Source organism: Ischnura elegans, chromosome 4, assembly GCF_921293095.1.
Source record: "Ischnura elegans chromosome 4, ioIscEleg1.1, whole genome shotgun sequence".
NCBI classification, from domain to species: Eukaryota; Metazoa; Arthropoda; class Insecta; order Odonata; family Coenagrionidae; genus Ischnura; species Ischnura elegans.
The window spans coordinates 82,113,063-83,266,495 of NC_060249.1; the positions used below are offsets into that span (position 1 = coordinate 82,113,063).

General features: G+C 37.7%; 1 protein-coding gene across 1 annotated transcript; it reads right to left on the minus strand.

Annotated features, from left to right (window-relative positions):
• Positions 1–103,162: 103,162 nt before the first annotated feature.
• On the minus strand, positions 103,163–849,561 carry LOC124158176. The gene is made up of 5 exons (XM_046533363.1): positions 848,513–849,561; positions 736,681–736,762; positions 455,889–455,960; positions 109,390–111,472; positions 103,163–106,096 (listed from the first exon to the last, which is right to left on the minus strand). Exons 4-5 carry the CDS (start codon positions 111,237–111,239, stop codon positions 104,530–104,532), a joined length of 3,417 nt encoding a protein of 1,138 aa, XP_046389319.1. The 5' UTR covers positions 111,240–111,472; positions 455,889–455,960; positions 736,681–736,762; positions 848,513–849,561; the 3' UTR covers positions 103,163–104,529.
• Between the last annotated feature and the right edge of the window lie 303,872 nt (positions 849,562–1,153,433).

The window sequence follows — 1,153,433 nt, forward strand, 5'->3', positions numbered from 1 at the left end:
GGTGGGGTTTTCCGCGAGGGAAATGGGAGCATAGCCGTACGACCAATGACGATCGCATGTTGAACAATGATTCGATGCCGCGAGACTCTCTCTCTCTCCTTCTCTTCTTCACTCAACTATCTCTTTATCCCTCGTGTTACGCTCTCTCGTCGCCGAGCCTGACTCACTGGAAAGCGGGAACATTGAAAGAGAACGATTGGTGGGGGGGGGGGGTAAAAGAAGTGGAGAGGGGAGGTGCTTGTGGAAGAGTAGTACGAACGAGTCATCGCTGCAATAGTGCCGCAGTAATTTTGCGATTTCGTCCGCGGATATCCCCGCGAAAGCAGCACTTGCTCTTTTTTTATTTGTGTGAAGAAACTGGTATATATGTGTGTGTGTGTGTAGATTTCTATGTGTCTGTGCATGTTATACGAGTGTGGCGATGCATGTGGAAACGTTCTCTTCGATACGGAAAAAAAAAAAATAAAAAAAACATATAATCACCGCCACACGTCTGTTTTTCTTTGCTCACTCACTCACTCTCGATTCATTATATTTTTTTCTGAAACCATTCCTCTCTCTCTTGGAGAAGGGGAACGAAAAACGAGCGAAAGGCACGATATTTTCCCGTACTACTACCGAACGGCATTTAAATACCGTTCCCGATGAGAATTGTGAGTGAGGGAGAGAGAAGGGAGGGTTGTGGGGATGTAAAAAATATAAACAGCTCAAGGAAAATAACGATCGGCAGCCAGATAGTCTATATCAAGGTCTTTTGTAAAAACCCCCTCTCTCAACATCTGTCCTAAATGAATTAGAAATCGCTCAGCCGTGCCATGTTGCGTATCACTCCTTTTGCCTTCCCTCCGTAACCTACTAACGACATGTGGTGGGGGAGAATGACTTGTAGCGTACAAAAGCATTCGTCTCCTCAAAATCGTTTCTTAAATCCCGAAACACGGTTTCTTCTTCCGGAGTCCCAATCGCACTGCGAGCTCCACTCCGAAATCACACGTTTTCCATTTCTCACCTTTTCCATACAGTTCCAGCTTAGTGAAGTTATTTAATTTTTATTAGTTCATATGTTGTCATTACTAAAACTTTTGTTTTAACCCGCGTGTTGTGGCTTATTCAAAGTTTATTCCCCTCTTTCAAAGTCAAAGTCAAAGTTTATTCCCCTCTGCCGGTGACCTCTTCAGGACTAATGTACTTTGGTAGGGTTTTGCATCTGTTTATGTATCGTCAGAGGAATCAAGGATAGACGATTTGCAATGCATTGCTCCCCGTAATATCTCGAAATAAAGGAAGAAAGTACCAGAATTTTCCATTATAACCATCCTTTTTCCATCCTCTCCCTCCACTGTGATGGTAAATGTGTACATATACACAACCTTTCCTAAGCTTATTAGTCCATAAGAGGTCCCCGGCCGAGGGGAAGAAACGTTGACTTTTAAGCAACAGGACGCGGATTAACCCAAAAGCTTTATTAATTGATGAAATATTTTATATCAATGCGCATTGCTTGTTTAAAATTTAAGCTATTATCTGAGTTGAGTAATTAGATCTGTTTCAACATTTGCCGGCATCTAAAACTACACAGTATTTTCTCAGATCGAAGGTATAAACACTTGAAATGCAAAACAATATAAATCTTTTCTCCCTGAAAACTCAAAGGCGGCAGCTTAAATTTTGAATAAATATTACGAAATGAAAAAACATAGTTACGAGGTCGAATCACTACCTATCACTGAACCAGTGAAATTAGTATATTAAAATATAAACAGTTTGACAACATTTTAATGGTAAATTTATATTTCCCCTGACTTTTAGTACCTATATTTGACCATAAAATTATCATTACTTATATTTTTGTGATAGAAACAACAATGGGATGAAGAAACCTTCAACATGAGAATTCTTAGCTTTTATTGGTTAGTATGAACTTGACGAGAAGTTAAGTGTTGGTGAAACTAACACAGGTAGAAAAAACTTAAAACTGTATTTGAAGTAAACGCATTTATTGAAAAAATTCCGTTGAATTTATATTACTTTTCAATGGAAAATTACACGGTGAATAGAGTTCAATGAAATATGTATCAAGTATAATTTTACGTCCTCAAGGCACTGAGGCTTTTTAGACTTTATAGCACATTCTCTGCTCTAGATTTACTACCCGGAAGGAGTTAGAGCTCGACTGAATGCTCAACCTTCCTCAATAGAGTACTTGTGCATGAATGACGCTGTTACGGACTATCATCTTCGGCATGAAACATCTTTCCCCTTATTCAGCAGGAGTACAAAATATACGAGTGTAATAAAGCTATCAAATGTAATACCGAGAGCCAATGAATATTTTTAGGATGCACTGGAAGTCATCCTGTTGATATACTAGGCTAAAAATTGAAATTAAAATTGGTATTGTTGCTCAGCAGTTAAATGTCTCTTCAATACTTCGCAAAATTTCGATTTATCACAAGTGCGACATTGAACAGAGCAAATGATGCTTGATTCTAAATTGGGATTTAATAAATGTCTTAAATTAAAAGATGGTTCTCGAAAATTCAATGGTAATGGATGATTGAAAATATATGTAATATCATTTTGAATACTCAGTTTGTTTATCCACGCATTTGGCCTGTGATTTTCTTTTTTAAATAATACGTATATTCAATATATTGGGACTGGAAAGATTATGTATCCGTTCCTCGAAATCGCGCGGCATCATTCTATCACCAGTAAATAGATCAAATAAGCGTTCCGTATTCTTTTTTGGTATCATAGTTTGTCTTATAGACTAAACAACTGCAAGTACCATAACGCATCTCAAATTCACCATGCCTCGATCATGTTTCTTTTAGTTACGATGAAATATTGATGAGAGAACACGTTCACACACATCGAACAACTTTCATGTATACCTGTAGGTTAAAATTTTCCAAGCTCAAACATTATTGATTGCAATTCTCCAAAGAAATATATTGATGATAATTACATCGTATAGTTTTATTATGCGAAAAATTTAAATAAATTTACGTCATCCCTTCTATTTTGCGCTTTTTATTTAAGATGACATAAGCCTTTCACTATATACTTGGCCATTAAATATTAAAGTGCCATCGGTTTCAATGGACGTACAAGAACTGGTTTTCATTTCAATCTAAAATGTATGGGATATTTGAACGTGATGAGTGCCGAGTAAAATTCACACCACACACGGAGAATTTCACACAATTGAGTTGAATGGTAATAACGTTTAGGAAAATACTGAATGTAATAATGAAATATACAAAATAGGTAAGCATGGAATCGCTCTGAATGGCGGTGTACTTACCTTCTATCGATAAAATATTTGAGAGTAAATGCTTAAGTCGAATATCTAAATGTGTTTAAATCTACCCAGGTACCCAAATTAAATCACGGTTCTTACGAAGACGCATATCTGCCGTTCGATCGGTATTTCTTGGTAACCGGTAGTTGATGTTATCATGCTTAAATTTTCAGGGAATATAGAATAGATCGTTGCAAAAATTCATCTGCATCTCAAATTTGAATATTATGCCTTAACATTTACTCATTTGTAATTTTTTGTATTTTTGATAAACAACCATATGTTGGCCAAGGTTTAGTCCAAAGGTCTTCAGCCCGGAGCCACCGGACCGCATGCGGCCCGATGGCTAATTTATTGTGGCCCCTAGTAGCTAAAGAAAATATTGTATGTGCACGAACCAAATATCGACACAATCGTCAAAAAAATATAAAAAATCGCAATGATTTATTGAAATTTTTAAGCAATTTATATTACTGCACTATAAAACTATGCTTTTTATTTTATTTATGCAGTGGTAAAATGACGTCAAGCATTTTGGCCCTCCGGAGGATATGAAATCGTTGTTTGGCCCTTGCATTAAAAAAGTTGAAGATCCCTTCTTTTTATTCAATCTTAATTTTCAAGATATTAAGGTAAGTTTTTAAAGGAGAAAATCATCATCAAAATGCGACCGGAGCGTGAGTGAAGTATCCTATTAATAGGGAAGTACACTAGTGTTTCAAATGCACCAAACACATTTTTAAAAGTAGAGTTCAGAATAACATAATGTGGTAAAACCACAGTTCAAATCCTAATTGTGAATACTTGATTCGAGATGACCGTCCGAAATATGGAAAAATTCAAAGGCCGCTAAAACGGGTGTCCATGTTGAATATTGGCCGTGACGTCACAAGGCAGTAGCACTGGGTAGAACTTTAGTTCTACCACTATTATTGCATAGAAAAATTACTGAATTTGAGGGTATCCTTTTTTTCCTGTCATAAAAAAAGCTCAGAATATATATGTGGCTGCTTCTCTTTTGAGTAAATGACTTCATCATTGCGTAATACATTAATATTCATTTACGTGTCAACTTCAAGTTTGGAAAGAGTAGTGCAAATAGCACATTGAATCTTTAATAAATGGTATTTATATTTCGCTGGGTATATTTTGGCAAAATGCCGTTTATCATGCCAAAACTTTTTTTGTAAGAACTGAGTCAAACTAATAAACCTATTTCAGACGTTTGCTGCAAGACTTATTCGTTGCGTATGTATTCACGCCGGCCGGAACGTTCGCCCTTCGCAACTAGAATCATGGGATGTTAGCCTTATTTCCGTGCTGGCTGGTTGCTGCATTGGTTCGCTGTCCAGGATGGGTTCAAGAAAAGTTAATCTTGGTTGGGAGAAGGAAAATTCCAACGATTTATAAATGGTATACCAAACTTTGATGTATTAATGGTCACTGAATTTTTGAAAAAGGAGGACAGGTTCAACGCTCCATAGAAATGCGAGGCATTAAGGCTAACAAGGGGAAACCACGTACCTTACTCCGTATTTTTCAATTAGGGCCTTAGTTAGGCTGTAATTAATTAATTTTCATGCGGTACTTTTCACAAGTTATATATATAAATTCAAAATATCTCACACTCTTCGATGGGTCGGTTGGGGTAGTGGCAGCGTGTACGATTCCTACCCTAAGGACCAGGGTTCAATCCTTCGTCATGACATTATATTTTGTTGTCTTCATTGTGATCATACGGTGTCAAGTTTATCATTCATTTTAATTGCAGCAATCATTGACATGAGACGATTTTTTTATCATCATAATGGCGGTTAGGTATTTCAGCAGTGTTATTACAAACGCAGATATACGACGACTACAAGGGTTGGTGTGCGCTAAAATGTTAATTTTTCCTTTGCTTATACTGACCAACTTCCACATTAAAAATGAAAACCACTCTTGCAAGAGCACATACCATTAAAGGCTCGCGGAAAGCAACAATATGCATATAGACATAATGCATGCGTACAGACATAATTAATAAGAACACAAAACGAATATAAAATACCATATATCTCGAACACTTGTAATTCGCATTACTCCAAAGGGAGTTTACTTACTCAGTACCTACCAGTTTACCTCAGTAGCAGTGCTAAAAGAACCATTCCGAAATATAATTTCAATTAACAAATAGGATGAAATAAAAGTTGATAACCCTGGACCGGGCGCACTGGCGTATAAAATACATCAATCTTTGAAAACCAAGGATTTCAACATTGTACGTACATTCAGGGCTAGAATGGTCTCGTGTATTCCTACAATGTACTTTGACTGCTTATATTGCGAGTTTTCAAAGTTCGAGGTATTGTAGCTAATTTTTCAGATCAGCAAGATGAACCCGTCACCAGTGGAGTATAAATTACGCCGTGCGACCTGCCGTGTACCTTTATATCTGTATCACCTATCAATGTACTAATTTCAACAAATAAAGATGAACTTTAACAAAAATCGTTTGTTATCATATATGCACATATCATGGGCAAAGTACGCATTTTGCCCGGTCGTGTAAAACAACAGTCGCGCCATAATTCTTTAACCAAACTACTTTCAGTTTATAAATTACGTAGGTCTACGCGGAAGATGCTATAGTTTTACTCAACACACTTTCTGATGTGACTGAGGTACCTATTAAGTAAATTATTATAATATAAATATCAATTTGATCTTACAATACCTTCAAATGATCTTCAAAACAGAATATCATCGATAGGTAAGAGTCGGGAGCAGCCTTGAACCATTTATTCCATATGGCTTGTGCTTAAGGCACGGGAATGAATATCTTCTCCAGGCTTTTGTTTCGACGTCGAGATGAAATTTGGAACAAAAAATCATTTATAATTCTTTTTTGAATTCATGTTTTTCGTACTAGCCGACATTTTTAGGAAGCAAACTCCACTGATTCCTGGAAACTCTCGCCGCGCTAAAGAAGGGGACGGAATACAGCGATACTCCACTGATGACTACTGCCTTGTGACGTCACATCTCAATCAAGATGGAGGCACTGTGTTTCAGCGCAACATGAAATTTTCCGACTTTCAAAACGTTTTAAAGTGCATACCCCAGATGCAGGAAATAAAAGTGATTATACTAATGTTTCTTTTTTAGGCTAAACTTTCAAATTCAGCAATAAAAAAAAAATTAGTGCACTTCCCTATTGCAAGGAAAATGTCTGTTGGTAGGAAAGTCCTGTTTATTTTACCAGGGACGCCGAAAATAAAGTCAATCACTATATCTCCGTGTATCTTTAACTCCACATTCACCCTCTTTCCTCTCTCACTTGCCATAACTCCCACGCATCGAGTCACTCACTCCCTTTTCTCTCACATTCTTCAATCCCTTCGCTCGACGTCATTCAAACTTTCTGTCAATCTATAGGTAGATACATGGCATACATATGTGTGCAAACACATGTGTTTTTTTCCGTCGGAATTTTTATCGCACTTTGTCCCAAGTTTTATTACTTGCGGTGCCGTGGAGTAAAAAAATAAAATTTTATTGTTTTTTGTATATATCAGGTTGCTGTATCGTGAGGCATAAAAAAATGAAAGCCAGAGGAAACGTTTTCCGAAGGTAAGGTCTCATTCAATATATTTCTTTCAATCAGAAAACGTTGCGTTCACTCCCTCCATTTAAACCAACTCCCTTTCCTCTCCACAGCTCACTCCACTCAACCTGCACGCATCCCTCTTCAGTTGCCTCAGCTTTTATGGACGAGACAGAATATTTGAACAGTTGATGTTGCGACTGAACACCAAGCCATCTTTCTCTGCATACCAGACCTTCGAGCAGATTGATTCGGGCTACGAGGGGACGAGATAAATGTGAAACAGTTTGACAGGGAAATTGTTGGAATATGTCATGAGTGTTTGTGAGTAGGAATGATTTGTGTTTTAATATAGCCGTCATGAAGTAGTAGACCTAAATTTTTAGTTATAGCCATTGACAGCAAGTGGCTGGAGAACTTCCTTTTAAAACCACAGCTTGGAAATAGGTATCTTTAAAGACGAGTAGGAATTTGTTTTTCAATCAATAGATAAATTGGTTGATTTTGCCAAATTTGTCCTTGTGATCAGTTATGAGGCAGAGAAAAGACAGATATGCTAAAAAATTAAATGCATCGGAACGACTGCGAAGTGGACGTTGTTTCACTATATCGTATTCTTAAGTATTCGATGCATTAAACAACTAAAGGTGATACTAAGCTTTCTTGGGACTTTGAATTCACTATTTAAAAACGGTGAGCAGGTTCTAATATTCTAGTGCATGTCGAAGACAATATGGTAACTCCATACAATTGATAGAGAGCACAGAAACAGAGAGTAGAGACATATACCGCCGTAAAACAACACATATTATCCTTTAAATTCGTTTTTTTTGTTACACGTGCACGAAAAACCATGGCCTGAATGGGGGAAATCTGTCAATTCAAAGTGAGAGATTGACAGAGAGCACTAAAAGGCTAAATTTACTACTGAAAAGGTTTCAAAACAATTGCAGAAAAGTCGCTTATTAAATACGGGTTGCATTTATGGTAAATATGTTAATGGCAAAGAATAATAAGAAACATGAAATAATTTCATTGTTCATGTGAATTTTATGGACCTAATTTTGTGAAAAATAAAGTAGTGGATGGAACGGCAACTATGAACTTTATTCGATGATAGTGAAATTATTGACAAGTAACATGATAAAAAATGCTCTTATTACAAACTATCCAGGGCTTTCAGCATTACCTAAGGAATGAACATAGATTTATTTCCGTCAATCACACCTCGAATATGAATTAGCAAGAATTCTTTCCCAAAAATCCTATTTGGTTGCTTCATAATCACCTGAGTGATGAACTTGTCAAGGTTAATTAAAATTAACTTGAGGGTATAGGAGGCAAAGAAAGCTCTGCTGGTCTTTTTACCACACGATAACGGTGAAAATTTATGAGAAACACGAGTAGATATAATGCTGGGTTAACGTTCACACCCAAATATTTACGCCCATTATTATGAGAAGCAAGAACGTTTTGACGGGGGATGGCTCTACGAGGCTGAGAACATAGGAGCCAGATTCAGAAACTCAGATAATCTAGATAGAGGGTAGTTATAATTTCCTGGATATAGACAGTTACTTATACCACTTATAAGTATAAGTTAAGTTAAGTGGTATAAGTAACTGTCTATATCCAGGAAATAATGGAATACCACATAGTTAACCAAGAGTTAGTGAATTTTGGTAGTTATAATGTTTCGTAAGGAGAAGTTTGGCTAAAGGAGCCAGAAGTACTAAAAAAAGAATACAGTGTGAGGAAATCATTGAGCGAGTGTGGATAGGATGTGTTTGCTGACGAAAAGGGTTGGAAATAGGTTGGGAAGAATCAGAAAAGAAATGGAACGATGAAACTTAAGCATTAAAAGCGGTGATAAAATGTTTTTAAAAATCTGATCACAAAATATTCGAAATACATATAAATATACGCTTTTAGCAGGCTTCGGAGTAGAATCCTCGTCTGCCAAGCAAGAGGTCGCGGGTTTAAATTCAGCCTGGGTAGGTTTCCCCCATCCAGGCCATGGTTTTTCGTGTACGTGTAACTTTTAATAAAAAACTCGAATTAAAAGGCCAATATGTGTTGTTTTCGGCAGTATGGGGATAAATAAGTAAATTTTGAGATAAATGGATGAATAAAAATACATGAAATGCAACGGAAACATCGCAATAATAATTGTTATTATTATTATTGATATTATTATTTGGAGCTATCATTCCATGCAAGTGCTTCAAATTTTCCTCCAGAGATAGCCAGAGGAATCATGGGAGAATTAAGTGCGCCTACTCATCACGGGAAGGGAGCGCAAGAGGCCTTCCAAACCAAGCTCAATGTGTCCGAATCGTTTTGCCAGCCACATCCTCTCGCCATCCCCATATATATACTCCGCTTCTCAGCTTTCAATTTTTCCTTCCTTTTCAATAATCTTACTCACTCGCTACCTCCCTTCTCTCACTCCCGCCATTAGATTACATTCGACCCTGGGGCATGTCATTTTGCATCGCTTTCGGATGGGAGTGTGCCAAGGAAAGGGGTCCGGGACATTCCTCCCTTGGGTCCCACTCCGTTTCCTGCCACCATTCCTCCCGACCCCGCTCGTATATCCCATCGTCCTCTTTTGGGCGGGTTGACCAACCCGAGTTTCCCCGAAACAAACGTCCTCCACAAGTGAAGACGCAGTACAAACTTAAATACGAACGCACTCAATCAAGTAAACATTAAATTTTATCTATATTTGTAAAAAAATTCAATCATGTACCGAGTAGTCTACTAATGTACTCTAATCCAAACTTTTTACTTTCCAAAACTTAAAGTTCGGGGAAATATCTGCCAGTGGGTCCTTGGACGTAAATCATGCGACGCTTACACTATATATTTATAATATGAGTAGCAAAATTTATAATTGTGGGCTTAATGATACACACTTGCGATTGCACGATCTATCAAGTAAGCGTTTGCAAAGAGACGGTGGTATGAAAACCTCTTATAGTGCTAGTTGTCATCATTGGTGTCGGCTTTCTATGAGGAAAAAGTAGATAACTTGGTTAAAAGCTACGAAATATGTCTTAACAAGCTCGAAAACTTAGTGGAAAAGTAGTTAAAAGTGTGTCCTTTCGTTTTCCAGTAAAATATTGATCCTAAAAATGTACACTATATTTTTTGTAAATAGTAGGTACTCATATCCTGCATCCACCTTCTAAGAAAATAAAAATTACTCTTTAGTTTTCAATCGAGTAAAACATTGCACGGAACATCTACTTAAAATATGCCGTATGTGTTTTTATTGAATAAATATAGCTCGAGACGTTTTGACTCTTACGCGTCCATTTTAAGTAGCGGCAAAAATTCATCCTGACAAGTTGTGGCAAATAGAATTCATAAAGTGGACATGTACGAGATATTTTCAATATTTCATGTAATAATTAGATATTATGCTCCACATAATCTTGTAAAATGAAGTTCAATGTTTTGTAAAGGGAATTTTAGGGTTGGAAATAACTATTTGTAGTATTTTGGAGTATTGAAGTAGATTTGGTACACAAAAAACAAATAGCATGGTGGAAAAATAACCAAGTACGGATGATGATGTCGGCCCGGCTTATCCACTGTGAGTAATGAAGCCGATGCTGCTGACGAAAGCTTGTCTGCAGCCGATGCAATGAAAGTAATTGTATATCATTTCAAATACCCGGATGAGAAGGATTTCATCAGTATTATACGCCAGAAATCATCAGATCGTTCTTTATCAAATACTTATGTGAATAAAATAATTTCTAACCTAAAGTACATTACGCGATTAGAAATTTTGAAGCAAAATACATGAAGCTTTTTAAGAAAGTCTCTGTGCAAAATACAGAATATTTCGTTATTTGACATTGATATTAAATAAGCATAAAATATTGCTAATAAGGTTATTAACAAGATCGTAATTAGCACAGCACCTATTAGTCCAGCGAATAAAATCGATAGACTAATAGGTGCAGCCTCAAGATCAAAAAACTGGAAATAAGGCCGATGCAATAAAATTTAAAATACTTTATTATCTATCAAGATCTCTCTTAAATGGACCATTTTAATACATCAGCCATTTTGATCCCGAAGTATCCAGGTTTGAGGGGTTACTAACTAATTTCCAGGGCTAATGGAATAAATATAGAAGACAAACGTACTGATATGGTTACTTAAAAAACGATTACTCAGATTTATTTTAAGCTAATTAACAAATAGAATGTTTGGATAAAATTTGAAAATTAAGCTTTTTATCTGCTTTTTCCCCTCGATATTTTAGCACTACCAAAATCAAGATGAAACAAAGCTACAAGTATTTAGCTATATATAAAGTTGATTTTCACTTGGAAAATCAAAGGTTTTCTAGATTTTTAATATATCTACGCTGTCAGTTATCAAATATTCTAACTTTGCTTATGAATATATAAAACCCTGAATGAAAAATCTAAATACTATCAGAAAGGTCGCGTTTTGAATTTTGTGATACCTGTTTGTAAATTTTTAATGCACTATGTGTGACTTTATTTTTAGAAAATGTGAAGAATAGTCATTTGTTTTACTGATTGGCCATTACGAAAACACTAAAATATAAGTGCAATCACAGAAAATTCGTCATTTAATCTTCAGAGCGAATAATTAGGGAATAAAAGCTAACGAATTAAAGCTAGGGAATTAGGAAATAAAAGCTAAACTAATAAAAAACGAATATTAACGAATTTTTATGCCCTCCGATAGTTTAAATACAAATATGGGAATAAAACTGTTATCATCAGATAAATAAAATGATTAAACACGAAATGCTTGAAATTTAACTTAATGGGTCGAAGCGGCGCATAGTTTAAAAAAAAACGTAAGATCTGAAAAAACAACGCAATTAAATGGCATAGAATAGCCTAATTTACCCTTGAATAATTATGAAAAATGTTTTTATGAAATTGTATGGATTTTATACGGATATCGGCCTCATTTTGTGCGTATAAGCTTACGCGGATTCTGCGATTCATCATCAAAGACGAGGAACACTTTTGAGAAGGATAGCTCCAATAATATTTTCCAGGAATTCGTTAAAGGCAAATGAGTACAGCCCAATTACATGCGCCTGACTCCTTTGTTGTGCTCTCTTTGAGCCCCCATGCTAAGCCTCGGTTGGTAATCAATCCGGTGCCTGTACTCCTGATAATCCTCTTTACCCATGCAGATAAGGAAAAACGAGGATTAAGTTGGGGGCTTCAACTAAAGATCAAACATCTTCAAGGGACAAAGTTTTCAGTGGAAGAAATCAGACTAAATTTTTTTATGCAAGCTATCCGATAGTTAAACCTTTTTTCAGCGCATTCTTCGTTAATCAGCAATACGCTTTTTACAGTAAAATAAGTTAGTGAAGAGATAATAAATACCACCAGAAATACTCGCTTTGGCCATGATGAAAATGATATGAATAAAACATGCACAAGAATGGTAGTCTTTTATTAGAATGCGTTAGCAAAGTAACGAAGTCATTATTGATTTGCCACTAGTTTCAGGAAATTCACCTGAGTTACGTATTCTCAACTCAGCACGAAGCAAAGAAGAGTGTCTGAAGATATAATTCATCATCAGTGTAAATCTCAACAGTTATGCGAATAAACGTCTTTAGGTATTAAGGTTAAGAGCCTGAAATGAAATATCAGTACCGATTAAGAAAATAATGAAAAAATAACTGGTTTTTGAAAAAAGGAACTATGATGACATTAATTTGTCTAACTTTATAAGAATGCTGCCAGCACTAACAAGGTTAACTACACATTCTCGACCACATAATTATTAAATCTTTAGTATTGGTGCTATATCCGAGTATATGTGCTTGAAGAATACAGAAAATTATGAATTAATTAACAATCTTTAACGAACAGGTGGAGGCCTCGAATGGTATAAATAGAATTGGCGATGAAGGATGCACGTAAGAAGAAAGAATAGCTGAAAGGAGAATTGAGTGGATAGTTGCATCAAATCAGTCTTCGTATTGATAACTATTGGTTATGAATTTTTTTTCAGCATTTGTAGCAAAGAGTATACTCCATTAGTCACCATTGATAAGACAGTGCGAAAATTGAAATGCAAATATTTATAATTCCTCTTGTATATACGATTCCACCCTCTCTTCCTTTTTCCAATTTCATGGAAAAATAGCTGGGTTTGTAGCCAGATATATTCAAATTTAATTTCCTCATCTAGAATAAAGTCTGCCAACATGAAAATCCACGAATCTTCTGTACGAATATTTTTATAAATTGAGGAATTCAACCAAAATTACCGCTGTCAATTGATGAAGACTGGCTGCAGAAATAAATAAATAATCCAAATGAATAAATAAAATTTGAAATTTGAGAAAGAATATGGTATTTTAACTTTTTGATTTGATTCAACTGTGACTCAATTTGATATCCGAATATTATTTACTATGGCAATGATGTAAAATCAAATTGGGTCAAAAGGCTGGGAATGCAATGTCGCGGACCAATAAATAAGGATTCAATTTTTTGTAACACTATGAGATTGTTTTTCGCACTTCTCAATTTGTTTTTTGTCCAATTGAGCAATACGTTTTTTTCAATGGAAAAATAAACTATGGGTATGCTTATCTATATAGTGGAATATGAATGCGATTGCTTTGATGGAAACATTTTCATTGATTATCTATTTGCATTCTCTACAGAGGTTTAATAAAAAGACAAATTCTGACATTAATGGAATATAAAATTTTGAATTTTAGTTTTATTAACAGTGTGACAGACGATGAACAAAACAAAGATAAAGTTTGTAGAGCAAATAAAATGGTTGTGTATTTGCATCTAATCTCAGGCACGGGCAAATCAACGAAAAATTGTGCGATGTGCAATGATATTCTCCTTTGTAATTATTTTTGATAGCATTTCATAGCGTTACCCCATCGTTTCTTCATAGTGATATTAACTATCATTGTAGCCAAACTCATGGTGGATAACAAAAACCAGGTTTTGTCGCATGCAATAACTAAAACATCTACCGAGCCAATGGCATTCCATCAGAGATTTAACCTTAATTTGCTAATTAAATTTTTTAGTGTTTTGCTTGGAGATTTGTCCTCGCGTCAACCTTTCCTGATCCTTTCTGGTCACATTATCATGGGAATCTGGTGATACAGGAATTATTGACGCTATCTATGTATGTGTTTAATATCACGGAAGGAGCGGGGGGACAGGGAAGGAAGGTGGGAAGTGGAAACGGTTGACGGTTTATATACTCTTTCTCATGATTAACGGATTTTCTTTTTAGTATACCGAGAATGGCCACGATAATAGCTTTACGGAATCAATGCACAAATTGTGCGTGCAACTCACAGAGAAAAAAAACCGGAGAATTAAATCTGGATTCGAATACCGGTCAGGGCGAATGATTCTTCCTCTGTGGATTTTTCGCACAAATTGTGGATTTCGGGTGGCTTCGTGAAGTTATCACAGTGGATAGTCCCGGTATAGTTAAATTATCAAAGAGCGAACACTTCTATGTGTTTCAAGCTGGAGCCTTATTCTCCACGCACGTTTTAGACTATTTGTCGTATCATATGCTCAGCAGTCCATGCCACCTTGTTCGGTACAATCCTCATATTTCCACGGGGGAGAATGATGACACGGTAGACTAACTGGATAAAGTAGGTAATCGGGAGATCCGGGCACGAATCCCAGTTAAGGCGAATTATTTTCTCAGTGGTTTTTCGCACAACTGTTTTTCATGACATTCGACTAATTTTGAGTCCTTTCTGGTACAATGCAAAGATATGACATGTGGCTTGACGCAGTGAAGCAAAGTAAGTATATCATATGGAAAAATACGACAAGTATTTAGTTTTCATTTTTAGTATCGAGATACATAAAAAAATAAGACTATGCAGAGTTTAAAAAGCGGAGTTGAACTGGCACTTTATTTCATCAAAAATATTTAAAACAACCATTTCACATGAAATTAAAACTTTCTTTGAAAATGACTGACCATTGGAACAGAAATAGAGATATTACGACAAAAAATGGAAAAGAATGCAGCGTTCAAGATTTTTGCCATAATTTCTGCAATGTAGAGTTAAAATCTTGCAAAAAATGGTTAGAAATAAATAAAATAGTAGTCACTAGCATCATCAATGAGAAAACATGCCAAAAAAGGTAAAGTTTGAAAGATATTACAAAATAAAACGCTGCGCCGTAAATCCAAGGACGTAACTTAATTCGTAAATCCATATAAGGGTTGAAATGCTCTTTATCCTCCTTTTGTATTTCCATAGTGTCTTTCACCATTACACGCTTTAAGTATTTTATTTTGTGGACGATATTTTTATTATGCGAGTAAATTGCGCGGTCCAGTGCTGTGTTTGGCCATTCTCAAGAAAACTACGGAATTTACTTTGAGCGAGAGGTATTGAATGTATAAAATATTATTTAAAGGAATATACCATTTACATTATTTGAAACTTGAGTTGAAAGGTAACGAAATATAAGGTAAAACTACGAAATCTATGCTAAGGAAGAAATGTCCATATGATAAATATGAATTTTTGGCATATTTGAAGTATCATGCTAAAAATACAGCACTAAAATAATTTTAAATTAGAGTTTAATTATTTCTGGTGTACCTATTCTATCAAAGTAAAGAATTACATTGAGAGTGTGTAGCGATCACTGAACATGGGATATTTTCATTATTATTAATGTGAATATTTGGCATGAGCATAAGAAAAAATTTCACGAAAAAAAGTCATAGTATTTATGATTTTACTGTTGTTTCCTAATATATCTTTCAATTTCTTGCATAAAATAGGGAGTAAATTGGTTAATAAAGCAAAGTAATTAAAATTTATGGAGTGGGAAGTAAAAAATCGTCGTCAAGAAGTATACTAATTTTAGTGATCTCGAACATTCCTAATGTTTTTGCTCAAATTTTGATGCCGACTTCAATTCCTTGCAATTACCCTAGTAATGCTCAAAAAACAACCTCGAATGAAGTGGTCAAAACAAAAATAAACTGTGACGCGAGATGTTGAAATGTAGAACGAGAAATTAATATGGAAAATATAAAACTATCGATTGAAACATATACCTACTGCCGTTCAACAGCGTGCGTCATATATTTTTTCAATAAGTCATTGAGTTTAAGAAAGATATAATATTTTTTTAGCCATTAAAAAATTGCAAATGGATAATTTTTTAATGTTCAAATCTTTGTATTGGCGCCTTAAAGTGTTGTATCTATATATTTATTTAATATTTGTATTTCAAGTATTTGCGCCTAACAGTTTTGTTCCGTATTGACCGCTATTTTTTCAATATAAAACTAATCTGGTTAAATCCCCTTCTCGTTTTTTTTAGCTGCTGACGTCTTTGTATTTTCACATTATTCTTCTGGAAACGAATTCGACTCATTTAAGTTATTACTTTGACCTGGACAATCAGGAGTATATTGGAACTTATCGTGAAGATACTTCAAATTTTGCATTATTCAGTGTGATTTTTTTCAGGTTCTCACGTCAAAAACCTATACCTCCTGTCCATTCTGCTATTTCAGAATGAAATTATCAATTTATATAGTAAATTGGAAGTATCTAAACTCCTTGTAAAAATAATATAAATTTTGTTTCATTTACATTTTTATTTTTTTAATTTATACATTAAAAATCCTTTTTATTTTGTAGCCACTAGTTGATTATTTATTATTATTATTATATTCATTACTTACTCCACCTGAAGCACTTTACAGATGTGGAAGCACGATAAACTTAATTCAATAGTTGTGCAAGAACAGCCGTGAATCAATTGTTTTATTATTCAAAATATCGCCATCATAATTCTCATACATTCTCCATAAACCACTTAATCCAAATACTTAAGCTATAATTATCTAAAAGTGAAAAATATTTTCATTCTCTGTTTGGTTAATTCAAATATTACAATTTGAAATTTTGAAATTGTCAACAGCTTTAGCTGAGATTCTTTTCTCTTGGGTACTCCACAGTGAAAGCATTTGCTTGGAATAAACATAAAAAATAATAAATATTTAAACTCACATTATAAATTAATTTAGCAATTACACCCTTTTCGAGTTTGAACGTTTCAATTCAAAAGGTCCGTGGTACGAATCCCGGTTCTTTCTCATGGAAATTCATGTATATCAGTATTTTAAATGTGGGAGCCCCATGTCCAGTCCTCGAGGAGAGAGGACGTCCCTTACCGTAGCTCCGTAAGTGGAAATCGAACCGTTGACCATGGTCAGGGAGGGGAGTAAGGTCACAGTTTTGAAGTGCTCCGAGTGCAAGAAAAAGCTGAGAAATGGCGTGCAATGTGGGAAGTGCGGGAAATGGTTCCATTTTAAGTGTTCCAGATGTGCGATTGAGGACTGCATTAAAGAAAAATGGCAGTGTTTTCGATGTAATTCGGAGTCAGATATGTTGCAACTGAAGGAGAAGGAAAGGATTATTAAGAGTCTGAAGGAGGAGATATCTAGGCTTTCCTCCCAAATGGAAGCGCTGAGTGCGGAAAATGAAGTTTTGGGAATTAAACTTCATCAGAAGGAATGTTGTATTAGTTGCAATTCTAGGAGCATTGGTGTTGAGGTTTCTTCGAATGTGCGCGAGGCAGTGACTTCCGAGCGGAGTCAATGCAGGCAAGCAGTTAGGGCGACACAGAAAGCGGTTGAGGGAGCAGAAACACCCGAAGTTGGGAAGAAGGACGAGAATGGAAGGCCTCCGGAAGAAGTGGCGGAGGAGGGGAAGGAAGCGCTTGCTGGCCCACAGATGGGTGGAGTCCTTCCTGGAAGTGCAGTAAGGAAGGGCACCCCAAGGGTTCGAATTATGGGGGACTCACTACTGAGGCATGCTGCGGAGATACCGAGGCTTAAAGGGTATGTGGTCGATTGTTTCCCTGGTGTGAGAACAGAAGGTCTTGAGAGGATCATTGGAAGAATGAAGACCGAAGAGAAGACTAATGGTGACAATGACGAAGTGGTGGTCATTCACGTTGGGACAAATGACGTGAAAAGGGCTAGAACAAGTGACCACGTGGTGGGGTGGGTATGGGATATGTGCACAGCTGCTAGAACGGCTTTCAGTTCGGCAAAAATAATCATAAGTGGGATTCTGAGAAGGCGAGATGTGCCGGACAGAATCATAGATTATATAAACGAAGGTTTTGATTGGGTTTGCAAAATGAAGGGGATGTTCTTTGTGGATCCGAACTGTTGGGTAAAGTCGATCGACCGTGGAAGAGATGGGTTGCATTTAAATAGATCAGGATCGCAGAAGTTTGGAAAACTAATTTGTGATGTTGTGGAAATGTATTTGTCGGGAAACTAAAGAAGGGACTTGGTGGTGATGATCATAATGTTGATCACAGTGGGAAAGTTATTGTGAAGGGTGAATTGGAAGGTACAGGGAAAAAATATTGTAATGAAATGAGTGAGTCCGTTTCAGACGGGAGTGAAGGTCCCTATATGGATACTGGGAAAGGAAATACACTAAGGTGCAGTAGTGCAAGTGATACAGACGTAATAGAGACGTTATCAGGAGGTGTTGAACAAATAGGAGAGTTCTACAGCGATGTAAATACGCTAAGGTGCAGCACATCGGCGAGAAATGTCACTATCCCCAATACTTCACAGCACCAAGATTCCAAACTTCTAACGTGTGAAGGAGGTGGAAAATGTCTTGGAGATGCAGGTAAGGGCTTAGCAATTTTGCAGGTTAATTGTCGAAGCATTCTAAATAAGGTTAGGGAATTTGAAACGTTGGTCGATGCATGTAATCCCGACATTGTGGTCGGTACGGAATCTTGGCTTGGTGATCATATCATGTCAAACGAGATATTTCCAAGAGATTTTACGACATATAGAAGGGACAGGAATAGTCGTGGAGGAGGGATATTTATTTGTGTAAACAAAAAGTTAATTAGCACTCAGGAATGGGTAAGGGATGATTGTGAAATGATGTGCGTAAAACTAAAGAGTGGAAACGAAAAGAAAAATTTTAAAATTATTGCCTTGTACAGAAGTCCCAACGAAGGAATGCATGCAATGGACGTTTTAGCGGAGGTATGCTCGGAAAGTCCATCGGATTATACTCTGATAGCAGGGGATTTAAACCTTCCGGGAATTGAATGGTCAAACGACGTGGCCACGGTCGGGGGAGGGAGGGCGCAGGAAACTGCTAATCGTCTCATAAAAGAAGAGGGCTTTTTGCAGGTTGTAGACAAACCCACCCGAGGGGCGAACACCCTAGACGTCATGCTGATGAGACCAGACAACTTGAATAGGGAAGTAGACATTATTCCGGGAATAAGTGACCACTCAGCTGTATGTCTTCAGCTAAACTGGGAAAAGTGTAGTGGCAAAGGGATAAGAAAAACAGTATGGCAATACAACCGAGCCGATACCAATGCATTTCAGAGTTTTCTGAGAAGTAGATATTTGGGGTGGGTAAGCAAAGGTAAAAACGTTGAGGAAATTTGGGATTCTTTCAAGGATATACTAGAAGAGGGGTTGCGTACTTTTGTTCCGATAAGAATTCTCAAAGAAAATACCGATCCGGAGTACTACAACAACAAAATTAGGTCATTAAAAAAAAGGGTAAGGTCGAGTCACAAAAAACGCAATTTGAGTAGTGATTCAATGGTAAATTATAGAAAACTATGCAGAGAATTGAACAGGGAAAAGAAAATTGCCAAGGAAGTTTTTTTACAAAATATTATCTCACAAGATAATGGAAACAGGTTTTATAAGTATCTTAGAAGAAGAAAGGACAACAGAGAAAATATACCGGTTTTGAAAAATGGGGACGGAAATTTAATCACTAACGACAAGGAGAAGGCAAATGCTCTGAACAAATGGTACGAAAGTGTTTTCACACATGCAGCAAAGCAAGTAGACACTTTGGGCTTGGAACTCAGCTTCCAAGACTTTCAGAGAGAAACAAACGTAGTATGTAACGCAAATGTAAAATGCATTAAAACTTCGAATTCTGAGATCTGTAAAAAAATTAGTAAAATGAGGAAGAATAAATCAGTTGGGCCAGATGGCATATCAATAGATTTACTCAAAATGGGAGGCAGAAAAATTTCAAAATATGTGAAACATTTATTCAATGCTACGATAAATAACAAAGTTCTACCCAAGGATTGGAAAAAAGCATACGTAACACCCATCTTTAAAGGAGGAGATAAGGGATTGGTTGAAAACTACAGACCGGTTAGTTTGACGTCAACAGTGTGCAAATTAATAGAAAAGATAATTGCTGATTATCTTTGGGAACTATGGGAGAGCACCGACTGGTTGTTCAATTTTCAACATGGGTATAGAAAGGGGCACTCCTGCGAAACGCAACTACTGGGTTTTTGCCAAGAAATTGCAGACTCTATGGATGAAGGGATAGAAGTGGATGCAATAATTGTCGACCTGTCAAAAGCATTCGACAAAGTAGAGCACAATCGGCTTTTAGAAAAAATGAGAAAATTACCACCTCAAACAGACAGTAGACTGTATTTTTGGGTCGAACGCAAAAGGTTAAAGTGGGTGAAATGTGCTCCGAAGAAGCACAAGTAACGTCGGGTGTCCCACAAGGTAGCGTCCTTGGACCGCTTTTATTCTTAATTTATATAAATGACCTTCCAAATAGCATTAACTCCCATATTAGGCTTTTCGCAGATGACTGCATCATTTACAGGAGAATAGAAAGGGAAAGCGATCGAGAAGTGCTTCAAAATGACATAAATAAAATGACAGTTTGGGTGTCAAAAAATGGAATGGACATAAACGTAAAAAAGTGTAAATTTATAACTTTTAGTAGGAAACTAAATGGACCTAGGAGAGAATATTTATATTCAGGGACGGTTATTCCAAAAAGTGACCGATGTAAATACTTAGGGGTGTATTTAATGAAAGATTTAGGGTGGGAGGCAAATGTCGAACAATTAACAAAAAAGGCGTTCAAAACGTTACATTGGGTGATGAGGAATCTTAAGGAAAGTGATCGAACTACAAAGGAGAAGGCGTATAAGACATTAATCCGGCCGATTTTAGAGTACGCGTCACTAGTGTGGGACCCGTATGAAAAGGGACAAACAGAATCCATCGAGAAGGTGCAAAGAAAGGCAGCAAGGTACGTCATGGGGAAACACAAAAAGACCGAAAGTGTCGGTAAAATGCTGAAAGAACTGGGATGGGACACACTAGAACGGAGAAGAAAAATAAATAGGCTTTGCGCACTCTTCCGCACACTGAAAGGGGAAAAGGCATGGGGGGAACTTCGGAGGAAGATTGAATACCCCAGCTATATTGGTAGGCATGATCACCAATTCAAGATGAAATGCCGGCCGCAAAGGACTAATGTAAAGAAATTCTCGTACCTTAACAGGACGATTACGGAATGGAATAGACTCCCTGCAGAACTGTTTAAGCCCTACCCTAACAACGTAAGGATTTTCAAAAAGAGGTGTAGAGGATTAATATTGGAAAATTAATATCACTGAATTTTAATACTTTCCAGTTTCATTTTGGTAATGTATTTCTCATTTGCTATATTTTTGTTTTTCTTTTTATTTTGTATAACCTGTTACCACCTGGCAAATAGCCAACTTGTAACTTGTACTATATAATAATAATAATAATAATAATAATAATAATAATTAACGATTGAAAAAACTTAATTGTTCAACATTCTTTTGAGCATGACTGATCTGACGGTTAAATTCCGAGTTACACAAATTGATTTAGACATTTAGTCCCAAAAATTTTTTTCCGTAAAACTCTCAGCCCACTAAAATTCTACCAAGAGGTCTCCAATGATAGCCCTTCAAACACTTTAAAATTGAAAAAAAAATCGAAAAAATCCGTTTAAACCCCAAAAAGTCCCTCTATCTAAAAAATTAAAAAACAATTCCGCGCTCTAGTGGGTAATATTGGTACGGGTTGGCAAATTTGCCGGAATTCGCTCAGAGAAAAAAAAGGGGAGCAACGAGCCACCCAGGTCCTGGAGTGCACTCCGGAGGAAGGTAAACAGAAGAGAAATGCATGAAAATAACGGGTGTAGGCAAGATAGAGAGGTTGAATGAAATAAAATAACTATGTTTTATTCCACACTTTATTTTAAATCGTACGACCGGTTTCAACACTTAGTGTTATCATCAGGTAGAATTAGATGGGTGGCACGCTCTTTAATAGGTAAACGTGGGTGGAAGGGGAGGGATCAAAAAAGGTGGGTGGGAAGGAACATTGATGGCTTTTGAGGAATGGCATTGAGGAACATTAATCAGCTTTACCCGCCATCAATGTTCCTTCCCACCCACCTTTTTTGATCCCTCCCCCTCCCCTTCCACCCACGTTTACCTATTTAAGAGCGTGCCACCCATCTAATTGTACCTGATGATAACACTAAGTGTTGAAACCGGTCGTACGATTTAAAATAAAGTGTGGAATAAAACATAGTTATTTTATTTCATTCAACATGAAGCAATTCCACAAAGTAACGCCTGAGACCGTGTCTTATATTAAAAGATAGAGAGGGATGAAATGTGTGCAAAGGTTTATTGTGAGGCTACAGAAAGAGTTTGGCTATGCGAGTGTAGAGAGTTGAAGATGAATGTCTGAAGGCATATGCAGAGAGGATCTCTTCTTTCTTTTTATATTGCGGCGGGACCATTGGGAAGATGGGCCGGAGTACGAATCATTGCGAGGATTCCAAGGGTAGGAACGAGGGAATAGTAGCGTGAGGAGTATGAGAAAAGGCATGGAGAAAACTGGTGGAGTCGGCTGTGAATGACATGTGAACACGTGGATGGAAAGAAATGGCGGAAGAGGAGAGATAAGGGTTTGGAGTAAGGGTTGGACGGGAACCTTGAAGACACTCGCGTGGAAACACCCTACCGCACAAATAAAAATTCTTTTGGAATATAACCAAGTACATAATATATATTTATGTGCATGAAGTTGAAAAACCGTGAAGGGACTGTTCAAGAGATGCCACCGAATGAGCTTCGAGGAGTATAGGGTTGTAAAAATTGATGTGAAAATCACAAATGTGGAAACCATACTATATAAAACCAATTTTTGATGATTTTTCGAGTGTGTTCGAATAATCTCTCAGTTCGTGCGATTTTTTCCTCGTAACTCCGAGGCATTGAGTATTCGCCTCGTTAAATTTCACCCTTCTCTATTGATCCCGATAGTCGATATTTCTTTAGCCACTCATTGGAGTAGAAGCATAAGCAAATTGTTTTAGTTTATAGAATCTAGTTAACTACTTATTCAAAGAAATGTATTTGAATGAAAAAAACTTTCGTAGATTATATCAAGTATCATCATCCTAGTAGGAACAATTGTTTCACATAATATTATTTTTAAAGTGTAACTCTAATACTTAATTTGCTAAATTCTTATTTTCTAGGATATTGCCTAATATTTTGTATTCTTGCACCAAATTGTGCTTCATCAAGGGTGAAATATTGAAAACTTGTTCAAAGACGAAAATTTGTAATTGGTCTTGATATTATGTCAAAGTTATTAAAACTTCAAGGATTGCTCAATTTTCATTAGATTTCAGCCTCATGAGTAATTACGTTAATATTGGCCTATAAAACCTTTTCGTATGAAACAAAATCGTATAGAAACATAAATAATATAATAATGAAAATAAAAATAATAACTGTTTTTCTCGACATTCAGTTGTTTGATTCATGTTTTTACTATTATACTGGCATGAATAAATTTCATTAACCAAGATGTGAAATCATTATAACATTAAATTTACTACCATACAAACAATATGTGGTAAACTATTACTATCAATTATTTTATGCATCCAAAAAATACCTCATGCATACAGTATTCTGGTATGCCCATACAGGCCTGCTATAAAAAAATCCTCTGATAGCCATTGATACTTCAAATATTCCCTGATGTAATTGCGTTGATTTTCGGTCTTTGAGTTGATTCAAATGATTGCTAGGCTTGGAATATAAAATTATTTGATCGGCTAAATAATTCAAGTATACAAAAGCTAAAATTGGTTTAAAAACGATAACCTCAACTTGTCTACTAAATAGACATTAATTTACTCACAAGTCCTGACTTTTATATGCAGCCCATGCGTTTGTGAGCTACTAGTTAAGCTTAAATTATTTCGAGAAATAATCATTAAATTCATAATTTTTTAATAAATATTTTCCCATAAATGCAAACTGATTTTTGTTGATTTAGATCATGCTGTACAAATTTTAATTCTTCTTTATTCCTTCCTTTTTGTATAATGTCTATCACAGACACCCTTTTCAACCACTTTAGGTAGCTAACTTAATTACATTTTCGCAATGGAAACTCTAATTAAGTTAGACGCAAGTTCATACTCTCACAGGCCAGGGTCAACACTAATCTAGAGCCGTTGCTAAGGCAAATACAGAACCAAACTGCAGGAGACGTGGGGGCTTGAAAAAGACTTCATAAACTTTGAAGCTGAGAGTTGGCCGGTATGGAAACTGCTAAAAGCCCCTGACGTACCTACCTACTTTCCAGCGTAGGGTCGCCTTTGCCCTTATTATACAAAGTGAGATATTGGTTTCTCATGAACATAGCTTACATATTTGCATTATCGTGCTGGAAATTCAATCACTGAAAGGTAAGCCGGCTTATTCTGGCGCAGATTACTTACCAATGAATTTATTCATTGGATACATCCACTTCTTGCTGTAGATTTAACTTTGATTACGATTCCTTTGTAGTTAACAGCATGAGTTACATGCTATACATACACGACATATTTTTACGAAAATATGTGTCGTGTATGATCTGGGCGATGTGATAGACCCCTAAAGAACTTCATTTTGAACTGGTTAGCGAGGAAATATAAAATTTCAATGAGTTAATCTGCTGGAAGATGTAGAATATTTACGATGCAATGAGATATTTAATCATGGACGTGAGCATACAGACTTGAGAAAACAGGATGTAAGAGATATTGCGTTTCATTGCAGCAATTAATTAAAAATAAACTTTCTTAAATACTAATACTTTTCTATATCTACTTCATAATCCATGTGAACTGTAGCTCACATTAACAATAGAAAACCTTTCGAGGTAAGGTTAATATTAAATGTATGGAATATAAAATATACAGTATTTAAAATATGCATCATTTCAGCATTTACCTTTAGAATATTAAAAACTTATAATAAAATTGGTAACATTTATCTTTGATGTGAAAATTGAATAAAGAAAAGACGTTTAAGGTTTAAAAGTTGGATTTATTCATCCTGCAAGTGCTACCAAACTTTACATTTGCTCAAACAATTCTCGTATGGCTCCATCCAATGAGAGCCATACGTTCAATACGGGAATAATTCCAATTATACATGTTCAGACACTTTATTCTCTCACCTGCCAAGATTCCAGGAGGAGATAGCAAATGCTTGGAAATCGCACGCTCCGTTTAATCGCGGGAACTCATCATTTTATCTTTATTCGTAAAGAGTCATTCTCTTGAGTTCCTCGTTCGTCGTCAACCCATCCTGCTCAAGAGGTGCCTCCACATCCTCCGCTGCTCCCTTGCACCCGCGTGCGCCTCTCCCAATGCCAACCTCTCCTTCCTTTCCGTTTCAGTGACCCGCAAGTGCACCCTTTCCCAATTTATGAGTTCCCAACCCCATTTTCCTCGAGATCAGATTTTCATCCCCTCCTTATTTATGACTCCCTTTTGAAGATCTGCAAAATCGAGTGCCTCTCTGCCTTCTTCTTTTTTTTCTTTCGGGTTCTTATGTTATTTCCATTTTCACTCAGCAGCAGCATCGCTGTTCTCTTGTCTCTCCCTTCTTACCTCTTCCCGCTCCTTCCATTCCGGACTGACACGACATTTGACGATGTATATTTTTTACGCCCCATATTGAAAAAATGCCTCCGCTAATGATGCAAGATATATTGGAGATAAGAATGTGAAAGGGCAAATATTGGTGTGGGATATGGCACTTTTAGGATCGGAAGCATGTAGCATTGAATGAGCTGGGGAGAAAATATTTGAAGCCATGGAGAACTGGCACTGGTGACGGATACTGAAAATAAATTCGAAAACTAAGTGAAACGAGGAGGTGCACCCAAGATTAGCTGAGGGAAGGGAAAATAGGAAAAGGAAAAAATAAAAGATAACATCACGGAACTTAAGATTTGGCTGGGGAGTGCCATATACCAGAGACCTGGTTATGCAGTTTCATATGCCGCCATGATTACTACGTGAGAAATATACTGAAGGGACAATTAGAAAAGTTTCCTGTAAAATACTAAAAGTAAGTAATTAGGATGGTTGAGAAGGGAAAAGGAAAAGAGAACGTCATGGAACTGAATTAATTAGACTGGGTAAAGGAGAAATTAAATATCAGGAATTTGATACTATGAATGAATAAAAATAAAATTTATGCTTACCATAGCACTGGTATAAAAAAATGAAAAGCTAAATAATGTCGGGAGGTTATAGTTTGTGACAATTTAATTATTGATTGATGTTTATTAAAATGTAAAGTTAGAATAAAACCTAAAATATATGGTGAATAGATAATATCGCAAGTTAAATTAAATATTAATATAAAACCAAAAAATCACATTATTCTAGCTATAATCCCTAACCAAGAAAATAAAAGGAAAAAGTGCAAAAACGTTGGAAGTGAGGTAAAAACGCCGTTTCATGGAAAAATAAAAATTAACTGCACTAATGAATTAATAAAAATTTTAGGTTCTTAAAAATATATAAATGTTGTTTCACTACTTCGAATGAGATTAACTCAGTAAAGAACCCGGCGCCGTATTCGCGTCACGGCCTATCTATTATGACTATTTTGATTTTTTATTCTTTATATCATTAATATTAATTGAATTTGATTTTATATTGCGAGAATATATATCATGATTGGGTTAAAACAGCGCTTCGTCTCGCGTCTGTAACAAATATAATTACGGATTTGTAGGGCTGTGTGCTAAAGAATTGCAGATATAAGTTCAGCGTTACAGTTTGCATGTGCACCACGAGGTTTTATCACGTCATCATAAAATGTCTCGTCTCATCTACCTTAGCAAATCTAACCGTTCTTAAAACTCCTACCATGGTATACACGCTGCAATTCTAATAATGACCAGTCCGCATATTTGTTTTGAAATAAAAAGCAGGGGATTCTTGAGGAATTGCTTTGGAAAGCTAAAAGGGTACGGTTGAGAAGGAGTAAAGAACGTAATGTGGGTATTCTTCGGCAAGACGGGATGGGTTCAAGATAAAGTGGGAGTATTCTTATTGATGCAATGTCATGTAAAATGAATGGTACCAAAGCCAAAGTGATGACATAGTATAGAAATGTAATGTAGGGCTGATAATGATAACAAGGGAATTTCATAGACGATAGAATTTACAATTTCAATAATTACTATGATATCATTGACCTGTAATTTGTCGAGTTTCAATGGTTTGAACTTAAAGTAGTTGAAGTGTCTTTCTAATCAATGTTTTCTATTGGTTTGATGTTTATAGGCATTCATAGCTTCTTTCTACCACGTTTCCCCTCTATAAACCCTTTCTTGATAATTCTTATAAATTCTGCCTATTTAATCAGCTTTTGTCTTTTTTAATATTAAACAGAATATCCTTTAATTTTCAACCCTCCCCATCACCTTATATTCTTCACTCTGTTCTCTATTGAGATTCAATATTTTAATAAATCATCATCCCGGTCATATATATCATTAATAGTTTACATATCTCCACTAAAATATACTGCCAGAAACTTTTTCCAAGCATGAACTCATCTATCAAACCCTTTATTGCCTGTATCATACATTTAATCTTAACTCTTTCCAGTTCTTCAGGTCTCTTTTGTCATCACAATGCATGTTACGTATAAATTTAAGTCAATGTAATATTTATGAGACCATCATGCAAGCGAAACTTTGTCTGAAGTTATAGAAAAATCCCTCGTGGTCCATAGACTCTAGGGCATACTTCAAACTTCTCGGAAACGCTTATATTCTACCGCTATCTTTAGGGCTTCCGCAATGCAAAATAATTTTAGTCAATTATATTTAAAGCTTATATCAGTGAAATTTGCTTCACTTGTTAGGTTTTCATAAAACATTCCAATGGCACTATTAAAACTAACCTTACCTCTATCCTCTGTATACTTTCTCCGTTCCTTTCTTTCTCCATTGGGAAGCTCCTAATCCGTTACCGAACTCCATCTAGTCCTTCGAGTACCCACGTCCTTGCCTCCTTGCTTCCTGCCAGTCAAGTGGCCTAAATTCAGCGGCTAATACCGTTGGGACCGAACCAGTTAGGGTAGCATATGATTTGGAGGTAGTCACTGGTCATGGCGGAGAATTACATATGCCATGCTCTCCTGCTCTGCATGTACTTCCTTAGACCGCATTTGCTCTCTCTGCATTAGGCGCTCAGTGACACGATCCAATACACCGAAACAGCATGTAATTTAAGATATTTGAAACAAATGCATTTTCTGAACGATAAAATGCATCGCCAATAATGTTACAAGATGAAAATTCTAAATTGTATTCGTCAAGCATCAAGTAATGGCATTACATATTTAATCTTATCCTAGAATTTCATTTTCTTTAAGCTTTGATGGAAATGATACACTACTAGAGATACTATATCGGCCAAATGGGTGTAGGAACAATTAGCTTCCCCCCCCCCCCAAAGCCCTTAATAAACGCTACTTGGAACATATAATGGAAATATCCCGGAAGGGCACGATCTCTCTTTTTTATGTTTACGGCTCATATCTTATAACCCCCTTCTGCCTAATGAGGTAGTTTTGGAGCATTTTGCATATAATACAGCGACTTTCCTAGTCTTATATTCGGTTAATTTTTGTGGACTGCATTATTGACCGCGTATTTGTCCTCTGCAGTATGTATTTTCACTATTTTGAATGTCTATGTTGACATCTCCACTGTTAGCTATATTTATGCATATGTGTTTGCTGTGCACTTTCATTTTCCGCATGGTTAATATCTTTGTGGTATGATATTTGAATTAGCAATACTTTTTACTCAAAATGATGTTGAATTTGACGCTCAAATGACGAACATTATGGGCTTTCTACCTACTCGACTATTCAACTCTCTCCCTACGAGGGCCTTGTATGAAAAATAATCTCATGGGCATATGAAAAGCATGAAAATAATGGGCCATCGCCATTCGAATATAAGGGTCTAGATAACCTACTAAATTGGAGAGTAGGTTTTAATGTTATCAGCTTCATTTGGTACTAAGATGCTTTAGAATTTTTTAAATTTTCTTTCAAATTTTTCCTTACGTACGTTAGAGGCCCTTGCATATAGTTTCATAGGAATATTTACCAGGAATTTTCGATATTTTGTCCCAAGTATCACAAGAATTTTCAATTTATACCTCTAGTTGGTGTTATAGCTAATTTCTTTATGTTATTCGGATAGCTTTGCGCGTCAGTTACTTATGAAACCCATTTAAATGAGCAGTAGTTAAAAACACATGTAGAAGCCATTTAGAGAAACTTATATTATAATTTTCGAGACTTTATTCATCAAGAGTCAAGTATTGACAGCTTACTTGCAATGAGGTGCGATCTCGATGAGGCGAGAGAATGCCTAACTTTCGAAAGATGATGTAAGTATGGAAGGTAGATAAAAAGGGGAAGTAATTTTTCCTCTCCCCGAAGATAAGGTTTTTTGGGGATGGAAATTGCGGGAGAATATCGAGGGAACGCAATGGGTAGTAATATGAATCCCAACTTTTCGGAGAAAATTGAAAATGAGGAGGGTTAAGGGGTATCTTGAGTGTCGAGGTAGCTTTAAGTCTTTCCCCGATTCTCCCCTTCCCTACTCTTGTATCCCTGAAAGCAAAGGGCCTCTCCAACATTGTGGAGGAGTAAATCAGCGAGGAATCAAATTCCGTTGCTGTTGTGATCCAAGACTCCATGTTCGGAGGGAAGAAACAGCTACTCACGGAAATTAGCCTTTTTATTATGATTTCTAAGATGAAAGGACGCATAAAGTAATACAAAAATTTTTACCTATCCATAATTTCCTTAGGCATTAGGAGACCTGATAAATAATGGATGAAGTTGTCTGATATTTATGCTCGGAACATGGAATCATTTAACAGATCCAAAAAATGCCAATATTCAACAACCATGCCAACACAAAATATTCCAATGAAAAAACGATGTTTTTCCGTCGGGTGCATAAGCATTTGTCCTGCTATCACTCATCAAGATAATAGTGAAAATTCGATGGAATATAAAAAAATCGCACCAAAAAGAAAGCACTCCAAAAAAGGAGTCAATGATCAGAGGCGTAAATAGTTACATATTAGTGTAATTCAACTTTGAAACTATAATAAATGGAAAATATGAAGTAATAAAAAGTACATACAGGATAAACAAACATGAATCGGAGAATGAAAAACTCATGAACACATATAAAACACGCTATTACTGGCTGTTTATAGCCACTAAACTTATGCTTAATTAGTATAACTCATTGTTAACCATCTATTGGTACATGTGTGGTAGGAAAAATCTCTCTTTTTAGGAATATAGAGCTTTAGTCATATATTATTAGTCATACTAAAGATTGATTTAACATATTTGCCTCCCTGAATATTTTTTTGAAAGTTAAGGGAAGGACGCTGAAGCATATATGTATGAGGAATACGGGAGATATGCAAGTTCTCAGCGATTCACACCATGAGGAGGAGGTGGGGTAAAGCAGAAAGGCAAAAAAGTGCTCTGGATACGCAGAGTGGATGCTTGCGAGGGTATCGTCGGTGGGATATAAGGGGAATATAGGTGGCACGGACGTGCAAAATTCATTTGTCGGGCGCCCAGAAGCCGCCTTTGCAAAGAGGAGGTTTTAGTGTGTCCGGCTCGAAAAGTGCTACTTCACTCCTTCCATCTCGAATTTGCTTCAGTTTGCTCCTCTGAATGAACGTCTGTGTTTGAGCGCACGAGGCTCCTTTATGATTGCGCTAGCATGGGTAGTCGGCGGTACTTGAGGCCAAAGCAGGATAGAAGGAGATTAAAGCGTCTCGGTCTGGTCTAAGAGAGGACGCATTACAAGTTTGCGTGAATTTCTGTCTATTTTAAGGGAAAAGGATGAATCTATCCTTCTGCTCTCACATTCACCCGAAAGTGATGAAGCCCAGTCCTATGAGCCCACTGCTTAATCTTATTTTTGAGTCCTGATCAGGCAGCGAATTTCGTACGAAATGCAATTTGGTGCTGCAAAATAAACTGTAAAACATTACTTTTATCTTGGATCGAGAGAGTTAATCAAATGGGCAAACTGCAGATTTCACTTCAAGCAGAGAAATTTAAAAAAATATTAAGTTATAATCAGACATTTGTATTATGCAGCAATATGTCCATCTATGGTGCAAAATGAATTTAAATAAATATAGCTTTTAAATGGATCGCAAAAGTTTATTAAGGTATTAAATTGCTAAAATAATTTAAGCTACGGAGAACATCGAGATAGTCCTTATATTTACATTAATATTGCAGCAAATACTTCAAAATGATGTTGCTCATATTTACGGGAAAAAATTTTGTCATTTCTCCTCCTATATTTTACAGCAATAGAGTCACTTATACTCCGAGAAAGCTTCGCATCATCACTTGCAAACTTGCATATCTAGTCCGAATATAGCTATTTCTACGTATGTAAATACAAGAATTGGTACATGGTAGGTAGGTAGCACATTTTAAAATGTTATGCTAGATGAATAATTCCTCAAATAATTCTTTAAGGAAGATTTTTAATGTCAATGATTGCCTCTGCTACAAAAAATAAAGAAGAAACTTTATGTGCATGTGAAATATGTTTAAATGAAACTATACGTAATAGAATACGATTTTATAATAACAATTGTTTTACATCATGCAGCGTCGTTCAGCAAAGATTAATAAATGGTACAAACATCTATTTTTACGAAATCATATTTTAATGTTTGTGGCATAATTATTCCTAATAGTATATTTAAATCATTATTTCACGCTAAATAAGGACGAGCGTTTGCAATTGGTAAACAGCCATCCCAAGAATGATCACAAGAGAGAAATGTCGGTTACTGATGAGGAATGTAATTCCCAACAGTCCGCCCGTGTATCTTAGATAAGGGGATTTGTCCATATGCATCGAGAAAGGACTGACTCGTAAAGCCGTAACGCGAGAAGGGACTCAGGGGCTGAGTAAGGCACAGCAAGCAGCGTGAGACAAGGACATAACCAGACGTTAGACTCGCCCTAAATTCGCCGCCGGTATTCATAGGGCAAAGACAGTGGTAAATATAGCCTTCGGAGCAGAGCGAAGTCTCAGCATAAAGTAGGGATAGCCCAGCGGCATTATTAATCAGTCTATTATAACAGAATAATCAGGAAACCCTCGCTGAATCTCAGATCATGCAAATTTTATGCAGAATATTCAATGATCGTTTTCACCCCATGAGGAAATACCTACCGAGGAATCTTTTTAAATTCAATTTTCTGTGAGGGATATCAATAAGCTTATACTCACCATAGCTATTTTCTTTGGAGGTTACACCAATTATATCTCAAGCTCTTGTCGCTTTTATGATTATTTTTTATGCCACACATTTACAGAGTAAAAGTTGAAAGGACGCATCGAAATTCTGAGATTCTTTACGGTATCTCATTTGAACATAGCTAGACGGGCGAGTTTCCTGTGTATATGCTACTATTACATTATGATATTTAATCTCACCAGAGTTATATCAATAGTTTAATTTTTTTACTTTATTCTTAGATTCTTCTAATGGAAAAAGGAATAGTATACTATCGTCTCCATCGTTTTATCCGGATTTCTGACTATAAATATAAATCCATACTCCAATAACATTTAACTTTGGGAGCGCAAAATATAATTTTTTTCTAAATTACTTCCACTTATGCGATAGATGGTACAGTGCACTTAAAAATTATTTCTCACATAGTATGTGTACTCATTGGGTTTTAAATACACACACTACGACCGCTCGCGTTGTAGTGAGTTCCAATTATTTAGAGTAATTTGTAGACTTGTACTATTTAATACGATAAAATTATAATTCTTATCATGGCATCCTGATTAACAAATAGCCATTACATTAAATTAAATAAAATTCGCAACATTATCTATTACGTTCAGGAACTGGTCCATATTTTGCGCACATGAGATCTAATAATTACTTGCAAATATCAGGGTACCTATCGCAACACTGACTGTGTAACTTGAAATTTCTTGGACAATTAACAAATTCTATTATGAAATTCCACAGTGGAAATCCAATAAATATATGACGTAGTCATCCATTTCCATTGGGTTTCCACATGTATGACGCAGTCAGAAATATTTACTAGTAAATAATAAATATTTACTTGTAAATATTTCTATTAATATTATCTATTTTTATTTTTAATTATTTATTTTTATTTATTAAAATAATTTTACAGTAGGTATTTATAGCCAGAAATCTATATATATAAAAGAAAGTCGAAAATCGTGTTAGTTAGAACACTTATAACTCGAGAACGGCTGCACCGATTTCAATGAGATTTGGTTCTTTGGATTCGTCTCAGGCGGGGTTAACATATAGGCCATTAAAAAAAGGATAATTTCACAAAAAAAATTCATCTCTTTCCTATGGACATGCTTTTAGGAGTTATAGTAACACAACAATTGATAAGTCGGTCAAAACTACAAATTAAATAATTTGTTTTGTTTTTACCACTTTAATAACTGAATTTAGTAACAATATAACATTTTAATTACTAAATATATTCAAAATATTAATTAAATTGAAATTACATTTAAAAAATTTAATTCGAGCTAATTGTAAGCCCAGCCGTGGCCAATCTCGAGTTGACACTTCACTACCGTGTTTGTAAACAAATCTCCAAGCAATTGTTGACAAACGGTAATGTCCGTGTTCCTGTCGAGGAATCGAGTAGTTTTAACTCATTTTCTTGGAATGATTGCAAATTAGTTTCAGTGAGCTCATCAACAAAGAGTTCCAGAATATGATTGATCACCAAAAGAATCAAAGATGGTTGATTTAGCGAGCAAGAACGAAGATGCGGATGACTAAAACGAGGTAAATTCAAATAGTTCGTACTCTGCATGAATTCGAATCTTTTAAATGTGTAACAAACGAAGACGAAATCACCAACTACCTATCTGAATATTTTAAGTCCTTGGACATACCTAGCTTACCAAGGCACGATTTACAGAAAAATGTAGTATCTGTGTTCATGATCTTTCGAAGCCTAAACCAACCATAACTATCCAACGGAACGTGTTTGGTGATTAAAATAATTGGTAATGAATGTGATTCACGCAACTTCACTCAAAGGAAAATTCAAAGGTGAGGAAGTCCTTATTCCGTAGATTCCATTATCTCAACTCATATGCCCTTTTGAGATTAAACGTATTCAATTTCCAATTCGTGTTGCATTCGTGATAACGATTAAAAAATCGCATGGTCAGTCTTTCAGTTTTTGTGTTGTTTGTGCTCATGTGCTAATGAAAACCCATGATTTTCTCATGGTCAATTTAACGTGCTATGTTCACGAGTAAATAAACCATCCTCTGTATTTCTTCCTTCGCTTCAAGTGCGTAGCTAGGATAGGGGGTTTTGGGCGCAGCTAATACCACGGGTCTGTAGGGTATAGAAAACTCGCTAAAGTAAGCGGGAAGTGTGGGGGCACTTCCCCCAGATATTTTTTAAGATAAATGGTTCAAAATAGTGGGTTTTGCGTCTGTGTGAATAGTTAAATATGTTTTGTTTGTTAGTCATCCGTCCCCCTAATATTAATAATAAAATCTTTCATAAAAAAATTCTCTAAGCTCTTGGGGGGGGGGGTTTATCCCCCAAAACCTCCCCTCGCTGCGTCACTACTTTGCTTCGCTATATTTATTTAGCTTCATCCGCTTCATCTTGCGCCTGATAACAAAACAAAAACTGTTGTTTATCAGAAGGTGCTTGACGCAAGAAATTAAACCCGAATGTGTGGAGCTCACCGTGGTGCGTTTACGCATGCAGTACGTTTACGCAGTGCATTTTTTTCAAACAGAGATACTAAAACTGGCGCGCCTTAAGTCATTTAATGCGAATGCTGCCTCATAGGGGCTCTTCTTGCACGATTTTGAGCATCAGTCAAGCGTCGGTCTGGGGTTGTGTCAACCTCCCCCCTGAATGGGCCAAGTGTATGCAACAGACTTGGACCTAAAAACATTTTTTTACAGCTAATAACGCAAATAGCCAACAACTGAATGCGTATTTTTATTTCATGAACTGCTTTATTAAACCACAATGCCCAAAATTTCTTAAGCTAAAACGTAAGAAAATTTGCTGAAAAATATCCGCGTAGACGTGCTCCGATCCACCCTATATAGATTCAATAAAGAAAATGTCCTTCTGAGAAGCAATTTTGGTACTCATTTACGTAGTTTTATTGAATTTGTATCCTTATTTCTTTATAATAAATTAAACATGATTAAAAACGATACAGCCGCTCTTGATTTATAAATGGTGTAAGTAAAATTTAAGTTCATTGATTGTTAGGCGATACGAAGTTCGCCGGGTCAGCTAGTATAAAGATAAAATGATTTTTTTAAATGCAAAATTGAAATTAAGACAACTACTTTTGACCATGAATTAGCACTTGATATTGCCTAACGGAGTTAGCCGATTTATTGAAGGGAAACTTTCTTTTCCTATGATAGCATCAGTCATTGAAGAAGAACTTTTGAGAATTTTGCACAGTTCCTATAAAATAAACACCATGGAAAATTTAGTGCAAACCAGAATTATGAGAAAATTCTCTCTCAAATATCATCGTTTTTTTTAAGCTCACGATGACAAAAAAATGGGGGAATTCTGGGTAATAAAATAACACACATCTCATTGAACCCCTCTTATGCGATGGCTCTGCGGAAAACGCGTTTACGAAGGTTTGGTGAAAATATTAATGTGTAGTATGCATGCATAATTTTTCCGATATCTTTTTTTCTTTTATCCATCTTTAGGGGGGCGCGTTCCGAGCGAGCGGAGAAGATGACGGCCAATGGCTCGGAAATGAAGCATTGATGCGGAGACGGGAAGGAAGGAAAAAGGGGCGGAAAGCAGCGGCGGTTTCTAAGAAATTGAGTTTGGCACTAGCGCTCGGAAGAGAGCTATGAGAATGGCTTATTGGGGAAGGCGAGAGAAATGGTTTGCGGGACGGGGTTCTTTGGTTTGCCGTTTCTGTGGGGACGAAAAATTAAGAATAGAGTGGGAATGGAGAGAACAAAGAGGAGAGACGAGAGTGGGGAATAGAACTCGAATCGGAAGTGGTTGAAAAATAATGCGGAACGGCTTTATCACAAGAAGGTTCATATTTGACCCCTTTCGATTACCACGTTTCACCTTTTTTTAAAATTTGCATGAACTGCCCATGAAATCGATAATTTTACATTATTGAATCACAATTGATTTGTCTAAAAATATTTTCGCATAGTAAAGTCATAATTTTAGCAATATTTTTAACCCTTAGAGAGCCAGGAATTTCTCCTGCAGGTCAATATTTTAAAATTATATATTTTGCTTGAATTATTAATACAAACACTTTGTTTGAAAAATGGTAAAGTAATACATTTACATTGTGGAAATGGTTCCAATAAAGTATTCCCGATTTTTTAAAATATTTATATTCATTTATATACTTTCAGATCCTTGAAAATGTGTCGAAATTACCATTTGTGTTCTTTCATTATGGGTACTCTCAAATCTAGCAAAAATGCTACGGAAACTTTTAGCGTAGGACCTACAAAATCGGTTGGCATTTATAGGGCTATTTCAACCTGGAGAACTAATTAATGAATTTTAAAAAGTAGCATTGAAATAAAAATCATGGAAAATTTAAGCCTATCTCTAAACGAAAACTTACTTATTACCAAGGCGGTACTGTAGGGGTTACTTTTTACCCCATTTCTTTGAAGATACTGATTATATATCCGTATTTACTCCCCGGCCAGTTGTCAGTCATTGTGTCTGAAAGTGTTCGAACACTTCACCTGGAATATGAACCAATAGATAGTGATGGGCTACGTCGGTAGGTGCAATGATGTCAATCACCTTTCACCATTTTCTTGCGTTAGTCCATCGAGAATGGTCGATCATCGATTACCACATATGTCAATCACGACCGATGTCAATCGCTACATGCCGCGAGTGATTTACAACCGAATTCGGTGAATGATTGACGAGAGACTTCAGTCACGAACGGGCCAAAAAGACTGTATCGTTCATCGGAGTGATCATATTCATTAATCGATCACATAAAAAACCTCGATCGCACATGTTGGTCGCATCACGATGCATAGTAGGCATCAAAGCTTGTTGACAACAAATCAAATTGATGGAACTGAGTTTAACAATGAGAAGATAAATCCAAAAGATCGCATTATGGTTTAAAACCACATAAATCCCTAAATAGAATACGCATTGTCATCAGTAGAGAGAAGATCAAATTTCTCTGATGGTTTAGCAAGGATAGCAATTTTGTCTCTTGAGTTGTGAAACATCTGTCAAAAGTTCTCCGAAATCGATGCCCAGATGAATGAACAGCTTTTGCTGTGGATGATAGAATTTTTCATTCACTGGTTCGTAATGAGTCCAGATACGCCTAGTCAATTTGTTGGGCAAGTGTCCTCATCTCTTGAAGATTAGTAAGGATAAAAGTTTTGTCTCTTGAGATGTAAATTAGCTATCACAAGTCCTCTAAAATCCGTAAATGAACCGTATTGTGCTGTGAATGAATACATTTTTTATTCATTGGTCACGTTCCTAATGCATCTATATACGCCGAGTCAACTTGTTGGCCATGAACCAACGAACCTCATCTTTTAAAGTGCAGTAAGGATAAAATTTTTGTTTCTAGAAGTGCAAAATAGCTATCATAAGTCCTCTAAAATCGATGCCATGGTCAATGCTTATGATCATATTTATGCTCTGAACGAGTAAATTTTCCATTCATTGGTCACGTTCGTAATGATTCCAGATACGCCAAGTCAATTTGTTGTGCAAGGGATTCATCGTGGTTCCCATCTTTTAGTTTATTCGCCATCATGTTTATTAAGGATAACAGTTTTGATTCTAGAGACGCATAATAACCTATTATGAGTCCTCTGAAATCGATGCCATGATCAATGAACCGTGATGTATTGTGAATGAAGACATTTTTCATTCATTGGTCACGTTCGTAATGAGTCCAGATACGCCAAGTCAATATGTTCCACAAGGGTTTCACCACGGTCCTCACAGCTCTAAATTTAACAAGGATAACAGATTTTTTTAACAAGGACAACAGTCTCTAGAGATGAATAACAGCAGCCATAAGTCCTCTGAAATCGATGACATGATCACTGCTGTGAATGAAGGAAATTTTCATTCACTGTTCACGTTCCTAATCAGTCCAGATAAGGGCCTTGCCGTGCAAGGGCCTCACGACGTTTCCCATTGACGCGGCCATAAGGACGCTAAATTAAAAAGAGCGGAATTGGTGAGAAAAATGATGGGAAGAGAGAATTGGAGATAGAACGCGTATCGAAGGGAAAAAAGCAGTGGAAAGGGATTCGAGGACTGGCTTTAGAACAACAGGAAAGAAATGGAAAAGAGAAGGGAAGATGGGTACATACATCCAGGATTTGGAGTTTTAAGAGGGGAAGAGTTAGGAGAAGAGGGACGTGGAACGGATCCGAACTCGAGATGTAAGGGATTATGCGTGAGATGGAGCCGGGGAAGAATTCCTAGGGTCCCTGGCGGGAATGAGAGGCTAAAACTCCCGTACACTTGTCATAAAACACGCTTGAGTGGACATTTACGGCTCCTTTAAGTTGAACCCCGTATAAGCTATAAGGTGGAGGACATGAAGGAACTCCATTCACCGTCTCCCCTTTCCATTTTTTTTCTCTCTCCATTTTCGGGACCTTAATATTTGGCCCCCATCGCTTTACCCCACGGACGCAGATATTGGATCGCTAAAAAGAGATTGAATCGCTGCGAGCAGGAAAATGCACTCCGGTAGTTGAAAATGCATTTAATCAGAATTTACACCGAGGCTATGCATGCCAAGGGGAGTAAAGTGAATCTAATATAAAATTGATATTTACAAATCATAGTAAATACCATGGATATTTATCCGTTCAAATACTCAAAATGGGGTCAATGGTCGAGGGATCCAGGGAGGGTTCCAGTTGAAGCCTCTGGACAGACAGGATCCAAAAGAAGTCTTCCCGGAACGAGGAGGACCAGGGAATATGGTCGCGATAGTCATTGAGTTGATAATAATCACTTTGATCTTGGCACCTATACCCGCCATAATCTGACCACTAAATGTTGGTATTATTTTGCTAGCAGTAATTGTGTTTGTATATAAAATGAGAGTATTTTAGTGTACTTCTTCTATAATTCATTTTAAGAAAGCATGCTGATGGATTTTGTTTAATGATTTTTAATACTTTGTAATCAGCCTTTAAAATAGTGAATACTGTATTATTTACGTTGAATTATTTCCCTTTGTTAGTTCCAAACTGTTGATTTTTCTATGTGTTGCTTAAATAATTGCATATAATTTTTGTCTTTAACAGGAATATTTCCATGAAAATTTATAAATTTCCTTCATTCATACACTTAATGTAAGGCATGCACTCATTTTCTGCTTAATCGGGGATGATAATTGACTTCACCAATCTAAATCGACCATTTTATCGAATCAATGAATGAGTAATTTCGCGTATTCCACCTGGAAATTTATATCTTACGCGATAATTATAACCTGTGATTGGCTGACCAGTGGAGGTGGAGAAATCTCCATATGTTTTATTCCTAGGGATCATTAGAGGGAAGCAATTTTTATCACCAAACGGCATTACATAATTTACCCTAACGGATGGGTATTTCAATGGCGGAGGGGAAAAACCGGCAAAATACCTATTTAAATGCCAATTACCAAACTATAGGGCATAAATGAACAAACATCACTATCGACATCATCGTCTTTGGACCATGAGGCTCCACTGCATTATCGGTTGCATATAAAAATTTACTTGCAATTATTGGTAGCGCAATATGGAATTCTGAGGAGTGGACAAAAATATGAAAAATCTTTTCTTTGCACTAAAATATCAAAGAATTTCTACCAATGCAATATCATAATCTGAAATGATATTCGCTCTTTTTTGTAGCATCAGTGATTAAAATGTGAAAGACATTGTAGCGATGCGTGGAAATAAGATTTTGGTGGTAAGTATGACAGAATTTAATTCAAATATTAAACAAATTCACCATTAACTCATGGCTGGGATAAACTGTGGGGTAAAAATTAAAGTCTGCACTTTAAAAGCTTAAGTAATTAATCGTCAGTACAAATTTATAATGGGATGCATGATAAAATTTTGGAATAGTTTTTATTGGCAAAAATCATACTCTTAAGACAGAATAAGTTAAGATGGCCGTGAGTTTTTCCAAGAAGGACAAAAAATAATGAAAATAATTTGAAAGCCAGTTTATCCTTATGAATTTTATGAAATAAATGTTAAATTTGTTTCACTTTTAATACGAAGCAATTATGTAATTTATATGCATTATATGCATGCAAGAAACGTAATGAGTATGCTTCCATCATTTTATTTAGTCTTTGATGATTTGTTTTATTTAATCTGAAGGGTAACGGATGGATACTCTGGTCGAACTTACTCTGTGGGTTGATGAAATATATTAAAAAGCTGCTGGAATGTTATAAGTATTGCTTCGTACAATTTTAAAAATAAAATGACTTTGAACTTGGCATGAATTACATGACATTAGCTTCATATTTCTTTCATTATCGTTAAAATTTTAGGCAATGCGACTGAGAGTATTTTTTTCATTTCAGAGTATCATTTTTCGAATCATGCCAAAATTTTAGGATCGAGGACAGTGATTTTTGCTGAAACATCGCCATATCCCAAAATTTAGAAGTAAAACATTGGTGGAACATGTAGTGAAATAAAATGTTAATCTTTTTAGGCGAGGTGCAAAAGAAATCCGGAACGAAAGCAGAAAAGATTAATCCCAGAATTTAATCCGCTACTCGTTATTTGAAATGGATTTTTCCGAAGCGGGATTCCTCTTCATTAATCAGGCGAACAAAATCCTCTGGTGAACGTAAGCTTCGCCGTGGCTATCCCATTTCTTCCTTCTTTTCATTTCCTCTCGTGTCTCCTTTATAATTCTCATTCCCTTGTTTTCCTGCCATTTGGGTCTAACGTTCTGATATTGCCTCTTCACTTTCCTTTCCACTTCTTTCTCGTTTCCACACTCGGCCTCTTATTCCAACCGCATCGCATTACAGCACCACTGAATGTATTTCCGCTGCATTTAAAAACATTTCATTTACATTAAAATCACTCACCAATTATTCTTCACTTTTATTATTAGCCAAATATTTTTATATCGTCATTTTCTCTGATATTTACAAGTTTGAGGCATGACTTGACATTTTCAACGCTCTCTACCAAAATTACATACAAATGGGTGGATTTATTTCAAAACTACATCATTAAATTATGCGTCAAATAAATGTTTGATTTAGGCTACATTAATACGGTGAAATTTGCGTTACAGTAAGTTTTTTTATGTAATAAAAAAATTTAGTTTTGTGGATATTTTAATTTCAGAATCTCAATCCCAGACTATTGAAGTTACTTTACAGAGAAAACTATGAGACGAAATATAATTGAGGAGATATGAGATTTTGACAAAATCTTCTACGAAAATATTGGTAGCGTAAAGGCATCCAATGAGATGACTGAGGCATTAGCTGCAAAATTTAACTACACCAAAAAGACATTATACCAGCTACTCCGTAATTATTTCTATTATCACCTCGCATTTTTGGCCAAAGATTTCGTGAGTCAACATAGTTACACATTGCATTGCCCGGGTGTTAAGGCTTTCCTTGTGTAAGGGAATGAGGCAAGTGTCGAGTTTATGGGTTAATATAATTCTACAAGGAGAAATAGGAATTAGGAAAGGAGTGGAGGGTGTGGTCATTTAAACTGATATGCAAGCAGGGTGTCATGTCACTAATTTTGATGCTACTGCACCTGCGTATATTTTCACGAATTTGATTTTAACTAGCAGTAAATGAATAATCAGGAATGTAAAGTTCTTCACCTTGTGTCAATATGTAACTATGCCAGAAGTCAGCCATCAGTCCTGATGCTGCATATCCCGCTGCAGACGGATTGTCGGGTATTCCGAGTTGAATTGTTGAGTGGTATCTATTGAAATGGACTGTAATGAGGTTCTTTTACAACGATAGGTTGCTATAGCTGCTATGACTCAGTAGGCGTCTGTTACCTCTCTCATGAAATGTTGTTGTTGTTGACGACCGCGGAGAGAAGGAATCAAGGCTTTCTTTGAGCCAAGTACATACCAAGCCAATCGCATGGCATCATATTGACACTAAAAGAATTTCCATTAAATTTAAACGGAAGGGTCCTGTAATATATTAATAACCTTAAGGAACTAATTTAAGTTTTACCGCTTAGTATCTTCAACAGTTCCAAAGGACGATCAATGTTTGATCCAAATGAAATGAAATGAAAATGGGAATAGGTCAACGCCATGTACCGCGATTTCTTTTTTAGCTTTTCTACCTTTTGTATAAGGCATCTGCACATGTAATATTTAATTTATATGCTTAGGCGCAATTTTTTAAATTGATTCATAGGCACCAATGGGCGAGAATTTTTGTTATAGCCTATGGATAAATTGGTAAATTTTTGGGTGTAGCGCCCAAAATCCTTCGGATAAAATCGCCTGGAAAGCCTTCGATCATAAAAATATAGCATACCACCTTTATTCAGCGCGGTTCCTCAGAGATTCGAATTTAAAATCAAATTCCATTATTCCACATAGCAATCGTAAGAATTAACTACTTAGCATTACTTTCCACCGTCTTCTGATGTCCAAATTCGGTTACTATTGCAACCGAAACCGCATTAAAACCGAAAGAATTTCCACCAAATTAAAACATATGGATCTTGTAAAATGCAACTTACCCCGCGGAACTGACTCAAGAGTTACCACATAGAATCTTCAAGGACGATCAATGTTTGATTCTGAATGAAAATTGGTTGAGGATCAATGAAACAACTAAACAAAAACTGTAATCGAGGCGGGATGAAGCTGCATTCGAAGCCGGAGCCTTTAATACAGTTCCCATTTCGGCTCCAATTCTTCCGCGCCCGCCATTCTAACACGCCTCGGGGACGGAGAGAACCGTAAAAAAAGAGAGGGCTAGCTGTAGGTCTTAAAGGTTAGGCGAGGGCCATACGAGGTAGAGGAGGAGGAAGATCTGGATTTTCCACGGAATGGGGAAAGGATTTGATAAAAAAGACGGGAGTCGGGACAACTACGTAGGGCGGTGAGGAAGATATAAATACGCGGCGGAACGGACTAAGTAAAAAGGGAATACCCTTCTCTTTTTTTTGCCGAAAGGAATGGAAAGTAAAATGGAGGGTTTGCACAAGGTGGAAGGAGGATATGATGTCCCTTGGGGGAGGAGAAAGGGAAGCGTGGTTTTGAAGCTGCCGGATTGCAATCACACAGCAGGGCTTAAACCTTCTATATATGCCTCTCTTTCCCTTCCCCTTGGGGAGAGATCCGACGCGAAGCTTTTTTACCGCTCTTTCCTCCTGCCGAGCTCCTACGATGAGCCTTTCTATGGCCGTCGTGTAGTGAGGGGACCTTACCGGCGCGAGGGAAATGGCTCGAGCGAGGTCAGAAGGATTGCCGTGTTATGACGGAGTTAGCCGGCAGGACGCGAACCTTGATGCAGACGGCGGCGACGCGAGGATTTCTGATGCAAAAATAAAAAGAAATAAATACAATGCGGATCACGGTAAAAATTCAACTTAGGCACGTCAATAAGTTTCTTTTACAGCGTTTAGCAAACGATATCTTCTCAATTAAATTCAAGCAATGTAAGTCACTTGAAAATGGTACCACGGCTGTAATGCTCAGAAAAGCGCTGTAAATTAAGCATAAGATGTGAAATAACTTAAATATTTCCATTAATGAAATTATATAATGCAAAATATTTTTTTTAAACTTCAAGTAAATATTTAGCTTGGAACTGTTTACTCCTGCAGGAACATCTTTAAGAGAAAACCTTTCTTTTGTTAAACCATAAAAATTTTTGAAGATACTAATTAAGAAACATAAGCTTGCATTCATGCTAAAAATTTTAAAATACATAGAATAGGCCTCTCGAAATAATCAGGTGTGTTACTGGTATTATAAATTACACTTTAATATTTTCTCTGACGTAGAAATTTAGCATGAAAGATGAAATTATACTTTTAATCAAGAGTAAACATTAAAAAGTATATTTTAGGAGATAACTCAAGTTTATAATAGCAATTTGAGATTAAATATAGTCATAACACGGTCGCGAAGCGTCGCCATTTGCGAATTTTTTTAGGGACGCCAGCATAACGGAAACCGTGATTCTCAGCAAATAAAAGCAATCATTGGTATCTTCGAATGTAATTTTACATCCACTTGCATTATGGCTTCTATAAAAATATATCTGCTAAGCATTTATGAGCTCGTAATTTTCATTGAATTAATATCAATATGGAAACCTTCGCGAAAAAATCGAAGTATGCTGCCAAATTTTAGACTTTATCATAAAAATGCTTTTATCGCAAACTGCTAGTAAAACATTCATAAAAATTTAAAAAATTCAGTTAACGAGAGACATATTTTCTACTTTGGGGTCTAAAATTAAGTAAAAGCATATTGAAAAACAAAATAACGTTGGCTTTTAGGCTTCTTACCTCAATATAGCTATGTATAAACCTACTGCTATACAGAAAATGTCTCGCAATAAGAACATATATATTGTTTCCCATCCAGGAGATGAAAATTAAATTTCTCTCGGTGACAAAGTTCAGCCAGGAAAAGGAAAATTGTGATGGTCAGAAGCGACGTTCTCCGCCAAGGTTAGAAACCCCCTTAAGGCTTTAGATACTCGTTGACTGAGCAGACGGATGACATCAAGTCAGTCCGGGCAGTAAAAATAAATGTCATTCCCTGCCTTTTCCCCATTCTGTAGTGTCCTTTTCCACATGGCTACATTTGTTTATCTCTTTTCTCCCTCTTCCCAAAGGCAATCCTAAATTTGTCTCCATCCTATGAGAGCATTCTAACCCTACGGACACGAAAGTGAAAAGATGGCTTGCGGGGTAACGGGCAAGGATTTTCGGGAAAGAGAGAGGAAGATTCCAGGAAAAACATAATAGTTCGGTCACCAAGCAGATTTAGAGACAAGGCTTGAGGGATGCAGGTATAATCAAGGAGGGTGAGTCATTACGAGTGAAAGCGTATTTATATTAGCTTGGTGGGGGCAAATCGCGCACATTCAAAGGGTCGCTGAACTTTGGAATTGGATATTAACAAAGACCAAGCCAATTCTATATAAGTAAAGGCTAAATATAGTTAACCAGATCCTATTTTAATTAAAATTGATTTTCTAATGACCAATATTGGATATATATGCAAAGAAAATGTTTTGGAAATGTTAAAAATGTTTACTAGAGATTAATGATAAAGAGAAATAAAGGTTGAATTGTACAAAAAAGCTGTAAAAGTCAGTCAAATATTAGTTTAATTATAATTATGACCACAGATACGGCGTACTTTTAGAAGGATATATATATATAGTAAGTTGAGTTAGTTAATATGATCCCGATAGTATTCCTTTTTTATTTTACATGCAAAATATATATAAGAGACTATTATATTTCGATAAAATGTACACACCTGCATAAGTTTAAGTATAGTTCAATTTTCTTGAAATTTTATGAAACGTTTCTATAAGCCGTGAGCTTATAGATCCTTTGCTGAATGGGTCTTAAGAAATGGATAAAAATAAAAAGTCAACCTGGGAATACTTATGAATACAAGGATCAAAATCAAACATAAAAAAGGATTCAATTCAATCAATTACTAATAGTTTTTCAACCTAATTGTCGTTGAAAACGTAAATCTATACTTGCGTAATCATAACTACGCTTACATTGGGCAATATTCAGGGGAAATTCAATAATACAGCGGTAGGAAAATAATTTCATTACTTAGGAATAAGTGGAGATAACTGCATCTCTGGGTCCAATCCCATCACTGGCATTGGTTCATAATAGCGAATAAATTGCTCTTGTGATAAGGAAACCAAAGTAGACGTGGGGCGAGGAACAGATTTATGATCCAGGAAAGAGAGGGCAGGACGGACACGAGAATTTAGCTCGTAGATGGGAAGGGGAAGAGAAAAATTCATTCTGCAGCCCTAAAGTTGAAACAGCAAGGAGCGATGCAAAGCGAAACAAAATTACATACGTACAGACATACACGCTATTGCACCCCCACTTTTTTCTGGAGCCATAAAATATTTTTGTGCTTAAAATTTTCGCCTGGGCCATTGCGAGCGGAATGAAATAGTACGGGAGAGGGAGGTGAGAGGAAGGAAAAAGCAAGTTTGGCTTTAAAAGAAGGCGGAAGGAAAGCATTAAAGGAAAATGTGGAGCCAAGGATGGGAGAGGAAAGCGTAAACGGAGGACAGAAGCACGGAGATACGAAGAAAGACTCGAAATTGTCACCTAAGATGGAGCGATCGTAAGTTTTTACGGCTATCCCTTGGCTTCGTGGAAGCGTAAAGAGGAAAAGTATATGTACGAGATTTGACCGAATCTCTCCTCCTAGTTGAAGAATGAAATGGGTGGAATTGTTCCACCTCTTTTTTTTTTAATGACGGCCGTTCTTGGTCGCGGGCTGTTAATTATTTCTTGGTGCCGAAAATGAGATCATACTTTTTAGCGGCGGTAAAACAGTAAACTCCGCATTTACTAAAAAAAATAAAGGTTTTAGCGTGCGGGAAGGAGCGCTATTCCGACTGTCTGATTTTCATTACCTAGGTAATAAAGTAAGAATTTAACAGGGGAAGTTGTTGCCGGAATAATCACTCCCACTTAAGTTTCGCACATTCCCTCTTTATTCAGAATTAAAGTTGAACTATTTAGCGGAGACTTTAATATGGCCGAGCTAATTAACAGTATTTCTGAATTATCAGAGCAGTGAATATAACGAATCAGGTTGTTTCTTAAAGTGAAAAATTCCGAATTTCAGCACAAAAAATGTTATAAAATTTACAATTCCCAAAAGACTCATAGAGACGCTGATAAAGTGGGATATTTATTAATATGCCAACGTGCCTATTATTTTAGGATTTCATTGAACTTTGAGTTTGCGCTAAAATGAGGGGAAGGAAAACTAAAAGGGCTAATTTAGACTGGGTAGAACTCGTATCATGCAGCACTATTCTCAGAGCTGATGAATTTTCCAACGCACACCGATGCGTACTCTGATGATACGGGAGCATCTTTATGTCGAAAAATTCTACTCACGTACCTTTATCCTATACTTAGCCGCATTTAAAAACAAATTAAAATGATAGCCAGGTTAACTAAAGTTGAATGCTATAGCCGCCAATTTATCGGTATCTCATCGATCAGGTTTGATAGCGTCAAGGAAACAAGCAATAGCAATTAAATTTGCTTCCCTTCATCGTCAAGACTTGTACAATGTACATGCACATAAAATTTTGAAGATTATTTAAAAATTTTCTTCCGGATAGGGAACTACTTCCTGATTTTTCGAGAAGTAAAATAATGTAATGCACATAGGTAAATTAATGTTCGAATTAACAATATTAGTATCAACATTTTCGCCACAGGGTGGAGTATTACTCTTATTTTAATTGTTATATAGTGAAATCGAATATTCTAATTTTATTGATTCATATGAGAAAGAGGAAGCGATATTTATGGTGTAAATAATAAACGCTATGTGATGAGAATTTCTATCATATTCTAGGAAAATAAACTACCCTGCTAACGTAAATAACATGGACAAAAAGAATATAAAATAAGCACATATTATTAGCAGCAAGGAGATCTGTCATTGAGTAATAGTTACTTACTAGCCGCTTTAAACTCATGAAACTGCCAAATTCGCTTTAGGATTCCATGTAGGTAACGGGCTTGCGAAGTTCCTAACAGACGCTTATCTATCCGCAATTTAATGATTAATTACTGCAAATGGGTCCTTACAGATATTTCAAAAATCCTAGGAAAGACATCGCCTGTGCTTGAAACCTTAGCAGACGTCCAGGTATCTGCCTTAATTAACTACGTATTTTTTATGGGTCTTTGCGCCATTGGGATCGAATAAGTTAGACATCCTAGTTTCTATTAATGTTACCTCTAAATTCTCGACCCATACTCAGGCCCGTGCTGGACCCCTTCTTAGGGCAGTGGATTGCCAGAGGGCGCCAGCACTATGCAGGGGTAAGACTTCCGGGAGGTCTGGGGGTGTGGAATATAATAAATTAATTTTGAAATTTTAATCCTTACCCTCTTGAGATTGAATTGAATCTTACCAGATTGAAATATGTTAATTTAAATTACCGTATGGTATTTGGAGGAGGCGACCGACAGCTTTGCATGGTCATTTGCGCCATGAGGGAAGGGTATGGAAGGAAGGGTGGAGAGAAACCCGGTGTCGGCACCTGCTCTTAACGAAAGGCACCAAGGGGACCACGGCTTAACGTCCCATCCGACGGACAGAGTGTTGCGCTTGAAATGTCCTCCACACAGCATTCAAGCAGGGATCGGGCAGTCTCTGAAAATTCTCTGCCACCGCCGGGATTTAAACCCGAGCCGACGAAGTGGGAAGCCACCATTCCAACCCGATCCCCATTTAAATTATTATTTATTTTACTCATGACTGTGATATGCTGTTAAACGAGACATGATTAAAATAAACTTAATCGCTCAAAGTTGGTATTCTGACAGTAAAATTTGTCAGTTTCGGAACAGGAGGGCGCCTTCTCCGGAAGAGGAGATTTCCAGGTTTGAGGACGTACCGGGATATGTCCCGGTGCCCCAGCGGCCCAGCACGGTCCTGTCCATACTGCTCATTGCATTCACTTTATCCATCATATCATGTTGATGCTTTTCCGTGAGAACAGTTGTTAGCCTTCCAGAGAAGTTGCTGTGAGACTAAGAGTGATTAAAGTAATTGGAACGATAGAGACGAAATATCAAGTTTATTTGCAACTTTTTCTGATTCGCATACGCCTTGCCTATGCTTAGGATGAATATTTACTCCCACCCCAAAACTAGTTTTCTCGACTAAATAAACAGCCAAGAAAGTTTTGGCTCCTCTTCTCTATGCCGATATGATACGAAATCATTGCGGTTAACCACACAGAGATAGCGATAATTCGCATGAGACAACGACTTTATTCATGGTGGTAGTTGTCCCAAAAATCTACTCGTCGATACGAGTGAAGAATACAGTGAATAAGTTATGGAAATAAACATTATGCCTTATTCTCAGAAATGTAAATATGTATATCCCCTTGTATATGCACTACGTGCCATCAAAAAACAACAAAATATTGTTCTTGTAATTCAGCTAATATATACGTCACTCTCAAAACTTTCATGTGCAGAGATAGTGTTGGGTATGAGAATAATGTATTTTTCAATTAAAGCATATTGTAAATGGATTATTGAATGGGGAGAGTGGAAAAAATATTAAGAAAAAGCTATTATGATTAACTGTAATGACAAAGGATAGGTTCATAGGGACGGTATTTTAAGGATAAATAATTAAATTCGGTGGTGGAAAAATTTCAAAGGAGTTGCGAATGATGTGAGATGAAAAAACTTCATTAATTCCAAAAAAGGCAACACCAGAAAAACATCAAGGAATTAGTAAACAAGACTTCATTTATTGAAATACATTCATGACTTCTGATTTATTTGAGCTTGCTCTCAAGTATTGAAACACAAAACACAATGAGGAAATGTTGAGCGGCTCGTGCAATCTCTGTGTAGCTAAGGGGAAACTCTTGAATGGGTGAACAACATTCTAAGTGGATTAAGGATCCAAAGTAAGCAGAGGTGTGTGTATTTCTTTGCTTGTGCCTCATTCTTCATTATCGTTTCACCAAGAAATTACCTAAAAATGAAACTTACAACTTCTTATTTCCGAGGACTTGACGACCACTTCTATTTTTCAGCCATGTTTGCAAAATGTCAAAGAGTTTTTTTAAAATAGTCTTTTCAAAGTGCCTTTTGCCCTGGATTACGAATTTTTCCTCGGTCATTTGTATTCGCTTAGCGGAAATCTCTAGGGTAAGCATCGTTTTGTAGGAATACGGCTCTGTCTGTGTAAATCGTTTGCTCCGACGAGGACGTGGATTTATATTCGTTAGCTGGAGAGCAAAATTTGAAAGGATTTGCCGGTAAAATCTGTTCATTAAAAACATCGCTAGCTCTCTGTTAAGACCCTTCTCTTGTTTCAATCCTCGAGGATGAAAGAGCAGCAAAATATAAATCCGGTCAAGAAGATGTCATTAATTACGAACTTTTGTTTCTAAGATTAGTTGCGAAACTCTCCGAACTATTCAGATAAAATAGTGCTCTTATGCCAGTATCATTAAAATTTACTGGCTTTTACAGTGAAACTAGAAATATATTCAGAAAAAATAAAAATAGATGAAAAGTGAGCATGCCTTATGCTTCGAAATAGAAAACATAGAATACGACTTCTTTGTCATAAAAAGTTTTCACCAAAGTCCGGGGTTGTCTTATACGCCGGTTAATGGCCTCTAGAGTCGGTTTTAAAACTTTCCTGCTGGAACACTGGATATATTGTCGCGAAGCGGATGTCGGTGGAGGAGCTGAGCAGTTGCCGCCGGTAAAATAATGATTATCGGCACCTGTAATCTCCACTATATGTTACCAAATACCGCTGTTCGAGTAGGTACAAACAATTTTAACGTGTAACGGTGAGCATAGTTCAAAATATATATTTTAAATAGAAAAATTTGGGGTCATTTTACACGCACTGCCGTCTTATACGCCGCAATATACGGTAATATGAAATCAGTGAGATTATTAATGAAAAGATACTGGGGAGGCCTTCACCGAATTGAACCAAAACCAAATCTTAAGGTGGGAAGGAAAATAAAGGTGAATACTAATAAATATAATTCAACCAAGAAATATATATTTGCTTCAATATGAAAACGTTGTGATTTGTTAAAGGTAAAATATTTTTGTATTACCTTGCACGGTATTAAATATCCATTAGAAATGAACCTAAGGATTCAAAACACATAGGGCAATACAATTACTCCGATTTATTTTCTAGTGCTAGCCAGTGTTTTCAGGTAAGCGCTAAGAAAGATGGGAGCTCTGCCGACAGCACTCATAGCCAGAGGAGGAAAGAAATTCACGATATGAGACAAAGGGTATAAATTGCTCCCTTTCACTTCGAAGACGAGATTGAACTGTGATATCATCCTTAAGAATTTCTCCTAAACCAAAGGGAGGACAGCATTTTGATCATAGAAAACAAGTAGACGGGTAGGAATGGAAATATTTCTTCAAACATAAGGTAGTCTCTAGCGTTAAAAAATGTGTACGAGTTCAGAGAAAAATTATTAATTCATGAATTGCTTTTTAAATTTCGAGATGCAAATATTGATCAAATTTATATATTTTCAATTCAGTTGATGCATCCAAAATCTTCACAAAAATTTTTGCTATCGTAAAAATATCTTTGGTTTTTGGAATTATAATGAAACAATGTGAAAATAAGTAAAATTGTCATGAATTGATGCTTAACTTTTCAGTAATCTAGGTAAAAGTAAACCCAAATCTGATTAGTATTGATCGATTGTTCTTTCAAGTATTTCTCCATGAGAGAGATAGTAAGAGGCTTTGTGGTTTATAATCACCTGACAACAAATAAACACCTTTTTACCCATAGTTAATTATTGATTAATTGGACTGAAGACGCTGATTTCCATGATATTTTCTTCGAACAGCCACTTGAAATTTTCAACCAAACCATTTTGCCGTATACCTACATCCTTGACTATGCTCGTGTTTGAATTTGCATTCGAAAGCAAAGAGGAAAGACATCCGCGAACGGTGACAATGGAATAGGATTGCATCCATTCTCATCGACGTCAAGATTGAACTGTGATATCTTCACGGATAATATTTCCCGAAGCAGAGAGAGATCCGCGGCACATGATCATTCTTGATCTGCAATCGGAGCAATAGGAGAGGACGGGGGGGAGGGAAGATAAACCCGACTCGTGTCTGCATTACAGATTCCGAGGCAGGAAAAATCCATCAAGGAAAAACTCGAGAGAGAAAAAAAATTAAAGACTATCCGAACAATCAGAAGAAAAAGAGATGTATTAGGAAATTTTCGAAATGTTGTGCTGCCGAAGAACGATGGAGATCAAATGGATAGATCGTGTTACCAATGAGGAAGTTTTAAGAAGGATATGAAATATTGAAAGTCTTCTGTAAAGCTTGAGGAGAAGATGGGACAACTTAATAGGCCATATCCTTAGGCACGATGGTCGGATGAAAATAATTATTGAAGGAAAATTGTATAGGAAGAAAGAGAAGTAAGGCCTAATATGAGATATATGGAGCATTTAAAAAAATAAAATGGAAGAATTATGCAAGTATTTAAATACAAGACGATAGGAAAATTGTGTGGAGATCTACGTAAAATCAATCTACGGACTGCTGACCCATTATAAGTTACCGTACCGTATTATAAGTTAAAGAGTCATTCAATTTGGGCTTCTAATAATGGATATGTACTCTCTGTAACGAATGTCTACAATATTGGAAAACCAGCTTGAGGTCATGTAAAAATAGTTATACAAAATATTTTCTATTAAGAGTTACCTTTCCCTCTTGTTTTTAATGCTGAAGGAGGATGGATGTTGACCAATAGTGGCAACAAAGCTGGAATGTACTTACTCCCATCGAATGGTAGACTTAACGGTGACATCTCGGATCATTCTGTGCAATACCCTGTAGGACGTAGGAAGATCGCAGCATATGATCATCCTCGAACGTCAGTCAGGGAAAGCAGAATCGCTAAAAAAAGTAATAAAACTTGCGATTACAGTTCAAGGGACGACTAAACGTCTATGACGAAAGACTAAAGGGAGACTTTCCCTGGCTTTTTGAAATAAACTTGCGGGCGTTTTTCTTTTTTTTTTGAAAAAGCTACGCCTTCAGGGAAGGATGTGTGATTGCAGCTGCAGAAGCGAACAGGCGACCAAGATCGCTGTATAATAGTAGGAAAGGTTACCAGAAGACAGAGGGTGGGACTGGAAACTTTGCGAACGGGGTTGAAAACCCGATGGTCGTTCCGGCAGAAGTGGAGGAGATGAACCGAAATATAGAACGAGATATTGGAGGCACACATACATTCGTATATAGATTGTGGAAGGGGCTGGCGAGCGAACGAAGGGATGGGGTAGGGAGAGAGCGAGCAGAGGTCTTCTTTCCCCTTTCTGCATCAATCTTTGCCTCATTCGCTCCCGGGGGTGGAGGATGGCCACGGGGTCGGAAAGGAAATGAATACGGACTCTTGTGTATCGCATCGCATAACTCCCTTTCACTTTACTTCGACTCCATCGTTCTCATTCCTGACTCATCTCATGGTGCGCGAGGCGCAATCAAAACTTCGACGTGGATTGATACGCGGCTTCAATGCTCTCCAGCGACTATTCATCTATCCATCTCCATATGGCATACGTATATCTCCCTCTCGCTATCGGCTTCGCACGGTCCCTTTCACACACACCCCCACCCATCCCCTATATCTCTGACGCAGCAGCGATCTTCTTTTTTTATTTATTTCGTGCATCCGACACCCGCGTGTGCTCTACCATGCCTCTAATGCTCGAACGATTTCTCCCTCTCTCTCTCTCTCTAGCTCTCAAACAGCATCAAAGTGCCGTCTCCTCACCTCCCTGGGTATTTTACTGCGAGGTATTTTCGTCTCCGGAAATCAATCTCGCAACCTATGTGACGGCTATGTTTTTGCGTAGTTTCAGTGGTAGCTATGATTCTGCGTGCTTTCAGCGCCGACAGGTGCTCATTTCCCGGCCAAAATCCATCGGCGGCTGATTAAGGACGAGGCGCGCATATGACTACTCAGTCAGTCCCCCTTGGGTGCAAAGTGCTCCTGCGTGGTATTTGAATTAAAAATTCCTGCCGTGCATCTCGTCCAGGTCAACGGACATTTCATGGGAGGGATGTCATACTGACGACTGTCATGCTTTATGGAGATGCTTCACTCACGCTTGATAGACTATGGAATATGAAATATGAGTATAAAATATGGAATGTGAAAGTGTTTGTTCGACCCCAGCAATTCTCTTCAATCCATAAAATAAGCATTCTTGGTTTTATGGTGAGCTTTAATTCAGCCCGCATGGCCAGTGAGGTTTCTAAGAAGAAAAAAAGTAAACGATAAGCATTACCTACAGACATAAATTCTATAGAGAGAACAGATAAGTATTGAACGCAAAGCATAAGGAGCAGTGGAAATTATTTGTGTCGCAGTCCAAGGTCATGTAGTCTTAATTAGGAGGTAGGTAATTTTACTGTTAAGTTATAGTGCAATTAATTTTTACTTGTACTTTTAGTTTACCAAAACCTACCTGCAACTTTTTTGTAAAAAATCTGTTTGAGAAGCTACAAGTGTACTGTTGTATTTATTTTCTATATTATTTGCATGTCTCTAGTCGTGATAAAAATTCTTCAGATACAAAGCCGTGATATTGATATTATAATTCCCTCAAAAATCCATTTAAATAGTAGAGAACTAACTCAAAATGGATTAATTTAGGGAATCAACTATTACAGCTTTATGAGTGAACACTTCGATATTAAAACATTCCCTATCGGTCCCAATGGAGAACTATGGCATAAATCTCAATATAAATAGTTTAAATGGGAAGCAATGTTGACGACTCTATCGTTTTCTGAGGGGAACCAACACGATAATTATACAGAACCTTACTAAAAAATCACACGAAATATGAGTCAATTGAATACCATAATTTGTACGTGCCAAGGAAATATTATCTTTGCTTGGAGGTTTTAAAGAAAATTTCCTTAAAATATGCAGCCTCCTATGCTGTCTAACGAAATAATAACTTAAAAAGTAGGTTATTTTAAAGCTATGGACATAGCATGGTTACATGGCAACGGATTAAATATCCAGCCGCAATGTAAGAATCCTTGATTTTTTGCGGCCTTAGCATGGGCTGCCCTGCCAGGAAATGACGACTTCGATTAAGGAGCATGTAAGAGCCACAAAACAAAAACTACACCATTTCTCAGCCATTGCCGAACGCGTTTGCAGGAAGAAGGACTTAAAATTGATTTTAAAGGAACCAAGATAGTGGTAAAGAAGAGCCGCTACCATCCCAGGAAAGTCAAGGAAGCCTTAGTAAACCACAACACCAATCATATATCTTTATCTCCGTCGAAAAAATCTCACCCAGCAACGCGTTGTTGAATCTTTTATTCACAAGAAATCAACACCTCTGTTCAGTCGTTAAAACAGTTTCTTTCATTTTGGTAGCTCAAGAAAAAGCTCACAAATTTTTAGGAGAATTCGCAAAATAGTCGCGAAGTAAGTATGGCAAAAATGAAGTATTCTGCTGATTGAACGGGAATCAGTACGTGGGGTGCGTGGAGTGAAAAAAATAATATTCGTCCGTCCGAGCATCACAGGGGACGAGCGAAAGAAAATAACCCAAAATTACTTAAGTGGTCTCGGAAAGAAAAGAAGCGAGAAGAATGCCCGTCGTTATTCCTGAGGTTTATCTTTATCTCCGTCGAAATAAAAGGCACTAGAAACCCCCTAAGTGTACAGCACTCCTTTTTCTTAAAAACCCCCGACTCCGCTACCCTCGCTCCTTCACTGCGTCCTCACCCCAGAAGAAGAAAAAAAAGCACAACTTCCCTCCCACCTTGATTCGCGTTCTCTTTCCCCTCTCCCTTGCTTGCTACCCGGGAAACTCAACTTCTTCGAGGCTTAGTCTGGAGAACAAAAGAAACCAAAGTTTTTCAGAGCTCCCGGGGATGTCGGAAGAGGTTGAAAAAGGAGATTGTACTGCGCGCAGCAGAAAAGGTACGGGAGAGAACGCAGTGAGAGTTGAAGGAGGGGGTGGTTATGAGGATTCGGAAAAGGGGGGAAAGAGTCCTTGGAGCAGGGGACGTGATGAGTTGGGAAGAGGTGAGGAAAGTCTGCGGTCTTGGAGGTTTTTAAAGACGTCGGAGGTGGTGAGGCAGGCGGGGATGGTTTTATGTAGCGGGGGATGTTTTCTGTGTGTGTAGGGAAGGAGACGGAAGGTGAGCAGGCGATGAGGCCATTGAAGGGACAATAGGAGGCAGCAAGAGGCGGAGAAAGGAACTCTCTCGCGTGGCGCCCAGAGAGGAGGAGGAGAAGGAAGCAGGAGGTATGAAGATTAAAAAACTACGTATTCTAGGAAATTGAAACGGGTGACTACCAATATAAAAATTAAAAGTAGAGTAGGGTAGCCAACATAGAGCAATCCATTTAATTATGAAATCGTGCTGAGAGAAAAATGTATTTTAAACGCTGAAAGATTAAAAAATAACGCATTACTACCACTTGGAAAGTCTTTTTTCATTACGTATTTCATGCATAATACTTGAGCTATCATTTGAATGATGAGTACTGAGACCATTCATTCTCATTCAATCTTATTACCATTCAATCACCTGCCTGTTTCATTTTAGGAAATAAATCTCGAATATTTTTATTTAAAAAAATGTTTTTGAATTTAGTATATATTTTTCACTTGGTGCTAACAAATCGATATATTGTCAATAAATGAGATAGAAGTGCATAAGAGGTAACAGTGAAGATTATGTTACATTACACAATTGTACCACTTGTTTGATTGGAATTCAGAATAAAACATTAATTTTTCGAAATATTTCTCTCAGTTGCATTCTATTTTCCAGTCAAAAAAGGCCCTTTCCTTTTTGGATTCAAACTATATAGATATTATTTTGTGCATTGATGAGTTTTCCATTGATGCCAATTTTGAAATGAATAACATTTTCCCGTGTTAACATAAAAACAAGTATATTTGTTCACGCGTTCCATTCAATCACAGACACTTATGTAAATTAACATAAGGATGGATTTGTCATGATATAAATCATGTTACTAAATTAAAGAAGTATACACAATATATGTTCAGTAAAAACATACGTTTCCTATGACATCTAGTAAACGTTATCAAATTGAAATGAGGAAAAAATTGTCGATAAAAATTCAAAACTGCATTAGTAATAGTTATAGCACTGTGGAAAGGCAAGATAATTATAAATAAACAAATATAATTATGTCTTGAATGATGCCGTGCTTAAAACGGGAAAAATTTGGACAAAGTCACAAAAGAGTTAGTAAGAGAAGCCTTCACGTCGTCCGAACGCATTACAAGCGTCCTCTTGTGATCCCTAATCTCTTGAAAATTCTCTTCCTAAGCAGCCACGAAAATAGCTCCAGTGAATACTTCAACACTGTGAAGAGCAGTTTATTTGCGTTAAAAGAGCTCTGAATAAAGAGAATATTACAATATTTTTGATTAAAAATAGAAATATAATAGCAAAAGCATAAAGTTTACTGTCTCATCAACATAGGTTCAGTAGTATTTGTAGATTAAACTACGCAGGAAGGAATTTCTGAGGGGAGAATATCTACAAAAATACTTAAGCATTTCAGATATTTTTAAATTGTGCTGAATAAAGCGTTACATCGTTTTAGCAGCATCATGAAAATACAGTTTAGGGTATTCAATTATATTTTTATGTGATATTTTCAGGGAATATAAGTTTGATAATTAGTTCTATTACTAATTAGAATACTATATGCTAGGATTCTTTGTCACTGCAGCACAACACGGTCAAATTTCCATGATTAATTCTCTTTGATAAGTTGTTAGAATTTTTTTTTCCTTTAATCCATCTGAAAATTTTAATATTACACCGTATTGTAGAAACACCTCCTAAACTATTGACGGTTATACTCAGGGTTAAAAATGCCTATACATCGCGCTAAATATGAACTAAAAATGTGTTTTCGTGATTATTCTCGCGTTTATCTCAGTCTCTTATTATTATTCTCAAAAACCTATTATTCTAATATTAATCTCAGTAACTTTTTATAAAACCGTGAATTTTTCCAAAAATTCTTTTCCAATGTGCTAGAGTTTGGATGCGAACATGAGAGTCACGATATGAGCTGATTCACTTAAATATCTGAAAGCTTCTCGATAGTTTTCAAGGAATAAAAGGATGTCGCATTTTGTTTGAAGCATGGAAATGCGAGCCTGAAATGAATAGGAAAATTTATTGCAATAAACCATGCTTTGACGACAAAAATTTGTTGAAATTATCCCTTTAAGAGTTGGTCGGACGACTTAATGTATGTGGAGAGAGGTCAGTATAACAATATATATACATCCGAAAACAGTAAATAAATATATGCGAGCAAAATTTAGCATTGCCCGTAACCTTCTCTGCCCACGTTATTCATTCAAAAGATTTATTCAATGCTCTTGGTACCTAGCCAAAAAAGCAACAAATTTTCAAAAATACATATAGATTAGTTTCTAAAAAAAGATAAAAACGTGATGCAAAATTTTCATCGAGACGCATATTAAATAAATAGCTCAAAAATTACTGAAATATTACTTTTAAAAAATCAGGGTAGTTAATTTTGATAAAATAAAACATCCGACCACCTTTGCCTCGTCACAGATTCCTCCTCCTTATCCCACACTACCTTCTTCCGGCGCGCAGTAGAGAGAGAATGGGTAGGAGGTGGAGAGGGAAAGAATCGACGAGTCGTAGCGACGAGCAGTCCAAATAAAAAGGGAGGAACGCAGGAGGGAGACAAACCTGGACAAGAAATGTCGGAGTAACTTTGTGCGTGCGGCAGTAACCTTGGAGATGAAAGGAAGGGATTTGAGCATGGAGAATTGCGGGTTGGTAGGGCGTCGAGGAACGGGGAAGAATAAAACAACCCCCCCGTAGACGGCGTTTTGGGGTAGGAGAGGTATAGGGGTAGGAAACTGAGAGGAAGGGATTCTTTGGGAAAAAGGATCGAATGAGAAGAGATAGGATTGAGAGGGAGAACTTTTTCCAGTTGTGCGTTGCGAAGAAACTAAGCAACCTATTTTGGTGCAGTTTCCACCGCTTTTATAGGACAGACGTGGAGTTTGTATGGACGCTCCTCCTCACCTTTACCTGCCATGCTTACTTTTCTCACATTCCACCTATCTTAGCACTGTTGGGGGAAACCTCTTCGTCGTTATTTAAGCATCATCGGTGTAGCCGCAAAGGAATCGTGTTCCGCACAACAAATTTGAGCAAACTTTTTTTTCTACCGTTCTTTATCCAATCTTTCAAACGGAAACTTTCTTCCTTGGTTGAACAAAGAAGAAGTCTCCAAAAAGCTAAATAAAGGTTTGAGCATCGTATGCGTGCAGAGAAGTATCCGTAAATATTGGTATTTGAAGTAATCCTTTTTTGTCACCATTATACTATTCTATACTATACCAAAATACTATTTTCTTCGGCTCTATTACTTGTCTAAATTCTCAGTATGAAAATTTTGTCAAAGCAAATACTTTGGCTTGTACAATAAATATTCTTTTCAAAAGTAATGGGGAAGGTCCCATTACTGAAAATAAAACTACAATTTTTTCCGCGGGGAAAGTTAAAAAACCAATTCACATAAAACATTACCCCAAATAGCTGACGCAAAATCGGACTAAAGATTATAAAAAGAGTTGATGTGCTCTTTAAATGCAATTCATATCGTCAGGATCCTCAGCATGTTTGTGGATGAGCATGTTAAACCTTGTGGGTAATCTTCATACCCTATTAAAAATTGTTGAATGCATAATTTCAAATAAAATTGTATGGCACTCGTGAACATTGTCACTGGAATTCTCACTATCAATATAATACTTCGCTTAATTCGCTCCCTTCATCCATAGGTATGTTCTAGCCCACCATTACAAGCAATCTGATATACATGGATCGTTTCTTTATTTGGGGCCCAAGATTTTAATAAATTACCTTTAAAAGTATATATAAATTTTGTAAAAAGGGTAAAGATTGGTTGCTATTTCATGATAATATAAATGTTCTTTTTTGATATGTTTGTGAATACATACGTATTACTATATATTATTTAATATATTATTTTTTGCTAAAGGAGAAAAAAGAAATTTATTCTATTTTATTTTGTCCATATATTATACTTTGTTCTTGTATATTGTAAGTTATTGTCACATATACGTTTCATAAGGATAATGTTTCTGAAAAATTATATGTACTTTATTTTGTTTTCTGGCCTGCCTTGAATTTAATTTTTAAGATGGTAGCTTCCATGCTGGTTTTTTCTTTTAACAATTGAAGCTACCTAAAGCTCCATTAATTTTGTGGTGTTAAAAAGTGTACATTTAAGGTTGGTGTAATAAATTCATTCATTTATTCATTCATCACACATGAAAGAATTCAGGTATATTCACCACCTTTAAACGCGAGGACATATGAAGGTGGAAATTGGTGTCTTCTCGCCCACGGCAAAACTTTTTGTACGCAAAAACTTTTTTCAAGAATATAGGGTAATAATACACTAGTTTGTTAGAGAAACTGGAAAAAAAGCTCTCAGTTTCACATAAAATAAATTAATATAATAATAATTTTTCTACTCCACCGTAATACCTTCGTCAATAGTCGTGGCATGCTGTGTTTAAAGTTTGTAGGAGCCCACAGTTTAAGCCTGAAGAAGTACGTGCTACGGTTAAAAATAGTGAGACACCGTCTCCGCTCATTAGGGAAGGAGGCTTCGGAGGGAAGTGTGCGGGAGTAGAAGGCGTGGAAGCCAAGGACTAATGGGCTGGAGTGGGAGGGGGGGAGCGAAAAGAACTACAGGTATTTCGCCGAGCTAAAGGGAGAGATGGATGACCAAGGGGTCCGCTTCGACATTTTGATCACGTGATCCGCGGAAGACAAAGCTCTCTACCCCTCGCGCTACAGTAGTCCAGTGGTTTCCTTAAAGCCGCCACCGCTGCAACGGAACACAAAGCCCTTACCTCTATTACGAACTCTCCTCCAGTTGATTACCGTTATTATTTCTTAAGTAGGTGTTCGACGGCCATTGAGTCTCTTTTTCCCAGTCATACCTGTTACCTGAGTTTCGTTTCTTTCTTCCTACGCCCTCGAGGATAATTAATTGGGACTCGTTAGGCAATACAACAGCCACTTTCCGAGAGAACTGTGTAGTGAACTAGAATGGCATTCACCTTTAGAACATTGTTTGTAATTGCAATTTAAAAAAAAGAGTCTGATACACATTAAATTGAAGCGAAGAAAAATTGGAAAAAACAATGCTCAATTGGCAATGAATGTATACAAAATTCAGAGGATATTCAGAGCCCTTACTTTTGTGAATCTCATCAGCTATCAATAGCTCACCGACAGCCAATTTGACAGGAAATGGGTCCAAAAGAATAGGATCGAACCGATTCACTGAAACTCAGAGCGTTCGCTTGATTTGTAACATTCGTATTTTGGAGTAAATTTATTAGCTTTTAAATAACAGAATTTTATGGAAACCTGTTACAGGGAATCAAATAAATATGTTTAACACAGCATTTAGCGTGACAAAAAAAAACAAAAATTACTGCGATGTTATCTCGCATTAGAAAAATAGTGAGCGTCCGACTCGATTCCAGCAAGTCTTTCTAAAATTTAAAAGGATTTAAATTTAGTTCAGAGAGTGCAGAGAGAGTGCATGGCGTACTATTGATTCAAATTTCCTACGCATGGAATCGTGACTAGGAATAATATTCTTTATCCTCGACCACAACTTGCATCGGCACTAGTGTTTGCCAAGCACAAATTCCGTTTTGGTGTGAGTTGGTGGTCACTAAGTGAGACGGATTGTTAGATCACAATATGTTTCTAAATGTCGATTTTAAAATAGGGCAATCTAACCAGATTTTTATGTAGTCTTTGGGAGAGCATAGACGTTTGCTCGCTTTTGGCATTTTTTACTTAAAATTAGGAATTTTTAACGCTAAATATCAAGGAACAAAATGTACACTATTTTTGAATACAGTCAATAACTAGGACCAGTGAGTACATACATCTACATTATTTATATCTGCATTCCATGCAATCTACCTCAATGGACATGTTGTTGGGGCATCAGTACACCAGTTGCCAACAAGAAAATAAAAGAAATAAAGTTGCGAGATATTTGGAGATTACGAAGTTGGAGATATTTGACTAATGAGTATCACCTAGAATTTGTAAGAGTATATGGTTTTTCGGGGAAAAATCAAGTACCACTCCCTTTCTGCACGGCGTAATATCTCTCATATACATGTATCATTTCTTTCGGTTTATGCAGCCCGGACAAGTAAATATGCTATTCATAAACGCTAAAATAAATAAAAGACGAACATGCAAATAAATATATTATTTCGCATTAAATGGATGCACCTACTCTTCTGACGTTTGTAATCAGCCGGAAACGAAATCATCAGCCCATTTACACCATGGGCAGAATTTTGGGGGGGAGGGGCAGAGGGAACCTATCTCCGAAACTTAAATGGTAATTTATCCAACAAAAAGTACGAAATCTGTGCATTTAAGTACAATAAAATCAGAAACGTCAAAACTTTAAATAAATTTTAGTATATAGCCACTAAACCTCCGATGGCATTCTCCCCTTCAAAATAAAACTCTAAACTTCGTCCATGATTAACACCGTCATTAGGGGAAAATTTGGCTTTGTAAAGTGTTCTGTGTTCTACTTCCTATAAACATATTCCTGGAACATTCCAGAGCCACAGTATAGTCCTATAACAATGACTTTGCCTATGTTGTTGATGATAAGTGGTTGGAAGGGCTTTGGAGTGGGCAAAGTCCTTCACAAGTGGATGGAATGAGAATGGTCGGTGTTCTAATTCTTGTAAACATATTTCAGAGCCCTAATACATTCCTAGTACAACCACTTTTCCTATATTGTTGATGACAAGCGGTTGAAGAGGCTTTGGAGTGGGCAAATTCCTTTGCTAATGGATGGAATGAGGATGGTCGGCGTACTACTTCTTGTAAACATATTCTTGGAATATTTTAGGGCCCTGATATATTCCTACAACCATCGCTTTGCCTATATTATCGATAATAAGTGGTTAAAATGGGCAAATCCCTTTATGAAGGGGGGAAGAGGGAGAGGAGTTGGAAGGTCGAGGTTGTTTCGAGGGTTTTTACCCTGGGAGCAGAAAGGGGTGGGGGAGATGGGAGGCAGGGATAAATAAATGACAGCTTATCTACCCCTTCCCCTTACCCCGCCTTCGTCCCCCCTTCCCTATCTCGTCTCCTTTCCCAGAAACAAATGGCCGGAGCTCTTTCTGGGGTTTGTGGAAGCAGAAAGGAAGATAAAAAAAGAAAGTAGACGCCGCCCGCCCGCCTGCGGGGTAGCGGCAAAAAGAGAATATATCCGCGGTGTGTGTGTTGCCGCACCAATGAAGAATGCTTCCCAGGGCCATACATTGTTGCAGCGATAAAAGCGATAACGGAGCCCATTTTGCTGTTGAAGCGATATCGCCAACTCTTTTCTTGGTTTTCAGGGCTTCTGGTCAACTTTTATGGTTTACTGGGTAACTAAATTAGCACGCTTCCAGTCACTGCGGAAAATTTCATTTCCCAGTTGTGATAAGGAGGAAGTTATTGGTTCTGACGGATTTGGACCATCTCTGCGTGGCTAACTGTCTCCTTCCTATCGATATCTATAATTTTAGCCTATTGCGGCAACCAAAAACATTTATCATAAACTTATGGTGTATTTCACAGGAGGATTTAACGCTCGAATACGCGTATATGGGATAAATGTACGGAAAAAGGCTGCTAAATATTGTGAAAGTATTTTTGTTGTCACTTCAGACCTGTAGTAGACATTGTGATATTTTGTGAAGATACGATAGTCCTAAGTTCTCATGAAACATTAATCACTATTTTCAACTGTTCCAAAATGTTGACTTCAACTTCAATGAAAAAAAATAATTGTTTTACCTCTCTAAATTGTGTGAAATTTATTTTTAGAGATAACTTTCTTATCAAATAATTTTCTTAGTTACAATTTTTTTGTGGAACCACATTTACAGCATAAAACATACAGACCATGGATTCAAGAGAATATTTATCTGAAATATTCATTCATATAAATACAGTCCTCAATAGATAGGCAAAATTATTTTATGTGAGATTGAATCCATTTAGAATATTTTACGGATTTTTAATGGTCTTGTAGTAAGCATCACGATTCTGAGGAGAAGTTAGGACTAAGTTGTAAATACTTAAGCGTTGTTTATCCGGGAGAGATAAATCGTAAAGCTTATTCATATTCACCACGAGAATAAGTAATATCTTAATGATGAGAAAGATAAAAATTAATGATTTTTTGGGAGAGGGAAATGCTGATGTATAATTATGGATATCAGAAGGATCATTCATGCATCATGCATGCATTCATGCAAAATTTATTTTTTTAGTGATGAGGGAGGTATTTACGAATAGTTTAGCTTGTCCTTGGCTATAAGGTAAATTGTTAAACCTAAAAATAGGGAATAATTGAAAAATACTTTTATTTAGGGGAGTTGAACCCCAAATATTTAATAAAATACCCCCTTCATTTGTCTCCATTTTTTCGTTTTGGAGTTATCATGGAGGGATATATTCGTTCAGAAAAATTAATAAAAAAAAGGATTCAATAATGCATTCAGCTGCGCTCGAAACCATGATGATGCCGCTTTGGATATTGATGCACGGTCTCCAGGGAAACTGCAAAAAATATTCGGATTGGCCTTTCATCAGCATATTACCATCACTTATATTAGGCCAGAGCAATAGACTTATTTCTCACAATTGCCCTTCCGATGAAGATAACGAATGAAAGATAGCAGGAAGTTATCTCTCGGAGTCTGCTCATGTTACGGGCGCTAGGGGTGCAATAATTGCCTCACGAAATGGCCTAAAAAAACCCTCATCCACTGTGATGCCCCCAGTCAAAGTGATTACTTCCATGCTTTATTAGTACTCTAAAAGTCAAAGTATCAGTGAGCACCGTTTTTTCCTGCTACGCATAGTTGAATCTCATGTTGGAAGGTATGGATTTATCTATATTACCTCGCAATAAAAAATATTTGCTGCAATACGGTATTTACACCCAGTTCTGGATGTTCTTTGAGGTAGATACCTTTAATTTACCATAAAACATAATAAATGACGCCATTTGATACATTTTATGATTGATTTTTACTTTAAGTATCATTAATTTAATTGCATACACCCATATCCTATTGAAAAGGCTTGGAAATTACCATACGTATTTCGCATTGAATTGGAAACCATATAAAATGGGGAATGAGGAAATTTTATATAGATCACTCACACAATTACTCAATCCGGGGGTTGGAATGGTTGGGTGAGGGTAAGGCTCATCCCAGAGTACGCTAAAGGCGAATGAATGTCACTTATTTTGGTAAGGGGACCAGTTCCATTCCCTGGGTCATCTCGTACTTCGAGGATTTTAATTTCGAGTGTCCAAAGGCTTCACCTAGAATTTGGACCCTCCGACCAGCAGCCCAGTGCTGTTATGTTACGTTATATTTTATACACTGATACTATATGATCATTATTTTTTACTTGGACGTAAAAACGGAGTGAATTTTGGAAGCCCGTTAACGTTAAGTAGTACCCTTGAATATTATTTTTATTTTATGAGAGAGAGTAAATTTTCTGCCGATTAATTTATGGAAGGACCTCTAAAAGTAAATATATCAACCAGTTTTTAGCATTCTGTTTCCAATTCGAAAAAGAATTTTAACAGACTGAAATAGCAAATTATTGAAATTAAAAAAAAATAAGCCACTAAGTACCTATCGACGAATACCAAGTTTATGAAACAGTTTATATATTTAACGCAATATATTCCAAGAGAATTATAAAATAATTTTATCCCTGATTCAACAAACCCTAGTCCACCCCTTTCATCCACAGGAGAATAACCACACTTTTGCTATGTGACGGGATTCAATCAGTGAGGATAGACTTTCGCACAAACTGACGGTTCAGAGAATGCAGTTCACGTATTTGGAATCACGAGCTAAGTTCCTTTCTAGCGCTGTTACGAAAACATTTGACCCACTTCAATTCCCTGTAAAGCGCTACGCCAAATGGCGCTTTGAGGTGAATAGGGTCAAATGTTTGCATAATGTCATCGGATACTAAACGCGATGGACGTTTACTACCCATTTGCCTTATATTAAGTGAATTTTCAATACAGCTACTTTAAATTGATATCCCTCATTTTCTGACATTTAGTGCACGAATTTTCTATTTAGTGGATTATACTTTATGGGTATTTAGTAAATTACATCAAATATACGCACTAAAATTATTCTGGTGCATTTCAATGTATTCAGTTCAATATCTTCTAAATCAAATTATAAATGCTGAGTATTACTTTGAATGAAGGAAAATCTACTTTTGTCTTCAGGGTCGCCCTTAATATTTTTTGCGAGTTAAAATGGGTGATTAACCATGTTATATTTGCAAGTGATATCTACATAAAAACATACAAATATACAAATTAAATATGTGCATGGTAAAATAAGACAAAATTTTGTCCGTGTATTTCAATTCAAGTTTCCTCAAAGTTACAATTACAGTGCTAGTTGTGAAAAAAATAACGGCATTTCATAATTGTTTTTACTACTTTTTCAGTTCAGTAGGAACTGTCTGAGTATAAAATCTTTGTTACCAACATTATCAGTACTACAAATCACAATATTTTGACAGAACTGTCATCTTTCAGCCTAGGCAAATCATCAAAATAATGAAGTATTAACGAGGGCTATAAGTAGAGGAATTATGAATAGGAAAAAATCTACTTTTTCGTGGATAGCCTCACTAGAGTCATGAATACCATTACACAAGAATAAAATGTATCAATGACAACTTAAATTGTAACATATTATGCAACATAATTAAGCTATTAACGTTGGGCGTAGGCAAGTTAAAAAAGTTAAGTGACAATATACACTTGTATGCTTACGTCTTCATTTGCGTGAAAAAATTTGATTTGCATAATGTGTACCTAATAATGAATGAGATATACAATTCATCCTTGATAAAAGAAGTCAAATGGTAATTTCCACACTTTTGCTACACTTCCACATCCACATTTAATCATAAAAATGTGGAAATTTCAAAAGTTTGGAAATTACCATTTGTGTTCTTTTATCATGGATACATCTAACTTCCACAAAATCGAGCCTGAGACACTTATAAATAAAATTCATTCCTGAATATTGGAGACTCTTACTCTAGTGCACGATAATTTTCAAACTGATAAATATATTAATTAATGAATAGGATACCTACAATCAGAGACAGAGAGGAGAACTTTAGGATAAGAAGCCTTAGTGTCCGTTTCCTTGTCGTGCATGAGTAAAAAGTGCGTCTCTCGGAGGTGATGGAATACATTATCCTATCAGTGAGGTTTTATTGTTTAGACATCTGGGAGGTTTTGAAAAATTAACCGCATCGTAAAGAATATGTTCTTTGAGGAAATAAATAAAATAAAAATTTTTGGAGTTGTATTCTACCCAATAAATTAACTTCTACTTAAATAAATGGATTGATCATTCAGAAATATTTATTTATTTGTTCCAAATCATTGACAATATGAATAAAATGTGTGTACCTAGTTGTGGACCTGTAAATTAAAAAAAAACTCTTGCCTAATTTTACTTCCTTTCATTTACTTCTTGGCGATCATTTATTTATTAGGGTGTACCTTGTATAGGTAATATATATCTAATTTCAGTAAATTGTATAATGATTAACTTTGAGGCGGAATTATGCTTTTTAAATGATTGCAAATTTAAAACCCTATTAACATCTGTTATATATGTATTTCATTTCCATCTGCTTATTTTATTTTCACTGTAAAATATATTGATATATTTTTACTCATATCCAACTTTCACCGCCGTCAAACATTATCATAGGAAATACGACTTTTTAGAAACCAAGCCTGAGAAAATCGATTTGATACCTACGATTAGGTACAGGAAAGGTAAGATTGAAGAAGAGAGGAAGACACTAAGGTGCCTTTTCCTTCTTACACCTAAGGAAAAGTGCGTCTCTCCCTCCCAGAGGGTTGGAAAAACGGAGGAGAGGGAATGACCCCCTTTTGCGGGGGAAAAACCCTCCCACGGGAGGTCCCAGATTCGATCTTATTTGCCATCGGGCGACGGCTGCGGCGGCGGGAGGAACTAAAACTTTCGCCACTTACGCCAGATTGAAGCAACCGAGTCCTTCTTCTTTCTCTCCTTTCCATGTCTTTTCCTTCAACCTCCAAGTTTTTCCCCGAGTTCCTCCTCACCATTTATTACTATATTCTTCTTTCTCTGTTACTTTTTAATGTACAATTGTATAAAGCTAGAAAAATAAACGTCCAACACGCCGCATGCAAGAACTTTACATCCCACACTATCGATCATCCGTCTATACTAGGTTATTCCATGACACCTCTAGCGAAGAATGGAGTTAGTTGCAAGACGTAAAAAAATTGAAAATGGAAGTCAATTAAAAAAGAAATGTAATTAAATATTGCTACATTTAAATTAAATATCGTAAGTTATCTTAATACTGTGCAAAAGTTAACAAAATCAGGTGTTCTTCTTGTTTTTCATACGTTTGTTTTACCCATAAATATTTTGTCAAATATTATGTGGTCATTCTGTGACATTGATGTATCATGTAAATATTCGTATTGTTTGTAATATTTTTTGACTCTAATAATTATAATCATACTTGTGTATGTTCCTAAAGGATACACTTGTCCCGGAATAATAAATTTCATTTCCTATTTCTATTCCCTTTTTTACGGTTCCCCACCACCTCGCTCTGACTTGCACGTCCCGCGAATGAACTCCGTTTCCCAGAATTGGGTTTAGCATTCGTCTATATCTTCACAAAGTGATTCATCTTTTACGTTCTTTTTTTATTTTTACTTTGTAATCGTGATTTGTCTCGCAGAAAATCACGTAGGTAGTAGGCACGTGTATCCTTTTCGAAGGATGAAGAAAATTCACTTATTTTCGTGCTCCGTGGAAAGTTTCCATTCCACGTTATATTCTTTTGAGATAAAAATGATGGACTCGAAACCGGAAGGGCGCTCGAGATCCACAGGTTTTTGCGGCTCGAAGAGAAAATCACTTCATGTACGGTACAATCACTTTGCACGGTGCCTTTCAATACGCATATGCAAGGAAGAAGGAATTTCTCGCTCCAGCCGTTTTCTAATATTAGGCATTTGCCGAATTTCCGTATTACAGAATAGCATTTCCTATTGTTACAAAACTAGGATTATATCTACCCTCACAGATCTAACACTTTCTTCGGGTTAAATCACCGAGTATGTGTTATTTCAATGTGAAATGACATTCAATAAGAACTTTTTTGCCCTTACTTGTATGATAGAATAATTTCGTATTCAGTACCCAACAGAAATCTCCTTTATGTTTCTTCACTAAGAAAGCGGGACCATTAGGGTTTGTGTCGCCAATTCTCTGACTAATTGTAACCTAATTATGAACTGGGTCAGATATTGGAACAGGCTTCAAAAAAGCCAGTAGTTTTAAAAGAGTCAGAAGAATAACAGTGGATCAAGAAGAGGAAATGGATTTGGAGGAGGAGGAAAAGAAAGGAAAAGGATGAAGGGCACGGAAGGGAAGGAAAAAATGGGGAAATGGCAACGGATGTGCTAATGTATAGGGCAGAGAAAAATTGTGTCACGAAATTTTAACGCTAGACAGTTGATGCCAATAAGAACAAAAATATCTGAAGATGTTTCGACCGAAAACGCTCCAATATAAAACCAAAATTCTTTTTACTAACTCGCGGCTAATCGTAGCGCTTGGTTCAAAGTTTCTGTTGTTTAAAAAATGTATTATTTTTCCTGAACGTCATTAGTAATTTTGGTTTGTACTTGCATCAGCTATCAAGGGTTGATATTTTGTGACGTAATTTTTCTTCACCCCGAAAAGCCTATTACCCAGCCAATAACCCAAACATGTGTTCCACTTAAGTTCTGGTTTAAGCGTGGGTTAAGCATGTTTGCAAGTCTGTGATTTACTCTTTCTACACGTATTGCTTCGCAGATAATATCAGAATTCAGTTTGAATTGTGTCTTTAAATTCGAAATAATCCCAAAAATAACTTTATGGCTCGCACCAACGTATTTGATAGAATCCATTTGCAGAACATAATGTAAGTGTTACATTTCTTCAAGAAACTGGGATCAATAGGATTCTGTTGTGCCGATTAGTTTTATACTCTTAGCTTAGTCTTTTAAGATTCCCTTTTACGCGGAAAAAAGTCGACTATTTGATTTTGTCCAATCTCTTCCAAAATAGTATTTTACTGAACCAAAAGCATCATTTTCTTACATACAAAATATTTTGGCTCCCGTCATTGCTCATTTTTTGAAATACAATTGTGGTTTTAAGCGGAAGTTGATCGTGTGAATTTACCTCGTTTTTGGACGGTATTAACTTTGAATTTACAATGCATTTTACCAATTTCTAAAACGATGTATAGGAATTTTGAGTAACATTACTTCTCAATCATCTGTTCGCCTCATTACTTACGGTAGCAATCAAATCACTTAATAAAACTAGTTATAACATTATGATAAAAATTAATTTTTGATAGCAAACTATTTGAGAGCCTAAAACCATGTAATCATTTGTAAAGAAAATGCAATATCGAATGAACTATCTGTTTTTAGGCACTGTGATGGCACTTTTCAGAAAAAATCTAACTGTTCAGCGGTCGGTTGAGGTCAGAGTACTTCTTTAAACACAACATTGGACGTAATTACACTATCCTCTGTTAAACGCACATGATGACTCATGCTTATGTATCAATAAGAGACTTGAATGTGGAATCAGCCGCATTTTGATAAAAGTAATTTAAAGAATGCGAGATATTGTTGCAAATGAACAAATGTATCAGTTTGTGCGCCGTTAACGTCAGGAATATTTACCGGTTTTTTTTTTGTTTTTTTTTGTTTTTTTTAACTATTTACAAACCAATTTTAGGAAACAATTGCACAATTTAGGAAGTAAGACATGCGGTCGCATGTTTTCTGATAAATTATGTGCATTTTGGTACCTCATTTGTAGAGTTTGGTTGCGTAAAATTTGAGAAAAAGGTATCTATACAGTAGGAATAATATAGAAGATTAAGGTCATTTAGGGATATCTCGACACTTGGGTGATCTCGACACTTTTTAAATATTCGCGCCTTAGCGACATTCGTCTTGAGTGGGATTTACTGGAACTTTTTATGCTGATTGCTAGACGACATAGGTTTACACGGAAACCACCGAAGAGAATACTTTCCATATATTATACCAGTCACAACGCTTAGAATCCAAAGAGGTAAGTCTTAAATTCCCTAAAAAACGCATGCTATAGTAATCCATTTCTATTCCACCGTTTCTTTGTGGGAAACGCGGCAATTTACACGGATTTCGATATGCTGTGTAGTGACCACGTGCTTTTTAGCTATCCCTTGCAAAATGTCAGTCAGGAAATCAGCCGTCCTAACAAATGCTGCCACCTGCAGCTTAACTCTGAAACTCGGGGTGATCTCGACACACTGTATACGGGAGATGTCGACATGTCGAGTTCTCCCTAATCTTAAGTTTTTTATAAGTATCATAGTTAGAAGGTATTTTTGGGTAGCATATTTACGCGGTATAGTATAATGTTATTATATGGCAAAGTTAATTAGAAAGCGATCGTACTTATTTATGTAGAGCAAAATAAATGTGATTATTAGTGGTATTTGTAATCATAATATTGTTTTGGTATTTTGCTCATATTTTAGGCGAAAAATATGCCACGAGTGTACGATTATAAAGGTAAGCTCGGGAAATGGAATCCTGAAAATATGGCTAAGGCCGTAGAAGAAGTAAAGGAGAGAAATATGCCCCTTTCAACTGCTGCAAAAAAATTTGGTGTCCCGAGAAATACATTGAGGGCAAGGCTGACCACGGGCAAAGTGAGCAACAGACAACTTGGTAAAGGCGCTACCCTGAATCCGGATCTAGAGAAGCAGTTAGCCCACCATTTACTTCTTTTGGACTCGAAAGGATTTGGGTTGACTGTGAGTGATGTCAGACAGCTTGCATTTAATTTTGCCGTTAAGATGGGACTTCGGCATAAATTTAATTTGGAAACAAAAATGGCAGGATATGATTGGATTTATTCATTTTTAGCTAGAAATCCTGCTTTAACAGTTCGCAAGGCTCAGGGTCTGTCATATGCTCGTTCAAAAGGACTGAATAAGGATGAAGTGGCAAAATTTTACAGGAATCTGAAAGCTATGTATGATGAACATGGCTTATGGGAAGAGCCTGGTAGAATTTTTAACGCAGATGAAACAGGGTTGCAACTAATTTTTAAACCAGGAAAAGTCATTTCTTACAAAGGGAAAAGAGATGTTTACCATGCTACAACAGGGGAAAAGGGTTCAACTGTGACAGTCATGGTGTGCACTAGCGCTACGGGTCAGGCTATACCCCCCTTTGTCATAATGAAGGGCGTAAGGCAGAGGGATGCTTACTCGAGAGGGATGCCAAATGGGACTGTTGTGCACATGTCTGACTCTGGATACATGACGTCAGAAATTTTTTCTCTGTTTATTGATCATTTTAGCAAGTTCAAACCTCCAGGGAAGATTTTGCTAATATTAGATGGACATGCTTCTCATTGCAAAGATCCAGATTTGCTGGATAAGGCAATAAACATGGGCATTGAAATGCTTTGCCTACCTCCACATAGCACTCACAAACTCCAGCCACTTGACATTTCTTACTTCAAGAGTTTAAAGCACTTTTACAATGAGGCTTGCAGAAACTTTGTGCGCCAGCACCCAGGAAAGGGAATTACCAAAGAAGACTTTGGCGAATTAATTAAAATGGCATGGGATAAATCAGCAACAGCTGGTAATTTCACAAATGGATTTCGGAAGTCAGGAATTTATCCGTACAATCCTATCTTTGCCCTGGAGGACAGTGTATTTGACTACGAAATCACACCATCGCCCAGTGTGGAAGTAAGTGCTTCAAATGACACTGCTCCCTCTCCCACATCATCATCTTCCTCTTCAACTTTGGCAGAATTATCGCCAATTCCAGTGCTATGTTCTAGTCTAGCTCACTCTAAGAGAAAAGGACAGAGAAAGCAAGAGTCTGCCGTAGTCACTTCGCCAGCATACAGAGAAAAACTTCGATTGTGTGCACTGAAAGGCACAGGGACAAAAATATCCGTGAAAGTAAAGAATAAGGCCGACCATCATTCAAATCGACGTGTAACCACAGACAGTCCGAGCTCCTCAAACAGCTTTAGACAAAGTGAAAACTATTGTGGTACATGTGGAGGCTATTTTTATGACGATAAATGTGGTGAACCTTGGGTTAAATGTGTTGGTGCCTGTGGTAAATGGTTTCACGTAAACTGTGTGGAGAATGGACAGGATAAAAAATTCACCTGCGAACATTGCCTGTAACGTGAATCCAAAAATCCTATGAGTACTCTGATATTGATGATGAGTTTACTTGTATTTGTATCTTTTTTAAGAATATGTGTACCTGCATGCTTTTTCCTATTTCTAGATGAAACTGCTTTATGTATTTATGTTTAGCAATGGGTATGACCTTTCCGTAATAAGTGTGGCCAGCAATATTTGCATTTATAGGCTTGAAAAAAGTTAGACAATGCAACTAATGTACTATTACAAGATATCTCTAGTCCCACGGTACACAGAAATTGCCTGTTCAGTATTTTGATAGTAATATTTTCTTTTGCCTTAAATTTTAGTTTGTACGCTATTTTTGAAGATGAAGGAAAAATTTTATACTGCCTGTCGAGATCACCCCAAGTTCAGGGAGAAACGGACATTTTGTATTCTTTTGGTTTTGAAGTAAATTTTTATGTATTTCTTGAACTACGGTTATTTATTCTTGTATTAAATAAATATAACACAAAAGATCTCATAATAGACAAAAATTTGTTTAGATCAATTAATTTTTTTTACCATAAAATTAATGTTTTCTCTTATAGTGTCGAGATGTCCCTAAATGACCTTACTAGAGTGCCACTCAAACGAGAAATAAACAGATGAACATTTAATATATTTTTGCACACTAACAACCATCACCTTATCTCAAGTCTTGATTTTCTGTCGGATAAATCGCTCCCTTTTAATATAGCGATTAGAATTCTTTATTCTTTGCCCTGGGTAAGCTCAATATTATCAACGAAATTGTGTGCACGACTAAGGGAATGGTACCAACTACTTTTTTTTTAGTAAATGCTTGTTTTCCATTGTTCGCCAGGGAGAAACAGACATTACAAGTAGTATATATGTATATTTTTTAAACGCATTATATACGAAAGATCGTACGTTAGAGAGTGAAGAAGTAAAAACACACATATGCATGGGAAAATTGAATTTTTTCCGTAGAAAAGCGCTCCCCTGGCCAATGTGCAATGTCTTTAATGAGCTACAAGGCAGTAAAATAATAATGTATCTAGGAGTAAAAGGCGAATGGGTAGGGAGAAGAGAGAAGAGTAGGGAGGGAACTGAAGGAGAGGAAATGGGAAAGAGAAAGAGAGAGAAGTAGACTTGATAAAGTGCGCGCGGAAAATGGATTGTTGTGAAAGTGAGCAGCGAAAAGAGAAAAGATAAGACGGATCCCCTCCCACTTTTACGCCACATCCGCGCCATCTACATCCCCACCCCCTTCCTAACCCATCCCCCCGCCCAATTCCCCATGGTTCCATTCCCCTTCCACCTAACCCTAGAACCCCACAACCCTCTCTCTCCGAGTTCCTTCTCGGAATCTCTTTCAACTGCACTCTGCGGGAGACAGGGCAGAGGAAAGCATGAATCAAGGGAATCGTGTCTGCTCCTCCTCTTCCTTTCCTTTCTTTCCTCCCACCCCACCTTCTTATCCTCCACTTCACCCCGCCCTGTTCCTCAAAACCACCCCCTCGCTTGGCCGCAAGAAAGAAACTAGTGGTCCCGAAGATACCTTTCCGCGTTTGAAGGTGGAGGAGAGTTACTGTAAGAAAGGGGTGAGTAGTTGAGGGAGGCGTCTGGTTTATTTCATTTTCCTTCGCGGCAGAGTAAGAAAATGTGCATAGTTGCACAGTTTAGCTTAATCGGGTGATTTATTGATGGACTAGGAGAAAAAATGGCAAACTTTTGGTTGCTGTTTTGCCTCTAGTAATCCACGTCAAAGAGAAAGGTGTTAACTTTTTACATGGCAGTTAATACTGGTTTTAAAATATAGAAATATTATGCTGGAAGCATGGATATATTGAAGAAACTCCAACTAATAGGTAAGCCATCATTTCTGAAAAACAAGGCTATTTCAACGGTCTTGTTAAAGTATACTAAAATTTCGTACACCAAGTCTAATATGTAATGGTTTTGATTCGATATCTACTCATTTAATATCTAGCGTTCTCTAATTTTGGGTTTGAACATAAATTTATATACTTCAGAATATTTTATAAGAGCATTTACAAATATTAAGAACTATTTCGGTTAAAATGAGTGCTAAAATCGGAAATTGGGAAAAACTGGGGAAATCGTTAGCACATGAAAAAGTTTCAGCCGTCTTTGCTCAAATCTTTTGTTTACTCACTCACTTGTCGCCTCCGAGATAATCGTGGAACAAAACTTTTCCAACTTTATACACTTCACACTTTCAAATAGTTTACCACAAGGTGTGAGAATTGATTTTAAAGACAACCAAACAGTTTTGAAGATGACCATAAGTTTTCATATAATTCTTCAATATATTTAAAAATGATTTTTTGCCGAAGTGTGAATTATATTTTCATTTACAAACCACAGCTTTTATCCAAGAGGAAATCGGTGCGTTGTCGTTTATAGAGTTATATGAGCACTGAACTAGTCCGTTCATGATCACCTCAGTTTTGCTGTTCAAGCAAATAAATAAATAGGTATTCTGCAGTCTCCGTGCACTAACCTCGCTTATTCTTGCATCAGACTCCGTTTTTAAGAAACAAAGATCAAATTCTGAAATCAAATTTTACGACGGAATGAAGTAAACAATAATAGCGAAAAAACTTACACTCGGAAGACAGGAGAGATGTGCATTAAGGGGCAAGGGTTGATAAAGAGATATTAAAATATGTATAGAAAATTTTACGCTTGAAGAGGACTTAAAATCATTCCCTCAAATAATCGCTATCAATATAAATTTATGACGTAAATACTGGTAATATAATCAATCCAAGGCTACTCAACGGGTCAAAAGAGATTAAAGAAAAGGAATTAATGGACAAGAAGACACTCACACCTTTTCTCAGTGTAATAACCATAATAGTTGCTTCTTAATTTTCCATGACATTCCAAAATGAGGTTCGTTTAGCCATTCTGCAAGATTTTCAAATACAGTTTTGATTGTGCATTCGGATTCAAGCGGAAATACTTCCTATCCGGATTATTACAACCAAAGTTATCATTATCAATATCAAAATATCTAATTGCGAATTCAAGATAAACTTATGAACTTTCTGGTACTCTTATACTTTCGCGATATCTATCACCACAAGGACGTTTATTAAGCAGTAAACTTACCATTATTAGCGGAAGAAGATCGCAATCCCGCAATACCTACAACATAATATTGTGTAACACTTCAACTCTGGATTACTAATAACGTTACCCCAGAATAACAATTAGCCTAACTAGCAGGCACACTTGAAGTGGAACTAGGAGACTTCAAAACGAATCCCTGGAGGCCCAAATCACATAATTAATCTCCTCGATGAATCTCAACCCTTCATTCCTGGAGTTCTCGTCGCGATGGATACAAGGGTTTGGCTGTTATAAGCAATCAAAGATTTCCAAAAGTGAAGAGATATATCTGCATTTAGAATTTTCGCCGCTGAAAGAGGGATTTCCGTCCGGATCTAGAGGGAGATCTAGCAAATTTCCAATTCCTTCTCGTCAGAAAAAGTAATGCATGAATGAAGGAGGAAGAAAAAGTCCGATACGTCCCGCTAGAAAACGGGAGGCTACACAATCAGAGCGGTCCCTTCTGGCGTAGGTCGGGAGGGTGGAGGTGGCAAGAGGGCCTCCTCGTTTGCATGTCTCTGTATTTTTCCCCCTCCAGTCGCCTATCGGGAAGAGGAGGGCGTATAAGAAGATTACCGGGATTAGCGAGACCTTTATCAATATTTCATGCGGCAGCGGGATGGAATGAAAGAGAAGCCTTTGGAGGGGGGGGGGATAGAGAGGGAGGACAAGAGTGGGTGGGGGTAAATGGGAAGAGTGATGGCGGTCTAAGAGGAGGAAGGGGAGGGGATATAAGGGGCGTGAAAGCAGCAGAAGCTTACGGCATTGCGTCGTAGACGATTTTGAAACATGAACAGTCCATTTGTTTTGAATTTTATTGATTTGTGTAGAGCCTAATTCATCAGAGTATATATAATATTTATTTCTTCCGCCCCTTTCAGGCTCTTTCCTTGTTCCACATTACATATCCAGGATTTTTTGTTGAGGGTGCTCGAAGGCTCTGTGGCGAGTCAAACAGGAAGTACAACGCACCGACGCTGATCAGCGCGGGCAACCAGGCGAGCCCGGTCAACGCGGCAAGGCTGCCGCATCGAACCAAAAGCAGTATATCCAGCGTATATAAGACCAGCGGAGAAGCCACCGCGGGAGGCAGAAATATAAGAGAAGGTGCTAGCAGAACGCTGTGCTAGAGAGAACTGTGCCACCTCAAGTGTAAACCGATTTTTGTACATAATAAAAATCGTACATTGGAAGAGTATTGTTTGCTTGCAACATAGCCTGGTACCCGACCTTTACAGCTCCACCTGTGATGAGAACGCGGGATAATTCGGTAAGTTCAACTGCTTTACCCACTAGGCTGCCCTATAGAATGAATAACGGGAAAAATTCACCAATTTATTCTAGCCATTTGCGAATGATTTTCAGTAGGTAAATAAAGAAATTCACATGTTTCTTTTTTGCGATTCCTTGTCAAATTTTAAAGAAATTTTCTGCGAAAAATCGCGTATCCATATCTAAGCCTTTTCAAAGTAAATTTGAGGACATCACACGAAAACGTTAGCAGTGTGGTTTACTGTTACGTCGCTACTCCTCCATCATATGAGACTTCTTCTTTCATTTTTGCGAATGGGTATAATTCGTCGATGTGTTGCCAATAATAGCGGGAGATAGGCGACGCATCGAAAAAAGAAAACAAAAAATATTGACCTCTATATTTTCAGATGCCATTCCAATGGAAAGTAGAATAAAACTGGTGAACAAGCCCATTCTTATCGTTCTAGGGCGTAAGTTTTCGCGAGAAGTAGATTTTTTTGTAAATGAGGAGAGGCATAGGAATAGCTGGATGAGATGGTATAGGGGAAAGAGAAGATCTGAGGTGAGGTAGGGTTCATTCGGTCGTTTGGGAAATGAGGGAGGCTGGATAGCAAAGAATTGTTTGGAAGGGGATGGAAAGGACAAAAGGGTCCGGAATCCAGGGAAAAGGGAGAATCGAAGCTATTAATTAAGTGTATCCAGAAATTCCGGGGGTGGGCGATGAAGAGAAATCTGGAAGAAGAGCAAAATATCCGGGATATACACGATGCGATATATCCCCCGGACATGAGGAGAGTTGTCTGCGAGGCAAAGATGGGGATTTGGGAGTGGGAAATATTCGTAGACAGAGGCTCAGAAGGTGAGCTAAAGGGAAAGGGAGTTTGGAGAGGGAGCCAGAAGGCTAAAAAGTCAGAGGTGTTTGTAACAATGAAGGCAATCCAGAGTTGTGAAATTCAGAACGAAATAGGTCTTGGAAAGAAGTTTGTAAAATATTTTTTTGGAAAACAATACTCCAATAAAAGTGATTTCCCAGTCATCGTAACTTAAAAAAAGGTGTAAATTTACTCATTATGAACCGAAACAATGAATAACATGTTCAATATTTAATCACAGCACAAACCACGCATCGATCTTGAATTACATTTTTCAAGTTATTCACTCCTTTATAGCCATGGTATTAATTTTATTGACGTCAGTTTTGCTAACTAATTTGCATTAAAAACTAATGTACTTTGTTACATCATTTAAATTTATGACACATGTCACTGTGAAAGAGGCTCAAGCCCATCGAAAATTGTTATTGGAAAAATTAGTTGTGCGTGAAAGGATAAAAGCATGCTTAAAAGGCCTTCATCCCTATGAACATGAGATTGTAGATTGGCGCATCGGTAATAGAATGTATACCAATTTTTATGAAAAGCGTTAAAGTGAAAAGTAACATGACTCTGGTGATGCCGTTTATTTATGAAATCGGTGCATGCTAGTGTGACCGTTTTTAACAAGATAAATTACGCATTCACATGACACGAATGAAAAATAAATGCTCATCGCTTCCTTGGATGACTTCGAAAACAAAGCTCCGAAAACAGGGAAAGAAACTAAATTTACGCATAACCGAGCTGAATAATAGTAAAATGAGGATACATGAACAAACAAATGAAATGTTTCAGGGAAAAGATAGCAGGTTCAGCAGTTACGGGTATTGAAAGATGGCTTATTCTTATCATTTTTGTACTAAGCAAAATTTATCAAAAATTTTATACTACGTGAAAAAATAAAACATCGCAAGATTTAATTCCACTAAAGACAATTGGCGTTGCAAAGGAAATGCATGGTCCAAGTACCTTTCGAGGAATCATGAGCAATGATGGCATGTATTTACACTGAGACAGTCAGGAGAAATTAATATTACTAATAAGGGCAAAAAAAGAGGAAGAGGAGCTTTATTAGTTTTTCTTTTCCCATTAATTTCACTGTCTGCGAAAACAGATAACACCGTGATAAGAACATACAGAACGTTAGAAATAACTATTTTTTGCGTAAAAACATGATGAAATTCATCTATTTACATTGAGACATTCAGGAGAAATAAATATTAATAAGGGCGAAAAAAAGAGAAAGAGAAGCTTTATTAGTTTTTCTTTTCCCACTAATTTCTCTTTAATTGGTGTTGCGAGTGTATACAGAGGTTCTATTTTTTGAGAAAGATAAATAGTGCAAAACAAATCTTCTCTGTTTTCCAGATAATCAGTCCTTTAGCTTCAATCTGAATTGAGTGTAATGGATTGTTAATCCTTGATTCTTAATTATTCAGTGAGCCAAAAAAGATTTTTGTGCACAAAATGGTACGCATCCAAATATTTCTTCCGCTCTGATATCTACCAAAGAATCATTTGTGCCTTTCCACGGCTAAACCCAGCAGAAGAAGAAAACATGCATATTATATGACATTAAAAATGGAAGTCTGGTGAAAATGAGTAAAATATTAATGAAAAAAGTATCCTTTTGATAAGTGTCAAAAGTATGCGGCATTGAGAGAAAGGTTTCGACAAAGATGTGAGAATGAAGTTTTGGTGAATAGAATGATTAAGCGCAGGGTGTTGGATGAGAAACGGCATGAATTGAATGGAAACAGATGAATAATGAGATCGAAAGAGTTTGAAACAGCATGAATGCTTGAAAAGAATGTAGCATAAAAGAATGCTGAATTAAAAAGTTGGATTGGGATTCCAGTGGGAATGAAAGGGAGATAAATGATGTTATAAAAAACTGACGGACTGAAGGAAGAGATGAAAATAAAATTACATGCAAAGACCAACAAAAACCCATCGCTTTCACAAAAAAGTATAAAAATCATAAATAATACAATTCGTCACTATTAAATTCAGAAATCTTAAGTATGATACAATATTCTTTGAACTTTCGTTACTAAGACGACAATACTTTTTTGAAAAGTATTATGAACTCGTCAATTTTTTACTTAAATTAGGTAAGTGCTTCACTAAAATATGTTCATAAAATTGTATGAAACAGAGACAGAAAAACTGTCAATTGCGTTTAGAACTAGGTAATTAATGAAGCATTAAATTTCATGCAGTTAAATTCTAGAAAAATGTATTATTTCCTACTCTGAGATAAAAAATGAAATCTTTTATCATTGCACACATCCTGGAATACAGAGAAAATGAGATATTTTGCACACGGATATGGAAATCTCACTGCTATGGCACTACAAAACTGGTCCAAGGTAACACTTTTTATGATTTCTCTGACGAATGATGTACAATTTGTGAATTTCACAATTGAGTGACAAAGGCTATTGGAATCATTGCAGTAGTCCAATTACCTCCCTAACGTGAAATCGTCGCAAAGGAGATGTCAGGGAACAATGAACACACTACGAGGCGAGGAGCTTGAGGGTAGGTGGAAACTCCAGGCCCTTTACGAGGAGACGTGATTCTTGTGGGAATGGATTCGATGTGACTTCCCTTTAATCAGGGGGATAAACGCTTTCCCAATGTAACTTTGGAGTGATAAAATCGCCCCCTTAAGTAATTTATGAGCTGCAGAACTTCGGTATTGATTTCGGAGTGCTTTATTAGGATTTTCACGGGCGGGAAAGTTATAAATTGCTTTGAGCCAATTAATTACCCTAAAGAGGACGAATCAACAAATTTGGAAATAGGAAATGTGGGATGTAATAACACGAAATGCTATCTTAGAATAAAAACGGATGTACATTTACGATCGGCTCTTATGGAAGCTAAGTAACAAAACAAATTTTTACTAAATGTACAATTTGACTTTAAAAACTATTTCTAAAGATTTGGAAATTTCATTGAGAAAAATGAGTAGCATTTGATAAGAAGTGTGGGTGGGCAATTTTGGTAACATGGGCCTTGATAATGGAAAGAGAAAATTTAGAATAACAAATATGCTGTGTTGGATTTTTAAGTCAATAATTTTACTTACTGAGCATAAACTTATTCCTCCACGCCAACAGGAAAAGGTAGAGCATATGAATATCCACGGTTTGCAGACCGTCGTTAATTTACGTATCACGAAAAAATTTGCATAATATTCCATGTGATGAATGAATTACTATGTATCATAAATATCAACTTACTAATTTAAGAAAACTAACCTTGAGTTCTTTAAAAGTTTTACCGAAACCCGCTGAAATGTAATGGTGTATGTCTGCGACTTTATTCTAATGTCATAATAGACGTTTAAAAGATAGGTGCGTTCAAAAAACCGTGTAGTATTTCTTGGTTCGGCATTTTATAGCTACAAATTAACATCATTCATTTCTTAGTGGTAAATACGCTCAGAAATAGGAATAGTACAGAGAATCATTTTCCTTACTTCACAATTACTCTGGGTAGCACCTCACTCTTGCAAAACTAACAAAAAAATGCAGCCAATACATTAAGCGATTTGAAGGTGAATATATATAAATTTCATCAAATTGTGGGCACGTACTAAATGTACAATCATGCATTGTAAGTTGCATTGTGGCAGACAAATTATATTTGGATATCACTGAAATGTTTTAAAGAAATAAAAGTTATTTGATCATTGGGTTACTCTTCTAAGACTTCAAGTAATGTGATGTTATTAATTTTATTTCCTATCCATCGTATTTCTTGAATTAACCACTCTGGATCTTTTTAGATAAGGTTAAAGTTAAAGGAAAACGTTTTATACCGTTCTAGAAATCGTCTTCTCAATACCAATCCCTCTACCTCTTCAGTGACCCAAACATATCAAGCCCGTGTTTCAAGAGGAAATTATTTAAAAAAAAAAAACCTCCCATTTTGAGTAAATAAGCCCAAGCTTTCATTGACATAGGCGAGGCAAAGAATTAACTTGAAATTTTGTGACCAAAGGAGTGCGTGAGTTTGATTAAAATCAGAGAAATAAAAGATACTAAATAAAAACCATTTGACTAGAATGCATAGTATGAGTAATCAAGCAAAACGGATAGTCACCCTCGATAAGGATAGCTAAAATAGGCGACGAAACGTCGGTAGTAATTAATTGTTAACCAAAGGAAATGTCTTGATCAAATTTGAGAGAGGCTAATATAATTTTTCATTGCCCAAAAGAGAATAAACAACGTATTAACCCAAACTACGCCCATGCTGCGGCGTAAGGAAATTAAAATTGAAGTGGTTCCTGATAGACGTTTTTGTAGTTCTGCTTCCGACCGCATGTAAACGTTTGAGTGACAAAGCAATTAAAGCGAGAGAGGCGGACGGAGAGAGCGTTGACGCGGAAAAACGTAACAATACTCGCTTATTGTCTCTCAAAAACGAATCACTTTGGAAAAACAAGGAAAAAAAGGACTCCAAAATGATTTTTCCCCAACGCCTCCAGGGTGGGCGCGGAATCATTTATTTCTAACTTGACGAGAGATCCATCTCTTCTGCCGAGTTAAAGCGAGAAATGTTATTGTTAAAAGGAAAACTTATTCTTCCCCTCTATTCTGTCCGAATGCTACTTTGAATATCCTCTGGGAGAAATCCAATAAGTTCTTTTGCTCGCAGACCTCAGTGTTGACACTTGCAATTGAAGGCCTCATGGCCCACAGGAAAGCCGTAGAGTTCTGTAAATAGCCCAAAGGCTGATAATTTGTGAGTAAGGAAGAATAGAGGGAAAGAGATTAGGGATATTTAAAGTAAAAAAAAGTCGTCTGGCAAGAAGTGGAACGCAAAGCGATTGAGTGAAGTGAATGAGGAATGAAATAATGCTCTATTGAAAAATTGGTTGAGACATGATTTGGAAATATTTAAACGAAATTTAGATATGCTGCGGTACACAATTTTTGAACTACGCTTTGAACATTTTTTCTACAACAAGTGTTACCGATTCAAAAGTATCAATAGCGCTTGTCTTCTCAAAGATCAAATCCAAGAACCAGAGGTAGTGTGCTAAGAAAATACATAATTATGAGCTAAATTGAGCGAATAGAAACCATTTTCATATTTATTGGTACAAATAAATATGTTTATGATTTTCAGAATTATTTCCTCTGAAGAATTCCGCTGTACAAGAGGCTAAAATTCCATTCTGGACTACATACTTCCTTCGGCATTTAAAATCAACAGCATGGCGAAATAATTAGTCAATAACTATTAAAAAAAGAAAATTCACTCTGCTAAAATAAATAGTTTTCCTCCAATGGGTACTTTGCATTTTAATAATTGGCGTAAATTGCATTTCATATGAGTGAGTGGATACTTGTTAACATGATATAATGGAGTGAGCTGGGATTAAAAAAAATCTATTCAACTGCATAAATATGGATTAATTTACTTTTCTTACATATTAATTTTAACTTGAAGAAATACTCATAACTAAAAAAAAATAAGTACTGGTTTTGACATTTTGTTCATGCGTGTTCTGTTAACTTAGGAACTATTGTAGGAGACCGGGAGAGCGTAGTAAGTAGAGCGTTTGGTTAATCATCAAAGGGTCCTGAGTTTACATCCAAGTGAAATATTTGGTGGCCTCCATTAAAATACATGAGGAATATGAAGTGGCTTAGAGTATGAGTATAAACTGGCCATTATTATGTGTAAATGTTTTTTACAAGTCAGCTTAGCATATGGTGAGTTCTAAATTCAACTTTTCAAACCAGCCTTCAGCGATGAAAGCATTGAGTGAATTAGTACTTAAGAAGATGAAAATACGGCATGAGTTGTTGTCTACACTATTTACAATGAAAAATTAATCATGATATTTATAAAACGGAAAGAGAAGTCGGAGTAATCGATTTGGCGAAATTATAGAATGGGGGTATACGGGAGAGCCTGTAAAATAGTAAAAAAGATACTAATTCACACGTTTCAAACTATAAATACAGAAACCATAAGGGTACAAATATTGCGTTTCAGGCTTGGCAAAGGATTCGTAAGGAACTACATTTGAAAATATTTCATGAATATGCAGCGTGGCATTTATTCTATATTCGTGTTATACGAATTAACACTTCATATTCATAAGTATAAATTTGACTCCATTTTCTGCCTCACCCTCTCATAAAATCAATTGGTTTGTATCATTGATTCCTTAGCATAGTACAAGAATGTTTTGAGAACGGCAGTAAATCATCGTTCACTGAAGGGGATGGAACATTTCCGGTCATATTTTCTCTCACCCTAAGATTATACTAGTTTAAAAATTAAGCTAGCATATTCATTTGACGACATCAGACTTCATTTCGCGGAAGTTCTTTCTTTTATAATGATATATCCGTACTTTTCCATTTGATTAATTATTTCGAAAACTAAATGGAAAGTGTGAGTACATACTTATGATTAGGCTAATACATTGAAATTTTCGGGGAACGCAGAGCAGATAATTATCAGTATTATTCTATATCTCATATTATGTCTTGCAGATTTTCAAACTGTCATGGCAAAAGTACAGTTAAATATGTACAGCGATGTGCCCTATATATACTGAATGCTTAAAAAGGATAGTTAAATGTTAAAGCAATCAAAAATTCGCGTATGATACGCATGGCGATCGGAATGAATGGAAGTGACACGTTCTTCTAGCAGAATATTTTATTTGGATACCCTCCGATTTTAACACCGGTCACGAAGGTTTATTTTCAATTGACATGTGCGAGACTTTTTCCAAAATTGAATCGTGCACCATATGAACACCTGCTAGATTTCTAAAATCGAAGGACAATAAAATTTTGCGTATTTGGTGTCTTAACATTTACATATGATTATCTGAGGGTGTAGAAAAGAGTAAACATTTTATATTAATTGAGAAATAGAGACAACAGGTATCTGAAGAGTTTCGCCAAAGTACATTGATATTTAACAGTATTCCTCTAATGAGACAGTTGGAGTTCCTTGTAGTAGAGGGATTGCATCCAGTATAGAGAAATTAAAGCGATAGAAGATATGGATGATGGTGTAATGACAGTTTTAGCCTCCAAGCAGACTGAGGGGTTGAGATACCGTATTTCAGATTCGTTATATGTTTTCGCCGAGTCATTTCCACATGTCTCAAGCTGTTAGCTGGTCTAATGTTTGTTATTCATATTCTTGAGGAAAACGAAACTGTTTTGATGAATACTCAACCTAAAAGATTAGAATACCCCATGGTGGACCCAAATTTCAAACCTGGAAAATATGAGTAGCATTGCACATATTATTGAAAATGGAACGATGGAATACTATCAAAGCTAAAATGTACAGTTTTGATGGCACGTAAAACTATTGGTGAACACAAAATCTAGATTGTGATGGATAAGGTGAGTTCATAGAGTTTGACATTCAGGATTCTTAACCAATGTTATGCCACGAGTACTTCTTTGAATATGTTGAAAATAATGGCACCGCACATATATGTATGTATGTAATGAACATCCATAGAACAAAAAACGTTATGGTTTAATACCATTTAAAGAGTTATTTTCGGTGAATGAGTGAGACAAAATAAGAAACTCATCGATCATATATAAAAACTTATTTTTTTTATGAAACCAGATTTTTTCCTGGCGGTCGTGAAATTTTTTCAATAGGCTCATATATTTTTTTATCAGACATATACCACACAAACAAAGCCGAAATCTTATAGAAATTTTTCCGCGGAAATATTCCATTTTTTTTTCTTAAAATATAAAATAGAATGCTGAAAAGAAAATATTCCCCTTACGCTACATTAGGGATATTGGAAGAGGCAAAAGGGGAGGAAAGGAGGCTGGATTGGGATAAGGAGGGGTCGGGGCATGGAAAACGGAGAAAAGAGTGATTCAGAGGTCGTAATAAATCAACGGGAAAAAATACTTTAAATGGATATGCGAGGAATAAAATATAGGAGGGGACGGGCCTGGAGGTTGGTGGAGGGGATTGTATTGTTAAGGTTCGAGTTGTAGGAAACGGTTCCGTGGTTGCGGGGGGTTGTAAAAGGAATGAGAAACTAAAAAGGGGTTGAGAGTCTTGACGGGGTTGAGTTTGGCAGAAAGGTTGGGAAAAAACGCTAAAATATCGGCGCTAAGGAGAGGTTGTCGGCGGCTCCTCCGCTAAAAGAAGCGAAGGAATGGTTGAGATTGGAAATAATAGCCGCGGTAAAGAGGGAGATTCAGGATACGTCGGGCATTTTAAGCAAAGTAAAAAATGGCGGTTATAAGAAGGGAGGAGGCTTTGTATGAGGAATATCGTCCGACGGAGTAATAGGGGAAGGGTCGGCGGGGGTGTGTGTCGAAATCAAAGCCAGGGGGTGGAAATGAAAGGTGATACCCAAAAAGAAAACGAAAGTGAAATAAGGAATGGATCCGCGTGAATAGGAAAAATAAGAATGATTTATTAAGAGCCGCACTCAGAAAAGAACGGGCGTTTCTTGAGATGAAACGTGGTAAGTGATGGAAAGATTAATTTGACGAAAATAAAAATAAAATGAGCTGAAATGTGCGGGATTGATATTTTCCGTCATAAGAGAAATCTTTTCGAGAGATTCTTTGCAACTTTCCGTTTTGAGGAAACTTATTAATGAATACTTCGCATCGTAGATCCCTTTCTGATTTCTCTGGACCAATAAGTTAGTAAAGCTAGGATTTGTTGAAAGAAAGTGATCAATTTACGATGAATTGCTGCTTAAATTTAAATCGTTTACTATTACATTTGTTATGAGCAATGAACTTGGTACTAATTGGAAGGCCAATAAGTCATGAGGTCATTCATTTATGCAGATAAGTCTCAACCTCTATTAATAATGAATACATTTGTTTGTATTAGCAAACAAAATAGCATAATCCCAATTTGACTGAGCAATGCATATGCCTATGCTAGAGTTCTCCACAAAAATACTCGACTTAAATTCAGCAAAATCTCAGCAAATCACTAAGAGTAAAATTAAATCATCAGCAACCTTCCTTGCCAGAGAAATAAGGAAGAAATGAATAAAAGAAAAAAAACCGCAGTTAGCTAATGTTGAGGTATTGCGAAGTTGATGCCAACATAATAGGGACATAGTTCCTTGACTATAGGCATATAGCTAGGGGAGATGAAGCATACGTCCCTTGTGAACACAATGGTATTGCGTAAGTAAGTGTAATCAGAGCTGTCTATTATGATATCTGCGGTCTATTATGATATGCAGTACATCAAGGTCTGATAATAATTAACAGAACCATCTATCTTGTATTGCCTCACTAAGCGGGGAGGCAATTTTTTCATTATTTAAATTCTTTCATTCTTTCCTCTGAAAAAAAGAACTTCATTTTAATCTGAAAAAGGTGAAAAACCATCAGTACAATATATTCTCCTTCCTCAGAATCTTTAAGAAGTTTAGAAGGTTTACTGACATCAGTGTTGAGGTAAGAAAAAAAATTAATGGATTCCTAACATCAAAAATCTCTATTTCAATTACCTTATTATCTAAACTTTTTTCCACAACTTAAGTGCCAGCTACAGGGTTGGTATTTTGACAATGGAAAAATGGTATAAATGGAATAAGTAAGGAGTATAACAGCTTTCATTCCAACTCTTATTTGCCATTGAATTATTTAATGAAAGTTGGTGATCAAAAAGATATTTTTACTTCTCCTTGTGTCAAATTGAGTTTGAACAAAAGCCATGTTTTATGCAATCAGTAGCTTCTCTAAACAGGATGAGTATTGCTTGAAAATAAATAAATATATATGTAATTTTAAATATATTTTTTATGCATAATTATTTTTCAGAAATCCTTGGATATTCGCAAACTAATTTATTTTGTGCTAAAAAACTTTAATTTGACACATGTTTGGAGAAAAATGAACCAACTTTTTACATTAAAACAAGTATCAGTAGAAACAAGTCGATATATTCTTTATTGATGGAACTGGTTCGTGCATTCTTGGAAAATAGAGATCAAATATTTTAGAACACCTAACGTGTATACCATGAGGCAGGGAAAAGATAACTTAATGATTTAACAGTAAGCGTCGTTATAAGCCCATCAGTCGCGACTTTTTTTTTCAAAATATGCTATCCCAGCTGTGAGAAACGACAGTCCTGGTAACAATATGAACTTTTCAATTCAAAAGATTAAAAATCGTTTTGATTAAATATTTAATTTGATCCAAAACCTACAGAAAGGAATAGCATATTTGGGCATATATTATCCATTTCCCGACCAAACCAAGCACAAACAGCGTTCAAAATTTTGCTTTTTTCCCCTGTTTAAAAGTTTTTAATATCAAGCAAAGATGTGCCTATGATAAACAGATTTCATTATATTTTCCACAGTTTACAACACATGGGGCCATCGATTTTCACTTACGTTTTTCACGAAATCAATGCAGCATTCATAAATATTCTTAAATCTACCAACTGCCCCTTGACACCACCTCTGGCCGAAGACTTTTTCTCGGGAACAAACACAATTACCCATCGAGCTCCATAGCTATCCTCATTTGCAAATGTGATGATATGATGCGTTACTTGGTGGTACTCCTTTATCACTATTAAGAAAGAATAAATAATTTTATTCCAAAAAAATTATTCACCCGAAACGGGTCGCGAGTGAACTCATAACTGTGGAATTATCAAAGTTTTATTCTTTCATGATAGTATCCTCATAATGGCATCTTGCAAACTCTCTTCTTATAACAAGATTTCTGTCTTTCGAAAAACAATTAAATCACACCTTCGGGAGAAGACTTGGAGTTCAATACTGCTAATGGCAGTTATTTTTAAAGGAAAAAAATTGGTTACAGACAAGCGGCTTTATTAGAAAGCAAAGTTGGTGATAGAATCTGAAGAAAATGGAAGCAGGACTGAGGAAAACAGAACCGAAAAGAAGGACGACGGGCGGGAACGGAGTGAAGACAGAAGGTCGGAGAGATACCAAAATAAGTGTGGAGAGGAAGAGGTAGGAGGGTCACATTCCCGTAAAAATGAAGGATGCGAGGAAAGAATTGGGGAGGTAACGGGAGCGGTAGGCCAGAGTAGGCGTGGATGTGGCGAAAGGAAGCGCTCCTGGCGGCGATTTTTTTAAGAGCGTAGCAAGAAAGATGGTCCAAGGAGGTTTCGCGTGAGGAGAGAGGAAAGGGAGAGGGAAGGTAGCTTGGCGCACACAAACAGGAGGAGGACGGGGGGGACTCCGACGGTGTAAGGGGCTCTGGTAAGAGCGGGACTAAGAATCCGCGGTAAGGATGGAAGAAGTGGAGGCATGAGGGTGGGAGGTACCTACCTCCTCTTACCCTTAAAAAGAAGTGGTAGCAAGTAGGGGGAGGAGAGAGCCTGCAGGGGTCAGAGGGGAATAACTGATGCCTGCGGACTCCACAGACCCCCGAGAAGAAGAAGAAGAAGTGTGGGCGGAGGGGATATTGAATCTTCCAGCAGCCGGCCGTTTCTTCTGGAAACTCGGCGGTCGTCCCCGCCCACCCGCGGGACCCCTTCCCTTTTTAACAAAGAACAGGGCTGCCCGTGACGCGCAAAGAATCTACGGTCGCTCCATAAAAGAAATAGCCGCGGAGGAGCGGGAGGCGAGAGGCCTGGGAGGTTGGAAGTGAGAATGGCCACGGGTGGAGATGGGAAGGATCTCACTGTTGGAATTGTTGGATTGTGGAAAGTGCCAGGGTTCGGTCCTTAGTCACAGGAATGGGGCGAAGTATGAAATACATGGGGGTAATCGAAAGGGAAATTTGTGATGAGAGAAATGTGTGCCTTGTTCTCTACGTCTTTCCTCGGCTTAGTACAGTGGCGGGAACGTTAGATACGCCAGCAACGGTGAGCCTTATTTATGGTGATACTTAAGTGAGCGAATTCGTATAAATTGAAGGGAGAATTCGTATTTCGGACTGCGTGAAATTGCAATAATTGGGAGTAATTAGAGGGAAATTGGTGATGACAGGAATGTGTGCCTTTATCTATTCATTTTTAAAGGTCGTTTTCCTCAAGGTAGTTGATTGGCGTGAGCATTAGGGGCGATCAAAGATGCGCCGACAACGGTGAGTCTTATTTAAGGTGATTCCTACGTGAGTAAAGGAAAAATTTGGAAAGATCTTGTATGGAATGCGGAACGATGTGATGAAAGTTCTTATTATTGTGAAACATCGCAATATTTCCACGAAACTAAATATTTCAGTATTTCATTTCACTGAAATTTGTAAAAATTGGAGGGAGAATTCGCATTTCGGTCTTTCACGCGTTGTCAAATAAAGAGTTGCATAGATTGAATTTCACCGGCATGTAGGGTATGAGATAACAAAACTATTGGTCGCATGACAATCTCGTGGGCACCAACTTTATAGAAATACAAATTTTGAACTACTCAACGTTCTTGCTTTTTTGATGGCAATGAGCTTTACGTTGATTATCACCGCGAATAATTGCTTTGGTGGCGTTGATATAGTCATACCACCTTTTCATGTTTTCTTTTGCGAGTGGAAGAACTGAGTAATCTTCATGAGGTAATTTTGAGCGTTAAAGTTTTTTTTACGAAAACATCCGGTTAGACCTGGACAGGAATGGACTGCCGATATCATTAGAAGACCTGATGTAGGAGTTGGCAGTTGCACCAAACCATATCTAGGATTGTTGAAAAAAATGGGGATTATCTTTTCTGATGTTCCTCAGTTATCATGCAAAAGTTGGCAAATAATGTAACCTATCGGTTTTTCACGACATAAAACTATTTTCTTCTGATACACCTTTTAATATGTCTTAATTTCAAACCTCACCACATTACATCATAGTCATATTTTAATAGATTTACCAAAGTAAGTTATGCTATTAATTACGAATATTATCGAAAAAATACCCATCAAATGAAGCCAGGACCAGTCAGACAGAATAAGTCGAAGTACTAAATTCTGAGAACATGCTGACTTGGCAAATATTCATGGGATGTTAGATCCTAGTATGAATTTGGGATTTTTAATCTAAAGGTATAATTTGAAGATTAATTTCATTGGATATTTTGTCCATTATAATCTACCTACGACAGCCAAAGGTATAATAGAAAATCTCACTTCGTGGTAAATACTTATTAAGTGAATATTTTTGTATCTAAATTTGATCATCTGAGAGTAAAATTTTGACCGCAGACGCACAAAATTTATCAAGTATTTTAAATTAATACAAACAAGGAGTTTTCACTGCCATCCAAGCAAAGATAAAATTTTCCATGGAGCAGATTTAAGATATAGGAGAAAAGAAATGCGAATAAAGGGTATGCTATTCACTCAATGATTTTTTTGTCAAAATTAATTGCCTGTACGAATGAAAAACGTTCTTCTTTGAACCGGATCGTCAGATTTATGCAGATCACACGAATCTACTCAGCAGCCGCGCAAGGCTAAAACACATTTTTCGCGCGAAATCCGGCTTCACTTTTCTGATTCGAGCGGCGCACGATGGCGCGTTCCCAATTTCTTTAAAGCCATGAGTTCGAGCGTTTTTCGCGTCAAGAGCGGAGACAGGGAGAGGAGATGAAAAAAATACCTATCTACATGAAAGGGATTGTGGTGGGAAAGGGAAGCGAAGGGGAGTTGAGGGATTTTTCGGGGAGAGAAATTGCGAGGGTGGAGATGTTGATTGGAAGTCTCGGTCGACAAGGAATAGGGGGGGTGGAATTTTTGGGGGGGAGGTGGTTGAGGGGTAGTGGAGTATGCGACATGGTGCCGTGGCGCGGAAAGCATTATGGAAAGAGAGGATAATGAGTTGTGGAGGAGACGTCAAAGAAGATATCGGGAGGCCATCGGAGCGGGGAAAAACGTGGGGATGGTGCAAGAGTATTTCCCGAACGAGAGGCGGAAATTTTTCGGGGACCCCGTTGGCGTAAAGAATGAATAAGGAAAGCGTCGACGTTGGAGCGTGAATGGATCGCTCCTCAGTGAGAGTCAGGCCGGGCAAAGTGGAACACGGACGGGTAAACCTGGCTTCCTTTATTGAGACTAGCGGAAGCGACAGCTCTGCTTTGATAAGGAAGTTATTTCCTAAAAAGACCCCTTCTTTTTGCAATGCTTTTCTTGACCACTTGAAGATACACGCATCAATTTCTATGGAAAAAATCGTATAGACATAGATTTGAACCGTTGACCTTTTCTTTCCCAAAAACATTTAAACGTACTACGATACGCAGTTTCTTTAATTGCATAAGAATATTTTTGATAAAAAAATTTACACTGATGGTGTAAGCATTAGCCAAGTTCTCAGCGTTCAATTTTCAGTCCAAGGAGTTTTTACACTGGTAACTAAAGTGAATTACTGCGCTGTTCCCAAGGCAGGTTGGAAAAATGTCACACCTGAATACATAGTAGGTGAAACATGCGTCCTAAACAATATTTGTTTATTAATTCCTGGGTAAACTTATCGGTTCACCACAGAAAGGAAAATTTATCTCTTAATGCTCCTAGCGCTTGTATTGGCCATAAATTCTGCATCAACCAAGTATGGGATTTCTTTGCCATCCATGCAGCTTATTGAAATCAGAAGTTCATTTACTCCATTGTATAATACACAGAAGATTTGAAAATGTAACGAAATTTTTCATGCCATGCCATATTGTCATATGATACGTCTGTACTCAACGTTAAAAAATGGTAGATAAACGAGGTTTCCTTTCCGAGCCTTGTGCATGAAACGATTTCTTCTTGACAATAAAAAAGGCTGGTATGCAATGGATAAGAAACCATTTCATAGGGTTTTGTCATCTCTAGGTATGATATTGCGTGAATCAAATAATTTATCATGAACTTTTGTGAAGCATGGAAGGCAAAAATATTTTAAAGCCCTTCATTACGAGGAATTCATACATTTCTATGAGAGAAGGAGAAGCGAGTGAGCAGAAAGGTGTTTCCTAGTGCACAAAACTTCATAATTACCAAACAAAATGTTTGGTAATTATGAGGATTTCTAACTACAGTGTAAGTTTTATTGACTTCAGGGGGATTAATTTTGTTGAAAATCTATATGCATAAGATCAATTTAAAATTTCCTTACATTTTACATGAATAATAATGCATTCATATCACACCATCTTTACAGAATTCAAATTGAAACATGACCTAGAATATAAACCTGAATAATTGATTGTGGAAAACGACGAGGCCAATAGAAGAGTGGGGAAATACTGAAGGTGGCGCAGCTAAGGACTAAGAAGGGAGTCTGTCTAAAACATGGTGATCAGTATGGAAATAACAGTGGATAAATGCCTTCAGTACAGAGAAAAAACTATAAGTGGGTGAGAAAGTAATCAAATGTCTCCCCCATGCCATTGTATAAGAAAATAACAAAGCTTAGGAGAAAAGAGCATAGGCATAATATGCCCTATATTTACGAATAAATCCAAGACTTACATTCTTAAGCGTTTAATGAGTTTACTATCTTCAATCACCATTTTGTCGGCAGAAATAGCATATGCATGGCTAACTTCTAACAACACGTATCTCAAAAATAGCAACTTTTCAGGAGAGCAAAAAACGATTTATTTTTTTAATTGTGTATAATTTTAATTGAAATTTAAAACCAAAAATACATAAAACTGAAAATGGCGTAAATTTTCAAACATAGAATTGTTTTTTTTTCTTGAAGTTAATTAATTTTTAACAGTATTGACTCAGACCGGCCAAATTTTGAAATACGTGCTGTTAGAACTTAGCCATCGATATACACCATTAGAAATACCATACATAATTTCAACTTTTGATCACCCTTCTTCAGTTATTTAAGCAATTAAAGCGCCTTGCATAAGAAAGGGCTTTTTGTCAGGTTTGTAGCTGATGGGGTAGCTGGGAATTTCTTTTAATTTTTCCTTTCGTTGTAACCTATATAAAAAAAAACCTCACTGTCCTCACTTGTGCGGTTCGTGCTTTGTTTCAAATACTCCACCGAAGCGGCGACGTGGGCTAACAAGTGGGTACTTCCCCATTCCTTCACCTGAAAACAGCCCATCCTATTCCTTTCGATGGCAAAGGGAGAGAGAGCGCGCAGTCCGGACACAGTAAAATCACACTCCATCCTCGAGACCAATTAATTAAGCCTTCCACTCTGTCGGGTCCCTCCACTCTCCTTTGATCTACAAGATCCTCTCCTGTTACGGCGACCCATGCGATCGTTTCCCCCTTCAGCTCTCTGTACCTATACGTGCTCTATATTTGGCTTAATCATGCCGCAAAATAATGATCTCTCAGCTCCCCCTCTGCGCCATCCTAGTCCGCTTCGAGGAAGCGAATTTGACACACTTTGAGTGCGTCGGATGCAGTCGGTGTATCCAACTCTCTTAAGTGAGATCAACGAGCTAAACCAACTTTCCCTTTATCCAATAAGCTCCATTTCAAACATATTAATTAAGGAAAGACCTCACGAGAAACGAGGTGAACGTCATTTTAGTGATAATTATTTCAAAGTATGCTTCTCTTCATTTGGGAACTCTTTGCCATAAGCCATAAAAGATGAATATACCTTTTAACGATATAAGCTCGCATGAATTTTTTGTTAAATTATCATATTTGTATCACCTTATTTCAGTGTCCCTGGTGGCTGGAATGTCTTAAATATTGACGAGAATATAATCTCCTTTGTAATAAAAATATACTATTGAAAGACGCCATCATAAGATTCTTTGTGGGGAGATTTGCGTGCTGTAGATGATGCAGTGCATTTTGCTGACATGTCACAAAACATATCTCGCTCATACAAATGGTTTATATCAAAATGGTCTGCTATCATGGTGTTAAAAAATAAAGCATACAATTCTCTTTGCACAAAACTTTTTCTGCGTAGTATCCTGGTGATATCACAAATTGAACTAAAAAACGGTCGTTGCTTGTAAATCTAAAATAAGTTAGGAAAATAAGTCATATTTTAAGGTTTTTAGCATAATTGGAATCTTAGATTCCCAACGCTGTGACTAATTGGTAAAATTTGTAATATTTGCCATGTGGAATAAATTTCCTTTCTTTTACAAAATGTAAATGTATATTATTTGTAATTATCAAATAATGAGGCCCAAAATCGTCGATCATATTCCCATATCATTTGTGAACACGTTGTCACAGCATATGCCAAATCTTAGCTTTAGTGAAAAAGATGTAAAAATATTATTACAGGAAATAATATAATGAAAATATAATATGAAATGCTGCAAAAACGAAGCAGTGAAAACAACCTCTTATAAAGTAAAAATATACGCCACTGACTTGAGCCTATGCCGAGAAAAAAACCTTTCGGCACATTGAAAACAATCGTACGAATAAGAAGGGCCACGTTCTCAAACGTAAGAGACAGCTTTTTCTGTATTCCCCGAGGAAAATAGCATGGACAAGGAGTTAGAATATATAGCGCATTACTTTGCTTTAACAACCGTGAGACATGAACTGTGCAGTTGACGAATAAGCGCAGGCAATTCAATTTGAAGAGGCAATGGAGCTGCTTTACCTCACAGCGGATGCATAATTCTTTCCGGCAGCTCTGTTTGCGAACGTCCGGGTAACTAAAAACGTCCCCTTTCCCCAGATTTACGCAAGCATATAGTTTACAGCCTGGGACATTTGTCGCCCGCGGAATGTTCTCTGCCATCCAGAACCGCCAAGACGACTCCGTAATTCACCACCGTTTGGAACGTCGAGCAAAGGCGTGCAGGAAATAAGGATTGTCCTTTTTTTTCTCTTGCCATTAAATATATGTTTTTTTTCCTCGAGAAAATCTGCTGAGGAAGTGAACTCGGGCAGAAAATACACGGCAGCAGCGAAGCAATATAAGACTCACAAATACGCCTCATATCTCCTCTCAATTGGCCGGTCCACGAGGGCGGAGTGAGTGCAGTCGGGGGCCTCCAAGGGGGTGGAGAAAGGAATCGCTTTCAGAGGGTGGCGCGCCGTGACGTCTTACAAGGGTGTCCCTGACTCTCCTCCGCTGGTCTCGCCTCGAAGGAGAAATGATAGCGGGAGAAGAGTCTCTCGGAGGAACGCATCAGACAGTGCGAATAGATAGGACTTTTTGTCCGGGCTGTATTTTTTTCTACTGCACGCGGTTTCTTTACGTGAAATTTATTGAGATTTCTCCGTCGCTTTTACTTGATGTATATGGTCCCTCAATCTATTTGATCTCAAAGGTAATTTAGGGGAGTTAAACAAAATTATCTTAACTCGAATGAAAACGTTAATCGGGGAATTATTCTGTAAAATTATGCTGGAGAAGAATATTTAAGAAACAATTTTGAATATAAATAAAGAATTCATTATTAACTTTTACTTTATCTTTATAGTCTCCGATCTATTTGCTCTTATGGGTAGTTTAGGGGATTGCTTAGCAATTATCCTGGCATGAAATAAAACGTATATCGGGAAATTATTTTAAAGTTATTGTCGAAAAAAAATCTAAAATATTAATTTCAGAAAATAATAACGAATCCATTGCCATGCCGCAGTTTTTTCTTTGAAATAAATTAAAATGGTTTCGATGTTTTAAAACGCACCTTATTTGAGCATAAAGGGGTAGCAAAGGGTTGAGCTAAAAAATGGTATTTAATTGCGAATTGAGTACAGGATTCAATTCCCTAATTCCTTCTGCATGAATTTTCCTTTTTTAAATATGTTGAAATTCCGCTACCGTTTTATTTCTAGTCTTTCATGTGTCCAAGTCGTTTATTTTTATGGCAATGCTTGAGAAAAGATGAAAACAGTATCAATGCGTGCAAAAAGATGATTATATTTATATGTAGTGGAGATTATGTTGAGGTATATTGGAATCTTTGAAATAAAATGCCTCTATGAAAACTACTTCATTTTATTTCATCAAAACGTTTTAAACATTCCGGTTACGTACAGCTATTTTCAAGTATGTATCAACCTATAGTTCCGAAAATGGATTCAGAAAATGTTTTCACATTCTTTTCATAAAATTTATCCAAACTCTTTCGCTTTTTTTCGCTATCTCTGCCGTGCATTTATGAATTAGCTTTTTAAGTTGGCCTCGGTTGCAGATAAAAAATAATGCGAGCATAAACAATACTAAATAGATTAAAATTTTAAAAATACTCGATAGTTTAAAAAGTTCATTTTCTTTACGGATTTTTTCTCTGCAAAAATGTATTTTGGGGTCACATCACTATGTTCTCAGAAGCGTGGCGATTTCTTACATTAGTTGATCTCGGCTGGAAGGAGAACAAGCTCGGAGTTGGGGTAGGAATAGGACCGAATCAGGCACTGAAAACATCGCAAACTCTCCTCCCCGTTCATGCGTCTTCCTTTAATGAAATTAATTGAAATTCCTCTATTACTCTTCGGTATTCTTGTCCTTGGGGGACTAATTTTTCAAAGTTGTGTCAGAAAAAAAACATTTAAAAAGTTTATTATTCAGTGAAAGTTAGTGCGAGGGATATACAGCTGAGTTGGAGGTTATCATTAATAAGTCCAAATGAATTGTAGGACTAAATACTATTTTTTCTCTTGCAGAAGCCTATCTTTTGTGGAATTTATTGGAATATATCTTTTTTCAAATCAGCAATTAGGTACTTATTTCTTCTCTATGTCAGTACGATGGATCTTTTTCATTCAAATTTATGCCTGGGAAGAGGTGTGAAATTCAAAAGTTCGGAAGTAATAGAAAATAAAATATTGATTTTCTCAGAAAAAAATTATATCTGTTTTCATTTAAGCATGCTACTTAAATTCAAATGCAAAAAAGAAATATTTTTTGTGGAAAACTAAAAGCTCCTTATACCCAAATATTATGTCCTCTAGAGGTTGTAGGAAATTGCAGCATATTTATTTTGATACATAATAATGCTTGGTTCCTACAATTGAATGAAAAAGACCACTACTCATTCAACCTGCAAAATCTCACAAAAGTAACGTACAGCGTGAATTCATATTTAGGATGTGATATCAATTTATAAAGCTTCATGATGAATAATTCATCTCTTCCCGTGAGTAACCACGACAAATGAGTTAATGCTGATTACCTAATTATAACTAGTTAATATTTTACTCCTAATTAATTTAGATTTTAAGACGACAATACTTGTACGCACTATCAACTCATATACTTGAATAAAAAGAGATCATTGAAAATTTATATGGATTGAAATACGCGTTAATTTCATAAAACTTTTAATAGTGAATTTACCCTGGCGTGAGGACAATATTGGAGAATATGGATTTTTTTTAACTTTTTAAATAAACACAAAGATAATGTTATGAATTAGTTATTTAACGCTACCTTATTGAAGCGTAAATTTTTAATTGCTTAAATTAATAACAAACTAAACATACAGTGATTCAGGGAATTTTATTGGTCAATAGCTGGTGCAATTGAACTGGATAGTAATTGTATTGCAGCTTTTTCAGCGAACTTATATCCTTTATTTTTCTTTTAAATGAAAATTTTATTTGAAAAAGTAGGTAATTATTTGAATTATCACTTAAAGTCGGAGGAGAGATGAGGAGATTATGAGGAGAGATTTCACTTTCCAATACATAACTCCCATTGCATTAATGGCGAACGAAAAATTCTTTCAACAAAAGACATTTTATTCAATTTATATTTTAAAACGACAATACTTGTTCGCACCATCAACTCATATACTAATTTAATAAATATAGATCACAACTAATTAAAGTGGCTGCTGCACTCCTACACGTTCCAAGTCTCCTCCATACCTTTTACAAATACAAAAGTACATTTTTTGCAGATAGAGGACGTTAAAATAGCATAAAATTTTACGGGCGACTCAGGTGGACGGAGAATTTGTCGAGCTAAAGAAATTTTTTCAATATTTGGCCCCATTAAAGAAGGAGACAAATACAGAGTAAGAAAACACCTGGAATTAAGATGATTTTACGAAGAACTGAATGTCGTGGGAATCCTAAAAAGCAGTAAATTAAAGATGTCGGGGAGACACCCATAAAAGAAGTGAAGGAAAACTAAATTCATATAAATTATGTGGGATACTAGAAGGTACACTACCGGTAGGAAGTCCGAGAGTACGCGGGAACGACTAAGTAAAGACGGATATGGCATGCGACCGGAGAATGTGGAGACACTTGGTTGGTGGGGTCAAATACCTTCTAGGTTTCCAATGGCTACAGGAGTAAGAGACACCAGCAATGACACCATTAATAAGTTTTTTTAAAGCTAAAATTGATCACATGTTATTTCGAAAGTATTTTTCCGTTAAGAGTGGCTACTGCACTCCGACTTAGCTCCTACGGAACCAACTATTGGGCTCCACTGATCCACTTTCCCCCTTACTCATCCACCCCTCCACCCACCCCACCCACAGTGACGCCAAACCCAGCTCCTACCCCAACCCTTACCTCCCCCTAACCAAGGGCTCCCGGTAATTTTCCCTACCCAACCTTCTGCTATACATACTGTCAATTTATCTGCATTTTTCACCTTGATAATGTTACTATGTAACGAAACCATGGTCGGTGTCAATAAATTACTATGTGGAAATAGCAAAGTTGTTGATCCTTCTATTCATGCAACTCAGAATATGGCTGTATGATCGTTCTGTGACTGACGCTCTGAACTGCAGTCAGGTTCTTGTGGCAATCCAAGCTAAACACAGAGCTATTTTACTCAAAAGTCATGATAAACAACCTCCATGCTCAAATCGCTTCTCATGTAGAAGTGCGAAAGTGGGAGCCGCTGCGTGTGAGATACCGTTGAATCATGCCTTCACGACGCACTTGCGTCAAATCAGAAGGGCATGCGCTCTAGGCAAAAGCCATTATATATGATTGGGTCGGAGCTCAGTCAGTGCAAAAGCTAAAATACCGTGCTACTCAGCGCATTATATGATTGTTCAAGTAGGTTTTTAACAGGTTTGGAAGTGGTGGACGAAAACTTGTGGGATCGTTAGATGCAAGTATAGCACAAAATGAGTTGTAAATCTCTCCGTTTTTATTCTTACTTACCTTGGGGGACCACTTCTCTTCCAACTTCAATCGAATTGACTACACCTTCAGCCCTGCTACCTTTGACAAAGATTAAGATTAAAATTAAGACTCAAAGATTACTGTAGACATGTTCAAGATATTAAGCCAATAAATCTTCCGTTTTTTACGGAATAATATTTTCCTTGAAACTTGTCTGCCATACAAAAATACCTTTGAATGAAAAGGGACTTCTTAATCAATACAATAGGGCTAGCAAACATCATTGCATAAGTTTTAGGGGTTGAGATGACATTTTAAAAATGTATTTACACATTTCCTGTGACAAACAGATGTGAAATACATTGAATAAACTTTAACATATCTTAATAAATCATATATATTTTCTACCCCCAAACCTCTGAACGTAATTTTACCTCTATTTAGGTATACCTAAATATTTGAATGTAGCAGAATTATCCCTAGCTCTGTCGACAGTACACTAAAAGTTCAGTGTCATCATTGATGATTGGACACAAGACAAGTGGAACGTGAAGTGAAAGCCTGTCTCGAATTAAGAAAAGTGGACGACTGGGGTTTGCCGACGGTGGTTCATGGTGGTGATTCCTATTTTATTGTCGGACAAGTGTTCTCTACAGCTGAGAAAATGGCAAGGAGGCAAACAGCGACTTCTGGGAAATAAATGGGTTTTGTGTGCCCACGGAAGATAAAAGGTCTCGGGAAGGAAACGGATAGAATGGTGAGGATGAGAGCGATACCGAGTGGTGAAAGTTGAAAGGGCGTACCGTGAAAAAGTAAATATCTTAAAGAGAATGACTATGAAAACATAGCTGGAAATAGTGCTCGATATTAATGGCAGTGAACAAATACTAACGATAAAGGCCTGATTACACGTTGTATTAATACGAATGAGTTTATGTGTGACTGCATGAACGACTTTGGTGGACTAGAACGGAACATGTATGAATGCATGAACCATATTGCTTCAGGCTATATTTTCGGTTCTTGCGATCACACAAGCTGGGTGATTGCATGGTGCATTGTCGTGTCCATTCACGCGTTCATACATTTAGACATTAACTCCTTCGTGTTAACGCATCATGTAACCACCCCTAGGCCTTTAGACATTATTTCGGAGTAAAGCATTATCATCACACAACATTATCTTTTGAATTTAAGAAAAATATGCTTGCTCAGTTGCAATAACCTTATTGAGTGCTACCCCTTGTAGCACGTAATGGTACGGGATATGATAGGGGGAGTGATGAGTTGGTATCAATTATGGTTGATGTAGTGGAAACATAATTGGTCTCTTCAATGAGTTATTAAGATTGGTGAGGTACCACGGGAGCTTACCTCAACATCTCAACCCAATGGAACCTCTTCCCTCCTATGGATGGATTTCATTTCACAAGAATGTTCATCCGAACTTTGCGAAGGATTAATGAGTACTTTAGTAGATTTGAGGTAACTGGTCGACTTTACCATAAAAAACGAAGATTAAGTAAGGATATTAAGCTACTAAGATAATTACGATCTAATAACCAAAATTATAATCACAAAAATTCACACACAATTCCTATCCAGGCATTTTGCTGAAAAAATATATGACATGTACTTACCCTGCCTTTTAACTGCAGGAAAATACTCTGGAACAAGCATAATCCAGGCATATCAACGTAGAAATTTCCATATATTCATGCTGCGATGTCATAACCAAAATAAAGAAACTGTACCAGCTGAGAAATTCATAAACAATTGAAATATTAATACGAAAATATCCCAAGATCCCGAGATTACGTGCCATACATGCTAGCAATCAATAAGGCTATTACGACTGAGCAAACATATTTTTCTTTATCTCAAAAGATAATGTTGTGTGTATTTCACCTCTTAACTTCACTGATTGACTCCGATGCATGCACATTTTGAATCATATTCTACGTGATGTTTACCGTGGGCGTCTTCAAGCTACTCAGCCAACCTTCCATTTTTCACGGAACAATATTTTCATTTATATTTATATAAAATTTTCTGCCATACAAAAATATCTTTGAATGAAAAGGGACTTCTAAATCAATACTGTAGGGCTTAAAAACTCAATAGGTAATAAGTTTTAGGGGTTGAGATGAAATTTGCATATGCATGTACCTACACATATCCTGTAACAAATAGATGTAAAATACAATAAAGACACTTTAACAATCGGTCACTCGTCGGTAAAAAAACAATGGTATTAAGGATATGCCATAGTGGGATAAGTGAAAACGCAAAATGTTTTAACAAAGTCTGGAAGAAACATATTTTATTTAATTTCCCTTTCTTCCACATATCAATCTTTCGTAATAACCATTCACATCATATTATTTTCAAACAGGGAGGTATTTGTTTAGGATTCATGGAAATGACGACAGGGTCCAACCAGTTTTTATATAATATCAATCATTTACTCCAAAGGCAAACACATCCCCACTTTTCACACTCCTTTTAATATGCAAATAAATAAACATGTCTTATCATTTATGAGTGTGTATATAAATGTGTGTTTATATAAATATGCATATTATAACATTCTCTTTTCTATGAGTCATCATCGTCGTTCCTGGTCGATTAAAATTTTAATGGAATGTAAACACCAAACGAGGTTTATTAACTTTCGTTCTTTTAAAGGAGAACAACTCAACGAATAAATATGCAACATTTTTGTCTGGCCTACATTCTTGGATCTTCAAAAACCTCAATTTTTCTCTGGAAATGCAATCCTAAGACGTTGGTCACCATTTGGAGACAAATCTCCAGCGCAAAATACAAACATAACAACAGCAACAACAAACGCAAGTATTTCCACGATTTACATCCTTTAACTTCATCATATATTCAATTTTATTTTTGATACTGTCCTCGCAAGTACTCAGTATGACACAGATAGAATGACAAGATAGAATTTTTTCTGTAAAACGAAAAATATGATGTGAAATTGACAGACAAGCGGCATTTTAGGTAAAATAAGATCTCTAACTGGAGGAGTTTAGGTAGTATTAAACGGCTGACACTTTGGGATCCAGTCTTCTGCAATAAAAAATAAAGCTGTCGCTTGGATAACATTGGAAAAAAACATAATGATATAAAGATCGAAACACATTTTTCTTCGTATGCGAACACATTTGTCTATATCAATTATTGTATGTATATTTTCTCTATAATTTCTGGTGTGAAAGGGCCATAAAACTTCGAAAAGAAAGACATCTCAGGGCATATTAATTTTTTCTTCTTATCGGGAAATTATTCTCCCAATTATTGAACTCAACCATATTATATCTTTTCATTGATTTCCAGTCTTTTCCTAGATTATACCAAGTTCACAAAGATTGCCATTTTCTAATTATATTTTTCATTCTCTCATCATATTCTGCCATATGGCAGGACTTTCAGATTTTGTTCGACAACGTTCTCAAGCACCCATGCAATCCGATATCTTTTTCGTAAAACTGTTTCCTTTTAATAAAACCAAAGCATATTTGTTCACCCTCGTCTATAAACACACAGTGAATTTAGCTATCATACACAAGAATACGTCCTTGGCGCAAGGGTTATTGTTTGAGAAGTTTCCTCATTATTGAAACAATCCTGCCAGAGCCCTACTCAGCTCTGGTAATAATCCGACGAACCAACAGTCCCGCTAGCCCCGCCACTGTTGAACCTTCGACCGTGCACTGGGGCGTTCCGGTTGGGCATGACCGGCCAGTAAGGAGGCGGTGCCGGCATGCCGGGGGCGGCGGTGTTCGTAGGGGGCGGCGCCTGCCCCAATCCAGTCGCGTGAGGTGGGGTTGTCACGTAGGAATCCATCCCGAAGGACGCCCCAGTAGGAAGAGTGGATATGCCCCCTGGAGAAGAAACACTCATTGGCGAAGAGGAGGAAGGTGGAGTCGAACCAACGATCCCTCCGGCCACCGACGCAGCCACGGCCGCCGCGCGCTTCTTCAGGATAGACCTCGTGGCAGCCAAGCTGTCGTCGGTTGCTCCGGAAGATGTCGGGCTCATCGGATTGCTCCCTCCGCTACCTCCAGTACGTCCACCCGAGGCGAAATCTTCCTGCTCTACCCTCAAAGACTCGCAGGTCTCCTTCATCCTACAGAGCTGTTCCTGCAAACTCCTGTACTCCTCCAGGAACCTCTCTAACTGCGCCGCGTGGTAGTCGTACGTGGTAGCAGCAGCCTGGGCAGCTGCCGCCGCCGCTGCGGCAGCCGCCGAGCCTGGAGGTGTGGGAGATGGGTTTCCATTCGCGGGGTTCTTCTGAGGTCTCCCAGGTGGGCAACCTCCTGAGAACGGGTTACCGCCGCACAGCGGGTCCAAGACTGGGGAGGTAGGTAGACTTGGGTTCCTGTGGTAGCGGAACCCTCCACCACCCTGGATCCTGTTTCCGCCACCACTGCCTGCGTTTCCGCGCCCTCCACCCCCAAAATTATACCCTGCCTCGCCGGCAAGGTTCAGGGAGTTGGTCGAGGAGTGCTGCCCGCATGCGGGGTTGCTGAGCCCGAGCAGTCGGGGTTTGTTCATCGGGCCGATTACGCCGCTGTCCCCGCCGGCAGACGATCGTCTCGTCGAGGTGTTGCTGCTGCCTTCGCTGCTGCCGTAGCTACCATCCGGTAGCAGGGGAGATTGGCTGTCCGAACAGCCCCCACCGCCTCCACCACTCCGGTACCTCACATGACCCCTGTCGCACTTCCTTCTAGGCAACGTGCAGAAGAAACTCGAGGGGTTGGTGGAGTAAGCCATCGTGGTGGAGGGTATCGATGCACCGAGAGTGTAAGGATTGATCTCGAGGAGGTCCGGGAAGTTCTTCTTACCTTCCTCGTCCGTCGCCGGGGAGAGAGCTGTGGCAGCCTCGGTGCCAATGTTGTTCGGTATCCTTTGGGGAGGGGCGGGGTAGTGCTTGGGGACCTTCCCGTCCAAGGGTATGTCCTGGAGCGGTTGGCGGTTCGCGATGACGGGATGGTGTCCCTTTTCCGAGACGGGGTGGAAGGCCGAAGAGTGGTGCGGCAGGGGGTCGCCGTGGTCGGTAGTCGCTTGACCTTCGACAACTCCTCCGCAGTACCTGGAACTGGCGGTCGCGCTACTGCTCCCGCTACTACTGGTGTTCAGCGGCTCGAAGTCTCCATGAGGACGTTGGCTTAGGGGTTTTGAACCGGTGGCGAACTTAACCTCGTCCCTAAAATTCAGATGGAAAAGAAAATGATTTCACTGATAGGAACAGCAACTACACTGAATATATTGCCAAAACTATCCCTATGCATGAGTTTTGATAAATTTTATAATTTCTTAATACCACCTTGGCTTGGCTTACTTTTGAAACGACTTAACCTTTTAAATACTATTGCATGCAATAAATGCAACTTAAACTATTGTTTCATTGCGCAATGATAGTTATCAGCTTCCTTTGAAGTAAGAAATACATGCATATTTAAGGAAAATATTATTTATGACAAGTATGCTATTATTATGCACGCAATATTACTTCACTTGTCACATTCCCAATAAATTTTAGCTTTGGTTTCAATGCAATGCAATATATTTCTGTAACTTAACATCTTGAACTCCATAAGTGCATAATGCGGTATCTAATGCAGGTAGGTGTATATCAGCGCCATTGGTATGTATCAATCTACCTGATGTGTTTTGGTGTTTGGTTGCTTCATAGCTTAAAAAAATTTTTTTTCCAATACCAAGAAAATAAAATCATGTTTACGTAACTTTTCGTAACTTAATTTTAGTCTCAATTAAAAAAACAGAGGTAATCAACTAAATTATGCCAGACTTCACGGTATTGAATTGTCATTCAACAGTACCTTGATAAATCCTTCCCGCCAGCAAAGAATAAGTGACCAGTATACAATAAAAATCTATTCGCAAAAGTTTTAAATAGGTATGTGTTCTTACGTGCATTTCAAGTTGAATATAAGAATTCAATTTATTTGTATCAATAGTATTTGGCTGAAATGAGACAAAAATTATCAATGTAGTTATGAAATATTCCTTCATGAGTATTATTCAATAATTATCTTTCTTTTGCGCAGAACAAATATATTTCCTTCTCAGGGTACAATTACCTTCACCCACTTCTGTGATTTAACACAGAAGTTTGCACACATAGTTAGATGAGGGGAGGGGTCACCCCAGGCATAGTAAACAATATCTGATAATTGATGCAGTATATTCTAGAATTAAGAAAATTGATTTTAGGAATGAGGAATAACCTCCAAATGAAACATTATCAACTTTTAAACAAGATTATAGCGAGCAGTAAAATATCCTAAAAAACTAATCTAACACTCTATTGTCTAATTTAAATATTTATAAAGACAAAAATAGGCCAATAATTGAATTCAAATTTTCGAAAAATAAATATTACTCGAAAATATGAGAGCATAGTTTTTGACTTTGACTTTTTTGGAAAACTTTTGGATACAAATTTATTATAATATGTATATTAAGGTACACATTAAGAACAACAGGTTAGGTGGTGAATATAAGATAAATTACTTATATATCCGAAAAAATGTGGTTCCCAGTAAGCGAAGTAACAATATTACAACATATTTATGTATTAATACCGGGCGCGTGTGACATTTAAAGAAAATACAATGATAATGAACTTCATAGAGGGTGTTCTCATAGCGTTGTTGCATGATTCAGTGAAGAAAGTCAAAAGTAATTTTAATGTATCAAAACCCTGTTTTATCGGCAGAATTAACCATGCAAAGGCACGATTGATGATATAAATTAAGCGAAAATATCCATTTGATGCAAAACACATAAGCGAACATTAAAAAAATGTTTTAATACATAGCGTGCTCTTATGATCAGCTCTGTACCCTGAAGATCCATTTTCCATGCACATTTCTTCGTAACCCATGCAAATTATCAAATGACTTTCATGATTATATTCTTTCAGCGAGCAAAGCGCACTCAGACATAAACAAAACACACTAGAATTATGTAAACAATAGATCAACGAAGTGGACTCACTTTTACCATCTTCCGTGCCAACTGAAATTGTACGCGTCTATTTCAATAACAAGCAATACTTCAACAATCTCCTTAAATACGATTCCATATTATTTTACCATATCTTTTAGCAGTTTTAAGTCATAATTTTTTGCTCAGCGATAAATTACAAAATATCCGTTGGGATAATTTTCCTTTAGAACGGCTTGAGCTGTCTTAACATAGTCAAATATATCGAACATCGAACGGTATCTCACTTAAATAATGAATCTGGTGAAAGTTTGAATAGGAAGCTGTTTCCTCTCCAGTACCTCCAATAAATTCCTATTAACAACAGGTATTGCGAGGCATTGACTTTTAAGCAATCTTAAGCAAGCTCCTGGTATCATAATTAAAATAGTACAAAGCCAGTATTAGAGTTATCACTTATTTTGCGTTTATATTAGAAGTCACCGTAACGGGAAAACTGCTAATAATTGCCTTTTGTGTGTACATACGAAAATGAGTCTACAGATATTTGTTTGATATGAACTCAAACATCAAAGATAATAAAATCTGGACACAAAAACTTGGTTGAAGTAAAACCTTCCAGTTCATGGTTCAGATTAAGTGAAATCTCCCCCTGGTCATGAACCTTGGACGAAAGAAAAGGAAAATTTAGTGTTACAATGATGAAGAAAGGGCATACCTAAAATAATGGATGCAGCGGTACCAGCTGGGTACCTTTCGCTTAATCTTTCGGAAATAAATAAAGTCCTAAAATGTTACTTCTGTGAGCATTTGGATAGTTTTCTTTGTAATTATTGAGATACCCCAATTGCTAAATTCAAGCATGAAGGGTTCAGTTTTCTCTACGGTAACTATTTAAAAAGTCGCTCAGATCAAAGGCTGAGAGTGTGATAGTCGGAATGTACAGCCAATAAATATTGATTTTTAAAATTTATCGCCAGCGTGTTGCACCATTTATAAAAATACAGTATTCATTTGAGACTTTTCAAGAACAACGTTATGGATTCGTTTGGAGAAACCACAGAACATACATATCCATTTGTTACACAGTCTCTACGATTTCGTTATTTTTAAAGTAGTATAAGTCATTTTCATTGTTCAAATCACTTTTCAAATACAGATGGCATGTGAAACACATATAGCCAAGAGTATTGATGTTTTAATAATTTTATATTCACATTGTTCATAACACTTAAAACGCTGGGAAAGTTCATTAGTAGAATCAAGTCGAATATATCAGGTTTTAGATTTAAAAAACGAGAAAATTAAAATCGTTTATGATGAAAAAAATAATATTCATTGAGAGTTTCTAAAACTCATCAACCGATGTAAGGATGCAATCATCGATTTCACAAAAACAGGTAATGTAGCCCAATAGATGATTTTCAATATACTAGGATATCGCTTTCCTAAGTCACAGGCCGACACGGGGTACATAAAACATACAATTACATTCAAAGGCTCTCTCAAATTACTATCCCCACTCACCTTATCTCCCCTCCGTAAGGACCCAGCCTGTGCGGCCGCACCTCAACCTCGGACACCACGCTGCTCCGCACCTCGCTGCCTTCGCTCTCTGCCTGGCACGCGCTCTCCGAGTCCCCGTTGGCCCCAGAGTCGCTGCCCACGCCGTCCCTCGATGCCCCCCAGGGTCTGCCCCCCCTACCCCCTTCAGGACCCTCTGGTCCCCCCATACTCCCACCCCCTATCACACTGGCGCCCCCTACAACGCTCACCGGAGTCTCGGCCACGTCAGAGTCCGTGCACGGCACGCCCCTGTAGTCACCCCTCCTCTTGATGGCCGAGGCTGTCACGGCACCCGCCGCACCCGAGGCACCCGACCCGTTGCCAACGCCGCCCGCACCACCGCCCCCTGGCCCGGGGTTCCTCCCACCCCCACCGCCACCACCACCCGTGTGGTTCATTCCCGGACCTTTGTGGTTCATCTCGATCTTCTCGTAGCTGTCATCCCTTCGCCTAGCCCCGTTCCCACCCATCCCGCCTTCCCTGCTCCCGTACATTAGTCTCCTGCGTCGCCTCACGCTGCACACGCAGAACAAAACCATGCAGGCAGCCAAGGCCGAGAGGGCCGCAACGATTATGCCTGCCACTAAGACCCTGCCCGCAAGAGCGGAGGCTGCGTCGGGCAGCTTGCGAGATATCGCCAAGGTGACGTTCGCCTCGGCTTTCCCGGCTTTGTTCTCCGCCACGCACACGTAGACGCCTGCGTCTACCGTGTCCGCGGTGGATAAAGTCAGAGTGCTCAAGTTGTTGGGCCCCGTTTCTAGGAGATAGAGCTTCCTCGGGGGTGTTAAGGATGCGACTGAAGGGGAGGATTGGTTGGAGACCTCTTTGTGCCGCCAGAACCATCGCACTGACGGCTGCGGTTCTCCTTCCACTGTACAAGTCAGGGTTACATTTGTGCCCTCCACACCCGTTTGGGTCGAAGGAGTGGCGGATACACCGGGGGTACACGCTAATTCGTCCATGTTCAGTTTGTCCCACGGCCGGCCTTCCAGCCTCGGGGGAGAGAAACACGTGGGAGGCTCTTCCAGAGCCGGCACGTTCTTCTCCAGCATCCATCCTCTCAGCGGTCGAAGTGCACAGCTGCAATCCCAGGGGTTATTGGTGAGGGCCACTCCTTGTAGAGCCGTGAGAGGTCCTAACACTGCCGCGGGCCTGACCGCGGTCAGTCTATTTCCGTCCAGTCTCAAGAACTGTAAAGCAGCCAGCCCAGTGAAGGCCCCTTCCGACACGGAGGCCAGGGCGCAGCTACCTAAATCCAGTCTAACGAGTCGCGTCACCGCGGAGAAAGCGTTGTCTGGTAAGCGTCTGATGGGATTCCCGCCGAGCCGGAGTTCGCGAAGCTCGGGAACGGCGGAAAGAGCTAAAGAAGGAATCGCCGGTAGGGCGTTACCCGACAGATCAAGTTCGACGAGGTTCGTAAGGGCTCTGAACGTGTTACGGTCCAGTCTCCTGAGCCCACACTTGGCCAGGGATATCTTCTGCAGGTTGGCCAACCCCACAGAGATGAAAGCGTCTTTGGGCAGGGCCGTTAAAGTGTTCCCGGTCAGGTCGAGAACCTGAGTGCCCGCTTCCAAGGCCGTGGGGACCGCAGTTAAGGCGCCCCCCACGCAAGACACGGATTCCTTTCCGCTCTTCCACTTGCACTCACAAACAGGGGGGCAATCTGGTCTGGCGGGCGCGGCCAAGACCAGGAGGAACACCAAAGGCAGTATTGGGTTGGGGTTCTTGGAGGGGCGGGGCGACCGTCGGGGGGCCCGGGGCCTACTTTCGATTCCGGGATCGGGCGGGTGCGGGGCGGGGCCCCGGGCCATGGCCTCCTCGCCCCCGGGGCCTCAGGGGCGCGTCGCTCTATGCGAGGCCCTCGCTGCTGCTGCTGTCCTCTTCGTCGCCCGCCTCCATGGCGGCGGGTAAGGGAAATGGTGGGGCCAGGGCCACTCCGAAGATGGCGGCCAGCCGAGGGCCCTAGGCGAGGGCCTGGCGGCGTTCGGGCTGCTCTGCTGGTGCGAGTGCTGGAGCCCGAGGCGATTTATGGAGAGCTGAGAACCTGGGTGGGGGGAAATAGGAAAACGTTATTAGTGTCACCATTGTTTATACAACACTGTTCTAGAAAATGAGTCCTAGTGAATTAATTCACTGGTGTAATAGTAATATTTATTCCGAGTACCTGAATGTTCTACTGGATTTGAAAATGGCTAAGTTACATACATTATATGATTACCACTAAGGATTACAAAATTTTGCCCATTTATTTAGACTTAAAATTACAATCTAAATGTGCTAAAGATCTGCGCTTACAAAATGTAGCCATTCACGGTCTTTTGACCTGGAAATTTTATATCATAATTTATTTACTTATCTCGTAAATAATTTTCGTAAGTGGGCCTTACTTTGACTTTTTGTTACAAAGGAGGCCTATTCATATTTAAATATGTATTTTTAATTGATTAAGGCAAGGGACTGAAACTCTTGCTGAAAGGTAAAATTAAGGCAAAAAGAAAGATAAAATTTGAAGTAAACTAATGCAGTAATTACAGTCGAAGTTATAATCGATACAAGTTTGCATTCGATAGATAATCCGTCATTAATTATATATTTCTCTCCATTAAATATTGTTGAGGGCGAATATGCGTGTTGTTCGTCTATTCCGTCCATTTAAACGACATTGCGAGTTTTTTTTTTGCGCTTTTTAAGCAACTTATGGACCCAATACTCGAAAACGCGTGACACAAACATGTTCCCACCCCCCTCCCAAACCCGCTTGATGAAATCAAGCACCCATCGACTCGTATTTTTATAAATAGAGACATTTATAATGTCAACGATCACACCTGTTACATGATTTACATGCAAGGGCCACTCAATGAACAAAATATACCCCAAATGCCGCTTTTCATTTTTATTTCTTCATTCCTTATATTGAAATATTTACATAGCTGTCTAAAAATAATAGCAACTACAACCTTAATCGGATTTCATTTTTTAATAACAAAGCATGCCAATCCAACGTTTAAGTCAGCAACATGGTTAAGTAGAGTGTGTCCTAGTTAAGAATTATATTGATTCCAGGATGGATGCATTGATTTGAGTGCTTGAGTGATCATAAGTTTTATCGGACTAACTTTTGTATCCAATATTTGTACAGTTCTTGAGAGTAAATAGCATTGAATATATGCTACTGCTGTAGTCCAACATTCTCATCACTAGTCCATTACAATCAAAATTAATAGTTGGAAGCGTTTTTGTATGCGCTGGAATAATTACTACTGTGTGCCTGGTAGAACTTACGAGTACAGGAGGGATATGTAAACTTGAATTTTACGAAACAATTTAACGATTAAAATGCTATGTTGAATCAAACAAGCACATAGTCTATGATTACACTCAATGCCTAGGATAAAATGTCGTTCATTAAGATTCAAAATTGTGATTCATTAAAGATTTTTGATAAATGGAAGGAAAAGAAGCTGTGGAAAATAAAAAAAACGCTATTCGTAGCACAAAGATTATTTTATATGTTAACCAAAATGCTAAATTCGGTCAATTATTAAATATTATGGGCTAAATGATAACATGGATTTTCCACCAAAAATATCAACCAGTCATCGAAATTCTTGTAAAATAGGAAATTTTTAAAATAATTTTGAAATATGAAGTGAAACAGTTTTCAATGCTATTACCACGGTAAGGAGTGTTAAGACAGATCCAAAAGGTAAACATTTACATAAAAAGACCCTCGTTTGCGGCTCTGGCGTTGTGTTGTTTGCAACTCAAACTTCCAAACCTCACACATGAAGATAAACAGATCAAAGATTTGGGCGCATTATTTAGCCTCCCCCACATGCAAAGAGAAAATACTTCAGTGGCGAAAAACGATTTATGTTACTGATAATTCGGTCTGGAAATCTTCTTGTCTTCGGTCTTTGTCTTCGGTGACACAAACTTTTCCTTGATTAAAATTAGATAGAAAATTTAGTGTTTCTACAAATGTCAGAATTGGCAGATACCATGATTTTTTTCGTAATTCGTCTCGTTCACACCAAACATTAGTATGAATCAGTCTGCGGCAGTGGTCGGCTGTGGATTTTATTTTAAATGTGCTAAACCTTGTCGACCTACGGGATCGGGTTGGTGTGGTGGCTAGAGTGTTGGCTTCCCACCCGGTGGGACCGGGTTCGAATCCCGGCAGCGGCAGGGAATTTTCAAATCCCTGCTTGAATGTTGTGTGGAGGACATTTTAAGCGCAACACTCCGTCCGTCGAATGGGACGTTAAGCCGTGGTCCCCTTGGTGCCTTTCGTTAAGAGCAGGCTAATGCCGACGCCGGGTTTCTTTCCACCCTTCCTCACCTACCCTACCCTCATGGCGCAAATGACCTCAGCTGTCGGTCGCCTCCTCCAAATACCATACCATACTCGGTCTGGAACCTTTTGATGGATATCGGGGTTGTACGTGAAGTAGAAGTGTTGGCTGGAGAGTTGGTGAATAAAGGAGAGAACACGGCGATTCCTGACACAAAGGAGAACGGATTCTCTGAGAGGTGGTCATAGTAACACAATCCAGGATAACTGGGAAAGGAGCAACGGAGAGGTTCCCTAATGAGGGCAGTTAAAATATAAAAAAACAAATTAACCATCATCTGTCAACCCTTTCCTAATACCTGGTTCGCATGCCTCGCTTTCCCTCACGTTGATGAGTGGAAGGAAAAAATAAGAAATGGAAAAAAGGTATGCACTATTTTTGGCACTGAAATTATTTCATATGGGAGCAATAATGTGAAATTTAGTCAACATTATGGGTTAAATGATAATTCGGCTTTCCACCAAAAATATCTAGATGCCCTTATCGAAATTCTTTCAATAGGATTTATATAATAATTTTGAAATATGAAATCCAGTGTTATGCTAAGTGTTTATGCTAAGCGATGTACCGCGTCTCAACGGGATGTCTCAAGTGTATACTTACTCGATAATGTTGTGACAACAAAAACCAGTAATCATTTATAATAAAGAATTGCTGGAAAAGACAATAATGTGTTCTTGACTATAAAACATTTTTTCAAATCATCTGCATGGTGCAAATCGTTTTCCTGTACATATTTGCTCCGCGAGGATATTTTTTGAGGACTTTCTTAGGCTTCGCACGAAATTTGAGCCTGGGACCACGTCATTGGTAACCATATGGCTACCGAGCGAAACAATACGAAGATAATATTACACAAAAATGGCAAAAACTCCCCGGGAGCCATAAAAAATAGTGCCAAATCATGCAAGAGTTTCCATGGTGGGGGTTTAGCAATAGACAGAGAATTTTATGAAGTGAAAAAGTTTATTAGATATCGAGGAAATAATTTTTGATTTGTTCGGATAGAAGGGTAGAGAGGATGTAATCAGGTCCTGAAGGTTGAACGGTTTCACGCGTGATAAAGGGGAAGTTGGACACATTTAAATCGAAGGTATTTGCACTTTTCCAAAATAATTTAAATTGCAAGACGCGTTTCATCACCATCATCATCTAGTTCCAGAAGTATATAATGGCTCTGAGAGCCATAAAGCGTCTTACGTTTAAGTTATATATTATTATAATTACTGTGGGAAAGTGCATTTATTTAAATTGGTCCTAAAGGCGTTGCACTAACAAGGGACACCTCTGACCTCGAACGCTCGATACCGGACGAAACGACGCTCAGAAAAACAAGTAGTCTTAAAAAAACAGTGGAGCGAGTCTTTTCCATGCATAACGTTAGCATTCTAACTCAAGTAACAATCGGATAGGGACACACAAAGTAACAAGATATGAATACCTTAGGAAGGAAATTATATCTAATTACATGCGTTGGATTAATTCACTCCACTATATTACTACACTGTACCCAGTTTACACAGTAGCTCACCTGCAAACACTCCCTGACAATAATACGTAACAATCTCTCTGCGACGGTGGGTGTGAAGGAATGAAGTCGAACAATAATGGACGACAATTCTTGTTGACGACGTGGAACAAAGAATACGGGAGTATTTTAATGAAAATAGTGGCGTATAAGTGTAGATAAGCCTTGTCGCTCCCAATGTTTTTGCCTAAAGAACTTATAAAAAGTGTTTTCAATTTATTTTACTAAATTTGCGAAGCTGCGGAGCAAAGTGAACGTTATGAGTATACCAGTCACGCAACTGGAGCGCTGGTTAGTGCAGCTACACTATGCCAAATGGTTCTAGCAGATAAGCACGGAGTTTTGCATAGAAATGACTCAAAGCACTGTTTTGTCTATGCCTGTTTATGTTCCGAGCGCGTTTTCTTGCGGTTCAGAGAATTCGAGACCGGAGGTATTCCATGTGAGTATAATACATATCTCTTTATGAAAATTAAAGGACAAATATAAATGTACGCGATGAATGGAGAGAGTTTTTTAAACAAATAATCCTATTGAAATCCAGAGACTAAATGCGAGATACCGTGTAATTCTAGTCATTTAGCAGTTGCATGTATAAAATGCTCGTTTTATTTCTTAGCGGCATCGACTGCGTTTGTTTACCCCCATCATTTTTCCAATGATAGTTATATTTTCCCCTTACATACGCCTTAAGTTTGTTGGTGACATGCCTCGATCTTGATTCACTGTCCATGATATATCCACGTGATCAAAATGCACGATACGGTAAGCATTAAGATCTTTAATCATATCCTATATTCTAATAATTATCTTTTATTACATTTCCTTAACGAGTGCCTATCTCGGAGTAAACAAAATATAGCAGGGTATTTGGCTTCTGCATCCAGGATCAAAATGGCAAAAATCCAAAAAGCAATCGTAGCGAAATACTTGTATGTACTTCTTTTGTATCGATGATAAAATTCATTTCCATTTAATTTAAAACTGAGATATATGTATCAGGGGAAAAGTGAAATTTGTGCCCTGGTACTATTTGATTTCTTACATTTACTATAATAATAACGATGTCAGAGGTTTAAGTTCAGTTGGCCTCAGCCAGTTCAGCTGCGCTGCCTCCTAAATCAGCCTTGTTTCGGCTAAGATGTGTATTTAAGGTACACTCCACATACCAACGCTATTAATGGCCTTATAACAGCTTTCAGCAACAGCGTCGGAATAGCAGTAGAACTTATTTTAGCATTACTTCAGCGAAAATTGCTCCTCATAACTTCGCATCGACCGGAAATAAGCCATCGTTTCGATGAATCACGGAAAAAGCCGCTCGTCCAATATGGCTGACGAGCGCAATTATACGAGGGAGACTAAGCATATTCTTTTTTTTTCACCGACACGCCTCCCCCAACTGCCCCGCCCCCCTCCGCATGCCATCATCCATGCCTCTTTCGAATTCAGTAGATTACGATTTGTGAAACGACCCGTTTACGCTAATGATTGGGTCTGTCAATTAGCACGGGAGCAGTCTTTCCTTTTTTTATTCCACGCGATGAAGGGCCCTGAACATGTCATTCGTCCCGACAGTGATTAACTATGTGAGCGGCTTAATGAGACAAGACCCCAACGGGCCTCCGCCGTGCATTCATTTTGACCCGTCACGAGATAAAAGCACTGCAACCGATACTGAAATGAAAATGACGATTTATTTTAACTCTTTGAGCTTTTCATCCACGGGATTTCCATTCAAAAAGTTCAAAATTAAAACCCGCCGCGTTGCATTCCCCATCTGCGCGTGAAATGTGGAAAAAAACATGCCCTGAATGAAGATTACCATATTTATCGACGGAAAGTTAAACGATATTTAGGTGTTTATTTCTATTGCGGCTAAAATGAAAACCATAAAAAATGTGCGCATTTAATAAAAAATTATTTTATGTGGATCACTCGTAATGAGTGTTTAAAAATCACCCCATAAAAATATGGAGTGAATGCACTTTAGGAAATATTCTTCAATAATCTTGTGTAATTCATCACCTAAAATTTTTTTATCAGTAAAAATGATGCTTTAAAGCAAGTACCCATATAAAGTGAATATGCTGCATTACCACTTATAATTAGTTCATGTTCTAAAATGCAAAGTCATCATGAGCTTTTCTCCAAGAAACTACCGTTACTTGAAGTTGATATTCCCACATTAATACTCAACAATTGATCCATATCCATGATCCATGAGGAACATAGTCCTATTATTATTAATAGCTATTTATAATTATAGGTACTTATTATTTTAATCCAGATAGGCTTTTGCAATAGCGTTTTTAGGGAAAAAAATGTCAGTAATTGAACCTATGGTATTTGGATGAGGTGACGGACAGCTAAGGTCATCTGCACCATGACGGAAGGGTATGGGAGGGGATAAACCGGGCGTCTGTATTATCCTGTTCTTAGCTAAAGACGCAAAGTGGACCACGGCTTAACGTCAAATACGACGGACGGAGTGTAACGCCTGAAAATATTTTCCACGAGGAACTCAATTAGGGATCAATATGATTCTGAAAATTATCTGCCTCCTCCAGGATTTGAATCACGGGCAGTGGCGTAGCCAGAGGGGAACCGGGGGATCCGGACGCCCCCCACGAAATATAAAAACATAATTATTTTCCTTTATAAAAGAAAAAATAATATTGGAAAATCATGAATTTCCAATACTTTATTCAACAAATGAAGTTTTTTCTATTATGAAGAGTGCTAAAGTTAGTTAAAAAACCTCTACTTAGTACCCAGTTTTAAAAAAAATTTCCCCCCTGTTTTTAGACCCCCCCCCGAGCGAAATTCCTGTTTACACCACTGCTCACGGGACATATCAGAAAAAAATTATTTTCCACCATTGGGGTCGCAAAATTAAAAGAAGCCGACTTAGATTAATAATAAACAATCAAAATATGGAAGCCATATCATTTTCATATCACAATTAATTTGGCCTCTAGCCAAAGTAATAATGTGATAAAATCAATGGTTCGCGAGTTAACGTCATGTGATAGTGATATTATAGATACAAAAATAAACTTTGTTGCATTCCACACAGTATTTATTAAAAAATCATCCTATTTAGACCTTTTCAGACCATTTACTAGAGGTAACAAACAGACCGATTGACAGATAGGGTGGTCGAAACCGCTAGAGTTTTTGATAAATACTGTGTGGAATATAACAACCTTTTTTTTGAACTAATAATGCAAGATGAATTATAAAAATCCATTTATTAAATGCTCTGTAACCATATTGAATTATTTTTATAGCCCTAAACTATTTAATTTTTGAATTCATGATTATATATTGCTTACCAGAAGACGGTGAGGCTATTTTTCTCTGATTAATTCAATGAATTAATGCACTGCCAGAGTTTTATCCCTCTTCCGTACGCCTTAATTATTATCCAGCGCATACCATTATGGCGGGTGACCATCATTTCCACTACGCTGAGTTTAATTTCCAACCTCCTGCTCTTTTGGGGATTAACTCGCATGACATTTGCCGTCCTGAGCACGCTTCCACCACGTTTTTAATAACCCACGGATTTGCCTTTTGAGTTTTGAGAACAACTTTGCCGGTGGTCAGCCAAGGATGCGGCGAGACAAAAACCGCCACGGTTGTAAATCTCCCGGGAAAGGGACGCTGCTGCGTTCGCGCGCACCGGATGACGACTTGCTTCGGGACAACTTGCCCACTCCGGGAAATGTACGCATCATTCGGTTTCACTAAAAACTAATTAAGAGTTTGTGTGATTCGTGGCAAAAAAAAACCTTTGGACGGCCAATTTGCAGCCGGAATGGCGCTAAGTGAGCATAAATGGAGAAAAATATAAGCAACAATTCAGCAATGAAACCAAAAACGATTAAAAGCGTAAAAAAGATAGGTTTTCATTTTTAAATGCTGGGGATAATTTCGTTCTCTATGAAGTTAGATAAATTAAGTTAAAGCTGGGGATAATTTGACGACGAATATATATTTACGATTCAATCAACCGTTTAATCCTATAAGAAGGCGTATCTATATTCTATAAAATCCCCTAACGACCACTCATTCATTCATTCATTCATTCATTCACGTATACAAATGTTTGGGGTGAACGAGACGAGATACGGCAAAAAGTCTAATGAAGACCCCCTCTAAAATTGTCTGAAACCCCAGGAAAAATTATGAAAACACTAAATTTACAATTATTTATCCGTCTATTCGTATAAAATTGAGTGTATGAGGATTAGTTCAAAAAATGGCCACCAAATTCCAATGGCGGCGCGGCAGTCATACAAATATAGTCAATCATAGCAACATATTTGTTTATGCAAACAAGAGGAGCTAAATTGGGAAAGAAGATAAGGGAAATGAAACGAAAAACTGATAAATATAAGGTAGGAAATTAAGAAAGTAATAATTGAAGTGTCTATTTCTTTGCGTCTTCTTTCCGCAAGAACAAACATCTGTTTAAATCAAAGCGCATTCAAATCAAAAGCGGAGAAATGTAAGGTAAAAAATTAGTTGTTGTTTTTGGCATATTACATCGAGAGTGTGGTGGTTATTAATTTCAAAGTTAACAAGTGCTCTAAATGCCATATTAGAAATATGATTCGTGCTGTTGACTATAGTTCGTATCTTGTTGGCGATACACGATTGTAGTAGAAAGACTTTTAAACAAGTCTTACATAATATAGGTTGGTAAAAATGATTTTATTATCGTGTTTTGTGATGGTGATAACTTTTTATTTTTGTTTACGTTCTTTTTTCCGTTAATTTCCTTTTTAATGTACAATGTTATCCGTGAGCTGCAGGAGTGAATAGGCAGTGAATAATACAATATGGAAGATAAGTGCAAATAAAGGTATTTCTTATTCAATTATTTGTCTTGCGTTAATCACGTTTCCTTGAGTGACTAAGTTATTCAACTGTGAAAATTATCGAAATCTTGACATTCACAATGTCTTGTAAACCAAAGGCTGTGATCCGTTACTCACTCCGTTCTCACCAGAGTTATTGCGCATTGCGTTTTGGATATTAAAGCTGAGATATTTGTGTATCCCGATTCATTAAAACTTTAAATAGAGGCATTTCTGAAGTGAAATCATTCACGATCACGATAAATAATATTTCGATAAAATTCGTTATACTAGCCCCAATTCATGCTAAGGCGCATTTGTTTCTAGATATTGATATTCAGTCCCAACGTAATTCGCTTACGAAGGGGAACAGCTGTTACATCTTATTCGTATATCAAGAATTTGGTTGTTTTGTGGAAAATAATTAATAAACGTGTTTTTCATTGTAATTCGTAAAGTCGTTATGTTATGATATTACGTATGCATTGGGTGTTACAGTGGAACGTGGTCTCAACGTTTTTTTGTATTTGAATTGAATAAGTTAGAGAAACTCGTAGAAATTTATTTTACTTTTTTAGCCCCTCAGAAAAACGTTTCTCTTTATAAGTATTTACATTCACATTGTAGCCTACGTACCATGCTCTCGTTTTACGTGAAAGTGGAAATATTGCTAAACGATCCTTAAGTAACAAGTAGCAAACAAAAAGTGTAAGACCTCCCACAGTGAGCATAACAGGCCGAAGGCCTTTTTCGGGGGGGCCTAGGGGGGGCAGAGCCCCCCCAGCGAGCTAAGCGAGTCTATATAACATGAAGCCCCTTAACGACCACTCATTCATTCATTCATTCACGTATACAAATGTTTGGGGTGAACGAGACGTGATACGGCAAAAAGTCTAATGAAGACCCCCTCTAAAATTGTCTGAAACCCCAGGAAAAATTATGAAAACACTAAATTTACAATTATTTATCCGTCTATTCAATTAAAAGTGAGTATAGGGATTAGTTCAAAAAATGGCCACCAAATTCCAATGGCGGCGCGGCAGTCACAATCATAGCAAAATATTTGTTTATGCAAACAAGAGGAGCTAAATTGGGAAAGAAGATAAAGGAAATGAAACGAAAAACTGATAAAGATAAGGAAAGAAATTAAGAAAGTAATAATTGAAGTGTCTATTTCTTTGCGTCTTCTTTCCGCAAGAACAAACATATGTTTAAATCAAAGCGCATTCAAATCAAAAGCGGAGAAATGTAAGGTAAGAAATTAGTTGTTGTTTTTGGTATATTACATCGAGAGTGTGGTAGTTATTAATTTCAAAGTTAACAAGTGCTCTAAATGCCATATTAGAAATATGATTCGTGCTGTTGACTATAGTTCGTATCTTGTTGGCGATACACGATTGTAGTAGAAAGACATTTAAACAAGTCTTACATAATATAGGTTGGTAAAAATGATTTTATTAACGTGTTTTGTGATGGTGATAACTTTTTATTTTTGTTCACGTTCTTTTTTCCGTTAATTTCCTTTTTAATGTACAATGCTATCCGTGAGCTGCAGGAGTGAATAGGCAGTGAATAATACAATATGGAAGATAAGTGCAAATAAAGGTATTTCTTATTCAATTATTTGTCTTGCGAAAATCACGTTTCCTTGAGTGACTAAGTTATTCAACTGTGAAAATTATCGAAATCTTGACATTCACAATGTCTTGTACACCAAAGGCTGTGATCCGTTACTCACCAGATTTATTGCGCATTGCGTTGGATATTAAAGCTGAGATATTTGTGTATCCCGATTCATTAAAACTTTAAATAGAGGTATTTCTGAAGTGAAATCATTCGCGATCAGGATCAATAATATTTCGATAAAATTCGTCATACTAGCCCCAATTCATGCTAAGGCGCATTTGTTTCTAGATATTGATATTCAGTCCCTACGTAATTCGCTTACGAAGCGGGGAACAGCTATTACATCTTATTCGTATATGATATAAGAATTTGGTTGAGTTTTGTGGAAAATAATTAATAAACGTGTTTTTCATTGTAATTCCTAAAGTCGTTATGCTATGATACTACGTATGCATTGGGTGTTGCAGTGGAATGTGGTATCAACGTTTTTTGTATTTGAATTGAATAAGTTAAAGAAACTCGTAGAAATTTATTTTACTTTTTTAGCCCCTCAGAAAAACTTTTCTCTTTATAAATATTTACATTCATGTTGTAGCCTACGTACCATGCGCTCGTTTTACGTGAAAGTGGAAATATCGCTTATACCTAAGCTAGCCAGCTTTAAAGTAAACGATCCTTAAGTAACAAGTAGCAAACAAAAAGTGTAAGACCTCCCACAACGAGCATAACAGGCCGTAGGCCTTTTTCGGGGGGGCCTAGGGGGGGCAGAGCCCCCCCAGCGAGCATAGCGAGTTGTTACTCATATGTTCACGTAGTATATTATATTAGACCAAAAACCTCATTAATTTTCATCCTTGAAATATCTAAACTACCCATTATTTTGGTGAGTGCATTTTAATGACAAAATATTTAGCTGCCACGATAATTGTAATTGAGTGAAAATTTTCAAGTTTTCATGATGAAATATCTTGAAAATTGATTTTTTCCAAAATCATCTCTGGGTTAGAAAAGGTTTATGACCGAGGTCGTTCGAGATGATCCTCGAATATGTCATAAGAAAGATTTATCAACTATTTAATTCTAACTCAATCAGTGTTTCAACCTAAAGGTCGGTTGTAACGTCCAAGGCAGAGCTCCCCCCGCACTAAGCCTCAACCGCGTAATATTCATACATTCAGGGAAAAGGAGCCAGTTCCATTCTCTGAAAAAATTTACGCCTTACACTAAGGAAAAATTTGAGTGAGTGTGTCCAAATTAAGCCGTGACCCATGGTCAGCATCCAGCCGTTATGCCAAGTAGGCTTATGTGTTTATGTATATTCTAAAATCCTCACTTATGCAAAAAATATCTCTTATACTTCTACCCCATCCTTGATTCAACCCTAAGGTTGGCTTGTTACTTTCCAGGTAGACCTCACCCTGTGCTTAGCTTCTGGCGTGTAATAGTAACACATTGAGGGAAAGTGGGTCTTTTCCTTCTTCTGGGCCACCTTACACTAAGAGGATATTCCTGTGGGAGTGTCCAAGATAAGACGTGATCCTAGGGCAGTAGTTAGTCACCCTATCCACTATTTGTTATTAAGAACTTTCATTAATATTATTATTGCTAAATACTAACCTATTGCTAAATTACTACATATTGTTAAATAATTTGATAAGAAAAAAAAATAATTTTTAAAATGAACTCTTCAAATTTTGCTGCCCCCTGAAATCTGCCACCCGGGGCACGTTACCCCCCTCCGCCCCACCTTAGTTCCGGGTCAGCTTGTGCAAAACATATCTTATATCCTTCCGCCTCATCCTTCATTCCATCCAAAGGTTGGTTTGCTATGTACAGGGTAGACCTCACCCAGGAATAAGCCTCAGACGCGTAATATTCACACATTTCAGGAAATGGGACATTAAGATAAGAGGAAATTCGTTTGGGAGTGTCCAAATTAAGTCGTGACCCTTGGACAGCAGCCAGTCGCTCTAACCACTAGGCTCTTGTAATTATTTATATCTTAAAATCACTTATGCAAAAAGTACCTCCCATCCTTCCGCAAGCGATAATTATACTTAAAGTAATCAGCGAGTCCACGCGAAAAGCCTCCGATCAGCTGGAGAGGCCCCAGAGACAGGTGCGTAACCCAAAATGCTCCCTAGGGGAGCAACACGAGCTCGCCCCGGCGGCCGCTGGGTCATTACCGCAGCGTTAAATGCCGCCGAAGGAGAAGGCCAAGTCGAAAGGGACCGTGGGGGGTGGGAGCGTCGGCAGAAGCGGTATCGGGAGTTGAGCACTCTGGGAGAGGGGAGGGAGTGGTTTACACTCTGACGATGGGAGGATGGGGCTGTGGAGAAAAGGTGGGGGCTCCAACACGCAAGGGCGGTCTGGGAAGATTGGGAGCCCGTGGCTGGGGCCTTTTCTAAAGGCCGCTTTATACATGGTGAATGATCATGCGAATGAAATCATTCGCCGTGTATAACATAAAAATTCGCGAATGAACAGTCATGCGCGCGATCATTTAGTGAAAATTAGATCATGTTCTATTTTGCTCGCATGATCCTGTGAATGATCACGTTATCATTCAGCATGATCATTCGCATGATCATTCATCGCCTTTACCGGGGAATTCGAGCAACCTCCTGCGGAAAATTTTGCATTCCTGGAAATGGATTTTGACGCTATTCTGGCTCTTAAAAACTGGATAAAAGTTATTAAAATATAACTATTTCGTACAAAAATACTATGAAAAGTGAGAATTTTACAGGTTATGAAAATTTAATGATGTATTATGGTTCTATTGTCTATTTACTGATTTTTTTCCATGAAACTGCTCTGAAATCTAAAAAAAAAAACTCAGGAGTAAACTTGTCAAATAACTCTTTCAAGTCATCAGGGAAGGTACGAACTTGAAGCTGACTTCTCCCAGAAGTCAGTATCAAGTTCGTGCCTTTTGACACCTTTATTTTATCTATTTTTTACATGATACCGTCACACTATGTTGTAATGAAAGCAACTTATGCAAACAGAATTTTATTATTGCAAAAACCTTTGGTTTAAGTCAGGGGCGCAGTTAGGAATTAAGGCTGGGGGAGGGTTAGGTGCAACTAATACCGGGGTGTGTGGTGGTATGGAATGCCCAACAGGATAAGCGGTAGGTGCGAGATTTATATATTGCAGAAATTTAAGATAAATGGTTCAAAACGGTGAGTTTTACGGCTTTCTGAGGGATATTTTATTCATCCTTACACTATTCTATCAGTAATGCCTCATTCACATTACGATAGTTCCAGCCATCGTCGGGACTATCGTGCATTCACACAACAATGGTTAAAACCTGTGCTGCCCTCTATTGCTGACATCTTAAGTGAATGGGGAATTGACGGTTAGCAAAGCCGTTGAGGTATGTATGGACAAGATATTACTGTGTTCAACGTGTAATTAGCGAATAATTTTTCTTCCGCTCATATTCTTCCTTCCTAGGACAAATCCAAGAAAAAAAGATAGAGCTTCGCGAGCTTTTCGTCTTTCTCTTGTCGCTTCCGTTTCCGGTCTCCTAGCGCCTAACCATCCTAAAGTGGCAACGTTCGGAACTACGTCAACTATAGTCAGGTCTTGCATTCACACGGTTAGTTCGGTCAACTATCGTTAGGACGACGGCTCGGACGATCGTAATGTGAATGAGGCATAATATTAATCCAATTAAGTAAAATACATTACTTAAAATTTATCTGAGCTCTGGGGGGGGGGTTATCCCCCAAAAGCCCAGCCCTCGCTGCGCCACTGGTTTAAGTAATCTAACAATAAGGTTTTACCCCATCTTTCATTTACTCTTCACGACGGACGCGAGGGTCCTTGGAGCCCTCGACGATTATATACCGACCAGCCGACCTGGCAAGACCGCCCCCTCCAACTCCCTTGGAGTGGAGTGGGAGGTGGGGATGGGGTGTCGCCCATAACTGCTGAGAGAAAGCAGTAGCATGCGGTGCGCACGCCCACACGGCAATACAAAGCGGCAGTTAGCAAGGGATTGAGTGGATTCGGTCGGACCCAGTGGGAGGAGTATGAGGTGGCAGTTTAAGAAGGGTGGGGAAAAGAGAGGGGGAGGGGAAGGGAAGCTTTTTAGGTGGGCAGAAGGCGAGAGAGCAAAATTCGAACGAGCAAACGATGACAGGTGGCGCTTTATTACACTTTAACGGCCGCTTCGGGAAACTACCACTGAGGTATCCATGAGTGTCCTGGGGTGGATGGGGTGGTAGGGGAGTCGGAGGGTGGTTTTACGCGGCGGTTGGGTCGTGACCTGCGGTGGAAGTGTCCCGAGAGTAATCTCTCATTTTTACTGGAGAGCCCTAATGTTTACCTAGATACTCAAATTATTAGCCGAGAACTCGAATGCATACTGGGTGCCGTGATGGTTAAATCATTCCTCAAATGGTTACATAAGTACTCAAGTGATTGCAATGTATATCTTGACGAATACCTTAAAAACGATCTTCAAAACCATAGAAGGTAGAAAGTAAAGTTCTCTGATTTTTGACGGAGTATTTATTCATTTCAAGTTATCGTATTCAATGTTGTTTGTGAGGGAACCGAGAACTTGGCCGCTGTTCACCCACGATTTCATAGTATTTGATCAAGTATCCACCACATATGTAATTATTTGAATAACTACTCGGGTACTCATTATTAACGCGCACAATCGAGAAATCGTATGACGATTTATTACTCGGCTAACAAAAAGTGAACATTTTACCTCAAAATTTTCTCTAATGCAATTTTTCTTAGTTTCAGAAACAAGGGACAGCAAACATAAAACAACACACTTAGAAAACTTATGATGGCATAAGTATTGAGATAAGATAAATTAATAAATCACTACAATAGAAATAGGCTGAAGAGGAGGAATTGGTCATAAGGACGCATACCTCCTGCTTTTAGGATGACGGATTCCTCGTATCGTGAAAGTTACAGGATACGCAAAAAAGATCGTTATAAATATTTGACTGTACATAAAATACGATGATATTGCCTTTTAACACATTATAACCCAATGTAGCTTCTAAGTAACATCAAAAAACGTATATAATTTCAGCTTTATAAGAAAATCTAAAAAACCTGCTCTTTTGAGCTTGGATTAAATTAAATGGAGAAATATAGCTTCCACAATAATTATGATTTCGCAGAAAATTTTCCCTTTTGTAAAACCAGAAGTCTTGAAATTTAATTTTTCCCAGAACCAGCTCTGGGTTAGTAAGGGTTAATAATGTTTTAGATAATTAATATAAATATTTGAGACACAGAAATATGCTGAAAACGGTCTACGTGTTATTTTCAGAAAGTTTTTAAGATGATAGCATAAGATTTACATGAATAATCTGTTACCAAGAAAGACCAATCGAGAGTAAGGCACACGTTCTTGTATATCCCGCGACCATTTGGCAAGCTCCCACTCTGCGACATTGCTGTGACCTAAGGGACAAGAGAAGGGAGTATGAGGACCGTGGCCGCAGTAGTTAGCAGCATTGTGGTATGAGGGTGGCTGAAAATGGCTCGGTGACCCTACCCCCTCCCCTCTCCCTCTCAGTGTGGTAGGGGTATGGAAGTAATCGCTGAGCGCGCAATTAAGGGAGAAGGGCAGTCTCGGATAAGAAAACCTCTCTCACGAGAGCTTAAAGTCACGACAGTGCGTGAATGTGAGAAGGCAGTGGGAGAGCGGGAGGGAGTCTTTCAACTACCCTCGTCCTCTTGTCCGCGTGTGTGAAGAAAAATATCCGCGCCTTCGTGTTTTATGCTCGTGTTGAGCTATGCAATGAGAATAGTGATTTTTTTGTCCTTTTTATGCATTCAAAAGCACTAAGCACAACCACGTCACCGAATTTTTTATCGAAAAGTAATTAGAAAATGATTGATTTTTGTGTAAGTGAAGTTTCAGTCCCTCAATAATGCTAGCAGTTTAAGAAAAAAGTGGTAAGGTTTCATCACCATACGAAAGCGTGGAGTTCATTTAAAAAAACACTAAATACACTAAAAATGAGTAAAAGTATGAAGATACGAACATTTCTATTCGCTATGTGCAAAGAGCCCTAAGTATTGCATCACAGGCTGTTATCATGAAATGCTCAGTTTTGTATACTGTAGTCTTGGACTTGTGCCTCGATTTTGACAATTGCACCTCAGTATTTTCTCAGGCGTAAAATATTTGCGCCCTATATTTGGAATAATATTGATAAAGATCCACTCTTCACACCTTGAAATTTCCAAAATGGCACCTTTTGTTTTGAATGCGTAAAACAAAAAAATACAGCTATTTATACCGTTTGAGCGAGAGTGATGCATTCTTAGGCTCAGCATTTACAAATAACCCCGTCGTTTTTGGCATTGCAGGTTATTTGGTCAAAGCATTTTCATTATCATAACATAATATTTAAATAAGATAATATGGATTTAAATTTTTTCCCTCTAACTGACCAATTATGAAAAATAACATAGCAAAATTGTTTTTAAAAAGATGTTTTTCATAATTATTAATTAATTCATAATTACTATCAATTTTCAGATTAAAGGCATGTATGTAATACAAGAATTGATAATAGTAAAGAACTGGATAGCGTAGCATCAAACCTGCAATGAAATTAAATTTTAATTTGAAACTTTTTCTAGCATAAAATTGCAATAAAATCACATTTTCATTGTTTCCTGTCAACATAAATTTTCTTTTCACTCAAACTCATAATCTTAGTTGCATTGGCTTTGTTTATAGCCCTAAAACTCTGCCATTATATTTTCGAGGGAACGCTTGAATCAAGTGGCTCAATATGTGCCACTGTGACGCCCACTCGCAGGAAGTGGTCCAACATCATACTTTAAACAACATATCGCACGGGAGGAGGAGCACGCGGAATGAGGAGGAATGTTGGAGAGAGAGAAAGAAAAACTACTCTAGAAACATCTCGTCATTTATGCCGCCTCCCCTTCTTTTACTCTCCCCTTTCCTCTGACAAATAGACTAATGCTGCCATTTGTATGCAGCGTGGCGTATAGCATTGAACCTCAGGGTTTTGTCGGCAACGAGGCCATCGGAGGGATATGTGGACGGTGTTGGTCGGTGGTCAGGTTATAGCTGGGAGACCTCAGATCGGAGGGGGAAGGGAAGAGGTGCCAATGGGTAAGTGGCAGGGGGTGAGTTCACGCGGCAGGTAGGGAAGGAGATGCTCAGGATAAAGGAGATAGTCGAACTCATGTTGCGTTTTCTGGCCTCACTCCTCCCCCAGGGGTCGCTGTGTTACGTGGATTTTTTTTCCATCTCGTCCCACAACAACGGGAAAATTTTTCCGGAGGCTTTTCACGGCACCGATGAAATTAGGTTTGACAAGAGAAGTGCACTTTCCCTGCCCATCCTTTCGTCCGCGTCCGCTATCCCCAAAGGCGGGCGTTGGTGTTTTTCTCCTGTTTCCTAGGCATCCGTTTCCTGACAATGGCGGAGCATGATGAATTAAATGCCTGCAGGAGTACGCACGTGGAACAGCCATCTATTCACCACGGCCATCGCATTTGTGTTTCACGGATGTGAATCAAAATGTGAGGTCATCTGAGTATCTCAGTTCTTAAGTTGGTGCTGTTGACGTATTTTATTGAGAAGAGGAAATATTTTCCTCACGTGAAAATTCAAATTGAAGCATTTTTTTGTTTCAAGTCCTCTCAGAACGAGAGGAAAACAAGCCTGCTTTGAAAATTGCTTTAAAAATTATTTCAAAAGCTAAGCATATGATTACATGATGACTGTGGAATTGAATAGGATGAGTCATGCTGGTTGAAAAGTACATGCGTGGATTTTACCAAGTAGCCTATCACATTTTGCTTTTTAACAGCAAGTGTCCAATAATAGTTTTCTCTGCTGAAGAATATGCTTAGCATAAGAAACAAAACATTACCAATACCTGGTATATATAATATAGCTTAATTAATAGCTAAGGAACTCGTCCGTATATAATGAAAAGTATAAGTTCTACTGAATGCAGAATGTTATTTTTTACCAGCGTTTCGTGGCTCTACTACTCGTCATTTCATGGGACAGAAAGCTAACGTCTTGTTTTCCACTAATATACAACTACATTCCTCAAGTGGGTGAAATGGAAGGAGATACTATTTAGGTTAGGTAATTAATGGGATTAGAAATTTCTTTTACTTGAACACAAGTTCCGTTAGGTTTCGATGCTCAACTCTTTTTCCAAGATTAGAATTCATTCAAATCATAATAAAATTGCATTTAGTTTGCGATGCGAACCTCCCTAATTTTGATTTACCTACATATTTTCTGAATAAATCATGCACCGAGGATATGCATTTTTACCAGCAAATGCTACTCCGTTTGTCCTAGTCCAGTTTTCCGCTCGTTTTCTTCTGTTGAACTTTTACTGAACATTATACTTCCCTTAAGTAATTCTTATCACATGTGCGGCAGGGAAGTACATTGTTTTGCTTTGTGTCCTTGAAAATCTCCTATAAATCACTTGTGCCAGTCAAATCAGATTGATTTTCGACGAGTTCATTACGTGTAAAGACATCGATACTAAATACAAACAGCTGTAGCAACTTCTAGACTTTTAAATTTGCTCAACCCTTTTCAATGTTTTGAAATATTGAAACCGGTTGAGCCAATTTTACTTTATTACTTTACCAGTGATGTACAATTTTTCATGATGCCAAAATGATGAAGAACTTTTCTTATCTTATTTGATTAGAGATTCAAACCTGATTATATCACATCGAAAATTCAGCAATGTGCTGAAAATATGATAATGTGATGAAAGTGAAAATATGATTAATGTATGCAGTAAAATTTCTTTTCCAATCGAAGCGTATGACACCTAATTTAATAGACAAGTACAAATATCATCGAAGGACTTCATGTTTAAAACTTATTCAACTTCTGTAAGTTAATATTCTGATAAACTAGAATTATGAGTGGCAGCAAATAGGAATCCAATGGCAAGTTACGCGACGGTAAAAACGAATACAGAGGCCACTTCCTGGATATGAAGATTAGAATTCCAAGAATCAAATGAAAAGAGGGGAGAAATCACCGACAACAGAATTGATAAAGATCTCAGAGGATCCTTAGCATACATAAAGTCACCAATGCACGCTAAAGTAGACGATATAGAATGAAAAAAAGGCCGGCAGAAATGAAGCAGACTTTCCTTTCAACCCCCTATGAATCAAAATCCAGCTCCTTGCAATTTTCCCCATTTCATATTCCGTTGACCTTTTTCATTTCGCTCCGAAGCTGCCTTCCCTCACACCACCACACCCTTTATTATTTATAAATCTCCTTCCAGGCTAATGCCCACTCCCCGTCCAGTTCCAGGGCCGGCACCTCCAGCCACCCCTGAGCCGCTGACCATTCCCGATTGCTCGACCTCTCTTTTTTTCCACATATTCTCCTTCCCAGTGTGCTTTCATCGCCCTACTACCCCACACTCCCTGCCGTCCGCCATATTCCTCATTCCATTTCGCGCCGTACCCAATCCGCTGCCCCTCCTCGCCGGAGAGAATTATGAATGCGGTTCGGAGAGGGGGAACGGATAATTGGGCCCGCCGTACGCTCCTCCCAGTACGTTCTCTCGCCCCGTTATCCAATCTGATTTAAAATTGGCATTATTAGTTTTGTTTACTTTTTCGAAGTGATGGGAAACTGGATTTTACAAATTACGGGACTGATTTTTTTTTTTCGGAGGCTGGATACGGAGGAGGATTTCTTTTCTCCCTCGCAACGGCTTTCGATAATTTATGTGATTTCCATTTCTCAACTTGGGAGTCCGGATTGCGATTCATCAAACTCCACCGATATTCCGTTTCAATTGAAAACATACGAAGCTATTCCATTATTTAGGATCAAGTAAAGGTCGTGAACAGTAAATTATTATTATCTGCCGAGTATAATCGCTCTTTCCTTGCTCTGAGCATATTCGATACATGTAAAACCAGGGCATTGAAAGTAAATGTTGGCAACTTATTCTGCATTGCCTTCAGAAATGGCACAGGTTTTTAAAATTCCTTCTTTGAAGGAATTGGTAAGTGTTGAACTCGGAATTATTAACCGAAATCTCCTTAAAAGGATGTGAGTTTTATACAATCTTTTTTGGTTCTTGGACTCGGAGTCATATATCTACTTCCCATATTGTCTTCTAGCCTCAGGAATTTTATCTGTAGCAACCTTGTTGCCTCATAACTTCTGGATTATTTACCCTTAAAATGTTATGCTTGAGTTCATTTTCCTGTATTAAGCTCCGTAATTTGCGTAGACTTCAAATTGAAAGCTTAAAACAGCGTTGAACACGAGTTCCTGAAGAGAACTTCCTTTTCATGTCTTTTAGTAATTTCTGGAATTAAAAATATGCTGCCCTACGTACTCTACCTAAGTGAATACGGATTATTCATGGCTACAATAAGTTGTCACTCCACGCCTTAATTTAAAGATAATGCCTAAATTTTACATTTTAGCTTTATTATGCTTACTTTATTTTCCCATTTAGTTTAAACCTTTTCTAAAAGTCTACAACGCTAAAATGTACAATAATTTGAAAAATTAAAAAATTATTATGGAAGAATCATAGTTTAGTTCGAAGCCTGTAAGATATAATTTTTTTCCATGCATATCCATTCCCTCTATCATTTTCATCTAGCAAGTTCATTTTAAATCACCACTTTTGAAAAACAATCTCTTGAAAAAATGGTCTTCTTCATTGCACATGAACCAAGGCTGATTTCTAAGTTAAATATTAACAATGAGCCTTCTATTCTTATCTTGAATTCATCCGCATTAGATACTAAATGGTCAATTAACCCCGATTGTTCCCTTTTTATGAACATGGATTCATTACCGTTGAATTTTATATAAGCAGAATATAAAATTCATCTTCTTTAGCTTTGTGTTTTCTGATACCGATATATTTTTTTTTAGCATCAAGAAATTTTTCAACGAATGATAGCTACAAGTTTGAATTAACCGAGTCTGCATTCTCTTTTTTTTAATAATACACCACTAATTCTTAACTTGCATTTGTAACGAGTACAGTATGTTTTCATCATTTGAAACTCGTTAAGAATTCATTCATTGGAAGCATTCTTGCGTGATTATGATTATATGTGCGAGGATTAACATATGAAATATTCGGGCTCTAAATATCATGCGTATTCATAAAAAAATATCTTTTTATTAGGCTGGCCTTCAAATACGCGAAGGTGTTTTCATACTAAGTGAGTTGTAAAGATGGATATTGTAATAGTATGCTTAATTGGAAAAAAATTGGTCGTAATTTTTTTTTAAGTGAAGGATATGATTTCCACCAACGATTTGCAATTGCATTCAGGAATTGTTTTGTGCCGAGAAAAAAATAAAACTCCGACCGGGATTTCATTGTGAAAACGAATAATGGCGTAAGCGAGGAAGCCTAGACTCATACCATAGAATCCAATTGACGGGACAAAACTAGTGACCAGAAATCGTGATATTGACAAGGCTCACAAAATGCGGGATAGCGTGATAGAAAAAAATGGCGCACAAAGAAAACTAGAATAGAAAAATAAAAACGATTTTGAGCGGGATAGAGAGATGTGCCTTCCGCTCCGAAAAATTTAACCACCGGTGTCATTAATGGCGAGCGATGGGAAAATGTTGGAGTGCAGGCGAAACACAAGGGGAGAGATTGGCATTGGACGAAGAGAGAGAGAGAGAAAGGCCTAGAAACCGCCTCTAATTTATTCGCTCGTCACTTTGAAAGCTTCCCATCTCGCATGGACAGCTCCCCAAATAAAAGTCCCGGCCTCTCTCTCTCCCTTGCACCACCACCGCCGCGGGTCCGGTCGGCCGGCGATGCAATGATAAAGACGAGGGTTTACCGAAAAAGTAAACATGCGAGGCTGCACGACTTTTGCGGGCGGAAATGAAATCCCAGGCCACGGACGCAGTCGGTGAAAAGGGAAGCACAGTTTGTAGCGGGGAATAGGGGGGGCGTGGTCTATGGTGGTGTTGGAGGGTGGTGGCGGAAAAAGGGTTGCTAGGGTTCCAGAACACTCCGCACTCATCCCTTGAACTGCCTACCTTCTCTCTCCCTTCCCTCAACCCTTCCACACACACTCCCATCCCCGCAGACCGTTTCGTTGCCATTGAGCTTGAGCCCGAAACGTTTTCTGCTCCCGAGCGATTAGTAGGGATTTTGAAAATGATGGACGGGGGGGGGGGGGGGGGGGGGAGGGAGGTGCTTTTGAGGCTGGTAGAGAGGGAGAAAAGGTTAGGGGGATTTTCCCCTACGCGGTGAGCACAGATTGGTGGAGAAAGTGGGGCACATTTTTGAAAGGGGGTTAGGTTGTGGTGAGCGCCACGATGTGATATGCTGCGAAGTAGCGGAGTGCAACGGTGGGTGTGTACTATATGGCGCCTCCTATTGCCATTTCTTTTTTGGAGCTAAAAGTGATGCTCGGCAAAAATTGATTACCCGTATCGATGTTACAAATGTGGTGGATTTTTAGTTGTAGTGTACCCTTGATCATGACACAGTCGGAAACAGTTCGGTTGACAAGGCGTAGTGGGGAGAATGACTAAGTCGCTTGAAACATAATCACAGATACAGTAATATTTTATGTTCGGCAATTATTTTATTTGTTTGACCAAGGTTTTGACAAAGTAAACTATGTCATTTTCGAAGGTCAAATTCCTTAAAGGCCTGGAACGATAAGCCAGCGAAGATTGAATCAGCACTATATTTGAGCAAGTCGATACATCTTTTGTCAGACATGAACATGATTTTTTGAGATTTTGATGAAAAACCACCAGGCTGTACTGACAGGTATCATTATCGACATATATCGAAACGGCAACAGCCCACACGGCAAGTAATTGGAATGAAAAAGTTTTCCTAAGTACTTTTGGTAATGCTAGATTCGTTTGTGTGGTGTCTTATCGGAATTTCCACGCGTATATAAGTCATTGTATAACGCCAATATTTCATCGAACGTATCGTATATCGTCATATAGGTCAATGAGTTAGTTAGAACCACCCTGATGACGATGAAAGAGTCATCTATAGAAACGTAGGTGATATGCAGCGATTTAATTTGGTGGAAATCTCGAGAAGAATTCACGCAAATTATTCGCTGGGAAAGAATTACATCATATTTTAGTGTACACGTTGTTTCGTTTTTCTTCGAGAATTGGTGAAAAATGCAGTTATTGGCTCATATTATATGCATTGACTGCCGGTAAATTGATAGTTATTTTTAATGTTAAACTGCACAAAAAAAGATTTCTAATTGAATTACATAATAGATTAGGGATGTTTTGAAATTCACAGCTCCAATTTTTTTCGGCCTGGATCATTCTTATTTCAGGAAAAACTCAGCTGTTATGATTAAATTGAAATTGAAGTCTGAACATGTTAGTTATATTCACTCTTCGATTGGACAGCATAACACTGCGAGCTCATTTAAGTAGGCTACTTGTAGCACACATTTACCTTAAACTTTATTTCTGCAGTTACTAATTGATTGAAAGCATGGTCAAGATCCTTGATGATGAATAGATTTCCAGCTCCCTTTCAGTTGACATCATGCCGACAAGACGTTTCGACAGCCACCTGGCTGTCGTTCTGAGGCAATGAGTGACGTTGAGGCACTCGTACTCAGCAATTGAGATATGTTTCGTTGGCTTGGAGCTAACGCCCACATACCAAACTGGAAGCCTCCGCTTCATTTAGCGAGAACATCTGAGTGCCGAAGGCTTGTTTTTCAGTCGATGCCGTGGTGGTCATAGCAACAAAGAGGTAATATATGTCCTAGTATTTGGAATGAAAATTTTCTGGCACAGTAGTAATGGTCGCTCAGATATAAGTATAAATGAACTATTTTGATCGAACTTTAAAGACTTAGATTAATGCTAACACAAGGTATCGATCAATTTGAAACAAAAATTCCATTTTTAATTTCAATTTGGGTTGGAAAGTTTTACCGTATGTAATAATTTGCTCCGAGAAAAAAAAACCTGGCAAAACGAGTCACGCTACACTGTGCAGCGACATAGTACCACCGAGAACACCAATGAGACCTCTATCCCCACACCATAACGCCCGAGACGTCAAGGCACAGTATTGGGGATGCACGAAGAAGCCAACGTAATGTCAAGCACCGCAGAGGAGAGATTCACCGTGAACAAATCGTCCCACCCCCACTCCATTAGAGCTGTTTCGCTCATTAATCAATCGTTCAAAGTTGACGATTGATGGGTATGATCTTAATGAACCGAATCAACTATGCATTGTTCGAGGAATTCCTGCTGAATAATATCTGTGAATGTTTCTCGGGCTCGCAACCGGGTTATGAAATTGAAGGTAGTCGACGTATCGGCTTCTGACTCGTCACACATTCTCAAGGTTCAGGCTTTCAAAGTATGAGGGATGAGTGGGGGCCCAAATCGTATTTGTCTTATCTTGTGAATTTTACCACTGAACGTGAACGCAATTGCCACAGTTTATAGAAGAGAGTTTAAGCTAATTTCCATTATAGGAACCTTAAGCTAAACTCTAGGTTGACATCTGAACCACCGAGGCAGAGAGAGGACACAATATGTAGTTAGATTGTAGAATCTAGCCCCAAGCGATTCAACCGCAATATATTGCCTAGAATACATGAATGTAGGCCTCACCGCATATGAAGCCATAGGGATATGATACCTTACGTTCAGGGTAAAGAGGCCAGTTCCGGGACACTGCACTTCGAGGATTTTATTTTCTTGACATGCACCCGGGAATGGAGCCCGGATTCTCCTATCAGATGTCCAATGCTCTTCCACCAGGGCATAAACGCTCTCTCAACTTTTGTTACAATATGGAGTATAGTAGAGCTGATAACTTCAGGCTAATGGGCATTGTGAAAAAATGTAAAGCTTTGTTCACTTGTATAAAACTTCACATTATACATGTGAACATATTAGATTTTTATGCTTGTATTTTATTATATTATTTAATAATTATCATGTATGTTGCATAAAACCTTGTTTGGTTCACTCGCATACTTCACGGTATATTAAAGTACCTAACAAAGTTTTACGCTTCTATTTACTACAATAATATGTGAGTTTTCAACGAACCCAATGATTGCGATAAAACCAATCATACGACCCGAATCATCGAAGTGAATCGTGATTCCCTCCGTACAGTCTCCACCGTGGAACGATGCTTTTGGAGCGAGGAGGAAGAGGAAAAGGTACGTCTCGTATATATGTGTGTTAAAGGAGAAAGAGTGTGAGTGTTCGCTAGCGACCCTGGTGGTCACCCACTCCACCTCTGAAAACCCTTCACACCCCGCCCCCTTCGCCCCTGACTCCGCTATCCCACAAGGGACGACCCAGCGTGAGCCTCGGATGCCCTGGAAAGGGTAGAGTGGGGTAAGGGAACGCTCCGATGGCAGAGAAATAGAGAAAGGAAGAGAGTTTAATTAAGGCGTATGACTGGCCTTGCGGGAGCTGCGGGGTTTTGTAGGAACAAAGTTAAGCCTTTTCGCAGCGCATATAAAAGTTTCCACCCCCACCACCGTTCCCCGGCCTCACAGTGTTTTGTTTTTATCCCCCTAACCGTTTCCCTTCCACCCCCAGACTACACCCTAACCCTTAATAAAAAAAACACTGTCTCGCTCCACTTTTATTACAAATTTCATGTATATATGTACCTCACTGAGCATATATACATGTGGAGATTTAAATATATTTTTTTTTGCCACACAGGGTCTACCCTTTTTTTTTAATAGCGTTTGTGGGGATATGTATTTTTCATGCGTAAAAGGGTGGCACAAAAACGCTTTAAATGAATATATGTATATATTTACATTTTTTCTCTATTTCTCTCATAATAGTAACTCGCTGAACGTAGGTATGTATAAAATCGTGCACACGACCATTCGTATGTGTGTTAAATGAGCATAATGCATGCGCCAGTGTTATGCTCGGAATATTCATATCCCCCGACCGTCTTTTTTTTTTTTCCTCCGACCGTTATACCCCCTCTTCCACATCTAAGTATTTCTCGCCCCATTTCTCATATACTCCCTTCGTTGTATTTCTCTGACCTCCCGGAGGGCTCCGTCAAATATATGCATAACAGAGAACGCAGAGATTCATTCAGCGTTTATTTTATCATTTTTTATTCGATATTATCGCGACTCGTCGCGGAATCCAATATTTTTTTTGAAGCACAAGAGATTTGAACGAAAAAGTGCACATCTCCTCCCCTTGAATTCGCGTTCGTCGGGATTTTTCTAATTAAAGACTCGCAAGCATCGAGTTGCAGCGTCTAAAATGGATAATAATTCGGTGAGTGGGAAGATGACTAACGGGAATTTTTTTAAATAACGAAATTAAAATGCCACTTTGAGCATTTTCCCGTCATATTGGAATAGAAAATTGCAAGGTAAATATATATATAATATGTATATCCATTTGTAAATTATATACACATATATGAAAAATTTACAGATTTTTCACTCCCAGAAAATCAAGCCCGAGTCAAGTACGCGACAGGCATTTGGAAGAAGAGATAAATTATTTCGTTGGTATAAATAATAAAATAAATTTTTTGCTTACAAATAAAGTTTGATAAATACATAAACATTTTGTTTAAGAAAAATATAAATGAAAATATAATTAAATGTAAAAATTTACTTGGGATTAAACACGCGGCATATATATTACGCAACGTTGAGCACTTTAAGGAGAAAACCGAAGGCCGATATATAGGCACCTTGAGGTTAAAGTAAGCCATAATGCACTGACGGCAGAAAAAATATTCCTATTTTATGGAGCAATAATAATAGCAGAATTATTAATAGAGATAGTGTAAAAGCATTACAGGCGGAAGGAGAAGAAAATGAGTAATATAAACCTAAGGAAACTGGTTTGAGAAGCGGAGTAATTGAGAGAAAACCACACCAATTAAAAGATTATAATACTATAGAATGAAATGAATTACGTAGAAATACCATCGTGCAGTGTCAAGTAGGAATGAATTAAAACTAATAATACCAATAGATTTAAAATATAAAGATTATAACAAATATTTATTAAAATTAGACATTGATGGTATTGTTCGCATTAATTATGTTGTGATATTTAGAATTATAATATCCTGAGACCGATCCAAGGAGACCTCATTTCGAGGGCATTTAGCTGAAATCAGGCTGTGAGGAATCATGTCAATGATACTGCTTTAAAATCTATATTACTTCAACAGCGGTAAAAAATGTATTTAAGATAATTCGGATATTCCGAAGGAATAATGAGAATTTAATATTTATTTTTGCTTCCCTACTTCAGTGAATCAAAACTGCAATGATTTTAAAAATAAACCTTCTCATACATTTCTAAATACGAGTTTGGTATAGCTGTCTGCTTACAATAAATTAAATTCCAATAGACTTCGCTGTGATAGACAATGAAACACTTTTAATGCTGGTTACGAAACCGCTTAAGCGAAATTCAAAATGATAGTTACCCTTATCTTTGCTTTTTATATGCAAATAATTTTGAATACAATATACATTTAATAAAATTTGTAATAAGGCTACTACAGTAAATATTTGTACAACTATATAATAAGTTATGTAGGAGAGCATGCGAAGTGAACCCGTGGACTAACTGCATGTTATTCTATATTTCTGCCGCAACTCTTATCTTTTGAATTGGGCTGGCAGCAGCAATAATTCCATAGCTCTTATAAGGTCTGTCATTGTTATTTTTGATTTTCATATTTAGTTTTTCTCACAATAAAGACTCGCTAAGACCCATTATTGCCCCTACGTATTTCATATGTTTTATTATGTGTTAGTGTAAAAATATATATACAATCGTAAACAATGCTCTTCAGCCTTCTTCGCCGCAGTTCAAATCAATTTTCATGTAAGACTTTCGAGTTTTTAATGGAATAATTAATATATTACATTTTATTATAAAATTTCATAGAAAGCCATTGAATACAAGTAGGCATCCTAAGAAACATTATACTTTAAATTTTTATAAGCATTTTATATTTTATAGTAGGCATATAATTAAACATGTGTTGGACCATGGAATACCATAGGCTTTGATTTTGTACATCAACTTTGAAACATTTTTCTCATGGTCCTCACTATAATAAATTATATGTAATGAATTCCTTAGACTAGAATGAATAAAAATTAAATTAATGCTACAATATACACATTAAAGCTAATATCTTTCACCACATGGAGGAAAGAAGACTGACGTTTTTACATTCCATGCACTTTAAATGGAACTGACGGACCTCGGATTACGAAAAAGTATCTTTCTGGTACTATTCATTCTGCAAAAACTATTATCTCCCCAATAATTTCCCGTTTTGCAAACGCACTTTCTAAACAAAAAATTGATCACAGTTTTATTTAATTACTAGATTAGTTGGGAATACCATCCTTCAGCACTCTAGTACCACAAAATAACTAAATTCGTTATTAGCGTTCTTCTTGATAAGCTGATTACAATATTCTCTTTCTTCCTCGCTCAAAGTACGTTCTGAAAATGAGCGTCAATACAAGCACGAGGATTCATTCGGCGTAAAATTTATTTAAACATCAAGAGATGATGTGCATCAAGTAGCACTTCTAAATATTCTCAGCGTTAGAATATGCATATTTAATAAAAGCCACTTGAAACGTCTTGATATTTTCTGTGAAAGCCTGTGTTCTTCACAATAACTTAGAGATGAATATGAATAAAGGTATGGTTCATATAAAATAAAAAATGTGGGTAGCTAAAATAACAGAACACGTGTCTGCATAGATAAAAGGCATCGTTACGCGTCGCATATACCTACTGAGCTAGCTCCTATAAAATCTAGCTTCATACGGTAAACACGCAGCATAAAAAATTCTATCAAGGATTGAAATTTTTATAGAGGACAAGGGCGCCTCATATACCTTCCTCGAATACGGTAGACGTTCCAGTAGGTCGATGTAGCACAGTATATATGGACGGGGAGATATGCCTCAGGAACTAGAGGAGCTAGGATATTTTGAATGATGACGATGATGAGAGCGAACAGCGAGGCAAAACATGCTGTATAGGAAACGCAAAAAATTCCAACATATCCTCTGGTGCACAGCAATTCTTACGGAATACTAAATGAAATGTCGTACCTAGCTGAAAACGAAGAAAATTTCTGATGTACCTCAGTGAAGGAAGCAATCCCCCTATTATTTTCCACCATGGAAAATTATAAAATACGGAAATAATCGGCATTCATGATGTCCTTAAGGAATTTGGAGCAGCTCTAATTGCTGCAAAATGGGTTTCACATCCTTGTTCATCAACTATGCATACTATTCTGTCATCAGAAACCGTATCTAAGGAGATGAAATACGTAGACTTTAAAAGTCTCTCCCTTTCTCATTACCCACTTGGGTACCATTAGTGGTGTAAAGTTAGAAAATACGTAATACAAAAATGAACGTCATTATCCAACTATCATTATCAAAATCGTAAAAGTTATTAAGCGTATCTAGAGTGGTGAGTTGCAATGGATGAAATTTTAATAGACTACAAAGATGGTCCGAATTTGGACTTCAAATTGTTGTGCCTTTCCCATGATGAAATAAAATTCAGAAATTTATTACTACAGTATATGAGCATGGAAAAGCCATGAAAAGTTTAGCTTATACATCCATCACGAAGATTAAATCTCCTTTTTCTTCTTAATCTGCTTGAGAATCTAAAAAATTATTGGATCGCTTGCACCTCATGTAAATAAATTCATTGTTCTCAGTTTTCTCTCCACCCTTCTTTACTTCCCGCACTCTTATTGACTAAAATATCTTTTTTCTTAGCCCCCTAACCTCACAAAATAACCAGAAAAAAATTGGACCCGTTCATTTAAAATGGAAGGTGTAGAATAGAGTTTTTGCAAGAGAGTTCCGTTAGTCACCAGCGACATTTATCAGCGAAACGTTTTATTAGGTGTCAATATTGGATATAATATTAGTAATTTAAGTTGAAAATTTTTTAGAATCGAATTTACAGGATTAAAAAGCGCTTTGATGTCACAAGTAACGTTTTTTATGAGTTATTTTAATGTTATTATCGACATTAGGGCTGAATTTCACAAACGTGTGAATAAGATGAAATATTTTTATTTCACAATGTAAAATGGGATGAAGTAGCATTCTTCCGAGCTCTTATTTTACTTGTATTAATAAGGTATCTTAAACAGTCAGGGCTTTCCATGATATTTTAATGCGACTACAAAATGTTATTCTCATTGGTGTAGCCGCTAAACCGTAAAAATATACAAAGTGAACGTAAATAAAACTTGCGGTAACCAGCAGTGAGTGTCGGCAAGGCTTAGTTACCCCATTGAATAGGGAAGATAGTGACAGTTTTTTTCAGCGCAGGACCTTATACACGAGTTATAAACCATTGCTATTTGAGATATTTAGGAGTAAAAATTTATGCATAGAATTTCTTATGTCCCAAAACTTTTTTGCAACGAAATGTCTGCAAATAATTTGCTGTCTAAGTTACATTGAAAGCTTCCGCAGAAAATTGAATCAATTTCGAATATTGCAGCGTTATTCCCTATTGTATAATTTTTTTTAGTAATTTTAGTTTCGCGAGAGCATCGAATTGCGAATCAGTAGCCACAAAATGACACAACGCGGAAGCAATTCCGAATTAATCGGATTGGTATGGTAGCTAGAACGCTGACTTCAAAATTTTTGGGTCCGTATAGATATTCCACCGGTATTGGATATTTTTCAGACATTGCCCAGTTTTTCCTTGAATGCATAGTAAAGGGCACTTCAAGTACCACGCTTCGTCCGTCGGATGGGATGTTAAGCCGTGGTCCCCTCGTACCCATGTTGAAGATCAGGCCAATCCCGACGCCGCGTTTCTCTCACCCTTCCTTCCCCACCTTTCACTCATGGAGCACATGTCCTAAATTTTCGGGTGCCAGCTCCAAATACAGTATAATGCTGAATTAATCGAAATAACTTAGTTTAAAGTATACCGAGACTAGCCACGGTGATGAATTATACGGGAGACACCCGCAATGCACAATTGTGCGAAAGATCCACGGAGAAAAAACCATCCGCCTTGACCGGGATTCGAACCTGGATCCCCCGATTTCCGGTCTATTGCTTTATCCAGTTAAGCTATTTAAGGCGTCATTCTTCCCTGTGCGCACTATTTGGACTGCTTGTGGCATCATATGCTCAGCATTCCAGCAACACCTTGTGCGGAAGTGTTCAAATATATCCACAGGGAAGAATGACGCCTCGGTAGCTTAACTGGATAAAGCACTCGACCGGAAATAACTTAATTGACCACTTTCAAACCGACGGGCAACGAAAGCTCAAATGAGAAGATTGCAGATATATTGTGGAGGGGGAACAAGCGATTACCTACGCCCCACAAAACGTGCTCCTCGGGTCTCGAAATGGCCATATCTTCACTAGAATCCACATCTTTTGACCTCACGTCTCCCTCCCTTTCGTAATCTTTTAAGTTCAATTCCTTCCCTTCGACCCTCGCTGCCCTTCGAGCCATGCTCCCCCAATGGCTCAACTTTGGCTTCGAAGGGTGTTGTAGCTTTTGTTTTTGAGGGTGGAGAGAAAGTGAGGCCAAACAGTGGAAGTGGAAGAAAAGTTTTGCCCGGGGAAGAGGGGGACAGGGAAATCCTTGATCGTTCGGAAGGGCGTCTGTTGTTCCCTAAGCGAAGGAGACGGCGACCACGAGCGGTTTTACGGGACACCCTCGTAACAACGCAGCTTGTTCCCTGGCGATACATCCTGACTGTGTGTGTGTGTGAGTGGGAGCGAATGTGTTCGCCTCGGCAACTGCAAAGTGCGGGCGCTTATGACTTTCGCCTCCGGATCGGCTAATTAGGTGGAAGTTAAGGGGATCCGTAGCCTGGGGAGGAGGGAAAGGACGTGTATGTTTGGGAAGGCAAGAGTTCGTCGTCGGAAAAGCAACACGAAGGAGGGTGTGGGGGGTTCGCCTCCAATGAAAGTAGGGATGACACAATGAGCTTGAAGTGGATACGGAGGAATTCACGGGAGAAGACAAAGGTTTGCATTTGGATCGAGGAAAGTCAACCACACATGTTCAATTGAAGGCGATTTCTGGGCAACTGCACGATCATCGAAAAACATCTCTCAACATTTTGAAAAGAAGTTCTCTATTTCCAAGAGTTTAACTATATAAAATAAATGCATTGTGGAAAATGTACCTTTTATAGAAAAATATCTCGCATTATGAAGTGGCTAGATTCTCTAAGTATTCATCAAATTCCATAAGCGTTCAAATTGGATTTTTTTCCGAGCACCTCCCAAATTCTTGCTAACCAAATTCGAAGTAAATGTAGCAAGATAAGCTTAAAAATAAACTCATTTCATCTTTTTGATAAGTTTGAAAATAGAAGCTTGTCTTTTTTTCTCTCGACTGGAAACAAAAATAGACAAGATGCTGCCTTTCCTTTACACTTGAATCTACGTGGTACATTGATAATATTAATTTAACTTATGAAAGAATACAGTGAGGAATAGTAAACCGAAATGAAGATTGGTATGTATCATAGGAAAATGTATGAGAAGGGTAGCTAATATCATACCTACCTGATGATTAGAACAAAATTTATTGCATAGAATAAAAGTAAAAGAGGATCAATTATTATGTGTCAAGGATCCCTTTGTTGTTAGATAATCAAAACTAGTAACTTCAGAAACATTTATGTCCATTTTGAATAAAAAAGTGAACACAATATCTTTGTGATGCATGTAAAACGGTCTTACACTTTCTTGTTTTAAATTTATATCCATGAAAATATAGGCTAGCGCTTGTTACTTCTTGGTATACAAAGGGTGCATTTTATCTTCATATGAAAGGATTTATTTCTTCCGGGCTACAGGAGTTTCTAGAAGCTCTGAAGTGAGGTCTCATAAATTTATCACCCTCTCCACCCCTTCGAAAATAGCAGCAATCTGTCCTACTCAATCCTAATCTTCGAATAATTGCATTTAAGTTATCCTTAAGCCCCCTGTGGCATCTGCTTCCTCAGCATACCCTTGTTAATGTGAGGGCCAAACTTGTTTTCGTATATTAGCAGGGATTAAATCATGCGTTGCAGGGAGGATTAGTCCCTCTTAGGATGCTAAGCAGTCTCTGAGGTAGGCTCATAGGAGTTTAAAAAGCAACCACGCTTCGTATATTAAAATTTATTTTTAAGCAAATAGTTTGGCGAAGTTTCTTTACTTTGACTTTGGAAATTGGCTGAGGTAAAGTACAAATATTTATACGCCAAGCATTGTTTTCTGATAACAAGATCCGGACATTTTTTTAGCGAAGCTTGTAATTTATTTTGAAACTGTACATTTCATAGCAATATTCATCCAAGTAGGATACGATCCTGTATTAAGCGTGAGATGATTTTCATTACCAAAAGTTCCTAACTGTGCCTTTGTTTCAAGTTTAAAATTTCCAGTTTAGGACGTATATTATGAGTTTTCAGTATCGGAACAAGCATGCACGCAAGTAAAGGTTTATGCAGTAAAATAATGTAATGCGAGGTATTGAAAAACATTAACAGTGAACATTTTTATGGGAATAAAATTTAGGCAATGAATTACAGATTAAAATGTCAAAAATCGATGCTGTTTAGTTCTCAACACTATGGGAAATATTCACGCTTACAGATCCAAGGAATACTATAGCTTTTCTATACATGTATATAGTAATCGTTATGATCTCATGTCATGGTCTGAAATCTGCGGTTTTAGGAAGTAGCAATCATTTATCTTGCGGAGCATTATACTGAATAATAAAATTTTCTTTAAAATGACGCATTGATAATTATTCTAGCAGGGCCACAAGCCCAGATATAAATTTGTAAAGTACAGCGGCACATAATATTGACGCCGACAGTAGGCGGAGGTGCTTTCATGAAGCCACTTGCTTATCTAAGGTGACAGAGAAGAAGAGTCTTAGAGAAGGAATGGATTTTTTTTCACTCCGTCAACTCAACTGACGTGTGAGAGTAAGAAGACAAGGAAACTCGGAGGTTATTGGAAGGTGGTGTCTGCGTTTCGTGCCGAAATTTATTAGCTTTTGATTTCAAAGGGCTGCTTCCTTCCTCCCTGCCACTTTTATGGACATGTATTCACTCCTCTAGTGGGTTGAAAACACGGGTGGTAAGGGCACTTACGAGCAATTTTTTTCGTGTTTTAACCACATTCCCATGAAAAATTATACACCTGGCTCTTGTAATTTTTTTATTACCGCTGCAGAATTGAGTTTTGTGATCTAATCCAACCTTATATTTATTTTGCTTCTGGCATATTACTACTCCAAAAATGGCGCCCTTATCATAAGTCTCATAGGCTCTTTATTCTTGCATTAACAAGTATATGAACGAATTTCGGCTACGGTGTATGGGTCCATCATTATTTTGACAAAATCAGATATGGGCTATGGGTTTGTTTGGATGACTATGGCAATATTATTGGCTTTTATGATGTATATCCATTAAAAACAAAGCTCGCAAAGAAATATAAAAATCATGATTTCAATAAAATCTATTTGAAGTATTTCCTTTGCTAAAGTTTTCCGTTTTTTGCAATACCTACTACATTTGTGATTTAAATTTCTTTTTAGTTAGATTTTGACCAATGTATTTTTTTCCGTTAATTTTCACGTATGTATTTACTGTAATATAACGTTGCGATTAGTTTTTCATTATTGATTCCTCACTGCGCCCCTGAACCCAAGAATCCATTTCGAAACAGGCATATATCACAAGAAAGCAAGACGGTAGAAGCTCATGGACGAGAAACTGAACAGAATGAATATAATCATGTAGGAAATGCGGAAAAGACTTGTTAGTGCGCCAGTAGGGACTTTCCTGTCTGAATTCTGGATGGCAATCTCAGCAGGGGATGACCTCGGGACACTTCCTCTCGCTGAAGGAAGGCTTTTTCTTGGGGTGCGCAACATGTACTTACTACAATATGTATCTGCTGATGAAATATATAGCATAGTATGTACAGGCACGAAGAATAGTTGAAATAAAGCTCTCAATAGGAGGCGGATACTTCAATAGTGCTAATAAAAGGCACTTTTTACGTTCCAAATTACCAAGTCCATCATCAGGAACGGCTGCCGAGATGTTAGCCCTGTGCACAATGCTCCTTTACAATGTGCCTTTTATTTCTACTGTGCATTACTTCCTCAACGTGAATCTGTCTACTATCAGCTTCATTGGATACTCTAATGCATACTATGATCAAATAATAAAAATGGAACAAGAAAAAATAAATATGAACCACAGGCAGTAGAAAAAATAGGTGTAGTGGGTAATGATATGCAGAAAAATGGGCACATATACATAAAATTTGAAACAGAACATAAGAGAAGGTGCTACATGCCATTAACGATTTTGCGAAATAATACTCTACCGAAGTTCAGGTGGAAAAAGGCATCCAGGTATTCATTTTGTTGCACTGTTTCTCAATAAAGGGGGATGCCCATTGCTTTGAGGAAGTTGAATAAATTATACAGCCTTATGAGTGAGATGTAGCGAGCGAAAAAGAGGAAACATGCAGCGGATTTGAGGATAAAAGTTAGAAAGTGAAGAGCATGTGATTTGTGACAGGATGAAGTCTGTACAGAACGATTTATTCCGCATGTATAGTGACTGAAAAGCAAGGATATGTATTGTGCACAAAATTTGCAGAGAGGAAAGATTAAAACCTATGTTGCAAGTTAACAGAAACCAAATTGTCATAATCGCGTCGATTCTTTGTGATTCATTGAATTTTAAGTCATGCAACGCATTAGACAGAATGGCTTCATGTATAGAATAATACTTCCTACTTAATTAGTTGCAGAGAAATTAAAGAAAACTATATTCTATCAGAGGTTGAAAATTGCTTACAAATTATATTTTCGCGACAATTTCGTAGCCTGTAACATTATAACTTCCTTAAAGTAAATATGAATGTAAAAAGTAATGTGAATTTCAATCCTATTTTTAGCGTTTAGGATGGGGGATAGTTAATTACAGTAGGTGACTTTCCGTAATTTTATTTCAACTCCAATGGATTATGCCGCACGAATTCACTTGCCTTCTTTTCCCTATAGAAATATTAAGGGTCTTTCTTCCTTTTCTCCAGGGTCTCACCTCTCCTCTCCCCCTTCGCAATCTCCCTACCCCCGGCTCCTTGTCCTTTCCCATGGCGCCCTCTTCTCCTTTTCACGAAGGAAAAGAAAGGGTGCTGTATCCTTCACCACCTACCCCTTCTTCCATCTCAACACTTCATTCCCACGCCATAATTATTATTCCTTTCTAATTCATTATAACATCGTCCTTCATCCAAGGTTGCTGCCTACCGCCGTGCCAGGATTCTTTCCTTAAAACGTTATTCCTGGTTTTCCTCCATTTCTTAGCACCGTCCTCAGCCTCTCTTGATCCCCATCCGGCAAAGCAATAATTTTTCTCGTGACGTATTTAAAACCTGACCTCTATCTGTCCTTTTCCGTTAATGGCAAGCCTCTCCTATTTTACCATGTCTAGAGACCAGGATACTCGGTACATTAAGATACACGAGTTGATGTCTGTTAGCATGAATGATATTTGAGGACCGGAAATTAGGAAGGAATAGTAATTATGGCGTGGAAATGAAGTGCTAAGGGGGAAGAAGGGATGAAGGATACAGCACCCTTTCTTTTCCCTCGTGAAAAGGAGAAGAGAGCGCCATGGGGAAGGACATGCACGAATGCATGAACCAAATTAGAACAGGTTCTATTTTCTGCACATGCTATCACACCAGATGTGGTTACACGGTGTTCATTCACACGTTCATAGATTTTGGCATTAAGTCGTACGTGCTAATTTACAGGGTTAACCAGGTCTCAACGCTTAGCTGTACTTTATAATCTGCGCCCTCTTTGTCTTTTGCACTCTCTTCTCCATCCACTTCTACAACACCTCAGATCTTCTACAGTCATCCTACCTTAAGTTTAGCTGCTACTACAATCCAATTCAGAATCTTAGCTAGTCTCTTAGTTAGCCTATTACTCTAAATCACTATTCTATCATCAACCCATTCATTTTCGTAGAAAGGGCGCGACAACGGGGGGTGAGGGAATTACTGCTTCCAACCATGATTGCAGGGAGGATAGCTCCACTCATAGAAATCAGAGGTGCTAAACCTTGAATTCACACTACTCGAGTCGCAAAATTATTTGCACCTTCGTACATAGAGAATTTCCTATGGTTTTAACCGTTTCGCAAACTTTTGAGCGGAGAAGATGAAACCATCAGCATTGCACAGAGTTCGGGTAACATTTTTGTTTCCCCACTTATATGATCCAGGGCAGTGACAACGTGGGTTTAGGGGGGCATTGACCTCCCACCCCTTTCAAGAATGAGAGTCCCCCCTAACGATTGGGGGCGTTATTTCGCCCCTATACATATAGTCTGGTCTTCAATCGCAATTCTCTCCCTAATATCCTCACTATTTTGTCTGCTTTCCTTTTATTTGCCTTTCATTTCTCCCCCTACTCAAGTTTTATCCCATCTACGCCAATGCTAACCCTCACATTCTTTGCCATTACTACTATGCAAAACGACATATATTTGGTCTATCGTAAACTAGTCATGCTTGAGGTTTTTTTTTCGTTTTCTCGCTGCCATTGCCTTGCTCCATTTGCTTCGCGACGTTACGTTACGTCAAGTCACTTCTTACTGGGCGATGACCGCTTCACCTCGAAACCTTTCCCTCGAAAAATCATTCTCTCAGTCATCGCTCCTTCTTAACTAATCACTACATTTACCCTCAAATTGCGGCGCAGATAACAAAGGACTTCCTTCTTTCAATCCTTTTTAGATTAAAAATCTTTGATGAAATACATGGTGTTTATACATAAGGTAAGTCCGGGTGAGACGCCCCACGGGTAGGGATGCCTCGACCATAGTAGTTTCAAGAAAAGCCGTGATATTGCTCTGCGGGTAGTGTCCGTCAATTAGTTGGACGACTCCTGTCTAGCTGCAAGAGTTTTACTGAGATTCGTTTTTTTCCGCTACTTTATAACATCATTTCAAGGAATTGCTCTGTATTATTAACTCTGTTATAAGGTAAAGTATAATTTTTCTGGTAGGCATACGTTAAAATATTTGATACATTTGAATTAAAGGGTGAAAACTTGTAGCAACAGGTTCTCCTAATGCTCACGTGCAGTTACTGGCCACCTTTGACAAGGTTTTAGGTCTTATTTAGTGAGGAAGTGAACAGGAGGGTTCACGCCATGGCAACGTATAATTAAAATACCTGTGAAATAAAAAAAGAGAGAGAACGGTAATACTAGCAGAGGGAATGGAAATAACATGTTAATAACATGATTCAGCGGAGCGGGATAGATAGCTTACACAAAGAAAATTTTCCCTCCTTCCGGAGTGGAGTCCTAATCATCTTAAATGTACCCCATAACTAGATGGTACAAGTCAAGATCCAAACAAATCACTATATGATAAAACGCCTTGTATTAATAATTCACCGCATATTGATATTTACAGTATTTATTTATAGATTAATTTGGATGATTACATGAGTAAGAAAATATTAGTGTAACTCTACAAGGTGATCATAAAAATGTTTTATAACTGTTTAATCCATTAGGTTCTAGCCTAATCTAGCCAATTGTCTTACTCCCTACAAGATATTGGTAATTTATCCGGTATAGATAAAAGTTATCAGGCATCAAAAATCATTATAAGATAACTTTGAGCTCCATATTCAATTCAAATTCAATTCTACTAATTCTATACTTGATCCATTTATCAATTTCAGAAGTCTGATTCAGATCCAGAAACAAATTGATAGTCAATTTTTATTTTACTTATTGCATTCCAAAATAGAAGGCCCTCTTTTCAGAGCACTTAATTAATTAGTTCATAATCTCCATTTTTCAGTAAGTATATGAGCTGTGACAGATTAATTATACTTTCATTGAGGGCTGTTTTAATGCACTCGTTTCTAACTTATGTCTTTGTATTACTTTCTAGCATTTTTACTGGACTATATTATCCTTCGGTTAACTAAGACCTTTCAAGTATTAAAAATATATATCAAATGGCGCTGGTAGCTAACTAGCCGATAACTAAATTATCATTAAAGATATACGGTTGCGATTTGAAAATAAAATGATAAAATACAATTAGCAACATAAATTATGGAAATATCTACACAATTACTGTCAAATCACTAAAATTCAATGGTTTTTCGGAAGATATGTACATTGCAAAGAACGACTACCATATTAACTAACATGAAAAATTATGAAAGCAAACATAGCAAGTACCATGTGATAAAAAAATACATATTTTTAGCTAACTTGTATTTCTTTCTGATACGTGTGCATTTACCGAAAGACAATATCCAAAGGAAAAAGACATAATTTATTATTATTTTCATTATTATTATTATTATTCGCCGAAAGACAATACCCAAAGGAAAAGGACATAATTTATTATTATTTGACTAAAATATTCAAATACCATTTCAAATCACTGTATTTCAAAACTAACTCATTCAATTGCAGATTCTTTACTATGTAAATTTCAACTTTCATGATACATCCGAGCCAAAACTCGGCGTTTTTTCCTCCGTAAACGAATCACTGTTGCAGAGAGAATCCAACGTCTGTTGCCCGCCTTTCCCCGGCTAACTCGTGAACCAGCACCCCTCTCCTACCCCCAACCTCGCCGCGACGTCGCGAGAATTGCTCAAGTGCGCAAATCCCGTTGGAGCTCGCATTTCCTGTTTCCCTTCCCTCATTTCCTCTCTCTCTCTCAGAAAAAAAATGAATGCCCGTCGCGCGCCCTCTCTCGGAAGCAGACCTTGGGCAATTTCGACGCCAGGAAGCGCCTCAGCGTACACCCAGGGTCTCAAATTTCATCCATATTTCATTCGCCATCGCTCATCCAAAAACTTTTGTCCTCATTTCCTTCTCGTAAAGGTTTTTTTAAAATTTTCCACCAATCCTTTCACTTTTCAAATTTTCCAATTTCTTTTCATCAGCTGTCCGCTTTCGACCGAGTTGGTAAAAAAATACTGATTACACTCTACACCTTTCTGATGCCTTAACTCGTGAATGCCACTGTTTCAAGTTTTGTATAATTTTGCTCTTAATACAAAATATCATCTAGCGTCAAAGGAATAACTATATAATTGTAATTTAACAGTCCAGATGTTAGAAATTTTCGGTGATGAATTAATATAGAAAGCTTAATTTTGATGAGTGTGACGACATACAATAATAGAATTCTAGGATACACTACCCGAAAAAACAAATTTTTTTAATCAATCGAAAATTTAATTTTTCTCAAAGTTTTACATTCCTGTAGAAATTTATGTTTGAAATATTGTCAGTGCTAGATTTATGTTTTGTATTCAATTAAACAAAATATACGCTGTCAATGCAAGTATGTGCGCACGAAATTAAAGCAATTGACTGACTTGGGTGAGACACTGGATTCACCGCATCAATTGCGCCTGCCGCAGCTGCGAGCTGAGTTGCGACGCGTTGACATCAGGGAATTGGACCATACTAAAGAATCTTATGCAACTCAATTTAATAATCATGTTAATGGATTTTGAGGATGAAGAAATGCAGATTTTTTGCTTTTTTCTGATGCACAACTCTTTTACTGAATTTCACAAATAATTTTAGAAAAATAGCCGGTTTTTTATTTATTCCATCGCATTAAAATTGGCTACCACCTTAGTCCAAAATGTATTCATAAAACTTAATTTGTGACGTCTAGAATGAGCAAAACATTTTCGCTTTAATATGTGGCTTTTAGAATAAAAAAGCACCGTAATAATTTGTGCGTTACAGCTGGTGAGCAGAAAATTACGAGGCTACATGTAAAATGCCGAGAAAAAATTATCGTACAAAGCATTTTTTTTACTGTTGGTAACTCCTTTAATCGATTAAATATAAAATTTATTAAAAAACTAGTACATTAAGTCTATTCCGGTATTCCCTTACTTAGATTCCTGCTTCAGGTTAGGTACCTAAATCGAAATATCCTCTGACATCAATAATAATTATAATCAAATTGAACAAATGTCAGAATGTTCGGTGGTGAATAAATGAAGAAAACTTAAGAGGAGTACATAAATATTTTTCTGCCTTTTCCATATCTTATCACGGCACGTCGCAATTCTTTTTCAGTGTTCTGGATATTGAATGAATAATTGGGTGGTGGAAAGCCATGTGACAGTATACCAAAAAAAAAAGGAATGAAGGATTCACTGCAGGCAAGCAACAGATATTTTTATCAATTCGAAAGCAATTCAGCAACAGAAATTTTTAATACATTTTAATCACGAATCTAAGCTGCTAGGGTTACTAAAAACGTTTTTAGGATAGACAGACGTAGGTGTTTTTCATAGGATCGAGAATCGATTAGGAAAATGCTGTGGTCATTGAGAGTTATTGAAAGACCTAAGTACTAAGATACACTCCTTAAATAAGGAAGCACCTTATTACGCACTCTTAAAGTTAATAGTTTTTTAATTTTCCGATTTTATATCGCAATAGCAAAGTTCAGGAATTTATTGGCGAAAACTTATGTATCACAAATTAACCATCTCTGTAGTAACTGACATTTTCGAAGGAAAAAAACTACAATTAGTATAGAAAACTCAAAAATAAAATTAAAAAAAATTGAAATAATTTGGCTGTGCTTAAAAAAAAATTATGACCAAAATCAGTAATCATCTAAATCCTGCTATAACTTGACGACTAGAATCGATTAAGAGCAGCTAATGAATAGGGTGGCCACGAAAAGTAAGCATTCCCCGTCATCTCCCTAAACGGATGCGCGGCTTTTCAGCTTTCAGAATGAAGAAATTTACAAGGCCATTGCAACGTTCCCGCCAATATGATTTATCCTTAAGCAAATAGCGCCTCCCAGTCGGTGGTAGACTTAATCTTTTTTGGGGAAAGCAATTTTCTCCAGCAATTAAAGAGTCATTCGGAAACACGACTCGTTGCTTTTTGCCTTAATTGCAGGGCGGGGATAAAGATTTTCAAGGAAGGAGGAAATTGCGAAAGAGAAGTGGTAATAAGGAGGAGGGTACACAATGCCTCTATAGAAAGGGTGAACTGGCCACGGAAATGGGAAATGCTCGCAAAATTGGGTGAGAACGCAGAAAGACCTGGCAGAAAAATGGTGTGGATGTATAGGATAGCATTTAACATCACCATCCTTCTTCCGCGTCCGCGAAATCAGACTGAACGAAACCGTGAAATGCGACTTAAGGATGTCAAGACAGAGGAAGACTTTATGTTCAAATTACATTGGATTGAAATGTCAATACATTTCCAAGGAAGGGACTATGCATTCAATAGTTAAAACTAACTGCTAGATTTAATTTGATGATTTAGAAAATATATGCCTAAAATATTGTTTTATTATGAAGATTGGCAGCATTTAGCAATCACATTCATCCATCCAAGTATTTATTCAAATCAAATGAATGTTGCAAACTAATGGCAGCATTATCGTTGAAATTTGCCGCGAAATAAGGCTGAATAAAACCGTGAAATACGAATTAAGGATGTCAAGGAATATATTCATGTTCAACCTAAACTTTATGTTCAAGTCTCATTGGAATTAAATATGAACACATTTCCAAGAAAGGGAATACACTCAATAGTTTCAAAACAAAATGCTAATTGCTATTTGATGGTAGCGTTTAGCTTTGAAAAGCTATTACATCACCATTCTTCTTTAGCGTTCGCGAAATTAGGCTTAAGAAGACGTGAAATACGAATTAAAGATGTTGAGAGAAAGGGAGACATTTTGTTGAAACTACATTGGATTTAAATATCAATCCAATTCTGAGATGGGAAGGGATTTAAAAAATTGCTAGATGTAATTTTCAGATAAAAAATATCTGGTTATATAATGCTATATTTAAAAAAAAACCTAGCTGAATTTAACTATCACATGGCCTTCCACCATCCAAGGATTTAGTCAAATTCAATTAAATGCTGCAAACTACTTGCAGCATTACTGTTGAAATTTGCCACGAAATCAGACTAAACGAAGCCGTGAAATACGAATGACGTACGTCAAGAGAGAGTGAGACCTCTCGTACAAAGTACAGTGGATTAAAATATCAGTATTTCCAAGGAAAGGATTACGCACTCGACAGTTTTAAAACAAACTTCTGTTTGTTATTTGATCATGTCGAAAATATTAATGCTTAAAATATAGATTTATTATGAAACTTCCCAGTATTTTACTGCCACATGGCATTCCACAACCCAAGTATTTGTTCAATTAAATGCACACTTTTCCACAAGAAATTAAATCAATTTGTAAACTGGGGTGAGTCACAGGATTCTCAGAGTCATTTGCGCCTGTGAAAAAAGAACATTTTTCAGAAGATTTGCAACATTGTCGCCTAAACCTTTCAAAGAGACAAAAATGTGATTGGATTTTTGTTAAAATAGTTCTTGGAGTGTAGGTCAACGAGAACTATTTTAACATGAATTAACGAGGTAAAGATAATGAAAAAAATTATTATTGGATTTTTGAGAAAATTAGGTTTTTTGAGCATGAGAGGCCAATGAAAGGAATACACTTACTTTTTACTGAAGCAAGTGCTTGAACTAATGGATTACTAATAACGGAATGCTTAGTGCTAATATTCTTATGTATGTAATATAGATATAAAGTAAGAATCAGTCGTCAGATTTGATAAGGCCAAACGTTGGGATGCGTTGTCAAAACAAAATTACTCTTAGCAATGCAGGATGAGTAAGAGAGTAGATGCAAAATTCACGAGGGCAAGATTATAAAAATAAGCAACACATAAAGATATAATTATATTTTGAGGATCGTGGCCGGATGAAAATAATGGTATCGAGGAAGTTGGATAGCATGGGATTTGAGGGATGACTGCTGATATGTTTTATCTCCTTTTATCAAGCTCACCAGGCAACCTACTTCCTTTAGCTATCCCCCACGCGCAATACCAAGCCGGCAATTTCTCTTCTATATCCACGCTTCTCACGATATCACGCAAATTTTTAGACAGCTCTCTACTGAGTGCCGCTTTGCACGCAGCACATGATTTAGCAACACGTAAAATGCACTCGAGCAAATTTCACTCCTTTTTCCACCGAAAGCCTCGCTTCACGAAAATTTTATTCTTTTGCGTTGGGCTGTGTGACCAGTTCATATCCCCCACTCTTGGCCTCTCCTCCCCCATCCAACAATTCGCAGTCAATTCCGCGGAGTGAGTTTGAAGGGCCAAATTACATTCCACTTGGAAAGGTAGTGAAATGTTGAGAGAGGCAAGGCTAAATGAAAGGAATTGATCGATGCGGAGGGGTGTGTAGTGGTTCTCCGGATTGAAATTCTATCACTGTTGTTCCCTTGAAGTCTACGCTTGAATGACTGAAAATCGCTGATTCAATAAACTTTTGAAATTTCAGATTTCCGGTACACTCTCCCACGTAAGCCATTCAGAAGGCTCCGGATGGCTTTCCGAACTTTCAGAGCAGGCTTGAGTTCACGTACTCTGATCATCATGTTGTATTTATCCGCACCATACATTAAATTAAACATTTCTATTCATGTTATATGGTCGTTCAAAAGGTTTGATATTTATGTGAGGTTCATGGACTCCTAGAATAGAATTTACCCTTCAGCTTCATAGTCAATGAATTTTTACCCTCATATTCTTATGGTACAGTAATTAAAGTAACTATTTTTTTGCATACTGTAAGTTTTATTCAGCTGCGTTTTGCATTTGTTTATGAAATTCATGATTTAATTTGTAAGAATAAAAAATATTATGCATAAAAAGTTACGTGGCAGAGAAGGAAAGTGAGAACATGCTTTAAAACGTTATAAATGGCAGCAGTAAAAAAAATAAGTAGAGATTTTCAGACGGAAGTAACTAGCTCTGGGACGAATGCTATACACATATTTTTTTCTTTCTCTTGCATAAACTCATGTAACTGCATCTAACATGCCAACCTAAAGGGAATCAAAGGATTATAATTCTATTCAGAGTTCAATGAAGGATGATAGGAAAGACAGAATTATAATCATTTATGAACATTATTACCCCAGGGTAACGTGATATTTCACCAATTAGTACAAAATCCAAAGAGCAAAAAATTATTTAAAACATCCATCACGGTTCGCTCACCAGTATTAGAGTAACCTAAAATCACAATCAAGAGCAGCTTTGCCGTTGGTTTGAGGATTTTACATCGTATTTCATGGATTACTTGAAGGTTAGCTCTTAGTCTTTAGTGCCTCCCAAATGAAAGTAATCTTTCAAGTTCCACTTTAAAACTTCATTCACCACAATACACGATGCGTTTTGGTGCTTCCACATTATTCTAAAATGTTTGACTGTAGTGAATAAAGTTTTTAGAACGAACGAAATGTATTTCGTTCATGATAGAACAGTTCCACCTCATCTCATCTGAAACATTCCTTTTTTATGGCCTCAATGTTTGAAAAAATGGGTGTAACATTAAGTACCCCCGTTTAATTTCCTCGAGAATCTACATTTCAGGATATCATAATGGTGTACAAAGTACCCTGAAATTTACGGTGAATTTTCCTCCGCTCAGTTCACGTTAACAGAAGCGTTTAAAATATTATTTTCATGAATTTCTACAACCAAATATGCCAGGAGTATAGTCTATTACCATGTTTTACAAGCATATAAATTTACATACAAGCAATTGCAACCCACCATCGTATCGGTATAATTAGGAGGAAGACTCACGCGTGACCAATCTGTGTTCCTGGCTTACCTAATGCCTTGCTTGCTTAAAACATGTGTTATCATATAAAATAGTTTCACGGTAAATTTAATAGACATAATTTTTTACTCAATCTATTTTTTGCTATGCTAAAAAAATACCCATTTTTCTTTGGCAAAATTTTAAGAATTCAGGTATAACTACGCGTTTATAAGAAATTACTCTGCTTATTTGACAGTTTTTAGATGAAAAAGTAAGTTTCAGCAGCAATACGCCTGGATATGAGGGTGAAATAACTCCATTTGAGTAAGAATGGGTCATCTTCTTGAATCCATCTCTGCTAATTAAGAGGTCGCAAATATGAATCCCAGCTTAGTAAATTTTTAATCCACGCAGGGTATGGGAAATAGTGATTTTTCTGCTCCTTAAGAAACTAAGAGGGTGGAATAACTGTCCTAATTTTTCGAGTTCCGTTAAAAGAAGAAAAAATGTATTTCTACATCCAATATATGCCTAATCTGGGTCCCAGATAACGAGGGTCCAGAACAGTATCCTTATCCTGAGCCACGCAAATGTTAAGTGGATGGGAAGACCTAGAAATGGGAAAAGGGAAAGAGGTATGGAGGAGTAAGCGAGGGGGGGGGGGTTCTTCGTGGAAACCGCCTTAACTCTCCCCTTCCAAACCCCCTGCTTACTCCGCCCTCCTGTGGCTTTGCGGCGGCGGATATCAGTGGGTGGGTGCGGTTTTCTCAGCCCCCCTCTTTCTTATCCGCGGCATTCCTTTGAATCGCACTGAAGTTCTCCCTCTGATGAATCCACATAACTAGAGAGATATCTTAATCAAGAGATATAGGCCGAGTAATGAAATTACGCTATAGTGATCAATAATACTATTACTTATACAGGTAACGCCTAGTTAGGAATAAATCCTTCATTTCTTAGCCCCCATATCGCAGTGTGTAATCTATGAATTATCATTTTAAAATTATGGAATGGAAAACAGTGAATTAAAATGGAATAAGAGAAATTCCGTTCGAATTAAACTTGAACCGGATCCATTTGGTTGTCCATATCTACACCAAGCCACCTCACAGCTGTTAGCACGTGAGAAAATATATTATTTATCCACTACAAATCAATGTTACAAATTTAGTTTTTTGACAAGACGGTCTAGAATTTATTTTTCCTTCATTGCAGAAAGAATACTTAAACGAATTCCTATGCTCAATTGTGAATCATCAATCCTTAAATTTTGAAATTTGAGTACTTTCAAACGATAAATTTCTCTAGGAAAAAACATTTATGGCTAATTAAAGCTTAACATGGGAGTAATGAACGAAAGCAATCATTTAAATCAACTTTGCATCAATGCAACCATAATGCATCAGAGTATTTTGTCTAATTTTAAATATATGTATATCCTAGAACCAATTTGGGAAACTAATACCAGCGTCAAGGTTATACTTAAAATCCCCCTCACATGAATGATAAGAAAAATAGATTTTATAGATACATATATACATGAGGATTCATGCACACTCAAACGATGGATATCTCAACATACATACACGCGCCACGTTCCGCACGGATGTGGGTGAAGCCCTGCTCCTAATTGCCAATAACCAGCTTGCCGCCGCCGAGTGGATTCAGAGAGGAGTGGACAGCGACGAGGGGAACGGACCACACCCCGTCCCACGCCCGCAAAACAACCCCCAAACCCTCCGTTTCTACCAAAACCCTACCCACCCTTCCTTACTCCTCCCCCACTTCCTCCACTACCTTCGCTCCACTTATTTTCTCGTCCTTCGCCAGTCCGAATAAAGGGACGGGAGAGGAATTAATCCCTGTATCATCCAATTAGTCCGCTCAAATGCCTCGGATTGGGTCGTCAAAATGGTGGATTTGTGTCTCTTTCCCCACCTTTCACCTCCCCGTAAAGCATCAGCCACGCTAACTACACGCACCGCACCCTCTTCCATCTGCACCCCTATAACAAGGAAGGGCGTACCCGTGGACCCCTATCCTTCTTCCTCCTCCTTGCTTGAAACGCTGATTACATGGTTTATGTACTTTCATTCACAAATAAGCATTTTAGATTGCTTGCTCAAAGTTTTGAGCCAACGCAAAAACAGTCATAAAAATTAATGCGTTGATTTATATCAAGGGCATATGTGATAGTTGAAAGTAAAAGTCTGTTATTCTTCTTCATCTCCACCAACCAGTGCTTAAGTATAAGACATTATAAACCAGATAAAACAGGACCGTCTCTCAATAATAGAGCAATTTTCCCCTTTTCTACGAACAATAGTCATCAAATTTTGCTAGTGATTTGATCCTCACAAAAATTTGCTTCTAATTATGTGCGGAAAAGAGAGGCATTAATAAGTGGCAATGGAAAGAAACAGGATTGGAAAGAAGTACATGGAACGTAGAATGACCATCACATCTTCGCGGCGTGGAAATAAAAATCCCAGCTGAATTGAAAAATTTGACCTGTGGTGGAAAATGTATCATTAAGCTGGCTTTTAGGATGTGCGGAACGAATAGGGTGGTTTCCTATTATTTTTTTATTGCCTTAATCGAAAGATTATTACTCCTGGAGTACGTATTTCACGCTTTTAGATTTTTAAATGACAATATCTATTTTTCGCGATTAAATGAAAAGTGAAAATTTTCAAGCGCGCGAAAACGCGACGCTCAAGTATGAATGCCGGGAAATATCTCCGTACGTCGTATTTCTGGTTCCCCCTCCCGCCCGGTGAGGTGACCTTGAGGCGAGGCTTAGCGCTGATACGTTGCAGGCTGCCAGCGGGTAGCTGAGTACCTTGCTGAATGGTAGCGCTTGGCTTAAAAAAGGTTTATTAATACCTTATCCAACGAAGAAAACTTTCCGACCTTAGCCAGTTTTAGTAGGTGATTATTAAGACATGTTTCCCTGAGCTCTGTGCCTCATGCATGCATTGGTAACCTCAGACGATGTATAACTCCTATCCTCTCGTGTAGAAACTAGGTCCCTGTGACGTCACGTGGAGTGGAATCGCATGGGCGCCAATCTGGCCTTTTTCAAATGAGGATAAAATTTGACCCTTGCCATTCGTCTAAACCGGTATTTCAAAAACCAAATAATTTTTGTATTATGAATACACTAATGGTGGGTAACGAATCGCAATCAATGCCTTTCATTTTCTTTGATGAAGGAAACTACCCTATTCCGCCATTTCTCCATCGCCAACGATACCCTTCCACCTACGATATTTAATATTTATAGATACACTCTTGTAGTCTCAAAATCTTCCACTACGCAACTTCATATAATTTCTATACGACCACTCTAACGACGAAGCGACGAACGAACCGATAGTGTAGAGCAGCTTTCACACAAATAAGACTGAGAGCCGCTAGACATTATGAGGCTCCGTAGTAGGCTTCGATTGTTTGAGCTTATAAGAACAGAGATCTTTCGAAGAGATATGAAGATTGCCATCTTGGTTCCTTACCTTAAGTTCCTATTAATATAATCCTAAAGTTCCTTGGTCAGACAGAAACGATAAAAGGAGAGAAATATTTTGTTGAACGGATAGAAATTCGAATTCATTTCAACTCCGAAAAATAAAAGAAATTAAAATACTTTCTGAAAATTGAAATACTTTCATAAAAAGACTTAATTCGGGAAACAATACTAGCATCCATCCATCGCATAGCTTCATTTCTTTTTTTGTCAAATGCTGGTGTCATATCAAACCCATTGAGGTGGATATTATCCAACTCGGCTTGGTAATAGTTATACATCTCAATGCGAAATTTCACCAAATATACACAGAGTCTAATAATCATGATCACAGAAAATGTGAGGAAAAGTAATTATGATAAAATAAATTGAAATACAGCATAAAAAATAAATATGGAAAAAATATTGAACTTCATATGTATATTCTCTCTTTAGCGCAGCCATCATATTTTGACAGCAGACGGAGCATACATTCTCAGGACATGTTTGTATTTCTCATCCGGCAGTGTACATTGAAACACTCCAACGGAGAAAAAACTAAAAGGCCATTCAATATCACTGAGAATATTTAAGGTAATCGTACATTAAAAAGTGTTTGAACTACCAATATGAAAGTGTTTTGAAGTACTCGCAAAGAAAAATTAATTTTTAGCTAATGCAGCGTGTATGGTGGAGGAAAAAATATTATCTCTATCATCATTTTGTGAAATCATTTAAAAATAAGAATTTTAAAAATTAATAAGCAGTATGTTTCTTCTTTTATTACATTTTTTTCATTTTTCCTAGAAACTTACCAGGTCGCATAAATATATACAAAAAAAATATCCAAAGAAATTGCATAAGCATTCCATAATATTAACTGCATGTATTGCATAAAAACTTCTGCCCTACGAAATCATTAGCAGTGACTACTACTCGTAAAATGGTCGAACAAAAAAAAACGGATACAAATGAATTGATATTGGCCCCCTTACCTTCTCATGGAGTTTCTATATTTATCGTTGACGAATATATAGGAAATATTCCACGAAGCGCTAAACATATCATATGTATTCATTTCAAAATGACAGTGCAAAATATCTTCCCATAACATGCGTTTCCTCATATTTTAAAAAATATAAAGGGGTGGGTTCAGAACACTTCTTTAGACCACTATTTCATTCTGAAAATCTTTCTGACAATGATCATGAGAAAATGGAAAAATGACTTTAATTAGTATCCGATTCAGTAAAATGTAAGAAATAAACCATAAGCTAAAAATAACTACTGCAATACGACCCCAATGTGGCTCAAACATATCGCCGACAATGTATATTTGCAATTAGGAAAATGTATGCATAGAAAACCTATATTCAGGGAGTTAGTAATTAACATAGAATAATTGAATTATCATCTGAATACCCTTTTTCCAAAAATGAATATTTTCCGACTCTCCCACTCCTCTCAGGTTGATCGATCAGAAGTGGTGAACAGGTGAACATGGTGAATAGGAGTGCACACATATTCGATGGCCATATCGTCGTTTTGGTCATAACGTCAATGCGACCGTATAGTTGAAATCAAAATAGCCTGTACTAAACCTTTATAATAAAAACTCATGCCATGATAAATAAAGTGTTTAGAGCCAGTTGCAGGACTGAAGAACAGTAAAAACATAGATCTATAATATATTGACATGAAAAATAATACCATTGGTGAAAGGTGCAAGCGTTTTCCATTTCAATACGTCGAACTCCCGCTATATAGCGCCTGAACTATAATATCTTTGATGCTACGCAATGTTTCAGCATAGGTGGCCCGCAAAATACATATACGGCACAAAAATCACACACAGTAAAGATGGCCAAATAGCATATATTCAAGACGGACAATGAGAAGTGTGTAAATAAAACAAATTATTTAATTATCTTCTATAAGTAGATTTTTAAAACATTTTTTCTTTGCATGAACAAAAATATTCTCCCGTTGAATAGCTGTTACGGTAACGAAAGATACGACCACAAAAAAGAAATTCCGTGATAACATAAGTGTTTGCTGACTGAAATTAATTTCGACCCATTTGCGATTGAATATTCTTCATAAACGAGAAATTTTGTAAGGAAAAGATGCAAATGAATTAAAGAGACGGAAGATTGGGGTGGGAAAGGAGGAAATGCGGAAATTCAGGGTAAGATAATCGCCAGTTGCGGTGGAAACCCTCAAGTTGTTCGCTCAGTGGAGAGGGACAGGCAAGGGATGGAGGCAACAAGGCATGGTAAAACCTTTCCCAGAAGCCTTTGTAGCTTTCGCTTTAAGCCCGCACCAACTCTCCCGCACCTATAGTACACCTTAGCCTAGAAGGGACTACCTCCGTCCTAAATAGCTCGCGTCCAGTTCATGCGCCCCGCTTTTGGAGAAACCGAATCGCATCCACAGTACGGTCTCACTCAAAGTCCTCTCCACAAACTCCACCATCCCTATCTCTTCCTTGAGGATGTTTCAGTGAGATGCGAATGAAGATATCTTTGAATTTTTTTAAAAATTTTCTCCTTCTATTTAATTATCAGCTGAGAGTTCAGCTTTTCGTAATTATTTTTTTGAGTTTGTAAGATAAGTCTCAGAATTTTTCCACTAGCTCTTTTTGCAATGATCACGTACGCAAATGAAAAATTACGATGATTAAACACCCTTTAAATTGAAAAAAATTACATTTTTAGTTTTACCCAAACATTATGCTGGATAATTTACCCCAGGAACTTCATCCCACTACATTGTCATTTGCTAACAAATTCTATCAATTAATACAATAATTTCCCGTATGAAACATTATGAAGACCCCCAACGTAAACCGTCGAAGTGTGAGGTGGGCCAAGGAAAGGCACTGGCTTCCATATCTAAAATGTGCGGACTTTACGTGCCTTAGGCTTATTTCGGATTGAAATCTACCTCCAAATATCCTAAATAACTTTAGATTAATTCATTGAGTGAGTGAGTAAGCAAATTAATAGTGCCAATGAAGTTAAATCACGCTTGTTACATGAAAATTTCCCTAGCACACGCTCAATAAGGCCAGAAAACGTCAAGTTAAAAAAAAAATCGCCTTCAATTTTCCATATTATGGGTAAGTACTATCCTGGGTATCTTCCTTTTTAAATCAATTTTTATCTCTTTTAAAGTCAAAAAATTGAAAATAAACTTGATGAGTGGTAATTGTTTTAATTTTCTTCATCGCGATGTTCTCTTCTTCTACGCCTTCGATGTCTATTTTCATGATACTTCACATAAATTAAATTTAAGCTATAAGTTATTTAGCTGCCGCATAAAAAATCAGAGCTTTCAGAGTTATATTGTAATATGTAGTAATATACCTGTATCTAGAATATAAAAATGTATCTCTTGGGAAAAAATTTTGCATCAACATGCTGGGAAAACTTTTCGCACGTGAGCCATAGTGGATTTTGGTAAGTATTTTCTCTACAAGGCATCAAAACTTTTAAGTTATTGAAAACACCCCCAGGACCAATGTTATAACCGAGGAGATTAAGAAAAGGCTTAAAAATTGGAGGAACTACTGCCGCTCTACCATTCATAATTTGTATTTTTTCCGTTGCGTATTCATTGTTTGAATCTTAATGCGTTACATTGAAAAGTTATACGCAGGTTTAAAAGACCGTTGCAAAGATTTAATTGCATTTAAGTTTCACTCAAAAATTGATTGATTTAAAATTTTGAGATCAAGTGAAATATTGATAGGATTTTCTCCGTCTACCAGAACATTTTAAAATAATGGCGAAAGTTTTATAAAAGTGATGCGTCACCGAAAACGGCCGGCCTAGAGGGAGGTGTAATACGTCCTTTTAAAGTCTCCTGTCTCCCATTCAAACCCGCCTTCCGCCATCAATCCTTCCAATTGAGATATAGAAGGATCTTCCCCTCAGAACGTCCCAATCTCCTTCCGACCGCCCAGCGGCCTTCTCTTCCCGCCCTCCCCCTCCACCCGCCTCGGACTTTCCCTTAACACCCACCCTCCGATCCATCCCAAGTCTAAGGAGCCCATTCGATTATTCAGAAGCGAAATCACTCTCCCTTTCCATCTTCTCTCCCACGACTACGTTTTCCACCCCTCATCGATTTCCATCCACTTTTCCTTCCGGGCGAGACCTCCTCAACCCTTCCTTCCTTGACGCTTAGACACCTCCTCACATTTCGCATCGATCGACACGGAAATAGCTCTGCCTAAGTAAATCGGAGGGAGTTTGTGTATCTATGCATACCTGTATCACGTTTTGAAAATAATTTACTATAAATTGTTTTGGCGTGCAAGTTATACAGATGGAGGAAAAAGCGAAAGAAACGACTTTCAAATCGACGGGATATGATTAAAGTGGCATTGTCACCTAGATTGCATGGTTGAAAATTTCCATTATATTTTCCAAACTGATATATTTGAACGAAGTTGGTTTAAGGAACAAGATTCTATTCAAAACATTGACGGTAATTATGTCCAATATTTCTTTTTGTGACAAATTTTGTCCATCGCCAATATAATTTATTGCTGTTAATTCCCTCCATATTGACGCATTTCTCTTTTATCAGCAAAATACTGAAGATTTGAAGGTCTTATGTGGCCGCATTTAGAGTAGATACCATGGTTACCAAGGATAAATGTTGCCAATGATGAATTATTATAATGCAATATTTTGATTATTGAAAGAAACGAGTCAATCATGTACCTGAATGGAAGTGAAATGCCTATTAGCGAATAGTAATAATCAAATAACTTTAGTAGTTTTACTAAAGTAATTAACATTACGTTTTTTAAAAGGATATTAATGGTAATTCGAGATGGAATTTAATAATAGGAGGCATCTCCTTCGTACAAGCGAATATGGGTAAAAATTTGGTTCCGATCGATTTGTTGTCGAAGTTTAAATTAAAAGATTCCCTATTGATCTGATTACAACACGATTGAGCCCGTTTTAAATGAATAGGAGTGATAATTCACATCTTTCTAAGCTTGTGATATTTGTAACTATTGCTGAATAGTTTTAAGAGATCAACCTTGAATATTAAATGTATTATTGATAACTATATAAACGAATATATACAGTTTTTCATAAAAAAGTTATATGCATCAGCAAGTGTATGATTGATAACATTTCTGTACTTGAACCAGACAAAAGGGTCTAACGCATCGAATCAAAACTTGGCATGTACCGTTTTGGCCGCCATCAATTATTTCCAGTCATTTTTAGGCCACCCTTGATAGCCCTTGTCGAACTACATCCACCGTACGTGAGGCGCAAGAGGTTCGGCCCCATGATTTATGAGGTTTTCTGCTATTTCCCGCCAAGGCAATAAAATACTGCCTTCGACAGGAGAGCACTTTACAGGGCCAAATGGAGGCCGTTTGAACTTCAAGAAGTGCCATGGGCATTCCAATGAGCTTTTCCTTTTCCCAATGGTGATTGGGAAACGCTGTACGAGTTCTATGAAGTTTGTTGCCCACGCCCTATGACATGACGTCATAACGTTCGTTGAGAGAATATTTTCTTGATAAATTCCATTTTGAAATAAGAATTGCCAATCCATCGCTATTATAACGGTTTAGGTTTAAGCTTGCCAAGCTTGTCCATTAAATTGAGCAATATGCTGTCATATATGTCACAATGAGTATTACATTGTCACATTCTGCTCATGAAATAATTATTCGCTAAGACGGCTTGAATTCAGATACTTAAATTGCGTGGGTGAGAAGCTAAGGGGTACAAGTGATTTCTGCTTTTAAACAGAGTCAGGCACAGAAATTAGATTAGCTGTAGAAAAAAAATGAGATCAATTAGATACTTGCATGATGTGCACTACACTTGATCTCACTGCACATGTAGTGCATTTGATTTTCCACTCGATGTCCGCACAGAACAGAGACTCACTTGTAACCCATGGCAGCTAAGTTTTTGTATATTTCTTTTAACAATTAACGTCACTTAGCCTGTTGAGAAAAAAATCACTTGTACCCCTTGGCTTCTCACCCCCTCAGTTATAATTATAATCTTAATTAAGATATACCCAAAGGATTTAAAAATTAGCCAAATATTACTTAGAGGGATGGAAGAGTTAAAATGAAAGGATAATAAATGATTGAGTATCAACTTCAGAAATATACCACGCAAAACATGGTATTGTTAAATGAGGGATAATCTGTGGCAATTATTAGAGAAACCCCCCCCCCCCTGGTTTTGTAACGAATACAATTTATTGTAAACATGGCGATGAGGCAGATTGGCCCGGAAACGACGGGGCAGGTTGGCCAACCGGGCTAACATGCCCCGTCCTCCGCATTCCTTCGTCAAAAATGGCCTAATTTTGAATAGACGGTCACTTCCATCGTTAAATGAGCTGTTATTGAGATGTTAATGTCTTAATTTATTTATATTTTATAAGATGGGAAAAGCGTATCCATCTCCTTCCTCGGAAAAGATCCAGTTCTTTTAACGGACACCATATTCCTACTTTCCGCAGACAATTTTTCCGAGCAAATATTTACTCTGCTCCAAATTAGCTACTTAGTAGCGGGGATTTAAATTTCTTCTATAGAGAATAACAAACATATGTCTCTTCAAATAAAAATACTAAATTATTTTTGAGTTCCCATATTTTAGATTCCGAGAATCCAAAAACGAATGGAACTCAATGGGAAATGTGAGAAATACCACAAGATTAGACTGGCTTGCCGGAAACAAGAAAGAAGGATACTAGTGCATGTCACCAAGGCGATGTATATATGCAGATAAAGCAGGATGAATAGAGACAATGGGGACGACCGGGTCAGGCAGACTTCCTTTAAAGAAGGATTATTAGCGATAAGGAGGATAACGGTGGACAACAGATGAGTCTGTGAGTACGAGACCAGATGAAAGATAGAGTTTATGAATAGACTGGAAGTCCGAGGGAATGATGGAGAGATAAATATACGCTGTTAGCAAAAGGAGAGGGGTAATAGTGATAGGAACTACTAATTCCCTATGTCCCAACCATGTTCCAGGCTTATACGTCGGGGGGGATCTAAATAACAGAGGTAAAGACAATGGTTATGGGATAAGGGTGGGAAGGAGTTGAGCTCGGAAAGGAGTTGTATTCTAGAGGGGGTTTAGTGTGGCAGGTCTCTGTGAAGAGAAGCATCATGAGGGGCCGAGGAATGGGGAAAGAGAAAGCTAAGTTGATGCAGCTTGTCAAGTGAGATGGGACCAGACGGACCCACGAGCGAATTGTTTGGAAAGGGAATAATGGGACTTGAGGAGAAAGGAAGGAAGAGCAGTAGCGTGGGAGGAGTTGGAGATGAAAGGAGGTAAATGCAGTGTTCCCAGCACCAGCCGATATACTTGGTAAATCTTTGAGTGAGGCAGTGATGGTAAAAAAAATTAAAAATTCTACGCGTGCTTCCCTATTAGGCAGCTTCCCCTCATTACACACTATCTCCTATATAACTCATTTTCAATAAATCATTCCCCCATTTTTCCAAGGGAGATGCTTAGAAACTCTCATTCTCTGCGATTAAAATCAATAATTTAATACCGTTTTGCAAATAGCTCATGCTAGGGAATCAAGCTAAAATATTCATAAGTTCATTCCTCTCGGTTGCATGATTTGGCTCTAGTAGAAAAAAAATTTCCTTGGCCACCGCAAATTGAGTGTAAAAATAAATTTCAATTGTTTCTGAGTAGCGGAAAAAAGTAAAACTCCTTACTCCTCAACAAAGTCTCAATGAGTTTCAACGACTTCATCATTTTTTTCTATACCTTAAGTTCCAACTGGCCATTTTATAAATTCAATGCCATGTTACCAATGACAAATTTTATTGACCAAACAAAAAAAGTTAATTGTGATATAAAGGAAATTACATACAAAACTGAGTTCGCCATTCTCATTTATAAAATACATAACTATGCGTAGATGAATGGATAACGAGGGAAACAGGAGTTGAGGAGACGATTTAGGCTCATTTGGGGAAAGGAAAGTAAGAGGTAGAAATTTAATCCACCACATATGTTGTGTACACACTAAGTAAGCAATTGAGATGAAGTAAAAATATTTTAATTGAACAATTAATTGCTATAGACAGACGACATGTTTGGTAAATCTATGGTTGAAGATTGTAAAATTATTTGATATAGAGCAGTCCAAAATAAAAAAAAAACTAAATATTGCATATATATTTATCGCGCTGTACTTCCTATGTTTACCGTACTGCATGATCATCTTATTACGTCCAGGAATTTGTTGCGGTTTCCCAAAGAGCGCGTATATTTTTCGCAATAAACGTTTCATCAACGTTTACCATGGGAATTTTAGACACAGGAGAAGGTGTGGAGATGAGTCAGCAGGGTATTGAGAAAAGAGGAGTGTTGGATGAATGAAGAAAGATGAATTTAAAGTGTCAATAACATAAGATGGAAATTCATTGACTGAATAAATATTAAAAATATAATAGAAAGAGACACGTCCGTTGCGATTCCTGGTATGGTATTTGGAGGAGACGACCGAGTGCTAGGATCATATGCGCCGAAAGGGAAGGGGATGATGGGTGGAGAGAAACCCGGCGTCGGTATTAGCCTGCTCTTAACGAAAGGTGCCAAGGGCACCACGGCTTAAGGTCTGATCCGACGGACGAAGTGTTGCGCTTTAAATGCCCTCCACACAACATTCAAGAAGGGATTGGGCAGTCTCTGAAAAAAAATCTCCCTCAGCCACCGCCGGGATTTGAACCCAAAGCCAACATGGCAGCCACCACACCGACCCCCAGTTCGATGCCTAAACTCACCTTTCGTCAGGCGCCATATTGGAATTGCTGAGTTCAGGCGCAATGTATACCTGACAGGTGCCGAAGTGAAAAAAATATTAACTCTTAGAATGGCTGTGGTACACCTTTAAAGTTAAAATCACCGTTGTTAGGGTAGTCGAACACCTACATGATGTGTTTCGTGCTATGCATAAAACCCTCCAACAAGGTGCGATAAAACGTGCTATTTAGGCCATTAATTATTATGACATGTAATGTATTTTAGCATGTGAATTCTATCATATCATTGTTTTTTTATTTTGCTACCTTATATATGTAACAATGCTTTTATTTTACTTTACCTTGCCATTATTTTGCCTACGTATGCTGAATGATACGCCTCTGATCTGTCGGCGTAATTGCGAAAAGTGGATGGCTGCATAGAGCGTGCCGAAATAAAAAGCTACTATAAGCGTCTATGCCGCCTAGTGGCTTGGAGAAATGAAAAAATAAATCGCACTGTGCCTGTCATATCCATTGCGCCCGACGGAAGGTTAATACTTTGAGGAAAGAATGAAAGTAGCTTAGCTAGTTCCACAATAATGTATTAACTTACGACCGGTTTCGATGCAGTGTAATTATCATATTCTGGCACACTATACTGTATCGAACACGTTCGTGAGTTAATAAATTACGGTGGAACTAGCTAAGTTTTATTCTTTCCTGACAGTCATGAAGGAGTTCCATCAAGTAATTCCAAAGTTCCATCAAACCTGTGCATTCCTTAATTAATAATTAGGTACTTAATGTGACCATTTAACCCTTTATAGCCCAATGTTGCTTCTAGGCAATATCAAAAATGTGTCAAATTTCTGCTCAGTTTAGGAAATATTTAAACTAAGCATTATTTTGTGATGTAAACTGCAATGACGAGATATTTAGCTACCACGACGATGGTGATTGAGAGAAAATTTTTCAAGTTTTCATAGAGAAAAATCTTGAAATGTGGTTTCTCCCAGAAGTAGCTCTGGGTTAGAATGGGTTAATACGTATTTTCTTGAGCTCACGTATAACTGATGCAAAGAGCAGACAGTTTTCTCCATTAGCGTTTACTTATTTGCCAACCGTGGCAATTGTAGAGGCACGTGGAGGTGTGGAGATGGGTCAGCAGGACATTGTGGAGGGGAAGGAAGGGGTATCTGGTCGAAGGAGAGGAAGAAATGAGAGAAGAACAAAGTGCGACAGCTATCTGCGAGTGACGGGCACTCTGAGAGATGAAGGAAGGGATGGGGGCGAGGGAGGAAGCCGCGTAACAGTGGGAGGGGGAGGGAGGGAGGTACGGCCTACGAAAGTGACGGAGCGTTTGTGTCGAGCCGTTGAGGAGATGCAAAAGGAGAAAGACGGACGTGAAGCAGGAGGGAGAGAAAGGTTCGAGGAGTGGGTATGAAAACAGACGGGGGCGATGAAAAGGAAGGGCGAAAAAGAGCAGAATGTTTGCCGGTGAAAAGAAGGGCGACTCTGACTTTGCGAAAGTATAAGGCGAAGTGGATAGGCACCGTGCGAAAAGACAAGGAAAGGATTGATGTTGGACAAAAAGGATTCGCGAGAGAAATCACAGGAGGTTGAAGAAAGGCCGAGAAATATCGTGCAAAGGAATCTTAATAATCTTCATTTCATGCAATGGAAAGCATTTAAATCTCAGCAATTAGTACCGTAAAAGGTTTTGATGCCAAACTTGGTGGGGCCTTGACAATGAACCCATTAAATGATGAAAAATAATTAAGAGTTCTTCTCGAGACCTTTGAAAAGGAAGTTATTACCAGTGAGTGTAACACATAAAGAAAGTATATACCTCATAGGAATTTCTACACATATTTACCATTTTTCAATTGAATCATTAAAATTGTGAGTGTTCTTCCATTTAACTTTATGTCATCTCACTATGTCTCATCATTTGACACTAATTATTTACAACAGTACATGATAGTGATTAAATGAGACACATAACTTGTAATCATGAAAATTTAACTTCCATTGTTTGCTCAATGCATTTTCATTTGCTCATAAGTGGAGGAAAATAATCCGATTATGCTGGTTGATAAGAATCGACAGCATTAAAACAAAGAATTTATTGGGAATGCGTAGGAAAGTGCATTAGGGCTCGGTCTGAATAGTCATTTAAAAGCAGTGGAATAGCTATTTTATGAAAAAAAACAATAACCATATTTTATGACGTAATTCACGGTTCAAAGAAAAACTACAAATGGCCCAGGAAAAGTAAGGCATCGCCTTAAAAATAAATATAAGCAATTTTTTAAAATAAAGGTGAACATTTTTAGATTTCCGACAAATACATAAGTAATTCTTTCCAGAGAGCATCATAATGTTAACAAAGGCGTTTTCTACCATAAAATCGACCTAGAATTTAAAAGACTGACAAATGTTTCATTTGGAGGAGTAAAGAAGAAAAAAATGATTTGTAAATGGCATTTTTGCCTGAGAATTGAATCATCTGCAGTTTCCCGAAACTACACCCAGCTTTCATCAAGTGAAGAACTTGGACGTATACTTGCACGCACAACTTCTCGCTTAGAAGCCTAGCAAGAAGACGTACGCAATCGAGTTTCAAACTTTCCTCGGGATGAAGCCGTTCCTCTCTCCCACTCAAGTAATTTTAGTGTCCTCCTCATCTTCCTCATGCTCATACCTATTACATCTCCTTTAACCTAGGCCACTCAGTTTTTTCCATCAACTTGATCACACCCTCCTTGCCCATTCCTTATGGATATCCTAAAATTATTCTTCTATTAATAAATACAGTTTTTTCATTAAGCAAATTAAAAGTTTTATCGAAGCCATCACCGTACGTAAAAGAAGCAGAACCTCTATTTTGTAAATGACCCACGAAAGACATTTTCAAGTCGATTTAGAGGTAAAGCAAATTCGATATTGTATTATTGATCAATAGTTTGGAAATTTTCATTTCTAATTTCACAATTGGCAATTTCTTTAGCGATTTGTGTATTATTCTGTTACCTCAACATAAAAAAGCAAAGAAGTTAAAATTCAATAAACCTGTTATCGATGAAAATTTTTTTCGGAGGAAAAAAAATGAAATTGACAACAGATTCCTTCTCAGGATATACAAACTGAAACAATGAATTTGAATTTTCTTGCAATAACCACATTTCTCAAAGAGAAAAATTCACATTTTCAATGTTTTTAAGGAACTAAAGTTAATCTCACTTAAATTTACGAGTGCATTCAACCATATGTTTTGTATGATTTCATGACTCTTTGCAAACAGTAAATTTCAGCGGAGCGTTATAAAATTTTTTTGGCAAATTTGATAAATCATAGACAAAAAATATACCAATTCGAGAGTGTACAGGCCTATTAAGCTTACTTTAACGGTAAAGGGAAATTATTACTGCTGATATACTTCTTGACTCAAGCTCATAAATACAGAGCATCCATACGTATAACTAAGAACATTTCTTATGCGCACAGCCATTTTTATGCATTTTTTGTTTAGGATTCAAGCATATACGAAATCCCGCGAATGATATATGAATTCCCATCTTTCAAAACACCAATTGATTTCACAGGTAACGTTTAGCAGCTTATCAATGGATAGCTTCACTCGGGCACAGATATTTTGGCTCGTTAGACGGCTATTATTCTCTACCTTTTGAAAGCGACTGTGAGCTCCCCCAATCAAGCTGAAAGCACCGAAACCTGGAGTGGGCATCAAGAAAGATCGAGGTCCCATCAGAGATGACGAAAGCCTCGGGACGAAAACAAAAGAGAGAGGGTAAGCGAGGCGATGGGTGACCAGGAAAATGGCGGGAGGAGGACAAGGGGAGTAGGAAACAAAAGAGGTGAGGCGCGCGAAATGGAAACGGCGGAAATTTTGGGTCGATGACGGAGTAAAAATAACGCTAAAGAATGAGATGGGGGTTGAGATGTGGAGTGTGGAAGAGAAGGGGAATGGAGATGAAAAATACTCGAAGTGGCGTGATCCCTGCACCAACCTTTTACACCCCCGTTTGCCTTGTCTCTTGAGAATGAAGGCAGATGTCATGGAATCGTTTGTCTCCGTGAAAACGGGAAAGATGAGGGGAAGGGAGGGATATAAGTTTTTCAGCGAATGAAGGACATATTAAATGCAGTACGATCCATGCCTATCAGTTTGAATCTGAATGCTGAAAGTAAATATGTGTGTAAACACGCATTTCATTAATGTCGAGAACATGGAAAGGGGATGTTAGAAGAGTTAGCCCTAAGTGTTCACAAATGCGACTTAATGCCCGAGTCACTAAATTTTCTGATGAGCTATTATTGATTGTCTATCGGGAGGTCTCTATGCATTATCATGCACAATTTGGAGGCCTTTATGCACCAGTGAATATTCTTAGGTTAACTTTGGGAGGAATTCAAAGTTAAAATGAGTCACACCTAAGCTACGATCAAAGTTACGAAAGCCAAGAACGTGGGGTTCATACAAAAATAGGCTGCCATAAACTTGGGTGGATTTATAAGTTTATATGTAATATTGATTAATATATATCAGTAACAGCCTTCCTTCACTGCTGTATCCATGAGCTTCTAAGTGCCCCAAAGGTGTGAGCATGACTTTTCAAAGGATTATAGGAATTATCGATAGCAATACAAATATGATAGCATATTTTCAAGAATCGTATTACTAATAAGGCTAAACGGCGCACAATTCTCAGGTTTAACGATGAACTAGATATATACTGGATCTGAATGATTATATTCCATGCATACATGAAAATCGATGATTAAATGTAAGAATTATTCAATATCCGACAACAGTATTAAAGAAACGATTTTACTATCACTTGTTGCATTTTGAAACACAATCATTTCCAGGTTCTTACGATTACCTCGTTAGTAATGAATTCATCCCGGAGATCTCCCCAGATTACTGTGCGAATACTTTGATATGTCAATTTTCATGGTTATTGGAGGGCTGGTGTTGATTATCATTCTCACATTTCCATCATCAACCATAGATATGGAGCAGAAATCTACCCACAAAATATAGGCTATGATATAAATTTCAAGTCAAAGGGAAGCATAACGTACGTACGGGAGAGCGCTTGACGAATTTATTTCCAAATTCAAAAAACTTAGTGTAAAAGATGGGCACTCTGGGGAAGAGTGAAACCATTTACAGACTCAGCGTGATGCCTGTAGAGTCAAGCTGTGTGCCCTGTAGTGTTATTTTGAACTGAGCAGAGTTTTAGACATGGTAGGTAAAGAGACATGCATTAGACGCTAGAACTCCAGTAAGGGTCCAAGAGTTCGGTAGGTTTCGTTTGAGAGGAAGTCCAGGATCTTCCGTCGGTATTCCTCGGCGCTCATGATAACCGTGACGTTTCTCTTGTAGGTAGGTTGACCAGTAATGTTTCCATTATGGCTAAGGGCTCAGTGGGCAAAGCATTCATATCTGAAGAGGTTCCGCATTAGCAGTGCTACTTTTTTTCTGACCGATGAAATGTCACTTCTCATTTCTTCAGCTTATTCCATCGGAGGTTTTTCAGCACTTTCACAATGCCTTCAATAAACTCTTTGCGGGGAATACTTTTCGGTGTCGGTACGAAGTTTATTTCCATAGAGAGGACCAAGTTTGTGACTACGTCAATCGGCAAATTGGTTAGATTTTAACTACGCTACTTCGGTGCAACCTAGAGCCTCCCTTATGTAGCAACCTCCCGACACCTTTCAAACGGGAAAATTTCTTATACGTACTACTTTTCCACGTCTTTCTCCCGTGTCAGTTCTGCAGTGGCCGTTGTAATACGGCCAATTGTGAAAAGGTGTGATTGAAGACCCTACTTTTGTCCATTCTATCTGAAGCTATTACGATATCATAATTTGAAGATTTTTGTACAAATATTATTTTATAAAAGAGTGGCATTATTAGTTCAAATAATACAAATCTGGGATCGTATGCCTCATTTTTATATCTCACATACAACTACAGAAAACCTAGGAACACGATTATTAAATATCATAACCTTTTTCCGATTTATATTCCATTAAAGAGTTAATTTTTTAATACTTTTACGTGTATATCTGCGTCAAAAAGGGAGGAAGACGAAAATACTGTTTTCTGAAGGCCCTCTGCAGCGAGAAATAGTATTTTTCATAGAAAATTAGTGAAGACCATCTCGGATCCATCGGCTTTCTATTAGTAGATAAGATATCGATAGCATAGGCCAAGACAGCACAATGCATTTATTTAATTTAAATTTTCTTTCCTCTGTACGCATGTTTTTTTACGGTACCGTTAGGTACCGAAAAATGCACTGAACAACACACATGCATTTCAGAAGATTACCTCATAACTTTATAACTTTAAACCAAGGTATTTATACAAATAAATAAATAAATTCCATCCATCTTCAGAGAGTGATTGAAGAAAAACGATAGGTGACGTTTCCCATCACCGAAGGCTATGTGAAATTCTCATTCTCATTTTTCTTATTCGCACACTCTTTTATTATCATATAAAACTATGATTAACTGCATGTTTTACGACGGTCGTCATCTAATCTAATCAATTAATTGCGAGCACAAGTCATCAGGATAAAAATTGATAGCAAATTTATGGGATCGTAACTTTCATCCAAGAAGAAAATAAAGGGCTTTTCAAAACTCTCCGTCTAATGGCGTTATAAAAGCTTAATTATTTGGTTTCCTGGGGCGTTTGCCTTCACGAGGCAGAAGAAGTGGTGAATAGTCTGCTAATTACGCTTTATAAACTATTAATGAGTATATCCGCCCAACTGGCACGCAAAGATGGGTAAGCATTTATCATATTTAACATGTAGCATGTATTAGAGAGGTCATGTAGCTTAATATTTATCGCTTATGGCTTGTGCAACCAACAACTCTGAATATGCATGCTAAAGAATATGTTACTTCTATTTTCCAATGTAAATCAACGACAAATCGTGGTGGGTATTGTATTTTGGAGGAGCTCACCAACTGCTAAGGTCACACGTACCCATCAAAGTATTATTGAATAGAATAAGTAATACTAAGAACTAGCTTACCGTCTTAAGAGGTTTATTAATTCAAGATCACCATAAATGACATGTAAGAAGCAATCGGGAACTATGTGTCTGCATGAAAATTTCCGCCTCGGACGAACAAATCATTGAAAAGTCAACTCCCTATTATCTAGACTAAACAGATCACAAATTCACGAATAAAAAATTCCAACAAATAAACATTCTTTTCAAAATTAATCATCTTTTTGTTTTTAAATAAAGAAAATTACTGGTAGATTTATTGCTTTAACTCTGTTTGATAGTAACAAAAGATGATTTAAGGATACCCGATATGATATCCTCGACACAAAACATTTTCCCGAATTTTCTCTCTTTTCTCTCTTCACAACCTCCGAAACCCAGCCCTGTTCACCTCCAAAGAGCCCAATTGGCGAAAAAAATAACAAATTCCGAACTAGAAACCGATGGCTCGAGATCGACCGAAGGTATAAAGTGAACGCTGAAACGGCAGAATTGATTGTAAAAACTTTCCATCGGAGTGAAAATTCGGCCAGCTGAATGATGAAGTGGGAGGCCCAACCAATTTTATTTTTTTTATCAATCCCCCCTGGAAGAGGAAGAAAAAAAGAATTAATGAAAACAGAAGGCAACGAGCCAGAGGCCTAAAGCCCTTTTATTACGAGGTATGAGGAAGGGGTGGTTTTTGTGAAAGGAGCGGGGTGGTAGAAGAAGGATAGAGAGGATTGTGGGAAGGGATGAGAATGGGGGGGGGGGAGGGAAGGAGGGACATTGGCATGATGGCGTGATAAAATCAATCGCAAAAGCTACGCACCTGAGCGCCCGTAAGAGGAACCGAATGGCCGAAAACGACGACGAGGAAAAAAAATTAAGAACGCTCTGGGAGAGTAATAAAGAGGGGGAGGGTGGGGGAATTTTGAGGACCCCCAGTGGGCGTTAAAGGAATCGAGGGGGTGGTGGGGCTTTCTTTTTCTTCCAGCCTTCCCTTTAATCCTCGTAAAAATCCTCCTTCAGGGTAGGTATGTAGGTACATGAAGGTTTAGGTGGGGTAAGAACACATATGAGGGGATGTGAAGCCAATGGGAACATGTGATTTTTTGTTACAAATAGAGTCAGATACAGAAAATGATAGTATTAATATACAAAAACCTGTTGGCAAAGGGATACGAGTGATTATCTTTTCTGTGCTGGCATAGAGTGGAAAATCAAATGCACTGCTAAATATATAGCTTCTTTGTTTTATTTACCTCATTTCTGTACCCAACCCTGTTTAGAAAATAAATCAATTTTAGGCGTTGCCTTCTCACCCCTTCATCTAAGAATAGACGAAGGAAATTATGATGCGAACTGTGGAGAGAGATAAAGGCAGAGTAATTCTTCTTTAGATTGTAAGTCGTATAACTAAACTTGAACACAAAAATATTTATCATACAAAGCATTGTTTTCTTGGTCTATGGTTGACAATAAAATAAAGTTAATAAAGTAATTATGATTGAAGAAATAATCAAATTAAAAATATAGCTTACATTTTTTTAGAGATCAGAAACACAAAGAAATACGAAATAATTTTACTTAATTACGATAATTTGTAACGTTAAGGATTCAGGAATGGTAAATTCAAATAAAGACCTACTGATTTAGCAATTTTTACTTCTCTTTCACCAATATTTTTTAACCATTTCCCACATTTTCATTCGTTATTTCTCTTACTATGTTATATATTGCATTTATAATGATACAAGTATTCTAACGCTTGAAATCTTAAAGGGGGCACTAATTGATAAAGACACGATTCTTTGTAACGTGTGTTCGAGTATTGTGTCCAAAAATGATTTGAATAGCCAAAATAGTCACCAATTATGTTGCTTAAAGGCGAGAAACAGGCAGAAAATACGCTAAATCGTAGTTAACAATGGCGGATGTCACATTGGAAACCACTCCATAAATGAGAACCAAGAGGTATAAGTCTTTGAGCATCGCGTTTAAATTAGCGATTTACGAAATGGATGCAAGAAAAATGAATTATCTGGTGTATAAAAAAGTCTTTGCTCTTTTTTCACGTTTCTTTTAATGCCTGTAAATTATTTTTCTTCGTTTTTCTAAATTTAATGTTGCTTTAAGACCGAAGTTGGGATGAAAGAGTGTATTTTGCCAGTGGGATTGAAATTATTCAGTATTTGCTGTCTATTAAAATTTAGGGTAAGACACAAAGTAATGTCCATTGATCACGTCTCGTACAATTTTCTGGAATTGAAGATGTACTGTGTTACATATATTGCATGTTATAATGATAGAGAGAAACGAACTGAGGAGAGAGAGATGAAGGAAGGGATGAGTGAAGGAATAAAGGATAAGAACGAAATGAGGTGAAGGGAGAGGGAGAAAGAGGGGAAAAAGCAATGGCGCCTCTTGAGAAAAAAAGAAAAAGAACTCATTCAGAAATATTCCATTTTTGCCTCGTAAAAACCGAAACGTAGACGTCTTCTCAATGCCTTTTTTTCCACCTTTTACCTTCTCATGAGCTCATTCTCCTCCAACACCACCCCACACCGATAGGTAGCCGTGTGAGAGAAGCTCAAAGGAAAGGAGAGGCGAAACATTAGAAACTCTTGAAATAAAAGCCTCTACTCACTTATTATCATTTATTTTTAGGTCATAGAGATCTTTTTAAGTTTTTTCACCCTCACATTTCCTTTATGAGCATTCTCTTTTTCCACCTCCATATCCTTTTCTTTTGCATCATACTATGCGTCGGCTCCTTTCTTTCTCTCCCTTGCTTTTTGACCCTTCGTGTTCTATCCTCTTTTTCATCCTTCAACCTTATTCTCTCATACGAGTCTCCATTATCAAGGGCCTCATTTACACTCAAAAACACCTTGCTAATACGTTCTTCTGTCACTAACATTGTGTCAGTTTACCATATGCGTGGCTAGCTCCAGAATCACAATAAGTTAATTCAGTGTTTGGAATTAACATTTCAGAAAAAGAGCAGTATTTTAATATCAGTCCTTCACCATTAGAATTATATTCAAATGACATATATTGAACGCTAAAATAATCATAACACAAAGCATAAGCCCTAGGCTATGGTTGAAGTTACGACCGGGCTGACATATTTATAAAAATCAGGACCAGAGAGAAAATCAAAATAGCTTGCACTTTTATATGATTATCTGTACCTCACGGTTTAAGGTTATTGGAAATTCAAATAAACACATACAGAGTTAGCGATTTTTTTTCTAATTCACCTATTTTTTTAAACCATGTCCCTTATTGTCATTCATTATTTCGTGCAATGTTATACAAGGCATTTTATAGTACTACAAATATAAATGAATGACGCAATAGTACTTTAAAATTGACGTAATATTTTATATAAGCTACCATACTTAGGTAAAATCAATATTATTAAAAGCCGTGTTGTGACAACTCAAATGCAAGATAGTCAAATTATAAATATAAGGTTTTAAAATTATGCATCATTGCTATTAATACAATTTCCCGAATCGTTAAATTTCTATATCTGGAAGGTGCAGAATCATCTCTGAGCCGTCTCATCGTGCCTTTATATCTCTAAGCTTCAAGATTTTTACTGCTCCTGAATTTAGTTCACCTTTTTCACAATAGTCATCTTTCTCCTCATTGTTCTTCGGATTTATGTATATTCATAGCAACATACTTCCACATTGTAAGTGCAAAAATGATGGATGGCAAAAATAGTGGGTAGTAGAAATGGAAAATGGTAATAGCATTCCATTGGATGGTATAAATAAAAGTTAGGATAAATAGCGTGAAGATTTTGGAAGAAAAATATTTTCCCACACTCACTTTTTTCAGGGGTTTTAGTCAAATACAGGCGATCTCTTATAGGTAGCAAACTCGTCTTGAATTCAGTTGCCAGACTGGCACATTCAAAACTTAAACAAATGGTGATTAGCCAAAAATTCGTAATTTTTATACACCCTAGCAAAAAAGATATTTGCTTCGTGTAGAAATATTGGATTTTTGGATGCGTTGAAAACTACGATCATTAGCATTCGCTTCGTGTCTTGGATACACATTTTACTCAGAGCTTCGATAAAACCTCCTTAAGAAACCTAAATAGTATGTTTTACCAAAAAATTGAAATAGAAAAAAATTACTGCATTAACTTAATTTATTTTTTAATATTAATATCAGCTTTATTTTGCTAAAAATTTCATGCACTCAAAAATTAGAAAAAAAAACTTTAACCTTCTTTCTACAAGTCTTTCAATCAACAGGTCCACAGAGTAATACTTGGTCACTGCTGTCACTACTTCTCCAACAATGTGGTCTCCATACCTCTTCGGTGAGATCACACACTCACCGTCCATATACCTGCTTTCCTACTTTCGAAACTGCTTAACACCCGGTGTATAAGTCAATTTTATTTCCCCTTTATTATGTGGAGGGTCCATTTTAATAACACTGACGGATAAAAGCAAAATATGTCGAGAAATATTCCCCTTGCCTTGTCCGACAGGCACTCGAATATCTCAAGCATCAAAAATTGGTGTACAGCCATTACGACCCGAGAGCTCAATTACGCATCTTAATCCCCTGCTTGTCCGGTGACATTCCCGCACATCTCTCACCGCAGATTTATGATTGCGTCGCCACATTCTTTCGAAATACCGGACCCTCATTCACTCCTCTCCCGACGAATATAAACTCCGGCTCTTCCTCGAACCTTCCACCCTTCTCCTCCGAAAGGATTTCCCCGACCGGATAAGAAAACCGTCCCCACCATTTTTCCCGCCCCGCTCTCCATCCAGAACCCCTTCCCCCATAACGTATTCCCTTCATTAAACCCCTTTTCAAACGAGGAGATAGGGAAAGAGAAGCCTCACCCATTTCCGTTCTCTTTCCCCCCCCCTACACATCCCAAAACTTTCGCATTTCCCGTCGATCCATTTCCCCCTTCCTCACGACAGGACTGTCCCGAATGTCCTGATTACAGGTATTTAATAACGCGTGTCTAATAGTATCTAGTACCGAGATTAGTATGTGAATCGCGAGGGCGTATTTGAATCTTTCGAGGCAGATTTTCGAGCAGAAAAATGCCAAATATTCATTACTTATCGTGGTAAATATTCTTTGGTTTTCTTAGGTAAAATTTTGTGCTCACATCAAACTTTTTATTAAAAAAATAACGATACAATTACGGTTAGTCTCACTGTCCAATACCATATTCGAGGATAGTACGTTCATTTGTTAAGTTCTTCTGGGAAAGTGAGTGAAAAAGTGCATGATTGTTTCTCCCTTTGACCTCCGTTTTATTAGACACATTATGCAAAATCAATTATTTCATTGCCTTCACTTCTACCTGATCCCAACTTGCCAACTACAGGATATTGCCTGGGGTTACTTCATTTTATTGAATTCATTTCTTTATTATTGGAATTAGGAATTGGAGTGACCTCCGCCCGTTCTCACGCCTGTTTTATATTACTTAGGCTGGAAATTAAGAATCCATAGTTTCTTACGGATGACCAAATGTCGAATGAATGGCTAAGCGATGCTCATCACCAAGGCTCACGTGTTTCATTAGTCTACGAAACCGTGTCTCACGGAAAAATCCGAGAAGAATCCGCCTAAGGCCATGAGGTGTTTATTAATGAAATTATCTGTCCCTGGGTATTGATGAACTAGTCTGTCAGCAACAAAACACCTGGGTTCTCATGTAAAAGAACTGCATACTTACCTAATGTAGTGCTATCTGAGAAATCAATGACTTTTCTGACTGATAAATGAATTCTTGAGTATATCGTTGCCTCTCTAATACCTAAATAGTTGATTTCTATTATGGGATAGGTTAGAATTTCGTGCTTAAAATTTCAAATTTACCGTATATTCCTTTTGCTAAATATTTCAACAGTTATATAATTCTACGCCTTATTTGTAAAACAAAACATTTAATAACACAGCTAAATTTAAATGTGCCTATGCCGCTTCAGCATACGATTTAATCCACCATAGAGATTGTCCTACGGAACGATTAAGTATCGTAAATAGAGGGTCTACTGTACTTGATTATTTGGGGCACTCTCGTACCCCGATGTTCCCATTACCCCATCCATGTCCGCACAACGACTTCCTTCCCATCCTCCCCCTCTTGGATGTTCTTCTCCCCGTTCCTTTATTTATCTCTTCACCACATCTCTCCCGCTCTTCAGCCCCTCTCTCCCAACCCATTCCACGCGCCGTGAGTTTCCTCCCAAGGCACGGATATTATTTATTACGGTCAGGAGACGGATGGAGATGGGAACGAGGCACGGGAGCCGAGGATGGAACGGGTTGGAGAAGAGCAGCAGAGAGGGAGGAGGGAGAAGGGGTGGTTTTGGAGTCGGAATTTTAAGGGAAAGCTAAAGCAGAGGACGTTAAGAGTAAATTGGATGGGTGTGGAAGAGTGGAGGTTGGGGGAAGAGAGAAAGGCTATGGAAGATGGGCTACGACCGTGGAGACTGGGAAAGGTGGAATCATCGCGACCGTATATCTCGAGGTGTTGGACGATTTTAATAATGAAAACTGGAATATTAGAAACCCTTCCGTTGTTTGAGATTCTCCAGGAGATGATTTTCGGCCTTTTGCCCGGATCGATTGAGGGTTAGGGGAAGGTGGAACAGCAAGGGGTATGAGGGGGGTGTTCCCTCATTGGAAGGAAGAAGGGAAGGGGAAAGGTAGAGAGAGGTGCTCACTCGGAGCAGGGGAGGAGGCAAGAGTCAGGGGTGGCACTCCTCTGAAATGAGTCAGGAGGTTTGGAGGCATCGGGGCACACTCCGGGGTTGAAAGGGAAGAAACGGAGAAAATGCATAGGATGGAAGGGAGAGAAAACCCAGGGTGGAAAGAAGGGAGGGAGGCTTTTTGGTGAAGGGATTTGGTGAAAGTATAAAGAAAAAGATATGAGTGAAGAGAGGAGAACATTTTGGAATGGGAAGGAAATGTCATAGGGGAGAGGAAGGGAACAACGAAATCTGTAGCTGAAACCACCAAAGGTACCTGAAAGGTACCACCGAAGTCGAGAAGGGTAAATAGGGAATATACTTTAATGCTGCTGCATGCATTTAAATGCTAAAGCAGTCCTCATCCTCAAATATCGCCGCCTCATAAAGTAAATATTTACAAAATACTATTGCTTTACAAATAGGAATGGCCAATAGAAGAGGAAATTCTCAAGTATACGAGTGAAATTAAGCTATTACGAGTATTTTTGGTGCTCAGGGACCCTAGTCACTATGATGCCATAGTTTCAGTCATATGCAGATTGAAATAACACCGCATATAGATGTAGGAGAAATTTACAAACATTTAGACGAATTCAGAGGTTAATTTGTCCAAAAAGTAGCGACCAACGTTGGACCTATTCGTCTTGTTTTTTCCCTCTCCAATGATTCATTAGTTTAACTAAAGGGCTAATACATTACCGATAAATTGATAGAAGTTTTGAATGTTGGTGCACGAGCACGCCTGATCTCATGAAAAGTATAAATGGAGAAGATGCATATTTAAAGTTATTTCTAGTTCTTGAGTACGTTAAATAGGACACTATAGTTCTCGCGCATTATAGAATCTCGCAATAACAAATTGGGTAAACCGAAAATAACCAAAAGGTTTAATAATTATTATTCGTCAGATTTCTTATTCCTACCTCACTTTAATGTTTTTTATTTTCCGTGCAAAGAGAGCTTGCATATAAAGGGGATGTATGGTTGTGGCTCTCCGCTAATAAGATGGTATTCATTTCCCCTTATTTATACAATAAGTTCCTCCTCACGCAAAGTAACTATTGCAGTAGTACTGATATCTAAAGTGAAATTTGATTGGCTAAAGTCAATGGTCCTTAAATTATTGCATACCTTGGTGAATTAATGGCTCATGGAAACAAAATTACCTTGATTAAAATACAAAGATAAAGGATTATACCCATCCATTGAGAATATTCAAGAGAAATAAGCGTGAAGAAGCAGTGCCATTAAACGGCAATATATAGATATTACCTTCTACCGTGGATGTTCACCCTCTTCACCTTCTTCTCACCTCGGAATTTATTTTGAGTTATGTTATAAATAATAAGTTTATTAATTGCACACGTAATCAAATGATTAGTTTCCCAGCACACTTTTAAGATACTTTTTCAGCATTGAATTTTTGGACAATTTTGGTGCACATATTCATATTTTCAAAACTCCTAACATAATTTTTATTTTGGCGTTTACTTTCAAGCATCGATTATCAAAGGAGTATCACCATGCGACCTACAGTAGAAGAAAGGTGATTCCCCAATCCGAAACCATTCGCAAGGGGTTGGATATTTCACATTGCAGAACGGTGTATTTTTCCTTCCAGTTGGTTGTTGGGTGGAGAGGAGGGAGCCGCGGTTTTGTGGCCGCCGGATCCGCTCAAGGCGTTTTCAGGGGATTATGGGTAAGGCGGGAAGGAATGGCGGGAAGAGAGAGGCAACAGGGGGGGAGGGTGAGATTTGAGATTTCGTCGCGAGAGGGGGTTGGGGTGTATCCCGGGAGAGCACGCAGGAGCGCCATTTGCCTTGCAAAGTGGTCGTCACATGCTCAGGTGGTCCCAGCCACACGCACCGCCGCGGTCGCCTCTTCCCGCGCATCCACACGATTGCTTGACCTTTTTCCGTCTTTCTCTCCCTCCTTGCACCACACCTTAAGGGTTTCCCTACACATCCCCCTTTCCATACTAAATGGCCCTTCTTTGTTCCTGCTTAAAAAATTGTTCCTTTGTTCCCGCGCATATATTTGTCGAGTAACATTGGTTTCAGGGCTCTCATGGTCGCAAAAATAGAAGAAAAGAAGAGATCTAGCTAGTATGAAAATACACGACGGGCTTTGTATAAGATTACTTACGGTTCTTACATTTTCAGGGATTTGCCAATCAAGAGGGGACGAATATTAAGCTTAAATTATTCAGTTGTACGCTTCACGATGACAATTAGCTAAATGGCTAATTTTTTTTACTACGAAACGTTTCCATCGCAACAAAATCGAACTCATGCCGCTTGCTAGATAATTTCATGAAATTTGGATACAATCGGTGAAAATTTTACATTCAATATTTATTTTCAGTACCAATTTTCACACTCAGTATCTCCGAAAACTGTAAAAAGTAAAGCATTAGCGAACCTCTGGGGAAGCGTAAAAGCTGATAATAGGTAGAAAGAGGAAATATAGATGGACAGCCGGTAGACTAACGACTAAAAAACTCAGGTTCGATTGAGAAGCAGGGGAAAGTTTATCATGGAAAAATTCACCCAAAGGCATAATTAGACTTGTTGAAAAAAGCGCAGATGACCATGTAGATGAACACTACCAAGAAAAAGTGATTAAAATAAGGAAAAACGTGAAATTTGAGAATTAAAAAAAACTTAGATAAATGACAAGAAATATCTTTTGACGATGGGTTAAGATAACTTCTTGTTAGACATATTTAAATATTTTATGCCGCCTCTTACTCATTATAACTGAAATTATTTTTATAAAATTATATAATGAAGTCATGTTTGGCTCAGATATTTTATACTGGCTACAACTTACTTGAAAACTCTTCAGTGAGTGAGAAATAAAATAGTGAAAGGCTATCTATAATCGATCCTAATAAAAGAGAGAAAAAACTCGTCTTTACAAATCTCATAAATGTAGCTATTGTGAAAAATCTTTTTTCTTGGGATTTCTGATTTTTTTCGCGCCGATCAATCCTTTATCTGTTTTGAATATCCCTGAAAATCCGACTTTAACCTGTTTCCCAACGGGAGAAAAAGGAAACCATTCCGATTCCCGCTTTCCTTCCCATTATCATATCGAAAAAAGATTTTTTCCGGTTGGCTGTGTATAAAAGGGCGGAGAAAAGTGCGTCTTTTTGTGTGAGCATTCTGGTAAACATCTTTTAGTTTTAGGCTAATTCCGGTCATTGATTTGTATTTGTGTAATGTTCCATATAATGTTTATAAAAGTTGATACCGCAAATGCTTCATTTTAGCCTCATTTCGAACCATATTATTGAATACTTGAATATTGGATAATATTTCTCAGTCATGAAATTTTTCTCCCATGAAAACTTTTCTTGAAGAGCCAGCAAAGTTCCGAAGTTGAGTCAGCTAATGCTCATGCGCTTTAATTATTATATTCAATGCCATTTATAATTCATTTACATTTGACGAGGTGAGCTTAGAGTGGTGGCCCAGCGGATCGTTGGGCAATTGATAGAATTGGCACGAGTTCTAATCTTAGGAGAATCCTATGTCACCCTTAAAAAAACTGAAGAAATTGAAATGTTAAAAAAGTTAAAGAATTAAAAAATAAAAGAAAAAATCTCGAAGTGCGAGGTGGCCCAAGGAGCTGAACGCTCTAATCAAAACTTTCGGTAAAATACTTGTTTTTGTCTATTGTGAGGTCTAACCTCGCCTACCGTATTCACTTCCTTGTGGAATCATGGAGTAAGTGTTGTCTCAGAGTCTTCCGTGGCGTGCGGAATTTGTGGCTTTCTCCATTTTCTGGGTTATCGCCGCGTTTCGTGGTCAGAGGTGACGACAGTTTCGCCAGGATTCCACCAGGCGTCTTCAGGTCGAAGTGGTGCTCTCGGTGTTTTTGCCGCGTATATATATATATATGAGGGAGAGTTATATATACGCGGCAAAAACAACGATTACACCACTTCGATCTGAAGACGCCTGGTGGAATCCTGGTGAAACTGTCGTCACATCTGACCATAAAACACGGCGATAACCCCGCAAATGGAGAAATCCACAAAATCATGGAGTAAGTGCTTAAAAACTGAAAATTTGGCCGAGATATTAAGATGAGAGAGTCATTATTTCAGGTTAAAATTATTACGGGTTTAATATCAGAGAGGAAGTTGAAAAATTGCGTTTACGGATGTGCTCAATTGAGTCAGAGGAGAGTAATTTTCTAGTGAGTAGAGAGCTTGGCTGCTAACTTAAAGGGCTCCAACTGTTATCCCATGGTGAAAAACTTCTTTGGAAACTGCTAAACCGAAAAGTGTGAGAGGTGGCCCAGATGTTGTATCTCGATCTGGTTTGAAGTCTATCTTTACCTGGCCAACCCTATCAACTGTGATTGCTGAGTGAGTCGAATATTTGGGGCAATCTCCCATGTAATAATAGGTACCTCTTTCTTCTCAATTTAAGACTAGTATTTGAGAATTTAAGTGCTACTATCGTCGGATGTGGCCGTAATGTATTCCTTATGATAACTTAATGACAGTTTTTCACAATTTACCACCGCAATGAAAAATGTAAATATAAAATATTTCATGCACTTGCAAAAATTTCCCCAATTTCGCGATAAAATATTTAAAATAATTATATCAATATTTTGGCCTCCATCTTACGATTACATCACGATTTAAAAAAAGGTTGCAGTAATACTCTCATTTTGATCATGATTAGGAGCTGCTTGACAATTAAATGTACGTTTGTAGCCTTCACCGTTATTCTGAATAGGGGATTGTGCACCACCATAATTTCTATGTAGATGCAAATGGAATCGTAAAAGTTGAAAGATCAATCACTAATTTCACAGGAAAACTAATAAAATCGCGAGAAAAATTCTTATGGTACCACGCTGATAATTTCCAAAAAAAAGTGAATTGCACATTAGGCCGGCCCTTATTTTTCAGAATTGCGAAAAGTTATGTTTTCCTGGTCTCAAAATGATTCAAATGGTGTTTATATTCACGTGTTAAAATTTGGTTACTTTAAAATAACGGCAACCCGTGCCCCAAGGGCCCTAAGTACTAAGGACCCTCAATTGAGTTTTTTTGGAGAACATACATCAGCGGTGCCGTGGTGCGGGGTGGCGCCCTAGGGGGGGATTGCATTACGACGGACGATATCTCCTAAACGCTTAGAGATAGGTTAAAACAAACAGAAAATCGGTCCTAAAGGTCTTTACTTTTACGTTTTACATAGAAATAGTGCTTTTTTGGCCCCAACAACTTAATTGAGGGTTCTTAGTACTTAGGGCCCTTGGGGCACGGGTTGCCGTTATTTTAAAGTAACCAAATTTTAACACGTGAATATAAACACCATTTGGATCATTTTGAGACCAGGAAAACATAGCTTTTCGCAATTCTGAAAAATAAGGGCCGGCCTATTGCACATACACTTTAATATATGCATTTAACTTATCATAAAGGCAGGGGTCACACGGGGAACGGAATTGCGCAGGTTTGAGCTGCATTACTTTCTAAATGGCGTAGAATTGCGCGAATGCATGAACGAAATTAGACCAGGGGCTATATCGCCGTCACGCATCCACGCATTCTCGCATGTGTTCTAGCAATTCACCGCTTTACACGACGGAATTTTGATTGCGCCTTCGCTCGTACGTCAGATTGCGCATTTCCGTGTACCGTTTAAAACAGTCTTAAGCTATACCGTAAATTTATTCTTTACGTAACCTTTAGCACAATGAATATTTAAAAAGCCATTAAAATAATTGAGCTACGATTCACCAAACAGAAAATTCCAATGATCACCTCACTAATAATTTATATTGAAAATGTTAATAGGTTAGTTAATAGTAATTAGATGCATGTTTTAAACTTACGGTAAAATGTAATCCTTATCACCAAGTGACTGCATACCTAGAAATATAATAAAATACTGCATTAGTAATAGAAATATGCAGAAACAGTTTATTAAAAAAAACACTCATTCAATTTTAAATAACAATACGTATTTTAAATTTGTAATCATAGAATTAGGATCTCCATAAGTATACTGGTAAGCAAAATTTGCAATTTCTACTGAAAGGAGGATGAGAATGCGTGAAAAAATAACGTTTATGCTTTGAAAATGCGAATGAAAATCAATTTTGGGATGAAATAACAATTTATTTAACCATCATTACAATTCAATGTTCATGCATTACGCAAAGGAGCTTGTGGTCGCAAGTAAGCAGCGATGTGCACGCAAAAACATTCTAATATCTATAAGGAAATTATTTAAAGCTGCTGAGGTTTATTTCACCATGTAAGTACTGTCGTGATAAATAGACACAAAATTAATCAGCGACATCCACGTCAAGACATCTTACACCAAAGGAAATATAATAACCTGCTCGACGTTTATCTCAGTCTCAGCCTTACGAAAGTAGTTTCATATCAAAGAGGAAGGCAAAATTAAAGAAATAACTCATTATATAAGAAATTTCAAGAAAACTGAATGACAAAAAAATTATTTAACTTGAGGAAATAATTCAGGTTTCTTACCACCACAAGTGCAACACTGGAGAGGAGATTGAAGCGTGAAAAAGTATTGAATTAAAAGAAAAACAAGCTCTCCAAGAAAATCCCCCCTACTTGAACAAGGCAAGAATCGCTCAATTGCATGAAATATGAGCTGCGCAGAAAAAATAAAACATAGATATCGACGGAGAAAAAGAAAAAAAATATGAAGAGGAAATGATGCTCTCGAATTTCCGAAGATTCGAAGAAAAACTCTCCCGGCCTTCAACGTCTCCTTCGCCCGAGAAGCGAAACCTCTCGTCCCCGGGCGTAATCCAGCGGACGACGAGGACTTTGATTACTCGAGTCGGAATAAAAGGATGTAGCGCGGAAGAGGACTCTAAAAAGGAGAGGAGGAGGTTTGGTAGAAGAAGGAAGAGGGAAAGGAAGGAGTAAGGAGGTGGTAGAGAAGAGGAAGAACAACAAAAAAAGAGAAAATCTGATTGAAAACGGTCTCGCGTAATTCTTGATCCGGTGGAGACGGAAAATGAGAGCAGAAAGAAAGAAAAACCTCTCGTTAGATGAGTGTGCGAGTGGGGGTGTGGAAAGGAGAGAGTGAGTGAATAGTGGGGATACGAAAAGAGAGGCAGATGGACTTTCGAAAGGGAGGAAATAAATGACATCTGTAATGCCCAGTGGTGGATAAGACGAAGGGGAGGTCGTAGATCCGGAGACTTACACACGTGGGAGGGGATGACTGCTGCTGGTAGTTTAGATAGGTAGGGGAAAGTTGATGGCTTTCGGAGGACCAAGACAAGCCCCCTTCACAACAACTCAACTTGGCTTAACTCATCCAAAATAAGGATTCAAAAACTCAAAAAAGATCGCTTGTACGTTTTATATCTTAGAAACGCGTTACTCGCCTTGAGGCTAGTCATTATTTAAGAAACGGTCAGATTTTCTTCATATCAACCAGCATCTAGATAATGTTGTCAATCAAGAGATAAACGAACTTTCTCAAGTCCTCTTAGATGTCATGGTTAAATTGAATCACGGTTCTCTCAAAGTTGAAGTTTGCCATCAGTCGCTCTGGTTTATAATGAATAATAAATGAATAAATAATCCAATCTGGTGAAATGAATACCCAGGGATATATGTGTTTCGATTTATATGTATTTATAAAATATTTATTGAGCAGCATATGATGTATGATCTCGACGTGGTTTAAAACGTTGCTTAGGTGCTTTTCCATTGACATATTGGCTCCCTATTTTGATGGGTTTTACTTCTATCGATGCTAAGCATCGAAATTAAAAAAAATAATTTCATGCCAAAGCTTAAAGCGACCCAAAACTATTTCCATACTATTTTCACCCATTTATATACTGTTCATCTTTTTTCACTCAAGCTTTTGGTTATAAGTTACGCCGAGGTAAGTTAAAGTGAAGGGGAGTGACCCGAGAAAGGGGGAGTAGAGGAAGCTGGGTGGTGTGGCATACTCCCCAGGAAGCAAGAGTGGAGAAGTGATGCTTTTGGGGATGGGACTGCTGTATTCGGAGATGGGGTTGCTTCAGGGTAGGGGGATGGATACCCTCCTCCCACTCAATCTTGCACTCATTGGGTCACTAGACCCACCACCCACTCACCCTTATATCCCCAAAATACCACCCCCACCCCAACCCTGATCCCCACGGATTTCTAATCCAAATGGAGGCATCGGCCACGGAGAGTTCAGCAGGCGATTATCGGCTAGGGTTCGGTGTGGTGTGGGTGGGGACGGGCCAAGAGGAGGGGGGTTGTGGGATGAGTTAGCCATAAAAGGGGTGGGGTATCAGAGAGAGAGAAAGAGGCGGGAGCTATGTTTTCGGTGGCTTGGGTATCTCTCCCTCCCTCTCGAGAGTATAGGAGGGAGGCTGGAAACGGAATGACAGCAGAAACAGCGAGGCAGAGTTAATGACGCCGCTCCGCACGGCCCTATTTAATTCAAATTAATCCGCAATAGCATCATCCCTCAGCACTCAAGGATATTGGAGTTTCTATTGCCTTAATGAGGTCGTGGAGATGATACGAGGAATTTAATTGATTGGGGCCATCGATTTTAATCCAGTAGTAGTGGCCATTTTATTAGGATTTCATCCCAATTATTTGGTGGAGAAACAAGAGCTCCAACCGGGAAATCGAGTCATAAGATTAGCGCTACTGCAGCTATGAACACGAAAGATGATGATTACGAAGAAACTACACCGCCGTTACGGAAAACATTGACGACTCTTTCCCAAATAAATAGATGGCTTAAATGATACTTAGCGCAAAACACATAGACCAACTGGGATTGTGATAAGAAATAAACATCCTTGCCACGATTTTGGGGATGATTGGTCAAACTTCGTAAAAAAATGAATAATTACGTTACAGAGCGTCTCATTGGAAAATCACGGATTAAAATGGTTTTGCATCCTATAAATGGAAGCCGCAAAGTGTCTAAAAAGCTATATAGATTACTACAATAACTAAACCACTTCACTGGCATATGAATCATGGCCACCTCTTGGTAATAAAGTTGCAAATTTGTGAAACTGTAAGCTATATATTGGGATCAATGGAGATAGGAACTTTGCTTCGAAAATAGTGTTTCATTAATGGCCCCCCAAAATTTGACCAAAATAAACTTTTTTGCAGTTACCGGATGGTTAATGTTCAAATATTCATAACAAATTAATGATTTCATCTCACACTTAAAAGAACAAAGCCCAATGGGATTATGTGGAAGAGAAAATCAATTATTTTAATAGAAATATATTATCAAAACAACCACATTAAAATGAACTAACAAAATTATCGCTCAAAACAAAGGACAGAATGACAGAGGTTCGTTAGATTTGATTTTAAGCATTTGATACGTATTTACAAGTGAAATTTTGTTGATTTGAGATTCACATTTTTCATTAGATCATAATGGTACTGGCTCAAATTAAAAATGCTTTCTAAATTATGGCCTGATTTTCACTCAGAGTGATGTTAAACGTGGAAATTATCAGCATGGAAACAATGTCTTTCTTACCACTTGCCAATTGATTGCAAATAAATTACGTTACATTTTCAGATAAGGATGGGATAGTTACAACTCACATCCATATGCATTTAAGGAGATATAAAATTATCATATTGAATTGTTTGCCTAAATAGAAAGAAATGCTCACCGTTTATCAAGTTTGTGCAAATGTATACCTTATAGTATAAATATGGAAAGAATATGTAGATATCGTAGATGTGATCAAATACTCTTCTTCACCGATCTTTCTCGACCTCTGTTTATTCAACCCTCTCCTTTTTCCTAGCCTTTCCGTCTCTTGCTCTTTACCCTCACAAAGGTTCCAACTAGATGTATCTCGCATTTTTTCAGCCATCACACAAGGTTATACCGTCTCCGTAATCCAATATTATGCTCTGACAAGTCTCCATAATTCGGTCAAATATTTTCATGATAGAAAGTAGTATACAAATAAGGTGCTTCAATATTCTTCTCAAGTTTTATGTGTTGGTGTAAAAATCTCGGTAAAATACCGTGCGTAGGAATAACATTTATTTCTTTTCCATGAAGATATATCTATTTGAGAACTTTAAATTACACAGACTGCATGCACCTACGTGGATTTAGTAAAACGGTTTTTTCAAAGCTCACTTAGCACCGGAAATGGAATAAAATAGCAATTTACTTGATGGTGTTTTCCGTTGATGCTGTTCAACCTAACCTTGATGTAAGCCTAAGAGTCAAGAATGGTCATCTTAAATCTATAAAAAATTCAGGAGCACAGCTTAGTTGCTGGTTAAGGCAACTGAATTACTGCTCGATAGAATTTCAGGATTTTGTGCGCACAACCTATTTCTGCAGATACAAAGTTCTACAGAGCTTTCCCCAAGTGTCTAAAAGTTTAAAATATATATTGAAGCTATATTTCAATGCAAATTAACGTAACCGAGTGATTGAACCGTCTGCACCGTAAAGAAAAGAATCGAAGAGGTGAGTTGTCATTTATTTCATTTATCACCGATTTTCACATAATGATAACCGCTTATACAAAGGCTCTTGACTGAATAAGCAGCTACGATATTCAGAAAACTGTTATAGTAGACCCACGCCTTACCATATGTATCCGTTCCGCTGCGTCTAGGGCAAACTCTGCCATGAGGAAATGGATACAGATGTGGAAGCGAGAGGATAAGAGCTGCAGGTGGGCAGTTACTTAGAGGAGCGAGGGGCGTGCACGGGTGCGGGCCAAAGTGCAAGCACCGGTCAGCGGGCGGAGTGTGTACTCTCTCGCGGTCCGCACGGCAACGATATGGCCTTGGCTTGCATTTTGGACCGCAAGGCGGTTATCGCTCGAATGTATCGTGGGCCGCCGCATACGCTCGAGGCGGGCGGATGCCGGTTTTTGTGGCCTCGCGTTATGGCATCGCTTCGCGGAGGGATGGGTTAATTTTGTTGGAAGGGCGCGCACAAGAGGGGGGCTAGTTAATATTTGAGTTCTATGGCCGAGCACGGCCCCGGGTCGATTTCGTAGAATTCAAGAGCGCTTGTTTCAACGTTTAGGGACGGAATGAGATCACCGATTATTTTATAAGATGCATTTATATCCACGCTGATTTCATTGAATTGATTTGCAAGTGCTATTAAATTTTTATCACATTCCAATCATGTTTTTTTCAATCATATTTTTTCAACCATGCAGTGAAAAAGGAAAACATAAAATACCTAACTATTATCACTCTATCTTCAAAAAAATATTTTCTTCCAGTCCAGAAACCCATAAAAATTATAGAGGGAAAAATAACTGGCAGATTAGCTGTTACTGTTTAACAGTAACAAATATGAAGCGTGTAAATGCAAGATAACCATGAAATTTAAATGACATTGGTAGTAAATGGCTTTACTATAAGTTTTTCTGTCACATTAACACAGTTGAAACCGTATTTAACCCACAGTAGGTGCCACAATAAAATACTTGAGGAGGTTAAAGGTTAATGCACGCTGTATAAAAGAGAATACAATTCACAGATAAATTCAGACATAGTAAATACATAAAAACTTGAAAGCAATTAAAAATAATAGCGCATACAGTGCTTATTCTATGAAAAATTTAAAACAATTGTTTAGGATAGTAGGGAGTTAATTTACCGCAAAATGGCAATAAATAAAAGCAAAAGTATAACGTCACAACTTCACAATCTTCGTTTCGTGCCTAAGGAAAATCACTATCAAATGAAGATTATACATAGCCTTTGCTGCGAATATACCTTGTGGTAAGAACATACAAGCCCATTAAGTGAACGCATTAAAGAATATGCAAAAGCCAATACGGTATAATATCATAGAAGAAGATGGAAACAGTGAACTAAATCAATGAAGAGAAATCACGGTGAGGAAGCGTTGAAAAGAAGAATGAAGGCTAATGGGAAATATCATAAAAGCACTCAGTTAAAATTGATGGCTAGAGAATACGTGACTGGAGATTGATAGTTATTGCCACCGGTGGAACGACCGTAAAAATAACAAACGAAAGTGCTACCTTGGATAAAGAATGCCCGTATAGAAAACCTAAAATAAATTAAAAGAGAATATGCAGGTTATTACGCCGAGGCACAATCGCGTCCTTTCAGATAGCTTGGGCGATATGGAGGGTGTGAGCTTCGGGAATGAATGATGAGCACGGAGGAAGAACGATTATCGGAGCGCGGTTTTTCCGATATATATGTATTTTTTTCGGACGGCTAAGGGGTGGAGAAAAAATTGGTCGTTCAAAGTGGCTGGCAGAGGGAACATGTCCGCGAAGCGGGAGGTTTTTCAGAACGGGAAAAATCGCCGCTGCCGTGGCTGATGCTCAAACCTCACGGGGTCCAATTTTTCAACCCACCTTCTCACTCAGCTCCTGCATCATCCTTCCCATCTCTTAGAAAAATGCGGATGCTAACAATATTTACGGTGAGGTTTCCCCAACAAATTCTTCTCAAAGCTTCTTCCCACCTGAAGCTAGATTTTCGTCTCTCGGAAATTCAGCCAGGTTTGGTAATATGTAAGCAGAAAAACGCTATTACTAAGCGCGGGCAAAAATTATATCCAAGATGTCGAATTTAATGGTTATCACATTGCACTAGCGAGTAATCAACAGTTGATTTAAAATGAAGTCATTAACACTCCATTCGCTTGCTAGTCTTTGACACTAGAAATAACTAATATTTAGCACATACTTACTACTCGCATTCCTCACCTTAATGTTTCCATACTTTCTCTTCATAGTAAATGTGATTTAAAAGATTAATAATTATAAGCAGAATACCCCACCTGTCCCATTCAAGAGTGGAAGTCACAATATAATGCCCATTTATCGGTGATATACTTAACAAATTTTAACCAAATATAATAATCTATCCCATTTTAATATTTAAATTTAAAATAAAAGTGAGCCGAAGAATCTTATTCATAGTATACAACTTTCACCCTTGCCGATAAGTAATAATGTGGTCATTTCTACTTACGAAATTGAATTTTCACTAATTTGAATGCAATAAGATAAAGAATTAGACAGCTTTATTATCTGAAAATTACTAAGGGATAATTGTAAGGGGACTTGAAGATATTTAAACATATCGCCTTCAAATGTTTTGCTAATAACGTTGGAAGTTACTTGGAGGTTACAGAACCAACCATTAGCAATACAGCAGTGTGGATAACCTTTAACTGGGTAGTAGCCTTATTCAGAAGACAGCTAGCCATTAAACTTATATCTATGACGTTTCCACTATCACCGAAGTCGGTCATTTACCAAGGCCACGGAAGAGGTAGAAAAAAAATAAGAGAGGGGCTAGAGAAAAAATTAAATGGGAAATATCCTCGGCATTGACTTCTCAGCGTGCACTTCTCGTGAACAAAGGTGTTGGAGCTCTCAAGAAAAGGACCTAAGCTTGAGCTGAACGAGTCTTTCAAGCATGACGAGGTCACAAAACATTTCAAGAGCTCGTGTATTGGCGAAAAAACCTTCTAATATGCAGCGGAGTCATTAGGCTTCCCACTTTACTTCTATTTTTTCCCCGCATTGTGGAAAACTACTCTCATATTTCACCTGGAAAAAAGAAGGAATAAAAAGCTTGCTTTGCAATTACACGTTAATATGTTGCCATGACTAATAGTTTTACAGACGCAAATCTGACTTAGAAGCAAATGATATTTTTAAATTAATCTATATAACATATTTCAATACCTCCACCGGAAAAGGCTTGATTGGAATTAAGTGAAATTTTAATGAAATATAAAATGTACTCAGCGCAAAAGTAGCAGAGACTTAAAGCGCATTCCCTTTTCTTTGATCCGGGATTCTACTTTAGCCTTTCTGATTATGTTATTACCTCATGGGAAAAACGCAAATTACGTTGCTAAATTTTTATTCATCATAAAAAAATTGTAAGAAGAATCGTTAACATTGCCAATTTTATTATTTTCAGTGCTAAAGGGGAGTCAATCTGGAGAGATGAAAATGGGAATTTGCAAAATTATGTGCACCAAGGATAAAGTTCGTCACGAAACAATAGTCTACTTAACCGTGATACGAGGGATGGATATCTCGAATGCTGAAATTCGCTCTTAGAAAATGGCTCAGTGGTGTAATTGGCTAACACGTCTGGCTGGCAACCGAGAGATCCGGGTTTGACTCCGGATAAAGCCAAATATTTTTTCATAGCGGACTTCAACGTTGGTGTGTATAACTTTGCACGCGTGTGCATGATTGCGTACAAAATTACTTATTCTAGTTCCATCACAGTTCTTTGACTGATACAATTTATTGCGAAGACAATTATTTAACTTTGCCGGGAATCGAACCAAGATACCACAAAATGCTTTCTTACTATTAAAGCTCGCATTCCTTTTAGACAAATCTCTCTCCTTGATGGGGCGAAAAATCCACAGAGAGAATATCATTCGCCTTGACCGAGATTCAAACCCGGATCTCCCAATTTTCTGGAGAGTGCCTTAGCCAGTCAAGCTACCGAGGCGTCATTGGAAATTTGAGGACTATACCGGACAAGGTGGTAGGAACTGCTGAGCATATGATGCGACAAGCAGTCCACATTGTGCGAACAGCACCACGGCCGAGGAGCAAACCCCTAACTTTGAATACATAAAGATGATCGCTCTCGAATAATTTAAGTATAGATCCGGATTCAAAGTGCGGTCAAGGCGAATGATTTTTTTCTCTGGATTTTTCGTACTGTGTGTGCCTTAAGAGGTGACTCTTTAAAGATATCACCGTGGCTTGTCCCGATATACTTAAGTTTCTCCTTGATGGGGGTAAATACGAAGTCTCTCACTAATTTCCTCTTTTCAAAAAATTAGATATCCTCCCACTAAGGCATCTATTCATTCATAAAGTCCTTAGAGTTTTCTACAATCGTAGCGGTGAAATGGCCAGACCACAAACTTATTACATCAGATCTTGGAGAAAATTTCATATACCTAGGCCGACGACTTAAATTTTTCGACAATCATACAAATACTTAGGGCCTAAATTATTTAGTATGTTGCCAAGAAATGTGGCAAACTCGGAAAAAAGGTGGTGATTTACATCCGCTGTCAAAAAATGGCTTTGAGGTATGAGGAAGTAGAGTTTCTGTTAAGAAAAGTAAAATGAAAACGTTTTCAATAAAAGGTATATTGTATGTAATTATGCGTTTATGTAAGAAAGTTTGTTATCCTTGTGTACATTTTTGAAATATCACAAGTGAATGCAATTGGTAAGATAATAAATCACTGAATGCAAAGAAATAAATTTACTTTTCATGTATGTTTGCACCAGACTTGTACAAAAAGTGCAAGATGGTAGCCCCAAAACTATTCAATAAGGAGTACCTATATATTCCACAATTATTTAAGTGTTTTCTAATGTAATATATTTGAATATAAATGGAATAATTTATATTATTATTATTATGCTTCAAACATTTCTTGGAAAATTTCGAATCGTGAATCCAAGGAAAGGTAGATGACGCGACTAGGCCTTAGATAAATCCTTTCAATTGTCCCTTTTGTGGCCTTACTGTATCCAATTCCTCTTGACGCGGGCGTCACTCTTCCCCGCGCCGACCGTGGGCCGGAACGCCGCCATTCACTCTCTTTCCCACCGCGCCCTACTGCCCCTGCACTTTGCCGCTCATTTCTCAGACCCCACCTGGTGGAGGGAAAGGGAATTGATGGGGTCGAAAGGAAAGGAATCAGCGAGGAGGCTGTTGGAGGGTCGGTGGTAGGTAGGTAGCGCAAGGGGTGATCTGTTATGGGGTCATTCTTCATTACAGTCCCCGAGAAAGATTGCGGAGTCGCAGAAATAGACCACCTTGGGACCCGAGAGTCTATTGACTCAGTAGTCAATCGGTTTTCATAGGTGTATGGTTTGACTATTGCAATAGAGGATTATTAATTCAGCCGCTGGATGTGTTTTCAACCATCGTAAATTGAAACGGTTTTACTTACCATCGTAGTATTTAATTTACAAAATTTGATACCATTTCAGAACAGGTATAGCAGGGTCAAGTTCAAAAACGTATTTGGATAGGAAAGCAGACAATCCAACAGGCTTGGCTCGTTTACAATGCAGGAATCTACGCAGGGAAATGCGTATTAAACATCAATTAGGGAAGTGAAATTTACATACAGCGATGAAATTATTAATTTTACTCCATATTATCACTGATGTATTTAAAAGTGCACTTACAGTTGCACCATAAAATGCTAAAAAATTAGCTTATACTGGAAAAAACACTACGCCGATTCTAAAAAATTTGCTCTCCTTTGCAATCATGTCATCTCTTTTCCCAAAAGCCTCCCTAAAGGGCCCTAAAAGTAAACAAGAACATGGAGGAGGATGAAGTGGCCAAATGATGGCACCATCTGCAGGATACGGCTAAATTATTGGTTTCCGTAATGGATTGGTGTTTTTTTGCATATTTTTCTTTGTGTATTTCATCTCCCTCTGCCTCCAGTGATGGAATTGAAATTTTTAGAAAATATTTCGCTGGTAGAGAAAACGCTTATTTTTTTTTACGAGTAACAAGAATAAGAGGTACCAGGGTGATGGAGAAGGGAAAAAATGCTGTTACCAGCGCGGATTTTTTTACGCTGATGGATACTATTTTGCCGCGATTCATCAATTTTTTTTATTCCTCGATATCGCGAGCCTTTTTTTTTATCCCGTACGTGATGAACCTAATTTCGGCCTCATTTCAAAACCACGAATTTCCTAAAACTTCAAAACTGTGCCAAGAAAGGGAAGATTATTTTTTTTTGCAGCCTCTTTAAAATAACTAGGAAATGAAATCCATGCCTAATTATGGGAAAGGATAAAAGGGATAGAAATTTAAAATATTCTGACTGTTGACAGCGAACTCAAGCCACAAATTTCAAATATAAAATGCGAGTTACTATTCTCTCATCATGAAAATGAAGCATACAAAACACCAGATAATTAATGTATTTTCTGAAATAGAAAAGGAGTATGTTGATATGACCTATTTTACGTCCTAAGGTCTGGAGTACAGCGACAGTGACTGAAATATATCTGATTATAAGAGCATATTCGCAAAAAAACACTTTTTTGAAAGTGCCTTAAAAATTGATTATCAGCTCAGATTTATTTCTTCCCACAGTGGATAATTGAGTAGTCATCTTTTGAGCTAGAGCATTGACTAGTAGTGCTCTGAGCTTATTCGTTATACGCTCTCGGAAAATGAGAACTAAATGGTTGACGGTTTCTCGATATCATACCCGATCATGAATTGATTGACCTCGGTATACAGGACGATCAGGTCAAGAGAAATTGGACGCAAATTTCTTTCCTTTGTATATACTTTACTCGGATTCCTTTATATGTTTTCTCTTAAAACCGTAACTATGTATCAGAATACCATGCGACCAACGGAGGGTAAATGTCTTCCATCACATCGTGACACATATCTTGCAAGATAATAATATTTCTTCCTTTTTATAATTAAATTTACGGTGATAAAAATTAAAAATGAACCAAAAATCATGATAACATACCATATCGTCCCCATCGAACAGTTTGATCTGTTAAACCATCCATAAAACCTTAGCTTTTGCCACTTCAATTTCGGTCACATGCGCAGAAACCAAAACTGCTTCTTCCTTAAGTTTTCTCTGAGGTAGGGTCATATCCTCAATAAAATTGCCTTCCTTGCTTCCTTGCTCGAAAAATGAGAAGTAATATGTACACATTCTTGACAGTGGTGAGAGCGTCCACCAAGATTTAACTGAGCCATGCAGATGGTGACAATAACTCAAATTCACTCGCATAGAAAGCTTAAATTTTCTCATGGTTAGCAACATTAGCGTATCCATTCCAGCGAAAAAAATTCAAACAATTCCCGTCGAGAAATGAATGTCAGTAAGAACTTAATAATAATAAAATGAAGAAAAAGCTACAAAGAAAATACTGTACGAAGAAAAGAATCAAATGAAAAAGGAAAAAAATGCCATTAGTTGTCATAGGGGGCGGAGTTATTAATTACAATTAATTGATACAGAAATCTGTGGTGTCCCTGATTGTACGAGGGAAGAATGACATCTAAAATCTCCCTGTTCTGCAGTCTATTTCTTGAATCTTCTTTTTGTGAACCTTTCTAGCATAGCTCCTACTACTCTCTCCAGACACCATCAGCTCTGTAGACCCCAGAGCATTTGAAAACTCTCTCTGCTGACGGCAGAGCCTCTAATACGGTCCTAGTGTCCCCCCCCGTCAACCCTTCAGCTCTATAGTCCTCCTTTCACAGGCATCTTGGTCCTGCCTCAATCCTCTCCAAGCCCCTTCCCACAATCAATCAGCAAATGCGTGCGCAGGTCTCATGCGGGAAGGACGGGTGCCGCGTGGGAATGACGCGCGGCCATACTTTGGAGCCGTATTGTCCGAATCCATCAGTAGGAAAAAAACAGCGCCCGGGGAAAGAAGGGATGAGGAGGAATGTGCACGGGCCTCCCATCGTTCTAGAGCAGCCTCCTCTCCAACATTGCCAGTGGACATATGCACCGCTAAGGTCGCCGTCCCTCTGGGTCCCATTTTCACTCAGTCAAGAGAGATCTCTTTTAAAGGGAATCGGACGAATCAATTGATATAAATTCCGAGCAATAGATGAAGTATTTAAATAAATAAAAGATCGTAGCACTTTTCCACAAAATTTTTTAATGACCTGGTCTTGTACCAGATGATGGCTCAGTGAGCTAAAACACGTTGTACGCTTTAAAAGATCTCGTTGAAAAGTGCTACGATCTTTTATTTATTTAAATATGTCTAACTTCCACCAATTGAACCTGAATCTGTTAAATAGATGGAGTATTTAAGGACGAATTTCACTCATTCAAACGGCTTGGTAACATCAAGAAAGCAAGGGAAGAAACGCATTCCAAGTAATTTAAAAACGTTTTCCTGGTTAATACAGGAACCTATTTTATTATGATTTTTTTTAAATTTTAAATCACCTTATTTATCATATAAAACAATGCAATATAATTTAAAACATAGAATGTGAAATGAAATATGCTGTTAACAACTCCAATTTGAAAATGTGCAGGGACCATGCTTAAGGTAGTAAGCACGAATATTACTAAAGAAGATCCTCAAATGTGTCCCCTAATGTGTTGTTACCCACAGCGCACATAAATGGGTTTACAATAGTTGCCACTGGCGGACAAAGTGATTCGAGTTTTACGGGGAAATATGGTATAATTAGAGGTGTTGACCGATGTTTATATGCATGATGATTTGATCTATCAAATGCATAGATTTTCTATGCTAGTATTCGCGTTTACAAACACTACAATGAAAAATAATGGAATAAGTGCATCGCATTCCACTAATCACCGCGCCTCGGACATTTTTGAAAACCGATTAAAATGCGACATAAGTGGCAACAGAAATCAGCCTTCTATTGGTTGGAATTGGGCCTCCTCTATTCAGTCCAATTGGTAGTAAGCTTACAAACATATACACGTAGCATATAAAACATTCAAATTAAAAAAAAACAAGAAAAATCTTGAATTACATAACACGTAGACAAACGTTTTCGTGATAGCTAGCAAAGCAGAACCGCGAGATTCATCCAGTGATGTCAGATTTTGCCATTTCAATCTTGGCCGCACGCGCAGAAGGCGATTATCTCTTCTTGTTCACATTTACTCCGAGGAGAAAACTTTCGTGCGAGAGAACTGAGAGTTAAGGAAGCCGAGTTGTTTACTGAAAACAAACGAAGCGTTGAATCTGGTGTGATGGGCATCATCCTGTTTCCTTCTCGTGAAAAGGGCCGAGGAAGCGAAGGGGCTGTAAAATTGGGTGACGGGCACTGATACCGCCGCCACTCGCCTAAGCCTAAGCCATTCCGGTCAGAGGAGAAGATAAGGAACCTTGAAAGGAAGGAAAAAGGAAGAACATACCCTCAGAGAAGCGAACTAGTGGAATTGTAGTTTCGCGATTGAATGAGTCTTTCGAGTCTCCGTGCCCTTCCACGTTTCTTGAACCCATTGTATTGTGCCCCAAGAAAACGAGGGAAAAATGAAATCATTGAATATCCACAGCATATAAAATCGTATTTCCACGAATAGGATTCGTAAACAGTTGAAGGGTGATATAAGGCAGGCTATTCACTAGAGGAAACACAAACTCGCGTTGCATACTCATCCATCTTTACTCGAGTAGTTTGATGATACCTGCTTAATCATTGAAAGCTCTTATTTTGATGTATGTGTATTTATGAATGAAATCACTTTTGTATGTGCTTGGTTTGTTTTCTGTTTTTGAGTTAATTTGTTGTGTTTTATTTGTTTGTAAGCATGTTTGTTTTTATGTTGATTTCTTTTTGCCGATTTTATGGTGGTGGTGGCTATGGCGATAAGATATAAATAAGGGATTGTTAGTTAGAAAGCCATCTTGAAGTGAATGTATATTAAGAAAAGATTAAAATACAGTGTGTCAGGTGATATTTTCCTTGTGTTAAATCGCTTTGATACGTTAATTTTCGAGACTCTGACATAAATTCATCAGCGCGAGAAATATAACAAGTGAAGGTTTCACATATTTTTAGGCACCGTAAATTAAGTTTTTATTTATTCATAGTCTAATGAAATTAAATCAATATCAATGCACTTTTAAAGCAAAAAATAATTACTTTTCCATTATGCCTAGCATACATAAGTGAACGTCTTCATAATAATGGGCATAAGCATAAATCTTATTGTTAGCCAAAATTAGCATGTGCATATTTTTACCATTGCTATGGTAACAATACCTATTTTTTACAGTGGTGGATTCCCTTTTTTTACAAAATGTGGAATTTTTGATGGAATAGTATTTGACGTTTCTGACGGAATTCTATACTTTAGCTTTATTTCGTGGTAGAATTGCACTCCATAATCTCACAGTTCTAAGATTACTTTAAACCCATACGGTATCTATAATATGTGGTGCTATCACATGAACAAATATCCAGTTCCAGTTAGTAAATGTGTATGTTTAAATTGAATAAAAATTTACTTATACCCCGCAGTAAATATTTTCTTGCCCAGTTTTTGGCACACTGACTCACTCAGTACTCCAAATGAAAGGCTCTTTGGGATAGGTAAGGGTAGAGCTCTCTAGAAACTATGCCAGGGGTCTAATACTTATTTAGGATAGGGGAGCACTTTTCTCTCCCTGAGTCACCCCGCACCTCGAGGATTTCCTTTGGGGGAGTAGGCCATCTACCCACTACTCTTCTACGCTTCCCACGGCACAATACGGAAAGCTTATTGGTATATATATTGATTGAAAAAACGACTAATATTAATACAAATAATCGAAAAAAAAACTTTTATTTGAATACGTTCAGGAAATTATTACTAAAATAATTAAAAGCGAATTAACACGGTGAAATATCCCCCAGAGTTGGACGCAATATTTTTTAGACACAAGTTGGGAAAAGGGATTTTACTGAGACACTATGGAATTGACTTGAAGACTTGAATCCTTAGTGAAGGCAGTGATTTGTAAGAAATAATAACTAAATATAAGACGGCCATAACCTCAGAGGCCGAACGAAGAGATACTTTATTTATCGTCGAGGAACAAGATCAACCAGAAGAAGGAAGTTAAATGAAAGGGAAGAAAGAGTAAAAGGAGGATGAGTATGTGGCGAAAATAAAATGGAAGCATATAAAGAGGGAAACTTGGATACATGAATCCATAGATAAAGACCGCGATGGCTTTTATAGGCCCAAGTTTCAGGTATGAGGTAGTGTTTAAGAGTGATGGATTTTGGGACTAAATTGAGTTCATGATGGGGAAATGAGGAGGAGGAAGACGGAAAGATAAGGGAGGGAAAACAAATTACGGTTGTAGTTGAAGACGGTGAGTAGCGCCAAGCATGCAACCCAAATTCACTAGATTTTTTTTCCAGAACTTACGACTACGCCGGGCCATAATTTAGGAAAGCATCAGCTGACAACGATGAACGGCCGAACTCCTTTTCTTGTATCGCCATTGTTCTAAAGAAAAGTTAGCAGCACAGCTACTATCGAATCTAATGAGGGCCGCTAATAAAGAAAACTTAAGGATAAGTGTATTTCTCAATCGTATTTTACTTCACTATAATCTGTGTAGATACAATGTATGCAAACCTTATTATATATCCGCATGCAAGTCATTGATCGATGTATGTTAATTGCATGAGTTTTTAATTAAACTACCTTTTCAACTTACCTTAATTAGCTAGTAATTCAGTGTGACTGGATAACGAGCTAATTGAAATTAATAAAGATCAAAGTGAACTGAAAGGATCGAGAAATACCCTTCTAAATAAGCAAATAATATTCAGCCATTTTTTACATACGGATTACCTTATCACCTTAAGTATTTAGAAAATTAGTTGACAGTTCAAGATAAATATTAAACTCCTTCCTTAAAAGCGAAATGAGTAGATCACATGAGGAGTCGACTAGACTAGCCGTCTGCACCTTAAAACGACTAGCCAACCGGAAGACTTTATGAAATCTAATTTACTAACCATTGGTTTTTGTGATTTCCTCTTCAAAATGTACGGGGTGGTATTCGAGTGAACTCATATTTTTAGCAAAAATACAATCTGTAAACTCATATCTCATTTAATCAAACTCATTTCCGTTGATAAAGCAAGGAAGACATTTCTCATTATCCATAAATAATTTTCAATGGAAAACTGATATTCTACAAAAATAGAAAAAGTAATTCCTAATTTCACAGATTATATGCACAGATAATAAGAAGAGTAATTTATGTTTTTGAGGAATATTAATATTATATGCACCTTATTTAACAATATAGGCATGGATTCAATGGATTTAAAGTCAATTAAGTCAATGCCGAAAAGATGCTTAAGAATTATAGGAAACGATACATGTGCATTAGGCCTACTCATGCTCGCTTTTATAGTCTTTCATTTCTCTTCGCCAAATGTTCACTACAGTGAGAGAGCTCTTCATAAATTTGCCTCGTATTATTTTTACTGATTATCACCAGATTTCAAATTAAAATATATTTTCCACATTAATCATGGTTTACCTACTGAATAATAAAAGCGAGAAAAATGTAAATTACTGCAAAACGGTAGATACAAAGTTAAATATGCCAGAGGGGAAGTCATTTGTTCAAGTGAGCTTGGAGATAGAACGTAACAAACACCGATCATTTGCTGGAGCAAGGAATGAGGAGATAAGAAGATATTATACGGAGGAAACAAAAGCTGTCAGAAGAAAAGGAAATGTGGGATAAAAGGAGCACAGCAAGTTTTAGAAAAATATTAATGTTATGGGCACCGAAATTAAATACATAGGAATTGATTCTATGGATTGGGGGTTAAAATATGCAGTTGCCAAATGTTCACTACGGTGAACTCTTCATAAAATTGCCTGAATTTTAAACATTAAACATCACCCAGTTTCAAATTAAAATTGGTTAATAACATTAAAAATACCTATTTTAATTTATTACAAAAGCGAAGAAATGTAAATTATTATTTAACGGTAGACACGAGGTTGATGGTGTCAGCTGGCCAATCACATGCTAATGTAAACTCGAAGGTAGAAGGTAAAAATCACCGATTACTTTCAGTAGCAAGAGAAGATGTAGATTTGCAATATTATTATATTAGTTACATTAAGTATGTTAAACTTAAAAATAAAAGTGAGAAAAAAGTAAATTGCTGCTAAACGGTAGACACGACGTGAGAGGTGTCAGCTGGGAAATCACATGTTCAGGTGAACTCGAAGGTAGAACGTAACAAGCACCGATCATTTGAAGGAGCAGGAAACGAGGAGATAAGACGTAAGACGGAGAGGAAACAAAAGGTGTCGGAAGAAAAGGAAAGGTGAGATGAAAGGAGGGAAATAAATGAGGATAATTAAAGGCGGGAGCGAGAGGAGGATGGAAGGGGAGTGGAGGAGGAGGGAGAAAAGAATTTCTTAGCTTTCCCTTAAGTGGCGTGGAATCGGATGAGGTGGGCTGGATCGAGGTGAGGGGAAGTAATGGAAGGGGAAGTTCATGAGGATGAAGCTGCATGGGATGGGGGGGGAGGAAGATTCCCCTTCGGATGAGAGAGAGGGATAAACGAGACAGGGCATATTTTAGAAGGTGCTCGGAAATGAAAAAGGAAGCTGTCCCGCGAGAAATTCGAAGAATGCGTGGCGAGGTAGCGGAGCTTTTACCGGAATCCCGAGGAAGCCGAATGGAAGTCAAAGATTTGTGTCACGGCGAGGAAATATGCAATGAAATAGGTGAGCGAAATAGCAAAAATCCAAAATTCGTTAATCCTGGGATATTGAAGCTTTTTTCTGAGTAGGTAATGTCGTTTTCGGCTCACAATTCAGGACTCTCCAGCAAAAAGATACGGATTTTTTAGGATATTCACTGGAGTGGTAATTTGTTTTAAGCATTCTTGAACAATATATACATCTATATCCCACTTTTTTTGGCTGAAACTGCAAGTACAAAGAAAGATAAATAAACCAACAAATGATACTAATTTTAGCTGCGCTAAATTTTGATATTCGAAAGAATTATCAAAAAGTTCTTTTTAATATGGACAGAGACAAAAATTTGAAATATTTCCTCAATTTTAAAAGTAGGTCAACCATTTTTCCATAAAGCTTTTTTAAACATCTTATACTTTAGTGGAAATAAATTAATCCAAGGGAATGTGGAAATCGGTCTTTTTCTCGGTATATCAGGGCGCTACTATTTTTCACGACCAAAGTAAAATGGACATAAGCGTTATCTAACAAACAAAACTCATCACCATTGTAAAAAATGTAAAATTTAAAAAAAAGATTATGACATCTTATAGTTCATTGTTCATTAAGACATCCTATAATTCATTTAGTTCACAGAAGAGAAAAAAATATGTATCACACGCAGTTGAATGAGTAGCAATGCAATTTAATCAAACCTTAATCGATATGTAATTCACGGAGACATTTCGGACTAACCTTTCAACCTAGTATTGACTCATTTATTTTATAGTAAACTAAAAGGTAAACCTGTTTCGGAGAAATTTCACCCCTTAACCTCCTTCATGACATAAGTAACTTATCTAGCATGATGAAAAATGAAGTTGATAGAGGAGAAAAAAATGTCAATAGGTTGGATGCTATGATGAAAGCGGCACAATGGATGATTTTATACTGGCTTCCTTATAAAGCGATGAAGTCATGGCAGGGAAGGTGATATCACCTTTACAACTGCAAGATCAATCTCCGCTCCCACAGCGCTCCCTCAATCCTTCTATTCAGCTTCCATATGAAAACCATGCCGGAGAAAGAAGAGGGAAAGGAGGCATCCTTGAAAGATGGATCCTTGAAAGGTGAAAATGGTAGGAAAGGATGATGCCAAGGGATGGACAGGTGAAGAGAAAAATACGTGAAGGGGAAATATAGAAGGTGTTGACGCTGGGCCCCCGAGGTTCTTTAGAACTTAAATTCCTTCTGTAGGGAGCGTTGTCTCTTTACCGACAGAGGGATTTTACAATAATATTAGAAAATCGTTAAAATTGAATGGTTGCTGGGATAGTTAGAGACTGAGGAGCTATATGTCCTTGCAGAAATACAATTTAAAATTGGGCTGGAAGAATAATTTATACTAAAAATCAGAGAAAAAATAATGAAACCATGCTGAAAATTCAAATTAAAACAGTGATAGAGAGTAAGATACGGTTAAACTTCCGTACACAAAATTTCAGCAGTTTTATACGGGTGAAAGCACTAACAAAATGTCCAAAAATCCTTAAAATATTATAAATGTATGTATCAATACTGTCAAAACCAGCCTAAAATTTACTGAATTGGTTCTCAAGCTAAGCTAAGAGCAAGATTAAACGCATAGGCATTATGTACTAAACAGTTATTCCAATGCACTGAATAGTAGAGGCCTCCACGTTGTAGAAATCCATCTTACTGATTTGTGAATGAAAAACAGAAACAGCAAAGTTTTTAATTCACAAATCAGTTATTCCAATGATGCCTAAGGTATACTAGAGCATGTAAACTAGTGAATTTACTTTTTGCCTAAAGGGTCCAAATGCGGTTATTTCTAAAATAATAATTGCATTAAGCTGCAAGGTTATTAACAAGTTTTTGCGTAGTGTACAACCAAGAGGATTTCCATGCTAAATAAAACTTTAGCGGTGCGGATGTGTGGGTCGTAATTAACGAAACTTTTCAGTACATGAGATTAACATGGCATATATATCTGCTAATGGCAAAAAATATCTGCTAATTCTGCTCTAATCAAAGTTAGAGGCAGTTTAAAGGAAGCTAATGACAGTCATTCCTAATGTATGTTGAAATTGCATTCATTAGACGATGGTTTCATTATGGTGAACAAGCAAAGAAATTTTTTGAGCGGAATTGGATGCGTAATTGGATGAATAATGCTAGATTTTACTATATCGGAGCATGTCACTGTATTATTATATTAATTTACCAATACAACGTTCTCCGTAGTAATATTATAATGCACAAAAATAGAACTACATAACATTAGCATGACGAACCAGCTATAAACACCTATTTGGAGAAGATTGTGGGAAAATAAAACCGAAAAAGGTAAATTAGCAAAAAGCCTAAGAACTTTACAACTGAGAAGGTAAACAAATAGTGACAAAAGGAACGAATAGTGACCAAAAAAACAAATAATGAGCGAAATGTATGTAAAATATAAATAAACAATGATTTTTTGCGATGCTTCAATACCATGGACAACCTTAAGCTTAAAGTGAATATTTTTGGCATGAATATCATCTTCCCCAATATTTACCTCGAAATCATCGAAGCCATTTACTTCAATTTCTCATGGAAACACGTGGGGACCGTAGATATTTACTATGTGGACCTGAGAAAGTATTACACACAGCTCGAAACTTCATAAGATCGCCTGAAAAACACCTCGTGAGGTCACGGCGCTGTAACTTTGAGCTTTTTTTCTCTCCGACTCACTCGGTAGAATGCGATAGGGCCTGATGATGTCGGTGGAAGGGTTCGAAAAAGAAGCAAAACGGAGGAAATTTGGAAGAGGACACGTTTCGGGCAGAAAGCGAGGTTGGAGGAGATAAGGATCGGCGGGGTGAAGTGGCTGCGACGGAGGGAGAAGGAAGGTTTGGAAGGGAAGGAGATGAGATGGAAGAGTAAAATGTGCGAAGGAAGAGCCGAGGGATGGGAAGGTGTGAAAGGGGCGAGGGAGTGAGAGATGCTGCCGGGTTCGGGTGCGGCTCTCGTTTTTTTTCTCCCGCACCCCGCGTCATTCGGATCGGGTCAGCTACTGGGGCAACCCCTCCCTCCGCACGGGTGCAGGATATTCCGGAAGGAAGGAAAAAAAATCATACGTGCACGGAATAGGATCCTCGTAAAAATATATACGGAATATTGCTTTCGAAAATGAAACTTTCTATTGTTGCGCTGTAGTGAAGAGTTGACAGTGTTTACGGCAAAACGGAGACAGGGATATTAGATCCTGTAATTTCATTGATAAAAATTGGTTTCCTATTGAAAGAAAAAAATTAATATTTGGGAGAAAAAAGGAGTGGTGAGGAAGGGTAATTTACAATCAAACCAAGTGAGGCCTTAGTTGTTTGTTTGTTTGCGGTGAAAAATATTACGACCATTTTTTTCGTAATTTGTGACTATTTTTGGTAAAATTTCTTGTGGATCTCAATCGACACTTATAAATTAAAAATAATGATGATGTTAGATTTTGATAACAAATGAACGTTCACCTGTAATGAGGTTAGTATTTCGCAAATGAAAGCCCATCTAGGCCTTGGATAATTAATTTTGTCACCTATAATCGATTAATAATATATACTCATATGTGTATGACCTGGACTATTTAAGTTTTACTTAATTGAAATTAAAACAATCCAGGTTACTAGATATGTTTTAATGAAATACTTTCAAATGGATTCAAATTTTATACCAGAAGCGGCTTGCATCAATATAACGGATAAAGCGCGTGCCAACAGATTTTATTGAAGGAAAATTGTGTTGAAAACAAAGAAAAAACATAAAAATACATTATTTTATCACGATTAAAGAGGAAGGGTTAAGTTGGTTAAATGGTTGAAAGTTCTTAGCACCCAAGTTTCGGAACCACATGCAAGTGAGGTGTACTTTTCACCATGGAACCTTCTTTATTGCGGTCTCGCATCGAGAACTCACGTGTTTCATTCAATTCATTGCCTTGCAATTTCAATGACGCTCGGGACCACTAGGAATTTTATTCGCTCGGCTTTAAGTGGCTAACACAGACGCCGCACTTAATTTCCAACTCCCCACTTCTTTTCTCGCTTCCAAAGTTTCAATTAGCCCGTAAATTACCCAGGAGTCCCTTGTGTTGCTGAAAGCTCATGCTGCCCCTCCCTTCCGTTCTCAATTCTTTACCAAAACAACTCCACTTAAACAAGGATTAAAAAATTATCAGGATCATTAAACATATAGATAGCTGAGCATATAAGACGATAAATTCTTAGTTTACAAAAGTTAAGGAGTGAAAAAAATAAATCACATTAATTCTTACTAGAACTTTCGCCACCAGTCCTGATTATCCTCTTTTCAGAATGATTTGATTCATTTAGTAATCAACCGTGCAGTTTGAAATTTGTTTGAGCTACCTGTGTAAAGAAAAATTGGATTTACAACCGAGCAGAATTTTTATCACATGAATTATACATTTAGAAAAGGAAAAACTATCTGTAATACCATGGATTAAAATGCATTACGTATCATCATCATAGTTTATATTTCAACACTGCTAGTACACAAGATTAAGTATTTAATCACAAATGTGGACGTATATAAATGAATCAGGCACACATAATAATTACCTGATGAAAGTTTAGGTATTATAAATACTACACATAACCAAAGGAATGAATGAACTAACTATGCATATTAATTTTTATTAACTGAATTATGAACCATTAACTGAATTTAGAGTACTGTTTTTTGACTGTAGCAGGTAGGATATACGCAGGAAGTCATTAGGTGACAGAGAATCAAACGAAACGAGCGTAGAGAATCAGCTGTGATTAGTCTCTCTGCAAAGTTCCCTGATATCATGTGATGCCATTAAATCCTCTACGGATAGCACTGATAATTGTTTATATTGTCACCTTTAAATTAGAGCTAATAACATCTCGGAGGAATCGGGTCTCTCGCCTGCTCCACTGATCTTACCCCCGCTGGAGTTTTAAATATTTTAGGCGATCGATTGAGCTTATGCAGAAAAACTGCCACATATCTAGCCCACAATCAATCCTTCTCAAGTTCTTTTCCTGCCACCTTAATCGGCCCTAGGGTCCGTCTCCTTCCCGGAGTGCAAAGCATGTCTCACTCCTTCCTCATTTCTCTGCCTTGTTATAACTCCATGAGTGTGAATTCTCCGTTACCAGAATATCTATTTAATCATGGCTTTCCCTGTGGAATAGACGTTTCACGGTGACTAGATAAGGGATAACCAAGCCAAACCAAGATTATAAAATAATAAGATAAAAAAATAGGTACCAGCGTTTTAGAATGAGAGCAATAGTGTTTGCCAAATTATCCTTAATATATTTGTTGAAGTAGTCGAGTAATCTTGATGGCATTTGAAGGTCTGTAATTCAGACGCTAGTTGATCTATTGTGCCCACATAATTTTTATAGGCTCACGGATACACACAGACATTGGCCAGATGAACCACGGTTAAGGTACTGATATTCACCCATTCAAACTTAATCCTGACCCACTATTGCTGATATTCGGTGATCTCATAGTAACGGATAAGTTAATGCGGCTGCTTGTCACCTGCATACTCGAGTACCAAATTTACTTCATAGCACCTGAATTTGCGTATTTTTGCACGCCTCTAGTTTGAATGTAATATCACGTTTTCTACCACTTCCTCGGGTCCTGTCTCTACAGAACTTGTCGCATTTTGTACCACCGCACAGTGGGCTGATACTGAAAAAAGCTTGACTAAACGTCAAAATGGTTTTTTGAGTACGGAATTTGAAACTTTGCACAGTTGTTGTCTATAAATTAGTGTATTTTATTGACGCTAACCGTTTTTCATATGTTACTTTTTTAAATAAATTACACGACCTCGAAGTTAAAAACAACCTCTAAAAAGTTTGATGTAAATATCTCGAGGTAACTCGGTGATCCTTTTTTATAATACCAAAGTAACATTAATTTTTGGCAAAAAAACAGAGTCCGCCAATTTGTATCGTATTGTATAGCAACATAGTGAAGAAATTAGGTTATATGAAATGTAAAATAAATTCACTTTCCAACGTCAGTCAAGCACGATATTCCCTGTGGCCAACGATTAAAATTAAACACAAAAAACTTTTCAATAGTATTGTAAATTTTTGTTGCAATTGAATGGCTAGAAAAGGTGTGGCATTTATCCTTACATGCTGGATTGCTAAAGTCAATGCGGCAAAGTTTTGCGAAATTTGTTCAACTTTGAGGCCACCCAACGCGTCGGGTCGATTGAGCTTCTACGTAGCATATCTCACCTAGTCTACGCTCAAACCACCTTAAACCCTCCCTCCACCCTCCAAAACCTCCTTCCGGTTCTTTCTTATGTACTACACCCCTCTGTGTGCAAACTATTCCCCACTTTTTCTATCATTATTTCTATGTTTTGGACCACTTCTCCAAGACTGATTTTCAAAGTTTCCAGAATAGTCTTTTACTTAATGCCATTTAAAATGAGATAGTAGAGCGCTCACGAACATATTAGACTCGGATGTTAACCACCTTAAACCGGGAGGAGGCCTCACCTACGTATTTATGCATTCGTCTGATAACTCACGTGCTGTTTTGGTAATTACTCTGTGTACCTGAATTAGAACCTACATAAGTATATTGCTTGATCGGATGTCTGATGATTGGGTTATTATCCAGGTCCTGGTACTTAGACATTCCTTGAACCATTGGATAAACAACATGTTTAATTTACAAGCTATATGTAGAGCACTAAGGTTAAGATATGAGTAATCACCCATCAAGACTTAGTCGTGGCCCACAATGCCTCGGGTTTCGCGAGGGAACAGGGGTATCAAGGAAGTTAGATCTTTTCCCATTTACCTGGGTATCTAGCTACCATACTCTAGATACTGGAGTATTACTTGAGTACCCACATACCTGTAATTGATGTCATTAGTCACATTCCTATTTTGCAAGCGTCAGGTCGCTTACCGCCCCTGTTCTCACACCTGCAGCACTTCTTCACATTTCGGACGATTGATTGAACTTCTGCAGAACATCTCTCACCTATCTAGTCCACACCCGATCCTCCTCAAGCCCTCCCTCTAAATCCTCCTTCCGGTCCTTCCTAATGTCCAATCCCCTCTCGGCGTGCAAAGGATGCCCTGCCTCTTCCTTCCTCATTTCTCTGCCTCGTACCATCAGCCCTCTCTCCTCTAATAGCCCATTCCCACACCCACCCTCCCCAAATCTATATATCCCTTCTCCACATCCATGTCCTTTCCTATCTCCTAACCCGCCTCCCTTCTCTCACCTTTTTTTTCCACCTCTCCACATTTCCCCATTCCCCTGGCAAGCAATCACTCGAACTCTACCTGCTCACTCTCCGTGGATAAAACCATCCGCTTATGTACGCCTGCGATTCGTCACCAAGCATCCCTCGATTCATCTTATCTCTATCGCCTTTTCCTCCTCCCACCACCACTCAACTCTCCCCTTTGGGTTCCGGCCCTCTGTCTTTCCTCCCTCCCGTCCCTTTTCACGCTTCAACTCGATATTGACATTATAGATTCTTTGCTCCCTGAGCTTTCCCTCCTCTTCCTACTTTAATCTCTTCCTTCTAAATCCTCTCAATGCACGGTGAAATATGCTAGGCACAACAAAAATGTAAGGGTTGCATACAAAACCTTGTGGTGATGGCACGTGCGCCTATGAAACTAGACTTACCTCAGGTGTGACTGCTCCGACATCACGTGCGTATCGAGCATGCTATATCACCACCTCAGTGTATCACTTTGATTCAATGTTTTTGCTGACGAATATCTAGTATATCTTCAACTTTTCAACAAAATAAGATGTTGCAGTGCTTTTTTATTGTAACGATACATTTTTGGTGATTCTACGTCGGTGTATATCGATTCCATACTTATTTTGCTATATTAAATACTTTACTCATTTCATTAACCTAAAAGCAAGGTAGTGACCTGCAGTATACCCAAATACATATCAAGTTAATATGGTAATATCAAATGACTTCATTGGCCATTAAATACCACCTAAGGGCAATAGAGATCCTATTAAATCCAGCATTATCCGAGAGAAGAAAGACAAATCATCAAAGACTTATTGTTAAAATTTTATTGTTATGATTCGCAAATAGAAACAAAAAGATCAAAAAATAAAAAACTTGTCACTTTTATACAATTATCTTTAAAAACTATCTTTTCCAACCAACAAATTTGTTTGAAATGTGAGCTATATTAAGCGAGTAGTTTTTCATTAAATATTTTGATTTCTTTCATGTTCACAAAATTTTAAATGGATGCATGATTTCGTGTTATTCAAAAATTATTTTTGGATTCCAATCCATCCATAAATTATAAAGTCATTAATATAATATGCAAAACATGGAAATCTCCTCGAAAGAAATGGACGGTGATCCTACACACAATAATCGAGCATAACATTCGAAAATACACATCGATAATCTTTTTTTACATTTACCATAGATGCCACTTAATTATTGACCTCTAAGATGTTTGAAAAAAAAAACTTCAGCTATTAGGTATATTTCAAGCCTAGGTTTTGTTTTTGTTACCAATGACATCCATATCTCGACGTATCATCTTCTCCTTAGAGAATATGATTTTTCGTATGCGTTATGAAACTGTATACATCCCTTCTTGAATACGTAGATATCAGAAAAATAACCATGAGGTGGAAATGAAGCCGTCGGGTCTGAAGCTGTCTTCAAAACAGTTCCCTATTCCGGAGCCATTTCACGCCTACACACTCAGCCTTTCATGGAGACAATGAGCGGGAGGATGGGTTCTATTTTGACATTTGAAGAAAAAGAAGGGAGAAAGAACTGCAAAAGGGTCATGCAGGCGAAGGGAACGGGGCCGAAAGGTGGCAGGAAGACGGGTGCTGTGGCATCATATCCTAACCCGTCCCCCAAGGCAGTAGTCGTCCATCCTGTCATCTAGTGCACCCCGGCGGACTCCGGATACCGCATACATACACGTACTCAACGTTCTTGCACACCCTGAGGTTCTCATTTTTTATGTGAATGAAACCTGTTTTTTTTGTTTTGCTTTTCCACGATATATGTTTCCCTTCTTTCTTTTTATTTCTCATTCCATACCTTTCTCCAAGCTTTATCTCACACACTGTATCCTCTCGGCCTGGAGGTGGGAAGCGTCCTCTACAGTCGTACTTTCACCCATCGTGCCACTTCGGTTGAGGTCGAATTCATGTCGCGGACGGCCATCTTTTCTCTCCTTTTTTTTCTCTGTCTCTCTCTCTACCCATCACTACCTCCCCTGTTATGTGTGGGGCTTAACAAAAGAAGAGAGATGCGCTCGTCGAACGTTGGTTCAGGAATTTGCCCCGCGGTGGTCGTCCACGGTGTTTTTTCCCTTTCTTTTTTCGTCACTATCGCTTGTCACTTTTTCTCTGCTCCACGTGGATGCTTTATGTTTCGCGCGCACCTATGATTCTGCTCTCTCACCATATATAAATGTGAATAGTAGCACCGTGTTGAAAAGCAGATATTTTCTACTCGTTAACGGTTCAAACGTTAGTTTAGAATTTCAAAAATGAAAACATATTTATTGATGAACGTGAGGAAGGAACAAAAAAATGCGTGGAGTAATTATTTTTTTAAATATTAATATACGCTTCATCACTATTCTTTCCCATGGATTGCTGAAGTTTTTATTCTGAAGTAATCAGAAGAATATCATATTGACAGAAATGTAAAACGAGGATTTGTAGCTATTTATCAGTTTGTTAATACTACTTAGAACTGTAATTAGAAACTGTTGCTATAGTGCAATGGGATTCAACACCTACGCATCCAAGTTAATGATTTCCATGGATCGACTTAAACTCATTCTTTTCGGTATTCTTGGACAGCATTGTTTAGTTTGTTATTATTACATCACCCAATCCCTTGGAGTGTGTAATCGGTAGAAATATTTAATTCTCGTATGGCTATAAGAATGATGAAGGCAAGCCGCTTGAGAGAATTTCGCCGTAAATGATCGCTATTGTATCCTAAAGATTATGCAATTAGTTTACCTTTTGGTCCAGCTCGAAGCATTCATATTTAGATGCTTCGGAACGTAGTGGCAAGAAGAAGAGATTTTCCCGAAAGAATGGGAGTCTGTCTTTATCGCCATATCATTGCTAGTCATCGAATAAGCAATTAAATAGCAATCGGTTTTTGCACGAACAGTATCGCGATGACAATTTATTTGAAGCCCAAAGTAGAAAATATAAACTTAGAACCTGATTGTCACTGAGCGAGTGGAGTATTTTCTAAGCTCTTTGCCACCTCCAACTTATTTTTTAATATAATCCGGTTAGACATAAAGTCATTGGATATCAATACACGGTCATGTGCTTAGGTACTGAAAATTGCTATATCTACAAAAAACAGCTGACGAAAATATGGATATATTTTGACTTTAATAAAAAGTGAGTTAGTAGTTCAAAACGTACATATACGTCCTTTTAGGGATTTAATGCGTACATACATTCAATTGAAAAATTGCAGACATCAATTAACGACTTTTCCATTAACACTCAAGATATGTTTTCAGCAGGAAAATGTTGAGTGAAAGTTAGAAAAAAATTGTTTCTTAAAAAGGAGAAGGTAGTTTAATTTAAGAATCATCAACTGTAATTAGGCTAAAATTACCCATTGCGTTCAATTTTTATCATAATCCTGGAGATTTCACAAGCAAGAAAAAAATGCTGTATACATTTGATAAGCCAATCTCAATCTCTTCGCGTCAATTATCCGAAGTGTGACTGCTTGGGAGTTTGGGATACATTAGCTTATTTTGCCTACTGCAGAAAGTTCGCTTATTCTGTGTGCATTCTGCATAATTATTACGTGGATTCAAGATGCCAATACTAGTATCTCAGATGTTTTAGAAAATGATCTCGGAGGGTAGGAGAGCAGAGAGATCGATAGGCAAATGATTCAAGCGAGACCCATTTGACTTCCCAATTGCCTCGATTCCTTCGCAAGTTTTCCCCCAGAGTAGTTACGCCTCCATTCACGCCTCCATCACGCCGTGTAATTTTCGCGTTCGACTCGACGACGACGCGCTCCGCACACTTTGAATACACACGGTGGATACTTTTTTTCATCCGCTCAACTATCCAACCCCACCCCCAACACGTCTCACCCCCACACGTTGCATTCTCGGAGCCCGTATCCCGAGTACTTGCGCTCCAGACGTGGGCGAGTCGAAGTGCTCAACAGTGGGGGGGGGGGAAGCACAGGGGAGTGGATATAGTGACAGTGGGAGTTTGAGAGAGAGAGAGAAGAAGAGGAGAGGTGGATTTCTCTTGTACAACCTCCATTACTGTGTCACTCTCTACCTCCTTCAGTTTCTGTTCAACACCTACCCTTCTCCTCTCCGCCCCCGAACCCCCTCCCCATCCTCCTCAACCCCTCTCCCGTCGACTGACATTGCGGAGCCGTGGGTGTGTGCGATGAGATACGTATAAGGGGTGCATTTGCTCCCTTGGAATTGTTGCTCCCATTAATATTCAATTCATCACCCAGGTACAACACTTGCCTCTCGTTTCCCGACCTCCACTCCCCCATTATCCGCCTTCAGGGCTCCATTCTCCCCCAGTGGTCTTTCTCCCACGCACTTCAACCTCACAGCAGCTAGCGGTGCATTTAACTCTTAAACTCTGAGCAATTACTTTCTACCAGAACCTTATAATGTGGCGATAAACACTGTAAATTAAGCAGTAGACAATGGAATGCGTTTATATAGTCCCTGATTAGAAAGATTTCGTGTAGGTGTTATTAAAGAAGGGAAATAATACTGCCATACAAGGGTTTTCGGTACCTAGCTAAAATAATTTTGTTAGTAAAATAAATACAATAGCAAAATGGCATAATACGGAACAATAGTATTATAAATAACGCAAAAAATCACATATTACTATGACCTTATTCATGTATCTTAACCACGAATTATGCGATATCGGGTTACCGTAAAATCGCATTATACTTATAGTGGTTTGGTCACCCAGATGTGTTTTGCTAGTAAAATTCTGATCCTTAATTCCCATCTATGCCTCTGACCACTGGGGGAGAAATTATTTCTATGGTCGAGAATTTTTAAAATATTTAGATGCACAAAGGGGACGCCAGATTGATGAAAATGCACTCAAGATAAGGTAAATTTTAGAATTCTGAACTCTTGAATGGTGTGATATATTAATGAGTTGCCAAAACGTATCGTACCTTCAATTTAAGCTTGAGATCTCTGCCCAAATTATTTAACATTCATATTTTCTGGTCTATCATATTCTGCAGCACACATTTTGAATTGCACGACTTAATTGAGATCATTCTTTCCAAAACACAGAATCAATTATAGTTTTCACTATTTCGATGATAGATGTATTTCATCGATTTTTAAATTTTACTTATTGTCAAACTCTCAAAAGAATTGGTTACCATTTTACGCAAGTGAATAAAAAGGAAAATAATAATAACAGGTGGTTATAAATGGCATTGTAAAATTGATTTATAATTTTAATATTGTCTGTATGCATGAATATGTAATCATTCATTCCTAGAGTGTGAATATGGTGAAATGTTTCCATTGTAACAACCTTCAACTATAGGGTTAAATATTAATTTAATTCCAGTCCCCTGATGTGCCCTCAATGAATAAATGCTTCGTAAATATAAAATTCATGCTAAAAATATGAGCAGAAAATGAAAAATGTTTTATGTTAGGGCAGAGATCGCGGCCATAAATTGCTCATATGATGCCTCTTGACAACCTATTGAGAATGAGATTTTCAGGAGCAGGTATTAATAATTCACATCATTCAAGAGAAACTCTTGGAACTAAAACGTGATCTTAAAATAACAGTTACAATTCCTCTAGAAATGAGGAAGAGGAGAGATATTTAGTTCCAACGAAAATTGACACGCTTAAAGGGTAATGGCATTCCAACGCCCCAAAGAAGACGCCCAATGCATTCACTTACACAATGCCCGTGTCCGCATTTGCACCATCGCTCTTCGCTACTTAATCCCTTGGTCCAATATTTCTAAAGAAAACTGCTCAGAGCGATAGTCTAACGGAAAGGTGATATTGGATGGGATTAATTCCACAAGCAAAAGCACCCGTGGGGCCCCAAGGCAGACGGGGAGAGCAGCCCAAACCCCTTAAAATGCCCGCACGCACGGACATCCTCGCAGAACACGGTTAGCCAATTCGTCGTGTGTGCGGTGGCGCCACCGTTAATGGAGTGGTCGGATTCGGAAAGTGCACCACCGTGGTGCTCGATGCGTCCTTTCAAAAACCCACCGCAGCCATGAACGCAAAGCGGGCTAATAATGCACCGCTCCGGGGAAGACCATTCAGTACGGGAATTTGCGCTCATTCACCCACTTTTCGGGTCTTCCTGGTCCGGAGCCGAAGAACTGTAAACGCAACCGTTATGGCGTTTCGGGCGGCCCGACGACGCTAATTCAGTAATCGCGGGGAATTGGAGCGTAGAGTCGGAGCGGTTCGGAGGAGAACGAACTGTTGGGATGGGAGTGGGAGGAGGGTTCTCTCCCCGTGGTAGGAGAGGAGCCGGCTACGATAGGGGTTGGGCATTCTTACTCGAATATCCGAATGAATTCTTGAATATAAAATGAGGTACTCGGGTGCTCAAAAGGAATAAATATGGACTTGAATCAATGCTGGAGTTATCAAATGAAGTAGCAGTACCCGAACGTATACGTAGTTATACTTAAATAATTATTTCTACAGAAAATTACCTCGAGAATGCCTACTTCGATAATCAGTCGAGTACAAACATTACAGGAGTTCTCAAAAGTATATAAATGAGTAATGAAAATGTAACTCTAGTACCCAAATATATTGAAATTTACTCAAATACTTTTTAACGTTAAGCTCATATTCCCGTTTTGGATCTTAGTTGCACAGGTTAACTGAACCCGAGTAAAGATGCGGGTACTCAAGCTTAACTTAATTGTTGAATATTCGCTTAAGGGTCTTATAAAAATTAAAAGAATGGAAAAAATGCTAGTAAATGAGCTAAAACTGTTTGAATTTTTACTTGTAACAGTGATCAAATGAATACATAATTACTCAAAAGAATTTCTTTATCAACAAGGTGAACCCAAATAATTACATGTGTATTTAAATGACTGCAATGAATGCCGAATACAACAGCATACAATTCCAGTGTATACTTAACTTATTCGCTGAGTATCCATTTAAGAGCATTATTAACACTTAGAGTATGGAATAAATCCTAGGGAAAGTGATGAGAGGGCTAAATATGATGATTTTTGCTCGTAACAAATTACGTGAGCATGAAATTATACCTATGAGTTGGATCTAAATATTTGAGGAATAATTTGACTATCCAAGAAATAATTTTGGTACTCGAGTAGCATTTAGCGATTAAAATTGACATATTTCGACGTTATGTGATCGAAAAAGTTTATATTCATTGTAGAAAAAAGTAAATACAAATTATTTATGGAACAGCACTTTGCGAGAATAGCATTTAGCAATTATTTATGAGCCTCAGTAAGAGGTGGACGGGTGTGTATGCATGAATGAGGAGGCTAAGGCTGCTAGGAATTTTACTCGTAAAAAAACGTGTGTGCATGTCAGCCCTGCTATGAACTGGGTATAAATATCTGGGTATCATGTCACTATCCAAAAATTAAATAATCGAGTAACATTTTAAGAATCAAATTGACTTATTTCAAAGTTACAAGATGAACTAAAGTGATATTTATGCGAAAAGAAAGCAAAAGCAAATTACACAGGCCAACAAAAAATTTTGTTTGAAAACTTTTTTTATTTTAATAGCTGATCTTTATAGTGCCGAATCCAAACCTGGCCTTAGTTTTTTTGTATCACATATAGTTTCCAAGCAATATGTATTTAATATTTAGTCTTATACCCCTATACGGTATACAGGGAAATCAATGAAACACTGTGTTTCATCATAAAATTGTTTGTATTTACTACAGTGTGATAATACAGGGTTCACTTTTCGACTGGAATTGGTCTACATTTTCTTTTCCTTTTTTCCTTGAAGCTTCTTGTGCAGCTTTTTCTGCGATGGATATCTTGCTGAACTTCTCGATGAAGTACCAACAGTAATCCCCATTATCTTTGATCATTAGACCTACTTTTTCAATTTTATTATAACTATAAAAAAGTTGTTAAATTCTAAAAATATTGCTTGATTTCATAAATTTAACTGTAAAATGTGAATGTATGGTGGGTGATACAACTTTAAAACCATCATATTTGGATTCAGCAACTTTAAAAATATAAGAATAAGGCATTTTCAGTAAAAAGGTTTTTTCATTGTTGGCCTGTGTGATTTGTTGAACAGTACTTTTTTTTGCTTTGTTCGACCACGAATAGCATTTAGCGATTACTTCTGGCACTCAGTCGGTAAGGGGTAGACGGGTGTATGCATGCAGAGAGAAAGATCGAAACGGGAGGGTTGGATGAAACGACAAGCCGCCGAAGCGTGATGTTTTGCGCGCCGAATTGGGTCAATCATCGGACGGCAGACTCCCGACGTACCGGCCTCTCTTCACTCGTGTTTACATTTCACCGACACTCGCTAGTTAGCGTGTTCCGGGAATGGGGTTGCTTTTGTCAAAAGGGAGCGGACTGTTCTCATGGCAGCCAACTGCAAGTGATCCTCCTCTGCCGCTCCGATGCACCCGAATCATTTCTTCACCTCGGATCAAAGACGTTCTCTTATCCCCCCTCCTATTCCTGAGTAGATCAACGTTCTGTTTATTTCTTTTCCATAAAAATAATGGGAATCCCTATAGCGTAAAAAAGGTCAATTGAAGTACTGATCAATCCACTGCACATAGTCAGGAGCATTAAGGAAGTAATAAACAGAGAAGCAAATGGGCATTTTGTCCGTATATACCATTATTTAACATAAATAAAATTTAACTTGAACACAAATGAAAATGGTTTAATTAATGCAAAGACCGCTGGGAGATATAACCATGGTCATGATGGTAAAAATACCAAAAAATAGAGATGAAATAAAAATTTGAGTGATACTTGGTAAAATCATGTTTGGTTCAAGTTATAAGCTTTGTGAAATGTAATCGCTGACCTAAAAATAATATTGCTGTGGTGGCTGCTTACAGGTTAATTAATGTATTGGAAGAGAGCTGGTGGGGAATCGTACATATGCTGTTCCACCAGTCTTCAGTAATTGAGGCATTTGCATATGAGCATAAATGGCTAAAAATATGTTTTAACCAAAGAACCATATAGAAAACGTATATAAATATACATTGTTATTTAAATTCTAAGTAGCATTTGCAAAAAAATAATACCAAATATTTAAAGAAAACCCAAAATTTATAGACTTCGTCGTAAAATATTTAATTTTGAATCATTGAAAATCTCCATAATTGCATTCGGAGTGGAAAAGAAAAGTATATTTTTAACTGATATTAATTTATGATAGGTAAGCTTAACTTCTTTTTTAACATAGGAAAGGCATTCAAATTTTTTAGATAGTGCCTTTAATCAGAGATATCTTCAAAACCTAGACCTAAATCTTCTCCTCGGAGTGTCCTTATTTATTTCTTTAGTTTTACTTCTCTGAAAATATTTTCAGTGATACTTTCCACCATTGCCGCATTTGTAAATAAATTTAAAATATCATGTTTTAATAATATACTGCTTTTAAAAATTGATCACACTGAATGGGTAATTTAAGACGAATTACAATTTATGTAAAGCGTTTCCTCAAATGGAGAGTTAATGATTCCACGACGAATTACTGTGATAAGACATTTAAGCTTTGTTATAAGAACGTAGAAGGATCAACTCTGAAAATATGGTACTTAAGTATGTTAATGCTGGTGGAGGTTCTCGGGTATTTTTCACTCAACGTTTCACTCCTCCTACTGGGAGCGTTATCAAGAGAGACGTTGAGTGAAAATATTACCTACGCAGCAATACCCGAGAACCACCACCAGCATTGATAAAAGAATCTGTGAAAATCTTCATGCGAAACTTAAGTATGTCACAGAAAATTTCAGTAACACCCTCTTTTGTGATTATTTCATCAGGATGATCAATATTATCAGGTTATAAACAACTTTAAGACCAATAAGAGGTGTAAAAAAGAGTAAAATATCTCATACTTGACTAAACTACCAAAAGACGAGGTGATGGGGGTATCTTGAAGAAAAATAAAACTGGTTAACATGGAATATGTACCTTTCCTAAATAAATAAAATAATATTGATGTCCAAAAATCAATGACAGGCTAAGGCTATTTTAGTAGCTTCCTTTCTATCAGAAAACTCATCCATTCAATAACTGATTTTGCAATAACCTTGAATACAGGGCCAATATATGTTACTGTGAGAGGCTTCATTTCAATCACAATATATCAATAAGACAAGTTGAAGAATAAATAATGTCGTAAGGATGAGATTAACTCACTCATATAGAAAAATAGTTTTGGCCCTGGCAGACACGAGAAGATGTAAAATTCAAATTACAAAGGATAAACGAAGTAGAAATAATGGGCCAAGATGAAGTGCCTGATAATACTGCCAAGCTACAGCGAGACATCTCGTAAGGTTCAAGTGTCATGGTCTTTAATGATTCGGCGGTATCAGTAACAGATAAATTTAAAGAATAGATTATGTAAAACGGATACACCAAAAGAATGATGTCGGAAAAGGACAAAATAAATAATCTGACCTGTCACAACCATTCTCTTAAATTGCAAACACATGATGATGTCGCACGGAGACATTAAAAGGATGATGTCAGATTAGCAGGACAAAAATATTTTCACCCATTAACACCACTATTTTTCATTGCAAATAAACGCTAATTTTTAACTGCAATGACGAGAGACCAATAAGTATGAGGAGTAATACCAAATGTTATCAAATTTAAATCAATGTACCGTGAAAAATATGCTGCAAGAGAGGGAAGAATGGAAGGAATTCCACCTCAATTCGCTGAAAAAGATAGACTGTGAGATAATATGGGATTTTAGAGAGGATTTGATCGCCGCTCCTATGGGTACATGATAGTGAGGCATTCTTCCCATTTCACTCTTCCTCGTGCACTATCGATGACATTCTCCGGGAGCAGCTATGAGGAAGTTTCTGTGGAAAGATATGAGAGAGGAGAGGACCCATGAATGAGTTAATGATGGTGGTAGAGTGAATTTTAGACTTCCTCATACGAAACGAGCGAGCCTGTAGACCAAGCGCTCTGCCATATTGCATCCATATTATCTTCTCTTTTAAAAATAGGTCACTGATTAGCTCTCAATTTAGCGATCTTCGTCAAATTTAGAGACCGGAAAAATGGCAAGGAAAATTGGATACATTTCATTTTCCATTTCAGATTTGCCTGCGGAGGATGCGCAATGCGCATGCTATTCTCTCTCCGTGGAGATATTGAAGAATCGACTTGTATATTTAGATTTAAGCTGCTTTTTTAAAAATATTCTATTTTAGTATCCAATGAAAATCCTTCAATGCACCGTTTAATTAAAGATTTATTTTCTGATAAATGTTTCAGTAAACTTTAGACAAGTAAATCTCCACCTTAGCTCTTAAAAATCTGCTGTAGGTATATTTCAAGCATTCTAAGGAGGACAGGAAACGATGTATTCTAAAAATCATACATTAAAATCATGGGAGATGTTTTAAAAGGGTAATTATTGGTTGTTAATTTAAAATAAGCCGATAAAAAAACTGTGATCTGAAAAATTCAAATATCCGTTTGAGATGCTATTGAGGTTGGATTTGACGGGTTGCGTTTTCTTAGACAGTATAAGTTATCATCAAAGAGTTTACTTAAGTGCACCATCAAGTCTTGAAACCTAGAAAGGTATTTATTCCCACTATAATTCTTTCCCTCCCCGTAATGACCGACAATCAACTTCTAATTAGTCATCAATCCCATTTCATCTGGATTTATTCTGTGCTGATAAATAAGCATGGACGATTTCATGTTTTTTTTGCGAGCACGAACCTAAATGTGTTAAATTAGCTTACTAGTAGGCACATCAGAATACATGAATGGTATGCAAAGTTTGTAGGATATACCTATTATTCAATAAGGATTTTTCACTTACAATTAGAGGCCAGGGGGTGTTAATATTTGATTATTTTCAATGGAGAATCAAAAATATGATGTATTATTAGCAGATCAAGAATATTATTTCCATTAAAAGCCATCCTTTTTCATTGAAAATAAGATAAGGTTAATCCTCTATCATAATTTTAAATGCAATCCATCTAGGTGGAACTCGAACCGGCGACCTATTCCTTCGTAGGCGAGGACTTTACCCCGCCGCCACCGAAAAGAAAATAATTAGCTTCTTTTCCACATTACTTTCCCATTTACGTCATCGTTCACTTTTTCTGAATTTTAGCATACCAAGGGATAATTTTTTATCTCCAGATTCGTTCCATCCGCCGACCTTTCATTTACATCCTGTGGAAGTTCATCACGTATGTCATCCTGTTTTCTCTTTCCCATGACACATGTCTTGTACCATCTCCCCTTATGCTGCTTTGCTTTCCCTTTACCCTCAAGCAATGCACTTTCCCCGCCTCCCACGCCACCCTTCACTTTACGGCCGTAAACCTCCGTCGAGTCGCGTAAACCGAATGTAGCCGTGCTTCGCTTCCCGTTCCGTTACTTCCTCCCTCCCTTTACCCCTCACGCAATGCCTGCACTTCCCTTTTAGAGTAAAGTCATCATCTCCATTCCACGCATTCCCAGGTACAAATGCGAAACCAGACCGCGTACTCAACGGATAAAAAATTCTGCCATGCATTTCGATTTCTATCCTCCTACCAGCCCCTCTACCTGAGTCTCGGATGAACGGCGGACGATGTTTAGCAAGAGGAACAATATGCATCGAGAACTCCATTATAGTGTTATGCGCAGAAGGAAGGGTATTCACTGGAGTATTCTAGGGATTCAGAGCATGGAGAAAGTAATCATTTTCTCGCCATAATGAAAACACGGTATCAAGCCCATATCTGAAGATTTCTTAGAATATTATAATCACTCGATTCAGATTTTTTAAGATAGAAATCTGGTTTCTTCTGACAAATTGAAGGAATTAATAGGATAATGCTTACCTATTAGTTGTAGATGTTAAAAGTTTTCCAAGCTAAATATCGTTACATTCAGGATACTTAAAATTTACGTTACGTCTCAGATTTCGATAAGTTAGAGTCTATTACAATTGAAATGCCACTACAGTTGAATTTTTTGTGTGGCTCTGCCATTAAGGTGGAATTCTATGTGTTTCTATTTATAATGCTTGGCACTATTAAAAATTCTCAGAGGCTACAATGAATTGATTGATATTTTTCAGAATTACTATGTTGAAGAAACTGGAGAGGTCGTAGCAGCAACCTCGCACCAAAAAAAATATTTAAATATCTGCTCAAGTTAGCGGGAAATTCCGATACGAGATTAATACTTGATATGCAGTATCATATGACATAACAATAAAAAAAATAGTGGTTCTTATCATGATTGGGCAATAATATGAATGAAAAATATAAACATATTATAGATATAAAATACATATTATACCATTCTTGCGAATTAATGCAGTAACGTATTATAAAAAATATTTAAAAAATATTAAAATACTAATAAGCTTGCCCGATTAAAGTATTCTATATTCTAGACTAAATTATTCCAACCAATCTTCAGATATGGGCTTGCTAACGTGTTTCCATTATGGCGAGAAAATGATTATTTTCTCCATATCATGAATCCCTAGAGTACTTCAGTGCACAATTTAAAGCTGTTATGTGGGAGTGATAACAGTTTTAAGCAATTTTATGCGGAAAATCAATTATTGGTCAATTATCGTAACAGATTCTATGCAGACATTTTGAATTTAGTTTAAATCTTGCATTTGAGGCACATGCTGTAAGCTGATTAAATATGAACATGTTCAAGAGGTAAGAAAGCATTGAGCAATAAACACCATGAAATGCCTGTATCAAAACACAATAAAATATATACACGAAAATTACTTTGCAGTAATATTTCAACACATTTTATTATTTTTTGCAACATTGTTTCCTCATTTACGTGTAATTCCACGTCAATAAATATCCAATACTCTGTAACGAGCCTGAGGAATTCTCTCTGAATAAACTTCACTTTTCATGCTTTTAAACCACAAAATGAACAAAAAGATTTCGGACTTGAGGATGAACTAGTAAAATTACCCAGGGTCGGGAAAAAGGGCGGCTTTGTATGCAGGCCAGAGACGACGTGATTAAGGTGACTTGAGCGACCCTTTCAGAAAATAAGTGAAGACTTTTGTTCGAGAAGAAAGAGAAACTCACGCAGCGGTGAATATAAGCGCCACGGTACCTTGAAATTTGGGCGTAAAAAGGCTGAAAAGGGAACACAGGAATGAGAAAGCTGAGAAGTAAAATGGGGAGTGGGAAGAGTCGGGAGTTATGAAATCCGCAAGGAGAATACAGAAAGGCTTATTGCAAAGACGACTAATGGCTAGTTATTACGCGAGTCTATGGTAGACAACTATGACGTTAAAGGGGACATAGAGGACCGCAGAAAAGTGAGGGCTAGAGAAGGAAAATTTAAACCATCTTGTTTGAAAGAAAAACATAATAAAAATAGAATAAGGACAGGGAAATATTGATAATGATGCTCAACAGAAAGAGCCGCGTGATGCCACCACAATTGAAAAGGGACGTAGTTGAAGACAAAAGGAATATACGGCTAAGTAACATTTAGTCATGTGAGAAAGTTACATTTCACTGAAACTGTTAACTAAAGTTGATAAAAAAGTTATTACCTTCTAAATTTTCTGTAATGTTGAACAATCATAGTAGATTGTATCACATACCGAAAACTTGTCATAGTTTAAACTCTGGACTTCAATAAAATCATATTTAGGTCAACCTTCTTCAAACTACTACCTCGAAAGCCAACTATAGCCTTGTTATCAGATACGCATAGCATATTTAGATATGCAACCTAGATACTCCTTTGGACTACATACTCCATTGCTTGTCTATTATTACTGCGAGAAAATGTGACGATGTAACCATGCCCCACTCACTCAAGAATGTGTCCTTTGAAGGATCTACACAAAAATACGAATCCAGCGGCAGCACAAACTGAATTCCCAGAATTTCTCTGGTATGCATGGAAAAAGGAAGAGACGGAAGAAGAGAAGGGGGTAGAATATTCCTCAAACTCCGCTGGAATGGTGTGTGGCTGAGAAGAGTAGGAAGGGAAAGAATGGTAGGATGAAATGGCAATTCAGCAGGAAGCATGTGAGGCGAGATTCTTCCCTCACAAAAGTCAAGCTAGAGGGGCAAGGGACGTCATAACGGACCGAAGGAGGAAGGAATGGAAGCGGGCGAAAAAGGGGGTTAGGCCGCCGCCGACTTCCAGTTCTTTGGGAGTTGGAAGGAGGAAGCGTTGCTCCTTACTTGCTGGAATGCTTCCTCAATTCTGAAATTCTTTTGTGGAAACTCACGGTGCCGAGATGAGGTCTTTGTGGTCCGGCGCCACTTGAATGAGGAGCAGGGCAGTCATAAGCCTTAGCGAGCGTCTCGGGCAAATGTTTTTGAAGAACGAGCCAATTTTGTGAGTAAAGAAATTTCTTCGTGCAGTCTGCTCCTGCGGATTTGCTCATTTCATTATCGCCAGATTTGAGGAAACTATTACGTGAGACCAAATGTGGTCGGATTACTTCTCTCTAAGACTGTTGATTCCAAATCATCTGGAAATGTAGGAAGAAAAACTTCAATAGGTATGCAGTGCGCTAAACGTTAGATTATACTGAGATATGAACAATAAATGGCAATTTCTACACTTAAATATTTAACCTTACTACCGACCATGTTTTCGACCCACTATTTATGTAATTTTCAAGGTGTCGAAAGCACTTGGAGTGCCCAAACAATGGTCGATAGTGGAGCTATAAAGTGATGAAATTACGATTTTTTGTCTGAATTTTATCATGATTATTTCGCATTTCCACCACGTCAAGCCTGAAATGATTTCTTTAAGTACTAAGAACAATCCAGTGAGTCCTCAGGGTGTGATTGAAAGTAAATATTTTGCGTGATGGGACAAATAAATCATATTCTTACTTTCTTAGTGGCAAGGTAAACTCCTCACTGTCAGAATAATCTGTAAAGAATGTGGTAGGCTCAACATTTATTTGTGCTATCCAAGCAAAGATATTTTTATCAGGACCGGCACATTTCTTGCCATCACACTATTATTATCCACCCAAACTCCCTATTTGGACTTATTAAAGTTTCAAAGCGTTATTATGAGTAACTAAAAGAAACGAATTAGTGCACGAAATGTTTTTCTGACGATTCAATGATATTTAAGTGACACAAAATTTTCCTCGGTTGCCCAGGCCGTCAGCAACAACAAAGTTCCCTTTGTCCTATGATTAGACATATTCAGCGTACCTTATATAAAGTATATTATCAATTTATTCTAATATTCATCACGACACTGGATCAGTTGAAGGTATCATATATTGACTGCACTAAGAGACAATACCATGCTAAACTTCCTAAAATAAAAGTTTCTATATTCCATTGAAAAAAATATCCAAGGACAGAAATATATAATGAAGTATTCAGTGGTGAGAATTTAAATCTCTTTCTTTCGTAGTAATTTAACACGTCAATTTCATGAATATTTGTGTATTTACTCCATGGCCGTAGCCAGAAAATATTTTCGGGGGGGGGGGGGGGGGGGGTTATGGAATAGTAGACAAACATAAAATTATTTTTATAAGATAAATAATATAGCGTATACGGTTAATAAAGATATTTATTACAAACCCTTAAAGGAAAATATAAAAATATTATTATAAAATTGAATTTAGCCTTCTGGCTTTTTTTGCAGAGACCAAATGAATTAACTCCTCAGTGTCGATGTCAATTCTGCGGTCCCTCAGGAGGCTCATAAGTCACTCACCTTTCTACTAATTCACAGCACTATTATTCCACACACTGGACTACAACTACACACACTGCACCTACAAATTCGCTTACATAATTATTGACTTAAGTCGCATTGGACTACTAGATGTCCATGCGCCGCTATATAATATCGTCGTGTGAGCACCAAGCGAGTAATATCTATTTAATTTTTTTTCATTCCGGGGGGGATCAATCCCCCTTGATCCCCCCCCCCCTGGCTACGGCCTTGATTTACTCCAAACTTTGGCCATGAAATAATTTCATTATCGCAGAAATCGGCTCTCTTACATAAAATAGATATGGAGGTCATGCAAAAACTTTAATGCGTGACTGGAAGGTACAATTATAAATATGCTGCTACCTTAGAAAAAATACCTTTCTACCAAGAAAGAGACTAATGCATCACAGTTGTGTGTCTTGAAATGAAATTATTGTGGTCAAGCACACTGTAGTGGTGCAAACTAACGCCAAATTCCTCGGGAAAAGACTTGAGTGCTATGAAAAGTAATTTAACTTTTACGAATACCATACGCTTCTAGTACCAAATAAAACCTACTTTAAAAGCAAAATATATTTGCGACTGTAACGTACGTTGAAATAATGGCAATATATGCAGCTAAGCGAACATGGAAAATTCATAAGTAATGAGGGATAAAATGCTCTAGCGATCCTGAGATTCAGCGTTTCCAGACAAAGGGAGCAAACAACTTAATCGCAAATACAATAAATGATATATTCAACATTATTAAAATTGGACGGAATGCATGCAAAAGGCGCGGAAAGGTTTCATGGCATAATACCAAGACCACAAACTATAGAGGAATACACATGGTGGGAATGTGCATTTCAATTATCTCATTGGAATTGCTCCTTCTATCCAAAGGCTGATAGACGCACAAATGGAATGTGATGCTGCGGAGATTATCGAGCTGAATGCTCAACATATTTATGCAATTCTTGGAAAATCTGGGTTCCATCCTGTTTATTTCTATATGTCTTCAATGATTAAAGCAAACATATGGAAGCCTAGGGTGTCCCAAAAAAACCGAAAGTTTGAAAGTTGAGGGGGCATTTCCATTTTCCTATGCGAATGCATGAAAAAACATCCCTTAAAAATTTTCAGCTCAATCGGACAATATTTGACCCTGCCGAAACGCATTCAAAGTTTGAATTTTTGTTTTCCAAATTTCATGCAATGTTGCCTACCCTGCAGGAGGCTCCAGTGTTAAAAAACAACCAATTTTAAGTTCAAACCATCTCCCCTAGCTCTATAGTCGTTGACAGCAACACTTGAGTTAAAATGAGCTTCTTAGCCACAACTCGGTGTGTTTACAAGTCCCGCTCGCCGTTGCGGCCGCCAGGCGCCAGTCGAGTGCATATTGCCCCGCCGTGTCGCGTTGAGATTCGAGTTATGCGCTTTCGGAACATCACTCTGTTTATGTTAAAAGTATCCCGGCTTAGTCTATCAGTTACTCATGGAGTTTAGTGTTGTGCATTAACTGAGAACGTGAGGTATTGTCATGTGTTTCGAGGTCGAGGCTGTTTCGGCGGTGGCCAGAATGAGCGTGAAGTCGAAGGGTACGCCGGTTATGCGAAGTGCGACAAGTGTGTGGTTGGTGGGTAATGAGTCCAAACATTTGCCCGGCAATGGTAAACTCCCAACACTGCGTGAAGTTCTCAAAGTTTTCTTTTACAACCTACACTGTTCCCCAGGATCGATGTCAGCGGCAGATGCAGCAAGGATTGCAATCAAAGAGTTACTTGTTGTGTGGGAAATGTCTAATATTCCTACGCAGGAGGTTCGAGCAGCCATGAAGAAGATCCTGACAGCTTACGAGAACTACCGTGCCCTTGGAAAAGACAAAAATAAAACTAGTGAGAAGTCAGTGTCCGCAAGAGAGGAATTCAGCAAAGTGCTCGACCGTCTGTTTGAAATCGGCTGCAAAGACGCCCTTTCAAACATTACTGTGGAGGAGGACAAGTTGTATTACATATCTATGAAAACTGATCGAAAAGGATATATGGCGGGTATTGATATAATGTGATGTAAGCGTTTAGAAAACCGTAAGAGACTTTAAGAAGAGGATTTTTTAAGGAAAAAATGGCATGAGAAAGAAAAGGAAATATTGGATGAGAAAGTGGACCTCGTTCGACAGATGTCTGAGGAGAGCACGACAAGCACGTCGGATTCGGAAGAAGGTAATTTTTTCCGTGTGCGGGAAGGGTAACCAATATGGCAGAAGAAAGGGAGAAATAACATTTTGTTACTTTTACAGAATTTGAAATGCGGACAAGGTCCGGAAAGCGCCGTAGAGTAAGTATAATGTCCGACAGCCTTGTGACTGCTTCCCTAGATCGGACTCAGACGTCCTCTGCCGCTAGGTCTATGATAGTCCAGGCTATCGCCAATGCAACAGCATGTGCATTGGGTTTTAAAGGGGATGAAATCCATTTAATATCTTCCAAATCTCATCTACATAGAATGAGAGTGAATAAAAGGACCGAGACAGTAAGGCTTATCAAGCATGACTTTCACCCTCAAGTTCCTTTAGCAGTGCACTGGGATGGGAAATTACTCTCAAGCAATGAAGACGACAAGAGGCTGTTTGAAGGATATTTCAAATGTAGATGACATTATCAAATTTTGTATTCTTCAGCTGCAGGTTCGTAAATGGTAAATGTCAGGATGTTTAGGGTGATTAAAAGTCCATCCTCAGGATTAGTATTTAAAATTATGCCCCATATTGTTTTAGAACCACCATTCTCGAGACGACTACAAAGAACTTTCGGAGTTGTGTATAGTGTGGTTGGGTGGTGTGGTTCCCAAGAAATAGAAGTATGTGGTTCGCCCCCCAGACCCCACTGACAAATCACAGAGGATGTTTAAGGAGCTCTACGCTTTTAAAACGTGGATGTTTGGCAAGCAATTGCGTTTGTCTACACATGACAGTGACAATTTATTCAAATTGTGTTGCTTCATTGCCATTGCATTTATGAAACATTGGTACACCTGTCCCGAGAATGTATCTTGAGCTACTTAAAGTCCTTGGTCGGAAGAAAGACCCTCACTACGCAGCAGCTTTGGCCAAGTTTTGTAACCATCTATGGTTAAAACTTTCGAAAACTTGAAATGCATGGCCCTCTTCGATGAAATGGTTTCTGACGACGAGAAAAGAGACATTGCGGAAGCGATCAGAGACTATGAGGGGTCTGATGATGACGCACCTCCGGCTAATCTTCCGCCTAATCAACGTATTAGTGAGCTGACTTTCGCTGACTTCGCTTCGAAAAATTCTGTGAAGTTTTTCAAAATTACTGATATTTCGCAAAATATTGGTTGCGAGATCCGTGCACATGGAAAAGTGACGTAGACTATCAGAAGAGCCTATCTATAGTTCAACACCTTAAGGTTGTTAATGATACTGCAGAGAGAGGAGTTCAATTAATAAAATATTTCCTAGTCAAGAAAAAATTGACAAATGATGAGGCTCAGAGGCAACATCTGTTACTAGTTGTTAAGCGGCATAGGAAAATGTATTAAATTTAAGTGGCAAAAAACTCTAGTTTTTCATATTGCTTGTTGTTCACAGTGCATTTGTATTCGCATTGTGACAGTATAATAATAAGTGAGCATTTTCTTTCAGAGGTTTCTAATTTTAAATCCCCCAAGACCCTTAAAGCTAGGCAACATTGCATGAACTTCGGAAAACTCAAAAATTCAAACTTTGAATACGTTTCGGCAGGGTCAAATATTGTCCGATTGAGCTGAAAATTTTTATGGGATGTTTTTTCATGCATTCGCATAGGAAAATGGAAATGCCCCCTCAACTTTCAAACTTTCGGTTTTTTTGGGACACCCTAATGGAAGCCCAAATAGGCGATAGAGCCATAAGAAAAGCTAAAATTTCATGAATGCTCTTCAAACAGGGTGAACATATTTAGATAGAAATAAGACGAGAGAACTGAATAATTATTTTCTCAACGTTATCAAAAGCTGGTTACATCATTGAAAAGAAATGATAGAGAAGTATTGTGCGGTGATTTTTGATACTAAATGGTAGAGACTTACTCTCTCAAACGTAAACATTATAGAGTTAAGTTATTTGGTTAACGAATAATTGTAAGTACTAATTATTGTAAGTACTAATTATTGTAAGTACTAATTATTGTAAGTACTAATTTGTACTCTAGTATCTTATTACGAATATAGGAATTGGAAAATGCTAACTATCAATATGAACGTGGATTCAGGATTTTCTTGAACACTAAAGATTCCTAAAAAAAAGATTCCCTAGATTCCTAAAAAAACTCTGAAAATAGGTAATATATCCTTATCTGCAGTAGAATTGAATAATATCAATCGAAATACATCTTTAATATGTATTAAGTTGCAAACATCTCCCTGGCCTGTTCTAGTCCCGGAGAAAGTTTCAAAACTAAAAACATATTTTCGTCCCACCTTTATATAACAGATAACGGAACTGAATTAACATTTTTTTGAATAACATAATTTTATACCACAGCTACCAACGCGCACACAACAGTGCCAATTGCACTATAAATTTTACATAAGCCAAGAAAATTATTGCGTCCAACTAAAATTTATTTTTGTTGAAAAAATAATGCATTTTTATTCTGCTGATGCAAACTTATTTACTACTGCGCCAGGAAAAAATCGCTATCAATTTCACATAATCCATGAAAATTATTGCTTCCAACTGGTGTTTAAATCACATAAACTTCCCGGTAAAGGATCAGAGGTGCACATCATCACCTTCACTCACGTGATCGTGTCTTGGCACTCGCATAGATTAAATTTGGCCCTTGGCAAGGACGCGGGAAAAAAATTTGTTGGATGGTAGACTGAAGATGTAGTGCCAGTGAGAAGGGGAGCGGACAGACATGATAGAGATAGTAGGGAAAGGTCACGTAGGTTTAGGGAGGAATAGAGAGATTCAAGGGGAGACCAAGACGAATTGAGGGACAGGGAGAAGAGAGGAGGGAAAGATCAAAGATTGATGCGGCGGGTGGGACTCTGAATTCCGGATGAGTCAAAGTGGCACGCACATGTCTCAGGGCGGGAAGAATGGGACGCCTTCGCCGGACAGTTGCCCGAGTCACGAGCACGCTGCCGCCTTCATCTCACCCCCTCCCTCCCGGTGGGTGGCGATGCATTATGCCAGTGAGGTGACATAGAGGATTAGATACAGTATACCCTCACTTTGCGAGATTGATCCGATTTCGGGGAACCGATTGTGGAGCGTATTCAGTGGAATATTGAATCGATACAAGGGATGAGCGAGTAGTACTTTTTGATCTCTAGTCGAGTTGAAAACTACTCGCGAGTATCTAGTCGAGTATAGTCGAGTATGGTAATTTCTGGACCAGGCAATGCAACAATGCATGCTTCGGAATATTATCTTTTTTCCAATCCCCTAGCACACATTCTATTCTGAATACTTATCCTGAAATAAAAAGTAAAAAACAAATTAGGAAGAACGTCGATGAAAATTGTGTCAACATTAGGAGATTAATGGAAATTATGTGTCTTAAACAGTGGAAGCACAGTATAAATAAATTAACCCCTAGTAACATGTCGAAGATTTAATTAATATGTGTATCCAAACGGCTTGGAAGAGATCTGAGTAAAGGCATTTGCACAGTAGTAATAAAGATTGCATACGTAAGTTTATCACTGACTTACTGGCTTCAACAGCTCTATAACAGAAAGGACTCGATTCGACATTCGTTATACTACTCGAAACACTCGAGTCGACAACCAGCTACTCGACTCGCCTCGAAATTTTGAGTACTCGCACATCCCTTATCTACCTTTCTGGAGAGGAATATGTATAAATAGCATCAAAGAATTTGAATGCTAATACTCTATTAAGTACGTTTCTGGAACAAATTAAACGTAGAATTATAGAACTGAAAAAAACATTGAGTAGGAGTAAAATGATGAAATTTAAATTCCTCAAAGTGAACACTGAGATCCAAAATCCATCGTTTACCAAAGCCATCGTCAATTGAGCCAATCATAAAGCGGGTATCTACCGCAATTATTAAAAGTATTTTTCCTTCTATAATAACTGCCATTGAATTGCTAAACTCATCAACCTGAAAAATTGACACGCATTCACCGGTGATGAGCAGTATTTTTAAGTGGGGGGGGGGTAAAACAATGTGCTATTTTTAATACATTGTATGACTTTCATTTAGAGCAGTTAGAGAGAAATGTGAATTTTCTTCAAATCTTTTTGCAAGCTATCTTACTCCTAGTCTTCTCATTATTTCCTCTCATTAACACTAGAAGTCATGAAAATGATGAGGGGGTAAGATAAATTCCCACGGTAATAATCAAGAGCCATCTAAAATAAAAAAATAAAAACAACCATACACTGAATGCAATAATGTTTTCTGAAATTAAAGACTATTACATAAACAACGAGATTAACAACGACGAATGTCGGACTAGGTGAGTGCTTGTAAACTATAATAATGTTAAAAAAAACCGTGTGTACACCATAATTTTGACTTATGCTTAGAATTAGCTAACATATAGAATAATAGATTCAGTATTTTAAGACTCATACTAACGCTTGGGAATCAACTGCATGAATTACGAAGGCTAACAAGAACAGGTCTCATATCATTACACTCGTAATGACCGGAAAATAATAATTCAAATACCACAGGCACCGGTTGAAAACAACGTTATGATTCTGGAATCATAACGTTGTTTCCGACCACTGTAATTATTGAACCTGATGTCTAATTTGGGCTGACAAAAACTATAAGCTATACGTATAACGTGGTTAGTATGTCCGCACATCAGTTTTTTATTGCTATAATAACACACTGTGGGTGTAAACGACTTTTGCACTCAAACATGTACTTTTTTACTCACGTTTATTTTGTAGAATTATGTGGAACCAGGGGATAGAGGATGGGCAAATATTGAAAGGACACGAAATGTGGTTGATTCAATACTTTATGGCTCATACCAACGCTTGGAAAATCAACTGGAGGAATTACGAAGGCCAAAACTAACAGGTCTCAAATCATAACACTTGTAATGACCGGAAAATACAAAAACCGCGGGCACCGGTCAAAAACAACATTATGAGCCCTGAAATCATGTAACCTGATGTCTAATATAAGCTGACAAAAATTATAGTCTTTATTTATATGCCTATTAGTATCTTCGAGTATAAATTTTAATAGCTGTTATAACTTGGGGTTACGTTAATCACAGTTTTATCCAAACATGTACTTCCTTCCTCACGATCATTTAGTGGAACGACGTTGCACCAAAAGAGAGAGGACAGGAAGAGACTGGAAGGGTACAAAATGTGGGTATGGAAGATAACGGAGAGGAAAAAGAACGACGATCTATGCGTGGTCGGCGGGGAGAGAAGGCTAAGAGAATACATATGATTTAAATGGAGCGCGTACCTAGCTTGGAGGGAATGTTAACAATCGTGCTGGAAGAAAGAATGGTCGGCTGAGGGGGAAGATAGGATTTATGGACGGAATGTAGGGGATTAGAACTCTTGGTGAATCGTGAATCGAAGAAGGAGGTTCATAATGGATGCGGGATGGACAGAATAATCCCAAATGCTTCCTGTAAAACTACATTAATATGACGCTTACCATCCCGTCCAATTCTACCTTTTACTTTAATTTTTTATCTCCCAAGGCACTCTTTTAGTATTTGAGACACAAGAAAAGTTTTAATCGGATCCACTCTTAAGGCTGTGATATTTTCAAAATTAACACATACCATGCTGACCATAGTACTGTAGATCTGTACCCCAATGCTGGCCATTTTCAATACTTTTGCGTTATTTCTTATCAACCTAACTTTGACGCGATGAATAGGTGTTTAATATAATATTAATGAATGAAGTTAGGTTTTTTCATATGTTTATTTAGAGGCTAGATTTAGAGGTCTATCACTATGTTAAAAACGGTAAACTACGATTTTTCAAAAGATGAATGGTGTAATATTATGCCCATAGCAAAAATCGAAGGATTTTAAGTGGTGTGATATTACGCTCATAGCACGCAAAGTGATAAATCACACGTTTTACGCGAGTACTCCGTCACCAAAAAAGAGCGATGGAGATGAAGGTGTGCGCCCTCTTCATCGGTGGAACACTTTAAAGATAATAATAATCTTGCAGCATAAGTAAGGAGAGGGCTATATTCTATGAAGAAGGATGAAGACCTGGATTGATATTGACTCAAGATCGGAGAGCAAAGGGTCGGGGTGGCGCCATGGACGAACCGAGGCCATCAGTGCATCCAGGAGGCGAGGGGAGAGGCGGAGGGTTGGCTCGGCCAGCGACTGCCACTGGCATTGTTCCATATGAGGGCGAGGTATTGAGTCACCGGCGGCGGATTCGATTTCCTCTTAGCCCCAGCCATCACCCCCTCATCTCCTCTGAACCCTTATCTCTCTATCTACCCCTCTTCCCCTCGCTCTCTGCCCGTGCTCGGAGTTCATCATTAGCATCGTGGTGCTTTTCCTCTCACTTTAAAATGTGACTTTAACGCGAGAGAAACTCTTTTATTTGCACATTTTGCTGTTTATCATAAATGGCTCATTCACTACTTTTATTACTGTGATAGAGATTGAGACTACTTTTTCTAACCGTTTATCGATCCCCTGCCTATGTCACAAGCATTTTATGGGAAATAATTGATGGCGTTAACCCTTTTAAATATTATTTGATGATGTAATGAACTTTTGCCTAGCGTTTTTCCACTTTTCAGCCTCTCTCTGTTCTAAAGCCCTGCATGGTTTTTTTCTGTTTGCACATTTGTGAGCGACTCTTCTACTCAACGAAAGGTCTCCAGGACGAGTAAACAACTCGCAGCTCTAATGTCGTCACCGATTTATTAAAAATGGTCGGTAACTTTCTTTCTTTTTTATTGAAAACTCACGGTAGAAAAAATGTATTGGGAAGAATGTGTTTTCGACGAAAGTTATGATTCCCTTTCATCTATCGAATCGTTTTAATAAATTTTCTTTCCGCTTTTGAGTGAACGACAACATCCAAATGACCTTTCTCTATCTCTTTCAAAATGAGCATGCATTAAACAAAAAAATCGGCTGCTAAGTAATCCAATTTAATAAACTAAATCCCATACAAATCCACAGCTTCTGAGCTTTTAGGAGTAGTATAAGATTTACCAAGTGGAGAAGACCATAAATTATTTTGAACCAAATATGAAATATGTGCTCGATACGTGAAATATTTATATTGAATGAATTCATGCAACCATTATAAAAATATGGGATAGTAAAACCCTTTAATTAATTGAAATTAGCATATTTAATACAAACTCCACTTAAAAATGCAGGGAAATGTCATCATCTATATTAATGGAAATAGCCATGTATGGAAGCATCATACGGCGTTTTATGAAACAAGATCCTAGAGCTGTATAAGTTTCCATACCACTAAACTTTATGCATAAAAATACCGCAGAACAGAACTCAGAAATAATTCAGAAATATGATATATTACAGCTTGAAATGAACAGTTTATTATTTTCTTTAATTTAGATGAGACTATTACTACAGTAAATGTTGTCATTCCAGAGAATTGTCGCAAAATAATTTCTCGCTCCTGCGGTTGGAAACTGGCTCTAAACGGCTATTCACTTTAATACGGCAGCTAAGAATTAAGGGGGTTTACGGCACAACTAATACTGGATCATCTGGGGGGAATGAAATACCCGCCAGGGTTAGCGAGATGTGTGGGGGCTCTCCCACAAAAAAGGTTAAAGATAAATGGTTCAAAATGGTGAGTTTTACGGTTTTCTGAGGGATATTTTACTAAACATTACACTATTTTATAAGTGATATTAATGCAATTAAGTAAAATGAATTACAATTAAAAATTTCTCTGAGCTCTGGGGGAGATTTATCCCCCAAACCTCCTCTTGCGTTAGAACTAGTGGACATTCTCCAAGAAAATTGACGATTTAAAAACTATATGAAGGGGTTTGATTTAGTGAAGTAGCCATAGTTTTGTACCCCGTGGATCCGAGTTGAAATCGTAATGGCACTGGAGATTACGGCTGGAGTAGCTTTTAGAGGGCGCATGAACCACCGGTCATAAGCGTTTTGTGGTATGTTAAGCCATTTTCCCCTGGACGGCTATAGTTTACGCTTCTCTTCCTTTCATGCCCTTCCCGATGTCGTAAGTTATCTAAGTTGTTGGTCTCTCGAAATATATATTATATTTCCCTGGAAATTAGCGGTTAAGTGTAAACCCGACCCCTTACCCAATATTACGATATATCCTCTGCAGTTATAGTGGTGTGAATCTTTTGCGTTGGAAAAACGTTTATCATAATCTATTGCTTAGGGAAGTAAGGATCTCCAATTATTTTCAAACTCAATATCAGATTTTTTGTATTTCTGAGCGAGTAATCATATGTTGTCAGTAATAAAAATGGCAATATAAGATTTTCTATCCTATAAAATGCTGGTATTACCTAATGCTCAATAAATCGAATGTATTATTTTCAAATCTCATGAAATCTGTAGCTTAAATGAAATGAGAGGAGAGAATTATTGATTTTGAATTCAATTTTAATATCGAGAAATAAAAGCTAATTCATCATTAAATTATTGAAAATAATGTATTTATTTCCCAGAATAATGAGATTAAAGAAATATTATTTCTCTGACAATTTCTGAAAACGACTTCACGAACTGCAAAGAACATTCTGGTGATTTTTATTCTAGAATAAAACCTGCATAGCCAAATATTTGAATCTTTTGGCACCCAAATATCATATCGATTCGTGGAAAAATCAAGGCCCTATTCCTCCTACTCTACAACTCCTTCAAGATAAGCATGTTTCTCTCTTTCCTTTTGAAAGAGCAAGAAATTTCCCTCACGAGAACAAATTTTCCTACGTATCTCCAACAGTAGCGTGCTCATCCCTTGGATAAAAACTAGAAACTTCCCCATCAGTTCCGACCTCCGAAATCCCATCTTTACCGTATTCTCTTCCTTGCCTCATCCAGAACTTCCCTATCGTAGCGAGAGGGAGGAGAAGAGGCAATGTTTCTTCTGTTTCAGTTGGCTTCCATTCCCTCCTCTCGATGAAATTGATACGGTGGAAACGGTCGAGGGTAGAAGTGCTTGGCAGTGGGGAGGCCACGTTGTTTGGAGCAAAGGGTGGAGGAGGAGTGAACGTGCGGAAGCCGGAGAAAGAATGCCTTCTCCGGGCGCAGGGCTCCTGGCTGAGGCGAAAGAAATGGAGGAGGGAGTGAGAGTGAAGAAAGAGTGAGGAGACATAGAGGATGAGGTTGGCAGGAGAAAGGTCGTGCCACGACGGGACTGGGATGAGTGCGTATCGGAGCCAAGTGAAGGAATGATTCGAGGGAAGCGAAAGAGCGATAAAAGAGGGGCAAATCTACTTGCGGGAACAGACTGAGATCTCGCAAGTTTAGGAATGGTAGAGGAATTCGGATTTTAGCTATCTTTACCTTGCATTAAGGTTTTCATAGGTAGTACGTAAAATCCTGGTCATTACAGTACAACTTGGCCTTTTGTGGCCTTGTCCAATAATCAGGGATGGCCAGAGAAACTAAACGAATGTCAAAACCAGTAACATTCCAACAGTTTCGTTCCCGGGAAAAAATGTATTTAAACCCGGGGAGCTAAACTCAGGACCGGAACGAAATCGGATTCAAAACTACTTCGAGTCGAAACTAAACTAATACCTACTCTGGGCCGACATTAAGCACAGATTATATTTCGCACTGGAGAGACCAAGTGCTTCACCTTCGAGAGGTTTAGTTTTGACCTACACACCCAGTACGAAATATGTTCGAATAAAGGAGATGTTCGGCTTACCGCCATTAGATGCATTGGGCACTCATATTCTTACCATTAACAGGAGAACGGTGAACTCAAACTGGCCATTCCATTAATAAGCTTGATGTTTTAACCTCTCTACACGTATGTCAAACATAATGGGTCGAAAAATTTTCTCCTATCCCCCTCCAATCAACTTTTGGGATCGAAAATTAACTACGAGCAGTGGTGCTTCAATTAATTTAGTTTTATTCCCGGGAGTAAAGTTTCGTCCGGGGTCCAAACTTAACTTCTAGGCGATTTTAATTTCGTGAAACATTTTCGTTTTGACATTCCTGCCAATAACACTGGGGAAAATTTTTAAACCTATTCTCCGTATACTTAATTTTTAGCTGATTTAGGGTCAAATAGGCATTCTGATTTTAAAACGGTAGGAGATTTTCTTATACCACGCTAAGTTTTTTCACTATTCCTTGTGTTCTCGTGGCCACACTCTGTTAAAATAAGCATCGATAACATAAGGTATCATTCATCTCCAATTGGCCAACATTAACATATCTCCAACTGGCGCCAGGTGACTGACAAAATGGCTGTATCCCAGTATGATTGAAAAATTCCACCCATTTACCCGGACATGTCATCTTCAGAATTATCTATCGCATGGTGATGCTTGATGCTGTGCTCCTTGGATTGAAAATCAATAAGTCATTACCACCATTAATGACTTCAATAACCTTGAAAGACGTAGGCATACGCTTGATGCGGCCACTAAAAGTCGTTTTGATCCGCAATTCTAATACACAAGGGTTAAAACGTGCTTCTCGTACATAATAAAGAAAAAAATCGCAAAGAAATATTTTCGAATTTATGTTTTTTTAGAGAGAATAAATCTACCGCGCTCTTATCTTTTTACTTGAAGCGCACACTTCGATTCTCGAAGCGGTTCTGCTTCCGCGCCGAGATCCTCAAAAGCAGCGCTGTAACGGAAGAGACCTCTAAGTGGAATGGAAAGAGTGGGAGAGACAAGGAAGAAACTGGAGAAAGTCTGGTTCTCAAAGGGTTGAGGGGACCGTGCGGGATTTTTTTCCTCGTTGGCCTCGTTGATGTGTGAGGGGGGTGGGTGGAGGGAGATATGAGTGGTTTGCTTGTGAACTAGACCCCTACTCCTCTCCACCCTTTATCCCCACTAAAAACCTCCGTGTTTGTTCCTCTTCAATAGCGACCCGCCACCGTGGCATTCCGTTCCCTCACCCTTTTGCAGCAGCACTTCCAAATTCACTCCCACCCTATCTCCTGTCCCCTCGGTGGAGTGGCTGCATGCCGGAGGTCATTCTTTTGCGTTTATTATTCTCTCCTCCCTCTCTCCCACCCCTTTGCCTTCCCTACCATCAAAATATCATCCATTCACTCCACAGTTTCCATTTCATAGGCCCCTCTGCGTATTTTTCCCTGGCCTATTTCCTTGCTAATGCAGTTGGGCTGTTACTTGGTGGGATTAAGTAATACTCATAATATGCTCAAAAGTCCGGTTGCACAAATTATTTGTCTTGTAAATGACTCGAAAGTCGTGGTTGTCCATGCGTTGATACAAGTCGACTGCAATAAACAATTTGTGAAGCTGTATTTTTTTGTTTTTTTCTTATGTAAAAGTCTTCCTTAGTGATTTGTAAAATTATAAATTTTTAAATTAAAAACGAAACACTTATGTCAAAAAATTAGTTAAAAATTGGCTTTGAAAAGGCTTAGGGGTATTTAATTAGTTAACATTTATTTTTCAAAATCTTTGAGGAATATTGGGGATAAGTACGAATAAGCTATGGTGTATTTTTTATCGGCATTTATAATGTATTCAATATTAGAATTTTTAAATTTTCATTTTGAATAGTTTGAGTTCCGAGGTTAATTCTCGTACATCAAAACCGGGTTAATCGACGGTATCAAAGCATAAACTAGTAATAAACATTTATCACCCTTTATAAAAGAGGTTAAAATTTCTTACTTTCCAATTTTTTCAATTTATTTAGATACATTAAAGACTTCAGTGTATGAAGTCATAGATAATAGCTTGCGTATACGTCAACTAGTGAACATATTCAGCGTGACATCGACACGTGGGAAAATGCCTATAAAAAAGACCTATGGAAAATTTCCATGCCAGGGGTGTTAAATTTTTTGGCTATAGTGAGTATAGATGCTATTTATAGAAATGGTGTATGGCGTAAATAGGCTTTATTATAAATATAATAATGATTTTCAGACTATGAGACAGCAATTGACAGAAGCATCAGCAGTAAAAATGATCTACCTATACATATTCCTAATCCAACACTTGGGGACTGATTACCGGAAACTTCACCTTCGAAAATCGTAATTTCCTGCTGCATTAAATGACTAATGATCTTCCATATACATGCAAAACATAATTTCCATTGCCCAATGATACTTTGAACCGCAAATTCCACATAATTAACCAAGTAAAAATATGAGATTTAGTAATTTGTGTCCGCAAGTTTACTAAGAAGGCTACGTTCCAAAGAAATAAATGAATTAAAAAACGATGAATATTTTTTAGGAAAATTAGCTGCAGGCATATGACTAAGTTAATAGATGAAAAAATGAGAGTACGTGTTCTCACATGCTAAGTGACGGAACTCACATTTTCCTCCGAGCTAAAACGGAACACACCAACCTGTTCCATCGATATACACCCATAATGGCCAGAGATCAAGGAAAAAAAACCACCATCCTGATGTGAACTAAACAAATTGTATACAAGCCGAAGGAGTAAGCAGAATAAGTAAAAAAAATATCAGGGACACCGTGGAGTGAAACAGTGCAAAAAAAGCTCTTCTTCCCGTTGTTAAAGATAAAAACGAGGTTCCTTATCACGAGTGGCCATCCTACCCTCGCATAACCCGTGTTGCATGCTAAATCTCCGGACGAATACCCACGCTCTAACAATCCCTCGGAACCAACTCCTTATCCGCCTCCACCCTTGAGAAGACAACTTTTTCCCACCCCACGCCACGCCTCATCCAATCCGACCTTTGGCCCTCTCCTCGTCCCGTCGAAACCTCCAACATTCTCTTCCTCCTCGGCCTTTAGAAGTGTATAAAGTCCGCGCAGGCCAGTCTTCGTTTCCACCCGCTCAAAATCTCCCCTGGATGCGGAAATGTTTCAGTCGTTGTGAAATCTAATCCTCCTTACAACTACCATTTGTTGAATCCTAGGATTTTTCATATTTGCCTGGTTACTGTCATTCTCTATCATATGTATATTACCTCCGCATTGAAATTAGGGAGTAAAATTTTTGAAAGTTTTTCCAAAAATCTTTGATTTGCCTACCCCGACTATCATCACTTCTTGACTAGACATCTTCAAATAAATTTAAGAATTTTTCTTATTAGACTAATTTCTATCAAGCATTATCTAATGAATATGACCTCCACATCGAAATTAGAGAGTAAAAGTTTTGATGGTTTTTCAAAACTTATTTGATTCGCTGACCCCGTTTATTGTTATTTCTTGATAAGTCATGATATCTTGAACTTGTTAGTGCCAGCTCAGCAGTGAATAACAGCCATACAACACAAACTTAGTTGGCAGATAGTCTGGTAATTAAAACGAAATTTCCTTTTTAATTGAGTGTAACGAGCAAACAATGCTCACGAACGGTTTATATGGTACAGTTAATTATAGACTAAAATGACATAACCACGAAACACTCCAACACTACAAAGTTATGCAGATGATTACAGCTGTTGAGTAACATAATTATTTTATCTGCCACTATAGAGTATGTTAGCAGATTTTTTCTATAGTAGACTATCATATGAGTCGAAAGGATAGGAAACGTTATCGAAACATTTTCACGTAAACGAAGGGAATATTTTCAAGCCCAACGCTTGAAATGGGAATCGAAATAAACGTTTACGTTGATGTAAAATACCAAAACAACACCGAAGGCAGAGCCAGAAAGGAGATAAAAGGATATAGGGAGGTTCCAAGATTCGAGGAAAGAAGAAAGGTGAAAAAGAGGTAACGGACGAGGAGGGGACGCCTCCACTGCAGGGGATAGAAATGAAATATCTTAGCCATTAGATAGCCCAATGTTAAAAACGAAATTTCTGTTTTCAGTGGGCGTAGTGAGAAAATAAAGTTTACGACCTGATGATTTCGTACAGTTGATTACAGACTAAAATGGATTAGGTGCTCGTGCTCTAAGATGAAATAATCAAACTCTTAAGTGCTACAGTCATTGAGTGCAAAGGCGTACCCAGGGTCAAAACTAGGGGGGGAAGCCATGGCTGTTCAAGTTGTAAGAAAGATTTAAGCATGGAAAAGATGAATGAAACCAACATTTCAAGGAAACAGTAGCAGTTCTTTATTAGTTTTTAAAATTATTTGCTTGAAAAAAATATTATTTTCCTTAAAGATATTTGCGAATTTTGCTACAAGGGGGGGGGGCGCAGATCCCCTCTCCTGCCCTCTCTGGGTAAGCCAATGGCTTAATTAGAGTTGAGTGACATTTTGTCTACTACCATAGACTATTTTCATCATATAATTTTAAACAAAACGCTTAAAATTGGAGTGGAAAAAAGAACCATGACGTGGAAAGCCAAAACAGCATCGACGGCGGGGCCAGAGAAGAGATAAAAGGATATAGGGAGGTTTCAAGATTCGAAGAAAGAAGGAAGCCGAAGGAGAAGAAACTGACGGAGAGAGGGGACTTCACCGCAACGGAAAGAAATGAAAAGTGACTTCTCGGCGCGCGAGGAAATTTCTTTTTCGGCGAGAGAAGAAAAAGGGGGCAGACACGATGATGGGCAGGTAAAGGGAAGATCCCCAAATCCCAATTTTGGCGTAGAAATACGGACTGAGGGAACGGAAAGAAGGTACTACTATGGAAAATTCTTGGGGCAACTGTATAAAATATGCACCATGGTTGGATAGCAGAAGGGAATCCGCCGGCTTTGGGTGAAGGATGTTGAGATTTGGAAATCCCTGCTGGTTGTTAAGGAGAGTAGCGGAATTTGGATCTATTATTGCGTCCTTATCCAGTACCTATTTATTCTTTTTTCGGCGACATGAACACATATATTTACGAGTTGTTTTATCAAAATCGTTCTCCATTTTATTTTAAAGAAAGTAAAAAATACCGTTATGTATTAGTTGAAAGAATTTTTGTGAAATAGTAAGTGAGATAATTTCATTAGGAATAGGAATACTTTGCTATAATTTATTCACTAAAATATTTCTGGCTTCGACAAATTTATTTAATCGGATGAACCACTACACAGTAAAAGTGAAACAAGTAACTGAAAATTTTTTTTGAAGCTGAAAATACAACTTAATGAACTTAACTTAAAACTTAGCTCAATAGTAAGAATACACGTTTTGCTTTCATTTGATGAAATTCAATTGCTGAAAATTTTTATAAAGCACATTGAATATTTTGTAAACGTAATGTAAACTCAGAGTGTACTTGTAACACTCCCGCACCCATTTTATAAATAAAAGGTTCACAGGCATGTCACTACTTTGCAAACTCGAGGGCAATATTTCCATGGCTGAGATTAATTTATTCCAAATGACTAAGCTTTTTTTACTTAAGTTCATTTACGTCAGCAGAATTTATAGGAATATTGTTAATTGAGTAAATACAATAAATTTTATAGATTGAATAGAGAAATGGACTTTCTGCCACAAAAAAGGTAATAAGCGACGACCTATGATGAAACTGGATGACCGGATACTGTTCCTGAAATTCTGATGTTTGGAATCGCAACCTTGGAATTCCAGCTGGTGGTATCTATCTTGGTGAACCAATGAAGGCCAGAATTTAGAAAATGGCATCGAAAGATACCATTGATGAATTCGTATTTAGAAAAAGGAAAAATGTGGCAATCTTCGGTAAAATTTCACGTTCTTAATTCTGCTTCTAAGTATAATTACTTTATACAGGTGACAGAATATTTTCAGTTAAGCAAGATTCATGTCATAATAGGTCACAGTTTTGACTATATTTGGCTTCATTGTTTGTTAAGCATACTTAAATTCAATTAATATATTAACTTCGAAACCGAAAAATAATTAACTTTGAGTTAAGAAATACTATCAATAATTTAAATTGCAAAACCCCATGCCACTATTTGAGAACTTATATATTTGTGACCTACTTATGCCATAACTTTTGAAAAAACGATTGCACTGAAAGTCATTTTTCAACCATTGAATTCCGTAAGTCATTCTGCTTCATCCTTCAAAATATTACAAATATCTTATGTACTTGGGCTATGAAAATCTTTATCGTTTATAAATAATATATAATCTATGTCCGTAAAAAAATTGGCATTGATAAAAAATAGCTGACACAGTTTATTTGACATGCTTGAGTAGCATAGTGAATACTCTGAATTCAGGGCACATTCACTTTCCGTTTGATAAAATATAAGAGCTCTTGCGTGGAGCTCAGCAGTGACAAGTCTACGACAGCCTTCCCGCCAAGGCGGAGGATATTGCCACGTGGAATAGCTGAACGCAACCTGATCGGTGAAAGAGGGCAATGAATGAGGAATTGACGCGTGAGCTGTCGAGGGCGAAGAGGACGGAAAAGGAGATGGGAGAACAGTCACGTGCTCTTGAGAGAAACTGAGTAAAAGACTTTTTGAAGCTACAAATTTGCGTGGGAAACGTTAAACTTACGCAAAGAGGGAAAATACTATCCTCTTTCTTCATCATAGTGTCACATTACTTAAAATATATCCCTGGATTTATGACGCCTGGTCTCTTAGATCGGAAATTTGGGAATCGGAGACGAAGACGCATAAAAGGGTGCAGACCACATTCTTTAGTGGCTACTTATTTCAAACCCTCACCGCTGCATGAGCTTAAAGCTCACTCCGCGTAAGAATTTTCTCTCGCAGAGTTACTTTTCAACTCAACGACCGAGCGTCACGAATTTACCCCATCTACGATGATGCTAATTTTGCGTACTAATTTAAAGTTTTAAGCACATATTTGATCCACATACAAATGCATTTATGACAATTATTGATACTTCTCAAAATTGCACGTCGTTACATAAAGTATAATCCTTTTAATCCAACGATTATAATTGTGCCTAGACATTTATGTTAGAGCCTATCTTGAGTTAGCTTTAAAGTACGTTGTATACGAAATTTTGTGACGAAGCAGAAGTGACATTAATGAATTGAAATGCATCAAACGTCCACGTGTACCCAGAGTGCTGTTTTGTGTGGAATTTTGGGACTGCTTTGGCATACCATCACGATAATATTTCAAATAAATCATCTAATAATATATTTCACAACCCGTCTTCATTCCATAGATTTTGATAACACCGCCCATGATGCAGCAGAGGATCACTGTGCAAAAAAAATGAGTTTCAAAATTCAAAAAATGATGCTGATTTTCATAAGACCTCCTTCAATGGAAATAAAAAATACTAAAATTATGATTCTGTTTTCAAGGGTACATAAAGACAGAAAAAAAATGTGAAAGCACCATGGAGCCGGCACGGAAAAGAATAGCTCAGCTTCATTAGCTTTTTTATGCAATCTTTTCGTCTCTGATAGGATGTTTTTAAGGGAATCCTACATTCTTTGCAAATATTGCAATGTTTTTTTAACAGGCTCGGGAGAAGAATTGAATTAAAGATGGGTGATACAGATGGTTTCATGCTGTATATTTCCCTGCAACGCGAAAATAAAAAAGAAAGTGGGGAGAAAATTGAAAGAAAAAAGATAACAGAGTGAGTACCGACAATAAAATGGAAATAAATGAATAAAAAAGAACGATTTAGAGTGAAATATTGAAATTTTGGCCCTGAGAGAAAATTGCTTTCACACCATTGCAACAAATCCTCGCCTCCTTTTGATATTGGATATTCACCAAGAATTTAATTAAAACTTGCCGAGTATTTCCATTAATAAAACCAATCGCTACAGCCCCATTTATAAATGTAAAAGTAGGTACCTTAAAAACCATTTAAAATTTTAAAATATTTGGTTATATGGCTTTTTTGTTATTCATACTAGCGGTTTTTGATTTCTTTATTTTAAAATACCTTCTTTCAATGGCTACTATCCATAGATTCAGGTTACCCCTTCCTGAAGTAATTACGTCTAAGATTTGCCGCTACTCTAGCCAAAAATTATTCATTCATGAGCTATTTACGACTCCCGAAAGACACTTGCTACTGTGATTGAATGATATTGGACCTCATCGAATGCATTCACATTTTGCCATAAATGATAATAAACATCATTATAATGATATGATATAGAATATACTCGGCCTATAATGCGTGAAATACTGTAATTTAGGCAACTGCTACTAAAAAATCTAATATATCTTTATACATCTGCCTATCTATTTTCGATACTCTACAACAGAGGTCCCCAATTTACTAGGCCGCGAGGGCCACATTCCAAGTTCCGAATCGTCCCGCGGGCCGGATAGCAAATTTGCCGATGACTGAAGTATTCGATATCAACGACTACTGAAGTATCCGGCAGCGTATTTCTTATGTACGAACAGTTGAAGGCGACTTTGACGTGCAGTATATCGCTGCAATGCTTCTAGCGGCGTCTCAAAAATTGAAACGAGCGAGAATCGCGCGCTACTTGAAACTAGTGCGCGGGCCGGATGAAAGCCCTTCGCGGGCCGGGTCCGGCCCGTGGACCGTATTTTGGAGACCCCTGCTCTACAATGATAGAAATATGAAATGCCATCTTCTTACATTATTTAATCAATCAATGGATATTTTAATCCGAAAAACCAAGAAAATTTGCGCTTATTATCAATATTATTTCTGTTTAAATCTTCGTATGCGTATAATTAATTGAATTTGATGATACATGGTTCGTTTTGAGAACTCCAAGGCACATGAATTCGTTCACTGAAATCAGTCGATGCGTAGGGCGGATGTCATGTAATAGAATACCAGCTTTGTGCTAAAACTAAATGATTCAAAATACTAAATTCGTAACATAAATCATAATTTTCTTACAAATAAGGGCCTCCAGAGATTTCTCTAAGCTGATAAGTAAGAGTATTTAAGACAGTGGAATTGAAAATACTGAGTTTTTTCAAGCTTTTGCATCTATGTCAATCCATTACTTAGCTATTCCACCCATTACCGTCATCTCACATCCTTTAAAAGGACCCGGGAATTATATTCAGAGCCGTTCACCATAAATTACCAATTTTTATTAGTATTTAGTACAGGTATGTGTGGCATATTTACTCGCTTTTTAACCAACATTTTCCAAAATCATCAATACATTTTAAAATGAATCAGCATATTATATGTTTTGCAAAAAATTCCCTTTTGATCAATTTATCCAATGCCTGTGAATCCTTGGGTGCCCCGATCATTATGCTGGCAGAGTATTTGGAACTGTTCAGTAATTCCCCAAAATAAAATGATGATTAAAGAAATCGGAAAATGTTCGTAATTTTCCAATTAAATGTAAAATTTATGCATAGGAGGATGATACAATTGGTGAACGATGGCAAATCTCTAAATCGAAGTCTTCAAACCAATCCCAGATCATGATTATTCTAAGCTGAAACTTAAAATTCCTACGTCATTCCTTACCTCCTCTCCTTTATGTCTATCCATCTTTCGCCTCCTCTGCCACCTTTAGCGTAACATTTCTATCAAAAGCTTCTCTTTTGATATTCAGCAAGGAGATTTTCCTTCTCTGCGTTTCCAGTGCCGATGCTGTATCCCATGACGGGGCCAAATCTATATTTATTCGTAATCAAATGGGCACAGTAATGCTCTACGTTCTCCTGCTCCTCCCTACGCCTAACAACTCTCATTTGTTCTGTATTTTTTCTGCTCAGTATACCAATCTTTCTCCTGTTCATGACGAACTCCGTTACTTTACGATAAAACATGTCATGTGATCAAGCAATTCCTCAGTTTCAGACCCGTACAGAAGGAAAAAGTGTTGTATTCCGTTAATATTCTTATTATTTGATATTTAACAAGCCATACAGATACAACCATTACAAGAACTTAATCAACAACAGCAACAATATTTTACCGTAACATGGTAACCTATAAACATATGAGAAACATGAAACATATGAGAAATTGCACTAATCTAACAAAAAGATGTTCCAAATTGAAGTAAAAGATATTTACACTTTTCCACACTATTTTAATGCTTACGACGCGTTTCGGCTCGCAGAGCCATCATATGATACAAGACCATATCTATTCATCCTATTTTATTTCATTATGCCGAGCTTCCACTATATCACGCCTGAATGTGTGCTAACCTGAACGTTTCACGGGTCGGAGCAGACTATGGTATAGGAAGAACAGCGAAAAATCTCGCAACCCCAGTCTTCAAACCAACATCACATCAGGATCATCCTACGCTTCAGCCTCAACTCTTGTTCTTCATCTCCTCTCCTTCCCATTCATCCTTTGCTCAACCCCACCGCCTTCTAATCTATCTGTCAAGGAAATGGGGGCGGAAAGAAGAGAAAAGCTCTCCCTCCCACCATACATATATGCGCCGGGACACCCCTCCACTCTGCCGCCTTCTCTTTAGGAGCCCGAGACTTTACGTATCCATCCTACTGCGGGTGTTGGCGGGAGGGGGGGTTGCTGAAAATAGGAGGCGAAAGAAATCGAGGCCTGTTATGTGGGTGAGGGAGGCAAGGGGGTTTAGTAGAGAGGAGAGAGGTAAGAGGGAGACGAGCGAGAAGAAAAAACGGATTTAATCATGAGATTCTTGCGTGCTTTTTGCGAGCGAGGGATATCAACAGCAATATTGGCCATCACGTTAAATACGATGCAAGCCATTTATTAATGTTTTGGATTCGATGAGTAGAAGTTCTGTTTAATTTTTGGTAAAATCATGCAACTTCAAAATCCTAAACTGTATTTCACTTTTTTTATTCATTAATTCATGCATTTAAAATCAAGCTATTCTGCCTCTGATACAAACTTACTGTGCTAAAATGCAATCCTAAATTTTGGCTGCTTTGAAATATTTATTTGCAACGGTATACGGACTAATGGCGTCGCGGATCACTTAGACAATTGCACCCATCTGCTTGCCTTACTCTTTGGGATCTCAAGACTTTACGTATCCATGGTACCGCGAATGCTCCCACCAGTTAAGGTTGGGGACTGTTGAAGAGAGGAGGCGAAAGATATCGAGGCCTGTTATGCGTGTGAGGCAAGGGGGCTTTAGGTAGAGAAGAGTCGGACGAGCGGGAAAGAAAAAAACGGATTTAATCATGGGAATCTTGCTTGCTTTTTGCGAGCAAGGGAAATTTATAACCACGGACGATGTGTTTTCTTCCAGCAAGAGCCCAAAAACTTTTCCCCTCACGCCCTCCGTATCTCTTTTTTTTTCCTCTCCTTGCCTCGATTTCTCGGCCGCCGCACGGCCTGCGCCGACTATTTTTTCCGTCGCTATGAGGATGAGTGATTGTACCCGTTGCTCCTCCTCCTCTTCGCAAAGCCTTATTCCCTCCCAGACCACTCTGCTGCGCCGACTCCACCCTAGCACCTCATCCTTAATACCCCTCCTCCTCCCGTGCTTAAAGAGCTAAACTCCCAGTATTAATCCCAGACAAACGGAAAGGAAATTAAATATTGGCGTCTCGCCGCCTTCATTCCCACTGCTTTGGCCCTTACGGGACGGAGTCTCTCTTGAAAATTAAAGCTTTTGCCACTCGTGCAAAGAAAGTTGCTCCATGTATTTTTTCCATTTATTAAAATGAAAGTGAAAGTACCGAAGTTGTGAAGCTACCGAAAGTACTCTGCATGACACGAAATATTGAATAAAGGATAATAAGATTTTTAAATAATTACGTTGATAGTTACCGAAACCATGATCAAAACTGACGGAAACCATGCCTGTGCATAGCGAATATTCCAAGAGGAAAGATGTGGTTTGTAAAAATGAGGTTCATCAATGATAAGGAAATTGACCTTCCTGAAGCTGAAATATATTGTGACCAGCAGAGTATTTCCAAAATATATTAGAAGTACCAGTTTTATTTTTATTTAGAACACATGCACGCTATTTTACACCAAAGCCCGGATTTTGTATGGTTACGGTTTACAGTAAATGTTTTATAAATTGAATAAGTTAGCAATTATAAATCAGCTTCAAATATTCTGAAAAAACTACCCCACTACTAGACTGCTTTGTCTCCTCGGTAAATAAATTTATCATTACTTGCAAGTAGTTTACTTACCAGTAGTTTATATGTTCACTTACTCGAATGAGGGTTTTCAAAATAAAAGGAATCATTTTCGTAAACCTCACTAGAAACATATGGCTTGATACAACATTGTACTCAGCAAAAATAAAAACTCCCGTTTTCATTATTTTGAAAACATTGTACCCACAGCACTTCATACTACAATGATATTTTTGAGTGAGAGAATGGTTCACGAAAATATTTTTATGATAATAATAACTCTGATGCTAACAGACTCCCACAATTACTAGTATTTTTAGAAGCACTTAAATTCACTTATGCCGTGCATATTCAGGCAGCTCTTAAACCCTCATCCTACGGTTTAGCAGGAGAAGACATGCCACTGCCGCCATCGAGGTCGGCTAACTTTTTCACTACATCCCCTGTATATGTTGTCTTAAAGAAAGCTATTTACGGTATTGCTGAGGCACGTTCATTGAAATTATGATCAAAACTATTCAGGGAGGAGATAAAAAAGGCTATTTAACGTAAGTTATTTTTTTTATTGGTTGTATTTTCATGACTATTGTGACAATAGATATGGAAATTACCAGAAAAATAAATCAACTGTGTAATAATTGAAGTATAAATATAAAATTTTCATTTTTTTAAATTTCCCCGCTCTTTATAAGGCATAGTCATGTCATTAAATCGTTAAAAAAATACATGAATCGTAAGGAGTGAAATAAGAGATTTAACAAAGGGGAAGGCAGGATTAGCGTGAATTTTTTTAGCCTCATTAAAAATCATTGGAGCCCACGTGAGAAGAGGAAAGAGGACGAATAAGATGACGATGATTATGACATTAAAGCCATAAGGAGGAGAAATAAAAAGAAAAGAGTAGTGGGGGTTGAAGCGAAGGAGATATGAAATCTTCCCCCTCCCCAAGGGAGACCTCTTTAAGGGGGACGAGGGCGAGGAAAGGGAAACAAACATTCCTTATTAAATCCCCAGAGGAATAACGAGAAGACGACGACGACTGAGGGAATTGGAAGAGATGGAAGGGAAAGAATAACCATGAGGTCCATGCTTCGGCAGACGATGACTAAAAGGTCTCTCATCCATTAAGTAATAATTATTCCCCGAAAGAAGTTTATGCTCCTCCATAACTTGAAGGGAGGGAGAAGTCGGTTTCAAGGGTAAGAGGGGAGTTAAGTGGAGTAGTGAGGTCACTCGGGAGGAGAAGACTGATGTGAAATGAGGGAATTGTTGCGCGGAAAATCTACCCTCTCCATCATTTGAGGACAATATCTCACCTCCGTCGTTACCACCCCATCAGATGTTTGGTAACGCCCCTCACTCACATATTTTCTCAATTTTACTTCACTTTTTCTGCACATTGCCTTCATATTTCTGCAAATACAGTCTACCTTTATCTTGTGCGAAAAAAGTCATAGGTGACTCATGCGGGTGACTCCCGTAAAAGTTATCACCGTGGCTAGTCCCGGTATACTTAAAATTACCTTTACCATGTTACCTTTGCCTGACGAGAGATTGATTTTTTCCTTAGAAAATTGTATAATAATGGGGCCGCTGGGTAGAATGTTGGGTAAACGAGGGAGAGGTAGGAAGAAAATAGAATATTTGGATGGAATGAAAGGGAGAAGGCCTTATTTTGAACTAAAAGGGTGAGTACATGAAGGAAGTGGAGGCTGACAGAATTGTTTTTAGTACTCCATGGAAACCTACCTTAATTGGTAAAATACCTACTTAAATAGTAATAATAAGCGGTATATTCATCATACTTCTTGTCTATGATAATAATGTACCTTATGCTTTAGTATTTAAAGCTTTTCAATACACATCCATGTATTAGAAGTAATTTCATTTAATTTATTCCTGAAAGCTCAGTGGAGTTGAATTATTTTCGTCCACGTGGTGACCTTATAGATGGCGATACTTAATCTAGAATCCCACACTATGTTAATGTAATATCGTACGAATGTTTTCTATGTAATTATGAAAACCGAAAACACTATATTGTGTGTCCAATCTAAATAATAAAAAACATGATCGAAAGCAACCACCTATATGCATGGCAAATTTAAGGCCGGAAATATAAAAAAGCGCTCATGGAATGATCGAAGATTTGTACAAAGTACGTAAATATTCATCGGCAACTTAAAACTAATCTGACATAATCAGTGTGTATCAATCCTTCACATAAGGAGCCTATACCAATTAGTATTCGTCAACAGCTTCTTGCAGATCAATCAAATAAATACATAATGATTTACTTTTCACCTCATCTGTTTCCATTTATTGTAAATCAAAGGTTTGTCTAATTAATCAGACTAGATCTAGGAGCTGTTTCTAACCAAAAAAAAGTCCTCTTCAAATTCTCTTGGATTAAGATTTATTTTCATCTATTACTAAGTATGAAAATATAATTCACCGCTCTCTCATATGCACACGCAATATGCTTAGGAGAACTTACCCTTGTTATAAAAAGTTTTCCAGAGCATTAGCTTGTTGCTAATACGTACGTTTGCAATCCATCATAAGATAACTAAGGCGAGTAAACTCCGTAAAATATTTATATTTCCTTTTACTCGGGACATTAATGTTACGATGCTATTTTAGTTCATTTTGAATTAAGTATGGCGGAATTATGATTACACTATACTGCCTCAAATGCCTATTGTAAAATTATTCCTATCCATTTCGGAAAGTGAACACCACGTATACAGTCCATTCTATCTGCCAAGAAGAATTCAATTACGTTAGAATCAAATCTAGATTAACTCTTAAATTATATGTATTTTTAAGTAAAACTCTGCCGCACCATTTGATAATAGCGTAGTTACTTTAAGAAAGGCCATTGAAAATGCGAAATTGCAACTAAAATAGCTAAAATTTAAAGGCAAAACCGACGGTTTCCTTACCATAACAATCCTTTTTTATAAAAAACTTTGATTCAGACCATTCAATGATAAAATTTCAATTAAATACAAATAATTTACTCAAATTTTGAACTAAACACATGAATAAAGTCATCAATGCATTTCATTGCTTTAACAGAGCAGGAAATCTACAGTTTCATTAATATTACATTTAAAATGAGATGAATTTAGCAAAGCCCAGGTAAATGCACACCATAAGACCATCTAAGCTGCACCTCTATATCCCCGTACTCAGTCAACTTGCTCGACCCACACGGCTTTCTTTGGGTCTCAGAGAACGTGTTTAACAACGATTGCACGTCAGGATTTCTAAAAGGCTTCTCCTTTCGTCCACTTACACCCAGTAACCACTTGCTTTCTACCAATCTTTCCTCTCTTTTCTTATCCTCGGCTAGTATATCTGCTATCCGATCAAATTGTATGCCTAAATATTGCAAAGTTTCTATGCAAATGCATACATATTGTGTGCATAGATGTGTGCATACCTACAATATATACACATATGTGTAACAAATATTTCTTAAATTTTGTGAACAGGTACAATTGAGATTTTCTATTTTACAGTATTGACACAGCAGTTTTCTGTCACAATGAGCCAAAAAATGATGAAAATTATTTTTATTAAAGGTAATTGCTGAGGTAACAGCCAAGTTGTACCGCGAATGGTTATAACAAATATAATGAATGAGTAAACTACAACGTATGTTATAGAGAATATACCTTAATGCGCCATATTTTCACCGGAGAGTCGTTTTCATTAAATATCTGGCCTCTATTATGATTTAATAAATTATTGCCATCCAAATGGTCGGATTCAATTGATGTCTTTATGGGAAAAATCGAATGAGAAGGTTCCTGTAACACCATTTACAAGCGCCTCGCCGCCCACCGCAGACTATACTTCCACCTGGTGCAAAAACTTTTCCGTGCGAGAAACGTATATTATACGGTGAAATTTGTGGGAATGCACCTTTCTAATTAATGTCCTGGCCGTACTTGGCCGCAGGTTTTCTGTTACCCCGCCAGAGTGCGGGCACTTTGCTCGTTTCTCCATCAAAAGCGCGGAACACACAATGACTCACAAGCATTCGACCAATAGTGGCCGAGTACGCAAGATGACTCTAATCAGGTGGACTGATTTATCTCGCTTTGACCTTCGATCGCATTTTAATCGGTTTAAAATATGTCCACGACGCGTTGATGAGTGCAATGCGATCAACGTTTTTCGAATAATTTGTTTCATAGTGTCTGTAATTGCAAGAAGTAGCATTGACAAGTTTGGAATTTGATAGATCACATCGCTACCTCCTCTGAAAAACGCTCAACAATCGCCCATCGAATCAATATCCGCTCATCTAGTAGCCCAACAATACGAATCCGCTCAGCTGGCAGTGTCCGGAGCATAAACGCTCACCTCCAAGCTTGGAGAATAGGAGATGAGCGCTTATGCTCCGGACACTACCAGCTGAGCGGATTCGTATTGTTGGGCTACTAGATGAGCGGATTTGATTCGATGGGCGATTGTGAGCATTTTTTGCAGTGGAGGTATCGACATCATCATATATTTAAACATAGGTAAATGCCTCTTAATATAATTTATTTTACCGTGAAACTAGGATCACTTTGTCCGTCAGCGACGTGAGCGGCGACTTTTAAAATCCATTTAAATTCGTGACAACACACTGAGAGGCAGTTTTGCGGATCCTCTATAGTAATATTAGTGACTCAAATCATAAATAATCTAACCAAAACACTTTTTCTTTTATATACCAGCAGTTTGTTCACTTTCTATTCTATCTTACTAGAAAACGAGCCGCCCCCGAACTCATACGTAAGTTTGCAACTACTCAAAATATTCCGGAGGCGACTCCCACGCGTCCTGCCTCGAAAATCCTCTGCTTCCTTTCATTTCGCCCACACGTCCTCTTTTCATCCGACCTCTTCTCTCCGAGCATTCGACTTGAGCTCTCCGACAATTCGTATCTTCTCTACGCTTGCTCCTCTCCCACATTCACATTTCCTTTCAGTTTATGGCAGCTTTCCGAGAGTCACGATTCACTCAAAAATGAGGAAGTTATTTTTTTTGTGACAACCCAGCGAATTTCCACAATTCCAAGATTTCATGTTAATTCAGGTGTACTAGAGAAATATTTAATTATTTGATTTGAGTCGGCATTGAATTTAAAAATTACTGCATGCAAATACTCAATGATTGAACCAATAGGTCGTTTTGGCGATTCATGCAATCCATTTCCTTCAAAATAACTAAGAATATCCGATATCAGGCTTCATAGGCCACTAACTTCATAGTTTGTTCACTTTTGAAGCCAGGAATCTTAAAATACAAAAAGTCTTTTCGACTAATCCTTGGAACAAACACGCACGCAGCATATAATTTAGTCTAGCATGCATCGCTTAAACTTTTCCTTAAAAATTGATGAATTTTTCATTAGCTATTCATTTAATGAGCAAAAATCAAAGCAGTACTTCTATAAGCCTAAAAGGTATGCAAAAATTCAGTAATTTTCCGATTTTCAGCCATACCGGTTTGGTGCCATTTTTGTAGCCCTGGTTAAATGTTTTCACCATTTCTAAATAAATAATGCAAAAGTCGCACTTGCCAAAATCACATAAATGTAACACCCAAGAGAGTATTTCAAATTCAAAATTTTCAAAAACCGTAAGCGAATGGCGTTCAGTGCTCAAGGATTGACTGGAAAATATTTTTATTGTATTCTCAAACCACCGGATATAGATCTTATTGGCCATTTTATACCGGGGTATTCAACAAGTGTGACAGTGAAACGTACACGAACAACAATGCCCTGGACCGGGGAAACCTACCCAGGTGGGACTCAAACCCGCGACCTCTTTTTTGACAGGCTAGGACATTATCCCGTCGCCACCGAGGCCAGCTAAATATCTTGCAAATAAAGGAATAGAAAATGGCGTGTCTGAAAATTCATCTCTGAAAATTCAATTTTTAATAACAGAGAACATACTAATATTTAATGACTTATGCGTTCCTAAATGAAAATAATTAATAATTAATAACCACAATGTCATTAATTAAAGGGAAATAGAATTTCATGAATTAATTAAAACCAAAGAAAGGCCTCGAAATTTTGCACCCTGGTAATTTCAGACGAGAATAGCCAGCGGTAGAAGGGTGAGATATGCGTTGAAGAGAAATAAGAGCGTTTCAGGACGGAAGGGAAATAGCTTGTGAGAAATTAAAGATACAATATGAACGTAAAAGAAAGACATAATACAGATTTCTCTTCTAAAAATTATAATTAAATACAGTATTTATTCAGGAATAACAGAGAAAATGACGAGTAAATTATTAGGGAGAGATAAGAAAGTTGTCCTCATAGATTTTTATAGAGAGCCAACCAGAAAAATATTGGTGAAAGACTATGATTTTAGGTTCATAATGTTTTAATATAGTAGGGGAAGTGATTTAGATGCCGTTCAGAAGATAAAGTTTTTAAGTTGAGTCAGTCAGAAATTATAACGCAATTTCAAAAAATTTATACTCTTCGCTGCATCACGATAATTTAAAGACATTATTTGCTCTACCTCCAAAATATCTCCTATTGGGGATAAAGATAAGAGGCTAAAGATAGACAATCAAGGGAAGATTTCACTAGTTAAAGAAATCTGAACACATATTTGGTATCCAGTATTTTACAAAGCATAGCTATTTCATAGTAAATCTTTTACAAAGAGAGTTATTCAACGGCTTACCGTAAGAACGAATACTTGCAGGACGCTGAGTCAGCGAAAATAACCGACGCAGAAAAAAATTATTGAAATGCTCCGTCGTATATAACAGTAAACATTATGTAATAGATATACAAGAATATAAGAAAATCGTTTACATCCACAATGAGGGAAATTAATACTTTTATGGCCAGAAGGGATTAAAGGGATAAAAACAGAGCACACTCAAAAGCTAACTTATCTGCACCTTAATCATTATTTAGTCAAAAGGATATGATAATATTGAAAGTCAAAGGCGTAACTTATTTTTCTCTGAAATTAATTTTTTGGTTTTCATTCATTGATTAATAAATTAAATTCAGATTTCAATATTAATTCATCCCTTTTTAATATACATCCAAATAATTAAACCTCTTTCTTGCCTTAGTGGAGCGACATGCAAGAGAAAACAAAATTAAATTATAAAAATGTGATCAATATTAATGAAATATCAATTACTTCTTTGAATTGGTGGATACTCAGTTGTTATAATAGCTGAAATATTTACTACAGCGATGGCTAAAGTTGAATTAATAGGAAAAGCATTACAATGATAGAAATAATAAATGCCAGTATTAAGTAAAGTCATAGAACGAAAAAAATTGTACCCATTTAAGAATACGATTAATTTTCTTAATGAACGAGATGAAAAACTACTCATAAACCGAACGAAGGAACATTCTCTTTCTGATTTCTTTTATAATCTTTATCCTATCAAAAACGTCGTCCAACGTTTTATGCAAAAATATGAAATTGCTCTGTTAGTAAGATCTCTAATTTATTTTTTACTCTTGAGGCTAAGAAATAAATAGCTCAAATGACTACAATTAACATGGTTTTCGCCCCGAAAAATAAATCAATGACTTGCACGAAAAACGTTTTAAAAAGTCATGTAAATAAATTGGTGTTCAGTTATTATGTATTCAAAAAAGTATTGTATTTTGTGAAATATACTGATTATATTTTCATTTCAGGGAAAACATCTAGGAAAACCCCTCTTGAAACGTGAAACGCCGTGCGTAATTAGGAAATTTTGAAGTAAAATAGCGTTATGCCTGCAGACATAGAATGGAATGTGCGTGCAGGAAAATAGTGATGACATTTTTAGTACCTTCACTGGCTTAAGTAATTTAAGCACTAATAAGCTCCGGAAAGCTCCAGAGGAGTGAATTTTTAAAACGAAACTCAGCGGCCCAGCATTGGAGGTTGGAGCTGGAGTAACTTTGGTGATTCAGCCAGAACTCTTGTTTCCATACACCCTTTTAGCGAGGCTTTGGGGAAATCCTTATTTATTATTACGAAGCCTGCTTCCGGGTGCTTAGTTTTCGGAGAGTGTGGGATCCTCAGCAGTCTACGGTGAGCGAGGCAAGTAGAAAGCGATAGCTACGCCACGACAAACGGTCATTTGGAGCGCATGAAAAATGCCTAAAAAACGTTTGAAGAAAAGTGACTGTTTAAAAAGTCTCCATTTAGATTTTTTTTCAATTTAAACAAAGAAAATAAATTTTTAATTCACACTTTTGATGCACTTATCATGCACCTGTAATTCAACAAAGCTTTAGTGAAAAAATCGCATAATTATTAGGCCTATTTCACGGCGTCATAAATTTATTTATTCACTCGCTAAACAATTCTATCGCCTAATATATGTTTATAAAACATGATTAATAATACTTACTAATACAGCACAAAAAAATAGCTGCCAATCAGTGGGAGAATTATCAGAAAAGAAGGCCATAGAAAAATGAGATTGGACCAGAAATTGCCTGCCGTGGGCACCGCACTGTTGTAGGTCGCAGGACCTAGATATCACAAGAATTGCCTCTTGCGAATGTAACTTATTGCAAAATTTAATGCATGGCAACATAGCAAAACAAATTGAAAATTTGGGTAGGGAAAGATTAACCATGCATGGTATCAAACAAAATTAAAATTTTATAATAACCAAGTCCGTTTTACCTTGATATACCTTATGTATTACTGCCTAAAATTAGTGCGAATGCCAACTTTGCCATCCAATGTCAACTCCTATCATTGTAAAGAAATATCTGAATCAATTAACTCAGTTCTGCATATAATATAACGGAAACTGACGAAATTATATGCAAACAATAGTCTTACAGCGAAATAAATAGACTAGATAAAGACAAATGAATGCACTCACAATGGTAATGGTTGAAATTACTATTACATGAAATCTAAAATATATCTTCTTAGACCGATATCCGCACGCTAAGGCCGCATTCTTCTCACGCCAAGGTGAACAATCACTTTCTGATTCTCTACTTTATGCTAAAGAATATTTTGAGTTTTTGTTTACCACAGTGGGAATCAATATACGTGTACGACCCTGGTATTTGGCTATTACTCTTTATGAAGAACATGATTTGTAACTAATATCCATAAATAAATAAGAAATTTCCATGCATCACCCACGTTGTTGTAAACAAAAAACGCTACATTTGTTTAATCAATTGGATAGGTCATAATCTATCATCATACTTTAGACCTAAAAATTAAAAAAATACTTGAAACTGAAAACTGTTGAGGTATTCATTTGAGGGAAATAGTGGAAAGGAGAACTCATTATTTAAAAAATAAGTATGCCTAATAAATCTCATCTGGCTCAAGTACTCTTTCAGTTAATATTGATGCAACCTAACATTACATAGCATAAAAGAATTACCGTGCCTCATTTTGTACACCTAACACAGCAAGGACAGCAGTAGTACTCACCTATAAAAGAAAGGAGAAAACGGAATGAGTAAAAAATTAACAGGAGTTTTATAGAGGTAATATTTAAAGATACGCTCACTTTAGTAATTTTATGTATGCACATCAAACTTTCCATCAAATGTTTGAAGAATAAAAAATGAATATGAATTCTCTTTACTAAAAAGAATAAAACCAAGACATAAAATAAACTTTCAAGTATAAATACAATGTGTATTTATAGATATGTGACATTAAATAAGCACCAATATCATCATGCTTCAGTGACGCAGAGCTTTACTGAGTATAAAATCATGGAAACATTTGCAGATTTATAGCATTATTATGCATCCTCACGAAAATGTCTTGATTTCCATAAAAAAATACACCTCTCATTGAATCAAGAAGACTGTATTTATCTTAATTAATCAAATGAAAGATTTCAATCTTTTCACCTTAATTATTTGAGCGATACGAGTTTCGTTGTTACAAACACATTCTCAAGTACATGTTGTTGTAACAACGAAACACGTACCGCTCAAATAAATTCAGCGGAGATATTGCTATTTTACATGTTACTGAAGTAATTAACCCTCACCACATCATGCCTCATATCATGAAATATATGGATGCTATCATTTGCACTCAAATTAAGAAGTTTATTATGCATAACATTAATGTATAGTGCGAAATAAACGCAGTTTTATTTTCACGCATGGAGTGCAATCGCTATTTAATCCTATTATATATGCTATTGCTATCCTATTATATATGCTTGAATTTTTTTTATACGACAGCGGGCCTCAATATTCGTGTGTAACCCTGGTATTTGACTGTTATTATTTATAAAGAACATGAATTAGGAACTAATACCAATATATAAATAAGAGTGTTCCATGCAGGCTGACGCTTGAAAAATCATTATTTCTTTTTTGAGATTAGTTCCAAATTCATGTTGAAATAAATTTATTTCGCACTATAGATATGTGGTTCCACCTAGTGAAGCCAGAAAATTTGATATATACATTGCTAAAGTAATGTGGCAGTTTATGTTAGTGGAAAATGGCAATACCAAAATTGAAAAAGACTGGAAACCCCAGTAAAGCCAAAATAAGTATTTAGACAAAATGAATGGAATAACGAGGGGGTAAAATAGAAGAGAACCGAAGACGACACCTTCCTGGTATTTATGCTTCAGTTACGAAGAGCTTTGTTATATACAGTAACAGAAAATTAAACTATTTGCAGATAAAATGAATGACACTCCCAAATATTTTTAGATTCCTCTGGAAAATTATGCTTCTCATTCAATTATCGATAGTGTGATTCTAACTATTTTTTATATTCATCGTTAATTAACTTTTCAGCAAATGTTCAATTTAAACTATGGCAATTTAATTATTAAATCATTAAATTGATGTGACAATTTCTATCTATGCTGTAGCTACTAAAATTGAAAGAGACTGGAGAACATACTTAAGCCAAAATAAGAAATGAGATAAACTAAATGGAAAAAAAGAGGCTGGAAAATAGAAAAGAACCGAAGACGACCCCTTTCGGGTATTTAGAGCAAGGGAAGGCATTTTGGCGTTATTCGAAGGGTGAGCGGAAGATTAGGTTCGAGAGAGAAAAAGGTTTTGAAAAACGACCAGGTTAGCGGGGAGAAGGCGAGGAGGGCAAACAAATTAGTGGGCGTAGCATGCAGTTGAGAGAGAGAATGGGTAAAGCATGGCTTGGATAGGGGATGGGGGAGACAGAGTTCGGAGGTACGAGAGGATAGGGAAAGCTCGAGCTGAAAGACTAGGGGTGTGTTTTCGGAGAGTTGAGGGGGGTTGGAATGGAGCCGGGGGAAGAAAATGGAAAGGGAGGGGGAATTGATAAAAGCTAATGGAGGGGAAGAGATAAGGAAGTGGATCTGCATAAAGGAAAAGAGAGAATTGATGTTGCCGCAAGTGGTTGACGGCAAAGAGGAGGTCGGGGGGGTTGAATGGGCAACGCCAGGAAATATGAGGGACGATTTTCGCGGCGACCCTGCTACCCGAAACTAGATGTGGCTTGAGCACTAATTAAAGGCTCTTAAAGTTTTTTTTCATCTCACCAATCTTTCATTTTATTTTATATATATATTCCGGTGGGAAGGAAAAGAAAAATACTTGAATTATCAAATTATCCAGCGATGAATGAGCACTTTGTGGTTTAATTCTATAATTAATCATGTCAAATCCCTCCAGTGCCTTAATAACATCAATATTTTCACCAGAAAAATTAATTACGCTGGGTGTGACGTTTGAGATTATCCCGGATAAAATTTGCAAAAAAATTCTAGTTCAGCTCTATTATTTCATTATTACATCTACTAAATGTAACGGCAAGGTATTAGCTTCAGTTAATGAAAACCTTTAAATTACTGCTGATATAGTTTCACATGAACTATTGATGGGTGTAAAATACAATAATAATAAGAAACTGTGCCGAAGGAATGTAACAAAATTGTGTTGCAGAAATTACAGGAACTTAAACCCATAATGTAAATGTATATAAGAGGCAATGAGAGGAGTTTTATTTTTAACGCAAGGTGCGCTTTTGCAGAATTTATAACCTGAACTGAGCTTTATAACTATCACCAAAGAGCTGGTCCCTTAGGGTTATCTTCACACTCAAAAAAAACTTCTAATCTTCAGCAAATCAAGATAGACGGTATTCCGTCGAAAACATGAGGAGAATAGCGTAAAGAAAGCCAATAAAGTGGTCACGCATGAGGAGCCCAAAAAGACTTCTGAACGTCGCTATCGTGATTCAAATCCATCGATTGCATGACTATTTTCCGCTTAAATTTCCGTGACCACTGTAATGTCAGAATGCAAACATGCAAAGCTTGATTTAGACCTCTCCAACTCTACAGTAGTTGTTTTAAAATGCTGATTTTTCTTGATCAGTTTGCTCAATACAGTGCTTCAGAAAATTAGCGCCAACCATACCATGGCCAGTACATCCATTGAAGAAATACAGTCAACTTACTTCTGTGTCACATGACAACGGGATTTTAAAGTTATGTAAAAGGAATAGTAAATCTAGTTATTTAAAACTTTATCTAAAACGGCGTTATAAATATTAACTTTTCAGCCAGATGAATATTTTCGAATCCAAGTGAAAACCAAAATGGTAAATAATACAATTTAATAACTGTCCGAAAAAAATCCATTTTAAAATGATCACCCAACTTAAGCATTTTTTAAATGCGGAATACTCTCTGTGAGTACCGGATGATTGTCCAAAATTTTAAGACTATGCCAAAAATGAGAACGCTGAAATCGATTCAATTAAATTTCCATAAATACAAAATCTGTTCTTAGATATTAGGCATTCCCTGATGAAATATTTTGCGAAAACGAGTAAAAGTTTTGAACAACTCTTCTCACCTACAAAATATTACAGCTGAATCACCATTAACTCAAGAGTGATTGTAACATATTCAACTAGTAATTAGTAAATTTTCATATGGCGACTGCGTACGTGATGTAGTGTGAGAGTAAGAGGAAAGATAGATGTCACAAGGGTATCACAGCTTATCCCCTTTTGTCCAAAAGATTAGTAGAGCAATTCTATCACCAATACGGGGCAGAAAAGGCAAATACGCCGGATTTCGCTAATGACGATTCCATATCTTGTTAACGGGGATAACCTGCACTGATTACAACCGTTTCAGAGGAAGGGATTACTAGTTAAGTTTTTAAGGGCGAGATTGGTATTACCCATACTTGCCATTGCACATTTAGCCTCTATCTAAACTTTACCGAACATGTTTAGTCACTCTCCTCACACTTTATTACACTTTTCTGACTCCGTGGGCGCTAAAAGATATAAAATAACATTATTGCACAATATCAAAGCATAAAAATTTGCTAAAACATATTTTTTTCATATATTATACCAAATACACATATCAATTTGTTAGATGTTTGTTAGATTAGTTATATATTGGCAGGATTTTATTTGAATGCTTAATTGAAAAAGAGATCGCACATAAAAAAACGAGATAAGAGATAATTTTATAGTCATTGAGTAGATCCCAACCGTATAGCCATCGAAGTGCCGCTGCGTGTCTTATGCCTTTCCCTTAATTGTGCTGTATTTACACGGCTTCTCATGCATAATTATAATATTTATATCATTTACTGTACATTATAAAAATGTGTTTATAAAAAAGAGAAACTGTCCTTATTGCTTTTATAGTAATTCAAGTCTATGAGGCTGAATGTTCCGTTTAAAGATTCACCAAAAATTGATAGCATTAGGATAATAGCCATCGAGCGCCTTTACCATAAAGTCTGTGGGTGTGCTTAATCAATCTTTACTACGATTACTTGTCATTCAAATAGCCAGAAAGAGTTCTTTGAATGAGAAAAAGTTTTCATTAAAAATATTAAGGCAGTCTGTTGATTGAGCTTAAACTGCCGGAATATCATACAGAGCCGTAAATGGTAAAGTAATATGGGTGATGGAATATAAGCATTGACAACAGGACAGTAAAATATTAAATGCAAAGTCAATATTGTCATCAACCATGGTCAAATAAAGTAGGCTCCTCGGAATTAAATTCATGGACAAATTCAAATTATTATGACTCAAACACAGATTGATTATGAAATTACCTATATATCTATTTCATACCGTACTGTTTAATCACAACTTGATTTTTACCGTACTAGTATTTTGACGGGGCACTTACAACGCTGGCCTCGAAAGCGAAATGTTTGTGGGCCAATTAGCGCATCTAATTGCAATGGGTGTAGTAGCCTAATAAAAGCTGCAATTGAGCAGCATGTATTTAGATATTATTTTACACGTGATGATAGATTAAGGAAAACGATTGATGGCAAATTAAATATCACTCTGTTCTTTTCATGAGAATTATGACGGATCTTAGTTAATATTTTTTATATCAAGCAGCTAATCGCATGAAAATATAATAATTGTGCATAGTTATAAAATCATCAATGCATACCTAAGAAGTAATAATAATAAAAACGTTAATGGAGAAATAAAAGCCTAAAAACGAGAATGTATCCATAATATGAATCTAAATTTCATTATTTACGTCTTGTGATTTCTTACGCAATACAGGTTCCACGTTCTACTGGAATATTTTTATTTAGAATAAGGGATCTCTCCACTATGATACCGATAAATTATTATGCATGGCACTGGAACTAAGGGAATAAGTTTATGTCTCATATTTTCTCTCCATTACACTGCTTAATATCTTTAAAGCCGTAGAGGAATATAAGAAAATCTGGTATGGTGTGGTATTTGGAGGGGGAAATACATCTAAGATCATCTATGCCAATGAAGGAAAGGTTGGAGATAACCTGACGTCGGCATTAGTCAGCTCCTAACAAAAAGCCATAAGATGGCCACAGTTTTACGTCCCAGCCGACGGAGGGAGTTCTTTACTTAAGGTGAACTCCACACATCTCTCAAGAAGGAATCGGGTAGTCGATGAAAATCTCCGCTATTTCCTCGACCAAGGACTGTAGGAAATGGTGCAAATTTGATATGGCGATGGAATAACGTAACATATGCATGTTGATAACAAAAACACAACTATGAGAAATAGTATGTCAAAAATTGACGGAGGGGTACGTCGCATGCTCTCAACATTGCAGCATAAAGAGGGAATCGAATTTATGTTCGCTATTCGTGAGTTTAGAGCTGTGTGAAAGAATATGAGTCACTTGTAAAATGTAGTTAAAAAGTTTATTTAGTGAATGAAAGGTATAGTAAAAAATTATCACTCAATATACTTACGAGGCAAATGCGAACTTAGTGAATGAATCGGCAATTTGCCTTTTCAGCACGTGTATCTAGGCTACGAATAATCTCAATACAATGCCATTGCTTTGCTTGAAAATGAAAATAGGCTTACTAACTGTACATTTTAACAACACGAGTCGTCAGCAAACAGGTATCAAGTAGAAAACTGCCTATTTCTCATCAGGCTACTTTATTTTGGAATCTGTAGAGGCCCAGAATAATGTAAAAGTAATGTCGAAACAGTACATGGTCAGAAATGCCACCACGTGTCTTTGGTATCTTATACATTTCAAAATGAAGTATCTATTTCATTGAGACAATACTGTGTATCATTCAAAATTTAGGGATGCATATCAGAGTAACCTGCCTCATCATTTGTCACCAGTATCGTTATCTATGGTTGCGTGATCGAAATGGTGAATTTACAAATGAAGCTTAAAGCTTCCCTTCAGTCTACTTGGAGTACAGTATCACATAAGTAATTTGCATAGCGTTGATGTAAAAAGAGTTTTATATAGCGAAATATTTTTGCTCAAACGTCACACCTTCTGGGCATATGCCGAGACGATTTCAATTATTACCTATTCTTGAGTATTGTAAGATCTCAAACATTTATAATGGTATAAATTTTACCTTACTGCGAAGTAAGTCAATACGGGTACGAGACATATTTTCACAACAATACCGAGCCGGGTTCAGATGACCAGTATCCAAGGATCGTGGTCCTACATCCGATGGTTTGGTTTTTAAAGTGCTCTGTCTCTTGCAGATACTTCCAAAGGGAGCACCGCTATTTCCTTGAACAAGGGGGACAAGGCGTAAAATTGAATGGGCGAGGAAATGCCGGAGGATATACATTTTCCTGGCAAAAGAATAAATTCTCGCTGCTCAAAAGGGAGGGGTTGTCGTGTCCTCCACTCCGGAGTGGGTAAGGTGATAATGTGGTGACGTCGATGGCGGTGGAGGGTTGTAGGGGGTGGGTAACGCCGAAGGGGGTTTTTCGATCCTTCAAAGAAGGCGGGCGGGAACTCGTAGGAGTCATTCACCTGTAAATCAATTTCCTCAGCCGTGACGGTGAAAGGAGAGAAGCACAGGCTCAGACTCGGTCAATCCTCGGCCGTGCGCCGGTCTCGCTGGCGATACTCCGACCGCTGCCCAGTGCGTTATCCCCCGAGAACTTGGTGCAACGTTTCACTCATTTCCAAGGCGGGACTACTTTCTAGTCGTCCAGATATTTCGCACCAAATAGGACGTGCACTTTTCAAGTTATGCCGGTCTTTTTAAGGTGGTGGATTACTCGCATGAAACTTATGCAACTTGTCCAGGGTTCATAAAGTACACTTATGTTAAAATTCGCCTATTTCTCAAAAGGAAAAATTAGCCCCTATTTTCTTGGATTTAAAATCATTTACATTTGAGACGTAGGTGAAGGACAGTTTAAAAAGTAACCTCTTTTGTGTCCCATACGGAATTTATTTAAAAAAATACAAATATAAAGTGGTTTCAGCCTTTTCCAGCCAATATCAAAAGATGAACCCGATAATGAATGACCTGAAAAGGTCGAAACGGGTTGAGTTGTTTTAATAAACACTTTGTAGAGTACAAATATTTTGCTTTTATATATAACATGCCACCATTCCACAATATGAACTCGCAAACCATTGATTTCAATAAGTAAGAGTTTGAAAGGGTCAACTATTGAAACTATAAAAGCGGAAGTTTTTATAGGAATATTATGTCACGGGAAGAGGGATTTCCGCTTGACGGGTCTTTTTTCGTGGAGTTATAATTGATGAAATATTAAGATATGATTTTCATATTTTGAGAGCAAGCAGAAAACATCCTTGTCAAAATAATATCATTCATATTAGTGTTGCATTAAAATACTTGGTATACGATAGGTCACAAATTATCCATGTCCCGTTATATCCATCAAATCCCTGGTAATTTTCTTCCTTGAGTAATTCTTTATTAGCCCTAAACACTTACTCTCTAAACTTTTACTCTCCAAATTTGTGCTAATGCCTAATTTGAAAACCCTACGCAAAATATCTTACAAAGGAAAATATTATATTTGACATGCAGGTGTCTCCTGACAAATGCTTACTAGATATACCAAGAAATTTGATGATACCAATGGTTCGAAACAGATAATAATAAGTCAGGTAAAGAGCCAAAATGCAGCCGGTAAATGGGAATACCTGTGCAGGTTCTCTCTACTCACTGCCACGACACGAATAATTGTATAAAAAGAGGCTAATGTAGATGATGGGTATATGAATTTTGATGATATTTTTGTGTCTTTCAAGCGCATAAACTCTTCAGGCACATAGGATTAAACCAAGAGAGGCCATGATTAAAGAAGATAAAGAAAGACTGTACGTCCATACTGTGACCATAAACAAGCCATAACGCATATTTAAAAATTTCAAGAACTCTTGTGAAAGAAAACCTTTTGAAAAATACCCAATAATACCGTCGTAGCTAGCAAAGTAATACTTAATGCAAGGAAAAGGTTGGGCAGTAACGCGTATCGTAACAAGGATGACACAACAAAGGTACAAGTAACATTTGATTACAATATTTGACCCCTTTGCAAAACATTTGTATCTTACCATCGATACGTTAATTAGGCCACAATTTCTAGAAAAGTATGTAAACTGATTAATTGAAATATTGCTGAATGGAAATCCAAACAGTGGATTAGAAACTGCTTTTATGGTAACCTAAGTTAACAGAAAGGACTTTATACCAACATTAACATGGTTAATATATTAATTATTAATAAATATTTTATGATGAATACAGAAAAGTAAGTAAATCAAAATAATTAAATTATGCAATTGATAAGACTTGAATGTAAAATAAAATCAAAATAATTCAGAGAAAAAGAATAAATAAAGATATGCAGCAGCTATGCATAGTTTGCGTCGAACAAGAGCGATAACGCAACATTTCGGATAATACTGCGGATTTTCCTCGGAATAAATGATTATTTCGATCGGCTTTAGCGGAAAGACAACCAATGAAGCATCTGCTGCCGTGTAATGGCATCCGTTATTCCAATTAGCAAGCTGCCCAACGCACATATACTAGAATAACGAATGTAAGCCTCTTGTAAATCCAAGCGGGAAATATGTTTCTATCACCTAAAAAAAACTCGTTTTGGGTGTTCAAATTTTTGACCACTTCGCATCAAAAAAATCAATTCGCATGGCTGATTCCTCATATATCACTCTCCCAAATACCACCAAAAACCTAACTTTGATGGCAAATATGTTACTCGACCTGAAAATAATCTGGGTCTCGAAAAAAATGACCTAGGTTCGCATTTATGATGAAGATAAATTATTGAAGAGGAAGTCTGTCGTTTATATTAATTTCAACTTAACAACTGAAATAAAACTCAACCATGGAAAACGAAAGGTTTCTCTTCCTCTGGTCATTCCTGATTGGTAATTTTAAACGCCGCGAAAACTTTGACATTGGTCGCAAAAACCGTTAAATGTAACGGTGATTTTTATTCTAAGGGCACTGAAAGCAATTCAAATACTGTTTCATTGAAAAGTTTTGTAGGTCATAAAAATTTCCGTCTATTTTCAAATGCTATCCAAGCACGTAGAATTAGAGTTATTCACGTTCATAGCTTCGCGACCTAACCTCAACAGAAATCCAGAATGAAATGGCATAAGGAAATTTACTAGCTCCCTCCGATTTTTACTGGTACATGGAATTCACATAATTAACACCCCTGCGGAGTACAGTTTACATATCATCTTACCAGCTCTGATAAAATATTCTTGCACCGCATTCATGACTTTAATTAGATACATACAAGTTCACGCATTGTTACCTTTACATTGTCCACCTCCGCAGGAATCTTAGGAATTGCTTGAGAGAGCTTTGAGTTATGCAAAGAAAACCATATTGCTGGCGAGTATCCAATGCATCCAATAATGAGACTTTTGCGGGTATAGGCGAGTGAGCTCAAGGGCAACAAATAGGTTCGGAGCACCCGCATTCCTTGGCTGCACCTATCTAGCCCTAACCACTAGTAGGATTATCGTCAAGGGAACGGATCGCTTCAACGCCCGCCTCCAAATTGAACAACGGATGCTAACTTCATCAGGCATGACACTATTATTTCATTCAATTCCTTCACATTGTCTTCATACATTGTGCTTCAACCCATCTACCTTTGCATCATCATCACTGGTCAACAATCGCAAGATTATTTTACCGCGATTTTTAACTCAATTGACCTTTAAGCTAAATTTTCACACTTACGTATTTCATACCTTCCAATTCCATATTTTATTGCTACATTTATTTAATATGCGGTTATATCCTATATAATATTATATTCCACCATCTACAAATCAATCGACTTTAGTCTTCATCAGACCTTCATGCCTCTAATTTTAACCGATTTCTTGTTTCGCCTACAAGGTTTTCACGAGGCTCTTCTTCTCTCTCAATCTTTCTAGGACTTCCGCATTACTTACTCCGCCGATTCCTTAGTTCCTGAAATATTCTTCTGTAATACTATATTTGAAGAAATTTCCACCATTGATTACTTCATTACTGTCAATATTCATACCTCTTTTCCGTGGAGAAACATACACCAAATGTAGGTTCTTAAAAAATGTTCCTTTACTTCCATGTTTATTTTTCCCGCTGTTAGTAGGTTTCTCGTTTGGTGGAATTATCTCTTTGCTTCGGCTATTCTGCTGTAGTTTATAAAGCAAATATATTTATATAAAACAAAAACACAATTTCCACCGTGAAAATTGTTTCCTTAGTTCCATACTTTATTTATTATTCTTATCAAATTTTCCGTTTCTGAAAATTGAATTATATTTTCACTTCACGAGGGATATGTTAACTTTAAGCGATACACCATTACTCTGTTTTACACTAAATTATATTTAATTGGTTTCTTAAACGAAAACAATTCGCTGTCGCCTCCTGCCCCACCAGCAAAAAGCCTCCACCAGTGCATCTCAGTCCCTGCAGCACCGCTACAAGCTCCTCTTCCTTTTTTACATCCAGTTGTTTGCTCCACAGTGTAGCCTTTTCCACCAGTTCGACCACCAACCTTGAATCCAAACACGCCCTGTTCAAATATCTGGGCGCAGTGCATACACGTACAAGGCCGAGATCACGCCATCCACAACACATTCACAAGCGCTCAGTAGGCTCCAGGGTCGGACCAAGTGATTTCCAGAGGGTAAACCATATTCGAACGGAAATCTACATACAAAATACTGCGAGCATGCATGCTGTAGCGTCTAGAACACTAGTACCCTAGCGAAGGTATGAGAGCTTGGCGAATCGAATAGAGGAAGGATAGTAGAAAATGGGTTTTATGAATTACGGATAAAAGACAAAAATATTCATGGAAGCCACAAGCTAAAGATAAAGGTACACGCACTCCCTCTGCTTATATCCTGGCGATGAGCTAGTTCAAAAGTAGATATGTCAACTTCAAACTTAAACATGATTGCCATAATAATTCTCAAAAAAAGCGTCAAAATTAAAGTGATACGTACCTTAATGAGATACTAACAAATTATTTCTACCTTAAAACAGGCTAATTCAATATTTCCCCCCCACATGACTTGGCCATGCGATCCATTTATAGTCCAAAATGACGCAGTATTAACCGACAATTCCCTAAAAATTTTGTATTCCTGATCCTAAGATTTGGGAAACGTGTTATTAATGAATACCCAGCAATTTTAAAGTGTATACGACATAAATACATTTGTCATGATTTGATTTTTATTCATGTATACTTTGACCTCCATGTTTACAGAAACATTAAACCTTTCCTGAAAGTTTTATATATTTACCCTGTGTACTAGGTTGTGGTAGTAGTATGTGATATATCGTCGAAATGAAATAAAATCGACAATAAACAATGCCATTGTCTCAAAGATTTAACTACAATGTTCACGTTTTTTTATAATAGTTCTATGCTATCCTATGCGAAGGGAAAATTTTGGTGAACCAAGCATAGGACGGAAAATTGGGACAAATAGGGACCACGAAAAAAATAAAAAAGTCGTGAAAACATTCACGGAAGCAAACCAACGAGAGAAATATAGACCACCCACATTCTACACACATGAGGAGGAAAAAGGGGCTTCAAAATACATACTAAACGCACACGTAACAGCGAATACATGTCTCGACGTTAACCCAAATGCATTCATTACGTGGGACCCGCGCAGCGCAGAAATGCAACGAAAAAAATGAACGAACTCGTCGAGCGGAGGATACCGAGGTAAAAAAAAGCGTTCAAGGGATAGGGAAAGGGAGGCCCTGGAGAGAAGGAACGGACTGGGAATACCAAAAAATGTATTGAGGGTGGGAGGAAGAGGTGGAGAGGGGAGAAAAAAGTCGACTGCGCTTCAAACACCTGTGTACGTACTATGTTTGCGCAATTTCTCTTTTTCTCACGTCGCGTCGCTCCCTTCCTGGCCTTACCCACCCCTGGTCTATTCCTCCCTTTCTTTCCTCCCGCTGCTCAGGCCTCATCTGCGAGAGAGGGTTAGGTGTGCTTTTTCCTATCGCGTTGACTCCGTGCCCCTCCGAGGGAGACCAAATAGAACTTATTTACCGCGCGAATGCACTCTAAATAGTGGGTGTGCGGGGAATACGGGGCCCGTTCGTATTAAATTCCGCGGGTTACGCGTCAGTTTTCGTGTGTCATTCTGGGATTGGAGGCATTCCTTTTTTCCCAAGGTGTGCTTAACTGTGAGAAACATTATTGTTCAGGTCGACCAAAAATGCAAATATGAAAATTCAAAAAAATAACTCCATTTGCTTTCGCCGATTTAAAAAATCACTTAGCGTGACATTTGAAATTGAATGTATATGTTCGTGTGATTATTCAAGTATTTGATTACGAATATATTTCGGGAGTTGATTGTTTTATTTCTCATCAAACATAAGCGATGATAGAGATATTTAAAACGTCGCAAAGTTAAATAAAAAAAACTAAAAAGACGGATATTATAAATTTCTAGCAAACAATTCATTTTTAAATTATTTGCCAACAAAACTGGGTTTATTCAATCTGACCCAAAATAAAAATTCACAAAAATGAATCGTCAGATAGAAGGGAATAATATTATCAACTACATGAAACAGCCTTCAGGTAATTGCTCGTAAATAATAATAAAAAAGTACGAAAGCGAATGATTTCATGGAAATATTGGTAAGAAATTTAATCTGGTTGGAGAATTGGAACCCTAAGCTTCATTTAACTTTAAAATTTGTAGAGGAACCTGCGACCTTTCATTCCAACATTTGGAGTCAGTTATTATTAACCTTGGGCACCTTCTAATTTTTACACTAATGCAGAAAAAAGGGCGGAGAAGTTCTGTAATTGTTGCGAGATGCTCTTGAGGATTATTGAATAATCAGGAAAATTGCACAAATTAGCTAGCTAATTGACAGTAAATGGTAATTCCCTGCACAAAAGCCAATTTAGCAAAAGATAACCCTTTCATTTAATCAAAAAATAAATACTCAAGCTTAGCAACGGCTAGTATTAATGAATTTTAAAATATCATATTAGAACGGATGCGCCTGTGTTTATTTTTGCATGAATAATAAAATATATTTGCGGAAAACTTGAAATCATGAGTGTAAAACTATATCAACGGCATTTATAAGCGTTTGCTTCATATTCTATCTTTCAGTTTCACGAAACCATTTGATTTTCATTTTAAGATATGACGTATAATTCATTCATTAGATCAATTAAATTGATCTGAATCAATTAACCTTGCGAGGCCATAACCATTCAAGTGAAAAATAAGCTCACCAAGAATTTTTATTTCAGGTGTCGACTCATACGTTTCTTCCATCCTTTAAAGGCGGAAACACAAAAAATTGTACAGTTCAATTGCCAACTGAAGAATAAAAATTAGGGAGAGAATTATTATGAACCTACGCATAATCGATGCTTAAACTGGCAAGTTCAGCAAGTGAAATTCCGCAATCACGATGATTTTGTGCCTGTAACTGTGGATATCTAATGCTCAATATTACAGACATTATTTTACTTACAGTAGCATAAACTGCTAATTCGTGGAAATAAAGATGATAATCTTCCATTTTAAGAAGCAAATGGATTTCGTCGGACGACCTAATTCGCCTGGAATCCTTGTCTGAGGCAAGAATGGAATTCACCTCGATAATGCGAAGCCAAAATTATCCTCGTCGTCGAGCTCCTCGTCTTTGACTAATGAAAATGAAACAAGGTCTGCAGCAAGCCGAGCAGTGGAGTATGTAATTCGAATTGTAATGCGAAAACCCTCAGTGGAAAGAGGCGCACCTCACTGAATGCATTCACGACCTTTTCAGCCACCAAGATAGTTTTCGAAAAACCAAAGACCTCTGAGGCTCCATCACGGCTACAAAAGCTGTTTTACTCAATGTGTTGTCTTTGAATAGCTCCCTAAATGAATATTTTTAAATATCCTTGAGTCAGAGGAGATGTCACTAAAAAACGTAATTAGCTGCACTGATGACCATTTTCATGATGTTTATGAAACGTTGATTCCAGAGGGTTTTTTTTATGTTTTATTTGCCATCATTCATATTAAGTTCGATTACAGACTGAATAAATACAAGCCAATTTAAATTTTGTTTCATTACAAGCTATCTATAAACGTTCACCTCCTTTAAAAAAAAAAACAATGGTACTTCTCAAGGGCATGTATATGAGTTCCTAACTTTATCCATTCTCTTTTCCTTAAATTATTCAAAAATGTATAATTCACAAATGGCTATGTTTTATAACTTACTGTTATATTGGTAAAATAAATTCAGATTAATAACAGATTTAATAAAAATGTAGTTTCAATACTGAGGAAAAATGAGATTTGACAGCGAAAACTGGTTAAATTCCTTAAAACATAGGAAATATAAAATATTACCACAGCCCATGAAGATGCGATGAGTGACAAAGACATCAAGATACAAGTATGACAGATGTTTCAACACGTTTTTTATAGAAAAAAGTTGACAGAAGGGAGAATGGGAAATAATTTAATTCGTATTTCAGCATGTCCTGTTGCATGTTTTATCCATGCCAAGTGTATTCCCTTACATATATTTTATCACCATAATTTTTAATATATTTATTAATTTAAATAATGAAAAAAAATCCACCAATGTGCAAGTGTAATGTCTTCCTCTTTTGTAGAAATATCTTCCCCTAATACATCAAAATAAGAAGTAAGGTAAGAAGAAATCACTTCACGAAGCCACTTAAACTCTCAGTGCTTGTTATTGATGCAGGCGCGATTGTATAACCGCGAGGGCTGAAGGTTTCTTTTTTATAGTTTTATATGTAATAGGATCATTCCATGTCAACTCAACCTGGGTCCCACGCCCACCATCTCAGATTTGGTTCATTCTTCCCTGTTGCTAGTTTCAACCTAAGTTAAGAAAAATCCAAAATATTAAAGACCCATTGCATGAATTTTCTAAGATATGAGTGTTTGAAGTCAATGAGGCGCACACGAAAATTCTGCCCACCAGTCAAATTATTCAAAACTATCATACTTGTGCCTCTGTAAAACCTAAGCCAAATGAGCCAAGCAAGTAAAACGTTTAAAGGGTATAAACATGCTGCTATAGTTTTCAAAAATGTTATCAAAATGATTTTCACTTGAAAACATTTTTTCTATAAATGTTCAAAAATTGCACTTTTGACAAAATTCGACAAAAAAATGACATTTTCAAACATGCAAAAATCACATGTATCACATGAAAGCTATAACACTCTGTAAACATAGTTAAGACCACCAAATTTAAAATAGACTGTTTTTTGGGCAATTTGAATTTATTTGTTGATAAATCTTATGAAAATGGTCATTCGGCTAATGTCTTTTGTTTAAAAATGTTTATTTTTCAATTTCTAACAACAAAAAAGGGTCACCAATTAGGTGACTGAGTTTTTCAATAACTTGCACTATTCTCCTCTTTTAGGAAAATTAAGGCTGAAGTTGCTCCCATGATTGATAGTGCTTATACGACTGATTTTAGTTTTAAAATGATGGGCTACAGCACTTATGTTTCAAGGCTTCCCCCTAAAAGTGACTTGAATTTGAGTATTGAGGATCCTGTAAACCCCTATCATTCTTTAAATTTAACAGCAAATCTATTTTAATTTTCCAAAGAGTATAAAATGGCTACATTTTAGCAAATATATGAATTTACTAGATATTTGCATTTAGGCAAAAAACTGGTTGAATATTTGAAGAATAAGTACATACCTCTGACCTCTTATCCTATAGAAAGTATTCCAGGCCTTCTCAATTGCAGTGACTGTGCAATCTGGCAATGTGTGCTGCCTTCCCGTGATGGTCTTACGCACTGCTATTTGCATTAACACATCACTTAACATTATCCAGCACAAATACAAATGTTTTTGGCTACATGTATGAACTAGGCTTACCATCAGGTGCCATGAAATACACATGAATTTCACTATCCTCAACTGTTACAACAATACAGCCAATGCACCATCTGTTTTCATACACAGCAGCGACATAATTTGAAAAATATTACAAGCCATACTTTTTTTGGCAGCCATTTTTAAAAGGGCGGCAGGGCAAATTTTGACGAAAAACGTGGTTTGCATAAAGTTTAATTTCGAAGTTATTTTAAAAGATACCAGCATAATTAAAAAAAACCTTTGTGTCCATCATAAAATGAACTTCATGACCCATTTTTTTTTTATTTTCCTGGCATAAAATGCAATAAGTCACAATATTTCCGTAAAAACTCGGGAAAAAGTTGTCAATACTAAAAGAAGATCATAAAAAGAGCTGAGAGGTATACCTTGCGCAGCCACTTAAACTCTCTCAATTCTTGTGCAATCGTTATTGATTCAGGCGTGATGGTAAAACCGCGAGGACTGAAGATTTATTTTTTACATTTTTTGAAGAGAAATGTAATCCAGTGGCTGCCGGACTCTTGAGCACACTCTTTACATTACCTACATTGCTCGTGTCTCTCTCCTTGCTTTCTAACCCCCTATACATTCGCTTCATTCTTACCATTTCTCTCACTCCTGCTGACTACCTTCCGTGCCCTTCATCCATCGCCTTCCCTTTCCCCACTAAGCTTTCATTCCTCCCTTTCCAGTCCCTACGTCCTCTTTACGGATAGTCACCGCACGCGAACCCCCTTCTTCCCCTTCCAATTTTTTCCCATTCCGTGATCTCAATCCTCGAGTTTCCTTTCTTCATTTTTTTTATATCGCCACTCCTGAGGAAAAATGGAAGGGACTACTACCCCTTACCCCTCTCCCTTATACGACACACTCCTCCGTTTCAACTCTCATCTTCGTCCCTCTTAGGTCTTTTAATGAGCAGTGGTGCCAACCATATAGCGAGGCAGCGTTTTTCGACGCGTCGAAAAAATCCGATCCCTCCCTTCCCTCCTTTTTTTCCCACCCGGCGCGCCCTCCGGGGGAAAACATAATTAGAACACGGGAAAAGGGAGAAAAGAAGCCAAGGGGAGTGAGAGAAAATAAAATAAAAAGAAAAGCGACCCCCCTCTCTCTCTCCTTTTCCCTCCCTTCAGTCGTTGCTTTTTCCTGCCGGAGGATTTTAAAATGAATTTTCATTTTTTACGGGCGTCGTGAATCAGCAGTTAATATTTTTCGAACGTCTGCTTTACTTCGCGGTATTAACGGTGATATTTCACAGGGGGGAGGATTGAATGACGGAACCAGAGGTGCAAGGTTAATTTTTATGTGGGTGATGGCAGATGCTGTATGAATGAAATGTGTCTTATGCAAAGCAATGGGAAGACTGATTCATGTAAGATGTATTTCAACCATCTTGAAAAGGGTGTTTAGCACTGATTCAGAATTTCCCCATCCATGAGGGTGATCACAAATGTATTTGCTACAAAATTCCTTTGAGCTGTCATGTTGTAGCACAGCAGGTAATACAACTTTATTTTGGTGTTAGGTAACAACGACTTGGTATTGTTGCGTAATACCGGGACCATTCCACACCAACGCGAGCAGCAGTTGACTGTATTCAACGGTGTTCGGCAAGATGTTGTGGAACATATTGCAATGATAAATGAAAATGAAAAACTTTGTGTATAACCATAGTATTTATTATCGTACGAAGTGTTTCAACGAATTACCTTCCCCATCATCAGGCACAGGAAGGTGATTCGTTGAAACGCGACGTACGATATTAAATACCGTGGACATACCCAAGGGTTTTCATTTACATTTATCACTGCAATTGACTATTCACCTCTCAGATTTAGATAAACATTGGCACAAATGATTGCCTCCTGAAGTAAAAAATACCTTATGACGCATTTTGTGAAAATAAAACTGCAGCAAAATAACGCATATTTTCAAAATGGCTTTTCTCGCGAACCCGAAATATATGATGCTACACTTTCTGGGAAAGAATCGACATAATATTCACATGCTCAATGATTGATTGCTGTGATAATTTTTCGAGAAATTTCAAAATATAACCTAAACATTGCTTCAATCGTTCTTTGATCTAACTATTCTTTGATAATAATAAAAAAGTGATAAATTGTTCATACTTATTTGGGTATTGTATGATCTTAGGTTTTCCCGGCGAATCAGGTGCAGAAAAATTTCTCGGGTTTTCCACCGGCTAATGTTCTCCATATCTACCGACGTTTAGAGTAGCGACTTGCTGTTCATCCTTAGAGTTTCTTATTTGGCTATTTCTTAATTTAAATGTTAAAATAACACATTTAATTTTTTTAGGTTGGTACTAAAGGAGAGAAAAAGTTACAAATATCTGGGAGGAATACCCTCCTGAGCCATTGATGACGATATTCTAGATTACTCTTGTGTTTTATTTTTAAAATTTTGTAGGACGATAGGGTCTTGGGGCCATGTAGCCATAGGTCGTTCGGTGAAAACTGTTTGACGAATGCGTTACCAAAACATTTAAATGGATTGCTTAAGACGACCATAGGGACATATAAACTAAACATTGTCGCGTCCTCTCATCGTCAGGTTGACAAGGGGTGACTCAAACTTAGGATCTTGACTAACGCTGAGGGTTTTTGGACGCAAAGGTGGTCCTCTCGGAGGGACAGTATCCGTGAGAGATGAAAGGTACGGAGTTTGCCGCAAGGAGTATATTTTGAGACTGTTGATTGTTGAAAAAGAGTGATCTCCTCCCTCGGTTACTCCGGGTCAAACGTAGAGCTTCCCTTCCACGGCCCTGTGGGTGCCCGCTACGCAGGCCCCGACTCTTGACGAAAAGACCTCGAATGAATGATGCGTGCAGTTTTTAGGTCATCGCGGCATCCGACCCCCCTCTGTACGTTCTAGAACTATCCACTGGTGCGCCATTATTTTCTGAAGAGTGTAAACGCACAGGCAATCAAAAAGTGAATCCCACTGTCAGCAAAATCAGCATAGTACAGGCATCGAGGCCTTCCTTTCAGAAAAGCGCACACGAACCGTTTACCAGAAATTAAATCCCAACTATCTGCACAATCAGCACCGTACAGGCATAAAAGAAAGTTCCAGAGACTTACGCAAAAAGGGGAAAAAGACGGATAAAGAGGATGCATAGACCGGAAATGGAATAGACAAAAAGAATAGACACGAATAAAAAAAAACGTGTGTGAGAACTTTATCGATTGAAAAATGAAGTCGGGATGTAACAATATATTATACAATATCGTAAGCAGAGTTTTCTGGGTGAAAATGAGTTATGATTAACGCAAAAGATATTATTGCTCCTCATAAAGGTCAAATGTACTTCTATACAAAAAACATTTCTTGCGATCAATATAACCAGAAAATGTCATTCTTGTGGACATTTTGCTTCAATGCGCCGCATAATGAGACAAACGCTTAAACTCGTGTCACATTCCCATTGTTTCCGACGAGAAAATCTTTGATACTACCACTCGTTACGATGCGAGGATAAGGCAAATGGCAATAAGAATACTCGAAAAACACTGGTTTCGTGTGGTAGGACCTACTTGGACAGACTACCCAAATGGGGTCGGTCGGAGTCGGGTGTTTTTAGTAGGGGAACGAGGGGAAGAAAGTTCCTTCTGGGAGAAAGGAAGGGAAAGAAAAGAACCCTGGTTGGGGTAAAAAAGGGGAGTCACGCAACCAGCTCTTCACTTGTTTCGCCACGGTGACCTTTTCCGTGCTCGAGAGCCAATGAGAAACGGATCGAAGGGAAAGGAAGTCTACCTTGAAGGAGCAACTGCTCTCTCCCTTCTCGCCTACCCTTTCTTTCCTTTTTCTGTCTCCCCTTCAACGTGAGTACGGCGATGACGCGGGGTGAAAAAGAGCGGGAGACAAACCCCTCTTCCCCCATGGAGACACTTGAAAGCACCCTTTACTCTCCGTTCCCGCCTTATCCCCACCTTCGTACACACCTCCGAAACAGGAACTTTCAATTTCCACCGGACTCAATTGATAGATACATACTGAATCGAAGAGTGTACGTGGTGGAAGATCTTCATATTAGCAATGAAAAACACTTTTTACTTCCACAATACCTTTAAAAATTAATACTGGTTTCGTCCGTTACGTCATTATGAATTTAAATAAGGTAAATTATGTACTGCCTCCCTCAATTTATTTAAAATAATTGTAAATTATGTAAAGTGATGTACATGATAATGGTGTTACAGCGGAAAATTGTGTAATTTTTTAATAAGTTTTGGGAGTAAACAAATGTTTTTAATTGCTAAGATTTTGTTTTCACCCCCACTTTTAGGAAACACGTACCTCTTGCTTGATCGGACATATTTCGTCTTTTTGGTGATAAGTATTAATCATGTTGAATAAAAGTAATAGTAACGGGAGTAACATCCTTTATCGAAGAAGTTGAAGTAATTAAAACTTGGCGTATGGGAGCTGTTGCTTAAGGGGAGGTGGTGGTAGGGCTAGGTTGTTTCTTGGGTAGTTGGGTTATCCTTTGGTTTATACTTCACGCATGACTTACCAACATTCGCGCGGCCTGCTATGCAGGATAGATAAATATCTGTCAAACATTTTTAATTACATTACAATTTGGTTTGACAGACTAAAGTTATTAAAGAAATTAAAAATTTGCTGTTTCCACATGATGTTTCATTCATTCCGACTATGGTTTCATTACAAAGTGACATTTTCAAGGTCCGGATTTTTTCCAAGGGCCTAGAAAATGTAACTCTGTAACGGAGTCATGGTCGGAAAGAATAAAAGCCAGAAACAACGAAGTTTTTATTCCTCCATTTCCACCTTGAATACCTTCAAACTTTTATTTTTCCCATACGTTTTGTTCGTCTACCATTATGGTTTCAACGTCACTGTATAAAAATCAAGTTGGCTATTTTACACATTTAGAAAAAATGCTGCCAGGTAATGCCGGGTAGGTTGTTCAGAGGATTGTATATATATTGCCTGTATCTCACATTTAAAAATAAATGCTTCTGAAAAAACGACGAGCTATAAATTTAATGACAGGTAAAGAAAAGAGTTACAGATGAATCATTATAGATAGGTTTCTGTAATATACCTACTCTGATCATATTGAAATTGTCAACCCTAGTCAATATTTTCATGTGTTGCAAACCTGATAATTCATATCCCAGCAAATTTTCAAAAGTAAAATATTTACAATTGAGCTACAGTAAAATGCTAAGAGATGTGGGGTATTTTATGCATACCCTGGCAAATTTAATATCAAACCTTTGTTTTTACAAGAGATATCAGCGGTAAAATATTTATAAAAAAACTACAGCTGGTAGAACAAAAGTGGTCAGTCGTCTAAGGTAACTTAACGAAAACGTGCACACATAATTTTCATGAAAATTCCTAAAAAATATTCTACTAACTGCACTTCATTGATGGACGGTTAAAAAACGAATCGCTAACTGCAGAAAGGCATCATGTCTAAGACGGCCAATTTTTCTCTTTTTTTATGTAAGTTGTTGCTGGGTTCAAGACTAAACTTTTCCCACTAAAAGGAAACGTTATGCTAATAGCACCGAACATATGTTTCCATAACATATTTTCTTTTAGTAGGAAACGTTTAGTCTTGAACCTAGGAGCAACTAAAATGAAACATAAATAATTCTTCCTACTTGTTCGTGATGCCTTTCTGCAGTTAGCGATTCAAATATACCATCTCTTTTTTTATTCCTGGATTTTGCATTTAGACGACGGATTTTCATAGCATTTTTAGTCTCAGTAAATTCTGAGAATTAGAAAGGCTTGAAAATTTTTCTAAATGCTGTTTAAGACCATAATATGCATGTGATATAGGAAAAAACTGATTTCAGACGATTCATGGCTGATAAATAATTAAAGTATAAATAAAACTAAGGTTCGTTACCAGTAACCTTTTTGAAAATATGTCGCATTGATTGAAATAATTGCTCTTATGCTTTATGAAAATAGTTCTACGGCCGGGCCACAAGGTTGGAAAAATAGTGACTCAACAACATATGCATTGAATTATCATTTTCTGTGAGCTGCAATTTTTCTCTGTAACTTCAATGGACTCATTAAATCCGTGGATGGCAAAATGTTTTCTCAAACCCTACGAAGAGTATCATTCTGTTTATGAAATCGTGCAATCGCCCCTGTTCCTCCTTGAAGGTCCGTCGGGGCTACCCTCAACTGCGACCTCCGCCATGTTGGAGCAGACTCCACCATTCTCCCCCACTGATATGTCCTCCATTCCCAAGCCCACTCTTGAATTACCGGAGTAAAGAGAAGGCGAGAATGGCCACTTCGATGAGTGAGCCATGAATTCTTCCTTCGTGGATATCGTATCGCCTCAACGTCTCACCGAGCATTCCATCAATGGGCAGAGGGCGATGGAATCCTATCGCCATTTCACGTGATGTCGGCCCTTCTCCTATTGTTGTGAGAGAAGCTTGTGAAGTGAATCTATAAGGCTTGAAACTTGAATGAAATGAAGTTTACCGTAAGCGTAATTCCGTCGATACAACAAAAAATTAACAAGACTGTATTGAAGTGGATTAAACGTTATACAAACGTATTTTTCACGTTAAATTCAACGGCATATACATCTTTATTTTTCTTTTTTTCTAATCCTTATTGAGGTGCAGCGAAATATTTCACAGAGTTTTAAGAATTGATGAAATAGTAAGATTTGTTACGTAACTCAAATATTATTACTACGGTATAGGACAATAAAATGGATATATTTTGTTGAATAAATTCAACCTGATAGTAATCTTAAGTTTTTAATATTTGAATCCTTTGAGGGAATAAAACACATAAGTTTCAAATTAATATAAAAAAACCCCCGACGATAGTTTTACATCTATTCACACCGTAACAAACAGAAATTTTTGATTAAGAAAATGGTTTTGGAGAGCATGAATAAATATGTTTCACACCATTTCAAAGGTTAAAACTTTTTATATAGGATTCTACAAATGATCTGTGAATACAAGCATTTGGTAGCTAGATAAGTATTTCTAATAGGCTTAGATGTTATATCTTTTTATTTTTTTGCGATATGTACTGATAACTGTTAATGATATCTTCATAATTCATGAGTTAAATTATGAACGGGTCTCTAATTTCTTTTAAAGTGGTTGTTCCTAATAATTAATAAAACATACTGCACAATTCCGCACGTAAAATTTCATATTGAGATGATGATGCATAGCTTATTTTAATATTTAACATCTCCTATTTTATACTGTTTTTGAGATACTACCAACTCAATAAAAAATCCCCTTCATCAACATATTCCATTTTAAGTAGCAGTTAACCCATTAATGCCCAGACGTATCTTTAGATACGTCACACTTTACAAATTCCTAAATACTCTGTGGTTTGTTGTTAATGCGATTTCTTTACGTAATATGATAGAATAGAGTCTTCAAATAATATACAAGTGATTTAGATTATTTAAGCCAATATTTGCAATTTTTATGCTTACTTACACATGGCTGGTCATGAACTACTCAGAAATCGCTACGCTATGGTCATATGAAAATTAAATTTTCACATAAACCGTTGAGTAATCTGAATCCAGTTTTTACCTGTTTTATGTTAAATGTATAAGGAATATTATCTTTTTAAAGATATTCATTTTTCTTTCAAGCTCATCGCAAAACTAATCAGTAAAGTTTTGACGTATCTAAAGATACGTCTGGGCACTTGTGGTACTAAAAATTCAAGTTTTGACTTATAGGTATGCTTCATTCTATTTATTGATTAGATGAATAAGTAATAATTTTATAAACCTAATTATGTGATAGATCGAGGACAGTTTAATATTCCTGCTATTTCATGAAGTATAATATTGAACAATTAGGTAAATACAGCAAAACAGGAATTTTCTCAGAATTGTTGTGCATCCTCATTTGAATTGTGATAAAGTACCTACATTGGAAGCAGAAAATGACTCAATATTGGATTTCTGGAATTGCAAAAACTCGCAATATCAAGTTGCCTATCCTGGCACAGTAGCGGATACAGAAAAGAATTCAAGGGGGGCACAAAAGATATCTTGAGCTATCTTTACTTGCATCGTAATGAAAAATAATCAAATCACGTGCAAAGTTTAGGAAAGTTTTATTTAAAATGATTATAAACAAGGCATTATTATTATTATATATATTATATAATTATTATACATATTATATAATTATTATATATACAAGGCAATGCCATCTTATGATATGAAAGAGTTGCAATTGTAGTTCTGCCCTGTTAGGCAATGTGGTCGGCCATGTAAGAGGGGGGCGCGCTCCCCCTTCGCCCCCCATATGTATCTGCCACTGTCATGGCATTACTTGTATTCTGTATCGCCGACGGTGGAATGGATTGATTACTTTGTTTCTCGTTCAACTTTCCCCTGGCAATAATATCCAATTTGCAAGCTTGAAATCAGTGTACGAAATAAGCAACTTTGGTGAACACTGATAAAGAAACTTAGTACTACGCTCCATCACCAAAAACTCTGTACTTTGATTTCAAATTCGAGTCTCCGAAAGATATACCTGACATAAGGAAGAATCTGCGCTTAAAGACTTTTCAACCGTCTCTTCTGTAAATACTTTTTTGTTACTTTTGTTTCACACCGCTTTTTACCGCTATTTACCGCTGAGAAGAGAAGACGTACCTTAGTGATGGAGCAGGCGTGAAACAAATATGAAATAGCTCAAACATCAGCGCTGTCAGCAGATAAAATTCAAGACAAATTTTATGAACAATTGTTAAAAATGTTAGTACACTCTTAGTACGTACAAATCGAAGTGATTTATGAAGTGTTTGGAATATTGCTTCTCTCAGGTCACCGTCTACTTAGTTGATGGCTTTATCGGAGGTCATCTCCAGACTGCACCATCGAAATACTTTCTCAGTCAATGCGAAGGAACAGGTTTGAAGAAATGTTTAGGTTTCTGCATCTGGCAGATAATTATTATAATGGGAAGAATGATGGCAAGGATAGGCTATATAAAGTTCAACCTTAGTTTGAGGTTTTGAACTAGACTTTCAAAATTGTAAGCGCTGGAGAATACTGTTTGGTGGATGAATCAATCAACCTCTACTATGGTAGATATGGCTGCAAGCAATGTATTAGAGGGAAACGAGTAAGATTATGGTTAAAATTATGGTGTATTTTCGAATCAAGTCAGCCATTATCATGCTGTAGCCAACCTTCAGAGAACAGATCTTGGTCAAGGAGATGTACTTTTAGGACTAGTGGATGAGTGAAAATTACCACCACGTACAAACATATTTGCTGACAACTTATTCATATCAGAATTGATTAGCATACATAAAAAAATGAAAACTCCTGTTTGTTATTCTGTTTCCGAAATGCCAGTGGCGATCGCGGACTACAATTCTCACATGGGTGGAGTGGACCTGTGTGATCAATTCCTGGCAAATTCCCGGACAACAATTAGGAATAAAAATGGTGGTTCAAATATTTCAGATGAGACTTGGATGTATCAGTTGTGCAGGGATGGATACGGTATAAAAAACTCGGATACAGTATCACACTGATGTAACATTTCAAAATGCAAATGTAAATTGTTCACGTTATAAAACTATAATAATACTCAAAATTATATTATTTGATACATAATAATTCAAATTCAAGTATTAAAAACTACTGATGAAGGCATGGGTAATGAATTATATAGCAAAAACGTGCATAAACACAATTAAATGATAATGTGCATTTTTGACCCCTTAAGTGCCCAGATGTATCTTAAGATACGTGTAGGATTAAGTACTATGCAAATGTTAGAGATTTTTTAAAATATTTTTTCCCGCATCAGGTATGATGCCTAATCATAATTTAAGCAAAAAAAGTAAAATTTTTAGAAAAAAATCTTCTGGGCATTAATGGGTTAAACATTTTCCCCAGCATAGCAAACCACATCAGGTGGAATTAGAAATAAGCTATCCAGTGCAGAAAAAGGCATTTTTCATTTGAGCTATTCAAAGACTGAGTCCAAAACTGTGCAAGACTTGCTATTTTGCTAATTTTGGCGCTGAAATGGAATGAAATAAGAAGGCATTATTGATTAGGAATTACTAAATCTGCCAATATACTATAACAGTATCACAGATTGCTGCATTTCCTCATTTTTAAAATCCTAATAGATTTAATGATATATTTTGGTACTCTATAATTTAGTCTCATAGGCGATAAAGGCTCAACTTTGTTGAATGGAAAACAAACAAATCATTCCGAGCAAATATGTTTGCCCTACTTTTCATGAAAACGGAACAGTCTATTCCTTGACAACTCAAAAGGAGATTTTCCTCTTTTCCTCTGCATAAACCATTTCAAAAGTTCCTTCGGACTGAATGAAGGAATATACTGAAAAAATCATGATACGATATCCGAGTCACTTCCAATTTTCGTAGAACGGAGCGTAGAGAAAAAGTACTTCCGGAACAGAACTCAATGTCTACATCAGTTGGAAAGGGTATGACGGAAATTCAGATGGGTCTCCGATACATCTGAAATAGCGTTTATTTGATATAGTTTCGCTCAGAGTAGCTACACAAACTTCGTAAAACATTATCTCCAAAACCTTTGAAGGGGTATCCCTACTCTGATCTTCCCGTGATACGCTTCTTGGGGTTATGGAAGGAAATTTGAGGACACATGGCATGTCCATAAAAAAAGAATATGAAGAGATGAAGTAAAACTTTATTTTTATGTATCGCAAACGGAGATCTTGCCAAGATCTTTAGTCATAATTGTAAGTAGGTACAATTTGACTCTTTTGAGGAAATTTCATAAACTACAGTCCAAATAATACTACTCTGAAGAAATAAAGAGAAAAATATCGTTTTCATTGTACAGCGTTGTAACGTTTTTGAATATCCACTACTAGCTTAACAAATAATTTCAGTACAATTCAAAAACAAGCTCTATATTTTGAAACTTGGGAACAAAAAACAACATCAAAAAGCCACCATTACTATCACAATCCCATTTATATTATCCGTACTACCACTCACTGACTACCGCCATGAACTGCACCAGTGTGGATCTTGAGTTCTGTCGTATTCCTTTCCTCCCGTTCTCTTCTCCTCTCGTAGGCGCCTCCTTTTCTCTGCGTTCTCTTCTTCTCCCTGCCGATCTTGAATTTTGCCGTATTTCTTCCTCCGCTCTCTCAATACACCACTACTTTAGTCTTTCTCCCGATCTTTCTTTATAACACGTCTACCTCCTCCTTCTATCCATACACGACTCCCCTTTTCCGTTCACAACAATCTCCCCGTCCCTCACTACCATTGTTAGTTTTAAATTATTTACAAACAACATGGTGGCTTGTTTACATTATGTTACAGCGAATACAAGGAGCATTTGAATACGAGTATAAGGCGCCATCCGGTTATTTTAGGATAGAACTTGAATATACTTGAACTTGGGACTAAGAATATGAACTTCAGCCTAAGAACAAAAACTTAAAACATTAATGATAATTTCAGACTAGGCTTAAATCTTCGGAGGTCTAAATTCAGAGTTATTGCATAGCACAATGAAACGATCGGTGATGTATCAAATAAATTCAAACACGGAAAATTCGAACTAAAAAGATATACACAGTACGATTCACGCAATTTGTGACTTGATGGTATAACAGTCTAAGTTCATTTCTAATAACAGTTTTAGGGATTGAAAGTGTTATTAAAGACTACACGAAATACAAGCAAAGAATCTTAATCAGGATAATTCTGGTCTTTTAGTCTGGAAAGTAATATCATGTGGTCACAATAAAAAGAATGTTAAAATTTTTGAAATGCTCGAGATGACAAAATAGTTGACGATTTTATTCTCAAAATACTTCATGTTCATCAACATCAATTGGTATCCTAGATGAGAAGATATAATATGTCAGATGAAAGACAGAGGGTGAGGATGAAGTGAATATCAAGCAGGGGAGGTTTGTGAAACCTTTATTAGTGAAAACCATGCTGAGTAAGCGGAGAACGGGGGGATTAGATCTGAGCGCGTAGATAGAATGAGGGATAAGTCTCAAGAAGTGTACAGCTCTCCCCCTTGACCAGTCATTTGGTGACATGAAACATCTTTAAAACTTAATCAGTCACTCCGATATTTGACAACGAATCTAGATAGACTAAACCCTCATCAGCATTTCTTGTATCTCAAGTTTCAAAATTTTAACTTTCGATCTTTCCAGATGTAATTTTACTCGTTTTATACTTGACTTACTGGTTAATATTGAAAATGGCCCACTGTGCCTACCACGAAAACTTCAGGAATCATAAGCATGAAATGAGTAAAAATTCACTATAGATCCCATATGACGATTTGAAAAGGATAGATTCATCCTTTCAATAAAAATGCATATGGAGAGGGGGTTAAATAGGAATCGTCACGAATTCCGACTGAAAATGTCGTGAATAGCCTTAGCCAATTGAGGTATTCCATAAATGTAAGGAAAATACCAAGTTTGCGTTTTATTAATATCAATACAGGAAAAAATTATTTGGTGATTTTGACTTCTCGTTCGCTCATGACATCAAGAACAAGGAAACCAAGCTGTCGCACCTGTGATTTGAAAACTGGATAAAGTTTATGATGGAAGACATGCACATTGTGGGAGAGGGATGGTTTTCGTGGCAATTTAGCAAAAAGTTATGCTTACTTTATTTTTTATTGTAATGCTAAAGGTATATAACGATATACAGCAATGTGGCAACTTTACAGTGAACAGGTAACAATACATAAACATTAGGACCAAAACAATTATATAAAAATAGAAACAAGAATTAAATATAAAAAAATAGTCATCTAAAATCACCAGGAACAAAATATTAAGGTGAGAGATAGGATACAGAAAGCCTAACAAAGGATTTTAATAGAAGTGCAAAGGGGTCAATTTGTGGAGGGAGCGAGTTTAATGGAGAAGCAATGTGGAAGGATAACGAGCGTTCTGGGTAAGAGCATGTGAATTAGGTGCTGAGAACGGTTGGGGTGGAAAAATGGAATTCATAAATGAAAGCCATTCAGGCCAGTGGATGTTGAAATTGAGAATCTCATATATAAGTTTTAAATCTGTGAGCCATGGGATAGTGTGAGTAGGCAGTCGTAAAAGTTGTAGATTACAACGTATAATTGAGAGGGGGTCGGGGTGGTGTGGTTGGCTTTGCACCCCGTCGGCTCGGGTTCAAATCCCGGCGGTGGCAGAGAATTTTTAGGGACTGCCCGATCCCTGCTTGAATGCTAAGTTGAGGGCATGTCAAGGGCAACCGTCGGATGTCCGTCGGACGGGACGTTAAGCCGTGGTCCCCTTGGCGCCTTTCGTTAAGAGCAGGCTAACGCCGACGCCGGGTTGCTCTTCACCCTTCCTACCATACCCTTCCCTCATGGCGAAAATGGCCTCTGCTGCCGGCTGCCTCCTCCAAATACCATACCACTAATAATTGAGTAAGTGATAATTTCACCACTAAAACATTTCATTGAAATTGTCGAATTTTTAGGATTGTTCCAAGGCCTTCCTGAACCATGAAGGGTACAACACCTGATTTACGAGCGTCAAAGGGTTCTAAATTGAGAGATGTACATTGTGGATAGGATAGTAATTAATGATAATTTAGCAAACAATTGTATTTGTAGATTATCGTTTGTAATTGAGATGGATATAATTTTATCACTAACTAAATTTCACTGAAAATACCAAATTTTTAGTACTTCCTCAAGCTCTTCCTGAACCCTAAAGGGTAAAACACCGATTGGATCTCGGGAAAGCTGGTGGGTGACGTAAGTGGTGGTTGAAGCACGGTAGTGCTGGCGGTATTGCTACGGATGCCGGAGGATGAAGCCCGGATGGAGTGGAGACGTGGTAGCGGGCGGCGGTAACGCAGTCTCCACAGGGGGACTCCACGGGGCAAGTGAGGATGAGGTCGAGCGGCAAAAGGACCCGTATCCATGGGGAGACGGGACACATGACCGAGTTGCGGTGGGCTCCGTTGAGCCTGGAAAAATATCTCAACCGCACCTACCCCTTTTGGGTGGATACAGGACCTTTTCCAACCCACCAACAATGTTCACTCCCCGTATCCAACATCCCCACCCAAGCATCTACGCTTTTCGAGTGAAAAGCGTTTCACGCGATCCTTTCATCGCATGGGTATATCCTTCCCTCTCAAGCGACCAGGCCTCTTCAACGGTCTGGGCCCAACACATCCCTCCTCCTCTCTCCTTTGCGTTTCTTTCAATTAAAATGACAGCGCCATTCGATTACGCCTCACGGGTGGCTAATCGCGTTTGCCCTCCGGTCCCGAACCCTGGGAGGTAATTGACGGTGACGCAAGCCGCCGGTGCCGTCGCTTCCCCACTCGACCGACCCACGACCCCTGGCCGGGGCATTCCCGCCCATCTCCAGTGTAACCACCGCCTTCCCCGTTCTCTCTCCCGTCGCCACCGCATCACATATGCAGACACGTAGCCCACGCCCGCCGAGGGATATCTGCCTGCCATCGCAGGAATAGGAGAGCCTTTGTTCTCTTCTGCGTCAGGATTTTTCTCTGTTTAGAACTTATAAACTTACTGCGAGGGGGGAGGTCCAGGGGTCAGGACTCCCCCCCCCACGAAATATGAAAACATAATTACTTTGCTTTATAGAAATAAAACGTAGTATCGAAAAATCACAATTTACAAAAAAATTGAAATGAAAATCTATGAAGAATTAAGTTTTGCGATTGCTAAAAGTATTAAAATTAGTTTCAAACACTTAGTAACCTGTTTTCCCCGGAGATTTTGGACCCTGTCCCCCGAGCAAAATTCCTGGCTACTCTAGTAAAGTTTATTTTTATTTGATTAATCCAAATTGATGGTATACTGCCTTATAAACCTTGAAAATTATTGCTTTTAAAACTTACTGCGTAGGACCGGCGTAATATCATTCAAAGAACAGGATTTCTCAGCATAAATCATCAATAAAAATTAAAATAACACTATGTGCCCATACAAAGCATAGAGTAGACAATAGCCATACTTTTCGGTTTTTTGATAAAAAGAAAATTTTAGATAATGAAAATAATATTTAAAGAAAAGATTCATGTATATCAAAATAAAAATAACGGCAATAAAAAATTAGACATTAAAAATCTTAGTAAAATTTAGTTTTATTTAATTAATCCATATTTATGGTAAGCTTGAAATTTTACTAACCTAGCTACTTGGCATAAACTCAGACATATTCAAGCAATAATTATGATATGATGTCAGAATAAACTCACCATTACCGTTTAGCGTTTTGTTTGCCAATTGTCTAAGCTTGGTTCATGACGTTTTCAGTATGCTAATATCGAGCAGAAATCACTGCTAGAGTTATCTATTAAAAACAGCGGGAACCTAGTTGCACACCAAATATTAAATCACTATCTGATAATTAAAATAATATATTTTGTGAAATTTGTTATTTCTGTTTATTTTGGTACATGTTCTTTTTTTCCAATATTTAAACCAATCCATGGAAGTTTAATTTATAATGGTGATAACCTGAACACAGGTCCTACTAAGCTCTTAATGTTTTGTTTGTGCCTTTATCTGTAAATAATATGGATTATTTAACATTATCATTTAAAAATTGCCTAACTAGTTCACTTGTATTTCCTGAATGCACAAAACAAAATCTCCACCACATTACAATATTAACAACAATTGAAAAATGGGTCATATGTGATTTTTGAGAGAGATGGGTTGAAAACATATTAGATTAGGCCGTCTGATAATTTAGATACCGAAAGTGTTGATCCATTTCAAGCATGGAGTTATTTATTATGCCGTATTAAGCTTAAAAGAAAAATTCAATGTAGAGATAATAACGCCTAAATTCATCGAAAATTAACCAACTTCGTGACATGTGGGTGAAGTTCATTAAAATAGATTAATTGAAGTATTTAGTATTATAGTTTTAAGGTAAATGGACGCTAACTACGATTAAAATTTTTAAAATGTTATTTGTACTACTTAAATGGTAAAATCATTATTATAATGATAAATTTAGTTGGAGTGACCTCTACTGCATTTAATTATCGAGTTAAATTAACTCTCTCTCAAAAATAAGAGGAATGAATAACACAAGAGGCAAAAATTTACGTTGGAATCTAGAAACAAATATAATTAAAAATTTCTAAATTACCATGAATACCTTCTTCCTCTATGTTCATGTCTCCCACGATGATCTTTTTTTTCCAGTTTCCAAGCCACGCGCGCAACAGCTCCTCCCACGCTTCCCTTGTCCTCGATGTCATGAGTGAACCAGAAGCCATTCCATCACTGCCAACCTCCCCACCTCCCATCCAAGATCTTTGTGATCGCTTCACGCCGCCCTCCCTTCAAATGCATCGGCTTGACCGGTTGATTGTTTGCACGCAAATTACAACGATGTCACTTCCAGTGACGGGGAGACATCAATGGATTTTTAGTCCCCAATAACATTGCAATTCGATTTCGGAGGCAACTCTTTAACGGCTCTTTAACTTAAAGCGTGAATTGGTAAAATAAAATCTACGGTATCTTTACCAAGAGCATTTTGAACCATGCATTTAATTCTTGCAATGAACACAACATGTCACACCAGGGCAACTAAATATGCGTTAGTTTTTATAGTGCATGTATTCCGCTAATAAAGAGACTGGTACATTTGAAATCTGACTCACGGTCAAAAAAAAAAAAAATACGGAACTCCTTCTGGAAGAAACATACGTAATAAGGCCAACGTTTCTGCATATTGGAATTTTTTCCTCGTGTTCCTCTGAATTTAAATGTTTTGTTCTCTTTCAATTGGTGCTATGGATAAGGACAAAATTTCTGGAAATTGGAAAGTTTTTCTCCATGTTCTCCTGAATTTTAATGTTTTTTCTTATTGCAATTCATCGTCATTTGGAAGAACTTTGCATATTTTCGTCGAAATAGAATTATTATCTTTCGTAATGAATTCAGAATTTATATTGTGGTGATAATAAGAAATAAAATTAAAAAATAAAATAAAAATAATTTAAAATTACTATAAGATACTCTGAAAACACAAATTGCTCCGTATGAGTGAATTTATGGTTAAGAATTTTTCGTGAAAGAATAATTTTTTTAGAGAGTCACAAACACTCTTTTGAGTATCTCTAAGTAAAATCTTCTGCGCTACCACCTTTTCACCTCTTTGTATTGAACAATGCCCTCGTGAGTCCAAAAGGAAGGTATTGATGACCTCTTTAAAATCACATTAGATCAACGTTATCGGTACAAAACACTTTTTGGACAGGATCTAGGCTAAAATTTCTGGGGAAGAGTATTGAACGACCTGGCACTATTCCCGCACTTGCCATCTCCAGACTTCCGTTACGGAAGGCCCTCCATGAATGCCAAACATTCAGTTTCCAGCTTGAGCTTTGTCCTCAGGAGCTACTGAGTTCATCTTTCACGGGGATAAGTCGTCTGGAAAAACCTGAAGAAGATGTCGAAGACGTAAATTGAAATTTTCCCTGCCGTAATTTTCCTGACTAAGTAAAAATTGGAATAATTTTTGGCTTCGCAAGCAGAAGGCGGATAATAAGACTTTTTCAAGTAAGTTTAAGAAAAAGATAGGCACAGATAGTTAAGTTTTAACCTTTAAGAGGGAGAGAAAACCCTGCATGTGTAACTATTTTACTTCATTCATGCTTTTAGAGCATGGTAACATCAGTTTCTTTGCCTAGTTTTCCTACACGGTATATCATTTCAGATACTATCTTTTACCATGAATGTGTTACTCTTAAGTGTTCAGATTGAGTTGTTTTATATAAAGTGTGAAAACTATGAACTTGTTTCCTTTTCTCATTCTTGTGGATGTAACATAATTTGATGTTTATGACATATGCAGCAGCAAATTGAGCAATAATACCAAATTAGTTTTACAACAACACCATGTAAACGTAAGACTGACCACAAAAAAATGTAAATATGCGACGCATCAGATATTAGCGTAAAAATTACGACATAATACTGTGAATAAAATTCCAGCCAGGATCTAAAAGAGCTCTGAGTGGATTTAAGGACAATGTTTCATGGCACATTCGTTAAGGTAAAAAAATAAGACAAGGACTGGAATGGAGTGGATTAAAGATATAGTCAATGAAAAACTCTCGGTAAAGGGAGATCGTGGGTCATAAAATAAAAATACCAAAATCCCCATACACACGCGACTGTGGAAACGACAGAAATTAAAACGTCGGATCCTAATCGAAAATGGCCGTTCGCCGAATCGATATTGTCGTGAGTATTTTTAGCGTTATTTTCTTCATCCTCTTTCCTCCATTCTAGGAGCCGCGGGTCCCCGCGACAGCTGCCGATGGTTCCTGGTAATCGCAAACAGCGATCTAGTGATTATGGGAGCGTGATTGATGATAAACGTCCCCAAAATGGTCGACTGTAATACGTGATAGGACTTGAAACAACGCCACCTACCTAAAGGTCCTCCCGCCCGTACGCTATGCAACTCACCATACACCCCCCTCTCCAAATCCTAAAACCCATGGCAGCCCGGGCTCTCAGTCCTGCTCGAAAACATCACGCCATGACCCTCAAGGGGCTGCACGCTTTCCTTCCTCATAAGGGCAGTCGTTTATTTCCGTGAACCTTTTCCCCCAAACTCTGATTATACGTCCGGGAAAATGCATGTCTTCAAATGTAAAAAGACCCATCTTTCAAAAGAATTTCCAAATACTACGGGCCCAATACGTACTTGGTACTAAATGTGACATGCAATGAGAGAGAGCAGTACAGTATCTGACCGAGTACAGTTATGTGAGTGCTCAAAGCACGGCTGTGGAAGGAAAAAATCAAAACAGATTTCATTTCTGTTATCAACATATTAGATTTCATAAAATTAACTTCATCTAGGAATTCGTTAAAAGGTATTTTCAAGGCTCATAATGGTAATATTTTTTCTGCTCTAAAGCAAAAAAATCTGTCTATCAAAAACGTAATGCAAGCGGTATTCAACATAATTATAAAATCCTCATAAAAATGCAAATTATTCTCTAAATACTATGAAGTAGGTACCTTAACTCGTTCAATATATGCACGGGCTACATTTCTTTAACTTAGTACTTCATTTCTTTTTTCATCATATTTTCAGCTGTTAAGTTAAGCCTTAGTTTATTCGGGAAGTATCAGTGCATTTAAGAATTATTTGACAGAAATTTTCAAAGATTCACTTGTACCACAGTTGATCATTTAAATAGTTAAGTATGCTAATGGGATGGTGAATGTTAATCTCAATGCAAATATGAACAGAGGTACATGAATCTTATTAAAAGTTGACGTGAGTGTTGTGGTATCCTAAGCTGTCGTACTTAGCAATAGGGTCAGTATGCAAATTACTAAAAATAACTAAGGTTTTATTAATGAATGACTAAATAATCCTATCTACTGTAAAACTATAAAACTTGTTTCACAAGGTTAGGCTACTTTTTCTGTGAGAAAAATCATCTTTTGGAGCCACCAGATGGATAAAATTAGATGTTTAAAAATAGATGAAAAAATAAGCCCATTATTTACCATAAACACATTTCCAATTTACCCACAGGTATATATATTTTGTTCTAATATAAGCCCACGAAAAATCTCAAGTAAAGAAATAAGGTATTCCTGGGAACACAGGGTAATAGAATCCAGCCGGAAAGTTGAACGATCACGTACTACCTTCGCGCTCGTATGCGTATGCATGAAGAAAGGAGAGATTTCAGTTCGGTGGGAGGACAGTCGGAAGAGAAAAGAAGTGAGGGGGAGTAAGATGTGAACAGGACCTATGGAATCAGGAAGAAGAGATTTTCAAGGGCCCGGGCAGAATAGAGAGAGAGAATGAGGAATGTGGAATGAACTTCGTTTTTGAATGAACGCCGACATGAACCCAGAAATGCTGGCGAGAGGGAATAGGTAGTAAGACTGGTTATTGGAGCTATGAAGTGAGAATGCTGAAGAATGTGCGGAAGGAATGAACAATGGGCAAAAGGCGTGGTGTGGGACTGAGAAAGATATTAGGGGAAATGGGGTGAGGGGCCGAGCGGTTGATATATGGAAAGATACGTATCTGTGTCAGAAATAAGAACGCAAAACAATGGGAGGAGCACAGTGAGAGAATTTTGCGACTGTAGACAAGAGTTCGAGGGAGAGAATAAAGAGTGGTGAATGTGTATGTGGTGGTGTGTGTGTGCAAGAAGGCGAGGATATATATGAGGAAAGGGGTTGGATGAATACAAAGCGAGGAAGGAAGACAGTGCGAGTTTCAAAGACCGGGAAGAAAGACCAAAGAGCCCTTAGATAACGGGAAGATATTTATAGACTTCTTGAGTTTAAATATCAGGGGGAAAATTTCCGTCCGTAAGGGGTATGGGACTGGATTTCAGTTGGACAGAAAGAAAAGGTAAGATAAATTGACAAAACGACTGGTTGGTAAAACCGCAGGGGAGAAGTTACGGCGTTTCAGAGGAAAAATAGAGGCAGGAAGTCACCGTCACCGAAATTTGTTTTAGCAAGAGATATTTTACTTCCATTAGATTTAGATACACTCCTCATTTCATAAAAGATACTTCGTGAACTATTCAAAATTCACTTTCCATTGAAATTACTTATCTCACCGATGAAGAGTAGATCATGATGAAGGTAATTAGACGAGGAAATGGTAATTCTCTGCAATTTATGTCTCAGTTAAACATAATTAGCTTAGACAATATTTGTAATATAAATTGTTTCACACACATAATATGTTTACAATAAGTGGCATCATGACAAGAATTAAATAGAAGCAAAAGTAAATTTGGCCTAGTGTTTGTGCTCCTTGGGAGACAGTCATTTCAAATATATTATTATATAGTCTACGAAAATCGCTAGTCGTGATTTTCAATTCAATAGTATTCTTAGTTTTCCGTAGCCGTCAACGTAAAGTATATAGCTTCCATTATCATGAAAGTATACTGTCACTCGAGGACTTGTCGTATATAACCGGAGCATGTAATGAATATTGCCATGGCTTTATTTATGGCTAATGGACTCAGGCCACCTGATGGGAGGTGAAAGTCAAATCAGTATTTAGAATTCATATTGCACAAAATTCTTGATTGCATGTAATACTGGAATAGTGAGTTGGAAACAAAAATGAAATAAGGATATAATTTTAAAAAATAAGCTTGGTTAAATAATGAGGTGTACAGTTGCACTTTTAAATGCAAGTCATACCTACGCAATTTTTTAGTCTGTCTTAAAATACCCTCGTACCTAAAGTTAAACTATTTTGAACATTGAAGGTTTCTTAAGTGTATGTTTTCCACTATTGAAAGAAAGCTGCACCTGCTACACTAGTGGCAGAAAAACGAATCCGTAAATATTTTTGCACTTTCGCTCTGCAATCTCGAGTTTTTAATGCTGCTCTAAGAAAATTCCGTTAAGAAAACGATGATTGGAGCGTGAAAAATAGTTGTACTTTTGCTATAAATCTTCACCAATAGCTTCAACTAAAACATAGTTGCGCTTTGCAGGAGACATTTACGACTTTTTCCGTGAGGCGGGAATGGTGAGCTGAAATGTTTACGCAGGAGTTTTTATACAGTTATCATGCCTTGTACATTGTGTCATTATTTTTAAAAATAGCTTTTTTACCCTTACTCTTTTTTTCGGGGACTAATTGAGAGGCTTTAGCTATTTCCGTGGGAGTAGGAAAGGGTTAAGAAAATAATCTAACCTCTTCCACAACTACATCTGCTGGTAAAAGGGAGGAGCATGCAAAGGTAAATTTTAGTTGATTTGCTACCATCAAGGTGTAAATTTTAATTGATCACGCATCTTATAGTCACAGAGTTTTTCTCAAGCTATGAATGCAAGAGGAAAGTATTCTTGCGGTGCGGATTACAGGATCAAAAGGTCCTAAAAATTTAATTGAATTTCTAAATGGGAGGAAGTTCAAAAATAGCCACAATTCTTTTCCAGCAAAGTTTTCATCGATAGATTTCCCATGGTTTATGCATAGTTATCAGATATCCCAAGAAAAATATGATTTCCGTGGACCCATAAGGTTCATCACGATAGAATGCAAATGACCTTTGTACAATTCACTATGCTCAGGTTTCACCACATTTTCAAATATGTTTTACAGCGTAACAAATGCCAATTTTTATCAACTTGGTCAAATGACTCATGCTATTAGGCTATGCTCATAATAAAATCTGCATGTATTTTTCAGAGCTAATGCTAATTTAATATGTAAACTCTATGCCTTCAAAAGGAATCCTACATTAATATAACTATTCCTATTAGTAATAAAATCTCACCCAAAAATATGTATCGGTAATAGCCTCACACAAAAACTTGCCAGGCTCTCGGAAAATACAGTCCTTACGCGTAACAATTTTGCCCAGCCCGGATGCATTGATTTAGATACATATGTAAACTGTATTCCCTCAAAGTGAACCCTAAATAAATACATTACCAATAGAAATATAACCTCACCCAAATTTATTTATCGGTAACAGCGCCGCACAAAAGTTATTATCCTCTTGGAAAATGCCGTTCTTACCCCCATAACATTTTGGCCGAGCCTGGATGTATTGATTTAGATACATCCACGTACGCGAAAGCAAAGGGGGACTTGAACAGCAGGCAAGAGTGGCAGTAAAAGCGAAACACTAAGACAGGAAGCAGGGCTTATGCGTTTGTGTGTGTGTGTTTGAAAAGAGACGAAGACCAATAGCCGTGGATTGGTTTGCTGAAGACTCAAAATCCGGAAATAGAAGACTGGTGACTTTGGTCATAGTCGCACTCTCGGGAGGAGAGTGTCTTTGACAGTTTCGAAATTGAAGATCAGAGGCTGGGAGCAGGAGGCGTAGGAAGGGGAGGCTGGTGAGGAAGGAGATGGTTCGAGGAGTAGTGGAGTAGAGAGTTGAGGGCAAAAATAAAGGGGTTGCTGGGGATTGGATGAAGAGCATAGGATTACGGTGAGGAGAACGAAGGCCCCTCGTGTGGCGTATATCTCGCTCGCCACAGTAGATGGAATTAGGATATCCATGTAAATATATTGACGGATGATAAAATTGATACGTACAAATGATAAAATTTCCTATTTATATTTGCCGATAATTTTATAAAATATATCAGTAATTGAGTTATCAATTGACAAAATTTGATACAGTAGCTATACGGGAAATATTTTTATGTAAAACCATAAATATAAAATTTATTTTTCTTCGTGGACCTGATCAGTGAAAACACAAAAGAATAAAATTTCTTTGGCAAAATATAATTAAATAAATAATTAAATTACTTTTGTAAAAGATAATATAAGTAATTAATAATATTTACTTTTTTAATAATAAAATTAATTGTTAAACTTCTTTTGTAAACATAAAATTCAATTTTATTAAATTATCCGCAAAAATGAATATGCGATTGCTAAATAAAAATATAAAAACAAAGAGTTAAAAATAAAACGTGCTTATGGGACAGCCATATCGTGCCTATTCCTGCTATTGCATTTTATTAGAAATTGATATCGCCAGATATATCAATGATTATATCCCAGCATTACAACAGTGAATTTATCTGTATTGAAAAAGTAAAGAAAGTGTTAAGTTCTTTATCTTTTGTCACCTGCATATCCTTCGTTTTTCAAATTCAATCACGATGGATACATTTGTCAGTCACTGAGTGATGAGCTTCTATGTGGATTAAAGTAACGAGACATGTTTCTGATTTGATACTTAAGCTGGTCAACTTCGACGTGAAAACCAGGTGAAAGATTGGGCAACCGGAAGAAGTCCGTTCCCTACCTTTTATGTAAGCGCGGAGGCCACAGAAATTCTCGTACGACCGCCACATTGAAATATTTTCTCCTAAAAATGATTGTGGAAGACTAAAGTACAATATTGGCTATGAAAAAATGTTAATACTATGTTGAAAAAAAAAAAAATTTATGGTTAGCATAACGCAAAAAAGTCTCCGTAAAAAGTATGTAATAATAAGCCAATTTATTATAAAAACTAGGTCATTGGAGAAAAACCTCAATTTAAATCAAAGCCATCTGGTAATTACTGAATATAAAAGTCTTACAATTTTTTTCTTATAAAAGTCTTACAGTTTTGGTAGAACTAACCCTCAATCTAGCCAAAGGTTCTGAGAGTTCACAAGTTCAAGGGAGAGAAGCATGTTCCTTTTATCTTGCATCTTATGAATTGTTGCATGACGATGTCCGAAGACTTCACTCATGAATTGAAACCACAACTTTTCGTTCTGGTGCCAAGTAATATACCCACTAGACAACCACCCTATCCCTCTATATTGATGAGAATCGACTCATTCTTTCAAAAGGAATATCGGTAAGTTTCAACCAATTGGTCGTCATATATCAACTGTCTCTAGCATAGATGCATCAAGTATGTTTTCATGCATAGCTCATTCCATGTATTTTCTCCTCGGAATGGAGGAAGAGGAAAGCGGGTTGAGGGATGGGGTGAAGGGATACTAGAGGGTCGGATCAAGGCGTGATCAAAGCAAATAGGTGACGGCATTTGTTCGATAACTCCGTCGCCGGAGATCTTGGGTATGGGAAGTAACGCCGGGGAGGGGGAGAAGCCTGGAAGGAGGGCAAATCCTCAGGTCTTGGCATGGCATGGAATAGAGTAGAGTGAAATAAACTCACCCTACCTCCGTCTGGGAAATGTGCAGGTCCTCTTTTTTCCATGGATCTCCTAGGAGCCTATCTCATGGCAAGAGAGGGTATGAGGCACTGGAATCAAGAGGACGGAGGTGCCGGAAATGCAGTTGTAGAGGAGAATAAGGAGATGTTCGACCATGGAAGAGATTTTTATCAAGAAATCCTTTCTCTGTATTTACCTCTAAGTTCCTTGATTATTATATTATGTGAAAATATACAAAAGTATCACTCTCATCAACTTTAAAATGATTCAGTAATCTATATTTTCAATTCACATATGCTTTTGTAATAAAATCAGTGAATTATATAGAAAATATCGAGAGTGTGATATTCCAATTGATTTTTTTTCTAAGTTGACGCATTTATAAATAAGACTCAAACCGCATATTTAACTAACTCTAAAGGAATTTCAACAAATCTAAACCTAACGATGCGCGTGAATGAAGAGTTAAATTATTTTAGAACTACACCTCTAGCAATTTTTGGCTAAAAACGCTATTAAATCATTAATTAATTACTCAATCAAAATACTCCTATTCCAAGAAAGCTTATCTCAGATCAACGAATTTCATATTGATGAAAAGAACTGATATTATTTCATAAGCAGGTATTTCTTTTTAGAATATATTCCGAAATCATTGGGCTTAGTTATTAAAAATTGAATTCATGAAATTAAAATTCATTAGGTGCACAAGTAATATTTTAAAACTTTTCGGACATCTATATTCCTCATATCATGTTGGTCTCTGAACCAATTCCTTTTAAACATTTTAGAAAGAATATTTCAACTACAAAAAATATTATTTATATATCGTCACAGCTCAAGAGAACGAAACTCTAGTGCTATTCCTACGTTTACGACTCTGCCAACCAAAATTTCGAGTTGTAACGAGAAATCGGTACAAATTAAAAGCTACCTATCCTATAATTTTGGAGAAGTACACATTCATTCTCATTTATAAATCGAAAATAAATTACTTTTTAAAATTTTTATTATTAGCTTTAATCAAAACCCAGATATATTTCAACAAATTTTACTGTCCCCACCAGGTTTTCATTTCGATGAAAATATGAGTTAAAGCGAAGAAATAGATGTGTTTCAATGAAACATATAACTTTTTTCTTAGGCTACCAGTTATGACCTACATTGTTAATGGCGTGAAAATAATTGGTAGCTCACACAAATTAATATCACGAGGCAATAAAACTTCTCATGAAGTGAAACAGTTCCGCAGTGAATTTCAAATGTACATCATCAGAGCGAATGGCTCCCTCCAGAATTATTTATTCGCGTATTTGAGCGATCGGCAATGCTCGGCTATCGAAAAGAGTTTAATAACTGATTTCAAATATTTAGTGCACGTAAAATACCAGTGCAGGAAATGGTGTTTCCCTCAGTGCGTCGTAGGTATATTTATAAGGTGAAAAACTGAGTTTACGTCAGCAAAAAACGTTTTGTATACCTAGCAGTATAATTTTATATATTTTATTAACTTTTGGTGAATCTAAAAGTTATTTGAGGCATAACATGGCTTAAATATATGTTAGTGCATTATGACGTTAGGTTGTAAAGCCTGTTTGATTATGAAAAAATCACAATGCCAATTTAAAGTAAAAACTGTTATAGGTAATGTAACATATGTAAATTCGTAATATCGTTCTTACTCTCCGAACCCAGATACTAAAATCCAAAAGATTCAACCTTTACCAATGCCATCAGTATTCTACATGACCTCATCGTAGGCCTTATATATTTTCCCCTACGTTCTGACAATCATATACGTTTTGTGTAATATTCCAAAAGTACAACTGCAGTTGTGCAGTTTGTGGCTAGATTATACCAGAATGTCTCCATATTAATGCCCGCATAAAAGGTTTCAAATTATGCCTTCGTCAATAGACAAGCTAAATGTTATCGAAAGGTGTTTATTCGAATGACTGATATTATTACTATTAGTATCGAGCATTACTACTCAATTTTTTAGCATAAAATTTGAAGCAACAAAAAAAAGTCATAAAACCGGTAATTCTTTTGGGTTTATATTTAAACTAATGTTTTACTTTAATAATTTTTATATTTAAATTACTCGGATAGGAAAAAAGACGGCTCAAATGAAATACAGAGTGAAGACAACATTGAATCATAGAGATGAGCAAGTCATTCAGGCTGTAAGTTTTAATTCATCATGGGGATAATTATGCATACTTTGACCAGTACTGAATGCAAAAAAAATCTTTACTGCACTGCTGATGTATAAAGATTCATATACATGGGGATAAATCCTTTTGCCAGAAAAATCATTTTTCAAGCGGAGAATGACATTACTAAGAGTATACTCCTACACTTTCACTTGGACAGCATAGATCAGTGGTGGCCTGCCCATACTACGAGTGTTAAAAATATGTTTATTTTTACTAGCCAAAGTATTGAGAACCAATTAATTAGAAATAAAATACTTGTACTTTGATTTGTTCCAAAATTAATGTAATATATATAGAAAAAATAAATTTCATGTGGGAAAACATCCTTGAGAATATAAAATTTTGCACCTGGTCAGGGGAGTGATGAGCTAAAAAAGGTTTTTCCATAAGACCTCTTTCGAGATCGCCTAAATTTACATATGCATGATATTTTTCCCCATTTATACTGCATTTGTACGTAGATTTCCTCCTCACACGGCTCTTCTTGAGTTAAAATAATATCACATTTTCATGTGAACCATTCAACACTGAAATCCTCCATGAAGAAGCCGTGGATTCCACCACACTCCTTTTTTCCCGCTGCACCAGTACACTTCATTTGTCCTCCCCACTTGGATCCACTCCGTTCTTTCTCCACTCCCTCACCCGGGCACCTTATCTCCTCCATTCACACAACCTTACCCCGCACCTCATCTCCTAACACACACACCACACCCACGATGGATTTCCTCCCGCTCCTCTCCGCACCCGAAACTCAACCCCACCCTTCCCCCCACACCTCCCACTTCATACCCCCACTTCGCCGCTAATCGCTTCCTCGTCTCCAGGGTAATAGATCCTCACTCTAGCCACCTCTCCTCATACTCCACTATACCCTCACACCCTTCCTCAAGAATCATCCCACCTACCTCCCTCCCTCAAACTTACCAGCACATACCATCTATCCCTCCAATTCCTTGCTCTTTTCTCTCCACGTCTTCCCTCTCCAATGTGATGCTTCCGAAATGGTAGTGGTAACAGTAGTCACTCAAGTTGGGAGGGAAGGAGAGATACTTAAGTAATGACGGGCGAGCGAGAAGAAATTGGGGTTGCAAGCAAGCAAGGATGGGAAGCGGCTAGAGATGGTGGTACGAGCGTACGTGTTGGTTAAGAGGTTGCGCTCGGAGACCATATAGGGGATTCAACCACTTTATTATTTTTTTCTCTCACCTTCTTTATATTTCCTCACTCGCAATTCTGGTACACTGAGGAGGAGGTGGCGAGATAGTTCGAGGAGGTGTTGGGAGAAGAATGAGCTGGAAAAAAATGGAGAAAGAGAGTTGGGAGGGAGGGTGGGTCGTTGGTTGAAGAATTGGATGAGCTCGCTTGCGTGGGTGTAATGGTCGGGCCAAATTGTCTGCCGGGAGGGAGCGCCACAGCGCCGCCGCTGCGGGGATACAGCGGCAGCGGAGGGAGTTAGTTCGTCCTGGTGCACTCTTTTGCAGGCACCTATTACCTCTCTCTCCGCCCACACCTCAACGTACATATCCTTTCCAGGTTCCCACACTTTTTTTATCCCTCTCAAATCCACCCACAAAACACGTCTCGAATGTAGCTAACCCCCTCATGAGGGTGGTATAAGCATCGTGGCGACGTTGTCAAGGAGCGAACGGGGTTGGGCGAGCAGACTCCTCGCTGTAGAGAGTCGCTGAACACCTCGGTAGAGGGGATTTTTTAAAGCCTCGGATTAGGAGCCATCTGTAACGAGAGGATGGCGTTTTGGAATTAATGCACGTGCTCCGCGCGCTGTAGAGCGAGTAATATGGCGAGGGTTGGAGGGATTATTAAATCAAGTGCTACGGTTGCTTGACCGGACAACGACTTTTTAAAAATTGGTTTAGGACGCAGAAATGGGACGAGGCGACGTTAAACTTCTACATTTACCTGAGTACTTCTATTAATTCGCACCATCGCTGTAATAATCGGTACATAATGCGTTCTCCAAATGTGTTTTAATTTCATTCATTATTTCAGATTGAATAAGTTGCCATGCATGTGAAGTTGTTTCCATAAAAAATAAGCCAATTCTCCAAATTCCAGGAAATGGTTTTGAAACTGTTAAACCTAAAAATACACTGTTCTCCTTGGTACCCGTTTTTTCTTGCCGTAACGAAAAGGAATGAAAGTGTCAGTGCTTTCCGGCATTCATTACTCCTTTCACTAAATTCTGAATTTAAGAAAAAATCGTTGGATTACCACGCATTATAGGGATTGATGTACTGATTAAATAATTGAATACGAATTGAATATCTCACGATAGTACATTAAAACGGAACAATTGCAAAAGAAACAAGACGTTTATGCTTCAGAACATTTAAATTATGAATATTTTTATATGACTAATAACTTCATATACCCAGAAACACAGCTTTGCATAATCGACTGAAAATTTAAGTTATTATGAAATGTTGATTTTTAACTCCGCCGGGCTGTTGATATTTCGCTATAAATTAGCACACAATGCCGCGAAAATTCTTCTTCAACTATTATCTCACTTACCTCGACAGTCATTGCTCAATCTAAATATAAAATTCCTGCACCAAGTCCTTGCCGAATTTCCACAGGGTAGATTTTACTATTGTTTTTGATGCACGGTGCAGCCAAATCTTCAGAATTCTCCTCAATCGTTGATAGAATAATTCCAAGAAATTTATTGAGTCGGTTGTGCGCATGGAGCCATGAGGGAAACAAAAATGAATGAAGCTTACGGCAATCGCACACTGAGCTCAAATTCAGGAATGGACTCGTCACTGAAAAGAATTAATATTACTGGAAAGACTTATCACTGGAATAATTAACTATGTACTTAGTCGCACGCAAGCAATGAAAGGTTATTTCAACTGGATGCTTGGCATGGAACCTGAAGGGCATCAGTTCTAAAATTGATAGTATGAAACCAGAAACTAATGGCTGAATGTGTTGATGGCATACTTATGTACTGTGAACAAGTCTTGAAAGAAAGGAAACTGAAACAATTAGGCTACGAACTTTTAACCAACGAGTCTTTTTTAACCACCATTTAGAATATATGTAAAAATTGTTTTCTGTATTTATGCAGTAATTCAATATTACCTCTTTTTTAGTATTTTGCTACCATTGAATCTCTAAAAATCATTTCAAATGAGAGAATTAATTAAATAACTCATAGACAGTGAAATCGCAAGTGAAAATAATGCTAATAAATACAAACCTGCTTATGTTTTTTCCTAAACCTATTACTTGTGCTGTATAGCAAAGCATCACCAGCTAGGTCCATCCTTACTCTTTCCTCATAATGATATGGATTGCTATGCATAACATTATGCCAGCCACCTGAGGTACAGGTTTCTTTTGGCCCCCGGAGGCGCTAACGCGTTCTGCCAATTTTATACGCCCCCGTGATTCTTCCGAACCAAGAGCAGCAGCCTGCTCTCGGCGACGTGAAATATTACCTCTCTCCATTCCCTCCGCTATTGGCCGTTTTTTCACCGAATAATGGATGTGAAATATCGTGTTCCGATATCTGTTAATGAACTTTTATCCGCTCCCTGTCAGGCCCTATACTAATGGTCTCGGCGTGAGTTCCATAAACTACAAGGAAGGAGCGCCCCGTGATACCTTTCGGATCTGGCTACTGTCGCATTAATAACGTGGCTCAAGCCTTATCCAACGCACTAAACAATCATTTTCGAACATTTTTTCGCGCAATAAAGGGCCACTTTTTCCTATTACGTGGTTACCAGCATGTAATGTCATCATTGGTAAAAAACGAACGTATAAATTTATTGCATATATGATGATATGACACAAGGCAAACGATAATGAATAAATACAATTAAGTATGCAATTTATGATTGCCAAGCTTTAGCTTAAAAACATAGCGATAAAGATATTCGAAAACTCTTTCCATTACCTTCCTATTTTCCATTGCTTTTCGAATTAAAAAACACATGCCATTAACATGGTGATTACTCTCTAGAGCGATGGCTTTGAAGGCTGAATCATAGACATATCTTACTCCTTCAACGGTTTAAGCCTAAAATATGCTACGATCAAAGCAAGAACCAGTCATTTAAATTAATAAACACACCAATGCATACCTTAAAAATGGGGCAAGGCAATAAGACAAACATAAGATCGATTGAATAAGTTCTCCGTTCAGTGGTACGTACTTGAAGTATTCGTCAACTATAACAAAAAAGCTATTTTCAGGTCGACTTCGTTACATAAAATCTTTGCCATAGGCTTTTGACGTTGAATATTAAACCTCAATCATCATCAACCGAAGGACTCAATTCCTGTGCAAAGAAAATTCTTATCACCTATCGACGTCAAGAAACCCATTAATGAATGAATTACGGGGGCAATACGATATCTTTGTTTATAATTCGATATGCTATTCCACGGTATCTCACCGGAAAAAGTTGACTGCATTGAATTGAATTGAACTCTTTGTAGATAATTTGTGATGAAAATTATTATTTTATAATCAAATAGTTGCATTTTTGTGTATCTATATTTTTTTTATTTGAACTGCCATATTCAACGTAGTGACATGAATACGTCAAAAATGCATAAGAAAATAGCGTTCACAATGCGATTGCATTTAAATAGCCTTTGCAAGTTTGTCTTTGCATTCAATTATCTCCTTAAAGGGGCCATTATGAAAATTACACTACTAATTATCAGTAGTCTCAGATAATTGGAAATGATGAAGGATTTCCGTACTTGTATAGCTTCGCGTTATTTAGTTTTATACCATAATATTAAACAGCTTTCCTGGGGATTTTTTTATGAAGGGACACTCCTGCATCATCATTGCCTAGGGAACGCGGGAAACAATTAGCTTCCAACTTTTCCGCAAGTAATTAAATGAAACGAACTGTGGGGTAAGATAAAAAGTAAATGTAAACACAAACTTAAGAAGATTATTTAAATTCAATCGCTGACCTATGCATTTTTGACGTATTCGTGTCACTATGGTGAATACGCCAGTGGTAATATATATTATCTTCAAGATAAAATGAACTTTAGCGGGCCATATTTGACAATGCAATAATTATTAAAGGTATTGATAATTTTTTAAGGCTTACTGAATAGAGATAATCAATAGGAAGTGCTAGTCAGTATCATATGGAGTTTTCACGGAATATATATATATACTGCTTCCATGAGAAAGTTGGTGGATAGGGAAAAGTGGTGAAATAAATATTCAAATATTCATTTAAGACCCAATTTTTTGTTTTCTTTAAACTATGCAAAACACGACTATGACAAAAATTCGCAAATGCATAGAATTTGTGAGAATAATTAAAATATTGAATTGAGCAGGATCTATTTCAAGGAATGAACAAATTTTGTAAAGTTCTGTTGTAATTGATGCATTATATTTACTAAATACGATGTCTTTGATACATTAAAATTACTGGGACTGAATATCCACGTGTATGATTTATATACTTTAAAGAATTAAGTGTTCCTTGTAATTATGCCGCTGGGAAAACTATGAATATATAATAATAATTACCTCATATATAAAAAACATAAATCACTCTAAAGCGGGTTTACCCTCAGAGTGGATACCAGAGCGTTCAAGAAGGCTGCGAAGCAATAAAATTTTATTGTATTTAAAAAAATTGTATTTAAAAAAATAATAACGTCGTTATTCGCCATTGAGGCCCACAAGACCAATCATACGATCTTGGATTTGTCATCTTAATCTTTTCGACTTGCACGGAAGCCGAGTATAATGTTCATATTTCACAGGAAATAACCCCGATAATAATGAGCATCAAGTAAAATACGGAGTAGTACCTTACGCGAATGAATACGCACTTGGGCTATTCCAAATGCCATGTAAACTGATCACGTGCTAACGGGGTGGTACCCGCAAACATGTGCAAGACCACATCACTCTGGAGACCCATTTTCGAGGCTCCACCTCTTAGCAATCCCCTTCCCTCCATCCGGATGGTCCCAAAATGCGTGATTAATGCGAGATGTTTGTCTCGCAGGCCGCTCGGCGGCGCTGGTGGCGCTCGAACAGATGACAGCGGTGGTGCGGGAGGCGGGATAGAGAGAGTGCACAAGGTGAAAGGCATGGCGGTGCGTGAGCGGTGGTTTCGGAAGTCTGTGGTGGCAAAGACTGCTGAATGTAGCAGAGGGAAGGAGAAAAGTGCTGAGGCTCACTACTGCCTGGAAGTACAGTTTGGTGAAAAGGAATAGTAGCGAGGGGGGATGGGACTAGGGAACGTGAGAATAGAAACGTTGTGATGCAGCCACGACGCCAAGGGACCGCTTTTATTCCGAGAGTTGGGCTAATGGGAGCAGCATCCATTAAAAAAATGCCACCTTTAAAGTAATGGAACATCCCCGGTACTATTTTTGTAGAATTCCTGAGGGGTAAAGAATGTTTATTTCAACGTACTTTTCTACCCGGCAATAGTAGAGTAAATTATTTAAGGGATATTAGAAGGGAAACAAAAAGATGCTTGAAATTACCTGGTGTAACATGGGAAGGAGAAAACTTCATTGTTCACATTGAAAATGCACAGGACTGGATGTGCCTCCTGGCACGTAACCACAAGTATAAAAGAGACCCACCAGAATAAAAAGGTACAAGCGTATATATCTCTAGGAAAATTAGAAGAATGCATTAAAATTCTTGCAAAAATATTTACTTGCTTGGAGAAAACAGGCGGACTCAGTTCTACCCTTTGTCTCGAAATAACTATTCAGTCACGCTAATAAATCTTTATAATTCATGATCTTGTTCGCATATTCTTTAAAATTAATTTACTTGCATGTTTGAAAAATGCATTTGCGTTACATGGACAGTTAATGCATGCATTTATGTATAATTTGTTAGAAATACTTAAAAGCATTCTAAATTGATAATTAAGTTGTTGACTTTTGTAGAATATACAGGAACATTATCTCTTACTGGATGTAAAAAAATGAAGTATTAAAATCTTAATCAAATTAATTAAACCCAGCATAAATTAAAAATGGAGAACAATACATGTGAAAATATAAAAATCGTTATTCATCTAGAGGGTATAGGCTCACGAGAAGAAAAAATTTTCAGCTATAGCAAATGTATTTTTCACAGTCACATGCATAGATATAAATTACTGTCCATCATAGATTTAAGCATTGAAAAATTTGATGAAATAATGAAAAAAGAGACGCGTGTACCTCCCCTTATTTTGAGGAAATGTTTAATAAGAAAAGCCAGCAAGAGAAACATATGCATTCGTTCCAGTTATTAGATGAAAAGTGCCATTGATGACCGCAGCTCCTACAACAATATCAAGTTGAAAAAGTTAATAAGAGTCAGTACCTCTTTCCACTCTACCTAGGTTTTTAATACTTCGAGAGCGGCAAGCTAAGTCGAAGGGGAGGATACAAACCCTATGTGCCGGAGGAAGGTGGATTCGAGAAGGAAATCAATAGTTTCATACCCTGAAAATGCTAGATATCAAGTTACCAATATTTTTCCTCACAAAATTGAATAACTACTTCGTAAATGTTTTACCCTAAAAATAATGTAATTAGGATTGCCCAAAATACATTCACTCACCACTCGATGAAAAACGTATATTCCATCCGAGCTACTTCGGCGAACGACAAAAATATATTAAAAATTAAATCTGACTCTCATTTTCATTCTTTTTCTACCTCATAAATATCTCCATATATAAAATCGTTGACCTCATTATAAATTATCGACGGTAAATTTCCCTTTTTTCCATGGCTGAAGTGAGAAACTATTTCTTATTCATGCTTCCATTACTGCCTCAGACCCGCGCCATATTCACGGCTTAATTACGCCTATCAAAACTCGGACCGTAGCTTTGGCAGCGCCCCCTCCTCCCACTTGCACACTTCACTGCCTCCCATGCTTTATTGACACACACGCACACACAGACAGCGTCCTTTCTCGAGCCCCTGCTACAATACACTCACTCCATCCCGCTCCTCTGTGTGTATCGTGTCCGCCCCGGTACTCCGTCCCGGGCAACGATTTTCCGTCCGAAATATCCCCTTCGCAAAGTGATCACGGAAAGCTCACATGGTGGGTGGATAAAGGAAGGACCAAAGGAGGATGGGTGGGGAGAATAAAAGAAAAACGGAAAAAGAAACAGGGGGTAGTTATTACAGTGCGGGTAGCAGGTGAATGCTTTGGCGTATTGGGATGGGTGAAGCGGAGAGTGTGAACCAGCGGGGTGTGAGCGGTAGGGGGTGAGGGGTGGCTGGATGGAGATGATGCGGAACGAGAAGGACATTTACGAGGGGGTGGTCCTGGAGTTCCAAGGGTTTGAAGAAGCGGTGTGAGGTGTTCCCCCCGAAAGGGTGGGATATATTCCGAGTTTCGCGCGGAGGCCGAGAGCGGTCAGGCCCACGGCAGGCGATTTTGGGAAGCGAGAAGGGTGGGGAAGAGAATGTGTGGCCCGAACGATTTATTTTCCACGATTTAAGTAAAATTTAGGATTTGTCCCGCAGCGGATGTGTGAGAGAGGGGGAAGGAGAGAGAGAGAGAAATGGGGGGTTGGCCAGTGTGTGTGGCTCTCAGTCAAACGGTTTGATCGATGCTCCACCATTTCCTGCAATTGGGGGGGTCCGAAGCCAGGGAAAGGAAAGCGGTCATTGGAAACAGGAGTGAAATGTGGAAGTGGTACAGGAATTAGGATGATGAGTTCGAGGATGCGTTTGGTGGTGCCCGGCAATTCTGCGGGAGTGAAAACAACATTTTGAGGCGTAAAAAAGCATTCGATCGTCAAAAACCCTCGTGGTTCCGTAACTCAATGAGGGTTGTGGTGTCAGTTGAAAGGAAGGAATTAACTCTAGTACATATCTAGTGTTGACTTTGAATATTTTGACTTTTTTGGTGATAAAACTTCCCATTTGTGGCCTGCAGTAATATATTATGCTCTTTGGCATCAAGTTGATCAATGGAGATGAACGCGGAATTCGATAGAAATTTTAGTGGAAATGCATACCAAAGAGAATTTAAAAAATTCACCATACTTTTTATTTGTGACTGCAAATTCCTGCATTTATCACATTCGAAGTTGAATCTCACTCCACTAGAGCCATCTTTGAGTTTCTGTTCATCATGCAAGCAAGTGGAGTGAAAAATTCTAACATATTATTTACAAGACATCACTGAAAACAATAATTCATTAAAGCTGTATATCAATGCGAAAATATAATTTGATATTCAAATAAAACGTTTGATTTTATCCATGCAAAGCAATGAATTTAATTTTGTTTAACTGAGTTTGCATGTAAAGTGATAATAATTGGTAAAAATGATTCTTATGTCTAGAAAATTTTCAATTTCGATTCAATATGCATTTAAATTTAAACTACTGCTTAACACACTCTGATATTGAAGGTCAAACGCGCAATCTAGAATTTTTTGCATAATTTCCCTCGTAATTAATAGGCCAGATGTTTCAATTATTAATCAAACCAATGAAATAAGTTCCATCCTTTCCATCTTAGAGCCAGTAATTTAAAATATTGTAATACTCAATATTTAGGAGTCTGCCACTCTATGGACAACTAGTGATATTGATGAAATATCGATATCCATAATAGATCACGCTTATTTATACGGGGGAAAAGCCGTGCATGGAGGGCTTTGCGTATTTAACCGGGAAAGATATGCAGAATAGGTTATTGCAAGTAAGTAAAATTTTTCTTTTCCTTATTTGGCAAGGGTCGAATTAAGCGCCGGCCTTAAACCGGAAATTCGCGTGGGCACATTAATATAACCTCCTCCGCAAATGAGCAGTGGTGTTTGAGCGAGAGATTCGTTTGGCATTTGGCGTGGAGATAGGTGTGAGGAGGGGGGGGTTGGAAAAAGGTGCGGGAATCGAAATGCTGAGGTCAGGTCGAGCCCCTAAAAAGAGGCGAAGCAGCCTATCTAAACCGTTTTGTGCGGAGTTTTTTTTATTTTCATCAAGGGGTCAAAACGAGGAAAATGAATATCCTTTGCGCCGGGGAAAGGTGAGAGCAGGTATACGAGCCCTTTGAAAATGATCCCAAATATTTTTTCTGATGAAAATTGAGGAAGTGGGGCGCGTGTGTTGAAACATGTATCCAAAGTTAAATACGCGGTCTCGATACGTACTTTGGCCGAGGGAAAATATCCGCGCAGCAGCGTGGAATTGAAGAGGATTTGGCAGAGGAAAGGAATTCATCGCTAGAGTGATTCACGTGAAAATAGTCTCGTAGTTTTCAAGTGAGCTTTAAAATAAATTCCAAATTCGTGTTCACAGTGAAAAACTAGCAATTATCTCCGCAAAGTATGAACGCTTGACCCTAACATTATCTAGGCAGGACACATATTTGGTTATTCTGGAGGAATTCAGGCTAGAAACTAACATTAGTATCAAGATCGATTCATTTTCCAGTCCCTTGCGCTTATTAATACTCCTCAGAATCAGGAAGAAGTGCATCAGTTGTGTCCTCGAGTTAACTGGAGTGGTAGGCTTCATGTGTGCACATATCAATTACGAATTCGTGTCCATAGCGAAAAGCTAGCAATCGTCTCCGCAAAATATGAAATTGAGGAAGCGACTGCACTTGACCCTAATATTTTCTATCCAGAACAAAGTTTGGTCGTTTTGGAGGAATTAATGCCAGAAACAACATTAGTATCATGGAATCGATTCAATTACTACTCCGATATGCCTTGTTATTGTCCTAAGAATGAGGAGGAACTGCATAATTTGCCCCTAGTTCAAAATCAAATTTAACACCATAATATTCTCAAAATTTATAAAAACTCTTGACGATGAACTGAGCAAATTTCAAAAATTTTATGCAACCATTCGTTACTGAAATCATCCTTTTGAGAAACGCATTTGGACGCATAATCCAATACAGATTCATTAGTATCACTCCCGGGGATGCAGTACCACTTTCTTCAAATACATTGAAGCAATTATTTCAGGCTTAAAATTGTTGAATTTTCACATTCATGACCCAAAAGATAAATTTCCTACTGTGTTGCGTTGGTGCATAAATTAAATATAGACCTAAGCTAAATCATTTTTCATTATGAACAAACCTGGTGAGGTGCAAGTCCTCGTTTAATCAACACTGTTCCTTTCCCCTGTGTGTGGCAAAAATCAATAGAACAAGAATTTCAGACATGGCAACGGCTGATGAAAATATTTCCGGGAAACCAATATACATAAGCTGCCACAAAACAAGATATAAGAAAAGTCAATCCTGGATATGAATTTCATTCCATTAAATGGCACTGAGCTAACATCCTTATGAGTATGCATAGTTTCCACTGTATCACACCTTGGGATACAAAGAATAAAATTATCAAGGGTGGTTGTTTGAGATGATTTGTGTAAGAGATTGAAGAAAGAGATGGAAAGAAGCAAGACTTACTTTTTTATGTTTGTGAGGAAAAATGCAATTTTCCACTTACGATTCTTAAACGATGCATAAATATAAAAAAATCAATGAAATATTTCTGCAGCTATTTAAATCTAAATCTTAGAAATTTAAAATAGGATCTTGGTTATCGACATCAAAGGCATTACTGAGAACCTGTTATTATCAATGGGACATTTTTTCCCATTCATTGTTTTAGGCAAATGGCAAACTGCCGTAATTGTGATGGGCAATCAGTTACTTTTATGGTTTCATTGAGAAAGAGCTACATTTAAATTATGCCAGGATTTTAAACTAGAAGCGATGATAGTGATTACCTTATAAAAGGAATTTTGAAGATAGGGTAATTAAATTGTCTCCAGGCTGCAATATAAAAATATAAAACCACTTCGGTAGTTTGTATGAATATCTTGTATGATGTTAGGCACGATGTGGTGGAAGTTCTCAATATAAGTAAAATTGGACATTGCAATATTTCCACTGAGTTTTATTTAGGCACCACGCGTTTCGTTGCTAAAAACAGCATTATCAAGTGAAACACAAGTCTTAAGAGTTCTTCCTTATATAGATCTTGGTGCTTGAAGGGGAGGGGTGAGGTGGAGGATGGCGTTTGAGTGTGATGCGGTCGATGATAGAAGAAAACAGCTTCAGTTCACAGCTTTGAAAACTAGCGGGTGGGCCTCCAATATTCGCAAACAATCAAGCTCATTCCGATAAAACTGAGTATTTCTCATAACGTGACGTAAAATCACCCTCAATTGCCGAAATAGATCACCACATCAAACTGGACGATCATTTAAACGGGATGCGTTTGGCGAGATGAGAACGGCTCCTAAAAAAATTCAACACCCACATGCATGGGGTGGATTTCAGTTACATTTGATTAATTCCGTGACGAAGTGGAGTGGCAGGCAGTGAGTGAGTGAGCGGAGTTGGACGTGGGGTCTGCTGCCAGGGTGAATCCAGTGGCTTCAGCTTTATGGAGTTACGGGATTAAACGGATTGATAGGGAGAATTATCATCCGTTACCGCTAATGGGTATCGTTTTATTCCCTGACACCTTTCTTCCTCCTCCTCCTCCTCCTACCCGTCTCGCCTCTTCAACGAGCGCAAGAGAAGAACCCATCATCATTGCGTATGGAGGGAACGAGGTGTTGAGACCATCAGACGCATACGAGAGTTAAATTATCGCAATTGAATCCCATACGATTCGCAACTGCCGTGCAACCTTACAGCTTCAAAAAAATATGGTTACCGAGCATTGGCAGTTGAGTGGATTGTCTCCGGAGTTCTCCATAAGGGTCAATTTTGGTTCAAAGCTCCCGAGTAGTGATGAATTTTAACCACTGAATATTTTTGAGAAAATTAAAATTGGTTGTATACATGCAATTTTTTTCATGGGTGTCATAAAATTTTTCACATAAAAACCTTTACAAGAAGGCAGAAAGAGTTAATATTCTTCTTGAGGCACGATGACCTGAAGATGACTATCCTCGATGAAGGAGTTTATTTAAGAACGGAAAAGGAAGATTACCAGCAGAATAAATAGAACAGATATGGTTGTTAAACGAAAGAAATATATAGGAGTAAATAGATTAGCTGATGGGGGACCTAAAGTCTAGAGCTGCGTCAAACTATTCCTAGGATCGGTGAAAGTTAATGAAGATCTTCCACGAAGTAACACGGAAATTGATGCAAGAAATATATTTGATGCTACTCCTACAGAGATTAAATTATACTGCAGCAGGGAGACCCATTCATGGGGAGGTAATTTAGCGAAGTTAGTATCAGTAAAGTTTATTTATTACGCAGTATTTTTTGCCCAAAAAGGTTACAATTCGTTCAATTACCTACTTAGTTCAATTTTTCTTCATGAGAATTATTGTAACTTTTGTACTAAAAATAGATAACCAAATGCTTAGTCGTGTCACAATTATATCTTTTTGCTCTCCTATTCGATGTACTCACATTTTCTCTCTTTCGATTCGTTATAATTTTCAGAAATATATGAATGCAACCATTCATATCTATGCCAAAATTTTCGAATTAATTTTTTTCCTTCGCCCCTTTCATTCAGGTCATTGGAATCAAACAGAGAAGTGACTTGGTGAAATGAAAAACTATTTATCCATCCAACGATGCGAACGCATCGTTTAGCAACACAACAATACCATTAGTCGAGATGAGTGACCCGCTTGCCGCAGTATACGAGTGCATGTTCCTCGTTACGTCTGGGGAGATGAGGAGCCGTGCAAAAGAAATAGCAAACCCAGACCGACCGATGACGCCCTGCTGTGCCCTTCCTACGCGCTAACCGCTTTTTTTTATAACACGATGAGCTTAAAACTCCCTCAGTCTCTTTCCCTCTGCTGTATTTTCGAGTCGTTAATTCACGTCCGGTCCCACTGCACCCTTACGCCACTTCACATACTTCGTTCTTTTGTTTTTTTTTATCATTTTCTGTTGCCAGTCTTCTCTCATTTATTCCGTTCCTCTTCTGCCTCCTCATTTTCTTATTTTTTTCATGCTCTTCAAAACAATAAAAAACATGCTCTTGTCCGCGGGCATCCAACGTTTGAAAGAGAAGCAACGCGGCAGAACGGGTGAGTAACCAAATATCCATAACAACAACAGACAAAGGAATAATTAAGGTACAAAAAATCTGTCTGCTCTGAAGAGTTTTTAACCTTGCTGAAATGAGATTATGGGCCAAATTTGGGCAAAAAAATCTTTTCACTAATTTTTCCACGATCGTAACATATTTCCTTATTATGTTGACACCTATTTAATAAAGGTAGCTTAGAAAATTCAAAAGGCCTCAGTTAATCAGGTTATTTTAATATTTCCTAGGAGCTCTTATCACTCAAATACTACCTTATCCAAAAATCAAAATTGGTAAAGTGTGTAAAAATATTTGATAACATTTCCCATCACCAAGGTTTTGTCAATGAATCCACAGAATGACACGATAGCTTGACTATTTGGCCTTGGATATGTACTCAATTTGTCGGGGACTAAAACGATACTCATGAGTGGTAACGGATGATAATTCTCCCTGGCAATCCTTTTAATCCTATAACCCCATGATGTTTTCTTGTGCGATGAAAAGGAAATACAGATTAGTAATAGATATCATAACTGGATATGCAAATGAAAAGGTCGCAGTTGAATTCTCGATCAAAACTGTTTTTCCCCCGGAATATAAAAGCACTGCTTTTAAGGGAGGTTTACAATAAAGCGAGCTTTAATGGAAACATTTCCTTACCACTATAAGCGACAGTAGGCAAGCTACCTAACCTCATTTTCCATTTCTGAAATAGCTTTCACAGGAGAGAGAGAAATACAAACTATACTGGAAAAATTCGCGAGTGATCAATCTGAGTACTGCATAAATATATCTTCGAAATGAAGTATCACTGATATAAAAGATTCTGTATAGGCTGACAAAATAGTTCCACACATATTCAAAAACTTCGAGTCATCTCTTCTAAAGCTAAGCAAAACCAGCTGATAGAGAATAAATGCGAAGCGTTTTGACGCATGAGGAAGCATGCATACACGAAGAGTAGCATGGAAGTATTCTATTACGATACATACACTGGCATAAATTTTTGAGGGAAATAAGGTAGGTATTTGGGAGCATTTGAAAGGCTTACCTGTTCTGTAACGACTATTGACATAGTGACTGCCTGTAAATATGAGTAGAAGTGAGGTAAAAAATAAGACGGATAAGAAAATATTAATAGAGAGAAAGTGACAAAAACGATCGTAATGATCTTGTCGCACTCTATAGCCCGTAAATTTAAATTTTAAATTATATACCTCTTAAAAGTTATTGCATTATACGCAGGAGACTTTGACACTGCGAATAGTTTTAGAAAAAGATATGTTTTATGAATTTATCTCTTTTATATAACATATTGCGTATAGTTTACTTGGGTAACACGCTTCCTTACTTCATATTTTTGTGTTCGAGAAGTTTTTTGTATTATTTCAATTTCACGCACAATCAAATTTATTCATGTACCTGTAGCCATGAGTTTAATTCTTTTTGCTCCAGCCGTTGTTATTTCTCTGTGCCCCTAAAATATCCATCAAAATTTTATAATATATTAATTCTTCTTATTGTAACAATCAATTTACCTTCCCTTATTTTTCAGGTCAGAAGACCCATGTTCACCTTTTACTACTTTAAGCACCAAAGTCATGGTTTGTCTGATGTTGATCCATCTATCTATATATATTTAAAGTACTCATTTATCTATTAATTTAAAGACCAATGCTACATTTTTTCTCGAAGTTTTTGCAATATTTTTAGCCAGGTTGACACTTGACTATTAACTACAGAATTAATTTCGGGTGTGTGTTTGTACGTCAAATACCCATTGATGGATAATCGAGTCAATATTATAGCTTAATAAGCCGTTATGTAGATTATATTTTAAATTGCTTATCTAACAGTCCGAGTATTATATGATGTAGGTTTGACATTTTTCACATTATTCATAGCTGATTTTTTATATCGTGAAATTCCAATAGGTAAGTCTCATGCAATTAATTATAAATTGCTGGTGTATAACTTTAATGGGCCAGAGGGAAGAACAGAATAACAGAAAATTCTAAAACATGGCGTAAACTTTCAACGAATTCAAAAAAAAAAATTGTTATTGAATCACATTGAGACAATTCACACCAATTACCAATTATTTTGGTAAAGTGACTATTTTCACCTCGAAATAAATCCATCGTCCACTAATCAAATGTCTTCTCTGTTTAGAGCCCAACATCTAATCTTACAATGTCTCAATAGGCCCCAAAATTTGCATGATTTATTTACTATATTCCCTATGTATATTAGTACGCCAAATACTGTTAATGATTAATTCAATTCCTCAAGTGGAATGCTTTAAACCGCTACCAGAGAGGAAGCACTAGGCGAAAAGAAAATTCATGCGCCACACACCGTCCGTCGCATGCACATTGCGGAATTACTTATCCCGACAGCATTCGCCTGTTCGCTCTCATGCCCTATTTGTTTTTGCAGCAAACCGTTTCCCAGACTTCAAACTCCAAGGCCGCAGCCACACTCTACCCCATCCCTTCTCCTCGCTACTCTGCCCCACGTCACTCCGCACGCTATGGTCCGAAATCCCTCTCACAAAACCCAGGTTTTGGTCTTTTTCTCATTTCCGCTCGCCATCGGTCTGTGACAACCGCCGAATACGTACGTATGCGTGGTGCCCGTTCGAAATCTCCATTCTGCCTTTTTCTTCGTCTTTTTCGTGTTCCCTCTTTGCATCCGTCCGGCTCCCTTATGCCTTTCGCGTGGTTCTTCCTCGGCGGCACGGCTTGTCCGCTTAGCCAAGCACGCAACGAAACGTAGTCAGACAGTGGACAAATTTGCTTATCTAATTCACATGAATTGCCGTAATAAAATGTTTTTCTGGACCGCGAGTCGAACGAAGTACCTTTATAATGAAATATAAAACGGGCCCCGTCGAAACCAAGGTTGTACCGTATTAAATTAAACGGTATTACTATTTGTTTACATTTCACTACGTAGATTGCATTTCATTAAGACGCGCTCGAGGTAACAAAGGACTTTTGCCTTTCTGGGCAAACTGCAGAGACTACCGGGATTGTTAATGCAAGATGAGTTTAATTTAAATCAAATTTACACTGAAAATATGCTCGTACAAGCAATAAAAAGTTTACTTTTTCTCTAATTTATTGAATTTTCTCTAGATTGGCTATGTGATCACACTTTGATATTAAATTTCTGTCCCCAATTCAAATACTCAATTTCTATAGAAAAAAATTGTAGTGAAATGGAAACTAATGACTTTTACTTCAAAGCAAGGCAAGACCCATACCAAATTTTGTCGAGCCCTAGTGAACTTGATTCGATAAAATTTTCTAAGCTTGGGATATCAAACTAAGAATGCTTTTGATTCGAGTCAGATCATCGATCAGGTGAGTCGAAAATCAGATAATCTATGCAGTGTTCGCAGAATTAAATTTATTTCAACTAATTGAGTATGTGTGGTTACCGCTCGAAATTTCCATTCGCACTTATTAGTGAATAAAAAGTTGCTTCCAATTTTTTCGCGAATTTTCAATTTCCAAATTCATCATGAAAGTAAATGTCAATGTCCACACTTATTTACTTCAACCGACCCAGGTTTCGGCTTATAATGTCATTTTCAAGGTTTCTACATAATAGATTTTTTAATGCCTCTCCACATTTAAAAAATGATGACTTATACGGGTAAAAGTAGTAAACAAATTAGCGAGGAAAAACTAAATTATGCAAAAGGGCATAATTCACCTTTAGAATAAAGCTGAAATAACATTGGTCAAAATAAAGTTAAAATATGAACCACAATACCCCTTCAATCTAGTGTAAGGAATTTGCATTTAAAGTTTATTTTTTTGTAATGGCAAGTAATTTAGAATTTTCTATTGTGTTCCTAATTCACCTCATTCCATAAATCTTCCTGCATTTATTCTGACTTTTTTCCTGATGCATTTTTGTTATCGCACCCATACGTCTCTCTTCTGGCTAGTGCTCTTTTCCCCCGCGGCGCGGCTCTTTCGCCGCATCCAACACACCCACTCAGTCCGCACCCGGCCCGAACGTTCCCATTTCTTGATCAGCGTCCCTCTGGGAGTTGGGGCAGTCAAATAATAGAATCACGAAAAAAAGAGAGAAAAAAATTGGCCTGCAACCGGTACTGGACAACGCCACGCCGCGCCGGGCTGGTCTTTCAACGTGTGACAGTTTGCACGCGACTGGAAGACGTGGCTCGCACACCCGTTGCATCAAAGCGACCAGTTTCAACTCAACGCGTCTTTCGTCATAAACAAATTTACTATGGCATCATTTTGAATCTGGCGTTCCTTGAGATGATGACTCTTAGGGATGAAAATAGAGAACAAAAATTATCACAGAATAACTGAGACACTAAATGGTATTAAGGAAATCATCTACTTTTAGAGCAAAGCCATCCGTTTATATGAAACAAAACGCACATAAATACATGAACAGATATGCGTTTTAACAATAATTTGAGGTGTTTTGAACGAAATGTAAAAACTATTAAGGGCCAATTCCATAATCAGAGGTTATTCAGTTTGCCAAATTTAATCCAAAATATTGATACATTACGACTTTCTATTTCATGGATAAATAAAAGAAATGATTAATTTGCCAATAGGGCAACATTTTACACACGTGAAAAATTAATATTTAGATATTTCATACAGTTTCTTTTTTATTCTCCGATGCAGGAGATAGTTTATTCGGATGACCAAATGGCCGGCATATCGATCGAAATGCCATTTGCATCCAATAATGCTACCAAGTCATATTAGTTTTACAAAATAGAACGGTTTCATGTAACCATACAATTAAGTCTTATAACTCTAGTCAAATGCCTTCAATTTTTAAGTGGCTTGAAATCATCCATGATTTATAATAAAAGTGATTCAGGGTAATCTTATTTTCAAAGGTGAAAATTGTGAGAGATTTGCAACCAAGGACGATTTGATCAAGGGACCACTTCTACTGATTTTTTTTCTTCTAAAAAATAATTTATGGTGTTATAAATTCGCACGTTCGATTCACTTATCAAATTATATTCTTTCAAATGTTAAAAAGCCTTGAATTAATAACGTAGATATATGACGTCCTTTTTATAGTTTACCCAATGAAATCAATAGCATTGCAATTTCGGAAGAAAACTAAGAAGTTTGAATTTTTAGTAAAAGGGTCAGCAGAGAGGCATTGCACCTTTCAAGAGATTTTTACCGAAATTTTAGACGAGTTTAAATTTAATGTGAAAATAATTGAAAATATTCCTCCCATTTTTTCACGAAATACGCATTTATGACTATAATAACATAAATGGTCAACCAATTTAGAGGATATTCTCTTAGCCTCTCATCGTCTTGTCCTTGAAAAGAGTTAAAATATTTAGTGTTTATTTCTTCAACCGATTTGATCAAGATTAAAAGAATGTGCCATGAAGAATGTGAGATTACAGAGATACTGGAAGCAGCAGTAATATTTTGTGTATAATTACACCATATTTTAACTTTGGTGTGTGTCTAAGTAGCATCAAAAATGTACACACTTTCAGCTCTATTCAGGAAACATTTAAACTGCGTGTTCCTTTTTGCTGTAAAGTTTAATATGTAGCTACCACAATTATTTTGATTGAGTAGAAAAGTTTCACATTTTTATAATGAGAAGTCTTGAAATATTATTTCTCCCAGAAGTAGCTCTGGGTTAGAAAGAGTTAAAAAAATACAAGCAGCCAAAGAAAAAAGAAAACAACGGATGAGTGAGTGCTGATTATCGTGGCCAAATACAGCCTTTTCTTCAACTTAAGAACGAGACATGATGCATGCGTGGTCATTTCTTCACGACCCCGAACACAGTCGTTATGCTTTGTCTACCGCCGCGTGATTCACTGCGAGTTAAAACTTCAAGTTGGCGCGCCTCATTTGGAAAAATTTACATCCCCCGTTCGTTAATTGTTTCCAAAAAGAGATTTTTGTCGGGCGGTGACATTATTTTCCCGCCGGACTGGAGGAGTAATTTTAGAATGCATCTGGCACACCAGAAAAAAAGAGCGGTGCGGGGTGTGTAATGTATCGCGACCTCCCCTTGTGTCAGCCTGCAGTGCCGCGAAAACACGGAAAATTCATTTAGCTCAGTGGCCCCGTAGCGTCCATCGAAGAGGCACCCACGCTATGGATCGTAAATTACCGCCGTGCACTTTTAAAAGGGCGCCCCAAACGTGGACCACGGATGTAATAAATTTCCATAACGGTTTTTAAATTCGCGGGATAAAATATTAACCCGGAGTTATAATGCAGTTAATGGAGGGTGCATTTTTCCCGGGTGGGTGCATTTTTAGTAGCAATCCCCTAGATTCTCTGTTGTGGTCATGGATAAATAAACGATGTGAAATATTGTTTCCACATTACTGGGGAGATAAATGTCGAGTAGAAAGTCATTGCATTGGATATTCGTCAAGTATTTCTGGTAGCAAGGGAGCCAAATCTGCTATGTATGCAGGGGACATTAGCGAGCCTCGGGCGTGTTCAATAATTATTAATCAGTGGCGAAATATTGTTTCCATTCACTCATTTTTGTCTGCAGGTAAGTGATAATTAAAAGATAATCGCTATATAGTTTAGAAATCGGACACCTGGAAAATTAAGGGTGAAAAATTTTCTTATTGATGCTCCTAATTTACTTGCATTTGATGAATTACTAATTCGCTTAAATTTAACAAGCAATGTAAATATTTTTAGAGATATAACCCATCTCAGCAGCAGAATAAATCCAGAATATTTTGGTTAGATGTCTTTAGTTCACCTTGAGAAAAACAACTGCTATTTTTTACTCGATGTAATGTTATCACGTAAGTATATTTATCATTATAAAGAAAATACTAGTAAGATAAAGGGCCCAAGGCTTTAGCCAATACAAATAAATTAGTATAAAGCGAAAAACATCGGTCGGGAAACGTTGGGACCAGCTAGAGGTCTAAACGGTACGGGAACACATATTTCAGAAGTTTTTAATTTCGAAGACGAAAAAACCCTAAGGTTTTTAACGACTATTTTTGATCAATTCTTTTTGCATCGATAAAATTCCCAAAATGATCCACTCATCAAAACAATTTTCTCCCTCGCGCAATCTCCTCACTTGCGTTTCGGTACCTATGCTATGATCATGGGTGCGGAAAACCCTCCGAAGCTTCCCCGAAAATTACTCGGGCCTTATTGGTCGGCTTGCATCTAAGGAGAAGAGGGAGGTTGGTGAGGAGGGACGCAGTGGACGATGAGGACCGGAGATATCAAAGGGACGGCTCGTGTGTTCCCATGGAGAGGGACTAAGGTGAGGTAAAGGGATTTTTTAAATCCGTTCTGAGGCGTAGATGAAGCAAAGATGGAGGCGCAACAGTCCGTGTGTGGTTGTGGACAGGAGATTTTTCGGTCTAGTCTCTACAGAGTGTCGTCCCGCACCTCTTGCACTAAACAGCCACCGAAATGAGCGCTAATGAATCCTTGTATCAAGGGCTCTTTCTCATGTATCGCACTACCGTACCGTGGCGCATATCCGGGCCAATGGACGCTCAACTGCCGGAAAGGCATTGTGCGTGAGTTCGTGTCTGGGGACGGTGCGTGGGTGCGTTACGGTGCGTGCTCCTACCTCCCTGCTCAGTCACATTCGTCCACTTTCTGTTTTGATGTCCTCTTTATCCCCTTTTATCGTCCTGTCTTTTTCCTTCACACACTCTACCTTTCTCTCTCTCTTTGTTAGTGTTCTTACTCCATTTGCAATAAGAAAATCTGTGACCGACCCTTTTCCCAGCACATGAAGGGAAATGGGATTAAAATATTGCCTTCCTGCAATCCCAATTTAACACCCAACACTTTTAGCATTCATTTAACTTAATTATTAGCCTAAATTTGTTGCCTTTGAGAAACATGTATGCATTTTAGGCCTTTCTTAGCCTGTTATTTTCAGATGTGATAGTGTCCTAAAAAGTTCTTTTACAGTAAAACTTATACTGATGAGCGTTTGAGCTGTTTATCAAAGTTAATGACTAAAAATTCTGCGTTCGCTGGTGCAAATTTTAAGTATAATATAAGGCAGATATTAATTTTCAATTAACCTCTAGAATAAATAAAATTATTACCACAATATCTAGTAGAGACTCACTTGCATTCTTCAGAATACTAATACTAACTACTATTAAAGGAAACATGTATTGTGGCGTATAGGATGCAGAGAAAAGGGAAAAAATCCAGACGTGAACACAGAAATGGTAAACCGATTAAAATAATGAGAGAAAAGATTTAAACGATTGTCTCCAAATAGAAAAAAGGAAAACCATGGTTCTAAGGGATGAATATATTCTTAAAGTATTATGATTGGTTACCCCAGTGACTGTTTGTAAGAATAATTATTGACTGTCACCAGCGGTAGCAAACTTTAATTTCCAATCTAGAGGAAGTAAGTCCAAATTTATTAATGACCTGGCTTTCACTGAGAAATCAAAGATAAATATTAAAATCACCATGAAATGGATCATATTTTCCCGGCTGATGGCATATGTTACGACAGCTGGCGAGTGCTAAGGGAATTGATAAATAGCTAGTCAACAGAAAATAAATTTAATCAGCCATTGCTTGTAACAAATAAAAATTGATTGATTAAGGGCAAGGTAAAAAGCACATTTAATAAATATTTCATTGAATTAGAAAAAAAGTTAAAATTACATTGCTCATAAAATTCAAGATGGCATGAAAGATAGGATTAATGGAAGAGTACCTAATGAACATTCACATCTATAAAAGCGTGTATAATGGATACAATGAAAAGCATTGCTATGGCATTATACACGGGTGTAAGCACCGATATTCGCTGCGTGAAGATGTCGGATGGCATGAGATACTGTGCATAGTCATGCAATGGCAGACGAATGTCACGAATGAATTGCATGCGTAACAACGGCGTTCGACCAAAAACGGTTACAAACTCTGCCCAGTGTACTCAAGCTCCGCCGTTTCATTTGAGTGACGCAAGGAGATACAAAATGTTCGCTTTCCAATCGAGAGGGAATCAATCCACTGCACTCACCGGACTAACTTCACATCACTCTCAATATCCCTTCACTCCATTTTTTTCCACTGCCATTCAGACTTCATGTCGATACGTCTCCTTCGATTGATTAATCTCTCTATCATTCCGATACTCACCCCAGAGCCGATTTGAAATGCAAAAACGCAGTTAGATCTTCAATGGTTCAACGATGTCACTAATTTTCATTTGGTGTTAGCTCGCCTCGTTCAATATCGCAAGTTTATGATAGAAGGTCGAAGATCACATTTAAAGGTGCAATGACTCGATTTTCAACGGCAGCATTGTAATGTAGTACAATGTGGCGTTAGTTTGTGAAATATTGTTGAAGATTACATTAAAGTTGTGAAACCCAGAGCTAAAAAAACATTGGTCTCAATCATACCACTTTCAAAGATTATCAGCGTTTTTACACCCTTTTTTGCCAGTTCTTAAGGAATGAATGTAATTAAGATATTTAAATGAAAATTCAATCTCGGCGTTATGGTAAAATTATTAGAAATAAAATGTTAACTCATATTTGGAAATAAAATCAAGTAATCGGAATGAACATTAAAGAGCCATTATTAAAGAGCTTTTACTATCCGATGCATGACCTAAGTTCATCACGTACCTATAAGTAAGCATTCATTATCACGGAAGAACCATTAAGCGTAAATGAAGAATATTCGTGTGTATATATATGCATAAAAATAACAATAAACATTTTTTTACATTTTACATCAATATTCCAGGAACAAATTATTCATCAAGTCTTAAAACCTGGCCCTAAAGTATCTTTCAATAAGTACTTGGGAGTTAGAACTATATGGCGCAAAATGAATGGTGATGAAATTTTGGGAAAAATGTATTTTCCAAGAATGAGTTACACCGCTAATGGGATCCAACCATAAATGCCGAATTCCTATAATACCTGGTGGTCAGCAATACTCTGCATTAAGTTTGCTGCAAGCGTGAGGTACCATGATGAAGAGGGACTAATTGCTGAAATCAATAGAGTAAAGCCAGGAGGGGCCAACTTTGCAATGGGTTGTTATGAGGAAAAGTGCATCGATTCCAATATGTTGGTCGAGTTGGGATCTTAACAGGAGCATAAAGCTCAGTACAGACTAAATTTACAAAGTAAATTCAGGGAAAGGTTTTTTTCGAATGATTTGAAAAATATCTTTCGTATACCGTCGTACTAAGGTAGACATGATTACGAGAAGACAATAGAGAAAATAGACTTCGAAACAGCAAAAATATTTAAATTGTCATTCTTTCCTCGCACTATCTGGGAAAAAAACGGTGTCTAGATGAATAAAATCATTGGCATCACTCGCTTTGACGATTCATTGCATGTTTTTTTTTCATTTTTATAACCTTTGATGTAATTAAAATAGGAACTATTAACCGTTGACAAGTTTTCCCTTTGATAAATGCGCATGTACGTTTTTAATTTTTTTTTCTTCTTATCTTGACCTCATATAATTAATGATAAAATAATTCTTGGAGTATAGGTCAAATACTCCAAGAATTATTACATTTGTAATTTTTTACCATAAGCACGTTGGTTGCATATGGGGATTGTCGTGAGAGCAAAATGATGGTGATTAGTCACCCCATTCCAAACCCCTTTTGAGTAGCTCGAGGGCTATATTTTGATGTAGAGGTAAATTGACCATATACGACAGGAAGAAGTAGCATGATCTAAATCAGAAGGGACATGAATTTCCATTTTATGTGAGCTACTAGTCGTGGAAAACCTTTTTAAGCCTTAGGTAGCATCAATCAAATCTAGTAAAATTCAACTAATCCCAAAATCGACTTGCAGTAATAGGCGCATACATTTTAACTTGATTCCTCTTTCTGAATAGCCGATGTCCTAAATAACGGAAACTGAAGGTGAAATAAGTAATTAATTATCCGATATTTAATAATTTTCACTATCGCAAATCTTTCAAATAACCCTTCGCAAAAATCTAAGTACCGTCATTGTAACATGGAAATAGCTCGAATGATGAGATTTAATTCTGAGCATGAGCTAATGCATCGAATAATTTTCATTAAGTTAGATGAAAGTATTTGTGTGAGTCTGCTACCATATTTTTTCAGGTTACGGATAAGCTTAAAGCTAAGTGTTCCCCAGGGTGAACAGCAACCCTTAACCATATTTAGGTGAATGAGCAATTCGTCAAGCGTGGTTCATTAATTGCCCATCAACACAATTCGCCAACGAGGGCACGATAGGGAGCTGCTCTGGGAAAAGTCGAGTACTCTATCTGCCGAGGAGAATCGCATTTTGGAGGATCTCAAGGCATTTAATGGACACGTCTGAGTGATGCTAGTAGTAAGTAGAAAGCGAGAAGGAGAGAGAGGCCTAGATCTCAGGAAAGCACACGGTATTGAGGACGAAGCAGTAGGCGAGTTTAAACAGCGAGTTGAATGCTGGGAAGGAGGAGGCCCGAAGGAATGTGCGAGGAAGTTTGTAAGGAGTCAGGAGGGGAGGCGACACTCGTGGAACCTGACGTCGGAGTAGTGGACGTCTTTTTAAGCGAGCTCATGACATCAAGTGGTAGGGAGGGGGAGGTGAGGAGGGAGGTAGGGGAGGAGGAATGAGGGCTGGGTTATTAGGGGAGTCTCCCAAATGAGGTTGCAGTGAAGAAAGCCCAGGTGAATGTGAACGAAAAAAATGTTGCAGTAAGGAAACCAAAAATTTCCTACCTTAGCTAAACTGTTTGAAATGGAAAAATAAGCTCCTAAAAGTTATTGTTCATGATTTGTTCTTACATTTTGCACACCACAATGATGTAACAGGCTTATTTTTAAAAAAATATTGAAATTAAGTCTAATTCGAAGCGTGTTCCAGGTGCATGTGAACCCAAAAAATTTTGCTCCAAGGAAGCAAAAAATTTTGCTCTAAGGAAACAAAAAATTTCCTACCGTAGCAAAACTGATGGAAATTTCACAAAGTAGACACCTAAAATTTATTGTTTATGACCTTTCGACAGTCTGAATGCCACTTAAATGCAACAGACTTATTAAAAATATATATATATATCCTTATTGTGTGCTTACATAATTATGAGTAATATCGTTAATTTATTAAAAAAATTCATGTGTTATATTTGAAATTGCATTGGCCCAATCAAAAGTAGGTAACTAACAATTTCCTACCTTAGCTTTACTGTTGAATATATTGCATAATAGGGACCTATTAACTATTAAATTTTTCCACGTTCCGCCCCGAGTTCCCCTATTGGGGAAATAATAAATCAAAATTATCAAGGTCATGAAAGGGTGATGGAAAACTCGCAATCAATTTCATCTATATGCGCTAATTTTTAAAATTGTAAGGAAATCAATACTGAATTTGTAGGCAATCATAAGAAAATAGTTTGCAATACATTTGGTTAGTAGAAAATCGACTGTGCAATCAGTATTTATTTAAAAATAAGCACAAAAAATTCAGATGTAAGAACTTTTTGTGAACTGAAGAGCAATGGGTGAATTTCTTCCACTCAAATGGCAAATACTTAACACCATACATGCGTCGTCAATGACAGTGATATTCATTTTTTAAGGCGCTAAGCATTCTGTGCCAAATTAATATTTTTTACTTGCGTGACATGAAGGCATTCAGATTCATTATTTTAATTTAATTTTACAATTTTTGATGAAAAATTAACAAAAATTCAACTGCACAACAGGGGCTTAGGAGCAACATAAGGATGTATGGCGATATAAGGATGGAACTGGCTATCAGGAAATATATAATCACTGGCACACTAATATTGTACACTGATATCTCACCTTAAAATGGGCTGTCTTTAACTTTGTCCACCTTCCAAAACTGTATAAAAACGCTTGCAAATGTGTATTTTAAACTTTGGCAATGACATATTGCATACTGCCGAAAACTGAGGCAGGCCGATAAAAAATTCTTGGTACATACAATAATGGAGCATTAGGGGCGGTGACGTCGCGATCCATCAATACAAGTAAAACTCTTTGAAATCATTCGATTTGGTATTACTCGCTTTATTGTCGTCTTCTCTGTTAAAATGTTATTTTACAATCCCTTTCTTTTATCAAGAACAAAATGGTAACCACATAAAAAAAACAATAAACCATTTGCAAGGAACATCGATCAAGGGAAAATACGTTAACATTAAAATTATTAAAGCCTAAACCCTAATGGCAAAAAAGTTAAATAAAAGTCAATGAAAATAAATAAAACTGAAGCTTAACAAGGCAAGAAGTTACGAGATTTTGAGATCCTTTGAATGTCAAACGTGTCTAAACAGTGGAATAACAATCCCCTTTTATATCAACAACAAAATAGCAACCTATTTTTAAACAAACAATAAACAATTTAATACACGAGTCAAGGGAAAAATACATAATAACATATATATTACATAACGAGAAATATTAAATAAATAAATGTAAAGGAAATAAGTAAAAATGAAGTTCGACAAGGCACAACATTATAGGCTTAGGAGGTTCTGAGGTCGTTTGGACGTCAAACGTGTCTAAATGGGGGAATAGCAAGAAATGAGCAAGTAGGACCTCAAGTCACAGTATGGACGGGCGATTTGTGAGCAGGGTAGCAGAAAAATACTCAAGGTAGAGAGACGGAAGGAGAAGTGAAAAGGGAAAGGAGGGGGACTAGGGGAAAGTTGGAAACGGGGGGGGGGCAAGGAGAGTGATGCCACTGGAACGAAAAGAGGAATGAGGCTGGTTTCTATTCCTCGCGGACCACTTATTTTCCATAAGAGGACGACTCGCTCTCTCTCTCTCTCTTCTCAATCCCTATCCCTCACATTTCACCCTCTTCTCACTCCAGCTCAACCCTATCCCTCCCATCCCCCTCCCCGTCTTCCTCCGTCTCCCAACCAGCAACACCCAGGGAAGAGAAGCCTCTGTTTCTCTCTCAAATTCTTTGCCATTTTTTCCACTCCTTGTCTGTCTTTCTACATTAGCTTCTCATTCTGCCTTCGTCTCCTCCTCTTCCATAGTTATTTCTCCGTAATCCCGCACTTTCAATTCTCCCAACATAAAATTCGAGACCTCTTCAACATGCTTACCAAATGCGTTGTAATCCAAGCACTACAGGATGTAAAATGCTACAACCTGGAAAATAATGTGAGTTAAACTATCTCGCACTCTCCCCGGGGCAAGAAATTAAAGGTTAGCATTAACAAATTAAGTAGTTTATGAGAATTTGTGATAAGTCAACCCAAAAAGTGGGCTGGTTATAAATTTACAAGTACCCGTTGGAGACCCCGAGAGGCTTTCATTTACTTTTACATGTTATTAGCGAGCACGCACGATATTACATGTGCATAATGATGTCAGCGTCATATAATGCTAGCACATGCAATGAAGAATATGAATATCTATCGTAACAAAATACCAAGTGCCTTTTGGTATGTATATAAAAAAAATGCTCATTATCTTGTCTTCATTTCTAAAGGGGAAAATTTTTCTGGCAAATGTATATTTAAACGTTTGTTATTCTCTGTTCTAACTACTTAAGTGCTGAAACCTAATAACTATATAATCTACCGAATGGAAGCTAAACTAACATATAAACCTGCTTATTCAAGTGCGTCTAGATGTTTATAGATGCGTGCACGCATATTTACAGATCCATACTGCTCAGGTAGACCAAAAACCAACAAAAATGTCAGTTTAATATTTCTAGTCAACCTACACCTAGCAAGGGTAATGCGCGAAAAGGTGTGAAACTATGAAATGCAGAGAAGAGGTAAAAAATAAACTATGATGCGAGATGCTTAAATTCTTATCTTCATTCTGCCGGAGGAAATATAAACTGAAAATGGAATGAGTTAATGTATTGCTACCAGATGTTAATGTGTTCTTAGCGTGACTTAGCATGATTGCAAAATCATAAAAAGTGCTTTGAGTGTTACAGTAGGCTTTTCTATTTCTTATCATCACGAGTTGACTCATCCGTTATCATGACCTGGTTTGAAGTAGCATATCGATACTACAGTTCAAGAGCAGTCCACTGCTACCGTGATTCACAGTGAACAGCGAGGCAGCAATAGAAGCGTCAATAATAAGCGAAAGTAACCAGGTAATGAAATTATCAGTTTTTAAGTCACCGTTTACGCTAATAATTGATGAAAAAGTCGATTTTTCACGACAAGTACGTGTACTTATAGTACTCAAATATTGCATATACTATATACATATATTACTCGCTATACAGCACTCAAATAGAGAAGAACTCGGAAAAAATATTCACCATACATTTCAATCATTGAAGCATTCTGACAGAAGCAAAGTGGGACTCGGGGAAAAACGAAGAGGACTCGTTGATATTTTGGGCGGTGGCTAAGAGAAAGGAGGAAATATCCTCAAAGAATTCGAACCAACTGGAAGTAAGTAGTTTCGAGAAAGGAGAGAGAGGAGGGTGGGAAAGGTCGTGAAAGACGGAATTGGGGAATTAAGGGGTGGAAACGGTGGAGTATATAGGAGCAGTGAGGAGATAAAGGTGAATATAGCGAGAGCAGGGGTTTATAGGGGGGGGGGGGGGAAGAGGAGAAATTTCGTGGTGGAAGGGGATGGGAGAGAAAAGAGAAGATGGGGCAGAATCTCCTAATGAGAGAGGTCACGATGAATTGCGAAATGCTCTGGCAAACGAATATGTTGACTCAAGTTACCCTAAGTTCTTCCTACTTATAAATTGGAACAATATATGTAAACTATTTTCCCAACAAAATATAACTAACATTTAAATATGATTATCCAAGTATATGTGGAGAGTTATAACGCACACGCGTGAGTTTGTAGATAAATACTGCTCAGGAAGAGGGATGACCAAGTAAAATATTAGCCTGATATTGCGTGTAAACCCACACGTTGCAAGAAAATATAGGCGCATCTATGGAGAGTAGGAGGGTAGTCTCTTCAAATGAGATAGGTCACGAAGATAAGCGGAATGCTTCGCAGAGGCGAAGAGCGGGAGGGTTGGCTGGCATGAAAAGTCGGACTTCGTAACGGTGGACCAGGCGAAGGGATGCGAGAGAAATTTTTACTTATTGACCTATTTGTTTACGAATTTCTTCTCTATTTAAGCACTGTATAGTAACATGCGTACCTGTCGTGAAAAATCAACTTTTTTCAGCAATCATGAGTGAAAATGGTAACACTAAAAAATGTGATTCAATTTGATCACCTGATTGTTTCTTACTTATTAGTGCCACTCCCATTTGTGTCTCGATGTTCACAGTGCTCACAATCACGGCAGCGGTGAACTACTCTTGAATTATAGTAGTGATCTCCTACTTTAAATCAGGCCATGATAACGGATGAGTCAATTGGTGATAACATTTAATGAGAAACGCTTAATGATAATTCTCAAAGCGATTTTAATGTGTTTGAAGCTTTGTTAGGTCACGCAAAGGAGGCAATGATTACTGGAAACAAATAGCAACGCATGGCATTTTCAGTTAACTTTTCCTCTGACGGAACGAAGAAAAGAATTTAAGTCTTCAGCATCATAATTTATTTTGTTCCTCTTCATTACCTGTCATGTATCTTTGTGCACATTGCCTTTGCTAAGTTCAGGTTTACCAGCAATTTTAGACTGACATTTGAGTTGGTTTTTGATCTGCCTAAGCAGTATCGATCTTTAAACTTATGCATGTTCGTTTTAAGCATACAGACATGTTTGAATAATCATGTTTATGTGTTAATTTTGTTTCCATTCAATATTTGTGTAGTTATAAGGTGCTGACACATGTGTAAGAAGAGCTGAGAGTACTAACAAATAGCATATTCACTTGTCAGTAAACTTTTCCTCTTTCAAAATGAAGAAAAAATAATTGTTTTCTCTTAATACTCCAAGGTACTAAGCATTTTGTTGCGCGATTCGAAGATTCTTCATTTTATGTGCTATCAATATCATGCAAAACATTGTTTTTCATTTAGTATATCATTTCGTTTATTACATCTGCAAAATTTTGTATGCCCGCTAAGACCTAGATGTAGGTGAAATTTCCTCATAACCTTAAAAGAGTGCTAAGAAATTTAGGGTCAGCCCACGTTTCGGGTTCTGACCGTTTTGAGAAGAGAGGGTAAATTTCGTGGGGAAAGGGGAGGATGGGTGAGAAGAGAAAAGATCGGGTAGTCTCTTCTAATGAGAGAGGCCACGATGAAAAGCGAAACGCTCTGAAGATCGGGAGGGTTGGCTGCCCTGAAAAGTCGGACTACGGGACGGTGGACCAGGCGAAGGGAGATGCGAGAGTAATGGGGAACGCATCGCTTGTTTCGTTCGGGAAGGAAGATTCAACCGGAATTTTGGGGCCCCTGGCACATTCAAGTTCGATCTCGAGATCTCTCCTCATAAAGCGCCTTTTCCTCATACCTGTGGAGGCATCCATGCATAGAACCGGATTTCGCGGCTCGGTGTAAACAGTACTCCAAAAGGTGGATTTGACGTACGTACGTCAGTTCATAGAAATGCATGCGAAACTTGAGTTATTAAGGTTGGCGGAAAAATAAGTCACGCTCTTCCAAAGTTTTAAGGCCGCGAGATGGAAGCAGAAGAAAAGCGAGAAGATACTTTAAACATGTATGGAATGAAATGTATAGTTAAAGTACGATAGGCAGATGGAAAATAAATTTAATGCCTCCTAAAAGCACGGAGTAGGAGCTTCAAATTATTTTGAGCGAGTCGGTAACTCTATGAGGTCCGTAATACGCAAAGTATTAGCATAGCTGTCTATAGCTCTACTTTAGTTTCAGAATACGGTAGGCTAGGAGGTATTTATTCACCATCATCACTGATCAGCTATCCTAAGATTTGTTTTAACGCAGCTCTCCACTCAATTCTCCTATTAGCTAATTTTTTCACATCCACCTTTGTCTTCTTTTTCACATCCTTCTTCACCTGTTCCATATATTTTGTTCAAGGTCTTCCTATCCAATTCTATTCATCCATTATGTAACTATTAGGTCGACGAAAAAGGTAATAATGAAGTATTTTTTGTGTATAAGCTCATAGCTGCATAATCGAAATATCTTCTCCGGATTCATGTTTAGTGAAAAAATCCCAGCAATACTTTAATATACACCTTAGTATAAAAATTGTATATTATTTTAATACACTGTGGTAAAAAGATGATATTTAGCTGGATGTTAAAGCTATGATTTTCAATCTAACTAAGGTACTAATGAATATTTGGATGAAATATGACGGTGGAAAATAATATCTTAAAACTAAGACAAATAGAAGTTAGCTGAATGAATTCGTAGAATATGTTCATTAAATTTTGAGATGCTTATGACTATCCTATAATCTTAAAAGCAGGAATCCTTATTTATTTTCACTGGTCTTCATTCTACGTATTCTAGTAGTATATGCGTTTCAAACGATGAAATGTGTGAACCGCATATAATTATTTTTTAACTTGTACCCTCATTATTTCCTTGCCCCTTCTTTAATAAAAAAACAATGTATATGAACATAATTTTGCTAAAAATTCTGGTTAACTGTTAAATTATGTTCCACATGATTTTATAAGTAACCAAGTAGTAAGACAGTTTAAAACTAGCTTCCATAATTCAGTTCCCATCAATGTCCCCTGTGATCTTTTGAAAATTTATCGCTATTACAATTCTGTTGAATTACTGTATTGACATTTATTTATTTTTTATGATATATCTCGTGTTAGTATTTTTTTTAGATAGAGTTCTAAAGTGGCTTTCCTCAAAACATGCAATAAATTAATTACTACCGATATATAGCCATACAAAAGAGCTACTTTTCAGAGTATGTATGATAGAATTTGGCCAATTTATGAATTTTAATTTAGTATATTCTCAGACACAATTTTCTATGCTTGAAAATCAGGAAATTGTTGGCAAAGGTCTATAAATTTTAGGATGGTAGCAAATTTTTAAACAATAAATAAGTCTCAATTAATGTTTCCAATAATATAGCTAGTGAAAAAAATCCTCAAATTGAATACCGGTACGGGAATCTGAGAAGAAAACAAAGACTTAAAAGCCAGGGAGGTACACACAGTACAAAAATGTGAAATATTGTCTATAGGTCCATAAACCGAGAAGTCGAAGGCGGTGGGGAATTATTTTCAGATGGGTACAAGGAGATAAAACTGAATTTTACAGTGATCATTAAATGGAAATTTTACTTCATGCAACATAAAATATTGCTACAAAATATCTTAAATTTGACACTGCGTTCATTCTCAAGGACAATATAACTAGGAAAATTCATTAAAAGCCATTTGTACACACAGGCATTAACGCTCGTGTATCGATTTCAAAGCCTAGTAAAAAATCACTCATCAGCTGTAGTATCCCAGTTATGTGAAATATCAAGGATCCTAAGGTCCCAAAAATCTGTATGAAATTAACAATGTATAATTTTATGGAGTAAAAGCAGGGACGAAATTAAATAAAATAACGAGAGAAAATTGAATTTCTAGTGGAAAAACGGTCATATTTTCCCATGTATTTTCTATACATGTCCATTTTAACTGAATTTAATCGATATTATGAGAACTGTGTGAATTTAACCGATATTTTTCATGCCGCTCGGGATACATCTGTTACAAATTATTAAATTTTTGTAGTAAAATATCTATTAAACGAGTAAAATTTAAACTTATTAACCTTTCTAACCTATTGAGGAGCAGAAAAGTTGAGAAAATATGTAACTAATTTATAAACCAATTGACTTTAAAAGGAAAATCCTGTGGAAAATATGAAGGAAATACTGCAAACATGATCATGTGATGAGGAATTGGCGTCTAAATTGTTCTCGAAATGAATATTTTCTGTCCTAATGCAAATGGGTATGGCTGGGTTTAGGTTGGAGAATTCCGGGTTCATTGGCGACGGAATTGAATGAAGAACCTTAAATTTTAATCCGGGCAGGAAGACCAGAGTAACTGCTATGCTCTAGAATTCCATTCGGCTTAATGACCATCTCTTCTAAGTTTGAATTAAACCAATTTTATTTAGGTTTGATGCGGTGATTTAGAATGCAAATTGAATAGAATCCTGGTTAAAAAAATACGCATCCAATGGGGATTAGATTGAATCTAATTAATGCTTGCCATAACTCAGGTGACGTGGATGGTGAGGGATCTAATAATTAGTTCAAACTTTTAGACGTAAAATTCACTAAAAAACTAATGATTTGGTTAATAGCAATGGCCTTGGAATTATGTTGGTGAGACCGAAGGTATAAATGTGAACGGATTAGAGAGTTCATATAAAAAAGGGAACTAAGTCCAATGTAATCGTTAAAAAATACACGATACTAAAAATTAAGCATACGTAGTCAAGCATTTTTATCAGAAAACAGCCTAATTACTAAATTACGTGCAGGAAAATACAAAAAGCTAAAAATTATCACATACCTAAACCCAAACTTTTATTACATAATACGCCTACGCCTAGCAATGTATGCATAAGTGACATTCATTTAGTGAATACTTATAGGAAGTAAAATGTCATTAGTCTCGCAAGTTTATTCAACTCCTTGAAAATTATTTCATTGGTGGTTGTAAGACCTCCGAATAATATTAGTTGTCCAAAACGGCGTAATATGTAGCACTGTACACTATCGGTAAACATGGTCACCCTAATCAGAGCACCTAGCTGAGGTAAATTTTTGGATAACACGTAAATGTAGATGAAACTGGAGACATATGCAGTGCTGTAGTTGGGTCGGTACGGGCCGATACGGCGTAGCCCCTAAAATCCAAACTCGTTATAAGCGTACCGGTTAAAATACCTCTCGCGGCCGGATGTATAATACATGTTCAGCTGCTGGAATTTTCGGTGAGTGCCGCCTAATTTTTTACAACTAAAGCACTGGACATATGATAATATCTGACGACAATACATCAATCATAATACATTGTGCACTATAGGTAAATATGGTAACCCAGAGTCGAGCACTTAGCTGAGGTGTTTTTCGGGATAAAACATGGATATACATGGAACTGGACACGTAAGGCAATATTTAACGACAATTCTAATGACCAGGACAGAATTAACGCACGAAAATTGTGGAAAAAAGAGGACCAGAGGGCAGGGAACAGTGAGGGCTGGTGTTGTGTCAGCAGGATTGCAAAGAGAAGACGAGGGAAGATGAGTGGCACAGGGGACGCGAATCCAGCAGCGCCCGAGAGTAAGAGAGCAAGGGGGTAATGCCACCACCTTTTGCCTTTATGAAAAGGTTTGTTTGACTTTTCTGTAGAGAGAGAGGAGTGGAGACTTTGGAGGGTGGGGTGTGAATGTGTAGAAAGAGTCATGTCGAGAAGCTCAGGGTCGAAGTCGGGAAGAGTTGTTTGACGAGAGAGAGAGAGGCTGCCTATTGTGAAAGGATGCCCCAAGTTGGCCCGGGCGGGTTGAGACTCGCCGAGGGAAGGGGTGAAGGGACGCTAAGCCTTAACGAATGTCAGCCAGTTGAGATGACTCGCTTTATTTATCCTCGCGCTAAAGGTACTCATGGAAAAGGCGAAAGTTTCAATCTGATTTGCCACAGAAAAGAATTACAGTCTTTGATACGTACAAATTTTGTTTATCATTTGTGTTTATCAATGATGGTAAATGAGTTATACAAAACTCATTTCACAAGATTTATCCCAAATATAACATCTCCTTGTTAAGTAAATGATGTCAGTGAGGTGCCTCAATCCCTCTTTGATGTGTTGCCCTGCATGTTGGTATTATATATAAAATTACATTCTAGTCCATGTCCCTTCCAATTGTTAACTATTAGTAACATTCGCTAACGGGCACTAGAAATTAAAAAAATATTTCATGAGGCATAAGGGGAGCCAAAAAAGTGCTAAGGAAAGTATAATTTGTCATTAGTTTTTATAATGAAGAGCATACGCTAAAGTCAAGGTAAAAAGAATTAAAAACTGCAAAATAATGGAAATCGAATTTAATCATTAGGGGATGTATGTATTTTGGAGATGTAATGAAAAGAGCTTGACTCTTTGACAATTGATGAAGCAGCCGCAGGATCTGGTTGAACATAATTAGGAAATTGACAAGTACACTGAAAAATCTCCCCGTCTACTTTTCAATTGCAGGAAAAAACTATCCATACTCTTGCATAATAAGTTTATCAAAACCTTCAAAAATGTTAATGGAAGATGAAAAATGCACTGACAATATTTTTCGCCACATGAGAGAGCGCTAGTTGTAGGTGAGTTGTTGAATGATTTCCACATATAATGAGGTAAGCAGCAAAATTTTGGAAGAAAGAGCAAAATATTTAGCAAAGCTTTACCGATTATTCAATTTTTTAGAACGTTTTTCTTTTTAACTCTACTAGTTGCATTTTTTCATTATTGGAGATATATTTCTCGTTTAAAACTTTGATACCATCCTAAAATTTATAGACCATTGCCAAAAGTGGCCTGATTGTCAAGCATTAAAAATTGTATCTGAGAAAATGCTAAATTAAAATTCTCAAATTGGTGATACTGGTCAAAGTCTATCTTATATAATTTGAAAATTCATGGTTAAAGGCGAAGTTGTAAGCAAGTAAACTGTCACCGAAAACGGCTGCTCGAGCAGAAGTTTAGGAGAAATGAAAAACTTTGAAAAGCTCCCTCAAGGAGAAGGTTAGGCAAATGAGTAACATGGGTGACAAGCAATGGTGATGGAATAAGGATAAGAAAACTGAAATTATTGAAGATGATGCGAAGAGCGGGGGAGAAATGAAAGACCACGGGTAATAGGTTCCTACTCAGTAATTATGTGAGCTATATGATTCATTAAAGTGTCAAGGATTTACAAAGAATAGCCGCAATAAATAAAAGAGAAGTTTAGAATTTACAGCGTATTTACTTTAACGTCCAAAAAAAATAGCTTTATTTTTTCAGTTATCTTCAGAAAATGTTTTAGATGGAAAAATCACCAAGATAAACTTCCAGAAAATAAAAGTGTACTAGATTAAGGCTTGTAGGTGAATCATCTCAATTTATTGCTGTATTACCGGGGAGAGTGTAAAAGAAAACCCAAACTTTCACCTTAGCTGCACCGCCTATTCAACCTTCGTAAAAGGCAAGGAAAATGAATTTCAAGGCTACCAAGGAAGGAATGGCGGCGACGTTAGGGAAAAAACTTTGAGAAAGTTATTGGAGATAAAACTGAAAAGAGGAATAAGAATTGGGATGTGCGGATCCTTCTCATAACCAAAACGAACCACGTGATTAAACAAAGGAGCAAGGATGCAGATTTCCCTTAAATGTAGAAATTCTTGTGGAGGAAGGGAGAGGGGATTCGGTTGGAGAGAGTGAAGAAGAATGGAACCAGAGAACGAGTGAGGCATTCCCATCGACTTTCGTTTTTTAATAAGGGAAAAAGCCGCAAAGAAAAAATATACCTATATATCGGGGCTGAAGAGGTGCCCTTCATTACTTCACATGGATCGATAGCGCTTGGCATAGTTATCAAGGAACCACTCCGTTCCTTCCCTCTCCCCACCAGTTCCGCGAAGATTTTCATTATTATTATTTTTTTTATTTTTTCTTCTTCTCTTTCTAACAGAGGAGACGAGGCAGCGGTGGAGGCGGTGGGTTTAATTTGGTTGAAGCTCCTCGCGCAATGCCGTCGGAACTGGGCTTCCATCGGCGACTGAAGAGTGACAAAAATAATAAACGACAGGGGTGGAACTTATTAGGGATTGCGACATCCGTCGAAAAATGATGAAAATTTGGAGTCTGCGATGCATGAAACAACGTTGAGTGGAAAAATAAATTTCTTTCGATGGAGTTTTACGCACTGGGAGGTGCTCAAAAAGCGTGGAATTCGTTCTGTTGGCAAAAAAAATGGAACTAGAAAGGGAAGAGCTGAGAAGATGCGAGTTCTTTTCAAAAGCGTACTTAGTGAGCTCGACAGTGGATGTCCTGCCCTAAAATAACACGTGCAGGAATATATTTTTAAGTTGGCACTGAGATTTGAGGAGAAAAAGCTTGAGTATGGGTGACTTGCAAGGGCGTGATTAATTATTCCCATTAAAGGAAAATTTCCTGGTTCTTGTGAATCGAACATTAATTATTTCAATGTATTTCTCCTAATCTTTAAAGATATGCTTACCATAAAAATTGTGTGTTACATTATTAAAGAATTATGATCTGTCTATGTTTCGAATGACATCGCCGAAAAGATTTTCAATTATGAATTCTAGACTCATTTTCTGGTAATAAATGGAGGTTTTTCATAGTCAATTAATTTTATGCGTTGGGGAGACTGGGGGACAAGTACAGTTTTAGTATAGTATTAAATTTCCATCGGTATAATTCGTGAAAGGTACACTTTGATAAAAGTGCACTAAGGTTATTTGTAAGAAACTTCGGTATTTTTTTCTTTCCAGTTTTGATAGAATCTGGTAGTGGCCAGATAGATTTTGAGAAAGACAAGTTTCCGCAGGGGTTTAAAGTCTCTCCTTTAATACAGATTTTACATTTTGGAATGGTCATGGATTTCTGGGATTCTCCACGGGTTCAAAGTAAAATTCTATTGCTGCAAAAAAGTTGTTCGTAACGGCAGCTGGTGCAAAATCTATGCCATCAAAAATACTTGGTTTGCCAGGACACAACCCGGTTGGACTAAAACCAAAAAAGAATATTAGAAGGTGTGAATCTCTTTGTGTATGCAGTAGTCACAAGCTCAGCCACGTTGTAAATGGATATTCTCTCCATATATAAGGGTCAAACAGGTACTTATATGATGGATGAAGTTTGTGGCCTCATTGAGGTGGCAGAGTAATCAGCACAACTACATTCATTTTTCATAACTTAATGGCATCGATAGAAATAAGCTACTCATGGATGTCTAAAGTTAACAATACAAGCTTGACTACCAAAATTTTCAATGTTCAATAATATGCTAAATTAATAATAAATTGAAAGTAAGCCATTCAGAAGAGTTTTTAGCATCTACAGATCCTATTGGACATTGCAATAGCAGTTTTTGGAGGAATATCACTAGAGAGAATACAATAAATGTAGGAATTGAAGTACTCTGAGCATTTGTAATACAACTCAGTTTCACCAAAGAACCTCTCTCAGAAGGGATAGTTTTATCTACTTGTTTTTAAAATTTGGAGGCGATTACATTTCCTTGAAGTTTAACGGTAATGAAACCACTTTCCTCAGGGTTATTAACACCTCTGGCGGACAATGCCTTTTTCAAATAAATAACTGGTTAATTGAAAAAAACTCATTCACCACTGTTTTGTTGAAGCCCATGGTTCCTTGTAGAGAGTTTACCTAAGTTTTCCGAAAGCCAATCCGAAGTATTTCGTCTGAAAAAAACGTAACACCATCACCAACGATTTAATTCACATCCCATTTCTCTGAGGAAATTCATATGCTATATGTTTTCTTGGTGCATTCAGATTGCACTGCTAAAATAATCTTAGGCTGCAGTAGGAAGACCTTTGTCCCCACATCAATTAATGCCCATTGCAGGTAAATAACTGCACTTTGATGTATTAACACAATGATCTCACTAAGTTTCCAACCTACTGCACACGTTTTCTTGGATGGAAAAAGTTAATTAATTAATATGACTTAGGCATTCATTGACATACCTGACCTGTCGTACTTATGCCAAAGTAATTTTACGTTAAATTGACCTTGTCAAGTATAACCTCAAATACTTCAAGCGATAACATGTTTAGAGAGTGAAAACTCAATGTGTCATATAAGGTAGACGATCTACTGAGAAGTCGACCTCTCTGACTTGACTAAGCCGCTATTACACTGCCGTCGCGATCAAAAGGATTCTCAAAACCGACATTTTTTTTAGCCATAGGCAATTGTATTATGCTACCTTAGCTGGTTAGACTGAAAACATTTTCATGGTTAGGTGAGTCTTACATTCTCCTATATTTCTGTGCCTATAAATAGTTTTGCCAGCCGACTCTCAAATTCCTCAAGATTTTACAAATAAGTGCTCTCGATTCTAATAGAATCTTCAGAAAATATTATTTGCGGAGCACTTGAGTGGTTTTGGCCTCAGATGGTTATTCAATCGCATGAGTGGGATGCTGAGATTGCTAGCGGAAGATAAATTCAAAAGGATCAAAGACAAATTTGCTTCCTATATCGCAATGGTAAAAAGTGGCTGAGAGCTGCGCAAAGTCATTTGGCAAAATTAATGTTCACTCGCGAAAACAAAAGAGATTCCTTGTCACAAGGATTCATTGCTATTTTCTTAACAATCAATTTCAGAAACAAATTAATTTACTCTATGTCGTATGGATACCAGGAAAGGCACCCATTAAACAAAAAACAACCCGCTCAATGTTCATTATAACTCTACTGGAAAATATCACTCAACCTCTTGATCATTTCATCTAATAACCAAATTTATATTTAACTTTAAATGTTATAACCTGTTTTAATTACGATGGACTCATAATGCCCTCACTTTCCGCGAAGTAATTGGCTTTTCTCCTATTGACGAGGTTAGCATGCTGGGTTTATACATTATTTTGAAACGAAAAAAAGGTGGATGTTTGATTTCCCCGAATTTTTCATTTAATACATTTCATGGCTAGTTACAAAAGGTGTGATTTTGTATGGTTGTCCCTGAAAAATGCAATCTTGGAATTTTTGATCGCAATTGTTTAAATATTTCCTTTTGTCAACAACAGCTTAGGTCTAAAATTTTAGTTTAATCAATTAAATTAGGTTTATTATAGTGGAAATTCTGGATAATATTGATTAAATACCTTTTCCCTGGGCTAAAACCTAGTCGGGGTGGAAATGCTTGCGCGTTCCTATAACCCCTAGAGCTGCACTGGCGGGATTAATTCTAAATTACTCCCGGTAGGCCCACCCATGCCACACAGGTCGAAGGGTAGAAGCCAGACGAAAGGTAGTCCACGTGATGGTGTCACGTAAAAAAACACTGTTGGAATGGAACCGGAAAACCCTGCCAACTATTTCTTTCCTGAAAACATAAAATACAATAAAATAAGGTACAGAAACACATCAAACGGGACCAGTCTGCAAAGGGCTGGTGCCGTTCCCAGTAGCGAGGTCGGCAAGATTTTCCAGGTCGTCAGTGTGCAGAACCTTTGCAGAGACGAATCATCATCAGCAGTAGCATTTAAGAAAGAAGAGGACTAAAGGAGGAAATGAAGACAGCAATGAATATAGGGACATTTTATTTGATGAAAATGACGAATACCTATGGTAAAACAGATTGCCAGGTAAGCCTTTTCCAAATTTTATCCTCATACTTGAATTATATCCCGTTTAAATTTTTACCATGCCTTTCATTTCATTATTGTGACTCTCATTATGATTATTATTAATTAATACCTTACATAGTTAAATTTTCATGCCAAATAACAATTAATAATTTCTTTTTTACATTTTGGTTCATGAGTTGTCTTCATTACTACTACAAACTGACCTCATAGAGGTTGAAATACCAGATGAATTCTAGTTGGTTGGTAAAAAATGGCCAGTGTTTCTAGGTCAACTATGTCCCTGGTTATCACAGAGAATATGATTACATTATGGTGGCAAGATGATAAGTGTACATGACAACGAGAAATGGTACGTTTATCAAAATAATGAAATGATAGACCTACTAATTTCGCTAAAATCCAGAAAGAAGGAGTCTATTTAATGCAGCGAGAAAGCGGTAAGTATTTTAGAATATTAAATGAAATGCGCTACTTATAGGTATATTTAAAGTGACTTTCCTTAATACCTACTCACATAGCCCATTACACAAGGCATAGACTACACTGAAGAGCCGGTAAAGATCAATGTATGTCTCCTGTATCCATCATCTCTCATCTATACTACCTTCATTTCGCATCCTTTGCTTTATCTAAGGCAGTGTTCATAAGCCAAAATGCCTCATTCCTTCCAAAAATTGACGTTTCACACACCCACGGTTTGTGCGTTTGGCTTGCTCCACACCGAACCTCTTTCTCTCCGCGATAAAATTCGCCCAATCTTTCCTCGGCGCCGGCACGCAAAATTCCCTTTTGTCTGCAGACTGCACACTCCTTTATTTCGCTCCCTCTAATCCCGTTCCCGTTGTAGGAACGCCAAACACCAGCGACGGACCCACTCTTCCCAAACATCTCTTTCCTCTCTCACTGTCGTCTGAATCCTCGGGGCGTTCCCTTTGAAGCGAGAAATGCAAACGCGAAATGTGTGTGTGAATGTGCATGCCTTCACGCGGATGCGTGTTTCAAAGTCCCGGATTCACGACCAAATGAAGTCACACCATTTGCTGATTTTTCGGCTGCAAGTGTCAAAATGAGAGGGTGAGGTGATAGTGGAGGAGAAGACTCTTTAGGTGTGCGAAGAGTCAGGCGGGCGGTGAATTCCAAAATTTAAGCCAAAAAGGAATGCTGCCGGAGGAAAATACAAATTAATTTTATTTTAGGGCCAACCATGTCTAAATACATGGTAGTCTATCATCCTCGAAGGCAAATAAATTGTTTGATCTATTGCATGAAGCCTTATCCACCACTTAACTTAGCATAACTTTGCTTAGTCTAATGATAGGTTCCTTAATACAGATCGCAGTAAAGTAAAATAGATGCTGTGAACGGGTCTTAAAGATATTTCTCTATTAGAGGATTGGTAGTAGTAACCATTTCATTGCAAACTAGGAGAACAACATTGTGAGTGTTTCTGCAGTATTATATGTGAAATGTGCGTATTGCTATTACCTTTATTCACATGGCTGACTATTACGATTAGAGTTACTTTTCACGTCACACATTTTATGCACGGCCCCTCTATGTATTCATCCAATAACATTTTAATAGAACCGTTTTCCAATTCTTATACTTATTTAGAGCATAAATGAAACGATATCAGCAGAAAAATGTATTATATTAGAAGAAATTGAAGAAATAGGATTCCCGGAGAAGTAGAAAAGGTAGATTCAAAGTTTTCAAATGCCCACACTTGTAACACTATTGCATATTATGCGCGTCCAAAAAATTGCTATTTAGAAAGTACAGTTTCAGTTAGCTGGCAATAAAAACACCAGGCTATTGGTGCATTATATTTAGGACGGAAAAAAAAGAACCAACCTTCAAGTGAGAGAAATAGGATGAGATGATGAATGAAAGTGGGCTTGGGGAAAGGACGCTGAAGAAAAAAAAATAGAACACAACTTCCTCCGAATCGTTTTTTGAAGCCTCCGTAGCACAGCCGCACACACATCCAACGAGTGACGAGAGCCAATTCCTTTTCATTCGACTTGCCGTGTCCCATTGCCGAGCGGAACAAACCCGCCACCCGGCTCCGTCTCTCTCCCTCGCCCGCCGACGACAACTCCCAGTCCCCGGTGCCAAGCAGAAGGGAGAGAGAAAGAAGGAGTTGTCTCCGTTTTCCGTCTCCCAACATGTTCCCGCATTCCGCTTCTCATTGTCTCTCCTTTCGGGCTGTTTTCTCTTTTAATCCCTGTGAATCTCGTTCGTTTCCATTTGTGCGGGAATATCGGTTGACAGACAGTGACGTCACTCAGAACGAGACCAATTTTGAATGGCTTTTTTTGTAATATGCTTATGGTAAAAATCTACGAAATCATTCTGGATTAATTCTAAGGAATTCATATTACTTACCGCAGTATAGCTCATGTACTGCTTCCATGTTAGTTCAACTTGTCTGCACAAAATTACAAAGTTACAACTACCAAATATCCCTAATATTTATGAATGAAATTCTAGAGACTTTAGCGATCAATTATTAGCAGGATATATATTTAGATGATATCATGGAATTTAGGTTCATTCATTTCTAACCCTTTATTCTGTTCACTTACTAAACTCTTCTGTACTAAGTTTTTCTGCCTTTAAAATGACGAAACGGCCATTTCAATTATCAAATATCACTTATGATTGAAAATACAAGGAACTCGTGCCTTTAATTACTAAAATGACAAAAACTTAGATAGTTCTATGAACTTTAGGCACATCTTTTTCATACCCCTTCGCTCTTTTTACGTTCATAAATAAGTATCAGTGTAGTATTTTAAGTTACTCTACGGTGGTTCAACGCCAAGGTTCTTAGAGTAACACAGAAGAGTAGTACAGTCTAAGAACCTTGGTTCAACGCAATCTAGCTCTCAGAAGAGAAACTACGAGTGATAGCATCCTTACAATATGGGACGTCTCCCTTATTTGAGTGAGCTATAATAAAAATGTTTGTATTATCACGAATCAAGGAATGTGTTAGAATTACTACACATTATTTAGCTTTGCGGACTCTTCATAATATGTACTGTTTGTCGACAGTTCTCTTATGCTACATTTTTTGGGTTTGTCATTGGCGAGATCAGTGCTATTATTGCAAGAGATTTATTTTTAAGATTTTTATACATTTGCTATTCCAACTGTAATGTTTGATGTGAATTTCTTCTTCAATCAATGCACAACCATTCGGCTTTGTTTGCCTTCCTTATCTTCTTTTTGTTCCAAAATCTTCTCAGCATCCACATATCGTTCTCTTTTTTGATGCACGTTCTATTTTATCTCTTTACTATCCTTATCATTCCTTCCTTCCTTTCCATTCTTCAACATACCCTAAAGGGAATTAAGCTTCTATCATGTGTGTACTCATTCATATCCTCTCTCGGTAAATGTTTCATCAAATTTATTAAACTAACTCCTGTTGGTTTGTGACTATAATTCACCTTGGTGTACCGAATAGAGGAAAATAAGAGAGGGTAACACATTAAATGAAAGTAAGGAACAATTACCGAAGTTTGAAATTTGATGCAGTTCTAATTTTGATGTCACTACGCAAAATGATGTTATATCATAACGAACATGCGTTTTAAAAGTAACATAAATGTTTACATATATGGAGTCCTTTCATTAAGCTAATGACTTCATATTTTTAATAATTTCAAAAATTTACATGTTGATTTAAGCACGTGTAGTTTTTTTACCAATTGATGATTTCCTAGATTTGTTTTGACTGAATTTTCACACATTTTGGTTATTTTTGTCCTATGTTTGGACTAAAGGCAAACCCTTTCTCGCGGAGCAAAATATCTACAATATATATTTCGCAAGGTCGTCTGACCTTATCAAAACAACTGAAAATATGGCTAATTCAAAATACATAGGAAAATAATGTTTCAAAGAAATTATACGAACATGCTTTTACCAAAATATAATTGACACGTAAATACTAAATGTTGAAGGGAATATATACCCAATAAGTCTTATAAAAGAATAACACACACAAATGCAATATATATCGGAATATGAATAATATTCCGTCCATATTTACATCGACGCTGTATTCCGCCTCAATGAGTCGGCCTTGACATTCCATTCACCACGTCTGCGATCCGCAAGCCTCATTCTAATTTTTGTACCCAACCCCGCAATTGGAATCACGCTCCACCAACTGCATGCCCCGAATATCCGACCTCTCGTGAATTTTTCCATCTCTCTAATTGCTGCTCGAGCGCTGTGTACGGGGAAGGGGATATCCCTTCTCAGCGACAATCCCGATGGGGGGGAAAATAAACAATAAAACCCATGAGCATGATTCGCAAATCTAAGCAGCAATTTTGTTCCCCTAGTAATCCCGTTTGCTCATCCTGAGTCTGTCGAGGTTATGATTTCGTGCGGAAAAGGGGTTTTAAGTATCACTTCGAGGGAGAACGAGTTATGCCCGATTTTAAAAATTAAACAAAAATTAGCGATAAAACCCATGAGCATAATTTGCAAATATAGGAAACGATTTTGTTACCCTAATGATTCCGTTTGCTCATCCTGAGCCTGTCGAGGTTATGTTTTCAGGCGGAAAAGGGGGTTATAAATCTCGCTTCGAGGGTGAACGGGTTATGGCTGATTTTAGAAATTAAACTAAAATTAGCAATAAAACCCATGAGCATAATTTGCAAATATAGGCAACAAATTTTTTACCCTAGTGATTCCGTTTGCTCATCCTGAGCCTGTCGAGGTTATGTTTTCAGGCGGAAAAGGGGGTTTTAAATCTCGCTTCGAGGGTGAACGGTTTATGGCTGATTTTAAAAATTAAACTAAAATTAGCAATAAAACCCATGAGCATAATTTGCAAATATAGACAACAATTTTGTTCCCCTAGTTATTCCGTCTGCTCATCCTGATCTCGTCTAGGTTATGTTTTCAGGCGGAAAAGGGGTTGAGTTTCCCTCTCACTGCACGGTTTTAAGTCTCGCTTCGAGGGAGGGAAACGAGTTATGGCTGATTTCACTGTGTGCATGTGTTGGAAAGCGCGCGTGCCAGCTCACTCGTATAGGGTCAACGGTTTACCTCTCCCACGTACCCCCATGGGGCCGACGGATTTTGAAACCAATTAAACGGCCCCGAGTTAATCCTACAGTTCTCGTCAATGCATCACGCCTTAATTATCCCAAAACATACAGTATCTCACGATCCTTATCCGCGCCCGCTCCACCGCCACTCTGCAGACTCTCAACGCGTGGCCCAAACCAGGGACCTCACTTCCTCACTACCTCCCTTTCACCGTTTCCCAAATCCTCATTCATGAAATGCCTTCCGAATTTACGGTAATTTTCTCCATGATACCATCGCTAAACAGCAGCAGAACCAGTGAGCGCGTACAATCGTCGAAATGCGGGGATTTTGCGAATACAAATCCATTTGATCCGGTCGAACGATGAGAAAAAGCCTTGTTCTGTCTGATATATCTGCTATGCGAGTCGCATGCATGAATCAATCGTGGTGCAGCATATCCTACTTACATTCAGGGTGCGTAAAAAGGGATGACTAAATATGTAGCTTAATTTAAAATATTACCAAAATTAATGCAAAGCAGTTGATAATTATAAGCATTGAACCATATTAATATTTGTAACGTGTAAAATGGTAAAAGATGTATCCATTAAAAATTATGTTTAAAAGGCCAAAATCAATCAAATTTTGGTAAAAATTTTATTTAACTCGTGTATCGAAAATAAATATTTATTTCGATTCGAAGATGAGAAGCCTTTTCCTCTCCGATAACTCTATTATAAAAGTCATCTATATTAGCCAAATGGGTTGCGAAATTTCCCAATTGTTTTCAGGGCTGGATAATAGAAATGGCTATAGTTCTGTAAGAATTGTGCCACTAAATGTTAAAATATGTGCACAAAATTGATTATATTTTTCCTCTGGCAAACGAATAAATTTCCGAGACAAACAAAATTTCAACATATGAATATATAGCCGAATGTTTCTACCCTTCATCGAAAGCCCTTTTCTGCGATGATAAATATTTTTTATTCCGAGGCAAGGAAAATATTTTTGAAAATTTTGCAGGTTTTGTCATTATATACAACCCCCTGCATATGCCTCAGAGGAAGAGTTGTCTTTCCAGAGTATTGACAGGAGAACAAAGTGCAAAATATTAATTGCACGGGTCATGGCTTCTAGTGGTGATATAGAGCTGACATTTTGTTGTATGTAATTGTTTTCTTACCATTTATCACCGAAATAGGCATAGCCATGTAATTATTGAAGTCGGTATTATTTTTTTATCACCCTTGGACACGGGTGGACTGACGACATACGTAGAGGTCACAATCGGACTGAAAGGTAAGAATACTACACGTAATTTCTGAAAGGCAAATGGAAGATGTAAAATTTTTATGAGGCTATCAAAGGAAATTAAAACAGTTTTCTGTGAAATGGGCTACTGAGTTACGATGCCGAGGTATCAACTTTAAAACACGGCATAGGAGATCGGTAAAGGACGAAATGGTGTCTGCCTTTGGAATTCAACTCGAAAAGGTGGTGATGGCTGGATCTAGAATCATAAACCAACCATTTGGGGGTCAGGTATTAATTATCCCATGAGCAATTTTTCAGGGCTACTATTCCCAGTACATGTGCGTGAAAAGTTCTTAAGTGGAAAACGCGTGACTTCTTACACCCAAAGAGTATGAAAAGAGTATGAAAACCCAAAGAGTATACATCTTTTTGATACAGCTACACCCAGGAATATCCGCGGCTGGCATAACCACCTCCAATGGAAACAACTGAGGAATGTCACGAAAAAATGAATTCAACATATTATGCAGCAAATTATACTACGAATTAGATGCTTATTACAATGGAATGAAAATAAAATATTGTAGATAACGATTTTTGCTTAAATTTTGGTGACGTGGGTAACTTGTAACTCTGCATAATTTTTCATATGAAATAGTTTCCTTCCTACTTCAATTAAAATAGTTAGGAACGTTATATCGATAAACTAATATAGTGGTCAAAAACTCGTTCGCTAAGTTTAGTGGGTGTGAATGGAATGTAGGCCTATCCTACGATGGGAGAAAGTATTCAATATCACATATTCTAGAGGCTTTTTTTGACATTCGGTAAAGTTATACTCAAGCAAAAAATATTTCTCTAAAATTTTCCATTTTTTGTTCATCCCACCTCAGCTATATATTTCATTGATAAACAACTCTTGAAGCTGAAAATATTATTAATATTTGAGAACGAAGAGTACTTGCCAGTCAAATATCACATTTTCCATCTAAATCAATTTGGATATTTAAAACTTTTACATAAATAGCCATTGGTATTCTGCGGGAAAATTTTGAAATTATAATTTACCACTCTCTTTTCCCCACGATAGTTTGCATTTATTAAGTTCTAACATAGGAAATGAGACGATGATTTAAGTTATGAATAATTTAAGAATGAGAATGAAATTAATTTGCCAAGAAATTTAATTTTATTTCCTTACATGTGTACTTAAAATATTTATCAAATCATTGTGATTTGCACAGATATTTGCCATTTAATTGAATATTTAAGCAAATGCGGAATGAGGATTTAAAATTCCTCTTTAAACTTTTAACTGCTTGTTAGCGAGATATTAAAAAGGTTTTGCATATTCAGCAAGCTCGTTTAGGCCAGCGGCGCGACAGTTCACATAAATGGACGAAGAATATGCAAGTTCAGGAATGCATCACTCTTGTAACATACTGTTCGGGAGATAAAGCCGGCAGATTACCGCTATGAAAGGCCATGAAACCGGTGACTGTCGAAGACTTATGCACGCTTTTGTGGGAAATATTAACCTCATGTAGCGGCGCCGAACACCCAAAGCTGTTAACCCAGTGAACCGGTCGCCGAAGACTTACTCGACTACTACCATTACGACATGGAATTCACTACTGATCCGACCCATTATGCGACGACCGTCGGCCTGAGTATCGAATACGGACATAACAACAACAACCTGAATACTAGGAGCTTAATTTCCGCGGCCAGTGAGGTAGCCTCCGAATTGGGATCCCCACTTCCCGGGAGAGTGGAGGAGGGGAGAGTGGGCTTAGGAGTATTTTCGAAGCCGAAGCTGGGGTTTTGAAGCTCTCTCCAAGGCATGGACCGAGACGCTGACCGTTCAAGGACCCTCTTTTGCCACCTATCGTCCACCGAAAACAACCCCACCCACTCTCTCCCGGGCAACTAGTGTAAGAGGGCCACTGAATAAGAGATGAAGACATTGGCAATACTCCACCAAGATAGCAAGCTATCAATGTCATCTCCTCCGATTCCATAGTTTTCCAAATAGCAAATAATCAAACTTAGAGTCGGTTTTATGATTTCTGGCTCACGTTAACCATAAGATGATACAGCCTTCAACTATACTTAGTGGTGGAATAAAGTTCCGGTTAGCTTTTGTATTAGATCAGATTTCATGCTAACCAGCACTTGCAGTCACCGGCAGGTAAAGTGGACGACTGTATCATCTTTTGGCTTGCGCTAACTGCACATTAAAAAACCGGCTATCAATCTCACACTTGTGATTCACTCTACTAAATCCCAAAATTAGATTCTCATCGTCCCTAGGGCACTGGTACATGTTTGCTTGTTTCTCTGTCTCGCTTTATGCACATTTATGCGTCAGTATTGGTGATTCGGAAAAAAAACACCGACTGCTTCGATCATTTTTGTCATGAGGGATTGAAATTTATGATACATTCGTACTGGCACATTCCTTCGAAGTGAGCGTAAGACAAATTTAATGGCAAATATTAAGACAAAACCGTAAAGGTGGCAGTTTGGCGTAATAAAATATGCTGGGAAAAGTAATGCAAGTAAAATATTTATCAATAAAAGTGCAATAATATGAGATATTTTTGCAAAGCATGTTTAAATTTATCTGTGCATCATAATTTTTAATGATTTTTATTCCAATTTGTTTCTTTTTCTTTTTTTATGCACCGTTAATATTTATTATGACATTAATTTACATTTGTATTTCGCTGAGGACCTTAGATCCTAAAATAGAACATAGTGTAGTTGAATTTCTTCTCTTTCCTCAGCTCAAACCAATAGTCTTCCTCATTTTGCTAAATTTTCTCATTTATCATTATATTACGCTTGAAATTTTAATTCAAGCCTATCACAGAGAAATCTTATTTAGTCTATTTTCCGTCTCTTCCCCAATTTCTTCGCCTACATTTTTGCTACAGGACAAATTTAGCTTTTTCATTTTAAAGCATTTTCTCACTCACAACCAGATTTGCCTACTCTTGTGTAAATCTCCCTATCCATCCTATTATGGGTGACTGGAGGAGAAATCTATTCATTCTGTCTAATCTGAAATATTTTGAAAATATATAAAAATTCAGAATGCAATGGTATATACCTAGTGAGCTTTCTTGATTCCTTCCGTATTTCTCCCTTGCCTTCGCTTCCCTTTCACCTGTCTTCTTTCCGTCTGGTACCAAGAATCACATACTTTCCATTCCAAATTCTTTTTTACTATACAGCTCGGCGTCTTTTTCTCTTTCACTCTCTGGCATGACACTGAGGCGTATTCTTTGAGTTCTATCCCATTACCACTCAAAAGGCTTTCTCTTCCCATCTGTACGTCATCCAGGTTTTCTCACCTCTTAGGCTTGAAGAGAGAGTTTCTCGGTTCTTCCTTAGTTATTGTGACACATAATACCGTTTTTCTTCTACCCTATGTAAATATTTTCCGAAGGATAGATCTTGAGAAAATATTCACCACCGAAAATGCTCAATCTAATGTTCTAAATTCATTGCGTTTGACTCATTACATCCCAACGTTGCATTTAAGTAACATAAAAAAATGTATGCATTTTCAGCTCTATTCAAAATAGAAAAATTTAAACTAAGTATTATTTTGTGTTGTAAATTTTAAGGATACAATAATTAGGAATGAGTAGAAAATTTTCGTATTTGTGAAAAGAAAGGTCTTAAAATTTAATTTCACCAAGAAGTAGCTCTGAGTTATAAAGGGTTAGGCTAACCTTCATTGCAAGATTATTATTTCCTTAGAGCATTTTCAAATAAGATGCACTTATTTGCATGACAAGTAAAATTGGTTGTCAAATATGCAATAAAAATAATTAGATATAAAAACACTCGACTTTAAATTAAAAATTCTACTGAGCAATATCTTCTTTACATGGTAAAAGAAACAAACTGCGGAAAATAAATTAGCCTCTCTCTTTTGGGAAGCACCATTAACCACGCAGTATATAAAATATGGCTCAAAACATTATCATTAAAGATTTAAAATAAAAATTTACCAAAATAAACTCATACGTAAATCAATAATGCAGTTATAACAAGTAAAAAGCATTTTTACGGTACCTTCTTGTTTATCAAGCCTCTATCACAATTAAAAAATTCAGTAGAACGCTCAAGATCACTGTTTGTAATCCTATCACGCCTATCAATCCTATCACGCTTTGTAAAGAAAAGCAGCTCTTTCCGCTGCGGTGGACTCTAGCAATGACGATATCCACCTTACCCCTTTCGAAACTGATGAGGCCCTTATCTACCCTTACTGAGTATTCACACACAGCACTTCCATTGCAGCCACCTACAGGTGTGACTCCACAACTTTTAACCCTGTACGTTGACTAGCGGCCTCTCAATTTCAAATGGCTTTAGCATGGACTCAACGATATCAAATGTATGAATTTGCAGCCTTACTCGTTCAATGGTGCGGCGTAATAAGGGCCTTGGGAGACCTTCAGAAAAAACAGAATGAATATTATGCGAAAGACCAAATTGTAATTGCAAATAAGTTTTTGCTGTAACTTCGGAATTTTCATACCATCTCACCATGAATATCTTGTCCGACTTGTCAAATCCTTCGCCAAACGTAAAGTTGTCTGATTTCACATCTTTTTTTGTCAAAGAACAATTGGAAATCCGGTTTACCCGAACGCTCCCAGTGTGTTTGCGACTTTTTACCGTATCTCGTCACATTCACTCGAAACATTTGTTAGAGATAGTGAGTGAGTGGTCGGAAGTGGGCAATATTGTTTACAGATACATTTCGCAGTCACTTCCTCACCAGTGAGTGGATCTGCATCTGTTGGGATGATCACACTTAGGGCAGTATTCTTAGTTGACCCTGTAGGGTTAACCGACCCTGGATACGTCATCAGCCCCTACATAAACCGATCTCGCCCTACATATGGCCGTTTTTGGAACTAAATGGGCCCTACTTGATGTAGGGTACCCGAACCAACCCTATACCCTACAAAAACATGGCGGCTAAATATCGTCTGCTGATCACTTCGATTAAAGAATCTACGTTACAATGGATATTAAGGGAGAAGACCTCACACAAGCCATTTTAAAATGTACAGTAACACAGCGGAAATTTAATGACACTGCCACTTTTAACCACCAAGTTAAATAAATTATAAAATTGACTGAACTTATAAGAACTGTATAGCGGTATACATGCACCTTGCTTCTACGGATATATAACAATATTTTTCACGTTTGCCACTTGGTATACTTTTGGGAAACTAATACTTCGTTTACGTATAACCATGAAAAACGTACTTTCATGCCACTATTTGCCACATAATAAACTTAACTACGGAAGGTGAAAGCGAATGACGAATCTTGATGATGCAACGTAAGTTCCCACGTCAATGCTCATATTTGCTCCGTACTTATTACTACCTTGTACAGACCGCTTTTGAAGTAATACAAAGACAATTAGGTTCTACTTTTGGCTCGATATGAGAGTATTTGTAGCGATAATTAAGGTACCGTCACGACCTGGTGGACGACACTTATTGTTTATTTACCTTGAGCCGTTACCCTAACCAAACGCCCGAAAATTATCGGACGTCTTTTCTTAATGTCATAGTTAGTTCCCATTACGCCACCAGAGTGGAAAATGGGCGCTGCGCCAATATCTTCGTCATTTCAGAGAACTTGACGACGGAATTACTCCCCACCACTTATGTAGGGTCGACTGAGAAATGTATGTAGGGGTCTTTTGTTATGTAGGGACGGATATGTAGGGTCGACTAAGAATACGGCCCTTACTCCTTAGATACTTCCAAATATCTTTATCTGAGCCAAGTTTCTCTGTGGATAACATTTTAGTTTCGGCGGTTCATTTTTTGATGCAACTCATAAAAAAACAAAACATTATCGAAATTTGTTTCCTACCACTGTCAAAGAGAAAGTCAATATAAAAACTTAAGAGGCAAATTCTTTAAAATGATTATTTCGTAGATCATCTCAACACTCCCGACGTCTGTGGAAAAGTGAGGCGTCCAGCCACTTAATGTCGTCTTTTCTTAGGGTCAAGAAAACTCTACACATTGTTGTAAAGGAGCATTGAGAATGAGAGTATAAACTTCTAAAAAATTCCTAATAAATTGAAGCATAAACCTGTCTTCCTGCGCAGATGTAAGTGGAGCGTGAGTCCTCATTTATAGAATAAAAGCAATGACTTCCTCCTGTGACCAAAACTCAATGATACTCTTTTTTGCTATTATTACTGCTCTACGATTGTATATCATCCAAAATATCCGAAAAAAAATTAGCAAAAACATTCCTTGGAAAGCTCACACGAAAGAGCAAAAAGCAAGTTGCAAAGCAGTAATGTAAATAGCGCGAATTGTGGGGAGATAATTGATCGAGTGGCTACGACACAACTATTAAAGGGAGATTGTCTTGTAAGAACTGTGGAGGGGTCGCACCCGTTGAAGAATGGAGTTTTCCACCCTTTACGACTCGAGTAATAAAGGGATGTGAATGGTGGAGGTGCGAGTTTGTCTCTATAAGCGTGGGGGTTACTATGGCGGTAACGTGGATTACTCCGGCGAAACTTATAAATAACGGAGCATCGGAATGGCCGCGAGAGAGTTGGGTACTGAGAAGTGGGGATTGGGGGCGAGAATGTTATCGGCTGATGTAACTTTTGTCCCGAAAGTACTCCCTCGATTACAGAAGGTGGCTTTGAGAGGTATCTACTTCTATAAGAGGATGTGACAACTTTAATATTCACAAAAACTTTTTCATCCATATGTCATCTCTGAATCTTGTATACGACGGCAACCTCTACTTATAATTTGTAACGAGTATTTTAGCTCTTGAATTCTTTAAGTGGTTTATAATTTGTTTAGAGACGTAGTTGTGTCACGCGTGTTCCATTATTCCGATAATAAGCGGTGCAAATAGGGAAAAATTCACTGAATAAGTCACAATAAATGAATAGATGAACACAAATCGCGCACAATTCACCATTGCTTCAGATTGCGTTAGAAACATTTAAAAAAAATTATGATACAAGTGTCTCAATATCTTCTCAAATGGAACTTTTATTTTGCTTTTAAATTCTTCAAGAAGGTTTCATTTGTAAAGATTCACATTTATGTCACATTTTTATCATGTATTTAATTTCCAACAATCGAAATTCATTTTTTTCTCATATAAATTAAACTAAATTCCTTCTGGTAATTAAGTTACACATTACATTAAATTAAAATTAAGTTATACATTACCCACACATTAACGTAAAATCATAGTCATCGGTGTGAATATGCTCTTTAGATGAAGGGTTTATAAGTTTGAGGCATTTAAGTTCAATGCAATGAGCGAAACTGATTGTAGTGAAGATTTCTATAAATTCTTCTTGCTTTCTTAAGTATAGTGATAATAAATTCATCCGTTCCGAGAAAAAATGCTGCTCTGAGTTATAAGGGCAATAATAAAGACAGCGCTAAAGCATTAACGCTGGTGGAGTTCAACTCGCATAATTAGACTCGCTTTTCCTAATCGCAGGATAAAAAAAAAAACATCCCCACCTTCCATGAATAATAGAGCAAATTTGAGTGTGACTCTTGCGAATTATTCCTGGTAATGGCTGGCACTTGCTCAATGGGGAATGTTGCCTAATTACTGAAGATTAAGGAGGTACGGTGCCGTGGAAAAGGAGGAGGCTATTCTCTCCTCATAGATACATCCCAAAGCCATCTGCGGGCATAAATTACAGAGCAAGACCAAGAGCAAGAGGCGTAAAGTTACTTCATCTGCCTTCTTACTTTGATACTAACTTACTATCTCAACTGAGAAGCATTGAAACACTCCGTGGTAGAGTACAACGGCCACCATTTGCCGTAAATATTTTAAGGCAGCGACGGAAAAGTCTGTTCTCGAGTCTAGAAGAAACATTTCTTCTCTTTGTGTCTCCACATTAAGGTGTAAATACGGCACCATTCTGGTGGATAGGGAAAATTCATTGGGTCTTGAAATATACGATGGTATATTTTTCATGCGCTCACAGTTTTAAAGCCTGAAGATAAGGAGTTGATACTTTCTATTTGAAATTTACTAGCGCAATAATGTTATATGCTCGTTATAACAAGTTTTACAAACAAAAGCAATGCCTTTTCTTTGGATGTGTATGAGGGTTAAAACCAAGGACGATGTTATTAAGAGTTATTAAGTAAACTAAATTTACCGAGACAATTTACCGAGGCAACGTACGCATGATGAATAATTTAAAATGCTGAGAATCATTATTTATCTATATAATTTTCGATACATTATATGTTGGTGTTTTAAATACTTAGAGCAAATAATGAGGCATTTTGCTGTAAACATGTCAATGACTCAAATCATATCTAAGGTTGAATTGTAAAAACGAAGTCTATTCAAAGTAAAGGAGTTGCTAAATTTTTACTTCTTTATGATAATCGAAGGCAACGAACATAATTTTTTCAACATTATAAAAAATGGAAATCATGTATACAACATCAATCAACCATAAAAATGTAATTTTCGCTAATCCTTTTCTTAAGATATAGCACTACACTGAGATCGTCAATTCAAAATTCAAATCGTACTTACTTTCGAAAATTAGACTCATTTGTTTGATTAGCATGGTATTAAGAAGAAAAATATATATGAAGTTATTTGTGAATGTAGGTGATAGGGTAGGTATAAAAATAAACATAGATATTATGCAGAAATAAACCACATATTGTTCAAATCACCCAAAAAAATTCGCTTATGTTGGTTTTAACTATTTCTGAACTGCTATCATGGTGAGTAAGATGGTGATGTCCAGCTTGATCGTAAATTTTCAATAACATTTAGGTCTTTTATGAAATATTTTCCCAGAGAGGTATCAAGTTTAATAACAGTTAAAGGGCAAAAATGGCATCATATGGATTGGAAAGAAGAGACTTTTCAGTTTACCAGCAGAGGCGTTTGACACGGGAGGATGAAAAAAAAACGATTCGTGAGGGAAGGAAAACTAGGGCAAAACCCCTTAGTGGCATCTTCTCCTGAAATGATGAACATCCAGAGCTTCAATCAATTGAAATGCCACTTAGTTCTATTGCACTTTTAAGGAAAAAAGAAAACATTTCATTATTTCCCTCAACGTAAGAAGGCGTTCTTTTTCTCGAGACGAGAGGTTGAACCGATGAGATGCTAGCGGTGGCGTGTAAGGAATTTTCTTTCAACCTCTCCACACGTCGGATCCAGTTACACGGCGCACGTGTTTATTGCACTCTTAAGCCATCTCACGGGGTTGATCGGCGCTAAGAGCTTCGTACTTTAATCACCCGCACGATGGGTGCCTGAGAGTTTTAGCCTCGGTCGTGCTGGAGCTAGGGAGGAAAGATGGTAGACGGAGGGGCGTATCTGAGCACTGGGCATTGCTGCTGTCTCGCACGTCTGCCACGGGGATAGCGCAGGGATAAGCATTACTCGACCTCCTTCGAGCCTTGAAAGCACGAAAACCTTTAGTCTTCTCAGCCGAGTCTTCTTAACCGAGGGATCGAAAGAACAATGAACTGCTGAAATCGCGATACACGTTCTTGACACCCATTTCGTAATTTTATTTAGGTTCTCTCACATTCCTTAGTTCTACCATCGGAGTTGCAAAAATTCTTTCAAAGTGAATGTTGCGAAAAATGTAAAACCGATGACACCCTTTACCTATTAAATTAAGGAAGTCGATAGCAGGTGTTGCGTCGTTATAAAAGATTCAGAATCAAAGTCAGGGTTTTGTGAGCTATTCACGCAAATTAAATTGGAATTGATGAGAAAAAATCACACAATATTTACGTAAACGTTACATGTTGTAACACAATTTTGTTAAACATATCATGCCTAAATGCAGGATATAATATCAATGAGTTATTAAGAATCGTGTACAGAAAATATAATATAAATACTTAAATATAAGAATTTCGCCTTAATTTAAAATCAAAGCTATACGAATAAAATTAAATTGAAGAATATAGAGACCGTACCTAACAATAAAATGGAAACTAAACTCTCGTTAAAAATTAAAGATGAATCCTGCTCAAAGAATAAAAAAAAAACTCAGAAGCTTATGAGTCACTTAAAGATATTGAAAGACACATCATGAAGTCAAATTATCAATCCAACGTCATAAGTCATGGATTCATTCCAAGAATAGCATGCAGGAATTATATTTGTGAATAGTTCCCTATGATTATATTTTCATATGATGTTAAGATATGTTGTCGTGTCAATTTTTGTGTGTTCAATTATCATAATTGATTTCTAATTCAACTCGAATCACTTTATTCCGGTAAAAAGATAACGCATGAATGACATTTCAAATTACTAAACTCACTCCAAAAAGGTAATTATCAGGCTGAATAATTACGCAGAGCAAAATTAAAAGATAATGCATTCATCACAGGTTGAGATCATTTCCCGTCGGTCAAATCGCAACGTGACCCCTTTTCTCCATCGAAAAGCAACAGCGCGCCCCTTCCACCGAAAGAAAATTCCAGCTGCCGTCGAGGCTAATACATATTCACGCTCCCTAACTCACGCATCAGTTTGAAACAATCCCAATTTTGACTGCCGGAGTGATTCGTTTCGCGACCCCTACATATGAATGCCTTATAGCAATTCCCCATTCTCTGTGAGAGGCATCTTCACTTGCATGGGGAATCCCATTCCTCCTCACTTATTTTTACCGACACACAATCACCAAGCTTCCCTTCTGACGGCGTCAAAATGATGTGCCATTATACCTTGCAAATTTATATCTGGGCTAAGTAGAATGCTTAAATAATTATTAATACGTCAATCAGATAATTTTATTCAAAATTATGATTTATTTTTTGTTTTACGAAAACTTCACAATTGTTGATACGCCAGTGCAATAATTGACCGAAAAAAATTAGCCAATTTTGTCAACTTCATGAACTTTTAACTCAGCCTGGGGGAAACTACAATGTCTACAGCATTCATCCTCAACGATAAGCTGTAAACATTAATGTACGAGATAAAAAAATGAAAATAAATGAATGGCTTTTGCGTATCTTAGGTAAATATGATTTGTTATTGATTAACAAAAAAGTTTCAAATATTATCTTATCCTACAGTCTACTCCGAAAGAAAATATAAAACTGCTTGAAACGCATTCCAGCTTATGTGAATTTTAGCAGATAACTCTTGCAATGGTTATTCCACGGACCCACTTCGGGCGTTCCCAGAAAGGAAAACAAGAGAGCAGCTGCAGACGCCCGGCGTGCCAAAACTGACACCCACACTTTAAAGTTGTGAAACCCGTTGGGATAATAGAAGCTGAATAATTCATGATCCCATTGCTGCTCCGTCCCTCTCCTTTTTACATTGAACACCCTCCGCCTCCGTTCTTTTCCACACAACTCGCACCAAAGTCCCTCGGCGGCCCAAAAAGCCCGGCCCAAACTTCTCCCATTCAAGCATTCGTCGCTCGTGTCGCCTTATGTATATCTGCGCGTCAAATGTGCCGTATTCCTCCCATACTCCCATCTTGGCTCCCTTTCTCCACTCTCTTTCTTGACGGTCATCGGGCGAGATATCGGAGCGATGAGATAACCCAGCAGCGGTCTCCTCTTCCCAAGGAGTGCGGAGATGGAGCACCAAGTCACCAACGCGCTACCCCCTATAACCGAAAGTCCTGCAGGTCCGTCCTTTTGGGTTCCATTTCCAAAATCAACGAACTTGAGCGGATTCCCTCCCATTCTGTGAGAAAAACCATGAAAGTTAAATCGGTCGAATAACTAACCAATTCCTTCAAAACGTTTTCCTTCATCTTTACCGAAGAAAACCCATGAATTCAATATTAGTTGCCGCAATTGATCACTGTGATGATATGAAGAAAGACTAATCATATAACTTTAAATTTTTATAACTGGTGTCGTTACAGTTAAAGTTATCTATACATTTTCAATGATCAAGATATCATATGCCTATTTTTTCATAAAGCTCAAAGTTATCTCTTAGGGCAGGCATAGGAATGAGTTATCCCTATTAATTAGCAGTACCAAAAATAAAGTGAGGGATAAACAGACTGTACTCTTTAATCGAGTAGGTGAGGTAATAAATAGTGCCCTCTTATAATCACTACATTATTTTGTCACCATGATAAAATAGTTTGAATTTTACAATAATTTTTTACAGCACATGTACCCTGTAGAATTGCACGAACATAGTCTTTCTGAGTCCAATGGTATGCGTTGCCACCAACAATCAGCTCAACCATTTTGGTCACTCACGATGTATTTTTAGTAGTTGATTCTTAAACATCTGAGCAATAAATGAATGAGCTCTGTTGTACTGATAATATTTGAATCTTAATTTGAGTGAACTGATTGCCAACATTATTCACGAAGTGTTCTTTGAGAACCATTTGGGCAACAAAAATGATTTACGATGAAAAAGATAAATATGGTTCTTCCTCACTTTATATCTCTTACTTTCCTTGAATATCTCCATTTCCTGAATCATGCCATGCCTTCATGTATCTTTCCTTAATTATCTTCACAATCAAATTTGTTAAACACTAATAAGTGATATTTTTCCAATAGAGGTATTAGAAGATCAAATATCTCTATGGGTTGCATTGCGGCCACGTTTTGCCCACTTACAATTAGTTACTGGTATCCTAAAAAGAGGGCGAAATTATTTTCCAAATCATAAACATAAACTCAAATCCGCATGATATGTTTAGATTTAGTTGATTACATCACGATCAATAGATGGTCACAACATTTTGAAAAAAAATAAGCATGCTCTGATTTGAAGAAGTGCGATATTGCATGTGGATAATCGGATCCCAAATTCTTTCCAACGCCAAAATCATTCATGACAATTAAAATAAATACTTTTCACTAATGTTTTGAATGATACAGGCTAAAAGTTGAACTCTGATTTTAAGGACTTTTTGGGCACAGATTTAGTCAATATAGATTTTTTTAACTCAGGAAATGCTATAACGTATACATAGGAGGTATTCTAGTATTAATTTACGAATCTCTATTAAATGAAATAGTACCTCCGTTTACAGGGAAATCCACGTTAGCTACAGATTCCTGGATGGTTAGAAGAAGGGTAGATACCTGAAAGTAAAGAAGGAACATTTATGAATAAAATAGAAAAATAATTATCTCACAGTAATCAAATTCTGAGGTATGGGCTAAGTACCTACGAATCTTTTCGTAATGAATGGAGAAAGTACTGCAAAACGTTTTCTATATACTAACCTATGGAATTTGACACATATTAGATGAAATGGTAGAAAGATTACATTTACTGTAAAATACTCAAATTTCTTGTAAAAAACATAGCAGATTAACAATTGGACTCCGTTTATATCAAGTCACCCAGTAAAAACATTGTTAAACTATGAATTTAGATCAAAATATCATCCAATTCTTTGTCTGGTATACAGAAGGAGTTTTGTTTTGACCCCCGATTGAACACCAATTTTTAACTTTCATTTTTGATCTTCAAATAAATTAAAAAATTAAGAAAAAAAAATCAAAATTTTGCCAATGTGTCAGTGAATGGGGTCGACTTTATGGCCGGCAATCATAGCCATGGAACACAGCTGCAGGGTAGGTATGAAATTTGTTTTAGCTTGACATCTGGTCGCCTTAGTTCATTCCACTATTTTAGGCAATACAACTACATTATGATGGTTTTAGATGGTTTCCGTATTTATACTCAATATTTATACCTCTTTTTTATCCCTCAATGGAGTCTTATCGTATTCCAACAGATTATAGCCACTTTTAATTAATTTCAATATATTAAAAACAGATATAATAGATAACAAATGATTATATTTCATCCACATAAGTGGGCTTTTGAAATGTTTTATAGTGGTTGAAAGAATTGCCTACATGAACTCATCACTCGCAATAAAGTGATCGAATGGTGTTTTTATTTTTGATACCATCTTATCTTTTTCAGGGAGAATTGAGGTGACTCTATAGTGTTAAACTATTATCTATTTAACAATTATTATTATCTTATATCTGTAAAATTATCCCCTTCAATAAATTTTTCATCTTGACAAACAGAAACAAGCTGAGATGAGACTACACATTATACCGTGTAAATTTTAAGATAATATTTTCCATCAAACGATTCAATACGCAAAATATGATCTGTTTAGCGAGGGCAATGAGTACCTACTCTTAGTGGTGTGCTTGTATCCTCTCAAAATTATTGTGACCTTCCCAGAATTAAAGAAGTAATGAGCCCTCCTATATTCTCACTCAAGACTATTTTCATTTGATCTATCTCCCTGCTCTCTTTATTTTTCGTCCTCGCTTCGTTCATTCATGTAGGTAGGCTTTTGAAGTGTTTCACACTGGTTGAAAGAGTTTCCTACATGTGCTTATGATTCGCGCGAAAGAGATCGAATTTTGTCTTTCTTCTAACATCATCTTGCCTTTCTCAGGAAGAATTTAGATGACTCTGGTAAAAATAATTTCTATCGCAACTATAAAATTTTTCCCTCAGATATTTTACCCAGATAAAAATTTTTCAACTTCTGTTCTCAGACTGCGTATTACACCGTGTGGATTTTGAAATGATGCTTTCCTGTGAGTACGTTATATATGATCTGTCTAGCGAGGGCAATGGGCACCTTCTCTTAATGATGCACTGATATCCTCCAAAAATTATCGATAACCTTCCCAAAATTAAAAGTGATTTTAATCATTAATAGGAGGAATTGACATGAATCTGGTCAACATTCTTCCACCACAACTATAAATTCATCCTCTTAGATAATTTATTGAAATACATTTTTCACCTTGAGGTACAAAAATATGTTGACATGTGACTACGCATGGCACCGTGTGCATTTTAAGATGATGTTTTAAAAAAAAGAGATTCAGACGAAAGAAATGTGATCTGCTTGGCGGGGTAATGCATACCTACTCTTATTTGTGTACTCATAACATCTAAAAATTGTTGACAACCTTCCCAAAATTAAAAAAGTGCTGAACTCCCTTATTTTCTGCATTTTAGTCTATATTCATTCGATCACTCAGTCTCCATGTTTTCTTTACTTTTCGTTCTCATTTCGTTCGTTCATGTAGGTAGACGAAGTCGAAGTCGAAGATTAAAACTGAAATAGCTACCTGCATGGACTTATCGCTCGCACTAAAGTGATAGTATTTTATACTATTGTATGACATCATCTTGTCTTTTTAGGATGAATAGAAGTGATTCTGGCTAATACTTTCTTCCATCTCTACTATAAAACTATTTTCTTAGGTGGGTTACTGATATAAATTTTCATTTCTACATACAGAAACAAATTTAAATGAGACTACGCATTAAACCGTGTATGTTTTAAGATGTTATTTTCTATCAAGAGTTTCAATACGGAAAATATGATCTGTTTAGCTACAGTAATGCGTACCAACTCTTAAAGTTGTACCTATAACCTTTAAAAATTATCAATCGATTACAGAGATAAATTATTCATATTGATAAACAGGAACAAGATGACATTTAACCATGCATTATACGGTGAATATTTTAAAATGATGTTTTCCAGCAAGTGACTCAATACAAAAGATATTATGTGTCGTGAGGGTAATGCGTGTCTATGCTTAATGGTGTCCTTAAACCTCTCACAATTATCAATAGCCTTTCCAAAATTTAACAAGTAATGAACCTCCTCGATTTCGCACTCATTCCTCCATTTAGTTTTCCCCTTCTTTTAATTTTCATTTTTCTTTCTTTCGTCCTCATTTCGCCCTCATCCTCGTACTGGGCTTTACTCCGTCTTCCTCGCTGTGCGTTCTCAACCCTCTCTCAACCCGCGTCCTGGTTTCCGTTCTCTCCTCCTTTCTCTTTCGCCCTCTCTCTCTCTCTCTCTCTGGCTGCTTTTAAGTCTCTTTTCATCCACACTTTCCCACCCCTCGGCAAGTTCCTCATCCAGCGAGTAAGTTTCGTTATTTCGAGTCTCTTTTTCATTTTATTAATCCACCCGTGAAGTCATCTCACACCGAGGACCCAGAAACGTAAATATTTATTGTATAGTGAGAGAGACTGAGGGAAAGGGAGGATATTCTGCTGGACCCGTAAAAATTAATGAAGGCTGGGTAGTATTGAAAATCCCCAGCATGCACGATTAAAAAAAACAAATAAATACATTTTATTACCGAGTTCCCGCCGTTCCATGGGCGGAGTAAAAGCAATCGCAGCACTGGTATCATTTCTTCCAGGAAATACGGCACACACTCCGTATATATATGTATCGTATATGGTTGTAGCTTTTGAGATGATATCACCACTGTGTCCATAGCGTCTATTCCTTTTTAGTGGTAATCACATAAAATAAACCTCCTCTCTACGAATAAACTCTAAAAATTTCGCCGTTTATATTTAACACACACGCAGAAAAATGAAAACGCATGGGCCTTGCTTCATGGTATTGATACTCAGGGAACATCCACATGCATGCAAAAAAAATTGGACCTCAGTGTTATGTTTAGATATCCTTATAGCACCCGAGTCTCCTTTTTAAGAATAGTTTGCTAACAAGGGGAATTGGAACTTTGATTTGTAATGCTTATTTAATTGATTGATTCATACTTTAATGAGAATTCAAAGCCCTTCTTTAGTTAACTCATCTCCAATAGGCACCACTATCTTTCTTATTATTATTACTTCCAACTAAATTATACACTTGGAATACCGTCGTAATCCATTATTACAACATAAAATATTTGACCAGAGATACTTGATAAGCCATTGCAAGTATTGTACCTAGTATCCACTAGCAACAGCCAAACAGCTTCAACATTCGAAACTGTTTTCCAAGACTGACCTTTCGAATGTCCTCCATGACGCTCACACGGCTAAATTTCTTCCTTTGTCTTATAATCGTCTGCATGAAATCGATAAGCCATCTTGTTTCATAAAGAGGCATTTTACGCCATCTTAATAAAGGCAAAACAGGATTTATCTTCCATAAAGTTCCTTCTATTAGTTTAGCCGCGAGATATTGCCTTAGAGAAATAGTTACTTTTTTAGCCGATCCACCAAACATAGGAACCAATTTTTACCTCCCAGGTACATGTATTCTATTACCTACCAATGATTTTCAAGTCATCTAAATATCCTTCCATACATTTCTGCTCACAGTGTTGTTTTGGTCATGGAAATTGCAAATAAGATTTAATAAAAAAAGTAAACGTCATATCACTTCCGCCTCAGCCTAAAACGATTCCCATTAAAACTCTCTCGTACGTAATCTATAGATTGACTGGAATATTAATATTCAGCAACAGTATCTGGGAAATGTATAGTGACCAAATCATAGTGCACAGTGGAACACGCCATTTCCGCTCTCTCTAAAATTTACGTGTAATAGGGTACCATTAAACTTTACTTATTAGTATAAAATAATATGAAGACATAGGTATAACCGTCTTTAATACTATGCATGAATAAAATCATGTATCATAGAATTTCATACTTCAAAAATAAAAAGTATTTTTGAAATAAAAAAATATTTTCCTCGTTTAAAACCGATGATTTTAATTTTAAAATTATAATTTCTACTATACTTCGATGTCTGATCAAAATTATCAATGCCATAACATAATTTTGTTCAGTTAACATTCTCACATCAACCATCTGCAACACCTGAAATGATTTTTCTTAAAATAGGTCAGTTATTCAAATTTAGAAAATCTTCGTAATGAGATCCTATGGAAACCTTGTCATATGGCTTAATATAAACTATTTACAGTTTACCATAGCTACATGCAGTTAATAGGAGTGTGGAATACGAGTATTTTTTACGTATTGGACATCGACCGCTTAGCTTATTTCTTATATACTAGCCACATTCAATGATGTGATCGCATCGAGGCCAAAGAACAACTAATGGTATATGTTGTATCAACTTATGTTTCAAGAGCGAAACGAAATCCATAAATAGGCCAAACCGGAAATGCATAACATATATTTATAAAGAATTGGATCAGCACGCATGTAGCTAAATATTAAATTGGAACATAGTATAACTATTTCCTTTTTGTAAAATTTAGATTTTTCTCATTGAATCCAAAACGAAATTAATATTTTCAAATAAATATTTTCCAATATCAATTGTGCACAAAATAAATGAATTATTCTGGATAAACAAATGTTCACAGTAATGGAAGGCAAGTGAAAATATCTCCCCATTATTGATACGTCAGGGTTGAAATTCGCCATGAACCAAACCTTCTTCTAAGTCGAATCTTAGAAGATAGTGTGGAAGAAGATGGCTTAATGATGCAACTGGCTGCATATCAGAGGGGCTATCGGAAGATCTGGGTTCGAAACCCGGTAGAAACCAGATAATAATTCCATGGCGTATTTTATACTTGGTATACATCAATTTGCACCCGTTTGTGTGACTGCATTCAAAGTCGCTTTTTTCATGCCGTTATTCGCTATCACCGTTGCATTAAATATCTTAGGTACCGGATACCTGAACGAATACTATTTGTCATTTAATTTATTTCGGTATCTTTCTCGTATTCCAGGCAGGATGGCTAACTGGCTGAAATTATTTACTTTATCTCCATTAAACATGGAAAGAAATTAGCCCTATATGAGAAGTGAATTGGTTAATCTTATCTCTGTATATTCTCATTAGGTCTCGTAATGTTGCGTGCACTACAAAGATGCAATTTCGGCTGAATTACTCCGGGAAAAAAACACTGATGGGCATTTCAATTCAAAACGGCCACTGGAGTTTTTTTTTTAACTCCCAAGAGACTTCAATTAACAAATGCATCCAGAGCTTTAGATTTTTTAGTAATTAACCTAGTACTGGAGCTCCAGACGCTATGCATAAAACAAAACGCTCAACACCCATCAGACTATACAGTAAAGCTGTGATGCAACAATTCGATATGCGTTCAAGGCAATTACGAATTTCAAGCAGCTTTCAGCAGTTGAGAAGCATAAAAGTCGAATATTTGTATGGTTGCAGTGGAGGAAAAGATAACTCCAAAGCCCGGCATTGCCTCCAAACAAAGGAAAAAAAATCGAAATGCTCCTCCGAAAAAATCCAATCCCGTTTCCTTAAGGTACTTCTTTGTAGCCATAATGCGCTCTTGTTCCAGACGCTGATGACACGTGATTACTAGCCCGTTCAGTAGACTCAACGCAGTTGGCCCCTTTCCCTCCTTTAAGATACACCGCTCCTGAGTAACACGTAAAAGGTGGAATGAGGCCTCCGAAAAATACTCATCCTATCCCACAATGTTCCATCCACTCATCCCACTGCTTCACCCTAATCTTACTCCCTCTTTTTCTTGCAACTACTCTTATTTGCATGAACCTCTCCCCGACTAGCTTTCAAGCTCCGTCTCTCTTGCCTCAAAAAAATCCCCACATAACCTCACAATTCCTCGGATAACCACGGTGGGGATTAAAAAATAAAGGAAAACGAATTTCCCCGAAAGGTCCTCAATTTCCTGTAATGCCTTCTAGCAAGCCGCCGATCCCCAAGATCCGTCTCCTTGGCAACGTAATCGCCTGCAACCTACTCTCTTGAGAGCCAATTTCAAGTCAGTCCTCCCACACCAGCTCCTCCCCCTGCAAAACGCCACCCTTCTTGTGCCCACCAGTTCTGTGAGCATGATCGCGTCTATAGGATTGTTTAAGCTATTTTCAGTGATCCCGAGTTGTATACTACGATTGGTTTTCAATTTATGGTTGGTGACCAATGGCTGACATAAATTAAGAATATCGGTACTATCCACAGTGATAACTTTAAGGAGTCATCCGCAATGCACAAACTGTGCGTAAAATCCACATTAAAAAAAAAAAATCGCCTTAACCGGGAGTCAATCGAGGGTCTCTCCATTGTCGGGTGATTGTTATATCCAGTTAGCTACCGATGCGTCATTATCCTCAACGGAAATTTGAGAACTATATCGGACAATCGCCAGATCCGGATTCAAATCCCGGTCAAGTCGTATGATTTTATTCTTTGTGAATTTTTCACATAATACTGAGGTCACTGGAACTGCTGTGAATAGATATACGTGGTATAGGTCAAGCATATTTAATACATAAAATGCGTGCTGAGTTTCCTCTATAAGATGTTAAGTAGTTGATTTTTTATCGCATACTTAATTGGAAAATTGTGCACATCGTTAGTATTATAGCCGAGGACACTGGCATTTGTTTGAACAGAGGTACAGGGAATAGGTCTATGACATTAGAGATGATAGATATGAATGAGGAATGCGGTTTGGTAATAAAACTCTTTTAAAGGCAACAACAATTTCTTTAAAAGAGACTACAAAAATAATTTAATTTTGAAGAAAAAAAATGAACTTACTATGGATAAAAATGGAATCCTTAATACCACTGCACGAAAACCTTAAAAAAATAATATTAGAATGAAGCACACCGTAACAAAGTACTAACCAAGATTAGGTAAACACTGCATGAAGCTCAATGAAAGACGCAAAATGCTCGCATGACTAAATTTTCGGTGGCACTACCACTTTCTTCGGAGTTAGGAAACTGTATCACGGCCACAAAGATTTCACAATGTTGAGAAATGTCAAGGAAAAACACAAGTGGTGGAGTGAGTTATAGCACAAAAAAGACATACAGTGCCAATCGCAAGCCTTAAAGAGCAAGAAAGTACCTCCCATTCTCCTTCTTTATTTCCTCGTTCACCTTTTTTATATTACATCAAAAGTCGCGGGGTGAATGATAAAAGATGAGGAAGAGCAACCGGGGATCGTCAGATCTGTTCCCGTTGGAAGTGAGCTCAAGCAAATATAAATTCAATTTAAAATCGTATTACGGGCACTGCATAATTCATCCCCGTCGTAACCCACCCCCTGTCGACAACCCCCAACGCCAACAACTACCGCCACCCGCTCCTTACTTTCCTCAAACTCTTTCTCCCACACACCCGCTGAATTCACGACGTCAAATCCTTTCCTCTAAAAAAAAAAACTACCCCACTGTGAGTCCTCATCCTCCCCTACGTTCTCTTTTGTCCGTACTCGGGCGGCACAAGCCTCATACTATTCCCAAAATACCCTTCATCGTCGCCCCAACTCCTTTCCTCTCCATTTCAAAATCCCCGTACCCCTCCTTGGCCCTTCACCCCTATCCCTTGTTCCCTGAAAGAGATCGTCCTCCGCACGTATTCCAATTCTGCTTCTCCCCCGCAACTCCACTTCACTTCCATTATTTCTCCTCCATCACTACACTTAACCTTTCTCGCTTCGCGGTCTAGCCTTATTGGGGATCATAGGCCATGATAGCCATTCATAAATTCTTGGATCCAGACCTTGTCCCTAAATTTTCAAATACCTAGTGTATTTTCTATACCTCTGTACAGAGTAATCTATACTGTTTAATCACGCAGGTATTACCGAATGATTGGGAGAATTAAAGACATTTCATCGATGATTAGCAATATTTAAAAAAATATTATCAAGCAAATGACTCAATCACATTCAGATTATTAGATCGATTTTTGATGAAATTCAAAACATTATATTATATATCTAACGTTAGAAACAAAAACTTTACTATGCATACGAATTAAAAAAAATCATTTTTCTAATAATTTCTTCCCAGATAACTTTTTACGACGTTCCATAAATTTGCTAAATTCTCTTTTACATATCACGCTAAATAACATCTAAACTATCCGAACTGGAATGAGTACATATAAAACTTAACGAATTGAAGCTGATTTTCTGATCAAAAATCTTCAACACAGCCTCGCAATAAGTTCGTCTAAAACATATTGTTAGTAACATTTGTAATTGAAGCTGTAGGTCACATTATTAGTCCGGAGAAGTCAAATTCAAGGACTTGTATTAAAAGAAGACGGTTTGGTGAAAAAGTTTAAAGTTGAAATATTTTCTCGAAATTAATTCATGAGTTTCCAATTAATGTCATCTTTAAATTAGGTATATTAAAGTGTCTACATCATAAAATAAAATTCAGGCCAATTCTTTGGTGGTATATTTGAGAAAAGTGAATAAATACTTTTTTCAAACATGATTATATCAATAAAAGGCAAATTCATTGAATTCTATCACATAATTTAAGTTCAAAAATTTAACAAAGTTCCTACTTAAAAGTTTAAACTAATTATTTCATTTCAGAAAGATTATGCATGAAAAAAGAAAATTTAAAATAAGAGGTATAATATTGAATACTATTATCACCACGGTAACTGATGGTATTGGGTGCATTTATTTAATTTTGGCAACACATACCGAAGATTAAGAACGTCGATGAAAAGCGGCAGTACTAAAACCTTTAATCAATGATGAAGTTTTACTTATTTACTTCTAAAATGAATAGCATCTTCCTTTAGTTGAGAGACATAATTAATAGATTAACCCACGCGCACAAACAGTTACGGATAGGTATGTGATTCAATATTTATCAATCAGTTCTCGAGTATAACTTGTATTTATTTAATTGAAAAGGATTTATTTTATTTATTACACCAAATAATCTAACTACATACATGTGAAAATACAATGTGAGGAATATTTTTACGCAAGAATATGACAGAACCAAATCATAATAAGATTAATGTCGTGAGCCTTTAACTAATAGCTATCCATGACTCATTTGCTTCATACGGACAATACATATAGCCATTATGCCATTTTTTTTAAATTAATGACTCTCAGAATTCAAATAGGGTCATTGAATAATATTAGGTTAATCATCTATTTCATTTCTTTTTCCTTCGCTAGAGTGTCTAGACTACTTTATTTTTACCTCAAGCCGGGCAAACATTCGTAAAAGGTAACAGACGAAGGGATTTAGGTAGCAAAAAAATAAGTGTAGAACGTAATGAGATCGGATTTCTGAGTTTTCTTTCCTAATGTTACATGACCCTCTGGATGCGAGATTTTTGAAGGCAACGCGGATAAGTTTTGCAAGCCTTTTTATCGCTTTTCCGTTTTCCCGTCCAGTTATTGCTTTTAACAATGCACGTAAGCTATCACGACGGAGTAAATTGGATTACCAAGCACGAAATTAAGAGGAGGAATTAATTAACGAGCCGAAAGAGTCCACCTCCAAACTTCAATAAGCGAGTGTTCCTATTTATCTTGTGCTTCAAACAATCCTAATTATCTTCTACCTTCCTCTTCATCCAACAATGAGATAAACGGATTGCATATGAGATGGCATTAGCTTTGAGGATTACTCAACTCACATATCGGAGGTGTAATTCTGATCAATGGAATTCTGAGATTTTTTAAATTAATTAAATGAGAACACAAGTAATCGATAAATTCCTGAATAACTTCAGACATTGAAAGAGAATCATGCATGTTGGAAGAGTAAAATATGAAAACTCTGAATATTTATAAAACATAAATGGTACATATTAAATTTAATAATAATTGAATTTAAAATTAAATCAAGCCCAATCAATTATTTGAACTGCATAACTCAAGCTTCATCAATAAATGCATGCACCCAAAAATCACATCTGAGATGAATATAACTAGAACAACTTTAAATTTAGTCTTTTATCAAGATATTCTGCGGTGATAATTTATCATAAATGCCAATTTATTATCCTTCAGAAAGTGAATAGATCTCTTGTGAAGTAAAAATGCTTAGAACTCTCCCGTAGCTGATAATGATGCGTTTAGAATCTAAGAAAATACAAAGAAGAGAAAGATTTCCATGTCTCTCATCTCAAAAATCTCTCAATTTTAAATTTGAAAGTATGTGTTTCCTCGAATCATATCAGATAAATAAACCGTATAATAATGAATTCTAGTTAATTTAACATAAATTGCATTGACCTGAAATAAGAGAGGGAGGCAAGTAAGAATTATTTCACCTTCAGCGCTCAAACACAAATGAAGTAATAAACTATTCTCCAGAGGTACCTCAATTCAATTTACGAAATAATTGAAATTGGGCTCTGGTTAACATTATGAATCCAATGGCCTGTCTAACTTTAAATCTTTTGAATATATCCTGGAATTGTATAGAATGTAAGTTTGTGAAAAAGAATTAGGTATAGAGTTAAACTTACAAACGATCATTGAGCTGCGCGCTAGATCACAGGAATTAAACTTTGCGCAAAGTAGCGTCTCAAATTTTATCTCATTACCTAGGCAATCATGGCACATGAATTCTTAGAAAAGATAAGATACTCTTAGATATTGAAATGAAACAATAAACCATGCGTCGGTCCTGTTTCCTTAAATTCTAAATCCGTCTATTCCTTTTTCTAATTCTGTTCATGATCCGATGATGAAAGTATATTACTTATGGATTATATTATGCCGATGTGTGCATTCATAAATGCCATATTATTTAACGTGTACGCCAATCCTGGCACACAAAAGAATAAAATTTAAAATACAAAAGTAAAAAACCACTAAAATGAAACCTTTGTTACAATTAGTCGCTTGAAGTTTTTTTTTGCCGAATCTGTGAATTATTAAAATGTGGTATCATCAGGTATGATACGCGCACAAAAGTACTGATAGTACTACAATGCAGCAAAACATATAGAAAAGATAAATTTCATTTAAGTGAAAAAAGGAAAAAAGAAAACATTTCCGTTTCTCAAGTGTATATCAAAAAAATGTATACCATCACCTTCAATTCCATTCATTTGAAAAATCAGCCGTACCGACTCGTAGTACGAAGGTAGCAGGTACAACGAAGGAATTCTCCCTGGCCTTGCTCCAATGTACACACAACCCTTAACTCCCTTCTTTCCTCTCGCTATCTGTCCCCACCTATTCCTCTTCCTTTACTCCTCACCCCCTTGTCCCTTATAAGGCTCTTCTCCATCCGTCATCTCCCTCCAACTCCCACCGGCGACCCCCGCCCGCCTCAAACGCCTTGGGCATTAATCCGTCCAAACAGAAGAGGGCGGTTGTGTGTGTCCTCTCCTCTCCAAACCACTTCTCCAAAGTATTTGTCCACCTGTCTCATACCCGCCCCTCCTCTCCTTCCCCCTTCCACCCTCACCAAACCTCCTGGCTCATCAATCATTTCCATTCGCCACCCTACACATCCGCCGCACACCCTCTAAAACTAACCCACCCCCCAGCCCACTCTGTACAAAATATCCCAAACCCTCCTTCCCTTCCACAAATGGCAAAAAAAATAACAATCCTAAATTCGGCTAAAAATGCTTTTAAAATATGTATTTATATAAAGTTCACTAATTTTTTTAAAATAATCACGACCCGGGTTTGAAATCATATTTAGAATTCCAGGAGTAACCATGTTATTAAACCCGGTACGTGCTTTTAAAAATATATTAGTGAACCTTCAGGTGTACCTAACCACGTTATGAAACCTGATATGTACTTATTCAACATATTAGTAAACCTCACAAAGTTTATTCATTTATTCAATCGAAAAATTTTACAAAGAAATCATCAGTTACAAATATACTAAATTAAATTTCTTGTTCTTTTTATTTCTCATTGAGATTTTTATGAGATCAACTCTATCCCTCCGACCCAATTTTGGAGTGGGCATAAATGCTCCAACAAGCTTCCACTTCTTCAAATAATTGAAAATGGAGGATGGAGGTTGACGTTAATAGATATATGAGATATTAAATTCAACTGTATTTTATGTTTATCAATCGTTCAGGCTTCACTTGGTGCAACCATATATCTATTTCATTCATATACATAACCCTCTTGGTAACAATCCACATAACTTTACTATTTCGACCCTAGGTTTTAACTACTAGATTAGATTAGATTAGGTTAGATTAGATTAGAATTAGTAGATAGTCCCTTGATAATGGCTATCTAGTAGTTGAAACTCATTGTTGGATAAACAAGTTTTGTGGAATATTAAAAAGTGAGTTACTTCTCACCATGGATTTTATTAATGTTCATAACTTTGTGCGAATAATATCTTTGTGAAATAATTCTAATAAACACAATTCTTTCGTAATACATTTTTGGAGAAATCATTGCAAACTTAATATTTTTACTTACTATCAAAATTTTCATTAATGTCTCGCAAATATTTTACATAAACCATAAGTAGTAGTATATTAAGGATACATTTTTGTTGCCTATAGACATTTTCTCCTCAAAATAACTTGGGAAATAAATTAATTCTTCCTAAATATTCACCCCCTGCCACTTCCCATTCTCTTCCACCCCTTCCTACCTGTATTTCCCCGAAGCGAAACTTCCCAGTCCCCGCACTCTCGCATTCGTCCCCTTCTCCAAATCCACGCTTCGCTTCTTCCAAGCGACGTTTCTCATCCACCTCCCAACCTTTCGGCGATAGCAAACATCGTCTTATCCCGCTCCTTTTGTACCACAATGTACAATTTTGACGCACATATTTTCCCTCTCCTTTCCCTAAATTTTATTTCAATGCTTAGTTTATTTGTCCTCATATTCTTTAATGACTAATCATACCTCACCTGAAATAATTAAAATCTTAGGCGTAGCATAAAATCTTTAACTACTGTTTAGCGTAACTGGAACTACATTTATTTTAACAATGATTATCCACATGTTAAATTTTTTACAAAGCATACAATACATTTTTTATACCCAATTGCAATAATTTTCCTTTTAATTACATACAATATATAAGTAAGTGGCGAAACTCAAAGAAGCCACTAATAGAGCTAGGTAGTGCAGGGTAGCAAATTTCACGAAGAAAATTCTCTCACATCGTCCTGAGCTCAAACAGAAAGTCGCGTGATTCACATTCGGCAGTTAGAAGCTAGCTGAAAACTACGCGTAAATGCATCCCTCATTATATTTTTTAGCCGAGAGAAATCATTTTCCCCTATTGGATTTTTTCGCCAATTAATGGGAACTAAAATGCTATGCTTGGATTGACGTAAAATATGCTTAACAATACTACATTTTACGCAATAAAAATACTGCATTATACGCTGGCGTAGGTGACATTGTTAAAATTCTAGGTAAATAACAGTGCAAGAGAGGTAACTGAAGAGAGAGCGTTTTTTATTCTAGGAATACCATTTGAGATTGCTTTGCTTTGTCCACTGCTCACTAACTTCTCATTCCTGGTATAGCATACATACAGCAGCAATCATGTAAATGATTTTAGCGATCTCTGATTCAAACAATAGTGAATGCTTATTCCAACGCAGAGAGTAGCAACAATTACTACCATTAATTTCAGCCTTGATTCCTATTTCCATATACTTTTTCCTATTTGTCCTACGTTTATTGCTTGATTATTCCCAATAATCAATCCAAGGCCTTGAGATCATTGAACTACCACTCTGAAAAAAACCGTTAAGACAACGCGTGCTTCTTTTTCTATTTTTGCGATCATTTCACTTCCTCCATTTTACTCAGGACAATTCACTTCACAGATGCTCAACTGCTTTCTTTTTCCCATTCTGCCCGAATTAGCTCTTCAACCTGACGCTTTTACTTGGCGGGACGGGAGAAAATTTTTTACCACCCTGAAAAAAACTCACCGGATTCCGGTGTTTCTGGGCCGCATTGCTGGACTGTTCCCAGGATAATGTCATCAATTAACTGTCACCCTCTTGGAAGGTCACTAATCCCAGATCAAAGCTCTGGCCATTTCCCTTCGCAACCCGAGTGGCCAGCAGGTCGCAGTGGCTATTCAGCGACAATCTTTTTGTCCTTCCCTCGTCCATTCTCAGCGACCTCTCGCCCTCCCGCTCCAGCGGTTTCTATTTAGGATTCACAATGGCTTCAGCGGGGTTTTAAATTAATAGTCCCTTCCATCAGCCATTCAATAGGACTAAGAGCAATATATTGTTTCACTTTATGAATCAATGTCCATATACTTGCTAATAGCTGGTAATGCAAATTTTGAACCATAACAAGAGCATACTTTACTTCACAAGGTAATATAGGTAATTTTATTTATTGTAGTTATAATTTATTTTAATTTCAATGATTTTAAACAGGAAAAATAAATAAATAAATTTTCCCTTTGCAAATAGCTTATAGATATTCCTTGCGTAAAATAAAACTATTATTTTGAAAGATGATTAGTATAATTTTGTTGCTATATTACTGTTGCATGGCAGGAGATGCTTAAGGTCAAAATAGTGCTTCTTAAATAAACTAAATAAACCATATTAAACACAATATGGCATGGAGCTATTAATTCATTCAATGCCAAAGCGAACTTTTTCTATCGAACTGCTTTAGGAGAATTAAATAGGATATTTTAAAAATTAACGCATAAAATTTTATCATTTCATATGACGTACTACAGATTTTCTAATAAAAAAACGCATTCCTCAAAGCAAAAGTTTTCCTAGGAATCACAAGTGACGGAGTAATTCTGATAGGTATAGAACAATAAGGTATTAATAATTTTTTACTTCTTCCAAAGGAAAAATTATTTATTGGTTTTTGGCAAAAAAACTGAATTTAGTTTAGGTTTGGGATAGAGCAAGAAACGTTAACTAGCCTTATTAGACCCATCCAATTTTCCGCGATCAAAATTTGCCATTGGGCCAAGATTTCTTCGAAGAATAACGCAATAAAATCTAGGCTACGATTGTGTGCTTAAAGTCAAATCTATTTAAAACTTTTTTATTCTATCTGTCCTGACTCCGCATTTTTGGCTCGGTTCCATCGTCCAACTCCTGTGTGGATCGATACCATATTCCTTAACGTGTGCGCCATTCCCTGGCATAAAAATGAATAAAAACATTAGGCCGGGAAGTAGAAAAAAAAAGAAAGACAATTCCGTGCCAATCGATTTCCTTTCCGAGTCTTTTCTCTTCATCTCCCCCCAAAGGGCTCTTATTCCAATAACACTGAGGCGTAGCTTGCTTTTCCTCCGCTTACTTCCTTCTCCTTCCCACTGACCCCTGCTTTGATTTTACGCCGAGCATTGGGACAGGTGGGCAAACTACGGAGTCTTCTTAGCATGGGCGCTTAGAGCTTTTCAAGGCGTAAGGGGAAAGGGGCAGGTGGGGAATATAACCAGGAGAGAGAAGAAAAAAAATAATAAAAAATTGGCAAAACAGCGGCGTTCGACATTCTGGCGCCTTTGGCCCTTACGAAAATCTCTTTATACCCTGAAAATTCAAAGGAGACGGCAGGAAATGGCTTGTTTACCAAAGCCCTCAATGGAAAGCCGTTTTCAATAATAAAGTGGTGGTTATGCGGGCAGGCTCTCAGATACAGTCATATTCACCTGCAACAGTAGGTGTTAGTTTGGCAATAAAAGCTCTTACCTGGGTTAAACAGAAGAGTTTATGAGCTCACCATGCACGAAATTATAGCTCTAACTCATTAGTTGGAGCTATTATTTGATGTCAGGTTATCGTCGAATTTAGCATATTTACCTAAATGTAAAAATGAATGCTCCGAATAATTTTTAAAAATTTCGCTAGTGAGAGCACCAAATATATGAGAGCTACAAATTTTTAACGTACTGCTTGCATATAAGGAACACGTTACCAAAAAAAAAGAAATAATAATACCCTCATCAAATGGACGGAATAGGAAACCCTGTAGAGTACTAAGGTAATTTATAAAGGCATATTGGGAGGGGGATTTTATGGGGTGATGGTAATAGGTAAATTTCAAAGGAAAATACGTTTTTATTAATAATGCACTCTCTTCATTAAATTCGAAGCACCATGATAAATATAAATTTATGCAAAAATGTCATTTGATGAATCATAAAAATATTATTTTCAGTAGTTTGATTGGTCATAACAATAAAGGAAGAATAATTTCCTGCCCGAGGGTCTTTTATTTGATTACAATATCAACGTAATTCTTAATTTCAAAAAAGTCGGATTAAAATTTAAGGAAAGAAGAAGCACCTAAGTTAGTTGCTATAGGGATACATTCGTGGGTATGCTGAAAATGTAATTAGATTTAGTTAAGAGTAGTAAGTGGATGATGTCAAAATAGTAGAAAGACAATTTTAAGGCACTTTTTCCTCTAATTTTTTCCCCTACTTTTGAGTAGATCTAAACCGTGGAGAAAGAAAGAAAAATTTGTCAATACTGGCGACTATCCCGCGGAATTTTGGCATTGAGAATCGTCGTTCTAACCAATTGTATAGTTTCTATGACTATCTGGTGGTGGAAGAAGTGGCATGAATAAGAATTGAATTTTTAGATACAAGCAGAAAATGGGAAATACGGTATTAGGCTGGATGAAACAAAGTGGACGAATGTTATGTTTGCAGAGAAAAGCTGTGAATCTTAAGAAAGAGTTTCAACTGCTCACCTAAGCGGTTTCTGGGAGAATAACTAGACAAAATAAGGAAAAGCAATCATTACAACACACAAAAAGTTAAGACAGAACGTTCGACTACAGGATCGCATCAATGAAGATTTTTCTATAAATATATTCCTTGGGAGAGCTTTTAGGATCCGGAGTCTTAACTAAATTTAAGCAGTGAGCATTAAAAGTGTATTACCGTCTTCAAAAGGTCATTTGAAAAAAGAATTTGGAGCTCTTATGCCTATCAAATGGGCAATGTAACACCTTACGGAAACCTTGTTGTGGATTCCCTTATTTACATTTTCATGAAAGTTTCTGACTGAAATTTGATTCCAATTACCAATAATTATACGGAAGTTATACTTGGGAAAATCATATTATGGCATCATTTTATTCCTAACCTCATTTTTGAGAACATGAATTATAGGCAATAACTATCATAAGGCAAATATTACGTAGAATCTCTCAACTGTCTAATGTATGTGTTCAACAGCAAGCTATAGAAAATTTAGCCTAACAGTTAGGTATAGACGGGATTACTTTAGAGTCATTGATACAAATAAGGATAATGGATTCTGTGATGAAATGAGTGAACAAATAATGCTATGGCAAAGATGTGATCACCGATTTAGAAAACGTTTATAAAAAACTAAATCTAATCCATAAATATGCACCAGCGAGTCCCTTATACTAAATTAACAAAGCATTTACCAGTTTCATTCAAAGCATTCATCGATTTTTCACTCAATCATTTATCATTTGGAGAAAAGTTTTCACGACGCAGCATGAATCAAGTGCATTTCTCAGGACCCTTGGTGCTGAATGGCGTTTTTAAAGGAATCAAGACACATATGAAAATTGAGAACAGGAGGGAAACAGGCCTTAGAAGCAAAACATAACTAAAGGAAAAAAAGGGAGTCACCTTGAGTAGGCTCCTAGAAAGCGTATTATCCTGGGATTAATGTTGGATTACAGTCTAGATGGGTTATTTCATCATTATCATCTAGAAACCGAACATCTAACCTATGAATTAAAATCAAGTAAGAGATTAGAATTACTCCCACCAGAGTGCAACCAAAAAGAAAGAATAATTATGTGGGTATCAAAATTGATAAAAGAGCGTTCAAAAAGCCTTATTAGGCCAAAATGAGGCCACTTAAAATTTCATGAATAATTTATTTTTTCATTTTTATGCAAATCTCTCACTAAAAGGAGTGAAAACAATTTATTAAAATGCCTTTAAAAGATGACAAACACTTTACTAAAATGGATTTAATATGGCAGGTTGCAAAATTATTGTTCATATCTCTTTTTTTAAAGTAAACCACTTTTATAGCTTTATAATAGAAGCTGTTTCATCACGTACAAATCCAATTTTCTTGTTTTTTTTTCAGTGGAAATAACAAAGAAATGAAAATAGTGGTGTCTTTTACACAAACATATCACTCAAGAGCTTAACCTTATGAGGAAAATTGCTGACAAAGCCAATGCTATTCAGAAAACCTTTACCAACGTGTCCCTTACATGAAATTGACTCGGCACCTACCAATAAGAATTTGAGAGATTTCAACGAGCTGAGAAAATTGATCGATTGGAAGCCGGGAGGGAAGTTTCCACGTTGCGGCATGAATGAAGTGAATTTGTCAGGACCCTGGGTTGGTGTGGGGGGAGGGGGAGGTTATACAAGCATCGAGAGCATCTTAGAATGGTGAAAAAAAAGGGAGAAGCAGGCCTTAAAGGCGTCTTTCAACACGGACGGAGGCTTTGATAAGTCGGTCCGTGGAGCGAATGCCTGACGGGACGTGGAATGCAGCCGCATGCGAGACGCAGGAAGGGGTGGAAGGGAGGAATGGAGCTGTAGTAGAGCTTGCGAATGAAAGGTTTGCAATTCCAGCCACAATACAGGGCTCGTTTTGAGGACAAACAGGCGCTCCGTTCGGTTCGTGGGAGAGGGCGATATTTTTCTCTCCCCGCCCCGACGAAAAGGGTTGACGAATGGGAACAACGTCCAAGGGAGGCAGAGGGGGCAGGGTGAGGTTGGGGGGAAGGGAGGTTCCGAAAAGACGTGATCGGAGTGCAGGAGAGGGGGACGTGGGCTGGCGAACCGACCGAGTACTACGAGCAGGGAGACGTGGCAAGGACAGAAATGCAGGGTGTCTCCCGCGGGGTGATAAGTCTTCAGTATGCCTTGCAACACTTTGGAGCCAAAATGCCAATAAGTAGGTAAAAAGAGTTTTTTCAAGTTTCAACGCGTGAAATTTTAAGACGATAATGTAATAAATATGATTCGCTATTTTCCACAAATATTTTTACCTCACGACCAGTTTTGATACATTTTATATTATTTCCAGGTAAATATACTCCGCTGGCCTCGGTGGCGGCGGGGTCCTCTCCTTCCAAACGAGGTCGCGGGTGAGAGTCCCACCTGGGTAGGTTGCCATTATCCAGAGTATGGTTGATCGCGCATGTATAATTGTTAAATTCCTTGAAATCAACAATGTAAAAGGACAATAATGCTGTTTTCGGTGGCGTTTGGATAAATAAAAATGTTATACCTAATGCCGAACTCGTAGGTACATAAGGTATTATGTATATTTTGATCATATTCACCTCAAAATACAAAAGGTACTGAAGCCTTCAATGAGATAAAGCTTTAATTTGTAAATTTTTAATCATTCGCATAGTAGGTTTTCGGTGATTTATGAGAAAATTATATCATCGTTTATAGGGCTTATGAAACGCACGCTCCCAAATAACTCGGTTGAATTCCCATTTCAGTGTTCGCGTATCTTCGTAAAAAGACTATTATGGTAAACGAGTGCTGAAATGTCATATCTCTCATCCTTACAGGAGGGACAAGCTAAAAACTGCTCGAGTCTAACGGAGAAAGAAATGACGTTAACAGAAAGTGGGACCTTTTGTACTCGTAGGATAACACTCATTTTTTATTTAACAATTCATAACTTTCTCGATTGCTAAAAATTGGCTGTGAGACTTTAACTCTGGATACCTTTTCTCTTTACCCTTGAAGAGATAATTTTCAAGGAAATCCCTGTTGGAATATAAACGCATATGAATGCCTATGAAAATATCAACTTGCAGCTTTGAATAGAATTAATGGAGATTAGCTCCATACCAACTGATATCAGTCAAAATATTATAGCATTATCCGAGGGTAAAATAATATTAAACAATAGATATTGAAATACTTAGTGGTTACCGCTAAAATTAAGACATCACTACTAAATTCTCATAATTAATCAATATTTAAACGTTATTATATGAGATATTGGGGAATAAAAGAAGAAAAATTTACAAAAAAATAGTCTGAATCGACAAATATCTATGGTTACTTCGGCTTTAATTTATAACGTATTAATTAAAGATGCTATACTTCTAAATATTTAGATAAAAAATTATTGTTAGACTTATAAAGCCTTATGTGCTCGTGGCCATTGAGAAATATGAAGAATTCGCCACACAAAAGATTCAAATTTTTTACAGGCAAAGAAATTATATACGAGCGGCACACAGTTTTTATATGTGGTGAGAGTTTCGATCAAGAGCTGAAGGTAGGAGAAAATTATAGACAACTTTCAACGTTATGGTTTCTATATGCATGGTATTATAAGAAAATAGTGAAATTTTAGATAAGAAGCAATTTGATATAAAGAATGTTTCATTAAAGTATCTATGCCTTCGAGCATAGGTGAAAATATGTACAGAAATAGTTTTTCCGTGGGAAAATTATTTTACTTTGCAGGGATTTGCAACCTTATCTCATCGTTTTCAGTCTTATGTACTGACTACTTACTACTACACCACGAAGTCCTCGTTTTCAAATGTAATTTCTGTGAGGGCCAAGCAAAAAAGTTAAAGCTAAAACCTTTTCATAGGGGAACATAAAATAGTAAAATTAAATCATTAGACTAAAAGCTGGAGGCGAGCTGTGCTTACCATGCCACTGATGGAAGGACAAAATACAAGCCTTTCTATTCAAGAGCGATAGGCGTATTCAAAGCCCTGCAAAGTGCCATAGCAAGGTATTTTGTCAATAATGCGAAGATGTACACAATAAATGATTAAATTAACCGCACCGGATTTGATATTTAAGGATATGTACCTATGCATGATCGATGCACCTGATGATGTAACCATGTTACGAGACCCGGATAGTGTTTTTTTTATATATATCAACTGAATATTACAAAGTTTATTATTTTGTTTGCCATAAATTGAGCTTAAATTTACCATTTACCTCTCTTTGAATAGTGCATTATTGGATAGTATTATGCGTTTGACTTGAGCAGCAATTGAACTATTAGGATTACTAGATTTGTCCAAATTGGTAGAGGAAGAAAAGTGTCGTCTTTAGAGACGTCTTGATCCCTGTATCCATTGTTCTTATTGATTCAAACGTATCTACCTTCTTTAATTGCATTAGATTGATTGATCCATTCTGGACTACGGATACTATACGCTACCTCCAACACAAGGCCAGGGCCAACAGGCCGTATTAATGGCTTTTGCCAAGGAGATAACCACACAACCCTTAAAGGACTGGGTATTTAAAATGACCCCGTGCCCATTACTTTAAAGACATTTAATCGTGAGATATTGTCAATCATTTATCACTAAAACTCAAAATTTTAATTGAAATTGTAAGTTATCCGGAAAACTCCTACGCAACAATTATTAATATGGAAAAAACTTTATCCCTTGAGCATTGTTATAAACTCTATCCAATTCATTTTTTCAGTCGGTCAGTCCCATCATTTCTCCCTGACATATGTATCGGGAATAGATAGCTGACACGGTGAGAATCTCTCCACTTTACAAATAAAGCTTAAATGTTAGTGCAATATTTACGGTGGTGGCATAGTAAAACTATTGGTTACTAAGCAAAGGATAGTAAAGAAGTGGAAGATAAGGGCTTTTTTATGCTGATGCGTGTCTCGGCTTAGTTTTTTTAGCAAAATAGAGTGAAAATGGAAAAAGATCACTACGCAAAAGGAAAGAATAGTATATAATAGCACCATCTAATAGCTATATATGCTAGATTATGATAACCTAACCAAATCAAAGTATATAATATGGGTGTAACTATATTCCCCCTTTAAAATCTAAGGAAATTGTACAACCTAAAATTGTATATTTTTTTTAAATGGAATAAAAATTATTATAAATATAAATTATCCCAAATGGCATGCACTAAAGCGAACAAGGCGATTGAAGTATTGCTGACTGGTTTAACTTTTCCAGTATATCCGTTTCAACTTCTTCTCTTTCCCTCTACCGAAAATAATCCCGTGTATAGTGAACACAAGCACCATTTTCAAAACCCCTCTGCCCCGCGACTCTCTTTTTTAGAGATATGGTCTTCCCTACAACTCGACCCGCAGCCCATTTCCAGCATCGCACTTCTTTTCATTCCAACATACAACCCACTCTCCTTCCTCACTCCCCCACCCTCGCACTTTCTCTGCTTTGACGCTCTCCAAGCAAGGCTCGCCCCCTTCCTCCATTCTCTATATATATCTCTCTCTCTGCACTCTATGTCACCTCCTTTTCATTCTCCATTTCAGAGAAGGGAAACTGAGTGGAGGGACTGAGGAACTGGGATTGATTCACGTGAAGATGGAGTGGAGGCTAAAGTAGCTGAGAGAAGGGAGTGGAGAAAAGAGAATATATATATTTATCATGTTGTGGGACTAGTCAAGCGGAACAAAAAAAAGGGTTCAATTTTTTTAACGCAATGGGGCAGCAAAAAGTAGTAATTATTCCATGAAATAACCGTTTACGGCCAATATTCACGATGAGTACCTTAGTTAACTATCAGGTCCATGAAACTGTAGCTCGAAACGGAAACTTCAAATATAGAAGATTTAGAAGACGTAGAAATAGAAAAGAATATAGAAGTCACATGACTCAATTCTATAAATAAAACGGCAATTATCAATTTACATATCACACACCAGTAAAATAAAAAACTGCCATTTAGGGTCAGGGTTACAAACAGAATTATAATTAATTATGATTTATCAAGGGTGCCGAAGGATTGTAGACACCACAATTCTTAAAATAAGAGCGGAATAAAATTTAAAAAACAATGGTTTAGTTCGCATGACACAAAGTAATGGGAGCAAGAAGAGAAATGATTGCAATATCGATCCAAGCTAGGTGTTTCCCACAAAAATAGAAACATTCAATATTAATTGGTTTTCCATGTTTCAATGGATTAAATATATATACGGACGGAAAGAGATAAATACCCAAAGATAAGGAGGCCCAAGGAAAAATGTTTAGGGAATACTAGAATCTCCTATAAATCGCTGTTACGGTCATGACTTCATCGAATCGACTTGACGTGATGAAATGCAAAAAAAACTATATAAATCCAGATAAATTTTATACTGTACCATCTAGATTTAAATCATCTGGCACATTTGCATCAAAGACACAGTATATATAGCCACCCAAATATTCATAAAAATAATATTTAAAAATGCTAATAAAACCCCAATAATCTGAGTTGTGGATCTCCGAGTTGTAAAAACTAATCGCTGGTTTTGATATGGAAACCAGTGATTAGTTATTATGGAGGAATCATGAGGCAATTTTCAATATTTTATGCCATAGTAAACTAGAATATTCCCAATACATTTTGCCGCTGAGTTGGTATCTAATACAGAAATATTTTTTCTCCGGCAATGCAAAGGTGATGCTCTACACTCCAAAGTTATAAATAAAGCGGACAAAAGAGGAAAGGAGAGAGAGGGCGAGAGACAGATATGGAGCGTGGGCGAGTACAGAGTGGAAATGGTGGGAGCAGGGTCCAATAAATAAATCCTGTCCTCCAGCGAGCGCCTTTTTGTCCCGAACGACTGAAGGTGCCTTTCTTTCTCCCCGGCAAGATGGCAGGGCAAAGAGTGGGTGTCCTGGAGATGATGGGTGGAAAGGGAACGCTCAGATAGGTGCTGCCATTCAAAAAAAAAAGCGAGAGATACAGCGGCAGAATACGGTCGAGAATGGTCGATACGCACACGTTCAGAGGACTAAGTAACATGGCAATATAAATTAAGGAACTCATACTTTGCTCTGTACAAAATGATTTGAGCCGTTTCACATAGATATAAATTATCCAAGATTACCTATTTCACTTATCCTGTGATGCCCAAGTAAAACCTACAATATTAAAATTAATGTCAACGAATAATATGTGCACAAATTATAGGAAATCCATGCAAAAATTAAATTCCATGCTTAGATATATGACGTATGTTCTGTTTCAGCGATCCACTGCAGCAATTGGTTTATTATTCAAACATTTCCTGAGTATTAATTTCTAGTTCTAATCGTATTTTACTCATTAAAATATTATTTTGCTAACTTTAAATGCTTGTTGGCTCATGTATCGGAGTGAAAATTCCGAAAATGAAGTAATTTCGTTCGCTTTGTTACTGTTCACCGTGTGTTAATCTTACGATCACAGAAATTCTTTCGATGCGATGAAAGGAATTAGAGGTAATGTAAGCAATAAACGGGCTACCCAAAAAAGATTCTATCTCAATCTTATTTTTCCAACAGCATCGGGATACTTAGCATTCAAACTTAAATTCGATGCAAATTCAAATCGCTTGAAAACGATTTGTATTCCTTCTGTGGTTCATAAACTCTCTCAGGTCTCACACCGCTAATTTTTCCGTTTTCCTGTCTCTCCTACTGGTGCATTTGGATTTTTTAAGCGAGCGATGCGACAAGGCTGCAGCCAAGAAGAAAAGCTGTCACAGACAGACCGGAATTGGAGCAAGAGCTTAGGCATGAATAATCAAACGCCTCTTGCTTCCATTACTCGGAGAAGGATTCGGCGAAACAAAGCAAAGGTGCGCCCACTCTTCGAATAGGGGCATTAGGAGATGTTGCGGTTGGAAAGGATTCACATTCTGGGCTGAAGGGATGAGGGGAAGGTGGTAAAGAGGGAATTAGAGCAGGGAGATTAGGCTGCCCTCTCTCGGGAGTTCAAAAATACGAAATGAAATGGGTAATAGCGAGGGCTCACGGGATGGTCAGTAAAACGGACGCCGAATACAAATGCGGTCATTACGTATATTTAGGTTACGACGAAAGGGGTCCTAGTCACAAAAGGTTTCACGCACAAAATTTCTATATTTTCTACGCGTGCGGGCAAAAGAGGTATTTAAGTCCATGCCAAGGCTAAACGAGTAAAGGAAGGTTTGTTGAAGTAAAAAAATCAACGGTGCGTACGTATATTTAGGCAACAAAGAGGTCCTGGTTACAAAAGGTTTCGCGCACAAAATTTCTCTATTCTCTACGCGTGCGGGCGAAAGAGGTATTTTGTAAGCCTCTGCTAAAGCTAAACGAGTAAAGGAAGGTATGTTGAAGTAAAAAATCAATTATGCGTACCTATATTTAGGTAACAAAAGGGTTATAGTTACAAAAGGTTTCACGCACAAAATTGCTCTATTCTCAACTCGTGCGGGCTTAGTAGGATAAGTATATTAAGCGTTGCGGTGGAGAAATATATATTTGCTAGGTAGCTAATTGTAATGCCAGTTAATATAAAGGCTAGGATATGACTGGGGAACTCATCATTTGAAACAAACCGTAAAAACAAACCTTGAAGAATTATGAAGAATCTGGTTGGTTGACTCCATCATTTTCAAATACAGATAAAATCAAATACAAATGCGGCCATTTCGCATATTAAGGTGACCAAGGGGTCCTAGTTAAAAATGGTTTCACACACAAAATATTTCTATTCTCTACGCATGAGGGCAAAGTAGGTATTTTGCTACGCCTATGGAGAAGCTAACCGAGTAAGGGAAGATTTAGTGAAGTAAAGAATCAATGATGCGTAGAAACGTAGCCCAAATATTTATTTCGGCTGTGATATTATTTTTCCTTAATCCAGCGCTAAGCAACTGCGCATGGACAAAGGTAATACTGAGCTAAATTTAAAGACGGCAAGAAATTTTCTTTTAAGTTATCACAGAGGTGAAAAAGCTCATTTTGGAGGAAAAGTGTTATCCATAATGTTAATTGTATCATATGAGTACCTATATTATACCTATATTAACAAATATATTATACTAAGGGTAACGATAAACTACAATAAAAATTGTAGGTCATGAAATATACCTTTGAAATTGGTGTGCGAGCAGGAATTTGTTTTGAAAACATTCTTTCTGAGTTATATGAAGAATCCATTAATATTTATTGAGGACATAATCGAAGTAGTCTTTCGTAGTAAATCTATGCTATGATCGTGGAACTCATAATTTTAAGCAATAAAAAACTTGGAAAAACATATTATTATGAAGATGTTGGCTATTTGACTCCATGAAATTCCAACATCAATGATCAATACAGGTTTTTGTGATGGTAGATTTTTCTGAGCTTTCAAATAATGGGGAGGTGGGATGAGAAAGCTCGTAGACCTGTCTGTATTAGTGAAAAACAGATTTAAAAAATAAATAAAACATTAAGTATCCCTTGAAATTTTCCGACAATATTCTCCCCTCCGTAGATGACTGCTAGGCCCAATCGACAAATTGGTGGCGGCATGTTTATTTTTTAATAATAATATTTATTTTACGGGAGTAAACTCAATTTACAAATATTAATTTTTAGAAAATTACAAGAAAAATAATACATTTAAAGTTACAATTATTGTGCAATAAAGCATATCACATACAATTTACATCAAGTCGGTAGGTAGCGTATTGACAGCAAATAGATTAACACATTTCGTTTAAATGAGTCAAGTGAATCATAAAATATGTCAGCATCAGTTACATGTGATGCACTGTTAAATAACCTCATTGCCCTGGTGACAAAATAATACCAATATTTATTGTTTTTCTGGTTTTCCTATTTGAAGGTAATTTTACTTCAGCCGAATAGTTGCTAACTTTCATTACTATGCTTGTGTAGCAATGTTAATTCTTTAACCATGTGCCCGAATTAGAACCATCCTAAGGATGTATATTCGTTCCTTATAATCGCTATTTCACTCACCAGAAATCTAAAATCAGTTCTCATTTGAGGAAGCAAAAAAAATAAACGACGCTGAGATGGAGCGAGGGCTACGGATTGAGAAAGGTTCTTAATTTAAAGGAAAGCTAAATGAGAATCACATTGACGTAGGTTTTTACGGCTGCATCGAACTAAGGGGATGAAAGTAGATTATGCAGAATGATGGCGGAACGGAGGAAAGTGTGGGGGGTTGAAATGGAAGGGGGAAGGGTTTCGTAGCAGATGCTCGGGTGGATGAGGCGTTGATTCCCACTGGGGGGAGTTATTCGCCCCTGCTTAACCCTGCTCTACCCCAGGCAAATGGGATGAAAGGAACTGGGTTAATGATGTAAGATACGGCACACCAGTGCGGAGATCACTCGGAGAAATAAAATTAAAGGAAAACTACATCCCACATATGGTTGGTGGGGTAAAAAAAAAAAGATGAACTCAACTCCTAGTCTTCGAAACCAATTTGTAACTCCGCCATACTTCCGCGCATGAGAAGAACATCCGTTCATTGAGATGACGTGGATCCATCTCAAAGACGATGCGGGGATTTAAAGTGTTCTGAAATAGATATGAGCTGGAGATATGAACCTCGTAGCTAGGGTATGGTTTGATCCTTACTATCTCACATTGTAAAAAGGATGAATGGTCTAGCGTCGTGGCTGAGACACAGTAAGTGCCAGGTGGCGGTTAGGTACTTAATCAAAAGCTTTTATTGAGCATGGAAAATGAAATAAAAATATATATTTAGTTATATTAAACCAATAAAATATGGTTTTTCTTCTAACATTTGATATGAAAACTTCTCACAAATGAAAACTGAAACAACGCATTAAAAATTACAAGAGTAAAAAATTGAGTATAGCCCTCATAGGAGCAGTCACCGCCAGAGGAGATCTAAATCACTACGCAAGAAAAATATAGAAAATGCATCATTGTAAAAATAACGACCACTTTTTGCTCCTTTTTTCCCGGACAAATTACCCCCATCGATTTTCAGTTCCGGAATTTGTTTACGGTGATTAGACTAATTCCATTTAACTGTACGAAAATTTTTCTTAGGGATCTGTTTTTACGAAATCAACTGTGATATCGTGGCATTTCGTAATAACTATATCATTCCCGTTTAAACAATAAAGTAGAAACACTATACTTTCTGCTGGGATCATTAAGTATACTCCTAAATTTCAGTTCATTAGTACTTCACAACGTATAATATTCAGCCAATTTTAAGCTCCTTCATTAAGCCTTAGTCAACTTAATTGAAATGGCTAATGACAAAAGAAATTTCATATGAGCGCCATACAGTTTTTATATGTGGTAAGAGTTTCGATCAAGAGCTGAAGGTAGGAGAAAATTTAGATAAATCATAGACAACTTTCAACGTTATGGTTTCTATATGCTTGGTATTATAAGAAAATAGTGAAATTTTAGATAGGAAGCAATTTGATATCAAGAATGTTTCATTAAAGTATCTTTGTCTTCGAGCATAGGCGAAAATATGTACAGAAATAGTTTTTCCGTGGGAAAATCATTTTACTTTGCAGGGATTTGCAACCTTATCTCATCGTTTTCAGTCTTAAGTACTGACTACTTACTACTACACCACGAAGTCTTCGTTTTCAAATGTAATTTCCGTGAGGGCCAAGCAGAAAAGTTAATGCTAAAACCTTTTCATAGGGGAAGATAAAAGAGTAAAAGTAAATCATTAGACTAAAAGCTGGAGGCGAGCTGTGCTTACCATGCCACTGATGGAAGGACAAAATACAAGCCTTTCTATTCAAGAGCGACAGGCGTATTCAAAGCCCTGCAAAGTGCCATAGCATAGTATTTTGTCAATAATGCAAAGATGCACACAATACATGATTAAATTAACCGCATCGCATCATTCCCATTTAAATAATAAAGTCGAAACACTATACTTCCTGCAGGGATCATTAATATACTTCTAAATTTCAGTTCATTAGAAAAATACTTCACAACGTCTAATATTCAGCCAATTTCAAGCTCCTTCATTAAGCCTTAGTCAACTTAATTGAAATGACTAATGCAAAGATATATATTTATCAAGATTAAATATAAGAATTACATCTCAACAAAAGCCTATAAGGACAAAAATACGCATCGCTAACAGCCTAAACCAATTAATTACCGTCTGAAAAATCACCAGGAAAGTTGTTCGCCATGTACATAATATTATCTTTTGCTTGCGATGTAACCTCAGGAAATACACTCACATGCGTCATTTTTAAGTCATGAATACTATGAGTGAGCCATGTGATACCGAAAATAGTGACTTGAAGATCAATTGCAAATAACTTGTTCTGTAAATGTGTTGTACAATATCTGAGATAGTCGCGAGGAAGGAAAAATACAGATAGCTTGAGCTTTCATCTAGTCATTGACATCCGGTAATGTACCTCTGGGATTGGTCTTGACTATAGTGATCAAGGTTTAAAAATACTTTTCATAAAGGAGCTAATTAGGTCAAACTCTTCTCTAGGCTGAGCGATATACTTAGAGACAAAAAATTCAAATTTTGTCATAAACGTTCACACGAAGTGATGTTACTTTAAGAAATGAGATATGATTATTAGTTTATCAGAGACAGCTACTAGGAGCCTGAGTTTTTACTGCTCTTTTAACTATAAATCCATTTATGAAGCTTTTTTTACCGGACAAATAAAATCAGAAACAAAATATTCAGCAGCTCAACATAAACTAAATCTTAAGGCTTTAAGTTCTTCAAAGTTGACTCCAGAACAGAAATACAATAAAGGCGTGCAGTTATATAATTGCTATAAATTGATAGGCTGTTAAGCTCCAATAAAAGCCACCTTAGTGATACATCTTTCACAGCAGATTATATTCTCAAATGCAACTAAATAATTCATAACTCAACTTACCTCACCCTAACCCATGGATCAAAAAATGTAAAATAAGAATGTAATTGTATAAAAAAAATCTGCCGAAGTGAGCAATAGCTATTCATCTAGTAAATAGATTTTAAAAAATATAGTCACATGAATGCCAACTCCATGGACGGTAATAGTACGAAAATAAAATTTAAGATGGCAAGCTAAAAACTGTCACAAATGGGGGCATTTTGCATCGAAGAACACTTTTCAAAAACTTCAATGTTATACCTTGAATACTGCCAATTAAATGAGCGAGTAAGCATCTAAATAAATGTAAACTTACCATCTCCCTTAATGCCCTTCTCTTCGAAATTACAGGGGGGGAGTTCTCATTCCATCACATGTGATGCCTACAACATCGTCATTTGAAGACAAAATCCACCAAAAAACTATAAATAGAAATTCTGATACTTGCGTTGCAAATTACAATTATAAATTTATTGCGTCGTTATTAACAGAAAAACTACGGTGTGGGAAAGGTAAGCGATTTAAAAGCTCCCTGAGACTACTGTGGAAGAAGACTGGACGCCCTCGGTGTTACTGCTTGACTTACTTTCTCATAATTTTTTTAACGCGTCGTCGTTTTTTTAAGTCGTAACGCGTCTAAGCCCTATAAATACACTTTTTATGCAAACATTAAGAGAAAATTGATGATTACCGAAAATAGCTACTATCTGCTACTTGCCTCACAACAGCCTCCACTTCATCGGCTACAAATATGACTCATGTCTTACAGGGACACGGACTGTATATGTTCGACGACAACAGGGTGATGTACATGGTTAATTTTTTTCTTCAAGTGGACATATACTGGGGAACAAGAAGTGACAATTAAATCTCACTCGGGGATTGGGTTGGTGTGGTGGATAGTGTTGGCTTCCCTCCCCGTGGGCTCGGGTTAAATTCCCGGCGGTGGCAGAGAATTTTCGGAGACTGCCCGATCCCTGTTTGAATGCTGTGTGGAGAACATTTCAAGCGCAACACTCCGTCCGTCTGATGGGACGTTAAGCCGTGGTCCCCTTGGCGCCTTTCGTTAAGAGCAGGCTAATGCCAACGCCGGGTTTCTCTCCACCCTTCCTTGCCTACCCTTCCCTCATGGTGCAAACGACCTCAGCTGTCGGTTGCCTCCTCCAAATACCATACCATAGCATAAAACTCACTCCCTCGCGTTGAAATTTCCTGGTAAATGCAAAATTCGAGGCTAAAACATGACTCCAAATTCGCGAGAATGAATATGGATTGCAAACTAAAACGTGCTGCATGGGCATTCGCATAGTGGATCCAACACATTAATGGCGTCCTTGGAGTTGATCAGAACCTTTGAGTGTTGTGAAATAAACTACCCCTCAAAGCAGAAAAAGATTCCTCGCCGTAAGCCATTTTATATAGCAAAAATGAAGGCAATAGCCCCATAACCTCCCCCCTAAAACCACATCAACGTAATTCCTTTAAAACAACACGCGGGAACATAATCAGGAAATCATTAAATACGCAGGTCCATACAGGCGTTGTTAAACGCCTAATTAAACAGAAATTGTAGGTGATGACTAGAAAAGTGATGCTCTCATATTCTTTCACATCTGTAGAGATTTAATTAATTTCAGTTACGGACTTAGTTGATATATGAATAGTTAACTTCCGATAGAGGAACAGCTTTGTGGAAAATCTTGAACGCATTATTTTCTAACAGCAATTATTTAACCTTGAAATGCGCATCACTACATTTGAGGATAGGCGGCGGCGGGTAAGTATTGAGAAATACCATAGATAACCAGATGCGTTTGGGAAACTGATGGCACTCGGGAATTGGTATAAAAAATTAAATATTTAATCCATGCCTAATGTGTAATATTGCTGTCATTACAAATTGGACTTTAATAATTTGCCATTCTCATCCCAACCAATACCGTCATTTCATTATGCCAACACAATATGAGAAACAATTCACTTCGATTCTTCAATTCAAAGTGTGCAAAAAAATGTGCCCTAGTGAAGGAGTAACGAAGATGTACAAAGAGAAACATCCACTTCAAGTCCTTGAAGGTCTTTTCCACCTCGCAAGGTTTGCATTCGTTTTTCCACCATTCGCCATCCGATGGACCATGAAAAGCCGTCGCGATGTGCTGCTGTGGGACTCCTCGTTTTGGTAAGAAAACCCTCACGGAGATCAACTGAGAGAGCCAAGAGACGAAAGAAAGAAAAAAAGAAAGAAGGGGCAAACAGCGCACGACGCCTTGATCCCGCGGGACGACAAAAGGGCCAGTCGAAATAAAGAAAGTAGTGAGGAAGAGACTGCTTCGTTGGGATGGAGAAGGGGATTTTGGTGTGTTCCTCTTATAGACTCAATCCCCAGGTCCATGCAAGTACGTTCGCAGGAGAAGCAAGCAAGTCGTATCCGCCACCTTTAACGCCTTGCGCCGATAAAAAGGTCCCGAGCCGTGCAGCGGGCTCAAGTGCAGATCACGGGGGAGCAAATAAGGGGAAGGGTTCTCGAGAGAAGAGCAGAGTGGCCACTTCGATACAGAAATCAACTCTACAATTTTTTCCCCGTTATTTCCATATTCAGCTAAAATATGTTACACAGAGAATTCTCATTTTTCCCGTTTGTTTAACAAATCGGTGGTTACATTTTCCAGCATTAAGAGTAAAAAAGTCCTTCATCGGTAATGTTGAATTACCAGAATATCGAGCGTAGAAACGCACCAGAAGCGAGTTGATATAACTTATATGTTATTCGAATGGTTCAAATCTAAAGTACCTTGTACTCTTCAATCTGTTTAAAATGCGTCGATATTGATATTCGATGATACAGAGACCATGAAAAACTCTGATTCTTCAAACGTTATAGAATTAATAAGATGATATGAATAATTAAAGTTTATAACGCTCTGTATTGAGTATCAAATGCGTCGATATTGTAATTGAATGATGCTGTGACCATGAAAAAACCTGATAATTCAAACAGCTTAGCATTAATCAGCACATCAACCAAAATTCAAGCATGCTCTAAAAAATTTGATAGCAAATACTCTACTTAGGGACAAATTGACCCCTGGAAAGATATTTATTTTAAAATGGTGAACGGGGAAAATATTTGAAGGATAAAAATGAAGTCAATTAATTAGCGCTTCAACGGAGATTTCATAAAAGATTGCTGTACGAACTTCTCTACGCTGAGGCAATTAAACACCGCAGGTTTGGGAAGGAGGGAAAATTATGACCAAATTCCCAAAAAAAATTGTAGATGATAGATATTTTTAGTGAAATTGGAACTCGAGTAGAACTAATTCCGTTGGGGTGAAGTTTAGTAGAGGAACGGTACAATTATTATAAAGTAGATATATGGCAGGATATTTGCAGAGACACCATTAGTATGTTAATCAGGTGGTATAATCAGGTTGTGTAGCAGTGTACGAAGCTGGTAACAGGGTTTAATTTTATAACAAGTGTGCGCCCCCAGCAGGCATATAATCAGGGTGTTTAAAAAAATTCAAATCACAATACATAGCTTTTTGTTGCACGTGTATCAATATTTTCAGCATAATATAGCTGTAGGGAGGTGCATACCGATCAGAAACTGATCATATCAAATCATTTCAATTCTCTTCCATTTTTAAAGATCGCGAAATCTGAACTTTCACTATCACCGTGGAGAAAACCTCTGGGGTTTGACACAAATATTTTGCACGCAGCTTTCATATTATGAAGGATATTTCCTAAGTTTTTCCTATATTGTATAGGCATTTCGAAAGGTTGGCCACCATGGAAGAGGAAGAATAAAGAGAGTTATCGAATAGAAGAGAGAAAGAAGAGAGGATAAAATGTTTACTCCGATGCTTACGACGCGACGCTTACTCGGAGCCGCCGTAGTACTATGGGTCGCTTCTTAGTACCACTCCTTATTTCTCCTTTTCTCCTCACAGTCAGTGGGCCCCGGGAGGGTACTTCCCATTGCGAATGGAGACCACGTTTCACGTCTTACCCCGTGCATCCGCTGATGCGAATAGTGCGATGCTGGGAGTTCATTTTTATTTGGAGTAGCGGCGAAATAAAATGGAGAGGGGAGAAAAAATAGAGTAGGGAGAAGGCAACGATATAAATATACAGAGAAGGAAAGGATACTGCAGATGAGATGAAGATACTCTAGAGAGAAGGAAGCAAACTGAGTCGAAGGGAGGAAATCTTGGAGGAGAAGGTTAAAGGTAGTCGTGGGTAAACGGGCACCATGCCAGCAATAGGGGATTTTGCAAAGGGGGAATTTTTCCCCACGCTATCTTTTATCTCTGAACCTTTCGTTGGGAGACATAGGGTGGTTATCTATCGGTTGAAGGAAGGAGAAGCAAGATAAAGGATGGTTGGAACGATAAGAAGGCAGTCGAGAGAAAAAAATCAAAGTACGTTACTTCCCAACCACGCTACTCTTCAGGAAACGTAGAGTGAGTACCGGAGAAAGTATGGAGTTAGTTATCCATCGGTTGAAGGAAGTAAGCAAAATCAAAATGAAGGATTGTTAAGGATAACATTGTGGTAGAAAAAAAAATTAAAGCGCAACTTCCCAATCGCGCCACTCTTTCGAAAACGTATCTATCGCGGGAAAGACCTGGGAGAAAAAAATAGGGTTAGACTCTAGGACAAGGGAGAGACAGTGGAAAACACCGAGAATACACTTCAGGATAAGTGCACGCGTTTTTTACGGCGGTGGAGGACCGCTTCATGAGTCTAAGTCGTTGAGGTAGTAGGTATATCTTCCTTTCCACCATTCCCGACTAGTGTGCGCACACGGTATGGGAAAAAGAAAAGCCGTAGGTGATTGAATCGGTTACCATTCCGAATAGTAATCCTTTCATTTTTTTCCCCACACACCGACGACGAGCCAGCGCATGTGTATGCATGAGTGTGAGTGAGTACTTGCGCAAAGTTTTCATTTCCGTTCATTTGTTTTTCCTTGTATTTTTCGCTACGGAGTGAATTTTTCTCTCCCGCCTTTTACTTGAAGCGTTATGTCCTTTTGCTCTCTCTCTCTCTCTCGCGAGTCGGATGCTTGCCAAGATCGGAGCTTTTCCCCAACAAACCTCCCCTCTCCTACTATTCCCTCCTGATCCCCTTGCGCCAAACAACAGACACCGTTTTCTTCCTCCTTCCTCCACCGGTCCCCTCCCTTGCTTTCACATCGGCGTCCGACGTTCGTCCAGCGTCGGTCCAAAACTTCCCCCACCAATCCCTCCATCCTGTATCCAACATATCCCTCCCCTCTACTACTCTTTCTCTTTATCGCTCAGCGTTTGGATGAGCCAAGCCTTACCCTTCCCCTCTCTCCACCTCTCTCTCCATTTCCACGCCAGCCACGTGTTTGTGTATGCGAGTTCTGCGCCAGAGTTTTCGGACGGAAGAGACGGCTCGAACGTGTGTGTGCCTGTTGTTGTGTGTGTTTGTTGGACGGGACGTTTTTATTACGTTTCCTTGTGCAGTCGGGGAGATAAATAAGGCTTCGGTGACAGGGTTTGGATTTATTTATCAGGTGGTATAGAATGACACCATAAAACATGCTAAAACTAGTTGTGTTTTGTTTTTTTATTTATTTCGCAGTCCACCTGTTTTTTTAATCCATCCCGGCTCGCGAGACGTTTTTGCGTTTCACGAGGACATAACACAGCAATATATATCGAACCGAAGCGAGGCTCTAAAAATACGAGCAAGCGTCTCTCGCTGACCAAAAAAGAAAGCCGGGAATAAAAATACTTCGAGAATAATTTAATGGATGAGACCATTTATGGCCATATTTTAGCCTTCCTCGTTTCACATTCATCACGATCTTTGATTTCGTGAAAAATTGCCGCTGTGAGATGGATTTGGTAACATATATACGTTTCAAAAAGTAAGGAATTTTATTAACGAAGCATAAGCCCTGAACAAAATATATGCATAGATAAACCCCCACTTTCAGTGCTATTAAATATCATGGCAAGCATTCAAGTGATAAATGTGGAATTGTTGAGTATAATTTTCAATCAGCAGTTGGTGTAATCAATACTCTCGAGTCGGTTTTTTTTTGGGACTAAAATATTGGTTTCCTAACCAATGGGCCCGGGCTTAAACCTCGGGAGAGATTTCACTGCCTGCCCACGCTTGAGTGCTTTTTGGAGCGCAATTCAGGTACAATACTCCTTCCGCCTGATGGAACGTCAAGCCGTGGTCCCCTTGGCGATTCTCGAAAAGAACAGGCTACGACGCTGGGTTTCTAACCCTAACCTTCCTACCCCTCCCTATGGCACTAATGACCTTGGTAATTGTCGGTCCCCTGCTTCAAGTAGGTATAATACCATTCTCTCGAGTATTCGAAATTTATACATATTTGTAAGAGAATGATAACAGACATAATGATTCGTAGATCATAAAGCATGCAAATTCTTCACCACGTGTGGTTGCCAAGCATCCATTTGCCACGTATTTTTATCATTTTTATATGATGGTGAAAAACAGCTACAAATTGATGCATGATTTGTAAATAATATACAGTTTTAATTGATTATTCCATAAAATTGGCGGATTCTGTGGAGTAATATAAATTCTGATCCAGAATTCAACACCGAATTGCTAGAGAAGTAAATGGAACCTTTGAATTTCTCACAAATTACCCATTGAGAAAGTATAGCTGTCGGTGTAAACGCTGTAAATGCACAAGAGCCGGTGTCTAGGGGGGAAGGTTGGGGTGTCCGGAACCCCCCCAAATATTTACATCTACATAATACCCCGCAAGCTACCTAAAAGACTTGTGGCGAGGGGAGTTAGGAAACAATCCGTCTACAAATAAAAAGGAAGTGCTCTAAGGAAATTACGAATAGCATTCATTAAAGTCCTTTATGCTTCGGGGGAAAACGAATTGAAAACATAATTACTTTCCTTTGTAAATGAAAACAAAATATTGAAAAATAGTGACTTTATAAAATATTTCTTTTGCCAATGAAGTTTTTTAGATAATGAAAAGTGTTACAATTAGTTTTAAACCCACTACTCATTACCCTGTTTTTCAAAAAACTTTCTCCCTGGTTTCTTCCCCCCCCCCCCCCCCCGAACAAAAGTCCTAGCTAGTCCTAGCTGAATAGAGCAACAGCCCCACTAAAGGTTTCAATGTGTTCGGTAAAACATTACCTAATACGTATCCTTTTTTTGCAAATATTACTAAAGGATAATCATTTTTGGTGGGCATATACTTGGACAAAATGAGATAGATGACCCTAGAATAAGGGAGAAGTACAACTGCTATATATTCGGTTAAAAATCAAAATCAGATATCGGTGAAAAGAGAGGGTGAAAAACAAATTTGTCGTAAAATTCAAAAGATATGCATACGCATAAATGGTCTCAGCTTATAAAATGTATGAATTTTATTTTCCATAAAAGTTTAAGCTTTAGAGGCAAAGCTGAATTCTGGAAAAAATATGTCCGAGGAAACGCTAATTAAGGATTATGGAGCCTACATGCTGCTTTTTGAAAAATTACCCTTAGTTTCTCCAGAAAACTTCTTATGGTTCAATATATTTCGTCTTTGAGGGATTTTCCATGCACTTTCTTGAAGAGAATGCTAACCGTAAGCTCCAATCTTGGAAAAATCCCAATTGCGGCTACTTAATTAGAACCGCTAAAAAGACGGGCAAGTGAAGAAAGGAATTCTTTTTCTAAATGAGTTTAGTTTGAGATGAGAGTAATAAAACTGGATAATATTTACAGAATTTTTAAATTCTCTGGTCTTTCTATCCTAATATTATATTTAAAATCATTGGTAAATAGGTAAGTTCTTATCTTTTCCTTGAAACGTCCTTAACTAGTTACTTTTTTGCCATAGAACCAATATTGGAAAAAAGGTATGATCTTTCGCAATACCATCCATCCTTAATTCAAACTAAACCAATGTTCAGAGCTTTAGATGAGGTGTGAAAAACTAAATTTTATGTCGGTACTGATACGATACATTGAACCTATTGGTTCGAAATGAATGATGTGGAAGGAGAATGAAGGGAAATAATGACTCGGCGATTGAGGCACAGAGGTTTGTTTCCCGTGGCGCCGGGAAAACGAGACGTGCGGAGCTGTAGACGTGAAGAGATTAATCGGAGCGCGAGTGTTTGGATTGGATAAAGAAGAATCAAAGAGACGGAAGAGTGTTGGGGGGGGGGAAACAGATGCTCGTATTTGTACTCTTACCGCCGTACCGCCTCTATACCCTGTCTCCACGTGTAACCTTCCTGTTCATCACATCTTCACGATAAATTCATTTTTGGCGTCGTTAGCAGTGACAGATGATTTACGGATCGCTTATTCTATACATATAAAAGCATTACATAGGTGAAAATGAGTTCGATTTTATTGCTTATTAAACTTTGCAGGTCTAATATAAAACCGGCCAATATCGAACGTTCATTTCTTACGACGCATAAGAGTGAAATTTTCTTATTTACCGTTAAGTGAGTAATACCTAATTAGAAGAAAACCTTAACGACTAAAGTTACATTAAGTATTCTGCATGTATCCAAATAAGATCATCGTTTTATTTTCGGATACAAGTCAGAAAAATAAAACCGCAAGAGCTTCATACAATTTATTGTCATTTGAAGATCCATTGCGCTTTATTTGCCCCAATCATTGAATGCAGATATACACGAAAAGATAGTTACAATGATATGCACAAATGGTCGTAAATATTTTCAATTGCCTTGCTGGCGAGTCCTATTTGAGGTCGCACAAATTCAATATCCTAAACCTCAGTTAAAATTTAAGGTCAATGTATCCAAGAAGATGTTTAAGGGTACCAGAAGTCAAATCCTCAAAACATATTCAAAGAGACAGCGTTTGGAGTACTAAGCGACGAAGTCCTCGCAAAGGTTTACGTTCTCAGTTAGGTAAAACAAGAGGGGTGAACTAGATGGGAATGATTTTGAACGACCGAGGAAGAAATTGAGTGCAAAATATGCAGAAATGTCAACGCATCCTTTGAGCGTATAAATGGAACTTCCATCCGTGTTGGTAAATTCTACTCGATGTGAGAATCGAGAAAATTCCCGCTGATTTTTACTGCCCATTTCCGTTCTCCGTAATAATACTGCCAAACTTGAGGCTTTAAATGTTGGCACCGGTTTTTGATTATGCGTAGCCATAACTAGTCCTCATTGATTGCTTACTTTGAGAATCCTTTCCCACCTTGCTATCAACAACTACGTTAAAGTTGGAGCATCACTATCTGCACAAGTCACAGTGGCGAATAAAAAGGTGGATTCAAATTGAAACGATTCGTACAATATCTAACTTGACCACTGAACCGTAAATGTAATAAGCCTGTTGGTTCTCTTTCCCATTCGCGACGACTGGTTACTATGTTACGCGATTTCAGAATGTGATTTTGGGACACTTTCGGCCTCAAAACTGTCCCAAGAGCAAATCATTAACATTAACCTTTAGGAATGCAAGTCACCATCAATTTTCAACAATACTGAGATTGCTTTGATTCAGCTCTCCACCCTCCCCCCATTTTTCTATCAGCTAATCTTTTCACTCCTATGTATCTCTTCTCATTCACATCTCTCATTACCCGCTACATTTATTTAACCGGAGAACATAGAATTACTTATCTGACCATCATTTGTAATTATTCATTAAGATTTTTCTTGATACTAGGCCTCCTTATTATGGTATTCGCTCGACTTCTCTTCCCTCCTTCACTTCTAAAGCCTTTCCCAAAGCTCATTCGGCCTATTCATTGATTTTTATTATACTAATGTAGCACCAAATTTCAAATGGGGGATGGTAAATATTTGTAATAAAACCGAGCTCAAACACCGCTATGTAATCTTTTTCGAACTTCTACCGTCACCTATCTCTTGACGCCGCCGGGTGCCGATATTCTCCGAATGCGCTTCCCACACACAAAGGTGAGTTATTGAGAGTGGGAGGGGTCTAAAGGGATTAAATGGAGCGGTGTAATGCCTTTGTGAATGTATTCGGGTGTGGAGGAGAGTGCTGGAATCGAAAGGGAAATGAATGAATATCAGGAGGAAGAGGATTCTGAATGGAGTAATCATCTTGACTAACAGGGAGAATCAGGGGCAAGTTTATTCGAGAGGCAAGGAGATGGTATCTCATGGATTATATAACGCTCCAATTCGTATAACCATAGTAATTCTATTGATGGCATATTTTAAGTAAAGCTGGAAAACCTTTATATTAATAATAATATAGTGGAGTGGAGTAATGGAGTGTATATCCAATACAGTTAGCAACATCGTTTAATGGATAATCAATATGAGGCACGAGGTAACTTGGTCATTAAATTGAAGATGAAACTGATTAAGCATAATTAAGTTAAAAAATTTTCTCCCTAAATACTTATTCATGCATATAAAACTTTTCCAAGCCGCTATTTTTATAGTTTATTGATGGTTACAAGCAGATAACCTTGAAAGCTAAGTTAGAGCAAATTTATGGGGAGATGTGTATTTAGAAAATAGTTCCTGTAAAATGAATATTCATATCACTTCCTTTAACCTCAGTTTTCTAAAAAAAAACCACGCCAACAGTCAAAATAAATATTTTTTAGCTTTTGTTCCAAACGAGAAACAGAGCCATATATAGAAGTGAATAGCATCGTAAAATGCATGTATATAAACGATAAAGAACCTGTAGCTGTAGCAGAAATATTTTCCGGGTACATATTTAATTATTTACTTGAATAAAACAATAAATAAATGCAGTGCAAATCACTTGTTTAAATTAAAAAATTGAATACGAATAAAAAAATCTAGACAAAGTATGAGGCCATTATTTATAAACAGGAATAGGTACACTTAGATGGACAATGTATTACTAGTTATTCTATAAGAGATACCATAAGTCTTTCTTTGAAATGTTTTCAATACAAAGATGCTCCATAGAGTCACAAATAAGACAGGGAAGATGCGGACGTATTGCTTTGCTAGCTTTGGACATGTAGAGAAATGAATCTCAAAACTTTGTTGAATGGACCTGAGTTGCTTGGAGTGTATATCCAATTACTTACATTACATTATATTTCGTCGTCGTTACATTATATTACACTGGGACTTTTTGCATGCTCTTGCATCTTCTAACGTCACTGATCTGCTTACTTACACTTTTATCCTAAAATTCATTGATTTATTAAAACGGATTTTTGTACCTAGGAATCTTCTAACGTCACTGATCTGCTTACTTACACTTTTATCCTAAAATTCATTGATGTATTAAAACGGATTTTTGTACCTAGAAATCTTCTAACGTCACTGATCTGCTTACTTACACTTTTATCCTAAAATTCATTGATGTATTAAAACGGATTTTTGTACCTAGAAAGAACCTATACCACCTTCAACGCTGGATTCAGTATATCAGAATCATGAATAGACAAAAATTAATTTTAAGTTATATTTTAGTTTCAATGGCCCTGTTAACTCTATTATTGCATGTACATATGGTGAATAACTTATGTCTAGCTAAATATGTAATTTATTACTATTCAGACCTATCCTCGAAGCCAATATGCTAGTACCCGTTTACGACAATGTGGAATCCAAACTTTATGTATAGAATCACTAACATTGTATTTTTTACTGGCGAATGGTGGAGACCGAATACAGGAATACACTGATGAAGTCAAAAACGAAGATGTTGGAAAGAAAATGGTCTTCAAAGAAATAGAAGGATGGTGACCTTGTCCAGATATTGGATGGAGTATTGTAAGGAGGCAGCAGTGGGTAGAAGACGGAGTGGAGAGAGAAATAGGATATCGACGGTCGATGGGAATATATGATGTTTTCGGTAAGGGAATGAATTCGGATGCGATTCCATTTGATGGGAAAAAGTGATGGAAACTCGATAAGTACGCTGGAGATGAGAGATTACGGACAGAGAGACATCCAGGTCCGAGATACCTTCTGGAATACGTATTCAGTACTATCGATTCCTCAAAAAATCATCAAAGGAATATTTCACTGGGACTTCTTGCATGCTCTTGCATCTTCTAACTTCAATGATCTGCTTTCTTACCCTTTTCTCATAAAACTCATTGATGTAGTAAAACAGATTGATGTCCCTGAATAGAACCTATGACAACTTTAACGCTATATTCAGTGTATCAGAATCATGAATAGACAAAAATTAATATAAGTTATAGTTTAGTTTCAATGGCCCTGTTAACTCTATAATTTTATGTACATAAAACAAAATTCAAAAGTTAATTTTAATGACGGCGCAGAGCAAAATAAATTATCACTACATAAATTAAGGAGATGATTAATTAATATTTTGTTTTGAGCGGAAGTCTTTCACTGTGTTGCGATTACACCTTAAGTATAATTTGAAAGTGAAATAGTCAAAAAATATAGGATTACTTTAAAGTATTTAGATAATTTGGTCAAATAGAAACCTAATAATTCCTTTATTATATCCTTGCATGATTCTTCTTATAAACTACAGTTACGTAAAGCCAATCTAGACGAGATAAGATAACTTTTTTATGAATGAGGATTTATTTAATTTGTTCGTTACATTACCAAAGCTCTTCTTGGTAAGTATGCTAAAATCACTGGCACCTATAAGGTATTGCGTCCATAAAGTGTTTTTTTTTACTAGAGCAATAATAATTCATACATACTTATGCTTGAGGTAATAATTTATTCATTCCAACATACTGCTCCTCACGAAGCATGGCAAAAGTCAATTCATGAAGAACTAGAAAAATGTTAACAAATAACTTTATAAGATTTTAGCATTAGGTTAACAACACCTTTGATGTTAATGTGTCAAAAAATCCTATAAACGGGAGCATTTGCAATGCCAGATAAAATATGTAGTTTGCCCAGAAATTAGATCTGGTTCAAACATTAGATTATATTACGCATGAATAGAACACATTCATTTTTAGGAAAGGAAGTTCTTCTCTTGCAAAGGTTTTATAATCGAAAATTTTGCTTTCATATTTCGCTGACTACCTCTCCAGAAACTGCATGCTGAAAAGTATCATTCGTCGATAAATATATTCACCCTTAAATGCGAGAAATAAGTTATCATTTCTCTAATTACCTGGTTTAGCGATATCCGTCTGGATGATCAAGTTCTTTGCAAAATTTTGGGCAACGGAAAGTATGTTTTCAAGCTCTTGAGTGTATTATTCAACTACCTACTACATGATAGTTTAAAAAAGAGACATACGAGTAAGTATCAAGAACGGATAAGATCAATCAGGCCCTAAAAAAGTGTATACACCACTCTGTCTATATATCTATTTGTTCACCTCTTGATGATAACTAAAAAAATCGAAACCGGTTAAGATTTTTAATAAATACTATGTGGAATACAAAAAAGTTTATGTAAATCTATCATGTAACCATTCCTCGCAAACGATTGACTTCATACCTACTATATATGCTTTAAATTTCTTACCATCGGAGTAATTTACTCCTGCTACCCGCTTCAGAAAAGGCTTTCGGAGAGCTGAGTTCACCTGGTTTAACAAAGTCTGTCAGGATCGAAATCTTTTCAGAGCCCTCTACCTCTCTCCCTATTTCATCAAAAAGTTATATCCACATGAATTAGGCCAAACGCCTGCCGAAAAATTAAAGCACGGAAACCTCTTCCACATGCCTAAGCACGCGCCCTGCCCTGAAGAATCCCTGCGCGGACGGCGTTGATAAAATAATAATGGCCGACAGAGGAGGAGACAAAAGAGAACCACCACCGGGGGGGAAGCAATGTGATTGCCTTTGGTCTCCCAGGAATATAAAAGAGTAAAATCCCACCCTTGCGAAATAAAAAATGGGGAAAGAAAAAAGAATAAAAAAAACCAGCGCCGACCAGCCAGATCGAGAGAGAAAGGAGTTTAAAAAAAAGAATAAAAAAAAAACAATAATAACATTTGCGTAATCGAACTTACGTGTCTCCATTCTTTCTTTTTTTTTATATCATCGTCCGTGGGAATTTGGGGAACCTGGCCAGCCTGGATTTTCCCACCATGCATTTCGGGACGGGAGTGAGAGGAATGGGAAGGAAGAATAAGGGCTACAGTGGAGAGGTGGGGGAATGTGTGGGAAAAGCGGAAAGGATTGGATCGATACACCTTATTGATTGAGATCGAATTTCTACCCGGAAGAAGAGATGAGAGGGAAGTTAAGAGGGAGGAAAGGGAGAGAGAGAAAGTGTAATAGAGAAAAGGGTCTGCTGAGCCTCAGGTAAGCGGATGCATCGATGAGAAGACGAAGTGTTACGCATTATTACGTATGGTGGATAGAAAAAATACGCGACGGGAGTTGTAGGATACAACTGGTTATTGCGCATATTAAAAACACGTAGTGTTTATAAATCTTGTCGAATCAAACGAACCTTAACCAATTCACATAAATTATTTTAATATTGACCGGTTTGTTTTTTAGTGTTTATAAATCTTGTCGAATCAAAACAACCTTAAATATTTCACATATATTATTTTAATATTGACCAGTTTGTTTTTTTTAACAGTTTCTTAGATTTAAGCTACTTATTTCAAATAAGCAACATATGATACTGCCAACGGTACAAATGCGCTATTTGTTGATTAAATTTGACAACTGGCTGTTTGGGGTGAGTTTTTGACTCGCCGGTACAGCCCAATATTCGTGCTTTCGGCGGGGTGATTATGTGACAACCAGTTTTGTCGCCGTACGACAACATCTGGACGATCACCACAGCGACAAAAATGGTCGAAATTAAAATTATTTATGTAAAGTCTTTTTGATTCGATATTAAGGAATTTCACGAAGTCACGTATCAAACTATCAATTCAGTTAATAACTTTGAAGGCATGAAATTTTCCAAATAAAACTGTAACAGGTCTAGTGTCGAGGTAAGACATTTTAACACTTCGGAGAAAGAAGCTTTTATCAATCAACAAGGAACAAGCACAAACTCTGTGACTAGATTTTTAAAATAGTGAACGTAATCATTTCTTTTGGTTTCTTTTTCTTACTGGAGCCAGAGAACAACTTACTAGCAATAAGTTGTTCCTATATTCAACTGCTAAAAGCGTAGGCTAAAAATAAAGGTACATTATCCTAAGCTTCCGAAGAGTGTATTTTATTCGGTAGGCCTATCTAATTTGGATCCCATATCCAAAAGTAAGAATATTATCAATATCTGTACATCCATGCCTTGATGTTTAAAGATAGGATCTTCAAAAAAAAATCACTGAATAGCTGAATATAGCAGGTTTTTTGGTCATTAGTTTTTCACCCAGTAAGCGTAAAACTTTAGGTTTAAATTTGTAAATATCCATGATGACACAAATAAAATATTATTTACATAAATTTACTCTATGATTATTAAATGCCGGCCATGGTTTTCACCAATATCAGTCAGTGTCTAGGTTTTTCGTAGGTGATTAATGCAAAAAATAGGTGTTAAATTACAACGTTTATCTTTTACTCGTGACTTAAATAAATTATTTGATGTAAGTCATGGAATCTGCTTTAACGGCCCTTTGCATATTTACTGTATACACGACAGTCAAAAAGATATTTTGGCAGGAGAATGGTTATTGATTCACTAACTCCAGCTTTATTTTTCCCGAAGACGCGAAGCTTTTCTCTCCTCGCTCTTTGTACTTAATGTTTACCCTGCGTCCTCCTGACTTCTCCTCTCCGTTTACGCTCCCTGACACTTGAAGAACGGCTCATTCACGCCCCGATCGAAACATAGTGACGCGACGCTTTCTTTCCACGTCATTTTCTCCGGCAGGGAGGCGATTCTGGAGAGTCCTGTAAGAGTGGCGTCAGGCGGGCACCAGTCCCGACGCGGAGGGGTTTTTTGGCACCGGGTTCGGGTCGATCCTTGAAGCAATCGAGGTGAGAAAGAAATGGCACCAAAGGGAAAATGAAAGAGTGAAGAGGAAATATAGGGAGAGGATCGTGAGGAATAGAAAGGCAGATAAAAAGGAAGTCGCAAAGATAGCCAAAAGAATAGCTTGGCATCGCTCAGATTCAAGGAAAATCAAAAATCGCTGATTTGAATGACGGAATTTCCTCTTAAAGCGTTGTACTAATATCATTTTACACTTATTTGGTAACCTTGAAAATTGGTGACGAATGAAAGCCCTTAACATAGGCCGACTACAGCTTTTAAATCGGTCGTAGGCATGCGAAAAATTCCTGAAATTATTAGATCTTTTCATATGTTTATATTAAAATAGGTGCATCAAAAATTACTATGTAATCTAATTACTGTGGAACGAACGAATAAAAAATAGGTATGAGTAGTGGACTCTGAGGAATTCAGCTATTGAGAAGTAGGGGAGTCATAAAGTTAGACAAAGGAATAGCTTGGAGTTAAATAAGTATAATACGAGATTAGATACAATGCGTTAAAGCAAGCGTGACAACATGCGCTAAAAATACAGATATTAAAATTATTATTTGAGTAATTTACTTTCGCTCATAACTTTTAAAAATTATTATTTAAAGTAAAAATATTAGCCAAGATGGACAGCCGTCCTCCTGAGTCTCACCTGGTGCCTATCCCCGTTAAGCTTAATGTTATTTTTCAGCAAGAAAAGTTATATGTACCATTATATTTATGGAGTTGTTCAGTTGTGTTTACCATTTATAGAAATATAATTAAGTAAAACTGTTTCACTTTCATCAGCATGAATTTTTTAAATGAACTTTTTCCTTCACCCATGCAGTACTTCAACTCCTTAGAGGGAAATTTGGCAACGAGCTAGACGCGGATTTGAAGTACAGGAATGGAAGGCATCGAATAAAATAAATGTTTCAACTATTGAAGAATATTAAATAGAATAACTGCAAAAATATGGAAATAATAGCTCATATGAGAATTAAATGTAGACCTACGTTGAACCAATCTTAGGTTTGATGACGAATAATGATGATGAGTGATTTTGCAGGTCGTATGTGCTGACAAAAGATAATAAAAGTGTAATACTTTCAGAGGGGGGAAGAAGATAGCAAAAAACATACAAGCATATGTCGGGGATAAAGCACCGGTTAACTGCAATGCCTGTCAGGGAGTAGAGGATAGTTTTCCTACACACTCCTACCCGCAGTTGACATGCCTACCAGCTGAAAATGTGCGGCAGAGAGCTTGAGGATACTATAAAGTGCGGAGGTCGTAAAATTGAACAAAAAAACACCAATGAGCAAAAAATGTGAGAGTAAAGCCAAAAAGAAGAGAGGAGAGTGCTGATGACCAAAGCAAGGGAGAGATAGCGCTGCGGTTGGACCCCGTGGATTAAATAAAAAAGAGAAAGTAGCCGACCTGTGAGAGCTTTTCTCTTTGTTTCTCACCCTTTCGTGCTCCCCATTCGCCGGTACTTTGTTGTTAGTTCCACATCGAACGGGTAACCTAGAGACCAAACGGCAATGACGTTGCTTGGTCTTGATGTAGGTTTCTGGTACACTGCGTTGTCTTACATCTTATGCTTGCAGCCTAAAGACCAAGAGTTAGCCCAATTGCAGATGTTATATTTGAGCAAAAATCACTCATGGCTTGAAATTCGGATGAAAGAACATTTATTTATTTTAAAAAAATTACTAATTTTCCTTTTGTGTTGGGAGTCTTGGAGTTTAGCAAACAACAAGAGCGTAGAATTGCGGAGAACTGAGGCGTTTTCAGAAGAGGGAAGTATCACTAAAGCTAGTTCACTTTTACCTATAGCACTAATATATAACAGGTACTGGTATAAGTAAGAGTGAAATATTTAAGGAACCTTATAATGGGATACCACACAGTTAGGAATGAGTTAGTGAATTTTATCACCATAGAATTTCGAAAAAAAAACAAAGTAGAACACTAGCGTGATACACTATGGCATTTTTAGAAGAGCAACATATAGAGCAGTTGTTGATACGGACAATTTGGCGACATTTCATGTATTAGTCAGCTCAATAACGCACTTTTTCTCTACATTTGCTCACTATATGAGACGGTATACAATTAATGGATTCAAAAATAAACTTTATCACATTCCTAACAGTATTTATAAAAAAACTTTACCGATTTTGGCCTTTTCAGGTCATTATCAAGTGGTAAAAGAATTTACCTCCATCTCTTTTCCTTGCCTCTTTTATTATGGCCTGAAAAGGTCAAAAATGGTAAATTATTTAAAAAAAAATAAATACTGTGTGGAATATAAGAAAGTTTAATTTTGAATCTATCAGGTTATCTTTCTACAAAGTGAACTCGAAAACCATTCATTGGGGAAATAATTATCAAACGCCTGGAAAATTATAGGTAAACACAAGCCTTACTTGAACTGATGACTGCTGAAACACACCTATAACTTCAGCACTATTTGAATGATTTTCCTTTGACGCTCGTATTAAGTATCGAAGTTTGGAGTGACCCAAGCGAAAAACAAATGACAAAGAGAAAAAAAAACGAATGAAAAAAATCGCCAGTGATTCCGAGTTGAGGAATGCAAGGCCGATCATGGTTGTAGAAAGGATAGAGGTAACCATGTTGTACACCTCACCGTGAACCCTTAGGGAATAGTTCAATGAGAGTGATCCCCAGCCGAGGTTTTTTCCCCCGTGCGGTCTTCAACAGCCGCAAATGGATGCCTCTTCGTACCATTACTCTTGCACTGCAGGTGTTCACGTATATTTTTCCTCCTAGCCGTGCTCCACTGGTCAAAAGAGAACTAGGCATGTCGTTTTTATTCCGCTTTTTCGTGTAGGCGGACGGAGCTCTGCTAGCTTCCAACCTCAATGACAATATTCTTTCCAAAAGGGTCATCGGTAGAGTGGATACAACAAAAAATGTTTCATGAAATGTAACTTTAATGGTTAAAAAAATAGTTTTAAATAGGTGAAATAAATTTTATTTTAATTTAACATGTGTGCGAGCCTTTGTACGACCTATTCAGGTTGTAAAAATTTGATGGTGAGAATCGACTATAATAACGAATTCGATGCTTATTTCGTTAATGTTTTATAAATATATATTCTTTCCATTAATAACATTGGGCTGTTAAATTATTTAACGATTCTTTTGAACCAATGGTAAGCACTCATTGGTTGAAAAGAAATTATATTTGAAGATGCTGAATCATTAATTCAATTTGAAAGGCTAATTTTTGTGAAGATAATTTAATGATTGCTAAGACAAAATTAATTTCTAAATATTCCCTTTCCAATCGTATCTAGAGCGTTATTAGCCCTTAGTTATCAAGTTCAATCTACCTCACATTGATCACTTTTAAATAGATGATATGAATTTCAAAAGCTAAAGCATAGTTAGTTATAATTTTACAGGTATGGCTGCGTATCGCTTCATTTACGTCTTCAATAGTGATAACATTGTTGTGAGGTATTATAAACGATATTTATAATCAACCACATCAAGTTATAAAATTTCTAACTAATGAATACACATAAATTGTAAACAAGCCTTGTTTTTGGGATAAAAATTTTTGCAATATTAAAAATTAGAAAAATTCTTTCACATATTATATTTGCGTTTTTGAAAACACATATGGCCTTAAAACATCAATCATTGTATTCATTAAAAAAAATTATTAACCAATATGCATTTTAATAGCAATCATACATTTGCCATTATTCATTGCGTGAGAGTCTCATAGTTTTCATTAAATGAGATACTTTTCTGGTATCATGTAGAGCTATAACTTTTGCGTGCTTGACTTATATGCTACTAACTCCTACACGTTTATACGCCTTCTTTCAATGTTCATGAAAGCAGTCTGAGGATTAAAAAAAAATCCATCTTCCCTTCGCGTGTCAGCTGAGACCAAATAAAAAAACGGTAAATCTGTTTTAACTCCCGGGAAACGATTCGGTTAGGTATATATTTTCCTTCCCTCTCCAAGCCAAAATCTTTAGTATATACAAAGCAGCAGAAGTGTATAAGCCGGGGAGAAGGAGGAGATGGAAGGGGAGATTTGAGGAGATGGGGTTAGGTGCGTTCGTTTCGCCGAGCCAGTAGCAGCAGCGCTCCCAAAACCCGACTTAACTGGTCCACTTAATTTTCCTAGCTAGGGGGAAAAGTCATAAATCGAAAATACGGATAAAGCATTCTGGTTTCTCTTTTTTTTATATTCCCTACCGTTTCACTCTCTCTTTCCTCTCCCCTCCCCCCTCCCTCTCCCCTTTTCCCCCAACCCGCTTATCCAACACCCCTCTCCCCCACCCCCATCCCCATATCCCTTGCGGGCCAATCCATGATTGATTCCTCGGCCGATGGTAACCCACACACTAAACAGCGGCGCTGTGTGGATCACACGTCCTCCCCACTCCGGATGCCCACCCCCTACCCTTGTACCCCCTTCACCCCCTTCCCCTTCCTTCTGACGTAACGTACGCATTGGATTCCCCCTTTTTCCATCGAATGACTCCACGCAGGTCTCGTTTTTGAAATTGGTGAGGAAGGAACCCGTGCTCGATGATTTATTTTCGGAAGAATCACTTGGCTCATCTACGAAATAAAATTTGTGAATTTATTTGCGAAAGATAGATGGATCCGTTTATTTCTACCACGGTATGGTCGAAAAATTAAACAACGTATTGTGCACCAAATGCTCAAACCAAAAGTGCGAAATAGGCACGCGAGAACATTCGTTTCCCAATCTCGTTTTTCCGCGGAAATAAAAACTCGGTCCATAAGCTGTGCACATATTTTAACTTCCTCTACACAATGCGGTGGAGGAAAGATATTTTACGATTCACAAAATAATCATTAGGCTATCTAATCTACACAGGATACAAAATGAATTCCAGGATCTATCGATAGCTTCAGTTCTTTATGCTTCTGATAATAATATAAGCCACTTATGTATTTTCGGTTATTGAAAATGACGGTCTGTCGTAAAACTCAGCTTCTAGAATACCTTTGCTGCTAGAAGCTGTAATAGACTTACTGAGTATCACATGCGTCACAAACGGTATGTTTTCCCATCAAGTATAGTAATTTATAATTTAATATCGGAACCTAAATTTAGGCAAAAATAGGCATTACTTTCGGACACAATCATTTTTTTCTTAAGCAGCTGTGGCGCGTCGTTGTGTTTTTGCCTCAGATTCAAATATTTTAAGCATTTTTTTTTTCTTTTTTGAGTAAGAGTTATATTCTGCAAAAATTTCGCACTTTCACGGTAACAGGGAATATGTATGTTAAAGAAGCGGTATAATTGTTTCAAATAGACAAGAAGGAGTATCATAAATTACTTTATACGTACTTTCTTGCAAAAATATGATTACAATACAAACAAGAGATAAAAAGAAGAACACAATGGTAATTTCCACACTTTTAATATGTCACAACTCAGCAACCGACCATGGTTTCAACAAGTAAGTGTCATTTTCAAGGTCAATCTTGAAAATGACACTTACTTGTTGAAACCATGGTCGGTTGCTGAGTTGTGACATATTAAAAGTGTGGAAATTACCATTGTGATCTTCTTTTTATCTTGGATATAAAGAACTTCCGCAAAATCGAGCCAGATACGATTTCATACGTACAAACAAGAGAGTTTGGTACCAGTCATGACACCTGTTACTGAATAATGGCACTCGATTAGCAAAATTTCTTTAAAGGCAATATAAGAATTAACAGACTTGTCGTCTATAGCTTTTTGATTTTCAGTTTCTTCAACACAAACATAAATATCATGGAAAGTGCGAATTCTAGAAAATGCTACATACAACTGTCAATGCGAAAGAATGGGTCTCTCTCTTCTAGACATAACAGTTTTATGCCATTCACTCATGTACAGCCACTATGTGCATTTCGTACTAATTTCATATTTTTGTTTTCAATCCTCGTTGCTAATAATTATTGAATACAAACTCGATATGTTAATTTATTTGTGATACACGTTATCTTTTAAGTTCCTTACGCATAATATCTCTTTTAAAGAACGTTACACATCCTTCATACTTCTTAGATTTTATTTTTAATATGTTTACCAGCTTATGAAACGTTTATTTTGTTTGCTTATGGATTTAACTGATTTTTAATTTTTTTTAGGTTAGGGGTAAAAAAATATTACTATGACTATGTGTACCTCGGGCCAGTTATGGATATGGAAAAATCGAAACTATTAAGTCATATTAATGGGTAAATAGTGTAATTTGATATTAAGATTGAAATTTTTCGTCAAAAGCCAGTGATGTATTGTTTAAAATGATACTTCGTTTATCACTATAGATACAGTATCAACGTAGCATATACGGAATGACAGAAAAAAAACCTTTCTGTAATAATGTATAGGATAAAGGAATTATTTTGGAACTAAAGTAAAAATTCTGTGCGCTAGTTCCTTATATCATTTCGCAACTTTCCCGCACAGGCAAATTTGATCAGGAAAAAAAAACTTTTTTTAGCCCACCCTAATGTATACCCACCCTCGATTAGGAACCACTTGCACTTTTCTCGGATAAAACATGTGCAACGGCATTCCATGAGATTGCTTTACATCCTAAGCTGGGCCTCAACCTCAACTTGAAAATCATTATGGGAAATGAAAAACGCTATCATTTATAATACTTGAGACCAGATATTTTGAAACCGCGACTCTTAACCGTGTATGTATTTGCACACTAAATTCAACATCCTAATCCTATTCCATCTGTCTCAGTTTTGAATTACCTATATCGAAATATAATTTAAATCGAAATAAATTTACTAAATCACTCAGTTATTTATCCCGAAAGTTGATTTGGATGAATAAACCACAGGCGTAGGAATATCGCACATTCTGGGTACGGGGGCCAGTCCGATTCTCTAGGCAGCCTCGCACTTCGAGGATTTTTTATTCGAAACAGCCAATATGGTAAATAAAACGCTTCCGTTCTAGTGACCCAACATTCGTCAAATTAGTTTACTGAATACTTCACTCGGCGTAAAATTAAATTTTGTTAGTAGCCTCATATAACGATAGGAAAATAGAATTCACTTTGTTTGTTCGACTTTGGCAATTTATTAGTGGATACGGCTTCCACGCCTCCGTGATTACAAAGGTATTCAATAAATCGATGTGGACACATTCGTTAATTGGTAAGGATTTAGTCTTTTCCACTGATAGCAACTCCATCGTCACGTGTACTCGGATTTTGCCGTTTAAACTTTGCCCCCCATGCGCAGCCGCAGAAAATCGCTCTGTTGTTTATATTTACACGTAGGTTACGCAACGTACGTATGGGATTCACTCCCCCCCCTCCTCTCCATGGAAAGAGCCCGCATATGCAATCCGTCGGTCGGATTTTAAAGAGCAGTTCCCTCAGAGTGTGTGCGCGCGCGAGACCACCGCCGGCCGCCGAAGGTGGGTTTCGAGAGAGAGAGAGAAGGGGGTCAACGGAGAACGGGGCGTGTGTGGTAGCGAGCAAAAGGGAGGGAGCGAGAGGCTTATCGACCCGGGACTTCGGTATCGACGAACAACAGGAACCGTCTATACGTATGCGACCTTTACATTCTAAGCCATTCTCCCTACCTCCTCCTCCCCTTCTGCTATCCCTCCTCCTTCCACCTTTCCTAACCCCTTCCTTCGCTTTCCAAGTCCATTCTGGAAATGATACCCCCACACCACGATGTCATCCGTCGCTCGGGACATATTGCACAAAATAATACCAGGTCGTAACCTGTTTCAAATCACTGATTGACCGGCCTCGGTGGGGGAAGGGTAAAGTCTCCGCCTGCCAAACAAGAGGCCGCGGGTTCGAGCCCGGCCTGAGTAGGTTACCCCTATCCTGGGCATGGTTTTTCGTGCGAGTTATATTGTTGAAATGTTTAATTTACCCCGACTACAGCAAAGATAAAGGCCAATGTGTCCTGTTTTCGGTGGTGAGGAAAATAATCAATATTGTAATTGGTGGAGTGCTTTTTCTGTTTCTCTTCGTAACCGCCGGCTTTGGTCGATATGTACACACTGTTTAACTCTTCGGGCATAACCTTGCAGAACTACGATGTAGGAAAAGGATATTAACGTATGCTCCGTTCTGAGAATCGTATTCATTTAATCGTATCGACACATAGGTTTTTGACACATATGTTATCGATCTTGAAGTCCGGGTTGCCATAGGCGTGAAAGACTTAAAATTTACGATTGATTGAATAAATCCATTGATTTGATTGAAATCCTGGATACTCAAGTGTAGAAATCATATTCAGTAATACATTGGCAATGTGGAACGCAAAGAGTACATTTACTTTTACTACCGATGTACGAGGTTATTGTTTAAAGTCAGTTTTACACAGAAAGAAGGATTCGGTAAACTTACTCGGAAAAATTAAGACTCGCTATTTTCCTTCATGTGGAAACGTCTCCTATGCTAAAAGAGATCAGCTTCGTTCTCTCTACAATCGAATGAAAAACAAGAGAAAGCTGAAGTACGATAATGCACACATTTACTGTACAAAACTAACTACACAAGAGTGGAAATTGAGGGCACAGTCTAAGATTCATTAGAAAAAAAATAATTAATTTATACACAGTTTTAGTGAAGAGTGGTCTTGCAAAATTAAATTTTAAATTAATTCAATTTTCATTTTAACCTATTAAGACAGCATTGAAAGGCCTAAATTCCGATTTTAGTTCTTACAAGTATGCATAGCTAAAATGGTATTGTTTAAAACTATATTTTTGAGGAAAAGATACACTAAAAAGAATCTTCACAGCAAAAGTAAAAAATCAGTTCTTGACCCGGTTGGTAAAAGAGATTATTTTACTAAAATGGGTTATGTGTATTACTTTAATTAACAACCATACAGGATGAGCTTATGATAATTTTAAAAAAATTGGCGCATATGAGTCATTTCCATAGGAGATTACTGGGACTTAATAAAATATCAAGTAAAGCCATGACGCCTAATCAAAAGCCTAAACATGGGATAAATCTTAAAAAACATGCGCATAGTTCTATAGCCTCAGCATCAACTTGATTGGAAATGTTGATGCTGCATCCCGGCGATACCGATATTATTTTAGATATTGCATTTTTTCCTCAAGATCTCCAACTACTTAAAGCCTGTTTATACATTCATTTACCCGTATGACTAAATGTTTGAATGCATGAACGCGTGAATGAACACGAAAATGTGTAACCATCGTGTAGCCATACAACTTGTGCGAATGCATGCACAGAAAATAGAACCTGTTCTAATTTGGTTCATACATTCGTACATGTTCCATTCGGGTCCACAAAAATCGTCCATGTAAACCGACATTAACTCATAGGAGTTAATTCCATTTGTACACAGGCCTTTACAAGGTACAGGTTATAATAAAAAAATTAATTGTCTTTAAATTATTGCAATGAATTGATCGAGGACTAAAAATTCAAGCCCTTGCTTAAGCTATACTTTTTTTAGTAATAAAAAAATATAATAATAATTATCACACAATTAAAAATTAAACCATGCATATAAATATAATTTTACGATTTAAATCGAAGCAGATAAAAAATACATTAAGTGAAGAACCTAACTTGAACAGCCCATGCACAAATGAAATAAACTTGTTTTCATCCCTCCTAACGTATAATTTCACGTCAGTCACGAAAGAAGAAAGGAGCTCACAGCGTCGAGATAAACTTAAAGAGAGAAGGAAACTTCGCTTAAAAACCTGGGAGGAGTAACACCAAGGGCTAAGAGGGAGAGACAGAGGAGAGAGAGAGAGAGAGAGAGAGAGAGAGAGAGAGAGAGAGAGAGAGAGAGAAGGTAGAAGGGAGGGGTTAGGGAGAGCAGTAAAAGGCACTTGGCGTACAGAGTTGGTTTGCGTGAGAGGACAGAAAAGGGCAGCGGGTAAATAAAAATAAAGGAGACAGTGGAGAAGGGGGAGGGAGTAAGCATGTTACGGAAGAAGTGGAAGGGAGGGTGAGGAGCAAAGAGAGGTCCAGGAGGGAAGAAAATAAAAGGCAGGAGCAGCCGCGGAGTGAAAAGAAGAGATGAAAAGGGAGGCGTTGAATTGGGGGAAAGAGTTGGTTCGGACACACACAGCGATTGTGACAAAAGGAGGACAAGGAGGGGGAAAGGAATGAGAGAAAAGAGGGTGTGTGGAAGGAAAGACGGGAGAGAGAAAATGCGAAAGAAATTGGGAGAGAAGGGAAAGCAAAAAAACGGTGAAGGTGAAAAGGATTGAAGGTGATGGAGAAAATAAGCCGCAAATAAAGTGTGTGAAGTGGCGACAGAGGAGGTGAGCAATTTTTTTCACACGTATGCTAAAGATCTCTGAAAATAATACTTTAAACTTTCTTTCCTCGCAGATTGCAGCCTATTCGTTGAACCATATGTAATATATTTAACTGGCGGCAAAGGCCACTGTGAGTAAAATTATCCTATCCTACTTAAAATTTATCTCCTTATGAACCCAAGTGATATTTTCGCTATCCTCTCACGTTTGGAATTGTCCCTTTTATTCAGCATGCATTCCTTTCTGCACCAAAATTTCGCGGCTCTTTCATAAAAATAATTGTCCAGGAAATATTTCTTTAATATGTTTTCCCTCAATCCTCAATGTAGCGGATTAACAATTCAATACTTTTAACTAAACAATTCGATACAATTTATTTATTCCTTCAACTCCTACGGTAAAAAATATCCCCCGAGTTACCTGTCACTGTTAATTTTATGAATATGTCACATATTTCCACTGTAACGGCGATCTTTTAGGCAGGTACCACTCGTTTTTCGTAGCTGTAGATTTTCAAAGATGATTTTCAAAACCTTTATAGTTACCGTTTCAAGGAATCCTTAGACTTCATCGTCATTTCTCCCACATGCGTCCCAATAGTAACTCTCTGCCGTCTCCATACAATCCTTAATGTGTTGAATTAGGGGAATAAAAGTTGACTCGGATGCACATGGTGAAGCGATTTGGACAAGAAGGAAGGAGAAATAAATGAGAGAAAAGAAGGTGTGTTGAAGGAAAGAAAGGAAGGAGAGGGCAAAAGCGAAATAAGTGTGGAGAGAACGGACAAGTGGAAAGGGAGACGATGAAAAGGATTGAAGGCGACGGAGAAAATAAGCCGCATATAAAAGAGTGTGTGAATTGACCAAAGGTAAGAGGGAGTGAACAATTTTTTCAGACACACGCTAAAGGTCTCCGAAAATAAAATTATTTCCCCTTCTTGAAATCTTCTTTTTCGTAGATTGTAGCCTGTTTGCTGAACCGTAAGTGACATCTTTGACTTATGGGAAACGTAGGTAACAAAGAGTAAAGTAATCCTATCCTTTGTTTAATTTATCTTCTTAAGAACCCAAGTGATATTTATCTTCTTGCGTTTGTCCATTTTATTCAGCTTGCATTCCTTATCCCAGATTGCAGCCTGTTTGCTGAATCATAAGAAACATCTTTCACTCGTGGCTAAGGCCATTGTGAGTAAAATTATCCTATCCTTCCTTAAATCTATCTCCTCATTAACCCAAGTGATATTTCCGCTTTATTCTTACGTTTGGAATGATCCACTTCATTTAGTATGCGTGTAATTTCTCACCAATACTTCGCGTCTTTTCCATGACGGGAAATCTTTCTTTGAGCTTGATTATCTATTTTTAATGATGATGTTTACCGATTGGAGTTGATATGGGTAAAAACGTCATTACCTACTTACAATCCATTTCTCTCCTTTAATAGGGAAAAAAATTATTTTATGAAGATGATATTAAATGAATGTTGAATTAATGTATATCTATAGCCAAGTTCTAACAACACATATCTCAAAAATAGCAACTTTTCAGGAGAGCAAGAAAACGACTTATTTTTTTTATTGTACACTGAAAATAAAAACCAAAAGTTCATAAAACTACAAAAAAGGTATTCATTTGCAAACAAAGAGTTTTTTCCTTGAATTTTATTGTTATTACACTTTACTTAAGAGACATGTCTCAAACTCGCCGAATTTTGAGATACGTGTTATTATAACTTAGCCATCGATATGCATTATGCGAACATATATTAAAGACGATAATATTTGAGATGAGGGATGTACGGTAGATTTGCGCATATAGTTTGGGGAGCAAAGGGGAGTGAGGTGGAAGCTTTTGCGGTCTAGGTAGGATAAGTGGGTGGGCAGGAAGTGGGTGCGCAGAGGCGGCAGAAGGCCTTTGTCCCGTCGTCGTCGGCGTCCACAGCAAGGCGTCCTTACCACCTCCACGCGCTCCCCTTCTTCCAAACCTCACCATCCTAATTTCCCTCCACCTCACCCTCAATCCAGTCACTCCAGCTTTACCCTGCGTATTTTGTCTATTTTTTTGCGTAACCCATCTTGAAATTTGCTGAGTATATTCTGTAAACGTCCAAATTATTTTGAATGGCGAATTCCATCCCAGTTGTCTAATACATTGCACCTGTATGCGTGAAAATCACTTCTTCTATGCAGTGTTTCGGCAACGAAAATGTTGTACTCAGATGGATCATAAGAGCCAATGGAAATTTGGAGATTTTAAATAGGGAATTCCAAAATGTAACGTACAAAGGGTATTCATACCTGATCGTGTGTCTGGTGATCCGGGTTCGAATCCCGGCAAAGCCAAAAGATTTTTGCATGGCGAATTTCATCGTGAGTGTATATAACTTTACACCTGTCCGCCTGATTGCGTTAATAGTTAACTTGTTCTATGCAAAGCTTTGCCAGGGAAAATGTTGTATACACATGGATCATGGAGTTTGTATTTTCTTTATGTAGTTGTTGGACTTCTTATGTACTTTTGTTTATTGCCACACCACCAACAACAGCACTATTTGGCCTTTTACATCGGGGTTTCCATAATATTTGACAATTATACGTACACGAACATCCAAACCCTGGATAGGAGCAATCTACCCAGGTGGTGATCGACCCCGCGATCTTCGATTTGACAGGTGAAGACTATACTCCGCCGCCACCGAGGCCAGCTTTATAATAGCAAATGCAAGTTGGCAGATTTTGAATTGGGAGTTTCAAAATATAGCGTACAAGAGTTTGTTTTTGGAAAGAGAGGAGCTGAAAAGGAAGAACAGCCAATGTAAAAGATGTTATTTTTAAGGCAATTGTATATCGAAAATGGCATAATAAGTTGAAACCATGGTTGCTTGTTGGGATTTGAATTAAAGTGAAGAAATTACAATTGTGTTCTGCTATAGTGGATATAACGAACTTCCTCAAAATCAAGCCTGAAACTGTTTTATACGCAAGATGGGAGGTTTTTTTTACCTAATAGGGAATTTTAAAATATAACGTAAAAATGTGTTTTTATTGAAAAAAGGAGCTGAAGTAAAAGACTATACTGAGGTTCATATATAATGATTTTTTATGGTGGAATAGGATCCATACCACCACCAAACCACCATCAGTACCCCAGGCAAGTCCTCCCTACCTCCATGCTACTGACCAGTGGAACACCCCTCCACTAACATTCCAATTAACCTAACCCTTTGCACCTTGGTTAGTTAGGTGCTTTAATGTAGGCTGAGGTGGATAAAACAAATATATTAATAATTGTTGACGAATAGGTTTTATATTTTTTACAATGAAAATGAAAACATATTATAACCTCACCTATTTCACTTTCATCTTCCTTATTTTTTTGTGCACCGAAGTATATGCTTCTTTGAGATAAAATTACTTTCCAGATACGGCTACCAAATTCTCAGATAATGTTTGTAGATAATTACATTTCATAACGGCAATGAACATTTTGTACGCTTATAGATCAGCGGTTTCATAAGAGACAATGCAAGTTGGGAGATTTTTTTGAATTTTAAAAATAACGTAAAAGGGTATTTTTGATCTCTGCATTTCTTCAGGGTTATCTTCCGCGTCAGCTTGTTTGTAGACAACAGTTTCTTTGGCTATCCTGCCAGAACCTTCGACCTGAAAATGCTGGCAGGATAGCCAGCGAAACTGTTGTCTACAAACAAGCTGACGCGGAAGATAACCCTGAAGAAATGCAGAGATCAAACCATCGGCGCGGAAACCTACGTTCTAATAAGGGTATTTTTATTTGAAAAAGGTATGTGAAGTAAAATAATAATCAATGGCTCATGTTTTTGAGCTTTTTGGGTAGAATAGTACCGTTACCACCACCAAACTATCGTCAGTACCTCAGCCAAGCTCCTTCCAGGCCACTGGCTAGTATAGCCACCCACCCTCCCGTTCCAATCAACCTAACCCTTTGCACCTTCTTCCCCTCTCTCTCTCTGTTGTCCAGCCTCAAGAGTCCGCTCTTAAGGGGAGTCCCGGGCACCACTCGTTAGAAAAGGCTCACTGCCGTCACCTGCCCACTTGGGGCACTGCCCGCCCTCACACCCGAGAACCCCGCCAATTCACCACCGCTCTGCCGGACCCTGGCGAAGGTGAGGAGGAGACTGCGTGTAACGGGACGGAGGGTTAAAAAGGGACCAAAGAAGAGGGAGGGCAAGGGTATCGAGGCCCAGGGTGCCCACTTGGAACGCTACCGTAGGGTGGCCACACTCGCGGAGGTTCCGGGAATAACTCTGGAGGCTACCGGGAAATAAACCGGGAACATGGCGTCTGGAGAATGGCTGTAACATAGGTGTTATAAAATATGTAAACACCTAATGATCTTAAATAGCGAAAGGTAAATATAATTCTGTGACGTTTAGAAAGGGAAACGAAGTCGAAAAAAACGGGAACTGCCTCAAGTGACTGGGAAAATACTGTGACTTACTTATAAAAGGAGAAGCAAGATAACGAGTGAACGAAGTAAATACGAAACTGTCGACATGAATCCGGGAAATAAACGGGAAGCTCATCGAGCAACCATGAATGTTATAAAATAAATACGCAGTCTTGCAATAAATAAAAATATTAGGAGATAAGCATAAATCCAGGCATTCTGAGATTTCTCGGAACTCACTTTAAGGTAAAATAAACTGAAACCATGAAAAATTTGGGATTAACAAATCGAAAAAAAACGCCATGAAATTGTGAAGAGTGATTATATGCAGGTAAAACCCTAAATCGGTATTGTTTGCAGTACTTACCTACATACTTCCGCTCACCCTGAAACCATGCTGCCCACGTGCAAACTGGTGAACTCTATGGAATTTTACTTTCCATCGATTTAAAAATTGTATTACTGTTTCCGTAAGTATTACATTTAATTCATACATTTAAAACTAACTTATGCGGAATTCAGCGCTTATATTTCACTTCATGAGTTTCAGAAGTCAATGACATAATCAGACTCATAATGACGTTAACTATCTAAATATGGATCGTAAAATTAACTCATTCTAAATAGTAAACTATTCCCCAGTAATACTTGACAGAGTGTGAAAAATACCGTGACGCGCGGATACGGTTCAATATAGGGGGAGGCCTTGTATCCCTTGAAGGAGATCCCCCCTACTAATTTAAGTAATACGATTTTGTTTCTCAAATAGGTGTATTTAATAATATTTAAAATTTTCTGTATATTTTATGTAAATAAATTGTGCGGTGATAATCCTTTTTTATACGATTAAAATGAAACTATTTAGTATTGGAGCAAGATGACCTAGCCGTCGACGCACTCTAGCGCTCAATTCTACTACTACTTATTCTTTCCATCAAGGACGATTGTCACATAATTTACCCTTACACAGGTCGTTTTATTAAGCATGCATTTTTTGCGTATTTCAAAGAGAATCGGAATACTAATGTATTTTAGTAGAGAAACGCATAGAAACAAATGAAGAAACACTCAGTAATTAATGGAACAATACTTGGGAAAATCGGGAAAAAACTGATAATTTCGTCCCGGTGGAATCTGTTCGGTCACCTTGGAGGGAGCACAGTATCAGGGATGTGAGTGTTGGAGGTAGATAGCAAGAAAATGAAGACAGCAAGCATGTAAAGTTCGGATGCGTAGTAAATATTTCCCATTAGGAAAAATGTCACATAATAAACCCTAATAAAGTCCAATATATTCAGTGAATTTTAGCACTCATGAGTACTTCAGAATTTCAATATATTTTGGCAGAGAAAACGGAAAGAAACCAATGTAGAAATAACCGGTATTGAACGGAAAAATATTTGGAAAAATCGGGGCAAAACTGGTAAATTCGCCCCGGTGGAATCTGTTCGGTCACCATGGAGATAGGACAGTATCAGGGGGATGTGGGTGTTGGAGGTAGATAGCGAGAAAATGAAGGGGGCCAGCATGCGAAGGTCGGATACGGTGAGAGCAAGGGGGTGTGTATATGAGGGGATCTCCACAATGGGGAGAAAAAGAGTTGAGGGTGCTCCTCTACTAGGGTTGGCAAGGGATATTATTGGCCAGGGTACGGAAAAGGTTCCTAACTGGAGCGGAAGGGTTTACCGGAAGGCTTGGAGGGAAGGGTCTCAGAATGAGGGGGAGAGGATGCTGGGGTCCGCTTGTCGCTCTATACGGACACCTATCTCGGCATCTTCGGGACTGCCGGCCCTTGTGCCTTGCACGCTCTTTAGGCTGAAGAGGGCGACAGGTGTGAAAAGGAGGGCCGGGCCGAAATGGGCTCCTTCGCCCGGAAACAATAAGTCTTCGGTCCCATTCACGTTTCAAGCAGATGGGACCGTGAGAAAAAGAATAATATTTAAACAGATTGAGCTATTCCAACGGCGACCGTCAGTTTACACGCGAAGGATAAACACGGCAAAGGGATAACGCGTAAAATAAATCTCACAAGCGTGTACCTAACAGGGCAGTGAAGAATTTATCGTGATTGCTGAGACGCTATGCAAACTGATTACATGCTCCCATATAATTGTACCTATTGGCCCCAAAACAAGTGAGAAGACACCAAAGCACAGATATGATATTTCTATACGCTCTTGATCAAATTAAAACCACATAGGAGAATGAATCCTTAAATATGACCTTTGAATGAAGTATTCTCTGGTTTTACAGCAGGTTAGCCTAAATGTAAATCAATTACTTTAGGTATATCAAATGGATACTTTGATAAACGAATTAAAAATACTAAAGTAACTGGCAAAGACAATCCATTGCCAACAAAAAATGCAACAACTAACATTCTTTCATAATAATTCATTCTTTTGCAAAAAATAATATTTTTAATATACTGTGGCCACCACCGCAAAGGGAAAAAAAACTCCTCAATTTTATTTTCCGTGACGTACTTACTGGTGAGGTATCTTAATAAATCTAAACACCGCTGCATTTCTTCTCTTGTAAGTTGATGTACAGCCATGGGTGAATGATGAACACTATTCATTTTGCAGGAATTTTATTTGCACCTGGGGGTTTTACAGGAGCTGGATTAGTTTGTACACGTGAACTCAAGGTATAACGAGTATACAAGGTTTTACGATATCTGATTTGTACAATTACAGCTGAGTAAGGATTATCATAATCACTTGAATCACCTCTCAAGCACCCAAAATATTGTTCAGGTATCATTCGTTTTCCTCCTTGATCACAAATGTACTGCTTTAAATTACTCTTCTCATCAGAGGTATGTGTTGGATGGCGGCACCCGGGATATATCTTCATTATAATTTTCTTTGGCACTTTATGAAATACTTTAACATTATCTATATCTTTATGAGTAGCAGCAATTGCTGCATCTGGTACACCACCACAATCAAATTTTCTACTTTGATAGGACAAAAGTCGAGGCGTTAATACACGACTCTCACGGTATTTACTTAACTCAATTCCTTCTATACTCTCACCTGGAGTAATTCTACTTTTAATAAACTTTTTAATGTCTGGAGCAGAAAGACTTTTATCAAATTCATACTTAACAGCGAAGACGCGAATATTATCATACACAACTAAACAATTATTAATTAACCAACGATTCCATGTACCAGCTAATTGCGAAAACATTTTAGAATGACCAACCCAAATTAAATAATTTATCATCCCAAACACCGTCTACAGTATGAAATGCGAACATCATGTTAGCCCAAGATACATCTTTTTCAGTTACTTTCAAAATGGGACTAAAACGAAACCTAGATATTTTGCGATTTAATTTACGTTTCGCAGTCATCATCGGACGACGATATCGTGTAAACCTGCGCTTCTTCGCCATCAATTTCCTCGATCTCCATTTTAACTTCCGGAAGTAAGGCTGCCTTTTCGGCAGACTTCTTTCTAGGATCTTGAAATCTAGCAAAAAGTGGACCTCCTGAGTCGGTGTAAAGCCTCGCGAGAAGAATTTTTCCAAACCCTCTGCCGGGAAAATCTGGAATATTTCAATGTATACCTTTATTTTCATGTGAATATTGTCTAAAACAAAAATTTGGATGCACACGAGACCAACAGTATATCTTCTACACCAAGTCATAAGTATAAAAAAATCATCTTTCAGCAGCAATTGCTAACTTAACTTGGATTTCGGGTTTGAAACTACTTACCTATAATATATGGCGTATGTTTTTTTTTAATCTTCCAAGAGGGCTGAAATTGGAAGTATAACGTGGAATAATACAATGTGCATTAACAATTCACCCATTCAACCTTTACTTTATACGTACCAATTAAATACTTTTGTCGTACAACACTTAGTTCATCTCTTTTAGAAGTCAAACTACATGGGAAAACGAAAAGGTAAACTGCACTGTTGCAAGGAATAAGGTTTATAAGCTGTGCTGCCTTGTGTTTGAAGAAGTTTAAATGATGCGGGAGCAAGGAAAACCGATGGGTGTTTATTGGAAGCAGAGGTTAATACGATAAAAAGGGAGGGGCGTTGTATTCCAAGTCGTGAAAGTGAGAAAAGTATCTGTTGAAAGAGGTTTACGGTATAAGTGGGACCTTATAAATGGGGGTTCAGAAAAACTCCCCTTTCCTTGTTTGGGCCAAGAATAAGGGAGTAAGCAAGGTGAGAGGACAGGGTGAAGATTCTGGTACAATATTAGGTAAGGTTGGGTTCGTATTGTCACCTTTTCAACGGGGTTAGCTGAGGTAGTTTAAGCCATTCAGACCGCCTGCGTAAGGAGGAAGGAGATGAAGCGTTTTCCTTCTCTCTCTTACCATTTTCTTCTCACTTCGTCGCCAGTTCTGTTTTGTTTCACTTTTTTTCCAAGAGTTGGAGCTTATAAGGTGCTGATCGAAGGGTATCGATTTGATTTATTTTTAAGATTTTGAGCACCTTCAAACAAATATCCACGAAATGCGAGGTGATCGTGGGAAAAATACGTGGCCTCCAACTCTGGATGTATGAAATTCGCACGTATGGATGATTCGGGGGTGTGCTCTACCCTCAAATTACCACACCAACCGCGAACGAGCATTTATGATCGGCAAAAAGTGGATTCCAGCTTCTCACTATCAAAGCGAAAAAGGATTATTCCATTTAACTATTTTCGAAGACAACTAGGTGACTATCAAGATGTACCGTGAGGTGACTGGCAACGTCTTTAATTTTGCTTGTATCATTGGGTAATGACGATTAGATTACCTTTGAAAATACTCAATAAACCCTATTTATTGGCGTGTTGCCATACATTATCATTCTTCAAATATTTTGTAAAGTAATATCAACGCAGTCTTAAATTCTCAGGCATCCAAAAAGACTAAAAGTATTAATTTGCGTATGTATTTTTAAAATATTGCAAGTAAAATTAGTAACAATTTATCTTCTAATTAAACCTTTCGATTGATGGTACAGAAGATCAGCCTTAAATATTGCACCAAAATTGTAATCTACAGCATTCCAATCTACACCAATACTTAGCGCATAAATAAGGAGATCACGAAGATTCAACTCCATGACTACACGCATGAAATGAACGATGACTGGTTACTTTCTTGGGTCCACGGTCTTATTATGGTTGGAAATGTTGAACCCTTAATCGTAATTTGAATCCGGGAATATCCGATCCATTTCCCAATGCTCTACCTACCTGCGACGTGTTGTTATGCTCGTCAAAGACATTGGGTTATTCATTTGGTTTTAGGAACTGAAACACGCTTAAAATACTCGCTGCGTGTGAATCAAGTTGTCCTACGGAAAATTTCAACAGCGTATATTATGTTTTGTTCAATAGGAATCCATAGTTCCTCTAAATATTGCACTAAAGTTACACTCCATTTATTTGATCACCATCGTAATGCCGAAATAGGAGGAAAAAGCATTTAGTTCACGTTTTCAGTCTCGGTGAATATTATTCGGGGACACTCAAATTTAAAATTACAATAACCCATAGTAAATGAGCAACTTAATTATGACTAGTACTTTGAAACTTGTTGTCGCCTATTTATTTCTTTTTATTGGTTAGCTATGGTCTCGAAAAGATAACGGTTTATATAAAATAGAACAGATGATATTTACTTATAGCTGATACTCTCGGTCTTTACAGAAAAAATGTAAATATCACAGCTATAATTATGCGGAATAATTATTGATAGGGCTCATTAGTGGCAGAAAGTTCCTGACCTTTATCTACCGAGTTCATTGAAACTTCCCATTTATACTCCAATCTTTTTTCTCCGTTATGTTGAATATCATGTCAACTTTTGTGGGATCCATTGAAGTTTTACATCAACGGATAATCATTGATTTTAGGATCCATACGCACTTAAAGAACAAGTCCAAGTAATTATAAAGATTTTATGTACTCATCAGGTTTTAAAGACAGAATAAAATACAAAGTAACGTCTACAGAGGTTAAAATAAAATTAAAGCGTCACTATTATCAATGTATTTATCAGAGAAATATTTAATGTCAATATTCTCAATAATTGCATATTCTCCATTCATATTTTAATGAATTCTTAGTGAGAACAGCTACCACCGTGACAAGTTCTTTTCTGATAAATTATTTTTGACTTCATTTGAACTAATAAATATTAAATAATCGAAAAAACCTCATAAAACTCTACTTGCCAGTCGCTTTTGGGGAAACTATTTTCACATTCATCCTAAGCTCATAATCAGTTGTAATGGAAACAGCAATTAGCGTGCCTAATTTAATACCTAACCAATGTAGAATATTCTGTGTCCCTTACCAAAGTGGCCATGACATCCACCTGGTCAATTTGCCTACAGTAAATACGTCCACTGGATAGAGTTTACTACCTAATTAATTAATGGAGAGAGAGAGAAAGCAAATACCTTCATGGCAAATGCATTACTGAATGGATATTTACGCTCAAAGACTTCACAAGACAATCAATTACGATCGAGAAAGGTTATTTATTAAGAGAAAATAATATAGAAAGGAGTAAAAAACAAAACCCAGGGTGTACCCAATAAGTAACCGCCATAGAAGCACTTAGAGCCCTCATTTGAAGCGTCTCTATCCATAGGTAATTACGTACAAAGGTAACCATTTCTCGTACAGATTATATCTAACCTAGCAACGTTGATTGCGACTGTAAGGACGTGATTTAGTTTCGTCGATTCCATTTAACAGCAGCATCACGAAATCAAACGCTTCCTGGCATGCAGTGATCTAGGTTGTGACGGTGGAATTGAATGTTAAGATAAAGCCTTCTTCTAGCTAGCAACGATGCTGGCTAGTAATATAATAATCATTCATTACATCGTTTACCGACGTCTCGGCATTAATCCCGTAAGTGAAAACCCTACCTTCAATCGTACCCTAACCTAAAAATTTCCAACTCACCACGCCACGCTAGGCTTATTAGGTACTCCTTGCGAGAACTGCACCTCTCGCATCTCTAGAAAAATACAGATTGCTCTGATTCAATTTCAGTAGTAAACTCAAAAGGCGCTGAAGAAGAATAAGAAGAAAATTGAATGATGCTGCAGAAGGCGACAGAGGAAGGAAAAAGTGGACGAAATTTTCGTTAATAGGTTCCCTTTTTTATAGACCACATATTCTATGATATAGAGATTTCAAATAGGAACTTTGATTATTCAGCATAAATGAATGAGAACAAGTACCATTGTAGATAGTATAATGGTATAAAACAGCAAAGTAATAGCTTTTAGTAGTGGGATATGACAGATAAGGAATTTCTATGTATTGGACACTAGATAACTGTGGAAAAAACAAGTCCTCGATTTAAACCTAACTTCGTCATGAAGGACCAGCTCATATTTTAAACTTTATAATTTTTTCGATACTTTTTAAATGATACAATTCCTTATAAATGCTATCAGTGTGATGTCCAATAAAAATATTTGCCATTTTCAGAATATAGTTGACCCATATTTTTACATATATTTATATTAATAAATATTTGTTAAGGTGAAGGAAGACTAATTACTTCAGTGAAAAATTCCTTCGCTTACTGGCGCCTTTTTAAACTGTGCAAATGTCATATATTCTATTTATGAACACTGTTACCGGTGAATTTTATTGTTCCACGTCTGTGGGCTGCTAATCTAAGCCATCAAAACCTAAGTGAGAGGCAAAATTAGACACGTTAAACCCTAGATGCATATCTTTCTCGCCTTTAACTGCGCATAGTGCTTCAGTCTTTGAGATATTTCGCTTTATGGAGCACTTTAAATGCTCACACTCAGTATGCTAAAACGCTGATAGCTCGGACGCCCCTGCATCCTTTGTTGAATTGAATACGTGATGGAAGAGTGATGGCAATACTAATGATTCCAATTTTGGAAAATGGACAATGCTTTTTGCTGCACATTTTATAGCGGGACGTTTTGCAGCGTGCACATAATGCTGTTTGGAGGTTCTGCATTAATAGACCGTGCGTCGAAAGGTCATTTTGCTGCTGCAGCGCTTCGTCACTGAGGGTTATGGCCACTAAAAACACAAACTTTTTTATGAAATGGCTTTATTGCGAGGCACTGTGAACGTGCAATAACAGGTCTCAACAATTTCCACCCAGGCAAACGATTACTGACTGTATTATCAGTAGCGATATTTCCCTGCTGCCGCATCATGGATCAAAAATTACATTTTAATGCCAGCGTGGCAATTGATCTGAACCGTTTATATGGCCTCGTAGCGAAATAAAATAAATTCCAGCCGGTGAAATGAGATCCGGCAGATTATGTTTTATACACCTGAGGGTATTTCCGCTCCGTTTAAAGGTTATTGAAATTTATGCATCCACATTAAATATAAATGAAAATATTTTGGTATATGATGCTTTCCAAGCTGAGCAAATAAAACGGAGATATTTTCCAATCGTCAATACCTCTGCACGCACTCAGCGAGCTGTTATTATAAGCTCACTGATCATAAAAATTGGCTCATAAAAATGCTTAGAGATTTCGTAATTTCGATAACTAGGATCGGATTCATGGCAAGAGATGACTTAAACATAATCGCAGGAGAAAAAAACCGCCGGTGACTATATTCATATTATTACAGATGCCAATGACAAATTCCGGAATCTTGTGCCATAGAAGAGGAGATGGCTTTATTGCGAGGCACTGTTAACGTGCAATAACAGGTCTCAACAATTTCCACCCAGGCAAACGATTACTGACTGTATTATCAGTAGCGATATTTCCCTGCTGCCGCATCATGGATCTTGGAGATAAGAGGTATCCTCATTGCACTTGAGTTATAATAGGGAGAGTCACCGGATTATAAAAGTCATGCACATAATATTTGCTACCGCAAGAAGGAGAATAATGCGAATTAAAAGATGTCTTTTCGTTTCTTGACTTACATTAGGCTTTCATTCCTTTTATCAGCTTCATCATAATTCAGTAACTTTAATTTAAAATTTGACTTTAACTACTTTGCATTTGAAATAATAGGGGTAAAATCACCTAAATTTTAATAACCTAATTTGCTTATCAGGAGAAATATCTGCAGTCCATAGTTTCCAACGAATATTCTTCCCTTGCTCTAAGATCATTGAATTTTGTTTCACTAATGGTAGATCGCTTCACCTGAATGCCAGCAAAAGATTCACCCATCCTTAATCCTTCCAAATCCATCCCAATCCATAGATTTCATCGTACTCATCACGGCGGGGTATTTTTACTTTTTTTGTACCTAACTCCGAACCTTCTCGAGAACACAGGGTAAAAAGTCTGCTACTAGTAGACCCTGCATCTAAAGAGTAACCCAACGAAAACGAATGGTTTGGATGTAGCAAACGAGAGCTAAAATTACCAATAAAGCCTCCAAAATATAATTACCATAATCCGATTTATCTCGATGATCGTAATATCCCCGATATTTTAAGATTTATCCTTTCAAGTTGTAAGTGGTAAAACATTAAAATATATTTTTACGCTGTCGTGCTAAAATTTAGAGCTAAAGTAGCATAGTGATAATATTTAAACCAGATTCCTATCAAGTTAATCAAGTTATATATATACAGTGGAACTTGGTTATAACGTCATCAAAGGGACCAGAAGTTTTTTAACGTTATATCCGAGTGACGTTATAAAAAAGCAGCCTGAAATCTGAGTGAAAGGACAAAGTAAAAACACAAATTTTCTGCTATATACAACATTGTTTATTTAAATCTACTCGTACATTGGAATATGTATAATAAAAAAACGTTAATAAAAAAATGATATTCACAAATGGGCTGAAGAATACATGTACCGTTGGCAGGGAAAAAAACAAGATTTATGTTGGTTAAATTTAATTTCGGATGTGCTGCACAATTTTCAAATGGAAGAAGAATTTTTCTGTTTTTTAAAGATAACTGTTGATCCCACTTCCTTAACTCTTCTTCTACTATGGCAAAATTTTTGACGCTATACCCCAGCGTCGCAATATTTGTTGACGATATAAACGGGTTTTCGTACAACATAAAATGTTCAATTTGGTATGCATAAAATGTGACGTTAAACCCGAACTGACGTTACAGCCGATGCCGTTATAACCAAGTTCCACTGTAATACCTTTATGACCTGAAAATCAATAGTTTCTTTCTCTGCTCTATCATTTCCTTGCTTAAAATATCACGTCTCAACAAATATATACTATGCGAACTTTGGGTGGGAGTTTTAATCTCGTTTAATCAATATTTGAAACGGTGATCTAAGCATGGAATCGATTAGTTCTTCTTTATTAGTTTTCCTATGAATGAGAGTTGAATCTAATCTGGTGAGAGGGTTTGGAAACGAAATATGTTCTTTGTGTTGAATTAGGATAAGTATTTCACTCTTCATAACTCTTTTCAATTACTATTTTCATCTATCTCCTGGGTGGAACAACGTTAGTAAAACTCCCTCTCTTTTTTATGGTATATTTTTCTGTTGTGGCAGATGAAATTCTATGAAGCATCGTATTGCAAAATCCAGAACATGAAAATTGGCAGGTATGATAATCTGGTGTGATTTCGAAGGAAGGAATACCTAGGATACTAAGAACATTATGCATCAACTGCCAGTAATACTATGCTACTCAACTTTTACTTGACGATGCAAGGCGTGGTATATTTTTGAGTAGTTCTTTTGGGTCATTCACGAGTTGTTGCAGTCGAAAAGACCTCGCAATCACCGCATTAGCAACTAAGTCCACTTTGGCAAAACACTTGTCGCTCGAAATGATCCACGGCTCCGGGGTCAGTGACCTCGAGTGATCACGAAAGGGTGAGCGCAGGAGAGGCATGAGATTAACTCCTACCGTCACGCCATACTCCATTAAAGCAATCTGTGGTTAATTTATTTGACACAGGTTAAAAATTCAACCCGCTATTGGTCAGTAAAGGGACTCGACTGGGACACACTAGAAAGCTTCAATCAACATTTTAGAAGAGTGTAGCTTCCAAAAGCATTCTCTGGGTTCAATATTTTTTTAAAATACAGGATACGTTAACGACAGACAAAACTTATAATTACATGGTAATGGAAATAAAGGACATTCTTTTGAAGAAAAAAGTCTACTTCGTGAGAAAAATGTAATACAAGAGGGGCAATTAATAATTGGCTGAACAATATGTTAAAAACAAAAAAGAATTCTTATTTTAATTTAAATTTAAAGTTCTTCATTGCTAAGATGTCCTATAGACGACACATACTTGCAAGTACGCGTTATTTTCATTAGAAAATACTTTTGGGCTATAAACTGCTAAAAAAATCTTATTGTTTTCAGGTAAGTCTCAGTGTAATTAATTAGTTTGCTCTTTTAGGCATCATTTATAACTATTGGCCAATGGACACGTTTATTTTATCTCCTTGGGGTATTTTCAAGTCAACCAACCACATATCAGGCCAAACTAATCCAAAATCCCTTGATTGCGTTCCCCATTAGCAGGGGAAAATTGTTATTGGAGTTCCTCATTTCAAGAAAATGGCCTCCCAACCTATTTGTCTATCTAATCTGTTCCCAAATTCTAATTTGACCGGCTGAGAACCGGTTCAAATTGATGGCGAATGAAGCAACTGAAATGTTTTCACACTACTCAATGTTTTACCACTGACTACGAATATCATGCCGCTCATAGGGAGTAGGGAAAAATAAAATGACAGCTAAAGGGCTGATACCGATAGAACTAAAATCAGTCCTTTGTAAACTGATTCACTTTACTTCAATTCCTTCACAGTGTACCAAACTCGTTCTCAGCAAGTGGCTGTCTTCAACTGCGTTTCTTCTTAGGACTTAAAAAATCGATTTCACCCAAGGAAATGCGCTCAAATTTATAATATATAACCTATAAATTATCTCTCACTGAGTGTTTGCCATTATTTTGTCTCCCTTCTGTTATAAAATCCATTCCCAAAATCCGGTTTTCCTCGCCATATGGTATAATCTATACTTATCCCTCCGAAACTCAGAAAATAAAATTATGATTCAAGGTTCCCTACCACTATGTCAATAATTTCCTCATGACTACTGTTGGTAGTATGAATATGTGCGCTTTCCAAATTTTTATCTACAAAAAAATAATAATCAGGCATCGTTTCACTCTGAAAGCTTAATAACATTAATTGGATATTTAACGATATACATATGACACATATATACGACGTGCATGTACGAATGAAAATGCTTCTCAGAAAATTTGTGAAATAAAAAGGAAAATACCGATTAACAGGATTAAAGAGTATAAAGAAAGAGAATTACTCAAGGGAAACATAAAATATACGTAGCCCAAAAACAGTGGTGAGGGTAAAATTTCTATGGGGTTGGTCTTATCAGGAGTTGGTTGTTTGGTATCTTATTGAATAATTTAAATGATGTCCTTTATAGCCATGTATATCTCGGGGAATGCTTCTCCTTCAGGATGATAAGTTAAGCTAATCAATAATAAAACGTTATTGTACTTTTCCACACGATTTAATTAATACGACCGGTTTCGTCGCAGAGGCGACATCATCAGGTACAGAATCCGTTATAATAACAGTTATTTTGTTCTTGTTGTCTTCTTATAACTGTTATTATAACGGATTCTGTACCTGATGATGTCGCCTCTGCGACGAAACCGGTCGTATTAATTAAATCGTGTGGAAAAGTACAATAACGTTTTATTATTAAGAATGGATTTTCACAAAGTAAAGCCAGAAACAATCAAGTTTAAGCTAATCAATACTGTGATAATTCATTACGAACAACGACCGGCAACTAGTTACGAACCGAAAACAAAAAACGAAATTTTTACGAATAAATAACCTTTTTGATAGATGATTACATGCTAATTCCATCATCACTACTAATATGATTATCTTTTCCATAATTACATGTAACATGCTATAAAGAATGCAAAAACGTATTGATTCAGTACGTGAATATGAAATGATCGATGATGACTGTTAGCATTGAAAGCGTTAATTTCAATGAGTGATGTACCGAAAAAATATTTTTACTACGAGCAGACGGTTAAATGTTTCTTCGTCAAAAATAAATTTTACCGATTAACCCAACCTTGTGTTGACAGGTAAAATTGTAAGGGATCAACAAAGTCATTCCAAACACAACAATACAACAACAGCGTACGCAAAACTACTGGCGGGCTTGAATGCTCCCGCGAGAGTTCCTTCGCGGCGATGCAGGCTGGCACGGCAGCGCGCGCAGTTAGTTTAGGGGGAGGCGGCCAACGGGTCGCCGCCGTTATACACGTCGTGTCGTTGAGAACCTGCGGTCCCATTCCGCGGAAGGTCGATATTTTTGAAAACAAAAAAATGGGAGTGAAGCGATGGTGTCGGACCTCATTTCCCCGTGTTCTTCGGCGAAGGGAGAAAGGGAGGAGGCCTCGAGGAGTGAGTTGGGCCACCTGCCGCTGAAGCACACGGCAGCCGATGGGCGATAATGGTGCATGCTCGACTCGAAAACATGGACGCGAGGCTGGTGAAACGGGGCGGGAAGGAGGGTGAGACCAACAATTGGAGAAAGGAAAGAGAATATCTTTTAAACTTCTCTTCTCATAGGTGTTGTATTTTTATGTTCAGTTCTCCAGACTTGTTGTCTTAGAAAACACGAAATATCAGCTTTTTCGCTCGATGCAACATATTATAAAGATGACATCAAAGCCACTCCAATTCAATGCTACAAGGCAAAATTTACATCCTAATTTCTTTTCTTTGTTTTCGCTAGACATACATTTTTTGTAATTCATCGACAGTATTGAAAGAATACTATCCAAATAGAGATTCATTTTCGTATTGGATTTTTTATTAATATTTATTCAAATAATGTATATGGCATACAGCCACCGACACTATTTTCGTATAGCTCCATAATTTTTTACAGTTGTCTTATTGGAAATTTTCAGGGCAAAAATGTTCAAGATATTATCTCATAACCTTTTATTCAATTATTTATACTTACCTTTATTTTAGCTGTAGTCTATGCCTCTTAATTAGCTTGTGTAAGGATTGAATATGATGGTATCTAACTTAAATTTGTGGAATATATAACTCATGTTGAACCAAAAATAAAAAGAGGAAGTGAAAAAAAATATTTCTGTTGGTTCAATGCAGTATGTTCAATAAGAGAGTCAAATGCTCAGGATGGATCCTTATGGCAAACCTTCAACTAAGGCGAAGCTCATTCTTTATAATTCCCAATAAGATTCCACCTTTGAACTCTGCAACATATCGCGTACATCAAGTATTAAAATAACTAAAACTTCGTAGGAAAATGACCACATAAACGTAAGGTAACGCGCAATTGTGACAGAGAGCGAAGGGAGTTAGACTGATATTGAGAAGCGAGGGGCAGGATAAGCTACTCTGAGGACACAGAGAAATCAGGTAGACGAAAGCTAGGGATGATTCTCGTGGAAGACCCAGAAGTTCAGTTTGGTCGAGGCGTAGACGCATGGATAGGAGGAGGATCCAGCGATCCAGGATCTCTCACCGTATCAAGTGAGAGCGAGTGTTAAGGCCGTTTTACACGGTACACGGAAAAGCGCAATCTGACGTACGTGCGAAGGCGCAATTAAAATTACGCCGCGTAAAGCGGTGAATTGCAAGAACATATGCGAGAATGCGTGGATGCGAGACGGCAAAATAGCCCCTGTTCTAATTTCGTTCATGCATTCGCGCAATTCCACGCCATTTTAGAAACTAATGCAGCTCTAACCTGCGCAATTCCGTGCCCCGTGTAAAACGGCCTTTACAGCCGCGAGTCATTGATCGCCGCCGCCATTCCTGGTCACTTAACCGCCACATTGCACGGACCAATTTTCGGAAAAACCATACAACCATCCTCTAAAATAGTAATACTTGCTGTTAATACTTATGTACTTGAGGGTATCTGGCTGGTGTGGAGGCTTGAGTGTTGACTTCACACCCCGTTTGTCCGTGTTCAAATATCAGTGGTGGCGTAGAATTAGAAGAGGTCACCCGATCACTAAATGAATGCTGTGTGGATGGCACTTCAAGGGCAACACTCCGTTGATAGACGGGACGTAAATCCGTAGTCCATTTTGCACCGAGCTAATGCTGACGCCGGGTTTCTATCCACCTTTTCTTGGCTATGCCTCCCACATGGCACAATGGCCTTTGCTGAAGGCCGTCTCCTTCATAAACCATTTCATACCGTCTAATTGAAATAATTTTCAAGCTTATAAGGAGCAACTACCTCGCGTGATGCCACAATTCTTGGTAATGTATGGTATTTGGAGGAGGCGATCGACAGCTGAGGTCATTTGCTCCATGAGGGAGGGGTATGGAAGGAAGGGTGGAGAGAAACCCGGCGTCGGCATTAGCCTGCTCTTAACGAACGGCACCACGGGGATCACGGCGTAACATCCCATCCGATTGACGGAGTGTTGCGCTTGAAATGTCCTCCACACAACATTCAAGCAGGGATCGGGCAGTCACTGAAAATTCTCTGCCGCTGCCGGGATTTGAACCCTGGCCCGCCGAGTGAAAAGCCAACACTCTAGCCACCACACTAACCCGATCCCCACAATTCTTAGAATCTTGGAATTCTTCGAATTGCGGCATCATGGTGTTATGGTATTTGCTATGGAAAAAAGTTAACCGCTCCATATCGGAGCTGCATTGACCACTTGAATATAATTTTCTTTGCATGAAGTACTTTTAAAGAAAATTTTTAAGCAAATGTTTTGCCATCCAGGAGTAACCATTCCACAAACAATTCAAAGTGCAATTACTCGTGTCCATAATTAGCTCGATTTATCCCAGCAGCGTGCTTCTCTGTCCTCTGAGTATGACCAGACTCAGCCCTAGTTTCCCATTTCACACAGCGTTTTGTCGAAGACATGCTTGTGTTTTTTTATTTGTGATGATAATGCGAATTTTTTTTACCAAAGCGAGCCCAATTTGAGAGCTTTTCACGGAAAACACAGCTTCTCTATTCAAAAACATTGAAGCCGTTTATGGCACATAATGCGGTACTCGTGAAATAATTACATGGTGTAATTAGGGGAAAAGCACTTTTTTGCTTATTAATATTCTCGTTTCTATACTACCCAGGTGCCACTTTTTGAGTGAAATTAATATCAGAGCCATTATAACTTGGGATGGCTGGTATCCTTGCCGCCTGTTTACGCTTTTATGACCGTGCTCCCGAGGTTTTTATTATTCTCCCCGCTTTCTACCGTCTTCCGCTTCTCGTTGGTTTTATGTCCCTGACGTATATGACCTCAGAGAGAGCTCTTTTTTTCCAAAGAATCTTATATTAACCCCCATATAAGATCGATACGGTTGTAAAGCTATGAATTACTTATTTGAGCATCTCTTTTGCTGGGGAAAGAGCATATGAAATTGAATAGGGCTATGCATTCAATACCACGGTATAGCAACAACTTTGGTTTCTAACCCAAAGTTTAGGCATTGTAATATCGCCCTATAAAGTGTTGGTACTCGCGTAAATCCGAGGCTACTTTGTATGGTGGGATTGTGAGTCATTTCGAGGCTGCTTGTCCGATGGCCTTTACCCTGCTCACCAGGACCTAATGAAAAAGTAATCTAAAATTTATTTCTTATAATAGAAGTTGTTACGAGAAGCTCCATTTCAAGACTTTAACTCTACGCTATGGAAATACATTCGGTGACCGTAATTTCTATGTCTAAACTGCATCATTGGGTATATCTAACACAAAGCATACATTTTAGTCTCTGTAAATGGCTCAGTTATCTTCATGCCGCTATAAAAATTCCAAAACTGTGTGATGATGGAGTGGTATAAAAAACTTTTCAATCAATTTTTATTTTAGAGCATGTACTTAAATACAAGTTACTATTAAGTAGGTATGGAGCATTCCTTTCTCTAAGGTTTTACTAGTGAAACTACTTCACTGTTTCCATATTAGAACTAAGCCTTAGTAGTTTAAATTCATCATTAAGGGTTGAGGTCAGTTTTAACTGTATGTAAATAATGCTAGGTCATTGCCCCCTAAACTGTGTACGGGGATAAAATTGAATGCTAACTTATATGTATTGGCCTTTTCAAGGACCATTCACAATTAAAACATCGAGGTGATCATTGAACCCCTTCATTTTTATCCACAAAATGTGTACACTTTACTACTGCGCGATTGAGCTCACACGTTAACGTCTTTCGACCAAAGGCACCTCTGCTATCGGCCGAAATGGGCCGTGAAAGATAAATCAGCAACCTCACAATCTCCAGGAGGGAAAGATCTATATAACACGTAGTGATACGAGGGATGCTGAATATTTGGTATATTGTTGAAATAGAGCACATGGGGTGGAGCAAGGAACGAAGGTGGATGATGGTTTTTGGAATAGCAGGAATTTGGAATGAAATTCCCAGGGAAGAGGTGACAGCCACGGCAGACTTGCCGCCAAAAAGGACTGGAGAGAGAGAGATAGGGAGAGAAGAGATCAGAAAGAGGAGACTGGACCACTATGCAACGCGACCACCGCCGTTGTATAGCAGTGGATGAGCAAGGCTGGTATGCGCGGTTCGCGCGGCTGCATTGGCGGCGATATTAATTCGCGGGCTCTCTCCGAGGGAAGGGCTGTTAGGGGAGAAGGGAAGCCATTTTTAAGCACTGCGAGAATGCCAATTTTGACCCATGCCTCTCATACCTCTGACCCTTTCCCCCCTATACTCTAACCCCCCTGCGGCTCTGGCGAAATCCGTGTCTAGTGTGCCGTGAATAATTCCGAAGTGCACTGCTTTAAATGAGCGGGCCCGCATTATTAGTTCAGAAACTGCATCGAAGCATGCGGTAATTTGCTACTTCCAGTGCATGCATAATGAGAGACTTTTCATGTCCAACTTTCCGGAGAAACGCTTGGCGGAGGTCCCGGGAGTGAATACAAATGTGTGTCACACCTACGCAAATTGGAATCATTTGGGAACGAATGAATGAATAATAAGAGATATATGGGTCATTACTGTAGCTATAGGTAATTTTCCACTTATGCGGTTCGTTTTTTAGAAATGGTTTTCACGTTAAACATACGACGATCAATATACAATATCAGTCACAACTAGCGATAGTAAGTATCAATTATTTGTTAAAGGTAGGCAATGGTAACGAGCAGCACCGTAAATCTTTTCCATGGAAAACCTAAAAAAAATATCTATGGCCACGCAGTTAGAAAAGAGAAAACATTTTGAAACCAGTGCTCGATCAATGGATAAAAATACGTTTTCATGGACCATACATAATGATAAAAATATAAAAGTGTTTAAGTGCTGAATACGACGTTATAATTACTGAAGCAATAAGAAATATTTCATTAACACCATTCTTAATGAAACTGAGTGAGTTACAATGTCACTACTGAAATCAATCCCGTACTTTTCACAAGGGCATAAAAATAACCGATTTCCAGGAGATTTTTCCATAAAATTTGGAAACGATAATACAGGAATTTGAAGATTATTTTTTCTTCAAAATTATGAAAATTTCCGGCTTCCGTAAAGACATAGCGAGTATAAATATGGTCAAGAACTTTCACTTTCTGAAGTAATAAATAAAAAATACATCATAATCCATCAAGAAGACTTGATATGATCTATATGGAAACACAAATTATGCATGGAAAAGGGGATCGAATCTACTTCAAAACATAAAAAATTTTATATATGATACTTTCTATTATCAACTGCAAAATACAATTGATTATGAACTTTTCCCAATGTTTTGCAGCAAGCAGTAATACTTCAGGAGTCTCTCACACTACCACGGAGAAACTAAGGCAGGTTTGGAACGTGACTTTTGTGCTTGGTGTTGATCTAGGCTTTTAAGATAGAACTTCACAAATAGGGCTTAACATCATTCCACCCAAGGAGATTATTCGGTCAAATCTGAACAGCTTTCAAGGGTCTACGTGTCTGTACCATGTTAGCAAAATGAAATTGCCGAAGCGTTACCAAGCGCGGTACGCCAGCACCAACCACAATGAAACCCTTCTATGTAGGAGGCTTGAGAAGATACCAAGTAGAACTCAAGGTCTGAATAAAAGGGTGGATATAAAAAGGGTAGAACTACAGAACGACATAATGCACTTCTCACATATTTATAAAATAAATTTTTGAAATAACTTCTACCGGCCCCAAAATAAGTAAAAATTCTGCCGTAGCAAGGAGCATAGAAACATATAAATAAGCATTTTCTGGTTAAAGGAAATCAAAATTGAGAATAACCTTCATTTATAGCGCATGGAGAGTTCTGATTCAAGCCATAGCGATGTGAGAATGAAAGCAAATTTAAATGACCATTGGTGAAATTCCATCTGTTTAAGTTCACGTTTACCAAATAACAGCAATGAACAAAATAAAATATCTCCTATAAGTTTCACACATAGAAGAAAGGTGAAAAATATTGCATTTTCATAAGAAATTCATCCCCTCCACTTACGAGTAAACAAGTCATAAAACGAGGGGATAACCCTCTTCACACATGCCATGAAACCCCCATAAGGCAACTCAACTCGCGTAGAAGAGGTTTATATTTTCTCGGAGACACAAAGATGATAACCCTTTTCGCCTGCGGGAAGGAGGAAAAGAATCGCACAGGAGCGCTGTCATATCCCCGCGAACTTCTTCTTCAAACGCATCCATATTTATGCGAGTCAAGAGAAGATGTACATATTTTACCCCTCACTTCTCGTTTTAAAATACCTCATTTCCCGCTCATCCATCAAACCACCCAACTCAGGCCATTCGTCTCCTTCGCTCCTTCCAAATCCAGCCCGAAATGCCTACTCAACCCTTCGCACTATCTTCACGTGCGACCCGCCTTTTCAGCAAGAATTCCACGGTACCACTCTGGAGAACTTATAGATATTCTGTAATTCAAATATTAATTTTAGTCAAATATTAAAATTTTGAAAAAAAAAATCACCTCTACCAGTCAAATTTTAAAATTTTATAATTTATGCATATTTCAGGCACCTACAATTAAGGTTGAAAGTGATTTTTTCGAATCAAATTTGACCGAAAACATAAATTTTATTTTATGAAACAAATCAATATTATTGCTGAATTAATCTTTCTCTCTAGCGTGTAGCATTCAATTTTACTGCCTCTAACGCAGGATGCATAGTGCGAATGATTCAGAAATAGATATTTAACAAGTTTATCTAAATTTCCTCATCCATCCGTGTTATAGATTGCATTTAAAACCCGACTATCCATACGTACACCCAAAATCACTGCTGGAGCATCTGATTTCTTACCCAGCCTTTTGATATTCTGCCCCACCGTGGAGCCTGAACGCGCAAAAGTCCTCCAGGCAGAGACAACCTCCCTACCTAGCGTCCTCCTTGTTTCCCGACGTAAAACCTGCCCAACTCCAATCCCACGCGGAGACTCTAAATTCACGGCGCAATAAAAAAAAGAGTAACGCTCGCGCGGGTCCAAGACGAGGTCGTTCTGAGCCCTCTCACTCTTTTAAGTCACACAAGCGAACCCAAACCCTTCTGCCTTTTTTTAAAATAGGTACTACAATCCTAAAAACCCCAACGGAACTATTTGAGATACTACTTAGCTCGTAAAATGTACGGTACGAAAGTGTATAGTCTAGTCATGACTCGGATGCAGCATCCGATCGTTCTTCTCCGGTATATTTCGTTAGAAAGCACACTGTCGAAGCGGTTAAACTGATACTTCTTCAATAGTGTTTATGCAGACCTACATAAAGACTCACCGTGCAAGATACCAGGGTATCAACACTGCAATTCTTAGATGATTGCGAGGTTTTTAGCCTTTCAATCAAAATCCAAGTTCAGTTATGGCTTTATCAGCAAGGCAACGGATGATACGTTAATGCCTGGCTATTGCACCGCATGATACAGAAAATGTCGATCTAAAAATACTCTGAATCTCAGGGGTATTGCAGAGTATCTTATCGAACTAAGTGGTTGGCAGGGAGACTTCACGGAATTTAGACACTGGAAATGAAAAGTTTTCCTAATCTATTTTAAATGAAAACTACTAATTTCAATCTTATCTGGTTATTACTATTTCTTCTCATGAAGAAATTCACTATTGATAAAAGCGGGCGAACATAGAAAGTCTGTGAGATATGTGGATTTTCATTGTTTATCGCCCAAAATATTGATACTTAATATACTCCTTAACATGATAATACATTTGGAGATCAGCTACCATTATTTGCACAAAATAACTAAAATGCATAGAAACTTTCGTTTACATGACCAGAGCAAATATCATACCTGTATATCCGCATAAATGGTGTTTTTGCCGGGTTTTTATTTCCATTACCATATGCAGCGCTTGGATATAACATTTGGGGCATTTATCTTAATCCAATTTGCATTCCAAACCGATATATTTAAACACTTTCATTATATTAAACGTTTCTCATTGCTACATTTTCGGTTGCCGTGGGGCAGACAATAGTTTCCATTCTTCATGTTTTCCAAGACAACTGCTTTGCTTACTCAAGTGAACCAATGTGAGAGCAGCTTAAAGAACTGCCGGCAAGGAGGCCCTATATAGTGGAATAGAGATATGTGAACCCCGACTGTTGTATCTTCGACCTATGTTCGATCATTTATTCCTGATTTCATCCAACCCTACATAACAGCTCCCGTGCCAATTTCTCTTATAGCACGGATTGAATATAATGGGCGTTCATCTCGCTTGTCCATAATCATTGCATGCAGTTACCGATGTTCCCGTGACATCTAAACTGATGTACCTATTCATTGCGTCCGAAAAAAGCATTAAGATCTTATAGAAGTACCAAAAGCAAGGAGACTGATGATAACTATGGACACCCAAATGAACTATTCGAAGTTATCTTCACGATAGATACACAGTCTCAACTTATATGGCTGGCACATTTTGCTTCTAGGCCTGTTGCCATTAATTCAAATTACTGCAAGTTAATCTGTTGTGAACGGGGCTTAAACGTCAGATCTTATTTGCTCGTAACTTCGTCCAAATCTACACTACAGCTCTTGTCCCAATTTCTCTCATAGTTAGGATTGAATACGACGTGTGTTCCCCTCGCTTGTTCAAACCCATAGCGCGTAGCCCCATTCACGGTCCCGCTGTGCCCGTGACGTCGAAACTGATGTATTCCTTCCGTCCGAACCGAAAAATTATAATAAAAGAAACTCGGCCCGCATCCATACCTACACCTCTCTTTGGAAGTCGAGCCGCTCTTCCCAAAAATAAAGCCACGAGGTCCGAGCGAGCGACAGAAAGAAGGGGGGAGAGAGAGAGATGTAGGACTCTTTCCTCTTTAAATAAAAATGCAAGCCGACGTTGTTGCGCAGCACCGCTCGTGGGGTCAACTCACTTTGTCTTTTTTCCTCTCTCCCCACACTCGATTTTTACCACTCACTTTTATTTTATCCACGTGTACATTTTTTTAACGAGATGCTACCCTCGTCTGGGCGCGCAAGGACGCAAGAGATACAAGAGAGATACACAGGGAGAGGGGAGGAGGAAGGGATAAGGGGGGTTTGAGGTAAACGCGCTCGGGACTCGCCGGTCCACTGAGGGGTGTCGTCCCAAAGCCACGCACCCGGAGTCGGAAAATAAAATCTCTATTCCTCTTTTCTCTCTCTCTCGCTCTAACTATGGGTGGGCACGCTCCTGCTCGCCATTCGAGGCATACTTCTCCTCTTGGTTACGGAGTTATATTTAAATTTGAGTTTTTATTCTGTTTTATTAAATAAATCGAAGGACTGGAATTATTTGCTGTAGTTTTGAAATATTTACGGTTGCTTTTTCGTAGGAAATCACATTAAATATAAAGCTGTACATTATTAAAATTCAGCATCATATAGTCAAAGATGGAAATATTAATATGTTTATGCAACAGCAAAACATGAAAACGAATAATAAATAATAAGCCATGATCAATGTGTTGTAAAAATTAATTGTATAATCTTATGATTCTGAAATTAATATTCGTTCGCCAATCAATCTCTATATGAATTAACAACAGTAATAAGACAAAATCTTTCTTGATTTAAATTTTTTGTAGTTTGATAAAAGTCCGTTACAATCATAACTTGATCGTTCAGTATACAAATGTAAAATCGATTGCATTTGAAGATGAAATAATGGTTAATATATTAAAATTAAAATGACTTTATGTACAATACACTACTAAATACCTATAATAAATACTGGGGTCAACGGAGAACCCAATTTTTATATAGAATAATTGATATGTTTACGCTCGATAATTGCAATAAAAAATTGAGAAACACTGAATGGAGTTGAATGAGAGAGATATTATGGAATCAATATGTCGTTGCTGGAAGAACAAGAACTATGGCTATAAATAACGGAAAATTGTATAAGAAAACCCAAGTTAAGTAATAGCAACTTGCACGCTAGTCATATTCTTCACCAAAAACGATTATGGCTATCGGAGAACCTGCAGTGAATCAATAGCACATGCTATAGTCGTGCGCATCTCAATTACAGACGAAATTTCTCTAACCCTTCCGCGATTGTGCCTAGAAAACTTACGTGAACGACTGTGTGGGATATCTCAGGTACCCCATTTTTAATTTCTAAATTATACGTTGCATTTTAGTCTTTCCTGCCATTCAACACCATGGCTCTTTTTTAATTAGATAATATCTTGTTTTTTTATCATTTATATAGGCTACATTTAGGTTTTTGAATTGATATTTTTGTGAAATGGCAAAAATCTTTCATATATTGTTATTGAATTGTATATTGGCTAACATGCTATGAAAATTCAAGTACAAAAGGTTTCATCATGTAGAATATTGGTGTTATTGAAGTTAAAATATAATAAAATTTATAACTTTCAACTTTTATCCCTGCACTGATATAAAAAACAAGTATTTTTTCTGCCCCCCCAACAGCTGTGCGGAGTAACTCAGTTACCCCACCAAAAAAAATTATATTTTTTTTAATAATTTAAACGTTAAAAAAACCATTCGACGCCTAAATAACGACAAAGTGGTTGAGCTCAAATGCAAAAAATATCAAAGGGACAAAAAAAATTAAGAAATATACACACAAAATTAGCACAATTAATTAATTAACGCCGGCCTAGGTGGCGGCGGGCTAAGGTCCTCGCCTGCCAAACCAAAGGTCGCGGGTTCGAGTCCCGCCTGGGTAAATTGCCCTCATACAGGGCATTGATGTTTGTGCCTGTTTGATTGTTAAAATGTTAACAAAATCCTCGATGTAAAGGCCGAATACTGCTGTTTTCGGAGGTGTGGAAATAAAAAAATAATTTGGGGTAACTGAATTATCCCGCAGTGTCACGGAAGGGTTAAAGAAAATAAAAGTTGTACCAGAAAATCCAAGTTGAATAATAGTAACTTGCACGGTTTGTCATATTCCTCGTCAAAAACGATCATGGCCATCGGAGAACTTGCAGTAAATCAAAAGCTCATACTAAAGTCTTCTTAATCTTAATTATCTTCATTAATTCATCTTAATTACAGACGAAATAAAAATATATCCAGGGAAACTTAAAGAGAATATACGAGGGTAGTGCATTGAGTATTGCAACAGCTTTTTTTTCTGAAACAGAGGTTGTTTTATTCAGCGTTCATATACACTACGTTAATTTTCTTATTAAGATTTTCACAGCTTCTTTTAAATGTAAAAAAGTATGGAGAGGGTTCCTGGCCCAATATAATGACCAACGGCTATCGCCTATGTAAGTATTTTGTAACGGCTATGTAAATTCAAAATCGGGTCAACAATGGGTAAACGAAAATTATGTAAGCTCGGGATGAGAACGGTTTCCTTCCCATTCTCTTGATAACGCTCCCAGTAGGAGGAGTGAAACGTTGAGTGAGGAAATGTTAACAACGCAGCAATTCCCAAAAACAACCACCAACACTACGTTATTCCCTAATCTTATAGCTGCGAAACGTTATTTTTCAGCGTAATCTCCATTCAACAATGGGGTTTGACGCCACCTTATTTGGAGTGCCTGGATCCCTACACGGTACCATTCCAATGGGAGGAGCTAACGTTGTACTGCAACAATAGCTTCTTCATCACTCCCGTAGTGACGATGATGAAACACGCATTTCCCAACGCCTCACCACGCTTTCTTTCACTGCCAGATAGATCACTTTAGACATACTGCATGCGCCTATGAATATGTTAGATACTCTGGTTTTCCGCCGAAAGAAACTCAATCACTGCCCGTTGTATGGAACGCACCTCGGTAACCGATGCCATTTTAACAGCTCCATATACCCCGGTCACTTATCAGAATTCAATGCAACTTTACAAGATGAAGCTGGAGTGTTTGAAAACGTGCCAAAAGGAATTCTGTTTTTTTTAAACCAAACTTGGCCGAGAAAAAAATCTGTTGCATTAATCATCGAACTCCTCTCTTATAATACTCGTAAATTAAGGTAGTCAACATGTTTAAAAGATTGTTTGAACTAACGTATCTTGGGTACAAGAGCTAAAATATACATGGAGCTCACCTTTTCTCATGATTGTGAATGGCTGAGGCCCCCACACCATTTTGTGCTCGAGTATCCCTTCAACAGGCAATCCTGAAAACAAGAAATAAAAAATTAGTCATGTTTGATGTGTATTAAAAACTCATTTTATAATATTTAAATTTGGAGGTTAATACTTTGTTCATAAATTAATCTGTATGTGAATGGATAATTGCTATTTCTATGAGAAAGTCTATTAAAGCATTTTTTGTCACAACCAAGTACCAAAGACCTTCACTAATGCAGTTTTACAACTATTAAAAATATAAATCTAATATTTTCCTTCTGCATCAAAAAATATTTTTTAAATATTTAATTTATAAGCTTATAATAGAGGCTTTTAGATGAAATGGAATAGGCAGAGCCCATTTGGCATCATTTTTTAATGGGCATTGGGCAATGAAAAACGAACGCAAAGGCAGAGGTACTTAATGTTTGCCACAATAAGTTTGATGAATCAAAATCACATGTTTTTTGCTGCCAATAAATTGTCGATCACGTTAATCATATAATGTAGATGAAATTTTGTATCTCTTAGCATCTTCGGGGTTTTTTAAATTTGTTCACGCAATGTTCAATCAAAGAGTTTCTCAGTTGGTCTTACATTTAAGCACTCATAACAATTTTTTCCAGCAGTATAGGGTCTCGCACAATATTTTTTTCTTTTTTTAGCTGATAGAAAACTTAATAATTCCCAAAGGGCAGCAAATTCCTTAGCCCTTCGGACCACGTCGTCACCGGCTCTCTTCTATTTGGCAAGCAAAGAGGGTCTCAGAAGCCACTCATGCCTTTCCGATACCGTACTCTGCCCTAATATTCTTCCAGCAGCATTTATCTCATGTGCTCTTGCGCCCCATGCCATCCAGCAATATTGGACGTCGCTGTATTACTTCTCCGTCGAATTTATTATCAGCGATAAATCGACCCCGCTAACCTTTCCTTCCTTACCCACTTAGGGGGTGGTCGCTGTTATTGTGTTATTCCCTGGCTCCCCGCAGCTATTCCATCCATCGTCCTTCCTTCCCCTTTTCACCCGCGGTCGAATATTTCTTCACGGCCTCCACATCGGGGGAGCATCAGATCCTAAAAATAGTGCTCTTGATGCTGGCCACTACGCATTGGAGGCAATCTTGGCTGCAATGGCAAGGAATGTCTTGCCATGGCATTGCCTACGGGACCAAATTTATTGTAACCTGAAATTTGTCACGCTTTGGCGAAGATGCGGAAACAAATTAGGCCGTTTCTCGGATGCAAGTAACTCACAGACCTTTCGTTCCATTTAAATGAAGTTTTATGTACCCATGAGGGGGGAATTCAAACGAAAAAAAGCTAGTGTGTTATCAATAAAGACATAATAAGGCATAAAGCTCTTAGACATTACGGAGCAATGTAGATTTTTTCATGGCATACGAAATAATTATATTGAAATTTCACCGGTAGCGATAATATTAAGGACTTTTATATATTTACTTACCCAAATTTTACGCTTGCAATAAAGAGGGAAATTTTCTTACGATTGTAAATGAAGTATTTCGATGGCACTTACATTAAGAAACAAATCCGTAATATATGAGTCGTGATATTTATTCCCATTTTTTACCTTTATATTGATCACCTTTATAAGTGCAACGACGTGTCAGATCTGGGACATAATTTTATTGCACTTTGAACATATTTTGTCAATAGATAAAAATAATCCTAAGCATTTTGAGATTGATTGGATGCTAAATAATCAGAAAGAAAACTTTAAAATTAAAAAAAACATTAGAAAAAAAAATTATAGCTGGAAACTCATTTAAATATTATTAAAGAATTATAAAGTAGAAAAACAGTTGATATCAAAGACACAAAGTGTCATGATATCCTTAAATTGCCTATTTATTCATCTTGTGGTACTGTGGTAATGCGTCTACAATTTTACTTTCCAAAGCTATGATTAAATATCAATTAAAAGTCAAATAACAAATGTGCAAATATTTTTAAGGGGAGACGGTTAATGTACTCGCAGACTTTATTTTCAATGTCTTAAAGCTATCAAAAAGTTTTTCACCGGATTTAATGAAAGTATGTTATCATTTCTGTATTAAAATATACATTAGAAATGTAATCGAAAACTACAAAAAATATAGAAAGTGCGGAGTTCAGCTTCTTTTAACTATACTTAACTAAACTACTCTTAAAAATGGAGAGTAAAATGAAATACTATTTTATTTAAATTCGAAAAAGTTAACAAGGTAATTTATACATTAGAACGTCCTGCTAAAACGTGAGCAACGTTCGCGTATTATTAAAAATCATTCATTTCAATGGGTGAAAAAATTGATCAGTCTCCTGATTTAATAGTAATTATCTAAACTCATTAATGCTTTGAATTATGTCGGTTCATCACCGCTACCGAGCGTAAATCTTCGTTTTCCAAATGTTTCCTAACAAGAAGGCCTCATCACCGTGCCTTAATCATTTGCGGCCAAATATTTTGTTCATTCAAGGTTATTTAGCAACTCATTTCTCAAATCCTGACGGCATTAGGGGTTCAAAATGCTGGCGAAACAGTTTGGGTAAAGGGATAACCCTTTAATGGTGCTGCAGGCATCATTCATCATTAACTTCATCGAGGTGTAAGGGTATAGGACGCCTTAGAGCTAGTCTTTCTCATGTGTCCATTGACTAAGAACACTCAATATCTGAAGATCTTTTGAGCTGCGGTTTCAATTTACAGCGATAGTATCTAGATAGGCTAAGTCTGGTAAGACATCGATTAATCACTAGTCTTTAATATAACTGCACCCTTGATTTTCGCCTCCGTTAACAGTGATGCATTGCATCCAAGGCTATGCAGTATGATTAAACCTCGATTTCCTATTACTTACACTAAATTACCCATTTTCTCGCATTAAGGTGGGAAAGAAGTCCTTGGGGATTTATATTAGAAAATAAATCCACTTTAAAATATAAATTATTACCCTAAAGTGGCTTTACATTGGTCATGCTGTCATATATTACGTCACAAAAACGAGGAAGTAAGCCACAGAACTATGCCAAAATGTTTTTCCAAAAGAATTTTTGCAATATACAAGGGATTCAACTGACATATTTCATTCACGGAGTGTATTCATTATAATTTTGAAGAAGTTCGAAGTTATACATTGCTGTGAATTATCCGAACCACGGTATATTAATATACTTTTTCTTAAGTATGTAGCCACACAACCAAAACATTTCAAATGTAAAACAAATCAGTAACCTCAAAACGGAGACTTAATAGCAATGGGGTACCTATTTTCATAATTACATGTTCCTAACGTCAATGTTCGTTAAAATCGTATGTTCTATTTATAGGATTTTAGACTATATAAATCCTTGGTGGGTTCCGACAATATGTTCCTAAAAATTGTAATATTGCGTGGAATAAGCATTATTGTATGCAGAATTTTATTGCTAAATTTTATCTGCTTTAATATTTTCAATTGGAGCGATAAAAGTATTCATATATTTTAATTCAGTATTGATGAATACAAGCTCGAGGTTTTATTGATTACAAAATGAGTCAACTGAATTATAGAATGGCTCTGACTATTCTAGAGATGGCCTCACTGTCACCGCGCCAGTATTATCGGCGTCTGTTCCTTAACGCTATCCTCCTTTTCATTCCTGGTCAAATTCCGCTCCAAGGGTTTTACGTGTAGGATGAAAATGGGGACTAGACGAGAGGGGAACCGGTGCTGTGCAGCAAGGAAGCCTTACTACTACGAGGAGGAAGGGAGAGATAAAAGGCCACGAAAGGGTCATGCTGCCCCCCACCGTAGGGTTTTCTGCGGTGTCCAAGACCGCGAAAATTTTAATCGACCACAACTACTCAGCTCCCTTCCCCTTCTTCTACGCCTCGCAGCGCGAAAGCTCCGACTCAACCTTTACTTCGCCCGAGGCGGTCCTTTTCCCTCCCGCCGAGGTCACAACTACTCTAACCCCATCCGCCCCACTCGACTCCCGGGTTGAAGCGGCGAATATTAGTTTCTCACGCTCCGCAGGCCGATTTTCGGGAGGCACCAGAGTGAGGTGATAGCGAGGCAAACTGCTAAGAGGAGGAGGTAAGTTGCATTGTGGGAGAAGGGAAGGTCACCGTGTAGGCTTTGAGTCTTCCCCCTCCATTCATTCCTCCTACTCTAGTCCACATTTTAACGCCTATGCCACTGAGAGATAATGAGCATGGATACATAATTTTCCGCATAAATAACATATTTTATACCTATCAAGATAGAATAAAACATTGTAGTCACTCAATTAGATTGTCAAAGAGCACCTCGCAGGATTCATAAAAGGCATATCTACTACTGACCAGATATTTATAGGCCGGATATTCAGGCCGGATATAGGCCGGATATTCAGGCCGTTTCAAAATACTGGGAATTTATTAACACTTCTTTGGCTTATTGGTCGATTTTAGCAAAGCATATGATAGCTTAAACCGGGAAAAAGTGTTGGGAAAAATGGAAAGCTTTGGAATTCCTAGGAAATTGATTGAGTTAGCAAGTTACAAAAATTATAAATGTACGCGAAAATTTGGAGATAAATACTCCAGAAGCTTTGAAGTAAAGACTTGTGTGAGACAAGGAGATGGCCTATCACCTATAGTCTTCAATTTGTCATTGCAAAAGGCACTAAAATAAATCAGGAAAATGGGAGATCCATGGGGGTTACACACTAATTTATTCAGACGCGACCAGTTTCGAAACAGTGCTCTATCTTCTTGCACAGTTTACAAAATTTGTCAGCTTCCGATGAATACTTACGTTTATAGCGTTGATGATTCTCTTAAAATGCAATTTTAAAACGTTTTATGTGGAAAAACAAAATAGCATCCATGCTCATCATTTCCACATGAAGCCGTTCAAGAATGATACGTGATGTGTATCCGGTGAACAAAAAAAAATTTCATAGCAATTTATCGCGTCGTAATTATGTGGTTCAAAGTTTTACAAAATCGCCTGTTTTTTAAAACAATTTTAAACGGGTTAACTCGGATTAGCACAGTCATTAGCTGATATAAGTTCAAATATATTCTGAAATTAGTAATTAGCAAGGAAGACCGCTGTAACAATAAGGAGCCATATTAACAATCGAAAGTATTCTAAAACCTGTTTTAGAATTGACACCCGGTCTAAAATGAGATTGGAAGGGTATTTTATCTATCGACTTGGGTCACAATTAGTCAATATATGCCAAGTAACGTTTATTTGATTCACAACAGGTTTTTTCTAAAGAAAGCGAGAACATTTCCTCAAATAAAAGATTTTAAAATTAAGAATTAACTCCATATTAAAAAACTATCTGAATGTTTTCCCAGGTATAAAATTGTTAGATTTTAGATAGAGAACAATGCTGGTAAATGTATAGCGTAAATATCCTAAAAACTTAAGGAATGATTGCGTATGTCTCAAAATAACAAGTGATGAAAATGCGACAGCTTGAAAAGAAAAAACGTTTCCTCTTAAAAAGTAACAACTTTGTCTTACGCCAATCCCATTTCTAGATAAGTTACGCAAGATTGGAATCCAATCTTCCCTCTACCCACCTTGGTTTATCTCCTCTGGTTAATTGAAGTTTATCGAATAGATTTTTTTACTGTTATCCGTTAAAAGCAGTTAAATACAGCAAGGCTAAATGATTTAACAATACATGCCTAAACAGATTTTGTCACAAACATTTTTTGCGGAGTCAATACTGTGTATCACTGGGAGGTTATGAGCATGGTTTGCATATATTTCCATATAAATAACATATTTTAATTTCCCATATTCCGGGTTGCACCACGTCTTGCTCTGCTTTTGATAACAGTTTTGCCGGTGATCTTTCCGGCATTTTCAGATCGAAGGGGAAAATTATTTCTTATGTACGTCTAAAATGGGTAACTAGTCATAAAAATACGAATTCGAAAAATCTTTCTATCAATTGCTCAGCCCGGAACTTCCTTTGATTCTCTTTTCTTTTAAGCTGAATTTGCCTCTATCCTACCTTTTTCCTACCTGCCTTGGTATTTGTTTCTTTATTTCGCGATAAGAGGGCTCTAAAATCTCAAGGATAGAGATCTAGCTAGCCTTGCACCACGCCGTGCTAGAGCCTTTCGAGCGTAGAGCCGGTTCGCCGATGTTGAGGCAAAGAGGACAGAAATATTTATCTCGCCGAAGCTGGTGCGAGGAGGTTTACTTTACTTTCGTCGACGGGAGGATGGACACCACACGGGGTTAGGAGGTTAGCGAAGCCAAGCTTAGGCGGGCATTCCCTTACTTATTTTCTTCACCCCTTCATTTTTTCCTCTCTTCATGATTTGATTTCCTGTCACACATTTTTTCTTCCTTTTTTATTTTCGTTTTGAACGTAAGGATAAGTTTGGGCCCTGCATTACTAGTATTTCGGGCGGGACACAACGGCCCAGAGATGCGACACGAATGGATATCCGTAAGTGGTAGTTCATTGTATTATCAGGTCCATGCTGAGACTTACCAATTGCATTTTCAGCATAAATGAATGCAGTTTCAAAGTCAAATAAATATAACAATCTCAGCCGTGCGCTGTCTTCATGATACATTTCCGTTTTCAGTATCCAGCGAGCAGAAGCGCACAACGGTAAGTCTCAGAGCCAAAAATTTTCAAAAAATACCTGAAGCACTTGTAAATGGACTGGAAAGCGGGCTAATTTATCATTTACATTTTTGACATTCCATTGATTCTCCCAAGTACCACATTACGAGTGGAAGTACGTAATGTTTTTACGAAAAAAACTTGTTTTCGGCATAATTTCGAAGAAAAAACCCTCAAATAAGTGGCTATTTGCTGTTTTTCAAGAAAAATATCTTTTCTCTCCAATTATTCCGATGAAAATTTCTCGAAACCAACCCATGGATAATCTCAGAAATGTCGGAGGCACTTGCATTTGCGCGAGCTTTAAATTTTCGCCACAAATCCCTTAACCATTGTCATTGTTCCGCGTAAAAACAAGTTGGGCTGCGACGGATTTAAGTGAGCGTAAGGCTTGCAAAGGGGAACGGAAAAAAATTTTCAGGGTTCACCGCAGAAGTGTGCGTGGCCGGCTGCGACACATGCTCGCATGCTAACGCAGCCGTAATTAAAACAAGGCCGATGCAATGCAGGCCGCTTTGGTGTGTGGGAGGGAGAACTCTCCAATGGCAAATCTAGATTAGCACAACGCCGCGGACCACATAATCCTGATTTCATTTGCGACCATCCTCCTCCTCACCCACGGCTCCCCATCTACCGCACCCCCTTCTAACACACACAATCACACATTCCTGGAATCCCCTTCCCTAGGCCACCGGGCAAACTCATATGTCCGAGGTACGGAGCGGAGTGTGGTTCGACTAAATGGGCGAAAATTCTGAGGGAGAGAGAGGTTCCGACATTCACCGATAGTGTTCGCTAACCGACCGCGGCTTACTCGTCAACCGCACTCATCTTTCGTTCCGGGGAGCCCAGAATGGTACCTTTGCCTCGAAGCGTTTCAAAACCACTCTTCCATCACTTTCCGTGCATATCTTCCACTCCCTATGTGTTCTCCTCCACCTCACGGCTGCCATTACTTCCTCCTATTCCTCTACTCCCTCGGTTCTCATGCAATTGATTTCTACGCTCTTATGCCGTTAGCCCATTATGACTCAATGTTGCTTCAAAGCAACATCAAAAATGTATAAATTTTTAGCTTTATTAAGGAAATATCGAAACTACGTATTATTTTGTGCTTTAAATGTTGATGACGAAATATTTATCTGCCTGAATAATTATGATTGAGTGCAAAATTTTCATCTTTTCAGAATGAAAAATCTTGAAATTTGATTTCTCCCTTAAGTAGCTATGGGTTATTAAGGGTTAAGGCGTCGATCGGTACATTCGATATTCAGATTTTTATGTTAGACCTTATGTGAGAGTTGAGAAGACAAGGGGTACAAGTGATTTTCTTTCTAAGCAGAGTTAGGTACTTAATTAGAAATTGATCGAAAAAATACATAAAAACTTGGAGGCCAAGGGATACGAGTAAGTCTCTGTTCTGCGCTGACATCGAGTGTAAACCAAATGTGCCACTAAATATCTAGTTGATCTTGTTTGTTTTCTTTACCTAACTCTGTTTAGAAAAATATCACATGTGTCTCTTGTCTTCTAAACCCAACATATACAATAAGTGTAGATTTAAATGGTATTTCTATGTGTTGTAACTTGAATTGTACATATCAACGTCAACAAAAGTCATAAATGCAAGCAATACCACCATGATATAGCAATTTTCAGGAAAAACTCATTAAAGCTGCTTACAAGGCATGGAAATTATATTTGAAAGATAATTTGTTGACCCGGACGTGAATTCATGGAATGGACTTAGCATAGTGAAAAATAAAAAACTTTTTAATTTCTCAAAAATTTAATACTGTACGACCTAGGTTTCGAAGTTGCACGTTGTCATTTTGTACAAGACCTGTTCGATGCAAATATATCAGATATTGACGTGCCAAATAGATAATAAGCCGTAAAGTATTAAATTTATGTGGAACTACAAAGTTTTTTACATTTCATCCCATTTGAGTGAATTCAATGAATATGCTGTGATTTTAATGAGTGAAAAGTTGCTTCCAAGAAATTAATTTGATGACGTGCCACGTTGAAGCCATGATCGTAGAATATTAATTTATGTAGAATTATATTAAGAGAGTTTAACGAATATGTGTAGTGCTTACTTTTAATGAGTGAAAAGTTGTTTACGAATTAAAAGATGCAACATTTGATTTCCTTGGGTGAAGTTTGACGAAAATCTTGTTCAAGAAAAACAATCCAGGACGACGAACCCCGAAGAATTTCACTCTCCGCGCTGACACATCTCATTGAACTTTCAATTTTCCATTTCTTCCAAAAGATTGATTTCCAGCCTTCTTCATTCCTCTACCCGGTCCGCATTCCCTGTATTTTTCCCACTCCTTTCCATCTCCGTCCACCTTCCTACCCGCCCACTTCTCATTATCCGCACTCCTTTTGTTTGGTGGCCAGCGACCCCTTTCAATTTCCCTCACCGAAGAGATCACCTATTCCATCAACCGACAGAGACGACCTTCCTTCCCTCCAACCACTGTATCCACACTTTCTGAAAGCCAAACCAACCACCCCTTCCACCCTTCTGTGGAACGCCACGGCAGACCCCCGCCTCTCTTTCCCTCCCCTCCCATTCGTGTAAGACTCACCACCGCGACGACCACGTGGACAGCACCTCGTTTCACCCCACCTTCCTTTAACTTCCTTTCTCCTTCATCTCCCTACATACCATTTCTCCAGCACCTCTCATCCTCGGTTCGTTCTCGCCATAGGACTCTGGGCGAGTTAAGAGAACCACATTACTCCACCCTCTCTCACTGAATTCAAATGGGTCTCCCATATCCCTATTGAAATACTGACCTCCCCTCCCCCCACCCATCCGACCACCCTTTTACCCACTAAACTCCTCCCCCTTCTCTCTCCCTCTCTAAAGCTTTCCCGGCTCAAGCCGACGGATTACTGCAGCTTAATTACGACCACTCCAGCTATAAATCCCAGTGAAAAGAGGAATCATCCTATTTTCCCCCGCACAGTCCCGACTACGTTCGCTGTGCCCGAGCACCGTGGATTCCTGTGGTGACGAGGATAGAGGCGGGGGTGCAAGCAGGTTATTGCAAGGGAAGTGAAAGGCTGAGAGAAGGATGGTGGTTTGGACGAGAGGATCAGGAATAGGGTGGGTGGAAGGGGAGAAGCGAGCTGGTTGGTTTGACGAGAGAAGAAGGCGGTGTGATATCGGCGTAAAAAAGTAACATGGGATAGGAGGAAATTTGACAAAGGGGATCAGTATCCGCGTGAGGAGGTAGAGAAGGGCATGTCGAAAGGTGCGACATTGGGGCATATAATGCTCACCCACTCCCCCCCTCCCTCCCTATATCCCTGGAATGGGATTGGTGAAGAAAAACGGCACTAAATCCCCCGGGTGGATAAATTGCCCAAGATGATGTAGTGGCTTAAAAGCCAGGGGGTGACCGAATTAAAACCCAGATCGTTATCCCTCCACTTCCGATTCTCTCGTATTCCGTCCAATTAGCCTTTATTTATCGTAGTGGAGACAAAACATTTCGATAAGCATTTTAATTTTGACATTCGGAGCTACGGATAAATAAATTGATTTATGCTTCTGCTGAATTGCTACAAATAAAAAGAATTTTCGCAAAATATGCTTTGTTTCAATCATTTATTTGAAATATAATTATCGAACAATAAAATTAAATAGTGAGAGGAAATTCATGTATTAAAAAGTGTTATTTTGACTAAAAAATAATAAAATATTTATTTTTGTTCGGGCCAAAAATAATTCAAGCAATGCTATCATTGAAACAAACCACGTTGAGTCAAATTACGAGCTAAAACTATAAAGCTAAAATAGTGAAACTAAAGCCACTTATACAAATGAACCAGCAATGGAAAGTGAGTCACTATTACTCTCTTAGTATCAAATATACTATCAAATTATTAGAACTTCATGCGTAGTTTTCCGCGGCGTTGTCTAGATGATGTCTCCATGTTCCTGGGTTTCACCGCGTGGATTTTCTTTGTGACGACAGAAACTGTCGTCACAAAGAAAATCCACGCGGTGAAACCCAGGAACATGGAGACATCATATTAGAACTTCATTAATTATAACTGGATGCCCTCATTTGGATTTCCACTCTTAAGATCTGAATGGAAATCATGAACTTTTACCAGCATGGTTGAAGTCAACTTGAATCTACCAGAGACTGAATTCCAAATGAGGGAAAAGAATGCACTGAGAGCGTCTTTTGCGAAAGAATAAAATAGATTTTCTCTCAAAAGTTCAAAACTTGAAGCGTACCATGAATAATTCATCTCAGAGTAGGAAGGTTTCACTGCCGCACCATTGCACGGGCTCTAAACCATATGTGGCAACGGGCCTCATAATTCCACTGTCTAGGACACCGAAAAGAATACTTTAATCGAAGGTAGGAAAAGTTGGTGCGTGCGAAGAAAGAGATAAGTTTATAGCAAAAAGTACGCACTTGATCTTAAAAATATTTTCTTCAGAAGGTATCCAAGGAGTTGTATGATACCACACTCATTATCAAAGTTAAAAGCTGGTCTTCAAATATATAAAACTTTCTTATCTTTCTTTAATGAAGTTTAGGTATTGTTCTGATTTGATGTTTATAGGTAGGAACTTCATAATCTAGAGGCAATACATTGAAAAGAATTGAAATATATACTGATTGGTTTGCGCTTAAGGAAATTGGAGGAGGTCAAGATTTTAACGGATGGGCATCGTTGTAACTCTCTTTTAGGGGATTACTTCGCACAGATATGCAGGACCTTTCTTCTAGAATATGGAGAAAACAAATGATCGCTGATACTTCTGAAGCATGGTTCTTTATGGAAGCAAGGCATGAATATCGACAGAAGCAGAGAATGCAACAGTGAGGCATTCGAAATGTGGTGCTACAAGTGAATGATGGAAATAACGGATCGACCGAGTTAGTAATGAAGGAGTGCTACGAAGAGTTGGAGATAAGAAAAGTATTCTATAAACACTAAGAATAAGTTGAAGATGGGATAGCCCAATCGGCCACATCTTAAGGCATGATGGTAATCGCTGAGGGGGTAGTGAACGGGAAGAAAGGAGAAGGACACGGACAAGACGATAATCAGCTGAACAGTGCCACGAGCCGAAATATAGGATTTCAGGCAGATAGCTGATAAAAATAATACCTATGAAGCAACTAAACAAAATATGAAGATTAATTTTGTAGCTAAAATACTGAGAGAGACATGTTAAAAACAGTATGCTAAAATACCACAAAATGATAAAGCAGAAATTTTTATCGACGGTGATATGTTATATTTTATATCAATATTTTTGCATTTACCGACAGTGTCACTTAAAAAAGGTGGGACTAAAATGGTTAAGAATATGTACATGAAGCAATACGTCAAAATGAAAATATTAAATGATAGGAGAGCGGAGTGGGGAGGAGCGTCAAACCAATCTTCAATTTAAAGTTAATTTAAAAAAAGTTAAATGACAATAGTTCACAATCAAAACGTTAATTTTTTCCTTTTAGTGTAATGTAAACCCAAATCTAGTGAAAAAATACTTGTTGAAAACGAAAAATAAAAAAAAAATTGCCTAGGAGGACGCGAAGCGGATATTACAGCCATAAGGTTGCCGGTTTGTAATTAAGACGAGCATGACCTCTAACTGCTTTTTCACCGGATGTGCCGGGACATCACTTAGGGGACCATCCACACGCCCTTGAGCTCTTCACAGTCCCATCCCCGGCCTCGTCCTCGGACACATGCAAACAAATGAGCATTCTCCCACCAACTTGAATTCCGGGAGGAGAGGGAAACAGCGGTAGGGTTTAATAACGCCCACAGAAGCACCGGCTACAGCGCGCACACATCCGACAACTCCAATTTCCATTCTCCCACACAAACCTCCCTCAGCCATTGCAAAGGACGCGTGAAAAACCTTTCTCGCCTTCACAGTCGCTTTAAGTAAGTTATGCTGAGATTCTCCGAATTATACCGTTTTCTTAAAAACATTGGAGATGGTTATCTGTTATAACTACGTCAAGTTGATTGGAATTGTCTATAATCCGTAATAAATAATAATAAAATAAACCAGCTGGAGGAAAGCAACATGCACACAGGCAGCAAATTACAAATGCAAGTGACTGAAGAAAGGGAATATATTCTCTGATAAATAGCTCTATTATCAATGAAGCCGCTTTTTAGTATTCGCTTGATAGATGTGCAATGGGGGTTAATTTTTAAAAACTTGAAACAGTCAATAACTGGAGATAGGAATCCTGTAATAAATAAATCGGAAAGTTACAAATTATATTAACTTCACATAGGTAATATTTTTCCAAAAAATGAACCCGAATTTGAGCAAATGTGACAAATAGGTAGTCATTTTAAAGCCTAAAATTTCCTTATCACCAATATACTATTTCCGATTTCAAATTCATATAATATAAAACATAAAATAATGTTTCCACTTATTCCTGGAAGCCAGAAACAAAATTGATATTGGTACAACTCTTGGATTAGAACTACGTCTGCAGAGAGTGAATCCGAATGAGGGAAAATGTGAAGAATCGGAATTAATTTCAGGTGTTGCCCTTTTATTATCACCATTATAGTATTTCCAATATCTAATTCTTAAAATATAGGATAAAAATGATATTTCCAGTTCTACCCTGACGCCGAAAAAATAACATGAGAACAACTCCCGGATTATCAGGAAGCCTGCAGATAGTGAATCCGAATTAGGGAAAATATGAAGAGTCCGAAGTAATATTGAGGCTTGCCATTTGATTATTAACAATAAACTTTTTCCAATTCTTTTAATTTAGTATGTTAATAATTTGTCTAGTTTTCTTTGGAAAAGTTTTTTCACAGAAAAAAATTAGATATTAGAAAAAATCCTGGATTTTCGGTACGTCTGGCTGCCCTGCATAATTACCGCATTCCAACTTCTGAATCCTCCTCAACCACTTGAGAACATGATCGCTCTGGCCACGCTAGCACACATTCACACCACGGCAGGTTCGACTAGTTCCGGCGGACGCGAAAACCCTATTCGTACCCTCACGGCCCGTGACTCGGTCTCATTTCCCCGAGACAATCCCAGCGAACCCGACGTCGCTTCCTCGGCGTCGCTCGTGACCGCCCCCGGCCGGCCGGTTGCAGGGCACCGCGGGAGGAGCGGTCGATTCTCCACGGCACCCTCCCTCTCGGCAGACGTCTTCCTCGGCGCGCAATCACCGCATCCATGGGGAGTTAATTGGAGGTGCGGGCGAGGAGGATTGTCTCCTCATTCAGAGGGCTCGACGGTCGGTTCCCGAGAGGCAGAGTTCCTCCACCGTATTCAACCCTTGTGTGTATACCCGCAGGTACCCGAATGGATGAAAACTAAGAACTTTTTACTTTTCCAAGAAATATTTCGCATTTAGGTCCTGAATCCAGGCGATATTGTGTTTTAAATATTTAAAAACTTTTCAATAGCTAATTGGAAGCGAAAAATCATAATTTTGTATCTGTTTAAATATCATCTTCCCAGCCACAGCCGGGTACTTAGTCCGAAAAAATCTCGCATATTTTTTTTTTATTCTTTTTAAACTTGTCTATCATCTATATTAGTCAACGTTTTTCAACCAAATTAATCATGCAGATATTCACTCATAACCAATATTATTTCTTTAATAACTCAGGATTATGAATATTTGTATTTTCGTAAGTCAGCATCACATCTTCAGAAGCATAGGCTGAACATGCTCACTTACACTCATTTAAATTAGATATATATTTATAAAAGCACAAAAAATACACCAATAACGTTATAAGGACCAAATTAAATAACATACCAATAAATCTATAAGTATGTAGTATGTACTATGTTTTATCAACATGGGTTTCTGTTAGTGTTTGTGTGTAAGAATATCACGGAATAGAAACATGGTTTGATATCGTTGGGGAGTAAATCGTCCATCAAGGATTGAAAATTACATACTTGAAATGGCATCCCCTTGTACCAACAGTGAAACTCAGACCCAAAAAAAATCGCTGGGTGGAAATGGGTTAAATGAATTAATGAAAAAATCATTAATATGAAGCCAACAGCAATGACCACGACACGTTAGGCTTTATGCGGAATAATATCTGTAAAATGTTCTAAAGTTAGGCACAGTGTGACGATGCTGAAGGCCAACAATTTGATAAGTGACTCTCTCGTAGTAAGTCTCAACCTTGAAGAAGATGATTAAGTCAATCTTCGAAACGTTGCGGCCTTCAACAGTCTTATTCGGAACTAAAACGATAGCTTAATGCTAACATTCAAATATCATGTGCAAAAATTATCCATCCCTGCATACCTCGGGTCACCATTTCTTCAAAAATTAACTTAAATTTCTTGGTGGTTGTTTTTTCCACAGTCTTTGAAGCTTTTTTTAGGAAATCAATCATTGGAGATCTGTGGCTGATATCCTTTAAACTAATATTATAAAATGAAGGCGATATAACAAACTAATGCTATGAATAGTGCTTAAATGGGCGGTAAGTTTTGCATAATTTTTTTGTAAGATTCATATGATATAATATCAGATAAAACGCTATAATACCTTCGAGATGCGCCTCGATCGGTACCGAAAACTTGGTAGATAGAGCCACAGGCATGTGTTAGACTTTGAGAGACAGAAGATCACCATCGCCGCGAAAGTCACAGATTATCATTGAAACAATTGCTTCTAGATATGTTGGACGCTTGGAGAGATCACACCTCAATTGCATGTATGCCTTGATGGTGTAAATTTGGAAAACTTTATTGCATATTGTACTAGTATCTCCAAATCTCTGTAACCATGCCTACGTTCCAGTAATTTTTTTCTCAATCCTTTCTTAAGAGTTGAAACATATACACCGCCACTTTCACTTTCCTTGAATACAAAAGCAGGACTATTCGATAATCAGCAGGCCTGCTATACATTTGGTAATAATGCGATAATTCACCGACGTTGGTGGAGGTAGGGTAAAGTCCTTGCATACCGCCCAAGATGTCGTGGGTTCGAATCCTGCCTGGGTAGGTTGCCATTATCTAGTGCATGGATATTCTCGTGCGTTTAATTGTTAAGTTAAATTGAAGAAAACGATGTAAAAGGCTAAAATTTTTGTTTTCGGTGGTTGAGTAATAAATTTAAAAACACAAAAAACAATCCCAATAATGGAATTTGCATTATCGCACAGCATCTGGGTAAAAAAATACGCATCCTGCAAAAGTTTTTGAGTTGTCAAGCTGAATTGTCGATGTGGATCTTGGGGGGTATGATGGCCAAATGTATGTGTCCCTAAGCTGCGGATGTATTACTCTCCCAGTCCGTGAACCAGTTGACGGGAAATAACGATCTTCATGTGGGCCTGAGGGCAAATGATTCCGAAAGGAAGCTCATTTCGCTGACTTATACCCTTGAATATCCAACACCAAATGATCATCGGTTATTCGCCATTTCCGATATCCGTGAGAGACCACCGATAGTGGACCTAGCTCAACGCTGCCGCTCCGAAGAACTTCAATAATTTGCAATCCAGCGAGTGGTGCTGGTCCGGGAAAGGTCGCCGAGTGTACGGAACTTCTATATTTTTATGAAAATGCCACATTTCGGAATTGAATTCAAGCCAATAAAACAAATTACTGGAATCTTGGGAAGCTTAATAACAGTTGCCTATTAAGTCACTCTCGGTTGCTAATGAAAAAACCTTATATTCTTTCGAAAAACAGAATATGTCATCGTAATTTAGATAAGACGATTTAATAAAAAAACGATTATTAGGTAACTACTAGGAGGTCTGGGGCAAAGTAATTGGCCCTCACATTGTACGTGTGAGATTCACTATGTGCCTTGGTCCAGAGTGACCTCCAGCTTGATATATCCAACACAACCTTCGGGTTGAAGCACTGAGAGATTTAATACGTTAAACCGGCAATCTATTCACAACACGTAGGAAAGAGATAACAAAATTGATGCGGAGCTAAAGCCGTTAGGATCTTAACCTTCCGTCTGGCGCAATGGATATGATTGGCACTGCGCGAGTTTTTTTTTTATTTCTACGTGCCACTAGGCGGCATAGACCCTTGACGCTTATGGTAGATTTATGTTTTGACATTCTCTTTGCAACCTTTCACTTTTCGCATTTATGCTGACCCATCAGGTGCGGGCTATTTAGCTTGATTAAGTAAAATAAAATCGTTATCAAATAAATAGTATTGCATAATTAAAAAACTTTGATCATATCGAATTCATATGCTAAAACATATTACATACATATAATATCACTTAATAGCCTAAAGAGCATGATACATCGCACCTTGATGAATCGGTCCGGAGCCGTATGACGACATGTAAAGGGGTCTATGCATAACGCAAAAGACATAATGTAAGTGTATGACTACACCAATAATGTTGATTTAAACTTTAAAGGTATACCACTGAGCCATGCTAAGAGGTAATAACGTTTCTTTCATATGTGTGCCTACCACGCACATTGCACCTGAACTCAGCAATTGCAAAATTGCGCCTGACGAAAGGTTAAGCTGTTGTTCATGCCTGATGAAAATTAACATTTTTTTAGGCCCGTGTAGTCCTTAAAATCTAGGCATCATTTTGTCACAAGTGGACTTGTCCCTATTTTCAACAGTGAGAGACTGAAAATAAAATTGAAATTCTAATGAAAAACGTCATGAACGTTTACAGCTACGCCAACACATTAAGTTTGAATAGTATGAGTATGTCAAGTTCCTTTTCGGTAGTAGGAGGGGTTGGAGGTCTGAGGGCACTGGGACAGATGGTTTAGGGGAAAGGGAAGATCGGTTAAAGTGGAATAAGAACAGAGCTTAAAGCAAAAGTGAGCAATGCTGGGAACAAACGAAGACATGGAGCGCATTGGAAGAAAGGGATCTCATGACAGAGTGAACCCTTCAATGGTCGCGTTAAATTTTGCTACGCGGTTGGGCGCGCGGGTCACAATGGTGGCCCAAATTTAATTTTTTTTATTTCCTTAAGTTTTCGGCATTTTGTAAAAAGTTTTCTACAAATGATAAATTTGGACCTTTTTATTGTTTATTAAACTTTTTTTTACTAGAGAACACATTTATAAGCAGCAGGACAAAATGCACCTCTATATCCTCCCCTGAGAAGGAGGCAAGAATGGCCTGTACTTGCCGAGGTACCCATAAAAGTAACATAAACGTGCCGAATATTGTTTACAACCAGACTGATTGTCGACGAGATGACTTTGTAGAAGTCCATAGATAGTAATAATTAAGACAACTGTAATAAAATTCTGACTGTTTGAATCTTACTCAACCGTTTACAATGCTTGCGCATCATTCACGCAGAGACATCTATTGAGAATTATGCGTAAGCATTGAAACCGATTGAGGAAGATTAAAAAATTGTGGAAAATTACTACAGTTGTGTCATTTATTAATTTTGCTCACATGTCAAAGCAGACTAATAACATTTTGCAGCACAGCTATAATTGATGCTGACAGAAAAATGTTACACAGGCGCGTGGACCATATAGGTACTTGGCCCAGTCACGCCTGCTTCATTTCGGGCACTATTTATTGCTAATCTTCTGCCACTTACTATCAAACAACTGTGTGAGGCATTCGAAGACTAAATAATGTGCAGCTTATGAAAATCACATGTATATAATGCCACCATAAGAAACACAGCGCACGAATGGATCCTTGTGGGACACCCACGTGGCCCACGCGCCTACTGAAGGGTTAAGTCACGTGGATTGTTTTGATGATAACTGAAAATAATTTTGGAGGATTCAAAACTACGATGGCTAACTCTTGCTTGCATAACTACTCAATTGCAGGTGCATTATTTTGAGCAAGTATATTTTTCTGCGCAGCCAGAAAATAATAGTAAACCTCTTGTTGGTTGTTCGTTCTGAAAATCCATAGTGCGGATAGAGTCAGAAACGTGTTGTTTTACCAAATGTTACGCCATAAGACACAGTGATAGCTTAATAATACATCAGAGGGAAAAATACAAAAATTTATTTCCCAAGGACGGCCAAGAGATAAATATTGGGATGGATAGAGGAAATGAGAAAGAAGCTCGTCAGGGAACTAAATGGGAACTAATATGGAGAGGAAGAAAATGAAGGCTGCCGTACACCAATATTGCGATAAAAGAACTATGAGTGAATTATTAATGCTTATTCTGATATATTGGTCTGGATCTCCAATAAGTGAACTTTGATCCTGCTGTCAAGAGTAACACAGAAAACAAGGGGCAAATTACAGAAACACGCCGCGCAATCGCTCCCCACTACATGACCAAACCAAGTACAAATAAAACGAGTTTGTCACTGCTCCTTTTCACTATCCAAAGGAGTCAGAGGAAGATAGATACTAGGGCAGATGGCTAGGGGAAGGAGAGGCTAAAGGTTCCAATGGAAGAGGAACGGATCGTGAAGCAAAATGAAGGAAAGGGACCAAAATTAAGACGTGAAGCACATTAAATGAGATAGTATGGCGGGGGATAGATGGTATGGCAGCGTAAACGCTACAGTCACGAGAGTTATTTTTACTGTACCTGAAAAAATAATTTATTTTACACCAATGTGGCTTAATCCTGATTTCATATTTTATCAATCTATAATTAAAATAATATATATATTTCACCCAATATATTTTCGATCAGACCAGAAAATAACCTTCGATAATCGGTGAATACTGAGGAACGAATAGAAATACAAAGCAGGTAGCAGCGCTACGAATGAGTGAATAAAGTCTATTTAAAAAAAACTGATCTCTGTAATTATAATTAGTGGAACGTGTCGCTGATGTCAAGAGTGAGACTTAGAAACCAATGTGGAAATTACGGGCACAAACTTCGCGAACGCTTACCGCTACGCGACCAAATCAAGGTGGAATAAAAGCAGTGTGCCACTGCTCCGTTTCCCTAGCCGAGGGAGTCGTAGAGGAAGATGAGTACGAAGGCAGGCATGTGGTTAGAGGGGGATGGGTAGGTCAAAGGCTCTAGAGGAAGAGAAGCAGAGCGGGAAGTAAAAGGAAGGGAGTGGGACAGCAAATAAAAACGTGTAGCGCATAACAAGAGATAGTATGGCGAGCGAGAGACGGTTTGGCAGTATAAACACTATTTAAATGAGACTTATTTTTATTATATTCATGGAAATGTTTGATTTAATGCCCCCATGGCTTGAATATTAGAAACTATTGAGACCTGGTGCTGTCGGGGGGTTCTGAGGAACAAAAAAAAAGGATGTGAAACGAGCCAATATATTAGTAAGCAAATAAAGTATATTCATAAAAATTGGTCTCTATTTTTTTACAATAAGTCAACCTTGTCCCTGCTACCAAGATAGAGACTAAGAAACCAACGTGGAAATTACAGAAACAAACTTCGTGAGCACTAAACGACCAAATCAAATCGGAATAAAATCAGTGTATCACTTCTCCCTTTTCTTATCCAAGGGAGTCGGAGGGAAGATGGGTAGAAGGGCAGGCAGATGGTTAAAGGCTCTAATGGAAGAGGAGCAGAGTATGAAGCAAAGGACGGGAGTGGAACAACAATTAAATACGTAGATAGCATTAAAGTAGATGGTAGGGCAAAGTAAACTCTAGTTACACGTGGATTATTTTAATAATATATGAAAATATGCTTGTTTTAATGGCTTAATTATTAGAAACCTTCCAGACTTATGCTTTCGGCAACCAAAAACAAAAACGATAGAATGAGAAACGAACCGGTTTTATGCGTGAATAAAGTCTGATCGTAAAAATTTTGTCCCTGGTTTTTATAATAATCGGAATATGTCATTGCTGTTAATATTGAGACTCAGAAACCAACGTGGAAGTTGCAGATACAGACCTCGAAAGCGCTTACTCCAAATCAAGTTGAAGCAAAAGCATTGTGCCACTGTTCCCTTTCCCTAGCCAAGGAAGATGGGTAGGAGGAAAGGCAGATGGTTTGGGAGGGCGGGAGGGGAAGAGGTTAAAGGCTCTAGTGTAAGAGGAGCAGAGCATGAAGCAAAAGGAAGGGAGTGGGACAACAAATAAAGACGCGTATAGCATTAAAAGAGAGAGAGAGGCATACTGGCATGGCGCAGAGAACGAGGTTTCAGAGCGGCGGGCGTGGAGGAGGAGGAGGGGGAGGTTATGAGCGTTGGGGTGAGACTTGCTGTAAGGGAGGGAAGGGTAGGAAGCGGAGGGCCTTGGGCAAATGGGTTGGTGGCTGCGAAGAGGGAAGGGAGGAGGACTTGGCTAGATGTCCACTAAGTGGATTGCCCGTGCGGCGTCACGGCGCTGCGATCCAATTAAAGAGCGACCCCCTACTCCTCTCCTTTTCAGGGGGGGGGGGAGGAAAAAAATAAAACCATTCCTCCAACCTCTCCCTACCTCCCTCTTTCCGCTTTGCAGCCGTTGCGGAGTCTTCCCGAAACCCTCCCTCTCTTGCCTTTACCCCTCTCCCCACGGTTTCTCGTCCCTGCACAACCACCCTCGAAAAACCTTGCCAGCCAATCTTCGTGGGGTCTCGCTTCTCTCTCTCTCTCCTCAGCCAACCTCAACCATCGCCTCAACCTTATTCGCTCTTCCCTTTCACCTGCCCTTTCATCGAAGCCCCATTATCCTCTTTTTATTCCCCCTTTACATTCCCCTCCTCTCCGTTTCGTTTCACACTTTCGTCCTACTTTCAATTACCCTTCCATTTCCAATAGATTTACGGAATTCGTTTCCCTCTTTCACTCTAGCGTTTCCTTTCCAGTGCCATCTCTACTTAGTACATGCTTCTTTACCTCCTTTGTGGCTTCTCTTAGGAATTTTACCTTTTTTCCTATCACAATAAAACGTTTTTATGTCCGGTTGTTATCTCACTTTCATAAACCGTCAATACTTATTAAAGGTACTGAGTGGATGTGGTATGAAAACCACAGGTATTCTTCTCGGGTCATATTGGTCAACGTTTCAGAAAGCGACCTGTTTTCCGTTATCAAGGAGTGATACTATTCCAATGTAGGATTTGACACTAAGCTGAATTGACCGTTTGACGAGTACAATAATTAAGCTCACGTGTAGTGTGATAGGCTGATGGTCTTTTGAAATATTTTCTGTACTAGCATTTTCATGCAATTGGCTACAGGTGTCCGAGCATTGCTTGGATGGTAGATTTTTGTTTTGTTTTTTTTTATTGGTAAACAGTATCTTACTTTGTTATTTTCTCCTAATTCCGTTTTAAATGTCCACCATATTTGTATTCTCCCTTGCTGAATACCTCCAACATGATAGCGTTGAATATATTACATCATTATCTATCATGGTCATCTAGTAAAATACTATTTTCAGTTTGTAGCCTCATAATAATAATAATATTCATACTCGAGGACGAGAGACGCAGAAAACTAACGCTTTTCGAGGTAAAGAAGTATAAAAGAAAAGGTTCAAACAGTCCTCTCATCTAGGAATTAAATGGATAAGAATATATTTTACACATAATATTCTATTTAAATTCTTAATAGATAAGGTAATATGTTTAAAAAGATAGTTATATTTATTTCTAGCAGTATGTGATATAATATTGCTATCAGCCTGTTGATAACTAATGAGAATTATTTCAATCAAACATTTAATAAAGGTAAATAAAAAATTGAAAATAAAATTCTAATGCATGAGTAGCATTCCAGTTATGTGGTTGTTGATTTCTAAAAAAGTTGATACTTTAACTGAAGAAAAATATAGGAGAAAAACCTAAACTTTTCCGATTATTTTACAAACTCTATTAAATGTGACATAACGGAAATTTGGCCACACAGTTATCTAAAAAGACATTAACGAGAATCATTACGAATCATCATGTTTTGATAAGATTCGATTCGATATCAAAGTATTATCACGTCTCCAATTAGTCATCCACCCAATTTCCTGTCCTCGCTTCAGGCTTCCTGCTTTCTCCTCCGCCATCACCTTTAATCACAGGTGTCGGTTTCGAGTGTGCAGGGTTTCGACAAACTTCGACGAACCAAGATTACTATCATCATTGAGGTAAATTGACTTGAATTAGGGATTTGGAGAAAAAAGCCGTAAAAAATGGATATGGCGATTGAACGAAATGGAGGGATGAAGGGGGGGAGCGGTGCCTTACGGTATGTGAGGAAGGTTGGAAGGAAGTTTGTGGGAGTAAGAGGGAGATGACACCGAAGGGAATAGCTGAGAGAAGGTAGAGTGAGAGTTTAGGGATGGGGGAATAAGCTTGGAGGTTAGGGGGGAGAAGAGCACAGCATGGCGCCTGGTGAAGCTGTGCTGCTTTACTTATTAACAACTTTCGTGGAATTTCGAAGGAGGATGTGGCCTGCTTCCCTCTCTCTAAGCTTTCCTCCGTCGCCCTCCCTTTCTCCACCCCATACCACCTCCTCCTCCTCCCACTTTTCTCATCAATTACCACTACTTGGATACAATTCCCCCAGAGTGTCGCAAATTGGGTGCGATGTGAGCAAGTTAAGGTTCTCCATCGGCGGTGTCCCGGGCTCGACGGTGGCGGCGCGTCGGTTCCACCTGTGGGCCACGGCTGCTTAATCAGACCGAGCTCGCGTCGCGGTTGACGTAAGCAGTAAACTTGAGTGGCGTGAAAGCAGTTACAACGGTTTTCAGTGTTTGTTTCTATGCAGAATTCGTCATGTATAATTGAATACGATTTGGGTTTCATTAATATATATAATAATCTGTATTTATACTACCGTTATTTGATTATATTGAAATTGCGTATTTGGATATAAGGTTTTCGCGGCGTTTCTCCGTATGAGTCTCGGCTTTCGGGTGTTCCTCCGCGTTATGCTGTTTGTAGGTGACGACAGTTTACCCAGCCATCCTGCTGGCGTCTTCAGGTCAGAGGTAGCGGTGCATACATTTGGCTGTCTTATACAGGCTCATGAGGGATCGGAGGTCGGATCTGATTGATTGGTTTCCAGGTGGGATCTGATTGTGAAGGACTTTAGACATTGACATTGACATTACACAGGACCTTAGTCTTATCGAAAGCCGCTACTCTCCTAGGCTAATCCGAGAGGATATAGAGATAACTTAGCATCCTGAGAACTGCAAAAGAGAAGACGACTACACATTAGCCAACATATGGAAGAGGGTCTTCAAAAACAAGTCTACAGCCTAAGAGTCCACCTAAGAACCAACCTATCATAATCGACCTCCGATCCGTCAAGTGCCTATATAAGACGGCCAAATTTATGCACCGCTACTTATGACCTGAAGACACCAGCAGGATGGCTAGAGAAACTGTCATCACATATGGACAGCACAACGCGGAGGAACGCCAGAAAGCCGAGACTGATATGTGTAAACTTACGTACAATTGAATATGTAAATATATGTACAAATTTCAAAGCACAGCATGAAATAAAGTGACTTTATACACAGTCACTTACACGGGGCATATTTATACGAGGTGAGTTAATAAAGTAATTAGACTGATTTTGTTCTAACTCAAGTTTTTATTCGTTTCAAAAAACGAAGTCATCTCCTTCAAACTAGTTCCCTTAGGCACCTATATACCTGCGGAGGAGTTCTCACCCTTGGTAGCAGCGCTGGAAGTCTTGAAATGAGTCTTGAAATTCTTATTGGGACATATTTCAATTTCAGGAGAAGGAAAAAGTAACAAGGACTCAAATCAGGTGAATAGGGGGATTTGGGAATAGCAATGCATTTAGAGGTCAAAAATTCACATATGGAAATGACCTTGTTACACGGGGCATTGTCGTGGTGAAGTATCCTCTTGTCTGCAATGTCGGGTCTCACATGAATCACTCTTGGCAGAAATCTTTCGCATGTTCAAATCGTCTGTCAAAATCTGATGCACGGTAAAAGTGTCTAGATTTAACTGTTTACTCATCATTCTTAATATTAAACTACGGTTTGAGCTCACAAGAGCCCTCACGCATTCAACGTTTTCGTTAATTTCTGAATTTGAAGGTGTTCCTGAGCGAGGTTCGTCTTCAACGTGTTCTCGGCCTTCCAAAAAAGATTTGTGCCTGTGGAAAACTTGTGCTCTTGATAAGATATGTACCCCATAGGCCATTTTCAACTTTTCAAAAGTCACACTTGTGGATTCACCAAGTTTAACTTTATCGCACAACGTTGCCGTAAATTCCGATGCTCCATTTTTGTAGCACACAACAAAAACATAACTTTACTGATGGCGCTGTAAAAAATAATGTGTTAGCTGTATGGAGTTGATATTCGCACTGAGGAAGTGGGAAAGATGAGCAAATTGGTATATTACAGGCCGGTAGACACAACGTTGCCAGTTCGCCCGAAGTATTGCCAGTCTCATTACTTTTCTCACACACCTTGTATATGAATTTCACTCTGAAAAAATATTTTGCCTCACCGGCATTGAAGCCTAGATCTCCCGATTTCCGGAAAGGTGTGCTACCCAGTTACACAACCGAGCCAACTTCTAAGTATGACATTACTTTCATTTGACGTATGACAGCTCTTCAATTTGATGCATAGTAAAATAGCTAGTACTGTTTCGGCTTTACAGAGACTACTTGGATTTTCCGCCGATTCAGCGGTGACATGAATGCCAAATTTTCCCGAGTAGCCTTCCAAAGAAGGCACAGCACAACAAAAATCCAATTTTGGCATTTTTGTTGGTGTCAAATGCTTAAAGAACACTGAACGAGTTTTGAATCATTAAGAGAGCAACTCCTTGATGTACTTCGTTTCTACCATTTAGCTGACAGCACACATTACGTTAAATAAAATATTTACGAATAAGTTTTAGCAGAATATTACATGTAAAATGAAAATTCACATGCTTTTAAAAAGTTATCTACATTAAGTCGGTTATACATGACGGTTAACTATTCAACATAACACCGTACTAGTGTACTGCATAGTTCAAGAAAAATACATCAGCTTTAATGCTTTTTAGCAAGAATCATCTGATGTGCTAAGTTCTCTCAAGATCGTGCAAAAAACACCGTTCATGGAGCAGTAGGCAGTGTTAAAATTCTAGGTCCAAACGCTTTCTATTTAGCTGGTCGCGATAAGGTAAGCTTGTTCTCATTAAGATTACTGCTCTGACTGCAATTTCACCCCAAAAACAAAGCTTCCCTTGGCTATTCTTTCAAGTGCTCTCCCAGCGTGGCGGTGCACCTACTTGGGAATCAAGCGAGGTGCACCATACAACTCGTGGGATGGGGGCTTACCTGGGAGAAACCATAAGTACTAAGCCAGAGGAAGTATGAAAAAAGGGGTAAAAGCAAGAAAGGCAAGATTATAATGTGGCAGTGCCCGAATTAGACAAAAGGAGACACAGTCTCGCTCATTAATGCCTCGTTAAGACGGACGTGACGACGATAATGCATGCAGTCACAAGGAGAATATTATTCGCGGCAGCACAGAGAGAAGGAGCTAAGGGGCTTCAGCACTCCCGTTCAATGAATAAATGAGGGAATATTTTATGCGACGCCGCATGATAAATCTCGACTGGGGACGGTGGTAAACGACAATTCATCACCTGCCGAGCACGCTGGCTCAAAGCCGCAAAATCGTATAAGGACTGCTTATTGCTATTCGCGGAAACATAAAATCTTGAAATTTCATTCCTTTTGTGCGAGGAAACATCAGAGGGAAAAATACTCCCTGCCCTTACTCAACCATACAATAATTAAAACGGAATTTTACGTCTTAGTCTTGTTTTTTAACCACTGCTTCCTCTACTGCAGCTTGCAAGGAATTTCTGGCGAACGAAACGGCTTTTTAAAAGCAGTTTACGGCTCAGTGACTTCTCCTGTATTTATTTTATCTCCAAGACGCCCCGGAGAGGAAGAGCTCACCAAGGTAAAATATCTCCATAGCTCGCATTGTGCTTACTTCCCTCTTAATGATCTTAGTATCTAAGCGCAATGTCTTCCGAGGAAGATGGCCTCCTATTTCCACGCGATGAGTTTTGTGAGCTCGCTTTAAGCTCGTCCTATTTCCATTCATTCCGTTAAACAGAAAAGCAATTTGAGACATTTTTGGAATTGATGCTAATTGTGATTCGCTGAAACGTTAACAATAGCTGTTTCTCTCACTCGGGGTGCTTTTCTTCGTCTCAGCTTCAAAACAGCCATTGAAGGGCTCTTATGGCGTATATACCGTTTTCCTAAATCTCTTTCTAGAATTCAGCTGATAACTGATTTCGGCAACTGGAGTAACAGAGCTTAGTAAAATATGGAACTTGGTGCAATTCATCAGCAGCATTATTGCATTCAGCATTCAATTATAAACTGAAGAACAACTTCTGAGACCGGGATTTCATTCGTATTTAACGCAAGTACATCTAATAATATGATAAAGACATTTGCGAAGCAAATTAATACTGGCATATAATAGTAAACAAACTGGTATACATTTACTTGCATCATTCAACCCTTGAAATTCGATTGATATTTTTATGTACTCGATTATAGCTCACTAGAGTGTATACAAATATAAATATCACAATCATAAATCTGTTAATAAATATTATTTCGACTCACCCAACACTGAGAAACTGTAACATAAATGTATGACTATCAAATGTGTGGCAAATACCATATGTGGCACTTTTACATACATGAGTTAATCAACCACTGGTCCAATTCATCCATATTACTATTGTGTATACATTCAAGAACTTTAAAATTGGAAATTACAGGAAGCTTTATCTAAGATTAAGGTTATTTCCTGAATATCTGTAAGGCTTTACAAACAGCGTGACAGCGAAAACCTAGAAATCTTAGTCACTGCTTACCTTACTTCAATTCGTCAAATAGTATTTAAAATTATATTCCTTGGATTTTGAAATTCGCGCGTCATCATAATCAATATGAAGCTCTAAACTATATTAAATTAAATTCAGATCAGATTGAAAGAATCAAAGTTTCAGGAGATAAGTTAACAAAGAGAGATCTTAGTTAAATAGAAAGAAATATTATATTTTTGATAAAATTATAGCTCCATATTTTCTTTTAAAATATAACTTACGTCATATATTTACCTTCTATTCAAATAATGCGATAATTATATGACTGACTTATGGAGTCGAGTAAATAATTATTTCAACCGGGGATGCCAATATGCTCTCAAAATATATGCACCAAACAAAATAAAGCAACAAAAGAATCATTTTACAAAAAATAATTCTTAACTCCATCCTTCCTGCATTTCGCTCAAAATTGGTAGAACGAAAACGCAAAGAAAATGAGACAGCTTCTGGAAAACCACAGATAACAATGACAGTCCACATTTTGGCGTAAAAGGCTGAAGTTCATTGTACTGCAAATTAATTAAGCCGTTCAAGAGTTGGCAACTCATTTCTAAATCCATTCAACTTCTAAATAAAATTTAAATAAAACATTGTAGAAAAACTAAAAAAACTCATTGCCAGCCTCGGTGGCGGCGGGGTAAAGTCCTCGCATGCCAAACAGGAGGTCGCGGGTTCGAGTCCCGCCTCGGCAAGTTACTCGTATCCAGGGAGTGGTAGGACATAATTAGTAGCGTTAAATTGTAGCATGTTAATAACCCTGATGTAAAAGGCCGTATAGAGCTATTTTCGGTGGTATGGGAATAAAATAAATAAATAAATTCGGTCATCCTCTTCTGAATTTTCCGAGTTCAACAGGGCGTTATTTCCGCAATTTTCTTCACTGCTTGCGTACCTTTCGACAACACTCCCCGCGGGGAAAATTCTTTCCGCACACGCCGATTCCTCTCCGAAAGCACGCCCCCACTCCACAGACAGTTTCTACGCTCACGCGTTTCCTCAGCGGAGCATTCCCACCTCAACCTCTCGAGGCTTCCTCCATCTTTCCCTCGCTTACGCATATACTGGCAAAGCACTCCTCTTTACCGCCTCTGAAGTTCCCACGGCAACCTCTCCTCCTTCTCTGAAGGAGGCAGTTGCGTACTCTTCCGGATGCTGGAAAATTTTTCCCGGTATCCGGCCTCCCGTCTAAACTTAACTCATGGCCGCATTTCTACTCTAGCTAACAGCCAAATAGGACACGAAACATCGATAGAATGATGGTTAGTTTTCTCAGTTAAATTTCAGGGTCAGTTGCTCCATTCCTCCCAATATCTTGACAGCTAAACGTTAAACTAGTGACGAGGATGAATTTACCATCATCATACCCCAGCAAACTCTCAAAGCATTCTTTTAAAAAATTGTAATGAAAAGTATAAATCTAACCACGCGTATACATATTGAGAGAATGATAGAACGAATACCGTGCATATCAGTTGCCTCCATTACTTGAAAAATCCTTTAAACTTACTAACTTCATAAAGTTATTAACTAAAGTGTTGGATATTAGTTATTATTATATCGCACACCTTATATTCAATCGTCTAACGTACCTCTATTTTGGAGCTTAGGATTGAGATTTTTCTTTCATGAGTTACATTAATCTTAAGAAATTATGGCGAAAAATATTTTTTTAATTTTACTTTCTCCATCGAACCTATCCAATTTTGAGATATTATGGCAGCCTATTGGATCGGCCACTCGGCTATTGACTACTACCATTACTAACCTAGAAAGTATTTGTGCCATAGAACTCGGAGAACCCATGTCTGGTGTGATTCTCGCACAGCAGTAATTAATAGTAAGTGAAATCTCTCCTAAGACATGATTTAGCAGCCAAAGAAATATTGCTTCAACGTTTCGTGCCCCGTCGTCACCCTTGACTTATGAGCTTTAACTTCGAAACAGTACTAATTTGACAATCTTGACGTAGCACCATGCATGTCAAATTCGATGAAAGAATATTAAACACGTGAAAAGGCATTACAGTTCAGCATATTGAGAATAACATTTAGGGCTTGATTTCCTTCTATTTTGATGATACTATAATAATTATAGTATTAATCCTTGAATTTGTCACTCCAGTTGAGAATTAATGGTGCCCCTCCACTAAAGATAGTATAAGTCTCGGTTCTGATATTCTCTCCTAAATTGAGCACCTATCATATAAATACAATGATCATGCCCTTTTAAACATTCGTTGGTGGATCCAAGACTCTAGATAAAATGTGGCCTGAGACACCATGTAAATATTTCTGTATATGTAGTATATAATTATAAATTGCAATGATTAAATAAAATATCTTATGCCTTAATTATCCTCATAATACCGATAAACTGTAATTAAAAGGATGATATAAATTGGTAGTTTAGCATAAAAACGTAACATTACAACTGTTTTTTCTTCACTGGTTAAAATTTGTATGTTACGAAAATAGAATGGAGTAAGCTAGGAAATATCGAAGATAGAATAAAATTTTCCTTCAGACAGTGAAAAAATTCCCCCTTTCAGCAACATTCTATTTTAATTGAGATATTGACCAAATTGAATTAATTTAGGAAACCACATAATACTTTAACGTTACTTATAATTCACTAAGCAAAGAAATGTCTCGATTAAAATAATAACATCAAAATTAGGAATAACCCTGTATTCATAAAGGTTCTGTCTATTCTATATATACCCTGAAAATGTCATGATAATATGGTGGAATTTAAATGAAGTATACTTTACCAAAAAATATGAAATGCGGGTGGTTGGGATGCTTTCTCATAAGAGATGGGTCAACCACGGGAGGAAAATTCTCCACCCGCGATCACTATTTCCTAGGTGGCAACCGTGCTCTTAACTTCCCTCCTGCACCTTTCCCTCTCTCTCACACGCTTCCCGCAGCAATTCTATTCGCTCCTAACAGCCCCATCCACTCATCTCATGGCTGCACGCACTAGGGCCACTCAAACACACACATTTCCCACCACGCCACTATAAGCCTCTCTCCACTTCCACTCAATCCCTCCTTCCTGCCTCTCTCAGAGGAATATTTTTATCTCGCGGCGAGAGGTCTCTTCACTTTCCCCTGCCTACTCACCTAGTAGTCCCTCCACGTACGTATATACGCCCTCTCGCGTCCTCGTAACTAGCAAAACGCGGATGCTTCGCGACACGACGGAATCGATAGCTCGTCATCATCGCCACTCGAACATATTCGATGGGGAAAATACAGAGAGAGAGGGAGAGAGAAGCGTTGTCCATAGAATAACTCTTCTCTTCCCAAATGTTGATCTACCACGAACACTCGCGTTCACTGTACTCACGGGATCGCATCACTCGAAGCTTCACGCACCGTTTCGAATTGCCAATTCATAACGCTCTCTCACTCTCTCTCTCAGGTCGCTTCGCAAATTTTCAACCGCTCGACCTTTAGCTTTTTGTAGCCCGTAGAGGATTAAGGGTTAGAACGCGCGTATGCACAAGTGTGCACAAAACGATTGGTGGCATCATGGGATTTTTCCGCCGATGGATGGGTTATCATTGTTTGACAGGGTGTGTTAAAAAAAAACTCGAGTGACATCGGTGGAGTTAAATAACGTATCGCAAATGGGTCGAAGAGTAAAAATATCACGCAAATGTGGGCAAATAGGCTTCATTGATGCATGGCATGAAACAAAGGACGATACAAACTCAGTTTCGGAGCCTTTTCAAATGATCGATTTATGCATACATGGTATTCGGTAGCAATGAATTCCACTCCTCCGTTAGCAGGATAAATTAGGCTCATTTATATTTTAACATTTCCCCTTTAACATGACTTAAATCTATTCCAAGTAGCTACGTACCAATTAGAGCATATGAATGAACATCAAATCTAGTGTGAAATGGATTTTTTTCGTGTTGATTTTTGCATGAAAGGATAGAAACATGTTGTGTACTGTCAATTACAGCTTTAAAAATACTCCTTGTCTAAACTTTGATCTCTGATTTCATCTTCTTTATAAATAAATGTACTTAGCATCTACAAAATATTTTCATCCCATTTACATCAATAATGTTATCCTTCAAAATTTTATATTATGCAAATTTCATCATTTCCTTTAACCGGTGACGGGACTCCAAAATAATACACAGTTGAGGCAAAAAAGCGCAATCCTCCTCACTCATTCCTCTCATTTGCGCTTATCTTCTCACCAAAATCATTCCTTTCTCTAATTATTCCTTGTTCGAGGAGTAGAATATCACGAAATGTTGATAGTACAGCTCAAATTATATAAAACAACGAGTTAGATTATTTATCTTCTGAATTTATAAAAGTAGAAGGCACTACCTAAATATAAATAATTCATACCTTTTCCACGTTCATTTGCATTTCATCCTGTCTGTTTATATTAATAGCATTTCCAAGTAACAACTTTAAATTGAAGATTAACAAAAAATATTCTTTAAAAGGTAGTTTAAGTTAATGTGAAAATCCAGCAGGCACATTTTGCTACTTTTATGGTTTGTGGATAAAGAAGTCTGTTATAACCCACAATTATGTCTCTTTAAACACTTCTCCTAATATTTACTCTTATGTTGAGAACATTGACAATCAATAATAAAATCTAATCAGTATAATTTCCAAAATCCAGTCCTTAGGCTCCGCAAAACTTGTTTCAAAAGAAGAGTTTTCCTATATTATTCAGAAATCTACATAAACGTAGGCAAGATAAATCTCGCGATGACCATAATACGTAAATGGATAATATTATTCGAGAAATATATTGGCCGGAACGGTGCTTAAACTCGGATATTCCAATTGATATTCCGATATGCCGGCCACAATGGACAATAATAAAACCGAATCAGTAAATGTAGTACATATTTCGGTTCAAATCGCAGTAAAATTACATTTTTTATTCCTAAAGAGGGGAAGAATGTGGTGATATCAGTCAAAACTTACCCTAAGCTAAAGCATTATTTAAGTTTGAGTTACATTCCAAGGCAAACGATATCGGTATGGGATTTACTTACACAAAAAAATTGCATTGATCCTTTCATGTTCAATCAGCCACTTATTGACTCACCATAAAGTCTCAAATACCTGGTTTACATATTATCCGGTTCATGTTTTCTTACAATTTCAGCCCAGCACGCATTTCATTATTGAAAGCAAACTCATTCTTAGTTTGGAAGAGCAAAGTACAAGAAAAATGAGTCCTTAATCGTCTTCAATTGATACGGTTTCATATGACGGGCATACTACTAAATCAAGTGGTGATATTTCATTTGTAGAATCAAAAATAAACTCTGGTATATTTCAAACAAAATTTATTTTAAAAGTCTACCAGCTTTGACCTTTTAAATGCCATTTTCAAGAGTTGACAGAAATATTGCGTGGAATACAAAAAAAATTATTTTTAATTCCATCATGCCATTCCACGAAGTGAACTCGCGAAGGATTGCTTTGATATGAACTCATTTATTTCTTCTTCTGCGTAATTTATGGAAACTTGAATCAGATAGAATATAAAACAGAAGCAAACAAAATTTGAGCAGCGAAGTTTATCGAATAAAATTTATTTTGTGCAAAATAGCACCTTATTATTTCAATATTGACAATTTGAACCCACTCTCATAAGTATTTTCGGATCTTATGTGACATAACAGCTTTTCACCCATATTCATTCAACCGATTGTTATCCCCCCCTTCGCTCCCCATGCTGCACGTGCTTTGCCTCGTTTCTCTAAAAGCTCCAGCATTTCATACCCATTCCCCCTTATATTGCCTCAAGAGAGGTAGCACAGAGCGGCGTCAACAATAGATTGGCTAAGAAAGCTTGAGTGGCCTTATTAACGGTAGCTAGGAGATGACGGATCTTGAGGGCGCCAAGCGTAGACGATAGCTGGGGAGGAGATACAAGTATTGAGGGTAAAGGAGTAGCTAGAGGGATATATATATATATATATAAAAGAGAGCGCTGAGTGAGCTGAGGAGCAAGGATAGACCTAGGGTTCCCTAGTGTGTCTTGAGAGAGTGAGTTTGGCATGGGAGTTGAGGGACTCAACAATATTTTCAAAGTAATGGGTCATGATCAAAGTACACCTAAGGGGCAACAAATGGATTAACACCAAATATGATATTCACAATGAAAAAATGATTTTGCTTAACTGGGAATCAAAACTGGATCCCCTGACTGTCGATCAGGTATTTCACAAGTTGTATCTCCATTTTGACTTTAGGTCCATATTTTGACGCAAGAGACTACATTATTGCTGAGCCGCTGTCTCTCAGAAAAACCTTACTTAGCCACTAGCCAAGAGCGTATACTTTTCTAAAGTTAGGCATAAAACAAATAACGGTGCACAAATTCACGTGCACTGGGACAATTTTTTTTCACTTATGATGAAAGGCATCCTAAAAAAATCATTTACCTTGCCCGTGACTTGAACACGATCTATTTGTTGCCACACCAATGAGCCGACTGTCACCCTTGCTTCTCAAATCACTCAGCATACTATGATATTGAAATGATTTTAATTCCAGATTAAATCAATACAATTATTATTTATACAATGGATTATCTGGAATATAGGTACCCCATTGGACACCTATATCTCTATTAATTTACTCAAATTACTTCCATTTTCGATCGAAGATCAGGTTCGAATGCCTTATAATCCCAATGATTTTTTTCGAACTTAATTTTTGTCATAAATATATTAGCCCCAGTGAGCGTGACATCGTACAAGGTACTGGAGATAGTGTCTTTGCTCATGCATATGCCTTCTTTTTAAGCCTCTATAAGATGATAATTAGTGGCAGAAACTCGAGCATACTAACAAGCACCCATAGATAAGTGCATGCTCAAATATCGCGTCGTTCAGGAATACGATATCATAAATCCTGAATCATCACCATCAAACTAGCTGTTTGTACTCGTATTTTAGGTAGGGTATGACTTTCATTTTTACCCCCCAGTAGGATCTGTTTTTTGACTTATCGAGTTTAAAAACCCAAAATTTTTCAACCTGTAGATGCATTGATTGGGAAATAAAGTTATTCGGGTGTTCCCTAATATTTATTTTGAGTTTTTATCTTAAATTGTTTAAATCAGCGCTGCCGTCATTTTCTTTGAAAAAGATTGCTAAGTAATTATTATTTTAAAACTTGGATTAGATTGAGGTAACTCCAACATCCTATTTCAAAATTTTAAAATCAAGAGTGGCAACAACTAGGCATGGGTCATGCAGAGGGAATGGATATTAAAATAGGCGTCAAGAAACTATTTAAGGCCTTTGAACATAAGTTTAGAAAAATAACTTCTTTGGCACTTTTCATTCACCATATTCGTTGACTTCAAATTCCTGAAGATTTTCTTCAGGCTGAAAAAAATAAATAATTATATATAGACTTGGTTAATTATCACGAGATAAAACGGTGGATAAATAAGGATTAAACTAAGTGGCAAATAATGAAAATATGACACTCTCCTGAATGTTTTGGGAGTGTGAGTTTCGATGTGATAAAGACAGGAAAGCCAGGTAAGGTTTTCAAGCGTATGATCGTGCTCAAAGCACACAAAGGCAAGTCGTTTCAGTGTCTCTAAATTGGGAGCTCACTCAGCCGGAGACTTGCGAGGCTGGGACAAATATTTAAGGCATGGCGAACACATCGGGGGTGGGAAGTGGGGTGGTGTCTATCACCCAGCACCTCGTGCGTTCTAGGCCTCTTTGTCGGATGGATGAGAGAGATTTACGGATGTGGTTTTCGGATCTATCTCTTTGTGAATTGATAAGGCGATGCACGCGCTTATATATACGTACATATGAATTTTTCGCGAACTTTTCCTATTTGTTAATGTTTTATATGTTATGCGGGGCTAATACGAATCCAAAGAACCTAATACCATTAAAATCGGTGCGGCTGTCCTCGAGGTATAGGTGTTCTAAATAACACGATTTTCGACTTTCTTTTATATATATGTATAGTGTTGGTTAGAGAGAAAAAGGCTTCACCGCTTTTAATGCTATCAAGTTCTTTGGATTCGTCTCAGCCCCGGATAACATATACAACATCAAAAAAAGGAAAAGTTCACAAAAATATTCATCTTTTTTATACATACATGTTTTTAGGAATTGTTAACACTACAACAATTTATAAGTCGGTCAAAACTACAAATTAAATTACTTGTTTTGTGTCTACCAATTCATTGACTAAACTTCGTAGCAATATAACTTTTAAATTGTAAAATATATTCAAAATATTGAAATTATGTTTAAAATATTTATTTCGAGCTGATTGTAAGCTCTGCTCGAGTTGAAACTTCACTATCGTGTAAGGAAACTTATCTCCAAGCAATTGTTGACAATCGGTAATGTCCCTGTTCCTACATACGAATCGAGCAGTTTGATTTCACTTCCTCGGAATGTCTGCAAATTAGTTTCATCGGAAGGCGAGCTCATGAACAATGTGTTCCCGAATATGATTGAGCACCACAAAAATCGCGAATGATTGATTGAGCGAACAACTTTGACGGCCTAGAACGAAGATGTGGATGACTCAAACTAAATAAATCAGGATCAAATAGTTGGTACTCTGCATGAATTCAAATCTTTTAACTGTGTAACAAACGAAGACGAAATCACCAAACTATCTATCTGAATATTTTAAGACCTTGGACGTACCTGGCTTACCAAGGCACGATTTACAGATAAATGTAGGCTCTGTGTTCATGATCTTTCGAAACCTAAACCAACCAAAACTATCCAACGGAACGCGTTAGATGATTGGAAAAATTCATAATGATTGTGATTCACGCGACTTTACTCGAAGGAAAATTCAATGATGAGGAAGTTCTCATTCCGAAGATTCCATGATCCCAACTTATATGCCCTTTTGAGCTTAAACGTGTTCCAGTTCGCGTTGCATTCGTGATGATGATTCACAAATCACTAGGTCAATCGTTCAGTGTTTTTGCTCATATGCTCATGAAAAAGCCAAGATTTTACACGTAGCATGTTCACGAGTATGTAAACCATCCGCTTAATCTCTTTCTTTGATTCGCTGTATTTATTTGCGCCTGATAAAAAAAGTCATACACCAGAAAGTGCGTAACTCTGGAGATTAAACCCGAATGTATAGGTGCCGTGGTACGTTTACGCAGTGCACTTACCCGAAACGAATTATAACTAGCGCGCCACGAGTATATGACACATTAATGCTTCTCTCAAGGGGCTTTTTTAGCGATATTTTGAGCGTCAGTCAAGCATCGGTATAGTGTGGCATAAACTTGCTCCAAGAACGGGTTTGACATTAATAATTGCTATAAAAATTGAAAAGAAGAACTTTGTACTTACATATCAATAATCCATGTGACAGCACAAAGTTCTTCTTTTTAATTCTAATAATGTATTACTTTCGCAAAGTTACGCCTTAAGCAATCAATCAATAAATGCTTTTTAAGACCACAGTGTCTTAAATTTCCTAAGATAAAACAAAATAAATAGAAAATTCATTGTACACACCTAAGTCTACTTCCCTGGTAGAGTTTTAACACTAGAAGGACGGCAGGGGTCATTTGACCCATTTTCAGAATTCAAATTTATTTTTCTCTTATTAAAATATTTTTTTAAATTTTGAAACTTTTTGACTTTGTTCATTTTGGTCTATATTTTGCTAAATTAGTGAAAATTCAACAATAATGTTTTGTTTTAAATTTTTATAACGTGTTATACCTAGAAGGACGGCTAGGGGTCATTTGACCCACAACTGGTTTTCGTGCTATTTTCTTGCCCGTGGGCACTTTAGTGCCATGTATATCATATAATCAGCAAGAGGCTAGTGTGGTAGATGATTTGCTTCATTTTTAATCTGGAAGTACCCGGTTCAATGCCACTTTCATCCCAAGGGCTCCTATCTGTATTCGAAAACCTAGGCATAGCGACTTGTTGTGCACAATCTTTCGTTATTTTTTGGGCAGCAAAGGGAAATAAAACCTTTTCAATCCTTGATTTGCGTAAATTCATGTAATTATGATATTTTAATTTTGTTTTATTTATTGTTCAATGATTATTGTATTACCCACACCGGAAAATCGTCACGTATCCGAAGAATTTTTTTCCTTCGTCCACGATTCAGAGCTCTTAGAGACATTATTTTCAATGTCGACTCATCAGGTTTACGAATAACTTTCATTTTTCTGGCCTGACGGCACTGTCACTTGCCCTAGCCCCTTTGCTGTGTGTCCAGCATTAGTGCCACCTGACCCCGTCGGGGTTTGGGGCGGGTTGAATGCACGCTGCGTCCTGGGGAAAAATCCTGTCTCTTTTTTAGAGAGCGGAGGAATTAGGTGGACTGTGAGATTCTACTGTAAATCCTACCCTTGGAATCCGCACGTAGGTCGAAGAAGAAGCATTACTGCAAGTTTCTGGAAGATACGAATCAGGATACGGTTGGCGGTTGAGTCCCTGCCTTTCGAACCGCAATTAGCGTTACTTCTGAAAATTTTGCCCTTTTGTAAGAATTTCTAATGCTCTCCAACTCTCTATACCTCCAATGCAACTAGAGAATATTCTACCATAATGCGCTTTCGTTTGTAGATTTTTTCGCATGCATATCTGTAGCGAGTTGAGGAAGAAAGTAAGAAGTCGAGAAATATATCAAGAGAAGAGAATCGTCGCGAATCAAATAGCTGTAGGAAATATTGAAGATCAGTCTGGAAGTGAATCGTAAACATCAGTTCAAGGACATTCTGACCAATCCATCAACATCTGCGTGTGATGGAAGCGACGAAGTCCAAGATAGTGAATTCAATGGCGACTTTGGCGTGATAGCAAATGCACAGCTCTATCCAACAAAATGCAACTGTCCTTTTATGAGGTAAATTCCAAATAAACCAGACAACTTTGGAATCGAGTACTGGGTTTTGTGAAATGTGAATACAGTTGTGAAATGAAAATACAGCCTAAATGAATTTCCATATTGTGACAAATATTATGATTGGCCATCAAATCAAGCGTTGGGGAAATAAATAGTTACTAAAGTGTCCGTAACATAAAAGAATTCAGGAATAAATGTAACTTGTAACAATTATTTTCCATCCATCCTGCTGGTAGGAAGTCATAAAAAAATGGAAAACTTCTCTTACATGGACGATCTGAAAAAAACAGGCGTGACGCACAAATATTCATGACCCCTAAAATAGCCATTTAATCCATTCAACGCGAGTGTTCAAAAATACCTTAGGCCATACTCTTTCGTAGAATCAGGCAAACTAGAACAATAATGTACTTTCACTCAGCAGCATGATCTCAGACGACACTATTTCCGAAACGAATAAAAGAATACCACAGACCATCCAATTTCATAATAAAAACAAAGCGGGAGTAGATATGATGGATAGCATGTATCAACTTATTTACACGTCTCCAAATCCAACAGCTATATCTCCACGGGCAAAAAAAAAGAAAAAGGTGCCAAATACCATCAAATTGAATCATTGCACCAATACCCTATCCATTTTCCAAATTCCTTTTCATGTGCAAATAACTGGTGTTCTAACACCCCCTGCCACACGCTTTTAAGCGGCTTAGTTTGTAGATTTAGATGTAGATGAATAAATCGTCCAATTAACGTATTCAGTGCAAAAAAATATTTTGTGGAAACAGCGCTGAAAAAATACTGTCTGTCTGAGATTTACAACAAAGTAATCAGTTCTAAAAATTTTAATACAAATGTTGTAAACCCAGTACCTCTGATGTTTAAACATGTAACACAACATTTAGTATTGAGTGTATGTATTTTCATTATTTGATTTGCAATCGACTACTACATATGGTTTAATTCATGATTCTTTAAAATAATTGTTAATAACTTTTTACGGTGGAAATAATATTTAATAATGTTAAATAGTGTTTTTAATGAACCGATTCAACAATTAATACGATGAAACTGAATATTAGTTGAAAATTAGGCGTTTTATTCCAAAATACATTTTAGGGGTCAAATGACCCCTAGCCGTCCTTCTAGGTAGCGCGAAACTCCCGTCCTCCTAGTGTTAATAAAGAAAATATATTTATAATTAACCATAGATATGCTTATTTATGTTTTTAATTTTTCATTATTTTATCACTGTAAGCTAAATATTATTAAAAACAGTACATTCCGCTCTTAATTAATAAATGGTGTAACTAAACTGTTCAGTGATAAATAGGCAGTACGAAGTTTGCCAGGTCAGCTAGTATATATATAAAATCCGCGTCCTTATCAGAGGTATTTTCCACACTGATCTCGAAAGAAATCGCAAGAGGAACCGGCTAATTAATTATCTTCCTCAACAAATTTGCCATTTCCCGTTCAATATGATTTTTCTACCTCAAAACCTCAAATACTTCAAGGAAATAAAAATTTAAAATCGATAAGGGTTATTGGGATGAAATAAGTCAAGAGAAAAATTGGTGAATCCTTTTGTAAAAGTGTATAATTGTGTTCGAAACGTATTAATGTGTTCAGTCTAATTTAACCCAAAAATTCCGTAGTTGTCGTGACCATAAAAGTAAACTGAAATCCCCATGAAAATTGAAAACTTACACTACATTCACAGTACTGAACGATGATTATGCAACACAAATGAATATTTCCGAATATTTCGAACTGATTAACACAAAGTCAAAATTAAAAAACCGTAATTTTATTCAGCGTTTACTGGAGATCATATAGCCCATCCTAGCAGGAAGGTTCAAGCGTCTGAAGTATTAAGGGGTAGAAAAATCATTAATGTTTGATAATTTCATTGAACCGACGAAAACACAGGCTTTAAATGTGTCAAATTGAGTCAAAATTTGAATAATTACATCATGTAATACTTTACACTGATTTCATAAAAATAAAAATTAAATAATTTAATTATCCGTTTCACTTGAAAAATATCGACTTTGTGTCTGACATATTAAATTGATGAATAAAATAAAGATTAATTTTAAATTAATGAATTATGCATCTATAATCAAGTAGCATAATAATATATAAGGCCAATCAATTTCAATCAACAGTCAATTAAGTGCTTAAAAAATCCGTGTTCATATAAATATTCCACATCTGAAAAATATGAAAAGGTTCCGATGAATACGACCAGTTGATTAAGTAAAAATTATTCATATTCACTCATGCAATTATTTAATGCTTAATTGGCGAATAAATATTTTTTATGTTGTAGATATTTAAATTTTTCTATAAATCTATATTATTTCGTGGTAGGATTCATTGTATAAAGATAATTTATTTTTATTTCCACAAAAAATTATTAAATAATATTGCTTCCTCTAATTCATCTTATTAGGAGGAATCAATGTTAATAATGACAAAAAATAATTAGAAAAACATGTAAAGTTTATCATAATTTCACATTATTATAGGGTTTAAAATACATTTGAATATAACTTGAAGATATTTGGCTTGCTTCAACACAAATGTTCTCCATTGGGCATTAATATATAATTTGCATTATGAATGGACTTAAATGATCAATCAATTCTTAATTAAATTCAAAGAGGATTTATTTTCTTGATGGTTCTATCCCCTCCTAAATGATTACTTTTCGCAAATTAAAAACAATTTTGATTTTATTCCTCATTTACGTTGGAGGGACGATTTTCCTGTAAGAGCTCATTATATCATTTGACAGGTTTTAAGATAAATGATGGGTTTATTTTGCGATCAATCGTTTTTAATTTAATTCCTGTACGTTTTGGAAACTTTTCTTCCAATTATGAACGTCTTAATTCCTATGGAGCACGTACTAAAACACCTTTGGAGATAAAAAAACCCACCTGTTAGTCTAATGTGATTTAAAACGCATTATTTATGGAAAATCGCTCAGGGGTTAGTGGATTATCGCCGGAATCCCTTATCAAGACGCCACTACTTAGGAGGGAGAAGTTCAAAGAGTGCTGGAGATGATTGAAGATAATCACGGATGATGCATACCAGAAGGGCGTGGAAAGTTAAGCTTGACTTCAAAATTTACAGGCAAGGAGGAGAGCAAAAAATGAATTATTTCCAAAGTGAGGGACGAGGCAGGATAAACTGCCATGGAGGCTGTTGCCCTCCGTCGCAAAATATGGAGATACAAATGAGACAACTTGGAGACACTTACAAAGAGAAATCGGTTAGGGTCAGAGGTCTAGTCTCGAGGAATCCGCGCTGAACAAATCATCAATCATTAATCTGCGGATGGAAGTCAAAAGATTGTGAGATAGAACCATGGACTAGACTGAAAGCGGGAGTGAGCAGGAAATGGCTGACAGTTCTGAGGAATAAGCATACCGTTTACGAAGAATTGCCTCCACAAAAAGACACGCCCTAAGTAAATGATGGTAATAGACTAATAAATAACGTAATAGTACTAAGGTACAAATAATTATTTAAAGCATTCGGAAATAAGTTTTGACGTAAGATTTATCGACTCACTTATGAATATAACTTCGATAATAAAATACACTAAACTATTTCAGCGTGACTTTATATAAATTTTTATACTTTAAAGTTTCTTGATGGTTCTGGTGGGAATGCCTCAAAATTTCAAGAAAATTTTTTAATTATTTCATAGCTTATTCACAAAGGCAAATTTACGGCTTTATTGGTGAAAATAATGAACTAATAATTCATCTTCGGGTAAAAAACATTGTTATTATGAAAACCCGAATTAACATATTCATTATATTATTTTTGGAGACGAATTGAAATTTTTAACACATCATAATTTTCGCTCTCGCCAAAAATACTGACACCTGCATGCATGAGATTCAAGATATAATTACATTAACGTTCAATGCCTTCCATGTCCCCGACTGTGTCAACATAGAACAAACTACAACATAACCCCATCCGAGGAAAGCGCTTCCTGGACATTTGAAGTGTGAAAGTGCCATCAGCCGTTTGCTTTGATGGAGGTAGTTTGGTCCAAAAAAGACCAGAGCATCAACAGATAACAAGAAGACACCCTGCTTCACAAACCCCTCACCACTAAGCCATTTCATCCTCGCAATGGTCGTCTCCGCACCGAGTTAACTTGTCCCAATCCCACCACCATCTCAAGGTGGCACCGGCCCTGAACCACCCTTCGCCAGTTTCTTAGCCCGTGAAGAAAAGCAAGTCCGATAACGTCACATGTTTCGGCGCGGGGGTTAGGAAGGAACTCATGCCGTAAAACCCGGATTAGGGGTTGAGGATTTTTATAGTCCCTTTCCTCTTCCGCAGGGTTTTCTCAGGCTTCCCCTATTCCACCAAAAGACTCTTTAAACACTCAAGACAAAGGGTTCGGTTGGGTACTTTCTCTCTCTGGCCTATCGTTCTCATTGGTCTGTCGTTAGGATGCCGTGGACAACGAGGATGAGGCTAGAGGGAGAGAGGGTGGACTTGAATTGTGCACTGCCAAATGGTGCAAGGAGAAAATTCCGTAGAGAATTTAACTGGAGTAATCTTTCCCAATTTTCACCTCCCAACAACGTTGAGTTCCCTAAAAGGTGACATTTGAGCGACAAAGGATGTGTGTGCTTTGGGGACGCTAGAGAGACTACTGGAGCGGTTCTTTCAGCACAATTAGCCCTTTCTTTTCCACGTAATTTCTCATTTATATCTCTCACTCACACAGTGTTATGTGTACCAGGTAACAGACGGACTTACATAAAATCGTTCATTAATGACTTGTTTTAGTCTCTGAAAATGATACAATGTATCAAAAATAGTCAATTGTTTTAAAAACTATAAAAGTTAATATCATTCTGTTTTCCATGGTGCATGCGGTAGTATTATTCGCACAAATAAAAATACATCAGCAAAACAATTATAAGACAAGAAGTTTCTTATATATGTCGTTTATTAGGTGGAATCCAGCACTTAGCTGAGTGCAAAAGAATGAGCTTGGATAAAAATTGTAATTTTTTTGTAATTAAAAAAATCATGAGTTTGAGCACTTGGCTGTGATTTTTAGATAAAAAATAGCAAATGAAACACTTTTGCTGGAACAAAGGTGATATTCAGGCTTTAATTCTCCTAGATGAGTAAATATCATAAACAAATTATGCTGAAACCTAACGAAATCCAACCTAACTCCTTTACTTGCCATTATATAGCCTAGGGGTTCTACGTTAACCGACTAAATCATACTTTAAGTCTGAAACATAAGTGTCAAAAATATATTCGTTCTCCTTCTATCCCATTTGGTCCCACACACGTAACACTAACCTTATATTTCACAATTGTGTCACTAACCTGATATTTCGCAGTTGTGAAATACCCTCGTATTCAGGCATAACCTGAAAAAATCACGAGAATGAATGCTTTATGGAATGTCCAAGCTTTTGCTCTTAGCACTATTTCTAAAGTATGTGTGACGTATTGAAAAAAAAAACTTTAAATGGGCTGCACGTTGTCCTCCAAATGTGGTCATAATTCTTCAAAAGTATGATCCTTCTCCTTTGAATGCATAAAATATCATTCATGAAAGAGATCACCCCCTACTAAAACTCCCTATACCGGACACTTACAAATACACTATTGCCCATGTATTTTAAGAGGTTTATCTATCACCAGTGGAGGATCCAGGATAGGGGCAATGGGGGGCTAAGTTGGGGTTACCAGCAGTATTGCGGGTCCGAACAAAACTACCATTCTCGCTAGTGTAAATTGGATAATAAAGGAGGGGCTCTAGCCCCCTTAGCCCACCCCCCCCCCATAGATTCAGCACTGCCTATCACATGTTACAAATTGCCTGTAAGTCAAGACAGGTGTATAAGCCGTGTATACCCGCATATTTCGAATCAGTTCTTTGCTCACGTGTCACCCTAACGCTCTGTATGGAGTGGCATGAGAGCGACGAAGATCTGCAGGCTGGAAAAGCCTCTAGGTGGCGGTAGCAAGCAATTACCCCTTTTTCACAACCTTCAACCCTGTCCACACTATATTCATCGTCTTTTACGCCCTCCCCTTCCACACTGACAACCATGATAATACACTTACTTTTGGAGCTACCCCCTTTTTTATCTCCCTCCGCTTTTCTCCCTCCAAACAACCACCTCTGAAGCCCAGAACCTTACCCTGTCCCTGGCTACCGAACCCTGGAAACCTCCTCTACACCCTTAATCTCTCTCGCACGCCTCAAAATCGCCCTCTTATCGTAGCTGCGTCTTTATTGTTCTCCTCGGATCCGAGTTTCCCAGGAGCCTTCGCCTTTTGCTTTAAGGACCGACCTCCCTTCACTCTTTCCTTCCAAACAAACCACCAATGGACCTCTTCCTTTCGCCCAACTCCACTTCCAGATCCAAGCATTCCACATCCCTCGTTCCATTGTTCTGAAACTTTCTTATCGTCCTGCCATTTCAAATGTGAAAGGAATGCAATAGGAGAGGAAAGGTAAGAAGAAGCCTAAAAACGGAAAATTTCTCCCCTTCCTCGGTATTTATTTCTTTCCACCGTATAAGAGGAGAGAGGAGGTGATGTGACTAGCATTCTATCCGAATAATCATTATCAAAACTGATTTTTGTGCTACTTTTCAACGAGATTAGAAATTATCATGGATATGTTTGCTATGTGTATCACCAGAGAAGAGTGGAAAGAATAAAAATTGGTATATTTAGGCTATGATCGTTTCAGTGATTCCTATAGCGACCTTTTCTTCATCAATGGCATATTAAAAATATGTGACTGCTGATAATATCTGCATACCTAGTACTTCCGAAGTTCATTGATATCTGGAGAGTTGGTGAAGAATCAGAAACACATTGATAAGAATACTCATAGGAAAAATATAAGATTTTATTATATTTCATAACTTTTCCTTCAAACCTAGTGAGTTGGATATTAATTTTTCTCATTTAGAAATAGAATTCTATACATATATGACCATGGAGATGCCCTTAATAGCAAATATCACCTGAATCTATTGGCTTTCATGAATTATACTTGGAATAACCAAGTAAATATGTATTTTATTAGTTATGCATCGCTTACATTTGAGTGTTATTTCCTTGCTATAACTTATATTTTCAGTTGAAAAATGATACTTGTAACATCCTTGAAGTAACACTCCTAGCTTGGAATTTTATCAAAACAAAATTTCAATTAAGTACTGGTAGAAAAGGAATTAATGCTAGCATTTAAATTTCTCAAACAAACGAGAATAAAAAGTAAGTTTTCATTTCAAGAGGGAGTCCTATTTGGCTATTTTTTATTCAAAGAAGCGGTACTAACTCCGCTAATATGAATTCAAAGACATCGGAAGACCACTCACTAATCTCTGGAAAGTTGGTGAAGAATAAACCCGGCATTACTATCAATAATCATGCTACGATCATTCAATTCTGTTATATTCATTCATTTTTAATCACATATAGTGATTTTGATGAAAAACATTTCCCTTTTAAAAATATCTTTGGATACAAAAATGGCCACTTACTATAGATATATTACTTTGTGAAATGTGACTTAATTTTTTGGCAGTGTACACGAAATTAGAACAAATTTAGCGATGCAACTACTTTGGGCTAGAGCCATCAAACTTATTCCAAACAAGTTGAAAAAATTATCAGAAAATAATTTACGAGTAAATGATAAAAACATTTCAAATGAGTATTCACACTATGGGAATATATTATGCTTATATCATCAAATACTGCTTCTGATGAGGTGAACATTTGTGATAAAAATAGAAATGACACCTAATTAAAGTAGATATCCGCATGCTATAGCATTATTAGGGAAAGTGATGAATGGGTGATTAATTATAATTTTGGAAAAAAAACAAAAGTGCATTAGTATCAACCTTGCCGACAGTTGCCTCAAGGAAGTTGGGGAATGAGATGATAAATTACATTTTAATTCGCGGGAACTTGAGGTTGATTTTAAGTTTTCCGTGCACATGGCTCAGTTCTTACGTAAGCCCTCTACAGAATCCCCAATCAATCTGTATTCCTTGTCGTGTTGATGTCATTTTCCAAAAAAAAAGCATGACACCTCTACATCCTGTAATAAAATAGCAATTGTGGAAGTGTGCGGGACAAAATCATCAAAAGACATAATTCTTTAAGGCCATGGGATAATTTACCTGTTTCATTTCGATTGAATATTCATAACATTTGGCCATATCAAATAAACTTATCATAAATTTAATTGGTTACTATGTCAGTAAATGATGTCATGACGATAAATTGACCATACCATCAATAATCAGTATCAAATTCTCTTCCATATCAATATCTTTTTCATATTCTCGGCAACGTCTCATGATATTCATACCTACGAGAGTAGTTGCAATACGCCTTTGGGCTCGAACTGATTAGCTAATTTTTTATTGTTGTTGCTTGGGATTGAAAAATTAAGAAAGCCGAATATTTTAGTTTTTCGATGAGTCACCTTTCTCTTGAGCAATTTGTGACGGAATATCGACGGGCTTACGCTTTTCACTGAAAATTTCATGACGCCACTGACTATTACCGAGCGAATTATCGCTTCTTCGCTACTTCTCGGGGTTATACGTTAATTAGCACCCTACCTACCGCAAATAAAGTATACGATATAGAAAATTCTACTCTCGCATAACACACTAATCTTCGCTTTAAGAAACCGGGGGAGTGGCCAATGTCAACCAATAATAGAATATTTATCTACAGGGAATGTTATCTAATTCTAGTTGTGGTAGAAATATTTGAGACTAAAGAATTGAGAATATGATACATATGATGCAGCATACAGGATAAAGCGTGAGTGTGTTTCGCTGCGACAACTAGTGTTCTTCCACTATAATTTGGGAAGTTCATCATCTTGGATCCAATAAAAAAAATACAGTAATTGCACGACAATTAAAGTTTTTTTACCATAGATAACTGCGAGCGCAGTGTGAATAAGTGAGGACATTAAGACAATTTTTTTCTAAAATAATTTTCTAATAAAAATATAAGAGTGGGCTTATTTGATACAAATATTTATTGGATAAATAATTAATTAAATAACTAATTAATAACTAAATAATTAAAACTAAATAAATAATTAAAACTTATTTAACCACTTATTTAAAAACTCTGAGGATCATATGAATTTATAATTAAAAGTTACACTGAATTACAGGATAGCTTATGCCATATTACATCAGGACAGAATTTTTGATTTCTAAAAATAATTGATTGAAATAACTGGCAGTGGCAGAATGTTGGAATGAGAAATAAGGTGAAAAGCTTCTTTCAAGGAGTACAGGAATATGTTTAACTCAAGAAGCCACTGATATCAAATGAAATACCACGCGAAAATTTTGGAATCTTAAATGACAAACATAATGAGAAATACACATTCATTCAAAACTGAGATAAATAGTGTGTCACTCATATAAAACACTTTATTGAAACATATGGTGTAGGCAAAACACGATAAAACAAAGAGGCCACTGTATTTTTAAACTATGCCACTGCTTCTAAGCTGGGTATAAAGTGGAAGTATTATACGATGCAAGAATTTATACGCAAATAAAGATCATACTGACACGAAACACCGATGTTTGATTGAATAGTACGAAAGCTGATACCGGGCCATGCTTCCTTAATTTAACACGTTTTCATAGGTTACGCAGCATAGCACGTGCCCCGGCACTAAAACTCAATTTTCTACTTTTATAATAATTGAGGGGCAAAAGAGGCCGAATATTGAAAAACGGACGAAATATGAACCAATTGGAGTCCTATTCAAAAAAGCAAATGAAATGGAGAAAAAAAATACTCAAAACTTAACAATACGTCATCCAACCGGACCACAACAGGCAATGGATGCATTCAAATTTCGGTGCTGTGCGAAATGAAATCCAATTAGCACTTTTATATTTTATACTGCGGGATATCAAATACGGGTGCAAATGAAAAACAAAAACACGTCCATCCTTCTATTTCCAGTGTTTCTGTTCTTGCTAGCGCAGAATCCACCAAACTGTAGTAGATGCGGGAAACAACAGATGAATTTGCGAACACAGCGGCCAAAGCAAAACATAAACAACAGGGAGGCGGCAAATTAGCACAGTTCGCTCGAGTAAATGATGTTGGTGACACTGCGGCCTATATTGCCAAAAAAAAGTGAACTGCACCAACCCGTGGCGCGTGAAGAAAGTTAGTTTACTGAAAGGGCAAGTCGTGGCTTTTGGAACCGGTTACACGTTTCGTCGCTGAATTTTGCGTGGTGGCCTCTAGAGGACGTAACGCGTAATCCAGTTTGCCACAAGCCGTTCCTAATATTTATTCTCAGAGATTTTCCATGCTACCACCGACTGAGGGTTCCATTACTCATAAGGGCTACGAATATATCCCCTTCATGCATGCACCCCGACTCGCCCGTTAGTCTGTCCAGGTTTCCTCTCTCTCATCGATACACAGGTGTGTGCTCCATATTGTACCAAATCTGCACGCATTTGCGTTTTGATTGTTATTTTTTCAGAAAAAATGATATATTTCAAGTGAATTCTATATCCTAAGCTGTTTAAAGTACAGGTCATTCCAAACATGCTCCATTGAAAAAAAATTGATCGGTGAGAACAATATTTTTAAAGAGATTGACATCCGAGAAAAGATGACCGACGACATTATTTTGCACGTATAAGATATTAGCGGAAAGTAAGCAATTATCATGAAATAATTTTTAAGCTACGTTCAATTAAAATTACGTTCACATATTTAACTTTTAAAGGTAAACAAGATTTAATTTAAATAAGGGAAATATGTTGTAACTTTTGTTAAAATGTATGGCATATTTCATCTATAAAATAATTCCTCATTAAGTTATTATCATTAAAGTCATAAATCATTAATTACTTATTAATGTTGTACAGCTTTCTAACTATGCTTCTCCCATAGTTTGTGCCTACTTAGGAGTTCTTTGGCATTTTCAATACCGAGTAATGGATTAAAATTTACTATAGCGACTCTTTGCTAGTATGAATTCCATGTTTTCAGGAAGTATGAAGTGAAATAGTCCAAAAGATATGGCTACAGAATTACTATCCGAGACACAACTGTTGAATTAGTACCTGGACAAACTTGAGCGTGAGCAAAAACAAATTGTGGTAGAGCAATGCAGCAAGAGTGAAAAAGCAGATTTGCAGAGAAGACGGAGATCAATGGGATGAACCTGGAATTAATATTGAGAAACAGAGGTGGCCACAAGAAATACATGAGCCTTTTGCGATAAGCGAACCCAAGCAATTCCACCATAGGGCTCTGCATGTTTTTGCAGCCGCATGGCATACGTGAAAGGAATCAGTTAATCATTTACTGAGAACAAACTTGCCCCATAGTAAACTAAAAAGGTCTGTTATTCATCGTGATAGGATTATGAGTTATGATCGCAGTAAGGTAACATCATTTAAACATGTAAATACTTTTTCTTCCACCTTTTTGTACACAAACAAGGATGAGGAATCAAAATCGTCCTCTTCAAATCACACTACTTCAATTTCATTTTCGGAAAAAATTGTTGAACATTGAATGAAAAACCTTATGTACAAACGATATATGAACAGTTAAATCGAAAGAATTCTATGAAAAGCAATTGATTCATTAATGCATTGATCACTCGTCCATCCTCCTAAGGTGAAAAAGTTGAAAGCAGTTACTCAGCCGCAGAAATCCACGTCAAATTTAGGGGAAAAGTCCAAAAATACTATCACGCCAGAAATAAATTAATCATCTAAATTAAGAAGGGAATTCCTTAATAAAAACTTCTAATACAAATGTTAAATAGGTAAAACCTGGAGACTAGTAGGCCAAGTCATTCATTTGGCCTTATTACTTTACATCAAATATCTTTTTACACAGCCGTGAAGACAAGAGCGAAGAAATTTTTATAAAATGCAAATAATATGAAGTCATTGAACGAAAAAAATTTAGAGTTATAAGAGAGAAGAAAGTAAAATATTTCAGGAATTTTTAAATCGTTACCTTTACGTGCTTATGCGTACGTTACCTTGACTCAAATAGACAGTCTGTTGCCCTATTACCCTAGTCACGCTTTTACAAATATAATGCGAACAAATATAACCACCAAGTTGGCCGAAGATGCTTAAATATCCATTTCGTCTTCCCATACTCATTAAATTATTCCATTTAAGGCCTTTTACACGAAACATTGACACGTTCAAGTTAATACCTGTGTGCGTGAATGATTTTTGTGGACCGGAACGAAACATGTACAAATGCATGAATCAAATTAGAACAGGTTATATTTTCCGTAAAATCATTAGCACAAGTGGAGCGATTACACGGTACATTTTCGTGTTCATTCACGCGTTCATACGTTTAAGAATTAACTCGCACGGGTTAATGTATCATGTAAACAGGCCTTTACAAATATTAACGTTATAAATTCTTACGGTATTTCATTATCCATCGGGTCCTTATCGCCAAAATATTCGTCCGAAAAACGGCCTTCTTAATACGAAGCCATAGATCTACTAAAAAACGTTATTTTTTCATTCTCTTGCGTGAGCTATACCAGTTCCGTCCTTAGCGCCGTATCAACTCCCTCGTTCCGTATTTCTAAGAGATTTTAGACCTTCATTAACCCACATCCCTCATCGCAAATGAAAACTTCTCGAAAACTCGGGAGATTACTTGTCAGCCTCCATTTCCTAAAAATGTTCCTGTCCCTCTTCATTTCCCAACCATCTCTTCTTCTCCTTCTACTTCTCCTTCTCCTCCTCCTTCCCTTGCTTCTTTTCCTCTCTCTCTCTCTCTCTTTCCACACCCCAGTTCATCCGAGTGTCTCAGGCTGCCTTTAAAACCGAAAAAGGCGCATCTCCCCCTTCTCCTCTTACTACTCTCCAGCCCTTAATTTTCAATTCCTTCTTATCTCCATTATCTCTCATCTTTTTCCTTCAAATTCTCAGGTCCTTACAACTTGTTCCATTAACTTACAAACACACACTCACACACACCATCGTCTTATTTTCGGCCATCTTTAAACTGCTCCCTCCATTGTTTCTCCCATTTGTCCCTTCCGAAAATTCTGCAATCCAACCTAATGTCCTCCAATAAAATTTTAAGTCCTCTTCCCCCCCTCCCACTCGCAGCAATCTCTTCTTTTTCTCTCACCCTTCGAGAGAGAAGGAAGGAAATTATAAAATTGTTTTCGGGTTCTTCGATGTCGTTAACCTCATTTCTTAGTGCCACTCTTTTTACGCCCCCGAGCATATTCAGGCTTACGAGGAATAAAGGAAGATGAACATAGACACGCGTAAACTCATTCAAAAAAGATTGAATGGAGAAATGGTGATGATAGCAGTCACATATACGATTAAATGATGCCGTTATAGAATATATTGGAATAAAAAATAAATTATTTCATCGAACGCACGAAAAAAATTATTTTACGTAGAATTGAACGGCAATACGCGTTTCCTCGGTTAGATTTTTTTACGATTCCTTCACTTGAACCATTTGCACTTTTGCAAACTGATCACGTTGAAATGTTTTTTTCCGTATAAAATATTCCGGAGATCTAAAGTTACTGACAAGGGCTAGAGGTTAACAGAGATTTGAATGTTTAAGTGATTTCACTTTCAAACAACAAACTAATCATAACAAAAACGACAAAGACCTAAAGCTTTTCGGGATAATTGCTAATAATTAGGGTATTTTAGCTAAAATGCACAATTCCATCACACCTCCAATGGGAATACAAATAACCAGATAATCTCTGGTTGAATAGGCGGATGAAAGGGTGTCAGAACTGATATCATTAATTGGGTGATTACAAAACTCATGAAGGGGATAATTGTTTTCATACGTTCAATCTTCCCTCGACCCGGATTGTTTTCAAGCATGATATTATTTTTTTCTGAAACAAAGAAGTCGATATGTGTTCTAATTTAGCATAAGCACATGAAGCATTTTTTTAAATTATCTCTATAATGCAGCTCATTTATGAGAAAAAACGCAGAAAAGCTATTTTTAATGCTTTTTCAGGGAAATACATAAATATTTTGCACGATGCATTTTTATTATTTTATATATTCCACTATTTATGATAAAAAAATCACTACATCAATCCTTGAGTTTTCATTGCACGAGAATTAAGACCTTATGATTCATTTTCTTTTATTTTCATACATCGCACTAATTGCGCTAAACGTATCGTTAAGTCAACCCTTGAGTTTTCATTCCAGCGGAAATTCAGACCTCCGCGATATTACATCTAGTTAACTCTGATGATTTTTAATAAATATCACCAAGATGTATACATTTTCTTTATTTCAATTTTATCACATTCCTCAAAAATAGGCGAAAAATATCACGCCATTAATGTTGGGGTTTGCACTTTGGCAAACATGCGAATTTTGTCTAAGTGTACGTAATTACTGCTCATAGTTGTCTAGTCTTAGTGCTGCATATTTCGGAGTCCTTAGTGGCAACGGATCTAACCTTATAAGACAGTTAGTCAAAGCCATTTAAACACGAGGGAAGAACGGGTTCCGAGTGATCATGTATTGATACTAACTTATTCTATACAAGGTTCCAAGAATGTTTTAAACTACTATTGAAGATTTTGTAAAAATGAATAATTTTATTTACATTTACTTTCATTTTTACTGATAGTACCTAGTACAGGTTGTCTTGGACATCTAAGTCTAACCAAGAAGTACGTACCTTCTTACCGTACCGATCCTAAATTCGCATTAAGGTGCAACATTCTTTTCCATCGGTTTCACTCCTAGTCATTTTCGCACTAATTATTCCTTTTTCTCTAGGCACTCCCGTCCAATCTTCCCTCATCAATGCAGACGTCGACCTTTCACGTTCTTCTGCCATTTGAATCAACCCTTGCGATCCCGCCCAGTATCCTTCCCTTAATTTCCCATTCTATCTACCAATCACATCCTTTCTCCACCATTAACCATGATACCGCTTCTCTCTCACAGACTGCACAGACTGTAAATCTCGTCAGAACCATTTCACTGCGTGATTCCCAACGCTTTCCACATACTTCAATCAAAAATATTATTAGCAATCATATTCTGCTCCATGGAAATTTTTGCGAATATTTGCGCTTTATACTACGAAGGTCTCCGCATTGTGCTGGAATATTTTTTAATATTTTGGAAGACTTCAAATCTCCAATTCTCCATTAAAGTGATGCAGTAAATTGCGGTAGCACAAAACTATTTACAAGCAATAAATTATTTTCTAAATTGATCTTATTCATTATTTAAAGGATTTATTGATTTGTTTTGGGAAAATTTCTATTTCCAGAGTAAATTGAACTTAAATCACCAAACAAAACAACGGCTTATTTTTCAATGAACAAATATGAGTATTTATGTTTTCCTTTGGTTTTCCACTGTAAAATATCTTCTGAAGGTCTTGTCACAAGTTATGAAATTACATCACAATGGGGACGTTTTCTATACTGAAATTACATTAATTACAATATTCTTTATAATTTAAATTTATAAATAGCAACGAATAAACTGAATGGTGTAAATATATAATCCCGATGTATACATGAGCAAATTAGACAGGATCTTTTCTGAAATTGGCGCATATTGCTTTGACATGCGCCTATTTTGCAAAAGAGGTCGAACCAGTACATAAATATTTCCTCCGGTGCGTCTCATAATAACCTAATGGAGATGATCAGTTTATGATATTTAGATCTCTCTGAATAGAGCATATAGTTAGTAGAATTATCCTACTCGAAGAGCTATGCTCATCCATAAGCCTTTTACCATCAAACTCAGAATAAAATTAAACTGTCGTGAGGGCATAATTTATTTCTGCTCATAAAAATATCATAGATTTTTAAGAAATTAATGAGACGCATTTAGAACCTCGGATACTGAACTTTTTATTATCAGCATCATTGAAAAAAATTACTGGAAATTCAGTGTTAAACATTGTATTTCCATTAGGTGAAGCGAGTGAAAAAATGTTTGATAAGTATTTTAAAAGTTACCAAAGGTATTTGAAGGTAGATACGGTACTTTTTAAATCCACATCTGTAGGTGTTAATGTTAGATTGGCACTGACATACATTTTTAAGAGTGAATTCCGGCAACCACATCAGTGATTCCTGATCCTCCAAGATTCCTCCATCACCATCAACTTTGATTCATCTTCTTTCTTTCCCTTGGTCATTAAAGATTCCTGCTCGGCTCCTCTTTCCATTCCATCACTTTCCCTTCTCCATTAGCCACCTCGTCGTCTCGGGAAGAGCCGTCTCCGCTACATTATCCAAAACCTCCACACTCAAAACGATCGCCTTACAAGCTGAGAATTCCAGTAAGCGCTAACACGATTCCATCCGAAAGCGTTCGCTCCGCCATTATTAGCCGGTTACTTCCTCTTGTCTCTATTCCCAGATGAGGGTTTCTCAACCACTCCAACGCGAGGCATGATAGCTTAACTAAAGTGAATGGTTTGAGCTGGGGGTTTTAATTTCACCATGATAACTGTTAGCACTTATCATATTATTAAGCGCATTTTTACTTTAAAAATATACAGAAATCTAACTATTGCCATAAATAATTTACAATATTAATTTATCTTTATCTATTGTTTGCTTAACCATTAGGTAGCAACTTCCAAACTTTATATCACTTCTAAGTTGCTGTTGAGCATTAGCGCCAGCGATACGCACATGTCAAACGTAGGAGGGCATGAAAACCTTGTGCCAATATTAATTAGTTTTTAGGCCTCAGTTTTGTAATTAAACTTCCCTCCACATGTGTATTTTATCTGAAAAGTACGGTTATAAATGTTTGAATAATGATATAATTGACATGAAAATCTTTTATATATATGAAATAATATATTTCTGACAAGTTACTCATAATAATTCCTAGTCGTAAAAATTATATTTGTTTAAGTTTTAACTTTTTTAGGATTGTTAAAGGCAGAATATAAATATCACAACTTATAAACAAAAAGTCTGCAACACCATTTAATGGCATTTCATCTCCAATAATGTTTACCAACTGTATTTTCTTTAAGTACAACGCCAGTATATTCTCCCGGCAGTTTTTCTGGAAACTTTAATTGGTTTTTAATTTAATATCTAGCACAAAGATGAGTTTACAGAGTAGAGATGAAGGAACTCGTTCATTAGAGTTTTATATTACTTGGCTTTTCACTTCGATTTTTTCATTACTACCTGCTCCCCACTCCCTAGTACAAGGTTTAATATTAGCAATTTCATTATTACTGATAATTCATAAAGTATTCTTTTTTGAGGGGTAGATAAGAAGATATATTCTCTTAATAAACACAAACCGGGGTATGTAATCAGGAATATAAATGGGGGTGCATGTCATTATTTACGACAGAAGAATGCTTACAGAAAGTAAACATAGGTTCATTATAACTCGTGACATCCTTAGGGTACTATGAGAGTGCGATAGCAAGAGTATATTTCCTGGTCTTTTTTGACCTTTGTTCTACAACATTATATGCATGACTACCAACTATAAAATTTGCTGTAAGTATAAAAACTTTTCCCGCTTATTTGAACAGTATGTGTCTCTCTTTTTCTTCCACTTTACTCGTCACCCTCCCAAAACTCTCTTTACAAATTAAATATCCTATCATTTTAATGTCAGTTCAAAAATGACAACAGTATTTTATAATTTGATTATCAATCAAGCTAAAGATGATTTTAGCGGAAAGAGTGTTAAACATAGCTATAATTTTCCAGAAAATATTAAGCTCCCATGAGTGAAATTAAAAGTAAAATTTCTTTAAAAAAAGGCCATGCAAAGGTTGAAGTAATTGAATGATTAAAAGTGATATTTTTCATCGCCACTCACTTGAAGGGAGGATACAACATTGAAAGAAAATAATTAAGGACAATGAATCGGTAACTACCGAAGGCAAGTCACATTTTATGCTACATAAAATCCGAAACCTACCGATTAGACCCTAACTTTAGCCTTAACTTAGCCTTAGCCTAGAGATAACCTTAGCAAAAATTCAGTAGTGATAATATATCTACCGAGCGGGAAATACACAGATGGAAATGAAACACTATGATGTAAGATACGATTGATTATTTACGAATGCCCATTCAATTATATCGAAGATATAATGAACTAATTTGATGGGGCAGCTTTTCCATTTCATGAGTATCTTAAAATAACAGCCTCATTATTTTCGAATCATGCTATAATTAAACGCAGCTGACCTACAAAATAAGTGTGTAAATGAACTGTTCACGGCAAAATACATTCCACATTAGAAATGCATAAACTTTTTTAAACTCTGTCTGGCATACGAAATTCTATGTTACAAAACATGTAAGTTAAGTAGTTAGTTCCCTCGAAAATAAAGTTAAATTTAAATATATATGCAATTACTATGCATTTTGACTCCCCATCCGTTAGTAAAGTTCTTTTTCTACAACATACGTAGTGCTCTTTTATGTAATCAATCAATATATAATTCAACATATACAATACAATCAACTTTTTCCATCTTAGTCTGTATAATCAATAATAGGGAGAATAAGATATTCAAAACAATGAAACGAAAGATATTTAAACTGATTTCAATCTATATTATGAACAAATCAATGGCCATTATTTAAAACATTTAATGGAAAAAGATGGAAGAAGGTGTTGTATAAGGGCAACGGATGAAAACAGAGTATAAGGATATGATAGAAAAACTTAATTGGAAGTGACGAGAAAATTATTCTTGGGAATGTACATCACCACTGGCTACATAAAAATTACAAAGCTCGAAATAAAAATAATAAAAATACATTGGCGCATAGATTTTTTTTCTCGATATTTTTCACCAATTTCTATCCGATTTTTTTTCTCCCCATAGCTTTAAAAATCCTCTCTTTCCCCCCTCTCTAAATACTGAATTAATTCCTCTCCAGGTCCTGAGAGAGGGCCACAGCTGGGGGAATAAAAAAGGGGTAAATGGAGAACTCAATATGCTCAGGTCAGGACAAAACCGCTAATATATATTTTTTTATACGGTTTAATTTCATTATTTTCATCCCTAGCAGAAGCAAAAGGGGATATACCGAGGTGCACATGCATGAAGGGGCCCCAATATTGGATTCAACGTTCGCAATGATTACAAACTAGAATAACGAACGACTTAATGGTTGCGGACTAATTGAACTAGAGCGCCGATCGGGGCGACGAAAACACCGCTGAGGGATGAGCAAAGGGTTAAGGGTGATGTTGAGGGGATGGTTTGAACACAAGAATGGAGGGATGCTTGGGGAATGGGTTGACGCTGTGGATATTCAGGGATAGCAAGGGGAAACTGCAAGCCGAGTACCAATGAGTGAATGGGAATATAATGTGACTGCGTCCCATATCGCCCACGAACACAGTCCGATGCCAAGCCCTGAAAGCCTCGGATTAAAGGGGAATTAAATGCGATGTATATCATGTGCTTTTTTTAATTTATTTACTACCAAGGCCATTATGTTTTATAACCACTACTCCGTGCTCGTCCGCGTCTATTTTTTTTTTTCAGCAAATGAACATGTAATTTTTCCGACTTGAGCTCATTACGAATATTCATTTAATAGCGGGGATTAAGGGAAATGAAAACAACGCCATTCGTAATATTTTCGCAAAAAATAAAATTCTTACAAGGGTATGGAGTACTAATCATACGATTTCGCAGCTTAGGATTTTTTCCAACAGAGAAAAATTTATGGAGTTGAGAAGACAAAAATGAAATCCGAACTTATTTCAAAATATGTTCTGAAAACGAAGCACTTGCTAACAACTTAATTTTCTATATTGATTTAAATTTGTAATTTAAACACACAATTCGCCATTTCGGATATCAACCACATTTATTCCTTCAAGGTGGAATGTTGCATTGAATAGAGGATTCATGGTCATAAATAGAATCCTAAAATATTAAATTGTTCAAAATTTTGACGATTATTGTAAATTGAAAATAGACAAATACTATTCCTTCCATACAGCATCTGTGAATAACTTATAAGGGACAATTTAAGCAATTTTATGGATAGAAATAAGTACTTATTTAAATTTTTATGAAATGGTTGTTAAAATGAAAAAATGCAAAATAATGTGTCAGTGAACTAAAACTTTAAGTGATGTAGATTGGCTTCCTTACCCAGCAGAGGTCAATAATCTCCAATGTTACAAGAATAAGTATTCTTAGTTTTTAGTACTTTTATCTATACATCAATATGGTTTAGGTATCAATTGTTATATTACTCTACTTAGTGAAAAGGATCCTCGATAGCATCCTCTGATTAAAATACACAACCATCCATTTTCCTTAATTTTTTGAAACTCGACCACTAACAAAAATTACTCCTACCTTTTTTATGATACAAATATCAATTTTGTCTTATTGTTACTAAATGCAGCCTTTGTGTTTGAACTCACATTCTGGAAAAATTAATGAATATCAATTATCGTAAAATTTAATATAAGCTCTAATATAAAATTGAATAGAAATCGTTATCATCAATACTATATGTTGTATTTAAAAAATGAATTGTCATGCTAACTTATTGAAACTTTACCAGTAAAGCTAAATTACATTAAACGAGATAAAAGTTTGAAACCTCATCAATGGAACATAATCTTACTGGAATTGTTATCACCAGAACAATAAATACACCGCACTGAACAGCCTTCTCACAGAGCACTCACGTCAGGCATGAAAGATTCACAAAAATTCGCGAGTGAAAGTGAGTGACTTTCACGTTCCTGATTAAAGTGCACGACTTGGCGAGCGTAATGACCAATCCTAGAACGCTTTCGCACAGAGCGTAACGGGGATTAGAATATGCACGAGGCAAGAAATCCCCTGACGGGGCCTCCAAATGCACTTACGTATCACACCCTCACGAGCCCATCACCACCGCCACATATCTTGCCTCCACTGCCGAGAGAGGATAAATGAACGGTGGCGAAAGAGGGGGGAGAGAGAAAGCGTGGGAGAGAAGGGTAAAATATTCCGCAAGATAAACACTCAGCTCTGACGAGGAAATGGCTGCCTCGCGAAGGCAGACGGCTGGAAAATAAGGTGAGTGTCGAGAAGGGTGAAAGGACTGAATCTGGGGGATGCGTAAGGGGGGTAGTGTATGGAGACGGCAGAGCTGAAAGAGAATCACCTCGAGGGGAAAAACACAAGGCAGGGACGTGGAGGAAGGAGGGAGTGGAAAAGGGACTGATGAAGGGGAACGAAAGAGGAGAGAAGAGATTCATTGCCTTTAGCCTTCTCTTTCGCCCTTCTTCAAATCTCTTCCCTTGCCTCGTCATTCAATCCTTCTTCCCAAACTAGAATTAAAGAGCCCAACAGATCCAATATGCGTCTCTTCGCAAAATGCGTGCTCGAAAAATTGGTTCTCTCGCGTGCATCTTCCGATTTCAACAAGGCCGTAAAGGAGAGATGAAGGCTTTAAGTCTTTTTATAGCAGGTACTTTTCAATAAAAATCCAAGTTAAACAGGCACTCTTTCCACAGCAAAAAAGCTTATGAAAAAAGTTCTAATGGCTTATATGCTTCTCAATTATAGAAATAATAATAAAAATAATAATTCGTCTTTATTGGGAGAGATCTTCCATCTATACCTTAGTAAAAGTATCAATTATGACTCTATTAAAAAATACTACACACCATTGCTATTAAAATTATATGAAAACGAATATCATTCATTCGGTGAGGATGCAGAGGGAAATTTTACTCACAGAAATTTGCAGAAAAAGCGATATCGAGCAAAGTATTTTTCCTCAAAATCAACGGCTTGGTGTATCATATATCTATCTCAATTTACTATGGCATTCCAGTAATACAAATTCACGATACTGAAACAAGAGAATTCCATTCATGTTTTGATTGACTAACTCAGTGATTCAACCCCAAGGTTATTGTAGATAGATGAGTGGAGGATCACTTCGGGCAACGCCTCTGTCATCTGAAAACACATTCAGGTTAGGACGACTACTTTTTTCCCTCGGCCACCACATGGTCCGTGAATTTGTAATGAGGTGTCCACAGACTTCAGTTGTGATTCAAACCCAGGACCCTTTAATCAGCAGCCATGTGCTATACTACGCTTGTACATTTCCCCAGATTTAAAAAAATAAGTAGATATTATTTTCACCAACTATATCTACCATTGGTATCAAATATTTAAAATAAAATAAAAAATAAACGCGATACACCTCGTCCACCCTACCTTGCAGAATGCCACAGTATGTTGGCTAGATGCTAATACGTTTTTATAAGTACTTTACCCTCCACTAACAGATTTTTTTATTTCGCCTTGTGCGCCTGAGGTGTATCTTCCATCATCTATGCGTGACTTATTTATTTGTCACCACGTGCGGGTCAAACGGCAAAGAGTGTCAAAAAAGGGGAGCAGCGAGCAGGAATTCTGCCCTTCACTCCCCTTTAAAAAAAGGAATAAACAGTTGCCAGGCATGGAGCTCGCTGGCTGCAACAACCGGACCATCTCCCCGCCCACTCACCAAGGGTAACACGCACGCACGCCCGAGAGCCATATCCCAACCACTCAGCAGGCCTTATTTCGACCGCCTGCCACGCACGCATAAGCGCGATCACGCACGGATTGGCACGCACCCAGTTTCACAGCCAGCGAAAGCAGCCATCCTCCCATTGCCTCGTTTCATCCCTCGCATCAACCCTTATCCCCACCCTATATATATATATATATATCTATCTTGTTTGCAACACGTAATATGCACTACACTACACCCCTCCGTAATTCCGAACACGCCGTACTCAATCTCCCAGCTAACTAGTGTATCGTTGTGATGGAAACAATAACGTGGCATCTTCCTAGATTTCATTTCCAAAATCTTTGCGAATGAGAGGTAGGGCCTAAGTTATCGAGGAGTGAGGTCGGAGGGCACGTGATTTCCTGAAAACCAATCAAAATGCGAGAGGCGGACCCTAGTATCCGGGAAATTCATTCGTTTGCAGACCTTCTAGGTGTACGCTTCATGAGATAGTTAGCTGTGCTACCAATTAAGTAGATAATTTTTTAGACATTCTTTCGTTTCCATTGTTCATTGTTCATTTCCATTGCTGCTGTAGAAATTATGGCTACGCCCACCTCTCTCACTTCCCATAGTAATCATCTCCAATGTCGCAAGTCCCACCTCATGCCGCGACGCCGCTCGAAAAATTCCGAGCTTGCACGACTGGGCCAGTCGCAAAGACATTTGGAGAGCATTATAGCTTAAGAGTACGTATACCTTGCACTAGGCGGTCTTTTTAGGTGATGAATTACTCGCTTAAAACGTTACCTTATTCACATAGTGATTCAACGTGAAGGTTGGCTTGGGTTGGTGAGGATAGAGCTCAACCCCGACTCAGCCACGGGTGTATAAGTATCACGTATTCAGGGTAGAGGTGCCAGTTCTTTTCCCGGGCCACCTCTCACTATGAAGACTTCACCCGGGGGTGATCCAAGGCCTCATCTGGGATTTGAACCAGAAACCCTTTGATCGGCTGCCAGGTGCCCTTCCCATTTGTCTAAAACACTCCTTCACATATGCAATTATCCTGTTATTTTCATAGCTTATAATGTAGACCCTGGTCAATATTTGCATGGACCTCTCCAGTTTGATAACTTTTCCTCAGTATTTCTTTTGATACCAATGTTAGAATTTAAGAACCCGGCAAATATAATGAAATGTCTTCTCTAATTACTCTGAAAAAATATACCAAGGCTAAAAGGAGAAACTCCTCTCCAAAGAAAGGTAAAATATGACTAATCGATGAAGAGGAATGCGTCCCAATGGTATTAACCCTTAGAGTGCCGGGGAGCGATGTTGTGCTGCTGCTACATATCATAGAAAATTCCAGCAGCGCGAATCAATATTCATTTATATTATCATCATTAATTTTGTTTAAATTATTATTGAAATAATATTTTGTAAAAAAAAAATATTGTCAAATATGATATTTTGAAAAGCTGAAACCACGAAATAAAAGGTTTCATTGAGTTAATCGTACTTCAAACGTAATTATTTTCATAAACTACGGCAACATTCAGCAAATAAGCCTCTAAAATTGGGCAGTCGTACCTAAGAAATCGGTTTGTACTCGAGTGGGTTAAAATATTCCGCCGTCTTCCAATAATGCTCTGGCAATGTATGTTTCAGTTTCCTTACATTCCCCAGAAAATAGGAGTATTCACATAACTATGGAACACTTAAAATTGCGTTTCCGTTACGGAATCATACAGGATGGAAGTTAATCAAATTTTGATCCTAGATCCTTAATTAGGTCAAATAAAATCTGCATCAATGACCACGTAAGTAGATTAAGCACGCATTTTAAAATGATATTAAATAGAATTCGCATAAAAACACTCACTAATGTAATTGACAAAAATCTTTTGAAATGATAACGGGTGGATATTTAAATATTCAACGTAATTAAAGAGAGATTTTGGCTAAACTACAATTTCTTTCCTGGTTGAGTATTTTAGATTGATTCAAAATTAGATAAATTGAGAATCACATTTGCAAACCAGTCCTTAATAAGTCCACTCATAATATATGTTATCTTTGATGAAGATATTTTTTAAATTCAGACTAGATAACTTTTAAGCAGAATCAAAAGAAGATTCATACAATATTTTATTTTGTAAGTTTCTGATTTACTCCACACTGCTCTCTTTCACACCACCAAAAACGCAAGAATTCAATACTTTTTTATGACTCTTCTCTAGATTTATTTCCCTGCTACTAACACAGTTATCTTGAAAATATGATGAGACTGACATGTTATTCTCTTAGTACTATGGGGTCCCTTGTAAGTCCCTTATCAGGTTTAAAAGGAGTAATTCAATATTATTATGTCTATTTTTACCTTTATATTGCGTACAGAGTACGAATATTTTTCCAGGTCATGGATTTTATTTGGATTAATACTTTCGAGCAGAAACTGTGTAAAAATATGTTTTACAAGCATAATTGTTTTTAATATTAATTATTTAGTATTTAACATTTTACAACAAAAGTAGTTATTGATTGCATAGGTAATTAATTGTACATTCATTTTCATATTATGACCGAAAAAAGAGTTTATTTTTCACGTGTACTAAACATTCATTCTTTTCTTCCTTTTTCATATAAGGGTAAAAAATCTAAAGGAATACCTTGAGATGATGTTCACTGTGTTTAATTTTCTGTATTTATTACTCCTATTAATGCAAATACTACGGATAAACAAATACTAACACCAAAATATACCTAAAGGTATAATCCGATAGATTGTTATCGCTTTCATATCCAGTATCATTCAGAAATCTCGATTTTCAATGATTAGATGGAGCGGACTTGTCGTAGAATCTATTCAAAGGTGTTAAGAAAAGGCACCAAGAGAATTTTTCCAAACTCTCGGCACCCTATACGTTTCAGTTTCGCTCCCTCTAAAAACCCTCTTATTCTCTTTCTCTCCCTAATCCCACGGCCAAAAAAAACCAAATCGTACCACAGCACCAAACCCTCGACCGATAGACCCCTCGCTGACCTCATGCAGACCTCGTCGAAAAACCGAAAACGATATCTTTCCCTTCTCCCTGTCCATCCGACCCTTCCCCACAAAACAACGGAACCCTTTCCCCTCTCACACCCTCATATCCAGTCCATATAGCCACCCACTCGCGGCTTTCTCTCTCTCTCTCTCTCTGTTCACACTACTACCCCTGTCTTTCTCCCCCCTCGTATACCCTTTTAACCCCTCCCTCCCATTCCCACCACCTAAACCGGTCCACATCCCATAGGCAAGGCTTCCGTCGAGAATCGATTTTCGTGGAAATAATTACTGGGTCACAGCGCGCACCTGCAGATGAAGAGCATCATCCCAGAGGTGGGAGGAAGTGGACGGCAGGAGAGGGGGTGGGAGAAGGGCTCGGTCTGACTTAACCGGAAGGGTAAGGGGGCGAAAGTGAAAGAGTCAGAGGGGAGTTTGAAAGGGGGGGGGGACATGAAACAGGTCATGGAATGGGGGAAGAGTGAAGGTGAGCTGCAAAACGGTTCCATCATATACAAAACAGACCGCCCAACGCGTGGCAGGGGATGTTGGATAAAGCCGCAAAAATGATATTTTAACCCTTATTTCTCTCTTTAAGTGAACGTCACTCGGTTTGCTGGTCCCTTTCGTAATAAGGAATGTGTTTAATTACTTAGCCACGTGCCACTTTCAGCAGTGCACGTCGTAATAATGTAGGTGAGGATTACCCTGCTGCGGTAGTTTACAGTTTTGAATATAATGATTTAATGTAACCTAAAGCAGATAAAATATGCACATTAATAGAAGGTATTTACCTCATTAATAACATTTACGCATTTTTTATTTCTGTCCTCAAAAAGGATAGTATATATCACACACGATTACTCAACCATGCCAACAAATTGGAATCAGGACCTGAATAAAAATCGAATTAGCTGTATGAAGCTCATGTACTTATCACGTTGAAAATGGATGGTTTGAGGCGTGACTTGGTGCAATTGCTTCATTTTAAATAAACAAAACTTAAAACATAAAAATATCGTGCTTCACAAGGTCGCACAGCGACGAAATTGGTCGTTAGTAAAATCACATTTTAAATTAAAAAATCCTTTTTTAAAGTATCACGTTAAATTAAAGCCTAGAGCGCAGAACTTTTTTCCACGTATCGATTTTTTCAATATCGATACGTGAAAAAAACGATACGTAAACTCCATATTCTAATGCAAGGTAACTATGAGATTTCTTCAAAAGTATCCATTTAATTTCTTTAAGAAAAACTTTACACTAAAGATTGACTATATACTGAGGAAAAATGTTTAATCAATCAATCCAATTTAATATTTAAGAATTATCGTAAGCAGAGTATAATTCTTTTCTCAATAGGAGATAACCTATATTCTCGACAGAGGATATAAAATATCTATGAATATTTTTTTTAATAAAAAAGTTAAGTAAAGTAATATGGGATTTTAGTAAAAAAATAATAAGCAAGGAGAAGAGTTACAGCTTTCATCAGAGTGCGTGCCAAAAGAAGCGGAGTTACTTGCTGTCAACACCTATTATCACCACACTGGGTGTAAAGATCACTCACTCACCAAGTGCTTCAACCCGAATGACAGTTTGGATAGGCGAGGCTAGTAATAAGTTTTGCCACAGGTGTGTGAATGCCACACATGCTTTGTGGAGAGATCAATTCCTATCTTAGTTATGGACCGAACCATGAGGTATTTTTAGAGGACTTAGTACTTCACAGATAATTTGAGCATGATATCCTTTTGCCCACAGCAAAATGCAAACCCACTGAATCACCAATCTCGGACCTTCCTTCAGTGTTGCAAGAAGAAGTACAGAGATTATGCTCGGTCTGGCACCTATCATCTTAGAATGCCCGAACAGTCAACATTGGGCCTTTAATAATGCCCCAAAAAGGAGACATATAACTCTCGTGTTGAGAAGTAAATTTAACGGCTTAGCAGGCGGCTATTTCGCCCAAAACATTTGACAAATAACTTTTTTAGTGAGAGTTTACGGTTTAGAATGTTTACCTTCGTTTACATAGCTACATTGTTGCCCAATGAAGAGGTCGATAATCATTTCCTAACATGTGCGACATACAAAACTATTAAAAACTGAGCGATCAATTTTTTTTAGTTCATTTGGTGCTTTAAACAGGAAGAAACGCAGTTAATCGAAATTGCCAATTATTGTAGAGGTAGAGGAGGAATACTGAGAGAAGACGAGAAAAGAATCAAACTGTTTTGAGTTCATGTGGTGCTTTAAACAAGAAGGGACGCAGAGAATCGAAAATGCGGATTACTGTAAAGGTAGAGGATACTGATACTGATAGTAGACGATTAAAGAAAAAAGAAGAAGCAGACACCTACTCACTGCATGCGCCCCCTGTGGGTAGAGTAACCGGTGCGGGTCTTCAGTGCATCTCGCTCAAACTGCTTCTTCCGTCACCGTCATAGGAATTTGAATCTTCGTGAACATTCCAGTCTTTTCATCGGGTGAATGCGTATGTCTCCTAGGAATCCAAATCTTTAGAGGAACGTTTCCCTATAATCCAATGCCAGCAGGCATGAGTACTCCATTTGTTGTCACAACCCGAGAAGGAGCATTTGGCTACCAAGCTCAGAATTTATTTCATGGTGAGAAGACGTGTCATACTGTTATGTGCCCTCCTAGTGCGTTATAAACTTATAAAAGGAATACCAAAAAGTAGATTATTTGAAAAGTGATAAAATTTTTACACTGGCTATAAAACATTACTCCATTCATATTCGAGCCATGGAAAGAATACACATTGGTTATATGAATTAATCTGACTTATTTTGCAAACGCAATGAGTGTATAACGATTAAAGTAGCAACTGAATTAAATTCTTAGCAAAGCTTTTCATTAAAATTTCCGGTTCAATAACTATTCATTGATTCATGTTTAAAACTTTCTACGAAATAATATACATTCTGTGTTTTGACGAATATAGTATTCCCTAAAAGATTGTCCTCTTCCCACATTAAAAGTTTTTTATGCTTTAATTAATAAACTTCATTCCATAGAAGTTGATAGAAAAATAAGAGTATTACTCAGAAACCTAAGAAATGGTACTGGGAATCTCTTTTCATTCAACTTTCAAAAGAATGCTTAGGCTATCGAAAATTTAATGTCATAAAGTTAATTATTTTATTAACAAAATTCACCAAAATCAACATCTACTATCCATTGAACAGGAAGAGGAAAAGCTGTTGAAATTGTAATAAAATGCGTCTTGAATATGTGAGATAGAGACTAAAACTCCCTTTGTATTATGGTAGGCTAAAGGTAAATTTACTTTATCATCAGTATCAAAGTTTGTGTCAGCACCTCCTGCTATAATCATCTGTTCATAAACGTGGAGTATTCCGATATCAATATCAATCAATCCTATATACCGAATCTAAATAGCCCTAGTGACCCACTTTAGGGAATCTGTATACTATACCAATGAGAATCTTGGTTCTTTTATCTCAACAAAATGGTATTCTGGCCTCTTGTCCTAGTTAGATTCATTCAATGAAAGATTTTTACATTTTAAGCCGTCGTTACGTCTACAAATGCATGATCACTGTGAAAAAGAGAAAAGTCCAGTACTTCCATGGTTTTCGAAGAAATGGAAGCTTTCATTCATGTTTCGACCATGGATATCATGTAAGAATTGTTGCTTGGGACAAGTAAAAGTAGCTCGTCACGATGAGTTGGAAAACTCAACACGTTTTGATGAATGAAATGAAAAGAACGCCGAAGCCATTACCAAGAAAGAGACTCGTTAGATATTAATTGGAACCCATTAAAATGTTTTTCACTTAGTCTTTCCGCCGTGAATTCAGGTGCACTAGGTTTTTGGTTGGTGGTCCGTGCGTCCACGGGGGTTGGGAATAGTGATGGTAAAAATGGTTAAGAAAGAGAGACTTCATGTGAGTAACGAGAGAATATTGTCTATTATAAGAGCTATAGAATGCCATCGCAGGGGTCAGAGTGACGGAAGGGAAAAATAAGAAAATTTTGGCAGAATCAAAATTTTAATATATTTAGTTTGTTTCGCGTATATCTATCTATCCTGCAATGCAGGCTGAATATATGTTATTAAGTCATACGTGAAGCCTACATTGTAGGATAAACCACCTATACTACCTAAGTACCAGCCATAGGAAACGTACCCATGCAAAAATTTCCCACTCCATTTATTTACGCTACGCATACCTACTACTCAATTTACCTGCACCCCTCACCTTAATAGTGCTACGTTGTAACGAAACCATGTTCGGTTATAATAAATCACCATGTGCAAAAAGCTAAGTTTTTTTAAACTTTTAACTACTATCATAAAGGATTTCCAAAAAGTTATTCCCGCTACGATTTATTATTTGATTAAAATAGGCCAATAAAATTTTAAGAATATGCAATAATTAGCCATTAAAGGAATACACAAAACAATCTATTATTATAAGGGTCTGACGACTGAGTTTTTTTATAAATATTAGAAAAAATATTGTTTAAAAGAGGTAAAATAATGGTCACATAAATGAAAAGTGAAAAATTAATCTGTACGATTAATATGGACCAGCACCCTACTGAGGCGATGTATGAACTGACAATTCACACGAAGGTAAGTGGAAATTAGGAGTGCCTGGCTGCAATTGCCTGCCGGAGGAACAGCACGCTAATCCAAGTAAGTTCGCTCAGCCTTTAGAGCAGACGAGTCACCAACCACTGCTTGAAAAGGGAGCCGTCAGTCGTACTCGAGCGGAGAGCCAGGGGATATTTGGTGCGCCTGAGTACGAGAACTGGATCACGGGAGTAGGAACACGGGGAGAATGGATGCTGAGACGACCGATTTGCACCGGATATTTCGCTCGAAATGCGGGTTGGAATAAACCCCCAAGAGACGCGACCAAAACCTCCAACCGGTCCTTCTGCGTCCACCAACGCCCAGCGGTACCATCGAGTACGTCCCGATCTCCAACCACGGAATACAACGGCCATTTGTCATGACCAACACATCCATCAATTCGCATTTTACTAACCGCCAATGCCTTTACATTGATCTCAAATGAGCCAGCTGCTTTCTACAGCGTATCAGACCAGGGAAAACCCCCTATTTTGTTTTGGAACTCTTAGTTAAATTATAAATCTGTGGCAAAAGGTATATTTAAGTGTGAACCACAGTAATAAAAGCCAACCTATAAATTTGGATTGCGCAGTATTCTGCGCAGTGTCCATAAAAGCCAAAGGTTCGCAGTTTGATTTTTGATTTAGGGGATTTTTTCACATTGAATATTGCAAATTATGACAAAACGGTAATAGCATTTGACGATTTTTTCGCTTTCTTGTGATCCCTTCCAGTTATTATATTGGAAACTCAGAAGTTCAGAGGAAAATTCAATTTTCCATAGAAAATAAGTATAAAGGCAACATAACTATACTTAATTTAGCTAGGGCAAAACTTGGCCCTATTATCTTGCTAATAAGGAGATTGAACATGACCATATTTAATAATGTTGTAAGATGATACGAAGCTATGTGTCGAAGGTGCATAGTCACCTAGTGGAACGTAATACAAAGATTATATTACTAATATTTATTTAAAAGTTCATTACTAATAATATGATACTTGGGTTAAAATGAATTATCAGCATTTATAATTCGAGTCAATATTTTTTTTTAAAGCAACCTTCCCTAATTAGCATTATAGCAGCATCTTTTTCAAATCGAACCCTTCAGTAATTGGACATCAAAAGGCATGGCAAGATACCTAGGTATATCACGACTAAAAAGAGCTCACCACGTCCACCCGACAAGTAAGTTCCCTTGTGATCCAAACATAGTGGTCTTCCTTCCTGTCCATCGCGCATTTCCTGGTCCCTTCATCACCAACCCCGAGGCAACAACGGCATAAACCCCCGGCCATCCCAACCGCCCCACCCGTCACCTATGCCGGCGACTGCACCGCCATCCTCGCCTCCCTCATGCCTTCCCTCCCCGCCAACCCCTAGCCGATTTCCTCCCTCATCGCTCACCACACAGTTCGATGCAAGCCACAACCCCTCCCACGCCACCTCGTCAACCAACCCTTCAAACCTCCTCCCACACACAAGACCTCCCTGCCATTCGGTAAACTTCATCACTAATTCCCATCGCCTATTTGACGAGGAGCGTTTGCGGTCACGCGCGCAACAGTGCATTTGCATTGGAAAGTACGCGCGGCGCGCAACCGAAACTGAAATGAAAAGTCACTACTACCTACCTGCCCGACACATGCCTCGGGAGGTCGATATGTAATAGGCCGGAGCATGGACGATACGAATCTGTGTGCATGTGTTGGTGAGTTCAAATTGAGTGGGAGTCATGCGAGACGATTTTGCGCGATTTTGGAGCTAGTACGGGTGACACGGAAAAATTACGGGCGACTCAAAGCGGCGCAATTGTTAGTTTAGAGCTGGCGATTCAAAATCCTTTCTAAATTATCAGGCGGGAACGACGCAAAAATCTTTTCTCTTCCATAAAGGGACAATTTTACTGCAATAGATTCATGTTACACCGCTTTCAATCTATTCGGTATTTATCACAAAAAAGTTTTTCTGGATTGAAGCTGCAATAGGAACACACGTTTATATTGAAGCGTTTTTTTCTTTAAAGAAAAATGAAACTCTTCTTCATACACAGGGAAAAATTATGATCGTCTTCCAAGCGGTAAAACATGCGGTAGCCATAACCTGCACTGTTAAGCAAATTTTCCCAGAAGATACGGCATTCACTCTCACCTGAACTGAGAAAGAATTCTCGAATTCTTGATTTTTAACTTTTTTTTCTTAACTCCTAAAGTCGCGAATATATCTTACATTTCTATGAATCTGCCTATTTCTTTGGGTGAATATATTCCAACGTACGCTACCGCATCTTCATTTGTCCTAATACGAGAAATCATAGTCGAATACGAATGATTCTAATATTCTATGAGTATAGGAAGTTGAACTGCAGAACTTAAGCCCAAAAGAAACAAAACTAGCTAGACCAAACTTTTTTCTATGGATTTTAAACCCTTGTGTTAATTCTATTGATTTATATTTTGATTGTACTCTGCCGGTTTCTTACTATACCCCATGGAAAGTTAAATAAAATACAAGCGGAAAATATGGAATAATGGATACCATACGAATACAGAATGGTGTAGTTGTAAATAATAGTATATGGTTTAATATATATATTCCTTAGAAGAAAATAAATGATTTTACTAGAAAAATACACGTTCTTAGTCCTCTTCAAGTACTATTATAGAGTTTCATTCCAAATTCGTAGAACGAGAGAGAAGGAAACACCCAGTTCCAGTGAGAAAAGAAAAGGGATGATCATAATAGAAGTTTGGGCGAACCCCTACTTCATGACGTCCGGTTGAGCAGGAAATCTCAGAAGTCACCTATCGGAAAGAAGAAGGGAACGAGGAAGGGGGAAAGGGACCGACATGCATCCCTGGGGGACTTAACGACAGCCTTTTGATTGCGGTAGATAAACAGGGGGAAGGGAGGGAGCCGTGAGATGTGACAGTGGAAGCATAACGCTTGGATCAGGGCGAGGTGATGGAAGTGTAGCGAGACCGTAGGATGATAAGGTGATGACAATGAAAGTGGAGGGTATGAGACCAAGAGCTGTGCTTGCGCAGGTAGGGATGCCTCGTAAAGATGAATTCCCATAGGGGAGAAGGAATGGGTGCTGTGGCGGTGTTGTTGGGCGCCTGGGTGATAAGTCCTGCTCTTCCCACGTCCCCATGCCTGCCACGGGTGCTATCACCGATGCCACTTAAGTGCCAACCGAGCCGACGCCAATTCAGACACGCGTACACATCACAGCGAACGCACAACAACCCACTCCCCTCGTGCGTGATCGCCTCCCTCTCCAGTATCGAAACATATCTCTAGGGGATTAAGGATAAGGGGTACAAAAGAGGATGTTGGGCGGAAAGGATACGTTGGAGAAGGGAAAATGGAGAAATGACGAGGGGTAGTGGATGAGATAGAAGATAGTTTAGAGATGAGATTCGAATCTGGCGCCATATAAATGGGAGAATGATGTGGCTATTATGAGATAAAGTAAGTAGGCCCACAAGGTTTAAAAGAGATGCTAAAATGTAACATTTCATAGAGTACTGATTCGTCAGTTTTTCTGAACACAAGTCTATTTAATAAATACTAAACTATGGAAAAAAACATTTTATTCAGTAGAAGTAGATTCTAGTAACAATTCAAATCAGATGTTTCTTCCGGCTGCTAACTCATTCTCAATAACTGATTCGGCATCTATGCATTTCATCAAGCTTTAATAAAGGTATATTACTTAAAAGAATGTACGATTAATTGAGTGGCGTTTAGTTTAATTAGTTTCAATTGTGAATATTTCACATAGGTACATCGTCATGAAACAGTGCGTGCCTTACTATACGTATCATCATATTTTATGAGTAAAATATATTTTTCGTAGAAGGAAATGTAAATAGAGTTCTCCAAATGGTGTTTCCGGAATGTACATTTTTAAAACGTATTCTTACATTGGCCTTTTTAAACGCTATGCAAGCACCAATATTTCCAGGAAATCACGCCTTTCTTGTCATATATAGCATCTGATTAGTGGACACGATAGTGTGTTTGGCTGGGCAAACCAAGCCATAGGGAAACATGTTTATGCAGATAATAAGGGTCAAAATGGAACATATAAGAGGTGTTCTTCCTCAAATAGATTGAAGTCCACTACTAATCAATGATGGTTGTTAACTTTTAAGGAGTCAATCACCTACGTGGTTGAAGCGTGAGGATTTTACAGAGGAGACGACTAACAAATTACTCGCGAGGTTAAATATTTTAAATGGTACAATAACCTTACATGGGATTGGCACTTATCTTATTTCTTAGTGAATCCTTCTCAAACTGGAGTTCTACGTTTCTAAGGAGCAGGAATGGATGAAATACGAGGGGTGAGTGGTAAAGAGCTTGGAGTGGCTATGAGTGGAGTTTGGGGTGATAGGTTGGCAAGGGCTGAGTTTTCTCGTGATAGCAGATAGCAGAGAGAGAAAGGGACGTTATCCAAGTGCACTTGAAGCGAGGGGAGAACGCTATAATGGAGATAAAGAGGGGGGTAGGCAAAAGCATCCTAGGATTTATAGGTGGGAGGAGATAGGAACACGAAAGAGGATGGGATTGATGAAACGGATGGGCATAAGGTGGGTGAAACTAAGACGGAGAGGAAGATAACGAGACTAATGAGGTGTTTATTGAGATGAAGGAAGAAAATTCATAATATTTATGGGAATGATGAGTTTTGAGGAAGGATATAGAAAGGGAATATAAAGCGGACATGACTTATTAATTATTGTGCATAAAAGAGTCCGCCGTGACAAGTAAGAGATAAATTTAATAAGAAGTAAATGTGAGACTTGAGAAATAGCTAATAAAATAAAAAAACACTGATTTACATCCCCGTAAAAAAATAATTTATCACCTCAAAGATATATAAGCACAAATTATCCTTTTAAAGTCAACGCGGGCTCCGTATTTAAAATTTATTTATTTTTACTCCGTATTTAAATTTTATTTCACTAAAACCGAAAATAAGTTCTTAATGGCATCACGATGATTTTTTATTATGTATATAGAAATATAAAGCATTAAATAATATTTAAGGCTTAAATATATACTTATATAGATAAATATGACGCGCACTGCTACCAAGAATCATTCCGTACATCCTGACGGAGATATAGATTTACGATGGGAGAATGTTAGAATAAAAAAAGAACCTGCATAAAATGGGTAACATCAATAGCTGACTTAAAATACTCTCACGAAAGACGACCAGAGAATTCGCGTTGGAAAGCCGAAATATGACATGGCAGAGAAAATATAGGGGTGTGGAAAAAACAAGCCCGAGGAGACGGGAAGAAATCATAAAAGATAAGAGGTAACGGCACACTCTAGCGCACTCAAAAACACGTGAAAACATATATATTAAAGGAACACGTAGTCAAAGCACAAAAGCAAGAGAGAGGGAGGTTGACAGACGGATGAAAAAGGCACTGGAATCAGGAAATGGGGGAGAAAAAGATTTGAGGAGACGTGGGCGAGGAAGCATCCTTCAAGAGGCGGCGAAAAGAGAGTAAAGCATTGAGGCAGGGTGTGCAAGATTACAAATAGAGAACATCTAATCGAGATCAACAGAGTTTGCGCTATCGATTGCATTTTACGTAGAATTTACTTTTTATCTGTCATTTTAAATTGTTTTAAAATTACTTTTCGTCTACTCATCAATTTCATAAAATGAACTTTACTTCCACATTACTACTATCCCTGAAACATAAAATGCACAGATTAGCGTAAGGCTACCCACAATTGCTAAATAATTGCTTCACGAAGGAATATTATACGCAATGTATTCAATATTTAAAGCTACTTACCACGTTGTTCAAAGCTATAGCTTTAATACAGCAAATGGCAGTTTCGAATTACAATGCTATAATGCTATGTTGCCTCGCGAATTGCTCCATCACGAACTTTCAAAAAATCCTATGAAAATTAACGTCAACTGTGCGCTTAACCATCAAATTAATTATTTTTATTAATTATATTTTTATCAATTAGAATGGCTACTTAAAAATCAGTCTAAAAACCCATGATTTTTTTTAATTTACTAATTTGTGATGCTTTCATAACTTTGTGCACAGTTCTGTATCATGTATTTTATAATATTAAAAAACTGCAGGGTATATAGATGATAAAAATGTATTAAAACACTATTGAAAAGTGCCTTAGGGGTACAAATAATAAGCAGGCAAAGTGAATTTTGATAGTTTAAAAGTATTATGTGTATGGCAAAATATAAAACATAATTTTTAAAATTTGATGAATTTATGAAAATCTCCTAAGTTCTGAAACAAACCACAATCTGAGTAAATAATAATTGGAGTACTTCTGAGTTGACTAAACAATAAAAAGTGTGTAGTGATATATATTAAATCGACACAGAAATATATATACGTCAAAGAAAAAGAATATAATAGCATCAGACTAGCACACAAAGATGGCTATTTTTCATTTTTTTGCCTCATTTTTCAGACATTTCGTGGCTTTCTTGGCAAAAAAGTTTCTCAAATCTTAAAGGCCAATATTTTGGTTTTCCATTATTTTAAATGAATTCAAATTAACCATATTCTGCAAATTTTTCTTCCAATTTCGGAGGTAATAAAAACAAGCTGTCACTACACTTTAAAATGATTGTCTACCAAATTCGGAACCTTGGCCTGCAAGATTTTAAGTTCACCAGATATTACTTAACTGAATTCATTTGACAAAATGTGATCCGTCATCTTGGATAGGCGTTCAAGGTAATCCCAACGAGTCAAAGTATCAATTAACCCTCGAGCGGGCGCGTCTGATATTTTTACACGACCGGGCTCGTGGCGTACTTTGTCCACGATACATTAATTTTTATTATAACACTCGATTTTTGTAAAAATTATCTTTATTTATAGAAATTAGTTCAAACTTGTATATTTATAGGGGATACAGATATCAAGCTACACGGCCGGTCCGGCAGTGTAATTTATACGCCACGGGTGTCGGGTTCCTCCTGCCGATCAAAAAAAAAAAGATTTGCTAAAATACTTTGTGCTTTACGAACTCACTCTTTAGACATTCAAAATGACATTGTAAGAATACACGAGGCCATTCAAGAAAAGCAAAGCACGAGACACACGGCCAGTCACGCGGCGTACTTTGTACGCCACGGGTGTCGGTTCCTCTTGCCGATCTAAAAACAAATTAGCTACAGTACTTCGAGTTTTGAAAAGTCGCAGTATAGACAGTCAAAGTACATTGTAAAAATAGACGGAGCCATTATAAACCTGAATGTACATGCAATGTTGAAATCCTTGGTTTTCGAAGACTGGCGTATTTTATACGCCAGCGCGCCCGCTCGATGGTTAAATGTGAGTTCATTTCAATAAACAAAATGCGCTGGTGTTCCCAGTTTTCCAGAAAAATCGGTAAACTCGGCATCCTTGGAGTAAAGGAAATGCGAAGCTAAAATGTATCTAGTAAGCACAGAAAACGGCTGTATGTCTAAGTAGAAACGTGCGCTGGAATAATTTAAATGATATCCGGCATCACTAGGTTAAATTCATTCCAAACAATTTCATTCCCTGACTTTTTAGGCTTTCCACAAGAGAGACAACAATGCATTTGAATTCAATGGAAACAATTAAATGATTTTTGTCATTTCCTCAATCTCTAGGTTTTCAGAAATAGTCATGTTAGGTTCATTCAAATAATGAAATTCACTGACTTCTTTACTTTTTCCAGCGGCCAAACTGCTTTCTTAGGATAGGGAACATTGTAGCGGGAAGGAAGTGGCGTGGATTGGAAAGGCCGAGCAACGGGTGAGAGGAGATGATGGAAGTGTTGGAAATCCGAGGAGAGGGATAGAGATAGAGAGAGGCAGTGAAGAGGGGCGTGAGGATTGTGCGTGGGAAGACCTGAGGCGTTGGAAATCCCTCCGAACGGTAGCAAGCCAAACCCTTTAGGCCACCCCTAGGCAGCGACAGTAGATTGCTTCCGCCTGGCTGAGCCGACGAGGGAATGGAAGAGTGTGTATCGGGGAAAGATCGTAAGGGGAAGGGTGGGATGGGAAAGCCGGTTTTGACGGTGTTCGGAGCTGGCTGGCGGGTGTAAGGGGCCGCACAAAGGGCCAGTCTGGAGCGACAAAAATGCGGGCGTTGGGGAAGGATAGTGGATGGGATCATTCAAGGGTGCGGGGACTGAGGTGGAAGAAACGAAAAGGTATCGTGTTGGATGTATTTATTTTGAATGAATTTTTGCATGCATAAATATCAGAATGAGTTTTCTTTTTGGTCTCTTATCATATTTTTAGACTTGTGCCCGGAGTACAAATCTTTTGCAAGTACACGAAAGAAAACTTTAAAGGTTTACGTTTCGGAAATTCTTTTTTGTATTTTAATATAATAAATTGCATGTGGCTTGATGGATGGTGGTCTTTTTAGTAAAATAAATTCATCGCAAGAAAGCCTTGAAAATACAATATGAAAATTATCAAAACGATACTTTTACACGTATTTTTTCGTAAATCTAGACTTCTGATTGGATTATAGGTTTTTTGGAATTGATTTAATAAACACCAAAGATAAACATTTCGGATAATATAATGGTTATATATTTCGGATAATATAAATGTTAACATATTCGGATAATTAATTCCATTAAATAGGTTCATGCATATCGTAATTAATTGTTTGCGATAATATGGATGTGTGCCTTGGTAAAGAAATTGGATAAGAAAATTTCCTAATCGTTACCATTAAATGTGTCTTTTTCAATAACAAAAGGCCTTACCTCCAAAAACAGTCCTGAATATGCATACATTTATATTAGGGTGTATATACTGTGCTAAAATTCAAATAAAATAAACATCATTTGATTGTTACTTGATTGGTATGCATTCATTTCAGTGGTAGATTGGGCAATGCATTATCTAAGAGATAAAAAAATACATACGAAGCATTTCATGAATCCTCACTCTAAATGTTCACTACCAACTACTAGTTATTATTCTTCACCTAGAAAACGTTTGCCTTAAGTGACCTTGAAGACCACTCACTGAAATAGAAAAACAGGCGTCGTGAGCTTTAACTTTGATTATATATGTCTATAATTTCCGATATAAAGCTGTACACACGTAGTGCTTTATCTAAGCAGTTTATTTGGCTTTCCATTAAATGTTCTCTTAACCTCTATCCCTTGTAATACCGTAAGTTACCAATTTTAGGATACTCCAACACACTTCCGAGGCCAATTGTGACGGTGTTGAAGCGGGTTTGTGCTGCGAGCCAAACAAAGGTCAAGTCAACGGTGCTTCAATGACGAAAATGTGGGTGTTGAGGAAGGATAGCGGATTCAAGGGTGCAAGGGTTGGGTGAAAGGAAGAAAAAAAAACATCTTGCCAAGGCCCTTATTTTTAAAAATTAGCATACATTGGGTAGAAAGAGATTTCATCTAGATCTCTTATCATTACATGTTTTTTTATACGCTCTACCCTTAATGAATCAGTTTATTAAGAAGTAGTGGTTATTCTTCTGATTTCAGAATTGCTCTTAACCTATTTTTCTTTCGGTGACCTTGAAGTCAAAAGCAGTCAACGGAAGAAAAGGAAATGGAAGTCATGCTTCGATATGTATTTTTGAGTGATTGTGTGTACATAATTATGAGAAATTTGATTTGCGTAGCATATTCTTAAGCTTAGGAATTGTGAATCGAAAAGAATAGGATCCTAAGGTTCCCTTGAAGACCTAACAAACATACTGTGCACACTTTATACTCTAAATTTCTCTCATTATTCATGGCATGGCAATTATTAAACTATTTAGATACGCAAGTTAAACAAAGTAGTTGAACTTCCAATTAATTTAACAACATTTGCCACTAATTTTTGAGTGCCATCTAATCATCTAATTTCAAGCAACCACCATCCCTCAAAAGAATTTTTGCCGGAATTAAAGTAGGCTGGCAATAGGAGTCGCAATTTGAGCCAACCTTTGGCTTGGCATTACAGAAATCCGGGCATCTTGAAATGCTTCATCTACATACTGCACGCAAGCTGCCTCAAGAGGCGTATGGCGGGTAGTATTTTTCTCACCAGCTACTAACAAATAAGAAGGAAGTGCTCTAATGATATTTCGTCTATCATTTATTAAAGTCCTTTATTTTTTGGTAGAAAAACGAATTATCTGTTTCTATCCTATCTGTTCGGCAAAATATCTCTCACAATTTATTGATTCTGTCGGACCTGGAAATATAGTGAGTTTAAATATGAATTTTATCGCTCTGAAATAAATATATATTCTCTATTGCTCAAGTAATCTGAGCCCAAAGAATAGCTTCCGAGTCTCTAGAGACTCCCATTCTAATTCGTTTAATATCTGAGTAAGCAATCTTTACGATTGTAGGAGTTTCTGACGAATCCGATTGTATTTAATTAGATTCATGGATTAAGTCTTTCTGTGCCAGGCCGTGGACCGGGGCAAGATTGAGGGAGAACTCCAGGAAAGAAAACGGAAAAGGTAACCTGCTTATAAGTTTATTTTTTATCTTCTAATGCGCTTATTGCTATGAGGAAGAAAATGTATTCATGCCACATTAACAACAAAATGGTACCATTAGCGTCAATTTATCACAAATACAGATGAACTGACAGAGATGGGAATAATTTTTTACCTTCAAAATACAAAAATAGTGTGCATTGGCAGTTTCACCTCAGTATTTTTACCCCAAAATATGGACATATACCAATTTTATGTAATCTGCCCTCCTCCTTTGATAAAGGGCTTTCAATGTACCATAACTCGTCTCCAACTATTATGACCTCGCCGATTAATGTATCTATGCATAGATAAAGTAACAAAATAGTTGTGTGTTGCCCTATGGAGAATTTTTCTAATATTTATCACAGCACAAAAAATTGGATATCAACCTGCTGTTTTCAACGAATCTATGCATATAAAATTTCTCCAGTGCCATATTCATTTAAGAAACATGAGGAAATTATCTAAGAAAGGATTTTCCAACGAGTAAAAGACCTCAAAGTAAGGGATAATGTTAATTTTTATGGGCGTCATTAAATTATGCCTATCATTGCCTAAAAATTAGCCAAACTGGAATTCCTTTCTCCATTTGTACGAATAAACACCGGAATTTCTTCATGATAGTATCTTACGAATAATATTTATCAAAATTTATGAGTGCATTTATAAATACTTCCTATGTTGATATTACTCTGCATGTATTCTTGTTTCTTGCACTTGGTGCACCTATAAATATGAAAGACATGCGCAATATAACAAAAAGAGAAAGGAATTGATGACAGTTAACATAGAATCACCATGTTTCACTTATTTAAAGTACTCCGTGCATTGCCCTAAAAAAAGCTTGATAATTACAGCTACTTCATAAAATAAGGCATCGTATAACCTTAATCTAACTAAATATTCCAAAATAAAAGATCGTGATAAGAAAAAATAATAATAATAAAACGATTTCAGCAATAAATTTCGTGCAATGAGTGATTTTTTACGTAATTATTACAATCTATTTGCAACTTTAGTGGCAAATTATATGGATCAAGTTATTTGGATAAATTCATGAGTACATGTGAAATGCTCAAAATTTATTCATATGCATCCATTATGTTCCAGTACCTGACGGAATGCCGGCTTCAACACCTTACAGAAATACCGCCTCAACACTTGGGCGACCGAGATACAGAGAGAAAGAGATCACTCGCATCCCAAGGCAGGCAGTGTTATGAATCAGACGACGAGCCGAACGCAGGAAAGTGCAAACTGGAGACCCTCCATTTGCACTGCGCCGTGAGGATATTTGTGCGGCCATTTGTCCAGGGCCGGTAAGGTTTTCCGTGTCTGTTAGAAAGCCTTGGCCCAATGTGGAGGGAGTCCTTCAATCGCGAGGGAAAATTCACGCCCCAGTGATTGCAAAGCCGTCAAAGGACTCTCGCGCCCGCGAACTCACACTTGGCAGACTGCGACTCACAAACGGGCAGGTGCCGGCACAAACTCCCACTCAAAACAAGGCTCCCATACATACGTATGACCACTTCCCCCTGGCCTGTCCACATGCTTCCCTAGTCCCTCGTCCCTCTTATTGCGACCCATTTTTTAGCACTTTTAATCCCGTACCGCTCTCTCTCTCTCTCTGAGTACACCTCCCTCGTTTCAAATAAAACTCACGAGAAATTAGGTTAGTGCGTCGGATAGAGGAAAAAATTGAGGGCATCGAATCGACGTGAGTGAAGATAAGTAAGTGGGTGGGTTCACATGCAATGAATGATTCATTGGTCTGTCTGGAAGAACAATGAAGTATGTGACCAAGGAATCTTTTATTGGATGGTAATCTTAGTGATAAGCTGGGTGTTTTATTCGTAAAATTATTTATTATTAAATTTTGACAATCTTTTTTTACCCTTGCTTCAGGATCCAAATGACCATGGCCATCTGTTTCCTAATAATTGCTTATCACTAAGATTACCATCCAATAAAAGATTCCTTGGTCACATACTTCATTGTTCTTCCAGACAGACCATTGATACGGTTAAATATTTCGTTAATATCCAAAGCAATACCAAGTAATTCACATTAGGCTCCTTTTTTAAGAGTACACTCGAATTTTCTTCGAACTTGAATTTTCCAATATCAGTGCGAATTTCTTACTCCAGTGCACCTTAGAAGTCCTGTATAGTTTTCACAGTAAATATTGAATATCCTTGAAAGTGCTCCCCGTGTTAATCAAAATCTACCATCATTTTATGACAGTGGCGCAGCGAGGGGGGTGGGGTTGGGGGATAGATCTCCTTCCCCCAGAGTTTTATCCATTTTGCTTAATTGTAAATATTGCTTACAGAATAGTGTCAGGATTAATAAATTGTCCCTCAGAAAGCCGCAAAACTCACCATTTTGAACTAATTATCAAACTTTTTTTCTAGGGGAGACGCCTCGCACCTCCCGCCTACCCTGGCGGGTATTATATGCACCCCATAACCCCCAATGTTAGTTGCGCCTAAAACCTCCTAGCCTTATTTTCCGGCTGCGCCCCTGTTATATGACTACCAGAGAGAAAATATTTTATGATATTTATCTTAGCAATCGCCAACCATTCCAAATATGATTTAAAATGTACGATTGCTGAATCGTAAGTTATCGTATTAAAAAGTTGTGTTTATCCAATCGAGAGGAATAAGTTTCCATAAATCGATAAATTAGTCGTGTTTCTAGTTTTGAGTAAATTCATTTTTGAATTATGCAAATACGGTTTGAAAAGTTATGCACATGATACATGACTGAGTTTAGTGGAATATTTCAGATGGACTTTATGTAGATGAAGCTGAATGCGAACTCTCAAGGGAAGAGTTGAACTGCAAACATATTCGCTCATTCATATTCAAAAGCTCCGAATTCGAGGGGAGAAACAGTTTGTGTACCCATTAACATACTCCAATCGCAGATTCTGTTATATACCTAACAGGATGAGCCCCGTCAACAAAGACCAAGGTGAGCCACCTAGAAATGGTCACCTTACTCTTCAAGCATATATCTGTGGTATTCACATGACAAACCTTTACGTAAACCAGGCTCATAATTACCATATTGCCCATTTGCATAAAATTAACTATAAGAAGAAAATGTTTTGTCTACGCATGAAAAAATAAATGCGTTTGTTAGCGAAAGGCTTCCTGAATTCAACTATTCTGCTTTACGGATGAGCAAATTTTATTCCCTCTGGAAACCGTTAACTTAATCTTTTCACCTTGCACCTTTTCTAATTTGGTACTTTACACTGACCCAGCCATTTTAAGTCACGAGAAATGTTTTCTGTAACCTAACGATTATCTCAAATTGTACAATGATTTCTAATTTAGAGGCAATATTTTGGGTATGCAACTTTTGCCGGGTATTGCGATTCGCTTCTAAAAAAAAGTGGCAAAACGAGGCACCCTACACAAACAATGCAAAGATTAAGAGCCTCATGACCTTCTTTCATAGAAGAACCTAAACTCAATATACTCATCAGTTGCCTGGCCGCGTAGCTGCGAACGGACGCGTGATTTGTCTATGAGAGGCGAAAGTGGCTTCAGTAGGTATCTCAAGAGTCTCAGGTTATCGACTGGATTAGAATCATCAACGATGATAAGTATGTTCTATGAGAATAAAAAATATTTGCTCTCCGATAGGGAAAAAGCCGAACTTATTTGCCTGAAATTGCAAACATAATTTGGTTCTGAGTGAAAAAGTGAGCTTTGGCCAAAATAATTTACACATATGTTGATTAAATTACGTGGAAAAACTATAGGAGAAACATAGCAAATTTTATAAATGTGTACAAGCCAATTCACTGAACAGATAGGTTCAAAATGTAGAAATAATATCGTAAGGAAGTATTTTAAATGATTTCATTCTTTTATTTCCGCTTATTCCCAAACATTATATTTCTTATGCCATGAAAAATTCGAATCGTGATATAAGTCCCTGTTCAATGAAATGGAGTACGCAACATTGGGAATCGTTTGTCTAAGATGGCAGCGAGAGGTGTGTGTTCTTACCCGTAAGGCCCAAGCTCAGAACTGGACCGTGGTATGAATATTTGTCGGTCAAATCCTTATCACCTCTTGGGTGTCAACCTTTGAATTTGATTTTTGGTTTTGGTGTGGAATAGGAACAAAATTTTGAGTTCAGCACTCCATTCAGCAGATAACACGATAAGAAAATAGTTTTACCGGAGACAGCCATGAATAATCTGCCAAAGCCTACGAAGATTTATCGTAACTCGTTTCTTGCCTTTTTTATCTTCAGCAAAAGTAATGCTGTGATTGGTCTATTCTCATACGCATTAATTTGCATTTGAAATTTTAGACACAACGGTTAGAAAGTCTTAACTGAATTTCACAGTTCGGCGTTTACCAATATTATTTAAACACATATGGACCCAATCACACCACTATCACTTTTAAAACCCATTGAGACTTAAGAATGACTGAAGTTCAAAATTGTTGGTCGAAACTTTTTGAGAATTTATCGATACAGTTACCATGAGGTGATTTTGAACCTATAGTAACATTAAAGAACAAAATGAATTTACTCATTTTGGATAATAGAAGGAAAATTCTTGCTTAAGGTATTACTTCACGTTGACGACAATTTTCAATGCAACATGATTCAAGTTGACCCATCTCCGAATGAGTGAAGACAATGCTAGTCAAACCAATTCAGTCTACTAGGTTATAATGCTGTGGCTTTCTATAGATAGAGATAGTAACAATGACCATGTACTATAACTACTGAGTAGGAACTCATTTTGTACGATTTACTTATCGGCTACTATTAACACTCGTACAATTATTTAGTTGGGAAGAAAAGATTAGAAAATCATAGCTAATAGTGAGTATCTTACCATCACATTTGGATGTAACTCCGAACATGCTGCAAGTTGGAGCAAGATAAACACCTACCTGAAAAAATGAAGAAAGGTATGATTTAATTACACTAAAATTAATCCTGACTAAGTATGCAATTTTTGCCTCAATAGCATTATTACATTTAAAGTATTGCATTATTAATAGGACAACTATATTAATAACTTGCATGAGACTGGATAACAGTGGCGATGAAAAATTTTGCGTTGCATTGGGTAATGATGCCACGTAGTTTTTAAAATTCATGAGCAGCAACATTAAATAGCAGACAAAATACATCCATGCCCTAAAATATGTTTTCAAAAGGACCTTATTAAGCCACACGAATTTTGAATGAGAAGAAGGATGAATACTACTGAACATTTGGATAATGGAATGACCCTGGGGAAAGTGATCCGGATTACATGGGGGAACAAGCTAAAATTTGAGCTCTTAACCAAACTTTATATGTTGCGATCTATAAAAGCGATAACTTTTCAATGGCATCTCTCACAATTCCAAGCACTATTTTGCAAAATACTCTTGTTTTATTGATCCATATCTCCTTCTTTTGAGACATTAAATGGTGCTGTTTTCCAAATGAATCGCGTTATCTTCACTGTCTGTCTTTTATTACCGTCAGCGCAAGGAAGTAGCCAAATAAAACTGTCTCCAGTTGAAATTCAGATATTCCAACGTCGCCATCGTCATGATACTCGGTATCCGCTACATCCATATAAGGCATTTCAAGAGCCGTCAAATCCTTTTTCATCATTTATGATTCCTAACTCACTCCTCCCCCTGCGTGGTCGGATTTCCTTCCATGGAAACATTTGGAGAGGACTTAAAAACTTTAATTTGAATGCTACATCTTCTTCTCCATCATGCTCTACGTGTTGCTCTTTCAAAAGCCATAAAGTTCTTCCTTCATCCTCCGACTCACTCTCTAAAATTTCCGTCCATTCAATTTTATAACCGGAATGAATTCACAAAGTTGGAGGAAAATTTAAATTACGGCCTTTGTTGAAAATCGCTGCTGAAAAAAGGAGATGATGATGATGGTGCTTCAAAGCTTTAGAGTAGATTACTCTGGAAATGGAACTCCAGAGTCAACTTTCTCCGCCTTCTTATTTTTAATAAGTACACACAGCTCTCATGTCTCTCATTTTTAATAAATATTTTTACTACTACCAATCGCATCCTTCATTTTGCCTTTCAAATTTATTTTGGAAATAATTTTTCTCCGATATCCTGCCTGTCTGACGAAATACTGTCGATATGACAATGATAATTTATGCTTTATAGATTTAGGTAATTATTTATTCAGCACAGACTTATCTAATACGTTCATATTTTTTGTAAAAGCAGGGGGAGTTCGATTTTTAAAAGGCACTCCATTCTTGCAGCTTCAAAAAAATAATTATAAAACGTACTTTGCAATTGCATAAAAGATGATTTTTACTCTTTCACCATTGTGTTTCTTTCACACCAGTTGCGTGATAATTCACCATGCACTACTAGCACTATAAACAGCAGCGCAAAAACTCTTACTACGGAAGTAGGCGTTTTAAATGTATTTCTGCCTCTTGAATTCGATAATGATGCTCACAACATCCTATCTCCCATAGGTTTGGCGCAAATAATATTCTTCTCCAAGTTTGAAAACACAAGTGTAGTTAAATAGTGCCTTAGTAGTAATTTGGGTATAACAAATAATAGAGGTTGAACAGAGTTTTGTAAGCAATAGACAAGAAGTGTCATGGAAAGGGTGAAGAAAATTTATATCCAACTTTTACTTCACAGTGATTGTAGCAGTTTCGACACAATATAGATAGACGAAGAAAAATGCATGGTACCATAATTATTTTTAAGTGTACCCTTACCCACTACCATATGCATGATGAAAAGGCTGCTTCTAAAAAAGTTTTTTAAATATACGAACAAGTAGCGATCTTTTAATTCAACAGTGGAGACGTGCACAAATAGGAGGAAGTCTACCCAATAGTATTTCCTCTTCCCGTGGTTTCACCAAAAAAAATCATTTTTTATTCGATGAATAGTAATGTCACCTCCTGGAGCTCTGAGGGGTTGTGACAGTTGCGATGGAATATAGATAGAGAGAGCGAAATGTGTGATGAGAAGAGGAGGAAAGAAAAGGTTGAAGGTGAGAACGCGGTGATGGTGCGACACCATCACCGCGGTGGTGAAAAGTGAAGTGAAGAGAATTGGGTGATAGAGGCGGGTGAATGTCGGAAGCGAGATGGAGGTGCAAAAACACCACCAGTGAACACGGAATGAAGAGGCTGTCGATTGTGATGACTGAGGCGCGGGATGCAAATTTAATCCGTTGGAACTGGGTGTAGTGGGCAAACCAGGGTCGTATTTTTTTTCGCGTCAAGGCGGATGAGCAGCCAAGTGCAGGTGTGCGCAGGTTAGGCACGCGTGGCTTTACCATCGCTCGATAAACAGAGGACACACTGAGTCCTATAGAAAGCTAATGTCCTCTAAATACAAAAGATGGAGTAGATAAGTGAGTTTGACTTGATAATAGAGAAATGCCACTTTTCTAGAAATTTATTTAGTAACGTACAAAGCGTTTTGACCGCTAGGTTATTCTCAAGTAAACGGTACAGTAGGTACATTGTCGTTCTCAAGTACACTGTTTCGTACGGTGTACCATTCTCAAGTGCACAATACTGTATTTACAGTTGGGTGGTCCTTATTTTCAAAGTTTTCGAATTTATTTTGGGACAGATGTGTTAAATTTGGCTCTAAATAAATCGAGAGAAATATTTTTCCAATCTGGAAAACGTGCCGCATCGTAATTAAAGTTTTGAAATTTTGGCATTTTTGGGTGTTTTTCGGACACAAGTGAACAGAATTTTTTCATCACAATATGTTTTTCACGATGACTTTTTAGACCTTTTTGATGTATCCTCTCAAATATCTTTCATTTCAGCCTTTTATTTCCCGGAATATCGCACCAAGAGTGAGCGCACGCCACCCCAGGCGCGCTCCCTCTCTCGCCAACGATAAAATGTACTAAGTTTGTGCCGAAAGTCTCGTTTTGTGTTACATTTTAAAGAACAACGGCACCGATGTATTCTATTCTACAAGATATTTTACTCTCTTCACTTTGTTGACTTCAGATCTGACAATATTACAGGACTTCAATCGATTGATGCAATTTGCATTATAGAGTGTACTTGATAAATACCTAATGGTTGAAACACTTCTCACGTAAACGAATACTCGTTTGGAAAAGTGGGATCTCTTTATTATTAACTTAAGATGTCCTTCCATAACATCTCGGCTGACTCAGTAAGTTTTACATGGAAATTTCGTAGTTTAATGCATGTGGAGCACTTACCTGCCTTTCATAGAGTCCTCAGTTCAACCCTGATGAAGCCCTCGGACAAAATCTTCGAAGTGCATGGCGCTCCACGGAAAGAAACTTCCCCAACCCTGAATTCGTGGTATTTATACGCCTTTAGTATGGAATGATCTCTACCCTCGTCTATCAAAATCAACCTTCTGGTTGAATGACTGAGTGACTGTGAAGATTAAGGAAGGGAATGGAGGAGAATGTGAGCACAGGGATAGCAATGAAGCTAGATTATAAAAAGAATCAGAAGCATAGAATCAAAAGACGACATATCCTATGAACTTTTTTCTCTGCATCAAATTATCAGCACCAAAACGTCAAAAATCAGTTTTCTATGGTAAAATGTCTAATTATTTGCAAAATCTATCCGGATGGTACTTGCACTTGAATTATTCAACCCGTAGACATATGAGGAAAAGAGCGAAAAAATAGCTGAAAAATGCACACAGTGATTGATGAATTATGAATACACCCCGCGGATTGTTGAAAACATCAATCCTTTGTAAATACCAAATAATGTTTTTTCTATAACTTCCTGAGTTAATCTTTAATTTTTAGCTCATTTATATTCTTTTTCACGGCTTTATAAATTAAGTTAACATACGCCACAAACCACAAAAAAAACATAAAAACAGCGAACATGATTACGAGGTGGCATGATAAGATTATTTTTTTAAGTTTTGCCAATTCAATAGGCAAAAAACGTTTAAAGAACTGCTAAACATTTGGCTGAGCAAATAAGATAAGAAGCACGCCCTATACTTCCGAGTATTACGCCTTGGCGTTTCGCATTTCCGAAAAAAGTTTTGATTCCATTGCTACAGGCATTAAAACTGAGGATCAATCGGAATATTTACGTAATATATCCTCTGTTCTATTACCACTTACTAAAAGCACCATTGCTTAGTCCAAAATGAAGAATGGTTTTCCGCTGTGCACACTGAATAATGAACACTTTGAGACATGTAACTTGTGGGAATTATTATCACAAGAAAATGGATATCAATTTGTAAGTAAAAGTGGGAGGCAGTGTAATCTCGGTCACTATTACGGTGGTGTGGATAGCCTATTGAAATGAAGTTCACTATCTGAATAATCTCTAAACTTTTTTACGTTTAGAATCGATTGGCAGCACTAGGATATCAGTCAATTTATAACGATGGGTGTTTCATTAATAAAATTTTTATGGAGCGCCATTTTTTACAGTTGAATTAGTAAAATTAGCAGGTTGAATTAAAGAGACCGCTCACAGTTAATTACATCTCATTTCTTCACAAATAATCCTCTCAATAAAGTCCTTCTTCATCTTAGCCGACGGCCACTTTCATTTGATAGTCGCCATTATCTCTATGGACAGTCTATCCCGTCACTAAGAAACCTTTGCTTACTCTCACACACCATAAGAATTTCCCATTCAAGCCTCGAGGATGGATCGGAAATAAAAAGAGCACGATCCATCAAATTGAAAAGTATATCTCCTTGAATGCTTTTTGACTCCAATTTCCGAAAAGCCATTATTTTTCCCATCAATCACTCAAATCAAAGACCCACATTACAACCCTCTGCATACATGCTTGCATGCAGCTACTTACACGTATTTCATTTTAATCCACCGGAGAAATGTTTCAGAAAAATGCATGAAACAACCTAAAAATCCATCCAGAAGTCCACACTGAAAAAATGGCTTGGTGATGCAATTGCCAAGTACACCTGACCGAGATCGGGAGGGTGTAACGCCAGACGTGACGCAACGGTGTAACACTCGGAAGTATTGATCGTGCTTCTTATCTTCTTTGCTCAGGCAAATGCTTAGCAGTTCTTTAAACCTTTCTTTTGCCAATTGCATTGGAAAAACTTTATAAACTAGCCTTACCATGCCAACTTCCTAATCGGGAGATCCGTGTTCGACTCCCGGCTAAGCCAAATACTTTTGATGGCGAACTTCATACTTTGAGTACATAAATTTGCACCCGGGCGGGTGAATACGTGCACATTCATTTCTTTTCACGCAGTGCATTGATATTCGTCGTCGCCAAATAGCGACTAAGCAGAGTTAGCATCTCCGACATTGGATTAGTAATCACGGCCACCGTTCCATGTGACACAGTTTGGACTTTGGATGTCAGCTTCTTATTCGGTAAAACCCATTCTGATGTTTCCTCTGTGAAGATGGCTTGGTGTTGTAATTAACTAGCACGCCTAACCAATAATTGGGAGATACGGGTTCGAGTTCCGGCAAAGCCAAATATTTTTCATGGCGATCTTCATCCTTGGTGTATATAATTATATAATTTGTATTAATACCAATTGACAATGAATGATAATGTGATTCTCCCCCAAATGCTATGTGAATTTTCACTGAGTACTTTCTTTCACAACAGTAACGTTAGCCTCACTACCGAAAATTCATTGCACCAAAAAAAGTCATCCCTGTCCAACACCATTCTCCATACTTCTTTACATTCCCACATTGTATATCAAACCGTTTAACCTTTTCTGGGAACTTTCCGCATCTAAATTGGTGCTCTATTTTCCTCTTCCACTTTCTTCACAAAAGGCATTCATCTAACCCATCGTTTCAAGATTTTGTCTTCTTTTCCTCCAGCATCATCCCAGAATATACTTTTCTTCCTAACTCTGGGGCAGGTCTACTGTATCATCCACTCCGTTACAGGAGAAATTTTCTTCTCCTATTCCCCGCGATTACGCAGCAGGCTAAACGCCTCTTCAATGCCGATTCCCACCATAAGATTTTCCTGGGAGCGGCAGAAAAGATAGTCAATAATTTATATCTGCGTAAAAAAACTTGGATTTTCTGAGAATTTAAAAAGTGATTTAGAATTCAATTTTTCTCTTAATAAACACCTGTAATTGGAGTCCTTGGTTAATTATTGTACCAATAACCACAGTGTGCTAAATACTTATATCTTTGTATTCCTCGTGAGTATATGTCAAATTGACATATTTATAATACTTGGCAAATGCTTGTAGCAAAAACAGTGCAAGAACAACCTGACGACAGCGCACCACACTTCAATGCTAAGCCAAAACTTAACATGGCTACGCGCATAGGACTTTTGTAATTAAGTTGAAGTTATAGATACACCAACGTTGGCAGCCACAATTATAGAGGCCATTGACACATTTTTCCATAAAAATAAGAAAAACCTCGTAATTACTCTACTAACAGAAGAATTAACGTTCAATTTTACTTATCCATGAGACTAGAAGAAGTTGGAAGTGCAAACTTCTTTCTATTTATGAAATGATTCTCGTAGTTCTATACTGACTGCATTTAAAATTGTCTTATAATATTTTATCAGCCAATTTTCGTTTGAAAATGAAGTAAATCTCTTAACAAAGATTCTATTGAATTACGTGTCACTTCTGTATCTTATGATGGCAATCTTTAATTTAAATAGGCAATAAATTAATAATATTATCGTAAAAAATGCCCGAGGGCCGTTAATTCCTTCAAATTCAATCTTACCTGTACCCACATGTATCACTCAATAATGGTGATGACCTCTTTGTCACCGCTGCTCAATTGTTTTCATTCTTTCTTTCTCTCCTGCCTTATTGCTAGCCATGCAACATTCCTCCACGACCGGGATTCACTAATTAATTCCTTCTCGCAACCAGTTTTCCCGTGGCAGCTGTGGCTGTGGCAGGATTAAAAAAAGGAATCTACCCTATCCACTTGATACCCGGGTGCGACATTTTCAATTGCCCACGACCTCTCTCGCCAAGCGTCGCGTCACCACTCCGGAGAAGAACGAGCAGCCTCTCTTCTTTTCTCTATGAGATCGACTTCCGGGAGGTGGGAAAGAAATAAGAGGAAGGAACCGTCTCTCGGTGATTTTTTTATTCGCCTTCTTAATTACTGACGTTGGCGTAGGTAGTTTTTCTCTCGTGTGGCCGTGGGAGGTTTTGGGAAGAAGGCAATTTTATCGATTACCCCTGCGGTTTTTCGTGGACCCTCAACTAGAAGGAAGAGGAATTCTTTCACCTGCTTGCTCGCTGGGGCTTACCTCTTGGTGGCCAGCAATTAACGGAGCATGGGCCGGGTGCCATGCGTTTATTTCACTTCACATGGGTTGCTAAAATGATTTTCGGGAAACTCAATTTTAAAAATTTTAGAGGAAAATTCGTCACTCAAAATGAATGCTTCGGATTACACCTGGTAAATAAAATGTGTACGCACTTTTAGTTATATTACTAACGAAAACCATGCGTAATAGGAAGCATGACTGGTAAAGTACATAATCTAAATACAACTCCATTACTTATTTAAATTATCAAGTGCCACGGCTGAGGAATCGTATTCGGCAAGCCCATAAATTTGGTACCACACTTAACAAGGTATTTATCCTAAATGAAATAATCCTGGATCTACGTCAGCACATAAGAAGCGCAATTCTTCCATAACATGAATATATGAATCCCTTTTTCCCCCGAACTATAAAGGACTTTAATAAGTACCAGTTGTAATTTCGTTCGAGCAATTCCTTTTTATGTGCCAACGGCTGGCCTAGCACCCCCTTCCGCACTCCTTTAGGCGGCATGCGGGGTAGTATGTAGTTGTAGTTGGTTGAGCACATCATTAAATTATTCAGCAAGATTGGAAAGGACTTATATCACACGCTAACTACCCCCTCTTCTCTATTACTTCCAATTTTATTGTTATGCAAATAATTAAAAACCTGAACTCTCCAATTTTCAGTACCGACAGCGTAATTTAGTTGACATGATTTTGCAAATTTAGCAAGGCAATGAATCCAATACTTAATGCAATAACATGAAGTGCTATTTTAGGTAGTTTTAAAAATTAATTAGGTCATTTCCTATAGTATAATCTTAAATTTAAGTGAAAAAAAGGAATGGCTTAGTGAAGCACCGGAGCCGAAGAAGAACCGGACGAGGGATGAACTTAACCGGAACCTTAAAAAAATATGAAACTTACCCATCCTTAGTTATTGGCATAAGAATCTCTCCTCATCTTCACCAGTTAGCAATCCAGAAATTGTGATAAAATTTGATCCTGCCACATGAACATTATTAAGGTGGAAAATTAATGGGCTACAGGAACGATTATGGGCTATCAGCTGAATAGACCGCTACGCTTTCCTGGTTTGTTAAATCTCATTAAAATTAGATGGAGGTTCAAGGTAATAGAAATTCCTAGCATAATATTGGCGTGAAAATTAAGGAATTTGAATTCTTAAGTGGTTTGCCCAGTGGTCCGGAAATGCAAAGGTTTGTGGCTCGATTGCCGAATCAGGAATATTTATCCCAAGGGAATACGTTTATATCCTAAGACTCGATTGACACCAAACGTCCATTTGTTTCTATAATGAGTGAAAGAACTTTTACACTCTAGTAGTTATTTTCTTAAAAAAAACCCACCATATATTTCATACGTTTTATCGTCGGCATTTCTGAGTCGTTGTTTCTAATTCTGTGCTTTAACAATGTTTTATTAGATTTTCATGTCACATAATTTGGCAATAAAGTTATTCTGACTTCTTCTTAGGACAAAACATCATATTTACCGCATTATTCAGTGGCAACACATCCACCTTATTTTATCTTCTGTGATATTAAAAGACATCTTTTTGTAGAATGTTCCCTTTTCTTGGAGTGTTCAACGAAACATTTCCTACTTGTCTGGTCATTGCTTGTTTCCAAGATACCTACCACAATTATGCGAACGACACAACTTCAAGTTTTTGATCCCCGTTTTAAATATATCCTCGCCCCTTACCAATTTTAAAGTAGTCAAGTCCACACCATTCTACTGCATACCAGTATTAAATTAATGTTCTAATTATAATTTTTATCACTTAGAAACAGGTCCATTGTTCTTTTCATATTTACAGGAGCATTCTTCGATTCACCTGTCACTATTACTAATGCAATTGCAGCTGAAACAATGCGTTCTATCTCTTGACATACTCAATAACGTGGATCATAAGTATGGCATGACGCACCGTCGAGGATGAAGAAAACGCTTCGGAACGGTTTGAACCCCCTAAAAACGTCTCCATGCGTGAATTTATCTTCCCCATGTTGAATTGAAATAAATGCAATTTTCAGTCACAAAAACGAGAAGGAGGAAGAGAGGAAGAAAGATGAAAATTAATTCACACACACACAGAAAGCCGCAATCTACGCCGCGATTTTTCCCCTTTTTGGCCCCTCCCCACTGATTGTTCCAAATTGAATTTCTCGCCACCAGCGAGAGCGTCCCGCCTCGAACAAGGAAATAGGCTGCCGGGGAAGAAACGGCCGCACCGCAGAGAGAAATCTAGGAGGCGAGGGAGCGCCATCCTCATCACCACTGTCGTCATCATCCGGAGAAGGGCCCTTAATTTGGAGCCTCCTCCCCTTAGCGGGCGAAAGGAAAAAGACTTTTGCCGGCATCCCTCCTCTCTTTTCCTCCTTCGACTAATAATCAGTCAGCGTGCAGCTCTGACTCAAAGGGATTTCCCGAACGCCAAAAACTGAAGAGTTTCGGGAAGCACGAGATAGAAGGAATGCAGCTGAGTGAGAGAGGGATAAAAACATATTCACTAGCAATTAGATTACTTCAAAACGTTTCTTTCAAACCAAGATCAGCAGTTTTAGAAGTCATTCTTCCCGCGGCGTCATAATTAGCTGCCAGATTAGTCACCTCTAATTTTTCGTTACGCTTCATTATTTTTGTTATCCGCAGTATGACGTACGAATCCATGTTTTTTATGATCTGAGGAAATGCAAGTCGTTATCCTTTCTACCAAAAGGCATTAGTGATTTTAATCGTTTCCTCTAATTCACTCAGCGTTTATAAGCTTTCTTTACCACTAAGTCATATTCAAAGGTTCTAACTACCATTAAACTGTGATCTAAGTTTTTGGAAGCTTGGTATCATATACGCAACGTCTCATTTATACGAAAAAAGATCGGATGCTTTCCCGGCGTGTGCTGGTAGTGAAGGCTATTCGAGTTCTCCACCGGGTAATCTCCTCCATGGCTGCCAACGTTTCGGGATACGAGTCGTACTCCATCTTCAGGGCTAATCTCATTTGTACCAATGAAAGAAGAAAAGTGTGAAAATCAAATATTCCAGAAAGCAAAATCTCAGAACGGATATAAGTTTTTCACTAAAATGGTAAACACAAAGAGTAAAGACAATTATTCAATTTTGCAAATTCTTTTTAAACTATTTCTTTACTTTTTTCTGATTGTATTAATTATTGCCTTCCATGCTTACTCGTTCGTAATAAATGCCTCATCGTTCTTTTTTTGCGTAAGTACTGCGTCATGAGTTTTTTGAAGAAGATTATTTCTTCGGTCTTGAATACATCCTGCCCTGCTATGAATTGCCCTTTCTAAGTAATTTTATAAATATCCTCTTCCATTCTCTATTTATTACTACAACAACACTATTTTACTGATATAACGATATTTAATCTCGTGGTCATGGATTTATATTTTCATGGTTCTCTTGAGGTGCACACTCATTATAAGCTAGAAATGGGCAATCCCAATATTTTGACTTATTTAGCTGGGACTTGAAGTCACCATGACCTCAAATATTTAGCCAACCGCGTTTTAATCAGCAGAAGTTTTTTTTCTCCCTGTCTGTACTCATGCGTAATATTTCAGGTAACTTTTCCTCCATTACTTGTTATTATTATCTTGTTATCCAAGCAAAGAATTGCTAAGCGTACATGTCAGTCAATAAATACGCAACTTTTGTAACCTTCATGCCACTTGATGCTTCCAATGTAAAAGAATTTCTCTAAATTTTGGAAGGTAAACTTATATTCCTATAATTAATACTAAACTACTCAATTCAATACTTTTGGAATGGAAAACTATCCTTCAGTGATTCAGTAAAGCAATTTGAATGCAAAAACGTCATATTTACTTATTTCATAATTCAGTGGGAAGAAGCTAAAACTCAACAAGATTATTCTCTTTCTCTCTTGAGCATGAATCATCAACGTCACGGATTTTTTAACCAAAGTCATAAATTTTGATCCGTTGCATCAAAAATTCGAAAGATTAATGATAAAACATTTTTCGATGTCAAATCAAGTGCTGAAGTCAATGTTTGCCACCAAAATAAATAGGCTAAAATAGAAATGATAAGAAATAGGCTTGGCCGTTCTAATGGTTAAAAAATTACAGTGAAGCCTTCAGGTTACTCTCATTTTCCAAATCTGGCAGTCCAAAGGAAGCCTAAAAATTAAATCAGGCAAATGCTACGCATAACACAGGGAGAGGAATAATATCATTGATGCAAGATGAACCATTACACAAGGCGATAGCAGAGAAGTAATCACGATTAGCATCAGAATTTGCTTTGGACAGTGCCTGAAAGATTGCTTTTTTTTTTTTAAATGAAATGAGTTCAGGAACATGCAAATATCCCAACAACCCACCCTAATACAGTCTGACCGCTTCTCTCCTTCCTAACCCAACCCCAATCACCGATACCACTCTCGGTTGGCACGCGACAAGATCCCGCGACGACGGCCCACAATAGGTCGATCCGTTGGTCCCCCCTACTCTCCAACCCCGTGACCCAGAAGCGAGAAGGGATCCCCGCGGACGTATCGGGAGAGCGGCCGGTGGAAGCGAGAACCGCCAGGACTACCGCGGGACGGAGGAGATAGGCACAGTGCGTAGGTAAAGGAAAGTTAGTCCATAATATCATCGATTGAAGTCAAAGTTAATTTTAGTAAACTGGTTTAAATTAAAACATGCACTTCTTAAAAAGGAACTGATGAAGATTAAAATTAAATAGATAATAAAAATGGTAAGCTTACTTTCATTTAGCTACTTATTCGTAAGTCTCCTCTTAGCCAGATGCATTCAAATCTTCAGCTACTTCAATTTTCACTAGCACATTCTATAAAATTATGGAAATACGTATAATAATATAAAGCCATAATGAAGATAATAAATATTTGAGGTTTTCCGTTTAGTTAATATGAATAAAAAGTTCTCAAGTTATCAACCGGGTGAATGGCTTTATCTTCCGGTTGACAGCCCGAGAAGAATTTCTCAAAACTAAAGTTCGTTATAATCAATTAGTGAATTATTTCAGCGATTACCACATGAGGTAATATTAATATATGAGGGGGTGAGAACCCAAGGGGTGAAAGTGATTTTTTTCTAAACCGAGTTTGGAACAGAAATTAGGTAAACCTTAAAACGAGATCAACTAGATACTTAGTAGTGCATTTGGCTTTCTACTCGGTGCCAGCACAGAACAGAGACACACTGGAATCCGTTAGCCAACCAGTTTTTGTAAATTTCTTCTGTCAATTTCGGTATTTCACTCTGTTAATAAAAAAAATCAATTGTGCCCCTTGACTTCTCCCTGAAGATCAAGTCATATGGTTACAAACATTTTAAACAAATAATTTACCTCACATGGTTACTTCACCTGGTTGACAGCATGAGAATACTTTCTTCATATTGTCTACCGGAAAATCTGTTAAAATTGTACTATTCTATCTTTGTTCTTATGGATTCTTTTCCTGAACAATAAATATTTTTTTCTATCTATCTATCTAATTTATGTCCAATTTTTTCTAATAATCACTACCATGTAGATATGTCTGCAAAGTTCCCCAGTAAGCTTCCAGGGGGATTATGACGGTAAGCAGCGATTCCTCCAGGTCTCCTTCCACGTTTATCCATTTTAATGGACAATATTTCACCAACGTTCCAGTTGCCTTCCTCAGTTCAACTAAAATGACCTTCAGGTCCACTGAAGTGAACACTTAAATGGACCTGAATTGGAACGTTGGCGAAGTATTGTCCAGTAAAATGGATAAACGCGGATGGAAACCCGGAAGAACCGCTGCCTACTTCTGCGAAGTACTTAAGTTAGAGAGAACGTAGAGATTATGGAAAATGGAGAAGTACGTGGGGAGGGAAGAAATAGGTAATGAGGGTCAGGAGACTGGTGGATTGCGAGAGAGAGAGAGATGTTGTTAATAGAATGCTCGGATGAGATGAATGAGGAAGGAGGGGTTGGAGAGAGGAGAGTGGATGGGAGTGCTCAGGGGACTAGAGAGAGAAAGGCGGCGTGGATATTGATTTCTTTAAAGCGTTTTTCCCCGCAGCAGCACCGCTCGATGTTTCGGGGAGTTGGATGTTGTGTGTCCCGAGAGAAATTGTTCGCTGCCTCTAAAAATCCGTGCCGGGGAGAAAGCTCTCCGCCGTGGGCGCGATGCTAAAAGGAAGATACGCTGGTACATTGATTCGCAGCGAGGGCTCGTTCAGTGGCTGAAGCCGAAGGTTTGTTGAGATAGGTGAGGGCAGAGCTAACCTCGCACTAAAAAGCTGCAAGAAGAGTTCGAGAATATAAATTGAAAATTCGTGTGTCATAAATACATTTTCAATGTGAAAATTCGTGCAATTTTTGGTATTATTTTTGCGTTTTTGGTATTATTTGGTTTGGTATCCAAAATTATTTTATTCGTCGATCTAAGATATACTAAGTAATGATTTAATTGTAATAACGTTTTCAAATTTTCAAATAAAACTAACAATATTCTGCAGCAGTCGGTCAGTATATCTATAGCCAAAGCATATTGGTACTCTCTCTGCTGAAATTTATAGCATCTTACGGTGCAACATATTCCACATGGATAAAATAAATTCTGGAAGAACTTGATATTTCTATGCCATCCTTGCCAACCTACTTTATCTAAGGTCTAAATTATAACAAATGTTACTATGACTAGAAATGTTTAATGATAATTTTAAGTATGAAGTATATAAATCTGAGACAGGAATGTTTTCTTAAGCCCGAAAGCTTCTTCTCCCGTTTAAAGTTAAAGGCTTATGCTATCGATTTTTTCAGCATGTAGGTCAAATATCCACCCAGCTTCGCCAACAGAAGACTCTGATTTCTGCAAAAAGAGGAAAAATATACCTTCAGCTCCAGTTTGAAAACAATGCCAATAAAATGAAGCTTGGATTTATCTCGATTCTAGTACACAGCTGAGCTTGCTAATGAATTACAACTTTCTAATAATTTATCGAATACTAAAATTTCCATCAGCATAAAAATAGATAAGAACTCATTCAATAGTTTGTATGATAATTCAGGTAAGAGCTTGATAAGTTAAGAAGAGTACATATTTCATAAAATATTACGGATATTGCCGAGAAATCAGCTTAGAAAATGAAGCAAAATCTAGTAAGGTATCTTGTGTATTTCATTTTTTACAATTTAAAATCATTGCGAAAACATTTTCCTCGAGAGTATTTCAGAAACATGATTTTGTTGTTTTAGCGCTAACAAGAATTGACCGCTAAATATCGCTGCGTATCCTAATTCATTAATGCCTCTTGACACGATTCTATAAATAAAAAAAGGGTATTTCCTCTTTCCAAGGCTACCACGGATGCGACATTTACTGCGCCCAAAAAAAAGTAAGTTCTCCAATGGAACGCTTCATCGCGCGTGCGAGCGCATGGAGTTCTGTCTGGCTTCATAAGGAGCATTCGCCCTCGGGTTGCTGTGTGCTGCAGTGGTTCAAACGAACACGGATTCCCTCCACCAAACAAGGAATAAAAGAAGAGAGAACATAGAGAGGAAGGACCAAAAAAAAAGAGTGAACGAAAGAATTCGAGAAAAAAAGAAGAAGCGGCGGGAAGGGAACGGTTGAGTTGGACTGAGGAGCGTATGGAACGTATGACGAGCGGGCGGGAGAGGAAAGGTAGTGAAAGATGATTGGATCCGCGTCGAATTTTGGCACCATAGGAATGCGAGGGCGACGTACGTTGGAGGACAAAAAAAGAAGGAATCGGGCGGGGAAAGTAGTGGATGAATGCAGTGGTAGCAGGAGGAGATGGATTCTGTCGTGGCAGAGATGGGAGACAGCTAGGGGAAGTGGAGACGGTAATGGAAATGTAGGAGAGGAAAGAGCGCAAAAAGGGTCTTTCAAAACGAAAAGGTACATATTATCACGGTGTATAAGACGGGATGGATTAGTGATTAATAGTAGCGGGCGTAACTTGGTGTAGATCCATAATCGTAGGAATAGAAGGAATAAAAACTTTGCTATTTCCACAGGGTAATTTATTAAGACCGATGACCTTGATAATGTTACGCTGTAATGTAACCATGGTCGGTCTCAATAAATTACCATATGGAAATAGCAAAGTTATTATTCCTTCTATTCCTACGAGGATGGATTAGATGCTTCTTGCTGATTTAACTGGGCTGAGGATCCTGAAGATGATCTAGGATTCAATAAATCTGAGACTACAGTAAAAACACACAACAGGAAATCAAGATGTAATATGTTTTCCAGTGGGTTTTAATGGTAATATCTTATTGGCTTTCAATCGGATGAGTTGGAATGGTAATTAGAGTAGGCGACCGACATCTGGGGCAAAGGTATGGAAGGGAGGGTGGAGATAAACCCCGAGTTAGCATTAGCCTGCTCTTAACGAAAGGCACCAAGGGGACCACAGCTAAGCGTCCCTTCTGACGGACGGAGTGATGCGCTTGATATGTCCTCCACAAAACGTTAAATCAGGTATAGGGAAGTCTCTGAATATTCTCTGCCATCGTCGGGATTTGAATCCGATCCCACGGGGCGGGAACCCAACACTTTTTGCCACAACAACAACCCGATACCCCCGAATGAGTTTTTCCATAACTCACGACACTTACTCAAGATATAGGATTCAATACATCTAAGAATACAGTACAAAAACCCAACAGGAATTCTCGGAGTAATAAATCTCGTAGAAGTTAGTATAGACCAGTGGATCCCACTGACTTCCATTAATGGCCCTAGCAGTGTTACTTTATACCTTGTTGAAACTACAAGATTAAGTGAATTTTTTGATTTAGTTTGGTTTACTACCCGGTCTCTTCAAAGGTTTCTACAAACAGAGCAATTTCAATTTTAAATCTATTGAGGAAAAAGAGAAAACAGATAGTCGTGATAAAGTACATAAGGGAGTGGGGTAGAAGGAAGATGAAAGTAATAAAGAGTATCTCTGAGTGAAAAGAGAAGCCGTATAGAAGTTCATGCTTTAAGGTGTGTTAAATTGGTGCATATCCTTTGGGTATTCAAACTGATAGTTGCTTAGTAATACTCGACGTTTAAGGGCCCAAATCATTCCACGACTTTTGGCTGTATTCGTCCTAAAGCCTATCTGGACATATAAACATCGTAAATAATAGAATGACTCCATACTAAACTGCAAACTCAATATAAACAAATTAAATTGTAAACCATTATAAATAAGTCAATGCTACTCCATCTCGCTGGAAAATCTAAGTGGGCTTTTATATACACGATAAAGATACAGGGTTAGAAGTTTCAAGAATTGGCTTGGTCTCCTACCTAGACGGATGAGAAAGGAAGGGGGAATTCTGTTTGTGTTAAAGCCAGAGGGAAGCAGTCAAGGACAGAGTGGGGAGAGAGAATGGGCAGTGCTCGCACCGTCATCCACCAAATGTAAATCTCTCCACGGCATCCCTCCCTGCTAGAGGAAAAGAGACGAGAAAAGAGCATGGAGCTTCAGCTTAGCTGCCGTGGCGAGAGAGTGAAAAGCAATGAAGGAAAGAGTAGCATTGAGACCCCAAAGCCACAGAACGGTGAAAAAAATTGAGATTGGGGCCAAGACCAGATAGTTCAGCCAGGAAGAATTCAAGGGAACAGACTATGGATTTCTCCAAAACGTTGAATTGATTAGTATCAGCCGTGACTATTGTGATTGAACCCGAAGACTACTTTTTTACTCTATGAGAAGTGATTGGGTATTTTTAACCACCCAAATAATAATATGTAAAGTAATCCCATGGATATTCTTGATTAGAATCCATTACAGCCGCTTAGTTCAACTTTTATAATTCGCACTGCATTAAATCAGCTGAAAAGATGTTCAAGTTGATAGAAGCATTCTTTAGCCACTACATAAGGAATTAATTCATGCGTATGATTGAATGAATTTCATGCACATGAAAGCAGAAACGTCAGCCCTATAAATTGAGGATATTCCTACAAGGGTAACCGGGATACTGTTATTCAGTTTATTTTTTAGTATTTTTTATTTTCGATGGGTAACGGCAGAAGTGACACATTGGCTATATAGTTATTCTAGACGAGATGCAAGTGTATCTTGAAATATAAAAATACGATGCACACAAGATAGGTAGTTTGAGAACTACTGATACTTTTCCACTAGCATCTTAGCGCCTGTAGACAGGTTTGGTTCTTTACAATCAGAAAAGCATTCATTCAAAAATATTCCTGCAAAAGTATCACCGCGGGAATATTTTTTAAGAGATAAGTTCCATAAAATCTCACCTTTTTCATGATTATAGTATTAAAGACCGTCTACAGGCCGTCTATCATCGTATTATAATTATTAGCCCGACCACTCACCGTTTCCTCTGTGTATGTTCTAAGAGTATGTTGTGAGTGTGCACTATGTAAATAACCAGAGTGGTTGATAAAGCAGTATAAGTAGTAAAGTGCGTTACCAGAGTGATTGATAAAGCAGTACATTATTTACCCGCGGTGCCAATAATAGCGCGCAACTACAGTAAAGATGCCAAAACGACCAAGGCTTAACATTTCATCCAGTGGCCAAGGTGATTCGCTTGAAGAAGCTTTTATAAATAGGAATCCAGCTTAATTTGAATATATTGATCCTCGCCGGGATTTGAACCCGATGTCTCCATGATGGAAAGCTGAAATTTGATCCACAATATTAATACAATACCAAATTTTTATTCTCAGTCCTCATGGCCCACACATGCTTAGCTCAACATCAGTGCTATGATAATTTCATTCATTCATAGATTATTCATTTGGCCGATATGCATAGCTTTAAATATTAAAAGGGATTACAATTTAATGAGATTATTATAATAAACTTCATTATGAATATTTTCATTGAGTGATACTCGAAGAGAATGGCTAAAATAGCCATATTCTTTCAATGGAAATACTTTTAACGCGTAAAAATAAGGAATTTTTAGATAAAATAAGTTAAATTTTAATTTATATTGACGTAATGAAATATTTACTGACTGATATACTAATGAAATTCTTTCCCCTTTCATCGTTTATTGAAACAAATCATTATTACAGATACCAATGAAAAGTTTCAGTATGATCTGAATAAGAATTATCTCTAAATTTTTAGTTTCACATCGGCAATGGATCTAGTAGCAATAACAAAAATGCATGTGTTTGTGATGAATTTTACCAGGATAAAATTCTACTAAGTTAAAGAACATAAAGAAATAAAAGTACATAGATATAAAGAGACTCTCTCAGTTTTTAAATAAGTAATTCAATTATCTGGAGATAAAGGCTTAAGTAGTAGTTACATAAATGTGTGGGCAGAAATTCCCAAATGATTCTAATCATCATTGAATTTAATCATTTGCGAAGTTCCTCCATACACTGCCACTAACGACTATTTTGATGAAATAAATAGGGAAATTTGGCAAAGTGAATATTTGAATCCAGGTTTAAACTCAGTTTTCAAGGGTATCCATTATACGTTATGCATATCGCTCAAGCACTAGAAAATGTTGACTTATTCCAAAGGAAATCTGTCGATACCGAAAACGTGGGGTAAGTACAACAGACATTGTGCTTCTTTCGCCATACTACATTCTTCTTATAATGATCCTTTGAAGGTTCCACTAAAATATACTTATTATATGAATGCATACCTTCCGCTATACCGGTATTTCTTGGTGACGCAGTAATCGCTTAAAACTTATATGTAATCATTTTTAAAATGTTACGGTGTATAAAGTTTACCCTGGTCAACATATGACTGCAACTTAACTTTGAAATTTTGCCTCATTTGGAAAATCTTGACAAAAGGTCTGCATGAATGTGAAGCCTGCCTGGTGAAAATGTTATTTCTACATGTTAAATTAGTAGTTTGTCCATGAAAGACAAAAGTAAAATATTTCGAGGGGGAGACACGTGCTCTCTTACGGACAAGACACACGTTGCTATTATTGCATCATCGTCAAGTGTACACCTATGTTTCTAAGTGGTACCTGCAAAGAATCTTTCACTGATTTTTCAACGGATGCACGTCATCTTCACAAGCAACTACTTTTTTCTTGTATGGCCACAAGCCCCGATGCAAAGCATACACGAAGTATGGGCGGATAAAGTTGACGGCCGTATTATAACCGGGAGGAGTATAATTCTACCATCTACAAGCCAGCAATGAACCCGAGATTCTGATCTGGACCCTAATCTCCAAGAGCAAATCCCGTAATCCACGCTTATATACCCACCACATATGCATGAAGCAGAACCTTCTTGATCATCAGCATCCCCTAACCATCTCCCTTTCCATCCCAAGGGGTTGAAGAAAAGGGAGAGGTCACCACCCTTCAGACGATGCGTCAACCACGCAGTCTACGTGTATACATCGTCCCAAAGGAGCAGCAAACCTTCCTCTCCTATATTCTGGAATCCCTTCTCATCCCAATCCTTTTCACGCCCAACTTCCAGCACCACATCCGACTAATCCGTTTAATTCTATTTAAAGGGACGTTTTGCAAATGCTTCGGACTTGCCAGACAGCATTTCCGTGGAACTTGGACGTGCGTGGATGAGGTTCGGGAATCCAGACTCCGTTCCGTCTGATTTGTTTTCTGTTTCTGCGGTGGAAAAGCAAACAGCATGAAAGGGGTGCGTGTGACAACCTTGTCTCGACACGGTATAGGTTTATTTTTCTTTATTTTACTGCACTTTTTTTTGAGGGGGAGTTTCACGAGGCTATTTTTCTGTTTTTGACCTCACAGGCACAGTTTCTTTATTTTCATTCCCAAGCAACAATCGTAAGTATCAAATTTTTTCTATAATGTTCAGAATTTCTTTTCACTTGGAAACGATTTTCATTCGGTATCTTTAATGTTTCTCATTTTTTTTAGGTTCAGCTACAATTTACAGCATGGCTGCGGATCGAAAATACTCTTTTTGCGAGTTGTAAATTAATAACTTACGAAGCGAATCAGCAGGAAGAGATAAAAATGGAATTCGATTTGTTTGACACTAAAGCATACTTTCATTTCATTCCAATATTAAGATTTACGCTCCAGCAGTTTTGAAACAATTACCCCTCATATATATTAACAGAGGGGCAAATTGAAATTCTATGGCGTTATTTTTTTTAGAACAGATGCATAACGTATGCTATTGCATTTGTAACTCAGTTTTCACCCTCCAATTTTGAAATTGTTTTGAAAATGTTCCAAAATTCATGAATTCCAGTGAAGTATAAAATCAGAAATTTTATTTTCGTTTGATTGCTTTAAAGTTCTTTTTTTCAGCTATAATGTAATAAAAATTCATATTTTTATATCGCAGCACTCAATAACACAGCAGGCATAGAACTGCAGGCGCAGAAGTGAAAAATAACGGAAATATTCTCGAAGGAACTCGTATAGCCGAAAATGATTCAAAGAAACAAATTTTTTGAGATCAATCATAAATAGTAATTTTCGAATTTTACGATGTTACCAGTATAAATTGTCAAGGTAATGAACTATAAAATTTCAATTCAGTCTTAAAAATGGAGAGAATTTATAATAAAAGTTAAATATAATACCAAAGGAGGTTAAAGTATGGAATTAAAAACATATTTCAGGTTATTCACTACAACGGATATGGCTCACAAGAAGCCTATCGGAGAACAAGGGCCAAAGATCGATGGCACAATGCTGACATGAATTATTAAACGCTTAATTGTACGTTAACCGAGAACAAAAAATGAATTTTTACTTTCGTAAAAGGCAGAGAGTAATTTAACCAAATAGACAGCGTTGTGTTAACAGAGAAAAAATGATATCGCTATCTTATTCAGACATATAATCGCCGAAGACTTGCTTAAATATATGGTTCTATTAACATTCGACACTTTATACATATTCCTTACATTTTAGTTGGCGTTTCAACCAGAAGAAATCATAAAGAAATAATTTGATCACTATGAAGTGAATTATGGGATGATAGAGAGTTTTCAGTCGAAATATTAATCACATTAGCTTATCGTGCCTTGAATGAATGCGTTTCCTCTTTCTCGTGAACTCCGACGATATTTTTGAATTGCTAAAACGTCTTTAGATTGGATGCTAAAAATAAAAATAGTGATCGTTGTAGAGATAGTGTTATAGAAATAATCATTTATATAGATAGGGATACGTTGACTGAGTGCTTTCGGCAGTGATTGAACCACGCATGTTTAGTCTGAGAAATACAACCAAGATAGTCTTTCAACAGGTAGGCTTGGTTCTTGTCTCCATGTATATTTGATGAGAGAGAAATTACTTGGAATCAGGAGGGAAGTCCCTTTATCGCTGATGTCTACAGTGGAGAAACCGTTCTTGACTCTCTCGATTATGGAGTAAAAATCTCAGCGTAGTCGTCGTGTCGCAAAGGGGAGAGGACACTCAGTGAGATGAATTCCAGTGACCTGTTGACTTCATTCCCAGAATACTACATTTCAAGATGGATACTCCGGGCACAAATGATACCCATTGCATTAATGGATTGAAGTGAAACAAAGCAGCACTGAAATTCAAAGCTCAAGTTTTGTTGGACAGGGAATAAATCAATGGGAATAAAGGAAGGTAGGCAGGTCCTGCGGCTCAAATAATCATGTAACTACCTTTGAGATCTGGGACGCGTAGATATCCATAAAATGAAGCTCCTATGAATAAAAAAGAGTGAAACATATGCCAAGCAGCAATCAATATCTCATTAAAATCCAGATCACATTATCGGCGTTAAGATTCGTGTTGGATCCATGCGAATCCAATTAACGTCATATGGATATCTGTCAGATATCTATAGGACCCACAAAACAACGTTGCAGCGATGTCCAACAGTGGACATGGAGGTCCATATTTCAACATCTCTTAGATATCTCCACAACATCTAATGGGTAGATAATGGGTGTGCTTATTATGGATTTTAGAAATCCCAGATATACAAACAAAACATTTGTGCTCTTCAATTCTATACAGGACATATGCTACCTATGGATACTCTTTGGTACAATAGTTTTTCAATATCAATGATATTACAACTAGGATATTTGTGCTACACTATTTTTACAAGACGTCATGGATGTTGCAAATAGAATATCTAGAAACAGTTTTCAAAGTATCCATTGTGTAATAAAAACGTGTTTTGGATATCAACATTATTTAGATATCCCATGGATTTCGCCTGCTGCTTGGGATAGCTATAACGTGGCAAGTATCTTTTCATATATATAAAAGTGGATATCTGTTTGTCCGCAATGCGTTTTCATACGACTGCACGGATTTCAACCAAAGTATATACACATGTGATTCGTATGCTATCAAACCCCGTAGTATTACATTCGGTTGCGTCCCACGCGTCCAGCTTGTCGTTTTCTCATTACCGTTTGTTACGTCACGTTATGCAATTTCTGCGGTCGGAAATACTTCCGGGCAGGTACACCTCTTCACAAGCTCAAAGGGAAAACATAAAAATACTGCTATGTGACCATGAATTCTAAGGTCCAACTTTTCTACTTTTCTGGGTACCATCCTTACCGAGCAACGCCAGTTGACATGCTAGCAAAAAAAAAAGAATTGTTGAGCGAAATGTATTTAAAATAAACATAAAAACTTTGCCTACCGTGTATCAATTACCTGTATACGATAGTATATACGATACTCGTATTTATTATTTTTTAAACTGCATTCATAAGATCAAGACTCATTTTATCTTTCGCGACATTAAAGCTGACTCATAATATCTCCCCCTAAACTACGCTGGTAATATGTAACGTAATTCTGTATACAGGTGTAAATGTTTCATACTGATTTCGGGAAGATATTTAAATTAAATGACTCTTTACCATTTTAGGAAAAGCACCGTTGAATCTATAATTTGAGCATATCGGTGTTGCAAGATCACCCGTCTTCACAATTCAGCAATATGCTAATTTGATTTTGAATGTGATGCAGATGAGGAAAATATTATCTAACTCTAGGATTCATTGCAATAGTGATTCTTAGCCAGAAGAAATCGAGCGATACTCATGTTTTCGAATTTTAGTCAAAAATCAGAAGGCATCAACAATAATAGCTGTTACCTAATATCGAAACCAATAAGAGTAAACGTTAACCACCAATTGTAAATATAAAAATAGTAAAGGGGTAAATAGATGACTTAACATTGAAACCAGCATTCAACTGCTCTTCAGAAAGAAAACCAATAACATTGTGATCTATCATAAAACCTATTTATACGACCCAGGCTACGATGCCGCACGACGTGATACGAAATAATACATCACTCGGGCAAAATAACGCATGCACCGGAGGACTTGCAAGTACCATTGGTATCAAGAAACCCAGATTTTGAAATAAATTTTGCGGAAATTACACATTAATAGATTTTCAATTCCAATGATTATTTAATTCGCAAAATCCTGCCTGTCGTAACAATACAATCGGCCAGCTATTTTTGAATTGATAATTGACAAATATTTGGAGTAAATTGTAAAATAGATACTCTGTGATACTAAAAAATCACAACACGCAGAACATTTCAGTAACCATTTCAGAAACATTTTCGTGCGAAAATATTTTAAAATTAAATTTTCGGATCAAAATGGATCATTACTCTATCCCTTATCATTATAAAAGTATTGTACCGATTAAGGTACGTTTGCATTCAGAAAGCATTCCGGAAGCCTCCCCCTCTTCTCTAACCGTATTCAGTTCATGATAAGGCCTACTCTCTTACATTCTATCTAAATATCATATTCTCTTCCTTGCTCTCCGTCGTTTACCCAACATTCTCCCCTCGAACACAGTTATCCGAATCCCCTTCCAGCTTAGTACTCGCTCCCTTCATACCTTCTGTTTCCTTCGTATCTCACCATGAAGCTGTGTCTCCTCACCCACCATTTGCAGCACTTCGTCGTTCCTTCTCCTCTCCTTCCACCTCATCTTTTTCATTCATCTTCACATCCACCAACGCGTACAGTCGTCTTTCGCGCTCCATCCTAAGTACTATGTGACCTCTCTTTCTTTGAGTACCTATAATTGGATATTTTGTAACGGATTTTATTTACATTGCAAGTGTTTAAGATCAGAAATTATTTATGCAGCGGTTTACAGTGCAGAAACGTGGACACTTAGGAATGAAGACGAGAGAAAACTCGAAGCATTTGAGATGTGGGTGTGGCGAAGAATGGAGAAGGTGAAGTGGACGGCGAGGAGGAGGAACGACGAAGTGCTGGATAAGGTAGGTGAGGAGAGGCAGCTTTTAGATGAGATACAGAGGTGACAGAAGGCATGGATGGAGCGATTATTTAGCGGGGGGAATGTTAAAAACAGTTGTAGAGGATAGAATGTTAGGCAAACGAGGGAGAGGAAGGAAGGAAATAGGATTTTTAGATAGAATGAAAAGCAGTAGTCGTTACAGCGAAATGAAGATGGCAGTGATTGAAGGGAAGGGATGCTCCCAGAATACCTCCTTAGTAATCTATGGAAACCTACCTTAATCGGTAGAATATTAAAATATTAATGGAATAAAAAGTATTGCACGAGAGCTTAATTGAGGGGGTGAGAAGCCGAGTGAATTTTTTCTATACTGGTTTGGGAACAGAAAATAGGTAAAGAAAAAACTAGAAGATCGACTAATTTTTTGTATTGCATTTGATTTTCAATTCTATACCAGAACGGAATAGAGACTCATTCGTATCCCATTGGCCACCACGGTTTTGAATACTTCTTCTACCATTTTCTGAACCCATATCCTGTTTACAAAAAATATAACTCTTACCTCATGGCTTCTCACCCACTCAATTGTTATCAGCTGCACTTAGCAGAAATGCCGTGGCGAGGGGTTAGTCATTTGGTTAGGAGCCGCGCGGCCATCGAGTCGCGAAGCATGCGCGAATGTATCACTCGGGGAAAAAATAAAATCCGATCCATCCACCGCGACGAGTCCAATCGTGAGAATGAATAAAAAAATCAATATTCGGGGAAGAGGAAGGAGAAATGACGCGTCACGCGTCGAGCACTGTTGAGTTGATGAATAAATGCTCGCCGTTTCCCCTCTTCTCCATTGGATAGCGGACAGGAGAGATGGGGAGTGGGAGTTGGGGAGGAAAAATCGGAAGATGTACCGCTGGGATCAAGATAGGTTGGTCGGCATTGAGAGGATACATGGGAGGCGAGAGAAGCTCTTTCAAAAAGGTAGATGACGGATGGGCTCTTTGAGGGAATAAAAATCAATTCTTGACAGCGAGAAGTAAGTGATAAGAGGAATGAAAAAATATAGAAGAGGAAATAGAGGAGGACGAAAAAGTGATTGCGTAAGAGGTAAACTTTTGAAGATTGTCATGAGGCGTTGAGATGAAAATGACACTCGGATTACATGTGAGTTGTAAAGTGAACTGATGTCAATGGGTGATCGTAATCCTGGGTAAGTAGTATACAAGGGTCAACTATAGTGGATGAAATCAATCTCTAAATCGAGTAGTAAGCTAGAAAATGCAGAAAAATTGACGAAAGATCGACGGAAATGGGAGTTTTTAATTTATCCTGAAGTTAACAAGGTACAAAAAGTGAATATAAGAATAGCAGATACACATCTTAACTGGCATATGACTTGAATCTCATAAGGAGGTAAAATACACAGAGATGGCAAAAGGAGATTGAAAATAGATTTGACTCACATCCTGAACAGTTATTTCCTTTCCATGCATCAGTTGTAACCTTAACGAAAAGCTTGCATAGTGCAAACAACTTCATATCACACGAGGACCCACGCATAAAACCTCGGAGTAGCGTGTCAGCGGGAACACCATCGTCATGAATACCTTACGTCATCAACTTATCGACAAAAGGGCTACGGCTGTTGCTTTTTCTCCGTGAAAAGAATGAGAAGTACATTTTAGCACATGTACTCTTTTCATACACCTTGCGTTCGTTATGTATCATCAATTTAATGCCAATGACAAGAGAATACAGTTTGACGGATAGGCTTATTTACGAGAGAATGTGAATTAAAGTTTTCGAGGTGGATTTATCATCTAGCAGGAGTTTCATAGTTCATGTCGCATTTAAAATTTCGCGTTTTCTTAATAAATTTCCCTTAAATGATGTAGCATTTAAATAATTGCGGGAGATGAGAATGCTGTAAGAATATTCCTACTTCGGGTACTACAGAAAATATCGAAACTATCTGCGGGGAAAGTGCCGCTCAATTCGTTGCAATAATTTTGAATTTGGCTGTACAGTGATCATAATGTAGAGCTAGCCCAAAGAAAACAACTTATTTGGAGACTTGGTCGCATAATCACGAAAATCGGGTGAATATTAAGCCTTGGACCCCTCCTTCACCCATCATAACCCAATATTGCTTCTAAGAAACATCAAAAATGTGTATATTTTCTGCTCTATTTGGAAAATATCTAAACTACGCATTATTTTATGGTGGTAAATTGTAATGAAGAAATATTTAGCTGCCACGATTACTATGATTGATTGCAAAATTTTCAAGTTTTCAGAATGAAATAACTTAAAGTTTGATTTCTCCCAGGAGCAGCTCTGGATTGGAAAGGGTTAACACGTTTTTTTTTTTCAAATAAGCTCAAGAGCAGAAGCTGGTCATAATATTTTTAATTTATCCAGGGATATGCGGAAAGGAAAATTTATGTTAGAGGAATAAAATCAAAAGATCCAAGCTTGATGGAGTGGATATTTTAGGTATTGAGATAGACACTTGCAATTTTCCACGAGTATAAAATAAACATTAAAGTTGCCGAAAATAGCAAATGCTTATTTCATTAATTTTATATTATCGTTGAAAATTGCCAGCTTTTATTTCATTATGCTAGAGGTTACATCTTTTATAGAACTGGCCTAGAGTAGGTTTACACGTGTAACTGCCAAATTATTTGAGAGATAAGGTAAAGTGAAAGGCCAAAGTAAGTCACATCACTTCCTCATGCCAGCAATTCCATGAAAAAGCCGCTGGCCACCGTAACTGGCCGGAGACCAAGAAATCCTCCCAACAAAACCCTGAACAAACAACTCCAGCAAGCATCCCACTCCAGGTCCCTCAGAATCTGCTTTACAACACCCCGTGGCTAGGAGGACAGAAGCCATTTATACGTTCGCGTACAGACACTCCTATTTAAACCGCTTATCTATTTGACTAAGTCTTAGCTCTTCAAGGAGGGTGCGCAAATGACCGATGAACAAATTCTTCGTCTTTTTTAATAAAAATTCGAAACTCACTCTCGTATTTACTTCATTAACCTCATCATTAATGAAAAAATTTCAATTTCTACTATAATTCTATGAGACTGCAAAAAGCATAATAAAGCAGTACCTTACAAATATAAACATTGATATATCCCAATTCCGTTAACGTATTTTCCTATTTTACGCCAATGAATTCCGTCAACAGCACTTTTCAATGAAATACTAGAAGTCTTTTTTTCGTTTTTCGGTCACGATCGAATCTTGTAGGGTTCTATTAATTCCAGAATAGAAATTTCATTTTCAATTACACATTATATCAACGGATTCAATATCGATACTTGTATGAGCAGAAAAATAAAGTCATACTTTCCTTGCGTCACTCCCACCCATGTTTGAAGTACCGCCAAAATTTTCTAGAATAGTTACAAATCGTGTATTTAATGGAAATATTTCTAAGAGGAAGTGCCTCTCAGATCTGAGTTTTTTCCTCATATATCTTTTTAACTTGAAGTGTTACCCTTATATACCAATCATTTCGGAAAATAACTGATTACATGAGCATCATCAGTGTGGAATAACGAAAAAGGTAAAACTTTGCATCATCACCATACAAATGTTGGAGTTATTATCCAGTTAATGTATTTTTAGAAAGAAAATTAGATCAAGTATGTACATGAAAATGGCGCTAGGATTGGCTTAAACAGCTGGTAAAAGGATTATCTTAAAAAAACATTTAAATTTTCTTTATAACCTTGATGTTCTAATGGGACAAATATGTTTATGATGACTTGCGTGAAAATAGCTTATTCTAAATTACTCGATTGTGGTACCAACTACCTCACATTGCCTCTTTTGATCCCACAATTGTATGGTTCACCGTTCCCCCATCCCAGAATTCTTGTCAAATGCCCAACAAAATTTAAGGGGGATAGCCCTCAAATGAAAAAGAATCATTGGAATGAAAATTTCATTACATACTCTTCTAATTGAGCTCTGTCCACGAACAGCCAAAAATTTAATACCTCCTGTAAGTTAGTGACACCAATAGACAGTAAATTTGAAAATCGAAATGTTTCCATTGGCTTTTTTGGCAATATGGGTCTCAATGAGAAACATATTAATTGCAATAACAATATTGACGTCTCTTAGAAAGCAATCAGATATTCAAAAGTTCTTTGTATCGTAAAAATCATGGGAAAAACAAAATTAAGCACGTCATCAAAAAAGTATTATGATCGACACAAGAAGCTTCAAAATTCATAACTTTAAAAATGTCACCTGTGCTTAAATCACTAACATTCTGCTACTGTTATTCTACGACAACAGCTCTTTTTAACGAAACATGGCAAAAGTATTTTTTTCTTGAGCTCTTCGGTCACGATGCAACCCCCTTAGCTTCCGTTAATTCCGCAATTACGGCGACCGTCATCCCACCCTCCTAACTCGCCCAGGAACCACCCCAATATGCCCATCCAATTTAACTTACCGGCAAGCTTCTCCCATCACACCATCGCCCCCGTGGTCTTTTGCCCGCCAAGCCACTACTACCCTCCCCTTCCTCTCATCAGCAACTCAGGCAGCCTCTCCCAACCCAACCCTCGGCCACTTTCCTTCAAAATAACCTTCTTACTACTCCGGAGAAATTTCCCCACGCCTCCTTCCTACCAAGTAGGAGGCGACCTGCTTTTTTTCCCCGCTCACTACTCGGCGGAAAAACCCCTCATCCCCTCACCCTCACCCCCCAATAACTAAACTCTCGCCATCACTCAACCTCACACCCACAAGCCTTCGCGCAGCCTTCTTAAGGGAGCCTACTACCTCGGTGGAAAAGAAATTGCAACGATTTCTCATCTATTTTTGAAAACTCAACGAAATAATGATTATACGACGTTAAGTATAAAGACTATACTATCCAACGCATATTTTGAGATTCTTTCTAACTTTCCGCAGTCATCTACGAATTATTTCAAAATATCATTGTAATGAGTAGGAACATCGATCATTACACCGATGCAACTTTTAATTCATATTTGAATGAATAATAGTGCTTTAATTTGACGATGAAAGATCAAATATTTCCTCTTTAAGTTATGTCTTCAAAATCAAAACTTTGCTGTCGAATATTGAAGAAAAACTTTTTAAAGTCTTTTTTCCTACATGGAAGAGCTTAAATGAGCAATGTCTCGTAATACACTGCTTATTTATGTATATTGAAATAAATACTTACATTTTTTTTATTTAAAAAATTCTTACGGGTTTCAATTTTATTACATCATCTTCAAGGTGATATAGTAACACTGAAACCTAGGCCGTAATAAATTTTATAACCTTGGAAAATGGCATGCACTTATTTCAATGTGGAAAATTCTACACCTTCACGCTTGAATCTTCTGACATTATTATTTATCTCTTCTTAAGAATATACTGAAAAACTTGCACCGTAGTCAAGGTTAAGAAACACAACGGGAAAGCATTAAGGTTTGTTGCAACAATTCTCTCAAAGGCAGTGAGTCCAGTTAACCAACCCGTGCAGTGACCCTCGGTGCACCTCAGAAATTTTTCCTCGACTACCAATTTTATCCACCCTCTATGTACCCACATACCTACACGCGTAACCACCTGCCTCAGCCCCACTCTATTCCCAACCAACTCTCCCCCAGTTTTTTCCTTCCTCCCTGGTGACTCGTTCAACCCACCTGGAATTTATTACTCGAAGCAGTATTTCCCACTAATGGCGGTTGGTGTTTTGAATTTGATATGAGACGCGGGAGTGGCCTCAACTCTCCGCTCTCCAGGACGAAGTCGTCGACCTACCTCGCCTGGTGGGATTGCTACCTCCCTCTCCTCCACTTCGAAAACCTCCTACCTCGTTTATGTCTCCTTAATCGTCACCTTAACCACCACTCTGACTTCATCTTTTATTGGCCAATTTGAGGACGATTGGTCCCCTCGATCTTCTAGAAGACCGCAGTAAAAGCTAAGTTAACTGCCCATGTGTCTCTGAGTGCAAGGCCAAAATAGTAGGCTCTCTTTTTTTATTTTTTTCCGTTTCACTTGCTTCGACAGCGTTCTAAAGAGCTCAATAAACTAAAGAAGGTGAAATTTCCGGAGTTGAGTCAATGGCGAAGAGAAAACAACAGTGGGATGGATGCAATTTAGTTAAATTATCATTCTGTAATTTTAGCATATTTTAATCTCTTTATTTCGGATACATGCATACTTTTAATTGGATTTCTGTGGAAATAATTTCACTGCCTAGCGAAAATACTCACGATTCAAGGAATATGATTTTTCCTTTCCGTCAATTTTCTCATATAATTTTTTGTTAAAATATAATAAATAATTGGAAAAAGGATTATTAAATCAAAATAATTTTTATTTTGGAAAAAATGAATTGTTAATTTACCAAAAAATGTAAGCGCTTGCAAAATAAGTACCTACTGAGAACAATTACATTTAATTTTTTCCCTATAGCCTGTATATACATTGTTACGTTAAAACTAAGGCAGCTTACGTGAAATTCATTGGCCGTTTGCAAAACTCTTTGGATAGGTCATCATAATATGGTACTGGAAAAGTTAGTAAAACATTATTTTGATAATATTTGCTAACATGAACTCAAAAAATATATTTGACATGAGTGTGTCAATGACAGCTACCTCCGTCAGTATCCATATAGTATTATTACCTAACTGAATCGCAATAAAAGACAAGGAAGTTGAAATAATCCTATTTAGAACTAGGTCATTGTTTCGATTTCAACGGGTGGAGCGAGAAGTTTTTAAAATTTCCTGATTTTTAATTGAAATATAATATTCAAATGCTATAATAATTGGAACTACGATATAACGGTTAGCTTGCGGAAAAAGTCCTTTTAATTTCCATACGATGTAGAAAAATGAATCACACCAGGACAATAATCATCATTAATTTGCTATGATGCTTCGAAGATACATTTTCCAAATAAGAGTTAAAATTAAATTTTAACATTTGATTCATGGAAGTCTCATAAGATAAGTGGTCCAGTCCTTTCATAAAGAACCTGCACACTCATGCAGCCATTACAACTGCTAGTAAACCCTAGACGAACCATCGTAACATAAACGTATAGGTACTGAAATTTCAGAATTAAAATAAAATGTCTTGGAAAATGTTTAAGACAAGCAGTAAATTTGCGAGTTACTTATACCACCGCACTGATACAATGGTAAAAATAATTTCTAAGTGATTAGTTTAGATTCATATAGCTATAATATACTGTGCTATGTAGCCATCATATACAGGGTTTGTCCGGAAAGTAATAGGACTGATTTTCTTCCGCCACGACTGTACTTCGGAGCGTGCGCGCACCGACTGGATTCGGTAGAGGGTGTTTATAGCTAACGAACGAGCGACTGGTCAGTTGTCTCCGAGCACCTGGAGTGTCAGGACAGACATTTTTGCCCGACGTGTTTCTGTGAGTGGTGCAAGCCGAAAATGCAGCGTTCGTTAGAGCAGAGGTACGCGATTAAATTCTGTGTGAAACTCAGTAAATCTGCGACAGAGACGTTTGATATGATCAAGCAGGCTTACCGAGATGTTGCTTTAGCAAGAAGTGGTGTGTTTCGGTGGCACCAGGCATTTTTGGAGGGCCGGGAAGAGGTCGCTGATGAAGACCGTACTGGAAGACCTGCGACTTCGACAAACACCGACAATGTGACTCGTGTGCGCAAAGTTTTGAACTCAGACCGTCGACTAAGTATTCGTTTAATTGCCCAGATGTTAAATTTATCAAAATCTGTGGTTCATGATATTGTGACGGAGCATTTGAACATGCGCAAGGTGTGCGCGAGGATTCGTTCCAAAAGTGCTCACTGACGACCAGAAATTGCGGCTCACATCGCCTTTCTTGTGAACAGCTACCTAACCAAGTCCGGCATCCCAACGCTTCTGCAACTGCCCTACAGTCCAGATGTGGCCCCCCCGGACATTTTTTTGTTTCCTTGCATGAAATGGCCGATGAAAGGCAAGCATTTTGAGACGACAGAGGGGATCCAAGCAGCATGCACCTCGGCTCTCAAGGCTATTCCGGAAAATGCCTTCCGTGACGCCTTCAATGCTTGGAAATTGCGCTGGAAGCAATGCATCAACGCAGAGGAGGCCCATTTTGAAAGTTTTTAAAGAATTGTAACGATTGGCTCAATAATTTTTTTTAAATCGACTCAGTCCTATTACTTTCCGGACAAACCCTGTAGCTCTTTTAATATCACCAGGTGCAACCAATTAAAGAGGAAGAAAACATGGCGCCATGACACTTCTTAACAAACACTTCTTCAATACACACCTCAAGCAGCCAATTTGTACAACATGAGTGATTCTGGGATAAACTTATGAAAGAAAGCAAGGTATTACATGTCCAAAAATAGATAATTGATATATATTTATTTTATTGTCGTCATTTTCTCTTGAAATAAGAAAAAAACTCAACCACACCATACAGTGTCATAACTTTATCTAATCGTCATAAATAGAGCTATTAGAGCACGGATAGCATTTTACTACGCTTGTTCACTAACATTGTACTTCGCATGGGCTGAAGGATGAAAATACGTAACTTTGTTGATGTTCAATTAAAATAATATTCTAAAAGGCAAAAACAGGGGCGGTTAGTGATTCATTTTCCAACGAAACGTCGTGGGACTCGCTATTAAATTCTATTTTTCTTAATTTTATTAAATTCTTTCACACAATAATTCTCATCTCAATATACTATATGCAAAATGTAGTGATAACAAAGACAGCAAAAGTTAATAATACAGAGGGATTTTTTTTTCATTGAAACATCATGACTTTTAAAAATGAAAAATGTCCAAACTCGTTTTTCCCAAGTTTAAATTCCACATAAGTAAAACCTCCAAAATGTTATCAGCCTTTTTATTGAAATTGCGGAAAGGTCATCTACCTATTTATAACAATTTTATTAAGGATATCCACCTCTCTCTGAGATAAAAATGGCAGTTATCAAACGAAATATGCGATGCTGCCATAAATAAATAGCGGGAGGGCAGGTAATGAGGTAAAAATCACTTTTATTGAAAGCGAATTTAAAAAAATAACTTCCATTGACGTTAATAAAATTGTGCATTCGCGCATTTTAGCATTTCCCTAACGTCCAGATAGAGGAAAAAATTCCGCCGCTTTTCCAGACTAGTAAATCCTTTTCAACGCTGCCCTGCCCTATTGACATTTTCACCAGCCCACACTACTTTCTCTCCCACTTCGCCGGTCACCTTACCCTGTGTGAGGGCGAGGTGGGCGGGAGCGAGGAGGGGGATACAGAGAGTTAGCCTACACCTCCTGACCTCCCTCCTTGCCTCACTTCCCTCTCGGGAACCGAGCCTCCTTCCCCTCAGTAACCCCCTCAGACTACGCCATAATCATCACCACCTTTCTTCCACGACCTCCCTAGGAACACATGCATTCGCCGGCTCAACTACCCACCTCCGCCCCGGTCTGAATAAGCCTCCTACGGGTCCCCGAACGTCCCGGCCTCGGTAACACACATTCATTCACACAGACCCACAAACACATGCTCACACGAACAGACGGACTCACTTCATCACTTCACCTACTTCCTGACCTCTTTCTCTCCCCCTACCCTCCCCCTCCCTCTCTCTCGAAAAAAAAAATTAGGGGTAAAAATGAAGGAAAAAACATTTTTCTTCCCCTTCACTCTGAAATCCCCTTGCTCATGTCCCGCATTACCATTTGGAGTTTGACCTCATCTCTTGGCCCGTAACGCGCGCTCTCTCCGTACGGCAAGTTCGTCGGCCGCCAGGTACGGCAGCCAAGGCGACAGTGCACAGTGCCGCCAAACCCCCGAATGAGCGGACTTGGCGAGGAAAGAAGCCAAAAAGGCTAAGTGCATGTCGGGAGACACTTGGAGTATGCTGTGAAGCTCAGAATCAGAGGCAATGGATGATGTAGATGAAGAATAGAGCAAGAGGGTTTTGATTCATAGTGCTATGATATCTACGAAGAAAAACACGAAGACAGAGGATTTATAAAGTAATTTTTTTCATTATTATCGAATAATCATTCACATCTCAAAGCAAGGGAACTCAGCCATAAGTTCTTGTTCTAGTGCATTTCAGTTTAATGAATAAGTAGTATGCTTATTTTTTACGATGAAATTTTCTGTTGTCATACTCTTCTTGGAATCACATTATGTGATGGACGTAATTTTATGTACAGAACTACATTATATTGGTTTAAACGGGAAATGGTAAACATCTTTTGTCCATGATGTAAATATTACTAAATTTTATTTTACGAATAAGTCAATTTACCAACCGAAATATCCTCAGAACTATACAAACCTAAAAGCATCAAATATCATAAATAGAAAATCGTTAAAATGGTATTAAAGGCGCCAATGGACAGCCGAGGTCATTTACGCCATTACGGAAGGCTATGGAAGGTAGAATGGAGATAAACCCAGCGTCGGCATTAGCCTGCTCTTAACAATAGAAAGCCAAGGGGATCACGGCATAACGTCCCATCCGACGGACGGAGTGTTGCGCTTTAAATGTCCTCCCCAATTCATTCAAACAGGGATCGGGTATTCTCTGAATATTCTCTGACGTGTTTTGAACCGGAGCCTACAGAGTGAGAAGCCAACACTCAAGCCACCACACCAACTGGATTCCCATATAATCTGTCACGCCTCCATGTATCAACTTAATGTAATTATATTCATTCATAGCCATGAAGAAGATATAAGGAACATCAAAATGTTAGCCAAAAATAATGCATATTATTCTTACCCCTACACTCCAAGACACCAAAGAACATTGAAAACTTGAGGTCAAAAGAAGGAGGGAAGTACTACATTATAGCAGTTTGAACGGGAAAAGGTAAATAGATTTCTTCCATGTTGTAAACATTTCTAATCTTCATTTTACTCGAAACTTACAAACGGAGGTAGCCTTAGAACTATAAAAAGTTACTAAGGACTAAATAGCACCAAAATTAGATCAGAAAGTCATTTTCAATGCCTGCAAAACTTGGAGTTTTGGCGACATTGTGAGGTCGGGCAGACAACGTGAGGGAGCGGGTAGGAATGGGGTTTCGTGGAACGTTGTGATCCGGCATCGGTCCTAGTGATTCTCTCTCCCTCCCCCCCAGGACAGCGGCTGCAGCCGTTTCACCTGAATCTGCCCCCGCCCGCTGCCCCGTATGAATATGGGCCGGTGAGCAGGGAGCGGGCGAATGGCATCAGGCGACGCAGGGCTTTGTTTGCTAATTAAGGCATTGTGGTGCGGTTGTACGTGGTGACTGAGGGGTCGTTTTCATCTCTCTTAGTGAGGTACAGTAATGATTATAAGGGGGAAAATGTCAATGGCCTCGATTTCACATAAAACTATTTAAAACATTGTCCCATTTGAATGTAAAATATTCATCACTGTGTAGATCCATTTTCAGACGAAGTATATGTAATTTCTTCCTCGAAAATAAAGGAAAAATATATTAGTTCTCATTGCATTATTCCAATAAATTAATGTGGACAAAAAATGTAGAAAAATATCGCACATTATTTTATGTGGCATGGAAAATATAGTAATGATACTTTGTACTTCCAGAACACAAATGCATTCGTACACTACTGTTATTAATGAATTTGGAAGCTATAAGCATATTTGTAAGGAGCCCTACTAAGAAAAATGCCTGTTTATAAGGTGCCGTTAGGTTTTACTTACATGGATCGAATGACAACTAGATATGAGGTCAAAATATGATGCAAGGATATTTCATTACATGTGAAGTGAAGGATGGGGGGTGTAGGCAAACTAAAGGCTTAAGGTGAAAAGAAATCGTATACTTTTCTGCATTCATCTCCATTCCTATATTTTCCGATTGGTTCAATACCCTGATTACCCTCTAGCTGTTCAAACACTTCAAATCATGGGGTTCTCCATTCTAAGCATTGGTTATGGAAACGAAAACCGACGGAAACATTGTCGACTTAAAAGTGATACATCGTTTATCAACTTTGCATATTACGCGCTATTTTACGGTCTACACATAACATTAAGTCCTGAGCTGCATGAGTCAAGAATTCATGGCAGTAAGTTCTCTCGAATACAATATATATCTTTTAATATATATGTAATAAGAAATACAATATATTTCTTTTACGAAGATTGAGAGAAAATTATTTCCTAGAATTGTAGCGGTTACCCGTTTTATGATTAGATAATCACTATCGTTTTCATTGTGACACTTTACACGCCAATTATCTTCTGAATGAATTAAAATTTAATTTGATCGCACCTTAAGAAGTAATTGGTGTGTTGCTAATATTACACTAGCCGATTTATACGCGTGTTAATTTTAAAAACGTAAAACAGCAAAATCGGGAGTAATTTTAATAGTTTTGAAGACTATTTCCTAAACATGATCTCTAATGAAAAAACTCTTATAGTGAATTTATTCAAGGATATAACCACGTCCAAGTCAGCAGCGTATCTTTGTAAAGTTGCCCGAAATTTTACATTGATTGCAAGACTTCCACAGGGGAAAAATCTTTTATCACCCTGGCATATGACTTCTTTCATAAGAAATTTTAGCACATGATGTGCCTTTCAAGATATAGAGAGTTCTCAAACCTAGCTGTAGCTAACACCTACTCATGTAAGAAGATGAGAGGATCCTTGCCCTAAGCGTGAGTAGTAAAATAAGTGAGAAATAGCCTTGCAAATTGAGGTGTATCTGTGAAGGAATGGACAGATATTCGTTCGAGGGAGTAGAAGAGGAGAAAGACATGGTGAGATGGGAAGGCTGCTTGAGAGGCCCAGGAAGTCGCGGGATATATGCATAAGGCAGGAGGCGTTTTAAGTCGAGCGGATATGTGATGGAGGGAACTCGAGGAGAGAGGAGAAGCAGTACGGTGGAAAATCGTCACCTCATGCCGCGCGCTCGAGAGAGTTTTGGCTTGGACGGCCCCAGGCACTTGGGTATTTATGTTTCCATAACCCTGAGCTTGCCAAGGAGCCACCGGCGTCTCAAAGGCAGGAAACTCTCTCTGGCAGTGTGATCTAAAACTTTGCCGTTGTCCGTTTCCTGCAGTTAGATAGTGAGCGTCGATGATAAGATCAGAATATTTTTAAAATCATGGTAGATTAATTGCTTCTAATGCTACTGTCCGTAATGATCTGTAAATCTGTTATACCGGCCTCGGTGGTGGTGGGGTAAAGCACTCGCCTGCCTAGCAGAAGGTCATGGGATCGAGTCTCGCCTGTATAGGTGATCTCAATCTAGGGCATGAATGTTTGTGTTTTACGCTGTTTATGTTAAGACACCCGTTGTAAATGCCATTGGGTGTTTTTACGGGGAGTGGGAATTAAATGAATAAATAATTAAAAGTTGTAGTCAAATTGTCTACGTCTTCTGACGTCACTGTTGTGTGGTTATGGCCGAAGTCTTCCAATATTGCTAGTACAGATATTGCTCTGCTGTTGAATTTGGGGTTTTAAAACTTTCTAAGCGAAATTATTTAGCGATGCCTAATTCTCGGTATTTCAAGCAACAAAACTGAGAAATGTTTACAAAAAATAGAATGTAAATATCCAGCCATGGCGTTAAGTCTATAAAAAAAATTTCCATCTGTTCGTTCTTCGATATCTTCAAATATTTGTAAACGAGTCATGGTATTGCAATGTATTCATGTAAAAATGTCAAGGCATTAGCAATGCCTTGCTTCATCAAGAATCAAAGAGATTTACTGTCGTATGAAAATTGTGAAATTGATTAGTACGCCAAACAGTGCTTCCACAATTAAATAAATATTAATAATATGACAACCAACGTATATTGCATTGGGAGGTAACTGAAAATGTTTGAATTATTATAAAAGAAAATTCATTTCACTCGGTATCTATATGAGTAAGAATACACTGAAAAAGTTAATTAGAACATCAAATTTGGTAGAATTAACGAATATGGTTGAATAATTTAATTTATTTCTAGTGCTCCAGGTCATGACTGATGAGAAAGTAGAAAAGAAAAAGATATCGCAAGGCAAGAAGGATATATATCAAACAAATATTAAAGAAAAGGTTACTGCAATTTAAAAAGAAAGACATAACTGAGGTTGATTTAAATTGCTGGCAGTAAGGTTTATTGAAACATCGTGCCTGAAATGAAACATGCAAAACATTTTCTAGGTAAATCATGTGGAGGTAGAGAATGGCAGGGAAAGTGGAAGTGCTGGAAGTGACAGGTCTCATACAGGTTAGAATTTTGCGCATGTATAAGCCTTATTAAAACGAAATGTGTGACAGTGATCTACTGAAGAATATGCGAATCAGATTCAGTCAAGAATTCAAGATGCATGATTCAAGAATGAACAGGTTGTCAAAGAAACTTAATGTCAACTGCCATGCTGCCTTCAAACCTCATGGAAAGCACCGTCAACATCAGAGCCCTCTCGTTTTCAATGGTTTCTGTTCAAAACTCTTGCACCTTGATTTGGTTTGCGGTTTTAAAACAAATAAAGAGTAAATATTTAGCGTTACTAGTATTCCGTCTGGTCCTTAAATTAAAGAGAAAGTTTGACCAATGTTTTCATGTGTTTGGATTCTCTTTAAACTGGTCTAATATGTTAGCAGCGAGAGTTCACATTTTTAGTTTTCATACAGTCATTAAAAAATTAAATCACTATAAGATAAATTTTTTTGGCGTAAAATATCAGCAATTAACCTTTTATATATCTTTGATCGTCAATGGAAAAATGTTAAGATAATTATATTCGTGCATAATTATTTAGAACTAGAGTAAATTTGCAATATTTTAAAATTAACGTTTTAGGCTCAGAGCTACTGAGTTCCGAGGACGAACATGTTTTGATGAACTCATATCTGTTAAGTAGAGAGTAAAGCCTCGTAAGCAGGGACTCAACTTGGCAAAACATGCCAGGTCATCGGAGTTAAGAACTTGAGAAGAGCGTCTGCTTGTCCGCAAAAACTCAAAACGGCTTAACTCTGGTGCTTGTCTTGTGCGTGATCCTTGTTTGAGGCAAAGTTTATCATTCGACGTTATTATTACAACACGGTGTCAGATGAATGGAATATTTGACTAATGGCCATCATTATTGCTACCATGCCTTGTTGCCATGAATGGGGTTTTCACTGATCGTATTAGCGTATATTTATAAAATAATTTCGCAAAATTAACAGGAATATCGCTTTAAATTGTGAGGAAACGATACGGCGATAATCGCTGGTACGTGAAAAAATACAGACCACAGTCATAACAGAAGGATTAAAAAGGACAAATTTCATTTTCTTCATTGCATAATCAGGTAATAAAGGAAACTGATCGCATAAAATATTTCAAGAGTGTAAGTTGTCTGTCGTATTATGCAAAAGAACATTTAAATACAACCGAAATAATATTTTTTTTATTACTTCAGTGCCCTTAAAAGCGAAAAATCCAGTCAAAATTGGAGATTAGTTCCTATGTTATGCCTCTACTTTTCGAATTAAATAGAATAGCCAAATTTTTATGACGACGTTTCCTAGCCAATGCAGGTCACTTTATCACATATATTCCAAGTTCATTCCAATCTTGTTTGAAGATGTGTCATTAAAATTCATAATCAAAATACAAAGACGCATCACTTCACAAAGAACATGGACTACAACATTGGTAAAAATAACTGAAGAAGCATTATGTCCCATTTGTCTTGATTTAAAAATGGTGCACTTTTTAGATATAGATCGACTTATACATACTACCCCACAAGCCGCCTAAAAAGGCGTATGGCAGGGTTGTTAGGACACCACCCGTATGATAAAAAAAGCAAATACTCAAACAAAAGTACGACTAGCATTTATTAAAGCCCTTTCTTGTTCGGGGGAAATATGAATTTCCATATCCACCCGTCCGGCAAAATATATATCTTAATTTATCGCTTCTGTCGGACCTGGAAATATAGTTGGGCTCTAATATCTTCTTCTACGTATCGCTCATATGTAACTACTACTACTACGACTTGCTAAGATTGTTATATATGAGGGAGAAGTAAAAGAACCTTCAATTACTACAAAAACTGTATGACACCAATGAATATACAGATATAAATATTCAGACTTCAACCATATTGTATTTGATTCATATATAGTACCAGCACTTGGATAAATAATTATTTTCCGAGAGAAATCAGTTTACTACAATATACACCACACGAAATCATAGGCAGAGACCAGAGGAAGAAATAAATAAGTAAGAAAGATTAAAGGGGAGGAGAAGGATAGGGGGGTTGTAGGAGGGTCGACGGTTAGCTGCTGCGACTGCCGTGTGTTTGGGGGTCAATAATGCGGGTTCCAGCACTAAGTGATTCGGTTGTTGCGTGACCCGCAAGCCGGAGGGCAGGGAGTCCGCGGGGACGGACGGAGCGCCGCTCTTGACCCGAAGGGCCGAGGCTGTTACACGTCACCTTACCACGCCGGACCGGACACGTAAAACACCCTCGCTCGCTCGCCAGCGGTGGTGGTAACACGCAGCGGCGTGCAAGACCGGACTATGCTTTCGGACAAGCGGTCAAGGCGACGCAGGAGTGGCTGGAGTTGACCCGAGTGTAGCTGCGAGACACATCAAGGAAGTCGACGGGAAGACGTATAGCTGGGGCGGAGACATGGTATAAAGTGTTCGTGGAATGACGGAGAGCTCGCGGCTGCTTCGCTTTCACCGTCCACTCCACCGGCATTGGAATCCATTATTTCCATTTACCCTTTTTCGGCGGAAAAGGACCTCGGGGAATACCTTGTGAATATTTCAACGCGCGCTCTAATGGAGTTTTCAGTGCATTAATTAATTAATGTTTTTTGCAAGCCTTTCTCACCAATTACGGGGAGATGAATTATTTAATAATCGTTACAACACTTCGGGTATTTGCAAATGAACCAAAAAAAAAGTTTAAAAAAACTCTTGACCCTCACCGCCAATCTGAGCAACGCGTGGGCAAGATATAAAATTTTGTACGACATTTTCGTTCATTACTCATTTAAGAGCTTATGTGGGTATTTTGAAAGAATCAAGGGTAGGTAATGAGGTACAAGGGAGCTGATAATATAACAAATTTTCTAAAAGACGAGAAAATCTTATTAATATCTAATCTTTGAGCAGGAAACATGAAATCAACTGCAGAAGGAAGGACGAGAGTTTTAATGACGATACTTTGCTTTTGATGCAAGCTGTACATAACAAGTAAATTAAAGAGCTTTACTATATAGGAATGAAACTTTTAGCTTTCTCCAAATTTATTGCCCTGAACAGAAGTTATATAAGTTTGGAAACGCGACGAGTCACATTTTCTAAATACATTTACTTACGCTATTTCGTAAGTAAAAGCATCGCAAGCCTTCAAAAACGTGTAACAACTCTACGAAGATGAAAATCAAACGCCTTTTCCAAGCTCGGTCTTTGAAATAAACGCATTAAGAGAACACATTTGTGAATCTGTGAATAGCAACAACAAGTAACTGAAAAAAATATAGAATGAAATCGGAGAATAAGTATACTAAAATAAACTTAGCATTAACACTTATTAATTACTAATTAATTACTAAGTAATACACAACAGCGTATTTTTTCAATGGGCTGGAATGAAGCTAAGTTTTGTTCAACAATCTTTCAGTTTGGAAAAAAATCTCTCTACATTTTTCTGGATTGCCAAAAATGGAATTTTCATTAAAGCTTTACGTGTAACTTTATAGTGCGTACCTGCAGGTAGCTTAAAAGAAAGAATGTAATTGATACAATTAAATTTTTTCAGTCTAAAAAGGAAAAAAATATCTCACAATATTTTCAAGAATTGGTTGGAATGTTAATGAAATTTTGCCTATGCTAACCAGAAGTAAGCCGCCATGACAGAAATTTAAATGATTATCCAGCCAAATGATATCTAATTTTTACCGTATTCCATATCTTTATCTATCATATTTATATGGTTAATAGGTTTTAAAGAAGAGATTTAATCCTTGGCATACAGAATCCTTAAGTTATACCTGACAAAAGAGAATTTATAGTTAGCCAGTTTTTAGGTTATATGTTTTTGTAAAAGATCCTTTTCAAGCCTCATACGTGATAAATAATCTTCAACTCTAGTAAAACAAAAAAAATCTGACGCTTATAGATTAAAGTGATGAGATTCATTCAGTTCTCAATTATTTTTCCGGACATTTTGACGGCTCGAAATGAAAGCGAGCGATATTAAGAAGGCAAGGGAAGAGTTTGAGCCAATTTAGGCAGCCAAACATCCGAGAAGAGAGGCAGCAAGCGAAAGGAACGACCTCTTTCTTATGCATGCGATGAAACTCGTGTCCTTCGTTATTCATGACCCATCAAAGGTTCATCCTTTGATGTCTCCGACAGGGCGTCAGCGACGGGTGGTAACGTAACCGTCATCCATCACTCATCCTTGCCACTGCGATTGGGTGTTACTAAAGTGATACCGATACTACAGCTTCACCCTGCAAAAATATGGAAGTTTTATACATTTTACTAGATAGAATCGCCATATAAAATGTCAGCAACGTTCCACATATAAATATTGAATCATATCGTAAGCAAAATCGAGGCTCTAAACAAGTATTCACGCATGATAACTAACTGAATGATAATAGCCACCTTATTTATGTAACTCTTCTATCATCTAAGGAATTGACTGAGTAAAATTGCAATACGGCATTAGAATTTTATCTATCTCATTTTCATTAGTAATTCTTGGCATGAATTACTTGTTTTAGGTTGTGAAATCTTCGGACATGCAACATAATTCGAATTTAAATGGATCCATATGTTTTTGTGTGGTTCGGCGCCTCATTCCAATGGATTTTGATAGGACATTGACGCAATAATCCCCTATATTTTTCACTTTGATCTAATACTGCTATTTTAACCTCAGTAATTACATCCAGTATCTTTAAATCTTAAATAAACTTTCAAAAATGCCATTGCACCTTCAAAAGTTTTCTCTCAATGACCAAAGCACAGCTTTTCTGAAACTGAGTAAGAGTTCGATAAAGTAAAGGAGTTTATCCGGAAAAATAAATTGGTTCGTCAACTCTCGCATTTTAACAATACGAAAAGAAAGATCAAAGTTCAGTATTATAAATCCATGCATGCTATTTCATTGTGAATGAAGTATTTAATCAAAGTACCACATGAAAGAAATAAAAGTTTTGAGCTAATTGTTTGACATGATTAGCTCTTCAACATTTTTGCTCTCTGGAATGAAGAATTTTTAATGTATTCCACTCCGTATTTATTTTTTTGCCGAGTTTTAAATGTATATTTATGATCGCATTCAAACGGACGAATACGGATTCATGGAGATATTTTTGCAAAAGGGGACCGAAGTAATGACAACAGTAGAAAATAAGGAGAGGTGTGACTGAGAATTCCTTCACCCACCCCAATTGCAAAACCAACCCAGCATCCCTTCCCCGCGGAAATTGCGTTCTTCTCTCATCTTAACACACTCTGCTCTGCGAAGTGAAAGAGGAGGAAAGATTTGGGAGGGAGAGAAACCGTATACATGACGGCGCTAAGAGGAGAAATTAAATTACCTCTCGGAGAATTTCCATTTCGTAATCCAATTCGGACGTTTCGAATTTCATCTGAGTGACTCGGAGAGATGCATGGAGTCGGGGAGGAGGGGGCGCGGCTAAAAGCAGAGGGATGGTGCGGAGGTAGGAGACGGGCAAGCAGCGAAGCGAACTGTGAACAAGAATGACAGCGAGCCTTCTCAAAAAGCGCACTGCCCAATAACCGCCGTACTAGCTCGCGTTTTCGATCTAAAACAATAATCGGTCAACTCTTTTTCCTTTGGTCTTACGATTCAGAGGTGAGACTACATGAAAATTATGTATGGAATACAAGGAAAATTTTTTCGGAGAAATCTTAATGGTCAACACTGCTTTGGAATTTATCATGATATTAAAGATGATGTTGCGGCTTAATCTGCCTTTTCCAGTCAGTCTTGGACACCAAAGTATACAACGATAAGTCTTTTTTTGATACAAGGAAATTATGGCTACGAAACCATTATTATGGATACAAATTAAAAAATAACACAAGTAAAAACATTTTCCGGTATAAATTAAAATAAAATAGAGAAGAAAGATTGGAGAGCGTTTCCGTTAGAACTCATGGTTCACCTACTCAGTGCATCCACCTCGAAGGTTGCCATGAGTACGCGAAGGTAGAACTTACCCTATACAAAGCCGCAGGTATTTGAATACCCACATTCAGGTTAGGGACTAATTCATTTCCCTAGGTCATCTTGCACGGCAAGGATATCTGTAAGGAGGTATCCAAAGTCTTCACCCAGGGCATAAACGAAGTACACATTGACCAAGCGGTCTACTTATTAGATCACCACTTTCGCCAACGAGGCAATGGTAAAAAACCTTTATTGTGCACAATTTTTGAACACATCTCAATGTTTGTTGCCACAGCCCCTTAAAATATTTCACCTGATCAAATAAACTTCGAAAGTAAAGAATGTTGTCTATAAGAATAGTTACTGTATGTAGCTATCATTTAAATTAAATGAGCAGGTCCCTTTTCCCATTGGGTATCGCAAAGGCATACATGACTACCCCATTGGGAATAAATTTTCATGTTAATTATCACGAACAAACAGTTTTGGTTATTACGAAAAATAATTCCCTCGAGATTTTCAACTCGTATGAAAATAGCCTCACGGTAATCATTTTCCCGTGAGAGCTTCCGGCAATGGAAATAGAAAGCCACTATTAATTTTAAGTCCTTTGCATCCAATGGGACTTTTCAACGCCCTATTAAACACGGTACATGAATTCATGAGATGAGAACTGTTATAGCAGGGAATTATCTTTCGTTCAGCCTACCAATCCATTTACATGCCTATTATTGCTAAAAGAGGTTCTGTTATGCGTTATTATCACTTTTCCCAGGGATTTTAAGGCAATGTTCATAATTTTATGTCATGGTTTCGTATGAAAAGATTTCATTCTCCGGTAAAAAATAATTTGTGAAATAAAATTATAAAAATCATATGCACAACATATGAATACGAATTAATCTAGCACAGCGGTCTTAAGGTTTTAAAATTGCAATGATAGCTATTTTTACTGTGTATAATTAAGTTAAATCGTTATTCCTAATTATTTGTGCCTAACCAAGACTAGTAGCCTTGAAAAAAAAATGTTTCTATTCCTTGCTGCTCGTGTTTGAAACTGTGAAAAAGGTTTCCAAGGTAACAGGGATTTCATAACAAACTAGTTATTTTTTAATTGAATGGCAGTCAAATTTGCTAACCCTTTCTTCACTTTAGTTTGTGATTAATCGTAGCTCTAAATGATAATCTTGTTATAACCAATGTTCCGCAAAAACAGTTCATGCTCAAAAAATCCACTAACGGCAATAAAAACGGCAGCTTGTTGGAAATGCTTTTCCCATTTATCTCAATATGATTTGTTAATTTTAGAAACAATAAAATTAATATTTGATTAGCATTCAAAGAACAGAGTGATGGCACTTTTCACAGGTTAATTTATGAAAGTACGACGCTTTTCAACCGTCAGGTCATTATCAAGTTCGATCAATAAACCCGTGAAAAAGTGCCTACTCTCTGTTCTTTGAATATTAATAGGATGTCTCTATATCTCGCCTGCTTCTGCTTCTTTTAATAATGTAATTGGTAAAGTAAATTATCGCGGCATTCTTTCACACGCAACAACAAACAATTCAAGCTAGTAGGTATGTAAGGATTGAAAAAGAATCAGGGCATTATCCGCATAATTTATAATACATTTAATGCCTAATAATTCTTTTTGCTTCCTCGTTTTAATGATTTTCAACTAAAACATCTTCGAATGGTTTTAATTTATAAAACGTGATACTTAATAATAAAGGTCTCATTAGAAACTATAGTGCAAGTTCTTGAGAAGTCCATTCCATCGTTCAGATGAATCCTATCTCATGGACAGGCCTGGACTTGATTTCGGACACGGGTTGGAGCACAAGTGTGCTCTACCCTCTTACGTCGTGTAGTTAAACGGCTGCATAAAAAGCGGATGTGACTGTTCGTGTTATCTCAAGTGGATGTCTCTCTCTCTCTCTCTCTCTCTCTCTGGTGACGCAATTGGCTGAACGGCTTACCACTTCACTCGCCCCCCCCCTTTTCTCTCCTCTGAAACACTAATCTTGGATTCACTCCTACTGTACCCTTTTCGCGATTTCCTAATGTCCACTTTTACAGCTGTTACCTGCATGACAATAAGGCATAAATAAAGGGGCGAAACTGCTCAAATGAATGAACCATGATATTCATGTCAACGCCGTGCTATTGCCTCAAGTGAATGTTTAATTCATCGATCGAATTGTTTCCTTGAAGTAGTGTGAATAAAAAAAACTACGTTTTTCAAGAAATGCTGTCTTTCTTTTTCTCTTTCATCCATTACCTGCCGTCGCTAAGTTTGGACAAGTATATTTTCGAGGTCATAATGAGTGGATAAAGAACGGCGTTCGAATACAGTGAGGAAAATCAATCGGCAACTCGGACTGGATGTGACCCTTGACCTCTCAGATCTCCATGAAAATTTCAATGAATATTTGCCTCCATACATAAAGAATAACATTCGAACCGTTTAAGGAAAATCTTAAAAAACGATTGAATAATTGGTATTTCGAAAATGCGAATTTTCCTGAAAATTAAATATTTGAGGTCATATTATTTCGGGAAGATATCAACGTGAATAGATTATTGATGATTCATATTTGTATCACTCATGTTTAAATACTTCATTTTTACAAATCCGAAAATGTAACCATTCTATGGATTTAAGAATTTTTCTTACATTATTTAACAATAAAATTTATAACTTTTAAACGTATAAATCGCAAAAACTACAATATTTTAAAATCATTGTCTTTTTCATGTAATGCTTGCCACTATCAAAAATATGCTATCAATATTTTATCTTCCCCAATATCTAAGTTTGGTGTCCTTCGACTTGAGAGGGAAAATTATTGTATGCCCCATAGCAATGCCTGTTTGAAGTCCACTTACGGAGAATATTCCCATTTTTTTTTCTTTCATAACGGATACGTTTTTACTTTTATGCATCAGTAAAACGATACAACCGTCATAGACAGCAGTGCATTCTTAGACATTCATTGACTATTAATTTACTACTGTATTCGTTTCTAACGTCAGAGCCGAAGCGCCGCGCGGGAGAGTAATGAAAAAGTTTCTATATTATAAACTACTTTATGAGATATCACAAATTCCACTACATGCACATGAAGGAAGATAGCCTTGGAGCCTAGCTTCAAATAGGGACGCTTTACCCACTGAGCCACCACGATCCCTACCTTTGTTCGCAAAATTATGAAGACCCATTGATTTGAATATCCTAATAATCAGTTACTAAGTATTTGAAGTCACAGTCATTCAAAAATAACCCCCCCCCCTTGAATCCATAGCATTGCATGTAACAAATGACTTCGAACGCAGTCACATGGGCTGTACCGGGTTTAAATCTCGACTGTAAGCCAAATTCTTATTTTCGTGGCAAGTTTTAACTTAGATGTAAATAATTTGGATTCGTGCCTGTGACTGCATACGAGGTCACCTGTTACATGCGGTAAAGTAAGCCGCTGAATTGTGACTACATGGGATTCTCTCAATGACTGAACCTTAGAGTGCACGATATCCGTCTCTTGCGCCACAACCCTGACTTTGTTGCAAACACTTTATTCAGTAAACATAGTCCGAATGTTTTCTTGAAAGAAGATGTATTAGTAGTGTAACCGGTAGTATACCATACCAGCCATTGGGAGATGCGGAATCCATTCTATTTTTTCAACTATTTTTTCATGGATAATTTATTCCTTAGCGTAAAAAGCTCATTCCTTGCCAAGCACGTTAAGGCGTAAAGGGAAGAACCAACGGACAATTTGGACCTCAAAAATGCAAAAATTATCGCTAAAGAAAATAATTGCAATCCCCGAGTCATACGAGAGGCTATAGAAATATCCAAAACACCTCATTTCAACAGAGAGGACAACTATTCGCTCTCCAACGACTGGAAGAATCTCTTCCGCAAACCTACCAATCAGGACGCACCTGGCCACAACCAAGGCCAATATAAGACGGACAAAAACTTGCATCCGACACTTCAAACTTGCCGACGCCTGCTGTAACGACGACGAAACTGTCGTCACTAAGATGAATTGACGCGGAGGACTACCCAAAAGCCTAGCTGCGCTAGCTCAGTCTTGGATATTTACTCGACCTACATGACTAACTAAGCATACACTGAACGATTCAGATGAGCAGAAATATTTGAATGAAGCCAGATTGACGAAAAGAGTTTGAAAGAAAGGACCCGAAGTGGAACGAAGTTTGAATGCGGGCGCGAGAGAGGAGGAAAACTACGGAGGAGAGTGAAAGGTAGGGGCGGTCCCCTTAACAGGTGAAAAGAAAGAAAGCAAGGAAAAGACAGGTTTGCGTGAGGAGAGACAGGGAGAGAAAGAGAGGTGCGTGAGCAACGAATGAGAACGGAAGAAAGGAAAAAGATAGAGGGCGGGGGAGGGAGGGAGGAGAAGAGGCATGATATTGACGAGGAGGTAAAAGAGGGGAGGGGGGTGTGGGAATGCCATTGGCGGAAGGGATGAGAAGAATCGGAGGAGAAGGATAGAAAACGGAGTGGAAAGTGGCGCATAATTTATTCAAATGAATAAAAAAAACGAGGAAAAAATAAAGACGAGAGTGGGAGAGAAAGGGTATAATGAGAGGGAGAGACAGAGAAAGAATGAGGTGTAAATGCTCCGAGATGAGGGTGCAAAGATAGAAATAGCGTAGGAGGACGAAGGAAAAGCCACGATATACCTAGGGTGCGAAAAGGAAGGAAGACGTTGGAGAAATAAAGGTGAGGACAAGGATATGATGAAAGATGCTTGAGGTTGGTTGAAAATTTTCAAAATAAGCCCCTAAGTCGATGGATCTACTGGATGTGAGGTACAAAAAGGATCGTTAATTTATAAGTTCCAAGTACTTGTAGTAATTGCTTACTCATTCTCATAGTTACTTTTAGTTAGTATTTACTTATTTCACAGTTTTGTTTAGTCTATATAAATACTTAGAGGCAGCAAAGCTAAGTTTACTCTAGGTAAATACTTACACAGATAGGGCACTATATGTATCTATTTTGAAATATTTTGAATTTCGTTTCCGAGCTATTGAAGATCAAGTCGTAGAAGTTTAACATTTCATAGAATTATATCGTGAAAAAAGTGCTCTTGGTAAGTTTCATTTTCAAGTCACGCTTGAAAATTTTTAAGTGCGATATTATGCTACGCAATATTCACGTTATAGTTTAAGGCTCTGAAATATGAGGGTGAATGAACCATATATTACAATGAAAATGATAAAACTTTCTCAGGCCCTCAACCATTTTAAGTTCTCTGTCACTGCACATGCTGCAAGCATGAAGTGGGTATTTGTCACCTGAAATTCAGTTTTATGTTACGTTCGACGTTTTTGACTAATAGAGGGAAGAAACTCTTTTTTAAAAACTTTTTGGCTGGACTGGAGACTGCAGAGGCGAAATATTTTCCAGTGACCAAGACTTAATGCCCTTTTACCACTGACTCTTAATGTTACCTGCTCAGGAACGTGGGATTAATAATTAACATGCTGCAACACAAAAGATGTGGGAATTTAAATCTTCCTTACCAATCAATGACCCACCATAATCTCTTAGTGCAGCGAAACCAGTAACATAATACCGATAAAGTGCCTTCGTATCATCAATGCTTGTTGTTCTTCTGTATCTCGAATTTCAGACTCTTGCCCTTTAACTATGTGATGACGGCTGCATCCTCATTGAAGATAATATTATATTCTCAGTTCCTATTGAATATTGGGTCTCTTGTATCGAGCCTATCTCGTAACTGTTTTATTATAAGAAACAACCTCATAAAATACAGTGTATCGCTAAGTAATCGCGCACCTTTTCTGCGCCGGCCCATTTAGTTAGCTATCATAGGCATAAAGGTCGGTATTCATCCTCAAATGCAATAACAGAGGACATATAAAAAAATTATTTGTGCAACAGAAGAATTTTCTGGCCATTTAAAGTGAAAAGGTAACAAAACGAGGTCTGTAAACGAGGATCTTGAGCTCTCATTGAGAGAACTCTACTACCTAATGGACAGGAGACAAAGCGTATGGAATAAACGATATCAGACACATAATTTGGAAGCAAATCAAATCACAGAATATTTTATGCCAAAAAATAGATAATTTTAGCTTATCCGACGACATTTAGGTTCTGATTGCCCCTTAAGTAAATTATGCACCTGGAAGTATTGACAAATCTGTGTACTCGGACTAAAATTCTCTCAGCTTCGGTAGATTTAAAATTTGATTCATTAATTCATTTTCATGAAACCCTTAATTCCAAGAACTCAAATGAAGATGAGTCAAAAGAAGATTCAAGTGAAAACTTTCTCGCTCCTTTTCATCAATGTGCAGTCCTTCTTACGATCAAGATAAAAATTACCCACCTCTTAATCCACGGCCACAAACCTTTTGGCACGGCATGGACTCAAGAGACTCCTTCCGAGCCCACTTACTGCATAAGCCTAGGCGTGTGCGTAAGGGGGAGATTGAGTGGGGGAGTTAGCTTTGTTAGGAGGAGGGAAGGGGAGAGAGTGAGGAGTTTTGGAGACAGTGGTTAGGGGTAATCTGCGAGGAGGGGAAGGAAAAACGGGTTGAAAAGGGAAGGTCGTGCACTCCCTCCCTTCATAAAGTATTAAAGTTGATACACGCCCGCTAGGTACGTGGTTTTTTTAAGGGACTCTTGAATAAAAAAGCGGGAGGAGGGTTAGGTAGGATGGAAAGCGCTGGATTTGGAAATTGAGAAAAGGTCTTGTGGTAAATGGGGCAAGGAAGCACAAGAATGTGGGGCGAAAGAGAAAGAAGGAAACTGAGGGAAGAAATTCAGAGGAAAGGGAAAAGGAGAAGGCAAAGGCTCATAAGGTGAAAAGGGATGGAAGCGAAAGAAATTAGGAAAAGGAAAAATAGAGGAATATGAATGAAGAATCTGAGTTTTTCCTGGTAAATGACTCAAATATATTCTTATCGGGTTTTCAACCGGGTCTGGGTCTGCATATTTTAGTCCGATGTTTCGTTGAGAGACATTCCCAGCATCTTCAGGGTTGATGAAGGAAGTTGTTATCACTCAAGTGGATGAATATTGGTTATTATTTAAATAGAAATCAGCACACTATTAATTAATTAAAGCCATCGGTGCTATGATGTCAAAACCTAGGCTGTTAATCAATAATTCCTCTACATCTACAGGGCTAATAAATATGCTGGGAAGTCTCACAAAGAAGTGTTGGTCCACAGCATGCACACCCTGACCCAGTTGTAAACCTGATAGTAATAATTATTGAGGAAGTTGGTGTCAGTGAAGACTCTGAGTATAGTCTAACGAGTGTTATTCATGAGTTCTTCGGTCAAAAATATTTCACCAAGGCAGCTGCTAACCATGTAAATATTTGGTTCATGCCATGCATACTGCAATTATAACTGAGCAGGTGTATTTAATTTCTAAACTTTTTAAATAACGATTCATCAATTGGTAAAGTCAGGGTATTGATCAGCATTCTACCAATTTACTAAGATCTACGTATCATTTCACGAGATCCAAATCCTCACGCATAAAATATCGAAAGCGATGAACAGTGATCGTGAAAGTCATGAGGAAGGATAATGACGTATTATATGGCAAAATTATGCAACGTGGTAATACTAAATTGGTGAGAAACATTCATGCACGAATAAGCAATGTGAGCAGAATAAGAGAAGAAAGCGACAGAGAGAAAAGGGCGTAGTCACTGCTCCGAAACATTTGTGGTTTCAGAACATTCAAACTCGTCCGAGGCAGAAGGTTGCAGAAAATCTCGGACCGAGGCAAGGAGAAGAAAGAGCTCTCAGGCATACGTAGAGGAAAGGCTTGAGAACAACTCATTGGGTAGACATTGAAGTAAAAAAAATCGAGAACTCGGGAGGCTTTTTTGGTGAAGTGTTAGGGCTGTAAAGCAGACGACAGGAGGAGACGATACATGCAAGAAAAGAATAAGAAGATGGAGGGAGGACGAGAATTAGGGCGTGAGGGAAAAGAAAAAAAGAACTGTGATAAACGAGCTCAAAGAGGAAGAAAAAAAGGATGTGAGCCGTAATAAATGCATAATTAATACGGCGGTTCGCGATGTGAATATGCGATGAGGGGTGCCTAGGGTAGCGCTGGGTGGCTAATAGACTTCAACACGAGGGTGTGAGGAAGGGTAAGATCTCCAAGGGTCCGAAAGGGGAGGAGAGGTCCGCCAGGGCACGAGACCCGTTGAGGGAAACAGGAGTGAGTGAAGACCATGAGACGCGGCGAGGACACACGATGGGTAACAACAGAAAAGGGTTACATGGGTCCAGCCAGGAAGGAGAGGAAGATACCGAAGCAGTGGTGGTATTAGCTACTAGGGAGGGAAGAGACGTCTAGAGGAGTTAAGGAAAATAAAAGACGAGATAGGGTCCAACGAGGTCGGAGATCCCACCAGAAATGAGCCGATAATTGAAGTGACGGGATAGCCAGAGCGTAGATGACCTCTCTGAGAGCTCTTATAACGTGCACACTAGAGCTTTGAAGTTGTTCCCATCCTTCTTTTTTGACCCAGTCGTTCTTAGGTAGTCGCCGTTTGCTATCAGTAGGATTAAGGGGTCATCAACACGAGTCGCTGAGCGAGTCGGAAAGATGGCCGGCTCCGTTTCATTTGAGTTGGAGAAGAGAGGTGAAGGAAAAGACGTGCTCTATTTTAAGTACATTTTCACTGAATACATCACTCCGTGAGTTCTAAAAGAAAAAAAATATTAATAGGAAAAGTTTTTATTAAATTTCTAAAACTATATTTATAAAATGATTAGGCATCATAAAATAGTCTGTTTCCAAAAAATCTCGCGTAAAAAATTATTTATGTTTCCTGAAAGATGGTTTTACACCAATATACATGAATAAACACCCTGCCAAGAAGAAAAATACATTATGAACAAACAAAAGAATTTAATGAAACAGACTATTATTACGTTTTTTTTGGCATTTACACCACTTTTCTTTTGCCTTGAAAACATGGTAAGCGTTTCAAATCTTACAACTTGAATGTCAAAATGTCCCGAGGTTGAAACTTTCTCCTAACTTTCTTCGATATTTTCATTTTTTACATGCAATTTTCATATTCGAGTATATTTTTAACGAGTAAATCTAATGCTACTGGCAAATAAAATGAATGTTACTTTAAGTTTTCACCAAAAGGAATTGCTACAGGTTAATGGTATCATTCATCAAGGGATAAATTAGATGCAAAATTCATTAAAAACTGTACTCTTTTACTTCTAAGAATAGAAAGAGCTATGATAAACCTTTTCAATTACAGTTCTGTTTTCTTTACACAATCACACTTCTATGTGCTGAAGTTGTATTTGTTTGCGTAGAGGAAAATTTATCTAGCAGGAGTGAGGTCACATAAGTGATGAGATTTTAAGCATACGACGTATATAAGAAACAAGGAGAAAGTGGTACTGAAGTGAAAAAAGAGTCATTGTACGAGAATCTAAAAAAACTGCCACTAAATTTCTACAAAATTGAAGGAGAGAGTAAGGAGGGATCAAAAGTTTGTGAGAGGGTGGCAAAAAACATGATAACCCTCACAAACTTTTTTATTGCGGCCGTAAAATGAAGAAATCAGGAAAAAATATTACTTAGTCGTTTCTTCTGCGGCCACGCTCTTCAGCCTAATCCCTCTACTCGTGTCTTGCTTTCAACCTTATTCCTTCGCCTTGCCATTTTTCTTTCCCGCATTTTCTCATGCACCAGTTCTGGCGTCTCACAAACTCAACGCCGCTCAACTTATCCTGATTCCCTGTTAACCCTCCTTCAGCCATCGTTTTATGTGGCAATTCAAAAATTACTTCTCTGTTCTTCAATGAGAAGCCGTGAAAAAAATCATTTCTCGAATTAGAAAGGCATAGAGAGCAAGAGAGTGAAATGGTGTAATCATGAGAGGTTCTATCAAACTCTGGAATCTTTGCAAAAATGAGGAAAAATCAGGAAAAATGTTTTCTCAATTGCATGCTCAGTTTGCTATCAATATTTTTCATAGTTATATTTGCAGTTGTCCTAAAAATCGGCAATATAAAAACACATTTTACAGAATATCATCAATTTTAAAATATCTACAATAAAGGACTATTAGCTAAATTATTTTCAAATTTACAAAAACAAACTGCATTACAATATCGTAAACACTATGATAATTTTCATAAATTAACCGGTCTGCTCAGGCTTTTCGCGGTTGCAAATAAGGAAAAACATGCCTTTTACGCAGATAATCATTCTTAATAAATCATAATAGCCAGCAAAATACACCTCATTTCTCAAATTTGAGTATTGTTTTACTACTAAATGCAGCAAAGAGGCACTGAAAAATTACTCTTTAATTTTTCGATAGTGAATTAAAAGCAAAGAAATTTAGAGGAAGGTATAATATCAGGCGTTTAGTACCACCGGGAAACGAGAGACAACATCAGTTCCTAAGCTGCAGGACTGAAGACCACGAAGTATCGATATGGACCTAATTCCAAGTTCCCATTACTACCCTTACAATACGCTCCGGATCATTCGAACGATCGTGAGAGGAAATAGTAATGTGTATGTATATCCAAACAGTCATAATATGCAGTTCAGAACAGCGTCACACTATGATGAGACTGCGCTGTAACACTGCAAGAGAAAGTGAAAAGAGAAAAGCAAAATTATGTCGAAGCGATTATTTAACGTTGACTGCCTCTGCAGAATCATTTCTCGAGTGAATCTCATACATTCAAAATTCAATTAAATAATTAAAGGGTTGCCAACTTAAACCAATTTGAAACACATAGCTTTCCATTATCCGTTGAAGCATCAAAGAGTGTAGCCGTTCTGATTTGAGGGCAGCGCAGTTATGAAACCGTTTTTTCTAATTTATACGCGACTTACACGATCGTGTTCAGGGGCGGATCCAGGATTTCTTTCTGGGGGGGGCACAAGCAAGGCCATATCCAGGATTTTGTTCTGGGGGGCACAAGGATACCCCGTAATACAAAAAGAACGCAATGATAATGGCACCGTATTAAAAATCTTGCATATTTTTTAAGGGTCTGGGGGGGGGGCACGTGCCCCCCTAGATCCGCCTATGATCGTGTTAACGATGACAATAGTTCAATACGGGATAAATAGGGTATGTGAGACTAAATAGGGGTCACCTATTGTTTTCGAAACACTTTCACGGATAACGATGGTGGACTGGGAAGAGCCAGGGAGGAATAGTGAAGCAGGGGCGATAATGATCATCATTTCTTCACTTCAAGCGCTGGAAAGAAGATGGCGTCTGTGGCGGGTGCTATTGCAGCTAACCCTATCTGGGAGTGGAAGGGGGAGGACCCTCGTAATAAATGCACGGAGGGAGTCGCGATGGGGACTGGCTTGAGGTTTTAGATGATGGCACCCAAAGAAGGGAGATGAAGAAGGGGTAGGAGGAGGGAATATTAATCCGGCGAAAATTAAGGTTAATTCTTTTTGGCGAAAGGGCATGGTGGTGTGGAGTGAAGGGAGGGAAAGCGAAAAAGAAAAGTGAGAGATAATATGGGGAATATATATATTAAGAGACCTTATCCCCGTCCCTCTCAGCCAAAATATTAGTTAACAATCTTGTTTTCCCACACGTAGACCATTGTTGTGCGGTGTATTCTGACCAAAATAAACGAACAAAATATGAAACTTATGTATAAGGTATATTTTGGACATTACTTACACATTGAAATATTGATTTGTATTCTGTGATATCGATGTTTCATGTAAACTTTCATATCGTACGTTATACTTTTAACTCTAATGTATTTATAATCATAAACGCTCCGGAAAGGACACTCTTGTCCCAGAATGATAAATTTCATTTTCTATTCTTGGGTAGTTATGGGCAATAGTCCTCATGGGGCTAGATTGCTTTTCGGAAATATTTCTCTAAATGTCGGGATGATGTCACTTGTAGTCAACCAGTTTTATCAACGTATCCGAATGTAGCACAGGAATGCGTTCAGCGGAAGACAACGAACGACAGAACGTGATTTTTTTCTTATTTTTTTATTTTCACAAAACGTTTATCTAAATTGTAGGACCGCGCAATTTTTATTTATACTATGGACGTTAATTGGACGCTACATTCAGAAACTAAACGTGAAGGTATCTAAAAACAAGGTAGATGGTTGCAGTGTTAAGCGGTGGCTTTTTGACGGCAAATGGGGTATTAAATTTGCCAAAAAAAATTGATTATAACTACGGCATTTGGGGAAAAGTTTACTAAGATCCACCTATTGTTGATGGATTATGTGCAATGAATATATATGGAGGAAATAACCTTGACCCACATATTACGGAATGGGGAAGTTCACAAGTGAAAATTGCGATTAGGACTGTTGTCCCATAAGGGGAGTCCACCTTCCCCACGTGAGAGGAAAATTTCCTATTTGTTTTTCTCTTACATTTTGATAAAAACGGCAGCTCTTAATTTTTTCTGCAGAAATGGAAGTTAGGCATTCTAGTGCATGCACAAATATTATAAAAGAAGCTCCACAATTCCTCCTCTAAATGCATTGTCATCGACCGCACTTTTAAATGAGTTTTCAAAAGCTGCCACTCGCCTCTCTGAAGGACAGATTGATCCGAGTTTCACGGGGAAATAATTTTTTAATGAGGGATATTAACTAAAATTAACATGCATAATGATGTAATCTAATATATTCATAACTTTTCAACGCTTTTTCTTGCAATTAGAAACATAATAATGCAAAATATTGAAAAAAAAGGGGATCGCATTGCACTCATTACCGTGGAGATTTTTCAAAACCGATGAAAATGCGACCAAAAATGCAGCAGAAATGAGCCTCCTATGGATAGAATTGGGCCTCTTCTATGCAGTCCCCTCGAGTACATGTACCAGTGAGTTAATGCGTAAAAATATAAATTATTCTTTGAACCATCATTCATATCTTTTATAATTTTTTGTTAGATGCGTACTCTTGCCCCTCATTCTCATACTTAATTACTTAGGAGAAGGGAGGAAGAGAAGGGTCCTTGAGAGTAAATGTACCCGTGAACAAATGTGAAAAAATAGAAATTATTGTTTGAACCTTCATTCGTAATTTTTTATAATCGTTTGTTAGATGCGTACTCTTGCCCCTCTATCCCCTAATCTATTTCTAAGAGGAAGGGAGGAAGAGAAATGGAAGGGAGAGAAAGCGCAGATTAAAGGCGGGAGGAGGGCTGGAATGGGTAAATGTGATGACGGATAAGGAAAAGTTGGGGCCTGGTGGCGTGGGAAACATTTTTCAAGGATGGGTGAGGGTGGGGAGGGAAAGAGAATTTAATACGCACGAGGCGGAAGGGAATAGAGATGGCATCGCGAGCTAAGAAGATGAGATCCGAGAGATAAGAGGCGTAATGAAAGTCAGGATTTGTAAGCCAGCTAAGAGAGAGGGTGCGCGGGCGGAGGGGGCTAAAAAAAAAGTTTCCCTCGGAAAGTGATGGAGAGTAAAAGTGTGTAAAAAGAAAGGTGATAAGGGAGAAGTGAATAAGCAAAAGGCCAACTTAAAGGGAAAAAGTACATTAAAATATGAATAGAAAAGAGCAATCATGACCATTGAGGTGTATTGAAGTACAGTGAAGCCTCTGTTCCCGGACACCACTGACTTGAGGACAGTATTCAATTCCCCTGCCGAAGGATATTCAATTGCATAAGGATAGAATCTCTAATATACTTTCTCTCCCCCTAAAGATCACGGACAATTTTTAGGCACTATTTTATTCTTTTACGGACACCAGTGCCATGGTTTTTCTGACCGACCTCTTGAAAAATGAGTTTTTTAACAAAAAGATTTCATTCGGCTACATTAAATTCTTACAATATATGATACTTGCCCAGTAATATTCATCGTTTTCTATCGGTCACCTCCGATGTTCGGATGCCTCTGGCTTACGAATACATTTTCGAGGACCGTTAGTGTCCATAAATGAGAGGTTTCACTACATAATCATCTCAGTTGTGGGAAGTACACTGTTCAGAAATTACTAGGCACGTTTTTTTCTAATAAGCACCGTTTTTAAATAAAAAAATAACAGCTGAAATTTTGTAACAATTTTATTTTTACATAAAATCCGACAGTTTAAAATACTTGTCATCATAATTTCCGATAAAATTAAGGCTCTTATCATATTGGGCAACAAACTTTTGTGTATTGCCCGCACGGAGTGAAAGTGAGTAGCAAGAAAGGTGATAAAGAAGAAGTGAATAAGCAAAAGGCAAACCAAAAGGGGAAAAAATGACTGTTGAGGTGAATTCAAGTGTAACCAGTATTTCGTATGAAATCAATGGTATGTGATTTCACTTTTTGCATAGGTAACATGATAGGCTAAAACGTAAGTATTTTAGTATTCCACACAGTATTTATTTATCTTTAATCTCTACCGGTTTCAAACTTTTCAGGTGATTACCAAGAGGTGAAATAATTCACCTTTAGATTATGGTGAAAAAGTAGAAACTGGTTGAGTATTTTTAATAATGACTGTGTGGAATACAACAAAGTTCACTTTTTATCTATTATGTGGAACCATCTAAGATGCGGTGAACACATGACTCGGAAAATATCATTACGTCACAGGATATTAAAAAATTAAATTGTAACTGAGGCCAATGACTCATCACGGAATGGCAATTGAATGCTTCCCAAACATGCCAATATTGAAATACAATGACATCAAGCTTAGTGGCAATGTCTCTGAGAGCTGTGAAACCCGTTTTTTCATATAGATAGTAAAAGACGACCTAGTCATCTTTACAAGGAGCTTGAAATAACACCTTTGGAGGTAATCTCATAAAAAACTAGATTTTGGAACGATGAGGTTGATGCAATTCAGTAAACGAAAGCAAAATAGTGCTACAAAATATCAAAGGTGTATCTGAGGCAACCGACAGCTTAACATTGCGAGTAATCCAAGCGAGGTGAACCGAAGTTAATACATGAAAGAGTAGTTTATTCTCAAAGAGCGCCTTAGTAAGCAAATCAAAGTTTTGCACAAGTAGCAGGTTCAAAGAAAATATTGTACCTCGAGGTGAACACCAAGATTTTCTAGCATAAATGAAACATTTTTAATATTCTTCTCCCGAAGTAGTTGTTGCTGGCTTTTGTGAATAGATTTTTTTCCAAACGCTAGAATCCCATTTCCATTCCCACATAATGTAAAAAGGACAGCTCCGACCTAAAAAAAAAAAGAGATTCATCCCCAGTCTCCTTTTTATTAAGCACCAGATTAAGAGAAGGCCGTGGACTGTGCGCTTCATCGGATAAAAGCGTCAAGTTTCAGTCCAAGTTTAGGTCGATATGAAAAGTTGGGAGTAATTCCTTTTAACCGAGAAAATAGTGCCTCACTCTCAGCCACATATATTCGGCGCGTAAAAAGGAAATAAGTGAAATTCGGAGTGAGAGAGAAAATATCTGCAGTCTGGAAAATCTCGGCGCTAGGCTCGATTGAAATTCCGAGAGCGGGAAAAATGATTCCAACCCCTCCCCCCCCTCTCCTTTGCTCTTTTCATAGAATGAGATTTTAAATGAGAAATATGAGCAAATGGGCGAATAATGTGGAAGCACCCTCTTACTCTGTTCTCGAGGCATGATTACTAAAGGGAACGTCAAAAAAAAAGGAGAGGAACCATTTCCCTCTCCTCTATAGCATACAAGGAATTTCATTATTTTTTTGGGATACACCAAAAGATTTCCAAGTAAAGTTTACAGGTAACGAACAATTTTAACAGCAGAACCAAATATGCACATACTCAGAGATAAATTAAGCAAACACCGCAAAAATATATCGGTAAATAACTGGATCATTTGTCAAGTACGATCATTACAAGAGCGCAGAAGGTTAAAGTACTAAAGTTGTATAAACTTTTATCAGCATTTGAACATTAATAAAACACAACATCAGCAAAATTATATACCCATTCACATCTACCTTTATTTAATTTATTGATATTTTTGGTCAAATTATCCTTTGATATAATCTATTTATAAGTCTCGGTGGCGGTGGGGTATAGTCCTCGCATGCCAAACAGTAGGTCGCGGGCTCGAATCCCGCCTGGGTAGGTGGTCCCTATACAGGGCATGAATGTTTGTGGTGTTCTATTGTTATTGTTGAAACCCCCGCTATAAATGCCGTTCTGTGCTTATTATGAGGAAGTGGGAAATAAATTCACAAATAAATAAAATTAATTAACACCTTAGATGATCCATTGTTCTAAATACTAATTGATAGTAAGGCTTGACTTGAGGATATATATACCTATACTCTCTTACGGTAAGGTTTTTTTGGATAGAACACAACCTAGGCTAAGTCTGATAAGTATGACTATGGGCTTCACCTTCTCTTTCATTCTATTACGTGTCAAGCACAAAATGGTAACGCTCCGTCACACAAGGGAAATTAATTAATAAAACAGTGCAGACTGATAGTTATAAAGATAGATTAGCATCGTAAGCATCTTAATCGTTGTCGCAATGTATAAAGTTATGAATGCCTAAAGCTTTATTCTTAGTCCATAAAATAAAACTTGACGAATTAATAAAATAAAATTGCGTTGTTTTCATCCAATTCACGGACCATGCATGAAAGATGTGCTTAAAGAGAAAACTAAGTGCCAGACCCTGACAGGAATTGAAGAAAAAAGATAAAATAAATGAATTTGATAATAACCCCGAAAAATAATCGTTCAATCAAGGAAACGACATTAATAGAATTAAAATTGTTTACTTCTTCGTACTTATGTTACCTCATATGTATGAAAATATAAGTCCAGGACTCACTTATCTGATCTATTTTCAGGAAAATATCGTACAGTTGATTGTATTTACATTTTTCAAGGGCATACGGATTTATTTATATTTTTAAGTGAGGGTAAATCACTTCGTTAAAATAACAGATATTAAGAGTTTTTAGTTGAGCCCCGCAATTCTTTGCAAGCCTCTATTGTTGAATGTGCTATATTTATTGTTCTGAAACTTTATTTCAACATAGCAAAAGGACTTCGGCAAAGGTCATTGAGGTTTTAACCGGGAGAAAAGGACGACAAAATAACTCAACACAGAAGTAGTCGGCTAATACAATTTGGCCGTTCCAGCAACTTAAGTCATAGCATGAATACAGTCAAGAAAGATACTATAAGATTTCTTCATAGAAGCAAACAGATTCAGAACAAAGATGTTGTACCCGTAGAAAATGCTCTTTCCCAATTAAACGGTCATTAAACCGTACAACAACCGGCATTCCATCTTGCTCAATCTTGTTTGACAGCAGGCGTTTCGAGGCGCACTAGACTTCCCCTACCTGTTCCGAGCCGAGAACGCAGAGTGGGTATTGGAAGTAAAGCTCTTTCTGCTTCATTGAACTGCTTTTTAACGGTTTCTTCTCCCGGGAGACGATAAGTGGATTCTCAAGGGACGCTGGGCGGAAGTGGGACCGGCAGTCCTTACCTCCAGTTCACTGGTCGCAAGATCGAGATATTTTTGTGGGAATTCCTTATTTTTCATCAACCTTTATTCTAGAGTTTTAATTAAAAAGATTTTCCTTAGATAAAAACCAGATTTATTCTTACTTGTAGACATGAGAGTTGTTAGATGATGAGGCATCAAAAAGTGTTTTGTTCAACGATATTTTCGATTTTTTAAAAGTGCTAAACTACGCAATGATAAATACAGCTAGGTGGAGACCATATCAATAATGAATATTTAAAATATTTTGCATATAATTCTCTCATTTTTGGTCAAGAACTGCCCTACGTTAGATATTGGGTCGCCATGAGGTAAATAAAGTAAACTATAATGCCATTTAATTGTGCATTGCCATTTACATTTTAAATTTCAAAAGCAATCAATTGTAATGAAATGGATTCTGCCGAAATATAATATTTTTACCGAAGGTTATAATTTAAGCGGAGAATAAAAACGATTAATTTCTCAAACCAAATTTCTGTAAGAATGCTATCGCGGTGTAATTATGATACAATCTCAAGAACCACCAAAAAACCTAATTATAATAAGTTTATGCGATGTATGAATTGATATGCTTTAAAAGATATAGATACCTACCTTATAATTACTTCAGCGTAGAATTGCTGAAGAGGAATTCAAAATCCATTTAAATCTATTGTACATAACAAACCAGCATGATCATATAACATATCAACGCACAGTGAGTAATAATGATGACTTTGAAGAATCATGGAGGTCATAAAAAATCATAAACCTTAAACAGCAATGACGAATCTTAATAACTTACAAACCATCTCATGTGTAAAGAAGTGGAGAATAAATGGAAGAGTATGAATGAATCTTAAAATAAGAAACATGTGGTAACATATTTTTTTATAAAAATTCCCAACATCAGCTATTCCAGCCCTTCGAAAAAAAGCCTTCTTCAAAACGCGTTAGAGTAAAACATTTTCCGGCAACTTAGGAAAAATAATTACATATGATTTTTGAGATTTTGAAATGATATTTAATGTAACTGAAATCAATCTTACCGAACCATCTTTAAATATATTCTGTACCTGAAAGCACGCCTCGTGGATGGAGAACGTTTGCGCAGATATAAGAGCAAAAGACCAAGAGCTCAAATAGATTGCTTCCCTGATGGAAATTGAATGGTGCTCAAGGACATCTGCAGACATTAGTGGCAGAAATTCAAAGTGAACATGGAAGTAAATGGTCTTCCAGACTGGAAATAATAGGGAACTGAAGTGTCGCAGAAGTTTTCAAGACACTACAGAATGGATGTAAAAAAACGCACTTTCCTTCAATCAAAACGGATAAGGCAGAAGGAGACGATCGAGTAGAATTTCATCCTAAGAGAACGAAGAGTTATGCCTGACTTATCCGCAGAGGGATGAGGGAGAATGAGAATCTCGTGTCTACCCGTTCGAACCGAAGACTGGCTGTAAGAAGGGCATTTCAATTCCCTCGAAAGGCTGTAGGCATTTCAACTGCCACTTGCACAAGGCCCGCGAACTGATTTACTGAGGCTTCGAAAGGGGACAAGATACCGCGATTGGATACAGTTTACTGCACTCAACTCCGATTGATTGTTGCAACAATTAATGGCAAAGAAGAAGCAATCTCAATATGCAAACCTTTTCCTTTTCAAAATTTAAGAAGAAGGCCTTCAATTTGACTAACTGATGGCATACAAATGTATTTTAATAGCCGTAAAATAATTGAAAAAAGTGGACAAACACAGATCTCTTTTTAGAGATGATTTTCATTTATTATCACATATATCCGAGTGTGCTTACATTGCAAGGGCAAAGTTACGCGCGGATTAATCTTTATTTATACATAGATACAATGAAATGTACTCCTAAATTACATTATAATACATTTATGACCTGTTCTGCTTAACCTTAACAAATACAAGTCAATAAAATAAAGTGCATCATCAAAGAGAAAGGTTTATTTCATAAAATTTAGCGATGCTTCATTATATATTTCAAGAGATTTAATTTTTCAAAAGCATTATGTAATGACAATGGTTATAAAAATACTAACTCCAATTTTACGAGTCTTAATATCCTTTGTTATTAAAACCAGATATTTTCATATATTAAAGAGCATTCTTCATTGCTCAATTACATCACATTTTATAAGTATGAACGATGTATGATTTAAAAAAACTTTGGGCGCTAACGGGTTCATTACCACGTGAAAGTATTCATCCCGGCCGAAATTCGAATCATGAACCTTTGGTGTACCGATATACTGTGTAGACTACAATGCATACCTAGTCTTTATGTGAATCTCTAACTGCAAAAAGGTGTCATGTCAGAGTTGGACGATTTTTGGACGCTAGGACGAAAATCTCTAGCCAACTCTCTAATATTTTACCTACTTTATTAGTATATATGCAAGTTCCAAATGACTTGTCATGTAAAACAAAAATATGAAAAAATTACTTATGTGGTACATATGGGTTTACTAAGTTTTCTATTCCTATACTGTAAAATTAGCCAAATTGGACATGATGTCTTTATGCAGTTAGTGGTTTATTTCTTACAGCGATAATTTTATAATGACATATAGGAAACTATTTTTTTTTTGAGAATATAGGCGCACTGCGATACCTCTCATAGAAGCAATACTGCGAATTGATATAGCTTAGAGCTAGATTAGCGCTCTGCCACTCATGTGCTTCAATCTATCGCAATTTCCTGGGAGTTATGATGTACTGCGCGGTACTACTGAGGGGAAAAATAGCCATTCATCCATAGTCTGCGGCAATTCAGAGTCTTATCGCCATTGTCTTGATAACGTTGGTTATAAAACCAGTACGTTACGAAACACCAATAACGGCCCGTTTTACTGGGATAGTAAAACGTTCAGTGTTTCCGCATTTCATTCGGCGTGCATATCTGCACAAGCAATCACTTTGTGGAAGGATGCTTTATTGGTTTTGCGATGGATGGCCCTGGGACATCACAGGCTATAAGTCAGTTTATGAATGGTGAATTACGGCCCTACGAGTAAATTTCTCGTTCTTTATTGCAGATACTATCTTTAAATTCTCACTTATACCGTAATTCCATAGCCCTCCACGCCCTTAACTTTGGATTATATACATGCTTTTATAGTAATTGGCATGTAAATCTATAATGAAAAAAGCACAGTATTTGACAAATGAGTCATAAAAATATGGCGCATAATCATGTCATAATGATGGTAACGGATATATATGGATGAGTATCATTATGTATTCCTGTAATGAAGTACCAAATAATTTAAAGTACCGTATGAGATGAATAAAAATCGAAAAAATAATAAGACAAATAAAGTGTTTAACCCCATTATGACCTATTGATGCACTATTTTATTTTATCTTTTATTCTCAAAATATTTTAGCTTCCAAATTAAGTTTTCTCGTGCATAAATAGGATAAAAGAAATTTTTGCATGCATAATTAAATGGCTATTCATTAGAAAACCTCCTGGTGAGCCAATACCTACCGTATAATTACTCGTGACACAATAATAGAACAATAATCGAAACATCTCGCGCTATGGTCAAAATTTCAACTAATTGAGTGAATTAGAATCGACGACATGGCTTAAGGAACATATGAATGTCGATGCCCAAAAATTCTACACGATATATTTACCTTGAAGAGTCATCAGTATGGATCCTTAACAGGACATAATGAAATCTAAGAAATCTAGAAATACCACTTCCTTTTTCTGCAGAAGAAAAGAAGAAATGGGACAAATTAGCCTTTTAAATGGTGGAGCTCCAATCACTCCCTTCCGTAGTGCGTATAAGTTCAAACATTTTGCCAAGTAAATATCTCATTACAGAAGTTACCTAGAAGGCATTAGGGAAGCTTTACGGTAGTTGAGCTATTTGACAACTATGACGACGATATTAAGGAAAAAACTACCAATGAAATAACAACGCATATTATTAAGAAATAGAAATGATAATTTCACACGGAAAGAGTGTCCGAGGAAATCCAGTTTCCTAAAAAAACAAATATTGCTTAACATTCCATCCCATTACCTTTTCTTCGTGCTTTTAACGATGGCTTTCAAATTCCTCCCGTTTCTCCACTACCTATTCTATTTTGTCGTTTTCTTCGGTAAACTATCCAGTTCATATTTTTAATAAAAATATATATTGTTATTAAAAGAGTCTCCATAAAAAGTCGAAAAACATTTTCTGTTAAAAGAGGTGATATTCGGTAGATAAGTCAATTTGAAGAAAATAAATTGCACTCACAAATAAATCCATCATAAAATAACGCTGGGAGAATAAAATAAATTGGGTAATATGCCAGTATTGCCTTTGTACACTGAGTGTTAACGTAATTGAATAAGGAACAAAGTTAGGTATCTGTTTTTTCTCTCAAATTTAATTCTGTACGTGAATGTCAATTGCTCGTGTACTCTTCTCTAGTTCTCATAATCGAACAGCTCTTATATCCACCAAAAGCATTTACTGGATATCTCAGTAGCTCTTCATCCCCTTATTGGTATAGAAGTAAGTTATTATATTGAATGATTGGTAAAAAAAAAACCTATGAAATAAATACTTAGTACTTATGCGAGTAAGATATATCGCAAATGACTTTACAACTTTTGCTACGCTTACAAATGTTATTGCATGGGTAAACCATCAGCATTTTTGCCAAAAGAAAATTGAATTCTACATCGGTCTTTTTCAACTCAAATAGAAAACGCTTGAATTTATTCAGGCATAAAAATGATTCATCCTGGAACCAGGAAATGAATTGTCAATTATAATCAAAGTTCAGTCATTGTTTTCCGAGCTATTAATAAAGCAACACGGCCATCAACTATGCAATGGCATTAAAAATCATTTTTAATCAGTATCATACCTTGAATAGATCTAGATTGATTCTCCAATTGGATACATTTCCCAGGTCCATTCTCTTTTTAAGTGATGGTATTTCAATCTGCAGACGTACTGAATGCATCTGTGATTTAAATCACTCACCTGAAAATGAAAAAAAAATAATTAAATACAATCACAAAAATAATTGGTAGGGAAACAGTATTTGTGATGATCCTTATCATGTTTAACGATAGGACCGCCCATGAGAAAAGGAGCACCAAATTTTCACTGAAATAAACTTTCACGTCCTCCTCTCCAAACCCTTCTGTGACAGCTGCCATTGAAACCTTTGGTCTCGATCCAGCGGTTGAGAGTTCCTGATCACCTATTGTCCCTCATTCATCGCCTCGCCTGACCTCTCTATTGCTTCATCTTTTTCCCTTCCCGTTCCTTCAGTGGGGCTTCAATCTCGACCTTCTTTCTTTCTCCCCTACGGAATACTTCAATATTCCCCGAAGCATTTCCTCCACAACTTCGCGCGCACTTTTTTCGTCTCGAAACTTCCATCCTTACCATCACCACCACCTTCACTGAGTCGAGTTTCGTCCACTCGTCCGGATTCCATCTTTTTCTCCGAAAAAAAAAAAAGTCAACCACCTTTCGTCGTAGTATTCACACCCTCAGCGCATGCAACTTTTACTTTCCTCCTCCCCTGCCTCATCCATACTTTACTTCCCACACCATCCGGCCTACTTACGAAGGTCTCTTTTAACAAAAAAAAATAATCACGATCTCCACCGTCTCCCCTCAGCCGCCCTTCCTCAATGATTATTATTTTTTTCTCTCGACTCCACATTTTACTCTTCGTCCTCTTCCGTCCCTTAGACTGCGAACCCACACCGACATTACGGCGACCATACTTTTTTTCCACCCTCCATCCAGTCAGTAAGGCCGTGGACCGTTTTCACTCGAGATTCATGCATTGATCTGCCTCTCTTTCTCACTGTCTCTCTCTCTCTGTCAACCTCCCCCTTCTACCTGACCCCTTGCCCTTTTTTCGCGGAGCGTATCCAGGGAGAAAGAGTTAAGGGTGGTGGCCACTGGGTTGGGACAGCAGAGTTGAGAGAACGAATTGGTCTCACCTTTTTGGTCTGTTTTGATGTCAAATTATTCACTTCAACCCTATGTTAAAATTTTGAAATTTTCAGGGCGTATAAAGAAAACCCCGATCAATATTTTCCTTTATCGCAAATTTATATTTGCCGTTTCCTCAGTTGTTTTACTTTTATTCTTCAGATGTAGACAAATGTTTACAAATGTCTACTCTGGAAACCATGAAAGTTTCAGGATGATATTGAAAGATTTTAACCTAAAGTGATTTAAATTAGACGAAAAGACAAAATATGAACAGTTAAGAGAGATTACGGGAAACTTTGCTGTAGCCCATAACAATTTCACATTTCATTAGTTAACCTTGCCCATGGTAGACTTAAATTTTCCCTGAATTCTAAAATATGGCTGAATTTCTGCAGTGATTGAGCCCATAGAGCTGTAAATACTGGTTTTCATAGTCGTCCATGTCGTTTCATATCGTCGAATTCAAATCGAAAGCATCAAAATATTAAATAATAAAAACATCTCAGAAAATTCATACGGATATTTTGATGTTTTATCACTGATGACCACACTTTTTTTAGCGAATGTAATATTAGTTTGCATATAATAGGTTACATAATCATATTGAAATTGATGTGTTGCAAACAGTTTTCATGCAGTCATAGAGAACCAATAGGTGCAATTATTTTCCAAGCGCTATGATATCCACCGTGATAGTGGACCCCCCTCAATTGAGGTTTCTGAAGGCGAAGGGTTTTGTGTTTGTTAGTTTTTAGTCCGTGGATGTTTTCATTTGTAGGTTAGGTTTTTGTGCGGTGGAAGGAACGGCAATGCTGCTTCCATCGTGAAGTGATCGCGAATCTGCAAACAGGAAAACGGAGACGGGGATAGGAGGGGTAAACTGTTGCGAGCATATGCTGAGAAAGTTTCTCTCGTTTATACAATTTCTTTTTTTTTCTCTTCCTCCTACGGGCAACTTCCGTGGAAAGCAGCAGGGGTAGTGCACAATGTAGTTATTGAACCGCATCGAGTAAGGCACACACATATACGCGCTTGAGCATGAGCGTCACCGATACTTGACTTCACAATGGCGTAAATAAACTAGAAAGAGTAGCGAGCCCACCGTACAAAGCCTCCTCGATGGGGTTTCCATATTTTTTTTCACTTCATTCTCCTGGAGTGTGATTTTTTTCAGCGGTTAGCAGACAGACGATAAGCGCATAACGGGATCGTGCATTTCGTCAACGCAGAGTTTTCCCTAGAGATGTGTTTTTCCATTGAACTGTTCCATGATTATTAAAAGCCATTACTGATTCGGATTCCTGCACTAAGGGAAGCTTAGGATATCTAGCATTACAAGGTCATGCAAATCCATTGGGAGCGAAACTTGGTGGTACAATTATTGTTGAAGATGAGAAATGAAAAAGTTAATGTTTCTATGGGTGATTGGAATACATTTGCATAAATAACTCACCTAAATTTATTCAGCAGTATAAATTAATGGTTAGTGAGGTACTTAAATATTTTAAAACAATCACTTGGACTCTATGATGAAAAGCTATGAAGGTGGCAACATTTTGGTGAAAATCATAAAATATTCTTTGTACCTATAAATTCATTATAAAATGTACTTTAGGCATGTAACAAAACTACTTCTGTATTGCTGGAGAATAAATTTTGTGTATGAACAAAAAACCCGTCAGTTAACATAGATAAGGTCCAACAGGGCATTTGAATGAAGAAACATGTGCATCCAATCTCAATAGACTACAACAGCTTTCCAACGATTAGCATTACAGTTACCTTTTATGTGTCATTATCACTTGGGGGCTAAGGTTTGCATGCTGTGTACTATGTTGTAAGTAGTACTCAGTGCCCCTGCATTGTTGCTCCTCTTCTAGGCATCGTGTTTTGTCCATCCCTTTTTTTTAAGTAATTTCACGTAAAACAAAGGGATGGAAATTAGTTCTAGATTGCTGATTAAAATTACGTTTAGATTCCTTACCAATGGCTTTCTTTTGCACTTCACAGCAGCCTGAAAATCAATATTTACCTCAGAAATTTCACTTGTTTCTCTGAACTCAACTATGGCATGATAACCAGTCACGGCTATAACTCATGCCGTGTGACTACAATTAGGCATTTTCAAGTGAGTATTCAAAAGCATTTTATCTTGACTCCTTGAACTGTATCTAACTCTATAAATCCTTTGATTAATACTTTAAACATGTTCGGAGGTGAAGTAAAACGCAGAGAAAGGTTAGCATCTATTGGATTATACAAGCTAAATACATTACCGTTAGACCCTCTTTAATTTTTTTTGCTCTAATTTGTTGCATGCATGAGAGCAAAGATTTTTATTCCACAATACACCAAGATTTCGATTAAGGCTAAATATCATCATCATTCTTACTCTAAAAATAGTGTACAGTAATTTGGCTCTGATATCTGCTGAAAATTTTACGTCGACAGGTGATCGAGAAGTGGGTTGAATATGAGTCGCAATATTTTTCTCGGAAGGGAAAACAAACACACAAGATTTCGGCACAATAAAAAGTTGTAAAAATAAACGAAACAGCAGGTGATACTTCAGTTATTTCCATTAGAGATATGGATTAGGCGACAATAAGTCTGGATAGAACGTGCTTGGAGGGGATATTAAAAATCCTGCCAAAGGGAAGAATGTTATGCGAACGGGGAAGATGGATGGGGAGAAAAGGCTTCACAGGAATACGCAGAACGAAACGTAAAGGTTTTTTTTGCGAGTTAAAATGAAATTTTCAACTTAAAAGGGGGGACAGACCGCGGTAATTCGCAAAATTTTCAATGCAAGTCTACCTTCCGCGGTAAGTTACTTACAAAATCATTTTAGTAAACTTTTTTCCGGAGAGATATAGTGGAACAGCATATCGAGTAACAAACAAGGATATCGCCATGTTTAATAAAACCTTTAGGGCTATGTCGCCGCGTCAATTTTTGGGGGCGTTGGGGATGGCCCCAACTTTCCCGACCGATGCTGGTTGCTTTCTGGAGGGAATCTGATGAGGTGGGAATTTAAATTCATGTATATAAGTATCCTTGTTAGGGGATAGAGAGAGGGGAGCGTGAGGCTGGGGGAGTAGGTTCCTGATTTTTTTCCAGATTACGGGTAGCCACTAACGACTTATTTTATGGCCGGAGTCCCCGTTAAAATTGTTTTTCTCCTCTTTAGTTATTTCAATGGTTTCTCTGACGAGTCTTTGTTTGAAAGGATGCCGCACTGCCAACAAATTTCATTTAACAACTCTCCCATTTACTGTAACTGATAATGATTGCAAGGCGATCAAAGCACGTGCTCTGAGCTGTCAAGTAAAATTAGTGGTCACTACGGTACCTTATATAGGTAAAGAGGGTACGGGGATGAGTTAAGGATGGTAAACTGCAGGAGTGTGATGCGTCGCGGAAAGAAATAATGATCGTGATTTCCATCAATAGAGACTGGTTTTCTCACCGCTTCGGATATCATGCATTCCCTTTAATATTTTCGGAAGCCATTAACACGTTCCGCTAATGATTTTGAGTCAATTCTGATTTATTTTTTCAAATAAAAGACCCGAAAGATATTCGACATGGATAATAAATGAGGGAGTGGACATACCAAATCGTGAAAGGAAACGTGATTTTGAATATCACAGGAAGAGATAATCGACGGACTTCCTCAGAGATGGTAGCACTATGATAAAATAATTTTTTTCAGTTTTACAAGCATTCCTAAGAGGTGTACTGAAATTTTAATTCTACTCTGTAGTGGAACGAATAGAGATGGTTCTTATTCAGTTTGATCTACAAGGTTAAATGGTTATGGACAGAGTTGATTAAAAATGTAAATGTCACTTTTTCACTATAAAGATTTTTAATGAAGATGAGTTTTAAGGTTTCGAGAAAGAGCTAGTTCGATATGGTTTTACTTGACGTCTTTCTTCATCTAAAACCTCAGTGATTGGTCTCTATTAAGGATCGACTCCAACAGGATGGTAAATTTTTGGAATTTTTAGTCGTTGATTCATATTAGAGTTTCCTCGATGAAAAGGAACTCCTATTCCTACTACTACTATTAATACTGCCATTTCATCTCTATAAGCACCGTAGAATTATCCCAGTGGATAATATGCTCTCTTGTAATACACCCAATGACTCTCTTGCTGACAAATTTGGAGGCCCCGAAGGATGTCTTTTCTAGTCAATTTTTATCGTTATCTCAGCCTCTTCGATGCAAGTCTGCCCAAAGCCTTATGGATAACGGTAAGCCAGTCAGCTCGAGTTTGATTTCATTCTTCGATTGCATTGATAGGTTCTAAAGCTTTGTTGAGGACAAATGGATTCTGGAACTCTCTAAGTTAGAACATTCCTGATTCTGGGAGAAATGAAATCACTGCAGTATTGGAGGTGTTGTTATCTGTAAAATACACGCGTTCATTCCACAAATGATGTCTTTATAGTCCTTCAATGTGGTCCTAAAATTGGCCCTAAAATGATTTTAAATTGATGTCCGGAAAGTATCGAAAGTTTCGATTAAAGTGGACATATTGATTCATTTATTTATCTCATTAATGATGATTTTTTAAAGGTGTAAGAGCCCGCATCACTTTGGAAGTAATTATAGATCGCCAAATTGATTTAATGGCACTAACAAGCTACGGTAAATAGTAGAGGAAAAAGAGACTTTTTTAAGATATAGGTGTTTTACTAATTTCTAAAAGAACCCCCCCCCCCCCCCCCAATGGGCTCATATTAGCTGCACCTTCCAGAAAGTGTTGGGACGAGAGAATGAGATTTCGGACGAATGTAAATGACTCACGAGAGTCAAAATCTCCCCGGTCACCACGGAAAGAATGACGAGACGAAAATCCTATGTTCTCTCAAAATGCGTTTCCCACTCATGGGAGCAATGAAGAACACGACGAGAGAGAGAGAGTGAATAACTATGGACCAGAAATATAGAGAAACGGGGATGGAGGAGACGGAGAGATCGATGAGGTGGAATGACAAGGGCTAAGATTGGTATGAGGAGAGGAACGATGAGGTTCCGGTCGGGATAAATTAAGTCTGAAGACACGATGCTCGTTGGTCAGAGAGAAAGAGAGGGAGAACGTGAGTAATGACGGTGGTACTCTACCTCGGAGGAGAGCTACGGTGTGGATCATCACAATATCATTTTACCTTAATTAAAGTGTAGCGTAGGGGAATTTTTAATTGTTATATTATGTGGCATAATATAACATACCAACATAATATAGTCAAGTACCTTAGCCAAGGGGATGGGACACAAGCAGCACGTTTCCCCCCCTCAATCGTATTAATTTTATCAGAAAAATATTAACTTTAAAAACAAATATATTGTTATATCCCGACTTATTTCTCTAGCCGATTAAAATTCTCGCTCTCTTTTAACTCAGTGGCCCATGCCCCCCTCAATTCAATCCTAATGGTGTGGCAAAATTCGTGACAATTTCCCTCTATCATGCCATTATCCGCATCGTACTCTGCTAGTAAATTTAGCCATATTCCCGCGGTTCCCGTACATAAACACGGCATCAAGCGATTTTCACTTTCTTCGTCCCAAGCACTTGAAACTGCTCTTTAGGTCACTCTGCTCCACCAATATGTTTTAGCAAAACAGCTTCCCAACGCCCTTCAATTGAATAATTTTGAGGGCCAAAATGTGATTTCTATGGATAAAAAGGTTCACATTTTCTCCTGAGGGGGTTCCGCCCTCCTGACCCCGAAGGTGGTGCTCCTACCAACACAAGGTCCAAGATACGCCCCTGATATAGGCTTGTACCAAATGATGGGTCTTAGAGGTGAACCTTGCCGTACGCATGAAATAGCTCTGGAAAAGTGCAGCTACCTTTTGTATCAATGCATGGTGTCGTATGCAGAGGAGACGACCGAGAGTCGAGGTCGTTTACGCCGTGAAGGACGGATGTAAAAATATAGATACAGACAGAAACCCGGTGTCTGCATTAGGATGCGTTTAAAGAAAGGCACCAAGGAGAACTCATCTTAATTTATCATCTGACGGATGGAATGCCAAATTTGAAGTCCATTAAACAAACCACTCAAGCAAGAATTGAGTATCCTAAGAAAAATCTTCACAAACGTCGGGATGAGAACCTGGACACACTGGATGGTAAGTCAGCACTCTAACCACTATACCAGCTCGTTCCCTATCTTTATTTTTCAATATATTTTTAGAAAATAATGGGACTGAAAACCATGAAAACAGCTTTATTAAATTGAAAACGATATTTTGAGAGGTAACTGACATCCAAAAAATGCTCGTGCCATATGAATTTTTTGGCATGAAAGTAAAGAAAAGATGTATGTGCTCCAACTTTGTATGAAGAAAGTACGATTTACTGAAGATACAAATTATGAAATTTACGAAAGCACGTTTCGACTTCCTTCCCTCAAGTGTCCATGTGCTTGGCGAATATTCGCAAAGCTTGTGTTCGTAAATTCCACGCGTTAGCTTTGCAAATATTTACGAATGCTAATAAAAAAGACCAATATTCGACGCAGTTTATTGCCAACCCTTCGGCATTCCGTCACGCTGGTCAGTGTGCACGGCAAAGGTGGATGGGAACTGCGAGAGAGAGATAGAGAACACGAGCGATATAAGGGTGTTCTATGGTTCAGCAGGGAGTATAAATAGTATAAATGCAGAATGCAAAGGGGGCAATTTTAGCCTCAATGACATTAGAAACAGAGTTCTACTCTTGTGTTTTGTTTTTTAGGCTTTTTAGGCTACAGCAAGGAATGCACAGATGGAATTCTAAAACCTTTTTATCTAACGAATCTTCGCTTTTCGTTGCTTAGCGCTAGTGAGGGGATAATTTTAGCCTCAAGTACATTAAAACAGAATTTAACATTCGGGTTTTGCTTATTTTAGGCTATATTAAGGAATGCATTGATGCATTTTTAACTTATTGTCTAAGGTGTCAAATTTAATTGTTATAAAATTTGAAATATGCGTTCATACATTATGAACAAGCTCTTTACTTGCATCATAATACCTAAATTAAGTAGATTTTCTTACAAAGATAACGGGCCAATACTTTCAGCCTTACGAGATGTATTTATAGTAATGAATATTACCATATCGTTTGCAACAAGACTACATTTCAACCGTAACTATATACGCCGTTATGGTGAGCCACCTTATGTCTGTGGGCACGGCATAAAATGATGGATAGAATGAAAGTTTGTGAACGTGAGGAATTAACACAAGAGGTCGTTAAAAAGAGGGGTTGGTAAAGAGGGGAGGAGAGGTGGCAGGAATTCAGGGGTGATGGGTGGGTTAGGGGACAGGGGGGATTGGATGCCCCTACATCACCCCTTTCACAATTGACAAGAGGAGTAGGGGTACCCGCCAGCTCATTCTCTCCCCTCCCTTCCCCACCAGCTCGCGCCACCGCCGCTGCTGGCGTGGGAAGACAATGGAAACCTAATGCTGATAATTGGGTCTCACTGTATCGTAGGGTTATTTCCCGCGGGCGCAGTTATTCATTCCGCCCCGAATAGCCGGGCGAAAGAGTGAACGAGACGGGGAGGTGAGGAGAGGGGAGGGCAAGCCCCCGAAACCATGGTGACACCGTATCGTGTATCTTGAGGCCCGCCTTTCAAAAAGGGAGCGGACGCGAACTAACGTTTGTGTCGGGTGTGAGTGCCACTTCCCTCGCTGCGTCGCACGGTTTTCGGTCACCGAGGTGAGACACTGGGATGGCTGGTTTGGGAGAATGTAGAGCGGGAAGTTGCATTTTGTGGACTGAAGAAGGGTTTCAAGCAAGAGGGAAAAGGCCAGAGGGGTCTCGTGGGTGGGAGGTAGTACTTACTACATGGGGAGCTACGATATGCGCGGTGTTGGGTTAAATAAAGATGTGAGTTGATGAGAGAATGGAGGTACGGGTAGTGGAGGGTGTGGGTAGCTGGCGAATCATTTCATTGATCTTTTGCCAAAAAAGAGAGCAGAAGCCAATACGGTCGGCTGTAATGATTCAGCCTCAGCCATGCCTTCGATCGAATCAGGTAACGAGGGCTTAACAATTGGGAGCCAATTATTAAGCAACGCCGAGGAAAAAAAGAACGGAGCGGGCAGCGGTAACGAGATCGTGTCAATTTTGCTTCGCAGTCGAGGCTAGCGCTCGAGGCGCGCAAACTTGGGTAGGAAAAGGTTGTGTTTATGCATTATTATAATGCAATTTTATGTTATTTCTGTTTTCCAATCACATAATGGTTACACTGAATTATTGTTGATACGGCAAATATTTTGTAAGCACTGAAAAATATGATGAAAATAGCTACATTGGTCTTTTCTTTGCACGCGCACAATCTTCCAAAATGGATGAAATTTTTTCAACAGGAAGTTCTATGTTTAAACTTCAAAATTTTCAGGTAGAATTGTGGTTAAAATTTCCATTTTATAGTAATTCATACGGAATTTTGTGGTCCACTTCCACCTAAGGTCTCCGGCAAATACTACTACAGACTACTATGCCTCACATGTTACTGACATATTTATGCGTGATAGTACCTTTTCCTTCCGAATTAGCATCTACTTTTTCAATCGTTGTTTGAATAATTTGATTTTTTGAAAGAAAATTACACAGGAATTAGCTTCATTTCAATTAAGTTATCTGTGAAAGAGATCTTTGAACTTCGTCAATAATATTTCAACCGCCATTAATTCCACTTAAAATATTGTAGTAAAATATAAGAAATATCCATCGTAATTACTCGAATACAATATGAAATTTGGAGGAAAATAGAAAGAAAGAGGAAAGAATCCTTGAATAGTAGGATTAAATTCAACTCTAGACTGTGAGAATGGACCTTTAAGGAATATAATGGAAAAATATTTCTCAACAATTAATATAAATATTGTAATAAACAATCACTATTAATGGAAATAAAACAGTAAAGACAGTTTACCTTTTATAAGCAGCCCCATTTATCACTGTTACTTTTCAAGCAAAAAGTATATTTAAAAGGCTAAAAAATAAATGTCTCCCTTTAACGTACGACTGACATTTCGAAAGAAGGTACGTGGGTCCAAAAAATCGCTTCGCCACATACATCTCAAAGGTTAAAGTCATAGTTTGCAACAAAGTTAATGGAAATCTAATAACTTGGACTAAGCGAAAACAAAAAAAAAAAGGATTTGATAATCAATGCGAAGGAAAAATCAGTATCCTCAAAAAAATTAAGAAAGGAAAGAAAACCAACCTTATTGCAGCTATGCAACGCCATTCATCAACTTAATTTTACAAACAAATACTATACTCTAAACGGCTAAAAAAAAATTTTTTCACCGTTACTTACAAATGGAATTCCTGGGGAAGGCACTAGGGATCGAAAAATGGCTTCATCACTTAAAATTCAAAGGTAAATGTCATATTTAGCAATGAAGCTGATGGAAATCCTAACCCGGTGGGAAAAAAAGAAGATTTGATAATCGATGCGGAGGAAAAATTATCATGCGAAACGGTTTTTGCGTACGAAAGATATGTCCGGTTTGAAGGGGGAGTTTGGGAGAGGTGGTCAGTGTGGAGGAGGTGTTGGTAAACCCGGGTTTGGAGAGAGAGAGTCAAAATCTCACGCTCATTATTTCCTTGCTATATTTCCGCGGGGGACGAGATGAGAATTTAGTGCTCAATTAGCCTGATTTATTAACCGGCACCGATGCCTGCACACACGCATGAACACAAAATGGTATACGGGGAGAGAACCGGAGAAACATTCCGCGCGGAAGCAGGCAGTAGCAACTGGATCTTTCTTTTTCTTTTTTTTTTTTGGTCACCACATACACTGAATGAGCATAAATTTTGTATACGTCCAATTGACAGTGACCTCGTATCTCACCCCCTTTCAAGCCTCTACGACCTCACGCGACCCACCCATCCCGTTCCCCCGTCCCCTTGCAACGGGTCCTGACCCTTTACCCTCCCGACCACCCGCCTCTCTTGCCACTTAACTGCCCGCCGCCAATACATCCCCCGAAAACCCTTTAATATCCACCCCCCCTACTCCCGCCCGCAATTAATCCTTTCAACCTCTCTCTCCCACCTATTCCTCCGGATTCCAATTTTGCCGTCCATTCGCTAATGAGTTTTTTCGTGCCATTATTATCCTCCTCTCCTTCCCATCCCGCAGCTGTTAAATTTTCTCATGCATAATTATTGGAGATTGCGGCCTTTTTTTTTAAGGTCTAAGGTTTTTACTTACTGCCTTACATTTCGGGAAGCAAATGGTGCCTTCCTTGGTGCAAAAATGATATTAAGACCACTTAAATTTCGCCCTTAAGTTAATGAGTGACAATGTAATTAGAGTTAACCACTCGTATATCAAACAGGGGAGGTAATGGTTTCACCATAGGCAGAAGCCACATTCCATAGATGTCATGCACCTATATTGTAGAAGTGTATAAAATTTCCATTGTGGTATTTGACATAAATACTACTATATTGGTAGCAAGCCATTCCTTGATTTAAAATGTAAATTAATCGTTTATTAGTCACAGTTAAACTTTGTGCTTGATTTTATAAATGAAAACAAACTAATTGTTGGTAAGCTTATAAAAAATTACTAACAAATACGCGGTAATATAAACTTCCCCATAAAAAGCTAAGTTCCCCCGATTAAGCTTTGAATGCTGCAGGCCTACATAGCTTAGTAGTTTAAAAACTAGGTTCAATTTTTGGGGCCATTGATTGAACCCATTTGAAGGTAAGTGTTCCTCCGTGAAAGTTGCGAACCTTCGATACCGGAGAGTTTAGCTTAGAAAACAGTCTAAGCGTGGATTCTGAGCAGAAGTCACGTAGGGATTACATTTTTCGCGAATCCTTACTGAATTAACCGGTTGTATGTTATCGTTTTTTTCAGTCCTTAATTCAAGCTTTCCCTCACTTCCACCTCATTTCAACCCACGATCCGTCACTTGCCTCGAAATTTGGCTCGCCATTTTTCTTTGCTTTCGAGATATCGCATTTGTACATCGATTTGCGTACATATTGTGTATTGGCCTCAAGCCATCAAAAATGGACATCAAGATTAATAATGCACGAACTCTAGGTAAAATAATGGCAAGATTGCGAAGAGAGAAGGTATACTTGTCAAGTGCAGTGAGAGGAATGTAATGCTTTCTATCATGATGCATTACCAATAGTTTATTTTTGCATTTTCTATCACAATGAAGTACTAATACAATTAAATCGAAAATATATCATCATAAAAACATAAACTTTAGTAATTGGTTCCTACGGAAACTCGTACCCAATATTAAGTCGACCAATATTTACAAATGAGGAGGTTAACCATCTGTGTTGCATGCAAGGTTATCAGACTGTTTTAAATATGCCGGGTCAATAGTCAGAGCAATAACTAGATTTTATAAATGAAGAAATCTTTTGTTTTTATACAGATTAAATTTGGAGTTGCTTAGGGAGGTCAAAAAAATTGAGATAGAGGAGCTAACGCTGCGAAAAATCTATGAAAGACAAGTCATTTGCATGACAAAAATAGACAGGATGCGATATCTGAACCAAAATTCATCACTTTGATAGGAAATTTTTTATATTCAATTTTAACTTACTCTTAGTGTGAAAACAAAAGATATTAATGACGATTTAGGGGCGTTTCAATTAGAAGGAGGCCATAACTTCTAGCACATATTTTTTTGAAGCCGTTTGAAACTGAATGCCTCTCAATTCCTACAAGCGTTTCTTTCCTAGTTTAGAATTCAGAACATAAGCTAACTATCAAACATTACAAAGAACGATATCGTAATTAAAAATTTAATTTCCCGACGCTTTTTAAGAGATCTTACTGGAATGACATCAGAGAACAGCGTTCCCATCGTTTACCAGGGAAAACATCGATGTGGGAGCTAGAGTGGCTGATAAGTTGATTAAATGATTTTTTTGGCAAAATGCCGTACTTCGCTGCATATTACGAATGTATCTCGCATAAAAATAAGTATGCAAGTCTAAAATATTTCCTCTATGCTTCTTTCAAATGTTTCGCTGCATTAAATCAACTTAAAATTACCATGAATATTAAAATGATATACAAAATCAAGTGTGATAATTAATGCCATTATAATAATCTTGAATCTTGAACCTCAGATTTCACGGTACATAGAAGCAATACTAAGTTTGCTGCCGCTAGCCAACATGCTAGACGTTTAACCAGCGAGAGATCAGACGAAACTTACGTACGCTAACTATGCACGCGGCCACAACACAAAGATACAGGTCTCAATAATATAATGAGTACTCAACCACGGATAACTATTTTCATCAACCTGATTTTCCTATGCTCTTAAATTCTCTACGAGTTGACTACATATGAAGTTGATCAATAGCAATTTCATTCCAGATAATTTAACTTTTATTTGCCAGGACATGCAAGTGTGAATTTGATTCAACTGTATTCATACCCGAGCATAACCTTCTCAGTATCAGGGAGCACAAGCGTCCTTCCTTCCTCCCAATTTCCACACAACGAGTCATCCTCAATAACGCAACCCCTAAAATCCTCATATTATTGTCACCCTCTCCGTTGCATGCTTCCCCAGCTCCCGTCTATCTACTGCTTCCCCTGAGGCTTAATACCCGGGGTATCCTCTCACTCCAATCCCAACCACGTCATAACTTTTATTGCGAACCCTGCATTAACCGAGTTGGCCCTATCGACTAGCATCCCTCGCATCTCTGGCACTCCTGAGTGCCAGTTTTAGAGACACCGAGCCATTCATATCAGAGAGGTGGCTTCAGCGATTATTGCTGGCTTTCCTTTTACTACCTGATGTCATATTTATGGATTCCAATTTTCCACACATCATGGATTCCTTGATTTTATAACTTTCTGTATTTATTTTTGATATTTACTTTTATTTATTTATTTCCCGTTGCTTTACTCGTAGGAGGTAATTACTGCCAAGATATTTATACTTACTGCAGCTTTTATTTATTGTACACGTTTTTCTGGTATGCTATAAGTTTTTAGAACGTAAAATCAATGCTATTTGTCTTTAGTAGAATAAGAAGACTTTTACCGCATAACGTTACGACATATTGGTAAGGATATAACTTTCTTTGAGCTCACAGCACTTTATCCTCAAAATGAATGAGGAGCATTGGATTTATGATATCAAAATATCCATCTATTTTTAATAGAGCTATTTTATTATTTCAAAGCAAGTGTGCTAATATTTATCGAGTGAGCAATAAAAAATAACTATAATTGCCGCTATTTCACGGAAAAATATATTACAATTTCAGACTGTCAATTTCAAAGCATTCCATCCATAAGAAAACTTCATCAGTACTTCTTCTTTATTGACTTTTTTTCTAAAGTGATATAAGTGCTTTATAAATTTTGTGAATAATTACTACAAAAAATAAGGATATCATAATATTCATAATTGCTATACATCCAATGGGTTTTCTTTCTATGTTTTGATGGGTTTTCTTTAGTATTACGCGTACGTGATTCTTTTTCTTCAGTGATCACATTTTAATATAAGCGATGCACTGAAATGTTCAACGTATATTTAGTTTTAAAAAGACCATATTCTGTGCAAATCAGCATTAATTTTGTGCTTCAGTACCCTAAGTGTCGGTTAGCAGAACCATTTTTGCGTTATGAATAACAGAGGCCTAAATTTTAACAAAATGTCAGAATTCACTTGTGCGTATTCAATTTTTATTTTTCATTTTAAATCACTTTAATAGTAGAATAGATCTATGTATATAATTGTAAATATATCATTGTTTAAATATAATTGTGTAATAAAAATATTTTTTGAAGGTGATAGTTTGGATTTTAAGTTAATTTTTATAGGGTTCTATCAGTTCAACGTGCCTCCGACTCGGTTTTACACGTTAAAACTGCGGGCCTCGTACTGCCACCCTTCTCAAATTTCTACCTTTCTCCTTATTTTTTTACGGAGCCGCTCACGAAATGGCTCCATGGCAGCCAAAAATAACTGGTCGGTGTTTCTCCGCCCGCAAGGGCATGTATTGACCCAACTCATGGAGAAAATTACGCAATCTCTTCCCATTATCTGCTCCCTGCTATCGCCTTCTCTCTCTCCACTTGGCCACGTGATTCGCAACAACGGCCGGTTATGCCTTTATTTTCAATCAGGAAGGCATTTTACGCGCATAAAGATAGTCTGTCTGTGTTATTTTTTCATGGAAAGAAAATAGATTCGGCAAATGGGAGACAAAAATGTGTTGATGTCTATGAATTGAAAAATTGCTGAAAGAAAAATAACCGTAGTGAGTGCGTCGTCTGTAGACGTAAATCCATAAATTAGGCACAGTTGATTCTGCGAAAGAAATCAGAACGCCTCCAGTAATTCAACTGCGTTTGCATCTTAAAAGCAAAGAATCGATCTTGAAAGCTTCATGCCACGAACTCTGACCATTGGAAGAGCGGCTTCCGGTGAAACCAAAGCAGTGGAGATGTTTGGGTTTGATTAAGAAAATAATATAAGATTAAACGGCAGCCAGAAAAGGCAAAGAAATATTATGATTTTTAAGACACAAAATTCTATATTTACTTTAATTTTTATGTAGTCCCCATTGAATTGTAGAGTTTCATTGTATGATCATGCCTCTAATTCCAATTTCAGTTCAAATTTTAGTCACGAAAAGGTAAAATGTGTATAAAATTTTTCACATCACTTGCTATGTATTCGACCAACATCTAAGAAGAGGAGATAAATTCCTGGTAATAAATAGAGCAGCTATAAATGCAACTATATTTGGTCTTTTTTGCCATTTTTTGCTAATTTGCTTCACGACATTTTGACAATAAAACCCAATTTTGGGTTTAGCAGCCAAAAATTAAGAATAGAAAAATCAAAATTATCTAAAACTTTCCCGTGAAATCAACACCTTGATTAGATTGAGAGTGTTCTTTGATCCTTGATCCGTTTATCAAAAGAATATGTGCAGTTAATATGAACACTCACAAGGAATTCCTTGACGCCATGTATGAGAAAGGTTGAAATTCCGAATATTGACAATCCGGCTTGTAAATAATTTACCTATATTTTCTTTCCATTATATAAAATGAGCCATCTTACGTCTTAATCATAAATTCTTCAAGAAAATTGACAGAGGAAACATACCGAAGATTTAGAACCCAAAAATGAACGCAATACAGCCACGCACATTTTTATTACAAGTTCAAAGTAATAATATAATAGTTCGAAGTAATAAGTAGAGTTTACACAAGTTACCCTCATATTTAATTACAAAAATTAGATATGCACAGAATATATTTTTAAAATGATTTTCAAAATAAATGGTTAAATACTTTGTTTTTTTTCTTTTTAATTCAATCATAACAAAAATGAATTCCTAGTTTGAGCATGCCCTTCCCCGCTCTCTCAGAATTTTAACTAGTTAACTCATTAAACGCTGAAGGCATAACCTGGATGGTAGAATACTTGGTTGAAAAACTAATCACAATTATTAAAATTTTTGAATGAAAATAGAAGTTTTGGGAGCAACTAAAAAATTTAAACCAAGTTCATAAGAGGATTTATCTATACGAAAGGATCATATAAAATAGTAAGAATATTTATAGTTTAGAGCAAGTAAATTAAATGGATTTCGAAGCTAAAAATAATAGGAATACAAATGGATATAGGAATATATCTGATGTTTATTATAACAATGGCTGAAATCCAGAACATTTTGATTTCATATATATAAAATCAAGAATAAATTTATAGAATCAGTAAAAATACGAAAAAAGGGAAACCAATAAAAGATTTCAGATTTTGAAAATTTCTACTTTACTACACCAACCCAGCCTTATCATTTACCGACCATTACGGTTCCTGTGTTACCGATGATTAGGTGATACTTCTGCATTCTCAGACCCGAGGTCTCAAAAGAGAATAGCTGGTGACGGCGATCGTTTCTGCAACGAACGAGATGCAAAAATATGTTACACTTGTATTACTATTGACTGCAAACTCACATTATGCCATTTTTTATAATAAAAAGTTGCAGGAAACTTAATCAAATCCTGCTCTAAGCGCTGAACTAAGACCTGACCTCCTACCTCTGCACTGAGGATGGTAAAAAAGAGTTCTAACAAAACCTCGGCGTTGCTGTATTTACGGCCCTTGTTCTCGTCACCACCCCCTTGTCAGATGAGGTCAAATATCTCGAAGTAACAATAACTGAATACTTAAGGGTGGTTTGGGCAGGTCGGCTGGTCGGCGATCGCCGAGGGTCTCGAGCTTAGAGGGTAAGAGGATTTATCTACACGAAAGGATCATATAAAATAGTAAGAATATTTATAGTTAAGAGTAAGTAAATTAAATGGATTTCGAAGCTAAAAATAATAGGGATATAAATGGATATAGGAATATATCTGATGTTTATCATAACAATGGCTGAAATCCAAAACATTTTGATTTCATACATATAAAATCAAGAGTAAACTTATAGAATAAGTCAACGCTCGTGTCCACCGTGAAGTGTTTGTAAATGGTGAAATAAAAGAGACTCAGAATACTTGAGCCAAAGATTTTTGCAATTATGAAATTCTATGTTATCAATAATTTGCTTTGTTTGCAACATAAAGGATTTGTTTGTGTAAAAGGTTTATGTAAAAAAATTAATAAAATAAGTTAGTCATAAAAATAACGAAAACCTAATCCGTTTTTGATAGGGTTATTCTGCAAGGTTATTTATATTTGACTGTAGTTTCAAGGAACAAATTCGATGAATAGTTAATAGAATCACATTACATTAATTGATTTACTGAGCTGAGAAGTTTTCATTTTTTGAGTAGGTATTTTTTCAGACGAAATTGACATTTTTCATTAACTTTTATTTAGTTTTTAAGAGTCAGGATTTCGTTCAACTCCTTTTCCATTAAAATATTAAATTAAATATCCTAAGAGATTATTTCATGCATTAAATTTCCTAAGAGATCACTAGCCTAGCCCCCCCCCCAAATCACCCAAAACCGAATCTGATATACTTACCGTGGACAGCACGCAGAAATATTTTTGTAGCAAATTCCTAGTCATCAGGAATCGTCAAGCGTTCAACGGTATAGTCATGGGACGGATATGTGGAAAGAGAGATACTCCTTCGCACCTTTCAAGCCGCACTTGGAATACGCAGCAAATATAAGGTATTGGGCGCAGAAATATGAAAATCAAAAACTAGATAAAATACAATGGAAAGCAGTAAAGAAATCTAACATATACACCAATTAGGTTGGGAGCTAGAGACATCATGCAACGGTGGCTTAATCCTAGGGTAGCATTTCTTGAGTGGTAAAGAACAAATACCTTTCAATGTGACTCGGAGAGCGTCATCTTAGAACCACATTAAATTTCCACGCACGGCAGGACTGAATTAATAAGGTATTTAATCAAGCAAATTGTTGGTTCAAGATTTCGTTCTTTAAAATGGCATTAATACTAGATAGAACTTTGGCAGTCAATTATCTCACCATTCCCAACATATTCCTTTCGGTACGGCTGAAGTCCGTACATCCCCCGCCACACTCCTCAAGAGTCTGCTTGCAGGGCAGTAGTAAACCATAATACGTAGAAGTAAGGAAACTCTGGCACAATAAAACCCGATAAAAATTTGGCTGCAACAAATGTTTGTTTTGGTACGGACAGACACGATGGAATCTCCTAAATGTTTCTCCCGAGTTTGAAATGTATGCATATATATATGAACAGTTTTGTGAGAAACGTGAGAAACATGGCACTATTAATCCTGTTCTCAACTCCTGGCACCTTCCTCACTGGCGCGCCTTCACAAAGGGAACGGCGACGACACGTTCATTAGTCTTTGTGGACCAAAGTGTGAGAGGATCGGTGTGCTTCCATTCTCTCCCCCACTCTTCTGCCCACTTCCTCCTTAAAAAAAAAAAAATCCTCTTACCTTACACCCCTGCCTCCCCCCCGTATTTTCGGCCCCCATTCTCGTCACCACCCCCGCGCACCCCTTCAAACTACCCCCTTCCATTCCCACCTCTCTTGTGTCACCACCCACCCTTCCCTTCTCTCCATCCCCCACGTAGTATCATCTCCCACACGCTCTTCTTCCCAAAACACATTACAAAAAAAAATGAAACGAATCCATTACGCTCCGCTGTGTCGCGTTGCTTAAAATCCTTTCCTGCTCTGTCTTTCTCTCCCCCTCTACCCGCTCTCGCTTCCCCTGCTTTTTTCACACTTTCTACTTCTTTCCCGTACATACATTCGTCATCTCTAATTATCCCGACGAGGGAATGGTTTGGGAGCCACTGTAGAGTCGGAGGTTAAATGAGAGAGTGAGTTTAACAGCAAAAAATCAGATCGAAATGACATACATGTAATTTTACCATGTGCTGGATCTGTGACTAAATTTGGATTGACAGAGAAGGATTCATTTTAAATGGATGAAGGCCAACTTTTATCCATGTACTTTATGTACTTATGGGTTTCTATGTTTTTCTTCTTCAGTAATTTGCTCCTGACACTATACCTCATTCACCCAGCTGTAAATAGGTACTATATGTTTCAGCATTACTCATGATTTTCCGTAATAACTGAGGGAAACTTCATCATATATCATTCATGGAAAGGTTGACAGAAAATTGGTAGAGTCAACGGGTACAACAAAGAAAAGATTCCATTGTTACTAGGCGTATTAAATGAAATTCACTCTTTCCCACTACATCAATAACTATATCCCCCCTCTACTTCAGGAATCTTGTGCAAAGAAATATATTTAACAATCAAACGATGGCTTATTTACCATAACGATGGCTCAATTGACCATAAAAAATTAAGATTTTTAAAACATACGTGAAAGATATGTTGATGATGTGCCAGTGATGTTAATTGGGGCGCGTATGAATCCGTAATCTACTGTGTGTGTTCGAAGGTAAAATTTTGAATGCTCCATTCAAACTTTTTATTCCATAATTATATCATTTCCATGCACAATGCGTTATCTGATGTCGGTTACTGAAATGGAATGAAAATTTGAGGTAAAATATACAAAGCAAATGTGAGTTATAATAATACAATCTATTATATTCACACCCAATTGAAGTTTTATCGTAGACCCGATGGTTAGAGTTTTTTTTTTAGCTCCCCCGGTTATTTAGGAGGTACTCAGGACATATATAATAATAAATTCCCTTAACCTCGGTTTTAGGTCTCTCGAAAGCTGGAACCACTGCTAGGTTAAAAAACAACCTAACGAAAGGAAGAGTTAAGGGGTCCTAAATTCTCGACCATGGGATAACAGGTGAGACTTTATTTCACTGCGACATCTTCACTGACATAAATTTAAGAATTGTTTTCAAGAAAGTTTTCGTTGTTATAATACGATAGACACGCGCTTTACCGTGTTAATCCGTACCAGAGGAGGGATAGAAAAGTGAATTCTATTGCATGTTGAATATGCATTTTTTCGGAAGAAAAATTAGGTAAAAATACACTTAAATGCTAAATTTTCAAACTAAAAAGAAAGGCGTAGAAAGACGTAATTGATGGCACATTTTCCAAGTGTTAGCAAAATCGGAGATTTTTGAAATTTTAACAATATCGCGCAAAATCAGCTGAGATAGCTTTCTGAATTCCTCTTTACTTGAACCCAACGGAAACTGGAGGGTCATCTGTACTGCTTAACCTTCATAATATCCTCCAAATAATTATCTACTATCATCCGTGATAATTCATCTCAGTTATAAAAGTTTTCACGAGGATATTCTGCCATACAAAAGCCATAGTAGCTGAGCACCTGCCACCATTCACTTATCGGAGGCAATTGATTGATTGAGTAGTGGTAATTAAACGAGGTAGTCCTGAACCCACTGCTATATATGACATGACGGAGTACGATAGTCTGGCCCTTAAATCAACATGGCCGCATTGCGCTCCCCGCATCAGTAGGCAAACCACACCCGACTATGGAAACACCTTTCCGACTAGAGCAACGATGTTCACCTATCTCTCCTGCACTTGTATGCTTGGCCCCCAGTAGGCTGTGTCGCGATTAATTGTGCACTTTACGCTTTAGCTCATGGAAGAGATAGTATCAAAACAGGGATTGAGGAGTTGTATAGTGAAATTGAGTGCGAAGATGTGCAAAAACCCATTTTCCTGGAAATGTTTAGAGCCCGCGGCATTATTCATCGTGATTTAAAATCTGGGTCTCTTATTTGAAAGATTTTTGTAAAGGTTTGTTAATTTCCAGCCTGAGCATCACCTACATAAAAGAGACAAGCGTACTAGCAGGTCGTCACTTCACATCTTTCCGAGTACCTCGACGATTTTCACTGTTCATGGGATGTATGCAGCTCTGGGGAGTGGTTTTTTTAAAAGATGAATAACAAAATTCCCTAATTCTTGATTTACTTTGTGGTATTCCATTATAAGTTTACCTGGATATCAGACAGTTACTTACACCACTTATTTTAAAATAAGTGGTATAAGTAATTGTTTGATATCCAGGTAAACTTATAGATGAATAACAAACGATTATTGGGATCAAACCGGTATTTAGCCAAGGTTTAAATGCCATATTTCAGTATTGTGCGCATATGTAGTCAACTTTGCAATATATTAATTTTAAAAAAGCACAAAGGTATTAACGGTGCGTTCCTCATTAATAAATAATTCTCGCGTATCCAGTCAAGTAAGGAAATATTTGGCCGAAAAGTTTTTTTACTTAGCTAGAAACTCGATAATGGTGAGTTAAAATAATCCGCCGAGAAAATACGATTTTTAAATAAATCATTCCTTGTTGTACTTGGTAACCTGTAACGACCCTAAGGATAAGAAAGTAATATCCAATTAAATTGAGAAATCAAACCTTCTATTGATATCATAGCGAGCGGTTATCTTATATCTCTCAGGTTTACTTACCCGTTTCTATGATAAGTAATCAAATGTAGGTATAGAACGGTTGTCATGAATGATGAGAGTTTTTTTTTGTGCGAAATATCCATGAGATGAGTGGCAGGGCAATGCAAATGACTGTAACAAGGGAAGGGTGCATAGATACGAGCTCTGAGTTTATTCTCACCACACCGTCTGACGAGAAGGCGAAAGTGTGGAAAGGGCACGTGTGGGGTGGACGGGATGTGAAGATAGATGTTTTGCTTGTTTTTCGTCGCGTCGCACGGCGGTGTGGTTCGCTCATCAGTTGCAACGAGACGGCTCAGGAAGGAGGGCTTGGGGTTGTGGGGAGAGTGAGACTCAGAGGGCTTATACGGAGAGTAGTAGAGGAATGAAGAGAGAGAGAGGGAAGGGGAGTGGACTATTAATTTCTGGAAAGGGACGAGGGTGCATGGCTTGGGAGGAGGAGCGGAGAAAGTGTGTGATGACGTGACGGGTGTATGTTTACGCACCTTGAAGGTAAAAGAAGCGAATGTCATCTGCACGGATAGATTCCACGTGCTGCTACTATATAAAGCCATTTTGTTCAAAATGATGGATTGAAGAGCTCATTTTGGCTTAGCTTAGGTGTTACATTTTTAGCTTAGGTATTAGGCTTAAGCATTAACTCTTTAAGGTCCAATTGACATATTTGTCCCAAATTTTTTAAATCATCTCAAAATTAAATAAGAAGGTGTATGTATGATCTTAGGTTTTTTAGGTTTTCCCGGCGTATCAGTTGCAGAAAAGTTTCTCGGGTTTCCCACCGGTTGATGTCGTCCATGTCTCCCGACGTTTCGATCCGCGACTTGCTGATCATCCTCATTCGGAAGATCCCCTGAGGATTATCAGCAAGTCGCGGATCGAAACGCCGGGAGACATGGACCACATCAACCGGTGGAAAACCCGAGAAACTTTCCTGCAAGAAGGTGTATGATTGTAAGAAATGGTTCTACTGAAGATAGGATAAGTTCTAGGAAGATAGGAAGAAGATATTGGCTTCTAGTTTTAAATTCATTTTTTTATATCCGTTTGATATTGTAGTTTCCACATTGTTAAGAACTTTCACTTGAAATGCATTTTACGAAGGGAAAATTTGTTATTTTATGACAAATCAATGATAAGATCAATTATATCAGGACTTTCGGTTTATCCTTTATGTGCACCTAACCTGTGGAGTTCTTCGCTTTTGTGCTTTAATTTTCACAAAATTAGTGTTTTAATGCCATAGGACACACAATGTGTGCCAAACATGTCCCTAAGGACCATAAGGGAGCAGGAATTGGTATTATTTCACATCCTAGGCTGTATATCAGAAACTTTTAGAGATATAGCCTTCATATAAATTTGATGGGAATGTAAGCATCAATATTAGCCTAAAAATGCATTTGTTATGCAACTAATGGCTGCAATCCTTATGGACCATCAAGGGTTAAGCTTAAGCCTGAATCACACGATCATTTTTTTCGTCATTTTCGAGTCATCAATCCAGCGATCACTCGAATGATCACTCGGAAATGATCGTCGCGCGTAATTGTTTTTCGCGATCACTCCAATGATGAAGATTCCCATCACTTTTTTTCATCACTCAACCGGTCGGTTTTTCCGTCGCTGAAACCGTCACTGAATCACCATAAACCAATCAGAACGCATGCCCGTATGGAGCGATTGCACCGCAACGTTTGACAATCGTGGGAAAGACATAGGTAAACATATTTTCGTAATTTTGGGTCCTATGACAACGACCTATGATATCGGAAATGATGTGAAAAGCGTCGGTGGGACGGAATGTGTGATTCAGAAAAATGATCAATCGAGCCATCACTTTTCCGGTCGCGAAAAGCGATCGCTCTAGTGATCACTAAGAGGGACGGGACAAATGATCGTGTGATTCAGAATTTAGGTATTACATCTACATCTATTTTTATTGTAATCACATGAGATATTTTCATTCGCACTATATCTTGTTTGATGCTCTCGCAGGTTATAGTAGCTGATAGTGATGTTTTTTTTCGAGTGTGCCTCGCATACTTATTCGGTTCATTGCCCGACGTATCATGGCTGTTGCTGGGCACTCTTTCCTAGGGAATCTAAGAAAAGGTGACCAGTAATGGCCACGAAAAGTCAGGCAACAAACCGAATAAGTACGTGAGGCCCACTCGAAAAAATATCACCCACAGCAGTTAGGTAAAAATTGTCAATAGCCACACTATGTTTGGAATACATCTAAAATAGACGTAAAGTCATCTCAATAAATACATTTTCAAACACGTACTACAGATGATTTCAATACATTGGAGCATTCAAACCAACCTGTGGAGTGGAGCCATTGGAATAGTTGCCTAATAGTTAGAGAGGTTGGTATTGGTTTCTTCATAGTGTAGTCAGTGTTCTCCATGATATTCTGGAAATATCAACTGGAAGAACCCACAGTTTCGCCAATTCACATTGTCGAAAAAGCTGCAAATATGCATAATGGTATTTATGTAAAGGTGCTTTAAGACCCCATTCGAATTTAACCTGAAACCCTCCGAATTTTTTGCAACTCCTTCACCTACTGCTACGATTTTCTTCTACAAGGAAATAATGCATGGTATATACGAGAATATACATGCTCGTATTTTTTAATAATTTTATTCAACTGATTCAGTTATAATTTTCCTGTGGCCTACTTGAAAATTACTTGCTCACTAGACGACCTACCTCCATTGGCCTTAAATTATATGCTGCGCGTGTATTTTAAAATTCATTTACAAGGCTGAATATACAATTTTTGAAAATAATAAAAAATTATGTTGCAGCAAAAAAGCAGTATTTATATTGAATTTATTCTTTAATTACATTTCTCATTATTATTTTTTTTAATTTCAGCCCATTCGAATTTTTCAGCTGATATAATTATTGAAGTGTCAATACCCACACTACCAACCGAGCAACCATGCTTTACTAATATTGATATCTCTTGTTGCTTAAAATTGAGTTTTTTGTGTAGTTGAAATTTTGAGCAATTTAAATAATTCCTTTTTTATGGGAAACAGCATGAGGTTAAAGGAGTAGTATCCTTTGGCAAAAGAACCCACTGCAAGAAAACGCCCACACAAGAAGGAAGGGGCGTGGAAAACCTGCAAATACCTACTGACAATGAGTGAAAACTAATTTCATGTTACATGCAAATTACAACATAGTTGAACTTTAATAAGCCGTGCCGTGGTGTGCACAAATATTGTACACGCAAGTAAGGCATAAAATATAACACACACATATATATGTATTCAGTAATACACATATCACTTGGTCGTAGGCAAGGTACCTTTCATCACTGTGCTCAAATAACTTAACTATAAGTACGAAATTAACGCTTATTAATTTCCCATATATTTTCGGCCGTCTTATATCTCTCCGCCCTATCAAGTAAGCTCACATTAGAGCAGCCACACCCTCTCAGCACAGTCGGTCGCCGTTGCCGTCTGCGACCTCTCCCCTGCATGTTTGTTTCCCAGCTTCATTCCTCGCCTCGACCCAACCTCCACCCAACTCTGTTTCCAACACTGTAGTCTCCGAGGAAGAGGGATGATGGGAAAACAACTCCTCGAAGCCACCTCAGCATGACTCGGGCTTTTCGTGGCACGTCTCTCACGCCCCACAAACTGTGAGATATCCTCTCTGCTGCTGCTGCTGGCTCTTCCCTTTCTAGTCGTCTCTCTTTCTCTCTCTCTTCTGCCTGCACCAACACAACAGCTCCTTGCAGCAGTCCCTTTTGCCTAACCCACCCACTATGAGAACTCTCCGTGGGAAAACGTTAAAGTCGGATGGATGTAGCCATGGCTGACTAATTGGGCACGAAACACCTTGAGAAATGACATCTTGCGTGACAATAGATCTTAATTCAAGGCAAGGTGGGTATAAACCTACAGAATACTTTGATGCATCAAAGTGAAATATATCAAGCTAGAAGTAGGGCATTATACCTCTTCGCAACCGCAAAAAGCACCACCATGCATAAAAATGTCTGATATCATTTCATTCACTGTTTTTCAATTGTCGTACATATAAATTAGATCCATTCATAGTACTTTGATGAATCACACTGAAATATATCAAGCTAGAAGTGGCGCATTATGCCTCTTCGCAACCGTAAAAAGTACCACCATACATAAAAATGTATGAAATCATTTCATTCACTGTTTTTCAAATGTCGCACATATAAATTCGATCCATTCTTAGCACCGCAATGTTGCGCAATACTTAATGGTACAAATATCTTTCCAGTAAATATTAGAGCTATTGTTTACATTATTATTATATTTCTAATAGTTAATTAAAAGTAAGTCGTGAAATAAATAGTTTCCTATATATCGCCATCCTTCCTTGAAAAAATATTGCTCAGTTGCAAAAATTATAGAATCTATAAAATATAAATAAAATAATTACAGTAAAAAACTGATTAGATTCAATTCTCAGGAGGAATACACCAATTTTTTACGTAATACTTTTCATTACCTATTGCAAAATTGCAAAAATTGCAAAACTGGTGTATAAACACAGGGTCAGTTTTTTAAATATTCCGTTCTGTTTCTTCAATCATATTTTTAAAATCCTCAAAGTTTTACGCATTATATGTGGTTCCTAGTTTTTATAATCTTCTAGGAATGAAATATATCTCAATACTAGTCCATGTGAATTTACGTACAAAAATTGTTTCCCGATCATTTTTGTACATTTTTATTGGAATGTAAAAATTTTAGAGTCTATCACATAAATTTATACATATCAATCAATTTTTTCAAATGTCCTTTCTGTCACCATTGAAGACGAAGGCATTATTTTCGATGTAGGTATCCAAGAATTGATGGGAGGCTTAAGATAATATTAAAAAAATAGAGAAAATTCTTATTGTTTTGCGGTGAATATCAGACGTTTTGAGAGAAAACGATTACGCACCATTTACTCGATTACTCGATTTTGAGACGCGGAAAGATGTCGGTTTTTAAGAAACCTTCAAACAATACACCTATACAAGAGTTGATACACCACAAAGAACAATGAACCGGAGAATTTATGGGCTGCATTCAGAGAGGAAAGGAACAGGTGCAAAGAACAAGATAAGCGACGCCGAGGGTTGAAACACTCTTGGAGCTGGGGTGAGCGACGAATCGTAAGACAGGGGACCCTGTAGAAGGAAGCACTAGGAATGCATCAATGAATTAAGGCCGAACGTATCTTTGTATCTTTAGAACCTACCTCAAATGCGCTTCGATCCCACAATTGATGTTTTTCAGGCCCTCGTTTTTCGATAATATACCGTCTACACAGAAATACAGAGAAGCATACAGGTCAGCTGTAACAGTAATTAAAAAATTTTGTACTTTATTAGTATTAGTAAATGCTATTGGTTGTATCCGAAAATTTCTTTATATCTTTGGAATTGAGGGAATAACTTGGCACCAGTTAGCACTCGACAAGCTTTTAATAATTTAAATGCCGAAAAGCCTAAATATGAATAAGATCATGTCGTGGATAAGGCTGTTGATAAAATAACTTCGGGGTGAATTCCATTTTTATAATATCTACTTTGTAAAATAGTTTTTTTGAGCTTTGTGATACATTGGACTATGCTTCTATACGGAAATTGGGTACATGGACAATGACAGCTGAGGAGAATTAAAAAATGGAGTCTTGCAAAATGTAGTACTACAAAAGAATGATGTAGATCGAATGGATTGTCTGAGTAGGTAATGAGGAATTCCTAAGCAGGCTAGGAAAGAATAGAAACCCCATTAAATCCATAATAAGAATACAGACCAAACGTATTGGTCATACCTTGAGATATGATAGCCTGATGAAAACAAACGTCGAAGGACAAGTAGAAGACAATAACAGAAAAGGAAGAACTCTAGCAAAATAAATGGAACAGGTAAAGATGGATTTGAAAGAGATTACCTGATGATGAGATTAGATGTGAAAAGATTAGCTAATAGGAGAACTGAGTGGAGAGCTCTGTCAAGCCAATTTCGTGATTTTTGATCAGTGATGATGATGATGACGAGTTTAATTTTTGGCCCAGCTGGTTGTTATTCACAAGAATACACTTAATTTCATCTGCATTCTTCGTTCAAATAATAGGTGTATGCACAGCGACATCGATGAACCATAAATCGAAATACTACTGATATTGTATAGACTACGTTATTGCCATATCAAAGACTTTCTCATTCCCATTAACCGTTCCCATCCACTTTAAAGAACGCGAAGGTCTTGCGGCAAGATCCACGTCACTAACCTCCCACCCTTGAGCTGATATCTTCATTTTCTAAATCCGGTAATACCATCTGACCATGGAACGTAGGATTTTACAGCGAGATGCATCGTTGTAAACGGCTTTCGGGAGCAGCTGCGTGTTGCGCTGTGTCATGCGAGCGTTCGCGTCCATGCAGGTCGTATCATCAGGCGATGAAATCAGGCGGTCGCATCATCAGGCATCATTCATCAGCTGACGATGCGACCTGCATTGGACTCGAAAGCTCACATGACAAAGCGCAACACACAGCTGCTCCCGAAAGCTGTTTACAACAATGCATCTCGTCGCGAAAACCAACGTTCCATGGTTAGATGGTGTTACCGGATTTAGAAAATAAAGACATCAGCTCATATCAAGGATGGGAGGTTATTGACGTGGGTCTTGCCGCAAGATCTTTGCGTTCTTTAAAGTGGCTAGGAACGGATAATGGGAGCTTTTGCGTCTATTGCAGGTCGTATCATCAGGCGATGAAATCAGGCGGTCGCATCATCAGGCATCATTCATCGGCTCATCATGCGACCTGCATTGGACGCGAAAGCTCACATGACAAAGCGAAACACGCAGCTGCTTCCGAAAGCCATTGACAACAACCATCTAACCTATTATTTTTCATTATATTTAATTCATTTTCTGTGATAATATTGGAATTTTTAAGAGGCTACAGTTTTCAATTATACCATCAGTTTTTTTACTGCAGCTAAGCCACCTTTGTACTCTATATTTATATATACAGCGTGTGGGGGAGAGCGCTTTGCTGCGCCGGACCACGAATAGCGTTAAATTTATAATTCCGGTCCGGTCCGGACTAATCCCCTTCTAACTCAAGTGCTATCCTCACCGAGTTAATTTAGTCTCCGTATTTGAACTTCTATCATACTTATTTCATAATTTCCTAAATTCTTAATACTTGCTACTCGTATCTGAATGAATCAATGTCGCACCAAAGACGCCTTATCCCCCATTTACCGTACCGTGCAACATTCAAGACAAGAAAGTACCGCGTGAACTTCTATCCTTAATTCGGGATGCTTAACTCAATTTTATATTTCCTGAATTGCTTCCTATTCTATTATAATATCAATTTACTTCCTTTATCCAGTTTGTTTAAAAATACCAGAATCAAGTGAGGTAGGGGTTACAAATTTTTCCTCAGTTATTACCTGCTGTGTACTTTGCAATTTGAACGCTGTATTAATATCCGCAGTTAAGGCAAGGCGGGGATCGTATTCTCCTTGTATCTTGCATACTAAACTATTGGTTACAGAATTCTGAGTTAAAATTTCGAGTTTATTCAATCTAGACATTTGAATGTCACACGCTTTTGAAATCTCTTCCTCTCCACATGAAGCTCTACCCTCACTCTTTAAAGCCACACATCATGTTGAATCTCCCTGAAATTTAGAATTGCACACAACTGTAGCGGAGCCTGGACTATTTTCGTTCGACCTCTAGCGCCACTCATCAAAATCGCTCTCTAGGTTAAATCTCTGATTGATTGAAGGACGAAGGATTGCTCCTGGTCATTGCATCTAAGCATTTAAATTTCGTGCATTGAAATATCGATACGACATGAATTGAAATGCGTCCTTCTCGAACCTTATCAAATGAATTAATATCGCGCCAAACATTCCCCCGTCCTCTGTCTGCCATCCCTTGGAACTTTTACGGCAATAAAACCGCACAGCCTTCAAATCTCAATTCGAAACGTATAACTCAATTTTCTATTTCCTGGCTTCCCTCCTATACTGTTATAAGCCGTGTTTACTAACTTTATCCAGTTTCCATAAAGCTTTTCCATTTGGATTTCGGACATCATTGTAATCCCTTTCTTTCTACCTCCACAATTACCAACTTAAAACACAATTTGGGCGGAATCGCTGACTTGATGAAGGCCGAAACATAATCACTTTATTGTGCCTTAACAGCATAATTTTGATCCAACTGTTTGTTCTAAAATGGGAGTTAATCTCATTATTTTATTATAAAAAAGAGTTAATTTCATTTTTTATTCTAAAAAAATTATTGAGCTATTCTCTTCTCCACTCTTCACTCAAATTACAAGTTTTTACACTGCAATGCACTGTCGGCCTTTGTGGCGATGGGGATCGTCCTTGCCTACCATACCGAAGGTCGCGGGTCCGAGTCCCGCCTGGATAGGTTGCCCCTTCCAGGACAGGAGAGGTAAAGGCGTAATTGCGCTGTTTTCGGGGGTAATCGAGATAAATAAATTCAATGAATAAATAAATATCGATGCGCCATAAATCGAAACTCTTCCTCCCCGCATATCGTATCAAATAAATTAATATCGCGCCAAAGATTCCCCCGTTTCCCATCCACCGTCCCTCGCCACTTTCGGCGAGACTCCGCGTCACTCTTCACTTCCCCCTCCACTCGTCTACACGACCACCTCTCCATCTCCCCCCTCCCACCCTCGCAACACTCCCCCTCCTCCGTTCTTCCTTCCTCGCTCGCTCGCTTTGCGCCCTCCGTTCTCCGGGGACTTCAAAATCCGCCGCCCTAGCTCATCCAGAAACCTCCCGAGGGGCCAACTCCTCTCTCTCCCTCCCACCCCCGTCTTCCACCCCACACTTCCCCACTGCCGAGGAGTTACGCCCCTTCGGTGCTTCCTCCAACACTCCCTTTCTATCGTCTCAACCACCTTCCCTCCTCCGTCTCTCTCTTCTTTACTATCCTTGACTCATTCAACGTACTATTTGACTCACTATCCTTAACCCATACTACCCTTCACTATCACGAGAATTCTGTTGAGCTGCATAGACTATTAATAAGATATCGATTTCCTCCTGTTGCTATCTAATCTCTTTACTTTACTTTAAATTTAAAAATGTGAGTCAGTTTTCATGATTATATACTAGGTAAGCTAGATATGGAAGATTACCATTTCCAAAAATATGCTTTGTTGTTTTGTGACGCCTTAGAACTGCCAGCTATGAGAAACTATGCCTTAGGATTTGTACCTTTCTCTCTCGAGAAAGGACAAACCTCCTTTTCCACGTTTTCTTTGTCAAAGATATCCTAGTTTCACCTTTCCTATATATTGGCACGGTGGAGACACTAGTGATCAGTCATCACTGGTAGTCAGTCATTACTCGTCGCGGGTCGTGTGGCCCGTGCTACGGAGGCACCTCGTTCTCCACCCGTGCTGTTACCAATGGCTCCTCTCCCTCCCGAGGCATTGGTATTTTCTAAAATTTTGGTCATTTTAGACGCCCAAATTCATTACTAGATATTTGCTTATTGAATTGATTGTTTGGGGTTAAAATGGAACAAACTTCGGGTAAAGACTCTTAGTGTGTGTGTGTGACTATTCGCTTCCCGACACTAATTGCAAGAACCCACACTTAAACCTACGACTCGGAACTTTACTTAAACTACTCGTTACTTCGGCTCGAATCGGGGACGATACACCCTCATTCATGCACACCTCACAGTCATAAACAAATATGACGCATAAAAACAAAATATGTATCCATGCAAAGACAAAACTTGCCAACGGTTAATAACTCCTTTGAAAAATCTATTAAAAGCTTTAAATATGGAAAAATAAAAACATGTAATGAGTCCGTCCATGAAAAACATGAATAGAGGTACTGTTGTAATCCTTAATGCAACGAGGAAGAATAATTTTGCATTCGATTACCTAAAGTAATTATAAACGCCCAGGAGAACAATGTTCGACCAGGTGACGACTATATCCTTCCAAATCTGATATATGGGTCACAAAACTAGTCTCATAAGCGTCGTTATACGGAAAAACAATAGAGGAGAAGGTGTCCATGAATTTATTTGTTCGCATACAAGGGGTTCGCATGCAAGAGATTCGTTCCTTTTCGTTCCGGAAAAAATGCCTTCTGTCGCGGTTAATGAGTTCTAATGAGGACAGGAAAGAAAAATGCCATTTAAAGCAAGGAGTAAAATATCTCCTAAACCAATTTTCAATCGTTTAAGCCAATATTCAACGGTGATGAGAACAGATGGTAACACGTCCAGAGCTAGGCTAAGAGTGATGGGTTCGATTCCCGTCCAGCGGTTATATGATGTCGTCAGGTAACATAGGAGTCGCGTGTATTCGAATAGTTGGGTGTGCTGACGTCTGCAATCACACGGGGAATGTTTTCGTAGGTTCGATTGCTTGACCGCGAGTGAGAAATTCCCGGAGTTCAATGATTTTTGTCTATTGATGTGTGTTTTGTAAAGTTTTTCAATTGCGTGGAATAACTTTCCGTTTAAGTGCCTAGTTCGTAATTAAATAGTTAACTCCCTTGCAAATGAATGGATAAGCTTTAGTAAGCATCTAATTTGTAGATTTCTGTGCGTTTTCACAAATAAATTTCAGTGTCCTCTTTTATTATTTTAGTGTCCTCAGGTAAGTGCTTTGCGACTGTAGATTGAATAAATTTTCTGTTTTTACGTAAGTATATCATGAGTTCCTTGAACGTGGCAGTGGGACAGCGTTTCGTTTAACCAATGTATCAGAGAGATCATATGTACAACATTTGACCAGGTACATTCCAGGTAGTTTATATTTTAACGTTTGTCATAGGGTTATACATGCTTAAAAGTTAGGCCGTCGTCTTGAAATGTGTAGGCTATATTCGATAGACCTTTGTAAAACCTTATGTTGTGTACCATGATTTGTACAATTTAGATTACGAGAATTTTCATGCACAAATAGAGTAACATAAAAAATTGCAGTGAATATTCTTCGGGTCTCACAGCGGGTAATATTCCCTATACCCTTTTCCTAGTTTCAATGTGCAACTCGCCCATCGTCATCAGGGATTTAGGAATACTAATGGATAATTTGGTAGGATAATGTTGGATTCCTGAATACCTGAGGACGATGGAAGAGATGCACATCGGAACGTCGAAAGGATATATTAAGGACTTTACCTGGTGTGAGACTCGAGATAGTTCCACTGCCATTGTTCGCCGTGAAAAAACCGGACATTATCTTTTTAGATAAGGAATCTTTCCACCATAGTTTGGTTTTTGGTTATCAACAATGAAGCGAATTTGAAAATGCGAACGCTAGTTATCTGCTATATCAATGCTGGTATCCCAACTGATGCTCCACTTTCTTTCCGTTTCTAGTCTTTGCGTCCGTTCCCTTTAAGAGAAGCGTCTCCCCGATGCCCAACTATCTGCTCTTCCTTCCACCTCGCCCTCCCTCGCGCATCCATCTCCCCCAAATTATGCCTCCTCTCCGTCTTCTTCATGCACACCACCTGCCAGAATCCTTCTTCTTCTTCTCTCTCGCCCAGCTTTCCCTAATCTTTGACCCGGATCGTACGACCGTTCTTACCCTAGGAATGCCTCCCGCGATATCAGATGAGGGTATTTGCACGTGCCTGCTTCTTGCATGACCCGGAAGCCTTAATTTTAGGAATTTCTACCTTCCGTTAGATATTTTTAGAAACATACAAAATTGGCTAGTCATCGTTGATCTTAGATTTGAAGGTTTTACTTGAACATTGAATTTCCTTGTTGCACACAATAGTGGATAGGTAATGACCATCTAATTGTAAGATATACCTTGTACATTATGCGTAGATCTCTTTTAAGTTCAACATATCTATCCCTCTAATTGCTACCCCTTCCTCTTACATTCAGAAACTTGTCCTTGATGTATCTCTACCTTTGCTCTTGCGTTTTTACTAATGCGCTTCAAAGCATGAAAGATCATACCTTCTGACCCCTTTCAGAGACATTGTGTAATTTTTCCCTAACCTACGCGATGTCTTTTTGGCAGCTTTTTTACCTCTATAAATCTTGCCACCTACATTGTCGCTACTGCCAGCATATAAAATTCCTTAGACATATGCTCCCTTTTCTTGTTCAAGGACAATTTTTTCACTCCGCTAAATGCTCCACTGATCCACAGGCATAGACCACTTAGGACTAAGGATAAGGGCAGACTTAGGATCCTCAGACCACAAGCATATGTGTATCCATATAAGAGTTGATAAGCAAGAAACCAAGTGATAGTGAAAGGATTCTTTATCTTACTCTAAATGGGCATGATTTTCCCCTCAATATAAATCTGTACTAATTTTGCCATCAACATAAGTCAACAATCAAAAGATGTTAGACTGACTTAGCTCTCCATTCTGATTTCCTGTCAACTCATTTTTTCATATTTTTTTATTCATTCACTTTGTCTTCAATCATATCAGTCACATGTTATATTTTTGGCATTTTTTCAATTTATTCCTTGACTTTTGCCCTTATATGATTGCATCCATCAGGCCACCAAGACTCATGAAGTGTCCTTAGGCTCAGGCATGTTACAAGTCTTTTGTTGCATTTAAAGTAACACATTTTCCCGAAGCAATCCTTCTTCTCGAAGTACTACACAGCCCCCAGCCCTCGTTTTCGATCGTTCATTACCCAAATATTTCAAACTTTTACTGTTTTCGTTTCATCAAATGTAATTCAATTTACTTTGTTAACCTTTATGTATTTATATTTTAACGGTAATCTTCCGTTATGACGTCCACATATGCGAAGGGGAATCGCAAATTAATGCCAAATAATTTGTGTATGGAAGAATAGGATGAGTTGATGCCTCGGTAGCAGTTGAGTCCGATTTCATTTCGACTCTGAGTTTAGCTCCCCGGGTTTAATTCTTTTTCGTTTCTACATTTTTGTTCCTCAGAACGAAATTAGTAAAATTTTACTGGTTTTAACTTCCGTTTATTTTCAATTGCCATCCCTGTCTTAATTTAATTCGTAAGCCACCACAGAAATATTATTTGAGTAACTCGGAAAATGGTCAGCTTTGGTGACAGTTCTCTTTTTTTTCAAATACACCAGATTTACACATTTTCTGAATGCGCCGTACGAAAATTGAACTTAAAAGCCATCCATTTCACCTATCCAAGGAAATTCAAATTAATTTTAGAAATATTTCCACTCTTTTGAGTGTAGAGTTCAATCCCGTCTTCCTCTGACGGTAATTAAAGACATAACCATTAAATAATTGCTTATTCTCCCTTTCATTAGAGTAGTCCTTCACTTTTTTCCATAAATTGTGATCCTCAAGAGTTCTGGAGAAAAAAAACCGGGGCAGTCGTGGGACTGGCCCACAGAAGTTAAACTGAAATAATTATTATCCATTTATTTTTTATGTAGATTTAATATTATTAAAGAACTAATTTTTCCAGTAATACTCATTTTTCAACAAAAATTGAAATTAATTTTTTCAGCAAACTGTTAATTATTAAATATATATTAAAAATACGATGTGTATTAATATAAAGTAACATCATTTATATATAAAAATATAATATGCTTTTATTTCCTTTATTTAATATGCTTTAAACCCATAATTGTTCACTATGCACATAAAAGAAACTGCCTTAAATTGTACTGACCTGTATTTTTATAGCGTGTACACTCTTCTGCACGTTCATGCACGAGCTCTTTATATTTAATGAACTTATACAATATACACTATAGATTTTTTTTCGATTTTAATATTTTTAAAACAAAAAGACTTTTACAGTCTATATATTAACAATATATTAACAAAGTTTATATATTAATCTCTATTAACAGTCTACAAAATAATACACACTGTATAGAAAAAGTACATATGTACAGTATAGAACTAGAAGCAGACAGATGTCAGTTTTCAGTATGTAAAAATATAGCGGTGACGCAACCTATACCATTGTATACACTATACACACTATACATTTGTATATCTCGCTGTAGCGATCGCTGTGTCGGGTCGGTGACGCTCACACGAATTCTATGCTTTTTCCCCATCCCGCAAAAGTGCTTAAAGCCGCTAAAGAAGTTTTCACTTCAAAACACTTTCTATATAAAATGCTCTAAGTCAAAGCATAAGATTTCCCATAATTTTTTCGTGAGGTCCCTATATTACATTTAATGTCCAGAGTAGTCATCGCTCTCCTTAAATCCTAACGTCTGCAGCTTAAATCCTAACCTTCTTTTCCGACCGAGCCCTATCCCTGTGCTAATAAAAACTTGGCCGCGTTCTTTAAATTTTATACATTTTTTGCCAACATTTCCCATCTCCCGTTCTCCTTCTTCTTCTTCTTTTTCTTTTCTATCAATTAAATGCCAATTATACCAGCTCACCATCATCACTCATTCGCCAACACTTCTTCCTTGGGATTCGGATTCGCTCATTCCTCCACCTCCCCTAAACCCCTCCTCTTCCATCCGCTTATTATCTAGTTTGTGTTCTTGTGTCTCTTACGCCATAATGACCGAGTCTAAATTCATCGCATTTTAATGAGACTTCTTTTTTTTATTATTTTGAAAATGGGATGAATTTCGCAGAGGGGAGGGAAATGAATAACGTCCGCGGATATTAATTACGGTATGAAAACTTAATGATCACACTCCTCCTCGCGGAGATGGGAGAGAGAGAGAGAGAGAGAAAGAGAGACGACTGGAGAGGAAACGTGAAATACATGCAGCACAAAACATTTTCAAGTGGAAAAATAATGAATCCGGATTTGGGTCATGGAAGCAATGCTCTTACAGTGCTCACGTATATATATGTTGAATAAAAAAATGAAGGGAAAACGCGTCACCTTGACCAACATGCATCAAAATGGTTAGTACCACATAGCAGAATTCAAATGTTCTCGTGACTCGCTCGGAATCTACTCTGCGACCATCGTCCTACTCACTAGCCTTCAACGGTTATGGAGCAATGTTATTCCGTAAGGGAAATGAATTTAGGTAAAGAGGTAATAAAACATGTCTCAGCTCTCGTCAGATGGAAATCTCACATGCATTTTTCAATGAGAGCTCATCACGGAGAATGCTTTTATTTAATGGCTCGAATTATTACTGATGAAGTTGTTCATTCAAATGAGGGCATAAAATCATAAGTTTCCAGTTACAACTCAAAAACCTACATTTAATAATAGACCAATATTAAGGATACGCGAGCAATAACAATGAAACTACAGGAAAGAAATTCTGAAAAATGAATATCATGTTTTGAATAGCATTACAACTGCTCTCATAGTGCTTGAATATTGTCAAAAATACGCATAAGGATGACTAAGGAGAACGAGCCCTTGAAATGAAATAAATTGGGATTCAAATTAGTTACTGCTATGTCGAGGTACGTAAGGATGTTTTTACTCTCCAGATATACTGGATATTTATTAGAGTAACTTTTAAATATAGAAAATAACTTAACAGTGGAATATTTATTTTGCTAGATATTCAACCCTTCTTAAATTCTGAACGCTGAAATATGCCTAAATAAAGTTAGTATATTAAAATGGATATTATGCTGGTTTTGAAGAATTCTGAAAATTATTTTTTTTATTTAAAAAATGCGTGCTTCGAAGTACTATTCCATATAATTTAGAAAATTAAAATAATGCTGTTAATAGTCGTTTAATTATGATAGGAAATTACGAAGTCCTCCTCCTAAATTGATGCATAAAACTAATTTTACCCGGAAATACATACACCATGCATAATTTTTGTTATCTTGGAAATTTTCAATCATGTGCCAGTGAGATTTATTAGAGAATAGATTTTGTTATTGAGTAGTATTTTGAATGAGCAGTTTTTAATCTGCTCGGCATTGGTATGTGTCAGCGGCGGTGGCCTAAACAGTGAATACAGGAAGAGGACTTCTTAATTATAATGATTCCGAGCGGAAATGAAGTCGTTTATAAGAAAGCTACAACACAAGCATCATATTTTTATGAACTTGCAAGCAATCAGTATAAAATAAAGCATTCCATGATAGATTTTTTATTGCAACTAGGCGTTAGAAATAAAACTGCATCCATCTCACAGAGTGAGCACCATATGTTTAACTTAAATGGCAAAGTCAAAGCGGATTAATTTACTTAATAAAAATTATACAGGAAATAAGTATAGAATTTAGCATTCAATATATACTTTTTATCCCAGCATAGACAATTTTAACAATGATTAAGGATACATTTTATTTTTACTATACGAAAACTCGTAATTGGGTGGCTTTTTTGAATACCGTAATGAACCCCTTAAGGGTGCGGCTGAGGAGTTCCAGTGGTAGGCCTTGCATTGTCACTGCCATCAAGGCATCCGGCTAATAAAGGTCGCTATGTCGACGCATTCAGAGCGGGGGAATGCGTCCTTCCACTGCCTGGACTCCTCCCACAGCCTCTACTCATCTGTCATTTACTCTCTCCCTCTCATCTTCTTCCTCTCCTGTCATATATTGCGCGCTCTGCCTTGCCGACGACGACTAATTCCCCTTCCCACCCATCTAAGGGGTCCTTTTCTCACCCCCACTTCCCCACTCTTGGCGTTCTTTTACGTTTTATCCTTAACCACGAACAATTCCTCCGCCGTCTCAGCCCCTTTGTTCTCCCTTCCCTCCGCCTACTTCTTCTTACTCCTCTCCTTCTTACACGGCGTACCGTTTCCTTTCTCTTCCCTTCTCCCTTTTCCTCGCCTCCTTCGTGTCACCTTACAGTTCTCCTCCTCCTCCTCTTCCTTTCCTTCCATGTCCTCACCACCTCCACCCTATCTCCCCCCTCCTCTACCGACAACACTCCACGATTCAAGTCCCCGAAAGTTGTTTACAGCCAACTTCTTCAACTAAAGTCTCCGAGCATCCGGAATAGGACCTTTCGTCACAACGTGCAACACTCTCTCCTCCCTCTCTCGTTCCCTTCACCCTTTCCCTGCTGTGTCTCTCCACCTCTTTCTTTCTCATTCTCTCCTCCACCCTGCTTCCTCACTCTTTGGTATTCTCTGCTTTACCTTCCATCTTCTTCATTACGTTTTTCTACTATCAAATCATTTCCTGCACGATACCCACCGCCTTCCTAAAATGAGCTGAATTTGTTTCACATCCACAATCTTTTTTTTAAATATACCAATTTCATCTACCTATACTTCTTTCGATTATTTTGCAAATGTTGTGTTGAATACCTTGACTCTTACTCCTGCACAAAACTCTTGCTATCACTGATTAACACAAAATTTATTTGAATAACTACACATAAAATCTGTATTTTAACCGATACCTGAAAGTGTTAAAAAAGAACTACCGAAAGCATTTTTATCCACACAAAAATAGAAAGCTTGTAGTGGTAAGGGAATTCCTCGATGAATGCTGATTCTTCCCGTGACTGTCCCTAGAAAACGTACGCGGACGACTGTGTGGGATATCTCAAGTACCCTATTCATAATTCATAAATTAGGAGTGCGTTTTATCTTAGTTTTTCCTGTAATTCAAAACCATGGATCTTTTTTAATAATATAATATCTTATTTTGCATAATTTATAAATGCATTGTAGGCTACATTTAGGTTTTTAAATTGATTTTGTCTGAAATGGTAGGAATCTTTCATATTTTGCTAATGTAACTATAGATTGGCTAACATGCTATGAAAAAACAAGTGCAAAAGGTGCCATCATGTAAAATACTGACGTTACTGATGTTATAATATAATGAAATTTATTGCATTCAACTTTTAGCCCTGCATACATATAACAAACGTGTTTTTTTTTCTTTTTCCCGCCATCAGCTCTGCGGAGTGACTCAGTTACCCCACCAATGAAAATTGAAGTTTTCAAAAACAATTTAAATATAAAAAAACGAATTCGTCGCCTAAATAACGACAAAGTAGTTGAGCGAAAATATGAAAAATATCAAAGGGACAAAATAAAAAAATACATAACATCAACATAATTTGGGGTGACTCACCTACCCCGCACAGTCACGGAAGGGTTATATTCATTTGTTCAATTAAAGCTCGTTACCTGCTATTCATTGCAAATATATTACTTAAAAATTATAAAAATGACAATATTTAATTCATTAAAACTCACCACAGTAAACAATGTTCCCTTCAAATGTTAGCCATAATATGACCATACGTTTCAATGGAAGAAAATATAAGATATAATAATATTTATTTCATAAAAACTCACCACAGTAAACAATGTTCCTTTCAAATGTTAGCCTTTATATGAACATATGTTTTGATGGAAGAAAATATAAGTGTTTTCTATTGCCTGTGTTTTCATGAATTGACTCCTCATTTTCCGAAACTCGGATAGAAGGTATGTGCTATGCTTCATGGAAACGCGTAACTTTAATGAAGGAAATAATTTGTGAAGACATGCTTTGCAATAACTTACTCAATTCAATCAATCTTTGGTACAGCGCATTCACCTCTTCCGCTCAGTCAGGCAAAATATTTCTTAGGCTTACCTGCAAAGAGAGAAAAAAGTAATTAAATATTTAACCTTATTTAATGATAAAAACTAAATAAGTTATGTGCGGAAATTATGTTATAAATTTAATTTTTAATATTTTAGGTGTCAACATTTTTAAGAGGGTAAAGTTTTGAATATTTTTCATAAATCGGAGTGGCACTGTAAATAATTTGGCGGCAATTATAGGCAATTTAGATATGACTTTCAAGAACCATAATATGGAGTGAAACTGATGTATAAGATGATGTAAATTCATAAAGATAAAAAATTGACTTTATCAATACCCCGCGGCAGACATATTCATAACTAACTCTAGTAAAACTCATAACTAATTCTAACACCAGAAAAATACTTGTTGGAATTTTGTTCAGTGAAAGAGTACAAGATAAGGATAAAGCCGTTTGAAACAAAAGCATCGATATTTGCACTCATTTTTCAATGAATAGAAAAATAACTTTACCAATATAATAGAATACAGGGAAGTAGTCTCTCGTCTCTTGGAACGATTAAATAATACTTCAACATAAATTTAAACCGAATAAATATTCTGATTAAATATTGCGAGCTACCTCTGAATTCAGTACAGTTAGGAAACCATTTTATTTTATACACTGTCTTATTTGCGTCCCTAACCTGTCTTTATCCTTTATTCCCATTCCCTTCCTCCTCAAAGACTAAACCTCCTGGTAATTTTCCTTCTCACTTACGTATTCCCATTCCAAGTCACTAAGCTCCTTCCTTCCACTCAAAACATTTCGCCGCTTCCCTCTCATCAATCCATCTCCTGATGTTACTGTCAACGATTCCTCTTCTTTAGTTAAAACCTTCCCGAGGCATGTCCTTCGCCGCATAACCCAGGTGCAGGAAAAGCTCTCCCTTAAAGCTCTGACGCGCCGCGTCCTGCTCCGCTTCGCCGCCGCTCGATATCACGGATGGACAAGTCATATCGGAAATGCTCTACGTTACGCGAAAAAATATTTCGCTGAGGAAACATATTCAAGGATTTTCACCAAGGAAAGGGTTCCGAAGATTCCGGCCATGGCAAAGTTATAGACCACTGACTTTCAAGATTTTGCTTGAAAAATACTGTACCACTTCTGGGTGTAAGATTTATAAAAAATCGATTTTTATTCAATGATGAGCAATAAATACTTTTAAATATAAGTACCATTCCTACCATTGAGAGTGTTCAGTTAATTTTCAGAGCTGGAAATGATGAGATCATATTAAATTTAGTGCTGAACTCCACATATGCCAGTGTTTTAGCATATTCTGTGACGACAGGTGTAAAGGGTAAAGAGCGACTTATTCAAATCAAAGGTTCATCCAAAATTCCAAATTCAGGGGAAAAATGTTCCAAAATTCCGTAGCATATAAAAATTGACTAGATATTATAAGTATGTAAAGTTAAAAACCAATCGTATAGAAAGAAACGTAAGTGCTGCAACGCAAATTTCAAGTGAATCTAAATTTGTTTATTTAATCGATATAAAAATGCTTACGTAATCCTCCGAAGAAAATCGATTAACTCTTTAAATGCCTATTTAATTGATTATTACGAGCGTACGCAAGTGAATTATTATATAACTACCAGTAACATAAATACCCAATTCTTAGATTATTTAGTGGGCGTACGTTTATTTAGTAGAATTCACGTATCCGAGTTTGGGATTTACATAAAGGGTAACGCTTTTCTGAACGCATTATTATTAATGGTTTCGACCAGGTAATTCTGAAAATGAAACATAAACAAAGCCATGTTTTTCCCCCATGAAATGGCTCAAATATTTACATTGGGAGGCTAGTCTTTATGTATTTTCAAATTGAAGATTCTTAAAATAGATCCTAATCATCAAAATTACATGAGATGGTCCTATCACTTCTTAAACCATAAATTTTCATGGCTAAGATCACAGTTTCAACGCCGTGTTATTTTCTATATTTTAAAGTGTTACAGTGAGTCAATATCGTGCCAATTTTTTATGTACCTACCCATTGTTCTCTATTTTTGCATGTATTAACAATGAGGTCGTTCTATAAACTGCATTAAGTTCATGATGAGATTCAACTCCTGATCCTCCCAATTCAACAGGGTATTTGTTGCATTTCTACGTAACACACGGTAAACTTTTATTTGGCTATAATATTTATTTAATTCTCCAGCTAGTAGTTTTTCCATCGATGTATCAAAATGTGGGTCACACAATTTTTAAAAACATTACATAAGTTACACCCAATTCCTTAATTTATGAAATTCACTTCAGGTAGACGGAATAACATTAAAAGTTTAAATTTAAACAAAGAGACTGATGGAAATGAGTCCTAAGCCTGATTTATATCTCATAAATAACAAAATTAAACTCGATCTTTTTTATTTTCAGGCTTGTTTAGTTGATCAGATAACGGATAATTTCAAAACTATATCAAAAGAGTGTTCAGATATTTGCCAAAAAAAAAGATTTCGGCAGGGGGAACGGGAAGCATAGGTCAAACGATCGGCGCCCACCCAAAAGCAGCAAAAAATTTAATTTGTATCCAATTTGGTACTACCAAACACAATCACTCGGTTAAAATAATTAAGTTAAAAAAACGTACATTTTTCATCAAATGTTGTGTCATGCGTGAAAACTCATTGCCGGTTTTAAAAAAAATCAATTGCTTCCCACTGATAGGTGCTTGTGGCTAAAGAAAACCAAATTTCCAAAAACATTTACTCCCATTAAAACTAGATGGCGTTCACCGCAAAAAGAGAACCAATTAGCGGCGTCGACGGGGTTCGGCCACACCGTAGTAGCCATTTACCCGCCGAAATAACTTGGTCAAATTACCGTTTTCAAAAGTACCAGGGCGTAATTATGGGAGCGTAAGTCGAGGAGAGGATGGGCAAATCTTTTTTTTTTTCTCGCGGCACTATGGAACCGCATCACCTGACCAACGGCGGAAGTGCGAAGTTGGGATACAATTAATTGACACTGAAGTTTTCGGAGTACCCGTTCTTTTAAAGTGTCCATAACAGAAAATGTTATAGAGCCAAGGGTGGCGTGTGGATTGCTGATAAGAATTATAGGTAACAAAATTTAAAAGCTTATATCAGGCTATTATTTTAATTGTAGGTACCCCGGGAAATATGGAGAAAAACTTGTAGATAAACATTTTTCTCATAGGTTTTGTCAACTCAAAACAATTTTGAAAAGTTTATACCCATTCTGACTTAAGTTATCAAGTATCATTTTATAGAATTTATGTGAACATTTTAAAATAGCATTTTCATATTTTTTTAATTTTTAACTCATAATTTCAAATGAAACATTTCCATTTTGAAACATAATTACCTATTCTTACTTAATTGGTAAAGGATCACTTAATGAAATTTATTTGGGCATTTTTAAATAAAGAACCATCAAATTAAGATTTAAGTTCTTCATATCAATGGAAGTGTATTTTGATATATGATCTAATGTATTAATATTTAGAGGTGTAAAAATAACTCTAAACCCATAAAACCCTAAAACTTCCACCTTATTTAGTCTTTGCAAACTTAAATAAATCACTCATATCAATTTGCTATATTTACATTAGAAAGAGTGATAGGAAATGAAGCGCAATGCATTCTGAAGTTTTCGCACTATGAAAGAACACGTTTAAAGGTTAGGTAATATTTTTCTCATAGAGCTGATATGAGGTTTTTAAGAATCTTGGCCAAAGAATTAAGCCTTTGTATACGAATAAAATCAATTATTTCATTTTTGGTTGTTGTACAACATAAATTCCGTACATAAGTGATGATCATTTTTTTCATTTTCAAAAGGATATGGGTTTGGTCCAGGTTTTTACACCACCTTGCATAAGCCAACTGTACAAAGGAGAAAAGATTTTCATGCGCTAGTATATTATCATCCTAAAACTACGAGTGCTCACCGGAATCCGTGCGGTAACACTTTTGTTCATACTACTCTGATTTCTCGAGATATAGCGGTATTTCTCTTTTCCTACCAAACAGCCGCAATGCACAGGCAAAACAGAAAACCATTGAGGTTCCCGCTGAGCTCGGAGCAGTAAATACATTTTATGAGCCTCTCATAAAACACTCCGGCCATAACTCTTGCAATGTTCTGCTTAAGGAAGGCTATCCTGTGTTTTACTACGCTTATCTGAACACCGGAGGAAGGGCATGGTAAACTGAGCAATGGATAAGCATTGCCTGAATTAAATCGAGAGTGTGCACGAGTTTCAATTTACCAGCAAAAAGAGTGATATTTATATCAAATTTCATATTTAGTCATTCTTTTCGATTTCAATTTGGATTTAGAACGTAAATTTTAATAACGGATTCGCACTCTTTTCGTACTTTGAATCAATCAATTTGAAATCAGTCAAGGATAATTCAATTTACTCTGCGAAAAGTTCTTTGAATGCATTCAGAATTAACAATTTCGGCAATAAATAAATATTTATTCAGCTCAGCGTACCCACGCCGGAATTTTGAAATTGGAAAATGGTTCTTCTTACTTCAAAAATTTTATCAACAAAAAAATCCTTGATTTTTATATCCTCAGTCTAATGCACAATTTTTGGAATAGGATTACTTAAAACCTACTCGTTTCCATGGCGCAGTTACTGTAAAATGTGGTGCACAGAGTATTTTTGAATGAGAAGCGCGAGGCATTCACGCAAGAGCGAGGTTAGCGCTGGGCGAGTCGGGAGCCGAGACACATGAATTTTGCAGAACTCATTTAGATGCCCTAGTTTGCTAATACCTATGATTAGCCCACCACAATTTTGAATTAGGTTTAATCTGGATTAAGATCCATTGTGATAGCCGTAGCAGTGGGATCACATCAAAGGAAAGAGCGTTCTATGGAAATCTTCTAATTATTCCTTGCGAGAATAATTCTTTTTCTCTAACTCTTTAATTTTCAGAATTAATCTAGTTGAAATTTCATTTTTAAACTCAGACATTTTATGACACACTCTGAAGTTCTCCATATCCACCATAATATGATTATAAATCATAATATAGAAAATGTTTTCATTGCTATGCTACATTAGGAACATTATCCGCAATATAACAAGCACTAAATCAGGATCATGTATTCCTCAAATTCCATTACAAAATAAAAATACCTTTGGATCTCAAAGTACCAGGTGCCCACATTGGGAACTGATAAGTATCTCTGCTCTTTACTTTTGACAATTTTTTTGACAATTTTGAGTAAATTACAAGTGCCTACAGAAGGGATCATATTTATCCATATGATGTAATATTACATAGGGAGATCTCAGTGTCATTTGAATTTCAAGCGGCGATATAGAGAAATAATAGCTTAGGTAATAATTAGTGATAAGCTATTGTGTGATAAGCTAAGTAATTAGTGCTAACCCAGGACTTAAATGAAAAAGTCCAATTAAACCATTTATACTATCGCTTATTTAAATAAGACACGATCTAATTTCGTCTGAGAATATCGGCAAAAATATATCCACCAGGTAATTAACTTAATCGATTATCATCAGATACTACGTTATGAAATGTCTGAAGGTGGAAGATATATTTTTCTTTCTGTCTTATAGCTGTCCGTCACAGTGGGAAATATAATTTTTCGCCTCTAAGTATCGCCATTAATATCATGAATATACCGCATTCATTCATTCACCATTAATATCATGAATATACCGCGTTCATTGTAGTAGGCAAAAATAGAATTTCCAGTAAAAGTAAAAAACTTTAACTACCAAGAAGAAGTGTGCATGTAGATTTGATAAAGATTTAGCGCTACTGAGGTTTCGACTCCGTCAGCTCTTGTAGTAATTCATTTACGCCCCAGTGAAAATAAGGCGAGACGGAACGCGAGCATCTGTTTATCTTGATGATCACCTAGACAGCTCGAGTTAAATAAGTTAGAGTTTAATACGAGAAGCAGATAATAGCATTACTGATTTCATGCGACTTTCAAAGAGTTAATAAACTATGAGGACGCGGCAGGGAGATCCGTTGTGCAACTTCCTCACTGCCTCATCCGTCTGAATGAATCCTAGCATGGCCGACTCCTCCTTCCACGCTTTTGTAGAAGGGTCTCCGTGGAGGGAGACTCCGACCTCCTTACCCCGTTCCCTTAATGAGGAAAGCACGACGAGAGAGACCCGTCGGATAAACGCAAATAAGCCACCAGCGACATAGACACGCCCCCCCTCCGGATAGAACTAGCAAAAGCACCCCTGTATTGTTGTGTCCGTGTTGATACACGGGGACGACTGTCGCTATGTAGTAGTCAAACATCCGTGATTCCCTCCGTCAACGCTTCAAGCTTCTCAACCCGTCGTCTCTCCTACCAACTTGTCCGATTCCCTCTCTCTCTCTCTCTCCCTCTCTCTCTCCCTTTCTCTCGCACATGGTAACTATCTCTTCATCTCTTCACGTATGTGTGTGTAACGTGTATCTCTTTCCTTCGGCCCGTAACACTTCATCCCTCGCCCGCCTTTAAACACAGACAAACATATACTAGTTGCGCGGAAAACGGATATGACATGGCGTAGCGTCGTTTGTGTGAGGTGTACGACGGAGCAAGTGCTATTCTACACGATCTCCCGATTCGAATCTTGTCCCGTTGCTTTCTCGTTCCACTCGTTTAGAAGAATTTTTTCCTCTCATTTCACGGGGTGTTTTTTTGTTTGAAGCCGGATTACTAGCTTACAAAGCATGTTATCATTTTAAATGTTTGGACATCTTATCCTCTTAAGGCCCAAAGTACACACATGTGAACCTCCACGTTTTTATTATTACAATCCTTCAAATGTGAATGATATTCGTTTAAACCCGCCGCTGAAATTCTTTGTACCTTGTAGTGCACAATTCTGCCGCTAAATGCCAAATGTTTTTTGTTTTGCATTCATAAAATATGATGGATGACACGACGGTAAACAAAATGATTGAGCGTCGTCAGGCATTGTCATTAAACTATGCATCCAGTTGTTTAAAACTAATAAATTATGTTTATAAAGATTATATCATTTGAAAATAATGAATTATAATAAACTATTCTTGATGGGAATTATTTATTTGTATTATCGTTGCGTATAAATATATTGTCGCAAAATCCCTAGTTGCAAATAGGTGTACCATACGGCAAAATATTTTTTAAATAAATATTTCTTTGAAATTTCATTGTGATGCTATTTTTTCAATTCACCCAGACTATGAACGGAGCCTGGAATATAAATAATACAGCTCGGAGACTCATGGGTCTGAGGATGTCAAAATCGTCCGGCACCTCTAATTTGGAAGCTGTACTTTAATTTTTCTCAGATTTTTATATTTATATTGAAGAAAGTTTTAAGAATGGTCCACTCTACTTACCTACTCTGAAATTTTCAAAATTTTGGCGTAAGCTTTAAAGATGTATGTATTCACCAAAAAAAAACAAATATGTACTTATACAAAAGTTCTACCTTTATGAATTCAACCTCTTTTTCCTCTCAGCGGACCATTCATTCATTTTTTACGTTGTTAAGGCCTGGCAACAGAAGATTTGAATACAATATTTTGAGTATAATAATAATTATTATTAAAGTATTCTACCGATTAAGGTCGGTTTCCATGGAATACTTAAGAAGAATTCCGGGAGCCTTCGCTGCCATCATGCACTTCCCTCTTCAACTCACAAGAAGGCCAACTCCCTTTCATTCTACCTAAAAATCCTATTCTTTTCCTTCCTCTCCCTCGTTTACCGAACATTCTACCCTCTAACAATACCTTCAACATCCCCTTCCCGCTAAGTACTCGCTCCATCCATATCTTCTGTCTCCTCCGTATCTCATCTAAAAGCTGCCTCTCCTCACCCACCATGTCCAGTACTTAATCGCTCCTCCTCCTCTCCGTCCACTTCACCTTCTCCATTTTTTGCCACACCCACATCTTGAATGCCTCCAGTCTTTTCTTGTCCTCCTTCCTAAGTGTCCACGTTTCAGCAACGTAAAACGCTACACTCCACATCATACTCTTCACTAGCCTTTTATTTAAATTCTTACAAAGCAAACCTTTCATAAGCTCCTTCCTGTTCATGAACGCCTCCTTTGCTGATGCAAATCTCTTTCTAATTTCCTTACTACTGTATCCGTTTTCCTCTAACCTACTGCCTAAATATTAGAACAGCTCAAACTGCTCATGTTTTTCACCACCCACCTTTATCTTAAGTCTCACATTCCTTGCTCGTGACGCTTTACAAAACTGCATATCCTGTGGTCTTCTTGTGATTATCCCAGAGTATAACAATATAGTTTGAAAATTTAAAGATGACTTTTCAAGAATTTCACGTTATTGAGTAATGTGACCAAAAAAAGACTTAACACGTTCGGTCGAGCGATAGGGATGCATCCTCTTCATTCAGACACGCACACATACACAGGAGTAGAGCGGAATAAAATATGGCAGGGCGGCGCGGCGTCGCGACGTTTGTGTGAGGTAGACAGAGGCGCAAGTGCCATTTTGCAGGATTTCCCGATTCGCAACTTGTCCCATTCTTGTTTTCCCGTTTCCTATTTTAAGAGGAGGCATCCCTCCTCTTCAACTGGTTCAACTGTTTAGTGACGGATAACTCATTTCAAAGGTGCATATCTTTTTAAAAATTTTCATTGAAACTTATCTCCACATATTTCCACATTAACATTGTTTATTTAAAAAACAGGCAGATAAAAAGAAGGGTCTCACTGTATATATGTGAAACAATGGGTCAATATGTACGTTTCCTGTTGTTTTTCTTTTCTTACGGTATAAATTACTGTGTCACCTGGCAACAGTCAATTTGCATATATCTATATAATCATATAGTACCTATATATAAACTAGAAGCTTGAGTGTGGTGGAAGAGCTCCATATTAGAAATGCTAACACAAGGTGATTCTCACAGTTTATTTAAAATATTACGACCAGTTTCGGCCATCAAGCCAACAACAAAATATTACTTATGTAACTCTATACTTGGAAAATTTACTATTAACTAACTCAAGGATTACTATTTCAAGGATTTCAAGTTAATAAGGATTGTCACCAAAAAATAAATAATACGACCTTTCGAGCAGTATGGATGCATCCGCTTCATATATATAAACACGTACGCACATAGGAGTTGAATAGGAAATAAATATGACATGGCGGCATGGAGGTGTCGCGTCGTAGCGTTCGTGTGTGGTAGAAAGCGACGCGACGCAAGTGCCATTTTGCAGGATTTCCCGATTCACAGCTTGTCCCGTTGTCGTTGTTTTCCCCTCCTCCCTCTTTTAAGCGAGCGAGGGAATCCTAAACGGTATTCGGAGTCACGTCCACCGAGTTGTGTACGGGAGATGTTCTCACGGAAGCCTAGCTTAACTCCTCCCGCTTTTACTCGCCCGCCCGGAGTGCTCTTCTACGACGGCGGACGTTTTCGAATTCACCGTGCGTCTCCGAGCACGAACGAAATTCGTTTAGGGGCCACCACGCCGACGGTGTCCCGGAAGAGAACGGATCTTCAAGGATTACCGGGGATGGGAATGATTCGAGCCTTTGCAAATTGTTATCGGTCGTTTTTTTTAAATGCCACAATAGACCCAAATTAGACTTGGAGGGTAGAAAATAGGAGATTTAAATATAAGTAACGAAAGAAATTTAGCGCAGTAAATTCAAATTAGGCAAACACTTTCAGGAAATCATAGGTGAGGTACGCCGTTTAAATAAGCCATGATTATTTTTTCCTTTCCATTTATTATTAAAGAAATACTAATGGAATGCCTAAATCATTTTAATTTTTGTTTTCTCAGTAGAAACTATTTTTTATTATACGATTTGAGTATGTGCAAAAATGAAGTAACGACGCAAAATTATGTTCTCAGCGAATTAATATTTTATCCCGTGATTAATACCAAACTATATGGGCACCTATATGTGCATAAATTACTTGCATTGATTTTGGCAGTTAATATTCGTTATAAAAATGTCACGGATAGCAATTAATTTTGATACAAAATAAAAAAATTGTATTCATGAATTTCATAATATATTACACAGATAAGAGAAAAATTAACAAAATTTTATCGCTTATTAAAGTAGAGGGTATTTACAATGAAATTTTTAAGCATAAAAAGAAATTTAGCGGCGTATATCTTAATTAAGACAACATTTCCAGCAAACCATGTGTGTCGTCGGTCTTTTGAATTAGCGAGAATAAATATTTTATCTTGGTTTTGATTTATAATTGTAGGAGTAATAAAGGCCGTACGAATATATTTCAATTCATTACGAGTGATGACTGACCACGATGCAGGAACTATGTATATAGGCATGGTGAGCGTTATTTTATCTTTCAATTTTTTTCTGAATAATATTTAACCTTTAAATATGAGTCATTAAATATATTCCATGGCCATCTTTGAATAAAAAAGGTTTTCAATTAAGCAAATCGTACTATTAGGAGTTAAATTCATGTATAAAAAACATATAATTTTGACCTAATAGTAAACTCTTTTCATAACTCATTATTTGCATAGCTTTCTGCATACAGTTTTCAGCCATTCATATTACAATCTGATATTTAACCACCGTCACACCAACCTCATTCAACCTTGGGAAAGTGATCGGGCATGCAGTCTAATGGTTCGTTGACCGTCCCCTCTCAATATTTATGATCGGGTACAATGTATACATGTACATTCAAGGTTTTTTTATATTAAAATAAATTTTGCCGTATCAGTTAGATTATTTCACGCTTAACTTTTCCTGATAATCTTACGTGCCAATGCTAAAAAAGAAGTCATACTCTCCTAGGTAAAAACAAAGTGATTGGCAGAGGATCTAAATATCAATGGTAAAGATATTGGCCTTTAATTTTTATGGTTGGATATAATTACCCGGTATTTATACATATTAATTTTGAAACCATATGTTTTTACTGGTATTACTCTCACGAGTCATCATCAAGCTTTACAAAACAATATCCCCTTTTTTTCGAGCTATAATTTACCTCTGCTAACATGGTTTTATGTGGCAATACTTTCCGCGGCGCTCAGTTCCCATTTCTTGAGGAGGGATAGTATTGTGACCCATCAAAAGGCACGCACATATATCTCACACCACGTAACAATTATATAACATTTGATAAACCGAGGAAATTATTGGTTTTACCCAAAAAAATTTGCAATTTTCCTCCCAAAAAAAGCATTTAACCCTATAATATAAGTGCGGGAACGTTTTTATCCGTTTTGCACGGTGACTATGGAATTTACCCAAAATATTTATTGCTACCAGAATATCTTGCATTTGGGCACTTGATCTCACCGTGAGGATTGCTTATAGACTTAACTCTACCAGACCAGCCCCCGTGGCAAGGAGCGCCTCCTTCACAGGGGGTCTCTTCTGCACTGCATGGCAACTAAAACCGTGATCTCCCGCAGCCCAAGGGTTAAAATATATTTCAGAAGCAGCATCCATATTAATGATGCCACAAATTAGGCCTTAAGTCAACTCTTAAATGTACAACACATATAATACGCTCCTTAAACTTGTCTTGTGACGAACAAATATTTTTTTTAACACATTCTTCCAATGCATATGATTAGTATATTCGCAAAGATAGCATTTAAACTTGTATCATGTGTTACGTGTGGGTACTTTTGAGCAGAGGTGTCGCACACTAACTTTTCCTTCATCATCGGTAAGGAAATTACTTGCCCTTCAAAAAGATAGCATACAGGAGCTCCATTTGAAATTCAATGGATTGGAATGGCATGGCCATAAAAAAAGGCATCCAAGATACGACCATTGCTTTAGGGACCCTCCCGAAGTACTGAATGGATACACGATACTGCCTCTATGAAATAAATTATTTAATAATTACATCGATGATTCGTGGTTTAAGTGGTTCTCCTTCATTTCGCGGAGCAGCGTATCGTTCACTGATTCGTTCGCTTAGCTTACTGTGGCATTCGGAGGAGGCTGCCTACAGCTGAGGTCATTTGCGCCATGAGGAAAGGGTAGGGAAGGAAGGGTAGCGGGAATAATGGCGTCAGCATTACCCCTGCGCTTAATGCAAGGCATCAAGAGTACCAAGGCTTAGCGTCCTTTCCGACGGACAGAGTACTGTGATTGAAGAGCCCCCCGCAAAACACTCGAGCAGTCTCTGAAAAATCTTTGGCATCACCAAAATTTGTACCCGGACCCAGGTGGTGGGAATCTAACACTCTAACCACCATAAAAATCTCATTCATTTTGAAAGTGATCCGGCTTACAATGCAATGGATCGTTGACTGTCTTCACTCTATATTTATGTTCAAGTGCAATGAATGTACACCCTAGGTTATATGATACTCTTTTGTGAATTTATACAGGATCCGTTAGATTTTGAGGCTTATTTTAAGCATAACTCTGTTGGGTGATGCTCCAGTGTAACAAACGTGTTCCATTGCTCAAGCTCATTAATCAGTGCCTACTGGCAAAAAAGTATAGCAATTAGAGAAAATTAGGCTACCCGGTTGATTTTTAACACGGTATGTGATTCTGGAAATGAGCCATGTTTTTACAAAAATGCTACCTAAGAACAATATTTTTACGAAATGTTTTTTATTTTTTTTTTATTTACGAAAATTCCGCTATATCTAACTATAAATATGAAAGATCCGCCTATATATCACCCACTAGATGTACCTCTTCGGATTTTTTTTCGGATCCACACTTATTTAAATTAAATTTTCAAAATATGCATTAATTAAAAAGTTTTTTGTTGCCTTATATTAACTTGAAGACATAATTGGATTTATTTGAACAACGACTTATGTTTGCGCAAATTTTAAATAAAAAGTTACTATTTTTACTTACGAACGACATGAATACATTCGTAGAGCTGTGTCCATTTTAATTCAAATAGTTATAAAATACCTCTTTACAGGAACGTAAGCCATGGGCCAGTCGTTAAGGAAAGCGGCATAATGTCATCACATTTTTACACACACATTTATGTGCTATGAAAGAAAACTCGTAGGCACGTCGTTTTATTTTTTGAATGGGCAAGTGTTCGGTAATTTTATGCTCCTTGCTATCCTATTATTACTGATCTCTACCATGGAAGCAGTCCAGACCGTCACGCATGGGAACACATCTGCTTCGCACGCCGCATGGCCATTATTGGACTATTATACCCCCATTTGCCCGTTATCTTCATTTATCACGTACCCAAAGTGAGCCCGGGATGAATAATAGGTAATAGCCAATAACCACATCTTTGGTTTTCATGCGATCTGAGAGAACAAAAAAAAGTTTTGCGAGGGAGGTCGATTCGCACAGAATATTATAGTACGTATATTAACATTAATCGGCAAAGCTACCATAAAACACACATTCTAACATTCGCAGCGTTTTTCTGTCAAATCCAGCGAGAAAATGCAGGCATTATTACAATGAAATAACTAGATACGTAAAAGGTTAGCGATGAGCGCTAACTGTTAGGCTTATTTAAAGCACTTAAGCGTGAAATGGATTGTACTTCTCAAAAAGCAACCGATCCGCCATTGCATGTAGATGCAGGAGTAGGAAACCCCAGACTATAATTCAAAATTCAATAAAAAAAACAATAATCCCAGCGATACGATGAACGAATTAGGGCATTTACCCAAGGAATTTATAAAGAAATACTCACGTAAAAGTGAAGCCAAAAATAAATTTAATAAAAATTCATTAAATTTCGTCCTCGTTTTTGTTTCTTTCGTTCGTTGGTTCTCTACGAATTTGTGTGAGCAGTTACGTTTATACTTCCTCTGCTAATAGCAACTGCTTTGCCGCAAATGAATAATTATATGCGTGAATACTTTTTTACCATCAGCAATAAAGAATCTTCTTGAGTTTAAACTTTCGTTTTCTCGATCCAAATTAAATAATTAATCAATCATTCAGATCAAAAATCTTAATTTATATAAAGAACTCCGCAGATGGAAAAAAGATAAGCTACTGCGAAAAATATTTTGTTCAAACTCAAAATTTGACGCCCACTTTTCATGAGCAGCTGTGTCATTAGAGCTTCGGATCAGACACTCATTCAGCGAGTACGATTGGATAAGTGCTTTCATTTATTGAATGATTCCCTCACGAAGTCGATAGGAGAGGCACAGAATTAGCTGATATGCGGAGTTCGTGACGTCATCAGCCTTTTCTGGAAAGAATCGATTTTTCGTCGCGGAGAGCTTAAAAAGTAAGGAGCGTATAGTAAAACCCGAAAAACAAGGGTCTCTTTACATTTCAAACTCTATCACAATCGACTATGAAAGAAAATTGTTGCACGAGCCCAACGGGGATAAAATCGATATCCCCACTGCAAAAACAATCAGAAATCGCCCACCGAATCAAATCCACTCATCTTGTAGCCAAAAAATCCTAATGAACTCAGCTGACTGTAGCCGGAGCATGAACGCTCACCTCCAATTCTCCAAGCTTCAGAGATGAGCGTTTATGCTCCGGCTACAGCCAGCTTAGCGCTTTCGGATTGTTGGGCTATTAGATATTAGCGGATTTGATTTGGTGAGCGATTGTTGAGCGTTTATGAGTGAAAGTATCGAAATACTAAAATATACTGAACTGATAGCCATTATAACTAATTCAGGTAAAGAGGAAAGCACAGTTTAAGCAGTAATTTATTGATTCACACTTATGCTTTTATTCCTTCCCTTCTATTGGTAAGGAGCTGAGTTAACTGAGACACACTCTCCCTCTTTTCAATACCTACGTCACTCCCTATTTGTTTCACTGTCTCTCTCGAGGTTCTTCATTTGCACGCACCATGATACCCGTGAATGAACTGACACGAATCGAAGAGAGAAAGCAAACCTCTCCCAGTGGTACTAAAACATCCGAGTCCGTTGGCAAGTTTTTTTTCAACCGCGGTTCCCGCATCTATTTCAGTGACTGTTATCCTCCCTCTCTCTTTCATCCGGGAACTGCGAAAAGTTCCATCAAAAGTGACGCACTAAGCTAAAATCAAACATCGCCACCACCGAGTTTATTTTTTTCTATTCAGTCACTACTTCCTCCCTCTCATTCCCGCAGCCCTGGAGGTGTCTTGAGGCAGAAGTGATTTGCGTACCGAATCGAATCGAATGGCATCTCGACGTTTGAACCATTCCCCGGGGCTCCACGGCTGATGACCGTTAACAGAGGCTTTGAGGTGAAGAGGACTCGCGTTGGAAACGCACGATTACAGACGAGAGAGATTTCGCACTGGGAGAGAGAAAGGTTGGACGATCAAAGACTGATTGACAGAAGAGAGGTTTTTTTTAGTTCTGTTCAGGGATTTGAGGAGAGTTTTTGGTGATGATGTGGTGGTTTGCGGATGGGGATTTTTGAGCAGTTGAGGATTATTTCTCTGGCAGTCCAAACCAATCGCTGGGGATTTATTTTTTTGTGTTGGTGCAAAGCTCACATCGAGAAGTAAATACTTGGCTAGGATATACGTATGTTAATTGGTTCATGGGTGATCCTCGAAAGAAGAGTTTGTAAAGCTAAATTGTGGCTTATGGTGAGAGAACCCGAGAGAAATGGGACTGTCGTTTTTATTACCACCGCTTTACAAATTGACTTATTTTCAGTTGGCACTAGCTCCTTCTTGCTTTGCAAATATCGCCTCAGTATAAGTAAAAGGATAAATACTGGCGTTCGATGTATTCAATTTAATCAAATCCACGTGTACCCACAAAGTATGATCCTTATTTCGAGTCACAAAGGATATATTATCACAAGTTTTCTCTTGGTCCTCTTTTTAATAAGCAAAATATTTTGATGGAATTTGAAGACGAAATTTTCAGCTAAGATTTGTTATATGCTTAAGAACTAAAACATTAATGTTCTATCCATCCCGTTAAAATCTTGGATAGAATATAATATCACTGATGTTTAAAATCACTGACAAATTGTTCATTTCATTACTGCTGTAATTCTTACTAATACTAAACTTCCATAAAACTCGCGTCTTTCTTTGCTGTCTACACACTTAGGTGCATACGTCAGGCTGTGAAATAAAGGTTTAATATGTATGCTTTTCTCTTTTCTATTTCCAAATTAGGCTGTTATATTTATTTAAGGAGAATTTGAAGACGATTAGAAGCAATACTCGGTGTTTTGTTCCACTCGCACAATTTAAGCTCTCTATACCTGCCAGTTTACAGTCAACCTGAAGTATGGAAAATGCAACGGTCGTTGCATGCTTCAAACAAACACTTACCTTAGATCATGAAAAACAACCATGTAATCAAGCAAACACATGATTTAACTCGAAAATTGGTTGAATGGTCGAGGAATTAGCCGCCGGCGTGTGACATTGATGAATTTAGATTAGGGCCCCATTTTTGTGAGGGAGATTTCGAGGTATATACCCGGCATTTTCGCTTAGGAACCAGGGTGATCAATCGCTCTACCCGTTAGACTATCACGCTTCTCAAGACCCTGCACCAAAATGTAGAAATTCAAGGAGACTCCTTGAAATTATAGCTTTATTTAAAGCTAAATACCTGTGCAACTTCTTTCTTTCTTTTATTAGTTTAAAAACACTTAATATTCTCAAATATATGGATTCATTTTTTCCAAAAGCTATGATTTAAAGTAAAAATACAAAAGTATATTCAAATAAGAAATATCAATGCACGAATACAAGAAACATGCGATATTAATGTTAAATCTTTCACATCATGATAAATTTAGTGGTTTTGGGGTCCTGAAGTAGCCCGTATCGTCACGGAAGGGTCAGTGCTGTCTTCAAGTAGAATAGTCACTACGCTTTTCATATAATTGAAAAAACGATCAATTAAAACAAGTATTTTCCGATCAAAGTGTGAAATAGTAATGTCATTTAGAGGTTAAAATAAGAAGTTGCTTTGAAAAATTCGCCAATGGAACCTTACGTCACCTGTTACTTTTTAAAAATCTACCTTACGAAAACCGTCCTCCTCCCAAATTCACCGGTCTCACAAAAAAAAATACTTTCGCCCCATCGAAACCCGGGAAATAAATTCGGGAGAGCTAAATCAGCGGTAACTTTCGAAATATAATCCCTCTTCTCCTGAAGCCCTTTCCTTTTTTTACAGAATCGTAAAAAAATAACAATAATAATAATAATAACAATATCTGGTTTGTCCTGAGAGTGAATTGAAATGGAAGGGAGGGGGTGGGAAAAGGAGTGCGTCCCCGAAAAACACAAAAGCAGTGAAAGGGAGGAAAAGGAGACTGAGCCACCCTTTTCATTTTTTCTTTTTCTTCCTCCCCTTCTCTTTCCCTCGACAGTGGTGAAAAATGACGATATTCCCAAGAGATGGCTCTCTTTCCCCTCCTTCTTCGCTCTTTCTTTCCCTTTTTCTTCCTACTCACTCTTGCTATACCCAAAGCTTCTTATTTTTTTATCTATATCATCACATCTCCTGCTCCTTTTTTCAATATTTTTGGTGTAAAAAATGCTCTTCAAAAAATCAGTTTACCTTTTCTTCGATGATATTTCAATTCACCACGCTGTTCTAATTTAATTTTTTTATAAAATTTGTGCTGAAATATTAAACCCCCTTTCAACGCAACTAATAACCAGCTTCCCTTTTTTCACTTTTTATTTTTTAAACCATTTCATATTTTTTTAAATTTTATTCCGCTTCAATAGTTCATTTTTTTAATTTATTCTTTAACACTTTAAAAAGTCAATGCAACCAATACCAACCTTCAAGTTTCTAATTTTTTTAATATATCATCATATCTCCTGCTTCTTTTTTCAACATTTTTTGCGGAAAAAAATTCTCTTCAAAAAATCCGTTTACCTCTTCTTCAATGATATTTCAATTCACCAGGCTGTTCTAGTTCAATTTTTTATCAAATTTGTGCTTTAATATTATACCCAAGCTTCTTATTTTCACTTTTTATTTTCTATAACCATTTCACATTTTAAATATTTCATTCCACTTCAATAGCTCAATTTTCAAATTCATTCTTTAATATTACACCCCCATCCATGCAACCAATACACAAGCTTCTTATTTTTTTCTAGATCATTACATTTCCTGCTCCTTTTTTCAAAATGTCTGGTGTAAAAAATTGGTCTTTAAAAATTATTTCACTGATATTTCTATGCATACTTTTTAATGGCATTTCACTTTTGACGCTATTAAGTTTTATTTTTTTTATTTGCACAATAATATTATACGCCCTTACAATGCAACCAGGCTTTTTATTTTTTTCCTCTTTTTTAGGAGTTTCAAGAGAGAATCTAGTCCCATTTTGTCTCAAACTTGCACTCTTAAGTAGAATTCTCCATGCCGGTTCCAATGGCATCGAAAGAAGAGAGGGGGTTTGGAGAGAACCTCTTGGAATGCGATGTTAAGCGAGAAAAATGGTATCGAGGTGGAAGCATGCTAGCCTCCCATTCATAGTTCAATGTGCCGAAGCCATAATTAGGAGAAATATTTTTCTACTCACAATAGAAATGAAAAATAAATCTTCATTTCATTGGTGACGTTCAGTTTTTGTACGAACTGGGAGCTACATCACCAAAGTATACAATATATATACAGGAAAAGTTTATCTACTAATGCTAATGGAAAGTAGTGAATAGAGATGAGTAGAAAGAAATACATACATCGTGAATGCGCCTACTCCTACGCCTACGAAGGAGAAAATGTTCGGCAGCCATAAGCAAGAATACACCAGGAGCGGAAAATCAAGACCGGAGACCTAATGATTTATATCTCCAAAATACCCTTCCATCCATCTCAAGTGCGTTTCATGAGTTTGTGACGTATCACCAAAAAGCAGCAAGCAACACGTCCTTTGCGCATTTCGTGGATATCGAAACATGATAGAAATAACACGTTCACATGTTTGCAAGTGGAATGGGCCAACAAGCATGCAGCACATAACTATGAAATGAATTACCCTGCACATAAAGAGAAAATTATCTCGCAACTCCTAGCAATACTAGTAGTCAACATTAGTTCATCCAAAAAGGATTGCTAAGAAGCAAAGTGTTTACCGCGAACAAATAAGGATAAAAACTACTAAAATTGACAAGATGGAAACAGTAAATAAAATCTTTCGGCAAAGGTAGGAGGTAAAGATAGAAAAAGAAAAAAGAAAACGATGAAATCAGTCCTAAAAAAATAAAGCACAATATTTACGTAAAGCACTTTTTCCGCAAGCATTTCGGCTATGTAAAATATTTTTGCAATTATGGGTTATATTTACGGAGGGACCCAATACATTTCTTCGCGGCCCAAAGAAAATTGACCCCTGATATAGTTTCTAATCTGCGAACATAACTTAGCATATATCTTTATAGAGCAAGCGGACTTTCGTAAATCCATACCATATGAAGACATGTAGCAATTAAAGATGCAGTTTCTGGCGTAATACGGTGATATTCTTTGATATTCAACATCATAAAAGTACTTGTCTATTCCCATTCACTTCATTATTTCTACCCATCCAGGTTACTGGGACATAATGAAATTACAATGTATTTACCCCCTTGAAAAAAATACCGAAACCTGGGTCGGTAGAAATAAAGAAGTGTGGAAGTACAAATACTTCCATTATGTTAAACACGTGGCAAGCAAGGGTCGACAGGCAAACGGTCCTCTCATATTTGGGATTAAAAACGACATACAACATTTACTGTACGAAATTTATTAATTTTATTTTATTCCCAAACCACCGAATACAGCTCTCATAGACCATTTTAAATCGGGGTATTCAACAATTTCACGTAACACATACCATGCCCTGGATGTGTAAAACTTAACCAGGCGGGACTCGATCCCGTGACCTCTTGTTTGGCACGTGAGGACTTTACCCCGCCGCCGCCGAGGCCGGGGATATGTTCTCTTTATCATGTTTTAATATGAAAGTTATTAATAAAAAATTAAATGATTTAGGCTCCGTAATACACCTATTGTGGCAAGGATAGGTCTACCGCATAGCATCTCATTTGGCGTGTGAAGGCTTTAAGTGTGTGGAATTGGGGAAGGAGAGGGAGGGGAGGTAGAGAGGGGGAGGGGGAAAGACGGTAGTGGGGGGAAGAGGGGAGGGAGAGATAGAGAGAGACGGCCTGTCGTCACGCAAACCTTAAAAACACGTGAACTCCAAACCCGCACCCCCTTCTCCTCACCATATTCGTTCCACTCCACTTTAGTCCTCCACTCACCCCAATTCCCAAAGGTATCCAATCCCCCCTTCTCCTTCATATTCACCTCTCTCCCTTCTCCCACCACGGTTCGCTCCCGCTTTCACCCACTGCCTCTCCCATTACGCCTTCACCTCCTCCTTATATCCCCTACCCATTCCATATAATTCCCCCTTCCATTCCCCCTCCATTTCCACACACACTATAGCGATGTCTTATGCCTACCGCGCGTAAAAAAACCACAAATTCGTGTCGGCAAATCAATTTTCTTTCCCCTCAAAATTTTATATATACTTTCGTCTCACCAATAACCGTACTCGCCGGTCCAAAAAGAGGCGGGAGCGACTGCGTTCAGCGGGGAAAATAATGAGTGCCTTCGAAAAAAATCGAAATTCTCGGTCGAGAGGATGGAGAAAACTTGGGAGGACGGAATCGACCGTGGAGAGAAAAAAAAACTATATTTAATACGAACGTATCATAGGGGGTTGGAGTGGGGCAGATTTACTTTCATTGCTTCTTTTAGTACACCGCTCAACACGGTGCTGCGGTTCTATTATATGGCTGGTACTTCAGGGTTCGGGGCACACGCACGTGTGGCGTAAAAACAGCGCAAGATCAAACGGAATAACTAATAGGACACAATGTGCTTTATAGTTCAATCTGTCTAAAAAAGGAATACACATGCAAATAAAATAAGTTAACATTTTTATAAAGTTTTTTGCCCCCACGCCGAAAGTTGGAGAGCACGGTAAAATAATATCACGGGTGCAAAGGCGTTTTTAAATCTCCCAAATCCTAAATTGCATAGCTTAAAGTTTATTTACTGCCACGTTACTAGCTAATACTTATACCATTTACCCGTACATCATATGACCATTATATCCGAAATCTTATGGAATTTTAAAGCGGATAACAAAATAAATATAAATGGTAATGTTATGTTTATAGGCATCTAAGTAACACCGAAACTGCCATGCTAACATTTCTCTCGGTTACCGTTTCTAAACCAAAATTCTAATCTAAAAATAAACCAGCTTTATGTGTATATCCAGTAGTTGTGTAGCCTATGGAGGTTTTCTTCTCATAGCATACAAAATCATAAAACACATGCATCTTGTCTTAATCAATCTCTCACTCACCGAATTTTACTCTTATCAAAATCGGAAATTGAGAGTAGAAATAATTTTCACCTGCATTCAAGCGCACTTTTAGATCCCCTACTAGTATGTCACTAAAGTAAATTAATAAACTATAAAAAGTGTAACTGAAAAGAATGACGTAAACATTTTCAGGATAGATATTTTACCGCAAAAAAAGTCTACAGAGAGAGTAAAGCTAATCAAGACCAACGACGATTGATGAATGCCATACAAGTTTTTCATTTGAAAAATAAACCCTCAATTTTATCACAAGGTGCGTAACCTTCCACTCATTATTCGGCAGCTTACAGCTAATATGCCTTAATTCACCCCTAGTTCTTTTAACATACAGTAATGTGAATTATATTCTATTATTCACTTCACATTTATATTTTTTCACGGATCACAACTAAATTACCTGTCTTCGTCTCAATTAGAATCCTCAACACGATTTTTGTTGCGTGCGATATTGAGCTGATGGTCCTACAATCTCCGCATTTCACAGCATTATTCTTTTTCTGTCGCGAAATTAGAACTGTCTTCACGAAATCCTGTGGCCAACATCCATCCTCATAGATCCTGCGACTTTGTACGAAAAACCTCCTCCTACCGTCTTTACCTAGCTGCTTTGGAAGCTCATACGGGGTATTGTCCACCGCCAACACTTTTCTAGCCTTAACCTGTCAGCGCCCAAAGTTTTTTTTTTTATTTAAGCATGTTTCACTTTTATAAAATAAGATACATATGTATCATACATACTCGACACGATGAACACAATTCAAACTGAGTGGATAATAGAGGAAACCTTCTGCTAAGTATGTGCACAGAAATGTACGCTAAAATTCACATATTAAATGCAATGCAGGAGTGTTGGGGCCACTGCACTGGGTGCCATATGACACCCATGGGCGTTGATGGGTATCACGGAGGGCTATTTCGATTTCCGCGTCAAAGACCCCCGGCCCAAGACAATCCTCCACTGCGCTTTTATCCTCTACATGCAATCTTTTCGGCGAATTCCAACAACCATACAGATCCTCTTCATATTCCTTCAACCTACTCTGAACCTCGGTCATTGCCCCCTTCAAAGCTTCTGCATTCAATTTCGTAGCATTTCTGATTTTCATGAGTCTTTTGAATCTAACGCAGCAGTTCATAAGAACTAGGTTATGAACTTTGATGGCGTGAAATTCCCGACATTCCCGAAACACTGTCTTATTTTTATGTACTCTATCTGGTATCTCCTTGTATACTCTGAACACTTCCATATGTACCATCGCTTTTTTGAATATTGAACCATTTGTTTGTGATATATAACTCGTTTCTCCAGCAAAGTTCTTCTGATTGCTGCTGATGATGATGATGGCAAGTCTCTTCAAGGGTTCCGCATGCGGACGACCTCGAGAATCTTGCCGAACTTGCCGCCCTGAACCACACCCGACCTCTGCGGACAAGTCCTTTGCGATGAGTCTCAGGGGCTAAAATGATTGTACTCCATATTTTCAGGGAATAGAAAAACTATAATTTTTCTCACGTTAATTCCAACAGTGTTTTATATGTGACAACATCACGTGGACTACCTCTCGTAAGGATCCTAGTATTCGACTTATCCGGTATTGCTGAGTCCAGCAGGAGTAATTAAGCATTAACCCAGCCTGTCCAGCTCCAGGATTCATAGGGACGCGCAAGCATATCCACCGCAGCAAGATTGTAACCAAAGGGAAAGGTAACATGCGAAAAAATTTTAAATTTTAAATTTACGCTCGAGCACGCTTAATCAAAATCACAATCGTAAATGGCAATGGAAAAATAAAAAAGTGCAAGACTTTATATTATTCTGCAAACATTTCATGAATGATGACAAGTGAAAAATCAGGCTTTTTTCCCTCGAGACTAACAAAAGCAAAGAAATATCAGTGAGTAACTTCTCGTGAGGATATAGACATAAGGAGCGTTGAAATATTATCTCAGCACGCCAAAAAATATATCATGATGCTTGCACGAACGTTTCTTTCGCCATAATACCTTCTTTCTACACGAGCAGACAGCACTACAACTCCCCCAACTCCTCTTGCCTCCCTTTACCCACCCATCTCCTGTTGGCATCGAAATCTTCAGATATTGATTGTCCATCCCCTCCACCTTCCATTCCCTCCCCACTCCACCCTCCAATCCGACTCTCCTATGTACCCCCACCCCATCCTACTCCCTACGATCGCCTTTTATGTTTTCATCACGCTTACTCACGAAAACGGGCCCCCCGAAGTTGCCCTGCTCGCGACAACGTCCCCTTTCGCTAAAAATAGCCCAGCCAGTTTTTTTTGCGGCCCGAAAGGGAAAATATTGAACGGATTTCTTTCTCGGTGGTGGAAACAAATAAATGCACACGTAATTTTCCACGGGAGTCCAGACCTTTTCCGCTTGTGACCGATACCAATTATTGAAGAGAGACTATTCTGGGAATTGATCATGTTTGAAAACAAGTGCCGTGATGGAGAGACAAATAAAAATAGGGTGGACAGGGGTATCTATATCAGGTCAGGAAAGGAATATTGGATCTCAATTCCGCGACAGACTTGCGTCGTTATATTTATACGAGGAGACGAAATACAATGGGCTTCGATTCCGAATGTTTATTCTACCTAATCCAAAAAGGCATCACTTTCTCATGCCTCAAAATAAGTTCCATCAAGTTAAGATCAAAATAAGTTGCCGAGCATTTGCCATCAATTAAGTTAATGGTAGCACACGCTTAATAGCCCTCCACCAATTTGACCTTTCGAATCCTGGATCTACCACGTCAGATTCATTCATGGCTTTAGATATTCGATTACAGAAATACGAATCAGGCTTAAATTAGTCTGAAAGCATTATTTTAAATTTTTTGGTAAAAAAGTGCAAGACAGACAATATTTTTATCAAGTTCACCGCTACAGATTCTTGGGAAATACATATATTGAACTGTTCGGGTATTAGACTTCCAAAGGCATCTTGTCGAACTATTTTCATCCGTTTTGCAATCCCTATAAATAGTAAATTAGAAGTTTAAAATTTTACAAAGAAATGACTGTTAAATAGCAACTTTATTGAATACTGGCGATTCTCTTAGGTATTACTGTGGATAAAACAGCCTTTTCCCAGGATAAAGTCACAGTTACGGGATATCTATCCTTGAAGAGTTCCCGAATGATTTCAAATAAAAAGGATTGGTTTTGGAAACGGGTGGATCACGAAAGAATGTTTAATGGATGCTCTGGAAATGGATGAATATGAAAGGAGCTTGCTTCGTTGGTTATTGCTACACTGAGAGAACAGATAAGGAGTGAATAATTAATCAGATTCATGAAAGACGAGCGAATGATACCGGAGGAAAGGGGTACCTACTGGTGTAATCACGGATGAATGAAGAGGAATACTCTCTCTAGAGGAGTATTTTGCATACGAGAAACAAGTGAAGCGTACGAGGCAATGCATGGATTTGGCAAAAGTCAGTGAAGTGTATAAAGGCCCGACCGTTGAGAGGAAATCACTGATGTAGATCAAGTTGTAGTAGACCTACTACTGAAGAATACATTCCTATCTTAGTTCATCTAAGTTGAATAGAATGCATTGAAACCTAAGATGCTCGAAGAGACATAACTTCAACGTCAGACTGAGAAAATTCTCTTTGCGCTTGAATCTCCAAATGGAGTCTAGGAACGAAAATGGTTGATAATTCGGCAAATATTAGCCGATTCTTCAAGGGGAAACTTTGAAGTGATCGAGTTCGGATGATCGCCTGGCATTTATTTATGCACAAATATCCTGACTATATTAAACCAGCTAGGCAGAGTCAAATTATACGTGGTGAGTGAAGTAGTAATCTAAAAAATACAAACAAACGCTCTATCTTTTTTCACAACATTTCTAGTTGCTCGGCTGGGATTATCCTACTCAAATGACTTTTCGTGGGAAATAACGCGTGACAAGGCAACTGATTAATTTGAATGATATGTTTTTCTTGCAACTAGGGACGGGATTTTGTTTATATCGGTGGATGCTGTAAACTGCTGATGGTGATTTATAGCAGTAAAAAAACGTTTTTTCTTCTTTACTCAAAACAAAACTTTATCACAAGTTAGGAAGGAACAAAGTCATTATAACCCACTTTGAGGTCTATATATTTCCGATGCGGAATAAATGATTTTTGTTCCTTTTTAGGGCCACATCGAACAATATGCCACCATATTTATTGGTATATTCAAAGCGGCAAGTAAAGCATTTTTCTCAGTCTTCTCTAGCCTAAATACCATCCCTACCTTAGGGTCGGATATTTCTTTACTTGTAACTAATCCATCACTTTTACCATACATCATCATCTAAAATTTATAGAGCATACTAAGTGGGCCTTTTCCAAACTTTTCCTGTATAAAAAATTACATGTGGGAAGATACTGCGGAGAAATTTTAACATTTGAGGAACTTTCAATTATAGAAAAAGGTCAATTCATGTGTATTCTTTAAAATTTCAAGATGATAGTATGAGCTTTAAATTACTAATACACCTCGAAAAAGCCAAGTCAATCGAAAGATATGCGTATTATTAACAATCTTCCCTCTTTTTTCTATATGGTAAAATTCAGAAAACATTTTAGCAAAAATGAGGTAAAACCAGAATGATATAAAAATATAATAAAAATGTAAAAGGTAATAACCCGTAAATAAATCTAAATTTTATGAGAAAAAAGAACATGGCTTCAAAAAAATGCCTTAACGTGATTATAAATATTCATGGGATAAACTTGAATAAGTGCAAAAGTGGTATCGTTATAAGATTAGACAACGAGTGGGTTGCAGGGATTGCCTGTTGTATTCACGATAGAGGGGCTGGCGCTAAATGGAGGCCGTGAAGTGGTTAGACATAGCTACGGGGTGGAAGATGGCGTGGTGCTGATTGCAAGGCTGCGGGATTGAGCACGTCAGCTGGAGCGATTCGCGGCACAGTGGTGGGTCTCCCCTCGCTGCCGCATGTCACCCATCCCAGTCGAGACCACTTGCAAATACATATGCGGCAGGGGAACGCGTCGCAAGAGACGATTTATGGGCAGACGATGCTGGATCTAAGGATAATCTAAAGCGAAGGAAATTCGTAAATACCAATCAATGCACATTATTTCAAAATCATGTGGCGTTTTAAACGCATGAATGCCCCGGTATATTACTTTTGGACTCATTTTTCATACTTGCAATTAGCATGAATAAAGAAAAAAATGATAACTCAGAAAATTAGGTCCATTTTAGCTGTTTAAAGTCAATCTTCCTGTAATACTTCGACTGTCACATTATTTTCATGAACAAACAGTAATTAAAGTTTGCAAAATATTAGGTTTAGTATTTTTGAGAGTCCCAGATGGTAGTGCTCCTTATTGGACAGTAAGGAAATACTTCCTTTTTCATACGATCAAATTTAACGTTATTATAATTTCTAGCATGGACAGACTACGTTAATAAGTATTAATCCATTTGATGAGCAAAAGAGTAAATATATAGATGATATATTAGCCAAATATGGTATTCACTCGTCGTTTGTTCAATTCTGTGTAAAGGTAGTCGAAAAAGCTATCTAACGGGTTTCTCACCTACATAATGTCTAGAATATCCTCAATGTCTCACAAAAAAGTGTCTCATGTAGCTTTTAATAAGAAAATTATTCCCATTTAATATATTATTCTGGCAATGAAATTACTTTTAATTTTCTAATAATCTTTCAAAACTATTATGCTAATTAAGACTGGCATATCAAAGCTACTTACTGACAAAAATGTAACTACTATATCAACTTGTCAGATTGTTTGTCTAGACATCCACGACGACGCATGCTTGTCCCTGCCCACGACTGGAATGCTCTCTTCATAGGAGGTCAGCATCACAACTATGCAACTACAGCTTGCATGGCTGCGGGACAAATGCGTTGGCGTGGATATTCCTGAGTAAATTCAGATTCCAGAGCTCAGTAGAGATGTAAACAGAGGCAATACAAGGAATCACGTTTGAGAAAAGTCATGAATAGAGAAATAGAGCTATGCATGAAGATATAACCTTTTTTAATGCTGATAATTGGCAGTAAAAAGTACGCTATTATCAACTCCTTGGTCCATGCATACCGGAGAAAATGCAAAAAATACAATTAATCACATTTTTTATTTATTTTATTTTTATTTTATTCCCAAACCACCGAATTCAGCTCATGTTGGCCATTTTACATCGGGGTATTCAACAAATTTAATAATTAAACGCACACGAACAACCATGCCCTGGGCAGGGGAAACCTACCCAGGCGGGACTCGAACCCGCGACCCCTTCTTTGGCAGGCGAGGACGTTACCCCGCCGCCACCGAGGCCGGATTATATATGACATAATTAGATATGGAATTTACCGGGTGATTTTGGTATGGGATTCTATTTCTACTTCAAGGATTTGACTAACAGAGCTAATTTAAGGGAATAGAATGAAGATATAGAAATGCCATGCATTACATGAGGAGTATTTTAAGTTTCAAGGTATGGTATTCGGAGGAGGCGACCGACAGCTTAGGTCATTTGCACCAAGAGGGAAGGGTAGGTGAGGAAGGGTGGAGAGACACCTAGCGTCGGCATTAGCCTGCTCTAAACGATAGGCGCCAAGGGGGCCACGGCTTAACGTCCCATCCAACGGACGGAGTATTGCGCTTGAAATGTCCTCAACACAACATTCAAGCAGGGATCGAGCAATCTCTGAAAATCCTCTGCCACCACCGGGATTCGAACCCGAGCCCACGGAGTGGGAAACTAACTGTCTAGCCACCACACCAACCCGATCACCGTCAGTTTCATCTGCTGGATATTAACATCAATCATATGCCCTGATTAATGTAAGAGATATGGTGAATATCGTAAACATATATACCACCAGCGGTGAAGACCTGGTTTCCCAAATTGTTACACGGGAATCTATGACTTTCGGAGCTACCAAATTCAACTGAGTAATTTAATAAAGAGCGGAATAGCCCATACAAGCATTTGAGTTACTTGAAAGCTCTGAAATTTAATTTCACGTTTTCAATCGATCACCGTTTTACTTCCTGGTAGCAGCATACAGATTTTGATGGGTCCACTTTGCTACTTCATCTATTTAAGATCAGATCTTACTTTGCCTTCAACTTTTAACGAGGTATTGATGAATTTTTGGCTCCACTTTGAATATTACTATAACATTTAATGCGCAGATGGAAACTGAATTGGACTATTTATCTTTTGCCATATGCTTTGGAAATTTCATGCCATTACAGGTTGGCATGAACAGCGACCGCTTTTGCCACTTTACAGCTGACCCATTTTGAAGGCCTGTGTGAAAGGATGGTAAACCCGGAAGGTTTTCTGCAAGGACAGCGAAGGGTCTTTGTACTTGGTTTATGATTGTAGCCGACCCTTATGCGATGACGACGTCATCGGACACGCGTCATGCCGCGGTAAGCGAGGTTACGTCAAGCGCGAGAAGTCTAGTCAGGTGTCACAGGGGATGATGGGGGGTGGGTACCGTGACGGCAAGGGAATAGGGGTGGCGAAGTGGAAGAGAGGTGGTTGAACGAAGGGTGACAAAGTAGAGGAAGGCGGAGAGAGGAATATGAGGGAGGGATGTTAAAAGGGAGAAAAAATAATTGACCGGGCGTGATGAAGTGCACCGTGGGGGATGAATCACAATATCCTCAAGTTTAGAAGGGTGGCGGGGTCGTGGCGGTTGTGCTTGGGGATCGGGTGACGGAAGGATACAGAAAGGAAGGGAAGAGAATAGAGGCCTCGCGAGAGGTCTGATACTTCATGCCCATCAAATCAGCCTCCATCGTAAGTAATTTCACCGAGAATTCTGCAGTTAAAGTTTACCGAGCATTGAACGCGTAAAAATGAAGATTAATATTGAGATAAGTTAAACGCATTTCAAAATTGGCAATTATTCTTTGTAGATAAAATAATAAACCTTATCGTATGAAAAAATAAAACGCCTTGAAAATATAAATTGTGACGTTAGATGAAACTATAAGGGTTGTACAAAAAAATCAAATGCTGTACTAAATATCTAATTGATCTCGTTTGTTATCTATATCTAATTTCTGTACCTAACGCTGTGCAGAAAAAAGAAGTATCCACTGGCTTCCAACTCACTCGTTTAAGAATAATTAAGATTAGCTCGACGAAACACTAATTTATGCGCAAATTCATCAACAGCATTAGAGTGAGCATTGAGTAATCAGAAGTACAACATGAAAGGTTACTATGGTTATCTATTATATTAAGCCAACTGAGTTTTTTTGATCAGTTCCATCTTTCCCGGTTTATTATTGATGACAGTGAAGTATTTGAACGATTCGCTGTCGGCGGCATGGCGAGGGGGGATGGAGGGGCATATGGCATTTGGTGGGGCTTGATTTAATTACCCAGGGGAGGGAGGCGCAGTGAGTGCGATCACGCCGTCGCTGCTCGAGTGGCGCGCCGAGCTGCCTCGCGTGTCTCTCCCCGTGCGCCGACCCGCGCCTCGTTTGTTCGCCAGGCTGAGCGAGACGATGAGAGGGGAGAAAAAAAACTCATCAAGTTCACGGGAAATTCTTCCACCTTTCGCCGAAGATGAAAATGAAACCAAACGAAATAAAACCTATCAGCGTAACAATCGGCGTAACTGGAAACAGTTTATAGTGCGTGGCTGAAGAAATGAATGGATTTTTTTTAAAACGTGGTTTGAACGAGCGAGGAAGGGATAAAGGTGTTCGTGTGCAAAACGTAAAAATAAAGGCTCCTTTGTGCTCTTCAAGAGCGAGCAAAATCCGAATTGGAAACCTTATGCAGGGGGAAAATATGACGGAAGTGATTTGTAGCCACCCCTTAAAGTATGGTATTTGGCGCAAGAAGTAGATATAATTGAGCGCAAACTGATTTTTTTAAGGGTTGGAATGCAAAAAATAGACAGTCAACAACAAAATCATTTCCAACAATATTATGCATAAAAGTTTCACAATAGGTTTCAGTCAACTAACCAGGAAGCCTGCGAACGTTGCGCTAGTAATATTTGTAGGGAAAATAAATAACATACTAATTTACGTCAATTTTACGGAATTGTTTCAATATTTATTACATGATTATTAGAAGAAGCGGATCAAGGATAGGAATAAGGGGGGACTGAATGGGGGTTAAATTTCAGCAGTAGAGGGGGTTGGAAAGAAAATTTCCATTCTAGCTAGTGTAAATTGGATACCTAAGAAGGGGGGGTGTAGCCGTCTCAGTCCGCCCCCCATAGATCCGTTAGATATTAGTAGGTTTATTATAAATAGATTTAAGGAGCAAGGGAAGGATCAGGTTTTTGGATACAAGCGAAAAAGTAAGCTCTTTTCTATTCTTTTTAGGGTCATTTAGTAGGAAGTTCCACATTGGAGGATAATTTGACACGACTGTATCCCAGAACTCCTTGAATAATAAGTGTAGATCTAAAAGTGTAGAAATTCGACAAAAACCAGATTAAATTGGATCTGGAATGCAAACATTTTGAATAATAACAAACGCTGAAATTATGCAGCATCTTCAACACTATGAATGAAGATACCACATGTTCCCTTGGGTAGATATCCTGAATATAATTCTAAATGGTGTTTCGTAAATTCAGCCCAAGTTTATTCCTGCATGATGCAAATAACTTGTTCCATAGTCACATTGAAGCATTGGTGCGCACCACAGGAGCAAATGCGAATATGTACCTTCCCATTTTTTCCCCCACATAAAGCGAATGGAGTTGAAAAGCCGTGATTCCCTTGGAAATTCCGGGACGAAGTCGAGGTGCATTCCTGCTCCAAAAAAGCTATCTTGATGCCTTTTCAGGAAAAAGTCGCCATTCAGGGCTATCCGCTTAAGGTCCCTTGCAGTAAGAGCCACTCTGACCCCTTGCGCCGCAAAATCGACTTAGTCAGTCGCAAAAACGAATTCTTAATAATCTCTTCGAAGCTAGATTTCACTACCTCAATCATCTCCATTCCACTTGCAAAAAAACACCTTTTCACTGTGTTTTCTCTTCGAAAGTCAAGTCAAAATATCGATTTAACCACATAGCACCGGCCAAATCCGTATCTACTTTGACTCAAGCAAAAGGCTCAGCTTCCTTTATAAAAGTGACTTTGAAAATTTTGCGAAAACGGCCAACTTTATTTGTTTTTTTTTCTAATAAAGAGATACAGTATGAGTCGAGGTGAAAAGCCAATAGTGAGAGCAAGTGAAATTCAGTTCGCTCATGACTTAAATAGGCAAATGTTAAATGAATAAGTGAAAAATGATTGATAATTTTTCATAGATATCTCAGCAGAAATAAAGCAAATTGTATGACAATATTTTCGCGTTGAGTATAGAAAATGAAAAGTTCTCCACGAGGAATTCAAGTATTTGTGATGATAAAAAGGAGGAGGGAATTTTATTCAAGATTGGTATCCAAAAAAACATTTTCATACTCACAACACTAACTTTTTTACTGCCGTCTCCTTCAAGTTAACCAAATCGCATTGGGCTGGCTAAAGGGTCGTCAACAAAGCCTATTATCATCTAGTTTGCATGCAACTTTATTATTACGGACCCTTGGGAAAACTATTTAGCATATTTTCCCAACCGTTGAAATAGGTTTGTATTTTCTATTTTATTTTCTATTGTCTTTCTTATTTTGATTTTTGAAATTGTTTAAAAAGAAAAATTTATGCGAAAAAGAACTACGTTTCCGCTACATGTGATCCAATTTACATTTATTCCACATTTTGTGGCTATTTCTACAATTTGCACGTAGAAATAGACCATCACCCCAGAAAGCCATTTAGCATTTTTCCCCTCAGTTGAAATAGGTTTGAATATCTATTTTGATTTTTTTTAATTTAGCAAAAAATAAGGCGATAGGCACTTCACTCACATTAATTCTACAATTTTGCGGCTGTATTTATACAATTTGAGCTTAGAGATGGATAGACTCGCTGATATTTAGAAAAATTAAGCTTTTGCAACAGGGATGAGGGAAAAAGAGTTGAAGGGTGAATATCAAGCCCAGTTTTCCTCGGTTTCTTAGAATTCCAAAATGGGTCTTTGTATGTATGTACAGTTTTTTTTTCCACTGCCTCATCCCAGGGTCCGATCCCACAGTTCTCTCGTCTCGGAGCAGATTCGAAAAATGCCAGGACTCTTCAGAATTCGCTGTCTCCCTCGCCTGTGCTCACAGACCACCCACGCGCAGTCACGCTTTCTTCTTTTTTTTCTCAAACAAATGGAGACGCGTCTCCCTTTCTTCTTTATCTTTTGTCTCTCTCTTCTCTTCCTCCTCTTTACCCTTCTTCTTCTCCTCCCTCTCCCTCTTTTTCTCCCTCTACCCGTCGACTCGACTTGCACACGCGAATAAAAAAAAGAGAACAAAAATTAAAGAAAAAGAAACTCCGACGTTCCCCTGATGAATACTATCCTTACAACTCCTCCACTCTCTTCAGGAAGAGTATTCGCGTCCTTTTCCGCATCCATCTTTACGTTTTCTTTTGGCTCTCAACGTACGACCAACTGCGTAATCCAAAGTTCTCTTTTGGCTTCCAATATATGACCAAATAGGTAATCTAAAGAGTTGGAAGGAGACTTTAAACTTTGCAGTGGGTAGTCAAGCTAGGAGTTCTATCTAAAGTTTGCCCCAGGGAAGGTTTCTTTTACAGTAAACGTCGATAGCATAGGAAATAGAGTCTGCTCTGGGTGATTATCTTCTGCAAGAACTATGATTTGAGTGATAATGGGCATGAAATTTTATCGAGTAACGAGAAAATATACTAATGGAATAATAATGAAGAAGCTGCTACTGAAGAATAATTCCTTCCTTTTAGTCATTTTTCTCGTACAACCGGTAGTATATAGAATTTCTAAAATTCTATACGAACTTATGTCAAACTTATGAGCGCGTCGAGAACTTGCCATCATGAGCGGGATTTCAAGCACCTTTTTGCCAAATCATGATCAAAATTTGGACTTATGAAATGATACTCTTCCCATACCATTGAATACAGCACTACACTGGCCTTTTAAATCGGGGCTTTTCAACAAGTTAACAATTGCAATTAGACATGCAAAAACATCCATACCCTGGGCAGGGGCAACCTACCCAAGCAAGACTCGAACCCATGGCCTCTAGTTTGGTAGGCAAGAAAGATTTTAAACGAGATCGGCAAGCTTGCGTCTCTACTCTCATAAAAACACCCATTGACAAAAAATTCAATTGTGCGAAAAATTCCTTCCCAATAATTATTCCAAATTAAAAGTATGCTACCGATTTGCATGCTACAGGATGAGAAAATACTGCTACTTTTCCTACTGCTAACCATAGAATTACAGTAGGGTAGCCAGATATTTTGCTTGGGGAAGTCAAAAACCAGGGAGAGAAATTTTTGAGGAACACGATACAAAGTAGAGGGTTTTAAACTAATTTGAACACTTATCATTATCGAATATACTTCATATCCCAAAGAATTCTTTTTTTCAATTCCTGATTTTTCAATATTTTGTTTTCTTTTATGAAACAAAGTCATTGTGTTTTTATACTCCAGGGGGGGAAAGGTCCGGACCCCCCGGGCCTCCCTCCTCGCTACATCACTGATAGAATACAATCGCAATTGTAATTAAAATGCTATTATGTCTATATCAAAACCATACTAACATACAAGCAATGATTTACCACTGACAACATCTGAATACAACCGCAAATGTAATTTAAAACCTATTATGTCTATATCAAAACCAGTTTTGCCTATTTTTTTTATTTTTCTCTCAGTGACCTCGAGTAACCTGTGATAATATCACGTAAGACAATTCCTTCTCATCGTGTCAACACGCAAAAGGACAAGAATACATTCATTTATTTCCGGTTTCCCTCATCCCATCTTTTTCCCTGTCTTCCACACTTACCCATTCATTCCAGGCCCAAAATTGAGAAATAGGAGAGAAACCATGGCAAGAAAAAGGGAGAGAAGGTGGAGCTGGATTGCGCTGTTTCAAAAATAAAGAGGAAGAGAGAATTCGAGGTGAGGGAAGAGAGAGAAAACAAAACGGGTGTTAGCAGGAATATGAGGATAGCTCTGAGAAGTAAAAGGAAATGAGTGCGGTATTGAGTAAAAGAGAGGAAAGAATAAGTTTTTTTCAGAGATATATTGTTGAATCAGGCCAATTTTTTTGTCTAACTGGCAGTAAAAAGAAAGACATTTGCAAATAAAATAACGTTTCGCAAACAAGGAGAATGGTACTTTTAAAATTTTTTAGGAAAATCGACATGTAACTTAGATTTGATTAAAATGAAGTTACACGAAATCAAGCTTTAAAGTTCTAATCGAAGAAATAGATGCAGTTATAACTTAGTTCACAGCCTTAAGAGTCCAAAATGTAATAAAATATTCCATTATTGTAATAAAAATGCACTTATATACTTTAATTCATATGCCTCATGTCATTAGTTTTTACTGGCTAATTTTTGCCGTTACTTTTTTTTAGATACTTAAGATTTGTGTACGTATTGTGTGTGTTATATGCGCTTCTATAAAGTGTACGTAAGAATAAGCATAAGTGCTACATTTGATTTTGAAATATCGTCTCTTTGGAAATCGCTGAATTAAAATATAGAATATAAAAAGAAACTTTCATTCAATGGATGATATTCTTAAGTAGGGATCATGTCAAGACTTTAAAATCCCCTCTATTCACAGTGAACGAACTGTGAACTTTGGCGCTGAGCGGGGGGAAGGGAATAACAGACAGCAGTGTAAAATCTCCAGGGAACTTGCGCAGGATGCATGGTATTCCCAAAAACTTGAGCCGAATTACGTGCATACTTCCATTCTTCATTACCCGAAAAAAAATACTTTTCCATCATCATTTGTTTCACGGAACACTCTGCCTTCGAAAATCTTCTTCAAATATTCATTTTTCACAAGTTCACAATACGTGTGTTCCCAAGAGAAATGAAATTTTATGTTCCCTCCTGCCGAACAGTCCCTTCAGTTCGTAGTTTATGCCAGTAATCAAACAAAGAAGACAACGGAAAGGGGAAGATGGGAGGTTGAAACCAGACGAATATAAGCAATGGTGGGAAAATAGTATCCTTTTTAAAATGAAACACATCTTTTAGCATGATTAGAGTGAAGGGTCATGAATTACAGCGCATTTGTAATCACGCCTAAGATTCGATTTAATCGAAGATAACTTGAAAATGTGAATGGGTCCTTAACATCTGGGCACAATGCCTTCCTTGGTTTAGACGGTTTTAATTTATGGCTTTGAGAGGACACAATACCTCCATTTGACGCAGAATTTATTCACACCATACGCAATCTTTTTAAAATATTCTCAGAAAATAATATAGATCATTGCCAATAACTATCTGTACATAAATAAGGAAAATACATAGTAAAGGTTCGTTCAAAATCTTCTGCTGGATAAAATCTTCAGTACTGATTTGTTGCATGGAGATTATTGACATTTATTAAACCAACTACACTACAAATTTCACTAAAAACGATAAGTAATAAAACAAGAAATCGAGATAAAATACGACCGGTGAAGTTGTAATGATGCGCCCTCTTAAATTTCAAGAATGCCTCTTTTGATATCTCCCTTACGTAGTAACAGTATAGTCTTTATCTTTATTATCACTGAGTCAGTGCACGAGCTGAGGGAAAGGTCGTAAGGATTTGAAACCGCTCATGAGTAAGAAAGGAGCTATCTTCAGTTTCTGCGACCTGAATGAAGGTGTTTATTCCGGGAAAGGTGGATGAAAAAAAAGAAACCACGTAGGTTTCACTCCTTACCTTGAAAAATAGAGGAATGAAAGCGAGAGTAGCGGAATCAGTGGAGGGCTGGAAGATGTATACGTTTTTTTCCCCATTCCGCTCCTAACCTTTTCTGCTACTACTACCTGAAACTCCCCGCGAGCGAAACAATCTCTGCCCCCAGAAGAAGCGTTGTGAATTCTGGTTGGGAAGGTTAACGGGTTCGAGAGAGAGAAAAGTGGGAATCTTTAGGTCTTTTTGTCACGAGCTCTCTCCCCGACCACACCGCATGCCCGTCCATTCCTCCCTTTTCTCTTCCAACATCATCTTTTCCTACTCATCTCTCCTCGTTCCCACAGTTTTTCCTCCCAAATTCGCATTCGCATTTTCGCCGCATGTCCTTCCCTGGACTTTGGAGCGTTTTTCCTCGTTCTCCATGCGGCCATCTCCCCAGCCTCATCTTCCTCCTACGCCCTCAACATATTACTCTCACTCTATCTCCTGGGCTTTTGACCTTAAACAGTTCCTCCACCCCGTTCTCTCCCTTCCTTTTGCCCTATCTAGTGAGGATAAGGGTGCAACCCTCATGTGTGGGAGAAAGAGGGAGCGAGGTAAGGGCCAAATAATACGAGGGACTGCTTGAAAATGGGATTTTACAGCAGGACTTTTGCAAGTTGAATAGGGATAAGTAAAAGCAAATCGAATGAGGTAGGTTGTGCGGATGAATTCTTCTCATATTTATCTCATTTATGACGCAATTTTCCAACCATCAGTAACATCTATCAATAAATTCTTTATTTAGAGGCATTCAGCAAGTGTTGTTCCAGGAATTGCTGAACTGAGGGCTTAACGGATCATGCATATATCCCTGCGTCTTCATTTAAAATCCCGAAATAAGAGCTCTAAAATCATCTGTAATATTTAAATTAATTGGAAATTTACACTCAACTAAGGCATGGATGAGTTTAACTGATCCAGCCCTTATATGATAAAATGCTTGACATTGAAATTTTAGGCAATTACACTTTTCCAAGTTATTTTAATGCGCAAGTTTTGGTTCGCCGAGCCATCATTTGAAACTAGACGATGTTTTTCAATGTCTCTTGTACCAGATAATGGTACTGTGAGGCAATCACGTCATACGCATTAAAAGAAATACTGAAAAGTGCAACTACCTAATATTTCAATTAGTTCTGGATGATGGGATTCGACTCCGCGACCTTTGGATTGGCAGTCGAGGACTTCACCCCGCCGCAAACGAGGCCAGAATTACTTCGTTTACTCCTGGGTCTGCGATCTAAAACATTCCACTATCAATTTCTCTCTTTTTCGCCCAACCCCTCGTCGAGGGTACAACTCCCATGTGGGAACACGTGCGTGCAAGATGCTAAGGACGAAAGAATAGGGGTTGGGAGAATTACGTGCAAATGTGCCCGTGCAGTGGGATTTTTGGGAACTGAAAAGGAGTGAGTACAGGCCAATACAATGGATTGGGTGGAAGGATGACTTCTATATTTCAACATGATCTCTTTCAGAGTACATTAGTCTAATCATACGCAATTTCACTTAATTGCTTCTTAATTTAGTTGCATTCACCAGGAGTGGTTCCAGGAGCATCTCAATTGCTGTCATGACGTAGTGTAGGGTGAATCACTAGGACCTACAATTCATTTTAAATTCAGTGCAAAATATACTTTAACAATTATAAATATATAGAATCTGCTGAAACAAACTGTATTTTGCAAGAGAAAACCGCCAAAAATATACAAATTTATCAACTCTTACTATCTCGAGCTATGGGATACCATATTGCTCAAGGCAACACAAGTTCAAATTAAAACGTATGTAGATATAGGCTCTTCCACTGCCATTAAAAGCTCGTGGTGAGAGAGAAGAATGAGAAGTTGGAGAAGACTGGATGTAGTGACTGAAAAGATATTCAATTTTTGCTATGTTTCAATCAGAGACTTAAAGATAGGATGAGTGCTGGATAAATTGCCTAATTTATCAATGAGTTGCTTAATTGATCGGCCTTATTGAAAGGTATGAAGCCTCCATGGAGACATTGAACGAAGGACAATTGTAAGCAGAAAACGTACGGCAAAGGAAGGCTAAATTAATGAAAGACATATAAAATAATATAAAGGAAAATGTGAATGGATTATCCAAAATTGGAGATTTTCAAAGCACTTTAAGCTTATTCCATCGATAATGACAACCCTGAAGTTAATAAATCTATAAGACATGTTTTCTGTTTTGATTGTGGATAAGATATTAATTCATCAACGTCTGTTAACCTCGCTCTTTCCACGCCAAATGTTATCACATTTTACGTGTGTTTCAATACAACTATTATCAATTACATAAGAATAAATCATTTCTTGAAATTTGCCAAGTCAGAATAGCTGTTTTGTGCTCAATAGGGGAAAATAATGCTAAAAACCCTACAAAATAAAAGGAAAATTATATTTAACTTCATGAAATAATGTCGGAAAAATAGAATTGAAATTCCAGTACCCCATATCTTTTCATTTAATGCGATTTTATTCTACCTACCTTGACAACTGCGTCCCACAGCTGGCGCTGTGGTAAGCAGAAAAGGCTCGGTTGAAAGTGAATCTGAATCTGAGACCGTCAGGACAAGAATTGTCGGAGGTAATACTTTTTACCGGCGCGAGCGTGGATTCAAGGCTCCTGGTGACATTTCTTCCACTGAGTCTGTCATATCTACTTAATTGACTCGAGATTTTCCTAATGTGTCCATGCGTCCGTCCTCGTTGGTTACCGTGACGAAAGCTATTTCCAACGACGGAGGGTCGTAGATGTTTCAACATGCGTGCCAACATCAAAAAGTTTATTGTAGACATTGCTCCATTCATTGACGTGATGAAAAGTGTATGTGGGTGTATACAAATACATCATTGATTTTTTATATAAAACGGTACACAAAAGTATGCAAGTAATAATTCCTACTCCAAATATAGTTAAGGAGTATCATTTTTTACTAGAATTTACTTTAGTTTCGCCGTAAACATGTATTTTTTATTTATCTAAATTACCGCCGAAAACATCATAGTGATGTTTCAACCATTAAACATAGACAATAACATTCATATCCAGAATAGGGGCAACCTATCCAGGCGGGACTAGAAGTGGCGACCATCGGGATGGTAGGAGGACCGCCACCGAAGCCGACCTCATATTAATTTTTAATTTGATTATCTACCTAGTATTTAATTTCCTATGAGTTGCAGGACCGCAAGAGTTATACTTTGGGCTAGTGAAATTGGAACAAAAAGTCTGCCCACGATGCGAGAGAAGCAATTGCTACTGACTACCAAAAGAGGCGTCACAGACAATCAATTTTATACCTTACAAATACTTCGAGGACTAACTAACTCAGCAAAATTAAAGAATGATGCTTTGAGATGGATCACATGTTGCCCCTTTGTCTCGACTTCTTTCTTTAATTATTCATTCGAGATTCATTTAATATGCGTTCAGCCATGTGCCGAGCGTCTCCATGCAGGGCAAATCATAGAGATTAAAATGCACGCGTTTTTCTACTAAGAGGCTTTGTGCTTCAATGTATGATGTCATAGATTCTTATAGCTACTCTCAATAAAAGTTTAAAAAATTTCACTAAAATTAGGATTGATTGTAGTAGGTTCTACGTAATAAATATGACTGTTTTGCAGTTGAAAATGCACAAAATAGAAGAAGCGTCAGAATGAATTACACTTAAACAGAGAATAGGATAAATATTTATTAAAATGAAAACCACTGAAAAAATCGTTACGCATGTAACTCATCTATTACTTACAGATCCTGCGGTGAATAGAGAACACTTATCGCCGTTGGCCTACCTCGAATTAGTATAATCGACAAAACCAAAATTTTAAAGTTAAAAATCCAGTTTCCGCAACAGGTAGGTACACTATGAAACAAATAGGAACTTGGTGAAAAGTCACGTAACAGACATCAAGAAAGAAATTGATGTAATGAAACGAATCCCCCTGAAATGAAAAATCCTTGATAATGATTCGAGCATGGTAATTTTAATTTTTTTAGGTAAAACTAATTGTACATCTCCCAGAAATTTCAAGACTCCACTTTATATTTTAGCCAAGATAAATGTTATTTTAGGTACAAATTCATCCTTTCCTTGGTATGCTTCAGACTCATTTAAAAAGATAATATTATTAATGTATAAATAACATAATTAATAATATTTCATGGTCGTTAATGAATTGAATTACTAATTACCTTCATGGCTCTAATTTTGCGGATTGATGCATGAGCTACCATAATACATCATTAGCGTTTTTAAAAATTACTTAATGTAATGAAAATGGTCCCCATCTTATTTTTTTAAATAATTACATTATAATTGGAGGAGCATCGAGTCAATTTTCATTAAAAAATAAGGATGACACTTCTAATGAAGAAAATAGGAAAGTAAGTAATAACCATTGTTTTTTGTCGAAAGTAACGGCACGTTTTATAGATCTTCCGGGTTTTACTATAAATTCAGGAATGAATGACACCAATTTTTCATTTTACATAAAATATATCAGTTTCATCGAAAAATCCTCAGGAGGGATATTATAAGGGGAATTTACTTGGAAAATAGCAATGGTTTGCTTACCTTTTTAGTATTTGCCTTAATTACTTTCTAAGAATGAATTTAGCAGTGAAAGTAGCTCTAAGAGAATATATTTTCTTTCAGAAAATTTTTGAAATGTTACAAAAATAAGATAGAGGAAATAGCATATTTTGTGCAGTGAATGAAATTGGGAAAATTGTTTATCATCTTTCTTTTTCAAAGTGTGTTTTCGTGCATGACCCGCCCATATTTACAAATTCGAAAGAGTAACACTCCGAAAATGCCGGATTAATTGAGCAATTATTCTTGGGTATTTCCTCCTCGAGTAAAATATACGGGCTAAAGCATAGGTATGTTTTTCCAAGAGGTAGCTTATATTGGCCTTTCTAAGGTCATCAGGTATTGACATGGTGAATCGAAACGTATATTTAATAGGCATATAAAGTATACGTCTGAAACTATGTGAAGTTCTTATAGCAATATGTGTCGAACCAACTTTTCAAAAACCAAATATGCGAAGTGAGTCATGTATCCTATGAGTAGAGATGCGTGAAAATCGCAAATGCGATAAATGCGATATAGATGCGATGTGCACAAATAAATGCAACATAGATGCGATGACAGGACTTTGATGATATTTTTTCGCAAATTTGCATTTTCGACGGCAAAATTCAGACATTTTGTGCCAAGCGCAGTTTAAATGCTCCGCCGACACTCACCGCTTAAAGAATGTGAGCGACTGGCCAGCTGCTAGCTGGCTGGGACTCTACGTGGCCGCGAACTACAAGTGGGCGCGGGCAAGCTACACCTCCGCCACTACATGTCTTATTCCTTAATTTATTATTGTTCTACAACATAATTATTTAAAACATTCTGTATTTTGTCATATAACTGTGTTTCACTACATTTTATCGTCATCTACCTCATTACGAAAATAAAAATAGACGCTACAAAATGCGATAAACTGTTATTGAAAGTGCGATAAAATAAAAATTAAAGTGCGATTTTTACGTATCTCTACCTATGAGTACGTCAAATCAAACACTTTAAAATAAAATTAATACGTATTTTGTTTTAGTAATCCCGGTATTCTATTCTTGGTGCTATCGTTGCTACCAAAGTTTCAATAGCTTTTAACTCCAGCTTTAAAGTTACCTTATTATTTAGGCTACCGTCGCACATAAATAAGAACATTTTGGCAAGCAGTGCTCTTTTTCCCTCCTCTAATCTATAAGTAACACGAGATCTCATTTGGCTCTCATAAGATAATGTGAAAGATTTTTAAATAATGCGTCAATAAACTAAGGAATAATAACCTTAAATTTCTATTTTCTTCTGTCACAAGATTGAGAATTATGCATATAAACCGACAAAAAAAGTCCATAAAAAAATATAGAACCATCTTTTCCACGAATCATTCACTTCTTTAGAGCTAAACTTACATTTTGCCCAGTTAACACCCCCGTCCTTAAGTCACGTTAGATTAGAATGACCCGAATTAAATACCTGAATATAATGAAAACCATTTCAGTTTTGAACATAAAATTTCTTCCAAAGCTTTTTCTCATAGCAACTTAAATCCGTGGATTTTTAAGGAGGACAAAATTAATGAATCGGAGTGTGTTAAGAATAAGGGCATTCAGCAGTGTTATTATAAGGGGGAGCGAAAGAGAAAAGTGGAGCGATGGTGAGAATTAAAAAAAAAAAACAAAAGAAAAGCGTTAAAGTGAAATTTCTCGGGTTGCGCGGGACGAGAAAAAAATAATAATTGCCGGGAAGAAAAGACGTTGAGTGAAGCGAGACAAGAAGAACGAAGCCAGATTAATAAGACAAATGGGTGTGACGGAAGAGGACCGCGTACATATATATATATACCACCATAAGGTTGAGAAAGAGGCTACTGCTTCGGAAGCTCCGAGTTTTATATTCCCTGTGTGAGTTATTCTTTTTGTGTGTTTGTGATAGTGCCTCGCTTTTGAACCATACCTATTATGTGCTACATGCATCACTTTTTCCACATCATTGTGTATATGCATATGCAAATAAATTTAGAGGTGAGGAAAGAAAGGGATAGGAACATATAATAGGAAAAGGACGAGGACAATGATGCTGTGGTAGATGAAAAAAGCTAGAAATCAGAGGGTAAAAATGCGGCCCGACTGGAACTCGAACCCAGAACCTCCCGGTTACCGGCCGGGTACTCTACAAATTGCGCTACCAGGACGCTTAGATTTTCCCGGTATTTCGAAGGGGGTTTAGACACAGAGAAATGCCTTTGCTTTAGCCCACAAGTATAGCCAATAGATAGCACTGGGGCAGCTCACCACTCACCAACAGAAGAAATGGAAAAGGACAGAGGAATGAAAGGAAATTTACGCACTCACACTATAGCTGAAAGAAACAGGAACATGCGTTTCGGGACACGCTGAGACCAAGTGAAATAAGCCAATATGGCCTATACACTATTTCATTCATTCGCCTATTTCTATTATATGTTCCTATCCCTTTCTTTCCTTACCCCTGAATTTATTTGTACGTTTGCGCTTAAGGCGTTGTGTGAATGAATGAAGTAGTAATAAACATATTAGGGAAAAAAGACGAGGACAACGGTGCTGTGGTATATAGAAGAAGCCAGATAATCAGAGGGTAAACATAAAATAAAGAGGAATAGAAGATGAGAAACTAAGAGACGACACCGTTTCCTTGAACCAAAGCAGAAATTAATGGAGGAAGAGAAGGGAGGTCCTAAAAAAAATTATTATCTTTTTTACTTTTCAATTTACTTTCTGCAAGGTCGCTGAAACTCTATATCTGCACGAAATCCGGCCTACTTACCTTACTTGATTCGGATTTAAGAAGGATAGATATTCAAATGACCCAATTTATCTATTCTCTCGAAAAATTCCGTCTCTGTCAGTCACCATTTCTGTCTTACAATCAGTGCTACCGGTGACGGTCTTCAGAGAATAGTATTGAGTGACTACAAGCAAAATATTCCAAATAATTTCCGACTCATGCCAACAACTGATGCCAACTGCATCACGATAATAGATTTGAGAAAATAACACTGTTGACGTCCTTCCAAAATAGCCTCTAATTTTATTGCAACACACATTACTTTGACTATTAAAAATCTAAAGTATTGATGAAATGAGCAAAGAAATCTTTCTGTGCACTCTCTACTTTACATGAATAACGAATACATAGTTGGAAAGATTCCGAAAGTATTAAGACCCTGATTATTCGCGAGATGAATAATGATGGAAATATATTAAGATCGTCAGCCAAAACGGAAGAACTATATCCGTTATTAAACTCGTATCATCGATTCTAGTTTTTACGGTAATGTCATCAATGCTACATGCCTAGTTTTAAGCTGCTTTACGTGCAAGAAAAAATTGGTGAAAGTAAATATTTATTTGTTAAAAAAGTGTTTTCATCATATCCAATCCGTGTTTTCAAGCGTGTATTCATATTCGAATCTTAATTTACCAGGCTTTTTGACTTAATTCTGAGCTCTTGACCCAAAATTAGGAATAAAAATAACAAATTAAGGATATTTTTATAAGTCTCACAAATTAAACCTGGGAAGGAAATGAGATTTTAACTTCAAAGCTTAATTTTTTGAAGAAGCGGGTCATTTCGAATTCCTCAAAGGCAATATAATTTCCGAGATCATCAGAAGAAAGTCAAATAAAAGCATATAGCGTTTCTCATTATAATAATTTGCATAAATACATATTAACTACTTACCATTTGTCAGACCTTGGTTTCAAACCAATTATTACTTCTGTTTATCTTCATCGAGATAACTTTGAAAATGAAAGCTTCAAGTTTTTCATTCACCATGATTCAAACTCATGGAGTCAATTGAACTTCTGCCTTTGCTAACTCTGAATGGAAAATAAAAGATCATAAGCTACCAATTTTTTTCCTTCAGGAGCCTCTTTTCAACCTTATATACGTTGAACTACTCTCTTTTTGATCCAGTAAAAATATTTCACCTTATTTAAGATTTTAATAGAGGTTCTCAATCACTAAAAACTAAATAAATGAGGTTGCGTAAGCACTGAGATTATTTAGATTGCAATATTCTAATGGACCCTTGGATATTCATAATGAACAATGAAGCCATATTTATAGCGCTGCCAGCCTTGATACAATTGCTATAGCGTAGTGTTCTGAGCCGTCGCCCGTAAGGCCAAAGGTCCGTTGTTCGATTCCCGGTCCAAAGAAACTTTTTATCATAACAATTCATTTCAATAAAGTAACCTATCCAACATTGCATATCCCACTGGTTGATCACCTGTCATCGAATAGATACTCACGGATGAGATTTCATCACATATAGCATGTCTCCAATTCCTAAAAAAATGTATTCAGCGGTTCCCAACGGGTGGTACGCGTAACCGCAAGGGGTACGGGGCGTACCAGTCCGGGGTACGCCGAAAATAATCGGTAATGGCGGATGCCAAAAACTATGTATCTCTTAACTAGGAAATATAAATAAATATTATATGGGGTATTCAGCACAATGCTTCTATTTACACAGTTATTTATAGCTAACAGTATCACCTACTCGTTGTGAAATTTTATAATATAATGTGCACGTTACATTTGTGGGGGTACAATATTAGTTATGGTTAAAGAGAAAAAAGGTTGGGAACCGCTGATCTGGTAGATCAAAAAGTAGACGCCTCGAATTATAAGTTTAACTCACCTATCATTTGTATAATATTAGTGCATCCTACTAACGATTTTCGAGGGTAGATGTTCCTCATTAGTCGTTATGCCCATTACTCATCACCATAGATCGATGAATATGTGCCACCACCCTGACTGCGGCTCTTGAAATGGGTCATCTGAGCTTCAAAGCACAATATTAAGATATACAAACGAATTAGCTCTCCAACGTCATGAACCTTTTTGATAAAGAGCGAACTGAGCACGCTAACTGAACGGTATGGGATACTCGACACCATATGAAACCTACCAAAGAGAATTAATCAAGTCACCTCAAAGGATGTATTTCATTCACCGTAATACACTCTACTCTTCCCAGTCCAACTGAATGGTCACTTTCAGCTCATTGTGGGCCCAATGAAATTATGAGGACGCATCAAAGAAATTTAGAAGGATGTTAAAAACACCGCCTTATGTTATTGAGGATAAAATGGCATAGGTCGTTGATATATTCTTAACCGGTTAATACTTTAAAAAATAAAAGGTTTTGTTTCACCAATACGTGATTAGTAAATTCTATGGCTGATAATCTATCTTAGTGGAAGCATTTTCCATTGATTAATCTAAGGAAGACATTATCAAGCACATAAAACGTTAGTTTTTAGCATACTTTCATCAAAACTTGTTCAGTGATATGGGACAAGTAAGTAGAATAATACCATTTGTCTACTCTATTTGCTAAAAAAGCTCCTATGTCACACCCTTTAAGGTCATTATAAAGGATAAAATGAGTCCAAAATAAATTAAATGGGGCAAGCGTCTATTTCACTCTTTTCAATTCAAAGCAAGTCTTTAGTACGCACCAGACTGACGGAAATTTTAACTCGTTGTAAAAAACACAAAGTAATACATCCCCAACGTTAGGTCTCGGAGGCAAGAAAACCAACATACTTTCTCGCAATAGTTTCCTTTGTTGTTTCATTTCTAAATTGAACTTACAAGCCTTTTGATAATTTGTGATACAGACACTTCGTACACTGGAATGTGCGCTTGAGTATTTTTTAAGGTGAAATGTACGGGATACAATGTACAATGTACAAATGTACAATTAACTAATCTTTTCATATTAAGATATGTCTTCTCTTTCCCATCCTTTATTTTATTCATGGGTACTTTTCCTGTGCTACTAAATAGATGTCTCTTTTGGTCGATCTTCCCATCCGATTATGCTTCAAATTTCTAATACCGGATGAAGTTAAAATTACTTCCTATCTGCTATCCAACTGCTCAATATTTTGGTTTAGAGTTTTTCACGAAACGTTTTTGGTCCAATATATTTTTGTAGTCCAAGTAAAAAGATTCCTTTCTGCAGCTATCAATTGGCGAGTACAGCCTAGAGGGGCTTATTTAGGTTGGAGGGGCTGATATAATTAGAGGTCCTTAATTTCAAATCCATCCACTAGCCATCTAGTTTCGACTTGACGTTTTTGGTCTATGATGGTCGCCATAATCAGGAAGGCTACAAAGGCAAGTTTTGAAAAATCACAACGATATACCAAAGTGTCGCATTACCTCTTTTTAAATCTCAGAGAGAATCCCTAATTACCTAGCTTGCGAAAGCGGAGAAAGATTACCGAATAATACTTCCACGGCAGTCGTATCCAGATACCCACTAGGTACCTTTTAAATGAGCACGGCGGCGGCTGGAATGCTATTTTGCCCTCGCCACCATTTGTCGTCGGCCGTCCGCTCCCGGATCTTCGGAGGCCGCCCATTTCGCGTGCTCACCGTTCCGCTCTCCAAAACCTCCCTCTTCTGCCTTTTGTCTAACCCACTGTGTCTCCATTTATCATCTATTTTTCTCCCCCTTCCCACCACACTTCTAAATCCCCACCGCCGACTATCCTTTATACCAACTGCCTTCCATTCAAGACCAGTTCTTGAATCGTTCCACCCTCTCCTTCAAAAATATTCAGGGATACAAAGTCACTGAGTAGTGACATTGAGCGAGTTACCTGTAATTAGTAGATTTTCATACAACCCTTGTGATAGTGATATTCTGAATATTATCACCACTTCCTTCGGTCTACTTATTTATTTATGCAATGAAGCGTTACTTATTTATGATTTGAATCAAGAATGATATTCTAAATTAGATGCACTGCTTTGATAAACATTACTAATTATGTGCTAATCTACCAAAAGAGAAGTTCGTAGACAAGTGAGTGAGTTCCCTGCAATAAGTAGATTTTCATGTCTCTCTCGTAATAGTGACCTTTGTCACCACTTCTTGAGGACAACTTATTATTTTCTGTACGTTAATCATACATGACTATCATTAAGAATGATACTCAAAATTACTGGCAGTACTTTTCTAATGTTATTACTTATGTGATTATCTACCAAAATTGAAGTTCGTAAACCAAACCCGTCAATTCAAAACAAGGTGGCTAGTGCATTTATTTGGAATGAAATCCCTTTACCCTGCACTAGCCAATTAAAGCAGAATAAAGGAATCTCTTTACTACTCTTTAAATCAACATACGCCAAAAAATACCTCGTGGAAATTCTAAAACGAGTATTGTTATTTTGAATAAATATTTAAATGATTAATCACGCCAATATAGGCAACTTCATTCATTACTTGTTACTAAAAATACGGCGAGAAAATATAGTAGCAAAAATAGCGCTAAAAATATATTTGATAGCATAAACTTTGAATACAATTTTTTAATTTCTATGAGAGTTAGATATGTCATTTGCTATAACTTCAATTGTTTCATTATAAAATTGTCATTGTTACTCTTAACCGATAATAGACAATTGAACTGTAACTAAGCCCAGTTACTTCTTTCTTGGTAGTTGAGCCATCCCTGAAAAAATGTGTACATGTATAGATTCACCCATCTACAAGTTCCTTTGTCCCAGCATGGTCGTTTCACGAACGTAACCCCCGTCCCTCCGTCCACTTCATGGGGAGGAAAAGTGTCTCTTGTCACGCACGTAACAGAACAAATGATAGAGTTGCTCCACTCAGGAGTTGCTCAGAATGCGGACCCACTGACGTGATTCATGAAGATGTGAGAATATACGAACGAACACTCGCCGTTGGAATAGGAGAAAGTGGAATTGTGTCTCCTGGAGGGCAGTGAAAAGGGAGTGGTAAAATCTCTATTCCGTTTGCCAAGCGAGGCTACTCACGATACAAAGGTGGTGTGCACTATATTTTTAACAATTTGGTATCAATCCACCTATCTCTGTGATGCGTCATAAGCTGTCATTTTCTATGAAATCAGAACAAGATAAAATATTTGTTTTTAATTACCTTCGCCCAATAGTAAACAGCGCTATTTGGCCTTTTCATAAGATTTTTTTCATTAAAGTTAACACTTGAAAGCTCAAAAACTTCCGTGCCTTGGAAATGGACAACCTACCCACTCGGGGGTTGAACCCATGACCTTGGCTTGACAGACCAGGACTTTACCCCACCGCCATAGAGACCGACGATACAAAATATAAAAAACTAAATGTAAATCCTTACCATTTTAATAAACTCTGTTATTTTTTAGACCTAAAATCTTAATATCTCTACATTTACTGCTTGTATTGACGATAACAAGCAATGCACTGAAAGATGCATTCACCTCGACAAACACCGTGCCTCGCAATGAGTAAAGTATTGATTTGAAGGGCAGTTACTGAAAAATGTATGAAAGTGTTGAGATTGCAATTTGATTATTCAAATGTTATGCCAATGTGTACAAAAATAACATATTTTGGTGACTCCTTCTTACTGGCAAATTTTCGTAGAATTTCCAGGTTCATAACACTGAAAGCTCAATACTTGAATCGGTAGGAAGTTCTTTTAGAGCCTGAAGTTCATAAAATCTACATAAAGATATAACTCTACTTCGGTTCCTGAGCCGCAAAATTTTAATTATTTTTCTATGTGATAATCGGAATGAACGCCATGGTACAATTATTTCGGTACATCCCTACCTTGTGCTTCTGATTTTACCTAACCTCTAATACCTTTGTGAAAGCTATCGTTTTGAGCACAGGTGTAGTTTTTCATTGAATGCCGGTATTTTTAAAACTAACGCACGTCATCCGGTTACTAGATGTCGCGAACCATGGAGTTAAACGAACTATCATGTGGTAGTACCCGGAAATAAATGTATCAATCCATGCCTCGCTAAAGTTGCATTCTGATCAGATATTCAAGCCATAACGTTATATTAATAATATCTTCTTATCTGGTACTCAAGTTTCTAGAATACTTTTACATATTATAGCTTGAAAAACCAATAACAATAAGGTAAAAGTGGTGACTCGCCCGATGTTAATACTACCACTAAGGCAGCGCGCACTAAAACTATCATGTTGTAGCGAGGTAGATTATAGGTCATTCCAGTAGCCTCTAAACATTGGAAAGTCGGGCGAGAAAGGTGGAAGCAAATATTAAGGGACAAAAGAGGGTGGAGGTCAAGAGATAATTCGGGTGACATTGACGGCGCAAAGGGCTTGGATGAGCTACAGCGGTCGAAAAGGTATTGCGACACAGACTTTTAGATAGTTGCTAAGTAGGAGATGAGGGTGTAGTGAAGGGGAGGGCTGAGAGTTAAGTAGTCTAGCTATGGAGCAAGGGTAATGGTACGTATACTGGAGGGAATCGGAGAAATGGGTTTTGCGGGAGACTAATGAAGCAAGCCTTTCAAGTTACGGGCAGCGATATTTCAGGAACACTCCGCGAGAAGGCGCCGGGTGTAAGAGGTCCGCAATACACACCGTCAGCTAAATTACTACTCCTCCGCGGGAGTCCCTTGGGCTATCCATAACAAACCTTTTGGTCCCAACCCCTTTCCCCGAAAAACCCTGACCCCCAACCCTCTATCCCTACCCCGACCTAGTCTTCTCTTCTCATATCTCCTACCCCACCTTACCCCACTCCATTTCCCTTATCGCCCAGAGGCCTTACCTCACACCATTTTCTCCAAAGCCTACAACTACCGTCAGCTTTCCTTGAGGAGGGAAAGAAACAACCTAACCCTTCTACCGTTTCATCCTCATGCCTTCTTCTTCCACGGGCCCTAGACGGTCATAACCCTTTCCGAGAGGGAGCGCGCTCATTCGTCTGACCTTCACATCTCTCGTATTTAACATTCAACAGAAAAGAGAACCGAAAAAAAAGCTTCAATGCGGGGGACCAGGCGTGACTTTCCCTATGAACTTTAAATTATGGCGTATTTTATTTACCAGGGCTCGCTCGATCCTAGGGGGCGGAAGGTAAGAAACGCTTAGCACGGCCTTTCCTTAACTGAAAGAAGGAGGAGACGGTGAACTCTCTTTAATGATGTTTTATTATGCCTTAATGGTATGGTATGGTACTACCAGCGCGCGACCGACAGCTGATGTCATTTGCGTTATAAGGGAAGGGTAGGTAAGAATGGGTGGAGGGAAACCTGGCGTAGGAATTAGCCTGCTCTTAACGAAAGGCGCCAACGGGACCACAATGTAGCGCCCCATCCCAAGGACATAGTGCTGAGCTTGGAATGTCCACACAAAATTCAATCAGGGAAAGGACAGTGTCTGAAAATTCTCTGCCACCGCCGGGATTTGAACCAGAGTCTACGGGGTGGGAAGCCAATACTCCAGCCATCACACCAACCCGGTGCAGAGATAATAGACAAAATAAAATCTTAATACTACCGATTATCGAATAATTATTTTATAGACACAAGGTTCTTCCAATTTCTCCTGATTTCTGGTCATTTACACACCCAGGATGTTTGGAGGTGGAACTATAAAGGGAAATAAAATTATTAAGTAAACCTATGTAATAAGAAACTCGAAAATAATTCAAATTTGAAGTAACTAAACCACAGGGTGCTATAATCACATGCTTAAAGTCATTGAATTAAATTCAACAATGCCTTCCCAATTTTATTTTCTTGTATATTTGCTACTCAAACTGAAGGCCAGTAAACCCTGATTCAGAATGCATATCTGCAAAAATCAAAGCCCTGGATGAAAGTTGTTATTTGGTGCCATTGTATGACCACACAGCCCTCAACAACTGAGAATGAAGATACAACTTTGTGAAAATATTTGAAGAAGTGTACCATCGATAAAATTCGTTTCTCCTTCTAGGAAAATCAAGTGCTTGACCCACTGAAATGTGACACTTATAGACGGATTGAATACGATATTAGGGACTTAGGATAATGTGATCATTCAGTTGCATAAAATTCACTTCGTAAGTAACACCCAAAAAACAATCACACTTTATCGGTATATCAGCAGAATATAATTTGGTTTCTTCTGCAAAAGCTTTCTACGGTATACAAACCGTTCAAATAGATCAATTGCGGAAGTAAAATACTATATTTACTCGAATGAATGTAGTATTCCCTTCAAATATATCTCGATTGTAAGCTAAAGCGAATACATCGAAATTCAAAACAAATTTCTGTCTTGCTGGCCTTGTAGAGGGAAGTATGCAGCGTATCCAGTTATCATAGATGGTAGTATATTATATCAAAAAGTAAAATAAACGATGCAGTGAAGCCTGCACATTATTCTGCGTACCATTTAAAGTAGCTTTTTCCAATTGTGCTGTTATTTCCATTTGAGAAGCACAAATTTTTGTTAATGAAATTAATTTCACATCCAGTGACCTTATATTGAACTAAATGACAGCATGGCTTCGTAAAATTTTCCATGAAATATATCTTATATTAGATAACATTTAGAAAGATAACTTATTATATTAGATTTGAAATCCACAGGAAAATAAGCTTATGGGAAATTTAGTGGCACTCATGAAGTTAGCACGATTGTTGGCCCAGATTAAGTAGTCGTGGAATGCCGATGCTTCCAATATTTATTACGGTATTTTCCCTAAGGGTGTAAGCGGAGTTAATCCGCTAGTTATTAAACCAAAACATAGTTCCTAGCAGGTATCAATGAAGAGGACACGACGCTGAAACAGTCCCTAGTGTGGGAACGAAGCAAAATTAAGGGAGATAGAGATACAGGGGAGAGAGCTCTGGTATATAGTAAGCGGGCCGGGAGAGGGAAAGAGGAGGGGTGGACAGCATGCATATTTCACCCAGATGCCCGCCCCTACACGGAGTTAGGGAGAGGACAACAGACGTTTTTTGTGTAGTTGCTTTGTCCGGTGGTGGGTGCATGTAGGATAGGGGGGAATTCCAAGGTCCAACGATGGATGCCGTCGGCGAGGATAAAATGGTGGTTTTGGGAGAGCGTGCGCTTGGGACCCGACCACCCACGTACGACCGCGCGGTCGCCGGCGTTGAAGAAGAGGCATGAAAATTCGGCGATTATTTTATTGTTACCAAAGGCATTTCTTGCTCGCGGGAAATGGAAAAACGGGGTTTGGGGTGGAGTGTATAAATATCTGTAATTTCACGGGTATTTAAATCAGTCCGTTGGCGGGATGAAAAAAAAAACAATGATGAAGGCGATAATTTTATCTTTTTTTATATGGTCCCCAACGGTTGCAAAGTTTATTGAATGTGGGGAGTTAGTCAGAATTTTCGGTCGTTTTTCATGAGGAAGCCAAGCCAAACTCTGTTTTGTGCCGTATCTCTGCGCGCTCACTCCATTTGTCACTTCTATCCCCTTCCTCAGAATTATCTCTCGAACAAAATTCCTGTGTTTTCTTGGAAATCCATATTTTCCATGAATACAAAAGAGATTACATCGAGCTTGTACGGACAGTCCACTATATTTTAATCGAATTTTAAAATATTCATGGAAATTTTTCGTTTCATTCGGCTGAGAAGGAATGACTCAAACAATTTGGTACTCGTGGAAAAAAATCGTCAGCAATTTTTGTCAGCGGTTTAAAATTAAAAAAAAAATATTTTGATGCCTAAGAAACTGCTGATAGTATCGTTCTTATAATCAAGTACAGCCAAATGACAAGTAAGCGCTTTACTCCTTTTTGGAGTACTTTTATGCGCTCTAGTAATTATAAAACTAGTTTGAAAGAGCATTGACCAAATTCAGTAGTTGCATTGAAAATCAAGATCAATGACTGTTATTCTTTCTTTAATTATTATACTAAATCCTTACTTACTTACTACCGGGTAATTAGCTTAGTAATCCCATATTGATTCACATATTTTCAATAATTCACGTATACAGCTGATGCGAATTCTTAGAATTTTTGCGACAGAAAATGTTAATTATTTGACGAGGGATCCATTCTCCAATTCTCATTACAACAATAGTGTAATTAGCCTTTGGTGACGTGGGCTATAAATAAATAGCTCTCTCAAGTTGCACACATACACAATCAGAAGATTAGTCTAATATGCTTCCGCCGTCTGCAGTGCTAATTAGGAAAGCTCCGTTGGGAATGATCATCTATCCAACTTAAAACAGAGACCAGAGGCCAGCACAAGCGTGAAATGAGAAAGAATTATTCCTTGCATCGCACAGCACTACTTTTTTTTCTCCCAGCACTTAATTCATTTTCATATTTCATTCCTATGATTCTTAAATTGCTTGGCTCAAGAAAAGAAAAAATCTCAATTTGTCCCCCATGACTAACCCAAGCAATACTTTTTACAATATTACATCATTATTAAAATGTCACCCATTAATAAGAAGTATATAAGCAGTCATTTTCTTCACCGCAATAGTTATGAGCAATTAAAAGCGCCAATTACGCCAATAGGTGATGGCGGCAAAAGGACATAACCTTTACACTGGACCATAAACATTGATCATATTTTCACTTCTTTTAAGGCCAATATACTGGTAAAGTTGACTAATCAGTCTTCAGCATTTCAACTACGTATCGATAAAGAAGTGCTTTATCTTTTTCATTGAATTTTATGTAAAAAAAAAAGCAGTAAATGTATCAGTGAAATTCAATTTCTATCATTCAAAACGAAGAAACTCAAAGGTGCGATGCGCTAAATATGCTAATCTAACGCAATACTACCATTTATTCACGAATGGATAAAATTGCGTACATTTAATTGTTTACTATACATCCTGATCCAAGTGGCCACAATATAAGTGGAAGTTATGGATGATCAGTCTAACTCCAATATGTATGGCTAATGATAAATATATGACACCGAAAGAAGAATTTCTCTACGTGCCTTTAAGGAACAAAAATATTCAGCTTTTGGATAGAATACTAATTGCCCACCGTATGTAATTTTTTTGCCATTATGTTCACCATTAAGTGCCGAAAAGATCACGAACACTTTAAAATCGACTTTTGCAACGAAATTTCAAAGTGATAATAGCTTCACATGGTTGAATATATTTTCTTCGAAAAGTTCCAAGAGGGAATACGCCACCCGATTACTTCATGAGAGACGCTCTCTGCTACATTTGTCGGACGCAAAGACGGAAAACTATCTAATTTAGTGGCGCCTTTAGCAAAAAAGAATTAAATTGATTCAGGCCCCCATTATCTCCGAAAAGAGGTGTAATTCCATATAAAATTCAAACTGCGGTGACGAAACCCTTACCCCTTCTCTTCCATGGCCCTGTTTATTATTCTTGAGGCGGCGCACAGTAAAAAGAGTCATCTTTTGGTCTGACGGCAGAGTTTTGGAGAGGAAAGAGAAAGGCAAAAAAGAGTTCACGTGCACACGAGGTTAGAATTTGGATAGGGCGCACTGGAAATGAGAGTGAAATAAAAGTCAAATAGAACGAATAAGAGGACATATAGGCTGTAATGGCACACCTTAGGTCTCGCAAATCCTTTTCGTTGTCACTGCCTTCCCAAAAACTTTCACCCTTGAGGTGATGGTATTGTTTCTAAGTATTTTTTATCCCAATATCAAAGCCAATTCAGGTATAAATAGTCTGAAAACTTTAATATAAAAACAAATTTAGCATCACATTAAAGTCTGCTGATGTACACTTTCAACAAAACACCCTGCACATTACATGTAAGTGCTGATTCAATATTATACACTATCAAAGACCTAATTTCCACCGGGTAATACCAAATAATCATGACTTAATTATTTAATAACGCATTCATACCTAAATAGTGTCTCTACTTGCTTAGGCCCCATTTGAAATTAATACCTTAAAAATAAATTGGCTTCACATTACACGCTCCATTATCATAGAATGTCATTCCTAGGTCCTTATCAGCTTCAACTAAGTTGTGCGTAAATTAAATAAATTTCCACAAGCTAGCGAATGAAGGCGAGATATGCTGTATGAGAAATAATTGCCCATTGAACATTTCCAAAAATTTAATTTGGTGAGCTGGTACACATAGAAATTAAATATACCGTATAATTGAGATGGAACAAGCCTGTGGTGTATTCCTAACTACTTTAATCTTCTCCCAAATAGGTAATCTCGAATTTCCAATATTATTTGTGAACACATGCGGTAATTTTTATATTTCTTCTTGAACTCAGCAGTCATATCAATGGAAATTCGTGGAGACGGCAATAATCTAAAATGTCATATAAGGTCTTTAATTCAACCATAATAGCAATCTGAATAATCTCAATTATTTCATACGATACGGTACATTGAAGGGTAACATTAGTTAAGACCAAAATATATCTTCCAAAATCAGCCATTCTATAGCCATTGTAAAATAAGAAAGCGTGATAGTTCCCATCGACTTTTGATAGGTTTTTGGCGCCACTAGAAATTAGGTTTATTTTAGTAATCAGTAAAAACCTTAAACTGAGGAAAGAAATGTCTCACACGTGTGTAAACAACAACGAATCACTTGTACAAGACCGAGGAGTAGCAGGCAAGCGGATTCACGCTAGATATGAACTCGCTAAGCAATCAACTCATCTACGAATGAAATTTTAAAATGCTTGCTATACTGCTCCTTTAATTTATTTAACTGTGTTCAGTACTATTAAGTCTTCCTTGTTCTACCAAAATCAGAGACGAAGTATGGAATTTGTTGACGGGTGTATTAGGTATTATATCTGTAGGTTTACTTTGTGGATGAAAAATTTCCCTTTATTTTTTTATACAGTTTAATTTACTGGGTAGACAGCTAAAATAATTTGCGAGGTCTAACTTGTGTCGATGCAGCCTATATGCCTTCGCATTCGTTCTATTTGACTTTAATTTGTCTCCAACTTCCAGTATTAGTATGAATATTTTTGGATTAATTTCTCCTCTCATTTTATTAGTCTCTTTATTTCTTGGCACTCTATCACAATCGACAATCTAAGAAAATTGATGAGCGCATCCATTTGGGTTTTTATGGATTAATAGAGTTCCGAGACCCTGGATTTTCCAGTTTCGTACCATCGGAGGCGCTATATTCTTCATTCCCGCGTTACTACCCCGCTAAATTCACTTCCCTTCATCCGGCCTAACCCCTCTCCCCTCAGCCTCGCCATTCCCTCAGCCGCAACACAATACCCTCCCGCCCCGAACACCTTCTCCTCTTCCTGGAAACACTCCCCACCCCTACTCTGCGGCTCACAGCCATCAAAACGCTCGCCTCCATTAGCATTTCCTTTACGTACACTCGCGAACACACTCTCTCCTTTTCCACCCACATCTTGCGCGCCACCTATCTTCCCTTCCTCTCACCTCCACGGCAGCCATTACCCCTGGCCTTATTCTGTTTGAGGATGGAGGAAGGATACGAGCAGGGTAGGTATATAGCTGTATGGCGGGGTATTTATAAATTTTTGTATGGCCTCGGCTATGGCCTTGTGATTAAATTAAATGAGTTTAGGGAGATTTCAAGTATTATGCAAGGACTTTTTTGCTGTACTTTCTTCCCAAAATATGTTATTTTTTAAACGTCTCTCGATTTTCTAACAATAGAGATTTTCAATTCATTGATATATAAAAAATAAAACAAATACTTCACGCTATTTACGAAGAGTTGCTATATCCATGGAACATAACTAAATTAAAACAGGCATTACTAAAATGCTTTTAAATTTATTTAAGTATTTATAGATAAATGTTTATTAGTAATCCTGAAGCAGTGTATTATCTGGTCGTTTCTAACAGAGTAGATATAATTTACTTTAAGCGTCAAAGCAATATAAAGGTCTACTAGACCACTATTCTTATCTTTACTAAATGGTAACATTTAAAGACCCTCCCTGTGTCGTTTACGTCTTGCTACGAGATCCCCATCATACTTGTCAGCCCAAGTAAGGAAATTCGTTATCCCCACTCTCACGTAATGCCTAAAGCATTATTTAATTTTTAGGGACTTTGGTGACATTTATTCTGTGAGATAAATTAAGAATATGGTACTTCGTATATGTTGTAACGTTTGGATGCTCAATATGTAGTAAAACAGACGTAAAATATAGATTATACTCGAAAAAAAATCAGGATATCTTTAAAAATATTTTTTTCTGATGACACCTTCTACCATGAAGTGAGTAAAAACAGCTTATTCGATCAGTGTTGTTATTTTTGCCACAACCTTCAACAGGTAAGCTAATTATAGGATAAATACTAGACAGTCTTATATCTTCGTATATTTGCCAGGGTAAATTAAGTTGATCTATCAATTGGAATAGTTCACTTCGTGTCATGTTCATCTATAATTCCATAATAATAAATTTATAATCCCGCCATTATTTATCCTCTGGTATGATTTCTAACGTTGATCAATAGCATCATCAAGTACTGCTAAAATTTATACCATTAACTATATCAATTTTAAGTACCCGGTAATTCTATTGGTTAGCAAAACGAGTTGTTATAAGGAATAACTAACCGTGGGAAAAGAGAGCTGTAATTGTGTACTATATAGTAACACTCGTTTCGCTGACCAAATGCATCAAGTACCGTTAATATTGAAATTACAGGCAATATCAATTAAAAGTACTCGATATTTCTATGTAAAATGAAAACGAGTTGTAATAAGGAGCAAATTACTTTTAGTAACTGAAAAAGATATTAGATCGTTATTATTCTGTATACAGTTTATTCACTCTGAGTTATTAATATCAGGGTATTTCACAGCACCTCAACCCTCCCGTTCCATCTTTCCCTTCAACTCCAAGGCAGTTATTACCCCTCTGACTTTCCTTCCCACCCAACCAAAACAGCCACTCACGTCACCTGGCGCCCTTCCCACCTCTCCTTCGACGCCTGCAAAATGCATAGCTCCACCGCCACGTCCTCACCTTCGCGTCCCCGCTGCCATTACCTTAAAATCTACATTATATCACCACCTTCCCACCATCCTCCCACACTTCCGTGACCCTGTTTTCCTCCCCTCACTCATAAACGAACTTTTCCGAACCGCTGAGTCCCTTCCTCCACGATGCCTTTAATCTTTTCCCTCCTGACTACGTCTAAACATGTCAACCCCCATCTCCTCTTTCGCGAGCCAACACTACTGCACCCTGACCCTGGCCATATAACCCCGTCTCCTCCTCCCAACAAAACCCCACTCTATCGCGATATTTTCCTTCCACCTTGCCAATATTACCCGAAAGGACGAGCCTCCTGTTGCTCCGCGCGGCCCAAAGCAATGTCAAGGAAGAGAGGGAGGGAGGCGACCCCTTTCACCGGATGCCCACTACATCTTACGCCTCCGCTATTCCGATCTCTCTCACACCGAAGACGCCCTTAGCACCTTCAATCCTCATCCCCAAAAGGATCGTCGTGTACTCTTTTTCTCCACTGTATCCAACGCTCCGACATTTTGGATAGTTCGGAATAGGAAGCCAATAAAGTGTAGGTATTTTTTCTAATAAAATCCAAAAATGTGTCATTGCACATATTTAACAATTTTTGGAGAAAAATGCATGACGAAGTAAAACTTTTATTGCATTAAAAAATAATTTCTGAATTCACTATCAAGCCTATCCAAAATTTCTCCTCCTATTTATTACCTCAGTAACTTTAGAAGGTTTAAATTTGAGATAGTTATTACATTTTATCTGACCTAACTATTGTAAATTTTCAACAGCATATATATACTGATTTACCAATTCTAACCTTTGTTAGAACGTGGGGCGTAGAGAGGGAAAAAATAATTTAAAATCCTGATTAATATTCTCCATGGATATTAAGTCTCTATACTCATATAATATCTTGTCAAAATAGCAGAAGCGTAAAATATGATAGCGCAAATGTACACCGAATTGGGGGAATATTTTTAATTTATTACTTTCAAAAACAAAAATGAAACCTGCAATTTGATTTAAAGTAAAATTAAATGAGGTTGGAAAGTAATGTGAAATGATTCTTTGTCAATGATTGGACGAGGACTCGCTCCTTGGGTGCGCCATACTATCTCCGAAATCACTCGCTTTCTATCAAGCACTCCCCCAATCACGTCATTATTCTCACGTTGAGTCCGACCCCGAGCACAACCTCCGTAACCCCACCCTCCAATCAATCGGTTCCATCCCTTACCCTAATCCTTACCCCTCCCCGAAACCTCACGACCGATGGCTGGACTATCCAGCCACATCCTGCCAGCCCATTGCTCTGTAGATCCGATTCAATCAGGGAACCCGAAGTCGGAGATGGAGGGAATTGGACTGGGAGTAAGATGTGCTGCCTGTCTACCCTCCTCTAAGCCATTCCTTTCCCTTGCCGTACCACCCCTCGACCTGTCTTTGTTACGCTGAAGAAGGATTTAAACTTGAGGGAGGTAGTATTTTTTTTCGCTCCCCTCCACTCTGTCCTGCTTGGCTGCTCAGGTATCTTTTCTCCGGTCTACCGTCCATAAGGGCTGTTCAATTCAATCGTGTGAAAAATACAATTTATTACTTAAAGGAGGGGAAATATTATATTGGTATATTTTGCGATCTTTCCATTGTTAACTTCAAAAAAGTATGCAGATGAATTTTGCTGGCTTATTTCCAAATTAAATTGTATACAGCTTTTCAAATGTGAAAAATGTTTTAATTTATATTTAATGTTTCAATATAATAGTTCCATACTGTTGATTTATCTACTAATATTGCCCAAACAATGCATATTTCTTATTGTTCTTAAGGGGTATAGCCCCATGAATTTAATAAATTTCATTCATTCTTTAATACAAACATCTTTGTACAATGACCTCCTCACCGAGCTTAAAAGAGCCAAAGAAATCTTTTGTGCTGTATATTTTTCGCAACTGCGGCCATTTAAAAAGCTGTGCTAAACAAACCACATCCCAATTTAATGAATGCGAAAGTTTTCCTCTTAATTTCAGCAGCAGTTAATGATATAGTAAAATTCAAAAAACCTTCGAAAAGTTTAGCAAACAAAAATATTTATTTTTACGAGTTATATTTCATTTTTTAAATAATTTAGGATGCAGTTGCTCCCCTTAAACATTACAAGATGTTCAAATGATGGAATATCATTACATGGAAATTTAACTGAAAGTAATGCAGACTTTTGAAACTACGAGCATGAGTGATGCTATATATTCCCCTATTGTAGCTGCAAATCCTTAAAAGTAGCTAGAAAGTTGGACAAAAAGTGAGCAAATGGCTTAAGTAAAGCTCACGTATCAATCACGCCAGCTGTTTCAACTGACCTAGCGTCCACCACTCTCCCATCGCTTTTTCATGTTCCTCAGAGGCAGAGAGAAAGACGTGTAAGTAATAAAAAGATGCTCTCCTCGGCTCGTCCAACTCATAAGTTTTCGCCAACATCCGACCTGGTTTCTTGGTATTCCGTTACACTCTGTGGGGACTTCTCCTCCTGCCTTTATATATGAGTTTTTTTTTCACTCGGAATTCCTGGGGTCCCATCTCGAATACGTCAGTTCCCATACCACCCTTGGCATAGCAGCCACCGACCGCAACCACCCATGCTGCTTCCATGGAGGGGAGCGGGAAAAATCCCTCACCACCCCCAATAAACAAAACAACCCCGTGCGTACTCCAGAATTTTTACCCGCTCTCAACATTTCCCTTGGAAAGGCTATTTCATAATATCATGCTCCTAGCAGCGCAAAATACATTCTCAAAAAATAAGACATACATTTCAATATTTTTTTAATTTTTTTTTCTAAAACGCTTATACGTAATTTGAAGGTAATTTATAACCGCCGTTTATTGATAATTCTCATTTACATTGAAGGTTTTTTGGATACAGGACGTTTTTAGACCGTCTCCCATACATTATGAGGGCAGACGCCCTTAATAAAAGTGAACACATATTATAGCTATGTAAGTATCACCTCTTCTACAGCCTCCCGTAAGTAGTTCTGTGCATCTGAAATTACAATTTCTCCTTTTAAAAGACGCACGTAGGAGAGGTCGTGTATTTACGCTGTCTGATTAACGGCTCGACCAAAAAATATTAAACAGGACAGACGTAGTGGTTACGTTTATCAAAATTGGATCAATAATTTGGAGCAAAAAGTGCATTTTAAAAATTTATAAAGGCAACGCCCCATAAAAGTTTAACAAGCAGCAATCTACTATACACGTATTACTATTCATTTCCACTTAGAGTCCTCAAACTTGTCAAGTAATGTGTGATGATGAGAACATCCAGCGTCGTAGCTAAATTCAAGCTTTCATAATTCCATCCGGTGGTAAAGCGGTATGCTAAATTTTTATGCAGAGTATTTTGGATATAAAATAAAGTTTTATGCCCTTTAACCATGAGTATACCCGTATCTATGGCGCGTGTTCCCAGCTTCAATAAAAATTTCTTCATTTTTACACTACAATTGATTCTTTAAGGTAGAAAGTGACATTTAAATCTTCAATGGACTATATACTACTTGTAATATTGTTTTATTTATCATTAATGGCATTTACTGTAGATGTATATCCAAAAAAATATAGCTTGACAGTCTCCTACCTAACTCTGAGGAAGGTGGTAATACGCCACCGAAAATTCAGTACTTACTGTGAGTGCTTTTTTATCTTTTTTAGTGTGTTCTGTGGTTCTGCCCAACCTAGGGTTCTTTTACAAAAAAATATAGCTATGTACATGCACTCATAACCAGGACTTTATGTCACGGAGAGACTATATATTCCCTAAAAATAATAAACTTTAAATATGTTGTGGAGAGGTAAAGTAATATGATTTGTGTTAATACTATTTTGGACAAAATTATTTTATTGATAGCAATTGACAATTCTTAGTCGTAAAGAAGTAGGATTAAAGTGCCATTGGAGGCAATCTATCCCTTGGCTCTTTTTAAATCGTTGCATTAAATCAACCCAAAATTTTATTGGTTATTGTCTACTTGGATACTTGGAAAAATCAAAATTTTATTACTCTGAAGTACCACATAAAAGCTATCATAGGTTTAAAGAACAAATTAATTTCCTCTGCCAATCAGTATTTACCAGGCTCTAATTAGTGACTCTAATTATAATTGCCTCTAGGATAGCTATCACGTTTACGTTAAATAGGAGTGCTTAAGAGTAGTTTTAGAGCGAGAGAGACCGAGAGGTATATATAGTCGTAATTTCCTTTCTCTTCCATTAGTACTTCATATCCTAACTTACCACCTACGAAAATACGCAGGCAATAATACTTTTTGATTGTGTAAACTGTCGGTTATCTTTTCAGCTGTGAAGATAGTGATTAATATCCCAGAAAATAAGTAAACTCATTCTCTACATAGCTGTATAAATGAAATCTTTTATTCACCTCTAGCAATATAAAAGTGTAATTTAACTTGAATATTGCCATTTATTTATGGTTTCTTCTCAAGGTCACCAGTATTTTTTTTATTAAAGTCATTTTTTTTAATTTTATTCTCCGTGTGTAACTTCTTGTGTGCCCTATTCTACATTAAGTCATGCAATTGGGACTATCTGTGTTGCATACGTGAATGCGCCTGCAAGCTTATTTCTCCAGTGTTTTAAAAATATCTTTACTTCTTTTTTTAAACATATTCTCAATATTGTCACTCATTTTTTTAATTTTAACCTAAAAGCCAACTGTATAGCGTGCATCTTCTGCCAAAATTTTTAGAAAAAATTCATTACCATATTTATTATATTTTTCTGCACCACTTACAGGTAGCTCCGAATATCGATCCATATCCGCATATCGCATATTTTCTCAGGGTTATGTATGCTAAGAAAAGTTAGTTTTCCAGAAATTAGGCAAAAGTTTTTCTCTCTTAGATAAACGTAAAAATATTTTTATTATTACTCTGGAGATAGATAATAACCTACTACTATTGCATGCCCTGATCACATGGCCATACTCACTCTCAAATGACTATGCAACCTATAATCAAAATTCAAAAGAGATGAGAAAAGCAAAATTTTGTGAGCACCATTCTCCTCTTCATCTATCTCAACACTTTGCATCCTAACTCATCGCTTCCGAGGTTTCTCGTTTTCTATTTCCTACCTTGCCGTAGACTCAAAAAAAGAAACAACATATCCTCCACCCCAACTCAGTTTCCTTCACCACCAACGACTCCCCTGACAACGGAACACCCACAAGCCCAACCAACCCCAGCGGGCACTCACTCGGCTACCTTGCGAGAGAGAGGCCCATTCGAAGAAGGTGGCCTTATCTCCGAGCCACTATTTTTATTATGGAAGCTTGCTCCCCTTTTCATTATTTTTCCGCCTCGAATTTCGTGTGTTCCCTGTGCCGAGAAAATGGCGCGGATGGTACGCTGGCGATTCAGAAAGAGGTAGGAGGAAGGGGGATGAGGCAGAGAGGAAATTGTGGTTGGGGAAATCGGAGAAAAGGGAGAGAATGTATATATGAAAGGCGGTGGTAAGTCTGGAAGAATAAAAGCTAAAGGCCGAGAGGATTTCACTGGGAAATATACACCGAATGAAATAAGCCCGAGGGAGAGGGCTTGCTTTTTCACTCCCCGTGGAAGTCCTCTAAAGGTGAAGTACTTCATTAAGTAGCATAAAAGGCGGGGAAAGAGAGATAAGCTCGAATTAAATGGTTAATGCATATTGGTGAACAACCGATGTTGCAAGATGAAGTGATGGTGGCAATGGCTACTGAAAGAATTGAGAGCAGCTCTCTTTCATTAAAAGCATTATTAAACTGTGATAAGTGTGATTAAAAGAGTGATTAAACTATTTTTAATGATAATTATTACCAAATAAAACAATAAAATGAAATTTACTCAAAAATTAACGACAAATATTAGATTAATTTTGGTATTTCATCTAAAGAATTTACTTCTCAATGCACCTTTTGTCATTAGTAATGCAGGAAAATACAATTAACTATGGTAATCAAATAGCTCCTCAGTGAAGTTGGCAATATCAGAGGTGAATTTTGGCAGCTAGTATAACTATCAAAATAACATCAAATGATGAAATATTTAAAATTACCATCGATAAGACTTCCATTCTCTGCCCATGTGCTTCAGGTTTTTATTATATTATTTACCACCAGTTTTTATAAAGACCGCTTCCGGCTTCTCATCATTCCAGGCGCAATGATAATTGCAACTGGAAGCAGTTAATTAATCACACAGGTTCTATACAGCAAAATAAACTGCCTGTTCATATATAGAAGTGAGATATCTAGATGAAATCATAAAATCGCCATCATATCTCCGAAATCACAAGTAGCTCTTTCAACAAACGGTCAAACATCATTTTAAATTATAATTTTATTTATCTCTTCTCTTTATGTTAATATAATATTATTTCTATGCATCTAAAACTTGCCTATAAGGAATAAAATCCACACGAAGAAATACAATCACTATGCATTTTTAATCGCTTGCGAACTTATCACCTTATTCCGCCGAGTTTCCCAACGCTGAAGGTAGCAGCCATTCATAATTCCCTTGCTTCCACTGCCTTTGCCAAATCACATGTAAAATTCCTCCGCTTCTTTCCTCTTTTATTTACTTACAGATCCCGGCCCCCTTTCGCTTGCTAGGAACACTTTTTTCAGCCCTTTCGTCCCTTTCCCTAAAAAAACCCAGGTGCACCTGCCGCCAAGGATTCAGAGCTCCCTGAATGGAGAGCAGAGAGAGAGAAAAGAAAGATCGAAGGAAGGGATTGCAAGGCTGTGAAAAAAAGGAAATTAGGTGAAATATTTGAATAAGACACAAATTTAGTGTTGGAGGACAATTTTCATTTCCTTTGTAGCACTTCATTAATAATGTCGGTCATGGTTTCCGGCATAATTTTGTAGGTTTCGACGTTCACACAAGATATGCCTGTGGTAATATTTCACCTTTATTCTTGGAAATAAAATTGGATTTTTCCAACTCAGGGCATTTTCTTGGTGAATTTTCAGGTTATTACTCGGAAAATAGTATCTACACTGCCCAACTCCGGTCGATTTTTAGGATATAGATGAGTAAAAGTGCCAGTGATGATTTCAATGCAAATTTTAAACAGTGATCATCGTGATGAAAATACTTTCAAAAGTACCTTACTTCGACGTCATTTATTATAATAAATTGATAGTACAACCTCAATACATGAGCACTGAGAAATAAATAAAAAATAGGACTTAGTTGTAATTTCAACATGAAGTCATCATTACAATGTTTTAATAATTATCTACCGCCACAGTGTTTCATAGCCCGTCATTAATGTTTTCATTGGGATACAAAATGAAGAGCTGCGTCAAACGGAATAATGACTTACGATGATGAGTAGAGAAATGAGTAAAGGGAGACAAAATATTGAGTGGAGAAAGGAGAAAGATCGTACAGTAGTGCTATACTTCGACGTTATTGATTATAACGAATTAATAGTACTGGTCATCTATAAAATACATGAATAAAGAGAAATTAATACACAATCCGACTAAGTAGTAATTTCAACTTCAAATCACCATAAAATTGTGTCGATAATTATCAGTCAACATAAAGTTTTAGCCCCATATGCATGATATTCTTTATTTTCATGAGGATACAGAGTGGTGAGCTGCTTCAAACTAATTTTCGGAATGATGACTGACGATGGTAAGTAGAGAAATGTGGGTAGGGGCAAAACATTTTGGGTGGCGAAGTGAGAAAGAGAGAGAGGGTATGAGGGTAAAAGAAAGGAAAGAAAAGAGAGAAAGTAGTGGAGAAGACGAGAGAGATGGTTGGGTCATGAGGGGGTGAGGCAAGGAGTAAGGGGAAGGAGGAGAGACCATCTCGGAGTGGTCATGAATTAATAATCAAAAAGAAAGTACCGTATTAGGTGCGCATGTGAGAAAAATGTGTCTCCGCGGAGATGGTGGCAGAGATGAAGTGCGGGACCAATGGGAGCGAGGGACTGGAGGGAGTTTTTTAAGGATAGCGGGGGGAAGTGGTGTTGGGGTGCCCGTGTAAGTGGTGCTGCCAACAGCCAGCAGTATCGGTGCCTATATAGTCAAAACGGAATCTCCCTCTTGCTCGCCATCCAAATTTATGAAGCTCACATTTTTTTCAATTCGTTTGAAAAGGGTGTATAATACAGAGAATCTTACCTACTCGGTTCTGACGTCAAAATGCATTAATAATATTTTAGCATAAAATAGAAACGTTTCGAATTTTCAGCAAATTTACTTGGAAATATGATATTATATCGATTAATTATAGGAGGCAGCATTGAATATAATTTACTTTATAACAAGACTGAATGAAGTAAAGATTGCAAATCGTTTTGTTGGAATAATGCATCAAAATTCTCACTTTAATGACTCAAAAGTTTGTCCATTTAAAGATATCTCCATGTAGCCAACGTTGAATCCAAAACCCCGTGTCTAATTAATATTACTCTGAGCGTACGTAAAATTGCTTAAAAAGTATTCGAATGAAACGCCATCGCCTTGTGAAGTACTGAAATTCGCCACGCTTTATCCCAGCATGGAAATTTATTTAGTCAATGCCTACTTTCAAAACGGCTGCCAACTCCAAAAGAAAAACATTAACAACCAAACGAAAGACTTGCTGGAGAGTTCTATTAGACAGATATTTGTTAAAGAAAAACTAGGAGAGGTCTAGATGTTTCGCAGAAGTCAAAACGGAATCTCATTATCTCCAAAAAATATTCCAATTTGCAAATCTTACTCAGCTTATCGCCTATTTATGGTAGTAATTTTACCAGTATTATTAACACATCGTTGGTGCAAAATTTATTTATTTTTATCCTGAAAACTGATATCAATTAAAATCATTTAACTCATGACCTATGATTAATACTGGAGAAAATTATATGCAGGTGAGCCAACTATATATGATGCCCCACAGAACTCTTAGTTTTGTAATCAATACGTTGACGACGAGTGCGTGCTCATAAAAAGATTTAAAAAAAGGATTTGATTTATAGTTAATAATTCAATTTTACTCACGGTCTGTTTTATTCCCTTATAAATATCGTTTTTGAAAATGTTTTAGTCAACAGTCGACGCATATCGCAATGAATTAAATATTTGAGAATTTCAAAATATTGGATAAAGAACGTCTGCTTACTCGTAAACAAAAGATTTGTTTCATAACATAACCTTTATCACAAAGGTTCATCATAACGAACAGACGAAGCTCATAAAAAGTAAGCAACCTTATCTTTGGCTATGTCCGATCTCTGATTTATGAGTACACTTCAAAGCTACCGAGTAGTTTTTTTAGGCCGTTACTTCCAAACAAGTGAAGTCGAGGAATCGCCGAATGGGACATTCGAATCCACAAAAGCGTTCCATAAATATTCGCATTCCGAGCTCACTGCGTGTTGGCACATGAATATGCAATAGCCGGAAGGAATAACGACAGATGTAACAAAGCAACCCGATATCGCCAGAAGTAACTACTCGGGAGACATGTCCAACTCAATGGCATAGCGTATAAGCTATGGAGCATAATTTTTAAAAAGCGGATTCGACACAGAAAGGTTACTAAAGGTGGTTTTGCAGTCGTTCGAAGCAAAAAAGTATGACAACAGAACATGAAATAAAGTAATTCATTCAAAATAACAGGGAAATAGAATATTCTGTTTGAAAGAATCTTTCCTTATTCGGCTCTAACATCAACAAGCATTATTACTATAAAATGTTTGCTGAAATATATAGAAATTTTTCAAAATTCCAAAATATTTTCTTGTAAAACCTGATAATTCATCGGTTATTGGCAGGAGCATTAAATATAATAAAATTCATTAAAGCGATGCATAAAGCAACAACTGGTTTATCTGAAATGCTGCTGCTGACAAAGACCAACATAAAAACATCAACAATCAAACGAAAGAGTTGCTGGAAAGAGCCACTTAATGAAATAATTACTTGGTATAGGAAGATAAGGAAGGAAGGAAGGGAAACAGAATATTCAACTATGATAGGAATTAGGGGAACAAATTCTAATCCCAGGTATTTTTCTCTCCTGGGAATGAATTGCTACCATTACCGCACAACTAACATGCCATATTTATGAATAAAAATTTAGCTCTAATGCGTTGGATATTTCCTAAGCAGTTACACCTTATGCGGCCCAATTACGTATCCAGCATCGTCAATCTTTGTTGAACATTTGAACTGAAGGACAGAGTGAGGGTAAAATATTAGGTTAAGCGTACACAGAAGTTTGTTTGGTACATTACAACCAAAATGTCGAAGTCCACCTCACGATCGTCATTACTCGTGATTCTCCTGATGACAAAAATAATCGATTACGGAGACACACGGGGGTAGCCTTTTAAGTGTCGAGAATGAAGGCAACTAACAGCAGCAGATGAATTTTGCCATGAAAAATTGACTGAGCCAGGATTTGAACCCGGATCTCCCGATTACCGGTCAGGTGTGTTAGCCAGTTACACCACCAAGCCATTTTCTGAGAGCGAACTCCGGGATGGGTTTTACCGAACAAGATGTTGACGCCACAAGTCCACACTGTGTCACATGTGGCGTGGATCGTGCTTACTGAGCCACTGTCGGGGTGAAAAACGTATTTTGTCGCTGGTCCTCGACGACATATTTCATAGTACTGCAGGAACAAGTGACACAAATGATACTTGTTCCTACAGTGCTTTGAACTATAACAGGAAAAATAACGCAATTTTTTAAATTGTTTTTCCAATTACTCTCCACGTTAGTCAATGCACTTTTGCATTAGATGGAAGCAGTCGTTATAACATTTATTCCATTCCGAAGTAGGGGTAATCAAAATAGCTATTTTGTCGGCACTAACCGCTTCTTCAGACGTCTGGAAATGCTTTCCTCGTAGCGCATTCTTGATTCTGGGAAATGTGAAAAAATCATTGGGGCTTAATTCCGGGCTGTATGGAGGATGAACAAGAATTTCGACGTTTTACTGTTCCAAAATACGACTTCGTGACTCGAGCGGGGTGTGACCTTGCATTGTCATGATGGAACGTAATGCGTCGATTTGAGTTATCTTCCCGAAGCTCGGCGATCACTTCCGGCAAGAAAATGGTCGTATACCGTTCATCATTAACTGTTCTTTGATTTTCAAGAGCAATCGTCGCTACATGCCCTGATTTGGCCACGAACGATGCGACCATTTTCTTGGAAACGCTGCAAGAGCGAACAACTTTTGCCGGTTTTAGCTCACTTTGGAAGGCCTATTCTGAAGATTGGCGTTTTGATTCAGGCTCGTAGCTATAGATCCATGATTCATCACTACTTAAGATGTTATAAACGTGCTTTTATGCTACTTAGTTGAATAATGGTAAATTATTTCGACACCATTTGGCTCGAGCTGCTTTCTGCTCTTCCGTGTGAAGGTGCGGTATCCAGCGGGAAACCAATTTTTTAACACCTAACTCTTTGTGTCAGATCTTTTGAACTGGGATCCCTAAGATTTCCAATGTTACCCTTGTACGCATGGAAACCTAAATTAGGAGTCTACAGCATCTTCTACGACTCATTAACTCATCTCTACCGCTTTCCCTGAAAACGAAATTCTTACTCCAGCACCGTCAAACCCCTTCTCTCGTATGCTCAACCTATTTGTTTTCAATCTGCAGCAACTCACCTCAAGAAACTTATAAATACGGAGAATATAGGTAATATTTTGGATAGTCGGCGCTCCGTGGTACATCAGAAACAAAAACTTTCGAAAAGATCTCAAAATCACTCCCCTATGGAACTGCTAAAATAAGTTCACTTCATAAATTCGCGAAGCCACTACCTCTCACTGCTAATTAACTCTTTTCTCATCTCTGGAATTACAACCTGCCTGTGAAAACCAAACAATAAGTCCCCAAAACCGGATTCCTACGATCCTGTATCGCTTCCCCTCGATGTAAATAACAGACTGTTCCTTAGCTTGAAACCATAAAAAATGAAATGAGTAGATGACAGCCAATGGGTGGAAACTACTGAAAATAATGAAAGAGAAATGCGTTGAGTGCGTACGATAAACGTAAATTTAAACCTCGAATACTTTTTTACCCTGAATACTTCACTCGGTACTGTGATACTACACACACCCCTGGCCTGCAGGATAAATACATAAGTCAATTAGGTATTTGCATATCCCTACTCAGTCTTCAACGTAACTATTGCGTATATAAATTAATCCCCCTCTCTTACAGATGTCGTTTATTTATAACTCTCGATAGCATCATGTAGTACTTTTATCTTCTATTAAGGCGTAAACAAGGCCTCTCAAAATTACTGGGGATTATCTTACTCCAAAAGAATTCCCTGCGCGCTTTATAAAAGAGAAATTTTTGGAAACTGAAAGGGTATTAGGGTAGTTGTCAAAAGAGTTTGGCCTAACGAGTGGAATAAAAAGTCAACGCGGACACGCATTCTAAATCGCCCACTGCTTCTCCAGCGTCAGAGGTAATTAGAGACAGCACTCCCCTAATCCCTTGCGTCGTTTAAGGATCGTTTGCTCGGACCTCCAGTTTAAAAGGGATAAAGCGGAATAAATTAAGGCGGTCATGCAAGCATTTAAAGCACCTTTTGGAAACCAAACGAGAGGATAGCGAAAATAAATAAAAAAACCGAGCACATTTCTGGTTACGCTAACTACACTTAATTTAAACTAAGATGGACCTCATTGACAATCCAGGTGCTCAGGAAATACAACCTCAGCGAAGTAAATGTAATAAGAACAAACTCAAGCCTTGTACCTTAAAATTGTTCGTCTTTATCGCCATTACTACGGTGAACGTAAAAATGACGACTGCATTGCGCCAAACTTAAATAATTACGGTCTCACTGCACTACGTATTATTTACTTTGGTAGTTATAGGGATACTGCTCCTCTTATTTCTCTAGACTACAACATAATGAAAACTCACCACAGAACACATATTCACATTATGTAACTATGGGCTAGATTCACATACAATACGAGGAGGAAATGGATTCGAAAATAACACATTGAGTTGTAACAGCAATGACAATAGGGGTATAAATAACCTCTTTAATATATAAAGTACACGGCTATACAGAGGCAGCAACACAATAAGTACAATACAATATAATAAAACATTACAGCGGGCGCTATGAGCAATTAATCCTATTCATGAGCAATCACCAATTTAAGCCAGATATGAATGAATATTCAAATATCTTGTTTTCAATAGCTATCAGCATGTAATAATATATTTACATGTGAACGCATGAGTATATATTTATTTTGGTAGACAACCATCAGATGGAACTTTGTAGCTTTGAAGTTGATAAAATTCAAATGCAGTCTTTACCTAGGATCTAAAAGTAAAGTTCGCAACAGGTATGAGAGCAATGAGTACCAGTACGTACTAATTAGGCTGTGACTCGAAAAAGTCTCTTCTTCATAAACTACATCCGTTACATTTCTTGAATAAGTTTTTTCACAACTCTACTTTGTTCAAAAGAGAAGTAGGGAGCTCACCAAAGAAAAATTATCGAATTTACAAGCCGGAACACGAAGCGAACATACTGTACCAAAAAGGGGATAGCATCGGACGACTTAGAAAAGCCCCATTCTCCAGTGGTAACAACGGGCATCAAAAAAGTACCACGACTCCGCCGTGAAGCACGGAAAGTAGAACGAGCACAGAAAAAAGAAACTCCTGGGTCCGTTTATACACTTTTATCTGGACCGAACATTCTCAAACTCGAGACTCGCACAAAGAACCCTTCCTTGCATGTCCCACTTTTTTTCTTCTCCCTCCCGTTTCTTCGTCGGGGGTAGGTACCTATATATGCGGCGGAAACGGCCGGGGATCTCAGCCTACCGCGTATCCTTCCTACGAGGAAGAGCAGCGTCACCAGCGACGGCGGCGGTCGCCTTTATAGGGTGAGACTATGAATGCGAGCTCGTGTGACCTCGTCTGTGACTCGGCATGGTTTGAGTGCATGACCTTCCGTCTTTAAGACAGAAAAAGAAGACAAAACGCAGTCTTCCAAGAAGTTAACCTCGTGAATAAGACGGCCCATCCCAGACTTCCCTTTCAGGTCTCTATCTCCCTATCTCTTCCTCTCTGTCTCCTCCCTTTCTTCCGTCATACGAACCCGTCCACTTCCTTTGCATTGCAATAATACGACTGCCTTAGTATCTCTCTCTCTTGTCTTCCATTTTCGGTCTCAGGCCTTTTCACGCGAAAATCTTACTCCATCCCTCACTCTTGCAAACATTGTACCAAAGGAGAGAAAGCTATATCATGAAACAGACGCTACGCAGAAAAATTGTGGAGGTCATATAAAGATAGTACCTACAAATAAGTTTTGACGCCTGCAATGGAAAATAGGTAAATATTGATTTAAATTGGCTAAATTTTCATATCAGTAATTGCTTTAGTGGTGCTCTACAAGACCCACATGAATGGCGCAAATTTTATCACATGAGTACTTAAGACTGATGAAAGTTTTTCCTGTATCTCAATACTTCACCTGAGCTGTATTTAAATATTTAATAATTATTTTCTAGCAATTATCGGACCTACATTTAAATATTTAAGGCTTTTATGAATAATTAAACTGTATAAATATTGTCTTCCCTTCCTTCTGTCTTTCTGTTTCGCTTCTTCCTTACAATAGTTTCTCAGAGGCAGCAGCACAAGTAAAGCCAGTGTCATTGAATTCGCTGAAAAGGGAATTGAATTATCACAAGAGTTTCTTAGAGAAGCACTTTTATACCAAATCATGCAGCCTGGATTTCAAGGCTCTGAATCACGTCTAGATCATGTATTATTAAGATCCCAAGCGTTAACTTCGAAAGCGGTTTATTCATGTTATTTACACGCGTTTTCACAAAAATAAGCACTTTAAAATAAAGTGACAAAGTAAAACGTCAACGGTTTGCCTTAAATAGGGACAAAATGATAATTAAACGCAAAATCAAAGCTTATTTCTTACTAATTTAAGTTTACCTTTTTGTTTGCTCAATCACTAATATTCATGGACTCAAGTGATATCTGGCTTATGGGTATTTAAGCCAGGATTGCTCTACCAGGGGATTGGAAAAATTATTTTTCCTCGACAATTTCAGTCATAATCAGACAGTCAATCTTTTGACAGGAGAAAATGTAGCAGCCAAAGGTTGATTTTTGAATCTATTCACTAATAAACGCGGTTGATGGTAGGTAAAATTTGAGAAATACAAGCCAGGGCCAGCTATATTTGCGCATAGCAAGATACTCGTCAAGTTTGCAGTAAGGTGCTTGGCCAAACGATGAATTTTAAACGTTACCACGCAGTCAACACATACGCTTTACGAATTCTTACTCCACGTTCTACCATTACTCTGTGGTGAGAATTGCTATAGAAGAGCCAAGACGACATTCTTCCAGAAAAGAGTAGGAAGGAATGCGAGACGATGGTCCTTACGACGCGCCACACATAGTATAGAGGGGGTGCACAGAGCACACTGTTCCACTGTGAAGGAAACGGTTTGGAGGGCACGGGTGAAATACAAAGGATGGAACTCACTCAGGACGTAGAGCCTATTAAACCAAAGCAGTTCGAGAAGCGAGTACCGTGCAAGTTCCGGTCTCAACATGCCTCCGAGCCAGCCGCGCCAAAATAATACTCCCGCGAAGAACAGCGAGTGTAATGGCCATGTGAATCACATGTTTATTCCATTCGCCGATATCTGCTTGCCATGGATTTTCTCGCAAGGTCTTAGTGTGCCATTGGGAACATGAAAACGTGAGCGTAACTATTTTTAAACGATTTTTTTTCCTTTTCCAAGATGTAAGGGACTTCTCCCCAAGGAAAAAGATAGCTTTATTCGATATTGGTGTCTAAAACTTGCGGGACGCAGTATAAGGTTTTTATCAGTGAGCAAAGAAAAGATTCGACTGTGAAAAACCCCAAATTTCCACCGATCAATAAACTTATACAATCCAATTTTTCCATCCTCTGCATCATAATCACGGAAAATTGAAATAATACGTTCACAAAATATGAATTTAGTAAATCTCTATAAAATTATATCGTAAATTTCTGCTAACACTAATCCAATGATAAGGAATGTATTTGAAAACTATATAATTAATCAAATTTTGCATCAGAAAAATATTTTATATGCTCTTACTTTCTTTCTTATTTTCCCATTGAAATCCGAAATCGCGAATACATAACTATTTATGCCTTTAAAAGCATTTATTGTGCACCACTTAGCTGCAACGGTATTTAACAATATTTCCTTGCCAAAAATAAAAAAAGGATTTGCAATTTTTTTGGAGCCACTGTCAAAAACGTAGAATCTCGAATATACGCTCATATCGACAACGGTCGTCGCATTCCGGATAAGGCCAGCTTATTTTTACCTTCCTTACTGAGCAAAGGATATTTTATCGGGAATCTCGTCAACTATGATTTGCTATCTCGTACCATTTTTAAACCCAAATGAACAATATCCAAGTTTTTCATCAATGTAAATTGCTTTCAAGGACTCTTCTTCCTCATTCAAACTGAATTTGTAATTTATAATTTACTATTTTTACTACGATTCCCAAGCACCAAATATAGCGAGAGCTAAAATATAAAAGCAAAAATAAAATATTTCAAATACAGAAGGGCATAGGGAAGATGTTTTAAGTGAAATTTAAATGTATCTGAACGTCGAGAATCCAGAAAAATAAAGCCTCTGACCTTTCAAAATCACTCAGAATTCAAATCATCTGATTCCCCATTAATTTCTCCATGACAATGAAAATTAAAAACATATTACCAAACATTTCATCACAGTAATGGCGGAGTGGGGAGTTGATTGTTCATCTCAGCATTGATTTTAACGATAGCGAGACAGCCACAAAAATTAAGTTTCACGTGGAAGATCTAATTTTCTAACATATTTCGCACAAATGTTAAGTGGATAGAATTACATGATGCTTGAATACGAGCGAGCTATTTTTTCAGTCGAACATAAGGAAAATATTTCAAATCAAAGAGCTTATTCTGAATTTATGTAATTTTAATTTGCCTTCCTCCTTAAAATTACTTAATGCTAAAAATTAATTAATAAATAATTATAAGGTAATTTCTAATTACGTACTCACTTCCAACGTGAAAACAATCAAATATTGCTGAAATATGGCGAGGCCACTTCCTCACTCCTAATAGCAACCAGACAGTAAGGAACGTACATGAATTTTTAAATTCAAGTTAAATAAAGCTAATTGTAGCCATAAAATACTTCAAAAAGTAGCACTCTACATTCACTATATGTTATAAATAAATGTTACTAATGCAATATAATCTACCAAATTCTCAACTGTTAAAAATAATCAAGAGCGTGAATTAAATGATAAAATTTATATGTTCATCTAAAATGAAGTTTACCTGAAAAATAAATTACTCACTCAAAAAAATCTTAGAAATTAGAAAAGACTAATTCCATCGTGCCGATGTTAAAATATTAAAATATAACCTTCGCGAAATTTTGGAGTAATAGCTTGAAGACGGTTTTTGAATTCAAGAGCAGTGAAGAGAGTAGACGAGTGCTGGGGAGGGGGTTTAAGGATGACGGAGCCTCACAAATAATGGAGGAGAGGCTGTGGAGATATTAGTCAAGAGGGTCAAGGGGAAGAGGGAAGGGGGTAAGAGAAGGGTGTGGGGGAGGGGGAAATGAGTTACTGAGGGGATTCTGAGGAAATGCACGGCCTTCCCCTTCTTTCTGGAGCACTGTAAACTACCTTAGCCCGGCCGAGTCATTAGCGAACTCCTCCAAAGACGTTTCCATATCCCGTCCTACACCAAGTGCCACAGTAACCCACTAGCGACAACGTCACGGAACGGAACTCGCGTCCTTAAGGTTTTTAAAGGTGGGAATATCCAGTCCTCCTCTTCACATCCGGGAGCCCTTCACACGGCACAGACTGCCATCATCATTCGTTGCTTAGGAAACCGCCCTCCCGACGTTATTTCGTCCCCTCCCCTTCCCCAAGCATCCTGACCACTTACCGAGTGTGGAGCACAAGCACACCTTTCCTACCCCACCTATGCGCCCCCTGAATATTTCATCGCCGCCTTAGCACTCCGCTTACACCTGTCTCTCAACCTTTTCGCGGCGGCTACCTATTTCCCTAGAGGCGCATTGCACTTATTACATCATTCAGGTATCGCGGAATGAGGAGATACACTCCTTGTGTCGCGAAGCTGCTCGTGGTTAAACCGCGTGCGAAGTATCTCAGTCCCGAAATTAATAATCCCTTTGTTCTTGATAGAACGATGCTTTGTATGGTGCAATGACTAAACATTTAGGTCTCGGAATTCTTTTTTACCCTGTGACTTTGCAACAAAAGCTAGAAATCCTCAAAGAAATTACTTGTGGTTATTTTTATGGATGCTAAAAGGTTTCTATGCATGCCAAGTTATTCAAGGCATTTTCAAAATGGATGTCCTACTCATCATCGTTTTTGGACACCAATAAAATGTATAAATATATATTGAGGACAACAATAGGGAAATTAAGTTGCATGCGAAATTACAAAGTCTAATAAAACCTTTAAAAATTACTAAACCAAGATATTTTTCAAACCCATTTCCTAGGGAAAAACTTGATTTTGTACTTATACTTGCATATGAATCTCACTTCTTCCAGGTAAAACATTACGATCATAAATTCAATGCCTTTAATGTAAAAGCATAAAAGCAATACAGGCATAAGTTATTTTTGAGGTAATTTCTACGATAAAATTAATTCATAACGATACCCAAATCTTGCAACCAACTAAAAAATATAGATCGTGAAATGGTCATGGCTTCATTTCCAAAATCCAGAACAAAGTAAATCACAGCCATTAAGAATAAAATTCGAAAGATAACTGGAATTTCTGTTTTTCTGAAATAAAGGTAGATGTATGAAGTCGAGTATGCCAAAAATTCATTGGATCAAATGGCAAGGTTTACTTTAACAATTTAACCTTTGGAAATCCTATTTCCACAAAGTAAATGCGTATGTTCATGAAAATATCCTCAGCCAAAGGTGAGAACAGATTTGGGATCTATAGTTTCGAAACTTCTTAAATACTGGGAAAATGAGCGAAAGGCTATGGAATGGGTTTAGTCGGATTTAAAAATTATATAATCAATGTCATCAATAAAGTTATTGTCAAATAATGACCTATTTCCTAGCATCCAACTACATTTTTACCCAATTAGCATTTTAAATCTAAGTAGTTCCCGTTTCGCTTTGAAATATTTACGCCTATTAGAAGATGATTCTCAAATGTCTGGCATCTTTTCTCAGATAGGTGTTTCAAAAACTAAGCTAGATGGTTGAATTGGATCGGCAAGTATATTTTTTGGCCATGCAACCATTGTTTAACATCCTGTCGAGAGAAAGTTCAAACTTAAAAGTTAGATATACTTCCATCTAAAAAAATCAGTTTTGTCATAATTCATAGCGACAATAAAATGGGAACCCGTAGTTAAAAGCTAGGTTACGACAAAGGTCTTCTATAGGACTACTTTTTCATAAAGTAAACCCGAATACTTTCTCTCAAATTCCGAGAACCTAAATAACACTGCAATCTGATATGACCCCTCGGGATATAGTGGATTATTCCACTGATATTCAAAACATTTCGAATAACCTCAAGGTGGCTGATAACTTTGACTACATAACAAGATATTAACAAAAATAACTCAGATTAATAAAATATTAAATGATTGATTATCATGGCACATCCAGAGCTAAACAAAATTCGGAAGTAAGAAACATCAATGCATGCAAAAACACGAAGTATTTATCTTTCTAGGAAGTTTAGAGAAAATCAAGTTAATTATCTAAAACACAGAACACACCTAGATAACATGTCATAGTTGTCAATAGTTTAAATCTAATCTTCGCTGCCGTGATTACCCTATTATCACAAGATGATATTTTATGCATACAATGAGATTAAAATTACATCATCAAATATATACACTTAACCTTTTATTTAATTAATTTTTTCATCACCGAAATGAATAATTAACGGCAAATTTGGCTGTAATTCCTCAAATACAGCATAAATTAATATTTTTGATGCAAATACAATCAGTCAAAATTATTGCTGAGAGATTTTAAGAATTGATACCGAAATAAAAACATGATGAAAGGAATGTTTATAGCTAAGGGACACCACTTGACAAAAATAAATTTGAATCTACTTGAAAACTATCTACGAACTTTATGACATGCAGGTAAACTTGTAAGGGACACGTATTTTATTGCGAGTGAGGGTTGAGATAGCACCAGTTCCATGCAAACATAATAATATCATGACCACACTTAACTAAATGGCTTTCAGTAAAGACTATCGTAAGGAATTTTAAATATCGAAGATATTCCAGTGCATTTTGGGGAAAAACATCCACTATTCATCTTTACCTATTCATCTTTCATGTATAATTCTCTTCATGGTAATGAAAAGAAACCGACTGATATTTTCTACAATTAAAAAAATTGCTTTCATTCTGACCTCGGTTGCGATGATACAGTATCATCATAAGGTGACATGTGCGCAGATAAAGAGTATTGAGTTGAGTTAAGAATAGGGGAGGGGAGGGCAGGCTGAGGCTAATGGTTCGCTGTGTAACGGAACGTGAGTAGTAGAGACAATGGGACTACACAATCCAGTCGGTGCAGTAGAATAATGATTCTTTTTGCCATTTATAGGCGCATTTTAATCGGTCTTCGAAAATGTTCAAATTGAGTTAATGAGTGCGGAACGATACATTCATTTTCAGTTTCCTCCAGAGTATTTCCATGTGTGAAGAGCTGCGTGGAAAATTCATGAATTCGATTGCTTATATCGATACGATGTTTAATTTCGGTCAACAGTTTTAATTAGAGAATATTTCTCCGTGAAATTATAGTCATTCAACCGCGTGCGGCGCTAGTGGCGAGCATTGTAAATCTATTCCAATGCGCGGTAGGTGCCAGAACCTTTAAATTCCAACGGAAATATGCGTTAATGTTATATTCGTAAGCAGAGCCAAGGTGTCATGGTTTGGTATCAAGGGGTAGACGGGGTAGGGTTGTTGCAGTTATTTTTTTAATATTGGTAAATTGATCTATTTTTCTTAAAATTTAATTATTTTATAATGCCACGCGGGTTACCAGATTTATTTTTCCAGTTTATTTTTCAATTTTACGTACATTTCATGACTTCCATTTCCCCCCCCCCTCCATTTTCCGCAGTTCACTGAGACCCAAAAATGACGAATTTATTTTTAAACATTGGGTGGATGGATTGAAGAGACCAATTACAACGGAAAACGGATCTTCTTTCTTCAGAATTTCTCTCATAAGTTGTAAAATACGCTAAAGTTGCCGCAAACTTTTCATGAACCGATGAAGTCACCCGAGTTCTGGTTAGCTTACTTGTGCAGAGTGTACATTTCATTGAGGGAAGTTATTGCTCATAAGAGTTTAAACTTCAGCGAACCACGCAATACATATGCGCGATGCCGAGAAGCATCTGAGAAGCGGTTAACAACTCGCCATGGCCTCTTGACGTCATCAACTTATCTGCGAAAGGTTTAGGGCATTTAGATTTTTCGCCACGAATAGGACGTGAAGTGGCAATATGAGTCTCTTCTTTATGTTCCAAGGTCTGTCACTATCGACAGTAAAATAAATTTGGTGAACGATTCCAAAGAGGTCAACGTGACTGCATTTTCAGCATCTGAGGCTATTTGTAATCCGAGAAATCCTTATTTAACGTCGTCCGGAATGGATTTTCCCCACACATATATACAAACCTTCCTCGTCTTCTGCACCTTCTCTCCGTCCATCACTCGTTCATTCATTCCCGCAGTGCTTGTCCCGGAGCACTCTCCTAAGATGTGGGTCAAATTTCTGGGATCTTGCATCCCCGTCCTCTTTTTTATTATGTTCCACGCCGAGCATGCATGTCTTGTCAAAACACGCTTGTGAAACAAATGCGGGGAGAGGAGCGTGAGCTGCTCGCCGTCGGATAAGAAAATTAAAGAAAAAAATAAAGAAATGAGGAGGGATAGTAGTAAACCTGAAAGTAGAAAAACGTTCTCCGTCTTATTCCGTTAGTTTCCGAACATGTGCATTTTTTTCCCTTGTTCCTTTAATTTTTCCCACGGACGTTCTCTCTTCCACTCTTGTGGTTTGAGGAAAAAAATCTTTAAAAATATAAAACTTCCACACCGACCATCACTGCTGCTCTAAACTGGGATGAAGATGAAATTTACAATTCCAAAAACATATATAGCCAGTCTGGGTGGATTTTTTTATGTTTTTTGCTGGCGACGTTGTTGTATGTTCCTGTTTATTTTTTTTATATTCCTCAACTCAAAATGACACTCGCAAGGGGGAAAAAGAGGGTGAGGCATGTAAATAAAAAAACAAAGAAAGAAAAGCGAAAGATCTAGTTCTCCCGTCACAGCTTTCTTCTCGTGGACTTGCGGTGCTCCACTCTTGCGCCTTGCCTCTTTAACCCCGTTTCTTCCTTAACGTTTTCCACGCATCATTTTCCTCGTCGTTCTGCAGCCCAAGTATTCAGAGGTATATCACGCATAAAGGTTTTCATTCAGTCTATATTTAACACAATATAATCTTTCTATTAATTGTAACCAAATCATGCGAAAAAATGTTACTAAAAATTGTGGGTCAAAATTGGGGACGCTTTCAATGGAACAGTTGGTACAGAGAGAATGGTAAAATTTAAATGATGACGAGAAAGAAGTGGTGTACACGAGTCATGAACATGTTCAAAAGAATTAATTCCGGCCCCTAAGAAAATTCTGCATCACAGGCAGTCGGAACGACGATAACAAGGCTCTTTTTTGTCACGGCTCCTTATTTTACTTTCCTCCTTTACCTTCCCTGTCACTCTAAAAATTATTCAGGAATTTTCAATAAATACTTCGAAGTTTTAAAAATGACTTTTTACATGATTTTTCCCAAATTTCATACCAAATTTCATCAAACATGCACCACAGAAAGTGCCTGACATTGGAGACCAATAATTATACGATTAATGTGGTATTGGGGTCTCTGAGGGCTCAATGTTCGCCCTTCTCTATATGTTTTCTGTGTTTTCTTGATCTTTTTCAGTACATTAAAATATTTAATACATTTTATTAGATGTTCATCTTAAAATTTATCAACTTCAAATTAAATAAATGATAAGCATACGTAGGAGCAAACCCTATGGTTTCTAGAAATGTTTACATATTTATGTCCTTTACTTCCGCAAGATTTTTCCACCCCATTTATTGATAGTTACAAGGATAGGCAGAATATAGAATAAATGGATTTAGCATGTTTAAAATTTAGTTAATATTCAAGCAATGGATGCAGTAATGCCAAGAGTCACAAAAAACTAGCGTAAATTGTACGCGAAATTGTAGCTTTAAAATTGTTCTCAAATTACGTGATAATCTGCAAATAGAAAGAAGTTATAGATGCGTCAAGAATGATTTTAAAAGATGCGCAAAAGATAATGAGAAGAAATTAGTATTTTTGACGAGTAGACGGAAATTTTAAAAATTAACGCAAGTACCCACAAAACTGTTATTTTATATGCATGGGCAGCGGTGATAACAATGAGTTAATGATAGCGCGTGAAAGAAACCTGTTCTTCTAAGTAAGTGCTTCCGTAAAAGCGACGACCGTTGAGAAAACGCGTAAAAATGGATGTTAAGAATGTTGGTGCGGACCGGGCGCTAGGAAAGTCTCCTGAAGTGGTGGCAGTTGATGCGGGTGAGGAAATCTGGGTGGTGCGGTAAGGATTTCGTCATTCCCTCTCAGCGTTCTCGCACCTTGGCCCCAAATGGATGTGTTAAGACTGCGGATGCAAGCGAGGAAATTTCGTTTGTGTGCTCCGACCCGTGGAAAGCTGTGCGCTTCCTCTGTCCTCATCCTCTCTACTAAAGGCCTCTTCAACTCATTCACCATCAAAAACAGTTTTCGCTTTGCCTTCTTCTTCTGCTGTTCCTTATTCAAGCGCAATTTGGCTCCCGTTCCATTGTTAGTTTGCATATGAAATCACAATCTAATATATATTATTTATTATATTATAAATTAATTAATAATCATTTGATGTGTATGTTAAGGTTCAAAATACACAGTTAAATAGTAGATCCTACGTGGTATGACAGTCAAATCACATGAAATAGATATTTTTCACTTTAAATGATGCATCATAACAATACGTTACGGATGACAATGTGTTTGATAAGGATAAATATTGCATCTCATGCGTCGCTTAATTCCTTCTCCTTTTATGCATAATAGTAGAAATTACATGGGTTAAGTTGCAATAACAGGTGTTTATCGTGAAAATTAATTATAGATAGCTATTGATGACTGATATCATGCTACTTTTACTTGCATATGTATATATAATTCTTGGGAATACATTAGCTTCATTGGATCCATAAATTATTACGTAGCGTAAGACTTAGATTTTCGAGTCAATATTTAGACCAGAAGAACACAGAAGATGTTTCAGTGATCAAAAAATGAGTAAAGATGTATTCCTAAAAAGATTTTCAATAACCGTGATTTTCATCGTCCAATTCATAATTTATCCTCCGAGCAGTGAAACGTATTGAAATTTCTCTGTATATTTCTTCCATAAAGCAGCCAAAATTTTGATAAGTATTTTTTAAAATCCCAGATTAGACTCACGAAGAGATTACGTAATAGCGCCCCTCATTATCACCATTCGTGTCGATCTTTTGAAAGCTATTGGACGTTTATATCTACAAATCGCACGCACTGGGTGGATTCGCAACGTATGAATAACCTTGAACCGCAATGATGTAATACGTGTGGCCTTGGAATTAATACACATTTGTCTCGAGGTTTGATTTAATAAAATTCATTAAATATTTTAGTGCGGTGGAAACTACCACAAAAGCAAGAGGATTAAAGGAGAAAAAGGTTTGATGAAGCGGCAATGATACTTTTTTTATTCATTATAAACGTTCAATCATTCGTACCTGGTTATTTATAATGTTATAACTAGCTGAAGATTATAGCTTTTATCAGGAAACATTTATTTGAAAGAACCCCTAGCTTAGAATTACGTTAGCCATAATAAGAGCCTCTACCAATCTCTGAATAAAATCAAAGCCCAAAATAACCCGCAAACTAAGACTGTATTCCTAAAGAAATCTGAATGCAGCATCAAAAGAAAAATACGGAGATCATCATGGCGAACCATAGAACCGCGCGTGGGGCCACGACCTATATTCTCTGGCAGCAAATATCTATGGGCCTGGCTAAAACTTACCTCAAAATCACATCTCCGAGATGAGCGCACAACTCCCCGCAACTTCTGAAACTTCCCATTTTATACCTCGGCTTTTGCCTCCCTTAAAACACAGCCGTTAGTTATAAGTTCTAGGAAGAGCTTTCAGTCCTAATGGCTAACACGGGACTTAGCCTTTAATGAGGGAGTCACGAAGGAGTAGCCGCGATGGATTAGGAAGCTGAACTCAAAGGATAAGGGATCGCAGATGGGGCACACAGAACAGGCGACCTCGTGTATTTATATATACACACAATATATATAAATAAATAAGGAGAGCGAGATAGAGAGATTTAACAAAATAAGAAAAAATCACAAACACGCGACGCAGAACCAAATAGAATGAGGGAAAAAATGGCCGCGTGGTAGTCCAATGGACTGAAGAGCACCGGTTGGAGAGGACGGAAAGTTTGCAAAAAAGAAAAGAATGAGGAAAAAGTAGGAAGTCACGGCTGCAACTGCAAAAGCGGGAAGCGAATGACGGTGGCGCCTCTGGGTGGGTACACTGTGCAACGGGTAAACTGTCCAAAAAGCGGGACTGAAGGAGGAAGAGGAGGAGGATGTATATAGTGTGGATTTGAGAAGTGGAAGGGACGGTTACGACGACCCCTTTTGCGAGCCCAGGGGAATTTTTTCTTCGCATCACAAGGGGCCAGTGAGCGAGGGAACGACTCCCAGTTTCTATTTTTCCATTGACGAGAGCTGAAGGAGCGGAGACGGCTGCTGTCCAAACTAGGAACTTGTGCGCGCAGTGTGCGCCGGCTAAAAAGTTCAGGGCGACAGAGGAACGGGATATGGCCACAGTGCTCCGATTTGCAGCAAAATAAGTAAACAAATAAATAAAAAACGGAGGGAAAGAAATAAGGGTCGCGATTCGTAATTGGAAGTCGGATGAAAGTTTTTTTTCGCGGCACTGAGAGTCAAAAATAAAACGAGGTATTTCGAAAGAGGAGATACAGTTTTTTTTAATCAAACAAATGCGAGACAAAGAAGAAAAGTCATCCCGATCGTGGATGTTCCCGTGTAGTCAATCCCTCCATTTGTGAGTTTCTTATTAAAGTAGTGATCAGACTCTACCGGGAGTTTTAAATTGGACATCAGGTTATTCTGCGAGTAACAGTAGCCAGAATTAATGCATCTTCAATCCACGGAGGAACGGAGAAGTTAATCGATGTAAAACTGCGTAAATGTCACCATTTCTAATTGCCACATCGATAATACTATAGATGATACTTGTAGTTCTGGGGATAGACTGCACTTCATGCATGAAAAATTGATGAACTCAGTAACGAAAATAGATATTCCATACCTACGACTTATATATGCAACTCGTAGTGACATGTCACTTTAAAATTGGAATACAAATTGCACCAGTTGTTTCTAAGTTAATCAGAGTTGTTCTAAGTTATTGCAAACCAAGAATTAAAATACATTAATCAAACAAGTGAGTGAGAAATCGGTCCAAAATGGGTTCTAACCGTTCAGTAAAATTGCCAGTGAGCGACATATATCTTATTTAACCTTATAACTTCGTTAATAGACTTTTATGCTAATATTTGATTATTTATATTGGTTGAATTGGCCATGCATAGTAATAACAATGGCAAAGGCGAAGCATCTCTACTACCGCCTGAAAACCAAAAAAATGATTTCACGACCTTGAGGTAAAAACTGCAACTCGTTCTCAATTTGGCTTCACTCCATGAGTAATAATTTTTGCTCCGCAATATCCGCGAGCAATTTCAGAGCGGTATTCGCCCTGGTTTCTGCTTTGGGATGTTCATTTAACTTCATTTTTTCAGGAATGGAGATCATATGCACATATTTGGATTAGGAAAAATGTATTTTTAATTTGTTGTTCTCGCATTTAAGTAGATATACACGCTCTTACAACTAGATCGAAGTAAAAACCATAGTTAATTGGTCATCAAAAATTACTAAAAATAGGGCAATAGGATTCGGTTAGCAACGCTTTTTAGGTTTTCTTCGTGTCATTTGCCAGCATCCTGCAGGTTCTGAACGAGTGGAAGGCATTCCGTATTGTAGGGGAGGGATGTGCAAAAGAGGGGAAGGAAAGCGATGGTTCAAAAAAACACAGGAGGAGTAAATGGAACCCCTGCTCTTTCCTTCCCCTCCGGAATTCCTCCCTTACTGGAAGGAGGGACCATTTAAAGGAAGGAGAGCCGACGACATGTCCTTAGGGCTAGCATTCCAGCATTTCAAACTACGCCCGTGGACCTCTTTCTCTCTCTCTCTCTCTGGCTCTTAAAGCGTCTCCTTTGCAGACTATTCCATTCCGGTCCTTTCCCTGGAACAGCATTATCTTCCGCTCGGACTTTTACGATCGTGCAAAAGGGCCAAAGATGCCCCCACCCCTCAAAGAGCCGTCGCCGGTCGTCTTCATTCCATCTTTACACAGCCGTCTCTTAACTCCTCACTCACTCACTCACACACATACACACGATGTTATTTCATCCCCTGCCACACATGCACTGCCCTCTGGACCACACCAACCGAACGCCGCTTCCTCTCTATATATATAGGCCCAGACACAAAACCCACCACACCAAAAACGCCTCACCCTCCAACCTTCATATCGCCCACAATTCCTTCGTCTTTAAGATGATGATGATCTTGCCTCCGGGAGTGGGGGATGGTTAGGGAAAGAAGAGTGTGAGCCGTCGTTTTGATCCTGTGTTCTCTACTGCCTTTCCCTCCTCTCTCTCACTCTTTTAAACCTCTTGGTTGCCCGCCGGCGTCTCTCAACCACTCATCCCGCTTCCTCTCCCCCGCCCCCACTTGCTTTCCCTCCTGGATATCCCCAGCCCCGTCCGAGGGAAAATAGATGAAAAAGTGAGGGAGGACGAGTCAAAGGAAGTTAGTACCAGGGGGGGAACAAGGAGGGATTGGGGGCATTTCACCCCTCCAGTAAATTGTATTAATGGTCTTGGAGGTAAATGAGGGGAGCGTATGAAAAAAAAAATAATAAGTTATTTAATTAAAATACATTGCCGATAGTTAACGATTGGAATGAACAGGTAATCATGGAAGAAGCTGTCTTCTTGAACGAAGTTCCATGAAGATGATAATACTTATTTTCTTATGCCATACAACACCTCTAAGTGGATACATACAAATTAGGTAGTTGATTACTGGTGTGCATCATAAAATATTCCGTTTTTTGTTATTTGAAAAAGCTACCGTTGCTTGCATATTTTTTTCATTCATACATATCTCTATGTTCTCCCATTGGTGCCCTCCTGGACAGCCCTAGTTCCCCCCCCCCCCCCCCTCAGGGAGCAGAAGACGAAAAAGTGTGGGAGTAGCTGTTAAAGAAAGAGACAGTCATAACAGAGGCAAAGGGATTATGGGTAACTTCTCCTCCCCTCTTCTATCCATGATAACCTCGTAGCCCAGAAGGGAAAATCTGCAAAATATTGCAAGGAGAATGTTTTTTTTACTGTGACTTCACGGCAAAGGTTTTCCTTTGAATTTTGTTGTGTTGATTCTGTATCCCTGAAATCCCATGTCTTCAACAAAACCGGTCCAATGGACGACTTTTTTTTGCCTATTATTCCAAAAAATATATATATAAATTGAAATGCACCCGATTACGCTTTGAATGCCAAGGATCCATAATTAAGGTTGTATTTTATTACGATTCGCAACATAATATTTGGTATACCAATCTCAACAAGTTTTCCACTTTTGTGCCAAAATTCACTCCCTCCATCACCGTCTTCCTGGACACCTCCATCGCCATTGCTTAAATAACACTTCATGTACAACACTTCATTTCCCACAGTACTGTTGGAAGGTAGAGATATAAAAATTTAAGAACGGATGAGGGAGGATATGCCAACCGAGAGCAGTCGGGGGAAGAAGTTAGTGTTGGAACAAGGGGAATGAGGGGAGATTTCCCACCCTTCCCCCGGCCGTGGTGTCCGCCTCAAGTCCCTCGGCGGCCCTTCCCCCTCGGGCCCTGTTATGCGGGGGTGAGGGAAAGAGACAGCCGGCAGCAGGGCCCTTAGGAAACACTCCAACGGCGATATCCTCCTTTTCACCCCTCTCCCTCTTTGCCTCAGCGCAGAAGTACCCCAACCCCCTTGACCACCCTTCTTCCCTTCCCCAAAGGAGTAGGAGTCGGGAGAAGGAAAGGCCTCGCGCGCACGCAGGCACTATTTTTCCGAAAAACATGGAAACGCAGACGGTCCAAGTCCCATCCAATGAATCTTCCCTTCTCTTGTCAATACTCCCTGATCAGATAAATCACGACCGTCGTCAATTAAACGCGTAAGACTGGAGAGAGTAAGAATGTCGGAGTGCTGAATCAATGCTCACAATGATTCGTAAAAAAAAACATCAAAACCTTTCTCTTTATGATAATACCATCTCATTTTCTGATTAAATTGTTAATTTGCTATTTTAAATCAATTACAAATAATCATTTCCTTTTATACCAATGAAATATTTTAAAGGCCAATGCATCTCTCAATGCATCTCTCATCTCTAAGTTATTTCTAACAATTGTAACAGGTGTAAAAGACTGATTAAAATACATATTAATGCGTCTATTACAATACGTAACGTGTTATTGGTAAATTATAAAATATCGTGTAAAATAGCCTGTTTTTTATTGATCGGTACAATACTTTTTCTGTGCTAAGTCTATCGTATGAGATCCGTCGACTATAATTTTCCACTTGCTTACTTAAATGAAAAGAAGTTCTAATTAAAAATACCAGTGGTCCAGAGAAAACTACCTCATCACTTTCTGTGACAATACCGGGTAGAAATTCATATTCTTAGAATTCCCAAAACATATCACTGTCTCATGAATAGATAAGTACCATTCCCTCGATATAATAAGTTATCCATAAAAACATTCATACTTACTAGTATAAGTGCGAAGCCGCGATATTTATAAATCTAAAAAAAGAGAAATAATTCTACCTTCATCTCTTGTACCTCCTTTCCTCTTGTCGACACATCCAGATTGGATAAACCACGCTCTTCAGTAATCCAACGTGTTCAGCTGAAGAGAAAAAAAATCACATAAGCCATGAGAAACTCTATTTATTGCTAAACATAAATTAAAATTTAGATACATAATAAGACTCTTTCTAAATGTCTACAAACAGTTATGATTTAACAGCAAATCTCTAAGAAATCTTTCTGTATTTTCCCAGAGGCTATATTATTATTTTATATAGTCTAGCCATAAGAATGAGTTTCGTGCCCCAAAATTTTAAAATGATATAACAAATAGCATTTTCAATTATATTTAAATCAGAGCATATATTTATTGATATAAATGCTTCTCACATTTTAGCGGATTATAAAATAATTTTTCATCTATGTGGTCAGTGAAAATCCGGAAAGTTTGAAAATCACTACTAGTATTATTTTCAGCTGGAAATGCATGAATATATCAGAAGAAACAGAAAAATAATAGATACCCCGACGTAGTGGTCATGAGACTTAGCGATAACTGTTGATTAATGGCTTCAAAATATTTTCTATAATCAGTGCCGGATTTTCAATCTTTGATACGGGTAATAGATATTGTAATACCTTCACTTGAATCTTTTACTATTTTAACCTATTTTTAAGATAAAAGAATGATTTATATTGATTCAGAATGTAAAAGAGACAAAAATTGAAACACTACGGACAGCACATGGACAAACTGATGCAGGCACAGTGCGTAATTTCTTTATTTCCTACTCATACTTGATATTTAAAGAGACACATAAACACGCATAAACTACGTTTATGAATGAAAGCTTGCCTAAACAACAAACATAATATTCAGTGGTCAATGGAAGAGCGCCTATATTTTGTTCTACCGCCTGGTTTCCCACAGTTGAAAGTCAGTAATGTATACGCGCTAATACGTATTTCGTATTCGTATTTCAAGACCCGCTGATTTTGAATCGACCGATAAATGCACTTGTGAGAATTGCCCCCAAGAATGCATGCATAGGAATTAAATATTTTCTCTCCTACGAGCGAACACGTGCTTCGACTTTCAAGTCATTATCGGATCAACCCGTCACTACAGCAGTTTCACTATCTTCCTCGCTCGTTTATTTTCTCTCGGCGGGAACGTGCTCATGGCCTCCGGTAGTTATATACTCATCCTTGTGCAATCATTTCCCCTAAATATATTCTCCCTTACGTAAACCGTTTTAATACTTCCGATGTCACCAACTACACGTAAGTTATTCATGTTCATCATTTTTCCTTCTGGCAGCATTTTTTCATGGAAGCTACATTACTCCAACTTTTGTTAATACTCTTATAGTAATAAGTCTTTAGAGGTTTTCCGTAATTTCGAATTAATATAGAATGCAAAATATTTCAAGAGAATTAAAAACAAATATATTACAGGCTATAAATATATATCGTGAACAATTTATCCTGTTAATTAATGAATGGTAACAAATTAATCTTGGGTGAATGCTTTTGCTAATGACGTGACAGTAAATATTAAGGATGAGGTCCCAATGCCAAATTATAAGGGACACACATGGGAGGTTCCTGGAAAATATAGATGCTGATTAATTATTCTTCCGACACATATACGCAACGGATGGAAACATTCATGGGCTTTATTCATTAGCAGCCCTCCCTACTCATGCTATTCTTTATCCTCCCAATTAACGATTGATTCATGTTTTTGCTTCGGGGATATTTTTATGCGTTTTTTAAATAAAATTGATACTGAGACCACATGGGCTAATTTGAAATGGTGTCATTTATATTAACCATATCCATGCCACAGAATGTAATAGAATGTAAATCAATGGCAACAATTTTGTAGTGTAAACCTCAATTCTAATTTTTCTATTTGAATCTGCAGATCACGAATGAATTCATTCATAGACTTTATATGACCAATATATGTATGAAGAATTCATGCCATTATACAAGTACAATTCTTGTCGCTTATTTGAGAAATGCACGTATCACATGTGGAGTATGTATGAAACTATGCATCGTTTATTCCTCTATCATGCATGGGATATCTAAATATCACAAATAGTTAATATGCGTAACGTGCCATGTCACAGACTTACTATATGCTATTTTTGGAAATGTAAGTCATTTCAGCTACTCAGTATTACTTGATATCATTTTGATTTATGTATCAATAATGATGTAAATATTGTTTGCGTCAATATTTACAACTCTTAACTTGGAATCATATTGATTTATATATAATTAAAAATTTAAATATTGTTTGCGTCAGTTTGTACAATTCTCAATCATTTCCCAGCGATGGGTGGGTTCAAAAATGATATCTCACGTGGCTTTGCTTATCCGAGAGATTCCACACTTCCTCTCTTCCGTCTTGCGGCCTCCCTCTCTTTCCTCCGTTTCGCTCAAAAACCCTCCTGAGACATCAATACTTACGTCTCTGACCTTTCTACATACACCATCAACCACTTCCCTTCAACTTCAGATCCCCACACGCGCGAGCACTTTTCTATTCCCACCTCTCCATTTCGACTCCCGCGCCAGAAGCCCGCATCTTAACGGGCTTTACATAATCCTAAGCAGGGCTGAGGGAGGAGGAAAAATGTATGGGTACGCAGGGAATAAACGGCCGAGGGGGTGAGTTGGGGAGTGAAGAGAGGCATTAGATATAAATCCCTTGATAGGAAGACGAGTTTCCTCCCATTTCGCCACCGTTCGGAAGATTAAGAAGAAGAAGGAGGAGCGATGGAGGAAAAGGGAAATGTAGAGAGGACTTGAAGAGGGGAGAGAAAAGATATAAAGGAGGACATGATTGCTATTTTTTCCGGAACTCTTGCGAGGAAGAACATTCGGAAAAATACCTCTGCGATATCGCGAAGGGGAAATGGATATGACATACCGCCGTGTTATGAGTGCGGTCTAATAAAAGCAAGGAAACAAGATATAATTTTTTGGGAGAAGAAGCAAAAAAGTAACTCTCCAAGTGATATGCGTACCATAAAAATATTGAAGTATATCTCTCCTTTGGTCAATGTTTCTAGAAAGGTCGAAAAATAGGTGAAATGGTGTCTTTATATCTTCATAACAAGTCGTTTTCTTGGGTTAACATTTTACCGCTATACTCGAGGAAATTATTTTAGCTTCTTGATAAAACAAAACACTTTCGAGTGCATTCCTACTTGATGCTATGAAAATTTTGCCTTTTTACGGCCCAACTTTATAATCTATTAAAGATTTTCAAAGATGATTCAAATATAATTCAAGATGTAGTAGAAAAAGGATTATCAATGCACTGTGAAGCTGAAACCTCTCAAAATTGTTATTACCTATCTATATTTCAGCTATATCACATATTATTTTATTCAAATTGATTTTTCCGATGCTTTTAGCACAAACATTTTCATTTATAATGGATAATATGGACTGCAGAGGTTTGCAAAATCATAAAACATCAGCTCTTAATGAATAAATTTCCTATATAAAATGCATTATGCCTAAAATACAATGCAGAATGCAAGTTTCTAGGAAAAACTATAACAGTGATTTTAACATAAAAATCTATTTTTACCAATTTCACGATCAATTTTATTTTGCCTACACGATTTTGTGTTTCTGAAACCATGTAAGATAACTGGAGAAAAATGTCGAGAATAAGAAATGGGTCACAACTATGGATCTAAATGTTCACGCCCCAAAAAAAGAAAATAGCGACGAATTGACGAGCAGATAGGGATAACGCAAAAAAATGGGTACTTCTTAGGGGGGGAAGAGTACCTTTTGATCTTGATCGTGGGTCGCGCTGGGCGTAGATCCTCATAAAACGCAAGTAAACCACGGTGTTCCGCGCGCTCTGCAAGACCAGCGAAATAATAAAAAAAGGGAAGGAAAAAAAATTTTTCGATCCCTTGGGTTTTAGAGATGAGAGTGGAGAGGTGACTGATGGTGACACAGCGGAGAGAAGAGGAAAAAGAGTTGGGGTAGAGGATAGGAGGAAGGGGATGGAAATCAGGAGAGTTCTCTTCCACTGAGGGTCGGGTAAAGGAAGGAGAGAGAGAAGGCCACTTACGGATAGAAACAGAGGAAGATTTATCGCGCCTCCCATTATCCCTCACTTTGTACAGCCAGAGGTCCTTTTAACGGCTCCTGCAGAAAACTCAATGCCCTCCAGAGTTCTCTTCATTCCTTCACTATCCCGCTCGCAGCATCATAAGGGTTCGAATTTCCCACCTACCTACCTACATCCCTCTCCGTCCCCGCAGAACCCATTCTGCTTTAGAGGAAGGCCTACTAAGAAAGACATCCTACTTAATCCAGAGCACAATAGTCCGACAGAGCCTTGGAATCTCTCCTGGAGGGGTCCTTTAAGTTACGATTTATCAATGCGATCGGAAAAGCCGCTGAGTGCCAGGAAGGATTTTGGATAACGAGGTAAAATAATCGGGCTTTCCACACTGGATTCTTTGTTTGCTGAATGCGTCCCGGTTCCTGGTACGTTGAGGTAGGGGTTAAAGATTCCTGTTGTATCATCCCTCGGCTAACATCGGCAAAATAATGCTTCTGGCTTACAAGCAAAATTCATCCTTTCCGCAAACAGCCTCAGAGCTCTGGTTATGTTCAAGCGCGGGTAATTGTAGCATGTACCTACACACAAACTGTAATGATAACGTGAATACTTCCGTTTTATTCTTGATGATTACGCGCATGAATTAAGACGAAAGAGGACACTCTTGTTATATTTAAAAATTTTAAAATTAGCATACGCATAAAACCAATCACGGAATACATAAATGTAAAGGTCCGAGGTGTAGGTCTTACTATAAAAATCTATCAAATGTATTATCTACGTAAAATTTTCTAAGTTTCTCCTAATATCGTTGTGTAAACCATTCGCATCTTTTCTTAGCATTTTCCCTAAAACTTTGCGGGTGAATATAAATTCTTACCATAATAAAAAAGACACACATCGAGGCATGAAGACTTTCAATCAACAGCCAAATCACCCAAAGTTTTGAAATTATATATAAATACGATACCAAATTTTAATTACTCTCTATGCGTAATAAATGCTAATAATGATTACCATTTATGAAAAAAATTTATTCATATATAAGTTTCCCGATGGGAGCAGACTATTAACCGGAAATTTGGAAAGAAATAACGTCCAATTGGATTCGTAACACATATTAAAATAACATTAAGTAGAAAAATATTGTTAAAATTGCAACGTCTACAAAATTTTCCAATGCATCTCCTAAAAATTATAATAATTATTTTCAATCTTTTAATTACATTATATCCCTGCAGCGCAATAAACGCATTCAAAAACCTCCTTCAGGTCAACAATTCTCGTGTATTTGTCAAATTTAACGCATTGCATCTCGAATAGGGATTCGTTCTCAGAAAAACGGACTGCGGAGTTGAAGCGCCTAGGGTCCAAGTTTTCGATATCTTTCTCAATTCCTCCAGTAAACAAAGTGATGGCAAGAAGAGAAGGATGATCATTTCAAAAAGTGTTTGGGACCTTAGGGATCAAAATCCCAAGGCAACGGACTCGGATAAAAGAATCCGAAAGACGGATTTTTAAGATAACCTGCGGGCTACTGGTTTTTCAGGGAAGGATGACTAGAAATCCACTCTGGGTCTTTATTTTTTATAGCTTTTACAATGAGGCTTCTGTGAGGGCTCTTTTCAGTTTTATTCATAAAAAATGACAAGGGAAACTTTAATAATATCGAATGGGTAAATACTTTTCTTCCGCGACGTAATTCTTTGTATCCTCAACCGCCTTTGTAAGATATCAGCATTTTAAGTGCCCAACCCTGAGACTAAAACTTCTTGATATACTTTTCCCAATTAAATTCGAGCAAGCCAGGTGGATTCTTAAAAATATGAATGATTTCAGAAGGAGTTCATGCCGATGAAACCTTAACTCCCTTTAAGAGAAGCTATTTCCAAATATTTTAAAAACATTTCGTTACTAGTGATTATTATAATACACCTTCATTTGCGATTAATTAATTAATTATTAATTAATTGCTCACTAGTGTAACGGAAAAATAGACAGAAATCGATCTCTTTGTATTTCCTTATCCCTTCCAAATTCCTAAATAATCATCTCAAATGCAATAAGTCGATTATAAATGTAAAGCATAATTAAGTAAATTAATAATAATATTAATAAAAATTAATAGATAACCATAATAAGATATGATTTAGAATGGGAAACGGTTCAACTATAATAAAAAATATGGTAGCACCAATTGATAAAAATTGATATAGTCCTTCTTTTATTGCAGCAAAAAAATTAAATGTTAAAAAAAGGGGATCACAATACATAGGAAACATGTACGATATTGTATTGCTAATCAAGCAGAAAAATGTTGTGCTTCACTTAAAATGCTGATTTTCATTCAGCCAATAAATACATTGAGAGTTTGACATGTTGAGGTACCTCGTTTTTTCCAACTTCTCCCGAACATGTGTTAGCTAAGTCATCCAACGCGTTATCAAATGCTTTAATCAAACTATTAAACATGCCATAAAATTTTCTTTGGCCAGCTTCTAAATTTAGGATGCATTCCATCGATTCGGAAATCAGGCTTTTTCATTTCATCTCCAATCGAATAGAATATTTTAAATTGAAACGAAACGAGTCTTGTTGCACTTTAAGAGAAAGCCAATAGGAAACAGAAATTTTTGAACGAAATAAGCATGCAAACTGTAGAAATTAAAACTGCTTCAATAGGTATTCCTAAATTTAAAAATATACTCCAGAGAATTACGTATCACAGATGGTAACGTTTCAGTAATGGATCAATGAGTGGTCCTCACCCTTGGCAAAAGTAGCGGATCCAGGATAGGGAAAAAGGGGGGGCTAAGTAAGGGGCAAACTCCCTGCATAAGCGGGGGTCGGAACAAAAATTAGCGTTCTATCTAGTGTAAATTGGATATCCAAGGGGGGGGGGGTCCATAGCTCCCTTAATCTCCTCCATAAATCAATCTCTGCTTGGCATCACATGAGATGGAGTGAATTTAAGGTGCTAAAATCTGAAAAGCATTTCTTTAGAATCAATATATATTGATATCGCAGCGCCTTTATTCACCCGTCAATCGAATGGACCTCACTAGACACCACTGCGTTTATTTCAGTCTATATATTCTCGCAGCTGTGGTAAACTCTGGTTATTTTACACTGACAAGCATTAGTTTTCTATTCTCTTTCTCATTTAAGGTTAAGCTGATCACAGCACGGACGGTGAAGTTATAACAAGACATTGATGATGAGTGAATAAAGTGAAATGAGAATTGAAGTATTTATCGTGGATGGGAAAATTCATATTCAAAAATTATGTCTGTGGATCAATATATCCTGACTCTTTAAGCACTAAAGCTTTCTGTTTAAGTTGCCTTAGGCCAGTGGGGTAGCAAGGCATTTCAATCGCGGGAGGTCAAAAACCAGGGTGGAAATTTTTTTTAGAGTAATAAGAAGAGGGTTTTTAACTAATTTTAGCCCTTTTCGTAATCGAAAAAACTTCATTTGTCATAGAAATTTTATGTAAATTCATGATTCTTCAGAATTTTGTTTTCTTATATGAAAGAAGAGAATGGAGTTTTTATGTTTCAGAGGGGTACCCCGGACCTCCCCCCTCGCTACGCCACTGCATTCGGTAGGAGGCAATGGATTAAGATATTTATGTATGTACTTGAACAGCACTAGTAGATGCAGACCCTATTACCTCCTAGCACCATCAAGTTTACTTCCCTTTCCTCCGATTATTGGATAAAATGTAACTCATTTATATCCATATTTCCTTAGCGTAAACCGGCGAGACATACTTGCGTTATAATTGATCAAATAAGACCTACACTCCAAGATTCTAATTTTATACATGAAACCTATGCTCATACGGCTCATTTAGGCGCAAATGCAATCAATTTTGCTATTTATCTCTCCATTTTTGTGGTTTAAGATTGAGGTACACTCGAAGTGATGAAGGCATTCCAATTGATAAAAGGAAGAAAATCAGTGAGAATGGAATTTTGAGAAAGATATAACATCAGGATGAGCACCCGTGAGGAAAGAATAGAATGAATAGGTGAGCAGCTCTCCTCCTGGATAAGATCTTATAAGTTGATGGAATCTTTTTGGGAAATCAGTCGGGTAGATATGGCCATAGCTGCCATTTTCTCTCTCTCAGCTTCCCCATTCTTTTGATGATAGGATATCATATTTTGCTTGGTTTGAAACCCACAATCAAGCAAATTAAACGGAAGTATATAAACCCGACGCCAATCAGATCTATCATTCCCTGAAGATGATGGCAGAGAAGGCCATCGAAACGTTGGCAGCAATGGCTATCTTGACTCGACTGACTTCACGAGAATACTTCATCGTAAATATTCTCCTGGAATGCACTAAATCCTTCATCGTCTTAAAAAATAAGCGTTTTCACTCCTCCGCTAACAAATAACTGTACCTCAATCCGCGTAACACGGATATGTAATAGATTTGGATTGAAACGCGAGGAAACGGCGCGAGAGGGATGGTATGGTGAAGTTCTTCGAAAGAGAAGAAGGATTATGAGAGAAAGCCTTCAATGCCCACTCAAGTTTTCAAGTATAATTTTACTCAACAAAATATGGGCACCGGCGAAGGAATTCCCTTTGGTTAAAGAAAATTTATGAAGCCTGCTCGGTGAACAGTTGAGGATATTACTCTCAAGTCTTTTCTACTCCACACCCACCTCCACTCTACACTCCACTCCACAAAGGGCTCTCTTTGCCCTTCCTAAAACATTCCGTATCTATAGGCATATATCGAATGTTATAATATTTAGGTAGTTCTACATTTACTGTAAACGCAGCTTTGTATAGTTTATTAAATGTATCTAACTCTTTTATTTCTAACAGCTCAATAACTTTGGCGAAGCAGTCAACTGTTCTCCGCAATTAATAAATATGATTTCATTTTTAACTTAAACCGGTGAGAAATTCGTTACATTTGGTGAAAAATCTTTAAAATAAAGCTCCAAATGGCTTAAGCCTGAAACCTGAGAGAAAAGATGTCAATATTTGTCCGATAGAAAATATTGAAAAAATAATTTTTGCGGAGAATAAATGCGTATTTAAAGTTGATGAACACAGCAATATGGAAAATTTTATTTTAAAAATCACTGTTCTATGTAATTCTTTTACAATTTCAAAGACTTCCTCAATGATGATAAAGTATGACTATCACACTTCAGTGGCGTGGACGTTAGAACATAAGCTAATTCAATTAAAAACATACAGACTTCAAAAATAATAAAATATTTAGTTAAGATCATACGGATGTAGGAGAACTGGCTACGTACGGCCGCAATCCAGAACTATCCCAGGACATAAATATAACTCGGCTACACCACAGCTTATCGCTATCCCTAAGATTATTCTCTATCCCTTGATGCACTCTAAACGCAATTGCCAGCCTTTTCCTCAACAAAAACCTTCGAACAGAACCTGGGTGGCGCTCTCCTAAAAGGACGATGAAGGTAAGTACGAAGGGAAGGAGGTTCGAGGCGACACAGGGGAAGGTGACGGAAGAGTTACCGGGCAGGAAGAGGAGGAGGAGCCGGCGAGAGGAGATAGCGGGCGATAGGGGTAGAAAGGGTATTAATGCTTTATGACTGGATGAAGAAGGGGGAGAGGAGTTAAATAAATTAAGGGAGCCCACGAGAGTTCAAAGGCGGCCCTCCTGGAGCGCGGTGGCCGCGCATATGGCGGCGTGGTCCGCGGTGGTGGTGTGCGAGGGGGTACCGCAAGGGCGCTACATGGGACCGGTCGGAATTTAAAGGCACGCCTGTGTATCGGAGAGTGCGTAAAGGAGTGCGTAGGCATATGGGGGAGAGTTAAGAGGGATCTGCTGATGGGGAGAGAGCTTGCTAGAGTTTTAAAAGGGGCGAACGACCAAGGGATTGCAAGGGCACAAAAGCCTCTTGCTTCTCGCCAAAAGAGACCTGCGTCACCGGAATGAATTTGCGTGGGGCGGTATCGTGAGAATTCTCGTGCGTAAAAAGGGGTTGGGACGGGCCGGAGAATGTGTTCCACCGCGGCTACACACATGGGAAGGAAGTATGGGAGAGGGCCAATACATGTCGCGGTGGTGGAAATAGATTGCCCATCCCTGGTGGAAAGTGTGCATTACAGGCAATTAGGTATTCAAGGCAGCGGCGGCCAACACCGCCACCTCCCGTGTGTACGGTTCACAAAAGAGCACCGAGGGAGAGGGATGGGTAGCGGTGCGGTAGACGCTGTGTGGAGTGAGGCATATAATATCGCATAACGTGGATAATTCACGGGGACTTGGCGTTTTAATTTTCTTCGCCCAGGAGGATTCTGATTAAGAGGAGGATTGGGGGAAGGTCTGGAGCGATTCAACGAGAGATTACGTAAAAGGGATACGAGGAGGTCTTTCTCCTCTACTTACAGGAAACCACCGACGAGCCGACCCTCATGAGGGAAAATGTTCCAGGTGTATTCTGACGCGTTCCTCTAATAACGCCAATTTATAAGTGCATGAATTATGCTCCTTAAATTCCTACAGTTGTAAGGCTTCATATCTGATGATATTTTTATAAAAGAAACTTGCATTTTGTCTTCACCGTATGTGAGTGGACTATGCTCAGAACCTTGCTAAAAAGCCTTTTTAAAACAATATTCTTACTCTCTTAAAATCCTTAATAATTTTGGTAAACAGAAATATTTTTTAAACTAGCCAGAAAACTTATTACTATGTTTGATTTTGTAAATCACGATGCCTATAAAGAAACTATCTTATCGTCTTAGCTAAATAAATACAAACCAAGTTGAAATTCTGCAACTTAGAAGGTAACATACATAAGGGTGGTATTTGTTCGTCAAAGCCATCACAAAGTCAAATGGCCAATGAAAAGACTCTGAAAATAGTTTAAGGTAGACGTGTTCGCTAATGCCGCTTTAAACTGCTAAACGGGGGAAAGAAAATCTAAAAAAATTTCAAAAGTGTTAGTGCAATATATTTTGATATTGGTGAAACACTGCTACTACATTAAAGGTGGCTACTTTATGCTACAGGAGGATTTAAATAGTGAAAGGAATAATCTATATATTTAGTAGCAAAATAAATTCTGAGTGCTGCGCTTGACTTAAAATTATATAAATAAGTCACATAAGATTTTCATAAGTAATGGATTTTGATATATACTCCGCAATTAGATGAGCTTCTCATCGGACCGGAAAGTATTACATGCAATTGTGACTACTAAAGCCTTTTTTATCTAAGTGCATTACAAACCTCACCATTAAATAAATTGAATACTCGATATAATATAACATATCATGATATGAAGCAGTGGCATTTAATGGAACTTCCTTTTCCTTCATGTTACCGATAGGAATAGCTTTAGTCTTCTATAGTCCTCTCAGGCCTCCTCCTACTCCTCCCAATGTAGGCAAAGGAAAGATTAAATAAAGTAAAAAATGAAATAAACCAAGAAGTCACACCTCAGAAAATGCAACGATGCACCAAAACTTTGGACTTTGCTGTACAAACTTCTTTTGAAACTTGGAATACCTTGCCTGATTCAGAGCAGGCTGCTTGCACCGACGAAGAGAGGCTTTCAGCCCGAAACGGCCCTTTCCTCCGTAGATTCCTTTACTTTAATGTAAACATGTAGTGCAAAGCCTTTGTCCGCAGAAAGGGAGGCGTCGCCGTAAAGGAGGAATGTGACCTTTTGACACATTTCCCCACACTTTAATGCAACCTGAAACCGAGGAGTAATTCCTTATTTTTTTTCTCACCTCACAACCTCTCCCAGAGGGTGTACTTAAAGGGACGGGTTGCGCGGAGTGAAAATAAGTCGTACAACCTCCATTTTCGTGAAGGTATCCTTCCGTTCCGGATACTCACCGACATGCACGGACTAAGAATGAAGCGACGGCTTTGATAAGCCCTCTGAAACGACCTAGTTGCATTAAACACTGAGAACATACGTGAATGCCGCAAAGTAAAAGGTTTCTCGACAAAGCTAAGCTCGAGGCTCTTTGAGACGATAGCCAAACCTCCTGTTATGGTCAAAATTTCACTTGCAAAACCTTTCTTTTAGGACATTCCACAGTTTACTGTGTGAAAAACACATACAGTGGATTAAAGCATTAATTTACTAAGTAATGCATGCATTTCGGTTTTTTAAATTGAATTTTACCATGCAAAGCTTAATTCTTGATGGGATTCCTTCAGGAATAAATTATAACAGTGCTATTGCACAAATTAACGCATAATTTCCTTACAAAACGTGCCTAAAAATTGTTATCCGTTATTTTTACTATGTCACTCAATTATTGGACGTGTACCCTATTAAATTGTCAGCCAGGAAGCTCTTCACGGTGTTTCGCACATTTTGGAATATTCGTTCTATTATTTACGGAAATGCATATCGGGGATTAATGAGGTAATGATCAAAAATGACAAAAATACTTCATTTCCTTCCACGGATTAATTTTTTGGTACATGTTTCAACCTTCAACCAATAAGTAATTTTCAAGTGCAAAAATGTATACTTTGTCGTGTATAAGTACACCCAGAAGGGGCTATTTATATATTTACACGACATTCTAAATAAAATAAAAAATTTTGTTCTTGAAAATGACTTCTTGAGGTCGAAACGTTTTGTACCAGAAAAAAATTAATTCGTGGAAGAAAATGAAGTTTTTTCTCATTTGTGAACTTCAACTTCCACAAAGTTTTGTTCGAAACCATTGAGGCTGTAATATTTAGATTGTGGACAGCGCACTAACAATTTCTACACTTAGGATCACAGATCGCCATGCGGTCACAGATACCAGTGAATAAACGGTACCATAAATAGTTTGAAAATATATTTTAAATTTTTCATCTATCAGAAAGAGTGATAATGAGTGTAGCATTTTGATTGAATGAAAATCAAGCCAAAATATTTCTCTAATCACATTCAGCAAATACAATGCTATAGGTAAATAAAAAAATATATAAATTCTTAGAGCATTCTGTCATTTTAGTATAGCATCAGTGGCGTCATTGCAAAATTAACCCTGTCGGAACGCACTTCCGTTAATTTTTTTTAGAAGTAAAATATCACACTGTTCATTTTTTATTACCAGTTATTATTTAAATTTTATTACAAAATTTTTGTCTTTACGAATGTTTACATAAGAAAGTTTCAGGCAACAAAACAGATGAAAGTGTTATTTGCTTATTATATATTTTCCTAATCAGTGCCGGAACGGCGTTCCGGCGTGTTGTAGCCCCATGGCACCACTGCATAGCATACCTATAAAAAATGCAAGTCGTAAATAAAATGGTATAGTTTAGTTAAATAAGCGCATGGAATGGTATGTACAAAAGGAAATCCTACTTATACAAACGTATTAAGTTATGGAAATTTTCTCTCTAACCACGGCGCCAGTGAATTATAAGCAACCTTTTTGCCTTAACACAAATTTATAGCTTAAAAAACTGTAGTAAAAGCGAGAACGGAAATTTTAAGATTCTTAAAAAGTCAAACGCGTGCATGATGACCTCATTTTAGCACAAGATGATCGCAGCATTTATTTGATTCATTCAATGAGAAGCACCCAACCTATCAATGATAGGATGGCTATAGAATTAATTTCTTGCATTTATTTCCTCTCAAAAAATTTAAATTCATTTCTTTGCATCCTTGAACATTGTCCATTTTACGTTCCTCGACATTCGCCAGGCACCGAGTCGAATTAAAAATTATCATTCATAATTTGATGGGATAAAAATCCCTCGAGGCAGTTACCAAGGTTAAAAGAGGGACTTATGAATATGGAAGCGAGAGAATGAATGCAGGAGACAAGCCATTCGCAAAGCTTTGGAAAGCAGAACTGAAATTCATTTTGTCCCTACCACCATAGCCCGGGCAGTCCTAACCCCCTTTCCCAGGTCCTTCCGTCAGGCTGATATTTCAAAAAATTTCGTTCGCATAAAGTGTGCTTTTGAAAACTGGAGAGAATACATAATAATTTCACAGTTAAATTTCATATTTCATGAGGCAGAAAAGCATCTACTTATTCATTCAGACCTCATGAAGATGTGAAGATATTCATTTATTTGTCTAAAACACAAAATCTTTACGAGATGCTTATTGCGATATTTAAAGCATAGGAATTGACTATTTCATCTATTTCGATTAAGAATTTTAAAAACTGATTATTTTTCTCGAATTTTCCACAAAGTTTGATTATATGGTCCACTAACCAAATCACCATTCCACTTTATCTATGTCAAATGCATCGGAATTAATATAATAGGTTGATAGTTTTAGCCTATAGCACGGAGTGAACAAACCCAAAAATTATATGGTCAAGAAATTTTTAAAGAACAAGTCTTTAAGACCTCAGTTTTTGTAAAAATGTGGACTTTAATAAACTGCGGTTTTTCAGAGAGATCTGCCGAACTGGCTCCCCACCTATGTGCTTAGATCTTATGAAGAAAGTGCATGCCACCTCTTTCTGAATTTGTCTTTGTGCCAGGTTCAATAGATGTCGAAGAAGTGGATAACGGAACTAAGGTGGCTAAAAAAAGGTGTTTCACAACTCCACTTTTGGTTAAGAAAACACAACACTCGTCATATGCATTCTGACAATAGCCTTCTTCTGCTCCATCAATAACGAGAAGATAGAAGCATTCGGTATGTAGTGAATCAACTTCAATGGTATGCGCTAATAATCTCTATTACCCGATGTTTTCATGAAAGGCTTACATGGGAAGTACCTCTAGTTTTCGTTACTAACGGCTTCCGGGTGCAGCTGCGTGTTGCGCTTTGTCGTGCATGCTTTCGCGACACGCAGCTGCACCCGGAAGCCGTTAGTAACGATGCCTCTCGCTGCGAAAACCTACGTTCAAAGCTACCTCTAGTTTTATCAACACTGGAAATGTTACACTGGTACCCATACTCTTGTGTTGTCATTGTTTCCCTGCGTGCGTATTTGCACAATTCTTGCCGCTGAAGAGGTGGTATCTATACTCACTGGCAGTTGGCCCCTTACCAGGTATATAAGCTGAGCCAAAATTGAGGATCTGTGGAAACCTCAAAATCCCTCCTCTCGGCCAACACTTCACCACCACTAAAACGCAACTCTAAAAATCTCTCAGCAAAACAGACAAGCCACTCTTACCTCAAATTGGGAATTATAATTAAACTAACCCTCACTTCGAACATAGAAGATCCAAATTCCACCTTCACTTAACTCTTCTCCAAACCCAATGAAGAACTCGAAAATGAAAAGGAGACTTCGCTGATTTCCACTGATTTATTTCGTCCGTACGACATGTTTCGAACCATGGAGGTCATTATCAAGTGCCTATCAAGTACTTGATAATTACCTCTATGGTTCGAAACATGTCGTGCGGACGAAATAAATCAGTGGAATTCAACGAAGTCTCCTTTTCATTCTTGGGTATTAACTTCCACATAGTTGAACCTAATACCATTGAACCAATGAAGGACACTTAAACTAATACTCCGTCCATTAAAAACACGCTCATCATAAATACAATAAAACTATAAAATTAATTCCCCGAACAAGCCACCAACAAACATGCAATTAGCAGCCCCGGGTGAACATAGTAGCATATGCGCGCCAACGCAGCCCAACCTGCCTGTCTGTCTTTCAGGACGGACGGACGGTTTCATCACGATAACTCGTTCAAAATTTGCTGATAAAGTCTTCACGGGAAATCAGCCGGGTAAGGATGGATATTGCTGCCATCGTCTTCAGGGAGAATGATGGACCTGGTTAGTGCTGGGCTTATATACACCGTTGGGGAGGTCAAGTCGTCTGTGATTGTCAGTTTTAGGTTTCTTTCCCCCTCTCAGCTTACTCATTCTTTTTATCATGGGATTCCACGATCTGCTGAGGTTAAAAACCAGCGTCCCTATTCATTTTGTTACTTGTGATTCGTATTTCGATGGCCTCTTTTGTAAGACGGTCCCAATATCCCTTTGCCTTGCAGAGAATTTTTATTTCATTGAACTTGATGGTATGATTGAAACGTTGGCAGCAATGTCCTTGCTTACTCGGCTGATTTTCCGTAAAGACTTTATCAACAGCATTCGCCGGGAAAGCACCAAATCCTTCTTCGTTCAAAATTTGCTGCGTGATAGACTATGGATACCCATGAGGTGTTGTCTTGTTTCAGCCGCCATCGCTCATACATTTTTGGTTATTAGCGACGGAGAGTACCAGAATATTTATAAATTTATGCAGCCCGCAGCATAGGAATACAACGTCAGAGGTCTTCATCATAGCAACGGAGTACGTAAGGGCCTAACAGTGTTATGCTTGTTGCATAAAATAGGATAGGCATTTTACTTAGCAAAGAGCGAGATATGGTTGTGACACATGAGGGACTTTCCTTGTAAGAATAAACATTTTCTGTCTAATGCAACGAGCAAATACTAGAAATAACATGGCATCGATAAGTAATAAACTCTGCATATTGGTATACAGTAGATTCCATTTAATGGGTCCACCGGTTACTTAGGGCAGCCGCTTAATTGGGGCAGATCTTGAAGAAGAGAACCCAATAGAGGAATATCCCAAAGTATTCTCCGCTTAATTGGGACAGCATGCCGCTTAATTGGGCCATGACTCGGCGACATAGACTATATTCGTGACGAAATTAAAAATTTTTGTTTTCAGAACACTGTTTTTTAAATATTTTCTTCCTTTGATTTACTCTCATTTTTCACGAATGTTCCTATTCTTTTTTTCAATGTTTTTCTCGATAAACTATTTAAATAGATAAATTCTTAGCAACTAAAAATTTGAGCGGTTACAGAAGATAAAGTGCTTTTAAAGGGATATCATAGATACATTTTATTTAGAAATTTAGCTTTGCAAGCAGAATACAATTATATCTTTTGAATCCTGATACATGGCCTTAATTTTACTCGCTTTCAATAACATTTCATGAATCCAAACCTTAAAAAACGCATTAAATAAACTCAAAGCATGGCAGCCTTAAATTTATCCTATAAATTCACAGTGGAAGTAGTAAAAATATTATCATTGCTTTGAAAAAATCATACATTCCACTTCACAACTTATACTTAAAATTTTTACAATGGAGATACTGTAGCGTACCGTAAAGAAAGGGCATTTTTGTGCCGAATTTTATATGCCGAATGGGCATTTTTCGTATTTGCTCAGGTTAGCGTGACGACTCGAGCAGGGGTTAGTCATGGGGTCGGACATAGCGTCCTGCGACGTGTGTATGTGAGAGAGTGAATGAGTCAGGTGTGTGGTGGCCGGTGTGTTGGCCCCAGTTATCTAGGACCAGCTAGTGACCCACTTATTTCCGGCCCCAGTGGAATCACCTTCCCTCCCCGCAAACAATTCCACCTGTGATTTTTCCCCTCCGGAGGAGTATAAATGCCCGTGAAGGGAAGGCATCGGGAGCATAATTGACTGGACGACTTAGGGGAAAGTCTTGATGTGCGTGATCGCCATCATAGCTGAGAGCGGAGTATTTTTGGTGGCCAACGCTGGCATCAGCCCGGACGAGTTACGGCAGTGTCCCACGCCCGGTGTGAGAGGAGTTACCTCGGTGCCGTGGATCATCTGATTCACCTTCTTGTGCTACAAACCATTTCTCCGTTCCAGCCTCAACAGAAAACTGTAAGAAAGTCGCAGTCGCGATTCTTATATCATCTGTTTAAGGTCAGACGACCGTTCATTTCCCCTAATCAGAAGAGAGAAATTGTTTTCTCCAAGATCATAGTGCATCGCGTCCTTTCAAATAACTTTAAGAAGTGCTCAGAAAAGCCAAGTTCAAAAAACTTTATCCAAGGATACAAGTTGATAGTGGCCCAAATAATTCACATTAGATTTTTTTGTTGTTTTGTAACTTGTACTATTTTGGAGGGTGGGAAGCATCACGTTCTCATCATCGTCATTATTTTGTTTTTGTTGCGAAGTGGGATCATTTCAATCATATCATCATCATCAGGGTATTATTCTTTTTGTTTTGTTTTGTGAAAAATGTAACAATTCATGAAGGGTAAAATATATTTTGTATGTTTAAGAGTGAGTGATGATTTGTTTGACTCCAGTATTCCTTTGCTCGAGACGATCGTGATTATCTCCCTCCAAATCACGTATGTGATGACGCGCTCTGTCACAATACATTCCTACCGAGAGAGTGCTTATGATCCAATACAGCTTATCTTACATCACGTTAAGGAAAACCAATGAATCATTGTCGCATTTTGATATGAAATGCTGTAATTGATTTCAAATAATTTGTGTGGCCTGTTAAATAAAACCCTATTCGAAGATATAACGAAATATCAAAAGTAACTATTTTTTTAAACAGAACCTTGCCATTATAATGAAGTATGCTTTAGCTGTGTTTTGAAATCAATCATATCTTCTTCCGAGAAGCGACCGGGTCAGAGAAAGGTTAATTAGTTAGGTAATTATTATATTTTGTTCCCTTTACAAGGGTAAGCGACTCCCTTAGGGCACCAAGAAAATAACTGGATGTACGATACGAAAAAATTGACAGAGCTTAAAATTTGCCAGATTCAAAATCACATATTTCCTACCAATGCCAAGACTTCTTTCTTATAATTTTTTATTTTAAATGTCGTAATGTATTTCTAACAACTTGCTGGGACATTGAATTCATACCTTATTTGAAGAAATAACGTATAATTAAATAATACTAGCACAATTTCTAGACGAAATAGAACCTTTTTTACGGATGAATTCGAATTTTAGAGCTTGGGCAGTGATATTGTCGACCTTTCTACAGTATGTATACGAGGTCTGCTAAAAAATACATTGACTGATGTTATAAAAAATATACTTTAATTACGATTTACACGAATATGTCCCCTTCAAAGAACTTCCTTCAACGACGGCCACACCTATCCCAACGTATTTTCCACTTTTGGAAACAGTCCTGGAACGCTTCGTTTTTGGTACTCTTCGGCTACTTCGTCGCATTTGCCTTTATCTCAGGAATCGACACTAATCTTCTTCATTTTGAAGGTTATTTTTTAATTTAGGAGAACAAGATGAAGTCAGAAGGATGACTCTTGACAAGAAGGTTTCGTCTTCACCTGACCGTTCAAGCAACTCGTGACAAAACCTGAGAGCAATGGGCCTCCGTCCTCCGTTCCTCCGTCACCAGGCGTGGAACAAAAGGTTCGCCGAAACGCGGTGCATTTCTAATTTTTTCGTCAAAATTTCGTGACATATTCTAATTTATATGCCAACCTCTTCATTAAGTTCCCCCAGAGCTAGACGTCGATTTTTTCGAACCAGGGTATTGCGTTTGTTGACATGTGAGTGGTCAGTTGACGTGGAAGGACGTCCTCATCATTTTCAATTGACTGACGGACATCTTTAAAACACATATTCCACTTAAAATATCTCGCACGCTTCATAGCATTTTCACTGTAAGCCACCTTGAGCATATCAAAAGTTTCGCTCGCAGATTTTCCGAGTTTAACACTCCCATCTCTCATTGCTCTCTTTTCTTCCGAATCCCGTCCTTTTTTACTCCATGGCTTCAAAAATCTCTTCCCTGGACCGCTTTTCCTCTGTCACTGTTTACAAATCCTCCTTAAAATGCCATCTAAACAATTCGCCGCTGTCTAATCCATAATGCCCTTTCTTACATTAAAAAAAATTGTTTTCTGTTAGTTTTTTATTGTGTTATCTTTTAGCCATTATTTACTAACGTAAGCAGCAGATTTAAAAGCCTTTATGCCGCTTTTGGTGGTGAAATAAACATGCAAATAAAACATCTCACCAACTCTTTGCTCGTTCAATTCACTCATCCCTATACCAGCCAAACAACAAATACGCACTTCACAAAAAACTGCGTTACTAAGCAACAAAAAATGATATTTGCAAAAACAAATATGCCTTTTGATCTTCCGATGCTTAAGATTACGTGAATGCTAAAATGTATGTAGCAATGTAAAAATAAATAAAAATTTATCAAAAACAAACTGGGTTGGCACAATGCAAACTGTCAACGTATTTTTTTAACATACCTCGTATGTAAAACGCCAGAGATTCAAAATCACATGTTTCATTCCGATGCCAAGACACCATTCTCACACATTTTGATTTAAGATCTCGTGATTGATTTTAAAGGAATTGTGAGGATACTGACGTCAAACCTTATTTGAAGAAATTATATATGATTAAATACTATGAGTATAACTTTAATGGGAAATAGAACCTTGTTAGCAGATGAAGTGGACTTTGAGAGCTTGTATAGTTATATTTTCGATCCCTTTCTTTCCGTATCTTTACCGATTTTGAAGAAATTGCATGTAATTAAATACTATCAGCACCATTTTCATTGAAAATTGAACCTGGATAGAAAATTTTCTGGTTCTTGCAGAGTTACTATTTCAGTTTCTCACTTTACGGTCCTCTTTCCTTTTCCCTCCTGCTCTTCAATCGCAGCCCATTTTTCAACCTGTCCTCTTTCATTTTCTACCCGCCCCGTTTCTTTCTCCCTCGTTCATCACCTCCTTCCTTCTCAATCTTCCACTCCTTTATACACCCCTTATCCTTTCAAGCCCCATCGGGACTTCCCTTTCGAACGCACCGCCCCCAGAATCCCCTTTTACATTCGCCTTCTTCTTTTTCTCCTTCTGCCACTGATGTTCACTCTCGGTGACCCAATTTTCGCTCCTCATTTGTTTCTGCTTCTTTCCGCATTGTTTCCACATGGAGCAGCGGTGCGCGGGAGCCCTTTCTGGCGGTGAAACGTGGAAACAAAGTCGTCGAAGAGGGTTCGCGATAGAGGGCGGCAGAGGGAGTTTTAAGAGTGAAATAAGAGGGTCTGGAAAGAGGAGGATTGATGTGGGAGGGAAAAAAAACGAAAAAAGAGAGAGAGGAGGATTAAAAAGAAAAAGAAATTTTGAAAAATAGGTGGGCACTACATAAAGTGAGAAACATACGCCTACTGATGGGGTTTGTGTACGTGTGTGCGCGCTTGTGAGTAGATACACGAGGCGATGAATGGTTATGGAAGAGAAGGGCGAAGTGGGAAAACGTAAGGGGTTGGTAAGAGAGGAGGGAGGATATAACTGCATTGGGATGGTGTGCGGCGTATATCTATGGGGATGGGGCATATATACAGAGAGAGTTACACAAGAGCAGCAGGAGGAGGAGGAGGTCATAATGCAGAAACCATGGAACAAAGAGTTTGCAGGGAAACAGAATGTTAAAAAAAAGGAACAGAAAAAAAGAGAAGTGTGTTTGTAGTCGACAGTTGAGGAGGGATCGTTGGCAACTGTAATGACGAGAGAGAGAGAGGACGGTGCAGGTACAGAGAAAGATGATTGTATATATGTGGTGGGTGAGAGTAAAGGTCATGGCATAGAGAGGACCGCTGAAACGAATCCGCGATGGGAATTCCTCTCTCATATTCAAAGGTCACTGTTTTAATATGAATTGTTAAGAGGAGGGGAATTAGGGGAGGTTCCACAATGGAGGCGGGAGAGATAACAAGAGAGAGATCAAAGGCAAAATTATTGTCTGCAACGTCACTTACAGTTCGCCACACTCAACAACGAAAAGGTAGGCCTAAAAATATAATGGCTACTTCAAACGCCTCTCCTGAAATCCTTTTTTTCTCTCTCTTTCTGTCGTCAGTGCTCGATTGCCAAGTGTGACCCAAGGTTTGCTGTGAAGAATAAAAAACTTATAGCCAAAATTAGGTCGTTATGTAAAACTCCCTCTCTATGAAAAAGGGCACTGCACTGCTTTTTCATTGACAATCAGAACATTCGCCAAGGTGTCATGGTGTAATAAAAGCATTCATTGGTGGTGCTGCGTACAGTAAGCCATCGGTAGTTTCGTCAAAATTGACGCTACTGCTATCGTGAATATAAAGAGTGGTGCTTTTTTCATTCACAGAAATGAATGCTCTATCAAGGATCAGTAAGGCCTTCCAATTACTTGATTAAGCTTTATGATTTGAAGTATTTTTTGCAGTCATAATGCGCATTAAATGCGAAAATTAATCAAATACATCTAGCCAACCAAGTCAAACTTATCTGTAATTGTACATTTTTCTAATTCATTAAATTTTTGGGTGGAGAAAATTTATATTGTGCCAATTATAGCCTATTAAATAAAATAGAACAAATGAAAAAGTACAACGAACTCCGTAGAAGTCGTACACCAAAACCAAATACTATGCATGGTTTTTTTAATCAGTACTCAATTCTAAAATAACGAATACGTAATTTAAAAAGAGTGCTTTTGTCCCCGTATATCGCCAAAATTGCGATCGATTTAATATCTATTGCTAAAATACAGAATTATTCAAGTATCTTCACTCATAATATTAATTAATAACTCAATAATTAATAAATTAATTAATTAATTAACTCCAATATTCCTATCACTGTTGATCTGGAACGTCCACTACAAGAACATGGAAGAAGATATTTTTCCAAGGGGAGTATGGAACACCATTATTAGTGATGAAATTATAAAACATCGAGAGAGTTTAAGGGAAGGAACCCTTTAACTCACCCCTGCATGTGAAAAGAATGTGGAACTTGCAAAAATGATGTTGTACCGTGTTTATTTTTAATAAAAATATATCAGCATTATTACGAAATAAGTTAAGGCTTTCTATCATGATTTAATTGAAAAATAAACTAAAAGACAACATTTTTAAATTTAGAGAGAATGAAAAATTGCTCCTTTTTAATTTGATCGGCCAAATAAAAATTATTTAGGAAGACCTTCAAGAGTTATTCCAATGCATTAATCTGAATTCAGTCCCCCAAAACTTTAGCAATGTACCACACTTAAAATTCTAATTGCTATAAATAAAATATGCAAAATGTTAGAAATACAGTGGAAAATCGCATAACGTCAACTCAAATGATTTTACCGCCTAGCCTAACATTTCAGCTAAATTTCCATTAATCTAGGTTAAATCATGAGGCATTCCTTCCATTCCATCATTTTTTCGGCTCACTGTGACACTAGACTTGCAAATCATGGCCCGCAATTAGGGGCTGAATTAATTGCACGATGGAAAAAAAGTTTTCTAGTCATTAAGTTTTGCGAAATACCCAGGGAAATATCACTTATAAAGAGCCCCTTGCATTCTCCAGTTCTCAAATTAATACAGGGCAGCCGAAAGAGACTTGTCACATGCCGGAATGATGAAGATATACGAGTGCAGGAAGCAGTAGCAACGTAAAAATATAATTAAGCTTTTCGTAATTACATTGGTTGCGGAAGTGGTTTAGGTTCTTGAGTACCTTCAAGGAAATTGATCGTGAAAAATATAAATGGAAAACACGTCAGCCTAATAAATTGCTAGAGCTAAAATTTTACCCTAAGTATATGTCACGATGGTGCATTTTTACGAGTATAGTTTAATAAATCCTTAGATCTTTAGATAAATTCCTCCAGAAGCAACAAAATCTAATTTTTAACAAAAAGCAGCACTCTTTACTAGTCAATTTTTAGACGTTCAGCTCCATTCATTGCATACTTTCATTTTGGTTACCGATTGAAATATGTTCCTTTCGTTTATTTATAAAAATGGATCAAAGTGAGTTCTAAGCTATGATCAAACACTTTTTTTTAATAGGATTAACGCTGAAAGACATCAGAGCGGGGTTGAATGAAGTTCATGGCATATCTACTCATGTGTTTGCAGTCATTTACATAAGGGTCTTCAGATTAAATGTGACCGTATATCCACAATAGATTGACATCGTCACAGACGCCCTGTGGTATTGTCTACCCCCGATATGAATGACAAAATTTGCTACTTGCTTTTAAGTAATCCAGGAATCATATTGCGATAAATAGTTGATGACACAGGCTTACCGTCAGCACTGTCGTTTAAAATTTGAACGAATTATTAGGTGTGAAAAATATCTCGCCAACATGGGTGACGCGTTCGTTTACAGTGTAAAATAAAACCAACTGTAGGGTCAACACTGAGGCTAATTTGACGCTTTTTGTCGAATGTCGAAGATTTTACATGGTATAACTGCTGAAACACGGATTCATTGCTAATCTCCAGAGACGAAATAGCAGCCAAAACTGTGGCCTTCGAAAGAGAAACGGGCTCCAAAGAAAGCGATGGCGGTGAAATCGGCTAGCAAGATTATGGCCACGGTTTTATGGGCTGAATGTGAAATAATATACATCGATTACTTAGTAAGGGAAAAAAATATTACTGGATAGCATTATGAATTGTTATTGGACCATTTAAATGATGAAGTTAAGAAAAAACAAACCTCATTTGAAAAGGAAAAAGATTCTCTTACTTCAATACAATGCAAGGGTGCCCACCGGAGCAGTTGTGGAACAGAAGTTCCAATTATTTTAACGGTCACCGATTCGGCCCGTGATGACTTTTTCTCATTTTCTAATCTGAAACTAATGGCTTTGTGGAAAAGCATTATACGTCTAAAGAGCAATTCATCGCCCGGAGGAATGTCAATTTTGAGTAGTCCTACTTTTCCTACCAAAATCCTACTTTTTGGACGGATTGAAGAACCGCTTGGAAAATAGTAAAAAGGTGACAGTTGATTATGTTCAAAAGCATATCTTTCCCCATATAACAAACCGGACAGTGACTTTTGTCCCGTCAAAATAATATTCATCCAAGAACCCAAAATCAAAAGCTTTTGATATAAGGTTAATTAGAATACCTATGTTACTGTGGATACTTCTCATAACTTTTGGATACAAATATTCCACTACTATATTATTTCTATTCTGTCTATAAAATGAAGTGATACAGAATAAAATAGATTGAATGCTTAATGGTGAATTATCCAACTAAAAGTTTTGAAGAGATATTAGAGAGAATTTTATGGATGTTTCTAATTATTTGGTTTCGGCAAAATAAATGGCTGATTACGGTGCAAGTAAAATATGTTTCAACTACAGCCTCTACCCAAAATGATGAGACTAATTTGCAATTACTGTAGAGAGTATTTTGATAAGCCGCTCAACTCACAGGTACTTCAAGTCGCGCCACGCCAAAGCAAAAAGACACGTCACTATCACTCCTACGGTCGTCGATATCTTGACACATCCATTATTTAGAACTTGCACAATAATCTCGTAATTGTCTAGGATCAAGAGTGAACCCAAGTTAACACTAAGTTTGGCCATCACTTTCTTTTGCGTGCATATTCGCCACAATTATCTCTAGGAGGTGATTTTTATGTAATTCATACTTCATGAGAATTTCAAGATGATAGTTGAGCAAGTAATACCTCAACCTCGATCACATGGGAGTGATACACTCGTTTAACCTTGTGAAATTTCTCTACTTAATCATAATTATTGTGGTAACTACATATTTCACCATTAAACTTTACAGCACAAAATAACACGTAGTTTAAATATTTCCTGAATAGAGCTGAAAATGTATGCAAGAATGTTTCTTAGAAGGTAAATTGGGTTGTAATGGGTCAAATAGCTGCGAATCAAGCGATTTTCATCGCAATATCCTAAAAATGAAGTTAAGCTTCACACCAAATCAAGTCACTCCTAGTCAATATTTTGCGAACAGTTTTCGATACGGAGTTAGGAATCAGGCCGAGATCTGAAAAAGATACGACGCAACTACCATTCCCCCCACGACTGATAGATGCTACACGGCCGAGAGAACTTATGCGAGGATCGAATATATACGAGACACGAGCGTGTCTCCGATGAGTTGATGGCTCATAAATACGGGAATGGAGGAGGAAGAAGAGTGGGGGAGGAAGATGGGAGGAAGCAGAGCGAGAGAGATAGAGAGAGGGCACTCACCCTCGAACCACGCGATGCTCAGAGGAGATGGTCTCCATTAAGGTTTCATGGGCGGCAGAGCAGGGATGGGAAATGGCCGGAGAGAATGGAAGGAAGAGGAGGTGGAGGAGATGGAGGAGCTGAGGTCGGAAGAAGAGAGAAAGAGGAGGAGGAATTTAGTGGGTTTTGAAGTGGAAGGATAGCTAAAGAGGGCACGTAGGAGCCTTGTTCCCTCATAATGTGGCGGCCATATTGTAAACAAGATTAAAATGTGAAATGTCCGAGTAAGTGAGAGCACTGCCGTCGGATAAGCAATTTAAATGCTTGGTAACGACTACACCCATATTACTACACAACGCCACTATTACTATTAAAAAAAACCTTGTTTCCTCAATATGTGGCGATCATATTGTAAACAAGATAAAAATTTGAAATGTCCGAGAGCACTGCCATCGGATAAGCGAATCCAATGCACCACTATTTAACAACATTAGTCTTTTCCGAACTTTGGAGTACCTCCTCCCTAAAAAAGTATGCAACATTACCTGCTTTGCACCTCTCTAAATTCACAGGTCTGCGCAATATCAGGATAAATAGGATAAAACTGGAATGCTTACACATAAGGATTTTATTTTACACAATTGTTTTACCTTGAAAACTGATATCAAGAAGGAATATCACTAACGCTCGAATGGTAGTCGATCTCTGCACGCATCAAGTACTTACCACCGGCGCAATAATTTCGACATAGACAGGGTATCAAGATTGAATCCAGGTTAACATTAGCCACTAGGTTCAGCGTGAATATTCATCCCGAAAATTTAACTATAAGGGATAACTGAAGAGGGCAGAAACCGAGCTAAGGTTAAATTAATTAGGAGCCTAGTTCCCTAATCATGTGGCGGCCATAATATAAGCAAGATAAAAATGTGAAATATACAAGTTACTGAGAGCACTGCCATTTCATAAGTGATTTAAACGTGCCACTTTTTATTCCTTCGGTTCCTTCCTCATCCTAAAGTATGCAACACTCCTAGCTCTCAACCTGTCCAAATTCATAGGTCTGCAATGTATCAGGATAAATGGGATACAACTGGAATGCTTGCACAGAAGACTTTTACTTTCCACAAGTACATACATTGCCAGGAAATCGACATTTATCGTCTCTTTTGCAGCTCAGGCTAAAGAGCGAGTGAAGTTCACGTCTTTGTTCTCAATTCTTTTTAACATAATCTCCACGTACTTGTGGGTAGTTTATTAAGGTATAATAAAAAATAATTCATGATATTATTATTCAGTATTTTTCTGCAGTTTTATCATCAAATATCATTTGTTGGCTATCGTATTATCGCTTTTCCTTTCTTCCAAAGGAAGGAATCTCAATTAATTAATAGTAGCGGGCGTAACTTGGTGGAAATCCATAATCGTAGGAATGGAAGGAATAATAACTTTGCTATTTCCACACGGAAATTTATTGAGACCGACCATGGTTTTGTTACAGCGTAAAATTGTCAAGTTCAACCCTGACAACACCTTGACAATGTTACGCCGTAACGAAGCCATGGTCGGTCTCAATAAATTACCGAGTGGAAATAGCAAAGTTATTATTCGTTCTATTTCTACGAAGCTCAAATGAGTTTCAATAAATGTAGTTGGAATAAAAAATACTCGCAAATGCGATGGAATTTAGAGTTGTTTTCCAAGAATTGCGACCTCGTTTTTCTTATTCAGAGCAAAGTGAAGACATATCGCGATCATAACAGCATTCAACAGCTTTTACTCTCTATACGGATGTCGTCACTCCATGATGGGGGTCTAGAGAGAAGCGCAAAGAACATTTTAGGTGGTGAGAGTTTGCTACGGGTTGCTTAAGGAAAACAAAACAAACCGCGCGTGCAGGAGAGAACGTAATAGCGCGAGATGGAGAGGAAGCAATGGAAGAGCAGGAAGACGGAGGATGATGGATAAGCGTGGGAGGAAGGAGGGGGTGGTTGAGGATTAAGAGGATATGGGGTTAATGCAGAACGGAATGCAAACAAGAGGCTCCGGAGTTTTAGCCACTTGAGAGGGGAGGAGACGGAAGAGGAAGTCAAAAGACGGTCCCGGGGCAAGATGAGGAGCTGAAATGAGGAGATGAAGATTACCGCGGGGCGTAAAAGGTGATGGCTTAGGAGAGGACAGAGAAAAAGGTATTGTTCGCGTGTGGCAAAGGATTATCTGGAGAAAAAGAATCGGACAAAGGATGCGAGAGTACAGGATAAAAGCACAATGAACGGACGTAAAGGACTGTTTCTGAGGCATTGACATTAAAGACAATTGGTATTGAGAGCATTGGTCTTACCTCTGCCTACTTTTAACGTTACATAAAGTAAAATAAAAATACTATGTCCTATTGCACACTTTTTTTTAAATAGTACGACCTGGGTTTCTGCATCTCAAGCTATCATCACGTGATGATAGCATGATGATAACATGATAGCATGATGATAGCACCTGATGATAGCATGAGATGCAGAAACCCCGGTCGCACTATTTAAAATAAATTGTGGAATAGGACAAAGTATTTTTATTTTATTTTATGATGAAGCAGTTCCACAAAGTAACGCCTGAGACCGTGTCTTATATTAACGTTACAATTGAAACAGGGGTAGAGTGGTGGATCAGAAGGTAATGCGCTGGACTGCAATGTAAGGACCCCATATGCAAAAAAGATCTCATGCTTTCCCGGTGTGTGCTGGTAGTGAAGGTTGTTCGGGTGATCCACCGCGTAATCCCCTTCATGGCTACTGGAGACCTGAGATCCCGGCACCGCTATAGAAGACGAACACTTTCCGAGGAACGACATTCAGCCCTGAGGATGGAGTACGACGATGGACCCCGAAACGTCAGCAGCCATGAAGGAGATTACCCGGTGGAGCACCCGAATAGCCTTCACGGCCCTAGATGCACTTACTGGGTGACGTCTTTGGACACCACCAAACAAATTCCTCGAATCAAGAGGTTACTCAACGGAAATGGTTGGGCCCCCTACCCTGTATGTGTCTTTTTGCAAGCCCGCTGATTATTTCGGTCTGAGATACGTCGTTAGTAATCAAAACATTTATCAAAATAAGTAATAAGTAAAATAGAAAGTAGACTTATACGAGAACTCTTAGCTTCAAGGCTTTTTAATTCATGCATGGAGGAACCAGGAGTGAGCAATATATAATAAAAGGTATGTGATATTATTCTCTATCAATCAGAGGCATCAGCAGGCCTCTTCAAAAATAGTATTTGCGGCTGACTTTTTGAATGCATAAAGAAGGTTAAAGAGGAAGGAGTAAACAGGTTTATCAAATTTTACCTAAATTTAATGACCAAGATGACCGCATCTTACAGTTCTACTTTCTTCAGCGGCCATTTACATATTCATGGACGATTATTTAATTCAGGTCACACTCTAAAGGTCACTATGAAGTAATTTATCATTATCCTTTGTCATGGACTACATTTTGATCCTTGCAGATTTAAACCTACCCGATAGATTCATAACTAGACAGCACGAAACAATATCAGCACACTGGATACGAGCATCTGAAACCTGAAGAAGATACGCAGCCACAAAATTTCAAAATCCAACTTGAACTCAAGGCAAGGAATGCTCGATGATTCCGAAGTACTTTTGTGGTTATGTCTCTACTCATCCACTGGAAGCCCAGATAAAGAGAGCAAGCTGGGAACTCTATCTCGGAAATGCAGTGAAAAAAATAAATACCCAATCTGCATCCGATACGCATGACCAAACTCAAAATTCGAGAATACCTCGGAGTAGCGGAGAAAATCATGGCGTGTCGAGGGAAATATTTCAAAGAGATGCCATTCCGCTCTTTATTTTATCTCTGTCGTCCTTATCCCAAAATACAGACGTCTCGCTTCGATTAATTTCTCGTCGGAAAGGACACGGAACCTCCCAACACGAGGAGTGCACGGTTATTTCGAAATGTCACCGAACCGAAAAACTGGAAGACGCGATTAGAGGAACGCGAACAAGAGACTCGGAAAGATGGATGGCTGAACGGATTATGAGAGAAGGGGGTATGGCGGGTAGACTAATTGGAAGAAGCGAATGAGAAAGCGGAGGGGACGGTTTAGGCCATAGAATTAGCAAACGCCAAACGAGTGGGCTGGCAAAAATAGCAGCGTGAAATACCTGCCAATATTGGACTATGTGATTTAAGGTTTGACCACCACTAATTGTCTATATTACACAAAGAACGTCATCGTATATTTTCACTCTGTTTTTTCACGTGGATAGATAACGTGTACTGGCAAAAATATCAGCGTGAAATGCCAGGATATATTTGTCTCTGATTTTAGCCTTTCCCACAACTATTTTTCTATTTGACACAAAGAGCATCATCGTAGTTTTTCACTATGCTTGATCACGTGTCTATATAGCCTAGGATGGCAAAAAAATTAGCGTGAAATACCTGTATATGTTGGATTACGAAATTTAAGCTTCGACCGTAACTACTTCTTATACACAGAGAGCATCATCGTGGATTTTAAGTATGCATTTTCACGTGTCTATACAACGTTGATTGGCAAAAATATCAGCGTGAAATACCTGTAACTATTAGACTTTGATTTAAGCTTTCATCACAACTACTTTTCTATATGAGATAAAGAGAATCATCGTAGATTTTTACTATGCATTTTCACGTGCCTATATAATGTGGGTTAGCAAGAATATCAGCGTTTACTGTGTAAAATACCTGTCAATATTGGACTACGTGATTTTTAGTCTTGACCACAACTACTTATTTCTTTTAAACGGAGTGGATTTTCAATATGTATTTTCACGTGCCTATGTGGCGTAGATTTTCACTAGGCCCGACAGAAACTTTAAAATGAAAGGAATATTTTGCCAGAATGATAGACATAGGAATAAGTTTTTCCCCCGAGCAGTGATCTCCTTTTCTTTTTTTAGTAATAGGCAGTTGAGGTGCCTTGCAGGGTAACATGTACTTTCATTCGCGTCACTTTGATTGTTCGAGACAAGGTTCAGGCTCAAAAGCACGAAAGCGGCGTGACTCAGCGTTGCCTAAAATGGAGGAAAGCTCATATCTATCTCGATACAAGCCAATTTCAATTTTGATGCACTTGTCAATAGATAAGCCAAACTTGTTGCGATCCTCTGCGCGAGCCGCTAGTTGAGGTGAGGATTAGCCCTTAAGAGAGTTGGCAAAACTTAGCATTGAAAAATAATGGGGAAATAGCGGCGAAGCGGTGAAATCTCTCTGTAGGAGCGCGTGATGTCCTAAACTTCTATATAAAAGTGTTAAGGCCCTCGATTTTTCGCCACAAATTCTTCGTGAAGTAGGCAGGGAATTTCCTCAATTTTTCGCTACAAATTCCTCGTAGAGTAGGCAGGGAATTGAGAAAGGGAAAAATACGAGTCTTTTTAAGTTCCCAAAAACAAGAAAAACTATGAATAAAAAATTGATAATTTTTGTTCGTAATGCATTTTTACAGGGTAGTCTAGTGTGTAGAGATCTGCTGATCGAAGGGTGCTGATTACAAATACTCAATGAACCCTTTCGAGCTCCCCAAATAAAAGCCTCGAAGTGCGTGGTGGCACCGTTAAAGTTACTTTCTGAACATGTTGCTGAGTTTTAGGTGAGTTATACCCTCATCTATCCAATTTTACCTTATTCCACAAAATCATGGAAACAATTTACTCTTCTTGGATAGAGGCAAGTCGAGATTAAAAAGGAAGAATCAGAGAATATTAGTGCTACAGTTGAATATCTGATTGAGTGAGATAAACATTTTTATGGATCATCCAAACAACTGAATCATTCCATACAATCACGGAAACAGCCTACAGTTACGAGATAGTGACAGTGAAGAGTGAGAAGGAGACGGATCAGGAAATATCATAGCCACAGCAGACAGAATCCGTCTGATGTGGCCTCCTGCCGGGAAGCGAGTCGCAGAGAGACGCGAATGCGGATCGTGGTACACGGATTTGCAATGAGTGCCCACGGGCTGGAAATGGACTGGTTTTGCGGACGGAAGGAGAGAGAAACAGAGCAATATAGCGACACAGGGAGTAGGAGGCGGCGCGGATTGTGGCGCCGGCAGAGCACCCGGGTGTTCTCTGGGACGCCGACCGAACGCGGGGCCGGACAAAACGGAGACGTCATTGTGTGTGCTTTTGGGCAGCCGTGTGTACTGAGAGGGATAAGGAAGCGACTGGCTGGTTGGGTTTTGCTTCGCCAGGAAGCCCTCCACCCTCTTCCATTCCCCTACTGGCTCGTACTAAACAAGGGAGAAAGCAAGTTAAGGCCGCCTCACGCAGCGAATGCGATGCTCAGCAAGGGATGTTATCTCGTAGCGGGAGTTTGTTACACGAGCACTCATTTCGGCGACTAAGCTTTGCGTGGGTGCATCGCTTAAGTACCTACTACATACTTTTTTTGTTGCTTCTATGCATGGTGTTAGACAGCGAAAAATGCAAAAAATACAGGTTTTGCGTACACATCAAATTTTACCGTATCAAGGTGACTATTCTAATTCCAATCTGAGGTTTTCTGACATTTACAGCCTTTCCACAATTGTTTAGCATTTTTTTCAGACTGTAACATTGTTAACAGCAATCTAAATAAAATATGATTAACATCTGTAACCTTTGCACTGATAGAGTTCATTATGAGTGGTAAATCGAGAACGCAATGGATAAATATTGAAAGAGATGGCGAAAAATCACCACTTGAAAACTTGCGATATTGGGTATAAGTTTTCTATAGTGTTTTTTCATTGTCCCTGATATTTCATGGAATGTGTAGACACAGATAGAGGGAAAGTACGACGATGAAGTGGATGTTAGAGATGGTACAGTAATTAATTTTCCGATTGATTTTTATCACGTAAGTATAATTTTACTTGCACTTAACAATGCATGTACAAAATGCAAAAGTCTTTAAAGGAATTTATATTTTAGTCGGTGAATATTTGCTTATAGGGGAGGGGAGGGTGTGACATGACCAATTCAAGGGTCCAAAAGCCAGCCAAGCTTAATTTTAAATTAGAGCCAAAGAAAAAAATCAAAAGATGAAGGAAAGAAGGAGGTAGAGGAGAAACGGAGAATGGAGGAGGAAGCAAAGCGATGGAGATGGGCGTGCTCGCACACAGTGAGTGAGTGGTTTAGGTTGAGCAACAGGGGCGGGAGTGGCGCCCGGGATAATCGTCATTCGGCGGCAGCGGTGGTCTTTGCATGAAGGAGCGGGCGGGCGGCGGGAGACAAAAGCTTCTTAGGAATCCGGCGAAGGGGAGGGGGTTAGAGTTCCGTGGCCTGGAAGACCCCCTTCCCCTCCTCCCCTGGCGTCCTCAGACTTGAGGACGGACTCTCCTGCAACGCGAACGGCAAAGCAGCTTCGTGAGCGGCCTCCCTGTGATTAAGTCGCCATGCGAATGCGGATCCGTTTGCGTCGCAGGACAGCTCTCCCTCCTTCGAGTTATTCCGGCTACTCACACTGCGGTTACAAAGAGGCCATTCGTTCGCGTTTCCCCAATAAAATGTGCTGTATTTTCCCTAACACATGGTGGTGGTGGATTCTTACGGTGGGCTTTTGAAGAAAAACAAAACAGCAAAGGTTAAGGGAACCAAATTTTCATACATTTTTTCATCAACGAGTAAATTTTTTGTCACCGAGAGCAATTCCACTATGAAATGAATTTCAAAGCGATCTTCTCACAACAAACAGCTGACTAACGTTTTTTCATGCTTGTGAAAGATGATTTTAAAACCCTCATTCTATTAGGATCGAACGACGAGCTTAAAACCGTTGAAGAAGAATTCCAAAATAATACTTTCTTATGGAAAACGATCAAAACACGCAAGTCTATTCATATAAATGCCTTATTTCTATCAACGCAGCTTGTTGCCAGCGTGCCAGTATTTTGATGCCTTTAATCAATATTACATTTGCAACTAAGGATCACAATCACTAGTTTTCAGGAAATTATCATCTAAATTCCGGCAACTTTATTTAACTTCATGATTTCATTAACAGTCAACCAGGATGAAATTTTATTTGTCACAATGAATTTCAATGAAAGTGCTTTGAAGCAACGATAGGATACTTTTATAAAATACTATCACCATAGGAGCACTTAAACTGATCGTGGGAAATTTTTAGAAAAAATAACTCTTCTATACCAGGATATCTGATTAGGTGAATGATTTTTTTGAGTACATATTATTTACTCTTAAGGCTAACTTGCCATAGACTCCAGCTACTCTTAGTTTACATCAAAATTCATTGGTTTAAGGCGTTAGGAAACGCCCCGGAAAACTATTCAACAGCTTTTACTCTTTTACCGCCAAATAAGCTGCAAAATAAGCCAAATATATTTTAAAAATTGACTATGATTGAGGTGACCAGCTCGTAGCACATACAATATCGATTCAAATGGCTAAATCGCTAACTACAAAGAATTATCATTTCTTTAAGTACTACGTTTTTCGAAGTTAAGAAACATTTCGTCAATGATCACGTTTAAGAAAGGGGATGAGCGCGGTGAGTGAACCCCACTATCTACTAATGAATATTCTCGGCCGTATGTCACTTGGAGAAGCTTGTTCCAAGACTCCGGAGGCTATTATGAATCCGTCTTCCCGGCGGGTTTTGAATGCTTCCATGGCTAGCGAAAATGACATTTCATGTGCACGGGAATCCGATGCGTTTTAATTTATTCCATCCTGATACAAGCTTTCATGAAAGTGTACGAGGTCTGGGGATATGAGACGGGCCCCTCGCTCGATACATCCTAAGCATGACTTAATTAAGCAAATTCTTCTCGCCGCAAGAGTGTATTTTTTCCCTCGTGTGTTCTACTTCTGAAATGCAGGGATACGGCGTCAGAGCCGAGATACACCGCACACTAGCTCCAAGTCATTAAATATAATGAGATGTGTGGAGAACCACTTCACCGAGGGCTTCCCGCACGAGGCTTCATTTGTCCATTTGCCAGTGTTTATGCATATGTATATCTTTAATATGAAATACGGAGAACGAACAATAACACCTATACTACGTTTGTGGTCCAAATGACGTAAGAAAATACTAACCATGTAGACACATCGCGCTCAGAGCATACATACACTTACTCTTTAAAATCCATACAACTGTACAAAAATTATAATTTAACAGTAAATTTAATTATATTCGGGTTTATTCAAGAACAAAATGTGCATTAAATCCAACGATACGCCTTATTAAAGAATACTATAAAGTGTGGTAGGACTTAAAATACACAATTTCATTGGATAAAAAATAATTAATTACCCTATTATTCCATAATTTTCAGTTAGACCTATTAGAAACATTTTAAATTCATTCGTACAACATTATAAATTCATTTGATGGAATACTTACAGTAAAGTTTTACCACGTTGTGTAGTCAGAGAGCTAAATAAAGATTCTTACAAAGCCGGACATTTTTTTCCGCCTTTATAAATAAAGTTCCCCCACCAAGTTGGAGTTGACTCCATCATATCTATTCCATTTTGTAATTATTTTGAACGTAGGAGAACCATAACCGAGACATTCATGTTTTTGTCACCACATAAATGAGTTTATTTGCTTCATATACCATAATCCAAGCTTCTTCAATGTCTTTGTTTGCATACTTTATCGAGCCATTTTCCAATCCATTGCATGTTTCCCACATTTTTACCCACCGTACGGTCAAGCCTACAAATAAACAAAAAAGGCAGCTTTGAATAATTCCACCCTATAATGTTCAAGCAGTAAAAACAAGATCTAAATTGTGGCAATTATGACTCATATTCTATTTCATGAGAGTTCTAAAACCATATCGCAATTTTTCTTTCGCAGCAATTTCAGGTTAACGGTCTCGTGGGCTAATAATAATTTACAGTCACGAAACGGAGACCCTGACAATGAGTGTCCCCAGTATCCAACACAAACCGTTACCTAAAGAAACTGATCCCAAATTTTTTACGTGTTTGGATCGTTAGTGGAATGCAACTAGAGTATTCAGCAGAAAAATACCAACAATATGCCAAAGATGAGGTGAAATCGGCACTTGGTGAGACTTTACAAAAACAAACTTGTCACGGCCTATCCTATGATCAATTTCTTGTGAGTTTATAGCGTAGAGAATCATAATTAAGAGTAAATTTGTTGAGCTGCTGAATATTTATGTGGGTTTCAAACTACTAAGGGTATGCATAGTTAGTATATCGCTAAAATTACATACGTTTCCAAAATATGATCGATCAGTGCCATATTAAAATTGCAAGTCAAGATTTATTCTTATAGTGTTATATCTTTTTTTATTTAACTTTTGAACAAGCAATATTTTTTAAATAATTGAAACGCATTCACATAACTTTAAAAGCATTACTGCGAGCCGGTACAGCGTAGGGTGTAAATGAAAGGAACTCATAATGTAATTTTTACCAGCGGACCAAAAAAATCTGCGACGGAAAAATTTCTCTCACATTCAATTTGGGATACTTTGATTTTTTTGTTTGAATGTGACTCGAAACAGAGATGCAATAACAATCATCCTTTTAACGAAATTAAATTATTCCCTCTGTTAATGGACGAAGTGGGTGGGTTTCACGCTCCAGCTGTTGAAATAATATCACTCGGGAAGGCCTAAAGCCAACTCATTATCGTTAGATTGCTATTTAAATTCGCAATGAGAAGTCATTTATATGGTGCGTTGTCACCAATTTGACTCCTACAGGGGCATTTATTTAGTTATAAACTATACTTAATTTTAAAACTATTTATTAATATGGCGTCCTTCAAATAAGTTTCGCAAAAAATGGTTACATGTGGCAAAATATGCAATGATATGCCAATAAATTATATTGAAATAAATACTTGCACTTTACCTCTAGATAATACTTACGATTATATATTTTATTGCAATTATAGGTTTCCATGATACTACATCATCTTCAAGGTGTAACATGGAACCAAGATAATATATTTTATGGTCGTGGAAAATTACAAGTGTTTATTTCAGTATGGAAAACTTCCACTCCTTCACGCTTGAATCTTAGGTTTTTATTCAGTAAATTATGGCAAAAATATACATAATGACTATTATACCGCCAAAACTTTAACAATAATCCAAAGCACAGGGAATAAGGGCTAAGAGATTAATTACAAATTCTTGGCCTTCATTGTACCTCAGTCATTCAAACCATATGTTGGTATGCATATGTGAGGGTAGAGTACGCCCCAGACTAACCCGCACGCGTGTTAATGTTTAAAGTTACATAAGTGTTGAGCTATGAAACCTAATTAACCAAGATTCAAACTCTCTTTACTTAACAGATGGGAATCAATATTTTTAATTAAACCACACCTGTTAATTACGTAGTTAAAAACAGTTAGTAGAAACACACGGTGTATGGCCTGCTGAGCAAACATTAAAATCTAAATATATATAATGGCTACGGATCACATTAAATTTATCACGTAGCAAGCAAATCGTCACCATCGTAATGACAGTTACAAATCATTTCCTTTGTCAAGATGGAGTGATTTACCATTATCCTAGAGAAATAAAATAACTGGGTACGTTCTATAAAAATATTTAATTTTCCATCATAGTTCCTGACCATCATGTCAATATCTAGGTATAAACAAGTAGCAATGACGTATTATTGAAATTATCGGATGCTAAGTATCAGTGTCGAAGGCATCAAACGAATTTTCTTCCCCTATTTCTCAGTTCTACAAAGTAAAGCCCCGAACGAGAAAAAGCAAATGAGGCACTATCACCGAGATGGAATAATTAAACCACCATAAGTTTGGTATTATAACAACCTCCGTTGGCCACATCTGATATACTTTATAGACATTTTCATTTCATCTTCTAAGGGACTACGGACGCGCATTGTAGTAAGGAAACCAATAACTTAAAACGGCGGCAACCAACAGTAGTAAAAAAAGTAGCAACAAATAACTTCAAGCTTCCTAAATATTTTCCAATCACTTCCTATCCTCAACAAGTTCTTATGCAGGTAGCTTGCTCATTATTTACTCACTAACTGAGTAACTCAACCATAATGTTGCTTTAAAAAGATGATGGTAGAGTTCATCCCGAAATAAATCACAGGCGTGTGAATTGCACATATTCAGGTTGGAGTGGGGGGCAACGTTCTTTTCCTGGGCCATCCAGAGTTTCATTTACGGTGTCTGTAGCCTTCACACAGAATTTTAACCGGTATCCCTCGATCAGCCGCCAAATACTCTACGAACTAGGAATCCACGCTTCCCAACCGTTGAAAATCAAGCTTCTAACAATAATACTTAGCAGCGACAAATGAATACAATCAAGCGACAATTGACAACAAACCAAATCATACCGTGATGTCCTCAATAACAACTCATTTTCTCTCAGGGGTGGTTTATCATCAAGTATTCCCTCGCCATGTCCCTGACCTTTATTGTGCCATCCACGTGTATACAACGTTTTATTATAAACACCAAAATTTCCGTAAAGTTTATATTGAAATATCATTCATTAACTTTCCAGTGTTTTCAATTCATTTGTTTTTCCTCCAGTCAGAAATTTTATATTTTTTGCGGCCTTGAGTGATTTATGCAAATAGTGACGTGTATTTTCAATGAACACGTATTAAATCAGAGTCAACGAGAACATGAACCTGAAACGTGTGATGTGTTTCGAGAACATGAAGGGACGCGTGATGCCCGGGGCAGGATGATGGCATGGGTGAGCTTAGAGCGATATAATGGGGACGAGAAGGCATATGCGGTGACGAAGAACGCGTAATGCCTACCCAGATGAACTAAAAAAGAATGTACATTTTTAAGCCCGCTGGTGATGCCGGTGGAGACAAAAGATGGCATTGCATCATCAGCTGCAAAAAAACAGACTTCAGCCGTAGATAACGGTTGCTACTGGGTTGTGCAGTAGAGAGAGTAATGATACGTGAATTACTCTGTGTAAGCATCTCCATTTAATTTAGGGATGCACGATGTGTAATGACAAATTGCTATATTCTGTATGTTTTTCCTGCATATATATCGATATTTGTCACTCTGAAATTCAACAACCTGTACATTTTGTATATTAGAGCTCACCCCACGATAAGTAATAGGCACGTGAATAACATAGATTTAAATCAAAGCGGCCTGTTTCTTCAATCTACCACCTCCTACTCGGATGACTCGGAGTATTTGGATGGAATCACCGAAGGCTTCACCAGGAATAAGCCCAGGATCCTTAGGTCAGCAACAAAAAGCAAGAAACTGCACAGTTCATCCATATTTACTAGAATATTTTTTAGAGTCGATGTTAGTGTTATTTTAAAAATATTTTTGATGAAAAGTTGCGACGGCAAAGTAAAATGGGAAGTGAAGTATTATAGTTATCGCTGTTTCTCGATGAAATAAAAAAACAAGTACCATGTCCTACTTCTGAATTCAGTTCAACTTCCTCTTAATTTCTCTCGTATTCGGTGATACTATTACTCAGTGATCATCTTTAAAAGCCCCCTCACTTGAAAAGGGGCTGTAATGCGTATTCTAGCCCGGTGTAATACCCGATATAAAATCATCGTTTGACCACCGTTTGATTCTATTCAGAAACGATTCTTCTTCGCTTTCTCGCATAGCGTGAACAAAATTAAATCATCTAACGATTGAAGTAGAAGCCAAATTCCATAAATAGTGTGGTTTATGTATGCCTAATATAAGTTAAACTCTATTGTATTTCACAGCAGGTTTGAAATAATGTCTTCCAACGTTTAGACAGGCGACTCGCCTTCATCGTAAAGGATTCAAAGAATCAAAAGTGCCATGTCCTAGTTCATAGTTTCCGCTTAATACACGCTCTTTCTCAGTTCTGTAATATTTAGTTATTTCTGATATAAGGCGTAGAGGTATATTTTATATTTCAGCAGTGAGGTGTAGTTTTAAAACATCGAAATACGAAATTTAGGCTCATTTCTGCAAACCGGTGTTATTGCTCACGCGTCTACCCAACGGACGTCCCGACATACCCAAGATAAAGCTGATAGTACCGTTTATAATTCTAACTTTAGCAACTTTCTCACTACGGTTAATATTATTTAATGACTACCTATACACAATTAATATTTACACATCATTTGAGTGGTATGAAGTAACGGCGGTGTTATAAAAACACTTCGGATTACGAAATATATGTCCATACCTATAGACGGCACATCCCTAGTCCCTTGCCCTCACATATGGCCCGAAGGTTTGAGAGAGACGAAAGACGAGGATATGATAGAGTGGAAAGGTGGATGAGAGAAAGATATTCAGTGTTGAGAGGGGGGGAGGAAGGATACCACAAGGGGCCCGTGGGTGGTGTTAGTGCCCACGCCTCTGCCCAGCGGACTTTCCTCCACGCCCGGGATAAAGCAGAGTCATCTCTCGTGGAAGTGAGAAGGTAAACAAACATCGCCATCCGTGGAATGGAGAGAGGAGAAATGGAAGGGAGGAAAAAAACCGTGTGTGTGTGTCCGTGTACGTGGGATGGTAAGTATGGGGTGAGAGGGTAGAAGGGAAGAGGTTGACGTCCATGTTGTTTTCGAGACGGACGCTGCCGAGAGAGCAAAGGGGTTTTGCAAAAGAGAAGGGAGAGAGAGGATTATATGGGCGCCTACGGTTGGACTGGGGTGGGATAACTGCTGGGGAATTAGAGGGAGAAGGGGTAAGGATTGAGGGATGTACGATGCGGGGTAAAGGGGTGAATTGGGAGGAGGGATACGGCAGCGTGAGTGTGTAGGGGGGAAACGGTGGCCTTGCGGCTGTCAAGAGATGGAAAGGAACTATCTGCGTGAATGGAGGGAACGACGGAGGAAAAGAGAATTTGCACGAGGGACGTTCCCCGAGTCCACACGCTAAGGATTTGACAACACTGCTCTCTCCCTGCAAGAGTGGAGGGAGAGAGATTCAAGAACAAGTGAGGAGCGGATTCTCTTCCGTCTCTCTTTCTTTTTTTTATATAATCTCATACATTTGCCGTAAGGATAGTAAGATTTTGAGTGGGATCCAGTATGAATAAAGAGATAGAAGGAAGGAGAATGGATGAGGAGAGTGTGTGTAAGTCAAAATCCAAAGTGGAAACGTCAAAGCTTGTCCTCTTTGAAACGCTTCTTCTCGTCCAACCGTAGATATTGCGATGGCTGCTTTTGTGAGAGCAAATCCTATGGATGGAATTCCTATGAAAGATATGCAACAGTTGAAAGTTAGAGGTGTTATATTTTGTTAGTAGGCATTCATATTGGTGAAAGGCTTAGAATTTAAATTCGTAAATTCGTCGTAAACAGTAGTAAAAGTTATTGACCTCGTCCTCTCCACTTAGTCTTACTGAAACCTGTACCCTTAAATGCTAATGCATTTTTCCGAATAATTATTTTCACGCAAAAAACTTATCAGTATTCTTTAACTTTTGACTTTAATTTTCTCCCTTCACTTTTCCGCAACATTCATCAAAAATATTTTTCTGCGATATCAAAACGTACATGTACGAGATAATAAAAGCAGGTTATATACCTATTATTCATCATCATTTCAAAGTTACTTGAGTTCAAAATCATGAAATAATGTCTTTTCGGCGAAACGATGGTTATTAACTATTGTCATGGTGAAACTAAGATTATCATGATAGGATGTCATAAGGTATTAGGATAACTACATGGCTCTTGAAATAAAATAATTACCCAGTTAAAATTGATCAATATCATTACTAGACAGCAATCTCACCATTTTCTTATAGTAACCTTCCCTTTAATTCTCCTATCAGTTAATCTTTTCATACCTTCGCATTGATTTTTATTCACATCCCTTATTTGCTTTTATTAATCCCTTATTTATTTGCTTCTTATATGTATTTCATTCGAGGCTTTCCTTTTCCAATTCAGCCATCTAATTTTCCTTCGACGATTGTATTCACTAGGATATTATGCCTCAAGATATGGGCGATTAAGCCATTCCGCCTTTTTAAAAGGATTCCATGAGGCTTCTCTTCTCCCCTTCTTTTTTTAGGACTTCCTGATTACTCACTCTGTCGATCCGATTTTCATCTTTCTTCTGTGGCATCTCATTCCGAATGCCTCCGTCGTTGATTTCTACGCTGCCGTATTTTCCATGCCTGACTTCCGTTGAAGAGAATACGCCAAATGTAAGTTTTGATAAATTGTTTCCATACTTTGTTGTTTAAATTTCCCGCCGTAAGTAGGCCTTTCTTTTAGCAAAAGGCTCCCTTCGCTGATTCCATTAATAAATTCATTCTAATGCTGAGAATATTTCCTTCATATAGACGGAAGGTGGTAGTGGGGATAAGACCTTGCCTGTCAAAAATATTCATCCTTTACCCACTGCTATGTCCTCGCCTGACTAACCGAAGGTCGCGGGTTCGACTCCCGCGTCGATATTCAGGGCATGGCTGGTTTTAAATGTGCTTAATTTACTTCTCTCTAAATATCTTATATTAAATTCGTTTTCAGTGTTAAATAATTGTAATAGTGTTATTACAATTATTTATCAAGGTAATTTTAAAATCACGAACGTTATTTCTGAATCAGGCAGATCAAAAGAAAAACTAAAAATCAAAGATCATTTCTTAGATGCCAACATTAAATATATATTCCTCATCATGAAAGAAAACATGATTCTACATGATTCCCTGATGAACCTCAACTAAATTCTACTGCAATTCCGTTACTCCACTCAGTTCTTAGCTCTTAGCTTAACGCTCCACCCGGCTAAGAGCATCACTGAGAGGACGAAAAAACGACACGACATAAAAAAATAAAACGCGGGTGTAAATAAAATTTAAAGGAGTTAAATAAACAGCCTTTGGAGGAAATTAAATCGCCACCTGAGAACTGAGATGATTACATCAGGAAAGTATAGCGTGGGGGTAAGGGTGTTCCAAGTCTCTCTCTCTCAGAGAAGCCAAAAAAAAGTCATCCTTTACCAACTGATCCCTCATGATGGGGTCCAGTCCGGCAGAAGGGCATGCGAGCATTACGAGGACGCGGTGAGCGCATCATTTTGAAGTCGAGAGCGAATCAAATTACCCTCAGCGCCGACGACTGGCCAGCAAGCAGGAAGAGAGAGGAAACAACTGACCCCCCCTCCTCCCGGTCCCGCCAAGTGACTAGCGGAGGGCTATATTCCGGAGCGCGAGGACGTAGCCGACCCCTACTAGCGAGATGTTCCCCGCGTCAAGAGTTAAATACACAGGGATAAAGGGGCAGCAGTATCATCGAATAGGAAAACAGACGAGGGCACAGAAGGCAGGAGGAATTAGAGGAGGGATCGCGAGGAGGACTGTATCCCCGGCTATAGACGTCCCGTCTCACGACAAAGATTTGCCATTAAGGATCAAGTCCGCAGTGCGGGCACGCCGAATGCACACGGAAAAGAGGAAGACTACTGTTTAAAGGGTATTACTCGACTTCCGAGTGTCGTCGTTCGAACTAAAGCCCCGCTAAGACGGTATAACAGCATCATTTAGAATTCGATGTGACTTTAACAGTCGACGTGAAATAGGTAATTTGAAAATATTTTATCAAACGTTGAACGAAAAAAGTCACGATGAGAGTGTCACACTGTGCATCGTTTGTCGTCGCAAAAATCTAGAAAGTGTTATCTTCTATGAACTGATGGAAACATGTTTCAACGCTCTTTAAGGTTTTACCTCAGCCTATATTGCAATCTCGATTTCATTAAAATGTGGAAATATATTATACTCACATTTTTAATTGCTATTTTTTTCATAACGTGAAATTGCAATTCTTTTGAGAGCACTTGATAAAATTTTGAAAATACGTTAAACATGTCGAAATGAAGTAAAAATGGTTATAACCAGATTCGTAAAATTACCTTAGGGACTCTGAAAAATTATAAAATATTTACCGTTCACTGGACGACTTGCCTTTGCCGTAAAAAAATTCATCAGTTTTTCTACAGTATTATTATTTTGTCGTTTCTTAAATCCTTCCATCTCAAGAAATTATTGGATATGGATATTCAACGTTAAATTTGAGGAAATTTATCATTAATTACCTAATACTATGGTGAAAACACTTTTTGTAGTACAAACAGCCAATTAAATCAGTTTAAGGGAACTAAATCAACATTATTGCCCATTTAATGGTCCTGCGCTACCGCCCAAAAAGGACAGATGCTCCAAAGATGTGAAAATAATGCACGATTAAAGCTTAGAAAAATATTATATGGAAATCTATAGCCGAGATATAGACATTTTCAACGCATAAGAGCGTATTCCTTGAAGCAAAGAGACTAGGGTCGGAATCTTTGAAGGACCTCACTGTATACCCCAAGAATGAAAATCTCGCCGTTCCCAGCAAGGATCTTCATGGAAAATCGTTGCGTTTTCACCATAAAAGAGCACATTTGCAATGAAGTTAATTCACCATTGCTGTTATACAACAAGAGTAGATAATTTTGGGGATAAAAAAATAATTTGTTCGATCCGAATATTTCATATTTCGAATTTCGTATTTTATGTCTTATTTGCCACAAAAAATCACCCCAAGATAAATAAATGTCATGTTTAATTATAACTCGCAGACGCATTAATTCTTTTGAGGAGATTAGCGAGTAATATGCCGAATGAGTCAACCCATATTCCTTTAAATCAACTGAAACAATCGATCTAAATTACTAATCTTCACATAAACGAAACACAAATTAGACCGCAAAACTCCTAGTCTGTTACGTAAAAGCTTACGATATACATATATTTAGCCTCTTCCCTACGCAGGGCGTGATTTCACGGCCTGTATTTTTCGAAGCAATATGGCCAAAGGCCGTGTTTTCACGGTTTCGCGGTCAAGAATGCCAAGTGGGTCCCAACCGTCATTAGGGTCCCTCGGCGCGAGAGGTCCGACCCTCTCCTATTGTCCGTGTGGGGATTACCTCTGCCCATTTCGGCTCTCAGTGTCCCACTCAAGGAAGGTGCTCATGGTCACTTATTTGTTTATAAGGTGAAATAACTAAAAACGTTCATGTTGCATTTATTGAAAATCAATGCGAGGAATAACATTCTGTATGTTCTGCTGATTGGTTCCAAATTTTAAACGGAATTCTAGCGTTCATATTAACGGAGTTGATCATCACCTAGAACAATTTTTGGAGACGCTAAGGTTAGATGTTTAATTGTTATTTTTATAACTTACTAGCAAGTTTATAGGAGCGATATTGTAATGATTTACATCTAAAAATATACGTTACTCTTTAATTACATTCTAAGTGTACATTTGCGGTGAAATTCGACAGAATATCCTATTTTATTTCTATGAAAAAGAGCCCTCGTAATGTAATAAAATTTGATTCTCTCAGTTCTTTGTCGTGAGCCAAAATTACAGCGGCTATTTTTAATAACCTCTTACCAACCTTTAAATACAAAGGTATTATAAACGAATTTCGCTATAATACTGATTAATGCATATCCTAAAAATTCGTAAATTTAATGTACCAATAGGGAATGTTATACGTAGACACATGTTGTGAGAAGCATTCCATACCATTGCAGGAATAAGAACTGCTCTACCCATGTAATTACTCTCATATTGTAAGTACTCTCTTTGGTGTAAGTATTGTCCTACTGAAATATGTACGTGGAAGATGATAACCTCACTCTTCTCGGAAAAGCTCATTTGGCAATGATATAGTGCCGTTTTGCTGAAAACCCTAAAAATAACCGTAGAACTTCGTTTAAAAGTTCTACAGTCATTGCAAAATGAAAGGAATACATTGATGAACTGACATTTAATGCAACAGTAACAATTAAAAAAATTAAAATTGCACTGGCAATAATAAACTGACCGCAAAAGTACGCCGGGATTAACTGCCATCGGGGAAAAGGGTCGAGGATTATATTTGCCCAGTTGCCGAGGAAAGGGTACCTGGTCAGTCCCAAGCCGAAAAAAAAACTCCGTACAGGGCGAAAGCAACTTCCCGCGAAAGAGCTCGGCGCGAAAAGGTTAGTGAACGGTAGGAATATGCCTTGACATGGAACTTGTAGTTTTGGTAATTGGCTACGAAAGTTTATTTAAACTGCCGATAACGTTGAATTGACGTTGGCTTATATTTATTGCAAATCGGGATGGTGCGGTAGCTAGAGTGTTAGCTTCCCAACTCTTGGGCTTCGGTTCAAAACCCGACAATGGCAGAGAATTTTCAAAAATTGCCCGATCTCCACTTGACTGCTGTGTGGAAGACATTCTAAGTGCAACAACCCGTCCGTCGAATGGGACGTTAAATAGTGGTCCCCTTGGAGTCTTTCGATAAGAGCAGACTAATGCCGGCGCGGGGTTTCTTTCCACCCTTCCTTCCCTTACCTTGCCCTCATGTCGCAGGTGACCTCAGCTTCCAAATGCCTACTCCAAATACCAGCACTGCTTAAATTAATGACACCTAACTTTTGTTTTTTTTTAAATCTGTATTTATTAATAACATTTCGACATTTTTGCATTATATTTAAATCATCTCTAGCTTATGAATTCTATAATATATATTTCTCCTCTCTCAAAACACGAGTAAAAATTCGAAATAACCCAAAGACACACATTGCTCCTTTTCTTCCGCTTCCTCTTTCTTCGAATCCACACTTTTAGCTCTTCCCATTCGTTTGTATTCTCTTGCCCTATTTCCACTCATCTTCCTCACCTCCCCTAACCCCTGGCACATTTCCTCCCCCCCGAAGAATTCCCTTATACGATTCCCCCTTCTATCACCTCTCCGACCTACCCCTCCACAACTTTCCCCCCCTCGGCCCGCACCAGAAAAGGGGGGCCTAATCATACCGACCGTGATAAGCTGTCACATCGGCAGACTCCGACCATCCTGCTGGAAACTTACACCCCCATCGCTCCCGCAATGAACTCTCCCTCCCGTCCCCTTCCCCGGGAGTTCCTTTTCATCGTCTCCTCCCTTGCTTCCTACTACCGTTCCGCCTCAACTTTCCCGCAGAAGGCGCCTCCTCCACTCCTGTCGACATCCGACAGCCAGCACGCGCTTCCTTCTGTTTCCTGCCGCCCACTTTTCTTACCTCTCTCTGTCCTTGCGAGAGCGTATCCTCTCCCGGTTCTCGTACAACATATCATATCTCATTTTCCTCGTCTCCCTTATCTACACAGTCTTCTTCCTCAGCGCGACAGTCTTCAAAGTGCCAACTCACCCGATCTTACGCATCGCTGTAGCAAAAGAGAGTGGGAAATAAATCTCCCTCATATTTTTGCTTTAAAGTTTTCCTGGCAAAATTATTCATCTTCCGTGACAGTTTCGCGAAGCAATATAAATTTCAAGAAGAGTGAATATATATTAAATACATTTGGCTTATCAAAATTAACACTTAGTAATCAAGGTTCACACCACATGTTTGATGGACGCCATATGAGTTTTCTAACATATTTACATCTTGAGGATATTGCAGTATAGTGGTAAAAAAACTATAAAAAATGTACTTGAAGATGTAAATATGCCATGAAATATGGAGCGTGTGCATTAAACATATGTCTTGCATCTTTTGAAGTGAAATATTTTTATTTCTATAATTTAAATATAAAGGCTCCCAAACTCCAAGTTCTCGAACCATGTCGAAGGCGATCTTCGACCTCAAGGCGAAGGCAGGATGACTTTTGAAAGTGCTGTTAATCACAACCAAAAACGCGGCAGAAGAACCCGGCGTTTTTGCATTCAACATGAGCATCGCCGAGGAAACCTACGGACGAATGAAAATATACAACAAAATAGCGGCTGAAATTGTACATAACACGTATATATGACTTTTACTAATTAAATTTGTTGATACATTTATGAATTGTAAACAAAATCAGTGATTCCAACAATTTGAGCTTTTTCTTGGATGGTCTGTTTAATACGAACTTGATGCAGAATACAAACGTATATCACTCGATCCCGATTTGAAGGAACGGAAGAGAATGGATGAGGTATCGCAATGAATGGATGGGAATAAGGTGTGTCTTCTAAGGAGCTATGCATCTGCCTTTCCTCTTAATCAATCTTTTTGAAAAAAAAGAAGATTTTTTCAGACTTTTTCCTAGTTTTCCCGATAGTTCCTCTACGTCCTTCACTTTCTTTTCTGTCTTTCCCATCATTTCTTTGACTTTTAATAACCCTCTTACATCATTGCGCTAACTTTTTCAAGCTCCATCTTGTTGTTTCTTAAATGAGTTTACTTTAATTTTATTTTCTCCCAGCCATAACGTACTTTTTATTCGCTAAAGTCTTTCTCCCTGCGCTGATGTTCCTTCGGCAGGAGTTATTTTTCTGCCTTAATATCATCTGAGGCTAAGACATCAATCTTTTATGAATGAGAGTGATTTATTCCCTCATTTTGGATGAGACTAGTGTCAAAAATATCGTGGATCGAACTTAAATTCTGCAGCCAGCCTTCTGTTCTAGATTCAGGCGTCTCCGTTTACATTTAGCAGCAAGCTCGTACTACACAGAAAGAGTACGCCAGAAAAATGTCAGAATTTTCTGACCAATAAGTCTACTTTTGTACGTTCATTCAAATTTTCCTTTTCGAAGACTACTTATCCAACTAAAAAACCTTTATTCTAATTAAAAACATCAGTATGAAATCTTTTTTCTGAAATTCTTTGAGGCTAATAAAATTGGCCACTTAAATTACAACTAAGACCGATCTATAATTCAACATCTCGAACATAACACACTGTCGTCACTGCTATGATTGCTATAATTTCCTCACCCTTAATTCTCTTGATATATACCCCAAATCACATCAACTGCACATAATAAACATTAATTTTCCTGCATTTATATTAGTTTATAAAAAATGGACCACCTAGAAATGCTTTCTCCCTTTCTTTAAATTGAATTCAATGAGTTCGGCGTGAGTATCTAGCACAATACTACTCAATCACTCACTTAGTGATGCAACAAAAATGTTGTTTTGAATCAGCGTTGGTAAAGCTTACCCCACTTAAGCCACAGGCGTGCAAATATCAAACATTCAGGGAAGGATGGCTACCCACTTGGCTACCGCGCCCCCTGCATCAAATACTACATGCCACAGATTTCAAACTTGGCAAATTCATTACAAGCAGATAAATGGAAATTCTCATAATTTTCCCGCAAAGTTGGGCATAATTGCATATTAGTCTATGTATAAGCGTCTTTTTCTCCAATGTTTTGACCAAGCAGGATATCCTCGTAGGTCATGGGTGAAGTATGAAAATACACTGCACAATTAATCATCCTACGTGCGGGTTCAAGGCTGATTACATATTCTTTCTCCTTTTGATGTGTGGGTATTAAGCTATAAACGGTAATGAACAAAGTGTAGTACACAACTAAACGAATAATCCACCACGTACTCAACCAATCATTCTGCCCGCGTTGAATAATATGTTTGCGTGCATCTCAAATGCTATTCCATCGAATAAAATTTCATTTGGATTATCTTCATTTTTTAGAGAGAAATCCTTAGAATGTTTGACCTTACATTTTTCCCTCATTGTCTGTCAAAAGGACGCCTCCTTGATATTTCCCGCGAATTTCCCGCCCACCCAAGTTTTCGACCTCATTTTTGTTCGTTCGGGCGTTATTGAACTCCAGAGATCTCTCCTCCTTTTTCTTCTTGGTTCTTCAGCTCGCGAAGAGCATCCCGCCACTTGCTCGTTTTGTAGAAGGCCTTAAGCCCAAACATACAAATAAATTCTTAAATGAAAGAAAGGGATAAGAACATCTAGAAATACAGCGTGTACAGATCTAAATGTAATAGAAAATACTATAGAAACACAATAGAAAAGGATGAGGACAACGGTATTGTGGTAGATAGAGAAAATCTCAGTAATCAGGAGGTAAAAATGTAAATTGCACTACCTCACTTTAATTGAATAACAATGAGCAAGAAGCATAAAATTTCATTTCCTCTCTCAGAGGGACATGATGTATATCTGATAAAAACATAAATAATTTCACGTTGATAGATGATTATTTTTGTCATAAATTACATCACACATCGAATTAAAAGTAACGAATGAATCGGTAATTTTCTATTGTGTCTGATTTTCTACTATGCTTAAAGTATAAGTATAATAATAATTTGCGTTCACTAAGTTCAACTCTTATCCCAGGATATATCTCCTTCACTAATAAGAAAAATAAAATGTGGAATAATTTTCCTCGCCAATATATGCATAAAAACTGATGTCAACCAATCTCGGTATCTGAATAAGAAGAGACAGCATTATCGCCTTGCATACTGCGGTTTACGCTTCCTAGTTCAATGTCAATAGATGGCGTCTCTCGTCATTTTTCCGCGGTCGTTGCCGTGGACTCTTCTCATTTCTCTCGCGCCCTCACTTTCGCGGATCGCGTCACGTAGATCTCATTCGGCATTCCTTTCCAGGAATGGCCCTTTATATCGACCGGTGAAAATATTGGCGCGCCTCTCCTCTCAGAGTGAGGACGTCTTTGAAGTCTACCACACTCAACGGACCAAAGGAGGAAGGATTCTTTCAAAACTCATGGTACCGCTGAGAGCCAATTTATACTCTTTATAGTCTTGAATTCTGTCCTTTAAAAACAGTGCAAATTCAAAACGGTTTACCCAAATATCATTTAAAAAGATTCATATTTTTTATAGTCTTAACTCTTTATTTGTCTCGATGGTATCTGTTTTACTCATTTTGATAGGAGTGGCTTTAGGTATTTCCGTGATGTTCCGTATTTAATACCATAATGGATATATGCAGTTGGATATTAAATAAAAACTCTTATTTCCAATTCAAGTATTTCTATCTATATTTTCGTACAAGCATATGTCTTTTCTATCATAGGGACAGGATTTATATTCGATAAAAAATCTAATTTATTTTTACAGGTGTTTTGATGGCTTGAATTATCATCATACAATAAATTTAAAATAAAATCTTAACAGATAATTTCCTGATCGTGCCTTTAAACTATGCTTAAGCTATAGGAAATATAATCTTTTAGGTTCCACTTCGTTCACCTCTTATACTGGGTTCTATCCCCTTCAAAATAAGAAATATATATTCTGAAATTATTTTCCTTGCCAATATATGGATTAAAAAGTGATTTCAATCCTTTTAAAACCGCTCTCACATTGGACCATGAAGGGACATGTTTTTCGGCTTCTGCAGATTACACTGCCTGGAACCTACGATATCCCCGTTGACCTGGCGTATAACGTCCTGAAGTCCTAAATAATAACAAAAAACGGCCCCTAAATTCCACAGGCCGACGCTACAAGGTTAACGAAAGGCGTCAAGCGGACAAAAGAAAGTGCTGCCCGACAGATCAAACAGCGTACTCTTAAAATTTCGTTCACCATTAAGACTCAAGTTCTTACTAGAAGCTACCATCGGTATTCTATGCGTCTTTAACTCTTGCTAACATAATACATATAGATAAGAAATTCGTGAAATAAGTGATGGGATACTTCCAATCAACTGCATCGCTGTGGTTTAACAAAACGAGAGAAAACTGGAAGACACTGAAAATGAAAAAGGAAATTGCGGAGCGTAATGGGTTTAAAAAATAGAAAAAATAATGAAACGGTAGCTGAAAAACTAATACAGTATCGAAAATAATGAGGGCCGTGGTTGAGGGAAGAATTGCTACAGGTGAGATACGGGTGGAGATAAGGGGAAAACGAGGGAAAATGCTAAAAGAAGAGGGAGAGGAATATGGGCAGGAAGGAAGTGTAGGGATGAGGATAAGGACGAGGGAAGGAGTTCGAGGGATCCGGGCTGCTCGATACCCCGATACATAGTATAATTCGTAAAATAACGATATTTTAGATCGTATCGTCCACCAGGTTTTTTTCCATGGACGATTCATAATGTAAGGTAAGGCCTCCACATTATTCATCTCCGATAATAATTATTTTCATACAAGCGAGACATTTTTAAGAATCATAAGTGCATGTAGAGATTGAAAATAATCATGATATCGCTGTTTTATTATTGACGTAACTCTTTGTAATTACTCATTTGAAAAATCTTACTTCTTTGGTACAATCATGCGATGAAATCACGAGTCTTAGTAGACAGAATAGAAGAGTTTGAACGCCAAGATACCCTATCTGATATTCCATAAGAACTACAATTTATTGATAATCCTATTCTTCATGACATTTAGTGAAAATGCTACTCTACAATGTATTGGAGTGATGAAATCAACCATCCCACTGGCACTACCTTAAAGAGAGACAGTACACCATCTTTTTGGTATCAGTACAAAAAAATTTGACCATAGACTATAATTTAACCATAACCAGCAGCAAATGATCCGAGTTCTACACCCTTTCGCAGGATGAAAGGTTAAGGGGTATGAAATAATCATTTTAGACTTCATTTTCTGAAGGTGGCACTTGCTATTTTGCCCAATCACTATGGCGCTACGTACCATTACCAGCTTAACCCCGAACTTTTGGTGGCGTAAGGAACGGACGAATAATTTGTCTTTAATTTACGAGCTAACTTTAATCAAAGAACTCTGTAAGTCCAAGAAAATATTGTTTAGTCCATTTGTAATTTTAGATTATGTAATTTCTGATATTGATTCAGAATGAATACTCCAATATTTCGAAAAATATGCATGAAAATGAGAAGTGCAGTTCCTAAGTGCTGCTAAAGCTGCTTATAACGTTTTCAAATTAGGCTTTGGAATGTGTGCGGGTATGAAATAATTATTTTAGACTTCATTTTCTTAAGTAGTTCTAAAGTAACTATAGATATAAGGCTTTCACATTCAATACTTGCTTCTAAAAGTTTTTGGTATTTCCTAACATATTTCAAATTATTTACACCTTCAATTGAGACACACCAATCAAAATGTTTAATGTAATGCCAGTGTTACCATTTTATCACCCATTTTTTACCTTTATACGTAATTTCTACACATTAATGGCTATACCCCTTAATAGAATTTACATCACATCTAAATTAAAAGCCGGCACACATTTATTGGGTCTTAGCACATGAGCCCTCAGAACTATTACAATCTACGTAATGTATACAGCGTATTAAGCCTCTTAAACCTTTCTAACCCAGAGCTGCTTCTGGGAGAAGTTAAATGACAGCATTACTCATTTTAAAAATGTGAAAAATTTCTACTCATTCATAACTATTGTGGCACCTGCAGATTTTGCCATTATACTTACAGCACAGAAGAACATTAACATTTTCCTGAATAGAGCTGAAAATGTACACATTTTATATGTTACTTAGAAGCAACATTGGGTTATAATGAGTTTAACGATAACTTTGTTGCATAGTTCGATGATGAGAATATCAAACATCGAACACCCTGATGGAGAAATATTGTCGAGCTTATGCTTTCTACACATTGGTGGCTATACCCGTTAATAGAATTTACATAATATCTGAACTAAAAGCCGGGAAAACAATTATTGGGGCTTACCGCGTGAGCCCTCAGAACTAGAAGACTCTATGTAATGTATACAGCACATCAAGCCCCTGAAGCGATGACTGTGTAGCATAATTTTATGCTGAGAATATCAAACATCGAACCCCATGCGAAAGACGGCTTGTCGAGGAAATGTTGAATTAGTGCCAAATATAAGGGAGAGTAAGAGAGAGATAAGGTGAGGAATTTTGGGAATTGGTGGAGGAAACGGAAATTTGGAGGGGGAAGAACGAACAAGGAGAGTGAGTGAGGCGTCAGGAGGAGGATTGGTTTGGTAGTAGAGCTGAGTCGTTCACGAATGATTAGCCTAACATGAACGATTCACAGCTATTGATGAAAGATAGCAGAATATTGTAAAAATGAACTTTTTTGGCAGACGAATCAAATGAATAAACACGTATCCCACAAAAAAGGCCGAAAATCCAATTTAATCATAATCGATTACGATTATATTCTAAATATTCCAAGCAACATTAGGCTAGCGCGCTGTCTTTGAGTCTCCATGGACTCCTAATCTAATTTATGAACAATCTGTGCAACGCTCTTGATCCACCAGTAGAATATCCTATGAACAGCGCCGCTTTCCTTCGTATTTTATTTAATTCGCGAATTTAAAGCTTTTTCAGCCCGATGCCATATGACTTTCACGTATAAAAGGTTTTATGATGGCTTAGTAGTACCAATATTTTACTTTTTCGTCCGAGGCCCATACTATAGCATGCAATATGAATCCTCGCTTCTGCATAGCTCTGGAAAAAAATTTTTCTCGAATATGATCCACGAGATTAGCTCAAGTTCAAAAAATTCACACATATTTTACTTATTATTGCACCTAAATGATAGTTGCATATACTACGTACACATGGGTATAATAATAATTACTGCGTAAGAAATTAAGAACCGTGAATTTGATGAGAGGCTCAGGAGCTAGCGTTGGACTACTAACCAAACCACAAATGAGATCATCGAGAAGCGAAGTTGGGAATGGAAAGAAAATGACCTTTGTACCCTGAATGTGAGAAATGCACTCACATTTGGCTTAGTATGGGGTGACCTCTACCTTCATCTATTCAAACTAATCTTCGGATGGAATCACTGCCTACATAAGTGAGCGGGCGGATTTGCGTAATTATCTGGCAAAATCTGTCTGAGGATTAATGTTTATTCGTGGACTAAAAATGATTTGTGGAACCGAATCATTATGATGAACCAAATCACTTGACCGAATGATAAGCATGAACGAAATTTCCTCCTTTACTAGTGCAAGGTTCTCACGCAAGTGTGGAGAAGAATGGAAGAGAGTGGAAGAGGAAGTGCCCTTTCTACCCGGAATATACTCATCTGTGGCTTAGCATCGCCGTACTCAACCTTTACCGATACAAACTAATCTTTGGATTGCTTCACTGCCTATATAAGTGAGTGTGAGAGCATTTGCTGAATTTCCTGGCAAAACCAGTTAAAGTATCGATGTTCAATCGTACAAACTGAAAACGATTGGAAGAACCGAATCATTATGATGAACCAAATCACGTGACCGAATCATAGGCACCTTCTCTGCTAGTATATGGCGCTCACGCGAGTACGGAGGAGAATGGAAGGGAAAAAGAGTAGAAAACTGTGAAGGGAATAAAAACAAGGGAAGGGCTTGAAAAGGGTGGTTTGAGATAGGAGAGGAGGGGGTGAGCCTTCGGGGAACGCGGTTGTAGCTCCGGTGGTCGATGGGGTATTGTCCTCTCCCATTCCCTCGCCCCTTCGCTTATCAGCCAACGTGGTCTGAGGAAATTAGTCGTGAAGGAAGTGTTCGTCTTGAGAAAAAATAACAACCCGTAGAGAGCAAAAAAGAATCATTAAAAAAAACAACGAAACGAATCTCGAGCTCCATATATCCCGTCTATTCTACACGCGAGTAAAAATGAGGACGGTTGGAAAAATAAATTAAAAAGAAGGAGGAATACAATTCTCCGCCCATTGAATGGCATTGCGAAGGGAGACGCAGGCAAGCGGGAGAATAGGCTGGCGTCGTGGTTAGGCATTCCACGGCTGCGAATAAGGAGCCAGCTAACTCTCTCTCGAATGTCCCATGAGGATCGCTGTGTAATTTACGCTGTTGCCTCTCTCTTCTCGACTGTTTCGCTGGGATCTTCTTGAATGAGCGGCAATCGATGAGAGCCTTGTCAAGCTGACGTCTTACTTCTCTGCGAGTGTCGTAGGCAAAGAAATATAATTATTAATTAAACATTTCATAATCTACACAAGTGCTAATTAGAACATTGCTTAAAGATGTTTTACAAATAAATTTTGAATTTATTTATTTCTAATATAAATTTTGAAAAGTATATAAGTGTTTTTAAGTTATAGTGCGCGGGTGATTCCATACCAACAATTGTCTTCTAATATGCTGTTAATAAAGTTTTAATTCATCATCTACCGCGGTCTTTCCACGCATTAAGTTGATAACGTTTATTTTATATTTTTAAAGCAAACACTGCAGCGCCTGTGTAATATCATTAATGTGGAGAAAAATTGGATTGGAATACAAAATGGCTTGTTTCATTTCTGTAAACTTAGGTTCAAAATTTTAAATTATATTTTCGAATAACGAAATTTTTAACAATTATTTTTGGATCTGCTAATATGAATTCAAGAGCCTGTGGCAATTGCCATACTCGAAAACATATGCAAAATATTTCAACTCACATGTTATTGCAGTAGTTAAGCTATTTACCATAAATTGGAGCGTTGAAAGACACTAAATTTCGTGATTTATCGAACATACACCCTGCCATGAAAAATTGGTAGCTTTGAAGTTGCATTAAGATCAATATGCTTGGATCAAAATCCTATAGTACCCATAAAATTAACCGCGAAAATATAAGAATCGATGATGACCAACTGTTACCCTTGAGGAACGTAGAATCGTTGGGAATGACTCCATCGGGGCATGCATTTTCATATTACGCATCCGCAATTCCTTCGTAAAATATCAACCCCAACAGCGATTAAAAGCGCAGAAAAAGGCAAGAATAGATAAATCTGCCAAAAATATTAATCTTTTTTTCCGCCGTAATTGCAGGAGGGGGATTAATTAGGAGCAGCTTAATAATAATGAGCGCATTAGGCGATGGAAAATCTTACCCACCCCTGGGAAGTCCAAAACCATCGCCCTCCCTTGAACACTCACCCCCAATTCCATTACTACCCCTCCCCACGACTTTCGGGAAGAATTCTTCATTAAAGCAGAAGTGGATGACGTTTTACCCTCACACCTCTCCCTTTAATCCTTTACGCAAAAATGTGCATATCGGGAGGGGTGAGTTTTTGAGATAGGAGATAGGAGGTTGGGGGAGTGGAACAGGGGTGGAGGGAGAAGAGGGGGGGTGGGAAAGAGGGGATAGGGAGTAGGGATGGGACGTGATACGCCTTAATGAGAACCCATTCATCCCCTCACACCGCTAAGACACCTTATCTACTCCGTTACTGGCCTAAATTAATTGCAGAATCAACATACTAAAAAGCTCTTCTTCTTCTTCCAAAAGCCCCCGCTTTTCCGCGCAAAAGCTAAAAAAATACGGTGTCGACGAAACTTACCACCCTCTTCCACCGATTTCTCCTCCTAAGGAAGAGAATAGGGTGGAATGCAAGAAAAAATGAGCATAGCAGGGGTGGAGGAGGAGGATTTGTTTTTTCGTCTTAATTCCTTACGACCACGGACGCAAGCCACGCCACAATTGCTATCAAAGACTTGATAATGCCTCGGGAAAAATAACCGCCGCTTAAGAGATTCGGGACCCTCCCTCTTTAACCCCTCACCAAGTCCCTTCGTCACTTCCTTCCCTGATCCCCACTCCACCCCCTAAAAAAGTATTCCATCACCCCCTTCCACAGACTCGCGACTCATTTCCCTCTCCTCCATCTTAACTCTTTGGAGCCTCGATCCAAGCTTCTCCAGCAAGCTTCCATCGTTCTCCTTTTAGGCTGACTGATAACTCACGCGTTCACTCAGAATTGCAAATCTCACGTTCCTGTCTAACATTCTTAGCAAGAACGTACCGTTACAATTATGATGTCTTTTTTGGGAAAAATATCCTTTGGAAATAATTGTTGAGATGTTCCCGTCAATGTGGTGTTCGCACAGCATATTACGCAGCATCAATCCCGCTGACCTAGTCGTATTCAGAGGTAAAATAGGCAAAAATACTATGTTTTGATGAATATTTATTGTCAGTCAGTCCAAAAATCAGCGATAGCATCCACCAGATGTATTTTTCATCATTTACTGGTAAATAAACTGCATATATTAAACTGCATATGTTTTGATACTTATTGATATTTGATGAAACTTAGATTTAATAGATTATAACAAGGCGAAAAATAGTAAAGACGCGGAAATTGCATTTATGGACCATTGAATAAATATTTCTAGCAATCTATAAAAATTAATGCCACATCAAAAAAAATTATTTCTTTTAAAAGCAAATTTATTATTACCATAGCATGAAGTTCATCAGAAGAAAGATCTTATCACAGCATTCTTAGCCAAACATAGTTGGTACAAACATTATAACGACTTTTTAAAACATATTACAAAAAAATCATCGTTACATATGGGATGTTGGCGATTTTGCTGCCTAAAAGTTTAACCATAAGTGGGATAATGATAGCACAGTATCGCTCGAAGTTTTTACGTATTCCAGACATAAATACTATGATTTTTCCTGTACAAATACATATTCATGCGCGGATAGTTGGAATAGCATCCGATTTTTAAAAATTCTGAATTATCGGAATGTCGTTATTTTCCAATTAAATGGATCGTGTTAGCGAAAATAAGATTTTTCTACCGTTCAGAAGAAGGAAACTAAAATTAGAGACCACTTAGATTCATGGAAGACTTATTATCTTATCACAATGGAATTTAAACCAAAAGGGTTTTACTTATCTGATGATAGGTCCTCCAAATCATTCATTTCGGATGGATGTGCAAAATAAATAAAATTACTGATTTTACGAAACTTGATTCTGAACCACCTAAGGATAACCTAATACTAGATGCTAACAGATGCAGGATTATTGCCCGAAATAAACTCAAAATAAGTTAATAATCACTCTCTTTAGTAATATTCTCATATTTTTATAGAGGAAAAAGTCCTCTTTCTTTTAACATTACAAATAAGTAAATCAGAAATTTTGATAAATGAACTGATTTAGACTTATTTCAAACATAATAATATTGCTTCGTGAAGATGGATTAGAAGAAGAGAAAAATTTTGTAAAGCCAGCTCTTCTTGTCAAAGAAGCAACGGCGCGTAACTAAAACGGACGTTTACGGGAACATGACCGGTATTGACAATGTGTGGTCGAAGTGCAGTGGGCTATGATGGAGGCATCGGTTTCCACTTTGTCGCTAAAACGGCTTTGGAGTGATCCTCTACATCGTCTGGGAGCTGTTGTTCCCGTCTGCGCGCGGCAGACAGTCAACATAAAATGACCCGAAGCCCAGAGAAGTGCATTAAATGACGTACTTACGAACACGATCACAGGCGGTTCGCCGTATAAATCTACATACCAATCGTTTTATTCCGCTTATGACGCCATGTGGCCCTGATTCCTACCGATAAGAAAAGCCCTGGAGAGAGAGAGAGAAAGATAAGACGGTTGAGGCCGTGCTCGGGAGTTGCAGGGGTTTTTTGCGTGACTGCACTGTTGTTAGTTGCTGGGCGGTCGAAGCAGTAATTCCATGGGTTGTAGCTCATGCCATTAACAACTGAGAAAACAAAAACTCCACTGAACGTCTTTTCCATTTGAAAATACATCTTTTTTTAAGATATGTTTTTTATGATTATATCCATTCCGACTGCCGGAATATGGTAACAAACTTAATCGAGAATGAACCGTTAATCAAGATTAGTGTATATTTTTAACTTAAGTGTTGTCTAAATTAATCGCCTTTTCATCTAGTGATTGTAATCTAATAGTTATTCAAGACTAGTATTAACTTTGAACTTAACTGCTATATACTGTAGTCACCTTTGAACAAGAAATTTATTAAGAAACGCATCAAAATCAATTAGAAAAAGCATGGCATTACGTAAGTCACTACGACGCCAAAAATTTAAATTACATATCCTAATTAGTATTTAGAGGTATTAATATTGTACTTTCTTTTATTAACTTTATTTTAAAAAATATTTTATGACAATGACGTAACATTCGTACAATTCCGTACAATGATGTCATTGCGAATTACCTCCTTTCCCAAAAAGGCACTTTCCTCAGCGTTCCGATCAGTTAAGCGTAACTGGAAATACAGTTTCCAACCTGAAGCTCAATGATATCAACTCTAGCCCCATAGTCAAATCGGAGAAATATTCAACATATTGTATGAACAGAAAACGCAGGAATTTTTACATAAGTAACTCTCACCAAATTTGAGGTCCAAAAGCTAAAGACGTTTTCTCCGCGCGAGATGTCATTAGAAGGTGAGAACCAATTTGGTGTTGCTTACTAATAATATACCTCATCTTTAACTCATTTATTAATTCCTTTCAGTGAAAAATCCAAATAAAAATGGCACTTTTTTGGTTGAGGAAAGTTTGCCATGACACTACAATAGGTACTGAATGAATGTTTGATATTTTAAATAAATTGACCCTTTATGTGGATTATTTCATAGTATAACCTTATAGTCGAACTTAATAAGCTTCGGCGAGTGCTGAAAAGTTAGGAAAGAGGATGAAAGAGAGAGAGAGAGAAAGCGAGATGATGAAGGAAGAGAAGGGTAAGAGAAGAGGATCAATCAGAAACGACAGAGTTTGTGACAAAGGAAGCATGGGAAGGGATAGGGAAGATATAAGGTATTGGAGAGTTTAGAAGAGGAAGTTGTGACCTGTATAAGAAAAGAACTGGAAACGGAGAAATGGGCGGGGAAACAAAAGTGTTGGAGGGAGAGAGTCACTAGGAAGGATGTTAGGAGCATTCGATGAATTGAGAGAGAGCCGGAAAAAAAAACACTAGAGTTGGATCAGGAATGGACGTGAATAGTACGCATGAAATCACCGAATCCAATAAGATCAAAGGGAAACCTAGGCTCTGTAACCTCATTTTTGGGGTGGAGAAAAACAAATATGATCGAGCTAACTGTGTAGAACAAGTTTAAATGATTAAAACTTTGAATCAATCATTTACCAAGTCTATCCACCGACGCCAAAGGCTGCTCTATATATATTTCTACGGCACCAACAAATTAATAGTTTGGGAGATAGGCTAGCTCTAAAATCTAAAACTGGCTTGATTTCAAAGCTGACGGAATGAGCAATGTTTTTTTATTCATGGACAACTTTTCTATCGACCTAAATGAGATGGCCAAGCAAGCACCTATTGACGTAGTGAACTAATTAAATAGCTTTGAACAATTTTCTCGTGCCTGCTGAGATTTTTACGAGTACTGAGTGCGGAGCACTACATTTATTCAGCATTTTCTAGTATTTTTGGACCAAAAGTAACCGAACAAGTGGCGTAAAGGTTAAAAAAACTAAAACATATTTTTCAAAGCGCAAATTCCACGGCAATGATTACACATAATAGAGACTAAGGCATTTAACCATACACCTTCCTGAGGAAATAGTCCCTTTTGATAATTTAACCATAAATTAACATTGGATATTATTAATGGTGGCAGCGAAATAAAATATTGGTTGTTTGAATAAAAGTGATGACACAAATAGATGAAAATATTGATTCCTGAAAGATGTTCTACTACCAATCCGTTGGTTAACTTATTTTCTTTGCAACATGAAATCAGTTCTTATTATTTTAAGATATGTTTATGAAAAGATATAACAACGCATTTGCTCAGAACCACGCAGTAATGTGACAAAAAAGTTATACTTTAAGTTTTTTCCACTTTTCCTCCTGCCCCGTTTTCCTTAAAATCTTCTCTGCAATCAGCGGACAGGAAATCCCTCAACCCACCTAACTACCCGCCCCAGTCACCTTAATTATTGACTGGACACAGTTCTGAGCACCCCAAGGTGTGGTATTAGGGCACGTTTTGTAACGAGCACGGCGTACATACAGTCTTATAAATGTAGAGGAGAGGGGAGAAGCATCGAGTTTTGGCGGTCGAAAAGGGGCAGAAATCCGAGAGAGAAACTAACTGCTGCACTCGACTGGGAGGAATAAGTTTTAAGCCGTTTGCGGCCCACTCCGTATGTGCGCTTCCTGTGTTTGCATGCAAAGTGAACGGGGCGGAGCGAAAGAGATCGAGATAAGAGCATTTGACGCAAAGCGGAATTTAAAGCGATAGGCATTTGAGGGAGGTAAAAGTATGTACAGCCCATAAATTAAATCGCATTCTAGCGAGAGCGGCAGGACGGACGGATGGACAACGAGATTAGCGCAAGTCCGACATTTCTCCGCGGTGGATTTGGATGACCAGGAAAGAAATTATCGTCCGCGGCAGTTATTACCACTGCTTTGACGAGTAAATCGCCGTTGTCAACACGAAATTTCCGGGAGACCCGCCAACGATATCTTACTCGTTGAGAAATGATACCACGGAGTAAAATGTTAATAGCTGAGTACAATTTTTGTCAACCGCCATTATGTTCATATGTAAAACCTTTTTAAAAGGAGATAAATGAATGTCCTGAGAACCCACGCAGACAATGTATGTAGAAATTTTGAGGTGCAAAATTTATTTGCGTTTCATTCATTCGAACTTCAAATATTAAATTAAATAATTACCTTAAGAATATAAAAATTCCAAATTTAGATGATATATGTTAAATCGCTAAATCTTTGCTACCCCTCCTGATGAATTCACAAAAAATTAACGCACGTATCGACGTTACTAATTTCTTAAAACGCACGAATTGGTCAAAACTGTTAGAAAGGATATATGATGAGAATTTGACTTGCTACTGATATATTAGCAACTCGGGTTTGGAAAATTGCTGTTATTTTCAGGTCGTCAATACATCAATTGATCACTTACCAAAGATCACAACTCCGACCATTTTTTTCAATTTCTAACAAGAGAAATTCAGGAAAAAAGTTTGAAAAATGTCCTGTTACTAGGTATCGCTAATTTTTGGACTGACTTATAATTTACTTTCTAATGGACTAATAATAGCTTACCTATCCTACCTACCTACCTACTTATTCCTATAATATCTCTGCATTCGGCTAGGTCAGCGGGGATGAAGCTGCTGAATATGCTAAGAGAATGGAATGATTCCAGCAAAGTTGATTATGAAGAAGACAAGATTTAACCATTAATCTTTACCATAAACTCATGCGCGTATAATATTAATCAACGTCGCATGCCAGAGTTACGTGATAACCGCATTTACAACGAGATGACGCGCTGTGATTCTCCTTCGTGATACAGCAAGAGCAGCACTATAAATAAAGCATCAAGCTACGAAGATAGCTTATGTTGGCATTTAGGTGGCACATGAATTTTAACTTGAGATCAAGTTTTGAAAATGATGGTTTATGATGCTACTTTAAATGACAATCGATTGCCCACTATTCACTTAACTACGCGCAATTACTCTTTAAAAAATGGGCATTTTAAGCACCATAGTCGCAACAATAATCTTATTTCGTAACTTAGGTAATATTAAACAGGATTCAATGACAACATTTTCGTGTATTTCATTCCACTAAATTTCTATGGCAGTAATAGCGCATGAATTCCCAGCATGCGTAGATACGAAAGAGAATTAAAAGTATCCATAAGCCATTCTAATATAAAATATTGCTGTTAGGATTCATCTATGAAAAGGGATAGATAAAATTACCACATTACTCCATTAAATTACACCCTAACTTTAAAAACTTGAATCCTATCAGTTTACTCAGAGGTGATTTGGCGTAAAATTAAAGTAAATATTTTTAATAACAGCCCAAAATGTTGTGTTAAAAGATTTCACTAAAATTCAATAGAGGAAGAGATAGATCGACTTGAATTGGACGACATATTCGGAAAATAAATAAAAAGCCGAATTTTATACATGATACACATTTCTAATGAATTAAGAGTTTATGTAGCAAACTAAGGAGTAACAGAGATGATAATTAAAACTTTAATCACGTTGGTAAGCTCAGGGTCTTCGTGACAACATTGATTGTTAAAAAAAGAACGGTGGTTAGGAGGTTAGTTGCATGAAATTGAGTTGGGGAGAGGAATAATAATCGTCAAGATAGAGTTCGTGAGGGAAATGGGGATAGGGTTTGTAAAATAAATGCAAGAGGAAGTAAACCTTGATGTATATGCAGGATGACGAAGGAAGAACAAAGGCACGCTACCAGCAGCAAAGTAGTTGGATGAAAACGGTCTGACCCGTAATTGATGAATAAGTACCTACTCAGTGAGCTAAGAATGTACGTTAATCCCCATTACGAAGTTCCTTTTAGGGCAAGTAGTAGCGGAATATAGCCTAATTACCAGAGTTAAATCGAGCAAACTGTCTCCGTTTTATTGATTCGTCCCTTGAGACTGGAGGAGAGTATATTTCGCATGCTAAGTTATTGCTTTCGGCAAACATTTCAATGCCCTAAAGACTCATCACAATTTGTTTCGAAGGTGATAATTACCTTATGAATACTGGGCCATTTCATCTCAAATCAGGCAGATAGTGCAAAATCATGTCAGGTGACCAGTACTATCATATTCCAAGGAATTTCATTATGCAATACACAGCTTACTCTTATTCCTTCTAATACCTTTCCAATCGATTCTTAACTTTCAGATAAATTGAAGTCTTGGATAAATTTATGTGTTGGCACGTGACTCCTCATAAATCTATAATAAGCACGCCATTTAATATAGCAATAGACAAAAACTAAGCGTGAACTTGATTATGAACATTGATGACTCTTGATGATACAGTGAAATTACCACATATGAATGACCACTACCACAATGGAATGAGTAGTTATTAAGAACCGATCGTTATTTGGAACCGATGAAATGGTTCAAATAATCCCGAATGAAGACCTCTTTTGATAAATAGTAGGGCTTAAAAGATTAGATTAACGTAGGACTAAGAAAAAAAATACATTGAAATCTTGTAATGATGATTTAATTTTTTTTTGTATCATACATTTTAGTTTTTTTTTACATAAATACAAGGTTTTCATTTCTTTTTAAATGTAAATAAATAAAAATTAAGTCATGAAATACGATATAGTGATCCACGAATCTAGAGTAAAATTGCCTTTTAAAATATATTATGTAAACCTCACGAGTCAGCTTTAATGCGGTAAGGTTATTGCAACTAGCTGGCTAGAATATACGGTGAAGCCGCTAATCAGAAATACTGAGAACGTAAAAAGCAGCCTATGAAACGTTGGCTAAGGATACGAAGCGCGAAGGAAACGGTGGCGCAGGGACCACAAAATTCCCTTATAACTACCCCTTGAGCCAAGAAGTCTCCCGAGCCAAGAACATGCCACCACAAAATACAGCTCTACTTATGCGACGAAATTTCTACGAAAGCAAATAAAGCTAACTTGGCTGAATTACAATGAATAGGTGACGTAAGTATTTTAAAATAAAATATTTCTTTAGTACCTTATTCATGTCGCAGTTTCTCAGTCATTATACTCTTATTTACATTACTTTTATTTTTAAATACATATTTATTCCACCTCAATGAAATATTGTCGTGGAATAAATATTACTGGACTGTCGTGGAATAAATTTTCTATATAGACCGTATCGGAGTAGAAAAATAACGTATTTTCTAATTTTGTAAATAGTAAAAATTTGACTTACCATAGGTGCATTTTATGAAAAGGAGAATATGAATGGCTCGAGAAGTAGTCATGTTATTTACGCTAACTATAGCAAAACTTGCTCCAGCGAATACGCTCGGATATCTGAAAACTAGTAAGTACCAACGTAAAAAGATAAATATCAATATCATAGGCATCATTAAAGAGAAATATGAAGTATTACCATTTGTCTTTATATTGCTTGCAAAAAATTATTTCGGTTGCGCGTGTCAGGTTGGAATATAATCAAGTAAAAGTGGCTCTTCTACTGCACAGCCTTATTATAAAATTCATTATCACGATAAAACTTGTAATAGCAATTTGCATGTTGCTTCATGCACTCCTGATACTCTTACTAAAAATAATTTAATGTCTTTAAACCTCCTCAATAGGTAGCTCAATTTATTATGAATAATTTCGGGAAATCTTTGGGTTTAATGTAAATTACCCAGTGATTTCATCAGTATGCGATCACTCTCAAGAGCATTTTAATATGAAAATTTCACTGAACAGCAGTTATTTCATCTATTCTGCTTTTGAACTAGATTCACAAAGCCGCATTGAGTGCTAAATACTATTAAGATACCATGGCGTCATTTTCTCCAATGGAACCTGGAGTAATTTCGAGGTTCTGCATTCAGAGAGAGGTGGCCATGTAAAGCCAGAAGGCAACCAAGTTGCTCTCATAGCACCGCTATCTGTACGGCTGAAGACCAACTTTACACACTAAGAGACTCACTTTGACCAACTTTGGGAAAATCAAGATCTTGTTGCCTTAATTGGATGATGCGCTCGGGATAAAAGGGCTGATTCTGTTTCGAGCTCAAATGAAGTAGAATAATTTTTCATTGGAAGATTATTTGAAATTTCAAAAAAAAATGTGGCGTCATTAAAAGTTATGGGGAAAAGCTTTGGATGTTCTGCATAAAAACGGCCTCCTTTATCTTTATTGTAAATTATGAACGCGCAAATAGTTCCGATGAAAAATCATATGGATTTGTATCCAGGAAAACTTTACAAATTTCCAAGGATTTCCTATTTGGGTACGAAATCTAATGCAATGGGCGTAACAAATTACAGTTGTAACATCCAAGAGAGTCCCAAAGCTATAATCTTAAAATTTACTACGTATATGACCTAACATGTTACACTTAATAAAATAATAAAAATAAATATTTCATCATATAAACAGGAAACGCAAAAATATTCTACATACATTTTACCAAAATCTTTCTTTCATATATAAATCCCTATTACTTAGTAAGGAATAAAAATGAAAATGATACTTGTATTAGCTGAGGAAAAATTGGCGCGAGCTCACATTAGGCATTGAAGTGCATATTTGATAGTTTAAAATATTTACCTCCTGCGGGCATTATGACATAGTAACCACGACCCTTCATTCATTAATATTCCCTAAATACGGGCACTAATTCAATGGTTTCATACCGATGACGTGATTCTAAAACAAGGGAGTGAAAACATTTTCCAATGTAAGGGTAGATGGCGATAGTTGGTGGAAATATGTAACAGGAAACATAATCACATGTACACTAATATTGTATCTTCGACGATTTTTATAATCATTTGACTCTTAGGCTTCTACATTTTACACATATCAATCTCAAAGGTTTCATCCCTTTGTGTATGACATAGCGCAAACCTATGTCAGACTATTAAAAAAAATTGTGGAATAAGCGGTATCTGTGATTATGTTTCCCGAAAACCTTTACGATGAACTCGCACAGCAAAACTGATGGGGTATCTTTCTGCAAAGGAAAATGCATAAAAAATGAGCACGTCATCAAATGGAATGATAAAATAATATTGCGGGTCACTAAAACATTCACCATTAAGAAGGGAGAGAAAACAGTTCGCGGCACGTGCAAATGATGTCGGCCCGAGTAAACCACTTCCCCTTTAAAAGTCGATCGAATCACAATCGATGCATTGTAAAAACGTTGAGAAAAGAGCAGGATAAAACGGAAGAAGGAGGGAAAAAAAAAAGAAAAAAAGTTTGAAGAAGTGAGGTGGGGAGGGGTGGGGCATGAGAGGAAGCAGACAGGGTCAGGCAAGGGGGTTGAGCCGAGAGAGAGGAGGTGGGGTACGGTAGGATAAGGGTGGTGTGGGACCTTTTTATCTCGCGGATGGATCTTTTCGTGAGGAGGTGGCCGAGGTTTTCCCTACCAAGTCCGACACCCCTCCCCAAACCCTAGCTCCCTTTCCACAGGGTCCAGTCCTCCGACCACGCCCCCTTTTGCCCTATCTCACCTCCCCCTCCCTTATCCATCGCTATTCCCTCCTCCCCACCCTCAACCCCCTTCATCTCCCTATTATTTTTTTCGCCCCCTTCTCCATTCATGAACGTGACCGAAGGGAAGGCGAGGGAGAGACGGGCTGGGAAGGGAAAAGGTCTCTGCTTCCTCTGTTCCCTGCGTAGAAGTCCCTGCCCCGAGGTCCCTCAAAACAACCTTTTGCCGTGTGCAAATGAATACGAAATTTTCGCCTTGGATTTCTGCATAAATCCTTTGGAATAAAACAAACGCATCCTGTTATTACGCTCAGCAAATTTTTATGCTAACCCTGTTTTTTTTAGTTTCGTAAGGAATTAGTTGATTTAAGATAACTGCGAGTGGAAAGCTATTCACTCACCAGTTTAAAGTTTAGAAGCCTTTTAAAGATCTTCCGTGAGGGGAAAATAATTTACACGTAGTTATTGTTTTGCTATACGGCGGTACATCTAATTAGAGTTTATAAATCTTAGAGCTTTAATTTGGACTTTGTATTTCCGCCAACCATAGTATTTTTATCTCTGCGGATAAGCATGTATGAAATATTTACGGAGACACTAAAAGTAGCTTAAATCTGAAAAGGCAGATATTCAATTCTCGAATATAAAACATTGAGATATGCACACTTATTTCATATCACAAAATTCATCGATCATAGCAATGTTCAACGCCGTATATTTGGAATAACCTTTAACCAACGCCGATATGTTTCGGTGTTGGTGCCAAAGGCCAATTATGACAACATCGACTTATTAAAAAAAATTATATGCTCTCATAATTTAAATAATTTAAAATGTATGTGCGCTTTTAATGCAAGGGGCATTTTTCATTACAATTATGCAAAAGAGGCATCTTTTAAGTTTCTGTAGTTAATAGCACCGTTTCTACGCGCTTTTTTGTATCGTTTTTAGGAGTTGCTAGTTTTTTTTGTGTTCACCCATTATCCACAGCTTTACTGTTTCTGCCTGCTTTTCTCAATACATACCGACTTCAAGCCCCGGTTCTAAAAATATACTGAAATTTGAGCTGAAAAAGCATTTCCCGGGGAAGCCATACTTTTAGCATTTTACTTCAATATCAGCCGCTAATCCAACCGCCTTAATGCTAAGATCTCCTTCCTCCCGGAAACTTCTGAATAGCTTTCACCTCATTTGTGAGATAGTATACACAATATCAACCATTTCTACGCCCTCGATTCTAACCGGCATTCCAATTTATAATTCAAAAATTTCTATGCCTTATTTTCCAACCTAAGAAACGTAGTGCCCACCATAGATAAAATAGCTTTGGAGCATCATCCACAGTTCGGAGATGCATTATTTTTCCCAAACGATGACCACCTTAATGAGCTGAGTATCAACTAAAATATGATATATTTCAGCCATGCAGCGTGATCAGAGGTTAAAATCACAAATGTTGTGATAAAGAGAAAATTCTGCTTGGTAGAGAATAGAATCACAGACTTTTTCTGGGCCACTGCGCTAACCACTACGGTATCAGGGATCCATAATTTGCATGGACATTTTGTCGAGGTTCATGGTGCTGTATCCCTACTGTCTATTCATGACGTCGACGCAAAGTAGGAAAAACTTTAAACCAGCAGCAATCAGTTAAAAGCCACGCTTGGCAGAATGTGCGATGTAGATGAGTTGACAAGTACGCCATCCAGGCTCTTTTTGTTTAGCAATTTCAATTGAGTTACAATTGTATATTGAAATGGGATTAAATAAATCTAGAAATGGCAAACACCACTGTCAACGAAAGCCAAAATTCTGTTATTAACTACCCAAGGGAATTTCTTTTCATTCAATTAATCTGAATAAACAATTTTGTTTCTTTTAAGTAATAGCTAAGGGCTCAAATTGGATTACTTTAGATCAGGCACGGCTTTGACTCCCCTACATTTATAATCCTTTGTTATATAAAAAAAAACATTTTTCAACTACCTCAAATCGTTATGCATTACTCACATTGCGAAATAGTATGCAAGTTAGTTCGAGAGGAACACATGGATAGAGCAAGCGAGGTAGGCAAGGAGAGCAAGAAGTCGGAGCATACCTGTATAGTTCAAAGACTGTACGAGGTGGTTGTATAGTAAATTAGAATTTATGTTTTTTAGGTAACAATGCGTTGTTGGAATTTTCTTGGTGAGGTTTTAAAGTGAGTAATAAATTCTCAGTGAATTTTATTTTACATAAAAATTGCATAAACATAAACATTTTACATATAAATTACATAACAATTACTGGCCAGAAATTCCACAGTTGTTTTAAATACATCATGCAACATAAATACAGGCATTCGCAAGATATTCTCAACTCATCGCGTAATTTTCCGTTTTTAAGACAAAATTCCATTTCGTTGTGATCCAATGCGGTCCGTTGCGGTGCTAACGTTGTGCCATGATAATACTACTTAGTGATGAAAATAAAGATACAAAATAAAACTGGAAAAACGAAAAGGAGGTAGGAATCTTTGATTGGGGACAAGGTTCCTCGCTCGTAAAAAGAGAATGATTTTTTCAGTCAAAGAAGTGTGGGTGTATAAAAGAAATACCGTTTGAATATATTAACTGAATGGCGCATACGAATTAGCCTTAAAAATCAATAACCATACAAGCGTTGACTGGAAACACATCAATCCGCAATTGGCAAACCGTATTATGGGGAATTGATTATTTGCCATCCATACAAGAGCATATTGTACTACGCACCCAACCGTCATACATTGGTGTAAGAGCTTTAGTGTGTTTCCCCGTCAGAGACAACGCCGCTAGCGAGTCGCAACGTTGCTCTTTATGCAACTGTCCACACGCGTACAAGGTAGCACGCCTGCCTTTCCATTATCCCCTCCTCCTACGTGTCAATCTTTCCTTCTCTCACGCCCAGCAAACATCTCTTTACGAGTGCCGGCGTGATATTGCATAACTTTCAGTGGCTGTACGAGAGCGCGTTATTTTATTCGTATGCGTGCGTGAGAATCAACTCGTGTGCCGTTGCGAAAGAGAAGCGTCATGCAGTGGACCCTCTCCTCACCCAGGGTTCTTTTTAACAATTCATACTCACTGTCTAGCACGTTCTATAGCTCAAGTCATTTCCCTCTTTACTGCTATTTACCACAGGCCCGTACTTTACGACATGAATAGGGTCCGGAGCGAATCCCATGATCATAGCGCGAGAGCCATCGCATGTAAATCAGCATTGTTTCCGCAAGAAGAGTCAGTCCAAAGTTCATCCGCGCATTTAAATACTTCTTCATTAAAAACGCGTTCGAGATGTGTATGTGGAGAAGAATGAAGAAAGTAAGATGGACGGAAAGGAGGAGGAACTACGAAGTGATGGACATGGTGGGTGAGGAGAGGCAGCTTCTGAATAAGGTGCGGAGTAGACCGAAGGTATGGATAGATCGAGTACTTAGCGGGGAGCGGATGTTAAAAACAGTGCTTGAGGATGGAGTTTTGGGTTAACGCGGGAGTGGAAGGGAGAGAATAGGATTTTCATATAGAATGAAAGGGCTTTATAATAAATTGAAGAGGGAAGTCCATGAATAGATGAGAGATTGCCAGAATACTTCTAAAATATCCCATCCAAAACTACCATAATCGTTAAAATACTTTAATAATTACTATGCTCGCAGTAATAATGAATTACTTTAAAAACTAAAGGCGTAGAATAACATCAATGATGAAACATAGTGCGAGTCAATACAAAATGGCCCAAATTTGAAATGTTAATACGAGGTTGGCATTGCTGCTCTGCTAGTGAAAGTCACGTTGTTTCAGTATTTTTTTTCCTCTCTACTGAAAATCACAAAAATACGACAAATGTATGTCATACTCCTATCTGAAACATAAGTCTCTCATCAACTGCATACAATGTGAGCCCTCGTGACTGATTCACTGTTTTTCGTATAAAATATTTTTGCGTGATACATTCCCAGTTTTCCCACAATCTATGTAATAGAAGAGTGTGAGCGCTGGTATACGTTCACTTTTCAAATCATAAGTATACCCCTTTTCAAAATCATACTAAACGCTGTACAAAATTTTTTAAACAAGCTATTCATCGATCTTATTCCATATTTCCCTCTGCAGTTCCATTAGTTGCTCCCCTTAGCTAAGGAAGGGGGCCAATATTTACTGCCTAGGATTAAGCAGTTGTAATTAGGAGACTTCAATCTATGCCATAGAGAAGTCCTACTTATACGCAGTGAAATAGCACGTGACCGATTTATAGCCACGCCGCTGAAGTTAACGATTGAGTTTCAGCCGGAGAGATTGAACGTGCAATAAAGTCACTCGCCAGATTAGAAGTTCATCAACTCAACAATTTCACCAGTTCACGGCAACTGCTGCAGAAACAATAAACGTTTTAGGATTTCTTTGTCCCCAGCTGCTTCCCTAACGTTATTCCCCCGCTGAAAGCTGATTGTCCAGCATTCTTTTCCACACATCGCTAATTGTTTCACTCCTAATCCGTTGGTAATCATTACTATGGCTACCCTGTTAGCATCGTAAAGAGAGTGTTTGCCAATCAACTAAATGAAGTCCAACATTACGAAAGGTGGTGAAACAACTAGGTTTCTCATCTTAGGCCTGAAAACGAAAACAGGACGTATTTCGACTCAGTACTCTCAAATGTAGTCAACGAACGGAGGTGGAGTACCCGGAATCATACACATATCATGGGCATCTCTGCAGAAACCCACGCTAAAATTAAACGATATACTTTTCAACTATCAACAGGGCATACGTCGAGCAAGTGGCTGTTAAGTACAGAGAAATCTCTCAAAGAGTTTTACCACGAGGCTGGTGCATATGCATGCAAGCATAACTCATCGTGAATTTGTAGCCAGGAGTCTGCCATACTGATTAAATGGAATTTGAAAATAAATTGCAAATTGCAAGTTAAGAAGAGTGCTGGTAAAGGCAATCCCACTGTACTATGTGACAGAGAGTCACTCACGCCATTCCATGAAATATCGTATGCATGCAAAAAATGCTAATATGTACTGGTAGCCATGTACACCCAAATACTTAATTTTGCTAAAATGTGACACTTTCCTCATAATTTAAAATTTATTTACAGTATAATGGATTTCTATAGTCGCAAAGTCCCTTTCAAGATAAAACGGGTACTCAAGGGGTCAGAAGTCAACGTGTTATAGCATTTAATTGCTGGCATGGATAAGACAAGGAAAATAACGTAATTGTTAAATAGTTACTAACTGCATCACTCCCTTGCTGTATTTTCCTACACTGTAAATATTCACTCAAGGAACGTGTTCATAAGAAAATCGATAGAACAGAGTGATTTAGGTCATTTAGTATCCTACAAAGCCTCAATAAATTATCAATAATGATATAGATAAGACGATTTTCTTCTATTAATTTCAATGAGATAGGAAACGTCAATGAGACTACCTTTAAAAAATCCAGCTATAAATGGCCAGCGCCTCCATTTCAAAAGCGTCATTTTGAAGAATTAATATTGAAGGTAATCGTCTAATGAATGAAAATTTTATGAAGTCCATAAACCACAACGAGGTCCACGTCATTTCGAACTCGTGTCCGGCCTGAACCCCCAGAATTTTGGCCAGGATAACCACTTATTAAATAAATTCTCCGGAAAAATGAGGTAAACTTAATCGAATGCTTCAATTAAATTACTCCTGGACATAATCAACATGAAAATTAATTGGAAAAAATTGAAATATTCCGTGACAAGCAAGCACGCGGCGGCGGTACCCTATGGAATCAATTAAATCGCATTAACGGGAAATGGCACTGACCGTCCGATGCATAATTTCCGCTGGCCTGGACGCAAAACAACGTCGTAATACGGAACGTTGATTGATATTAAATAATTAAAAACAAACTTGGCCCGCGGTTTTAATTTAATGAGGTTACACGTTTTGGAATGATGAAGTAGGTACTGTATGACGTGTGACCTTAAAGTTGAAAGAGTGTGGTGTGTTCCATACTTCGTAAAATAACCAAGGCGACACATCCCATGAACTAAAACCAGAAAAAGTCCAATCAATTCAATGAAAATAACTGGAAAACCGACAAATCTTACACTCATCATGGGTATCTCTGCAGAAACCCACGCTAGAATTGAGCAATTCACTCTTTGATTACCAACAGGGAATATGTTAAGTGAGTAGTCTGCCTGAATAGTACAGACAAATCTCCCCAAGCGTTTTACCACGTTACTCGTGCATATGTAAGCATGAATATCCTTATAATCCTTGTGAATGTGTAAAATAAGTATTTGAATAGTAATTTATTTTATTATTTACGTGTACATTTGATAAGTAGCAAGAATGGGTCGGGAGATAAACGACTTCACACCACGAGCATTATGAAATGTATTTTGGCCGTTAACTAGTGGGTCAAACAAAGAAAACCTAGGATACTGCTTGAGCAAAGAGAGATGTGTTACTGAAGGGACATTAAGAAAATAAGTTGAAGGATAATTTTCATACAAGGTGATTGTAAGTGATCGTTATTAATCATTGATGCATTCAGAAAGCTTGAGTATTTTGTTGTGCTTGGATTTTTTACAATTTCTTCACTGCAATGGATGGAAGGTGGTGTTCCTCACTTCTGCCTCCTACACATGACTGCTTTTACAATGCGCTGAAATTGTACCCATTACGGGTATATGCTCTTTAATTAGGATTTCCACTAGACGGATCAATTTTTCGTACGAAGTTAGTTTATCCTGCTCAGTTTTCTCCTTGAATTTCAATGAATTTCACGGGTATTGTTATAGTTTCCTTTACACCAGCTTTTCCTTCAAACAATTAAAGTACTTAGTAATGCATTCACTTCCATTAGAATTATTATCAACATGAAAAACCCAAGCCACAAATTATGCATCGATTGCAACGGTTTTATCGTACAAATTTGAATGAAATAAGCACATATTCCTTTTTGCAACTGTACATCATTATGCAACCAATACGGTATGTCTCATGAAATAATTTGGAAGGAATTTACTTCGTAGAAGACATACGTGAAAATTTGTTCATTAGAGCATATTCGCAAGGTGCGTGACTGTGAGCGTGATTTTCCTAGTTTTATATTTTTGTCTATTTCTTTGGTGTGAGTGGTTCACTGGTGTAAGCGGAAGCTGGAAATTTATTCCTTAGAGCAAATCCGCAAGGTGAGTGAGTGAGCTTGCGTGATTGTTGGTTTCATTGTGTTTCAGTTTAATTTACGTGTATCACCCCACTGCCATCCTTCCAACTTCCCATCCCTCCCCCAGTCTTTATTTTTTTCCAGGAAATAGTTAGGCCTTGAGGAATTTATTTTCTTTCAATCACTTCATTATTTTCGTGAATGGATTTCAGTTAAATAAAAACAGCAATAAAGATAATGCATTCCTCACGATTTTAAGCACACCGGCGAAGTCACAATGCCATGATAAATGCTGAATCACATACGGCAATCAATATGATAATCTCAATAACAGGCGTGTGAGGATAAAATTACTACCAGACAAGCACTTATACAAACGCCCTCATAAGCGGCGCCTAATAATTAGTATAGCATTACAATCCGGGCGGCGGTGATCCGTAAGAGCAGAAAAATTGTGATTTATGGCTATCAGCTAAAAATATACCCGAGGGATGCGTACTATTTCACATCAAATATAATTCTAGGTGTATGATTGACACACTTTGTAGGATGATAAGTTCATCGTACTTTTTTATCTGCTGATAAACACTCACTATCTCAAGAACTTACTTTAGAATCATACATTTTGAGTCCTTGATATGCATTTCTGAGGAGAAATATTTTTACGTTATACAGACTAAGCTAAAATGACTGTACGTTTTGTTTCACTTGAACATTATTTATCATGAAAAATAATATATCATGTTAAACTGAGAATCTCATCAGGGCTATCCAACGCAGTTCGGGGTAGAGACATCTGCCTTGGTCTAAGGGCATCATGGCCCAGTGTTTCCCTTAGCTGTAGGTTAAAATGCCCAGATGATAGAATATAAAGGTCTGAGAGTCAATGCTGTGACCGCTTAACACACCTACGTCTAAAAATTAGTGAATTATGATTGCCAAGGTGTTGCAAAATTGAATAAACGCATTGCTCTTTTAAAGGATTTAAATTGAGGTTATTGTAATTTCAGGTTAATTCAAAAGTAATAATGGAATGAAAGTTGTAAATAGGAGCAAAAAAATATGAAATTACAAGGAAAAGATATGCGCTCAAAATCGGAATCCGATTGATGAATTATTTACACGCTAAAAGCTACCATTGGAACTGCATGGGAAGTTTAAAATAGTGGGTAATCAGAAAAGAACCAACAAATATACTTATTTGAATACTTTTAATTTGGCGTGAAGGTAACATCACTATAACAGCAACTTTCAAATTTATTCATTTAATATTTAGGCGTATTGGGATTCATTATAGTTATTAATTAATTTCCGAAAACCATTGTTTTTATGGCTATGGTAAGCGGGCCAAGGAATCACATGGCACACTTTTAACGTGAGGTCAAGTGTGGATCTTAAATGGGCACGAGACTCTTTGAGCGTTTAACATAATTTAAGTACGCCGCGTAAATAGAATTTATATCCCTAAACTATGCGATATATCTATTAAACATTTTTAGCTCTTAAGCTGCCGCTTTATAAAGAACATAACGGTGTATCGGAAGAAAACTAAAAAATATGCTTCTTTGAATACACTAAATTTGGCGTGAAGGTTATACCAGTATAATTGCAACTTTCATATTTTTGTTCCTTTAATATCTAGGCGTATTGATGCTTATAATAGTTATTAATTCTTTTACAAAACCTTTGGTTATTAAGACTATGAAAACGGGCCAGTGGTCATGTGGCACAGTTTTTACGTGAGGTCAAGTGTGAATGTTATGTAAGCACGTGACTCTTTGAGCGTTTAACGTATTTTAAGTAAACCAAGTAAATGCCATTTTCATCCCTTACATATTTTATGAATCTATTTAACTTTTTTAGCTAATAAAGCTGCCGCATTATAAAGGACATAATGGTGTGTTTTCACTTAGTCCTCTCAGATTGCCCTTACACAGAGCTTAAGCGGGTGCGTGAAAGGGTGGGAGATGTATAAAATGAGGCGTATAGGAAAAACTGCAGGGATAAGGGCTGGAAGGATATTAAGGTGGTAGTGGTGGGAGAGGGATAAATTAGCGGTGAGGCTCTATCCCGATATCTCAGTGTAGGAGGAGGAAGAGCCAGGCGAGAGCGGGGCTCAGGTGGCACGGTATAAAAGTTAAAACGCTTTCTATAGCCACGCACACCCAAAACCTCCCTCAGCCACCCACAAAACTTCAAAGGACACGTACGCAAGGCTTGTAAGAGTGTATTCACACTCTCTTTCCTTTTTACTTCGGATGGATGCCTTCCACAGCGCGTGAGAAGTAGATAGAAGTGGTTTTGAGGAAGAAAATAAATACAAGACTACTTCTAGTGTCACTCATATGGTGGTGATACGGGTGTCATTGACAAAAATAACTCCTTTATGCCATTCAAAGTCACGGCCAATTTAAAAAAAAACGCACTATCTAGGGATTTCCTTATGGGATAAAACGTTAAAAAAGTGTTTTTATTAGTATTATTTTCTGTATCAGCTTCAATGTTTGCTCACTATTCAAGCGTAAAAAGTATCGTGTCTTTTTGAATAATGGCTTTACAAAGTACGTTAAAAAATAATACACCACTAAATACCATCCTCGTTAAGCGCAATTTAACAACATTGGAACAATATTGCCTCGGAGTCTTCCGTGGCGTACAGAATTTGTGGATTTTTCATTTTCCGGGTTATCGCCGCGTTTCGTGGTCAGAGGTGACCTGAAGATGCCTGGTGGAATCCTGGCGAAACTGTCGTCACCTCTGACCACGAAACGTGGCGATAACCCGGAAAATGTAGAAATCCACAAATTGAAACAATATTTTTTGAGGATCTTAGCTACGATCAAGGGGACTGAATACAGAAGGCCCAATTCCATCCCATAGATGGCTGATTTCTGTCTCCACTCTTATATCATTTTAATCGGCTTTCATAAATGTCCGCGACGCGGTGATGATTACAATGCGATCCACATGTTTCCAATATTTTGCAGTATGTTTCCAAATGCAAGGAGTAGCACGGACGTGTTATCAATTTCATGAATCACATCATCAAAATGTAAATTTCGGTTGAAACCTCTAATTATGCCTTATTTCCCCGTGAAAGTCGGATCAATTTGTCCATCAGCGACGCGAGTGGCGACTTCTGTAAACCTAAATGTGCCGTGGGCAACAACGCATTATGAGGCCGACTTGAGGATTCTCTATTTTAATAATCGTGGCTACGATATTAAACGATTTAAAGCCATGAATTCGTGGCCCAAAACTACGCTTTGTTGTGATTGTTAAATACAATGGACCTTCCTCGTTTGGCATCATTTTCAAACTCGAAGAAAAGAACGTGGTGTCAATCTTCTTCCATCTCGAACAAAGTTATAAAAATTAGTTTTAACTCACGGTCGCCTTAAATGTCGTTACGTTGTATTCGAATCAAAAATACACGTTTTATGACTAAAATAGGAACAAAAATGAGTATCTCTCTAGAAGAGAAATGCTTCCTTCCCGGGAGCATAAAAATACCAACACTTTCAATTATAGAAATACCAAATAAATCTAAAGTTGAAAATTCATAATTACTAAATTATTGTAACAAAACCTATGTATATAGCTCAGCTGAATCTTTGAAATAACTAAAAGTTATGTTCAATGCAGAATCCAGGTCTATTCTGCAGTTTATGAATAAAATTCTCCTGATACCAGAGGTAGGGTTCTAAAAATTTTCGCGTGTACAGCGTGACAAGTGTTGGACTGACCCCATCAAAGAAAATATCCGGCTGAATTTCTTGCTATTACTAAAACGAAAAGAGGTCAGAGTATTTATATTTTACACCATCCAGATATCCAAAGTGGGACACGCACAATAGCTCTCAAACGGTGGGATTTATACCTCAAGGCACGCCCAGGAAATCAATATTCTGTTAATAAAAAAAGGCTCACGAAAGCTCACTCGAGAATGGCTCAAGCGCTTGCGATTAAAATCGAAGGCAGCATTCATGCCTCTCAAAAATTTTACCTCTCGTAATTACAGAACGTTGAACGCCTTGCAGGATTCAGCTAAATGCTGTAAAGATAAATATCTGGGCTCGACAAGGTTCGGTCAGCGAAGAATACGAATAGGTCTGATGATCAAAATTAAGCAAAATCTCCATAAAATCATGGAATTGCAAATATCAATGTGGCAAATTTTAAATGAAAAAGGTCTACATAATACCTATTTTGACCCTAAAAATATTCAATACTTCCCGATTTTAGAACACGAAAAAATGAGCTATAGGTAGCGTACGTTTCTCAAAATGCAGAGTAACAGTGATGGTTTTGCGTCGGAGTCAGTAGTGTAATTTTCCACTCGGCAGCTAGAGAAAAGAAAATTGCCAGGCAAAGAATGCAAAGTAAAGGTATTCTAATGTTGAAAAGGTTATAGCAGTCTTTACGGTATGTATACACGAAACATGATTTTTAAATTGACTACATCCTAATGAATTCTGTATCACACATTTAATGCGTAGATATTAACCCTTTCAACGAGTTTATATCTACCGTAATTATCAGAATTTTAAATAAAAACAACATTTATCGATCTTTCATTAAATTAAAGTTTTTTTCTTTATTAGCGTGCCAATTCATTTAGATAAAAAGGCACGCATTAAATTCAAGCAGATTGTTTCCCAAAACTTAACAATAGTTAGCTTTGATAAGCATATTCTTTAATTATTTCAAGTAACGTTTTATCTTTGGTAACTTAGAGGCATAGCATCGGCTAAAAGTAGAAATGAACATATTCAGTTTCAATTCGGGATTGAACCTCAAATATAGATAAATACGACCAAGATTTTGGCAATTAATATTATCTGCCCTAAGTTGAAATTTCATTGATCCAGCTGTATGAACGTAATTAAAAAAGACTAGTGCATATTAAAAGATAGTGAGGTAGGTACATAGAAGCTATATTAAAAGTGCATGCCTTTCCTAAGTTATCAAGAATACTCTGATGACAGCCAATTTGCAACTAAGCAAATTCAATAGTTATTTTCTTCCTGCGAAGTAAACAGAAAGTAAAAATGCAATTGATTTATAATTGTATGCATTTAATTTTCTCATACTATCGGTATTAGCTCATATTGACCTTTTACATTAGGGTTTTTAAACAAATTAACTCATATACATGCACAAATAATCATGCCCTAATTAGTGACAACCGGCCCAGATAGTACTCGAACCCGTGACCTCTCGTTTCGTAGGCGAGGACGTTGTCGTCACCTAGGCCGGCACATACATAACTCGTCGCTTCACGTGACGCACAAATTGTATGATAATTGGTGAAATTAACAAGCGTGCCATAAACTAAGACCCGTTTCGTGGATGTTGAACTCAAAAGCCACGAACCTGGGGTGCAGGTAGGGCATAGGAGTAAAAAATCGAAACGATATCACACGAAGAGGTCAGCGGCGCGGCATGTGAAGTTATTTGCGAAGGGTCTTACCTGCTGATGGGTGTATGGAGTGGGGGAACGGAAGGTAAAAACGTGGGGAAATTAGGGAGAAATAATACGTGCTTGAGAGAAGTAAAGAAAGAGAGTGACAGAGACTGGCCAGTGGAGTTAAGGGCAGTGGGGAGGGAGAAAGAGCAGAATAAGGCGGTAAAGCGAAGCGAAAGAGTCGTGGTGGGGAATGAGATGGGTGATAATGGAAAGTCGGGTGAATAGGAAGGTGGGGGAAGAGGTTGAGGGTTATTAGAGAGAAGGAGAGACTCGGAAAAGAAAAGGGAAGTAGCGTGATTTTCAGTTGACGGAGAGCAGTGTTTCGTGATTCCAGAGGCAATTAAGGGCGGATAAAAAACTCGATCCAAGTAAGAAAAGCGCTGGATACCGAGAAGGCGGAAAACGTAGTGGCGTGGTCTCTTGGTACGTCTCGTACATACAAAGAAAACGGAGTTTTTTTGCTCAAGACAATTCATCGTGCACGAGGGTCATTTCCCACAAAAAATAAACAGGCTATCGTATTTTTCATAAGTTATCTTCACTAGTTCTTCAATATCTTCGATAGGACGGATGAACAGTGGGTCAATTTGATTTTAAGATGATCCATATGCATCAAAAATACTATAATAAATTTTTTATTTATTAAATTTCTATTGAGTGAATTAAGAGCCATTTAGGTTTCAGAAATAAATCCATTTCCAAAAATGAAGAAATCAATTTTAAAACGCACAAAATTTGGAAGTTTTTCAAAACATTTCATCGTTATTCTCCGTATTTGGCAGGTTTTTCTACAATGTGTGGTGTAATTTTAGCATAAAATAAAAAAGTTATAGAAATTATATATTTGTCTTGCCATTCGTCAGCCATGTATCACAACTTTTTTGGGGTGCACCGTAATTTATCTACACGCACCTAAATACATGGAATTATGCAAAGAGCTTTGTAATGCAATAGTGGCTCAAATGGCTGTAAAAATAATGTGGATGAGTAGGTATTGAGCTTAAGAAAACAAGATCGACATTTCAATAAAATACTAAAATTAGTGCAGGAATATAATGAGGCTACAATAAGGAAACGATACTCTTCCCGACGCGGACATATGAAGCATATGTGATATTACATTCAATAACTGTAAATGTTTCCATCCATAGCCCATTGCACGAATCACACATGTACGTAAAAGATTTTAATGATAAAGTATTACTATGAGAGCCTTAAAAATTTCGATTCTCCACTCAAATGCGTACAATTTTTGTGCTTCATATGTGCCTTTTTAATAGAAGAAAATAGAGGAAGACATTTCAGTAAAATCAAGCCAGAGACAAGATCCAATTTAGGTCAACTGCAAGGAAAAAAATATCGCAAACGAATGAAGTGGAATAAGCACCTTCCAGCATAGCCTACAGGCGAAGAAAATTTGGAATAAAGTATTTTTTTAGAAAATAAAATTATGTATACTATAGCGCAAAAATTGTATTTTATGATATACTTTCATCAGTCAGCCACTCTCTACTATTAATTTTAAAATATTATTTTGTTTTTGCATTATATTAACGCTTAAAAAGCAAGCTTATTTCTTTAAAATAAACATTCTAGGCACTTTAATTTTTTCAAAAATATTATCAAGATGAATTTTTCAATCGTTTCAATTTCCTTTTCTAATTTAGCAAGGCTTTGACAACAAAACTTTTTCTAATTAGCATGGCAAAAATTTCTGAGCTAAATATAAGTACTATTTCTAATATCGAGGATATTTACACTGCTCACTTAAGAAAAAAGTAATTTAGAAACCACTGTAATTATCTAAATATCACAATATTTTTTCATAATTTCATTCAACATATATACGATATCATTTATTCAATACATAATAAAACACTCGTTTTAAAAACAAAATTTTCTAACAAACCGAGAAAATTGTTTTCAAATAAACGTTAGGATTTAATTATCTTTAAACTCCTCTTTATTAACACTATATTTCATTCGCTACTAACTTTAACTTAGCCATTACAACATTTTCTTCGTGTACATACATTTTCTGAGGAATGTTTGAAATAAGCTCACGTAAAAAGGCAAAACCGCACTTCAATAAAATATTCCTTGTTTAGAAGACTTACACACGGTTTATTTTCACTTGAATGAAGTAGGAATTAATAAATTTATATGAAGATAAAATGCTGCATCGTGACACTAAAGTTATTCGTTGAGTGACATACTTTAGCGCATTCTAACATACTGGTCAAATTACTGAAATTAAATCATAGTAAGGGTATTTGGTGGTAGATGAAGGTGGATGAATCGTAATCTTAGACTAATATCAAACAAACGTGGTCTTGAAGAATATCACAACACCTCTTTCTTCTCCCACCTCCTTATCATTCTACCTTCATTTATCCATGATACGTAATAAGTGGCGTTTTCGTTCATTTGAACTGGCATTATCAAAGTCCATATGCAATTAATCCTGCTTAAAATATACGTAAAATATTGCTAAAAAAACTCAAAATATAATAAGCCATGATATCCTTGGCAGCATAGCAAAGTAAATTTCTGAATTTTTGAGCTTTGTGTGACTGATAGACAACAGTATGGCAAACAGATTCTGTACTAAGTATTGAAGGACATTAAGTAAAAGCAAAATGGCACTATCATTCACCCGTTTTTATTTTAACTCGTATATCAAATGTCGAGTTCCTCTTAGTTCCATTCCTTCAACTCCAAAGTATGATGTACCTAAGTAAAAAAGCATCGGTAGCTAAGAGAAATGGTGATAAAATAATATCACAATGTTTAGCCAAAAATTGGATTACCAATATCATTGTGAACTCTGGTCATACACTTTCCGGATTTTTCTCTCCATGCATGGCAGAACAATATCCAATTGTTTTAAAGAGAAACAGACCAAATCCATCATCCTATAATTTACTTCCCTGCTTCATATCTGGTCATACACTTTCCGGAGCTGTGCAAGAACAATTGATCTGGCTTTTTTCAGACTATTTCACGCATTTTTATATTTCATGCTATCAGACTATTTCGCGCATGTTCCGAGGGAGTCTTACGTGGGAATAAGTAATCCAGTAGCAGAAGAAAAATGACTTGTAACAAGCAGAGTCACAAATCAAGAAGATGCTGAAAAAAAGCCAGATCAATTGTTCTTGCACAGCTAAGGATCCAAATGTCTCGAAAATCAATGGAAAGCAGATGGTCATACATTGATTTTTTCATCCATCACAATGGTATTAGTCTCACGAAAAACTATTTCGAGAATTTTCTAGGAACCTCAGATATAAAATGATAACGACCGCTTACATCTGTAATTCTTAAGGCACATAATGAGATTCTAGATAACAGAGGGAGAAAATTGGTACATGGCTCAGCAGAATGTTACCAATGCGGTCAAAATGGCTATGAAAATCAAACGTGTCCTCTTATTAATAGAGAAAGAGGAGATTAAAACGTGATCTCTAAGTACTCCTACCTCCAGCTTATGAAACATTAAATAGGGAAGAGCCTGCCAGCATTACGAATGCAAATGCATGGGGTGCACTGAAATTAATGCAAGACAACGATGATTCTGTCATAAGATGAAGTTCATATGAATTCAAATTTAAAAAACAAATTCCATAAAAATTTAGAAGCAATCCATTATATTAATTTTTCTGTTACTTAGCTTTCATAAAGAAGATATCAGACTGTCTTGTTTACACCTGTTAGGTACATTATTAACCATCTCCTAAATGAAACTGAAAATTTGCTATTTTCCAAAACCTCTAAAAATTGGGGGGAGGGATAGTATCCACTCTCATACAAGCTGGCCGAATGTTGTCAGTAAAAGGTAAATTTGAGACAGTTACTATCGGATAGGTGCATCATTTGTATCACTAAAATTAAATGAAAAATAAACTCTAAAGTTGCTAAAAGCAGGCTGCACTTAATTTGCTAGGACCTTTGAAGCTTGTATCTTTTTATACATTCCGATAGCTCTCTCGGCAATGTAATATGAGAGTTTCTATTGGTAATAAAAGTATCAAAATAATCAGATGCAAGGGTTCGATACGTAATCCAGCTAAGGAAGTGGGGCTATTATCTTACAAGGAGAGTAAAAAGTTTTCTTAAGGGAGAGCAAGAGAGAGGGAGGGAGGGAGGGAGATGAGGGTTTTGGGAATTTCCTGGACACGATTTCCTCGGGGAAGGAAAGAGAGATCCTGGGGATAAAAAAAGGAAAGCCGATACTTGAAATTAGTGGAATGGGGAAGTGCGGTGCAGGTATTTTTCCCCCCTGCTTCCCTGATGATGGAGTTTCCCAGCAGAGGGAGAGTGACGGAGTATAGGGCGGCAGGTGGCGAGCTCACGCCAGTCTTCCTGCTTTAAGGTCCTCTAAAAACCTCACGGAAGGCTGGTTGCACGAAAGAAAAAGAGCCGAAAAGGTAATGTATACCCCACCTAAGCACGAACATTATTTTTACGGCGATTCCGCGATATCATTCTTCATTCCATTGCGTATATTTTCCTTAAACACCCTCACGTACTCCTGTTTCCTAAAAAAAATAAATAATCCTTCTGGACGAAAAGGAATGATAAATGTAGGGAAGAGCTGAGTGGTATCGCTCTCGATCGTGATTGGCTGCCAAGGTATTTTCACTGTACCACACAAAAAATATCTCAAGATACGTGCCGCAAATTGGCGCGGGAAAAAAATAATAATGCGAGCTAGCATAAAAAGAGCCGAGATAGCCGAATCTTCTTTTTTGGTGTCCCATATAAGAGGGGGATGAATTCTGGCAACTATAGGGGTTTTCCGAGGGGCAATCAATAAGGATTCCATCGTCTCCGGTGACCGTTGGGTTTACTTCCAAGGAAAAAAAGAGCGATAAACACGAGCCAATCGATGTCTCAGGATTGATGAATAGCAATCAGTTAAAGAGAAGAAAAAAAAAGGCTTCTAGAATTTTTTTCCACGTGATAAGCAATTCATTCGTCTAGTGTGCGTCTACTAGCGTGGTAAGGGCGGAAAATGAATACATCGGAATTTTCTGTTCGGGAAACGATAGTCCACGGATTAGCTGCTACGACTAAAAGCCATAGAAGTATAGGAAAGTTGATTATATCACTGAAACGAATGAAAGAGAATTAGAGATTAGGGTTGAGATTGACACGTGGTCTTCTTATTTACGGCCGGTAATTTATTCTCAAGATAGGAAAAAAGGAAATGTTTAGTCATGTTATGACAGAATAGTTTACATGCTTGTCAAAATACTAGAATACTATTAGAGCTCTTTACTTCAAGCATAATTATTCGAAAATATCTGAAAATTTTAAATATATCTTTTGGTTCAAGCTGATATACTATTAAGACCATAAGTTGCTCAAGACCATATACTAAATACTATTAAGACCATAAGTTGCTCGGACACAGTGGACAGATATTATCTTTCATGACCTCTGTTATAGCATAAATTTGTTTTTTTTTCTTTTTCCACTTTCCCTCGATAAATCCATTTGCTTAAAAAGCAGTCAAATGAAGGCGGCTGGTTAAATAATCTCCTAGTATACTGTGCTGCTATAAAACAAATTGAGCAAATAAAGTCAATTTTTTCTGTAGATAAATAGTTGCACAGCAGGTACCTGATAATTATTGCAAGCCATTGGAAACACATATGATATAGTAGTGACTTAAAAGTAAGTGGGCAGCATGATATCTTCCCTATCATTTGAGCAAGTAAATATTATTTTCACATATGCTTGAAATCATAACCGTAATCACGCGTAATGGACTCCCAGTAAATTTGAGATCACAAATTAAGTGATGGAATTGACCGAAGAAAAAAACGAAGACGTCTCTGTTATGACCCACAAAACAAGTTAAAGCTTCATTAGTCATAATCTTAAATGAATTTTATGGATAAGGAAAGAAATAATCCCTTTCACACGAACGAGAGGGCATGATTTATTTCGTTTGAATTCTAATAAATAATGCTCAATTTGTTAACTAAACAGCGAACGACTATTTCTCGGGATGGTGGAGTATCTAGTCAAACATGCGAGTAAATAGCGAGTGCCTTTTGTCCGTGCGTGTTTCTGCGCGCGCGTGTATGTGTGCGCTAAGTGAGAGCGTTAAAGGGGGAGTAAATTGTTTGTGTGTGTGTGTGTCGACTCGATCGGATAGTGTGCGTGAGTAAATCGAGGTCACTTTAGCCGCCAGCATGTTTCCATCTGATAGATTGGACGGAGGAGAAGGGGGTAGGTGGGTATACTAGTGAGTGGGGGCGGCCCGAAGAAAGGCGAGGGGTTTTAGGAAGAGAAAGAGGCGGGCGAGAGTAGGTGGCACAGGTAGCTTATAGAAAGAATCTGCTGGAGAAATACTTAGGGGTTAGATTCAAGAGAGGAGGGGAGAGAAGTAAGGCTTTTTCAGGAGATGGATGAGGGGGTTGAGGTGATGTAAACGTCGCAGAACCCCTTAAAAACCCTTCTTCCACTGGATTTTCCACTTCCCCTCCTTTCTCTCCGTCCCCTGAGGGAGGGAATAAAGAATAGGTGGGGGTAGAGAGAGAGGAAGGGGAGAAAAAGGTCCACTCAGATTGCACGCGGCTTATCTGGACCGTATTTATACTTATTTTTTTGTTTATGCGAGCCTTAGGGCAAAAAATAATACACCGCCCCCTCCTCCCCTAACTCCCACTCCACTGGTTATTCTACCGCCTGCCCCTCCAGGCTTCCAACTTTCCCCTTACCCGCCTTTCCGGACTCTCAGATAAGAAACGATTGAGCCAGAGAGGAGGGGTGGAAACCTCGTACTTCTGTCACTGTTCTTATTTTCTTTCCACGCGCCTTTTTGTGAGCTAACACACCACTTCCCACACGTTACGTCTTGCAGGTCAACCAGCCCAAATATCTCCTCTTCCGTAAAAAAAAAACGTTAAAAAAGTTAGAAAAAAAAATTGACAGATGTTTTTGTGCGTGTTTACTCCATATTGAAAGTCCAGCTATCGATTTTTTTAGACTATGCTACTCCACTTGTAATGCTACGTTCATGCTTGAGCGACTAATTACTAGTGGAGTAGGATGGCCTAAAAAGTTAAAACTGGTTACTAATGGAGTAAAAAAACTTGGAGTTAGAAAAAAATAAACTGACAGATGTTTTTTGTGCATTGTTTCTTCGTATTGGAAGTTATACTATCGATTTTTAGGCTATGGTTCTCTAATAGTAATACTCCATTCATGTTTTGGCGTAGCTTTCATCGTGACAGCCTTCGATTAGTATCATGGAATGTTGAAATATAAATTACTCTTTCGGAGAGGTCGGCGAATTTCCGAAGATTGAATTTTGTGAGGAAAGCACACGACGGCATCGGATCGTGAACGCGAATACAGCTGCCCTTTGCCGCAACAATTTCTGTTGGCGTAACTATGGAGTTATAAACTAATCGAGAAAGTATGTTGGTTCACAACAACTTAAACTGCTGTTACTCGACTTGTGAAAGTGATTCACTGATAAAAGCTCAACAATCGATTTTAAGTTTGACGCGCGGTATTTGCCGTGATTGCCGTGAGTAGTATACCATTAATTTCCAATAAAATCCATACTAATTCAAGTTACAAGAAACTAAGTCGTGGAAGTAGAAAAAAACAAACTGACCGATTTTTTGTGGGTAGTTACTCCACATTGGAACTTCAGCTATCGATTTTTTAGGCTATGATTCTCTAATAGTAATGCTGCATTCCTGTTTCGGCGTAGCTTTTATAGCGACATTCTCGTTTAGTTTTCTCGATCCATTTCTACCCCAAAATTCACTCTACCATAGCCATTTTTGATACGTGATATTGTTAGGTAAATTTTATTAAAATCCCCTTTTCGGACTAAATTTTCTGAAATTATTAGTTTTAAGAGCAAAAATTACCATTTCACTTCATGCCTTAGATAACTGCCCGAATTAAATTAAAGCCATAAGTTACAGCAAATAGAGCTGTGAAAAGAGTAAGAAGAGTCTAATCAACCCTCCTAATTTTCTCAAATATTCATGTTGAATAATTAAATTAGTGAGAGCGTATTGACGATGCTGCAACCTTATAATTAATTAAAATACAGCAATATTATTAATATGTTACTTACAATTATATTATATTATATTTCACGCGAAAAAATTTATTCCACTAAAAGAAAACAAGAAAAATGTATTTTTCTTTGCTTAGTGCGCTGACGTTTTTCAATCCAAAAGATGACGAGCAGAAGTACGAGCAGAGAAAAAATGTTAAGGAAATGTAGGGCAGCAAAAATGAATCAGGAAAACGTCAACAAAAATAACAGTATATACGCAATCTCAAATTTCAGGCTGGACGGTGATATGGCCGAAGCATTTTAATTTTCATGATGATATGAAATAGCTTTTGGAAATAAAATTTTGAAATGTAGCAATAATTCCACAGCCATCATGGAACGAATTCATTTATTAATAAAATTTAAATTTCCGCCCCGTAGAGAAAGGTTTAATAATTGAAAACACAGTTTATGCGGGCAAACAAATGCACAAAAAGGTATGCACTGAGTTTATATCAAGTGATTGTAATTAAAAACCTAATTTCGATTCATCGATACAATGATGCTGATACACTGATGCCTCATTAGTGGAGCAAAATCTATATCACTTCTATATAGAAAACTTACGTTTGATTTTTTATTTTATTTCACTTTGTTTGCAAACGCGGAGTCTGCATAGTATTGCTGCAGCGAACAGTGGCGGCGAGGTGACCGCGTTAAATTAAACAGAGGCGTGGCGTAATTTCAATCAGGGCTGGGCGTTGTTTTGTTTTCCTTGTCATTGCCGACAAAATATTCATCGCGGGCGTTAATGCAACAACGCATTTTCGATAATTTAATTAACTCCGAAGATCTATAAAAAGGAAGGAAAAGAGGCTCTTTTGGGCTAAAGTAAATATTCAAAGTAGACAAAAATACATATTTACGCTGTAGAGTTTGTTAATTTATTTCCAGTCGCGAGTTTTTAATTTGATATTAACGCCGTCAGAAAATAGAATACATTTGCATGCTAATTACGTTATCCAACGGGTGCGGAGAACGTTTACGATTCATTGGTTCCCGAGTTTTCAACGCTCCCATTCCTAATTCCTTTTCATTCCTATCCCGCGAGGCGAATGAAATGCATTTTACGTGCGGAGCTGCTAATTTGGAGACTCTTAATGTAATTAATCATCATGCTTGATATAATTGAAAAATCATAAAAAGTTTTGCCATTCGAGGTTGTTTTAAAAATGGTTAATTTGAGCCGATGATGGCTCAATATGGGTTTGTTCTATACTTTCAACGTGTCTCCATATCCGTTTGGGAAAATATTTCTTTGATAAAAATTTTTCGTCTCTTTTATTAGCATCCAATTTAAAGTAAATTATTTTATAGGTTTTCTCTAAGTTGATAAATGTATTATAAAAACAAGTTTTTTAATATATTTTTAACGCCAATAGTTTAATTAAATATTCAACGATAACTGAAAACCTCGTTCAAATGATAACTTATTTTAGCTCTTCAATTACTATGATACAGCATTGAGTCTATATTTTTATACAACTTCCACTTGATTCCATCCCTTGTTTTTGTTTTTCTATAGCAGGAATAACAACAGGCATTAAGAAATTAACTAAGGAGCACCGTGACTATTTATCCATTAAAAATTGATACGAAAAATATGGTGATATCCTCGAGTCGAAACAAATACCATTAAAATCGAGAGCAAGTACAACAATAACTATCGATCAATTGCTTTGAAATTTTATCATGTTTAATTCCAAAGTGTTGACAAAATTTCACTTAGAATACGATGAAGTTTCTGCGTTCACAAAGTTTCTAACATTGAAGATCTGGTATTCAAACAAAGATTAAGTACAATAAAGCTTGGGAGAAACTTAAAGTAGCAGCAAAGAATATCAGGTACTGTAGTAAAATGATGCTCTTAATAACTCAGCTAAGCTTCATTCAGCAATATTGAATCTAATTGTGTCGATGGTGTATGAAGCTATTATTATGAAGACCAAAACACAGATTCTATCTTAAGACATATTAAAAATTACTAACACTGGTACTTAATAATTTCGATTCCATATGTGAAACGCAATGATAAATTTAGATTTAAGATATAGATTAATTTATTTCAAAAGCCCACGTACAGCAATTATTGCCAATTTACAGTGGCGCAATAACAAGATAATAAATAATCAGAAACTTTAAAAACTTTAAAGAGATTTACTTTGAAATTTGCTTGGCAAAACTATTATAGTTAACTTTAAAAACCTTAAAATATATTTACCAATAGATACTGAATATAGCACCTCAAGATAGGGAACTTCTAGTTTTTATCGCTGATACAAATATTTTGAGATTGAAACACAAAATTGTCAAAAAAAAGAATGAAATGAAATAAAAGAAATTGTGAAGAAAAAGAATGAAAAAAGAATAGTTAAAGTAAATTTAAAGTTAAAGTAAATTTAAAGTTAAAGTAAATTTTCAAAGCACTCCTGTGAACACTGCTCCTCTGTGAGGAAACCCTCTATGCCCTCTGATTCGGATAAGAGCTATGGAAAAGTCATCCATCAGGTGCAATTAATAAGGGTGGGAAGGTGGATTTTGGAATTCAATGGAACTGGTTGGTAATGGAGGACGATAGTGATAGGAGCGTCACTAGAGAAAAAGGGAAAATAGGAATAAAGCAATTCATCCATCATGGAGTCCGGAGTGACATCCCACTACCTTCTCCTTCCCCGCTCGTCTCCTGACAGCCTCACCTCAGACCCCTTAAGACTCGTCGAGGACATATCTTATTTATCACTTTCAAGCACCAAACTCCTCTAAGCTATGCTTTCCCTTCCCTCTGAAATGTTCTATTTTTTACCTTTCCTGTTATCTTCAAGGTTTTGCAATTACCTTTTTTCAATTGCATTGCTCGACTATAAATGTCAGCTAGTATAAACTATATATATAGAAAATTTCATAAGTTATAGTGTGAAGGCAGTAGCGTGGCCAGGATTTTGAATTGGGGTATGGTATTGCCGGAGATTTCGGGGCCCTTCTAGGGTGTATAGAAAATACCCCTGAGCGAAGGGGGGTACTCTCTTTGCCTCTTTTGAAGGCTCAAGGGAGGCTTTGTTACATGGAAACCCCACCTCCGTGGCTACGCCATTGTGTGAAAGTAATAATCTACATGTTAAAAGTGTTTTTCTTTTGAATTTTATTTTTATATTTTTAGTTACTTCTGCACTCCTTTGAACACTGCTTCTCGATGAAGGAATTTTAAATACTCTCTGCCCTCTGATTCCCATAAAATCTATGGAAAAATCATTCTATGATTTTACATTAACGCATACCACAAACTGCTAACACTTGATAATTAATTATTTCAGCATTGTGAGTGCAAATAATATTCCGTAATTGAGACTTAATGATGATTCTTAACTAAAAGACATTCAGTAGCTTCTCTAAAACATGCAGGTCAAGAGAGAGAAAAAAACTCAATTCATGGTAATAAAAAATAAAATCTTAATTTCAACTGTATGTTAATTAATTAATGTTTTTCAAGGCCTTATATGCTGACTTAAACGCATTAAACGCATCTTCGCTAAAATTCAAATAATTTGGGAAATAGCGAACACATTATGATCACTTTAATGTGTGAATCTAACTCGCGTGAAAAGATGTTTCAAAGTGATGTTATCACCACCGAAATAAATACAATTGTGACAATTTTTTAAAGTTTTAATGGAATTTTAAGCCTTGTTGGTATGGTATGGTATTTTGAGGAGGCGACCGACAGCTGAGGCCATTTACGCCATGAGGGAAGGGTGTGGAAGGAAGGGTGGAGAGAAACCCGACGTCGGTGTTAACCTGATCTTAACAAAAGGCGCTGTCCTCCACACAACATTTAAGCAGGGATCTCTGAAAATTCTCTGCCACTGCCGGGATTTGAACCCGAGCCCGCCGGGTGGGAAGCCAACACTCTAGCCACCACACCAATCCGATCCGCCTTTAACACCAGAACTACCGATGGAGTCATTTTGACTCCTCGCGATATTTTTTAAAAACGTGTATTATTTTATTTTGTAGAACCATTTTAATCGCAAAGCCTTATTTTGTGTCAAAAATGAATAAAAGTCACGAAATTTCAGGTCAGAATTCGGAAAATTTTAGTCGGGGCAGACAAATGAAAATCGCGAGGAGTCAAAATGACTCCATCGGTAGTTATAGTGTTAAGACTTGTTGCAAGCATAAATATGCAATGAGTATTGATTAGAAGAAAATCTTTCTTGTTAAATTCGTAAAACAAAATTTCAGAATGAACTCATTGCCTCCTTTTCCTAGTCTCTTCTTGAAATTTCAGTGTTAAAAGTTCTAGAAGAAACTAACGCTATTTATTGAGAGTATTGAAAACAATTTTTCTATGTGGAAATTTTGTGAATTATAGCACAATGAAAAAAGAAATTATTGAAGGTAAAGAAAAAATTGAATATTTTATTGTTATCAGAAGCAAGCAAAAGTACAACATTTCAAGCCTATGAAACACTGGGCAGTGGTTTAAAAATCAATTGCAAGATTTCAATGATGAAACAGAAAAAAGAAGCTAATTGAGAACCATTGCATAAAAAAGAGATTAACTTACTTTTATGATAATAATTATGTCCCAAGGATATTTTTATTACGCAAATAAATGTACAATTTTTAAAAACTAAATATTTTTTTAATTTTCTAAATATTGTAATTCACGTGCGCTTCGGCAGAATTTGGAATAGTTTCCTCTGATCTGATTTCAAAAATAGATTTTCTATTAACAATTAATAGCTCTAAAATTACTCATTATCTTGGACTTAAAGCGTTCCCGCATCACAATTTCCCATTATGTTTACTTAACCTTGGCCGTAATACTTTTCGGGCATTCCTCATTTTATAGTTGACTGTGGGGAAAATAGGTTTATAAATATCGTTTCTTTCCTATTTCGTAGCATATATTCATACGTTATCATCCCAATCAATTATACATCACGAAAAAGCAACAAATAATATTCCAGCCATTATTATTTCAAGTCTATATTTTCAAGTTGCCGAGAAATTTTAACATATTCGTTTCCACATTCTACATTCTGCGCTTATTTATCTATATCAATGAAATTTTTTATTTATATTAATTTTCAATCTTTAATTTTCAGAAATATTGCATATAAGAGGACCAATCGCCAAAATTACTCTTCGAGTGCCGCATTTCGTGGAGGTAGTATACCCCCCTGACTACTTTTTCCTTTGTCAAATGATAACTAAAATTGATACATGTGCTTGCATTCTCTTCCTTCCTGCCAACGAAGGCCGATCCGCGCAGAGCATCGACGCCACACAGCCTCTTGCGTTCACCTATCTCCGCGAGGGATCTCCAGGCCCCTATCCACTTGGCCGTATCTCCCCACACGTGGAGCACAACGGCTCACAGATGAGTGACCAGCATTAAACGGCCCGTCACGTATAATCTCATTGGCTCATTATGCGCGGTGGTCTATTGCCGCTCCATTGTAATCCATATCGATGCGTCTGCGCTAAACGTCAATAAAGAGCGAGATCGCGCGCCGATTTCGATGCCGAGTTCTTCAACTGCGCTTTGGCCGCCTACGTAAACGAACAGATTGTAGGCCATGATTTATGGTGTAACATTTCGTCATAACTGTTACTCACGCACATACTTGATTTATATATACACATGTTTCATCGCGGTAATTTATCTCGGCTTAAACAGGTTAAATAATCGTTTAAGGATTAAAAATAATAAGAATTTCCTTTTACCCTCAAACGTTCACTACCTGTACATATGTTATGCTTCTGATTCTCTCTAGAGAACGCATTAAAAAATGACAATGAATATCGTTGCGCTCACAGCCGTAATGATAAAAACTACACTACGAAAAACCCTTTTCTTGACCACAAATGAAACCACAATCTTGCGAGTGGAATCTGGCCGGGCCGACACTAATATCGAACCATACTTATTATCATTCTGTGTGCCTTACCAATATTGTCATTTCAACTGCTTGAAACTAATTTAACACATGCCTTCCCATTAAATGACTTCTTTGGGATCAATTGCTAGTAATTTAATTCATAAGCAAAAGGAAACGAACCACTTTTATCCAGGACTTCTTACATAGAATGACGTTTCGGAGACTAAAAGCCACGCATTGATTTAACAGAAAAATTAACAAAAATAATCTTGTCCTTTAACTGCAGATATATTTCCTAAAGAGGCGGTTGGTGATTGCAAACATTGAGAAAAACTCTCCCGAAGTTAAATCCACCTTCAGTGAAACTAAGAGAGAGTTACATTGTTTGACAGTAATATAAAAAACTTGTATGAGCTTCAGAATAGTCTTCGGAGCCTGAGCTACAGGGGAGGAAAAGGGAAGGACAAGGTAGAGTTTTCATGGAAGGAAGAGATCGAAGATTCGAATGGACGTTGAGCAAAAACTCTCGCACAGGTCAACGACCCGGCAAAAGATGGGCTGAATGGATTGGATGTTGAGAAGGGTTTTATCAACGCAAGAAGTCGAGGCATACAGCTCGCAATTTCCACGAGGAACAGTTAGACTTGTCCACGTGGTTGAAGGGAAAGGACGAGTGAGAGGTAAAAATGTACAGAAGCTATTAACCATGGATCGTAAAATTGCGAGGAGGGAATGACAGTCACGAAAAGAGAAAAATATCGAGAGAGCAATTTGGTATCAATAGAATGGGCGATTACTCTCCACCAGAATCAATAGGAATGAACATTTAGTGCTTAAAAATACATCACTTATACCTTACTCTCATTGAGACAAGATAATATCGATGATCCATCCTGTTGGATTGATGTTTTGATCAATATGAACTTAATGAGATAGATTTTGATAGCCAAAATAATGATGACTTTCGACTATATCATCCAATTTTTTTCATTTGTGCTACCAACAGTAAGTATATTTTCACATCCTCAGAATTATATTACTTTTCATGAATGCTACTACCGCATGTAAGATATTCCATAAAAACTTTTCCACACAAATGCTTTCAACTACCCATGACGTCACAGTCATGATATCACGTTCTTTGAGTATCATATGCTTAAATTTTTAAAAACATTGCAGAAAAGAAGTTAAAGTTGCTTTAAGAAATATTTATGTTAGGTAAAAATCCCTTATGAAGAAGATACGAGGTAGATGAACGCATATACCAAAGAATTCATTGACGTGGCGAATCGGTTACACCAAGCGACAAAAATAATGTAAAAGTTAACAAATAAATTTATAACGCTACCTACATGTATTCACATCAACTAATTCAGCAGTGAAATTGTTTATTAAAACATACTCCCAGTAGGTACACTATTTTTGACTAACTAATGGGAACTAATGCATCTTACAAAGCATTAAAGAAGGCAATTGGCACTTCTAATGTTTTGTTTCCTTTTTAAGAGTAGTAAGCCAAGTGAATGTAAAAGTTACAAATCTAACGCACCTCAGAAAATTAAAAATTAATCACTATCAATAGAAAACTGTTTGTAAATTATTCAAAGGAAAAGAACGTATTTCATTTAGGTTCTAAATAATGACGCCGTTCGCAATATCAAACCATAGCCTTGAGGTAAAAAAATATCATATACAGAAGTAGTAACACTCCCAACAATCCCTGACAATGTTTTATTGTCCACTTAATGAACCCAATTTTCAGGACACTTGGAGGAAAACCTTAAGTCTCGAAGCCGAAGAGGAAATGCTGGACAATATAATCAGAGGCAGCGACATGAATACTCTCGGGAATTCGAAAGGTCACCAATACAGTGGGATAGTACAAGCGGCAGTGGTGATGATAATAAAAACAAACTTCCGGAAGAAAAATCAGGGCGACGGCGGCAGCGCCTCCTCCTGGGAAATTTCATCCGATCACCGGAATGACAAGCGATGCGATGGATAGGGACAGGGATGAGAGAGGACGGAGGATTTTTGACGTGGACGAGGGAAAAGGAGATATGGAGAGAGGGGAAAAGCGGGGTTTTTGAAGTGGATTAACTAAAACTCCTGTGGGAAAGACCTTGGATGAAAACGTAAAATACAGAGGCAACTTTGCACTCTTTAGTATGTACCCCAAATACGTGGCAATTACATTGGCCTCAGCGCGCAAAAACTTCTTCCGTGAACGAAATATAATACAATTTTACATGGATTGTAAAACGGCTAACTGTTACGGATGATAATTTCCTGGCTGGGGTCGGTTCAATACTGGGGAATATATATATTTTAGAATGACTATAACCTCATTATTTTTTAAAGTCCCGCAAAAAGATGAAGGATTGACTTTCCCAAACAATCGGTAAAATAGGAACACGTTTAACTCGAAAGCAAAGAAGGACTTACGCATATGTTCGTTCGCAGGTTCCCACATCGTTGAATGGATGAAGTCAGCATTTTCAGACTTCACCCAGGTATGTTAACTAAAATTCACGACATTCGCTAGTAATCTTGCTAGTATTCTCAGCTGTAGGATGCCAAGAAGCGTCGCGGTCCTTAATTTAATAGGGAATTTTAGGCGCCATAGCTAGGAATTTTTCTCGGCCAATGGCGAACGACCTCAAAGATTCGCGGAATCATTCTTTTCCATGCGGAGTGGATTCCGTCTTGAAATCATTTGATCTTTTGGCGATGTCTATGGCCTCTCTTATAATGCCGGGGAAATAATTATTTTCCTTCACCATTATTTTAAGGTTGTCAATATCGGTGTGTCCCGGTTCACTTCAGGCGTTCTTTGTGATGGCCGATGCTTTGAACAGTTTGTTTTTAGTTTCTCACCGGTTTTCATCTAGACGCCACAAGAGCTTGGAACTTCGTATACCTACGCCCTCGAAAAGCGATGGTGGCGTTTTGTACGTCAGCCCGGGAAGAATATCGGTTATCTTAGTCGCACAATTGAATTTGATGACAGCAAAATGCTTTTTTTAAATCCTTGCGACATTCCCAGAAGTACCCGCAATCAATTTGAAGGTGTCATAGGCCTTCGGGTCCGATGTTGACTCTTCCTCTTGGTCAGGCATAGCGGTTTTTTGTCTTCTGTTATTCCCTTTCTCGACTATTTATAGGACTATATCATTCCTGTATAAGAGAGGTTTTATGACTAGGATGTCTAGTGATGTGATGAAGCATTTTGGCGATTGGCGTGTATAGGCTACCATCGTGAAGGGTATGGATGCTGAGATTCCAGGAATTTAGATGCAGCCGTAACGTTTTCAATTATTCCTCGCCGTACGGTAAAATGACAAAAGTATTGTCCACGTGTCTTATTCACATTGATGGACGTCTGTCGCAGGAATCCCAAACTTTCCTCACAAAGCTCCCCATGAAAAGTTTTTCCTCTACCGTGGAAAGTGATGAACACATCATGGTGCCTTTGGTCTACTCGTAGCGATTCCATTGGAAAAGGAATTGCGAAGGCAATGTTCCACAAATTCCGAGAAGCCCTTCAGGATGTTACAGGAAGTGATCCCTCTGATTATATTAAGCGTTTCCTCGATAGAAGCACTGGTGAAGAGTTATTCAACATAGATGCTCACCAGACGATCGTTTTCGTTGATGAAGATGTTTCTTATGATTCCAACGAAATGAGTTATATGTTTTGCACCACTGAGTCTGCCCGACGGGTTACTACAGTTCCAGGTACTTGGCGAGTCGATAAGTTGGTACGCCGATCTGACTCACAATTTATCGAAGGAGTATGTCCTTTTTATTAATTTGGGGCAGACTGTACAGTGTACAGTCTTGGTGGTTTTTCTGCCGTTAGAAGCAGGTGCCGTTGTTGTTCTTTCGGAATAAGCGATTTTTTGCTGATCGTTCTGTTGTTTTTCACTGTTTCGACCTTAGAATCGGTTTTCAACTGCCTATACGCCGGATGAAGATTTCCTTCTCGTATTCCTCTCTACTTTTCAAGTTATGTAGCCTCTGTGAGCGGGTAAAAAGAGCGTCCTCGCGTTATCCCCTAGATTCTTCACAGCTCTCATTTCTTTTGTCGTGAGGTTTGACTTAAGTCTTCTGGCGCTTGAGTTATGTAAATTTTAGATTGTAGACAAATCACTCAACCCGCTCACATAGAGTAATAACTAACCCTCTTGTATTTTAACGGGTGGTACCCTAACAAAACCCCCACCAAGAGCCTATTGAGGGAGCAAACGGTCGAGCACGACGATGATTAAGGGGACAGTTGAAGATGTGGGACCGGGAGAACGGGCCACAGTCGTGGTCCCCGCCACGGATGTGAATCGGCTCTAGCCGGCTAAATCCACGCTCGGGGCTTTTCTGTGTGCCGGAGGGTGGACAAGGGGTCAGGGAGGAGGGAATAACGAACGGGGGTTGGAGGGCATAATACGGGTCTCGGGAGGTCGGATAGGGATGAGTGAAGTCAGTGTCTACCTACTAACCATCCTCCATTCCGTCCCCACTAACAGAAGCGCCATTCACCCCACCTGCACTGGCATACGGCCGGCGCAATTATCGCGCCCCATTAGGTATCGAGTAAAACCCCTCTCGCCAGAGCTAACGCGAATGATATCTCACGCTTCGATCCTTATAAGCCCACAACTCAGCTCTTTCTGTGACATCCATGCCCTCTCACCGCTCCTCCGGCCACTTGTCACGGTTTCAGTGTCATCTATAGCTAATAATAGGTTATAGGTCCTCTTAATCAAAATTTCATTGTACAACAAGGCCAAATGAGGATTTCTTTTACCTCAATTTGGATGATAATATTTTTATCCTTGTTTAAAAAATGATAATTATATTCATTGCTCAACGAAAGTATGTTTTTTTGGTCCCAATTATTGCATCTCAGTCTGTTATAGACGCACATCAGATTTGACTGTCAAAAACCTATGTTACCGTCCCTAAGGATAACAGATCTTTTTTTATACTACTTGTGCTTTCCTCTTGACTCCACAGAAAGATACTACTAAAAGCTAATACTAAAGTTTTTTTAAAGCATGTGTGTATTTAATATGAAGACCAAAACCAGATATATATTTTTTCCAAACTCTAATATTATATACAACTATACATATTTTTCAAACCAGATATAATATATTTTCAGTGCAAACAGTTTTTACTTGATATTTTTCCTTGAGTTCGCTAGTCTCAGTATTTGACAGCAAATGTTGAGACGAAATCAGACTGCACGCTGAACCAATATAATTCACAAACTTAAATACTAAGCGACGATGGTCACAAAAATTATCGAGTACGGATTCTACAAGAAAAAACATGTTACAGTAAAATTCCAAAATTATGTTAAAGTAGCTGAAAGGCAATCTGATACCTATTTAGCATAAACACTCCAATGAAGGTGAGGGAAGAATTTTAATAATAGAACAGATAAAATTCCTTCACCTCTGGATTCAAAGATACTAAAAAAAGTTAATTTTACTAATGAAGCAACAAAAACATCGACGTTTCAAAATTTTCCGTCGATCAAAACTTTTTTCCAACTTCCCAATATTTTAATGTAAAAAATGCAATCAATTTTTCTTCTATATTTAATAATTTAATTTCCTTTTTCCTCATAATTTATTAATTTTCTATTTATTCATTTTTTTTCTAGTAAAAAATTACATCAGCATAGTTGTCTAGCAATTTCAGAAACTATCATTCTCTCCCGATCCTTTTCTAGAATAATTTTCGATAATCGTTTTGATGATTAATTACTTTTTTTCAAGAAATTAATGACTACGTGCCTTTTTTGTCAATATGTAAGGAAATAACTAGAAATGATACAGTTTTAACCATGATATTTAAACAATTAACGTAAGAAAACATAATTTATTCAATTTTGTAATCGCTGAAGCTCTCACTGAAATCCTCACTATGCATAGTAGGTCAAGTATTACTTTGAGAGATACATTCTGTAAACGTTACTCGTAATTACTTTAATCACCCTCTCTATCGCAAGACAACGAGGTTTCAATCCAGATTCAATCAACGGGGATCCCGCAAGTTACCCAATCCATTATATTTAAGTGACGAACGTACGAGCCATGCTAATTGCAATCACTGATACCAACGGTGCTAATGAAAATGAGACGCGAGATGGAGACCCAATCCTTGGATTAGCATTATCTTACAAATCCCTCTACCCACCGGCATATCCTGACGATACAACCGCCGAGACAAACCAAATCCGACCCTGAAGCACAACGCGTGGAAGCTGGGTTCCTCGTATCCTGAAATATGCGCCACCCTGCCAACGCTTATGTCGTGCAGTATCGTCGACGTCGACAGGCAACCCCGGCCATCAACATTTCCTCAGTTCTCCTCCCGCTTTCTCAAGCAGCCACTTCTCACCCAGTGGCTATAAGCATGCACACAAACTTACACACGTAAAATGTATAATTATCATTATATATGTTTATACAGATCTGCAAATACAAAGTGTATGGTGTACCATAAAGTTATCTTATTTTTTTACACAATAAGTAGATTTCGAATGGTATTTGCCATCCCTAAAAAATAAACAAGTGACACTACTAAATCTGAAGAAAGTTACCATCGGGCTACTGATTCAATGAAAAAATATCTAGCCTTTTGGAAGTGCAAGGATTACCCAATCGGCTCCCAATACGCTCCCAAATTTAGATTAGTTTTTAAAGAAGGCAAAACGTTGTTCTGAGATATTAATTAATTGGAAGGATTTGAATCATTACAAATTTGACTGTAGTCTCTGAAGCTAGAAAATCCCATATTTGGAGGGTAATACTAATAATACACATAAATACATACATACGCATAATAAAAATAATAAAAAGAGCATAACACAAAGTTCTCCTTCATTTAAATTATTAGTAAATGAAGGAAAAGATTTCTTCTTTGAGGGGGGTATGTAAATGGAAGCATTTGAATAGAACGATTTGATTTGATACTCGGTAGCTAGCAATTATTATACTTGCTGAGCAATAAAATAATACATACAAAAACATGCATAAGTTCGCGCATATATATGTGCGTGTGTGGGGAGTGTTGCGGTCGGATGTGATTGTGCACCCCTACGGTCTCCGGCGTGTGGCTGCGTGAATGGGAGAGCGATCATCTATGCGTGCTCAGGCAATGCAAGGAGAGACAGAGATGACACGGCCCCTCCACAAATGCATATGCTGCTGCTTCTCCTCCTCCCGCCTGCGGCCCTCCACCTGCCCACTCCCACCTTGTTAACTCAGCGTGCGTTTGCCGTTTGAGTCATGCATGGATTTGCTGGTTGTGATTCTTCAAATAAACAGGATTTTAATATGATTTCAGCATCTCATACGTATCCTATCAGCGATCTATCATTGGTATTAAACTATTGGCACCTCATGTCAGGGCAAAACATTCAAAAATTTGGTGTTACTGATGAATAGTCAAGTATGTATATTCAAATCATGCAAAATATCGGTAACGATGGCTATAAAGATAAAAAGACTCCAAATACAAAACTGCATAAGTTCGAGACACTACACAAAATTCAATCAATCAGTTTCTTTTATAGGATTCTTCAGATATCTTGGTTCTGAAAAAAACTTAAATATCATGTGATCTTATGTGCAACTATCCGGGATTCACTCACCAATATTTGAAACATTCAGTAACTCTTGTAATCGCTATGGATTTTGCGTGATTATTTAGGAGAAAATTTTGAAATGTGATTTGAATATTTTGTAGCTAGCGTTGACTCCGAGATCTGTCACACTAACGAATCACGCTTTATACCGGTAGTAACGACTCTTTAGATAAAAATGCTAATATGAGTGACAATAAAATAGAAATGTCACACACACTGAGATTACTTATTGGTATTTATCGCTTTAAATTATGCTTTCGTCCCGACATTCTCGGTGCTTCAGATAAAGGTTATTCATATTTAAAAACAATACACTCAACCTTCTTTTCCATTATACAATGTTTAATACCATATATTACACCTAAATACGACACTTTCAATGAAAGGGTGCTAATATGACCTCCTCAATGATCCAAAAATCTTATAATGTGCATTCCGTAAATGAAATAGAAGGTATGTCAGCTCTAATGATAGCATTATTGATAATACCAGACACTTTATCTATTTAAACCTCAATTTACTCCAAAAAATTGGAAAATACTTTAGAGCTCAAATAATTTACTATTTAATTTGTACATGGTCAATAACAAAATAAAATATATTATTTTATTAATTCGTGAATTATAACTTCATCATTCAGCAGAATTAACTAAACCATGCAAAAACTGTTCACGCAAGTCATTTAAATTGTATTAAAAGCTTACCTATCTTATTTTGAAAGTATCTTATACTGATGCTAGATTTGATAAATACCAAAATAACATAACACCAACTTCCCAAATCATAAAAAAATTCAACCATGTCTTTTCTTGTTAATCATTACTTTTAATCTAGTAGGTAACTGCAAGCGCGCACTTATGGAAGACATTTTGTAAACTTCAACCTCGATTTTAAACTCTAGGGGAAAAACGTATTGTTACCGTTACGTCCCAGAGCTTCTTTCGGTTATTAAGATGGAAGATTCGGTTATTCTATTTCTTCGGTTATTAATATGGAATCCTATTTGTAGGAAAAATAATTTTGTCCAACTTTTTCTTTCTTATAAGTTTAGTAATGTGGTCGTTCTGTACCTTTTAGCATTCAAGAGAAGGATTTTCCATTATATTAAGAAGCAGAGAAAGCTTACATTTACATCAATCTTATTTAAAACTAACCCGTTCCTAGTGTTTAACAGCCTCCATCGTACGGTTAACTTGATCCATTCCTCAAAAATTTCAACGTAAGACTTAATTAGTTCTAATTTATCGCTAAACGGGCCCAAATAAGTCTGCTAGATTTGAAAAAAATACATTCACACTTTAAATACTATTCCTCCGATATAATGCTTCCAATGATACTTTTATATTTTATGATCTTATGCGGACTTATTCGGCATTCACTCTCTGGAATTAGCCCATAACGCCATCGTGCGACCCCGAATAATTATTTTCCTTTATTTTAGAGTTATCATATTTTAGTCATAGTCTTCCTCCTCAACGGAATTACATTTCGTGAATATTTTTATGCGCTTACAAAGAGATGGGTATGGCACGATAAAAAGGATGAAAATAACAAATGAGCGGCGGAATCCGCTTAAAAAATTGGCCGCTTAAATGTAGGTGAGTCAGCGGTCTTTGCCATCAAGAAGAAGGGCTTCAGTATCAGCCGTGTTTGTAGAGGATGAATGTGGGAAATATTGGCAAAGTCAGGCCAATAAAATCACAATACAGGGCAGCTTGATCCTCTTCCTCCTTAGGTCACCCAATTTCTCCGTGCATTAGAGTGTGCTGTCAGATATTTTACCAATTATCTCGTACGCCGTGAAACCAGGCCAAACTTCAAATAAATGTTGAACGTTCCAAAGAATTAAACTGTTGATATGTTTAATAATGGTTCAAATTTTTAAATACTGGAGATTCTTTTCAACTCCTTAGATAGTTTTGTCTGATATTTAGGCCCAATTCTGTTTTGCCTGAGTTTCGCAAGTAAACTGTTGTCTATATGAATACCTTTCATGTAGAAATACATAGCTATTACACATATACACGAAGAAAACTTTTACCAACATTAGTTCTTGGCCCATTTAATTAAACATTTCATAGTTTTATTACCTACTATAATTATTATCACGGACATTAGATATTGCTCAATACTACGATAATTACCACTAACCTGAATTTTTACCATAACTGACCTTAGTCTTACAGGCTTTGGTTACAATGTGTTTTGGGCTCTGAGTGTAATGGTCAATATCTATGAGTTACAGTTGGGGTAGAAAGCGCTACGATTCAATTTCTTCTTATTTTCAGGTTTCTTTTTTGCGGCTGATTGGTAACGGTGGCTACGCGTCCTGCAGCTGATAAGAATGGACTTTTCGAGGGAATCGTTTATGCTTTGGGCATTATAATTATCAGCATAATTTAAAATTAAATAAAAACTTAATTTGGTAGTCTACATTTTACGTTCGCGGTAACCTTCGGCCTGTATAAAACGTAGCCAAATGAAAAATGGACACTTAAACAACATTTCTGCAAACGAATGAGACGATTGTTTAACAAGTTAAATAACTCAAACAGCGATCGGGGTCAGAAATTTTAGTTGAAAACATACTTATGTAAATTCAAATTCTTGAAAATCTTATTTTTAATATCAAGGCAACCATTTTGGAAATTTTTCCCACTGATGATAACTGTCATGGGCTTTACTTATTCCCGAGACATTAAGAGAAGTTGTGCTGGCCATAGTGATACAGGAATTCAGACTGCTCTCACAATGGGGATAAGTCAGACTAACTGTATAAAGGGCTAAAAAGGAAGATAGTGTGTGTTGAACTTTCTCTGGGACTTATTTTTATGTGTTTGAAATATTTTAGTCATCTAGTGCCATTGGAATTACTTGAGAAATAAATTCGAATTCCCATTAATCAACAGTGTGTAATTAATTAACTTTCTAACAAATGTAAATTCAATAAAAAAAATGGCCGCAAAAGGAAGTTGGAATACCTAACCATTTGCAGGTGCAACCTTCTACAAGCGACTATTTAGCTGTTCACCGAGATTTAAATGATTTCTAAAATATTTAAAAACCTATTGCTACAAGAAAACAGAAACCTATTACTAACTTTCAATCACTCACTCAACCAATACTGATAACTTTCAGGATATTTTCAGCTAATTTTTATTCTTCCAAGTTCTTGCAATAGTAACATACATCATTCGCTATAATGAATCCAAACTTGGAATAAGTGAAACGCTACAACTGAAAATGCATGGGGAGAAGTGAATTTCTGACGTTGAGTCACCATGAACCTACATTAGAGTACATTGAAAATATTTTCACTACCGTCATTCTATCAAATGGAAAAATAAAATTGGTTCTAATTCGTTCCCATATCGAGAATTTTTATGAGTCTCTCGGAAAGAAAAAGTAAAATTACTTTGATTTTCCAGGAGGGCAGATAAGAACTGTGGAGCATCATAGAGGGAAGGGTAATTCACCTGTCTAGCCTCTGAACGGAAGAGCTTGGCTTTAATATCCTCTCGGGAGCCTGAGAATGCAATTGAAGTTGACGAGAGTACTTCAATGCATTGGATTCCAGCCAAGAAAAACTTAATTAGTGAACTAAGGTATAAAGAAACCCGCACCAGCGGCTAATCTACGGCAAAACTAGCACCAGCGAAAATCGAACATTGATTTATAACTATTCCAAAACAGCTGATATCATTACCACTTATCAAATCAACTGAATTTTCTACCAAAATTATGAATTAATATTTCAAAAGCCCAGGCAAAATCGTTAACTCCAATGACGATCGTTACGTATCTACAGTATATTATCCTATATTTATATTCTTCATAATTTTCCCAAGAAGAAAAAAATCTATGTGAATATTGTGGTTTTTTATTTCAATTAGCTTCTACAGCGTAAAACAAGATGAACCACTGATTAAATGAGTCTCAGAGACATTACAACAACCCGAACGTTCGTACAGCCAATGGAAAAATTAAATTCACCAGCGATTTGAAACACGAGCATAAATATGCATGACGACTAACGAAACCGAAATTAAAGAGTATAATATTGGTACAAAAGTTATGTGCGAGATAAAAATTAAAAAAAAACAAAAACCAAAAAAATAAGAGAAAATTTCAGGGAGACCCAAGTTATTCTGTCTGGGCAGCGAATTGAATATGAGGGTGAACGGATATTACCATATTTTTTTCCAAATATTAAAAAAAATAAGTAATTTGGTTAACTCGTCGTCTCCCCCACGCAGTATTACACATATCCGTTTGCGGCCCCCATTCTCAGCCCTGAACTCTCGGTTCCAGGCCAAAATACGGGCTGCGAAGCGGTTAATGGTGATGGTGGTGTGAGAACGGCCGATGGTTTTCTGGCGGGAGGTGAACGTGGGGAAGGCTGGGAGTGGGGAGGCATCGGGGTTGGAAGGGCATATCGCTAATTGCTGCGGTATTTCCGTTCGCCAACTTTCGCGCGGAACATAGTTCTCAGAGAAGGGCGTTAATGAACACCCTACTCTATTCTTTCCTCTCTCTCTCTCCTCTTTGCTTAGCACTTTTACCCATTCAACCCCTTTTTGTCCTTTCATTACGGCAAAACGGCATCCATCAAAGCCTATTGGTGAGAGAATAAGGACCTAGGACTAATGTCTGAGTTTCAATAAATGTGTCTGTATGAGCCTGAGAATGGAGGACCGAGTCTTTCTGTGTGTGGGTGTTGCAATTAAAGAGCCATGAAAATTTCGATAATTGAAAGAGAAGTGGTTTTAACTACACGAAAGAAAAACGGCGATGTGAGAAAGAGGTCTGGTAATTGATGTACTTAAAAAGCTTTTCCAACAGTTTCCTACATATATAATCACGCCAATTACAGAGATTATAGATTGATATAAAACTACGTATTTAATTATTATTTACAGCCAATTATTAAATGACTCAGTAAGTGTGGAATTTAAAACGTTTAATTATTGCATTGAGCTCTAATTTACACTTTGTATTACATAAATAAATTTTTATCTTAACGTAACTACTAAATTTATTGTAAATTTTAAATGGCAACATTTAATTTTCTTTTCAAGGCATAACAATTATACTATAGCTCAATCATCATTACAATATGAACCTCTAAAATATGAACCTCTAGATGCAGTTTTGGCTTAATTAAAAGAGTCATCCCATTATAGTTGCATTTTCTTTTGCACATAATTAGAAATCAACGCCATGCAGAAAGATATTGGTCAAAAATCTATCAACTTCGTTTTTGAAATCTAACTTTAACGCCCGTCATCCATCTTGTCTTCTTCCATGCAAGAGACTGATACTCAGTACTCTTGGTTCAAGATGAAACGTATTTATGTTGTACGTATGGTACTTGGAGAACAAAGCGCATAGCAGTAATCACTTGCACCTAAGGAATAGAACAAATATTCGAGAGAAATCTGGCGATGCCATAAGCCCACTCTTAACGAAAAGCTCCAATAGGACTACTGTTTAACGTGCTATCTGATAGGCGAAGTGCTACTCTTGAAGTGCTCTTCTCAAACCTTCTAGCAGATATGGGGCTTCCGCTGACCAATCCTCGCTTCAAAATGTAAAATGTTATGCAAAAGAGTTTATAGCAATGCTGAGAATCAAGATAATTGTATTTCGTGTTAAATATGAGGGAAAGTGAACATTGGATGAAAAAATTGTTTTTATTTATGCTCAAAATAAGTAGGTATGGGATGAAATTGTTGCACGTATGTTATCCCAATATCAATCCTTCATGGTGAAAAAGCACTGTTAAAAAAACTCGTAACGCCATTTGTAGGAGATCATTTGCAATATATTTCCTTGAAATCAAAATGGTTTGAATAGTTACAGCTAGTTTCCCAAGAAGGATTGTATCAATAAATCATCTATCAAACTTTAATACTTTAATGTTACCGCTTCATGTGCACTTTCATAATTTTCATTATAGGTTCATCTTATAGGTTCAATATTGAATTATCAATCTGTACCAACATAAGCAAATTTGAACGGCACATCATATTTCGCGCAAAAAAATACCTCAAAAAATTGATAGGTATTGACGTAATTAAATACCATGCATAAAAGATTCTGGAAAAATAGTTGATACTGTGTCGCATCTTACAGTAAAACTTAGTTTTTTTTAAATCTCAAAATATCTTCCATCGGAGATCATTGTTTATTTACACCCAGGACCTTCGGTAAAAAACTGTGGCCATTCCCTCCTTGTGTCTTGCTACCCTTATCCTGTTTAGAATTCCTCAACCCGCCCGGTTTTACGGGCACCCTTACAACTTTAAATCTTTCCCACCGTATACAGCGCTTCCGCACAAGCTCCCCGTCCATTTCCCCCCGGCTGGTGAAACCACAACTCCGAAAAGACTTGGTTAGGGATAACCAAAGGGAGGGAGCACTCCTGTACGGCTTCTTAAAAAAAATATACATACAATTTGGGTCCTCTCCGCTCGCTTCCACGCATGAAAACGCGTCCCAAAGGGAGGCTCAACAAATTACCGCCATTATGCGCGCTCGCTTGTCGGCCAAAATAGTCACCGCCGAGAGTCACACTATTGGAAGTAGCACGGAGCGCTACTACTTCATGGGTAATAATAGGCTGCTTGCATTGATATTGGACGTACCTTTGTAAATCTAATGAATAGAGTAAGCACGTTTTTGAATTATCAAAAGCTGATTTTAACTGCATATGGATAAGATTAAAATTTCCTCTGTGACAGAATTAAATTAACCACTACATATTGTGTACATTCTATGTGTCTTGTAGATCAAATAGCTACCCATGAGATAAAAGGAAGTTACACCAAGTGCTAATGGCTGCACCGCTGATACTATAAAATGTAGACAAACGAGGAAAAAATTTGAACAATGAATGCATAAAGTTGCTGACAGTATCAGTGTTAGCTGACATAAAGTTGATGCAAGCACGTAAAATATCCACTCCAAAACCTTAGACAAAAACATGAGAAATAATTTATCTTCCTTGTCCGCCAACTGAAATTCGCCATATTGGAAGTTGCCCAGAGAGCTACTTTATGGGTACCTTGTTGGCTTCGTTAAATGCAGACGTTGCCGTGTGAATCAAATACGCCTAATGAATACAAAAATGATTTCCTCAGGACAATCATAAACTGACTTTAACTTCCTAATGCTAAGTTTAGAATTAACTCTAAAACAGAGTAGCAACATTAGCTATCACTGCACATTATTTGGGTATCATCCGTAACTACCGAGACTATAAGAAGTAGGGTACTCATATTAATTCGTTGGTTCCATGAATTGCAGAGACATATGGGACACATAGGACTTATGTGTTCAAAACACTTGCTATGAGTAAAAACTTAAACTGATGTAACATGTATGCAACCACATTACGAATATCCTCTGCAGCGTACTACAAGCATCTGGCACAGATATAAATCATAAATCAAATGCCTAACTTTCCGACCAAGTACTCACCACTAAGAGCCTTTCGTAAGTTTGTAGAACACTCATAGGTATAATGTTAGTTCAGTTAATATCAATCGTACCTTCGTGAATCTAATTGGCCCAATGAATATAGATTATACTAGACACTAGAGTAGAAGTAAATACAGAAATACATCAGGTAATTTAAACATTTCCAACAATATATATTTCTGGGTCAAAAAACTACAGAACAATGTAAAAAAAACGAGCAATAGGCTGGTTCAATAATTGTATAAATGTGATTTGTGTGTCATTCATCGTTCTCGCTGGTCTTACGGTCACTTTTGAGAATTTCCTATGAAAAGAGACGTACAGAGGAAATGGACACCGAGTTGGTTCCATAAGTTGCAGATAGATGTAAATCTTATACAAGGTTCAGTTAAAACGGCGTATTTTCCACGGTAGAGCAACTACCTACTTTCAGAACTAATATAACTTGATAGATACAAAAGGCTGCGGTTACGATTTCCGATTACTATTACATTAAATCCTACATCCATAAAATTTGTCGATCAAATAGTCTCCGCTATTAATCGCCAAATCCGAATTCTGCACTTGAACGTCAGTTCCATTAATTAAAGGCACTTTTGATAATCTAATGGTTGCTCAAATGCAAAAAGCTTATTCTCAGTACAAGTATAAATTTATTTTAACTTTGCCTAAAATCTCCACATCACCTCCGACGACAGAATGGAAATTTGTATATGATTAACTACTAATATACATCTCATAGATATTTTCTTTTGGTAAGCCACCACTGAGAGTCAGTTTATATGTCCCAGTCATCGCTACAACGTGAGAAATAAAAATGACCCATTATTATTATTAGTACACCAAGTACTACACAATAAATTATTTTTCACTGTACAATGAGGGTATTTGTGAACGAATAGTAAGCTGATTCTGTAATTGCAGGCATTCCTGGGTGAGCATAACCTGTCCCGTGCGTAAAGAGGACTTGCTATCAATGAAATATGGATGCACTGATTTTAACTCTTCATAATTACACTGCGAATTTCCTACCACGTAGAATGGTACCATGTGGCACAGCTATTAATTATGAATCATCAATCAAACTTGCCGTCTGAAATGATGCCGCTTGAATAGTAGCTACCTATGGCAGTGTCGTAATAATCTTATAAGCTCATTGATGAATTTCAAAACTTGCTATCAGTATCAATAGATTTGAACATTTCTATCATTATATCCCGGGGTCCTACAGTACCTCTGCAATCAAATGGAATAAGATAAATGGTACTGAGGTAATAGTATATCAGATATCTAACTTTCGGGAAAAATAGCTGCCATTGAAAGAGAGAGATTGGAAGTAACTTTGAGCGCAACTCGACACTAAGTTTGTTCTCGTTAGGTCTCGAGTCAAAGTTGGTGAGTTTAATAGGCCCAATGAATCTAGAAATCTTGTTCTTCGTACATATCATCTATCTACAGTCATAATATAATCATAAATATATTTTGGAATAGTATGATTTCAATCAATATGATCTCTACAATAGAGTGGAATAATACAGAGTAAGGAGTACAGTCATTAATATATATACTTGTCGCCCTATCACTAATGCAGGGGGGGGGGCGCTCTATTGGAAGTAACAGATGATGCTTATGGGCACTGCTTGTGCTTCCAGGGTTGCAGGGGAATGTGATTTCATTATGTTTAATGGTTTTACTAAGCCTTCCATCACTTACAACATGACCCGAAGTAAGACGTATATGGCTAAATTAAATATTTTCTTAAACTCCTATAAATTATGCAACATATTTGTATATTTCCTGCTGACCAAACAGCCAACTCAGGGAGCCCTTATCTTGAAAGTAAGAGAGGTTACTTTTAGGTACGATGTTAGTTCCCTATTCGGGTAGAAAAAGGAGTGATTTACATTTATAGACATCTTCATTGCCCAAAAAATGACCTCAGTTACTAAATGAATTGACAAAACCTGCACGGTCGTCGTAAGAGCCTGCTATTCAGACAAAAATTCCGTCATCAGTTATAAGTTCTATTTACTTAAAAATATTAATTTTCTACGAAGTATTAAATGGAAAGAAAAAGCTGTGATAATCACCGCTCTAACCTACATTTTTCCTCAGAAGTAAAAGAAATTTCCATGATCCGAAAACTCTTCACGACTTTATTCGACAAAAAAGTATTATCATAATAAAGATCATCAGATTATCATCAAAAGTGAAATAGCATTGTAGAGCTCTACCTAATATGCCAAGTAAACTCTATATCGTCTTTTTGTGACCTCTAGTGAAGATAGGCTTCATTTTTCAGCAGGTGCTATTTAGTTGAACATGGGAAAGCACTTACATCTCATCAAACACGATAACAGAAATTTTTACGGATATATTAACAAATTCAACATCATACTAATCTAAGATTAAGGAGTTATAGCGTTATATGCAAGTATCAGATGCCCAGTAGAGATAATACAGCAGCGGTTTCGAAACAAGCTCCTGATCAATTACAAAACTCACAACATTGGTGGCTATTAGTAAAGATCTCTCTTTTATGCTAGAGGCAAAAATTACATTTTATAATCGATGTTTCCTATATTTTTGATATTCTAGTTTCATCGACAGAAGTTAAAAGCGGGGTAAGGAACTCACCATGAAAGAAGATGGCAGTATCAAACTCCGAGACGCTGGAAGGTCCGAGTGTTGGATTCCTCAAGAGACCACGAGGATAATCAGCATCGCTCACCACCTTTCCATAGCTTCACTCTGCTGACCACCGATATCACAACCTTAATTTCTTTAATTGCATACGCTAGCCAAATACATTAACACTAAAATTTTCCCCAGAAAAAGTTGTTCCTCCAAAGCTACTCACAAAAAAAACTAGTGCGGGTTTGCAGCTGTCATGAGAAAATGCAAAAAAAATCACTTCCTTCCCGCAATATTAAAATAACGAAAAAAAAACACTTTCGAAGCAAAAAAATCCACAAGATTCAAAAATAGAAAAATTTATCCATGGTCAAAAATTGTCGGTTATTTCCTCGACCGACGATATTGTCTGTGGCAACAAAAATAAATATGTTCTACCTCCAGTAAATACGTCAGGCACTATAAAAAAATCACCAAAGGATTTCAACAAACTGTAACCCCCTTCTGTAAAGAGGATTAGGATTTCGTGGCAGTGCTGTGTCTATATTTTTTTAAAGCCGTGCAAGAAGCATTGATGTTAAGAGGAAGCCGAAGTAAATACCGGAGATTTCTACTAAAATAACACGCAGATCGATGAAACTTGAAGATGACAATTCCTTATTTACACTATACTTCTTTCCTTCTTCGTAATATATATTTTTTTCAATCCTATTTTATGAATCTTGAGCATTCGGGCGAAACACTTATTCGGCACAGTATTAAGTTTTCTTATTCATTTAAAGGTATCCCCGGTTCCTTGACGGACTTCTTCCTCCGCGATAAAACCAATGATGGAAGATGACGGTAAGTTGCGAATACATCTTCATTGTATGGATTTTCCTCGACGTCTTCTGTGACGGGAGCGAAAATTGTAAACCGAAAAATATTAGGGGGGAGGTAATGAGGGGGGACTAGGGTAATAGGAAAAAACGCCGTGGAACAAGCACACACACTGAACACGGAGCGAGCGAGCGAGGAGATCCCGGCAGCACCGCTTTCAGTTGCCGCTGAAAGGCCAGGCGCGAGACTGTAGACTCGCTGAAGGCAACCCCATTGGTTAGCTCCCCTCCCCGCCGCTAACCCTCCCCTCCCGAACCATAAAAATTCCCGAGCGGCCGATGGTAGCCGAAGTTCGGCGAAGGAGGAAGAGAAAGGCAGAGGCGAAACGGCAACAGTGTGTGTGTGAGTAAATGTGAGCGAGTAAAGGCGCAGGCTGCGATGCTGCTCCGCTGGTGGAGTGGAATATGGGAGAGGCGCGGCAGCATGGGGAGCAGAGCGAGTGGTGAATGGGACGGCGCGGCGGCGGGAAGGACGCGAATGCAGACACACACGGGACGGGTGAAGAGGGAAATGGGATGTGTGTGTATGTACGGGATGGTTGAGAAAACAGATTCCTCGTCGACACATCAGCTCTAAGCTGCTTGTGTTGTCGCTCGCTTTCCCTATTAGCCCCTCTCAAGCGTTACAAAACGCCAAAATTTTGAGAACTGATATGGGATTTTAATAAACTCCAAAAATCTGGAACATAATTAAGATTAATACATAAGATTCTACGCATTATCAAGTTTATCCTGGTGGGGCTGGATCCAGAATTTTTCCTGGGCTTGGGGGGCAGGCAAATGGTCTTCTTGTATGTGAAATAAAAAATAAAGTACATCATTTGCTATGCGATATATTATCTTTGTTTTACTATGAGATTTATTAATATGAAATTAAATGATCGAGGCTCCGTAATACACAAAACAAAATAAACGTGATGATAACCGTATAAAAAATATTGTGTATTTTTTTAAGCGTCTGGCGGATTTCGGGAGGTCACGTGCCCCTGTGCCCCCAAAAATCCGCCTATGTTTTCTGGTATTTATAACTTACGGAGATAATTAGGCTATTTCTAATTGTAAGTTAGCCTCCCTATTATCCCTTCTCAAGCTTTACGAAGCGATACGTACAGGCAAAAAATCTCAGAAGTGATATGGGCATTGGGCATACTATGAACGCAAATAATCCGCATAATAAGTAAGATTAATAAGTAAAAATAAACTATCAAGTTTTTGCATCCATTTATTAATAATGGAGATGTTTGAGATATTTGTAATTATTGGTTAAAAAGGTATTCTCCTATTATATGCTATCAGCTTCTTACGGCTGAGAATAAAAGTATGGAAGGAGAGAAACAATTCATCAGGTGCTGCATATAGAGCATGTTTCTCTATGGAAACGACGCTTGAACATTGACAGCAACACAGAAGTCTAGACTGGAAGCATTAAAAATGTGGTGCTAGCGAAGTATGATCAAGATAAAGTGGAACGAACTAGTAAGTAGTGAGGAAGTGATAAGAGGAATGGGAGAAAATAGAAGTCTTCTAAAAACCTAGGAGAAGACGGGACAACATAGTTGGTCACATTATGGGGCATGATGGACTGATGAAAACAATCGAAGATGGACAAGTCGATGGGAAGAAGTGCAAGGGACGACCTCGAATGAGTGACATGAAACAGGTTATAATGGATGTGAAATAGAAGAAATAAGTCGCTTTAAAAACGCTAGCGGATAGGAGAGAGAAATGGATGGATGCATTCTACGCATTATCAAGTTTATCCTGGTGGGGCTGGATCCAGAATTTTTCCTGGGCTTGGGGGGCAGGCAAATGGTCTTCTTGTATGTGAAATTAAAAATAAAGTACATCATTTGCTATGCGATATATTATCTTTGTTTTACTATGAGATTTATTAATATGAATTTAAATGATCGAGGCTCCGTAATACACAAAACAAAATAAACGTAATGATAACCGTATAAAAAATATTGCGTATTTTTTTAAGCGTCTGGCGGATTTCGGGGGGTCACGTGCCCCTGTGCCCCCAAAAATCCGCCTATGTTTTCTGGTATTTATAACTTACGGAGATAATTAGGCTATTTCTAATTGTAAGTTAGCTTCCCTATTATCCCTTCTCAAGCTTTACAAAGCGATACGTACAGGCAAAACATCTCAGAAGTGATATGGGCATTGGGCATACTATGAACGCAAATAATCCGCATAATAAGTAAGATTAATAAGTAAAAATAAACTATCAAGTTTTTGCATCCATTTATTAATAATGGAGATGTTTGAGATATTTGTAATTATTGGTTAAAAAGGTATTCTCCTATTATATGCTATGATCTTCTTACGGCTGAGAATAAAAGTATGGAAGTAGAGAAACAATTCATCAGGTGCTGCATATAGAGCATGTTTCTCTATGGAAACGACGCTTGAACATTGACAGCAACACAGAAGTCTAGAGTGGAAGCATTAAAAATGTGGTGCTAGCGAAGTATGATCAAGATAAAGTGGAACGAACTAGTAAGTAGTGAGGAAGTGATAAGAGGAGTGGGAGAAAATAGAAGTCTTCTAAAAACCTAGGAGAAGACGGGACAACATAGTTGGTCACATTATGGGGCATGATGGACTGATGAAAACAATCGAAGATGGACAAGTCGATGGGAAGAAGTGCAAGGGACGACCTCGAATGAGTGACATGAAACAGGTTATAAAGGATGTGAAATAGAAGAAATACGTCGCTTTAAAAACGCTAGCGGATAGGAGAGAGAAATGGATGGATGCATCAAACTAATCTTAAGATGACGTCAACGAATGATGATTATGAAAGTTACAACCAAGTTTGCCCTGGTATTCAATTCCAAAAGAGATACTTGGGATGTTTGAAATTATTGGTAAAAATGTTTTTCATATAACATGCTACCATTAAAGTCCTTGCCATTTAACTAAAGAGGATATTATCTGGCTACTTAATTTAAAACAGTGAATGTCTACCAATTCTCCAGAACAAATGAGATCTTCCCTTAGAGCTTATTTATTTTTTCACTCCTTAATTTGTAGCAGTTCTGTAGCTCGATCAATCCTCCTACTCATTAATGTATCTGTCATCAATTTCGGTAGTTTTTGACAATTTAGACATTTTATTAGTAACGCTCCGAATACTACTAAGATTTGAATAAGATATTTCCAAACAAGAATGAAAAAAGTAAACTTAAAGGTAAACGTTTCGCTCATTTTATATAAAATTTCTAGAATCCAAAAAGTATTACAAAATGAATAATTAATCTTATAAAATTATTCCCTATTTCTCATTTTTACGCATTTAATCATCAAGGTTTTAACATGGTCGAGAAATTTTTCCCATACTGCACTGAAGGGTACGTAAGAGAAGCTGACAATTTTTATGGTTCATCATAGTCGATACATATTGTCATCTTACCAGTATGAGAACTACTCTGCGTGCAGTAAGAAGGAAGGTACACAGACGTATGGAAAGGCAATGAGATAATATATATGCTGCGACAGGAACTATTGAAAACAAAGAATACATGTTTACCCATCAACCCAAAGCTCTATGTAAGTTCGTGCATCTTGCTTCCTTACTAACCCCTCTCAAATGTCACAGAATCTTCTGACCAAATATTTGAATAGACATGTGAGATTATAATAAATTTCACCTTGGATACAAATCTTATAAAATATGAGTTCGAAAATAACATTTCGATAAATCATTGATAGAATTGAAATCTGGAATACCGAAGCAAATTTTTGAATAAATACATAATTTGTACGTGAATTGCCAATTTTGTATTTGGACAAGGCTTAGTGAGGAAGACTTCATTAGACCAGTGCATCATTTTCAAATCTTACAAGCGTCAAGTCACCAGAATGGTGCATATGCAGAAAACAAGTTCGACAAGTTTGGTTTTGTTATGTAGAATACGTTTCGACGAGATAATACCTTCGAAAAATTAGGTATTTAAGGATTCCTGTCCAAAACCCCCAGCCTCTCTCTTTGTCATTGCCTATATTGTCAGCAGACGACTCAGAGCTTCTCAGACTCAAAACTCATACGCCTTCCCGAGACTATCTGGGACCAATGAGCTACAGTGGAAAATTTTCAATCGATTGTTTTTTTTTCAATTATGCAATGCAAAGCTTTCTTAGCATTGATCAAATCACTTCGTTTCCCCTGCAACCTTTAGTTGAAAATATTTCGCTATTAACAGTCCAAACAACTGATTAAAAATAACTCACATACGGGTGTATGCCGCGTGTCGTAAAGGAGATATCCCCGACGTTTTGCGACCGACTGCTGGTCACTTATTCCCTTGAAAAAGTGACCAGCAGTCGGTCGCGAAACGTTGGGGCTATCTCTTTTACGACACGCGGCATACACCCGTATGTGAGTTATTTTTAATCATCATGAGCCGCGAAAGCTTCAATCAAGAAAGTCCAAACAACGTTTATATTATTAAATTTGCATTTTATTACACTTCTGAGTGCTTGAGGTGCTATTTCCATCGCGTGACATCGTTGAAGCGGGGTAGTTTTTCATAAATTTGACGAATTCTCCATGTAAAGAGTACACGACAGCAAGAAATGTAGACGAACTGGTGGAGAGGTAGTAGTTAGGGTGCGCATGTTCATCAGCAGAGATTATTGAGAAAATAGAAACATCATCTCCAAAGCATCAAAGGGTTGGTGTAGTTTGCTTCCGTATTAGCTGCTCTCATGCGTTACACGACCCCATACATCAGCTACTATTATGATAAGAAATTGGAACAAAAACAAATATCCATCAATTCGAATAGCGTACACTGAGGATCATTAGTAAAAATGTAAGCCCACATTAAACGCTTTATTAATATTGATAACGGATACTTTATCTGTGAAGTATTTAAATTAATATTACATTATATGATAAGTACTTATTGACTCATAAGACTAGACATTTTTCAATACCTTTCTAAGTTAAATTTCTCTTCCAATTTACTACGTGCGCCGGATATCCACCAAGTTCATCAGAAAAGCTCAAATTTAATAGCATATTTTTCGATAAGGTGCAGAGTTTTCCCTCCTCTTCCCCAAACAGCGATCTGAAGACAGTGCTTTGATTGAGTTTCTACTTGAACGAAATTACTCCATGCAATCCTCGACAATCCACACACGCAAGTATCGTACGCTGAGACCTACGAAAAATGTACACGAGGAGAGCCTCGTTGAATAGAGCAGACTGGATGAAATTGAATTTATGCCAACTTCAAATTGGACTTTATACAATGGAATGGGATAAAGATGAACGATACCAAGAGTTGTTGACAAGGATGAGGTACCTAGTAGGTTTTTACTTCAAAGCATTATCAGTGAGAAAAAGTCACATGTTAGTTGAAAGACAGTGATAAGGTAAATGTGGTAAGGAGTGCTAAGGAAAAACTTTTTGACACAGGAAGCTATCTCTATAAATATTTGTTTGGGAATACAATTAGTGTGTAGCTTACAAGAGATAGTTTTAAATAATGTTCCCTAAATATAACTGTATTGGCCAATTCCTTGAATGACAGCTCGAATTCGAGAATATAACTCAGATTTTGGTCGATCATTACCGCCTGATAAAAGAATAAGTCAAGACAAACGAATTTGGGAAACAAAAACTGATAGAGGTGGATTAATTCTGTCTATTGGGATGACTAGCGATGGGAGAAGCAAGGATGAAATTATCAGCAGAACATCTAGCGTGAAGAGATAAGTAAACGAAAATAAAGATCTACTTCAAACGATTAATTCAAAAAGAGATGTAAGGAAACAATTTATCAGAGCTTATTTTTTGGATTACGCAACTCTATAGAAGTGAGGTGAGGACATTGGCAAGCAGATAAATCAATGATAGTGACCTTCAAAATGTGGTGCAATGAACGAATGATGAGGACAAAATGGATCAAGCAAGCAAGCGATGAGTAAGTCCGAAGAAGACTAGGAGAGAATAATAAGGAGACAGAACATCCTCATCGGCCAGATTTTGAGATATGATGGCCTTACGAAGATAATTATCAATGTACAAGTTTTCATGAATTGCCATGTAAAAAAATTTACCTGGACCGGGAATCGAACCACGGACCTTTAGCTTTCTGGGTCAATCTACACTATCCAGGTTCATCAATTCCTATGGCAATTGTACCGAGGCATTTTAATAGAAGGAGAAGCATACCAAGGATTGATGAAAAATTTCTCGGGATTCACACCGGGTGAGGTATTTGGCTAATTCTCCCAACGTTAAGAGAGAACCCGTTTGAGAGTAAACCCCTGAAGACGATGGCAGACACAGCCATTGGAACGTTGGGAGAATTAACCCAATAGCACACCCGGTGGGAATCCCGAGAAATTTTTCATCAATCTATACGCCGGGAAAACCTAAATTTTTACATCATGCCGAGGATTGTTTTCTCACGGCAATTCATGCATATTTCACCGCTATTCACGCGGCAGGATTTGAAATATTACACAAATGTGTAAGTTGATGGCAATAAAAGAAAGGGAAGGCGTTGAATTAAGTATACGAAAGTGTAAAAGAAGGTTGAGAAAGAGAAAAAATACATATGTGTGAAAAGATTTACTGGGAGAAGAATTGGGTGGAGGAGGAGGGATTTATGATACATTTGGAGTACGCTCCTCTACGGAAGTGAGGCATGGACAATGACAGCGGCGGATAAATCAAGGGAAGCCTTCAAAATTTGGAGCCGCAGAAGAATGAGGAGGATCAAATGGATCGACCTAGTTAGTAATGAGTAAGTTTTAAGAAGAGCAGAAGAGAAGAGATGCGTCATGAAAAACCTTGATAAGGAGACGGTACACCCTTAAAGGCCATATCCTTAGATATGATGGCCTGATGAAGACAGTCGGCGAGGGATAACTACATGGTAACCTCGAATAAAATATATGGAACAGGTGAAGATGGATATGAAAGGGAAAAAATATCTAAGTACGAAAAGGTTAGCTGAAGGTAGATGTTAGTGGAGAGCAGCGTCAAAACAATCCTTGGATTGTTGATGATGATGAATCCAAAGATTGTAACGATAGCATATTTTCGTAATAGTCCTAATGATTTCATAACTCTCTCTATATGAAGCAAAACTGGAATGGAGAAATATATTTAACTCTCGTAACCGCATATACTTCACAAAACTTCAACCCACTTTGAGACTGAATAATGCCAAAGTTGGGCAACTTCGTATCGGTGAAGGGAGGGAGAACAGTCATTTTTGCGCCATAAAACTTGTACGTTTACGGCTGAAATTTGATTATGCGATGCCAATAAATCCCGTAAAATGCTGCGTCGTACGGAGAAACTGCTTGTTGGGTGTGTTTGGAGACTTAGGGGCACGGAGGAAGGGGGGGGGGAAGAAGATAGGAGGGGGATGGGTAAGAACTCTGTTAGCAGCCGAAGAAGAAGAGGCACGAGCTAACACCAAAGACCTATAGACCTATCTTCAACGACTTTAACTTGGCATCAAAATACAACAACCAGACATAATAGTAGTCGCAATGAATTAGTGTTTCATGGGTGTAACATTGATTACATTTTTGAAGAATTTGTAAAAAATAATGGTCAATGGCAAAATAAAAGTAGGTCTTGTGTGAAGTGGTCCTTACATTCAAGTGTTCTTGCATTCAAGTGCTTCAAATCATCATGAAAATAGGAATTTTTGAAGAAATATTCATTTAATATAAGAGAATTCAAATTAATTTACAATATTAAAATGCCCATTGACTTCTTTCTTCGATTCTTAATGGTAGTTGATTAGTTTAATCGACCAGTAGCAGTTTTAAAAAATCATCTAGTAATAAGGAGGATTTCATTTTGACCAGTAGTCCAATTCAAGTCCATGACGCTAAGCATTATCTGATTTCAAACACTTATAATAGTTTTTAACTTGCATGAGGTCAAAATATAAAGCAATAATGTTTTTAGTAAATTAAAAAAAAACAACAAGGCAACCGAATTCTTTCATACATAGGATCACCGTTCATCTGTAACTATATGAATGATATACAATATACCACCAATCTCACCAGCTCAGACCTTGAACCGCGTATGAAAAACTTTCAGGAAAACTTCTCATACTTCACATTACTGCCAATAGGCATTTTCACCAGCTTTGTTATGTGATATATTAAGATTAAAATGTAGTGATCACAGCCAATTGCAATTCCAAATCCAGTTAACTCCCATGTTACGGCACGCTAAGTTTTAGTGAACAAGAGCTTAGCCCTAACCTACCTAACAACATAAAGTCCCGTACTCAACAGCTTCACTTTATGAACCGGACTACTTATTGCATATTCCTTCACGAACCGCATATAAATCAATAAATCGATTAAAGAAGACTTACGACAGTTTTATTTGTCTCAATAGACCTTATTTTATTCCATAATATATATAATTTGTAGAAAAATTTTACATTTTATCAGGCAATGCCTACCTAAGTTTCGCCATTTTAAGTACTTGTGAAACAACAGACGCTCTTTTCAAGATATCAACTTGGTTACGCTAAGTTAAGCCAACGCTGTACTGAATTATTAATTTATATGTCTAATTAATATTATTATTTTCTATGGTTACAATGTATTAACATATAAATTTTTATGCACTATACATCAATGCTAGCAATGAATATAGGTATCATAGGAGGGTTGCCTCAACACTCTTTCGAGGCTGAAGAATCTGAGCTTTTCCCGGTGAATAGCGTGGATGAAAGCTTCTCGGGTTACCCTGACCCGGTTGGAAACCCGAGAAGCTTTCATCCACTCTTTCGAGGCGACCAAGCTGGCAATAATGGCATGCATATCTTGTTTTGATTCTTAATAGTTGTAAGCAATCCATCTGTCTGTTGTAACGTTTCAATTAATTTCACTTCGTTTTCACGTTACTTTCAAACATTTTATTTCACTTTAAATAATACATACTCGGGAGCGAGGGAACACCCGTCCGCCATAACTATTACAATCCGAGTCCCCCCTTTTCATCTCCTCCCGCGCCCTCAACAATCCCAACAATTACCTCACTCCACCTCTGCTGCTTATTATTGCTTTTATTTCGTCACACCAACAACCAAAACAAACCACTCAAAATTACGTGTTACATTTGCCCCATTGGAAAAGAAAATGGAATGACATGCAATTTTCTTTTTCAAAGCCTTCAAAAACAAAGTATTATGGGTTACGGGCGTGGCCCCAACGCCTTCAGTTTTGAACTTCCCCCTTTCCATCACATAAACACAGTTCACTCCACTTCACACACCGGCATTTCATTATTCCATCTGTCACACTTCTCTTACTTATCACTCCCCTTCTCCATTCACTTTACTCATTCATTCATCACTGTCATCATTCATTCCAAGCATATAAATACCAACCATGCACTTAATAAACAATCAACAAACACTCCTGCAATCATCGATATCAAATTATAACACATGTATTTACCCTCACTTTTCTCCTGTCACATCACCCTTCCACCGTCTCTCCAGGGTGTAACCACTCTCGCCACCTATCTAATTGCCCCATTTTAAATTTTACTCTCCTCCTTTTCTCCTTCCTCCTTCTTCTCTTCACCCGACCTTCGTCCCTTCTTACGTTACCTTCACGTATCCTAAATATTCTCGCGATCCTCTCAGAGTCACCTTCTCCCGCCGATCCAAGCTCGGTTATGTGACTGCTTCCTTCCGCCATCATGGAATTGACAAGGTGCTGTCGCTCCGGTTGGCGCGCCTCCGCTACATTGTTTAGTGCAGGCCGCTGATCAGCTGATCTCTCGCCCGGCCGGTGAAAGTATCCATCGCCGAGAAAGTCATTGTCTCGTCGTCCCTCTCTCTGCTGGCTCGACGCCTGCCACTCCCGCTGCTGCGACTTCCTCGAGTCCCATCCGTGCTGCTGGTTGTGCTGGAACGTGCCTCCCGACGTCCTCCACGCACTCTCCTCACGGGGTCCTGATGTATGCCTCCCATTGAACGTCGGTACCTTCAACTGTACCGCGGATGCCACTGCGACGCCGGGTCTCGCGTCTTTCTCACGCACGATGCGTTGGACTGCTTCCTCATCTAGCCCAGCTGCCTTTGTGGTGGATTCTTGTCCTATCTCGTCCGCCATCTTCCCGGGCACTTCCTCCGCTTGTTTTTCCTTTCTCCCCTCACATTCTCGCCGAAACGCCGCTAGCCCTTCGTTGATGCTTTTCATTGTCTCCTCCAACTTTTTGTCTCTTTCTTCTTGTTTACTATCTCGCCTCTCCCGTTCTGCTTTCCATTTTTTATCTCGACTCTCCCGTTCTTCTTCCCATTTTCTATTTCGACTCTTCTGTTCTTCTAGCATCTGTCTTAATAGCACCCGTAGGTCACTGTATCCTTGGTCCTGCGTCTCCATCTCAAACTCATGTGTCTCTATATCTACCCCTTCTTTTATCAAAAGTGGCTTTAAACGCTCCTGCAGCTCAAATTTCGCCCCTTGGGTCGTTGATCCCCGATCCCTCAACAAACTTTGTAAATCCGCCTTTTTCAGTTCGTAAAATTTTTTCACTCCCGCCATCTTGAATTCCCGCTCTCTACGACGCGACTCGTTCCTCAGGCGTTCCGTGGTCTCGATCCTCTCGAGAAGTCGTGCCCTACACGTTGCGGCGCCAAAATGTAACGTTTCAATTAATTTCACTTCGTTTTCACGTTACTTTCAAACATTTTATTTCACTTTAAATAATACATACTCGGGAGCGAGGGAACACCCGTCCGCCATAACTATTACAATCCGAGTCCCCCCTTTTCATCTCCTCCCGCGCCCTCAACAATCCCAACAATTACCTCACTCCACCTCTGCTGCTTATTATTGCTTTTATTTCGTCACACCAACAACCAAAACAAACCACTCAAAATTACGTGTTACACTGTCTATCAATATAAGTTGTGCTGAAAGAGGCGTAAGGGTGAGAACCATCGAACCACCTCCCTCCAAACTCCCGACATTCTTCACTCCCCCTTTGGTGGCGGCAGAAGACGACTCCGTGGAGCGAGGGGAGAAAGGGAGAGGTGGAGAGGTAAGAGAAAGCTTCGAGGAGTTAGTCGCATGGATCCACCCTCGTGTGCTTCCCTTTTGGCATAAGGAGGGATGGGAAACGAGCGGGGAATATTTATGGGTTGCAAGACTATTGGGTTAGCTGAATCGGGGGAATCGTGGGACCTAAAGTATGAGTGTGTGTGTGCGTTCTGGGGGTAGGAGAGGAAGTTCGCGGGAGGAAATACATGCGAAGGGAATAAGACGCGACTTGAGCGAACAGCACCAGTAAGGTGGTGCTGGAGGGCGCGACCGCCTGACTGACTGTCTTGAGAGGTTATGTGGCGTCAAACGCCCTCGCCTTGACTTCTGCGAAGCGCGGCAGCGTTGCGACAGAGTGAGTCTATGTTAGACGGGTGCACGAGCACGCAGTTTATATGAAGCGAACAGACTTTAGCTAGTTTCGCAACGCTCGCTTTTCCTGGAAGATGAAACATGGATCCTCAGCTGCGATTGGATCTAAAGTATTGAACGCTGCTCGAGATTGTATGGGATAAAGGTTCATTTTTACATATTATTTCTTAGGGGTGGCACATTACGGTGGCCTAGTAGGTAGAGAGTTCGGCAAGTAGGTTCAATTCATTTTTTATTTTATTTTCCTGGAATATGATGCAAAGATCCTCGGCTGCGATTGGATATGAAACATTGAACAACTGTTCATGACAGCCATGGAGCTAGGTTCATTTTTTTATTTTTGTCTAGGGGCGGCGCAGTACGGTTACCTAGCGGTTAGAGAGTTCGACAACCCATAGAAGGGTAGTAGGTTCAAATCTCAACAAAGCTTTTTAGCGGATCATAAATTTATAGTGTTTATTTTTTTGTTTATTTAGTTTACCATCATCTGATTAGTGGAGTAATTTGGCTAGTAAAAATACTTGTGGCCAAAGGCATTTCTTTGCGTGGCCCAAGGCATTTTAAGAGCATTTCTTTCGCATACTCTAAGCAGTGATAACGGTGGAGTGCCGATGTCTCATTAATATTAGCAACTAGGTTTTGATACACAATTCAGTTGAATGCAGCAGAATGTTGCAGTTGCGTGTCCATAATACTTGTATTCGCGTGTAGATGAAATCTCTTTATAATTGGACAGAGATACAAAAGAAACCTTTTAAAAACCGTATCAAAAGGTGTTTCGAGAGGGATTGACTTCCTTCATGGCTGACTAAATAGTTAAATGGCGTCAAAAGCATTGCCTTAACTTCTCCTAAGCGCGGCGTAGGACATCAGAACAAGGCTATGGAAGAGAAGCACATGAGCGGGCGCGGGCGGCTTTGAAGCTATAGGACTAAGCCAGTTCCACAGCACTCGGTTTTCCTTGAGCATGAAACATTGATCCTCAACTGAGATACTGAGATCATGGGGCAGTAAAATGCCAACATGAAGCTAGTATAACTATTTTTTACCCATAATTGGGAGGGGATAGAGGATGGTGGTGATCTTGTGGGTGTAAATCTGATTTAATAATCAAAAAACTGAGGCTCTAATCTTCGTAGAGAATGTGAGTATAATCAAATAAAAAATGGTCGCTGTGTGTTATTTTATCAATCTCCCCCACATAAGAACGGATCAACGGAATAAGTAATTAAGGATGTCTTTAAGGGAGGGGAAAAAAGCAAAGTCTTCATGGAACGTTGGAAAAACGGAAAACGAACGTACTTGGCCAAATTATGAAATATCATTATCGTATTAAAAATTTTAGGTGTGGAAGTCACTCACATTTATCAGAGCAGTTATGCAATACTTCCACACCCCAATACCAAGTCTATATAAAGACAATATCAACTTCATGAAAGAACTTGTTTCTATTTATTTGCTACCGTATACCTTCATGATGCCAAAATATCTTTGGGAGCTCCTTTGCGTAGGAAAAACTAAAAAAAATAGCTTTTCGTACATATTCGTGGCTATCGAAAGTACAAAAGACACATTACTTCTCCAAATAATAACACCACCGATGAGGATAGCGCAATTCTAGCTTTAAAATGAAATTCATAGTTTCAATTAATTTCATTATATGTAATAATACATATCTAATAATAGTTACAATGTCAATAATAAAGTTAATATAACGCAAAAATTAATCAATTCAGCCTTAAAATTTGACCACGAGCGTACAGAGGTCAATTACAGACGAACAAAAAATTGCCCCTCATTATGAGCGAGAGCAGTGAAATTAAATGCAAACAATGGTAGGGAAAAATGATTTCCGGGCGGGTGCTCAAGAGAAAGGCTGGAAAGGATGTTAAAAAAATATTTCCCACAGAAAAAGAGAATGATAGAAGCTGATAGTGGAAGAAGGTAAATCGGGAGCGGGATAGCAAATTCCTAGAGGAAAAGGATTTGGGAAAGGCAAACATCTTCAGATAGATAGAGAGACAGAGAGCAAAGATACCTAATTATTTGAGAAATAGTGTTATGAGGAGGAAACTCAACGTCATCAACCGAGGCCTAGTGGAGAGAGGACACACCATTTACGGAAAGGAAATTACGTGAACCGATAATCACTCAATAGTCTCCATTATCTTGCTGGAAAATCTCGGCGGCAAGCCTTGAGAGAGAGAGGGAGAAAAGCGAAGGAGGGATGGTAAATTTTGGGGGAGGGCCACGGCGCGGCTCGGCGCGATGCAAGACAGGGAAGGAGGTAGTCCGAAGAACTTGAGACGGCGGCGAGGCAGGAGAGGAAGGAGGTGGTCGGAGAGAAAAGGTCGATTAATTATCGATCACGGAGTTTTTGGAAGGTAGAGGAGTCGGATGGGGACGGGGGAGTTGGGGGTGTGGAAAGAGGAGGAAAACGGTTTGCTTGGCTAAAAAGAAAGTTATGCAAGAGTTTTGCGGCCGAGGCGAGGGTTGGCAGGGATGAGAGGAGAAGGGGTTGATAGGGAGAAAATAACTAAGCCAGCGAGCCCGGGGAAAAGATGGAAAGATAAAGAGATGCAGGAATTGAAAACTTGAATCGAAAAACTCTTTAAATAGGTGGAGGAGGAAAGGAGCCGAGATCTAGGGGAATAAGGAACTGATTCGTTGTCTTAATGCAATCGTGCTCACGGAATTTATGGAGCGGAGGAAGAAAATAAAAGGATGGGATGAAGAGACTGTCGTCGCCGGAAAATGGACGAGGGATGCTTCTTATATCCATTATGATAATAAGAGGCTCTTTGCTTCAAAGCATTTTTGAAAGTAGCAGTACGACCCTTATTCTATTTTTGTACATGTTTTTAAGCTATCTATACCACTTAGACAATGGTTGCCGGTTTTATTTCATCAAAAAGTTTAGATTGTTTTTTATATAAATAACCAAAGGCCAGGAATATGACATTCGTCTTTACTCACGCCGTAAGTTAAAAATTTAACAGAAATTGTTTTTAATGCTTGTGCGGGAAGTTGTATGAACTCTATAAATTAAAGGTAAATTTTACTTATGTTTGCGGTACTCTGTTGAGCAAACGCGTGCAGTTAAAACAAGCAATAAACAACAAACAAACAATATCTTAATGTAGAGGTCATAAAAGTTTTATATCTTAAAATTCTAACTCGATGAGGTTAAATATAATTAATTGCAGTAAAAATTAACTTCACAACTAATAATCAGCTACACAACGAAATCGTGTAACAATGTATACATAATTTAAAAGTCCATTATTGGCTAATCTATTTTTTCCTTTGTATCTTGCAAAACATGTCTCTATATTTGAATTTTAGTAATGATTTCTGACAAATAAAAGAAATGTTCACAATGTCCTATTATGAGAAGGTTTAGCTACCTCGGAAGTAATGAGACTGGTATATTTCTATAAAATATTTCAGGGAAATTACACTGAAAAACAAATCCTCTTTGCCGCCAACGCCAACTTAAAAATGTATGGTTATTCTTTTGATCAATACTACGAGAGAGGCTTTGAGTAACTCATCCTAATTCCCTCTCGTGTTTAGACATCCTCTCCTAAACGCTATTCACGTAGCACGTATGGTTTAAAGATTTGAAGTTCCTCCATGCACGCTTCCTGGCCTCACGACTCGCTGGGAACTCCCAAGTGAGGCATGAATATCTTCGGGCTCTGCGAGGAGACTGCCAGTGATTCCCTTGGGCCTACAAGGCGATGTCCGCTTGCACTGCACTGCTTCGCTGGCACAACTGGTACATCGGCTAGGATTTCACTCAATAAGCCAACTATTCTCGGTGCTCAACATACCCAATGCCATACAGAGATACTCGTCTTTTTTATCGTCATGCAATATCCAATGAATTTTACAGCAGAAGAAATATTTGACTTATCATTAGATAACGAATCTAATGAGAGAATCTTGGGGATGTTAGAATTATCATTGATTGCAAAAGATCCCATAAAATATTAAAATGAAATATACTTTATTATTTCTTGTACAGCGCTAAATGTAGCTTTAAAGTTAAGCCTATAACTCACAAAGTGAGTCAAGTTTTGCGGAACAGATACAGCTCGGAAGTCACATTAGTCATACTAAATCAAATAATTCTATGCAAACAAAAATTCAAACATTTAGATTGCATCGCTCAGTTTCTACACAAATTGAAAGTGATTCACAGTAAAATGGTTATCCTACGTGTCATTGTCAAAAGAAACTTAATTTATTCGGCAATTGTGGCACCCTGGACTCATCGCCAAATATATGAGACCCATTGACTTCTGCATTAGTGATTGAATATGCTGAATTATAAAACTTAACCCCAATACGGCAAGTCGTTTCACACTTCAACGAAATATGAATTTTGACCTTAATGCTCCGCCCTTGATACTAGTTTCTTCATCTTAGATCAGTTCAGTATTTCCAAAAGTAAACCAAAGGGAGAGCTACCGCAATCACTTAACCTGATATGGTTAGAACTGTATATTACCATAAAGATAATCTTTTTCAGATATTTTAAAATTCAATCAAAATATTAAACCGACAGCGAACCTATTACACATCGTTAGGGAACACATTAACTTTGGAGTATTCATGAAAATATATTAAACATGCATTTATGCAGTATTTGATACAGCCTCACATTTAAGAGCAGACTCTTCCTCCGATATGATGCATTTAGGCTTCAATCAAACTGCGAAAAAAAAACAGTTTCATCGAAAAAAACTTTTTTTCTCATTCCCCAAAGAGCACTTTCGGAAAATTGCAAACCAGGCAAATATCATTTGCCGTAAAATCAAACAAACAATTCCGTGTTTTTTTTTGTGTAATAGAACCGTCGAGGAACCCATCCGTGGAAATCGCAAAATAAATTATTTTTTTATGCCAACCGAAGAATTCATTATCGCGTATCCGCTTGGTGGTGTCCTCTCAACCGAATTCCCTTTGCCCTTATAAGGTCGTCCCATCCCTCAGCGCTCAAGCTGTTCACCCTTTCAATCCTCATGCCATCTCAGTACCAAGAGATCTCTAGTCGCGAGGAGAAGGTCGAGTTTATCTTATTTCGCCTCTCGTCCCTTGGCCTCCGCAAGTCTATCAACATCCTTCCCATGATCCTCCTCTCCCTCTCCCTTCACCTAATTCCCCAAACCCCCCCCCCCCTCCCAACATCCCCTGCCACTCACTACGACTCCGCACCAGACCCCCAACCCCCTTCAAGAAGAAGCAGTCCCATTCCAAAACTTGAGAGATATTGCTTTTCGCTCACCTTCGGCTTTACGACACTCGGCTTTTTTTTCGCAAACGGCGCACATCCAGCGGGAGTAGATTCGCATGGAGGGTGGGGGTACTATATTGGCGAGGATAACAGAAAGGATGGGGTGGCATAAGGAGCCTTTACCAACACCCACACACTGATCTTAGAAATCCCTCCATCCCGTCAGCCGGCTGATTTTCTGAACGACGATTATCCCTTAGAGTACCCCTCACTCCAGTGGCGTAACAAGGGGATGGTCCCGGGGGTCCAGACCCCCCCACTCGAAATATATTTAAAAAACAATTGCTTTCCTTCATAAAAGAAAACAAAAAATGAAGAATTATGAATTTACAAAAGAATTATTTGACTAATAAAGTTTTTTTCTTTAGGAAAAGTATTAAAATTAATTTAAAACCCTCTACTTTGTACCCTGTTTTTTAAACATTTCCCCCCTGATTTTGGTCCCCTCCTCCCCCCTTTACCCCCCTCCCGACAAAATTCCTGGCTACCTCACTCTCCTCTCCATTTTTCTCTCCAAGTATTTCTCTACCTTGGAAATTGAGTCAATAAATCAAAATAATTAACGTTGACTCCAGTTGATATAAACAGGCAGGAGAAAAACAGCCGCGAAATTTTAACCCTGATGAATATTTAAATATAATATTTTAACCCTGGAAATAATTTTTAGTTCCGAAACGCACCATTTTTAAACTACAGAAACTGTGAGCCAAGCGCATTGATTGGCCGTGAGTATGACCTGTTGCAGGATCTCTTAGATGCATCGCAATCTCCGGCAGGCAAAGTAATCGAAATCCAGAGCATCTGGCAACAAGGCAGACTGGGCGAGCAAAAATCGGAGCGCTTGATAAAAGATCTCTGTAGTTAAACTATTGTGCGTTTTCTACCTAAACATCTTCAGTAATTTTGGATCCAACAGGCATCAGCTCTTCGGGGTCAAACTTTCGTGGCAAATTTTTTCTCCAACCTGAATTTTATACCTCGCCATTATCATCATCGAACATCGAAACTGGTGAATAGCTGCAAATTATTTAGGAAAATGTCCCGTGGCCGAATAATTTTTCATGTTGAGCCACAATCATATGTAAAAAGTTGTAAATTAAATTCAATACCAATCAAATAATAAAACAATCAATTCCATTCATGCTATATTCATCAATGGGTAAATATGACTCTACCTATATCTCTTCAGAAAGCAACAGCAATATCACTCAAGGAGTTTCAGTCCGAAGGATGGTTACGATTGGTTGGAGTATACCCATCCCCAATCAAAGCTGCTGGCCTGTGAATGGCACGCATTGAAGGTTGGCCTATTTCTTTCGCTGAGCCAAGAGAAAATTCCAGTGAGGATGTCACTACGTACAGCTCTACCCACATTCAGGTAAAACACTGCCGTCAGCACTGACGAATAGCACATGAATAAGATGTATATCGCAACATTAATTCTCGTTTCCAATATCTAATGCATTGTGAGTTAAATTATCATGAGTAGCTAAAATTAATGCCCATGTATTCCGGGATGTGGTAAGTTCAGCTGAGCGACATTTTCAGAAAAGAATGAGAAAATTTTATATGTTTATAGTTCTCATCCTGTACCAATTATATCCAGTTAAAATTTAAAAGTTAATGTAATAATGGCATTTCCCTGCTAAAAATAAGTGACCTATTTACCAAAATGTAACCGTAAAATACCCAAGAACACGTATGGCCTTCAAAAGGTTAGTTTGAAAGCTGGAAAACAACAGATCTCATTGTAAAATTTTAGGTTTTTCCGGCGTATAGATTGATGAAAAATTTCTCGGGATTCTGGGTTAATTCTCCCAACGTTTCAATGACTGAGTCCGCCATCGATTAAGAGTAAACCACTGAAGACGATGGCAGACTCAGCCATTAAAACGTTGGGAGAATTAACCCAATTCCACAACCGGTGGGAATCCCGAGACATTTTTCATCAACAGATCTCACTGGTCAAAATAATCCACTCTATAGATCGCATTTATGCTAAATGAATGACAATAAATTAACAACACTCGTGTTACATTAAACTCAATTTATAACCATTATTCATAACTACCAGTTCAGTCACTTATTCCCCTCTAACCTCTTACCTAAGAGCCATGATGCATACGCGTCCACCTCCACGTTTTTATTATTATAACCCTTCAAGTGTAAATTACTGTCGTTTAAACCCACCGCTGCACTTCTTTCTACCCAGTAGCACACAATTCTGCCACTACTTGCCAAATATGTTTTGTTTTGCATTCGCAAAACGTGATGGATGACACAACGGCAAGCAAAATTAATGTGCGTCGTCAAATGTTTTCATTAAGCTATGCATTCACTTGTTTCAAACTAATAAATAATGTTTATTATGGTCATGTCAGTTGAAAATAATGAATGGTAATACATTATGCTTGATGAGAATGATTTCTTTATATTAACGTAGTGTATAAAAATTCTGTCGTAAAATCTCAAGGTACACATAGGAGTACCTTGCTGTAAAATATTTTTTAACAAATATTTCAAATTTCTTTGTGATGTTATTTTTCCATCCACCCGGATTATGAAAGGAGAGTGAAACATAAATAAAGCAGCTAAGAGAATCATAGGTCTGCAGAGGCTAAGACAGATTTGGATAAGTAAGGGTAGAGCTCACTAAGGCACTTATAGCAAAGTAAGAATAGAGGGTGTAAAATGCACACACTCTGGGTGAGGTAGACCTGACACCATGTCCTTTCCTGGTGTCAGCTCGCGAATGGAGGATTATTTTTGGTAATCTAAGTCCTTACCCGGGATGCACCGTCAAATAAGATAAACTGAAATAGAAATGTTCAAACATTTTCCGATAACTTTGTTAAATTTCAACGATATGAACATTAAATATGTTTAATAAATTATTTTGTTTATCTTATAATCTCTAACCAAATAAAGCTCATTTTTTTCAGGGAGCATAATTTAGAAGGGGCGGTTGAATTAAGCCTTCAATACAAAAATGACACAATCCAGCAAAACCGTAAAAGCGTTCAACACACGTCAAAGGAGGTACGAACTCCCATAGAAGATTACTCGCGTGGATCCAAGGGATATATTAAATGCTCAGTAATTTCAACAGTGTCCTAAAGCGCTATGCATCTTCCGAAAAGTATTTGTAGAGGAAGAACTCTGTGCACCCAAATGGTACATTTAGTACAGAATTGGAATGGTGGTGAATAAACCAGGGGTTGTCATAGCGCGCACATAACGGAGGTATGCTACTGATTGACGTCTAAGCCGACGGACGGAATTTTGTTCATTAAATGGCCTGAAGTGGAAATTTAGGCATCCCTTACAATGAAATAAATTGATTTTGGCGTGACTTGGTGGAAAAATGAGATATCCATGGCAGGGATGCCGACAAACAAAAAATATTGGGGGGCCCAAACCGGGGATATTTCCCCGGGAAAGTTTACAAGTAGTGAGTTTTAAGTTTTTTAAGCATTTTAGAAGAGTCATATGATCAATATTAGAACCCTGATAACTCGAATATCGATATCTGGACACTCCGGGGAAAATCGACAAGCCTGGCACATTTTTTCCTCACACCCATAACGAATTTTTGAGGGGGCTCGGGCCCCCTCGGGCCCCATGGAGTCGCCGCCACTGATCCATGGTGAAGAAAAAACTCAGTACTGTTCCACAAACTTTTACTCGCTGCCGACTTTTTGCGAAGGTTATAACGTCATTATCAAGCCAAACAGCTGTCTGTCTTGATAATGATATTAAAGCCGTCATTATCAACACAAGAGTTTTAGCTTTACCATAAATCCCTCACAATATCTATTACCATTTGGAATTCGCCAACTCAAATCCCTTTCTTAACATGCCACATCAATTCCCCTTGACCGATCATAATCTGTTTCTCTTGCTATAAATCAATCTTTTTAAACTTATGCCATACATCAGAAATTTTTAGAGCATATTCAGTTTTTTCAACCTTAGTTAACAGTTACTCCCACCTTAAATGTAAATGTGTTGCACCAGAGAAAGAATTGATGCTAGATTTTCAAACTTGAGTTACCGAAAATTTTTGGGAAGTGGTTTAATATATAGATATGATGGCAAAATTTGAAAAGCGCGAAAAAAATGATGGTTGAGTAGGAGTGATTCTTGATGTTACAAAAAGTATCAGATTTGGTAAATTTTATGGCTAGTAATGTATAAAATTAACCTTATATATTAGAATACTATTTATCATTTTAACATTTTCATGAGAAATTATGATTGTTATTCAGCATTCTTAGCTTATAATACGCGGAAATTCAGTCAAGCTTTGCAAATATAAGGATAAAATCTAGTTGTTTTCTCCTTATTATCATTTATATTCTACCATTTATATTTATCATCTATATTTGAAGCTAAGCCTCCAGCACTTTTTCCACCAAGCCAACCCGAACCCCCCACGGATTGACATCCACTCCTTCCTCTAATTGCACGGTGTCACCGAAATATTTTTCCCTTCAAAGTTGCACCGTCCTTCATTCCTGCCCGCCAGGAAGCCAACTGGCAGCGCCGACCGCAGCAGCTACATTGGGAAGCGAACTGCCGCTCGCACAATGCTCCCAACCAGGGAATCCCATTCCGCATTCCGAAGGTGGGAGCTCAACTACGAATTGGCCAGACACCTACTTCCTCCTCCTGGACTGTAGCGGCGGCGGCCGAAGCACGCAGTGCATCATAATCCATCCCTTAGTTTCGTGAGTCATGCGCGGCGACTCCTCGTCTGAATTCCGCGGACGTGCGTGAAAATTTTAACACCTCCCTACCGGTAACGCCTCTCCCCCCTCCCCTCTCTCTACGGAATCCCAGATGAAGAAGCGACGAAGTTTGCTCACGTCGGCATTTTACGTACCAATCCATATATTTAGCATGTTCTTTACTTTCTGAATTCCCCATGCCTACAATTCCGGGAAAAAAATAACACTGGCCCAATTTCCTTGATGTATCTCAGCGTCTCGTCTGAGCGAAAAATGAATCTCTCTTCGAATTAATTGGAAGGGTTGAATTCCGCTGGAATTATAACTATGTTTTCCTATTTTCCAACGCTAGTTGTGACACGAGAACTAAAATCACTTACATTTGATCAAAAACTGCTGGAAATTCTTTTGGAGGCTGATGAAAAATGCAGCTAGTTTTTTTATTTATTTATCTATTTATTAACGTATATCCACGTTCGGTATTACGATCACCGTGTGAGATTCAGAAGTTTCAAAAGTCAGAGAAGATCAAATAATACAAAAATATCCAAATATAAAATATAGGTACTCCAATTGTGTGTGAGTTTGAGAAATTTATCGTTCGAATTGAATATCTGTTATACCTCATGCATGTTTCCCCTCATTATAGATCGAGTTTCCTCTTTTTCCGTTGCTACTTTTGCAGCATTTTTCAACTCTGGAATGATTTAGTAAGAATTATATCCTATTAGCGTAGTACGAATAGTATTCTAAAATCCTAATAGAATAATTATTGTATTCTGAGAGTACCGTCATTCTCATAAATTATTTTTTCGTACTCTGATTGACTTAAACCCAATGACAGACATATTTCAACAAATTGAAGCATCATCAATGGCAGACATATTTTAACAAATTTACGCATCAGAATTTTTTTTCACAATAGTTTCCCCCTGCATATACGCACGTCGTGAGTAAGAAGCTAACAACGAAACCACATCAAAATAAAGAAATTGATCCAATTGTGACGAATACCTATGAAATCATTGAGTATAATCTTTTAAATTAGTCTTCCACTTCATTATGGGTGCAACATTGATTGGAAAATTATCTTTTTGCTAAGCTAATAATTAGTTTAACCGTATGTGGTAATTTCCAATGACAAAAAATATCAAATAATATGTATCAAATTTTGTATAGGAAAATAAATCAGTAACCAACGCATTTTACTGTGGTAATAAAAATTAGTAGATAAATACTCATTTTTTACACTAAATTCATAAACGTTTTTAGATGCTCAGGTCCGTGTGTATCAAATAATCTAAACACTGTTTCATTGTTAAAACTAGATAACACTATGTTGAACTCGTAATATGGGTCATTCACAGATATATGTTTTACTACAATGGAAAACTACGATAAAATAAGAGAGTTATATTGTGTATTACAATATATTTCGCGATCAAAATAGCTTTTAGTCAAAGATCAAACGGAAGGCATTTAAGCATCAATTTCAAAATAGTTACACAGGGAAGCCTATTTTCTAAATTAATAGTTTGAAACAGTCCTAGATTAGAAATTTTATCCGCGGATTCAAAAAGGCATAAATAAAACACGGATGATATTTCTCCAGGGTGTCTCACCCTCAAATCCACGATGCATACGCCCTCCTTTCAGAACCTCCATATCGTTCGGATTTCCCCTTTCAGTCATAGCACCGCTCGCCCCATTTCACCAGCCCTCTCCCGCCTCACGCTCTGGACGCACGTCAGAGCCTCGCCATCATATTCCCACTCCCACCAACCACCCTCTCTCACGCGACAAATCCATCCGACTTATCTTTCCTCTCTCTCCAGAGGCAAACCTCCCCCTCACTCTCCTCCAAACTTCTCCATCCTTCTCCCAAAGGGATCTGTGAAAACCTTTCGTTCGTCATACATCCAACCCCCCGCCACCCTACCTCCAGCCTCCCTAACTACGTTTCCTCCGACCAAGGGCGGATCCAGGATTTTCTTCTGGGGGAGGGACACAAGAGTCTGATAGACAAACGGTATTCTCATATTTAATGTTAAAAACCACACAAAACAATTATTGTACAAAATATTCTCTATATTTTAATTTGAAAGCTATTAATATAGAATTAAATGAGTGAGGCTTCGTAGCATCAACACAAAACGAACGCAATGATAACTGTATTAAAAATATTGTCCATTATTTAAGCGTTTCGGGGGTGCATGTCCACCCGGCCCCCTCCCCTAAATCCGCCTATGCCTCCAACCCTACTCATCCCGCTTCAAACCTATCTCTTCCATCACTCTATCTAATATATACTAACGTAATTCTCAGCTCAGTTATTCTGCCAAGAGCACGAATATAGTGAATATTGTATGTAATTTCAGTGAATATTAAATTAAAGGGCAAAAAATAATCATTTTCCATTACTTTAATAAGTGTATATAGACTAATGGGGTGTAATAAAGGCCATTATCTAGGCGAATAATTATTAATGGAAGAGAGTTCTGAAAACAGCCTATCTTTCAATGCACAGAGTTAACTGACATTATTTTCCATCTTCTTCCAAAAGGATCTATAAAAACGTTTCGCTCTTCATACAGCCAACCTCCTCCAACCATCTCACAAACTCCTTAACTACAAGAAGAATAAAGAATAGTACTTTGCACTTTTCCGCATAAAACCTTTATTTTAACAGAGTCGACACGTTTACTGCACTGCAGCATTATCAAGCCTCGACTATTATATATTACGGCTCGGCAGTTAAATTTTTTATGTGGAAAAGTGTAAAGTACTATTCTTTATTCTTACAATGGATCTCCACAAAGTATTTGCCTCTCCAATTCAATTTACTCCCTAGCTACATTTCCTCCAACCCTTCTCATCCTACTTTAAACCGATCTCTTCCGTCTCTCTCTATCTCTCTCGTTCTGCATTGTATCCTTACCCACAAAACGCTAATTGATCCCCCGCCTCCTGGCTTATCCTACATTCTTCCTTCAACACCCTCTCACTCACTTCTCCCTTCCTCTCACCCAACCATCACTTCCCTCGCTTTTACTCCCGATATTTCGTCGAGACCGTCACGCGCGTACTTTCATCTGTTAACACTCCCATACTTCAACTGAGACACCCTTTTGGCATGCGAGGGAGCGAGCGCGAATAAGATTCCTTGCCTTGTCAAACAGATACGGCTCAACTCGTTGGCGGGGATGGGGAGAAGCGTATGAAATGTTTTGAAGTGCAAGTAATGGTTTTTTGTGTTTTTTAAGTGAATTAATAATTAGGTGATACAATTTGTGACTTTACATTTATTGTGTTGATTAAATTGTGTTGTATCACATTTTTTATCATTAATTATTATATTGCGACGTAGTAAGTTCATGGTTTTGGAAGGGACGATACACTTCTCACGAGAGGTGAAAGCTTTTAAGGCCTTCCATCATTTATTAGCCGCCTGGTAATAATAAATTCAGCGAGTAAAAAAAATAATTATAAAATAGCTAGTACATATACCCTGCGGGGTTCCCGTTATATCAAAACCAACCATATTGAAGCGCCTAATGACTTATAGTATAGTCTTGTATTGTTTAGGTACCCACATCGTAAATACGAAACATACAAACCTGACTTTCAAATTTATGTCTTTTTTTTATTGGTCTATCGAAAGACTCTCGAATCGAAAATCGAAGGACTCTCTTCAATGTCATGAAGATGACAATAGAATTGGTAATCTACGACTCTACGACTACTTTCTGGTAAAATAGAAGGAATTCAAGCATTTTTTTACGAAAAAACGACAAAAAACAAAATGAGCATTCAAAAATAATTTTTTTCGCAAAATGGTCTACGAATATTTAGCTAGTATTGAATGTAGACCCATACAGAAATACATCTTTCAATCCATGATGTTAATTGACACTATTTTCAAATGCGTATCGTAAACTATTGAAGACGATCCAACGTAGAATTCTGTGATACCAATTATGAAATGAATGGGTAGGATTTCTGCATGAATGGTATAATTATTCGAACTGATTACTTCTTGCTGCTTTTTTTGCTCAGCGATACCGTCGGGTTCAATAAACAACCCAGCATCCCAAAGTGACTTCAAAATATTTGAGACACACAGAGAAAGGGCATTATACATAAGCTATGCTTGAATTACCCTACGATATCCATACATCATGATTTACTTCAAATCAAAAGCCAGAAATTCATCTCCATAACGGAAGCATAGATTGAAAATGAATAGAAATATATGGCAAATCTAATGCTACTATAAATCAGAGAAAATAGGACGGCTAGCCTATTTTGATATAGATAGCCGACCCCAACTAGAATAACACTTCTGGTTTGAACATAAAGTCTGAATCGCTCAAAACACCTCCTCAGTAATAAATATTGGTGATTGTATCTACAAACTACGAAATTCAGCGAATATCATTGCTGAGTTACGTGTAGAGGTAAAAAAATATCTTTAAGCTCACGCAAAACTAAAGCTAAATTACGATAGACATCGAACCATGTGAATTTTTGGCTACACTTAAAATATTTTTATGAGTATAAAACAACTATGTGGCTAGCTACAAAACTTTTAATGTGCACTCAAATTTAATGGAACAAAGTATTTTTTGCAACGCTAACTCATGCTATTCAAAACTAAATAATCTTGATTAAAATTGTTCCATAGCAATCGGCTTAGCACTTTATTTTACTTTTTCTGTCTTTAGAGAGAAATCTTCTTATAACTAACGAAAACCTAATTTAAGTGCAATAGATATGATATCAGATTCATATGCAATTTTACATGAATATCCTTCCATAAATGTTAAACATAGCATTACACGACAGAAAAAAATTATTTGCAGTGCATTTTAACACGTACGACAGTATTTCTTTTTCGGAGAGATATCTCTAGGTATTCAAATTGAAAAAATAAGGCCATAATCTCACCAGGTTTGGAAAAAATTAACCTCTATCTTTAAAGGTTTTTCATAGTATTTAAAAATATATTCAAATTTTTAAACATTAGGCTACGAGGGTATCACTTATTGAATTCAATTGTTGAGGCCTTCACTTTGTAGAATTCCATATTTAATGTTTGGAAAGGAAATTGCTTAGCTTTTCTACAAAACCCACACTTTATTGCCGACTAGTTTCGGTTACACTGTACCATTATCAAGGCTAGTGATACACATCAGAATTTGCCGGTATATATACTCTGTGGTCGGGTGATTGGAGGGGAAGGGGAGGGGGGAGAGGTAAGTGACGGGGAAGGTGAAGGAGGGAAGAGATAGGGAGAAAAACCAGAGGTAGTTACAAAGTAGAGCGTGGGTTGGCGTCACAAGGATTTTTTGGGGTGCAATAGTGGAATGTCTAGAAGGGGGGAGTGGAAAGGGAAAAGGTGGTCATTAGCAATGGGTTCTTTCCTCTTTACAATTTTTAAAAATTTCCAACTGTTCTCTGATGTCCAGCTGTGTTCCTTTTTTGACTCGGTGAAGCAATTCCGGGGTAAAATCCGCTTGGTGGCCTTCCTCCCGAAGATGGGTAGCGAATTGGGACATCCCAGTGTTGGTGTAGTAATCGCGCCGGTGTTCCTCCGCTCGTACGGTCAGACTTCTTCCTGTTTGTCCTATGTATTTGGAGTCACAATCACCACACCTTAATTGGTAGACCCCGCTCTTGAGGGCTGAATCAGTGGGGTCCTTGACTGAAGGTAGCATGCTCTTCAGGTTAGAATTATTGTAAAAGGCCGGTTTTATGTTGATTACTTTGAGTAATTTTTCCAATTTAATAGAAGGTTGGCCTAAATATTTTATGCGTCGCCATGACTGTTGATCCGTGGGGGTGGTAGAGTAAATACCTCTGAGTAAGAATTTTCTCTTTTTGCTTTCAAACAAATCGTTGATCAATTTTTCGGTGTAACCATTGGCTATCGCGATTTTTGTGATGGTGGTAATTTCTGAAAGGAGATCTGAGGGCTCTAAAGGGATCGACAAAGCTCTATGCAGCATGCAATGAAAGGCTGACAATTTTTGGGTTATGGCATGCTTGGAAGTTGCGTGGATGACTTGGTCTGTATGAGTAGACTTTCGGTAAATGGAGAACTTATGCTCGCCGTCTTTAATGGAAATATTTAGATCTAAATAATTTAGAGTGCTGCCCTCTTGTAACTCCATAGTGAACTTGATATTTGAATTTAAAGCATTGATAAGGCGTAAAAAATTTCTTAGTTGCCTCTTCGTTCCCGTCCATAAACAAAGTATGTCATCTACATAGCGGAACCAATAATGAACATTCTTTAGGAGGGGGTGGTCACTATTGAAAAGTTTCTTTTCTAAATTGTTCACAAATATTTCGGATAGCAGAGGTGACAATGGGGAGCCCATAGCTAAACCGTCTCTTTGTAGGTAGAAGTTTCCGTTAAACATGAAATAATTTTGATTTGTACACACTTTCAATAAAGATATTAGTTCGTCGCAAATGAGTTGGGGCGTTTTAGCTTCGTGTAGCACTTCCTTGGCCAGGAGCACTGCTTCATCTCTTGGAACACTCGTGAATAAGTTCACCACGTCAAAGGAAACTAGCATAGAATTTTAGGCGGTGTTATTTTTGATAACAATGTTGTCAATTCTATGGAATTCTTAATACTGTGTTTTGCAAGGAAATTGGAATGTTCCATGAATTTGCACTTCACCACTTTGGATAGGGAATGCACTGGGGAGCCTATGCCTGAGACCACCGGACGGATGGGAATGGAAGGTTTGTGCACTTTGGGCATGCCATAAAATCTGGGGGCAGTGGGATTCATCTCTGTTACATTCCACTTTTCACTTGGGGTGAGGACCATTTTTATTTTGGAAATAGCACTTTTACACTCTGCTTGGCATTTCTTGGTGGGATCTTTTTCTAACAGTTGCACATGATTTTTTGCAATAAATTCTAAACATTTGTCAATGTAAATCTGTTGGTCCATGATCACTGTTGCGTTCCCTTTGTCTGCTTTAATGGCTACCACGTTCGCTGCTTTAAATGATTTCTTGATTGAGTTTATTATGGCTCTTTCTCGGTCCCGGGCAGATGGTTTCTCGTTATCATGCCGCCACTCTTTTTTAAACAATGAATTTAAACTATTGGCAAAAACACTCTTGATCATGTGATCTTCTCGTTTTAAAGCGACTTCACAATCCACTACTAGGTCTTCAAAATCTTCGGTTTTGTTTTTAAGATTCGGACAGTATTTAAGGCCTTTTTCAAGTAGTTTAATCTCTACAGGTTGGAACTGGTGCTGTGATAAGTTAATTACTCTTTGGTGGAACGTTTGGGGCATGGGACTTACAGTTGCCATCCTTGTTGATTCTGCAGTTTCTTTCCTTGACGGTGTTGCTGTTTCTCCAGGTTGTTGTCGTCGGTGTTGTTGATTCTCCAGTTGTCTCTCCAAGTTTCGTAGTTTCTTCTTAACCGTCTGCAACTTCTTGTAGGCAATTTCACTTGCCAAACCCCTCACTCGGTCGTCAAACACCGTCCACTCAGCCCAATGAAAGGACTTCGTCAGCTCTGTGTACAGAAGATATCTATATACGGCTACATTGTTTCGTTTCGCGTACCAATATTGCAGTTCCTTCTTGATCCAGGTCTTTTTGGCTGCTTCCAAGGCGTAGAAAGCGGCTGGTGAAGTTGAGTTGCTCCGGAGATTTACATATTTGGGAATGAGGTTACGGGCTAGACATCTACTGTTGAAATATATGTTAATCATGATAACTCGGAATTTAATAGTCAATTTCTTGTACCACTTGGCCTGTACTGCGGTGCTAGCAGACTTGATGAATTCAATTGTTGAGGCCTTCACTTTGTAGAATTCCATATTTAATGTTTGGAAAGGAAATTGCTTAGCTTTTCTACAAAACACACACTTTATTGCCGACTAGTTTCGGTTACACTGTACCATTATCAAGGCTAGTGATACACATCAGAATTTGCCGGTATATATACTCTGTGGTCGGGTGATTGGAGGGGAAGGGGAGGGGGGAGAGGTAAGTGACGGGGAAGGTGAAGGAGGGAAGAGATAGGGAGAAAAACCAGAGGTAGTTACAAAGTAGAGCGTGGGTTGGCGTCACAAGGATTTTTTGGGGTGTAATAGTGGAATGTCTAGAAGGGGGGAGTGGAAAGGGAAAAGGTGGTCATTAGCAATGGGTTCTTTCCTCTTTACAATTTTTAAAATTTCCAACTGTTCTCTGATGTCCAGCTGTGTTCCTTTTTTGACTCGGTGAAGCAATTCCGGGGTAAAATCCGCTTGGTGGCCTTCCTCCCGAAGATGGGTAGCGAATTGGGACATCCCAGTGTTGGTGTAGTAATCGCGCCGGTGTTCCTCCGCTCGTACGGTCAGACTTCTTCCTGTTTGTCCTATGTATTTGGAGTCACAATCACCACACCTTAATTGGTAGACCCCGCTCTTGAGGGCTGAATCAGTGGGGTCCTTGACTGAAGGTAGCATGCTCTTCAGGTTAGAATTATTGTAAAAGGCCGGTTTTATGTTGATTACTTTGAGTAATTTTTCCAATTTAATAGAAGGTTGGCCTAAATATTTTATGCGTCGCCATGACTGTTGATCCGTGGGGGTGGTAGAGTAAATACCTCTGAGTAAGAATTTTCTCTTTTTGCTTTCAAACAAATCGTTGATCAATTTTTCGGTGTAACCATTGGCTATCGCGATTTTTGTGATGGTGGTAATTTCTGAAAGGAGATCTGAGGGCTCTAAAGGGATCGACAAAGCTCTATGCAGCATGCAATGAAAGGCTGACAATTTTTGGGTTATGGCATGCTTGGAAGTTGCGTGGATGACTTGGTCTGTATGAGTAGACTTTCGGTAAATGGAGAACTTATGCTCGCCGTCTTTAATGGAAATATTTAGATCTAAATAATTTAGAGTGCTGCCCTCTTGTAACTCCATAGTGAACTTGATATTTGAATTTAAAGCATTGATAAGGCGTAAAAAATTTCTTAGTTGCCTCTTCGTTCCCGTCCATAAACAAAGTATGTCATCTACATAGCGGAACCAATAATGAACATTCTTTAGGAGGGGGTGGTCACTATTGAAAAGTTTCTTTTCTAAATTGTTCACAAATATTTCGGATAGCAGAGGTGACAATGGGGAGCCCATAGCTAAACCGTCCTCACCCCAAGTGAAAAGTGGAATGTAACAGAGATGAATCCCACTGCCCCCAGATTTTATGGCATGCCCAAAGTGCACAAACCTTCCATTCCCATCCGTCCGGTGGTCTCAGGCATAGGCTCCCCAGTGCATTCCCTATCCAAAGTGGTGAAGTGCAAATTCATGGAACATTCCAATTTCCTTGCAAAACACAGTATTAAGAATTCCATAGAATTGACAACATTGTTATCAAAAATAACACCGCCTAAAAATTCTATGCTAGTTTCCTTTGACGTGGTGAACTTATTCACGAGTGTTCCAAGAGATGAAGCAGTGCTCCTGGCCAAGGAAGTGCTACACGAAGCTAAAACGCCCCAACTCATTTGCGACGAACTAATATCTTTATTGAAAGTGTGTACAAATCAAAATTATTTCATGTTTAACGGAAACTTCTACCTACAAAGAGACGGTTTAGCTATGGGCTCCCCATTGTCACCTCTGCTATCCGAAATATTTGTGAACAATTTAGAAAAGAAACTTTTCAATAGTGACCACCCCCTCCTAAAGAATGTTCATTATTGGTTCCGCTATGTAGATGACATACTTTGTTTATGGACGGGAACGAAGAGGCAACTAAGAAATTTTTTACGCCTTATCAATGCTTTAAATTCAAATATCAAGTTCACTATGGAGTTACAAGAGGGCAGCACTCTAAATTATTTAGATCTAAATATTTCCATTAAAGACGGCGAGCATAAGTTCTCCATTTACCGAAAGTCTACTCATACAGACCAAGTCATCCACGCAACTTCCAAGCATGCCATAACCCAAAAATTGTCAGCCTTTCATTGCATGCTGCATAGAGCTTTGTCGATCCCTTTAGAGCCCTCAGATCTCCTTTCAGAAATTACCACCATCACAAAAATCGCGATAGCCAATGGTTACACCGAAAAATTGATCAACGATTTGTTTGAAAGCAAAAAGAGAAAATTCTTACTCAGAGGTATTTACTCTACCACCCCCACGGATCAACAGTCATGGCGACGCATAAAATATTTAGGCCAACCTTCTATTAAATTGGAAAAATTACTCAAAGTAATCAACATAAAACCGGCCTTTTACAATAATTCTAACCTGAAGAGCATGCTACCTTCAGTCAAGGACCCCACTGATTCAGCCCTCAAGAGCGGGGTCTACCAATTAAGGTGTGGTGATTGTGACTCCAAATACATAGGACAAACAGGAAGAAGTCTGACCGTACGAGCGGAGGAACACCGGCGCGATTACTACACCAACACTGGGATGTCCCAATTCGCTACCCATCTTCGGGAGGAAGGCCACCAAGCGGATTTTACCCCGGAATTGCTTCACCGAGTCAAAAAAGGAACACAGCTGGACATCAGAGAACAGTTGGAAATTTTAAAAATTGTAAAGAGGAAAGAACCCATTGCTAATGACCACCTTTTCCCTTTCCACTCCCCCCTTCTAGACATTCCACTATTACACCCCAAAAAATCCTTGTGACGCCAACCCACGCTCTACTTTGTAACTACCTCTGGTTTTTCTCCCTATCTCTTCCCTCCTTCACCTTCCCCGTCACTTACCTCTCCCCCCTCCCCTTCCCCTCCAATCACCCGACCACAGAGTATATATACCGGCAAATTCTGATGTGTATCACTAGTCTTGATAATGGTACAGTGTAACCGAAACTAGTCGGCAATAAAGTGTGTGTTTTGTAGAAAAGCTAAGCAATTTCCTTTCCAAACATTAAGTATCACTTATTCTTAGTACAAAAGGTATCAAGGTTGGTATATTGGCTTCACAATGGAAACGATATTACCTTCATTTTCTTAAGAGTCAATAAGGAACCACAGGAATAATCGGTTTTAATAGAAGTATTATCGAAAATTATAAAACATGCTACCCCTTTGAATTACAAAATAAGGTGAACCTTCAACCAAACACTAGTTAAAATCATACAAGGTTCCACAACAGTCGGCTACTACCTTTCAGTACATTTTAGTATCGATGGCTAAGTTTTAACAACTCGAATCTCAAAATTTAGCCGGTCTGAGTTACTACTGCTAATACTGTTAATAAAAAATAAAATTCAAGCAAAAAACAACTCTTTGCTGGAATATGTATGTTTCTTTTTGAGTTTCATGTATTTTTGGTTTTTAATATCAGTTAAAATTATACACAATTAAAAAAATAAACCGTTTATTTTTCATCTCCTGAAAAGTTGCTTTTTTTGAGACATGTGTTGTTAGAACTTAGCCATCGATATGCAGTACACGTATTTCTTGAGCCCTAACCTAGATATCCATGCAGAATATAAGAGAAGCTCAGCCTCGGCTAACATCGAGTCCAAAAATTTCCACCTCCTCATACCAACTCGGAGAGTGAAGTAGTGGGCAGGAATGAACCGGATTCATCCGAGGGGTGGCGGCTCCTTGGAAAATAGGTGTCGAAGAGAAATAGGAACGGGAGGAGGTGTCGGAGTCGGCGGAAGAAGCTATCCGAAAGGTTTTCCTTGGTACGGCGCTCTCCACCGGCCGAAGTGCAAGGGGGAACACGGGATCCAGGGTGAGTAATCCCTTTGCCCTGGGAGAGGAGCTAAGGGTACGTGTTGAGACGGCTCAGAGCGCGTGGGAAAAGGGGAGGAGGGGAATGGGGGGGGCACAGGGCCTTTACAACAGTTTAATTACTTTATTGGAGTTTCGCCAGTCTCTTAGTCCTTCCCCTGGAGACTTGCAATCCTCCTCCATCCCCTCTCCCGTCATCCCCCCCACAACACTTCCTGTGCTTATGCCCCCTCCTTCTCAATCCCCATCTCATTCTACCCAGGTCTCATCCTCCTCGAATTCCACACGGAAAAAAATAAATCCCACACATTCCAATTCTTCTACACGCTGCCAGGAGCAACCTCAACAATCCTCCAGCTTCCTCACTGTGCATCCCGTCTCCCTTTCCTATCCTCTCTCAACTCTTTAGCAGCCTTAGATCTACCCAAAAACGATATTCCTTCAGAACCCGGAGAATTTCTTCCTGAGAAACCAGAACGCCAGTGTCGCGCTATAATTCCTTCGCCCAGAATGCATTAGAAGTGCCAGTAAGGTTCCGCCGATAACGTTCGATTCAAGATAAATCACTTGCAAAAAGCGTGGTATCGTGAGTGACTAATTCATTGACTGATTCTTCGTCAATGTCTATCCCACACTAGTTGTCATATAAGGATGAAATTTTGAGGAGAACCATGCTTTTTATTGATATATTAATGGACAAAATATATTGATTCACAAAACCTTGTATTAATTGATTCATTCCAGCTTCAATTGGTGCATTCAATTTAGCACTAGCCAACATTAGTGATACAGCGGTGAAATTTTCAGGATATTCATGCTTATTGTCTCATACATTGATGAACAAAAAATTTTTTTCTTGTTATTTTTACCACGTCAAAGTTTACTGGCTGCATACTGCTGTTGATATCATCATAAGGTTTTCAGACTACATCCTCCTTGTATGTTATCGACATCATTCACATACTTGCGTGAACAAAACTCATGGGTTTAATTTTATATCATTATTCTTAACTTAACTAAGTGAAATATATTCATGATATTTTTTATTAATATAATCATGCATATTAATAAGTGCGACTTTACGAAAAAATACTTGGGATTGCTTTAACTCCATCAATTTAACAATACATTTTAATAATAAAAGTAGATTATCAATTTCCATGGAGACATTTCTTACCATAGCTTCATAGACTATGGCGACACTTAATACAATGCATAAATTTATGGCGATCATCATATTTTTTACTTCATTTCATTGGCCTTCTTTTCCTTTTACCTAATACTTACTCTTAAACAATAACTTCAATTGTTCAATGCATAGTACCGCATGGGGAATTCGCTTAATTCATAAAAACCTTCAACTTTGCGGGACATTCACTACAAGAACATTGACGAGCACTATTTTACAAAGCAAATTCAACCATGAGCTTAGCATTTTAGGAATATAAATGAAAAGAAACACATCAATCTCATTTAGGGGAATATGTTCATAATAAATATGTTTAAAATTCAAGTAAGCATCAATTATCCGCTGATACTGTAGCACGATGAGGTCACCTCCTTATATCTTATTGTGGCGTTAGCGTTTTGTGATGACACGCCTTATAATAGTTATTTCTGTAGAAAATAACTATAATAAAATCCCATTTTAGTAAATCAATGCATAGAAATGCGTCACAACGTAGGGCTATGGAAAATTTTGGATTTTCAAACGCAGTTCCTAAATTGTATGGTACGTAGTTTCCTATATTTCTGTTATCTCTATCAATGAGGCACACTTAGAAGGGGCTAATCTGAAATTTAAAAATAAATAGCATTCACAGTGTATCCCTGTGGAGCATTCTTAAAACCAAAGGTAACGCTGAAAAACCCAAAATCCATGATAATTCTATAAAGCAAATAAATTGAAAAAAGTTTTTAAAACTCGCCTTTTCAAAAACCAGCTAGCGATGATCAAATTCTGACGATTATCATTTCTTTAGCTTGAATAAATTCTACCGTATTTAGGTATTTGTCACATAATAATACGTCCATACATGACTCATTTCATTCGAGCTAAATATCCATATGAATACGTGGTTAAAATACATGAATTTTTCATAAAGTGTTGAGTTAGTTTCCCCATAGTAACCAGAAAATAGGCTATAAACACATTTCTTGAAATTGTAGAGTAAGTCTTTAAAACGAAACTAAAACCATACTTCGTATGAGACAGAACGATTTTGGAGGATTTGAAAAAAACGTATTGACTGAAAATTTCATGCCAAGCAATCAAATAACTATTCAAGGATCAGCTCGTGAACTACAGGGAGACCACGAGGAGGTATAAAAGATATGTACCTAAATGCAAGAAACATGTGGCATAAAAGAGATAACATATTTTTTCCCAAGTGAAAGAGAGCAGAATGTTAGTTCGTACGTCGACCAAAGCCGCAGGAATTCCAAAACTCAGACGCCGAACGGCTTACTTTAATCGCGCACGCGGAAAACCTTCGGATTAGAATGGATTTGATCTTTGCTCCAGTCTCGGGAGTCCGATCGCAATTGGGTTCCATTTAAATACGGCGCGAGTACATCGTTCCGTTCGGGCAAATCTCTCTGGCGTACGGCTGCCGACCGCACTACCACCGCCACCGCCAGCAGACTCCCCGACGCCCTTTTACGAGCCGCACCGCAAAAGGGAAAGTTTTGGTGGAAGTAAAACTCCGACAAAATGGCCGAGGCTTGTTAGGGGAGCGGGAAGTGGTGGTACTAGTTTGTATACAGAGTATTTTAGGAGAAATCTGTAATACTTCAGAAGGTGGTAGGTGAGACAATTTGAGATTTTTTTGTTCATAAACATGGGATCGCTGCTCCATAGTTACAGACATAGTTTATGGTTACAGAGCTATGTCGTACCATGAAAACGATTTTTTTTCTTTTGTATCCAGCCTTTTCGGCATTTAATGCTGTGGATTTTTAAGGACATTATATAATTGAGTGGTTTGGAAGCCAAGGGATATAAGTAATTTCTTTTTTCTATGCACAGTTTGGTACAGAAATTAGGTATAGAAAAAAACGAGATGAATTAGATATTTGATATTCCTCTCGATGTCAGCACAGAACTGAGACTTACTCGTATCTATTAGCAACCAATTTTTGTACATTTCTTCTAACAATTAACTGTACCTAACTCGGTTGAGAAAAAATCACTTGCACCCCTAGGCTTTTCACCCCCTCAATTAAGGTTGGACAAAAATGTGCGATTATAATTTCCTGAAACACTAAATCTCGAAATGGGTGAGATTTCGCAATCGTATTGTTGATATTCCCTCAAAGCTCTCGTTTAATTAAGCTGAAATATTGATTGTCTCGGAGAATTATAATCGCACATTTTCGTCCAACCTTTATTACTTATTTAGTGTCCTTAAAAAATTATCATATTAAATTAATCGCCAGAAAGGCTGGTCACCCAAGAAAAAACCGTTTTCATGATAATTACAAAGTGCACACAAAAAAATGCTAACATTGCCATAAATCAGTAACTAAGGAGTAGCTACCCCATGATTATGGACAAATAATGCTAAAAATTCTCTCCCCTACCATCCCATGAAGTATTGGGGATTCCTCCAAAAAACACCCTATATGCGAGGTGCATTTAAGTTCTAATGTTTTTTTTTCTAACTTAATCAACCGAAAACATGAAACCGATGTTACCTCTCGACGCAATCTCCCTCTACATATTTTTCACAGTGCCATCGCCATGATTCCATGGCCGAGGCGACGGCTTCTTAAGGAGTCCGTTTTGACCACTGGAAAATTGCCTAGATAATTTTGGATTTTTGTAATGCTATTTTCTGTCTTCATTAAAGTGTCGCAGTGTCGCACCCATGAACGCACTATCAACCGATCTATGACTCCATTACCACTCAAGTCTCCTTCAACTACCGATGAATTTCAACTGGTATCACATTATGAAAAATAAACAGAAAACGAATGCTTGCAAGCTGTTCATGTAAGATAAACGTCATTTCAAGTATGTAAAATAGTTCCTATTCTAGACGCTGCGGAAAGAGGACTATCTGCCATACAGTTCAGCCATTTCTGTCTCGTATTGACGAAGATTGTGCGCTCATTTTTGAAACAATACAAATATTTCTATTTGTTTCCAGTCTGAAGAAAAAAAACTGGAAGCTGTATGATTTGAATGTACCTCGTATATATTCACATTTGACCGCGGTAAAGGGGCGTTTAGTGCGCGATCTGCGCTCGCTGTTGGCCCTTGCGCGTGCATAAAAACCCTAACGCCTCCGGCCGCCGCGCCGCGGCGCCACCATAGAGTATATGCTGTCGTAATTCCGACACGCATACCGCACCCACCCGCCCATGGCCCGCCCGCCAATGGCCATCGCTGCGCCAAAATGCATCGTTTCGTGTCTCCCCGCAATCCTCTGCGATAAGCCCGGAGCCTTATCTGTCCCCCGACATAAACTCTTATCTGGCACTTCATTCCGTCCCGAACAAAACTTCTCCTTTTCACAAGACTGCAACTCTCTGTGATGCTTCATCAACGTTGCCGGCAAAGCCTGTGATCCCATACTAGACACTCCGCGCAGTTTACAAGTCTCCCCATACACACGCCTCGCCACTCCCGAGAGGATCGAAACTGACTATAGGGAAGTTCAAGAAATATTTTTATCTTGCTGGAGCATTTATTTCCGCACAATTGGGTATTTTGGACTTTGAAAACATAAAATTTACTTATTCACCTTTAAGATGGAACTATATTTCTCTCAATGGGCATTAATTATTTTTGTTTCATAACAAATAATAGGGATAGGTACAGAAACTCTTGAGTTCTTTATTATTCAAATTTATTAACATCAATTTTAAATCAAAAGAAATTATTTTTTTATTTCAATTGTAAAATATTTTTTTATTACCCCACACATATCAAAGACAGGCTCCCATATTAGGACAAATTGTTTACTATGATATACGTTTTGCTCCTTTCCATAGGTAAGTTAAAAATATAAACTCATTAGATATGGTAGCAATCACTATAAAGATCATTGCTAAATACGAAAAATAGATGAGATGATGTTTGAGGGTTAATAACTGCCGATAATGAGAAACTATGGATACACGATGAGAGGTTGTTGTCATCAAATAAAAAAATAAGTTCCTCACTGCCTCAGTTTTCAATAAAAACTGCAACAAGGAAATATGGAGAATCATCCTTCTGAAATCCCAACATTACTTTTAAGTCTCAGGAAAGTTCAGTGGGATTAAAAAAATAACGAAAAATCTAAACTTTCACTTTTAATATATGCCACATTTCTTTCTTCTGCCACATTTCTAAGTTTTCGTTTGATTACCTGGCGTGATTTCGCAGTGCGTATTCCGGCCCATTAGTGTGGCCGGGATCAAAAGCAATATGCCGAGATCCTCCGTTCACTTCAAAGAGCGGAAGATTTTCTTTCCAGCTGGCGGATGCAAATTATTCTCCCAATCCGCCCGGCCTTGACTTTCAAGGGAACAACGACAAAGATAAACCGGTGATTTGGAGGAGTTATCTTTTGGAAGGAGGGATTTTCACTCCTTTTGTGCGCGCTTCTCTCTTCTTCCCAGAGACGTCTCTGATGCCCTGTGGCTGGATTTATTCATATTACCAAACCTCCTTACCACATCTTCCTCCTGAAAACTCCCTCCCTCCCTGAGGTTTCCCTTCTTTCCCGCCTTTCTGGCCGCTGAGCCACCGCCGAAGGGTATCATCTCAAAGCTAAATATTCAATCTTCGTTACCGCCCCCCCTCACCTCAAATTCTCTGAGCTTTGTTGTCCTCGGGTGGTTATATAAACGATAAATTTTGTGATTAAATTTGCGCTGTTTTGGAAGAATAATCCGCCGGCTCGACAACCAACATTATTTTATCACGAATTCTTTACTCTAGTTCTTTAATACTACATAGAAGTAACCCTGTTCATGCATATACACATATTTTTCCTAGAACTCCACATAAAATATATTTCTTTATGCCTTTCTCACTTCAATAAATTCTTCTAAAATATTTCGCACGTAAATACAGAAAACAGCCTTTGCCGTAAGTTTATTTCTGAGTATCCCAAAATTGATAGATGTCCCTGTCGCGGCAAACAAATACAAGACAAATAAATTACGTGGTTAAATTCAAACAAAGATTTTCTCTTTTGGTGGAAATTCATTAACTTTCAAAAAATAGAACACAAAATACGGATAGTTCAATGAATGTTTTTATGTATTTGTATGCAACGTATTTTTCATGTTTTTTCAACTTCAATTGATTGAAACCAGCCAAAGTTTTCAAGTAACTAAGATGATTCAACTTTAATCAGTGCGATTGCGACACAAATTCGTGCGATGACACAACAAAATTTATATTCTGCTGTGATATTTATGACATAAGGAACTTTTTTTGTGACGGGACATTTTATATTCCAGTTGTGATCAACATTATTCCTTTACTTAGTCCACCATATACTGTGACCAACCAAGTAATAATATTGACTGGTATTTGATTTTGAAGTTCAATTTCTGTAACATATAGATTTCAAATTTCAAATTTGATCAGTCAGCGAGGAGGTAAAATTTAGGGAGAATAAGTGGCTAAAAGTTTGATTATTTTCATCGATTTTTCGTGTAACTCCTTCTATGGTGTTTAAAGTACCTTACGTGCTTTAAGAATGAATCTGCAAATCCCGTTCGTTATTACGAGAAATAACCTTGAACTAAATTTGGAGTTTTTTTTGTTATTGCATTCTATATAATCGAGCTCTTACATTACTGATTCAGACGAATTTCTAGGCATCTTTATTTGAATGCGTCATGGAAAAATTAATGGAGGGCATTACTTTGCTGCTCATTTTTTGGAAACGATGAAATTTTAACTATCCGTGCATTCATTCTACTCAGAAGTTGTATTGAATTTTTTCTCTCCACGATGGATTAAACCTCAAATTTTCTAAAAAAAAAAAAGAACCAAGAACAAGAAAATAACGAGAAATGGTAACTGTTAAATCAGCTTAAATTCGCTGCTGTCTAGAAATTATCTTTTGCATCATATGACAATTAAGCTGATACTTCGGAGGATTTTGGGTTTTTAAGAAGCGTTTTCTATTTGATGAGGCAGTTATTGTGGTAATTTTATGAAATTCTGAGGAGTCAAGGGCCCACTCCTGTCCAAAATGGCATTCTATGATCCATATGTCCAGGTGGGATTGACAAGTTATCTCGCAACCTAGCATACAGGGTGTGTCCTGAAAGTAGTAGGACTGAGTCGAGAACAAAAAATGTATTTCTCATATAGGTACCTCGCTTCAAAAATCTTCAAAGTAGCCCCCTTGGGCATCGACATAACGCTGCCAGCGAGTTTTCCACGCAGCATACGCTTCCTGGAAGGCTGACTCCGGGATGTCCTCTACAGCGCGCGTCACGGCCTTTTGGAGAGCTTCCACCGACCCGTGGTGACGCCCTTTCAGAGGGGTCTTGAGCTTGGGAAAGAGAAAGAAGTCCGGGGGGGCGATATCCGGGCTTTAGGGTGGGTTTCCACGCCGTGTTTCGCCAGTTAGTCAACGACAATGAACGCGGTGTGGGCCGGCGCAATGTCATGATGAAGGATCCACGAAGCGGCGATGGCTGGTCGGACGCGGAAGATGCGTTTTCGCAGTCTTTCCAGGACTTGCACGTAAAAAGCTGCATTAACGGTTTGCCCTGGTGGCACAAACTCACTGTGGATGACACCTTTCGAATCAAAGAAGCACATGAGCATGGATTTTTGCTTCGATTTGGACATGCGAGCTTTTTTGGGTTTCGGCGATGTCGCTGTGTGCCATTCTGCACTTTGCCGCTTCGTTTCTGGGTCGTATTCAAACGTTGAGCGGTTGTTCTGCTCATGGCACTATCCCCGTAAGCTGCCTTGATGAGTTCATGGGTCTCCTTGCCGCTTTTCTCGAGTTTAACGCAGAATTTCACTGCGTAACGCTGCTCCACTAACCGTTCCATGACGCACCGTGAAGAGGTCACTTGACAGAGGTCTGGAAGAAATACGATTCACACTCCGCAAGAGCTCAGAGCCGACTGCCGCGTGTTCGCAGCGCTTTGTTAGAGTCCCTTCCACCACCTACAACCCAGAAAACTCCCGTCCGACCGTCCGCGTGTGTGGGAAAAAATCAGTCCTAGTACTTTCAGGACACACCCTGTATCTATGCTCCCCATTGTCTTCTCAACAGAGACATCCAGGTATAACAGAAATGGTGATAATGACTTGGAAGGTGACCTGAATAAAAAATTTTTCTGAAAATTTCCCAGGAAGCTGTATTAATTTAATTTATGATTGTCTCCCCAAAATAGGGGAAAATGAAGAAAATAAACGCTAAGAAGCTTCTAAGAGCTACTTCGAAACTTTTTGCTAAAATCATTGAGTTATAATGGATACTTCACTCGGCCATTCACAGGAGTACATCTACATCTACATACTACCCGTAAGCTGCCTAAAAAGGGTGTGGCAGGGGGTGTTTGGACAGCAGGCGTTTACACATAATAAGGAAACGCGGAATTACGATTATAATTTATTAAAGTCCGGAAAAACGAATTCCCATATCCATCCCTTCGGCAAAATATCTCTCTTAACTTATCACTTCTGTCAGACCAGGAAATATAGTGGGGCTCTAATAATATGTTCTCCGTGTCGCTTTTAAGGATATATATTCTCAATTGTTTAAGCAGCCTAAGCCTAGCACGCAGCCTCCGAGTCTCCAACGGCTCCCAGCCTTATTTGCGTAATGTCTGGGTAACGTTGTCTCTACGCCCGTAGCCGTTTTGACGAACCGAGCAGTCTTCCTTTGTATTTTATTCAGTTCACGGATTAAGTCTTTCTACACCGGATCCCATATTCTCGCTGCATATTCAAGGTGCGGACGGACGAGTACGAAACATCACCTTTCTTTTACTTTCTCATCCAAAAATCTTACCACCATACGCTTGACGAATCCTAATCTCTTCAGGGATATGTCGCAAATATTCCTGTGTTCCCCACGAGTATGAGATGACTAAGAAAGAAAATTAGTAACTTTACACTAGTCACGTTTACATTCTAATAACCTCACCCAACTCCTCCTTACCAGTAACATCAAAGTTAATACTCGTATACTCGTAGTTGATCTTCTTTAGTACTTAAGTCCGCCTCATATACAAAGTCATCAGTGAAGGAAATAAGCAATGCATGTTTATAATTCTCGGAAATCCTGCCTTAAGCCATTTTTTCGTGACGAATTTGACCTTGGGTTTTCACACGTTCACGCGACTACATACAGAATCTCTTGATTAATACCAGGTACTTACCTAATCAACCTACGTTACGACCAATACCACCCTATAAAATCGACAAGAACCTATAAACAGCAGCGACAATGCATCCGAGCAGATATAATAGCCTATTTCTCAGATGCGTTTTCACCTTGATAGTGACAAAAACAGTGGTGCCTATTTTAAAGCAATGCCGTATTAATTTACAGTATTTATATTATTTATCGTCATTATGAAAGGGGCCGTTCACTGAAGCACGAAATAGCTATTAATTTAAAGAATTCGTTTGAAAAAATAAAATGGTATACGACATTGCAACGAAAAAAATCTTCCTCATTAAGCCAATCTTTCTTCCTCAGCCGTCCGTCATTAGGGTTTTAGTTAATTTTACTCGACCAGGAAGCACTGAGAGAAGGAATTGCTCACAAAAGCGTTGAAAACAAATAAACACATGGTGCCCTTGCTCAACACCAAAGTATAACAAAGACATCGTGGTGCGCCGTAAAACTTTAGACATGAAAATGCTGCGTGGAACAAAAACCGTCCGATTAACCCAGTCTGAGATTCTCCTAAGAAGAAGATGGCTTAGTGGTGTAACTTGCAGAATACCTGAACGACATTCAGGAGATCCGGGTTCATATTCCGGGTAAGTCAAAACATTTTTTCATGACTAATTTCATCCTTGGTATGTATAGATATACATTAAATTGTGAGGTCATCGACTAAATTGCGAAAGGGTTACGGACATCGATTTATCGAGGCGAATACGTCGTGCAGAAAGCATCGGATCGAAAATCGTAAAAACCATCGGTCTCTTTATTTCCCAAGCTCTATAACATTTTCCAGCAAAATAAAATTGGTGGACGAGCCAATTCAGTGAGTATTTTACATAACATGGTCGACAATATCTGAATTATTTTCTATTAGGACAGGGAAAGGCATGAGATTATCCATGCGATAACCTTCCACGTGACCTATCTTGGGACCCCACCCGGCTGTACCCGCTCAGAATCCCTCCAATACCTCCCCTCCTTTCCCCTACTTTACCCTCCTTTACCCCCCCCCCCCTCCCTCAAGCCCCACCCTCACCTGCCTATCTCTTTCACCCTCCCGCTTCAGGCTTCATTTAGCTCGAAATACACCACCCACACACATCGCCTCCTTATCCCCAAAAGTTAAGTTGGAATCCTCTCTCTTTGCCGTTCTGCCCGTCCAAAGCCATCGCTTCAACTTCCCCTGTTAAAACTCCTCCCACCTACCCCCGCATATGGCCACCTATCCCACCTCTCCTCCTAATACCCTCCCCCAAAAAGCCTATATCAGTGCAGCTGCACCCTATTTGCAACGCCTTCCGTGACCTCCTCCTCCTCCCGTAAACCCTGCCCCACCTAGACCCCTGTACACCCCTAGCCTCCACCTCTATCTCTTCCCCCTCTACTTTGTAGGAGATGCCTGCCTCTACACCTCCACCGGGAAGCGCCCAGGGAAAAAGAGACTATCGGCACGCATCGGATTAGGGTAATGAAAGCATCCCTGGGGAAATTAAGGGCCATAATCCCCGCACGGTTTATGCGGAAAATTAAAAATTTTCAAAAATAAAAAAATAACTAAACGAAAACGCCCCACACAGATACAAAAAAAATAAGAGTGTTATGGAAAACGGGAGGTATGGCTTATTCGAGACCAAAAACAAAAAAAAAATATGAAGTGCTTTTTCAGAATGAGATCTCAATTTTTAGGTGGATGAATGAAAAAAGAGGAAACAATATTTCGGTTCCATTGCGATTCTCTTTTGTTTTCATTTATATTCCCGGCTTGCGTTCAGCGAGTCCTCCGCGGATTTTGTTTTCAGCGGATTGGACACAGAGATCGAGAGAAGGTTGAAGCAGATAAAAGTAGTTACAAACAAAAGTGGGCGTCTGTAATCGATTTTTTTGTACAACGCAGACGTGTTGAATACTTTAAAGGGCAGTAGCACAAGAGATATCGTACTCAAGAAGCTGAATTATTTTTTTAACCTTTATCATTTCATATTTTGCTACATATATTTCACTTACTTTTCGATTCTCATTACTAAAAGTAGTTTTATTTGCGTGGTAGCATTTTTGTGTCCCTGGTCGTACTCTACTAGTTTCTGATCTGACCGCGTTTCGTAATCCTTGTTGCTTCGGCCTAGGGGCGGCAAGCGAAAGCGTTTTTGATTAAGGCTAGGATGAGCATTGCATTCCAGGCGTGGAATTTCCTCGTGCCACACACTCTTGCGGTGGCTGGTACGGAACCTCGTAAATGTAAATGAAAATTTCAACCTTGTTAGCTTTACTTACGCTTACATTTCAAGACCAGTAGGGTTTTGAAAAGTATAGATAGATAGACGTACGGAGGCAAAGGGTGCGGTTTGACGGAATATTTTAAGAAAAAAACGACATCACGTGGTTTTTGGTTGAACTGAAAAAGGTGATACAAAGTATGCATGCAAGAAAATATGTTTGCTACGAATCACTATTATATTTTGAAAAGTAAATTAAGTATGCAAAAGGCAAAATGTTCCTTGCCTTTCCATCAACATACCTCCTGCTTTTAAGAATAGAAAAACGCTAACGATCCACTTCAGCAATGAATGTGAATACAAGTGAATAACGCCTGGAGATATAATGTAAGGGAAACTAACAGCGGGCATTTAAAGGGCATTGAGGACCAAAAATTAAAGGATCCTGGACCTCTCAGAATACACATATTTTTTGGATACATACTGAACATAACTCTGAAAATCTAATTTATCGTTAGAGACCGATAGTGCGAGCCATAGTGACAATCGGCGTTGACGACGGCGCGCGCCATACACCCCCAAAAAATACACCAATATTCTGGTGCAACAATTTTTAGTGTCTGCACCCAAGACCAGCAGAAAGTGATTAGCATTCACTCACACACACTGCCGTGGCCACTCAAATCCGAGTCAATTTTTTGCCCCGCCACCAAGTTGCCTCCAGACTCGCATGTCCTTCGCCATGTCAATCTCTTGCACCCAAGTCTTCTCATACCTTCAACCCCTTGGCCATCCCATCTTAGTCTTGGTCTTCCCCGTAGGGGCCTTCCTTCTGGTTGACCTCTCCACACTCTTCTTAACATTGTTTACTCCTCTCTCCTTTTAGCGTCACCTAATTCCCAAGCCGCCTAATTCTCCTACTTATTATAGCCGCAATATCTGGTCTTCTATAACGATTCTTGAGCTTTCCATTTCTCAGCATTCTCCATACCCCTTCTTTGAACGTTGGTCCATATATCCTTCTCAATATTGTATTTTATTAACTTCCCCTGGATTTTTTTATTAGGGTCCATACGAGAGAACTAGCAGTATCGTGACTTCTGAATTTAAGAGCCTGAATTGAACTCGGTATGGTATGGTATTTGGTGGAGCCAACCGACAGCTGAGGTCATGTGTACCATGAGGGAAGGGTAGGTAAGGAAGGGTGGAGAGGAACCCGACGTCGGCATTAACATGCTCGAAAGGCGCCAAGGGGACCACGGCTTAACGTCCCAACAGACGGACGCAGTGTTGCACTTGAAATACCATCCACACAGCATTCCAACAGGGATCAAACAGTCTAAAAATTCACTTCCACCGAAAACGATTAGAACCCGAGCCCACGGGGGAACCTGAATCACCCAGAATACACTTATTAGTTGGATACACCTTGTATATAATTCCCGAAACACATCAGCATTACCGAATACTTTATAAATCATCCCACGAGCCATCATCATCCATGAGAGACGAACGGAGAATTAGAGACGAACCCTTGATTTAGTGGACGGAGGCGAAGATAGAAAGGAATGAATTTCGTAGAGCGGTGAGCAAGCGGAGGGATGGGGAAGTGAATTCGGGGAGTAGGGCACGGAGTGTGTGGGAAGGAGTCCTGTGGTTTACGCCGAGGATGTTTGGCATGCTTACGTGGGCGAGACGGCGGCAGGGCGAGGGGGGGAAGGGAGAGCAGAGATTTTGGTTGACTCCAAGAGAGAGAGGTGCCCGGGGCATTGGGACTCTCTGCAAGAAGATTGGACGAACGAAATCCGTTTCCTTGGAGGAGGGTGGAGATTTTAGTGAAGAGGACCTTCTACGCTTGGTTAAGTCCATCTTAACCTCCTCTGCCCTTTTCACCCGGCCACCACCACCAGGAGACTCGTGTCTCCTACTAGGGCCACCGTCTCAACTGCGCCCTTCTCCTTTGCATTTTCCCAAACCCCACCCCCTTGTGAAGTAGCCTCACGCTACCAACCCCCCCCCCCTCCACCCCCAATGATCCACCCCCGCTCCTCAGCCTAAAGCCTCGCCCGAGAATTTACTTCTCTCATCCACAAGATCCTTTAGTGTTCGTCCCTCCTCTGCGATCTACGTCCAATTTATTCCTCCTCTCCACATCGGATTCCACTCCCTCTTACACACACACAAACAGATAGTCATCCTCTGACTTTTAGTCCCTCTACACCCCCCCCTCCCACGCTTTCTTTTTCCACTTCTTCGGTACGGCCTAACCGGGAGCATTCACTGCCACTATTCCCCACTTGACCTTTCGACTGTAGTTGTTGTGATATTCTGGACATCGCTCTCAATTCACTCGATGTTAAAAGTTGCACTTTGTTACACTCCACGATCACTTCGTTGATGTTAGCTGGCAGTTTCGACCTCAGGTCAATTTTTATAATGAAACAGTAGTCGGTCAAATCTATACGCATGTATGTATCCAAAAATTATGTACACACAAACAGAAAGTCATCCATAGACTTTAAGTCCCACTCCGTATCCCTCCTCCCACACTTTTTCCACCTCTTCGTCTCGACCTAACCGGGAGCATCTACTGCCACTATTGCCCACTTGACCTTTCGGCTGTATTTGAAGTAAAGTCAACTTTTTGCGTCGTCAATATCAACAATTGTCATCATCTGACGATGACTGTGTAGCAATGGAAACACGTGCTGTGTGTTGCTGTGATAAAATTCGTGAGCAATACGATATCTTTGTTTATCATGTTTTTCCACGACAACATCACATCGACGAGTCATAAATAAGATATTGTATTGCACTTTTACTTGATTATAACAGGTTATAACACGTGTTTCGATTGCTGATGTACATGAGGTACCTGATGATGATTTTGTAGCGATCGAAGCACGTGTTGTAAATGGTTATTATAAAATTAGTGGGCTACACGATATCATTGTTTATCACTTGTTCATGTGATATTCCGGACCTCGCTTTAAAATCACTCGGTGATAAACATTGCGCTGTGTTACACCCCACGATCCATTCGTTGATATTCGCTAGCTTGTACCTGCTTATTTATTTTAATTTATTTTCTTAACCCCGAAAACAGCGCTAATTGTCATTTACATCGGCGGGATATAAGATAACGACGATAGACGATAACCGACAACCATGCCCTGGATAGGAGTAATCCACCCAAGCGGGATTCTAACCCGCGACCTTCAGCTTGGTAGGCGAGGACTATAACCCGTCGCCACCGAGGCCGGCATTTTGAGAATAGAACAGTGGTCGGTCAAAGCTATTCGCATGTATGTATCCGAAAATTTTAAGAAGGAGGAAGAGGGTGGTTGGCCTTAAGAAGAAATGGGGAGATAGAGTGGTAACGGAAAAGTAGCAGGAGGGAAGAAGCAAGAAAGGGAGGAATGGACTGGAAGAATCTTTTATGCTCATTTTAAATTTTCGATGCTAATTGAGATTGATAATTGAAGATACCCATCTTGCTGCTTTTTTTATTTCGTCTTTGCCTGCTTTATCAACCTGTTTTCACCGAAAAATCGACGTTAATCCTATCGCAGTTAATTTTATGGTGTCACTCTCTCCTGCAGAGGGGTTCATGGCTCACTCCAGATGCTTACAAGTTCCTTGCATTGGCTTCAAGTAATGTATACTTGTTTACAATCTTGTGATCGGTTTAGTCCCTAAAAATCGGATCTCTTGGAAAGAGTAAATGAAATAGAATTATTAATACCGTCACCAATACACGAAAAGAGGGCGGTAACTTTGTTTCATGAATGATTTCTCAGGTCTGAGTCAACGGCCTCATTGCGATATATAGGGCCAGGTGCAAAGGAATCAACAGTAAATTATGAGGCTAAGGAGGTGGTGATTCGGACACAAGAACGGGCTATTAAGGAAATAGGGTAGGTGAGAATGAAAGTTTGTAAAGCATCAAGACCAGATGTGATAAATAATTTAAAAACTCCTAAAAACTAACAATTAAAAATCTGCATGAATTTGGCAGAAGATAGTCGATTAACGGGTAATGGGTTACCAGTAATTTACTTCCAATGGGAAGGAGATCGCAAACTTTGAGCATTTCATAGTAGAGAGATGGACGATTTTTCATAAGATTTCGGGTTCCAATCCTGAGAGAAGCCTTAAGCAACCTTCAAACAAAATCCCCTCATAGCGAGGTGGATAAGTAATAATACCATCGACACCATCCAGATTGAGCTCTAACCTTACTTTTTAGACCAAGTTTTGTGTGTGCTCACGGTGTGGTTAACAAAAAAAAACAGCTTTTACGGTTGTGATCCCATTGCCCTAGGTCACGTGACTACGAATCGGATTTTTAGACAAATACTCGCTCTATTTTTGTTTATAATCAAGGCATAATAGGGTAGTTTCCTTCATCAAAGAAAACGAAAGGCATTGATTGCGATTCGTTATTCGAGTGTATTCATAATATACAAATTATTTCGTTTTAGAAATACCGGTTTAGACGAAAGGCAATGGTCCATTTTTATTCTTATTTGAAAAGGGCCAGATTGGCGCCCATGCGATGTCACTCCACGTGACGTCACAGGGACCTAGTTTCTATACGAGAAGATAGGAGTTATACATCGTCTGAGGTTACCATTGCATGCATGAGGCGCAGAGCTCAGGAAACATGTCTTAATAATCACTCATTAAAACTGGCTAAGGCCGGAAAGTTTTCTTCATTTGATAAGGTATTAATAACCCTTATTTAAGCCAAGCGCTACCAGCCAGCAGAGTACTCAGCTACCCGCTAGCAGCCTGCGTCGTACCAGCGCTAAGCCTCGCCTCAAGGTCACCTCACAGGGCGGCAGCGGAAACCAGAAATACGTCACACGGAGAGATTTCCCGGCATTCATACTTACGCGTCGCGTTTTCGCGCGCTTGAAAATTTTCACTTTTCATTTAATCGCGAAAAATAGATATCGTCATTTAAAAATCTAAAAGCGTGAAATACGTACTCCAGGAGTAATAATCTTTCGATTAAGGCAATAAAAAAATAATAGGAAACCACCCTATTGCTGCATCTTCAACAAAATCATCATCCCGTCATTACCTCTTTCCACCGCAATCCTCCTCTTCGTAATGAAGACACATACATCATCCGACTCCTTTACTCATTCTCATTTATTGGTGTTTTCCTCTCTCCTCCTATGGTACATCCGCCTTTCAAAATCCCCCGGGCACATGCACGAGGGGAGAGAATCAAGCAAGCAAGCGGGAGAGACGTCAGCAGAGTTATTGCCTCCAGCGCACGATTGGCTTCCGTTATGCCAGACTAGAGACTGCCGTTTCGCGTGGTAGGATTTGAAATCATTGAGCCTCCAACTTTATTCCTGTCACATAGGGAAGCAGGTTTTTATTGCTTCATGCCTGAAGAATATCTACCGAGATACGTATACCCCCACATGAAAATAAATCTCCGAGCTCATAATAATTTAACCTGCACCTCAGCAATTGTGGATTATATTCAATTGGTAACCCCGAAAACAGTTTTCACCTTAATCAATTAATTTAGAAAAACGTCGGGAAGATAATAGTTTCTCATTCTAAGATTCTTGAATAAATAATCAAAATAAACACGTGATAGATAGGATCAATTATTTCAAACTTGTTATATTTTCAGTAAGCTTTGTCACTTTCTTTGGCAGTAAAAAGCACTCATTGTCAGAATAATTTAATCATGCCATACTCAAAGAATAATCAATCTTATACTTCACATTTGAACCTATAAAATTTTTCATTGATGAACGATGAATTATTATTCAATCATCATGTATTATATTAAGGTGCTTTACGTTTCAGGCTTTTATAATGGAAAAAATGGTGATTGCCCACGAATAGGAAAAAGTTTATTATAACATTTTCCTACCATTCAAATATATCAATCGAAAGACTGAAAAATGTATCGGTGAAATTCAGGTTACCCTATTTCATCATGCTATCAGTGGAATAGTTCATTATTGATTTGAAAACCAATTCCAAGGGGTCTTCAGAATGGGTTAATTAATAAATAAGTCAATAAAGTACACATGTGAATAATAGATGAAAAAATAAATAATAACATACAATATTATACAGTATTGCAATGAGAAATATTTAAACTATTGAATTACTCACGTGTAATGTCAGTTTCAATTTTCTCAGTAAAATTATGCTCGATAGCATAGCGTACAAGTTAATCCACTTTTCTGCTAAATTATTTTCCTTCCTATTAAAGATAACGCAAAAACCCTATTCATTCCATTATTTCTCGACGGTATACATTTTTCTCCCATGACGAGGAATACCATTTATTTTATGCAAACCAAAAGACACTGTGCCACTCAATGAAAGGAAAATCGAAGACACAAAGCATTCAGGGGAATATTTATCAGCTCTCATTTCCTATCGGAAAGTATCTTTTTGCAAAGCGATGACACCGTTTATGTGTTCGCATTCGTCGCAATTTTTTCTCGAAAAGCAGTACCAAGCACAGAAACAATTTCGATGTGGAAACTCTCCAGGACGGATGCAAGTAAACCCTTTTTTCCCTCTCTCTTCTCTGTCTCTCTTACACTTTGCGGAAATCGGTTACATCGAGATGAGAGGCGGAGTGAAGAGGGAACGGGAAGAGGTAAGAGCAGGAGTTGGGAGGGTGAAATCAACACTAGCGTAGGGGAGGGAGAAAAAATAAACTCGGGACATTGCTGGCGGAAGAAGTTGGTAATAAGATCGTTTTGTGAAATGGAGGAAATCACGCCCGGAACTCGTCAAAACTTGGTCATACAGAACCCTAGTTGGACCTTAATCCCATATCAAGCCAGTCTCCTCTACCGCCGCCGCCTCGCTATCCACCACAAGCACGCAAGGACCAGAGCAAATCCAGTCGCCCAAACGCAATTGGAGCGATTGTGGGAGGTAGAGAGAGACAAGGTTAGGAAGTTGATGGCATTGCAAGGGATGAAGGAAGAAGAGGGGGCAAAGATCGCCACAATACCCTGGATACACAGAGCTTTAGAGAGTCTGTGAAAGAGTGAGAGAACCTAGATTTCGATTGTCCGAAGGAAGAATCCAGTAGTAGCTTTCAAGCATTTCAAACAAGGTGCACCATAAAGATTGTGATGCCTGCCACTTTGCGTTACACTGTGTTTTTATTTAATGCACAAGTCCTCACTTAAAAAATGATGTCCTCTGTGAAAACTATAAATTGTGTCTACGAGGGGGTCAAGTTTATACATCAGGCAGCAGCCAAAAAAAATACCTAAGAAGGATTTGGAGCAATGTCTGAGGCCATTATTCATGAAAAATCACCAACAACTTGAGCAAAGAACCGTGCTCAGAAATGTGAGTTTAATAAAATTTATTCACTAAAATAAGAATAGTGATCCCTTTTTCCGATCGTATGAAAAGTATGCAGAAAAAAATCACACGCATCTTATTTTTAAAACGCATTACGGAAGTAATTTTTCTTTCCCATTACATCGATTGCCAAATCTAATGCTCTTAATTTTGCATTGTATAGCTTTATGAACGTATAACAACCGATTTAACGACAGGAAAAGCACTTCTTAAAAAGTACCAGGTATAGTTTTCAACAATGCACTTTTGGGAAAAAGCTTCATCAAACTGATCTCAACTATGCCAATGCGTTCAAAACATTATACGCATTCAAATCTGGACATTACCTACCAATGATATTTAATCCAATCAAGCCCTGATTTGAATGAGCTTTTACCGAGGTATTTCGTCATATTAAATATATTTTACAATAAGTAGCTTCATGACAGCTAATTCTTCTCTTATAAATCATCCAGAAACCATATTTTCTCACTTACAAAAAATATATTCATCGATTACTCCAAACTTTAAATTTCATTTGCAAGCATAGTAAAATTCAATTAATTATTATCTTGCATTTACTGTTTCTATAAGAAGAACCCTTACGTGATTCGTAGCTATAATCCATGTCTTTCCTTTGCCCATCATTTAGCTATGCCGTACGTTATGAATATATCCCTGCTGTCATGATGGTGCCAAGTAGTACAAAATTTCAAGCCTACGAATATCATAGATAAACGATGGATTATAAGGAAAAGAGTTAGATGCAGTAAAACCCAAAATAGGTGGAGTGTTGTAAGAGAATCTTTTTTTAAACCAAATGATGATATTTTTATCCGGGAAAAACTAGTCATCAACTTGTGTCATGTTAGGAAAAATGTTTTGCAGAAGGCACACTACATCGGGGAAGTAGCTTGCATATATGTTTAGCGCAAGTTTTTTTTCTGCTGAATAAAAGAGGAAGCGTTTTCCATTGGAGGCACGGGAGTGTTGGATCTTGTGGAACGGGGTGCCGTGACTCAAGCAGCAAGTGGGATGGATGATAATGGGTGCTCGCAGGATACGGAGAGGAGAGGAGGGTATAATGGCAGAGCAGAAGCTCAATTCAAGGGAGGGACATAATTCCTATCCCTTCAGTCTCCCTCTCCCTCGCCTCGGCACACCGGAGTGGAAGGGGAGCTTCCGATTCTAATTGCCGTCAATGAGTCCCACGGGTAAAATTACCCCGTGCGACCAGTCTGGTGGTAAAATCCAGCTAGGTATTTCATCCTCAGACCCTTACTCCTCCCTCTCTCTCCGTCTCCAATTCTCCACTTCTCTCCCCGTCCCGACTGCATCCACTCTTCTCCTAACAATCTGGGCGATGCTCCAACTCCAATATCGAGGAGCGAAACAGACTTAGTATTGTACTGGATGAAATTCAATAAAAAAAGAATGCGTGTTTTATATTAATATGGTGGATCAATGATTGACGATGAAAAATGTTATAATGGACCCTGATTATGGCTTAGCATAGATAGAATGAGAGCGTGTCGTAAAAATGCCATTAAACTTGACATAAATGATTCTATTTTCATTTTTCTCCATCATGGATTTTCACGATGTTACGTCTACCACATCAGGTAAAAATGTTCAGTGTTAATCAGAAAAATTATACCTCATGTAACGAAATTGGATCGGAAACACCCATCTCATGGACATCCTTTCCATGCGAATAACTCATAGAGGCATAGCCTATTTCACTTCAGAATTAAGACGTTGGCTGGCCAATATTTCATCAGAGATCTGAAAATATGAGTCATACAGTAACTTACATTCCCGTTATTTCACGTTGGAGCTAAATACAAGAGATTCAGCGTAATCTCCACTCCTCTAAAAAAATAGTTATATTTTCATTTGTCACCAGCATGGATTTTCACGAAGACAACTAAAATGCTCTATGGACAGAATAAATTCAACGAGCAACATTAGTTTTCAAGAATTTTCACAAGCCTATAGAATCATACCTCATGGAGTTACATTGGATTTTGAACACCGTTTTCGCTGACACCCTTTCTATGCGAATAACTCAAAGAGGTATAATCTATTTGCTTTCAGCATTCAGATGTTTGCCGGTAAACATTTAGTCAGTGGTCTGGAGCCCTATCCAGTAACTATGCCTCCTCGTGTCCGAGAATTCGGAATCGAACTTTCCGTTTCCTTCTTCAATTCCGTTTCCGTCACTCGAAAGCTTTAATGGTATCCACTCGGTGGCTACGATCCACTACGCTAAAACTGCATTGTTGCAAATCGTTAATACCTTGAAAATCATTAACGCTTTTCAACTGGTTTCACTCTGAACTTCATTTAATTCCTAACTCCGTATATAATCCTCCATTTCCCATAACTTTTAGTGAACATACCGTGCCTGTATTTCAAATTACTTGTGACTTCATACCATCTTTTGCAGCACCACTTTCGTGGTAAAAATATTCCATAACTTATCAGCTGGCAAATCACTTTCCGATTCCAAGAAACTGAAAGTCATTTTTAGAGACCCTCTGTCATTTCGGCCGCTTTCGGACGAATTTCCGGAAAGTTCGTTTGGATCTTATAGAATAGCTCATTCCGAAATTATGACGTCTTTCCGAGAACCGACCGCGAACTACCTGAAGTATTGCCGTAGTGGATAAGGCTCCCGAAAACATTAGTCTTAGAGTGACGCACACTTTATTTTTTTTCAGGTTGGAGCCAAAGACCAGTCAGTGATTCAAATAAAACTTCAGCATATATTTTGTGGAATTCTACGTTTTCGGAAAGCATAAAAAAGTGTGTGCATTTTGCTGTACGCTTATCAATTGATCCTCTTACGTACATTCTACGAATATTATTTTTTTACCCCATCACTACGTCCTTAAGTAAGGCCTTAAAGATATTTTATTTCTGCTTGAAATAGAATGAATGAATCACTTGTTTAAAAAAAGGACAAAACATCCTTAGAACTTAAGAGGAGCTGAACCATGGACGCGTCGCGATGGAGTATGACAACCAATGAAATTAAGTTATGAGTTAATGCACATTTATTTAAATACGTGAGCATTATGATGGAGCAACACGCGTATTTCAAATTTTACCAAATTATGCAAACATGTTACATTCATGCAGTCACTCGCCATTTAAGTATTAACATCGGTTTTGTGTTGAACCAATGGTTACAAGTGTCACTAGGAGAAAATGGAACAATTGCGGAATAGGGTGAATTCTCCCAGAACTTAAATAAAATGACTAATGCGGTCAATAGAAACTGTCCCGACTCATAAAACATTTATATTATGCAATATTGGGGGGGGCATTCCGAGGGTCTTGCCCCGGAAAATTTTATAAATATTGAGTTTTAAAGTTTTCAAAGCATTTTAGTCATATGATCAGCATTATCACCCTGAAAACTCGACTCTCGATAACTGGACACTCCGGGGAAAATCGAAAAGTCTGAAACATTTTTTCCTCACCACCATAAAGAATTTTTGAGGGGGCTCGGGACCCCTTAGGCCCCATGGAGACGGCGCCACTGCTGGTCAACAATCATACAATTGGTTTGACGCAGATCTTCTCCCGATTCTCCTATTCTCAGCTAGCCTTTAGCCAACGTATTTCTTCTCTTCCACATCCATCTTTACTTCTTCCATATATTTCATTCGACGTCTTTCTTTTCCATTCTTGCCATCTACTTGTCCCTCGACGATAGTCTTCATCGGGCCGTTATGTCTCAAAATATGGCCAACATGGACATTCCGTCTATTTTTCAAGGTTTTCATGAGGCTTCTATTCCCTCTAACAATTCTTTGTACTTCCTCATTACTTACTTGGTCGATCAATTTAATCATATTTATTCTTCTACATCACCATGTATCGAATGCGCTACCCTTGATTTCTCTGTTGCTGTAAATATCCATGTCCACAGGCGGATCTAGGGGGGGTTCACGGAGGCAAGTGCCCCCCCCACAACCTTAAAAAACATGGAATATTTTTTATTTGGTCCCATTATCATTGCGTTCGTTTTGTATCACGAGGTATCCTTGTGCCCCAAAGCAAAATCCTGGATATGGCCTTGCTTGTGCCCCGCCAGAAAGAAATCCAGGATCCGCCCCTGCCCATGTCTCACTTCCGTAGGGAAGCACATCCTAAAAAAATTAAGTCCTGATAAATAGTTTCCTTATACCTATTTTTCAATTTCCCGCTATGAGAAGATCTTTCTTTTATTGAAATACCCTATTTGCCTTGCCTATGCTGTTAATAACTTTTTTATTTTCTTCTTCGATAGCTACTTACCCTGCCATAGGAATGCCAACGGTTTTCTAAGGAATGCTAAAGCGCGAAAGTATGGCAGAAATGGAAATAAAGAAATGCTGAATGCGAAAAACAAATGTTTTCATTTCCTGATTTTTTTTCTAAAAAATACCTTAACTCTGACATACGATTGCTACCTTATAAGCAATGTATTGAAATTTAGCAGGCTGTCGCTATTTTTTTTCTTATGGAGTAACATTAACGTTGCAACTTGTAATACATCCACGATCAACGATTCCTAAAATGTTAATAGTTAAACTGGAAATATAACAGTAGTAAACAGTAGAGTGCTGCAGTAGCCAGCTTCCATTTCCAGAACGCAGCTTGAAGCTCATTACATACGATGTTTTTTCCAATCGCAGAGCGCGTTCAAAACCATCGAAATGGCACGCATCGTCCGAAGGCAGTCCGCCCACTACCCAATAGGTAGTACCTCTCCCTCTTTCCCTCTCACACTGGCTCACCTCCGACACTTCCCCGGCTCTTCTCGTGTCACACACCTCTACCGTTTCCAGTCTGCCCTCAAATCCCCTCGACTATCGACCTATCCCACCCCCCATGCATGCTTCGTCCTAAAGAGAGAGAGAGAGCCCTCTTCCCTCGGATATTCTCCGCTCCCAAACCCCGCTCTCCCCGTTTGACCATATTCTTGGTAATCCACCGTGCTGCAGATCTCCTCTCTCTCTCAACCCTTGCAACAACTTCTCTCGCAACACATCCCAATTGCAACTATTTTCACTCGCTTCCTCACTCCTCCAAGCACAACAATGAGGCATGAAGTGTCTTCTGCAACGGTCAGATCGATAAGCGTATAAATTACGGATCGCTTTGCGATCTTTTTTTTTTTGATGGATTTATGAACAAAGTATATCGTTATCACAGGTCAACAATCCTAAGATTGGTTTTACGCAGCTCTACAATCAATTCTCCTATCAGCCCATCTTTTCACACCGTATTTCTTCTCTTTCACATCCTTCTTTACCTGTTCCATATATTTCATTCTAGGTCTTCCTTTTCCGTTCTTGCGATCCACTTGTCCCTCAACGATTGTCTTCAGCAAGCCATCATGTCTCAAAATGTGGCCTATAAGGTTGCTTCGTATTCTTATTGCGGTTTCAATAAGGCTTGAAAAATTAAAAACACAATGTGCAACGCTAATATTCTCGCATTTAAAAGTGACTTGTTTTTTAAATTAAAGCCATTTTTGAGAGAAATTATTAATATATGAGAAGACTTTTGGAACGCTATGTGGTATCCAGCATGGATAAAAAACGTTGCAAATAAAAATAAATCCTCTGGCAATCTCAGGGTGGCTTATCGAGGTTTAAGAACAGTTCAAAAACTACATTAAGCACAAGATATGAGTAGGGACGGCTATATCCGCAAAATGTTGATTTTATTTCCATCCAGTATCACTCTTACGTAGCGTAATAATTAGTATAAACAGATTTTCATGAAACAGTTCGCCCAATATTTTAATTTCGAGAATAAATAAGCTGAAAATAAAGATACCACCGCGTTCCTCTTTCAGATATGCAATCTTGGTATCTCAATCTTATACTTCATTCCCGACGACCATTTCACTACCATCTAAAGGATAAAAATAGCCATACAGAAGATCAGTCATCCGACTAGACGGTGCGACCGAGAATGAAAGAGAAATAATTGGCTTTAGGCACCAAAAAATCAATTAATTCATAAAAAACGCGACTTTATCTTCCAATTACTACGGAGCTCTACGTAAACGCCATAATTAAACCCAATTCTACTATAAAATAATCCATCTTAGTTTTAAATTTAACATCTCAGCCATGCTTCTACCCTACAACAATGGATTTTCGTCTCACGATGAACCATTGGATTGATTAATAAAAGTAGCCCATAATATTATTATTCAACGAGCTCTTTTACCGATAAATTTTGCTTGGAAATCAGCTGATAAGTAATAAAAATTAATTTTAAATTCAGAAGCTTTTCGCCGCTTGCCCCGTCATGCGTGGACTAGCGTCATCTCCTGAATGTCTTCGTTAGAAGGCGGTTGCCGAAAAATATCAGAAAGTATCCCTTTGGCAAGGATGAAAACTCGAAATTTTTATCTGCATAGCATCCCCCGAGAAAGCCTAAAATCATACACTTTTACACTCAAATCAGCGATCGCTTAAAACAGGAATAGCAATAAAATGTATGAAAAAGTTTCATTCTTTTTATTGCTAGAGAACTGCGACCCAAGTTACAGTCCATTCCCTTGAAATATATCCAGCCACCCTAAATTCTTCAGAAAAGACGTTTGCACCAGTAAATTTCATCACGATCCACTTTGAGCATTGAGCTGCTCGCACAATTGGATTGCCAATGTAATCTCACCCGAACTTTTCAAGCCGAGATAATTCTAATGGAGATCATAAACCAGAACCCTTCCGCAAGCAACGCTGACCAGCTATTTTCCATCTCCTATTTGGGCAAATGTGTGCATTCGTGTCAATAGCACTTCTCTTACGTCTGGACACTCCGATAGCCGGCCCCTCGGGAATTTTTGGGCGCCGGAATATCGCAAATGAAATAAAAGCGCTCGCCTCGCCTCGTTTCAAACCCGCACACGCTGTACATTGGTAACATTCGTAAAGCAGAAGGGATTAGCGAAGCTCAACTCATCCATCCGTCCGTTTCCTTTCCTCCGATGTAATTTTCTCTCTCTTCCCATTTCTCTCACGCGTGCTCCATCTCGGATGAAGTTGAGAAAGTAGGACGATCATCTGCTAAATGGTTTTTCAGCAAAATCAGGTTAAAATCGACCAACCAAATTACGGTTCCAGATCCCTTCAGAGCAAAGTGCTTTCCAGTATTATGCGGGCATGCGTGTGGGGCCAAGGCTCTTATATTCAACAGCAAGTTCGTTCGAGACAAGAGAAACTTTGTGAGTAACATCGTTGAAAGGCTTGCTATGATGAATTTCCGTCGAGCTACTTTTACTTTACATTTTTCCCCCAGGAGTTGTCAAGCAGAGTTTGAAAGCCTTCATCCCCCTGCTACTTCCCTTCGCCCGGATAGTTTGTGCGTGTTTCATTATTCAAATTAGCTCGAGAAATTCCATTATAGTTTTTGCTACGATGCAATCTCTAGAAGCCGAGGTGCTTAATGAATACCAACCCTAATTCTTAAATGGCAAATGGCATTGGCAACACCGTGATGGCTTATTAAAACCTGGCTTTCATAATCAAGTTTTTCCAAAGTAACTTATAGTCATAATAACTTTTTTCGACATTCCTTAATCCTTATGTAAGGCAGATAAAAATATTTTAAGGAAAATGTCACAAAACTTCAAGTGGGCAATCATCTAGACAACGTGATAGTTTCACTACTTTGAAAAATTTTATTATTCTGATACGATAATGTTTTCATTAAATAAGCTTGACGCCACCGTTATTTGGTACCTACTTCAGCTTTCGTGTTATGTTCACTACGGCACTAAACTTTCAAACATTGTTTGTATTGATTAATAAAAGAATCTTTACTGGTGAAATTTTTTTTGGCTAATTAAATTGCAATATACCCACTGCAAAAGAGATGTGATCAATTTAGGCATGTGATAGTGTCTAAATTATTTTGACAAGCATCATTGCATGTGATTATTTTAATTGAATGGCGTTGAATATGGATAGGCAAACAGGAATTCATTCACACAAATCCAGAATTTGGAGGGTATATTGCGTCGCATTCAAATCAAGTTGCTTACATTAAGTAGTTACACAAGCCTTAGCATAGAGTAGAATATTAATTTACCCCAACGATGTTTTTGATATTATCATTTAAAAATTATAACCATGCTCAAATTTACGGCACATTACACTGATCAAGAAAGCATATACATTCAATTGAATGACTTTTCCAACCGCTCATGTTATTGAGATATTGAATTTCCAACTGATATATTCTTCTTTAATTATTTAATCTTCCGTGACACCTATAGCATTGAAACTATTCCTACCTAAACAGCTTATTTTAAGATCTCAACTTAAGTAAATAACCATTTCTTTGTTGTGCCAGGTCCTTGCCATTCAACCTCTGAAAACAAGAATTGGTACATTTGAAACTTTACACTCTAGAACAAAGACACTGAAGGATCCATTCAAACGAACTAACTACCACGTAAGATTTTCTCTAATTGGTCAAAATTGGAGGGCTCGTGGTGGCATAAAGTGTGAGCATTCTACGACTAGAAATATTCACCTTGACATAGATTCCGTAATATCATGTTCCGGATACTTACTGAGAACTTTCCAAAAAAAAACCAAACAGATGCACGGCATTTTTTTTTCTAGAAATGGACCTACATATACAAGATATAAACTTGAATAAAAATGGCGCATACATGATGCAGCACATCTAGGGACCATTCTTTAATGTATAATATATTTTTTTTCATTTTTTTATGAAATATCCCACATTCAAACGAATTTGAATTAGATTGTCCAATTGTAACGTAGAACGTATTGGAACTTTAAAAAAAAATTGTTTTAAACGTAGCTCTCATTTTAAATCACTGAAATTGAAGTACCTTCATGGATGATTCCATAAAGGTACAAAAAAAAGTGAATGAGCGATCTTTTAAAGTCTTTCAAGCAAAAATTATTCGCCTAAAAAGATTATCGATAACTCTAATAAGCATTTTATATCACTTGTACACAAACTGTTTCAATGTAACCTCCCTCCCCCCTAAATTTTCGCTCTCCTGGCCTTGCAATCCTCCCCCCCCCCACTCAGTGCGGATACCCCCATTTGCATTCAGGCCCTGAGGACACATGACCTCGAGGCCGTGGAGAGCAGGCGGGACGCATTCCCAATTGTACGCAGCCACCAAACCATCCCCTCCACTCCACTCCCTAGGGCTCCCCCCATACACCCTCTCTCAATCCCTCCCCGTTCCGCGCAGCAAACCCCTTCTTTCGGACCGTTCCCTTTTTCCACACCACGGCACGACCCGCGAACTTCCACCATTCCTCCTCCCGCGGAAGATTCTTTACACAACTCGCAGCCGCTGCAGACGTCAAAAACGGAGAGCGGAGAGAGGGTAGAAGGGAGCTTTGTCTATCCCGGGCCAGAAAAGAAGAGATATATAAAAAAAAAGAAAACGAAAAACCCGCAGCGTCTCGCGGAGGAGCACAAATATGAAAAATTGGCGTACGTGCGGCGAAAACAAACGTTCGAAATGAAAAGGTAAACAAACCCTTCGGAGGAGGGGAAGGTGGGAGGGGTGGGGAGGGTGGGGATGTGTAGGGGAGAGAGAGAAAGGGGTAGGGGGAGATGGAGCTTTACAATGAAAGCGGGGTGACTCTGTGCAATGGGTGGTCGGTCGTCTTTTTTATCCTCTTTTTTAATACCGAAGACCTTTTTCTCTCCCTCCCTCTTCTTGGTACCCTCTCTCTTCAACCAGCCAGCCACCTCCCACTAGTTCGCCGAGGAAAAGAAATCAATTGTTGCCCACGTTACAGCCGACAGGAGGGAGAAGTACCCACTAGATTTAAGAAAAAGGACAACTGATTCCATCGTGGTCGGAGATGAATCCTAATATTCAAGGAATACAAAGTAAGTACCTCCCTAATATTTATTATCAATCTGCACTCCCGCTGCATCCCGGAGAGAAAAGAATGCTTCGTAGTAATGAGGTGAGAAAAGAACAAATAAAACCTAATGCGTCTAGGTATAAATCCCAATGGCTTATGCATCTCAAGCATCTTTCTTCATGCTCATGCACAATATTAATTCTCGTTATAGTGGAAAGAGAAATAAACGAGGTGCAATTATAAAGGTAGAATAAGCAACTATTGTGCCATTAAGTCGGCCATGATATCAATATTATAGAATTGTAATTATTAATAAAGACACAACTACATTGAATCTGGATAAGAACAAGGGCGGACATGTACGTAACCAGTGGGGTGCAGGAGGGCGCAGCTCCCCACCCCCTTCGATCAATAGTATATTTAGTTCAAAACAAATATTTTGGAAAAAAATTTCTTTAAATCCTAGAAAAGGTGAAAGTGGTATTAAACATGTGATAAAAATAAAAATATTTTTCCGAGCAAATAATTTAAAAAACAATAAAGCGCGGTTATAATTTTCTTGAAATTTTGTTTTCATAACTTTTCTATGCTACAACATGAACGACCACGGCTTGCACCCCTCTAGTTTTGATCCTGGGTACGCCGTTGAGGGCGGATCCAGGATATTTTTCTGGGGGGCACAAGGGTGTGACAGGCATACGATCTACTCATACTTGTGATAAATAACAAGTTACAGCAATTATTGTATGAAATATTTTCATTATTTTTATATGAAAATTAGTAATATGAAATAATACTCAATACAAACTGAAAGTAATGATAACCGTATAAAAAATGTTGTCTATTTTTTATGCGTCTGGGAGAGGCACGTATCAGAGGAAAGGACCCTGTCTGGGAGGGGTTATGTCCCCCCCCCCCCTAAATCCGCGTATGGGTAAGGTCATTTAGCTTAAATGTGATTTGAAGATATGATATGAAGTTTTGGTTTTGGGCTTCTTGTGATCCTACGTAAAATGATTTTATTCACCCAGGTATTGGGAAAAATCAACTCGCAAGGAGATAAATCCCTAAGTCGTGGACTTCCGGGTAAAATGATGCAATACAACAATGCTGCAGCAATTACCTACCTATATGTTCTAAAAAATAGTATATATATTGAATAAGATGCTTCAGTTTTAAATTATACCAACGCAACTCAATACAAGCGAATCAAAAATCCAGCTGTATTTAGTGAGCAAGACTTACTTTTGTTTCAATATTACGATAGTTTTCTCTTTAAATCTGCGCTTAATTCATTATTTCCAATTTTATTCAACTTGTCTATCCTACAAGTACTTAATCAGTCTAGAGCAATCATTTAAAGGGGAATTATACAGATGATATAACCAAAAGTTCACGAGACGATATTAAATGCGTTTTTTATAGCGGTCTATCTTAAATAGCCTACTCCGATATATTTTCGTAATATTGTATTGAGGAATTATATTAATGGTGCGTGTAAATCTAATAGCCATATCAAAGGAAATACATATTGCTCGTAAATCCAACTTAAAACCTCCAATCTTGAAATATACCGAGCAAACGCTTCTCTAAAAATCTACTTACTGTGATGGAATCAACCCACGGCTAGAAGGCCCGGCAAATCATTTTTCACACAAACTATTGATTTGATAATGAAAGGCGTATATCTCATTCTACGACTTCATTTATTTCAGTTTCCAAACTTGTTTGATGAAATGAAAAATCTGCCACACGGTTTGCTCGAGGACACTCATGACGAGGCAGCGCAGATTCGATAGAGAGAATAAACACTTACCTAATCTCTCAGCTTCCTGCCTCCGACACGAGAGCGTCTAGCATCCCAGCGATTGGCAAAGATGGGTTTCATTAGGCCCATCCGTTGTCGTCCAAGCGTTTTTGCGGTTGAAAACGTTGGAGAACAAGATGCATAGTATTGTGCACGGGAATTTGGCGAATCTTTGGAACAATTAGCGGTGGCAGATTCAAGAAAGCAGCCACCAAAGCACCGGCCTCAATTCTTGGGCGTCTAGGCATTTATCAGTCCGGGAGACATCATTACCTGAAAATGAGATAAGTATCATATAAATCGAAATATAAATTAAAAAATCATTTACATTTCTGAATATATCATCTAATTTTTAAATACGAGGTAGTAAAATTACCGTGAATTATCGTACTGCATACATGTGAAAGACACGTATCTAAGGTATATCTACATTGAGCCATATGTTAAGCATTAAAATTTGAATAGATACTTTAACCTTTCCGCGAACCAATTGAAATTTCCCCAGCACTGCCTAATTTTATATTTTTGCATGTTTCTTGCGTGTGAGTGGGTTACTGGCGTAGGCGGAAGCTTCGCAAACGTGAATGTGTGTGATTGAGACCTACGCGTTAATTTGTTCCTTAGAAGAAATCTGCTAGGTGAGTGGGAGAGCTGTTCGATTTTTTTGTTTCATAGAGTTTTAGCTAACTTTTCGTGTATAACCCCACCGTCAGCCTTGTAACCCAGCCCGGCAAAGGCCCGGCCCGGCGTGCCCAGCAAAGAGTACGGCCTTGGGGAATTTTTTAAATATATCGCCGTGTATACTATGTAAAAATATATCAATTCGTCTACGCTCCCAACATGAACTCCCTATTCTGGGTACCAAATTAATTGAATAGAGGAAATTGGTTACTAAGACTAGGAGATGCATGTCATTTAGGCGTACTTGAAAAATATTGGTTATGTCAATAAGAGAAGAAAATACACCAATGCTAACAATTAAACTAATTCAATATTACAGATAAAGTTTGACGACGTTTTAGAACACAATAATAATTGAGCAACAAGAGCTTAACACACTAAACTCAAAAGACGGTGCTTATATGATGTAATCATTGTAAAAAATATTTGCCTGGAATTTTTACCAACGCTCTTGTAAGGTTGCCATTAGGGTACTTTGAAAATAAGTGCTTTAAGCTCGTTTTTATTAGCCTGTTCTTGAAACAGTAAGTATTCTGATTTTTCTCATTTTCGTCAAACTTATTAGGGAAATGAGCAATTTGTAAAATTCACATCCTAACCACAAATGTATGATTAGATATTGTTCTATTAAATATTTATGTAATTAACAAGTCATTTTCATTTTCTCCAGAGTTTGCGGTATTGATTCATGTAGAGATAAAAGGCCCTCATTACACTATTTTAACTAACTGACCATAAATGCTACTATTCAAGTAAAATCAACATATTCGTAACAACATAATAACTACCCGCTCATCTTTATAATTATGCGATCCAAACCAGGCTTTGTGTGCACCATTCCTACAAGAAAGTAGTGAGTTATAAAGATAATTTGGTATTTTTAGTTACATTTCCAATTTAGACTAGCGTCATAAATAATGGAGAGTCTACTTTAATTAAACAGATATATTCCTACTTAAAGCTCAAATTTGGATACGTAATGATACGTTAGGCAACCTTTTAATTCGACGTAAACTAAGACCTCATTAACTCGGAATGTTTACTCGGTAATATTTTTGGCAGGCAAAAATCAGGAAATTGGATAACAGTGTTATTCAAAACTCTCAAACTAATACGGAGTAATTTTTCCTTCCTTTGGCCTGTTTCTCTCACATGTCCTGGCTGCACATTTTAGCCCTATGGAAAAACGACTTTCGATTTTTCTGCTCTTTTAGTTTATTTTAGTCTATTCCGGTTATTTTTTGCCTCCCCGCACTAGTTTTAAAGGGCATGTTTTGCATTGAAATTCCTTGAAATGGTCAAATTTTATCATGACATCAATCGCACGTCAAAAATTGAACAACACAAAACAAATCATATTTTATGGAGAATAAAATTAAAAAGGAAAAATGCATAACGCAGCACAAAAATAGAGACGCGGTTTGTTGACTAAATAAATGAACTTATATTTACATTGAAACGATAGATAAGTTTTTGTTGAGGAAACAAAAAGTATGTTCTGATAAGAAAGCAAATGTACTGTTGGTTTATATGCTTGCTGAGGCAATGAAACTCGGTAAGCAGATGTAAAATTATTTCCGTCAATAACATCCAGCCACCTATTTCAAATACGAGGCTAATTGAGGGCTCTTTGAGCTCAATTTCCACTGCCTTGACGAATAAAAATGAGGGAAGTTAAATAAAATGAAGATAAATCGGATTTCAATCATCAATATTCCCTAATTACTTTATTTCCATGCCAATTTTGCCCTATTCTGTATTTTTCATTCCACACTAACCAAACTCTTTTATTTTCAAAGCCATAAAAAGAAGCTGCTCGATCAATTTTCATAAGTGCGTAGATGAATTCTGTCGTGAAAATGCAACTATTCTTTTTCACAATCATATAATTCCAGCAGAAATGTCACTCCACCAAATTATCACAGTATGCTAATTCAAAAAAAAAGCTCAATAAATATCATATAATCAGTAATAAGTGGAAGAATGTACGTCTGAAGGTGAAGTATCAATTGCCCAATTTCTCGGTCAACAGCAGCTAAACAGCAAATAAAGTGACTTTTTCTGGCGCATTAAATAGAATTATATTTTCCATTGCATATACCATACCTAAAATCTATAATCCCATCACTAGCATTGCTCTTGTGATGGTGGCTACAAAATTTCAATGGAAGCAGGTACGTTAAAGTTTTAAATTTGTCTTTGAACGAAACGACTCTTATTTAGCTATTAACACCTGCAGTAGAGGCGGGTCTTATCGACAACCTTGTAACCAGATGGCTTGAAAAGAGTCCCAGGAAAAAGTGCTGGCTAAATGAGTGTCTTTCAAACAACTGTGGCTTAGTATGGGGTAAGCTCTAACCTCAACTATCTAAAGCAAACTACGTATATAGCCACTTATAGAGTGAGCTTGAGTTACAGAGAAGTCATTCTCAACACCTGTGTAAAGGCGGTGCAGTAGTAAAGCGTCATCTTGATAAACTGCATCGCTTATTGCGGTGCCTTCTTTCTATTTTCTTGACTCAACGTTTCCATGTTCTACGTTTAGGCCACGAATACTTACAATAGAGGACCCTCAAGTAACCTTAAAGTGTTTTCACCCACCGTGCATTGAAATGGGTTCACAAAAGTAGTCACTCGTGTCCCAGACTGACAAATTCATCCGAGTTTCACCGGGAAATAAGTTATAATTGAGGGTATAAACCGAAATTAATGCACATGATAATGTGATATTTCAAATTCATAACTTTTCAATGCTATTTCTTGCAATTTGGAACAAAATAATCCAAACCATTGAATAAAAGTAGATCGCATTGCACTCATCACCGCGCCGCGGACATTTTTGAAAACCGATTAAAATGCGACAACAAGTGACAACAGAAATAAGCCTTTCATAGGATGGCATTGCGCTTCCCCTTGAACTCATCAAACATAGGTAACGAGGATATGAAAATTCACCATTTTCATCTCGAATGAAAAAATGAGTTTTTTATTCAGAAACGTTGACAATGCTTCATACATATCGATTTTTTCCGAGGTCTTTCTCATCACTACTCTACGAACATGATGTCTTTATTGAGACGGGGACGCAACGTGTGCTGAATGCAACGTAATCTGGACTCCTCAAGCGGTTTATGTTCTCAATTTTTTCCACAATCCTTGGATTGTTCAAGACATACAAACGTATAACCCTTTGGTTTAGGCTCATCCAATTCTTTCCGAGGTTCATCTCCATATACCATTCAGTTCATTCACTCCATCCGCAAAATATACCCCTCGACACGATCGGTTACGAATGGCGTGCGCTATTCCCTGCGGTGTCCACCCATCAACCATTCCTATTACGCACCTCTCCGCCGCCAACGTGATTTGTGAGGGCCCGTTCATTGGCCGATTGGTTTGTGCGTCACAGGAGGTGACAACAATAACCCTGAGCCCTTCCGCGGAAATGGCTGTCCTCGTCCATTCATTTAACGTCTCAACTGGAGCCAGTCGTTGGTCATCAACCTTTTCTCCACCCCTTCCTCCTCTAATCCCCTCATTCACACCACGTATTTACTCACTCTTTATCCCCCAAGAATCCAATATTGCCTTATGGATTGAACCCAAAAAGGTGCTGATAGGAATGAGTAAAAGAGGATGATGAGCACCGATGGTGTCAGCAAATATGAGGATTTTCGATCGAATGCATTGCATAAAATTGAAAACAACTCAGGAAAAATTGAAAGATTTTAAATTAAAGACAACACGTAAAAACTTCCATCGAAAATACGTTTCCATGATTTACATTATTTAGCAAGGTGAATCTCTAATTTAGCAAGGTGAATTTCTCATTTGGCAAGGTGAATGTCTCATGTGGCAAGGTGAATCTCTCTTCCATCTCAAAAATATGGCTGGTGTTACTCAGACTGTTGAGATTGTTGCAGTAATATTTTATTATTCCGCGTACTATTCACATAGCTACATTTTCCGGGAAAAAGTTCCTTCCAGTTCTTCGTCACTTCGCATTTCAACTTCTCATGTTTAATGGGTGATTCTGAAGTACCTGCTTTGGGAGATGATTTCAATGCACTTGGTAAAAAAAACATTAAAAACCTTTCTTTCCTGGTCGCATACGCCGAAATAAGAAAAAAAATTCCATTGTTATTTCCGTATGCAACTGATTTCCCTAATCTCATCCCACTCCATACCACTAAATAATAACAAAATATTTCCCATCTTATTTCAAGCAGTCATCAAGGTTTTTTATTACTTTACTTCACGGAAAGTTGCAGCTGCACTGCGACCATATTTTTCAAGAGGCAAAGTTTAAGCCTTGATGAAATGAGATTTTTCAGTTTAAATTAACAACTCAGAGCATGAAATCATAGTTATATCCATAGGTAGGTATCTAACTGGCAAATGAAAATTCATTTACCGTTCTGGACTCATTCGCACATTCCTACGTTCTTAACGTCAGCACATTTCTCGTGTAGGACACCTTATACGAGAAATCTGCAAGCGTGCATTAGCTGAGAATCAAAGATTGGGACCTCCATATGGTTTGCGGCACGATATGATGGAAATTCTTAATAAGTTTTTCCTTCCCAATTTTCACCATAGATTGACACAAAATCTGAGTGCTTTGGCGTATTAGTGTTGGCCTCGTATTTTCGTTATTCCATTGTTGCATTTTACTCTACAGACTACCACGCCGGCCAACACGGGCATGTAGATAGCACAATAGATTTTTCCCACTAAATATGCCGTCACTCGCCCTGCAAAAAAATGGGTTCGCCACTCTATTGGATATGATATAGTAACCGTCAACAACTTATCAATACCAATTCTCACGATAGCAAATACCCTAACGCAAATACTGAGAAAAGTACCGAATTGGGAGCTTAAATCAAACTTGTAAGGGAGTGATTGAAGCCTCCTCAATATAAATTCCCCTTTACATCTACTCTGAGAAATCAGACAGGAATATAAAATAGGAAAAAAAGCAGTTGAGACCACGAGGTAAATAACTTTAAGGGGACAAAGGCGATGGAATTTTAAACGGGGAGCGTCAAGGTGGGAGGAATCGTGGAATAGCCGACGCCGCCGCTTTTAACGCAAGCCGACGAATCACTGGCGCCATTCCACTGCATAGAACCCCCCTCTCCACCCTCCCCAAGCGATGAGTTCGCGACAACAACCCTTCCGTCGCATCATTCCACAGATTTGTTTACAAGTCCAGGCAGACGCACAGCAAACTCGCACACGAATCCATGCCCGCACACCAATGCTTGATTTTTTTCAACACCCTCCAAACATCCCCTTGAATGGCCATCACTCCCTTATCATTGCCATCAAGCTATATGGGAGGAGCTTTGGAATAAATTTTTGAAATGTTTTCGGACGCGTGTTTATCAATTTGTAAACGATGATTTATAAAGCCAATAATTTAGTTCAGATTGCCAAAACACCGACTAAAAACAACAACGAAGTACCTCCTTCTCTTTTCTTTCAATAATTTTTCGAAAGGTTACCAATATCGATTAGAATATTTTATTCCAAAAAATATATCCTAAAAATATATTTTTCACTATGAGTAGAACGGTAAACTTAACACACTTTCTGCTTTAAGCTCTCTAAACCAATGCCTTGCAATTTAAAGGAGTAAGACTTCTGAGTAAATTTCCATACCCTCATGTATCCTATCATTATGTAATCAAGATTTTTATAATTCTATCTGTACTATTGCCACGCAAAAATAAATCCGTTGTCTCGATTAAGAGATATTTACGATTGTATAAAGAAATCGATATTATACTAAAACATTTCTACAGTGTGAACCACCATCAAGCATCTACATATGATGTCACTATATATTTTCTGCATAAAAATAATTTTTTACTTCTTGAAATGGTCGCAATTTCCATTGCCGCTTGACAGAAGACTAATTGTGCTGTGGAGACGTATATAAGTCGATTAAAATCAAACGGACACAAGATTCACACAAAATAACATATTTTTCTAGTGAGAGGATCAAAGTAAACAATAATGCTAAACTTCAGCTAGACAGCCAAAATAACCTGCAATGCACGTAGTGTATTGTAGTCATCGGACGAAAACTTTGACGAGGCTCATACTTTAAAACTATTACTGATGCTTGATGGTGAAAAAAATAAATACATAAGAGTGCTGTTAATTTTTTCACCATTTTCTCATCATTTTTTCATTCCAGCATTCTTATGCTGTTAATTTTTTCGCAATTGCTGCTACACGTTGAATTATGATAGCTCATGCAAACCAATCGACACGTGTTGTATTACAAGTCGCCTTGTGCCCATCTGTCTTTCGGCATAAATTAAATTGAAATCAAAAACGATAACCCAAGATTGCTTGAAACTACTTTTCTGCATGAAAAGTAAACTCTCACTATGTTTTACAGCAATGAGTATTGCCCGTTTTCATGTAGCTCTTGATTTTGATCCTTAAATATGACGAGAACAAAGATGTAATCATATTTTTCGAAATACTTCACACTTGAGTATATTTTTTTCTTCCCCACGCTATCCATATCCCGTGAAATACTTTCTCGAGGTGGCAGGGAGTGTTGGGGGATAGAACGTTGGTGGATGGTAAAGAAACGTTTTGAGAGTTTCATCGCAATGGAGGGCTAATAAGTAAAATACGGGCTCGAGCGCACTATGAGATATTTTGCCTTCAAAGGGCAACAAAAGTGAATTTCGGACTCGTAATATTTCCAAATAATTTCCATAAGTTAAACAAACATATAATAATTTTTTAAATATCTTTGTTCTGAAAATATTTATAAAAAATAAAATTTATCAATACTTATATTAAGGATATCACGAATTGATGGAAAAATTCATTTCACAGGTCATACATGAGAAAGAAGTAGGAAAACGACTGTAGTAACCCATTAACTTTATTCCAGTGAGTAGAAGAGCAGTAGTGACTTCGAGTAAATATAAGAAGGTAAAAGATCACGATAAACTGACGAAGTAATCCCTCTTTTTTTTATTTGATGGTCAAAAGTGAGCCACCGCAAGTTGTCAAATGAAGTTTTCACGATTTATCGCCAATCAAATGCGACCTCCATACATTGGTCGCGCAATTATTCAACAGCGTGCGGTTAATTCCGCGATTTTCAATGATTGGATGGACTGGATGGCGTGAGTATGGCAACAAGAAGAGCACGGGAGGAATATTTAGAAGGAAGCTACCGATTTTTCCGCGAAACAAGTTTCGGCTTCACTTCATGACACAACACACCTATTCGTTCTCACGGCAATGGCGTTATTAAGCCGTAATATCAGAGGTAATATATACAAGAGCGCGGATCGGCTTTCGCGATATCCCCCGTCCCGTGACCCTCACCTAACTCCTTCCTCGACCGGTGAAGAAGCTCATCGAGTAATTTTTTACTATGTCTAGGTACTACTGACATATTGATTTTAAGTTGAAATTTACATTATTTACGATTTCAAAACAATATGCTTATCAATTTCTTTGATGACGAGTCTTATAAGTTATCTTCTACCATTTATTTATATAAATCTCTATACTATAAAACTCACGTCCAGCCGCTCACTCACTCATGCAAATGATTGGGGTGAAATAGAAAGGATGCGACAAAAATTCATTAAATCTACCTCCTCTAAAATCTTCTAAAACCCAAGGAAAATTGTCAAATCGCTTAATTTTATATTTTTTATATCCATGGATGGGTTGCAAACTACCTTTATTCCTCTAATTTTGGGGGCATTCGGGGTAAACGAGACGAGAGATGACAAAAAGTCATAGAAGCAACCCATCTAAAATCGTCTAAAACCATAGAAAAAATTGTTGAAACAATTAATTTCCTATTTTATATCTGTGACTGTTTTTCCAATAGCCTACGACTCTTTTGGGGTCAAAAAGTCGATTTTTCAAAAATGCCATTTATCGAATCGTGACCATGAGAGAAAACAATTTAGAGCGATTAAAGCACTTTTAATTTTGACAACATCGCGCAATTTCACTATTTCGTGAATAATTATCTAGACAACGGAGGAATGTACGGTGTTGTGTCGTAGGGTTACCACGGAGGGAAAAACGTTGGTAGCCCCAGCCTAATCTAATGGCTAGTCATTTTGAGGCAGTATCTAGCATTAAGAATATTTGATTTTGCAGCTTAACCACTAATTATCCATGTGTTTAACTATTGGCAATCTTAAGATTGGCAATTGTTCTCGTAATCAAATCAAGGTAATGCATTTTATTATTCTCTTACAGAAACCAGGTGAAGCGCTGTAACAAAAATCGCTCCTCCCATTCTGTTGAAAATAGTTATGAATCAATTTCATGGTAGACACGAAAAATATTTTTTTCAATGCTTCTTAATAGTCAAAATATATTTCTGGAACTCATTCATTTGCATGACTTCTGAAATTTCGTCGATCGAAATACTCTCCTACTGATGCAAAAACTTTTTAAGTTTTTTTAAAATAATTTTTCTGAATCCATGAGGCTGATTTTGTATAATAGAGAGTGATCAAAAAAGCCCGCAGGCCTTTTCTAGGAGGCATGAAGGCGAAAGTGAGTACAAAATTTAAATTTCCCCAATCTATCTGTAATTTACTAGGTGAAATGCTCGTAACCACGGAGACTGTAATGCAAAATATCCCATCAATAAACTACATCTCGCAGTACACGTTAGCATCAACTAACATCTATAGCGCAATCAGCGTACGCTCCCATGTATATGTGTGTACACTAAGCCTCCTTACACCCTTTTCTCTCGAATCATCCTGCCTCTTTCTCTCCCGCCTTTTTAAGGCTTTCCTCCTCTGCTTCTCCCCGCACTTTTCCATGGACGCAAATGAGAGTAATTTGGCAAGAGGAGAAGAAAAAAACTTCCCTGTCTCCCAAGCATCATTTGCTCAACCCCTCGATGACTACAATTTCGATTTTACGGTTTCGCACGCCAAGGATCTCGATCGTCGAATGTTTTTCCTTTTTTTTATGGCGGAAAGAAAGGGGCTCCTCTCCGCCGCACTTTATAATGTTTTCTCGCTTTACATCAACTTGAGCGTAGTCATTAAGAGTAGTAATCTTCTGGCCGATAATGATCCCCATTTCAGCATACATTGGTGATTCCTGATGCCATATTTTCCTTCGTAAATCGCTAATTTATCACAAGACTTCCTATAAAAAGAGGTGGATCTTTTTCCAAACGTGATCTCTGCAACATAATGAAAGATCAGAAGCAGTCTCACCAAAGAAAGCTCACCACCAAATTTCATTTCACAGAGAAGAATTTATGTTATGTTAGCAGATACTCCATTTCTTGGTTACCATAGTTTTTCACATAAGTATTTCAACTAAAATACAGGTGTACTTCGCCACTAACTAGATAAAATGAACGTTCTATGACTGCAGATATGTTAGGTGGAAAAGTATCAAGACGTAAATTAATGAAGGGTTTGTCACTAGATCAGATTATTGCATCACTCACAATCAGCAGTGACGAAAAAAGTTAATAGTTCCATACGATTCACATAATTTTTAATTGGTGCAAAACTATGACGAACATTAATAAATTAATTCAGGATTCACTTCTTAAAAATTGAAGGAATTTAAAATTCATGCTTTAATATTGAACTCAAGCAGCTAAATTTGGATTTACTTGCAGGAAACGTTTTGCAAGAATATTTTATTAAGAAATTATGGAAACTCGAAATAAGTATATGAGATCTTTTCATCACATGATAATAGCGTCAACTGACAAAACCTGTAGTAGTTCGTATCAAATAAATTTTAGGAAGAAAAATGTTTTAGTCTCATAAGATTTTTTACTTTCACTATGAAAACAAACAAAATAAGATTAACCCATTCATGACGTTTTATGAAATCTATAGCAACATATTCTCTCATTCTTTAGCATTAAATTTTAAGTTTAAAAAACTTCAGCCTATGAAAAACTTAAATGTGTGAACAAGAACATAAATTGCTTTAAACGTGTGACACAGACCATAATCTAAAACTCCTACGCGATATATTTGCAAAAGCACCCCGAAGTTTAAACAGCACGATGGACATTCAGTTATAATTGCGGAATCTGTTTTGGCATAGCTAATTCGAGAAAGATTGGTTAGTAATAGAAACAGATGCATTTAATAGAAAAAAAGTAAGTAAGCCGACCACGCAAGCAAAATCCACTCGGAAACTATGAAGAAAAATTATGGTAAGCAAAAGACATAAATTCCGATTTCTTTTTAGATTCCAGAAGTCGGGATGATATTGGAAAATAGATGCTTAAGGTTATTTCCCTCGTCCACAACATTTTTTAAATAATTCAATAAATATATATTAACAGAAAAATTCTACGGTGACAAGCCGTGTCTTATCCATGGTAAATGAGACGTAATAAAGTTCCGAACGACATCCAAACAGTTCTTTATAATTTCTTCTTAGGCACCCAAGAAAAAGTCAGAGCCAAATAGAAAAAAGTTTAATGTTCTTACAATAAATGATCTCTCTCAGCCACAGTTGATTTATCTACTGATTCATCTATGAAAATTCGTTTAACGTGTATTCCATGAAAACAATAGCCCTCAAAACCAAAACTGCACTGCATTGCGCTAAGCCATGACTACAAAAATTAGCAATATTAAAGTCATAAAAATTAAAACCGACGCAGAAACGATGTCTCTTCTTACACGACTATTTGCATTCTCTACATTAAGTTCGATTAACGTTTAAAACTAATTTGTTCAAGATGTTTTAGCGCTGTTAAAATTTTATTGAGAAACAGCCCATTTAATGGGACCGAAAAAAATAATAACTTTGAGAATATCTGCGAGCAAAAGTATTTTTAGATCATTTGCTTGCGCAGTAAGTAATCGAAAACAGCACTAAAATTGCCACGCTTTTCTACAAATACCTCATATTTTTAAACGACTATACGATTTCCATGCGTTTATCTCTAACGCACTACATGCACGTGCGATTTATCAGGGTATGCTGTTAAATGTATCCCCTATAAAATGGCCGCCACACACGCTAGCCCTCTCGATGCTAGAGTATGCTCATTTTGCGCGGCGTGCAATGATTATTTACCTTTTTGAATCAGGAATGTAATTAGTGACGTATGTACATCAGAGGCGTGAGATTGCACTGAGTTCTCTGGGCTTGAAACTGGCAGCTAGCTGCACTAGGTAAACTCGGCCTGCGTAACCGCCCACCCCCACCCTTCCTCCAACCCGAGCCATAACGCCACCTAAGCTCCGTCTAATCATTATCCGACCGAGCTTTGGCCGACGAGATCAAAGCAGTGTTTATCTCCCCTGTTTCAAATCCGTATCGCGAGCCCTACATCAAGGTGGCCGAGATCAGCATCACGCTAGAGCGTGAATATACATAAAATTCAATGAACGCGCGCGCATGTCGAATGGCAGGTACTACTCCACTACGATTGCTCCCACGGCGTAGAGCCACAAGCAAGAAGGATAAAGCAAACTGCGTAGAGAATGCGGTAGAGATGGAAACAAACTACTTAACTTATACCCTGCCACTGACTGTGAGCCAGGGTGAATACGGTGATACACTCATAGTGAATGAAATCTGTATGCAATCCTGAGATTTTCAAAATGAATAGCGGGGTTTTAACGCCTTCTAGTATTGATTACATTAAACTCTCAGAAAATTAAGCATGCATCAACTGAAAGAACAACTCAAACAGTAATACATAAAAGTCTACTATTGTTCAATATGAGCACCATTTGTCAACCGCCATACGTCAAGAGTTCTTCCTAAACGTCGATTAGATTATCTCGAGTAATTTATGCAAGTGCTTTCTAACGGATGGCGGCGAGATTATTAGGTTTACATGCGTATTGATGCCAAAAAATAAAATACACATGAATTGCAATGAGAAAAATTCCCCTGAACCGTGAATTGAACCACAGACCTTTGGCTTTACAGGCCAAAGCGGAGATCTTTATGCTCTCTAGGTTCCAATATTCCCATGGCAATTGTACCGAGGAATATGGTACTAGATATTAGGCCCTAGCGGACCATCAAGGATGGCAACGTGAAGGATATAGGACTGAAGCAACATCTATACTGTGGACAAGTTTTGATCTTGGATTCTTGTACATTAAATTCCAAAGGGAGTAAACTCCAAGTTGAACTTATTTTAAAAAGTCAACTATACTAGTTTGAGGTTTCAGGCGAGATGGAGTGGAAACGTGACATAATGAAAAATGAATAAGCAGGAGCAATTTCCACAATTTTACATTTATTAATACTACCGGTTTCGCTTTTCAGCATCATCAGGTACAGTATATCAGGTACATCAGTACCTGATGATGCTGAAAAGCGAAACCGGTAGTATTAATAGATGTAAAATTGTGGAAATTGCTCCTGCTTTTTCATTTTTCATTACGTCAACTATATTGTTAAAAATGGTGACCACATGGGGTACATCGAAGATGGTGACAAGAATGTAATTCATTAATTTCCTTCGGCAGTAATATATTGAATCGAAAATTATAGTCATTCTCTCTCAGTCAGCTTTCTATGAATTGCGCTAAATTATTTCCCAAAAAAATGATAGAACTCCTTATCCACTCTTAGACGATATTTGATGTTCCTTCATGCTGTATTTTATATCAACGCCATATTTATAAAGACCGAAAACCAAACATGGAACTACCTTAAGCTTATACTCGAGATCTATGGAGTCTACTGTTCATAGAGAAGCAAGTGAAAAATGTTAAATCCCCATATAATATATTTAATGCGGTGCAGACCTTAGAGCAAGAATATAAGTAGGAGTGGATAGCTCGCTTTCTCTTCTGTAAACACCTGTACCCATCATATGTATCACGTGACTTGGGAAGGTAGCACATCAGTGATCCGGAAGGGAAATTTAGGCACATATCAAAATGAAATGAATTATATTAAAATATTTTTATCCTGCCTTACCAATGAAAGGTCACTGAACATTTCTTGGAGGATTTTTCCTGTTACCTAAATACACAGCACTAGCGTACCATTCGCTAATCGTTAGAAAGTCACGTGACTCAGTACCACGTTACCATGGTGACGTTCGAGGATTGTTGGGACCGAAGTAGTGACGTCACCCACCCTCCATCAATCCTTACCCTAAGGTACAGAAAACCACGGTTGATGAAACAGCGCTTTCTTTGTTCTATATTCTACAAGTAAAAAGTAAATAAATGCACTTGTTGTTCTGTTTCCTTGCAACGCAAACAAACTGAACGAAAACGCTTGGCGAGGTAAACATTGGTAAGCTGGGGAGAGCATTTTGGTGCAAGCGTTTTTTTTCTTATACGAGTTTTCGATGTCAACTAAGATTTCATGTCTGAATTGTAATATTCACTCACATAACAGGGTAAAATTTCTATTATCGAAACGAAACCTGCGAAAAGTATGGAACATGAGAAGCCAAGCTACATTTTCAAGGAAATCATATGTAGCGTATTTCATTTGTTGTGAATATTTTTGAACGATATTACACAACTTATATCATTGTATGAGCCTAAATTGTAATATACACTCACGTGCCTCGGCAAAATTTTTCTTCGGAACGAAGCCAAATAAAAATATGGAACTTAATAAAGCTAAATTTTCAACGAAAGAATAAGCTAAAAGAATAAGCTAAATTTTCAACGAAATCTTATGTGGCGCCATTCCATTTGTTTTGAATATTTTTGAGCCATAGTACACTACATAACATTATATGAGTCTAAATTGTAATATGCACTCATATACCTGGGCAAAATTTCCGTCTTCGAAAAGAAACCTAACAAGAATATAGACTATGAGAAGCAAAGCTAATTTTGCAATGAAAGCCACTCCATTTGTTGTGAATATTTAATGACAATAGTACACAACTAATAGCACTATATGAGTCTGAATTATAATATTCCCGCTCGTAGCTGGGTAAATTTTATGTCTTCGAAACGAAATCTAACAAAAAATATGGAACATGAGAAGCAAAGCTAAATTTCAACTAAAGCATGCGTGGCGCAACTCCATTTGTTGTGAATATTTTAGAACCATTGTACACAACGAACAACAATATAAGAATTTTAATATTCACGCACGTAACTAGGCAAATTTTCTCTCTTCGAAACCTAACGAAAAGATGGACCATGAGAAGCAAAGCTGATTTTTCAACGAAAGCCACTCCATTTGTTTTGAATATTTCATGACAAATGTAACGTTTTTTATTTTCTCTTCAAACATCACAAATATTTTTATTACACTGTACAAACAAACTCGGGAGCAAAGAGACAACCGTACGACACAACTATTGCAATCCAACTCCCTATGCGCTGAATCCCGCGCCGTCAACAACAATCGCCCCACTCCACTTCTGCTGCTCATTATTGCCCGCTTCATTGTCCTACTCCCATCAATTGTCACACCCACATCCAATCCAAAACAACTCAAAATTAAGTGTTACACAACAGTACACAACAAATAGCACTAAAATAGTCTGAATAGGGTAGTTTCCTTCGTCAAAGAAAACGAAAGGCATCGATTGCGATTCGTTACTCACCACCAACAACAGAACTTCAATCCCATTCATATCTCTATCTTTCATTGGCAATATGGAGTCAAATATAACATTATATTATTCATTATAGATACATTACCAATAAAATAAATCATACCTTGCTATTTAAATAGCCCACAAACCTACACCATTGATAATAGGGTAGTTTCCTTCATCAAAGAAAACGAAAGGCATTGATTGCGATTCCTTACCCACCATTAGTGTATTCATAATATACAAATTATTTGGTTTTAGAAATACCGATTTAGACGAATGGCTATGGTCAATTTTATCCTCATTTGAAAAGGGTCCGATTGGCGCCCATACGATGCCACATCACGTGATGTCACAAGGACCTAGTTTCTATACGAGTAGATAGGAGTTTTACATCGTCTGCGATTACCAATGCATGCATGAGGCACAGAGCTCAGGGAAACATCTCTTAATAATCACCTAGTAAAACTGGCTAAGGTCGGAAATTTTTCTTCGTTTTATAAGGTATTAATAATCCTTATTTAAGCCAAGCGTTACCAGCTAGCAGGGCACTCAGCTACCTGCTAGCATCCTGCGTCCTATCAGCGCTCAAATCCTCGCCCCAAGGTCGCCTCACTTGCGGCAGCGGGAACCAGAACGACGTCATACGGAGTTTTTCCCAGCATTCATACTTAGCCGTCGCGTTTTCGCGCGCTTGAAAATTTTCACTTTTCATTGAATCGCGAAAAATAGACATCGTCATTTAAATATCTAAAAGCGTGAAATACGTACTCCAGGAGTAATGATCTTTCGATTTAAGCAATAAAAAAATAATGGGAAACAACCCTATTATAATATTCCCGCACGTAGCTGGGTAAATTTTATGTCTTCGATAAGAAACCAAACGAAAATATGATACATGAGAAGCGAAGCTAACTTTTCAACGAAAGCATACGTGTCGCCGCTCCATTTGTTGTAAATATTTTCGAACCATAGTGTACATATTTCCTGCCTCCTCCTACTACGAAATCAAAGTCCCGACCTTCCAGCCCCTCGGGCTACAACTTCCCCACCACCACTCTCGTCTCCATACGTCTCTCGCATGCACCCGGAAACTCAACTCAGTCTCCGAGGAGTGTCGTAGACATTTTTAAAGAGAGCGAAGGGAGACAGAGGCCCGGGTAAGTGGCAGGGAGGGGGTAAGGAGAGGAAGAGAAGACGTTATAGCAAGGAGCTTCTTGTAAGAGAGAGGGCTGGCGTACGGAAGCAAGGCTCTCGCCAGTGCGACGACCTTCTTCTTCTTCTTCTGCAGTGTTCGCATACCATACCAACGGGAAAAATGAGTCGCCTGCTTGAGGACGAGCGAGGTACGTACGATCCTCGCGAAAGCTTACGCCTTCAGATGCGCAGAACAGGGAGGATAAAATGTGAGAGGCAGAGTGAGAGAGATAGAGAGAGGGGTTAAGAGGATGCATCAGTCACGCTCTAACGGTCGTATTTGTTTTTGTATCGCGGCATACTCCTTGCTTAAAGCATAGAGGATAATCTTGTAATTTTCAAGGAATATTGAATTATTTCGTAGATATGGTGTAAAAGTATGGCTTTTGTTTATAACAAACCATGAAGGCACAAAGAAAATATAAAATTTTTAAACCTACCCACTTTTTACCAAACATCAACCATGGCTTCAAATGATTTTAGTCATTATCGAGATCAACCTTAGAACATGGTTTCAAAAGATTTCACGTTCTCAGATTTACCATGATAATGACTGAGATCGATTGTAACTATAATCGGTACGTATTTAAAAAAGTGTTGATTTTGCTCTGTTCATATTTTAATTGAGTAAATCTTGGTAACATTTATGTGTATCTTAAACATAAAATGTTCACCTTTGTGAAAAATATGAGGTAAGGAAACGGAGAGAAAAATTAGAATGAGGTTGGCAAAATGGCCAACACTGCATCCCAACGTGTAAGTGGATCTCGCATTCCACCTGTCGTGGTGCATACAGTGCGGTGTATGGACTCGCAGGATGGTGGGAAGAGAGTCCTCCACCATAACTCCCCGCAGCGGAAAATTACTACGGATATCAAATTTGAAACATCCACTCTGTACGGTAAACTGTGCGATTATTTGCTCGCACTATACGTAAGCTAACGTTCTTATGATCATAAAGGAATCGTTTCCAGCAAAAGTTATAAAAAAGAGAATCGTTAAGATCGATCCCAAAATATCACGTGTTTCGTCTGAAACCACAGGTCCGCATGAGACATATGCTGAGTTTTAATATAATATTTGATCATATTGTAAACAAATTATCGGCATTTTTATGCATAATAATTCATATATATAGATCATTATTTCTGAGCTCTTTGAATTTGTGATCGCTTTGCGGTACGTAAGTACGATTTTGGGGTTATTGCTAGTATTTCGGTGAAATTCGTCAATATGTGGCTTAAACCAGGGGCGCAGCTAGGAATTAAGGCTGGGAGGGGTTTAGGTGCAACTAATACCGGAGTGTGTGGGGGAATGGAACACCCACCAGGATAAGCGGTATGTGCGAGATTAATAAACTGCGGAATTTTAAGAAAAATGGCTCAAAATGGTGAGTTTTACAGCTTCGATTCCCCAAAATCGACCAATCGATTCCCCAAAATTTCAAAATGAGCCAAACCCCAGGGCCACCTTGTGTGTGTGGTCGGTCAAGGGACGTTGAAGAGGTTCGACAGAGGAGGAGCAGGCGTTGATGGAAGTATGAAGGAGAAACGGAGATGTAGGAAGTGGAAGGTAAAAGGAAGGGAAGGGGGAACAGGAGGTTTTTCTCGGTCAAGTTGGAGGGCAAACACTATAGGCAGTTTCTCTCCCGTCTCCCACTCGCCTTCACCTGAGGAGATGGGTGAAGGGACGACAGTGAAGTCCGGCATGCGTCGGAAGGAGCAAACGAATCTATGTCAAAAGAATAGATATCTTTTGGAGCGATAGGGTGAACATCATCTTAGAGCCTAGCTATATTTCCAGGTTTAACACAAGCGATAAAATTAAGAGAGATATTCTGCCGAACGGATTGATAAGGCAATTCGTTTTCCCCGATCCATAAAGGACTTCAATAAATGCTTGTCGACATTTGGTTTGAGCATTTGCTTTTTATATGTAGACGGCTGGTGACCTGACACCCCCTGCCACACGCCTTTATAGGCGAGGTAGTATGTAGATGTAGATGACAAGATGACTGCCGGGTGAGATCCTAAATCCGACGGCTATCGCCCATTTATAAACAGCCTAAACATATTTCACTTCGGATGCATAGCGGACTCTATAAGAAAGGCAATTCCCAAGCAAAATTGTCACTCCAAAGGAATATATTTTGGCTGTTACTTATCGAAGATAGAAATCATTGCATTTCTCTCGAAGCATTGCGGGTGAGTTGCTTCAAGTTTTTGCTTTCAAGATAACGTTGCGTGGCCTATACTGGCCACATCTTTGGATGCATAGTCCAGGAAACGTCATGTTGAAAACAATTTGACGCAGCTAACCCAGAAACCATGGAGAGAACTGTAATCCAGTGCTGCGAAAGCCTCCAGCAGTAATGGTAATAACTTTTTACAATGCTGAAACTATTTTATTACTATTAGATTTTATTTCCCCACGTTTTTTTGTGTGCACTTCCCTTGTAGGCTAATGTCACTGAGATTGATTCTCGCTCTCTCATAAAATTGACTGATATATATTTCTTAAAATTATTCTGTTATCTCTAACATATACCATATTATTCTAACATGGTAAACCATTTCGTAATCTACATATCTTTTTCCCTATTCCTGTTATTTCTTTATCGTATTATTGTTCGTAATTCATTATAAATGTTAATACTAAGAAATTACTTCCATTTAAATGGCACTTGTTTTTTTAAATCATAAAAAGTCATTAATCCTTATTACGTGGGTTAAACCAACTTACCGTGACTATGGAAATTACGTCCATACTAGTTTGGCTACATCGAAGATAATTAACTGTATCAACTCCTATGAGATAAATTTTATTATTTATTCATTTTTAATTGAGTAATAATTTTGCAATAACCAATTAGGCCGAATAAATGATACCATAATTTTAAGTTGATATTTTTCGGGTCATATGTGGAGTTTGGGTGCGCGATCCTCAAGCTGAATACTTTCCACGTCACCACTATTTAGTTAAGGCGTAAATTAAACCGTGTAAGGTCCAATCGTATAATCCATGTCTATATTACTGCTAATTTTCATCCACCAATAATGTGATGCTATTATCATGCCATTCCTTAAAAACCAAAAAACAGGGTATAATTCGCTTTCAATTTATCAATGAATTTTCTTAGTACTTGCTGATCTAACATGACTGTGGGCGAAAACATATTCATTGCCGCACTTTGATGACGTAAATATCCGTTCCCAGAGTTTCTATGAGTTTTATCATGCCAGGATAGAGACATGACTTCACATACGAACCTTTTCAGTTGCTTTGACGAGAATTGGTTGCTATTCTACGCACAGCTGAAGCTATCCAGTAAATAATAAGGAATTATAAAGAATGGAAGAGATTGGAAGCAGCTACATTAAATCCCTAGATAAGTGGATATCTTTTTGGGCCACCAGGTAACGAGAGAAAGAGAGAGAAAATAAGTTTGTTTTTTTTTTAATCCGCACTCTCCGGCTGTATCCTCCGGGAGATATTTATGCTTGAACGAATAGTGTTCTCTATTTCCGTTGAGCAGTTCTTTCGCCGGCGAGAGAGAGCAAGGCATCATCCCTCGGACCTGAAATAAGCGAAACACCACTTTTTTTCCCTACCCCACCGACCCAAGATATTTAATCACCCGCTTTGATAGCATAATAAATGACTTTAGGAGCATAGCATTTCGGCATATAACGTACGAGGTCGTTAGCGAAAGCAAAACTCCGAGCCCCATCACTCGGAAATGGATCGAATACGGTTTCCAGTCTCGGATTAGCCGTCCTCTCCGTCCGATCCGAGCGTCCTGCTCGTTATTCGCGTCTCACTCAAAACTCCTCACCCTCCTCCCCCTAAAATCCACCCTCCCCAACTTCCCCCATCCCTACTCCTTCACCCCCTTCCCCTCCAATCCCACCCCTCCTTCCCGCAGACGTCCCCTGAGGAAACCTAACATCAAACTTGACTCATCAAAGGGAGTTAGTGTCAGTCACCACGCATTTCTGAAACGCCGAAAGTTGTTCTCATAATGCTGATGAAATTGCGAATGATCAAACGGAGAGGCGTGAAGTCGAGAGTCAAAATTGTTGTGTAGCAAAATTCCACTTTATTTGGTGAAAGATTGGAGTACATGACATATCACCCACTTTGAAACGATCAAATCGGTAAATATTATCAATTTAACATTCTTTAATTCCGAAAAATATGCAAGTGTTGATGTTTATCCACAATAATAAAAGTAATAGGTCAAACATAATAAATTAAGCTCAGCATATTCCAGCCATGTAATGTATATTCACGATTGAAAACCTGATTCTTGTTATTCTATAGGTACTATGTTGCCAAAAATCCATCTCCCCCAAATTCATCTCCAGGTACGCATCTGAGTAAATTTAGTAATGCTCAATACTCCTAATGCACAGCTAAGTATCATAAAATCATACATATTTACTTCTTGGTTAATTATTCAAAAATCCTAAATCTAAATTTACTTACTACCCCAAAAGTCGCCTCCTTAGTCATGTAGTGGGGGGTGCTAGGACACCAGTCGTTAATGAAAGCATTAAAAGAAGATACGCGTTTAAAAAATTTTTCACTTCGTAGTTCGTTTCGGTATTCACTCAAGTTCTTCATTGTTGGTAAGAGTAATGTCGTTCGGCAAAATATATCTCTTACTTTATCGATCCCGTCAGACCTATAACCATAGCGAAGGTTCCAAGAAAGATCAAGGAATCGAAGCCTATAACATAGCCACCAAAATGATGATGATGATGATGATGAAAATGCAAGGTGAAGAACAACTGTGTCACGAAATTTTAACCCTGATTAGCTGATGTCAGTGTGAAACAAAATTACCAGTGATGTTTCGGTTGAAAACGCACGGTTTTTAAAATATATTAACTTTGAGCCAAGCGTTACGATTGGCCGTGAGATTACCCTGTTGCCGAAAGCGTTGGACACATCGCGATCACATGCAAGCATACGAAGTCATGAGTTGTCCGGAGCATACGGTAACAGGGCAAACTCGTGGCCAATCGGAGCGATGACGACCGGTGTCCTAGCATCTTCTAATAAATGACTTAGGGGGCGGTTTGTGGGATAGTAAGCAGATTTAGATCAACTGAATATTTAGTAGCGTATTATATGCGGATTAGTGCCGAACCCGTTGGACATAGTCATATGAAGTCATGAGTTGTCCGGAGCAGGGCGAACTCGCGGCCATCCGGAGCGATGACGACTGGTGTCCTAACATCTTCTGCTACATGACAAAGGGGGCGGTGTGTGGGGTAGTAATTAGATTTAGCTCAACTAAATATTTAGTAGCGTATCAGATTTTCCACTCGAAGTCAGCAAATAACAGAAACTCGCTCATATCCCTTGGCCACCAAGTTTTTGCATTTATCTTCTATCATTCCTGTACCCAACTCTGCTTATAAAAAAATCACTTGTACCCATTGGCTTCTCACCCCCTCATATGTATATGCATAAATTCCCCTCCGGAGTTTTGTCTCGTCAGCCCGCCGGCGCCGGCGTTCCATTCCATAATCCTTCGGAGCTCACAACCTCGAGGACATACCCCAAGCTTTCGCCAGCAAACACACACACACACACACGTATGTCGTAACGCTGGCAGTCTCTCGCGGGGAAGCAGAGGAACGCTTTAGCGTTAGCGTCCCAGGGACTCATCGATCACGCGTACTCCACAGCCTCTCCGTCCCCTTCCCCTCGCTCTCCACGTACCCCTACCCTTTCCCACCCGTATACGTCCGTCCTTCCCACGACCCTGACTAACGACACCCCCCCTCCCCTTCCAGCGGTCGAAGCCTTGTTGTCGCAGGTTTTTTTTTATATTTTTATAAATTAATTTTTTCAGGGTGCACAGTTAAGGTCCCATTTTGAATCTTTCGCAAGAGAAAGTTTTCATTGAAGAACCGACACGCTTTTGGAATGAAAACGCATTAAATTATGCGATCACTTTCTTAAAGCGCCGACCCAGACGTTTAAAATACAAATGTAAGTGCAAGGTATTCACTTGCCGAGTTCATTTGGAGGGAGCATCACTCCGGCAGTAAGATCTTTTATGCGAATTACTACCTGTGGTACAAGAAAGTCATTATCTCATTATCGACACTTCAAATGTGAGTGGAAAAAGGGCTCTCGCATTATTATTTTAAATGTCACGAGAAATTACCTTCTTTCAGAAGACGATCACTGTGAAAGATATGATTCGCGCAAAAAGTTAAGTCACTCGTAAGTTCCTTTCTAGGAGGAAATATAGTTTAGCAGAAGTCAACACCTTCACAAAGGTTTTTATTCAGTAAGAATTCAACGTGATGGATCCACCGAGTTTAAGTTGCCATTTAGACTCAGCTTCCACTAATCACTAACTCTTAAATAGGGCATTAGAAATTCGTAATAGTTTTGGGCGGCAGCTTTAGAAGACGGATATGCAAACCATATTCTAAATGAAGTTACGAGATGGACCAAAACTTATCTACTTCACGTTTGTGTAACTTTTAGTGCCTCATTCTCAGATACTGAAAATTAATCTTGAATTAACACGTATGCCACTTTAATGATTAGGGTAATTTGCTAAAACAATTATCATTTATATATCATTATTCTCGTATTCAATAATTTAAAAACTTTCTTCACGAGGAAATGGAATATTTCGATTTATAAATCACATTTAAGGCATGAAAAGTCGAAATTATGAAAACGGATGAAAGCAATTGATAGTAAATAACAGCAATTGTGATTTACTTCACCTATACAACTACTTTTCTATGGTGAACGAAATGGCAGAAGTTATTCATACATTTAGTTACGAATTGATTTATAATGAGCCCATCCAAACAGGATGATTTGAAAAATGGCACATTTGCAAGAGAAAAATGTGTGACTGAGATAAATTTACAACATGAAATCGTAATTTGCCAATGCAAAATAAATTCGTAGGTTACACTCGGTTTTTGCAATCTATACATATATAAAACAATTAAAATACACATTTCCTGCGACAATTTGGCTTGAAAAGTCTTGAATGTCATTACTCATTAGCTTATTGGAATTATTACCTAGTTATGATATCGATAATCGCTATTACGATAAAACCACAAATAAATTGAATACATCGGATAATGAGACAACCGCAGGAATTTTCATAAAACTTACATAAATTCGTTTCCTCGTTGATCTTCCTCAATGAAAATTAACAAAAAAAATCATCGCTTGGATTTTTACTACTCTCGCTACTTCGAAGTGCAGATGCGGAAAACAATGTATTTCATCAGGATAAAAATATCACAAATCAACCCTTATCAGACTAATTTTGGTTCATTTTCCTACTCTCCATACTAGTAAATGTATTTCAGCGTCTCCTGGAATTAGAAATTGTTTGAACTCCAGCACAATGAAAAATCATGGTGGCCTGGCAGATAGGGGAAAAAAGTATGCATGATAAGAAAATGGAGAAAATACAAGGACTGAGAACAAAAATATGATATTTTTACCCTCATAGGTAAGGTTTAAATTATACTACTTACAAGCATTAACCAAATCATTTGAACGATAATGATAAGTGCGCCTTTAAAAGGTCGTAATTTAAATTTTCGTTAACATTTTATTTACTTTGTATACCCAAGACGTCCAACCTAACATTTTTCTTAGTCAAATATATAAATTATTTTCAAAGTTAGGCTACCGCGGTTAAAATTAATCACTGGACAATCTCGGTCTCCGGGGGGAACCCGCGTCAGGTTGTCACTGTTCACAAAACCTGGCCGATGTTTCGGAGGCGACTCAGCACTACATCTTCTGGGCACATGAAGCGATCAACACAAAGATATCAGTTGATCGCATGCTGTGCCAAGAAGATGGAATGCTGCATCGCCTCCAAAACGTCGGCCAGGTATGTGAACAGTAACAACTTGACGTGGCTTCAAACTGAGGCCGAAAAGACTGAGATATTGCAGTGATTAATCAATTATGTAAAAAAAAACTGTTTTAGATGACATATTCGAAATGTAAAATACATATTAAGTAGTCTTCTCGAGAAATCAGCCGGGGACTCCATTATATTTCAAACGAATGAGTAAGCTAACAGGAAGAAGGACACCAAAAACGGACCAATCACAGAAGACTTGACCGCCCCAACTATGTATATAATCCGGCACTAACCAGGCCCATCATTCGCTCTGATTACGATGGCAGAGAAGGCCGTCGAAACGTTGGTAGCAATGTCCATCCTGACACGGCTGATTTCCCGAGAAGACTTCATCAGCAATATTCGCCGGGAAAGCACCAAATCCTGCAATACATATAGTAAGTAACTTCGAAGTAAAGATGCGGAAAACAATGTATTTCATCAGGATAAAAATATCACAAATCACCCCTCATCAGACTAATTTTGGCTCATTTTCCTGCTCTCCATACTAGTAAATGTTATTTCAGCGTCCCCTGGAATTAGAAATTGTTTGAACTCCAGGACAATAAAAAATCATGGTGGCCTGAATTTTATAAATATTTTCATTTAAACCATGTTCAAAATCTCAAAACTCTTTTACGATAACCTTTTATATCCGCAACTCTGGTATACCGCACAACCCTTCCGTTGAGCCAAAGGAAAGAAATGATAAAAAAAAGCGGGAACGCAAACTGTGATGAGAGGGAGGAAAGAGCACGAAGGTTGCCCCAGTGATGAGTTGGGGGAGAGGGAGGGAGGTGCAGGAAAACGCGAGGACACATCCCGAGAGCTAGGACGTGTGTGAGTGTTGCCCTCATGGAATATAGCAATTTGCCAAGCCATACCCTCGTGAGCGAACGATACGTCCGACGCCGTCATTTCGGACCGCCGCTGCCGCCGCGTCCTCCGCCGATCCCCGCCACCCCCCTTGCTCCTTCTCCCGCGGTGGAGAATTGCCACCGAGAATGGTCCTTGTGTCGAAGCCAAACGGAACCGTCATCATATTCCCCCCTCTCTTCCTCAACCGTCATATAAATGCTACACGTCCCGTCCCTGACCCCCAGCTCCCATTCCACATAAAACCTCATTCCGCTTAGTGAGGATGTGTAAAGATGGGACACTTTTGGAGGATTTACATTGAAACATGCGCCGTAAAACAGTGACCTCATTCCAGTTGCTTAAATTTTTGAAGCTTGAAAATTAAAGACCGAAATTATTTTTTATTGAAGAGGTGTTAATAATTTTTGTAGATAGTACCTAACATTTAACATTTTTTTGATAGTAATTAACATTTCCAGGTTTCCAAATGACGCTATCTTAAGACCATTTAACAAGAAGCATTGAAATATATACTGATGCATCATGTATACAATATATGTATAATGTATATGAGCATACTATTTTATATAGTAATTCTTGACTTGTTGATCTTTAAATACCATTCTGTTTTGAGTGGACACAGAAAAGAAATAACCGTAAATAAATGGCAGGACGGAATTCCCCAACGAAAATTTTTAGTAACAGACATTTGACACAGAAATAGACACAGGTAGGGCGTTCAAAAATATACTTGACCAGTGCAGCTAAAATTTACTTAAATGACCTACTAGAATGATTATTATTTTTCTATTTTCGAAGCAACTACGGAGTATGTGTGAAAATAAATTCCGTAGCACAAATCTCTTTGCAAAACAGGTTTGCTAACGTGTGCTCGTTGGTTACTTCATACGTTGGAGTTACGCCCGTTTTGATTTAATTTTTTGGACAAACGTGAAAGACCTGACGACATGAGCATTGATACAGGTATAGCTTTCATCCATTAAAATTCAATTGAAGACGAAAAAAGGTTTAGCAAAATATAATAAATATACTTTAAAAACCGCTTCAAAAAATGAGCATTAAATAGACCAATTAGTAAAAAATGGAATTCCGTCACTCGGAAAAAAAGCGTGGATGCTGATTAGTGATTGGCATGCAATATTAATATCTAAACTGTTAAATAAATTTGTACTGAAAAATTGTAAATAAACATATTTTAAAGTAATTTGAGAATATTTGAAACTACTTTTGCAAATGGAAATTTCGTTAACTAGTTAGAGCACAATGGAATAAAATTTTAAATTTCTGGTTAATGCATATCGTATTTTTGTCAGAGACAAACAAATGTTCAAAAACACGTATAATATGAACAAAAAAGTAAAAGCAAATTGGCTTTCCCTCTTTTTTCAACCGTAAGTGCTGATTAGTGTTTCTCACGCCATGTCTGGTTATTGAATATTGTTTTACCATCAGAGGCAAGCAAAAGCGCATAATTTGAAGCCGATCCTACGATGGGAAGTGGATTAAAAATCAATTGCAAGATTCCATCGAAGAAACGGGCAAAAATGGGAAGCAAGTTAAGAAATAATGGGTAAAAAAGCACATTATTTCGAACGGGACGAAAGCGCAAACATCTCATTAGAGCTCTCCGCCCATTCCACCCTCACTGCACACTTGCATCCTCACCCTGAGACCACACTCCCCACCCTTCTCCCTCCAATTGGCATTTAAACATATTCTCCCGACCCGCGGCCAATTTCAAGACGCAACGCAAATCCACAGCACGATATAACAAGCCGAGTTGAGAGGATGGGGTTGGAGTTGGTGAGGTAGCAAGTCGAGGAGTGTAAGGTCGCTCGAGTGGCCTTTGGCATTCGGAATTCGGATGAAGAGACTCGAGTAAGAGTCACCGAGTCGGCTGTGTAAAATCCCGAAGGAATCCCAAAATACGTAAATACGCAGCTCGGAAATCAATCCTCGTGGGGTCTTTGACGGCAATGCACTCGGCGAGAACAACAGCAACAAAACACGTGAATTATTTGTCGCGGAATTTGATTCAAAGGTTATAAATTATTCAGGAAGGAATAAAAAGAGATGTGCACGCTCTTCTGCATCATTTTTATACCGCTAAAGCGGATCAACTTGTTTACATCCCAAAAGGGTGAGTTAGGTATTTTTGCCGCCCTCAACAAGTAAACCAAGTTACAGTGGCAACGTGAAAATTTTTCAGTTCCGCCGTTGTTTTTTTTAGCCGTGTCGTCGAGGTACGATTATTCATTGCACCACCCAAAACAATGTAATGTTTTAAAAATAATCTGTACTGTTAAAGAACTATTTGAATGTCTAAAATACATAAAAATTACGTCTAGTTCACTTAATATAAATTTTTAACTGCAAACATCCTAGCCCAACTTTTGGTTTTATCAACTTCATCCAAATATTTTTTTTCCTTAATACTCTTAACATTATCTTATCTTACCCCGGATCCCATGTAACCAGTAAAGTGTACTCACTTTGATTTGAAAACATGACATATATCAGCGTAGGGATTAGGAACAATGGCATAAAAAGAAGAAATGAAAAGGAAATATTTTCCTCTTTAAAAGAAGACCGAATTGCGTTGAAGATCTCACAAGTTTGAAGTGTCGAGTCTGAACCAGGCTCTTGGCACTAGACTTTACTGACCTAGAGTTTTACTAAAGAGAGAGAGTTCACACGAGAGAGCACTAGAGTTTATCACACATCCACACGAATGCATTTTAAGCTTAAAACCATGAAACTAAGTCTAAACTATGCAAATCGCATGTAAACGAAAGACATAAAACATCGCATCAAAGCATCAACTGATTCATTAAAGGAAATAATAAAAAATAAAGGGAAAAAAGAGGAAAAGGCGCTAATGTGGTGATTCGAGACTATTTTTCCGATCCATTTCATCTGGTTTCTGATCCCAACATTGACATGGGGCAGTCAGGGGTACAAGTCAAACCAAGTATCGCAACCTATAAGAAAAACTCGATCGATGTAACTGAGAGATAATTTACAACAAAAAACATGGATTACTCATTTAGCCTTCTCTCATGATTTAAAATTAAATACACGCGATTCTCGCCACCCACTTTTCAGGACTTTTTGACGTCATTAGAATATCGGCTTATAGACCCGTTCAGGAAGAGCATTTGATTGAAGGAAGGAATCGCTCGAAAGAGTCTTACACAACAAAAAAAAACCCGTGAGGATGATTCAATGATGAGATGATTTGCTTAGTCATCGTTACCCACCTCGTATGAGCTCGTGGCACCATCAAATTATCTGCGATATTGTTTTCCAGTAAAAGGGAAAACATTGCCACACATAGTTACCATATAGTCAAATCCCTGTAATTCTGAATATAGGAAAGACTGTAATTCATTATAGTCTTACTTCCCCGACTGAAACAGATGTAGAAATTGATGACTTTTATTCTGCGAGTCCAGAAAATTATAATTTCTTTCGCAGAACAATAAGCGTACTTTTAACATGGCCAATACCATTTTGCTCACTCTCTTGATCGAACTTAGGAAATTTTCATGATAGATGTAGTTCGGTTGCAGGATGTCCAGGCGTGCCCCTGCGTAGCTTAAATATAGCACCATATTCATATCCACGCCAACTCTCAAATAGAACTCCATTTGAAATCTTTCTATTTTTTTTCGCGCCGCCGTCGACTCTGAATAACCAAAGTTCATGTTGACTCACACGTTAATTAAGGGAGCCCGTCGACATAAAAGAAAACGAATTTCTTTTAGACTCACCGTGATTTTTTCTCAGAAGTCTTGTCATCTTTATCCCATCATTTCCCGAAAAACCTACCGGCGGTGACTCCTAACTTTCATACGAGTTATCAACGAGTGAGAGGATCAAATAGGAGATAGGATGCGGGTTGCTGTGATAATAAGGGACAGTTTAGAGGTCAGAGAGGAGAAGACGCATGCTGAAGAGGCAGAGTTGAGTATATGTACAGGAATTAAGCGTAGAGTAAAATTTACATGTAGTTTCAGGCAGGGTAAACACTAAGCACAGAAATCAAAGACATCATCTTATAAAAGTAATCTACGTAAGTAAGCATCTACGTAATATACTTCAAATCACAACCAGGCCTTCTTGACAAGGCTAACTTTAAACCAATATGCAAAATCAACTCGCTACATCTGGAAATCGTGGTCATGGAAAACATTTTCATTAACAAGAGAACATGTACAGGTAATGTACAGGTAAGGTGCCAGCTCCCAACAAGCAAGCATTACTATTTCTCACAGCACATAATGTGATCAATTCCATCCATTGCACGAAAATCTCATCACACACATTCTCTTCGCAAATAGCCATCGATATTTTCTATATATTAAGACTCAACTTAGTACATCCCGGGATAGTAGGTTTTTCTGCTGAAAATACTAATAGTTAACCTAATTTATAGCATTATTGGAAAATAACCCACTGTTTTACCATAAAAAGCAGGTAAACCTCAAGATTTTGACACTCTACACTGACATTAATTTTAAATTTGGTTTATTAACTTAAATTTGGAAATGATACTTGGAAACCATTATAGGTCAAATCCCGCTTCCGACGCATGGCTAAATCTCATCATTGTCTAACTTCCCTGACTTAAAATAGTTTTTCAAATCAACGAATATTTTGTACAAGTTCATAAAATGATAATTTCGCTAACAATATTACATACGTACTTCTGTATTCTCTTTTTCTCTCCGCTTATTCGTTCAAAAACAATAGCAGCGAAGTTTCGGAATGAATATTTAATGTAAAAATATGAGATATCGGTAAAAATAACCTTATATCTCAGTGGCTGAGTAAATATTTCATAGATAATCGAAAATAATACGAGGAATTAAAATTCAACCCAACTGAAATTTTTCATATAATAATTTATAGTTTAAAAAATATAATTTCTCTTGGATCGATCCAATGGAATCTGAGGAAATGTTTCCATAAATTCTTGTAAAAATTATTTCTTTGCCATTGAGTCCATTATTTAAACTGAGGAAATGTAGACACTATTATTCGAAATAAATTGGTTGTCAACCATACGATACCACATTGTTTTCGGAAATAACATGGAAGGAGATTACATGTATAAGGTTTCCTAAACGTGATGGTTATCGGAATCGATGAATGTGTAAATACCCTATTGAAATCAATCGCTTTAGTGGGTAATCTTTCCTTGGGGCTGTATAAAGAAAATATATTCAAATTTCTTTAGGTAATTTTCATTTCTTTTCCCCAGGAAAATCCATAAAAAAATAAGGAACTTGATACTGCAATTACATTTTCAATCGCAAAATCGATATTGACCCACTTATATGAAATCAGCTCGCCCAAAATTTATCCAAATAATATTTAATCACATCAAAATGACAGAATAAGATACGGGTACGTATTTATTGTGATTAAGTTAAAAAATAGCTCCATTAATACTTCAACAAAGAGGTTTCTTGGAAATTTCAACAAAGGCTTTTTCTATGGCAATCGTTTGTATATAATGACTAGGAAATTTTTTTTAGGTTTTGTTTTTACCGTATGGTTAACACTTATGAAAGAAACCCCGATAGCGTCTCAAACACATGTTATAGCTAATTCACGTTTTGTTTAGTTCAAGGATCTTACACTTTGATTTTACAAAAAGCATTACTTCATTTTAAGTTGTCATAGTAGTGACGCTCTTACGTGGCGAATAATTTAGATCAGATTTAAGTAGACAGGAAACTGAAATATTATTTACATACTCCATAGTAGACATGATGACAGACAGATGAATAGATTTCGGTTATCTATTGTATTTAATACATCGTGCATTTTATATTTATTTTCTCCGATATTCACACCTTTATATTGGATACAATTCTCAAAATGCAAAAAATTGAAATGTAGATCAATAACGGCTGAATATAACACGGCATGTCTATTATTCTCCATATATTTTGTGCAACGAGGCCTTCCATTTAATTCCACTCACTAAACACCAATAGACCTCATTAAATACATGGTTCTCTTTATTACCACATAAAGATCACTTTTCGTCACTGAGTATTCAAACGGCCCTTTTTAGCGAAAGTGCCAGTGCCAGAATATACTGTGAATATGTTGTGAATAAATAGAAAGCTTAGTATTCTATTTTCACCCACACATTCCTAAAAACACTGGTAATAACAACCAGTATAACAGTTTTTGTCGATGGAAAACAGTTATAAGTTGATTGTACAAATGTCTCGAACTGCATTTATGCATGAATTTACGTATAATTTCACACGTGTTTGTAAATCATGGAAGTCATACAACATACACATTTACAGATAGAAATTTTTAATACGGTTAAAAGAACAATAAATTCCAATTACGTTTGATATTTTTTGTGCATCGAAGACCCGCTGCGCTAAGGTAGCTCCCGTTAAATGAAACGATAGTTTTTACGTATTTTTTTCAATTTCACTAGCTACACATTTGTAGTTCTCATTAAATGAATGATCCTCTTAATTACCACCTAATGATTTTTTTATTGAATATTCAAGCGGAAAAAAATGTCTACCATTAACTGCATGATTCTCACTCATTCATCATATTTTGCCAGAGACAATGGAAACTGGACACAAATAAAACTTGGCATAGAATGAGAAACATATTTACAAGTGGGGGAGGGAATGTCTTTGAGGGCTCAGTATCACACTTCCACACACTAGCGCCGCAGTGGATCGTTCGCTACCAGCATAACAGCTTTTGTCGATGGAGATCAGTTATACGTGGAAGGCCCCTTTGGGCACACGTTCCAGAGAATCGAAAGACCCCGTGCGCGCGAGACTGGGGTCATTATAGGAAGCTCACCGGAGCGAGACCTCCCTCCCCATCCCCAGAATGCAAACAGACGCCTCTTCACCTGACCTTCCCCGCCTCTACACGCCCTTTCTTCACACCTCACACGAGTCTGATCCCGCGATATACTACATATACGGGATAATTTGACCCCGACTACCAACATCCCATCTTTCCCAACTCGTCGCCGCTCTCTCTCTCTCTCTCTGGGGCAGTCAGCGGCCGACTCAACACCCCCCCCCCAACCCCCGCTTTCCCTTGTCCATTCCCTTTCTGAATCTCCCTCCCCTAAGCCCACGCAAAACTCCGCACCCCCGTCTCCTCTCCCCCTCCTTCCGAGCATTATCTACCTTTGCAGACCTTGGCCTGGCGTCCGCGGAGCGCGCAACATGCAGATATTTCTCGTTAACTGCTGGACGGGCCGACGGAGGTGTTACGTGTTATGGCGTTTGTGTGGAGGGGCGAGTTATCGGGTGAAAGGGGTGGGGTTGTCTACTCCTCCCTCCCCCACTTCTGGCGAATCGACGACAATGGTCATCTCTGAGTCCCATAAAGTGCCTCTCCCTCAGTTGTCTCTACCAAAACTATCCCTTCCCTCAAAACTTATACAACCCACATCATCTCACTACCCTACCCCCACCTAGGGCTGGACGGCTTTTTTTAGGGTAAAGATTCAGCGGTAAGGCTTTTCACTGAAACCGGTTAACCGTTCACAGTAGAGTCTTATCCTTCCCTTTCCAGAGTGACACGGTAGATTAGTATCTTTGTGGTGTTTCTAGCTCAGAGTGCGTCGACGGCCCCTACCGATAACTGACAGAGAAAACTGAATCTTATTTATTGAAAATAATACTACTAGTTATCAAAACACGTTCACATCAGATAAAATAACCAGAGCAGTGGCCGATCGGTTCTTTGCCGAGTTAGCGGTAGTGAGATTTGAGCTTCAAGGTCATACTTTTTTACGTGCACGCATGTCTACGTACTTAGTTCGTAAAGCCAAAGGCTCGTGATTTTATCCCCTGTCTTGCGATTTCTTTCGCAAGAAATATTAATGTGATTTTCCTCTTAGGTTACACCTCAAAAAAGGATTCAGAAGAATAACGCATCACTTGAAAGGTCTTCCCTAGTGTTCTCACCTGAGAGGCTATTCTATATTTCCCAAATAAAGTCACCACATTCGGAGAGCAGATGTGAGTGAGTCATTCATCGCCCGAGACAGACCCTTGGAAGTGAGTCCTTTAAATGAGCACGTAAATCGTGCGCTTTAGGCGATCATTCACTGAGCTACCAAATAATCCCCCGATTCCGCTAAATCTGTGACGTCATCTGAATTTGAGCCCCGAATTCGAAGATACGGAATGGCACCCCAGTTTTACAAGAGGAAGAAAGGGGGCTGAATGCTGCAGAAAATATAAATGCAGGAGAAAAGGGGCACATGTTTGTAGTTGGAATTGGATGGGAAGCTGGAGAGAGGGTGGACAGAGGAACTTCATTGTAGAGCTATGCATAAATATGCATGCATATAGTCAAACGTAAGCGTGGGTTTGTTGTGAGAGAAACAAGGATATACGCAGGAGGGAGGGTAAGGGGTGGAGCGCTCATAAAAATATAGCAACAATCACGCCGGATGCTTCCTCGGCGCATTTAAAAAAAACGTCCGTACGTAATTTATTCTACGTGCTCTCAGAGACAGACAAACATGCACTCTTTCGCTGGACCCGTGTGCTCTGGTTAGGTAGGAATGCAGGCCACGGAGGGTTGGGAGGGAGGTTTCTGGGAATTAATTCGATTCGCGGATTGTTTTAGTTGTGAAATGGGATGCTACATCGTAATGCTTCGCCGTCAGCGTCCGTTAATGGGCCAGATAAAAGCATTGCAGTGCGAATTCAATGGAGGAGTGAGTGTAAACTCGGAAGGTAAGATGCATCAGCGAATGATACAAAAAAAATGTGGGGATGGAATGAGGACGATGAAATGACGGTGCCCTAACGCGTAAAAACTCATGTCTATTTCCCATCTATCGAATACCGTAAAGCAATGTATATATGTTACCAAATAAAAGAATCCATCCACCTATATGTGACGCATGGTGATGCGATTCAGATCATTGAATTTAAGCGCAATCCGTTAAATTGTCTCTTTCAATCCTATTCGCACGGAGAGCGTATAAATACGTACGACAAAATTTTATAGGAGGTAAAACTAGAAGTCGAAACGAATTTCGCGACTGCTTATGATGGATGGCTAACATGCCATTTTCCATTTGAAAGATTGTTAAGGGAGCTCACTACCACGGCGTAAAGCGTAGCACCGCAAAAGTAACAACAGCAAAGATTGGTTCTTCATCTCTGAATCGGTGGCGTTTTATATCACCTTTAACAAATAAAAACTGCAGAATGGAATACTTGGAGGCATGCTTCGAGTTTTTTTATTATTAGTGTTGGTAAAAAAAAAAAACTATTCGCTCATAGGGCATAGTAATTTTTCAATACGAGGACCGATATGTGCTGTTTTTATATTGAATCATATGTTTCTAAGTCCAAAATTGCAATAGAGGACTCAGGAACTGCTGTCAAGTTTCTAGTTGCGTATATGTTTGTCTCCATTGCACACGGCCACCAACGTTTCGGCCCCCCACTCAGGCACCATCTTTACAGAGATGACTCATTTTCCTGAAGATCTCGTAGACGATCTCAACCTCGGGAGCCGAATCGTTGGGAGGTTACGAAGTCATTTATTCGGATGACAATCCGAGAGAAAATTATGATAACTTTCGCAGTCTACGTTATTCAGTATTACCCTTAACCACCTAGCATATATTTTTTGTCACACAACCACCAACCGTGGCTCTGTCAGACCTCAGAGTAAAATAACTCAATTTTATAAAATGTGCGTAGGAAGGTTTGGTTATTAATAATAGTCAGTTTTTGAGCATATTAAAATCTGTAATATAAATAAAGAAACATGAAATGGACTTTATTTTTGTTTGATCTCTGATGAGTGTAAATAACTCTTATGTTAAGCTTACATACGTAAATCTATGAAAAATGCGATTCAAAAATATTATCACTACTGATAGAAATTTCAAAGCAACTTTTTTTAAATGTTCAATAGACAATGACCTTAGAAACAATTTAAATTTTAAATAAAAGAAATAAAACAAAATTGCAAAATTTCAACTTATAGTTTTACACGGCAACGAAAACACAGCTAATTTGAGCTGTCGAGGCATATTGGTGCTTTGAATTCGAAACACATGCATAATATTTTGCTGCTCTTACTTAGGCTTTTGGAGGTGACTCGCGTCAAGTCTTTACCCTTCCATCGGGCGCAATGGATCTGACAGCCTCGGCGCAAGTGTTTCTTCACTTCTTCTTGCCAAAAGATGGTATAGACCCTTTATACCCTTAGTAAGGTGTGTGTTTTGGCACGCTATATGCATCCTTTAGCTTTTCGCTTCTGTGCCAACAGATCAGTGGCGGATTATTTAGCATAATTAAGCAAAGTAATGGTAAATAAAGCGAAAGCATTATTTGTTGTATGATATAGCAGAATAAAAAACCCTAATCCTATGGAATTCACATGCTTAAACACTTCTTTTCTTCTTCTTACTTCCAGGATTAGGGTGCTAAGCCTGTTCCGGCTCCACATTACCATCTTTTTCTTGGTCTTCCTATACTTCTCTTGCCAAATGGTTGATATTCCATTGCTTGTTTTGGAACTCTTTCATTTGGAATTCGAAGTATATGTTACTTTCATCTATGTTTGTAGTCTTGTAGTTTGTCAGTGACTACCTGGATATACACTTCATCTCTTATTTGAGTGTTTCTTATTTTATACAATCTTGTGCAGCCCTTCACTCATCTTAAAAATTTCATTTCCGATGATTCTATCTGCTTTAATTCATTCTTTTTTGGTACCCAACATTCTGATCCGTAGAGTACAGCAGGGACTGCCATCACTTTATAAGCACATTATCCTAAAACGCATCACATATATTAATACTTAATAGCCTAAAGAGCAGATTAAATCACACCTTGCTGGAACGGTCCGGGGCAGGATAACGTTGTTTATACGGGTATATACATAGCAAATAAGAAATTATTTATGTTTTAGACTACTCTTATAATGGTGCTTTAAAGTTTTAAAGTGAACTACTGAGCCGTGCTAGGATTTAATAATGCTATTTTACATCTGTGCCTGTTAGGCACATTGCTCCTGAACTCAGCAATTCCAACATTGCTCCTGATGAAAGGTTAAAATACTGGAGACCACTACAGAGTTAACTAGCCCTGATAAGGTCCTCGGCATAGGAAAGGAAACATTGGTCATTTTGGAGTCTTGACGCGGGTTACCCTAAAAAGCCATTAATATTGACAGTCAGAGAGCAGTTCGTCAATATTTTTTCAGGAAAAAAAACAAGTCATATTGCAATAGATTATCTTGAAAACTTCGAAAAAGTAGTTTAACATCATATTTCCAGAAAAATATGTAAAATAACAGTGTCTCGTAGAAACGGTAAAGACCTAACTAATCCTTAAAATATTGTTCAATGAATAGGGTAGCTTCCTTCATCACAGAAAACGAAAGGCATTGAATGCGATTCGTTACCCAACATCAGTGTCTTCATTATATACAAATTATTTGGTTTTAGAAATCACAGTTTAGACGAATGTTAATGGTCAATTTTAACCCCATTTGAAAAAGGCCAGATTGGCGACCATGCGATGCCACTCCACGTGATGTCACAGTGACCTAAATTCTAAACAAGAAGTCAGGAGTATTACATCGTCTGAGATTTCCAATGCATGCATGTGGCACTTAGCTCAGGGAAAGATTTAGTTATAATCACCTCTTGAAATTGCCTAAGGTAGGAAATTTTCCTTCGTTAGATAGATAGTAACAATCCTTATTTAAGCCAAGCGCTACCTGCTAGCAGCCTGCATCGTAGCGGCGCTTATAGCCTCGCACCGAGGTGGCCTTTCACAGCGGCAGCGGGAAGCAGAATGACGTCACACAGGCTTTTCCCAGCATTCATACTTAGCCGTCGCGATTTCGCGGGCTTGAAATTTTTCACTTTTCGTTTGAACACGAAAAATAGTATCTAAAGGCGTGAAATACGTACTCCAGGAGTAATAATCTTTCGATTTAGGCAATTAAAATAATATAGGAAACCACCCCATTTACCTTGAAAATGACACATGTTGAAACCATGGTCGGTTGCTGAGTTGTGACAAGAATCATGAGGGCTCAAGGCGAACCCTCTTAAGGATACAACACACCGGGGCCGGGACCCAAGCCCGAGGCTTATACGCCCGATCACCCGGGGAGGGGCTGGAGAGAAAGGAAAAAGGATAGAGGCGCCGCCGCGATGGGAGCCCGCCGACGCCTCTGGGAAAGGATAGGAGCGGAAGGGAGGGACGGGGAAAAACACCTTAACGCTACAGAGCGAAAAGGGCCCACTAAAGAGTGAAACCAAGCATACGCAATTAATTTTCTACCAATTCTAGTAGATTTTCCTATGAGGAAGAAAAATCTATCGATCGAATCGGTAGATGCTGAGTTGTGACATTAAAAGTGAGGAAATTACCATTGTGTTCTTCTTTTTATCATCCCATTAGGGCTCCAAAGCCAAATTCACCCAACGATAAGGAACGCTGTGATGGGTTGAAGCCACCCCATTCCCCACTTAATCACTTAGTGATTCAATCCTAAAGTTAATTTGAATTTGTGAGAGCAGAACTCACCCCAGGCTCTGCCGTAGCCGAGGCTAACCGCGTGATATTATATATAAAGGGTGAAGGAGCACTTTATTTCCCTGGCTTACTTTGCACTTCAACGATAGTTTTTGTGAGTGTTCAAAAGCTTAAGTAGCCAGAAGCTCTACTCACCAGGTGAACACGCTCATCTTACTAACCCTAAGGTATAACACGCATTCAGGGAGAAGTGTCCAGTTCTCTGATTTGATTTTTATGCATATATACTACCAATTACAATTTTTGCTGTTATTGAATGAAATCGTTCTCTTTAAGGTCAAAAAATTAAAACCTGTTGAAAAGGAAAACAATAAAGTTCATCTATCCTCAAACAAAGAAAAAAACTGCCTCTCGTAATAACATCATAATTTCATACTATCTTAAAGCCCGTATGACACCTCCCAATTTATTGACCAATCCATTGGATATTGGATTTTAGTCCAACTGACACACACCGATTTTTAGTCCAATATCCGTGTCACAATTTTGGACACAATTTTTCGCCCAATTTGGAATTTAGAACGCGTTGTATTTTCTTGCGGCCAATCTCCAATCAGAATTCAGTTATGTTGACTCCTAGTGGTCTTTTCAAAACATCCGGTTTGGCTGTAAACATTGCTTTTGTTCCACGAATTCGCTCGAAATTTCTAAAATGTGGAGGAAAAAAGTTGTTTTACTATTGATTGAAGCGTACGAATCACAAGAGTGCTTATACAATGTGAAATCATCGAAATACAATGACGTTCTCTAGAGGGGCATTAGAACACTCTTATGGCCAAGATCAGTGTAAATATTGATACGTGTATTGCGGTACGTAACGCCCCATATTTTAAACAATATATGGCGCCGATTTATTGGCCAATAAATTGGAAAGGATCACATGGGCTTAACATAAACCAGCTCAAACTAAAAAGCCTACCAGCGCCTAATTTACGCTTAAAAAATTGATAATGTTAGGGCTTAAAGCGGTTGAATGGCAGGGTGAAATAGATAGCCTTCAAAAACGGAAATAACACTATACTACAAGCTTTTACACTCGCTGATATAATTTGAACGAACATCCTAGTGTGTATTACACGGGGAATGGAAGTTCAATTTCAAAATAAGTGGCATTATTCATGCATTCATTTACAGGCCCTTAATATTTACGGTGATTTCCCTTTCATCCTCGCGTTAATGGCTTCCGTAAGTCACACGAGCGCACAATCAATCAAGATTTCGACTCCAGATTCTTGAGAACTAGAGGCAACGCTCGCAGCGCTCCAATGGCAACGAGCGGAATCAGAGGAGCTGGATATGCCAAATTTGCGCTGGGGGAACTCGACCCCGAAAGATATGCATGGCTGAAAAAATATAAGGGGGAAACAAAAATCGATGCATCGATAAGCAATTTCCTGTCGATAGGCAAACTCAAAATGACTATTCATACACTTGAAACTGGGTAAAGATTTATGCGTGTAGTTTATCTTTGAAAGGATATATCTTCTCATTCGGTATACTTCCTACGTTTCATAAAATATTTATAAAAGTCAGGCGTTTTTCATTATTTTCGTGAAGTGTATCGAATGCAAGCGAAGAACATAATTCACAACATCGTGCCTCGATAGTACCTGCTGAGAGTTAACGAAAACAACTTGTATTAAAGTATACCTGAAATGAATAATTATGAGGAATTACTGTTTTACAGTAGTAAACTCACCAATTAGGGCCTATTAAAAATGTAAAAATATATTATTGTATGACACTATAATGGTATCACTTTTAACACTAGAACTACCGATGGAGTCATTTTGACTCCTCGCGATTTTTATTTCTCTGCCCTGACTAAAATTTTCCGAATTCCGGCCTGAAATTTCGTGACTTTTATTCATTTTTGACACGAAATAAAACTTTGCGATCAAAATAGTTCTAGAAAGTAAAATAGTACTCATTTTTTAAAATTTACCTTCAACTACCAAAGGGAGTCATTTTGACTCCCTATTGTATTTTGCTCGTCTTTTCGCCAAATAGTAATCTTTGTTCAAGAGTTTATTTCTTCTTATGTTAATAATTAATTTAAATCAATCGATGGCTTAAATATATAATTATTTCGCTTTTAGGTCAATAATTGCGAGAATTTGAAGGCATTTCTAATTTTACGGGTCCGTGTTTGGAACTACAAACCATATGAATGTCCTGATATCATTTTATCCTGCGATAAAGTGGTGAATATGGCATTCATATTGAGCATTTTCAATTCATGTGTTTAGAAGCCGTCGTGTCTTGCCCTCATCCCTTACCCCTCCCTTCTCCCCGCCTATCAGGCTCGCTACAGCTCAATACTGTATACACAGTATTGCACTGCAGCGCTTTTATTTCACCCTTGACCTCGTGGAAGTTCATTTTCAAACCTGAAAAAGTACCTTTGTATCCTTCCGTTGATATGAGGATGAATGAAATAAAGTTATTGTCCTAGCATTGTCAGCTCTGACAGCGCTGGCTGTCGCGCGCCGCACAGGAAAATCGTGCGCTGTCCTTCGCATTGGTGAATCCAGTGAACTCTGGAGTGGACTGCAGAATTCTAGTGAAGTAAAGCTTTCATTTTTCCTAACTGGCAGTGTGACTAGAAGAAGTAGGCTAAAGCGTGAAGAAGACCTTTCTATGTTGCATTCTATACCGGAAGGTAAATCGGAATGCGAAAAGGAGGATCATTTCGTCTCTGACGTAGTCAAAGATTTTATTCCTCAAAACCTTTCTAGCTAGTCTGAAGATTCAGACATAATACGTGCAAAAGACATGCAGTAATTTACATTTACTTTCCCTTTCATAAGGAGTTACAAAACAAAGATATAATCTACGATTATTTATAGATTCGTTTATACTGACTCACATAAAGCGACGTAAAATTGTGGAAGCACGCAAACAAAATTATGAAGATTTTACTCTTTTCGGTGGGGAGCTAGATACATGCATAGCCATATTTTATGCCCGTTGAATATCAGGTACAAATGATCTCTCTATTGCAAGTATTTGGTCAAACGACTGGGGAATACCATTATCTAAAATGAACGACTGGGAACCGGTTTGTAAAAATTTTTCATTATCTAAGATTTGATGAGAAATCTAATGGATTCCAGCAGCTCAAAACTGTCAAGTGTAGGATAGATTCACAGATAATTACATTCCTTGTTACAAACCTGGTCCATACTTCACGGTTGTTGAACAAATTCTCCCCAGTAAAATCAGGTGTATTTTACTCAGTACATTCCATCTAAGCCGGACAAATACGGCTATGAATATTGACTAGCTGTTAACAATGATAGCAAATATCTTGCAAATACCTTCCCTAATGATGGAAAAGATTTTTCACTTCATGCAGATTGCCGTTTAGTAGTACTGAAACTAATGCAAACGTTTCTGAAAAAGGGTGAAATGTTACCGTAGATAATTACATTACCTCAGTCAAACTCGCCGAACAGCGAAAAAGCTAGGGTACTAGCATTATGGGAAAGGTAAATAATTCGAAGAGAATTATCAAAAGAAATGAAATCACATTATTACCACAAGAACATATACTCAGCGATGGCCTATCCACTCGTTGTAAAATACTTCCGACTTGGCAGGTATTCATGGATAGTGTACAAGGAGACTACCTAAAACATTTCGCGCAAGACGCTTTTGAAAAAGCTCGATACAGAGTTGGCTGATATTATATTAGATCTCGACAAAAGCGAAGCGTATCCAATGCTGCATATTCTTCTGACGGGATTCTGCAAAACAATATTTCCAGGCAATACCAAAGTGCAGAAAGAATCGCTCAGTTTGGAATTGTATGACCTGCCAAAAGTCTTTCTGTGGGCAACTGTGGGCAATGAACGACAATGCTTGAACTGTAAGCTGTAAGTGCTTAGCCAAATGCGTGGCTTATCAAATGCAGTTTTTTTGCTGTATTTAATTATCTTCCCAACTTCCATGTAGCCTAGGTAATATTTTTGATCATTCAAACATGATGATAAAATGTGTTGAAATGTCTATGTTTGCTGTTTTATCCAATTACTGTGTGAAAATCCTATTAAAACAATATAGCATGTAGGAAAAAAGAATTTCAAAGCAAAACCGTCGAAACTCGCATTTTAAAAAAATTGATTTTTTTGTTTAAATAACGTCTGAAATAATGCAATAATAAACAATAATGATAAACTAAAGAAATGTATGAATAAAAACATAGATAAACTGGAAAAATAAACAATTATAAGGTAGGAGTCAAAATGACTCCATTTGGTAGTTCTAGGAGGGGTGTCAAGTCCGGTATTCCTAGTGTTAAAGATATTACATCAGATGTTCAATGATATTGCTGTTGTTTGTTGCTTTAGCTGGTGTCTTAACGTCCCCGAATATGTTCTCTTTCTCCAAAACCAGTATATTCTGTTTACTCAGTACCCATTATTGCATAATGAAGTGAAGCACAGTTTCAAAGCGCTTAATCTTAAAAGGTTCCACATGATAAATAATTTTTCTGGAAATATGGCATAAAGACCGTTGACAACTAATTAACAAAAACTTGTGGTAGCTTAAGTTCCTGTGCTTAAACGAAACATTTTCGATGAAATTTTTATTTTAAAGCCCTTAGCTTTGAACATTTTGACATTAATTATCATTAAAATATGTGTTAAAGTGATTTATATTTACCTAATTTATTTATTCAATCAATACTTTAAAATCCATGAAATGACGAACTATGAGAAAAAGCATCAAGAAAAAGTATTAATCGCAATTAATTTTAAAGCTGACAGTCTCCAATCTTTTTCAATCAATTTCTCAATCTTAAAGGAATTTCTTTATCTTTATCTTCAAATTTTAAAGAAAAAACTTTGTGAATTCCGCATGGTACTGTCAAGCCTCATACTATCAATTTTTTTATCTTGGGATTTTTCATATATATCATAATAGACCATCTACAAGGAGTAGGAACGTTTTGAAACAGATAATACTCCAGGTTAATTTTCAAAGATAGCGCTAGTTAAAAAATTTAAATTTTAAGTCTGTCAATTCATCCGGCATAAAATAATAGAGTACATATCTTGAGTGTAAATGATATTTTGTATTAACGAAAAAATTTTTTGTGTAAACTGAAATTTCAACAAATGTTTGCCTCGTGTGCACATAATGTTATTAAAAAGAATTCATTTCCTTTAAATAAATAAGGAATGTTCATTTTGTTATTAAAAGACAAAATTTATTATTAATTCATTGATCAATGGGCAAGTAAGCTCACAGAGTTAGTATAAGTGTAACATAAAGTTCATAGTTACTTATGAATTCATTGATAATTAACTAATAACATCGATAAAGGACTATGAACTTTAATAGCTAGGTTACCATCAATAAAATAATTCATGTAATTGTAAAAAGGTATATCAAAATTCTAGTATCTTCTTTAAATATATTATAACGGAATTTTGTTTTTTTGAATTATAGTAAAAACATTATTATAACCTTAAGTGCCTTTTATTCATAAAAATTATGCATTCATATTCATAAATAGACCTGATAAGGTGCATAAATGTACCGAAATTTTGCCAAAAATTTGCATGTTTTTTGCAGCAGCAAAAATTTGCAGCCTTTTCAAGACCTATACTACAAGACACTGAATCAACAATAAGCATAGAGGTCAGGAGAAAGAAAAACAACTTAAATGAGGAATGAAATAATTAATAAGCAGCTAATTCATCATATATTTTTTTTAAATTCCGATAAGCGTATGAATTCAGTATTCCCAACTTTTTTATTTTAAAATCAGCGTTCACTTTCTAATAAATATCTCGCGTCAGAAGCCAGGTGATGGATCGCGGATTTTTTTCAGCAATGAGGGCAGGAGTAAGAGGACGAGGAGAGAGTTGGCAAACAAGTAGTTAATTAGCGGGCGAGTGTTTGGTCATTAACTGAGATATCGAGGCAGACGTGATCGATCGAAGGCCAGCCTTCTTGTCTTGGCTGACTGTGGCGCCGCATGGGGGCGATTTAATTGAGGATCGAATGAACCAAATATGACAGTGTAAAGGCGATAGGACAAACACAGGATCAGCTTTCATAAAGGTGGAGTGTAGTTATTGCTCCATTAATTTGGGATAGCTGAGGAAATTACCGAGCGATTTCCAAAAACAGTTTAAGTGCACCTCGCAAACAAGGGTGATTATAATTCGTTCAGGACTTCAAAAAATGCCATTAACATCATTAGGTATTAAGTTTACTATTTAACAAAATTAATCGTCGAAAATATTCGGTGGAACGGCATGAAAGTTTACTTTATGCATTGGCAATATACAATGGCAAAAACACGCTTACGCTTCGTACTTCGATTTTGCAAGCTGGAATGAGTCGGCTTTGATAATGAAAAGGACTAGAAGTAAATTGAGATACTTGCTCGTGGATTTAACAGTCTTTAACGAATAATATCCATGTGTATTTTTCATATTTCTCTCGATGAGAGAAAAGATAGTTATGTCTAAATACGTTTCTATTAGGTGCATCATCCCTCCCATATTTAAGTGTGGCATAGGATATACATTCCAACTTCCTTTAAACGTACTTTATTTAAATGGATAACCATTGACAATCAAAAACATTATGAAAGGCATATCATTTTAAATCTCCAAAGAAAGAACTATTTCCTATTGTTTCTTTTACATCTGGTGAATGAAGCTTCCCGGATGTGTTTATTGTTTGGTATTTTACTTGACATTCTATTTCTTCACTACTCAAGGTAATAAATTCAACAATTTGCATGTATATGTAAATACAATTCGAAATTCTCCCCCAGGATTACAAAAAAAATATAAATTATCAGATTTAAGAGAAATCTATCACAAGTATTACAATATCACAAGTACTTTAATACACTATAGCACTTCCAACTGATAAAAGCGGACGTTATTGTGTACATAATGGCCATAGTGATAAGAAAAATAAATAAGGTGGGGTACACTTTACGTAAAAATAAGATCAATAAAATTCAATTCTTTCATAGTCTGCCATTTTTAGTGATACATAGGTAGCCATTGAAATGCTCTCAGTAGATGAAATTCCGTTCCGAAATTGGAAATCCGAGTGAATCTCCTAAATACTGAGGGTAAACTCTTCTCGGTATTTCTATCTCGGGACCCCTCGGTAAATGTTGTTTATAACTATTTGTATTTTATTTTTGACAAATAAAACGAAATTAAGCAGTCCTGAGGATGAGCCCCGATTTGGAGTTTGATGCGATGCTAATATGGAGAATTTAACCCGGTAGGAATCCCAAGACCCATATTATACCATATTATTCGCCGTGAAAGCATCAAATCTTATTTTTCAAATACTGTTTTCGGAGAAAGCACCACATTCACTCATGAAGACAGAGCTTTACATGTTCCGTGAATCCTTTGATTAAAGTATCACTTTTCATATTTCTCCTTTTATACGACTTGTAGAGTCGCAGTTGCCTCCGCGCAGAGAAATCCGTTTGAAACTATTTCCAATAGGTACGTTAGCGTATGAAGGAGGCCGGTTGACTACTGAATATCTTAACTTTCCCTGAGATCATAATGCAAATCTGAAATTATTCCAAGTCTTCGACAAATTTATTAAATAGTCCCAACTTTCCTCATAAACTACGGAAGTAAACAAACAGAAAGATCGGGAGTTTATTGCCTGCTTGCCCAAATAACGAGAAAAAATATTAAAAACACATTCTCTCCCCCGAATAAATTCACCAGAGCTTGAGATGTTTATTTTTCTTCCTACTTCTTCCGTCACCAAAAGGTGCGAAATACCTTGGCTCCATCCTTTTCCCCAAGAATTTATTCTCACCAAATTCTTTCCCCTGCCTTTTACCCTCCCCTACGGTTTATCCTCTTCCTTCGCTTATTTTCCTTCTCTCCTCCATGTTCCTTTCGTACCATTCCTTCACCCCCTCGGGTCTTCTTCCACAGTGGATCCCGACCCTTCATTCTCGTCTCCAGCCTTCTCCTCCTCCAAGACCCCTTTCCCTCTTATTTGGCAATGCTCCCATACCTCCTGTCATCCCGTTTCAACCTCCTCCAGAGGACCCTTCAGGACGTTGGCCCATCTTCTAGCAGCTACGTTTGCCGTCGCCTTTCGTAACCCCCAGAAAACCCCTTCAGAGGAGAGAACCACCTCTCCTACTCCTCCCCTTCAAGACGCCACGCACCCCATTGCGTAACTGTATATCCCAACACCCCCTCCTCTTCCCTCTCCCATTCGCTACGCTCTTCGGCGATACTCTTCAACCTCGCTCACTTTCGATGTTATTGCGTTCTTCTTCAATCCATTTCCTACTTCGAATCCCCAACCCATCTTTGAAAGGTACGCATTCATTTTTTTCGATTCTCCGGTTTTTTTCCTTCTACTATAAATAGTTACTCATATCTTGCGTTCTCCCTATTTTTTCTTTCATCTCCTGCCGACGAATACTAATAACAATAAAATTGAAAAAAACGCTAATTTCGTGGCGATATATTTGCCGCACAAGGATATTTTTTTCAACCTTTCCAGTGCTTTCCTTCCTTTAGAAATAGTTACTCTATCCTAGCGGTCTCCCTATTTCTCCCGACCTTCTGCTGACAAATACTGCTATTAACAATAACACTGCAGGAAAAAAAGCCACAAAATTCTCGGTGAGATATTTGCCGCACATCCCCCAACATGGATATATCTCCGAATGCGGAATCCGGGTCAAGTTGATATTTTCCCTCGATCCCACCTTTGCTTATTTTGTTATCACAACGAACTTCATAATATCTGTGGCTTCGAAGTTCATGCGACGGAAAAAAAATATATATATGCTATACTCACGAACGATGGAAACGCAATGTTAGCCTGATGGTGAAAGATGGTGAAGTGTTATTTTTTCCTTCCCCTCCCTCCAAGTATTTTCATGCCTATCACTGTGCGTATAAACTGTAAAGAAAGAGAGCCTGGGTTCTGAAATTACTACCGTCACTTTTATTGCTTTTGCGAATTTTCAACCAGAGTCAGCCCTTGATATTTTTCTTGCGGCTTCATAGAAGATACAGCCCTCAGAAATAAGAGTGGGCACTTCCAGTGTGACACATCGTCTTTAATAACGCAAAAATATAGGAATAGTCGACAGAGAGGACTCCTTTTTTTTCATCAGCCCTCTCAAAATATCAAGGCTAAATTGGATAAGGGAGAAACGAGTCCCCTCTTTTTGAATGTCTGCTCTTGGTTTTCCAAAAGGAATGATTTCGTCGCAGGTTTTTTTTAATGCATTAGCCTCAACGAGCAGGAGAATGCCTATCCTTTTCTAGTTAAGGGTTCACGGGGCAAAATCTTTGCGGCTTCCATCTCGCTCGGAAAATCTTTACCGAGTTTCATATCTTTGAAGAGAAACATATCTTTTTTTAAATACCCTTTGCGCTGCTGAACACCTTGATAAGCTCATCCTCACTCAGCAGTGGTAAATGGCATTTTTCAGTCTACGGGAGGGATAAAATTCAGAGGGGTTGAGAAAAACCAAACTTGCAGCAATATTATGAATGAAGATATTTGTGATGACCTGCAAACATTTACCATTCTGAAATGAAAAGACAACAGCAAGTAACCACATCAAATGCACAACAAAATTAATTTAGATTTACTTTTACTAAGGAGATTTATTTTCACATAAACACAAAGAGACATCTAAAACTTCAACTTCCAACTAAAACTTTTAGCTATCGTTCAATCTTTCAAAAAGCTCTATTACAAATCGGAAAAAGATTTTCGATACAGTATGGCATGTTATTTGAGCACGCACTCAATCTTTCTAACAAAATTTTTAATTTTCTTATGCTTGGAGAAAATAAATTCTTCTGAATTACATTGTAAATAGCTTTCTGAGCCTTTTGAAATTAACTAGCGCTCGAATAGGGCTCACTCTAGTCGTATGCATACAAGCGATGGTTTAAGAGTTTCTAAAGCGATAATCAATACTTCTACGGGCATACCAAAAGAAATATTTCCTAGCAAAACATTCTCGAGATTGCTTGAGGGCCATCTAAACCGAGGAGTAAAGGCAAAAAAGATAATCACTTCCGTAAATGCCTCGGAATCATTTTTCATGCTGGCAGAAGAATATTACAGTTCTCATGAGAGCTAAAGTGTTCGTTAAGAACGAGTATACGCAGAATAACAGAGGTATAAGTAAGGAAGGGGTGTGAGGAAGAATAGGGGGTCATAAGTGAGCATATGGTCGGCAGAAAGTACAGAATAACGCAAAGGTAAGACAAGGAGTCCCGAGAGGTATTTGAGAATTCGACTCACATTGGAGAACCGGTCAAGCAACTACTTTTTCGCTCTCTCTACGCCAACTCAACCACAGAGCAACACCAACAGACTATATGGAGTAGCTGTGGACATTCAAATTCACTCAAAGCTCATTGAAAATCCACAAGATCTCCACAAAAAGTTTTGAAAAGAGCATATAAGGTTTTATAAGGCTAACTATGTTGGTTGTGGTGCCAGATGCCGCAATAAAAAGAACCCTAATCCGGGTAAGACGTGGAAAATACATCACGAAAAAATTGAAGAAGTCGGGTCTCGCGATTCGTCACATGGTGATCACTATTGGCTTTTACTGACACGAAAGTATGAACCATAAATCTCGGTTAAATGAAATCCTTTCTTGGGCAACTTTTCCGAAGACGGATTTTTCAAGTAATTCCGGCTCGCCGAATTCAAACTACAATGACCCATACGTTAACATATCTGCTATCGCACTCATCGCCTCCACCACCATATTTTGCGTTGTGCGTATTCGCACATCAAATCACATTAACTCGATACTTTCCCCATCACCTCATACATAAGATCTAAATTATGATAATACTTAATCGCAGTCCCAATGGCGAGGATAGACACAACATTAATCTGTCAATTCATCTGTATGTCCCGGAATCGACATATGGAATACTGCCCTACCATATAGGTCAAAGGCCTATAAGAGGGCCCCCAGCAATTATTATTATTTAATTGTTTCCTAAGGGTTTGCAACAACCACTTACAATTGCAGACATATGAGACGCATGGAAAATTTACCAAATGTACATATTCGGACGGAGCATTCATTTACTGGTAAGTACTATTAAAACAATAAGAATTTCAAATTCCATCGCATGTTAAGTGACATTCTATTATACAAATTCACAATTCTTTAGATCCTAAATATTCAAGCTGTGACTAATTAATAACTTCCCACGGTCTATTGCTTCAAATATTCTATTCCAAGCAAGGGCATTGTGATGGCTAGAAGAAATAATAAATATATGCTGATTCATGTGAATTACCCAGCCATTACTATCTCTAACGTAACATCAGTCTTCAACTCGAATCTATTTTTTTAACGATCGGATGATTTGTTTGGATATTAAGGTACTTGACCAAATATATTCAGCACAGATACAATGCATTAGGTTTTATCCTATAAGGATATCATCTTTGCTTGAAATACGAGGCGTGGAATTTTTCTAACGCAATGAAAACCCTTGCAAAAACACGGTGTCTCCGAAATGTCACCGGAACTGCGAGGCTAAGTTGTCTGCATGGCATTTGCGCTAACATTTATGCTCGCGAAAAAATTTTGATGGAGTCCTCAAAGCTCTTCCCTCAAGGCAATTGCCCTATCCATTCAAACAAAGCGCTTTTCTTAGTCCAAAATTTTCCTACCTCCTACCATCCACTCTGGAATACTTCCTTTCTGTTCATTCACTTTCCTATTGTTGCCTCAATCCTGTTAGCAACCTTTATATCATGTACACCCCTAAATTTGTGGGTACACTTTCTCATGCATCAATGACTTCGACTGTCATATTGTTCCTATTGACCCTTTTAAACTTCCAATCAATTACCTTATTTAGTCCCTTCCCACACTGTTTCCTCTTTATACCGCAGCCTAAAATGCCTACTTGTTAGCTAAAATTTTAAATATGATACTTTCGTAAAATATGTTAAGAGAAATATTACAGTCTTTAAATAGCGTATTCACTAAGTCTTTCCAAACACACGTTGCTATAATTAGGAGAACTGCATTAATATTCGCAAGATGAAAGTTAAGAAAATTAGAGCAAAAAAAAACATTTTTTATAACTACGCAATAATAACGCAAAACTACTTAGGATTATTAACTAAGATTTCTATGCGTTATTTTTGTAATATGACTTCCTCATTTCAATGAATTTGCTCTTATTCCGAGTAAATTGTTTAAATAAATAAATTGCCCACTGTTTCCCAGTCTCCCCTAGAAGCTTTGTCGCTCTCAGTAATTCTACTGTTATCTTTACCTCCCCCTGCCTCTCTCTTTCACTCACCATCCCACTTTTGATCCATTCACTATCTAGCGACTCGACCCGAAGTTCGGTATGCATAGTCTGAGTATAGGACCCCATGTCCGCCCCTGGGTGTTTACTGGAAAAAGAAGATACGTCTACACACAATTTTTACTGTAAAAATATAAAAAAGTGAATGCGCGCATTGCTTTCTGCTTCATATAAAATTGACCTCGTAAAGCAGCGAATCGAATCATCCCAGCACTGAAAAATTGGCATGTCAAAAATATACTGAGGTTTACTTTCCAATTCATAACGACTGGTACTTCATTATTTTTAAAATTTACGATGACTCTAAACCAATAATATGAATATGAATTTTCCCGAATGGTAAATATTTAAAAACTTCACGAAATAAAGTGTAACAGAAGGCATCAATCGATTCGGAAAAACATTACAATTCTAATATCGATACGGATTGTCGATTATATTCGATATTAAACTTCGCTCCATGTAAAAAGTGACAAAAAAGAGGCATCACAACCACTATTTTTCGGCATCAATGACAGGCGTCCTGGCCGACGAAAGGCATCGCAGCGGATCGAGTTGCCACGTAAGCGAAAGGCTCCATAAATATTAAGCCGCTCGATTTATTTCCTAATCCAAGCGTTACCCTGCGGCAGGAGTCTTGCGAAAGATCCCATTCCGAACACGTATCACGTCGGGAAAAGGAGCCGACTTCTCAATCCTCCTCTCATTCTTGGAATACATATATAGGTATATCTACACTGTCGATGGACGAAGCAAGAAAGAAATAGCGAGTAGAAAATCCAAGGCAAAGAAGGCTCTCTACAAGTATATAGGAATACTCTTAACACTGTTAATATTACTGATAATAAATATCACTGAATTCAACGGAAGAAATTTTATCGCCATGCATTGATAGCACCAGTCCTGTATAAATAGTTTATGATGGTAGCCCCAAAACCATTTCACTAGGGGTACCTATATATTCCACCATTCTTGAAGGGTTTTTTTGTTGTGATTTAATTGCATATGAGTGGAATAAAGTTATATTACATTAGGATACGCATCTTTGACTGCGATTAATCGATAACCAAAACACTTATCCAATTTGTTTTAATTATTTTTCTATTTTGCTGCCGTTAATTTAGTGTAATCTACAGGGGTGGATTCAGCATTAAATTTTGGGGGGTCATGATCTAAGTCCGGGAAGTTTGAAATAATCCCCAGGGGGGAAGGGGCGTTTTTACAGTAGGAAGTGCTATACTCTACAATGGATACAACTCTATCTATTGACATTGATATTAGTCCTCACAGCAATGACACGATAAGGGATTAAAAAGTTTAAAACGGACCACTCAGGCTAACCCGGTGGAAAACCCGGGGGGATTTCCGAAATATCTCTGGGGAAAACAACACAATGCGCATTTAGCAAGATTTTCGTTGTTCATCGTACGACGCCGTTATTACTTTTGATGTCGCTTCAGTTTGTTTACGGGTAGGTATGGTTTTCGTCTTGAATAGTTCTCAGCATATTGGCACATTAAGGAAGACCGATTACTATGGAATGTCTTAACTTTTCCCCAGATCATATCAGCATTACAGTAAGAAAATTCATCTGATGCGTGATATGGAACATGACACATTTAGATCTTAGACGATGAGATAAGTCAAGAGTGGAAGCACTCGAAATCTGGTGATTTAGAAAAAGAGCAAATATTAAATATATACACTGGTAGAGTTACGAAAAAGTGCAAAGACCGGGATAAAATATGTCTCCTGAACATGTTGAGAAGACAGAAAAACTTAATCTGTCTCATTAAGAAGTGACATGGTTTGATGAAGACAATCCTCTAAAGGCAAGTGTATGGAGAGAACGGCAAAGAAAATTCTGAAATATTTTATGCACGAAAATTTATCACAGATGAAAAAAGAATATCTGTTATTAGTGCTGAGTGGAATGCTACGTCTAACCAACCTCATGATTGCCCTTCAGCCATGCTCACAAGAGCTTAAATTGGCGTAGTCATGGAGTTGAAATCTCAAATATTTCGTCCGTTGTTTCACAACAACGAAAAATATCGTACGTTAAGTTACGACAGTTATTAGTTGAGAAAAAGGCCAAATTTCTCTCGGCAATGACTAGTGGCAAGGAATATAGCCAATCGAGAGCCATAAACACTATCATAACACTAACGTATATCTATTAACATTGATTCCACGGTTGATGCGCGTTTTGTGTTGTGATCGAAGGAATATGAATTTAATAGGCCTATTCGACAAATTAATCAAGTTGTGCCAAGTAAAGTTATTGCAAACAGGGATTTATAGCCCCGTGTAAATGTTTTCGTTCACTCAGTACCTCAATTCTATTTCTCGTTCAGATCTCCCAACGATATCCCCCCTAACCAACTATCGCCTCGCTTTCTCCCTTTCTTCCCACAGATTTCTGCTCCAGCAGCTGTTAAGTGAAATGATTATGCATCAGGAGATGCTCCTTCCAAAACACCCACAAGGTGCACTTGAGAGGAATTCCCATATTTCCCATTGTATATTAACTTTTACTGTCACGCCTATTTATTTCCTTCACTCAGAGAATGAAATTATTTTTCCATTGTTTGTAAAACAATTTTCCATTCATATTCACAAACGCATATCCTCGATTACCTATGCTAATAAAAACTCCCGTGTGAAAGTGCATTCACAAAGGAATACCTGCGTTGCCATAGAAACAGCAGCTCAAATACATTATCAGGTGATGTAATCTTTTTTGATAACTAATATCTTCTTCAACCGAAAAAGGGAGATGTCGGTTAATGAAGTGTGAGGATTGTCGAAAGAATACACTATCACAGTGAACGTTCTTATCGCCTTTGATTTTTAAGTTGCGATTTCCGAAATTTTCAAATCTAATTGGAGTAAACTCTTTCATAACCTATAAATTGGTAGGCGTTAGTATTCGGCACTCCAAAAAGTAAATTCTGTTGATGTTATGGATTCTACAAATATTTACGATGCATATACGAGCTAGGTTTCTGTAATAATGATAATAGATGCCTTGAAAGTGTATTTCCATGCGACAAATGAAACCAAGTCGGACATACTGAAATTCTTGACCAATTACGAAAATCACTCTTTGAAATCTTTTCACCAGGAAGGCATTCGATATGAGCGTAAATGAAAAGGAACTATATAAAAGTATAAGCCGTCTTCACACCGAGTCCAAAGGCCTGTTTACACGGTACATTAACTCGTACGGGTTAATGTCTAAATGTATGAACGCGAGAATGAACGCCAAGATGCACCTTGTAACCACCCAACTTGTGCGAATGCATGAACGGAAAATAGAACCTGTTCTAATTTGGTTCATGCATTCGTACATGTTCCGTTCCGGTCCACCAAAATCATTCACGCAAACGTACATTAACTTGTACGTGTTAATGTACCGTGTAACCAGGCCTCAAGACAGAAGGTAAATATCGCCTACGTTTTAAAGCAAGTGAGCCTCTATAATTCTCACTGCGGCCGAGTCTACCGCCGACACCGAACTAGTCGCTAAAACTATTTTTCCGTTACGTACATGTAGATTCTGAAATATATATTTCACTCGCACGCGGACACACTGAACCACAGACCCATCTCTCCGCTGTAGTCGATCCCGTCAGCTTGGACAGCCGAAGAGAGGAAGAGGGAGAAGATAGGCCACTCGCTTTCTGTATCTCTCGCGGTCAAAGCGACGGTTTGCCATTGCTCACGCGCGCCTCGCCGCTCTCCCCCTGTCCTTCCTCCGGGTGAACATCCTCTCGCTCGCACCGGGAATACCGAATGCGCCCGATCTTCCGCAGAACCTTAAGGAAATGAAAAATGACTCCCTGCTCCTCCTCTGCGCTGACGCACCCATCTCCACCACGTGGATCGCTACTCGTCACATTCTAGCACCATCCTTGCCACTTCTTCAGGATATACAAATTTGTTTTCTAGTGAATATATGGACTATAACTAAGGAATCCCTGCGACAAAAAAGTAGAATACCATATGTAGATCTTAAGTCAGAAATAATGGGGCTATATATTTCAGCGCGAATATTAAAATAAAGGATTCTAAAGTCGGCTACTAGATTTACTGTCACCCTCCGCGTATTTGAAAATATTTGCAACAGCCGCCTGTCGCATCGCTGACGGACAGAGCGATCAGAATTACAAGGGAAAAATAAGCTGAAATATATCCCTACGTAAGTCCTCATGGTAAATGTCAGTCTGTAAAAAAATAGGTAAGGTCATCAGTGAATCTTTTCATATTTGTTCATATTGAAGCAATCACTTGATATAACCTACACTCGTTTTATAAAACCGATCAACGGTTCGGATTCTTATTGCCGTATTTCGAGAACGTTGCTTAGAGAAAGATACTTCCCCTTCTCACTCGCAATATGTGCTAACCCATATTTATATTCGTGAATATAGAATATATCAAATTCATAACTTAATACGATTCCCCGTGAGTGCAATAAACTCAATTTCAGTCAATGGTTTCCGGCTCAACTTTGTGGAAGTTGAAGTTCACAAATGACAAAACGACTTCATTTTCGTCCACGGATTTATTTTCTTGGTGCGACATGTTTCAACCTCAAGGGGACGTTTTCCGTGGAAGTACCGTGGAAGAAAACGAATTCGTTTTGTCATTTGTGGACTCAATTACAGATATACGTAAATAAAAAAATGGATAGCTATAAACTCAACTGCGCTGCAAATAATTCTATTACCAAACTAAGAGTAAAAAGCGCTCCATTTGGAAACAGAAATCATGCTTCTACAGGGCATGATGGGATCTTCGCAGCCCCCTTCAGTTTGGGCAATATTCTGAGCCACCAGTTGAGTATTTAATCCTCATTTCGGAGGGGTGGGTTTCTTGGGTCACCTCCCTAATATCAGCCCCTGAGGAGACTACCATCAGCCACTTCATACGTTGGTTTCGCCTCGCATGACCTAGATTAAGATAGGCAATGGCGTTTGTACGGACACTTTGGTAAAATTCATAAATTTCGAATTTCCGCTCTTCCAATTTACCTTTGTCTATCTATTGCGGGTATCCGGGTTCATACTGCTTCCCAGTAACATAAATGATGGATTTATATCAGCAAGGTGAGACAAGACCATTTTAGGGTTAAATTAAATAGTTGCAACCCCATTGCATTTTGCACCATGCCACGCCCGCTACTATATCAATTTCAAATATCTATTCAGTTACTAATCAGTAAAAATTAGTAACTGAATAGTAGCGGGCGTGACTTGGTAAAAATCCTTTGCCGTAGGAGCTGAAGGAATTAAAACTTTGCTTTTTCCCCGTGGTGATTTATTTTCATCCGACCATGTTTTCGTTACTCTGTAACATTTCAAAGGTCCATCGATCTGCTCTCCTTCAGACCTTGGAAATGTTACGCTTTAACGAAATGACCGAACGTTGTAACGCTATAACGTGATGTAGGCTGCAAAGTCCTTGAAAATTTTACGCTATAACAAAGCCATTCTCGGACAAAATAAATCACCGTTTGCAAAAAACAAAGTTTTTACTCCTTCTAATCCTACAACACTTACTTCATTCGTGACAACACGCCAAACGGTATTCATCATGACGACCACAGACACAGTGGGTAAAAGCACGTTCACGAGAAATGTAATAAGGAAAATATATTACCTTGAAAGCATGAAATACTTCTAGATAGACTGAGACACACGTTTTCAGTATTCCTCAGATGAGGTGGCCATGCGATTCTAAACGAATCACTCATGCGACGATATCACTCCATCACTGTCACGGAAATAGACTTTCGTTTCTATGAACATGCTAATGTTCACGGGTGTCGGTATAACTTATTTTTCTCTTTTGCACTGAAGCACTGATTAAACTCTTGAATATCTCAAGCACAGAATATGCTTAAATTAAACCTGAAAATCGCTGATCGCACTCAACTTGGGCAGAAGCATGGATTTAAAATACGAAACTAACGCGGAACCAAAGCACTGATACTAAATGACTGAACTCACAGCACGTTATAAGCTTGAACGAGAACAGACGAAAAGTGAAGTTCCTCTCGTGAGACGGCACCTGACCCAATCCCTTTCGATTTTACTGTGTTGATATTACAGGTCGCGTTAACAAGTGCTCGCATTTCCGAAACCCAACCATCTAGCCATCAAGGGATCGGCTGGTTTACTCTCTGTCTAGCCATCGACTGGTCATACAGCGGGCTAATATTCTAAAAAAGCTGAACAAATAGAAGAAATTAACTTCCAAGCTCAAAAAAGATTTTTAGCTTGGAAGTAGATTTTTAGATGCATAAATATTCTCAAGTAAATCAATAATTTTCCCCATTTGTTCTTTCCTAAGCCTTTAATTTAGCAATATATATGAGGTCAAATTTGAAAAAAATAGCAAAAAAAAACGACCACCCTCGATTTCTCTGAAAATTGCTAAATTTATCCTTTTGCAGTGGGTTCATGAATAGCTTTATTGGCAAAACGTCGCGACGGGCATTTGAGCAAAACTGAAAGAGCTTCGACCCCTCCATGCACAAGGAATCGAACCGCAGCGTAGCATATTCTCAGACCTCAAGAATGGAATAGTCGTATGACCAAGAACACCACGGCTGATCTTTACTCTCGCTTGGCTGGTCTTTTTCTGCAAAGTACTACTTGTTTAGAGGCATGTGCACAGGATAAACACACACGCGGTGGTACATGCGCAAATGCATTCACCATCACAATTGCACCGTGCTAAGCCCAAAATATCACAAATGCAAGGTAACACGTCCAAGAAATAGCTGCCGATCAAACCTCGTACACACATCCCAGCATTCGTCTAGCTAAGTACAAGCGCAGATTAATGAATATTGTAAAAAAAATTAGAGGATACCGTCGTTCCCTTCTTATTTTCATCTTAAGTGAAGATCCACTCGCTACGCTCCACGGAAAGTCGTTTCTTTTCCTTTTTGGAATAATTTTAAAATCCCCAACTCAGCTACTTTCTTACTCTTACGTTACGTTCTACTACCAGTGCATTCTTTTGCGTTTTTCTTTTGTCCACATGAGCCTTACTTTGGCGTATATTGAACTACTTAGCCTTTTAACATTCTTTTTCCGATCGAGTCTCATTCATTAGCCCTCCTTTCAGCCGTCTCAAACTCCTCCTCTTCCACATCTGGTCTACCGATGATACTCTCAGTATCATTCGCATCTAATCCAATTTTGCATCTCATTATGTAATACTATGAAAGTTTAGAAAAATATTACACGGCGTGGAACTACATCTATCAATAGGAAAGGTTCCTTGTATACTTGGCAAATGTGATATTCGCCTATGACCGGCGATGGAACTCATTTCTTATGCATTCCTTTTGAATACCAAGAGAACGCATGCATGTCATTCTAAGAAAATGACTAGATTTCAAATTCACTTCCTTCCATAGCTCACTTGGGATAAGAGAGAGGTGATTCTGTAGCGTAGTAATTATAAGTTGTAGTTCCGTAAGAATTAGAAATAAATTACTAACGTCATATTGCGCAATAAGGATTTAGGCCAAAACACCAATATAGAAGGAGCGAAGTAGTTTCTGCATGAGAGTTTGTAGCTGCTGATCTAAAGTTCCCGGTTTCATATCCCAGGTAACGCATTCGTCACCGGCAATCCTCGACATCTGATCAGGCCCAGGGAAAGAAACTGGCCCCTTACCCTGAAAATGTGTTATAAATACGCTTGTGGCTTATGGAGACAGAAATGAAAAGCAAGAGTATAAGACAAAATGTGTCACCTCACTATCAATATTCAGTCTATGTATAGTGTATACATATATGAACTAAGCCATCAACTTCAAGTTAATACACTACATATGTGACTATTAGTGTCACTCTCTTCTGTCAATTTTCAAACAATACTTGTCAATTCCACATACTTCAACTCTCAGAATTTAAGGATATAGTTTTTATTCGTTCATCATGTGCTTGTAAATTATAAGCCATTCCCAACTCTAAATATCTTACATTTTAGGTGGTATCGTATCTTTTATTATTGAGTTCCCAAAAAGCCTAATTTTACTTAAAGATTCACTCAGAGATACCTATTCCATTTTTATGTTCTCAACACTTACATCATTCACTCCTCGAATCCCCAATAAAATTGCCAAAATTTTATTTTCCATTCGATAAAAATATTCCTATCGAATATTGCATCTGCAGCTATTTATTAAAAGGATTTAAGAGCTGATAAAATGAGTTTCAATTTTAAAGAGCTTGGGATCTTTTCAAAGAATACTTACCCTACCTTAAGGTGAATTGATTTCATCCTTTTAAGCCAATTTTCCGATATATTTAAATGCGCTCCATCAATTTCGCCATCGCTACAACCCTCGCTTTTAGATCACGGTAGCGGATTAATTAGATCCCAGTTATTTTGAAATTTTCGGATTGAGGGATATTTTAACTCCATTTTCCTTAACGCTATATTCTCCTCCTTAATTTTCACTCAAGTAGGATGCCATCGCCCCTCTTTCAATCAGATTTTTTGTTGATTTCATTATTCTTTTTCTGCCGTATCTCAGCCCGTAAGAGGATACCACCGTTCCCGTCTTATTTTCATCTTAAGTGAAGATCCACTCGCTACGCTCCACGGAAAGTCGTTTCTTTTCCTTTTTGGAATAATTTTAAAATTCCCAACTCAGCTACTTTCTTACTCTTACGTTACGTTCTACTACCAGTGCACTCTTTTGCGTTTTTCTTTTTCCACATGAGCCTTACTTTAGCGTATATTGAACTACTTAGCCTTTTAACAGTCTTTTTTCGATCGAGTCTCATTCATCAGTCCTCCTTTACGCCGTTTCAACCCCCTTTCCCACACCTGGTCTATCGATGATACTCTCAGTATCTTTCACATCCAATCTTATGCCATACCATGCCATACTGCTATATATTCCAGAAAAATATCAGCCGCTTCTCACAAAAAAATCTTCAACCTGCTAACAATGCATATAATACTAGAATATTAAGACTAAGAGCATATAAGGAAAATTAAGATAAACCTTTCGGGTTGTAAAAATAATTTTTACATTTAGACAGTCTTCCATAGTTCTGATTCGAGCAGAGGGCAGTGTAATTGCTCTATATTTTAATGGAGGAAAGTTTACATAGGGGATTTTAATTCTTAGCTCTTTTATAAATATTGCTTACCCTCTAAGATGGATTGATATTTTGTATGACAAGATCTTTTATGATTGTAGTTTTAATACATGGGGATTTGGTTGCTGTCTTTGCTAGATTGTTTGCTCCCAATACTCAGGAATCCAAGGAATACACCTCCTATCGATAAAAATATAGCAGGCTAACTGCTCTTTTATCAGACAGCTCTTAATAATGATTTGTATCCATTTAGATCAGCTGAGTGAATAAATTAGCGTGGAAAATTATTACATCTGTTTGTATCTCATCACAATGAATTACCTTGAAGTGAACTCGTCAGCAATTGATCCGATTCGGAACTCCTTAATTCGATTCCTAGCGATAGTGTATTTTTTTAAGGTACGTGACATGATCCCAGATATGTGGAAGGCGCTTTACTACCCTCTCATCATAGACCTTATTGTGCCTCCCGTGAAAAACAGACAGTTTTGATACTGCAAGTGGTCTAAATTGCAAATTCGTTGGCTTGAGATAGATTTTAAATCTCAATTAAAATGAAATTTAGTGCAGATTTATTCAAAGGCTAAGTGCATTTCGCTAATTGCGAATATGATGTCGATTATTCGTTTTTCTCAAAAAACCAAGTGGAGAAAGCAAATTTTTATCTTGAAAATTCGAAATTCCCCTTTAACCGTCAAATTTCATAGTTTGAGAATAATTTTTTTTAATAGTAGATTTTTTATATACACGACATACATAAGTATCGTCTGTTGAAATCTACCACTAATCGTACCTCAGGCAGAGAATTAGCATATTCAGTAGCATTGCTTTGGCGAGCGCATTGGCGATGTTCCGCGTTTTTTGCGAGACAAAATGATTTATATACAATATCGAGCCTTATTCAATATAATTAAGTTCAAACCCTCCCTTCTCCTAATTCATAAAATATTCCCAAAGTTGTCGATCTCATTTTCTTACAGCAATACCACAAATATACACGCTCATAAAAACTATTTCGATAAAAATCAGAACGCAATATATCTCTAATTTTAAGTATCACTTTCCTACATCAATACCTTTCTCTGTCTTATCTTACATTCCTTGCGACTTCTTTATGAGTCTTGCTGATCATTCCCCGTTGGTCTATAAAGAGATTTTACGCGTTTTAATGTAACATCTTGTGTGTGGATAAGGCGGAGGTGAGTTTACGAGGACTACAAAAGTTTCTATAGGAACAGCCGTTACCTTCGCCGCCCTCATTAATATTTAGTATCTGTTTGGTGGCAGATTTGAAACGTTATGCTATTTATTGTGTCCAAGTTGCGGAATAAAAAGCAGCATATTAAGTAGTCTGCATTGCACAACTACTTGTTTCTTTTGATTTTATAGCATGCATACGGCATCTAGACCACCAATCCAGTTTCTTTAGCTTTTTTGATCCTTCTGAGATGAATAAAATTATTGTATGGCAATTTCAATAGCAGAGCTTATGTCTTGAAGGAATTCACAAACTAAAATTAGAGCGTATATTGTATCGTTGTGAATGCAATCAATTTCAATAGACCTGAGCATGCTGCATCATCAGCATTCTCACAAGGAATGTCTTATTGGAGAATGACTGGTAAAATTGCTCATTTTTCCATGTGATGGAAAAATACTTAACTATAATTACAATCCTAAAAAGTCTATTTCAGCTTACAAACTGTGAAACTATCTCATAGAAAGTGATCTCATTCCTAAAAAGAATCAGAAACCACCATGTCAATATGAGAAAAAAATTTACAGTAAGAAGCCAATCAGCAACAAACTTCATTATTTTCCAATGTAGTATAATATTCCATTTTTGTCGGTCGCACTTACCGTATAGCATTATTATAAAGTCAAATACAGAGGCGTGAAAAAAGTAAAAGCAGCTGTCTTCATCAGTATAGACCATTTGCTCGAAAGGCAAAGCTTCGAGTTCCCCGTCACGGTGCGAGTGATAAATACAGAGGCAGTCATCGCTTTCCCGCGGAGTGAAACGCTAATTTTGGCAGGAACTGCTCAAATCAGTAGAGAGAACGTAAAGCGATGCAAAAGGAACATCAAGGTAAGTAGTCTTTTTGGAATGACTTCTTCTTCCTTCTGTTGACGTTGGAACGCAAATGGAAGAATGGATCTATTGCAGATCCGCGCGATGCTAGTTCCTAGAGGGCTTGCAAAGCAGAAAGCAAGGCATTTGGCATTGCCGTATCTCAAACGAAGAAGACAGGCGGAGAGGGGAGGGGGTGCTTTTGGTTCTGGATGAGAGGGCCTTGGGCAGCATACGGTTTAAGCGAAGTGGGAGGCGGTGTGAAGCCGCTATATAAGAGGTGCTCGCAGTCAGTACGTACGCACTTGCGAACGAGCGGCGCACTTGACGTCTCCCGCATCACGAGGGCAAGCAACCGCAAAGTGCTGAGGGGAGAGTTGGTAGGAGAGCTGCGGTGGGGAACAATTTGTGGGGAAGCGAAGGATTTATCCGCCAACAATGTGCACTACCCAATAAGAGAATAGTGGCCGTAACGTCTGCGTGTTTTCAATGTGGCCATCAATGTATGCTCGGTAGGTGTGTGGTTTGTTGATTATTCGTGATTTTTTTATGACAGAGATTCGGTAACGGTATCGTGTTTCGATAAAAATGAAACTTGAGATCACAGATCAAAAAGCAATCGACTCACAATGTCTCCGATCTGCAATGTTTTTTTGATGGGTGCTGTAATTACACTTCCTAACAATAAAATACCTCAATACCTATTTCCGAAAGAAAATTGTGTCTTGCTAGAACTTTTAGTTGTTCACTTTCACTGCAAAACACGAGCCTTGAAACACAGAACTCCTTACAATGCCGTGGAGCCAATTTATTTGACTCTATGTAATCAAAAGACTTTGCTTAAGAATTTAAATTACATGGATGATCAACCACTTACCATTTTTGCTAATTTTTATATACAAAATTTGGAAATAAACATTTTTTTATTATTTAATCTCAGAATTAGCTACAAAATTTACTTTACAATCAAGAGATGTCTACCTTACCATATCTAAAATAAAATACAGCTTGTGAATAATTGGTTATCCCCAACCAAATTCGCGTAAAAGCTATGTTACGTTCATTGTTCTCTCGTAGCAGCCTTCAGACGAAATGTGCCGTTTTCATTAGCATTTCATTTAGTTTATGGATTAAACCTTCCTGCGTCACATGATCACCGCTTATTCAAAAAGCCGTATTAGAAGTGTGAGGTAACGATTTTCTTCCATTATTGCATCTGAGGACCTTTTTACAACACGTATTACAAATCCTAGCTCCTTAGGACTATGCCGAAGATATATCATACTCGATTTTATGTTATACCGAGAAAAATAGTACGGTTCTAGGATGATTTTTTCAAAAACCTCTTAAATAAATCTACTCTTTATTGCTCAAACGGTCTTTACCCAAGCCTAGCACGAAATCTTCGAGTCTTCAGCGGCTCCAAACGTTATTAATTCTCATTTCATTCATTTTTATCTACTTTTGAATATCATGTTATCTTAAAAAATAATAAATACCGATATCAAACTAGACCCAATTCGTGTAAAACGCGCGGAACGTTCTATGTTTGTGGTTTCAGTCAGCATTACCAGGGAACGACAGAACCTTGGCACTAGACGAAATCTATATTGTTCATTTCGTGAATGTCAATAGCCCAATTCGCCTATCCGCTCCACTTTCGAGCGATATCCATTTGAGGTCTGCATTAGCTATTCTCCTTCTACTTTGAATGACCCTAAGTTTGGTAACAGGGACAAAAGAGGACTAAATATAACAGCAAATTATGGCGGCAATCCTTTTCAAAAGCGATGGAACATCGTTGGGTCGAGTGACACGGGAGAGAATTTCTCTCGGTAAAGAGGTGAGTGGCTGAGTTCATTGGCACTCTCAATTTTTCCTCTCGAAATAAAAAACCAATCCATTGATTGCTAAAACTCAATTAAAGGGAATGAGCTCCATCGTGTGGAGAGGGTGAGAAATCGAATCAAGTGGAAGAAAAAACTACCGGTAAAGTACCTCCATCCGACACATAAACATGGATCGAAAGAGGGATAAGCAAGTGAAGTGCTTGGAATGAGGAAACCACAGCGTTTCACTCCGTGCATTAGCTACTCAACTCTCCGCCGTGTTCATAATTAACCAATTGATGAAAACAAATGTTTATTGAGTGTATACCGGATTATGATTTCACTCATGAAAACGCACGGTTTATTAATGAAATAATGAACACGTTTCATCGTCCCGTAAATTAATTTCGAAAAGGAATACGCCGTTGATATTTGAAACCTATTAAGTAACATCGGCTTCCACTCGTATTTATTATTTAATATCCTCTGCAATAACAGGGAATTGTCCCAAATTACCGATTTCATGATACTTAATGTGTTACAACTTATATTAGACAAGTTTCCTTTTGACAAGACAATGTAATTTTCTACTAATTACATCAATGATCCCTTTCAATAAAAAAAATGTGTATGAACAAAGAAAAAAGTATTTAAAAATTCCCTTAACTTATTTTTAAGCATTATAGTCCAACAAAAAGCAAATAAATTTAAACTTTAAAATATTTAAATACATTTTATTATCATAGAGCGGTATGAGCAATAATTGGGTTATATGAAAGAGAAATTATTTCGCTGCGTTTTCTGGTCCAAATGAAGCTTAAAAGAGTGAACTGTCTTTATTAATCTTGGCATTAAAATATTCTTGCTTTGTTTATTTTAATATTCTCTTAAGGCAAAATGATTTAGGTTTTGAAGTAATATTTCGTCCTTATTTATAACTTTTTTGGTACCAATGCGAACACTGTGAAAAATTCAATATATATAACAATATCTGGATCATTTTAATCAAAGGATGATCTTCCGCTGTGATGATTAGTCGCTGTTTGATATATGACGATAAGTCGATAATTGTGGAAACTGTGCATTCGAGTAGTCGTATAGTATGATATCCAAGTCATAATGGACATTTTTGATGCTTATCTATTTCATTGCATTTTTCTCGTGTTTCTCACAACATATGGCATTTCCAAATAAGGCTGTCAACCCGCTCAATCTTTTAATAAAAAAAAAACATTTCATGGAATTTATACAGGCCTTTTTGCCAACTAATACCAGTCGCTTCAGCAGAGAACACTGCTGCAATAAAGCATTGAATAAGTTTATGATGGTTGGAAATGGATTTTGGATTGGATATATTCCATGCCCGTCAAAATAAGGGTCGCGGGTTCGAGGCCCGATTGTTATAATTCACCCAGGGCATGGGTTGGGCAATTTTCCGTTGTCACTTGACTTTAGCCCCGATATAAACGGCACAAAGATGCTGTTCAGGGGTATATGGAAATAATTAAAATATAAATCTCCAAACACACAGCTATTTATATTTTCACAGCGTAGAAGATAGATATAATCAATTAATATCGTATCATACATCCAGACAAAATTATTTGTGTTTATAACTGAGGATATGCTCGCTCTTTTAAAAGTGCTTTTGTTTGCGTTGATTGGCTGAGTTTTTTTTTTCAACCCCGTATTTACTCATAGAAATCTAAAGGTAAGGAAAACGTGCACCGTGGCTGAAATGAACTCCGATAGCGGTATCATACTGGATAAATCGATTAACCGAACATTTCCGTGTGGCAAACCTTAAATCATCCATTTTTTTATTTAAGGATACTTTTGATAAGCCGATACAACCAATAAGTCTTTCGCATTTGATAATTTAAATAAAATATGAAGAGATATTTTTATATCTAACAATAGGCCTAACAATACTAGGGTCAGTAATCAGTTTTGTAATCATCAATCTCGAGCATTACTAACAAGAGATCAGCCACACAGACGGAATAAAGTTCTATCAAGATGACTTATATTTCAAATGTATGAAGTGTGATCTAAAATCAAGCAGGAACTGAAATATGGCTTTCAATTGCGCGCGAGAGAGGTAGGAAATTAATTTTTCCCAAGTAGCAAAAATACTTTGAATTCGCGATAGTCAAACCAAATTTCAACAGTATAATTAAGAAAAATACACTCGTTTTGCTGTTTTGCGTTCGAATGCAGCGGATAGAGTGAATCGGGTGGCCTATGATACGAAAAATATTTTCCCTCGAAAATCTGCACCTGTCTTTTATATGTATTCGTTCTTCCGAAATATCATATAGAATCGATAAAAAAGCGTCTATACTAATAAATATTTTTGAAGGATCACAATAAAGTATTTTATAGCTCACATTACTGCTAGCATTTTGGATTTTGAGCGGGTGATATTTGGATTCAGGAGAGCATTTGTTACCACACCACTGCTATGTTATATCATGATCCGTCGATGGAAAAGACGGTAAAATTACTATATGAAATTTTTTATTAGTTAAATATCATTTTTACAATACTCTCTCTGTCCATAAATTCTTCTATCGCGTTTTATGAAATATTTTAGTGACTTCTGGGATTGAAGATTAATTCTAATGAGTAGTGTTTCACGCACATCGTGAAGAATACTGGAAACGTTCATTCTATGGTATTTCTTCCTTATAGACGTGTAAAATTGAAAACTGCTGATATATCACCCAAACATTGTGAATTTTCATTCGCACATTTGAATTAGTGTGCCAAATAAAGCTATATTGCGTTACTTTTCGTATGCCCTCTATTTTTTATTTTTCAACTACTTCTATCTCTTACCTGACAACGGTATACTCCATTCATAGGCGGATCTAGGCACGGGGGCACGTGCCTCCCCCCCAGGCCCTTAAAAAAATATGCAAGATTTTAAAATACGGTCCCGTTATCATTGCGTTCGTTTTGTATTACGGGGCATCCTTGTGCCACCCCCCCCCCCCCCCCCCCCCCCCGCCAGAAAGAAATCCTGGATCTTCCCCTGACTCCATTTACTACGAAAATTTCACTTATATATCCATTTTCATTCCTTCTCACAGCCCATGCTACGTCTATCCTAAATTATGACTACTTCCTCCATCCGTATACCATCTTGCCTTAACCCTGTGATATCACCGCCTTTCACACCTCCATTGGTTCACGTGCCACTCGTCACAAAAAATATGCCACCAAAGAGATTTCTCCAACACATGGTAATCAGCTCGTGCATTTCAATCGTCAACCTCGAAGAACCCCTTTCACACCACATACCCCCTCTCCCACCCACACCCAATTAAGATTGAGAGACGAAGACGAGGAAGAGATTGCCAACATCCCCTTAAGTTCCATATGTCTTTTGCCAGTGGTAATTAATTCCACATTGAGGGAGCGAAAGAGGGAAAGATAGCGCGACAGGACGCCGAAAACAAGGCGGGTGATGGATGGCTACGAAAAGCTGAGATGGAGGAGAGGAAGGTTTTGAGGCTTCGCTCCGGGGGGAGAGGAGGGGAGAAAATATGGGGGGGTGGTTTTGGTTTTCTGGAGAGGGGGATGAAAGAGTGTTGGCAGAGTAGTACTACCGCCACTGCTCAGTGGATGGAGAATGGGGAGAGGGGCACTGTATATTTTACGTGGGGAAGTGGAAGGGGAGGTAGGGGGAGGAGAGACAGGAGGACGACGAACGCCTCCTCTATCGGCCAAGATTGATAACTCCCAGTACGACGAGATGGCGCTTAATCACACCGCCGCAACTTCGACCGCTTCCCGCCTATGGCGCTGCTCTCCATCTTAATGGATTGCGCGTTTCCATGCCTACGGAAGGGCTAACGGAACTCACCCTTCCTCTCCTGTCGCGAGCGTTCCAACCAACCCCTCTCTCTCACTTCACCCCCTCTCACCCTCTTTCGGTTCCTATCCACACCTTCTCCCCAGTGAGTCGAACCCATTCCCTCCGCTCGTAGACGTTCCCAGGCCGCTCGCCTCTCTAACTCACCCTCAGTGCTCAAAACCACCCCCGCCCGCTCCCACCCTCTCGTGGCTACCGAAAGGCTAAAACCCAGAGGCCTGGTGTATCTGCGGCCGGGACGTTTCCAACAAAGAAGGATTGCACTGAAGGGATGGGAGAATATATATCGCGGCGGAGGGATAAGTAGGGTGAGGGAGACGGAAAGGAAACGGATTGGTTTACATTTCCCTCGGTGGAAAGAAATTGAATTATATAATTGCAATGACAGAGAGGCTTTGTCACTCCTGGTGAATGTGTTTGGGTGTAGAATTATGCCAACTGTATGGCGTATAGTAACCCAAATTAAGCTTTTAGTCTTTCAGTACCATAAAAATATCAAATAAGGAACCATAAGGAATGAGGAATTTCAATATTGTTACTTCTAGTAGTTAACCCATTTTAACCCAATGTTGCTTCTAAGCAACATCAAGAATGTATAAATTTTCAGCCCTTTTTAGTAAATATCTAAACTGCGCATTATTTTGTGGTGTTAATTGTAATAACAAAATATTTAGCAGCCACGATAATTATGATTGAGTGCAAAATTTTTAAGTTTTCGAAATCAAATTTCAAGTTTTTGAAAAATCTTGAAATTTGATTTCTTCCAGAAGTAGATTAAAGGGTTAAAATACAGTTTTCTTCAATCCCTTGCTGGTCCACCTAGCCCTTGTCTTTAAGAGAGCATTCCAGTATGGCGTAAGCACATTTTTTGCCTATTTCGACCTCTCTTCTCCTTGAAGGTGCAAAAGTTAGTCAAATCTCTCCCTTCTCCCGTCTTTTAAAAATAATATTTTTCGATGTTTTATATTGATTTAATAATAATAACAAAATATGTAAGATTATATCACAGGCTTTTCTTAAGAAATTTCATATGATTGAATACAAAGCGTAATATTAAAATACATTAGTAGTATTCAAAAATTAATAATTATTTATACTCGTGCGCTACATATTATCTGTTTGTATACTGTAAAATTTGCCTTGTCCGAATGCTTCATCCGGGAATTGAACCCTACAACCTTCCATAGTAGCCAGGTGCTCCTCGCAATTGGCATATCTCCTTCATTATTGTTCCTTATTTGATCTATTAATGGTATTGAAAGACTAAGCTAAATTTGGAGGTACTTTATGCCCTAGTGTAGGCATCTATTATACATAGGTACTTCTAAACCAATAAAATAAAATGACATTTGGAATGCTACTAGGTTTTTCATTATGGTATTTGGATGATCACACTATCCGTTTTAGAAATCATGTGGGTTTATTTGTTCCTATTTTTAAACAAGTATAACACAATTGAAAAAAATGCAAAAATTTCAACATTCGGGGAATGTGTATATTTTTTAATGATTTTAATAATGGGCACCGATCTGACATTTGAGAGGGTACAAAATTTTTCAAAGACACATTTGCATAAACAATATTCCTTTAATGTGTATCACGTTCGTAAAGGTAGTAATGACTTAACTGCTCCACTAGTTAAGCTTGCCGAACAACATCTGTTTCAAACATATAAAAAAATTACATTAGTCCTCCGCGGTAGATGTTTTTTCAAAAACCTGACGCTTTTTATTTAACGATTCCGCCATCGTTATTCAAGAAATAAGTTTCCTTGGAAAAGTAAATACAATTATTCTCGGCAATACTGAGGAGATATCCCTACTTAATTGTAACTAATAAAATGTAATTTCTCTGTTTCGCGACCTTCTTGATAGCCGAGCAATCGGTGCCTTATGCTGGAATGAACTATATTTCACTGCAACTTGTAGTGCTATGATTTTGGGCGCTCTGCGTACCATTAGGCGTATCATAGGCATAGGTGTCCATGAAGATGAGTAGTTTTTTTTCCAAAGCAAATTATGTCCATGGTGTTCAATGAAATGGTTGCATTTCATGATAGAATAATCAGGAAATTGCTATCGCATATGCATTTAATAAATTTCTTTTTACCGTTATCATCAATTTTCAGTTGCCTTTCACGTTTGTTGCAGCTAGCTGTTTGATGCATTTTGGTGACCTCAAGTTAGAATTCTCCTCGCAAGAATGGTGGGAGTTTGCTGCTGTTTAACCAAAGGTCATGTAGTTATTATTTTAATTTGCTTGCATTTATGACTTTACATCTCTTGTTGCTGTATAACACAGGGGATTTAAATGTACTGCATTGCATCTTTAGTTCATTTTAGCATGTAGTGATAACAGTATTGCAATCTCTAATGGTCATAATAATTTAATGTATATCACCTTTTTGAGACCATTGGCTAGTTCAGAATTTCTCTCACCTGCATTTTTTGTTTCAATATTATTTGTAATTATTTGTTGCTGCATGATGGATCAGAGAAACGACGTGAAGTACACTGTCTGTGCCCAGTTTAAGTTTTTACCATAATATTGATAGAGTTTTGGGCCCTGTATATTTACAGGCATATTGGAAGTATCATATAGGAATATTTTTTACACTGTGACAGCACCAAATATCTTAGATTATACCTTAACGTGAATCATCGTTGGTGGCCACATATTAAAGGAATATTGGAATTACTACTGGTATCCACTTGATTAGGAAACTTTCCCTAACTACCTCCACGCAGACTGGGTCTTATCAACTATGCACAAATTCATTCCTATTTAGCCTACACAATTGTCATATAGGGAAATGCTAGTGTAGCTAGCGAGGCATTTTCTATGTGAAAGAGGGCTGTTAAATCATTTTCAATAAGGATACCAGGAAGATCATTGTTAATTGTGGTAACAAATATGTCCTATGTTATTTTTGTATAGCCTACAAGGTATTAAACATTGTTGTTATTACTACCACGCTTTAATAAGGATGGTGGTGCACTTGCCATTTTTAATTCAGATACATTGATGATGGTAATTTCTTTCAGGGTTTCTTTGTTGGGGTAAATATCAAGGATCATCACTTTGGAGAACATTAGTGGCTTTTATTCCTCTAATCAATGAACAGGAAAATTTATTTTATTGGAATACTAGCTGACCCGGCGAACTTCAACCCCCTAACAATCAATGAACAATTTAGTAACAACAATTGTTAATCAAGAGCGGACTGCACTGATTTTAATAATATTTAGATTATGGTAATAAAAAATTTTAAAAATTAAAAAACACAAGTATCCATAACAATGGCTTGTTAGAAATGTATTTCCTTTATTCAAACTACAACGGGGAAGTAGACCAAGGTATGTACATGCGAATTTTTCCAATGAAATTTCAATTTTTTTGTTTTACCTTAGGAAATTTAAGACACTGTGGTCTTATAAAGCAATTATTAATGTCAAACCCGTTTTTGGATAAAGTTTACGCCGCGATAGAATGATACTTGACTGACGCTCAAAATCTCGCGAAAATAGCCCCAACGAAGCAGCATTAATATTCCATATACTTGTGGCACACTTGTTATAACTCGGTTCAAGGAAGTGCACTGCGTACCAAACGTACCACGGCACCTACACATTCGGGTTTAATCTCTTGAGTTAAGCACTTTCTGATATATGACAGTTTTTGTTTTTTTTATGAGGCGCACGATAAAACGGATGAATCGAAATGAATACAGCGAAGCGAAGAAAAGAAGCGGAAGTGGATGGTTTACCTACTCGCGAACATACTACATATGAAAGCCTAGGTTTTTCATGAGAACATGAGCACAAAAATTACAAACACTGAAAGATTGACCTTATGATTTGTTGATCATTATCCTGAAGGACATGAACTGGAATTCGTTTAAGCTCAAAATGGCATATAAGTTGGGATCATGGAATCTTCGGAATCAGAACTTCCCCATCTTTGAATTTTCCTTTGAGTAAAGTCGCGTGAATCGCATTCATTATCATTTTTCTACATCACCACGCGCGTTCCGTGTATAGTTTTTGTTGGTTTAGGTTTCCAAAGTTCATGAACACAGAGCCTACCTTTAGCTGTAAATCGTGTTGTGGTAAGCCAGGTACGTCCAAAGGCTTTTAATATTCAGATAGATTGTTCATGACTTCGTCTTCGTTTGTTACATAGTTAAAAGATTAGAATTAATGCAGAGTACCAACCATAAGATCCTGATTTACATTGTTTGAGTCATTCACATCTTCGTTCTAGGCCGTCAAAATTGCTCGCTCAATCAACTATTTGTGATTTTTGTGGTTATCAATCATATTCGGGAAAACTTTGTTCATGAGCTCACCTTCCGATGAAACCTAATATGCTAGCATTCCGAGGAAGTGAAATCAAACCGCTCGATTCGTCGATAGGAACACGGACATTACCGATTGTCAACAATTGCTTGGAGATTTGTTTACAAACACGGTAGTGAAAGGTCTACTCGAACTGGGCTTACAATTAGCTTGAATTAAATACTTTAAATATGATTTCAATATTTTGAATATATTTTACAATTTAAATGTTATATTGTTAAAAATTTCGACAATTAAGTAAAAACAAAACAAATGATTTAATTTGTAGTTTTGACAGACTTATCAATTCTTGTTGTGATACTAAGTCGTAAAAACCTATCCCTAAGGAAAGGATGAACTTTTTTGTGCTTATTTTTAATATATGTTATCCGGGGCTGAGACGAATCTAGAGAACCTAATATCATTAAAATCGGTGCAGCAGTTCTCGAGTTATAAGTGTTCTAACTAACACGATTTTCGACTTTATTTTATATGTATATAGGTGTGATGTATTTTTAATCATCATGGATTCATGTTGACATCTTGTATTGACGTTGTTGTGTTTACTGCTCATTGTTTCGAAAGTTAAATCTTTTATTTATTTTCTATCTCCCAGTATACCTAAGCGTGCAACCTGTGATTTATTACAGCAATTTCACTAATAATCTCCAAGCTTCTTCGCAATACCCAGAGATTATTTTGGTAAATATTTGATTCTACATAATGATCAGTAATTCTTAGCGATTAAATTCCAGTTTTACGATGCCTCAATCAATAAGTAAGTATAGTTAGTCATCAGCTTTTCATTTTAGGGAATGTTTTTTTCTAGGGAGATTTGGTCTATTGCAATTGAAAATATCACTTTTACATATTTGATATGTGGGTGCTAATTTGAGTTGTATTAACCAACACTCCTTGGAAAAATACATCCCATTTAAACTGCCGGAATAAATGGAATAGGCAGTGATGCCAATATGAATTTCCCGGTGACAACTAACGCCATCTATTACTATGTATCTGCACTAGGTCGGCGGAGCCACGGAATTTAGCACATGGTCGACATTCCATGCCATAGGCGATTGTTGACTACACCCATTGTAGTCTTCGCGGTATGAACAAAAATTAACGTGGATGCTCATGTTAGCTCATGCCTTAAAAATCCGGCTACCATTAATAGAAGATATCTATTTAAAAATTCGTTTCCACGATTAAGGACTTCGTTCAATTTTAGCGTGGCAGAAGCAAACAAATTTTCGTTCAATTTTATCCGTTGAAGTCGTATTCAAGCAAGAATCGAATTTCAGTAGAGAATTAAAATATGAAACCTATGATATATTTGCTTACTACTGACTAAAATCACTACTTTTACGAAATTTTTCTCCCACTTAAAAAAAAAACACGGAGATAATTTCCGCAGTATATAAAAACTTCCAAACGCCATCTCTCCCCACAATCATGAAATAAGTTTACTTGCTTTTCGTCGTGAACATTTAATTTAAAAAAGTAGTAACCGAAATTTAAATGAGATATATACGTTCTATCTTGCAAACTAAAATTATTGATACTTTTAGTCTGTATTGAATTAAAACACGTGTACCAGAACCATAAGCTCATTTAGCGTAAACTGCGGTTGAGACATCATGAATTCTCTGAAGATATATTTCCATTTGGAAGCGATCCACAGTAACATTTGATGTATCCATGTTTGCTATTTTACCAGGCATCGACACGGTTCTGTCACTAATTTCTTCATTAATAATGCCAAATCCCAACGTGTATGTACTAGGAATTTTTAATTGGTATAACTATTAGCGATTCAAATGTTGAAATGTTTACCGATGGATTACTCAGACATAATTTTGAACATATTTGTAGGTATTTTTTTCATTAATACCATATGTGCCCTCAGTGTGTATCAGAACTATTTTTCGCTCTATTGTAAATGAATATCTTCAGAACCTGACAACAGTTGTATTTTGGTGATTTAAAATTGTCAAATTTTGGTGCAGGAGCATTTCCATTTTAAAAATGAGGCAATTTTCTGTTGAATTCAAAATATTAACAGAAGTTTTTTCGTGAATATCATAAGGAAAAACTTCTCATCGACGGACGTTAATTTTAATTACTGGTTCCGAATACTATCGTCATCAAAAGAAATAACGGAGCTATTCAGCCTCACCATCCATTCTTGCATACGTCTGTTAATAAACGGAAATAGCTGTGGCATTTCAATACGAGAATGGATAATTTCCTGGTAGCAAAGCGCGTTCTTGGAACCCCAACTGTCCACGCGAGTGAGTCATCATGAGTAAACTTGGCGAAACTTTTCGCCCAGAGGAGGAATGGATAGGCAGAGGACTGACGGGGAGAGTAGCACTTGAGGCATTCCATCAAGGAACTCCTTTCTCCTCCACAAAGATTTTGAAGGGGAAGAGATAGGACTCACTGAGGATGGGATGCAATTTTAATCTGAACTAGGACCAAGTGCCGAGAAAAGTTGCACTTGGAGAGTAGAAATTGCAGGGAGTGCAGGACGGATGGAGTGGGCAGGAGAGAGAAAACTTTTTTTTTTCAAAGTTTCGTGGATGGAGATCCATGAAAGTGTCCGCGTAAAAAGCCTTTCATTGGGCAGGAGAAGTAAAGGTGGAATTTCTTTGCGGAACTGCCATCCTTATACGAGAAATCATGACAGAAAAGACTAAATGACTAAATTCAGATGTTAATTATAAATAAAAGACATGAGAGTAATTTGGGCCGTCAATATGAACTAACTCACTCAACTTTACGGATACTAAGCAAAAATTCCGTAATTAATGTTCGTTCATAAGAGGACGCTCTATTAAAATATATCGTCGTAATTTCAGTCCACCTGAGAGGATATTATTTTCAATTTTTTAATTGCGATAATCATTTTACAAATAATGGATTTAATGTGACAAAAAGCGCACATAATTGCCAGACAAAATTACATCTCTTTCTTAAGACATCACTAATTGCCGTAATAACTGGCAATTGAGTGGATGGTAATTCTCTGCACTTCAGTACAGGGCAATAGGAATTTTTAAAAAAATGAGGTTTCTTCGTAACATTTTTCAGTTCTAAATTAATACGAAGTACTTTTGAATATTTCGTGATATCCTTCGTAAGTATAACAAAATATGCAAACAAAAACGTTATAAGCATTTCGAGTTCAGATTTCATAAATTACATCAAAATAACCTATGACAAAATATGTGCATCCACTAGTTATAACTATAATGATAGGAGAGTTTGACGGATCACAGACTAATATCGTGATCGGTAAAACTAATATCTATGATTATAAACTAATTTAAACTGGATTACTACAATTCTAAAGAACCAATCAAAAAGCTAAGAATATGTACAAATAACTTTTAGGTAAACTTGTAATACCAAAGCAAAGTCATCGTTCCTGCACCGATCTATTTATGCCAACGGTAGATGATGTAAACCCGCACGATAGGTATTCTGAAAATGACTAACTTATTTTGGAAAATAAATAATGAGCTATTCAGAAGAGGTTCTGTAAAAAAAAATAACGAAAATTTTAATTACATCTCTCCATTTTCTCCCACCTTTTAGATTTTACTCCAATTTATTTTAGATTAAAAATTACCTTAAATAAGTAATTTTGGAAATTTTGTATAATCTCGAATTGTAAAACAATATAATGTGTACAGTAAAACCACAAAAGTAAGCAGTATGCAATAATTGACGATAGTTTAATGGAGTTTATAATAAAAGCATATATACTGTATTTATATGATACAGTATTCCGAGATCATGCTGTTGGGAAGAATACTTAAAATATTGTAAATATGACATGGTATCAGTTTAATGGCTAATAGATCTGTATATTTATCAGTTAGATGAAATGAGCCTTCTCTTTTATGTTCAATATCATCCTGTGTCAATATTTACTTCTTCCTTGTCACATCTTTTCTGTAAACAAGAATTGGGTTACTATAATTGGATGTGCATATTGGTCCTAAGAAAATTCTACAAATTCAAATGTTTCGCAAATTTCGGTAAGTATTGAAATGCTCAGGAAAAGTAAAAACAAACTTTTGCTATTTCAGCAGAATGGAAACGGTTTAAAATCAATTTTGGGCAACTTAAAACCCTACTATTTTCTATAAACTCGTAAACCTCCCGATCGCTCACTTACTAAACTAATCTTAGGCGTAATAATAACGCAAGAGTGACAAAAAATGAACATCAGTAGAGAATCAAATTTTAAGTCTCTTAAAATCAAACTCTTTTCTTTAAACTCGTAAATCTCCCTATCGATCACTCAATAAACTAATCTTAGGCGTAATAATAACGCAAGGGTGACAAGAGATGAACATCGGTGGAGAATCCAGAGAGAGCGAGAAGATTACTTCTTTCGTACGTGAGTGCAGTTTGATGATTTATACTAGTTACAAGAAGAAAGGTAACTTGCAAGTGGGGTGAGACCGAAGTGCGAGACAGAAGAGAATCTGAGGAAAGGCCTTCCCTTGCTGCCCAGTTTTCTTCTCCGTTAGTTTGAGTTGCAATCCACGCTGATAACCGAATTGTGCCGTATCCAGACAAATCTAGATTCTGCTCTCGAAGAGTTTTAGAGGAGAGGAAAACTTGGTCTTAGCAGCCAACCAGCCCTATCCCTACCCCACTCCACCATTTCAATCACCCCTAACCCCGAGAACACTCCCTACCCCAACTTCTCCTCCCCTTCATCCCCTTCACGAAGCGCTTAATCTTACGACCCTAGACTGTAGCACCCTTACCCCCAACACCCACCCTAAAAGATCCTCCGTTTTTTTTCTCGCACCATTCCTCAGGCACCGCCGGAGTAGACGACGTACGCCGGGCCGCCAAGTCCCCCTTTTTTGCGCGCGATTCACCTCGCAACGTGCGATCTTATTACAATCTTGATTAACTCGCCTAATTTTCACGGGTTTGATCTAGAGGACGCGGAAGAAATTTCGGATGGTTAAGGTGAAAAAGAGGCAATGTTCAACTCTGACCTCCTCCATCAGGAGACTGTGAACTCTCTTCCAACGTTCTTCCTGTTTCTCTCTTTCTCTCTCTCTCCCTCCCTCTCTCTTCTCGAGATCTTTTTCAGCCCGGCTGCCTCCGCTATACCTTCCAACTCATTGCTATCCACAGGATTGCACGCTGGTTTTTTCTCCTGAATTTGAAGAAGATGCAGTTCGGAGCGAGATAAATAGGGCAATATCTTTTTTTGCGACTTCCACTGAGAAGCTACATTGAAACTCATTACTGCCGCATAGACTTCACAAAATAAACACGTTTCACGAACACGGAATTAGTCATCACCGCAAGTTTATGCGCCACAGGTTGCACTGACGTCCAATTAATTATTCAATTCACAATTTTCATCTAAATTTTCATTAGCTATTTTCATTCGTTCTGAAGCCGATAATTTTAGTGAAAATTTCTTTTGAATGGCCTACTCTATTACTGGGTGACATTATTTCGGCATATTTAGACATTACTTTGGTATACAGCAAAGTACGATATTTTGAAAAAACAGTGATCTTTCTCAATGTACTACGACCCATTGTCTATGTCCTTGATCCTTGGCATCTGGGTATTAAGTGATTACAATGATGGCAGAAAACTAAGGCTATGAACTGAACAGGACTGCACGTTACTCCCTCCAACGAGATTGGTGAAGAAGCATTTTTGCGTAAAATACAACAGTATCTATTCTATTTCATTGATCAGAAACATTGAGACGCATTACTGCTCAATAGGCTCAACAAAATAGACACCTCCATAGACATGGAACTAGACATCACCGCAAGTATTTGTGTCACAAATAGCACTGAGGTTCAATTTTAAATTTTTTTCTGGTGCATGCGTTTCTTTTTGGTGAATAAATTGCCTTCAAAGCGTAACGATAATTGAAGCGTTGACATGGAAAAGGTAGTAAGTCACTAAATGTGAATTTTACAGGAGACGAAATAAAGTGGTTTGCCAGCATTGTGAAGCTAATATTAGTGTACAAATTTCGACAATCGTAGCAACGATAAATTGGCTTTCTATCTTCTTCAGGCATGTGCACGCACAACCTTCTTCATAAATAAACAAAACTCCGATTTTTTTCTGATATACTATCTTTCCCGTGTCAACGCTTAACGTCGTAACTTCGGGAATAAATAGCTACATCCCTAGTAAAATAGTAAAAGAAGGCAGCGAACCGAGATGGTACGACGCGGAAGTGAGAAAATCATTGAGGCGACAGATAGCGTGTCATGTTAAAATGAAAAAAGTCAGCACGGATTTATCCGCTAATGAACGCGAGCTAATAATTAAAAAATATAGGATGACTAAAGCCGCCACGAAGGAAGCGTTCAGGAATGCGTTCACGAATTTTAAAAGAAAAACACTAGTAGAGCAGTTACAGGATAACCCAAAAGCATTTTGGTCATATGTTAGGGAAGTTCAAGGTAAACGATCTACCGTATGTTCGCTGAGAAACGACAATGGAGATGTGTTGACAAGCAGTTACGATAAAGCCAATTTATTAAATTCCTACTTTAAGAGCGTGTTCACGGAGCCTTCCGAAAACTCACCCGAGACCGATGACAATCCCTGTATTCATAAGATGCCAGCTATTGACATTAGTACGCTCGGAATAGAAAATATATTGAAATCGCTTAGTCCAAATAAATCACCTGGTCCAGACGAAATCCCTTCTCGCGTATATAAAGAACTAGCCTCAGAACTTGCCCCCTACTTGCAGTTAATATTCAGTAAATCCATCAAGCAACACGAAGTACCTAATGACTGGAAAATCGCTAATGTAACGCCTATATTTAAAAGTGGAGACAAGGAACAGCCATCTAATTACAGGCCGATATCTTTAACGTCCATCTCTTGCAAAGTCCTTGAACACATCGTAGTCAGCTCGGTAATGAAACACCTAGACGCGCAAAACTTATTAATGGGAAATCAACATGGATTCAGGAAAAGCAGATCGTGCGAAACTCAGTTATCGCTTTTCGCCCACGATATTTTAGTCTCCGGGGAAGACAACATTCCAGTAGACGCGATTTTTCTTGATTTCAAAAAGGCATTTGATAAAGTACCCCACGGAAAGTTAATATTAAAACTGAAATCTTATGGTCTAGACGAAGATGTCATTTCCTGGATTAGAGAATTTTTGAGCGACCGCGTCCAAAGAGTAGTATTAGACGGTGCAGTCTCCAATGAGGTTAGAGTCACTTCTGGCGTTCCTCAGGGTAGTGTCATTGGCCCACTCCTATTCCTTCTTTATATAAACGACATTGGCGAAGTAGTGCAGAGTAAGTTACGATTATTTGCAGACGACGCTGTAGTTTACAGAGAAATTCGTTCCAGCAAAGATATAGATGAACTAACGAATGACCTTGCTGCTATCCAAGCTTGGTGCGATGCTTGGCAGTTAGAATTAAATTTGGAAAAATGCGTCGTAATGAATTTCTGGAAGAAGAATAACTCCCTACAGCGTAACTATGTCATTCGGGGCGCGCAGTTAAAGGCAGTTGAATCTGTGAAATATCTAGGGGTTAGACTCAATAATGATCTATCGTGGAATAAACATATTCGAGAAATAACCGGTCAAGCTAATCGTAAAATGGGTTTTGTTAAAAGAATATTAGGAAAGTGCGACGACAAAGTGAGAGAAATTAGCTACTTTTCCCTCGTTAGACCACATTTGGAATACGCTGCCAGTGTTTGGGACCCTCATGAAAAAGGCTTAATAACAGAGTTAGAACGCGTCCAAAGAAGAGCTGCCAGGTATGTGAAAGGTCGTTACGATAGTCTAGTTAGTGTAACTGACCTCTTACATAAACTCGGATGGGAATCTCTGTCGGACCGTAGATTGAAAAATAGACTAAACCTTTTAGATAAATTCAAGAGCAGTGTCTTTTCTGACGAAGTTAACCATATCTTGCGGACGCCAACGTACTACGGAAGATCAGATCATATAAATAAAATAAGAGAGATAGATTGCAGAACAGACAGATTCCGAATGTCATTTTTTCCACGATCAATAAGAGATTATAACGGCAGCAATAGAACGCGTAAATAGATTGCATGACTTGTAGTGTAGCCTACTAACCTATGTAAAACTTACTGCATGTTTCTGAATTTCTATTCTATATTCTATTTCTAACAGCATATAGTAGTATAGTTTGTTATTATACGGGACGTTTCTTGGACGGTGTGGTGTGCATGTGGGAGTCCAAATGCATGCTGCATGCTGGTGATTGATCACCCCCTGCCAAACACCATAGAGGTGGCTCGCAGGGTAATTTGTAGATGTAGATGAACGCTTCAATTGTGAGGGTGGATCAAGGTATCTTTATCATTCCAAGCAATGGCTGTAATCATATGTTTTTTAATGTGGTCGTATTTTAAAGGCTATTGAATTTTAACATTATTGGAAGACTATTTAGACCCTAAAGTAAATATGGAACCTGATCCAAGAGTAATACCAAATTTTCCAATCTTTCATTGTCAAAAAAACTCTGCTTTCAACATAGCCTTCAACAGTGCTTTCTAAATCGAAATATTAAAATAATGCTTAACCACCAGCTGAACAGTTTCATTACTAAGCAATATCTTTATGAAATCAAACTAACGAATAAATTATGATAAGTAACGTTGTCTATTATTAACCTTTATTTTATGAATGATACCTATTCAATCCACTTTTATCACGCTATAGAAACTAGGACAGGCTGCATTTAGTTATTATGACGTGAAATTTGTATTAACCCACTTCAATTTCTTATCATTACACTTAACAATAGCGAGTACATTTAAACTTCATGAATTATTTATTGATAGATAATTTTAACTCCCACATCTATCATTGTGATTACAAAGCTCTAAATAATTCTGTCACAAAGACTAAAGGAAAAGCGAAATAATTTAGCAAATCATTATATCGTAACCAAGGCTAGTATGAACTGAAAACGGATTTAGGCCAACTGCTAATAACTCATTGTGATGTTTTGAATATCAAATCATAATCCGACTTGATTGTAGGTCTGATATTATGAAAAAAGGAGTTTTCACAGGCCTTACAGCATCAAGGAAGAAATCATAAAATTAAAACTATTTAAATTAATCATGGGATCACAGCAAGCGCCAAAATATAAAATGAAAAAATGTCACTGTCCCCATTATTTTTGGAGCAGCATCTACCTAAAACTCAATGAAGGCGTATTATTTGCAGTGAATTACGAGAGAGAGGCACACGATCATGCTTAATTTAATATTTATGTACATTCTATTCATCCCAACCTCTTTTCCATTTGCTGGGTCAATCTCAAAGCCTAGGTAATTCATTACAAAAAAGATTATTCACAACATTATAACAGCTTACTGATAAAAGAGTATTAAATAGAATGGAAAACAAATAGAAATATCATAAGTGATTACCCCTGCATTGAAGTGTATGATTAAACTCTATGGCGCTAATCGAAATAGTGCGATTGCAAATCTATTTTCAACATATCTCAAGCATCGAAGTATCCTTGGGTTTGGGAATATAATATACATAAATATGCATTAATAACAAAAATTATTAGAAATTAGAATTACCTTAGAAAGACTAAGATGTGAATGAGTTAAGACTTAAATCTGAATGTTACAAAGAGAATAACTAACTTAATCAAGGAGTATGAATTACTACAGTAAAACCTTAACTAACATTTTAACATGGGGCTAGTGGAACTTTAAAGGACTACTATTCAAAAAGAAATGGATTTTTAATGGGGATCGCATAAGCATATTTACAAATATTTTAATCGAGTTCACAGTGAGATGATTCTGTTGTAATCAAATGTTCAACCATTTACCTAAATTAATACGTGTGTATTCAAAATTATATTTTGACGGTAAACTTTTTTCCCTTATTTTTCTCTAAATAAAGACCATGAAGCGAAAAAAGTGAAACAAATTTCGTTTAAAAGCCGAAATAAATAAATTCCGAAATAATTTACATAAGTAAAGGAAATAAAAACTATGGTAGTGCTTTATCATACCATTTAGTTTCAGAGTTGAGTAGACAAAGACACTCAGATTATTGGATGCTATTGGGTCTGATCTATTCAAATATGACGAAATGATTTCTCTTGGTAAACCTGAATGATCAATCGCTCTCTACCGGCGATAAATTATCAATTTCATTGCTATCGTTTCCAGTTTCATCTCTGCCATAGAGTGAAAAATCAATAGGAAATCGTGTGAAACCATCATTTCCGGATTAGTTTCGTATTGCAATGAATTAACGGTGCATTAGTTGAGTGAGATAAACTCGACATCAGGACTTAGCATTCCCGATACATGCATGGCTTATGGCTATCCATTTTCAAGTCTTTGCATGGGATCAATTGTGTTGCTCTCTACTCTATTCACCAAAATTGAGAACAAAAGATACATGAGCGGTAAAAGCTTGTAATTACCAGGATGTCTACCACTGTCTACATCTAGGTAATTCCGGAATAGATTGCGTCATTAGCACTCTTTAATCATTATCTTACACTTTCATTCGTTTACGGATTCCATAAATTTCCACTGAATTAATAGAGGTTTTAATTTAAATTAATTCCTTTATGCATAGGTAGTGTTAGTATCCACGGTAATAGTTTTGTCATAAAAAAGTGAATACGTCAGATGCTACGCATTATCATTACTCCTTAATGTTTTAAACCAAGAGTTTTTCGTCAATTTCACAAGCCTAATGATCTTAAGCTTTCTTTCTTTCTCAATGTAAACCATTTAAAAAACAATTTTACGATAATATGCACCACAATTAAAGTACAAGGAAACTTCATAAAAATAGTTTAGCGCAAATAACAATAAATTTTACCAATATTTCTCACTCTCAATTTTTATGCACTTTCTTCGTCGCAATCAGTTAACCTCATCTCCGGTTAAATACCTATCGGATAACCTGATAAACATTTCATTCCTGTAATTAGATTGACATGAGCGAAAGATAGTCCACGGTTGTAGTATCTTACTGCTTTGAGTTAATTAATGAGAGGCATTACGGGGATTTTTCGTGTGGATTTCTCTGTGGATTTTCAATAAGTCTTTATATATCTCGTATTTCCTCCTTTAAATTAGCTGATTCCTTATTAAACGTAAACCTTGGTCTTCGATAACGATAAAAAATGATTTTTTTACCAATATTTCTCCTGCCACGTTTCCTTTCATGACTATCCTTATCACTCAAGCGCAAGCATAATCACTCAAGAGGGAAACAGAAAAACATGTCTTCCTCGTAAACAGATTAAGACGGTAGAAAAAAAACGCGTTTGAAACATCAGATTACGATTATAAGAATAAGAGAGTTAGGCGTGAGAGCAAGGGTACGAGAGATTACGAATGCGGATCTCAACTCATGGCGGGATGAAAGCGCGCGCTAAGCCGAAGGTAATCGGAACGACAAGGTCCCGTTTTGCACTAAGTAAACGCTGCGGATGAAAATCGCGTCCTCGCCCGGGGCAACGAATCATTTCAATGCATCCCAAAGTGGCGAAGGGGAAAACCGCAGCGGAATTAGCAGCCACTCTCCCTCCTTCAGTAGTCTTTCTCCTCCTCCTCCTCCTTCCACCCTCGAGGGACGTGCTCCGGACGTTGATACGCAAATAATAGATGCTTGGAAATATATATATGAAAGTAGCGAAGGACAATGGGCATGACGTTGAGCAAAAAAAAAATAAGTAAAACACATCTGGGTTAGAGGAAACGTTTCATTTGCCATTATTCGTAGAGTGTGACGAGATCAAAATTGTTGAAAGCAGGACATTTTAAGAGAAAAAGCAGCATATTTATTTAAAAATTAGTCCGACGGCCCATATAACTCCCTTGCATTGGCTAAAAACGACAAAATAAAGGTAGAAAAAAAACTAAATATCCCATGTTTCTCAAGTTTTTTAAGTACTTCTGAGATGACCGTTTTTCTGATTAAATTTGTAGATTGCAATAAAATAGGAATGAAAATTTATATTTCGATCAGAAAATATTTTTTTAAGAGGACTAAAAGTACACATTTCCCCCATTCGACCGATCAACTCGGTCACTCTTTACTTCTTCAAAACATTTGCTATAAAACAGTCTTGAATTTTTCAGGAAAATAAAGACAATTTCCATTATTTTAGAAAGAATATTTCCTTACCGAAATTTCCTTTTTCCTAAACTTTTATAGTTTATCACAGTTTTTTCTCTTATTAAATTGCTATATTTGACATACGACATAGGCTTGCAAGGGTGAACTCCATCCCTTAATATTACAAGATGATGGTAAAAGTGTTAAAGAAGTAATGTGCATCCAAAATAATACAATAGACGACCAGTCAAGTGATATTTATGCGTCCCTTGAAACCTGAAATCAGTGATATGTTGACGTATTACGTAGGCACTCCTTTGCGACCATTGTATTTTACAAACAGCAAAACTATCATCAGTTATGTATTTTTTCACTTAAAGACAAGATTAAAATAATACCAATTAACGAGAAATTTATCTGATATACTGTATTTTAGTATTTGGTTCATGACGCTCTTTGAAAGAAAGCCAGATAATTTTTATCCGTGGAATACCGCAGACAGAATGTATCCGGTGAAATCTTGGCGTATGGTAACTCAATCCTCAATTGACCAAAACAGGGCATGTTTTCGGAAATGAATTGAATTCATCTAGTACTTCCTCTCTCACACCAAAAACAACTTTGTTCCATCTCATGGAGATTTCTTGCCCTCAAATCCCTATCTATTTGCACAGTTTATTTTTTTGATTGACCCCATTGCTTATCTCTCAACAACAGTACATGTTCCGCTCTTTAGCAATTTCCAAACGCGGTTTTTTTCATCTCGCGATGCAGTGATTATCCCGTTCTAGGAACGTACGAAAACGGGAGTAATGGCATTAGTCCAAGGGCTTATCTGTACAGAGCTCTTCCCCAAACAATATTGTCTCCAAGTTACACGAAATGGTGCTGTTGGTATGATTTCAAACGATGACGCACTCCCTTCACGATCGCGATCCATTTTCATTTCCTCAACTTGACTATACTCGCCAACCAAATCAATACCACGGGTTTCTTAGCACTGCCATTCCCAAATTGTCGTGCTAAGTGAGCAAATAATCATTTCGCATGTGAATGTGTTAACTTTGTTTTCTGCGTACGAAATGTTTGTGAAAGAAAATCTTAAGCAATCTTAAATTTTTTTGAGTATCTTTCACAATGTAGTATCATTATATAGATTCATAGAAGTACAAGTACAAGTACAAGATTAAAGCCAATTAGAGTTGGCTTGCTGGAATATATTTCTACGTAATCATATCAAATCTTGAAAATATTTTGTAAAATTACCATCAATTTAATCTAGATATATTATAATAAATAATATGAAGCTCACGGCATTAATTTACTGGAGGCGATTTTGTTGTAGACAATTTGGTTTTATCCTCAATAAAAGAATCGACGAAGTCGATGGGATACATGAATTCACTTTCGATGCTAACTATTCACTTAAAATTAATTAGTTTTACCCACACTTATTTTTTTAATCGTTAAAATTTCGGTTCATTGATCAGTTTCTATTTATTATTAGGGGAAGATTTTCATCTGCTGTATATATTTCTCCGAAAATTCATACTTACTCCAAGCACTTATCAGATTCATTTGGTATCACATAATTCCAAGCAATGGAGAAAGATATTTTTTGCAGGGTAATGCATTAATTTAGGAGGTACTTATTATTTACCGATAATTCTTACTTTCTTTATGCACTCTGACAATTAATGCATTAAATTACTTGATTTAGTTAGTAATAATGAAAAAATGAAAAAGTTAGTTAGAATTTTAAAAAAAACTTGCAGAGATGTAATATTTCTGATTTTCATTTCATGAAGGAATATTACACAACATATATTTTGAAAATAATTTTTCGAGAGGTTATTAAAGGTGAAACATTTCTGAGAGGATATTAAAGCATATCGTTTTCATCCTAGGAATCATTTTCAAGTAAAAATGGTGCAATGAATTTTCAATTTTCTCACAATATACTCTGTACACTGGAAACTGTTTAAAAGCTCTCTTTGAGTACTGAACAAAAAATAAAATAATTTTTAGAAAGCAGTGTTTCAGGTTTTCCCGGATAACCTATAGATGAATTCATCACAGGTTTTACACTAGGTTAAAATCATAATCGCTGACTCATTATTGAGGACGCTAAATGATAAATCTTCGGTAACTAATCGGACTTAACCCGCTTCAAAACCTGTGCTGCTGTTTAACCCGCTGTAAAACCTGTAGAAATTATCCAAAATACTATAAATAGTCTTTCATTTGATGATAGGGAATGGAATTTTGAAAGTAGCTTTGGAGGGAACGGTGGAAGGGGTCAGAAGAAGGGGAAGGAGAATCCTGAAGTTCATTGACAACATAAAAATTGGAAGATATGGAGACTTCAAGGAGATGGCCGGAGACAGGAGGGAATGGAGATAGCATTGGTGCGGGGGACCTGCCGACGGGCAGAACACCACAAGATGATGACTATAAATAGTCCATGCCTTTAAACCATAAGGACGAGAGACGATAGCTTTTGGAGCTGGGCATTCTACCACAATCGTACAAAATTATGCCCATGGACTGCATTAAAAAAAAACTGTTGAATTAATACGAAACTCGAATATTATTTTATGAACCCTCTTACTAATTGTAGTGACAAATTAGTAAAGAAAAAATTATATTTCACAAATTTAATGTCCACAAACTATGATTCGTCATGTCCGTGGACAGTCCCGCATAGATTTCGCAGAGGTGTTTAATGTATTAACAACCTTTACTAAATAATTCTTTGTCAAATCTATCATTAAACAAGTTACAACAATATAAACATTCCAAAGTAGTCTTTTTACGTTGCTTTATTTCATAATATTTATTATAAAATAAAAAACACTTTTGTCCTACCCAAAAAAGCAATTTCAGTGGACAATCAGGAAAGGGGGAATTATTCATTGGAGATGGTGGCAGCCCTGAATAACCAGCGTGTAGAGAAGGAAATAGTTAGCTATATTTGGTTGTTTGAGTTTATACTTGGTTGAGTGAATGTTTTAACGCTAGAAGAAAAATTTTAGTTCAATTTTTTGAAAGAGCCAAGGTCTAAGTCATGACCGTGTACAAGTAAATATTAGTAAAAGCATAGAGTAATTATATTATATACTTACTCTATGGTAAAAGTAAAATATGTTACTAATTAAAATTGAGGTGTCTTTTACCACTACAAGATGCGAGTTCGATGTATTACGGGCAGTGCCCTAAAGGTTTGTCAGTCCAAACTATGACTTAATTTAGAGGAAATCGTCACGTTCGTGGACATCATGAACGTGAAATCTGCCGTCTATGGACATGACAAATTGTAACGGACATGATGTTACACCATGGCTAGTTACAGAATGTCCAATGACAAATTTAAAAAAAATTATTCTCGTGAGTAAACACAATATCCTCTTCTGCTATGTCCGTGGACATATACCTATATCATATCCGCAGACAGCACGAAAGTAAAAATTAAAAAAAAAACTACAAACATTTCTAACGACCTCTGCTACTTACTTCATTAGGTTGTATGATTGACGTCCTGTAATAACACAATTTTGGTTCTTACATAAACAAATATTTTTTTTTAATTTTGCCTGTAGAAAATGTATGTTTTTTTGGAGATTGAACCAGCCATGGAGAGTGGAAAGGGTGGGAAGGCGAGTATGATGCGACCGAGATGAGATGAGGACGAGGGGAGAGAAAAATGAAGGTGATGTGGGGTGAGGTGGCCAGGGGGCGCTGGTGAGGGAGAGTTAGTTCAACTTCTATTCGGGCCGCTCGCTACTATGTGGCGGCGGGTGGGAACTTCCGTGGACCTAAAGTAGCCGCTGCCTTTTTCAATTTCGAGGCCCCGAGGAAAGGAACGTAAGGGGGAACTATATATGTACGAAGGAGCTGCGTGGGAGCATAGAGGGAGGGATATTGAGGGCCGAAGGGATGGCTATCGAATGGTCCTCATCCTTCGTTCCTCTTTTCTAGGGAGACCACCCGTTCGAAAGGTCCAGGGAAAACGGGAAGAAATTCGGGAATAATAATCTACCGGGGAAAAAAAAACGAGGAAATCAGAACTTTAAGTAGGATCTGCCGTGACTGATCAAATCGAAACAAGCAAATTAAGTCAGAAAATAGTTACGGTTTCAAAGATGATACTCGCTGATATCAAAAATAAAGGGTGAAGATAATGTGGAGAATTTAATGTTTTTACCTAAAAATCCAGTGCGGAAGCATTCCAAATGTGGTGTTACCGAAGGATGATGAATATGTAATAGATAAACCGAGTGAATAATGAGGAAGTTCTGAGAGGAGAGGGAGAAAAGGGAAGTCTTCTCTAAAACCTAAAGGAGAAGAAGGGAAAGCTTAGTTGGCCACATTATGAGGCATAATGGCCGGATGAAAGAAGTCGTTGAAGAAAAGTTTGAAGGGAGGAAGTCCAAGGGATAGGCCAAAATGAGTTACATAGGATAGGTTATAAAGGATGTAAAGGGAGGAAATACGTCGCTATGAAAAGGCTAGCGGATATCAGAGAGTAATGGAGAGCTGCTTCAAACCAATCTCAGGATTATTGAGCAATGATAATGATTACTTTAAAACTCCCGATAATAGTTGAAGCCTTCAAAACCGATGTCATTTTTCACAGAATTGATGACTTTATTCCAGAGCTGTAAAAAACCTAACTCAATAAGTCATAACCTTCTCAGTGAAAGAAGTAAAGACCTACCTTAGGATTATAAAGACTTACTTGCAAAAACAGGTTATAGCCAAGAACTGGGAGCACGCCTAATAGAAATGCTGTTTCTCGTGACGGGTGATGAAGATAAAGAGGAGGAATAGGACGAGAAGCATGGTGTACCGCAGAGCACCATACGCCAGAGAAGGGCGTGGTAGATATTATTATAGTATTCTACCGATTAAGGTAGGTTTCCATGGAGTATTCGAGAAGCGATCTGGGAGCCTCCCTTTCCTTCCAGCACTGCCTTCTTTAATTCACTGTAAGGCCTACTCTCTTTCAATCTATCTAAAAAACCTATTCTTTTCCTTCCCCTCCCTCGTTTACCTAACATTCTACCCTCCAACACCATTTTCAGCATCCCCTCACCACTAAGCACTAACTCCATCCATACCTTCTGTCTCCTGCGTATCTCATCTAAAAGCTGCCTCTCCTCGCCAACCATATCCAGCACTTCGTCGTTCCTTTTCCTCTCCGTCCATTTCACCCTCTCCATTCTTCTCCATACCCACATCTCGAATGCCTCCAATCTTCTCTCGTCTTCTTTCCTCAGTGTCCACGTTTCCGCACCGTAGAGAGCTACACTCCAAATCAAACTCTTCACCAGCCTTTTCTTTAAACTCTTACACAACGATCCTCTCAGAGGCTCCTTCCTGTTCATGAACGCCTCCTTCGCTAATGCTATTCTCTTCCTGATGTCCTTACTACCGTATCCATTTTCCTCTAACGTACTGCCTAAATAGTTGAATTGCTCAACCTGCTCAAGTTTTTCACCACCCACCTTTATCTTGAGTCTCACATTCCTCGCTCGTGATGCTTTACAAAACCGCATAACCTTAGTTTTCTTTTGATTAATCCTCATCCCATACTCCTCGCAACGTTCGTATAACGCATCCACTAGAGCCTGAAGCCCCCTCGCTGACTGGCTGATCAACGCTTGGTCATCCGCGAATCTCACTGATTTGAACATCATTCCTCCCACTTTTATCCCAGCTTCTAACTCATCCCACGCTTCCCTTACCATCTCTTCAGCGTACATGTTAAAGAGCAGCGGCAATAGAGGACAGCCTTGCCTCACACCTCGGCCAATGCTTGCCCACCCAGATTCTCCGTCCGCTATCCTCACTTGCGCAGTCTGGGCCATATACAGATTACGAATCAGTCGTCTATCCCTCCAATCTACACCCATTCTCTTGAGAATATCCATTAGCTTCACCCAGTTCACCCTATCAAACGCTTTCTCAAAATCCACGAAACACGCATATACGTCCTGGTCATATTCTAGCCTCCTCTCCACGAGGGACCTCATAATTGCTATTGCATCACGAGTTGACTTCCCTTTTCTGAAACCAAACTGATCTTCGCCCAAATATTCGTTTGCCCTCGCCTCCATTCGTCTGTTCAATATCCTCAGTACCACTTTCGCCGCATGCGATATTAGGCTGATAGTCCTATAATCTCCTCATTCCACAGCTTTCTTCTTCTTCGGAAGCGGAATTAAAACCGTCTTCACGAAATCTTCCGGCCAACATCCCTCCTCGTAGATCCTGCGCACTAGTTCGAAAAACCTATTCTTACCTTCCTTCCCTAGATTCTTCAGAAGCTCACACGGGATATTGTCCACGCCTACTGCTTTCCTAGCCTTCATATCACGAAGTGCTCTCTCTATTTCCGAATCTAATATCCCCGGCCCAAGATTGTCCTCCTCCACTGCACTTTCCTCCTCTAGAGTCAATCTCTCTGGTCTGTTCATTCCGTCATACAGGTCCTCCACGTATTCCTTCCACCTACCCTGTACCTCTGCTCGCTCGGTTAGCATCCTCCCATCCTTAGCCTTAATTTTAGACATGGTTTGTCCTCTTTTGCCGCCCGATAGCGACTTAACTTTGGCGTACAACGCGCCTACTTCTCCATCCCTCAGGAACTTTTCCATTTCCTCGCACTGTCCTTTCCACCATGCCTCCCTTGCCCTCTTAGTTTCACGTCGTAATCGATTATTCAATTCCCTTTACATTCTTTTGCCCTGTTCTGTGTCCACGTTCTTCCACTTCCTTCTCTCCTCCAGTTCTTTTACCATTGCCTCCGTTATCCACGGCTTCTTTATCCTTCTACTGTCCACGTAGCCAATTGACTTCTCCGCCGCTTTGACTATTCCCGTTTTAATATTATCCCATCTTTCCTCAACAGTCTTGGTGCTGTCAATGTCCCGCATACTAATGTCCACTAGTTCCTGATATTGTCTCCTCATGCTCCCTTTCAGGGCTTCTACGTTCCATTTCTTCGTCTTCCCAACTCTTATAAGTCTTTTGAATCTTACGTTGCATTTCATGAGCACTAGATTGTGGTCCGAATCCGCATCCGCTGCAGGGAAGCTGCGCGAGTTTTTCACACAATTCCTAAACCTCTGTCTTACCATAATGTAGTCTATTTGATATCTCCCCGCATCCCCTGGACTTTTCCACGTGTACCTTCGCCCTTTATGATGATTGAACCACGTGTTTGTGATGAATAATTTGTTTCTCCTACAAAATTCTGCTGCTTTCTCTCCCCTGTCGTTCCGTTTTCCTAGACCAAAATCTCCTATTTCGTTTCCATCCCTGCCTTCCCCGACTGAGGCGTTCCAGTCCCCCATCACTACCAGATTTTTCTTACCCGGTGTGTCTCTAATTATTTCCTCGAGCTGTTCATACACCTCATCTACTTCTTCCTCCCTATGATTGCTAGTGGGCATGTAAACTTGGGCCACCACAAGGTTGGTGGGCCGCGCCTCAATTTCTACCACCAGAATCCTATCGCTTACCTGGTCTATACCTACCACACGCTTACCCATCTTCCCGTTTAGTACTAAAGCTACCCCCCGCTGGCTTTCTTCCCCTCCACTATATATAACCCTATACCCATCACTCCAATAGTCCCCCCCATCCCTCCACCTCACCTCGCATAATCCTAAGATGTCTATCCTCCCTTTATCCATTTCCCTTTTGATATTTTCTAATTTCCCCGCCCTCATCATAGTCCTCACATTCCACGTCCCTACATTTACAGCCGACTTCTTCTTCTCCATCTTCTTGGTCTTCTTTTCTTCTTTCTTCATTGCTGCTGCTGCTGCTGATGGTGATGATGATAAGTCTCTGCAAGGATTTCGCATGTTGGCGACCCCGAGGACCTTGCCGACCTCGCTGCCGTGCCCGACACCCGCCCTTTGCGGACGGGTCCCGGGCGATGAGATTCCGAGGCTCATTTGGTTGTACTCCATGTGTTCAGGGAAGAGATAGTTGGTAGGGTTTCCCACTTCCATTCCAACAGTGTTTTTTACGTGACACCATCACGTGGACTACCTTTCGTCTGGCTCCTACCCTTCGACCTATCTGGCATGGGTGGCCCTACCGGGAATAATTTAGAATTAATCCCGCCAGTGCAGCTCTAGGGGTCATAGGAACGCGCAAGCCTTTCCACCGCGACAAGGTTGTAGCCCAAGGGAAAGGCGTGGCAGATAGGTCATGTCATAAGATGTAGCATAGCAAAAATGTGAGGACCACGATAAAGGGAGCATTTAAAGAAGAGTCCACCGAATAAGATAGATAACGGTACTTGGCATAGAGAAAGAACAAAACAAGGAAAAGGAACGTCATGATCAAGAATATTAAAAAGGAGGATCCTCAAGTCGGCCACCGTGTTGTTGTGTTGTCACCCGCTCAGAATACACCAAAATGATCATGCTCACCAACACTTCACATTCAACACACTACACTTGTCAGTAGTAATGATTTCCATAAATAAACCCTGTAAAAATACTTAAAAGAATTTAAATTTTCAAAACATTAAGTAAACTAAACTATCAATTAAAAATTTAACACTAGTAAGTTTAAAATACTGAAAGAGAACATTGCTGGTTACAATTTGACTTGGAGGGCCACCAGAACAGTAATGAAAAAAATGGGATGGGTGAGGTCGTGCGGGCGCTCGGAAGGAATAAACCTGAGCTATTTTACTACGCGATGACATTTCGTTTGACCTCAGCAGCGTCACCACCTGTCTACGATAACGTTATCCGTCAACTGTGACAGACTTTTCTTTAAGACCAGTAAAGTTAGAAAGGCACGCCCTCTATCATCATGAAATCATCTTATTCAGTTGATCTATCTTGAAATTTTAGGCGCGTCGAATGGATATAAAGTGGTGATACCAACACTTTAATGCGTGTGTACTTAAAAAAAAATTACTGCTAATAATACAAACATTTACTCTAAATATTTTTTCAACTACTCACATGCGTATGTTGACTGCTTTTTATGAATAAATAATAAACATTTTTGCTCAGAATGTTTCTAAAGAACCATGAACTATTTCGATTAATGGATATTTTGGTTCTAATTCGAATAATCTAATCCAATTTTTGTTGATAATTCGATCTTTTGACATTGATTAAAAATTGGTGTCTCGAAATATCCAACAAATGTTTCCATCACTCCATCGCTAATATTTATTCATGATCATAATGTTTTACTAGGATGGAGGAGTTTTGCATAGACACCCTAGCTAAAATAAAATACCGGTCGCGGTGGTGATAACGAGATTATATTACTCATACAACACCTATACGCCATCATGTGGATGGTAATGTCAGAATCAGGGTTATCCATCGCCTTTATTTTGCATCCCTGCTGTAAATCCCACCAATCCTTATCCAATCCATTTCACCCGTCTCCGAATCCCTGATAAACCCTTGGCCATCTACGTCGTCAGGATTTCCTCCGTTTATTCTCCGATCCCTCTACTCCCCAACGCTCTGTTTGTCCCTCCTTTATCCCTCGTCTGCCTTCGCACTCCCCTGATGGTCGACCCGTTTCCAAAATATCCTCCATCGACCACGACCCAATTGGAATAAAAGCAAAAGCTGCAAGCCATTACTCTTTTCTCTCTTCATGTCAAGGAGGATATCTTCTCTAATTCCTGCCCTTTATACCCCATACATTTACATTTCTTTGCTTACAAGTATGTTTAAGTTTAAATTAAATCCATGCGAGTTACTTACAATATATCCTCTAAATATAATCATTCAGCTTTCATGCCGCCACTTTCAAGGTCGTGAGGTAAATCTTGGAGAAAGCTATACAATGATTAGGTGGCATTTAATTAATCAGTGAATAACAGTTATACCGTGTATAAACTTCTGTACATCAAGATTTTACACTTTTTCACTCCACCTTCATCACGCAGAATTTCATTGAACTTGAAACTAATGTTCGTAATACCATTTACCACCCGCTTCCGCCATCGAATAAATTGTTGGACAAATTACCATATTGTGCCTCCTCCGTTGCGTCAATTTTACAGCAAGATACGTGAATGCACGAATATTACAAAAGAGGATCCTAGAATCGGAAAAATGTGGAACGCATTGCCTTCATCATCGCGCCGCGGACATTTTTGAAACCCGATTAAAATGCGACCGAAGTGGTAACAGATATCAGCCCAATGTGGGATGGAATTGGGCCTCCACTATGAATTACCCCTCGTTCGCAATACTCCTTTCCCCTTTTCCGCCATTGGTTAAACTGTTTCACTAATTTCCATAATATGTATCCTCCGTTACGTCAATTTTGCAGCAAGATATGTGCATGGAGGATTTAGCCATGAACTTTTCAGAATATGTCATGTGTTATGTATAGCCGCATAACGAAAGCGTGTTAAATGGAAAGAATGCTGGGGATTATTACGCAGTTAAATTTAAATTTTTATTTCCCCTAATAAAAACATTGAATTTCGCGCAGAAGTTTTCAAATTTCCTTTATGTTTTGATTTAATTACACTCACACTTTGAAAATAACATACGGGGGGAAAAGGAATACTGTTAAAGTTCACTTGTTAAGTTTTTGAACGCTTCGTTTTCTTGTTATTAATGCATTTGTAGATCCACAATTTTTCTACCAGTTCAACAGTCAAGTTAACCGTAGCAACTAGTCCTAAACATTCTTTGAAATTATGTGCAAAAGTGAAACTGCTTATATCTAAACCAACTGCTGGCAGTACACCACCGCTTTAGTAATTTACCAGCCACACTTGAGCCTTCAGTAATCGATGAACTATTACCCTTCGCTAGTCATAAATATAGCGGTGCAAATTAAAATGCAATCACTTAGGTACTCACTAAACACTCATCTGATTGGAAAGGGTTAGAGTAGATAATCATCGGTTTTGAACTGAGGACCAGTTTCATTGGGTCACAGTACCTACCTAGGCTTCGCTCTCAGTTTTTCCTACGGTCCCGTAAAAAGTTCATTATTATCAGCATTATTAGTGCATTATTAGCAGTGTTCAAGATGCATAATTGCGGTTATTAACCAGTTTATACCTTATAAGTAAGGAATTGCTGAGAATTAATATTGATTCACCTGCTATAATTTTCGGTCTCTTTCCTTGGGTTACAATACACGAGTTCCTTGCAGATTTTACGAAACAACCCCACTAGGCCTGAGACGCATGAAATTCATAATTAATGGAGATTTTTATACATCGTTGTAGGTTAGGATTGTTAAAAACATACCTTTCATACCTACCTGTTGTAAATCCGAAGAAATGAGAAAATATGAGTTTTGGTATCCAAGATTCTATACCCATTGTGTTTGCTACCTTCATCTTTTGTTAAATGCGATATAGCAACGATAATAGCCTTTTTCGTTGAAAACCAGGATGGTCTTATGGAGTGTTTATGTCTATGTAGCCTTTTTATTCATGGCCTTTCTCTCAATCACTTTCTTAGAATTTTTTTCCGCAGCTTAATCTCGCCATCCGATCTTCAACGCTTACCTCTAGCAACAGGTTTCGAAGCTTCCATTCTTCTCTTGCCCTCCTTCCTCTGCTCTGATACCTTTTTCCAATCCATAGACCCTAATATTCTCAGGTAATACGCTCTGTTTCCATACAACTTTCACATACTATTTTCACATTACATTTCAGTTTTTTTCGTATTTTTCGTTTAAACTAATCTATTTAGAGTTTCCAAATTCATGGTTTGTTAAAGAGTATTCGGTACTAGAATACCTCAAAGTCATAAAATAACTGTTACTCCATCTACAGATTCATAAAATTGAAAACACTCACCTGCAATACATAGGTCACACAAACAGCTAACACTGAAATAATATGAATATTTATGTGAATGAAAAATAAAGAAAAGTAGTAGTAGTATTTGGATTTAGGGTGCGTCGACGGCAAGGTCATTTTGCACAAAATAAAGAAAAATGTAGCAATCAACTTATTTGAAAAAGTTTTACCATACTCATTTTTGGTGGTGTATCCCGTTAATTCATGAGAAAAATTGCCAGAAAAACTTATACAAAAAAACACTTCTAATGTTGTTTAACAAGAAATTTTAGTTTAAATGAAATTCGATCACAAATCCGTCGAAACTGTTTACACTTACATTACCTACTCATTACGCAAGACATTGGAAAGTAAAGTATTTAAGGAGTAAAGTTCATGTACCATCCCCTGGCATGGTGATCTATTATAAATCAAGTCGCATACCTATCCTTTATTCTTGAAAGTAGTGAAGAAACCACTTGTCTTTTGTTTTTGTACAATTGATCTTCAAGGTGCGGCTTAGGTAGGTTCTCGTGAGACAACTTAATCCGTCGGTCTGTAATATAATTTAAGTTGTCTTTTCTCCTCCTGTAGCTTCAAAAATATGTGCTAAATTGATGTTATATACCTGTACATTTGTTTGACATAAACCGGTGTCTGCAAACCTTTTCCTGGCTGACTACTTATCCACTAACCAATGTCGACCTTCTCATCTATTCTAATCGAAATCCGTCAGTGTGAGTACCACCCTGAGCAGCAATAAGCTCCTCATCAAACTTTCTAGAAGCGTTTTCTTCTCTCACTTATATAATGACCTTCTCATCAGCTCTTTCCTATTCACAAACACGGCATTTGGTGCTATCCGCATGTGTGTAACACGAAAGGCATAGGAAATAGTCTCATCGAAGGCCGATATTGTCTCTCCCCTACTTAACTGGGGATTTTGAGGGTCATTAATCTCGTCCCCAAAAATGACTCACAGGGTGCTTGGCTGAAAATGCAGTACTAAAAATATACAGGGCACCATGGCCCCCCAAAATAAAAACGCACTTCGTGCCCCCTGGAACATAACGTCAATCCCCAGTGCGGTCTTTTATCAGGCTACCTTAATGGAGTCGTTCATTCAGACCCGATACCGCAATTTATCGAAAGAATACGGTCGACGGAAGAGAAAGATAATTGAAGATGAGGAGGAAGATAGCTTCCTCACTTAGCCTCGTTATTATTTTATAATAAGAACACGTCTTATTAACCGCCCACTATTCATGAGTCGCTGGCGGCATAAGAGTTCTGGATCATTTACCCACTCAGAATGAACGTTTCATCGCGGAAATGAATCTTTCACCCTGATTTAAAACAAAAACGATCCACTAAAGGCCGAACAGCGGCGAACCACTCGCCATGAGCTTTTGACGTCATCAATCTATCTGCTAATGGGTTCATGTCGTCTATTTTTCATCTCTAATAGCTCGAAAAGTAGGTGATGGATCCAAAAATGGTGAAGTAGGGGTCTCTTTATTCTCAAAACTCTATCACAACCAAGAATCTTTATATTATGAAACCCACTTCCGACCACTGAGTGACTGATTCATATAAATTTTTGGGGCGAACGAGACGAGATACGGCAAAAATTCACAGAATCGACCCCCTCTAAAATGGTCTTCAGCATAGAAAAAATAGTGGAAAAACAGAATTTTCCATCCACTACAGTGTTGCCAACTGCCTCAATTCCTCTAGTTTTTTGGGTAATTTAACGGTCAAAAAATCAATTTTTCAAACGTTTCATTTTTAGAATCTAAGCTACTTGATACGTCCAGAAACGAATTTTTAAGTCCAACGCGGCACCTTTAATTATTGCCAAACCATAAAGTTTCACTGTATCGTGAGCTGCTACCTCAAGAACAGATGAAGATACCGTGTTGCGTCATATAAATGGATATAGAAAATGAAATTTATTATTCAGTGACATGTGTTTCCCTCAGGAGCATACAGGATTTTGAATGTTACAGTCAAAAATATTGCAAACAATATGAAGATTGACATTAAACATCGATGTCACGGATTGCGACTTAATTTTTGAAAAAATATGAAAAAATATATTTATCAGCATGACGAACGTTTGAATACATATAAAACACATCTGATTTTATTAACTGTGGCACTAATTCAGTTAACTTACAATATTTAATGCAATTGTAGCAATATTTCATTGTATTTCTTTTTTAATTGACTTGCACTTTTAGATTTTTTTTACATCGTCTGATAAATGATTCCATGCTTCGCATATATTTATAGTTTTACAATTAACAATGATTGAGATACGGTGCTGCGTCCTCAAGGGTGGCCAGAAAAGCCCGAAGGCCTTTTCCGAGGGAGGTATGGGGCGAAAGCGAGTGAAAATTTTAAATTTTGACGTTGTACCAGTAATTAACCAGTTAAATTACTCGAAACGCATCTAGGGACGTAAGAAAGTCATTGTCCTTTGACAACAATCCCGGGGTCATAGGGTTAAACATGTATTTAAGAAAGAGCGGAGTGATCAGAAAAGGCCGCAGAGCAGAAACAGAGATAAACAATATGAACGAGCTAATTTTGTCGTCAGTGAGCATACGGTCAGAAATTAATAATCAATAATTGGCTGAAAAATACAGTCGGCAGGCCGGGGATGGGGGGATATGGCATCTAAGCCCTCAAAACTATCACTGTGTTCTTTGGGATCCAAAGTCAACCCCGCGGCGCGGCTTTTCATCTGGCCACCTCGATAACCAACCCCGTTCACCTTACGCCAAACCCCGCGACGGCGTCAAAACAACCCGCATCGCCCCACGCAGCTTCTGTTTCAGAAGCGCGTTCGACATTCCCCACAGGCCGTCCATCGCTCATTGCGCCAGCCGACCTAATCGCGTGGACACAATCGCATCGGCAACACCCGTCGCCGTAGCCGCCCGCGGCGTCCTTGGCTGCTGCAGCTGCCATCGAATAACCATCACCCAACGCACATTCTCCCGTGCATACGCGATCATCTGACACCGTACGTTCTCCTATAGATCGATCAGGACTTGGACCAATCTTAAAGTTAGTCTAGTTTGAACACTCCCCCCAGAGTGATAGTGGAGTTAATATTGCTGCACTTAGCCTCTCAATTAATTAATGAAAAAGTTTGGGTTGTATCTGAAAATTCAACGTTTACTGTCCTCTTCCGGGGACATCATAAGGATTAATGTTAGCCCTGAGGAAGTCCCCGGTGACGCTGAGGTAAAGTCAAAAAGTTCGAGATACAGGGAAATGTTGACATGGAAACGCTGTATGTAGGAACTCTAAAATGTCAACATAAAGGCATACTCAAGTAATATCTCAAAATAAATGTCGAAAATATCAGAATGCTCCATTCCAACTCCTCTCTCCCCCTCGCTTCCCCCACCGTGACGATATATAAACAGATGCACAACGTTTTCAAAGCACAATAGCCTTGAAGAGGTCCCTGGCAGAGGAGAAGAAACGTTGACTTTTAATCCAAAAAACGCAGTCTAACCCAAAATTTTTATTAATTGACAACATATGGACCGCGAAAGTTGTAACAACTTCACCTATAGATTTAAACATCGGCAGGATATTGCAGTGAGGTTCAAAGAGTTTTTGCTTAACAACCTGGAACATGAACGTGTTGCAACAGTAATGTTTTTATTCCACACTTGTTTGCTATATATTTTAAAACAGATCCGACTATTATATACTTTATTCACCAGTATTTTTAGTCGGTTATGAATCGTAGATACAAAACAGTGCCTCTAAACAAAAAAATATTTTATTATGTGTAATTTTGAGCAATACACCGCTAATACATGCTGAAATAATTCTTTATTTAGAAAAAAATTAATTTCATTTTTTAAACTCTCTATCATTATTAAGTTTTGGTCTATTTCCCTGACATTTATAGCATCATCCTGATAAATTCACTGAATAACCTTTATATGAAGAGTGATGAATTAATAGTCTCACTCGTAATGCAAATGGTAAAAAAATTATGTAACCTTTTTTATTTCTTGTGGATGAGAAATTTCATGTATACATATGCAAATCAATATATTCCAAATCAATAAGAGACACACTTTCACACACTTGTAGTGAAAAGCAGCCCTGATCACATGTATTTGCTCTGGGAGTGAAAGGGCATCCTCTTTTTTCCCCCGAGGATCGGTGCTATTACAGTATTACCGGTAAATATTTGCATTGCGGGGAGGACCTGTTTTGAGGCTGCAGTTAAAAAAAAAACATGCGCGCATCTCAATAACAACGTTACTTTTTCTTCCACTTTGATAAGTTTGGATGTGACGAGGAAAATAATATAAGGTTTATTTTTTAGATTTCTTTTAATTTAGAAAATAAGAAAAGTAGCACAACTTTCCGAGAAATGGAAATATGGGTAAATGCCGAAACGGAAGACAAAACGCGTTATTTAAGAAGAATATGTACCCTCCCTTGGGAGTTAAGGGTGAACCCAAACTGACGTGAAATGCACTCCGCACACAGTGTAGCCTACCTATAATTTTTAACAGCTAAGTATTTCAACCGTGAAAGCAGTGTTTCTAAAAGTGATATCGATTTTAAAAAATTAGAGATATACACTTAATTTAATTGCGTTTTATCACTGATGGTCTTCAAAGGGGTTCCAACAAGGAACGACGGAGATGTCATTTTCCTTGAAATATCTTAAAAGCCTTCTCCAATGACAGGTGATAAGAAACATTGGTGTTTGCATTCTATATATCTTTTACGAATTGCACTTAAAAATGGAATTTTTACAAGGTTCTTTTGTAGACGCTGGTTTAAACGAAAGGAAATATTGATTACAACTAGCGAGTGCATGCGAAGTTGTTGCGCCAAAAATTACACACTTCACTATGCCATTAGAATAACGTTAAAATTAAAACGCAGGTATGTTACCCTGCGTTTGAAGATTAATATATTTTTTTCATTTTATGCTGAAATTTAGGAGAAATCACTTTAGCTACGTCGATAAAAGTGCTAAGATTGGCTCAAGTAGTTTAAAAAAAGATTATTTTGATAAAACGATATATGTAATTGCATCATTCACATTCCCTCCCTTTTTTTGCTTCACCTCAATGGATGCCAAATAAGGCCTTAAACTTACTTTAAGAAAATAGAAGAATTTATTTTGAGTCGCCCATTTCTGATGGAATCTCCTAAGCAGAACTGCAAGGCAGCAAGTGTTCACTTGTCGGAAAGTAAGCCTTAGAAAGCCCACCAGTGACTTATTTCCCGTCAAGTGGAGTTCGCGGTACAATTTGCCACGCTATACTCCTAATGCACTACCTACATAGAGGCAAGAAGTGTCCACTGCCTAGCCTTTGTCAGGGTCGTTCTTCTTCTCACATCACTCCCTCCTCTCCCGGCGACTCCATGCCTGTGACGCGCTGCTTTATAATCCGTATAGCAGGCCACATGACGAGAATGGATTAAGCGAATTGAGAGCCAGCACGGATTTTTCCCCTCGTGCAAAGTTTTTCCCGTACAAAGAGATTTTGTTTTCTTTCCGGAGCGTTTCTGAGGCCATGTCTAAACCAGTCCATTTTTTTTATTTCGAGAGATGGGAGATAAACCACTGAGTGATTCCAACAACGACGCGCTTTAAGCATTGGGATGATTAATCAGAGTTTTGAGAGACTACCGGAAAGGAAAACTTTTAATTACTTCGTAATTGTTCAATAAAGCCTTTTAAAGCGGCCCTTTTCCGGCGCCGTTGTCTGGATAAGGAAGCGAGCAGAGCCTATTCAGAGCATTTTTCATCGTTGATAAGAGTAGAAATCCTCAAGTAGAAATTAATGCGCCCCCTGGCTAATCATAAGGACTCTGACTCTATTTGCACTCCACCCAACCGTTCCAATATCATAATTTGGCATGAAGAATTTTTGTCCAGTATCTAGCATTTTTAATTTCCTCTGATGTATATGAACCTTTATAAATTCTAAATGAAGTAGAAGAGCTTCAGAAAGATTCCACTGCACATGCATTTCATCTAAACTTCGTTAAATATTTCTGATCGGTGGCTATCCGGCTATGGTTCAAAATCAGCATTCTTTTCAATAAATATAACGGCCCTAAATAAGGTGAAACCAAACGAATGATAATCAACAAAGATTTGTTTGCCAGATTAATCAGGCCACATTCTGTTCAACCCTGGGATACTACTGCATACGCTTACAAAATGGTGTGCTTATTTTGATGAGGTAAATGAAATAATCAGTGGCGCCGACTCCGTGGGGCCTAAGGGGGCCCGAGCCCACTCAAAAATTCGTTATGGGTGTGAGGAAAAAATGTGTCAGGCTTGTCGATTTTCCCCGGAGTGTCCAAATATCGACATTTGAGTTATCAGGGTTCTAATTTTGATCATATGACTCTTGTAAAATGCTTAAAAAACTTCAAACTCACTACTTATAAAATTTCACGGGGCAAGATACCCGGTTTGGGCCCGCCCAATATTTTTTGTAAGTAGGCACCCCTGGAAAGAATAGTCATTGATACGACAAAAGCCTCTTTGAAAATACGCTAGTAAGTTGATAATTGTACAGAGCTATGAATCCCCAATAGCGTAACCTTAAAAGTAGCAATTTATTTAGCACAGTAATCATCCACAGTTAATGCATATATATTTCAGAGAAGGCACGTGGCAAACCACAAAGATAGCCCACTGTTGATACGCCAAGTATAAAAGAATTATTGAATCACCAAATTTTGTAAAAATACACAAGTATTTTTAACTCCTATGGTAAGATCCACCAGTCAAAAACTAATAACCAAATGTAAAGTAAACGGCGCTCAGTGGTTCCAAAACGGAAAACGTCAAAATGTACAACGTCGACTACTTAGTTACAGAAATGGCAGAGTTCCAATACTTCGATCACCTTAATCTGAATTCTAAATAATATATGCACTACCAATTAATGTTATAATATTATTTTACAACTATATGTAAGCAATTTTAGAAATCCTTATGATTAAAGCCATAGGGATTGACTGAATTCTAGCTTTTAATTTGGACCTTTAACAGTATTATTTTCATTGAATATTTATAAACTATTGCAACATAATACTTTCGGATGAAATAAATAGCGATTAAGAGCCATATTAGCTCTCACGGATTAACATATGTTAAAAAGCATGCCAACAGGCTACCACGGGTATAACGGCAGAACGGTGAGAAAAATATATGAGCTGCATAGGTGGGATTTTTCTGGCATGGGTGTATACGAATTTCATGAATAACATAAGGAAGAAAGGAAATAACGTTCATTTACAGGGAATATCCGGCGCAGCTCAAGTTTTTTTCTGATAAATGGAATGCCGAGCTTTTAAAAATCTATTTATCTATTATACCCGTTAACTCTTGATAATTTCATCCGAGGCATTATATATGGTCATGTAATTATACATTTATAAAAACCATATCTATTGAAAATTCACCCACGCCATGGCACCATACCTTCAAATAATCATTTGTAGAAAATGCGCCTCTCAATATAAACTAATATTTGAATAAAAACCATATTTTTAAATATTATTAATGATTCTTACAGTTAAAGGTCATAAAATTATGATCTGATTTATTTGTGGCACTAAATAAAAGTAAATACCTCCTCGAAAAGAATCCTTTCGCATACAAGGAGGCGCATGAATACGAACTCACTTCTTAGCCCTAAATGGGTGAGATTCACACGCCTCTGCCTTAAAATTAGTCCGGGGTGATCTCCACCCTCAAGCATAAAAACTTATCTTTGGATACCTTGAGTGAAGTAAATATCGGGCAAAGGTCCCTTGATAAAAATCGTATCGACTGGACATTTATCTAGTTATTTATTTATAAATACCGTTACAAGTGGGTATTTACTCGACCCTCATCACTACCGAGGCTACCACCCTTTTTCCTCCCAATATTCGTGTGGCCCGCAAACCAGGCTATACTCTCCCGCCACTCGCACAACCCCCCCCCCCCCCCGAACTTCCCAGCACTTTGCCTCCCCCGAGAAGGGAAAGACGCGCACTAAATCCTCGGTCCCTAACCTTTCTCCCTCTACGCTTCCTGCAAAACTATATTTTCACGTCTCCTTTCCTGCCCGCGCCTTCTTAAAGGCCATCTACTTGCTCCTCACGCCGCACCGCGAAGCAAGAGGGAAGAGAAGAGCATATTCCGGGTGGGGCACTTGGCCCTCCCTTGGGAGGAAATGTTGGGGAGTTAGGGGTACATGCTACCCAAACCCTAGTGCAATTGCTTAAGAAAGGGCAGACTTGCGTATATATATGATACATACAGGAGGAGAGTACGAAGCATTTCTTCACACAATAGGGTGGTTTCCTATAATTTTTTTGCCTATATCGAAAGGGTATTACTCCTGGAGTACGCTTTTCACGCTCTTAGATTTTTGAATGACGATATCTATTTTTCGCGATTAAACGAAAAGTGAAATTTTCAAGCGCGCAAAAACGAGACGGCTAAGTAGGAATGCTGGGGAAAATCCGTGTGACGCATTTCTGGTTCCATCTGTCGCCGAGTGAGATGACCTTGGGGCGAGGCTTTGAGCGCTGATATGACGCAGGCTGCTAGTAGGTAGGAGAGTGCAGTGCTAGCAGGTAGCGCTTGGCTTGAAAAAGGATTATTATTACCCTATCAAACGAAGGAAAATTTTCCGAACTTAGGTAATTTTAATGGGTGATTATTAAGAGACGTTTCCCTGAGCTCTGTGCCTCATGTATGCATTGGCAATCTCAGACAATGTAAAACTCCTATCTACTCGTATAGCATCTAGGTACCTGTGAGGTTACGTGGAGTGGCTTCGTAATGGCGCCAATCTGGCCTTTTTCAAATGAGGATAAATTGAACATTGCCATTCGTCTAAACTGGGATTTCTAAAACCAAATAATTTGTGTATTACAAATACACTAATGGTGGGTAAGGAATCGCAATCAATGCCTTTCGTTTTCTTTGAAGAAGGAAACTACCTTATTATAGATCGAAATTAAATAGGCAAATCACAATATCCCACTTTACGCTAGAACCATGAGGCTTTGGTAAATACCTAAAACCTATGATGTGCCGATAACATAAATTATAGCTTTCACCTTCATTGCTCTTTCATTATGCATTTTATTCAGAGTTTTACCACTAGCAATGAAATTTATTTCGAAGTTTATCTGAAGTTTCTAGGTCCCCATTCCGTAACTAATTTTTAAAACGCATAAAAGGTTTTTTATTATTTAGGACCACGACTGCTCAACATGCAACCAAATTAAATAAAAACATATGCAGTTCTAATAAAGATCGAAGGTAGATTTTTTAAATATCCACTTTCGATCCCCTTACAGACACCCTTGTGATGCTCCCCTAGCAATGTACGGATGTAAACGAATGTTCGAAGTTTTCGATTCAATAAGTTGAGACGTCACGTCAAGAAAATTTGAAGGCACTTCGACGCTAAGCTTTTACTGAATAGGGTCTCTTAGGTGATATTAAGGAAGTATCTGACTAGCAATAGTCTCGATATTGCCGGAAGTGCTTCAAGTCTCAAATTCAACCCACTGTTCAGAATTCTCTGTATTATGCGAAGCTCTGTCATTGAAAATTACATCTTTTTCGTGGATCAAATATTAGCATTCGCAATTAATGGGCCCCCTGATATGGGCTTGAAGATACTTAATAAGATTTTTTTCAAGTATGTAAACATATTCTTTTTCTCGTCAGAGTTTTGTAGTGAAACATCATCATTGGGTGGCCCCTTTTCGCGATTTATTCTGCTTACAGAGGAAAAATGCTTTTGCCAATAATTGAATTTGAATTTCCTTTGCATCTACCTGATTTATTGTTTAATTTCTTCATTTCATTTACCTACCGTGAATGACATACTTATGCAAAGAAGATATTTTATGTATTTGATTCAAAGAATATGATGTATCACTATCACAGAGTTACAAAAAATTATTGTTGCTAAGCAAAGAAAACCATTGCAGGAAAATTTGCACACACGTGGAGTGCATTTATGAAGGAAAAAGTTTTATTTAAAATAATAAAACCTCCAAGAATCGGGAATTCAATTTTTTGTTGACAGTTGCATTTATAATTTAATAAGTCGGCTTTCTTGGAGATAAAGCCAGGATCCATAATTTTTATATCCTAGAGATCCCCGTTCGAAATGGCGACTGTAAAGCCTCGCAAAATGTCGTATTATCCAAAGAAATGTCTTGAATAGGGATTATGGACACCACATCCCGTATCCCGTACACCATACGCAAAAGACGTTTCGTGACCCATTTACGACTCGCGTAATGTTATGTTTCAGTAGTAGCAAGAAGATGGCATCGCGTGAATAATGCCATTTTTACAGAATTTCAATTGGGCCATAGAAGACTACCATTACGTATAATAGGCGTCTCCCTTTCTCAGACATCGAATACTAGCAACTGTCGGACGTTCTAGTCCGTTAAGGGGTTATAAGGAAAACAGGTACCTAGTTGAAGAATGATTGCCAATATACAAGCATTATAGAGATTCACGCTCAAATTTTCAACTCAACGGTTTTTCATCATGTGGATATAATCAATTACCAGTACGATACTTGAGAAATTCAACTCCTATGGGTACAAAAAGGAAGGCTGTGCCAAAGATGATGGAGAAATGAATTCATAATACCAATAAATAGTAACATATACGGGATAATATTTAACTGTAATCTTACATATAAAATAGATTTCAGAAAGAAAAGAGGAAGTGAGAGGAAAATCCGCGGAGAAAAATAAATTTGTCAAATTTGCAAGTATCTTAAATCCATGAATTTATGGAAGAGTAATGGAAGTATATTGCACTGAAGAATTCACAAGAAACTTAAATATCATGTAACAATGGTATAGGTTTACAAATGTGAATAACAAGACCACAACGGATATAGATCCCATTTGTATTAGATTCCTATTAGGGGGGAGCAAAAAAGGGGCCTTGAATGCGGACTGATTTAGTGGCAAAAAATACGAGATCAAAGGCAAAGGTAAGGATTAGTTAGTTGGCAAAGAATGAGGAGAGGTGAAATGCCATGAGCCAGTTGGAGAGTTTAATAGGATAAGTGACAAAAAATTAGAGAAACACTACAGAGGAAAAGCAGGGAGAGGATGAAGGAACACTAATATGGTATTTTCGGGAGGCGATCGAAAGCTAAGGCCATTTGCGCCAAGGGGGAAGAGTAAGTAAGGAAGTGTGGAGAGAAACCCAGCGTCGACATTAACCTACTCTTAAAGCAAGGCGCGAAGGTGTATTTCTTCGTCCGAAGGTTGAAAGAAATAGGGCCAAGTTAAAAAAAAATGTGAAGGATTTGGAAAGATTTTGTTTTTCCGACCTGGGGACTTAATTGATCCTTTAACTGGTAAACAAAGTTAAAGCCAGTCAAAGCTAAGTAAGGATTAAAGCTTTTTTATACATTTCTAAGTTGATTTCATCCGTGGGACATATTAATGCACGCCTGGAGTAACTTTTATTCATGTTTTTCATAGCTTAACGTCCCATCCGACGGTCGGAGTGTTGCGCTTGAAATGTCCTCCGCACAACGTTCAAGCAGGGATCGGGCAGTCTCTGAAAATTATCTGCCACCGACGGGGTTTTAACTCGAGTCCACGGGGAGGGAAGCGTTGTGAAGCACTAGCTATCATTACTATTATTTGTAGTAGTGAAGGGAAAAAGGGGCCGAGAGGGATGTTTAAGCCGAGGTAGAGAAGATCATGTGAAGGTGTGGGAAACCAAAAATATCTAGTCGATAGTCGTTTCTTTTCTCCGCCTAATTTCAGTTCTTAACTCTGTTTAGAAATAAAAATCACTTGTACCCCTTGGCTTCTCATTCACTCATGTGAAAAAAGAAAAGTTAAGAGACGGGAGTAGAATTCCAGCGGACTGTGCTAGGGATTGAACACGAGGCTAATGGGACAGGAGTAAGAGAAATCTGGGGTTCAGAAGGTCATTGATACTTTCCCTTTCGGGGTCACTGACGCTGTTGGGCACAGGACGAGTGAAGTGTCATGGAATAAAGGAATGCCTAAAAAAAAGAAACTAAATAAAAAATTACAGAGGGTTGTTGGGAAAAAGATTCGAGGGTAGTTTTAGAGGTGAGATTCAAGCAAGGTTTGGGAAAAAAGGTGAGGCTCTCTATACGAGGGTGTGGTGAAAGGGTCTTTGGATTAGGTGGCTTGGGTTGGACCGGCCCAGGGTGTATGCTAAGGGTGGGCCGGAGAGAGAAAAAGTATACGCTGTGCGAGGTATGGAGTGGTCCAGGGGGTGAAGCGGAAAGGGGTGGATAAAAGCGGAGAGATTGAATTGCACGTCAGGGGTATTAAGAAACGAAAATGAAAGGGAAGTCTTGCGGAAGGGAATGGGGAAAAAGGTTAATTAATTCGAGGAGGAGGATACAGGGATCGCTTTGGATGAAAAGGTCCCGTTTTTCTTCGTCCGAAGGTTGAAAGAAATAGGGCCAAGTTAAAAAAAATGTGAAGGATTTGGAAAGATTTTGTTTTTCTGACTTGGCGACTTAATTGATCCTTTAACTGGAAAACAAAGTTAAGGCCTGTCAAAGCTAAGTAAGGATTGAAGCTTCTTTTTATACATTTCTTAGTTGATTTCATGCGTGGGACATATTAATGCACGCCAAGAGTAACTTCTTATTAATGTTTTTCATAGCTATTGCTTTGCTTAGGATACGTAAATCTGAGTCAAGGAAGCCTATTTAAAATTTGAGCGAATGTTGACATATGAATATTTTATTTATTTTATTTTTATTTATTTTTTCAAACCACCGGATGCAGCTCTTATTAGCCATTTTACACCGGGGTGTTCAACAAATGTAACAAGTAAACGTACACAAACAACCATGCCCTGAACCGGGGAAACCTACCCAGGCGGGACTCGAACCCCTGACCTCTTGTTTGGCAGGCGAGAAAGTTACCCCACCGCCACTGAGGCCGGCATTTATTTTTGTTTAATCTTCATAATAAATGTATTTTTTATGTTTTCTTTCTAACTTAATCAATCTTCACTGACCTTTGGAAATATCCGCAGTTTTCAGGGTGATCAATGAACTCCCTAAGACACTCAATATGCTTAAGTGGCTTGCTAATATCTTTTAGCACTTTTAGTAAAAATTAGCCAAAGTCACGCCGTAGTTATTTTCAAAGAGTTCTGTTGCTTAAGTTCCAAACTGAAAATTAGCGATTTCCATCATCTATATGTATTAGGTTTCTTTGAAATTTTCGCAGTAACAATAAAAAATTGCGCCATTCCATATGCTCTAAATTAAAAATTTCTTCTGAAAGGTACCTAAATTGAGAGTAACTTGAGGCAATTGCGCCAGCGGTATATATACATTAAGTTTAAATCCATATTCTGTACCATGATCGCCAACACGGCCTTACGTTTTAAATTTTACCATAACTTTCTCCTCGTTAATAAATTGAAAAGCATCATCTAAGATGCACCACCAAACATTTTATAGGTATTCCATGCCTACTGGAATCCTACTCCTGTTTGATTGATGAATAACTGCAACAACTAGCGGTGATTGACTACATATCACAGCACAGATATGAAAAGTGTGTATTTTTTTAGTACAGTCTATCTCGAGTGAAACGATGTTATAATATTTGTAATATCTTCATTTGCTACCGCCAGGCGACTCAAATTAACACTACAGCCGGATAATTCTAACAGTTGATGAATTTATAGTTTGGGGTTATAGAATAGGTATTCGTAATTTATCTATGAAATATTTTTTATTATGGAGGAGAGGACTTCTTCATTAAACCACCCTCTTAAAAATCCATCTCCTAAGAAATCCTATGAGATATTTCTTGGTTATTTAGATATTATACAAAAAGGTGTCATTAGCAGCGAATTTAACATTTATTTTTTTACTTCTCCGTTTTATTAATATGACGACATTATTAAATAACATAGTCGTGGCTTATTTAGTATCCCTGATATTAATCTTTATGGTATATACCATAAATGGCGACCTTCGGTATTGCCTGATCCAATATTTCGCTAACATTAGACTGTATCAAAATTATTTACCGCCAGATAACGTTTAAATACGCACTTGTTTACAATGGATATTCTACAAAAATACTGTTTAAACTAATTTAATCATAGCTGGTTCAATCAATTGACTTCCAGGCTACAATATTTTTTAGCAAGGACTCGTACCTCAAAAGGTTGCTTCATTACTTTGAGCAATTTCTATGCGAGCACTACCATCGACTACCATTAAAAATTGATACTGAATATTATTATTATAACAGTATGCCCGCTATACCAGAGACTTCATATATTATGAAATTTTCAAAGTAAAATTAAATATAATCATTAAATTCCACAATAAAATTTAAAGTTTTCATTCACAGACTAAATTTAAATAATGCACGTGAAAAATCAAGATGAAAGGCCCCAAAAACGCATGGCTGAAATAAATGCTTTGATCACCCTTTCAACCGAAAGAAATAGGTTTAGGTTTAATGTAGAGAAATACAGTGGTGCTATAATTTCAAAATTTTGAAATTGGAAAATGTCAGGGCACATAATTGCCAACGATATTTTGGAATTTATGCGGCATTATCTACATCGGAAATGAAAAACTCGATAACAGAAGAATATTATGCATCGCTATTGGACTGATTGATGGTTTAATTCAAGAAAAGCGCCCTCATTTGAAGCAGAAAAATGTCTTCCTTCAACAAGACAATGCAGGATTGCACACCTGTTCAGCGTCAACAGCCAAAATTACAGGATTAAAGGTTCTATTATTACAAAATTCAGCGAAATAATCAAAATTCACCAGATTCGGCCTCCGATGACTTTTTTTTTATTTCCCAACTGGAATAAAAGGCTTTACGGACAGATTTTACGTCTAAGGAGGTGGTCATCGTCCCAATCAATGGCTATTTTGAGGAGATCCCGAAATCCTACTTTTTGGGCGGCTCAATATGCTTGGAAAAATGCTTAAAAAATCTTATTTGGCTTTAAGAAGACTATAATGAAAATAATTTTATAATTTGTTTTTGTATAATTTGTTTTTATACCTTTTTTTAAATATTTATTGAACCATTCTCGTATCAGGTTGTCTAGGAGATCAACTGAAATAATTTTCAAAGAGTCGCATCAAAATACTTTGAGCTTCCCGTGAATTATCCATAACGAAGAAAATACGAAAACATTCCTAATTATTCCAGTATTTTCAGCTACACAGAAAAACCTGTATTTTAAATGAAAATGTGGGATCGATTTATAATGATGTTCCAACTTAAAGAAACACGTGATGACATTTTACCTTGAAGTGGTCGAGGTCTACGATACTGGGAAGATCGCGAAGAACCCCATTCCATGAGCAAACGCATGCATGCTCCAAACCACACTCCGTCTCTCTCCCTTCATTTTCCCTTTTACAGCCACAATACGAGCTGCCAATTTAATCAACGAAAATAACTCCCGGCACTTATCTCTCCTCCACAATCTCTCTCTCATTCGCTCTCTCAACCTTCAATCTTCTTCCCCGTCCCGAAAACCAAAGGCCGAAAAAAGGGGACCACCGCATCTCACGGGGCAAAAATAAATTACCCCCCCCCCCCCCATCCCCGCCAACGCCTCTTCGCCGTTTGATATCTCTCCTCTCTTTCGGATTTGATCAATCGCCGCGATAAGGTAAGCCACGCCGCCTGGGTGGCAAACGAAGCACTCGCGAGGAGCGTGAAAGGAAATAAACAGCGTAAAGTGTGTGAGTGTGTGAGTGAATAAGCGAGTTGATGGCGCCCTTTTCGGTTAGAAGAAAGCCGACCAAGTCAATGGAGAGAGAGGTAGAGGGGGTGTTTTGGGAGGGGGAGAATAAAAAGGGGTGGAAATAAAAATGCATTGGAGAGGGTGGGAAACCCAAACAAGCAATATCACTATACCTATATGGGTGGTTTATTTCCGAGATTAGTTATTTTATCAAGGAGAGGTATCACTTCCGTTTGATAGATCTGATTTTATGACGTATGGCATGGGCAATTGTTCAGAAATTTTCCAGCTATTCACGGTGAACCGTTTTTTTTAATCGACAGTATTTAAAATTTGTCTAATCCACCACAATATTTTCTCTGAACAATTTTCCATTCCCTCAAGGATTTACATTTGTGATTTATATTTCGTTATCTGTAGTATCTAAAATTTTATACGTGAGTATATATTTTCCTAATTTTGGATATACTAACTTCATCAACAGACACAAGGCCAAGCAGCCATGTTGGCTGGTTCACGCGTTTCGCGCGAACTTACGCGAAGGATTCCTGGTTTCTGATTGGCTGAAGATCCCGTTTCCGCGTCTCTTCGCCTGAAACGCGTCCATGAAAACGTACCTGTAGTAACCCTGAGTTGCTTACCGATTCCTCCCAGTAGGGTAGTTTCCTTCATCAAAGAAAACGAGAGGCATTTTTTTGCGATTCGTTACCCACCATTAGTGTATTCATAATATACAAATTATTTGGCTTTAGAAATCCCAGTTAAGACGAATGTTAATGGTCAATTTTAACCTCATTTAAAAAAGGCCAGATTGGCGCCCAAACGATGCCACTCCACGTGACGTCACAGGGACCTAGATGCTATACGAGTAGGTAGGAGTTTTACATTGTCTGATATTACCAATGCATGCATGAGGCTCAGGGAAACAAGTCTTATACTCACCTTTTAAAACTGCGTATGGTCGGAAAGTTTCCTTCCTTTCATAGGGCATTAATAATCCTTATTTAAGCCAGGAGCTACCTGTTAGCAGAGTACTCTACGCTACCGCCATGCTCGGCAGCAAGCAGCCTGCATCGTAGCGGCGTTCATAGCCTCGCACCGAGGTGGCCTCACTCTGCAGCAGCCAGACGTCACACGGGCTTTCCTCAACATTCATACTTAGCCGTCGCGTTTTCGCGAAAATTTTCACTTTTCATCAAATCGCGAAAAATTGATTTTGTCTTTCAAAAATACAAAAGCGTAAAATACGTACTCCGGGAGTAATAACCTTTCGAATTAGGCAATTAAAAAATAGGAAACCACCCTATTCTACTCTTTATCTGTGTTTCTCTTCCTACCTACCTCAGGAGATGCTCTCCTCCCTCGCTTCGTCAACTCAAGCTGTGTTTCCATTTCCTCGACCGCAATCATCTCGGCCCTAGTCGATGAAAGCGGAATGGGACGGCAGTCGAGAAGGTTGCTTAAACGCTACCCCATCGATTAATGGACCAGCATGGTCGCGAATATCGAGTTTCGATACCATCGAGGTCAGAGCTGCAAGACTTTTTTTTTCCTCTATCTCAGCCCCTTGCCGTTTTCTTCCTAAAGAAACGCGCGATTTAAAGGTAAATCGCATTTATAATAAGGTGGAAGATTCCGGTGATAAACTTTCAAGAACAATTTTTCTGTTTCATGTGAAATTTCCGAATCTTGACGAGAGGAGTGTCTTTACGGAGTCACCAGTAAGGGTCGGCAGTTTCTATAAGGGCAAACAATTTTACTTTACGGGAATCCGAGCCTAGATACACCTAAATGAAAATAGGCTCCAAATATTGAAGTTGCCGCATCATATTCTTCCCCTATGAGTTTTTGTCCACTATTTTTTTCCGAACTGGGCAGTTTTATTTTTGCACTGAAGAATTTGCCCCCAAATGTAAATGCGCTAAATATTGCAATAATAAAATTGCAAACAATAAGTGTGGATAAAAATCAAACTCATCTTGGCTTCAGATCTTACTTGAAAGGAAATATACTTTAAGGACTTCACTGTTGACGAGAAATTCGCAGGTAAGAAACGTTAAATAAAGAGTCAAATTAGTTTTTAATTTAAAAACAATTGTTAATAAGATCGACTTACCCGCTCGGTGCTTCAACTAGTAGGTAAGTTTCAACAGTTAAGGGCATAGCTTTAGCCGACTTTACCATGGGCTTGTTTTAGATATTCAGGAACATTTTCTTTCCCTTGTCCTACCGCATCAAGGATTTTTCATTTGAAGGAGTCCGAAGGCTTAACCCGAGATGCGAAAACAGGTTCCTTGGTCACTATCCTGACTGGGCAACCACGCTCTCCCTCTAATAGTGTGTTCTGACTAATATTAAAATCGTCATCACTAGTCAAAAATCATGAGATCGGTTTGACGCAGCTCTCCATTCCTCCCATCCATCCGTTAGTCTAGTATAGCCTAGTATATAGTAGACTATTAGTATATATAGTACAGTTAGCCTTGTTAGTGACACATTTCTTCTCTTTTACATCCTTTACAACCTGTCCTATGTAACTCATTCTGAGCCGTCCCTCGCCCTTCCTCAATTCCACTTGTCCATTTACGATTGATTTCATCAGGCCATCAAGCCTCATAATGTGGCGAACTAAGGTGTCCCATCTTCTTATTAAGATTTTTAGTGGACTTCTCTTACTTCCCACTCTTCTTAGCACATCACTAATAACAGCATTGAATATCATAGAGTCCCATTTTAGAAATTATAAACCTTTTCTCGGATATTATTTTACAAAAATAAACACGCAAACGTGAGCAAGTGTAGGGTAGAATACTTGTGATTATCGAATTATTCCTATTCCTTGACGAATCATAAGCACAACTAACGAAACAATTAAATTAGGTATTTTTCCAAAAACATATTCACGTTTCTGGTCATATAATGGGGTAGGAGATCACGTTCCATCAACCCCTCTCCCTATAAACGCCGAAAGGAAAGGATGCAAAGAGGGTTTTAGTGAGGCGATAAGAACCTGCGGATGTAATAGGCTATAAATATTATTACACACTTCCATTTAATCCTCCCAAAACGAAGAGTAGTACTAAAACTCGTGATAATAATGACAATATGGCGACCATAGTAAAAATCAGCCTTCCCGAAAAGGGAAAGAGTGGACGAGGGAGGGCATAAAAGAGGGGCGAATCCGCCGCCTTAATTGATCCGCGTTTCCCACAGACCTCGCCAACTGCTATTTCTATAAGGGCCGACGAACACATTCCCCTCAAGCGAACAGAGTGACTCTCGTTTTCAGTCTAAACGTAAGGTCATAGACGCGCGTTAGGAGGTTTCACATAACACTTTTTTATCGAAAATATCTCACCACCTTCCTTTCATTTTATTTTATGTAATATTTCGATCCTGCCGCATGTACGGCGATGAAATTCACATATATTGCTTAGAAGAAATTCTCCTGGACCGAATATTGACACAAGGACCTAAGGCTGATTTTTCCGATCCACTGCTCACACCACTAACAATAAGCTATCGGGGTTCGTGAACCATTGCCATGAAATATTCAGAAACCTAGATAGCATAGTAGTCTACGCAATGGCTCGGAAAGTCAAAGGTCCGTGGTTCCATTTCCGGTCCAGGAGAATTTTTTTGCCTCGTGCTAATTCACTTTCATTTACCTGGATTTCTCCTTTACATCGATGCATTGAAAATGTTTAAAAATATAATTCTGGATGGATCATTTACGCAAATTATGCAACCAGGACCGTAAACATAGAAAAACCATACCCTTTTTGATAAAGCCTTTTCGCGGAAATGGTAAACTCTGAGAAGGATGCGAAAAATGAACAGAGAAATACGCACTAAACCAAAATCTTTTTCTGCAAATACTTATTTTTAAAAACCTATAGAAATTTATAGAGATAAATAAATTCCAAACGTTAGTTATAGCATTGTAAGCCATGTCCCCGATTGGACACAGTAGAAAATTTAACTCCGGAGCTAGCAGGTATATGAAGAGCAGAGGGTAAAATCAGTTTCAGTTTTAGGAGTTATATTATCATCTTTCTTGGAGATGGGCAAACTTGTGCTAGCGTTTTAAAAAGTCTTTGTAAATCTTAGCTCCACTCAGCGGTTGAATGAAGCGCTGGAATTTCTGGCAAAAACCCTGGAGGCTTGACATACGATGCACTTGAACTCTGGCCCTCGCTGGAAGAGGCGTGTGTCACCGATAGGCGAAAAAGAAGGCTACGACGGATCTAAATTACCCAGCGTCAAAGAGCAGATTAAGAAGTCCCGGCGGAAGAATGTGGAATTGAGGAGACTAGCGTCCACGCTCGCACTCCACAATCGGAGTTTTATCTGTCGGGCACTCAGTCCCGACAACGGCTCTATCTCCCTGCTTAGATTCCGATTTTAGAGTACGTTTCTCCCAATAACTCTGTTTGACGCCGCGGACTAGATAACTCATGCCGCGGACAGAGTGACGGTCAGTGATTTAACAATATGACAAGGGTTCAAGTCCATGTGAAGGCATATTTTATGTATTTTTATTCCTTGATCAGTTGGTGAGCATTCATGATTATATTCTCACTTCTAGCTCCTTTTTTCCTAAATTTTCTAGCACTCGAAAGTCGTATTCTCTTAATCAGTACAATTTATACAGATGCCATAATCGTTATTGATAAAATATAGATCAATAATTTCATAATTTGCAAGAAATCGCTAGTTGCTACTGGTAGCTTTAACGACGCAAATCAGCAGATTTTTAACGGCTAGCATACCTACCTGTTCTTAATGCACAATCAGGCTACAGATTATCGCATTATACAAAGTTATTTCTCTCTATGATAAAATATAGATTAATAATTACTTAATTTGCAAGAAATCGCTAGTTACTACAGGCTGCTCCATTTTTATAAAGGATTGAGGACACAACACTGAATCTTATGCGAGATGCATATCGAAAAAACCTGTTGATATAGACTGAAAAACAATTCTTCAATCATAAATTAGTGGTATCGCCTAATCAATCCTCAGTTTTACATGAAGAGAGGACTCTTAAAATAATGCTTTGAGAAGTTTTTAAACTGAGTATACATATCTGAGCATTTCACCTATCATATAAAGATTCCGAAAGAAAGAAATAAGTCGATCCATAAAAAGCACCCACGAACAACTTTAAAAAGTCAGACACAGAGTGGTACAGTTTTGCAGCTTAATACGTGGCGACGGTTTTTAAACTCAAGGCGATCGCAGCGCCCCATATTTTGGGCTCCGAATACATCCACCCCACAGCACGGCAAATTCTCCAACAGTCGCGGAGCTCACCTTCAACCCTTCACCCTTCCCCCAATCCTTCATCAGCCACATTCACTCGGTCCATTGTGGACTCTTCCCTATCCGTACAATGCCTTCTACTTCATCACCGCCCAACACCCTCCATTCCCTCCGCACAACGACCTTAATACCCAGTCACATACTCTCCCCCCCCCCCCCCCCCGAGGCCATCGGGACTCTCGCGCGCGAGGTTGTAAATACACCCACAAGTCCCGGCGCCAATAACAAATGCCACCTCGTTTTCCCTCTCCCTTTCTGGCTTAACTCCCAAATTTTCTCCTCTATCTCCGTAGTACTCCTCGGCGTCCCTCTTCCAGTTCAACCACAAACATTGTACGCGCATTTACCGAAACTCTCACATTCGTGTCTTCTCTATCTCTCGAATATGCACGAATACGCTTTGCTTCTTAGTATTATCTATATATGTATATATAAGGGGACGTTTGTTTGTCTGTCCGCTATGCATTTCCATACGGCAGCATGGATTGCAACCAAAGATAGTACGTAGGTGCATCTCATGCTCTCCAACGCCGAAGTGCTACTTTTGGTAGCGTCCAAAGCATCTTTTGAGATTTTTTTAGAGTATGCATTGTACATACGGGGATATAGATCTACTTATTTTCTCTTCCGAGGCTATGATACCAAATTGCGTTTCGCACCCGATAATTTTAAGTATTAATTTATAAAGAGTGCCAGTCTTCCTCATAGTTGTGACCGTGGCCGAGCAAATAAATTCACTTTTCGTGGCCGTATGACACCCACCCGAATAGTCTTTTATACTTACTGAAAAATTATTTTAAGCTTGCATCATTGAATTGAAATTTTCACTAAATATATTGCTCTTCTTTATTAAAAACTATGCCAATATTTTCTCGATGTTGAAATTTTCAGTGTCAGGTAAACGATGCCAGGGGTCATCTTTATACAAAAGAGAAGTTCAAGGTAATAGTGTATGTATTAAATAAATTATATGCCAGGAAAAATACGCGCCGAGCAGGAATGATGCGTCAAAAACAGGAAAAATAACCAATCAACGCTCTCCGCAGTCGGTTGTAACTCGGGCGGGTGGATGTAAATACGCCCCCAGAAATCCTGGCGCCAGTAAAAATGCCGTCTCATTTTCCCCTTCCCATTCTCCGCCGAAAAACCTTACCCATCTCTCTTGGAACACCTCATCGCCAATCTCTCTTTCACTTTAAACCTTAAACGTTGTGCAAACCCTTCCCAAAATTCTCACATTCCCTCTCTCTTGGTCGTGAGTTTGCAGGTGGACGTATACATCAACCGAGGATGCTGTCCAATAGTGTTTTTAGCTCTATATCTGAACAAATTGAACACAAAATTGTGAAGTTCCATTCACCTTTGAGGCAAAAATGGGAGTTAATAATAGAGCACGGAAAATCAGTTTCAAGAAGACGGAGATATCAAGTAGGCTTTTTTCACTAATGCTCTAAAGTGCCAACGTTAGACACTGAAAATTTAAAAATGATAACGTAAATGTGAAATAAGTAATGCATCATGAAGTCTTGCGGATCGAATGCGAACGATTCGCCTTCTTAATGCTCAGTCATATACTCTTATCCCACCAAACCATAGGGCCCCTGCAGTGGTTACGGTCTATCTTCCTTCCCTCTCGTCAACGCTCTAAAATTGTAATTACCAAGAGGCATAAGGGATATATACCCCCATACCGCTCCCTTTTCGTTTTTTTTCTCGTTTTAACTCCATATTTTGAGCAATTTTAAACATTTTATTTACTTATCCTAATCTGTTTCTGTGTTATAAATTTGACCGTCACATGTTCTACCCAAGCGTTTTGTATGTTCTCTAAAGCTAAGATAGTAAATACCGAGATGCGCAGTACTTTGTGACAAAAAAATTTTGAGCCCTTACTTTATATTAGTTTGAAAATACTGCTAGCTTTAAAGGTAGGCAAAAATAAAATTATTTACATAATTGCTCGGGCGTAAGAAGAACTGGAAATAATGTCACTCTGAATTGAAAGTGTAATTTTTCTATTTACTTCGTTTGTTTATCATAAAATTATGCTCACGTAAACGTGTTCAGTTCATTTTCAGGGGGGATTTTCCCTTAGGGGCTCTTGTACAATGTTACCATTGGAGCCAATGGGTAGTCACTCTGTCGTTTTTCGTAGTAGATTTTTCCATATTTGACGTACAGTTAAATATCGACAAGGATTTGCTCCATAAGCACTCTAAATTTCAAGATGCTAGCGTAAGTATAAAAAAGTGATTCGCAAGGATATAAATCACAATAACAGCACTGGAGTTATAGTGATGCTCCACCTATTTATCCCAAACCCCCCTCCCCTTACGAACATAAGACTCACACATGCCATTGTTAATACACCCTCGAAGTCTTGGCACCTGTAATAAATGCTCCCCTATTTTCCTTTGCTAGCTGAGCCCTCGGAATTCCCCTGTTTACACATATTCCTCCTTTCCCACCTTCTCCCCTTCCACACAAATTTGTGAAGTCATACGCACACCCTTTCCAATGTTCTCACATTCACTCTTGGCTTTGTTCGAGATACCCTTGCAGTGCTTTCAAACGAAAAGAGATATTCGCCCAACTCCTTCCTCTTCCGGCTTCATCCACGTTGTGCCCTCTGACTGTATTTTTCTCACGATGCGTGGGCGCGCATCGCAATAACACGACTGTTGTTTACCGAGATGTGGTTGACATTGGCGTAAATCACGGTGTAAACTGGAAAATCCAATTTAACCACATGTTTGGATTACGAAAACGGACGTGATCATGATGTACAATGACTATTTTATGTGAATTCATAGCTAATCATCAAATAACTTACATCGGAAAGATACTGTATTATAATAAAAACTGTAAATTTTATGAGAATATCTTAAATTAACTGTCCCAACAAATGCGTCTTTAACTTCTTTGATCAGTCATTTTAAGGGCTTCAGAAGCCATATTAATCAATGACACATCATTCAACACTTTTTATGGCTTTCTTCATAAATTAATTAAGCCATTAGCTAGACCACTTCATAAATCTGTACACTTCGTTTCCAGAGATGGAGTGATAGCTCAAAAGCAAGTTAAAGCCAATAAAACCCATTAGCGGTAGGTGTTTTTATCGTTATAAGTTTTTGCTAGTAAATGATGGATTATCCCGAGCAGATAGAAGGGAGCAAGACAAGGGTCCTGACAGATCCTTATTTTGCCAACTTGCTAATGCATGGGCTGGTCCAATGAATCAATTTTTAATTATTGTTCACTTAAATTCTGTGTGGCAAAACATTAACACGACTACGATGATGCAAGTACTGCTACTTTATTTTTGGCGTCCATTGGATGATTAAAGTGACAATTATAATTAAGAGATGATAATGAAGGATATAACGCTTTAACGTAAAACAAAATTTAAAAAAAAAACAGGTTTCAATGGATTGCTAACACCAGCATAGATATTGATTAAAATTATCATTTCAAAGACCCTCGGTACTTTCCGAAGTAGAAGTAATTACTAATAATTTGCCAAGGGTCCCCCACTCTCGCGCCCTTTGTGGTCAATTTATGGCTAAAGGGTGGCAGATGCGATACAATGGATAACATTTTCTCCCCAAAGACCTGGTACCTCGGCAATTCCTATACATAATGAATATAAAATTATGCATTTTTAGATTTTCAACCGACTTCACTTTAATAAGGAATAATGTCACTAGGATTCATTTGGAAGTCTCAAAATTTGTGGACATTATTTCAGGTATTTCCTCGACTTTCTTTAAATGAGGAATGTTTCGCTGAAAATTCGATAATTCTGATGGGACTATTCTGATAGACAACAGATTAGCAAAATTGGTTGAGCAGCCTGCTGGAGTGATAGCGCAGTCAGTGAGGCGAGGCTCTCTCATGTGGAAGCTCCAAATTCCGCTCATGCAATTGCGACAGCTGAAGCTTAAGGTGGCTGGAGCTTATGCTTCATAATGTAGAAAAATGAGTTAAACTTCGGAAAAATGTTTATTCTCAGATATCCTAGAATTAAAACGAACAAAAATCTAACTTCACTGAGTTCGTTTCATGCCCGATGGAGTTTTTACAGTCAGTCTTGTCAAGAATTATACAAATTACCCTATACATCAATCATAGAAATAGTCCCATAAATGAACACACAGATCTTTTACTAAGAAATATGTAATTTTAACAATGTAATTGCAAAGGATGCAGATTAAATCAAGGAATTTTGCAAATAAATACACATACAACTTATGTTTTTTCATTATTTTGCTGGCGTCACGGGCCAGTAACATATCAAGTTATCTTAAACAGAAGACAAAAATATGATGTGAAAAATTGCTATGGCTATCACTGCTATGAGTTCAACGAGTCACAAATCCAACTCATCCTTTATTCAATCTACATGGACCTAGTATCACATGGAAGTAGTTATTAATATGGGCACTCAGAGAAGAGCAAGTACCGAACCTTCCATATTATTACGTCGCGTCGTTTTGGAATTCTAGGTGAATTGTGTTGTCGGCGCAACATGAGCCTGTGTTCTATTTTTGTTGCAGAGAACAATGGATTTTAAAATTAAAAGTGATTTGCTGCTTTCGAAACAGTCTCCTAGTTGCATCCTAATTTCGTGCCAGTGAGCTTCTAAATACGCGGCCTTCCAGCTGAAAGCGGCGGACCGCTTAATTATCGCCGCCGTGCTTTAATGGCCTCAGCGGCAGTAACGTGAGCAGACCCTCTCTTGCCCAGTGGCGTGGATCCGGAGAAAATTAATGGAGCCACCTTATTAGTAATTTCACCTACGGCCTAATAGAATTATGGAGAAAAATAACTGTCCCTCAAACTAATTTTCAACACAGGAGCCACATTCAACATTAAAATTTTTTTAGTCCAACAGCAGTGATACGCAAAATGTCCGGTTTAACCATTGTGAATGGAAATTCTCCGTGATAAAATCTTAATAAACTATGCACAAAAGCTGACCACGACACAATTTTCTTTATGTTGCAATTAATTTCTTCAGTATGGCTTAAAGTGGCAGTGAAATCACACCAAGATAACTCTTAGAGGCGTACGCCGGTAAATATGGAAATAACCAAATTGCATGGTTGTGAAATTTTCAAGCCGATGATTGTGATCTTTTCAATGAAATAATCCCAGGAACAGAGTGGAAAATAACTGATCTTAATCGACTCGCAAAAATGCTTTTCCAATTTTAATTTAGAGAAGAACGTGGCTAGTTGTAACTCATAATTTCAAAAAGTATTCATCTCCCCGAAACTGTTCAATGCATGTCCAGGCTCAAAATTTTTAAACTCATATTTCATATTTTAATTATTTCATATCAAAATGAGAAAAATTGCTAGGTTTTAACAACTAGTTTGTTTAAGCATCTGATTGTCATTCTACAGGGAATATCGTGAATTTTTTAAATTTCACAGAAATATCTTTAACACGTCTGAGCGTATATTCTGGTTCTTTAGTCGCTAAGGCTTAGCTACAGCAATAATTGACAATCCATAAAAACATGATCCAACAATAGTGAAGGTCACTAATTCCTTTCCCAGCTCGAGTCAGCTACTGCTGATGTTAACCAGTAGAAACAGCAAAGTTCAAATTCCCCAAAGTTTTTGGTCATCTCCTGCTCAAGGGTTATTCGGAGCAATCGACGTTTCATTGGGTCAACACCTTGTTAAATTTAAGGGCAAAAGATAATTGAACCATACCAGACGTATTCGATTTTTCTCAAATTCAATAAATCCTAATTGTAAAAAAGATGCTTCTCAATACTCATTTATAATTTCGTGATATTCATTAGCATTAAGTAAATACCACGGCTTCTTACCGTTATATTTAGTTTCTAACACCAATCCCTTTTCATCAATTGTCCTTTAATGGCCATTAAACTCCTTAATTCCGTACTACAAAATCCCTACCAACTGCCTTACAATACAACTCAGACTAATTTGCATCAATACGCTCTAATTCGTCCAAATTATCCTTCTGTACTCTCTTCCCGATTCCCTTCGACCATGAAAATATTACAATCGTACGGTAATCGCGAAAGCTTCATATGTGCAGTGAATACGTGCCAAGTAGAAGGAATGAAATTACTGCTGGGATCGAGGGAAAGGAACGGAGATGCGGTGCGAACGGTAAATAGCCGGTAGAATGGCCAAAAAAAGCGTCTCAACGATGACATTTGAATTCCAACCTGTGAAAAAAATATCTACTCCTCGTGGAACATGGAATGTGATCTGACTCTAAGAAAGGGAAGATCTAAGCTCCCGCTGTACCTCACTGCAGCTAATCCCAGGAGGCATTCAAACGCATTGGAAACACCAGACGAATTTAGAAGTTGGCAAATCGTACCCAAACATTAATCCGCAGATGTCATCCTTACATTCGCAACAACCGGTTCTCCAAAAAATAGACTTTTCCAGCTTCTTTGCATGTCTGTATCGGGACAATAACAATATATGTACTCAAATACTCCGAGATCTTTTTGAAAAAAATGCTTGTTTTATGTTCGTTCTAATTTTGCTAATTTTTACCAAAAAAACATATCTTGAATCACAATTCACTTTTTACCGCCTAATTGTCATGATTGATTTTCTAAAGTTGACCAGGTAACCGAATTGTATCTTAACTAAATTTATCATAATAACAAATAACACTCGTCCAGCCAACAAAAAACGCCTACTTTGCAATGCTGTAGCCCTTTGCTAGCAAGCTAGCTACTCCACACTCTATTCCACTGTGCTGCGGGGGTCAAATCGAGGCCGGGCCAATTAGCTAGCACTCAGTCTCACGGACAAGAATGACCATCCTCAAGCCACCCTCGGCTATTGCACTCGGCGCAGAGGCGAACAGAGTGGGTGGGAAACATTTTTCATTTTAGGGCATCGGCTTAATAGCCCACAATAGCATGAATCCAATGCGGCGTGAAGACCGGCGTCCACTTTAGAATATGCCCGATGAGAAACACACTCGACCAATCGTTCATATCGTTTCATCTTTCATTGTATTACCCAATTCCTCCGAAACGGAGTCCACTACGTTTGCACCGCAATTTATAACGCAATATTTTTATGATAAAATTGTGCTACTACACTGATATCTCCAAACTGGATCCGTTTAAGAAGAATTAATTGTGGATGAAAACGTTAGAAAAAGGAATTGAATATTGAGGAGCAACTTATTTTTTTAGATATAAGTGATACCCAAGAAAATATTACAACTCTTTTTAAGCATGCATTGCGATCGAATTAAAATCGGAAGTGTAGCCAGTAATTTATCAGGTATCATTATTGACTGTTGCAAATCAGATAATATAGTGAACAAACGATGAATTCATGCCTGAAGAAAATTTTGTTACAAAGGCGCTATAGCTGTTGTACATATACTTCATGTAACAAACAGCAATTTTTCTTGTTTCCTTGCGAACATAATATCCTTTAAAGTTGTTTTAGTTAATGCTACTTCTACTACTACATATTTGAAACGATTAAACAAATGAGAGACTAGGTTTTTATTCACACGTTACCTTTAACCCAATTGATAGCTGTAAAATTTGAACATTCCTAGTTTTCACCTGATCGTAATTGGTCAACAGTAATCCGTAGTGCTCGGTTTAAGAGGAATAAATAGCTAATTTCTTTCTTGAACTTAATTATTCTCTTGTCAATTCGCCGACCTCTGACGTCATTCGCGAGAACTCAACTCAGTACATGGACATCGTTTGATCTTTGCTGATTTAAAAAAAAATAAGCGCTGGAGGCCTTATTCTATCCCTTAGAAGACGGTTTTTTTCTGTCATTTCGATAGTTTTTCATCGGTTTTTAAAAATGTTCACAGCCTGGCAATAAGTACAGAGCGATCAACTTTTTTTTATTGTTTTTCATTGTATCGGTGTTCGCACTCGTGAGAAATAACATTGAGAAATTATAAATTTGTTAGATCAATTCGTCAGGAATATAGATTTTGGTTTTTAGACTTGGTTATTGTTCATTCCTCCGAGTAATTCGGATAGATTTGCCCGCCGGCGACTCGAGTGGCGACTTTGGTAAACTCTTGCGCATCATTTAATGTGAGAGACAACATATCCAAAGGCCGAGTTGAGGATTCTCTTATGCAATATTCTTTTTAGCACTCATTATCTGCGTGACAATATTTCGCCGCGAAGCGCCTTATACAGAAACATAAGGGCATGTATCAGTGTACGAGGCGTGGAGTATGAGTAAGGGGAAGAAGCCAATGGAAGGGAATTGAATGAAAGGTCCAAAGGAAGGGTGAGATTTTGGGCATTGCAAACAATTTCACGGAGTGTGAGTGGAAGGTAAAAACTATGTTGGAAAAGGATAAAAGACCGGGAAAATTTTGTTTAGCGCACAAAAATTTTCTCTACGGATAATTTCAGTTATTCCAGTGTAAGTCCTCTTTGCTGAGATTGAAAATGAGTGAATCATTTTTTATGTTCAACTTCAATTTCCTGGCCTGTTCTCCTTTCCTTCATTACCTTCCAACATTACGTTTCCCTCCCAATCTCCATTGCGTGAATCAAAGCGTTTGCCAAGTTGGATGGGATTGTTATCATATCATAATTATATATTCAACATTAAATATAATTTCACAAAGGAGTGATGTATTCCTACTCAAGAACACGCATAAGAAATGCTTGAGATCAGTGGTTGATCCAGAGAGGGGCTAAGGGGTGTCTATTGCTCCCCCCTTGAGTATCCAATTTGCACTTAATAAAATGTTAAATGTCCTCAGTTGTCGAATATATTCGGGAAAAGAGAACCCCCTAGTTCCCCATTTCCCCAATTCTGGATCCGCTGCTGCTTGAGATAATATAGTAAAATAAATACTAGTACTATCGTGTATGTTTGGAATAACTGTCGTCATAAAAGGTTAGTTACGGAATGCAATTTTTCAATACGGATGACATAGGCACGTGTGGCTAAGACTGGTATCGAGAGTATGTGCTCGCAAGTGAAAGCATGGAATTCAAATGAATGCACGTGTTCAATATTCCATAATGAGGAAGAAAATAACGTTGGTATAGCATTTGATTACTCGTCAAGTAGAATCATAAAAATTCTCATCTCAGTGTACAGCGATTTCATGAGGGCTTCCATTCTTTCCTCAATGCCCACGGTCATATTTTCAATGGATGAGTTCGGCATTTCGCAGTGCACGGCGAACGAATGGCAGCTTGAGTGACTGAAGCCCAGAGAAAGAGTGTGAAACTTTTATTAATTGGATTACTTTTCATTCAATCCGCGCACCGAGATGATTAATTTACGGTAAATAGCTGGAGAAAGAAGGAACTATGAAAGCACTTGTTGCTATTAACTATCGAATCTCAAAATGGATGAAGATATTTAAAAGTTAAGAGGTCATAAAGGTCCAAATTGACAAAATGCAACAACTAATGGAAGTTCAAGCTGATAATATCTCATGAAAATTCCATATTTCAGCTTGAAATTAAATCTAAAAATTCCCAGCAAAAAAAACATTCTTTTTGATTCAATCAATTTAGATGTTTTTTAGATGTAGACCAAAGCCGACCAGACACAGTTAGGGACCTGGGGTAATTTTATCTCTAGATATGACCTCTTACCTCACCTGAAATAAATAGAAAAATAAAGAGCGTCGGGGAAAGGATCATCCCAATAGCTTTTCTTTCTCATATCCATAAAATACCTCTGAGCGGTGATCTGGTGAGACAACTTCTCGTGGGTTACATCTTCCTTGATATCAGTTATCACATTATCAATTTTTTTAACCAAAAACTTTTAGGCTCATTAGACCTTCCACGCGTAGTAACCCAATCGAGAAAATTAACGATTAAGCTGAGAATCTCGTTAAAGAAAGATAATTAATAGCATAATGAGTATAGTAGAGCGTTAAATTCAGGGCAGTAACAATAACTACATGATATAGCAAGTATGTAAAAGCAAACCAATTCATGAGCATGAATTATGATTAAACTTTTTCAGCAGGAAGTTATTACCTTTTAATAGAAAAAAGTGAGGAATCATATTTCATTTCAAATGATTCGGCCTTAATCATTTTCCTATGAGGAAATGGGTATGATTAGCTAAATAAATAATTTTCAAAAGGCAGACACGAGTGAAAGTTCTAGGAATACAATATATTTTCAATTGGCATTGGCCATTCCTTTTCATATCCTTGTTGGTCATGAGAACTCGAAGTTATAAATGACGACATTACTGTAAGAAAGAATTTTATTAAAAGAATAACTGAAGCCCAATTGCCTCAATCAAGCCATGTTAACCGAATCTATTTTATAGAAGACTAAGAGTAATAAAAATTTTCACACACACGAGCATGTGTAACAAGACCGTATTCATGCATCAAGTCTTCGAAAAGCTGTGTTACAAAATCCATCGAAGAGGATGTAGAGTGAGAAAATCCAATGCAGGGGAGCTAGGGTGAATTCGGAGGAGGCTTAGAGGATAATCCTGTCGGAAGACGACGGATTAGATAACGACGACCCTTCGAAGTGCTTCGCTCTCACCGTCCAATACTTGTACTCTTAGTCTTGCAGTTTTGTGCCATTTCCTCCATATGACGAGTGATATGAGGTCAATAAACTTTGTCTGTACATATACTTTCGGTATTTCGTGAAAACCACATTAGTTGCGTGAAATGGCTACGAATTCATTGTTTTAAAATATGTAATTCCCAATTCCAGAGCTCATGCAGGTTCTTCTAAAGGGAAAAGTTTTAATTGATTTGGCTACTCTGCCTATTCTGGACGTGTCAACAGTCTCTGTGATTTTTGAAGGAAAAATTGCAATTTTATAAATTAAGAAAAATGCATTATAAGATACTTGGGTCTTCATAACGCTTATGCAACATGTATTTCAAGTCATTTTTACAGTTATATTCAAGTTAATATTAATGAAAGTTTAGAAAACGCAGTCTATCACTTTTCTCCCTTTATTTTCTGTTCTAAACCTCACTATAAGTAGACAATCCGAAGATTGGCTTAACACAGCAGTCCACCCTAATTTTCTACCTTCTCTCGTTTTTCATTTTGAACTTCAATAGTTACGTAAAATACCTGTGCATACAAAGCCTAGAATAAAACTGCCGTATGGGAGCAGAAAAAAAATTATAAATACCCAGGTATTCATGAATTAATTAATGAATATTTGTAAGATAAGGCAGCAAAAGTGAAATTAGTTCGCTTTTAAATAAACAAAAATTTCATTTGAAAGAAAATAAATCATAATCAGTTCGAAATCCTTTGTTCCTGATTCATTATTTAAACCTGAAGAAATATTATGTTGAGAGCATAAGTCATTCAGTAATTTATATATTATTTTTTAATTCACCCAAGCACATTTAATACTTTTATGAAGAGCCTACTCACAGGAATCATATTCCACCCATCTTTACCATTCAATGTGCTACATAACACACTTTGTGATTCATCAAAAGAAAATTTTATGACGTATGCACATTTCTAAATATCCTACCCACTTTATGTTATCCCTGGCCTCATCACTAGGCTTCTTCATTGAATTACACAGCTGAATCACGAGACATCCTTCTACGCTTCTTTAAAAGGAATTAAATTACCCGCAATTAAGATCTAATTGAAATAAAAAAGAAACGTGAAACGGCGACTTCTACGAAGACCAATTGTCGCGTCCTTTGAGAGCGAAAAAGCAATCGAGTCACGAAAACCTTTTGAGCGACCCACTTACCGCTTCCTCTTTCGCGATGAGACACCCACACTGCTTTGCTGTGAGTAGAACGCACGCTTCCCTCGACCGACACGACAAGTCTAAACTCACGGCCGCGAACGGAGCAGCTAGTAGGGATTCGCACGCGGTCAGGCGTGGCGTCAACGTGAAACACCGTGCTCGCAGACAGATGGTGGGAAAGAAATCGCTCCGTGTTTAGATTAGCGCCTGCTTTTCCATAATTCAACGGTTCTCTTTTTTTACGTTTCACCCTAACGCGGCGGCAACGAAGTGGTGCAAGTGGGGAAGTACTGCGTGTTTGCGATTTTGTCCGTGCTGGAACGTGTCTAGTGGTGGTGTGCATAGTTTATTGCCCGTTTCGGCTCCTTAGATCAGTCCTTACCCCATTAGCGGACGGAAAATAGGAACTGCAGTGAGGCTGATTCCCAAGCGAAGAATAGTAAGCACGAATTAGATAGCAAAATATTGCTGAAAGATCATAAGGGCCTATTAAAATGCAAATTAAAAAAATAGACAGCATTATAACTCTAAGTGAGAAAAATATTAGATTAGCAACAAGAAAAGGAAGGAATTATTTTAATTCTACTGAAAATCTTTCGACAAAGATTTTTTAAGCATGGATTCCAATCCCTTTCCTTGATTGAAATTGTAATTAATGAATCAATTATTATTTTATAACAGTAGACCAATAAAAGGTGTTATAATAACTTGGATAAATCAGCAATAGCAGTGTCCACTTTATACAAATTTATCAATGGGTATAAATCTTGAACATCAACACACTGAATTGATACACATCTTGTATATCTATATATTTAATCGGTGGTAACAATAAATGAAATAAGAGAAGTACATATTTATGCTGCAGTACCTTGCAAAGAGGTCGTAAGAAGTAAATAATAGACTTCTTTTTTTTAATATTTCAAGTTTAGTATACCTTGCAAAGAGGTCGTAAGAAGTAAATAATAGACTTCTTTTTTTTTATATTTCAAGTTTAGTATACTTTGTGGAATTAAAATTAAGTGGACAGTACGTTATCTTTGTGTATCATCATAAAGTAAGTATATATATAAGTGATTGAACGAACTACGGCCGTTAAACAGTTGAAAGAAAATTAATTCCCCAAGGCCGTACTCTTTGGAAAAGAGTAGAGTAGAGAAAAGAGAGCTTCCAAAGAGTACGGCCTTGGGGAATTAATTTTCTTTAAGTATATATTCTTACTCTATGGCATTATTCATGCAATTGATGACATGTAGTGCGAGTGGAATTAAAATCGGCGAAATTTGAATTTTAAAGAGATCACGCTAAAACTAGCACCGATTGTAAGCAGAATCCAACGCAAGATGAAACCATCTCAAATCGAACCCATCGTGAGTGGGCCCCACGTCAATGGCCGCGCCGAATGTGTGATTCCGGTAACCTTAAAACTCATCCCCACCAGTCAGTTTGCGATGCACAGGATTGAAATGGCGCAAACATATCGTTGTTGGCGTAAAGTGATATTTGTGCGAAATAGAAGCATAAGTCTCATGATATTTACAACTTTCAGAATCTTTGATTAGAATTAACAGTTTAAGTTGAAATTTGATGATGTTTTTATATTTTCCAATTTTTTTGTACCAATCTGGTTCTTCCTTTCGTTTCTTTCCTTTGTCCTAATTTTAATGTTAAATTACTGCGTAAAACTTCTTAGTTTTTTCTATTTTTTTATAGTTTGTGATATATTTCCCACGTATTTTTAAAAATTGAAAACAATGTCATTTTTAATTACTAATCAACCATTAGATGGAGGCTAAGACGTACAAAAGACTCATAGAGGAATTATTTGATGGTACATTGTATATGTTGTTGTGATACATGGTTTTCAATCCCAAATGCATGTAATAATTATGTCAAATGCATAAATATTAAGTATTTCTAGGAAGGTATAGCGAATGCATGCGAACGAGGAATGGAGGAAGAAAGAAGTGGAGAGGAGGGAGGGTGTAGCGTTAAAACCGATTGCATTAACCTAATTCTGGAGAGATAACGCGCTTGGCGAAGCAGCCCGTGCAGCCGAGTTCACTTCCGTCCCCGCATGTAGTCGGATTAAACCTCAAGTGGGTGAAGGGAATGATATCCCCGCGGGTTGGCCATTCGAGGCAGCGGTTGAGCCGGGAAAAGAATGGAGCGTGCGGATATCGCCTCTCGTCGCGACTTGAAGAGGTGAGAACCTTGAATTTCTGTAAACCGTCCAGAGTGAGCTTGATCTGAACAAAAATAAATTACTGAGCAGCGTGCATTATGCAATGAGTCAAAAAGTTGCCTAACCAGCATGGTGGCAACGCGGATGTTTGTTGTCGATTTTTGATTTCTTCTATTGTTGCATGTTATTCCAAGGCCACTAAAAAAAATCCAAATCCGAACACTGTAATTTCATATGATCAAAACCCTTATCAATTTCTCGCATTACGTGCTCTAGGAAAAGTAAGTACAGAATTAAATGTAAATTTGAAAATATTCACTGTTAGCATCCAAAAAATTGAAAACAAAAGTACCCTCTAGGTAAACAAATACTCTCTAAGTAAGCAAACGCACTAGTTACTCTGAAAACATTCAATGTAAGCAAAGTTACAGAAAACCCATCTGGGAATGCAGTTGTGCTGGAGATTTGTGACAAAAGAATTGCTTCATCTTATTTGAGTTTTGTTAAATCGATCAATCTGTAAGCCTATCGTTGGATAGAGCGATTAATATATGCATAGCGTGAGTTACTATGTTAAAATTCCCTCAATTTAGCAAGGCCTAGGAACAAATACCACGAGAGATGAAGCTGAACTTCCAACGATAGCGTTTTTGTTTCTATTTGTTGGGAATTTTTTTAAATCCTTAGTTCAAGAATCCATAGTTTTCCCGCACTTTTTATTTTTAACTACCGTTGACGCCCATTTAGATTTATAAGTCCGCAATTAAAAATATGTTTATATGAACAGATAAGCATGTAAATTTCTTTTCTGAATCAAAATAAATTTAAAAAAAGGGACAAAAGTGGAATTCAGAAGTATAGCGACGTTAATTGAAGCATGTCAGTGCAGGGAATCTCAGGTGTGGAATTCGAATCAAGAATAAGGATAAATAGTCCCTAGCTACTTCATAAATTCAATCCATGTGACACAATTTTACTACATGATAGCTAATACAATATAATTTTTTGTTTCGTAAGTAAGTTTCTACATTCGAATTTGCAACATTTTCGAAGTTATAAAGCCATTCGCACGGTTCCCAGAAACGTCAACTGATCCTCATAAGAGACATATTCGCTTTCAGGCAAGTATTCTCCTCTCAAAATAGACAGAAAGGGAAATCTCTCTAATGTATCAATCATAAACCGCGCATAATAATAAATCATTATCGCGTAAGCTATTTTAAAACTTGGTTGAAACGTGTATCATGGGATCGTGCTTTGTATTATGTGTCACAAAAACAATTGAAGGTTAAAAAATAAGATCTGTGGAACCCTTCAATCAGTTGCTCTTCCCTCAACCCAGAGAAACACTATGCTCCCTTTTCTGTAAAAATATATACATTTTTTTGCCAGAGAGAGTTGTAGAAAATTTGTGTATACAGGGTGTAGAAAAATTGTGCCACTAAATTTTAACCATGGATAGCTAATGCCTGTAGGAGCCAAAATTACTAATGATGTTTTGGTCGGAAACGCACCATTTTAAACTACAGAAACTTTGAGCCAAGAGCTACGATTGGCCACAAGTTATCCCTCTTGCCAGATGCCTTGGATACATCGCAATGTCTTGCAGGCAAAGCATTCGAAGTCATGAGCTGTCTAGAGCATCAGGAAACAGTGCAAACTCACGGTCAATTGGAGCTCTTGGTAAAATGTTACCGTAGTTTAAAAATTGTTTGCTTTTGACCGAAACACCATGAGTAATTTTGGCTCCTACTGGCATTAGCTATCCATGGTTAAAATTTAGTGGCACAGTTTATCTACACCCTGTATATCACTATCTCTCTCTGGCAAAAAATGAAATATATTTTTACAGAAAAGGGAGCATAGCAGTTTTATGGGTTGAGGGAAGAGCAACTGATTGAAGGGTTCCACAGGTCTTATTTTCTAACCTTCAATTGTTTTTTATGGTAGATAAGTATGGACGATTACTTTAGCAGATCATTCGAGGTTTGAGGTGTTGTATATTTGGTGTCATGATAGTGATGAATATCAAATAGATGTATTAGGATTTGTAAGTCTTTTGGAATACCAGAAGAGAAGAGATGCCTCTTGTAACCATTTAGAACAAGATGGGGCAATACAATCGGCCAGAAGACTTAATACTTGTCGGTCACATTCAGTCTCTTGAATGATCTCCTTAGTTCCAAAAGATATCCCTTTCAGATGCGTTTCAATTTAGAGATAATTAAGAAGTCTCAAGGATTAATATCAAGTGCATAGGGTGGTTGAAGAAGAACAGAAATGCGCTTTGAGGCCAAATATTTACTGATGTAAATGGCCGGGGAACATAGGCACATTGTCATGATGAAGCATCCACTTGTCCGCCAAGTCTGGTCTTACACGAATCACTCTTATCCTAGGCCTTTCTTCGACACTTTTATGAAACACTTGGTTTACAGTTTGCCCTTATAGAAAAACATTCTTTGTATAAGATACCCTAAGTATGGTATACAAAGCATCTAATAAAGGATGTAAGATAGCAGAAATACTTTTGTGTTAAAAATGCGAATATTGCAAAAGAGGATTCTCAAGTCGTCCTCTAAATGTGTTGCCATCCACGGCGCATTTACATGGGTTTGCAAAAATACCACACGTGTCGCTGACGAACAAATTGATCTGAGTTCACAGGGAAATCAGGTTTAATTAAGGGTGTTAACCGAAATTTGCACACATTTTGAAGTTGTCTATCAAATTCATTACTTTTCAATGCTATTCCTCGCAATTATAAATATTTTTCTGCAAAACATAGGAAAAAAGTGGATCACATTGCACTCATCAATTTTGAAAACCGATTAAAATGCAATCGAGGTGTCGACAGATATTAGACTTCTATGGGATAGCATTGGACCTCCTCCATGCAGTCCTCTTGGTTACAAGATAAGCTGATTGGAGAACTGAGTGCGGTACTGCGTCAAACCAATCTTCAGATTGGTGGCAGTTAACTGGGATGTCCAGACACAATAATAATACTCTTTGAAGGCAAATTAAGCACTACAACCCACCCTCACATTTGCCTCATAATAAATACACAACGGTCCACTCCCACCGCCGGCGGACAAGAAAAATCTCTTCTTTCAACCCAAACTCTTCTTTCCCCCCTCACTCCGCACGAAAAACTTTCCCAAAAGCAGAGGAGGAAGCTAATTTCTGCCTATTAAAAAGGGAGTAAACACGCCGTGTAATTAAATTCAGAACATTAACGCTCCGTTATTTTGTCAGGGTAAATGGGGTTTGGAAGTAGTTGGAAGGGATTGAAGGAGTGAGGGGACCGCGAGTCTGGGTGGAGTGGAGGGAAGCGAGGCGCGGCTACTTCTGTCTGTGTTTGGGATTCCATTGTGTGGGTGAGTTTGAGATGTGGGCGCTAGAGGAGGGTGTTTAGGAATCATGGGAAAGAAAGATCCTTTTTACGGCCATGCATTTCTCCTGCGGTCCAAGTCTGATGATAGCTAAAAGTAGGAGAGCAAGGGTTAGATGAATGACTGCATTTTGGTAAATAAAGGCGGATTAGGTGAGCCTACAACATGCAGTTCAAATAGCTCGACAAAATTTTTAATTTAGCTCAGCAATTTTTAACAGTACTATTAATTTTTTTAATGCATATTGGAAAGTCTTCTCCCATAAGCTATCCATGCCCTGGCCCTATCTTATTACTAACAGTCACGTGATTACTGTGTCTGCGGCTGTCTACAGGGTTATTACCTGAAAGTAGGAGTACCTTAAAGGTAGGAGTGCCATAATTAAATGAATTACTGCATGTTCATAAATAAAGACGGGGTAGGTAAGCTAATAATGTGTACTTAAAATAGAGAAATTTTCAATTTAGCTCAGCAACTTTTAATGACATCATTAATTATCTTAATACGTAATAGAAAGAGCCTTCCCCCATGACCCCTTCCTAACCTGGCCCTATCTGATTAATAACAGTCACGTGACTACTATATATTTATGTGTGGATTTCTGCAGGGTTATTATCTGAAAGTAGGAGTACCTTAAAGTCGGAGTGCAGGAGTTAGATGAATGACTGTATACAGGTAAATAAATGCGGGGTTGGTGAACCTAAAAAATTAAGTTCAAATAGCTGGACAAAGTTTTCCATTTATCTCAGAAACGTTTAACAACATGATTTATTTATGTTAATACCTACATTCCCTCGAGTTCCATACGGAACTTTCTCCCATACCCTCTTCCTTCTATGCCCCTACCTGACTACTGTAAGTCACTTGACCACTCTGTATTTATAAGTGGATTTGTATACTAGGTTTTTACCTGTATATGTAACCTCGAGACCGGTCTTTAATAAATTTGATATTTGAAATCACAATGTTCATTTATTCATTTTCAAAAGAATTGATTTCATAACTTTATGCCGGAAACGAACAGTTTTTATTATTTATCACAATGCATATTCATTACATTTATTTATTATCATGGTAACGTTAGAAAATAATTAAGTTATGTATTTTAGGCCATAATGACTTGTATATGCTTATTTTTATGGTATTTTTAAACAAAAGGAAGGCACTCTACAGCTGACATAGTTTGAAGGACGGATTTTGAAGGTACAGTGGAGAGTACTCGTAGCTCCGAAAGTTGCCAAGGGGTCACGCTTAAACGTCTCATTTGACGGAAGATTTTCTGCGTTTGAATTTCCCCCACACGATACAAGCATTATTTGTGAATTATCTGCAGTAATAGTGGCCATCGCCAAGATGCCGGACCCACGGGGTGCGAATCGAACAGTAGCTACCTCATCAATTTATTCATATTTCCGTTCTGGAACAATAACATGAAGAAGAAGTCCTTATACCAACGGATACTTACTTGCTGCAGTGACAGAGGGTCACGAGAGAGAACTTAAGATAACCGGTGAAACTAGCTTGAAAAAGGTAAAATCGCGGGTAGCAGTAACCGTCACTCATTTGTAATGCAGCACTATATGAATTCGTGAGTACTGAGAAAATTATTTTCAGCTCCGCAACAATGTAAATAAATGCAGCTCATAATCCTGCCATCGAAAAATGTTATAATGATAAGCTATTACAAGCAAAGTATTTTGTTGATGCTTTCAATGTAAAATACCCGCATCATGATAAAGGGCTTTAATAAATGCTTGGCGTAAGTTCTTTAGAGAGCTTCATTTTTATATTTAAACGGCTGGTGTCCTAATGCCCCCCGCCACATGCCTATAGAGGCAGCTTGCGTGGTAGTGTGTAGATGTATCTTATGATACTAAAATCACGTAGCAAAATTTTTCATCAGACTCCTTTCCACTTTTAAGCCAAAGCAGTACCTCTGTAGTATGTAAAAATTCCATTCATAAAAAGGAGCTGAACGTGGAAATTAGGAGAAAAAGGAGTGAATGGTGAAAAGAAAATGGCGATGATGAAAAAAAAATGATGATGGAACAGCTCAGGATGCTGGGATGATGGGTGAGCATCACGCAAAAAAGAATGCAAAAACTAAGGCAAAAAAATAACACAAGAAAAGAATGATTTTAAGGGAGGGAAGGTAAATGAGTTGAAAAGAGATAACGCGGGAGGAGAAGAGAAATTTTCGTTCTCGAATCATTAGTCGGGAGAGGACAGGCCGGTATGCAATCGGACTTCATTACGAGCCTTGTTAAATAAGCTACCAAAGGGAAGAATGTGAGGGAAGCTCGAGTTACACTCATTCTCATCCCGTCCCCCTCCCCTTCTTTCCGATCCCACGGTGCCTTTCCCCACCCTCCTAACCTTACCCACCCCTCCCTTTTAAGCCTCCCCCTCCTCTTACTCTTACTTCTCTCTCTCTCTCTCTTGGGTCTGGAAATTTATTTGCTCACCGAAAAAAAACTGAACTAACCTCCCGCCATATCGACCCCTTTTCCTGGTTTTTAATTAGGCTTTCCTCTCCCTTTGACTCCCCCCACATGAAAATTCTCATTCCTCCCTATTGCTCCCCGTAAAAAAAAAGAAAAACAGTTTGGAGGGTGGTAGAAAAATAGTTTTTTCTCCAGTATGAAGGGCATAGTGAATTCGGTATTGGTGTCGACGATTGGTATTTTATTTCTAATATATACGTACTTCCTTAAAATAATATGGAGTAGGAAGTCTGATATTAGTAAAAATTAACGCGTGGAAATATCCCGAAAGGTATTGGTGTGGAGGATAGGTATTTTTTATAATACATACTCCCTCGAAAAACTGAAGTAGGAAAAATGTAGTGAGGTGGGGTTAAGAGTCTGTTATTAGAGAAAAAAATCGCAGGTGGAAATATTCCGAAAGGTATTGGTGAGCAGTATAGATATTTTTTTCTAATACATACATACTCTCATTAAAAAATATGGAGTTGGAACAGGAAAGGAGGGATGTGTCGTTAAGATTCTGGTATTATAGTAAAGCAAATCAAATTCATGCTGTCCATAACATCAGGGCAAAAAAATCGGGGGTCAAAATATGCTGAAAGGCATTGGTGTGGAGGATTGGTATTTTTTCTAATACATACGTACTCCCTTAAACTATATGGAAGAGGAACAAGTGGGGGAGAGGTGGGGTGAAGAATCTGGTATAAGAGCAAAATAATCGCGGATGGAAATATCTCGAGATGTATTGCTGTCGAGGATAGTTTTTTTAGTACACACACCTATAAAAAATGGAGTTAGTTGGGGTTAAGAGACAAGTATTAGAGCAAAAGAAAAATGGCGTGCGGAAATATGCCTAAAGGTATTGGTTTGGAGGATAGGTATTCTTTCTAATGCATACTACCTTAAAAAATGGAGTGGGAAAATGAAGTGAGATGAGGTTATGAGTTTGGTATTAGAGGAAAATGAATTTGCGGATGGAAATATCCCTAAAGGTTTTGGTGTGGAGGATAAGTTATTTTTTCTAATTCATGCTCCCTTAAAAAAATTAAGTGAGAAAAATGTAGTGAGGTGGGATTATGAGTCTCGTATTAGAGGAAAAGAAAAATCGTGGGCGGAAATATTCCTTAAGGTATTGGTTTGGAGGATAGGTTTTTTTTCTAATGCATACTACCTTATAAAAATGGAGTGGGAAAAATGGAGTGAGATTAGGTTAAGATTTGGTATTAGAGGAAAATGAATTTGCGGGTGGAAATATCCCTAAAGGTTTTGGGGTGGAGGATAAGTTATTTTTTCTAATACATGCTCCCTTAAAAAAAAATTAAGTGGAAAAAATGTGGTGAGGAGGGTTATGAGTCTGGTATTAGAGGAAAAAAAAGTCGCGGTTGGAAATATCCCGAAATGTGCGAGATTTCCGGGTCGGGTCAGAGGAGTCCGAATGTGTGTGTAAATGGATGAGCCACGGGCGATTACTAATATGGGAGGCTTCCGCACATGTGTGCGGGGACCAAGAGTTAGGGGTGTGTGTGGGGACGGGGAATTTGGCGCCGGCGCGCCCCCAGGTCCGTGTCTGCCGCTCCGCGATTGTAATTTTTCTCTCTCGCGCGTGTAATGTCCACTCCGACATGTGTATGCGAAGGGGCGTGGTCGAGTTTTATCCCCGAGAACTCCTCAGTCTGCTTGACCGCGTGTCCATTTCCCTGATTCACGCCCACCGTACGGGGAAATAGTAGCCTCGCCATTAACAGAGCCCCAAGTGACTGGTGTAATGGGGTACCATCAAAGATAAAACATTTGGATTCTCCATTTTTACACGGAGATACAGTAATAATGGGAAATAAATAATTATCCTTCAATGTAGGTTCGAAGATTTTCGTGGCGTTGATTAGACGATCTTTCCATTCTATTCGGGTTTTCACCGCTTAGCATTCTACCTCAAGACACCCTTTAATAGGGGCACACAAGTAACAAGATATCAATACCATGAGAAAGAAATTATATGTAATTTAATGGCGTCAGCGCAATTCTCTTCATGATATTTCTCTGCACATTACATAGTTTACACAGTAGATCGCTTGCGAAGACTCCAAGAGACAAATACATACAGCAGCTTGTAAGAATCTCTCTGCAACGATGGGAGTAAAACAATGTAGTTGAGCAATAATTGACGACAATTCTTATTGACGACGCGGAATACGGCAGTATTAGGTGTATGCTTCATCGCTCCCGACGTTTTCGCCGGAAGAACTTTTTAAGTGTTTGCAATTTGTATTAAGTAGATTTGTGGAGTTACGGATGAAAGTGAACTTTATTAGCTATACCACTCAAGAAACTGAAGCACTGGTTGCTGGAGCTACTCTATGCCACCGTCTAATGGCGCTAGCAGAAAGTGCGGAGCTTTGCATGGAAATGATTCACATCACTGTTTTGTTTATGTCTGCTTTTTGTTCTGAGCGCAGTTTTAGGCGTTTCCAAGCATTCGAGGTCAGAGGTGTCCTGTTTTAGTTCTTAGCCACTCGCTCCGTGCTTTAACCCTTGAAAGTGGTTTGGGTGTATGGCGGTAGAGCTCACATCAGACTAATGAACGGGCCTGTGACTTTGACACGCTCAGGGCAAGTGGTCAGTAAATTCCCAGACTCACCTCGCAAAGCTGCTTTTGTGAAGTTCAATCTCAATGTCAATGCAAATTCACTCAATTTTATTTTATTTTCAACCGTTTTCTGCCTATTTCGATTATTTTTATCATAACACAACATTCCTATACTTCAACATGAAATTATACAATTAAATGAGGAAAATATAGGTCATTTATTTACCAGCGGTCGAATTGGTTACTATATTTTTTCCCCGTAAAATTAAGACAAAATTGCTAAAATAGATAACTGCTACAATATTATTATCCAAAGAAATTACTTGACGATATTCTTATAAAAGGTCATAAAAACACTGTCATTCAAAGTAATAATAAAATGCATTTAATAAAAAGATGACTTCTAAGCTGCACTGTACACTGAGTTGGAAATTATGAGGCAAAGAAAATTGTGTTAGCAAAATAAACGCATTCACCTTGACATTTATGTTCCTTTCAAGGTATTTGTGAAGTTTTGATGTTTTATCCACCTTCCCGTAGAAAAATACTCCCTGATCGTAAATCATACCCAAAGGGGACTAGAGAAAGCTTCGACCTCGAGTGACATGGAATGACAAGCTTGCAACAGTCTGCTGATAGCCTTTGTGTTAGTCCCAAGTCCCACAGCCGTTGTTCAATAAGCGTGTTCCATAACCGAAACTCGTCAACATGCATAAGAAGTTGCGCAAATTTACAGGGAATAGCACTCTTCCACATTATTGACAAGAGACAGGAAACGTACCCAGTTGTAAAAAAAAATAGACACGAGAAAACGTGCATGTCCGCCCTTCCCAAATGCCTATGATTAAATAGCGAGGCGAGCAAAGGAAAAGCTCTCCAAAAATTTTGCAACATCATGGAAGCAAGATGAATGTCACGCAGCTGAGAGTGGGTGGAGAAAAAATATACAGGGATAAAGGGAACAATATGGACTACCTTTGGGGCACGCGGAAGGATAAACAATCAGGTCCGGCCCAATGTTGTTGTCCCCAGGGAGGGGAGAGAAATCTACCCTTTCCACTCGACCGATATTAAAATCCAAAATAGAGAAACACAAGCTGAAAGAAAGAACGCGGAAAAAAAATTTATGAATAAAATCACCGCCGAACGGATTTTGTCAACGACGTCGAAAAATTCAAAGCGGGGCTAAGGGAATCCGCAAAACCTCATCATTTTTTTAATATTCTTTCTCCGCGAATTCGTTCTCTTTTTATACCTACCCCGCACGCAAGAATAGCCTATTCTTCCCTTCTATCGTTGTAGATACCAGATCCTCTACAGCTCCTCCTCCCATTGGTGGGCAATCCCTCGAAGGAGAGGGAGGAAAAAAAAGTTAATGCAGATAATAAAAACTGGCGGGGGAGGATGGGAAAGCGGGATGCATTTTTCACCCGAAGACCTCCTGCGACCCAGACGCCTGGTAATACCACTCACTGCCCCTTCCTACACACCACCAAGTATGGATAAAGCAAATGCTGCGCAGCAATAACACTGCTGCTTAAGAGGGCGTATATTTTCCCGTGCGAACGATTTAATTTTGCGGAAGAATTTCAACATAATAGACATAAATTTGGTCTTATCATCATTGATTTTAAGTCCAACTTCTTGGGTTTCTTATCTCAGAATTTCTGCCATGCTTATTAAGTATTCCTTATTTTGTATTCTTTATTCCTTAATACTAGAAAACGTGTTCAAAACTTATTTATGAACAGCCATAAATTTTTAGTGCATAAAATTTGATCCTTCCCAAGTTCCGTATACATTTCAAACATCAGTAATTAACCTCAAAAATATTTATAAGGTGATGAAGTTTTTGTATTTTATTGGTACATGCTAACGTTGGTCAAAGTTTACACCGTCAAAAATAGTGGTAGAGTTAATTAAAGTGTACATATACGATATTCTTCCGCATCACATCAAGGTCACTATTCCCAAAAAATTTCTAAATGATGGTGCCCGTTTAAAACAAGTGATATGTTAAGAAGGCAGACGGCTCGAATAATACTAATATATAATTATAATATACACAAATATACAGACGGCCCATACCTTTCAAATGCGCGAAATAGATATATCAATAAAATTAAATATCTATAGCTATGGGTATTTTTGCACACTAGTTTTACTAAAAGCTTTGGGTGGTTAGCAAACTATAGTGTTGAAATATAAGTACCTTTAGCTTACAAAAACTTTTCCTTCGAAATAGCTTTTTACGCTCATTACTCGCAATTTCGAGGATAATTCGCTCCAATTAGCGATAGAAATAGGGAATAAGTTCAGAACACAGAGAGAAATATAAAGCTTTTGCTACTTAGCGCAGTGCGGCTTGATGAGATTATGCTGCTGCAATTACTTAAAATTCCATACAGTTTTTATCGGTCCATATTCGAGGACCAGAGTCTCGGATGAACACATATATTTGAATGATAGAAAATACAACACAATATAAAAGATCAGATAATCGGCATGATTTCCTATTTAATATCTTCAATGTCACACATCATTCCATCATTCCTGAATTATGAGAATATTCTGAATTAACTGAAGTAAGCGAATAAAGTAAATCCACTCTTACTTATCTTTATTTCATTTAACCAATAATATTGTGAATTATAAACTTCAATCGTAAGTGAAGGAGGCATTTCTGAAATGTAATAATATCCTGAATTTCCTGAAGTGAGTGAATAAATAAATTTAGCTATACATAGCTTTATTTCATTCAGCCAATTCCATCGTGAATAATAATCTTTAATTAAAAGATTAAAAAATATATACCTGAATTATAAGAACATCCTGAATTGGGTGAATAAAATAAATTTACCAATACATATCTCCATTTCATTCCGCCAATGTATCGTGAATAACAATCTTCGACCGAGAGAGTAAAGGAGATATATTGTTTTTATATTATCTTTAATATCTACGTAAGCTTTGAGGGGCATATCACCGTTTTCGGACTCCTTCACCAATATGGCAAAGGAATCCACATCCCTTTTAAAGGGATGCGAGGAAGAGGAGTAGGAAGCAGAGGCGACGAGCTTCAATCAATCATTCGTCGCTGTAACCTCTTCACCGGTTACTCACCTTATCGGAAACGATCCTTTTTCTCTCTCTCCTACCGCCTACAACCCCTTCGCAGAGATCCCCCCAAGGGGATGTCCCCGAGACGGCTATTCAAGTGTTAAGGAAGAAGTATGCGTTCAGTGATTGAAGTGGCGGAAGAAGGCTGTGGGAGAATGTTAAAGGGGTGGCAGTAATGGCATGGGCAAGCGCTCTCTTTCGCTCGGCTGCTGGCCTCCTCGCTATGTGGGTTGCGGGGACCGAGGGGCAGGAAGAAGCCGCTTAGTATGCCGCAATTAAAATACGATTGACTCAAGGAGGCCGTACTTTTGCTCTCACCTTCCCGACGGCAAACCCATATGCCCAGTCACCTTATTGGGGTGGAGAAGGAGAGTTAAGATGAAAAAAACGATAAAGAAAAACAGTTGACATTTTCAAGCCCCTCAGTCAGGGAATTGGTTACACTATGGCTTAGCAAACATGAGAGTAGAACATTATTGATGTAAGCATTAGAAAACACATCAACAGGTACTCTGTCATACATATTGGACGCAAAATTGGCTTTAAAGAATATTTTTTAGCATAAAGAGAAGTAATATCTAATCAATCATTTTCTGTATGAAAATGAAAGAATTAACTTTGTCAGGTTCACTAATACATTTGAAAATGCACGAACAGTGTGTCATAACATAGTTACATCGTCAGATGGAAAGGTTTCAGACAGGAAACCCTGGAATCGGTTATAATGCTCTCCTGTTTTATTATGTTTTAATATGAGAATAAAAGTGAATGCGTATTTTATATGCTTAATATCTAAATCAAAAAATACTATGCAAAGGTATCATAATTGCACTTCCAATCCTATTTAAAATAATGCTATCGTTTATCACCGCGAAATTGGTTGAATGTCCTTTTTAAGACAATTTTTAATGAGATATAATATAATCAAAAATATATTATGAAGTTCAATGTTCATAATGAAAATCACCAGGTTAGAATTTTGCAAGGTAAGTCTGAAGAGAATCTCATTAGCCATTTTTCTACTCTGTTTTTGAAATGGCAGAATACTTTAGAACCAGAATAACGGTTGAGTCTGTTTTTTCCGCTAGTAATCACCGAAAATTAAATTTCAGCACTATGCTAATTAGTGCTAATTATGAGAGTAGGTATTGCGGGGATAAATGAGCAACAAAACAGTTTCATAACAAAGGCTTTTCATTTATGAGTATAGCTAATAGTGCATTTATAGTAAAATCAATTTAATTATTATCATATTATCCTAACGGCAAAAAACTGTAGTGGGAAACTTTAATGTTATTTCATATGCTCATCAAATCCTGTGATTTGATGGTAATAATACTCATAATTCGCGATACAAAGGTAAAATTTCCCTAATTTCCGACCAGTTTTCCAACTACCTAACAATTTTAATAGAAAAAGATAAAGTCTTCATTTAACATGATTAAAATAGATCAATAAAATTTGTTTACCAATAAAAATGTGATGAGAAAATGTTTATAGGATAATAATAATTATTATATTACTTCTATAAAATTATACTGCACTAAAAATTAATAGATAAAGATTTTTTGGCAAAAAAAATCCCTATTAAATCTATCAATGCTATATACTACATGCCCAAGCAGGAGCTTGTATAAATATTTTTGCTCTAATTCTCAATGAGACAGCTCTCAAGCACAGAGATACTTTTCGTATTCTGCCTATTGAAGTGTCAACTTTATACTATCAACGTATATCATCACAATTTTTTCAATACGAATACTAGTACCGTACCATAGTTTGGTTGCATTTGATTTTTCTCATGCGTGAATGCTTAAAACGAAGAATCTCCACTAATTTCATCAACATATTCATTACAGATATTATTTTTTAAGGAAATTACAAAGAGAAAAGTTACAAAAAAATAAGAGAAAAATAAAAAGGAATAAACGCATTTTTGGAGCATTTTACTTCTATCTGCATTTTACACTCATTTTATTTCTGGATTTAATTTAAAAAGCCAATCGTTTACCAATTATTTTATCGTGGGTTTTTGAGTTCTTATCATTGCTTTCACACCAGTTTGACCTCTATGGATGAATTGACAACTCTTCCCATATTCCCATCACTTTCTAATTCCTCTTTCACTCTCGACCCAGCCCACTTATCCTTAGCAACGCATATCGCCACTCCAATCGGTCATCTCCCCTAAATACTTTCCAGGAAACTCAGTTTGTCAAAGTTTGTTACCGGTAATTAATGATGCCTACGTCCACGGAAGTCATCCATTATTCATACGATGATGCATAGCGTGAGTAAGCGGCTGATATGGCATTTCGCGTGATCAATTAATTGAAACGATGCGGCAGTGCCAGACAGCTACCACCGACGGCATTGCTCAAAGACTCAATAACTAAACAGCTAACTAAGCACCCTAAGCCAGCATCATCTGTGGATGAATGAGAGCTCAATGAACAGCTTACAACTATTTATTTATTTATGTAATGCTCATACACAGCTTTTCTGTCAAATTACAGTGATGCAGTACCAAACATGCAATATCACCGTAAGTAATCAAAACAAAGAGTACAGACTAAAAATAGTAAAGGGGAAAAATACAAAAAACGCGGAAAGAGGAGTGGAGAAAGAAGTTTATTTATTTATCGGCGGATGGGACATAGTGAGATTAATAAATGAGTTTTAAGGGCAGAAAAAAGGATCAATAAAATCCAGTAATGAGTTCAACACATTTTAAAATGAGTTGAAGTGATTGTGAAATGAACTCAGCATTATTGAGAAATGCTGAGAAACCGGTTAACAAATGAGACATACCCGAACATCATCTCAAACGTGTCATTTAGAATCCCACACGTACAGAATATTTATTGATTTTGAAATCCATGCACACAGAATGGCTTACGAAGGCTTTCAAGACATCAATCGCTAATTTTACTCATGAAACACCTATTAAATTCCAAGAGAAGCAGTTATTATTTGCAATCCCGTTTAAATTAAACGAAGAAGGGCAGGAGAATGCGAATTTAACACAATGATACAATTGTGAAGAGCCCATACGACTGCGAAATCAATCCAGTGATTGCCCACTCACATTACTGCTAATTACTCAGCGCAGTCGTAATGAGTAATCAGGACGTGTGAAGTGGCCTGCTCTCGCATGAAATGCCCATCGATGCGAAATTGGTTCTGAAAAGGGGGATGCATTCGACGGCAGGTGGAAATTTGATCGGCGGCTTTAAAATCTCCCTAAGAGATCCTCATTCCAAAACTGGTCGCACTCCGAGTAGTAATTAACGTATACAGTATACACCGTTCTTTCCTATATTTGCGATTATACTGGAAGAGAATGAAAGCTTCAAAAGATGTCAAAAAATTATATCTTCAGTCTCTTTCAAAGAGGATGAAAAAGAATACCTACGTCTATCTATCGCTACTGAATTTTATTTATGCTTAAATCGAGTTTTGTCTTCGGTTTACACAATCATCAAATATAAATGTGTAACTAAGAAGTAAAAAAGTGACAACAAGAATGGCATCAATATCTCAAGACACCTTGAAACCATGGAAACCGAAGCCAAATAGTTGTAGAAAAAAATATGAATTTCCTAGAAAAGACTATCAAGTAATGTACAACTGTGATTCTCTATTTCATTACCAAGATTTAACAGGTAGAAAATAAATAGTTAATAATTGAAATCCCTTTAACTCAGTTAAAGGAAAGGTTAATAATATAAAACTATTCTCAACACGGTCAGTGTAACTTCTATAGTAGATATATCTGTAGTTTATATATAAACTTTAGTAAAGGAGGAAATATTGTGGTAAAAGAGAAGCTCCAGTATTTTATACAATGGAGATATAGGAGAAGCGTATGTTATAATTGACCGCGAAAAATTGTTTCTCATTTGAAGTTTCTTCGAGAAGGAGCACGTACATCTCAAAAAAGAGGTCATTGTTACCCCTGGGATCCGTTTCGGAGAGTTACGAAGTAATTTACTCGTCCTGAATGGAGAACCACTAACATAAAACAATTTGAGCGAAGTTTTATGCAATTTTATATTGGTTGAAAAATATCTCCATTCACTCTAGTATTTCACGTGTTGAATCTTTGAATGTAGAGCTATTGAAGACATTTATCTACTTTATTTTGAAAATTTTCCTCCAAAGACAATTTAGACAAGACATCACAGCCTAAGGGCATTTACCGCTAAAAAGATATTTATTGGGGTGAAATGGATACAAACTGTGGCACTATCTCGCATCTTTCATTCAAGTTTTTTCTCAACCAAATGCTTTCCGAGTTTAAATCACAGGAAAACTATTACACTCAAATAACCTTTCTTAAAATTAATATTAGCTAAATATTTAGATCAGAATCATCATAACAATGACACTAAAAGCACCAACAATAATTTTTGTGGAATTTACCTCCGAAATCGACTCTCTACGTTAATTTCCTGACCTTGATTTGTAAGACACGCTTGTCAAAGTCTTGTGTACCTAGTATCACCATTTAATCGCAAGTAATTTGTCATCTCGTTAAACTTCTTACCTGCGAAACTATTTGAAAGAGCCTACGTAATTGAGGTACTGGATGAATTATTCGCCTTATGTGTCATTAAACTTTTGCACTCATTCTCCCATGGATATCGGGTTTCTTTTTGAGTGAAAAGAGTTCCTAATTTCTCAAGTAAAATTCCCATAGACCTCTCTAATGTTTTCAGCTATCAACTCCGAATTAATTTAGTCAAAATTAATGCATCACATTGTCTCTTAATTTCTTACATCACACAGCCATCAAGATCCGTCAGGATTCGCCTTTCTTTCGTCAACACCATTTAAAATCAGAATAAAGGGAGGATCCCGAATCCTGTGGGGAACTGCTTGACTTCCAAGACTTCTTCACTACTCTCACCATCATTCCAATCTAAACGTCAATTTAATATGCCATTGTTTGGGGCCTTCACCAAAAATCCCTTATTCCAGCATAAGAGGATTTCCCATTATTAATTCAGCCCTGAAAGTTTCCGTCTCTTTGACTTTCCTCTTTTGATAAGTAAGATGACGAAGAACAGACGACGTGGAAGAAGACGCGGGGACAAAAAGAGAACTAAGTCCAATATTTAAATACAAGTAATGAAATTATTTCTTTGGGGTATCTAGAAAACATATACAAAGATTATAACATGAAAGGCATAATTTCCACAGATTTTTATGATGTACTCGATATTTCGTACCGTATTCTCGATGACAATTGCTTTGTTTCAATCCACTACCTATTTAGCACAGCTGTGTTGAGAGCTTGGTCACTCTAAAATAAAGTATGCGACCTACAAATATAATTGCCTGATATAATCGATACTTATGTATAAAAGAGTTTGTTATCCTTAAAAGCTGTTGGAATAGCCCTTTTTTAATTAAATAAAGTAACAAATATGTAAACTTTAATCGTAAAATTTAGCTTTCCTTACCAATTATTCCTAATTCCAAGCAAGAATTTTCAAAGTAAAAACGCTTTTTGCAAGCCTTGATAATAAGCACCTCGAATAATTCAAGCACAACCCTCTGGTTATCACAAAATTTAAGTCACTTAAACGCAATCCAATTCTAACCTAACTCTACTAAGCCTTGAAACCAAATATCATTTGCGAATTTTTTCGACTGAAAATAGATCCGCTGCAGCGAATTAGGTGGTTTACACCCGTAAAAATGCATGAGTTTAAGTTCACAACTCCATTTTAAGTGTAGATATCTATGGCAACTATATTTTGTTCACAAAATTTCTTCAATAAAGCTAAATATAAAACAAGACATTCAAACAAAATTCAGTAACTCATGATTAACTTTGTGGTATTCCATTATAAGTTTTCTTCGATTTTACACAATTACTCATACCACTTATTTTTTACAGAGCCGGGTTTTGATGAATCATCATCATCGAAACCCGGGTCGCGCTCTGTAAAAAATAAGTGGTATGATTAATTGTGTAAAATCCAACAAAACTTAAGGCATTCAAAGGTAAACAAAGGACCCAGACTAAATAAGTTGTTCCGTAACAATTATTTCGATTAGTCAAAAGCACCGAGTAGCATCAATAACACTTCATTCCTCTTTCCCCAAAAAAATTAATAATTACTTTCATTACCACCACAGACTTAGAAATAGAATATAATTAAAGAAAATCTTCAATGCCCTTCTTTCTCTAAGTCTACTCAAAATTAGGGTATTTTACAATTCGAAGACCATTCTTTCATTCTGTATTCATTCGAGAGCACATGTCTAACCCTTTATTTCCAGTAATTAAACCGTTGTTGCTTTTTCACTCAATTTTTAGGATAATAGTGGAGGTATTCGAGTAACGTTTATTACACGGGTGTATAAAATTACCACTAGTTTTTCGTAATAAAATAGGAATTATAGATTTTAAAAAGTAATATAATACCGGGTTCTGCTATTTAAAGTGCGTTCTCAAAGAAGATAATTCTTTAAACAGCAGCAGAAAAATTTTACTTGAAAGAACTCTAAGAATATTAAAATTGACGACAAAAAATCGCTATCGCCACAGAAACTCATTAACTATACAATACAAGATAACAAAACATAACTTCACTGATGTTGGACATTACGTATTTTTCCTTATATTCTTATTATTAAGAAATTCCTTAAACTTAAGGACCTTTAATGATTCATACGTTTTCACGAATCATTTCTCAAAGGTGTAGGAAAAATTATTCATCATCTCAGTAATACACAAATCCGTATGAGGAAACTTTCCTCACTGGAAGAGGTCATCATTAAATTCATTATTTGAAATATTTTCATCAGAAATGTAGCCAGTCTTTAACACAATTTGGTGGAAATCCTCATATTGTTTTTCAAATTTACATGCAAGTAAACCATTCTACCCATGGCTAACGTAGTAGGTAGATATGAATTTAATACATAGGCTATTAACCTACTTAATTAATAAAATTTTCGTTAAAAATGTCTCTCGTAAATTTTCCCTGACAAAATCTTTAACATCGGGTGCCTGAGGAAATAAAACTTAATTATTTCAAAAATCTATTCTTAATCACTAAACAAAAATAACCACCAAGTGAGAAAAAAATGTTTTACAAAAGATAACTACAACGCACTATGCAACAAATTAATCTCTTGTTCCAGCCAAAAAATATATACACTGAAATATCCGCATGCCAAGAAACCTGAATATTATTTTTTAAGCCTAATTTGAAAGCAGTATATTTTAAATCAGCAACAAAAACATAGAAATTAATAGCTGTTTGAGGCACATAGTAGGGAGACTTCAAGCTTATCTTTTCTGAATTTTTACATGATGAGTTACGATCGTATAAACTCGTTTCTGGCTTGATTTGGTAGAAGTTCGACAATCCATGATGAAAGAACACAATTGGTAATTTCCGCACTGTGTTGAAACCTTAGTCGGGTGTTGAGTTTTGGAATTACAAAGTGTGGAAAATACCATTGCGTTCTTACACCATGGAGTTACGATAAATATATTCCATCACTCCCATTACATACTATAGAATTTATATGCAAACATATCCCTGAGGGGAAATGAGTTCAAGCAGTTCTAGGCGAGAGGAGGTTTCATAACTCTTTTAATTTTTGTGACACTTGCAATAACGTTTTTGCGTCCAAAACCGATTTTGGAGTCTGCATTAAATAGCTGTGGAATATACTAAATACAATTATATTCATTTTAACACACGTCCCAAGCAATGACGTCTAAAAGAATCTCCATATGAAGGTTACTTCATGCTTCCAACTCTTCGTACTTTAATACTCATCATCATCACTTGTCGACACTCCTAAGTTTGGTTTGACGTAGCTCTCAACTCAATTCTCCTATCAGCTAATCTTGTCGCACATTCTTATTTCTTCTATTTCTCATCTTTTTTTACCTGTTCAATTATTCCATTCGATATCTTCTTTTTCCGATCTTGCCATCCACTCATCTCTCGACGATTTTCATTATCATGTCTCAAGATATTACTTACAATGTTATGCTCCCTTCTTGCCATGATTTTCATGTGGCTTCTCTCCTCTCCTACTCTTCTTAGGATTTCCTCATTTCTTACTCTATCGATTCCTTTCATCCCCATCATTCTCCTCTAGCACCACATTTCGAAGGCCTAAACCCTATTTTTCTATATGGCTATCATTGTCCAATGCCCATTTCTCACTACCGCAGAGAAGATTTATTTTAATACTGCTTCTGAATAAAATTTTCACTATTGCAGCGATACTATTTGCCAATTATTTTCATCTTAGATGCATTCACGTAACAAAATACAAACCAACCAAGTTGGGAAACACTGCGGTAAATTCTTCTCTGTGTAGACCAGCGAATTTTTTCCTTTTTTTCACGCTATTTTCACCACGCTCCTCCTCGGTAGTACACGGAATGCCTGTTTGCGAATTACCGGCGCCGAGTATGCGCAATCATTTGCGCGGAGACGAAGCAAACGACCGGACAGTCTCCTAGGCAACGGAACCACTCAAGAGCGACGACGCGACGTATGCCGCCCGCCGTACAGGGGGGACTAAGGGAAGGGGGGCAAGGAGTTGGGAGAACACCCCTATATGTGCAGAGGCTGTGCTCTCCTAATTAGGGCCCTATACCCTAATGCCACCCCCCTCCCACCTTCCCGCCTCAAAAGCCCGCTCGCCCCCCCTTCCCACCCTCCGAACAACCTTTCTCCAATTTATTTCGTTTCCCTCCGCGACAACCCTCTTTGCTTGCCGATCCGGGGCCGCGGACGCACACAAGATACTGGCTCAAATTATACTATCCGGTCCCGTTCACTCGCAGACCAGCGCGCAGTCGTCGCAGTTTCTATTGCGCCAACACCACCTCTAATGCTTAATAATGCTACAGCTCCCTCTGGGTAGACGCTACCCCAGCGTGTTGCAATATGCCCTGTCCATAGAAAATTAAATTAGCGCCGCTTAGATAATTAACCTTTTCGAACCCAGAGTTGCTTCTAAGCAACATTAAGAAACGTTATTTAATAATGTGTGCACTTATTACCAACAGTATTAGATATAAACTGCTGGTCATTTTATGTTGAAAAATGAAATGGTCAAATATTAAACTGCTATGATTACTGTGATTGACCTGAAAATTTACAAATTTTATGAATGAAAGATAATCAAGTTTAATATTCCCAGAAGAAAGGCTGGGTTGTAAACGGCCAATGCCCAAACGAATGAATGGTATTGTTACATGCGTGGTTGCAAAAACCTCTATTCCTGTTTCCAGAGCACTTCAAACACATTCATTTCCCTAAAGATGTATACAGAGTAATTTTAAAGCCGTTCTCAATTACGCCATTTACCGAACCCTTCTTGTTGATGTTTTCTTGTCTCCTGTCAATAACCACCGTTTCCAAGGCTCTGGATGATTCTTCCGCAACTATTTAGGCACTGTCTCATGATGAGGACGATTACGTTTTTCTGTCACCGTTTTAGGGTTTTCGTACGACTTCTCTTCTCTTCCACTCTTCCCAGTGCTTACTCATTACTTATTTGGTCGATCTATTTTATCATCTTATACTTCGGTAGCAGCTCATTTTAGTTGCCAGAATCAACAATTTTATCATGTTTAGATTTTCCGAAAGTTTTTGGGGTTATTTTACTTCCTGAAATTAACAAGAAATATGACGAGTTATAGCAAATCTCATCTTATGGTCACGCCGAGTCGACCTAGTAAGTAGTTAAGTAGTTGTGAACTGCCAAACTCTCGTCTTAACTCCTCTCTCTATGTTTGGATATTAAATACTGGACCTTTAGTATTCTTAGTAAGGCTTTCTGCTTTGAAACAAGCATGAAAGAACAATATTTGCTCGACAGGAGAGCAAAGACGTGATATAATTCTTTTTGGGCTCAAAAAATACATGGAAGAATTTTTAAATACGAAGTTTAAAGATATGAATTTAAATTATATTAAAATTAACACTCAAAGATAGAACAAATCTCCACTTATGGTCACGCCAAGTTGACTTACGTTTTAAGAATATTCCTTTGAAATTATGTCATTTTTAATTGAAATACGAAATTTACGAGCAAAAGCTTTCGTTTCAATCGGCCGAATAATAGCGAATAGCTTCGTTCTCGAAAACTTAAATGGGTTAAATCCATAACAATAGGGTTTCGATGCTGCTCTTAGCTTATGGTTACTTAGCAGCCACCTGGAGCGCTCTGGTATACATCAGAAGTATTGATGTGACGATGGTAGGTTGCCATTTTCGGTAAAAGGGAGTTGGCCTTTTTGGTCGATCATGCCTCAGCACCAGCCCGAAAACGTTCTCCCACTATCTTACTTCGTTTGGCACATCCATCCTCGTCCTCCATCACCTTCGCGATAGCTTTCAACACCTAATCTCCTTTCCCCTACCTCCCACGATTCCTATCCTACGAGATTTTGCTTTTCAATATCCCTTCCCTAGCCAGGAAAGTACAATTCAGTGGAGAAGCAGTTGTACTCTATAAAGCAACAATAATTTTATAATGGGTACTAGCTCGACTCAGAAAAGTTTTACTCACGAAATTCCTAAAAACTCAGACAAATTGAAAAGATGAGTACCAGTCATCCTCGATACAGTTATCTCATTGTTTTCTCTAGCCTTCCACATCAGAGCACTAGAGCCGTTAAAGTATTTCAATATATTTTACATGTTTATTTTATTATTTAATAGAACATTAATGAAAAGCACATAGTTTGACTTAGTAAGTATGAAGAAGTGCTAAGAAAATGGGAGAATGAGGCTGCCTTATGAAAAAGTCAAAGAGAAACCGATAAAATCAATTTGGGCAACACATGGGAATTACAGTCATGAGATTAAATCCGACGGTAACTCAAGTAGAATTCATAAGAGCACTTCCCCACTATAATCGCTAAACCAATACGTAAACTACTGAATATATCATCAATTTTATACGGCTAATTCAAGTAAGGAATATTTGATTTCACTAATAAAAAATATTCCTACGCCAAATTGAATTTTATTAATTTAGGCTAGATTTTTTTATTCCCATGAATTCTTAATGATTGATTTCTATCTTCATTAATTAAATGGTAGGTGATAGGAACCTTTCTGATACATTGCGTATTCAATAGAATAACCTCACCACTTCAACACTTCCACCCAAAAGGCCATCATTTATGCCCTACCTTATGTCACAAAGGAATCTCTTTCCCCCTCTTTCCTAGCAAGCGGTACCCTATAATCCCTCCCATTGCATTGCCTAAAATTCTAAATACTTATGGTTTTAAATTTAAGATGCCCGAACAACTAACCAGCCAAATATTCCAAGTTCAAAATATTTGTTTACCGAAGATTTAACTAATGGGCATCTGGTTGATATAATTCTGTCCCATCTTACCTTCACGAGGACCCATTTTCCCACATGATGGAGAAGGTAAAGATATTACGAGCTGCGAGCTAATAGTGATAGTTACACAGATTTTAGGAGTGCTAGGTTCAGATCCGCCAAGAGCTAGGAGGCTACGTGCTAGACATTGATTGTTTGAGGAATAAATAACTGATGCATATCAAACTGGCAAGGCGAACCTCCACTTATGCTATCATAACAGCTGAAACGAGTAAAATAATAGATAAAAATATAATAACGGATGAACAGTGTGTTTTTATAGGCAATCAATAAAATATCAGCAGTTTATCACAGAAAACTGCTATAATAATCGTTTGGAAAATATTTTAAGCACTTTTATTTTATAAAAATTTTCAGCCCGCAATAATAACTGACTAATTAAACAACACAACAAAAACATTCCTAAAATTTTCCATTAGACTTTGATGCTCACAGCAGTAAAAGAAAAGTGTTAAAGGTCCGTAAAAATTGATGGAGTTTAAGCATTGCTTTATAAATAAGTTTGTAAATCTATTGCCATCAATTCATTCCGATTCCTTTTAGAGGAAGAAAAGTGAAAATCAAAGTTGAATTTTATATTTTGATGCTGGATTAACGAATTCATTCGGTTACGAGAAAATAATTTCAATGCATAACAGTGTTTGTTAAATTGGCCGCCAAACTTTGGGGCCTCAGACGCAGTCCAACTTTTGCCAACAGCAACACGATATCGGGGTGAGTTATTCACCACGTCCCTCCCGTACATCTTTCCAACCCAAATTCCCCGTCCTGTCCTAAAGCGACGCAAATCCCAGCTCCTCGTGTAGCAGCTACTACCGCTACAAATTCCATCATACCCTATCTCTCTGGGCTTAATTATTTCCCACTGGTTTCCATGGAAATTGAATTTGACACGGTAAAATGCATGGCGCCTGGAGCAGAAAGCATTAATAAGCATTAATATTCATAACACCAAACTTGCTACATGTTAAAACAAAAAGAACATCACTGACCTTACCACTTCAGTTACAGCGTAGCACTGATTGAATTTTTAAGCTTGTATGGTGGGATACTACTATGTTTCCTTTCTTCGGACTTTTACCAACTTCAACAAACCGCTCCATCGCAATTTTTAAAAATAGCCGGGTTAAATAATGCTGGAATATTCCCTAGTTGCCTCAAAACCCAGAGATGCTATTTCCTTGGTCTTCACAAACATAACTCCCAGGAGGCGATTTCTCAAGAATCCCGTTTAATAGACCAAATCTCAAACTTGCAAGGAAATATTTATCTCACTCTAAACCCAGAGAACTTGCCCCTCGAAGATTCAGGAATGAATTACACGGTAGGAATGAGGAAGAAAAAAGAAAAAAAGGGGACCATTTACTTTTTTACTCGCACAAGAGGTGAACCTAAGTTGCGCGTAGGAAAACTAAACATCTCTCTAGGGATAGAGTTCAGATTACAGAGGAGCAGTATACCCTCCAGCCGATGAGACTTTATGCATAGGATATGCAGAGAGGAGAACCGCACCACGTCAGGGGATTCGCAGATCCGTCAAAATATAGCGCGGATTCGCACGAAAACGGGAAGACAGCATGCACTGCACCCTTGCATCTTCCCACCCCTCAAGTTGCAGATTTCTGCGATATGAAAACATCCCAAACCACCCGCGAAAATCTCACAAACTAAAACCTTCCACGAAATAAATAAATAAAATAATTCCGCTCCTCGTACCCTCGCACCTTTTGTACAAATCCATTTCCGTGTTGTCCTTTTCGGCGTCGAAAAAGGAGGAGAGCATTGGAGTTAAAAAAAAAAAGGGGGGGTAGGGATGGAGGCTAAAGGAATGCATAATTCATGGGATTATGATTGCTTTTTCTCGCCGACGGAAAATTTTCGAGGACGACGGGGAAGAATCGTCCCGCGGAAAAGGATAGAAGTCGTCGAAGGTTGTGAGAACGAGCCGACGAACATGCATTTTGTATATGTGGAGGTCGGGGACTGGATAGAGAAAAGGAAAAATGAATGAATGGATGCTTTTTTCATACCTCATTTTTCTCCCGTCGACTCGCGCCATCTCTACTTCCTCCAATCCGAATCAAGGAAAGAAAGCTCCCTCCTTAAAAAGCCAATCGTGAGATGGGATAATCTTACAACCCCTGCTCTCTATCCATCTACTGCCTCTTCCTTCCCACCAAGCGGAATTCCCGTGCAGTGGCAACATCGTATGGGGATCGTTTTCACAGAAGAGAGGAGAACCCTGTGCTGCAAGAAAGGTTCCTCTTTTGGTGTGGGTCTATTTGGATATGACCAACTAGTCATTCGATCCGTCCGCCCCTCTTAAATCTCCCAGGAGGCGGAACACATGCAAAGCCGGATTAAGCGCCTCAATCCATCGGATTTTCTGGTTCTTGAACGCGCCGTCATCGTCGACATGGCGTAATATACCTACGCTGTGGGACCATGCATACGTAATGGCCTCGATAAATTATTCCCGGAGAATAGATTACTTTTAGCCCTTTCTCCCAAAATATGATGACTGTGTCTGATGATCCTCAGCGAAGACTCCACAGGTCACAGATTATACGATAGTCTGGGTAGCTTGGAAGATTTTTGTATTTGATGTAATGTTAGGGGATCCTGGTTCGATTCCAAGTCGCAATGAATGAAAAGAGGGTTTATTATACATGAGTGAAATTTTCAGTGAATCCATTTAGGTTTATAATTCCGCAGATTGGTTTTTCCATCAATATTTTCAGCATAAAATGTCCCATTTTTGAAAACGGTAAATTATTAAATGAAATATACATTAATATCTATAAAATTATAATCACTAGTAATTAAAATTGGATTATTAGAATTACGAGCAAAATCACATAAATACAACATTTATTTCCAAGATTTTAGCACAAAAATAATAATCTCTTAAATCTTTCTTCAAATAATGGTACCTAAGCTATATTATATTCAATATGTACGACCTGCAACGATAAAAATCAAGTCAGTAGAAAAAACACCGACTTCCTGATGTCAGAAAACCCTAAATAGATACATTTGCTTCACGCATTGTTTTCTTAATCCACTTTTTTTACTTTGCCTTCTAGGATATTTCGAATAGATTTGGAAAAATAATCCATTTGATAAGCCCATGTGAGATATTAGATGCAAGTAGATGGCTAAAATTTCCTCCAAAGGATTTCCATCAAAAGCTAACATTACCTTTTCGTATGTTTTAATGTCTGATGTAACGTAAAAATAGCTCTCTAAAGAGCCTTGTTTGAGGAAAAGGTAAAAACATCATTATATTTAATGCTATGGAAAGAGTGAAAATTTGAGCCTGAGAATATTATATAGAATGAAACATAGTTTTTACAGCAATTCCCACAAAATATTTCGTCTTCCACTGATCGTTATCCAATCACCGCACAATAAGAAATAAGGCGATTAGATATTTTGTCTCAAGAACTCATAATCGGAAATCTCATGTCGCTAGAAATAGGACTCAAGCCTTGTTCAAATAAACTTGAGTTTACTTACGCAGTTGAAAATGGTTAAGTTGAGTTAACGATGGAGTTGAAAACGGTTAAGGACCTGCGGTCTGCAGGTTCACAAAAACTCAAAAAGAAGTTTTTCTACTTGGCCAGTCAATAGTCGAGAAAAGCTAAAATTCCTCCCAAAATCAGCCAGTAGGTAGGAAGTTGATTATGTTTATTGAGAATATTTTAAACTATCATAAGTCTTTCAAATCGATTTCTCGATTGATACCGGGACTGATAGTACTATAATACTAACCATTATACTATACATAATACTATAGTAGACTATAATACTAACCATTAGATATGACAAAGAAGCAAATATCTTAATCCTCTATTTATTCCAACCTACAACATCGGTAGAATGCCTCGTCTATCGGGCAGTGTCATAATTTATTTGTTACCAAGTCGATTTACTGTGAGCGGGGAAAAGGAGCTTATACTTATGAGTTATTTTCAGGGGTGAGGACACAAACAGTTTGAGTAGCTACGATCTGTGGCGGACACAAAACAACATTGATTGGAGCACTTTTTGTAGAAGTACGTAATGCAAAATAAAAATGACTAGCGAAAACCAGCGACTAAACTGCGCTAAAACACTTTCTCATCTATCCTAGTTATTAGAGAGAATCGCTACATTTCAAAATGTCGTAGGATATTGGAATCGACAATTCATAAACCTTTATATTGCCGGGAAACAGTCGTATTCCACCTTCAATTGTAATTTTATGTGGACGGTAGTCGTTTAAAATTTCTCAGTAAGGCAAAAGTAAAGGTGAAGGGATCAACTCCTCAGGGAAAATTTCCTTACCAAGATATTTTCTTCTCGTAATCACATCATACAAATCTCATATGAGACAAGTTTTTCCTATTGTTATATCATCTTTTCTAATCGGAGAAGATAATTTTTTTGCTACCTCAATCCTAAGGCTGTTTTGGGTGAGGGTAGAGCCTCCCTCATGTTACGCCGCAGTAGTGTGACATTCACACACTTAGGGTATGACACAATTTCCTTTCCTAGGGCAACCTCAGACTTCCAGAGTTTTGTTTTTTCCCATTGTTCCCATTGTTTTTTGTAATTACTTCTTGTCGAGGATAATTATTTATGTATCACATTGTATAAAACTAACCATTAGATATGACAAAGAAGCAAATATCTTAATCCTCTATTTATTCCAACCTCCAAACATTTACTAACTCAAAAATTCTTCCGTCCTTTCCTCCATTCATTTAGCAATCCAGACTTTTGTTGATGTAACAGATGAGATATTTTATCAATTAGAGACACGTTGTCACTTCCACAATATGTGTTTTTTAATTGTGTAGTTATAGATATTTTCTGTGCTTGATAATGGTCTAACAGCTGAATCTGGCCGGAATGTTTAAAAAATATATTGTGGAAGTAATAAGTTGTTGCTATTGATAATATGGAACATGTTCACCACGTGCAAGCTTCAAGTTTTGCTTTTTTGAGATCATTTACCAAATTGCTTATAATAGCCACAGTACCAATGCCTTAACGACCTGACTGAAACTTATCGTCCCTTCAAATTGTTTTAATCGCCTTAATTTCGGATTTGATTAACAAAAGAAACCTTGGGAAAAATATCACCGTAGAAATTGACAGCCACCACCACCGCCTGAGCAGAGGGGAGGCGGTTTAGGGGGTAGGAAAAGCAGCCCGCATAAGAGGCACCCCTGGATATTTCCGTAGAATTTTCTATCCGGATTGAAAGCATTGAAAGCATGAGCAGCAAGAATTTTTTAATGCATCGGATGATAAGATAATTTATTAATTTGCTCATAATTGCTACAACATAAATGCCTTGCGAACAAGGGCGCCGACTTAGAAAAAATAATGGGGGGACCTTGCCCCGGTAAATTTTATAAGTAGTGAATTTTAAGTTTTTAAGCATTTTAGAAGAGTCATATGATCAGCATTAGAACCCTGATCACTCGAATCTCGATATCTGGACACTCCGGGGTAAATCGATAAGCCTTACACATTTTTTCCTCACATCTGTAACGAATTTTTGAGGGGGCTCGGTTCCCCTCAGGCCCCAGGGATTCGGCGCTACTGCTTGCGAACCAGACTGAAACTTACTGTAAGACTTATTACCACAGCAAACATATACTTACAGCCACCATAACCACTAATGTGAAATCCTAACGCTAAGGAAAAACCGCAATTTCCTTTCCTTGGGAAACTCGATTTTTTTTTCCAGTAGCCATTATTTCTTGTCGTTGTCATTTATTGAGAATAATTATCTGTGTGACATACTTACTAATAGATAGGACAAAGTCCACGGCCAAGAAACAAAAATCCTAACCCTATCGCAATTCCATCCTCGAATGATTTAGTGGGGCAATAGTTCTTCCGTCTTTTTCTCCATGCAATAAAAAATAAGACTTTTTTAATGTATTAGATAGCGAGATAATTTCTTAATTGTCTCATAATGGCCACGCCATTAATGTCTAAACAACCTCACGGAAACTTATCGTTCGCTCTAATTGTTTTAAGCGCCTTAATTTCGGCTCCGATCAACAACAAAAACCTTGGGCAAAATATCGCCGAAGAAATTGACAGCCACCGCCTGGGTTGGAGGGGTGAAAGGAGAAGCCCGCCCGCTTAAGAGGCACCCCTGAATATTTCCGGAGAATTTCCCGTCAGGAGGAAAAGCATTGGAAGCAAACAAACCATGACGGGAAAGAGTGGCATTAAGGGGTATTAACTCGACGTTCCTTTCAATCCCGGAGCCTGTGAGCAGAAGCCGACGGACGCGGAAGGCGCTCACGCGTGTACGCCTAACAATTAGGCACGAAGGAGGAGTAGATCTTTGAAGGCAGCGTTGGCGGGTGGAATGAGTCTCGAGCAAAAACGTTGTGAAGTGGGAAGCGGAACAAGCGAAGAAAATCCTTCCTCGGGATCGATTGAGAATCTCTCCCACTTTAGAACGGAGAACGTCTCGCGGGGATACGTTCAACGTGCTTAATGCTCTATTTAGTCACTGTAACACGATTAAGCCCGCGTTTACGCTCCGGCATCAAAAGCCTCGAAAGAGAAACGATTAGATCGACGTGAATGCTAAGTCATCGAATTATAAAATCAGATGTGGATCTTTAGAGATGCAGTTTTAATGTTTAAATTGGATTATTGTACCTTTTTTAATGTGAGTATGGCTCTTGAGCGGAAAAATAATTAAATTAATCCACTGTGCGAACGAGAAAGGGCCCCTGTTACTGTAATACCGATTTATATCTGAATATTTTGTCATTAATATCAGAAAAAAATGGCGGCGTAAGAGTGGAATTTCGAAATTATTATCAGGTAAAAAATCGCACTTTTATTGAGTCCACATTTTCTTATTTTACGGATTCGGTTTCAAAAATTTAGCTTAGATCTCGATAATAACAAGCTAAACTGTCGAAAATATGGATGTTAAAATAAAATTGAGAGGAATTGACTAAAATTATTATATTAAAATGGTAACTTTGTACAATACCCCCTAATTCCTCGAGGTTATTTCAGGACAATGATGTTTTTGATGACTTGTTGCATAACTTTTATTGCACATCGTTGATATTTTTTTCAGTCGTAGGAAAAATTTGGTAGTTGATGAAATGGGGTATTCCTTGTGAGTGGAAACTCCTTGTGAGAGAAAAAGAGATATTTTTTTAGTATTGGTAGCTGAAGTATTTGCGCAAATAATTGAAGGCCCTCAAATGTTTTCAGTTTGTTAACTGTACGATATTATTTAACAAATTTCCTACACTTATCGCCATTAAAGAAATCAATTAATTTTGGCCATTGAAATTCGATATCCCAAGTTTCCATTCCGGCAAGTCTACCAGTGCATCCTAGCACTTTGAAGGACTTCGATCGAACGATACAACCAGAGGAGACTATCAGATCATTCAAAGGCTTCAAAAGATATCTCATCAAGCTCTTATACCCGCATGAACTTATGAGGTACGTCTTGAACAGACCATCCGTTTTACTACAATTTCACGGGTCGGTTCTGGACTGAGCCGTGAAGCGTTCAAGACTGGACGTTGTAAGACATAAATTGAGGACTGCAGTGATTGCATAGTAAAGAAGCCCCCTCGACTAGCAATGATAGACAGCAAGGGGAATGGGATATAAAACCCCCTCCTAAGACTCTGAAGCAGAATAGGACTTGAAGTGCTTCCTTTGAGAACTCAAGTACCTAATGACAGAAGGGATTAAACTGCCAAAGAAAGAGCCTACCAATTGGATTTGAACCCGGGTCTTCGCCGATGAAAGCCAAAACTCAAGTGATCTATTTTAGGAACTATTTCGAAATTCAGAGAAATTTAACATTGGTTACTCGAATTTTTTCACTTCATAGCTCCCATAACGTAGTGGCATTTACGATATCACTTTACTTTAAAACTCATATCCGTCGCAGCAACATCAGTCACTCGATTATCCACATACCTAATCCTTTTTAATAATTTAACCCCGCTTGCACGAGGCATCTCTGTATTGATTTTTATCTCTCTTAAGAGGAATTTTTTTAACCTTCATATTTATTTACCATAAATTTCGATTTTTCTTTTCACAATGGTGCCGAAGTCATTATTCATTTTAGTCATTACAATCATATTTTCCGAGCATAAGTGCTGATAACGATCAAAATTCCTGCCCCGTAATGGAAGCTCAAATTACACTCCACATAGCAAAATTTCATGCCAAACATTTATCGCAAGATTAAAGAGTGGCATTCAGAAAGCAGTAATATTTATACTTTCGTCAGCTAACTAGATTTTTTAAAGTAACTCTTCATTTTGAATTCAGGTAGACAAAGTCGAAGAATAAAACATTCGAAAGAGAGAGGGATGATGACTCAATCAATTACTTTTCTCTTTCTTCGATTATGGTAAGGTGCTTATGTTGGAGTATGATCTAGCAATAAAATTTTATTTACTTAGCATATAAATTAATTGGAATATGATTCATCCTCCATGAAGATACTAATTGTGTTTGAGAAATAATTACTAAATGCACGTTACTCAAATACAAATAAGTTTACATTCTGTAAATATCAAGTTTTCAATATTTTTAGTAACAAGGATGCAATGATATTGGCCAAGCCTACGTAAACAGAGAATAAAACTATAATAATATATATAAACTATAATAATAAACAGAAAATAAACCGACTAAAGTAGGAGGATACATCAACATATTACTTTTTTCTTCCATGAAACATTGGGTCGGAGCTGAAGTCAAAAAGATAGGAAGATAAAACGACCTTTCTAACGGTGCGAAGGTAAAACAGAGAAAGATTTTAAGAGCTTTATTCTGCAATTGATTTATCACCTCTAAATATAGCATAGTTAAATTCCCTTTCATGAAGCTTGTATTCGGTTTTCATGACAGATCATGATTTTAATTGTGTAAACTAATAACTAAATTTGGTAATTATGCTATGCACCCTTTCTGGAGATGAGAATAACAAAATTTCATTGAATGTGATTTACTAAGGAATAAAATAATGAATTATGCTAATTTGATTCCTGTACTTTTACTAACCAGGATGAAAGGATATCAGTCGTTATCGTGACAGAAAAGGTAGGCATTAAGATAACACAGGTCAACAGTGGTTTTGGTGCCGGAGGTTTTAAAGCTGATTCCAAGTATAATTGGGGTGCTGAATCCAAATATGATATTAGTTTTTTCCTATCAGCTCTAGTTTTCAAGATACATATGTGTTGTTACTTAGGTAAAAAAATGTTCAATATGATGATATTACATAAATGACAAAATCTACAAAATATAAAGACTTGATTTATTTATAGGAATGTTAAATCACCTACAATTACAATAGTTTTACAATACCATTGAATACAAATAGTAACATTTTTACTGATATAAAACAATTTAAAGAAAAAAAAGACGTAAAAACGTCACTCAAGACTACGGAAGCTCCTTTTGCGCGATTTTCTTGCGTGCACTTTGTTAAAACAGTCTCGTTTTAAGCACCAGCAGTAATCTGCCATCATATGTTTATCCCATCTTCTTTGGTAGCGATCTTACATTGTTTTGATTTCCTGGTGAAATCATTCGCCTTGTTTCTCACTTGTGTCGCCTAAATTTTCAGGAAAACAGTCTAAGTGACTATGTATAGTGAACTTTTATGCTAATATTACATCCAAGTGGTTTAAAGTTAGTGAGCATATTGTTTACCCGCTCAATATAATTTATCTCGCTTGTGATTTCCAAGAAAAAATTTTATTACCCAAACAAATGAAAGCCAACTGTTTTTTTCAATCTCATTCAATTGCTTGACAAAAGCAGGATCCTTTGTAAGTTGTCTGATTTGTGGCCCATCAAAACTACCAGCTTGAAGTTTTTCTATACTTATCTGCGGCATTTTTATTCTTATGTAGCCGAAGCATGGTCCATCCTTGTCAAGAACCTTTATAAATTGCTTCATTAAGCCTAGTTTAACATGAAGGGGCGGTAAGGTGATTTTCTTCCGATCAACTAAAGACTCAGCATTAATGTTTTTACTCAATGATTAAGTTTTCTATCTTTGACCACTCCTTCTTAACCCAGTGGTTTGTCTGTCTCTGATAGCACAGAGGCACCAGAAACAAGGATATTTTGTGTTGCTAAATTGCTGCCCAAGAAGAAAGTTCACCATTTTTAAATCTACAAAAATTACCTAGTGATGTCCCTAGTATTTTATCTTCTGTAAGGCCAATACTATTATATCATATTCTTCTTTCATTTCAGTTGAATGAGCGATTGGTATTGAGCCAAACTTGTTAACATTGTGAAGAACACATTTTAAACTACGCTTGGAGCTATCAATGAACAAACGCCAATCACTAGCTTCATATTGCGGTAGTCCCATTCCTTTCAGAAGACCTCTAACGTCTAAACAAAATGTAAGATTGTCTTCTTGAGTAAATAGGGGTAGCAAATCCTTTTCAACTGTGGGATAAAAATTAATATTTGTACCTTGTTCCATTAAATTCTTTTCATGCATCCTTGAAGCTAGTAGATCAGATGCTTCCTTCGGTACGCTCAATTCTCTAACAAGGTCGCTTAGTTCATCTTGATTAAATAGTTCAGGATTTGTTGATACTGCCTCGTAGTCACTGTCACTATCGTCAACAGAATCAGGAATGTGTTCGCATGGCTCATATTTATCCTCACATACATCTCGTAATGTCTGAAATATAAGGATCGGGATTTCTTCTGAATGGGGTACCGGGTGTCCAGCTGAAGGCAAATCTGTATATTTCCATTTGTGGCGATTGTTTCGATTAAATCCCGAAACATTTACCATGCAAAAATAACAGTCTTCAATATGGTTTGTAGGTTCTCTCCAAACCATTGTCACACCAAACTTAAAACTTTTCCTTTTTCCTGTAGTTCAATACCGCTGATGTTCTGTACATGTTTTACACACAACATGCGGTGCCTACTTTTTACCTTGGTCACCAAGCTGAACACCAAAATATCCTAGGTATGCACGTTTCACAAAGCCTGTAATGTTTTTCCTATTTTCTTTTAAAGTATATTCACCACAAATGTAACAAAACACATCACAATGATTTGCACAGCTTCTTCGAATTGAGCTCATTTTTAGAGGCTGCTTTACAAAAACTTTGAAAATTTGACCATTTGTTTTCGGAAATCCCCTTACTGCTTACTTACTCCCGCCTCTCCATTTTCAAAGACACACTCTCTCTTTACCCTATACCCCCTTTTTTACTCTTCTCCACTTATCTGTGATTCTTCCCACGTGTCGTTATTCTACAGTAATGACTAGGGCCCTTTTCCACCGTGGGTTTCCCACTTCCCTTAGTTGTATCTTTTCCCTCTGTCTCCGCTCTGTACGCCTGTCTACCCCTTCTTCAAACACGCCAAATCCTCCCCAACCCCTTTCTCAAAGGTATAAAGGTGATTTTCAAAGTAAATACGGCAGAGTGGTTATGAATTAGTTTATTTATAGATTGATTTAAATTTTAAAAATATTTTCTGAAATGTATCAAATATTTGAAAGAGTCTAATCATAAAATGCGCCGTATCTAAAAAAGTAGAGCTGTTACATAAAAACGGATATCATATTTGGATTCAGCACCGCCAATATTGTTAATATCAGCTCAAAAACTCCCGGCACCAAAAAAAAAGTTTTTTTTTGTTGGCCTGTGTAATCTAGTTTCATAAATGATTATATTGTAAATAATTTTCCTATTTCTTGGAGGACATGGGACCTTAAGTTGGAAGAATGATCTTGAAGCAACACATTAGGTATGGGAGACTGGGTACGGTTGTGACAATTTGCATTTGATCGCCCTTAGTTCTTAAACTGTAAGTAGGCTACTATGCTGAACAAAGAGTGTTTATTAATGTAATTTCTACATTATTATTCGTTATAATATTAAATTTGTATTCCTGAACACAATTGTTAGCTCATAGGAGCAAGTTATAAAAAAAAGGAAAAGTGTCATAACCGACCACACCTCAAGGGCGGTAGTGACAGATTTCCAAAATGCTCTAGAATGGTTTGAAATCATTTTAATTGCAAGAAATATTTAACATAATGCGGCAGAACATTCTTTCTGAAATCGTTGAAACTTAATTAAAAAGAAATAAAATCTAGGAACATTTCAATCAATTACAACTAATAAGGAAATATACAATCAAAAATTATTATGTCAGTCTTCACATATACTATGTAACATTGCATCTGTCTTCGTTAAGAATTAGTTGAGAAGTTGAGCAAAAATTTTTAGTTATGCTTTAAAGGATTTCTATCAAAATATAAAGTCCATAAGGAGATAGTCCAAAATAAATGTCCGTGCTACGTGTTAGGTATTTTGATAGCTGCAGCTGTTGCTCTGCCGAAATGCGAAAATACTTTGTTCAAAACGACAAACCCCATACTGACAACGTTTTCATTTTCAATCGCGCCAGGACTTTTGCGTTTACGAGCATATTTTAGCAAAGACATGCGATTAACTCGATTACTCTTTGCATTATCGTAGCTCTCCGCAAGGAAGTCCTTCGTTTTACTTCAGTGTAACCGTATTTATAGTGTAATATGCAGTACGGTCCTCTTTTAGTTTTTCTCGTGCATATTCTGGGCATCTAAAAGAAAAAAAAATTTACTTGTGTCATAACCGTACCCAGAAAAATGTCACAACCGCATCCGTAGCACTAATTTGCAGAAAACCAAACGCCTTGTCGATACAAAATAACTTCCGAACAAAGTAATCGCTGCTATTAAATCAATAATGTCTGTCTTATATCAAGGAAAAATACTTAACTTTTTATCTATATTCATGCAACAAAAACCATAAATAAATCGAACAAAAATACCTCCTTTTGACTGTTGAAAACCAATATGTTACTCTGCTACAGTTCCTATTTATTAGCAATATGATAATTACCCAGAATGGAAGGTTATTACTCGCGATGGTTACATTAAGTCAACGAAGGTAAAGAAGAAAGCATGTTCTAGACAGGAAGAGAGTACGATATTTAATTACTTTTCTTTTCCTTGTGATGTAGGAGCGGAACTGAAGTCGTTGGTAGGCCAAAAAAAAAGAGCTCCACGCGTCGCTTAAACCCATCAAAAGCGCAGCCTTAAATAGAGGGCGCCAGTGAATGAGGGAGCGACGTAGCGGGAAAGGAGCTGGAAGGAGGGGATGATTCTGTCAGCATCGGAGACTGGATATGCGGGTGAGGTCAGGTTGGGAGGCAGGGGAGCGGGGGCTAGGAGTGCAAGAGCCAATATATCTCGTGCCATTGAACGCATCGCAGTAAGAATCGGATGGCACGGAGGCGGAGAGAGAGAGGTTTAGAGGGGGTAAAAAAAAGCAGAGCGCACGTACGGAAGGGGTTGAAAGGGCGTCCCATTGGACCGACGAGGCGGCAAAAATAATAATAATAAAAATAGGAAGAGATGAAGTTTCCTTTATACATAAAAAAAGGGGGAAGGATTCATAAGGATTCGTCGACCTAGAAATCTAGTCCCGACATAATGGACGGATAGGAGGAGCGAGCGTCAGGTGAAACGTAAAAAAGGCGGAGTATTTTTTTTTCTAGGCTCCAATGCAGCCTCCGGGGATTTTGGAAAGGGTTTAAAGGATTTCGGAACGTCTTTCTTCTCTCTACTAGAACTCTACTGATGAGCGAAGGAGGAAAACGGAAGTGTAGCGATGGATGAATCGGAGGAGAAGATAGGAGGCGGAGGATTGGTACCGAAAGAAATTCATACGACGAACCATGAAATGGATACCACCATTACGTACACATTTAATGCCCGAAAGAAATTCCGCCGAGCAAAAAAAATATTATCAAGGATCGCCGACGAGCTTGCAGTATAAAAGCGTTGATATGTCAATGCTTCAGAAATGAGTTGGGTGCAGTATCCGTTAAAAAATTTCACAAGAGGAGGAGAGAGAAAAAAAATAAAGTATCCAAGTCGTAAATTTGATCGGTGCTTCAACAATGCGGGAAGGTGGAAGAGGTAAGAAAAACGGGGATATAACAAGCCATGGATAAAGGGGTGATTGCTGCATTGAAGCGTTATGAGAAGCGTTAACGGTCAAAAATTTTACGACGCACACAATATCGTGGGAATGATTTACGGAGTCCAGCGATAAAAAAGAGGTGACTTTAAAGAAATGATTTACTGGAATTTTCGCCTCATGAAACAAAATGCCTCACGCAGGCAAGGGACGATCTCCCGGGCAACATCAACGAAAGAATAATATCCTAGCAAATTATTCAACGACGCGTGGCTCGTGGAAGTCACAACTTAATTAGAGGTAATTATGGTATGACCTCTGTAAGATATATGACAGAGGAAGTTTTGAATTTCCACTCAAAGTAAATTACTACTCTCTTCGATTTCTCAATACAGAGGAATAATATGGCCTACATTCGTGATTGGTGTTAGTTTATTTTACACCAGGAAGGAATAAAAGATCGTATAATGAGATACGTCAATATTTATGATTTTTTCATGAGACAAGAGGAATTAACTTTGTAACATGTTATTCGCCAATGAAGTAAAAGGATATATATCATGCGAGGTGTTTTGGCCGGAGAACACAGGTGACACGGATAACTACGGTGGGGAACTTCTCATATATTCCAATATTACTATCTCCTGGTTACGGTGTCAGACAACTTAATAAAAATACATGTTTCCTCTTCATGAGATATTCAGGTACAAAAGGTTAGTTATTATAGACACCATTGGAAATCTTATTTCTTTTCTAACCGGAAAAAAAATTATTTCCTATTTTGTATTCATTTTATGGTTTGGTATAATTTTTCTCCTACGATTTCAACAACCCATCAAATTCATTGAAAATTGAATAACAGTATACGACTCCTATTCATATGCTTCGTATTGATTAGCAGGATATTAGCATTTTAAATTAGCGTCTAATAAATTTATCTCCTACTTTTACATTCAGATTTTTCAAGGTGATATTAATATAAAGGTATGTACTAAGCGCATTACTTCATGCAAGAATATTTAAAGCATATATTTATAAAAACTTTTTTAAATTAACGGCGAAGATCACAAAATAATTAGTCATTATTTAAAAATATTTGCACCTTGACTTTTTCATTGATGAATTACTCAAGTCAAGAGCTTAAAAATATAGATTAAGAAACTACATGTTTCAGCACATAGCGCCAGTTATATACGATAACTAAGACGAACTACAAACGGAGCGTCCTTCAACGCAAGTTTATGTTATTCAAAACAGTTAAGTCATGTTCTTAAGGCCTTTATTGTGAAATAAAAAGGCATCAAGGTAAATTATCCAGTGTAAAGACGTTCAGTCTAAGAGCAAAAGCCTAAACACATTTGCGCCATTTTATTATTTACAGAGAAAATATTTTTTTACTGTTTTTTACGGAAAACTCATGCTGGAGATAAACTTAGCATGAATTTTCAGGTCAAAAATGCGGGACGTGAAAAAATAAATTTTGAAATCATACACCAACACACAACCTTTTTTACTGTAGCACGAGGCTGTTAAGAAGGTTGGCGTATAAAACTACAACTATGACTGTCTATTTCTAAATATATTTTTATTTCTGTCGGCATATAGCTGTAAAAGCCCCAGAGAAAAAGATTAGAATTTTCCATAACCGCATTGTTCTTACGAAAAAAACAAGGCATATTTATCACATAAATTTTCAAACTAGGTGATTCATTATTTCTAGATAGTTTATCTAACGTCAGAATAAAACACGGTTGATAGGATTTTTTTTTAACTCGAGATACACTTTATTTCATAGCCGTCAAGCCAAAAGTTTCATATTTGATATTTTTCAATCAACGGCTTCAAATGCCTATAACCTCGTAAATGTATTTTAATCATATAAAATTGTTGATTTATCTAATTCAAAGTATAAAATTTGTTTAATTGAAGTTGGCATAGACACATGGAAAATTATAGTTCACTTCGTAAATTCCAAAATTATACTTTCTTCTCGGTCATGGCTTTGACAGACTTCACCTACTTTCACTTTGTTCTTAGTTATAGCAATATAGGGTAAAAAATATTTTTAGAAATTAGCATGAAATCCACAGTCTGTATTTTGATTTCCTATTTCGTGGGCACAAAAAGTTAAACCGCAAACGTTAAACAGCATAAATCCATTAATAAATAAAATAAACCTATCAGCTATCTAAGGGTGGATGAATGGTCTACGAGATTTATTTTACGCATCTCTGTGAACTCAAACTACAAGAAAAAGGGAGTAATCATAACACTGCAACGGGTGACCTCGTTCGTTAAGACTCTTAAACGTCAATTATCCCCACCGAGAATCCTACGGAGTAGCGAGAAGTGCGCAGTGTTACCCACGGTCACAACGATCAACCTTACTTTTCCAAGTGGCAATACTTTTGTCCTTAATTGTCGACAGCATTGGTTGTTGACCCGTCACAATGTAGGAAATGGAGACCTCGCCCCACTTTTGCAATGGCGTCTGATAATTGTCCGTCGCCTCCATCGGACAATTACTGTATCACCGTTGACCCAAAATGAAAAGACTTTTTCAGTGACGTAGGAAACGCCAGCAAGGACTAAAAACGGCCCGTGCAAAGCCTGCGTGAGGTTATATTACACGTCCTGTAGGATTCAGGCCCAAAGTAAGCTTTCTACATATTATGGAAATATCCACGGTATCAACCATGGAGGCTTTAAAGCGGACTCACGTGAATCAAGAAAAGTGAATGTTGAGTGCCTAAGGCGCATCCGCTATAGCGTACCTGAGCACAGCACGGAACACTATCTGCCACATTATGAGATATAAAACTAATGTGCTAGGCGCCGTGAAAGGAGAGTTAATTGGTGGCCTCACAGGCATAATGGGGTGAGATAGGGGAATGGATTTCAGCCCCCTCTCTTCCCGCAGCAAATTAATATGCACTCTCATATTGTTTCACGAAATAAATGAAAACAAAAATTACGTGCAAGTGGAAGAATGTATCATAATAATGGATATGCCCTTGGCTATATTTCATCATTAATCTAGGCAAATAATTATGGAACTGAGTGTCAAAAAATATGAATACGTGGTGATAGTAGGCTGCAATGAATGAATACGAAGTGTATAATGTCGTATTAGTAATGTGAATAATAAAGATTTAATTCCTTAGTTGCCAACGAAAGCTCTATTGGAGAATTCCCTCCCTCGTTTGAAATAGCTTAAATCAAGATACAAATTGTGAACGAATGAGAAAGCTAAAGAAGCTCAGTCCACATGAGGGAGGCCCTGCAAAATAACATCGGACCTAAAATATTGGAAGAGTTTTGGCGCGCTACTTCGCTTAATTTCCCTCCTCGATATCCATCTAAGCAAAAACGTGTAATAATTTTCAGTCACTTCCACCAAATAATTGCAGCATTACCGTTGCGCAAATACACTCAGTTGACCACCAAGCTCAGTTGTTCCCCCATCATCAAAAGATCGATTTTCACCCATGATGCTTTTTGTTTTACTCATTATTTTAAATAAATATGTATTATTTAAGCCAATCTATTGGTTAAAAAACAACAGAGAATGGTTGTATATTGCCGAATGTCCAACAGAGAGTTATGGCAACTCTTAAGGCGTTTTTTTATTTTCATAAGTTGAGAATTAGCATCTCAAACCAACTAGCGTTACTTCGATAGAATTTATTGCAACTCAGTTGAAGAATTTCCTCTTGAAGGGATTTTTTTTATACTAAAGGTAACAGAGAGCCTTAAGAGTTTTATGTACATGGGAGGGGTCGCACAAAACCTGAAATATTGGAAGAGTTCTAGCCCACCCTTTTTTTAAGTCTTCTGTTTTTTTCATTTTTATACGCCTTCTATGTGGTAATAATAAACTATAGCTTCAAACTCCGTTTTTAGGCAAACAGTTAAAGAGATGCGTTGCGTGAAATCATGAAGAGATAAGTTTAGCTCCATCTCATACTTTCTGAGAAAATTTTAAATCATAATTATTTATAATGTGACATGTTTTTCGGACATGGGAGAAATCCGGTGCATAAAATTATTAAAAATGGTTGTTAATCGTACTGCATGTGTGAAAGGATATTTGAGATTTTTTTACGCAATTTTCCATTTTCACTGGTTGGGGATTGCCAACTCAGATAAAATAATCGAGCTTTAACCGTACAATCATTCGAAATGTAGAGGAATTATAGTGAATGGTCTGATGCTGAAATATTTATCTTTAATACTTATCAGAGAGGGACAATAATTTGGTCAACAGGAGGGAGTGCCTACTGAAAAATCGAATCGAAAATATGGAAGAGCACCGACAAGTGCTTCATTAACGATTTCTCTTTTTTCTGTTTTGAATAAATACCATCAGATTCATTTGTTCGTTCTGAATTAAAAATTGACCATTGCATTATAATAATAAATTAATAAAGTTAGTTTCTTTTCATCTTTTTAGAAAAAAGTAGGTTTTACATACGGCACTCAGCGGCAAAAAAGAAATTAGGAAAAATTATTTATTGCAGAATGATCGAGAGATAGCGGAGAAATTTTAACGCATTTTCCATTTTTATTCGGCCATAAATGCCATATCAAATCCAATGGCCTTATACCAATAATATATAATAAAACTCGGCTAGAGAATTCCCTAATTGGCTATGTAAATGGTTCGATACTGGAGAGATAAAATCTTGAACGAATGAAAACGACTAGATAGCTTTTGTACTTGAGTGAACCCAAATTAATTTCATAATCCTTAGTAGCAGAAATAGTAATGCATATCAACTTAGGCAAAGTTATTTTAATTTTATCAGCATAGTCTCGTACGATGACTTCATTCACTTTGTATTATAATCTGTTCTAATAGGAAAATTAATAAAAAAAATATATCGTATGAAAACGTCTAGATATTTTTGTGTACTCGAGTGAAGTCCAACAAAAAAAATCAGAAAATATTGCAATTCTGGTGCGTTGAGGTTCCTCCTTTTTTCCTCAATCTCTTCGCCGATCCCCATGGGAACGGTTTTTTTTGTCTTTTCATTAGGGCAGAGTGGGGCTCCGAAATGTTGTGTGCGGGGGAGAAGGTCGCGTAAGAAAGAATTCTGGGCCATATCCTTTGTCACTCCACCCCAACCTTCCTCCTTCTGAAACCACCTTCCAAAGACTTCGGAAGGGGTGGGACCCTTCACCATTACATCTCATTCACTTCACGGAATCATCACTCCCGTCAAAAGTATCGAGCGTCCGATGTGTCCATCTAATCGTTTTCACTCTTCCATTTACATCCTACCGTCGACTCTTTCATCCTTCCCACCTGGCAGAGCAACAAATATCTCAGGTCCTGTCTAAATATTAATGTTGAGCTGGCGACATTTATTCTTATGGTTGGTAGTGGGATAGTGGCCTGAAAAACAGGGGAAATATACAGCCAAATATCGGCCTTCGATCACATGCGTGAACAGGAATACTAAATTGCATTTCACAAGAGAGGCAGCTGGTCCCAATGCCGGTTGTGTCCAGCCTTGATAGTGGAATTATGCTATACCCTCGAATCATGTTACGAAACATTGGCTGAGAAGAGTTGTTTTCATCACACTGACCAATAATCATGATGGTGCATGCAAATAAACTTTCATTCCGATTTAGAGATGAATTGCTATGAAATACAAGACTGTATATGAAATTCCTTGCTGATCATAGGAAATTGAATTGGAGAGAAATTAAAACGGTCTTTCAGAGATAACTATATAACTTTTGGAGCCAACTTTTATTTTTGTAATTTCCTTCCCTATCTGCTGAAGTAATATCCATGAAAGAGAGTTAAGAAAAATCTCCCTTAGAGTCTGATACATAATTTAGCACGCTGAGTTGCGTAGACGGGAATTTGTAGGACATGTGACGATAAAAGATTGGTGAGGTTCGAGATGTGGGTATGGAATGCGATAGAGCTATTTAAATGGTCAGAGGGGAAAAAGGATGAGGAAGTGTTAGACATCGTGGACAAGGTGAAGTATCTTCTTAAGGACAGAAGGTTATATTGGAGCGAGTAATAAGCAGAAGGGGAATGCAAAAAAAACTGCGTTCAATGAAGCGGAAGTTAATCAAGCGGAAAAGGGGGCAGAAAAGAATAAGGTTTATGGATAGAATGTAATAGAACATCCCATATTGTCAATTGAAGGGGCAAGTTCACCGTGGGAGCATGAGTCGTAAAATTAATTGCTATATGTAAACCTATCTCATCCGGTAGAAATCACTGTTCATTATTTCTAAACACTAATGTAAAAATACCACCCTAATATCTACAAAAGTATTAATAACTTATCTAATGGTTTAAAATATTCTGGAGCGTTATGAACGCCTTGATTTTAGGTGAAATATCGCCTCATGTATAGGTCACCTACTTTCACATGCACAGAGCATAAATAATTTTATTCATTTATTGGGAACTTGCCCGCTTGGTTCAAATATCGGTCAAATGAATTGCTCTTATATCGCTGCTTAATGATAATTTCAGCATCAAACGGAACATTCTCATTGCCATGGATTTTATTGCGGAATACTGAGCCGGCGTCATTATCTGAAGCCTCGGTCATCAACTGAAACGAATCCAATGCATTTGATTAATGAAATCATTCAATCTCTCAAAGCTATAAAATTTATTGATGGAGTGCCACTCTAATTGCTGCCGTGAATCGTAACTCATGAGTCTGCAGCCATTGCTGATAATTATAGACCGTCGATGTCAGCGGATGCCTTTGAGCCCCAACCACTATGAAAGTTGGAAAGATTTTTTTCGAAGATACTCCAATAGACAACGTTCTATGCTTTGCAGATTCCGTAATGAAATATGTTAAGGAGGTTTACTGCAGTTCATGTAGTTACTGTACCAGAGGAAAAAATCGAAGTCTTAATAATCAAATCAACATCTGCGCATTTTTCAATATTTTTTCACCACATTACCGTTATTTTAAACCTCGAGCGGGCGCGCTTGATACTTTTACACGACCGGGCGCGTGGCGTACTTTGTCCACGATGAAATATTTATATGATGCCACTTGATTTTTTTGTTAAAATTTATCATAATTTGTAGAAATTAGTTCAAGCTTGTACATTTACAGGTGATACAGTTATAAAGGTACGCAGAGGGTACAGTTGGTACACGGCAATGTGTGGCTTACTTTGTATGCCACGGGTGTTGGGTTCCTCTTGCCGATCTAAAATAAAATTCTACAATACTTAATGCTTTAAAATATCACGCTATAGGTAGTCAACATGACATTGTAAGATTACATGAGGCCATCCAAGAAAAGCGAAGTACGAGGTACACAGCCGGTCGCAATACTTTGTGCGCCACGGGTATCGGTTCATATTGCCGATCTAAAATAAATTAGGTACAATGTTTGGCACTTTGAAAACTCGCACTAAAGACAGTCAAAGTACGCTGTAAGAATACACGAGGTCATTCCGGAGCTGAATGTAGGTTCAATGTTAAAATCCTTGGTTATCGAAGATTGGCGTGCTTTATACGCCAGCGCGCCCGCTCGAGGGTTAAGTTACAGAAACCAGGTACAGTCGCAACTTATAGGGACCATCAATGTATCAATTTCACGCACTAAATGCATACCAATATTTCAAGAATTGCTCATAAATACACTTCAATTCGTGAACTCTTCATTTGCTCTCCATTTTTAATGCTTAAATGTGTTACAGAATTCTATGGGTGTGACATATTTTACTTTTTTCTCTTGTCTTGACCTCTTTTAATTAATGATCAAAAATTCCTGGAGTATAGGTCATGTAATGTAAAATGCTTTTTGCCAACTTTTCGGTTTATTTTAAAACCTTCCTCAGGGCTATGAATGAAAAAATGAGAGTACAATAAAATGCAATATCTATCTATATATATAAAAGAAAGTCGAAAATCGTGTTAGTCATGCCTCGTTCACATTACGATCGTCCGAGCCGTCGTCAGAACTATCGTGCATTCTCATTACGATGGTTAAAACCTGTGCTGCCCTCTAGTGCTGACATCTAAAGTGAACGGGAAATTGACGGTTAGCAAAGCTGTTGAGGTATACATGGACAAGATATTACTGTGTTCAACGTGTATTTACCAAATAATTTTTCTTCCGCCCATATTCTTCCTTCCTAGGACAAATCCATGAAAAAAATAGAGCTTCACGAGCTTTTCGTCTTTCTCTTGTCGCTTCCGTATCCGGTCTCCCAGCGCCTAACCATCGTAAAGTGGCAACGTTCGGAACTACGTCAACTATAGTCAGGACTTGCATTCACACGGCTAGTTCGGTCAACTATCGTTAGGACGACGGCTCGGACGATCGTAATGTGAACGGGGCATTAGAACACTTATAACTCGAGAACGGCTGCACCGATTTTAGTGACATTAGGCTCTTTGGATTCGTCTCAGCCCCGGATAACATATAGGGCATTAAAAAATAGGAAAAGTTCACAAAAAAATTCAACTTTATCTTAGAGATATGTTTTTAGGAGTTGATTGTTAAGACGGTCAAAAATATAAGATTTGTTTTCGTTTTTACTAATGCATTGACTGATCTTTTTAACAATATTTAAAAAAATTTAAATGTTCAAACATGTTAAAAATATTAAAGTAATATTAAAATAGTATTAAAATAATTGAATTAGAGGTAAGCTCAGCTCGAATTGAGTTGTCAACAAACACATAACTACCGTGTTGGTAAACAAATCTCCAAGCAATTGTTGATTATCAGTAATGTCCGTGTACTCTACATGAATTCAAATCTTTCAACTTTGTAATAAACGAAGACGAAGTCACCAACTATCTATCTGAATATTTAAAGTCCTTGGACGCACCTGGCTTACCACGGCACGATTTACAGCTAAAGGTAGGCTCTGTGTTCATGATCTTTCGAAACCTAAACCAGCCAAAACTACCCAACGGAACGTGTTTGGTTATTAAAAAAAACTGATAATGAAAGTGATTCACGCCACTATACTCAAAGGAAAACTCAAAGATGAGGAAGTTCTCATTCTGATGATCCCATGATCCCAACTTATATGCCCTTTTGAGCTTTAACGTATTCAATTTCCAATTCGTGATAACGATTAAAAAATCGCATGGTCAGTCTTTCAGTTTTTGCGATGTTTGTTCTCATGTGTCAGTGAAACCCCATGATTTTCTCATGGTAAATAATATGTGGTATGTTTACGAGTCGGTAAACCATCCGCTGTATTTCTTCCTTCGCTTCAAGGGCGCAGCTAGGAATTAAGGATAGGCGCAGCTAAAACTGGCGGGTCTGTGGGGTATAGAAAACTCGCCAAGGTAATCGAGAGGTGTGGGGGCCCTCCCTAAACATTTTTTTAGGATAAAAGGTTCAAAATGGTAGGTTTTGCGGCTGTGTGAAAAGTTAAATATTTTGTCACTCATCCGTCCCCCAAATATTAATAACCAAATGTTTTATAAAAAGATTCTCTGAGCTTTTGGGGGGATTTTAACCCCCGAAAACCCCCTAGCTGCGTCCCTGCTTCGCTTCGCTATTTTCATTTAGCTTCATTCGCTTTATCTTGCGTCTGATAACAAAACAAAAACTGTTGTTTATCAGAAGGCGCTTGACGCAAGACATTAAACCCGAATGTGTAGGGCACACCGTGGTGCGTTTACGCATGCAGCACGTTTACGCAGTGCATTTTTTCCAAACAGAGATACTATAACTGGCGCGCCTTAAGTCATTTAATACGAATGCTGCTTCATAGGGGCTTTTCTTACACTATTTTGAGCATCAGTCAAGCGTCGGTCTAGCGCTGCGTTAACCTGCCCCGTGAACGAGCCAAGTTTACGCTGCGGACTTAGACCTAAAAACATTTTTTTACGGTTAATAACACAAATAGCCAACAACTGAATGCGTATAATTTTTATTTCATCAATATTTTCTCATTTAATTTATAATAAATCAAATATGATTAAAACGATACCGCCGCTCTTTATTTATAAATGGTGCAACTAAACTATAAGTTCATCGAATGTTAGGCGGTACGAAGTTCGCCGGGTCAGCTAGTTGATACATAAATAAAGGTTACAAAACAGTTTTTTTACAATAATATAATTTTTTTAAATGAGAAGGGAACACACATGCATATTTTACTATTATTTTTCTTTCTACCAAAAGTACTAATTTGGCAATGAAACTGATTATTTCTCACCGTCTTACGCGTGCTACTATTGCTTGTTATTTGCATATTTTGAGTGGATAAATACCTGATTTAGGCTGTAACGAGGATAAAAATTAATATCTTGCAGATTCTAAAAGAGATATTCACAAATGATTTTTATGCTCAAAATATAGTTAGCTGTCTATAAAAGTCTAAGTTGCTCATAAGAGGAGCATTTAAAAACTTTTCTGGCGCTAAATACGCGGATAACATCAGACGTTGAATTGATAAATATTAACTCTTGCTTATACTACAAGTAGACAGCAGATTTACCTGTACACAGATAACCAATGTAAGGCCAGGGACAGAATTTACTTGCAATTACTATAACATGCTGCAAATGAGACCATATGCAGCATATAATCATATGAGACCAAACTCAGCTTTCTCATACTCTAAACGACCGATAAACAGTATTTTCTACATGAATCGTCCTTACTGTTCGCCGTAAACAGATACTTTGAACTGTTCTTTTTACTGAACAGGTTCAAAGTGAAAGATTCGTCAAAATAAACTGCTCAAACCACCTCTACTCATTGGGCCAAAAAATTTTCTGCACTTACTGGCCAAATTGAAAAAGTGACACATATCTGCGATGATCTGATCACTTATTCTAAATCGCAATAATGTTCCCTTCCTCTGGAGTAACATGAAGGAACCGCTATTAATTTGTTTAAAATGTTTTTTTACGATACATCCCATGTATTCCATTGCTAATTACACAGGTTTAAACCAATTTGGCAGTCACTTTTAAGTTTAACGATTAAATTACATTGGATTGTCGAAAAATGATTTCAGAGAGATACATTTCTCTACAGCACAACCGAATGATTTTATATCAAAATCATCATTTGAACTCTTAAAATTAATATTCACGAATTTTATAAATGACATTGTTCTTCAAATTTAATGCTTAGGCGTAGACAGCAGCAGAAAATTCATGAGTGGAAACATTCAAAATGTGGTGCTACCGAAGAACGACGAAGATAAAATGGATCAACCGAGTAAGTAACCAGGAAGTGCTAAGAATACTAGGAGAAAACATAATGACAATAAGAACCCCTCGGAGAAGACGGGAAAAGTTCGTTGACCGCGTTATTAGACACGATGGCCTAATGATGGAAATCGTCAAAGGACAGGTGGACGTAATAAAGAGCAAAGGACCACCTCGAATGAATTTCATATGAAAGGTAATTAACGACGTAAAAAAGAGTATCTATCTATAAAAATAATAGCAGATAAGAGAGTTAAATGGTTACCTGCGGGAAACCAATCTAAGGGTTAATAAATAATTCTCAAGAATCTTGCTGATTAAGAAAGTTTTTGGCTCAAAAATAACGGAAAGAAGGAGACTACAATGCCCCCAGATTGAGCGTATTTATAATCGAAAGAAGAAAAACCGGCCGTCCATTACAGCTCTGAGGACGATGGAAGAGTTTTCCATTGAAACATCAGATGAAAACTTTCATCTCTAGCTAAAATCCTGATAATTATTTGTTAAAGTAATTCACCGATTTAAAAAAAACAAAATTTTATACAATCTCATGATTGTTGACTTATGATGATTACATTCAAATTCTTAATAGTTTACGCTTTTTATATGTATATGTCGATGACTTCTTCCTTCTATTTCTTCTTAAGCAGCCATCACTCACCACGACCACTTCAATTCTGGGTATAAATACTTATTTACTTCCATCCACCTCTAACTCAAGTGAAGTCTTCCACGCCTCCACTCACCATTTTAAGTCCACCTTCCTCTTTCTTCCTCTGGCTTTAAATATCACGACCTCCGTGGAATCACTTACGTTCCACTCCTTTAACTTACTTTCCGCGTCATCAGTTTCCTATCCCTGTAAAAGCCGCTCCCTAGTCTTACCGCACGTGGAAGCGAGACGAAACGCTTAAGAGGACCCCCCCTGAGCAGGTTGTATTTTGCATCTTCTGTGGCATATTTGCGGCATGAATGGCAATTGAGACGAAACAAAAATGTATCTTTTCGACCCGGAGGTAGACAAAAATACGAGGCCCAGGTTATTTTCGTTCCCGTATGAAATTAAAATCACCAAGGAGTTTAGTTTGGACCCGAGACGAAACTTTACTCTAGGGAACGAAAATAAATTAATCGAAACTCCGCCGCTAAAAGTTAAGTTTCAATATGGAGGGGGATATGAGGGAATAGATTCGACCCATTTCATGATATAATGTAGAGAGCATGAATATAACAAAAGAGGATCATTAAGTTCACCTCTAAATGTGTTGTCAACCACCGCGCATTTAAATGGGATTACAAAAGTCGCCACTCGCGTCGCTGACGGACATCCGAGTTTCACGGAAAATATAATACAATTAGTGGTTTTAACAGAAATGTATATAGAATATGATGTGATATATCAAATTCATATCCATTCAATGCTATCCTTTACAATTACAAACATTATAATGCAAAATATTGTATAAAAATGGATCACATTGAATTCATCGCCGCACCGTGGACATTTTTGAAAACTGATTAAAATGTGACCGAAGTTGCAACAGAAATCAGCCTCCTATGGAATGGAATTGGGCCTCCTCTATGCGGTCCCATTGGTGGAGGGGTTAAAACACTGAGCTTAAAACTCGAATGGCCAGTTTGCGTTCACCGTTCTCCTATTTGTGATCAAAAATCAAGTGCCCCATACATTTAATGGTGGTAGACCAAACCTATACTTCATTCAACCCCACTGCGTACTCGGTGTGTGGGTTAAAACTAAACTGTTCGCAGGTGAAGCACGTGGTCCCTCCGGTGCGAAACATAATCTGTGTTTCGTATCGTACCAGAGATTTAGCTTAGCTTCGACCCGAAGTAGTTTTGACTCCGATTTCGTTTCAACCCTGAGTTTACCTCCCCGGGTTAAATTCTTTTCCGTTTCGTTTCTACATTTCGCTTCCGGGAATAAAACTATTTAAATTTTATTGGTTTTGACTTTCGTTTCATTTATATAGCCACCCCTGATTTTCGAATCAAATTTTGTCAAACCCTGATTGAAGCATGGTTGAGACCCAGACACTCCAGGATAAAAAACCGAAGTGCCTGAATTCCCAAAGAATTAAGTGTTCCCCAACCCAAATATGAGGTATCAATTGTCTGTGGCTAATTCTGGGATAAGCTCTACCCTAACCAATCAAAGCCACCCATCGGATTTTATCACTGAATGCGTGAAGGTAAGGTATTATCAGAGATAAATATACACATCTTACATCCTCATATTCCTAAATTACTTATTTCATACTTATCCCGTCATCTTGAAATTCTCAGTTTGTGTAGAATAGAGCTTCCTTTAAAAATTCCTGTATCTCAAATTAAAATTATAAAAATGAGAAACTTATCAAACAATTTTTCAGCGTAGACATTTAGGTCAATTTTGGCCATCTCTCACTCCATACACTCCTTCAAGGTATTAGCGTCAGTTTGAAAAATTTAATGCGTCATTAAAATTTTTTTCAATACCAACCATAAGAAATTTTCATGAAAGCTTGGAACTACGAGTACTAAGTAATTTTCATTTCAGAATACTATAACTCAATACGCTATCTCCTAATAATAAGTGGATAATTAGTGGATAGTTACAACTCCTTGGCGTTAGGTTAAATCGATATCTTTGGTGATTGGAAAGATAAAATCAAGTGATCATACATGGTTAAAGAATGAAATAAATTATGAAAATGAGTGATTGATAAAACAGACATTCGTGAGCATTTGCAAAGGAACTGTTGCACAATGGATGAACCTGAAGAAGTTCTTGTCTGAAGATGGTTCAGCCCCAAGATTGATTAGTGTAAGTATGGGTATAGCTATCTACTAACTAAGACTCAGACGTGCGAAGTTTAGGGTATAGGGTTAAAATTTATTTCCCTGGCACAAATTGCAATTCGAATTTTTTAGGGTTGTCAAATCAATATTTAAACCCAAGAGCCAACAGCGGTGGCGCAGCTAGGGCATGCACGTATGTGATTTTTAAATAAGTTGATTGTAATAGAGGACTATTGAGTCCTAAATTCACTTGTAAAAAAGATAAACATAATAAATAAATCAAATAAATAAGAGACTTCAATCAGTATACTTACGATTTACTCATAAAGCCACCATATACCATATTTGTGTAAATAATGAAAATGCATGATAAAAATAAGTCCTGAACAAGTCCTCATATTATAATAAGCTCTTTCGATTGAAAGCTCAACATATGAGATGGGGATAAATGCGTGAATAGCGGAGATTCAAGTATCATTCAATTATCCAGCACGGAACGCAAGGCTACCGCAAACATTGAAGAGCGAAGTTCATGCACTCTTTTCTACGATATTGGAAGAAGACGAGGTTTAACGGCTCAGCCCTTCTCACATAAGCTCTAGTCTTGATGCTAAAAAGGATCTATTCATATCAAGGATAAATGAACCTCTCAAGACGTTAAATCCTTTTCCCTAGTACCTTCACATCCCATTTCGCAAAGAAAATGTCATTCATTCATACTCTTTCCAATGCAATATAGTCCAATCAATATGGATATGGACAGGGTTACACAAAGCATTCAAGATTCATTTGAATCAGATTTTAAACGGCTATAAAACCCATATAAAATCATTCAAATGCCGTTCTAAATCATGGGTGGACAGACTTATATTACTTTCTGGTCACATATTGTAATTAAAGTAATTTCGCTAGAGAAAAATTGTAATACTTACGAAATCAGCTTATAAACGATTGGGTTGATTTATTATATCTAATAATCATAACCTTAACAATAGCTTTATAACTTTTTAGCATCAAAATCTCGAGTGCTTTGTTAAAGAAAAAATAGCTCAATCAACGGCTTTTAAGTAATTACACCGTATATACAAGATATGCTATACATTTTCACTGTTGCTCATTCCGCTTTCAATGAAAATTTTATGATATGAAATTATGACACTGCAAATTACTAACGAAATCGTCACATTTGGCCATTCAGCAACCACCACATTTTATTCATGTTATCTCTTTTGAAAAATAAGAGTAGGTTACTGCAATATTGTATGAATCATATACAATAGTGGTGAATGCAAAATTCAATGTTGACCCAGTAACGCATTATAGTCATATAGCATAATTACTACAGTATTAAATCATAAGAAATAAAGTAACCCAGTTTAACTTTTATATTTCGCCATAATTCTCAATTACTAGTCAAACTTTTGAGCCATTAACGTCCGATATTGGCCATCTAAACACAACGGCCAATACCACGATTAGCATGGAAAAAAATTGTTATAAATGGGGTAAAAGAATATTTTGGAGATTTGTGACTAATTTCCCGTTAATATTGGTCCTTAAGCAAATAATTAACGAAAATTCAAATATCTACAATATTTTTTCTAGACAGTGACAGAAAAAACTATGGTTTAAAATGTTAACCTTCCAGCAAAACTAAAATTAATTTTCATGATTAAAATTTCGAAACCCTGAAACGAGGTTATTGGTTATCCCATTTCAATTAATTTTATGCTCTTACATCAAATTAATTGTTCTTTGGACATAGCATTTATCTAAAAATCTTCCCATACATTCCAAAAACACGGTACAATTTTGTAGCGATAAACTGAGCAATTTCTCGGTTACTGCGAAAAAAATTGAAAATCCTCCATTACTACATGAAATAGTACTTTATTAATGCACCAATCTGTATTGGAATGAAAGAAATTAATTCATCAATCATACTGTATTAAAATCTCGGTTACTGCGAAAAAAATTGAAAATCCTCCATTACTACATGAAATAGTACTTTATTAATGCACCAATCTGTATTGGAATGAAAGAAATTAATTCATCAATCATACTGTATTAACTGTATCCAACCACAGGATATTTTAACGCCGAATAGTGGTAAGTTAATATACTTGGAGGGCTGAGAAACACATTGGTGTAAGTCAATTTTTGTTGATTTTGAGGTATCAATGGCAAGCTACTACAATATAGTCTTATCTACCTGAAAACACAATGGTGTAAGGCATAGTTTCACTTGGGACCTCCCTGTGGCAGCACATAATGGGAGCCCTCAGCACATTTCCAACTTCTATGCGAATCATAGTGAAATGAGTCTGACTGACATCATTGTGTATTTAAGCAGCTGACATTGATTGCGGAACGTCAGCATTGCATAACGAAATCTAATTGTGAAAAACTCTTAAATCTATTGATAATACCGATTTAGTGATGAAACCGATAAAGATAAGGATTACAATCCTGAGATCAACGCAGCCAACGCAGAGTTTATTATTAAAATATATTAATTTTAATATAATAATATATAATAATATAATATAATAATTAATATTTTAAATTGAAAAATATTTGATTTATGACTTACACAATTATGTTTCTAAACTCTCCATTTTAGCACAGAATTAATAAGTGGATGTTATGGAGTCCTCTATTGAAGTACTGCCCCGACTGTCTCACAAGTTCTGGTTTTGTCTCTGGTTCTCGATCATCCTATTTTCCTCCCCTATTTCCACCGCTTGCGTGTCCTTCTCTTCTCTTTCACCGCATGCGTGTACGCTCAGGAAGAGGGAATAGGAATTGCTCTTTTAATAGCCTTCAAGGGTCCTTGATTCCCTCAGCCACGGTGGAATTGTCGCTTTTTCCTCTGCTGAAGGGAGAGGGGATGAGACGGTTAGTTGGTTGGCGCTGCTAAGGGGAAAAGAACCAACCATGAAGGAAGGAGAGGAGCATGCTCGTGAAAAGACAGAGGAAGAATACAGTTTTTCCGTCGGATTTTTGCCGGCTCTGCTTTCGGATCCCGGATAACAAAGGCGGAAAGGAAAGGCCAAAAAAAAGGAAAGGAATGGAAAAAGACATTTCCTCCTCGTTACCCGTCATGAGAAACTTTATTAAAGCAAAGTAGCTTGTTATATTTTTTCTTTTAAATAAACAGGGCATTCTCCGGCTTTTTCTGCTTCAAATGTATCGCTTTTATCGAATAATTAATTGAATTTCGGCGCCGACTCGATAAAAATGAATATTTGCGTAAAACGGTATGGTCACAATATCCGACTATTCCAGAACTTGCTATGATTTTCCGAAATTAAATGTAGGTGGATATCAATTTTTGCGTTTGCCATAAAGGGAACCAACATTAAATTTTTATGAATCGCCGGGGAAAAAAGTGGTCGCCAAAATTGGATTCCCATTTAAAAAAACGATTTTCCACACAATATTTGTGAAGAGATCAGCGGTGGTGGAAATAATCTTTAAATTTTTTCTCACGTATGAAAACACATTCCACGACCATACCCATACTGTGGAAATCAGTTTAATTAAATGCAAATAATTGTTTTTAATATTTGGATTGAAAACCATATCACATAATGTTCCATTTTTTACAAAGAGAACAAAGAATAACGCCTCGACCATTCAGAACTATGAGAAATAACGATTTTATTAAAAGACCTTCATTTCCTGTGAGTCGTTTATAAACCCTATTTTCCAATAAAAACGTCCCTATTTGGATTGTTGAAGAGTTATTGCAAAGTTACGAGCAACAATCAATTATTACAGGCCTTAACTTAGGATTATCAGGTCGAGAAACAATACCTATGTATTCTGAAGTAACTGAAGATATGGTTACTATCGAGGGATTGTGATATGTCATCAATTACTAATTTCTAAGCTATTACAATGCCAAGTTTCACCCAATATCTAGATAGAATGAGGAACTTGCATGGGTCGTAGATTGCTCTAAAAACTATTTTGAATAAGTCAAATGGATACCTTAGCTCGCAAAAATACCTTCATTTTCTCCATTCAACATTAAAAGAAATAAAAAAATTGCATTTAAAATCGAGAAAAATTTCTCTGAGCCGACCACTGCGCGAAGACACCCGAGCGTTGCCGAGGCCAGGCGTGACGTCATAGGTGCCTAAACAACCGTAGGGAGTAGGGAAATACGCTGAGCGCTTGGTGTAAAATTTGTTTTGAGGGAGTATTTAGTCGCTCATCGTCATTTTATTTTGTTCTGCTATTCTTGGGCAAGTTTTCCTATTGCTATTGTGCCTTGATTATTACTTGGGATATTAATAACGCGGCATCGGGATGATGAAGTACAAGCGTTTCACTTCGAGTGTTTTAGTTATCAGAAAAATGGATGATAACGTTGCCACTCGTTCTAATAGTGCACCTGAAATTCATCTACGTCTACATAATACCCCGCAAGCCGCCTATAAGGCGTGTGGTATGGGATGTTAGGACACCAGCCTTTTTTTAGGACACCAAAAATTGATGCCATGACCCTCACGGAATTTGTTACGACAAATTATTGCTATACGTTGGCGGCAAATCCAGTTGTAAAAGAAACTTGTAATACTGGAGGATAACGATCGTAAGCTGTGCTGTTGAATTTGGCAACGCCGGATTAGCGGAGAAGGTAGTCCTATCCGTCCTACGGTACGAATTCACAGCAAAACAGTCTGCACACAATCCACATGTGAGATCGCGATCGGTTCCGCTGCCAACACACACACAAGCTACAACATATTTCAATTATATAGGTAAATCCATAAACAATATACTAGCATATACCATAAAAATATAGCGGGAAATAGGCAAATACTCTTATCAAAAACTGGATGTCACTGTCACATTCTTATATTCATCACGTACAACTTACAATAACATAACTCGTTATGATGAATACAACTATTTATTCACTGATTTAAACCCTTAAATTAGCCCACACAAGTTACACAGGTGACATTTCTCACTACTATTCGTTGAAATAATGGAATAACAAACTTCACACACAGTTTTTATTTCAATAGCGTGATCGTGAAATGTCATATCTACGGTGAACAACGGAGATTAGCACGCCACTGACAATTTGTACACTACTGTTAGACATTTATCGATAGCGTAATAGCACTTTTTACAATTCAATCACGATGGAACACTGATAACTCTTGGCCGATATTTTTCAACCTTGTCAAACTTTGTGGATTACAACCACTGGCACTGTGATTATTAGCAGTAGCTTAACGGGAGGCATCACGTTGAAAATAACACTGTTTTGGCACAAAAATGTTCCTAGATGTCTCCAATCAGCGAGCAAAAGTTGCATTGACTGGAATTCACCCCATAATACAAGCACAGACAGTCCTAAACGACGAATTCTCCGGTACCTACGAATAAATGGATGAAGTTATTGTATATAAAAGCTAAGCGGACATTAGTAAATATCAAAATCGTTCTAATTGCATACTTAAATGAATGATATGCCGTCGATAACATCAACTTACGATTAACGTATCCCCCTTCCAATGGCCGTGGCTCAGACTCCTACAACGATGTTATTTAGGTATTATATAATTTTTGGTTTAACTGCTCCAGTTTTGTATTTTATGCCCGTACTCAGATATTAATATTATAAATAATGCAAAATATGAGGGCTTCCAAGCCTCTATAGTCGGATATTTATCTTTGAATAGAAAATAATCAACACGTCTCACAAACGAAGCTCTCACAACTGCTGGCAACTATAACAAACAATCACAACAATAGCTTCGCGTGATGTTTAGGCACCTTTGACGTCATCGAGACTTCGTCGGCAGTGGCTTGGGGGGTGAGGTAGTTTTTCCCGCGCTTTAAAATTCGTAATATTTACCATTAAATATCTCGCGAAGGAAAACTCAGATAAACATGCGGTTTTCTTTGTTGTATTCAGAAAATAATTTTCTGTTCGCCTGTGAAATAAAAAAAATTCATGCAAGTTCCCCATTATGACTAGATTACAGTAAAATTGCACATGATGAATACAAAAAATAAGCATCCAACATGATTGCATAAAATGATAATTTCTTCCCAGCTTTTTAATACCAATCAGTTATTGATTTTTGGTCGATAAATTGAGGTCTACCTTTTCAAAGCCAACGTTTTTGGAAAATTTTATTTCCACCGAAAGAAAGTGAATAGTAAAGCTGTTAGTGTTTCTGCGCATTATAAGCTTTGCTACGACTTAAAAATGTCTATTGTTCTGAAAATTTAAATAAAGGTATCCTAAACTTTCAACTATTAAATGCAGAGCTGAATTTCTACATCCAAATACAATGACTACATAATTATATTCGCTAGTTGAAGACAAAATGCGAAAACATCTTTGCTACAGGTTGATTTCGTAAGATCTTCACGTCCCTCTCAGAATCATACCCTGGACTGGACAGATTACGCTGGCTGATAGGCTTGAGGGGAATGACTGTGGAGCTGAACTATCTGTTGGTGAGGAAGAGTCGCTGAGACACGCATTGGTCCAACTAAGCGGACGGGTAATCAGCGGCTTGGTTTGTTTACTCCCGTAACGTTCCCTGGTCAGCGTTGCCGGCCGCCATGTGGGACAACATTGGCCACCACGAAAGTGTATGCTACCTTGGCAACACAGCTTTCGTTGGAGGGTGATTGTAAACAAACGCTCAGCCACGTTGTCGTCATCGTAGTGGCCGGCGATTAACTTCCGCGGTTCATGCTTCCCATACGGATGTGCAAAAGTGAAATTAGGATTGAGAAGTGATACTCGTGAGACCCTGATCTTACCAAAGCAGCGCAAGATTATGAGAGTTACATTCAGATGTTTTTAGGAACGAAAGAGCAGTTCCTAATCATTACGATGAAAGTAATTCAAGGGATATTTTTTCACTTCTAGCAGGCTACTATTGAATATAAGACCGAAAAATTAACCATGATTTAATAATTAGAATGTAAAAAAACGAATTCATTTAAAACCTCTAATAAGAAAACTGATTACATCATCCACCACGGCATAGGACCTGATGGCCTGATGAAGGCAATCGTCTAAAGACAAGTGGAGGCATAGAAAAGAAGACAAGTTACATAGCAGAGGTTTTCAAGGATTTTTATAAAGCTGATGTTTTCTTTCTTTCAACCGCTTACATAATTATTACTTCAGGGTAGTGAGTATCGGTCAGTATAATGAAAGGCTGAGAAGATCCCGAATAAATCCGATTATAAATATATAGTCAGAGAGAAGAACTATGAAAGGGTTATCTGATAGAAATGTGGAGTGGAGAGTAAAAGTCGCATCGTCACAGTTCTGACTACTGATGACGACAGATTATAGCTAGCTTAAAGTTTAATGAATAGTTAGCCTAGTTATCAAATTGATAGTATACTCAAAAGTTTTTGATTGGTTTACTAAGTTCTCCTTGAGATACTAACATTCAAACACATGAGTAAAAAAATGTGAAATTCCACTTGAATGTGCATTGTGTCGTCAAAGCAAGTCATAACATGGTCCTTCGGCTTAAATGTATAAAATTGATATTCATTAGACTTCAAGGCCTTTCTAAGAAAATATTTACATCAAATTTCCCTTCATGCAAAGTTTAGTGACTATAACTTAAAAATTAGCGCTCCATAAAATCATCCGAGTCTGGGATAAAAAGTTAATAGAACTCAGTAATTCCGTAATATATCACCTCATTTAACCGCATTTGCATTTAAATATTCCCGTAAAAATTGATGTTGTACTTTTGTCGACGAAAAATTCAGTCTTGAATGACCAACAATGACTAATGGTATCAATAAGCTTGTAAAGCGAGATGAAATATTGAAAAGCATATAAGTTAAATTTGGTGTAAATAATAAGTCACGTAGATATTTTTTACGAAGGTGTTTTCTCTTACCCAACCGAAAATTCGTAAACTATAAGATAATAACAAGGCGGCTGAAGCTAAAGTAAAGCGTAGCATAACATATTTTAACTCATATTTTTAGCTATTTTAACTTATGTCATAGCTCATATTTTAACTCTTCGAGCAATGTGAGAAGTGCGAGTAATCTTGATAGACTTCCAGGGATGGGAAGAAGGGCAAAATAGAAAGAACGAAATAAAGAAAGTAGGATAAGAGCGATGAGAAAATAAAGAGGTTGCAGGAATCGAGGAAGAGCAGAGGGCAAGAGGGAGATGAGCACGAATGAAACCAGCACGGCGGGGATCAATCGTTCCCATCTTGTTTTTGTATCCTTTCCAAAAAAAACGAACGAAGTCATCCGCTCACTTCCCCTCTACCCATCACGGCACTAACCATCGCCCGCCCATCCACCGCAACGTATACTCTACGTACTATCCTTCCCCATTCTTTCTCCCTCGATTCCGTCTCCATAGAGAAGCACCATTCCCACTATTCAGCGAAACAAAGTGAAACAAAGCCTAAAACTACCCCTCCTAGCCCTTCTCTCGCGTAGGGATCCAGCCCTTACCCTCTCGCGCAGTCGTGTTCCAGCGCAGGAGTCGAGAAGAGAGCCCTGGCCTCGCGATCAGTGGAAGAAGAGTAGACGATGATGAAGGAGAGCAAGTACGTTCACTCTCGCTCTATTCAATCCTATCCTCTTTTTCATTACTTTATTAAGAACATGTATGAATTAAATGAAAAATGGAAGGAAATTGGGGGGGAAAAAAAACAAAAAATGTGATAATCGGGGCCTAAAATAGAGTTGGCAACAGTAAAAGATTTCAGGATTTCCCGGCAGAATTCATAGATAAATTGTTCACGGGTATTACACTGAGTTAATGTGCCCATGACGGCCGACGTTTCGTTAGAATTCTTTTCCAACATCTAGGCAATATCCTATCTCCTTGCCATTCCACCATTGCGCAAATTTATAACCAAACGAAAAATGGGAAGGTAAATGACGAAAAACGATTAAAATAAGTGAGAATCGGAGTCTAAAATATAGTTGAAATTCATGAAAGATTTCAAAATTTCCTGGCGGACGTCATGTGTAAATGTTTCTCAAGACTTAAACCGGCTTAGTGTCTCCATGATGGTGGATGTTTCAATGGAATTATTTTCCGAATTCTCGGCGAATGTCTAAGAGAACTAACGTGAGGCAGAACAGTGTAAATATCCGTCACTAATTGATCACGGTGGCGTCTTATTTTACTGCTTAAGATTTTGAAAAGATTTCCAACGAAACTTTGGCCACCAGAGCGGCACTGTCCTGGAGAAAATCCCGACGACAATCCGTCTAAAATAGTGCAGATTGGAAAGATAACATTAAAAAATTTGAATTAAATGGTAGGAGGAAGACAGGAAGACTAATTGTTCTTTTATTTAATGGCTCTGAATCCTCATATTAAAATTTTATGCAGATACGTAACGAAATGAGGCATAGACAATGGCAGCAGCGGAGAAATGAAGGGTGGAGGAAAAATGCAGTGTTTTAAATGTTTACACACAATTTAACAAAGTATTTAGTTAATTAATATCGGACTAAAACATGAAGAAAACCCTTAAAACATTATATTTTGAATGCATGGGAAAGAGAGCTGCCAATAACATTCCCCCATACTTGATAAATATAACGTTGACCATTGAGCATTTCTGTGATCGAGCAAAATCCTAAAAAAAGGACCCTTCTTTCAGTTTTGACCGGATGCTTCTGGTTGTATGCTTATCCTTCGTATGAAGAGTTTTTCCTTCACCTTTACACCTTTGCTTATATATTATACACGACATCAATGCCGATGTACGATGGGCAGTGTAGTTGTTTTTAGTCCTTTTTCATTCTCCCAATTTGTTTTATTTCTTACGTTAGCATTGTACCAAAAGTTAAATGATCCAATTATGTAGTACTTTCCAAAAATATAATGGAATTATCCATGATAAAATATAAAATAAAAATGGTAATGCCCACACTTCAATGTAAAACACCACTACCAGGGCACGGTTGTTACGTTAATAGGTGGTGGTGTTAGAATAGGTTATATTATAAGAAGTAAGTGAGGTCTTCATGACGTCTTCTGATGTATCTGGCACGTCGTCTCACATTAAGCCATTTTGTGGGCGCGAAGGATATCCAACTTGGAGATTTAAAGTAAAAGAGTATTTAATTGATCAAAACTTGTGGCATGCTGTTGATGGTTACCCATACGATGACCATACTGATGCTGCTTCCAAATCCAGGAAGGATGAGTGTACTCTAGCCAAGATTTGTTTGTGCGTGGACGATGCCGCTTTAACTCATATCAAAAGATGCAATACAGCGGCAGAGGTATGGAAAGTTCTTGCCGATGCGTACGAAGATAAGGGTTTTTCCCGGAGACAAAACCTTCCAAAGGTTACGGTGTGGTGGCCTACGTTAATCGTTGTAAACCCTCCGATGTAAAGGCCAAAATAGTGCTGTTTTCGGGGTAGTTAAAATAAAATAAAAAATTTGCACCACGTCAAGTCTGAAATGATATCATAATAAAATGAATAAGCAACTAAATAAAGATTTCGTATCAAAGACCGCAATATTCAATCCAATAGTAACTGATCGAGGGGAGGGTAGAGGGGTAAGGTAAGGGTAGTTAGAACCGAGGTTTTTCACCCCTTCATCCCCCACACCAGCCACTCTCGCACAACCCCTCCCCATCGCCACCACCGACTCCCATTCTTCCTCATTTCATAGATTTTCGCAATTTCTTTTATTCGCTGAACATTTCCTGCTCCATTGTTACCCGTTCGAGGAGGCTCTTTATGCGGGCGGAATCATCCGCGGGAGCAGTCGTCTTCCCTTCCCGCTTGCCTACGGGGCCTTTCCCAGACATTCTTCCCGTCTCCTGCGCTATACTCTTGCCTCCACCTTTTTTGCCTCTCTCCTCTTGCGCTTCCCGCACAACGCCGGCTATCATCCAAACAGTCAGCCACCACCACCACCATCACCACAGCACCGCCATTATCCCACGGCTCTCTCTCGTGTTGATTTTTTTCCTTCTCCTTCTCCCCGTGCTTTCATTTTTTGCCATTCCGACCTCTCTCGACAAATATGGGCCAGAGGAGGAAGCGAGTGGGAGCATCGGTGTATATCTATCTTATATACATTTAAAGAGGAAGTATGTTTGTATGTCCGCTATGCGTTTCCATACGGTTGGACGGATTGCGACCAAAGATAGTACGATGGTGCATCTTATGCTTCCAAAGGCTTTATTGCTACTTATGGTTGTGTCCAACGCGTCCTTTGCGTCATTTTGTCATTACCGTTTATAACGTCATGTCATACAACTTTCATGGTTGGATGTCCTGCCGGGTAGGCACACCTATTGACACGCTCAAAGAGGAAAAATTTAAATCTTATATGATCATGAAATCCAAGGGGCAAGGGCACTAGGGTCTGACAGACAAACGGTCTTCTCGTATTTGAGATTAAACACTACATGCAACACTAAGAAATATACTCTTAAATTTAATATATTTATAACTTTTATATTAAAATAAAAAAAATATTAATACTAATACTTAATATTAAAATCTCGTATATTTTTTTAGCGTCTGAGGGGGTGTGCTCCTCTGCCCCCCCCCCCCTTAATCCACCTATGAATAAATCCATGTTCCAAGTTTCCTAATTCTTGGGGTTTTATCCCTCCGAGCAACGCCGGGTGGCCTGCTAGTATAAGAGTATGTCTGTTTGTTTGTCCTCTATGCGTTTCCATACAGCTGGACGGATTGCAATCAAAGTTAGTGCGCAAGTGCATCTTATGCTAACAAACCCCATAGCGATACTTTTGGTTGCATTTGACGCGTCCTTTAAGTCATTTCCTCATTACCGTTTATATCGTCACGTCATACAACTTCTATAGTTGGATATCCTGACGGGTAGGCACACTTATGGACACGCTCAACAGGTGTGCCTGCGTCACGTCATACAACTTCTCTGGTTGTGATCCTGCCGAGTAGTCAAACCTCGTGATATCTCAGTGAAAATATAAAATTCCTGCAATGCGACCATGAATTCCACGTTTCAATTTCCCACTTTTCTGTGTACTATTCTTCCCGAGCTGCGCCGGGTGGACTGCTAGTATACAGTAAAACTCAATTATAACGAAATCCTCGCCTATAACGCCCCACCTGAGTTCCCGGTCTCTTGGGCTTTCTTATTATCGCCAATGTGAAGTTCCCCGCATTTAACGAGTTCGGATGATATGAAATCCCCACTATTACGAACTATTCATTGATCCCTTGGGGAATTATTTCCTCTTTTATAAAGAAATTACAGATACTTTAGGTACTTAACCGTTCCTTACCTTATATTTAGTTGTTCTTACGTGTGGTCATCACCAGATAGTTCTATTGTTGATCTTAAAATCCTTCCCATAACAGCCGTTTGATGGAAATGGTGGGATGATGGTTAAATGCTTCGGATCTATTGCTTAAATAAAGACGATTTACGGAATAATAGCCGGAAATCTTGTGATTTATAGGACAAAATCCTTTATAATATATGTGACGAAATATCTTTTATAACAAAATAGAACAATGATCCCCTGAAATTCGTTATAAGCAAGTTTTACGGTATATGTATCTGTGGCTTTCTGTGCGTACCTCTGCGATCCGTGAGGCCGCGTATGCAGTATGAGTGTGGATGTATTGTAAAAGAACAAGATGTGGACGGTAATGTGATGTTCTAATGTGTTGTTTGTATAAGATGTGATGTTGTGGAAACGAGAACGTATCTTGTCGTCGTGGACAAAATAATTACCATGCCTCTCGAGCAAAATTTTTGTATGCCCGTACTGAGCCTTGGTCAACTCCCGACGATAACATTTAATATATCCGCTATCTATTCTCCCATTCCGAGAATTGAATACTTCTTGAAGAAGAGCTCGTTAACGATTATCAGCAAGCAACCCGTGGATGCACGCGTGGATGGCGGAACATATAGAAGAAGAGGAAGTTCAAAAAAACGAGAGACAGCATAGTGCGGAGGATAAGGATGTATGGAAGAGAATAAGAGCGGCTTTGTGACCTAGAAAATCTGGGGAATGTTGCAGTGTTGCACCCTGCCTTCGCCAATCCATAGCAAGAACCCCGCGTAATTTATCATAAAAATGATGCATGGTCTGTAGAAGATGGCGGGAATTTTTTTTCGAAGACTGCACAAAGTAGAATCTCACCCCAATTTCTGAATTCTGTCTCCATAGCTTCGGTATCAAGGAAGTTAAAGGGACCTTTAAGAGTTATGCTAATCATTCCTTCGGTATTTAGTGGAGAGCTTCAACTAGAAATGTTCAATTCTTGGAACGGGAGAGGAAATAGGATATATAATGAAAACTACTGTCAAACGTGAACAATTCTCACTACGGGAATACAATATAATTATGCTCGAGAAGATTTGTCGTTATTTTGTTCACAATGACAAGAGTCTAGATATGCTCTTGTCACCGCAAAATCAGAGTTTACGCAGTAGAAAGAAAAATATTTTCAACTCCACTGTCCACCATTCAGAATACATAACAGGAAGAACTTTTGGTCAGTTTTTACGCAGATATTCGCGACGATATGTCATAAGCACGCGTAGAAGTATTTGTATATACCTAGGTGGCAATTTGAAATAAAAATTTTTTCAGGATCACCATTTTCTCAATCCATAGATTCTCTTACCATTTCCTATTATAAATTTAAAGGCATCACTCCCGTATTCTCGATTAGTGTAACGTTTCAATGGTTACTAGATCATTTCCTCGCCATAGGAAAACTAATTATTTCTAGGTATATACCTCGGAATCCGATTTCCCCAATAGCTTTACTGTGTATCACCCATTATGCCTCAATCTATGTCAAACTAATGCACGCCAAATATTCATTCTCATTTACCCTAAATGGGGAGGTTGTATTTGGTCCATGCATTCAACTGAACAGTTATCAATTTATCGGTTCATTTGGCCTTCATTTTCTGACTCCATAACACGAGACCTCAAAGGCCTCTATTCGCCTCCGACTTCTCCGATTATCATTCAAGCGGCCCAAGTCTTTGATCCATTAATTCCCATGCCCTATTCAGAGGTACTTAAGTTTTCTTCCGTGTATCCAACTGTATCTCCTCCCGTCATTAATGCCACATTAATGAGTGCTTTTCCACCGAATTCTATGCCATGCTTCATTCATTCGAGGTGATGCTGTTCCTGAGGTGATTGAACGAATCCACCGGCTATTCAAACTCCCTTGGCATCCTTTTATCTTCCTTTAATTATACCCTTTACCTTACGCAAACCATAACTTTAGTATGTTGTAACATCAAGCTTGGCAAACTTTCTTTCAAGTGCTAAATCATCATCAATGGATATCTCATGGCCATATTATAATAGACATCGTAGATAAACTCGGATTAGAAGCTATGTCAGAAGGTAGACTGAAAAATAGACTAAACCTGTTATTTAAATTCAAGAGCAGTGTATTTTCCGACGAAGTTAGCCATATTTTACCAACGCCAATGTTCTACGGTAGATCAGATCATATAAGTGAAATAAGAGAAACTGTGAAACGGATACATTCAGATTTTTCTCCGCGATCAATAAGATAGGTACAATACGGCAGCGGTAGAACTTACGAATACTTTAGGCGACTTTTAGTTTAGCCTACTAACTAATACGCTCCTTAATGCATGTTTCTGAATTTTCTTAGTATATCTATCAGCATTTTCGTTGTGTTCTATGCAGATTGCCTTCATGAGTAGTTGGCAGGTTTTGCCTTTGCATGAATGCGGAAGTATAATTCGTTAGTATTCGTAACACGTTTATGTCCGTGTGATGTGCATGAGGGAATCCTCCTGCATGCTGCTGATTGATCACCCCCTGCCAAACACCTTGTAGGTAGCTTGAGGGTATTATGTAGATGTATAAGTATATCAAAATCGGTCAACATATGAGTTTATATGGGCGGAAATTTTCTTAAACTTACTAATGATTCGTACATCGCCATACAATGTTAAATGTGGCATAACTCATTTTTTAATTGTATTTGGAAGGATGTTTCCGAAGGTATCAACATCTTTGTATTTCATGCTGTGTGTAGACAACTCGCCTCTTGTTATAAAATTAATCAATAATTTATGAGATAAAACTAACTTTTTCCAAGGCCATTTCTATGCCTTAAAATCACTCGATTATGCTTAAGTTTAATCCAAATACAAATTTTTTTTTCATGCGTGATAATTTTTTTCTTATTCCTTTTCTTTCTATTCCATTATTTTCTAAATCAATATTTCTATAGCAATAATATGAGGTCTTGCAAATATTTTCACTGAGAGACTATATTCCCCATGACTATATTTGTGATATAGCATTGTTGCCTATACTGGTAGGAACAGTGACATTATTTGGTCGAGTGTTTTTTGAGCAAAGGAAAGGCCATGGTTAGTCGTGTATGGCAATTTGCGGATAAATGGGATTATTTAAAATGACAATTTATGGCATACTGCCATTGCTTAATTCAAATCGATCATGTGCTCCCTTTTATGTATTTCCCCTGAGGGATAACTTGCTTCCCTTGACTTATTTCATGGTTTTGTGCTATTTCCTTCGCTGGCAGGAGCTGTGGCATAGTTTGGCTGAGATTTGGTTCAGCAAAGGGCAGTTGATTGCATTGGTGCTGAGGGGACTGATGGTAAGTATAAGGCAGCTCCCATTCAGATAAATAAGGAGCGGTTTCTGAAAAAATAGTTTTTCGAAGATAACGGGCGGAAAAAAAAACAAGGGATGAGGCAGTTTCGCTCTCTTTGATCATCGTTATTCATTGCACGCCATCTGAATTTCAAGCACCACAGTTTCGTTCGCTTAAAAAATAATGCTTCGAATGCATGCAGAGAGGGAACAGCCGTTTATTTCGTGCCATTCGTCGCAGATATGTCGCATTTGGGCGCCATTTTCCCATTTCAGCATCGCTTTCTTCGTCGAATTATTTTTATTTTATTTTATTTATTTATTTTTTTCAAGTCTCATGAATGCAAATGACAGCATGCGCTCATCAAAAGTTGACGAGGGAAGGAGGTGAAGAGCAAGTTCGGAGATTTGTTTTTTTTTACCCCTCCCCCCGACAGCAACAGTACTGAGAAAGTTCTTCGGAATTTTCGGACTCCTATGTATTTATGCAAATCTCTGGACAAGCAAGCAGCGACCTCAGTCTGCGGTGCTTTTCCGGTAATTTATACGTTAGTCACCTTTGTCCACGCCCTGAGGTGTGAGTCAATTTCGCGAAACATTTGGTCCAATCATTTCTCCCAGCCTTAAAATCACAATCCACTAGCATGATTCATGACTTCCGCTATTTCGTATGTACTGTAGGCAAGCTCAAAATCATTTTGTGTCGATTCGCTACCTTTTCAAATTCAATTTCAGAAATAGCATAAACACTTTTTGCGCAGCATGGTTCCTTAAAAGAAGGGTCGAGGTTCATCACAAAAGGGTAAAAAATTCTTTAAACGCAGGAGCACTTTCAATTCAGAATAACTAAAAATAATGTTGATTTTCTTGTTTCGTATTGTAGATCTTGAAGAATTTTAAACGGAAATTTTTCCAAGGATTCGATATATTGATACACGTACATCATGGTTTTTTATGCGATGAATTGGATGTGAAAAGCAAGTGCTATTCATTGCAAAAAAAATGCTCTGTTGAAGGGTATAAATATACCGAAAAGTTGGCAAACATTTGCGTGTAAAATTCTCCAATACGCTAAATCAACATAAAACGGGCGCAACTTTTATCCTAGCTTATAATTTTCCAATTTTCTTACATTTTGTGATAGATACTAATAGAATCGTTTGAAGGATTTCAATTGTCCTTAATTGTGAATTTGCCTACATTAATTCTTCTCTACTTTGAGGAAAAACGCCATCGTCCTTTTATTTTTTGCTTCAGATGAGCTCTTTTTTGGTCAAGAGAAAGAAAAAATAAAAATAATTGTTGAATACCTAACATTTGATTTCACTCTCGACAAGATAAAAGCGCAATATAGCGCTGTAGCATGCTCCATATTTTTATCATATTTTTTGCAAAATTCAAAGTGCGACTATTCACTTGTTATAACCTCTCTGTGTGCATATTTTTAATTCAGAGCTGATTTTCATCCCAACTATACATAGGTCTTTGCAACGAATGTGTCACTAGCATTTATTTGAATTATAGACTCAAACCGTTTCGAATGTAGCTTTTTATATGGATTGCCTGGACAGCAATTTTTAAAAACTTATTTTGAATCATACGCGTTTCAAAATACATGCATACAGGGTACAATTCAAAAAAGGCTCGAAGCGGGGATATATACCATAAGTACTAAAGGAGCAAATCACCACTACCATAGAAATACGATAAAAGTATCAAGATAGTCTTTGCGTATAAAAATGATGTAAAAATCTACGCTGCTGCCTAAGAGTGAAGGTTTGGTGAGTTTTTGACAAGTGAAATGACTGGGAAAACGTTGGTAAAATAAAATCAAAATGGTACAGTCTTTCAAGACAAAATAACAGATAGCGTTAAGTTCTAATAATAATGATCATTGTTTATATTTTGGGAGATATTGAACATAAAAGTATGCCATGTATTTGTACCATTACGTAATTCGAGAATTTTTTTACTATACCGAGCCTTAGGTGCTCGTCGTAACCATCTACAGATTCAGTGCACAATTGTTATGGCAGTAAATCGTAGCGTAATCCCTAAGTCCCAAAATATGAAGGCTCAAAGAGTAGAAAGTGATATTTTTCTCACAGCTTCTTTACATGGTTGTAGGCGGTTTCTTATAAAATCATGTTCGATAACACTAGGATGCATTACATTGATGAGAGCTCAGCTGAAACAGAAAATAAAATCACGATTCCTTTTTTCTTGGAATCAGAGGAGAATCAATTCAGGCAGCTATACAATAAAAGTGTCTCTAATATACCTTTGCCCCGAAGGTAAAGTCTTGGAGTTTTGACAAATACCGAGTCTTAGGTTCTCGTAGTATCCGCCTATAGACTCATGACACAAGTTTTTTCCACTTAAATTGCCCCACTGTAAATAAGTAAGTATAGAAAGTAATTTTTCACTCACTGTTTCTCCACATTCTTGTGGGTGGTTTCTTAGGAATGGATTTCCGTAATACTGTGGTGCAATAATTGATGAGAGCTGAAACAGAAAATATAATCACTGTGCCTTTATTCCTTGAATTACAGGAGAATTAATGTAGACAACTTCACAATAGAGAACGATCGAAAGCTACAAAACGCCTCTATTAGTATTTATCACTACATGTATAGAAAATTGGAAAACTGTAAGCTAGGATATCTCTCCCGTCTCTGCACAAAGAAGGCCATATCTTTACAAGATCCTAAATTACGGATTTGTCTCCAATATCCCTTTCGAGCCCTAGCACCCAAAACACCCAGGAACCTCCATTCCTTTTCTCTTGCCTCCTCCCAATCTCCCACAGATTTTCTTCGATACACCAAACTTGGTTCAGTCTTTCCTCCCTCCGAACAGTCAAGCCAGTACCCCACCACCACTCCAATAATCCTTGCTATTGGATCCGCGCGGGGTTGTTCTATAGCAAGATTTATACGCTGGTAAGAAATTCAAATTCACAGGAATCGGTAAACGCCAGGGACGGGCATCGTAACGGTGTAGGGGATTTTCGCAGGGAGATAAAATTATTTTTCGTGGCATTCTTGAAGGGGAGATATTCTCTTCCGCCAAAACGCTCAACTACAGAGATGATCCAGTGGAACTTTCGAGGACTGAAATTGGTCGTGCTTGACGTTTCAGGGGAAGAATTTTCAGAAAATTCAGCGCAGGAGCCATAGGAGGAAAATAGGAGGCCAGCAATACCTATTGAGGAAACAAGTGCCGCGTGAAGTGCGCCTACATTTCCCAGGTCGATGTCTGTTGCGTCATCGTGCGATTCACTCTTCGTCCTTATTTGAAATGCCATAGAGGGGTACGTTTTTCTCTAACCGATTCGCGCGAAAAAATTCTTCAATTGCGATAGGCCGCCGATCTCTGAAGGTGAATAACCTACTATGAGTCAAAAATGTTTCCCAACAAACTGAGCGTCGCCACTTATTTTCCTTGACGGCATTAGACTGTCTCTTATTGTTACCTGTTATTCGATTCCACGCCCTTCACCTGTTATTCAATGCCACTATGAAGTTTGGACGAGTTTTTAAAACCTATTTTCTAGGGTGGTTTTACCCTGATGGCATTTCTATAATTTAAGATAAGGAATGAAAAATACAATTTTCATATCTACGACTTTTTTCTTAAGGAAGATTAAGCACGGTAAATCATTAGGTGTATTTTCTGTATTTATATTCCATTATTTATATACTGTATGGAGTCCTTCACTTAGGCAGGAAACCGAATGTGATTAAAATTATTCGTTGAATGGAATAGAAAATCAATCGCGAAAAAAAATCTTCCTCTTGCAGCCATTCTGTCATAATTTTAAATTTAAAAATCGCCTGTTTTTCATAAGTTGGTGACGTCATTAGATTTTTGTTTCATTTGCTCAATCCGGGAGACCATTTACCTTGGGACGTATCGCTCTCTACATTGCAAACCAAAAATAACCACACGAAGCCCATGCCTGAGAACCAGGAGTAGCGGGTAAGCGGTGGCACGCTTAAATGAGTTCGTGACATCATCATCTGGTGTGCGAAAGAGTTAAGACTGTCGATTATTTTTTGCCGCGAATAGCTCCAGAAGTAGGTGACTGGTCAAAAGACAATAAAAATAAGGTTTTCTTCATTTTTTTAAAATTAAATTAATCGACAATTAAACAAAACTTATGATCCTGCCCACTGAAATCGAAACAATATCACTTGTTGAATGAATATAAACACACTTTGTAAATTTTCTCTGAATTTATTTGCTGGTACGTCGAATTTCGACGCTAAGGCGTCATTATCGAGCACAGCCTTAGCCGTTTCTTAGTACAGCTTCGAGTCTTAGCGTCGAAAGGGGCCGTACCAGCAAAGAAATTCAGTGAAAATGTACACAGTGTGTTTATATTCATTCAACATGAATTTTCACAAATTTGAAGCCGAATCTATAGATCTCATCAATTTTTCTTGTGTTATTTTTTCCTGCTTCAGGTGAGAAGAACAAATAAAAATAACAAACTGAAATAAAGGGAATCAAACATCACCCAAAAGCAGGGCCGGCCTTAGGGCGGGGCGACCGGGGCGAACGCCCCGGGCCCCGCGCTTTGGGGGGCCCCGCGTTCGTGAAAAAAAATTAAAATATAAGATAGTTTTCAAAACGCAATTTCAACTATTACTGTATTGTTAAGTCCGTGCTAGACAAAAAATCATTTTATGAAAAAGGAATAATAATGCAGTAATTTTTATTGTGCAATTGCGTTTGCCACATACTTAGCCAGAAAGTGGTAGGGATTCAAAATGCTCGAGTTTGTAGATGGGGTATAGAGTTTAATATTTTATGTGAAGGGCTCCGCACTGAAGGTTCGCCCCTAGCCCCGCACCTGCTAGGGCCGGCCCTGCCCAAAAGCATAAGTGGCGCCTCTCCATTTTTTTGAAAACTTCCGTTAACTAAAGTAAAATTGTGATTTCACTTATGTATCTACTTGCTCGTATTGCTATGCATCTCTTTTTCTTCTCGCCACACCTCTCCCTAATACATTCAGGTATTAAGTACCCTTGGGAAGGGTATGGTTATGGGTTTAATGACTATTGCTGACGAGTGGGAGTAGGGGTGTCATAGTATAGCTTACGTAACACAGAATGTCCTGATCTACAGTGAAAAAATGAGTAGTGGTCGAAAAAAACGTTTGGTGGATTTTGAGGTGTAAGTAAATATTTTTCCAATATAAATAACGTCCATATAGTGAATTGCATAACGCGTAAAATTAATACTTTATTTATAAGCACTCTAATAAATTCACTTTATTGATGCATACTGGTACAATAGTTTAATAGTGCAGTTCTTTATGCTACTCATATGGAATTGCTGAAGAAGCACTTAAAATACTTTGGTGTTCTTTACAGGAAGCACATTAAAAATCGAAAAATCCTACGCGACAATTGAGGAGAGGTGTTGGGGAAACGTTTACTTTTTCTTAAAAGTGGGAGGACGGTGTCAATAATGGCTAAAAATGAGCTTACGTAATACTTGAACGCCCACTTATCGGGCCTTGGCCTCCTCCCTTAACCTCCAGCCTTGCGTACCTTTCGCTCTTCTCCTCAACGTCTCGATGTTCATTCACGGCAAGTTGGCAGTTACGCCACCTGAGCCTCTGTGATAGAACTTTTTGAGAGGTAGAACTTATCCCTCATTAGTATTACTACGACTGGGCGTGGCTAAATCGTTCCAATGAGTTCTTCCTGCGTTCCTCCTGAATCTTATTCTTCAATTGAAGGAAGGCAGAAGAAGAAAAATTTGTTCAGCTATAACCAAAATTCTATTTGAGGTGAAAATAAGAGCGATTTTATGTAGAAGGAATAATTTGTGATCAGCCATATCCAAGGGGATTATGCCTAATGGCTGGTCTAGTCACGAAATAGCTCACTTTTGCGTATCTATAGTCATTCCATTCATTATAGTATATTTCTTTCCCCTAAATATCTCAAGAATTTTTTACATAGCATCCTTTTGCCTTTGACCAACCCATCTATCCCTTCCTTTAATAAATGTTCACTTCCAAAACAGAATCCGATACAGTTCATCCTTCTTCTTCATATGGATGGCTGCGAACTTGAAAACTTTGTTCGGCTAATATAATGCATATATGTAGTGAATGTGACGGGCTAATCGAAACAAAATTTCACAATGAATAACTTGCCAAAATTTCAACTTTGGTTACTTTATGGAAATATACTCAGCAATATGAGGCACTGAGTTAATGATTAAATACAAACCACAAGTAAAATTGAAATCACGAAGTCAAAACAGGTGCAAGCCGCGAGTTACAGCTCATGGATTGGAGAGAACGCATCACTTGGGATCGACCTGTCGTTATATTATCTTCATTTCCTTGCATATCAATACTTTTTAAGATATCTAGACACTTGTGTGTACATTTAGCTCAATTATTAGGTCTTATAACTGTTTACAATAAACCAACATTAGGATTGTTATCTGGTGATGATGACAATAAGGCAGTAGTTTGGTTCATCTATTGAAGTATTAGACAAATATTGCAATGAGCTGACGTAGATATAAAGATACTCTTGATTACTCCAAGGAGCGAGCCGCTCCAAGAAGTTTCTCCTCAGAGAAGGGTCTACTTCTCCAACTCCCCTCTCCTATCCCCTTTCACCTCCAACACCCTTTTTCTTCCCCTTCCACCAAAGGATTCCCGGAATACCTGGTGCCATCTGTTGAGGATCATTGTAGCTTCCACTCTTCTGACATTTGCAAAGTATTAATTCTTAAAGCTCACCTTTCCCGTGGGTACCAAAGAATGAATAGTCCGTGGACCACCTCTCTACCTTCCACCCCACGCCTCCACCCTCGCAAAACTCCCAAGATCCCTAACCTTTTACTTGCCCTTCCGCCATCCCCTGTCTCTTTCCCCTCCTGTACGTTCTCCACTACTTATTGCCAACTCTCACAGATTGAGGCGACGGAGAACCGGCCAATGCACTATGTACAGGGCTCCATGCATTGAGAACACGATAAATCTAGGCTTGAGCCTTCGTTTAAATTAGGAAATAACGATTCCAGATGATGGGTGATGATTAAGACCAGACATCATTTATAGATCTATTCATTTTAATCAGTCCAACATTAAATCGGCAATGTGATTAAAGTTATTAAATCTATATCACATATATATATTTATTTTTACCAATTCTGTATTCACATTACTTTTGAGAAGTTATTTAGCATACACATTATTTCGTATTTACCATGTAAAATGATTAAAGGAACTTTCTAGGCCTATCTTATCTAGGTTAACCTTTTTATTTGTTTATATTTTTTAAAATTTTGATAGTTTGATTTTTCACCAGCTTAGTTGCTAAAGAACACAAATGTTGATTTCTTTTCACAGTTGCCATGATAAATTTGAAAATAATTCGTTTTTCTTTTATTTGTGTCAACGCAAAACCTGTGGTAGATGAGTTTTTATTAGGATTTTTCAAAATGATATTTGAACCTAACTATATTTTTAGCATGCTGTTTAACGCGTTTTAGAGAAGGAAGCTCTAAGTTTTTATGCAGTAAAAATCATGTTTTGCTCGATTATATTCCTAATTTTCAATTTAGACTTAAATTTTCCACCATTTTCAATTTGCATTTACATAATTACACTTCATTTACTTTCATAAAATAAAAGCTTGAATATTATTTCTTTTACGATGCACAAGGTTTTAGTAAGGTAGCGTAACGATAATAAATCGAATACTTACCAAAGTGGGCAGTACGTGTGTAATGGTAATGGTATTTTCCAAGAAAAAAACTATGCATAAATATGCATGAACGATTTGGAGGGTTAATTTGTATTTTTTTATTTCATGGATATCGAAATTTGGTCATAAAAGGACTAAAAATATGCCACACATTATTATCAGAAGAATTGTTCTCCGACATTAATTGCTGAAAAAATGTATTCATGATAGTCATGGTCCCTCTGAAAATCCCTGATTATAATAATACATTTAGAATTGCTAGATATATTTTTTTAAACATTCCAGAGGTACCAGAGGTCAGAAAAGAGAAGTTATATTCACTCGGCTAGCATTTTTAAGCTATTAGTAATGAAACGCATAAATAGATGAGATTACGAGTTGAGGTTGCGTATTTTTGAGCTTTTTTTATATTTAATACAATTTAATAAAAATAGAATGAAAAAACTCAATCCCATCCAACCTTGCCACTTTGAAAATGCCACCTGCAGGAAGATACCAATTTGAAAGCGCTGCCCTCGTTGATGAAAATGTTTCCAGTTCCCGGGGTTGGACCAATACAGATCATCGTTAATGTGAAGATAGTGGTTCAGCGAATATTCTTCAAAAAGAGAGATCCACTCACACTGGAATAATTTGGCAACTGGGAGCTTTGAAGTAAGGAAGTAAGTCATTCGTATATTTCAATCATGCGTCTTTATGGCAGTGAGACAAGGACGATGTGATAAATAAAGATTGAAAACGTTCGAAATGTGGTGTAAAAGAAGAAGATCATATGGATGGATGGTGTTATTAACTTAAAGGTCTTTAGAACATTAGGAAAAAATGAGATATTCATAAACCATGAGAAGAACACTCAGAACTAGAACAGAAGTAATAATTCATTAACCACATCTAGAGATGTGATAGTGTGATGAAGGCAATCACTGAAGAGCAAGTAGAAACAAATAACGGCTGAGGAAAGTCGTGCATGTGAATCATATGGCAGGTATTGAAGGGTGGAAAGTAGAAGAATTGTGTGAAAAAAAATAACATGATTTTTGGATTGAGCGAGAGTCGCGTTTAACCAGACCTTGGATTTTTGCTGTTAATGATGATTTCGAAATTCATGAATTCAAGGCATTTTCCCTAATTTTAGGGCACCAAAGTATCGAAAAGAGGTCGTGTACCTACTCACACGTATCTTTTATTGTGCCTTCAAGAAATGTATTTCAACCCGTTTAGCAAAGATTTTTACTTGGCCTTCCAGAAACGAATTTCAAAGATTTAAATGAACTTTATTTTATAAAGAATTATTACTACAACATGGTCATCAATGTAGAACGAATGCATTAAGTACCCTTCCATCAATTCTTTCCCTTAGGGATAGAACTTATGTAAGTCCAAAACGCTTGCTAATAATAGCATGTTGTTTGAAGGACCTATACTCGCTATCCGAAATAATACACCTACGTATTCTAAGTCGTAATAAAAAAATTGAAATTATAAATTTTTCATGAATGCGAATTTTTAAGTTTTAAGGATGAAGGAATCAACTTACTAATTGGACAAAAGCTTGTGCCCGTTTTAATTCTGCTGCCTCCGTCACCACCACCACTTTCTGAACTGAGAGCGAATAATGTCAGACCGTGTCACTCCAGCCTCGAAAAATGCTTCTCCGGAATTTTTCCACCCTCTTAAGGAGGGAGCGAGCGCAAATGTCAAGGAATTCGCTCGTCTGAGTTGGAAGCGCCACCTAACCTCTGTCTTACTCTTTTCCCCAACCACCCCTCCCAAACGGGTGCGAACCAGCGCGAGAAAAGCTTTACCTTTACTCAACTCGACTACCCACTCCCTCAGCCATCCACACTTTGTCTTCCATTCTACGGTAAAGACCCCCCTCTCTTTCTCTTACTCCACTCCTACTCTTATAGTAGCGAGTCCACCTACGCAAGTTGGAAAGCGTCGTCTCGAAGGGTCAAGACGAAAGAAAAGGAGATGTAATGATATCGATTGTGCACGCATCAAAAGAAGACCCGCCACGAGGATAACATTCAAAATAGCAATAAAATTTTTAACGTTCACTCTACATTGACCACACTGAGCTTGTATACAAGTGCGATATTCGCATTTGTTGTTGCTCCATGTATAGCTAGGATGAAAAAAATAAAAATAAGATTAAAGCAGCAGCCGCAATAAGACAAGGAATATGATTACGGAATACCTATGCATAAACCATGATCAGAAACATGAGTGAAACGTACCTAGAGAATTTTATTATCATATTCCGTGGTTCCACAAACTAAAGTCTCAGGTGTTAAACAGTGTCCAAATAAAAGCAAGGAACAACCTGGCGTCGCCAACCGTGGACCTATTTCCGCTATTTCAGCGGAGTCTGAGCTCAAAGTGGAGTGAGTTATGCAGGGGGATAGCGGCAAATGGAGAAGATGAAGAAGAGAAGCATCTAAAGGGACTAAAAGAATGTGATAACGGAATACCAATGCCTAAACCATGTTCATAAATATATGTGGAGCGTACATAGAGAATTTTCCTTTCCCATTCCGTGGTTCGACAAACTAAATCCTCAAATGCTAAACAGTGTCCAAGTGAAAAAACAAGCAACAAGCCGGCTCCGCACACCCTAGGCCTGTTTCCACTGTCAGTAGTGTCCGAGTTCCAAGTTGGGCAAGTTGGGTGGAGCCAAACGGCAAAGGGTGAAGATGAATGAGAGTAGCAGCCCCAAGTAGGCAAGGAATGTGATAATGGTGCGAGTTTGTGTATTTGTTTTTTTTTTTGGTGCGTCGACAGAAAAGGTCAGCAAGTTTTACTGCTATATTATAATGGGTATTAATATTTCGAATAAAAAATATGCATGAATTTGTTCAAATCAATTTTTAAAAAAATTTAAACGCTGATTTCCTTTAAAATATTTTATTTTATTTATTTATTTATTTCAAAAGCCCACATACAGCAATTATTGCCAATTTACAGTGGCGCAATAATAAGAATAAATAATATATAACGAGAAATAAAATATATATAATGTTACGGGAATCACATCAACCAAAAACATGCCGAGAATCAAGTAGGTACATAAAAAATAACGAGAATCAAAACCTCGAAATTATAGAACACAAGTATATTAAGCTAAGGAACATTGTAGCAATGGTAAGAAATGGGAAGCGTTGTTATTGATGTTCAGAGAGGTAAGATAGAGCAAGTTTAGTAAAGACTTTCGGGGATAGGGAAAAGGGATCAATACTCGGAGGAAGGGAATTAAGAAGTGAGGGAAGGCGGTAAAAAAGTGAGCGTTGAATGAGTGATAATCTGGGGACTGGTGTGTGGAGCAGTGAGTGGGTGCGTGTGGGGCGGGAGGGTACTCGGAAATTAAGAAAAGAAAGGAGTTCAGGACAGTCTGTGATTGAGTTTAGGATATTGTAGATAAATTTAAGGTCACTTTTAAGGCGTACAGACGGAATATTGTGAATGGAGAGAGAAGTTAGAATGGTGTTAATGGGCATATTACGCATGCGAAATAGGCAATTACTCGTGACAAACGCTCCGGAGAATCACCGAGGGTATTATTTAAGGTACCGCTCACATAGTGCTTGTCTCGAGGGGACCGATACTTATAACACTCCGTCAGGATGTGGTTCACACTCAAATGTGAATTGCATCCTTCACACCAAGATATATATGATAATGGAATAGCAACCATGGTCAGAAACCTATCTGGGACCTACCTGGTGAATTTTATTTTCCTAGTCCGTGGTTCTACAAGATAAAGCTACAAACGTTAAACAGTGTCCGAATAAAAGCAAGATCGAGCTGGCGTCGCCCACCCTGGTCCTATTTCCTCTGCAATATCAGCGGTGTCTGAGTTCCAAGTTGGGCTAGTTAGTTGGCGCGAGACGGCAAAGGACGAAGATGAATAAGAAGAGGAGAATAACATAAGAGGTGCGACGCGGCGACCGTGGATTTCGGAGCGCGCGCGCGGAATATGGAATCAGCGGTGACGACGGTGGCGCCGTGAGAGAGGAATGAGGCGAATGAATTAATTATCGCCTCGCGACGCCCCTCTCCCTTCCCCCCAACCCTTACCATTTTGCCACATCCGACCTCTCGACGTCTCGGAGACCCCCGTTTCCCCGTGGACCGACCGACGCCGCCGTCACGAAGTCACGAGGGGACAGACCCAGACGCATTGGAAAGGGCGCAGAGGATTTGACTCCCAATGCGATGCCAAACGGATCAGTTCAACTGTCGCAAGCGGAGGTGGGAACCAATATATTCAGTCGCGATAAAAAGAACCGACTAGAAGAAATCGGGCAGAGAATCGATCTCGCGGAAGTAGTTTAAGATGAAGTAGAAACACATAAGTTTATCAAGCATATTCCTGTGAAATTCTTTTATAGCCATGTCCAAATTAAAAGCCAGTCGTGGTTTTAGCACACATTTAATCACTTGGCTGACTAAGGCTTCGGCACCTGTGAATTCATATATCTTTTCTAAACATTTGGAATCATGTCCCCTATGCTCGAGATGAATATAGAAAAAAATTAAATTAAATTTCCATTAATTTTAAAATCGAAATTTTATGAAATTGGCCTTGAAAATAACCAAAATTGTTTAATCAAACAAATACAGTGTTGAATTTTTACAAACTTGATGATAACGTATCCGTAACCATATGCACAATATCATTTAAAAATGTAGCAATAATAAACTGCACTAGGTTAAAGTCATCATACATCAGAGGAGATTTTGAAATAATTAAGAAAATTAATTGATGCTGTTGACGGATGTGTTGACTAAGGAGATCCATAATTTTAGCCACTTCATCCGAGAAATAGAATCGATTCCGCGATGTGGTCTTCACTATACCCTAGGGGTCTAAAAACTCTAAACCAGGATTTGTGTAGCGCCTGGGAACTAAAAGAGGAGGATGAGAGGCTTAATATACATGAAGGGAGGGCTAAAAGCTAGAAAAAAATACATTTTATTTCAAAAATATAATCTTAGGATTGTATGCCTACTGTGTGCCGCTAATTTGTGCTTTGTCATCAATGATTCCATTTATGAAAGCGAAACACAATTTCATAAATTTTTTCTTCACACTGTTAAAAATAAAATTTTAGAATTTAGATTCATTAAGATAAAAAAATAATTAAATATAAAAACGAAGCAACAAGTATTTTTAATTAGTAAGTCACTGCAGAACCTGTGCTTTTACTAAGGGTACCAACAAAGCTTGTTATATACACTTTTTACCTTTATTCCCCAGTATACATGAGTAGACCGACGCTGAGTTTTACGGTTATTCTTTCATGCCTCATAGACCCCACGATATGACTTAATGTAAGGCGGCAGAGAGGGCTCTAAGACATAAAGGGTAGATTGAGTATTTGAAGGGTTTTGTAGGAGACAGATGGAGATGAAGGAAGTAGATGGAAGGGTAACACACGTAAGAGTACGCCACCACTTTGTTCTCATGCCGCGAGGACCCGCGACGACTTTTTACCCCTGGCCCCGCCCCCGCGGCCTCACTCAAATTAAATAACAGAGCAAAGAAGGCAGATGAAGTCTCTAATGAAGTGCTGGAACGCGGAACCCAAATTAAAAACTGAACCGCCGCAGACTCTCGAGCGGGTGTTGAGAATTGTGCCGCCTGAGGAAAGGAGTGAAGGTAAAGAGGAGAGGAGGTGGAAGAAGAAGTGGTGGTGTTCAACAAAGGGAGACAGATTCAAAGTGAACGGCTATTAGTGGATGGCAAAGAAGAAAGGAGCGAAGGTATAATAGGGAGGAAGAGGAAATAATGACGGTATTCTACTTCGACATCACACGTTGAATTATTTATTCTTACACGGGAAGAATAAGATGAAATATGAATGTCGATTCTATAGCAAAACTTGAGAAAAGCAAAAACGTAACTGAGGCCAAGACCTAAAACGTAGCGAAACCTAGAATTAAACCGCTGAACTTCAGAAAGAGCAAAAATAATTGAACAAATTGCTTCGTCTAACGGCTAAAAAGATGTCAGCAACATGAATTGAAAAACAACAGGATGTGACCATTAGAAATTTGTGTGCCCTCACAATGCCCCTTATAAATCCAAAAAGGGAGGAAAATTGCAGCTTATTAGTTGGCTTGCAAAGTAAAATTACTAAATTGATCCCGAAAGACTAGTTAAGAACTTCCTATTACATTTCAGACACTCTAGAAAAGTTACTTGGCCAATAGACAAAACCTATCCCTCCCTCCATTCAGGCGTATGCCTTACACGTAGCCCCCGTGTCCCCAGCGACATCTAGAGTAATTCGTGTAAATATAAATAATTTTCACATTTGTCTATCCAAATACATAATGGGATCACTAATTCACATAGTTTCCATATTTCCATGATATTCAGTAACCGCGAAGCAATCCTGATCAATCTTTCGATAAGCTTTGTGCATTTTAGATCTGATTCGTTTCCATACCAAAATTCCACCAATTTAAAGCTAGCGCAGTTCCTACTTGGCTACGTATTCCACTGTATTTAAGGCTTTTTAGCTGGTTAGTTTTGGTTTACATGCGCAGTACTTGTCAAATATTAATCGACAACAGAATTAACCAAGTACTAACCTTTGTATTAAATTCAAGAATGAAAAGTTAAATACCTTTAAAACTTTTCATCTTTAAATGATCAGAAAGTACTACCACTTAATGGCTTTGAGCAAAGCATTTTCTTTAATTACTGGTGAAAAAAGGGTAATAAAATCTTCTTAATTTATCGAGGAATATCCAGTTACGATAAAAATATTTCCATCGTTCTTGAAATCAACTACCAGTTTGTAGTCTTAACAGAAAAAGAACTAAGATTTCAGCACGTAACATTTCAAATGAGACAATCCGGCCCTAAAGCGAGAAAATTCAAATTGGGGATAGGCTATGCAAATGAGGTTGACAAAAGAAGATGAAAAAAACAAGTGTAAGCATAATGAGAGGGAATAGCTTACAGCGAGGTCAGCTGATGCGATTGAAGTTGTGTGGGGAAGAGGAAGTAGACTACAAATTGTTGAATGCTCGAAAGAGCCACCACAACTCCAGATGAGAAGCTGAGGAGAAATTAAAATAATAAACGAACGGAGAGAGGCTGGATTTTTTTTAACCTTCAAGCCTCGACTAGAAAAAGGAATTAAAGGACAATGAATACGGCAAAAAGACAGCAGGAAACGAAAGGAAGCATGCGATAGAGAGAACAGTGGCCCTGTCTCACTATGGATGAATGAAAGTACAGTTGATACAAAAAAATTTCATTATATACCTATGGATATTTGGATTTCAAATGGATATTCATTTTCAATGAGTTTGGTACTCACGAAGAGGGATATACAACAGGTTTTAAATAATTTTTTTGTTCAATGATTATTTTTACAACATTTTATCATTTTCCCACTTATTTGTTTTTCTCACTCAATCAATCCATTACCGACTCGGTCGATGGCGCAGAAGCCGATAATCCATCTTGTTCGTATTTACTTAAAAATTACTGGTGTGTCACTGAATAAATGCTGCGAAATAAGAACTTGTCGATGGCGCGTTCGAGAGAGAGTGGAGAATTGCGGAATAAGGAGGAGGCAAAGTGGTTGGGTGGCGGAGCGACAGAATTGGGAAATAGAGAAGACGAGCAAAGAATGAAAGCGAGGCGTTCGACTACACAAATTAGCACGCATTCTCTTCCTCGCCCAACGGAGGAAAAATTGAGGCATTTGATATTCTTAGAATAAATTTCTCTCAGCAGAACGGGAAAATAGGGAGGCATTTTTATCGAAAACATTTTTTTTCTGTCTACTTTCAGACATTTTTATGCAAAAATATTACATCAGTCACTCACACACGTATGTAGTGAAAAAAATTGCAACTCGGTATCGCATGATGCATTATGATCGAAGGAAGAGGAGCAAATGTTTTTATACTCTCTTACAGAGCGACTTATGAAGAAGCATACTGCCCACTCGACCTGTCCATTATGGTTCTTTAATTGCTCCTTTATAACGTATGTTGCCATCTGGAGATATGGATGTATGTCAAAAAGATCCTGATTAACATTTATTATTACCTCAAAATCGAAGAATTTCATGTATTATCTCAAAAGCAACTATTTTACTTGCGTTTTCGTTAGAGTTTCACAAGAATCGACAATGAGAGCTAAATTACAATCGGTATAAAATACAAAATCGGGCCATTGACCGATTGCGGTCATTCTGAGTAAAAGCTGAAAAAGCTGGACATGAATTTTCTTCAAAAAAAATGTAATTTTCTGGTTATTTGTTTAAAAATATTAAAAGTCAAAAATCTCAGCGTTATCTATCGACAAATAACAAAATGTTGCTCAAAAGAAAAACGCAAACGGTCACTTTACCGCCCCCGGTCATTCTTGTGTTAACTTGCTTGGTCTATTTGTGTCATCAATGGAATCTTATAATTGATGTTTAACCCATTTGCTATTGCCGGATCGGCTGGAAATTTTGCAAACTTGCTTTCTTCTGATTACAACACAATACTCAATAATCAGATAGTTGAAATTATTTCCTACTCGGGCCAAATGAATTAACTAAATTACCATATGGGAAAATAGCTTCGACTTTTTTCCTCAATAGAAAACGCTATTTACAAATGTTTTTGCAGAAATTTATTTAATTGCTCTAGTTTAATCCGCTGCAAGTTTCACCAATAAAAAGTAGAATATAAAAAAATATATACTTAATATAAAAAAGACGCTTTTCCAAATACAGTGGAAAATGCACCAAAAAATTAAAACAATATTGCCATCATTTGGAGGGTAAAACATGGTTGCAAGATTAGGTCTAGATATAGATAAATATTGCGTTCCAATCCATGGTCACCTATGTCTCTTCCACACTCATTTCTGATGAGCCTAATCAGCACCCACGCCTAATTCTTCGAGTGATGAAAAGCTTAGTTTTTTACTTTTCAATGCATATCATACTGTTCTTTAAGAAAATCATGTTTTATAATCTTTTTCATTTATGTTTGATAAACAGATATATGTCGTTAAAGGGTCTATTATATATGCTCTGAATTTATCGTTCTATTTCAAGATGATGATTTAAGTTTTAAGCATCAAGTAATTTGTCACCAAATTAAACAAACTACAACCGTTTGAGTCGGACGTATTCGTCCTCTGTAGGGTCTACCGCCGCATGAAATTCAGAGGAGGAATATTTTAAGTACAAGACCGAGAGAATACAGTGTCTTTTTTAACCATCTACAGCCAAGTTAAATTTCTGACTTTATTTCAGTGTTTATTCCAGTTTTCTGTAACAGCAAAAAATCGCCCCTTTTTAACATAAAAATCTTCATATAGGATTGGATTAATGTCCAAATTAGTATTTTTGGAAGATGGAGCTTAAACTCAATTTAGTTTTCTGATTGAATCGAGCAGGCAGTGGTCACAACTACATAAGAAATGGTGAAAAACTTGACTTTGTAATAGAAAACTAAGTATCTGCAGTTTCGAAATCAGCAAGCCTATTTTACCCTAAGCAGCTCAAAAATTGAAGTCAACAGAAAATAAGTTCCCCAGTGCCATATTTTTGGATTGGATCAATCAGTTTTCAGGATTAGGTACACATGTCAAGGAAAATATGCTTTCTCCAGAGAAAAATATTCACGGAAGGATACAAAATAGAAAACAAGTAATGGTGGACAATATTAAAATTCTACATTATAATATCAATGAAAGAGGCTGATATAATTGTGCCAAATAATTAGAAAGGGAAAAATAAAAATTATAAGGCAAAGCAAAATGCATACGAAGCATATTCATAAACTAATGGCCACAGAAAAAAATCACTCAATTTAAAAAATTAGGCACAGAAAAAAAATATACTCATATGAAATAACATTTTATTGACATTGTTAGTTAGCTAGAAACTTACCTCACTTCTCTACATAATCGTCGTTCACTTATAAACATTTTTCCTACTGCTACACCATCTTCTTAAACCCCTCTGGATAGAAGCTCACCGCCTGAGAGTTGAACTAATTTACTACGCCGTTGAGTTCCTTTTCGGTTCCGAAATTTTGTCCACCGAGCCACTGTTTCCAGTGCAAGAAGAGGAAGTAGTCGCTAAGTACAGGGTGAGGACTGTAAGATGGGTGGTCAAAGAGTTCCCAACCAAAATCTTGAATTATTTTATTGGTTTTACAGCAGTGTGAACCTGTGGCTTTAGTGCATGTGGTTCGACTCTCAGGCGGCGAGCTTCTATACAGAGGGGTGAAAGAAGCTGATGCAACGGTACGAAAATTTCACAGAAGTGAACGGCGGTTAAGTAGAGAAGTGAAGTAGGTTTATAGCCGACTAAAAGTGCCAATAATTTGTTCACTAACTCTTGATTTACTTTGTGGTATTCCATTATAAGTTTTCCTGGATATCAGACAATTACTTATACGACTTATTTTTTTATCAGAGCGCGACCCGGGTTTCAATGAATTATCATCATCTTCAGGCGCAAATTATGATTTGTTTATCTTATCATTGTTACCTAGTTACTTGATGAATTTTAAAACGGACGCCAGAATAGGGGAAAAGGATGGGTAGAGATATTCATTTATAAAAATACTGTCCTGACTTTCAATAATTTTTTTTTAATATTCAATAATTTTTTTCTTTTTTTCTCTAGGTAACAATAATAATAATATAAACAAATCATAATTTGTGTCTGAATATGATGATAATTCATTGAAACCCGGGTCGTGCTCTGATAAAAAATAAGTGTTATAAGTAATGTCTGATATCCAGGAAAACCTAGCCAAGAAAATGTGTTTTATAGCAGTATATTTTTTCCTGTGACCAAACGGCCCTTACTTTATAATTTTACCTCATATAATAACCTTGCGCTTCTCTGTGTTTGTTTTACTGCCCTTTTTTCATATTCCTTTATTTCATCATTAGACAACAAGGTTGAGGTGGGGAGGTACTTCAACGTAATGCAAATGTATTATTCATACCGTCAGTCAACGAAACATCTATCCTTGCTTTCATTATTAAAAGGTAAAGAGTAAGCCTCGTGGTACGCCGACGGCTTGATTACCAAGTTTCTTCGGCGTCTCACCGGCATCAATCAACATAAGAATCCTTTTAATATTCATGTACCGCACGTAGAATTAACACCGGTGGAATGAAACGCGAATCGCTCACAATGGAAATAAATTCAGAATTTTAATTTAGCCTTAAACAGTTTACCCTTGGAACAGCAGCAGAGATTGATTCATTTAACTGCAAACTTGAGATATCATTTAAACAAATCAACAATTGGTTCTGAGATTATTGAAAAGCACTTAAAGTTCAATAAAGGTGCTAACCTATTGATTGAGTCTATGCTGGAACTAACATTTAAATTAAACAGTACGATTTAACTAGAAATCGTACCTAATGGTAAAATCTAGCATTTTTTAATCACATCCTTCGCCTTTATCGTCAATCAAACTTTTTCTTTGATTTGATTTGTTTAGTAATCTGAATATACATATTTTTGAACATTTCTTCTAACTAAAAATTCCCAAATACAAATGCTTAGTTGAGCAGTTTTTACAAAAGGAAATGTGGTTAGAAAGGAAATACTACGAGAGCCTTCGTAATAAAACGTAATATGCTACTCTAAACCCTTTTTATACGACCCGAATTTTGAACTAAGGCGCCAATTAATATCAAGTATTAATTTTGCATATCTGCGATTCATTCATTTTGCCGCATCAATTTTTTAACACTAATTAATTAATTTGATTAAATAATTCATTAAAGTGAACTTTTCTTTCCTCATTCTTAACCTGATTCCCTTAAATTAAATTATCAGCGTTTTCTTTGGACTACATGATCAGACTCGCATTTTGCTCGTCACTAGCATTTTAAAACCTACAGAGAATGACGTACCCACTATCCAGTCACCTTAATCAGTCTAGAAAAGTGAGTTTGAAAGACGTTTTGCATATGAATAGTCGATAAGATTAGGTGGGTATTAGGTGATGCATTTGACTATTGTTGCATATCAAAAATTGACAACTGCGGGCAATGCACGATGCATAGTAACAAATTGACAAATAGTAGAGTGAAACTACAGTAAAGGGTTCTTTGAGTAGAATATTACATTTCGCTAGGTTGAATTTACAACCTTGATTTTCCTTCGTTTCAGAAGAATAAAAGGAATATTCAAATTTCTTTGCAAGAAAAATCGTCAGTAAATTCTGTCCCTTAAACACTTATGGAATAAACTAAATTTTTTCATCAAATTCTAGATTAATTTTAAACGACTACTTAAAATTTGATCTAACCTTCCGATTCATTCAATGAAAATTTAAATGCTTAGGAACATTTATTGAAATCTTAAGATGGTTTTGCGTGTCGAATTTTAGTGATGAAATAGTAGCTCTAAAACCATATGTTATGAACGCAAAATCGTCTTAAGTGTACTGTTCCTCATAAGCAACAATTTTAAAAAGTTGAACACTCGAACATAGTGAAGTTCCCCAGAGAAATGAACTGAATTGTTTTAATTCTCACGCTTGCAAATTTGTCAGGGATGAACTCCACCCTCTCTACTAAGTTTGTGCTGATTGTAGTAAATTTTTCGCTCGATAATTAGGCGGCGGATCGAAAAATATTAAGTGCGCAACTAAGCACCCGCTGTTTTTAATAGATGACTCGATGATAGCAGTAATTCCTGGTCGATATTCACATACTGAAAACGTCATGAACCAAGCTTAGACAATTGGCAAACATACCGCTTTACGATCATGGGGGTTGTTATGGCATCATATCCTAATTGTTGCGTGACTATGTCTGAGTTTATGCCAAATAACCGTCATTTGAGGAAAGTGCTTATTTTCTTCTTTTACTCGAAGAAAATGATGACTGAAGTGCATCTAGAGCTCCAAAAAGTTTACAAACATGCTGCTCAAAGTGAAACAACGTGCCGTAATTGGTCCCGTCGCTTCAAAGGTGGTCATTTCAATTTTGACGACCGTCCGGGTGAAGGAAGACCAAGCACCTTCTAAGATACTGAATTGGAAGCATTACTCGATGAAGATCCATGCCCAACTCAAGAAAAACTTGCTTGTGCATTAGGGGTTACCCACCAAGCCGTTTTATACAATAGAAAGGAATTTGCGTTCCCCATGATTCGACAAAGTGATTTTACAACATGATAACGCTCGATCTCATGCTGTCCAACCCAGTGGCGCAGCGAGGGGGGATTATGGGGGATAAAACCCCCCCAGAGATCAGAGAAATTTTAAAGTTTAATCCATTTCACTAAATTGGATTGATATTACTAATAGAATAGTGTAAGGATTATTAAAATATCCCTCAGAAAGCCCTAAAACTCACGATTTAAAACCATTTATCTTAAAATTCCGCAATTTATTAATCTCGCACCAACCTCTTATCCCAGTGGGTATACCATACCCCCATACACCCCGGTATTGTTGCACCTAAACCCCCCCCAGCCTTAATTCTTAGCTGCGCCCCTGGTCCAACCCATTAAAGCCTAACTCGAAACGGTCGAATGGGAAGTCCTTACCCACCCGCTACATTCCTCAAATATTGCGCAGTACGATCATTACTTGTTGCTTCGATGGCGCATAGTCTGGCCGATCGGCAGTCGCACTGATATGAAGGATTCAAAAAATGGCTTTATTCGTGGATAGCCTCAAAAGATGCACACTTTTACTATTACTGTATTCAAGCTCTGCCTCAATGATAGGCAAAAGTTGTAGCTAGCGATTGACAATACTTTGAATGATTCGTGAATACACTCCCCACCCTCCCTTTCTTGTTACAGGAGAGCAGCGTCGCGTACTCGACGCCAGAAATCAGCCTCCGTGCTCTCCCCATCGCGACGGGTCTCGTGATCCGCCGGCGACGGTCTGAGAGAGTAAGTAGTGAGGGAAGAAGAAGGGTGAAGAAATGGAAGGAAAGGAAGAAAAAAATAAACAAATAAGAGAAATACGCCGAGCGAGTTGTCATGGTGAAATAGTTGGGGGGGGGGAAGGTTGGAGAATCGAATGGCGCAAGGGTCAAAATGGCGGAGGCGGCGTTGAATGCCAAGGAGAGGAGCCCTCCTCCTCTTTTACTTCGTATTTAGTTTATGCGTCAGCGACGCTGCCGTACTCGTATCTCCCGGAGCAACGATCTTCTTCGCACGATTGGTGGGATAGGGACGGACGTGAAAGAAGAAAAATTAAAGAAGTGAAAGGAGAATGCTTCTCCAATGAGACCTACGTTAATCGGTTGTGTATTTTAGTAATTAAAATCGCAATCAATGATGTAAAAATTGCTCAACGATCCCAATAGGCTGGCCTGATAAGGACTGACAAGAGTAACTGTGGAAGCGAAGTGTGAAGATTTCAGTGACTGTGAATGAGAAATCTTCATCACAGTGAGGATTTCGCAGTGATGTGAAATATGACTGCTCTCCCGTCTCCTTAAAAAAACTTAAAAATACTCAATAATGAATCTCTAATGTAATGTATCATGGATGCCACTAATTTCTCCATCCAGTCATCAGTTAAATATTGTTCTAAAATAAACGATGTGTAAAAGGTTATGTGTCTACTCTCCCGTCTCCTTTAAAAAAATGTCTCAATGATTAATCTCTAATGCAATGCATCATGGATGGCACTAATTTCTCCATCCAGTCATCACTTTAAGATTGTCATAAATAAACGAGGTGAAAGGTTAGTGTGTCCACTCCCCCGTCACCTCAAAAAGCAGAAACGTCTCAATTATGACCCTCCAACGTCATGTATCATGGATGCCACTAATTTCTGCATCCAGCAACTAGAAGGGAGTTTAAGAGTGCACTGAAGGGCTAATTGGCTAAGATCAAACGGGTAAAAATTATATATCATTTTCTCAAAAATAGCATTATTTTTAGTTAAAATCATTGAAATTTTGTAAAATGCTATTTTTAATATCAATATATTCCCAATTTCATGTATATTTGAATCTTCACGGTAGTAATATTTTTCCGATTATAATTTATCTTAAATGCCATTAAAATTAGATACCACACCAAGACTTCTTCAGAGAATCTTCTCTTAACACAAGAATTATAAAGATAATAAACCAATTACTCCCGCGATTATCGCCCAATTTTTAATTTCTCTCTAAATACCTGTAAATGATTGTTTTCCATCATGTAACCGAATGCCCAATACGAAAAAACTCAAATGACCCCCATCAATCTGATTTCCGAATAAAATGCTTCTACTCAGTCTGCATTGCTTAAAGTCACAGGCGAAGTACGTCATGTAATCAACAAACAAATGCTAACAATCCTGGCGCTATTTTACTTCACAACATTTTTTTCCTGCTCTGCTCCCTCACAAACTTCATGTTCTGCTGCTTCAAAAAGTGAAAGACCTCAATTTTCTTGGTCCCTTCTCAAACTGGTTCAATTCATATTCAAACAACTGAATGATATATTCAGAAGTTCAAATGATAATGCATCGAACTGAACAAATGCTCACTGCAAAATTCTGCAGAGTTTAGAATTTTGCCTGTTGCTATTTTCCATGTACATCCTTGGCCTTTCTAAATGCACCATTTATCGTAAATACATGTTTCACGCTGACGATCTCCCGTTGTATTGTCACTGCCAGACAAAAGAGTTAATCGCCGTTATCGTAAAAGTAAACTAACATGTCAACGTTATCGATTCATGGACTATTAAGAATAATATTGTACTAATTTGCAATAAACTAAGGCTATATTCCTCGCTAATTGAAAATCATTCATTGATGTTAGCAATTTACCGAAGATAGTAGTTGGCAAATCTGAAATATTGTTCCCTAATGCCCTTTAAATTCTTGGGAATACCATGATTTGAAACTTATCTTGGGAAGACCTTGTACACGGCAAGTGCAGTAAGGATAATATGTTCCATCATCATCCCAAAAAAAAAACTTTGACTATTCTACACTCGTAAGCAACCTATTTACTTACTCCTCTTTCCCCATTTCGATTATTACTTTCTGGTATTTGATGATCAGACGGTTGAATTAAATACAAAACTTCGAGCACAGTTAAACATTTGTGTATGGTTAAGCCTCAAACTGAAACAATATGATCATATTCGCCCTTACTTAAAAAAAAGGCTTTCAAAGTGAAGGTTAAATCGAGCAGAAAAAGTACTTCCTTGGTTTGTTTCTGTATTGTATTTTTTAAATCTTGAACCTGCATTTCTGACGCGTTCGTTCCCTGTTAGTGATTAAAGAGACTATGATACGATTAGAATGGATCGAAATTTTCACCAGTAGCATGGTTTACTCCGATTTCATAATAGTATCAAGAATGCGCATGGCTATAATCACGCAGAAGAAGGAATAGGAACTCAGTACTGCAACGAGTTTTTAAGCACCTTCCCTCAATATTGCATTTGCTATTTCCGCGAACGCTACGGAGAAAATATTTTCTACAATCTAGCTAAAATTAAAATTTTCTAGGTCTTCATTACGACGAAATTTCTTCCTGCATAAAATTCTAATTGAAATTCTTAATGGACTCCTATAATCTTCGATGGCACTTAAAACTTGCAAGCGCTAGAAATCCAGAGTAATTACTTTTAGATTTTTGCATCGATTTCTTCTTTAAACAGTTAAGGAATTTCAATGACCATACATTCTTCATTGTAATTCTAATGTAATGACTGAGAAGAAAACTCTAGCACTTAGAAAACGTTTAGGAGTACTAAAAGTCTGATTTAATTAAAATTTTCCCAGACGTCGCTCGGCTAATTCAAAATTCATGCATACGGTATTTCAGGTACCTACCAAGGTCTCCCTTTATTCACTTGCTTTTGCTTCTACCTTGCTTCAAGGTACACTTGCACTCCTCCATTGTCTTAAGAAATAAATATTTAATGCATTAAAACTTTAACGAAGATAATGTTGTGATAATCCTCAAAAATATAACCTTGTGAGCAGAATTTGATGCACGTTCTTGCATGTATTTTATCTGAAAGGGTTTCTATTTGCGTCGGCGATTACTATGGTAACCCAAAAAAATATAGCGTGCACAAGTCCCAGGTAATGACCTGTAATCAATTAAATGCTGGTCGCTTTGCTCCGCGCAGTGGAGTTGTTGAAGTCAAGCTGAAGCCCAAGAAGCAGAAGTAATAGAGCTGACTCTTAAGCAATGTTAATGGTAAAATGAGCTAAAATCCGATTGAAAAAAAACGTGCATTTTGGAGTGAAAAAATTCTCAATGGTATCTAAATGATCTTCCAGGTCGCAACCACATTGTAAACGTACGAGAAGAGAAAAAATTCAAAGTTGCGCAATTATCCGACTATTAAAACATGCGCATTTCTTATGGTCCTTCTCAAGGTGCGCAAAATCTTGGGATCAGTTGGGGAGGTGGTATCAGCATGCAATTGTTTACATTGCTCATTGTCAGTGGCCCGAGGCTGCTGTTGATAGCGCCAACAATACAGTTGACTGATTTCGAATCGTCTTGATGATTAAGGACACCTATCTCACATGAGAATTTATGAACTACCTCCATCGAAGGAGGCATCTAGCTGCAATTGCAAATTTTAAAAAAATTGATCACCGAATTTTCAATTGCACCCATGGTACAGACGTGATAATGACCACTAGATGTATCCTACGTTGGAGGTAGCTCGTGTATTGTCATATGAGATCGCTGATCGCTAAAAGAGCTCCAAATAAAGTTAAATTAATTAAGGGTGCTTTCAAAACGCCCAAAGTATCCAGGTATTCAGGTATGGTAGGTTTCAATAACTGAATTCGGTCCATCTGTATTTGCAGATAAGGAATAATATCATAAAATTTAGGCATTGGATGTTTTCTCATGATACCTTAATTCTCATTTTCCCTTAATTTGCTTTTTGCCAATCGTAGCTTTATTATCCTGAGCTTTAAGGCGATTTCAATGTTAATCTTTATACATAACTAACAGGCCACCCGGCGTTGCTCGGGAGGGATAGTAGCCAGGGAAGTGGAGAATTTGAACTTGAAATTCAAGGTCACATGGCAGGAATTTTAGGTAAATGAACAATGCAGGTATGGTACAGGAAGGCAGGAACAAATAATGCCCCCTCCCCCCTAACGTCTGTTGGCTCAAAATTGAAGTATGGCGGTGAGCGGGAGACGGCAACCAATGCAAAAGATAATTTCCGTACATTGTGCGCGGGATCAGGTTATACCCCTTTCGACAATATTAAACGCTATGTGGGTCCGTTCGTGCGTACACCAAAAACGACGTATAAACGCTGACCCCAGCAAAAAGGTTTGCACCAGGAGGATTAATAGACCTCAGACCTTTAAAAAAAAGTATGCAAGATTTTTAATATCGTCCCATTATCATTGCGTTCGTTTTGTACTACGAGGTATCCCTGTGCCCCCCACCAGAACAAAATCCTGGATACGGCCTTGTTTGTGACCACCATTCCTCAGAAAGAAATACTCGGTCCATACACGTGATATAGCAAACGGTAGTGAGAAAACGACGCAAAGGACGCTAGCACTACGAGCTTTGGAAACATGAGATGCACCTACGCATTAACTTTGGTTGCAATCCGTGCAGCCGTGCGGAAATGCATAGCGGACAGACAAACAGACATACTCTTTTACATATATAGATATTACACGATATTCTGATGAAATTGATTTTTTTTAGACGGGAATAAGTGGAAATGAAGAACGTCAGGAGATACCCAAGAATGAGAAACATAGACCGGTGATGAAGGATGTAAAACAGAAGAATGATATATGTGTTAAAATATAATAGTTGATATGAAAGCTGAGTGGGAAGAGCTTCGTCAAACCAATCGGAGAGTTTCAGAAATGTTTCTCGGGTTTTCCTCCGGGTGAGCTCTATCTTCATGTACTATTCAGACGTTTCAAAGAGCGACTTTCTCTTCATCCTCATGGGATCTTCAAGAGATCCGTTGTCGGGAGACATGGAGGTACAGCTCACCCGATGAAAAACCCAAGAAATCTTTCTGCACTTGATACGCCGGGAGAAATTAAGACCTTAAATATGAGGATTTCTGATTTATAATGATGATGATACGAAATGATCGTATGTGACCCTATGCCATTTTTGCTCAGATGAATCCAAAACTTAACCCTATCTTACCTCTACCTAAAAATCTAAAATACTGCAATTGAGGTAGAAAACATTTTGGAGAGAATTTTGCTAGGTAGTAGCGCTTTCCAAGTATGGAGGGTAATTTGGGCGTGAAATTTAATACTGGAGGTCTAAAATGGAGGTAGGGCGGACTGAGTCGGAGAAAGAGAATTGCTACTCACACTCCTTCAAAAATATGACGATAATGAGCGGAGAAAATTTTCGCACAGACAAAGGAGAGATTAAAAGTCTAACCTTAAGAATAAGAATATTTTGAATTTTTATGATGGAATTCCGAATATCTGGCATATCGAGTGGAATTTTGCCGTATCATAGCCAATTAAACTCTTTTTGAATAATCGTTTACGCAGTTTTAGTTTAGTTTACACAGTATTTGTACGTTAAATTAAGAAATTGTAATTATTTGATGAAAATAATCAAAAGGCAATGAAACAAAAATAAAATTATATCAGAAAGCAAACTTAATCTAACCTTGAAATATTGGTTCCTTAGTAAAATCTTAATGGCAATTTTATGTTGAATACAACAAATATTATCAGGAATTTCATTCCTGAATGATATCAATTAGTTGAGCCAACTTTCATCTTGCCTTATTTTCCTCGTCTGCTAAAAGTCATTCTGTAACACAATTTTGACGCTATCTTTTATACATAATGCCTACTTTTATGCTACGTTTTATGCATTTTGCATTGTTATTGTGCTACATTTAATAAACTATAAGGTAAACGCCGAAGGCATGTCAACTTAAAAACACTGAGACTAGCAAAAGGCAAATGTTATAGCAATTACTTTTATTAGATTTACTAGCATGTTTTAAGTTTACCAATATGCTTCAAATTTGGCTGATTGTTTATTTTAACTTCTACTTCTATAAATTATGCGATGAGGGCAGCAAATTTAATTCAGTGCAGGTGAGCTTTTAATTGGTGTGGGATCATTCAAGCTACATAAAGGCAATTTTCCGCAAATAGATTATACTGTATTTTCTCTCTAGGCGGAGAAGCATCGTATCAGTTAAACTTACCTCTTTAGAGGTAATTGTGCCTTTTTAGTTAACATTAGCTAAAGGCACATTGTTGGAAATATAGACTTGACTCAGATTTTTTTCAAGTGATGCAACAAATATATTTCATCTCCATATTGCGCATGAAAATATTTTGAGGACCTTTTCCTGCGGAAAAAGGGCTTTCCAAGTGAGGAAAGACATTCGACCGGGATATTTGTTATTGGAGGATTGGAAAGGAAAAATAAATAGAGATATGGAGACAGGGCAAAATGAACAGAAAAAAGAGATGCTACTCCAAATGTTACTTTTCGTTGCGCAAGCGAAGGGCGAGGCGAAGGAAAGGCATTCTATTCCAAAGAAAAGGGAACATTGAATGAAAAATCCTACTGATAAAGCATATTTAATTTTTATCGCAACATATCATTCCCATCATTATCCTCACCCAGTCATTTGCTTTCAATTTTGAAACAACATGAACAGGTCTGGATCATATTTTCCCCTATAATCTACCATTTGTCACTTTTTTCCTAGTACCGCTCAACAGGAATTGGCCTTTTTTTATTTTTGTAGGCACCTTTCAAGAAGAGTCCGCTCGTCGCTCAAGGACAGGGGTGAGAGTTCTGCTGACGTCAACTCCGCCCCCCTCCCCCCACTACTCCGGTGGATGGGGGAGGTGGACGAGTATATTAATTGACCTCCGAATTCCGTAATTTCATTCATCGCCCGATGATGCGTCCTGCAACGGTCGCGAAAGCTCGCACGACAAAGCGCAACACGCAGCTGCACCCGGAAGCCATTATCAACGAGGCACCTTTCCTTCGGTAAAGTGTATGACTAACTTTTTTTGCGTTTTCAGCCTGGTATACATGAATTTCAAGTAAATCCGTTCATTTTAATTGTTTCCTTTGATTTTGATATTTTTTCATTGCTTTCTCCCACAAACTACAAATTTTATAGATGTGATTAATATCTGTGTTATATTTTTATGGATCATAAGAGACGAGCCACGCATTTGAATTTTATAGTGATAAACTGGTGTAAAATCTTAAAAATTACCTACTGTAGTAAGTAAGTATTTAGACTATATTGTATTTTTGTACATTGAAATTAAATTTATCCCATCCCTATCTGACAAAATTTTTTGGGGGAACATTTTGACGGGAAAGTAGCCCTTTCCAATAGGAAGAGGGAAATACGACGGGGATATTTGCTATTGGAAGGCCGACAAGGAAGAAGAAATGGAAATAAAGAGGAGAAGGGCTGATGCGACTGGGTACCACCCTTTTTTTTCCCTTGCACGAGCGAGGAGCGGAGCGGAGAAAAGTTTTCCCCCCTAAGAAGAGGGTGGGAGGAATTGGTGCGGGAATGGGCCGAGGAAGGAGAAGAAGATGACGCCACACTAAGGAGGCTCGCATGAGGAGGAGAAGGGTTTTGTTGGCAAATCGTGACGAGACTTGATGAAAGCGGGAAGCCGAGGTATTGCAAGACGGGAGACGGAGGAGTAGCCCAAGGCGGAGAGTTTTAACAGAGAGGGGGTAGGAAGCAATGATGCAAAATAACCTGTGTATATATCACCCGCGGTATACAGCCAATATTTAGTATTACCCATAACGTATGTACTAAGCAAGGTGCTTCAGTATTTCCATGATAAAACATAAACTAAAAATGGTAATTTCCACACTTAAATATAAAACTCCTCCACGAACTATGGTTTCGACTTTCTATAGCATGTCAAGGTCCTTGAAAATGACATATAATGTCGAAAGGCATTTTCAAGAGCTTTGATATTCTATAGAATGTCGAAACCATGGTCGGTAGCGGAGTTTTAGATTAAAAGGTGGAAATTATCAGTTTGTAGTTTATATTTTATAATAGATGTATCGCATTTCCACCGATTGGAGCCTGAAATAATTAGATGTGTTTTACTGTGTGGTTATTCATATGTAAAATAATCGTTCATCAATCGTAAAAGGGTGGATGCCTTACCTTGATTTCCTGAATTAAATACCTGCCTTCACACCCCCTTCTTATGTGAGCGTTTTCCTCCAGTGGGTTTTTTCGCTGAAGATTACTATTTGCTTATCCACAAACTTTTTACACACACGCAGAAGTGAAATTTTGATCTTTCATCCTTAATATATTTATTACCTGTTTTGACATTTTACTAATAGTGAATATTTTAATTATATATTTTTCTATTATAATTGATTATTTACCTTAATGCAATGACGCTGACGAAGGGTTAGATGGAAGAGGGGATTTTTCTCCCGATCAAAGACGTGTATCTATCTATACTTAGTGCAGGTAGTATCTTTGCAGTTAAAGTAGTGCTGCAGTACAGCTTAGATCGTAACCTCCGTACCTTATCTTCATTCACGTGTCTATTCTTCCCCTATCTATACTCGCTGATACTATTTAAACTGTAAATCGTGACGAGACTTAAAGAAAGGGGAACCCGAGGTATTGCAAGACAAAGAACGGAGAGGTGGTCCAAGGCGGAGAGCTTCAATAGGAATGATGATATAAAATACCCAGGGTATATTTCACCCTTGGTTTACAGCCAATATTTAGTATTACTAAGGGTGGAGTTTTGGGGGGTAGAGGGAGCATGTTCCTCCAACTTAAATGGTAATTTTAGGAATAATTAATAGTTAATTTTAAATAATAATTAGTAATTAATTTTAAGAATAGTTAATTTCCCCAATGAAAATGGCGAAATCTTTACATTAAAGTACAATGAAAAAATAACATCAAAGGGTTAAATAGATTAAAACATCTGTATGTTGTTTCTTCTTAGATAGTACTAAAAATGTAGTTTTAAGAGATTAATTCAAACAAAATTTCCAGACCAGGGCCGGGGATTCCCTTTTCACTGGGGGTTCTATATCCCCTAAACCTCCGGCAGGATTGCTGGCCCCCCAATATAAAACTCTAAACTCCGCCTGTGAGTATTTCTCACGACTAACATACTAAGCGAAATGTTTCAGGGTGTGGTTAAAATAACTCTGCGAAAATATGTGGGAAAGGTAAGCCTAAGGTAAATACTCTGGTTTTCTATATGCCTACCTAGTGCAGGCAGTTTATTTGCAGTTTGAGCAGTGCTGGAGCCCAGCTTAGATCTTTACTTCTGTACCGCCTCTTCAATGACGTAACCATACTTGTGTCATCTATACTCACAAGTACTATTACTGCCTTAACAGCAGCTATAATGCTTGAAAGCAAAGCGATCGCTTAAATTAAGACGTGAGGTGAAAAGAGTTGCTTTTGCAAAGGAAAGTATTTTCACGTAATGCATTTCGATCAAAAGCATTATATCTTTTTAAAGAAAGTATACTTCTATTTCTGATCATAAGGATATCAAAAAGTTACGTTTAAACCTTTATAAAAATACTTCTTAACGCTATAGCTCATAGAAAAATGAAAAACCAGCCATTTGGGTACCAAACCTGACCTTACGAGTATACCCATTTACAAAATCATACCATTGAAAAATACCCATTTATAGATACCCTTCTCACGGTTTGTATATACACCAGCATCTCCTCACTGCGTAAAATGAAGATGGAGCCCTAGAGTGCGGTGAACCAAATTGTGCGAAGGAAAGCGAGGAGGGAAGTATATAGGCTGGTGGCTCTGATATTGTATCGCTTGCGGTGCCTTCACCCTCAGAGGGGCCTCAATATGAAGGTGAGGACGTGAGGAACGACAAGGAGATTGCTTGCACGGAAAACTACGAGGAAAAAACGGTGGGAATATGATGTGAAATTGATTACTTCCTTTAATCTTTAAGCTATTCGATAAATAATGGGGTCGTTTACTCCAAATCAAATTGAAAATTAAGTTTTACTGACGCTTATAAAGTAAAATGATGGTATTCTATTTAAACTTAAAGTAATAAAAATACTTTTTGGGCCACATATCCGATAAATTTCGAATATGGTGTTTCAACAGGAAGTATGCGATATTCATGTCTTGCTAAATATTGAACTATTGCACACACATTTTTCATCCAATTAGGGTTGGGATTATCGATTATTACATATATTTGAGTTATTTTCCGTTATTTAATAGGCAAAGGAAAGAAAAATACTGAGAAATCAGCATTTTTTTCTGTCCTCTGCCTAATTCCTCAAGCATCAAATAACTAACGAATTTCCGAGGTGTTTATTGCAAAAAAAGCGAATGAAGCTTGGTCTTGTACGTGCTATAAGGCGATCGTTATTCTATTTCACAGAGGTCAATATTGCATTCATTTACTGCAATAATAAATGACGAGCATGATGCGCCCGCTACCAGTGGGCTTCCCCCGCTCTTTTCAATGCAGGTCCACAGAGGGATAGATGGATAGATTTAAAATGTAGAAAAAAAAGTAGAGTCTTATGTACAAATTGAATTGGAATGTTCATGTACAAATTGAGGTCAGAGGACCTCTTTAAACACAACATTGGAAGAAATTATACTATCCTCTGTTAGTGCTTGTTTAGCGTTTTCCTTAATATTTTTGTAAATTTCCTTAATATTCCTTAATAAATTTTTTCTCAAAGACAGACGTTCACTGCTCTTTATGTACTCATGCTTTATGCGTTCAATGCTCTTTATGCTCATACATGTAAATGCTGGAAAGACTCCGAAAAAGGGTCATTGGGACAAGGAAAGAAATCTACGCTACCTGGTTAATCCATCCTGATTACAGGCCTTGCAACAACGCGCTACGAGTCCGCGACTTCCTGGCAAAAGACGAAGTTCAAACGTTGCCCCAATCCCCTATAGTCCTGAAGTCACTTTAGCAGACTTCTTTCTGTTACCTCGCAATGAAGCAGCCCTAAAATGAACCCATCTTTTGCCCATAAAAGAGACACAATCAGTCATGACGAGGACCTCCGAGAAGTCGCCGAAGAAGCCTTCCTGGGCGCATAACTGCCATGGCAGAGTCGCTGGAGAAAATATGTAGAAGCCCAAGGGCAGTATTTTGAAGAATTTAAAGTGTTTGAGCAAATATATTCAATAAATTTCTTTTTTTTTAATAATTGCGTTAATTTTGGAACGCACCCTGTATAAAAACGAATGTATTAATATTTTGATCCTAAATAGTTGCTTGTGTCATCTGATATAACGAGCCTATAACCGGCGAATTCCTGAAAGCATTATTTGCCTTAAAGTTATCCATCAGTATTCGGTGAGGATTCAGGAAGATTTAGTTTAGCACTACTTCCCATTTTTGCCATAATAATCCATTAATAATTTATAAAAAATTATCTGAAGGTTTTTATTTCGCGAGGTAAGATGGTAAAATTTGAAACCGTGATTTTAACTGCACATTATGCTAAGGCGACGCAAGGTATAAAGTAAAGTATTATCACAAGTGTGTGGATGCACATATTAAGGATTAGTTCTGTGCGGTTTGCATGGGGTGAGAATTTTCCATTCGTACCGGAGTAAGGGCCTCGACAAAGGATCTCAAATTTAATTGCATTGACCGAGGTCAAATCCGGAAAAAAAAAGTTTTCCTGGAGCAAGGATACCGTCCTTAATTTGAAATAAACCCGTGAATGAGACTTTGCCATTGCGAAATAGAATTTAATCTTTTCTTGAATTCAAATAATGAGACAGTTCAAGGATTTAGAGCATATAGCACGCGTTAGGTTTTGTACAATTGACACTAGCAAAAAAATCCAACCCTGCATACGAACAATTTCTAAAAATATTGCATTGTGTGTAAACTTCAACCCAAGTACCAGTATTCTTTAACGCAAAACATTTCTTAGAAGTATCAAAAAAGTGGGAAACATATGAATAAGAAAATTCTGTCCAACCCTGCTACTTAGAGTTTATTATAAAAAATCCATTCAAAATTTCCCCTCCCCCTTGTGATTCCCTTATAAATTATGATGTAGGAAACGTCAATAATGAACGTGTATGCCGAAATTCTCGATACCTCGTGTACAAAATACAAGTAATTAAATTATTAATCGTTACCTCTTTTCGTATGCCCAGTGGCGAAAGACGAGATGCATTGAATAAGATTAATGATCACCACTAAACCTTCATGAGTGTTCATACAATTTTTACCCGCTCTGGATAGCATTCATGAGCTATAACGCAATATTTTCCTTCAAATTTTTAAATTTTATCATATCTTTCATCGTAATTTTATAAATTAATTCCAATAATCAACCATTTCTAAAAGTGAATTCTGTCCCGTCTATAGAGTAAACGTAACGGCCCCAACCGAAATCCTCTTTCCGAACCGAAAACTTCTTTCTATTCATGATAAGAAGAAGAACACAATGGTAATTTCCACACTTTTAATATTACAACTCAGCACCGACCATGGTTTCAACACATAAGTGTCATTTTCAAGGTGTTATGTGTTGAAACCATGGTCGGTGCTGAGTTGTAATGTTAGAAGTGTGGAAATTACCATTGTGTTCTTCTTTTTATCGTGGATATAAAGAACTTCCACAAAATCGAGCCGGATACGATTTTATACGTTCTTTATATTCATTCAATTTGGAATTTGATGAGTTACATTCTTAAGAAAACTCTCCAGGATTGGAAAAGAAAATTCTAAAATCGGTATAAGCTACTTTTTATTTTTCAAAAAATTTCCGATACCTTCTAATCCACCACATGAACATGTTGAATGAAAGTGATCATTTCAATCATCGAGATAAAGCACTCTCAGCAAGGAAAGTATCCTAGTTTTCGACTTAATATGCTATGTAATTTTTTAAGCATCGCATATTCTCATTTGAGGAAGTTTTTACGATCAATATCATCTTTTTTTACTTTGATACTAAAATAATAGCGGGCGGTATTTGTCTATCGGTAATCAAGCATATTGTAATTTCCTAATTTACCTGAAACGGATTTAAAAAAATTACTTCCCCAATGGCACATACAACTAGATGTCATGTAGTGAGAACGGAGATTTCCTCGGTGTACTATAAAGTTCATTTACGGTTACCACTGCTTCGGTTGCCTTGCGCTGGCACAAGGTCCGCTACTGTCAGCGTCTTCAGGTCGAAGAAGCTGGCACTAATGGCAGTAGTACTAGTGAAACTGTTGTTATCGCCACATCAACCGACGCGATAGTAACCGGAAATGAAGATCTTTAGATGTAATATTGTTTGTGAGGTTTTCAAAATTCTTAGAGACCATGATCATTTTAGCAGTATATTTTTGTAACTTGAAATCCATTTGTGATCTCATCTATTTACCGTAAGATAAAACCCAGAAAGAGGCTAGCATCAGCCTTTGAGTTGTAATATCCCATTAATGACCTTCATTTATCTTCAGAGGAAGAAACGCGATGCACTCAAACCCAGCAACTAGCGCTCACGCTGCGGCGCGGTGACATCCGGAACTCAAGCAGGTGGAGAAAAACCTACGGCATCTTCTTCAAGCAACAGCAAGAAAAAAATGGAACACTTCCGTGACTCACCAGGCTTCCAGGAAAGAGGCAAAGGACAGGTAATACTTTTAAGAGTCCTTTTGGAATACTTTAAGGGGTTTGGCGGTGAGAAATGAACGCGGCTTCAAAATTAATGAACAAAATTTTCCGCAAAATTCTGTACGAAAAACAAGCGTAGACAATGGAGGATGTCATTCACGTTTACTAATTTTTTATCCGGTGATACCATTACTGCGATAAATCATGTCTCAAACATTAATGGATAGAAGCATTCTTTTATCTCTTCGAACAAATAAAGTACTCACGCAAGACAAAGGATTACTAGCGAGATGTACCATTCAAGAAAACGCAAAAATAATATTTCAGCGTTTCCCACAATATCAAAGAACTAGAAGCAAAATACTTTATGCACATTAGAGTTAAGTGCATTTTTTAAACTGAAGATATGTCTTGGTGAGCGAACTCAATATCTTATTTATATCTTTTATTATATCTCAATATCTTCTTAATATTCTTTTGAATAAATGCTAATCGCGGATACACAATCAAATATATTTATTTGTGATATTACACTTGTGTTAACATTAGATTTTCTAAAAACTACGGGACTTGTCAACAGGGTTTGCAATATACCTTCTTTCCCAATTATTCCTTGTATCAACAGCAATAACCTGGTGGTTACCAAATCACAAGACCAAAGCTTTATTTGATATGGTTTGAAATACATTTAAAGAAGAGTGATCGTTTTTTTTTTTTATCGTAATCGACTTTTCCATCTTTATATATGCCCAGCGCGCAAGTCCACTTCCTCATTCTTTTATTATTCCAAAAATTGTAATAGCTTAATTTACTCACCCAATTTATCTCTATCAGTAGCATAGCGAGGGGGAGGGTCCAGGGGGTCAGGACCTCTCTCTATCCCCTATCCCCGAAATTGAAAAACACGTTTAATTCGCTTCATAAAAAAACAGAATATTGGAAAATCAAGATTTCACTAAAGATTTCTTAAAAAATGAAGTTTTTTCGATTATGAAAAGTGGTAAAATTAGTTTAAAAACCTCTACTTAGGACCCAAATTTTAAAAAATTCCCCCCCTGGTTTTGAATCCCCCCCGAACGAAATTCCTGGCTACTCCACTGATCTCTATCATCCTTCCCGCGAGGAACGGGAATTCTTATACCTCATCATAATTAGGGCAAAGACGAGCACTCGGAAAACGTGGTTGCGTGAACATCAATTGAATTAAAATAATAAGAAGGAAGATTATAATTCGAGTTCAAAGGAAGCAGTGGAGAACAATGCAACTGCCAGCACAGCACATCCGACCGCTGAAAAACGCCTGGGTAATCCCTGAAAACGGTCTTAAAGGCGCATGAGAAATGAAAGCGTGAGGTATAAAAAGGAGTTCTCAGAGGAGAAGTACGCAACACGCAAAGAAAAGAGGGGAGAGGGTATTAGGGAATGTGGATAAAGTGGGCAGGACGGGTTTCTCGGCAGCAATCAAGGGATCCGCGCAACGCTTGAGACGGCGGGACATCACTAAGGAGCTCTGCCAGGCTTAGCTCCAGGAATGAGGAAGAGAGACTGTGTTGGGTGTGGGAGGATTTGAAGGAACTCGGCTAAAAAGAAGGTATGTTCCACCGAGGTTCCCATCATGAAGGTGATTATTTGGTACCTTCTTCTTCGCTCATACTCTTGATGTCGACTTAAAAACCTATCCTTCCTAAGATTTTTTTTACTTCTGTCGATATTATCAAACGCAAACTTGAATGATATAATGGATACTTTGAGGCGTGACTTCCTTTCATGTTGAATCGACAAAACCTTGTTAGATTTCAAATGTATAACTCGAATCTCACCAGATTCGTCGCTGTGTGACATCGAGTAAACAGAGTCCACTGAGCCTGATCCCACCAAAGTCCAGACTGAGTTTTAAGTATTTCATTCCGAAGTTTAAGTCCTGAAGGTGATTATTTGGCACCTTCTCCTTCGCTTATACTGTTGATGTCGACTTAAACCTTGTCATTCCAAAGTTTTTTTTTACCTCTGTCGATATTTCTTTGATTTCAACTTTTTGAGGCCACTATTTCAAACGCAAACTTGACTTGGATAAAATGGATACTTTAAGGTGTGACTTCATGAAATCTCTTCATGTCGAATTTAAAAAAATGTAGAATTCACATGAATAACTTCAATCTCGACCATTTTTGTCACTGTGCGACATCGTCAGTTACAATACAGGAAAATCATGACCTATTATTCACTGAGTCTGTAGGGGTGGAAGGATATCACACAGCGACAAAACTGGTCTATATTAAACTTATATATGAAATCTGCAAGGTTTCTTCGATTCAACTTGACTTGGATTGTAATAATAAAGGATGGACGGATTTAAATGAGTCCACGGGGTCCGATCCCATCTAAGTCCAAACTGAGGTATCTTATACCTAGGTTCCAATCGTGAAGGTGATTATTTGTTACCTTCTACTTCGATTATACTCTTCACATCGACTTCAAAACCTATCTTTCTAAAGATTTTTTTTTTACTTTTGTAGATATTTCTTTCGTTTCACCTTAACGAGGTCCCAATTCCAAATGCAAACTTGACTAGGAGAGTAATTATAGAGGATGGTCAGCGTAAACCGAGTCCACATGATCTGATCCCACCAAAGTCCAAACCGAGGTAGCTAAGTTTCGATCTTGAATGTGAGAATTGGGTACCTCCTTCCCCACTAATACTCTTGATATCGACTTCAAACCTTATAACCCACAGACTTTTGTCATTTTTTTATGATATTTCCTTGATTCCACCCTCTAGGGACCATAACTTACACTTAATCTTGTCTTTGACGGCAATAATAAACGAAAAACAGTATAAACGTAATCCACATGGCTCCAAAAGGTGTATTTCTGTCTAGATTTTTTAATCATAAGAGTAATCATTTGGTGAATTATTCCTCATTTGTACTCCAAATTTCGACTTTAAAACCTATCAATAAAAAGCTTTTGCCTTTTTTGTTGAAATTTTTCTGGATTTCTCCCCTCTTAAGCACTATTTCAAACGAAAGCTTTTTTCTTGTTGTTACAACAAATGAATGCACCTGTAAACTGAATCCAAAGGGGTCCCGAGCCCACCGTGGTGCAAACCGACATTATATATTTGCGATTCCTATCGGTAGGTTCTCTTTTACAAACTTCGTTTGTTCTATAAACCTCATTTACGTCATTCTTCGAGTATTATTTTCTTGACTTTTCTATAGCATCATTTCCCACCGTACAATTACCTATCCGTAATGTGTAAAATAGATATTTTCCTGGTCCTCTCGTAAAACTGTTTGATTTTGAATATTATTACGGTCGTTGAGGTATTTATCCACCCCATTCGTTAAAACCTCCTAACAAAGGTAGGATTCATGACCGTCATTAACAAGGAAATTATATTGGCGTAAAGTTTTGAATAAATTGCGTAGATTTATATCATACTTAGTATTTCCTACCATAAGATATTCCTGATTCCTTGCATTTTCGCTGGAATACTTACATATTGTTATTTTTGTGACACACGTGTCACCAGTAATAAGACACAACTCCGAAACCTTACACCATACATGATAGTAAAAGATCTCTCATGACAGTACCGGAAACAACGGCCATGTCTCCATGGTGATTTGAAATAAATTTTTGATGCATATTTCTGAGGGCTTGGCCTCTGGTAAAATTTAGAATTATAAACATCAAAACGATACTTCAAACCGATCTTTGTACACCATATTTGAGTGAAGGGATGATATATATTTGATTAAGCGCGGAGTGTAGTACATTATTGTAAAAAACCGTTGGCTACAATTAAAAACTAAATTTCATCACAGATCAAATCTCCAGCAAGATACGAATTCAATATATTTGAGAGTGGTTGTGAAGGACGCAATAACTCATATTTCAAATTAATACTGTGAATTAATACTGCAAGTATTCATAATATCAAATGGTGCCTACTTTTCACGAAAATACTATTTATTATAATAAATTACAACTACTTCATGACCTCTTTCAGTGCACGCTTTCGACCATGATAACCTGGAGTAAACTCATTAATCTGTATTTGCCATCACGTAGAACAACAACGTTCCATAAATTTTTCGCCGTCACATCTACCGTTGTATGGAATTATATTCCGAACGATCTAAAAATTTGTACGACTGTGGAATCATTCAGAACAAATTTTATAGATACCTTCTACATGAATAATCAAATTACTTTTTTACCTTATATCACAGTTGTTTCAGGAGTATATAAATATGTTTGTTCTTCATTATGCATATAATTATACGTTTTCAGTGTTTTTTAATTAACACTAGGAGGACGGGAGTTTCGCGCTACCTAGAAGGACGGCTAGGGGTCATTTGACCCCTAAAATGTATTTTGGAATAAAACGCCTAATTTTCAACCAATATTCAGTTTAATCGTATTAATTGTTAAATCAGTTCATTAAAAACACTATTTAACATTATTAAATATTATTTCCATCGTCAAAAGTTAATAACAATTATTTTAAAGAATCATGAATTAAACCGTAATCTAGTAGTCGATTGCAAATCTAATAATGAAAATATATACACTCAATACAAAAGTTGTGTTACATGTTTGAACAAAAGGGGTACTGGGTTTACAAAATTTGCATGAAAATTTTTAAAACTTATTACTTTGTTGTAAATCTCAGACAGACAGTATTTTTTCAGCGCTGTTTCCACAAAATATATTTTTGCGCTGAATGCGTTCATTGGACGATTTATAAATCTACACACTAACCCACAAGCCGCTTAAAAGCGTGTGGCAGAGGGTGTTACCACACCAGGCATTTGCACTTGAAAAGGAATTTGGAAAATGGAAAGGAAATTGGTGCAATGATTCAATTTGATGGTATTTGGCACCATTTTCTTTTTTGTGCCCGTGGAATTATGGCTGTTGGATTTGGAGACGTGTAAATAAATTGATACGTACTATCCATCATATCTACTCCCACTTTGTTTTTATTATGAAATAGGATGGTCTCTGGTATTCTTTTATTCGTTTCGGAAATAGTGTCGTCAAAGATCATGCTGCTGAGTGAAAGTGCATTATTGTTCTAGTTTGCCTGATTCTACCTAAGAGTATGGCCTAAGGTATTTTTGAACACTCGCGTTGAATGGATTACATGGCTATTTTAGGGGTCATGGATATTTTCGCATCACGGCTGTTTTTTTTCAGATCGTCCATGCAAGAGAAGTTTTCCATTTTTTTATGACTTTCTGCCTGCTGGATGGATGGAAAATAATTGTTACAAGTTACATTTATTCCTGAATTCTTGTATGTTACGGTCACTTTAGTAGCTATTTATTTCCCCAATGCTTGATTTGATGGCCAATCATCATCTTTGCCACAATATGGAAATTCATTTAGGGTGTATTTTCATTTCACATCTGTCAAAACCCAGTACTCGATTCCAAATCTGTCTGGTTTATTCGGAATTTACCTCATAAAAGGACAGCTGCATTTTGTTGGATAGAGCTGTGCATTTGCTATCATGCCAAAGTCGCCATCGGATTCACTATCTTGGACTTCGTTGCTTCCTTCACACGCAGATGTTGAAGGATTGGTCAGAATGTCCTTGAACTGATGTTTACTATTCACTTCCAGACTGATCTTCAATATTCCCTACAGCTATTTGAATCGCGACGATTCTCTTCTCTTGATATATTTATCGACTTCTTACTTTCTTCCTCAACTCACTACTGATATGCATGCAAAAAAATCTACAAACGGAAGCGCATTATGGTAGAATCTTCTCCAGTTGCTTTGGAGGTATAGAGAGCTGGAGAGCATTAGAAATTCATACAAAAGGACAAAATTTTCAGAAGTAACGCTAATTGCCATTCGAAAGGCAGGGACTCAACCGCCAACCGTTTCCTGATTCGTATCTTCCAGGAAATTGCAGTAATGCTTCTTTTTCGACCTACTTGCGGATTGCAAGGGTAGAATTTACAGTAGAATTTTAGTCCACCCAATTCCTCCGCTCTCTCAGAAAGAGACAGGATTTTCCCCAAGACACAGCGTGCGGTCGACCCGCCCCAAACCCCGACGGGGTCAGGCGGCACTAATGCTGGACACACGGCAAAGGGGCTAGGTCAAGTGACAGTGCCGTCAGGCCAGAAAAATGAAAGTTATGCGTAAACCTGATGAGTCGATATTGAAAATAATGTCTCTAAGAGCTCTGAATCTTGGACGACGGAAAAAAAATTCTTGGGATACGTGACGATTTTCCAGTGTGGGTAATACAATAATCATTGAACAATAAATAAAACAAAATTAAAATATCATAATTACATGAATTTATGCAAATTAGGATTGAAAAGGTTTTATTTCCCTTTGCTGCCCAAAAAATATCGGAAGATTGTGCACAACAAGTCGCTATGCCTAAGTTTTTGAATACAGATAGGAGCCCTCGGGACGAAACTGGCATTGAACCGGGTACTTCCATATTCAAAATGAAGTAAATCATCTACCACACTAGCCTCTTGCTGATTATATTAAATACATGGCACTAAAGTGCCCACGGGCAAGAAAATAGCGCGAAAACCAGTTGTGGGTCAAATGACCCCTAGCCGTCCTTCTAGGTATAACACGTCATAAAAATTTAAAACAAAACATTATTGTTGAATTTTCACTAATTTATCAAAATATAGACCAAAATGAACAAAGTCAAGAAGTTTCAAAATTAAAAAAAATATTTTAATAAGAGAAAAATAAATTTGAATTCTGAAAATGGGTCAAATGACCCCTGCCGTCCTTCTAGTGTTAAAATATAAACTAGTAATGTCATGTTACTTTTTGTATTTGTTTTTTTAGATGTACTAATCCAGAAAATTGAATAAATTCCATTTCCTTTCGATTTTAATACGGATGTTTCATCACCCTCTTACTCCTGATTACTCAAAAATAGCTCTTTTTGTGAGTCACGAATATAAAATATCATGTTACGTTATTTTATTTGTTGCTCTTAGAGGTAAATTGAATATATTTCATTTCTTTTTTAACTAGAAATGTTTCATTACCTTTCACCTGGTAACTCAGAAATAGTTTTTCTTTTTGTGTGTCACGAGTATCTATAGACACACCCTCTGCAGCAATCCTGAGACCGTGAGCAGTAACACGATGCTTAAGATTGCCTCCTCCCCTCCCGCTCGGCTTCATTTTCTCGCCGCCAGTGGGTGGATATCGGAAGGCGGCTCTTCACCCTGCCACCTCCGCCGCACGCCGCATTCTCACCCCCAAAGGGACCCAAGCAGAAGAAAGAGGTAGAAAGGAACAGCAAGGAAGGATTGGGAGAATGGGAGAGAAAAAAAGCGTAAAGGCCATGCGAAAGGTGTGCATGTGTGAGTGCGTGTGAGTTTGTTGCGGTTTGCGTGTGTTACAGGCAGCCAGAAGACAAAGGGGAGGGGAACAGAGAGGATTTTGGGCCGAGAAGGCGTCTCACGGTATGGGGAGGAACTGAGGAGAGGTCGGTATTTTGTTTTAATTGTGTAGGATCCGGGCTGGGCAGTGTTTGAAATACAAATACTTCAAAATACGTATTTGAAATACATTTGTAATTTGTATTTGGTATTTTAAATGCACGACCTAAATGAATCTTGTATTTTTTATTTCAAATACAGATTTTTGGTAGTTTCCCACCCTAAAATAAAAAATGCATTTGTAAAATACTTTTGAAGTAGCTCTGAT

Excerpts from the sequence above, each read along its gene's own strand:
- LOC124158176 (XM_046533363.1), bottom strand. The coding sequence starts at position 111,239 with ATGGCCCGGGGCCCCGCCCCGCACCCGCCCGATCCCGGAATCGAAAGT. Across the intron at positions 106,097-109,389 it reads CCTTACGGAGGGGAGATAAG|GGACGAGGTTAAGTTCGCCA; the intron begins GTGAGTGGGGAT and ends TCTGAATTTTAG.